Source organism: Athene noctua, chromosome 17, assembly GCF_965140245.1.
Source record: "Athene noctua chromosome 17, bAthNoc1.hap1.1, whole genome shotgun sequence".
Taxonomy (NCBI): domain Eukaryota; kingdom Metazoa; phylum Chordata; class Aves; order Strigiformes; family Strigidae; genus Athene; species Athene noctua.
The window spans coordinates 7,919,442-9,004,553 of record NC_134053.1 but is presented as its reverse complement, the minus strand read 5'-3'; the positions used below and the strand labels follow the sequence as shown (position 1 = coordinate 9,004,553).

Here is a 1,085,112-nt window from a genome sequence, read left to right as displayed (position 1 = left end):
ATATTGACTGGAATGTTCCCAGACCAAGTGTCATAGTAATCAGTGCTCTGAAGTACTCTCCAACATCTGACAACCAATATAGGCCCACCACCTCCCCTCCCAAAAGCAAATGTCGTCTTGTTATTAGTCCTGGCTGGATTCCACTACAAGTACAGCAAGATCAGGTAGAAAACAGAAAGGTTCTCAAACACTGAATGTCTGAAATAATGCCTGGAGGATCCCTCTTCCTGCCATGACCTCAGAGTACTTGGAATCTGCCTTCTCCCTTGCACATTGTAGTGGATCCTTCAAACTTAATACCAGAATGTGCCAAGCAAGCTCTTGAAGAGGGACTGGCATCTTCTTGCCTATAAAACAGTGGAGCCATCTCAGTGCTAGTTTTAGCTTCACAAGCAGTGACCTTTTCAAACTGACAGTCTGAGAAGACAAGCAACTGGTATTGTCTTTGTTAAGGTGGCAACCCAGATGAAATCTATGGGAATTCCCAAAGTCTGCAAAAAAAAAAACTCTGTTAACTCATGAGCCCCTGAAGTTGTCACTGCCAATTCTTGATACATTTGGTCTGGATTACTGGTCTTGAAATTAAGTGGTTGCATCAAATGTTTGTGGCAAGAGAAGTTATTATCAGGGACCTTGAAAATTAGTGTAATGATAAATATATGTTAAAAATACTTTGAAGGGCTCAGGTTCCCTCCCGAAAATTGAAATAATAGCAGCAGAGATACAGTACGGATCATGGGAAGGAAAGAGCAAAACCAGTGCCCCCTTAGTGAAAAGCCAGAGCCTCCCTAAATGCTATGGATGGCAAGAATCCAGGTTCACTGTGGAGGAAGTCTGGATCCTGGGCAGACCCACGACTCTTGTTACACTGGAACTACCTTACTGTTCTGTCATACCTGGACATGGCGGTGCAGATGTAATTGTCTCATCTCCCTGTTACCGGTAGCTTTCATAAATACACTCTTAACAGACCAGAGAATGAGTTAGGCCTTTGGAGGTCCTCAGTATGTTCAAAGCTTAACTGGTATTTACTGTTACAAATTAAATATGCCAAACTAAGTAGTAAGACAAAATAGCAATAAGACTTGGAACACTGTTTTCATAATATCATAAGGAAATACGTAATTTCAAAATGAATTGATGAAATACTATGCCGTAATAAGGCAATAATTAAACCGTCTTACATATCACATTTATCTTGAACTTAACATACTTTTATGGCTTAGCAAGCATCCCTATTAATGTGGAATATTAGCTACTAGGAATTAGTTTTATATCATTCAGGTTCATGTAACAGAACGTTGTTAATGTTCTTCATCTGATTCATTTTCTGCAGAGAAGTCTTGTTGATAGCTTCTGAGGATTTAGGAAATGGTTTTGACTTGGTGAAAATAGAATCTGTATTGTAATCAACTGGAAAGACAATAGAGTAAACTGAGAATTACATAACCCATCAGTGTGACTCATGCTGTGAAATAGAAGATCAGGTGAATCGAATGAAGAAAATGCTGACTATATAAAGTAACTATCTCTGGAACATCCTGTATCAAGAACTTAGAAGCTGAATGAAAAAGCATTATCAAAGTACTCAAATTTACCATATCTTTCAAAACAGAAGACATAAAACTGAACTTAGGATCATAAACAAAGGATAAAAATAATAATTAATGTAAACTTTTATTTAAGTAGGATAGGCAAGAATTACAATCTATTTATCATATACAAAATGAGTGAGAAAATGCCATTTCTCTGCTGATTCACGTTAAATTTTTGTGTCTTTGTACTAGAAAGATAAAAGAAGAAAAACAAATGCAAACAAAAAATAGATCAGAAGTTGGAGAAATTAAGTGGAGAAGGACATACTTAATTTAGCAGAGAATGAATACAATGAAGAAAATCTATTATATTAAAAGATGTGCTGAAGATTCTATATAAAAATATATTTACAAAGAATTGGTGGAGAATTCAGAATCATAAACAGAATGGAGTATCTGTCCTAATGTAACTTTTCAGCTATGCCAAAGAGGCTAATCTACCTAGAGTTCTATAGTGTACTGCTAGAGAGTGTATGTTTTAAAAAATGGTTATAACAGAAAGCTAAAATAAACAGCAAGTAGGACTGCAAAGTTGAAGAATACTTGATAGTGACTTCAATGGAGGCATTGGGCTTAACAGGTAAGTAAACCGAAATAATCTCCATATTCTGAATATCGTCACTAAAATGGCACCTTTTCCAGCATGCATTTCACTTCCATCTCATTCTGTGATTTGTCTTCTTTCTTTGTCTACTAAATATCAGCCTGAATAATTACATTACTTATTACAGCTGTAGTATTTGCATTATTAAAATATTTGTCTTGACAGGCAAAATTTTGATTTTTCTTAAAACATTATAAAAATGCGTGTGAAGTCCTGATGTCTCTCCTGAAGAATTTGAGCTGAAAATGGCATTCAGTGATGTATTTTGATTTTAAATAAACAAACAAAAAACCCCAGCCAGAACCAACCAAACCAAAACCCACCAAACCCAAAACCTCAAACCAGAACAAACCCTGCACACAGATGATAAATACCATTACATAAGTTTGGGTTTTAAACTTCTTTACTTCAAAGTAATTTAATTGATATTAAAATAATTTCTGCAGAATACATTTTTATCTATGAAATTGATACACAGTTTATGCTACTGTATGCTTGGTCTCAGCAATTATGATTATGTAATAGTAACTTAAGAATTTAAACAAATGTATAAGGTGGCCTTTACAGGAGCACTTAACTTGCTCTGAATTAATGGGACTTCAGCACGTTCTTGATAATCGTTATATACTTAAATATTCTCAGTAGAATGTTCTGGAACTGGGCCGGTTTTATGAAACTTTATTTTATAAGCTTGTTCTTTATGTGGCCTCTGAGAATGACAGTGCGTGGTAATGCAATAAGGTGCTTTACAAGCTTGCCTCTGGTGACAGAGGAAGTGTTTTCAAGGGATATCTCATCTGACTTGCCAGCTCTTACAGGCACGGAGCCAGCCCTGGTCACTAAATTACCAGACTGTAAACACATTGATTGCTTCTGTTCCGTGGAGGAAACCACATCACTTTTCAGACATTAATTAAGATAGATTAAATAATAAACTGGAGAATATGTGGAGCCAATAGTGTCTCTTCTTGTGGTACAACATTATAATTAGTATTCAATAATTGAGGCTTTTGCCTCTTGTTGAAAGAATGTGCTCTTCCAAGAAAAAGGTGGATGAGAAAGCTACAGGTTTTTTTCTCTCCCTGTACTAGCTCTGCTTGAATAGCTACTGGAAATAACCAGGGAGCCAAGGTCTTAGTCAAATGCTTTTACCCATCTAGTGTTTGTGATATCTCACTTGAATGGCTGGCATTTAGAGAGGAATTAACTGTCCTTTCAATTACAGATGGGTCTACGTTTGTACTTTACTTTGATTAGTAGTGCCCTTACATGATTTTTCTGATAGTCCCTATTTACTGTGCTTTGGCTCACATTTCAGGGCAACTTCAGATCACAGCAACTAGACTGTTTTCAGATGGAAGGGATGGTAGATGTGCTTCAGGAATGCACTAAGTGTACTCCAAGAGGTAATAGGTTTAGCCTGAAGCAAAACTGTCTGAAATGCACATAGCACGGAGATTAAGTACTCAGCACCAGTTGTTTTGCTGTATAAATCTCCTTATGTTGGTCTGCTTTACTTATAGATGTAGCCTGTGATAGATGTGACTTGTATTCGTATCCTTGCAATATGGCAGTTGCAAATTTTTCTGTTTTCTTTAGCAATATATTGTGCCAGTCAAGTCTGAGTACTCTCTTGGTATAATATGCATGTGTTTAGACTGGCAAAGCAATCCCAGAATGGCAGTTACATAAAAAACAGCCATACCAGCACAATTGTGCTTTCAGAAGCATAACTTATTTTGCCTCTGTTGGGGAAAACAAAGGTACTGACATTTATGGGTTTGTTCGCATAAGTGCAACTACACTTGGATTTTTGGCAGCCAAAGATTATGCTCTTGATTCATGTCTGTGTGCCACCAGCAGTATATATAGTAGACCTGGCTAAGGAATTGAGCAACAGTTCACAGCAGTCCTATGGAACAGCAAAGTACGCTTTGTTATCACAGGTTTGAATTTAAACCACTGATGTAACATAACTCATAAGAAAAGCTGCTGCTCAACAGAAGTCACTGGCTGGAGAAGTTTGGGCAAAGCCAGAGTGTCTAAAGTAGTGGTTGTCAATGGAGTACTACTGTAGCTCTTGAAAAGTAACCAAGACTGACTTGCAGGGTTAGTTTAACAACTGGACAGTAGCATATGGTAGAGATGCATGACTTGAAAGCAGCCACAAGGCTGGCTCAGAGGATTTTGCTTTCTTCTACGATTAAGTTTATCTTTCTAAATAGCAGATAAATATTATTTATTCTAGAAAAGTGCTCTGAATTATTTGGAGGAAAGGACCTATGGAAAGCAAAGTATGAAGATGGCTATTCTGTCCCACATGGATGGTGTTTAATTTTTTCTCTAATATTTCCACAGATAAATTGAGAGTATTTAAGAATGCAGGATTTTCAGCCCTACAGCAAGCTCTATGTATCAAGAGCAAGGAAGGGCAGCTTCGCTCCCTGTACTACAGCACCAGCCCAGGTCCAGTTGGCAGTTGCAGAGAACGTTACTTAGGAGTGACTTGTGCAGTCCAGCTTCTAATGTGAAGGTCACCTAGTTACATAAAAATCAGCATCTTCTTTTCATCCAAATTTGGAATATCTTTTTTTTAAAAAACAAACCAAAAGAGGTTAATTAAACCAAATTGGTCAAGGGCAGATAATTGAATGTGGAGTTAAGTGCTGTCCTGTCCTCCTGCCTGTTAGAACTGCATGGAACAGTATGCATAATTTCCAGGATAGATGAGAGGGAGAGAGCTGTGCCATTCCACATGTCCCATATTTAAACTGCAGCTGCATCCACCTTGTAAATTTTCCACCAAAGTGGTAATGGATTTGATTGTTAGAGTGACTTGGCAAGGTCACTCAGAGTATATAGCAGGCAGGAATTCAGGTCTCCAGTGTTGTGTCCAGATGCATTTATCACAAGAACATTTCATATATAAAATATTTTAATATAATGGTAGAGTAATTCAGGTGGGAAGAAAACCTGGACCAGAAAATTACTTGCAGGCTGTAACAGGGAGGAGTTGTTACTTTTTATTTGACCTCTTAGTCATTGTATCCCACTAAAATAATACTGTCTTTAGAAAAATGCCTGCCATATAGCACAAAATGCTAACAACAATCTGAAATTTAGAGAAGTAACCAACTGGCTGAAGTTTCAACAGAAAAACCAGAAGTTAGTTGTGCTTCTATAGTCAACACAGTTTAGTTTGCCTTAAATCTGCGTGGATGCCAAGTGCAAAATTAGAAATTCCATGGTACCAATGAGCCAAAGGGCGTGTCTGCTTTATCTCTGTAGCAATCGACCACCTCTGCTGTCATCAGAGAACTGATCTGAGCTTGCTAGTCAGGTCCTTCTGACATCTTTCCATGGCTGTCAGGTGATGACTGACAGAGGTTAGGTTGAGGAGAGCAGATTTCAGCGGAGAGAGACACACAATAATATTATAATGCAGCCAGTTTACCAGTCCCCAAAAAAAAGTAAAAAGTTGCAAAACAACTTATTTCACCAAAATAAAAGTAATGCAAACTGAGCAAAATTTGTCTTCCAGTGGCTTTCACTGTTGGATCAGCGCAGTATGTGCTGCAGTTACTGACACTGTACTAAGAATATGAACAAGACACTGGCTCCACCTAATCTTCATTCCGATGAATGCAGGCTGTTTACTCTGTTACAAAGCTCCTAGTTGTTTTCCTTATAGGCTTGTTTTATGTATTTTGTGTTGACAGCAATTGTTTCTGTCCAGCCTTCTTATGTCTTGTATATGAAAATCTCCTTTCAGAAACTGTTTTTTTGTTGATGGTAACAATGGTTCGTGATGGGATTGTAAATGCTGATTGCGCTGTGCAGGGGGGCCTGCACACTTCTAATTCAGAAATCTGGATGAAAGATAAGATTTCTGTGCATGCTTGACAGGTCTTTCCTCAGAAGTCCAGGTGATCAAAATTTTCAGGTAAATTTGCAACTTGTCAGACATAGCAGATGAGATTTCATTCTCCAGAGGTCACACAGGCCTTGTGTGTTAAAAATTTAACCATGATTTTAATACTATTTTGAAACCATTGTTTTGCTACTGGATTGTTAATCTTTTGTTTATAAAAATCTGTAAGTATATTTCCATGTAGTGTCAGTGTGTTGGAATCAGCTGTTGCATCATTGCTTTAAGTCATAGTGTTATGATTCTCTGAAAACAAGATATACAGTAGGAAAACTAACATTCTGGTTATTTTTTTCACTTTCAAAACACTGCAGGCATTTTAATTCCTCCAACTCTGCAAAAAATCTGTGTTTGTGCCTCTTCTGATCCTAACTGAAATGTTGCTGTTTATGTAGATAGAAAAAATTTAACCTGTTTTCTCAAGTGTGCAATACTCCAGTTATACAGTCACATAAATTGGATGCAAATGAGTCATGATACTTACATTTTCATATACCTTTTGAAAGGGACAAATTTTTCCTGTCACAAAGTTAGCAATTTATGAGGTGATGTGACACAGCTAGCTTACAGTAAATGCCAACATCAACTCAAATTCTGTACTTAATGATGTGATTTTTTTTTTCCTCAGCTTTGAAAGTTGAAGCATGATGTAAATGGATGTTTTGCAAACCATGGATATTTATTAAATATGCCTTCTGAAGTGGTTTGTTTTAATATTAATAAAACCAGTCATAATTTAAAAAACACTCTAAAATAATGGCTTGAGTGCAGAAGCTTGTTTTGAGGAATTAAAAATTAGGAACTGCTTTCAGTTTTTGAGGGTAGCTTGCAATGATTTAAACCAGTTTCAGTAACCTTATCATTATGTGTTGATACAGTACCATGACATTATGTCCATATGAATTACCACCATATCATTAGATCTGTTTGTCTAGTCAGACAAACACAAAGATGAAAGGCCTAACAGAGATCTTCAAAGTATGATTTAAAAATATTATTAAAATATTACTGTTATCTGTCATGACAGTAATTGGGGCCCTCACAGACATGAGTGAAATATTAGAAAAAAATTCTCATGTCCTGAAATTGCATATGAAAGCAAACAAAAACATTTATCACAGTTAAATGCTATTACACTGTCAGGGATTAAACCAATACATATCATCATCATATTTTGTGCATGATGTTGACTGCAAATTGGTTTGATAGTGAAGGACAAGAGAGGCAACCCTGTAGTTTAAGTTAAAAGCTACTATAGTTTTCTATTTCAAGGGGGAAAGCAAATGATAAAAGTATCAGACTGAATTAGAACAGCAAATGTTCATTAACCCTTTAGAAGTAATTTTACACAAATTGTGTAAGATGTTTTCTGTAATTATTTGGGAATTGTGTCTGAGCACTACAATCCAAACTGGAGCTTATTCTGTCAACTGCTTAGTATATATGGCATGAAATGTCTTTGATTTATCCTTTTTAAGTAAGTTTTTAAGGGGTAATGCTGTAGCTGTGCTGCTTAAAGCAGTGTTTGCAGGAAGAAGTGGCTTTTTTTTTTTTTTTTAAGCTGGCTCGTGTAAGGGGGAAAAAGCCTTGATCAGTCTTTCCATCTGCTCTGATGAAAGGCAATTAACTTCCTACAACCCTTGCTTCTGTGTATTTTTCTAATTTAAGAGCAGCTGAAGTGAAAGGACAACTAGCCTTAAGAATCGGCCGTACCCCTCGATTATCGAATCTCACACTATTACAACAGATGAACGTGGTAAGAATCCCGCTCCGGACAAGTCTCTTAATCGCCTTCCAAGTGTAAGGAGCGCCCCCGGTACGTGCTGTACCCGCCGCGGCGGCGTGCAGTCCCGTCGCAGCCCTCGCAGGGTGACTCCCGGCGCCGGTACGAGGCGGGGGCAGCTCAGAGCCCGGGCACCGTCCCCGCGAATAGCGGCTCTGCGTTCCCCTCTCGCAGCGAAGGTCGGGCGCGCCTGCACCGGCGGGGTGAGGAGCCTCGGTACGCTATTTTGGATGCGATGAACCCAGAGACCGTGCCCCAGCGGCCAGGCAAGTGGCGGGCCCTCAGCGACACCGGGGCTGCCCTGCCCGCTCGCCTCAGCGGCCGCCCTTAACGACCTCCTTCGGCACCGCTCCTTGCTGCCGAGGATTCCTCCCTCGGCTGGGCTGCCCTGGAGCCAGCGCGGTGGCAGCGGCCCTGTGCCCGGCCCGGAGCCCCCCCGAGGACAGGCGCCCGCGGCGGCGGCTGCCCCGGGCACGAGACAAAGGAGCCCGCCTCCGCCCGGCGCTGCTCCCCCCGTCATGGCGGGCCGCGCCCTCCCGCCGCCTCGGGCCCGCCCCTGCCTCCCTCTCATTGGCCTGGTGCTGTGAGGGCGTATGCCTTTCGCGCCTCTATTGGCGGAGTGGGTTAACATGCCAGGGAGTTCACCAATAGTTACCGAGATTTCAAATCCGTGACAGAAGCGACTGGGAAGGCAATTGGCTTGGCGAGCCCCGGAGTCCCGCCTGCGGGGACTGGAGCGGCTCGGAGCAGGCGTTTAAAGATGGCGGCAGCGGCGCGGAGTGGGGGACGGTTTTCGTGAAGCGGCCGAGCTCGCCCTCCCCCCGCCCCACTCGCGGAGGAGCGGCAGGGCCCCCGGGGATGGCTCAGGTGGGTGCTGGCCCCGTGGGGTGTCGGGGAGGGCGTGCACGAGTGGGCCTGCGCCGCCCAATCGCCGCCGCGCGGGCAGTAACCCCTCCGTCCCCACAGGCCGCGGCGCCTGCGGGAGCCGTCCGGCCCGCCGCGCTCCTCGCCGCCTGTAGGGCTGGGCCCCCCGGCGCCGCTGGCGGGGAGCCGTGACGAGCTTTTTCCCGATCAGCGGAGGCGAATGCACCGACGTCCTGTCGCTCAGCGGGCAGGGGGCTGCCCTCCCCAGCGGGTGTTGCCATGCGGCGCTTCCCCGGCTGGAGCGTCCTTTCCTCAGAGCTGGTGTTCTGTTTTGTTTAGATTTTTTTTTTTTTGGTGGGGGGTGGTGTTGGTGTTTTTTTGTTTACCGCTCCCAGCCACCTCCCTAACTCGCTCCCGCCGTAGAATTGCATTCAGGGTAGTAGAAGCAAAGGAAACGCCATGTCTTTCCACCGTCCGCGCACCTCCTTGTCAGTGGGGTGATGGGGAGTATCAACTCCGCCGTGAGTTTCTACCCTGCGTCGTGTCTCAGTACGTTTGTGTGCCTTAGGGTAAAGGGAGGGTGAGAGGGAGAATTTCCGCTGGACGCATCCGTTTATACAGGGCAGAAGAGCACGTCTCGCCTCCTGTGCAAAGTTAGGAAGAAATGGCAGCCTTTCACCAACGTGTGTGCGGACGCCCGTTCGTTTTCATTTTTTTTTTTAATTCTGGTTGCGGCGGTGAAGATAAGGTGGTGTGTCTGTCCGTAACTCAGGATTCTTCTTCATGTGTTTTTTCTATTAATAGTGAAGTACAGGTATATCTTTCTCTAAATTATCCCGTTCAAACTCTAAAAGGTTTATTCCGCTAACTTCACGGTTTGGGGATGGAAAAATAGAGTTCTGTCTTTTGCACCTCTTTTCCTTAGGCTTTGGGTTTATCTGTAAATTCTATTTGCCCGCTGAGAGCGTGGGCCCTCTAATATCCAGACATCACTCCCTCATAAACTGGGATTGAGGGTTTGCCGTGTGAACCCATTCAATTTACTCCCTTAGGCTGTGAGTTAAAGATCTAATGCTAACATCTCAAACTTTTCTTTTGTGAGCATACGTCTTCTCTCTTCTGTTTAGGTAATTAAATTTAAGGGTTCCTGGTTTTAATTCTGGATGAGGAGTTAGGCCATTAGTTCTTTCGGGCATCTTTTGATTATCTTTGCTTTTCTAGAGAATGAGGGGGATTTGGTTCCTTATGTCTGTCGTTTTCTTTACAAGGAAGAAGTTATTTGTGATATAAAAGGAAGATTTTTTTTTTCTCCTTTCTAGTCTCTGATTTGCAGATATTTTTTAAAAAACTAATGAACTGAAACCATGTAAACCCTGCCAGAAAACTGGTCAAGCTATAAAAGCACCAATTGCATTGCCATTTCTGAGGGTGCCTTTCCAAAATTACGTACTCTGCTGATTCTGAAATGAGATGAAGTCTTATGAACTAGAGAAGTTCTTTAGCCTTGTCTGTATTTGCCACTGATAATTTTGTGGTTGGGCTTTGGCTACATTTTCTTAAACTACCATGATAACTTAGACAGACTGGTTGTTTCCTTCAGAATCTTTCTATTCTAAAGCTGATAATTGGGAGAGAAATGAGTTCTTATCTGTAGTAGTTAATTTACAGAATATTTTTCTTTTGAGATTTCCTGTTCTGGTTTAAAGAAAATACATTCTTTTCAGTTTGGGGTTTTTTTAGTCGTTGATGATAAAAAAGGATTAACTTATTTATAGGACTGTATGTATCAAAAAGATACAGTAGGTATAAGTCTAATAAAAAGGTAGATGATTGTGAGCGATGAATTACATTGACAAGGGTTAAAGCTGAGTGGATCTTTAAGCATGATCGATACCTCATAAATTCTGCTCTACAAAGTTGCCATTTGGAGCTAGAGGAGGGCTTCTTATTTGCATAGCAAATAAGGAGAGTTTGCTCTGGGCCACTCTTCCTTTTGGGGTCCACTGAATGTGAAGTAAGCATTTTCTGACAAGGAATCCAGTTTTTAAAAGAAACTCTGTGGTATGCTGTGCCTTGTACCTGACTGCTGCTACAGGTATTCATGAAGAAAATATGTTTTTCATTGAACAGACTTGTAAGGCTGCTGACGTGCTATACAGTGAAGGCAGTTCTTTGAGTTTGAGCAGTGCTGATTACAATGTTAAGATTCTGGTTTTATCCTCTCCTGAAGAGATACACCGTTTTCTCTGTACTTCTCCCCATATCCCTCCCCCCACCCTGTTCTGATTGCAGGAATAGGTAGTGGTACTTATTAAACAAAGTCGGTGTTTGGGTTTTTTTATTTCTGCCTTCAAAGAATATCTGTAAGACAGCCAAGACAAGATGCTGCTTTTGTTGGGACCTGCACAGTTTGCTACATTACATTTAGATGTCTACAACGTATGTTTCTCTGAGTTTACTTTGTGACATGAAACTTTTTCAAATTAGCTGCTAAATTAAGATCAAGCGATTTAAAAATGTGAAATTTCCATACACTGGTGACGTGCAGAACATGAGCTGTGCATTCATATTTTCAGCAGTTCATCCAGAGACCCTTCAGTGTTTTGTATTGGCTGTTGCAGCTGTCAGTGGCATTCCATATCTTTTTAGGGAGTCTTCATGGAAACTGTCAATGGAACTTGGTGGAGTCTTGGAGAATAAAATCTGTTCTTTCATGGCAAATTAATTGAGGATGACAATAGGCAGACTAACTTATGTTGTATTCTAATACTGCATAACCTCATATGCTAAGTCTGTTTTTATATGTGGTGGCTGAGTTCCCCTGATCTAAGGTCTGTTTGGCTGTTTTTAACCTACAGGCTCATGTGACACATCCTTTTAGGTCTCATCCTTTCTGTCTTTCTTTTACAATACCTGATATCTACGGGAAAATCTTTATTGGTTTTGTTGTGGGTTTTTTTTCCCAGTCCCTGATATAAAGGGCATATTGTGCATCAGCTGGCAAGAAAGTAGATAGGAATTGGACCTGTTTTACTCTTTCTCCCTGTTTTTTTGTAGTTTATAGGAAGGTATTGTAGCCCACTGTAACTGTAGAGCTGCCAGACTGTTATCTTCCCCTAGGGATGTGGCAGGTTTATGGCTAGAAGTGCAAAAACTAGTTTAAACTCATCTTGGTCTAGTACTTGTTCTGGCTACGGTATGTGGAATGAGTAGTAGACAATCCCTGGCAGTGATTTGGTATGCTATTCATTATTTCAAGGCCAACAAGAAGGGGAAGACAACAAAAATTTCATTGTTAATAATACTTGAATAGAATAACAAGACATCTTTTTCTGCAAAGATTGGAGGTGTAGTACCAGTGAACTCCCAAAGCTAGCAGGTAAAGATTAATTTCTTGTGTTTTGACATTGGTGGTGTTAAAACACTCCAGTGTAGGAGCAGGACGTGTACCAGGGATATGGAAACTGCATTCACGATCATATCTTATGATTTATCAAAAATAGTCTTTCTAGTTGGACTGGGTAGCTCCTTGATCATACAGGAAGGTAGTGCTCTTTCAAATTCTATAATACATATTTCAGTATTTCATTTCTGTGTAAATTACTTATTTTTGCTCTTTTCAAGAGTCTTCTAAAGACTCTAAGCTAGAAGAATTAGATTACTTAAGCATTTAGTTTTCAGGATTTACTGAACCTGTGCTGTGACTTTCGATTATTTAACAGTGAAGATTAATTAACAGTGAAGACATGAATGATTTATTATGAAGAACTTCTTTTTTAATCTGAAGAGGAGGAAAGGGCAAGGTTACTAGACAGCTATATTTCTAGAAGTGTTCTATGTAACCTTAGGTGTTTCAGAACCTGTTGAAAGAAGGAGGAATTGATTACTGCTTGGGTGATTTTATGATAATCTTGTAGGATGGAATGGGATTAAATATATAGAACTGGTTGTTTTACTGGTGAATGAGCTGTTTTTCTTTCTGGAAAGTAATAGGTTTGTATCAGAGAAGATGGGATTATTTTAGATCTTTTATCAAAATTGAGTCCTTTTCCTTAATAATTCTACAATGCATGTCAAGATCAGTGTATTAAATGTGTCACAGTTTTGACTATATTTAAAAAAAACAACCCACCACAAAATATGAACTGTTCTGCTATCCCAGCAAACTTTCTTTATTGCCAAATCGTTAAAATAAGAGTGTGCTCTGTTGTACATTTTGCTTTCTTCCAGCTTCCAGGTAGGTAGTTCTGTATGCTGTTGAATTTTAATTAATCCCATTGTTAACTCCTGATTCCCGGCTTCCTGCCTTGCCCCAGTTGGTGTTTGGTTATTGCTGTTGGTTTGTTCTGTGTGGGCTGGCATAGAGATACATTAGAGAGTTATATTTGGCTTCTGTAAGTCCCTCATAACAACCCAGACGTTCTGCCCTGTTGCTTTCAAATGTTATATAGCATCGTGAAGGACTCAGAGCTTATCTTTCTAGAATACTTGGATAGACTTTCTCTACTACCTGGAAATACTTTTGAACAGGGCAGATTCAGCCAGCTGGCTGTCTTGGGCAGAGTTAACACCGCTTTATATCTAGCTGGTAGGAAGATTTAAACCCAGTTTGGGGTGGCCTGAAGGGACTTAGAGAAACCAAAACAGCAGGTAAGAAATGATGCTTCGTTTCCCCAGGTGCTTATAGTCCTGCACAGATAACAAAAATAGCATCGTAGATGTGGTAGAAAGAACCCATTTAATGTAAAAAACAAACAAACCTGAAACACACCCCCCCCCCCCCCCCCCCTGTAAAATTTCCTAGAGTGATTGAACATTTTTGTCAGGTTACATTACTGAAAACAATGGCTTCTAAATGCCTTCCAGAATTAATTTGAGCTTTAAGGCTGATGCATCTGAACCTGAATTCCTCAAGCATAACAAATATATAGTCCCATAGTAGTATAGAATATAAGATCAGATGTCTAATAGCTGGTTATCTAGAGAGTCATATTGTGTGAGTTTTTACTAAATTATGAGTCCTGTTAAAACTTCCAGTGAGACTTCAAAAGTAGTAATTTGTAAGACACGTGGCTTTTTGAAAGTTTAAGACCATAGTTATTAAAATTTTGTTGGTTTTGCAGATTGTCTTAAACTGTAAGCTAATTACCCTTTCTGCTGTGTGGGTAAGTATGGTTTGAACACCAGGTTATTTTTAAATAGTGGGAGAATCCCCCCAAAATACACAGTTTTTAGTCTGGTCCATACAAATGCTATACTTAATGTCCTGCCTGCAGAGATAGTCAACAAATTACACAGGTAGCTATGTGTTAGCAAATTCTTGTACAGATCAAGCAGTAAACCCAATCTAATTTCAGCCTCATTCATGACAGTATCAAGATACCCTGCTTTTTTCACTGTAAAAATGTCACTCCTACTTGAAATTTATGATGAAAGGAGTGACATTTTGCCCAGGATACTATTTCAATTTTTTTTTCCTGTGACAAAGATCTTTTTTTTTTTTTTTTTTCTTCTTCCTGTAGGTTGAAAGAAGAAAGGGAGACCTGCTTGTCCAGTGAAGATGCAGTCTTAGTCTTCAGCTACTTAAGCTGAATGCATTGTGATTTCCAATAATTGAGACAGTGATTCTGAAAGCTGTCTACATTAATGAAAAGAACAATGTAGTCAGCTTAACTGAATCATCAGTGTTGCATATTGAATAGAACATGATAAACCAATCTTGATGGACTTATGCATGTTAGGAATATAGATATAAACATTTATTGAAACATTGTTTTTTTAAAACAGTAGTTTTAAAAATGGAGAAATATGAAAATGTACCACCCCTCCCTAAAGAACCTGCAAGAGAAATGAATGTGGAGAATCATACTTGTCCCCCACCTCTGCCGCCTAATGAACAGCCTCCACCACCTCCCCTGCAAACGTCCAGTGACGCAGAGGTAATGGACGTTGGCTCTGGTGGTGATGGACAGTCAGATACCCCTGCTGGGGACACGCACAGTATCTGCAGAACACAGCTTCTCACAAAGGGATCTGCCTGCTACAAAAGTCGTCTTATAATAGACCCTAACAATAGTGACCAAAGCCCAAGAACTGCTCGTCATGCACCTTCAGTTCGAAAGTTCACCCCAGATCTTAAGTTACTTAAAGATGTAAAGATTAGTGTTAGTTTTACAGAAAGCTGCAAAAGCAAAGATAGGAAAGTTCTGTACACTGGAGTTGAGCAGGATTATAAGGCAGATACAGATTTTGGTATTAATACTGTCAATGGGGATTTGCATGTTTGTCCTTTTGGTGGTAGTAATGGTAAAGCTGTAGGAATAGGGGGTGAAAATGATGACAAGAAGGATGATGAAAATGATATTGATCAGGAAAAGAGAGTGGAATATGCAGTTCTGGATGAGCTAGAAGATTTTACCGACAATTTGATGGAAATAGATGAAGAAGGAGGAGGGTTCACATCTAAAGCAATCGTTCAAAGAGATAAAGTGGATGAAGAAACCTTGAATTACTCGTATGAGGTAAGTAAGTCCAGAGGTTTTTGGTGGGCAAGAGGTTTCTAAGTGACTAGACAAAAATAATGTTCACTGAAGCAGTCTCTTCTAGAAATGTACAGTACTTGAGTCAAAAATACAGAATTTTCAGAGACAGAACTTTGCTGAAAACTTATAAATCATCTTCGTCAAACTTCTCAGTTGTGTGGCAGCTTCTATAGTCTTGTTTTTAAAAACAATATTTAAAAGGCCTCTTACACGATTGCAGCTCATTTTATTGTGAAAATATCAGTTCTCACAAAAACTTATCTTCTTATTTTTCAGTCTTTTTACTGGAATCATTGGAAATTTCTAGTTTCTCTCTGTATGGAAGTACTCAGAGAAAATGTATACTTTTTTTCTTTGCAAGGGGAAAGGGAGGTTAGTGGACCCAGAAGGATAGTGTCTGATGAAGTCTCTTTCAGGATGACTTTGATAATGATGTGGATGCTCTGCTGGAAGAGGGTCTTCGAGCACCCAAAACAAGGAGACTAGAAAATGAGAAATATGGTGGTGAAAGTGATCACCAGTCTGATGGAGAAACAAGTGTGCAGCCAATGATGACCAAAATTAAAACTGTACTTAAAAGTAAGTTAATGTTCATGTATAAACTTTTTTGTGTGGCTTACATCTATGAACAAAAGTATATCAGCAAGCAAAATTTAGATAGCAATTCTTGTGAAATAATATGTTACAGGATGTTATTGTTTGAGGGCTTCTTAGTATAGGATGATTTTTCATGTTCCTGAACAGGGAAGGTGATTTTTGGAGAGTGTTTTTGATCTTAATCTGTTGTATGTAGTATGAATATGTATTTTAGTCTGTGGATTTGTGGAAAATTATGAAGCATGTCACCTCAGTGGTGGGGAGGTAGACAAAGACATTCTGGGCTTTTTTGTCTTCAGTACCATGTATGATGACAGCTGATGACTGTGGTCATTGTGGACTTCTTCCTACTTTATTTATATAACTCCTGTTGTTGAAATTGCTGTACATGAAGTTTTTATGCATGCAATACTAGGCTAAAAATCATTAGGAAAGTCAGTGGCTTACATTTATCCAGTTTTGTCATGTAAATGTTACAAACTACTAGTAAAGAGGAGCTGAGAATGTGTTACCAGTCCAGAAGAACATAACTGAGAATAGTCTGAATTAGAACTAAAATTTGAACGTACTCTAGGGGGTGTATTTTACATCTTCACTATATTCTGAAATAAGAAACCAAACAGTTTTTCCCTCCAAAACTTTATACTAACACAGGATTGCCAGGAAGCTCCTAGCTGAGCCTTTTCTGTGATTCCTGGTGGAGAGAGGAGTGAGATCATTCTCTGATTTTTGGAGTAGAAAGGAGTGGGGCCACGTATTACTAACTTGAGTGTGAGCATAAACGTTTTACTGTAATACTGTTTCTTTTGCTATGTGATTCTTCATGTTGGCTTATTGTACTCAATTTCAGTCTTGTGTTCTGGAAGAAGTAATGTTTGTGACAGCTAAGATACCTAAGTATGTAAAGACTTGTAGGCTTGATCCTGGTTTGTATTGTGCTTAGGCTGGAAAATATAACAGGAAAGCCTTAGCTTACAGTCGAAGACATTGCCGGCTGTTTGGGTCTGTGGGTCTAGGGGTGTCTCATCGCAAATTGATCCCTGAGTGTCAAGTGCAAAAATTTTTAATGAAAAACTTGGTTGTTTCAAAAGCAAGTAAAACTTTTCCACTAAATATAGTGCTGCTTATAACAATATAAACACATAAGGAAGACTAAAGAGAAGGGAAAATTCACTGGTGAAATGAACAAATCGGTCTGTATAAAAATTAGTGCTGCAATTGCTTTTCAGTTGAAAACAATAGAATCTGTAACTTTGCAGGATTTAATATGTATTGAAGCATATGCCTTTTTATTAAAACAAAATCTTTCTACAAAACTTTTTTCATCTTGTTTCAGTGTCATTTTATCATTTGAGACAGAAAAAAACAATTAAAAAAACCCACCCTTGATTCTTTTTCTGTTCTTCTAAGCAGTCTGTCCAAGTTTAAAGCCATTCTTTGCTTTAAAGGTCGTGGCCGCCCTCCTACAGAACCTTTGCCAGATGGATGGATCATGACATTCCATAACTCGGGCATTCCTGTATATCTGCACAGAGAATCTAGAGTCGTTACCTGGTCTAGACCTTATTTCTTGGGAACAGGAAGCATAAGGGTGAGAGCTGTCAATTACTTAAATATTTACTGAGATTTAAAAACCAGATATGTTCCTGCAAACAGTTGAATATTTTTCCACTTCAGCAGGCTTCTTTCCATTGTTAGGATTAAGGTACTTGAAAAATAAACTCCTCTGTTGCTGAAAATACGATATAATTTTTCTTAAAGTGTTTTGTTGTTCTGTTTTTGCAACAAATTTTGGCAGTTAAAGTGATGGAGATGGTCTTGTTAGGTGCTTTCATTTGTTTATCATGTGACTGCAAAATGTTGGTTTTACCCCACCAGGAAATATAATTTATTTGTAGCTATAAACTAGCCTGAGCTGTGGCTTATGGTCCATGCTTACTGAAGTAAGCATGTGACATTCATGAACCCAAGGAATCTGCAGAAACTTGATTTAATGTCATGAGCGTAAACCCCAAGATAATGGATTTTGTGAAAGCATGTAGTATTTGCATGTATTTAAACAGAATATAGTTTGGATCTAAAACAGCGAATGCACTTTGAAGGTTAGGATCAATGTTACACAATACCAGGATACCATAGGAGTGGACATGCTCAGATCTTGAGTAGAATAAGATTGGTGACCAAAGAGAAGCTTGAGCCTAGACTAAATAAAAGTAACTTCAATCTTGATTACATCTTCTCTTTTTTTGAGTTTTGCTTTTGGTGGCCTTGAGGTACTGAAACCTTCTGTGCTATTTTATATTTGCAGAAACATGATCCTCCCCTTAGTAGCATTCCCTGCTTGCATTACAAAAAAATGAAGGAAAATGAGGAAAGGGAACAAAACAATGACATAACTCCAAATGGGGAAGTATCACCTGTAAAGCACTTAGATAAATCTTCAGAGTTGGACTGCCAAACAGAAGAACCAGATTCTACTGCTGCTGATTCTGGGCCTTTAGATGACAAAGACCCCTCAGGGGGAGATGCAGCACAAGGAGCCTTAGGACAAGTTAAGGCCAAAGTTGAAGTATGTAAAGATGAATCTGTAGGTATGTATGGAAAGTGGAGTCTTTTCTTGCCTGGAGTTGGGGCAGTGGCATTTGGGATACATATACTTTATTCCAGACCCGGTAACTGATTAATATCTTGCCTGAGATAGAGTGGTCAGTTGTCTTTCTGTACAGTTTTTTTGTATGCAGAGATCAGGAGAAATAGATCTGGTATTAGAAATCAATTTTGTTATTAACAGGAAAAGAAACATACGGTAGAGGTTTTCACTGAAGGCTTGACAGTCCATGTCCAAAGGTTTGACACAAAAACGTGTAAATTTTGGAAGTTTAGGCCTGTAGACTTTTTCTCAGTTTAAGAAACAATTAAGTCAATGTGTACATATGAATTAATGTTATGAAGTGTGTTTGTGTGACTTCTTTAAATAGGCTTTTCTACACAGTCTCTATATTGGCTGAATTACATGTATTTTCAGTATGATCTCATAGGATAGATGGTGCAGTTAATTTACTTATTTGCACAAGTCTAGCAGAATAAGTCATACAGATATAATTGCACTCATGCAAAGGTGTGTGGTGCTTCATTATTTTATTCATATCTGATAGCTTTTACATAAAAAGCTGCCTAAAGAAGTCATGCCAAAATTACTGCCAAACTCAGAGGAACTTGGAGAGAAAGCTCGTGTGCCGCTTAGACCAACTACATACCTGAGAGTACCACCCATGTAAATTACTGCTGCTCAGAATACTGATAATGGCTACCGCTTATCTTTGTAGTGTTCAAACATAAAACTTGTCATTACATGTGTCCTGTTCAGTCCAAAAACCATGCCAAAAGATTTTTTTAAAAAATAAAATAAAAATCAATATTTAGCAGCAAAACTACAGCTAGTAAGCACTTATTTTCTACATGAAGTTCACCTGTCTATCTCTCTCTTTAAATAGGATCTGATCTGTATTACTGAAAAAAATACTGAGTGATCAAGTATAAGCGTGACTTGCATTTGGAATTCCTTGTGGAAGGAAACAATACCAGCAGCTTACTTTTCTTTGTTTACATCTTGGGATGCTACTCTATTTTTGGGGATTAGATCTGCAGAAATATCCTATAAAGGAGAAGCAGCTGTACTTCAAGGGGGGCAGTCTTTAAGTACTCTCTATGTAAACGGATGTGTTAAAGTCTGTTTAGAGGCCAGCAGATATTCAGGGAGCATCGTTACATAGTGTTTTATGGTACACTGTGTAATAAATAGGTATCAATAGGCAGTGTTGGCTTTGGGAAGTTGAGGCTAATAGCATAATTACTGTTTATCTTGCTTCAGGTAATGAGAAGGTGAATAGGTGATGAAGCAGAACAATTACTAGTGTTTTGTTACAAATTGTGTATTATGATGTTTAGGGTTTACTAAAATCTTCAAGTGACAGAATAAAATGCTCTTTTTTGGTGTTGTTTTCTAGTTTGCACAAATGTTTTGCATTTTACCCAGTAACAGGAAAGCTTGTGATTAGTTCTGTTAGTATAAAATAGCATCTTAACCACCTTGGGTGTGTGACTTTTGCTCCTAGTCTAAACCAAAAAATTATAATATGTTTAAACCACTGGAAGTAGTGAATTGAATACTTACTCACTGGTAAAGTAGGGAGAGTAACTTGCTTGTGTTTCTTAGATCTGGAAGATTTTAGACGCTATCTTGAAAAGCGTTTTGACTTTGAACAAGTTACCGTAAAAAAATTCAGAACCTGGGCTGAGAGACGGCAATTCAATCGTGAGATGAAGCGGAAGCAGGCAGAATCCGAGCGGCCTATTCTGCCTGCTAATCAGAAACTCATTACCTTGTCTGTGCAAGATGCACCTACGAAGAAAGGTTTGTCTGCCTGTAGTTCAAATATCCTATATCAAAGACTAATTACAGTTCTAAACTTGAAAAAAAAAAAAAAAATCCTGTTATAGGTCCGCTTTCTTCTTGTTCTAGAATTCTTGAATCCATTATATCACATAGTAAAGGAAAAATACTGTCAAAATATACTTCATACTAAAAATAATTTCTAAATGAAAGGATTTTTGTTTAAGGTTGCAGTTCTGGTAACTGGTTACTACCTTCAGTTACTTGTTACTGTTGGTTGTTACTGAAAACCCTTCTGCCTAGTCACTCAGTGCTGCTGCCTTCTCAGTTCTGATTCCAAACTAGGGACTGGTTACAAATGCCAGGTCGATCCAGGTTAAAACCTACAATTAAAAATACAAAATTAAAGCAGTTGGATACATGCAGTTAAAGAACTGTGTGTGCAGTTGTGTACTGTGGTGTGAAGAGGGGGTATCATATATGATGAGAAGCTGGGGGAATTAGATGTTCTCTGTGTTAGCTGTGTAGCCATAATAATGTGTTTAAATACTAAAATGTTGATAGACCTGCAGTTTGGGTTTTGTTCTTGTTTTGTACATTGTCATGTTTCTGGGTTTCTTTTTATCAGAATTAAAACTTAAGACCATTCCATTACAGAGAGGTGTGGTTGAATTTTTAGTTAGTACACTTTATCTTAAACTCTAGTTTTAGAGTCACATTGAAACTAAATCAAAGACTTACTTGTGCTTTATCTATCTAAATCTTCACTTTTTCTCCCATACTGTCTGCTGAGGCAGTGTTTGTGCTCTTGACTAACAGTAGTGTTGCAAGGAAAAAAAAAAAAAAAGTATCTTTCAAATCAAAAGAGCACATTCAGGGTAAGAAGGGGAAGTGACCTGATCTGTGGCTTGCTGATCAGGATTCCACGGAGAAAAAAACCTGAGTGAATCTGGTTTGTGGATTTGAAGTCTCTATGTCTGTTGTTAGAAGGAAAGATGCATGTGTTTAGGAGCAAATTAGAGCTTTTCTAATTAGTGTTAGCTGCCAGAAATGCTGTGTGTAGCTGTGGCTAGGGGACTGCAAATATTGAACATAGAATATTTGACTTAACTCATAATTAGCTCACTTCCAGTTGTTGGTAGATACTTCTGACTTATTTTTCAATACTTTTTCAGAGAAAATGGACTTTGAGGTCATAGTTATCCATGTCTGATTCAACAGCATTGCATGTAATTTGAGTTGGCACTTGTCACTTGGAGCTTGTAATTTATTTGTAGTAGAAATTGTCTTTTAAAGACTGGAACTACTTAGCTGACTTGCTGACTTCCCTCCTCCTCTTTTTTTTTTTTTTGTTTTGTTTTGTTTTTTAGAATTTGTCATTAATCCCAATGGGAAATCTGAAGTTTGCATACTGCATGAATATATGCAACGAGTCCTAAAGGTTCGCCCTGTTTACAATTTCTTTGAATGTGGTAAGTCTGTTAAGTTTTTTAATTGACCATGTGCTGTTTTGAAGGACGTATCTTGTGCTTGGATATTTAAAGGGAAAAAAAAAAATCAAACTGTGGACATTCTTCATATGCAATGTCTTCAAAGTGTTTTGAGTCAGGTTGTAGCTAGGAAAAATTTTCTGTACCTTAAATACGGCTTTTGTGGATAAGAGTGGTCTTATATTTAAAATAACAGTATGTTTTTTTCACTTTAAAAACTATGCCTAGGTGAAAATTGATCTGAGTAACTCATTTGCATCTAAGAGGACACATCAGTGAAATATGGGCAATTACAGTTTTGCTGACTCTGCACAATTAATATTTGCTTAATTTTCTTATTGAAGTCCAGAAAATCCAATCGTAAAGCACACATTGTTTTAGTGAATCATCAGAATCCTGGGGAGGAAAAAAAAAGGAAGTTAAATACTAAACCCAAATAGTTTCTGAAGAAGAGTATGTATGAAGCTGTTAATTTGAACGATTTCTGCAAACACATATGTACCTTCTCTAAAGTTGCAATAATTTGAGTTATTTTTGTGGTTTTGTTCTGTTCTGGTTTCCTTCCAATTAACAAAAAATGCAGTATTTTGTTTTTAGATATGTAGATCCTTCAACTGTTCAATTTACTGTATGTTAAGTTTATGTTGTGGAGGTTCATATTTAAATCTGGTCATCCGAAGAGAACTGTGTATATATAAATTGATGTTAAAAATTGAAATGGAAACCAGAAGTGGCTATGTAGACTGTCTGTCTTTTTATGACTGTTCTGTAAGGTCGTTGATATAATTATAATTAGTGGAGACATTACTAGTAAGGTACAGATTGCAAAATTTTCATATGCAGTTGGTAGGAACTGATTTGCTATAAATGTTGACTAATGTTGCTCATGGTATTAGAAGAATGGAAATAGTGGTGTAACTTAGAGTTACTGAAGGCTGTGTTGCTCCATGAGTAGTGTGGGATCTCTGTGTTGTTCCATGATTAGTGTGGGATTTGTGTGAAATACTGGATGGATATCTGTTTTTAAACAGCTTTTAATTTTGTTCGGACAGTGGTGTGAGAGGTAGTTTGGTAGTTCCTGATTTATGCTGTACTGAGATGGTGTAAGTGATGCTAGCACTCAGAAAAACAGAAACTCGGGGATAATTTTATTTTGGCTAGATACTATGGGGGCATCTGATGCTTAATCAAGAATCTAAAAATTTTGCATATGTAGCAAATATAACTGGAATCAAATTAATGTTGGGATTTTGTTTTCTGTAAACGTCAGTCAGATTGGCTAATCTAGCTGCATTTGAGATTGCTTTATGAAGTGCTATAGCACATGTTCCTTGCATTTTTGCTTTTGCTGGATTTTTGTGAGGAGCACCTTATGAGGAAGATAAAAATTACACCTTTTTCAGCAGCAGGATTGAAAAGATTAAGTCCTACAGTCAGCATCCAAGGAATTACAAGTCAGGCATCTTAGTTCAGTGTGGAATCTATAATTACTCAGAATTACCTTATTCCTATACATGAATTATATAATGTAACTGAGTTTTCAGTATTGGAATGTGTAGCTCTTTTATTTACACTGTGCGAGTGATGCAAAAACTTTGGAATTAACATCCAAATTCTAGCAGATTACAAATTATCCCTTAAAATGTAAAAGTTCTCCCATTTGGAAGAATGAGGTACATGATGGGAGGTCTTTTGATGGAAAACTAATAGTTTTTCATATACTGGAGTAAGCAATTCTTCAGTCTTTCTGAATAGTAAACAATTTCCATCCCTCTTGAAGTTAAAATGAAGAAAACAAATCTTGATAGTGGTAGTGTTTCATGTTCATGATGAGTATTTTACACTGAGAGTTCTGAAAAGCTTTTTTCTTTCCTTCTCCATTTAAAGAGAACCCAAGTGAACCTTTTGGAGCCTCAGTGATTATTGATGGCGTAACTTATGGGGCAGGAACTGCCAGCAGCAAAAAACTTGCCAAGAATAAAGCTGGTAACATTTTTTCTTTCTTAATACCAACTGCTGAATTGTTTATCTGTTTTCATTTCTGCTTTGAAGATGACATATTTGCAATAGTAAGTAGGAATCATTTTGTTAATAGCTGAGGAAGGCACACTAGTATCTTTTTTGTAAAAGGGATAAAGGCTGTTGCAGAGACTAGTCTGATAACCCTAGGTTCAACAATGTACTGGGATAGAAAATCATGAAGGAACTTCAGATGTTAACTTACATATAAACTATTGTTGTATACTGAGTCCATCTTATCCGTAAAGTTGTTCCCTAATATGAGTGGATATTTCTAGGGGAGTTGTGTGGCTTGCTTAGAGTGCGCCTTTCTGCTGATTTTTCTTAGAATCATTGTTTAAAATAAACATAATCGAGATGTTTAATAATTTTCTGCAGCTCGAGCTACACTGGAAATCCTTATTCCTGACTTTGTTAAACAGACCTCTGAGGAGAAGCCCAAAGACAGTGAAGAACTTGAGGTACTGAAGTCTTGCTTGCTGGCTGTCGTTATTCGGGTCACTTAAGGAAGAAATGGTGCAAGACATTAGATTGCCTGTACTGTCCTGGCTTCCAGAATCCTCTGGTTGATGCCTTGAAAAGTTCAGGGCTAGATGCTGTCTGGTTTTGTATGATCATCTTAGAAGACCAAGTAAGAACTAAAAGTGCCCCAACTTCTGAGATATTTTCGTTTGGCTTTGAAAGCTACTTATTGCCAGATCAGACAGCTAAAATTTCAGACTTTAAGCAGTGACATTTGAGGAAAATCAAAGGAAAAGTTTCGTAAGTGGAGAGCGTGTGCTATATTTTCAGGTATTGGAAATATTAAATAGCTGGTTCATCAGTGATATGTTCACTTTCAATTCAGCCTGTAACAGACCATCAGTAAGGAGTAAAGAAACAATGAATGATCAGTCTGAAAGGAATGTTTTAATTTTAAAAAGTGTAATAATACAGAATGAGGTGTTAGTACAGTTACTTTAACTTAAAACTGTATTGTATGCCCTACGCTATTGAAATGGTCATTAAGAAAATGCAGAGAATTTTTCCACTGTTTTAAAATACAAAACATTCCAAGAGCTGTTACATTTTCTTTTATTAAATGACAGCATTTTGGTAAGTAGCATTTCATAATTAGTTAAACAAAATAACCTTGTCCAGAGGGAAAAAGGTTGATAAAGAATTTATAATTTTACATTATAAATGTAAAGGTAAAATTGGAGTTAAAAGAATTATTTACATTTCTGTCTGCAAATATATGATTAGGTGCAGCAGTCTTAACGATGTTGGTAAATACCTCCATTATGGATTTAAAAAGACTCTTTATTAAGCACAGAGTAACAGAATCTGTGTTACTCTTTAGTGTTACAAAGGAGAAATGATGGTTAAGAACAGTATTAAGGTCCTATTTGTGCAAAAGCTCAATAACCCTTTTCAATTCCTTTATAGTATTTTAACCATATCAGTATTGAGGACTCACGGGTATATGAACTCACCAGTAAAGCTGGACTCTTGTCTCCATATCAGATTCTCCATGAGTGCCTTAAAAGGTAAGGCTGCAGAATAAGGAGCAAATTGTGTTGTGCACAGGTGTTTGGGTCAGGGCATGTTGTTGGCTTGGTTGCTGGTACCCGCAGTGTCCGTCAGTAACTTGGCCGTTTGTGGGCTGGCCAAGCACTCACTGTGGCTATAAGAGAGGTGGTGTGGACTGAACTGGTTAATGCTGGATCTTCCTTTAATTTGTATTTGCTGTTTATGCCTCTTGTCTTCTGAGATTATGATTTAGTTGCGGGACAGAAAAATACGGGGTGTTTTTTTCCTTTATACAGGCTTGCCTTTTCATTCAAGTCAAGTAACTGATTTAAAACCCAACTCTTTATTGAGAAATGTCTTAAAATGTATTAATGTATCTAATTCCACTGCAATGACTGTCAGAGATAACTGCAATCACTTCAGTTGTTTGTAATTTTACTTAGTATGTGATATTGATTTTGTTTGTGCTTAAGAAACCATGGAATGGGTGATACATCCATAAAGTTTGAAGTGATTCCTGGTAAAAATCAGAAGAGCGAATATGTCATGACTTGTGGCAAACACACGGTGCGAGGCTGGTGTAAGTACAGTACTTACCGTGACCTCTGATATTATCTTCCTTTTTTCCTGTTCTCTGTCCATTTTGTAGGTGCTTGTTCAGCTGTCTGGCTTGTTATGTGCTTATTTTACTCTTCTCTGATATCTCAGTTTTGAGTAACACAAGTAAATGTTGGTGTTCATCTAATTACGTAATGTGGCGGTATTGACATTTTTTCATTATTATTTTTACAGGCAAAAATAAAAGAGTGGGGAAACAATTAGCTTCTCAGAAAATCCTGCAGCTACTGCATCCACATGTGAAAAATTGGGGCTCTCTTTTGCGTATGTATGGTAGAGAGAGTAGCAAGATGGTTAAACAGGTGAACATGGTTTTGTTTGATTGTAACCTACCTTGTGATTATATTTTTGCTTTTGTATTTTTCTGGAGTTTTAAATTTAGTTACAACGAAGGTTTAATGGTATGTATTTTGGCACAGTAGTGTTGTTTCCTATCATAGTAAAGGCAGTATGCATTTGATGAGCAGTTCTCAGTTCTTCTGAATTGATTCTCATCCCTTGCTATTGCCAGAACATGATATGAGTGCTTTCATTGACAGGAATCATTGTGTTAATCTTGCATCTTCCAGGTGAAAATTATATAACCTACTTAAAATATATTCCCATGAGTTAAATATTATTACTTTAAAAAGTACAAATATCACAGATTAAGCTTCTGTTCCATGTATTTTAATTTTTTTTCATTAAAGAAGCTCATCTGTTGTTGCTTATGGGTTCTATTGAATAGGAAACCTCTGACAAAAGTGTGATAGAACTTCAGCAGTATGCCAAAAAGAACAAGCCAAATCTGCACATCCTGAACAAGTTACAGGAAGAAATGAAAAAACTGGCACAAGAAAGAGTGAGTATATGCTCTTTTGTATTTACAAACAGGAAGAATGCCATGGGTCAGACTTAGCAATGATCAGAATTTTTGCTTGTTGAAAGAGCTGTTCAAAACTTGATTGGGGGGAGCTACTTTTAGAGAGGTTTTCATTCTCTCTTTTAAACTGGCTTATAACTTAATTTTACCTACTTCAGTAAATTTTAACATTAGAAGAAGTTAGCCTTTCACAACGATTGACACAAGTCTGGCTATAACTGTTCAAAATGTTAAAATATTGTTCTATTATTATGTTCTCTTTATGACTGTGGTGTGGGGTTTGTTTCACATTCTTATAGGAGGAAACACGAAAGAAACCCAAGATGACAATAGTGGAATCGGCTCAACCTGGTAGTGAACCTCTCTGTACTGTTGATGTGTAATGAGAAAATTTACAAGTGGGGAGCAATAACACAAATGGAGGAACTAGATTTTCAAGAATTATTTAAAAATTGTTTGCTGCAGAATGCAAGATAACTTTTAAAATCCAAGCTGCTTCAGTTATGCATTGTTCTTTTTGCATCATCAGGGCAATATTACTTTTTCCTATTTTCTTTTTTTTTTTAATACCTCTGAGATATGTATGTTTAAAGGATTGATCATAAAGATCTCTACTTGGGCAAATGCACAGAGGACAGGCATGTTCACACAGGATAAAATCAATCAAGCACTTTTTTCTGGAAAGCCATCCATGTTCTTTGAAATGGATGTGTTTTAAGGTTGAAATACAGAATATCTATGTACAGGTTGAAGCTGATACTATATATATACACATTCATATATATGTATATATAAAAGAAATATATGTACATCCTCTTGTATGAACATGCCTAAAAATATTTTTGTGAAAAGTTTTGTTGCATTTCAGCACATAATAATATGCACTGATAAGACACTTTGGTGACAAATACATGAAAGTGATGAGCAATGTTCCTAATGCCATAGGATTAGGCCAGTAATGCTGTTTCTTTTTGGTTTGTTTTTTGTCTCCTGCCAGGCTTAGTTATTCAAGATCACAGTATGCAGATCTTACTATTACTTGAAAAGAACAAGTGTACCTGGTAGTGTTAAGAGCAACAGGCTGGGTCTCCAAAATTGTTGGGTCTTATTTTAACTGAAAGAGCGTATGTTAGTTTACAGATTAGTTGAAAGGGGAAAATATGGCCCTATTTATTTGATTGAAATAAAAACTGTAATTTGAAAGGCTGTTTTCAAAGCTTGGAGCCAAAACGCAGCTGACAATGGTTGACAGTCTGAAAATATTTTGCCAATGATGTGTTTAAGACCTTCCACTCCCTTCTACCAGCAATAAAACAATTTCTTATTTGTTTGGAGTCAGAATACATCTGACTTGATCAATTAAGTCTTAATTAACTTGCACAGTAAAAGCAAAGAATTAAGAAAAAAAACCCCACATCCCTAAGAAATCTGAAATAACTGCAGCAAAGTAGGTTTTTTTAAGAAGTTTTTGGTTTTACTTTTTTAATTACATTTTTAGTTTTTAAAGAAGTGTAATTTCTGCAATGAAAATTAGAATGTAGATTTGGAATATGACATAGAGTAATGAGTAGAATGAGACCATAACAGGTTATACTGACAAATACGAAAATTACAAATATGCAACTATTATATAATACAATCTTAGAAAACAGGCAGTACTCACTATGTCATCTGAGGCTTTATTAAATTAAGCACAGAAGAAATAGTTTTGGCTGTAGGGAAAGCACTGCTTTGTGGGTTTCGTTCTTCATACGGGGTTCTTTACTGGGTGATTGCAGTAAGTCTTCTCTTAGAACCATTTCTGTGGGTTCTTTGGTTTGCTCTTAAAGGAAAGAGTGGTGGGGCTTCAGTGATTTATCCAAGAGTTGTACTGCGATACTTTACACTCCTGCTCCTGTAGGAGTAAAACAGGTCAGTTCGGTGGAATTGGTGCAGCTCCTGGTACTTACCTGGACAGTGATCCGGAGGCTTGAGGGGTTTGGTTTTGGGGTTTTTTGGTTGAGTTTTGTTTTTTTTAACGATGTTTTACGTACAGAGTGCTGCAGTATAATGAATTTAGTGCCTACTGGATTTTAAAAATATTGGCATCAGTATTGTAAGACCTCCTTTTAATATCACCCATTATTTTGGATATTTGGATTTTAATTTATATCTCAAATTAATGTTTTTTGATTATGTTGCATATAATATTTGAGGTTAAACAGGAGGAGTCTTGGAGTCTTACCTGTTTCTGTGTTGGAGTGATATGCTCAGAGGTCTCTGCAAATATTAATTCACCCATTTTTTATTGTAATATTTAGCTTTTCAGTTCTACAAGTTGTAATCCTGTTGTAACAGGATACGGGTAGTTGGAAGACTATTATTTATACAAGTGGCCTATCAAAAAACAAAAACAAAAAACACTGCCTCTGCTTTTTTTTGTATAGCTTTAATAAAACTCCATCTTTTGAAGGGTATATAATATTGGTGCAGTAGTGACAAGCAGTGATAACTGTTTGTTTCTCTCTTTGTTGTTTTTTGGGGTTTTTTGTTTTATTTTCATAAGGACAGGGCTTATATCTTCTATGCCTAAATGTGTTACTCTTTTAGGTAGACTTTACTTCAGCTTACGTGTTTTCAGCAGAAAAATCTGTACTTGGATGGCACTGTAAAAGACAAATCACCCTTGTAGAGCTTATTATTTTTCTGAAATCAGAATGTCAATGCATTTGCAGGTCACCTGCAGAATATCCATAGATGCCTCGCTTACAAATTTGTTTCCATTATTTTTAAGAGGATTGCTGTATTACCTCAGTCTGCCACTATCAGAATCACAAGGTGACCATTGCCCTTAATTAAAACATCCAGAGATTTCATTGTGAACCAAAGCCTAGAAAGTATATTATGCATTCTAAACAAAAACAAACAAAAAAAGATGGTATTAGACCTTGCTGCAGCCTTTAACTGGAGAGATGTCCAGAAAATAGCGCAATAACTGCTGGAACAAACAACTTAACTGCTGTTTATGTCATTGTGAAGTATTCTTGTGTTTTAATGTTTACTATTGTTTGGAGTGTAACAGTCTTGCATTTGCACATAAGCACGAGCTGCTGTGATAGAGGATAGATCATTGCATTAACTTCAGCTTCTGCATGAACACTTACAGTGTGATTCAAGATGTATCCTAAACTTGTCTTGTAACTCTTGTGTGTTTTCTAGGTAATCGGCTGTAAAGGTTTAGATCTTGATTGTATGAATGCATAAAACAACTGCTGCTTTTGTCACTGATATTTGTTATTTATCCCTTCTATATCCAGAGGAGGATGGGTATTTTTATAGGGATGGAGTGTATTTTTAAGAACTATTCCATCCTTTGGGAATTAGACAGTTTTTGCTTTGCATATTATGTGCTTCTCGACAAAAGTGTGGTATATTGACTTTAAGGATTAAATTAGTGTGCATTCAAATTGTTATGGTACTGATGGAAAACTTACTGTGACTTCCAGTGAATAGTCAGATGCTACCTATTTAAACACCAGTCATCCAGCTTTTTCTTACATATTTATTAAACAAAACTAATGAAGTAGTTGGGTACTCAGAAGTTTGGAAAGACTATTATGCATAAACTTAATTGTTGTATGTAAACTTCCACTTTCCTGTGATGCTGTTAGGCTTTATACAAATATATTTGTAACATCCAAGTATTTAAAAGCATCATGATTATCTTATGAATTCTCTAGACTTTACTTTGGTTCTGGAGTAAAATTCAGGAAGTGAGAGCCTCCTAACTTTCTGTGGGAAGAAATGTGAAGTGCAAGAAGCCATGCTGTTGTTAACCAAATAAAATGAGCAGTTACAGTATTCTGATGTGTATCCAAGAAGGTGAAAAAACAAAAGAAAATCCATTCTTATTGCCCAAGTAGGTAACAATGGTTGCTGTATGAATTGTGTTGGGTGCAGTTGCTTGATGCCAGTGCTAAATTGGTACAACTATAAAGCCTCATTTTCACTGAGCCTCTGCTTGCTTTTTTTCTGCACAATCATATAATCCTATGTGTTTGGTCTTTGAGTACTACATGTGTATTTTTCAGACAATTAGTTTTGAGCAATAAAGTTTGATATTATAAAATGCTCCAGTGTGATCAGTATTATGATAGCTTAAGCATATTTAGGAACAGCAACTTGTATTCCTTGATTCCTACAATTATTTTTAAATAGAAATTGCATCAGTACAGGCTCATTGGTTATAGAAGTACCTATTTTGTCACTTTTTTGGTAAGGAATTTTATGTTGACATGGTTAGGCTTCACTTGGAGTGAAATTAAATGAAAACTTTTTCTTGAATTGGAATTTGTCATGGGTGGAAATGACACAACCCAGAGTTACTGGCTTTGGTACCTGTTGTCACAGGCCTGCCTAACTGGAAGGCGATCAGCAAGTCTGTGTGCTGTAGTAGTGGTTTTTTTGTCCACTCTGTATTTGGTGTACATTAGAAGTATGTTCAGAAACTTGAGGGTTAAAATGGTTATTCCTTCTGTCAGTATGGCTGGCTGTTGTGTAGCAGGGATCGCTCAGTTAAACTAACACCGGGCACAGCAGCTGCAGGAGCGCTGACCCGAGGTCCTTTCCAACCTGGTTGACTGTGTGGTTCTGTGAGCAGCCCGCACCAGGGCAGGGTCTGTGCTGTGTCTGCTGCCAGCGCCGGGTGCTGTGCTGGCACTGGTGCTGTGCCTCATGGGCTGGGCCTCGCTGCCAGGCGCTGGCGTCACCCGGCTGCCTGCGGCACGGGCTTACTACATCGGTTTTGCATTAAATACAACTGCCTCTTTCTCTTCCTGTGCAGGGCTCCCGGTAAAGCAGCTGGGAGAGATATCAGAGGTATGATCCCTGTGAGTCTAGGGCAGAGGTTTGGTAGAAAGTGTCCAAAAGCACTTCAGTTATAACCTCAGACACCGAATAAGCGGAGGTAATACTCCTTGTTGCTTTCTCATTCTCCAGCAATCGCTGAATTACACCTGACTTTTCCAAGGATGTTTTCCCTGAGGCTAAGGTTAGCCTTTTTAAAGCTAATACAGGATCAGAAAGCCTCAGTACGGCTACAGAACTTCCTAGGAATCAGTGTGACGTAGGAAGTACTTGACTGAAGGTATCCACTGAGCAGAGTTACTAACAGTCTGAGAGGAAAATGACCCTCATCAAAAACTTAAAATTTCTGGCCCTGACTGGTGTCCGTACATACAATTTTTGTCAGTTGTCACTAGTGTGGGCATGCCTAGACCAAAGTCCTCTCAGCTTTACTTGACGTTGTAGGAAATGATCTAAGAAACCCTTTATTGTATTGGCAGTGATGCTGCAGTCTCAGTATAAAACTGATATCAACTGTGGAAACTGTAGCACTTTTATTTAGAATAGGGGTTTGTTGCTTACTTGTGAAGATTTAGCAAGGGAATAATTTATGGCAGGTTTGAGTGCTAAAAAGACACAGCACTGTTGTGACAGGCTAGCAGAGCTGGAGGAAGTTAGTACTGACAGTCACGGGTCCCTGTAACAAATGACCTGCTTTGGGGACGGGGCAGTGCAGTCAGCCACTCTGCAGGGTCCTCCGTACTGCTCCGCTGCTCAGCCGTTGTTGATAAATAGCAGCTCTTCACTAACCCTTACTGTGGTGCATTATACTCATGCTGGAAGGGAATGATATAGCATTAAAAATAAGCTCAGGTTCAAATAGTTGTATCTGAATAAAGCTGTTTGAAGAGCAAGACCACCGTATATATATTGCTTCACTCATCTGAATTTCCCCGAGGGGAGAAGGAGAAAAGCAGATTGGGCCTAATAGTACATAATGAAATGTAATTCAAATTAGTATGATGAAATAACTTGGGAGCCTTGCAACTACTCTGTTGTACAGAGATTTATTACCTGGATGTTACAGAAACATTACTGAAGCAGTTAACAAGCCAGAGTAGTTTCTGGAAGGTGTCTCTCAGGAGTTAAGCTGATTCCCTCTCCTCTGCACCTGCAGAAGTGCCCTGGCTGGCATCAGTGTTGGATGGGCTGGTGCCCAAGGGCTCAACATCACACCCTGCTGTTGTGACCTGAGCAGCGTCAGACGCAGCTTCAGCAGAGCTCCCGTTTGCATATTCCACCCTTTCAAAGAATATCAGTAACTCGCAATGCCGGGTCTGAGGGAAGAGATCCACAGCCAGTGCTCGCACAGGACGGAAAGAGGCTCCTTTGACCCTGTTGGAAGGGGCCCGGCAAAGGCTTGATGGGAAAGAAAGGGGAGGGAGAGCTGTATTAACATTCTAGTATACTGTTCATCACTGTCAATCCTCTAAGAGCGGTTTTTCTTCCCCAAGCCTCAATTCCACGATAGGGTTATTCTCCACCCCTAATATTTCCATTGTTCCTTGTGTATTGGGCAGTGCAGCTCCAAGCTTGCAGTGCAGCAGCTGTAACTTTTTCTGGCAAAAGGTGAGCCTCAATTAATACAGCTTAAAAATAAAAATCCAACGATGCTCCCCCTCCCCAAGAAGCACATATTTTTCTTACCCAATTTACTCTGTCAACTTAACGCAAGAAATACTCACTCCACAAAGTTATTCATGGCGGCTCTGGGGTTGCAGGATACATAGATGAGCTTCTTCAGGTGTTCAGCTCTTCTAATGGCAAGAATTACCTTGGAATCTGGATGATCAAAACCAAGACAGCCATTTACCAGTTCTGTGTGCAGTAACAGACTCATACAAAAATTCCAGGTTATGCTCCAGCATGAACAGAACTGTTGCAATACCCAGCTGCTTCATGCCTGAAGCCTCCTGCTTCATTTATTCCATTGTTGTTTTCTTAGGTTCACCACCAAACCCCAAGTAGCAGAACAGACTTAAAACTTAAGGGAAGATAAACTTACGCAGCCCTGCTCGTGGAGGATCTACAATAGTAATTGGGTTCTGAGGAGCTAATATGTTAATTAGGGAAGGAACAAGATCTTCAGCCTTCCCACAATGAAATTCAATATTATTCAGTTCTACAAAAGAAGAAAAGATGTTATCAGAGTACTTATCTAGTCAAAGCATCTTTCAGTATACTCGAATATTCAGATACCTTAAAAACTACAAACCCTTTAGTCTACCCTGAAATCAGTGTAATTTAAACAATCACTGGTACTTCAGATCATTTAAACAACCGTAACTTGAGGATCTTCCATTATCTAGACTAAAGCAAAACCCGACAAAAACCAGCTACTGTTAATGTATTGTTTATGAGGGTAATCGGCTTCGTCTCACTTTTACACTGAAATGTTTTCTTTTTGAAGAAAAAAAAAAAGTTGCTATTAGTCAACAGGAAAATTGATCTCACAGACTAACATGGTATTTGTTTTCAAGAGAGATTAAATGTTAAAAGTGGACAAGATTACTATCAACAACATGTAATTCTAAGCTGCTTAGATACTACACATCTTAACAAAGATCTTGGCATTTTAGCTTAACTAACCATTAATCTGAGCATTCACTCTGGCATCCTGCACAGCTTCTTGGCAGAGTTCAATTCCAATCACTTTCTTCACTTTCTGTAGAAGCAAGGGAAAAAGATCTGTCTGTGGTATGTAAATGTAAGCTTAATCATTATTCATAGCATCAGCAATTAATGACTATACATGAACATTGAGTATTACCTGGTAAGAGAATTACTGCCTTGCAGCCAGAAAAAAGGCTGAGGAGGGACCTGTGCAAATAAACAGGGACTTCTTCAGACTGAAATTGTGGGATGAACACCATGCTGGTGTCTTTCTTTTTTGGGGGCCAGACTTCCATGGTCTAGCAAGCTCTGCATTAGAAATTACACAAGAAACGTTCGTTATTCATATTCAGAGCTTTTCGAAAAAGCCCAAACTGGGTAAATGGACAGATTTAGTAAATTCTGGCTATCCTGCAGAACTACTGCCTCTTTTGACTTCAGTTTCAAAATAATTTTGGCTGCTCAACACAAGGGTGAGCTTTCCTCATGATTTGGTAAAACAGCTGTAGGCAGTTTTAATCAGAAATTGAAAAAAATTAAGATACAATGTGTTGCATTTCAAGTAATTCCTTCATTGTAATCACAACCAAAGATCTACAGCTATCTAAGTAGCTTATATCCAGGAAATCACTCACTCACCTTTGCCAAAGAGATCCCAATAGTTCCGGTACCACAGCAGATATCCAGCACAGTGCTCTCCTGGCTCAGCTGTGCCCACTCCCTAATGGCAGTATACAGAACTTCCGCAGCTTGTGTGTTTACCTGTGAAATTATGTTTCAAATAGATCTACTTCTTCATAAATAGTCACTGTATTTTAATAAGCCTTAGGAAAGCAGCAGGGTTTTTTTCCTTGTTCCTAAAAAGTCAACTTTGCATATAAGTTAAAATCACAGCTAACTGACCTAGACTGGCAACTAGTAAGAGATCACCATTCTAGTGTTAGTCTGGCTCAGTTCTCTTGGAGAAGTAACGTTTTGTTATCTATATTCTAGTAAAAACATGACTTGTTCTATAGTACCTGAAAAGCAAGTTTGGAAACTAAGAGGACACAGCAAACAAAAATAATTGAGCAAGAAGCTAAGCAATGAAGTCAAGTCTGGACTTTAAAAATACTTCCCTTTTCTTGAATAGGAATTAGTAAAGACTCAAAACCAGGAGAATATAACCATCACAATTCACTCAGCCAGCTTTGTTTGTAGTACTACTTTAAAGTAAACGCTGTAATTCCACATTATGGTTAAAGAAGTAGTGTATAATAACCTTTCTAAACCAGTGCCTCTAGAGCAAGCATATTCTTTGGCTTAAAGAGCAAGCAAAGCGCATAATGTGGAAAAAGAAAAGTAGCCTATCATCTATGGCAAATAGAAAATGCAGTTTAGCTTCAATGTATTTACGATGCCAAGTGATAATATACTTCCTTCCTATTCCCGTACTTTCCATTTCAATGATAGAGGCTAGCTGCTGAGGCTCTGATGTTTTCAAGGGCAGAAATAAGTTTTGGAAAAACAAAGAGAAATTCCTGACCTACATATTGCATGTTCTGGATACATAAAGGCTGCTGTTCGACAGGAGGCAAATAATACTGATCTAGTAAAAAGAAAAAAAAAGTTGTCTTCAACATGCCCCCATCAAGTTTACACTCATTCGCGATTTTTACAGCCAAATGTAACATTCAAAGGTATATACGTAATAGATTAAATCTTTAGATATATAATACCTTGTCTCACAGCACTAACCAAGTTTAATGGCATTAATGCAAATCCAGTTAGCAACTGGAAAATCAAACAAATCAAGTTAGCAACTTCCTACCATCCTTACTTGAAAAAATGCATGAGGAGAAATTCTAAATTTTAGGCCAAGAAGTTCTTCGTATATGTACTTGTCACCAGCCATGTGCTCCAAAGGCAAGTCTTCTAGATTGGGAGATTTTCTGGGGGAAGGCAAGGCACAAGGAGACAAAAAGAGAAAAAAAAAAAAAAAAGGTAACTGTTAAAATTTTTACTAAAGCTGTAGTAATCTTAAAAATTGCAGTACTACATACTAAGCAGTAATTTATAGTGGGCCAACATTTATCACATCCTTTTAGAGACTATCTTATTTTCTTACAGTGTACATTTTTTTCTTATGGTGTACAACTCTTCCATTGATGTCAACAGGACCTACACTCTCTCTTGATGAAGACAGTGTGAGCCTTGTGCTCTGTGGAAGAGGATGAGGAGATTAAAAAAATTACACAAAATAGGGAAGAAAGGAGGCAGAAGCTACCTGCTGATAATAAATATCCATCTACCGCAATAAACACTTCTACAGCTTGACAGCCCACAAGTAGTAGTGGGTTCACCCAACTGACACTCTACCTGCCTTTATCCAGTGAACACTAGAGGAGAATGAGAAATTTCAGGAGTCTGTTGTGGAAAAGGTAAGCAAGTGTTCAACAAATTCGTAACATCACTGCTACTTTTATGAAAGTGTGGAAGTGCTACCCACTTTTCTGTCACAAACACCAAAAATCCATCCACCACCAAACCCCCACAGCAAAGTCAACTCCCTCACCTTTGTCCTTCCTCCACAAAGTACAGAGAAGTAACGCCGCTGCTCTTTCCCACCCCTTCCGTGAAGTATTTTGCCAGAGAGATTTTCAGGTCAGCTAGCTCTTGTTTACTTAATTTCTAAAGGTTTCATTTGAAAGAAGGGAGAATAATCATTTAGTGACTTAAGGATATGAATTAGTGTATGACTTCTATAAGCATATGTATTACTCGTTAATTTCCATGCATCAGATTAGTCTAAATAGAAGAGTAGTAATGCAAGGTAAACTACACCGAGTAATTATTCTATTTCTCTTTTGCATGCACTATTCATAAAATCAAATATATGTAATTTTAAAGCTGTGTGCCTGGGCTGCACATTACATGTCAACTTAAATACCTGAGGATTAAAATAAACAATTGCCATGACATGGCCATTCCTGGTGGTACGGACTGTGAGCTGTTTCCAGTGACCTTCATAGGTTTCTGGGCTGTAAACCGAGTAAGGAGTTGACCTGCAATTTTCAGAAGCTCAGTTACTTAACAGAAAACTATTTTTTTGCTTAACATTCAAGTTTATTGAAACAAACGAACCTCACCATGCAAAGTGATGGAAAATGTTAAGTACAAACAGAGGCTACATTCATTTGTAAAGAAAAGAATGACTTCCACATCTTAAGAAAAAAGAAAGAGACTGATAAATAGGTATCTCCTAATGCAAAATAATCTCTCCCTACTTCTCACAAGCCTCTTACCCATTTTAACCCGTCCAAAATTAAAGCTAGGATACAGGCAGCTTCTCACCACATTCTGAGAATGACACAACTTTTTACAATGCTTTCACTGGCTTCTGTGCTTCATACCAAGTTTAAACTTTCCATCTTCATGATTCTTCCAAGGTTTCAATTTTTGAGGATTTAATTGCTTTTTAAAGAAACCACTACTTTTTCTAAAAAGTATTGTTGCTTAAGTTTACAATTTTGTTTTATTCCTTATTGTAGGATGATTCTTCTCTTCATCCAAGGAAGCAGTTGAGCTTTGTTTTTCAAATTCCTCTTTTAAGAAACCTTTTTCTGAGTATTTCTTTACAGTTGGTGGAAGAAACTCTCAAATAACAGGCACTTTTAATAGTAAACTTATACATCTTATTGCTTGCAATAAAGCTGTGTTCGGCTGGTACCCGTCCCTCCCCATCTCAGAACAGCTGAGCAAGAGCAAGGGAAAAATACCCAGTGATCTAGGCACAAGATGTAAACAGCAAAGAACTGATAAAAATTGAGACTGGTCTATCTTAGGTCTTAAAGCTCAGAATAAACACTAAGCTTTTAATAATATTTCATATTATAAATATTTTTGAGTAAGACATCAAAACCTTTACAGGTAACTCGTTTTACTTATGCTCACCTTATGTAGTCTTGAAAAGCTTTTACTACTTTTTTGGCAATAGCAGGAATGTGAACAGTATCAAATGGCTCCACTACAGCACATGTACCACCCTTATATTTGCCAAGACGACAACCCACAGTTTTGTCTTCTTGATTTACACCAATCCCAATCAAGAACTCACATTTGTTGCGATATTCAGTCTAGATTTAAAATAAAGTTATGTAAGATATTTACATAGCACTTATTTGTACATGCCAAGTTTCTCCTGAAACAACCTTCATATGCTTACATGTCTTTGCAAATGGACACAGTTCATTTAGTTCATATGGAAGATAGTCATGGATTTTGATGTATGAGAACTAACAGCAATAATAAAAAAGAGCCATATTACATGAAAGGCAATGTCTAAAATGCATCGTTCATTACAAGATGAAGTCAGATACTCAGTTTGTCCACTGTTTCTTAAGACCAAATGATTAATTTAATTCTAAACTCATTAACCCCACTCCATACTTTACCTAGGATTACCTTACCTGTAATGGTGATGCTTTCACTCCCTCTACCGGGCAACACAATTTATTATACTTCTGCTTCTGCAGGAACAACCAAGGTAACAAAGCTCTGTTGTTATTTCCTATTTCCCTGCCCAAATCAGAAACAAAATTGTAAAGTACACATTAAGAAAACTGAGGTTAACAGTTGCACATTTTTTTTAATAGGGCATAAAACAGATTCTTAGATTAAGAGTATTTTTTCCAGACGATTTTTTTAACAGGCAAACCCTCTCTAACTTTGCAAGAGCTGTAACCTGAAAGAGTTAAATGCAGTTATAAAAGTATGTACTAGACCTATCAAGGTACCCATGCATGAAAAGAATGCCAATTTTATCTACACAGGTAAAGCAAGGGATAACACAAGTGATACTTCGATGTACAAAGATCAAGCATAAAAACTGGAGGTGATTTTTAGAGAGAAGATCCTAATAGTAATTTACCATCTGTACAGATTGATTACCTCATACACTATTTGACAGCGCCAATTTTTTTTGAACTTCACTGGCATAAACATCCTTCTGTTTAGGACTATGGAACAACAGACTGTAAAACAATGCCCCTTCATTTAGCAAACTTTCAAGGCTGACCGAGAAGAGCAATGGCAGGTTTTGTCAGCTGGAGGCGGTTTTAAGCCCTAGCATCGCAGATTCTATTCACTTTGTCAGGGTATTTGGGTTTTGACCTACCTCTAACTTACTTTTTTTTAAAGATAGCAATTTGTGCAAATTTAGCTATATCCCAACATAAGGTCACGTCTTGTAAACATCACAGTAGCTTTACAAACGGGAATTACTTTGTCAGCTTCTGCAGCACTTGTTCACATTCCTGCTTCTTTCTGGCCAGCTGCTCCTCGTAGGGCATGTTCCACAGCGGGGTCACCACATCTGCTATTTGCTTGCTCAGAGGCTCCTCTCCGCTGTCTTTAGAGGGAGCCGGCCGCTTCACCTCTCCCTGCTCCGTCTCCTCTTCTTTCTTCCTTTTTTTTGCAATCGGGTCAGCTTTTGGCTTGGCAAGCCTAACGCTCAGGTGCCGGCTCTTCCACAAAACCCCGTGGAGGACTTTCATGGCCTTGTCCCTCTCCTCCTCACTCTTAAACGTCACGAACGCGAACGTCTGCTTCCCAAAAAGTTTTATCTTATGAGGGTTGAGTCCGTATTTGGCAAGGAACTTTTTCACATCGTTAAACCCGATGTATTTGGGAAGGTTTTGTATTTCTACTTTATAGATCTCGGAGGTAAATAAGTCTCCCTTAGTGTATCTGTACACGTCGGGGCAGGCTGCGGGGCTCTCCGCGGGGTCACCCCCGCCTCCAGCGGCCTTGCCCTCCAGCTCAGCCTCATCCTTATCCTCCAGCACAGGAGCCGCGACGTGGTCGGGGCCGGACCGGTCGCTCTCGTCCGCCATGCTCCCGCCGGCCCCGGCCTCCCTCAGCCCGGGCACCAGGTCAACCCAGCCCCGCGTGCGGGCCTGTGCGCGTCCCGCGCCGCCCCGCGCACACCTCGCGCTTCCCCGCGCCGGGCTCCTGGGGGCGGGGCTGTGGCGTCACCCACAGACCGTTGCAAAATGAATCGGGGGGGAGAGAGAGAGAAACGATTTTTTATTTTTTAATATCTGCCTCTCACCGCTGCCGCTCCTCGCGTGCGGGGTCAGCCGCCTCTCTTAAAAGTCATAATAAAACTGGCTAAAATATTGCCCCCCTCCGTCACGCACGTGGGCGCCATCTTGGGTCGGGACGTGGGGTGGCCGCCGCCATGCCGCAAGGCCTGATGGGAAGCACCTCGGAAACCGGACAACAAAAAAAAAGCTTCGCCGAGGGCGGGCCGGGCCCGGGCCGGGGGCCGGCGGCGCAGGGCGGTGGCGGTGTCGGTGCGGCCGGGGGCGGCGGGCGCTGCTCCCCGCGCCGGGCCCCGGCAGCCGCGGCGCGCCGGGGGCGGGGCGGGAGCGCGGCGCTGAGGGAAAGGGGGCGTTTCCCATCGGGCCTTGCGGCAGCAGCGGCGCGGGCTGCGGGAATGAGGTAAAGGCGGGAGGGGCGGGGGCGCGCGGCAGGAAGCTCGGCGGGCAGGCGGCAACGGGAGCGGAGCGCAGCGAGCCCGGCCCCATGGCGGACACCAAGGTGAGGGCAGCGGGCGCGCTCCTCCCGGCCGCGGAGCCGGGTGCCGAGGCGGGGCGGCCTGGTGCTGAGGGGGGAGAGGAGGAGGAGGAGGAGGAGGACGCGGCAGTGTGGGCCGGGGTGGCAGATGGGGGCGGGAGAGTAACGGAAACAGGTGGGGCCCGGCCTGGGGCAGAGGGCCGGAGCGGGCCTGAGGGCCTGCTGGGCTGGGCGGGGGGGCGCGGGGCGGCCCCCAGGAGCCGAGGGGCTTAGGCGGGTGGAGGAGCCGAGGTCAGGCAAGGCCCGCGGCCGGGAAGGACGGGCTCCGGGCCTTGTCGGAGGGCAGCGAACCGCAGCGCCGCCTCGTCCCCGCCGGGCCCGGCGCGGCGGGGCCGGGGGCGCCCGGCCGTTGGAGGCGGCTCGGGCGCGTGTGTCTCCTGGGGCCTGTCCTTTGGCGGAGCCGAGCGTGGGAGGCCGGGGCGGTTCGCTCCCGCTCCGCCCGGCCTGCGCCCTGCGCCGGCGGCGTCCCCTCCTGGGCGTGAGGAAGCCGGAGCCTCTAGTAGGTGCCACAGCTTCGTGTGCGACTCGGGCGCTTTGGAGTGAGCGCTCTGCCCGTTTCCCTCCTTTCTTCTCCCTCTTTTCCGCCCATCCCCCCAGCCCGACTGACCGAACCCTTCGTGCCGGGCCCGGCCGCAGGAGCAGCTCCCCACGTGCTTTATGTCGCGGCAGCGCGGGATCTTATCCTGATAACGCCATCTACTTTCTCTCACGTGTTGCTATTGTGAATTACGCATTTCTCGTGGCTTCTTTAATTAATTGGTCAGACGCAGAACGGATGATGAATTACGATATGGGATGTGCTACTTACTACTGGAAGAGAAAATATGTGAAAGTTTGGCCAATGTTTCTTTTCTTTAAAACAGATGTGGATTAGTTTTTCTCACTTTTTTCTCACATAGTGGAGCTGGGAGCATAAAACTAATGATAGCTGGTGTGATGTCGTTGACGTAACCAGAATTTATTTTGCAACGTTTCTTACCTAATTCCCCATTGCCCCCTTTTTTATTTTTTAAAGGTTATTCAGAATAGAGCCTGTAAGAGCGGACTCTTTCATCTGTAAAGTGAAAATACGGTTTAAGTGGTTTTGATGTATAGGCTTTTTCCTTTCACTGTTATTCAAACAACAAAAAATCCCAAGTCTGTTCTCTTGACCTGAGATAACTGTTTGTGGCCTCGTTAAACTTGCAGATGAATCTCCCTTCTAGGCTTCTCTGCTGAACGTTTGTTACTGCATATATACAAAATATTAGAGATGTTTATCATTTACTTACCGGTCACGACCTAAAAACAATTCTTAAGCTTAATGAATGCTATGACTGATTCTTAAATAACTAAATAAGAAGTAGTGTTTTGGTCATTTACTCATAATCTGAAGTTCTCTGAAGAGGAACTTGAGTGTTGCAGCTGTGCTTCAAAAATATCTTTGATTGTGGGTGATTCTGATACATAAGACTGGAATAATGAACAACTGCATGTAGTGTATTCCTTAAGCTGAGTTAGGTGGTTGCTTTGGTGATGTGTTTTTTCTTTTTTTTTTTTTTCCCCATTAATGATAGATAGGTCGTTAGCCACTAAGAAATAGTAGTGCTTTAGTAGTATGAAACACATTATATAGGAAAATAAATGAAGAAATTATTTTTCCATAACCAAGAGCTATTGCTCCAAGGCCAGGTCTCTGCACAGCTAGTAAGGGTGGCAGGACTAAACCATGTAGCACTGCAAGAGCACCTTTTTTTTTTTGTAGTATTAACTCTATATTGACTTTAAAGCCATCTGTTTAGAGTATTTCAATTACTAAGATCTAATTGTTGAATTGTCATAAATGTTTTCATTTTAAACACAGATATGACTACTTCAGATTTTAAGTACATAGCAGGATTTGTGTTGGTTTTTTTTTTTCCCCTCTCCAGGAAACACATGAGGAGCATGATACTTCTACTGAAAATGCAGATGATTCTAACCATGATCCTCAGTTTGAGCCCATAGTTTCCCTTCCTGAGCAAGAAATAAAAACTCTGGAAGAGGATGAGGAAGAACTCTTTAAAATGTAAGTAGAATATTTCTGTACATTATCTAAAAGTTTATTAGGATTAAACTTGAATGTGTTTATGAAAAGCTAGAAAAGTTGTTAGGAAGCTCTGCAGATGGAGTGGTAATCTACGTTGGTATTTGCTGTGATGGCAGAAACTGAGCAGGGGGATGATTGGTAATAATGCCCCAAGACACTCTGGAACAATAGATATCACAAATCTGGTTTTAGTATTGTTTGGCTTAAAAGAAAGCATTAACTTGGATAATAATTAGAGGTTTGAAATGGCGTGATTACAGCATAACACAAGTATCTTGGGGAGGAAAAAGAGATGTGTATAGTATTGCTGCCTTGCATTCCCAGTTATAAAGGGTGACATATGATATACTGAAACAACAAAAACAATAGAGGCAGTACATTGTTGAGGCTTCTGTGACAGCACCTTTCTGTTGTTTTGAACAGTTTTATCCTTAGATTGGATTGATTGTCAAATCAGGATAGCTTGCTTAAGATGTATGATATGCCTGAAGAAACATGTAGGCTAAAGGCTTAAGACATGTTATGAATATGATCCATGATGTCTTTGCTTTAAATAGTTTTTTAAAATACTGCTTTGACTTAATTGCAGAAGGGTATTGTTCATCTGGAAGAAAGATTTGAGTTCTCATACAGGTTCTGGTAAAAACTACAGCGGTGGTCAGTTTCTGGCAAGTAGCATGGTGAGACCTCTGACCATTAGATCTCTGCACATGTGATGTGCAGTATTAGATGGGAAGAAGAAATTTTTTTATTTAAAAATGAGGAGGGGAATAATAGTGTAAGTTCCAGTTCTCTGTAGGTTCATTTATACATCTGCAAAATGAAGGGAATCCTTTTTTTGAATGCTGGTTGTTCTGATAGCTAAAATTAGGGGAATCACCTACTTACTGAATGCTGGCTGGACTTGGAAGGAAGGACTTGCTTTGGAACAGAGTAGTTCATCTGAATCAGAGTATCTGTTAGAATAGCTTGCTTCAACATCTGACAACTTCTTTTGAAAGACCTGGCTTATTACAAGCCCTATGCCTTGCTTTTTTAATAGAAAAGTGTATTTTTATATATATCCTGTAGTGTGAGCAGGTGCTTCCTTTCCTATAGCAGTGTCTTAAACTCCTCAGTAGCAGAGCTCAGACTGTCTCTTGGGTCAGTTTTGACTAATGTCCCAAACTACTCCTGTTTCTCTTTTGGCACACTGGCAGCTTTGAAGATGAAACAGTGATGTTCTGAAGCAGGTATGTTGCACTGCAGTGCAGCACTAAGCTTCCTTTCTTTCTGTTGTAAGATTAGCAACAACTAGGTTTTGGGAGTTAAAAGGAAATGAGTGACTCTAGCGGGTGAGGCGCTTTGTTAACAGTTGATCAAATATTCTTCTTGGAATTATACAAGAGTCTTTACTTAGCCTCAAGCTGCTCAAATTTTTGAACTCATGAATACTGCTGGTTAGATGGAGCAGTTGTATCCATAATGTATATAAGAACTCTAGCTATAGCAAAGCCTGTTGATTAGCTACCTTAATTTAAAAGGTTGCCTGCACCAATTATGTTTATCATTCCCTAAAAGCATGTCCAGAACCTGTTGAATTTTAGTATATCACATAATTCCTACTAGTTTGTTATTAAATTTGAAGTTACCATATCGGTTTCTAAATTTGTATGCTGAAGTAGAACAGGGAACATTACAAAAGGAATTGTTTTCTTCCCTATATTTGGCTGTTTTTAAAAAAAACAAAACCAAACCTACTGAACTGTTCAGTCGAGTATACTGTTTGATAAATGTTTCTACATGCAAGCTAACTTCTTAAATTCTCTCTTGTTCAAGGCGAGCAAAGCTATTCCGGTTTGCATCGGAGAATGACCTTCCAGAATGGAAAGAGAGAGGAACTGGTGATGTAAAACTCCTAAAACACAAGGAGAAGGGAACAATTCGCCTCCTCATGAGGAGGGATAAAACCCTAAAAATCTGTGCAAACCATTATAGTATGTTATATGTTACTGTACTTCTTGGTCTTGTTTTAAAAAATAAGCTTGTAGAATTGTACATTGTAGACTAAGAACTCGGTGGCATTTTAGTAGCAGTTAGAGAATTGCTGTATGCCTTTAAACAGGCATCAAGTTTATATTGGACTGTAAATATAGTTGCCTCTTGCTCTGCACACGAGGCTACAAGCATCAAAAACTACACATGCTTATTTTTATTAGTGGAAAGAAGTTATAGTTGGTTTTGGCAGTGCTGGCAAGGCTGTCATAAAGTTGTGGTTTTTTTTTTCTTCAGACTCGATAGTGTTCTAAAGACATTTTAAAATTTATCTGGGATAGACGTGATTGATCCCAGTGTGTGTGCATGTTTTTTTTTTATAATAGAGTGTAGAAAATACTGGCCTTCATATTAAGGATAAGAAATTATGTATTCTGGTTTATTTTCGTAAAAACAAGAAATAAGCAATCACGTAATAATTTACTACTTTGGGCTAAATGAATTGGTAGAAACAACTGCTTAATCATCAGAAAACAGATACTGAGGTGCTAAATTAATCTGTGGCTGCCTTTCTCTGCTTGTGAAATAAACTGAAATGAACACAGTATATTCAGCTAACTCATTCAAAAAGAATGTGTATTGAGAGTTGATGGAGCAGGAGAGGTTTTTTTCCTTTGATCCTCTTTGTACAAAAATAAGTATGAAAAGGCAAGATAGACTTGAAAGTAATAAATAAAGCAATAAGTAGACTAATTTGATAATGTTTTGTTGCTTTGGTAATACACAGGTTTTCATATGAGGAGTATATTCTGTGGAGTTAAACTATGTTTAGATAACTTGAAATAACTTGTTTAAAGTAGCTTAATACAAATCTGAAGTCAGAAGCAGTAATGCTTGTTTTCTCTGGGTAGATCCCTTCAGAAAGTCAGACTTTTCAGAGGACACAGGTGTTCCTGTTTAGTAAATGAAATGGCAAGTATGAAAACAGTGTAGTCACCAACAGATAAGGATAAACCTGTTTGGGAAAATAAATGTTGCAGATACGCAAAACAGAACTGATAAACTTACAGTGTTCGTGTCAAAAGTTTTTGTTCTCGGAAAAGCTGCTTTCAGTATAGATTTTGAAATTGAATTTATGGTGATTCACAGGCAGGCAAAAATACTTCATTATTGCAAAATAATAAATGAAGCAAAATGTAAATTGATCTCTAAATTTTAAAAAATATGAGAAAGTGAGTTGACTTTCCCGATTTCCTCAAAACTAAACAAAGGACTCAGGGGTCAGGGTTTTTTCCATGTGTGTAACGTTAGTTCTCACACTGCTCAAAGACTTTTTACATTCCAACTTCTTCAATCAGTCTGGTGAAGTAATTAGTGTTTTGGAGGGAGTGGGCTTCACTTACTGGGAAGGAACAAATGGGTTGGAAATATGCCATGCACATTTTGCAGCAGTGCAGAATTCTATAATACTTCAGTAGAGCTTTAAGCAAGTAGGAGAGAGATAAACCTGATTTTGATGACTAACTGTAGGAATAATGCTTTTTGAAGTATTTTTAATGTAGTATTCTCTGTGCAAAAGTGTAATGAATGCTGTTTGTGTGGATGCCTTTTCCTCCTAAGCCATTTGACTGTTCTTCAGAATTGTGCTTAGTGACTGCATCTTAGTATCAGTCTCATCTGTTTTAAACAAGAATTGGATCAAACTCTTAGTTTCTTAACAATAGTGAAACTAGCATTCTTTTACACAGTAATGGTCTTGCATCACTTTATTTGACAATGTAAGGAAAAAGCATGGGCACTATTGCCTTCTATTTACCCAAAAGTAATTCTGTGTAAAGTGCTTTACATAACTGTCGCAGTCAGTTGTCAATAAGATTTATGGAGACTGGTGTGGAAAAGGTTTACTATTGTGCTGTGTACATCTTTCAATGCTTTCTTTTCAGTCACACCCTTAATGGAGCTGAAGCCGAATGCTGGGAGCGACAGGGCATGGGTCTGGAACACACATGCTGACTTTGCAGATGAAAGCCCCAAGCCTGAACTTCTGGCAATCCGGTTTTTAAATGCAGAGAGTGAGTGGACTGGCACTGAACTTCCATTGGTTGTGTGCTATTATGTTACGCTGTGTGTCTAAACACAATTGCAAACCACTGTTGTAGATCTCCTGTATCTTACCACTGCGTGGTAGTGTTAGCTAATTACTGCTTTAACACAAGTCAGTTATTCACTTAAATGTGTTGACAAACAGTGAAATAACTAGGTTTCCAGTAACATTGATAGAGCTTTCTGCCCTGGGTACTTTTTTAAACTTCAACCATTTCATGCAAGTGTAATGCCAGTTAGAATAAAACTAAAAGTAGTAATACAATGTAGTAGAAATTAAAATAAAAGCAAGCTGCATGTGTATTTCAGGTGCTCAGTGGTAGTTCAGAGGACATTTTTGCATTAAAGCAAGGAAATACTGACGTGATATTTCTGGTCCATCTGCATAAGCAGAATATTTGATTTTTTTTTTTTAATGAGGTATGTGGTATCTTGTTTTGAGTAAACCAAACGCTCAGTCAGAAGTGCTAATCAAACCCAACTATCATGCTAGTTGTTGTTTTTTTTCTGGAGTGGTTACATTGACTGCCAGAACAGAACACAGGTCTGTAATTACATATGGATCAGCTAGTAAGGCTGAACGACAGTGTAGCTTTCCCGACTCCTTAGGATTGAATCAAAGAAGTGGGTTTTTTTTCTTTAAAAAAAAAAAAGAAAAAATGTTATGTTTGTTGCTTTAACATTTACCACACAAGTGTAGTGTTAGCTGCCTCTTCTTCCTACATGCTAGGTGGCCAATAAAGTGACTGTATATTTTAAAGCTAGATAGATTTGGCTACATCTGGGAAAAACTTGGTATATCTTGTTAGCTTCCTTTTCCTCAAGTCCCCAACATCATATTGCTTAGCCAAATAAATATTTCTGATCCACCTGCTTAGCACTTGCTGCTTTCTTAATCAAATACAAAATTAAAGGGTTTTGGTAACTATTTGCTCATCTTTGAAAAATCTTTCCCCCTTTCTGGTAGAGGTTGTTCAACTTAACCGAGTGTTTTGTCTTGAGAGAGTAGTCCTCTGCTTGTTCACCCTTTGCAGTACTGACTAAGCAGATGACAGGTGAACAGACATAAGTATGCCCTTCAAGTATCTTTCCTTTATGAGATGCTTGGAAAGGAATCAATACAAATATTTTCTGGAGTAATTTCATATTAACTTCTGAATTCTTGTGGGGAAACACTGACCTCATGTGGCCAGTGACTGAGCTGGCATACCAGATTACCTCCTTGACAGTTCTGGTCTTGCCTGATCTGCTTTTCTGTCTTGTTGCTTGAATTACTTGTGTAGAAACGTTCTAATTTGGTCAGCTGCTTGGAATGACTGTTAAATCAAGTGGCAACTTAAACCACAACATAATGAAAGTTATGCTTCCTTAGCTATTGTAGTCAGGAATAGCTTGAGTCCAGGCCTTTGGGTATTGAATCTGAATGCTGCACTAATGAAGCAGGCTTTATCTTCCATTCTTGATGTTAAGAACCCTAAATTATAGTAAAGATGTGGAGGCCTTTTAGGATATAATGTAGCTGACAAGGATTGTAGTTCAAAGCTAATATTCAGTCTTTTGCACACAGATAGTCATATTAGCAGTCTCTGACATATTCCTGTAGATTAGAGACAGCTAGGAGTTACAGTAACTACAAAACAGCTCCTTCTGGCATTATGTCTTAAATATTTTGTCAAATAAGGTGCTTTAATAGACTTGCTAAAGAAAACAAACCGCTTCTGCACAAAGAATTTTGCATATCATCTTGTATGATTTTAAACTAGATTACTTCATAAGTGCCTAAAGTTCTGTTTACACAAAACTTCTGAGGTATCTTTCCTCAAGATTGGAAGTATTCAGTTCTGCAAGAAGGTAAAACTAATGAAAAAATACTTTATTTTTACTGAAACAGATGCACAGAAATTCAAGGCAAAATTTGAAGAATGCAGGAATGAAGTAGACAAGAGAGCAAAGAAAGGTAAGTTTAAAAGTTGAAGGGTAGCACCATGCCACTTTTTTCTAGCTATTGGGGTGGTTGTAGCCTCCTGGAGTATCATTGTGTTAGCAGACTCACTCTGTACTGAACTGCAGCCTTCAGTTCAGGTGCTTTTTCTGTCTGCGAGAGTAATGGCAATTTTCACTCTGTGAACCTTCTTTCTTGTAGAAGGCTGTTACAATTGCTGCTGCAACACTGCTTTTTTGGAAAGGCTACTAAGGAAGCATTCCTGGTTTATAGTACACAAATGAACTTAGAACACTGCAACCACAGTGATATTTCCTCCTTTCGATTCTCCTTCCCAAAGTCCACAAATATATAATCATGCAAGTAGAATACTTAATTTTTATAGTTGTTAACATGTCTGAAGTTGTAGCATTTCTTCCCAGGCCTCTTGATTTAATGCAATAATGCACTGCCTTGTAGAATTGCCTATGTGACAAGATACCGAACTATGTAAATCTTTCTGAAATACAGATTACTAATGGTCTGCAGCCAGTGCTCTTCAAGATATTTAGATCGGAGTTTTTCAGTCTTAAAAACTTCTTATTCCCCCATTTCAAACTGGGGAACTTCACTTTTTGGGGGTTTTTTGTTAAGGCAGGCAAAAAGCAAGGGACTTGAGACATTTACTTGGCTGGACGCTGCATGAAGTCTGTTACTAGTAGCAGCAAAGCTGACCAAATGTTAGATGTTTCTGTCACTAGGATTAGGCCCTCATTTAGTGACTAAAATATACAAGTGACATGTCTTGAACTCTGACCTCTGAGGTAATTAAGGAAAATGAATTAATCACTCCAGTGCTCAGTGAAGAATTTCTTTATTTTGTTCTTATTCTAAATACCAGCTGTGTCTCCCCACCCTCCTCACCCTTCACTTTTCTACCCTTTTTTCCCCTGTAACAGGAAAATCCATTACTGCCTGTATGTAACCTTTTTCCTAATCAATCTCTTAGCAGGCACAGACAAAAATGATAGTGCTGATAAAGTTGCTGAAAAACTAGAAGAGCTTTCTGTAAAGGAAGAGAGCAAAGAGTCTGAGAAGAAAGAGACCAAGGAAAAAACTGAAGAAAAGCAATAAATCATCTTGGGCCTTGCAGTTTTTCCCTTCCTTTTTTTCTTTCTTTTTTTTTGTTTTTATTAATTTTTACAAGGGACTTTATAAGGAACTGAATTCAACATTCAGATTGTTTTTTCTAAGCTTTTGCCCTTTTGAAGATGTCTTCAGAAAATCCATTCCCCAGTCATGAAAATGTACTGTGCTAACTTTCTTTTCCATAGTGGAAACACTTATTTATAGTCATCCAAAAGAGTGAATAAAACAAACTTGAAAACAGCATCAGAGGACAGAACTGAGTTTTCTATATACTTTAAAGGCTTATGAATACACTTGTTTCACTGGGTGTTGAGATGCATATCATCATACCTGTGGATTAACTAGGTTAACAGACCTTACCAACAGGAAAGATTAAGGTTACATACATATTTCTTATATGACTTCTAAAACTGTAAACAGACCTTTCACACTTTCTGCTCTGTGTTCCTGAGCAGGGAATGTGCCTGTGATTCTTGAAATGCAGCAGAGTTCTGGAATCAGGTGGTAGAACATTCCTGGCACACTATTAATGATCTGTCAGACAGTGAAAATAAAGATGGGGGAGAAAACATATTACATGAGACTTCAGAAGTATTTTCTTCTTACAAAATATCTGTTCCCTGCCCCCCAATTTGTTAATATTACAAATGCTTGACTCCAGCACAAAGTTGTTGCTGTGGTCCCAGATCTCCTGTGATGTGCTCCCTGCTGGCTGAAGGCAGCAGCAACCTGTTAAATACTAAGGTGTATACAAAGGAATCTTGTTTGAGTACCTCACTATGAGATTCCCTGTGTCAGCCTATCATGAAAGTTGTACTCTAAAGTTTATAAGCTTTTTTTCAGGGCTTTGGAGCTTGCATTGTTTCTACAAAGTAAGGGTTCTGAACTTTTAAGATGTGTGGTGGAAGGCTGTTCCTCTTAGAGAGTAGTGGTCTGACATTCACTTTGGAACAGTTAATTATGCACACACTTGAGGGGCACTCTCCTAGCCCGAATGGGAAAATTGATCAAATCTCTTCCCTGCAAGTGTTTTCTGTTCATCTGGTTTCAAGGTAGTGCTAGAGACTAGGAAAATAAAATATAGTAAGCAATAAAATCAGCACAATTTTTAAGTCTGATAGATAAATTGAATTTTCTTGTTAACCACTAATACAAGGGTAGTGTTGGGATAGTGGTGGAATTCTGTAATACTGTTTCCAAAATAACGGAGAACTGGACAAAACTTGCTAAACTTTAAATTGTATGATAATATTGGATAGCAAGACCTTTTTATCCTCATGAAGAGGCTTTCTGAGTAGTTCAGGCTCTGCAGTCTACCTGAGGAAAAAAGATTTTAAAAAAAAGTCTTTCTACTTAGCACTGCCTTTTGATGCTACAATGAACTAGTCTTAAATCTGGAACTGCAATTCTGGTACTCACTTCATTCAAACAAAGGAATTCCTTTGGTGGTGTGCATGTTCCCCTTCAAGTACAGCAGATATCAAAAGTCTGTTAAAAAAGATGGTTGAAAGGTAAAATAAAATACTCTTTAGTGTTTCTGGTTTGGAAATAACAAGACAAAGCTATTCTGAAGTACTTAACATTTGAATGTAAAAGCCAAATCTTTATCCATGAGTCACTGTAAATTCTCTGATCTGGTAATGTCAAACAGTGTGTCTAAATTGATAGAAATGACATTTAAAAATTTCAAAATAAATTTAAATTTTCATTTAAAGGATTTGCTTTTTATTTAAAGAACTCTTACTGGGAATGCATTTTTAGCCTGCAGGGGCATAGTGATAAAGGCAGTAAAATGGGTGAGTTTAATTTCACTGTCAAACATTGTACAGAAGAGGGGAGGAAACTCTTGAATGACTTTATCTTAAACTTAGATATTGACAACTGCTTAATTTTATCACCCTCTCTTCTTCTCTTCTTTACTAATTCATGCATGCTTATCAAGACATTTCTATTCCTGTTCAGGTTAACTGATCTGTGTTTGCAGTTCATGGATTACAACCATCCTTAATTCAGGTCTGCAATCTCAAAGAGCCAAGTTATGAGGGACCACTAAGTAAATTAATTTCTCTGGATAGCATTTGGCTGAAGAATGTCTTAGTCTTCTAAACTAAAGGGTGGTTAGTCAATGTTCTGGTTGCTTTAGAAGCCATAGGTGTGCTGTTCTACAGATTAAAAAGCAGTAAGTATTTTTAAAATGGATCTCTGTGAAATAAGGCTTTTTTTGTGTAAGTCATTCTAATTATAAACTTTCCTATATGTAACATAGTTTACCAAGAGATGTCCTTGAAATGTTTTTGTAGCTTACAGTATACTGAGTATTCTAGAGTTCTAGTTGATGTAGTGTCGTCTTGTCCCCCCTGCCCAGGTCACCAGGTGTTTGTGCTTTCCCACCATCTTCACTGTTAATAGGGTTATTGAGATGATAGAACCTGGCCTGTCTTGGCAGGCAATAGAGTCTCAAAATAATAACTTGGCTCAAAAATTGTAATAGTCCTTTGACAAAAGATAGACTTGTAGTGCAAAAGTTCATTCCTGAATTTGTGGGCAACTACCAGAATGTCAGTTGCCTTATACTTGTTTCTGAAATGGCAATAACTTAAGTGTGATTTAAATGTCTGAACCTGTTTGAAGGTATTATGTCATAGTAAAAATGGATCATGCATAAACTTTTCTAATTCATTGTTCAGGCACAGTATAGAAATTCACTAAGTCTTTAATTTCTGCACTTTATAGGGGTGTGTTGAGTCTTAATTTGTCTCTAGAATTCTAAAGACAAATTGGGTTCTAGGCTTTTAACACCCGCAATTGAAGTGGCTACTTTCCCTTCTACTCTGAGTGAGGCAAGGTAACTCCTAGCATGTTTAAATGTAGACTTAAAATAATAGGGAATATAGTTTTGTTAATGCATCTGGCTAGAGAATAAAGTCGTTTTAAGCACTTCAGTAACAGAGTTACTGAGAATATAGCTGAATCTTACAGAAGTTACAAGTAAAAGTTTTTAAGATGTTTTAATCCACTTTTGGTAAAAATAGGAACTACAGTAGGATTAGTAAAGCATTGTACAAATTTGTACAAATTCTTCTTGCTTCAAGTGCAAGAAAGATGCTATATAGCCAGGCTTAGTAACCCAGCCTTCGTTGGTACTCATGGTTTTGTGTGCGTAAAACTGGATGGATGAGTGTCTGACAGCTGAATAATTAATTTAACTTAGAGATAGTTCAGGTTTTACGAGCATCAAAATAGTATCTCCTTAACAGGTAGTTAAGGTCTTAAAAAACAGATAAGTTTTTTATTATAAAAATGAGTTCAAAAAATCCCGTGTTAATATTTGGAAGGCTACATTAACAGGTGGGTGTTTTTCTCCAGAAATAAGCTTGTATTAGTGATACTAAATGTCTCGTTCACAAATTGCAAACACCCCAACTTGCTGTATTTTAACACTGTAAATGATTTATTTTCCTGTGTAATAAGGTAGCTTGTATCAAACACAAGTTCTCTGTGATACCAAAAACCTCAGAAAATTAAAATTCTTCTCAACACTATGCAGACATGAGAATGTTGTGAATCTTTATTATTTTTGATGCAACATGCTCAAGAAATACCTGTATGTAAAGGGCAAAAATATGATTCTGAATATTTCTTTCAGTTTTTGTTACTGAATGTCTTGTAGCTTGTTTAATTTAAAAATTTGAAGGATTTAACTGAAAAATGAGAGAAGAATTTGTAATATACCTTCATCATGGAAAGACCTGTGACAGGGCTGTGTGGAGGTGGAGGAGGGGCAAGGTCTGCAGGTATACCATCTCTTTTCTCACTTGGTATTCTGTGTGGAGGTATTTGGTTCAGAAAGGTCCCCAGCCCAAGCAGTCCTTCCCTGCCTGTGAGAGAACAGCTGCAGCCCAGAGCAACTGAACCAGTCAGGAGTATGGATTTCCCAGGTTGAGAATCTGCTGGGTCCAGAAGGTGGGTGCTGTGCTCTGTGGCTAATGACCAGTCGTACCAAACTCTTGACTTTCCGCAACAGAAATGCTGTGACTTAGGCTGCTTCACTGATCAGTGCATTCCTCTGAATAACTTAGTGGAAATGTTTAATGTTACTAGATGCTTTTCTCTAAAGACAAGATTTTCTGATTCAGAGTTCAGAAAACTAGGCTTGATACTTTTTTAATACTGAATTTTAATTATTTGTATAGAAACAGAGATTGAGGGGAAATAACATTATAAACTCCCTTCCTGGTTTTTGATCTGTACAGGTTACCATCAGCTTTCAATGCTGAGTAGTTACAGTGGTGTGGTTATTTAAAACAAACCACACCTCTCTCCAATTAAGTCTCTGTGGCTGTATTCATTTATGCCCTCCTGTTCCCAGTACACCGGTCCTGGCTGGTCCAGCTTGTTTCTAGCAAGCTGTCTTTTCTAAGGTGTCTATTGCAAGCTAGTGTCTTAATTTTGATTAGCTAAACTAATTTCAAAGTATTCTTAAACTGCTGAGGTCTTGTCCATGTGTAAACTTGCGCTAGTTCGGTGAAGTGAGATGTGCATAGAGGATTTTTTTTTTTTTAATTTTAATCTTTTGGTTTATTTAGGATTTACTTTAAAGGTCTTCCTTGTTAGACTTGGCTGGAATTACTCTTCTAAAATAGAAGAGTAATTACCAGTCTTTCACTAACCTTAATTAAATCTTTGACAATGTATCCGTTTCAGAGTTAGGAGATACAAAAACTAACTACAACAGATCAGAATTACTTTGATTGATGAAGGAAAGTTTGAAGTAATCAGCTGTAGAGTGGATTGTACGTGTAAGTGATTTCTCAGACTCTAGTTCATGTGAAAACAAGGTGCTCTCAAGTAAGCAGCTTGTGCAATTACATAATAAGGAAATAATTCTTGAAGTTGTAAAAACTGACAAGCACAGAAGCAAAAAACCCTTACATTTAAGAGTTGAATAGTTCTTAGTATCTACAGCTATGCATCAGATTTATGACTGCTGGTCTAATTTTCCAGTATGCAAATTTAAGTATGGAATGTCTTTGTCCACTTGTATTACATTAGACGTTAACCACTGACTTAAGACCTGGTCATATTTGACAGACTTGTTTGTGTAGCTAGTTTGCTAAAGTCTCCTAGTGAAAATGCAACCTATGTTAGATCGATAAATAAATAACATCAGTAGAAATACTTAAAGTATTAATGGTGAAGCTAGGGTTTGTGGGGTATAGTTTGTCTGTTACACGTTTGACCAATATAATGACAAATGTTTTATGTACAAGCAAGGTGCTAGCACAATTCTGGATTAGATGTTACATACAGCAAACTTTATTTTGTGAAAGGTGTCTCATTACTGCAAGTATTTAACAAACTTCATAGTCTTAAATTTATTTTCAGCTTTCAAGCTGGAGAAGTCCAGATTTTTTTTGTTGTTATCAGTCTTGACTACAAATTTACTTATTCACTGTATTGTAGATACTAACTGTTCTATCAAGATGCGCAATTTACTTATGAATTCACAGAAAAGCTAATGGTGTTTCAAGTTTTTGTCTATTCATGTTGTGCTGGCTGTCCTCATTTCAAGTAGCTAAAAGTCTATAGTTTTCTCTTGCTGTTTTTCCATAACAGCAATTACAGCTGTGTAAACATTAACAAAGGTGGATTGGTCATTAAAATGACTGAATATTTTGGATTATTTGGGGAATGTCTCAAGACTATTCTGTTAGGTTTAATTAAAGTTACATGGCTTCGTATAAATAGTGTTTATCAAGTTTTAATATCTTAATTTGCTTGCTGGTACATGAGCCGCTGTTGTCTTTCTGAATTTCATCAACATCATTTAGAGTCATATTCCATCCTAGTGGAGAATTACACTTTATTAATGGTTTTAAACAGGGTGGTTGGTGAATCTTCAAAACTGTTCAGAGGCCTACGTTATTCTAATGTAAGTAGTTCCTTGTGGGGATGGCTTAGGAATCAGTCTGTAAATAGAGTAATCAAAGTCTCATAATAAATGCAACTTGACCTGCCCCATCCCTGTAGCTGGGAAACACATGTTAGGAGAGTTCTGTTCTAAGCAAATCTATTCCATGGAAAACATCTACTGGCAAATCCTATAAAATTATGTCGGATATCAGTTTAAGCTACTGAAAAGTCATTATTAGGCAATCATTTCTTGATACACCTAGTAAGAAATGAACTACTAAATTATAATTGTCATATTAAAGTTGCAATGGGTGAGTCAGTAGGCCTGGCTTGTACCCAGAACTGTTTAGACTTGCTTGGACATTTTGCTAGCACCATGCTGCACATATCCAGTTGTTCTGTGTACTGAGCGCTGCAAGTTTGAGGGAAAAACAGATTTTACTTAGCACCTAATTCACTGGTACTACGTGGGTTGGCAAATGCATTTAGTGTAGTAAGCAAATTTAGCAAGAAAAGTAGAATTATTTATTTTGATCATTGTTTAATGGCAGTAGCTAATGTGAGCTAGGAGCTAAATTGCCAGTGACCAATAAAAGATTCCAGGGATTTTTCAGTACTTCCAAGTGTGCAAAATAAAAGAATATTCTTAACCATTTAGCTAAAGCTTCTAGCTAACATTAGTGCCATGATTTGATACGAAAATTGCATAGCAATCAAGATTTCTTGATGCTTGCTCTGTCATGAGCTTACTTTCATTTTACAGCTTTGAGGATGGTACCCTGGCATGTGGCTCCAACACTGCTCCTGTGGTTGACCCTTTTGGGGTAAAACCTCAGTAAAATCTCACAAAAAGACATGCAATTACTAGCCATACTCTCCCAGATTATTTTTAGATTGTTCTTTGCAGCTGTATTTTAGTTCTTTGGGTGGTCATTAAATCTTTTCCTAACTCGTGCTGCCGTTGCTGTTTACCTCAGCACTGCCAAAATCTTCTGGCACACTAATAAGGTAGTGTGAATCCAGAAACTACAGTCTGAAATAAAGGTGTTCCAGGAGAGCAACTCTGAGACATACCTGTCCTGCTTTAGTCAACTCCTCCTCAGACATCCTTACTGTTTGAATGGGAAAGTCATCCCATGGCTTTAAATATACTTGCCTTATAATGTGAGATTGAATGTTGCTCAGCAGTGCTTTATGCTGTTTTGAAAATAAATCATTCTCAAGAACTGGAATGTTAGTAGGAAGGAAGTGTGGTGAACTGTGGGAATTGTTTGACACCAAATCATAGAAATGTATTGCTTTCTGATAGGTAATTTACAATGTGTAGCAGAAAAAAAATCTCAAAACACAATTCAGCATAACACTAGCCTTGTAACATGGAATGTTACAGCCCTCTTTTAGAAATGCTGGTTCTGCATGACTGCACTGTTGCACAGCAAAAGTGTCTTGATCCACAGGATGACTGTGCAGCCCAGACCAGGCTTGCAGTGATCTTTAAGATCAGTTGAGGTCTGGAGATGTGCCTTTTTTGTTGCTATGAAAGCTAGAGTTCTTTGTGCCCTGATACCACATATTTGCACTGTTATCTTTAATGTCCCTCTCTATAAAAGTATTGTATGACTGGGAGATAAAAAAAAAAGCAGCAAAATTTCTTGATGCTGAGTACCTCCCTTCAGAACAGGAGTGGCTTGAAAGGTTGGCCCTCTAAATTGGGACTGTTGCAGTGAGAGTGTGGAGAAGCATTAGTGTATCAGAGTGATAAAACCAGAAGGGTGGAAGGAGCAGGAGCACTGAATCCTCCCCACTTGCAAAACTGCCTTTGACAAGCAGACTTTCTAGAGAGGTAAGAATCCTTATAAGAAAATAACACTGACAGTAATGAGGTGCAGAGAACAGAGTAGGAATAGTTTCCTTAAGAATAACTCCTATATTCACAACAAGGAATGTTACTGTTCCAGAAGGGCTTTGTCCTTAAAAAGGATTAAATTTAAGTAAATCACCAACCTCCAAATAATGTATCTTAAAATGAACTTGTGCTTATTGCTCCCTAACTCCTGCTAGAAACTTGACACAATGCTTCTGTTCCTCACCTAGAAAGGAAACTTGCATGTTCATGGTAAAAATGCAATCTGACTGTCACTTGGGAGAGAACTTCTTTACTTTTCAAACCCTAAGAAATGCATTTGGTAAGTGTCTGGCTGTCCATTACAAGGATGCTAACCAGACTTCATAAATGGTCTATAATGCTGCTTATGATAACAGTTTCCAATTTAAAATAAAAATATCAGTGGAACAATAATCAGGGTTCTGTTTGCAGCTGAAGTTCTTCACCAAGAATGGCTTGAGTGGAGAGGAGGAAAGAGCTTGCGCTGCTGACAGGGATAAAGTGTCTGTTTATGTTGTGCAAGTGGTGCTAAACTAACTCATGACCCGAACGTATTAGGTGTGCTCCTGAAGTGTGGCTGCTGGCTTAGTCTTGTTGAAAAGGAATTCAGTTATCTACTTGGGGACCACTCAGCAATATGTATCAAACCATGGTAAGGGACAGTGACTGAGATTTGCTTCCCAAGTACACTTCAGATCCAATTGAATATGTTGGTGTAATGCACCCGAAGGCTTCCAGATCAGTACACAGAGTTTGGTTCTGTGTAAAGTTGTTGACCTTTAGATTAGTTATAAGGATTTTAAGAATAATTTATTTCAGTAAGCTGGCATGACAAGGAGTGGTGAGGCACAGGATACATTCAGTGTCCACTAAGCATTCAAAAATAGCTTGAGTAGATGATGTCCCTCTCCCTCCTCAAAAACCTAAGTCTGGAGTTCATTTTAAGTTGCCTTCTGGCTTTAGTCCCTTTTGGGTAAAACTTGACATTTTAAAAGTTGTTCTCGGAGGGCTAGAGAATACTTTTTTTTTTGAGGGGGTGTGGTTGTTAGCAAAAGCTGAAATTTCATATAACCATATGCCTTCAGGCTGGAACTTGCTGGATTTGCTTATATTAAAGCTGACGCTCACCATTTTTTTTGCAAACTGCAAAGCTGGCCCTTACTTTTTTGTTGGGTTTTACTTGTTTTTAATACTTCTAGGATTGTGGAGCTTATCTAGTCTCTTAAAATGAGAAATGATAATGTCTTTTCAGAATAACTGGAATATATACCTTCTAGGACAAGCTTACTTTTAAGAACACCCAACAGAAGCTGCAAATGTGGCTTTTGTCATTTTATGCAGTGGTTACTTTACCTGCATGTTGGCAGCTGCAAATGGGGGGGAGAAAGAAGGAGGGAGGGAGCAAGCTGCCGCTCTGGGTCTTGGTTTCTAAACTTCCGAGTGGCCTTGAAGCCTTCCTCCCGTCTGAGGGTTTGCTTCAGACTGAGGAGACCTGGGTGGTGCCCCCAAATGTGAACAGAGGAGCTATTCACACAGTGCTCCCTTTAGAACACGGATTTGGTGAACTTTCTGATGTTACCTTAAATGACCTCATATTTCTGCCTCCTGATGCTAATGGACAGATTTATAAAGAACAGAGTGTAGTGTAATCTCATTTATTCATTTTAGAATGAGTTAAATTTGGCAGAGTGTAGCAGTTCTCTTAATAGTGTGAAACTGGGCTTAGCTGAATAAAACGGAGGGGTTTATTCACCGAGCTAGCAGTGCACAATTCGTGTCCAACTTGCCTAGTTCCGAATTTACCGCAGGCCCAGATCCTGCAGTCCGCCCCTCCGGAGCGGAGCCTCCCCCGCGCCCGGCCCCGCCGGGTTCCGCAGCACCGCGGCCGTTTGCAACCGAAGCTCGAAGCTCCAAGAGCTTTAATGTCCCACAAAGAGCCTTGTAGATCTCCATAATTAGTCTTTTTTTGTGGTGTGGGTTTTTTTTTTTTCTCCTCACGTAAGAGGGAGAGAGGGAGACCCACCCTGCGGCAGGCGCTTGCTGCGGCGGATCCCTCGCTGGCGCGGGAGGGACCATCCCGGCTGCGCCCCGGGGGCTCCGGCTGCCCGCGGAGCCGGCGCTGCCCGCCCCCCCTCCCCGGCCCGGCCCGGCCCGGCCGCCGGCAGCTCCGCGGGGCCGCGCTGCCTGCGCGCCCCTGTCTCCCCGCAGCGCTACCTTAAGGGGCTGGTTGACATCAGCCGAGTGGGCCGGGCGGTGTGGGTGGGATTTCCTGTGCTGGAGGTCAGCTGCTCCCCGTCCCTCGCCCGTCCCTCCCTGCCGCCCGGGTCCCGCTCTCCCCGCGCCGGAGGGTCCCCGCATCCTCCCGGCTCCCTCCTCTCGGGTTGGATTTATATAGTGATGTGTAAACTACAGGATGCCCAGCAGCACTGGAAAGAGGTTTAAACCTACTAAATACATCCCTGTCTCCACAGCAGCTGCCTTATTAGTGGGTTCGACTACTTTATTTTTTGTTTTCACGTAAGTACCGCTCTGGCGGAGGGGGGCCCGGGCGGGGGCCGCTCGGCCCGGCGGGGGGAGGCGGCTGGGCTTGACAGCTCCTCCAGGCCCTGCCGCTGCTGGTCCCGCTCCCTGCCTGCCTCCTGCTATCCCTTCCCGGCGTTGGCTTGCAGAGGTTTATTATCTCTCCGTATCATAAAACGTGTCTGACAGTCAGATCCACCATTTCGCGGCACGTCAACGCTTTCGGACTCCTGCAGCTGCCGGCTGGGTGCATCAGCGATGCCGGAGACCTCCCGCTCCCCCGGCTCTGCGAGCAGGGCTGGTGCGTGGAGAGACATGCACCTTCGGGCACCGCCGCCCCGGCGCCCACCGGCGTGAATCCTGCCCGGGTGTCACCTGGGCAGAGTCTCCTCTGCTTCGGCAGGGAGAGCTGGCCTTTTCCGCCAGCCGCTGGTGTGTGTCAGGGTTTGTCCGGCAGAGCCTTCTGAAGTGGAAGGAATCCTATTGTAAGCATTACGGGTCCTACATATTTTTATGTAACTGTCCCTAAAAGCCAGAGGATCTAATGAACAAATTTAGATTTGCTTGAAGGAGGGAGGGGGAAACTTTTTTTTCCCCCTCCTTGTTTCCTCTTCTCCGATTCCCTTCTCCCTTAAATGCCAAACTGAGCTCTGGCGGTCAGCTTGGAGGTCTCCTGTAGTTACATTAATATGTGAGTGGTGTAGTGCTTTAGCTTTCTGTTTCCTCTCCCTTTATATAAACTTGAGTTATGTAGATCGCTAACCCTTCCTGTGCTGGGGTGACGGCAGCTTTTCTGCAGAGGCGTTGTTGGTATTTCCAGAGAGATGCCACAAAACTGTGCTCTGAAATGAGCTCTGATTAAGCTTTGGGAAGGTGAAAAGATTGCTCTTGGATGTTCAGATTTGTTTCACTTATTTTGGAACTGTTTTCCTTGTTTCGCCATTGCTAATCTTGAACTGAGCTCAGTGAAGCTGTTAGAAGCAGAAGGCTATGTAACAGTTGGAATATGTGTCTATGTCTTTATCCTTCTTGGTTTGGCTGTGATATGATTCTCAAATGTTTCAAAATGCTCGTTACCGATATAGTAATCTTAATGTAGGATTTCAGAATAGAATGCAAATGTTGTTTCGTCTAACAGTTTCTCAGATCGGAACAGGTTTTGACACTGAGTTATGCTCTTGACTTAATATGACTTGATTTCATGCTGCTTGTTTTTAATGCATTTGATCTGAAGTACTGGTAAATCCTTTCAGGATATTACACTGTCTCAAGAACTGGTACAAGCCCCAGGAACTGGTACAAGTGTAAGCCTATCCTTCATCGTTTGGGCATCTAATTACAGTTCGGTGCTTGCGGACAAACACAAGACAAGTTGGCTTCTGTGGTGAACTTGGTTGACACTGGTGTTACGAATATTTTTTTTATGGTTTCATAGTCAAAAAAAAGGGTCTTAATGCTGACATTTATTCTTCCTGCATCTTGAAAAATGGATATATGCTAAGGTTGTTCTGGAAGCTCTATGTTTGTTTTCACATGATACTTGTAATTTAGAGCTACAAATTGCTTAGTGATCTAAGATCTTCCTGGTAGCACAGTTGAAACATCCTTCGGCACCAGGACATCAACAGAGATGTTCGTTTTAGAATATGTTACTGTAGGGAAGAAGCAATTTGCTTTAGTCTGTTACCAAATCTCAAACTTAACTCTGCTCCCTCTGTTATCAGTGAATAATTACATGCAAAATGAAGTATTTTTAGGATCTCTCCATATTGTAACTTGGCCTGCACGTCTTGAAGTGTTAGTAAATTTTTTGAGGACTGTCCCAAACATACGTCTCTGCTGCTGCCAAGTCTTGCATGTAATAAAAGTAACACATAATTGAGCAACTGTTGTCAAGCAGTATCTGAAGTCCTGTCCATTCAAAAATACTCAGATAAATTTGTATGGAATTGCTGTTGTTTTTTATCCTGAGCAGTCTTAGTAAAATCTATCTTTGCCTTGGAATCAAAGCAAGTAGTATGCATGAGATTAGTGTCTTTTGTGTGGTGCTGTTTTTTTTCTGAGCATCTCCATTTTTTTATCTTTTTCCACAGGCAGTGTCTCGTGTCCTGAAGATCTTTTTGTTGAGATATGTTGTTAAAGGTTGAGATAGACCTGAATTTTCAGGGGTGTTGATTTGCACAGCTCTTGTGACATTAGGTAAATCTCTGATAGGCAGCAGTTGAGGCACTGGGCTAAAATTGCTTTAAGCAGTGTTACTGATACAATCCATGCTTGCTTGTCATAGAACTTTATCAGATGAAGATTTTCATGTGTGTTTCCTAGTTCCTTATTTGTGTCATTAAGCACTAAGGCTGCTGTGTCTGCTAGTGAACTAACCTGTGCATAAATAAATGAAAGTGATAGATAGGACTGGGATATCAAATTTTTGGTGCAGATCAGCTCAGTGGGATATCAGAGACTTGAGCAACTGTGTGTGGTGTGGTGCTACTAAATAATGGAGGTTAATATATGTGGAAAAAGTGAATAATTTCCTTTTTAAAAACCACTTACTGAATAGAAGAAAAATCCTTTTAGGGCACTGCAAACATTTCTGAGTAACGTGTATGAAAAACATGCTCTGACTCGGCTTTCTTCCTAGACATGTTTATGGGCTCAAGCCACGTGTTGCGAGTGTCTTCTGGTAGATGAAAAGCTCTTTGAACTTGAAGGCCAGGGTTAGCTTTTTAGCAATGTAGTCTTTATTTTTAACTTTTGTCCAAACACCTTTGCTAAATGCCAGCACATAAAGTGTTTGAAATACACAGTATCCACTATTAGTTCATGGTGGTGTTGATCACTGGTACTCATACTTTTAATTTGGGAGAATTCCATTATAGATTGTCCTTTATTCTTTTTCCTCAGCTAACTATTTAGGATCCATTGTATCGCTGTTATATTCCTTCTGGTTTTATGAGGAGGAATGAAGCTATCAAGATTACTGCCTGGAAAGGCAACTAAATATTGCAGTTGTATTATTGCAAGGCTTTTAGCTCTCCCTGTGTGTTCCTTTAATAATAAATACAAGCTCGTGAGTAGGTGGTCTAATTTATCACAATAGGAGAGTAAACAAGCATTAACTCTAAGGATTATGAAGCAACGTATCAATAATGTTATATGTAATGATTAGGTTAATTTACTTATATGAACAAACCAAATGGCATAATGAAGGAAGAACCGTTTCTTCTTAATGTTGCAAGAATCCAGAGTGATTCAGTTGTAGCAGACCTGAACGTCTTTCTACCAAAACCTTTTTTCTTCATATTTCTCATGAGGCTTTTCGTTAGAGATAACAATTTAACCTATTTGGGTGAAGTCTGAGCTGTTATGCCTTGGACTACCGACTGCTGTGACATAAACCTTAGTGTGTTTATTCAAAGAACCTGAGTTTTGAGGACTTCCCACCTTATTTTAGGTTGCGTAACTTCAGTATTATTAGAGAATGCCCCTTAATTGTCAGTAAGCATAGTGCTGTCATAACGTCACCCAATGAACTATTACAGTTGGATTTAATTACCTTAAAGGCCTTTTCCAAACTAAATGATTCTATGATTATTCTGGAGCTAATAGTTCCCTTCACCTGTTTAAGTTACCTCTGCTACTTAATTTTTAGTGCTGACAACCCCCCAGTTAGTTTAGCAGCTGCAATGCCTGTATCAAAAGATTACACAACAAACTAAAAGCATAAGGCTTTAAGGAAAAACTGTGGATTATTTTAGTAAGGAGAAAAAAAGCTCTTAATTCTTTCACTGAATATTGTAGACTAGAAATTTCTGATAAAATACCCATTTTCAGACCGTTTTCTGTAGCATGCAGTCGCTTGAGCATATTTGAAGTACGGGAGAAACACATAATTCATAACAAAGGTCCAGGTGCCACTACTTCTTTGATATGATGGTAGTAACACTGCTGTGTATTATTACTTGAGATGGGATAATAAAATTGGTAATTTTCTGGGTGCACTGAAAGCACAAATAAGGTAAAAACTCATCCAGTCAATACTGAAAATGAGACTTAAACTTTGTTCTTAGAAGTAATAATGGGAGGTAATCATAGGTATATGCCACAGACATATGCAATTGGCACTCTAATGCAGTCTGTGACACAGGGGAATTTAATATCAGTAACCTTCTGGAAACAACTGAGGAGTGATAAATTGGTGTAGAAGAGCAACTGAAGTTGAAATCACAGTAGGGATAGAAAGAAATGGAGAAATAGCCTGTGCCCTTGCTATTTAGATGGTAGAAGGAGGAAGAATGGCTGGTAGACTGTCCTCAGTAGCTGGGCTGGTGGATTTGCCTTAGCAAGAAGGAAAGCTTGACTTCATTCATGAATGTTTAAAAAAATTCTTTGGTGTTCCCCCCACATTTGTATATCGTGTTATAGTATTTCATAAACTAGAAAGATTCAGTATTCCTGCAAAGGCTTAAACATACAGGTTAGCTGTATATGAATTCAAATACACTTATATTACGATAAATGTACTTAAACCATAAGCTCTTCTCTTCTCCCTCCCCCAGCAATTATCTGATCCTGCACTGGAATAGCCCTAAAATAAGTATGTAATAGAATTTTAAAGTTCAAAACTATAGTAACCATTCTGGATGATAGTTAATGGAAATACAATTATAAGCGTACCTAAAACTCTTGAACTATGTATTAGATCTCATCTTCCCATGACTTGTATGTGTTCACAGATCAAAAAAAAAAAAAAAAAAAGGGAAAGCATAATTTGCTTTTTTGACTTAGGTTTGTTTAATCATGAGCAAAGATCAAGCTGACAGAAGATCATCTTTGCTTTAGTGAATTTGATTTGTATCCAAAGATGTTCTTCTTACCCAAAGTGTTTTAAGGGCTTCAGTGAACTCCAGTTCCAGATGTTCAGATTGTCTACTTCTGCCAGCTCAGCGTTCTGATTTTAGTTAGAACAAATGATTAAACGTGGTTTAAAATGTAGCTTCATCTGTAACACAGGTGTATTTTGTACCAAACCAGAGGAAACAGAACTGGATAGTGATAAATAGACGCACAAAAAAGGAAATAAAGGTAAATTATAGCTCAGATTGTTTAGTCTTGATATGCTGCTGGACAGTTTGAATTGTGCCTTGGAGCATGATCTTACATCCCTCTATGGTTTGGCCTCTGCCTAGTAACTTGCTGAAAGCTGCCTGTGGATTTGGGTGTAGCTCTGGTGGCAGTTGCTTGTGATGTATGATGCCAGAAGTTCAGGGTTTACTGTGGAGTGTTTGAAAGCACATGGAAACATTGCCACTCTGCTTATCCACTTCCCCCTCATACTAACTGGACAGTCATATCAGATATCCTTGTAATTCTGAAATGTTTGCAACACAAAGCTCATCTTCCTTGTCTCTTGCTAGCCATTCTGGGGGTGCATTTGATATTGTAATGCTAATTGTGAAAAAGAACAAATTGTCCCTTCTTGAACTTTCTTTCCAAACCATACTTCACTACTTGGAGTATTAATATATTTCTGATTTTTTTTTTTTTTTTTTTTTTCCCCACATGCCAAATCAAGAAATTGTTGGAACGAGTAGGGAGCAGCTTCACAAAGTATACATTCACTGACAGCCACGCAGAGGACACTGTATAGAGGAAAAAGGGTGTGCAAAAAGGTGTCCATCCGTTTAATCAGGTGAATTTCAAAACAAACAAACACTGATTTCAAGTACTACACTTTAGCCTCCTGAGATATCTCAACATTTTCCATCTGAAATGCATCTTTAATGGCAGGTTTTCCCTGACCATTCTACTTGTGATCCAGAAAAGGTAAGGCTTGCCAGGTTGACCTGAGTCATCTCAGTTGTCATGTCTGTCAGCTTCTGAAAAATATTTATTCTTGTTATGACAGTGAAATGTCCTTTTAAGCTGTGGCAATTTCATCTTGGCATATAATTTTTGTAAAGAGAATCTAGACAAACTTGTCATGCAAGATAAAAAGACAGGCAATCTCAACGGGAAAATCCATTTAACTAAAGCGTGAAAAGTTTTTGTTGGGTTTTTTTTATGCTGGAAGAGAGCTCATTTTACTGCTTTTAACTAGTTGATTCTATCTTTGCCTTCAGTGATATCGACAAAGCTGGCAATACAGGGCACTTCTGAAAGCTATTAAAATTCATTCATTTAGAAAAAACCCCAATGTTTATTATCAACAGGAATATTTTTTCTTCCTGTAGTTTGGGAGAGGGAAAAGGAGAATCATCTCTGTTGATGGTAGTAAATAGCTAGACATCTTCAGCTGTGGGACGTGCAGCTATCTGCATGTGGCCACCCCGGTGTCATTTCAATGCTCTCTTTAGATCTAGTTTTCAAGGCAGAAGAGCCGATAGAGTTAGAGTTATTCCTGTACACGGGCCATCCACAGCTGTAGTCAGTGTGTGATTTATGCCAGTACCAACCTCCTTTCTATTTTTCTTAATGAGCAGAGATTAGAGATGTGTGGAAATAGGAATGAGAGACTGTCTCAATTAGATTAGGGTGGGCCTCTCAGCCTTTGAACATGAATATACAAGCAGTTTTTCTATTTTTGTTTAAAGTCCTTTTCAAGATGCTAATTTAAATACTGTCCATGTTTGTTCAAGTATGCCACATGTGTATCCTTCTATAAATAGAAGCAATCTTTACAGAATTGTTCAAACGACATGAGAACTCATTTGGTTTGTTAGTAACATAAACTAAGGGATGCTACTGTTCAAAACACAAATAGAACTTCAGTTGAGAGACAGATACATGTGGTGACCTTGGAGGTCTGATTTTTAAGGTTCATTACCTGGGATGGTTGCTAATTATACACTTAACATTTTTGTGTAAACAACTTAGTCACTTATTAGGTGCTTCTTAGCTGAAGTCAGTTGTAGGATCCTGTGGTGTGGGGATCTATCTATGTGGGACCTGTGAAAGATGACCTGGAACAGGTCTTCTGTTCTTACTTAGTGTATAAGCTACAAGGAAACTTTTCAAAGCCTACAAAGGGAAACCATGAGTTTTGTTTAGCTTGCATTGGAAAGTGTCTGGAATACAGTTGTATCAGCTAGTTTAGAACATGAAAGAAATGCATGCTGGAGTGGGGAGAAGTATCTTAAAAACTGAATCAGTGCTACATGTCTAACCAGTGCAAAAGTGGAGCATTGATTTACTGTCCTTTAATTTGAGCCAGCAGATAGTAGACTTTTCTTACTAATCCAAGAGTAATGTTCAATTTGGCTGCACTGTTAGTTGATCATTTGTCAGTAGGAGCTGCTAATGGAATTGAAAGGAAGAGGCATGGGGGTTGAAACAGTAATACTTCAGTTTTTATTAGAAATTCTGTATTCTTTTGCAAGGAACACCACAGATTGGAAAACCATAGTCAGCCTAGATCTTATTTTACCATAGGAGAGGGAGTTTTGGGGATCCTTGCTTGGTGATTGCAATAATTAACTCAAATGAGTACACCACAGCATAGTGTATACTACATAAATCTTCAGCCAGTAATCTGTATCTAGAAAGAGGATTTAATTAGTCCCTGTTTGTTCTTCTGCAATTACTAATGCAATTTAGCTAGACTTGCTCCAAAGCTGTCCAAAGTGCCTAAAATTCTGATCTCTAAACCTATTATGCAGACATTAGTGGAGACTTGACTCTGTTTTTCTCAGGATGTCTATTATGGAATAAACTGTACAGTAACCCATACTTAGATATTGCAGTGGTTACCATGGTTTTCTGTTTGTGAAAGTGTAAACGCAGGATTTGTGGACTTCCAATGTGAAATCCTTATAAAATATCTGTACTCTACTGCTGTGTGTTGAGATCATCCAGTAACAAAGGACACTGGACCCAGGTGCGGAAAAAAGACCTCTTGAATTTTAGCTCTAAACACTGAAGCAGCTGTTTCCAGTGTATGTGTGCACCATTTTGTTATGTACTTTAATATTGTGTGAAGTCACATAATTAGGAAATGGTGCCCTTTGTGCAAGAGGCCAGCAAGCTCTGGAGCAAAGCAGGCAATAGAAAGATAGGAATACATGCAATACAGGTTGTTGTCAAGCCACATATAAAACAATTTCATTATTTCTTGATGGAGGGAGGCGTTCATGGAGGCTGACTACTCAGTAATTCCCATGGAAATAAGGTTTGTATGTGCTGCTTTGAAGTGACTACTCTCCAGAAAACCCCTATGTGCACTCAGACTAAACTAATCATGGAATATTCTTAAATTAACAAATTACTTTTTAAGTTGAAGCCTAACAAAGCAAACCTGAAACTGCTTAAATCTATAAGGGCTTTCATAAATAAAGTCAGACAAAGCCTTATTCTCCCAGGATTCTTAAAACTAAACTGACATTTGCATTAGCTCTCTTTCATGTCTTCAGGGAAATAATCCAATGTAATATCTATATTAACACAATTTAAGTACAGTGCTGGGAATAAGGAAAGTTTGGACATTTTCTATAAACAAGCATCATTTTAATTTAAACTTGGGTCAATCACAGCAATGCTTCAAAATGGAAAGGCTCACTTAAAACTTTTCTTCCTACTTTGATCTCAGTCAGCTGGGAGAGCCAGGTATTTCCTTATGGAAAAACACTTCCTCTTCCCCCTTTTCAGCCAGTTCAGTTTTCAAAAGTTATTTGGGATTATTTTAATTGTGTATAACCTCCCTTTCAGTTTTTTTCTCATGAGTGAGATCTCATTTTGCATGTTTAGCTTTCTCTGAAGATTAATGTTTGCCCTAGCAATAAGACTCTCCAGATGTGTTATGATCTAATAACGCTGAGCACCAGTGGTTAACCCCGGTCTGCTGTCAGCAGCTTGCTGAACCACCTCCCAGCATTTGGTGACGTTGTTTCTTGGCTCCAAGCGGCAGGAGCCATTAACTGTGTAGGTGGGCGCGCTCTGCCTCCATGGAGCTTGTGTCTGGCACTGGGCTCGGAAACTGTTGCCCAGACGCTTCCCCCTGGAACCACACTGTTAACTTGGCTTCTCCTCCAACATCCCAAGGCACAACGGTGCAACAGGGACTTGGGGATGTCTGTATGATCATCTTCAGGTGGTCAAACCTGTGACTCTGACCAGTAACTCTAGGTTGTTTCCTTCTGTGTTTCAAATTATCTTCTCATTTCTCCCTTGTACGGTGCATAAGTCTCACATCTGTCTTTTCTGTTTGAAGATCTTGCTGCAATCCTTGCCTTATCACCTGGCCACATGGAAGCAAATTACTTGTTGAGTTGAGGTTTGTGGTTCGAACTGGCAGTCTAGGTTCATTTTTAGGCATTATACAGACAGTAACTCTGTCCTTGTGCTTTACATCTGTGGCTCACAAAGGTCACTAGGATGGAGTTGGGATTTGGCCTGGCAAGACTCATTTTCTTTGGGTATTACATGGCATATAGCCCTGATGTTGCCACTGTTAAAAATTATTAGCAAGACCCCAAAGGTATGAACTCTTTCCTGTATATGGGCATTTTCTGGTTAAAGAATCGTGCTATCTAGGTGACAACTGGAATTCCCCATTCTCACAAATTTATTGGATGAGAAATGTTCTCATATTGAATGAGAATTGTTATTGGAGGTCCCTACCTCTAAATGAATTCTATTTCTTGCCTGCCTTGAGCTGTAACTGCTGGCCTTGAACCAGCTAAATGCTTAAAACTGTGTGAGAAGTGTGCAGAAGCTAGTGAAAACTGCTACACATAGAGCCATAACAGTGAACAGGACCTGAATGCCAACCTTGTTATAATATAGTTATATAATACAGTTATAATTTAGTATCCTAATTCACAGGGTCATTACTTTTCATATTCTTTAACTCTATTTACACTGTATGCTAATTACTCTGTGAAGAACCAAATACAAGCTTGTGTAGTAATGCAGCTCTAAAGAGAGATTTCATACTATGCACATTTTAAAATAACATTGTACAAAGTGACAGCCTCTGTCTATAGTTTTTTGATCAGTGCACAAGCAGGCTGGCTTTGCACATAAACATATTTTGTGTAAATGACTAACAAGTCTTTGTGGCAGAAACAATAAAAGCATCAACAGGCACTTGAATTTTTTCATATGACCAAGTTTTGATGATTCTGTAGGAAGATGTATATAAAATGGCTGCTTCCTGACACACGGTGTGAGTCAAACAGAAGGAGATATGAAACCACTGAATCTGATGAGGTAACTTCTAATTCATGTACGGAACATGAGGCATCTACAGCAGAAAAGGGGATTAATATTTGCCACATAAACTTCAAAGTGCAAAGACATGGCAAAATTAAAATTACAGGACTTGCTGGGTGTGGCCATTAAATCAATGTGATTTTTTTTTTTTAAATGGTGGAACAAAAGTTCTAGTCCATGTCCAGATGCAGAACTATATCAGAAAATAAACTGCAAGAGCCCCTGTTAGCTTCTCTTGGCAGAGCTCTGCAGAGAACATACCCTCATCTTATGTAATATATCCATATTGAAACTTAAATTTTGAAATAAAAGCCTGCTTATATGAGCAATGCTCTCAAGAAGATGGGGGATAGCAGAGGAGGAGAGGCGGGCACAGTTTTGTTTATCCTAGTGAAAGGGTTGGTTCCTTGAAATGTCATGGTTCTGGTCGTGTCATCTTTGTGTATTTTCAGAAAATGGCATTTGACAGGTTGCAATGATAATAAGATACAAGATCTTACATGTTGACATTGAATTTGGCCGTGCTGATGATAATAAACAATGTTTTCAACAAGTTGGGAGACTTCTGCTTTCCTTCTCTTAATGCCTGAGCTGAAGAAGGTTGGGTAGAACACAGGATAGTGATCTTCTGTTTCCCATTTGGGCCCTTTCTGGTAGGAAGCTTTGAGCATGGTCATAAGCCTTCATGGGTCCTTTCCTGATTTATGTAGGATGATGTGTGATATCCATTTGGGAGTTGGCCAGGAGACACCATTACTTGGAGAGAGGGCAAGGCCATAAAAGACACACACCTGGGAAAATGCTCAGGTGTGTATATGTATTTAAAAATTATTTTGTGGACTATTATTAGGGCTGCCTAGTGCCTGGGTTCAGGTGTTAATCCTGCAAAAAGCTTTCTGTACTCTCTCTGGCACGTTGCTTAATCCTTCTGCATTAAGTGCAAGATTTTATCTGCGTCTGTTTCTTATATGGGTAGTTAGCTGGGGCAAAATTGTGCTGCTACTCTGTGTTGAAGTCTCTGTCCGTTCTGGTGTCCAGCAGCATAACTGGTGAATTAGGTTGTTGGTGCTATCATCCTTGTTCCTCAAAGAGGGAAACTGAGGCGGAGAGGCACAGTACAACTGGAGTATTGGTGTTTAGGAAGTTTTGCACATATGTGCCAACTCCAGGCTAATGTCCTGTGAGCCCAAGACCCAATGAAGATCATTCTTTGAGAGGGCTTCTGAAGATATGGTTTATTCTAGGGTTTCTTCTCCATCTAATGTCAGTTTGGGCCTTCCTCAAATGCAAGGGAATGTCATACAGCAAGACTGTTTCTTTATCACTTAAATCAGTATGAATATGGAGATACATGTACTAAAGCTTTGTTGTCTGTCTTTAAAAGATTAATGGTACCATTGTAGCCTTTAAACTTTTATTTGTATGTCATTTCACAATGGCTACTTTTGCCAAATAGTTTTTCTTGCATTCTATTACAAAGGCTAGTGGGATAGAGCTAAACATGATATTTGTGGTTTGAGAACTGAATAATTAATGATTCCTTCTCTGGTATGCTGTGTTTGATTTATAATTCATATCTGATAAAATAGAAATGCACTTCTGAGCCAGCTATTGTCTCTTCATTTACTGTCTAGGTGGATATTTTTAATTCTTCCCTGGGTGGGTGTTGGAGGTTTGTGAATTTTGGGCCCTAGAGTGTTCCTGAGTAAGGTGGTTGCCAGACCCACATTTTCTTCACCTATCATTTCCTTTGGACTCTTTATCCTTGGTAGTATCTGGCCCCAGGACTCCTGTTGACCCCAAACTCCATAGCTGCTGTGGCAGACTGCTGACATGACGCTTGACTTGTGGCATAATCCGAGTGCCTGGTTTACCCTTTCAGAAGCTCTTGACAGCAGAAGGCAATGGAGAAGTACAGGAGTTTTAAAGTGCCACAAGCAACTTTTTACAGCCGCTCTCCATCTCAAGGACTAAGCACTAACCCCTTTACACAGTACATCCCTCACTTACTGTGTAACTTCTGAGTGGTCTTTACAGTCACTCTGGGTCTTCCTGGGCTGTCTGGCTCCCTCTTGTCTGGCTCTTATGCTGGGTTTTTTCGCTGTTCTCAGTCTCTCTCTTGACAGGTGACCTCCAGACTGGTCTGTTCAGGTGGATAAGGCTTTTTGCCCAATACATGCACATAGGGTGATCAGCTGCTTGTCTACCTTCTAAAATGCCAAGAGTAGAGAAAAGGCTTACGAGGTGCAATTAAAAATCTGATCCCATCTATTGAGCTGGTGTGGCTTTTATGGGTTGATGCAACAATTTTTCTGTATGGAGACTGTAAGCGCTCAGTGAGTCATTATCTTTATTGTGACTTACACACGTTTGGTATCCTCTCCAAAGAGGCTGACCCACAAGAAGTTCTGTATTCTTAGTCTGTGAATTTACATGATCTAGAAAAGTAAGCAGGTTTGGGTCTGGTCAACAAGAGATGTCTAGCAATTTGCCAGTTACATTGACCTCTTCTGAACACAAGAGAGCCCTGTTTTTAGTGTATTGATGCAGTGGATCTTGCTTTTTTGTGATGAATTTGCTTTATGCATTTGTTTTCATCTTTCAGAGTGGCATTATTTATTTTTGTTGCTTCAACTGCTTTGGAAATGAAGACAAGCTATTTTGAGTGTAATATCCACTTGGCATTAAACAAGTGTCTTTTCTTGCCAGTTTTCTTCTTGGTTCCCCTAGAAATAATTTTCTGTTGGGCTGCTTCTGCCATTGTGTATGTTGTGATACGTCTCCAAAACAGCATACTATGCATGCATGATGGGTGGATGCCTGCATGTCTGATGAGGGATTGAGTCCCCTGGGCATGCAAGTCCCTGCCAACTCTTCGGTTAGAAAACTTAAGGTTTTAATATACATTCTGTCTCTTAGTCTCAGTTTGGCCTCTTCTTTTGGAAGACATTTCTTTGGAGAAAGGAATGATGTACTGTGGTATTTTTTTTATACAAAAAAGTTGACACTTATATTGAGATGGTTAATTAAACAGTCTGCATCTAATTCCAACTTCTCCCCTTAATTCCCTTCTCACTCTTTCTTACCATGCCTGCTTAAATAACTTGATGAAGCTATAGAAGAATTACACAGATGGGATGGAGCCCATCTAAAGCTAGAACCTGATTCTTATTTCCTGACATGCCAACTAAAATCTCACTGCAGTCTGATTATTCCTAGATATATAGATGCTTGGTTTAAATCCCTTGGAGGACTGTTGGTCCTCCTGGCTGTGTTACTTCAGCTGTCTCTATCATCATGCATGTCCTGGTTCTTATCCTTCTGCAAGAGGACTGTCTGCTGCCCAGGGACAAGATCCTGTTCCATAACTTAGAAGTGATGAGCTTTTCAACAGAAAAAAGAGTAACATTCTTCAACTTCCCCTTGGAGATGACTGAATCATTTTAGTTAAAAGCCTTAAAGTGGGACAAATATGAAGCAGAAAGACTACAGTCTAACAGTTGATGTGATTTAGGATGGAAAATATCATGCAACATTGCTGTATACCTGTGCACTTTCATTGCCATTGACAGATATCTGAACACACTCCCATCAACTTTTCCAGTGGCTGCTAGTCTTGATGCTTCTCTTCCCTCCTTAGTTTTCAGGTTGGACTGTCTAATTTTCAAGAAGTACTGAGCCTACCCTCTCTGAAAGTCAGTCCTTTTAAATCTGCTTCTTCCATAGGGTGACAGTCTTAAAAAGGTCTTGTTTGCTCTTTGATTTTTTTTGAGTTCAGAAGACAGTGATTCAGACTAAATTATCTCTTCTGGAAGACACTTCAGACAATTTACCAGTCTGTCTTCATTTAATTCGTAGGGGGCAGGATGGAAAGACAGCAGAATATAAGATACTGCTATTTGGAATTAATATTGCAATAGGCAGAGATTTGTTTCATCCCCCCCCCAATATTTAGGCAAAGGAAGTGTATGGAAGAAGTCACAGAGTGGCAAGGGGATGTTCTGATTTCCCATGGCAGTAACACAGAAGGGATTTTATGTTTTTTCCAAGAATATAAAAACACTTGACTATCACATGCCTGACTTTACCTGTGATATTTTGAAGGCTGTTGGAGGGAAGGTACATCAAGGGAGGCCTAGACTAACTGCTGATTTTTACTCTGTGCTGTAGTAGCCTTATCTGTGTCCATGTTCAGAAAGCAGAAACCTGTCAAAAGTCAATAGATCTACACTGAATTTCCAAATTATTATTAGTATTCTACATGCAGCTCAGCTTTCTTTTTGTGCTTATTTAGAAGACTATTTCCAAGACACAGTTAAAAATAAAATTAATAAATGAACACAGGATAGCTGCTGCACTAGTGGCACTTAAAATACAGTCATGTATTTGAAATCTAAAATTCTTTATTTCAAACTCAAGAGAATAGAAAGAAAAAAAAATCAGAATCCCGAAGAGGAATGTACTGCCTGTTCAAGGTCTCTTGTTGTGGCCTCTTTTATTTATAAATATAACAAATGTTAAAGCTATTTGTGTTCTAGAGCTACAACTAGTCCAGTGTTCTTTGTCATTCTCCCACAATGTGACAATAATCCAAAAAGCATGCTTCCATGTGGATACTACTAGGTTTTAGGTGCTTTATATCATAAATGTATATCTGGAAATAAACTGCCAATCTCCATTTCTGAATGATCCTTAAAGGAAGATTCAGGCACAATAAACCAGAATTGTTTAGTGACAGTTCAGCATCACTTCACTTGCCATGTATGATCACCCTATCAAGAACTGCATCCTGCTGCGATGACAGTTTGCTGGAAACTCTCCACAGATTCACTGGAAGTTGGCGGAGCCCCAGCTCCACAAATTAGTGGTCAGAAGAGACTGTAGGGCACAAGTCTATCCAATTTTCAGTGTTGATTTGATTCTTTTTTTAATTAACACTTTAAAAAGTGTGTCAGCAGAGTGCCAAAAAGACAAGAAATGATCAGCCTAAACATTTTATTGCAGCATATGATACGGTTCCACATTATCCTGAGTACATGGCACTTAGATATGGCAATATTTTTTTCTGTTACTTTTGTTCATTTTGTGGTCAACACCTATTTAAAATATTCTAAATAGTCTTCAAAACAAATTCTGAGGTTTTGCCCTTTTTTCTTTTTTCTTTCTTTTTTTTCCCTCTCCTCAAATCCGTATCTCTTTTCCCTGAATTCCCTTTAAATGCAGTATCTTAATTTAAAGCCAAAAAGTTAAATTTTTTCCCCCTTTTTTTTAAAAAGTGTTTTTTCTGTAAGACCACTTTCTGTGTGGTGATTGGCAACAATTATGTAAGGAAGTACAATAGTCTGTAGTCCTTTGTGTAGGTCCTGCAAGTAGAGTCAGGATTAATAAAATCTGGCTAGCTCATTTTTGGTGAAATTGTCTTTCTCCTTTTTTTTTTGTTTTCAAGCATCATCTTTTTTTAAAAAAAAAACCCTGCTGCTTCCTCAGTGCTTGAGACCTGTCACTAATTCATCCCTTCCTTCAGTGTTGCATTGCAAGGGTAGTGAAGGACAGGAGGAGAGCCTGAAAGATGAGAGCTAGTGATGACAACAGTTTTAACTGCACCCATGATTGTGTCATGTTGTAACATTTCCTATAGAGTTGCCAGTTTATGGCCTCAGATTTCGGAAATACTCTGCAGCTAGATTGTGCCAGGTGCTGGAGCCATCAATATGAAGCCAGCTTGCTGTGCTAGGACCTCGGACTGTTTACAGCCCTGCAAAGAGTGGGTTGGGCAAATTCCCACTCACGATTCTCCCTTTACCTGACCTTACGGGGTTGACCTTGGTTGGCTGCCTGACTCCCACCCAGCCACTCTCACACTCCTCCCCCTCAAGGAGAAAATAAGGTGAAAAAAGCTTGTGGGTTGAAATAAAGATGGAGAACGTTTGCCAGTTACCATCATGGACAAAGCAGACTCAACTTGGGGAAATTAATTTAATTTATTGCTTATTAAAATAGATTTGTATAGTGAGAAATAAAGACAAAAACTAAACACCTTCTTCCCAATACTCTCTTTTTTTGCATGCTCAGCTTCATTCCTTTATTCCCAACTTCTCTACCTCTTCCTGCCCCCCTGAGTGGTGCAGAGGGGATGGGGAATTGGGGGTCATAGTCAGTCCCGTTTGCTCCAGCGTGGGCTCTCCACAGGCTGCCGTTCCTGTCGGGATACCTGCTCTGTGTGGGCTCCTCTCCACCGGCCACGGTTCCGTCAGGAAATACCCACCTGCTCCAACATGGCTCCTCCACAGGCTGCAGCGGGGGTGTCTGCTCCAGCATTGCCCTCTCCACAGGCTATAAGGGAATCTCTGCTCTGGCACCAGCAGCACCTCCTCCCTGCACTCGCAGGGCTGTTTCTCACACTTGTTTTCCCTCATACATGTGCATTCCACAAGCCCCACCAGCCTGGCTGAGGGGTTCAGCGGAACCCTGTGGCTGTGTGGGGCAGCCCTGCCCTCACCTCACCGAGGCCCCTGCAGCCCCCCCAGGAGCCAGCACCTGAGCATGTGAACCCAAACCCCTCCAAAATAAAAATTTCTACATAGATGTTCCAGCACGTCTACATTTCTGGGAGTCTTTACACGCAGGAAAAGGAGACTGTGACAAAGCAATGATAGTGACAACAACAAAAAAAGCCCTTTCGACCATCATCTCCAGCTGCACCACCAAGGTCAGTCAAACCAGTTGGGAGGGAAATGAATTTTCTTAATTTTTTCTGCATATGAACTACTTGTTTCTTAGTAGCTCTTAACAAACACTCTTCAGGAAAATTATCTAATGTGAAAGTGCAGCGATGGCTCATTCTGATTTATGAAATTCCTCAGAATTTCCATTGTGATTCTGTGAGTCATGTTGATGTGGCTTCTTCAGATGTGACTCAAGTATCTTCCATTTGCATGGTTTCCTTAATAGCTTCTCTGTCATGGTCTTGGGGTTGTTGGAGTCTGAGTTTCATTCAAGTGCCAGACGCAAACATACATCAGTTCTTGCTGTCTACAAGCTGCTGCTGAGGATGAGCTTGCTGGTGGAAAGGCTTTTACTGCACCGGCTGTAAACTGTCCCCCCTGTAAGGGCTGGCTGCAGGGTTTACTCCTAAACCTCAAAAGTCAACTGCATTAATTCTGACTGGCTGTTTAAAAGCCTTGTCACTCTTGCTAACCTCATAGAAAACTCAATGTTTTCTTTTGGTTTTAATGCCTGTTGAATGCTGATTTTTGATTACAGGGCTGAGATTTTTTGAACAAACTTTCCACAGAATATCCCCCTTTTCTCTGGGGGCAAGAAAAGGTTTAAAGATGTGGAGATTGCATATACTATCATCAATGTAGTAAAGGAACAAAATATGAAGCATTTACCACAGTTTTCCAGAGTTATGTTTGGGTAATTTTGGCAGCTGTACCCTATTACTGGAGAGGAGAGTACACAGGAAGGGACAAGCAGGAATAATAATCTTCTGTCAATGTCAGTAAAAGTGACTAGGTCAAAAGCTCTGTGAAAAAATTGAGTTTCCAGAGCAGAAATACTAAAGCTTCAGCCTAGTTCACAGTTTTTTCTTTTCCTAACCCTGAAGCACTCCATCATAATGGCCTTTGCTCACTGTGGTGGGCTGACCCTGGCTGGATGTCAGGTGCCCACCAAAGGTGCTCTATCACTCCCCTCCTCAGCTGGACAGGGGAGAGAAAATACAAAGAAAGGTTCAGGGGTTGAGATAAGGACAGGCCTACACCCCTGACTTCTTCCTGGGCTTACCTTTACTCCCAGTTTTTCTCTACGTCCTTCCTGGGGGATGGGGAATGGAGGTTGTGGTCTGTTCATCACACATTGTCTCTGCTGCTCCAAGGACTCCCCACACTCTTCCCCTGCTCCAGTGTGGGGTCCCTCCCCTGGTAGACAGTCCTCCACAAACTTCTCCAACGTGAGTCCTTCCCATGGGCTGCAGCTCTTCATGAACTGCTCCAGCGTGGGTCCCTTCCCGGGGTGCAGTCCTTCAGGTACAGACTGCTCCAGCGTGGGTCCCCCACGGGGTGACAAGTCCTGCCAGCACACCTGCTCCAGCGGAGGCTTCTCTCTCCGTGGGTCCACAGGTCCAGTGTGGGCTTCCCACGGGGTCACAGCCTCCTTCAGGCACCCCCCTCCTCCGACATGGGGTCCTCCCTGGGCTGCAGGTGGGTCTCTGCTCCCCCGTGGCCTCCCTGGGTGCAGGGCACGGCTGCCCCATGGGCTGCAGGGGAGTCTCTGCTCAGGCACCTGGAGCACCTCCTGCCTCTCCTTCCTCACTGACCTTGATGTCTGCAGAGTTGTTTCCCTCATATATTCTCACTCCTCTCTCCACCTATAGTTGCTGCTTCACAGGGTTTTTTTCCCCCTTCTTAAATATGTTTTCCCAAAGGTGCTACCACCACAGCTGATGGGCTGGCCTTGGCCAGTGGTGGGTCCATCCTGGAGCCGACTGGCATCGGCTCCATCGGCTATGGGGGAAGCTTCCAGCGGCCTCTCACAGACGCCACCCCTGTAGTCCACCCACCCACTACCAAAACCTTGCCACACAAACCCAATACACTCATACTACACCTGTCAAGAGATGACACTGTTACACCCTAAACTCAGTAGGTGTGACAGCAATGTGGTTGACCATGCCAGAATGGAGGTGGCATGCATCCATCTTCTAGTACTTCCCCTGATCTGCTAGCTTTTTTTTTTTTTTTTCCCTAATCTAGAGATAATGCCAAACAGTAGTATTTTATCTGTTTCCCCTTTGGGTAATCTTGGTTGTAAGGGATTTCTGTGTACTGTACCGATGTACAATCATGTCTTGGCACTGTTTCTGCCTGATGCCAAGAGACCTGGTGGACTCCCTAGAGCCATCTGATCCAAATGCCCTGGGCAGGGTTGGGTATCAGTAGAGACTCTTGGCTGTAAAACCTGCGGTATGCATGCAGGCTGAACGCTCACTGTGAACAGCTGATCCTTGCTTGTGATGAGCTCACTGTGATATCAAGAAGGACCAAGCACTGGACAGAGGAAGGAGTTGCCAGGTTTGTTCTGAACATGTGTTTAGTAATAATTATTCAGCTGTTTTTCAGTGCGAAAGATATGCAGAGGTAAGTAGATATTACCTATCACTCCTAAGCTCCGCTCCTAAGCTCCGCTCCTAAGGATTTGCCTTCACTCACTTTTTTAAACCTGATTAGTGTCTATAGCCAGATTCACCTTGTGTGCATAAATACCTGCTGAAAATACCTACTTCTTTACAAACACTGTATCATTCAGGAAACCAGAGGAAGTCTGTTACGGCATTTTGGATTTTTTGTAATACTTTTGCTTTTTTTAGCCTGGCTTCCCAAAGAAATGAGACTTTATTATGTTCATTCATCTGTCCATTCTTTCCCTTCCGAACATTTAAATCCATTGCCCATTTCTATCAAGTTCAAGAAGGGCACTGAAACCTTTAGGATGATAAAAGAAATTTGGTGCCTGAGCATGGGAAAGAAACCATGAATTATTACCTTGTTGAGGCAATAGCTTTCATGTGAACTCAACAGTTACATCTGGACAGATCTCCAAGTTTGCCATCCTCGCTGGAAAACTGTTCAGCCAGATCTCAGGTATGATTTCCCTTGTTTGCATGCTAGGGCAACATGAAGGGAAACTAGAAGAGGTGTTTTTTCAGGATTATATTCTGACAGAAGGTGTAGAGGAGACTGATATATATGTATACAAAGGCAATATACAAAGAGAAAAGTCGTAAAGCGTGAGCAGCAGTTGCTAGGGTGGAGTTGATGTTACACAAGGACGCAGGATGCGTATCCATGGGAGGCATTTGTTCATCTGCTCATGAAATCTGTTTTGTCTTAATATAGAGGAGTTCTCAGATCATCTTCTTGTATAATTAGAAAAAACACATTGGGTGCACACTCAGTTGACTGTCCTTCCTGGGCCCCTTTAAAAATACAGGAGAACTGCTTTTAATGCTTCTGTTTATTTTGGTACAGTATCCAGACTGCTGCAAATATGTTTATAGCACAGTGTAATGAGCTAAGGCTCCTTTCTAAGATTCCAGTGCCTCATGGCTGGATAGAAAAAGCTGATGCTCTCTAAATATGTATTTATGTCAGGCTCTGGCTTGCACTAATAGTTAATGCCATGAGAAACTGCCTATTTAATGCCACCTAAGCTAAGCTTGAGCAGCAACTGGTCCTCAGCATATGAGGAACAGAGTGATCCTAGTTACTGGGGCCTTCATTTACCTCTGCAGTAGTCAGATTTATCAACACCTAGTCTGTGTTATGAACATCACCAATTATATTAGATCATCTGTATTTAAGCTTGATGACTTCATGGGAAACCATTTTAATTTGCTGTCTACCTGTGAAGCACTAATTTCAGGTCAGCTTTGAAATCTGGTTAATGTTTTAGATGCAAGAAACCTGAGTATATGAAAACAGTGTTATTTACATTGGATTGGAGTTATAACTCTGCTGTGAAAGCCCGGAGCAAATTTAAGTGAGGTATAAGCTGCTCTTTATCATGCCGACAGGCTTTTATCCACTTTCATGCAGTGGTTTTAATCTCTTATTCTTCACACTTCTTTTCCAAAAGGAAGTGCATTTTGCCTGGTGCACAATGACTTACTTCCTTAACTGGAAGACAGTTTTGGAAACTGCTCTTTTTGATAGGAATACCTTCTACTGCAGGGAGAAAGATAATGAAGCCTTTGAAAGATAATGAAGCCTTTCAAACACAAAAATTACACTAAATACTGAACATGTAATCTTGATAGTCCAAGACTGAAGTTGTTTGGGTCAAACTTGGTGCTTGAAGTCACAGTTGCTTCCTAAATAATTTAAAAATACAGTTTGCTGCATCTGCCCATGTGAACATCCCCTTGTCCATTATTAATGGCTCACAAGGGGTTGGTGCTTCACTGTCCCTTTTCTCTCCAGGCTCAGACTGCTGGACTTGTCAGAGCTTTCTCCCTGAAATCAGATGATACTGAAAAGTTGGCATTCTCTTCCCTTTCTCTCCCAAATCTAAAAACCCTCTGCAAAAACGTTGTTGCAATTGGTAGTTTGCTGGTGGTGCAGCTAGCATAGACAGAGTATGGGAGAATTTTGCTTCAGTGCTAGTTGGAAGGATGTGCATGTGGCCAAACAGCAAAGTTTTCCAGTATCCCTCTGAGAAGTGCTTATGTTATGTTCACTTTTAAATCTCACACAGTCAAAAAACTAATATTAGTAATGAACTCTCAAGGCTGGCTGGAGAAAAGAATTGATTTGGGATATAGAATAACATTTCTGTCAGTGTTTTGGCCAGCCCTGCTTAATAGTAGTGGTAGTTAAATCCTTCAGAATTTCAATAGAATGTAGGCATTTTAAATGATTTACAGGTTTTTGAAAAAACTATTATCATACCATGACAGTATTTTAATGAACTACTTTTTGAATTACAACTGGAACTAGTATCTGCTGGAGTAGTAGCTCTTTCAGTACGTAGGAGAGTTGTTGCCAGGAATACATTGAATATTTGAAGCCCAAATTGGACGTAGTGAGTCTAGTTGGCTCATTCAGTAACTTCTTAGCAAAGCATAAAAATCTTATTGGATTAAACTCATCCCTTGCTTTCGAAGAACGTTCCTGTTCTTCATTAACAGGTTGAAGATTGTTTAACCAGTTTGGGGGGTTGGGGAGGGAATGTCCTTGTACATGCATGCTAGCTGCCTTTAATAGACCACTGTCTGGTTGGGGCTTGACAGTGATTAGCTGTATGGTGCAAAGGGCTTGTCTTCCTCACTATACTCCTTACTTCCCTTTTTACATGATGAAATTACTTAGAGAGCAGCAGCTTCTCCAAGGCACAGCCAGATGGCTGGGCACCCTGCATCACCTGCTAGGGTGGATAGGAGGGTAGTATTGCACAGAGATGACTCACAGGCATCTTAAATTTATTCAATTTAAGGAGAAATTGCAGCTTCCTGAAGCAGCCAGACATGACCCTTGTGTACCAAGTTCCACTTCAGGCTTGTGGCCTTTTCTGAGCACCTGTTAGTGTACAAGGCTATTATTGTCTCATTCTGGGGTGCACTGGACTATCCCTGCTGTTCACTTAAGTGGTTTTTGCTTAAGCAGGTGAGACCCAAATGAACACTTTCTTGGGGAAAGGTGACTGGGAACCACTGCTTATTTAATCTGTGCTCTTTTAATGAGCTAACAAGCAGTGCTATTCCTCACATCAGCTGTTTTTCCTGGCTTATAGGATAAACCTGCATAGGAGGGAGGAGGAGTGAGATGTAAGGTGAATCTGAGTGCTTTGGTTACTGTTCAGTGTCTTCATTTGGCATTGGCAATTTCAGAAAGGTGCTCAGAGGGCTGTCAGGGAGAATTTTCTCCTGAAGAATGATGCCTCAGAGACCTTTCTTCGAAGTCTTTGCAAGAGAGAGAACCTATCCTGTTGTATCCTGTTTTGTTTCTGTGAAGAAATACGATCCAGAGTGACCAGAGACAGGTGGACTGTGTCAGAGGTCCAAAAGAAGAGGCTAATCAAAATTCACATCCTAAGGCTTAAACGTTTTTTACACATGTGCCAAGCTGTATAAAAAGCCTGTCCTGTATTAGCTATTTTAAAACATGTTAGAAAAATTGACTCTCATGCATCAGTTGCTGACTTCAGTTCTCTATACAAGCAATTTTATTGATTTAAGGTAGTGCAAAGGAGTATTTGGAATTTTAGTGGGACTGATGTGTGTGTTTGTGTTATCTTGAAAGAATTATGAAGTCTTAAATAAGCAAATAATGCAAAGGACGGAAGTGTCGTGATATTTAATATAAAGAAGAGAACTAGTTACAATATGGTTTTTTTGCACACCCGGTCTGTCACTGAACAGCAAAGAAAACTTAAGTGATAAACTGCGCTACAGTGATTACCCGTCTCATTCCTCTGGCTGTGTGAACAACTAATCATCTTAAGTGGGTGCTAGTATGGATGGAGACCAGGACTGGGGATTTCTGTGTTGTGATGTGCAGCTTCTTCAATCACTAGTGTGTACTGCATGATTTTTATAGTCTAGTAACAAAATTTTAAAATGCACATCCTCAAAAAGTTATGTTCTTAATGAAAAATTCAATTTACTTGACTGAAAGTTTGTTCATTTATCTGCTTTGTGGTGAAAGGGAGTAGGTACTTGGCCTTGATAAACTCTTGTGCCAAGTGTTCTGAAAACAAAACCAAATATATTATGGCCCATAGTTATTTTCAGCAGGGCCTTGTTTGGAAAGCAAATAGGACTTAAAATTAAATAATTGCTCTCCATGGATGGAAAACATGTGTTTTTTCTTCTCCCATATATACTGCCTTGCTTGCTCAGTGCCTCAGTGTTATACTAAAATCTTAAAATCTAAGAGTCAGGATGCTGTTGCCTTAATCAATGAAAATGGTTTTCATTGATTGCTGTGGAACAACAAAAAAAAAAGAACCAACTGTTTTAATTAAGCCAATGCCATGTATATCTAGAAAAGTGACTATTGATCTGCATGTTTTTAATTAAAATAAAGAGTTTGCAATTTTTGTAAAACCTTGTCTCCGCCTCACTGGTCTGGGTAGGACTTCACCTATTGCCCGAGTGTCCTACAAAGCAGCTTCGTTTGGCAGGTCCTCAAACTGCAGTGCCTGGGGCTGGACCACAGGCACAGGGGAGCAGAATACAGAGCTCCAGCTGGGGATCAGACAACAACAATGGCACGAAGTGACACTTTAATTTTCTGCTGTTTGTTCCTCCATTAGAGTAGCAAGCTTGTCTGGAAATCAGATGACTAAAGCTGTAGGAAGCCACTGTTTGTTCTACATACTACTTTTTAAATAGATACTTTCAGAGGGGGAACCCTTCCCTCTGACATTCATAACTCATGAGAAGCCTTGGAGGGGAACTCCAAGGTATGATTTAATGTCTCTACTGTTTTTAGCATCTACTTTGCTCTGTCAAAGTAGAGCAGATCACCTGTCCAAATTGGAGCTTTCCATGTTGACACCAAGGCTTCCATCAGAAGGAGAAAGCTGCCCAGCTTTGGACTGCTGGAATAAAAAAATAGTTGTAATGTGGTCCTGTTAAAAGCAAGTACTGTCAGATGCTTTTCAAGCCCTCAGTCAGTCTTTCCTGTCTCTTAAACCTGCTTTCCTTGCTTCCGTGTGAAAAGGTTCCAAAAGTAGGAAAATTGAACAAAGTATAGACTATTATTCTAATCTTTCCTGTCCACTTTGGATGCTATGTGAACATGAGGAAGAACATGGCAAAGCAAGATTTGAAGCAGTAAAATGGATACCAACCTGAGCATGTTGAAGACAGAAGCAAGGACTGAAATTACTAAAAACTCTTTTAACAGTTGTTGAATGTTGTTTAATGATTGGAAGAAGCTGGCTCGTCCTATGCTGCTTCTGAAAAATGTACCTATCTTCTCCCTTGTTGTATTTTGTGGCCCTTTACGCCTTTTGTGTGCCAGCACTAGTCATCTTGTGGCAAAGTGGTGCTGGTTTTCACCCAGACGCATTTCCCGGATTCAGTTTGCTGTGTAACCAGTAGCAGAGAGTGTTGGACTGCTCTCTCTGCAGTTGCCACTGGTGCTGGCATAAAGTTTTTGGGAAACTATGTCCTGAGCCTCCCTTCTGCATGAAATCACTGGTTTGTCATTTAAATTACAGGTTGACAAGCTACCTTCATAGTAATTATCCCCAACACTTCCATTATAAGACCTTAGTTTTTAATTCCGTGAAACTAGCCATTTGGGTCAAGAAATATGCTTCATGCTGAGGGATTTTGTGTGTGCTTAGGCTAAACTGGATAATGTTAAGAAAAAATGTTTTGCCTATTGGAAGCTTCAGGGAGTGTAAATGTTAGAGACTTGAAATGGGACAACACGTTGGCTTTTGTGCTAGGTTTTTTTCTGTCCTCATGAAGATCTTACTAAACTTGGCCAGGTTTTTAAATCTCTACAAAGAGCAGTGGGGTTTGTGTTCAGTGGCTTTGCCCTCACGGAGCATGGTCTGCTGCCCTGTCCCAAGGAGGCAGCTCTGCACATTGTGGAGGAGACATGGGGCAGGGAGGGCATTTCTCGTATGTGACTCTTCACCCAGCCTTTGGATCTTGCTGCCATCAGAAATGAGAGCAGAAATATTTCTTTGTGTGCTTTCTCAATGCTTCTGTGGTGGGCAATCAGGGAGCAAGGCAGGATGGGGGCAAAGAGCCTTGAAAGTAGCTGGGTAAGCTGCTTTCAGATCAACTTGTAGTGATTGCAGTCTTGGTTTTTTGAAGAGCGATGTAATATATTTGGGACTTTTAGTTCTAAGCGTGATCAGCTTCATGTTATGTTTGCATTGCAGATTTCACTGACTGCAAAATGCCACGGTCCCTGCAAATTTAGGTTCCGAGGGACACACAACATTTTGGATTCCCATCTGCAAAATCAGACTAAAATGGAGTGATTATAACAACTCCTAGGGTGTTATAATGATAAATGCTAATGTTAGCAAAACGTTCATATGAAGTTAATTATAACAGAACATCCCAGAAGGAGAACAATTCTATATTGAGTACAGAATGTGCATAGCATGCAGCAAATAGGCCTGAGGCCACGCGTTGACTGGGTGCAATGAAGAGAAGTACTTACAGCTACCTGCTCAGCCAGCACGCGGAAAGGAGCAGCAGCCCTTTAGGGAATACAAGCAATAGAGAGATTAAATTTGGTCCTTTTGTTACATGCAAGTGACTTTAAAGATTCAGGGACAGTTTTATTCCAGTAGTCCAAGTTTACGAGCACTTGCCTTTATGCCAGGGTTGTCACTTTGATATATTTTAAAAATAAGATGATGAATGTGAACTTTTCAGTGTCAAGTTGTAAAAACAAGAGCTGGTCTTGGGGCTGGTTTTTTTCCCAGTCAATTATTAGTTTGAGGAAGGTGAGAAATCCAACATTGTATCTATAAAGTGGAAAAACTTAAATATTATTAAGCAATTTGCATTGCCTTGGCTTGATCTGGGTTGTTTCGGTGCATTTTTCCTCTTTGTTGTCAAAATCATCACAGCTGATCTCAGAGCGAGTAAGAGATGTTACTGCATGCAGAAATATTAGGAAAAATGCTTGCTTCCCCAGAAATTACAGTAAAGTCTATTAATCTTAGCACACAGGCTATTTTTACCAATAGAATTATGGGTTTCAGTTTGTTGTGGTCACATTTCTGCAAGACTAAGTTGAATGGTTCCAACTCTCACTTCTAAAAAAGGGGATTGTATGATGTATTAAGCAGTAAGCAGTATCATAAATTTAAGTCTTATATTTTAAGAACAAAACCTTAGGCCTCCTTGCATTCTCCATGAATGTTTAATATTTCATGAGTTTGACTCTTTTGCAATCCTTTATGACTTTATAAGTTGTGGGTTTATGGATTTGAGTTCAAAAATTGATTTTTTTTTTAATAACTTAAAATAGGTCGGGTGAAAGTAATTATTATTCCTTGAAATAATTACAAGCATAGCAGCTATTTGGGACAGAAATAACTGGGATTTCAAATTCCTGCATGCAAAGCTATTCATGAACTAAATAAATCAGTCCCTGATGGAAGGGGGGGAAGGAGTAATCACCATGCTTTTGTGGCACAATAAAACAAGGAGGATATTGTGTCCTAAATGTCCTACTGCACAGATTTAAGATATCTTTTTTTCCTCTAGTATCTATAAACTAAGTATTAGCAAAAAAAAAAAAAAGGTCAAACTGTATGTCTTTCAGGTTGTGAGATAATGATAAATAATTTCTTGCTTTAAATGCAATTCCCCATGTTTTATAAAGAACTTCAGAAAGGTTTTTAGAATAAAAAATGTAGTGTGTGTGTGAGAAGGATACATGGGTTAAAAATTTGATAAAATTTTGGTTTTGATGAAATTCTGATTTTTAAAAATTACTAGGATAGGTACTTTCTTCCTGCAGGAACCAAATGGGAGTTGGTGGCAGCATTGAGAAGGGTGGACAGGAAGAGAATGGGAGGACATGCTGCTGAGAAAGAAATCAGAACTTCTTTATTGCAAGAAAGAGCTTGGGAAAACAAGAAACTAAATTGTTTGATATTTAGACTTCTGTATATCCCAATGTTTGTTGGTTTGCATTACGAGAATTGTGGGTTTCTGTCTGTATTGACAGCTGTCGTGTCGCCTCTGTGTCTCCTAGCGGCATGAGCAACAGCTCGTGTCCTTAAAGTTTGTTAATTCCCCAAAGGACAGAAGGAAATGTTTGGACCATTTATTTTGAAAGATAGTTATTGCTCTAAGCAACCCCTCAAAGATGACACTTAAAATTGACACTATTACATTGATTGGAGTGTAAACATATGAAAAATGTTATGATACTGAGAAAGAATATTTAGACTAAGAATGTCTGTTGTGAAACAATCACGAGTTTTAAATCATGTTTGCTCTCAAAGGAGTCCTGTTTCTTTTCTCTGTATAAATATGGGTAAAGAGTTCAGATGTTGACTGATTGCACTCTAGTGTGCTGAACAGTCAGGGAAGGATAGTTCTACTGTGGGACAAATCTGAAGGTTTCAGAATTTGCTATTGTTTTCTTGGAAAGAAAACTTTCAGAATGAAGCACAATATTCTGTAAATACCAACCCACACCTTCAGTAGTCGTGGGATTTTTCAATTAGACTCCTGCACATCTGGAGCTTGGTCTTAATATAAATTTCATTCAAACTTAAAACCTGGTTTTGCTTCAGCAAAAAAAGCAGAACTAGATTTGATCAATGTCATGATGATCTCCAATACCAAACTGAACGAATCATTGCCTTACTTTAGAAGGGTTTATAAGAGTTTATGTTTATTGCTTGTTCTTTTGCTTCTTATGTAATTTATTTGTTGAAATGTAAAAGCCCAGTAAGTGTTCAATCATCTCATATCAAAGAAAAGTTATTCTCTTTTGACAGGGGAAGAGGAGGAAAAGGGAAGAAAAATCCATAGTCTACACTTAGGATTTTTTGAGTAACTTTTTACATTCTAAAGCAAATGCAAGCATGCAGACAGGTTCTCTCTGCTTCCTTGTCTTTCCATGTTGTGTACTGTACATGTAGAGTTGCTTTAAAGTTCAGCACTGCTTAACCCTCCCTGCCCCCTTTTATGCTTTTTTTTATTAAGTTATAATTCACAACAGGATATGATGATGTTGTCCAATCTGGCCACACCTAATCTGTGCTGGGACACACTGACTTCATTCATTTGTAGGTGTGGTGATTATTAGACAGTTTGTCACCGCGCCCTGGAGTGTTTTATTGCAGTCATAAAGTGGTTCAGCTAAAGGAAACATAATTTTTGCAGAGGAAAAAATGGTAACTTTCTAACTCATTCCAGGAATGTGTAGCGTAAAAATTTCATGGCCTGGAATAATCATTGAGCTTGTACCAAATATACAAAGAATTGCATGGCTTTTTCCATTGAGTAACAGTGTACCTCAATATTTTAAAATAATTATCTTGGTTTGCATGGTTCTGAGTTTTCATCAAATCTTGTGTAGAATAGCTGAAGGGAGGGCTCACATTTCTCTTCCTCAGAAAGGCTCATTTTATTGTGTGAACTTCTTTGTGGGCAATCCAGAAGGGAAACTGCTGAGCTTTGGAAGTGGAAATATTTTACTTTTTGACTGGGAGGTTGTTCATGGCACAGAGCAACATTGGAGGGTAAGAATAAATAGAGTTCATGTGTATTTCTGCTGAATGTTGATGTTAATTGGATCTTGAACATAAGTCAAATTTACAAAACTTTTTTGCCTGCTGTTAAAAGAAGCCTTTAACTTAATCAAAAATTATTTAAAAAGCTGTTGTGCCTTCCAGAGCACCAGAAATGCAGCTGATGACTGTCCAGACTGAGATATTTTTAAATTCAGGCTCGCTGGAGGGAGCTGGACTTACGAGTCACTTCCAAGTAATTAAGTTAGGAGGAAAGACCTTTTTGGAATAGTATTAGGGGATGAACCATATTAAGACCTGCTGGTTTCTTGTGAATGCAGCTACACTACTGAAATTATTTCCTTTGGTTAAACTGGGGAAATTGGTTAATACTAACCAGCTGGAGGTCTGTATTTCCAGTGTAAGTAGGAAAAGACATAAAGTTCAGTTTAAAGCTGGGTTGTGAACTTGAGCAAGACAAGACGAGACAAATGATAGAATTTCAAGAAGTGAAGAGATGTTCAATGTCAATTGTGCAGCCACCCACAAAGGGTATTTTCCTCTATCTTTTACTCTGGGCTTCGTCCCATCTTGATGATAAGCCAATACTGAGATTCCAGAAGAGTGCAGGGAGGCTGGGGAGCAAGAGATTGAACCTCCATAAAGAAAACCTACTAGATCTCTACTTTAACTGAGTTTAAAAGTGTGGTAGTGAGGTAGTCGGGGGATAGAGGCGCATTTAATAGAATTCAATCAACTTGCTAGTCCTGTGTTTGTAGAAGAGGAATGAGGAGGGAATAATGCGGTGTCACAAAGCTGAGCTGTGATGCTGGTCTTCCTCCAAAATTCTCTGTATCTTTGTAAGGATTTTCTGTTTCAGAAGGGGCTGATAGCTTTGATGATGAGGACATCTTTCATTTCATTTATTGCTGTTGTCAAAAATCTCCTTCTGTTGTCACTATGCTGAATATCCTTTCCCAAGTCCTTACACCTATAGTGTCCTCTCCTGAAAAAATTTACGCAGGAGGGAGAGCATGCTAACATGGACTGTCTCGCTGTTTGATGCAGATCAGTCCCATTTCCTCATTTTTGGCATATAAAATGAAATGTAGAAGCCAAATATGTTTGCCATGCGCATTTGGCATATATAAAAGGCTATTTTTGTTAGCAGTGGAGGAGCATTAAGAAATCACGGTTGAAAATGTAGAGAGGCAGCAACAGCGGAACTGCTTTGAGACTAGTAGCTTTTATATGGTGTTGATTTCTCTGCATTTAAAGTATATCTACATCATGATCGAGGGAGTGGTCTCCACCACTGTAAAGTCTCTCTTTTCCTTGCAGTTGTTCCCAGCTGCCAAGCTGTTTCATGCATCCCCATCCATGGGAAATCCCTTTTCCTATGAAGAGAATGTGAAGGAAGCCAAGATCTCCTCCCCTATATTCCAGCCGTAAGGCGATGTGCAGCTCTTCAGCTGCACTTCTTCCATCAGAAGAAGGCAGGCTCTTTCCCCTGTGTGAGGCTGCCAGGCAGAGTCTGCGGTGGAGCGCAGCGGAGGATCCCAACCAGTGTTCCTCCTGGCCAGTTTTCTTTTCAGGAATCTTGAGTGGCTGGAGGAATTTAAGCAAAAAAGAAGCTTGCATACATCTGAAAGATAAGATCTGTTGGGTGCTCTGAAATATTTTGGATGACTGCCACTTTTTTAATGCTGCAGGTCCTGTAATGCCTAAGCTGCAGGCAGTTTGATTATAAAATTAACTCTTGGCAAAGATGGCTCTCTTCACATTAAGTGTTTGTGCTACCTAACTGTAAATCATAGACATTTCCTGAACCACTGGCATTTAGGATAATTTATAACTTTCAGTTCTCCTTTTTCTTTTAAAATAATTTTGTACATCTTATTTCTCCATCAGTGTAAAAATATTGTCTGGAGAGCAATAAAAAAATCAGGAGCCTCACTGTGCTTGTATACAGTAAGGCAGGAAATGGACCTCCAAAATGTCTATGTAGGTGTGACCATAAAAATGCTAGAATGCTATTCTTCATTTGAAATGAATTATTCTGGTGAAAACCATGGAGTACTGGAACCAAGAAAAAGCTAAACTTGGCAGGGTTATGCTTTACAGACCCCACAGTCCCCTGCCCATTCTCTAGCTTGTTTGTGCTCTGTGGGTTACCTGATGCAACTTTTCTCCCCCTTAAGTTACTGAAAGCATTGTGGACCAAAGAGAGTTCATCTTTTCTCTCCACTTGTGAATTTGCCTTATTAGGAGGCAATCAGACAATTTTATACAAGTGCATGACTAACTTTGGAGCCATTTTTGTAACCCTTTTGTCTAGAGAAACAACAAAAAAAATCCTTAAGTCACAAAACCCCAAGAATGCCATGCTGGTTTCTTTACTTCTTTCCAGTGTATCCCTAATAAAGGGCTTGATCAAAGGCCAAGGAATGATCTGTCTTACTTTGCATTGCTGTTCAACAGTGTAAGTGTGGAAAGGGTTTGATTCTGGGTTTAGTGAAATGATCACCCGCAGAAGATGGCAACAATAGGCTGGCACAGTCTCCCATTTGGGCTTAAGGATCCTTTTGAAGATACTTTCTTCTACTAGACATGCTTCATATAGATGACAAATCAAGCTGCCACTCTGTTTCACCTTATATCTGTCTATGGGAGAGCTTTGAACTGGTTTTAACAGCTGCACAAATTGTGCAGGTAAGAACCTCTCCCTCTTTTTTGAGGCTAAGTCTGAATATTTTATCCATGAGAACAAGAGCTCTATAGCAAGAGCTGTTTCTTTTGCAGAGCTGTGGAAATAAGACAGCTTAACAGCACATTCTTTTAATAAGTACACTTTAAAAAAAAACATTTTCTGGAGGGAAACTTCTCATCAACATTTATTTATCTTCCTCTAGGGGAAGGACTAGAGGTGGTGCAATACTTTGCTGTTTAATTTCCAGGGGAAGAAATAGCTTTACTTTCATACTAAAGACGTTGTGTTAGTATCACTGAGACCATACACCTCTGCACCAGCCAGTCCACTGTGCAAAGTTCACCATGTGTTCTTATGGAAGTTAAACAGTATTTTCTTTTTTGGGAGAATATTTTGTCTAGTGTTTGGCCTTTCACTCTGTGTTGGAAATATAACAGTTGCTTCCCAGGGCATGCATGATTTACAGTAGTACCCTATTATTTAGATATGGGAGCACAAAGAATGTGTTTGCGGAAAAATGTCCTGCTTTAGTAGGACTGTAAATTGAGTGAATAGGTGCATTGTGGGGAGGCTGTTTTTTCAATATCTAACAGACCATGGTTGTAAAGCTTTCTAAACAAATAAAAACAAAATCACTATATATAAGTGGAGCCTTTTGTCCCAAGTTACTACTTGGAGAAATGTTTCATTGGGATAATCCAAATACGTTACTAATTTTAAAGGATTTTTACAATGTTAGGTTTTCAGAAATTTTATTTGTATTAATAAATTCTTATTTATTGGTTCAATTTAATTACAGTGGTACAATAAATACCCTTAAGTAAAAATACACAAGGATTTTTTTGTGTGTTCTCAAGCTATAGTTAGGGGACAGCAGTGAATCAGCCAACAATATGCTTTGGTTGTTGCTTTTTCGGTAGGAACTCCGAAGAGATTTAGAAATTGTCTGTCCTTACTGAGAAAAGTATATATTTTGAAAGCTCTTGTTGAGCTTTGGTTTTGATCAACAAATGGTGAGTTTGCTTTTGGCCCAATTAAAGATCTGATCCAAAGCCTATTGAATTTAATTGGAGTGATTCCAGTCATTTTAACAGTTCTGGATCTGACCCATATTTTTAGCAAATAGATGATGAAGGATGCTAGTTAAGCATCTGTCAGTTCTTTCTAGCAAGGCCACATCTGGATTCTTTTGTAGCTTGCTTCTCCTTTATTTTTGACTTCAGTCCTGTTCCCTGTGGGCCAGGCTTCTATTGTTTTTCATACTCCCATCCTTCCCCTCTTCTTGAACAACCATCATTAAGCAAACATGATGAAGTACCGGTGTATAAAACATAAGATCTGCCAGACTTTGCATGTTTTGGATTTCTTTGTGTGTTTTTCTTAAATTTGTTTTTGCCAACATCTGCCTCCCGTGTCTCTCACATACTTGTTGTTTTTCTGAGATACTGGAAGAGCGTTTCTAACAAAGAATACTACAGATGCAGCTACAAAACTGGCAATTTACTCCCTTGCTGAAAAAAAAGCTGTGAAACAGTCTGCCCAGTTAGGACATTAAGAGAATGATTTATCCTTTTCCTTCATATCAGATTGTTTTGCCAGGATGTTGTATATGGGAGTATGTTTTAGGACACATTTTAGGAAAATTTTTCTTATCTGTGTAGGCCTGATTAACCAAGCCAATTTCATACTCCTTATAGTTTCTTTGCAGTGAAGTAGGTTTGACCCTGAATTAGTGCATGTCTTCAAAGTGCATACGAAAATCAGAATTTCATAAGGTTTGAGTCGTATCAGAGGCAGTGCTGGAACACTAGCGTGTGTTGTCACACGTGTCATAACTCTTGATTTAAACAGTCTTGGGTGTAAAATTAGCTTATAGATGTGCTGGATTGGGGAGTCAAGAGCCACTGATTCCTCACTCCTCTGACAGGCAGTGAATGCAGACGGCTTGTGAACACTGTGTTTATATAATGCTCTTAGAGGGGAAAACTGTTGCATAAACACCACTACTTTACATTGCTGGTTTCCACTTTTGAGCCACTGGTTGTTCTTAGTAACTTGCACCTGAGTCTGTTAGGTAGGTTTAAGATGAACGTGGCTTTGTGATATGCTTGCTGTTCAGCTGCTGGGATGGTCGGAGGAGGCAGGTGGGAAAGAAGGGGAAGGAGTGCAGAAAATATCAGAAAATACTGCAGGGAAAAATTACTGCAAAAGTCCTAACTGTCAAAACCTATAAATAGTTTGCTGTTCCAGTAAAAAACATCAGTTGAAATACATTGCTGCAGAGCTCAATTCCAGACAGCCTCAATATGACTAAGAAATTAGGAGTGATCCTGTCTCTGGTTGTGGCACTTGTTGCTTAAAAAGCTTGCTAACATCCATTGACTGAGGTTTAAATGGGCTTTGAGTAAGACCCATTTCCTTGTGTTAACATTTCTGGATTAAGAAAATATCTTTTTGGGTGCCTCTTGGTTTCCTGGGGCATGTGAGACACTTCAGTAAGGGTTTAAGGTGACTGGGTAGGGAAGCAGGAAAATCAACTTATCTCTGTAGTGTTTTCAATAGTTTCTGCAGCACTGACATACATATATATTACACACACACACCATAAACATACATATATATATGTATATATACGAACAAACACCCAGGAAACCCATAGCAGAAGTAGGACAATTCTACTTTGTTCAGAAAAGTCAATGATTTAATTTTTTTCCTCATCTCATGCGCAGTTATAAACCCATCAAGCAGATACCTTAATTCCTCTCTACTTTCTGTTTCTCCATTACTGAAGTTGGCCCAGCACAGTTTATTGTTCCTTCCTCCTGCTGCACCTAAATGGTCTTTTAAATAATTTGCGTATGACGGATGTGTGAGTGAAAGCCATGTCCAAACAGCAGACAGTGTTTTGAAATTTTCAGGTGTTTGACTAGAGTATTGAAACTACTCCAGATTTTTGTTTGATTTGGGAAAGGAAACTTTTTTTTTTTTCTCTTAGTAATAAAACCTTTAGGGTGAATTTTGATGGCTGAGGTCTGTTTTTCTGAACTTAAGCATCAAGCATGCATACCTGAAATTTATGCCAGGGCAACTGGAACTACTGTGACTGATGCTGTGGAAAATCTTTAAGTGAGGCCATACCCGAGTGTTACAGGTGTGTTCAGGGGCTCATGCTTTGTAATGTACCATTTGATTTGGTCCAAAGGACTGCAAGAAGATGAGGATGCCTGAACAATATGCAGGATAGGAAACTCAGCTAAGACAGCTCTAACAGGGTCATGATGTTACAGGACATAGGCAGTAATTGGTTTTAATATTTTTATTTTGGATCATGCTGCAAATTATTCGTTCTTTAAAAGCTGAGATAATTGGATCATAGAACGAGAAGGATGTAGGGAGGAAGGAGGAATAATTAACTATACACAAGTAGGCACGTGCTGTGAACTTGCTGTCTGGCTGAGGAAAGGCTCAAGGGATGCATGTGCACAAAGCTATCTACCGGTGGCTGGGAGCTGGTTAACTGCTAATCCAGGAGCTGCATGCTGCTGGCTCTGAAGCTGCAGGCTCTACTTGGCAACAGGATTTTGAAGCATTTGGAAAAGAATGGGACTCGCTCTAGTGTCCTTGAGGAGTGACACATGCTGTTTATCATGGCTGTGCTGTACAAAGACTGAGAAATCACTTTAGAAGGAAGAGAAAGAAATTTTAGCAGAAGTGAACATGTGCTGCAAGTGTAAAAGAAAAGAGTAGAGGAAGGTGTGCACCTGGAACAGATCTGAGTGGTATTCTTTGTCAGGTAACTCTTAATTCTCTCTAATCTATCCACATGGGTAGTGGCCTTGTGATTTAATTGTGCAGTACTTCATGAAAGGACATGCACTCAGCAGAAGCACAGGGAGAGGCAATGGTCTGGACTGTGCTGCTAGGGGAAATCCTCTCCTGCTGCAATGAAGAATTTGCCCAGCACTGCTCTGAAATGGGAGGGCTTCTTTCTGGGCTGCTAGTAGGTGTGGAGGGAATACTTCATAGTGAGATGGCGGCCTGGGAACAAGACAGTTTCAACTCCTAAGCAATTCATGCCCTATCCATGAGAAAGTGATATTCAAGCTTCTGCAAGAATTGAAATTACCTATAAATAATGTGTTAGTGTGGCTTAAATCAGAACATGTATTTCTGTGCTGACAATGTACTGCATCTGCTTCTGCTTTAAGCAGGGACTGAAAAGACTTGGCCAAAAAAACAGCCTTTGGCATCGCATGCACGACGAGCTAATAAAAGGCTATAAATCGAGCAAATATAAGGGCCTCTTCACATTGACATTTCCCTTTGAGAAAGTAGTTAGGGATGGGATGAAACGTTAAAGAAAACACATGCATTGGGAGACTTTGAGTGGATCTCAAACAACGGAAAAGCAAAGAATGTAGCAGTAGTATCTTGTGGAGTATGGAATATCTAGTCTTTAGAGATTGAGCTGGAAGACAGAAATTTTGCCCCAGACTCTGCTGCCTACTTGACAAATGGCTTAGCCTATGGTATGTCTTCCATTTCTGATGAATCTTTGAAGTGTACTGTGTTGCTGGATGAAACACATGGTATTTATGTTTTGACAGCAAAACAAATACCATGTATTCATATGCTTGGACACTGATCTTTTGAAGAGAAAAACAAAACTCAGACTCAGCCATGATAAAATCTTGGCAGCAAAGTAGACCCAGATGAACTGCATTTTGTGTGCAGTACAAAAAGGCTTCAGTTTCTTCTTCCCCTTCTCTGGCTAACTAGCCTTAACACTTTCCAGTGGATAGTTTGCTGTTGCTTTCAGGCTATTTCACAGGCTGTAGTTAGCTTTTTGCTTACATTCAATATTCTATTGGTGATAAAATTCCCCTGATGGTTGTGAGGAGAGTCCATGCATGCAAGATCCTACACGACAAGTAAGCAATGGAATTTTTAAAAGAGTCACTGTTGGCTATGATTCAGATTGTTTGCAATGAGTCCTAAAACATTTCAGACTGTATATACTTGTACAGTGCCTTTCTCAAAAGGGTATTGCCTCACCGGTGGTAATTTTAGGTAGGGCTGCAATGAAAATGAATATACCAGACAAAGTTATAGCTAGAGAAAAATAATCTGCAAGATTGATTTATCTTTTCTGCTTTGGCAAGAGTGTTTTTATTCAAGCAATATCTGAATCAGTATTGAACAAATTTGAACTTCTCAGGATGCCTTGGGAGAAAAGGCAGATAGAGCGGAAAATGGCTAAAAAACTTCATGTATTCTTTCCTCGGTATCCCTGATACAATCAAGGCTTTGAGCTGAAGTCCTGGTTTCTAGAGGTGGGAGTTGTTCTAGAGGTCTTGTTCTGTAATCAGCTTTTTAGATTGCCCTGGAGGGCTGACGACATCCGGAGAAAAAACTGCATTAAAGGAAGATCTTAGCAATGCTTGTGCTTCTAAATTCTGATTTCAGTTTGCTTAACTCTTTGGCGTGCATTACACCTATTAATTTTAGTGGGATTTAAGAAGGCTCTTCCCTGTAAGGGGAAAGCCTTGCTGGCCTTTGGTTAGCAAAAAAACCAGGAGTTGAATTTATGCCTTTCCTGACAGCGTGCAAAGTACCAGAGAGTTTGTACAGCCATTAGCAGTAAATGACTGGCAACCTAACCTAGCAGAGACACTGCTGCTGTATTAGTCTTCTGATTGTGGAATGAAACAGAAGAAGGTGTTAGGCTGTGGAGGCTGCGGTGTGCAAAGCTTGAAACAAGTCTCAGTCAATAGATCATCATAATCAGCTGCTGCCTTTTGGACAGGAGAAACACAACTTAATTGACTCAGTAGCAGGAAATACATGCTCTGATTAGGTACAAGTAATGTTATTTCTTCAACAGATTTCTGTAGAAGTTTGCAGTTTACACGGCATAGTACTGAAGGACTAGGTCAAGGGAGAGACAGAGTCCTGTTTTTTCAGACAGCTCTATCCAGGGGGTAGCACCCCAGGTATGTGTAAAAAGGAGCTGTTTTGAAAGTGTGTCTGCATTCTGGTCACAAAGTTCTGCAGAAGAGCACAGGAAGGTGTATTAGTGGGAAGGGTTTGGTTTAGGACTGCTGGCCAGCTTTCCAGTGTTTCAGACCTTAGTGTTCAGGAAATCAAAGGTATGCTTTATGATTTAGCACAATAGAAGCTGTATCTTCATTTTATAATATATCATGCAATAGAGAAATGGGAGGTTTTATCTGCAGGGAGTGATATACTTAAAATTAGGGCTTTTAGTGACATTTAGTATTTTGAAACATACCTGTGGATACTTTTTAAATCTGCAAGCTTTTACTATGTAGATTACTTGCTGGCCAGGGGTTTTTTAGCTAACATGTTCAAGATGGTTATTTGGCAATGCTTAGTTTTAACTGCCTGGATGGCTGAGAAGCCGAGTGCTTTATTATACATCTCATACTGGGATTGGTCTCAGTGCTACCAGAGGCGTGTCAGTTTTTCTGTTGTTAAAGTTGCTAGTAAAACTCTTAGAGCATGTTTTGGCCAACTAAAAACATTTGAAAATCTCATCCAAGAAACAGAATAGTGCAATCTGTTATTTTTGTGGGATGGTGGGTGGATTTACAATGCAGTTGAACAAAATAAGATCTTGCATAGATTTCTGAGTCTCTGTAGTAATTTTGCTTCCTTGAGAGCTCAGCTGTTATTTTGTCTTTTTGTAAACCATCTCAAACAGTACAGACTTAAACCTTTTCCTTGAATGGAAGTTACCAATTTAGAGCTGGGAAAAGCTGATCAGACAGTAAATTGCTATCAGCCACAGCCATGGTGTTCAGATCAAAGGTTCTGACTTTGCTGTTTGACTGCAGAGACATAGACTGTAGGGTAGGAGATCCCAGATATTGCAGAGCTGAATGGGTGATACATTTGGAGTCGTAACTCCAAAATTATCACTTATTTAGCTAGCTGTATATGTAAATAAGGAGATTTAAACTTTGAAAGCAGATCAGAGTGAATTTTTAGGCCATTTTCCAGTGATACTTACCAGGATGGCTGGGCAAGATTCTACAGAATATTGCATGTGCATTTGGGTGAAGATGACAAATGACAAACTTGTGTTTTCTTACTTTCTCCCTCTTTCCCTACTCACTGAACTTGAAATCTGGAAAAGGGCTAAATAAATCCTCTTTAACATCTCAGATGGGCTGAATCTTCGTCCCAAACACTGTGCTTCAGTCTCGTGGAGTACTCAGAGCATTCATCAGTTTCTCCAGAGAGGATCTGTACCTCTGTACTTCATTCCTGAAAGACTGTAAATCTGTTTCTAAAACCCACAAAATACCCAGAGGGCTTTCTCTGACACTAGATATTGATCATACACATAATTGAATATTCTACTTTGGGAGTTTATACCTGAACCAATATAGAACAGAGTGCCTTAATTTAGTATTCAAGTATTGAAAACTTGGCCTACATTTTGAAACTGCAGGCCTTACTTCCCTAATCACAAAATAATGCAATCATGTGGGTTTTTAAAGAACGTGCACTTTAAGCTGTGATCGGATGCAGTCTGCCTAGCTTCCACTTACCCCAGCTGTTCCCTTTCAGGGACAGCATGGTAAAGACAACGGTGGACCTAATTCCTCATTCCCAAGAAGTATACCTGCAAAGTACAGAACTTTCAGCCTTAAGTGATTTGTACCAAGTCTCTTCCTATAACAGTGATGTCTAAATGTAAAGGTCAAAACTGGACATTTAGCAAGGCTTCAGAAACCAAGTTTCTTAAAATACTAATTCCTTTGCTTACTAGCTGAAAGCCAAAGTCTGTAGTTCTATTAATGAAGGAGGTTATGGTCATCGTAAAATTAGCTGTTTCCAAGCATGCCACTTTTGAAGGAAATGCTTCTGGTAATTTACTGTTGATGTTCTGAAGCATTCTTTTGCTTTTACCCCTCTGAAAGCACAGCAGTGAAAGGTCTGGAAAGGAAGGCAGGTGGACAGAATTTACAGGATAGATACTGTGATTGAAGCAAATCTGAGAGGCAAACACCTGAAAGCTCTTCAGATGATTTATGTGGGTCCAGTAGGTTCTAGCAAGTTGTCCTACTAAGCACTGATAAGTATTAAGAACAGTTCTTACTACTTGCCACCTGGTTTAGGGTTTTTTCTTCCCTTCTTCCCTCCATTATAGGAAAAAACCCAACCACTTATTGGTGAAAGTATAGCAAATAGGAGGCACTATTGCCCTGGTTTTCTAGGAGGTGATCTACTCAATAGCAAAAAAACCCCAAACTGTCTGGACAGAAGATTTACCCAGGTCCCAGGTTCTCATTTTGATTTGTAAAGAAAAGCAGTCTCTCATGGAGAGGTTTGGGAGACATCCTGCCTTGCATCCTTCGTAAGAATTGAGATCCATTATAAACACAAAACAGATGCATTTGAAATACAAAACATTCTCTCTTCAAAGTATCTTTTCAACTATGGATAAAACTCAGACTTGCTGGGGTGGATTAGCTTTATCTAGGGTGAGATTCACTCTTCAGCTTAAATACTACTGTTCCTCTCCTCTGGATTTCTTGGGCTTCAGACTGAACTCAGGCAGAAGGATTCTGTATAGGTGGCTGGTGATTTATTTTACCTCCTCTTTAGAGCAAAGTGGTGCCCTGCAAATTTAAATGGATAGCAAGTGCATGGTGAATTGATTGTAATGGGGTGTTTTTCTGCTCTCTAATCTTTCTTTTATGACTGTGCAATGCAACCAGGCATGTGAGTTTTTCATAGCATGTAACTTCTTAGATTCCATAGGGCATAGGGCAGCCAAGTAAATAGTGTTTAAACCTACCAGTGATTTGTGGCCTCACTTAAACTGAAATTCTCAGTGTCAAGCCTTTTAGCTGGAGGGTGATCAGAAACACATTTCAGTGTCAAGTTATAGTTTCAGTCTCATAGAACTAAGCATTTTCCTCCCTAAAATGCAGGTGCAATGTGTATCAACTTATATTCCAATTAATGACTTCTATTTGCTATATATTAGCTATATAAGTCGACCAAAAAAGGCTAACAGGACCTGCCCGAAGTCTTCAGGGAGCTTGTTTCATGGCTCATATAAATAATGATTTATAGAAATGCTTGTCTTTTACATTAAAGGATGACTATAAAGTAACTAATAAACAGATTTAGAAATTTATGATCCAGTGGCCAGCTAAAAGAATGTCAGATTTTCATAGAACTTGGCTTTCTGCATCACAGGACCTAGAGATCCCAGTGGATGGTTTACAGGAGAGGATCTGTAATGTGTGAGTGTATGCTTGCTGCAGTGGGATATTGAGAGGGTAGAATAGTGAAAGAATGCAAAAGAAGTATCAGTCGCCCATGAAAATTTAAAAATGGACTAAACTTTTGGAGTCCTGAAATTGACAATGTCCCTTTTTAAATATAAGCATTATTTATCCCATGCTTTACAACAGGTAAAATTGCCCTGAAGAATTGTCCAATGCTTAATGGATGTAAAGCACCAGAGAAAGCCATGAGAATGCCATTATTGGTATAGTATACGCAATAGGTGGGTTTTGAAGCACTGTAGATACCATGAAAAATCCATCTTCATAAGTAGCAATGCAATGAAGACAGATTGCACCGTGAGACACTGATGGTCAGAATCTGCCTGTCCCTGAAAACGCTAGTACAGAGTAGTGGTGACTGACACTGCGGCTACCAGTATTTCAAGGATGCAAGAGGAATGGAAGAAAGAAACACCTTCTTTGTAGGAAGAGTAAAAGTAGCTTAATAAGCAGAACAGCTGCCAAAACAAGATTCATGATTGTCTCTTGCATGCTTGACTGCAGGTAGAAGGCAGCTCGGAGGTTGTTTCAGAGAACAGTAAGATCTTTGTGTATTTTTAGCTGCCATAAATGGTCTTCAAGTGTGATAGAACTGAAGGGGAAGGAGCTGAAATGAAGGGATGTTACAGACAATTCTGAGCAATATGTAGATGGTTAAGACTGTGGGAAAGACACTTAGAGAGGCTGTAAGGAACAAAGATTTTGTAGTGACTTGAGTGCTTTAAAACCTAGAGGGGAAAGAAACAGCTGTGTGTATCTATTGTAATTGTTCAAGTAGCAACTGGCTGTTTGTAATTAGTAGGACCCCTCAATTGTACTCTGCCTCCCAAAGACCTAAAACACATGTACCTTGGAGCATGTGTCCTTCTGGAAGTTGGGAGCATCAGAGAGCAGTTGGAAGAGAGTTTTGTATGGAAGCCTGGGCATAAGGAGGAGGAGGTCAGACTGCTGTTAGTCCCTCTCAGTGTGGTACAGATGGAACTGCCGTCTCTGCTGCACTTTTCCAATGGACCCCATCCCTGGGCTGTGTGGCTCAGGGTTGTGCACACAGTGCTTCTCCATTTGTGATTCCAGGAACAGCACTCTTTTTAAAGCTGAAGGCAAAGATGAGTGAATGCTGCTACAGATGGGAACTGACAAGTTTGAAAACATGTCAGCATGTGTATATTTTTAATTTCAAAGGCATCACGCTAGTGTTAGAGAGTTGCTTTAATTCTAGAAGCAGATCTGTAGAACTAGACAGTCGCTGAACATCTCTACTGTAGCATAAGCACACTGGTAAAAACACAAGCTCCTTTTGGCCACTTAATTTGTAATCAAGGTAAAATATTCTTATTCCCATCTTTTGGACTGATCAGCTACGTAATGAAGATGTTGGTTTTTGGACTAATTCTGACATTACATATATAGCACAGAACACTAAGGAGGAAAAATCTGTTATGGATAGCTATATAGTACTGGCTTTTGAAGTTCAGTCCATAGAGTTCAGTGAGGTTGAAACTGAAGATTTATTCTAAACGGATTCTATTAATAGTGATGCTGCTAGGAGACTGAGCCTGAATGCTCTGTACAACAGCTGATGTGTGTTCTGAAATATGTTTGGTGTTGGTGCTTGAGATACAGATTTGGAGGTGGGAAAGATTCTTAATGCAAAGTTTAATCACATGGTGATTATTTTGTTTCCTAGTTGACTCTACAAAATGACATTGTCCTCCAAGGCCATTGTTTGTCAGTAGGAATGCTCAAAGGGGGTAGAGGGTGTGCCTTCACTTCTGATAAGGGGGTCAAAATATGGAACTATTTACACCTGCTTCTCACTTCCACTATGCAAAACTGATATGATAAACAGCAGCTCTGGAGCGTGGAGGTCACATGTGGTGCACCTTGTCTGTCATCAGGAAGGCAGTGAAAGGCAAGATGGAGCGTTCAGTGTCTGAGGGTATTTCAGACCTCTGAGAATTCTTTAAGAATGCCAAAATAAAGATTACAGTGAGTATCTAAACAAATAAAGATCTGGGTTCAGACTTCCCTCCATACCTATACCCAGCTTGCCAAAGTAGAATCTGAATGCCTGATACCTTCCTACATGACTTCTCTTTTGAGCATGCATCTTTGTGAAATAAAAAGGTGGAAGTATTTGTTAAACAATATCCTAATTCATGGCAAAAAACAGGCTTTATTTTTTTTTCACTGGTATTCCTAGACAACTGATTTGTGTTGCTTCATCATGGACTTCACTACGAATGATTTTTGTTTCTTTGATACAGCTTGTCAGTGTATCCGTATTATTGTTTATGTGCCATAAATCTTAGAACAACAACCTGTGATAGTAACTGCAGTACAAAATGTTTCTGGGCTTAATCAGTGACTCCATCAATCACTTTCATGTCAGTGAAAAGAATAGAAATAGCATCTGCTGAAGTGATCAGCTGAGGTCCTGCAGCAGCCATCAGTTTGTGAAGTCCTTGCACAGTTTCCTTCATGAGGAGAGCCATTCCTGGAGCATGCTGTGCATTGTTTCAGGTGTGTGGAGAGCAGCGGAGGTGCTTGGTTAGTGGCCTCTAGCAATTGACACTGGAGGGCTTTGCCTTGTCTGCTACGATCTTTTTATTGCCTTCCTGCCTGGGAATAATGAGCTTTTAGTTCTGACGCTTAGTGAGATTAAACCTTATATAAATGGCCCTTACATAAAATGCAATAGAATGATAAAGTTGCCTAGTTAGTAACATACAAACCAGATTATATAATTGCATAAGAATTGAAAACTACAGATGTGAATACCTGGGCATGCCATGTGGTGTTATTTCAGAAAGCCTAGGTGTGGTTTATATTTTTCTATGTGCTTTCCGTATAATGTCAGTAAGCCTAAGAAACCTGAAAAAAATGTTTCTTGAGGAAGTTCTAATCATCTGGCTCTGCAGAAGAGATTGAACCAAAGTTCACCTTTAAAAGAAGAATGTAACGGGTATTATATTAGACTGGGTTTGAAATAGCTTACTAAGTTAGGGCAAGCTGTATCCAGTTAGATACCATTTGATGATAAGGACTAGCCTGCCAGAGGTCTAACAGTAAAAACCACAAAATGTTATGGCTAGAACTTGGATGCTGCTTGAATGATTCAGATGTTAGTATTTCCCAACTTCCCAGATATCGGCAGAGGTTAAACTCCTAGTTGTTGCTTTTTAAAATACACTTAGATTGGGCAACTTCTTATCTGTGTTTACTATTTTCGGTATTCAAACCAAAGATGCCCAGATTGAATGTGAATACTATATAAGGCTATTTACTCTTTTTAGGCTGCTTCCTAAGGAAATGCCAGGCTACTGCGATTGCCCTGTCAGCTGAATAACTTTTGAATTCATTGGTCAGCTTTAACCACATTTGAAAAGAGAGCTAGAAGCCTGGAAAAGCATTGCGCTCTGAAATAGAAGGGTGACACAAATTAATGTTTCTGCCCAGGAGAAAGCAGCATGCAGGCAGAATTCGACTGTTGCACATCATTTGACAGCAGCTGAGCAGTGAATTGGCCAACATGGACGGGGGGGGGGGGGTCTGTCCACATCTGCAGGGCTCCTGACTGCTTATGGCATATCCTGTCTTCTGCCTGCTGGAATTACTGCAGAGATGTGTGGGGTTATTGGAAGGAAGGGGTGAATTGGTGAGAGAATAAAGGATGCAAATAAGAAACTAAGCTTCTTCACTTCTGTGCCTGTGAAGTAATTTGTGGGTTTTGTTTTATTTTCCCAATTACCTGAGCAAATAACTCCGTTTTGTTCTGTGCGATCTAATAGAGCGTGATTATGAAATGAGGGTGCTAACACAACCCACTTATTTTCTCTTCTCATGCATGTGGAAAGACTCTTTATTTTTTCATCTACATGTAATTTTTGAGTCAGAAGTTTCACATTTCTTTCAACACCAGCTTTTAGGAAACTTACTTCTGTCCACCCATGAATAGACTAGTCTCTACAAGCATGATTGATTATTGGTCCATTAGCAGTATCTTTTTCTAGTTCATGCAGCCTTAGTGCACTATAGGGCATACAGTATCTTTTCCATTTAATGCTTGGCCTTCACTTATATTTTACCTTTATATATGAACTATATACACATATATTTCTAAAACAATGTATGGGAAGAGCTGTAAGAAATAACTGAGAATGTCAAATGGGACAAAATGACAGGGAGAAGAGACTACCTCAAACCTGAAACATATTGCCTCTGAAATAATAGCTATGATCCTTGGGTTGTTTTTCTTTGGGGCTCAACTGATTGCTTGAAGTCAAAGAAAACGAAGTGCTGTGTGTTTTGATATTATTGCAGGGAGGAACTTCATGGGTCACCAAATCCAGCCCTATGAGAAAAGTGCATTCAACGAGAAGCACAGTTGATAGATGTACCTGTCCTTCATCTTGTGTCTTGAACTGCTTCAGATTTCTGATAGTTTAGATGGCTTGCTTTGAATGTGAATGGAAGATTTTATTGTTGGTGCTAAATTATGATCTTGCTAGCTCTGTCTGTGCTGAGCTTTATCATCAGTGACGCAAGAATTCTAGAATAGATAAGATGTGATGAATGAGTAGTTCTTACGGGTTTTTTTCCCTAAGCATCTTCTGTTGGCCACTGTCAGAGACAGGAGGCTGAGCCTGCTGAACTTGTGCTCTTACATGATACAAATGCTATTTTCTTAAAAATTTTGAAAATCCTCTCCCTTTGAAGCAGAGGAGAGGAAGAAGAGGAGTCCTGCATGACTGGACTGCTGTAATGCATCCCACATGACCCAAGGAGAAGGACTGCAATTTCTAAGCAAAACATTCATGTTGCCTCCCTTTACCAAAGGACTGCTGGTTGCACATTGTTCTTGTCTGCTACACAGCGCTTAACCTTGTACTTATTCAGTCGGGCAGTTTTGGCATGTTTTCTTCCTCTATCCTGGTCACATATCAAAGACTATCTGTGGAAATGAGAGGCTAATCAATCCCACTCATATTTTGTATGAGAACTGTGCAGAGAAATGGATCAGAGGTTCTTAACACATCACCTTTGCAACAAAATGTTTGTTTTTATCTTTAACTTTGCAAAACAATCAGTGTCTTAGCCAGAGATTCTGTTTTTTATTTGAAAGGCATGACTGGATGTGGAAAAGGCTAGATCAGTTTAGGACTGTAAACAATTAAATCTACCATCTATCTAATATCTAAGGGGGTCTCTAGATTTCACTTGTGCAAATGTGACCATTTTGAATATCTAAAATTGCCAATACAGACGTTAAGCTTGGTGCTATGAATAATAATGTTTTCACCGGTAAATTTTTTCTTAGTTTGCTGGTTTTTATTGGTTTACTGCTCCTCCTCCCTCCTCGATTAATTTGAATTTCTAAAGTTTCCTGACGTTAACATCTATGAATTTAAGAAACCTGATCCTGCAAATACTTGCACAGACATACATACAGGGTCACATCAGCTTTTGACACTGAAGCTTTGTGAACAGTACAAAAATTGAAATAATCTTAGTGCATCTGTCTTTAACTGCATGATGAGTCCACTTTTGATTTAACAAGGAAATGGAGGGAAGCAGTGTTCTGCATCTGAATATCCAGGGCAGATATGGGTGCAATAATCTCTCAATTAAACTTTTAATTTTTTTTTCCTTTGTAAATGTTTCAATTCAGTAGGCTTGAGCCTTAAACTTTTCCATTACTTCTTAAGGGATCATATTGGATGGGCCTTGCACAAGGAACATACAATAATCTCTGATATTGACAGGTCTTGAAAGCTCCTGAGTAGAATAAATGTCTTTTTGGCCTTCCTAGAGATGGCCTTCTTGCCCTTTTTAGAGTTTGGATCTAATCCAAGAAAAGGCTAGTAATTATCCACAAACAAAACCTGACTACTTGTGTTGGCTCCTGAATTATGAATTGAAACTCTGTAATGGAAATTTGAGGCCAAGTAGTCTAAACATAAAAGTTGCTGGGCTGTGTTTTTTGACTGAGTGCAGGTAGTTCTGCTGTTTTTCTTCTGTGTGGCTTTTGCTTCCTTTCCTGTTTCATTCTTACTTGTTTTAGTCTTTAATTGTAGGCATACAATGAATAGAGCAAAATCATAATTAAGAGGTATGGTACAGGAAGCCTTCCAAATGCATGTAAAATTTGGAAAACATGTAGCTATTTAACTTCATGTTTAAATGTTCATTGTGATAAGTGTTTAAGGGAATGACTGCAAGATTATGTAAATATGTACATAATACCAAACAAGATTTTATCCCTTTTTTTCCCTGTAATGTTCAGGGAAGACTGTGATACTGATTCAGTGATTCCCAAGTGCTGATTTTGGCTAGAAAATGTCCATATTACTTTAATTATTTAATGTTTCTCCTGTCCATCTTATCATTTTAGCTTTGACCAACTTTCTTTTTTTCTCTCCACTCTCAATATTACTTTAATATTAAGGTAACTCAATGTTTACATAATTTCCATACCCTTAATAAAATGATAGAGGCCTGCATGCCCATAAGTATACCTTGAAGTATTTGTAGGATGAGGCTCGTATGCAAAAAAGTTACAGCTAGAAGAAACCTGTAATCATCTTGTTTCACCATGGGCATTACCCTTATCCTTGCAAGGAACTCAGTATCTTGTTAATTAAAGTACATTTTTCTGAAAAGCTTGTAGTTTTGATCTAATGACACCAAGTGAAGGATTTGCTGTCTCACTTCTTCGGTTTTGTTCCAGTAACTAGTAGGCCTCATCACTAAACTTGTACCTTATTTCTATTTTGTCTTGCTTGAGCTGTGCAATGGCTTCTGGGATTGAGCCCCATTTTGCCTTCCCTGCTAGGCAGAGAGCCCTTTAGGGTCTCCATAGGGATTACTTTTTGGTGTTTATAATTGTCCCAACAGATAAAGTGTGTCAGATCTCTTACAGAAACTTTTTTTTTTTAACCTTCAAATTCTTTGCATGGTGGCTTCTTTTTTGCCACCTTCAATTTTCTAATACAAATTTTAAAAGTTAGACAGAAAGTTTTGAGTTTAATACAGTAGCAGTGTCATGGAATCACTTGCTGCCTTCCTGCTCCCTTGTTTCAGATAGCTGAAGGCTGCGTTAGTCATTTATTCATTTTGTTGTGACAGTGACAACACAAGCTATTCTTGAGTCACCTCTATTTTGTAGCTCTTGCCTGTGCTCTGTGTTATCAGAGGTGTAACTCTGCCTCTGGCTTTGCCTACTTTAATTGATGTCAACTGAGAGTATGCACACATTTTGATTTTTTATATCATTCTTACAATTTATGTGTTAACCAGACATTTTTTTCAAGGAATTTGTTATATCTAGATATCAGCATTTTTATGGATCTGGATGAGCATCTGGCTAGCTCTGATTAATGCAAAATCAAACTAAAGCAATTCCATTCCCTAGTGACTTTATGCTGTCAGCTACTTGGAGATCTGTCAGTTGGCCAACCCTTAATTCGTTTAATATGTGCTTTATTGACACATGAGCCAAATTTGTAGTCAGAATATCATGTGGTATAAGTCATATGCCTTGAAAATCTTAACTATTCAGCTAACTCTACCACCCAAACCAGTGATTTCAAATTCTGAAGTAAGGTCTGTTTGAATATAAGTATCATAAACCCCTTGAGATTGCCATTAGTTGCACTCCTGTCCTTTAATAGAAACCTATGCAAATTTTTCAGTTTCAGTCTGGCATTGATCTTGGACAAACAAGACTATAGTTGACAAGGCTGTTCTACTTCCAGTGTTAGCATGAGGTTATCAGTCATTTCTTCTGGGTACCATAGAGAATTGCATCCAGTTTATCCTGTGCTGTGAGATTTACATTTAAAAATGAACTCATTACAGGCTGAGTATTTGTTGATGCTGTTAGAAAATGTTATCAGACTGGAAAATATGGAAACTATACAATGTGTTGTGTGAGGAAAATGTTTCAAATAGATCCCAGACTGCTGGCTTCCATCAGGACATCAGTGACTCTAGTAATGTGCTTCTCTCTTCCAAGTGACGGTCAGAAGTCAGCATCTCTGGTAAAGACAGTGTTTGTACTTGATGTCATTGTTTATACTTTGATTCAGAAGTCTAGTTTCTTCTTATGTTTTCTTTGGTGGAAAGAGGTGTTAATAAATGTTTCCTGAGAGGAATGCTCATCACAGCTTAGCTAAAGTTAACATGCATTTCTTAAATCTTTGAACTCCCTGACAAGTGGAGAAACTGGCCTGACCTCCTAGTCAAAAATTAAACGGGGACTTCTGCTAATTTCAGCTTGATCTCTTGCTTTAGATTCTCAAGTTTAGCACCTGTTGCAGCAGCTGCCCAGGACCCAGTATCTTGGGAAGAGGACTTCACTATTAACATCACACAATTTGAGGTTTTGGGAGGAGAAGCAGAATTTATTAAATTATATGGCTTTTTCTGCTTGAAAGATAATACTGAAGAAGCCCCAGAATGTTCAAGGACTTTCCTCTTTGCAAATTTATATTACTAAATTGTAATTTCACCAAAAAAAAAAATCCGTTACACTGAGGGAAGAATTGCAGGAGTTTAAAATCAGGTCTATTTCAGTTTTGCATAAATCCATCCTTACTAATCTTAATGTGTTTTTACTAATCTTGCTAGCCTTCAGCAGAATTGGAAAAGTCTGTACTGAAATCAAAATAGTGCAAACTCATGTTGAAAATCACTTCCTGAAGCCAGCTGGTATGCAGGCAACACCCTTTAGATGCTTCTGATGGAGCTTCTGGTAGCTTGAATTATCCGTTACTGATGTCTTTATCAAAGTAGCCACGCTGTAAGGGTGAGGAAGAGCCATCTGCTCACAGCAGGATTAATCCAGTTGATGGCCCATGAGCATGCTGCTTCTTCATGTATCTGCCTCTGTGAGTGATGGGAGAGGCAGTTGCCATCATATCACTGTAGAGATAGGTTTGTGACCCACCACACTTGAAAGAATTTCCCCAGGATGCCCAAGCTTTTATTTTCTATACCACCAACAAAAGAAACACTTGTCCAGGGTGTTTTCACCTACAGCTTCTACTGATAGAAAGGGAGGATGTAACTAAAATCCATGGTATGTTCAATATTATCTCAAAATTGAACCACGGATTAAATCCCCTTTTGCTTAAGGACTATAATAAATATTTATTTTGGGGAAATAGGAATGTCAGCAGAACAGATAAATACAAAAAATAGTTTGAGATTTCTTTTTCTTCCTTTTAGTTCCTTTGAGGTTTTTCTTTAGGGTTTCATTATTAACAATGAAATAGCAAACTTGCTCAAGGGCAGAATTGTGCTCTGAGAATCATAAGTGTGGTTATAAAAACAATTTTTTCCTCCATGGTATGCCAGACAGCTTAAATTTTAACCCTGTAAAGCAAGATCCATGAATTGGGCCATATGAATTTTTGCTGATAAGGTTTTGAATTAATCCCATTTTGTACAGACCTGTGCTTGCAGAAGCTTAAGGAAATTCATCACAGTTGCAGATTGTTTTCCAAGTAATATCCTCATGGACTATGAAGCCTATCCTTCTATGATAACTGCATAAAGGTTTTGCTTAACTTCATTTTTGAGCCACTCCGTCTCTAATCTCCATTGCTCAGTTTTTAAGTAGGCTTTGGCAGTCTGGCTGAACTATAATAGTGCTGACATTGAAATCACACAGCATGATGTGGGGGGAGGGATGTTAGAGGAGGTTCACTGTAGACACAGCTTAGATTTTTCCTCCCCTTTGATACAGCTGAAACTCTTACTTCCTGCACAGACAAGCAGTCAGTGTGATTTTTGTGTATTTGGGTGGAGGATAATACACAGCAAAGCAATTCAACTGTAATCCCTAAGGATGGGATAACAAATAACATCCCTGCAATACAGGCAGCTGGAATTATTTAGAAGGTGTAAAGGGGCTTAATGTTCTATATAGGGTGCTTTTGAGTAGGCACATCTGTAACTTTGCAAATGAAATCACTTGCAGGCGTAGAGATGGCTGCTGGTTTGTTTGCTCTGGTGAGGAGGTGACTAAGCATCTGCAACCCACTGGCAGGTGTGCTGAGAGCTGCAGGTGTGGTTTCCAAGGCTGTCTTTGGAAAACAGTAATTTGCTTGCAGTGATCAATGCATTGTTGTTACTCGTCTTTCCAGAACAATCATTGTTGAAAAGATTACAGCATTAAGTAAATATTTTTCTTTATATCAGTGTTATTATTTTTTAAATTGACTGGGTAAGGGGGAACAACAGTAGCTCTAGGAAGAGCTTTAGTAGAGAACTTTCTCTTGTGTACTGGGCACACAGCCGTTCTGCTCTGTGTGGGTGTACCACTCCAGGGCTGAAACGAGGGCAGCAGGGGGACATTTGAGCCAGTGTTTATACTACCACTTCCAAAAAGTGAGCCAGAACATGAATGGTTTTGAATATCAACATTTCCATTTCAGACATGGTTCCCTCTTACTTAATATAGCAGCAGGTATTAAAGTGTGAATTTTTCCAGATTCAGCTAGCTTGAGATAACTGCAAAGGGGAAGGATTGAAGAGATGCTGATAGACTATTCTTCTTTGTGAGTACACCTGAATAGAGAACTAGCCAAACATTTTTTGTGTTACTTATCTGTCTCTGAGGCTGTTGTATCCAGATGAGAAGTTTTTAGTTAAAAATCCCCAAACTTAAAACTCACCTATATAGCTACATCCAAGCTAATATTTGTTAAAAGGGACTATTTGTTGTGAAGGAGTATGTTGGCCTGTTCCTTGTTTTCTAGTTTGGATTTTACAACCTATGAGGTGGTGTTAACCCATGGCAGAAGGGGGGCTGTGGGAGCGTGGGAAGCGTGCACACAGACAGCGTGTTGGCAGGCGTGAGCTCAGTTTCCAATCCATTCAGAATCAGATGGCCCGAACCCATCCCAGGTTTAGTCATACTTCTTCAGGTTTCTGTTTAATTCCTTACTTGTTGCTGTCATCTAAGTTAATGTGTTCACAGAATGGAGGCTTATATGCCAAATAGCAATGCAATGAAGTCATACACAAGTGGGTGCTGTTAATTTCAGTTATAGTCATTGAACGGCTTTGAAGAAATTAAAAGGTTTGGGGTTTGTTTTGTTGTTTTTTTTTCCCGAGAAGGTATAAATGAAAAGTGCACCTTTTAAACAGATGGATGTGTGAATGGTGAGGCAGCAATCTGATCTATAAAAATGGAACTTTGTCTACTTATGACTTCAAGCCAAAAAGCATTAAGTTTAAAAATAATTTTCAATTAAAAACCTCTTCTTTATCTTGAAAATAATTCTATTTATGAACAGAATATTTAATACTGAATGACCAGAGAGAAACCTGTAGCCTCATGAAGTTCTTGATGAGAATTGCTTTTCAACTGAGCAGGTCTGTCAGGAATGCAGATCTGAGAGTCGCAGCATGCTCAGTCTCTACCCTTGCTGCCAGAGTTCTGCAGACCAAATTATTCCCAGTATGACACCTAAAAAAATTAATCTGTGTAGATTTATACTCCTCTTACAGTCCTTTTCATGCAACTATTACTTCAGCTGTACTGGGTCCATCTAGCCCAATGTCCTGTCACTGACTGTAGCCAGTAGCAGTTGCCTGAAGAGGAGTGTTGGAACAAGCCAGATGAAATGCTTGGCCAAAATGCTTGTCCCTGCTTCCTACATCTGCAGTCCAGAGTGCTCTTAAATCAGCAGTGGTGTCTTTTTCTGTAATGTCAAGCAAGGATCACAGAGCATGTTGCAGAGAGTGCCCCAGCAGTATGGCTGGTGCCAGGACTAGGTCTGCCAGCCCCAGATGTTTCCATAGAGAAGCTGTTCTGGTTACTGGGTTGGGAAGGGTGGTCTGCTCAGAGGAGCGTGTGGATCCTTCATCATCATCATCAGGTCCTGGGCAACGGTCCCACACTAGAGCTGGCTACTCAAAGCAGGTCTGGGAAGAGAATTTGCTTTTCTGAGCTCAAGCAATAATAGAGTCTGGGCATAATTGAAGGAGAATGGACTGTAATGTAAATTATTTTTGTAATAAAGCTAAATAAGTTAACATCACCTTCTGTAGCCAAAAACTATTCAGCTAAAGTGGGGAGTTGATACATGCAGAGGAGAAGCCTCCTCCAGAAAAGCAAAGGAACACCAGACATTATCAGGAGCTGTTTTGCTGTCACGGGAGTGCTGATCTCTCCATTGCGTCTTTAAGCCGTTGCTTTTCTTCCTGAAGATCATTGTTCCTGAGGAGGGTGCGGGGGGTCATATGAACTGTGCTTCCCGCTAACAGCCCCACTGCTGGAAACTTAAAGAGCTTTTCATTTTGCCAGACTTTTGGTGAAAGCCTCTGATCTGTGTTACACAATCGAGCCTCAGTTCATGCTTGTCATGGAGGCCGGTAGCTGGTAACGTGTGGGCAGGCTTCAGTCTGCCTCTGAAAAGGTTTTGTTCAGTGTATGCCTGCGCTTGACTCATTGGGCCCTTGCATTTTTCAAAATGTTAAGTATTCAGCTCTGCCCCACTACATTATCTCACAAATCTTCTATTGTTTGGCCCTTTTCTGAAGAGCACATTATGTGTGGTGGCATGAATGGTGGCCAAGCTGGATCTGCAGTGCACGCAAAGGTGCTCTGGTCTTGAGCGGGTGCCACCCACCACTGGGTGATGCAGGACTGCCTGAGTCAGGGGTGCTTTGGACTTGTTCTTCTCAGCTTAAACTTGTGAATGAAAGCATAAAAGCACTGTGGCTTTTGTTCAGTGGGGACAGGCAGTGATAGGTACATAATGCTCCTATTCTTGGAGTTGTCAGATGGAAGGGAGTTAATATGATAACTTATAATACTTTGTCTTCTGTGATCTTGAGAGATAGCTGTGCTTAAGCATCTAATTTCCAGTGGAGAGGGTTGGAGGGAAAAAAAAAAAAAAATACTTTTAAGGCTCAAATCCAGTCTAGCCAAGCTGCTGAGTTTTCATCAAAAGCAGGAAACAGATGGATGGGCACAGCTGCAGAAGGTGCTGCAACTTCTCTGGAAAAACGACCCAGGCCTGTGCTGCAAGCAGGGACATCAGCACGGCGCTGCTGTTCTGCACAGGGCTGCTGCTCAGTGCCAGTGGATGGATGATCTCACAGCCCATGCTGCTCATGGAGATGCCATTTTGGAGAGGAACCTGTCTCCCAGCTCCCAGTGATGTACATTGCCTGTTCCCAGGATCTGCTCACTGTCATAGAAGAAAAATGCATCAAAGACTCAGGATGTTCTTAAGTCTTACATTTCTGAAGTATGCTGTGGGCCCTGTCCTGGTGAGCTTACGCTTCTGTCCTTTCCAGAAGCACCTCATTACTCTGTCTTCTTGCTGAATTCTCCGTTTCAGAGTGGACAGTTGCACGATGAAGAGGTCTCGTATCTTGGTGAGGGTCTCAGAGGCAGCCAGAGAAACATCTGGGATGCCCTGGGGTAGTGTTTATTATGTTCTTCTTGAGATAAAAAAGTGGGTCCAGCTGCCAAGCAGTGTCCCAGGTCTGTGTCCAGCCACTCATGCAGAGCGAGTCTGATGTTCAGTCATTGCTCAAGTGCTACACTTTAAAAGGTGGTCAATGTGTATTGTTTATCTGGCATCTACAGTCCTTGACTACTCCTATTTACTAGAAGGGTGCAAATATTGAGATCTCTTCCAGAACAGATCTGTTATTGTTATTTAGGAGGTTTCTTTTCTTAAGCAGTTTAGTAATTTTTCTTCATTCATGTAATTTTTGCAGAAATTAAAGATTTTCCAAGCCAGAAGCCTGTGTAAGCACAACTGTGTAGCTTTCCCTTTTCTAAAGACAAAAGAGCCTTATTGAAATGTGCTTCCTTTCTGACTACTAATGGATTTTCCTTCCTTCCTCCTTGCAATGAGCTTAACATTCTCCCATCCTGTTGGGTATAAATTTCAGCCTGGACTGTTTTCCCTGTTGAGGTGTTGAGTCACTGGCCTTGAATGGGAACCTGTGATGAGATAGGGAGAAGTCAGGGCTTGGGAAGGAAGAGGTTTTCCATCAGTTTGGCGATACATGGGATGAAGTTTAAAAAACAAGGATAAGGTACTATTCATTTTTGCATGGGGCCACTCATATTCTCTTTTGCTAGTTTTATTTCTGTATGCTTTCTTATGTTGGATCTGGATAAATTCCAGGATATTATACACAAAATACCTAGAGGAAGAGCCAGTATCCTGCTCAATAACAATGTTCCATTTTAAGCTGTCTTAGGTTAAAGGGAAAAAAAAAAAAACAACAGTGCAATGTCACTGGAATTCATTTGTCTCCTGGAGGAAAGGTGCTTAAAGTCTTGCTTCAAAGGCTCTGTGTGGGAATTATGTCCTGAAGCCTGGATATTCTCCAGGGCTTAATTATGCTTATTCATAGAAACATTAAACTTTATGAACTGGACAGCAGACCTCTAAATTTGGCTTTAACTGTGGAGAAGGTATTGTTTTTTGCACACTCTGATTAGCAACACTGAGCACAGACATACAGTTTGGAATAATTAGTAAAATGGACAGGAATTAAGCAAGCTTTGCTCTGAACACAAACAAAATGAGCTAAACAAGTCTTCCTTCTATCTGAATTTCCCACTTAAGTAAGGTTTCATTTTGTGTGGTGTTGGGTTGTGTTATATGGGGTATATTTCTGTCTCCCCCACAGAACTTCTTTCTGGTCTAAAGTCTACAGTAGCAGACTGGGGGATAAAAAAACCTGCATCTTGTCTCATATCATCTTGCTCTGCAAAATAGAGGAAATAAGTCTGAGCAATGTAGTTAAACCAGCAAGAGTGAGATTAGGTTGCTGCCTCACATACACTTTTGCCAGTCTTAGAGAAGTCTGAATCCAAATATCTTTGTTACTAATATTATGTTTTGGAGGTTTGTTTTATTTTTTTGAAACAATAGGGATGAGAAATTAACTTTTAAAAATAAAACTCAAATTAACATTATTGTAAGCTACCTGAGCTTGTGTGAAAACTATTGTTTAGTTGACTTAAGCAAAAAAGGGTGCTTTTTTGTTTGATAGAAAAGCAGTTAAGACTTCAAAACCAGTGGAAACCAATGTGTACTGCTGTCTTCATGGAATTCCTTAGGTTTTTGTCCTACCTTCCTACCTGTGGAGAACCAGCAGTGTAAGAGGGTCACAAAAGTGTTTTAGGAAGCTTTTTTGTTGTGTTTTTGTTTGTTTGGGGTTTTTTGTTGTTGTTGGTTTTTTTTGGTTTGTTGTTGTTTTTAAATCTGCTTTAATTGCAGATAAATGTATAAGGGACAAGATTCTTTAGTATACTTCCTTTTTAGAAAGCTTCTGTATGAGTGAAACGAAAAGGATTTGTTTGGGGTTTCTAAAATGCTATACCTTGAAGAAATATTACCTTGTTTCTGGTATTACTTACAATTTATGTATTAGGAGATTTTTTTTTCCGATACAGGTTTCCTCACGGCATCTTAAATAAGTGCAAAAAGTTGAAAAGGAGGATCATTTGAACAAAGCAAGTAGCGTGCTTTGCTCCTGTCACAGTTTTGTCAAGCGTTGGGGCAAATTGGGAATTGTCTTCTGTTCAGAATTTTATCTACCCAGAATTGCACTGCAAATTAATTTTGAATTGCTGCTGAAGGGAAGTTAACAAAAAATATCCAACGTGAAAATTAATTTTTTTTTATAGTGTTAACAGATAAAAATGTTGAGTGACTCATTTTTTTAATGATAGTCATAACATTTAGACCTGTAAGACTATAACTACCTTTTAAAATGTAAAATAGTGCCATGAGACTACTTAAACTATCTATACGTGACATCCTCTAGGCTCCTTAACTAATGTTTTCTTTGTTAGTGAGATGAAACAAAGTTTTGAAAATGAAAGACAGTCATAGTTTGGAAGAGCAGTTGTTATCAGTGAAGTTTGTTTCTTGGAAAACTAATACCACAGAGCTGGTAACTTTTACTTTGAAGTATTGAAGCCTATGTCTCAGGAAGATGTGCAGGCCCTGTTTTGAAGGATTTTGATGATCCAGTATCACTATGTATTTCACTGAGCTATTTCAGTTTACATCCTACTTGACAGTGTGCACCTTCCTTCTGTCTGGGCTTGAAAAATCATGAAAGAACCACAGGCTGGAAAGCAGCTAAACTAATCCAAATTAAAGAGCCTGCAGTTTGGGATAGCTGAGGGTCTCCTTACTATGGCAATTGTCTACCCAGTTGTAGAGGCTAAGTGTCGTTATGGTATTCACAAGTCTTGTGGTTGCTGACCTGATATTGGAAGATTTTAATCTAACATAGAACAAATATCGTCATCATCTTTCATATCTCTGAAAGCAGCAGTGTGCTCAAGTATCTTTTATGTTAGACTCTTGCAGGCACTTTGAATGCATATCTTATACCCTGTATCCTGCTTTTGAACTTGCAGTGCAATATCATAACACTCCATCTTTCACTGGAAGAGCCAACTTTAGGACGAAGCCTAGTAAAAGCCTCAGGGTCACACTCTACATCTGAACTGCTTTAGAGATCAACTCAACTGAATTCTGATTTATGGAAGAAAGATTCTCATGCTGCATTTGCACTCTGCACTCTGCACATTTGGGGAGATTTGGAAGATTTGATCTTGAAATGTCATTTAGGCTGATCATTCTGTTTTCATGAAAATTTTGCCTGTAAGAGCTCTTGAACATGCACGAATGAGGGAAGAGGTAAATCAAAATAGATAACAGAATTCTGAATCCACATTGTACCATATATCAAAAGACTAAACTTTGTAATTAAATATACTGAATGACTCTCTCCAAGCCTCTTCACAGTTCAAATTTGAAGTTCAGTATTGTGGTGCTAGCTCATCTTGAATCATGTGTCCATCAAAAAAGTCAAGGTCAAGAGTGCCCAAAACTTCCAATCGCTTCTTTTTCTGTTGGGAATGCTTGTAAGATGACTCTTATTTTTAGCATCTGACATTTGAGATGGGAACTGGAATGGATGGAAGGATGGAGGTCCTTGCAAAAAATATCAGACCAGGTGACAGTGGTCTGATATTTTTTCCACGCCTGAGTCAGGACACAATGGTATATAGCTGCCACAGAGTCCTGTACAGCTGCTGGATGAGCAGTGTCTGAGTCAAGATCAATGCTGTGGTATTCCCCTTCTGTACCTTTTTTGTTAAGCACAATTATTTGGACAGAAGTGATTTTAGCAAATCCAGGAGGATTTGGGAACTTTCCCCTTCCCTGCCCCTTGGCTAAAGGCTGTAGTTTATCTGAAAATTGAAAATGACATTTAAAAAAAAAAAAATGAAGATCACAAGCCTCTGTGAGAGGTCACTAATCTGTCCTTAAGGAAATGGCAGTGAGTGAGAGGGGCAAGTCTGCAGGTCTGTCAGCTGGGCAGGCAGTGGGGAGAGGACCGTGAAGTCTCATGGACTGCTTGGTTAATGGTAACATACTGAACTGTCAGGCGGGCTCATTAGGGACATGCTGTTAATTTGGTCAGGCAAGCGCTGCCAGGCTGCATTGTGTGGAGTTAAGCAGTGTGAATAGAGCCCGTAAGCAGAGCGGCTGGAATCTGCTTTTGTGTTCCCGTTGGACGGCTGTCCTCCGCTTTTGGCTTCTTTTCCAGTTCAAAGTGGCCACGTGGAGTTTTGGCACTGTTAGTGTTGCCCGAAGATTAGTTATAGATTGCAGAAGTAATCTAACCTGTGCTGAGATGAGTTACCCTGCTTCCCTTCTCAGCTGTTTTTGCACACATACACGTAGCCAGAGTGTCAATTCGCTACAGCTGGTGACTTAATTAGAAATGGATTAAGCTCTGTCTCTTTAAAACCCAATTTGAAATGCTATAGGTATTTTCCTTATCTCCACTGCTCACATGTGCTAGGCACTAGCTATATGGTAATTAAAGTTTGCATTTCTTCTCCACTGTCAAAAGATAACCTTTCTCCCCTCCTCTTCCCACAAGTCACCGAGTCCTGCAGGTGGTTTTGGAGGTATGACAGTCCATGCTTTATAAATCCACTGCAGCCCCTACAAGAGCTCGGTAGTGAGCTGTACCGTTACGGACTGACCCTTCTGAGCAGAGTAGAGGGAGACCAGTGATGGGAAAAACCTGCCACACGCACCCGAGCTGGGTGGGTGTCCTGACTCCTTGTGTGACGGGCTGGAGTGATTCTTCATGTGATTATTGTAAAAGGTTGAGTAAGGGTAAGAGATTGTTTCCATCTCATAAAGGGAACAACCAGATTGTCTCAATGCTGTTTCTCCCCAGCATGTGTCAGAATATACTGTTAATTTAGGAGTTGGAAACTGACGGGGGACTTTCTGATTTTCTACCATGTGTTTGCCTTTATGACTCCAGTTCCTCTCTCATCCTTTGGGGATGTTTTTCCCCTGACATCTTCAGTCTTATTAAGACTTACTTTTGTTTCTGCTTAGTCTTCTGCCAAAGAAAAGGCTGAAATTAATAATTTCCTGGTAACCATTTTCTACATTTTCACCTGTTTTATCTGATTATGTTAAGCCTGGGTCAAATACTTCATTAAGAGTTTCAGATGCTATCAAAACTGAAGCAGAAAAAGGTTTCCCAGGCAATCGACTGTATGTGCTTGCATGGAACAGTCTTAGTAGGGAATTGGCCTGCATAATACCTTGCAAGTGCAGCACAGTTCCAGCACTTCTGTCACTAAATACCTGGGGTAATCATTAGTTGTGAACAGGCAGCATTCTCCACCTGCTGTGTCAGGCTCTGTTATCACTCTAGGAGGCTGCCTTCCTCCCCAGAAACAGGAGGAATTCATGCCTCTGCCTATTCAGGTAGAGGGCTATCTATTAATGCAGTGCCCCATTTAGGGAAGTAAAGTAGTGTTTTTCCAAGGGTAGGAAAACACTTGCTGTGTGGGAGGGAATACTTCTTACAGTCAAGCACCGAGTTTCCTCATTTTACTTTACCAGGGATTTCTTGTAGAATAAGGCTGGAGGGAGGAAAATTTGGAATGATTCTGGGAAGCTTTGACTCAGGAAGGGGAGAATGATTCATAGATTTTTATTATTGTTATTTATTAAGGAGACCAGACCATTGAACCTAATCTTCTGCTTATCTTTCTCTTTGAAAACTTAAAGCACTTATGCAGTGTCCCCAAAAGAGTTTGTGGGTTTGAACCAAGGTCTTTCGGCATAAAAGCATAAATGGCAGCTGTGGGAGCTAGCCTACAACCATTTTAAGGTAGATTTATTCCTATTACCTTCATACTTGATAAGTATTTTAATAGTAAATCCTCAGTGCATCCCTCCTCTTTTTATAAAGCAGGGTGGTAAATAAGTTGTTTGTGCGAAACAGGGGCAGCAGAGGCACTTTACAGAACTGAGATCTGACAAGTCTTGAGACTTGCCACTTTATGTGTGGTGATAATGGTCAGTTTATCTCTGGTTATTGCTGGAGTCTAGATGTAAAAGGTCATTCATTTGAGAGCCATTCTTTAGTTTGATGGGGAAAATTTGATTACTGAGAAGAGGGGCTTATTTAGTAGCAGCCTTTCTCTTCTTAATTTGGAAATGAACATTTACTTCCCCCAAAATAATTTTCCTGTTAATAATCAAAATACAAGATCAGTCACATGGTTTACATTAGAAAGAAGTCTTTAAGCTCTAACTTAACATCATTTTAAGAACTATGAGGTGATGTATATTTATTTTTGTTTTCTGCTACTATGAAGAAAAGGTTAGTGCAACCTAAACCATATTTTAATTAAAATTTGGCAAGATAATTTAAATGAAGGAAAAATCAAAACTTGACACAGCCTGTGTTACCACTGTAATGTCATTCTTGTACTTCAGAAGATAAATTAGTCTTTTAGCTAATTCCTTAGGTCAAATCTTTAAAGAATCAAACTAGATTCCATCCAGTTTATGAAAAGGGAAAGGCTTTTGACTGTGGCCACAGTCTTATCTCTTCCACTTATGGTTTTGTATTGTAAAGGCCCGTACACCCCTAATACTTTCGGGTGTGCTGAGGGGGAAGCTTCCAAACTCTTAACTTTGTCTTAACTGGTAGAGACTGGAACAAATATCTTCATTATCCTCCTGAAAAATCCTGTTACCAAAGCAGTCTCATCATATCTAAGCTACTGCCTTGAATTTTGCTTGTATTGTTGTCTGTTAAACTAGGTGGCAGCTTAATCTCAGCAGAGACAGAGAATGCATGCACTCTTCTAGTATGAAAAATTACATAGAAAGGACAAACATCCATGGTCACAGCAAGTATAGAATCCTGAACTTAAGATTTGTATTTACTGCACTAAGGAAGGCAGAAGTCCTCCACTTTCACAACTGTGAAGCAAACACTTCTGACCAACAACACCTACCCTGGAAGAATGTCCTTATAGGCTCAAGAAAACTGATTTATGTCAGTAGTTGTAATAAACACACTGTGCAAAGTTAAGACATCTCCAAGGCTTTGGATAATCACCAGAAACCTTAATTAGTTCAACCTCTGATAAGAATTTATCAGTAATTACAGAAATCTAGTTGACATGTAAGCAATCCTCTAAGGTCACCCGAAAAAATCTTGGTTCATACTTATTAATGCAGTTGAAACATTTTTTTGCTTAAGGTCCAAAGTGATGTCAGCCACATAGCAGTGGAAGAGATGAGATAAGGCATCAGAAATCCATCAATAGATTTGTAGTAAAGCTGCAAGATAAACTCTTTGAACTTTCCTGTAGTCAGTTTATGCCTGGAATGAACTTGTCCTGTGTCCTTTTCAGAGAATGTGGATAACTGTTTCGGTAGAAATAAGATATCCTCTGTTAGGATTGTTAATACCTTCCAAAACTGAACTCAGAAAGTGGGCCATACAGTCAAACACTGGAGTGCATGGGTAAAATTACGAGGAGAGGCTGTATAAGAGCAAACATATGTCAAACAAGTCCTCCCAATGGGCTTGGACTTTGTAGCCCACTTAGATTGCCAGAATTGAATATGATACACAGTTTGTGGCTTTTGTGTCTTATTTCTTAATGCAATGCATGATGTACAAATCATATACTGCAGCAAAATACAGGGGTCTGTAATTATCCTACCAAGTGGCCTGTCTCCTGTCCTTGATTTGACCTGTGGTGTTCTCCTCAGCTCTCCTGATCTCCCTCTCCAAATTAGCAATCTCTGCATAAAGAAAATGAGCATCAAGATCAATCCCAGCAAGAAGGATCTTCATAATGAGACTAAAGGCTCCATTTCATGGAAAGATTTTGTCAGTCAGCAACATGCTAAAATTCACAGTCCAGGCACCACATCCCAGAGATCATTATTAAGGAGTGTGGTTAAAAACTATTTCCCTGGGAGTGATTTTGCTGCTTGGGCAAACCTCTCACAGGTGCAATCTATTAGGAAGGCCAGACTGCTGCTTATAAACAAGCAAGCAAGAACTATCCAAAAAATAGGCAATGATGTGTTGCCTTGCCAGTAGGGAAAGTGCAAGAGAAGACTGCAAATTCTAGAGGAGGTAGAATTTTGGGGAGGAAAATCCATAGTCTATAATGGGATTTTTGAAAGGAACTATTTATTCTGTATGACATTGTCCCATCTCAAAACTGGTAGTTTAAGAAACAAGCAGAAATATCCAAAGAAAAACTCAAGCAACTTAACCTGGGTATTGAATGAATGTTGCCCTCTTTTTGTATGGTATAGGAGGGACTGACAGTAGGTTTAAGTCATCTGCTATGCAATGTGATTTGCTTTGCCATAGCCTATTTCAGCTGCAGCAGCCAACACTGTTTGTTCAAGTTGGATGACACCAGCATTTGTGATCTGAGATGCAGCCCCCTTTTTTCTTTTTTTTTTTTTTTTTTGAAGATTATCAAAAGAATCAGAATTATAGGGACCTTCTTCACCTGAGAGGCATGGAGTTAGGTAAGTAGATATTTTTGAAAATTCTCTTAAAAACACCCCCCAGCTTCAGCCTGACAATACAACACTGATATGTTCCTCTTCTCTCCTAGGAATGAGAATTCAAGATCCAGCAAGAAGGTAAGCTACATAGTTACAACAAATTCCACATCCATTCTAAAAAGTTTTTTCCTAGAAATCCTTTAAATCTGAAATTCAAATGTTCTTTGAAGTCAGTTCTCTGGCAAAATTTTCTGGTCCTTTTTTTTTTTTTCTTCTGTAATACCTTAAAGTACATGTAGAATGTGATAATTTATTCTTTTGTTTCCTTGGCTAAGGAGAATTCAGTGTGTATTTTTGCTTTATCCCACTAGTTTGAGTGATTCAGCTTGTCTTCCAAAATGATTACATGTCCATCAATCTAATTGCAAACGCTTTTGAAAACTCCTTACCACTGTTATATATACACTGAAGCAATTGAAGCCAAACTATCTCAAATATATGTTTCTGTGACACAATAAAATGATTGCTAGGATTATAACTTTTCTGTAGCTGGAACTTGGAGCTATTTCAGCTTTGAGCAAATAAACCAACCAACCTTACTGTTCCCCACCCCCCTCACTAAAACCACTGGGAACTGTGTGTATAACTAGTATTTGATCTTTTTCTGCAGCATCCAGAGGAGCCTGCAGAAGCAACCACCTGAAACAGTCCTCTCAGTGCTTTCTGCCTGTAGCTTCATGTGGCTTATCTCTGAATCACTGCGTTTGGGCATTCTTCTGGCACCAAGTCCAGTCTGCTTGTTGTTAAACATTTTCCCATCTGGTTTTGGCTCCACACTGGATTTCTCCTGGACCCTGAAAGCGGTGAATAGTTTTGAAGGAAAATGACCCAGCTGAAGCAGAATACAATTTGAAGAGCCCTCCACATGTTATTGCTAAATCCTGGAAACCTCCCTTCAGAAGGATTAGTGGTTCCTTGGTTGCTTTGATGGCCGGGGCTGGCAGCGCTCCGACAGACAGAGGAGGTCTCAGGTGGCCTCCTTGTCCACCTCAAGTTATTTCCACTCCTCTGTCCTCTGAGCTGTCTTTCCTCCTCAGCTACTCTTCCTCTCTTACTCATGTGGTGTTGCTCTTCTGTACAAAAATACACACAACTGAAATCACAGTTGCTCTGGTTCCACCTTTCGCTCTTTGTGTTTGAGTATTCAATTTCACTTTATTTTTAATCAAACCACATCACATTTCTTTTGGGGGGGGTCACAGAAGCATGTTTGGCATGTTTAAGTTGCCACTGTGAGGTTCTTCTCCAAACAGAATTCAGCCATTATGTTACAATCTGTACCAGACCCTTCCTAGCAGCTGTGTTTATACAGCTCCTAGTAAAATGGGTCCCTGATTAGGATTTTTGAATAGCTCATTCACAGAAAAAATGGTGTTTTGAACCAGCTAAAGCTATTTAAAAAATTGGGATAATATATGATTAAAAGTTTTGGTTTGAAGAAATGTCAGTGGCAACACCCTGCCAAATTTTATGCCCAAAACATCATCACCATTAGTATCACAAAGATTAAGTTACTGTAATTTAATTGGGCAAGAAGTGTTTTAATTTTGCTTGTTTAAAAAAATAGCTGAAAAATCACTTGACAGAGATTGAAAATTATATGTTCAGAGTAGTCACCCCAAATGGTTAAAGTTTGGTAAATTATATGAAACTGAGGACAGGTTCTTTATCTTGGAATTACTGTACAACAGTAATTTGGGGGGCAACTTGATCCAGAATAAGAAACTGAACATTAGTGCAGTTCTGGGGTTGCTTCACACCTATCAAGACAAGCTGTTTGAAAAACCAGAACCCATCCTCCATTTGGACTGACACGGATACACACTACAGCGCCTGTGTGTTGGCCAGGCGGGTTGTAAATGGCCGTTCTGTTCCTGCCATGCCAGGGAATCTCTTTATGAGGTTGGAGAAGCAATAGTTGGTGTGCCAGCAGCAGTGCCTTTGGTGTGCAGGGTACCCTACAGGCTTGAAAAGGCAGGGAAGAGAAGGTACCTCATCTCAGCTACTCCCCACTGTGGAGTTAGCAGCTGCATTTCCAGTATTCTGCAAGTTTGGTTACATGCTTTCTTGCTGTGGATACTGGCATTGAACAAAAACAGTAAGTGTACATTAAGGCTGGGAAACACAAGTGCTGCTTCTGCTCCGTTAAACTGGAACACATGATTAAAGGACCAAAGGCTACTTTGGCTGACAAACTCCATACTTAAATGTTTTTTAAATCATAAACTAAGAGCAAAGATTTATAAGTTTGTGTCATGATCCATAAATCTAGATCTCCTCTTGTCCTTTTACTCTAGACAAATGGGTTGTAGAGGAAATTGTAGTGGTTTGGCTAAGTCTAGGTTTTAGCAGTCAGCCCTCTTAGGTCAGACATGTAAGAAACATCTGTAATTGTTTGAGGAATTTGGCAGACCATCTTATACTTAAATCACATTTTCCTCTTTGAAAGCTGGAAATGTCCATGTATAAGTTAGACACACAAGCCACATACCTCTGCACTTGTGGAATTAGACAAGGTATCGACTTTCTGTTACCTTGCAAATCCTAACTGCAAGGTAAGAGCAGGTTGATACCTTGCTATAGTAAAATAGCCCAGTTTAAGGTTCTTTAAAACTGTGTACCTTTTTTGTGCCCCAGAATAAAATCTAATGGTTTTAAGGGGAGTTGCCATTAAGTGGCAAGGTACCTCAGTGTTCAGAATTTGCTGCTTGGTTTGGATTTTGACTAAGACTAAAATCAAATCAAAAGGTAAAATTATACAAATCCTTTCCTGGCAGAATTGTTATGTGCATAGTTGTCACATATTGGGCTTCTGAGTACATTTAGCATACAGTTGTGCACGGTCTGTCTAGAATCATCTCATCCTGTAATGTGATCACGTGAATTCGAACATATTAAATTTAATCCTAGTTTTCAGGATTATGCCCAGCAAATTTAAAATTGCAGAGTATAAGAAAGGTATAATGTTCATGAGTGCTCATTATAAAAAACAAGGCCGAGTTCATTGTGAAGTCTTTGGTTCTGCCACTGAAAGCAGAATTCGGTAAACGGACTTCAGTGGGAGATTCAAGCTGATGTCCAGTGACCTTTGTCAAGCAGAACAAATGATTGCTATGTTTGCTAGAATTGTATTAGTGCTGGATGCTTCTGGTACAGCCTGTGTAAATGAAGTTTAAAAGTCTGGCTGTCTATCAGCAAACTTTGCCTTTTGATTGAGTCTACAAATTCTGTAGCATAGACCCTCCAGGCAGGAATTTGAGGCTCTGCTTTATTTGATGCCAGGTCTTTTAATAGTTTCAGGAAGCAGTTTTGCTTGTAATAGAAAAGCATGATGAAAACAGGCAAACTCTGAATAATGTGTTAAAATCAATTCCTGTGTGTCAGATTCCTGCATAGCATGTCTTTTGGCGGACACTGTAGTTGTCTGAACAACCTGAGGAAGAGGCTGTCACACAGATGCTGCATACAGGCTGCATCTCTGTGTGTTCCATCTTAGGAATGACAAAGCATAGCTACTGGCTATTTAAGCTTAGCTCAGCTCAGAGTGGACAAAGAGCCAAAACCAGGCAAGAACACCCCACACCCTATTCCACCACCACCCCAAATTTGCAACTACTCGTTGTCTTTTTTGTATGAATAACCTATAAGAGCTAAAGACTATGTTGATGACTCAGAGACTCGTCTGTGATCCTGACCCTGAGCACTGAAATGATGGTAAGCTTACTGTGGAAGCACCCTTTGTAACTTTGAGCTTGAGGATGTACTAGTTTTCTTTCTAGCAGCATTTGGTGACCAATCGTGTGATGCCAAGCCTTTCCATGGTCAGCACCCTCCTTTATTTCAAGGACAAGCTTAGTTGGTTGTCTGTAGTCCTTCTGAGGTAGGGATTTTTACTGTGGACTGATTGAGTGGGAATAACACTAGAGGGAATGAAGGTGGAAGAATTATCTCCCTTGAAGCCATTGCTGAAACAAAAAATAACCCTGCTGTCTTCAGTATGTCACTGCTGTAGCACCATGGAAAACAGACACTGTTTTCTTGCAACACTTTCTGCCACCTCCTTTACTCTTGTTTTCCTTCCTGTCCTCTGTACTTTTTCCTTGCTGGTCTCTCTTCTACATTCACTATCTCCTTCTGTTTTCACTTATGTCTTTACACACTTAATCCAAGGCAGTCAGTTCTAACTGGGTTTTTTTGCCTTTACTGCCTGAGAAGCACCTACATCCTTTCTGTTCCCTTCCCAGGGTTTTTTGTATGCCAGCACTGGCATGGCTTAGCCAGCTGCAAGCCTCCCTGCTCCTCCCACCAAGCCAGTAGTTGACAGCAACAGGCTGGGCGCCCGACTGGCCTCAGTGGGTATCTCCCCTTTGGGATATTCTTGGTGGCTGCTGCCATGCTCTCTGCAGCATGGCCCAGTTTCTCTTTATGTGGTGGGGGTGGCAGGAAAGGGTTGGCATAGATAGTGCAGAGCAATCTGGCATCTTCCACAACTGCAATTTTTTTCCCCATGATGAATATAGGTTTCCTTTTCAGGAAGATTAACCTGTTTGTAAGATGTTTTTCACATCTTCAGGGGAATACAGTGTAGTATTTATCTTGCAAGCCTATCTGAATCACTTCAAGAAGTTGCAGTGAGTATGTTAGAGCTGATTGGCAGTTGTCAGTCACTGGTTATACATCTTCAATATTTTTCTTAGGCAGGCTGAATTGCCTGATACAGCTCCCTGGAATGTATCAGGAGGCAGTGCAGCATTTTCATTTAATTGCTTGTGGAGATAGCTGCAGGATTGTCGTGTCAGAAAATACTGCTAAATCTCAGGGGATTTCCTGGCATTTTGTTGCCACAATAAGTCACAGTTGTCACAGTGGCTTAATACAGCCATAGAATATACATACAATTATTTATGCAGCCTGAAAAAGTAGTGCAATAATAAAATGCTGTATTTACATATCTGCAACTTGCATTCATTTGAGTCTTCTAATGCTACTTCTGTCCTTTGCTGTGTTGTTTAAATACGTATTTCTCATATTTATGATTTGTAAAGATATTCAGAGTTGTATGCTGTCAATCTGGTCACATTTTGCAACCAGTCTTAAATAGGATCCTACTTGTGGGTTTGTGTCTCTCAACTGTCTTTTTTACCTAGGCATTTCAGTTTTATAAATCCATATTTATAAGGAATTTGTTCCACAGTAGAACTGCCATTGCATTGTTAATGACAAGTGGCCTGAAAATGAGGTGTCAAGCAAACATAGGCAGTTTCCACTTTTTTGTCTATCCTGAAGCTCAGCCAATCCATGTTGTTGTGGAGCATTTGCAAAGTAAGATTAATTGCAGTGCAGAGCTGCTGATGAATTACAGGAAAGCAGTCCCTTGTGACAAAAATAAGGTTGCTGTGTCTCCCCTAGCAGGTCAAAAACTCAGTCTTTGTTTGAGAACTTAAATGTATCTGCTTTTCTCTGTCATAGTCGAGATCTCCTTGTTCAGGATTATGTTCACTTTATGCAAAATATTAGCCTACAGCAGGAGTGTATTTTTCCAGCAGAAATTATTTTAGTTGCACAAGTGTGAAAAATGCTTTCTCTGTATTGCATTTTTGAAGATCCTTTTCTCACACTGTAATCTTTGTGTCTCTTCCTCTTATCTCCTGTGAGGTGTTTCAGTTCAAGCATTATGATTAAGTCAGAAGAGCATTCATCCTCTGAACAACATGAAGAATGCTTCAGTTACCTTCTTACCTGTATCTGTGGGATTAGACCATGAGCTCTAGCTGAAAACATCCCTGGCTGGCTGCTCATATGCACAGTCATTCTGGCCCAAGTTGCTTATATAAGTAAAAAAAACCTTCAATGTGATCTTGCGATGATACTTAGAAAAGTCGTAGGCACATTGGACATGCTAGAGTATTACTGGAGGAGCTCTTCTGATGCTTCTTTGTGCTTTTACTGTTTCTATTTGTCATGGCCTTGGTGCCTCTCACTTCTGGGTTTTTTTTAGTAGGAGCTTTGTTTCTGTGTTACGATACATTTGAGAATTCACTGCTTTTTCTCTCAGAATTTAAACTGGAGGGAGATTTTTAGTATTATTTTTGCAGAACAGATCTGAAATCTGAGCTGATCAGACTAATCTGATAAAATAGATTTTAGAATTAATCTAACACCAACCTGCTGCTCTGTAAAAACCATACATAAGCAGTATTTATTGTCTATAGCCACAAGAGGGGGGAAAAAAAGCCCACATGTAAGATAGCTGCATTCACCTACTGCAGCAGCAAGGATTTCCTAAGAACACTGAATGTGATAATCACAGTGCAGTATGTTAGCTTAAACTTGCTAATAAATGTTTGTGCACAAAGCCAGCCTCTCTGAGAAGGGAGAGATTGAGCTGAAAATCATCCCTGGAAACCTGAAGGATTTATAAGGTGAATAGGGAGAAGAGGAAGAAAAATACGATTTTCAGGCTGTAATGAAAGATGTCTTTGGAGGACACGTGCATGTGCAAGGAGCCTGAGGGAGGAAGTAAAAGATAGAAAATTCAACGTCTTTGAACACTGACAAATCACCTGGCTATGCTTAATGATCTGACAGCATCTTCTCACCAGCTGTATCAACATTAGGGGTATTCATCACTTTTATAGATTCATAGCATTAGGTAACACAACTTTCCTATCAACACATGGTTTTTCCTCCCTGGTGAGCTGAAGAACAGCTTCTTATGGTTACTTCAGTGGGGGAAGCACACAAACAAGCAGGTTGTACTCCAGATTATGTGATTATGTCTCAGAACCATTTTTGTCTGCCACAACGATTTGAAGCTTGAGACATTGATTCTAGAAATTGTTATATTGCTATTCATCATCAAAGGTTTGGTTAAAGGTTTCTTCTGATCAAAAAAGAGGGCCTTCACAACCCTCTTAGTGAAACTTAGCAGTGTCCACTTTCATTCAGTTTAGGAATGGCTGAACGTAATAAAACATATAAATGGAGATGTTTTCATAAAGATAGCATTTGTTTTGGAAAGCAGTGTTATCTTTATCATTTATTACTGGGAAGCAGCTATGTCATTACACTTCTTGGGAGACAGCCCTATACAGCTCCTGGATGGAACTGATTTTTAGAAAGCAATTTTATAAGAAGCATCATTCATCACACTGAGAGGCCTTGATGCTGCCAAAACTAATGGGTATACCCTTAACATCAGCAACCATATTGAAATAAGAATTTAGAAGTATTAGAGTCTTTTGGGTTTGGATTTCTTCATAATTAAAATGTTTTTGCGTGAGGGTATTGTTGATGGTGTCGGTGGTGATGGTAGTTACACTGGTCATTCACATGATTTGCCATACATGATAGCTTTTTGGACCAGGAAGGACTGTTCAGTGCTTATGGTGTTAAAGAAAATACTTCATGTATAAAGTGATGAGATTTTGTGGTCAACTAAAGAAAGTGTGGAAAGAGGGGGAGCAGGACTGGAAGAGGGGGGATTCCATTTGCAAATAACATAGAGGCCAGACCCTGCTGTTTACAGTATGGAGTTGCTCTTATATTCCTCTAACACAATGATGGTGAGAAGTCATTCAGAAGTGCATTCCGATTTGACCATGCTTATGATCTTTCTCATTTTCACTAAGTATATTTGCATATCTGAATTTCCCTAAGGATGACCTTCTAAGCAGAGTTTAAATTAAACTTTAACATTTGCCAGAATAAAAATGAACATTGTATAACTGATCACAAAAACTACAGTTTATGCTCGAGTGCAAAGAATCAAAGACGACTTTGGCATAACTAACGCAGTATCCTATGCAAATATTCATAGTTGAAAAGGATTTAATCCCTTTCCAAAGGACCAGCACAAATCTTTCAATGACACATAAGCCTGCTTTTGAGGGAGCAGGTGCTTAGCAAGCCCTGAGGATTCAGATTTCAAAACAATTTGTACTCTGCATTGACACATGCAGATATCTTAAAAACAAATTTTCAAACTCTTACTTGCTTATAAATTTGCTATAAATTCTATAGATTGTGAATTTTGCTGTAACTTACATGGTATGCAGAAATCATATAAGAGCAGGACTCTGATCATCTCAGTCTTGAACTGGACAGTATCAGCTTTAAGTTGGGACAGAACAAAGCTGTAATTGAGGATTGGCCAGGTCTCTTTGCCAAGCTGCTCATTTTGATCATTCATAGCAAGAGACCCTTATTTTGTAAAAACCCTTTCGTTGGTGAAGACAGCAGACAGGTTCTATTCTGTCCTCGGAGAGGGTGGCACAGTGCCAGTGTCAGCAGCCAGCAATCCAAAGTGTTGTGTTTAATCACAAGATTAATTTTTCCTTTTATTGGCTTTTCCTTTCAATATCACCAAGCATGACATGTTGTAAAACAGTAACACTAGTTGAACAAGGGTTGGCTAGCATCTCTAAGCCCCCTGGCTATGTTGATAGCAAAATGAACATTTGGCTTGATGTGCAGCCAATAGACTCCCAGGAAACCAAACTGGGAAAACACACTTGTCAATGAATGGGCCATGTGCCTGGTGAAGAATTAGAAAAGGGGAAGTAAGATGCACCTGGGTATAAGAGCTATGCTAAGCTCACATTCTTTTTTTTCTTACACATTTCAAGCATCTGCAGTTTCAATAGCATGTCAGATACCCAAGTTGTCAAGCTATAGATCCAATCCAATGTAATGTGGTTACATTAGGATGTATTTATTTTAGCCTTAGACTGGCCATATGCAAGTTAGTTTTTAAAAGGAGATGGCAGTAGATCCAGAGCAAGTTAAAGATTTGTACTCATAATACTGAGCACAGTGACTGAAAGAGGTTGTGCCTTGCACTGAATCATACAGGGAAAAACAACTTTTTTTTTTCAGAAGGATGATGCTAATTCAAAATTTTTTATCCTCAAGAGTCTTCAGCAGTGTCTGGCTGAGCACCCCTCGTGTGCTATGCCATCATGTAGAAGTCTGGTCATAGGTAGGAGTGCCTGTGGTGGAGAAAAAGGCAGATTTAGTCTGTCTGCTCCTGTATCTGCAAACATCCCTGTTCATTCATCTTTACTTAAGGGTCTTCTCTGGTCTTGGAATGAAGTTTAGCAGAGTTTGGTGTGAGTGAAACTCTCTGCTTGGCAAACTAGGATATGTGAGCCTCCCAAATCCTGCATTTTGAGTTTTAAAACTTAAATTAAGATACTCCCCTCTTTCTACAGTCTATATTATAACCTGTGGGTATTATGCTCCTAATGATCTGTGCTGCCAAAGACAGATAATAGAACTTTACTGTATATACAGGAAGATGTGTACCTTCAGGGCAATGTCCCTTTAAATAAAGATTTCTGTTTGTGGATTTGACTCGTTTTACTGATGGCTTCCGCATAAAGGCACAGATTGGCATGTACCATTTTCAACCAAAGTTGCGTTTTATTAGCTTTTCACAATCAATAGGTAGAGCAAACAATAATCAGTGAATCTATTGTACCAATAATATAACTGCTAAAAGATCAAGGACCACTGCATGGTACAGTCATACGCCTCTGCTAGTTTGTCAAGGCTGAGTTCACTTGGAAGCAAAGGCTTCAGATTGCTGCCTTGACTTGCAGTTGTTCTTAATGCCCAGTTTACAGGAGCTGCTCCTGTCAATTCTTTTTTTTTTTTTTTTTTTATTCCTAGCAATCCTTCTGCAATGAAACTGTTCTATGATTGATAATCTTCTGAAAAGATTTCAATAACTCAGAAGTAAAAATCCACAAATGGATCTCATGTGCTATGGTGCCCCTGTTGAATATCACTTTTTCAAATAGACACCATGTGGCAGCTCTCAAGGAAATGGCCCAATTTTTTGTTTCAAGGATTAAACTTTTAAGCCCCCGTTTCCAACCTCATGCCTGCTCTGTCAAGGAGCTGAGACTTGAGGGTGGGTGGATTAGGTATGGTTATGTGTTTATGTAAATATGAAGTATTGACAGTAAATTGCAGGAGGAGAGTGCAACCAAACAGCTGTCTTTGCAAACTTAGTATTTATTGCAGAGTTAAACAAATGCCTTATTGTTTAGAGCATTATTTGCCTTGGGCATTGGCTTATACAGTCTGGTTGGCTGAAAAGAATTTCCTAACTCCCTTTTCCACACAACAGAAGATTAAGTAGATAACAGCAACAATTGGCTGTTTTGATCTGGCCTTGACATATGTTCCAAGCATCTACTTCACGATCCAACTAAATTATTTTTCTCTATCATGGATACAGCACTTCACTCCTGCTTCACCATCACTGTCATTTATGCTCCATCAGGGACTTCTTTCTGAGCTTTCTTTCTGGTCAAAAGTGAACAATTTTTAAAGATTCCTGCTGCATAGCTTGCAAATTCTTTATGTGCAGGGAGTGTTCCTGACATGTTAATAGTATGCAAAGTCTTTCAGAGTAACAAAAAAGCTCCATTGAAGGAAACAAGTTCAAAGCAAAAGTTAGAGGAAGTGCATGAGGAAGCTTTAGTATTCTTGGTAGACAAAAGCCAAACCAATTTGTGATGCTACATGCTGATGGTAATGAAAGATGGAGAAAACTAACTACAGAATACTTCTGTGGAGAACTTTCCCCTGAAATTTCAGTGGCTGTTCTCATGCACCAACCATCCCACCGTCTGCTGGGAAGAGGTTTCTGATCAGCAAATATAAGTGGGTCACCTAAGTTTCCTGCATCTTGCCAGGCCCCCAGGCAACTCTAATCAAACCTTTTTCAAAATGCTTACTTGGTTTCTGAACAGAATTTTTCAGCTGCCATGGAGCACTGATTTAACTAGTTCAGTCTTTGGTGCAATTGTACATTGTAGGAAAAGCTGTGAAAGTCCTGCTTTCCTTTGCAGGTGCTGCTTTGTAGAAAGGGACATCTGGTACAGCAAGATGTTGCTGGCAGTGTTGCTGGCCATCTTCTCTAGAAAGCAAAGATTTGAGGGTGCTGTCTTCCCTTTTGACCAGGGCTGGTTCCAGCTGGTGCTCAGTTCCAGCTCTGCTGGCAGGTAGTTTTTTGATTCCCTGCACTTGGTACTACAATCCTGTTCATGTCAGATCTTTGTCCACAAGGAAGGAATGCACTAAGAGGAAAAACTGTCTTCCTCTGTGCTTAGGCAGAAGTTAGGCAGATCTGTTAGTCTGGTTTATATTATCAATGAATTTCAAAGCTCACATTGTAAATGTTGTGATTTGACTTAAATGTAAATACGGAATGGACCTGCAGCCTGACACAGTGGAGTTGCAACTACTGGTTGCAAAAGCTTTGAAGAGCTGGAATTCACAGCCACATTAAGACAGAGCATAACTGGGAGTATCTGGAAGCTGAGCTCTTATCTTCACTTGAGCCATTTTCTTCTCACACAGCTGTGGTGGTAGGAGATGAGGTTGTACTAAATGGTTATAATACCGACAGTGCTGTCTTACTTTATGCTTACTTAGTTCTTGTGTTGTGAGTATCTCAGCAGCCTGCAAACTGCAGGCACAGCCTCTTTCATTGTTTCAAACAGTGGTGTTTCAACAGGCAGACCACTCGGTGACGAAGAACTGTGGTAGATTATGAAGACTCTTCCACAGTGTGGAAGGTGCTGAGCAGCCTACTGGTAAAGTTGCTTCAGTTATTAAGCTTAAAATATTTAAGTGAACTGGGTAAATAGACTTCTGCATCTGCATTGCAGATTTGCACTGATCTAGTAGATCAGTGTTAGACTTGGCTGTGCTAATGCAGTTTTTCTACCAGACTGCAGTTAACTACCAAATACTGGCCAGAAGCATCCACCTGTAAGGTTGTATCCACTCTGCAGAAAGGGGATGCTTAAGGAGCAAAACATTTCAAAGGTCACTCTCACAGTCTAGCCTCTATTTGTGAGCAGTATTATACAGGAAAGTTCATGTAGCACTGGAGACGACTTGGCAAGAACTGATTGACTAAACTATGGCCAGTATGGAAACTGAAAATTAAGGGAAAGGTAAAGTAACACATTATTGTCATGCTGTATGGTTGCCTTTCACTGAATATACAGAAAATGCTATCATGAAAGACAAATGTAAAACATGTCTTTCCTGTTTACTAGAAAAAGGACCTGGTGCCTGCTGAAAAATCCAGAAATTTTGAACATTCAGAAGTTGCCAGAGAAATAATGAGCAAATGAATGTGTCCTTTCTGAAAATCTTTTTTGATCCAGCAGATGCGGTTTTTATTTTGCTTATTTGCCTTACTAACTTCTGTGGAGACACACTGGAGTTAGACTAGATGTCAAGCCAAACACAACTGTTTGTACTATTGTTTGCACACAAAGCAAGGTGTGGTGTTAGAAGTAGCTTTCAACACAAAAGCAAATGGCAAACAATAGATTTCACTAATACAAAGAAATGTTGTATTGGTTTGTTCAGCCAACAACTTTACTAATTAAAAAAAAAAAAAAAAAAGCCTGGACAAACCTCATCCTTTTCAATAGGGGTTATCCAACAAACCTTTCACATTTTTATCAGTCTGCAAATCATCTTGATGCAGCCAGTGATTCCTAAAATTTTAGATCATACGGTAACTGCTGGGCTCAAACTTGTTTGGGACCCACTAGCACAACCACATGGGATTGGCACTTTCACCATCTAACATGACTCTGTGAGGCAGCTGCAGATCATTTACTCTGTCTCCTGAGTCACAGTTTAGGAACCCTTAATCCAAAACGAATGCTGTAAATCGTCCCCTGTGGACCCAGCAAAGTCATCCAAGCTGAAGACGGATGGGAAATTACAACAATTTGCAAGAGAGATGTTCCAGACAGGTTCTGCTTTTCGTGATTTCTACTCCCAACTTGTGGAGGGGGAGCTGGATATTTAACTCTCTTGCAGACAACTGCTCGGAGCCTGTACGCAGTTTCCCGAACTCGGTGTGGTATGTGTGCATCATGGGGTGGTGGAAAAACAAGTCACACATTCTCTAGTCTGTCACCATGGGCTTTCTTCCTGTTTGAAGGGAACTGAGCACTTGAAGTTATTTTCTTTGTCACTGGTTGCGCTGTCGTAAATGAGCAACACAAGATTATATGTAATTTGAACAATTCAACGCCTGTGTGATTGTGAAGGCAAACATTCAGAGTAGAGTCAAGCATGTAGGAAACAAAATCCTGGTAGAAAGTTTCTTCTTGTCTTCTCCCCTCTTCTGCCCAGGCAGCATTTCTGCCAGATGTGCACACCCAGATTTACTTTTAAGATGGGCGCAGCTTTGTTGAAATGGTTTAACTACACCGATGCCGTGCTGTCCCTCACCCAGTAGGGAGAGCTGGTATAGAGGCTCCGGTGGGAGCACACTCTCTGGACAGACTCTTTTGCATTTTCTTGGTCTATTAAGATGTTCTGGATTCACTTTAACCCCTTCCTTGTCTTGCCGGCACAAACTGTGAATACTTTAAAAAACATTTCCAGTTCAAGGGTGGGTTCTGCTGTCTTGGCATCTGTTACTATTCAGAATGAGGATAATTGCATTTTCTTGTAGGCTGTGTTCACTGTATCTTTAGCATAACCATAGCATTCTCTCTAGACCTTTTTCCTCCCCAATATTCACAAAAAGTCCCTGGGAAACTAAAGCCATAGTTAGGTGAATTTAAGAGAACTAAGGAAGACTAAAGGAGCTGCTATGTATCAGTTACTAAAGACACAAAGCAGATGCATTTTCTCATCTTGCACAATTAAGACAACTAACATGGAGCTTTTGCTTTTCTTTTTAATAACGTTTTGAAGGAGGAAATGCTATTTTCTGGATAGCATTTGCAAGCACAGAGTTTTGCAATTCACAATACTAACAAGTCAAGTATTTATTAATTCAGCAAAGATGATTGCTTTTGTTCATAGCTGGAAAGGATTAATTCAAACCACAGCCTCCAGATGTCCCAGGCACTGTGGTTTGCCTTGAGATGTCATGGGGAGGGAGAAGAGAGTATATGATGCTTTAGAAAGTAAATACAGAGTTAAAGTGCCTGTATGGGCAACACTCCATTTTGAGGGAAAAGGCAGGATCCAAACAGTTTTTTGTTTAATTACAAAAAATCAAAGCACCATGAAAAGCAAACAGATTTGTTAACTTGTCAATTACTTGATTGCATATTGTAAAAAAACCCCAAACCTGTTGATATCCATGGTTAGTGTGGTTAATGTTGAACAGCAAATGTTGAAGAGCTGATAAAATGAGTGTCACTCATGCCTGAGGAGCAAGCAATGTAAAAGCCTCTTTTCCTAACTGTAAGGTATGGAAACGGGCCTGTAAGCATGTCAGAAAATTAGGTATAAATATTGCAAGTGCGAAGCTTTGGGAAGGGCTGCTGTAATAGAAGAGGATGAGCCCCACTCCACATCTGCATCTGCATGCCCAACCTGCAGCAGTGTAAATCTCTTCATTTAAGGATTTACTAGTCTGTTGCTGATAATCACCGATTTCATCCATTCTTTCAGTAATTCTGTGTCTACCGCTAGTTGGTGAACTTCTCTTGAGACTGGTTATAACACTTTCCAATTAATTTTTATTGACATATCTTTGTACTCTTTTAAAAGGAAAACTTCCCAACACTGCTGCTTAATGTTAAAGATGAAGTGTTCCCAGAATAAAAGATCTGCTGAATTGTGGAATATATAGGCAAACTGGTGAGAAAAATAACCCTTGACAAGGTCACTTACTCTAGCTACCTGACTATACGTCTTCAGGTAAATTTAAAAGAGCCTTTTTTTAGTCCAGTGAGTGAAAAAATATTATTTTTTGGTAGGATTCAAATTTGCATCCTGGAATTAAGACATGAAAAAGGGACTTTTTCAGTTCTGAAAAAAGAAATTGCTTCTCATGTTCACCAAAGGGCACTTCAGAGATTTAACTTCCCAGAACATGGTTAATTTTTACCATCTTATTGCCCTTTGGAGTCAAGTACGGTGTGCTCCATTTTGAGAAGTTATAAGTTTTCTTCGAAGTTTTATTCAGAATATGAATTGTAGCTCTGTGCCTAGATTTTCCAGTAGTCATGTTAAAAAAAAAAAAAAGACCCCTACCAAAAATTTTGACAGTGACAGAGACCAGGAAGATTGGACCTGTTTCTGTTAAGTAACAAATTTATAAAACCGCTTCAGAAAAGGACTGTAGTGACTAAGATACTCTGATTTCATTTTTATTATTTATTTTTCCCTCCTCAAATCAAAGGAGGCAAAACCACAGTTCTAACTTTGCAAGCTTTGCTTATGTCTCTGCGGCTATTCTTCAGTGATGTGCAGCTCCACACTTCCCCTAAACATTGTGGTAGACTGTCTGCTGTTGAAGAGGAATGTAAAGGGAAGTAAGGTATCCCAGAGTTAAAGACATTTTCTAGTGTAAGCCAAAACTAGTTTGCTTGTGGCATATGATTTTCAGGAAATATTTGAAGGAGGAAGGGCAAGAGGGATAAGAGGCTCATTCAGAAAAACTGAACAGTATTTTCATTACACTGTGACAACTGTTCAGCAAGAAGTAAATGTTCATATTTTTCTGAAAAGCAGAATGATGGTCCCTACTCTTTAAATTAAATCAAGGGGAAAAAAGCATGAATTATGAACTTTAGCAAAGTTCAGGAGCAAGTGGGTATTTAAAGAGTACGCATACTAATGCTGACTATTGCTATTGGAAGCAATGGTAGAACTCCACAGACAAAACATCCCACAGTTCAGATCTGTAGCCAAACCTCTTGCTTGAAAGTTTGGCCTGGAAATTTCTCAACAGTTAAATCATAAGATGCTTGACGCTTCTCATTCTGGTCCCAGCTGGGAATCTGGAAAGTGTAATGCTTAAACCGAATATTCACTTTGATTCTTGGAAATGGGAACAAGTTTCATCAAGAAACGGTTTCTTTTTTTTTTTTTTTTTTTTTTTTTCCTGAATTGGTTTGCCTGTTGCATATCGTTAGCAGATGGTGACACATATGCCATTTTCATAGTCTCTATTTTGGTACAGGAGCTGCTAATTGTCCCATTTTAACTCAGGAGTGTATTAAGCTTTGTTAATGCATCTTTGGGAGTTGTAATCCTGGTTTATGTTCCTGAATTAAAGCAACAGAGTTGGAAAGATTTTTAGTTCATCAGGCCCAAAGCATAATTACACCTTTTCTGATAACTTTGTGGTTCTTTCAAAAAACCACACCCCAACATCACAAAACCTGTAGGCTTTAAGTGAATACTGAGATATTAGTAGGGAAAACAGCTACCCTATGTCCACTGCAGTATGTGAGCACCGACTTTGCTGTCTTTAAAAATGATGGGGCTTGGGGTAGAGCAAATAATACACAAGTAAAGCAATGACACTTCCCCCTGCCATCAGGGCTGCTGGTGAGATCCCTGCCTTGCTGAACTTTAGAGTGGAATTGGCAAGAAACAAATCTGTATGCCACGCTGAATTCTACTTCCCTGTCTCTGTAATTAAGATGCTGTGGTCTCTTAGGATGTTTTCTAAGCAAAGTAATTTTGTTTTGTGTCAACCTGAATTGAATACCTATGCACCAAAACAAATATTGGAAGACTTCCTTTATATTTTGTCCAAGCTGACAGGAATATTTAGACATGAGATGGTGATGCTAGGTTTCATCATTTAAATAAAGAAATTACTGTTAATGTGACAGTCACTGTGGATTGTTTTGGGGTTTTATTGCTCCCCAAAAGCATTTTTGGTTTTGGTAAGTCCTGTAATAAGGTTTCACCTGCAGGAGAAGCTGCCTCCAGAAGCCTTTCATAATCCTGTTAGATGGTGAGCAGAGATGTTGCAGTTGTTGATGTGCAGGCAGGGGCGGCTTGGGACTAGGGTTTGGTTTGGTTTGTGCTGTGAAAATTGGAAATGCTTAATCTAAACCAAGGAGTCACAGCATTTAATAGTTTGAGAAGGCTGTGGTTGTGCTTCTCATACTTTAGTGGCTCTTTCTGGTATCTGTTGAGAGAGTGCATGGGGACAGCTGTGAATCTCCTGGATGTGTCACCTTTGCCTCTGAGCCTGGGACATCTGTCTGCAGATCTGCCCATGGGCTGCATGACCCATGGAGGCCCCTGAGAATGCCTTTGCGTTGGCACAGACCCACATTAAAGCTGCAGTATCACCGTGTTCCTCTGCTGCATGAGGACATGTATGTTGCTGCTCAGTCATTTAATTTAGCAACAGAATGATGGGAGGGAGAAAAGAGGAAATGGAACCTGAAAGTTATTCAGTTATTTCTTTGGGAGACTCAGGGAAAGGAGAATAGCTCCATAGAGGGAAAGAGAAGACAAATTTCTACTAGAGATGTTCAGGAAAAGGCTGTTCCCACCCTGCAGCTGCCTGGGGGTGTTCCTTCCCAAACCTAGAAAGGGGAATGAAGGTGATGATGTTACTAGGGAAGGGTGGAGATAATGAGAACAAGCTGAAGTTTGATGCGTTTCTGCGTTTGATGAATGCATTTAGTTCTGTAACATTTCCACTGGGCTAAGCAGTGTAATTTTGTTTTATTATTGTTATTGCACCCCGGGTTTTGTTTTGAGCTGCATACATCTCTTGTTTGTAATATAATCTTACACGTTTGCTTGTTGACTGGTGTGTCCCACTACCCTCTGCTGGAAGAAATGAGGATTTTTCAGCTGTGTCCTTGTGCCCTGAAATAGTCACAGTCCTCCAGCAGAAACGGGCTGTGAACTGGATTGAGAGGACCTCAGTTCTGCCCTGCTGTTGCTGGCATCCATCCTGCAGAGAAAAGACCTGGTGTATAAAATGCTGCTTGGTTTCAGAACAGGGCATGGTTAGGCGAGGTGGTACCCATGGGGTCTGTGATAGCAGGGTGCTGAATTGGAGGATATGTCCTGTTCTGTTTTATTACCTTGGCTACAGTTGTTAGGTCTGTTCCAGTTTATGAGTAAAGATGTTGCCAAAGTAGACTGAATCACTGATGATTCTCCTCTGATGTCCTGTCTCAAGAGGTGGCTGGTACCAGCTGGTGGCTTGCGAAGGGGTGAAAAGTCTCAAAGCAGGTGGCCACAGGGGCATGTTCTTCCCAAATGCCAAGTTTGTTTTATAGGTTGAAGCATGAAGGTCTCTTTCATTTTTCTTTTCTTAAAGAAAAATTTTCTTCAGCTGAAGTAATTTTTTTTTCACTCCCCGCTTAAAATATTAACATATTAGGGCCCCCTTATACCAGCTATGCAAATGTTCTTTTTCAGTGTAGTGAGAATAAGGTATGTAAATGTCACGCTCCCAGTTCAGGTTTCCATAAAACCCCTTTGGGACAATATTCCAGAGAGAAATAAAAGATGAGATTCTAAGAGAGGTTTTTGTTTTGTTATTATGTATTTGCCCAATACTTAATATATGAGAATGTTTATACTTTCTACCCTACCTTCTGTATCTGTTTGCAATAGAGGTACCTCTATCTCTTTGTTTTGTTCATCTCTTCTGTAAAATATGAAATCCTTAATTTTTCCAGTTCATACAGGGAAACCTTGCAATAGATGCAGTAATTTTGCTGCATATGTCTCTAGAAATCTTCAAACAAAAGAGTTCAAATTAGGACTGGCTTCCTTTCCCTGCATAAGCAAGCTAGTGCATAGATAAAGGAACTTGCGTAGCAGCTCTGAAGTGTGTTATTCAGGCCATGGACAGGTACTGTTTCCAGATTTCAAAGTCAGTACATGATCCAGACAAGTCTGCAAGAACCTCTGGTCTAAATTAGTTGTAAATTTCCTGAACAGCTCTCTCAAGTCATGGAAGATATTAAACTGCTATTACCAGCCTCACGGGATTTTCCTTTTCCTTCTTTGTACAAGTCTCAGCATTGCAAAGTCTCAGCCCCAGCACTGCAGAGAGCAGCAGGCAGATTTGTCAGAGCCTGCTGGATATCAGGGTACATGCCCTCCCCAAACACCTGAATTGTGGCAGCAGTGTCAGACCTCACCTGCAGCTGGATGGTCCTTCATGTCCTTCCAGCTCAGGCCATGCCACATCCCTGACAGGGCCAGCTGGCATCTCACTGCAGTTCATGTAGCAAGTGGTACACGTGGTAGAGAGAGAAGGTCCTCCAATAAAATATTCCCTACTAGTGTCCGCGACCCCAAGCAGCCCCTGCAGCTCTTTTCAGTGCAGAGTGTTAACAAGGCAGCTTGCTCTCTGATGCAGACACATGACGGGCACCCTGACACCCAGGCTGTCCAGGATTAAGCTCAGACACTGGGCTGTCTCTGCTGGTGTCCTCTGCTTTTCATCTTTCTCCCTTTTCTGCATTTTGGAAAGTACGTTATGGTACCCCATTCTCTGCTAATCCACTGAGGACATAATCACAGATTTCGGAACTCATATTGAACGTTTCTTATGCTTATTGGCTCATTGTTAATCTAAGTGGCACATACTTTAATCTAACAGATGCTGTCTTTTAGTTAAGTAATTTCCCCAGTAGCTGTAAAGGGATGGTATCTTGTGAAATTTAATTTCTTTCTACTGAGCTCATGTGGAAAAGGAGTATCTAAAAAGTCAAATTAACTTTTCAATAAGGTGATATATACCGTATCTTTTCACTGATGTCACCACCCCCCTCCTTATCTTGTATTTCTTTACCTGTTTCTCTCTCTCATCACACCATACTTATAATGAGCTACTTTGCTTCCACTACACCACTATGTCATGAATATCACACTGAATGTTTACTAGATGTGTTCTGCGAGTATGTGGTTGGGGAATATAGTGAGCAAAGTCTGTACAAATCCTTCTGTGCCAGTAGCTGGGATCACCTCAGGTGTGTCTGAATTAGGCAGCTGATAATTTGAATTTATTTTAAAAAGCAACTCTGTAGGAACAGCTCACCTCACGTTTTCTGCACTGCTGTTGGATTCATGAGTGTATTGGCAAGGGTGAGGACAATAGGAAAAACCCTGGAGAACAGCCTGCATTCAGGGAGGAGCTATCCTGTGCATTTTTTCCATCAGAGAAACATGGGATCTGGCAAATGCAATTCCATCTATCCAACAAAAACTTGGGTTACAGATTGCTGGAAGGTCATGAGGATCACTAGTGGTATAAAACCCAAATAAAACTCTGTCCTTCATTATTCAGGGCAATGGGACTCTGGTAGACTCAAGATGAGGGGCTGTCTCTTTTTAGCATTTCTATACTAGATGTGGTATTAACTGAATAATCCTGATGTTTACAGATTAGAAGCACAAGTTTGCATTTCACATGGTGTCTTCAAAAATGCAGAGAAAAACTCAGCTTGTGTAGCATGTGTATCCCTTTCAGCCACTGTGAAGTATCTTTTGACCTTCCTGGACACTGTGCTGGGCAGCTGAACTCTGTTGCTGGAAGTGGTGCTCACGGGAGCACAGACTGAGGGCAGTGCAGCCATGTGCATTGAGAACTCAGCTGTGTTATGAGTTATTGGTTCACACAGCATCTTTTGGAGGTAATTCTCTGATTTCCCATTTAGCAAGGTTTCTGTGGCTTGATAATTCCCTTATGTGAATTTTGGAACAGGCTGGAAGCCATTCAGCTGTTGCAGTACTGAGATGCTGGTGGCCAGCCATATGCAGACAGAACTGCAAAGGAATGTTACTGGGCAGCAGTTCCTTCTTTTTCTAACCAAATGGATTTAAAACTTTCAGTGTGACAGGGCAACTAGTATCTCTCCTGCTGTGGTTATTTTGCAGTGGCTTCTTACTGTCCTCTTCTATCATGACCAATACACTCGGCTTTCTTATTAGCTGTTGGAAAAAGTGAGATTTGGTTCCAGCTGCTCAGCATGGTATTGCTAAAAGGTTGGTGCATGTTTGAGAAGCCCTGGATTACACTTGCCTCTTCCAGCTTGCGTGGCATTTTAGGCTTTGCAAAGTCCAGGGCTGAGAAAGCAAACCCAGGAGCTTCACATAAGGGGCTTTGTCTCTGGATCTGTGCGCTCACTCTGTAGCCTGCACTCAAGAGTCCACCCCGATTTGCCTGTGCACTGGCAATCAGCTCCTTTCCATGAGGTGCCAGAGGGTTTATTGCTGCTCAGGGTGACTCTGTTTGCAGCCCATTAAATGCTTGAAGTGCCATCAAGACCTACTATCTTGCTTTGATGTGAGCATTAACCTTCTCCTAATAGAAAAATGTTATTGTGTACTCTGAAATCCAGCCTGTATATACCCTAGAATCAGTGTGCAATGAATGACTTCAATTTGAGGTGCAAATGAAAAACTGGTCATTTCAAGTGATGCTACACTGTTACAGCATAGTCTTTTACAAGTATATCAAACCAAAAGCTCTGTCCTGGGCTTTCTTGTATGTCAGTAAGTGGTCCTTAATTCACTGCAGGACAATGCAAATTTCTAAGCACTGTGTAGAGAAGGATTTTGCAGGTTTGATCTGTATTTGCAAACGAGCGCAGCCCCTGCCTGCCCAAGCCCTGCTGTTGTGAGCAACTGCATGCAGCGCCCAGCAGTAACTGATGTCTTTGCTACTTGTATGGTGCATGTACGGGTGCTCTACCAGGTTTCGGGGCTCCCGGCACCTACTGAGGATGCCAAGAGCATCTCTGCAAGCATGTGCGTTGTCTCCCGCACGATCCAGTCCTGTCTGCTCACCATGCACGTGATGGAAAGCCACATTGTTTGTGTGGCTCGTAAGCGTGTGTCCTGCCCGCAGGGTCAGTCTCTGCCTGTGCAATAGGTCTGGGATGCCTGGATGGCTTCTGAACTTGAGGATGATGATGATGATGGATATGTTTACCCCCATCGTTTCACTCATAATTGGTTATTGATATTCTTGTTCCTTCTCTGTATTTCTCCCACATCAATTCACATGACATTAGCGTCTTCTCTCACATACTTGGAGACAGTTTAAAGAGGTACGAAGGGAACATGCTCCAGAGCTTTCACGAAGCTTTGTGAAAAGGGTAGAGTATATTTTACTTCGGGGGTGATATATAGCTCAGATAAGACTTTTCACCAAGGACCATTATGTCTCCAGTTGACTTATTAATTGATTTAGCTCCTCTGATCTGTACATTGCCAGACATGAACCACTAGCCTTTGGACAGAGTCCAGGGTGTAATGGAAAGTTCACTGAAACCCCATCAGCTCTTGTTAAACCTGAGTGAATTTCAGCCCAGCACATTTCTTGTGAATAATTAAACACAGTTACGCAGGAGATGGATTTGAATCTCTGCCTCTAGTGTTCAGCTATATTTCAAATTAGGAAGAGGCTCATGCAATTCATAAGAGTTTTGGTGGGGGAAGTTGGGGGGATTTTTTGTCTCTTGTGATGGGTTACTGCACCTGGAAACCCAGGGTAGATGTTTTGGTATCTCCCACTTACCACCAGCATGAGCTGTTCCATGTAGCACTCTGCTCTCATCAGTTTCTGTTTTTCAGTAGTAAATTCTCCAGTATTTACTTCTCCTTTTCCCATTTTTATGTAACACTCGGATTTGTTATCCTTTACTTTGATATCACTTTCTATCAGTACAACTGCTGTACTCACAGTGAGGGTGTACTGCTATGGCAACAATATATTATCTGCAGTCTTGCCAATGAGTAAGATATGGTGCAAAAATTAGTTCATTTATCAAAATCTGATGTGGCAGAGCTGAGCAAAGGATGTGGCTTATGCTGAACCTCCTGCTATTTTCACAAGACCTGCCGTTTTGTTTCATGTTGGTTATGACACTCAGATTCATTCTCTCCTGACTGTTTCTAGTGATGCCTTGTTAAACCTGCAGATGTCTTAACACCTCAGAAAATATTTTTAGATGTACAACAATCTCCAAGCTATCTTTGGTAGTGACAAAAAATGGCAAATGAACTTTCTCTTTTTTCTTCTGTTACTATTCCAGAAAGGTACTTTTCTGTGATTGCAAGGTAGGAAAGAGCATATAAATGGAAAAATCTCACCCAGACTGGGATATGTGAGAAAAGTGTTAGATTTTCACTTCTAAAGACTAGGAGATCTCTGCCCTTCTCTGCTCTGTCATACAGACTGGGCGATGTACCGCGTTCAGGGTGCTGTCTTGCACTTTCTCTGTCCTACATACACACTGGTGGAATGGGCTCTAAGGTACAATGTTTACAACTCATTCCAAATTCTAAAATGTGGGTGTTCAGAATCAGTCAGTTGATAGCCCTTTCATTTATGGTCCAGCTGGTACGGTGCTGGATTTGGAGGACTTTCACCTCTGTGTACCTGTCTCTTCTCTGACATATCATCTCAGCCATCCAGACTGTTGTGCCTTTCAGGGTAGGACAGCTTTTGGGCAGCCCAGGATGCTGGGTCCAGCTCCCAGGGTTGCTGCATTTCAGGGTAATGTTAGAAATGTTAAATCTTTGTTAGATCTGGTGCTGATTAGAAATTATTTACATGGATTTTACAGTACCCAAACGGGTACGTGTTCTTAACAGTCAGGGTTTGGCTAGAAGCTGGTGGAGAGGAATCAAATGAGGACAGGCTGCTGTAAACTTATGGACACAGTTTGAAAGTTTTCAGTGAAATTAGTACCAGTGCTTAGTCAAATTATGTTTGCTTGTTGACCCCTCTTATCTAATTAGTCCCTACTTCACTGAGCTGCTTCTACTTGCGTGCCCTGAATCAGCTATTTCATGTTACTGTTTTAACACTCTAATGGTGGACGAATTTGATTCAAGTTAAGAGATGCTTTCTTTTCCATGTTATAAACCCATGCCTTGTGATTTGTGCAGAAATAAATTGTTTTGTTGCATATCAGCCATCTGTTTGAGACCGAGGGGAAGGATGTGTGGTAGTCTCAGATCAAATATTAGGTGCAGCTGAGCAGCCAAATAGACAGTCCTCAGGGTCTTCTTATTTGGTGTGGGTAAATATCCAAAGTTTGGGTGCCTGTCTGTACTCCTGAGGTGCACACATCTCTGTGTACTACATAAGCACATTTCACTGTCTTTCTGTTAGAAAGAGAAGGGTTATAGCCTCCTGCTCCATGTTCTGCTCCTCATCTCTGGCCTTCAGGCACCCAGCACCCCGAGGGAGTCTGTGCACACACGTGCTTGATGTGCTCCAAGCAGAATGTAAAATGAACCACTGGCCTTGTTCCCTAGGTAAATCACAGACACATCCTCCCACAGCAGCCCGTGAGCAGAAGTTGTACGCCTCACCCCTGCCCAGTTCAGGAGAGGCTGGTGGGTGCCTGGAGCTGGGTTCCAGGGAAGTGAACACCAGGGCCACCACCCTGGCCCTAACAGAGACACTGAGATCTGCAAAATGACAGGTGATCCCTTCCCCGCTGTGGTGGGGAAGATGGTCTGTCAGTAGTTCACATCTCATTGGCAAAAGGCCTCACTGGGGCGGAGGAGGGAAGCAGATGGCTTTCAGTCACTCTGCAAACTAATGTCAGAGCCAAGACTAAAACCCACTTCTTGAAATCCCGGGCTTCATTCTCTATGGCCTACTGCCTCTTCAAGCATGTGAAAGGTTTTAATGAAAACCATCAAATCTTAATTTAGAGCAGGATTCAAGAAAAAAATGCCCTATTCAATTATTTAATTATAGGTGAACTATAATTATAAGATGCAAACATGTCTTGCTACAAAGTACCAAGCCAAAAACCAGAAAGGATTATTTGTTGTTTAGTTTAGCAGGGGAAGGCAGCTGATGATGCATAAGTCTATCTGACACCTAGCAAGTTGTGTCATCCTATTTGTTAATCTTTTTAACTCTCCATTTTATTAGGATAGGGTTTCAAGAGTAAATAGGATAAACGAGATTAAATCTGTCATCCTGAATTACTCTCCTCTGAGTTATGAGCAGAATCACTCTGTGTCAGAGAAGTATAATTATAAGGAAAATGCTGCCTGTGTAATTGTGTGCTTCGTTCAGAAAGAATTTGAGATCCATAATTATCTCTAGTATGCCATGGTGGCGTGTGCTGGCTCTTAATTTCTACAGTAAACAAAACCGTTGAAGGTTTCTCTCTGGAGCAGATCTTAATGTAGCATAGCTGATACCCGCAACAGTAGCAATATTATCCTTCAGGTCTCCTGGTTCAAGTGAGGGATCCAAACTAACTTGGAATAGAGCACCCATCGTACATTTGTTTTCACAATAACCTTGAGTTTAAACGTTGATTGTGGAGTGAGGAATAATGGCCATGGGGAATGGAGAGTCTTCTGAGCTGTAGATATGCCAAGTGAGGCATGTCTAGCTGTTTATGCAAAAATCAAGACACAGCACATCTGGTGCCGTGTTCCATCACTTAACTTTTTGGTTGTCCAAGAATATTGCCTTGAATTTCTGCAGCGACAGTGATTCTGCAGGTACTCCAGCAAACACAACAGGTGCAGCTTTCTTTGACAATAATTAAGCTGTAATAGAAAAGCTCTGGCTTAGGATTTGGTGGTTTTACTCCCAGATATCAGTGCACATCAGAAATCTGGGGTTTAGTGTTTCTCTCAGAAGAATCTGGTGGTGGTGCTCCATTAGGGGATTATACGATGCTATTGGCTCTCCTTAATTTATATGACACAATACAATTTGTGGTACCCTTCATGCTATGTAATTCCTCTGTGAGGTGAGTTGAAGACACGAGACTGTAGCGTCTTGACATTTTGGGTTCACTGAACAAAGAAGGCTTTGAATCCATGTGAGGTTTATCTAGATATGTAACAACTTCTGTTAGAAAAAGCAGCTGAAAAGTTCAGCTAGGTTTGTCCCAGATCTCCTGGAGAGAAGAAGATATGCACAAAGTAAAAAGAAACTCACTACAGGTCGTGCTCAGATATTTCTTGAGGCAGAGAGCGCAGAGGGTCAGAAGCCAGACTTTTGCATGATGGATTAGTGATAAAACCACCTGCCAGACTTGGATTAGAATTTCTGTTACTTTGCCTAAAACTGTGTGTGCATTAGGGGAGAGAGATAGGGAGGATGCATCATTGTTGGGAATCCTAGTAGCAATTTTATTCTCTTTTTCAGACCTTTTTACAGTTATGAGCCAGGACTTGGCTCTCCCCATCTGTTTCTATCGGTCAGTCTAGTTTACAAATGAGGCCCCTTTTGTCCCATCTAATTTTATGTAATCTGTGATTCTGCATAAAGATTCTGGGAGGAAAAAATGGAAGGACTGTGAACAGACCTTCTGGCTAATATGCACAATGACTCACTCTATCCTTTATTTCAACTTCCGTGATGTATTTTCAGATACACTATTTACCCATTAAATGAGCTGTTCAGTTTAGCTAGCTAAAATTTTTCCTAGTAAATTGATGTATTTGTTGGGAACATGACAAAGTAAATCACAAATGAGAACGTTAACAAATGCTTACATTAATCATCTGAGACAGTCTCTCTCATTATAATCTTGTTCTGAGTAACTAGTTATCTGTAAGAAGGGGTTTCCTGTCCCTTGATTTGCCAACTTACTTGACTTTACTGCCAAGGAAATCTCTCCTCCATGCTTGAAAAGCAGTGGGTAACTTCATAATCTTTCTCTGTGTAGGCAGTTTCTTCATGGGAAGAAATTAAGTCAGTCATGCCCATTACTGAATCTAATTTTACTATAATTTAGAGGGAAGAACCCTTCCCTGTGTAGAATTCATTCTATAACTGCTTATTTCAGGATTTCTTTTGCTCTCCGCCAAAGGATCTGGCAGAAACTGTTGTTAGTGACAGACCTGCAGCTTGCTTGGCAAGGTCACTGCGGCACATTTCATGGCAAGTGAGAAACTTCTGTCTTGCCTTGGTTTTCAGTCATCGGCAGCTGCTTTGAGGAAAACTGAGCGTGGCAGCAAGTCAGTATGGCCTTGCTGCATCTTGAAATTCCAGTTCCTGGGAAGCATAAGGGTTTTAGGGTATCTCATAGAGTCAAGCTGTCTTCAGCTGGGTCTATCTGAGCTAGTTAATCTCCATCGCCTTTCTCTTCTACAAGATCTGCTCTTTACCCAAGCTTCATGACCACCTGGATGAGATCCCAAATGTAAGAGAAACACAGAGAAATGCAGCTCTCCTCCCCTGAACTCTCAGCCCTTTCCTATTCTCTTAATAGGTGTTCATCTCCTGGGCCTCTCCCTACTTGGACCAGTCCCAGGGGAAACCCCGTGCTTCTGCTCCCACTCTGTGGGCTATAGCAAAGAGTGCTTACTCAGGTGAGATTTATTTTTTCCTTCTTCCCTAGCCAGTCTGGAGGTTTGGCCTCAGCCACAGACATATCTTGCTCTCGGCTTTACAGTTCATTCACCTGGATAGGATTTGTCCATCTTTCACTTGCTCTGGGCCAGCCTGATGGAAGCACACACAAGGAAACGTCCCTTTTAAAAGCAGTTTGCAGCAGTGCAATGTTAAAAGCCAGGCTGTGAAGAGAAGGGGAGTGCAAAACAATCTCTTGCTGCCTGCTCACAAAGAAATGGGAGGAGAAAAGGTGGTGCCCTTCTAATGCTGGCCACAAGAGCATGTTTAACAGTGTCCTTTCAAGGTCAATAATGCCATTCTCGGCTGTTCAAAACAGCATATCAGTAGCAAAACCAGTGAGAATTAGATTTGGGAGAAGGCTGTTTGTTTGTTGTTTTTACTTTCTCTCCACAGGCTTCAGCCTGGCAGACAACCAGATTCAACCGTAGATGTAATTCAGGCAAAATACAATCCAGAAAATGTGGGCCAATATATGATTTATGCTAATGGCAGCAAGGTATTGCTGCTGAATGGCTGTCTGCTTAGCACCTTTGGAGGAGTCCCTGCCTGTCAAGGCAAGTGGAAATCTCTAAGGAGCCACTCAGTCAGGGGTCTTACTTTTTTTAAAGATATTTTTTTGTCCCACATTTTTCATTATTTATATTTGCAAGATTCATGAGATTGATCAGATTTTTCCCCTCAGCAACCCTGTAACACCGAACCTCTTTATGTAGAACAGAGAAGTAGATTTGGTCTAGTGTTTAGCGATAAGCTTTAGAGAGACTGAAATGGCTGAGTGAATCAACACTGGTTTTTATTGGGTAAAATTGCCTGTAAGGCTGTTTTCTGCCTTGGTCCTGCCCTCCTCTGCTGGTCAGAAGTATTCTTCTTTGCAGTTAGAACAGTTTTCCTGTAACTAACAGGCATTTCTCCATCCTCTTTCCAAAGTTGTCTACTTTTTCTCCTTTATCCTTTGTCCTCAGTTCCTCTTGGTTGTGTTTGCCAGGTGGGCAGCAAGCTTTTCTGGTGTTCACATGGCAGGAGCCATCCATTTTCTTTTTGATATCACATTCTTAGATTCTGCTGACACTTTCAGAGCACATGCTCAGTCTGACTAAACTTTCCCTCAAGTGGAGATTTTGGAGTGCTGGTTCTGAGTATCATTTGGAATTGAAAACCACTCAGGGAAGTGTAGTGAGAAGTGAGTGTGCTTCTCTTTGTACCTGCTGTGGAGATCAGTGGTTTAAGAATCCTATTCTGCTTTACACCAGTGAAAATTGAAAGTAACATCAACTGTAACAAGGCTATATAGAAGGTAAACAGAAGTGCAACAATGGGATGAAGCTTTTACACACAGAAGCAAAATGCCAGGTTGCAAATAAGGCAGTAGGGTTGCAAAGCCCTATGAGCCATGTGAACAATTGGTGCTTTCTGTGCTATGGAACAAAGCAGCTTTACAGAGGATGTCTGTAATGTACTTTAGATCACTGAAACTGGCTTTATGGAAATTTCTGATGTTAAATTGCAAATTCAGCCTTGCTGCATGGCTGGTTGGGAGGGGACGAGACTTCTCTATGTGATGATGCTGAATGGGGAGAGACTACATGTTACAGCTGAAAGAGCCCTTATCTATAACTTCTTTTCTCCACAGGTGCCCCTGGTTGACAAAAGCCATCTCCCCAGCCATCCCAGTGTACAATGGGCTCGTGTTTTTGTTTGTACTGGCAAACTTCAGCATGGCAACTTTCATGGACCCCGGAGTTTTCCCACGAGGTAACAGAGAATGGGTCTGGGGGGAGTGGGATGTGAAAACCCAAACCAAAGGAGGTGTCAGGTATCCAAACACACTGTTTGTTGACTAATCCTCTTTTTTTTTCTGGTATTCTTTCTTGTAAACTTCATTTATTATACTCAGCTGGCAGTAGAGGTGGGATGGTAGTGAAATGCTGGATACCCTCCATATCTCTTCTGAGCTAGGAGGTGTCAGTTGTCCTTGCACTTGCTCAGGCTGGCAGTTGAGGGCACAGGGTTGCCTAGAATGGTTCTCCTTGGGTAGCTCTCCTGGCTGATGTGATTGCGATTACCATCCCCTGTGTCATGCTGGCACATTGAATTTAAGTCACTGTCTTCACAATAGGTAATAGAGCATGGTGGAGGGGAGAGGCTACACTTTCTGAAACAGCTTCATCAAAGCAGACCTTCCAAAAAGCCTTTAAATGAATGCAAGAGGATTGAACGCTGAAAAAGATAATAATTAAAGCTTGACTTAAGAGTGTCTAAAAATGTATACATTTAGAAAGACATGCCTGTTTAAATTAGTACTGATTCACAGCTGATTAAATAGGATAAAGATTGCTCAGCTTTTATAATGGGAACCACAGTGCAGCTATCTCTCTTAACACATCCTAATGAGAGAATTATCACCTCATTTTATCCGTCTTCCAATAATTATTCACATGCAGTTTGCAGCAGAGACTGCTCTAGGCAGTCTTACTAAACCATGGGATCTGTACTCTGCAAGACGTGCTTTCTCACCTCTATTCACTGAATTCAATATCTATTTTGAATTGCTACCTGACAAGAACAACGTTCCTGTCCTGCTGGCTTCCTTGAATAGGAAGTGCCAGGTAGCAGCATCTAATGATGAGCATCTGTCTGCCATTCCTTTCAGCTGAAGCTTTTGAACCACTGATTAAGTGTTTTAGCACTCCAGTTAAGGAAATAATTGTGTGTAAAGGCAAATTAAGGCAAAGGCAGTCATTTGTGCAAGATTATGTGATGCAGTGTTTAGGTGCTTAAAGGTACAGATAGATGCTAGTGAGATTTTCCAAAGAGCTTTCCTGGACTCTTTAGTTCCTCCATCTCAGCAGACAGAGCAGTGGTTAAACATGCGTTGGGTGTGAGGTTATTCAAAGCATCCGTGCTCTTTGCCTTTGGTAGGAGGAGAGCTGGAATAAAGTTGTTCAGTTTTGAAAATCTCAGTCTGGGAATGCAGTATCTTTGTGCAAAATCATTCCCTCAGACTGGAGCCTGCAGTTGGGACTTCACCATGCCCTGAGTGATCAGTACTGAGTGTATTGTAAATTCATCCCTTCCTTTGCACTTCTCTAACTTCCTTTTGCAAACAAGTTCTTTATTTTGGACTTTGCATTTAAACGAGAAACACACAAGGAGGTCAAATAGAAACTTTGAAACTTTCTCATCACCTTCTCTCCCTTCCCATCTCCCTTAACACAAGGGAGTCAGGAGCAAAGCAGGAAGGAGTTCCTGCAGCTCAGCTTTCTTCTGCCTCTTTCTATTCTTTTGTGGCCTTATATCTCTATGCTGTATATGTGCTTGGTCTGGAAGAGTCTGGGAGCAAGGGGAGTGGGGAAAGGATGAGAAAAGGGATGGAAGCCATCGTGGAAGAAAGTGATGGAGTAGGAGTTTAGATGTGTGAAGGAAGCAAATGATAAGGAAAAGATGGAAAAGACTATAAATACCAGTGCTGGGAGGAAAGAGGAGCAGATGTTATTTCAGATCACAAGTGTGCATGTGAAAAAAGCTATCACCACCCCACACTGCCTGCAGAGCTGCCAGCGCAAAGAGTTCAAAAATTGTAGGAGTGATTTAAAATGAATATACAATAGATCTATCTGCTTTCTGTTATTGAAAATAGGTTTAATCTTCTTGTTTTTCAAGTTTCTTAGCACATTTCTCATAGTTACGAGTTTCCTTCAAAACAAAAAGAACAAATAAGCGATACAAACGCTGAGATTCTAATGAAATCACGTTTCATTTAGGGAAGTCACCAAAAATCAGATATGTTACAAAAACACAAGACTTGGCTGCCCTGTGTCAGTGGATCGGAGTATGAGAATCTGTGTAGTAAGATACATTCCTGTGCCAGTGTATTCTGCTCAGATCAGTGAAAGCTGGAAATAATCACATTTCTAGCTATATCGTATGAGCTTACAGGTACTCTGGCAGATAGAACTTGGGCTATGGGGGGAAGTAAACCCAGCTCACTCATGTATTGTTGAAGAGGGCCTGAATCAAACTCCCAGATCCATTACTCATTTTTGAATAATTCCTTAATTTATTTGCTCTCTGAATGTTTCTGGTATGAATCAGTATTGGCGCTGTACGAGTCAGTTGCCAGTAACATGACTAAATGAGCAAAAAAGCAAGCAAGTATTAAGTCGCTGAAATTAGGGCTACCCTGACAAAACTGATTTAGAGATCTGGGTTGAGACTGGCAATGTTTGTTGCTGGCTATTTATAGATACCAACTACAAACTGGCTTCCGATATTTTTGATGTTAATATTTTATACAAACTCTTCAAGTGTGTGTCAATTCTGCAAGGTTAATGTGTTTATATGCGTGTAGGTATACACAATGTACAGACTTTTTGTCTGCATAGGCAGGTTTTTTTACAAGAGTTTAAATGGTTTGACTGTCCCAGTGTCTTGCTTTCATATGCCCACAAGTATTATACAGCATGAGCTGGTTTCTAGTAGTATTGAAGAACCTACAGATTGTATTTATAGAAGTCCCTAAGGGATTTAGAGTCTAGCTTTCACTAAGAGTCCCACTGACTAGTTATGAAGGAAAATTATAGAGAATGGTGCCAGTACAGCACTCTGCTTCCATGCAGAAACATGAATCCAGAGAATACTCTTGCAAAGTAAATACTGTAGCTGTGCCAGATCCCAAGCTCATCTAAGTGAAGGGAGAAACTCCCTCTGAAGTCAATGGAAATCGGATCATGATAACGCACCTAGAGAAGATTTAATATAGAACTAAATGACAGTGATTGATGCCCCGCTGGGACAGTATTATCAAATTCCACCTAATTTGGAGCCAGTCAACCAATGCCAGCTGCACTATAATGTTTAACCAGGTGTTAAATAGATATGAACATCTTCGATTTTCTCTGTCAAAAGGAAACAAATAAAGATCACAGGAATCTAGAATAAAAGATGAACTTTCATGAACCTCATTCTAATTTTTTTCCTTTTCTTCCCAATATATACTTGTCTATTACAGACTGGCTTTTATTTTGTGCATTTATTTTTAAATGGCCTCTTTTCTTAAACAGGGAAGCACTTAACTGAGGTGATAAACCATCTGCCCTGCGTGTTGTCCCTAATAAGATGACTACGATATTGTCATCATCTTACTAATGGCAAAGAGAGGCTAAATGACTAGCTCAAGGCCACAGAGTGAGAAAATTAGAATACAGGACTTCCAGACTCCCAGTCCTGTGCTCAGATCAGTAGACCATGCTGCCTTTGAGAGAGGTGAGATCTTCCCAGTTATGTACTCTTACTAGAGCAAGAGCGTTCTGGGTACGCTCTGAAGAGGTGAGCACAGGATATACTCTAAAGAAGTGAGCACTGGTACAAGGGCTTGTCACAAGCACACAGACTGCTTCAGAATGGTGTGTCTCACTGTGGCATCACACTCCCTGGGGCAACAGGTCTCTGGGATGATTGTGAGCTGACACTAGAGTGCTGAACAAATTGTCACTCAGGGTCATCTGTGTTGATTTTGAGGTTTGAACTAGTGCAACCTTTTCCGCATATCTGTCAGTGTAATTTCTTTCTTTATGTGCTGGTAGGCTAGCACTGACTTAATCCTAAATGTATGCAGCAGAAGTTATCACAAAAAGGGCTTGGTTGATTTCCATTCCTCTTGGACTCTAGTTTGCAGCTCATTCATTCTGGTTGTAAATGCTGGCTAAGACTCCAACACCTCTGTTTGTCCAGGGCCTGGTGAGTAAGGCTGCACAGCACTCCTACGGGAGGTGCTAAAACAAGCCCTTATCACTGAAGTATTCTGCAGCCTGGACAACCTATTCTGAAAGCCCAACACTTCCACCACTCTGTTATTTCTCTGACAAGTCTGAGAGCACGTGCAGTGCCCCAGTATCCAAGGCACTGACTGGATTAGCTTTTATCTTTACCCTCTGTTATTTCCACTAACTTGTAGTTTTGCATTGAGCAGCAGATGAAGATGAAGATAAAGATGACGACTTCCGAGCTCCACTCTACAAGAATGTGGAGATTAAAGGAATCCAAGTACGGATGAAATGGTGTGCCACCTGTCACTTCTACCGTCCTCCACGCTGCTCTCACTGCAGCGTCTGTGACAACTGTGTTGAGGTAACAGTTCTGTTGATTATGTGATCTGTTGGCTTTGCCTCAGTGATGGGGTTGCACATACTACTGGAAACATGCAGCTCAGTGCTTTCCCCCAGTATTTCAGTTCTTGGAAGTTCCCAGCTGTAGTCTTGTTGATGGACTCCTACTAATTAATACCATTTGAGATGTAGCCCTCAGTATGGTGTATGTTATAATACATATACATTAATGTTTGATGTCAACTTTGTTGCCACTGATAATTAGAATAAAAATTTATAATGCTGCCTATGTCTCCCTTGAAGTAGCTAAGAGATCATCAGTGTAAAAAAGAGCTGAATGGAAGAGTCGATGCAGAGGCAGAGTGCAGGAGAGCAGGAAGCTCCGGGTGAACCATTGTAGCTTGTTGTGCATGAGCTTAGGGCTCATCACTTCATTTGGAACAAACTGGTGCTTACATTAGTGGCCAAGCAGAGAAGCTAGAATGGTGTGTGAGCTTTAGGAAAACCAAGCTCAAATTTCAGTGAGTGGTTCTCCAGTCAATAGAAGGACACCATGTTGGTTTCAACACCCCAGCTCAGAGCATGAACTCATTCATGTTTCCAGTGTTGGTTGCTCTGAATTATGAGACTTTCATGTTTCTTGATAGCCCTAGGTTCTTGATGAGGCACACAGGATTTTTTAAAAATACCCCCCAGACAGTAAGATGTGCTTTTGGGCTATAAACATCTCCAAAACTTGTAAGTACAGAGTTCTGTATCCACAGCAGAGTACTGCTGGGGGAAATTTTTTATTGCTGAGCTAAAAAAATCTACTTCTTAAGGATAATTTCTGCTGCAAGGTCTACTTTTTTTCCCAATAGAAAGATGAAATCTTTAATATGTCTAAAATATATTCAGTTGTGCCATTAAAATGAAAGGAATTACTAATCAGAAAGGGAAAAAATACTAGAGTCAGCTGGAATGCTGTATACACCATCTTTGTCCTAATCCTCTTTGCCATAAGCAAGGAAAGAGTTCCAAAGAAAGCAGCACAGTTACATGTGAGAGAAAAGCTGTCTGGGTTTATCTTGTGTCAGTCATTTTCTCCTTCAGGGCAATATATATCTAAGTTATAATTATCTGGAAGCGGTGCTGTGCCTAGTAACCATCGATAAATAGGACAAGGCTATCCTGTTGTGGAAGGCCTTAGTAGGATGTGGCTTTTGAGAGGATGGAGAGTAAGGAGCTGCGAAGGTCCCTGAGTGGAGGGGAATAGGCACAGCTATTCATAAGTTGTGTCACACAGTTTCTTTAGACTCTGTGAATTGCTGCATAGAGCTGGATTTTTTGTAGAAAACCTGAGTTGTATATATTCCTAGTTCTAAAACATAAATGTTTTCACTAATTCTAGATCCTGAGGATTATTTAGACAATGGTAAATTCTCAGCTGTCCCATAGAATTTCCTTCTTCTGCCCTCCCCAGTGGCTCAGCATGAAAATTCATTTTCAGCAAGTGAAGTTTTCTCAGAAAAAGATTGCTCAAACCTTACTGATATAAACACTTCCAATTTCATGCTGCCATAAGGCCTCCATGCGAGTCAGTTCTGCAGCAGAAATGAAAATGGGAGAGCATCCAAAAGTAACCTAAATAAAACAGCAGAACACAAGGTGACTCTGCCTAGCTCTCCAGAAGTTTTATTGATGGTCAGATCAGTTGAACGTTCCTTACTATTCTGGTGAGCAAGTAAGAAGCTCTGCTTGTATAATTAAATTACGACTGCTGTGGAGGAATATAGGCAAAAAGCATTAATGACTTCTGAATCAATAAATCATGGTCTTAAACAGCATGCTTTATTGATTCTTGTGATGCTTATTTCCCACTCACCTGTCTATTCTAGAAGAGCTTGGAGGCAGTGATAGGAGTTACTCTACTGGCTTCTCCATGTGGAGCACATTCAGGGTTGTAATTCATATCTTTTTGCTTTCAGTCTAGAATGTGCAATAAAAATTCTTTTCCCAAATATAAAACCTCTGAGATAAATTGATAAAAATGAACAAACAACAAAAGCCAACAACACTTGCAGAAGTAAAATCAGTTAAAACCTAAAGCCTGCTGTGACCAGAGGGAGCCAGAAATTAATCTATGACAATAGTAGTCAGATTTTTGTTTTCTTTACTGAAGTGTTTGCAGTGGATTCTTACATAGTTTCACAATGGATAGATAATTTGGGCTGCATACAACCAGGTTTGCATGATAGACATATGCTATGTCAGTATTTCAGATATAGCCTGTAATTATCTTTATTAAGTTGCCCCTGTCATTTTCTAATGTGCTTTGAGAAAGCTGTAATCCATTTTCTTGTATTTTGTAAATTTTTGGTAAATACGTTGTGTAAAACTTAAGAATACAAAAACTCCTTTGTCATCATTGAGGAATATTTAAAAATAACATTACCACAAAACAAAGAATAAACAATTCATTGGTTGATGTCATGAGTGTCTAATATCTGTTCTGAAAAACACAGAAATAAGGAGGGTTTATTTCTTGCACCTGATTTTGTTTTCACATCTAGAATAATCCCATTGAAGACAATGGATTTACACGCTTATAGAACTGCATAAAGACACTTGAAAGGTGTCTGTGGCTTGCCCTCGTTATTAAATCTCCTGTTAAAAGGGATCTGACTTTATGAGGGACTTTGAACTTTTGGCTGAGACAAGTAGGTTTGGGTTCATAACTGTTAATGAACTTGCACAGAACTTTGCTTGTGTCTTATCCAGATGTTTTTTGCTGGGGACCTGCTTGGTAAAAAGTATCTTTTGTGATGTCTGTTGTTTAAAGTAGATTTGTTCAGCTTTGTATAAATACAGAAATGTGGGGCAGAGAATTTTGCAGCAGTATTGCATCTTCAAAACGTTATAGGTTATGAGAACTTCATTGTAATTGACTCTTCTTGCTAAGGATGATAAAAAAATAGTGCTTCTGCTGCTAGCAGATAAAGAGCCTGTCTTTTATTTGCTTATATCCTCTCTCAGACCCTGTAAACACTCAAGTACCTCTCCATCCATAGATACAGAAACACTTGGTCCTAAGAAGAGCTCTAAAGAGAGTGTAGCATGTTGTAAAGCTGCAGAACTAGCTTGATAAAATCTTACATGATGATGGTTCAAATTTATCTCTAAGACAATGTAATTTATTTCACCATTTGGATATTCGCTGTCTGTCCCTTTCTTTACAAGGATTTTGACCATCACTGCCCATGGGTCAACAATTGCATAGGACGGAGGAACTACCGCTATTTTTTTCTCTTCTTGCTGTCCTTAAGTACACACATGGTTGGAGTATTCACCTTTGGGCTCATCTTCGTATTAAACCATATGGAAAAGCTGGGAGCAGCTCATACTGCTATTACGTATCCTTCTTTATGGTCTGTTGAGACTCAAGGTGACCTTGAAGAAAACGTGAAAGAATGAATCTGAAGATTTGTCTTTCTGGAACTGGTGGAGATCTACTCTCCTGATCCTCCATTGCTCTTCCCCTGAAAATGCTTAGTGCAGGTTTTCCTTTGTACCCATCTTACCTGTGTCACTGCCCATTACCCCCAAAACTATAGCTGAACTTCTGTCTCAGTCTTTGCTATGACAACCCAGCAGAAGGATATGCTGCCTCCCTGGATTTTAATTCCGTTTGGGTGTGACTCTACACTGCTGGGTACTATTTCTTGTATTTAAAACTCTGCTACTGTATTTTAAAGCAGAGTTTGCCCTGGGAGCAGACCCCCTACATGCTAGTGTAAAGCTCTGGCTCTAGATTAGTGCAGAACAGTCTTTACAAGGTGGTTAGAGCCAGAATGAATGTGTTCACATTACTTTTTAACCATCTCAAGGATAAGGACCCAGACTAGGAGCAGATGCACTTAACTTTGAGATAAAATTTAGTTAGACCTAAGTAGAGGTGAGGGACACCCTGCCTGTTTCCAAGATATTTTTTTTCCTCTTTTTCCTCTTCCTCTCCTTCATAGCCTCTTTTTCCCTTCACTCACCCCAGTTTCTTTAACTCCTGGATACAGAATGGCTGTCATGTGTGTGGCTGGGTTATTCTTTATTCCAGTCATTGGTCTCACTGGCTTCCATATTGTTCTAGTGGCCCGAGGCCGCACAACGAATGAACAGGTAAGAAGTGATCTTTTCTCTGTGTTTGTAGCTCAGATGTTGGGTTGGGAAGGGAATTCAGCAAGTCAGCTTGGATAAAGCAAAAAAATGATCCAAATCTTAGCAGTAACACTCTTACTGGGGCTTTTGTGAAGATCTAGGAAGATTGCCTAGTTTTTTATTTTCAGATTTTCTTCTTGAATGCACTATAAGCAAAGATTTCCCCCTTCTAACCACAAGGGATCATCTCTGGCTTGTTTACCATTTAAAATCTACTTGTGGCCTTGAAATAGGTTTTATGTGGAGAGTACCATTAACCCCAGAAGTTCAAACTTTGAGTGAGGCCAAACAGACCATGAGACTGAAAGAAAGAAAGGAAAAGATAAAATCATGCTTTTGCCCTGTCTCCTGATATTTTGAACTCCCCCAGCTAACCCACAATGCACATAATGAGGTCTGAGCTAGCTCTTTGTCTCGCTTTCTTTGTCTCTCTCTTGTTCTCATGCACATGCACACACACACACACAGAGGCTGTTGGACCTAACTCATTTCACTTCTCTAAGCCAAGTGCCAACATGACATCTTGTGCCAAAAAGCCTGTAAAACTAGTTCCCCTGCAGTTACTCAAATGTCAATAATCCACAGCCTCTGTGTGGGTGAGCCAGACCTATATGCGTGTGCATATGATAGTGTGATACAGGTGATAGAGATCTAGCCATGGGATCACTGGCATACCCCTGCCATTTGTAAGGGGTAGCTCAGTTAGGAAGCTTGATGCTGGTGCCAGTCAGCTGCACACACCATTATCAGCTTTCTTCCCAAGGCTAATTAATCCTGTGCATTCCAGAGCTTTACCTTTTCACAACTCCAGCTCCAAAGTGCCCCTCACACATCTGGGGTTTTTTCACTTTTTTTTCCACGTCACACTTCTTTTTCACTTTTCTTTTTTTCAAATGCATTTGTACTGCTCTTGCATCTGTGGGTGCTCTCTAGCTCATGCTGAGCAGTGTGCTGTTCTGGCTGTCCTGCAGGCTGATGGCTTCATGCTTACGTATGGCTGCTCTGCAGTCTGCAAGAGTTGAAGACATCTGTCTGAGGCCAGGCCTTTGTAAACCGGGATGAGATTGTCTCCTATCCCACAAGAGACAATAAAAACTTCTATCCAGAATGATGTGGGAGGTTTACATAAGCAAAGAATCTGAAGTCATTGTGAATTGTTGCCTAACAGTCTTTAAACAAAGCAGGCTTACCATAGCTGTAGAGTTTGAAATGCTTTTCTCTGTCCTGCTTGCAATCGGCTGCTCTTCATTTTAAAATTGATTTTGGCCACATATTAGGTTTGATAGTGCTAACAATAGTAGCATGGAACCCAAGGTGTTTTGGTCTCATAGTCCAAATCATGGTCTGCCTTAGGCTTATCTTGTGCAGTGATGAAAATTGTCCATGAAAATTTTAGGCTGAGGAGAAAGGAAAAATTTAAATTTAAAAAAAAAAAAAAAAAAAAAAGTAAAATTTAACTTCTTGTATAAACTAATGTTTAGAAAGGTTGAGAAATTTGCATTTAATTTGATTGAAAAATGCATCCTAGCTTGGTTTGGTTTCCTGAGCTACCAAACCACTTGAGATTATTTCATTTTCCCGTGTCATTTTCTGAAAATTAAATATAATCTGGTCGTAATTTCTGTTTAGTTGTATGTACTGCCTATCTATAAGTGGAGGATGGATGTTCCCAGCCTTCAGATCCCTTTCAGAGGAATCATATCTAAGTCATTAGGGCATCAGACCAGGAGTGATGGCTATGAGATCTGCTCTTAGCTTTCCACTGTTTTAAAACATTTCACTTTTCTCCTGCAGTCCCAGTATTGATTCTCTTCTCTCACACTGTTAGTTGTCTGCTGTCAGCTTTCCAGTTACAATATGCTCAGCTACACTTGTCCTCTTTTCCCAGTATATTTTATAGGCCAGTGGTACAGACATTTTTGGTGGTTTACTGTAAATTTTTGGTTCATTCTGCAGTTCGTAGGTTTTCAGCATTCGTAGTAGGCAGACTATGATTTAGGAGTGCATAATGGCTGAGTTTAGATGTTTGTAAGCTTTCCAAATGCCTCTGAAAGTCTTCTATGGAATCAAAATAACCCATAACCCAACATCTGCTCATATACTGGTATTTTTAGTTTCTGAATAAAGTAAATGAATATCCTTCCTTCTGAGACTGCTTTCTATCAGTGGATTTCAAACTACTTTAGAAACCAAATTGATATAATTAGTAATGTGATCTGTGAGTTAGAGAAACTTTGTTTTCGTATTGTGTTTGAGAAAATGGGCACAGAGATATGAAGTGCTTTGCCAGCATCTGGCACAAGTCAGCTTAAGCCCAGGATTGAATGCAGATGTGCCAAATGTCCCAGGTCCGTGTTTTAGTCATCAGATTAATCTTCCAACACTCAGAACTTCCAACATTTCTCTCTTGGCCTTTTAAAGAGTTTCATGTTATATCAAAGAGGCCAGCATAATATATTGCAAAATCATTTAATCATTGTTATTTTATGTGCAAGTAATTAAAGTATTTCTGGTACTCTGTAAACTTGTTGGTAGATCAGAACTATGAGTTGATTAAAAAGCATTACTTGCAAACAGCAACAGTAATGCTTTTAATGGCAACCACTATTAATCTCTCTGGCTTTATTGGTATTTATCCCCATGTGGTTACTTTCAAGTATCTGCCTGTAGAGTACAAACCCTTTATAATGCTTATGAAGCTTTGAATGGATCCCGCCAGTCTAATGAGGCTTGGCTTCTAACAAACTAGCTCATTTCCAAGCAAACATCGTAATCACCAGGGAGTTCCTGGCACCCTCTTGCACAAGGCGGTGGTTCTAGATGAACCTCTCTGATAAAGAGGAAACATTGCTGTCATCCAACATTACAAATGTTGAATTGACATTCCTGTTGGTTTGAAGAGGACTTGCCCTGGCACAGGGGTAGAAGGGACAGCAAAATGAAAGGGCCCGAACCAGGATGTCTGGCTGACAGCAGGCACAAATCTACTGCCGGAGCAGCATGGTGAGGTGAACCTGGCCGCTTTGAAGCCCAGTCACACTGAACTCACTGCCCTTTTGAGAAGGGATCTTTAGTTGGTGTGCCTCCTAGCTAGAAGTAGCTGATGAAGGTGGTGAGTTAGAGCAGGAGAGAGGAAGTACAACATTCAAGGAAAAACGATCTGTTTGGGAAGGACAGTAGGGTCAGAGCAAGGCATACTTGTTCTCGGTTTTCTCGGGGTTGGATGATGACTTTTATATAACCAGAGGTTTGAGCACTGTCCTGAATATGTTTCCAGGTGACTGGTAAATTCCGTGGGGGAGTGAATCCTTTTACCCGAGGATGTTGTGGAAATGTGGAACATGTGCTCTGCAGCCCCTTGGCTCCCAGGTAAGAGAAATGCTCTCAATTGGGAATGAGGGAGACAGTGGAGTTGTTGGGACAGAGAAAGAAAATGTGCTTGGTTGGGCTTGTAAGTGAAAGACCACTGATGAAATAACAGGGAAGTAAAGCAAAACACTCCTGAAGGCAGAGCTCTGTGATAGCTGCTTCACTGTTGCATGGCTGTAACCTGTCCAGGCAGTTGCTTTCTTCATGTAATTCATAACCCTATCCCAGAAATGTTTATTTGGAATGAGCATGTCAAATTATATCAAGATTTGATACCCTTGTCTTCACTAACTTGTTTATCCAGTGGATTTCAGTAACAAGGTAAGTTTCTGTAAATTATCATCATCCCAACATGACTTTTTTGCACTGTACAGTCAATGTCCAGGTATTCAAGTCTGTGGAAAAAAGGAAGGAAAAAAAATCAGCCTTTCTCCTTAAGACTTAAATCTAATTTAAGGCTGCTGTGGTTTTCAATCTCACTGGCACTTTCATTATCATAAAACAGATTTTCAGTGAGGTCTACATCATGGAACTTGGAATTTTATTTATGGCTTTCTATTTTTGGGGAAATGGATTTATCGTTTCACATTTTGAAATCAGGATTTTAATGCAATAGATCAGATGGGGTATAAATATCCTAGGTGCTGAGCTCTCCAGCCTGCAAACATGTTAATAACTGTACTACAAGAAGACTTATTTGAGCCTTTTCAGGGTGTTGAGCATTTCTAGACCCTGACACTGTTACCTGCTGGGTTTGTTTTCTTTCTTCACTGTGCAACAAATAAGTCCTTAAATACTGTTACATGTGTTAAAGTGAAGACACTGGAATAGCTGCTTCTCAAACTTACAAAATGTGAAAATCAGGTCAAGGTACTTTAAAAGAGCCAGATATTAGCAGTTGAGAGACACTCCAGTTGAGGGGGGTGTGAGTACTGTCATGATGGCTATTCTCAGATTTCCAGCAAGCAGAATGTTTGTGTTTTGTGAAGACCTGTTCAAATTGTCCTGTATGTTGAAAGCCACTGATCCATCACTACTAGAATGTCCTACTCACTAGGTAAATCAGAGAAAGCTTGTGTGTGTGTTGATATTTATGCATTGTACAGCCACTGCCCAATGGCACTTACAGAATTCTAGTCCACTGGAAAGAAATTAGATATCTAAAGTCAGCCATTTCCCTTTAGGTTTGTTGCTTCCTATAGACCTGTCTGTTTCTTTTACCTCCATTTATTTGAACACTCTAAGCATGCTACAGAAACAAGTCACCGTGTGGTAAGCTAGAACTGACAGCATATCATCTTCTCCATGTTAACTCCCCATGTACTGGGTCTTATTCCCCCAGTCACCGTCTTCCACCGCAGGGAAGCTGTTTCATGTTAACTAGGTAAGATCTAGTAAATTGCTTCCATTGGTGGTAGGCCTCTCTTTCTCTCTTCATGTGAATTGTGCTCTTGTCCATCAGTCCTTCAGAATTGCTTGGGTTTTTTAATGCATCCTCTCCTTTTGCTCACTAAAAAAACCATTGATATTTTTTTTTCTTTTTAATTATTACATCCATTGAAATAAATGGAGTTTGCTTACATAGATTCTGACACATCCTTAAATCATACTCTGGAAACAGGAAGATTTTCTTGTCTCTACGCCTTTTTCTTAGGTTATTGTTTATTTTAATTATGACTGTTGAACAATTAATCAGGTACATAGTCGAGCCCAAGAAAAAGCAAGCTGTGAGTGTGAAGCCTCCTTTCCTCAGACCTGATTTATCCGAGCGACAGATCACAGTGAAGATCAGTGACAATGGAATCCAAGCCAACCTCAACCGGAGCAAGGTGAGGGAGCCTTCAAGTGCTGCTTTTAAAGAGCATGGATTGAGCATTATCAAACCTGGGAGTGAGTTTGTCATTGAGAAATTTCCTTGAGACAATGCATTTTTTTTTGAGAAAATGATAGAGGTTGAGTCCTCGTTGTATACTTCATCCTCTGAAAATAACCACGGTTCAGTTACAGCAGCTCTTGATCCAGTAACAGCCCTTTTTGCAGCTCTAGAATAGAATTCTTTGGGCATCTTTTGGAAGAGGTGCCTGTTCTTTGCAATAGTTACTTTCTGTCCCAAGAGTTGCCACCTCTTGGTGTTCAGATTAATTTTAACAAACCTAACACTGTGTGGCAACCCTTGTAGCACCAGGTCAGCTGTTCTGCTTCAAAGAAGGATTTTAGCTTCCAGACTGCAGAAGGCTTGTGGTCCAGTGAAAGGAATATTGGCTCAGAAGTTGAGTTCTCTTCTCTCCTTTTTTCAGTTTCTCCTGGCATGATATAGAGAGAGGGATTTGTTTAGTCATATAAAAAGCAGTGGATTCAGAATAAGCCACCTTGCAAGATTTTTGAGGACAGTTACTTGTTCCACTCTTTGGATAGTTACTTGCTGAGAGCTGCTTGGAAAGCTGCTGAAAAATGTTAGAAAACAACATTGTCTTCTACCACATATTAACCAGCATGATGATAATGTTATTTAGCATGCCAAATAGATTAGGATCGTGCATTTAAAATTATACTGGCTTGTTATTCCAATGTTAATTTTATCTACACATGACGGTCCTTGTCTGCCGTGTACACTAAATCATGTTTGTCATTATAGGTATAGGTAGTTCTTGTTCTGTGGTACATCCAGCACTCTGACACATGCTGTTATTTAACCAAGTTGTGGGTAACGATTGATTCTTTGTTCATTTTCAGTCTAAAATTAGCCTGGAAGGTCTAGAGGATAAAAATATGGATGTGCAACCACCTCTCCCACCCAAAGGAGATCCAAGCAAGTACTCCGAGCTAAAAGGGCAGCTGGGGACCAGTGAAGGTATAGTTGCATGATCAGCATTTTATTTTTATTAATAAGAAAATATTTCAGCCTCTTTAAAAGGTTTCTGGTATTCTTTCAAAACAGTAATGGGATCTGGGTGAAGGGTTTTTGTCTATTTATAGGAGTTCTGAGCTAGGGGAATAAACAGCAGGAAAGGGAAAGAAAAGTCATCTGGAGGTGGTTCATCCAAGCCTAGGATAGATATATCAGTTTCACAGAGTTTTTAAACCCTGCCTTAAAGTTTTGATCAATTTTTAAATTAAAAATGTAATTTTGAACTAAGGAATCAGAAATACTAGCATGAAATGCTTAGGCATTACAAACTGAATTATTTCATTTATGGAATTATGAAATTTAAGCTTTGATAGTATTAAAAAACCCCTATTTTTTTCAGACAAAACTAGTAGCTGAATTCAACCCAAATATCTAGTATTTCAAAATATGGCAAAATTACTACTCACCAAAATATGTCACCCCACTTAATATATTATACCTTGTTTCTTCTTCTCTTTAGATTGCTGACCTGGCAGCAATATACTGTTATTTCCACAGGGGCCCCGTTGATTTTGGTGGAATTCTGCACAATAGTACTGCAAGTTGTATTCTTTCCAGAACAGCTCTGTTTGCAGAGGACCATGGATAGCAAGGAATTAGGAATGATAGCCTTCTGTCCACACATTTTAATATAAAATCTTTTTTTTTTCTTTTACAGAAGGTGGCCTTTCACCCAAACTTATCAGCCCTCCTACACCTGCCATGTACAAGTATCGACCAGCTTTCAGCAACAATCCCAAAGTCCACTACCATGCTACAGCGGAGCAGGTGAGCGGGCCTGGGAGAATCTGCTCCCAGCTGACACTGGTCAGCATGGAGCTGAGGATAAATCCACCACAGGGCTGTAGTGAATGTCAGAGCGTAAAAGTAAATAACAACACTCGGCACTGTTGTGTGATAGTGTATATTTTCACTGTGCTGCTTATGAAAACATGTCTGCTTTCCAGCTTTTCTCTGTTGAGCTTGACATGTCTGTCCTGCTGACAGGCGTGCACTGCTGCTTTACCAGTGTCTTGACCTGATCCTGAGATGCTGAAAAGAGTCACCTCCCATTGGCTTCTCCTGACATAGGTGCCAACTCACATTCACGTCAGAGAGAGCTGGGCATGCTTAGCGCTTTTCTGGATCAGACCCTTAGCCAACAGACAACATGCTCAGTGATTCCTTAAGATGTCAGCTTAGAAAACAGAAACAACTTTTAAAGCATCCCAAGAGATATTTTAGTTAAAATTAATGGAAGATTCCTCACGTTTGACTTTCTTTAGCACCTTCTCAGCGCATTTGGGTTATATGGGAAAAAAAACTTCCTAGCACTTGGCATCATTTCCTCCTATCACAAAAACTGAAGTCCAAACAGTTAGAGAGACTTGCTCTGGAATTTTGACTGCTTTCTCCTTTTGCTTAGGAATTTTGAAAGAGTTTACAGTGTTTCCTTTGGAAGCAGAGTGCAAAACTAAGCCTACTGCTAATAGGCTTGTTTTTCTCCCTTATTTCTCATGGACTTGTTGCAAATATTCCTTGGTCCCCCCAGCACTGAGAACAGCAGTTTGAAAATCACTGGTCTAACTTGTGTATTTGCAAGTCTTCACATACCAGTGGAGATACCCTTAAAACACACATGCTACACACAGTGCAGTTTTCTTACAATTAATTTCATCAGATCCTCCAGTGTCACCCCTGCAATAACAAGAAGGGATGATATAAATAAAGGAAAACACAGTAGAGATATATAATTGACTGCAGCAAGACTGGGTTAAGACAGAATGTTCCTTAAATGGTGAAGAAAACTTTTCTAGTATCCTTCTCATTTTGAAAAGAAAGATGGCAGTGGATAGTAGAATTCCAACTACCACCAAGTTCAGGTTTTAGTCTTACTGCAATAATTGTAAATGTTATTCTCTCAATTTGTCCACTTAGTGAAGAAAAGATTGGCTTATGAAAGGGAACATAAGAACAGCAGTGTGTTCACTGCACCCAAAAAATTTAATTCACCTTCACTGTATTACATGAAAAATGGCTTGACATCCAATTCAAAATACTCTATTTACAGGCATCAGATAGCAATTTTGAGCTTTGTAAGCAGCAGTATTTTGGGTCATGATGCCAAAAGTCAAAGCACTGTGGAAGGAAATCCTGTTTTATTCATTCAGTACGTAGCCATAGATGCAGTATAGATACCAGATAGGTGCTGGTTAGGCCAGGAGACTGGGCAGTGCTATGAAATGGTAACAGTGTACAGCATCTTCACTCTGAGAGTTGCTGTTTCAGTCCTAACCTGAAAAGAAGGATGTTGTTAATATAGGCTGACTGGTATACATACAATCAGCTTTGTGGACTTGTTCAATTTTATAGTAGTCACAACTTTCTAGTAGTCAAGTGGGGATATAAAAATGAGTTCTCTTGGCAAACTGATAGGATAGCATGTAGTTGTCTGCCAAGCCACATCTAAGTATAAGGTACAGGGGAAAGAGACTAGCTGGTGTAAGGAATATCATGTTGTCTCTTCTGTATCAGTTCTTCAGCCTGTCAATGTAATTCTGCTATTGAGCAGTGAAAGGTGTTAGGAGAGAGGGATCAGGACACAAGGATAAGTGGCACAAATATAAGCTACATCATTGCTCTTTCCTCCTCCTTTACAGGCTGTCACTTGGTCTCCTTTTTCCAGAGAAGACCATATTTAGCACCATGCTTTAGAAGATAGTGAGCTGTTTTGCATATTTTCCAATCTTCTAGTTCAAAGAAAAAAACTTCAAGAAAAATTCATAATAAAACAGATTTCTGCCAGTTAGGCTTTTTTGGATAATTTTCCTTTAAAAGAAATTAGATACAGAACAGACTGCATTGACTGTGTTTCTGATGAAATATGTGACTAATTCTTTGTTTGCAGAGCCAGTGTAGCCAATTTATTGTGCATAGCAAAATAACAGCAAAAATTATTAGCTTAGGACAGGATGGTATTTTAAGTGAACAGAACTGTAAGCAATCTTTCATAGAGTAAACCAAAGTGAAGTCCTGTCTGTTTTCAATGCACATAAATAAATTATGGCCTATGTTTCCTTCTCTGATGTGGCCACTCTCGCCTACAGAGGCAATAAAAAAGAGAAAATTGCTTCATTTTGTTGTCTAAATGGTGGGAAGGAGCCTCTCTGCTTTAATTAAGCTTAGGTGCTTAATTTTGAAGACCTGTGACCAGAAATTCAGAATTGCTGAATATTCATAGCTCTGAGTAAAGTGGATAAGAGTGTGCTGGTCCCCAGTGTGTTTAAATGAAGCCTGGAGTATTTCTGACTCAGCACGCAAAACCAGACATCTCTCAACTCCAGAGCTATTTGTAGAAAACTTGAAGTGCTTTTTCCAAGGGCAGTATTATCAGATTACAATCTGATTTACCTTGACTGAAACTTGAGTCTCATTTTAGAAGGTCTCTCATTCTGTGTTTTCGGTGTCCATGTATTGACATGTCTATTGCTGCCAATATTATTTAACACTTCTTATGAATAACTCCTCCTTGCTTCTAACATGTTTATCTGTATGCTGAACAAGAGTCAGGAGATTATAATGAACCTGTGTCATAGCTGGCCTGAGAGCCTGAGAGAAGACCTTCAGCTCATTTCTTCCCGTGCACTCACCGTGAAGAGCAAACCTGTACTTACATTATCACTGACTTCTGTTTCTCATATTCACTTCTGGTTTAGATCACCATGCAGGAGGGACACAGTCAAGGGGCTCTGATAGAAGAGGATGGCAGGAGCCTTGATTACCAGTCTGAACCCAGCTTGGACATCCCCAGCTACCGGAAGAGCTCCCTCCACAAGACCTATCAGTCTTCCCCACTCCAGATAGATTCCCTTGCCATCAATTCACGATCCCTGAGCCTGAAATCTGCTGGCAGGAGAGGGACAGACAAAGTGGCCCTTCATCCAATAAAGTCTGAAGGGGCGGCTTCCACCCCTTACAAAAGCATTTTTTCTCCCAATTCCCTGTCAAACAGAAATGGGAGTCTTTCATATGACAGTTTGCTAAACCCCATGTCACCCTCGGGGAGGAAGTGCATCGCCCATTCTGCCATCAGCTCTGTTGGGTACCACTCCCCGTATTTATCAGCCAAAATGTGCCATCTACGGGGGAGTGAGCTGCAACGCCAACCACCGCAGAGCTTCAGCCCAGTGCAGGGGGGTCCAGCTCCACATCAGCGAGACCCCTCCCCAGTCCGCTATGATAACCTTTCCAAAACCATTATGGCATCCATCCAGGAGAGGAAAGAGATGGAAGAGAGGGAGAAGCTCCTCCACTCGCACCCTGATTCAGTGTTTGCAGACTCAGGTGTCTATGACACCCCTAGCTCTTACAGCCTTCAGCAAGTCAGCACACTCTCTGAAGACCCACGCAGCATGGCAATTAGATATGGATCTAGAGACAATCTGATGGCTGCTACTAGTTTTAGCACAAGGAACCCTATACTGCAGTCCTCAGTGTCTTCACTCTCAAGTGCAATGACAAGAGCACCAAGGACTTCCACAACCTCTCTGCAAGCTGATTTAGCCAATAATAATGTCCAGTCCCATCAAGCACTACAGGGCAGGGTGAGCAATGGCTCCTACAAATCCCCAGGCCACCAGGTCCCATCGTCCCCCACAGGGATGCCCAGGTCACCCTCTTATGGAGGCCCAAAGGCTGTCTCGTTTGTAAACACTGTGGAAATTACAGAGGTGCAATCAGTGGGAGCACAAAGGTATGTACTGCTTTAGGTGCTGCTTAGCAATGTGATTCTGAGTGCAAGCAAGTACAGAGCCCTTCACTGGAGGCATGACCCAGATTACATGTTTGCGGTTGGCCAGCCAGGGTGGGAGGTTTGTGGGTGCTCTCTGATTCTGCAACACCCTTGTAGCAAACTCATCATGACAAAATATTTGCACATTTGCTGTAACTTGAACTGCAGGTGGTCAATTAAGTTGCAAAAGTCACAGTGATTTAGTGTTGTAACTGTACTGGATAATTATTTGCAAGGTAAGAGGCAGATTATCCCTCCCTTTATGCACAGAAGGGTGGAGCTCTTTTAGTTTGCAGCCTAAAGGGAGGCTGGACCCAGCCGTTGCTTGCGCACAGAATTAAATTGGGAGCACAGCACTTGCAAACATACCCTGCACTAAGAGAAACAGGGGCTGGGACCAGTCCTGAAAATCGTGCTTGGCATAGAGAGCTGTGTATTTAGCTGTATTGAGTGTCCCATAGTACAGGACTGGTAATAAAAGCACAGAGCATCTTGACATGACGTTAGGGCCTAGCTACCTCCTTCCTTTCTGTGAGGAAGTGTGGGGAAAGAAAGGATTTCCTGTGCTGAGAGCCTGAGTAAGTGTTATCTGAGCAAGAGCCTCAGCTGCAGCTTCTGCAGGCACTTTATCTTTCTTTCTCTTCCTTCTGGAGACTGTAGGGCTTGGAAAGTCTGAAAAGAGCTACACGATCCTGCCAGGGGTGCAGTTTTTCAGCCAAGTTGGGGCCTGGAGGGCTCATCAGAAATATCTAGGTTTTCTTTGCATCTGGCACTTACTGCACTATGCTATCCTCTGGTTAAGGTCCCAGGTTTCTCACTCCAGTATTATCCAACATTTTGGGGAAAGTTACTGAAATGTGGGAGAACCATTATTGTAGATCTCCTGAAGTTTAGTGCCAGCAAGTTTTTCCTCAGTGTTTTCAAATGATTTGTAGTTGTTAAGATAATTTGTCTATGGTTGAAGATCTAACTTTCAGGAGGTGGACAGCCATTTTTTCCTCTTCATATGTATTAAAAAAATCAGTCTGTTTCAGTGAAAGAAGACCTGTGGACTTTCTTTTGCCTCTCTGCCCTCTGTTTGAGACCTGGATGTGTCAGCTGCTGCTGTAGGAAGGATGCTAATGTATGAAAAGCTGTTTGCCTTTTCTTAGTCTCCAGTTCTTGATTATACAGTCAGCCTGTTGGTCCCACTGCTCTTACACTGTCCTTGCTTAAAATGTAGAGCCTGTAAATTCACTTCAGTTCAGCTCTTTGAAGTAATGAAAAATACAGTGTCTGACAAAAGTGGTCTAACTATTAAAATAGCTGCAGATCCTATCAGATGTTAAAGAAAGTTGCAGACATATGATACCATTGCAGAAGATCTTTTTTACTGAAGTTCCTAAAATCAAGTCAAGTACCTAGATTAATAAATAAATAGCATAATGAACTTGAAGTTTTTTACCTAGTGAAATAAACCTCCCACAGGTACTCTGTGCTCTGTAAACCTAGCACGTTTTCTGTCAGTAACACCACAAATTATTTTCCTTTCTCCCCTTTCCCCTAACACTTCCCTGCTCCTTTCTGCTTGTTTCAGAAAGCAGATTGTGTTCTTCAGGAGAATTTCAGCACTAAATTAGGGCATTTATAGTACTTCGGTGAGGCAACTGTAGAATTTGGTCCCTGCATATTTCGGCTGTTTGGAGACACAGCAGCGTTTTACAAAACCACACAATATTTTTTTTTAATATTTATGTATATGTGTTTTGCTGGTTCAGATACCCACAACTCCATTCTGGAGTTCGAACACTATGTAGTAGAATGTAGTAGAAGCCGGGCTGGTGTGAGCTGATGGACATGCTGCTCCAGCCCCAGGGTACAGCTGTGAGACCAGGTTGCCACAGAAAAAGTGCTTTTCGTTTTGGAGCTATTCTGAGCCTATCAAGAGCTATGTCTGGGGTAGTTCGTTTTAGTTTGCAGACACATAGAAGACAGAATCACAGGATGGTTTGGGCTGGAAGGGATCTTAAAGATCACCTAGTTCCAACCCCCTGCCCTGGGCAGGGACACCTTCCACTAGCCCAGGTTGCCCAAAGCCCCGTCCAGCCTGGCCTGGAACACTGCCAGGGAGGGGGCAGCCACAGCTGCTCTGGGCAACCTGTGCCAGGGCCTCACCACCCTCACAGGGAAGAATTTCTTCCTTAGATCTAACCTAAATCTCCCATCTTCCAGTTTAAAACCATTACCCCATGTCCTCTCCCTACACCCCCTGATCAAGAGTCCCTCCCCCCTTTCCTGTAGCCCCTTTAAGTACTGTGAGGCCGCTCTAAGGTCTCCCCAGAGCCTTCTCCAGCTGAACCCCCCAACTCTCTCAGCCTGTCCTCACAGGGGAGGTGCTCCAGCCCTCCAAGCATCTTCGTGGCCTCCTCTGGACCCGCTTGAGTAGGTCCGTGTCCCTCTGATGTTGGGGGCCCCAGAGCTGGACACAGGACTGCAGGGGGGGGGTCTCACGAGAGCGGAGTAGAGGGGGAGAATCCCCTCCCTTGACCTGCTACATGTAAAGAAAGAAATTGCCTTTTAAATACAGTTGATCCATCAAATCTTCTGGTCTCCAGAAAGTCAGGGTAGTCTAAAATAGCTCAGGCTGCCTCTGTTTGCAGGCAGACAGAAAGTGTTCCCTAGTGAAAGGCATGTCACTGCTGCTGGCTTCAGACTGAGACAAGCCCAAGGAGACATCCACTGTGCAGGAGTAAACTGTGAGAATACAGCACACCCCGGTTGTGCTGGCACTCCCAGAACGTACACAAGTCCTTTGGTAGGCTTTTATCTAATTAATTTGTGAGTCTTGGGGATGAGACACATTAAGTGTTAGTGTGTAGTGGCCTAGATTTAAAAGATCTTTTGAGGAAAGCCTATTGTCCATGCTCCCTGGCAGTAGGTCATAAGAAGGGAAGTTATTTTAAAGAGTCCATCCAGAATATTGTCTTTAACTACAGGCATCCTAGAGTGCTTCCTGACTTGATTCAGTTTGTGTCTTCTGTCATAAAGAAGTCTTATGCTTCACCTCTCTTATGTCTTTCAGAGATGAACAACTGGATATTTAACTGGAAAGTGTTTTTTCTGAGTTTTTTATTTCTGGTTGTAAGACACAGTTTGGCTTAAGGTCAACAGCAGTGACAGTTAAACCCTCCTGCATCCTACAAATGCTTATGCAATTAGTTTGGTTCAGCAAAGCATTTAAGCAAGTAATTAAATGAACAGATATTACTGGGGTCTGATCCACTAACCTAATGGCCAAATGAATTCTCTCTTTTCTGTGGCTTTTCATCAAGTAGATTGGCTTCAACCAAGTTGCTCCCAGGCTTGAATATTTTTCCACACTGGGACTCAGGGTAACAGGGATGATTGTTTATCCTGAATGAAGCCATCCTGCTATCACACTTAGGTCACTAACTTTGCATCTTTTGATATTTCTTTTGATGCAGGGATGACATGCAGTTGAAGACACCTCACAGTAAAATAAATGGACAGCCAAAAGGAATATCCAGGTTGGGTTCAACATCAAGTTCCCAGGGGACACCTGTCAGCCCTGCTAGACACTCAAACGTTAAGAAGGTGTCTGGAGTTGGTGGAACAACCTATGAAATTTCAGTGTAAAATAAAATTAATTAAAAATAAAGAGCCATCCTCTCAGCCAGCCATGAAGCTAGGAGCACTGTGAAGACTCAAATAACAACAAAGAAGGAGCAGCAGCAGCTGGCCACTCTCCTTTTCTTGTTTTGGGTTTGTTCTGTTTTCATCTTTCTCTTTCGGCCAAAAACCAGCTGCAGCCTTATTCTTGAGGGAATAAAATTGTACAGTCCATCAGACTCTCCCTGAACCGACAGGCAGGAACTGGCTGTGACCTAACACAACAACTACAGAGCGGTTTTCTTTCATGCAAGAGAGCGCTAAAGCCGTTGTGCGTGTGTCTGTCCAACAAACCTGTTGTGTACCAGTTGTGCTGTGAAAAAGTACGGTCGGTCCAGGATCATGCAGTTTCTCCCATGCCCCTTCTCATTTCTTCTGGCCAACGATGTGTCCGGCAGGAGTCAGAGGCCCAACTGCTGTTTTCCTACCGATACGGAAAGCAGGTTTCCTGTGCTGGGCAGTCTGCCTCTGCGAGAACTGCTCTGCGTCCCCAAGGCATTGTAGGTTGGGTTCCTCCTCCTGAGAAGGAGCAAGGCAAGGGCACTTGGGCCATGAACACCGTGTCGTCTTTAAAAGCCTCCCTGCTCCCAGGTCCCGGATGGGAGCAGGAAAAAGGATAGCAACAGCTTCTCACTGTCTGCCATTCGCCTCCCCGTGTGTGAAATTGTGTGTGTGTGCGCGCGTGTGTTCGTCTCTCGTGGAAAAGGACTGCAACACCAGTAAGGATCTTCCACTCTGACCTCTTGCTCCCTCTGGTTTTTAAAGGCTTCTCTGACTTGGAAACAAAACCAAACATAAAAAAGGCAGTGTTTGGATGGGAACATATTTTAAACAGCTGTCAGCTGCTTTCCCTGCACCCTCCTTATTACCTGTTGGATTTAGGCAATAACATGGTTTACTGCCTTGCCCTGGTGCCGTCTGTGTAATCCTGCAGCAAGGTTATCATGATCTGTTGAATTGACAGTGTGTGTAACTGAGCCAAGCATACATCTAAAGGATATAAATTTTCAGTCTGCCTAATTACTAGCACATTCCCTCTGTTCTTCAGTACTCAGACAAAGGATTTTCCATTTGGGTTTTTTTCCCCTGGGGAACAACTTTTTAAAATAATGTCAATCAAATCTATTTAACATTCTGAGGTTTCCTTTTCCTGTCTCCAGAAAACTGCATCTACTCTGTTGGATTTAAAGACAACTTTACTATAAAAAACAAGAAAGGGGTGCATTACTTTTGTCAAAATATGAGGACTCTGGCAAAGCTAATTTTGGGACAAATTGAAATTTTTTAATTTTCTCCATTCCTTACTTCCTTTGCTTTCCCATTCAGTTACCACCTCAGAAGTCGAAAGTACTGAGATCTGGACCAATGCTGACTGGCCAGATCATGTGTGCAATTAAGAATATCCTGAGCGACTGTTGCCAAAGTCACTAAAAATGATTATCACTGAGCCAGTCAGCATATGAAACCTCGACTTCCCACCTGGTTCTCCTTAATAGTTTTGACTAGAGAGCTAAATTAATAATTTTTCAAGATATTTGTTTCAAGGGATTGAATCCTTTCCAGTCCTTGACTATAATGGACAGCTCTCTAGGTATTTGGTAGCAATTCAGAATGTGCTGATGACATCTTATTTGTTTTCATGTATGTTGAGATTAATTATTCCAGAAGGCAAATATTGACCTCCATTTTGCCTGGTTAAAATTTATCTTTTGATTTGATAAATCTTGACATCTGCTGCAATACATGCTTATTATGTCCCTTGTATATCAAATACTTCTTTGGAGAGGAAAGTTGAAGAGAAGAAAGTTAATAATCTCTCTGTGTAATGCTCTATGTTGCTTGAAGTTAGATACCTGGAAAACAATGCATCTGTGGTATAGGCCAAAGTTTTGAGGGAGCTAGAAATCAGTGTGCATTTTATTGCCTTGGTGATATTTTAAATGCCTAGTGTAGGGACATTGCAGAGCAGAGAAGCAATAGTCTTTCTATGCAGATTTGCTCACTGGTATGTAGAATATTGTCTTTAGTTGGAGGCACCACAGTACCAGAAAGATGCTGGCAAACTGGACCAGGTAGAGGTGGAGCAATATATATTAAAAGACTGGATGGGCTTGCTGATGAGAAGATTTAAGGGCTAAAAACATGTCACTAAACTAAGCAATGAAGTGGAAATGGAATATCATAATTTTACAAATACTTTAGTTCAAAGATGTAAAACCAAAGGTAAATCAAAGGGTTGTTACTGGTAACCAGTGGTCTACATTTAGAAGGGGGCAGAAAAGATGGAGGGGAAGGGGCAGTGGAATAGTCTTCCAAGGCAGAGTATTGGAGACTAACTATATAGGACAGTCAAACTATATTTGGACAAGTCATTAAAAATATTTCTGTGAGAGGTGAGCCTGCAGGGGCAAGGGGCTAGACCAGATGGCCTTATAGACTTCTTCCATCTTTAACTGTTATTAATCTGCAACTCTACCGTGATGTTAACTCCTCAGGAAGCTGCAGTACTTCCTTAAGGACTGGAATTCACTCTGGTGCATAGAGTATCACAAGACTTACTTGTTTTTAAAGTATCATGTATGCCATATGTAAGCCCTGAAAGAGAGGGCATGTGTGACACAATGAATTTGGGCTAGGGAGCTAAACAAGGGCACATTTTACCATGTATCTTTGAATACGTACATGAAATTCATGCAAGCAAGGCTGAAAATTTGCACCAGTGTAATATTTGAGATTTGCATCCCAGTGATGCTCCATTTTGATCGTTCTTTCTCCGGCATTTATAAACAAAAAAGCTACTGAGGAACTTGGAGGGCCAAAGAGCCTTTGAAGTTAACTACATTAGTTCTTGAGAGAATTTCTCAGTAAGACTAAACACAGTATTGTGTGTATAAAGCACTAATATCCAGGGTTATTTTGACATATTTCACAAGGGGTAAGGGAGGAAAGAGTGAATGCACTGTGTCATTACAGGTTCAGATGTAAGGATTATATATTTTGTGAGTAGTTTTGCCCACCACTGAGAGACATTCGACTTTTTAATAGGTTTACAATGGTACCAAAGTATTTTTTTTTTCCCTTTTGAGGTTTGCATATAATTCAGTGCACATAGCCTGGAGTAAATTATTCAAATCTTCTGAAAGAATAATCTAAACAGAACAGTTAACAGAAGATTGCATGCAGCAAATCCAGCCTCATTTCCATCCCAGGCACTGAACCTGCAGCTATTTTCTCATAAATGTAAGTGTCTGTTTCCATAGCTCCTGTTGTGGGACTGGGGACATATTTATTAAGTCTAATTTTGGAGCAGAATCCAGCTGATGTTAAAAGTATAGTTCTTCAAGCAGTTTACAGATTAGCAGTAAGGTTCTTCTGCCCAAATGGTCTTAGTTTTTACAGACACTTCAGGCCAAATCTTCAGCTGGTGTAAATTGGTGTGGCTCCATCCAAGCTCATCTGAGTGATGCTAATTTACAGTGGGTGGGGATCAACCATGAAAATCCAGCACAAGTTAACACATCTTGTAAAGTACCTTCTTTATTTTTGTCATGTTTATTTCATGTTTCAGAAGTCTTAAATCTTTTCAACATGTTTTTATTTTTAGCTGTGGATTGTATTACTTATTTAAAAAACAGCAATAGTTTTTGTTTAGTTCGTGCATCAGTTTTCATTGCATATTGCATTTTATTAGCCATTTGTTCCCTGTTCATACACTCCCATTTAGCCTCCAGGTTTTCATCGTAGTACAATCTGCCTTGAAAAGTTGGATCTCTGTATCTTTAATTGTGTAATATATTGAGTATTATGAAATTAAATGTACCTTACTACATGGGTGGGAGAGAGAGGAAATATTTTTACTTGAAGCCTTAATATTTTCTTTTTTTACTACTTTATTTGTTGACCTCATAGGAAAGTCTGAATAGCAAAGACTTTGAAACTCTGGGCCAAATACTGCACTGATATACAACCAGCATTTGGCCCCCTATCTCAAAACTGGATGCAGACATAACCTGAAGTGAACAAGGGAAGAAGCCTCAGGGTGGCATATTCTCCTGAAGATCATTAATACAGTCTCAAAACGTGTCTGTAAGCAAGTACATTAAAGAAGTCTTCAAGTCTTGAATTTTTAAGAAGGGTGATAAGCAGGAACTGCCCTAATATCTTACATTTGCATTTTCTTTTTAAATTAAACAAAACAAATGTAACTACTTTAGTTTGGTTAAAGTCAGCTCTAAGGGTTGCACAGAGCTATGTGTTAGTAGCCCTGTGCAGCAAATGAACTCTGTTGTGTTGCTGTTCTAAATTGCTAACCAACCATAACGTTATGTCAACTTGGCCTAAGATAATCACCTCATGGGCGTTACAATGGACGTTCCTCAGATGATGCCTATTCTCCTATAAGCCTAATGTGGAAATTGCAATGTGGTTTTCTTTGGACTGTATCTGTGGTCCAGACTAGAGATATAGAGAGATATATATATATATATATTCAATATTTTTTTGTGTGTGGGAAAGATGGGGTCAAGGTTGCTGTCGCTGACAGTCTGGAAAGTTCATGTCGAACTGTTTTTATGGTCTGTATTTCACCTGTTCTGCCACCTTGAATTGTTGGAATGTATCTGTGCAGGCTTTGTGGAGCTCTGTCTGTAACCTTTTTTGTGGCTCTCGTAATACATATATATTTTTTAAACCTTTGAGTCACTTCAGTATTTTCAAGTGTCTGGTTTTCCCCTATGAGTTATGCCTCAGATGCATTTGTTTGCTGAGATGGTTCATGGTATGCTGCCTTTTTTCACTTCCACTTGTGCAAAACGTGAACTGAAACAGCAGAACTGGAAAGGCCAGTTCCAGTGCAAAATCTGTAGGAGGCAAAGTATTAAAAATGATTGCAGGTTAAGTCGTATTTTCAAAGTGCTTATGATAGAGTAGAAAATATGCTGAGTCTTTAAAAGAGTGTCTCCTAGTTGTGACCAGCATGGATCATGCTTGTGAGGCCACAGTAAGTGAGCCATGAAACAACACTAAATGAAGTTTTCTATACTGTTTTTTATTCAAGTTGTGAGGTTAATAGGGATCCTGTGGTCTGGCACAATTGTGAATCATTGATACAGAGTAACTGTAGAAAACACGTTATATAGGTATTTGTTGGAATATTCTATCCAGGGTATCTGGATTTATACATCCCAGATGTGTAAAATTTTTAATCTATCTTCATCTGTCTGTTTCTACTCTTTGAATATATGTCCGTTTGATCTGTAAGGCTGGCTCATAACACACACAGTTGCCAAGCCCTCTTAACAGCAGCTGCTGCAGGATTTCTGATGCTGTAATTTGCATATATAGGCTAATTACATTAAGCAAGGATCCATTCAAGCATGTTCATTATAAATGCCAGTCATATTTGTGTGCTGTTGTGCCTTCACATGGCAGAGATTACTTTCTATATAAAATGGCCAAAAATATAATCACGAGCCTCCATTGATGTTGGCTACATCAAAGAGAATTATATAAGCTCATGATCTGTTTTAGTATATTTTATTTAAAGACATCTCAGCTTACCGCGATCTTGGCTTTATTCTCTGTAAGTAATGGATAAAATATCCAAGTTTGCTACATTCATTTCTCCATTATTGTTATTTTTTCTTCTGCAGGACAAGTTTCAGTTCACATTTTGGAACATAATAAGAGAGACAAAGGAAACTATTTGTACAGGTGAATCTATTAAGAGAGGAGCAGTTATATAATAAATAGATTAGAATTACTGTCAAAATAGGTTTTGTTCATCTTGTCACAATAACTTGAATTTTAAAGTAAGGGTTATTTCACAGCTGATATCTCTGTAACCCTGAAACATTTTAAAAATGTCTTGGTTAGACATGTCAGATTATATGAAGAAATATGATCTACTTCTACAGATTAAAAACAATTCTAGAGAACTGATGGTACATTTTACAGTGCCTTATATATATGTGTATATATATATGTATATATAATGCCTATATGTATATAATGTATACATAACTGTGTACATATATTCAAGTAAAACTAGTTACAGGTGTCCCTATCTGATGTATTTTAAATGGAACTGATCTGTGTTGATAGAAAAAAAAAATGGTTGTATCAGCAGCAAAATACAAAACCAAAAACACTTACTAAAATGTAAGCAAATAAAATAGACTGGAAACAGTGTTTCTGCCAGTGGTTATGTTCCAGGCCATGGAAGACTGGTAGGTAGACCCACCATTTAAAGGGATGTTCAGAGAGAAAGGAAAGCAGTGATGAAAGCTTGAGGAAAGTGGAGAATATGTAAGAGCATGAGGGATGCCTGAGAGCACCCCAGTCCTCAGACTTTTAAAGGAGAGGTGCAGGAGGAGGGGACAGGCTGTCTTTCAGGGGAAGCTTAGACCCTAGATGAACTGTCATAAATCTCAAACAAGGAGCCTCGAAAAAACTGGCTCTTGGCCATGACAACAGTCCTTCAGCCCCACTGTCACTGGCAGTATTTCACCAATTCTTTCAAACAGGCAAACTGATTCCTTCCCCCCAAGTGTTTTTTTGTCTGCCAACAGTAGTCATAACTCTAACTAGATACGGAGGAGGGACTTGGGCAAAGCTTCACTCAGTGGATCTTACCTAGAGAGAGAGAAGTGGCTTCTGTGGAAAAGATTCCCATCTCCTACTGTAAGGAAGATTATTCATGTTTCCTTTCCCTTACAAATTTTTTCATGCCGTGTTGCCATCCTATTCACCTTTAACACATGCATTCCTTGTGTGGATTTTTCATGCAGTAATTTTGCCATTTATTTGGGAGGAATATAAAATACTGACATAACTTGTCCATATGGTATTAGATCTACAGCATGTCTGGCCTGAGATGGACAGCATACGAGGCTGTGTGAGCACTGTGGGCAGTGCTGAGGTTTACCAATGTTTCTGTCTATCCACTCCTCATTAATCAAAGTCTGCATTTGTGGGCATAGGCCAGTTTGATCAGACTATATGGCAGAAATGCACTACGTAACTTATGCAGCAGATTCTGCGAGTTCATGAGCTTTTCTAGGAGTTTAGTTGCATTTTAGAATAATAGGGGTATCATAGGTTAAGTCTTGTTTTTAAAAAAATATCCCCTTTGTGAAATAAAACAATTTTACAAATACAAGTAATTCAGAAACCTTCCTTTCAACAGACTTTGTGAAGTATCTATCTGCTACATAAAAAACATGAGGGCCATATACTACTCCTAAAGTTTATTTCACACCTTTAAACTGCTAGCCTCCATGTGTGGAGGCTATTTCTTCAATATGGGGTAAGAACAGGATCTTCAAGGATGTATTTGAGCATTGTCTGTGTGTGTGAAACCCTCCCACTGAACTTGGTCATAACGGAAAGAAATGATGGGGAGGATATGTCTGATGAGCTGGAGAAAGGGCAGTGCCTTTAAGGGAAAAAGTAGCCTTCCATACAAGTGAATGGGGCCTCGTTGTACTCCACTGAGAATAGCACCCACAGGAAATAGCTCACTGCTGTCGGTCATTGACATTAGGACTTCTTCAAGCCTCTAACTTGGAGCAAATCAAATACTTGTCATCTTTTTTCCCACAACAGGGGACAAAGGGGAAAGTGGAATTCCATAAACACATCCCATTTTTGGGCCAACTCTTTATTTTTAGTGGTGCTTCTGTCCCTGCTACAGAGAACTTGGATAAATAGTCTTCATGTAGGTCTTTTTGAGTGGCAGGCAGCACAGGGGTATTGGGCTTTACTAGTGAAGCAACGACATGGTGCTCTTCTGCCTTCTGGCTTGTCCTTCCAGGCGGGTGCAGGTAAGTGCCTCCGGGGCAGTGGTTTCTTTCTGCTTTCACTGCTTCCGTGGATATGTGGTGGGTGGCTCCAGTGTGTGCCAGTTGCAAAGCACACCTCTCTGCCATGGACCATATGTTGTTGAAAGCCTCTTTCAGTTATGTAGGTGCAGAGCACATGGGGAATCTTTGGATCAAAGATGACATTGGAAGCTCATAAAATGGCATTATAATGTGATTTTAGTCCTGGGCACAGGTGGTTTAGTGGAATACAGCTTTACTGTCAGCTTTTTCTCTTGTACAGTCATTTGAACAGATGGTGAAAGGGTTTTGTTGTTCAGGGGTTTTTTTATGAATACAAACCAATGCTACTTTTTCTTAGGAAAAACTCACCTTGTAGAAACTGCAGTGTCTGAGTAAATTTAGTGAGTAACAGCATGATCCTCTTTCTGCAGCCTAACTATTATGAATCCATCTGCCCTTGGGATCAGCCCTTATTGTCTCATTGACAGATGTCTAAAATATCAGACTTTAAACCAGAGAAGTTACTAAGTAGTTATAAATAGTTGGCACTTGGTTATGACTAATTTTTCAGACATACTATGACATAATGCAGACAAACTTCTCTGTTGTTGGCCACGATCTTCCATATCAAAAGGCACGTGCTTTGCACTGCTGTCTTGGCAGTTTCCAGTGTTAAGCTGCGATTGGCAATAAGATGTACCAGTTAGATGTTCAGCTGGAAATGTGGCCTGCGCTTACGGTGCAGGAAGGGGCTTCAGGCATTCTGGCACCAGTTCCTGCCTCCACTACAAATTACCGCTGACTTGTACATCTTTCCGTGCCTCTTTCCTCCATGTCAGATGGGGTTGCGACTTCCTGACCTCACAAATGTGATGTGTTTGTGAGAGGCTCAAACCCTATCATTCTGTCATCAGCTGTGTAGCTCGAGCCAAGCAGATGCATCCCATAGGTATCCAGGAGCAGCAGGGCAGATTCGGGGCATATTTAACCTCAAATGAAAGCATCACTCTGGGTCATGCTCCTGGGGAGGAAACATTTTGGTGTTTGTGTGATGGGTGTTGCTGACAGTAGTCTTGGTCTTTCACACTGACTTTGGAAAGCTTAGTAAATACATGAAAGACATTTCTGCCCAGATCCTTCCCTTGACCTCCTGCATATTTTCTTACCATCCAAACGCTCTGCTTAATACCCACACAGCACAAACCTCATTCCAAGAGACCATATGCTCCATTGCCTTAAGCAATTCTGCTCTTCCCTGCCTGTTTATTGGAATAGTTGTACATATATATAATAATAACAACTAAGATTACTGAGCAGAAAAACAGTAAAAGAAATAGCTATAGGTTGGGAATGACCTCAGAAAGGGGGGAGACTGCAGTGTGCTTTTGTGGCACAGAACACAGTGAGAGCTGAGTTTTGCAGCCATTGACATGTGGGCTGCTGAGGAAATACAGCCTTTTACATTTTTTCTTGAGAGCAAGGACTAAGCTGCTATGTTGCTGTGAGAAAACTGTTACTAATTCCTGTCTTTTTTGTGTCTGTTTTAATGTTGTACACAAATACATATCTATTTATCTACAGTACTATATTCATAGCACATGAAGATTATCAAAGAAGGAATAATGTTGCCTAATAGTGCACAAAATTATTCTTTTTCTAATATGGTCTTTTACTCGATACTCCCTTTCTAATAAAGAGTCTGAAAAGAGTTAGAAATTATTAATCACTGGGATTTTGAATGTGGGAAAGCACATCCTCCTTTAAGGGATAGAAAGATTAGGTGTGTGCATGTGTAAACAGAAGTTGCATGAGTTTTACTGTAAAGGCAAAATAAATATATTTATTTCCACTTATGCTGAAGCACAGAATAGCTACATTTTTCAAAACCTGTAAAACCTTCATAAGAAAATATACCGTAGTAATTTACTGTATTTCTGCCTCATTTTCACAGAATATAATTCTTTACGAGTAATTTAATTTCTTTTTAAAAATATTTTTTTTCTTGAATTATATCTACACAAATTCTAGAGATATCTATACAGACTCTCTTCATATATATCTAAAGCCCTGGATGCTGCAAAATTGCATTTCAGCACTGTGTCATAAATGATGGAGTAGTCTTTTTTGGGTACAAAAGACTTGTGCTATCCTTGGTTTGTTGGTTTGTTTGGGGTTTTTTTATAGATATACAGAGATTGATCACCAGAAGGAATCTGAGCATCCTGCTGTTGGATGGAGTCATTACACAACCCCTGCACCCAGAAATGCTTTGCCTGCCTGAAGCAGAGAGCGGTGAAGTGTCTTTCTAGGTACAGTGTGTCTGTGCTCCCTCCTAGCTCAAACACTGGGCAGTTTTAAGCAGTGAGCTCTTCTGGGGTCTTTCTCTTTGGCAGTCAGGATGTGTTACCTGCCACCCAGTGCAGGTGAGGCACAGACCTGGGAAATGGTGACACAGTTTGTGTTTACAGCTCTGTCACTGGCATACTCTGTGACCTTGGGAAAGTCACATCACACTTGGCAGCTGTTATTCCAGTATGACACAGAAGTTGAGATCCTCTGGATTTAAACTGCTAAGGGACAGATCTGAAATCTGTTGGCAATAGGGCATTGTTTGGTACAGGCTATATGATGACCACATGGACACTTTGCCTTGTGACAGAGGTGTGGGACTTCAGAGGGCAGTCTTACAGTCCCTAGCTCAGGTCAAAGAGAAAGCAGAAGTAATGAAAAAGAGAAAAGAAGTATCTTCATTTGACATGAAAGGGAATAGGCAATGTCAAAAGAGAGCAAAGGGCAGTTTCATTTATTGCTGGCCAGAAAAATTTCCCCCTGTTTCTATCACCATGAAGGATTGAATGGCTTGGTCAGGCAGCATGCTGCTAAGTACATAGAAAATCTTTTCTTCCTGCTCCAGATGGATTTCCATCATTATTTTGCAGAAAGACAGAAGGTTATAATGTAGGCAGGGCCTTGATGAGGGCAGGGGTATAAGGCAGAGTAATAACATAAATCTTCAGAGCCTTATGTAAATAAGGCTGGAGCCTGAAAGCAGGTTAGAAGTGAAGTTCCAATGGATCTCTGTCCTCACAGGACAGCCATTAGGTTCTGGGAATTCCACATTGCTCTGCACTTATCTTGGATGAACATTAGTATAAAATTTATTTTTTAATTTTAAGCAGCAACCAGTCTTTCAATGCCATGTGTCTGTCAAATGCACCGAAAAAAAACCAGAGTGAAAAACTGTAAAAGTAATTCCCCTGCCCAAATTGTTGAAGTTGGCAAGAAGAAAACATTTGTAATTTTTTTTCCAGGCAAGTCTACAGTTCAAAGTTATGTTTTATATGACATATTAAATTAATTACAAAACATAAATTCAATCTGGAGCAACTATATATAAATAAGCAATAATTGCTTATTACTCTTCATTTTGCAGATATAAAATGTTTCAGAAGATCTGAAACAGATTCCAAAAAATTGCATAAAAAGTATACTGTGTATTTCAGCTATTGCCACAGCGGTGGCTGCTGAATGTAGATTTTGCTAATACTTTAAAAAGAATTCTGCACAAATTCCTACTGATAGCAACAATTATTTTAGCTAATGAACTTGTAATTCATTTCAGCTAAGTAATTTTCATATATTCCTTCTTTCTGAAGCAAAGTCAGTGGCAAATCACACCAGGTTATAACAATAAAGTGCTAGTGGCAAATCACTTAGGACAGAAAAACAATTATCTTCAAAGAGTTTCTCTGTGGAGCATCTCCCATCAAGAACTCTCTCTTGAACCCGGTTGGTTTAAAGCTGACAAACGACATAATTAATGCCATGAGGGAAGCAAACAAGGAACGAGTATCTCTATTTTCCACAGTACAAGAAACAGCGAGCACTAAATGAAATTACCAAAAAGCGGAATGAAAACACAAGGCAGAACTTTTTCAAGAAAGCAGATTAAATTGCCACAGGGTGTTGTGAAAACTGTATCACCGGACCAAGAGAAAAGCGACAAAGGTATCCTTTGCATTAACTCTGCTACTGTTGTTAGCAATCCCCTGCATGGGGATGTGAAAGCAATGCTCTCTAGTCAGGGTTGACATTGGTTGATTTTTGCAGCCTAGTTCATTGGGTGTTCCATGAGTGCCTAACTCTATGCTCAAGAATAAATTTCATCACTTGAGTCCTACAGCTGGTGACTCTGATAACTTAAACTAATGTGGTCAGACTAGCTCAGTGCAGAGGGCTGATTCTCACCTGAGGGTCCTTAAAATTTCCCTATGATTATGGACAAATACATTAGCAAAAATTTGATTGAATGAGCTCAGTAACGTCATTTGGAAGAGAGAAAAAGCCACCATGCCATTTTGCCTTATCTATATGTATAGCAATCTCCCAAGTTAACACACACACACACACATATATATACACATTTACATATATATGTATGTGCACAGATATTTATAAAATAAACCACAGCCTTTCAATTGTGTGTGCTGTGATTCATCAGCAGCAATAGTTTTTGGCAGGGACATAATTTCAAATCTTCTGCTGGAGGATGCCTGCCAGAACATTGTTGGATAGAGATAGGATCGAGAATGTTATTTATAAAATGGGGATAATTAGGTACTATGCTTATTAGTGTTGGGAATGAGACAGAAAGACTACATGTGTGGTAATGGGTATTATAATATGAGAAGGTGCTCTCCGTGATCTTCTACTTGTTGATGGAATAAAAAAATATTCTCAGGTGAAATAACATCATTATGTGCCGCTCCCAGCTAGGAGATTCAGACTGGGAGCGTGTGTATTACGCTGTAGGACAGGTCTCAGTTATACTAATGGAAGTTTGGAATACCTCCACAGGATCCAGGTGCTGATCATTCTAACTGAGATTAGACTCTGTTTCCTCAGTCCTGAACTTTGCAATTTGTGTTCAGGCAGAAATAAACCTTGAACAGACATAGGAACTGTACGAACTCCTCTTACTTGGAAGCAATGGCTCTTGACCATGCTGTCAGGAGACAGCACTGCTAGTCTGATGCTCTGCTCATCATCTGTCAGCAGAGGCAAGGCTATTTCTGTGTCTTATCAGTCATGTAGATGTACGTTACATCCCTTTTTTCTTGAGAAATGCTGTCACTGGGACAAATTCATCTTCCCACAGGTGTTCTCCCTAGAGGTACAAACCCAGAGAACACAGTGTGAAATTCATCCACACAGGGCCGGAGAGGAGCCTGTGCTCACTCAGACTCTGTAGAGCACCCAGGACAATGCTCTCAGGCCATTTCTTACCAGTGTTTGTCACACAGTAAGTCAAGAGAATAGCAATTAATATTAAAGAATTCTTAGCTCCTGGCGTTATACCAAGCTTACTAGACAGTGTGACTTACGTGTAGTAAGACACTTAAGCACACTTCTGTGTTTAAACAGTTGAACATCCCATTAACTTTTCTTACTTCTCAAGCTATTTGGACTGATCTCACAATGCTTGGGATTTTTAGGGCCCCAAGCTCCTTAAGTCTCAAGTAAACACTTGCTTATGGGGGTTTCTGAGTTTTTCGCTAGAGGTAGGGTTAAAAAAAAGATGTCTTCAGCATTGCAGAGAAAAGCTTGAAATACAAAAATGCCACCTCTCCAAAACTCCCCAAATCTGAGAAAAATAACTGTCAAGCTCATTATTTCTCCTGAAAAGTGTGGGGCTTTCAAACACACTGGCAAGGTCCACTGACTTCAGAAAGATTATTCATGTCCTTAAAGGTCAGTGCAGTCTAAGCAAGTGCTTTGCTTGGTCTGGGCCGTAGTCTCTCTGAAACGTGGGTGGTGTGCAGAAAGCTCGTCTAGCTAAAGCTGCAGCTAAAGCTGCAGCTGCTATTTCTGCTGTGTCGCCAGTAGAGAATGTCACGTATGTGGCTGACTATCTCACAGGTTCTCCAGACCTTTTAGTTAGCTTCACTTCCCCAAAAACTATTTCATCCCAGGTTTTTGCCTACACAGCCTCAATGCAGCTTGTATGTGAAAACACTGCATTTAAATCCTTTTTCCAAAAAAAGGAACAGTGGGGTTTAGATAACCTGTGCCAGGCTCATCCCTAGAGTAATTTTTCAGAAGCAGGGAGCATCTGAAACAGCTCCTGACAGAGAGATGGAAAGGGATATCCAGTTTGGGGGAGCTAGAATTTTGCTTTTATATTTCTTGTAAAGCATTAAATGGACCATTAAAACTAGAAAACTCCTAAACTGTGTAATTATGTATGTCACAGTACCTCAAAGGATATTGCAAGCAGAATGCTCTCTGTTCTGCTAAGTGAATTTTGCAGATCAGGTCTTTTAATGGTTTGCCACCTAAAAGCAGAGCTGGATTTAGGGCATAGACTGTGGTGCCTAAATATTAAGCACTTAGTAGTGACTGTTACTATCAAATGCAACAGAAGCCAACACTGTCAATTCCATAACAACTACAAATTTATTTCCCTTTCTAAAATAGGAAAAAAAAAAAAAAAAAGGAAAATCATGTAAAGAGAAATCAATTGAACTTTGCAAAAGCAGCAAATGCTGTTGCAAAAGCAAATCCTCACTTGCTAATCAGGATCAGGAAAAATGCCTGAGTTCTGTTTCAGTGTTGTGAACTATCAGCAGCACCTGTGCTTCGTTAGCAAAATAAAAGTTTACTGTTATCTGAGACAAAAGCGTTGGAAGAGATAGGAAGGGGGGGAGTGTGGTCCTTGAGACAATAATATCAAATCCCCTTTTGTTTCCTGGCTAGTGATTACAGTAAAATACTTTGCTTATGTTTCCATTCCTTAGACCATCTGTTTCAAATTAAACCCTTCTGGCGTGATACATCATTATTTATTAGAGCGTTACATTAGATAATGTAGCGTTAGTATTGCTGTTATAAACCCTTAGTTTCATGAGTATGACTTCAGGGGTAGAACTAGATGTGTTTACTTAATGAAAGGGCTAGACACTGTGTTAATAAAACTAGTTTACCGGTTCAGAAATTACTTTTTTTTTAGGGCTTTCCTTTCACAAATATATTTTTTGTATATCTTTTGATTTGTAATTCTGAATGTGTTTGGTGGAGTGAAACCTGGTTTTAAATAACTGAAAGGTAAGATATTGAGAAGGACTCATTGATAATGAACTGTTAGACACCTCAAGCTGAAAACACAGTGCCCTATACATGATGGGGTGACATCCATTTTCATAAATCTGCAATGCCCTGTATCATTCAAGTCATGCACCCATGTGATTTGAGAGCAACTGAAGATCTGGCAGGTAACACCCCCCACACCTGAAGGAGGTTTCTAAAAGTTTTTAGTCTCGCCCTCTGTAGCAACTCTTTTCTCATGCTTTTTGTCAGATGCAAGGCTCCATAACATCAATAGGCAGAACACAGGCTTTTATCCTAGAGCTATCCTGTCATTGCAGTCTCAACCATTTTGGGAGATTTAAGAAGTACAAGACCTTCCAAGGAGATTTGTTTAATTCTCAGTGTTAATGAGACTTTAGTCACAGTGTACTGAAGAGGAAAGAGATTCAGTCACAGGAAAGAAGAGCTGTTCCTTACAGCTGTATTTGAAATACTTCAGTTTACCAGTGTTACTAAAGAAATTTATTTCAATCTACTTCATTTAGAAAGGTGGTGATTGTGAGTGTAAAATTAAAAAATGAATTAATCTTTCATGATATAAAGACTTTTTATGCTCTAGATAAAGTGAAGCCTCGTTTTAAATATGTTTATAGAGAGTGTGTCTAGGGAAGAGGACAAGAATTTAATCCTAAATGAGCTTCTCTCTTATTTTTTTCTGGTAAAAAGAAAGGATTCTCTGAAGGACCCTAGTGAGTGACAACACCTAGATTCAATTCAAGATCTGAATCACTGCTAATGTGTGTATATATATATATATATACACACACACACACACACTTTCTTTCATGCCAAAATTTCCCTAAATTTTGTGCTGTATTTAATCAACACAGTACTTGCGTGGTTGTATTTACCCTTCAGTTGATATGGTCAGATATGGTCAGGAAGCCACCATCTGCTTCAAAATTATTTTTTTTTTAACTGGTCAAGTCATACAAACCAAAGTTGCTTAAAAGCAGTATTCTCTCTTGCTCTATAAAAAATATGTATTAAGTGAGCTTAAGTAGCATCATTTTATAACCCAAAAGTTTAAACTAGTGTATCATTTAAATTTTGCTGGGTCCAAAGCAGGCCAGGATGACATCAATATTTCCTTTAAGAAAGCCAGCAGTAAGTCCACAGTATATGTCTGAATACATTTGGATCAAATGACATAATGTTTCCTTTCTCTCTCTCTTTCTCTGTCTCTTTTGAGAATAACTTTACAGTTGTTTTTTTTTACATTGGGAAGGTGATACATGGTGAGTAAATGCACTTGGGGTGATGGAAAAGGCTTTTCAAAACCACATTTTCCTTGTTTCAAATTACCTTTTACTATTCCAATTGTTTTGTTTTAAAAAAATGCCTGAAAGTTCATAAATTTTGCTTGCCAATTGCAGGCTCGAGACCTGCCCTTACTCTCATCCAAACACTGACTCATCCCCGTAGTGATCCAGGTCCCACACAGAAACCAGAAGTTCTTCATATTCCTCCCGTAGTAGAGTTAACCCCAAGAGCTGCCGTTGCTCCTGCTGTTGCCACAAGGTTTTTCAGCCTGCCAGGGTAAAGCAACACTGTTTTCCAGGCCATATCTGTACAGACTTTTCTGTCAACCGTACTGGTTTTCTGACTTGTGTTTTGCTTTGTTTTGGTCACAACATAGTTAAGAGGCCACCCTAACCTTGGGCAACTTGCTTCAAGGTATCTCTGTGTCTAGCCACAGAAATGGGATATCCCCCTGGGAATCATCCCTCAGTATTCAACCTATGACATCATAACACAAGCATTTACTGTTTTAGCTAACAGAATAATTCCATTAGTGGGTACCATCAGTAGGTTGTTATCCTCTTAGATGGATTTTCTGCTCACAGATGAAATACAACACAATAAAAGTGGATTAGGATAGTAGCCATATGAATATATATAAAAAACAAAGAGCAAGAAGTTAAGTAGATATTAATGTAATGCAGGTCTGTATATTCAAGCTAGTGGTAACACTTCAACAAATTATTTTCAGGGTTTTTTAAAAACTAATTGAATTGCAAGTTTTACAAAATGGTAAACATAATTTAAAAATAACTTTAACTGGACTTACTGAGCAAAATCTAAGATAATCTCAAAAGACTTTTGCACATAAAGTGTGTAAGAATGGTAGTACCTAAAATAAGCAAAAATAAACTGCAGAATGGGAGCATAAGCACAGGAGATTTCTAAGGGTGAAGTGTTATCGCAGAAGAATGACATCCAAAATGTGGCACTGAGGCAAACAATCAATATTATCCATTTTCATTTTCGAGCACAATGAGATCGCCCAGATGTTCAGCAATACATTTTTGCTGAGGAAACAATTTTTGTTATTGCCTAACAACAGTCTCAAACTTTTCTGGCAGTGGACTGAGTTTGGCTCTGGTTTAAGTTGGTGCCACTATTGTGCACTTGGCAAACTTGCCTCTGTCTATACCGGGATTTTGACCTCAAGTGTTGGATATTTGTGCAGTTGTTGCACCTTTAATAGCACTGAACCATATGATTTCAGAATTCAGTTTAAGCAATTGAGAGATTTATCAGGAATTGCACTATTTGTCCCATCCAGCTTCAGCCTGTCCCTGTCTCCAAGTGGATGATGGTATCTGGTGCAGGTTTTTCCTTCTTTTGTAAGTTGTTTGAGGCCAAATATGGTAGCTGGAATTCAGGTTAGAGGGTAGGCTGCAGGGGAAGAGGTAGGATAAAAGTGGGACAGTTAATGGAGAATGAGTGTTATGAGGGATAAAAGACAAAAGGTGTTATGGGGGGAAAGATTTAGAAGTCACTTGCAGGAAGCTAGGAGACTGAGAACTGGGGAAGAAGTTGCTATTTATGGGGAACTGGATGTGAAGTTTTGAAAATAAACTCTGGGCTCTTGATAAGAAAGAATATACACAGTATAAATATGCCGCTTGACTCTATGATAAGGGCTAATACTTCCAAGATAAACTAAGGAAAAATAATCAAATTAGAATTTTAGAGATATATAAGAAAGAGAAAGCCGAGTACCTTAAATGTAGAGAATGAGGCAGTCAAGAAAGATAAAGGAGAGGAAAAAACATCTAGTCTGTAGCAAATTTTCATCAGGGTCTCTGATTCACTTGTCTGACCCCTGAGGGCCACTGTTGATCTGTAAAATGTCCAAGAGCTAAGGACCTGTACTACAGTGAGGTCTCTGTCTGCACCATCTGTGTGTGAGACAGAGACACAAAGTGGTGGACAGGGGAAGGGCACTCAGCTGGAAAAGCTGAAAAGTGGTTTAACTTCTTTGGCAAAAAGACCGTTTTTTGGGGGGCAGCCACAGCATCCTTGTAGTTGTCTGTCCCGCAGAATGATGGAGCCTGTTAGCACCACACCGAAGCAGAACAGATCTTTGTGTGCTTGGGGGAACAGGGTTTCTGGAGTCATTCACACTGACGGGAGTTGTGGAGAACTGTCTACCCAGCTGGCGTACTGGTGGAATAACATGAATAGTGCAATTTGTGGGGAATGTAGGTATGGAGACAAAGCTTGAACAGGTGGATGGGAATGATAAGAAAGCATAGTTAAATATGCAAAGGCTGAATAATGGCACCTGTAAAATCAGCCAGCATCCTGAGATCCACACTCTGTAGCATTTGTCATCATTTGCAAACTGCTGAATTTAACAGGTAGAAATTGGTGCTCAGAAAAAAACGGGGCTCAGTTCTGCTTCTCTTTCCCCAGGGCTTCTGTTGTGAGTTATTAAGTCAGTACCATTGCTCATCTACGGATAATTAACGTTCCAGTTTGACCACATAGTTTCTTCTGCACAGCACAATGATGGCGGAGCTAACCCGAGATCCTTCTCCTGAAGCAGTCTCCCGGTGAAGCGAGGGGCAGCCTTTAGGCAAGAGAGGGCCAGAAAGAGAGGGCGCCTTGGGACGAGGCCGGGCTGGGCACGCCCAGCCCTGGCTAAGCCCGCTCAGGCCTGCTGAGCCCAGCCCAGCGGTGACTACTTTTATTTCCTAAAGCCCAGGTTCCCGGTTTCCAACACCAGGAGCCCCGCGCTGGCTGTAAGCGGCTGACTCCGTGCTCACCCTGCACACACGCACGCCTCACCTAGGCGGCGGCGGCGACCTGCCGCTCCTGCGGGAGCGCTCCCGCTGGCACCTGCACTAGGTGGTTAATTAAAGCAAACAGGGCTGGCGGTCACCTCCCGCCCCGGCCCCTCCCCTGGCTCGCAGTGACCCGGCCTGGGGCAGAAACCGGTTTTCGACCGGCCGGGCAGGATCCGCCGCTGCAGCCCAGCCCTGACCCCGGAGCAGCCCGGCTGCGGGAGGCTGAGCTGGGGCTGAGCCGAGGCCGGGCTCCGGGCCCCGGCCGTCGCCAGGCGGGCTCACCCCCGGCCCCGAGCGCCTCAGCCCCTCGCCCGGCCGAGCGGGGTCGCCCTGGGCGGCAGGGAGGGGCCGTGCCGCGCCCGCCGCGCCTTCGCGGAGGAATCTTGCCCCTCGCCGCGCTCCGTCCGGGGCGGGGCGGGGCGGCGCGTCGCGCGCTGCGGGCGGCGCCGGGGCTGAGGGCACGCGGCCCGCGCCCGCGCCATGTCGTTCCGCCGTGCCTTGGCGCTGGCCGCCTGCGGGCTGGCCGGCGGCTCCGTCCTCTTCTCCGCCGTTGCCGTGGGCAAGCAGCCGGCCCGTGGCGGCGACGCCGCCGAGCCGCGGCCCGGGGGCTCTGCTGCCACCGCTGCCGCCGTTCCGGCCGCCTCCGCGGCGCCGCCGGGTTTGCTGCTGCTGCCGCCCGCCGCCGCCGCCGCCTCCTGCCCGCCGGCCCCTGGCTGGATCGAGAGACCCGCCGGTACCGGCGGCTACTGGGACAGCAACTGGGACAGGTAGGAGCGGCGGGACTGCGGCGGCGGGGTCGCCCTCCCCGGCCTGGGCGGGGGATCGCGCTCCCGGGCGGCGGCTTTGGTGAGGGGTCCGGAGGGACCCCAGCCGCGGGGCAGGCGGCGGGAGCTGCCCGTCAGCCCCCTCGGTCGGAGCCGGGTGTGGAGGAACGGGTGTCTGCGGGCTCGGGACAGGGGGTGAGCGCCCCGCGAAGGGGAAGGGGCGAAGGGCGGGCCCCGGGCTCCCCCGCGGGAGCCGCCTCAGCGCGGCCCTGGGAGCCCCTGGACCGCCCGCCGCTTCGCCCGCGGCGAGTGCAGAGCCCTGGGCGGCGGAGCACCCCAGAGCCCAGTCAGGAGCCCGCAGGACTCATTCCAGGTGGGATTTTAGGTGGTAAGCTGTTCAGAGCAAAACATAGTTTAAATTCTTGAATATTCTTGACGTTCTGGAGCACCTGAGTACTCTGAAGGGGGATGCCTTCCCTCTGCCTTGGTCTAGTTCAGAGACTTTCCCCACTGCAAAGGTGCACAGATCCCTTTATTCTAATGCCTTCATCCAGTGAGATTGCAAACCTCAGGTTTGTACAGGTAAGTGTGAGCACTCTGTCGAAGACGTGCAAGGTTTTTTTAACTTGGTATTAACCATACCTCAGTATTGCTCTGTGTCTACACTGAGACTTTTCTGTTTCTGTGACTGAAAAACGTTTGCACGTGGTAGGTGTGTATTAGGCCCGCTGCTTATGCCGACCATGAAACTGCAAGTTGGCGTTCTTAAACCCTTGTAAAGGCAGTGTTGCTTTGAACCTAACATAGTTGTGTTCTTCATAGTGTTGAAATACGTTCGCTCAAGGGTTAACTACATTTTTTCTGATTCTTTAATTAGAATGTGCAAATATCTGTATTGAGCTTTGGCTCATTTAGCTTCTGTCTGGTAGAATTATCTCCTCAGGGAGACTTATGTCAGGCTCCAGTTTAATAATAGTAAATCCAAACTAAGCACTAACAGATTTTTATTGTGTAATGCATCCTGTTTTGATTTTTGAGATGCTGCGGAATCAAATGTTCATATAAATAGGGCTACATACACTAGTTATAAAAATAATTTTATTAAATAAGGTTGTACCTGGTTACACAGTTACATTGAAGGAGATACTGAAGCTACTTGCGTAACTGCAGATCCTGGCCTTTCTGGTTCTGCAAAGTGGTTGATTTTCTTTAAGGGGTTCTAAAGTACTTTCAGACTCGTGTAACTTTATTTTTTACCAATTTAGGAAGGAGAGGTAGTGCAATAACTGTTGCAGCAGTCACAATTGCCTGGACAAATATAGCTAGATAACATTTAATAGTAGTTAAGGATAGTGTACTATACTGCCATTCGTCGTAGTGTACAAACAAGTGGAAGTATATTATGTAAACACATTATCACAGATCAATTTTAGTTTTCTGCTGCTTGGTGTCTACCAGTTGGTGTGGTATGGCTTTGACTATACCTGGCTGAAGTTATGTGAAGTTGTTAAATGACATATAAATACACAAAGCATCTGACCACTTCTCTTTGGGGGGAGTGGGGAATGATTTGCAAAGTGAAGTCATGAGCAAATAACTAGATATTACAATATTTTTAACAACTAATGGCTTGGCATTGCCCCAGCCTATGTGCAGGACCTTGTACTTGGCCTTGTTGAACTCCATGAGGTTGGCACGGCCCCACCTCTCCAGCCTGTCCAGGTCCCTCTGGATGGCACATCCCCTCCCTCCAGCGTGTGACCGCACCACACAGCTCGGTGTCATCGGGGAACTTGCTGAGGGTGCCTCGATCCCACTGTCCGTGTCACCAACAAAGATGTCAAACAGCACCAGTCCCAACACCCACCCCTGAGGACGCCGCTCGTCACTGCTCTCCACCTGGACATCGAGCTGTTGACCACAACTCTGAGTGTGACCATCCAGCCAATTCCCCATCCACCGAGTGCTCCATCCGTCACATCCACGTCTCCAATTTAGAGACAAGGATGTCGTGTGGGACAGTGTCAAAAGCTCTGCACAAGTCCAGGTAGATGATGTCAGTTCCTTTACCAGCACTGTAACCCTTTCATAGAAGGTCACCACGTTTCTCAGGCACAATTTCCCCTTAGTGAAGCCATGTTGGCTGTCACCAATCACCTCCTTATTTTCCATGTGCCCTAGCATAGTTTCCAGGAGGATCCACTCCATGATCATGCTGGGCACAGAGGTGAGACTGACAAGTCTTAGCAGTATTAAAAGTTTTCCTGGTCATAAACTTTCTAAAACTATCTTATGCTAAAGATATTAAGCTTGGTTATCTACTCATGACTTGTTAAAGCATCTGTTGCTTTTGAAAGCACATGTCTCTATCAAGTAACTTCAAAGATGTTAGGGAGGAGAGGATGGGACTTTCATCCAGGCATTTCTTGTTACGTGCTTCTGCAGTTTTCTGTTTTTTTCTGTTTTTCTAATATATTTTTTCAGCAATGTATTTTTACTGAATCAGAGGAAGTATGCTATGAAATAGGAATGGAACTTCTTGTTATTGGACTGTTGTTTCATTTCTGATGCCTTGCTGAACTTTAACAGCTTAAAGAATGTGTTGAACCTCATTGTTTAATAGAAATCAAGTCTTACCAGCAAAATGGATGCAGGGCTTTTTAAAGCCAGTCTGGCTGTGAACTGTAGAAATCAGTATGTGAAGCAGCAATTTTCTGTGACTAAAGTACTCTGTCTCAAACTGGATAAAAATTATATTCTGGCTTTAAAAATTCTATAGACAAATAAAGAAACAAGTTTAATTATAATAATGGAAGAAGTGAGGTCTGGTATGAATTAAATTAACTTCTTTAGGCATGAGATCAAGGGAAAGGATTTATGCTCTGAGGTGGAGAGACGTAGCAAAAGGATTTGTATTAATGGGGTAGAGGATCAGTGCGGAGACGGGAGCAGAAAACTAATCTGTGAAGGATTTGGACAGGGTTGATGATGATGGCACAAGTGTTGGTGTCAGTGGCGAGAAATCTGTGGCACTAATCTGTGGTACTGGGGGAGGGAGGAGAGGATCCTCTGTGACTGGTGTCCTCCTGAGGAACTGCATCAACGGCCTGAGAGATGTGCAGGAGGGAAGGTTCTGGTATGCTGGAAGGGAGGCTAGTGTGTGGTGTGACCAAATGGAAGAAAGATTAAAGTGGCATGAGGGGAGGGAGTGATGAAAAAGTTGAAAGGATAAATAAGCACTCTAGGCTGAAAAATAAAAAAGTGTTACCAGAGAGCCCTAATGTGACCTAAAGCACAAAATAGTTCTCAATGCACACTGCTGAAAATTGGAGTCTTTCTAGGATATGGTTGGGGGGATGTTTAGTCATTGAATGTAAATGTGATTGGTGAAGTGCAAGTTTTGTAGGTGTTATCATGGGGCCTTCTAGATACAGAATGTTTTCTTTATGATCAGTCAGCACTCTTCCTCTTTTCCTGGGTATCATTCTTGGTTAGTTTTTCTTGTCAAAAAATCTACCATTATACCTGTGACTGAAAATCAGTGAAAATCCCAAGAACAACTATTGAATTGACAGAATTCAAATACGAAATCTCTGCTAGTGTTTATTATAATCTTCTTGTCCAGATAGACTGTAGCTTTCATATGTTTCAGTGTACACCATCTGTTTGCATTTGGATTTAACTTTTTCTGTTGCGTTTGTTGCTTTTTTTTTAATCCCCCCAAGATTTAGTTGAGAGGTCGCTGTTATGGCTAACAGCAAATTTATCTGTGTCAGTTACACCTTTTAACCTATGGCATTAACTTTTTTTAATGCAGGTTTTTATTTATAGCTCTTGCACCATGGTTTGAATCAGTTTTGCAATAGAAATGGCTAAACAGTCAACTTTAGTACTTCAGCTATATCTAGAAACAAGGCAAGACTATCCAAATGTAAAATTCCTCTGCCTTTTAGTTTCCCCTATGTAAAAATGACATTTTAAATGTGTTTGTTTAGACGTGAACCACTGGCTCTTATCAACCTCAAAAAGAAAAACGAAGAAACTGGGGAAGAGGAACTTGCCTCACGCTTAGATCACTGCAAAGCAAAAGCCACCAGGCACATATTCCTTATCCGTCATTCTCAGTATAATTTGGATGGACGTGCTGATAAAGACAGAACTCTGACCCCGCTTGGTATGTTTTTCTAGAAGCATTGTACTTTGCATTTTGAGAAAATGGTTTTTCGTGTGCTGCTGTCCTGATGAGTACAGGTCAGTAACTCAGCTCTGTTCTGGGTCTCACTGCCAAACCCTAATCCGCTTTCTGGATTCTTTGTGGCAGAAAGATGTCATGAGTAAGTTTGTGTTTTGTGTTTTTTTGATCCTCTAAATCCAAAAATTAAAACATGCTTTGTGGAGTTCTAAACACACTCAGTTATAAAGAAATTTCACAAAGGAAACTTCCAGTTATCTTCGGTTTCTTAAGCAAACTTTTGTGCTAAACTGACATAATTCCCCAGGGCTAAGGCTTTTAAGCTTAGCTCTATGACTAACTTTGGGATAGATTTCTCTTGAAAGATGACTTGTTTCTGTTAGTTAATTTTCTGATTTATTAAAAAAAAAAATTACCCCTGACTTTCAGTTGGAGTGTTTATAATTAAATACATTTAACTTTTGCTACTAAGCACTGTTTCTGGGAATACTGGTAGTTAGTTACATGAGGTAAGGATAACCTCTGTCTGTGTTAATTCATTGATCCTGTGATTAGATCTCAATTGTTTATTAGTATTATTTTAATGGTGTACTTTAAAAGCAGTGGACGCTTTCTTGTTTATATGTATTGCTGAGACTGTTTTGAAGGGGAAGAATTATTATTGTGCAGTGCTGATTGAGATTTTGGAAGTCTAGTTCCAAATGTTCAGTATAAACACCTTTTTTCTTCCCGAGTCTTAATCACCAGTGTGCAAACAGGAGTCAAATGTTAATTTCAGGACTAAAGTGCTATTTTAAACTGGTAGCAAATTTTTCACCTACCTACCTGAAAGATGGAATGAAGCCTTCCCTGGCAACTTCTGTGGTTCTTAACTGTTCTGAGATGATGTTGCCTTTATGAAAAATGCAGTTCAGGTCTGAGTGGGTCTGTTTGACACAGCTTCCTCTTCTGTGCTCCCTGAACACAGAGATGGCACATGGCTTGGGGCAGCACTGTCCTTCATTGGAAGTGCCTCCCTTGGGATGGGGCTAGCAGGGATATCAAATACTTCAGTGAAAGTCTCTGCATAAGTTTGGGAAACATTTTTTATTTTAATGAAAAAAACCCAAGGACTAATTTTTCCTGCTGATGGAAATACAATTTGAAATTGTCCAGCTAATAAGCTTGATCTGAGTAAGTAATGACTCTGGTAAAAATATTTTCCAGTTACTTTTTGAAAGGAAAAAAAACCCTGACGTTGATGGAGACCTTTTATGACTTTTTTGGTAGTTTGTGTGAGGTGCTTACATGAATGTCACCAATTTATATAATGAATTTTTAAGGTCGAGAGCAGGCTGAATTGACTGGACACAGGCTGGCAAGTTTGGGATTAAAATTTGATCAGATTATCCACTCCTCCATGACTAGAGCAACTGAAACAACTGAGATTATAAGCAAACATCTCCCAGGTAAGTGACTTCCCTTAATTTTTCATTATATTGTGATCTGTAAAACTGCTTCCAGTAGAACTCTAAGCTTGTCCATAAGTTTGAGATGTTATTTAGCCAATTTGCAGCCTTGTATGAATATGTCTGTATTTATAAAGAAACAACCCTAATTCTGCTTTTTTTCCAGTTCATCTCTAAAAATACAAGAGGGATCTGCCCTTCTGAGTGGTTAGCTGCTACCTATATGTACTGCTTTGTAGGAGAACTCTGCTGGCTACTCTTCACTTACATGTTTTATAAAGCAAACACTGTCACAGGTCATCAGGATTGGCTCAGACCTTAGTCTCAGGACAATAGCGCAGGAGAGAGGATCATAAACTCCAGTTCTTGTATGCTTGCTGGGGTAGTTATCAGGCCCACCTTGTGTGCTGTGCTGCCCTGTGTGTAGGGGAAGATGTAGCACACTCACAAAGGTGTAGGGTTTTTTTTAATGTGGGTGGGTGGCTACTTTTTTTATATAGGTGTTTGGGGTGGTGCTGGTGTTTAGTTTGTTTTTTGGGGAGTTTTCTTCTGCTGTTCAGACATATCAGTATCTAAATTGACCATAGATAATTGTCTGGTATTTTAGCAGATAATCAGGTGTGACAAGCTGAAAGTCAGTTCTATTAACCAATCTGTATTTATTTTCTTAAATGTGCTGTTTCAGAAAACCCCCCAAAACTAACAAAACAGAAAAACCCAAACACCCCCCCAAACCAAACAGAAAACCCCCACCTAAACCCTCTTTCCTTCCTCAGAGTAAGATATTAATATTTTAAATATATATATTAAATATAGAAAGTATAGTATTAGCATTATCTTGTATTAATTAGCAGTAAGCATTAACTAACATACAACTTTAGATTAACATCCTTGCAAATACATTTCTTCAAAGTGCAGCAGACTGGGAAGACTCAACTTGCTGTGCCAGGCTGGTCTGGCTGTACTTAGTTGGAGTAAACTTCATCCTGCTGCTGATGAAATAGTTGTGTTGGAGAGATTCACACACCTTGATAGGAAGTGCATAGACTAAAATGGTCTTTAGGATGGAGAGGAAGACTTCCTTGAAGAAAGATATGAAAAACATGTTGACTGTAGAGTTGTGGGCCTGTTTGCAGTAGCGTGTGAAGTAACAACTCCTTTCTGAATGTGCATTTAATATTTCAGGAGTCAAAAAAATTAGTACTGATCTGCTGAGAGAGGGAGCACCTATAGAACCAGACCCTCCAGTCTCTCACTGGAAACCAGAAGCTGTGGTAACTTTTTATTTAAAGTTGGTGTTTTGTTTTGGGTTTTTTTTCTGTATTTGTGTTTGGGGGTTTTGTGGGGTTTTTTAAATATACTTTGTTGGCTCTAATAATAACTTGCAGTGTCTGAGGTGATGCTTTTCATCACAGACATTAGATAACTGCCTACTTTTTTCCTCTCCAGTAAGTGTACAGGACAGTTAAAATAACTTAAAATCCTTAAGTATTAGTGCAACCTCTGGCGTGCATCCCTGTAAAGAACTCTTCAGAAGACACAGCCCATCTGCAAACACAGGCAATGGCACGTGCTGCTTGGAGCTGTGTTTAATTCTGAACTCTGTGCCATTAGCAGTATTACGAAGATGGAGCTCGAATTGAGGCTGCTTTTCGAAACTTCATTCATAGAGCTGATGCGAAGCAGGAAGAAGACAGCTACGAGATCTTTGTCTGCCATGCCAACGTGATCCGCTATATTGTGTGCAGGTACGTGCTGGATTGCGTGTGCATTCGTGTTCTGTAAAAGGTCGTGGTGTTACTGAAGGAGTGTGGGGTGTGGCACCGCTCAGCTCGGAGATGGCGTCGTTTGGCTGGTTCGAAGCGGTGGTTGATGGGTGCCTGCGCTGGGAGCAGCTGCTTCTGCAACTTCATCACAGGATTAATTTGCAGAGGGAAGACAGATTTGAAAATTAGAACACTTCCATTCTGATTCTAAAGTGAAAATGGCTAAATTGGTGAGACTCAAAACATTTCTGTGTGTCTAAACAGTCTCTTTAATACCATAAGCTTCTGCTTCCCATAAACCTGAGGACAGTGGCTGTGGGGACTATTGGAAAATACAACAAATAAGAGCATCTGACTGGATGTGTCTTTTTGGGGTGATGTGGATTTGATCTTACATAATCAAAGATTGATCTGGTTTTGGGAATTCTTTACTAATGGAAACTTTTGTATTATGTGCAAGTTGTATTAGTGTGTTTTTGCAGTAGCATCCTGTATAGGATCAGAGGGAGAGTGGAGCTTTCCACTAACTTCAAGGTTGCTCCTGAAGGAGAAAACAGTTCTGGACCTTTGCCTGCCTGTCTGTTAGCTGTGTCTGTTTTATTCCTCTTCCCTATCACCAAAGCACCGTCTCTAAGATAATTTGTCTTAAGCAGGGCTGATGTGCTTAAACTTCAATCTGATCAATACCTACAGCAATTTCAGTTAGCTTGATTTAGCTGAGCTAGTTAAATGCTAGCCTGTCTGCTCTGTGGGCTGCTTTAGAGCTCTTCAAAATTGCTATACTTAAAATTATTGATTAAGTAAACAGAATATTCTTTCCTGTTCCAAAAAAGATTGTCTTGCTGCTACCTAGGCTTTTCCTGAAATACTTGTATACTTTTTCTCTTTGCTGTTTCTTCTCTCTTCTTTTTAAGTGCTTGTGTGCTTTCCATTCCAGGCTATCAGCTATCACAGTTGAACACAATCCATATAATGTTCCCTTTGAATTTAGCTTGACTGTAGCTTTACTTAATTTCTTAGCCTTTCTAGAAGACTCTATAAGAGCCAAAACCAAGTTAACCCTCAGTATCTGAGAACAAAAGGTGTTTGAGACAACTTTGTGTTTCCTCCAGCTGTTTACTACAGTTGATTGAAGTCCTGAGGCTGTTCAGTTAGGAATTCTAGAACAGCTGGAGACTGTCTGTGACACTGTGTTTCTACCGAAAGCACAAGGTACTTTCTCTTGCCACTTCTGGGGAACAGTATAGCTGAGGGAAAGTAGCTGTGGTGGATTTCTTCCATAGGGACATCCAGGCAAGTAGAACGAATCCCATCTCACCTCTCCTCTGCTGTCATTACGTGCCTGCCCATGCTGGTAAGGCTAAAACAGTGTGGCAGAGGACTATGCTGTCTGCCACTTGCATCTTTGCTCAGCGGAGGAGACCGCTGGGGTGTGAGCCATCCTCTGTGCCTGTCCTGAGCCGCGCAGGGCTGGGCTGCCCTTGGCTGAGTGACCAGCTCGAACCTGTGCTCTCTGTCCTCTGCGTTGGTACGAGGTTGCTCAGAGTGTTCCCAGCAGCTTGACTGCGTTAGAGCTGCTGCTTTCCATCCTGCGAAGCAATCCTGTCTGCAGCAATCACACCCATCTGCTGGACTCTGCTTGTGCAAGTGCAGTGCTGGCACTGGTCCAGTTAGCAATGCTGAGATCTCATATCAGTTGCACAAGAAGAATGTTTTTCCAAGGCTGACTGACTGGGAGCATTTGCATGCAAGCTGCAGAAGGGCCAACAGTTTAAAAAAAATTTTTTTTTTACTCTGGAGCAGAAGGTGATGCTATGACGGCATGCTAATATAACTGTTTATGACTAAATAATACAAGTTTTTTTTTTTAATAGAGCCTTGCAGTTCCCCCCAGAAGGCTGGCTGCGAATGTCTCTTAACAACGGCAGTATAACTCACTTGGTGATACGTCCGAATGGAAGAGTGGCACTTCGAACACTAGGTGACACAGGTTTCATGCCTCCAGATAAAATCACACGCACCTGAATGAGCAAAACTGACGGCTGGCCAGCAGCTGCCTCTAGTCTCTTTGCACTAGTACATTCAGCTATGGTACTGCTAGATTTTTATCTGTTATATTGGGATGTGATGCTGTCTTAAAAATGTCCTACAACCCCTTGCCTCCTTCATACATATTCATATCTGCCATTCAGTCCAGAAAAGAAGAAATCTTTGTAAGCCTGAAGCTGTCCAGTCCTCAAATGTTCCCCAAAACGCAAAGCTGAGCTGTGGAATAGAGACTGAATGTCCTCATGCTCAGCACTTGCAAGAGCACTGACTTCCCCCCACCCCGCTGTGAATTTCTGTAACCAAAGCTTGTGCCTGTGGGTATTTCTCTTGTGCAGGACAGTAAGTGGTGTGGGAACTGGAGGGAACAGCCTTGTGTCACACTGCAGCTAAAACTGAAGATGACCCAGCTTGTTTCAGCTCCTGCAGAAGTGCCAGATGGGCTATTCTGCTGTTCAGACTTCAGTTTGTGTAAGCTGTTGAGGATGTGTGTTTATGTTGTGTCATTGTTTCCCTCTGCCCCTCAGAGCTCCTGTAAACTGTGCCTGGAGGTTGCAAGCATAAAGCAAAAAGGGTAAAACAAAAAAAAAAAAAAAAAAAAAAATTGCCTCAGAGCTGTGGTGCTAGAACTAATTGCTGCTTATACTAAGTGTTCCTCCCTCCTCAGGAAGTACTTCAAGCTATTCTGAACAACATTTTTCAGTCTTGTAAAGCCTTTAACTAAAACTTGGTCTGTAGAAGGATGTAGAGATGAATTTGTAGCAGTAAAATGGAAGGAGGAAAAGCAGCAATCTTCTGAAAGTGCTTCCAGTTACTCTTACATTTTTGAGTGCTTTCTCCCACTGATTTGTATTTGTTGCTACCTGGCTTTCTGAGTAGAGAAATACCAGCACCGAGTTCAAGGTAGAGCTGCTTCAGGTCAGAGGTGCTGCACTATTGGAGCAAACTGGTGCTTTAAACTCCTGTGGCCCGAGGGGTGACGGAGTCTCTGTGGGATGGTGGCTCTAGGCCAAGGGAGTAGTGCAGGTGTGGGGGCTCCTTGGTGCTGGGCTTATCCTGGGAAAAATGCCAGTGGCTGAGAAGTGGGGAGGGCTCAGAAGTGTTTCCTCCTAAGGATATTTGCTGGCACCAGAACCAGTATAGTAACTTGCTTCACTTAGTACCTGCAATGTTGAAAAATGTCACCATGGGCAGAGTCTGCCTTGGTGCCAGAGCACATACTGTAGGGCAGCAGATAGAACTGCACTTGTCTCACATGTTCTCTTACCACCACGAGGGAGCCCCTGAACTCCTGTCAGGGCTGTGTGCAGTATAATCACAGCACAGCCGAGCGAGATGATGTTTAAGGGCTTGTTTGGAACAGGACGGCTCTGGCAGGATGACTGCGAGGAACCTGGGGTTAGTAGGGAACAAAAAATCCTTGTTGTGTAGTGCAAGTTGTGGGGGCAAGAGGAAACCATCATGATGTATCTCACTGATGCAGTGAGAATAATTTATCAGTTTTTTGTCTATTAACTTTTTAAAAGTTTTGAATAAAATAACTGGTCTGTCTTTGTTTCTTGTCTCTTAGTGGAGTAGCTGTAGGCGGGATGGCTGAAGTGCTGCACAGTGACTTGGCGAGCAGCCTCTGTGCCCCGCATGTCTGGGTTAACAGTTAAGCACTGTTACCACCTTTGTTCTTTTACCCCCAAGGAGCTGAAATGTAAACCCGAGGTAGGAGCGGGCTCAAAGACAATTCTCCTCGGCCCCAGAGTGGGTGCCAGCACTGCTGTGCAAGAACCTGGGGCTCCAGCATGCCAGGGCTGTGTCACTTCCCACCACATGGAACAGGAGCCCCAAAGCCAGAGAGATGAACATTCTGTGTGTTTTTGTGTGTGTGTCTGCACTCACCCTTCCACACCCCCAGGTTCTAGGAGGCCACACCACACCTCTGCACATGTACAGAAACAAACATTTTCAGTGGCACTGAAGCTGTGGAGAGGCAAGGATGAAATGTAAAATTCGAGTATGTAACTTTTACAGCATTTGGAGTTCCTCTCAAACATTTTGAAATTATTCTTCAAGTCTTCCCCTGCTGTTGTGCACGCACACAAGGATGCACAAAGTTGGAGTAGGGATGTGCTGTGTCATGGTATCAACCCAGGTGCTCCTCACCATGCCCATACACTAAACACAGTGTGACACTTTCAGCTACTCGTTTATTTTTTTAATAGAAAGCAGGGTAACTGTATTTTTTATGTGACACTTGGCTAATTAAAAAAACACCCACAACTAATCTTTTGCACCTTTAAAAGTGAACTTTTAGCCAAGAAAACACAATTCTAGCAGTATCAAGCTGATTTAAAGTGTCTCCACAGGCTCAGTGTGGAAGAGCTTTCTTCACAACCATGAATGATCAAATCGCTACATAAATTACTGTTCTTTTTAATAGCTGAAGTAAATATAGTGTTAGAAAAATGACCTCTTAAGATGTGGTACAGCTGGACTAATGTATTTATATAACACAGTTTTAAAAAAAAGTCTCCTGACTGAATGAAAACAACATTACAAAGTGAAAGGCAAGGGTTGGGTGGTGGTAGAGGTGGAGGGGGGGTGTGTGTGTCTACATGTACATACCAGTAATACACATTTAAATATTAGAAAAAAGAAAGACTGCATAACAAAGGTAAAAAGGCCAAAGTACCAGAGTGTTAGTATTGGTCTCCTGGCTCTAGAACAAGCTCTTAACACGTAGAAGGGCATCGCTGCTGTCTGACAGCCCAGGCTGGAGAACAGCAGCTGCACACACAGCACCTCACCACCTGAATCTGGCTTTGACATGGTATTAAGCAATTACTCATCACCTGAATAATTTCCCCAGAATGACAAAGACATCATTTACATTAAATTATTAAAAAACCCCAAACCTGGGGAAAAAAAGCCACACCAAAAAAACCCACAAACCCAAACCAAAAAACCCAAGCCCTTTAAAGTAAAACTGTAGGAACTGGGGACCTAAAAAAGTTGTTTCAGACCACAGAGACCGCTGCATCAAAAAACCTCATTAAAAAGTCAGTTAATATACTCGGTAACATAGCGGGTTATGGGTTTTTTTAAAAAAATGTTTCTTAGAGACACCACCCCCATTGTCTGGAATATTGCTGAATGGCGGTCATTCGTGTAAAGTAGCTCTTCCTAATGTCCAGCTCCTTGAAGATAGGCTTAATTATAAAGAAAGAGCTAAATAAGCCTTTTTAAAGAATAATTTCTAAAAGAGGAATGCTCTCCTATAGTGGAGAGCTATCGCACCAAATAAACTAGAAAGAGTGAGACATTAAAATACGTCCTGTTCAGAAAGCCCAGAAGAAAAACTGTATTTTACGTGCCCATAGTAAGTGGATGCCACTTTTTTAAAAACTTCTAAAAGAACAAGAATTTAATTAAAAAAAAAATATGTTACAAAAGGCACTATTAAACCTGCAAAAGCATTAAGTGCAGTTTTTTAGGTCTGTACCAAATCCTGATCCTGCTGGAGGGTGCCCAGGGAACAGTCCCTGCCCTGGGGGCTCCCACTGCCCATCCTGCCTGCAGCTGCTGCCCCCCCACCTCCTCCCCTGCTGTGTGATCCAGGGACTCCCAGTCCAGCCCTTTTTTACCAGCACAGCCTTGGCAGATTTTCACTTTTACCTTGCAATGATTGATAGGTTTGGTTTTGTTTTTTTCTCCTTTTAACTAGAGAACTGTTTCTGGAAGCCTTTCAAACAACATTACAACCATTAAGCTTGATACGGAAAAAACTCTTGAGTTTTGAAAAGTATTCTTCAATCTCTGCATCAGACTGTCGAAACAAGTCAGTCTTACAGAAGGCTAAAGAATAAAATTATTGACTGCTGTAACAAAAACTCGTTACCACATCAAGACTAGAGACATAGTAAAAGCTTTGATTTCAATAAAAATATTTTTAGACCTTATTCCTCTCTCTACAGTTGGGAAATAAGGAACCACATGATGGGTCACTGGCTACCACTCTAATATATTACAAACTAGACCGTTACAGTATGTTGCTGGTAAATTGGATTAAATTATTGCTGATGTGCTTTTGTGTAATAATTATTAAAATCTGCTAATGTTTAAAAGCTTCTGTGGGAAAAAAACAGCTAATTTTTAGATTTTTTTTTCATCTTCAAACTAACATTTAAAGAAATATCAGTAATTTCTACAGTGCCCCTTTGCTAAAGCACTCAGTGTATCATGGTGGTTAGAACAGCCTCAGAACAAGCAAAGTCTCAAGGTTTTCTGTGTAAATACGTGCACATCTACACACATATATATATAAGAGTGTGTGTATTCAACTGTCTAGACCAAACTGCTGGCTCTAAACACTCCCGTTCTGGCTACGCACAGGGTTTCACATTCATACTCTGTACTGGAAAGCTGCTGCTTCCCAATATCTTCTCTTCACTTCGAGCATTCCCCCTGCCAGGGGAAGAACATTTTACTTCTTGCCATTAATTTCCTCTGGTAAGGTTTCAGTTTACTGATGATGTGCTTCTTCCAGACTACCCAAGCGGAAGAAATGCAGTTGAGGGCTAATGGGTTCATTACAATAATGACAGCCAGTGACAGTAAGATACCACCATTTCTAAGTGAAGGTTCAGCTCACTGCTTTACTGGCAACAAGGGTTAATTCACAGCTACTGGACAACTGCACTGACTGTCACTAACTTCTTGCATATCACCAGTAATCTATCTCATATGTGGCATAAAGACATATATTCCTTTTTTTTTTTTTTAACATACAGTTGTCCTCAATTGAGGAAAAATAAATAGCCAAGTACAAACCTCATGTCACTTAAGTAACATTTTAGTTTTTTCCTCCGTTCTAACAATGAAAATATAATCAAAGTCCCAGGAAGATGAATCAGATTTTAGTGGGCAGGAGGCTCTGAAAAATAACGCGGTTTTAACAGAGCATGGTTGACACACGCTGGACTGTAGCGTCCAGGACTCCCAGGGTCTGGAGAGAATGAGGCAGCATTCCCATATTTTCCTGGACTTCCTGTTACGGGGCTCGCTCTTCCTGAATTAGAATACACTGAAGCATTTGGAAGACCAGCAGCGATGGTCTGGGACTTGAATCTTGCCTTCAGTCCTGGACTTGGCCAACTGAAAGAAAAAGTAATTTTGCATTTTGTTAAGAAAACTGCAATAAGGAGAGCAGTTCTTTCACTCAGTATCACTTCCAGATTTTAAAAATAATACACCAGCAGAGAAAAATTGTAATTGTGGAGAGACAGGTCTGAGCAGAAACAGCGACAGCCCGCTGTGTTACATGTAGACATGTGGCCTCATCAGCAAGACCTCAGTTGCTCCACAATGGCCATGAAGAACAGAAGCGGGTGCTTGTGGAGCACTTGGGCAATCTCCATCCAACGCCCCCATTAGAAAAGGGCATCAAGATCAAAGCTGACCTGATCTTGGTTACTGATGCAGCCACTGCTGAGCAAGACTTCCCCTCTCCTTTTTAAAAATAATCTTTGTGTTTGGATGCCACAGAAAAAAATAATTCCTTTGTTAAATAAAAAACTATTTTCTGTAAAAACTTTTTCTCTAGATTTTATCTTAAGCAGTGCAGAATGCCCAAAGGTTGATTCTAGCACCTGTTCTATCTTCTCTATGTGAGACAATTTCTTAAGATAAGCCACTACAGAAAACATGCTATAAGCTGAAGACTTTTTTTAATAATAAAAAAGCAACCCACCCACCCACCCACCCCCCACAACAATAAAAGAGATGCATCCACACAGCTTATTTAAAACCTTCTGAAAATAATTTTCTTCTGACAGATCTGGTGGTATCTGTGTCGTTAGGTTTGATTTTTGCAGTCAAAATCCTACGTACCTCAACACAAAGTGAGCGAGCGTGTTGTTTCTTTGCTTTTGGCAGAGGTAGCACTGCAAAATTAAGGAGGCCAACAGAGCAAGCCTTGGCATTGTCCAATAATTACAGTAATCATTTTTACTTATGTGATGGAACAGTGATTACACCTAAAAATCTTGGGTTAAATTTTATCACTCAGGAGCCTTGGACCTTTCAGACAGTGGAGTAAGCATGAAAAAAGCCTGACAGCCTATTTCTTTCAAAAATGAATCAGAAAAATCAGGGGATGAGAGAATTTGACTTTGAAAAAGTGAAGGGTACAAGGACACCGTATCTAGCAGGTACACAAAAATATTTCCCTGTTTCTATTCCACTTTAAATCACAGAAAAAAATCTCACTGAGTTTCATGTTTTTTCTAAAGCTATACTTGATGGCCTTATTTCAGTGCACTATTTGGAGAAGAAAGCTTCTTTCTTTCCCCGTGCTTAGCACCAGGCAGCATGTCTCCTTCCACTTCCCATCTACACTTCCTTCAGCCCTGTCACATGTTTCAACTCTCTCCACAGCATTCCTCCTGCTCCAGTCTCTGCTAACTTAACACAGTTGCACTTCTCAGCTGCTGGTTCCCAACTCCTGTTCTGAATTTTGTGGCCAATAGAGCCAGTCCTTAGATATTTTAAATTCTCACAAGCTCTGACAGAGTTTTAAAAGGTTCTGTCTTTAAAGCATGTTTTGAAAAATTAATGTTTAATGCCTGTATTGAGAACTTCTTAGGGGAAATACTTCTCATAATAAGTGGAATTTCACACACTTAAAGCTAGAAGAAACAAGAGAAAAATACAAGTCAATGCAGCTCATTTGATGGCTTTCTGTTCCCGTCCCCTTTCCAATCTGTTGCATGGCACTGGGTCATCTTTTTCTTTTCCGAGAACTTTATCATGACTATATATAAATTGTAGGCTGTCTAAGCAAGGGACTCTTCAGTGTTCTGACCCATGTCTGTCACTATGGAAATAAACCTTCACGTTAATACAATTACCAGAAGCAGCCACTTGTATGAAAACTGTCACTTTGGGTCCCCAAAAGCAGCAGCATTCAAAATAAAACATATAAACAGCATAACATGTACTCAGGTGTGCCAACAGCTGCAGTCTGCTTCCACTATCTGTGTAGCAAAACATGACAGTCTAAAAACATAACACATGCCATCATTCACACTAACAATCCCTTTGGACTGGGGTAATAGAGGGTAAAAATAAAAATCACAACAAAAAGATGCCTGAAGATACTAAATGCACTTGAACATCCCTCTGCAGCACCTCAAAGCAATGCAACGTTCCTGCACCGCATCCACCACAGGGACCCACTGCCAGCTGGCATCACAGCTACCATTCAGACCAATGAAGGATCCAAGTACTAAGTCGTACATCAGCCAATTGAGACATTTGCCAACTGGGAAACACTCAGTGCTCTCAAGACCTTCATCTGCTGCCTGATTTGTCTGTAGAGATAAGCTGAAGTTGTTGGGAACTTGCGGTGTCATGGAAAGAATTTGACTGCAGCGCCAGTAAAATTTCCTTATTAATAAGTGAGACCACCCAAAAAGGCTTGGTGATTAATTTCAGAAATGCACTAAGAGTTAATATAGCTGAATATTTAAAATAAGGTTTTTGTGAGCAACAAGGCTGAAATTCTATCTATTCCAGCTGTTCTGCAGCTGACCCACTAAATATTATTTGAAGTCATTTGATTGAATTTGCAGGAATACCTTTGCCTGTCAGATGAAGAGTAGGACTGCACCGCGTGTTTCCATTTGTAAATAATCGGGTATTTCTGGGGATCAATCTCTGCTGTTTCTATAGCTGCTAAGACATCGCTATCCAGCTTCGAGGGCTGCTCCCTAGAATATAAACAGAACTAGATGAAGAATATGTATTTGTCAGGCAATAAACCATCCCAATTCCAAAACATTTATTTTGCATATAAGCAAACAAATTGCCCATGGTCCTCTATAAACACAGTTTCTCTATGATCTTTTTCCAGCAGGCCCACACATAAATGACTGCCCGTTATTTCACAGTAGTCTCATCGAATTTTGAATTTTAACCTGAGGAGATCCTGAAAGCATAGTAAACACTTTGTTCATCTAAGTCAGGCTCATTATGAAGTCACAAGCCTGTCAGATGAACGGTGAACAGCAAAGCTAACTGCAACTGATTTGGAAACAAAGACATCTCTGTGCACTGAAGCACTTCAAGATGATCATTCAAGGCTGACTGCAACTAGTGTTGCTTAGTGTTGCATCAACCTTGATGTCAGTGATCTTATAAAAAGCACCTTGTTTTGCATACATAAACCAAAGGACAAGTAAGTGTTTAAAAAAGACGGTTCTTACCCAAGCAGGAATAACATATTAGAATTGTCATTTGTGGGTGAAGTCTTTGAAAGAAATTTCTGGGAAAAAAATTCTTGACGTTGTTGTGCCTCATTAGCCTGAATCCCAGATTCCCTGGACATTCTCTCCTTTTCCGATGGTATTCTGTGCTCTGTCCTTAACTTGGCCTCTCCAGGTTTACCTGTAACACTTGGCTCAGAAGAACTTGCCAGTGAAGCTGCATAGCAGGATTTATCCAGATGGTCCATGGATATTCTCGCCTGACTCATTCCTTCAGCCAGAATTCTCTCATTCTCAGTTTTTTCAGTGATTTTATTTGATTCTCTTGCAGCCTCTTGTTCTTGGAATGACAGGCTTTCAAATTCTGACATTAGACTGGAAACAGGAGATACAAGGCATTCTTCTCCATCATGCAAATGCTTCCTGTCACTAATTATCCTTTCACTGGACACAGGATTACAAAATCCATTTTTGCTGGAAGAAGCCACCTTTTCATAGTGCCTGGGGTGATCTGATGTCTCTATAATGTTCACTGCACGCTCCATGGACAAGATATCACACTCTGCATCTCCAATAGCATCAATGCTCGGCTCTTTGGACACGATAGGTTGGCCAATATTCCGTGCTGCATTTTGTCTGTTTTTAATTTCTTCTAAGCTCATGTCATCATCATCTTCATCCAAAAATGCTCCAACAGAAATAGAATTGCAGCACTTTTTACTCTTGCCTGTAAATAATTTTAGTAAGAGCAACACATAAAAAGACTTTCAACAGAACGTCAATCAAACTAGAAACAAATACAAAATCCTTATGCCTTATTCTATTTATTGAAGCCCTCTCTAATTTTATTTATGCAACAGCATGAATAAACCTAACTAAAGCTACAAATGCCAAATGACAACATTACAGCTGTATCTTTTTTCCAAATAACCTTTTATACCCTAGTCATCCGAGAACTCTATTTCCAACACTCCTCACTTCAATCATTAACCAGCAACAAAGGATAAAGTCAGGATAAAGTGGAATAGGGTAAGAAAATGTTACTAATATAGAATAGCTTTAGTTTTTATCTCTTCCAAAGCACAAAGGCTTATGACTAGTCTGATGACTACCCTTCAGGGCTTTCTCAGCCCAGGTTTATCCCAGTACCAGAGCCCTTTCACATCTATAATCACACAGGAAGGAGGAGGAAGGAGCACAAAGATTTGGGACTAGTGCGTGCCTTCCATAAACACATGGCAAGCAGAGGTCTAAGAAGGTATAAAAGTTCTCCTGGGTTTTGTTTAGTGTCTTTTTCATCCTCAACTGTAAAGAATTATTCCTTTAATAAGTTATTTATTCTGTATCTGGATCACAGAATTCCATACGCTAAGACGAATTCCCAAATGCTCTGAGTAAAACCATACTGAAGATAGAGGTTTTCTTATAGGGGTTTCATTTGGGGGCTACAATCAGATAAAGTACTTCACATGAAAGATAATGAACGGTTAATGAGGTCTGTTCTAATTCTCTTACGTTCACAGTGTTGTTAGCTACTTCTTCAATACTATAATCAGACTGTTTGGATGACAGATTAATAATAGCAGCCACAAGAGGTGAATACAACTTCCCCTGGGCACCAAGCTTCTTCTCTCCCTCTTCCCCCTAGGTACAACCTGTTGTTTGTAGTATTTTCATTTTTCTTACCAGAAGGATGCATAGTTTTATATCTGTTGCAGGTTTCATTTTCCCCTGTTTCTTGCTGAGCCTTTTCGCTCATTTCCCGATGACTCAGGTACTCTTCTAATTTTCGCAACCCCTCCTGGGAAGACAGATCAACAAAACAGCCCAGAAATTCCCAGTATTCAACCCACGGGAACCCCAGTTCATGAGCTAACTCCCTGCAATAAATAAAATAAAACGAATCATTTGTGAAGACATAAATATTAGTTTGACAATAACTTTCTGAACACATTTTATCAGCTATTAATAGGAATATAAACGTGCAACTAGGCAACACAATTCCACAATAATCAACAGTCTGCAAAGCAATATACACATCCTTAGAAAACATATAATCTAATTTTTCTATAATATTTTTCAAATTTAATCTACTATTCTTAACAGCACCATAAATATTGCTATTTTTAAGCTGCTGTATCTAGACATCAGACAGAGACTGATGTAGGTGTAATCTGAATGATACTCCATTCAACAGCTTTTTCTATTCGGGAATGGGAGAAGGTAGGAGGAAGTGAAGATTTCAAGCAAAGAAATCTAACCAGCTTTTAACAAAGTATGTTTTTTCCCTATGTTGCTGATAGAAGGTATTTTAACAGCAGGGACACATATCACAGCACACAGCTTCTATAAAGCAGAACATTTGTGTTAGAATCTTTTCATTCTGCTACCTTGTTAACAATCCCTCAATTTTACAGAAAAATGCATATAGGCTACATGTAATTTTAGATCTTCTGACAAATTAGGCAAGTAATTGTTTGTTTGAGAAAAGCATTCTACACATACCATCAATAATAGTTAAAATACCTTTTTTTGTATTTCCAAAGCTAATTAAGCTAGGTCTCACATTTTTAGCTATTTTGTTTACACAAAAATACAGTAAAAATCCAACTACAATATACTTCATAAATATATCCACCAATAACTTTTGCTCTAAGATATTGTTCAGTAAGTAGTAACTGTACTCTCAGCACAAGTCTTTTGCTTTTAATTGCTCTGTCTATTGCTAATTTTTTAATACTGATTCTCTTTTAGATACCTTCCAACTCTTTCAACACCTCTCTCCAGATCAGATTTCCTGAGATTGTGAAAAAAGCCAGCTCTCTCGCGAGGTGGAGTCTTCCAAAGCTTGCGAAATTCTTCAGCCTTTGAAAAACAGAAATCATTGAAAAACCTACCTGCCACAATATGAAGCTAACTCAGTGCTGGCAAAATGTCTACCTATAGGTCTAGAAGACATTTACCTATTTGCTGTCTACGTGTAAACAACGCAAGTTCTTCCACAAGTATTGCTCAACTCTAGCTATAAAGAATCTTATATTGGATCTTAAGATACTCCTCCCAGTACTACTTGTTTATTACTTTACTTTGATCTCTTAACTGCTTATTAAAAGAGTAAGGACCATAACATACAACCACCTTAAACTACAGATACTAAGTCTGCCTGGTTTAAAATTGTGTGCAGCAGGAAACAGGTATGTCTTATAAATTTGCCATGTGATAATTTTACTTAATGACAAATGCTATTTTGGTCACTGGTTTCTAGAATATTTTTATTCTATTATAGGCAATATACTTGTATGTATATTTTTTTACATATATATATTTAATTCCACAGACTTACTACAATTACTAGAATATATTCTTGCTGTTTATTTTGAAGCTTGAATTTGAACTCCTAAAGGTTATAAACTAATGGATTTTTGTAAAATCCCAAACTAAGACTAAGAATTACATTCAGACATTAAAAGTATCTGTTAGCAATCAAAACAAGTTGTTTACATCATAGGTAAAATTCTTCAGTGTATAAAATAAATCTGCATTTCTGTCAGGTGAACAGAAAATTAACCAACAAGCATATTTAGAAGAAAGAGCATTACTCATTTTGGTAAAGCTCAGTCCTGGAAGAATTCAAGCATTAGATGACAGAACTGTCAGCTGTATTTATTCACTATTTCTAAAGCTGTCATACTTCCAGGATGTTCCTATTAAAAAAATGAGTAGAAGAAATGCCTATAAACTTATATTTACCTGGTATCTAAGTATTCCTCCTGAAAACTAAAGACTTTGCTGTTGTACTATAGACTCTAGCATCTACTGTCAATTGCTAGAAATGAGGTAAAGATATAGTTAAGGTTTTTTAAACCAATTCATAGCCACACTGAAAAGATTTTTTTCAGATTAGAAAGTTAGAGCAATTATCTGTAACACCATGAAAGGTTTATCAGTGCTCTTTAAATAGATTCCAATAGGAAAAAGAAAGAACAATTTTCTTTTGACTGAACTTCCACTCTTGTTTACACCACACGTTTCTATATTTTCAGCAGTAAAAAAATATTTACAAGTTTCTGTGCTTCTCCTTCTCTATGGAGGAGGATCTAGCTCTTCAATAAAGAGAGCACCACAATCTGTAACAGGAGCAAGTTATACCACGCAATGAACTGTGGGTGGATCTTCAAATGGTTCTTTATTAAAAAAAAAAAAAAAAAAAAAAAAAAAAGGGAAAAAAAAGGCATTAGAGTCATCTGAAGTTCTCCCCTTACCTTTGAGGGGCTCATGGGGCCTGCGAAAGCTCTTATCGACAACACTGGATCTTTGGGGCTGCCAGGGTATTTAGAGAAAGTTCTGTGGGGGTTATCATCTGTCTGATCGGGTGACCATGGTGCACCAATTACAGGAGCTGAGGAATTGTCTTCTGCTCTCAAGAGTGGTACATAGTAACGACCTAAAATAAATAATACAAAGCTTTCTTATGAAGTTTATGTTACCTTAGCCTGCTGCTTCTTCCTAGAATATCAATACACCCATATACTTAACCATCTATTTCATTAGTAAAACTACTTTTAATTCAAACTGTTTATTGCCTATTTACAGACTGTGTTTTAGTACAGGCTCCCTTCACTCTCAAATACAAGAACACCTGCACTGAAACATATGTCCCTTCCCTAAGGGTCTTCAACAAATCTCTAAACCTCCTTTTGCAAATGCCTAAACGCACATGTGACAAAGCATTGAAAAGTTCTCCATCAAAGAAACTGCATGACACCCCAGCGTGACAATCTCTTGCTCTGTAAAGATCTTTTGTTTGCTTTTAGATTAAACTTTCTGCTTCAGGCTCGCTGAATAAAGGGCGGGCCATGTCTACATTACAGAGCTATAAGGATAACCCTGTGATCCATACAGTAAGAGTTCTGAGGATATAATTTAAAAGACAAAAAGTTTTCTGTTCCTTGCCAGTTTTAGAGTTTCTCTTTGGTTTTCACAGCACTGTACCTTAGCATCATTTATGAATAGGACTGCTACAGAAAGCCAACAGAATAGAAGACAGCAGAGAACCAAAATAAATGCCTAATATACTATAAAACTGAATACAGACCTTTCAAGTACTCTCTTAGTTTTTCTTTCAATTCTGCAGATTTATTCTTGCTTCTTTCACAAACTACCTGTTAATATAATTTTATTTGTCAGTAAAGTATAAGACATCAATCTCAGATCAATTGCAACATGTGCTCTTTTTGAAGAGTCACATTACTGGCCTCTAAACAGCTCATCCAGTACTTTTAATTCATAGCAGAACAAACCACTAAAATACATCCACATCCATAAAATGGATACTGTAAAGAAAGGGCAATTAATTATAAAGTCTAGAACTTTTCCCCAGATACAATCAACAAAAAATATTTTTAATGTTATCAAAGATTTACACTCTAATCTTGACACTAGCATCTTACCACAAACCTTCTATCTGCAGTAGTTAGTAAATGTTTGACCTTGAAAACCAGTGATTAGGCATAACATTTTTGGTTTTGTTGTGGATGTGCAGAGACTTACTTCTGCTGGAGTTTGATCATATTTGTTTCTTGGATTTTTTACAATAGCTGGGTGTGAGGTAAGCACATTAACAACGTCCAAATTTCCAAACTTGCACGCAAAATGCAATGGAGTATCAAATCCCTGCAGGGGGAAAAATGGAAAATTCACATGCATTTGGAAACATGGTAATATCAATTGCATGTATTTTATTTTGAGACTGGGAAAAGTAAATAAATGTCATTTACTAATTACCAGGGCTCTTCATAGATCTTTTTCCACAATACAGTTTAATAATGATTATTAAAACCCACAGAACTCATGAATTGCTAGAAGTGTCCCCTTCTACTCTTTTCTTCTCCCTTACACATCCTTAACACCTTCCAGTTGTTTCCATAATAATAATAAGCAGCTGGCAAACATTCAAATCTTACCGTTTTATCTGGTGTGTTAAGGTAAAGGTCAACAATATACTGGATGCGATTCTTCAACATCGTATCATTATCATCTGGATACATAAGGCGCATAAATTCTGGATTTTCCAAAGTGTCCAGTAATAATTGACAAATACCAGGTTGATTCTCCTTGGCAGCAACATGCATGACATTATACCTGCACCCTTCCTGAAAAAAAACAAACAATAAGAATGAACTGAAATCCAGACAGCTTTCTTACACCCATACGCTTAACTGATTTAACTGTGAAAATACAAAGATTACCACACTGAGTCTTACATTTAAGTATCTGTTTCATAATACTTTATTAGGAAAATATGTTTACAGAACAGTACATAAGCATTCAGAACTGCAGTAAATTATATGATATCATAAAGACCTATGCATTTTTATACCCACATTATTCTTACAACTAACAATGTTATTGTTGTACTCAGCTACAGTCTTTTTTTACATGGAAGTCAAAAATGTGGCAAAGGAGGTTTACCAAGATATCATGTAATAAAAGGAGATAGGAAGTTCAGTCTACAAAAGCAGCAGGAAAACCAGCTTGACATAATATATTACATACAAAATTTCAACAACTTCACAAAGCTGGACTGACAGAAGTAATTTGTTGAAGTAGGACTGTCAGCGTCTACTAAACCTGAGACATGGATTTTAGATGCAGAGCACATTTTGAAATTTAATGGTAAGCAGTGCTGCTAGGTAAGCAGTGCTGTAGGAACACCTAGTCACAGCCTAGGCACTACCCCATTCCTTAAAATTATTCCATTTTAAAAAGATTGAGATTATCTGGAGGAGATCAATACTTTATGAAGACTATTCTTGCACTGCTGGATAAAACCATTCTTTCCCTTCAGCTCTTTCTCTTCAGCTGTACACTCAGTTTCTTTCTGGAGCAAAGGCAGCTCTCAGTTATGATGGATGACTTATGCAAGACAGGTGACTGCCATGTTTCTCTTCACTTTCAGCTAGTATCAATAAACACTGAGAAACGTTGCACTGGTAGAAAGAAGGTATCTTGAAGGAAGAGTAGGAAACACCATTCCTTCCAGTTGTGCTTATCAGGCCTCAACACTAAATCACAAAACCAGAACTTGGATTTTTTCTAATTTTATTTCTTTTACCTGTACAACTGTCGGATTGTCTCCCGACCCAATCAGATAGCGAGGGTTACTCCAAATAAGTTCTGAAAATGTTGCTATATCTCCTTTCTCGACAGCTTTCCGAAGTTTAGCAGTAAGATCTTGAGTACGTGGACTTTTATAACTGTTGGCTCTCTCCTTAGTTTCGGTCTCAGGGGAGCATAAGCCATCTATCAAAACACAGGTAACATCTTTCTAGATACATTCCTTTTGGTGATCACTATTTTCATACCCAGACAGTGAAAATAAGCTTTTAGCCTAAAATATGTATTAACCTTGCATCTTTCATGTATAGCAGTAAAAAAATTGAGGTCAATGACAAGACGTTTAAAAATACTAGTAGTTAGTAATAGGGAAGGAGGAGAATATGATGTAATCATGTTGTAAAACTGTTTGAGACTTTAATAGCGACTGGTAATTTTATAACCACCAATCTGCTTCCATCCAAACTTAAAGTAAAAAAAGAAGAATTTTCTGAACACTAAAACTGCTTTTGCAATTCTGTGGCTACTGAGTCCCTTTAATCTAGCAACTGGGAACACTGTGAAATATGATCAGTGTTTACTATTTTATTTCTGAACTTACAAACTTACTTAACGATTAAGTACAGTGTACAGTTTTATTAGCCTCTTATTAAACCTGAAAATCCTGAAATCCATGAGTAAAATAAAATCCTATGAAGCAGAACCATAGACTACTAAACAACATATCTTTGCAGGCCATTATCAACATTTCAGCTTTAGAAGCATAGCAACATTTTTCAGTGTAAAATTCATGCAAATGAGAACAACTATAATTCCTTTTAGAAGTAACCAGTTTACTTTATCGTAACATAGATCACAGAAACCATACACTGAAGGCTAAACCTTACGCTTTGAAACACAAAAAGCAGTCTTTCCATAGATTCCTGGGGCTCTAATTTACCTCTGTAGTAGTTCCTTACAAAAGAAATGGCAGGATTTCAACATACTCTACTTCTTTTTTTATTTCTGTACATGAACTTTGGCATTCCTTTCTTGGAGAAGCATCAGTGAAGGATGACTTCTCCAGTGGCAGTATCATTTTATACAGCAGTAAAACCAGATCTGAATTAAAAAATTCAAATATGCTTTTTATTGCCTGTTTCTAATTCATTTCACAGAAAAAATGTACTTAAATACTGGAGTTCTGATTGAACATTTGTTTACAGCTTATCTTAAACCCCACCACTCCAAAAGGACTTCAATTTATTAAGATGCTTCACCATTTGAAATTTTTCTGTTATTAGTAATTGGTTATGAAGTTGTTATTTCTCTCAAAAAATTAACAGTGTATACTGCATTACTGTACACAGGTGAACACCCTTACTTACCTCTGTTAAATGACCCCATTTTCACAGGAGACAAACATAAAGAGGACTTGCTTGGAGACGGGAAATAATCACAGATTCCTTTAGCAAATTTCTCAGCATCCTCTCTGTTTGAAAAAGCTTTAAAACGGGAACCCTTAATCATTTTAACAGCTTGGAGAGCTTCCTTTTTATCTTCATAAACATGTATTCTCTCTGCAACAAAGTACAATCAAGTTATTTCCATAATCTCAGATTTGTTCCTAGACACAGACTACAAAATCCTCACACTATCCTTCCAGCTTTGGTTTCAAACTGTTTCTCTTCCAAAGGTGGCATAAGAATCAAAAGATGTTTTAAATTTTATCTCTTGGAAACTTGAGTAGAAGGATTTTACACACTCCAGCTAACATTAGACAGTATGGGTACAGTGTTTGGCCATTCCTATCAATCAATATCTGAACATCTCTTTTAAAAGATGGGCCAGCTTCAACAAGCGAGCATTTCACATCCAGACTGAAAAGGATACTCAGAGCTTATTCAGCCTGCATTACTTCCCATGTTCTCTTGCTCAGAAAGATGCACTATGTAACTGATACTCTGTGACAACTTTAAGACCTCCACATAGAACCTTGAATACTAATCAAATCCTTCTCCTTCTTCTCCTTTTGCATTAATATTAATTTGTTAAAACTAAGCTATCTGAATACTCTTCTTATGAGAAAGAATACTTACTACTGTCTCAGAGTAAACAATCCTTTATGCACTACTATAATCCTGTCACTAGGTAATTTAATCAGTCCTTATTGCAGTATTTGTCAATAAAACGTTAAGAATGACTGATGCTTCTAGATACCATTTGGCATTAAGACAAAAAGGAAAATACAACATCTGTTAGAAAAGATCATTTAAGCTTCAGTTGATGATAATATAAACAGGTTTTTGATTCTTTATCTATAGGACTGGTTTTTATTCTTGAGCGATTAAAGGCACAGGATGGTATGAGAGCGGCAGTAGGAAATTGTTTTCTTCCTCTGAGCTACACAGAGTAGAGGATCCTCATGGGTACCAACCATCATGGCAGAACACCTGGGATGTCACCTGTTTCCATGCCTCTGAAGATCCAATAAATACTATTTACAGAAACAAAAAGTAATATAAACAATGCTTAAAATATAATGTTCGTATTACCTGCTATACAGAAAAAGGTCTATTTAGACATGATTGTAAAATGCTTAGCATTGGAAATAAAGGAAATGAGTATTTACCATTCCTTGCCAATATGTCATCATAAACTGGACAAACACCATAGAATAGCGGAGGATCTCTGGACGGCATCTGAGTACTAATTTGTGAATCAACACATCCTGCTCCACAGACTGGAGCTGAACAGTTCATGTGCATCACAACTTCTTCTGGAGGGTTCAGACCCACACAGTACCCAAAGTCCACCTCTTCAGAAACACTTCCATGACCGTTGTGATTCACTGCTGTAGTTTTCAAAGCCTTTTGTGCTTGTGCCCGGCTGCTATCAGATGGGACATTTCCAGCGGCCTCCTCCGACAGAGCAGATCCTTTTTCCTCCAGTGCTCCTTGCTGCTCCAACAATGCCTGAGCCAATTTTTTTTCAAAAATAAACCTAGTAGTTGATGTAATGGGCCCACATTTCAGTCCTGCTCTTACAATTTCTTCTCTAAGCTCATCAGGGGTGAGCTGCTTCAATCGGGATAATATTGCATCCATTGTTATTTCGCCTATAGGAAAGGCAAAAAAGAGAGGAGGTAAATTGTAAAGAACACCACTTTTCTTCTGCTATATAAATGCTGTATTAAAGCCAAGGGAAAAAAAAAAAAAAGTGTCTCATAAAAATTTTTCAGATTCTGAAGAGATTACTGCAGTTGCAGAGAAGACAAAATATTTTTCAACTAAACACATTTAAAACATTTTTAAGCTATCAGACTTACACCAAGAGTTTATTTCCTGTCCTCTCACAACTACTTGAAAGAGTATTTACAGCTTACATTTTATTTGTTCTCTTCAAATTTCTTTTTGAGTGAAAATTCAATCCAGAATATTTATGCATGAAAATTCATGACAGGCTTAGATTCCTGCCAAGGCACAATCTGTGTATGTAATGGAATACAAGAACATGATGCTAGTTACCTCCAGTAAGAGTTTCTGGTTAGGCAGCACCTACAGCTGAAAGCACAGCACTATTTCTATGACTTCCTTAAGAATTTTAGCTGACAAAAGCACAAGGCATCAAGTATGATGCAGCAACCAGGGAGGCTATCTCTGGCCATGATGCAAGGCTGAAACTATTTACACAACATGTTGTTTCCCAGCCCCCCGTTTTGAGAGCAAACAGCCAGGAGACAAGAACAGCTGATCTTTTCAGATTTCCTTCTCTGACAAAGAGCAGGAGTTTGAAGAATTTCTCCATTTCCAAAAGAAAATCATGTAGTATGATACTACAAGTCCCACAGATTACTTTCCTCCATGTAATCCAGACATTTAAAGCTGCTGCACTGCTCAAATACTAAATCCAACATCATGCCAATACAAATTTCTTGCTGTGAAAAATACAGCTGAAAAATACAGGATTTGGGGAGCTCAAGAACGGAAGCAGCTTTTAAATTTATTTCATCAGATACTGCATCCACGTGTCTTTACAAAGGCTGTGATTTTTTCCTGCTGCACACTAGTTAGAAAGGACAGCTTTAGGATAGAAATGATTAGGTGTCCTACTCCTTCACCTTGCTTTCACTCCCTCCTTAAATTGACCCTTCCTTCATCACATAGCCATTTTATGGGCTATATACTGGTTTGGATAGGTGTGTATGGCATTTTTTTGTACTTCATTTTCAATTCCCGCTTTCATCCTCAGTTTATGAAAAACTTAAGACTACAAGAACACACATTTGCAGCTTTTCCACATGAACAGATTTATTTTTTTAATCACACTATATTTGGAATAACACAACTTTAATAACACAACTCTAATCTCCATTAGAGACAAAGCAATCAGCCATGAAATCAGTATCATCTGTAATTTTAAGGTAAATCTCCCCAAAAGCACATTTGTGGACACACACAGCAGTGTAAGAAATGTCCATGATTTATGAGCTCTCCTGCTTTACGAACAGGGTGCACAAGCAGTCCTTAACATGAGTCAGAACATCCACTCTGATGGGCAAGAACCTTTGTCTGGGAAAGTAATGGGAGGCTTGAATGGTGAATGGCTGCGCCCTAAAAAAGCAGGGATGCAACACTAAATACCGACTCATTTTGTCAGGGTGTACAAACTTAGAAGTAATTCCAAAATTGCATCTTCATCATAGACTTGCAGCATAGTCAAACACCTATTTGCCATGTGCATTGCCAATAGTAGCATCACAAAATACATAAACAGCATAGACACAACAATTTTGCTTCTTAAATTACCCAAGGATTAAGCTGGTAAAGAACCAGACTTTTCATATATTAAAAAACCTCAAATGCATGCAGCAGTTTTTGGAACTTTTAGCAATAGTCAATAGAGCCAAGCAAAATTTTCACTGGAATCTGACTTCAGAAATATTACATTTCTAATACTAGGAAATACAATGGTTGAACATGTTAATGCCAAACTTTAAGCAGGTTTTGAAGCACTATTACAATTCAAAAGTTCTGTGAGTCTGAGGGTTGTTTTCTGGAGGGCCATTCCTTTGAGAGTTGATTGGGGTTTTTTTAGAATGTCCAATTTTAAACATCTTGTGGTTAGAGAACATACCTCAGTCTCTGAGTATTTCACAAATATTAACTGGAACCTCACTGATATGATGGGAAGTAAGAGTATTTCAGCTTAAAAAACCCCACCAAACTGTGGCAAAGCCACAGCTGATGCGGCTGAGTGACCTCCCCAAAGTATTCTAGTTGTTACCCCTCCTGAACCTCCCAGCAACCTTGTTACAATTATCTGACTTGCCCACAACACAGCAGACAGATGTAAAAGATCTTCTCACTTAATTTTGATTCTTAATCCTCTATTTTTAAAAAAATAAATTTAGCATCATTATGTTTTAATCAAGGGATAAAATGTGGCCCTGAGGTCAATTATAAGAATATCAAAAAGATTTTCTTTTTGAGATTGCGTAACTGAAAAAATACAATGAAAATGAAAACTCGGAGGTAAGAAAGTTTATCGCAGAAATAACTCAATGAAAACACTTTAAAAGAGTCAACATAAAATAATGCCTTAAAGAACTCAGGAAATTATCCTATTTTTAGAACACAGAAACAGCACAATCATTCTGCAGAAGAGCAGACCCTTACATATGTACAATTCATGTACATGTAGTATGCAGGCACACAAAAAAAATCTTTCTTCTTGGCTTGTGGTTAAGTAAAAAAATGTCATGAAGGAGTCATTTCTCTGGTATCTTATGTTTTGATAGAACTTAGTGCCTAAAATTTGCTTCCTCATCTATGTAAGAAAAAGTATTTATTTCATGTGTCCATTACAACTCAGACACAACTACATCAGAGAGTGAAATGACAAAGCAGACCAACAGCTAAGAAACTAATCTTTGGTTTAAGATCTACTGCTAGCACCAGGAGTTTTCTACAATAAGCTTGCCATGGAAACAGGAAAAACATTGTTGGAATGACAATGTAGAACTTTCCTGAAATATGTTTGTGTTCTGACATTAAGCTTTCAGCTAACATGGATAAGCATTTATTAATTTTTAACCGCATCACCTGATCTGTCCAAAACAAAAGGTGTGACTCGCAAACCTCAGAAATAGCAACTGCCTGTTTTAAGAGAATCCTTTGATCATTCACTACATGTAGGTGCAAAAGGCAATTACTTGAACCTTAAAATGCATTTTATATAACTTCAAAATGATCCAAAGTATAGTCAGCACTGATGCAGCTACTTTTCCTGTTTCGGCACACAAGGTCTTGCAAGTTACCTTTAGGGACTTTACAAATATGAGCAACTACTGTAACAACAACAAACGTCTGTTCAAGGCTTCTTCCAAATCAACCAAAATCTGGAAGAATAAGTTTTACCTTGTCTTACTGCATCAGTATGAAACAGCTGAATCTGTTTCAAAAAAAATTAAGACTAGTACCAAGAGAGAATGAATGAATGACTTCTAAGGATAGCAGTATTATTTTAGTCCACTACTTATTAAATGCTTCAATAAATAAGCACTATAAGAAGACAGACTTTTTATTTTCTTTTCGAGGCAGGAATTAAATGAGACACACATCCTGCCTTTGGCTGCATTTCGGCTGCGAGGATTTGCACATTGCAGAATAACTGTGGCTATGCAATCGGGTATTTAGTCTATACTGCCCGTTGCCAAATTAGCTAACAGTTACGAACTACGTGGCTAAAAGAGAACTACAAAACAAACTTGGAATAAGGTACGGGAAAGGCGGGACTGAAAGGAAGCGGGGTGGGGGCCGAAGGATGACTTCTCAGGAACTGGAAAGACCGTGTGTTTCCAGAACTAGTAGGGGAAAGCGGTCTCGGGGTGCGAGAGGGCTGCGACCGCGGGGAGCAGGAGCAGAGACGCCCGAGAAGGGTGGAGCAGGCAGCAGCCCAGGCCGTCGCCGTAGGCGGGGCAGAGCCGCGCAGCGGGCACGGAGGGCACCGCCGGGGACCGCCCGCGACAACCAGGGAACGGGTCGGCGGGCGCAGCAGGGCCGCGGCGGCGGGAAAGGCGAGAGGCCGCAGGCCTCCCCGGGCGGGGCCCGCTGCCCAGCCGGCTCCCCGCAGGGCGAGAGGCCGCGCCACCCCCCGCCGACCTCCCCCGAGTCTCTCACCTGGGCGGCTCCCGCTGCAGCGCCGGCTCCGCGCGGAGAGCGGCGCCGGGGAGGAGAGGGGTGCGGGCGACGAGATGGCCGCCGCCGCCCCGCGGCCGCCCGGCCTCTTCTCCAGCAGCCGCAGCAGCCAGCCCACGGCGCCGATGACCGCGCAGGCGGCCAAGAGCTCCCAGCCCAGCCAGCGGCCCCAGCCGGCTCCCCAGAGGGAGCCCCAGCCCCCGGCAGCCCCGACCCACCGCTCCATGCCCCGGCCCCGGCCCGCCCGCAGCCACTCCCCGCACGCCCTTCGAGGACGGTACCTCAGCGGCCTCCGGGCTTCCGCCTCTGCCCGCCCCGCCCCGCCAGGCCCCTTCCCGCGAGACGCCGGGCCTGCCCGCCCCGCTGCCTGACGGAAAAGCGGCGGCCCCGCCCCCCCCGCCCGGCCTCCGCCCCCCCCGCCCGGCCTCCGCCCCCCCCGCCCGGCCTCCGCCCCCCCCGCCCGGCCTCCGCCCCCCCCGCCCGGCCTCCGCCCCGGTGCCGCTGAGAGCGGAGCGGGCCCCGCCGCTGGGGGCGGCCGTGCCTGCGGTCCGAGTAGCGGCGGGTCGAGCCTCGCCTGGTGCTGCACGGACCGCTTTGGAGAACGCAGGACTCGACCATCTCGCAGCACGCCCCCCCCCCCCCCAAGTACAGCTATGGGTACTGACAACTTACAGTGGTTATCGAGATTCAAAGTGCTATTCACAGGGTATAAAATCGGTATAAATACTTCAGAAAGCTCAAAGTGAAATCTGCAGAGATGGCAAACCAAGAAGGCAGCAGGCCCCAGTGCATGAGACGGAAAGCAGTCCGTCCACAGATGTAAACCAGTCCTCAGCTTAGTTACAACATCACTACCTTACAGGTACAGCTACTTGTACTGTAAGAAAACCTGTCAGTTGCTGGTTTAAATGACAAAATGACAGGTCTTCAAGAAGTTGACAACATCCCTTTAACTCAGACTGTTTAATACAACAAGCAAGACACAGTAATTTCTCGCCTCATCCTTGCACTTGGATAATTTAGAATCAAGATGACCTTTCTGTGTTCTTCCATTCTGTATGCTCAAACTTCAGATGTTGGAAATTCAGGGCATGGGACAGACACTCATTGCGTTTCTTTCCTGACACGTTCAGCAAACTGAAAAAAAGGTAAATGTAATGGCAACACAAGCACAACCAGTTATAGCTGTGCGAAAAATCAATACATGATAGCATAGTCTTTCAAAATAAGGTGGGTTTTTTCCATAAAGGTGACTACAGAGCATGTTCAGAATCCTAAACATAAAAATTACTGTCCCAAAACCAAAGAGAAGATTATATCACATTCTCTTTAAAAGTAGAAACAACATGGAGCCCTTTACCAAAAATAGTTTATTGCACAAAACTTTTAAAGGAATTCCTATGCACATTATTTTTATAATCAACATGCTTTGTATGATCATAAACATTAATTGTACATAGTGTAACTCCTCCATCCCCTGGGTTATCCACTCAAGAACATGAAATAATTAACTTCTATCTTTACAAATACAGCCTAAGCAGACATTACTGAATGTCATGTATAAAACATAACAATATTTCATTTACAATATCCAGAACATCTTTCCTTCCCCTAGAAATCTGTGCATCTGTATTGGAAATTAGGTCGTCCTACTGCCCAAGACTGAAGTGTTACACATTAGTAGGAGACAAGATAGATCAGATGACAGCTGATAAGCATTAGTAATTACTTTGGACCGTAACTGCTTTCACATGAAAATATTTAAAGGCTCTGGTCACAGCAAGTCACATGCAACTATTCACACTTCCCTGGCAAAGTTAATAAAACATACGTCACAAGCTTTTGCATCACCAGTAGTGAACTTGTCATCTTTAAGTTAAATCTATACTGTCAACACTATCTGTTCCCAGTACACCTTTAACGTTGTCATAGCTAACATCAAAACACATATGCCACTGCAGTTCACTCCCCTAAGGAGGAATAAGTAATCCATGAAAATATGAGCACTTGAATTTTCATTCTGTATATTACTCTACATATGGGAAATCCTCAAAGATTTCAGCTAGGATATTGCCTGAACAGTATGGGATCAGATCCTCCCATTGCATGAGCGGATAATAAGGGGCTCAGCTGATCCCAATACAGCGCACAAATATTTCCCAAGAAATCTGGAAGACAATAGAATGGAGCATTATGCAATATTCAGCAACACCAGAGACTCAGTAACTAAAATTTTTTTCCATTGTAGGGTTTGCTGTTTTTCTGTTGTGGGTTTTTGTTTGTTTTTTTTTAAATGCACAATTATTCAAGAGTCCTCAAAAACCCAACAGCATCTGAAAAAGTAATGCTGCAGCATTTACCACCTTTCACCAGTAAGGAAACATTCTCACATTACAGTGACACTTCTCCTTCCATCAACAAGACTTGGTTTAGTAGGCAGCAAACACTGAAGAAACAGACACTGAAAATACATTCTGTTGCAGTGCTTTAAAAAGGAAAAAATCTTGAAGAGATTATTCTTCAGATTTTCCTCTGATGTATTTGGCAGTGCTGTGACAGGCAGAGGAGAGGCAGTTTTCATTCCTACAACTAGTTTGTTTTTGTCGCCTAGCCAGAAGAGACCTGAAGCTTTGTAGAGCGAGCATGCTCAGTCTCAGGGTGAGGCTTTTTAATACAACAAGAACTATTTCTCTGGGTAATTAAGAAAGATAGATAATGAGCTTCAAAGAAAAGGCCTTGCTTTTATCACATGCGCATGCTCCTTCTAGAAGGCTTCCCAGTGACTTCCGTAATTGACTTAGTACCTCACCAGATTCAGACCCCTCAAGTCTCACTGTCTGTCCTTCATCTAAGAAAATGGCATGGTGCTTCTGTTTATACAAGAAACACATGATGAATATATAAGGAAAATACGTAGTGTCCAGGTACTTCCAGAGACACAGGTGGGTCAAGGTGGAAAATTCTAATCTGAGCACTTCACAACAGCTCCCTCATCTTTAAATGGAAAAACATGCATCTAAGACTACTGGACTGTATAAACTCTGATGTCTTTATAAGGAGCTAGTGAGAAAAGGCAGCACTGCACTGGAAACAGAATGCAGTGTGATTACTGACACAAAAAGGAGAGCAGACATTCTGAACAACTATGAAGGTTTCTAACAATGCTGGCTTCTTTGATACCAGATAAAACCTTTATCTATACAACTGTTGCCAAACTTAAGAGATTAAAACATAATGCATTCTTAACTGTAGTCAACGTATTCAGTAAAATTAACAGCAACACTGTTTAATGCTGCACAGGTATTTTCTAAAATCCTGAACATTTGATATACACAGGCAACTTCAAGAACATGACAGCAGCAAGATAATCAGTACCATTTACTCTGCAAAGTAGACTGCAGCAGTATGCAGACATTAACATGTCTAAGCTAGTTTATAAAGCTTTTGTCTTTTCTTTGAATTGTTTGGTAATTCTGTATGGGCACCTCATGCCATGCTAATGCACTGCTTCCTTCATCAATTCCAAATCCTTGACTTTTAGCATCATTTGATCCTAATGAAATTTAAGTGAAAATCCAGTAGCTGAGGGGCATGAAATCCATCAGTATAGCCACTTTAAGGGCAAAACATTCAGCTGGACTAGAGCTTGAACTGGTAATTATAAGAAATCAGACTTTGGATAAATATGGGTGGGTTTGGGTTTTTTGTTTGCTTATTTTTTGCCTTACTGCTAAACAAACTGCAAACATTTTCCCCCCTAAACAAGCAAACCCATCCAAAAGCAGCAGCAGTATTTTTGGAAAAATACACAAACCAAAATTTTCATTTTTTTCCCCAGCCACTTAATCTACTGGTACTTGCTAATTTTGTTTTTGTTTTGTTTTGGTTTTTTAAACACCAAAAATATAGTGGATATAAATGGCCTGTTTCCTCTATGTTTTAAAAACAAGAACATGCTAGTACATGAGTTGCCACTAAATCTTCCAAGTAATCTGTCACATATATTTTGATCTGTGCTTTAGCACTCAGCACGTCAGGCAAAGCAGTACCTCCACACTGAATTTTTGAATGAGGAGAAGGCGGGCTTATTGCTGCACTATGAGCCACATGGAGCAATGGGCCCAGAGGTGGAGGAGTCTTAAGTGGGCTGCTTTAATCTAGTCAAGGTGCTCTGCAGAGGGGCTGCCACAGTACCAACATTTCCATTCATGGTGGACACCTGGTAATAGAGGGTACAAAAAGTAGGGGAAGTGTGTGGGAGAAGATAAAGCTAATAAAAAAAAAATAATAATTTTATAGGCATTATCATTTTGTCTTTTAAAGTAAAAATAATTACATTTCTAAAAGCTCTGGCTTTAGGGGCTAATTTCCCTAAGCCATTTGTACAGTATGTCAAAACCCAGCAAACTTAAATGTAACATTAAAACAATGACAGTAACAAAACCCCTTGGGTCAGCCTTAACTTACAGTATATAAGCATATTAAAACAGATATTCAAAGTCAGAAAATTATGATTTTTTTCTTATATATATATATATTACACGCATACCTTTTTCAAGGGTGTCTACGTCAAAAGTCGAACTAAAAAGGTGCAAGAAGTGTTTGTGCAGTGAAGCAAAGCTCCCTACTGGCCTGTGACTGTGAGAGAAAAACTGATGCTCAGAAAACATCCCAGGCAAATCTGCCAAGGATACATACTGGTCTGCATTGCTTATCTTTACAGTCTTGTTCCTTTTTCTATAGGTTAGAGGTAATCTTCATAACTAGAAATGGCTTCAAATGAAATTTTTTTCCTTTAAATACAGGAATTAAATTGTAATCTCAATTTCAAGAGTAAGAGATTAGAGGAGGGAGGAGAGAGGATGCTCAGAACATCTAGTTCTCAACCACTGCTAATGGCTGAACATGACCAGAACTTATTTTTCCGTATGATTTGGTTACAATCAAAGATGGGGGAAAACACCACACTGCCCGTCCCCTCCCAAATTTAAAAACCTCACCAAACCCCAGAAGTTACATAACTAACAGTCATTAACAGTGAGCTAACAAACTCACCCAGATTGAATAAATACAAACCTGGAACCAGATGCTCCTCCTGACCTCATTTTAAACCTTCATCTGAACCTCTTACTAAACCCCAAAACCAGCATTTACCACTTGGCAGTCCTCAACATGACAGAATTATTACGGTATGGTTTCAAACAAACCCCTGGAATAGCATGTTCTGCATTTAAGATTACACCAGTTTCTCAAAATCATGCCCTTTGCTTCTACAGGCAAAAGCACAACTCTGAACACCATTTTAAAAATGAAATAAATAATTTTGATAAAGATTTGTTTACATACATAAAGCGATAGGAAGAAAGACAACTGATAAGGAGGTTATAGTGTCAAAGCTTCCTTGTCACTAACACTACAATTCTGCTTCTTTTCATCTACAGTAGGAATCTCCTGCTGGTCTGATGCAGTTGCAGGGCTGGTAGAGTTAAGGTCCATTAGCTGCCCCTCAATCTGAGTCCATGAAGACATTGATTCATGTACTGTAATGGTGTGTTCCTCCATCTGACGCTGAAGGCTGTCCATTTCTTGCCTTTTGAAAGTATTGAGAACAAAAAGCAAAAGTTAATGAGCAGAAAGCTAAATGCAAGATCCAAGAATCTAAGATACAGCTGTATACAAGAGAAAGAAGTCTAAAGGAAGCTTAGGAATTGTCTTTAATTTATAAGCAAAACAAATACAATATGCTTAATTAAAAAATAAGGGTCAACAATGCAGCAGCTTCTTTGCTACACATACTCATTACCCGGGATGATGCAGCACTGTTTCCTCAGTAAAGGCACTTAGTGACTGCAGCCTGATAAACATGGTACTCTTGAAGGTATAAAAGAACATGGAAGGTAGAGGTGAGGAAAGCAGCACAAAGAAATAACTAGATAAACACATTATTACTTCAGTTACACACCAATTTAGCACAGTGACTGGTCTGGTATTACAGGATCACAGAACATCATCACAGGCTCACTTCCCTCAAATATCAACTGAGGTGATAATAGCAGCTCAGTTCTCCTAATAACCTGAACTCTCTGTCTTCCTGAAGTTGTAGCTTTCTTGCTCAGAATTTCATATGCAGCCTTGTAAGGGAAGATATGAAAACATATTTTTGTCAGAATAGACTTCCTCTGTAAAGATTTCTTATTAACACACTGCCTGGGCTCCCATCATGAGCAGCCTTTCTGATACTGCATGGAAACACCAGCTTTTCCACCAACAAGAACAACTAGAAATAGCTGTTTCTGGTTTGTTTGGCTGTGTACAATTTAGGATGGACATTCTGTGTAGTTTATTATAAAAGGCTTCTTTCCCAATGTCATTACCATATAAGCAAGCACTTAATGACAGAACATCCTACTGTCCTAAATATAGTCCCAGTAAGAGGAAAAGAATTTATTTTACAAATCCTTTTTTCCTTAGGCTTGGCAGCTGGTTTCTTGGAAACATTTTTAAGATTATTTAATATGCTTGAAAACAACAGGTCATACTTTAATTGCCGGAGACAGCTGTTCAGATTTTTTAAAGGCTCCTTGCTCACAGCTGTTGATGGTTTCAACAGTTCTTCCAGCAAGGCAGCAGGCACTGGACAATCAGGAATCTTGACAGGAGTCACAGGATTTGAAGAGTTATTCTCTCCTTTCAGTTCCTTCCTCTGGATAAAGGCAAAAAAGAAGAGCCAGGAATACAATTAAGTTATTTCATCAATGTTATTTTTACCACATAGGAAGAGTCTCACATCACACTACTGATATATACCTGCATTACAGAGCAGGAATCCCAAGAACATTCACGTTAAATCTCATGAGTCACAAGCTAAAGTTCCTAAACTAATGTCACCTGCTAGCCATGCTTGTAAGTAAACAAACAGCATCTTGAAGGACCTACTCAAGACCTCACCCTACTAAAGAAATAAACCAGGAAGGATTTAGAGCAAATTACTTGGATCTTCACAATAAATTTTAATACCATTCTTTCGGTAATAGTTAACAGAACAATTCAGAAAAAAAAAAAAAAATCACTTAAGTACAATCAAAGAAATCCTTTTGGAAACTCTGGAACCTGCAGGATGAGGTATCAGGACCAATGTCTAAAAGAGTGAAATGGAGGCTTCCATACAAAATTCTGTCTTGCTGAAAGAATTACTTCAGTGAGGGAAAGAGCAAGAGATCTACTATTACTACACTTTCTGTGTATTAGTAGCAAATCAGAAAACTCAATTCACTTTCTGAAATTGTGCAAGGATGAAAAATTAGACAGTGTGGAGAGGTCAGACACATAAACATAAAGAAGATATTAACTATAAGAAGGTATTAACTCCGTATTTGCCTATGATTCATTAGCTAAGTGCTACCTTTTTTGCTTTATGTAAAAATGTAAATATATGATAATATACTAAACACAAAGATTTCTGAAGTAAAAGTTGGGAAGATCAGTACAGTTACTTCTGCCTGCAAATCTTTCTGTATTTATCATTTCAATATCAGAACATCTGTAAGTCTGTATCACAGGCAGGCGTTTCAGTTCAGAGTTTTCATCAGGTTTCTGGCAGCAGAGTATTTTCCTGCACTTGAAGAGCACTAACTAGTGGAGTATTTTCCGGTACCCTACAATATGTAGTCTTCCCTGTTTAAATACCTTCTTCATCTTGCCATGCTTCAGGTCCAGCTTAAGTTGCTGGTTTTGCTGCAGGAGCGACTTCATGCTGTTCTTCAGTTCAGTTACTTTAGCCTGGAGCATAAACTTATCCTTCTGAGTCACTGACAGGTCTTCCCTGACCATTTCCAACTCAGTCTTGATATTCTAAATAGGAAGAGAATCAGTATGATATAGGGAAGTGGTATAAAAATTCCAGCCAACTAATGTTTTTATAATTTTTTTCAGTCTCTAGAGGAAACTAAAAAAGAAACAACACATAACACTGCTATTTGAAACCAATTTGCCCTAGCAGAAAACCAGAAATTAGATTTTTAAAAGTGCGTAGCCTATTTTAATGGCGTACAGTCAAGGAAGCTAACGGCACAAAGTAAAACAGAAAAGACACTGCAAAACATACAGTGAATAAGTCTGTATAAATAAAAAAGAAGTATCAGAAAAGTACCAGTGTAAGTATGCTTTTAAACAATAATTAAGACAATATTTTTATTCCCCTACAGCAATACTAGTTAGCCATCAGAATGGCTAGATTAAATACCTGCAAGACAACCTGTACCCCTTCTAACTCCTTGTGGCTGCGCTGCTCACTCATATCCAACTGCTGCTTAAGTGTTTCAATTTCTCTTTCTTTTTGTTCTACTTCCCATCTGAGGTCTTCCACCTACCAAGGGGGAAATAAAAAAAAAAAATATATATAAAAAAGAGAAGTATCTTTAGAATTATCTATAGGCACAATCAACCACAAAATCTGAAATATTTTATTATGTCTCAGAACCCTTCTTGGTTCTAACAAAACCAAGTAAAATTTCATTTAAAAATGCTGAATTAAAGTCAAATCAAGTCATACAATGCATCATAAATAAGGAAAAACACAGTAGGTGTGCAGTTTTTACCTCTTGGCTTACTACAGGCTGTTCACTAAGCTTGTCATCCAGCTTTTTCTGCAGAAGTTGGAGTTGAGATCTGGCTTCTGCCAGCTCTTGCTGAAACTGTGATACTTCCTGGGAATGTTTTTCATCTTCTACCCTGCACAGCAGGATTAACAGACACAGCAGTTATTCCATCTGTCCTTTAAAACAAGTACTTCACTGGGTTAGCTATGTAACCATAAATTAGACGACAGTGCATGGAACCTGGTTAGTTATAAGCTTTGACTGAAGACTTTGCCTACACATTCACAGCGAGAATTAAATCACAAAAAGATTTTGTATGAGACAGATGAATGAATATACCATTAAATATTTTAAAAAAATAATTCCTTGAGCACTGGCAATAATCCAGTTACAAACAACAGGTTATGCAGGAAAAAGAAACCCCAAAAACCTGCCAGCAGTTTTGCTTTTGTTTTAGGAGGAACAGAGTTGACATTATATCCATTCTCATGTAGGTCTGATACCGTCTTAAAATTTAAGAAAATATCTTCTATACAACAAAACAAATTTAATTTGAATATACTGTGGAATAAATTTAATGATCAAATTCATCCTCTATATAGTTCCTCAGGGATGTGAAAAAAAGAAGAATAATAGGAGATATATGAAGTGTTAATCCTTACTAATAACATGAAATAGTAGAAATCTGTGTTGAAACTGTAAAAAAAGCAGATGGAAGCCCACATACAGTGCACTTCAGGTATAACTGAACTATGAAAAAACAGAAAAATCTAAGTATTCACCTAGAGTCCAAACATGCATTTTATGGTCAGGCTCAGCTGGGGTACATTTCAACATAATCCACTCCAGAGTGGCAAAACCAAAAATTCACTAATGTATGGCTTTCTCAGAGGATTTGTTTTATTTGCTATTCTCCAAGAACTCGGATGTTTACTTACTGTAGCTTATCCACTTCAACCTGAAGGGCTTGGACAAGCAGTTCTTTGGCATGTAGCTCTTTCTTGATTTCAGTAAGCTCAAGCACAGCAGCTCTGTAATGACGGCGGTTGTGTGCTGCATCTGCTTTGGCTGCTGCTTCCTACAAGAGAAAAAAAAGATGCAATTTTTCTTTGTTTTATCACTGTAGGCGAATCATAAAGAGGGAGACTAAAGGAGTACAAAACAAACCAAGGAGGAAGTTGTGCAGCTGTTAACACTTCTCTTTTGTCTAAAAAAGTTATTATTAGTGTTGTTATCCTCATGGCGGTTAATAATTATATGTAATGGAAGCAGCCCATTTCCCAGACTGCTTCTTCATTGTGAATTTTTCGATGAAGTATCATCACTTAAGGATATGTCCCATGCTTTACAAGTCATGATAGGACTCTCCTGGTAGTCAATGAGTATGTTTAACACAGGGCACAACAGAAAAGACATCAAGTGATCTTGCAGCCACTGGCCATCACAACAGAGACCCTGCAGGAAGCACTATGTTGTAATGCACAGATTTTGTTTCAAGCTACTTCTAAAATATTTTACATTTAAATCACTTTTTAAGTAAATAAAACAAAAGATGAGCCATTACCTGCTTCTTAAGGTCTTTAACTTTTGACTTTTCTTTCTCTAAGGAAGCCTTTAAAGCTTGAATAAGCTGCTGCATTTGCTGATCCTCTTCCTCTTTCCGCTTTAGGACTGCCTGAACCTGTGTCACATCACAAAAACACACACACATTTTGTGCAGGCTCATTGGAAGAACAGAAATGCCAGTAAATACAACCACGAGCCAATGCAGGGATTGTAAAACTTCTTTCTGCAGTTCATTGGTAACTCTTTCCTCATGATACCCTTCAACCTTAGAAGTAACTATGGTTAAATGATAGCTCATTGCCTCTATTCCCATTTGCTTGTATCCCGTGAATATATTACTATTGGCATAAAGATCATTCATCTCAATGAATCGCTATGTAATGCAGTTTGTATGTTCCAAATAACTTAAGTGAGCCACACTTTCACTATTGCAAATATTTTAGTGAGATTTGTTTTTTTCCAAAAGAAACAGCTCTGTTTAGTGCAAAGTCTCATTTCTGATCTCTTGTTTAGCCCCCTATATTGCTGCTGTCACACAACACACAGAAGACCCAGATCTGGAGAAAATGCACCAACTTTGTACCATATGAGTGAAGATGTCTACATCCTCTTATCAGAAATATGATCTAACGCCTTTCTTAAGATATTATATCAAAAGGTCAAATACCTGTAGATTCAGTTGTACCAAATCTGCCTCTCTTTTTGCTAATGCTGTTTCAAGGATATTGTTATGCTCCCGCAAAGCAGCATTGGACTGACTGAGACCTGTAAGTTTTCCTCGTTCATGCTCCAGTTCTAAAGCCAACTTCTTATTAATTTCTTCTAAACGTTTTATCTTCCTCCGGAAGCCTCTAGATTCCTGAAGCTATAGCCAAAGAAAAGATCCAAATCAAACAAACAACTCCAGATTACTACCACAAAAGAATTGTGAGCTAAACTCATTGAACATCTTGCTTTCCCATAGTGGGATATTTTTTTCTTTTCTTTTTTAAATGAACACTTCAAAATAAGTTCAGTTAGGTATTTTTTCCTTTTGGAAGACTAGAATGCTTGCTAGAAAGCAGAATCCAGGAGTACTGTTAAGGTGCACAGAGTAGTTAATATATATAATGTTTTTGTGTAACTCTACAACTGAACACCATCACTCTTCCCTCAAAATCACTGAGCATCCATGACTCCAAATAGTTTCAAAAGACAATGATGCATGCATCTTCACCATCCCATGACCAGACACAGCTGGTATCTAATACAGGAACGACTTTTTTCTCATCTTCTTTTCCCCTATATGACCATGATTCATGAAACCGTGAAGAACCAGCACAGGGCAGCAAAAATTAGCAAGTGCCACTGACACAATGTTTCCTATGAAAGATTCCAATTTCCTGCACTGCTGGTGTAAAATTATGGTACTAAAATTTCTCCCTGCTGCTCAGGCACTTTTTGCTGTCACCTTCCCATCTACCATGCAAATTCAAGCAATCACCTCATCCTCAAGTTCCAGCACTTTCTCTCTGTATTCTTCAAGCTCCTGGCTGGTAAGTGAAATCACTTCTTGCAACTCTTTTTCCAGCATCAACTTACTGCTGCTAACAGCTTGCAATTCTGTCTCCAGAGCTTGAATCCTTTCCTAAAGACAAAGGGATCACAAGCATGGTTAATATATCACCTATCTACAGGAGTAATTTTGGTTTTGTCAAAAAGCCCACTTCTCTAGCAAATATTAAATGAAGTGTTAATGTTTAATGTAAAGGTCTTGCTCAGAGCTTTCCACCCTTGCATCCTGCTACTGCTATTAGTGTATTTGATATCATGCTCTACTGGTCCAATGAATTTGAGCTTTCCCCAGTAAATTAATTTTGTTATCACAGGCATAACATATATGAGTAATGTATGGCTACCCTGAAGAACTTTTAGCTGTCAGTGACAAAAAAAGCAGTAACAATTAGAATTTTGGCAATCTTCAGATGCTGAGCGTTTCAAAACAAACAAACAAAAAGCCACCCAAAAAATCCCTGACAATAAATATTAATCAGGAAATTTAGCACTAAGGCTGATCATCCTCTTGAGCCTGCATTACAATTGGTAACCTGAAACATACAAGTAAAATTAAAAAACCACAAACAACCACCAACCAAATCAAAGCCTGTCAAAATCACTTCTCTCAAATTTAGTTAAGGAAATTCTCAGTACTCAGAATCTGATACCATGTCCTTATCTAGCTTTATATTCCAATATTTTTACCACTTCACTGTAAAACAGTATTTCAAGAACTTGTATTTAGTAACATGACAGCTCTATCTTTGTACTGACAATGTTAAAAGACATCTGCATACTTGAGCAATCTGGTTGTTTCCACCATCGGTGATTTGTGCTTTTAGTTTGCTCAAGTCTGCTTCAGCAGATTCCTTTGCAGCAAGAGATTCCTGTAGCCGACGACTAAGAATGCTGACTGCATTCTCATAGGCTTTATGTTTTGCTTTCATCTCTTTCTGAGCGCTTGTCAGATCTGACCCTAGACGCTTCATTTTCTGTTTCTGCTCAGTAATGGCCCTGGAGCGAAAGGAAAAATAAAACATCAGGTAAAATCAGAAATTGCCTGAAAACAGTGCTAAAAGATTAATTTTTCACATGGCCCAACAGAAAAGTTCTCTCCCCTTGTCCCAGAGTCACCCACCTCTCATCAGAGAAAGCCATCAGGCTGGCAAGGTACCATCTGGCCCATTGCAAGACAATACTTTGAAGACTCTTGATAACATTCTAAGAAAATACTTATGGTAATTAAGAGGTCAGAATTACTAAAACTCCGATATGAAAGAATGTACACTACTCTCTAAAAATAACACAGAATTTAGAGTAAGACTCCAATCTAATCTGAGATCCTTGGTGGATATGTCAGGTATCATAAAAACCTTGTGATCAACAGTGGGAGGGGCGGGGGAGAAAGGTTTCTCACCAGTGCCAATTGATATTCTAGTCAAGGTTAAAATTCAGTGAATGGTAACTAGGATTAGCTCCAATATGTATGTTGTATGGCATATACTGTTGGTTAAAAGCATAAGTGAATCAGAGGGGAAGCTGTAACTCCTGTGTAGCATGCAACCAATACTTTACCATGGATATGACTATGACCCTCTACAATTCTCTATTTAAATTTCCCAAAGGAAAGACTAGGGAATATGGAAAGAGTGATTGCTAAAAAGGTGAGTATGAAAAACAGACGCTGTAGTTCTTTTGTCTGCGCTACAAAAACACTTACTTTTTTGCTTCTTCTTGCATTTGTTCTACTTGTTGTTTTAATGCCTGATTTGCCTCAGTAAGAGATGCCATTTGTTCCTTATCAAACTGCAAAGACTTAAAAGAAAGGAAAAAAGCACCCATTGAGAGTAAGAGCAAAAGCACGTTTGCTGTATGGTAGATTATAAAAGAATAAGCATGAAATTTCAAAATTACTTCCATCTCTAAATATAAACTGTTACAAGGTTCTCCGTCTCCTTTCTCTTTCACTTTTATTTCTTGTTCAGTTCTCCCCTTTTGGCCACCACCTTAACATGTACGTACAGAGTTCTAATTTGGTCTTTGTTCTCAGATGGAGTTCACTTTGGGACCAAGGAAACTGCTTCCACATCACACCTCTACCACTCCTGTAGCGTGCTTCCCCCCACTGACTTACATGAGACGCTAATAAGGAGAATCTTGGTAGGTGTATGCTCAAATAGATAGACAATATTAAATATGTAATCAAGAATCTTAACTTGCAGGTGGTCATTCTGTTTATTTCCAAAGGTAGCAGAAACAGTACTGTATCCTGGATGTAACACTCTCAAAGTCCAAAGCTTAACACCTTCCATACCTGTAGGCGTGTTTCCATATCATCTCGTTCTTTCTGCACTGACTGAAGATGATTTTCTATTTCCACCATTTGCTGGTGAACCTGAGATACTTCCTTCTGTAATTTTGAATGTTCAGATTCGAGTGACTGTTTTTCAACTTGAATTTTCAGTAGCTCTCGTTTTAACTCTTTCACTTCTGAGTCCAGCCGCTTCTTTGTAGCTTTTAGTTCACTGATCAGCTGGTCCTTCGAACTTGCATCTCTTCGATAAGCTTCCACCATTACCTTGGACACAATAGTTTGAAGAGGACAATGTCACCTCTGTTCCAACTTTCTAAACTTAAGAGTAATTTACTATAAAGTATTTATTGATATTATTTTAGTCTGGGGGGAGAGGGGGTTTGTGTCAAAGAATACAAACCAGCATCATCTTCTGCAACATATTTACTCTGGTTCAAAGACTTTTATGTAAGCTCAGATACCAAATACCACTATGTATTAGGGGTATAAGATAAAAAAATTCTAACTAAGTGTTTATAGCAGTACAGTATACTCTTCTTCACATTCTTTATTGAACTGAAAGAATCACATAACATTTTAAACTAAAATTGTAAAAAATGAAACATCCCATGCACACAATTAGTAACTTCTGACAAGAGGGCTTATATGCCATCCTATACATAAGACGCACATATCTGCAACATTAATGGCATCTAAATTTTTAATTGTTTCAAAACTGTGTAAATTTGGAATAAAATTTGCAATAAAGCCCTTTTTTTCAATCTGATTACCAAAGCTGCAGGAAAAAGATGACACCTGAAGATTTTCCTCAGTGCTTTTGCAAAAGCAAACCTAGTATCAACCAGAGAGAGCTTTTATATGGTGGATCATTCGGCAAACTCTCTGAAGTCCAATGAAAGCATGAATTGGTGGATCTGCTTTGTTAGTTACAGATAAAAATACAATTGTATGAAATTCAGAAACTGTGTAATTATGTCACAGAGTTCTTTGATACAGAAAATTGATTCAAGTGTCCTCACAGATCCCTCAGAAGTACATGCCTTCACTGTAAAAAACCAAGAAGTATATTTCTTGGGTCTATTTCTTCAAAATAGTTTGCTTTTGCTTACCTTCTGCTGCAGGAACTGTTCCTTCACTTTTTGAACCTGTTTTTTAAGGCTGGCATTTTCTTGTTGCAGATTTTCTACCTGCCAGAGGGAAAAAAACCCAAACACATTGCTTTACATGCCAAATGTCATATTCTATGTTATTTCAAGCTGTGACAGTGTATTTTGCTATGCTTGTACCAACTGTCTAATCTAATGAAGATCCTGTTTCTGACTAGGCATCTGTTAGATAACACAACATTTTATACAGAAATACATTCACACTGGTCACCACATAGTGAGCCTTGTGAACTCTCAGGAATGCATGAAGTCCCCTTTATTCTGCCATTAAAGTTTTAGTACACATTATTAGTGTACATTATGTTGTGTCCGGATGGCACCTGTTCACGCATACATGATGATCAAATGAAGAAACCAGATGGTTGTTTGAAGAAAAAACCCAATCTTTATGTTAAAAATATTTCCATAGTTTGTCAATAATTCTATTTGTAATACTATCAAGTCCCATTATTATCTTCAAAAGAAATCTCTGAAGATTACCAGGAACTCATCATTACCAGTATTCAATAAGAATACTTGCTATTGAGCTTAGATGCTCTAAAAAATACAGAGCATACATGACTATCAAATTAAGGTGTGAAAGGAAGAGCTGCCATAATTTAAAGCAGCCACAAAAGAATAAGGATATGCATTAGGCTTGATCTTGTAAAATAGTTCAGTAACTACAAAAAAGCCTCAGTTGGTATACAGCACTATGTAAAAGCAAACCCTGGTATATTGCTTCAAGAAAAGGGCACAATTAAATAAGACCAAATTACTGCATAAGGAAGATGTCTGGCCCACGGTGCCATAGAAAAGGAGCACACTAAAAACTTACTCCCAAAACTGTGATCTGTACTCAAAATGATTGCATTTTAAAACAGGTAGATTTGAGAAAGATGGTGACTCTTGGAAACAGACAGAACAAGATCAATTAACCTCAGCTTCCCATCCCATACCACACAAATGCATAAACACATAGAGATACCAAAGGGAGATCAAGCTAAGATCACTGATGATAGAACAGGATGTAAAGTGTCATATAGTCTACCAACAGGGGAAAATGATAGAATTGATTACAATATTCCCACTAGCTGAATCTTGCAACTACACATGTATACAAACTCACATATACCAATCTCCACTGACGTAAGCGGCTCTATCGTATGCCTGGGGCAGTACTTCCTGAAACAGCTACTTGAGATAAAATACTTCTAGGGATTTGTTACCTGGCTTGACTTGATTGCCATTTCTTGCCTCAGTTGTTCCAACATTTCTGATGCTATTTCTGTATCTTCTCCAAGGCGCACTGCTCCTTCGTCAAGTTGCTCCTTGCTTGCTTTTGCTGCCTGCAGAGCTACTTCCAAGACAATCTTCTCATTCTGCAAATACTGGATTGTGTCATCTTTAGAAGTAGCATCACTTTGGAACTCTTCTAATCTGGCCTTCAGTTCATCATACTGTGTTTGCAGGTCATCCAAGGACTGCTCTTTGGTGTGCAGCGTCTCTTGGGTCAGAGTGAATTGCTTCATTAGGTCTAGGTGTTCTTGCTGTAAAGATTCAAGCTGCAGATCTCGCTGATGCAAAGTCAACTTGACCTGAGAAAAAGTATTTTAAGATTAAATTCATACAAAATGAATGTTATCTTTGCAAATGCCCTCCAATCAAAAGAAAATATTTTAGCTGGTATTTTAGCTTCTAGGAGAAAACAGCAGAAGGTGAAAATATTTTTTAACTTTCATAGGCTCCTCCTATTTGCTCTGTCAATTGCATTGATTGTATTCTGCAGCATCTGTAATCTTACAGGCTAAGCAATGACCAGAATGACAAATCTAAAATGTTCTTAAGTAAGATTCACAGTATTCTACATATTTATTTGAAAAATGTGTCCACAGTAGATATACTGGATAAATTCAGTGTTATTAATGATAATGCCATATAGTTGCATGGAATATAATACTGAGCTATCACATTCCAACCCTAGACATGCTGTCTTTGTAACGTTACATGGTTAAAGCAGGACTCGGTAGCTAAGTGCACATTTATTATGCTGTAAGTGTACATAATAATATCCTGACTGCCTAACAACTTTGAACATGGATCTATGCTTCTTGTCTCTACTTAGAATAATCACATACTGAATTCACTAAAAAACACCAACGTCTACAAGACAGTAGTTCTGAAATTTCAAAAAAGTACTGAGATGGTTAAAAAAAAGAGCCTTTTCACCTGGGACAGTGACTTTGATATGGCTTTCATTTTTGCAGCAATCTTTCAGGTTTTAAAAAAACTTTAGAGCTCAGGATCTATTTACTATTGCTTTTTCAGCCAAATAGATATTTCGTTTTAAACCCTTGGGAAGTTTTCTAACAACAGTCTACCTGTTCCAATTCTTGCTCCAGTGTTACTGCAGAATCCGCCATTTTCTGAAGCTGTTCTTTCTCATCCTCAAACTCCTCTAATTTTCTCTGCAAGTCTTCTTCCACCATGGTTTTAGCCTCCTGGATCTGCATGAAGGCAGCTTCTTGATCTAACATGTCAGCCTGCACAGAAAAAAACAAGGAATCAATTTTAACAATTTCCACAGAGGGGGAGAGGTGGTAAAAAGACAAAAAAAAAAAAAAAAAAGTAGTAAATTATCAAGAAAGTTTCTAGAGAAAAGAAACAAACAAAAATAATTCTGATGTCTGCCTTACACACCCATATGTACTAACTGAAGTCACCCATTCATATACTTGAGACAAGTTAGAATAACAGTGAATGTCTTGTTACAATCTGAATTCCTCTTAAGTAACACCATATCCTTTCTAAATTGATGAAGCAAGACGTAAAGAAAAAGAACTTTTATTAAATTTAAGGTGGTTTGGAAAAGTCTGATACAAAAGAGATTCTTTGGATGCTGTAGCTATTCCATGAAATAGCTATTGCTATCATTTACACAACTGCTATTAGTAACCAGACATGGGGTGCTTCCACTAACCTGTTCCTTTACTGCCCTTTGACAGTCAGAAGCAGGAATGTCGTTGAAATTCAGTGGGATTTAATGTTTTAAGTATTCTGAAAGTTACGTACTGCACTTCAGATTTTACCTATCTTTTCTTACTGGAGGGCAGGAAGAAGAAACCTGAGTACTGAGCAATTTCACACACTTAAGAAGAACTTTACTGACTTAGTTTAAGTTCCAGTTAAGTTTTCTCTTGAAAAAGTTCATGAATGGGTGAAGAACATGTATATCCACCTTTGAAATTAAATTAAAAACAAACACCAGAGCTGAAAATGCAAGTATCACTTTGGAATGCAAAAACATATGGCCTTGCTCCCTCTTACTGTTTGTTATGTCATGCAAATTTATTTGCTTTGAAATATTTACTGTTTATATAATGCAGCATTTGAATCAATTCATAAGAATTCTATGTTACTTTGTCAGAATAACCTTGAGTTTACAAAATCTAAATATACAACTTAAGCAGAACATAATTCATGAAGACCACCTACAACCGTACCTCAATATTTTGCAGCTGTGCTGCAATACGTTCCTTTTCTTTAATGGATCTGTGCTGGGTTTCAGTCAGCTGCTGAGACAGTGCCACATTCTCTAGTTTGAGATGTTCTAACATACCTGCTTGCGTCATTTGCCCTGCCTAAAGGAAAGAAAAAAAAACCCCACAGATTAGTACCAACAGTCAAAATTTGGCCAACAAATTTAAGAGTTTCAGGGGGGTGTGTGTGTGTGTGAAATCACATTGAAACTATCTCTGCCTTATCTCAGCCACTACTTTCATGGCACTGCAGATCTTCATCCACAGAAGGCAAGTACTTTGGTTAAATCTATGCATCAGCATTAACAGGAACTAAAACCTCATGACTAAAACCACCATCCCCCCAGCTCTCCACCTGAGGAACACAGAAGTGAGACCAGTTCTCTTGTCTGAGCTCATAAACAATGAAAAAGAATCGATTCTCAGTCCTCCTATATGCAAATAAATCATAATACCTGTATATTGGCCATCTCACTCTGCAGCCTGACACGGGCCTCTTGTGCTAGTACAAGCTGCTGCTGGTACCACTGCCGCACATTTTGGAGCGATGTGATTTCTGTTTCAGATGCCTTTAGCTTATTGGTCAGTGTGGTCCGTTCCAGCTGCACCTTCTGAAGCTGGTTCTGTAAGGAAGCCAACTGCTGTCGCAGATCATGCACTAGAAAAAGAAAAATAAAGAACATGGACTAGCGCACTCCATTGTTCTATTTTTATGCACATACTTTCAAGGATTATTGCTATATTCATAGCTTTTTTTTATTCATAGCTTTTTTTCCTTTCTTTTTGAAAAAAACATATATGCCTAATTACATAAAGATTGGCTTTTCCTGAAAAAGTGAGGGGAAGCACTCGATTCCAAAGTATCAGGTCATAACAGAATAAAATTAAAATAAATGAATCACTTCTATAAGCATTCATAGTTTCTTAAAGGCAGAAAATATGAACTAATTAAAAACCACGAAGCAGGTATCCTGGCATACAGAATCACCATTACAAACCAATATTTGTACAATTTTCTAGAAACCATGAGTCCACTGTCAAACAGTTTACTAGACTAAATATGCCTCCCTCTCAAAGCTGGCAGTGGCAACTTGCAAATTGCAACACTTCTGTGTTATAAAATAAAACCCAATCATCTTAAACATCAGGCTGTTTTATTAGCATGATATCAATGAAACAGAAATTAAAATGCCTCTTCCTCCTGGACTTCAGAATTATGTTGAAATAAAATTATTTATGGAATAACAAATTTTAAAGACTGACATTTACATCATCCCACCTGTGCTGTCTCTGGTGAGAACATTTTTTTGCATATCTTCAACCTTCATCAGGAGTCTTTGGTACTGCTCCTCTGCTAACTGCAAATCATTATTTGAAGAAGCCAAACTAGCGTTCTTTGCTTCCAAGGCATTTTGCAGGTCAGCCATTGCTCGTTCCAGGTCCCAGCAAGACTGCTTTAATGTGGCCACTTCTGAGCTCAGAGATTCCTGCTTCTGCTGGCTGTTATGGCTGTGCTCCACCTGCGCCTGAAGCTTCATGTTCAAAGCTGCAAGTTGGGCTTGTAGCTCAGTCTTCTCTTTGAGAGCCTGAGTGTGTCCAGAAAAATCAAAATGCAGAAGTCTTAACGGAAAATACATTAATGGCTGACTAAAGAAGATGCCCAGCAAAATGGCTTTGCTAAGGGAAAGACCACTTCCTTATAAAAAATATTTTTTGAAGTGACATCTCACTTAGCATGTATTTAAAATAATCAAATACAGAGGAAAGCACAGACAAGACATATAGCTTTATATGTCAGCAATCACCTCAAGATTTTTAATAAGACATGTTTCCACACTTGAAGAATGCTTTCTATTATATGTGTTATACCATGAATCAATAAAAAGAGAAAATACAGCTATACAGGTATTGTTAGCATTACTTTGGATTTATCATCTCCCCTTTATTTTGACTTTTCAAAACAAAACTTTTTTTAAAAAAAAACCTTTGAAGACTTTACTAACTTTTTCCTCTTAAGTATCTGTACTGGGTTTGCATGGCAAGCTTTTGGTAGTGGGATGGTTACACGGTGGGAAGCTAGAAGCTCCCCCCATGTCCAACAAAGCCAATGCCAACCAGCTTCAAAACAGACCCGCTGCTGGCCAAGGCCGAGCCCATCAGCTGTGGTGGTAGCACCTTTGGGAAAACATATTTAAGAAGGGGAAAAATAACCTGTGCAACAGCAGTTGCAGCTGGAGAGAGGAGTGAGATTATATGAGGGAAACAACTCTGCAGACATCAAGGTCAGTGAGGAAGGAGAGGCAGGAGGTGCTCCAGGTGCCTGAGCAGAGACTCCCCTGCAGCCCGTGGGGCAGCCCATGGGGAGGCAGCTGTGCCCTGCACCCAGGGAGGCCACGGGGGAGCAGAGACCCACCTGCAGCCCAGGGAGGACCCCATGTCAGAGGAGGGGGGTGCCTGAAGGAGGCTGTGACCCCGTGGGAAGCCCACACTGGACCTGTGGACCCACAGAGAGAGAAGCCTCCGCTGGAGCAGGTGTGCTGGCAGGACTTGTCACCCCGTGGGGGACCCACGCTGGAGCAGTCTGTACCTGAAGGACTGCACCCCGGGAAGGGACCCACGCTGGAGCAGTTCATGAAGAGCTGCAGCCCATGGGAAGGACTCACGTTGGAGAAGTTTGTGGAGGACTGTCTACCAGGGGAGGGACCCCACATTGGAGCAGGGGAAGAGTGTGGGGAGTCCTCCCTCTGAGGAGGAAGGAGCAGCAGAGACAATATGTGATGAACAGACCACAACCCCCGTTCCCCATCCCCCTGTACTGCTGGCAGAAAGGACACAGAGGAAAATCAGGAGTAAAGCTAAACCCAGGAAGAAGACGGAGGGGGGAAGGTGTTTTAAAATTTGGGTATATTTCTCATTATCCTACTCTGATTTGATTGGTAATAAATTAAACTAATTTCCCAAGTCGAGTCTGTTTTGCCCATGATGGTAACTGGTGAGTGACCTCCCTCTCCTTATCTCGACCCCTGAGCCTTTCTTTGTATTTTCTCTCCCCTGTCCAGCTGAGGAGGGGATAGAGCAGCTTTGGTGGCTGGCATCCAGCCAGGGTCAACCAAACACAGCATCCTTGTAAAGCACCTTATTCAACAATGTTTTTACAAAACACATTTGCCATGAGTAATGAGTAGGAGGCTCTTGAAAATTAACATATTAATATAATTTGCTAAATACAGATATTGAAATTCATTTCCTACCTGATTAGCTTCTAGTGAGAGTGCTTCTAGTTGCCCTTCGAGTCTCATCTTCTCCTTCAGAACCTGCAACATTTCGTCATGAGTTCCTGCGATAGAGCTTTCCATAGAAACACTGGAGACAAAGACAGCACATACACAGTTAAAGGGTTAGAATACAACACTCATAGTTGAAGGAAGCTGAAATTAAGTTACTCAGACTCCATGAGTGACCTAGAAATAAGGACATTTTTTCTGGCTTTATGATGGAACCAGAACACAATGAAACAACCTTTTGTTATCATCCAAATAGATAAATCATATTCATGCTAAGGTTTTATATATGAATTTCCTATATTTTCAGCAACCAGAATCTAGTGTGGCACCCATATATTTGTTATTTTACAGAAGTGCAGTAGTTAACTTCATTATATTCTGCACCTGCACATCCTGTTATAAGAAGACAAATTAACATAATGGGAGCACAAAATCTCCACAACTATTGTCTGCAATTGTCTGCTTTAATGTGAAAGTGCCTGAGAAATACCAACAGCTGCTGCAAAAGAAGGAAGAATAGGTATTCGGTATAAGGGATTCCTTTATGTCCCTTCCCTGATGTACAGACAAGGAGTATAGAGAAAAAGCTCTTCTCTCATTACTGTAAGAATTAAAGTCTAAGCTGGACTAATCGTCAACAACTGATTTTACCTTAACATCTTGGGGCATTACACTTTATTCCAACAAAGACTAAAAAAAAAGCAATTTCAAAATTAGCATGTGTAAGAACATGCATCTGCAGACAACTGATAAAAAACACAACTGCATTGTTAAGGGCTTCACCAGGCATCCAGCTGTTTGCTGAATCACAGTTTAATACCTATCATACACACATAAGCTTGTGAAAGTAAGTAAATTTCATTCTAAAGGGCTGAGGAGGATAAGAGTATCTAGGACAAGACTTTTGGCATTTCATAACTACTTCAAGTCTGAAAGATACGTGCGTAGATCAGGAAAAGGACGATAATACATATTACTGAGTTACTTAAGTCTACACTTTCAGACTTTAAAGACCGATGTCGTATCAGTGATTCATTGAACAAATGCCCACCTCACAAGTAAGTACAGATAAAAGCAACTGCTAACAGTACGTTTAAAACACACTGTCAGTGGCAAAAATACTTTCTTCAAAGATATACCTAGTAAATAGGTACCCAAGTGAGGTGACCTTTCAGTTTCTTTTAGAATCTGTGAATCAATAACAGATTTGATCACAAAGTTAAAACTGCATCCAAAGTTGGTAGAAGGTAAGAGTAATAGGCTGCCTATTCCAAGAAAGTGTAATGCCTAGTAATGCCTCACTGCACAGTGATCTTTCTTACCTGCTAGAAATACTGTCTCTCCTACTCCGTACCTCCCCATTAACTTCTTGCTCTTGGGCTTGATGCTCCACTGCCGCAGCCTGTAGCACCTCACTGATGGAAGGAAATTGTCCCATTGCATCAGGATGTATCTTCTGACCATTTATTGTATATGGAATAACCTGTTTGCCTTCTGCATTCTGTAAACTGTTATAGAGCCCTTTCCCTGACACGCTGCTGTAGGTAGAGCTGTCACTCTCATTTCCATCCAGTCTCATTCCCACTTCACTCCCATCAATCTCTGAAACGCTATCTCCAGCCAAGGAGGAATTCTCTATTCGATCATCTGTGTCAGAGGGTAGACTAATCTCAGAAACAACTGATGTTGGACCGCTTCTGCTTTCTTTCAGAGTCCCACCAGATAAATCAGTAGCCACAAAATTCCCAGCAGCGTTTCTAGCGCCTGAATCTTCAGTTCTGTAGTCAGCCAAGGATCGGATCTTACTGGGCTTAGATTTTGAACTTCTTCTCTCTTTTGAGGATGATGGAAGTCCCAAGCTACCCAGCTTTGGCCCCCTGGGGACACTGGTCCTCAAAAAAGAGTATTCTTTTGTCATTGCTACAGTGCTAGCTCTTGGCAGGATTTCTGGATTTAACATCAGCTCAGGATCTAGGGTGCTGGAGGGCCGGTTTTTGGATGTAGACTGATTTGACTAAAAGAAGCAAAGAGTCAACAATAAATTCCAGTATGTTACCTTTGAACTAGCATCAAAGACTTATTTTGCTGTAGAACTTAATACATAAAGATCTGCACTTTTACATTAATATTTAAATATATGCATAAATTCATAAACAAGGTAAATTACATCAGCAATCAACCCTATCATGCATGTATATGCATGTAGAAACTGATCAAGGTAAACTCCAAAAACTAACTGAAAAATATAGGAAACCCCAAACATTTAGGTTACTTAAGTTTGGCGTTTTTTCCCCCCCTGCTTCAACTAGCACAAAAGGGTACATTACTAATGAGGTAACAGAGAACCGAATTTTCCATGTCCAGAAGAAAAAAATGCTTTCTCACATTTGAGAAAACTACTGAACATTTAAAGCAGAGGAAACAGTAATTTGGAGCAGAGGAAGGATGAATTTTTTTAAGCTCCTCTCAACACAGTGAGTCTAGATCTGTTGTGTGGTACTCACTCTTTCCTGATGTCTCTTCACTCTGTATTGTTTGAGCTGTTCTTCTAGCCGTCTTCTTGCTTGAAGTCTTATTTGTTCCTCTTTCTCCAAAGGGAGTGAACACTCTGCTGAGCCTGCAAGTGAAAGGTATCTTTACAGTGAAACAGAAAACGCTAACAGATCCACATCTGATGCAAAAGGAAAAGGCCCCTTCTACCATCAGCAACATGCTTCATGCTTAAGCAAGGAATGCAAGGAAAGCCCATTGGCATGCACCCTGGAATACCCTCTTCTAATATATCTTTGTGTAAGCATTGATAAAGCCTGTGTATTTCCATTGCTCAGTTTGCAAATGCTGTATTTCCTCCAAGTATGTGTGACAAGAAATTACACAGCAAGAACAAAACTATTGCTGTCAGTTAATCTTGGTTGTCCAGCACTTTTGACAGTACTAAAATTATAAAACTAAGCCAGACTTATGCAGTCCACTCATTCCTTACAGGTCAGAGAAAGACGTTCTCTAGACACATTTTCTTTCTTTTTTTCCACATTTTCACATTAAATCTTTCCCACAGTAAGGCTTTTTAAAAACATTATTTCAGAAAACTCCTGCAGCATCAGACACCTTAATTTAAAGGCTTTCTCTCCCATCTATTGCTCTTCTCTTCCCCCCTTTATTACTTAGCTTAATATCCCCTGGTTCTCTGTTCTTGTGGTTTTGGTTTTTTATGTCACTTGTTACTCCTAACAATCAAGAAGATTAGAATAGCTTCAGCCCCAGAAAGCACAAATTCCGCTCCAGCATAAGAACAGTTTTTAAATGGTAAGGCATGCGCCTTAGCTGCAGCAGAGGGTGGTTTACTGAAAGAAAATGAATTGTAGTTCAAAGTAAAAGCTTACTGCAGAAATGAAGTTTAGTCCAAGCTTAAATAATGTTATAGGATTCTAGAGCCAGGCTCAGAGTAAAAAGCTTTACGCAGCAAGAGAAAGCAGGGGCGTCACCGTAAACAGATGCTTACACAATTCAGTTTCTTGCATGGGAAGACTTAGTTTGAGAGACTGCAAAGCTTCTTTTCTAAGAACTATGCCCTCAGCACTAGTTCCCTGAGACTTCCTTAGGCTGTCATGGAAACCAGTCACACCTGGGGACGACTCTTGACTCTGCACACTGCTGGTGGGGTCAAAAGACACAGGAGAGTCGGAAAAGAGTGCCTCTGGCCCATTCTGGCAGACGTCCACTTTGCTGTTTATCTCCAGACTTCCCTCTTCATTTGGCACTTTGCTGATGTTAATACTGGTAGCTGGAAAAGAAAGTTTCACTGAGCTACACTTTAAGCCACACCATTTATCTTCACACCTCCATACAAATACAATACTGCCGCTATTGCCTTTAGACTGTAAGAATGTGGAAATTGCTAATGACAGCAACTGGCAGTAGGAATTTTATAAAGGACCTTTGATCCTTCATTTAAAAAGACCAGAAACAAGTACTTTTCATTTGCTTTACTACACTGCCTTCAAGCAGGACCTCAAAAGTGATCATAAAGTATCTTCAAAACCTCACATGGGATTTTAAATCTTGTTAGATTTAAAAGCAAGAAACACCAAGTAAGTAATGTGATCTGTGTCACACCAAGTAGTAACCTGCTACAAATAAGACTCAGCAACTGCTGAATGATTCAGCTATTTGGTATGCTGCTGGGCACTGGGGAGAAAGCATCCACCATCCCAGCTTCCAGCCTGGGCCAAGTAGTTTCTCAATTTTAAACTCAGTTTTAATTTTTTCAAGTTGGAAGTATTCATCAAACATACAGAAGCAAAGCTCACATATATAAAAATAATAAATAATCAATTAAAAGGCAATTCAAGAACCTCTTTAATACCAATTTTATTCCCACTTACTATTATTGGATTTTGTATCTTCAAAAGTAGTTCAACACTTCACAGGATTTCTCACACATTTCTACGTCACTCAGCTGGAGACTACTTACATTTATGAAACTGCTGTTGCAACAAAACTGTATCTAACTTTAAATGCATTATTATAGATCTCAAATGAACAGGGTACTGAAATAGCACTGTCTTTCTGTTCATTCCCACACCATGTATCATGGAGTAAATGGAACTCATTGGAATAATATGGAAGATTTAATTATTTTTTTCATAAAGATATTTGAAAATATTTAACATTTATGATCACAAAGTATTTGCAAGTGGAAAAATCGAGTTTCCTCTTTCTATTTTTGCCTCTTCTCAGAGCTACAGACTTGAATAAGCAGATTGGTTTTTTTAAAGTCTGCTTAAAGATATGGGGGGGCAGCAGGGGGAAGAAAAATCCAAACGAATCAGAACTGAGAAACAGATCCTCCTAAAACTAAGTGTTCCTAAGATTCATATGCAGAAATATTCTGTAGCCAGGAAGTAGATTACAATGACTCAATAAAACTTTAATTATTGGTTTAGACCAGTCCATTAACATATTGCATTAAACCTTTCCCCCCATATAATGAATCACTACAAACTTCTGAAAGCAAAATAATTTAAAAATAAAGCTATTATCATTCATGTATGTGGAGAACATTAAAGTGCACCCTGAAATTAAATAAACCCTAAGGAAAAATACTACAAGTAGGAAGGTAGGGGTTTTAAATTGTTTTCCTTTCTGTTACTGAAGAAAGAAAAAGGTTTCCTTTTAAGTGCAGTCAAATCTCACTTAAAAGTAATTTAAAGAAGAAACGGTAAATTTCCACCCCTAACCATTTGTTCCCACCTCTGCACTGCATTCTCCCTTAAGCCAGTACTGATGTTTGTACAGTGAACCAGCTCAGACGAAAATCAATGTGAGAAAAAAAAAAGTTTTCAGCCTTAGGTTGCCAAAACCCATCGGCTCTCAAAGATTTGAACAAACCCACTTTTGAGTATGTTATATGTCACACAAAGGCCATTTTCAGGCCATTTTAGTCTGAATCAGTTGTTCTGATTTAGTTCACCATGTGGTCACAAAAACACTTACAGCACAATGGAAGGGACCGGTGTAACAAGGATGCAAAGGAGGACAAACAGGACAGCCTTTTTAATGACTAATCAAAGTCAGAGTTTAAGGCATTTTAAAACTAAAAGATTGTCAAAACCAAATTCAAAATAGATGTCAGTGCTAAGAATAGCCACAAGAAGCCATAAGAAGATACCTTGCACCTTCAGAAATATTGTTTCTGCCCCTTTTTCAGAAACTGCATCAGGTTTATACTTTATTTACATTTTTATCTTAAGAACTATGAGTAGTATATATATATACAAAAGAGATGCTGGAGCAACTTCTGAAGGAATGGTTTCCTGGCAACTTCCTGATGTCATGAGACACTCAGAATCTAAACACTGCCTGGAACTAAAGTAATTTAATTGCAATAGTGTCAATACGACTATGGTCTTTTTAGAACAGTGGAGAAGGAGATGCAATTAGATTGAACACAGTAGAAAGACACACTACCTATTTGTAAGCCACAATCTGATAGTTTGGACAATGTCCAACACAGAAGACAGGAACATGTGATCTCCAACTTCATAAAAGATGAATGAATCATCATATAACTACACTCTGCCAGTCTGCTAACGGGCAATATAAGAAATGCAAATAAAGTCTCAGGCCTCCACCTTCCTGTTCATGACAAGATGACAAATCTGTGGTATGAGAGCAGGGTGGAAGGCTAACAACTTCATCACACAATCACCTCCTTTTACATAAGGAACCTCTGTGCTTTTGTGTATCTACGCAGTCGCAACATATACACCCCCTCCACCCACCTACCGCTGTATCCTTATATACCCGTCTACCAGGTATATACACATTCACCAACATATCCTGAGATAGCTGTAGTGGAAACATGGAGATTCCAATTCAATATGAGGAAAAGGTTTTCACAATGAAAGCAGTTAAATACTGGAATGGGTAGAGAGGCTGTTGAACCTCCCTCTCTGGAGATTTTCAGAATTCAACAAGACAAGGCCCTGAGAAACCTGATCTGGCTTCAAAACTAGGTCTGCTCTGTGTATGAGGTTGGACTAGATGACCCACAGAGGTCCTTTCCAACCTAAGTTGGACTCTATAATGTACTCAGATCAGCACTCTCTTAAGTTTCCTATCAACAGCTGCATGATTATTTTATTATAGAGCTTGTCTACATATAAAATTTTTTTGAGATAATTTGGAAAGTACATGCCAGCATCTCTCTTCCATAAATACAAGTTTAGAGAGACATTTTAAGGACATTTTGGTATTTGCCTGATCAATTTAATTTATTAGGAAAATTTCTTTTGCTAGAATAAACTACTCCAGTCACAAACCTACTTCATAATAATTATTTCAGAACTGTTAGTTCTGGAGAATTTCAAATATACACTCTTGGAAACACTATCAGAAGACAGAGTAACACCCTGAACAACACATATTCAACTGACAGCCAATAGTACTTAAATTAATAGTTTGGTTTTGTTCTGAAATAATAAGTTTTAAAACAAGACAGTTTTCCTGTACACAGAGCCATAGCTTTCACCAAACTTGCTTAAAACTGCTGTACAAGAAATTCCTGACCTCAAGGAAAAAAGTCCTTCAGCATCACCTGAACAACAAAATAGATAGTAGTAGAGAAGCCTGGGTAAGACTAGGAAATACTTTGCTGCATATGAAGTAACTTACTGTTAATTTCATCTGTTGTAACTGGCAAATCTGACTTGGCTTTACAGTCCAAAAGTTCTTCAGAGCTGCTAGCGGCCCCATTACTGCTTCTGTCCTCCAGGTGAACGTCCTGCTGGACTGATGAGGAGTCCATGGTAAAAACAATCCAGATCTCTGAAAAGTTTTTCTTCTGAATAATCTGCCAAGTGAACTACCAAGTCCTGTTTCTCTCCATCCGCAACAACAGCATCAAGATGTTACACAGAAGCACAGTTCTCAGCTTTACAGCTGTTGGTCTGCAGTGGGCAGCTGATAATTCTAGATCATGAAAACAGCTCACAGCCGAAGTTGTAATCACCAAGGAGCTGCATCCTCTAGAAACAAAACGTGGTAAATTTACAAACATTTCTTAGTGCTTTGAAAATATAAGTTAAAAACAAAGGAGTTCTCACAGATTACCCACCAGCCCAACTTCAACACACAGAACCAGGACATGGGGTAGTAACAATGAAATACAACCAACTATCCAGCTTTCATAAATAAGAAGTGATCTGTTTAACAGCTTTTTTATTTTATTTTTTTTTTTTAGTAGCATGGATACACTGGCATAATGATGCAACATGATAATATTCAGCAAGACAACTGATTTAAGATCACTGTCCCTTTTAATGGAAATGCCTCTTTGGCCTCTGCTGTAATAAGGGAGCCAGTATTTGGAGTAGCATTTTGCTCTGTAAGTTACAGTCTGGACTTTCATACCATATGTTCCATTTCATGGACCTACTCCCATTTAAGTTTCAACAACTTTAGTTACAAAGCAGTATGGAATTCAGATTTAATTTTTAAAAATTAAATTACATCGTTACTGTTTACTTGTCTGCAGAGTACCAAATATGTATCACTGTACAGAGCCTGAACTACTAATTACAGCATGTGCTGACAGTCAGAACGTGGCCTGGGCTGCAGTTCAATGCTGCCTTCTCCTGTGGAGAGTCAAGAGGAGGATTTCCAAACACAGTTTATAGAATTTGCAAGTGATTCTCTATGCATTCAGATCTTACCTTTGGGTACAGACCCAGCCAACTATTACAATCTGACAGAAGCTGTTGTACACAGTCACTTCAAGTATTTAGATTTTGTTGAAATAGCTACTGACAGATGAATTCAGATTACAAAATGTTATGGTTCTTATTTACTAAAGAAACATAAGAAATCCCTAGTTACAAAAAAGGCAGGGTTGTGGGGAGAATGTCAAGTAGGGAATATTATAATCGCATTTTTACATGAACACAAGCATTTTGAGCAACATTCCTTCCATATCTCCAGAGTACTTGTGTAACTGCTACTGTACCGAACTGCTCTGGACACCCAGCAACACCCCCAGTCATCTCCAAAAGGTTACTGAAGCTGCTAACAGCTCAGGGTACACGGCACTAGGCAGTTATGTAGGTGACCCTCATGTAGGTGAGCTGTGAAGGAGCCAGAAACCTGGAGCACATTTCTAAAAGAGAAACCTCCACCAAACAGAAAGATTAATACCTTCACTGTGATTTGTTACTGATTTTAAAAGCTTTTCTATATAATAAAGCTTTTAAACCAATAAACTTCTGGAAGAACAGCCATTGTATGGCAAATAAGACACTACACAACAAGTCACAAAGAGGAATTGCAGACAAAAGGCAAGCACAATTTAGACTGCTTACACCTTGGCAAAATCCAGCCAACATTCATCTGATTGTTATCCTTGTCATAAAAGAAGCTTTTAATCATCAAGGTCAGGAAGAACGGCTTCCTCCTGTACTACCCATTCCCAAACATGAGAGTATTTTGGCTTCAGAGTCCTTTTGTATCTCTGTGTTGAGCACGGGCACACACAGACACGCCGATGTACGCACGCCAGGGGAACGCAGCAGTAACCTCCCAGGGAAAGGAGCTGTACCAAAACAACCCATTCGGCTTAAAACATCAATAACCAGGCAGGCAACGGAGCCCGGTCCCAGGCTGGGGGCACCGCCCACGAGACACGGCCGAGGGGTCCCTGGGCAGGGGCGGCGGCACCGCTCCGGGGCGCCGGCAGAGGCACCCGGGGCCCGCAGCCCACGGAGCCGGGCCGGGCGGCTCCCGGCGCCCCGCACCCCGGCAGGCCGCGGGAGGGAAGGCAGCCCCGGGCGCGCCCCCCCGGCCTGAAGCAGCGCCCGGCCACCCCCAGCCGCTCCCCCGCGGCGGGCGCCGCGCCTCAGCCGCCCCCGCGCCCGCCGCCACCCTCCCCGCCGAGACCCCCGCAGACCTGGGGCCGCCCGCCTGGCGCCCGGCTCCTGCCCGAGACGTGGCGCTGCCTCCGCCGGGAAGGGGCGGGCGCGGCGGTGCAACGCCGTTCCCCCTCCCCCGCCAGCCGGGCGCCGCCGCCGCCGAGGGCCGGGCCCGGCGCGGCCCCTCCGCCCCGCGGCCGCACCGCCCCCCGGCGCGGCCGGGCCCCACGCCCCTCGGCGGGCCGCCGCGGAGGCCTGGCGCAGCCGGGGCGGCGGCCGGTGCCGCCGTGCCCGCTGGCGAGGCGGCGGCTTTTCCAGACGGACTCTTCCGGGAGCGGAGGAAGGGGGAGCGGCTTTGCTCGCCGGGGCCGGCGCTGCCCGAGCCGGGCTTCCCTCGGCGCCGGCCCGAGGCCCCGCCGCGGGGGCCGGCAGGAGCGGCGAGGCCTTGTCTGCTCTGAGGGGGCCCCGCGGCGAGAGCAGGGCCAGACCGGCCGACGGGGACTTACCGGCTCCCTCCGGCCTCCGTGCAGGACCCCGAGGCCGGCAGCCGACTTGCATAAATCAAAATTAAATCTGTGTATAAAAGCGACGCGCCCCTCGCAGCCTTCATTATCTGGACCATTCGCGCTCCTGCGTTAGTGTTACCATTTACCGGATTAGAGTCAGGGGGGTTCGACATGTCCTGTTCATGTCGTGTTTCCAGCATTCCTCATGGCCCTTTCCTCATCAATCAGTCCCTGAAGTTTCCAGCGTATTTCTGGCATTGGGCATCCCAGAAGTCCTCCAGGATACTGGAAACCGATGCATCAGAGCGGTATTTCACACAACTGTTTCCTCCTACGCTTACATTGGTGGTTTTTCCTTTTCTAGATTTTTTCCATTAGTACAGTACCTTACCTCACTACACTGGCACTGTTTGGGGGTTGCTGGGTAGTTTATTGGCTGGGTAGATTTTACTCAACCTTGCTAGAGTCTCCATATGGACGAGAATGTTGTTTAGTAAATGGAAACGGGAAATCAGACATCTCTGTGAAAGGTCATATCACTGCCCACCCACGGTTAGAAAACTGAACATTTTTATTTTCGTAATGAAAACATCTTCTGTAATAACAGCATCTTGTCACCCTCAATATAATTGCCGGTTAAACATACTTAGTCAGCTTTTCTAAGTATTCCTCTTTTCTTTGATCGACCTGTCCAAATTGTCTTTAATATGAACATTAACCCACTATGCTGTTTCTCTGGGAAGATGCAAGACTGTTCAACAACTCAGGAAGATATTTAAGCCCAAACTGTCATCAAGTCTAAATTGTTTAAATTGCAAACCTGTTAACCAAGCTCCTGAGAGATTGCTAATTACAGTAACTGAGTGTTTTCCTGTGTGAAGAGGTAGCCCTCGAGGTGTGGTTTGGAAAGGAACATTACTTTACAAACTGATTCAGGAAGAAGACTATTTGCAAGTGGAAATGCAGGCATGCATGGATCTGAGAGAGGCAAGCAAGCCCTGTGATCAGAGATGGGGACTAAATGAGCTTGATCAAGAAGGAGTGCATAGTGTGTGTTTCAGCACAATCTTCTTATAGACTCTACTGAATGAAACGCCTTTTACTGCTCGCAAATTCACAAACACAGTCTCAGTAAAGGATTTGCACAAATATCTGAAAAAAGCATATTTGATGCAGAGAACAGCAGCCTCCTGCTGCTCTGCTGCCTGGGCCAGCTGCTGCCTGCACAAGCAGGCAGTCCCAGGCTGTGGATCAGTACCAGTGTGGTGGTGTTTGACCTTCTTGGCTGGATGCACGTTTGGCATTGAGCTTGTAAACCATATGTGGGGTTTGTATTGGTGAAGGATTGCTGAGGAACAGGGATGTTAACAGAATGAGCCTTTGCTGAGATTGGAGAGGAATCCCTCAGAACTCATGAATGAGTGTTTCAAATTCTAAGTAGTGACCTTCACTGGATACTCTTCCACAGAGGATGTCAAAGACAATATGGTGAGGAAGACTCGAATGCATAATATTTGGTCAATCTATTGCTTTAATTTTTTTTTAAGAATGTGAAAAGTTTGAGTTTTGCCTCCTGCAGAGAACTCAAGAACTGTTGAGTCACTAATGTAGCTGGTTGAGTTGGACTATTTGTCTATGTTTACTTCTTGACTTTGATCCCATCTCTCTAGGTCAATTTATTGCTTGGATAAAGCTCCAAAGCATCTCTTTTTTACTTATTAGTCTGCCACATGGCACCAAGCCCCTTAGCTACAGGAATAACCACTCGTTTAGAGACTACTGCCCGAGCATGGCACAAAGCTGCAGCAGGCTTAAACAGGCTGCCTGACGAGAAAGAGAATCCCTTCACACTGAAAGATATCTATCATCAATAGCATAAGTTTTAGCACAACGGGGGAATGTGGTGGTACTTGTTTAAAAAGTCAGAAAAATTGTTAAGCACTGACACAAATGAGGCCTTTAAGTGTAGGGATTCCTGTAAATTTGCGGGAGATTTGTTGCTGTAAACTGCAGTCTCTCTCTCCAGCAGAGAAAGAGCCCATGGCTTATCCCAAAGTCTATTCAAGTTCCTCTTGCAGAGCACTCTTTTATTCTTCAAATATAGAAGTCAGAAGGTACCACAAGTCCCCTAACCACAGTCAGCTGCAGCATTCTTTCACACTGCAACTAGGCTGCATGGCAGGAACTGTCCTGCTGCCTTGTCTCCAAGCAAGCTCTCAGGCCTTAATAAGAATTGTCTTTTTCAGAAACCCACAGGGCCTTGCCCCTAAAAGGGGAAGGCAAATTTATTCATCTTTGCTCTGACCTAAACAAAAAGGCATATAATGCCAACTTAAAGAGCTGAGCTAACAATTAAAATTAACAGGGAATGACAGACCATTTGCAGAGTTACCTATCCAGCAGGGGGTTTTTGTAACTGTCCTGTGTGTGTGAGAATTGCACTAGTGAAAGAAGAGTAAAGTGGGAGAGAAAGGCTCCATACTCTGCAGAAGCAGAGGGTGGCACTCTCTGCACAGCGCAAAGCCCATGCGTGGTGCTTTCCAATTACAGCTATTAGAGCTACAAACATGTTTTTCTAAATATTTCCTTAGCAAAGATCTTGTTCTCTAACCGCTGACAACACCATGTTCCAATTCCCTGTGCTTATTGCATGTTTTTCTGCTTACATATTTCTATTATTTGATGTCACTCTGTCTGCAAAAGCCTCATTAAAAAAGAAACCTGTGCTAACCACATATAAACAGCTATTACTACTGGCGGACTGCAATCAGGCTCAGGCATCCAGCTTTTCCCTCACAGCCACTGAAGAAAAAAATAATACTGTATTAAATACAGACAATGGAATAAAATTCAGGTCTTCAGAAATGTGGTTTGTTGAAGATTGCCTTAATATTTATATATTTTATTTACTTATAAATTTTATTTTTATATGTGAAACATTTGTACAACATTCTACGTAAGCAATTTTTAGCATGTCAGTTTTAGCACAGATAAGTATTTAAAGGGTTACTTTCCTGACTTATTTCTATAAACAGGGGAGACACTCAGATGTAACTGTGGCGTGTCTGATATAACAGCGTAGCTCAGAATGGATTTAATCAACCTCTACATAAGCAAAGGCTGGGAAAGCATAAAAAGCCATGTTGTGTAACCAGAAGGTTTGCAGATGAGAACTCTTGCGTACAGAGAATAAACTAAGATTTAAGGCCTTGTTACTGAAAGTATCTTGCCAATGCCCTCCTCCTATTTAAAGCTGGATTCAGTTTGGTCACACCAGCTGTTTTGAAAAACAGAAACGGCGAAGGGCTGCATTCATTTCTGTGAGACATTCCACTGTAGTCTCCCTGGGCGAGGAGAGTTAGTTTTAGTATCAAGATGCCTTACATATTTAAGGAAATTAATTCAGAAAGTACTCTTTCCATGTATCTGTGTGTGTATGAGAGCAGATGGAAATTACTGGATTTTAGTGGTTTTAAGCTTAGCTTTCCCACAATAAATGATTTTTGCCGCCAGCCTGGAAGCAGTAAGTTTCTACTTTTTTTTCCTGGAAATGACTTTACCAGCCTGGGGCTACTGGTTAGGAGCGTGCTGCCATTACACACACAAGTCCTATCCACTGACTTCATAAAGGTCACTGTTCCACTGAAATGTTGTGCTTGCTTCAGCATTTCAACAGCCCTCAAAATGGCATAGTACAGTAGGTAATGTGGGCCAGTCCTTGAAAGGACTTGCTAAAAGAACATGGAAACCTTGAATTTTTCAACAGGGAGCCCATTGCAGAGAACAGCACATTTACTTTCTTAAAGAGAAAGAGGCTGTGGAAGAGGCTTGGCCTTGTCTGCTCAGGGATGTGCACAGTTGCATCTGCATCTCCCCTTCCTGATGCACAGTGGGAATGGGGTACAACTCTGATCTGGGCTGTGTGACAACTATGTGAGAGGTGGAGCTGTAGAGGGTGTCAGATAGGGAATAAAGAGTAGTCAGGAAGCAAAGTCTCTTTTACTCTTCTGTCCTTTCTTGATCCTTCCAGTAAATCTATCACTGGTCTACCTCCAGCTGCCTTGCATGGCTGTCTTAATGGGCAGCTGGGCCAGACACTGTGGGAAGCCAGCTCACCAGCTAGATGTTCCCTGGAAGGGGCATTAGAAGCCCTGCTTGCAGGCTCAGTGCACCACTTGCAAGCCTGGCTTCATGGCTGTTACCTTCAGTGGGCAGTCAGACACCTTTTGGACCTTGTCTTCCATGCTGCCAGGCATGGGAAGTTGTCTGTGCCTGTACAAAGTCCCACTGCCTGCTTACAGAGGGAGCCCATAAATATAAAACATAATCTTCATAAACCCTACAGTTTGAAAAGGTCACCAATCTGAGGTGAAAATACTTACGAGCAGACTACTGTCAGTTTGATCCTTAATTCTAGATGCTAAGTCATAAATGTTGTGTGGACAGGTCCTGCTAGCAGAGGGATGCTGAGCTATATATTGACAGAATTTGCTAGACCAGGAATGGAGCAAACACAAACATGAGAAATCAGAATACATTTGTGTCTGTGCTACATGCTCAGGGTCTATAACTTGGAACAGCAGCATAGCCCACACAGCAGCCTCTTTGCCTCGGAAGGATTACGGGTGCCTGCACTCAGATGACCCCTGGAAAGGAATCCAAGTAACAGGGATGTAAGATCCTTAAAAAGAGAGCTGCATTGCTGGACTTGGGCACGCTCTCTTTCATGTAGACATTTTAATATTATTAATCCAGCCCTGTCCAAATGAAGAAAAAAATCACTTTTTGAATACCCTTTTCGGCCAGCTAGTCCTTGACTTAGGTCCTCAACAACTGTGCATTAACATAAGGAAACAGCAGATGGAATCTCTGTATTTACTTCTGTCACACTGAGCCTTGTGTGGGAAAAAAAGTAAATTTCTTGTTTCAGGGATTTTTTCAAAGCTTAACATACATTTATGGTGACATCGCCCTGAGATTTAACTGTGAATGTTAAGAAAAGCAATGCACCACAGCGCTACGCTACAGAGACCACACTGTCCTTCAGGCAGAAGTGTTCTGCTTGGAAAAATCCCTTCCTCTCAAAAACCCCTCCTGCCAGAGATGCCAAGTGTCCTGGGATATATGTTTATTCAGAATAGATATAATGTAGTTATATATGCTTTCTCAGTTGACAGGTAACTCAAAAATATTACCCAGGAGGAGCAAAATGTAAATTTGAACATGAGCAATCACAGTGAATAAGTGACAAGGTCATAGCCTACCAACACCATTTACACAGAATTTGCCCTGAAAAGACAAGGGTGAAATAAGAATTGGTCACACAAAGAATTATTTGCATCTTCTGCTTTCAGTGCAAGAAGTATAAACAACCCAGTGAAGTTATCAAGATATTCCTTATGTGCCCTTCCAAATGTGGATTTCCCAGGGAGGCAGCGAGCAGTCAGAGTCCTGTCCCTGATAGCCTCTCAGCCTTGGGCTAATCATGTTGGTACTTTTCCTAGGTGTCCTCGGTTTGTACAATAAAGACTTACCGACAGCTTCATCTCACAAGCACTGCAAGGATTACGTTTCACCTCTTTGGGAGTCAAGCACTATTTTCTATAGATGGGACATCAAACCCACTGAGTAGGTGACTAGCCTTGGATTACATGAGCTCAGTGTCAGCGTGCATTCAATGTGAGACTGCTGCCTTAGTGCTTGTGCCCAGCCTCTCCCACTTTCATTACAAAATATAAACTCATTACCTCCGATTTACACAATGAAATGACAACATGGAAAATCAAATACAAAGTACATTCATGCATTTATGAAAAAAAAATAGTTTTCTTTGACATCAGTCCTCCAACTTCACGCTTATTATATGTATCCACTTGGACACCAACTGAAGGTATTACCGTTTTTTTCCATTGATTACATTGTTCTCTGAAAACCAGGTTAATCTCTGCTCTTTGGGAGAGAGGAATTCAGGAACTGGGATGCCAGTGCAGCCCAACAGCCTGGCTAGTCCATTGTCCCTTTTCCAGTAGTGGCCAGCACAAGAATTTTTTGGGACAGGTGTAAGAAACGCCATAACAACCTGCCGCTTGGCAGAGTCCCCTCCCATGCCAGACAGAGCTGGATCTGTGAGGGCTCCTTTTGCTGCTTACTGTGAGGGGATCACTGAGCTACAAAAAAGCAGCTCCAAGTATAGAACGATGGTCTTTTGTCAAATACTTTTAAAATAGATTATTGCAACTCTTCCTGCAGAATAGAAGAATTAACTGCAGCTAACAGTGTATGTTCTCTGCCACCTGCAAGCAGATAGTAATCTTGTGTTGCTGGGGTCTGTGGGGCTGCCCGACACTCATTGCAGCCTGTGGTGTGACTGGCTGGGCTAGAGGAGAGGGTCTCAGCTGGAAAACCAGAGAGCCGCCTCAGAAACAGGGGGGGCCCCGGCCCTCCCACGATCTCCACAAAGGTTGAGTGGCTGCTGTTCCCTGACCGCTCGTTTTTGTGCAGCTCCTTCTCTGGCCTCCCCAGGATGGCCGGGGATATTCCTTCCCTGTCCTTTGCCTTGTGCTCAGATGAAACCGGTGTTTTTTCCTCCTTGGAAAGACCTGAGCCCTTTGCCTGTTTCCCATTCCTCCGATAATTCACCCCCCTGACCGGGCTCCCGGGTCTGGCAGGAGACCGGAGCACCGGCCGCTCCGCTGCCCGGGACACCAGCCCCCCTCCGCGCCGCGCAGCAGGAGAAACTTTTTCCGCTGAAGCGGGCTGCTCGGAGGGGCTGGGCTGCGCCCCCCGCGCCGGCTCCCAAACCCGGAGAGGCTACAGACGGGGCACCCCGCTCTGACCCTGCCTGCAGCGGGGGGTCTCGGACCAGGCACCTCCGCCACTCCGCAGCCCGGGCAGCCCCGCGGCCGCCCGACCCCCCCGTCCGCTCCCCGCCGAGCTCCGCGCCGCAGGTGACCCCCCGGGGGAGGGCAGGGGCCGGGAGCGGCCGGGGGAGGGGGCGAGGGGCGGGGAGGCCGGACTCGGGGGGTCGCTGTCAGCGGCGCCCGCTCGGGGCACGGCTCGGCTCCGCACGGCACGGCGCGGCACGGCTCAGCTCGGCTCGGCAGCGCAAAAGCTCGGCTCGGCGCAGCGCGGCTCGGCACGGCGCAGCCCCGCGCCATGGTCCGGAGCTTCCCCGGCCCGGGGCTCGTCCTGGCGGCGGCCGCGGCGCTCTGCCTCGGCGGGGCGGGAGGCAAGGTAACCCCCTGCGGCACCGGGCGGCCCCCGCCCGCCCCCACCGGCACCGGGCGCCCGGCGCGGCGCGGACAGCGGCAAACCCGACGGGGAGGGGGTGCCCCGGGGCTCGGCGCGCACCGGGGAGGGAGATGCGCCGGGGCGCGGGGATGCAGCGGGAGTCCCGGGACGCGGGATGCAGCAGAGCTGCCGGGAGTCCCGGGCCGAGGGGTGCGGCGGTGCTCCCGGGACCGAGGATGCGCTGCGGCTCCCGGGAGAAGGGATGGGGCTGCCCTCGGCCCCTGCCCACCCGGCGGCGGGCGCTGGCTGCGCCTCTTTAGGGCTGGCGAGTGACCCGCCTCGGAGTGCAAAAGGCACCGGGGGGCACGACGCTGCGGGAGCCTGCGGGGATCAGTCACCCCCCCGCTTCGAGACAGCCGGACCCGAGAGCCGGTGCAAGCCCCGTGGAAACCGACAGACCAGCATTTCCAGCAGAAATCAGAGCACTGGCCCAAAGGCTGGGGTTAAACCTCGTCAGGCGTCCCTAGCAAGGGCGAGCCTGACATAAGGAGCCCAACCAAACCACCTTGTGATATATTCCTATTCCCATGCTCTCCGGTCTTGTGCACTCCGCTGTAGTACGGAGAGCAGGTGAGCGGTGCAGCTGACAGCTACAACTCTCAGGGCAGGGATCTTGGCACAGGCTGGGAGCCACTGGGTGAGCACCGGGGGAACCAGAGTGGTGATGGGAAGGCAGACGAGGAAGCACAGAGTACCCTACACAGAGGAGCAGCCGCAGAGCAGAGTTGCTCTGTGCTTTGGGAAGGGTAAGCAGTCCTGACTTTTCCTGTGGACCCCTGATAGGAGCAAGATTTGACACTTCTGGCAGAGATACTCAGATCTATAAACCATGAGCCGCTACAGTATAAGAAAGTAATACTCCATACATTTATGACTTTTATTACGTGTGTATATATATACATATATATATAAAGAAAAAGGTGGGGGGGTGCTTTCCCTGTTGGAAAACAGCATTGTAATTCTGCCTGATAAATTAACTCCCTGCCACAGCACACATGAACACAGTAATGACTTCGTGGTTGAAACGAAGATGTTTTATCTCACTCTGGTATCCTAGTGAAGATAGCTACAGTGAGAACTTCTTAATTAAGCCACATTTCTGGCACTGAAGTACTAAATATTAACTTTACAAAGGTGCATACTTAAATCTATTGAATTGTACGGTTGTGGGGTTCTGTCTTTTGTTTCTCTTTTAATTCAGAATTGCATTGCAGAACCTGCAAGTTTACCCCCATCCAGCTGCGCTGCATACTTCTCTTATTAAACTACTTGCTTGCTGCCCAAGTTATTACATCCTTCCTGTGCTAATTTTGTTCTCACTTTGCCTGTACAGTCATGAGATGGAGCAGGTATTAGCTGTGTGGTGTGCCTTTTGGTGTGAGTGGCAATGGTGGGACACTGAATGCATCAGCAAGCTGTATAATTTTTGCTTGATTTTTCTTTTTTCTATGTTTCCTAGCCAACTCCTGTTTTTCTCTGAAATCAGGACTGTTCGATTTCCCATCAGGCAGTACCTGAACTAAAGTATTGACCAACAGCACTATAGAAAAGAAACTGCCTCCTTAATGAAGAAGCAACAGCCTCCCGCATACTTTCCCAGACTTGACTTCTCGCTGTGTCAATTATTCTTTTGATCACATTTGTCTATAGTCTCTTGACATACTGGACAATTGCTTTTACAGAATGGAATTTAGGCATTTTCTATTGCTTATCTTCCTAAATGTGACAGTGGAATCTGTGTGTGCAAACAGATGTGTGTGTACATCTCTTGCTCCCTGTTTTTGTTATTTTTTTGAGTAAGTTGCACTTGCTCTTCACTCATCAAGGACTGCACTATGCTGTGTAGGCTTCATTATTTTTATCTTTTTTGGCTACATTCTGATAGTGTTGCTATGCTAGTAAAAAAAAATACACATCCCACTCTAAGTTGGTGGTTCAGATGTAGTTCAATTTAGCAGTTAAAACGGGGATTCAGAGACTTAGGAGAAATGAATTGTCTTCTAGCTTAGAGTTAACAATATAAAATCATAACAGCAACTCCATTGGCAAGGGCAAAGTCTGCATGAGGTATAGGAAGCTGAGTTGTTCTTTTCATCCAGGAAGGTGGTCTCTGCTGCTCAGAGTTGAGGAACTTTGGGATGCTGTGAGGTAGTGTGGATGTTTGAAACATGTTTTGTGGCAAAGTAGAGCTCTCTCTGGAACCCTTCACTGAGTACTACCGCAATATAAAAAATAGGAGTTAGATCAAATGAAAGAAAATTTGAAGATAAGGTGTATGATGTTTCCTCTTGCATGTCTGTATCAGATGGAACAAGATGTGCAGATAAGTGGCTTGTTTATCCTGAAGGAAGAACGTAAACCTGATGAAAGATAACATAGTCAAAATTATGCCTCTGTATGTCCGTAAAATATTATCTGTTTAATCAAATCCCTATGGAGGAGGTCTCTATGCCAGTGCCATCCTTCATCTAGTCTTCTTCTGGTCACTTGCTGGCTTAAAGAAAAAAATAAAGCCTTTCTGGCTGCTTTTAAAAGAAGAAATCTTAGCAATCCTAGACCCTCTAGTGAAAGTCTTAGTCCTGCTCCCAGCGAGGACTATGGTAAAATTCCTGCTGGTTTCAGAGGGAGCAGGATCCTTCCCAAGATCAGTGAAGGATTAAAAAGAAAATCAACTTCTAAAATATGCACCTCAATTAGCAAAGAATGTGGCCTGATTAGTAAAGTGTATGAAATTTCAGCTATTAAATTCTACGGCCCTGATCAACAAAGCACGCTGCACAATTGGCAATGTATCCAGAATCTCAACTACTGTACTCGTCTCCTGCCAGATCAACCAAGCATGCAGCTAAATCAGTAAATTATGCAACTGGAGCAGCAAAATATGCACTTGTGATTGGGGGGGGGAGGATATGGAAATTCTCAAATGTTTTAAATTGACATACAATAGATCTGTTAGTGGTCAACCTCTGCCTTAAGAAAAGTGGAGGCAAAATATTTTTATCAAGTCTTTCCAGACAATTACTGGACGGGAAAAGTACATCACTCAAATGGCTTGGTGTCTGCTAGCAGCAGCCCCATTCTTTACCAGATGTACTGCACATCTGGTTCCAATCCCAGCTTCTGCCAGGTGTGGGGGTTATTTTAGTAACACTTTAATGGGATTTTTAGGTCCAGGTAGCTCTGGCTTTATAGATAGCTGTAAAACACTGTATATGCACACCAGGCTGTCTTTCTGTCTCAAGAATTGAAGGCAGTCAAGACAAATAAGGCACCTTCAAAGGATCTGAAAACTTTGATGGCAATGAGCTTAATAAAAAACTTTTCACTGTTTGGAAAGTACTCTGTGCTTTAGGAGTGGAGAAATTACAGGTCTTTCCTATTTTCTTTATATCTTGATTAATTGCCACAGCTGCATCCTATTGTGTTTACAATGTACATTGCTTGGTAGATATTTACTGTGTGCAGAGTTTGAATGTTTGGCCGGTTTGGAGAACAGCTATATTCATATATTCTGAAGCAGTAGAGCTATTTCTCCCTAGCCTGTGTGTATGTGCTTTAAAAATCCAGCCACAGTAGCTGGTTCTGCTCTTCAGAAGTTGTTTTTGCTTTAAATTATTATTTTTGTTTTATAAAAAAGACCTGCAGGTTGTCCTATTTTAATAAAGGTGCAGTTTCAGGATTTCTATCAACTGCCCCTTTTTTTTTTTTTTAATGTCTGGAAGTAAACTGTGTTACACTGCCTGTGCTCAAAGAAGGCATGAGAATTGCTTTGTTTTATTGCACTTTTCACTTTAGGTCTCAGAAGTCTGAAACGTTATTTGAGTCTAAGAAATATCTGGGCTTGGTTTGTTTTTTGGTTTTGGGTTTGTTTTTTGTTTTTTTTTTTTTTAATCCACTACAGTTGGTATATAAAACTAGCTTGCACTGAACTTCTTATTTACCAAATTTCTGTCTCATTTCCAGGTCAATTCAATGAATGATCCTATTTAGTTCTTTTTCATGTTTAAAATATTTCCTACTGAGTCCAGAGCAGTGCCCTTAAAACATAATTGATTTGGGTCATTGAACCTTTATTTTTCATGCATGTTAGTTTGCATCCCACCACTGGTCTGACTGGTATTTCAATTAGAAAAATGCAGGCGGATTTCTTCTAGAGGCTAAAGTTCACGTGGAGTCTCTGGCGAAATAAGATCCTGGAATACATATCCCTGGAACTGGGCAATGATTTGTAACTTTTTTTTTAATTTTCTGTCTGGCCAGAATGTTGTAAATCTGGCGCTCTCTTGTTAGCTTCACACTAAGCAGCAATAATGTCCACAGTGTTTTAGTCCTGATAATTCTAATTACTGAAGCACTGAAGAAACTGAAAGCTGAGAAGATGGACGAGGCTGGCCTCAAGTCCTGCACAGCACATGGGACTCTCTCTTTGTAGAGCTGAACCATAATTCTGTCATTTGCCAAGGCCAGCAATGGAAGCAGCAGCCAAGGTAAGAGAAGTTAGCCAGTGGCAGATTTCTGGAATGATGCGGGTAATCTTTATGCGGTAGGAGCTAAAAGAGTGCACTACCACTAGAGATGCCAACCATCCTTGGGATGAAAACACTGAAGTAATTTTTCTTTATTATCTGAGTAGGTTGAAGCAAACAATCCTGTTGCACTGGTTTAAAAAGACCCAGCAAACAAACTTTCCTGTGGTAACCAACAAACAATTACTATTCCCCCCAACTACTTCTTTGCATGACAGACCAGGAGTGGTGGTAAAATGTTCAAGTCTCTTTCTTCCTGCCTCCCTTTCTTCTTAAAAAACCCAAACTCGTGGCATGTTAGGTACTAGAGAGTGGCTACCCAGCTGTAGTGCAGCTAGACCAGGTCTGATACAGCAGCTCTTCCCATTACACGCTATTATTATTACAAGGTCAGTCTATGCACTGATATCTCAGGTCTATAAATAATAAATATTCAACTTGGTGTTCAGATACTTCTCTGACTACGGGAAGTACTATATAGAAAAATAATCCTCTTGTACAAATTCATGGCAGGAGGAAGGTAGAGTAGGGACAGGGCACTATAGGTCTTGAATTAATGTTTGGAACAACACAGCAGTAGGGAAAAGCCCTACTGGCAGCCTTAGTTCTTGAACTCAGTGGAAGAACATTATAATTTCTCTTACAAGCTCTCAGCAGTAAATGGCCTTATGGTTAATTTTGAATATCCTTACTCATGTCATTGCCAATGAAAAGAAGGTTGCAGTTTTGAGAGGAGAAAAGGCTAATTTGCCTGTATTTCCTTTCTAGAGTTCTTGGTGCCCTACTGGGGCTCACAGAAGTCATCTGGGACTTCAGGAGGATTTAAATCAGGCCACAAGTACTGCTAGTTTGGATTAGTAATGATGTACACTGAGGACAACATCTGTATTTGGGTTTGGGTGGAGTCCTTTCATGGTAGAAGAGTTGGTAATACCTTTACAGCACCTTTCATCAGAGGATTTCAGAGTTTCACAAATATCTAATTACAGAAACTATTAAATTATGTGAAATCCTTGGTCCTGGGGGAGTACAGGCAGCACCATTACACTTCAATATAAAGCAGGGGTGGGTGGTGTTCAAAGTGGCAAAACAAAAGCAAATTTTTCACATGCAAGCCATAACCTGCTGTGCTATCTCATTTTCATCCATTATTTTATTCTTCTCATTTCTTTATACTAGCAGCCAGGTTGCAACATCAAACCAGCTAAACAAAATGGGCTGGTACAAGCCTCCATTCAGAACTACTGTCAGCTCTGAAGAAGGGACTTCTGGCAGTTCACTGATTTCTTACGGATCTGTTTCTGTAGTGTTTGTGTTTCATTATTCTGTTAAGGTATAGCAGGACTGTAGGAAGGGACAGGTGCCAAGGATGCCAATAAGGACAGCTTCCTTAGCACAGGAGATCTGGGATGAAGTGCCTCTGAAAGTCCAACCTGATCCAAGTCCCAGAAAGTTTGTTGCTCAGCCTTTCCAAGGAGGGTGTGCCTGCTCTGTACTGTACTTAATTTGGGTTTAGCAATGGGAAGTCTAATCCACTTGTTTTACCTAAATCCAGCCCTCTCCTGGTCTTGATTAGTAAATATTCGACTGTTTTGAATGACTGTTTAAGTTTTTATTAAAGGGATTTTTAATTTTTTTTTAATTTGACTTAAAATGTGGAGCCTTTACTGTTAGAATTGAGGCTTGAAGCCCAGGTTGCGCATCCCCTTGTCTTCCTGCCTGTATTATAGATCTGCATGGGTGGGCAGTTCAGGTGAATCCAAGACCTCACTATTTGAATACAAGGGCCTCAAGGAGTTGCTCATCAAGACTAACTTTAAATGCAAGCTTAGCAGGCTGAACACTTTGATTTGCCTCTAAAATCAACAGTAACATATTCCAGGTTTCCTGGTTGAAACTTGAATGGGGAAGAAGAAAGCATGTCTGCAAACCAGATTTATTTGGAAAAATAAACTGCTCACTGGTTGGGACCCTGTAACAACAAACCCAGTGCTTAGTTTTTCCTCTGGCTACAGTATCTGGTGATACTTTTTTCTGCTTTCTCCCACACCCTCCCTGCTGTGCCCTCACGGTGTCTCCTTATGTGTAGGCAGTAAAGTAAAATTTACAAGCATCCTGCTCTCTGAAATCCTAGCAAAGGTGGAGTCTTGAAAATTTCCCTTTGCAGAGTGCACAAGAGGAGACTAATCCTGGAAGAACGAGGTGGGGAAAAGTGCTGCTGTTTGTATACTATCCAAAACTAAGGATGTGCCTTCAGACCGTAACAGACCTCTGAATGGCCAGCCTCAGTGTAGCAATGGGTCATTTAGAAGCCTGGTTAAAAATATTGTGTGAAAGGGAGAGGGTTTTTCTTCATTTGCTTTTTAAGGATCACTGTCCATGTCTTCTGCATAAGCCCCTCTCACCTGCTAATCACATTTAGTGAAACAACGATCCGGTTCCCAAAGAGTTGCAGTAACAACTCTGCAGCATGACAGTGGCGACACAGAGCGTTTGCAGGTTTTGGCTTTGACATGTGGAACGTTTCCTTCTCCATATGTTTGTACAATGGACTTCCAACATGTGAAACATCTGAAGTGTCTGGATGAAACAATAGGGTCATGCAGCTGGAGATCCAAGCACAAACTGCTCGCTTTTTTGCAAGGCGAGTTTACACATATATGTGTGTGTTTTGTTTACTTTGAAAGATCCAAATTTATTTCCTGAGAAGTGGCCAGCAAAATTTGCATGGAATTGCCTTTCAGTTTCCCTTTCTCCTGTTTCTGGTACTTTCAAAACAAAACAAGGCATTTTTGGGCACCTAAGCTGCATATGGATTTCATTATTTAAATCTCCCTCACGTATTTTGGAGGTTATATATATAAAGTGAATTTGGGAACACTAGTCTTACAGATTCCTATGAACAGACATAACTTGCTCAATGGACTTTTATACCGAACTCTACAAGGAAACTTTTACTGCAGGGCTATAGCTTTTGTTTTGTTAAACATATCATCTGGTTACCAAGCAGTTCAAACAATCTGACCATGTTTCTACTCTTTAATTTGAACTACTTTGGCCTGTTCAATTTATAGAAAATGAAAACCAGATTGATCTTCTGGAAACTTCCTCATCACCCCTGTTAGTTCCCACCAACCCTATAGTTTACTGTTAATTTTTTCTATGGTGTGTTGTCTACACTTTGTTAATGAGAACTTGCTCTAGTAGAAAAAAGACCTGTGCTGACCTATTAAAACCCTGAAGCAAATGGCCATGGCATCTTGAACTCTTCATTACACTGCCTTACTTTTATTTACGATGGTCCCATCATATTCATGATTATTTGCCTGAGGAGACACTCTAAATGATGCCTTTGTTTCTCTTTCTAAAGCTTTACATTTTTTTGTATGTTTGAATGAGGGTATTTTCTGAAAAAAAAAACCCAACAAAAACTAGAACAGGGACAGCAGCTTTGTATAGATGTAGGATCTTATTTGATATGGCATCTTGCATCTTTGTTGGAGAATCTCTATTTTTCTGTTGAGTGTCCAGTCACAAGAGTTAGCATTTTTTTTTTCTCCTGCAAGGATTAGTCTGAAAAGTCCACAAGAAAAAGCTGGTTGTTGATGTGAATTCTAGCACTCCCTGGTGGATGTTATCTTAGGTATGTTGTATGCTTCCTTAGCCATAAAAGATAATGGTTGGATGAAAGGGGAAAACCAGTGTTCAGACTGCTCTCATAATGACATGCCTCACTTGCATTTGTTGCATGAACATAGCATAATAAATTTGTGAGATACTGATGACAGGTTTCTGCTTAAAATAGTTCTACTTTACGAGTGTAATGGTTATAGTCCCCAAGGGAACACTGCCTAGTCAGGTAGGTCTTTCGAAGCACTGGATTTGCATATTTTACATAGATTTTTCAAATCATTTAATAGAAAAACAATCTGGCTTTTGTCCCTTTTAGACCGAGATGAGAAGAAGGAAATTAATATTGCAGTGTGGGGTTGCAGTGAAGGATGAAGAAGAGTTCAGAATAAGACCTGGCACTTAGTTTCTAGTAAAAGCACCTGGATGTAAGTGTATCAATGAAATTAAACAAAAAAATTTAAAATATCCTATGCCTTGGCCTAGGTCTCTTCCAGAGCATTTCTATTTGTGTTTTGCACTTCTGCCAATATTTTATCCACTTCACAAGCATGTCTACACCTTGGCGTACAACAATTACTGAGTAATTAATGAATACCAGGGTTACTCCTGTGGCAGGAGTAACTTCAACCTGGGAAACTGTCAGGTAGCAAATATAGCCATAAACTGCCAGGCTGCTACCAAGCCCAGAGAATAAGTATTCATCGTAAGAATTTCTAGCCTGAAAAAGTTAAATCAAAGATAGAACTGGATAAGGAGAGAGAACTCTGCTTAGCCAGACTGACATAGCTGTAGCTTGTAAGACGTCTTGTAGGTGAATCCAACTCAATTTTAATTAAAGAACTGAAAGGAGAGAATTGGAATTTCTCTCTATTTATGATATGGGGAAAAAGAGCAAGAATGGTTTTATTGTCTTTTCAATATCCTGAGATTTCACCTCTGAACCTTTAGGTAGCTGAGTTAGCCAGTAGCCTTCTAAAGTCCCACCTCCACTGAGATGGGGAGATATTCTTTCAGAGGGATGTTAAGACCATCTCTAGCTCCTGCTCTGAATTTCCCTCTGCAGGAAACAACTCTGGCTTTTGTCTGCGGAGGGAGGCAAGCCAAATTAGCCAGCAAAGCCCTGCACCCAGAGCTGGGTGACCTTACATAGGAATCTTGCATCAGGTACTCGAAATATCTGCAGTTACTGCAGAAAATTCTGCTCATTGTTCCTAAGTATAGAGTAGGTTGACATCTCTGGCCTAATAAGGATAAACTGGTTTTGCTTCTCACCTGAAGCTCCCAAAAGTGGCAGAGCATCAGGCTGCCTTTCCTCTGGTTGCTCTGAAGGCAAGTGTAAAATGTCAAGTTCTAATGTATGCCAAGACTGCATATACTGCTGATCATGCTATGGAAAGCTGTACTGTTCCAAGGGTGATTGTTCGGAAAACAGCCTCTATTTGTGTCTCTGGGAACAAGCATTTTTTTGTAAGGAGAAAAAGGCATTACATCTCTGGAGTTAAATGAGGAGGTCTGTTGTTCTCCACAGAAACTGGAGTGTATTGCTGTGCCTGGTGGTTGTTGGAGTGCCCGTGTTTGCTTTTTAGTGATTTTTCTTTTCCCCACCTCCTGTGCTGAGAAAGGATCAAGGAGGAGGGATGGTGACCTCATGGTGCAATTATGCAATCTGCTTGAGGCCAGGTATCAAAATACATTGCAGCTGTGAAGCTGGGACCTTGCCGTGGCTGGGGGGCCTGGGCCTCCTGGCTCTAATGAGATCGCTGACCTTCTCCTGCCACTTCTTCTGCAGCTGCTTTGATTCATGGAGATTTGTTGTGGCAATGGCCTGCCTAACAGTTTGGCAAGTTGCCGTAGGAAATGCTGCATCCACAGGCAGGTGCTAGGAGCTGGCCTTGGAGACCCAGAGCAGGTGAGGGTATCCTGAGCCCTGCCAGCCTCTTTCCATCCTGACAGAACCTACATGCCTTTGTCCAAGGGTATACAAACGCTACCATCCTCCCTGATTATTTTTTTTTTCCCTAAAAAGCGAGGAGAAGGTTGTCTGTTCTCTGGTGAAATAAAGCAGTGCCTTCCAAGCAATCTTGTTGTGACGCTTGAGCTCAGGGCTTAGCTGCAGCAGTCACATATGGGAAGAATAAGAGAAAATAGCATGCCTACAGTCTGAGGCATATTTGGGCCTCTCAGTCCTGAAGTCTCGTTCAGACTTTGCATTCTTTCCTCTAATTGCTGCACTGCATTCCTGCTTCCCTCCTCTACTCTTCTAACGATATTTTTATTTCCCTCGTCTCCTGCAGCAACAGGCTTTCATAGTCCCCGTCTCTTCCTACCTGAATATTTGTTCTCTTCAAATGTCCTGTAAACTGTTAAAAACAATAGAAAACTTGGTGAGAGATATGAAAATAGGGCCCAGTGAAGCTGTCTGATGTGTGCCAAGAAGAAATATAAGACAAGTCGGGTTCTTTCCTGAAAATGGGATTTTCAGAGTGGAAATGTCACATCCATAATCACTTTCATGTGGTGGAACGGCTGCTACCCACTACTGAAATAACAGAGCATCTGTTAAAAAATGCAGTTTTGGTTTTGCTTAAATCCAGCAGGTTGCACTCACTTCAAGAAATATTAGACCCTTGTTTAAAAACATGAGTGCAACTGCTCTGATACCATAAATGTATTAAAAGCAAATGTATGCTCGGCCTAGTTTCAGAGTCCCACAACTGAACCCTGTTCAGTGCTTGTTTATGTGAATTTTCTCAGAGAACAAGGAGAGAATGTGTAGTGTGTGGTATAGGGGGTTGTGTTGGGACAGGGTTACTGGCAGGGCAAGGGAGACACCTTAGCAAACAGGATACTCCCATAATTGTTGAGAACTCTGTTGGAGATCCATTGGGGAAAAAAAATCACAGTTAAGGACTGGAAAAAGGAGACAGAGAAACTCCTAAAAACTAAGTGAAGTGTTGACAATTTTTGTTATACTCTGTCAATCCCATGTCCTGATCTAGTTCTGGCAGGTCTGCTACTTTCAACCCTCCAGAGATAGTTGAAGAGTTGCCCTAATATGGGACAGGAGACTCTTCTTTTGCTGTTGCCTCATGCTTTAAGCAGTGAAGGCAATTAGGCAGAGGGGGAAATGGGGATTTCAAGGCACTTCCAGGAATTCTTGTGCTGCCAGGTGGAAAAATAGGTTAGAAGTACTGCTGCTGTATCTAGTTTATGCTAATGAAAGAAAATAAACCTTGCATGCAAAGATGAGCTGAAAATGCAAAATTAAGTAGAGTGCTAATTTTATAAAGTCTCCGATTTACTTTGTCTTCCACTTGGAAAAAGTCCTACTAGCTTTGATCTCTAGATCAGTCAGCTAGTGAAGTAAATGTGGCCACTTCTTAAACTAACAGACTGGAGTTTTACATCTTACTCTTGGGATAGTCTTTCCTCAGATCCTGTATTTGATGAGCATCCAAAAAGCTCAGACTTCCCTAACTTGGAAATACTGTGAGAGGAGAACTTGGGGCTTTTGCTGGGAACCACAAGAATTGTATTTCTGGTAGCTTTGCAGCTAGTTTCAGCCACGTCAGCAAGTAAAGACTTGTCTATTTTGTTTTTTCCCCTTAAACTGGGATTGTGGAATGACCACTTTCCCTTTTTCCTTCTCGTTTTCTTTTTAAAACCCTAAGTTTAGCATTTTCTTTCCGCTCTGGCTGAAAGTTTGGGCCACTTCATATTTCATTCCAGGTGGTTGGCTCTGTTCAAATGTCCTTGTGAGTCTGAGTAATCTTTAACTCAGAATGAATCTCCTACGTTTAGAGGGGAGAAGGGGGAAGTAACTGAGATACCATACCTTACCCTACATGTTTTGAGCTACTGCAAAGATGTTGGTGGAGCCAGAGTTTTAAAGAGGTCCCTGGGGCAGAATAACATGTGAAGGAGCTGGTGAGGTAGTCTCAAAGCTTTGCCAGCTCTTTGAAAGAAACACACATGTGTGTGCATGTGTGCACATAATATGCTTTTAATTTTGGAGGGGTGAGGGATCCTAAATAAAGCTTGCTGGATTTTCACCCCACTGATACTACAGTGAGCTCAGATGACTAAATTTAGTCATCCAGACTGAACTATCTTGGATTCTAAGACAGCATCCATCTCTGTCCAGAAACTAATTGCATATCTCTGTGGCTGCTGTTGAATCAGCTGTAGGCTGACAAGAGAAGGCTACTATAGAACTGCCATATACCGCCTGCAGTCCTGCTCTGGCACCAGGCAGCTGCAGCGGATTTTGTTTTTTAAATGAAGCAAAAAAATCCACTTGGGGAAGGGTTCTCTCTTTCCTAGTCTGAAAAAAAAAAAAAAAAAAAATCAGTAAAGGATCATTTATGTAGTGGGGCTATTTTACAGGAAAAGATAGAACATAAAAGAATCTTTTGGTCAAGACTGCAGGATCATAATCAAGTATTTTGACTTCACAGTAATTTTTTTGAAGGGCATAAGGTCTGCATAAATAGCTTCTATCCTCACCTTCTCTCATTACTCTTGTATTAAGTCTTTCTAGTACAGTCTTCAAGCAAAGACCAAAAAGCCCTTTAACTTGGATAAGGAGATGATACACGTCTCTTCCTGAAAAGACTAATAAATGCAACACCTCTTAAATGTTCAGTCAGTCTGAAATACAGTGCATTATTCCTTTTCTGTCATTTCTAAAAGGGTCGAAGTGACATCTTTAAGTCTGCCTGAAACTAGAAATACATGCGAGAAATGCACAGAAGCTGAGATGTGCATAAGGCATTAATGAGGGCAAAGTGGGTTAAGATCTTTGTACATCATTTCCTTACAACCCTGCAACTGGGTATCTCTATTAAGCGTGTGGCCTGGCCCCTGAGGATGTCTTGGAAATTTAGTGGCTCAGCTATGTGTCTCCAGTTTCCTCTGCTGAGGCTTTCACTCTGATTCTAGGTATGCACCAAAAGAACTTGCTATTTCTTGGGTGAGTATGTTATAAAAGAAAACAAACTACATCAGACAGGTGCCAAACCAGAGAATCTGAGATTGTACTCACAGAGTAATGACAAACATCAAGACAGGATGTCCTTCTTCCTCTTCTTTGAAATAAATACACTTTAAAAATAAACAGCCTTTGGGTTGCAAGCAAGACAGTGCCCTCCAGGATGCTGCAAACAGCAGCTCCTTGTAACCAGCATTAACATGAATGAAGAAAATTTATCACTACTTCACCTTTTTGAGCTTCAGCAAAAACTATGAGCACAAACGGGTTGAGGGTTTCCCTAGTCAGGACCTTGCATCACTTTGTTTTCACTTCTCTTCAGCAGAGCTTATGTGCTTGCAAGCTAAAACAGGTGGCCATTATCACCTTCTCTTACCACCTACACGTCACAGCATTCTCCCCGCACTCCCTCTGGGCTCCCAGCATCACCTCATGCCAGAAGCATTTGTCTCTTGGAGGCAGGACAGAGAAGCTTCAGAAACTGAGCGCTGCCTGCTTCTAATGATTCAGGCAAAGGCTGGTACCCATCACTGAAGGGCACTCGTGTACCAGCTAGGGGCTGCCACAACTTGCCATTCATGGCTTTTTGCAAGACCTTCCTGCAGGTTTTGAGTGTGGCTTTGGTCTGGTGGAAGCAGCCAGGAGGGTCTCCTGGCTTTGATGTAAAGTGCCACAAGAACTTATCCTGTACTGGCAAAATTAAGAGCTTGCCTCCGTGCGTGCTTCTGATCTAGCTCATCTGGTGCCTTCTTTGGCAGTAATTGTGATTAAAGAACGAGTGCTGCTAAATAAATTATTCTCACAGTGAGCAGGATTCTCTTAGAACATGTTGATTCTCTGACAGTGTTCCTACTGGAATAATGCAGAGGCTCCAGGGCTACATTTTTTAGTGTTGTGTGAGTGGAGAGCAGAGTTGAGGGTTATATTACTCAGATGATGATAACTATTCTTTCCTGTGCATATACTTGGTTGGGCCTTATAATAAACTCCCATCTGGCCAAAACAATTATTTTTCCCCTTTCCTGCATGGGAATTCTGCTTTTCAGCAGTGCCACCTGCTTCTCTAGAGTTCTTTGGTGTATGGTGTCCAGTTTGAAGAAACCACATACTGGCTGCACCCCTACATGTCAAGGGCTTGCTCTTTCTTTGAGAGGCGGTGCTCCTCAGGAACCAGACGTTAGTGTCTGCGGTGAGATTTCTGAACAATGGCTTGCTGTCACTTGTGGCCACATCTGCTCCAGCCCAGCATAGCTTTATGCTTAAGAAAAAATCCCAGGCTCTCTGCAACTGCATCACCCATGGGTTTGTTGCAAACCTCCACATCAGAGGGCAGCAGAGCATTCATCCCACCATCGGGGCATCACTGCCAGAATCACCTACGAGACACTAGCACAAGGTCCTTCTTGTACTCCTTAGCCCTGTGTTTCCTGGTGCACAGGCCTTATAACTCCTTACATATGTATATCTTAACTAAGTAGCTCAAAGCTGATGCCAATATTAACTACTCATTTCTAGAGAGTCCAAATGTCAGCACCGGAGGGGGTAAGTGTGTGACAGTGGGGTATTTTTTAGTAATGGGCATAGATTTAAGCTTCTGAGTGGGCTCTGTAGTGTGAAAAAGGGAAATGCAACATTTTGTCATCTTCTGAAATATCCAACCATTATGTTTCTGGTGAAGAAGCAATAGCTGAGATTTGATTTACTTCTTCTCTACAACCTATTAAATGCTGTTCCCCAGTTATCCTGGTTCAGAAGGCAGATTGGGTATATGTCTGACCACAGCAGGCTGGAGGTTCAGCTCAACACAACTATTTTTAAACATTTGGGACTCCTAGCCAGTGTGAGAAGTACTGAAAAGCAGATGAACAGGACTGCTAATCTGGTTCTCCCTGCTCATAATTGACCTAATTGATGTGGGCATATATCAAGTGTTGTTTTTTAAAAAAACCAACCACCTATCATTTGCAAAGATTAAAAATGTGCTAATTTTTTTTGCATGCCTCTGTCAAAAGCCCACAAGTCTATAACTTGCTACAGAAGGGAACATCTGTGTCTAATTGATGAAACTCAGCCTTCATAATGGATGATTCAAATGAACTAAACAGTTTTGTCAGTCATTCAGTTGTGGATTATAAATTAATCAGAAATCCTTCTCCCCCTGCCTTGGATCTGCCTTGCATTTCCTGTCCCTTATGGGTTTTTTTCCTGGTCTCAGAGCAAGTCTTGAATCTTTTCAGTCTCCCAAGCCATAATAAATGAACAGTTCCCCCACTGCTGTGACCTTTGAGCCATATTTCTGGAATGCACGTGTTGCACAAATCCCTTCTGCCGAGGTTTGGGGATGCAGGGTACCCGCTGGGATTCAACTAGATATTGCAGCCAACTGGTGACTACGTGGTTCGTAGGGGAACAAGAGGCATTTGAGTTTGAATCTGAGACTCATTGGATGTACACAGAGTGTGCAAGATTATTTCTCTCCAAATGATGACAGATTCAAGTGAAAATGAAGGCAGGAAAGGGAGCCTATCCTGACAGCGGGGGCGAGGGATTTATGGGGGGATGCACTTACCCATTCAGCACTTTGGTGATTAATCCCATAAGATCCACTGAACTGATGGCTGCTGCTTTTGGGTGTTAACAAAGTCTTCTGGTAGTAGAGGTGGGGCTGTGAACGCCTCCAAGCGCCTTCTCAGTGTCTGAAAAAAGACAACTAGATCAGTTCACATATTCCTCAAAATAAAATCTCAACCCTCAATCATTGCTAATTTAAGGAGTTTTGGGCCATTCTGTAATCCTCCCACATCCAGGAGTACCACCCTGCAATAGCAGCAGTTCTGGTGCACATTCTGGCTCCAAAACTGGATACATATTTTAGCTGAAAAATTAGGCATTATTTACTGCTTCTTGATACGCAAATATCTTAGTTAAAAGTGAACTCAGAAGACTACCATGGGACAAAGGCAAGTCTGCACTGCTATTCTGGGACAGAAGGAAAGAATACAAGAGAAGTCACAGAAAAGCCCTCTTTCTTTCTTCCAAGTGTAGGAGCAATCCTCTCCCTGAGGGAAGAGGAACATATTCACTGGAAACCAGCTAGTTTTCAGTAAAATCCAGATGACAACAAATTTATCTGTAATTCTGATGTGAATTATCAAATGGATCTAAATGTTAGGATCTGTAGCCTCTTAAATTCACATGAAGTTTTGTTTTTTTCACCTGGGTTTTTACCATGAACTAGCTAATTCAGACTAAACCCCAAAATTTTACCTCTTAGAGAAAAGATCAGTAGATTTCTATTAATTTACTTTGGTATTACATGCTGTGGGGCTCCTAAGGCACTAGGCAGAAAATGGTATGTATTTGGCACATGAATATGGTTTCTTTTCCACTTGAGACTTCAAGCCATAGTCCAGCCTTAAATGAGAAGCCTGTGGTTTATTTCACTATAATTAACATAAGCTTTGATTTAAATGACACTTTTAAAAGTCAAAGATTGGATTTCAAGTTGAATACAGAATACAATTTCCACCCAAGCTGCTGTTTTGGTCCTTTTCTTTTGCTATCCTGCCATCCACTCTGAAATCACTCAGAATATGAACAGCACCTGCTGGAAAACAAAGGTCATGCCTTGCAGAACAGATCTAGCTTTTTGTTTTTATTTAAGGGCTTTTAACATTTGGCATTGCATTTTTTTCTTTCCATTTCAATATGAGCCAAGGGGAGGGACTAAGTGAAAAAAAAAAATCAGGAGTATTTTGATCTTTGTGGCTTTATATGGACTTCATAAGCTTTGTTTGTTCTACTGCCAAGCTTGCTTTGTGTTTAAATAGATAACAGACCAAGATGACTAATCATTTCCAAAAAAAAACCCAAAACACCCCAAACCCAAGGCATTCCCTTTCTTTTCCAATTAATAGTTGTAAATGCATGCTCCTAGACAGGGCTTGTGACCTAAGTACTTCTGACTTATTTTTTCCCCTTTTTGAAAACAATTGCCCAAGGCACAGAGAGGGCTCTGCGCTCTACAAATTTATGAAAGAATCTTGAAAAAAGGCTCCGAGAGTGTCTTTGGGAAAAGGTAGTTGTAAATATGATGTGTGAAAGCAATCTCATGTACCTTTCGAGAAGCAGCAGCATGGTAGTTAGTGCTGCCATTTACGGACTTCCTTCCTCTTTGGAGCCCGAAGGCTATTTATGGAGTAAGAAGAAATAGCAAATTTCACATGGGACTATCGCTGTGTTATATAAAATGTTTATTGCTAATTTACTAGTGAGAGCTGGTATCTGCTATCACTATTTTGAGAGGTTTTGCATTTGAAGAAGAGACAATTTACCCAATTAAAATCACCTAGATTTTACTACGTATTGAAGTAAATAGGGCTGAATGTCTTTGAAACAGAAGATGAGTTGGGTGGATGAATCATGGGTAATGATAAATGCCGGGGTATTTTTTTTTTTTTACATTTAAAAAATGTTTTTGTAATGAAAATAACACAGAGTTCAAGATGCTGTGGTGACGCAGGTTTTATTTTAGCTTCTCAAGATTTTTATCACACAACCAGCTGTTTAAGACAACACATTTGTGTGGTCAAAAAGCTGTATGTTACCCAACAGTAGAAATGGATGCTACTATATTCAGTAGTAGAAAGTGAGAATTATGTGAATTACTCATCTGGATTATATTTCTGTGGAGTTTCATCATTCATTATACACTTCTGTAGTCTACAAGAGTGTTTTTCCATATTAGAAATATTAGATTAATGCTCCAAATGGGAAAGTAGAAGATAGACTTGTACAAGCTTAACAAATTCTCCTTTCTCCAGGCTATTTTATACCAGTCCCTGAAGGAAAAGAAAAGAGTAGGACCTTCAGGAGGTCTAGCAGACTGCATCCTGTATATAATCTCTTGCAAGATCTAAGTTTATTTCTTTTATTTACCAGGTGTATTACTCCTGTGGTGCAGTGGTGGAGTCAATGGAAAGAGGCCTGATTTTATCACCAGGTTTTCCAAACAACTACTACCCAGGGACACACTGCGTTTGGCAATTTTTCATTCCCATGAGAACCCATCTTATCTTGGAAATTTTTGACTTTGACATCTTTGAGAGCTCTAGTGAACCTCAGCCCCCCTGGGGAGGCTTTTCAGCCCCCACTAAAACAGGAAATAAGGACGTACCTTCTCTTGAGGAAAACCTGGACTTTGCTCTCCATACTACAAAACCCTCTCTCCAGACCTGGATGTCAAAGGTGGCTCAGAATCTGAGCACAGGAGATCAGTCAAAGGACCTTGCTAGTCATGTGGATGAACTTCCAGGATCAGCCTCAAAAAAAGATGAAGCTAAACAAGCATCTGAAGAAAACCAGTCAAAGCAGATGAAGGAACCCAAAGTGATGACCAAGGCTCAGCCAGAAGAACTGCCACTCCCTGTGGCTGGTAGTGCCACAATGCGGAGGCAAAATACCAGTGGCCTGGAAAGAGAAGAAGATTTGAAAGGGAAAATCTTGCTTGCCCACCTTGCTGCTAGTGAGAGAGATGAAGTTACAGTAGAGACCTGGACTCTTCCCACGACAGTATTGCCTGTGGAAATCTCCTCCAGCCCACAGTCAGCAGTGGATGTCTGTCCCCATGACGTACTATACGTTTCTGATCTCATCACATTTTCTTCTCGCTTCTGTGGACCAAATTCACCTTTAAACAAGACCATGGTCTTTGGTTCATCTCTGGAAATGGTTGAGGTTATCATGGAACTGATCACTACCACAGACCGGGGCCGAGGCTTTGCAATGCTCTTTGAATACAAGAACATCACTGAACCTAACACTGTAGATGCTGTGAGGCAGGAGAGAAAGGAAAACATGATGATGCTGGCAATTATAACAGGGACCGTCTTCTTTGCACTTGCTTTGCTCTCTGCCCTCTGCATAGCTTGGAGGTAAGATGATGCATATCTGAGCCTTTGAAGTATGTGATATTATCCATACAGGAAAAAGTCCAGAAAACTAAGTTATGTTTCCTTTGCTTTGCTAATGCTTGCTGTCCTTTAAATGTAGTGAAGCGTGTGGATACAGAGATCAATGCCAGTCACTACTCCAGCCCTAGGCTCCTCGGTTTTCTTTCCTACTTCTACAGCTCCTGTGCCTCCCTTTTTTTTTCTTTTCCTGCAGAAATGCCTGAAAGGTGAGGACTTTCTTGGAAATTATTTTGTTTCAATGGCGGTGGTGCCTTTGAACCTCAGTTTTGGGACATTAACTGGCCAACAGACAAATGCAGAACCGAAAGATCATCCTTCCCTGTGCCTCCCGAGCAAGCTAAGCTGACAGCCATTGCATCTTTTCACAGTGATTCCACACTTTGACTCTAACCATCACTAATGCTCTGCAGAAGAGTAAATAATAACAAAAGTATTAATTTAGAATTAATTTAGAATTAATATGAAATAATATTTTCCAGCCTGTAGCATGTTTTATCCAAGATACTGTGCATTCCATTTTCATTCCAGTGCACTTCATGTGTTAAGCAGTCATCTACACATCCCTCTGACAGCGAGGGAAGGGCCGAGAGCCATGCCGCAGTACCTGTGATTATCCCAAAATGTAATCCAGAATGACATGGTCAAGTGAGCTGATGGTCGGGCTGGGTTGCTGATTTCCAGGTCCTGATGCTAACTAGTTAAATAGCTCAAACCAGCCAGTGGGAAAAGCATACCTTTCCAGTCAATTGCTTTTAGTTTATATATTTCTTTTCTCTATATCTATCAGGAAAAAGCTTCTCCATCCCCCAGCATATGTTTGCATTTTTCTTACTAACTTCCTAGTGAAAACATTTTTGTAGAAACAGTGATTTATTTTTTTTTCCTTCCAACAAATTCAAGACAGAGCCCAAGCTCCCCAGGTGTTTGTCAAAATAAACAGTATTTTTCAAATCTTTTGACTTCAGTGAAAACATCAGGTAAACTGAAACAAATACTGTTCCTTGCTGAGCTCCACTGTGGTGACTGGGTATCAGTAATAGCATTCATTTCCCAGTGGCAGCATGCAACCGGTCTGTCTTCTCTCTTCCTGCATCCCCTGCCTCATCTGTCATGCATCCTTCAACCCAAAAGTCTCAGGATTACCCAGCCACTCCTAGTCATTGAAATCGGTTTGATAGAGCAACTTTGTTTTCCGTGTACCTTTGGAGGCTGCATTTCTAACTTTTGCTGAATAAATACAAAATACAGGCCATGATACTGGGTATAAGAGAATATGGGCAAAGTGGTGAAGCTTAAATATAATCTTTCTTGCTGTATCTAGAAATTCCTGCTTTCAGGGCCTGAGCTTTTCATAGCTGTAAGAGTTAAACTTGCATGTGTTACATCTAACTAACCTTTTTCCTTTTCAAAAAGCTTGCAGAACACTAATTTAGACCACAATTTTTTGCTAGCTCTAAAGGAAAACGTCTGGTGGAAAATGTCTTCCAGATACCAAATACTTTATTTTTATATCCTTGCCAATCTTCAAAAGAGGTAGAAACATGCTCCCTTGCTATGGCAGCAGTCTGGGCTGATACACATGTTGAGTAGGCTGCTCTTTCTCCATTACCCCTATTTAATTTCACTGCAACTATCCATGAAGCAGAGTATTATTCAAACCAAAAAGTACACCGGCAATCTGAGATTTCACTGGCTGAAGTTTACTCTGTGTAGCCTGTTTAGAAAGTTAGGCCATGCTGCTCGTTTGCACAATTTGGCTTTTTGCTTGTTGGATGTTTACAAAATAAAGTAACATTCTGCTCTTGCCAATCAACAGAAAAAAAACCTGAATGCGTTTTTTCCCCCCACAAATGTTTGTATGTTCTGGTCACTGCAAATTCATCCTACCAGGGGTCCTATGGCACAGGACCAGGGTTAAACTCACTTCTTTTAACACTGGTATTTAGGCCTTTTTATTGCTCTCAACTTTTTCTAAAGAAAGATACATACACCTCAGTCAGCTATTGCCTCTATATAAATAGAGACTATCCCTACTCCTTTAGCCTCTTGAAAGGTCATTTACTATCCCAGCTGCCTATATTCCCTACATGCTATCCCAGGGAGGCCTTGACTACAATACTTTATTTCTTGTCAGACTTAAAGCATTTAAGTGAGATCTGACACATGTAGAAGCGATACCATGACCTGTGCTGAGTAACCTCTCTTGTATTGCAGTGGAAATCTTTTTATTTTTTCCTCTTTACTGGGCTAACTGCTTCGAGGATATTGGTCTCTGGGGAAGGACCTGCTGGAGCTGGTTGGAGCTCGCCTACACTTCCCAGCTGTGAGATTTTTATGCAGCTCAGAATAAGACTGCAGAGGCCATTAAGCACATCTATACTTCTTTTAGTTTGAGCCCACCAAGCTCTATTTTATGTTTCTTGCCCTAAATAGGGGCTTGAAATCAGGTGTCAAATGTGTATTAGCCAGTCTGTCCACACTGCAGAAAATGTCAGAATGGCAAGGGCTGGGCTGAGGGGAGAAATAAAGATGCTTTAACAACGCAACATGCTCAGAAATGTGACCAGCTCTCTGAGGCATGGAAATACTCATCCTGGCTGGAGTGTGCCACTGTAAAGGATTCCAATAGTAACCTTCAAGCTCTTGGCCTTGTAAACTTGCCTTCCACTATCTTTTCTCTTTGTACTTTACTTGTTCCTCTGGTACCAGGTTTAGCTGCATTTTTTTCCCAATTTCTATCTGCTGCTCTTGCTCAGCTACGAGTAGCAAGTTCTGCCTTTGCCAGGGGTAGAAATGGCCAGGGATGGGCTTGGCAACTACTGCCACTCCAATGCACCAAGTGTCTGCTTGGGCTCATTGCATTCAGCCAGGGCAAAGCTCTCTGGGGAAACTCCAAGTCTCTGCCACACTGCAGCTTTTGTTTGCTGTTTGGGGAGGGAATGAAAGCTTCAGTTGTTAGTTGGCCAATAATTCTAATTACTTTTGGCCATGAGGCCTGGCTCAAGTAGTGGGGTATTTTTTATTTTCTTTCCCAAGCCCCAAGAACAACAGACATGTCCACCTTATTTAATTTTAATCCTGTCCAATGCAGTCAGACTTTTGCTCGATGGTTGCAACCCATGGATTGCAACTGCATTTTACATCTACATAGCCTGCCAACGACCTGTTTCCAATTACAACCCCCTACGTGTACAGCTATTCCATCAAGTCATCATGTGCTGCCATCTCTCTCCATGCAAGCCGCCCTGCCAGTCACTGCCTGCAGCCTGACTGTCACCTTGGACTGAAACTTTTCCTTTGTCATGTAATGCCCTCCTAGAGAATCCTCATCACTTCTGGGCCAAAACCAGACCTCTCCTCTGCCATCCTCATGTTAGGCACAACCCAGAAACCTCTCCCTGCCTACTGTGGCTGTGTTCTCCATTTCTGTCCCTCTACACATCAGGCTGGTTTAGTTAGAGACCTAAGACAGCTAGACCTAGCTGGAGCTGACTGCTGGGGAGTACAAGACAATCTTCACAAAGCTGCCAACAGACTTTATTTTTTTGGTTTGAGAAGTTTGAAGCAATTTTTTTTAAATTACAACTTCTTTTAAATTATGGAAACTGATATATTTGCACACTGGCTGTTTTATATCCATGAGCTGTGCACTGATCTAAATTTCTGGTCTCTTTGGTGGCAAGGTACTGCAGTGTGCCACGGGAGATGTAGCCAGAGAATGAGCTAAAGAAAGACTAAGATCCCCAGTTCTCCTAACGAATGCATTTCTCCAGATGCTGTGGCAGCAGCTCTGAATAGAAGAAAAAAAAAAATCTCAAGTTTCCACCAAAATTGTTGACCAAATCTAGAAACTCTTATCCTTTGTGTATGTTGGTTTTTAACAGCAAATCAAAATGTTCAGTGGAAATCACTCACTCAATACCCAAAGTGTGATGAGGGAAGAAAAAGTTAAAATGGGGACATTTAAGCCCGTTACCATTTTTAAATTCTTATTAAAAATTATTATTTTAATTCTTCCCTTCTTTGGGAATAACAAGACTTTTCCTTCTCTTTTCTCACTTATTCTACCATACTCACACAGAACACATCCTTGACGGGGCCACCTTACTCTCCCTTTGGTTCATGCTGCCAAACTGCAGTGTTGATTTCAAGGTAGTTACAGTGCCTGCTAACTATTTTAAAGAACAACATTTATAAAGAATGGCCAGGAAAGGAGCCAAATGAATGTAAAGTACTTCAGTTTCTTAATGCAGAACTTGCACTGTCTATCCATAGTTTATCATAGCTGTCAGTTGCTGAGACTTTTAAAATGGGTATTTCATCTTTTCAGCTTTGTCCTGGAGAATATGAATAGCTTATAAATGGGACAGCTGTATACAAGCATCCAAGGAACACATTTTTATTTGTGTTTCTGAGAACTCGAACATTTTGTTTGTTAAGTCATGCTAAAAGTTCAAATAACAAGCCCAAAAGTGAGACCATCCAGATAACTAAAAAGTCTGGGTTGCCAATATTTGATGTTCAGTGTGGAAGAAATATGTGCCAAGTTATGTTTTCTTAGAGGAGAACATTTCCTTTGTGCTCTTTAATCCCTGGACGGGAATATTTTAACAAATTTGCTTGTAACATGCCAGTTATTTGAAACAAGAATGTTTCATAGGAATATATCAGATTTGATTAAACTTTTGTTATGGGTTTTGTCAAGAAAGAGTTGGGACAAGGTGGAGAGATTTTAAAAATGAATGCAATGTGGAGAAAGCAGGGAATTACACATAGTTTTCCCACCATCTACCTGAATGCATTGACTACTACGCTAATTCATTATCTGGGGGCATGTTTTGCCAGGTCACTCCTGCTGAAATGGTTCTGGTGCCCAGTAAGAGCTCCTGGTGTATGTATGTGTGGAATATTTACATACACATTTTCCACTCTGAAGTATTTCCTACTTGGGTTGATCTTGCTTGATAAGGCAACATCACTCCTACTTGGAAGCCCTTCTCTGCTCCCCCTTCCTGAATCAGCACATTGAGGAAGAGCCTTCCCTGCTTTAGTCCTGTGCTCCCCCTAGAAGATGAAGTGGTGGCCGATGCCATTGTGCCTCCTGGAGTAACATCTATCCATCCAGACCTCTGCTAGATTAAATTCTCAAGTGCCAGCTCGCTCTCCTCTTTTTCTGTAGTCTTCTCTGTATTCACTAGGAGTAGCGCTAGGGGCACATCATGGGTTTTTTCCTCCCTCAATTCACTTGTCAGTCAATAAACATTTTTTAAGAGATCCAATGATACGGTGAAGGAATGAAACCCACCATGGCCCGAGATGGAGCAGACGCTGGCTCCCAGCCAGGCTCATCAGGCGGCCTCTGAGCCCCCATTCTTAAAAACAAACAGTGATAAAATGGGGACTGGAATCTTGAAATCTTGGCTGCAACACATCACCACCAAAAAAAAAAACCTTGCATGGAGGTAAATAAGTGCCTTAAAATAAACCAACCCCTCTAACAAGAAGAGGATAAATGTCAGCCAACAGCAGAGATAGTAGGGAAAACAGTAACACAGGTTACATCCTATCTGGTCAGTGCCTTAATGCTCCCACATATCTCTGCACTGTCCCATGGAGAGCTGCGGTGCACAAAGACAAAATACACTTGCTTCCATCATTATTGAATTAATTACTGCCAGCCTTTCTTTGTGACATCTTTAAGACTTACTCATCCAAAAGTAAATAACACTAGTTGTTTCATAATCTGTTTTAGTAAAAATGTGTAAAAAATGGGTAAGAACGTGCTTTTGTCTCCCTTTAGCCAAGGCATGTTTACCCAGTAATCATCTGCCATGGCGCTGTCTTTTAATAAAATGTTCATGCAAATGAACAATATCTAATGGTCTCTGTTTGCTAAATACAATCCAGCATGTAGTACTGGCTACACAGATGAAATATATATTCTGTCTGAGAGGGTAAGAATGATGTTACTGCCTAGACCAAAGTCAGGATTTCAGTCCCACTATTTAGTTACTGACGTGAAAGAGCAGCTGGTGGGGTGGGATCCTGGTGGGACTTGGCAGAGGTTTGAACTCTGTTCCTGCTTTTGCAGTGATCATGGGAAGAAGATGACAGGTCCTTCTCTTCTTTAGCTTTCCACTACATGAGTGTATCATTTTCTCCCCTGGCTTAACTGGCCTTGTTGCCCTGAGTCTTGGCAAGTATTCTAGATGCTCCTGTAGGCAGGAGAGCTCATAACCTGCTGGGTGCCCCTTGCAGGATGAGCACAGCTGAGACTGAGACCTTCCCTTTCGTGGATCTTTAACTCACTCGTGGGTTTGTTGTTGCTATTGCTGTCTCTCCTTTTCAGGCAGAGAACGTGCCCCAAAAGGAGCTCATCCAACGCATGCAGTGACCAGGAGGTTAGTGCTAATGGCTTCAGCAATTTCTCTTTCTCTCTTTCATATTGGCTGTTGCTCTGTTTATCTGACGATGTTTACTGGGGCATGTTCTGAGTTGTAGAATGGGATCCAGAACTCCGCCGTCGATATCAATGAGCTCCAGCTGGTGGTGCCAAGTCGGGAGAATGAAAACAACAACCACTCTGTCAGCCGGGAGCAGGCGGGTAAGCACGGGGCAGTGGCGGGAGCAGGTCAGGGCACCCCGTAGCCCCCGGCCAGTTAATCAGATCGTTTCTTCCTTGCAGTCCTCCTCGCTGTCTCGCCCATGCACAGCTGGAGAGCCACTTCACAGCAGAAAGCCTTTGTTGTGGGAACTATTCCTTGCTGCTCTCCCGCCTCGCTGGTAGGGTAATTCCCCTGGCAAGGAGCACACACAAGCACAGCTCCAGGACGCTGCCAACAAAAGTTGTCATAGCACATGGCATTGCAGAGACACTGGGTTAGCAGAGCAAATGTGTTGGGTTCAGGCTGCTACAAACAACTTACAAGGATCCATAAACCATGGAAGAGTTTCACCTGCCATGTGCCTAACCTTGTCTGGAAAGGATGAGTTTTACAGTGCTTACATTGGCTTTGGACAACTTTGACTCTTGGAGCTAACTTTTTCTGAAGAACTTTATGGATGAGACTTCTTTACATGACATTTACCTCACAGTATATTTCAAGAACAAGAGACCCCCAGCTGAGCTGCAGATAATGTAACTTGCTGCAATTTTGAGTCATAACACATGAATTGTATCGGTGCCCCTTTTGGTTGGTGAAGGCCAACAGGGAGCTGCTTCATGTTGTGTTGCCACACACCATTGGTTTCCCACTAAACCATCAGCCATTACACACGGCTCTCCCACAGGGATCTTCCTAACAAGCTAACTCTGTGCTCTCAACCATGTCAGCTTTCCATCTCCTTCTTTGGAAAAGTCATGGAGAAGGTTGTGGCCGGAGCTCTCCTGGCATGGACCAGATGGACAGGCTTTGGGGACACATGCACACACACACCCCTGTGGCAGTCCTGGAGCATAACGCTGCCTGTAGGAGCAGCATTGCTAGGGTTTAAGCAAAAACACAGCTCCCAATATTAACAGGGATGAGTAAATACAAATAAAGGATGAGTTGAGAAAATCTGCATGTTTCTGATCTGCAGCACAATCTTGTGTGTTTAGTATCAGGGATTTCAGTTTGGATCTGTCTTTATTAGAAAGCAGACCCAAGGGTGTTCCTCCCCTTCCCTTTTGTTTTTAAAAGCTTGCAGTTTCAGACAAGCAAACTGTTGGCTTGAATTTTGTTCTGACTGGTGTGACAGACAGCCAAAGCCTATTCTAGATTGTCTGGGGAGAGAAGGAGGAGGGTTTGTCATGGAGGAGTCGGGAACAGATGTTTTGGACTCTTGCAAGCAGTCTTTATTGATTTTCTTCTTTACTCAGTCACTTCCTGCGGAGGCAGCACAGAACGGTCTCCTCAGGACACTGACCCAGATGTGCCCTCCTCCATATCCGCAGTGACCACCGAGACTGGGAGTGATGAAGTGTTTATTATATCTGCTGGACCTGGGGCCAGCGGGCTGAGCTTTACCACCTACAGAATACAGGTAGGAATGCTCTTTGGCATCACTAGCAAGCCACTGGATGCCCCTCTTGGACAACACTTGTCATATCTATCCATTTATGCTTACTGCCCACTTTGCAAGAAAGGTAGTGACTGAACCAGGCAGTTCGAACCCTTCAGCTGAGCTGCCATCAAATGATGTGGGCTGTGGCCCCCCAAGCCAATATCTTCCCAGCTTTGAGAAGAGCAAGCGCAGAATAGGTGATAATGCAGAGCAGTAGGACCAGCCCTCAGAAATATGTTAATTGGCAAAGATGACGTTCCATTAAAAACATCACTTGTAGCAACTGAAAGATCTGCTCCTGACCACCAGTACCAAGTGGTCAGGGAAGTTACTCAGCTCCTCAGCTTGTCAGAAAATTATTTAACTGTCTCACCAGGCTGATGTGAAAATTAACAGTATATGCTCCAAAAAAACCCAACTACTTCAAGTGGAAGCACTGAGGTCCTTTCAAATGCACACACAGAAACCTGGATCAGTTCAGTAAATTCTCTCTTATTTTAGCTCTTTCCCCTGTGCTGCTGGTCAATTATTTGTTTAGAAACAGATGATAACTCAGAAGTCTCAGGTCTGGCTGCCACCTCTTCAGCCTTGAGCATAGTGCCTGACAGAGCGCATTCATTACAAGTCTATACGTCTGAAAGCCTTTCCCAGGTCAATACTCTCTTCTCCACTGCCCTGTCTTTTTTTTCCCCACATGAGAAGAAACAACCAGCACAAGAAACTCACATGCCCCAGGACAGTCTGTGTAATATTTCTGTCACAGTTTACAAAACAAAAGCATTCTGTATCCCTGCACTTGATTAGGAAATTAGCCAGGAGGCCAGGCTAGTCAGGATTTTCCTATGCTAGCATAAGACATGTGCTAAGCTTTTCCTCCAGTTGACCACCCTGATAAACAGAAAGAAAGAAGGGAAAACAGCTCTGGTGCCTTTCCTTGCCCAAACACGTTACCTTCTGCAGAGCAGGACACTGGGAGCTGTTTCGGTGCCCAAACTGGGCACCCTTGAACACCTGCACTCCTTGGTCTTCTTACCAGTGGAGAGAGCTTCACCTGGTGGCAATCACACACAAATACAGCTTCTAGACAGAGGGAAAACCCCTTTTCCTTCTTTTCCCTACTCTAGTCAGAATGAACAAATACACTTAAAGAAAAACGTTTCTATTCTACCATCCCTTCTGCAAGCAGTCTGTAGGAGAAAATTTATATATATGTATATATAAATAAAAAGCTTAGTGTTAAGTTAATTCTAAGTGAAAGTAGCCCAAAGAATTAAAGTGATTTACCATATTATTCACTCAAGAGACACCTCCTTCTCAGTGATGTCCATGCTGCAAACAAGTGAGTCAATTCTCTCAACCAAATCCCTTAACAAGCAGAAAACCTACACAAGAAGAGTGAAAGGGCCCATTTAAAAGCACGGAGTCTTTCCCCACAGCTGAAAACTATCCTCTCCAAGGAGGGTGGAAATTGAGCTCAGCAGGCTAATTACAAACCTGCACTCACATGGGATCTCTTCAGGCTGCTTGAGTTACTGGATGTTAGAAATAAATATGTTTATGGTTTAATTTCTAAATGTGTATTTTTAGGATGTAAAATGCAGCTGGTCAGCCAGCTCCTGGCTTTAGCCCCTGAGCCCTGAAGAGGGTATGGTGCATAGTTTTGTGGACCAGCATGAGGCAAGTAGGATGAGTTATCCATGGGTCTGTAGCTGCTTTCTTGGCAGGAGCTAAGAAATTATCCTCATGTGAAAAGATGTGTGAAATCCTGAGCCTTTATGGTACAGTAAATAAAGCCATCAGACTCACCTCACCCCAAATGCTCAACTAGACAAAGCAAGCTATAAGGAGCTTTCCTTTAGAAAGCTATCCAGATCTTTTTACTGAGAAATGGTGGCTGGCCACTTGGACTTGTGCCCCCCAGTAAGTGTGAGCCTCAGCTCTGCTGGGCAGGAGCTAGTAATAAAATGGATTTTGCTTTTTAACTTTTAAAACCCATTTGAAGAAATCAATCCCATCAGGCAAGAGCTGGGAGAACACACACATGTCTCTGTACATGGACTAGTGTAAGGAAAAGGAGAGCAGGATGGCTTTCAGATGGTTCTGAGGTGTCCTCCAGGAGGGTCATGGCTTTCTAAGTCCCGTTTGGTTTAAGTCATCATTCAGCCTTTGTCTAACTTATAACTATGACCTCTGACATCTATTCAGACATTGCAAGTTTCAGGTTTGAGTAAAGAGTTTTATCATGGAGGTTTAAGAAACATTTTTTGCTAAAACATTTTCAAATATCTTGAAAACACATCATTCATCTTTGTAGTTACTTCTAGTATATCTATCTCAAAACCCATGGCTAGCTTTTACACCAGTTTGGAGGTACTTATAATATTAGAATAGTAAATCCCAAGACAGCCTGAAGAGGCTTCTGAGGAGAAGACAGCTGGCTTATAAATTTATAAATAAAGATTGTTACTTTAATGAAATCTGAGACTAACAGCTTAATACTGAAAAAAACCCTTATCCAGAGCCTGAAACCTCTCCCAGATTCCTACTGAGATTTTTTTCTTCTGCTGTAGTGGCTGAGTTCTTGCTTCTCTGCCCATCCATTTCCAATATGACATTTTAACTAAATAGTTTCTTTGATTTGCGGAAACTTGAGAGATTCAGTTTCTCAGAAATAACAAATTACAAGTTTCTGGTTTCTCAGGACTGTTAAATCCAGGACACTGTGGGATTTACTTCAGACCCTCTTTAAGGACTATGTAAACTTTGGGAATGTGGATTTTGCATTCTTCTCATGACAATATTCGCACAGCTGAAAATTAAAAATACATATAGAGTTGTGGAACAGGAGGCTTGTATAAATAACAGGTGAAGTATTAGTAAGAACAAAAGGAGATTCATAGGACAGTCAGGGATTCTTCAACTTTTCTGGCTCTAAACCCACATAAATATTAACAATAAAAATTGTGATTTTAAATGGAACATCACAACATATAAAGTAAGTATGGAAGAGATCTTGAGAAGCTGTCTCTAATTCATTCCCATGTCAGATCAATTCTGCTTATACAGAGAGCTGGTAACAGTGGTTTAATGTGGTCTCACCTTCCAACGATGGCAATTTTACACCTGTCTGGACGTCTTGTTCTACTGGTAAAGCATGTTTTCCACCTGCAAAGCATTTTTTATGTGAACTGAAAATCTCCTCGGCTCCAGTCTGGGTCTCTTGCTTCTTGTTCTATTCACCACAGACACCTAGAACAGATTATCCCTTTTTCTTTATTTTTACTTATTTCTATTTTCTAAATTCTTCCCTAACATAGAATAAAGAGCACCACTTCAGTAAGTGAATTACTTCTGGAATCATGCATTTTTGAGACTTCTGGTTCTCTCATTGCTTGCTTCTGGATTTCTTTCAGCGGGCCCCGTTCCCCTTGTTTCCCCAGACAGACACATCCGGAGCCTTCCAAGAGCCAAGCAGAGTGGAAGACTTATGTTTTACACAGTGAAGTTTACTACTCTGATCTGTCAGATATCTCCAGCAAACTAAAGCTGTAGATCTTTGATGTATTTGGTTAGTGACAATGGTACAATTTTGTTTCTTATGTAACTGAAATTTCCCAATTCATTGTTAAACCTGAAACTGGGGAAGCAAAGTAAAACTTTGATCCATGGAAGCCAGCGAACGTCAGGCAACGTGCTGGACGAGGAATGAGAAGTTGGATTCCTGTGTCTTGTCCTGAGAACCACTGAAGAAATCAGTGTCTTGCACTAACTGCATATTTTTACAGTTGTTTTAAAACCTTTTGATGAAAGATGGTGTAAATGATCTTTATTTACTCTTTTCAGGACAAAAACCTAAAAAGAAGTGTGACAAGCCCAGCCTCTGTGTCTGACTGGCTGACTTCTAATCACACAGCTGCAGGAGCAGATGCTGTTGAGAAGGGAAATGTCCAGCTGGAAAATCAGTGTCCCAGACAACGCACGTGGAGTGCCCGCACTTTCCATGACTTCCTGGCTCCAATACCACAGCTACAGAAAAAATGGTGTAGCTGGACCACCAACAGTCCCTTCACAAAGCTGGTTGACAGCAGTGTAAGTCTTGCAAGGAGAGGAGGACATGATGGTCGGGGTCTGTGCCCCAGTACCCCCATTTGCTTGCTGATGGGACATGTTTTCCCCTTGGTCTACTGCTTTGCCTCTCCAACCTGCAATGCGATACACATCTCAGTCCATCTTGCTTGGTGTATGGGAAACTCTTTTGCCTAACTATATTGTAATTTATTCAGGCTTTCCTGAAGTGCTAAGAAGATGTATTTCCCAGCAGTTAGCACCTGGTTAAGAAATGATTCCCAGTCCAGAAAAACATGAAAAAGTGCCTTCAGACTATATTATCTCATTGAATGTTCTGACATGTACCTTTTTTTCCCCTGGTTATGCCTTAAATTCATTTTAATTGAGTTATTACTATTGCACTGTGAAGAATCAGTAGGTGTGGGAGGGATATCTAGTTCTTACTGACTGTAATCATCAAACCAACAGCTTGTTACAAAGCTAATAGAGAATGTTTCTTCTTTTTTAAGGTAATAACATAGGCTTTTGCTAAAGAATGCATCTCACATCTGACATAACCAGGAATTTTAACTTGTAGTTCCTTTGGGATCAAAGTTTCTCAAGAAAGCAGCTTTTCATGGCATGTCTACTAATTTATTATTATTTTGCACAGGGTTTTCCTACAGCTGCAAGATCCCAAGGTGTCCCAACTAGAAAGGTAATCTCAGCCACTGAGATAGAGGGAGCATCAGAGACCATTTACTCTGATTCATCTGCCAGTAATGCCTCATATCCCCTCACTCTGTCTGCACAAAGGCAGAGGAAGCTAAGTTCCTGCAATTTGAAGAAATCCAGGTTTGGGAATCCTTATTTTGGATTTTTAGCCAGTTCCCCTGACAGCAAACATGTGAGGTCCTTGGATCCCTCAAGACATCTAGGGGCAGCATCTTCAGTTAACAGCCAAAGCCCCAAAAATCTTCTAGAGAGCTCCAATCCACTGAAAATCAACTTGGTCAATGGTTCAAAAACAAAAGAGCTCATGGTAGAAACAGATAAAAACAAACCGGTTTTTGTTATTTCGGAAGAAGGGGACGATCAGCAGCCTCTGGTCCTAGCAGAACATCTTAATCAATGTGGAGATCATCTGTCAGAGCAAAATGCTGTGTATGCTCCAGCTGTGCCAGATAAACAGCCAGCGGTTCTGACTGTTGAGGGCAAGAATTCTGCCAGCTTCACGTCAAATCTTCCCCTTTGGGCAAAATCCCCTAGTTTATACAAAGGTCACGTGAAGGCCCCTAGCTCTTTTAGGGACCAGCAGAGCTCATCAGCTGTAGATGCTACTACTACTGAGACCCCTCAGAACTGTGAGACCCTGGCGGCTCCTACGCTATGCCAAGCTTCAGTCCAGTGATGCCCTCAGAAAGACTGAAACATCGGTTCACAAAAACAGAGGCAACAGGGACGTGACCAGAGTGGAAGCTGTGCCAAGTAGATGAGCGTGGCAGTCATAGATGGATGCAACTCCGTTAAGAGCAGTCTCTGCTTCCCACCCGTTGGGACTGAGATGACAAGGATACGTACCATAGCACAGCACAGATGCCATCTTCCCCCTGTGCTCATTAACCTCATCTCTGTTCTGCTGCATGAAATTTTGATGTGGTTTATACAAGCAAGCATCCTCTGAAAAGGTACTTCAGACTGCAGAAAACCTTTTCTGGAATGAGGAATGAAAGTCATCTGAGATGGTTACATCGTGGTTTATATCTGAAATGTAAATCAGTCCTCTGTTACTGTGGTATCACTTGAGTCTTTCTGTTGGGAGCTATGAGTTAAATTCTGTTTATAGCTACGCCTGTACAATCCAAGCCTTGCCAAGCCAAGGGTAAGAATTCAATCATGCATGTTTGCGTACAGTTTTGTAAACTTAATTTTAAGCATTTCATAACTTCTGCACTCTAGCACAAAGTTTACCAAGCATTAGCATCTCTAATATTAAAGACTATGATTATCTCATATCCTAACTCTTTAGAGAAGTGTACAGACAAGCTGAGCAACTCAATACTGGATGCTAGTTCTATAAAAGTCTCATGTAGCTTTATCTTTATTAGATCTACATAGGCTTAAAACACCTCAGTCCACCACATCTTTAAGTGGCTCCTCATGGCAACAGAAGCATGTGTACGAAAACACTGAAATACTAGGAATAGCCTTCAGCATCCAACACTTGGATACTTGCAGCTGCTCTTATCCTATATCCACCAGCTATTTATTGCTGGTAACGCACATTGACTAGAGAACTATTTCCCTTCCTTTAGCAGGCAAGACTTAAAAGATACAAATAAGTGGGGCAAAATTTGAGTGCTCACTTTCTTTAGAAACGAACTACTAAGTGGCTGTGCCTCCCTGATTACCGATCCAGGGCATTCAACGGAATACTGAACCAAAGGGAAGCCTGCTAGTCCTATTGCCTTTAATAACCCCATCAGTATTTTAATTGCCTCCTGGTGATATTTTCCTATCTTTGCAAGAGACTCCTGCATGTTCATCCCCCAACTTAGCAAAAAAAAAAAAATCTTTCTTAAATGAAATAAATTCCCTAAGAAGCTGTATTTTGCAGCTGACACAGTACATTGTTTTAAAGCAATGTTATATCATAAAACAGGTGTCAGAAGGGAATCTTCCATACAAGTCTTCCCCAATATTAGCTACAGCGTGCATCGAGTTATCTTAATCCTTCTATGTGAAGGCATTTCAGTCTGATTCCTGAAATATTTAGCTGAATTATTTATGATTTCACCTGCTATTACAGCTTCCATTTGCCACTTATTAATGTCTAGGATAGGCAACACAAGATTGTAGGTTTTGCCTTTATATTTTGTGTTTACGTGTCTACGTAGACATAGAAGCCTTGCATCTGGTAGTGGTGGAAGCAAAAACATATGTGCCCTTTAACAGTTGACTCAAACACGTACAGCAAACAAGTCTCCATATTTGTTATTACCAGACTGGGTTGAGTAGTTTTGAAGCACAAAAGTCTGGCTCCAAGTTGGGGTTTTTTTGTTGTTGTTTTTGCTGTTGTTTTTAAATTAATGCTACATGATTCAAAGGGAAGAGTTAATATATTTATGATTTAAGAAAATATTTAGAAGTCTTTAGTACTCTAATAACAACTTCCACTGCATTAAATTCATATACATTGTAATTCAGTCAATGTTCTGTTACTTACTACATTTCTAAAGATTGAAGTACTAAAAATCTACTTCTGAAAAGTACTTGTGTTCAGTTATTGACAATAGCTATATTTGAAGGGCTGGAAAAAGTGGCTTTTTCAATAAAAGTGTGTTTAACTATTCATTTCTACAATGTAGTGACATTTATTTTGCTTATTTTGCTGAAAGCCTAAGTCATACAGGCATTGCCTCAGAGCACCAGTCCATCACGTGGTGTACACCAGCACAGCAACCTCCCTAGCAGTTGCTGCAATGGAAATAGCACAAAAGCTGCTGCACCCGTCAGCAAACCTGAGGATTAGATCCTGTTTGATTTCTCCTCACTAACCTAGTGAGGTAATGAGGTGGTTGCTTACACCAGCTTCCTCTACTACCTCTCTGTGTAACCAAACGGCGTTTTCTAAAGCTGTGAAAGCACTGTGTACCTCTTCACTATTGCCTGCTGTAGTGGTATATAGCCAATTCTACACAAGACACTAAATCAGGTATCATATGTTCAGCATGGACTACATACATACATATATATGTCTCAAGAGAGAGGCCCTCCTCTTGAAGAATATGCAATATTGAACAACGCGCTTACTCTTAGAACAAAGGTGGCTGATATACCAAACTATTCAAAGGCGATGTCTTCTGCCACCAGAAGACACTGAAGCCTGATGCCTCACTGGTGCATGCTGCAGGTACACAAAGACCAGCCCCTCGCTCTTGGCCTGCCCTGAAGAGCCAGAAGCACAACCTATAGGAGACATAAGCTTAGGTTCCTGACTTGACTTTTGATGTTCATGATTTTTTTAGGCAGATCACTAAAATTAACTGCTAAAGAGGCATTTGTGTTTTATTTTGTAGCTTCAAAGAACTTCTAAAATATTTTCTTCCTCTTACAGCTAAAGGAGCTGTTTTGAAATTCTGCTCTGGTTTTTTCCTCCCAGGAACAGAAACAGTTTCCACCCATACTCTTCAAAAATTCATAGCGCAAATTTAAGAAATTCTGAAAGCTCCAGGCAGAATAAAGTGCTCTAATACTCTCAGCTGTAAATATTGACTAGGATTAGTTTTTAAATAGTATTACTTATGGCATTTATTTTGTTGCTAACAGCTATATTACTTCTGAGAGCTATGGAGCCACTTTCTAATGACAGAAAACCTCACAACTCATGCATGGGCTTGGCCTTCAATTTTACCTCTGTGGTAATGTAGTCAGTTTACTGTGCTATTTTGCATACTGTAACTAAGCAGCAAATGGGATAAGCATGCTAAACACTTGCTGAAGAGGAGGAAAATAATTTCAATCACAATTGCATGGGAAAAAATGTCAAAAAATGTTATGGAGCCAACAAACAGAAGGAGTATTCTTTTCAGTAAAGTTGGATTTGAATAATATTAGCTTTTTTAAAAATTATTCTGGAATATACTAGACAATCCCTCTAGCCAACGTGTTAGGTTGAAAAGGACGAAAATATGTTGGCATTCCCTATTTTTTCATTGTAGAAACAGAGCTTCAAAATAAAAGCTTGAAGCTCTACAAGCTGATAAGAATCCTGTGTCCTAGGTTTCTTACTGTCAGGTGGTTAAAATGGTTGAGAATGGAGACTCAATGGGAAAACAATCCAAAAGATTTCACATGCAGCTTTTGCATTCTAACTTTGAGGATTCAGAATAGCATTCAGCAAGAAAAAAACCTTTGTAACTTCTTAGTGGAAACACAAACTGAGGTTTCCTCTCAGAAATCTAACCTTTCTTTAAGAGCAGTTGGTTAACAAAGCATCCTACTCATAACTGTCTGGGGTTTTGTTGGGGTTTTTTTGGGGTTTTTTTTGTTTTTCTTTTTCCCCATGAGAAGAGCACATGACCCATAACAAAATACCTTTGACCCAAAGCGTCCAGTCAGTTACTAGATTTTATTCTAAACAAAGATTAATTTGGATTGCAAAGGAAAAAAGTCCTAAGCCAACACTTACCTAACGAAAGCAAGCAACTGAAACTCAGCAACACTGAAAAGAATACCCAACAGAGACCAAATATAGCTTCAACATATATTCATGGTCTGTCTAGAAACGTCTTTGATGTTAAACCTCATATGGCACACTTAGCATTTTTTAGAATTCATTTCCTATGGAAACTAATGAGCTTAAGGGTGAAATTACCTCATTGAAAGTCAAAATGGTGAAGTGTGAAGAAAAGAAGGATGACCTGAAAAGCAGATTTAGAAGCAATCTTTGCATATTAAGCATTGCTGTGGGAAATAGTATAATTAGTTTTCTTCAGAAGTTATTTCTTGGAACTGTGTAAGTGGTATTTCAGCTCCCAAACATGCAGAAAGAACGTTAGATAAAATAGGTGGAAAAAATGCAAAATCCCCACACATTCTTTTTAAAATCAAGAGATCCTTTTCCTAACTTCCAGTAACACAGTGTTGGTTTATTTTTAGAGGGCAGACTGTACAAAATAAGGCCCCCTTCCAGCAGAAATTTCCAAGAGGCTATAAGAAACCATATTTTCAGAGCATAATTTAAAATTGAGCATTCTTTTCTTAAATGCCTAAATCCTTTTACTTAAATCAACTTATTTCCCTAAGCTCTTGCTGTAGGCTAAGCCATCTGCACTACACAGCTCTACTGAAGACTAGAAATTGATACAAAATGGATGTATTTTGTTTGCAGAATTGATGAGCTAATGATTGATCTCTGAGTGTCAAATACCAAAATTTTTCTATTAAATTCAAGGAAAACAGTATCAGAGCTTAAACACAAATTATCCTACAGCTGTTGATTCAAATAATTCAGACATACTGAGTGCTCTCAGATTAACACTGACTGTTGAGAATAGTATGTTGTCAGCTATTCCAGCTGCAAAAGGACATATATTGTATTCTCTTTCTCACAGTCATGCTATCATCTTTATTCTTTATGGAGGGAGTGCTTGGTTATGCTGTGCTAGAACTGATCACTCGATAGGGCATAAACCCCAAATCAGCAGCTTCCTCAAACTAAATTAGTTACAAGTCATTTGTTGACACTGTGGAGTATAAAACACTTAAATCCACTAATGTAAGCACAGGGCAAGCCAAAACAATTACAAGTTTTAAGGTCTATCAGCTTGTCTTCATGGTGTACAGAACAACACAGCATTTTCACTTTTACATTACTTAAGCAAAGTTTGCATTTCTCTTTAGATTAATCTGAAGAACAAATGACAGCTGGTTTAGAACACCAATATAGATTGGCTACATTAGATATCCAGCTTCAAGCATGGGAATGGCAGCAGTGCAATATCCTAGGATGCTAAACTGCAATTTGAAGCTTTGGCATCACTGTCCTCCACCTCAGACAGAACGGGGCACAGGCAAGTCCTCATATTCGCTCAGTAAGGGAAAAGTTCTATTCAGGAAAAGTTCTATTAATAGTAGCCATTCAAAATCTTATAATTTATACAAAATAGATCATTGTGAAGATGAGCACAATATGACATTTTCTCTACCCTGCTGTTAGATCAATAGCAGTATAATGCTTGTCACTTCAGTGTTTATGGTGTTGCAAGAAATTTAAATAGTATCCACTTTTTTAGATGTAGTAAACTTTCATTTACTAGCATCTTGAAGTCAGCTTGACAAAAATGAACTCTAGTTAATAGGTTTTTTGCTTATATGATTTGTTATAAATCCTACAGATACTGATGATCCTTTGTGATATCATCTGACACTTTTAAGGAAGTTTTAGAGAATTTCTTGGAATGACACAAAAACTCGTGTCATTTTCAGTGACAAGTTCAAGAATGATATTCAGTTGTAAAATCTCAACATTCAAATAACTAATAGCTTGACCAAACACTAGCAAGTGTTGCATACATCCATTTCTGTGGCGAGTGAATGTGCCACAGAAGAAACAGAAACAGACAACTTCCGTGAGGTGTGGGTTGTTTGTTTTTTTTTTAATTAATAACTTCTTAGTTCAGGAAAAAAATAAATCACAAAAGAGAACTGGAAGAACTACTCTCCACCTTCTTTATAAAAGAACCTTCTCAAAGAGAGAGACTATAGACCTTGTTCACCACTATGTCAAACCCTATCAAAATCACCTTGGTTTTCACAACATCTATTCTACCACATTTCATGCTCATCTTTCAAATATCTCTTATAAAGGAGGTGGGGGTGTGCTTTAGACAGGTTAAAAATATGCTGCACCTTTACAGTATTTAAACAATTACACCAAGCATAGTTCATACATTTATCACATTAACTATCACCTGGTAACCATACATTTAAAAAGGTCTAACGTATAGAGTATGTAATACCCATGACTGATACTCTTATTTACTTAAGAGCATATAAAGATCAGGATTTATTCACCCTCCCCATCTGCAAGTTAATTTCTCATCTCTTCCTGGTACAATAATAAATGACAAAAAAATCCCTTCATTCCATTGCACTACCGCAACCCTATATGCATAGAAAGGCAGATTAATTATCTGTAACAGGGAAAAGGAAGAGGGGTTTATAAAAGGAATCTGAAGAACCTCTACTGCACAGGTAGTTTAGATGTTAAGTACATGAGTTTTGTTGTTTGGTTTTTTTCCCCTCATTTTCTTTTCTTAAAGTCACATAATATATCCCTAGACAAACATAACTTGAGTAAGTGCAAGCGAGGTTGTACAGAGTACTGTAGACACATTATTCTTGACCAACAAAAAAAATTCAGCACAAGAGGCTTGCACACTAGCACAGTGACAAGTCTATGCTGAAAGCCCATCTGGGGTGTGGGAAGTGGTGAATGAGAACACAAAGCACATTTCTGCATATAATGTGCTTGATCTCCACAACTGCACTCAATTTGCTACGTGCACAGCCAGAGATGAAAATGAGATCAAAAACAGCTGGGAATGGTTGTCCTGAGAAGATACAATAATGATTAAAAAAAAATCTAAACATAAAATACAAATACAGAAGCAACAGAACATTGTTAATAATACTAAAAGACAGAAACACACTGTTGTTAAAAGAAGTTTCAAGTATTACTCCAGATCCAATTTCAGTCCTACTCACAGGAGAAAATGCCCAGAGATTAGGAAGAGAAGTCCACACCAAAGTGTATTTTTAATAGCATACGGGCATGGTCAACAGACCCATCGTTGCAACAGCTATTTTCAAAAATAAAAATCTAAACAGAAATGCATCATACTAATTAGCATTCGTATTAAGATGCGCATTACTGGAAACAGTTGTTTAATTCACTGATACCAGTAGACATGACGTGCTGCATCATTTGTGCTCCATTACATCACAAGATTTTTGCGTGTACACTTTTTAAGATTGAAGTATAAATCCTGCTCATAAAATAAGGCATACTTGAAAACAACATGGTATCTACAGAGGTAACTTTGTATGCTTTCTTCTCATTCTGTTTCACTATTCTAGGTAATGATGAAAGAAAAATTGGTCCCAGTTGAGGTTTGTCAGCATTAGCTATCAGAATATGATGAAACAGATTAGATCATATCAATTTGGGGGAGGGGCTGTGTTGGGATTTTATTTTTTTTTTTTCTTAAAATGATGCTCAGGACATTTCCTGAATGAGCTCTGCAGAAGGCATGAAAATAAAATCTACACTTCTTATGTCAGTGACACCAGTGTTCCCCTTCATCATCCCTATCCCTACCCAGAAATGCCTCTATATTGCTACAATTTGTCCAAACTGAGTTATTTTCTGTAAGATTGTTCCTTCCAGTAAAGCTGCTATATTCTGTTTTAAATTATAGCTTTTTCTACATTTTCACCAGTGTATGCATGCTAGAGAACAGCTGCATGGCAGAGGTACATATTTAGCATATGGTATCAAACCAAAAAAAAAGAAATACAAAAAACAAACCAGTGTGTCCTACTGGCTGCTCTATGTCAAAAGCACTGTTTGGTCTTCTGATATAAAACACTACAGAAGTAATATTAGCAGAAGTCTGTTCTGCTTCAAGTATTACCCCAACTTTAAATGTGATTTTCAAACTTTTGTGCAATTATTTTTTGTAATTTAACGTGAATAAAAACATCAACACGACTAAACTAAGAAAAGAAACTGTACTACTTCCACTATAACACTGCACATATGGTAGAAGCTTTAAGTTGAAACATCTGTTTAATGGACGGAATTATTATTATTTTTTTTTAAAAGTGAATATTAACATGGTTGCTAGCCCAAATGCAATGGGTAGTGACAAAATACCAGACTACCGCAAAATGCAGTTACAAATATACACTGACAATTTCCTTCTTAAATATTAATGGCTCTTGAAATATCCATCAGATACTTTTACAAAACATTTCTATATTAAGTCTAAGGATTTTTCTTAGTTTCTTCACAAGTAGTGCAAATACACTCCTTATTCTTAGGTCTTCCCAAGATATGGCTGGTTTCTGCGTGTGTGATTTCTGTTCTTCACTGAAGTGATACAAGGACACTGTAGTCATGAGGATGGAATGCAATGCTTGCTGGACTTTCTTGGAAAAAAAAAATATCTACCTTATTCATGTACAGCTGTAAAATTCTACAAATTAAAAAGTTCACACCAGATTACCTGATGCAAAAGTTATTGATTCCCTGCTATGGGGGAACTGAGAAGATCCCCTGAAACCTTTAACTGTACAAGCAGTGTTAACAGGTTTTTGTCCCCTCTCTACAGACTACAAGTATTCAGTTCTTGAATCGTGTTTGTTCACAAATGTGATTGAATTTCCTGAAATGAAAAAAAACAAAAAATATTAAAATATATCTAAGTTCTCAGAAGTCAGGCAACAAAAGAGTCAGCATCTTTCGCAGGATATTTTAAAAGTTAAACAGTTTAAAGAAGAACATTTACACACTGACATAGCTGTTTTTCAAAACCTGTTTAGGTTGTACTCGACTACCATGTTATCTGTAACAGGATTTTCAACATCTCTCCTGCCTAACCCTTGTTAGTTGTATTATGCATGCAGAAAACCTGTTATTAAACGCATTCCTCTATACTTCTGCATACTTCAAACCCCAGAAGGCAACTAAAACAGGAACCCGTAAGTTAATTCTGCCCTGCAAGACACTAGTAATTTTTAGTAGACAGCATTACACAAGTCACTAGGAACTAGAATTAACCAGGCTAATAATACATTTCAACATAAGCATGTTCTTTCACTGGCTTAGAATCTTCTGAAAAGAAAAAGAAGTTTTTCTCATTTTGTATTATTTAGGTTTCATGGGAATGGCAATCCTGTCTTCATGACTTAAATAGATAACACAATTTTGTATGAGGCTCTTCTTTCCAATTCTCAAAAACATCTCACTATTTATTCCTTGTTTTTCTCTTACTTGGGTTATGCATCCCCTGATACATAACTGAAACAGAAGTTGGTGTGAGTGTGTATATATGTACATATGTGGAAGAGACGATGCAGAAGAGACCAGGAATTTTCTCCCTCTTACTGAATTAGATCAAAGATTAGAAAGAAACCTTGCTTAGATAACCAAGCCACTTTGCAAACCAGTTTAGCTCAACAAAAAAACCCCGTAACTGGATATCTAGGAGGTTTTATGGATTATGCTTTTATGGATTTTAGGAACTAAGAGCAGCATCCAGTAAAGTTCTAGGAACAGCTAATGCATGAAAGAAAAAAGAAAAAAGGAGAAGAAAAAAGGAGAAGAACTCTGAGTCACTTCTAGATGGAATTATGCACCACAATATGAATGAATATGGCTGGTGAGTACTTTGATAGTGAATTAACTCTCTAACATTTCAGAACAAAATCTCCTCTGGGAACATAGACAGTCCTGTAACATGAAGTTACAGATAGCAGTGGTACTTTGAATTACATCTGCAACTTAAATCCCGAATTATTTTTTGAAGTTATTTGACAAAACCCTCTGAATTTGTAAGACACTTGGGATGAATATTTTACAAGTCTTTCTTATGATCTGCTTGCCTGAGCTGTACAGGCTGGTTATTTGCAAGCCATAGTACCTTAAATATTAAAGGAATTATGCTAAGTGTGTATGTTCATTGCAGCATTAGGAAGATACTGCAGTATCTACTATTCATTAAAGCAATTTCTCAGTAAAGGGTAACAGCTCCTCTATCCTAAATTGCACTAAGAATTTAGAGAATTATTCATAAAGTGAGAAGGATTTTTTTTACCCTCCCTGGAATCAGTTAGCTCTTCAGTAGATTTTTTTTTTGTTTTCTTTTACAAATCTTTAATATTTGTCTTACCACACGTGCATCTTTTTGTAAGAATGATACTGCACTGGTTATCAGTGGCCTTGATTTTTCTTAATCAAGGACCTTGATTTATTCTGGATGGACATTTCACATGAATGACCAGATACCAGGAGTCCATGTCCCCTAGATGTATTAAAACACTTAAGTAGAGGGTTAATCTCTTTACACGCTCAGTATTTCATTTTCACCATATGCCAAATTGCTTGGGTCAGAGGCATAAGACCTAGAAACTCCTCCAAAACCAGGAACTTTTAAGCCACACCAGGTTCCTAATGTTACATGTTCCAAACTTCTCTTGCTTCTCTTGTTGCAAATTATTCCCACCAAGTTATCCCCCTTCAAAGTATATTGCACTTCACTAGAAAGGTCTCTCATAGTTTCAAATGGAAATTGCACAGGGCTAATTATTGTATATACAGTGTTTTTAAGCAGCACCCAGACATGAGCAAATGAGAAGCTGCTTCAGTGTGAAAAGAACAGGAACAAAGGAGAGCTGTGGGTGGAAAACAAGACGCAAGAAGTGTCAGCAATGGGTTACATCAACTTACAAGTGCTAGTGGTGCCCTTCTGACATGCATGAAGGGCTCATTTCAAAGTTGTGTTAAAACAAAAAGGACAAGAAAAATCCCCAAAGCTCACCCAATTTTTCTTATGCTGCAACAGTGTTACTCATGCAATTTCTGGCACTTCAAAGGTGGTTTATTTTGTAGTTTGTTGTTTGTTTGTTTTTTTTAAAGACCCCAAACCACTTTTTGAATTGTATAACTTACATGGCATGATGTGCTTTGACCTGAGTTCGACAGTTGCGCCCCCAGTAGCAATCAGGACGTGATGTGACAGTCACTACAAAGAGAGAAAATTAAATTCTACATTCATTACAGAAGACATTAAATAAGGTGATGTAGATTATTAAACCACTCCTAATGGTGGTTACTCATCAGAGCAGGCTTTGTAGAGAAACAAGACACGATTGGCAAGAATGATTGTAAACTATATTGGTTGACCTTTCTAGAAACAAAAGCAAACGCTTAGTGAAAGAAAAAAAAAAAATCATCCTTCTGAATATCAGGCTCACACAGACTTACAATGAAGGGATTTGGTTCTCAGTGCTGTCAAACGAAATTTTGCCATTTCATTTAATAGAGATGGACTTTACAGTTTAAGACACTGGGCATACATCTAGATACATTTCCATACGAAAGAAAAATTTATTAATTTGGGCAGAGTTTGTTGTTCTTTCCCCACTTTTACATACATTAACTCAGCTGACTAGCAGGGCATTACACTAAAATGAAAAACAGTACTGAGGAGAAACAAAGTTGACTGACTGTCTCTCATTATGCACAGCAGCAGAAGCAGAGATCTCAAGAGTTAAAGACAGGGAAGCTGTTGCTAACAACAGGAACTAGATGGACAAAAGTAACATTTAAAAGTAGACTGTTGGATGAGCTTCTGTTCCCAACAGATTTAGGATTGAAGGAGGCACAGTTGCTTGCATGCTATTTTATACTAAAACTGTAAATGCAAACAGATTTAGAATTAATTTATGAAAACATTCTTGTTCCTAGCTGAAAGCTGGTAAAATGTGAAATTGTTCAGGAGGTGCATCATTTGCTGTATTTAAATGGGAAAATAAATTAAACTACAGCAATGCGTTCCCGTTGACTATATTCTGGATTTTACTGAATTCCTCTTTTCACTGTGCAGATATATTTATTCCACAAATGAGAAATCACTGAAATAAAGGCTTCCATTAGGGTGTCTGACAATAACTATACACAAATTTATCAGCTGACAAGTAAAGCAATCAGCGTATTAGCCCTGCAAAGAAATTTGCACTGGGCTACATGAAGGTGCCAAAAAACTCAAGGATACAAGGCTAAAACTGACTTTAACTCTTTAAATGACTTTTCCCTCTTACTGTGCAAAGCAATCCCCACCTGGCAATTCAGCAACAGGAATATTCTGCCTGTACTGGTAGGCAAGTTCTCGAAAGCTGCGAAGGCCACAACAGTAGCAAAGCACTGTGTTCCCAGTAATTCTGTAATCTGTGGGGAAAACCAGTTGGTACAGAATGTCAATGTAAGGCTTGAGAAATCAGATTTAATGAAAATTTCATGATGGCACTGGTTATGTACACAGAACTTCAAACCTCTTGATAATATTACTGAGTTACATATAGACAAGGAGCTATAGATGTACAAAAATGAACATAACACATACCTGACAACATAAAAACTCCTCTTTGAAGAGCTAAGAGGCTTTCGTTTAACATATTTTTCCATGTCAAACCCCTGGATGCCAGGTAATCCTGAAAAGAGTAATGTAAGTGTTTAATCTAGAAAAATCTCCAACATTAAAGAGTGACCAAGACATCTACCCTCAAATATTTCCAAATCTAGATCTAACTAGGTTTTCAAAAAGGGTTCTTGCTGATTATAAGTAAAAATTAAGTATCTTTAACTTTATTAGCATGATACTTTGGATCATCAATAAAACCGTCCACTCAGTACCTTTCTTTCAGAAGATCCTCATTTTGCCAAAAGAATTCAAACAGAATCATGTCAGTCACACTCTCGTTTACCTTAAATCAAGAGTTCATACAGTTTACCTAATTTAGACAACTCTAATATGGTATGGACAAAATATTTTCCTTTAACTTGTATGGAAAAAAATATTTAACAAACCTTGTTTTCCTGGTATATTTTAGTTAATTATTTTTCCCTTAATTAATATTTCGGATGTTGCACTTTAGGCTGTAGAAACTGGCTTCCTTCATAAGAGTAAAATCTTTTTATGATTTAACAACCATATATATCTTAATTCTACAGTGTGTCTATCCATCATTTAAACTCAAATTCAGAAGTGAGGTCTAGAATCTTGTGCTTCTTGGCACCCAGACACACATGTTGAAGAAATTAAACATCAGGATTGCATGAAAGTGATTTTTTTGTTGTTGTTAATTTGGGTGGTATGGGAAGAGCTGACGCTAAATGGAACATATCTCTAGAATATGACGCCCTCTTACACAAAGACTAAAAGTCAAATTATCACCCCAAAATACTTCCAATCTAGACAGTAACGATAACTTTGGTCCAGCTGAACATTTAGGGTTCATGTGCGTTTTAGAATCAGGTGCTGCAAGTGACATAATGCTGCCACTGTAACTGTTAGACAGCACATCATTATCATTTCATGAGTGAATACATCTTAGACTTTGTACATTTATTATTATCCGTCATACATAATGATTTTTAAACATACCTTTAGGATATCTGACTCGTAGTGGTTGTTATTTAGGACTCCATCTAAACACTTATCACCAAGATTTATTTCTAATCAGAATAAGAAGAAGAAAAGTTACTATTTCTTTCCCACAGCCCTCACACATTTTCTGAAGGTTCTTCTGTTTGCTGAAATAACATGCACAGACTCATGTGAGCACCATGGGAATGACTGCATTCAACATACGTTAAAGCATGTGATATATAACTTCCAGTGGCAACCACTGACAAGACATTGTGATTTTTACAGTTTCACCTTTAGTGCACAAACACTACTGCTAATCTGCACAAATTAACAGTACTATTAAAGCATATTCCATTAGCTTCAAACTGCAGCCATGTAATTTCAACTATTTTAATTTAATTTTTAAAAATGTCTAATACTATGAGTTTCAGAAGTCTGCATGTTTAAGAGGGTAAGGTTCTATTTTAATTGGTTAACATCAGCTGTTCAGAGCTCTTGCACTGATTTGTATGATTCCCTTACTAGGCTGAAATACACCGTAATTCTTTTTATACAGGAAAGCACTGTGCTCAACAAGTGTAATTTTCAAGCCCAATATGGTATGAAGACAAGAAGTTAAATTCTCTCCAAATTAAGATGCATACCACACAAGATTTTTTTATATTTGTCATGTGAGGACACAGCCTTTGTTTCCTTTTGCATGACTGTGCTAAAAACTAATCTATTATATTTCTTAAATTACCTAAAGTTCAAGACAGACAGACATTATTGCAAAGTGAGCAGGTGCATAAGAAAGATTATTCCACAATACCACAGAATGGTGCCAAACAGCCAAAACATGCCATCCGAGTGCAGCCCCAGTATAAGTGACAGAAGGGTTGCAGACAAACTGTACCTGTAAAATAACAAAAAAAAAAAAACCTGTAAGGAAATGCATGCAACAAGACTCAACAATTAATTTTATAAATCAATAACAACCGAGCCCTGATAAACTTGGTTAAAAAGAAGTACAACTTTCTAATTTAAAATACATTCTCTAGAGGAATAATAAAGGAAGATTCTTTCATGCTGTCACTACAAGAGTCCAGAATAAGAATCTTCAAATATAGAACACTCTCCAAAGTAAAATTAAGTTTAATTAAAAATAAGGAGAGATTTAATTCTATAGCCAAGATTAAAAAAAAAATTTAAAGTACACACATTGCTGAGGTGCAACATGAGGATTCTGTTCACGCTCTGCTCTTCGGTCAGGCATTGGCTGAAAGCAGCAGGTGCATATTACATGACTTCCTTGAGCAGGACACACATATTCTTGGACAGCTGGATGAGTTAAAACAGGAAAAAAAAGGATAGACTGAACAATGTACACAATTGCAATCTAGACTAGGAATCTTATAGTGAATATTAGCAACATAAAAATCCAAAAGTAACAAGCAAGCAATATCATTTTTAAAAAAATTCTGTAAAAGAGCAGAAAAAGAGCATTCAGACTTTTAAAATATGTAGACAGCTTAAGAACTATCAGCCATCAGCAATCTATTTTGGACAACCACAGAAAAACCACATTCAAATCTCACGATATTTGCGAAGACACCAGTGGTTATACTCTCACAGTACTATGAGACTGAGCTTGCTTAGTTCATAACAGGTGTATGAGTTGTAGAATTTTAGTACTGCACTACTGGGAAGATTCCACGACACTGACCTGCAGGGAAATTGGCAGATGTAGATGGTGCATCTCCCAGTGCTTGCATTTCTCCTGCTTCTGTCTCTTGGCCCGTGCCAGGCAGAGTTGGAACAGAATGTCTTCGATACCCTGGGCACTGTCTGCATACTATATACGGTTGACTGAAAGAATAAAATAAGGTCATAGGAAATCACATCCAACAAACGTAAATATAACTCACATCCCTATGGTAGACAGGATGGGTCATACTTTCAGAGTTTAAATTCAGAGTTTCTTCATCCAGGAACATATGGAAGTTTACGTAACTCAGTACTTCACAGCTGGGAAGACTGCTGTAGTTGTAATAGATTAAAAACTTAGTATTTTGTAGTAGTCCCCAAGTAGTTTAAAAAAAAAAAAAAAAAAAGAAAGAGAAAAAGAGCAGTCTGACTGGAAGCAAGATGAACAAGAAAGAGAGGAACAAAGCTGGAATAATTATCTACATTAAGAGTCCTTCTGTTCCCCTTCTACACAGCAAAAAACGTTTGCTGTTAGAAATAAAGAGGAAATATTTTGGTGCCTGGGAATCCCTGGGTCAAGCATCAGCTGCCTCAGTACCACACACCTGGTGAAAGCAGCATTCCAGACACTTAAGAAGCACAATCACTGCAGCTGTACTCATAGCATCATGGATGGCTACATCTCCTGACAAAATCTCAGCCAGAAACCTGTTTTCTCTAAAGCAACAGCAAATTCATAACTGGAAAAGGTAATTTCACATATCTCACTCGAAGCTGTTGAACAATTCAGGATAGAACTGTTCGTCATAAACTGAATCTTGCTGGACTTTTAGGAAGTTCTAATTTTAATTACTTGTTGTTGACTGCTCAAGGTTCAGTAGGATGGCCAGTAGAACTGCCAAGATAACTACTGGTAAGAATGAACTTACCTGAAAACAGAAGTAAGATCAATTCTGCCAATGATCATTAAAACACTATTTAGCAATAACAGCATTTGTGAAACTAGATCAGTTTGTGGGTTTGTGCATTCAAATATATCATATCATAGATTCATATCATGGAGTGGTTTGGGTTGGAAGGGACCTTAAACATCACCTAGTCCCAACCCCCTGCGCCATGGGCAGAGACACCTTCCACTAGCCCAGGTTGCCCAAAGCCCCATCCAGCCTGGCCTGGAACACTGCCAGGGAGGGGGCAGCCACAGCTGCTCTGGGCAACCTGTGCCAGGGCCTCACCACCCTCACAGGGAAGAATTTCTTCCTTACATCTAATTTAAATCTAAGGTCTCCCCAGAGCCTTCTCTTCTCTAGGCTGAACAACCCCAACTCTCTCAGCCTGTCCTCATAGGGCAGGTGGCTCCAGCCCCTGATAATCTAATTCAGTGCACAACTTAGACATACCTGATATCTGAAGATTCACTGTCTACATCTGACAATTCCAATAAATCTTCAGAACTTCCTTCCTCATCTGAAAAAGATCTCCGCACCTTAGGCTGCAACATGTCTTGAGTAATTTTGTTTCTAGCATCCATGCTACGTACATCATCTTCATTACGACATTTGTCTGGCATGAGAAACAAATTCAAATTTCAGGAGAAAAAAAACACCTTACATCTCTTATCCCCACCCTACTTTATTAACACAGTTATGATTATTGAGTTTTCATTTCCATGAAGCCTATTTTTGGATAACAGAGTTCCAGAAGATCTTAGTTAAATTCCCCATTCTGTTAATGGAAGTGCAGTATCAGGCAACTTAAGCTTTGTTTTCAAGAGGCAAAAGTTAATTAAATCCATATTCAAGTATATTTTTCAGAAGTATCTCAGTTTAGGTGGCCTAATCATTCAGTGTGCTCTATTTGATAAAAATGACATCCTTCTTATGATTAAGTAGCAAAATAAAATTAAGAATTCTTAGCATACCTAGTTATAGTATGAACTCACCTTCAATTCTCACTAGTATTTGAAATATTACAAGTTATTATGTCATATTAAATACAATTGTTTTCTTACAGCCGTGTCAGAGAAAACAGCAGACTAGTAAAACATAGATAGAAATTTAATAGACAACAGTTCGTGCATACATCAGTTATGCAGCTAATGTGTGAAATACATCAGATTCTGTTACACACACTGTTCAACTTGCCTGGATGCTGAATCAGATAAGCTTCAACCAGGTTGTTCAATATGTGATTTTTACAAATACGTTCTACTGGACAACGACAAGTTGGACACAGAGAAGATCTTTCCATCCATCCTGAGTAGCAGGCAGCACAAAAAGTATGCATACAAGGCTGCAAACTGGAAAACACAAACATGAAAACAGTGAAAGAAATGGAGTCAAAACACAAATTTTTCATTTTTCAGATACATTCATAAGACACACTCGAAAAAACCTGTTTAGTGTTAATTTGATGGGGGGGGGGGGGGGGGGGGCAGAATGAGGACTCAGAAACGCTTGTGAAAACCCTAAATATCTTGTCTTCCTCAAACAGTTGTCACCAAACTTCTTATATTATTAACATACTTGCTTTTGTTAATCATACATACCTTACACAGTCATGCAGCAGTTCTTGGCAGATAATACAAGTTAATGTTTCTTCCATCTTATCTGGTTTCATATTTGATGTTTTTGCATCTTCAGAGCCAATTTTAATTATACATTCACTTGGAGCTGCTGGTGAAAGATTTGGATGAGCATCTTCATCTACAAAGACAAGAGATTCCACAGTATGTAGGGTTTTTTAAAGCTTTTTAAAATTTGTTTTAACTCTTAAAAAAGACCTGAAAGATATACACTGATTCACTGTTCACTGGCAACAGTCCCACTAAAGGTTCTTGCTCTACACATAAAAGCTTCTGCTACCGAAGAGACTATTTTCATTGGACCAGAAATCAAGTCAATAAGAAAAAAGAAACAAATTGAAGAAGGAGTGATGACAGCTGACCTGACTCAACTGAGGAGGGGATGGGGGGGTGGGGGGTGTGAGGGGGAGAGTGGAACGAAAGGGGAGTTTTGCTTTTCTTATTTAATACCATACTAAAACATAAAACACCATTGTGAGGAGGAAAAAAGTTACCTATCCCCTACTGACATAAACTTCCATAATCTTCCAGGTTTGATATGCATGCATTTTGAATTTATTTTTTATTAATGAAAAAAAATAAGCACAGATCCTCATGTTTCTGTTAATCTCATGGGGCTTCTATGAAAAATGGACATAGTTAAGTTTCTAATTAAGTTTTTTAAACTAACTTTCAACAATAACATAAAAATAAGAGTGTGGGGTAGGCTGCACAATACTGTAGTATACTAGCCTCCTTTTAGTTTCTTCTTAGCAGGTTCCAAACCTTCCTCCTCGCCTGTCCTTTGAGAATCTGACTCTGCTTCTTCTTTGTCAGTGATTTCTGAAGTGATTACAGAAGTTTCAGTACTCATATCCAGCTTTTCATGTTCGTCTTGCAGTGCTCTTATACACACAGATTCTAAGATGGGGAAAGCAGGCACAGGAGTGAAAACTGAGGATTGTGATCCTGAAAAATAAAAACAGAATCATGAACATAGCTGCATATAGATATGGGACATAAAAAAAAAAGAAAAAGGTACTCAAGCACTGCTGATGCATATGAACAGGAAGTAGAACAAAAAAAGCCATGTCTGCATGACTATACTAAATGCATTCTGAGCCAACCTGACTAATTGGAAGACCTGAGGGGAGACAGGCTATTCATTGCATAACCCTACTTAAAATCTCCATTCCTCTTTAAATTATAAAGTATTTATTAATAAAACAGTTATCCATACCAGGTATTCCTGACAAAGGTGCCAGGCAGGGGATTTATGCAATATTGAACAGGTCAGGATCATAGCAGAGGGAAAAGCTTTGTTTTCATAGGAGGATGAACTGTTAACAAATGCCATTTTTTAGATAGCCATTCTTGCTCCAGTTCTATTGTAAAAGTTATGTGACACTGTGGCATTACACTTAACAACATAATGCAAGATACTGGACTAGGGATCCATGTGGTGTATTTTGGTCTCAGAGCTCTAAGCAAGGGAAAGGGGACTGCCACTGTTACTGCTGCCAGTTGCCAATTAGAGTAGTTTCTCAGAGTGACTGCATGAACACAAGAACCCATATCTACTTTCTTTGTTATATAAGCCACATAGATTTGCTAAGTTTTCACCAGTGCTCCACTACAAAACCGTACTGTAAAGATAGAACAGTTTGGGATCTACATGCATTTTCTGCCCCTCTGTACATAAGCAATTCTCACAATTGCCTTAATCATCCACCAGGATTTACACTGCCTACTTACAGAGAGAAAGTTAAAATGCACATATTCACTTGGTACTTTCACTAGAATTTCACAAAACAAATGCTAAAGACCCAGATAGGGGTAACACATTACCTGTTAAAATTCAAAACTGGAACATCAGTTAATAGGATATCAAAAACTTTAAATACTTGACATATATAGATGTTTAAATTCTTACCAGATGTAGAAGGATTATCCTGCTGAACAGATGCAGACTCAATAAGAGAGGTAGAAGAAGCATTAAAGAGGTTAGATGTAGAAGTAGATGGCTGTGGTTCCTCATAGCAAGACTGAGTAGGTGATGGCGATGAGGTAATTTGGGTCTCATCATTACTTCTTCCTGTATTTGAGGTATCTTTGGTCACATGGCATTGGTTTTCTACATTAACTTCTACAATTGGAAAGGAAGAAAGGAAAAAAAGATCTGTGTTACAGTCACCACATTACAGCTTCAAAATTTCAAGGAATCAAACTCTCTCAAGAGGGTTACATTAGTCATCGCAGCTTAGCTCCTCTTCCTGGATCTTGAATTACTTCCTTACCTACTGGTTCTTGAGTTGCATCATGTTTTGTGTTTAAGGATTCATAAAGATAAGCAACATCTGAAAGAGATGAAAAAATATTGACCAAAATCTTTAAACAAAAAAAATCACTAACCTTAATTTCAAATAAACAACTTCTATAAAGTGTCTGACAATAGAAGAGGCAAATGAGTGGTCAACTCTATAGTACAATGCTAATACTCCTACCTAGGAGGCCATTAGGAACAGAACAGCAAGATCTTTTCTTCTCAGGAAACCATCCAGAGCAGCTTTTGTGTGACGTTTAGCTTGCGCTAGTCATGGAACCAGAGACTTAATCATTTCTTAAACCTAAAATCTGCTCTGTGTCAGAACAAACTGTATTTTTACTGGTACTTGAATGAAAGTTCTACGAAGCTTATTATTTCTGAGCTCACTTCTCAACTTCTTCAATCAATTTTATTTAATTTGTGAGATATGTGAACACTCAAAAAAACAGATTAAGACATGCCATAAATTTCATCCAGAAACTAATTTATTTTCTATTAACAAAACCAACTGGATAATATCCCTTTCTTCTCCATCTTACTTCAACCTAGCATAGTTCCAAAGATTTCCCCAACTTCCTACTTTTTTTCCATCTCCAGCCACCTAGAAGCAAATAAGACTCCCGTAGTTTGTAGCAATCCTTTTTCTGATCAAAAGTTAGAGTATTGTCTCTTTCAGAATTACTCTCAGAAAGGCCAAACAGGCATGCCACATCTAAATTCTGTCTCTGTCTTTGAAGATGGAGAGGCTGAAAAAGCAAACGGGAGGCTTGCTAATTCTTTTAACTCAAACAGAAATCAGTGATTCAGTTCATTACAAATTATACCTGGAAAATTCACATGAGTTCTTCCAAGTAACATCAACTGCAATAGTGCTATCTTCGAAAGGTTTTGTGAGATAAACAAGCCATACAGACAAATATTGCTTACCACTCCTTCTTTTAATATTTTCATCAGACAGCATAAATCTGTCTGATCTATCTGTATATATATTAACAGCAACTTCATAAAGGAAGTATTTCAGTAGTGACTATGTATAGATCTAGAATTTTTTAGATTAACAGTTCATATATCTATTACTGTATGAAAATTATAAATACAATCTTGTGTTTTCATTAAACATGATGATGTATACATATCTAATATTACAGCCTCTCATCTCCCAGTATATCCAATTATCTTCACCATAATAGGGGAGTTTAAGGTGAACAGACAGAGTTTGTATGGTCATAAAGTTCCACTTGAGAGCTATCAAAAACAGTAATGAGAATTAACAATTAAAATGCCTCTTTCATCTAAAGTCTTTTTCAGAAAGTGAGTGCTCTCTACTAAAATTTAAATATTACACACTCCACACTTAAAAGAATTGCATTCTAATGGACAGAGCAGTCAGCTTGGGCACAACAATAAATATGTAAAAACAGAGCTTGCACATTCCCTCTCTCCCCCTCATTTAACAAAGTTGAACCCCATCTGTTATTTTATAATATTGAGCAATTAAATTATTTCTGTAAATCTTTTCAGTCAGTGTTGAATTTAACGATTCTGTATAACCAAATGAAATTGTATGAAATGAAAAAGTATGAAATGAAAATTTTGCTGCCTCAGTAGTTATCATTTCCCAAATCATTTATGAACAACTTTAAGAGAGATGACAAGACAGATCGTTCATGAAATATTTTATTAATTTTGTTTCATTGCAAAAACTGAGCATTTATACCTAAACCTTGGTCCTTGACCTATACCCAGTTAACATGTAAAAGAACATTACTTCTTGTCCAACAATTGGCTTATTTAAGAACCTTTGAGGAAAGGCCCCCATTAATTTATTTTGTTTTAATCCTAATTATGTTATTTCAATTACATCATCCTGAAAAGAATTCCTGAAAAGAATTATAGGCATGTAAGTCATGATTATTCTTTAATATGTTTTTTTACAAATTTTTTTCCAGGTTTACTCATTTGCTTTCACTATTGGGCTTTCCCTGCCTCTCCCATATTTTGCCTCTTCCCTCTCTAAAACAAAAAAACTCCAACACATAAGAAAATAAAAAGCTTTTGTAGCCTTTCCTTCTGGTGCCAAAAATTGCTTCAATGGGATATATAAAGTATCACTAACTACCCCAGCAATTTGACTTCTAAAAGAATCATTGGGCATGTGATCAGATTCTCATTAGTTACCATTCCATGCATTAGTTCTTCCAAAACTACTTATAGACACATTTCAATTTCAGACAGTTGCTCAGACTTGTCCGTGTAAAAACTGGCATATCCATGACCTCTTCCACAGAGACTTGTTTTTAAACATTAGCAAATTATTTGTCTTAATATTGACTAAGTAATTCTGTTTCGTTTGTACTGATATATATTTTCTCTCATGACTCAAAAAAAAAAAAAAGACTAATCATGTCATTTAAAAAAAATACCATTTACTTACTGTTCTCTGGCTCATTTTTTCTGTAAACAACATAGATCACATCCCCAGTCTGTAAAGGGTATGTCTGCTTCTTAACCACTTTCAGTTTATTAATTACTGTCCCATTAGTACTGTAAGGAGAAAGAAAAGATAACAGCATAAATGTTTTCATAATTACATGGGACAAGGGAAAACAAAAGATACTTCTAGTAAAGAAAAGCTACTGACACTAAAAAAAAAAAAAGCCAAGATTAAAAAAAAAAGTCCATAAACAAAAAATTTCACACAAAGACAGAAGTGCAGAGCTACTAGGACTTCAAAGTTCATTTGCAGCTACTGGTAAAGAGATGATAGCTGACAAACAGTTAGACAGACAAAAGATCCCTGACACTTAGCCAGTGTTTCAAAATAATTAGATGATTGTCCGATAGTCTCCACCCTTTATAAAACAGGAAAGGACAATAGGAGTTCTATTCAAAAAGTTCTAGGTTATGTTTTCCAATTAACACCAGGAATCTCCTAAAATATACTCCTACAAAGGAATTTTTCCTGTACTGTCAGGGATGCCATGTGGCATTAATTTTCCTCCCTGCTTCAAATAGTAGAAAATCTAAAATTCTGAGGTTAGAGTGTTTGCAGCTCAAAAGTGAGTAGTAAGGTAGAAAAAGTTATACACAATTAAAAGATGAGCTGCAATGAATTATTTGGATATTGATAAAAACTCCAAGACTGATGGAAGAAATTAAACTGGGGAAGGGGAAAATGCAGAGCATTGCTGATTAATGGAGGTATCTCCTTCACTATGGGTGATGTTTTATACAGAAGTTATCAGTGTTTTCTAACTCAGTCAAGTTATTGAATAATTCCAGCTCAGTTGCAATAAGCCTCTTTCAGGGCTGCAGCATTTTAGAATTCAGACTTTTGCCATTCAAAATCTCAGCAATTAGTACTAAATACAAGCGAACAGCAAGTCTGGGTTTTTATCCCTCAGCAGAGCAAGCTGCTGCGTGAAATAACAGCAAACCTCTGCCGCCACCTCCTGGAGGCCACCACTTGTGCCCAGGAGACAACAGCCTTCCTCAAACACATCAGGTTATCTGGAGAAGAGGAATGGTTATTTAGCAATAAGCACCTTCCCTTCTCATTATTTTTCTTTTAAAAAGCAACCTGGAAAAATCTCTTCTATTTTCATGTTACTAAATGACAACTATAACTTTGTACTGTTGACTTTTTTGGACACAAAGTCAAAAGAATTACATTAAAAAGTCAGAAGGAAAATCAAGCCCTTTTGAATCACTACAGCAAGTCTTGATCAAGGTATCAGTTCTTGCTCTTACCTCTGCAACTGCTTTCACTATCTACATGGTTGAATCAACTAATCCAACATAAATAACAATATAAAAAAACATACTTTAAACATCAAGAAACAAACAAAAACCTTTGGGTCACATTGATATTTGCTGTACTAAAGAATCTTCAAACTTCTATAAACAACAAAACTATTTTTAGCTTGCCTTTTGACCTCATGCACACAGATGCTGACTAGCCTGAAAGACATAAGCACCAAAGAACCAGCAGAACAGACACATCACTAAAAGAATGCCAAAGTTTATCAATTAGGAGGAAAAAAGAATTTTAGTCAGTCTGCCAGAAATTATACTTATTTAACTTCACGTTGATGCTAGTGATAATATATTAAAAAGATTATGTCCAAGTAAAAACTGCAACTCCCTGAATTGTCATAGAAACACTAAAGCTTACAACAGTCCCTGAAACCTGTCAGAGGTCCTTTAACAAAACTAGGAAACATCAAATTTGACCTTATTTTTCCAGAAGGCAAAACAAAGCATGCATCTCCCATCTGCCCTAAATGCTTTAGACCTTCTTTTGTAATAAAACAGCTAAATTCAAGTAACAAGAACTGTCTCATACTGAGGTTTAGCTTCTACAGGCAATTTCTAGACCCAGTATTTCACTAAACATAAGAAAAAAATGTCACAACAATCTATTTTATGAAGCTGCTCTGTCATGACTGCCAAGTTCCAAAATGGTTGTAAGGGACAATAATTCAAGTGAGGTATTCTTGGGAAAAAAACAAAACAGAAAAACCCATCACACATCTAGTAACACTCATGCTTGGTCTCACAAGACAAGCCTGCAGAAACAGGTACCCAAGACCCTAACTGTCAAATTGATGACAAATAGCCAAACCTTTTCAGTTCTGCACAGTTATACAAATTTCAGTGATGGCTGACTAATTAATTATTTGGCACCCACGGACACAAATGAAGTAGAAATAAACTGATACCACTTAACAAAGAAAACAATAAGCTTTTCTTAAATACACTAGCAAACTGAAGTAGCTATATTTTATATCTTAGCCAATAATCAAGGGGAAAAAAAAAATCCAACTACACCAGATAATTGTATTAGTGTTTCATTTCCAATTTCAGGCTTTAGCACGAGGCATTTAACAGAGATATGATGACATATCAGATTAATGCTGTGGGTATTTTTTAAACCAGACACGTATGATAAATTACGACAACTGGATATTCCTCTTATGTTTCAAATTAAAGATCCCCATAAAATAAGCAGAAAGTACAATGAGAATCCCAAATATGAAGGCCATCCATTAGGACTTAATACTGAATCAATACCCACTGGCTATATAATTTCTGGAGGTAGAGAAGAAAAACGGTACTATCAGATATAAAGTGTCTATGTTGTGAAACATCACAAAAAAGGTCCCAATGTCATTTTTATAGAGTTGAAGAAAATAAAAAGGCAGGCCTTCACTCAATTCCAATGTGGTTGGTGATTCTACAGTTTGATTAATGTACCATACACCACCTTTACTTCCTGATCCCAACTGCTGTGCAGAATTGATGTGAACAGCTACATTTTGCTCAGAACAAGCTTATTTTTGAAGTAGGTGAATGACCTATGTGCTGTAAGATAACTTTGGTATCCTTCTGAGAAAAATGCCAGTGTGTTACTTTTCTAGTAATTACTTGTGTCTATCCCGGAAAATAACGTAATTTATGGTAAAGCTTCTGGATTAATAGTTTTAACAGTTATCTGGTATTTAAATGCACACTCTGTAAATGGAAATGAGTTTTGAATTCTATTAAGTTACAGAATCCCTTCTGCACTGTGTCATTCTACATTCTTTTAACGTTCACAGAAATAATTTTGACTGGTAGGGTGAGGAGAATTTAGTAGTGTAAAGGATACCAGCACCAAATCAACCTCCGATTTACCCACAGAAAGGGAATATCTGCTTTCCTGTCACAAATATCAGTTTTGTGTAAATAGTTTCCTGCTCTGAAACGTCACTTACTACTTAGAAACCTTCAAAAAAAAAATCCTAGAAGATAACAAGTAACAAGAGGAGGTCTTTAAAAAAAATTACCTTACTCGCCTTTAAAATTTCTTTTTCAAAATGGAGAATCTTATAATTGCTGTTACTTAGGGCAAGCCAACTGCTGCCTCCACTCTGTTAGGTCAGCTTGTATAATCTGGTTTCTTTCAAGCAATATAAAGCAACTAAGTGCATGGTTTGGAAAATACAGCAGAAACATACCCCAAAAAAGGGTGAGTCTGTAAATATTTTATTGTACTATTTGCTGACTCCTGGCTTTTGTGTTTCCAGGCTTCTATTTACTCAATAATTTTTGAGTTCTCTACATGTTTTCTTTCACCTGCAAATTTATGGTAATTCTTTCGCAAGTAGGTCCAAGAACTCATTATGCTACCAGGGAGATAAAAAACAGTATTGGCTGTCCACATATATTTGATTACATTCTTTGGTTTAGAAACAGTACAGAAACAAAGTCCACTCAGCTCAACTGTCCCACACTAGCTGCCTCCTTCAATGCATTCCTCCTCACCAGAAAAATCTGAACTTGACCACAGCAACATTTCCAAACTATTTTCCACTTCAGAGAAGAAAAAGCTGACATTGCAGTATTTTTTGGGGACTCTGGGCATCTGTGTTGCCAACTCAAACAATCAAAAAATCTTCTTCTTTTAGCCTGCTTAATTTTTTGGAGCTCATCTGATATTTGGCACAAACACTGGAAGACCCAGAAGAAAAGATAGTCTTCTGCAAGTAGTCATACCAACCCATTTAGTCTCTTGACTCAGCAAATTGTAGCCACACTTCCTATCAACTTACAGGCAAGCAAAACACATAATGAATCTTATTCTTTTTTGTTAAATACATAGAATGTGACATGCATAAACAGCTACTTGGTAGTACTTTGCAGAACTCCACAGATGCAGCCTATTACACTACCACTGCAACAAGCCCCACCTTTTCATGAATATATTATATAGAAATTAAAGTTAATTTGGCTTTGCTAGTTTTCTGCCAGCTGCACCTTCTGCCTCAGGGTGTGTGTGTAGGAAAAAAAAAAAAAAAAAAAGGCAAGCAGGAATGTTTCTGCATCATTCACAATTTCTTTAGCTTGTATTATCGTGACATTGGTCTAAACCAATTCTACCAGCTACATGCAACTGAAACAAGGAATGGTTTCTTAAGCTTAGATTTACAGATGTGCTCTGAGACTGCCATAATAGGCAAACATGGTTTTATTCATTGTTTAAAATGTCTTGAAATTTGGGATAATACTGGACAGTGACAATTATAAGCCATTTCCTAGACATCCTAGCTAGGCCTGATATTTTTCCCTAAAATTTAGCATTCCATCCCACAGCTTCTGGAAGAATAGGCCATCCAGGGATCTATCCAGAGATTTATCCTAGTTACTTTCTTTAGCTACAACCAAGAAGTGGAGAGGAAACACACCCTCAACAAGCTTGTGGATGACACCAAAGCAGGGGCAGAGCTTGGCTGACATTCAGAGGCACTTTGGCAGGCTAGAGAAAAGGGCTGATAGGAATGTCACGACATTCAGCAAGAACAAACCCTAAATCCTGCACCTGGGATGGAATAACCACCTGCAACAGTACAGGCTAGAGACCAACCAGGGTTCTTGGTGGGTCTTATGACTAAGCAGGAAGATCATACAATTGGACTTATGCCTAGGCTTAAGTCAGCAGCAAGCCCTGGCAGTGATGAAGCCCTACAGCACACTTGGCTATATTAACAGGGGTGTAGTCAGAAACTCAAGTGAAGTGATTATTATTGCCCTTTACTTGGAACTCATTAGTCCACATCTAAAATATTACATCTAGTTTTGGGTCACCTAGTACAAGGAAGGTCTTGATGAAATTGAACAAGTCCAGCAGCCAGCCACCAATGTGACCAGAGGGCCGAAGCACAAGACCAATGAGCTAAGGGGTTAGGGGAACTGTGCTTGTTTTGCCTGGGAGAAGGTGGCTTGGTGAGCAGGAGACCTAATAGCAACCAACCTTCCAGAAGATATGAGGAAGTTAACAAGACAGACTGGTTCTTTACTGAGGTGACAAAGGTAAGTAGAAGCAAGAAAAATTCAAATGGATGCAAGAAAATAAAAGAAAAAAATCACTGTGAGGATAATCAACGTGTAGAATAAGGGCCCTGGGAGATTACAGATTCTCTGTCCTTGGAGGTTTCAAGACCTGATTAGAGAAAGCCTACACAACCTAGCCTAAATCCAGTGGTGGCCCATCTTTGACAGAGTTTGAACTAAGTGACTTCTTGAGGTCTCCTCCAACCTGAATAATCCTACATGTTCTATTTCACTTGAGGAAATAAAAAGAAATGCATAGCCCATGTAAATATCTGGAAGCAAGCTCCTCACCCTGAAGATGACTCCTTTTAATATCAACATAGCTACTAATTGATCAAGAGACAGAAAAGGGGTAGAGGTGCAAAAATTCTGCTGAAAGAAAATCGTCAATTAAAGCTCATACATTCTGCCAGTGCCCCTCCAAACTGTGCATGCCGTTCAATTAGACAGTTCGAAGGTTTTTCAGAATATTCTTGGAGGGATTTTTGTCAAGGGCTAAACAGGTATTTGATTCTAACCCTGAGCTACCAGAACAATATATTTAATTGCATTCTGGTATGTTGGAACAGAGATTCGGCATGATACCCTTCAAAACCTCAAGTGTGAAATTTCCTCTTTATGTATGTACATCAATATATTTTGAAGTGTCTTCTTTGTCTTTGGATAAAATGCCTTCCAGACATGAAAAATGAGGGGAGCTGGCAGAAAAACGTTATTTGTTTCTTTACTGACTGCAATAACCTGGCAGAAAAAGAATGTGGTTTACAGAAGCATTTTAAAATGCCATGGAGTTCTTGAAATGTAATAAACAGAAGCTTTTGGCACTCTTAGACAAAAAATCCTGTCAAAAATGAAGCAGATGAAAGTTTGAAGAGGGTTACAATCTCTTCCTAAGAAATACTCTTCAATTCAAATTCCTCTCAAATTTTAAAAAGGAAACTGGAAAACATACTAAAATCCACTGGAAACCACCTACAACCCCTACAGTGCTGTTTGTACTCCCACAGTATCCTTGGAGCTCTACAGGAAACAGCCTCACCAGTATAGCGAGTCCACTGGCTTTCAGTATGCCAAGTAGCATGTAATTAACTTTATATACTAAAAGTAGTTCCACTAAATTAGCTTAGCTTTTTAACAGTAGTTCCAGTGAAGTATGTGCTTATATCTTTCTCCATAAAGGGCTTTAGTTCTCACAGCCCTAACTTAACACAGAAACATCCAGAAAAGAAAATAATCATTCTGGTTAAATGAAAGAAACAAAACTGAAATATCAATAGTAGAAATCTAGCAAACATCTTTTATTATTAATTTAGACTGAATAGGCTAATTTCTATCTGACATGCCCACCACAACTGATAAGACTACTACAGTACTTATGCTATATAGACTATGGATATTTTGAATACCAGAAAGATGTATTATCAAGTACAGATTTTTACTCCACATCTATTTTATGCTTTGAGATCGCCACTGCAGGTATTTTCTTCTCTACACAAGTGCCTGAAATGAGGGACACTTATGCTTACAGCTTGTAAGAATGCTGGCATCACTTTTTTCACAAGTCTAAATAAATGTGCTACAGAACTATTACATCAACAGTATTTTTCATCCAGTAGATTAAAAATTCCTTTGTAGAGAAAATAATATTTAGAAAGAGCCAAAAAAATAAAAACAAGGCTAGATGTAAAAGTGGGGAGAAAAAAAAGAAACAAAAAAGAGAAGGATTTACTATTGATGCCTCAAGCAATACACAAGATTTTACTCCGCAGACTAAAAGGAAGGTAAGAGAAGTTCACAGGAGAACCAACCTTGTATCTTCCAATGACACTTGACCAGATTCTTCATCCACTATGATTTTACAGTGATCTCCAGACACCAACTTGTTGCCAGGGAAAGATAAGTCACAGCCTTAAAAAGAAAGCAGATTTCCCAGTGTGCTTAAAAATACACATTACACAGACAGATCAGCATTCTACATAGCTATAAATGCACAACAAACTGACTCATGTACATCTGTAATAGTTCAAAACTTCTACTGGCATATAGGCAGCAACGAAATCTAGTATGTGATACATAAATATAAGCTGTGAGATAGCCCTATGTTTTGATATAATCTTATTTTAACCATTTCAAGGCATTTTAGTTCCCCCCCCCCAGCCCTTACTGATGGAAATCAAATCACAATTACTCTGTTCTAGAGTGACACAGAGATAAATTCACACAAATTTGAAGCATTCATTCTAAATTCTGGAGGCATACATAATACTGAAGGGAAACTAAAAATCCAGACTAAGATTTAGGGATATGCAGAAATACAATGACAGGGTTGATACAATGGAAACCTTCCTACCTATGGCTCCAAGGCTCTGAGCAAATCTAGTATTTTTACTTCACTTTAACACTGAACGTTCAAGGTAATGCTCAAAGTTCCCTACTAATCTCTTTCACAAATGACTCAAAGTACTTGCTTGCACAAAAGTTATAATTAACAAACATGATTCACTTCCACATATTCACGCTGTATCTCAGCCTGGCAGAACAATGTATCCAGAGGGAAAGGAGCCACTACACATACTGGTGACAGCTGGTCACCATCTACTCCCAATAGCCAAGGAACAACCAATGGCTAGAGTGCCAAGTGTTGCCACACAACTTGTGATGCTAGGAAGCCCACTGAAAGCGAGTAGACTAAGTTTTATTCAGGGGCATGGCAGCATTTTCATTCTATTCTAGAAAGTTAGCCATTCTAGGGGAGCAGGAAGGACAAAATGCTCTAAACAAGCATGTCTAATGCTCCTGGAGATCTTCTAAGTAATACTTATGACCCAAAGCACCAATCATTATATTAATCCATTAGCAAACAGTTACAGATGCAATAGAACGTGCAAAAATTATTTATTTTTTCTGCAAGATAACCCTCAACTAGACCTTGATTTGAATAATTTACCTCCAGCTTAGGTAGTGATAATCAATCAAAGTGATGTAAAAAGGCAATCATTTTTCCTACAATACATTATCTGAATTTCTCATAGAGCTATAGCATCTGGTGTTTGTTCAAGACCATTTACAGTGTGACTGGTCAGTCAGATAGCTTGAACTGATGAACGGGAAGCTGAAAATTCGTGCTGTCAGGGCAGAGTAAAAAAATTAAAACACTGTGATTGCTGCTTTAAATACAGTAAGCATGAAATCCTTTAAAATAAAGGCAAGCAGTAGAAGCCCTAGACTCTGGGAATAAAGCTTTCAAACCCACTCAGAAACTTTCAGTACTTTTTGGCAATCTTTATACGGGCAGAACAATTAAGGGCTTTTATGTGGGCGTTTTCTTTTCTGTGAAGCACAAGCATTTTGCATTGCAGTTCCAACATATTTTAACCACAGAAATGAAATGAGAACGTAAACAGGACTGATACAGAGAAACTCTTCGAATCAACAACTGTTTTTTCTTATTTGTACACACTGTCACAGACAACCTAAAAGGCATATTCACTTTTAAATGTACATATGTCACAAGTTGGTAAAAAAGAAAAGGTCAGTGTAAAACGTCCTCTTCACACAGAGCCAAGAGGTAAATTAGGAATAAGGGACCGCCTAACAAGCACCTCCAACAGCTGAAAGCACCAAACCAAAATTAGTTTCTTCCAATGTTTTGAAGGCCAGGAGAGGGGATGACTGCTGACCCCCGAACACCGCCCTATGCCAGCGCAGCGTGTCCCTGTCCCACCTTTTTTCCGACCAATTGTCCATTCTCTTTTCAACAGCAAGACGTGCGGCTCTGCCTCATCAGCACCCAGCCGGATCAGCTTCCCCCAGGGCTGCTGCTGCTGCTGGCTCTGCTCGCCTCCTTCCGAGTGCTCCATTTGGATTCACATCTGACAAAAACAAACAAAGCGAATCCAAACCCCACCATCACCCAGCACCCGGGGGGGAGAGGGCTCGCTCGGGCCCGGCAGCCGCCTCCCCCTCCCGGCGGCCGGGCCCTGCGCGCCACCGCCCCGCAGCCCCTCGCACCCCGGGAGCTCCCGCAGCCCCTGCCCTGCCCGCTTCCTTTTGTGCGGAGTTGGAAAGCCCTCCCCCTAGGCCACTCGGCCCCCCGCAGCCAGCCCACCCCCTTCCCTTCGCCCCCACCCCACAGGGCCGCTCCCCGCCTGGGGAGGGCGGGGGGGAAGCTGGCCGGGGCGGCCGGCCTCCCTCCCTTCGCTCACTTCTCTCCCCAACTTTCCGCCCTCCGCGCCCAGCGGGCCCCGCTCCCCCGGCGGAGAGGGGCGGCGAGGGGAGGGCAGGGGGTGCCGCGCCCCCCGCTCCCCGCCGGCCGCCTCCGCCCGCCCCCTCCGGCCCGGCGCCCCCTCCCCTCGGCGCCAGCCCTTACACCCAGTCCGGCGGCCGAGGCGGCTCCTGTCAACAGACATTGCCACCATCAGCTGATCAGGGCTGGGCAGGGCCAGGCCTGCCATTGGAGGCGGCGCACGGCGGCCATGGAGAACGCGCCGGCGGCAGAGGCGGGCCTTCCGGCGCCCGCCACCGAGCCGCACGGCCTAGAGCGCCGCACTTTCCGGCGAGGCCGCGGCGCGCCGCCGCCCGCGGGGAAAAGAGGGGCGATAGCGAGGCTTGGGCACCGGAGACGCCTCGGCGGACATCTTGGGTTTGGGCCGGCGCGCAAGCGGGACAAGGCGCTCGCCGCCATCTTTGTTGCGGGCGGATCGAGCGCCTCGTAGCGAGCTGTGCGTGCCGGCCGGCTGAGCCCCTTTACTCGGTCACATACAGTGAAAAATAATTGTAGTTTAACTCTTCGATGTTGAAGAGTTACTAGTTTGCCAGCAGCAGCTAAATAAAAAACATACTTGCTGTTCAAGGGACATGCTTCAGGAAGAAAGTTCACGAGATCCGAGGCAGGATCGGTACCTGTTGATGGGGGTTCGTGTCCAGAGGAGGCAGCGCCGGTTTTAATCTGAAGGCTCTTACAAACCAAAACCTGCAGTGACTGGGATGAGAGCAAGCAGCAGAGCTTTCTGTACCTTAAGAATAATCACTTAATTCTTTGTTGCCCCACCAACCACCTCATTTCAATGTCCTCTGCTACAGTAGCTGGAAATTAAGTAAAAAATAACGCAAAGCAGCATGATCTCATCAGTTTCCCAATGGCACCTCCGTCTGCTGTGACCCTGGTCCAGTGGGGCTGACAGAGCCTGTGCTCCTGGCCTCACCACCCTAACCCAGCCTCTGTGGGGCCATCATGCTTATCCTTGTTTCCCCCAGGTCCCTGCTTCGTCTTCCCCCGTTCACCATCCCACTGGGAGCCACCTCAGCTAAAATGACAGAAAACAAATCACCCTCTCGCTTGCTTATGTCTTGCTCCTGCCTTAGGCTGCTCTCAAGTCCTGCAGAGCGGCACCATCTCTCCCCATCCTGTGCTCCATGCTGCCTTCACCCGCAGGCCTCACAGACAGGTTACCTCAGGCAGCTGCCCCTCCGCCCGCCTGCTCTGCTGGGCCTGGCAGGTTTCCAGCCAGCAGCTGCCTCTCCTCTGCCTGATGCATCCAAATATTTGGAGCTTCTTCCTCACAGTCTCCTGAAAGACTTCTTCTGGATCAGCCTTACTTCCCTTGATCTGACCACTGAAGGATTCCACAAACTAACACAAATCAGGTAACTTAAGCAGGTCCCTCGAAGGCCAGTACCTGAAATTTGGTGGTCCCTTCCCCCCTTGCATAAAACATTATCACTACTACCCACTTGTTGATCTGCTTGTTTCTCTGCATTGGTTTTGGTTTTTTTTCCTGGGACATTTGTACCACTTTACCATAATCTTTTTAGGCCAGTTAGCACCCTGTGTAAAGTGACTTCTTAGGCAAACTAATTATAATCCTTTTGCACAATATCAGTATCAACCTTCTAGTTGTGAACTCCTTTATCACATTCATTTGAAGGACTCGAATAGTTTTATGTTCATCAAAACAGAGAAGGAAGAAGCTTAGCTATCCTGATCTCCCTGATGGTTTGCTGGTCAGCTTCTTAAATTAATCATATAACAGGTACAGAGGCAGTGAACCTCTTTCTTTTTCCCTTCACTCAAATGGTTTTGAAGTTTGGATTTAATCAGAAGGCATGAAAACAAACAAAACACTGAAAACAAAGTAATTTGCAATTCTTTGCTTTGATACTCCTACTTGGTTCACAGGCTTGTACTCTTAGATTTTACTTTTAACTTAACCTTTCCTGGAAATCCTGTAGATCCCCTCGGCCACATGAATCTTACAGCAATACCAGCCTATGCAAGAGAGCTGCATGGGACTGCCAATATAAGCAAAATTATTCAAATACAGAAGTGTTTTGGATATGTAGTTTTAACTGATACCTAATGCACAGTATTGCTTCACAGTTCTCAATCGAATGGGCACAGTTGATGAGAAAATGACACATGTAGGTCAAAATTGATGCGTGTACTTAAGAGCTTTGCATTATTGACCTTAGTCTATAACTCTTCCCGTAGTAATAATACTACCAAAAAATGGTTCTTTGAGGCCTGACTCTTCGCATTCATCCGAAAGGATTTGTCTGTAAAATACCCTGCTTAGTTTTAACTTTGTCCTCACTGATGACTAGGGGCTTTTATACATTTGAAGAGAGGCACATCAGTGGAAGTTACTATCACTCAAGAGCATTGTCATGGTGCTTCATTTTTATTACTGCTCACAGTGACTAGTAATTGTTATCTCTGAGTGGCAGAGGAAAATACCAGCACGTGGGAGATGCAACTAAAAGCCCAACAACCAAATCTTTTGTGTAAACTGTAGCATTAGCTGAGGGAGGAAGTTGTTTTGTTATACTGTGGCATTGAGAAAACATTATTTCCAAATATTCCTGCCAAGAGATCCCTCTGCAATCACACCAAGGAATTACTGCACCTCAGTGATAGCACAGTGCAAGCGAACGATTGGTTCAGCTCTTGCAGCTCTCCCATAGTATCCATGTAAAAAGACAGCAAGTGAAACATACAGCTAGCTTAACGAGTCCTGTGTGGATAGGAGACTCAATTAAAATTAAATTATACAACAAATTAGGTTTTAAATGCTGTGCTGCTTAGCCAGCCAGACAAATAATAATTAGAGATGTACTGATCTGCTTCTATGTGCAGTTGAACAGCAGACTGCTGTAACTGCTTTCAATGTACACTGACGACACTTGCCTCCCAGCTCAGGGTAGTTCTACATTCCAAGTAAGCCATCCCTCAACAGGCCTTTTTAGTACTTGTCACCCTCCTGAGCTGCGCAGAACGGACAAGATCTTTTTCTACAGTCTGTCTTTCCCATCTGTTTCATCAATTAATATTTCTTTAGCACTATACCTCCCCCTCTTCTTTCTTTCTAGAATCCAGATCATTCTGGATGGTATTAGTTTTCAGACTCTGAATTGTCTAGATATGCATATATTAGATTCAGGAGAAAAAGAAGCTTCAAATATTAATACTTTTTTTCCCTACCAATAGCAGTACGCATACCAGCAGTTTCAAAATACTCCACGATGCATAAATGGATACAAGTCAGAAAGTGCCACCTCCGATACTGGTTCTAGAAAAAGAAATTTAGGAGTTCTTGATAAAAAAAACCCCAACATAGAAATGAGTCTAATTGAAAGGGATCTGAAAGCAGCTACTCAAATCCTGCTGTAAAATTTCAAATGTGTATGTCTGGAGCTATCTATCACCCTGTGATAGATAACATTCAGAGAGACTGATGCTGTTTCATTTTCTCTGCAATTTTTTTCACCTCTGGTGAAAGTAATATTAAATTCTTAACATCAAATCTGGCAAATGCAACATGGAAAACATGTTTCATGATTAAACTATTAATTATGTGTTCTGCATGGAAAATAAAGTATTTAACAATCATCCTAAGCCAGCAAGAGTAATGTTATCATACAGCCATCTTCAGTTGTGGTTTCCTGCTGCTGGCTGCTTGTCTGTGAGTTAGGAAAAACAACTTTGTAGTGCAAAAGAAAACATACCAAGGGCAGGCTTTCAGTCAGGCATTTTTCCAAATACTGATAGCCCAAGTCCTGCAGATAATCCATGTTCCTGCCATGGTGTAAATGAGAACGCACTATTAACATGAAGGGTTTTCTGAGTCAGGCAGCCAGCCCCAGATCTCTTCCTTATTATGTGGTAGTGAAAGGAAACCAGCCAGAGATGTCATATGAGAAGGGAACAGGAAAAGAACCATTTATGTCCTTTTTCTTATGCTGTTTATTCAGACATCCATTACTGACCACTGCTAGTGTTTGGGAAACTTCTAATCTAGGGGAAAATAGCGTGGCAGTTCCTGCTTTGTGACTCTCTCTCCTTATTAGTCCACTGCAAAGCTTTGAATTACTCACGAATTACAAGGTTGAGCAGCAATGAGTTTATGTTAAAAGGAAGGACTCCATGGGAAATTCAGAGGACCTTCCGGGAAAACAAACAAAACCAACTCACCAAAGTCATGCACGCAGGAGCTAATGAAACAATGCCGTTCCCAGGAAGAAGTTCTTTCAGCAGGGACCACGATCGAGCTTTGTTGCTAGGGCAGAAAGAGAAATGATGAGACTGCTCTGTGCCCAGCTGACGAACATAGATCAAAAATAATGCAATTATTGTTCACACTTCACAGGCTAGCTTCACTCTATGCAGCACTGATAGACAACATTCCCAGGGGTCTTTGAAACCACTTTGCAAATACAGCCAGGTATTTCCCTAAGAAAGCTAACAAATTATAATAACCAAAAAACTTTGTTGACATTTCTTTTTAGAAATCGCTAACATCCAGTTATTTTGTTACATTCAAATAGAATTTTAAAGCTGTGTAAATACACATTTTGGCATTTTGACATTTACACCCTTCTTTTCTTGCACTCTGGAGGGGCAAAGCAGTTTTAGTTTTTGCCTTTGGCATTTTTTAGTTTCTGAGCATCCAACTCTGTAGCTAGCTTGCAAGACCAACACATGATAATTTCTGTCTAACAAAGACAGACATTCCACTTGATTAGCAAAATGGACGTGTTTCTAATAGCCTTAGGTTTTCTAAGACATGGGTTTGTTTTGTGTTGTAAATCTAGGCACAACCCTACAGTGAGCTCTTCCCCCAGTTGACCTACCATGAGCTCACCCTAGCCATGAGAGTAAGGATGTATACCGATTCTTGCATATCTTGGACCAGGTTCGAATGGACCTCTTTAATGGTTCTTCTTGTCCTTTATAGGTGACATTTCAAGTTTTCTTTTTGATCATTTAATTCATGATGTTAGAGACATTCTCCAGCACTTTCCCAGAGTCTTAGATTGACATGTTTAGTCTGAGGAAGAAAAAAAATTGCATGTATTATCTCAGGTTGAAAAACTGCCTACAGAAAAAGACTATATGAATATTTCTGCAAATACTCCTTCTCCACAGATAATTGGGAAAATTTACAGTCTAGTTAAGGCATCGATTGCATCAAAGGGTATTTTAAAAATATTTCCTTCTTTTAAGTGTTTTCAAACGTATTTCCTCCAGGGGGTGCCAAATTAACACCACTAGAAAGTAAAAAATGTGTAAATTATCCATATCAGGGACATAAGAACTGTCCATACTGTACATTTCACTGTACCTTGTGAGTGGTGTGCCTCTCAGGCCTGAGCCAAAGGCATCAAGCATTTAGAGTGAAATTTCTCAGGTGTTCACTGTGAGTCTCTCTTGAAAGTCAGAAGCAGTGCTGACCAGTCTTACAATTAATATCATGCATGTTGTCTGCCGAGTTCAGATAGGACACATCCCTCAGAAAAAAGCTTTAAGAGTGGCTGAGTGGAGAAATACATCCATCGCAGCCTTTGAAAGGAAGAGACCTTGGGGAGGGAAGAAGTTACAAATGCAGTGACAGCAGTATGTAGCTTCAACCAGCTTATGGTTAAGGGCAGAAATCTGGATGTGAGAACTAAAATGACACAGAAAAGCTGAAGAAGAAGTGGTGAGAAGTGTCATCAGGTTTTCTACAGGGAATGTCAGCCCCAAGTAGGATGTCGGTAAATGTCATTACAGCAGAGGAGAAGTTTCACTGGCTCGGAAAATAGAGATCTATCACTTAAAACAGAAACTTTGATTTGAACAAACAACCACTTTATTCTTAGGGAAGTCTATTTACTACATGAGAAAAAAAATCGATCTAATCCCTGTTTCCAGAAAACGAAGCAAGAGAAAAAGAAAATTATTGAGAAGTAATATATCAATGTATATACCTTTTCCACGTTTCACTGCTCACATTTTTCATTTATCTACACAGCAGTTAAAATAATCACACAGTCCAGCTATTCTGGATCCTTCACCCACTGCATTAGAAATATTACTGAAAGAGTGCCTGGTTATCTTCTACTTGACAGTAAAATCTCGTCTGGGTAATTATTTAAGTAGAAAACCTCTATAAGACTCCATTAGTAAAAGACAAAATTCCTAATATATATATACTTAGTTTTTCCTCTCATTTCAAAATGCAAGTTTACTTTTCTTACTTTGAGATTAGCAACAAAAGCCAACACTAGCATTGAAAACCAACATAATTAATTGGTAACATCATATAGGCATGAACATTGTCAGAATGCAAAAAAACCCCTATATATTGTATTCATCCATTATTAGGGCTATCTTAGATCCAGGGCTGTCAGTTAACACCATACTGAGATACAGAAGAGATACTCATTATTCCGAAAAAATCACCTCACTAAATTCTCAGTAGTCACTCGTAAGCAACTTTGCATCAGCTGAAAATACGATCATTTGTCTAGACCAGGCATAACTTCTAATTGTTATGGAAGCTCAATGAATTCCTGAGCCAAAACCTTGAAAGCTGGGAGTGATCTCTGTGACTATGTATGGAGCTGTAGCAGTGGGCTCCTTAGGGAAGGCTTTCCTAATCTTCCACATGGAGAGTAGGCAGTGAAAGTTTTCAGTCTTTTGGGGGAAGGAGAGCACACCTTGGTGGAGTTCAGGAGGAAGCAGCTCACCCATCCAGGTACTTTGCCTCGCAGATCCCCTCCCAGCTGAACATCTTTGTAATGGGTTGTATGTTTGCTATACAACCACCCCAGGAAATACTGTTCCTGGTACAAGAGGGACAAATCCCTTTTCAAGCTGGATATGGAAAAAGGGAAGGTAGAGGCAGACAATGTAACTGGAGGAAATGGGAACAACGGGCTGAGTACCATTCCTCCTCCCAAGCTGTTGAAATAGGTCTTTAAATCACAGTCTGATAGAGCAGCAGGCTAAGCAACACACAGTCAAGATGTTTAATGAGATTTATTTTTATTTTACATATTGTACAGTGTAATGATCTGTAAATTGACTGGTGTAGGCGCTGAACCAGAGACAAGTAGATAAGAATTAGATATCACCTGCAGTACATACCTGGCAGTCTAGTCATTGTTTTTGTAACTGATAGCATGCCCTAAATTGCATCATCTTCACACTAGACACTGGGATTAATGGAACATTTAATCTTGTTCCTTGCTTTCTCTCAATGTCATATTCTAAAGACACGTTGTTATTTTTATTTTGCATTACCTTTGGAGATATAGGTTTGCAAACTAACCTGGTTTACACTGAATTGCCTCCTGAGAAGGCAAAGAGTCTGTCTTCTACATCCTGTACAAAACCAAAAGGTCCCATAACATCTTGTCTGGCTTATTATTGGCAGGGAGTCAGATCCATCAACCCTGGGGGATGGGGCTGCATTTTTTATTTGATTTATTAAAAATCCCTGCTGTGGGTATTAAGAGGAAATCGGCCACAATTCAGGAGCGGTAGTTCTGGCGGACAGTGATATTAAAGCCCTAGGAGGCCAAAAAGAAAATTGAAAATCTGGAAGTATCGGCTGATGGGCACTATACTTTCATTATAAAGAACACCAAGCTCCATAAACCTCTTGGCAGGAGGGATAAGAGTAGAATCAAAACAATGACCTTGAGATCAGTTTCAGGCTAGGGAACAGTAGGTTTACAACAGATGCCAAGTAAAGGAGAAGAAGAGGAAATGCAAGTCAGATATCATCTTCAACTTGGACCTCATTCTGGGCCCTCCTGGTCAAAAAATTTCCACATTTATAGTTTCTTCCTCTATAACAAAACACATATATGATCTTTTCTCTTCATCCATGCAGCTGGAACTCGTAACTAGGTTCTCTTTACTTTGCATCTTCACTGCTGTATTATACTCTCCTCTGTTTTTGTCATTTGATGTCTTGCCCCATTCTTTTTCCTAGCTAGTGCCCTGCTTCAACCATATGACTTTCTGTTTACATCCCTTCTTTGATTCCCCATTCTCTATTGTGGCAAGGAAAAAGCTATTTGATTCATTTCCAAGGCCTGTTTTGACCTATGTCCATCCAGCCTTTCATCTTAAATCCACTTTTAGGACTCAGAGCTGCTCTCTGATTAGTCACATTACCAGTCTCTATCACCTCTTTGTTACATGTTCCAACAACTACTGTATGATTTTTCTCCCCAGTCTGCCATTTCTCTGTTACAAGAATGTTCTGTAAGAGCTACAGAAATACATTAATCATTATCCTTCAAAGCTTTTTTTTTCCTGTGATACCTACAAAAGTATCTGTCACCAAGTGGCTGGATGGCATGTCAAGACCATAGGCTAATACACTATCTTATAGTTTGCTTATACTGTTCCATCTGCCTATGCCTGATACCCACTTGTTATCTCCTATCACATGCTTGGCTTGGGTGATCTTTGGCATGTTGACCCTCTTGCTGTTTCACACATGTGCTGAACCTCATGTAGTAGAGACTTGGTCAATACTTTCAGCATGCAGGGACTATAGCAGTGCAAATAATTAACACCAGTCTTTTCTCACTTCTAAGCTGATGGATATTGTTCACCGACAGCAAAGTGATGAGTGGGGGAAGATGCGGTACTCTGCTGTTGTATAGTATACCCTGTTGTGGTAAGGATGGTGTTGCTTACTAATAGCAGTCTCTCAGCCAGGAGAGAGGTGGGTTCTTTAGTCTCAGTTCTTATGGTATAGTGCATAAAGCAATGTGATGAGAAAGCTTATTTATGCATGGACTTAATCCCACATTTACTCCTAAATCTGATCTCAATCTAAAGAAATCATACTGTAGACTCTTATTTGGGCTAGGCTTAGAGAAACCAAAAAGCATATATCATGTTATAGCTAAGTCTCTGAAGGCAGCTGGTTGTGATTTATGGGGTATTGGAACACCCACAGCTCAGCATCCAAAGCCATTGAGACAGCAGGACAACATGGGTGTTGGTACACCATCACCATATATTTTTTCATATGTGAACACTGGTTGCTTAAACACTCTGCATTAAGGTTTGACAGACTGTAAAGTACTGGAAGTCACAATATCCCCAAAACATTGGCCTTGATGTTACTAATTTTATGGCATTCTCATCTTTTACAGCAGTGTATATGTGGAGGAGTAACAGTTCAAGAGCTCACCTAAATCACTGGTTTCCAGCTTACAGTCTGCAGACCCTGGCAAGCCCATGGAAAACTTCTCAATAGTCTGAGAAAAGTGATTGAGAAAAAGCAAATTCATACATGCCAGACATCCACATATGTAAAATTCCTAAAGGACTCTGCAATACTGCTGGAAAATTTTTTAGGGTTCCACAAATCAAAAAAGGTTGAAAAACCACCGAACTAAATCTTCTCCTGCAACAACAAATGGCTGAGAACTGCAGCAGTATGAGAACTTGGCACTAAGAAATATGACAGCTAAGCAGCACAAAATCTCTGAAGCTTCTCACAGATGTAAATGGAAGCAAGTAGGACAGACACATGTCTGTTTAGCTTTTGTTAGTATTTGTTCAGGATTGGTGTTAAAACAGAGAATAAAAGGGGCAGTCCATCTCAATGCTAACTAAAGTAATCTTGACTACAGATTACTGAATGCAACAAATGTGGAGATGGATGTGTTCCTTATACAGATTGGTCATTTCAAAGCCTGAACTTTTTCTAAATTAAAAAAAAAAACAAACAACAACAAACCCAGACAAGAACAATCCCTATTAAGGCATCATGTAGTTATTTCAGTAGATTCTCTGGAAATAAGCTTGTTTCTGTGCTAATTTTTCTTCTAGCAGAACCAATTCATTCTTGGCCTTTACAAGCTGGTCTTTTACATTTGATTCAAAATTGGATTTGGGCCTCTGGGGATATCTGATGTCAGCCTTCCTAATGTAGTGTCAACATGAAGAAACAAAGAGATAAAAAGTCAGTTTCACTTAGAGTTTCCTTTTTCCAGGGTCTAATCTGGATGTTTCACTTTATTTCACTTTTGCACTCTGGATCACTGCATCCTCTTGTCTTGATTCACATTAAGCAGGAGGGCAAGAGTGTGCTTAGCCAACCTTCTTGGTTTATAGGCAGGGTCACTCACACAGCTGGAACACATACTTATACTTCATGATATCACCTCATAAAACGATCACATAGCAGACAAATTTCAAGCGCATATTTGAAAAGCAGAAACTCTGGGGTCAGGATGGCGTAGACTGGAGGAAGGGTAAATGTAGGCTACAGTGAGAAATAATGAGACTCAAATGCTGGAGGAAATGGTCAAACATTAGCATTTCAATAGAAGAGGTCAAAGGATTTCATCCAATACAGGATGTAGTTCCCTGCAGACCAGGCTAATACAACCCATAACATCTGTAGTCTGTACCAGGCATTTAAAATATGATGTCCAAACTGTAGGTTACTCCCCACAAAGACTTATATTATCTCTCCTGCCTCCCTCCCTGGCCCATCATGCATTCTGTGCTCATCTGGAACATATGAGCTAACCAACTAAAAATGGGATGCAAATGTAAAAGAGCAGGAACACAGAATCTCTCAGTATTAGTAAAACCAGTATGTAGGCACACAGTTCAGGACTTTCATAACACACACAGAGGAATGAATTACAATTTCTTGGACAACCTTAATTTTGGACTTTCCTGATACATATATGACTTTGCAACAATCAAGATAGTGTCATTGTTTAGGGCAATAATATACATTATTTATTCAACTATGAGTTGATCATGCTCTCAACCAAAACAAGCACTAACAAGTTATTTTCTGCTTTTGCCTGTGAAAAGTTTTAAGCTTACATTCCCTTGCAGAGGATCACTGGGAAGCTAAGTGCTTACCTCTTCTTAAGTGACACAGCCTGCGTGTACAGCTAACTTAGGGCATAGCACCTATGCAAGTAACATGGCAGTGAGTAAATGCATGGTACACCAAGTAGGATAAATTAATAATTAAAATCACATGTGACTCATAAAATGAAGATTTCCTATCCAGATAGATTTATACACTCTTTACCTGGAAGTGGTAACATGCTGAGACAAAAAAAAAAAAAAAAAAAAAAAGAAAAAAAAATCTGCATTTCCCAGCCTGCATCACTTTCCTGGTCCAAATACCTACAGACTCACACTCTCGTTCCCACCACCACTGCAGAGCAGGAAGTGCTTTGTTCAGTGGCTTACTCCTGTCTTGCTTCTCATGTTACATTTCACAAAGGCAGTAGAGAAGGTATTTTGTTCCAGGACTCATACATGGTAATTGAGGCAGGATTTTATGCCACAGGTAGATCATAACCTTTCTGCCATACTGCCTATCTTAAAAAGATAAGAAAAATCCTCACATTCAGATGAGCTCTACAGCTGCTCAGTTTTGCAGAAGACTTGTTCATTTCCTTTGCTGTTTTCTCCTTTGCTTACACCTATGTCTAATTTAACACCTTGTATTCCACTATTTTCTCAGCAGTTGCTGCCCAACAGTACATCCTCCCATCAGTTTAGCAGCCTACACCAGTCAAGATCGTGTTAAATAGTTGATTGGATTCATCTGGGTCTTTCTGCATTGTAGGAAGAGCAGGCAGGCATTTGAATACAGTTTCTGGGTGTCAGTCTAGATATCCAGATCAATCCCTTGCCAGAAAGCAAAAAAGTGGCATCACATTTTTCATAGTGCTTTTCTTTAATGACATTTCCTTCCTTCCATTAAGCAAATGTCCAGGGGAGATAAATGAATTGCTTTGTATATATAGAGGATCTTTGAAATCCTTGATCCTGGCTAAGTGTGCAAGAATGAGAAAAATAATGGAGCTGAATGGAGGAAGGAGATTTAAACACACAAACTCTCAGATTGAAAAAAAAAAAAAAAAAGAGCTAGAAAATGGAGGCATGGCACAAGAAAATAAGTGAGACACAGGGATAAGTAATGCAGCTGCTAGAGAAGAAAAAATACAACACAAAAGAACCTTATGCAGTAAAGGGAGAGTTGATGTTCGGCAATGCTCAGAAATTTTAATACTGATGTGTAAAATTAAACCATGACAGCAGAACAGGCTTATCTGCAAGCGTCACGTTACTTCCCCTGGGATCACTACCTTCCCACTGGTGCTTCTGTCATCTTCTCCTTCCCCCCCCTCCAATCTCTCTTGACCTGAATTCTCATGATTTGACTCCATAATCCTCTGGTTTCCACTATATGCACACAAAAGATTATTGTACAAAAGCGAATTCCCTGGGCCTTGGGCTTTGCTTTCCATTTAGTTAAAGAATTATCCTACAGTAGTTTAGGTGCTGGGAAACTTGTCCTGTAGATTATTGCCTACAGGGCAAATGCTGAGGAGGCTGCTAACGCGAGAACAGATGTTCAGTGGCTTATGAGCCTTGCTGAATGTAAATATCTTCAGCACAGTGCTTGTCAATAAGCCTCTGCCTGAGAATCACAAACCTCATGGACAAAATTCGCCCTCAGTGTAAATGCATGGGCTTAGGCAGAATTACACTGAGGAAGAAGCTGGTCCTTGATCTGCACCAGAGAGCCAGAGTTTAAAACCTTGTACAGAAATTGAGACTGAATGTCATGAAAAGCTAATATTTTTAAACAAAACCTTGCCTCTTTCCAAGGGAAAATGCAGCTCTTGGATCTGTTATGACACAGCAGGCCTAAAATATATTTCACTAACATATTGGTAATAGGGGGAAAAAGATCTTACAGTGACTGGGTCTCTAAAATTCTCCTTGACTCTTTAAAAGGATGTTCTGCTTACAGGGCCTCAGTTTCATCTTGCCAGGCAGCAGCAATTTAAGGGGCTGTAGGTGAAATACTCTTCCAGTCCTCTGAACACATACAAACTTTCAGCTACAAAAGCCGCATGTTTGCTCCCCATGGCCTGATGAGTGACCTTCAGAGCGTGTACACTTGAGTGAGGGCTGAGGAGCTGGTCGCAATCAGTTGGTGCTCCTGAGTGGCTTGTTCTTCATGAGGTTTCTTGGCAGAAGACCAAGATGTGCAAGGAGGACATTTGCCTTCAAGCTTTACCCCTTCCAGTCACCTTCCTGTGGCAAGAGCAGGCTGAACTTGCTCTGCACCTTGTCTTTGCCATGGCAAAGCTCAGTTGTACCTACACTGCTGGAAAGCCACGAGCTCTTGCTGGTCATAGAGTTCCACTTCACTGCTGAAGTTTAATAACTTCACTCTATCATCAAGTTCCTTGGTATAGTTTTCAGGATCCACTAATGAATGCTGCCAGCCAAGTGTGCCGGCTCTCAGTGTCTTTGCCAAGTGGTGCTCAAAGTTCCCGCTTACAGCATGGGAAGGGAAGGCAAGTGAGCAGGGTCTCTCTTCTATCAGTGAGCCCATGAAACCACGAGGAGGCTGTTTTTTCTGGGAGTCCTTTGTTACAAGGGCATAACCACAGTCTGAAAAATAAACAAACTCTGCCATGTACAACATTTAATTGAAAGACTGGCTGGCAAGCTAAAACTTGGGAGACCTGGGTCAGCCCCTGAACTGCTTTATGATGTGGAGCAAATCACTTTGCTTGTTCACTCCTCTGTCCCATCCCAATCTGATTGCCAGCTCTGCACAGACAAGACTGAGTTTTATTAAACATGTATGCTCCATTGAGCACAGTGAAGCCCTTGTCTCACCTGAGGCTTCTAGGTATTCTTGTAGCACACATAATAAGAACACTTAACAGTTCAATCTCTTATGGTGGGAAGTCCCATGAAAAATATTTAGTACATGCCTTTGTGTATATCAAAGTGCTTGGCATGAAAAGATGCCACAGAAAATACTGTAATTACAATCTATTCTTTTGGAGGTAGACACTGACTACTGTAATGTGATCACCTCTGGGTGGAAGCAACAGCTGTTCCAGACCGCACAGAGCAGCGGCACGCTGCCAGGCCTCTGCGGCGGGAATGCGGGCAGGGCCCAACCTGCTCAGCCTTGTCCTTCCCCTTGCCCTCTCCCTGCAGGCAAACCACAGCTGGCAGAGCTGAGCCATCCTGGCAGGGCCCTGGACAACATGGTTAACACCCTGATTCTCACCGAAACCGTGGCCGTTTATGACTAGCTAACCAAAGCCCCGCTCCTGCCCCCCACCCAGCCCCGCTTAGCTGCTGGGGCAGCACCAGGCCACGGCAGCTAGGCTGAAGGTTAAGCAGGTAGGAGTTATAGCATGGGAAGCTCTGTGGAAATAGATGAATATTAGATAATTCAGTCACTGCTAAACCTTACTTTAGTGACACCGTTTTTAGGATGAGATCATTAGTAGCTATTTGCATGTTTCTTGGGCCCTTCAGCATCCGCACAGCAAAGCAGGATCTATGGCGGGATTGCCCATGACTCTGAGTTTTGGCAGAACAGCGTTAAGATTTACTTCCTCGCCTAAAGCTTCCGCAGGGGAAGGAGTTACCGGTTGCAGAGCGAGCAGCGGCCCCGCCACCGGCACGGGGAGACCCAGCACAGCCCCGGTCCCCGCGCTGCCCGGGCAAGCGGCGCTGGAGCAGGGCGGTCGCGGCGGGGGGCGATGCCTCCCGGCTGTCCTTGTGCTCCTCTGGCACTAGATGGCAATGTGGGTCTTCAGCAGCTGTGGGAAGGCAGCCTTGGGGGAGCCCGGTGGGGGGGTGGGTACCCCTGGGCACCCCGGAGCATCACTCCGCATCCCTGCACGCCCCTCTGCATCGCTCCCACTAACCCCCATAGCACCTCAGGCGGTCTCCTAGACAAAATGTGGAAAGAAATGCTCCTCGGTGGCTGTCGTAACCCTGGGCCTCCAACAACTGCCTCTCTTCCCAAATTGGGTTTTTTCCATCTCTGGAAATAAAAGCTGCAGCTAGCAGCAGGGCTGGTTAGTGCTGGCTACAACACCTATTCCTGTGGATGGGGAGCAGCGCATCACTGCCCAGCCTAACCTGCTCATTGCTGGGACCCACAGTATCCATGGGAGACAATATGGGACAGGAAACCTCATCTGCAGGCAGCAAGGTGTGCCAGCAATGCGTTTGTGCCCAAGCTGTTGTCGGGGCACACACCCTTGCAGCTGTGTAGGAAAGCACCCCCCCACCCCCCAGGAACTGCCGACATTGGCTGTCTTCTGCAGTCTTTCTGCCCAGAAAAGGTTAACATCTCATTTTCTCAGTACACAATAACATTTCTGGGAGTTTGTATCTGGACATTTTATTAATTACCCTTAATTCAGTGACTTTTTCTTAAGAGAGCGTTTTTCTAACAGAAGTCAGACTGAGCCCTTTCTGTTGTTGCCTTTGGGTGGTATCTTTTGTCAGTCATGAGCAGGCTTTTAAGAGGACACCCTGAACTTTGCAACACATGATCTGCCTCTAGCTTTCTAGTTTTCTGTTTAGTTTTTGAATCTGCCATGCGATGGAACATTTAATATTTCAGTTTCAGTATTAATGGGCTTATCTCTTATCTTACACCTTACCCCAGTGGCGGTATGTGTCATATGAGGTTTTTTCCTCCAAGCTTGTCATAATTCTGTTGTACTTCTTAAAGCTGCCTCCACTTTGTGTTATCTCTCTACCCATCACACTGCTCAAATTAGCATTTTGTGAGCTAGAGATTACAGCAGCCCTCGGCAGGAGCAAGAGGTGGCTAACAGTGGCTGCCAGCGCACGCAAGCAAACTCCCCAGCCTGATTTGTGCTGCCTGTTGCACCAGGGACTTACCATTAGCTCTGTTGTCATTCCTTGTCTGCCTTAACATGATTGCTTTCAAGATTTCTCTCTCCAGGAGAACATCTGTGTTTTGGATTAGTTTTCCCTAGACAGATTTACTTACAGTTTTTCCACATTAAATCTCCGTATTTTGTTGCTTTCTAGTCTATCTAGGTCCTTTTTTGGTATTATTCCTCCAGGTGCATTCAAAATCTCCCCATTTAGTGGAGTCAGCAAAGTGCTCTGGTATCCCAATTTACTCTTTGTATTAGCCTATGAATGAATTACACATTCCTGGATGTCCTTCTCTAACACAGTGCATTCACTTCTTGCAGTCCTTTGTTTACAGTTCATGCTTTTGTCATCTGCATGATTGTGCCAATATCCAAAAGGATTTAAATTACTGTTTCCATCAGACACATATGAAAAAGCTATAAAAACCAAAATAACTCCCCCGTTTGTTCTGCTTATCAGTCATAGTTACATTAACTTCTGAATGTTACAAGACTTTCTTATTATGATCTGTTTTATTTTACTTAAATAGAAGCTTACAGTAACTTCCAGACCACTATCGATTCCTGTTTGAAAACTGTTTAGATATTTTCAAATTGTTTGGATAATTCAAATATAATTTTCACCCTATTTTCTGCCTGTATTATATCAGCTTTCTATTGCTTAGTTGTAACTGGCAGAAAATGTTTCTTGTCCTTTAATTCATGGACATAACACTATAAATATGTCCATAAAAGGAATAAAAACTTTTGAATGGCAACAATTGTGTCTGACAACAGAATGAAATAAGATGGTGAATAAATTTAGGGTTTAATTTTCTGCCCTTTGTTCTATCCATGTATTGACTTCAGGGTGAAAGCATATGTAGACTGCATCCCCAAAACACACATCCCTTCATCAGCATTTCTGTATTTCAGCCAGATAAGCTTTTTTTTTTTTTGACCCTGATGCTCTGAGGTCAAATACTACACAACCTGTCTTGAAAAAATAGTGGAGCTGGAGGCTGTGGCTGTGCCAGCAGCCTTAGAGGTCACCTTCTTTAAAGCATATGAGAAGGCTTACACTGAAGGACATACAGATAGAAAAATTGCCCAGAGTGCCTAGCCAGTACATCCCAGTGACTGCTGGAGAAACCATATTTCTGTTCTGTACAGCTTCACTTGGCCAACAAATGAGGAGAGAAAGGAGGCTCCGTGCTAACTTGCTGTGCTCCCTGCTGGTTAAGCTATGATAGCTACACAGCACACTCGTGTTATTTTCTACTTCATGTCCCAGTACTGCTTTCAGTGAGAGCTACTTTCCATTTCCTCTGCTTCTTTTTTCTTCATAGAGAGCCAGATCCTACATCTTAAGTTTGCTCTTATTGCTGGTAGGTTTGCGATTTGAGCAATGCAGTGTGATTTACTCCAAGGTCTTGTTCTCCCAAGGCATTTCATTGCTCTTTTCTTTTGAATGCCCTTGAGAACCAGGACCCAGGTAGAGTACCCTTCTGATGAGTCATGGTAAGAGGATTTTTACCTCTACAACTAGCCTGTTGACTGATCACATCCTCCCAGCAATCACAATGGAGACTATCCAGTTTGCAATACTTCTCCCCAAACTCAAGCACTCCATTGCTTCACTGTCACTATGACATGACTCACCCTCCCCTGCCATTCTGTGGTGGAAAGAGATGTTTAAATGTTCCTAACACTCCTTCGTCCATTATTGTTTTCAAGCTGAGCATGGGATCAAGCAGTACAGTTCCTGGTGTGCTTTTTGGATGTTGTGGCTAAGGCAGTGGTCACACCAGTGCCTTCTGCTGACTACCACAGACTTTGAATACACCCATCACATGGGGGAGGATGTTATCTAAAGATCTTGTCTAGCCTGATACTGATCTTTGATCACACAAAGCCATTGTGCTTTGGCTTACACCCTTTCTCTAGATCCTCCCACCCTTCCCCCCTTTATTTTTACTGAGGATGATAGTGAAGTGTGAGTGCAGTGGGAGTTGAAGATCACTGTGATCATTTGCAATAGCAATTAGCAAACACCTGCACTCACCGAAAGCTTCTGTGGTATGACAGAGCGCAGCACACATCCTTCAAATCCCATCCCTGCTCCAGGCTGTGCAAAGTCCTGTAGGATCAGTTTAGCATTGCTGACAGGCAGACATAGATAGCCCTCCTCTCCCACCCTTATTCAGCTGTCCCTCCTCATCGTCCTCCTCCTCCTCCTCCTCCCACCTGTGAGGCTTTTGCTGTGTTAGAGCTTAGTGCATTCAGCTGTCTTCCACCTCCATCATTGCTTTGATAACTGATAGCAGGGAAGGTATTACTTAAAGAATCTGGGTGACTGTTAGCAAAATAAACAGGAGATGAAAGATAAGGCAGTCTCCTTGGTGCGTAATTACCTTAAATGAAGGTCTGTTTGCTAATACTGTTGTTTTGATGTGCTAAATAGCTTGGTCTTAACGCCCCAGCAGATACTAAACCTAATGTAATTCCCAGTGATGTCACACCAAGATTACAGAGACTGTGGGGAGGCAGGAGGTAGGGGAGGAATATCCACAAAGCAGTTGTGTGCAGGGAGTGCTCCCAAAACACCGGGTATGGCAGGTGGCAGACTCATTTTCACAGACAGCACTGCTGTCAACACAGGTTTGCAAGTGATGCTTCCAAGCAGGTGAATGGCTCTCTCAAAGTCACCTACTCCTTCCTGACCAACTTGATCTTGAGGAGATGCTCTCAGGTGTACAGCAAGGAGAGCTCTTTGCATTCACGCTACAGTGCTCTGCATGGCAGCACTTGCTCCTCACTTCTTCCTGTAAGAGGGAGACTCTCCCTTACCTTTGAAATGGGCTGAAAAAAGCTGCAGCTGGCTTGTAGGCAGCTGGGTTACCTGCATGTATACATAATCTGAGCTGCGTGTGATTGCAGGGTTCCTCTCTTTTATTTAATTGTCTGTCTGGAAGCATCTCCTGACCCAATTATGCCTGCAGTTGTGTCACTTAACTTGTCCTGCGTGCCGAGTGGCATAGCATGAGCAGGGAGCTCTGTGCACACACTCTCACACAACTGAGCTAATAGAGACTGACAGGGGGTATTGGGTTTTTTAAGACTAAGAAGTCTCCTGGGGTGTTACTAATCCCCTAGAGGTGCCATTAGCTTATGATAACCACACCTTTGAAATTGTTTTATTGCTTTAATAATGTGGTGGTGATGGAAAATGGGGAACATGCCACATTTATTATTTATGCTGGTAAAAGATGAAAGTTAGCAATTAGAAGCTTTAAACCACAGGTTCAGCAGAACTACACGACTTAGATTTATTCATTTTTGGACTATCTACCCCAGCACTGGAATGCCCTTGCTGTCCAGGTTTTTTAAGTTGGGCCGCCCACATAAACCACGGCAAAGGCCAGCACAATTAACACTGCAAGACAGATACACATCTTAACTGCAGGGATGGGTGGAGATTTCCTGGTGTGGAGCTGTTGGAAGTGGAACAGTGCTTTATGATATCTGAACTAATCTTGTGCTATGATAATTCTGTCTTGCTTAAGTGCTTGCAGTCTCTCTGTGCTGCGTAGTCATGCTGTGGCAGCTGCTGTGTGCATCTGATCCAAACTCACTGCTTCCACACACACTTAATTGGTAAAATTGCCACCTATTGTTTATAAAAAAGCATGGAAAGAGTGAGCAGAATCTTGGTCCCCAGGACTGTAGAGCAGTAGCTCTGCTGCCACACGGCTGGAAATCACACTCTGTCAGCTCAAGGCAACACAGAGAAGATGCATGCTGTACCATATGTGTCATGACATCTACATCTGGATGGAGCAGCTCTGTTGAAATAAAAGAAGTCGATGCAGCTCATGGTAGAGTGCAACATCAGGACTTTCAAGGCTGCAATGTTTCTGAAGTGTGGGGTTTTATCCTGAGCACCTAGAGAAAGGAACATTGACACCACAGCAAAACTGAAGGAGAAGGGAGGAAAGTGAGGCTTGTTGTAAAACAAAACTTGCCAAGACAGCATATGTCCGTGCTTGGCGCTGTAATGGAAACAATTTCGCTAATCTGCCTTGCAGCCCACTTTCTCATTCTGTGTGATCCTTCAGTGAGGTTGCAAGCTTGTTTGATCACTTCACCTTAGGATCAAATAAGCAGAGGGCTGACTGGGTGTTTTATCTGCAGTTGGCAGAAAATGGAGGTGAGAGAGAGCAAGCAAGCAAGTTTCTATTAAGAATGGAGAGATTAACGCACCCAAATTTAATTGGAATTGCGCAAGCAGGCAAGAGGTGTCAAGCTCTGAGTTCATGCATAGATTATGTGGGTGTCCTATGTACTACATTTTGAACATCTGCAGCGTGACTATCCAAGCCTTGTACGTTGGTCCTTGCTAGGAGCTTTTGTGTTGGTTACCGGTTTTGTACATCCTTCTGTACAGCCTTCTGCCCTTTGCCTTATTGCACTGCACCACTCCCACTGAGAGGCTGTGTGCAGACAGAAGTGATGCAGGGACCTTGCCCATGACTTGGTTTCCCCTTGGCTTCAACATACTCATCATTATCAGTGTCACACCTGTGCCCTTACCACAGCCTGGAGAGAAGCCCCTTCCCTGAAGCAAACCCTAAAGCAAACTTAGGCCAACTGCAGCCCATGTCCAAAGCCTGGTGTTTTTGTGGGTGAGCAATATTGGAGCGCAGCAGCTGGTTGTTCAGGGCAAAGCAGGGCCCCTGAGGTCATTAGCATGCTTCTAACGAGCACAGGCAGTCTTACGTCAGTGTGTTGCTAATTGGGATCCATGTTGTTCCTCCGGAAGGCTGATGCAATGGCTTAACACAGGAAGATTACATTAACATCAGTCACTGGCATCCATGTTATTCAGGCAATAAGAAACCACATATGCAACCTGGATTCTCAGCCTGCATCCTACGCCTGACAAGCTGTCACTTCGCAGGACCTGATTCACTTTGTGGGTGTCTTTTTCTTGAAGCAAAGGCCTTAGAGCCGCACATCCCTTCCTGAAGAAATTACACATGATTCCAGCCAGGCTGCTGAAGAGTTGAAACTGGTACAGTCAGCACTGCAAGTGTGGGCTGCTACCACTTAAAGACGGTAATCAGTTTTAAGCCCATTCACTGCCTTCTCACATGAACATCACCCTTTGACAAGACTCCATGCCTTTGGTTCAAGTTATTCCTGTAAAGCTGAAGTTTAGGGATGTCCATGGGCAAAGCTTGGCCTGAAGATGGGTTTCTTTCCCTTTCCTCAAGGCTCCTGTCAGCCTTGCCTATGGTCAGGGACCTTCCCCAGCAGCACCAGCAGGCCAAGGAGCCCACCCTTACTCTGAGGATTGTGCTGTGCTAGGAAAAATGCTTCTGGCTCTTCTCATGTGTATTTGGGGCAGAAAGAAGGTGTAGTTTAGATTAGAGCACTGCGGCTTTATCAGTGTTTATCAGTGTAGGAGTTCTGCTCCGTGTAGCATAACAGCCTCAAGGCCTTTTAAACCCTGACATCAATATGTGGTGATAAGATAACAGTGGTTATCCTGTACCGGTTGCTCTAGATAAGATAAACCCTTTTATGCTTTAAAACAGGACTCAAAGTTTCTGCTGTGTTTTCTTTTCCTTTTAATGTAGCAAACTCCAGAAACATTTTATTTCTAACAGAGTGGTATTTATAAGAGCAGATAAAAATAGTACATATCATAAATAAGACTTTCCAAATTTGCCCAAGGAGCATTAAACATTTTCTTTCAAAGACTAAATAGAAATGAGCTAGTAGGAGGTAGATTTCAATGTCTTAGAAAATTGTTGGCTTAATTAGAAGCTAAAATTATTCCAAGTAATTCCAAGTGGTTATGCCTACATTTATTTTGTCAGAAGAGTGTCCACACAGTGATATTTCAGCAGCAGTGGATGTTAATTTTAAGGTGGTTACTTCTAATTAACATGAAATAACTTTTGTAGAAGTATTGCTTGAGACAGCAGTATGGGACATTTCCATTTTGCATTTAAAGCTGGGACTGAATCTCTCTGTACAAGCCAGTCTATCCATAAATCTACAGCACTGACTCTTCAAGTAGAGACTACATCTTTGGAGAATTTAGAGGCACATCCATTCATTAGTGAGTTAAAATTAATAACTAGGTCCTTTATGAAATTTAGCACTTTAGTCTTGTTTGTCCCAAATGATTTTAACAATGGAGTAACAGACTTCACATTTTCCATATAATTAAAAATAATTGAAATGATGTGCCTTAGTTGTAATTAAGCTACACAGCTAAGAGTGGTTGTATCTAATTGCTATGATTATATAGGCTACAAACAAGCTCAAGTAATGCAAGTGGAGTTATTGTGACACAAGAACTCAGTCACCCGCCACCTTCCCGTGACTGACGGCCTGCACAGGGGGAAGGCTGTTCTCTGGGACCAAGCAGTGCTACAGCAGCAGGTGATGCTTCAGTAGCTGATCTGGCTCAGCTGCCCTTTCTTTAAGTTCTCACCTGTGCCCAAAACCTGAACGTTAAAGGTTGCCATTGCACCCTTCGCTCAGCTTTAATGTAGCACTAGTGGGGGAGCAACTGAGGCAGGAATGCAGCTCCTGTAAGGCACAGAAGCCTTTGGTGCAGGGTCTGGCACAGGCTATAAATCACTGAATTAACTGCAAATTTAGCTCCATGTTCACCAACGCATCCCAGTTACATCAGGCACCCCTTAACCCAGTACCAGATGCACTGCAGGAGTTGTGCATCACTCAGAAGGTGACCCTGTGACAGTGGTAGCAAACTCCTGCTTTTAGCTCTGACAATCTCAGTCTCCCTATGGAAACGTTCTGTGACTGCAAAGCACCTCCGGGCTGCTTTGTCCAGCCGCTTCACACCGAAACTGCCCACAGCAGGGCCACAAAGAGACAAGGAAACAAAACAAAAAAATCCCCCCACCAATCTATTAGCTCTTTAAAGCTCAGTTTGAAGTAATCTGGCCTAAATCACAAATTTGTGGTCATTATGCAGGTCACTACAGGGTCAGGTTGAGGTTGCTTTTGATGTCATACCCATCCAATTACCTTTTATTTGTGTGCTGTGCTTCAGTTTTTCTGAGCAGTGTCTTGAAAGTAGAACTCTAATTGTGGGTTTCCTACATTTATAATGCATGGTTTGGGGAATAAGAAGTCCCTTATTTTTTTTTTTTCTTTTTTAGTTTTTTGCTTTTCAATGCCTTTTGAACATTGAGCTTCATTTAATGGAAAACCCAGGGGAGAATCATTTGTAGGCTTTTTGGTATGGGAATAAAAACAAAGATTTGAACTGATGCTGTTGTAATCTGCCCTCTCGCCACCTGCAGCTGGCTTGTGCATGACGAAACCCAGAACACAGGGCTGTGTCGTGTCTTGCAGGATGTTAGAAAAATGAACATTTCAGCAAGGTTTCAGCCTCTATAGCACATGGGAGTAGGAGGGATACGGCTTAGCTTTGCCAGCTGTTCACATGCCCACATCACAAAGCAAAACAGTCCTGCTAAAGCATTTGCCTGGTACAGTAGCAACAGGGCAGATGCAAAAGTCTGTGCTCAATACACAGCAGGCAACAAAGAATTATAAACTGCCCAGATTTCCTGTCTTAGAGTGCATTGGGAATGATCGACAGGGCTGCCAAGCAAAGCCTCTTGGAATGTATAGCACATGGAAACCTTCCTGTTAATTAATGGGGGATTGTGCTTTGGGCAAGTGACTCCTGAAGCATTTCTCCCACCCTGTGTCTGTCCCTAACTCAGGGCTGGTCTCTGCCAAGGAAGTTCTCTTTATTCCCATACTCCAAACACTCCAGATGAGGATGTAACCTTCAGGCATCCACCTTGGACAAAACCTCTTGGCATGTCTCAGCCTGCTTCCCTATAAAATCCCAGGAATCCAATTCTTGCAGTACTGTTCTGTAGCCCAACATTGCAGTATCAATTTTATCCTTGAAAGACTCAGCTGTCTACCTTCAGGCTTAGCAACAGGATTCCAAGACAATATTTACACATCTTTACACATAGGTGTAAATTAGTGACCCTCTCTCACACAAGTGTGACAACCTGGCTGACTTACATCTTACCACTTCTTTGGTGATCTGCATACCGTGAAGTTTAAGGTGCAGATTTAGACAGCCCAGGGTTAACCACAGGGCCCATGTGTACTAGCACTTACAGTGGGGAAGCAGAGCCTTTAAAAAACCCAACCCACTCAGGATGGACAGACCATAATATTGGCTGGGGGGTGGGTGGGAGAGTGCAGGGAAGTGAGAGAAACTGTTAACATTTTGCAACATCAGCCAGGAGCCTGGGGACCTGCTATAGCAAATAAAAAACCCACATAATTTAGTCAAGGGAATTCAGCCAAAAAAATCAGAAGTTTCATTTTTCCAATGTAATAACGTTTTACTCCATTTAATCTCCAGTTTAACCATCTGAACAGATAATAGAAAAGTACTGTGAGATAGGGAGTAATCAGAACTGAAGTAAAGGAGACAAATAATGCTCAGAAACATGCAGACATGCTTGCAAGTAACAATCATCCAAGATACCAGAGAAACCAGGATGCAAGCAAATTAGGACAAAACCCTATCCTAGGAATCAGGAGGAACCTGCTGTGCAGTTCCATCTGGCAGCAATGTGGACTAGCACAGGATCTGTCTACACAAGATCCTATCAATAACCCCCCTGGGCTTGCAGATTTGGTAACCTCTAATCTCCAACCATTGTTACTGGAGAGTTCAAGTCACAAATTCAACAATGAGACACTGGACTGTGGCAAAGATGCAGGTTTTCTATTGCCCCTTCTTACTTACTTAAAAGGAAAACTTCAGTTTGGGATTTTGTGTCACTGAAGCCAAGAACCTTAGCAGGAGCAGGGCAAGACTTTGACATCCCATCTATTCTGTTTAAAAGTTATTATTTTAACTTTTGAACAACTTGTGGCTGTACTTACTGATCATCTTTGATAATAAACATCTTGGAGTAGATGGTGGGGAAAAAAAAGCAGCTGAGATTTAAATCTGCTTCCCCCTCTCTCTCCCAGTTAGGTTGTGGCTTTGTTCTGTATCTTTAGAAATTTCAAGAAGCTAAAACTGTTGAAACTCAGGGCTGAAAAATAGGTTCAGGTGTACATGGTAGTGTGCATGTCATCACTGCCTTGCTTGTGTGATAGGGCACCTGCTCACATGCATACTCAAAGCCATGCTTTTGTTCCTGTTAAAATCGAAGCCACAAATTAAGATGTCATTTAAGGCCCAATATTTCAAACAGAAAATGTCCATCATTCATTTCTAAAGCTCTGAGTCACTACAGTAGCAGTAAAAAGAATATGAAGGTGAGGAGATGGGAACCTTTGGTTTTGTGCTTAGTAAAACTGAGGTGCAGCTTTGGGGGGGACACAATGTGCGTTGGTCAGGGGACAGAAGGCATGTGCTAGTCTGGGCCACACCCTAGGAGCAGAGCTTGCCTCCTCCACTTGCTTGAAGTGGAGCAGTTGCCCAGCCATTGGGATTGCCTCCCTATCCTCTGTCCAAAATCAAATCATTAAAAGGAACAGCAGATGGTACATGAGGCCTAAATGGAGCCGTGTTCCTTGGGCACAGGTCCACAACACCAGTGGATTCATGAGGAATGGTACAAATCAGGTTGAGCCTTCAACCATTTTAGGAGAAGCGAAGAAAAACATCGTATCAAAGCATTCAGAGGGGATTCAGGTTGGCTGAACATAAAACATGCTGCTGGAGCCCAGCCAGGAAGCGGAGTCTGGCAGAGGAGGGCTGCGGAGGGAGCAGGCAGGGGCTGGCAGGAACACGAAGCCACCAGTGATCCCACTGATGGCTAGTCTAAACAGAGAGAAGTCAGAAACATATTGCTATTGAAGTGACCTTGTGAGCAAGCCAGAGAGACCAGGACCAGTAGCTTGTGACAGCCAGCACTCCTCCTGCTGCCTGCCAAACCCTGCCCACCTGTACTGCGGGCAGGGCAGCGCAGGAGGCAAATGCACCAAAGCAACCAAAGCCAAGCCAGACCCGCCCTGGAAGAGCCAAACCTGCCGGCCAGCTCTGCAGACTGAGGTCAGCCATCCTGCTGCTCTGCAGGCGGGCCTGAAAGGATCTGCTGCAGGGAGGGTGTTTTCCCCAGGCTTTGCAGGATATTAAAAAATAACCTCTGAGGTTCGGGTGGGCAGGCAAGCAAGATTACCTTCCTAACTGAAGAGACAACTCAAACATTTTTAATATCTGCCCTGGTGTGATCTGAAAAAACCACATTTTTAGACATTTCCCAAAACCAAATAAAAATGGTGGCTCATGTCTGAAAACCAGCAACTCAAAGAGGATATCTTTAGATATTAAAAGATCTGAACTGCTTAATAATACATGCTTCCCAACTGATCCTATTTTGAACTCAGTTCATATTTGATAGCCAGTTCTTCAGAAAATCGTCTTTGTTTAATGCTCTTTAAAGGCCAATTACATTCTTTCCCCATTAAGAGCTTCACCTGAACTGTGTAGTTTTCAAACATACCCTAGTTAAGATGTTTAGGCCTTTGATATCTAGGCTTTCTACAAACAAATATTTCCTATCTTCCTCACAATACTCCCTTATCCTCCCCAAAACATTGAATACATCTTAAGAGTAATTGAGAAGCCACAGCAACTGCTCCTGGCAGGAAGCTGCTGAGCTGTTATCCAGAAGCCAGACCAGCATTATTTGGAACAGATGCTTTTTCAGCTTTGTAATTTTCAGCCAAAAACAATGGCAGTAAGTAAAAGTAAAGCTGTAGGTCAAAGGAAGGCTAAACTGCATGAGAATCATGTGAAAATATTTTTTATTTCACACATCCTCTCATTTACAGCATATGCTTCTGAAATGGTCTGTGAACCCTAATGTGCAGCTGCAGGTTTGGCCTCCACGTCCACGACCTGGATTTACCACCAGTCGAGACTCACTGGGAGAAGCCAAGAGCAGGGTCACCATCATGCTGGAGCCCTGGTCACAGACTGTGCTGCAAGAGGAAACCCCTGTGCCTCCCCGGGCTGGGGAGACGGGGCAGACCTGAAGCCCTGCTGGTTCCTGTAACCCCTATCAGCCCATGGGAGGGGCACTAGATGACATTATTGGCCAAGCAGGGGGGCGTTATAGCAGCCAGACAGCACCTGGCTGTGTAAAATCTTTTGGCTTACCTGTGAGCCAAGAGCAGTCACCAATGTGGAAAATGAGGTGGCAGCCTGCTCACCTGCACAGCAGTCCCAGCACACAGGAGCATGTGTGGCTTGGGGGGGGGCAGGTCCCATCCTTGGGGGATCCCAGGGCTGCACAGGACAGGGCATAGGGTAAGGGCTGCAAAGCAGAACGACACTTTCCATTATTGGGGCCAGGCAGGCCAATTTTGGTCTTCTCAGCTGGGTGAAGGGTCTGCTGGGCTTATGCCATCCCTTCCCTTTGCTAAGCATGCTCAGTTTAACAGAGCTCAAGAAATGGGCAAGTCTCAGGAAATAAATGTTTTCAGTCTCTCTTTTTTATTGCCTGTAAAATAGCAGGAGGCTTTCAAAGCAACAGCAAATCCTGTTAAAAAAAGTAGAGAAAATTAAAGAAATGTTTCTTGTCTCAGATCCAGCCCTTTTCACCTTAACTTTCCATCATGGTACATAAAACTTTTGTATATTTTGGCAGAGCAGAGAAATAGCTTTCCCCCCTTCTCTTCCTTGCATAGGCCAGGAGCTCCGAGTGAGCTTTAAAACGGAGTTTTGCACAAACACAGAATGGCCAAATAATAGAGCAAGAAAACAGCATTAAACTTTGTAGACAATCAACTTTATTCTGTGCACAGCAGCTAGTTTCTCCTGCTCTCAGCAGAAATAAAAATTTACTAGTGTTCTGGGAAAGCATTAAAAACCAAACACGTCCAGACAAAGTCTAGTGCAAACTACTTGGAAATAGATCTGTGCATCACCTTCTGAAAGGCTCATTCCAGCTGTACTGGTGTAGCCAAGCTGACGGCGTCCAAAACAAATACACCCTGTGAGTTCAGGATGGGATTTGAGGGTTGAGATTTTGATACAAGTCATCCGTGTGTCCCAGAGAGGCAGTCGCAATTCTCTGCTTTTGTGAATCTTCTGATCAAAGGCCTTTTCTGCATCACTGCTTGCACACTGCCACAGAGGAAGGATGCCTACGTATCTCAGAGAAAGTGGAACCTCCCAGCACTGGGAGGAAAACCCCAGCTAGTAAAGAGAGGGGATCAAAGATAAGAGGATAGGGTGGATTCACAGGCACACACCCCGGCCCTTTCCATAGGGAGCATATTAGGTTTGCTGTGCACTCTTATTGCACTGAATGTCATCTTCCAAGCATAGCAAATAACATTTTCATAAAGCACTGCTTTTAATCAAGCACAACCTTCACATCCCCAAAGGAGCTATCTGGAGTCTATCCCTTTTCTCTACTGTTCTTTTTTGCCCCCTTTTAACTCCCTCCCTTAGAGGCTTGTGCCTCCAGCAAGGAGGGCTCCATGTGGTTCCCTTTGGAGCTCATTAACACAGGTCCATCCATCAGGCCACGAGGCTGAGCATGAGATGCACAGTGCCCACAGTCCCCCAGGGCCGAGCATGCAGCCTGTGTGCAGGGCTTGGCTGTCACATAGTAATGCATTAATAACCACGGTGCTTACGTGAAAACTCGGTGTGGTACTTGATTATAGAGCCCCATGCATGCTGGGACACTTTAGCAGAATGCCAGTCCTGATGGAGCGATCCAGCAAGCCTTGTTCTTATGCAATATATTAAAAACACTAATTATACTTCAGTGTCATCCATAGAGTGGGTTATTTGGATACCCTGTCACTGCAGCTAGGGTCAGAGGCTGAGTTGTCAGGATTGAAACTGATTAAAATGCATTTCAGAATACCAGTCCAACCCAATACTCTCATTACTGCAGTAATGGAGACCAGTCCTTTCCAAGCACCAACTCCATGACCTCACTCATGATCACCAGTGAGCCTGTTGACTGGTGAGCAGCTTGTGTGGGTGAGAACAAAACCAGCTTCCCAAGGAGTCAGAAGGTTATTTCCTGCATGGCAGATGCTTTCTATCCAACACAAAGAGAAAAGCCTTCTGAATATGTTTGTTTCTTTAGCAAGTACTAATGCTTGGGGCAAGGGTTTGGATCCCTCTTCTATATACAGTTTGCAGTCTCTAATTGCTCCTGAATAGACAGGCAGAGCCACCATCAGCTGTGCAGAGGGGAGGACTGATATCAAGGGAGAGTGGCCAAGGAGCACTGATATAAGCACACTTAGCTACACACATAGTGCTGCTGGTCAGATGGCTGGCTCTGGGCAGAACCCATCACATCTGAATCTCAGAGCACAAGGACTGATCAGGAATGTGGTAGACTGAAGGCTTTTGCTCTCAAGTGCAAATGGTTCATTATGGCCTTTCTCAGGCTGTGCTGATGAGAAGAATCATTCTTCACTGATGAGAAATCCTGCATTTTCTTCTCTGGGAGCACACAGCTTTGTTCCTTCCCCCCATTTAATAATGCACAATTTATCAGGCTAAATTGGTGAGCCTGGTAGCAAGTGATTCAAATCAACTTCAGCAGCTATGAGCAATCACGTATACTTGAAAAAACCCACTTATACCACTTTCTGCAAAACCTGAGGAAAGCTGGTTATGAATGCACTACCATAGCCTATTAATGCTCAAGAAAACCCATTTAAATGAACCTCTAATGGCTGATTGAGACTTCTATAACAAAACTCCATAGTCAGCTCCTTCCTTCAGGTTGGGCAGGCCAAGTGCTTCCCTGTCTCTCTTACTAGCTGTGGGTAGGAAAAGCAAATGGATGGAAGGACAACTGTGCTGTGGGGAGAAACAAGGGAAGCCTCCCTTTTTTCAGGGTCTGACACTCTCAGATAGTTCTTTGCAACCTTCTTGGTGAGGCTAAGTCTCACCTGTGTCTCCTGACACTATAGGAAACAGTTCATTGGGTTGCAGTGACCACCATGCACAGAAGAGCTGTCTCACACCTTCCTCCTACACAAAGCACAAAGGTGTTTGAAGATGCAGAGAAGACAGGCTGAAGCCTCATGCAGTTTTGCAGGCTAAACTATGTCCTTGTTTCCACAGGAGACCTGCCCAGCCATACTGGCAGCTCAGCTTGGTGGAGCCTTTCCCCTAATTTGCCACTGAGTCAGTGACCCAGCAAAGAGCACTGAACCCCTGAGCCCTGATGAGGAGTAGAAAAGCCTCCAGCACACAGTTACCGTGATGGCATGGATGGCGCTTAATCCTCAGCGACTGATGCTACATTTCACCTTGGGTTCAAGACTGCCCTACCCAACTTATTTTTTTCCCTTCCAGTGAGGGCCAAACATTTTCTTAGCTCAAAACAAATCTTGTTAACAAAACAACTATGTTTCACTGCAAGGAAGAATGCATTGTCTTGTGGGCCCATCCAAGGTGAAGATCAGCTGGGCTTTCTGGCTGAGGTCTCTCTGGGTAGCCTGAAAAAGGTAACCTTCCCCAGACTGCAAACCCAAATATTTCCCTACAGGCAAAAAAACATTTCTATACCCTCCTATAGCCCACACTAGCCCAGCATTTTAAGCCTGCCCAAAGTTGGAGAGGCTGCATAGACTGAAGATACAGAAGGAGAGGAGAAGACAGTCCCTGCTAATCCCAACTCCTTATCTCACCTTCTTGTGTCCTGCTCCTGCCTGCCCTTGGGTGCATTCAGGCAGCAACGTGGTCAGCTGGGAGCTGCCTTGCCCCAACAGCCTGTTGCAGCATGTAGCAGGTCCCCACGCTCAGAAAAACATAGGAAAAAAATAGCCACAGACCTTTCAAAACTATTTACATGCCAACCACCCCACCCCCATAAAAGCTACAGGACCCCAACTGGAAACACCCCTTTGCCCTTAAAAAAAACAAACAAAAAAAGTGGTATTGTTCCCTCCCCATCCTTATAAAGCCTTCAGACTCCTGATGCCTCCCAGGTGCCTCTGTTTTTGGGCAGATTGGCCCTTACCAGCAGCTGGGGGGGGTGGGGTTGCCAGGCACTCTGTTCACAGGCAGCTGGTGACAGGATCCTGAAATCTTGGGCTGCAGTGTGAGCCTGCTCCTGAGCCCGGCCTTCCTATGCCCTCCCTGAGAAACAGCCGCCAACCCCGGCAGCCCCAGAGGACTTGCATCGCCCCGCTGGAGATGTGGGTGGTCGCCAGGATGGAGATGGGGCACCGTGATCAGCACGCCTGGGCCCTCGAGCCTGGAAAGGCTGTGGGTGCCTCCGGAAAATGAGGCCTGTCCTCCCGTTGCTGCTTTTGTAGTAGCAACTGCTGCGCCGAGATAAAAGCTTTTGTTTGCCTTTTCTCTCCTACATTCCTAATCTCCCTCCGTGCTGGTCTCCCCTATAGTCCATCAAGCACTTTTAATCTCTAATTGCATATGACTGATGAGCCTGAACTCCATACATGGCGTTGCCAAGAACCACTTTTTTCAGAGCCTGCTTTAGCTCTTTAGGCCAGTCATAACACACTGCAGGACCATTAAGAGTTTATAGTTTGTATACATAACACCCTCGGAGTACCAGAGGGTGGTTTATCCAAACAGAAAAGAATTGAGATGAATGAATGCAGAAATGACTTTTGGCCAGGAAATACTTTAATTTTAATTAGGGGGGAAGGGGGTGAGAGAGGAATGAAGAGGCTTTCTTCTCTCACAAAAGACAAGACTAATGAGTTTACAGCTGCAGGCGCTGACCTTGGAGCATCCCGTATAATGCTAGTGCTGAAATGTTTGGATGTGATGTTAGACCCGATAACCTTGCTTCTAAAAGGAAGAAATAAAGGGAAATGGCTGAATGGGGAGAGATTCATTTCATGGGGATGTACGGATGTATTTATTTATTTTTCCCCCTCTCGCATTCCCGTTCAGCTGCCTTTGGCGACACAGCCATTCACCCAGCTGCTGAGCTTCCTATGGGCCTCATCTATTTTGCAGAAAAACAGTCAGTTACAGCAGTTTTTCCATATTTAGGACCCTCCCTTGCCCCAAAGCCCCTCTCACAAGCCCCCACTTCTCTGGCGCCTGTGGCTGGAGGCAACAGGGTGCCTGGGGGAACTGGGGAACCAGCGCTGGGCACGAGGGAAGATGCAGCTGGGGCTTCTGATGCAATGGCTTGAAGTAGGCTGACAGTTCTTTGCATTTATTTACTCTCGGCACAGACATCACCAACCTCTTTGCTCAGCCACTGGTGTGTTTGGGCCCGTGCCAGCACCTGCAGTGCTGGGCTCAGTCGTCCCCAGGCCGGGGGGCTCCTTCTCCTGCCCTGGCAGTGTCACGGCACGGGGACTCCTGTCCCGGCACGGAGCAGAAACAGCCACCTGCCTGCCGGGCTGTGAGCTGACAGGAGTTGTCAGTGGGGCCTTGTGGGGCGTGTGCCAGGCTCTCTCTCCTCCTCGGGGGCACGGCTGCTGGTCGGTGCTGCGGCTCATGCCAGGCTGATCCTGCGCCTCCATCCCCTGGCACCATGCTGTCTTCACAAAGGGTGCAGCTTGCACATCTTCCAAAAACTGCAGAGCTGCTTCTCCCATCTCCTGTGCCCTCTGGGCAGGGGACATCAGCCGTAAGGTCTGCCAGCAGCTTCCAGGCAGCCTGGCATCTCCTTCCTCCCCTGGCACTCTTTCCCTGGCCCCGTAAAGCATCATCTGGCCCTGCAGAACCTCCCATGGATGCTGCCATGCTACAGCCACAGCGTGAAGCTGCTGCGAGCTGTTGTGACTGTGAAGCCAGTTTTGCCTCTGGGGAATCAACACCCCCTGCCCTGCTGAGTCGGCAGCCAGACGGGCTGAAACAATAGTGCAAGTTAATGGAGCAAAACAACCATCGGTGTTTCCTATTAAAAGTATTTTTATGATGATGATTATTATTAATATTATATAGGGGCTGTAATTTTCTCCCGACTCACTCCAACATCTCACAAAATAAACAGTTGCTGTATTATCCCCTTGTAAATGAGACCACAGGATTGTAAACTTTAATTTGTTACTTTTGGCTGCTCTCAGGTTTGGCAGACAATTAAACCAATTCATTAGTTCACAGAGGCATATTTTTGGCCATGTCTGGCCGTGTGAAGTCATCCACTGAACACGTTGGAGGCAGGGTGCAGAAAAAGTGTACAGTGTCTTTGCCACAGGATCCATCAGTAATGGTCCAAATAAGCCAGCATGGCTTTTGTGGACACAGGTGGGAGGGGATCTGGCTCCTCCTGTTGCTCTGCCGTGCTCTGGGCATGTGCCATGGGCAGCCCAGTGCCTTGACTTGTTGGCCAGGGACATGGTACCGATCCTGTATCAGACTGGAAGGTAGTTGGGTCGTGCTTGAGGCTTAACCTTTAAATTCTGCAGAGTTTGATCAGTGAAACTCCACGGGACATGGCAGAAAATGCTAATTGGAAAGGCTAATCTGGCTATGCGTGACCTCCAGAGCCCTTCCCACCACCTGAAATAATTCCTTGAATAGCTGGACTGCTTTCGATCCCTGCTTTTTCAGCTGCAGACACATGGTTAGCCTTTACAGCCCCATGACAGCAGCACATGGCTTTTAGACTTTTCAGGGCTACTAGTCACATGTGCTGAGAGTTAAGGTGTGTTTTTTTAAATGGAAGCCATAACAGTATATTTTATGGTACTATCACCTCCCCTGTCCAAAGGGGCTTAGTGCAATCTACCAGTCAGATGAGGTTCCTTTGTCAGACATTTTTCACACACGATGTCCATGAACAAACCAAAAATCCTGAGCCATCTTAGTTTTGAAAAAAAAAAAAAAAAAAAATTCCGTAAAATTCCTCCCTCTTCCTTTGTTCACTTCATGGTAGGTGTAGAAGCCTCTGCCTGTGACCAAGTACCCATCAACACAGGCAGGTGAAAAGGCAGCTGATCTTTACCGTGGCCTTGATAGTGGTGTGTTTTCTATTTGTTACTGAGATATGGCAGGAAATTTGCTCACTTACTTTCTCTCTTTCTGCTATTCCTTTGTTGGCTGATAGACAAGGTATGGCTGCCGGCATCCTAATGGGTTTTGTGGGAACCTACACACAAGTGGCTGAATGCACCCTTAAAAGCAGGCTTTAAGGTTTGCAGCTTGCAGCTTGTCTTGGTGAAATGGAAAGAATAATACAGATTCCATAAGGGAACCTACAATGCTTTAGGTCAGTTTTCTTCCAGATTTTTCTTTCAACAAGCCATTAAGGAGACACTCTTAAATCCTTTCATTCTCCTTCCAAAGCATTGCATTGGCCCTGTGTCTGTGACAGTAATTCAACAAGCCCCCAGGAAGGATTTTACAGGTGGTGATGGTTCCTGCACCTCTGTTTAAGAGCCATTGACCCGGATGAAAGCACTTTCTGAGACACAGAGGGACATGAGACAGAAGAGGATCTTTGCCTCATGGTACAATTAAATAAAGGAATTTCCAGCATCTCCACTCTCCTGGTACTATTAAGCCAATGTGGAAAAGATCCCGATTCCCTGAGCTTGGTTTCACCCAGAACAAGGCTCTGATGTGGTGCTCAGCTGGGCTCAATTCCCTCTCAAGTTAAAATTATTCATTCCTTTCTTATTTCAATAAACTGCCTCTCAAAAATCACTCTTGTCTCAGGGTTTTTGGAGTAAATTTTTGTTGGAGTGCTATTTCATAGCACTCAAAATGAAAAGAAATATTTTTGAATAATGAAACCTAAAAGCTTCCCCAAACTAGTTCCCCACCACTGTATTTCTCACTGGCCAGACTTTGAATTTGGATATGCACAGAGTTCTCTGTTTTGCAATGTTCTGAGTGATCCTACCACCGCTGGCGCGGCCAAGGAGTGTTGCTGGGCGCTGGCTCTCCCTCGGCTGGACGTGCAGGAGAGGAGAGGCCGCGGTAGGGAGCAGAGCATTTATGAAAAGATGGTCACTTCCTTCAATGTCTAACTGGGTTTTCTTTTTCCTGAAATAATAGTATTTATTAACAAAAGTGTTTTGATAAAACAGTGAGCAAATTCTGCAGAAGATCTAATTACAACTTCTTATATTGTGACCGTTCTTCTGCAAAACAGCAGCAGAAACCTGCCTGTCCCTGCCAAGATGGGGCTGTTTTCTTGCACGGTTGCTCCTGCCGTGGGCAAGGACATGCCGTGTGTGACCGAGGCCGATGTGGGTGTGAGCTGGGCCCTGGTCTCTTTTGGGTGTCTGATACATCCCCTGCTCCTCAAACTGCTTTTGAGGGGGAGATGAAGGGCTTCACCTTGCTGCGGGCAGCTGCAGCTCACTGCGTGAATTTGTATCAGGAGTTGGAGGAGGATGGAACTGGTTGCGTTTTGAATCAAAAAAGAAGTCCTGTATTTTTCTCTTTTCAGCTATTTATCAAGGCTCAGTCCAAAGGGCCTGACACCCGGCCAGCGCGGCCCGGCTGCTGTGATCTGTGTGAGACAGAAGCGGCCGTGGAACCGGTAATGAGGGACCTTCTCCTCAACGGCCAATTGAGCAGCGGGTGCCTGCTGAACAGCTTCATCCGCGGGAGGGACGGCTGGGTATATCTCTATTTTGACATGTCCTCGCTGAATGAGGAGGAGAACAAGCAGAAAATGGCTGATGATAAATGCAGCAATTAGGGAAGCTTAATGGAGCAGAAGGTTTTTTGTGAGAAGACAAAGAAATTGCCGTTCCAACACCTGCGAGGAGGTCCCAGCCACTGCAGTAGGGAGGCCTCCAGCTGTGCTGCAGCAGCAGGGGCTGGGGCGAGGGGAGACGACCCTTTTCCTTCACACACTCATCTCTCAAAGGCCTTGGAAAAATATTTTCCAAGTTAAACTTCAAAACACCATTTGATTTTTCTTCTCCCCCATTATGTTCAGAAATGGTAGCCTATAATTTAGGCCCATTGCAGCCCTCCCCTGCTCCCTGCTTTTTATTCAGTTTCACATAATACAGTGTGCTACTGGGAAAGGCATTTTCCTGACAAAATATTGATCTCGGTGGTGTGAGAGAGCTGCGGCCTCAGCAGGGGGATGCTGATGTGCTGGACATGGGTGGACATGACGGGGCTCCCCTGGATGCCACTGCTGCACCCGCAGTGACACCCTGTTTAAGGCTGAGCCCACCACCCGCTGCACTCTTCCCAAAGCACCACATTTCCCAGCTAAGCCCTGGGCTACCAGCTCCCAGGATTTGAATGAAAGTGCTAATTTTGTCTGCCAAAGCCCCATTTCTCTTTATTTCAGTGGTTAGACTCTTCCCAAAGCAAACTGCTTGTGGAAAGGGACACCAGGAAGCACTGGGGAAAGCGTGGGGGTGTGCAGGGAGCGACCCGGCAGCCCCCGCATGGGGAAGCCCAGGTTTCAGTGACAGGCAATGCCGTTTGGGTCTCTCACAAGATCATGACCAAAATCCCCTCCCCAAAACTGCAACACGACTGTTTTCCTAAGACTTTGGCAAAAAGGAATCTCCTGAAGGAGGTAAAGGAAAGGTTTCCTTCTTTTGCTCGGTATGAGCCAAGGAAAACACAAACTCTGTTTTCCCCACTGCCAAAGGCTTCTTGGCTCAAGCCTGAGCTGCACACCACGGATTTGCCTCTTCTCTTGCGCTGGCACTTGGCAGCCTGCCCGAAGCAAAGCTGGTGTCTCGCTCTGGCCTAAGCTCTCAGGATATTGCATTTCTGTCTAGTTGGCTTCTGGTGCTTTCCCTCCTCTGGACCTGGGTGATGTCGGTGTTGCAGATCTGATGGTGGCAGCTCAGGCTGCTATGGAATCCGTGGGTTCCCCTGCATCAACCATTTGTTTGTCTAACTTGGGGTCACCAATAACTAACTTTAAGTATTTATGGTATCTATAAAGGCTGGAACGGACAATTCCCATATGCTTGTTTTAGGCAATAAAGCTTGCTTTTTAGGGAAGTACTAGATCTTTTTGTCAAAAAAAGTTTAATATTTTTGACAAGTAATCTGAAGATTCATTACAGCTTTACAGATTGGCTTCTTCCCTCACTCCATGGACTCCTGGTAATTTGTCTGTTTCACTGACCAGTCCAAGACTGGCCCCCATTAACTGAAGCTGGTGCACGCCAAATCTCATTCCACCAAGCTGTGGTGGCACGTGGCATCACATTTGGATAAAAGGTAATGCAAGTGCAAGAGCTGGTCTCCCTCCTTATGCTTTCCTGAGCATCTTTTTAAAAATAGGTTGCCTGAGGCAAGCAAGGAGCCTTACAAATCCCATCCTCTTCCTCCCACTGTCATTTGTTTGTTATATCCTACCCTGCTGGTGACTGAGCGAAGCCTCTAGGGAGACAGCCCAAAGTAGAATGAAAATGGTAAAAACTGCACAAAATGAAAGCTCAACAGTGGTAGAAATGCATGAAACCCAGGAAATCCTTCTGTACCAGTTCTTTTTAGCAGAAGGCGTCTCAGCTGGGGTGGCTTAAAGGAATAAGGCTGAATTAATTAGTTTCTCTGTTTAGGTAATAATACCATTAATCATGATGAACCATTTTGTGAGAAGGCTGATACTCAGCACTGCGTAATTCCGCAGGAATCCCACTATAGTGCAGCATTATTGATGGTCATCCTCCGAAAGTGTAAGAGCAATGCCTTCTAATACAGTAAGTGGCACACCACTGATTTTCTTTTAATATTCAGGCTGCCACAACATCAGTCATGATGAACTCTTCTGGCACTGGTGTGGCTGCAATGAGCAATCCTTCAGCAGTGCCAGGGGAGCATGGCATTGATTTAATGCTCACTTTTAAAGTCGTACATGGACCAAATGCTTCCACAGGGTATGGTCCATTTTTGGTTTTTTTTGAAGTGTGCAATAACAATCCCCTTGTTTGCACTTCTCTGCATTGGGAAGATGCAGCTGTGGACTCTAAGAGAGGTTAGGGAGGTTCGTTTATGCAGGTCTGTGTTAGAGGTGGTGTCAAGCAAGAGGCTGTGTTGGACAATAGCACCAGGAGGGTTACAATCCCCCTGAGCCAGCATTGCGAATATCTTTATGCCGAGTCCAACACACTTTTCACTTCCACCATGTGTTATATGCTCCTCTGATTTCAGCTGGGAGAGCAGGTGCTGATTTTTAATGCCTATTTTGTTTTAAGCCTCCTTTCATCAGATTAAGGACCCTGCTATTTTATTTCATTTTACTTTTTTATGCTTGGTAATTTAGTCACACGCAAACTTAAAAACAGAAGCTGTAACATGCTGTTAAAGCACAGTCGCCCACTGTTAAATCAGTTAGTGAGAGTGAGGGGGCTCGGAGCACTTTTCCATCCCCCTGCAGATGTCTGCTCTCAGCCTACGGGAAAAGCTGGGGAAGCAAATGAAAATGCACGTGGAGAACAGTGCTTGAGGCGACAACCTTCCTGTAGTGATGCTGGCAGCTCCAGCCCTTCAAGGAGCTGCTGCCCAGAGGCTGCGCTCCCTTGTCTGTCCTTCTGTCCCCCCAGCAGAAGGGGCCGGATCAGCGCAGAGCCCCAGGTGCCCCTGCACCAGGGCCACGGGGGGGAGAGCTGCCGGGGAGCTCCGCTCTCCTCCCCCCATCCCGACCCTCCGAAGCATTTTACGGGCCACGTTCCTTCTGCCGGCAAAGATCCACAAAGAAAATAAAATCCCTCTCCCAGCACCAACCCCTTCCACCAGCTGCCTCCTCCCAGCCGCGAAGCGCCGTCAATAAACCATTAGCCTCCGAGTCAACAGCACTGGCTACGACACACAAACACTCAACTACCTTTTTCATCCAAAATCAATGTTGTATTTATCTTCATTGATCTACAAGGAAACTGAATGTTTAAAATTACAGGGGGTGCAGGGGGGAGGATGGGGAGGGGGGGGAAACAAGAGTTACAGAGCCAAGAAAATAGTAGCGGATGGCTGAATTAACTAGAGAGAAAAAGCCCAGGATATATAAAACATGGACACTGAAAAATAAAATAAGGGAGGGGGGATGGTACAGCAAGTAAAACATGGCAAAATTTACATATGGATGAAAAGTAAAATTGGAAATAAAAAATAAATCATGCCAAAAAGCAGTTCAAGGCAGAACCACACTGAAACAAACATTTGCTTATGGTCTTCATGTACTATAGATAATATATCAGAATTTCTTTTTTTTTAATCAACCATTAGACTTTTTTTTTTTTGCACTCCTAAAATTCTACTTTGTCTTGTATACAGATTCCAATAAGAACACTGCACAATTAGCACAAGGGGTCCACGGAAAATTGTCCTTGCTTGCCAGCGATCCTGCCCACAACACAAAAAAAGAGAAAAAAAAAGGAAAAAAAAATAAGGAAAGGGTCTGCCGCATGGTACTGTGCCAGTTCCATCTGCTTTTGCCAGCTTGAAAAGTAGGAAACCAAAATTCCCTTCCAGGAGCGTGTGTCTCTCTCTTTCCTTGACGAACAGTCCCTTGTGTTTGTACAAAAAAATTCAGTCTCTCTTTTTTTTTTTTTTTTTTGTTTTGTTTTTTTTTGTTAAACACAAGCATCCTTCTTCCTGTTCACATGCCATTTCCATTCTGTCTCCATAGTTGCGAGTTGGTTGTTTTTGGGTTGTTTTTTTTTAAACCTTCCTCCCCCCAACATCCACTAAGACCTGCCTCCAAGTTCTTGCATAGTTGAAGTATATATGCCGTACTTAGCTTTCTGAGTGTGAATTTCTGACTGTGACAAGAGTATGAGTTGTAACCATGTTAACAAATAACCAGAGTGGTTCTAGAAACCATTTTTATAAAGTCTACCTATGTTAAGAATTTAATATTGGTGTACATTTATATTAACAGAATATTTACAGTTTGTTTTCTTTGTTTTTTTTTTGTTTAAAACAAGAAGTCAAAAAAAATTCCTCTTAAATTTCTGCATAATATAATAAGGCAAAAAACAAACAGTTTTGTACATTATTATTATTATTAATATTTTAATATATATCTGTAACTTCGGTTCCAAAGTACCAAGGTAAGTGATCAATTGGCCTCAGAAGGGAACCTCACAGTGGACTGTAAAACTACAGTATTTCCATAAATAATACTTTTAAGAAACCCTGGGTATTTTTTTCTTAAGGATCTGAGGCCTTTAAAATGCAAATTTAACTAAAAACAAAAGCAAAATTTTATCTTTTTTAAGTGAATAAAGAGCACAAAATTAAAAAAAATACAAATTCATTAAAAATGTTTCTCACATTTGGGAAAAAATGTACAAACTTGATATTTTTAACTCATTTTTTTTTTTTTAGCACAGAAACAAAAAACAAAACCAAAAATCAATACCTATATATTAAATTCCCATTCTCAGCAACCTTCTTGTTGGAAAGTCTGCATCCCCGACCCCGTTATTTATGGAAATGTGCTTAACTTCTACAAATTTTACATTAAAAAAAAAAGTTTACAGCAGTGCATTTTGTAAAAGGTTTGTTTTTTTTGTTTTTTTGTTTTTTTCCTGTTTGTTTTTTTTTGTTTGTTTGTTTGTTTTATATACAGGCAAGTTTAAAATTCGATGTTGGGGACTATCGTGCCTCTACTTCTTTGGGGTTCCTAGAGGGGGAGTAGTCCCTGGACTCTGAGTTTGTGAGTGGAGTAGTCCTGCGTGGGGAGGCAGGTCTGGTGCTGCTCGCTGGTACGAGAGGCGGTGGGGCGCTCAGCGCTGCAGTTGGTGGATTCCTATTTAAAATCCCATTGTGCATGGCAGTGGATGGACTCAGTCTGGGGTAATGCATCCCGCTTAAATGAGGCATGAAGGATGGCACGTGTGCCAGGTGACTTTCGATGGGGGACGAGTGCAAGTGGTGCATTCTGGCACGCTCAAGTTCTTCCCGTAAGTGCAAGCGCTCTCTTTCCTCCACTTGCCGCAACCGCTCCTGCTCTCGGCGGGCTTCAAGAAGGTTTTCATGGTTATAGTCGTGTGGCTCCCTGTCTCTATAAGAACGCTCATGGTCGTAAAACCCAGAGGTGGTAGGGAACCTGTGGATAGGATCCGTCCGGAGCTGAAAGTCCATTCGACGGTGCAGGTCTAAGCTCCGGTAGGCATCTCGCAACGGGTCCCTCATCGGGTCCCAAGAAAATCCGGGATGCGGCAGCCTCTCTCTTCCTGACAAAGGGTTCATGCCTATGAGCGGGGTCATCATCCTGCTGCGGTCCAGAACGTTCATGTTGTTCATCTGGTGCACACTGCCCATGGAGATGGGCATAGAGGCAGCCATCGAGTGAGGCAATGACAATCCATGCAAAGTGGGTGGAGGGGGATGCTCCACTGATCGGGAGTGCTGTGAAGGCTCAGACCCTACCACCAGCACATCACTATCTTCCTTCCTCTCCTCTTTGACTTTGATGTCATTCTTAATCTTCTGGAGGTCGCTGGGAAGCTCTGTCTTTCTCTCCATGTCCTTGCTCATTAGATTGGTAAGCTTCAAGCTCTCACTTAGTGCAGGTTTGCTGTATGGGGACACAGACTGGATTACTGGCTTTGTATTGTCCTCAGAGGGTCTCTTATCATGGCTTGGAGTTTCCTTCACTGGGGAACGGCTCTCTTTAATCTTGTGTTCTGCTACAGGCGGCTCTCTCAGCCGGTCGGGGTGCTCGCGCTCGGGTTCTTTGGACCTTTCCCTTTCACCAAGGCTAACCTGCCTGATGGGATCACTGGAGGTTTGGCTGTTGCTGCGGATGAGATTGCTTATCTGATGTGTCACTGGAGCCGATGCCGGTGAGGATCTGTTTGAATGTCTGTTTTTATCCATGAGGTCTCTGTAAAAAGAGAGAACATACATCCTTCGTTTTGTGTGAACAAACATACATGTGATGTTGGACATGCATAGTGCTATGTTAAGTTGTGTACTTTGAGATTGCTCAGAAATTGATGTGAAAAACTCCACCAGCATCAGCTATAGCTGTGATGCTACACATCACAGCCTCATCAACTGGAAGCAGCCAAAAGATGATGCTTATTTTCCTATGGAGCTGTAGGAGAGCTTTTGTTGTTGGCAGTTTTGGCAGGTAAACTAGGTCCTTCAGGACAAAAATCCTTGAATAGGCCATGAAGCTTGAGTGATCGACCTCTGTTTCGAGAGGACCTGCTATGACGAACAAGGGGTTCGATGACAATGTCCATGCTTTAGAAAGAGAGGCATGAGGGTTTACATTTCTAACTGCACCTCCATCTCTGAGCAAGCCAATTAGTCACAGTTACTCCCACCTCTTTAAGAGGGGAATAAATAATGATCACCTTTTAAAAGCACTTTGAACGAGAGACACTTTAAATGTAAAGTATGATGGTGTGATTGAAATAACTGCATTATGCAGCTGAGAGGCTCACTGGTGCCTAAGCTTTATGCTGGGTTTGCTTTTGAGAGCTGTAAGACCCAAGTGCTGAAAGCTGGAGCTGTTTTGAGGAGTTCTGTAAGTATTTATCCATTATGATTACGTTTGCTAACCCAGATTTCTTCCTCTCTGGTAGTCCTGATTGCTGGTCAAGCATGTGGTTCATTAAACCATGTCCAAACAGTGATGGTGGGGACAGCTTAAGCTGAATTAATAAAAATGTAATAGAGATGTTAACCCTGTGTGAATACTCTTGAGACAGAAGTAGCCTTGGTTTGCAAATGAATTACACTAAACCCAAGAAGTCCTGTCTGACAGACTATCCACGCACGGGTGTCGGACAACGTGCTTTTAAAGCAAGATAATTTTTGGCCTATTGCTTCCATTTAATCTTGTTCACAGGCACTGCCTGAAGATGTCATTAAAAGCACTCCAGGAAAACTATGAAGCCCCTATCACTAGTCAAATGCACACATCTAAGCCTTGCAGGCTGTTATTGCCTACAAAGAAGTATCCTGTTGGAGACAACTGGGCTCTGAAATATAAAGGGTTTTGCAGCTTCAAAATCTTGTAACTGGAAGCTAATGAACTATCTATAGCCCAGGTGATACAGACCTGTCATCATTAATAAGGGTTTGTCTACAGTGCAATTTTTAAAAATCAGTATTGCTAATGGTTCATGCACACTGCACCAGATACAGGCATTTGCATTTTTATCTTGTTAATGTCCAGCCAACATTTGAATTCATCAGCATATCTGTACATTAATGAGAACTATGACTGTCTCCAAAGGACCCATCACAACCCTGCCTTCATGATTTCAGAATATACAGCACTCCTAAAGCAACTGCATTGAAAACAGCCAAGTATACCCTGCAAATACGACATGCTCACTTCCTCAACCTGGTGGTTTTTATTAACCTACTAGCAGGGACTGGCTTACCATATTTCCAGAAAGGACAAATGCTAAAAGGCAGTGAGGTCTTTTTTTTGTGTTGAGCTCATCCGAGGGAGAGGCCTATCAGCTGCTTCAAAGACAAGCAACGTTTTGCTCTGAAGATTATTTTACAACTGGAAAAATTAGAAAAAATGTAGAGGAAAAATAGGTCCATGAGAAAGTGCTCAAAAGCACCCACTGCTTACCTCTCTTTGTCTCTGTCATCTTTACTCAGAGAAAGATCCCTCTTCTCGGGCTCTCGCTCCCGCTCTCTGTCTCTGTCATGGTTTGTCACCGAGGAGCTTCGCTCAGAATCGGTGGGCTTGGGCCACTGGGGAGGCGTTGGGAAGGACGGTGGGGTCCGATGGAGTCTATTCCAAGGTTCGTGGGGATTATTGAAATTCTGCAGGTTTGGGCCATCTTTGTGAGTAAAAATGTTGTTGTGAGCTAGAATAATGGCAGGGGGAGGAAGAGTTAACAATAATTCAAACCAAATAATTACAAATACATTTTTCACAATGTTCATCACAACCAGAACTGTCCTTTCAAGACTTTTTAATGGGGAGGCTAATGGTGAAGGGGAGCTACTAACAGGTGGACAGAGATACCTCCAACACTGGGTGTAAGATCCACCATCTCTTTTAATTCTATTGGCAGAGGAAGCTTTAACTGTACATCTGAGTAACTCAGAGATGACTGAAAATGCCCAGCTCCTCTTCTCCCCCCACCCCAGCAAGGGTTCCAGCACAAAAGCAATATTTTTCCTCAGCTCCTCTCACTGGCAAAAACTTTAATTTGTGGGTAGTTACAAGCAATCAGTTGCCTCCAGCTGAGGATTCAGGGACTTTTTTGTTAAAGAAACCAGACTATTTGGTGGTATGTATGTGTGTGTATAAGAATAGAGCTTGGCTGTAGGCTTTTCAGAACAGTCACTTGATTTTCCTCCATCAATCTTCAGCTGATTTCTGTTGCACCATGAGATGCAAAAGCATGCTCTCTTATGTGTGGCTCTCAAGCATGTCTTGCCTACAGGTAACATGTTTTTGAAGTAAAATCATTTTATACAGGTAATTTAAACTTCAGGCAATGGTTACAGAGGAAGTCTACACGCTGAATTAGGAGAAGTATCAACAGCTGTTCCACTATGCATCTTCGCTGTTGAAGGGTGTTACTTTAGATGCCCATAGGGTCCCAGAGCTCAGGGGGGGCCTTACAGCTCTAGCACCTCTAGGAGCACACAAGGTACCAACCCTCAGCAGTGAGGAGACACAGAGCACAGCTAGTGATGTCTGTGACATGCAGAAAAGCTCCCACCGCAGAGACCTGGAAATCTTAGGTGCAGTGTTTTCAGATAGGAGAATGGAGGTTAGGAATTAAACTTCTTTAAAAACTACCACCAGCTGCTGTAAATATTAGCATGTGGCTTTTCTGGAAGGGATGTTTGTCTGCAGTAACCCAGCCAGTACTTACTCAGAGCATGACTGCCTAATCCTCCAAAGGCATTGCTGCCTAAGTTCCCAAGGCCGCTGAAGGTGCTTGACCTGCTAAATGGATCTGGAAAGGCAAACAGGGATTTAGCAGGCATTTAGCCAAGAATGTTGGAGAATGAAACGCACCCCTCCCCTTCTTAACGGTCTGAATCCAAGTAGGATTAGGCCAGACTTTAAGCTGATCCTTCTCATTGCAAGGTTCTTTGCACAGAAAATTCCCATCACGTTAAAATGGAGAAGGGATTCAGTGCTCACTCTGCAAACAGGTGCTGTAATAAACTTTTGTATGCCAGTCAGAGGCGAGCTAGAAATTAAGGTCTAATAGCTGAAATTAGGGTGGCTGCTGCTGAGCTATAACTCTCCTTCCTTATCAGTACTAATAGTAGAAGCCTCGGCAGGCTCCTCTGTCAGCATACTGCGGGGACGCACTGTTTCACTTGTTTCTGTATACAACTTTCTACCCTCCCTGTAATAGAGCACAGAGACAGTCCTAAGCTAATTGCTACGGACATCCATCCTTACTAACTTTGGCCTGTTTGTGCCAACATCTTCTCCCATAATAGTTTCCTTGATCCCAGTGATGGTGGAAATAATATGTAGTCTTAGGAGCTGCTATGACAAAGGGATGGGAGGTTTGTAACCTTTTGAGGCAAAAATTGAATCTTGCCTTTCCTAGTCAAGTATCTGACTATTTGGCTACTGGCAATTGTCTTAATAAAAAGCCTTGCCTTTTTTTTTTTTTTTTTTTACATTAAAGGCACCATCATCAGAAGAGGTTCCTCTCTGAGCAGATACAGCCTGACTCAGGTTTCTTCAGACATAGCTACGGGTTAAATCATACCAGTGTCCTTGTTTTCTTTCCTATTGGTCATCTCTAAACAACTCCTCCTTCTGCCCAGTGGCTTTTTTGACTGTTCCTTTAAAGTCTTTAACTTGCCATGTTACAGGAGGTGTGTTGCTCTCCACTTCCTCATGGATATCCTTATATTTAAAATATCAAGGCAAATAGCACAACTAGCTTGGATCTTTAAGCAAACAGCTATTTGCTTATTTACTTATGTTTAAATAGCTGTTCTTGCCCTTCCCCTTTGATATTAAGTAGTTGAGTGACTCTGTAGAGATACAGTTAATTTTGACAGAATGTTCAGGAATTGATGTAAATCTGGGTATTTGCAACAGAAAAAAGTCTACTAGGTCATGTGGCATGCCACATTTACTGATTGGATGAGTGTAACTAAAACATTAATCAACAGAGCTTGAACTTTAATTGGCAATGAGCTGCTTGTAAGCTTCTAAAATGAGGAAATTTGAGAAAATCAGGCTCTACTTACTGCCAATTAGGAAACTGAAAGGCTGGCAAAATGTGCGGAACAGCTATTTGCCAGGAACTGTTCACTGAACTTTATTAAAAGAACCTAGCCAAGAACTTTCATAGGTGGGAAATGGTATGGGAGGGGCCCATTTTAAGCCGTGGCTTGTTTGAAACACCTCTGCATAAATTTTCCCTTTTTCCTTGGGCACATTTCAGCAGCACAGAAGGGCTCTACAGGTCAAATTTCAGCTCCTGTGCAGTGTCCCATCAGTGACAGAGTTGTCTGCTCTGCCATGCCCCTTTCTCTTGCAGGAGAGGGTCTGCTAATCCTGCCCTTCTCCTTTGGAGGAGAGCAGAGGGGAAGTGCTGGGAAGCTGGCACGGCGAGAAGCTGGCTAGCTTCTGGTTCCTGAGACAGTTTAAAGCCTCTCCCTCCCCTAGTGTTACAGTGCCTCAAGGCAGGACCACAGCAGAGAGCCAGCAATGGGTCAGAGGTTTAAAGGTGAAGGCAGGGTTTACTTACACTTACCTGCCAAGTGGTTAGTAGGCAGGAAACTGCTGTGGTGAGGTGAAGGACCGAAAGGGGTGGTGGCTGGATGTGTCGCACCTGTGAGAACAAGGTCCCTTTTTAGTTCAGTGGCAAGTGACTGCTTGCATTCACAGAGGTCCTGGCCATCACATTCAAGAACCAAGTGCAAAGGCACAGGCCAGATTTAAACACAGCAAAGGCAGGGGAAGACCCTAAACACCAGCTGAGTGAGCTACAGGCAGGATTTCTCTGAGTGCCCTTTAAAGGAGTCTGTGGGCACTAGGAGGCAGGAGGAGACCTTGCACTGAGCATTACTGCTCACCTGTAGTAATGAGGAAGTGAATCTCTTTGTCTGGCATTTTCAGTCATTACTCTGTGTTTACATTAAAAAGGGTCAGCCCGGGTTATGGGCCCAGACAGAAGGTGCTCGGAAGTGACTGATTAGAGTCTATATGAAACACCAGTTAATGACAGGCATGCAGGGAACATCAATCATGCCTCTCCCTTGAGAGCTCCATCTACGCTCTCACATCTGTCTCTGCATCCACAGGCTCCCCCCGCAGTTATTTTTTCCCTTTCCTAGTCACTGCTCACTGCTACAGTGCTATGCAACCTCGTGGGAAAGGAACACCACTGCTGAGCATGCTGGATTACAGTATATTGAGGCAAGGGACAAGAATGGGCTGAAACAAGCTGGTTTGCCCTGTATGTCAAGGTGGACCAGGCTCGTGCTGAAGATTCTGCTCTGCTTTCAGAGCAGAACATGAGAGATTTGCTTCCTTTGCAGGCAGACACATGTGAACCTGAATGGGCTTGCAACCACAGCGTGAAAAGGACTGGTGTCACCTGCCGCTGGGACATATGGTTTTGGGAGGAACATTAACTCCCATGTACCCTGCAAACGACAGTATGTTTGTGCAGTCTCATGGGCCTGGCTTTTGCCCCTAAGATTAGTACAAATGATTTTCAGGATGCACCTGAAATCAACTTTTGAATATTTGTTTCAGATGTGTGTGACAAAATGTTTCTGTGGCTCCAGTATTACACTGACAAGAGCAGCCCTCTCCAACTGTTTAGACTGCAGACACCCTCTTGGTGCCTCCTTCCTGCCAGTACTTCCACTACTGCAGGAAAAGCAGAATTAGCAATTATCATAACTTTCAGATGCTGCCCGGAAGAAAACACAACTTCTGCCTCCCTTGCAGAAAGCAAGACCTGCAATACTTGTGCATTAACTGTCTCATTTTGTTAGAAACTAGTAATTCCACACAGTGACAGAAGCAGCACTTTCCCAAAGACATGTTACATCATGTGTAAAATAGACCAACACCTATATAAAGCTCCTCAGTGCTCTTCGTCTTGTCTATTTTGTTGGTAAAAAGTTACCTTCCCTTAATGTTGGGAAGAGTAACAGCTCAACTCTAGCAAACAGCAGCAGACATACTGGGTGTGAATATGGGCTCTCCTCTAACAGCTCACTTACCCAGTCACTGCCTTCTCAAGTGACAACTCCGTATTATAGAAAAGAGGATTACGATCCTTCTCCTTCCACCTGGCACTCCAGCTTTCCTGTCACCTTCACCACAAAGACTTCTGCCTTGTCTGTGGCCCATATGAATGACTCCCTCCGGTGGCAGACCTGCTCTGCTAAATTCCTGCCCCTCATCTCCAAGCCACATCAAATGCACATTTGCACCATGTATCATCAGTCATGATAACACTACGGAAGGTCACAGCAAAAGTCGGGGGAAATGGAGGGAAGAAATTAACATGCACAGGAGAAACTGCATCCCAAACACAGCCCAAACAGCATTTTACGGAGGTGCTGGTCAGTCCCTGACCTGGTCTTCCTTGGTGACAGAGCCCAACAACAGATGGCTGTTGTAAAACACACTCGTGTCCAGAACATGAGCAAACAATAAAACTGGAGAGGGAGACAGGACTGTGTGTCCCTCACCAGCTTGGGCACCACAAACCTAAGCAGTCAGAAAATGAGTTTAGGAAACTTAAGAGAGACCATGGCAACGAGACCTGGAGTTATCTATAAACATTCTGACTGCTCCAATGCTTCAAGACGGATGGAGACTGTCATCTTTCTAATCCTTTAAGATTTCAGAAGGTGTATAATGGATGGGAGATTTCTTCAAAGGAGACGGCTTACAAACTCAACTACACGGGCTGATAATAAAAAATCCTCCGGAGAAAGCCAGGAGCAGCATTGCAGGCTGTCAGGTAGTTATTAAATATAGCGTCTGCCAGGCAGCTGAACATCCGTCCTGAAGACAGGTGGCCCTAAGATAACTTATGTCTCCCACAGTAACTAGGCAATGCAGCAGAACCAATGATTCACATCAACTGCACGCTTGTTCGATAAGGTGAAAAGAATGCCTCGGATATTGCAGGCTAAAAGATTTATTCATCTATATATTACTGCTGCAATGTTTGTTCACTTTGATAGCACTCTTTACCTAGATTTACCATATGATGGCTCTTGTGATTAATATACTCATGGACAAGTTGCTGTAAGGTTGTTTATCTCTAGTGAAAGGTTTCTATTAATTCACCTTCTTTAATGTATCTATTCCATACTATTTCCCCTCTTGCTTTTATGAATGGAGAAGCAAGCCATGCTTGCATCTTTAAGAGAAAAAGCTCAAGATACCAAATGAACTAGTGCTTTTCTGCCTGTTCAGTTAAACCCTGCCCACTACAGCCTTCAGTAGCAAAACCATGCATGAAACAAGATTCTTGTAATGACAACACAGGACAAACTGAAGACAGTGGTAAGGAGGCAGCTGCCATAGGAAAACAGTCAGAGGTTTGTAAATCAGCTGTGCTCATGCATCCAAGCAGTGCAGTAAATACCCTGGCACCGTGCTATCAAAGTACCTTTACAGAGTCCAGAATACAGGGTAGCATCCTACAATGTACAGCTAGTATCAGCACTGGTTGTATGTGGTGGAAACGAGCATTTGATGGTTAACAATTTCCATCCACAGATAAGGGCACAAAGACCAACTGAACCATCACTGGAGTTCCTGGAGGCTATCCAACATCTGCATTTGAAACTCAATTCTCATTGAGATTTCAGCTTCATTCTCATCTGTTGCTCATCATGCTTTTCTATCACATTTGGGACAAAATTCGTAACACTTCTAACCTCATTTGTTTCAACAGGGTTGAACCAAGGCTGAATACAGCCATGCCTGCACTGAATTAGAATGAGAACACAACACTGCATCATAAACCAGAGTAAAGTTAGGAAAGAAAATTACATTAGTTGTCAATTAATAACATACAGAGGGCAGACACTGGCATCTTAAACACAGAAAGAACATCTAGGAGGAAAGTTAAGCCCCGAGGAAGAGAACAAAACCAACGTTTGTAGATGGAAATCAACAACGGTACCAGTGACCTCCAAAACCGGAATGTCAGTTGCAGTCTCTCGTGGTCAGAGCCATCATGAAAAGCACAATGAAGCTTACTGCACTTTGGTAATTGCATTAATTGTAATTACTTCTCCAACAGATTGGAAAGCAATTGATCAACATAAACTGTATGCGATTCTTTTTTATTTTCTTAAATTTAATATGCCATTTTAAGCCTTAGAGACTGGTGGACTCCATGTAACATAGGGCGATTTTATATTTAAAAACCAAACACTTCACAAATACACCTTCTGTGATATTTTCAATGCTGTTATTGAAGTCTTCCTTTTACAAAACCCCCTTGTTTTCAGAAAACAAACAGAAACGTGGTGAACGGAGGAGCTGAGAAAACCAACACAGCAAGTATAAGAGCAAGAAAGAGACAGGGGCCACTTTCAGTCCTGTGCAATGGAAACATTTTCAAGTGTTTTGTCAAAATCGCTTTTTAAAATCACTCTCTAGCCTATTAATCAGGAAACATAAGAACCAGCTGCACAGACACGAATGTAAGAGCCAACTGCTGCAGCTTGGTGACGTGCAGAGCACCCTGCACTGGAGGCAATGGCAGAGCCCAGCCCAGCAGCTCCGAGAGCCCCAGTCACAGCAGTTGCCAGTGCCTCCATAACCCTATGAACTATCTTGTCTGCTTCGATTTTTGAGGCATACGTAGCTGTAAAGACACATATTACATATACTGACCATTTGGGGTTATTTTGCAACAAATGATGATCTTTCCTTACCTGTGGTAGAAAACAGAGGCCTGGCAAGATCCTGTGGATAATGGAAGCCTGGAAACACTCCAGGGGCAGGAGGTCTGCTGAACAGGTCAAGTTTACCACCTATCTCTAGCTTGTGGGGATCCAGCTGCATTTGCTGTCAAATGATATAAAAACAATCTCATTATACACTTCCTTTTTTATGAGAGAAAAAGAGAGGGAGTTCAGGCTCACTCCTGCTTAGCCCTGCCAGGGAGAGTTAGCGAGAGTGACAGCAGCATCTCTGGTCACGTACTGCAGTCATGCTCTGACAGCGTCTGTAAGGCCATTTCGCTCCACAGCCTCTCAGCTGCCTGCCTCATCCACATGAATAAGGTCTGAAGTGAGCTCTCAGCCCCTCAGCACACACAGTGGAGCATGCAACATGATACACTGAGCGTGCCGCACCCCAGGATCAGTCGGCGCTCTCAGCCTGACAAAAAATATTCTGCAGGCGGAAAGCTGCCGACAGAAGTTTTGAGAGCTGGGTGACGGACTCGTCTGTTTCGCTTCTCCAGTTTGGATAGAAAGATGTTCCTAGACTATGCCTTCCCTGCAGCTAGTATAGCTTACTATGCAGACAAGAGGCGAAGGGTGAAGAAAACTATGAAGCTCCTCCAGAGGCTATTTTTATCCTTCCCCTATAGAAGTGAGCATGGTCAGACTGCACCTACGTCTAAGTCTCTCAATAGCTGATGATCAATTGATGATATATTTGCTTATAAAAAAAAATGGACATACACCACTTGTAGAGGCACTAATTACAATGCACCTACTTAAACAATGAGTAGTTTTTATTAATGAGACAAAAAAACTACAACAGAGCTATGAAAAAATGAATGCTACTGAAGCCCCATTATCAGCTATGCTGCCGGTCACAGGGAACTTGGGAGCCTGCACCAGCACCCTGGGGTATCTACATCTTGTTACCTCTTGAGTTTTAAGCCCCCTCCCTCTGCCCAGTGCAGAAAGCCCAACTACCTCTAACACAGTAACTATCAATCTACTCGCCTGCTCTATGTTTTGTAACATGTTCTTCACTGTATTGGTCATTTCATTATGATTGGGATAATATTCCACATTCCATAGGAGGTACTTGTACAGAAGGGAAATGATATTCAACATGTATGCTTTGTAAAAAAGATGGATTTTGGGCAAAATTACCTTCCCCCTCCCTTCTTCTCTTTCTGGCTGTGCACTTAGTATCTCCTTCTCATTTTGCTATACTTCAACCCAACTCCTTTGCCCTCAGATAAACTTTACGGTTGCTACAATAAATGTTGAAGGATTCCAAGTGTTAGTTAATCAATACAGGCAAGTTTGAGAATCACCAACGGTAACTGCTTCCTGCTCATTACCCACTAAAACATAATCTGTAAGCCAAAAGACTTGGCTTTGTTCCAGAAACTGTCTGAATTACCTTTATCTTTTGCTGGTGATGGTAGATCTGCCAGGCGATCTGTACATGAACCGCACACCACTTCCCGGGTTTCTGCAATGGAAAGCACAAGAATTTAGATTAATTTATACGTTAGCAATCTACATCAGATAGAATGTTTCATTTCCCTTACTGTCAAACAGGCAGCTAAGCAATGAGAAAGGCTGATTACTAAAACAGCACAATAAACGATCAACATTTTTTTCTGTATTGCAGCAGATGATGTTTAAATTAAGAAGGAAACAAACAGGAAGAACGTGGTGTGTGGGATATCTTCCTCATCTCATGGAGACCTGAGATCCCTGCCTTGTTCTTTCCTGCTTGCACTCCCTCCTTTATAAACTGAAACAAATGGCAGCAAAGAACAGTATGCCATGTTTAAGAGAAAGCAACTAATAGTTAACAATTCTGTTTCCAAAAAGAGCCCTGTTCATTCATCCCCGCTGCACTGCAAGCTAAGTCATGTGTGGTTATTATGGCTGCTTGCATTTGAGGAGGAAAGGGTATGGACAAACAATCACCAGGGATGAGTAGTGCCACAGCTGAACGAGTTACTGTTTTTCAGTTGAGCGGCGGTACTCACTGTAGGGTGTTTTTGTGGAACATCTGAAGCACAAATAAAACACATTCACCTCAGCCACCACGAATTTGATTGCTGGTGAATGTCTGTCCATGCTCACAGTCATTTATTTCTGTGACCTTTATTTCATACTGTGAACTATTAATGCACGTAAATGGATGCAAAATAAGGCTGGAATACAACCCAAACATTATTAATCAGAAGTAGCTAACAGCTAACTAAGACATTTCACTTTAAATAAAGGATGAGTGTGAAATTTTCTACTAGAAATGTTAAATTTCAAAAACACATGCACAATATTTGAAGTGTGTGTATATATATATATATATGTATATGTATAGAAAATCCCCCACAAACCTTACTTACTCTTACTGGAGGCCTATAAGGGTCTGACACCTATGGAAAAAGCAGAAATGGAACAATTAGTCTTTCTAAAACTAGCCAAATATTGAAAGGTGGGGAACTTCCTTCCTCTGAACAAATAAAAGCATTTAGAAAGCAATGTTTCAGAGAAGTCCCCTGTGACATGGGAAACCTAAAAGGCTTAACGGAGACTTAAAACTTCTCTTTCATTCCTTGTACCAAACTCAGCAGAATTTTATGATAAACAAAGCAGCTTCATGCCAGCAACTGAACAGTGCCAGTGCTTTTCCAAGCTTTATAATGTTCTGAAATGGAGCGCATAAAACTGCTCTCCAAGCAATGCTTAGGGGAAAGACCTTGAAGGGGTTTCCTGCCCCATTTCCCTCTCACTTTGTTTAAAGAAGTCAATACATCCCTTTGTATTCACAACTGGCAGAGGCTACTGTTGTCTCACCAGAAAAAGAAATTTCTGTTCTGACTCCACGTTCAGAGTCTAGAAGGCCAATTTGCTCACCAGCTGCTCTTCTTTTTTATGAGCAATACCTGTGTTTACTGTAACTCCAGATAAGCTGAAAGAAAGGTTATATATTGTTGCCTACCCCTGGAGTCTTCTGCAGCAGTGTATGGTGGACTGTGCCTGGTCTACCTGCTACATCAATAGGGTTTGAAGTCTGAAAGACAAGAATAGAGCATGAATAATACTGTATCATACTAGGGGTACATTTAGCATCTCAATCTGATGTTAACGGCATTAATTAGTCCATGTTTGTACTGTGCTTTGAACACGCATATTGCTACATTAGTGCTAAATGTTATCTCTTACTGACAGCCAACAGCATTTAACCACCATGTCATCTATTATTATTTAGCAGCAGTAACAGTATTACAGCAGCACCCCTAAGCCCCATTGAAATCACAACCCCATTGTGCTATGCAGTATGCAAGTGGATGGGAAGAGACAGTCCCTGCCCCCCCAAGCTTATTCTTTAGACAAAACAGGCAGGCAGCAGGAGAGAGAATGAGAGAGGTGGACTGACTCCCTCCATGTTTCAGGCAGCAACCAGTATTGCAGTCAGGAATAGAACAACTCCATCGTCTTAGTCCCTTATTGCACCTATTGGACCACGGCCCCTCTCTGACTGGCGTTAGATAACACAATGGCTAAAATGGCAACAGCCCATCTATTTGCTTCCACACGGCAAAACGGGAAACTTTAGAAGGTGCTTGTGGGTCTTTTATAGCTTGCATTGTTTATCCCATCATTTTACAGCAAGAATTAAACACCTCATTGAATGAATCCCCATTCCTCCTCCTTCTCCGGATCCCACCTGTTGCCCTGTCCTAGACGATCCCCAAGAACCTGTTCGTCTTCTCACTCTGGCGTTCATCCATCTCCCACTCCCAGAGCAACTGCACCTGGTGCCTCCACACAGCTGAGTGCAGATGGGTTAAACCTCATTCCTCAAGAGATTACTGCACTCAGAGTTTAGGTCAAATTACAGTAGATTTCAAACAGTCAAACCGTATGAAGAATGAGTAAAATCATGGGTGTGGGAGGGAAGATAGGTTTTAATTTGTCTAAGGCCACCTAACTTCTGGACTCACTAAGAAGAGAATTCTCATGCGTGTGTGTGTAGGTAAGTCAATGAACTCCCCAGGCAGATCTGTGCTCTCAAGGCCTGTCTGACAGCTGAGGTATATATAAGGTGGCAAGTAAGTTACAGCTATCATACAGGCAAGAGCTTTAAGATCACAACATGTTAATAGCATGGTGTCATCCTGTCCCTTTGTCCCCTGGAGAAAGATGTGAATGCTTCCTCTAGCGAAGTAAACTGAATACTTCTGACCTTTTCAAGTTCTTTGCTTGTGAGAAATGGCCTTCGGGAAACCCACTGAGAAGTTTACCGTCAGCCTGGATTTATGTGCAGTGGATTTACACACACAGCTGTAGGCAACTGACACGGGAAGGGGAAAAGCAAAACCAAGACCTCTGCTTTGGAAAGCAAGAAGTGCAGGAATCAGTGTGCCAAAACCAAATCATCAGGTCTGTAGTGATTATGAAGGCTTTAGTCAAACAGCTTGGGAGGGAGAGCATGGAAAAATGATGCTGTAATGACTACAGTGCCTTTGCCCAGCCGTCCAGCTCTGTCTCCTCTAGGAAACTGGAAAATAATGTCGCAAAGCGGCAGATCCATTTTTCAACCTATCCCTCTTTTTTTTTCAGATGTTAGATTGCATGTAAATACAGCATTGTCCAGAGATCAAGTGATGTTAGTGATTAACCATGGCACCAGAGTGTGACCTTGTGCTGCTTAAACTCAAGCTAGCAAATGTTCTATGTATGTCATTAAAATGAATTAAAAGCTAGTTATAATACAGCACTAAGAACTGTTTAAAAATGTAAAGGGTCTGTGCTCACTTCTTCTTTCTCACTTTGTAACTGCTTCTCTTTGGTCTAATGGTATTTTACAGTGAGATGGTATCTATAAAGCTCTGTAATGGAGATGAAAACCAAAAGAGCATGCTATTGGTGTATCAGAAGCTCCTCGTTAACAGTAGCCTTATGGCAAAACTGAACCCTATCTTCACCCTAGCAAAATTTTGCCAATTCCACCTTATTTGTACAGTTCCTTTTCTTGGAACGTCAAGTTCACACCCTGACAGCTTGGGGTCTGTAGGGACCCCCCGGCATGCCTTGCAAGAGTAGTGACAATTAACACTGGCAGACAAACTCCATCAAGGGACAGCTACGTTCTGTCCCTCTTGCTCCCTCTGCTTAGATGCAACTTCTATGTCTGTAGCCACTACATACCGAACTCTTGTTGAAAAAAAAACGTTTTAGAGACTTTGCTATTTGTAATGTATCCAGAGAATAAAATAATGTAAGGGATTCAATAGTCGCTGAGGAAATACTCCAGCTTCCATAAAAAAAATTAAGTAGGAAGGTTGTAAGAAGCTTTATCTGCAGCAGTTGCTAATTACTGACTTCCACTGACCCAGTGAGACTGCTGAGGGAAGCACACCCTGCTTGGTATGGTTAGGGAAATGACTTTCCAAATGCAAACAGAAACGGGCTGGCTACAGTGATGGTCCTTCAAGTCTTCTAACACAGTAGCAGAGGTCTGTGGAAATGTAGTTCAAGATAAATCTCTAAAATCACAGTATGTAAGGAAGCTTAACATGTCACCTTACAAATGGTGTAAATGCCCCATTTTCAAACAAATGCTATATAGATATAATACATCTTATTCGGAGGGATTTAAGCTTCCGTACATTTAAAAATATTAATAAAAACAGCAAGTCTGGGAGGAAAAAAAAAAAAGAAATGCACACCGGAGAATTTGTCAAAAAGAGTGGTTATCATGGCAACATTTCCAAATGCCAATCAGTTCTAGTTGTAATGATATGTTACAGTTGCAGTGCACCTTTCAAACACACTATCTCAAAGAAGCTTGCAGGCATTAATCATTCCTTATAAAACCCACTGCAAGATAACTTTATAGATGAGGAAGCTGAGGAACAGAAGATTTAAGCGACTTGCCCAAGGTCAGACAGTGTCAGAGCTGGGAATAAAAATTCAGCTCCTTCAAACTGCTCTACACATTTCCAGCAGTCTCTCCCTATTGTTCCCACACTTGTACAGTCAATTTCTCATTTTTTTTCTGGGAAAAAACACAGTTTATCTTTTGCAATCTCAGACCATTATATTTATAAAATGATTTGAGACTCATCGGTCTATTATTAGCTGTAAATATTTCAATCAAATAATGCATTTGACTGTATGCTTCTCCTCCAGTTTCAGTTGACCTCCCAAGTGAACCACTATATCCTTTTCAAGGAATGATCTGTAGTGCCTGCTTTGTGCAGAGGATGCTCACAGATCTGTGGGGTGATCGCTTTCAACCCTGTGCTGCACTTCTGCTAGTTAAATCATGTGCTACAAAATCACCAGAGACGTGACTCTGAATACAGTTTCTCTCCCAGCAAAAGAACAAAGCCTTCATAAGAAGAAGTTTGTACCTTAGGTTGAAAGGCTCCCTGAAGTGACCCAAAGGGACCTGAATGTGGAAGCATGGGTGGCATTCCAGGCATTGCTGGAGGATAGGTTGGAAAGAACTACAAAAGAAAAAGAGATGCTTATGTCACAGGACAACTTGAACAATAATGGAGGAAGGTGCCAAGCCTGGCACATACAAAAATTGTACTGTGTTGAACAAGTGCCACAGTGAAAATACACGCTAAATTTGCTTTCAAAAATTTTAAGAGCAAAGCCAAAACTTGGAAAATGCACTCTTCTCATGAATTTTCTAGATAGTGCTGAACAAGTGTGCCTTTGAAATTTGTGGACTATTGCAGGAAGCACAGAGCATTCACCATTTTTGGAGGAATCAGAATAATTTGGGGTTTAATTTAACTGTCGGTTAACTTTGCATTTTTCTGCAGTACAAACTGATCCTGTTTTGAAATGTGACCTGCTTTAATTTTCAAAGAAAAAAAAAGAACTACAAGATGCTGCATTTCACACTAACCATAGGCAACATGCACACCACCTTGTAGTTGTGTAGGTTGGGTTAAGTTTTGCTTAGGCCTCTCCTGAGCACATACAGCGGTTTTACACGTCCCAAAACATGTAGTTTTTGTGCTTTGGAGCAGTGGGAGCACCAGGAAGAAACCACTAGTCTGACTTACTCCTGTGACCTGAGCAAAATCTTGTGAAAGAGCCATGCACTCCAGGCTGCTGCACTGTGAGAAGCACCAGCTGCAAAGATACTGCAATGACCACGGATTTAGCAATTTCTGCGCATTCCCTGCCATCCCAGGCACAGCAATATAGAGCCGCAGCAGCAAAAACGCAGTAGACAAAGATTTAAAAAAAAAAAAAAAAAAAAAGCCCAAAGAAAATTTTGTACCTTAACAAAAATAAATATCAAGATGGAAAAAGAGCTTTAGGAATGAATGAATCAAAACACTACTTATCAATCAAAAACAAGCAAAAGAAGTGCAAGCAGAACCATTAACAAAGACACCACCTAGAAAGGTAAGCACTCACGTTGGAATGTCGAAAGTAAGGGTTGTCTAATTTGGGAGCGTACTTGTCAAACTGGAAAGAAAAGAGAAAAAAAAAGGAAACAGGTGAGTTTGGTTTTGGCAGTAACGGACACATCAGGATTTCAACACAGACAAATAATCGCGGCCCGTTTGTACAGCATTTAACAGAGCAGAACTGCCTGGTGATTGCACACTCGCTCATCAGGGAGCTGACTGCTTTCCCAAAGCTACCGGAGACGGAAAGGCGCTACCCCGGCTTGCGCTGGGTGCTGCTGAGTCTCACTGCAGAACCCTGTTTGGAGGCACTATGTGAAGAGAGCAGTCCTTGTACCTGCAGCGCAGCAAAACGCAGGGAAATTCAGCTCCGGGTCTAGGTCTGGGATCTGCCCCAGGATCACTGAACTAGATCACAGACTAGAAGGTAGGGAATGTTTTCCATTAGACCCTAACGTCTACTGTGGAGCAACCAATACCAATTCCCCATTTTCTGGGTTCCTCTAAGTGCCAAAATAATTTGGAAAAGGGCTTAATTACTTTAGATGCACAAATCTCTATATATTTCCCCCTCCCCTGAGAAAAGAGAGAGCACCCCAGAGAAAAGGTGGTTGTTAACCTTTTCCATTCCAGCATGGGGTTTTAACACCTCCATGTGTGCAGTCTGTGCCCCGTATTTATTTTCATGACCATTTGTCCTGTACCACCTTGGAAGCAAAACCAAAGCACACATACATTGCATTTTTGAACAGTATGTACATTCTGCTGGGGAGGAGGGAGCGGGGAAGAAGGCAGGGAAGGGAGCTGTAGGACCCCATGAAAAGCTGCTTATTTGGCAAGTCAGCTGCTGTTTCACGCTCCTCTATGTGCAGGAGAGTAGATTTGTAATTTCATTAATTACAGTTATTACTGGAGCCATGTCCCCTCCAGTGTAAATACCATAAATTACCAAACACATGCAGCTGTAAATTTCAACACTCTTCTCTGGTGTTGGGATTAGCAGACCTGATCTAGTGGAATATAAGAAGATGTGAGTGAAATATAACAAAAGAGCCTTGCAAGCTGTTTTTGCTATGAAGGCTGACATCAACAGGCATGGGTGGGAGGGGAGGGAGCTGTTCGTAGGATTGGATATCAGGATTCTTAAATAACACACGAGGTTTCTCAGAAAAGTTTTGAGATTGTTTTACACAGACCAAGAAAAGAAGGGAAGGTGTTTACACATGAGTACATTGAGCAAACACCTGGGGCTGGATTTTGGGTGGATAATATTACTTTTAATTGTCTTGCTGCTAAGCAGATTACAACCCAAGAATGTCATCGGGCAGTCAGCAGTGGGAAAGAAAAGTGAGAAACATTATGCTCCTTGAGTTCTTGCTAGTTCTTCCCAAATGCTGCTTTTGCTGTTACTCCTAGCTTTTGCTAGCCTTAGCAGACAAGGGTTGTTTCTACATTTTGGACACAGTATGAAACTGAGAGGGGGAAAAAAGCTGAATCTTGTTCTTTCAGTCTCACAAAGTAATTGCCAGAAATGGGGAGAGAGTGCATTTTAAAGTACTGACAAAATCCATTTGTAGCAGATCTCTAACAATTTTGTAACAGCTGCAGCAAAGTCCCATTGTGTTACAAGCAAATTCAATGGCAAAACACTAACACTTACTACATGGCCAGTAGGATCTCTCCTGTAAGAACCAGCCACACACAAGCTAATGCTTGTTGATGTAATCAAATAATAAATGCCAAAATCGATATAGATTAGGGAATTCGGAAGAAGAGGGACAAAACTCGTATCAGATGAGATGCTGCGCTGTGGTGAGAGCTCTGGGTAAGCAAGTGGAGTCTGCCCCGCCACAAACAGTTGTGGGGACTGAGTTTGTACTGGAGGCCACTGATCTTGTGGCGTCCTTCTTGGTGTATTTTGGTGTGTCATGGCACAAGGCTCTGGGAGAGGGGGAATAGAAATACACAGGAGGACACGGGAAAAGGGAAACTAAAGGGACTCTGGACTTGTCTCATGGGTGCAGTATCTGCCCATGGGTAGCAGCGTGGGGGACCTGGAGGCTCGGTGTGGAGGCTCTGGATGGCAAGGGGGTCCCTTTGGGAGTGCTGGGCCTGTCTCTCCAGGCTTCCAGGTTGGAAGGGCAGGGACAGCACGCCTGGCTGAAATGAAGAGGACTGGGTTTTGTTTGACAAGAGTGGGTTAGGCTTTTTGACCAGAGATGCTCTACTTATCCTCACATTTTGGGCTGGGGTACGCACCATGGGAGGTGCAGAGGGCGGCATGAGCGGCGTCTGGGGCAAGCTGGATGGAAAAGGAGTGAATGTGTGCTGGTGGGTGTGTTGGTGCTGATGCGTGTGTTGGTGCTGGTGAAACTCCGCTCTCAGCAGCGGCACCGGGCCAAGTGAGGCAGCGGCCCGGTCCGAACTCTGAACCAAAAACCGGTTGTTCAGCTCTTGCCTGAGCAGTTCGTGATCTAGAGGAGAGAGAGAGAGAAAAAAAAAAGACACAGAGGCCCGTGGGCCTGTGAGTACCACAAAGACGGAGGAGAAAGAGTCAATATTCACCTGGCATTCCCTGTTTCTGCAGGTCATGCTGTGGTGGTTTTCTACGTGAGGACTCATTGGTGGAGGTAAGAGAGATGCCTGTGACAAAGTACCAATCAGAATCCCCGAATGAGGCTGGCAATACATGATTGGTTGGTTGAATGATATCAACAGGCTGGTATCTAAAGACAAGAGAGAACACCATGAGTCATCACAGCAGAAAACATCATCGGGGGCGTCAGCAAGCATCCGCCCCCGGCCCCCCGCCCCCGGCCCCGCTACCCCCGCGCAGCTCCGACGGGCTACTCCTCCTCCCCGGCACCTGATGGCCGCGGCACCGAGTTGTCTCCGGGAACGGACCTCGGAGGTCTGCTCTCGCGGCACGGTGGCCGGACCTTCCCACACCAGCAAGATGCTGGGGAGCACCCTCGAGGACAATGGCTCGCTTTAAAATGAGTAATACTGACCTGTTTCCTTTGGAGGTTTGAAATTCAGAAGCACAGACGTACACTGAAAATGGATGGTGGGCCTAACGCGTGTGTTTAACATGTATGTGCTTAAGAGGTAAAATTTTGACAAGATGTACAACTCGATGAGATAACCATGGATTTGGATGGCTGGAAACTACCTGCTCAGATGGCCATTTCTCAACAAGTCCCTGTGCCATCCTCCCCCTTCTCAGCCCCAGGACATGCTCACAGTGATCAGGAACATCCTTCCTACAGATTGAGGCCTTCTTTGCAATAAGCTTTTTTGAGATCTTAAATATATTAAGCAGTACTTTCCTCAAATTTCTAACAGGCTGTAATTGTTGTTTTTTGTTCTTGCCTTCATTTCTCCTATGAGAAAATATGGAGAAATCAGTGGGTAGAGGAGAAACACCGAACTGGCTCAAAATGTTCTACTATATGACATCTTGCCTCTTCTCCACACCTTCCTCTGGAAGAACAACTTGCCCTGAATTTGAATGTGATTTAGGGCCGTGGAAGACACCAGCACTTTAGAAATGACATGACTGGAGACAGTAAGGACAAATGTCCACTTCCCCAAAATGTCTGCTGGTATCAATGAAATTCAACTGTGATTTTGCCTAAGGACTTCAAGAAGGAATCAGCACCCAACATGTTATATATTTTCTAAGCTGAGAGCAACCTGTGTCACCAGCTGTGGGTGATATATACCCAGTCCTGACTGACCTGCTTGCTTCTGAATCTATAAGAATCCACTTCTTTCACTGTAACACCCCTTTTAAAGTACAGCACTGAATATAAAGGGGAAAAAGAATACATGTGCTTTAAAGTCTTATTTCATGTTCTGCAGGCATTTCTTTTACTTAAGATTTTCTAGAGTAACATTAGAAATGTCTAAATCAATCATTTTCTGAAGTGACATGGTTAAGATCTTTAAAAACAGACACACTGTGATGGGGAACTTCAAGGTCTCCACTACCACTTAGAAGCCTATATCCTAGTGAAACTCACTTCTGAAAGCAAATTTTGGGTGCCTGAGTCATTTGCTTTTCAGTAATAAATGTACCTGATAAGAGCAGGTACTGTGTACTGCTACAATCTTTAGAATAATACAAAAGTGGAAAGTATATGCTTGTGATACTGAAGCTCAAGCACTGGAGCAAGAGCCTAATGGCTTCTCTTTGGAGCAAGCAAACAAGAAAAAAACCCTAGGCTGAAAGCACTTAGGTCCAAAACCTAACCTCTTTAGAGAATGAGCATGATTTCATATGTGTGTGTGTTTACGCATTTAAATCTGGCATGACTTAAAGAAACTGAATACTTATGTTAGCATCAAGATAATCCACTTTTCTAGAGGGAGACATAAAACGCAAGTTGGCAGTTGTAAGTGCGCTGATATCCAATTTCTTTAAGAGACTTGAAGTCAGACTGATAGATTTGCAGCTGGCTCCAGCCCATAGTGCTGTACGACAACTTCGGCCTTTGTCAGGAAAAGAAAAGGCCCAGAGATGTTTGGAGAAGTGGTGTGGCACTTGGAGGTGTGGCTGCTTCATAGTAAGGATGGAACTGCCGAGTAATAACCCAGCTCTGTGAGGGCTCTGGGCAATGTTAGGATCAGAACTAAGTTCTTGTGCCTGATTGTGACACCTTGTCCCACAGGTCTGCCCATGTAATAACACAATTAGGAGCAGAGTAACTGAGCAGCTCTTTGAAAGCACAAACACTACCGCTCTCTGTGCACACAAGATGCGGACATGGCAGAAAAAGGTAAATCCTGCTAACGTTGCTAGCTACCCTCGTGTTCAGAAGAGAAGACACAAAGACTGCTGTTTCCTCTGTGTATTCTACATCAGGGCAAGCCTCAGTGCCCTTGAGTGGAGGGCAGCAGCCCACACAAGGGTTGATCCTAAGTTACTTGTGTAAGCTTTAGGTTTCAGAGGGAAGAGATGACACCAGAAGTGCATCCTTGTTATTCGGAGACCTGAATTTGTACCATCAGTGAATGCAGGAGCTCTGCTTCTCTTCTTGGTAACAGCAACAAGTGTGCCAAAGTAAATTTAAAGGAAGAGCACATTCTCCTCCGAAGATGGGGTGGTGGTGGGAAAATGACAAAAAGGAGACTTCAAAGGGCCATACCCTCTCTGATGGCTTTTCTAAGCTGGTGCTTTTACTGAGAGCACACAAGCACTTGAGCAGCACAGCAAGGACTATGCTGCTAGCGGCAGTTGGATTCCAGCTCTTCAGGGCTGTTCAGCAATATTGTTTGCTTTTAAGAAACTTTTATGTGAATGACAACAGAAGCTCCTGACTCTGCAGCGCTCTGTATTGATTTTATGATGTGCCAGTTTGCAGGCATTTCATAGAATGCAGACAAGAGGCATTTCACTGTCTGCAGGGTTAGACGCCCAGACCTTTCCCTCCACTAACTTAGGCTTCTCCTGCTTAAATTGCAGGAGAAATCCTTTTAGTAGGAGCAAGACTGTTACCATTTCCTGGCAAGCTGCTGAATGTGAATAGGTCACTTGATCTTGCACCTCCTGAAGTTAATGGTGAAAACATACTTGCTTTCAGTGACTGCAATATCATGCTTTTAGTGAGCACATTGCTATTTCCTTTTGCAATACTTTCAAAGTCTCCATCACAGTAGTCCTTTGCCTTAAACAGGGGAAGCAATGAATAGGTCTCCCACAGTGCTGCCAACATCTTCCCAGCCATGTGGTTGAAATTCTAGATGGTGCCAGGGCCCGTGAAAGCTGGCAGCTTTGGCCTATGTGGTCCTGCTTCTGGCTAGGAACCCACAGCACTTTTGTCTATCATCGTTCTGAGAGCTCACTTTGGATCAATTCACATTTTTCTTTCCCTTAAAGAAGCAGTTATAAATAATGGGACATTATTTAGCTCTTGGAAGAAAAAAAGTGGATGCAAGGCCATCAGATTTTTCCACAGCAAATCTGCCCTCTCCTTGTTCCTTTAACTGGCTTCACAGGAAACAGAGGGTGCGTTTTCTGCAAAACGCTTGTCCTGTTTAATCCCTGCTGAGTTAGTTGTGGAGTCAAATGCCAGATCAAAAGGAGGCCCCAGCAAGTAAAAGTTGCAGGGAAGTATCCAGCTGCCAGGGTCTCTTCCAGGGACAGCTGCAGGCTAATGAATAAGCTATAAACAGGGCATTTAGGGCAGAAGTGACAATAAAATGGGGGCCTGGGTGAACAAAGGAAACTTTTTAAAAGGATGCAAAGATAGTGAGAGCTGAACAGCAGAGCTTGTCAGCTGAGCTGTCTCTGCCTCAGACAGAAAGGCCAAGGAGCCACAGGCACACGGAGAGGTTGTGCTGCCGCAGGCGGAGGATCCTGCTCTGCCAGCAGGATGTGCTGCCTGTCGAAGGATCAGAGCTGGGAATAGGTGTTCAGTTAGAACAACTTTCTGGGATGATTACAAACATTTTTTCCAAGTCAATTCTAACAGCAGCAGCTTTCATTAGAGTGGTGAGCAAGAAGCAGAGAATGGCAAACTGTACATCAGACCTTCATTAATCTAAAAAATGCCTGATGACTGTGGAATGCCATACTGGACAACTCATGCCCTGAAAAAAGGATTTTTTTGGAAAAATTTGTTTCGAAGACTTCTTATAGGAAGCTACAGTGCTGCCTCTACAACTTCTCATCTGGTAAAGCATGCCCAGGTCTCCTACCTGTTTCACGAGCACTCTCACAGTCCCAGCACACACTGCCTGCGGAGGGGTCTGCGTCACTTTATTTTATCTGCCCACCAGCCAGCCCATCTCTCAACACCCTCCAGTGCATGCATGGCAGATCAGCCCTGGAAGAAGAAGGGAACCTACCCGCAGGGTGACCTGGTATCACGAGGCTGTTGGTAGGTAACGCTGGTGGAGGTGGCAGCGTGGGTGGGGTGGCGAACATGGCCGGATGGTGCTGGTGTTGGGCCTGCGATCTGAGAGAGAAGTGCGAGGTAGCAAGATTAGAGATGGAGAGGGGCAGAGCCGGGCCGGAGGAATGGTGCGGAGGAATCTGGGGAGAGAGGGGAAGGTGTTTCGGGAGGCTGATGCTTGTTGCACTGCTAGCACTGCTGCTCCGGCTGCAGAGAGAAAAAAGATGGGGGGAAGAAGGGGGAGAGAGACACAGAAAGAGAAAGGGGGGGGGGGGGGGGGGAGAGAGAGAGAGAGTGTTACAACACAACACTGAAACGGTGCAAGAAATACAGTACCAGAAACAACACCACTATATAACACTGATCTTCCCAAGCTTATGCTTTTGTTATTCTTAATGGCAGTGGAGACAGTAACAAATCTTAATGAACTTCTCCAACAGGACATGATGGGGCTTGGGCTCTCTGGAGTGACATCTCCTCTGGTGCTTGAGCAAGTTACAATCTTCAGAGCTATCTACAAGATAATGATGAAGTCCACAGAAGAAGAGGAATTTTACACCTTTATTTAGCCTCTGATGGCCTTGCAGCGGCCATGCGCATCCTTGTGATCATACGACACAATTACTCTAATAATTTTTTCTGTTGCTTTGGGTGCACAGAATTGCATAGTATGAGTGACTTTGGGACTAAGTTGTATCTGCTGCACATGCTGTGTAGTTATATTCACAAAAGCATACAAACACACACCTCAATAAATTTTTCTCATAATAATTCTGTATTTTACATCATCTTCTTTTATTATTACTCCATGACAAGTGATCTAAGTTTTGTGGGGTGAAAGGCACTATCACAGCAATTATTATTTAGTGGAATTTCCACAATACCAACTATTCGTTGCAATCTGTTGCAGCCTAGTTCTCGTTTGGGAGGCATGGCATGTTTCCCGTACTAGCAAAAAGACTATGGAGGTTCCAGTTGACTGGTAACTCTTTTCTCTAGAAACGTTTTATTCATACCATTTTCACCCATCCTACTTACTGGACGGAGACAATTTAAAGTGAGGCTAAGACTCCGCCTAGATCTGAATGTATTAGACTGAAGCAGATTTCTCAGCCTAGAGAGGAGCCCTGTTCTAAGGGACATAGCATTTTCTGATATAGATCCCTCTTTTGATGCTGGTGAGCCAAAAAAACAGTAATAACCACGAACAAACCTAAACCAGTGGAAACCTTTCTGAATATGAAACAAGGCAGTTGCTCAAACTCAAACGACCTTAAATTTCTAAGGCAAGAACTAGCCAGGTCAGACAAGACAGTGCACAACTCCACTAGAAACTGGACCTAAGGACCTTTTTCCCACAGGTACACATGCCTTTCTCCCAGAAAGGGAGCACTCATTCCTGTGTTTCAAATGCAGTTATCCATCACAGCTGGAAAATCCAGCCTGGAGTCAGCACAGAAAGTCCAATATCCAAAACACGAGGCATCTTACACAGACAGTAAAAATGCTCTTATCTCACCTCCCAGCAATTTCTACCCCATTTGAAACAAGCTTTAGCCCAGCAGTAGCATAAAGATGACACCAGTATCCCTTTCCCCTACCTGATATTATTGAGTCCGTTGTGGGCCACCTGATGATGCACTTGGTAATTGAGAGGTGGAGGGATGTGACTCGGAGGCTGGGTCCGAAGCTCAGGTATTAACTGAGGCTGCGACTGCGGCCGAGGTTGAGGTTGTGACTGTGGCCGAGGCTGCGGCTGAGGCGTGAGCCTTGGTGGTGCTGGTGCTGAAATCACTGTCTCCTTCTTCAACAGTGGGCTTGCTCTGGCGCTGGACGTGGGCGCTGAGGAAGTAGAAGTCACAACGGCAGCTACTGGCTGGGGGCTGGGGATAGGCAGGGCGAAGGGCACGTCGGTGCTCAATTCCCGGCTCCGCTCTAGCCCAGACACCTTCGGGACATTGGCTGCTTTTGCTTCTGGCTTGTCATTCAAGGTGGGACCTTATGGAGCAATGAGAAAAGAACAAAGTGCATGCTGAAAGGTCTGTGTTTTTTTCTCTACTTGGTAGAACATATGCCTGAGAAAAAACAAGTCATGTTTCAGCTCGTGGGAGCATCGTGGGAGCACTGCTGCTACAAGATGGATGTGTGTTCGTGTGTCCTTCCGCTGCCCTTGACTGGCCAGTCTACAGTACTTGTTAGCATGTGTGTAAAGGACTTGGCTGTCGCTAAATGAATGCATACTACAAAGAACATATAGCTTTCTGACTTCTACAGAATTCCAGGGTTACATACAGTAGGAGTATGAATGTGTCTCCAGTTACTGCTACAGTATTGCCTGCTCAATGTAAGTTTTAAGGCTGATAATGAACTCATGAACACAAGCCTGATCATTAAGACATTTCATTTTCTCAACGCTCTTTCAAGGTAATCTACATTGTGTTTAGGCTCAACTCCAGCTACAACACATGATCCAAGCACTAATCGTTAATGATAACCCCATCTGGCTTCTAGGGAGGAAGCTACCTGGGATCTTTGTGTAGCGAAGGATGGGACAGTTTTGCAGCGAAGCTGTGACACTGCTGTTCCCTGGCCACACACTTGTGTGGAAGAACAGAACAGAGAAGGCTGGAAAAATTCAGTCACAGTTGCAGTAAGCACCCAAGTGTAGTCCTGCTCACCCTAAGTATTGCACCTGTATGCATGGCATGTCAAAACTATCAGGAATGGTGCGACCTTGCACAATGCACCTACGGTGAGAATTCCATATGGAATTACTCCTATGATGCCAAGTATTTCCTTTTTTTCCAAATAATGCTAAACAAAGCAGCCCAAAGGGTTAAAAGGCTGGAAAGGGAAAAGTGATATTTCAGGTCAAGCAATATTCAGAAGGTTGAAGACAACTGAAAGGATCAACATGAACATGATTCAACTCCCACTGTAACTCCCATTTTGACATAATCTGTGTACCCTTGAGTGCACATATACCCACAATTACAAGAAAAGCTGTTCATGGGTTATGAGAACTAGTGTTGTTCTTGTGTTTCACATGCACACACCCCACTGTGCACACACAGCACTTCTGACTTTTAGGATATATGATTTTATTATCCACCAGAAGTGTCAGGGGCTGTTTGAGTTTAGCTGGCTTGCAGACATGCAAGAGATGCTACCTACACTCATTAACGTGCTCTCAACACCCTCATGAACAAATTCCACCTTTGAAATTTTCCCGTCTCATCAAAGGATGGAGCCAGTTCCTGATGTAGGAGGTGTGGAAATAACACACAACACACACCGCGAGCTAATTCTGGCCACGCAGACGCTCTGAGTGCGAATGCAGCCTATGCGAGGCCAGAGTCCTCACTGCTGCTTCAGTGACTGAACACCACCATGCTGGTGTTAGAGGAGAGGAGGGCAGTGGCGAACCAGAGCCTGTAGCAAACCAGGCCACTTTCTGTACAGAAAATGCCCATGTGGTGATGGTATCTCCTTCCTTGAGATACAAGGCAGTTTCCCACATTGCTTCTGGCTCTGCCTGCACTCTCACCGTTGTACTATTTCCTTCATCAATTGATCAATCAATCAATCAATCAATCAGTCACCATCTACATATAAAATCAGAATGTGAAAAGAGAATGAATGGAAGCCTATGAACTATATTTTGAAGATGTGTGAGGACTTGTGGCCTCAAACCCACAAATAACAGGAACAGAAGCCTTTCCAAATACCAGTGTTTTGGCTGGCAGCAAGTACAATCAACCCTGTACTTTGCAGCACGTTATACATCTTCACAGGTTTGACATAATGTCTGGAGGTCCTAAATTATTCCCTACAACAAATAAAAGGCTAACTCTTATTTCAGTGAATTTCTTTTTCAAATATGAGTCCATGCATCACAGGTACCATGGTTTCGAGGTGTAACTAGACTTGGTTCCAATGTTATCTAGAACGACAAAGAATTTATTTCTAAAATCAGTTTCTCATCACTCTTGTGCACCATTATTTTTTATAATGTCACCTATGTTTTTAAATTTTCCTGATTTTATTACTAACAATTGAAAAATTGTCATCGACTAGTCAAGCCAGGGGTCCTCACACTGTGCATTTTGGAGGAAGTGTATTCACAGCTGTAGATCCCACTGTTTTTCAGGAGCTACCCATTAAAAGCAATTGGGTTTCATTCCTGACCATAGGTTTCCTGAGAGCCTATTAGCTCCTTCCATCCAAGAGGCCTCCTCCTACAGAGTTAAACTTCATATTGTGTAATTATAGGCAATGTAGACTTATGGTGTATATTCAAAACACACTGGCAACACAAAAGTTAGTTGAATAAAAAGTCAATTAGATCCAAAACAAATCAATAAAGTCCCGCATTAAAAGCAGCTGTTTGACCAGTTTTATGTACAAATTTTGATTCCCTGTGGTTTCAGCCTTAGTTCGCTTTTGTAGTTTTCTCAAAGCAAAAACTTACACTCCCTTGCTGACTGAACTGATCGACCAGCCTGGTTGTATTAGTTAGTAGTAGGGGTACATGATTCATTTCTGCTGCCAACTTGCATCTCTCAGATTGCGGTACTGAAATGTTTTTGTGTTTCATTCTTGACAACAATGAAAATACTCAGATGCTTTTTTTTCCCCCCTCAGGAAAAGCTACAGGCATGAGTGTGAGCATCTTCTCTCCTTTTGTAGTCATGCTGAGCAAGAGCAGAAGCACTGAGAAGGGAATGATATGGTGTGAATTCATGGGTGAATGTGGAGATGCATTTAAGAACAAAATCCCCAAGCCTCAACCACCACATGGGAAGGATGGTGGGCCAATCCTGGTGTTTTGGTGACTTTGATGTTTCCCCTTCTGATGGCTGTGATGCAGTACAAGAGAAGCTGCTTCATGTGGCTGACTTGAGGGTGAACTGCAATGGGTGAAGGGAACCAGACATGAACAAAGGCAGGACAAACCATGGAGAGAAATGACAGGAAGACAGCAATGCCAGGCACTGGGATCTGCCTGATGTTTGAAAGTCAAACTTTCTGAAAATGAAACTTTTCTCACATCTTGGTGTTTCACGTAAGTGTCTGGTAAAACAGATTTGGACAAAATGGAAAGCTGTCGCCCAAATGAAAATATGTCTCACTACTCTAGAAAACATAAAAGGCACTTCTAAGCAAAGACTTAAGATCCTTCAGCTAACTCCACGTAGTTGCCATCCCATGACTCACTCGCACTCTGACACTGAAGAACATACACATGTTCTGGTTTCCGTCTTTCCATTCACACTCTTCTACCAACACTTACTGAATGCTTGTTCAGTGCCTGTTTCCAATACCCATTCAGTAGCTAACCACACTGCAGAGGTCTCCAGAAACCTGACAACTCTGAGGCCATTTTACCTCTTCAACCAAAGAAACAATGAATTTTGAAGGCTATAATTATCTGGTTTCTTAGGTACTTAGCAAGATCCTTATCATGATACTGATCACAAAAATCTCCAGTTCAAGACATTTCTCTCCATTCACATGAAAGTCTCTGATTTACCTTCCCTGAAACCCCTCAGGAAGTTAATTTTAATGATTTTAAGTAGAGATGTTGCCCATTCTGATCAGGACCTCAAACTGCAGTTTGTCTGTAGGATGCTCGAATATTCCTCCTAAGGGAACTACACTCTTGCATGCCCAAGTTCCTTCCAACTGACCAGGCTGACTGCTGGTCACATATGAAAATATCCCAAGGAAAGAAACCGAATATTCCCTTTTGTGTAAGCTGTATCAGGTTTCATTGAGATTCTTTCAAAAATTTCTGTGCTTTGGCTCCTAATCCAGCCTTTCTGAGCAGACTGACCCACGGAGCACAGCACAGCTGCCCTGACAAAAGCACAGACCCACCAGACAACACCACAACGTTCTAGAGGCAAAAATGTGTTTGTTTTACCAAGTCCTAGAGTAATTTTCATGCTTAATGACAACAGGCTGAGCCAATTTGCCTAAGACTTGACAGTCAGCTCTAATAATTCAACCTTAATTAAACCTGAACGCATGTCAGTTCAGCTCGTCCCATCACAGGAAATCTGACATTTGCAATGATTCATGTTTCAGCCATGCTATGGGAAGGCTGGATCACATCTGCCCTTCTCCACCATGCAGAGCACTACCCCTTTTCAGCATGCCAACTTTGTTTATTTTCTAACCAAACACTTTGGACTTCTTCCATTGAGAGGTTTTTCTTAAATGAACAGACAGTGAAACATGTCTTGATCTCACAGGGATGAATGATGACTGAGTGTGAGAGACAGGGAAGAAAGGGCTGAAACTCCTCTAACAAGAAAAATATCAGCAACCTGAGATTAAGTAATTCCTGCCTCCTTGATCAACTAATTTGTCAGTTGGAGTGTTGCAAAATTTTAACCTCCCTGTGTCTTGGGCTACATCCCATTGTGATTTAATCTGGTAAAAATGAAAACTTTTAATAACTTTTAAAAACAGAGAGAGCTGCTGCTGCAAATCTGTAGAAACAAGAGCTAAAGTTTTAGGGAAACACCAAAATTAACCACAGCTGAGTTTGCTGCAAAAAGTGTGTTTCAGAAGGAGCTACCTGAAAGACCATCAGCATAGATCCAAGAAGAAACTTTGGTGAATTCAAAATCTGTGACTGGAATAAATATGCACTGCCCATCCCCATGGCTGAGCCGGGTGACTTGCTTGCCAGTGTGTTAACTACACAGCATTGCAGGCTAAATACAATACAGAAAGTCCTAAACACAAATTAAACCTTTCTGTTACAGGAATTTGCTTTCAAGCTGATTAAGAGTAGCTCAAGTGCAAGGGATTAAACATGTAAAGGCTGCTTTGAGAACTCCAATAAGCAGTTACTGTGTTATACAAACAGTACTTAGGGCAACAGCAGTTCCAGCCCTGCCTCTTGCTCTTTGCAAGCTGCTGGTTGCTGCTGAAAGGGGACTGTCAACACACGTACAATGTGATTGGAAATAATCTAATCTTGCTTGCACGCTTTTCCTTTGTCTCGAAAAAAAGAAAAGTGGAGTCATTCAGACGTCTTTCTGTAGTCTCCCTTGTTGTATTCAGACAGCAAGGGTGATGGGGTGATGCGAGAAAGAAATTCCTCTCCTACATCCATCAATGACATCTTTACCAATGGCAATTTCCCAAGAAACACAACAACGACCATCTGCAGCCTATCTGTCCACCCTGTACACATCCTTGAAAACAGACACAGGCTGGGCTGGCTATGATGAACCCCGCTCCATATTATAATTCCAGCAAGAAACGCTGCAGAAGCATCACCACAGGAATTACAGGGACATACGTGGCAAGAAGCTGAGTATTTCAGAGTTGGTTGATGAGTCCCAGAGACGAGTTTTGAACCATCAGCATGGGGAATGAGTACAGAAGAGCATGATTTTACAGCAGTAGGTTGAAACAAAGAAATAACTAAAGATGCATATTCAATGAACTTCAGTAAACTTTTTTTTTTTTTTTAAAAAAATTAAGCTTTTAGAGTGCTGCATAATGTATTGTGGATATGCAACATATGTAAGCACACGAGAGAATCACAGAATTGTACAGGTTGGAAAAGACCTTGAAGATCATCCAGTCCAACCATGCAAAATAAAACATTTTGCATTGACAACGATAGCACTGACACCAGTAGAGTGGTTACAAGTGAAATATCAATATTTATGTGCTAATTCTTTATCCCTAGCTGGCTTTTGCTTTACTATAGATTTTTTTCATTGCATTTTAGGATGGAAGCATTATTTAAGATGTTAGACAATTAGCTTGGTCTGCAAAGGTAAGGCAAAGCAGAGCTACAACACAGAAGCTACCCAATATATGGGGCACCCAGTTACTCCACCTATTTTAATGCAAATCAGCTTAAGATAAGAAATAAAGACTTGAGACTTGCACATAAAACCACTGTCTAGAAGGCTCCATGGTGTGCAACATGAACCACTTTTCATATTATTGCGAGGCAAAGGCCAAATTTCCATCATGACAGCAGCATGCTGCACATGTTAGGTTGTATCCAGAAAATGTTCTACTGCGAAACAGTACCTTCCGCCTCTGGTGGATTTTCCACAAATAACTGCAGTGTTTTCTCACAGAGGAAAGTAAGCCGAGCGTAAGCACAGCCCCCCGCGCCCGGCTCCGAACGCCTCTGCGAGGGAAGGGCTCTTTGTTCACCGCAGCTCCCCTGGCCAGGCCCTGCGACCCAGCGCCGCTGCGGCTTTCAGCGGGAAGCTCCTTCCCCAACCCGGTCTGGATTCGGCCCCTATCACTCAGTTCATTTGTACAGAGCTGTCTGTCAAGTCAAATCGTTGTGCCGCAGTCTGAAACACCCTCCAAACAGCTGCCACTATCAATTACTCTCCCAGACAGCCTTGACTATCAGGAGGAGAACTGGAGCGAGCACTTGCCAGTTTTAATAAACTGTGTTGCCCAAGTCATTTAACCTGCTAGATTGCTGTATGCTGGGGCTGTAACAAGCCTTCAGCTTTTCAACCTAGAAGAAAGCAACAGTGGCAAAAAGCTGTCAGCTTGGTCCTCAGAATTAACTTCCAAGGGTGTCTCCTCCCCTCCCCTTTCTGAAGCACACAAGTTTAGAAGTAAAATATCTTGAAGTCATTTTTGTAATGTCATGACAAGGAAAGCATCTCACATTTTTAACACGAAGCCAGCAACTCCCCAGAGTGAAGGGTTGCCATGCTCCATGATTTTCCTGTTAGGAGCACACCTGAGCAGAGAACGCACCTCTCTCCTCTCAGACCCGCGCAGACAGGTCCCGGGGCACTCCCCAGCGCCGGCTCTGCCCATGTGTCCTTCACCACCCCCCCGGCCATGCTGATGCAGCCGAGGGCTTCAGGATGCCCTGACTACCTCCAGGGCTCTGCCCCACCACTCCAGCCCAGTTCCTTACACTCTCAGTACTGTTGCGGTTTCTCACCCAATTGAAAACTCAAGCATGGCAAATGTACATTTAATTCTGGACTTTCAGCACTAGTAGGAGAGATTTCCTAAAGAAACATTTCTTCAAAATTAAAACACTTTTCATCCAGACCAGTGTATTCAGTTCGTGGCTCACATATATACCAAGATGCCTGTGAACATTAATCAAAAAGGTCTATTGTCATTAGGATTAATTCACCATATAGGAATCTGCACTTTCACTAGAAAGCTTATTGGACTCTACAAATCAAAAAGAAGATACAAAATCACTACGCTAAATGTTTTCCTTAGCCAGCTATGTAGATAACAGCCTTTGTTGTGAAAGCTTGCAGCACAGAAAGACTTCACCCCCTCCCCTAGAAACTGAGAGCAACAGCATTAAGATCTATGGACTTGATGCTGATTTGCTGCTTTATAGGTCTTTAATGGGTTGTTTTATTCCTAAAGATTTGGGAGCTTTCCATGCTCTATCCAGGCATGTTAGCTGTAAGCATGCATGATGACACTTCCAAAGCTGCAGGAGCTGAATGAAAATGGGTGCCAAACACAAGGACTGGGGCCAGAGCATAAAGAAGAAGGATCACCATTTAAATCCCCCCAAAGTAAGTCACACTGCATTTTCCTAGCAATGCTGCTTCTGGCAACATTTCAATGCAAAGCTGAAACTGGATTTACAGCTAAAGCACCTACTGTGGATGCTGGCGTTGTAATGAGATTGGAAGTTTCGTACAGGCTTTTAATCTAGGGCTATAATAGTGGATCAAACACTGCAGGGTTAAATCTCTTCAGCACTGCTCCTAAGCAGATGCTAGATCCCTAAAAAACAGTGACATAGGAGCCACTCTATTGCCCTGGCCACAAAATATTACTACAGCTTCTTGTAGTTACCTACTAAAGGTGTGTTTGCTGTGTTTGGTTCTGTTTTTTTTTTATGTGTGATGGCATATAGTACACCTAATCTGAGTGATAGACAAGCAACAAGGTAAATAAGCTATTAGAAAGACACACACCCCCCTAACATGAAAGCAAGCAAGGAAGCACGCTCATCTCCAGATGTAAACTTTTAAACAGACAAAACTGCTATATACCAAGAAATCTTATTATTTTAATTAGTCAAAACAAGGGCAAATAATAAACCATCAACTACTACATTACAGGAGAAAATGTACTACCTCTGCTGTTTGAAATCCATATCGATTCCCGTCTAGCCTGCGAGTGAGTTATTAATCACTCCAATTAAATCATGAACACAGGTCTTTATGCTGAAATTGAACCCCCACCAATAGCTCGATAACTCAAACCTCCAAGAGCAATTACTGCTCAGCATAATAGAGCAGCTCGTTACAGAGAGCTCCATGCAACCCACAATTCTCTGTCGTATCTTTCACAGGCAGTGCAAACAAACTGGGAAAAAAAAAAATTATAACTACTATTTTCAAAATAAACAGACATCTGCTTAGAGTTACCTAATCTCTCTCACATCACAGAGGCAGATCTGCCAAGGTCACATTGGAGACATGATTACATTTTTTCACAATTTGTTATTCTAGCAAAGCCCTGATAAGATTGAACTATTGAAGTTCACACTCTGGTTTAATTTCAAGAGGTTAAATGCCAAATCCTTTTCTTATTGCTACAAGGAAGGGATCTGCCAGGCTGCATAATACCCTGTGTGGGCTAAGACAACAATTTTGTTTCATCTGCACAGTCTTATGAAGGTTTTGATTTTTTTTTCTTAAATGACATCAGAGAACTCCAAAATCCCAAAGAATCATTTAAAGTAAAATCAGAAAGCAAGACTGTTCCGGAGGAGTGTGAGTGACCTTTCAGACCTTCCAGCCTGGAGAAGTTAAGTCAATGGCTGGCTGAGAAAGCACACTTGCTAACCAAAACCAGAAAAAGGCAAGAAAGAACATTCTCAAACACCAGATCATTTCTGCTGGGAACAGGAGATGATTACCCTAACCAGCCAAGCGTACGCAGGGTCACAGAGATTCCCATCTCTGCCTTGGAAGACAACTGGTGCTTGTCCTGATGCAAGGAAAAGAGGAACCGTCTGTGCTCAGGCTCTCTCGAGTGCTGCCGCGCCGTTTAGCTCCCATGTCCCTTCCAGGTGAGGGACGTATTTCTGCACGCATCCTTGCTTCTGATCCACTGGCCCCTTCAAACAGGCCCCTGAGCCCCATCCATCATCCTTCATTAGGGAAGCTATTGGCAGCCAATTAAGTGGTGATGGACCCACACCACGAAGGTAATCAAGACGAAGGTAATCAAGAGGAGTTCATAGTGTACCCTCCAGCCTGCAGGCACTGGCTCCTGTCTAGGATGGGTGTCACATTACTGCTTCTTCCCCTTGCCGGCTCACTGTTGGGTATGTCGAAACAGCCTTGGCCAAGGCTCAGCGGATGTGCAGAGAAATGACCCCAAAACAGGCAACAACAGAAAACAAGCAGATAGAGGGGCAGTGCTACTGCTGGGATCTCACCATGGCTTTCCACCACCAGACACAAAAGTAACTTCTATGAAAAGAAATGAGGGAGAGAGATTATCTATTCCCCACTGCAGCAGAAGCAGAAAGAGCCCAGAAAACAGTTTTCTTCCTCCCTAAAGGTCAGAGATTGTAACTTGAGTTACAAAGATCAAATCATGTTGTGACCTCCTGTCTGGAATGTGGTATGTGCTACTCATGTGAGCTACATCAGCTCAGAATCTGACATCCTACACACCTCCTGAAAGAGAGCTCATCTCTGGTCTCCAGATGACAACATGCAGCAAATTCTGTGCTCCTGGTTGGCTTTTCAAACATTTTTACTGGAAACGCAGAGGCACACAACAGACCCTTTAACACACACATCCAGATTCAGGCACCTGATAGACGCATCCAGATTCCAACTGGCTTTTCAGGACAGAGAAGAACCCTATACAAACTAACATTTTAAAGGGAAAGAACGCTCCCTTTCATTTTCATCCCTTCCTGAGTCTGTAGATAAGGATACAAAGAGTTCATGTCTCTCCACATAAACCAACCAGTGAGCATTACTTAGAGCAGAGAACTACTTATAACAGTGTGTGGGATCCTCTTTCCCCAGAACTCAAAGGCATGCACATGTTCTGTTACGCTCCTAATTGACACCATTCAAAACCATTGAGCTTCAACATAGAACAGCAAGGGGATCCAGATTTCCTTGAAACCAGCTGTGATGGACCTGGCCTCCCCAGTTCCAAGCATAAAGCAGGAAAGGCTGTCAGACTTCAGCTAACATCAGCAAGAACGAAGAGCGTTTCAGCTGAAGGCTACTGCAGGTTCTGCTAAAGGCAGATCCTATTTCCTGGAAATACGGTGGCATCAAGCTGGCTGTGCAGCCCAGGAAGCTGGTGAACATCTTCTACAGGACCAGGTGACAGGGATGTGCAGGAATACAGCTGCAGAGTAAACCTGTGGCTCTGCTGTAGAGGACTGAAGATGCCATGGAAGGAAACTCACCTGTAGAGCTGTGCTAAAGCTAAGGAGCGACAAAATCTGCCCGTTCCCCACATGCTGTGTGCTACCAGACCCCCTGCTACAGCACAGTGTACTTTGTTTAGGAGGCTCTGTGCTAACCTCTGCCATTTAAACTTTCAGGGATAACAAGGACAGCAGTAATAATTCCTACTGGATTTAAGTATGCAGTGGTCTTTGCCAGATGTCAGAAGACTGCAGAAAAAGACCCATTATGCCTGTGTGCAATCAGTATTTGAAGTGCCAAAGCTGCTTTTCTGGCCCAGGAAGGTCAGAACTGACAGATATAAAAGGGTGACAAATAGGACTGCTTAGAAACAGTCTCAGTAAAGTGAGTAACTTCTATACCTGATATTATGGCTGGAGCTGTAAGAATGGAAGTCCAGCTGCAAGGTGACTTAGTCTCTGCTAAACAGGAACTGAAAGGAGTGACTGACCATGCACAAATTAGCAAAATCCTGTCTTACTTATTTGTTAAGTCCAGCTCTCACAGTTCAGTAACTGCTGTCACATTAGTGCTAATATGCTTATAATTTGGGAAAACAACGCTTGTCAAGTGGGGTCAGTACTTTCCAACCAGCGACTTCCCATACCCTGCAGCTTCCCACTGCCCTCCCTCCCCATTCCCAGGCACAAGGAGGCACCTTCCAGGCAGATCTCCCCTTAGATTTAGTAGCAGCACATTACTACTCTAAAACAACATGTTTAATAGCTACCAAATTGCCTCCATTTTGCTGGCAGTTTTGCAGTAGCACTTCTTTTCATTAACTTTGTTGAGGATCTACGGTCAAGATGGAGAAAAACTGGAAGAATTTTCCTACAAGTTCAGGAGCAATAAGGTCTCCTTCCTCATGCCTATTCGCATGGTCAAAATCCATCTCTAGAGCTGCTGCAATGGCATCTTAAGAAAAATCGAGATACTGAAATTAACAGACTGAATACATTCAATAACATTTCAAGTTGCATCACTGATAATTAAAATATTTAAGGGACAAGCTGCAAGTTGTTAATCAGGAAACATTTACTTGAATGGTGTGTGCCCTTTGGATTTGGTCCCTATGGCAACCAAATACTCACTCCAAAAGGATGCACTGGAAAAAGCATGTCAGGAGCTGCCTCAATGTTTTAATTCACAGAGCGAGCAATGAATAAATACAGCTACTGACAAGCACAGCACAGGCAAAAAAGGTTTGTAAACAGCGTTAGGAAGCCACAGATAGCCTTTTGCTTTTTAAGATTGAAAAAGTCCATTCTTCCTTTAAACACACTCACTATAAGGACCAAGAAAACTGGACTGTGTTGCACATGGGGTGTTGAATTACATGTATTAGCTACTGATAATAAAAGTTTCATCATAGAGGAGCTCTTCTTCAGTTTCTAACTTCTCAATCCCTGAGAAATTGTGGTTGTGTTTCCACTCTTCATATTGGAAGTTGTTACATCAAAATCTTCAGAAAAATCTTTTCTGGAAGCCTCACCTGGCTCAACAGGAGACAAACTTTGGGAATGCAACAGCAACAGAAGGACAGCATCGCAGCATGCTCAAGAAGGAAAATATGAGGGATGACTGGCTTTTTCTTCACAACAGGAAGAGTGCCTTGGTATGCAATAAGGAAGAGTACTTCACTGCACCACAGAAGGCAAACTCCTTCAGCATGATCTCAGAGAGTGCGAAAAGCAGCTGCAAAGTTCCTTCCAACTTTCTCCTTTGATGGAAGTGTAAATTCTTCAATGGGCAGTAGAAATTTTGGACATACTTTGGTGCTGGAAATGCTTGAGGATAATGTAAAATCTGGCATCTAATAAGATCTAACAGAGGAACGTTGTGTGTGCATTGCAATGGAATCATACTCAATGAAAAGGTACTCTTCTTGCATAAGGGTTTATGGCTGTGGAAAGAAATCTCTCAAGGCTGGAGGATGCTGGATGGTGCAAAGCTGCATGGGCTGCTGTAATGCCAGCCTGAACGTAAAAGAAGCCTGAAGCAGTAACTCAAAACTTGTAAACCCAAATGCTTGCTCTTCACTCCTCTTCCTGACGGCTTCTTGGACTCCCGTTACATCCAGTGTAGTGGCTCTGCAATGACTGTTAGGCACAAGCACAACAATTTCTACAAGGCTGCTGGATGGAAAGTGGTACCTTCAGCTGCATGTTGTCAAGGCCATGTGAGACACCTGTAATTCTGACATGCATAAGGACTATTCACTGTCCAGGGGGAGAGACACTGAGTAGAGCATTCATTGTCCTACTAACTGATGTATTTGGCTTTCTCAGTGATGGGATTTGTTGCGAGTCCCAGTAGCACACAGCTCTGTCCTCTCCCACTTCCCCGGCAGAGCAACTCTCACAACCCCCACGTTACCCTGAGCTGGAACTGAGCAGGCAGTGCCACAGTGCTAACCTCCATCTTAGGCACCAAACAAGTACAGACTCAGACATCTGTAAGGATAATCATAGGAGTTACTTCATGCAGAACTGCTGCACATTTTCATTTCACTATTGGGTGAAAGAAAGAGACAAGTATCTGGGCTTAGCCTGCAGATACTTTCCCAAGACAGTAATTGCTGCATAATTCATATTCTTGTTTTCACATGTTTGCCATGTGTACCAACAATCCTATTGAATTCACTGTAAGTTTTTCCTTCAAGTCCTCTCCTTGTCACAGGTTTTCCAAACAGCCAAAACACAAACAAGCAGAAGCCCAGCACTAAGCAGCAACTCAGGTTTGGCAAATACCTGTAATCTCAGATTCTTGTACATTAGGAGGGGAAAGTGGGGGTCCAAGCTAATTCTTCAGAGTTTCCACTCCACATTAGCACGGCAGACAACATCTTTTGCTCATTTTATCTGTATTTCCCTGCAAGCAGTTCTCCGTGAAGTCAGAATTGAGCCTTTGTATCTCTACACAAAGCCACCTGCTCCCCATCAACTCCATATCAGAGGCTGGAAGAGTGCTGCCCTTTACATGAGGCAAGGCTCATAAATAATAAGTATTTGCAACTGATAGGAAATTTCAGCAATTTATAGCTTCTGTGCCAAAGAGGCTCACCAAGTGGCAGTGACGATGCAGGTCCTCAACTCAGCCTTTCAGCAATGGTTTGAGGCACCTTTGCTCATAATGAACTAACTGGAGATTACATACCAGATCCTTGCAGGGAGGGGTTTCCTTCTTTTATGAAATGAATTTGTTCTAATGGACCCAAAAGGGTTAATCAATCCAATGATTACAAATGAAATGCCTCATCTCTCAATGGGCAGAATCCAAGTTCTGGTACCAGTGGTTTTGTTTTTGAGGACACAATATGGTTTTGTTTTTGAGGACAACACTCCAAACTGCCAGCGGTTAGTTTCAGGGAACAACCTCCTCCCACATTAACATATTCATTTGCAAAATCTATCACATATGTTGCGTGCAAACTGGCTGAGAGTTTGATTCAGCTCTGACAGCATGAGAGCCTCTAGCCCAAATATCTGAAAGTAATAAAATCCACACCATCCTCCTGATTCCTCACGCTAACAGTGAACTGACCTATATTTACTTTGTACTGTCAGTGGTGGGGAACCTACACAGATATACATATCCACGATTACAGACAAAACTGAAGACCATCAGTTTCTAACCTGTCTCCATTTTAGCTTCCTCCTCCCTTGGCTTGAAGTAAGGGCACTAATCCTAAATCTGGCATTTTGACTTTCCACTAACCTCTGCTGTAACAAAAAGGAAAATGATAAGCCTTGTTCAGCTCCCTGATGCAATTGTGACAAGGACCACAGATGAAGCTGGAGGACCAAGAGCCCTTACACCAGAGCCGTGCAGGACTGGGACACTGCACTGCAGAAGAGAACAAGCCTGTCCGCTGGGCTGCAGCGCACGTAACACCGCGCAGCATCCTCATCCCTCTGCCATCTTTTTACGTTCCCGGCCATATCCGTTTTGGTTTTCTTGGGTATCTAACCAAATTGCAAAAGGATCTCTTCATCTTACACAGAGGCATGTGCTTGATCCCAGAGGATGGGAAACAGTGCCACTGGTCCATGCTGGGATTGTGGACCTCACAGTGGGATAACTGTCACATGAAAAACGCAAGCAATAGTGTTTTTGTTACAGGCTATGCTTATGGCTAATGGAAATGAATGGACTATCACACCCTACCATATGATCAATCCACAAACAGAAATTAGGCCAGGAGGGACAGAGCACCCATTATTTCATATATAGACACGGGAAACAAGGAAAATTATGGAATAAGCCCTTGTGGACAGTAGGTGTTCATGTGTTTTACAAATACTTCTCCCCAGCCCTTTGTTCTGCAGGCAGGCTGGCTCAGAGCTGGGCTGTTCTTACAGACTCTGTCCTCCCCAGAGCTATCAGGCTGCTGGAGGTTCAGAGTAGCTGCTCTGAATAGGTTTCTTCCCGTTAACTCACTAAAACCAAAGTCAGATTTCCCTTATGCTAGGTGCTGCACATTTCTGAAAAATCCTGGCCTCTTCTAAGACCAAACACAACCAGGAGTAGCAGGAAAGAAGCAAGAATATTACCCATCAAGAAAGGAGGAAAAAGGCACTGAGGGAGAAGTTGGCCTCTCTGATGCCACACCACATCCCCAGGGACTGAGGCTTTGCTGCATCCACAAGATAAATCCACCATCTCCCCCCTCTTCCCACAGCAGCACGGAACAACTCCCCTGTTACCAGCGCTGGATGCCAGTAAAGGTCTCCCTTTTCTTCCCTGTGTAAGGCATTTCCCACCCCTTCATTTTATAAATTACCAGAACAGACAGTTAAATGTTCGAGAGTAATGTGAACAGAGTATTCATGCCTTGGGCATTTTTATGCTCTACAAGGAGAGAAACAAAAGGGCCTCATTTAATACCTCCCTACAGCATTCCCTGTTCCTGCTCTTCTCTTGTGAATCTCCAAAGGCAAACTCTCAGCGGTTCAAGGCTCCTGCAATATGCCAGCCCTCCCCTCTCCCTTTTTAAGAGCAAGATGGGCTTTTAAAGCAAACCTCGCTGGCTGACTGGAACAGGTGGTGGGAATCCTTTAAAAAAGAGAAAAATCATTTGTAACTAATAAAAAGAGAAGAAAATTTGGATTCATGTGGTTTTATTAAACACCCACGGGAATCATTCGGACGGCAGGCACATCTGCTGCTTCTGTGTGCTTCTGTGGCTCCCTTGGTGCCCCAGCACTGGAGCTGCGGGACAGAGAGAATAAATGGCCTCTGTGCACCTGCATCCTCTGCCTCCCGGGATGCCAAGGAGTGGGGTGGCTCTGCATGCTTTATGGGGGATTTTACAAATGCTGTATCAGTCCCAGAGCCTGATGGGCCAGGCTACGGGCTGAGCCTGTCTTCTGCCCTGAATTTTGAGATCTACCTTTACAAAACCAGCAGATGCCTCTGTCTTCTCCAAGATACACAAACCATACAACGTTTGAACCAAGTTTTGTACTAGATTGAAGAGCCAGACCTGCAAAACTGTCCTCGGGGCTTTGCTTTTACTCTTTAAGAAAACCCTCCCCTACAAGAACTTTCTTAATTCGGCCTTGGAGAGAAGCATCACAATACCGAGGGCTAATGATATACCTTAATCTCCTGCCTTATAGTTGACATGTAAAGAAGTCTAACTAGGAAAGAACCCCCAGGGTACAGCTGGCAAAAGCTGGGTTTGCTGTGTGGCACTTGGAGACAAGCAGCTCTCCTAGAAGGTAGGGAAAGAACTGCAGCCCTGGGACAGCAGCTCACTCCCCACCTCCCCTCTCCAGCTGTGCTGTCCGCCTTTCTTCTTCCCTTATTGTCAAAACTGAAGAAGGGAGAGGTGACAAGCTGGAAAGGCATGGCCAAGACTTGAGAGCGAGAACTCAAAAGCACCCCTGCTGCACTCCAAAGTGCTGTTACAGCTGCTCCTTGTGTACAGGGAATTAGGATACAGTCCCCAACCCAGCTACAAGCAAAGGAGGCAGAGGAATAGATGTGCTTTCTGCAGAGACCTCAGGTACTGCTCCTCTTCTGTATTAGCTGGCAAGCACAAGGTACAGAAACATCCACAGCTAAGAGCAAATGCTGGAACCTTGGTTTATCAGGATGTGATCTAAGGGATGATGTGCTATGATGTGGCCAATGCAGTTGTTTGTCCAAGAATTAAAGGGAAGGGATATTTCTTCCTACGAAGGAAGACCAGGAAATTAAACCTGGACTTGACTCAGATCTCCCTTCTTTCTCATATGGGTTTCTCTCCACAAAGAGGGGCTGGCATTGGGCTTGAGTATTCTCCAAAATTGACTTTCCTTTCCTCCACAAGTAATCTACAGATAAAAAGGTCTGAAGTCACTGCAGTCTCCTACAGATATGCCACATGCTGGACCTCTGGGCTTCTCCCTGTTTCTTTGTTTCTCCGTATCAATTTTGCCTGTGCACAACCTGCACTGAAGTCCTTGCAAGACACACGTGCCCGCTTCCCCCATGCACAGCAGCTGGTGATGTCTACATGTATGTCTGGTGACACGCTATCACTGAACAGTTCTTCAGCAGCCAGTCCCACAGCAGTGCCAGAAAGTCTATTTCGTTTGTAAGTCTACAAAACCTGGCATACGCCTTTACACAGTCTGAAACACCACTGCAGTATTTACATCCCTTCCAAAGAACCACAGAAACATTTATCACTATATGGTCAAGCTCTACTAGTCACATACCAGCACTGGCGTCCTGAAGAAGGACTGTATCACAAACAAGTGCCCACCTCAAGTACCGTTGGGGTATTCGGCATGTTGTGGCTGCACTGAATTAGTTTCTGATCAGAAAAAGAGAACACTTTCTTCAGTCATGCTGCAGAAATGTTTTCCTTATGGCCAAACTTCAGAAATATTCACCACCCGATATTGAGGTTGGTTTTTCTAAGAGCTAAGGATCATAAAGTAGCCACGTGTTTAAACAAGAGGTCATTATCCACCAGCTCCAGGGTTCAGTGCAAGCTTCTAAGCAAAGAGCAATTTGAAAATCGAGCTGTTAAAGTACTAACAGTAATTTAGAGTAGTTTAAGTTTCTGTTTTACTGATTTTTCTGGCTAAGATTCATAGGGCTATCAAATTAGCATCTGGATATCTTGTTGAGGGGAGTAAAGTCAATAATCTAACAGGCCCATTTCGTTTCTCTTTACTGCCACAATCGTGTGATTTCATTGATACTCAGACCTGAAGGCAAAGGACACCAGGATAATGCCCTACAGCAGATGCCAAGCCCCTGTTCTGTGTGTCGTACAGCAGAGTCCAACAGATGAGATTTGAGAAACGGCAATCAGAATGAACTGTTTCTACTCAAGAGTTCATAATACCAAAGGTTTAATATTAACTTATTGGTTCCTGACATAATTATACAAAGGGAGATTTTCCAAAGGCGCAAAGTCAGCAAGAGATTAAGTGAGGGTTTGACTCAAACCTTTAAAAGCCTTGTAACCACCCAGTTCACCTGCACCGTAATCTGGAAGCTTTTGAGGACCAACAACAGTAGCAAATAACAACATCTGTTATTTAAATAAATGTGGTCTATCAACTCCTTGCAGAGAAATCTGCTTTACTCTGTACCAACCTCCTCAGTCTCTCTAGGTTCATCTACCCAATGTGGTATGAAGAGAAGTTCCTCCACACCCTTCCCTCCTCTCCCTCTCCCCTACCTCTGGACAGTACATCATTTTCAGCATCAGTTTGGGCTGCACTCAGTGCTCCACGTTGCCAGACTGGTCAAACCCGCAGATGGAAGGAAAGACGCCTTCCCATCCTCACCTCTGGAAAGATGCAGATGTGGTAGGAAAAGCCCTGCAAACTCCCCTTGTTCTCTTTGAAACCCGAGGAGAACAGATGAGCAACACATTCGAAATTAATTACAGCAAAACTCACTGCATTGTTCTCTCCTCCCCTTCCTTTTTCCCCTGACCCTCTCATCACAGAGCTTTCACTGAAACCTCTGTGGCGTGTATATTTTCCTAAAATTGCCAGGGCCAGAACGGTACAGCTGAGACATTCACAGAAGTCAAAGAAAGTGCAGAGCCAGGTTAGTGCACAGGGGTACAATAGTTCCTTAAGAGCGAGCGTCTCCCCCACCGCCACCCCCCTCCTCCCAAACCTTCCGTCTCTAATGAACCTTTGGTGTCTGTCCACAAAAAACAAACATCAATCAGGCAACAGGCTGTTCCTTTTCCCCTGTTGCTAGTCTGAAATAACAGTCATCCCCCGCTGGGCTGGGAACGCCACTTCCCTCTCCAGCACACATACGGGATAATAAGGGGGAGGCGAAGGAGGGAGGAAAACCCGCTCCGAGGTGCCAGAATACACAGCGAGCCGTGCCTTTTGGAGCCAGAGAAAACTTGGGAACACAACAGCTTTTGATTCCTCCTGCCCCACTGGGCACGTTAATTATTTAATAGTTGGCTTGTGAATTGGTGGTGGTGGTAGGAACAGGGTGGAAGGGAAATCAGGCTTTTCCCCCCCCCATCTCCAGCCCCCTCTTCGCGCTGGCAGAATAGTGTGTGTGTGCACACCCGCGTGTGTGTGTGAGGCTTCAGGCACGCCTGGGAGCCTGCTCTGAGCCGCGTCCTCCCTCCGCCGCTCTCACAAGACCCTCCTTGTTGGCTTGTGACCACAGCAGCTATAGACAGCATGGGACAGCATCTGGATCAAATGAGTTATGGGGCAAAGAAACGCACCCTGTCTGCTCTCCGTTTGGAGGCTGATATTATTCATGTATTTCAACTGGGGGAAGGGCACTTCAGAGTTTATATTGGATTTCGACAGAGTTGGAAACGGACCTGCAAATCAAACAAGAGTTAGCTTATGATTTGCAACCAGGGCTTTCTAGGTGTCTGAAGCAACACTTTGGAAGAAGCATGGGGAAAAGGAGAATGTAACTACATCTCATTTGGATGGAGAGGACTCACAGATGTTAGGAATATTTTTGATCAACAGCTTTCCTGGCACTGCTTGTGGTGGAATCCACAACCTTGACGGCTAGCTGAGTAAGAAAGTGCTGGCAAGCTCCTGTCTGCATGCAGGCAATTTGCAATGCTGCCAGTCAATATTTCAGTGAAAACAAAATTGCAGGGATCATATTAAAAGAGCGGGAAAGGGAAAATAAAACAAAACAAAACCCAGCCTTTCCTTTTAAGAGAAACTCTGATATGACCCCTGATGGGAAAGACCCAAATCACAACGGCACTCTTTGTTTGTTTAAAATTAACACATTGTGATGGGAGTCCTGCCGTGAGCACACAAAGGCAAGCCTGCCAGCAGCAACAGAAGCAGACTCAGCAAGAAGTGGCTTTACACAGGGACACCTGGGTGGCATGTTTAGTACAGGCCTGCAGGAAATGATGCAGAAAGAGGTTTATAGTTGTGTCCATTTGGTGGAGGAAATGTATGCAGCAGGCATGGGTCTGAGCCAAAAACCTGGACCCAGCCCTCTTCAACGGTTGGGAGAAGAGGGGAAGGGATGGGAGGAAAGGAGAGCTTCTGTGGCAGTATTTTCAAATTTGGGGCTAGCCTATTCTTAGTTTAAAACAACTATATTCTTGGTGGAGACTGCAAGCAGTGTAGCCCCAGGCAGCATTTCTCAACGGACCAGTCTTGAGATGACTGACACAGACTCTTCAGAGGCATCTAAGCTCCTGGTACAGCTCGCACCACCATTTGGAGTATCTTTATAGTGTCTCTGAATTACTTCTGCCTCCATGGCTTGCAAAAGGGTGCTCTGCTGTTCACAACCACTGGAGTCGGGCCCTTTTCTGCCCTGGCCTCAGGACTAAGCTTGGCTGACTATGCTGCCTCTGTCAGTGGGGAGTCCTCAGATGTCTGCTTAAGGCTGCTTTACAGCATGTACTGCTGGAATGACATAAAGGGTCCAGAGACTGGCCTGAAACACAAAAATAATTCAGGCCAAAAGGTACATTATGCTCAGAGAATTTGTTTATTGATCCAATGAAAGGTAGAAAATAATCTGTTCTACTTTGGTTATTACATTGATCAGTACAGAATGTAATGGACATATTCTAGTTGTTGGTTTCATGTTTCTAGCTCAGTTTTAAAGAATACTTCACTAATAAAAATAATGACAATGTTAATTATTGTATAAACATTCAATGCTCATACTGTAAATTTTTTCTGTCAGTCATTAAGCTGGTATTAAATCAGGTTGTCTCTGCAGAGCTTGCACTGTGAGCACCACAGAGAAGGCCAGCCACATAGGAAAGCAACTGGCTGGGGACAGCTTAGCTGTTTGGAAGCCAAATCACATAGTACTGAGAAAATTAAAATGTTAGCTGCTTCATCCAACAAGGCTGGCCCTTTTCTGCCACCCTGTTTTGTGGATAGCTTCCCAGGGAGCAGGCTCTGGCTTTGCTTTTGCAGTTTAACATTCAGAGTCAGTACAGTTTGAGGTGGGTTTGCAAACTCTGATGTGATCTTTGGTGGTACTGCCTAGGTCCTACACTTCCCAAGATGTCACAAGGACTCACAGGCCTGAAGGGACAAACTCTTCTTCCATGGGTTTCATGCCGTGGGAGAGGGAGCGTTCAGGAGACAGATGTCTCTCAAAACTGGATCATCAATAAATATGGAAATACAGAACAAACTAAGCAGACGCCATCAGCAAATGCAGGTTCACAGACGTCTGCTTATTACCAAACCTCACTCCAGATGAGACTTGGACTCCTTTATGCAAAACGGGAGAGGGAGCGGAATGGAAGGAAACTGTCAATTACACAATTTTATTTCCCTCCTAGCCCATTCGGTTTTCATCAGGTGGCTCTGTGCTCGCATACGAAAGGTGCTTGTGAGTGCTAAGTTAAGCACAAAGCCAGCTTGATACTTTCCTTTCACTGGGAGGAAGTCTCCATGTGCTTTTCTGGATGCAGTAGAAAAGCACAGTGAACACATTATTTTATATTATTTTGAAAGCACCAGGAGTGCCTGGGAAGCAGGAACTTCCAAACTGCATCGTTCCTCTTTTCCAAGGCTGCAACCTCTCCTGAACACAATGGAGCTCAGAAACAAATGCTGGGATGTAGGTTTAACCCTCCACCAGGATTTATCTGTATAGATCCATCTGCAATCTTCTTCCTCCTCTCCTTTTAAAACAGAAAAACTCCTCCCTTCTAAAATCTCCACGCAAACTCTAGTGGGTTGACTGGCGAAGAACCCACCGTCTCACAGTGCTAGATGATGTACTTGGGTACAACCTGGCTTTCCCAGCTTTGACACTCACTTTACTGATACCTTTTAAGAATATATCTCCAACAGGGCAAAAAGTTAATGTCCATTTCACTGGAGAGAGATCTGGAAGTCTGACTATTCCCTTATGGATAAGCCTTAAAGAATTTATTAGTGATGAAACCAATATGTTTCTTCAGAAACTTAATAGGGTTCCATAAAAATTACTTCAATAACTTTTAAAATTTAATGGCGAACAAGAACCTTTCCACAGCCTTTTTGAACTGTCCGACAGAATCCCAGAGCGGGGATATAATTCTGCAATAAATTTTGCAGGACGGTTAAAAAAAAAAATAGAAAGCTTTTAATTTCCTATTACCTCCTGTAAGACTTTGCCATCAATTTAGAGCAAATAAATGAACTAAAAGCACTGCAGTCACTTTTCTGTCCCAGCGATTTACAAGAAAATATTTACTGTTTGGAAAAAAATCTAACAAACTAGAACAAGTATCCTTTTCAGAAACACAGACACGCAAACACCAACATTCTGCCAAGTCCTGCTCTCTTATACATTGGTGTAAACCCAAATAAATCCAGTGAAGTCAATAGAGTCAGTATGGCTTTACTTGGCTGAACCGAGCCCAGGAGCCAGGGCTGAGCGCACAGAGCAGCAGAGATGGAAGGAAAGCCGCACGCTGCGAGTCCCTGGGCAGCTCGGCAGCAACATTAACAGGCTCCACAGGGAACTGTGTTCAGCCCTTGTTAGCAGGAAGGATGGTCAGCGAAGCAAGGAGGTGAGAGAAGTGGTGAGCACAGGCGTGCACGGCTTGCACAGTTATTAAAGGAGAAAATGGCAGGAACCCTGTGGGCTGAAAGCAAGCCCTGAACCTGGCCTCTCTCCTCCTCTCCCATGAGACAGGACCAGAGAGCTACATCACTTATAGCACTGATTTAAAATGAAGCTAAGATAAAAAACCCCCAACAAAAACCAACAAAAAACCCGCCCAAACAAAATCAGAAACATAGCATGAACTACTACTTCTCGCCACACAGGCTGACTGGGACAGCAGGGACCTGCTCATCAGCCATGTCCTGTCCTGGGAGGAAGGCCCCGGTGTCTGGGGGCAGGGAGAGGAGAGGGAGAGGCAGTGGGATGCTGACAGCATCCTCTCTTCCTGAAGTCTCCGCTGCAGGATGCTGGGGCCTCACTGAGCCTTACAGACCCCGCCATCATCACACACAAAAGAGTAACCAGATCCATTTGCAATTAAACAGCACGCCCTGCTCTCATTGATCACTCCCATTGATTGCCCAGAAGGAAACACAAGCCGACCTGGGGTCAGATCCAGCTCCCCCCTGCTCCAGTCTCCTTACCCCCCACCGCCTTGTCAAATTACTTGTCGATTGTCAGGCTGCCCTGTTTTATGCCGGTGACCTGCACCGAGCACGGGGTTACCATGTCTGCAGGAGTCCCTAATGGGCTATTACACTGCACAGGATAGCTGCCCATCGGTAACCTGTCAAACTGCTTCACCGAAACAGAAACACAGAGCAAAGGGTGGAGAGCGGCACGGAAAGGAGCATCGGAGAGCTTAAAAAAAGGGCACAAGCCTAGGCTGTGCCCAGCGCAGCGCCCACCTCCTGCACCGGTCAAGGGGGCTGCAGAGCAGGAGGCCTCTCCTTCGGGGGGAGCAAGCCTGGGGACGTGGTGGCCACAGCGTGCTCAGCCCTGTGCTAAGAGGTGCAGCCACCTCCCCTCGTCCCGCGCTGCAGTGCTAGTCCGTATGAAGAGGGAATCAGGTTTATACCCAGAGTTGAATTTTCTAAGAAATGGGAGCTTTACAAAATCTTACATGAATAAAACATGTCTCTGAGGTATTTTAAAAGCAGAATCGAGAAGACCCAATAGCTTTGTGGGGGTTGCAACTGCTGCTCTTAACATCACCGCCCTACAGCATCCTTCTGGTGCTGAGATACAACCTGTACCAGCATCCTGCAACTAGGGACAGCAGCTGGAAGCAGCTCTAAGACCTACCAGCTTGGCTTTTGCTACTCAAGAAAACAGCCAAGCAAACTATAAACAAGGAGTAAAAAGATGCTATCTTTCAAACATCCTTTAAAAGTCTAGGCAATGTAAACTACTACACACATTTGGAAGGAATTTCTTTTTTTTTCTGATTTACAGTTTGATGGTCCTTTTATCTACTTTCACACGAACCGAGAAAAGCTAGAATGTGCCTACTCAATCAATATTAGTTTGTGCTGGCCCATTCAGGATATATATTACTTTGCTTTTATAGTTTATTTTAAATAAAAAGTATAATTAAAGAAAATAAACCACCCACTTCATAACATTTATACAACGAAGACTTTATTTATTTTATTTACGTTTTGGTGGGCAAGGCACAGCATGCAGTTAGCTTTCCATGATACTTAACAAAGCCACATTTGAAATTTAAAATCTTTAAGGAAATGAACAAATTCTGTGGAGGAAGGGCAGCTGAGCAAAGAGACTTCTTACATTACCCTAGGTAATTGTGCATATATATGTTTCTGTGTGCCTCTCTCTACTCCAAAAACATATCCATGACTTGGATGCTTTAAATCAAAAAGCAATTTCAGTCTGTAATTCTCAAATAAATAATTAAACACATTTTATCTCCTACAGTATTGCTTCTATTCATTCTAATCCCACTGACAGGAATGCAGCAACATACCCCATATCCTTAAAATAACAGAACAAAACACAAGATACCAACCAGAAGGCCTGGAAATGTTTATAATTCAACTTTTCAACTCTCTTGGCTGCAGCTTGAAGCTACAAAGAAAGCTCTATGCTGGCTCACTTGAAGGAGACAAACCCGGAGATAGCTGTGCAAACCACAAGGCACACGGTGCAGGCAAAGCCTGCCTGCTCGCACCAGGCAGCTCTAACTTTGGGAGGCATACAACACTCAATTTATGTTGAAGTTAATAAATTATCCACTTTTGCAGTCTAACAGTTTTACGAAGTTAACCAGACAGTGTGGTTAAGGTGAATGGTCTCTCCTACTTGTCCATCATATTTTCACAGACAGTTGCTATGGATAGGGATGGTTATACCCTGAACTACTAATAAATACATATAACACAGCTAACAGGGGAGACAGAGAGTACATTCCCATTCCCAAAGAGAAGGCTGAGAGCTTTCCAGAGCCTGCAAAATCAGAATACTGCAAGAAGACTGAAAGACTGCACTTACTGCACTATTTTCTGTCTTTGGTTTTGTTTTGAAGTGTGGCTAACTGGCTGTGACTTAGCTCATTATCTCAGTTACCCATACTGTTTGAAAATCAAAGTCCCCCTCCTTCTCAGGACACTTTGTAATTATATATATCTGCATATGCAAGAAGGCCAACGTACTAATCCAGGCAGTTACAAAATTAGATAGAACTTTTCAGAAAGAGGATGCTAGGATGGGCTTACGTGTTGGATCTAGCAGTAGTTAGGGGTACCCAGTATTGCCAACTCCCCAAGCATTTACAAATCACAAACCATCTTTAGAAGGAGGTTAAAACAAAGAATTTGGGCTTATTTTTGACTGCCTGCTGGCTCTGAAGCACAGAAGAATCAGAATTCGAGGCTCTTCTCTGTAGCCAGGAAGACTAAAATAGTCTTGCTTAAAAATGAAATTAAAGCTTAGATTTTTGTACAATCCTCTGAGGGCCTGGGTTTCATGAAAAACACAGAATACTGTAAGTAAACTCACAAGAGATGCAACATGGGGAGTAGAGCAGCTGCAGAGCATCCTGAGCACTGTATAAATCATAGCAATGTGGTTGCTATCTAAATAAATGCATTATTTATTATTACAGATGCTGCTGTTGAAGTTTTTTCATGCCTGTAATTACGGTGGACTCTTGTCCAAAGATTCAGCTGTATATTATCAACCTCCTCAAGTTCACTGTGCAGGTAATCACACACAAAATGGTGACCTCATCAAAATGTAGCCAGAACCTGGGGATAAAATTCAGGAGACAGGATGCATCTCTGCTTTTCCTGCATCTCAGACCCTGCCGTGGACCTCACACAAGAATACTGGGAAAATTGATGATATCTCTCCTGACCTCCATTCATGTAAAACACAGCTAATTACCTGACTGGGTGCTGTGAGACTTGTTTGCTCTGTGTCTATGCAGACCTTGTGATGGAAAGCTCTACATCCTGGCACACTAAGGTAGAGGCCCTGAAGGAGGTGGACTTGATTACAGGAGATGCTGTCCCAGCCCAGACAGGGAGTATCTGACCCTTACAACTTGGGGAGAGAGGGCAGGGGACAGGACCAGAGGGAGAGCACAGCATACAAACAGCACAGCAAGCACAGGAGACACTGGGCTCTTGATTCTCCTACCAGCACTGAGCAACCATTAAGCTGTGCTGCTGCAAACCTGTGCCAAGCACATTATTTTGAGCTCAGCTGTGTTCAGGTTGTTTTCTTCTTCACCAGGCACGCACAGGTTCTTCCTGAGGAGCTGACTTGCTGCCCTCCTGTCCTGCCCCTGCCCTGCTGCCCCTCCTTTCCCCTCTCACCCCATCTCACAGTAAAAACCATCAGTTTTTAACAGCATGTCCTACACTGGAGGTTTTGTAGTTCCAGCTTTTAAAATGATTTAGTGTGACAGTTTAGCACTGAATAAAAAAAAAAAAAAAAAAAAGGAAGAAGCAGAGAGAGAAAAAGGAGAGACAGTCCCCTTAAGGCAACAACATTATGGAGCAGTGATCTCAGAGGAACAAGGGTTCTTCCCTGGTTCAGATGTGCTTGTCAGAGCTCAGTGTCGTCTCTGAACAAGAAATCTCTCTTGCTGGCCCAAGGCACAGTTCTGTGGTCAAGAGGACAGAAAATAAAGGGAGGGAACTTCAAAGAACCATAAGCTGCATTAGCCTGCTGGGGCGGGTGGCTGCGGCACATCCCATGGCTGACAATTACAACCTGCACACCGAGAAAGCTTGCCTCCCTCTTGTCAGAGGGATAGACACAGGCTGTGAGCTTTCGAGCTTTGAGGATGTGTACAGTTCATGATGAAAGATAGCACTTCAAAGCCCTCTGCCTAGAAACCCAGGGAGAAGTGAGAGTGGAGGGTAAGCAATCTTTTTTTCCTGGGGGGTGCATATGCGGGGGAAGGATAAGACTTATTTTCACTGTCATTTATTACTGCCATGAAAATGAAGCCTTGCACTGTTTATGGAATCTCTCATTAAAAGGATCTCTTGATAAATCGCTTGATAAACATTCATTAATTAAGTCTCTCAGCGCATTTGGCTGACAAGCATTAGTCTTCATTTTGCAGGAGGGGGAAATCAAGGCATGGAGCTCAGCGAGCCCCCAGTCAGCCCTGGGCAGAGCTGGGTCCTGGCCAGCCGCTCCATGCCACCAGACAGATGGATTACACTGCTCCCTCTGTGTACAGCTTGATTTTGATCCAAAGACAGGAGCAATGTATTCAGCTTCAACAAACTTCAAAGCCCTCGTCCCCTTGCTGCTGCTGCCCAGTGTCCCCCGGGGCTGCAGGGCAGAGTGGCTTTGCAGGTCTGGCTCCTCCATGGGTATCTCAGCTGATGTCCTGGGGGCTCCTGGAGACCCCTTTCATCTCACAGGCGGCACTTCCACACCCATGGCCTGCCCGGGGTTATGAACCGAGACACCTTAGCTGCTGCCCAGGCTCCACTTTGCAATAGAGATTTTCCTCATTGGGGCCCTTGACCAACACTGAAGCCCTTTGGGAAACACCTACTTTAAGATGCCCATTTCACCTAGTGGCCCTGGGTTCAAAGGCTGGGGACTCAGCCAGTCTCCTGGGCTACAGCCGCAAGGTTATTGTGGTAGAAAAGGCACCACCTCTCCTGCTTTCCCTGGCATACAGAAGGTCCGGGGTGGGAGAAAGCTCAGCTGCCCCCAGCCAGCCCCATCAGGGAAGCCCACTGCAGGAGGGAGCCAGCAGCCAGAACACAACACTCAAGTCCTTAAAATACAAACTATCCTACCACACACACATTAAAAATATCAACACAGCAGGGAGGTGGAGGTCCTTCCAGTGACTCAGGGGGGAATGTCCCTCTCACCTCTTCAGACCCACAACACATCTGCCCTCCTATCAATCACTGTCACTCCCTCTGCCTCATCCACCCACTTGGAGATGGAGGGACGGATTCAGCTTTCGCCTATGCCTCCCCTGCCCTGCCAGGCACTTGCCCTTCAGAAAAAGTGAAGGACTGGCTGGGAGATTCCTGTGAAAAAAGAGCTGCATGAGAGAGCAAACAGACCTTTATTATTTGTTTATTGATTTATTCACCAGGAGGATGTAACACCCGGCCCCTGGCAGCAAATGCCCTTGTAACTCTGTGCTGCAGTGACAAGTTGGCTAAACAAATGCTTTTCTGAATCAGAAAACAAAGATCTGTCAGCAGAGCAGATCAGAGATTCCCTGCTTTTACTTTTAATTATTATTTCCTTACACAGAGGATTTAATCTCCTGTTTTCCTGGAAGCTCAAAGTACCCCATTCAGCCTATTTCACAGCTGTGACTACTGAGGTCACCCCGGGTCAGGACACCTCTCTGTGTCACATAATAGCGACTGGTCCCCGAAGTGGACATCTACGCTGTGCATCTGTTGTTGCAGATGAACTGGTGTCAGAAGGAGGAGCACCACCGCCGCTGTGGGCCCGGCAGGGAGGGGGCAAAGACAAACGTTACCCAGAGAGCCCCAGACAAAAGATGCCGCTCCTCAGACCTTTTGTGGAGCTGTGAAATATGGTCAAAGGTTACGTTTTACAGCTGTTACAGCCTCAGATAAGCGAAACCTGTCTATCTTAATACTTAATTGCATTGCTAAGCTGCTCATAAACTAGGACTGCATAAAACAAATACACAGGGCCAAATACATCCCCCGGGAAAGTTTGTGGGAACAGGGGGAGTTGCACCAGACAATGAATCCACTTTATTGTGTTTTAAAAGCCTGGTTACCTTCAATAAAAGCTGTAGCATGGATGCTGAAGATTTGCTAATTAATATCTCTCCAAAAAGGCTGCAAGTGTTTGCAAAAGAAGGGCACAGTGCAAATGCCAATGGGAGAGGACGAGCACGTGCCACGCCACGCGTGTTGCCCATCAGGAAACCCATGTTGAGCTAATCCCCTCCCCGCGCAGCCACCACGGCTCCAGCCCTGGAGAACACGGGCCTTAAATCAACGCTCTTATCTCACAAAAGGAATTTAAGTGCAACGCTTTGAAAGTCACTTTCTCCCGGCCATATGGCATCACCGAGCCTGGTCGTGTCGGAGTGGCGTTCATTTGCATGTGCGAGAGACAAATCTGGCTCTTGCGTTGCGGGAGTGATAACAGGGTGAGGAGCAGAATTTAGAGCTGTTTGGGTTTCTGCACAAAATCTTGCCGAGGCAAATTTCTCTCACCTCTTAACACAAGCGCCAAATGCTGAGGTAGCCCCCGGTAGAGCCTGCCTGAGATTGCAGCCTGTGCCAATCAGCCAGGCATCACTGGTACAGGGCCAGCATAAAAGAGAAGTCCGAAACAAAAATCATCATCTGAACCCAAAGCTTCCCAAAGCTGGCAATGTCTACACCCACAGTAAACCAAACAGGAACAGGCTTAAGTTACAGGGATATAAACAGCAGTGAACACAAACTTCAAGACAGCAAATTCACAAGCATTCACACATTTGAGTTCCCGATAGGGAGGTATTTTGAAAACTCATGTTGCTGAGCTGCTCTGTGATATGAAGGGGTGGGGGATCTCAGGCTTCAGCACGAGGAGGAGCCAACAAAGCTGCTAACGCTTCAACATAAGCCTCTCCAGCAGATCTCTGTGCCATGCATTTATGCAGGGTGGCAAGATTTTTGTTTTGCTGAGGCAGTGCCGTATGGGCAATCTGGTTTGCCTTATCAGCGAGCCAAGGCTGAGAGAAGAGAAATGCTCTTCCCCACCATTTGTTTAAACTTCCCTCCTTCCCCCAGATAAAGCTGCATACTTTCGTAAAAATATCTGCAAATGTAGTAACATAATGGGCTTGTCATCGATTTCCACATTTGGCATTGAAAATCTGCAAAGCTTGGAAAGAAAGAGAATTCCTAATACTTACTGCTGCTAAAGAGCCCAGCTATAAACTGGGCCTGGATCCAGGTGATGGAGCACACAACCACCAAAACGCCTTTCCATGGCCAGCGCCTACTCCTACACAACTGCAAATTATTCCTTTCTTGCCCTCTTGAAATAATGCAAGAAGGTTATTTCATCACTTCTTATTAATGGGCCTCATCTCCCTCACTGGTGTATTTGCTTGTCCCTAGTATTCATTATGCTCTGCTGAACTGACTTTATTCTGCAGCTCAGTGTGGGGAACGCTGCAGAACAGCCACACGACCTGACAAATCATTCACAGCCACACCACCAACCTCCTCACATGATAAAGTGGAAGCATTACCAGCACAGTGCTTTCCATCATATACCGCATTTTGCCCTCTTCAAGGCTGTTTCTTCAATATTTTTGCCCTGCATCCATTCCAGTGAGATTATCCCTGGGAACACATGAAACTAGAGCCGCCCTGTTTTACAGCTGTACTAAGCCCTCAAAGGAGGGCTTGGCATATTTAGAGATATGTCACTGTACCTCCCAAGGGGAATTTGAAATGGCACAGTCTCTTAGCAACACCCAGTGCGTATCACAGGTAACTCTCAATTAATAGTAATAGTGGGAGCTGCGAGCTGAAACCCTGCAACACACTGAGCACCTTCCACCTTGTTTTGGAGAACCGAGATGTAGAGACACAAATGCTCTGTGCACACTGTTGGAAGAGAGATGTGCAGGCCCTTGTAAGGATAATACATATAACACTTAAATATTGATTTTTTTTTTAAAATAAATGAGGATTTGATTGTATTAGAGGGAAAAGCATATCCCCCACAGTAAAGGCTGACATCTCCTTTGTCAGTAATCCCTCTGAGACATTTGTTACAAATCTGACTGGTAGGGAGGAAGTCCCACCCCACACTGAGACAATGCAGCTCTAAATTTTAACTTAATCATCACAAGCCTGTAAAGCTGATCTTTCTGACAATGCGTGTGGCAAAATTAAAGGTGCTGGGAAAGCAGATGTCCTGCTATTCGCATGACAGGGATTCACAACCCAAATCTCTTGCTCTAAGGTAAGGAAAGCATTTCTCCAGATCACTTACCTTTATTTGCTGCAGGGGAGAACAGCTTCTCAGAGCCTACAGAAGCCTGAAAACGAAAGAGAAAAAGACAGTAAGTAATACTACAAGAGAATTTAGGAAGGCTTGCTCACAAAAACACAGCTCATAAAACAAGTCGGTTATCTGTAGACCTGCAATTACACATTGCACCTGGAGGGTGCAATGTTGTGCCATTAAAGAATAAGCATGCATCCTAAGAAGATGAAAGCAAAGCGTATACAAGTACTGTCCTGATCTCACCCAACTATATCCTCCTGTCTCGTTTATTTAGGCAGCCATGCAATGCACAGCTATTTTATCCATGATTCCTCATATAAAAACAAAACCAGTGAAACTGCTATCAAGCTGAAGAAAAAAAAACCAAAACATTTCAAAGCCTCTCTCATTGAAAATAAGCTCATTTCTTGCTGAACATGCAAAATGTAATTTGTGTATCAGAAACACAAGTTGCAACTGAACACATCCGTATGAGAGGGTGTTATTTAATATTATGCCAAATGACAGGTACATGCGGCTATGCACTTAGTTTAGTATGAAATAAAACGACTTCCTCTTGGAAGAAGCCCGTCTCCTTGCAAACTGGGTTGCACTATGCTGTTTGAACTCCTCGGTAGTGCATTTGTGCTCCTCATAGCTCTGGGAAATAGTTAAAGAAATCCAATTAACCTAAACCTTGTAAACAGCTTCATGATAATCAGGGTCACTGGGTTACAGACAAGATGATAATGACAGACAGGGAAAAAAAGTCCATTCATCGTAAATAAAGCTTTTATGAGTTAATTTGATGGCTTCCTTCCCCCCCCCCGCTGATATCAAACAGTCAAGCTATTTCAGCATAAGCTTTTCCTCTTCGCTATCTAATAAAATAGCAAGTAGCCTGTACAGAATCAAAGCTGGTCTGGGAGCAGGGAGCACGATCAACATTGCTACCATCTACAAGATAGCTGAAAATACCACCAACATTTTGGCACTGACTGCTGCACAAATAAAATGGGGTGAAGTACAAAGCTGAAGAGCAAAAGATACTGAAAGTGAAAAAAAGCCTTTCTCCCCTGGCTCTGCTTTAAAAACAATGAATTAATTCAACACATGGCTGAACTAAGTTGATTTTCTTTTTGATTTTATTGATTTTATTCTAAGGTGCCTTGGGAGATTTGCATGATAAAGAGCACTATGAATTGTATTACATTGCTATATATTTTAAATGACGACTCAGAAGAAAAAAAACAAATAGTAAAATGCAAGATCTGCATGAAATATAGTAAGAAGCAAGAACAAGTGATCTGTTAATGTTATTTCTAAGGACAGTGGCACTGCAAGCACTGAATGTCTTACTTAATGCAGATGCATAAAAAAGAGAGGGAAAACAACATGAAAAATAGGTTGAGGCTGAGACACATAAGAAAGAAATTCTGAATCATGTCCACGACAAAGCTGCACGTGTAGCTGTGGCATGTATGATCGTTACACAGCTCAGCAAAAGGATCCTAAAATCTTAGGGAAAATCAGTTACCTGCACGATCCCTTCACTGCATGGATTAAAGAGAGGAAGAACCAGGATTAAACAAGGTTTTGCCTAGGCTGGTTTGCAAAGAAAGTGTAAGAGCGTCACACAGCAGCAACAACAACTCTGAATTTACAAGCCATTGTTAAGAGATTTTTCACTTATAATCAACACAAAGTCACCACGGATGCAGAACACATCTGCAGGCTCTGGGAACTCACCCATACTAACAGCTTGCACAAAGCCAGGACCTAGCCTCAAAGCACTCCATAAGCACTAGGACACGTGGCAGGTGGATAAATAAGACTTCCCCATTTTATAGGCAATGAAATTTTGGTGTGGCTTGCTGTAAAGCCCAAGCAGTAAATTGGCAGCTGAGCCACAAATCCTACCTGCCGGTTTCTGAGCTGGGTGTGCAGCCCACGGGAGGAGCCCGTTTGCTGGCAGCCTGCTCAGGATTGCTGCCCTTCCCGGGGCACCGTCCGGAGCAAGCTGCCGCTTGTGGGACCCGCTCTGGCAGCAGAGAGAAGCTCTGAGCTTCGCCTGGTCTGGAAAGTTGGGTGCTGCTGACACCGCTTTATGGCAACCACCCTTCTACGTAATTCAGTACCAAGGATTTAATATAGACTGGCGCTGTTTAATCATGAGCTAAAGAACTGGGTGCTACAGGTCCAGACTATAAAAAAAACAATGTTTAGGGAAGTCAAGCAAGAAAATTCACTTTTAAGAGAAAGTAAAACACATGGATTATTGCTCAGTCTTCTGATATCAGTATGTGGCACCGCCTTCAACAATCAGAGTCAACATTTACAGAGCAGCTTTTTCAACATCACAGCCACAGTTTACAGACACAAACCTTCACACCTAGAGTTTACAGTAACTTTTGCTCTCACTTCTGGTGATTTCTAGCTCCAGATCTGAGCAGTTCTTGGCATGAGCACCATTCTAAAACAGTGACTGCCTGTCCTATAGGATATTCTGCAAGCTGCTGTAAAGGCAGGAGGGAAGCTGGGGGAGGAAGAGCCTGAATACATCATTCAATTCCATCAGTCACCCTTTAAAGGAAGCATACAATAAAACCTATGTGTCTGAGGGAGCCCACTAATGAGTGAAAAAATCCAGCAAACCAACGCATCTGCTAAAACAAGTCCCCTCCCAAATTTTCTGCTGTTTCAAGCAAATCATTTGCATATGTTTAAGAAGGGATTAGGAAAAAAAAAAAAAAAAAAGAGTAGAATTCTTCCCTTGTGAGCAAAACCAGGCGTTTGGAGTCCTTTATGCGGAAGGGTTCAAGCTGTCCCAGGAAATCACTTTTTTTTTTTTTTTGATTACAAAATGAAACTAGAAATTTCCTTTTTTCTCCCTCTTTCATTGCCTCCTCCCTGTCTTCATCTGAAGGACCAAATCCTCTCTGGAGTGTCTCTGTGCACCCCTCAAGTCTTTCACTGCCCCCCAAATTCCTTTTTGTTGCTACATAAGGCAGAGAGACAGCCCCAGTCTGAAGCCCACAGACAAAAAGACGTCTCTAGCCTTCCTTTTACATTTGCTGCTCATCTTCCTCCTCCATGGAGCACCACAGCAGAGTCCAAGACAGGCAAGTTTTCATAAAGGCTGCTGCTTGCAAAGTCCCATCCTCACCCCCAAGAATGACCTTTGTATTTTAAGCATATCTAACATCTGTCCCAAAAGTGGAACACACACACAAATCATTTCAGAGATCAGTACAGTTTCTGAGGTAGCCTCGTATTACTAAAACTTTTAAGATGCAGCACCCTTTTGATGACACGTTAAGATCTGCACCAAGCCTTGCAGGTCCTCCTTTGTGGTTTATTCAACAAAGTTAGCAGTTCTCTGTCCCATTTTGATTTTCTTTCTTTTCTACACCAGATCTGAAGTTAAAAATGTCTCCACCCAGTTCTGTGACAGTTTGAAACCACGCTGAATACACTGCAGAGAAAAACATCATTTCTACCCTTTTCTGCTTTGCGAAGAGCAAGTAGAGGAGTGGTGCTCCAGTCCCTCATCCTTCCTCCCCTTGAGCTCAGCACATATAAACACTGATTCAATTTTCACCACTAAAAGTTTTAGCAAAGGCAGCTTTTTCCTCAAAATGTAAGGTGGTAACCACAAAGGATGTAGCACACCCTCTCCTCTGAAGGTGAACAGTGAGGCATAATGAAGTCCATGCCTCCATGGCTCGTTCATCCTGGTTCCCACTAACCCAAGGCAGCTGAAAGATGTAAGAGCTCTTACAGATTAATAATTTAATGATTATATATAACAGAACAACATCATCTGACAGAGACAGCATTATAAACTATGTCAGGCCTCACAGTAATTACTTTTTTTTTTTTTCTTTCTCTGTAGCCTATAAAATGGCTAACAGGGAATAAAACTGTTCCTTATCACCAACAACAGAGGCTCTGTGGATCTTCACGCAGTCTCCTGGAGCACGAAACACCAGATCCAGGCCTGATACTTCAGGCAACTAATCACAAGACACTGGGAAATTGCTAATAAGGCTGCAGTTGTGGTTCACAAGGAGCAAGAGCTTGTGGTGTTAGGGACCTGATATGTATGTTTTGTACAGGGCAAAAGCCAAGCATTCCCTCCAATCTCAAGTCCAGTATGGTAGGCAGAAGAAAAAGGGGCAGGAAAATACAGTTTAAATTTTATTTCTGGATGGTTGCCTATCTTCCAGACAGCCAAAAGCCAATCTCAAGAGACTGTTTTCACACTGTTACTGAACTTAGCAAGCACTAAAAAGCTTTCAAGAAAACCCTTCTCCAGGAGATTTTCAAACTAGAACTATTGGATATGCTTAGAGAAACTTTCAGCATAAAGCACGGACACTACCTGAAAATTTTGGATCTATTTTCATTCTTCCCTTTGATCTGTTTCCTCTGCTTTTACCTACTATTCTGTTGCCACTTGATCACTTGTCTAGCAGAGAACTTCAGCATGTCAGTATTGCTTTACTAGTTTTCATCCGATTCTGTAAGTCATTCATACCAGACTCCTTCATTCAGTAATATGAGAACAACAACTAAAACAGGGAGGTATTGTTTGGGTTGTGATTCTTCTATAGGAAATGGAAATTGATACATACGGAAAGAGGTGCAAGAGGAGCCTAGAAATCACACACATGCACACAAAAGACAAACTGAAGTTCACCCTTAAGACTAAGAAAGTATTCAACACATTCCAGGATATAGAAGCAACCCACGGGTAACACTGCCTGCATTGTGAGGGGATGTTTCAAGGGAACCTACACCTTTGCAAAACCAGGACTATTTTTGGAGGGAAATCACAGTTCAGTTAAGAAGACAAAATAAATTTATGACCTGCAAGTCATTTAATGCACCATCACAGGAAAAAAAGCTGGAGTAAGGACATGAACTATTTTTTTGTGATTCCTTCTAGGAAAATCAAGCATTGTGGTACATGGCTGGCTGGGACAGAGCACAAGCCAGCTGTGTAAGAGTTTATGCAAGAGGGAACAGGATACACACTGGACTTCTACAAATTCACACTGCATTCTGTGATTATCTCCTGACAGCAGACATTCACCTGTCCCCTTCCCTCCTGAGACCCCCACACACAGAATGTATAGACTGAGCTTTCAAGAAGGGTCAGCACTCAGCAGCTGCCCTTGGGGCACCAACCTGACTGCAGCTACCGGGTATGGAGCATTTCCAAAACTCCATTTAGATACCTGAATTGTGACAAAGTTGTTCTGAAAAACGTGGTTCCAGCTGATGGTCAGGATCACTTACGAAATTTCATCTATTGATGCCCAATGCAAATAATAATATTCCCTAAGCAAGAATGAATGCCAGCTTTCTAGAAACAATCCTAAAACTTCAGTTGTGCCTTTAGCTACACCATAACACGTCACAGTTAAACACGCAGCACAAACACCCTCAACAGGCAACTACTTATTGGAACGGCAATGCCTTAAATACTCCAGATACTTTGATTTCAATGTTAATTCAAGGCCATCTCTGGGAGGTAGCGATAGGTCTTCCATACCTTGCATCAAAGTTTGCTCTACAGAAGGTCCACTAGAAACAAAAAGCTTCTTGGACTGTACTTAGAGCAACATACCTGTTTAGGTTCCCACCTCTCCTTCATTTAGCACATACATATTCAGTACTGCTATAGTCCTGGAAAAGGCCTTTCACAACGCGCTCCTCTCTTCATCACTTTTTCTTCCAAGAACGCTTATTTCTCTCAGTAGTTTATATAACCATAACTATTTTTTGCAACAGCCCCTTTGAGGAGCTAGCACAAGTCTGGGAACAGAGAATTAAATTAGGCCACAGAGAGCCTAGAAGCAGAGATCACTGGTCCCAGTTCACCACTGAATTACACTGAATTTACATGATGGCAAATGGAAAGCAAGGCAAAGTGGATGATGACTGGAAGGCACTGAAGGAAATGCTGTATAGACAATTCAATTCAGTTAGTGCAGGGCAACGAGCAGTCAAGCCGATTGCTTCCCCACAGGTCTGATGTGATGGTTTTGTTTTGGACCTTCTCTTCTGGCAACACAGTGATAAGCTTCAAATTCATTTTGAATCCAGAGCATGTTCCTCATCATTTCACAACCATTTTGGGATAGATCAAACTAGTTTAGATTAAGCAGCAACTCTAATTCTTAAACATATGCTGCTGCGGTCTGTTGGCTTATTGCACAGACTCGCCTCTTACCATGACGAAGGGTGACCTAATGCTCTGAAAGCAGTCGGATGCCTGACCTACAGCATGTCTGCTATCAGAGCCATGGGGCACAGCCTTGCTAACTCCTCTTCCCTCTCTTCTCAAATGATCCCTTCAGCCCCTGGAGAATGACTATAACCCAGAGTCTTCCCCTTCCTATCCCCCTCCATTAGCTGTGCTTTATGATTCATCTTCCTCTGAGTAGTTGCTGTCTCCCAAAGGAAAAGATCAAACTCCTGGTCTTTCCTATCTCAGCTCCAATAAATAAATAAATACATGCACTGAAAAAAAATTTAGTAAAGGAGGGGGAGGAAGCTGGGGAGTTCCGAGGCCTCACCAAGGCTGGTCATACAGCTGCAAAAGGTCCCTCAGCTGTTTGCAGAGACACTGACCAGGAAAGAAAATTTCCAGCTGTTCCTCATTAAATCCTGCCAAAATACTTGCTTAATGTTATTGTGCCTGCATGTCCTAATTTAAATTAAGGTGCACTTGGTCCTTATCTCAGTATCCTCCTCCCCCAAACTGCTAACAAAACCTACCTTGATTTTACACTTCTGGCTATTTTCCATTCTAACCAGCACTGATTTCTCCTTTACTACATGTTTGTACTACATGTCCACATCCTGGCTTTTTCTCACCAAGCAAGTGCCAGTTACAGTTAGATGTTGCTGTTCTTTTTCTCACAGCGGATTGCTTTTGTTTCTGTGTTCATGGACACCTCCATCGGCATAGCTTCTGGGTAGTCTGGTCTATGAATGGCATCCAGAGGACAGTCCTCTCCCTATGTCACTGGATCAGGCTGCACCTCTCACTGTAGGTCAGAGGCGGCAACTGTCCAAGTTAAGGGCAACTGATATATGCCCCAGTCAGTGAAAAACAATTCTTCTGACACACTTCTAAGAGGGCTTTGTGTGACCTGTATTTAAACATCTCAAACATCAGAGATCTCACATGTATTCCTGAGAGCTGATCCCTTCCTGAACAGGCAGGCTTTTGAGCCTGGACTTCCACATTAAAAATTTTTCCACTACCAGACACTGACTTAGGCAACCACAGACTTGATTACCCATTTAGCTTTTGCTACAAACGAAGAGGAAAACCTGCCTATGAGTAGGAAAGGTTGGGAACACTGTGTGACATACTACTACAGTAGATTGTATTATTGTCATTACAGCTTGAAACGATCTAGCCAGACTATCTATTTGGCTGGAATACGGGTTTTTATTTGCACTAAATCAAATGGAATGGTGAGTGCTCTTTGCAGAACTACCTAAAACTTCTTATAATTCAAAGGCTGCATTGTAGGAAGAGTGATGGGGGAGAGCAGGGACTGTACTGCAAATGACAGGTGGCAGACTGTTGTTTGGTACCTACCAAATTACTCTGCTGCTCCCAGGGCTGCCTTGGCATTTCATTATCCCAACTCTCCTGGAAGGATGCGGACATAAATTCACACCTCATGTCCTGGTTTCCGTCAAACTGAGTAAGAGTGCAAATGCTGGCACCGACTGGGAATGCCAAGCAGGGCTTGGCACACTAGAACAAACTCTCAGCTGTGGTCTTTGCCAGCTACCTGCATTTATCATTGTAATGGCCTGCCAGACAGGACTTGGCAACCGGCAGAGGAGGGCGGGAGGAGGAGGGCCAGGCTCTGCACTGCCAAGCAATTCATTCCTGTAGCTCCTGCCATCACTGTACCAGCAGGGCAACCTTCATTTTATTTTATCTTTTAACCAATTATATGTCACCCAAATCCCACCTGCAGCCTTCTCCAACACAAATGGCTATAAATCACAGTTCAGAGACCAAGAGGGTTTTGCAAGACATTTGATTTCATAAAAAGGTCACTGTCTGTCTGCGAATTGCTGCAGTTCAAAAACATACTGAATAACAACCTGCATTGGCAGACAGGAAAGGAACCGCTTCCATGGTCTGTTGCGTGTTGTCAGATAATATTAGAACAATTAGGGAGGCCAACAATGGCAGAATCATTAGGATTCAGCTGAACTAAAGAGCTGATACAAATTCAGTGAACTAGCTCTTCCTTTCAATTTTTGAAAAAAACATAATCGATTCAATAAAAAAGTGAAAATTGCATGAGCACACTAGAAACATTCAACATAACCACCTTGAACAAGCAAGCAGAATGCACGCCTGTCGTCACTGCAGCCTGCTCCAATCTGTCTAGGTATTTCAGAGCTTAACACCATGCTTTGCTATTTCGCAGACCACTGTAATACTCTGCAGTCTCAGACCACTCAGGATGGTCTGTTGTTTAGGGGAAATGCTATCTCCTCATTTTTAATCCATATGCTGGATATGTAGTGGACCCTGTATAGCACCTCATGTGAACCACATCACACAGCAAACATCTGGAGACACACAAAAATCATTTGATGCTGATGCTATTCTGGATGCCTTTTTGTGTCCATCCCTTTTCTGCAGGTGACACATCCTGCCAGGCAGCCCTCTGACAAACCAGTGTCAAATTCTCTGAAAAGGACTGTGCTAACTGCAATAAATACGTGAGATACAGATAAGATTGCATCGTCCTCCTAGTCTGGACCATGACGTATGACACACGGACATCCCTCTGACAGAAGTTCCCGGTTACAGATGCAATCCTGATGTGGCCCTTTCCTGGGCTGGGGGGTCAGGGAAGCTTATCAGGAGGGTGGCTCTTGTCCACTGCTATTGAAACTTGCTGTATTACCCGGCAGCAACCTCAAAGGAGTGCCTCTGCAGAAGGCTCTTTTGTTGTTGTTGTTTCTAATTCACTGCTCCAAAATATTTCTTGGCTGCATCCCAGGGCTGAAGTCTTATCTGCCCATCCCCCCGGCAGACACACAGCAGCTGCGGAGGCTTATCACGGCTGCCTGTCCACTGAGTTTACAAATTAACACCCTATCGAGGCTGCACGAGGGCTGATTAATCAGAAAGAGGCAGTCTGAGGGCCTTTATCACCGTAAGCGGCTGCTGGGAGAGAAGTCACAAATCTCTCAGGAGGCCGGAGATGCCTTACAAATGAAAGAGCAGGAGGCCGGAGAGGAGGAGGGCGCAGCAGTATGGGAAGCAGATATTTTAGAGATAGTGGTGATGGAGGTAATGGAGCAGTGGGAGGGGGTAATCTGCAGGCAAACGCCAGTACATTATGACAGCTAAAAAAAAAAGATAATTAACAGCCTATACCTCATGATTCTAGCTTTCCCTCCCCGGGCTATAATTTAGCCTATTGCTCCTTTGCTCCAGAGGACAATAAACATTTATTATGTTAAACACATAACTGTGCTGCACAAAAGCACCGTTCTTTCCCAGGTCCACTCCTTTCACAGCTGTGCAATCCAGGAAGAGGATGGGCCTTCTGAAGTGGGCTCGCCTTTTATGCAGAAGATGACTCGGTTTGGACATAAAATGCATCCCTGACTTCACCCAAAGTTGCGGTGTGCTGGGTGATTCACACTGAACGTGAAGGCAAATCCCAGGAGACTGAGAGCTCTTAGACGGGTCCACTGTCCCACCAGCATCTGATACCCAGCACAAGGATGTGCCTGGGTGTGGGGGCATCAGCAGTGTGGAGCAACTCCGGCTGCAACTGCAGAGATCACGTGGGCTCAGGGAGGCTTCACCACCTAGAAATTATCTCCTCCTTTTCATTGAGCAGCCTTACTAAGAGGTTTACTGGGAAATTTTCAATCCCACCAGAATTAAGTGTAGGAGAGATTCTTATTACAAGATGAATATTAAAGTTGCGTGCATCGTACCGGAGCAGTGCTGGCCCTGCCCCCTCAAAGTGCTTCATCCATTGTAACAGCACAGCAATTCAGGAGATTTGCCTGCTCTAGCGGACTATGGTTCAGGCACTGCTCTTCCTTTACTTCAGGGCTAGCACCTGCTGCAGGCTTCCAGCTTCGTGCTTGTGCCAGGACAATGCAGAATAATCACAAAGACCAAGGCGACTCACACTAAAGAGATTTAAAAACTAATACATCTTTAAGGGAAATCAAGTCGCGCATCTGTCTACTTTTGTCAACATTCATTTGTGTTTTTAAATTTTCAAGTTTAATCCTTGCGACCAAGACACAGCTGGATTTTTCCTTTAAAGCGTAATACATATGTAAGCTAAGATTCTCATTCAGCCACATGACTCCAGAAGGTAAAACTTTAAGAAAAATGTTAGCAACATGAAGACATTCATAAGTAAACACCACAACCACCTCCTGCCCAGTTCTATTAACACACCAGTAAACAATTCAACAAATAACCTCTCGATAAAAATGTCATTCATTGCAGCTTTACCACCAACAGTGTTGGGCTTGTGTGTGATCAAAACGGCCCATTTCCATTTTGCCCACAGAAATTGCAGAATTACAGAAAAGGACTGCCACAGCCTTACTGAACATGTTCAGGCCAGCTCTTTGCAGACAGCACAGGAAAACAAAATTAAACAGAAGTGAGTGATCACCTGCCTTCTCCTCTCTTGATCCAAGGAGAAAACTATTTCCTCAACCACAGAGATTTTTGGACCTATGAACCCTTGCAGATGCCCAAGTTTTAACAATATCCATTGGGTTAATTAGAAATGGGCAAGTAGATTCTGAATCTTAATCCAGGAAAGGAACGACAGCTTTTTTATCTGAAAACTCCCTGCCAGGCTCTGCGAAGTAGACAGCTGCGGAAGGTCTTCTCATAGATCTCCTCCGCGAACAGACGGCAGATTAATTTGAGCTGGGCTGGACCACCACGTGTGATATTCAGCAGACCTACAGGTAATCAAACGAAGAAGCTACAAGGCGATGATACCTCCTGTCACCCCAATCAGATAACAGCAACTCTATACATGAAGGAAACATCAAATATTCATTAGGTAAACAATACGAATGTGGTAATCCCGAAAGATGGTGAAATTTTAGAAGCCCATCTCTCTGGTGTTTATCAGATTGACTCTTTTAACTTTGTTATCAAGTCTGCCCATCAACTCTTCTTTCACATCTTGTGTTTCTATGTTTTAGGGAAAAAATGTCTTTGCTGGACTAGCTATTCCCCACAGCTCTGTTCCCGCATGTGGACACCCTCACCCACAACAGAAGGCACACCGCAGGGTGCAGTAGTATTTAAAGACCTAACAGACAGGATTAGGAACACCTAAAAAGAGGAAACCAGGACAGCACACGCATTTCCCTACAAATGGAGGCTGTGAAGGAAAAAATATAGAAGACAGACTACGGTTCACATCTGCAAAGCATTTGGCTTCATCTCCCTCACTCATTCAAGGGCAGTGAAGTGTACTCACCTACTTTTTACAGAAAAGGGGCACCAAGCATTTCTCCTGTATTATAAAGTCAAGAAAGAAGCTCTCATCATTATACTTTGATTAAATATGGCATTAACTGACCTCATCTACTGTGTAAGGCGGCGGTGAAGGGGGCAGTCCACTGTTTGCAGCCGACATATAATCTGTCTTCTCCAATTAGATATGCTTTGCAACAAGTGTGGTGGATCCATTTATTTCCGTACTGCAATAATGCAGATAAATCCAACTTTGGCTCCAGTCCCACTGCTTTCAAAGCTGGGGCTCTGCATTTCCAATCCTTGCCCTTATTTTTTTTTTTCTCTTTCTGCTGCAAAATGTCACCAATTTACTTTAGCCTGGGGGCCCATTTCGAGTTTTACCACTAATATATGAGAAATGCATTTTTCAAGCTGTTACCACTTAACTGTACTGATATCAGCCACTCAGGGGACACAATATTGTTTACACATCCTGCTCTATGGAATAAGCACGGATGCCAAAACTCTGCCTGGGTTGTGAAGGAGACGTTTACTCTCTGTTTTATGAGATTTCCTCGATTTGTGGCTGTCTCAATGGTCGTAAAAACAGCTGTAAATCAAAAGAGCACCACAAAATTGCAATAACAACTGTCGAACTCAGCTCTAAAGAGCATAACTCCCAGCAACAGAAGGTGGAAGGCTTTTTTCTGATTTAATACCAGGTGTGGGGGAGCCCTAGCAAGTCTATGTGCAGCACCGTGTCTGTCCACAGGCACCCACACACCAGCTCAGCCAAAACCCTCTTTTTTTGGCCGTTCTCCTATCACTTACCCTACTCTGCCCCACACAGTCCCTCTTCCAGCCTCTTTCCTCCCCTTTTCTGGAAAACAGGAGTCTTTTTCAAATGCCTGGAGCATGCTTATACAAATAACTGCTGAATGCACAGCCCTGTTTAAAGCATTAAAATAGACAGAAAAGTCAGTCCACTGTTCAAACACGACTGCACTTTGAATTGTGGCTGCTTTGCAAAATGGCAATAGCTTTAGCAGATTACCTCAGCAAGAGCCCGTCGCCTTGCTGCTGGCCTACCCGAGAGAGCCCAAATTCCTGCGCAGTCTCTCAGCCCAATTTTTCGGGAGTGGAGTGAAGGAGGAGAGGGCTGGTGAGACATGAGTTATTAACAACCGCCTTCTGGGAGCTGATTCTAGCTAAAATGGTTCCAGAACAGGCAGCTCCATTTGCTCTGACAGTCTCCAGTGAGGACCGGCCAAGCAGCAGATGGACGAATTTGAAAGTTTCTGTTACTCTGTGCCACTGGCTACAGTCCAAACCAAAGAGAGAGTTTCACCCCGTGGGTAAAACAGCCTTCCTGGATTTTTCCATGCCCCATTCCAGTTGCTTTCACATACAATCTTCTCATCCTTGTCTCCAAAAAGCCTAAAAGACTCTCAGTTCCTGTATCTCACTGCCCTCCCCAATCTAAGACTAACTCAGCCAACAACAAACTTCCTTCACCACCTCCCAGCTCTTTAAGAAATCAGCTGTGGCACCGACAGCCACCCTATAAACCCTGGGCCAACAGATTTGCCTAGACTCTTCGTGCCCTCTGTCCAAAGCACAGAATTCTTTCCTGTTCTCACCAGTCAGGTCTTCATCCTCTTTTTCAAGCTTCTTAAATCAAATTTATTTCATGGCATTTAAATAGCCTTTCTCCCTTACACACGGAGGTTGGTACGTGCACAAGCCAAAGTACGTGAAGAAATGGGGAGAGAAAGTTCATGGGAAGTAAGTTTTGACAATGCTTGTCTCAGTTTCTTTTCCATTGTCCGCAGTAGACTAAAATACACTTGGGTTCTAGTGTGTTACTGTATCTGTGCCTGGTGGTGTGTTTTTCCAGATGCATATCCTAATTATGCTCTTCAAGTAAATGCCCCGTGGAGCAAGGTAGTAGAAGAGAAAACCTCTTTACAGTCACCATCATGCTGTGATCCATTCTGGCCAGGAACTCCCCCCTGCATTGAGAGGACAATTTAATTTCCATGGACCACTTGATGCAAAGGGAAAAGGATCTATATTCTTTTGTCTGAGCTCCACAAAGTGTCAGCCCTTCTTTTCCCATTCTTCTGGTAGACGTGTACATTCACATTCTTGAGAAAATCCCCAATAGATGGGAATGGTCTTTCACTTCCAATACATTAATGCCTCCCTCCTATAATCTTTTCCTTCTTGTACAATGCCTCTTGACCTTCCTTTGGCTCTTTTCTTTGAAATTTTTCCTTTATGAATACAATCAGAGAGACAAAACAAAACATCCCCCAAACCCAAAAGAACAAAAAACATCATTCAGAGCCCTTGCTGATGATGTTGCTGGCAATTCTTGTTGAGAAACCATCTGTACAGACGTGAACTGATCTGACACAGGGAACAGTTAGTTTTCTCTCAAAGCCCTGTGCTCTCCATGTTCTGGGTATAGGAACTCTACAAGCCAGCTGAAGCTAATAGGGTGAATATGTGATCAGCTACACCCATGCAACTCTTCCAAATGTAGTTCTTTTGTACTACAGCAACTATCTGGGTGGAGTTACAAAAACCATTAAAGCAGTCAAATATATACCATGCCAACTACTGACCACAAAACCAGCCCATTTCCTCATGCACAAACCATAAGAAACTTCTCCCAGTTATTGGCTTGTATCAGTAACCAGCTATTTTCAACAAAAGCATGGTTCTGCGTGCTAAACGTTACTAGATTTGGAGTCTGGTGAGTCTCAAGGAGGACAGAAGGCTGAACTCTAGACACATGGCTCATACCAGGAAGGTGGTGTCCTCCAGCAGGACAGGACAGTCCATCTAACAGCAGTTGTTATGATAAGGCATAATTGCTGGGCAATTACTAGGTTTATTTTCCATATGTGCTGATAGGATTTTGCCCATAAAGATTTGTTTGCCTGCAGTGAATGGGAGATGTCTGCCAGAGGTTTTGTGTTCTAAAAAATTCTACTGTGTTTGCTCATGGACCGGTGAATAAGCAGAACACTACTGACCCGGCTTTGCTCTTCTCCCTTCAAGGTAATGTCTGAGGGGGACATTTTTTGATTAATTGTTGCCATGCTCAGCCACCACTTGGAGAGTTTCCAGGACCCTAATACACATGGCCTTGCCAAAGGGCCAGGTCAGCTCTGGGCAGAAGGATGCTGGCTGAGCTGGAGGAGGGGAAACATCACGTGTGTGTGTGTGTTCGACCACCAGCTTTGCACACGAGGTGCTTTTGGAAGAAACAAGAGAGCAAGCTGTACTTGACCTCTCCTTGGCTAACCGTGTGCTCATTTGCCAAGACAGCAACAAATCTATTCAGCTGTCAGGTTGTTAACCCCTCCAGACAACGGCATCTTTAGGAGCCAACTGCTGAGCTCCTGTGGCTTGGTCCTGGCTGATCTCCCTTTGGCCTCTTAGTGACAAGGGCTGAAGCCTTTCCATACCTCTCCAAAAGTCACACAACAGCTAACAGCTCATCTCACTGGAGCTTATTTCTTGAACTGGATGCACAAATCTAGTGCTATAAGAAACCTCTGTGATTTTAGCCTAGACATGACTGTGCCTGCTTAGTAAGAAGATAAAAAGCCTACAGTGAAAAAAGAGGCAGAATAATCCTGCATGTTAATACATAGTGACTAACACCTTCCTGGTGACAATCTCCTTGTACTTGCTGCAGAGATGTGTGTAATGATTCTCCAGAGACAGTACCTTGAAAATGCACAAAAGGCTCTGATCAGACCCCAGCACCTTCTGATTAGCTTAGCAAGAGCAGTAGAAGGGACATCAATTCTTTAGAAAGTGTATTCAGAAAAGCACTTGATCAAATGCTTAGCTCCATGTATGTGCTTAATCTCACGGTAGCTGAAGCACTTCCCTAAATCAATGCATTGTTTATTTCTTCTGTGAAAAATAAGGTGGTGGAAGGCCTCAAAAACTAAAAATGTAGACTGGAATAGTCAACAGTTGAAAATTCTGATGAGGCTCTGAATTTCTGTGGCTTTCAGCTCATCTGTAAAACAATCTGCAAGTGCTGACTTTGGCAAATGGGAAAAAGAAAAGAAACAGAAATTAAAGAGAAATAGCCACAGTGGATGAAGCTGCTATCTTATCCTAGAGATAGCCTAGATTAGTCCAAAGCAAATGTATATATCTTTTCTTGGGCATACCCTCCACAAGATTTTATTGTTTTTTTCCTTTCCTAAAACAATGCCAGATACACCTTGATAAATCTGGCATGCTGCAGCCAATCCATCTGCTTCTCTGCATTGGGCAGACTGCAGAAAATGGAATTTTTCTTTCCCATTTGCCTCCCAGTCTCATTGCTGCTGCTCCCCACTAACACACTCACAACTCCTTCCCCTGCTCCCCTGGCTGGTGACTGATTGCTGGACTTGGAGCAGATGGCTGATGGAGCCGGGACTGCTGTTTCCTATGCACTTGAGCGGTTCCAATCAGACCTTGGTGTCTCCTGCCTAGCTCTGCAAGAACACAAAGCAAAAGGTGCAGCAGTTCTATACTAAATGAGCCAAAGCCACTTTTTAAGCTCATTTAAAATACATATTTTACTAGAGAAGTTTGGTTTCCAATGTCCAATCCAAGTTTTCAGGTCCCAAGACTAACTGCTCTAGCTCACGGGAAGAGAAATGCAATGAAGTCAATCCCTACACCTCTACCTTAAATTCCAGACAAGTAATTCCAGCTCCCTGAGTCCTCCTCCAGCAACACAGCAGCCTGAAGCATGTTCTGAGCTGGGTACTCACAAAGAACCACTGTGGTTTTTGTTGTCTTTATTGTAAACACTTCAGGGCAATGACCACCTTTAATTTGTGCCTTCCATAACATCAAACATGATAGTAAAACCTAAGAAATAGCTTTGCTTGTGCACAATAACCTGAAGGCTTTTTTTTTTTTTTTTCTCTAAGCCACTTCCAGCATGTACAGACAAAAGAAATAATGTCATCTTGCCTCCAACACTCCCAGCCATCAGAGGCAACGTTAACCATAACTTTGCTTCTGCTCTACATTAACATTTCTGTGCGTTACAAATAAGCACCTCATTCAATGATCTCTCTCCAATTTATTTCACTCCAAAAAAGGAGACAGATGGTAGAAGACAGAGGGTTTTACAGTAAGAGGGGTTGGATTTTTTTCCTCTTCATTTGTTCCCTACACTGTTTCTTATCCTCGGGGACCTGGAGTTTCTTTTGATAGCACCGTGCTGCCTAATAAACACGCATACAAGCACAGTCACAAGTATACATCTATCATCAAAGAGCCCTTCTTGTCTCCACTCCCCACAAAGTTGATTAATGATTATGTGTTTAACACATACATTATACATGGGAGGGGGAGACGAAGAGGGTAAATTCAAGCCCCTGTATACATTTACATACATTTACATACTCACATAAAGAAACCAGAGGAAAGCAAAAGAGGGCTATTCCCATTGGGACAAAAATCCATTTTGGTAAACATACCTCCTAACTCCCCTTTTTAAAGATACAAAGGAAAGGGAAGGCTCTACCTGGCCTAAGGAAGAAACTAAAGAATGAGCAGGCAGCCTTGTTTTGTTCCTGTAGTGCCACCCTAACACAAAATGAGTAACTCTGTTTTATCAGTGGTTGCATTTCTTACAGTTTGTAAATGTGATCTAACAGCTGCAACACAGTTTAAGAGAAAGGAAAAGGGTTAAAGCTTTAAGAATGTTCTTGGTTTGTATTATTAATTCATACAGCTAAAATCCCAGTTCGGCAGGCAATAAATTAGATAATTAATTCAATTAAAAGTCTCCTTTATGTAGAAAGAAAAAAAATTATCTATCTTGTCACATCAATCAATACCCAGAGGTACTGGGAGTGTTTCATGGACTGCAACCTGGGGTGAGTGTGGCTCAACCACAAAGCCAGGCCTGACCCTTAAATGCAGACGAAGAGGAGATGTAGTGCGGAAGGGTACAATATGGCAAACTTCCTTCTACATCTCTCCAGGCTGAGCCAATCCTTGGACCTGGATAACTGCCCATGTAAAATAAGGCAGCCTGAAGGCTGCTTTAATCATGCTGACTGCCAGTGGTCTCAAGCAATTGTTACAGCAGCTGGGGGACCAGTACCATGGTAAAGGACTCCCCTGACAAAGTCCCTTCTGGCAGCTGGGACAAAGCTGGCACTGAAACTGCTATTGTGGCTCTCTGCTCTCCAAAGTGTCCTCGTGCAGAGTTAATCTTCCAGCCACCCGCTCTGCTGGTTTTCAAACATCTTTGCAAGGTTCAGATTTAATACTGCTCCATTCGCAGGGGGTTCTCGTAGCACGCTAGCAGCAGACAATTGCGTTTGGCATTAATCTCTGCGGAACCAATCTATACTGGCTTTCTGCTGGTCCAGCTCCACCAGTCGCAGCCACGGCACAAGTGCTGGTGAAGACAAAGCGCAGAGCAGCAGCCACTGACAATATTTTTAAAATGTACTCGCCTAGTTATCAATCCTAAAGAGTGGAAGGGATAGATTGGGGGAGCAACTGGATGAAATGTTAGAAAAGGAAACCTTCCATACAGAGGTCTGGTCACAGTCCTAAGGCTGTGGCAGCTGGATGGCCAGAAAGCTCAACTACCTAGAAGGAACTCTTATTTTTCCCTCTTCTTTTTCACTCCATAACCTTTTGGCTGAGTCATGACTGCTGACCATATGACTTGACTCTTTCCATAAAGCACAGGGTTTGAACTAAACAAAGAAATCACTGTCTTCCACCTGCTTATCCCTTATTTCAAATATAAGCACAATCAAAATACAAACATTAGCTTTATAAGAGTGGAAGAGATTTGCCTTGAGTTTTTCAAATAGAAAAACTCACAACTGCTCAGGAAGCTGCACCTAAGAGGCTCCATTTAAATTCAGACAACCACTAGTGTTCATCCTCTCACCTGTATCCTTTCCTTTGCTCCCTGATCTCACCAGGTTCTTGCAGACCAGGCTGTTCCCATACATTTCACCACACCATGAACTGAAGAGGATGTAGACCACTGCCACAAACACATCATAACATAAATCTGCAGCAGCCATTGTAAAGTATTAAGTTAATTTGTGCTGAAATGAAGCAGTCCGGAGGGAAATCAGTGTCATGATGCATGGCAGCTCATTCTTCTGGTGTGTGAGGTCACTGTGTATTAACACCAGCTGCACGACCAGGGCATGCATCAGCTCAGCACCTGCATTTTCCTGGGCACATTTTATCACCACCTCATATAAATGCAAGTATGCTTTCTTTGCATTGCTACTGCAGCATCTTGTGGTGGATATTTCAAATCTACCCGGGTTACAACCAGGCGATTTCACCTTTATAACAGTAATTAATAAAGAAATGCAGCTCCATCAAAGCATTCTTGGTTCACCTCCATTAGTACAGACCACATACCTGATCTCAACTGGTGCTTATTTGTTTAGAAACGTAAAACCCATCTCCGACACACAATGGAAAGACATGCATGGTAAAAATATAACAAATACTAAGCCATCCTTTCCCAATCTAGAGGTTTGTGAGCCACATCTGGTTTGTCTGAGTTGGTATCTAGTTGGTCTTGGAACCAGAGAGCCAGATTTCTGAGGTGACAGGTCAGAATTTAGACAGTTTTGATACTGAGACAGGGAAAATGATCACATTAAAGGTGTTGTGGCTCAAGCAAGATGTTAGCATTATGTCCCTTCTACCCCTCCTTGGCAGACATCCAGATGGAAGTCACAGTGCTGTCTTTCAAAAGCAGCAGTTGCACATGCCCAGTGTTTATCCACTCAGTGAAATGGGTTACAGTGTCAAACTTCTGCTAAGCGAGCTATGGTTGAATGTGCTGCCTGCTTCGTCGTCTTGTATATGACCAGGGGTTCAAAAAGCACTATAATGAAAGTCACTTTTATCTTCACTACTTCTAGGTTTCAAGTTCATTTATTTCCAAACTGACAAAATGATCAAGACAGACACTCTGGGGACTGTTCAACAACACACGGCTGAAGCCTCAAGACTATCTGCCATCTCTGAGTAATGCCTATTGCACAAGTCTGTGCCAGCAGAAAAATGACTCAACTTGAAGACTCTGGGGACTTTGGGGTTGGAGAAACCAACAAACCATGCATGCAAAAAAACCCTGATTGCTCTTTGCACCTTTTCAAGCAGGGAGATACCACAGAACAAAAACCAAAAAGCCAACAAGAGACTCTTGCTAACTGAAGAGTGTGAAAGACAAGAAAAGTACCACCACTGACTAAACAGGTACCAGCACTCCTGCACTGGCTTGAAGGAGAGATTACAGTCCCAGCTCAAGTGACATTTTTTTTAAATCAAAGAGAGTTTGAACTATCTTAGACACAGATGCCATGAAAATATGAGGCATGACTGGAAGATCTCCAAATACCATTTGAAACAAAGATTTTGCTCTCTGGAGTAATTTCAAGGCAGCTGATATCTTTGTCATATCATCTTGCCAAAACATAAAAGTCATATAAAACTGCAAGTGAGATAAGGGCCATCTTCAACCTGCTCTTCAGTAGGTAGCCAGGAATGATGTCCCAGAGTAATCACACCCAAGATATATTTCATCAGGCAGCAGTGAAAAGAAGGACATGTGGAAGCAAAGGGGTACACCAGGCTGATGCTCAGAGAAGGTTTTGGGTTCAAGGTTGGGGTTATGTCACACTATGCACAAAGAGAGGCCTTATGAGTTCACATTAAACACACAAAACAAGGGGGGAGAGTGATTGATCAGTGGTTTTGGATCTTGCCTTGATGGGAGCAACATGGTGAGTGCAATGTGATCAAGAGAGAAGTGCATGCAACCTCACACCCAGTGCCCGACCCAGTGCTTTGGAGGGAGTGCCAACAAATGCGCAGGAATAACGTGTCGTGCTGCCAGCATGGCTGCCTCTCTTCAGCTATGCTAACCAGAGCCCTAACAACAATTGCTGCAGGGACCTTCCTCACTACATAAAGAGACAAACTGAATACATGAAGACATGGGAGGGGGAAAAAAAAAAAGAAAAAAAAAAATCACATCAGACAGGAGGAGCAGAAGTTTCCCTGCTGTTAGAGCCTTGGGTGGGCAGCAAATCCAGTGCTGTACACTAGAATAAAATGAAGGCAAACTAGTATGAAATACGGAGCATACAATGGAGTACTACAACTGAGATGTTCAAGAGATTGAGAAAGGTTTAAATCTCACAGATTACAGCAAAGTATAATATGACAGAATCGGCAAGCTTCTCCAGTACAGAAGTGACTCAAACTTTGACATTTTGACTTTGAAATTCCAGTTCAAATACGAGTTTCTCTACAGCTACAAAAAGCAATGTGAAAACCCCATAGCCATGTCTCAAAAAAACCCCAACTGCAGCAGAGAATCTTCTTCCCCTTCCATATTTGTACAGCCTAGTGCAGTGAAACCCTGGTCTGTCACTCAGGCTTTCAGGTACTACTATAACGCAAATAGTAATTAAAAAAAACCCACTCCTTGAAAAAGCGATCCTGAAAAAACATTACCCTTGGTACCAGATACCCCTATAATAATCTCCACCATAAATTGAAATGTTACCATTGTACCAAGAAGCACTGAAAATATTTAGTGCTACTGTTATCAACCTGGGTTTAGTTTCATTAGTAGTCCAGACATGTGGTAATGAAGAACCCATTCAATTCTCTATCTCTGTTAGTGGTACACTTCATGGGCTCATGGAAAGCACACATAAAACCGTTATCTCTGACAGGGATGGACACATGTGTGCATGTCCCAGATTTGGAAATTGCACTGCAGTGAGTGCAGCCTTCACGTCACTCAACTGCATAGCTTAGAATTTTACATTTTAATTTTTTTGATGTCTGGGGAGATTAAAATGAGAACTGGCAGCATGTGCAAGGGATACTGCACTTTGAATGTGTTATCTATAGTGATTCAGGCTTCCCGGAGCTCCAGCTGAAGCAGGTTTTTCACGATGGAAGAAACCACATTACATTGCTCCCTAGGAAGTGAAACAAAACAATAAAGGACGGTTAATCTCTTCTCTAATTCTGCTCTGTGGGACAACTCCTTCAGCAAGCAGCGCCTGGCTGTATCTACCTGGGAGGGGGTCATTTTACTTCAGCTTCCTCTTCTGCTTCCCTCTGTCCCTGGGAGCGCTCTGTCTCCCTGCTGCATCTTTCAATGGCTTTATCAGAGCTTGCACCAACTCAAGCGTGAGAAGTAGCTCTGGGCCCAGCAGGGAGAGGTGGGGGAGTGTGTGTCTGTGTGTGTTGCGGGAGGGGGGGGAAGAGGGGAAGACGAGGGAGGAAATGTTATTCTGTCCTTTGTCTTTTCAACAATTTCTTTTTAATGCAACTTGCAGAGCAGCATATAATTAGGGGTCTTGCGGAGCAAGCTTAAACTCAGGAGTAACCCTTCTAACGACCTCAGCAACGGATAATCAGGTACGCGGCTGTGGGGCACAGCACGCCTTCCCACCCGCCGCGCATCTCGGCCTCGTAATTAGAAGCCTCCACACTCCGCTGCATAAAGGCAGATTGCAAGGACAGCGTGAAGCCCTTGTTTGAAGCTAGGGGCACAAAGATTGCAGTGCCTGTGATGGATGGAGACAAAGACTCCGATACTGGAACGCTTCCAGCAGCCTCCGAATACTTTCAGCGTTTTCTGATGGACATTTTCTGGATTTCTTAGAGCAGCAAGGTTTATTCTCTCGCACCCCCCTCAGAATTCCTCCACAGCTCCCTAAGCCCGGGAGGGATATGGATGTGCCACTGAATGGGCACACATCTCCAGGGATGCTTCCACAGTTTTATCATGAGAAAAGTGTTGCCCCCTTTCCCCCATCCATTTTTGTTAGTTTGTGTTCCTGACAGGAATGTGTCGACACTTAGAAATACACCATGCTGAGGACATGGGACTCAACCCACCCCTGTAAAATTCCCAAGCCCGAATGGTGTTTTAGCTGACTACATTCACGCTGATTTGAAACTGTGGTTACAAGTACTATGTTTAAGTTGCAGCTGATGCTAGCGTAATTTCCCTTAACCCTGAAGCATGAATTAAAAAAATTCCCCCTTTTAAAAAGGCACATAAACCCCCCCTCTCTTTGCTGATCACAACTTGTTTGTCTCTGTTTACATAACTTTAAGCACAGGAGTAAATGAAAACTGACACTGAAGTGTATCCCAGGAAGGAGAGAGTAGGAAGAAGAAAAGGATGGAGGACAGGATCTTCAGGTGAGAGAAACTAAGAGAGTGCGGGGTGTGTGTGTGTGTCAGTTTGTGCCACATAGCCTGTTATAAAACGGATCCTGACTTCTATTTTACCCCAATTCTACCACCTTATTTTTATCTTTTGGGCTGCTGCCATGTCTTGTTTGTGGGTTCCTTTGCATCCAACCCTTCCCAGCAGCACTGCAGCTTCTCATCCCACCTGAGCCACAGCAGCAGCAAAGCAAATGGGAGAAAACCAAACAGCTCAGGTAACTTGAGCACTGCACAGTAACAGACCAAAAAAAAGCAGCAAAGCCAAAAGGGCTTGAATAATAAAACAGAGGAAGAAAAACCAGTAGAGCCACTCAGAAGCTGTCAATGGCCAAACACACAAGCTCTCTTGGAAAGAGCACAGGAGATAAGTTCAGGGAAGAGCAATAACCATAAGGCAACACAGTGCCAGTGTTTTTTTTTTCCCCCCTCATTTTATAATGACAAGTTAACAGGGGCTGGAAGAGAACAAAACATGGAAGATTTTCATAGGAGAAATCAGGACAGCCTGCCAAGGATGGCTGCCCTGAACTCAAGTTATCAGAGAACTCACATTTGTAAGCACTTAAAGCCTAGGAATATCATTAACAAGCTAATAAGAACCACCAGCAAAAGGAGAATAACCTGGACTCACTAATGCATTTAGTTCTGAATAACAAAAGGGCAAAAGCATCCAGACCCTGAGAGCTGCAGCTAAAAACACTAACAAAAGATCTCTATTGTCTCCTACCCTACTCCTTTCTTTAATGGTACAACTAGTGCTACATGAAAGTGGTCTCCATCCTATCTCCCAGACTGTCTTTCTTGTGTTCTCCCCACTGCTCAAAAAGCATGGTAATTTCATACAACACTCTCCAGAAAAACAGACTGTAACAAACTCTGTACAACTCAGCCTAGAAACTTCCTTTGCCTCTTTGCACAGAGACCCACCGAACCACTGGGCTCCATGACCAGGCCACTGTTCTCTGGAAATCAGGAGATGGAGATGGTTTAAAGGGAGCAAAGCAACCTTACAGTGTTGGATCCTACAAGGCCATTATCTCCAGACTCATGCCTGTTTCCAGTTCCCCAGGGTTTGAGTAGGTACAGTATGGGTAACTGTGATTTGGTAGTCCATGCCAACCTTGAACTTTGTAGTCTTGGTTTTGCTCTGGTTAGCTGCATTCAGGGAAAAAAGTTTATGCCTTCTCTCTGATATGATTTTACAAGCTTCAGATCTACTTTTATGTTGGTTGTATCACATATTTCAGCAAAAAGGAGCATGCTTTCATCACACAGCAGATCTGCTCTACCTTTTCTGCAGCAAGACATGTACTCACCTGAACAAAATCTTTTCACCAGATCTTTTTGGGGAACAGATGTTAAATACAAATTGGGGAACTAGAAGGAAGGAAGCTGTAGAGAGCTTTTCAATGTTTAAAAGTGGATCCAGATCTGTGACATTCAGAAACAACATAAAACCACCTTCACTTCTTTCAACTTTCCACACACACACTTGCTGCAAATAGTTTCTACAAACAATTTCATACATCTTGAATTTACTTAAGAAAGCACCTCTGCCAGCACCTTTATTCCAGCCCAGTTGACTTCCTACAGCTCTCCCCTCAAGAGGGCATGCATCGAATCCCATTAAAGCGGTGTGAGAGCACAGCCTGGCTATTGAGCCTACAGTCCGTTCCAGCACGGCTGTAAGAAAGGCTCCTGCCCATCATGGAAGAGGAGCGATCCCTCTCTCCCAGGTCCCAGGTTGCAGCCCCCCAGCCTCTCGGAAAAGCAGGCCTCCTGATTTCTGCTCCTGTGCTGCCAGCAGGGAAGCCATGCGGACAGTAGCTGGCACGGTTCCTGCTGTCCTCAGAAATGTGGGCTCCTTGCTGCAAACTGCATTAGGTGGAGCTGTACGAGACTGGACAAGGAGGATAATAAAAAGGGAGCACAAGATTCCAGAGGGCTCTTCTGCCTCTGAAGTCTTGTTACTGTTGACTCCTTTATTGTGATTAACTCCTTGACATCCTCCTCCCGTGACAAGTGGGGGAGGACAGACTGAACTTGGTGATTAATTTATCAGTGAATTACCTCCTTCTCTTTCAAACCTTGCTCCCACCTATGATCTTTACAGCTCAGCTCTACCTTATGAGAGGGTTTACAGCCAGATACAGGTTTGACAGTTGGCATTTCATCACTGAGAAATTCGGTTTGGGGCACCCCAAGCTCCTTTACCAGACCTGGTGGTAATACCATTTGCAAGCTTAAGCCCACCCCATGAGCTCTGTATGAGGAAAAGAAATCCTCTCCTCCTCAACCTCTCGTTCAAATGACAGTAATTAGGGAATCTCATCACGCTAGACCTGGAGAGGGAGGGAACATTCACGGTAATTGAAGACATTACATGAAGCCACACTGTGCTTACAAAAAAAAGAAAAACCACACACAGAAGAAACCAGCACCCTTCCCCCCAACCTGGTTGGCATTTCCTGAATAAACTGCCTTTTTTTCAGGCACATCGGTGTGCTTTTTAATACTAGAGACTACTGGAAGGACTCCTGCAGCCCGATTAAGTGTAATGCAGAGTAAGAAAAATAGGAAGGAGGGGGGAAACCCTCAGAAAGGCAATCGAAGTGAAAAATCTATCAACAGCACGGTGGCTCCGGCAGAGTCAGGAGTCCTGTTCCGAATGCGCTTCTGACTTCCCAGTCATTTGCTCTGCTGGACACTCTGGGGACCCCAGCACAGCAAACTACAATTTCTAGTAAATATATCCCAGGGACACAATTAGTTTTTCAGCTGGGGGCATGATAAATTGGTCATGCATAATTCAAGGCCAGAGCAGGCTGGAGTATAAACTGCTCCGTGGCAGCTTCCAACTCCCTGACAGAAGAATGCAAATGGGCTGCCTGGCGCAGGGGCTGACGGACCTGCTAACGCTGCTGGCTTCATTTCACCGCCTGCATGCTCCCGTGTCCACCTACGTGCATGGCAACGACCATTTTAGCCTTTCCTTCTGTGCATCTCTCGGCAATTTTAATTTCACAGCAATGTATCCATCACTGTCCTTTTGGGACACTCCTATCCATCCACAGTCTTTTGGGACTGAACGCACATTGTTATCACAACAAATACCACTCCCTGCTCGCTCTGTTCTGTTTTTTCCATACGCAGACACAAGAGAATGGTTGTGGCGTAGAGAGAGGCTGAGGGACTGTGTGGTCTATTGTCAGCATTAGGTGGCCTGGGGCAAGTAATTTCAAATCTGCCTCAGCGTTTCCATCTACACAATGGAGATAATTCCAACCATGCAACTGCAAGGTTAGCAAGATGCGCTCAGTTTGGGGTCTGATAAAGGTCTGAGAGGCGGCTGAGGATAGCAGCCTAGCTAAAGTGACAGCCTCAAGATCTCTGAGCTTATTTTAGGTATTTAAATAAATGCAACTACTCGTTCAAAGTGATCGTGTAGGAGAACAAGAGAACTTGTTGCTTCACGTAAGTTAGCTTAGTGATGAATGAAATGAAACCTCCAAGGAAACTATGGGAGTCCTTCAAAATTATGTCCTTGAGTTTCTCAGTGCATGCCCTACAGCCTCCCAGACAGGAGAGGAAACACCATGTACATGCTGCAAAAATCACTACAAACTAGTCTCACTGCAAACAAAATTAGTACTTGTGGTCTCAGATATAGCCATGTAACAAGGCTGATAGCTCTGATTCACCAGCCACAGTTTCACTATCTTACAAAATTCTGAAACCACATCTCTGGATGCATTGCCATTTTCTGCTCTTCAGGAACAGAATAGGCATTTTAAGTTCGGTCTGTGGGAAATATTCTTAAGAAGTAGGGCTGAGGCACAGTGAGAGTATTAGTAAAGGAAAATTTTATTTAATTTTGGCAGTGTATCTGCAGATATAGCAGCCCTTTAATTTCATAGTCTGTTCCATATCCCAAAAATAGGTGACTTTGGTTTCTGCCTAGTAGTTATTGAAAATAATGCAGGTTTGTCTGAGCATGACTTTCTTGCATAGAGCTAAATTCTTCTAGAAAGAGAACAAATAAAATCCAAGCAGAGACATGCAGGGTACAAATCTAGGGAGCACAGATGTTAACCTTGATAACACTAAACATTCTCATCAACTCAAGTGACACAATTCTGCCAATACTCAAATTAACACTGACTATCACCAAGTCCAGGAAAAAACCCAACTGTTTAACACAGGAACACTGTGATTAAACAATTTCTTATGTACTTTGCTGAACTAGGCAGCACTAACACATCTCAAAAACCTATAAGCCCGGCCCTCTTCCACTCTCTTTCCATCAGCACAGAGAACAACAAACAATGAATATTTTGATACTTACATTTACATACATCGAGTACCTAAACTGCCAGAGCAATCATCTTAACTTAAAATGTCAACACCTCCCTACCCCAACGATACATTGCATTCTTCAGTTTTACAGCTTCTGGAATGTTATAACCCATGCTCAAGAAGAGGAAAGAGGCCCTAAGAAACTCCCTCTCTCATCACCCTGAAATCTAGTTTCTTCCAACAATTTTTTCTCCTTCTTTCACTCTTTTGGTCTGTCCTCAGACTTGTCTACATGGGGCTAATTCACTGGTTTAAGATAATTTGTATAAAACCAGGTAAAATGCCTTACTTTTGAAAAAAATTTTTTTTTCTTCTAATTTAGGCTTAAACAAATATTTCTTAACCAAAGGGTCAGGACCCTCTTGGCAAGACTCCCGCAGAGGAAATCCCAATGCTCCAGTCACTGCATACACTTCTCTGAAAGGGCAAATGCCCTCTGTCATCTTCTTGTAAACAGATGCTCTCTGAGCTATATGTGTCCCTCATTGTTACCATGCAACGTGCCACTTTCTGACATCCTTTATGGAGAGGGTAAGAAATCAAATATAGATCAACATTTCACTCAATTTTTCTTTTCCCCACTAAGCTGGTGTCCACCTGTATGCACACATACAAATGATTATCTGCAAAACTCTTATAGAAGTAAGTAGGCCACCCCAAATTTCCCTTTGGGCTAGGTTAACTAAATTAGTGCTTCAAAAATAAACCACATCTTTAACTAAACTTGAGCAGTTTTATATGATTCAGCAAGTCTGTCTTGTGGGGACACCTTCATCCTAGAAAGAGATCCTGCAATGACAAAACAATGAGCACAGTATTTACAGGGCTGTCTTACAGGCATGTGGGTGATGGTGCTCCTGAAGCCCAGACATTTGCATGACTGAATTTGAAGACTACATTTTGGTCCCAGAGGTTTTTTTGTCACAAAGAATATGAAATTCTGCAAGCTCTGATGTTTGTCAGCAGACTGTGGAGGAGCTGGTGGGTGCAATGATAGCAATTTCACCAACAACTTCAAGTGATGCCAAGCTAAATTCTGGGCTGGAGTGTAAGCCATTACAGAGCAGGAGCTGAAGGTGTACTAAAGGAACAAATCTCTGAGCTCCTGGCAAGAGTTACATTTCCTCCAAGCCACCAAGGCCCTTCCTTTCCCAATTAAACAGCAAAAAAATACAAACCTTTTAAAATTTAAGTAGGGTTCCAAAGGTCAGCTCTGTTCACATCAGCCCACGGAGATTACATTAAAAAAACCCACCATGAACAAAATTTTTTTGCTTAGCGAAAACAGCAGGGACAAAATAGTGCTAATGAGGATTATTATTTTTATGCACATTGGTAGGCTTTTTATCTTCACACATGAACGTCTTCTCCATTAAAATAAAATTCCCTGACACACATGGTGCACTAATTGTTGTCTCAGCTATAAGGACTATCTGCTTTACAGCAGTTCCACTTGTGGAAAAAATTTGGTCAGTTTTGGTGTTGGGTTTTGTTTGTTTGTTTTTGTTTTAATTTCAGCATATGCTAAAAGCTGTATCTGAAAAAGGTATCACAACTAATAAAAAAAATGCCAATGTCTTCATGATACAGGATCTCTGTGCACTGCACTTTTGAATTACAAGGTTTTATGGTTCCTGGCACACCCTTCACTCTTTGGTTCAAATGCACAGTCACTTTCACGAAGTTTCTAGCATGATACAAACCTGTTTAATTTACTTGTATACAAAACCAAGTGTGTTTATGTATTCAGGTATGCTGTTATATTGCTCACAGGCTTAAGTATAGGTACACCCAGAACACCCAAGTAAATACATAACTGGGAACCCTGCAAAACACCAAAATATGGTTAGAAAAAAGTCACAAGGGGAATCACATCAACAAGAGAAAGCTGTGGATGGTCACGTGCTGAAACTATTGGTCTGAACTTTCCAGTGAAAATTTCTAGGTGTAAAGTGAAAAGATCCCTAAAACCTGCTATCAAAAACATGACTATGAATTATCAGTAGCAGGGAACCTATGTGAAATAGTCTTCACTAATCATCCATTTCAGGAAAAACTGGTCTGTCCCTATCCACACAGGGAAAAAGAATGAGAAAACAGAAAGTATTAAGTGATCTTGCTACATAGCCTGAAGGTCAACAAGCACTGGCTCTGATGGACCAAGGCATAAGAAGTAATTGTGGCATGAAGGGCCCTCCGCGGAGAACTCGCTGCTGATAGCCATTATGCTCAAGAGTCTGTCAAGCCTCGTGGCCCAGATGCTCTCAGGTGGCAAAGTGAAAATGAACAAGGAGGAAGCTTCAAGATGCCACAGCAAAACAGTCCTCTGGGCTAATCAACGCAGAAGGCTCTCCATAAATAGAGCTACACCTTTATATTGGAAACCCTACGTACACACGCAGAGTTATGGGATGGTGATGTGCAGAGAAGCAATACCTGTGTAACCACTATCCCGTAGACAAAACTCTGCATTTTATTTATACAGCTCAAATCTACAACACATTGTAAGCAGAGCCTCCCAGGCATTTGCAAGAGTAGAAAATTAAAACCGCAGTTTGGTCAGAAATATTAAAAAGCCTTGGTGGTTCTATGAAGCCAACAGCCTCCAACGGAGTCTGAACCAGAAATTCCTTCCTGGGCTTCCATTGGAAAAAGATTAGAAGCACATTAGATATAATATACCCATATGCTTTGTTTTGCTTGCTTTTTGTTTTGCCTTTTTAAGAAAAGAAGAGCGAGATAGAAACATCCCCTCCAGAATATTAAAAGTAACAAATTTAAAAAAATTATTAACAAACACTAACCTCATATCATTAGCCAACCTGGCAACAGACCAGAGAAAATTTATAGCCGACGTGCAACATCAGCTTTCATCCAGAAATGCTAATTTCAGTAAAATGAATAGTGTGTGGGCTTTTCATACTGCTTTGCATTTGGCTCCTCACAGCCCTGTTTAAAGCCTGGGAACCGGCCATATAGTTAAACTGCACAGATGTTCAACAATCTGTACTTGTGTTAATTACCCTAATGTGAGCAGAAACTCAACAGATCCCTGCTAATGAAGGAGAAAGTTTTCCAGTGTGACTACCGTATGTTTCATTGTCACTGTATTACCAAGCTTCTCCCCCTCCTTCCTCTGCCCCCCCAACTCCTATTCTCTCCATCTCCTTTGCATTCACATCACCCTCCTACCTCAGCATGCATGAATTGGACCAACTAATGACTGTGTATTCGCAACATGGCAGACACCATTAGGCTCATCGGAGGTGCGGCTGCTGAATTTTAACAGGCAATTTTAAACAAGGTAAGAAAAACAGATTCATCATGCTCCTGATTCACTCATCCCCACCCATCTGCCATACTTCTGCCCTTGCCACAGCTCAAAAACACTCGCAAAGTGCAAATATACTTCCCCCTCTATAAAACACAGAAGCGTACAAAGCAATGCAAATAGATGTTGCTGGGCAATTACTGGAGATGGAAGCTGGCAAGTCGGGTGCATCTGGGAGGACAGACTAACAAGATGGCTCAGAAGCAAGGCTGGAGCATGGGCTTGGGGAGGGAGAGCACTGCTCTGTCTTGGTGGGCAGCGTGGTAGCCGAAACGGGCTGTGGGCGATCCTGTCTGCTGCTCCCTGTCACCAAGTGAGAGCTGCTAAATTTCACTGTGGGAACCACAAGAGCAGCAGCTGTATGTTCAGCTGTGCACAGGAGGATAAGACCGGGTTTCTCAAGGGCACGACGGGAAAGAGCAAGGCAACGCTCAAGTGATCAGTGCTGCCAGTAGCAATGAACCGATACTGCTGCACAACTTAACCCGGCATTAAAACATACTCGACCTCCAAAGAACTGTTTCTCCCACTGAGGATCTCGCTTTCTCTTCCAGCGTCTCTCTGCCCCGCTCCCTGCTGCCAATCATCACCTCCAGCCACTTCTCTCAAAGCAATCTGTTCGGCAAGCAGAAGGCAAAGGGGGCTGGGTAAGGGCAACTGACTCTCACCCTGTTAAGCCCCAGGTGACCTCTGAATGATACCAGCCCTGGCCTAAGCCAGAGTTCACATCTCCCAGGTGCCACCACTTCACAGTCAGGCCAGTCTTCACCAGCAAACTGTATTACAATGACCCTCATGGGAACAAATGTACTCGCCATGCTTGACTTGACTGGCAGACACCCCCCTATGGAGGGCAGGGGAGGCGGGGGAAGCAGCCAACTTTGCTCATTTATTGCATCCATCCTCTTAGCTCAGCCTCCTTTGTCTTTCACAGAGCCAACAACTTGGAAACTCAGAGATGGAGTAGCAGCTGCCGATCTGGGGAACACAGCCGTGCTGTGGCATATTTACCCATGCCGTTCCACACCCTTCACTCAGGACAGGGCACTCGCTTCCAGCTCTCCACCCACAAAAGCTTGAGTTCCCTCTCAAAAACCTTGTTCTTAATGAACTGAGAAGAGACAGGGGAGAAACGTCACATAAAAAGGTGGGGAGGCAATCCAGCATAACCCAGGAAGAGTTGAAAATTATTTAGAGAGCACTTGGCTCTTGTCTCCTACCTCTTCATCATTAGTACTGGAAGCAACACAGCTGTCTAATGGCAACTCCAGGCACCCATGGGCCAGTGAAGCGACATTTTCCACACTTAAATAACACTGAGCTGATTTAATTACTGCACTTAATAGTAACAAAAGATGTCTCAATTTAATCTTCAAACGGCCCTCCAAGATCAAAACACAGCTGGCTGGATAACAAGATGGCCTAGGCCAGCAAACAAGTAGGTCCAATTTGTTCAAGAGCTTCATCCACTCCTCGATATGAAAGGCCAAGGAACACTTGTGCGTGTTGAGCGAATCAAAGGAAGCAGCACTCCCATCACCCCCCTCTGTCCCCGCCTGACTTTTGTTATATAGGAAAAAAAAAAAAAAAAAAGGCAGCTGATTCATGGGTAAAGAAATGCAACATGATAAAAGAACAAATGATGATGTTTGGGAGAGAAAGAAAAGAAGAACCAAGATTTAACAGGTTTGGTTTTTATAATCCTTCAAAATGATTAGGAATGAATGAATCAGATTAAAACCACATGGAGACAAAGAAAGGTCTCTATCTCTTTTGGATTTCTTTCCATACTGGACAGAAAGAGACAGCTCATTAAGGAAAGCCCTCAAGACACAGTTACACTGAGGAACAACCAAGGGTTTTTTTAATTTTATTTTTTAAAAGTGTCTGTTAGATGTGTTTGGACAAGAAAAAGTTGGGGAAAATTAACCATTTACTTATAAGTTTTTCTAATTCCATACTGGGTTGAGATTGTTACTTTTTGCAAACTATTCTGAGAAACATCCCTCCCGAGCAGCTTTCAACACATATTCCCCCTGACACCATGGTTGGGTCTCTCTAAGAATCTTCAAGGAATTTTTAAGTTTTTGCACATTCCATTACTGCTAAATATGGAAAAGTATAGCTAATCTTTCAGCCACTGCAACATTTCTGCGAACCCCTGAGCAGCAGAGAAGCCTAAATAAACTTTCGTGTTGTACACAGCATGTAGCTTCCAACTCTCCCTTCCAATTAGCAATAGTAACACCAGGGGCACACAGCCCACTGTTTTGATCTAAGTTCTACTAGTATTAATTACAAACAAGTTTGCTAGAAATAGTTTGTTGAGCTTCGTGGAATTACTTTGGATTGACAGTGGTCTGTGGGATATTGTTGCTGAAAGGTTATAGGGTTTTTTCTAGTAATTTTTCCTAAACTTTTTCTCGTGATGGAGAGCTACGATTAGGTAACTTAAATATTCCAATTTTCTTGAAGCCCTGGATTACGTTTTTTGGTATTATGGTTTCTTTGCGTTTTCTTTTTCATTATATACAGAGTTATTTCGTCAAGAGCAGTCCTTCAACAACAGATGATGTTACTGGCCACTGCACCATGAATTTTGAAGACTGAGGACAAAGGGGAATTTGCAACTTTATGGAGTGACGTATCATCTCCTCTGGTCCAGATATCAACAGCTACAACTCTGGTGACTCTGGTCTCCTCCCCCTGGATTGTGACACGATCGAGAAAGATGATGTCCATGTTTACAATGACCAGCATCAGACAATCCGGTGATTGTGATACCCTGGCAGGCATGAGACATCTAACCAGAGAACCATAGAGTCACTTAAGTGGGAGGGACTTTGAGAGATCATCTGGCTCAACTTCTTGCTCAAATAGGGCTAATTTTTCTGTGTTCAAGTGGGTTACAAAGGGCCTTGCTTAGCTGAACCTGCATGCACATTTTGGACTAATTTCCTCACTATCTATTGAAGTACCTTCCTTTACCCATGACTTTGACCCTGGACAGACCTGTACTTATTTTGCAACTAATTGATGAAGAAGTACTCTTTGCTTCGATTTACAATACAACCTCTGTACTGATCTGTGTTCAAGCTCAGAGAACGAACTTTCATACTTCAAACTAGCTGGGTTCAGACATCTGAATGGCAACTAGCAATGAAATTTCCCATCTCTCTGCCCATCTGGTTTCATTTAAGCAGGGTTGAACCTTAGCTTAAAACCACTTTTCCCCACCAGCTGAAGTTCTAGATCAGTAACAAGAGATCTTGAGGAGGCACTTGCTGTTGAAGCTCAAGCAAGTGCATGCTTCCATTCTGCATGTTTGTTTAAGTAAATGACAATGATGGGGGGACCAAAAGCAATTCCCTTAACCAGAACTCACAAGTGCAACCAACTAGAAAATCTCTCATCTGCTTGTGAGGAGGGAGTCAGACCTTCTCAAAGACTGAAAGGGCTCTGCTCAATGCCCGGCAGTATGTACAAAGCACCAAGTGTGAAATCCTGACCCCACTGCAGTCAGCAGCAAAATTCCCATAGAATTCCTCAGGGCCAGGATGTTCAAACCTGTTCAGACAATTCATAAACCACCATTTCAAGGGCACACCTTTGCATGAGATTCCCAAGGGCCTTTTGAGTTTTGACTTAAATGCCTGGATTATTTTTACAATTCCAGTTATGTGTTCTTTGTTCGCAGGGAGTTAAGCAATACAAAGAACACAGCGAGAGAACAATGGAGGTATTACCATGCATGATTTGTCTTAAAAAAAAATTCTCTTTCTTTTCATGAAGTTATAGATCCAATTTCAGTCTTTATTATCACTTTGCCATGTGAGAAAGTGGTTCTTAATTTTAATAAAGGAAGGGAGCTTCATATTTCAACAAGAGCTAAAATGCTTCCTGCAATACAGGAGGTGGAAAGCTCTTCTGCTAACAGCTACTGCAGGCCAGATTCAGAGAGGGAACGGTAAATAACCTTATCACCAAACTGAGGGTCCAAGCAAGAATGTATCCTACTGCAGTCTATGGTGCATCACTGGACTAATAAAAATCTTTCCACTATGTTAACTGATCTGGAGAAACAGTCATATACCCAGCTTCAGAACCTTTTGCTACGATTTCAAAGTAATTTTCTCCCTCAAATCTACTTTGCCCTTAAAAAGGCCAAAGGAGGTTCTCATCTAGAACTTATCTGTATTCTATTTTACATGAAGAATGACAAGTTTAACCCAATCCACCAAAGTAAATAAGTGCCCCAAATTCACACAGGCTTGTGCAGTTTACCTTTGCAAAAATAATATCAGAGGCTCACCCCTCACATTTCATCCTACTATATACATTTTTAAAATGAAGTGCTAGTTGTGTTTGGTCGACCGAAGCTTCAGATACTCCAGTTTTAAATGTGTTATGGAAATTCCTTTTCCCCCAAAGATGACCAATAGTGTTATTAATTTACAGCCTTTCCCATTAGATCCTGTTTACACTAGTGCTGGAGCCATAATAGCAAAATCCATCTTTAAACATGGTCCTCACTGGCAAAAAGCAAACATATTTCTGTAAAATTATTTTTAATATTGGTTCATCTCTCAGTTCTGGCAAAGGAAATTAAGCTAGTTGTAACCTGAGCACCAAGAATCTGGTTTAAACACAGCCCATGTGGCAAGTGAAACAAAGATTTGATACAACATACATTAAGTAGCCAACTTGCTTTTGTCTGATGCAGCATCTGATGCACCTCTGTATAAGCAGCAGCCCTGCAATGGAGGCAGGGAAGAGCAGTGAAGCCCCTTACCTGATGTCAGGACTCATTTGTTCAATATGAACAAAAAGCAGAGAAGAGAAAGAAGTTCACACACTGCAGGTCTCTATTATTTTTACTTTTTTAAAAAAGGCTGAAAAATTTAGAGTTTTATGGAGTGAAGTATCATCTCCTCTGGTCCAGATATCAGCAGGCTCCTTTCAGCCACATGCAATGTCTTTCACTCCTCCACCTTGGCAAGTACAACACAACAAAACTGAAGGAAATACAGAGCCCTTTGCAAAAGGCCTAACTTGGGCTGCAGCTACATGGTTACCCAAACAAACAGGACTGTGTACAGTGACAATATTCTCATTTTCTACTCAAAAACCTCAGGCACAGGCAGGCAAGGTGTCTGGCACGGCAAGGCTGTGCCAGGGAGGAGCACACAGCACAGGTCTCCTGCCCCGGATGCCCCAGCCACTGCAGCATGCTACCTGGGCATTTTACAGAGCTGCAGGAGTGTTAAGAGGGACAAGATGTTATTCATTGTTATTCATTCTATACTCTGAATTTCAGAACAAGGAAAAAAGTAACCCTAAGAAAACGGAACCCTGTATGGAAGACATGCCTACTGAAATAGTAGTAATAAGAAAATCAGCAAAACACCTCCTGATAGATTTCAAGCCAGGTCCAAAGAGAGAAGTGGAGAAACCACAGCAGTAGAAGCAACTAGCTTTCATATCTTCCAACTCTTTTGCATGCAATTACCAGCAAAGGGATTTAGCTGTGATGAACTGGGCTGCAAGATACAGAAGCAAGATAGCATGTTCTTATGATTCTTTTCAGGTAGCTGAGTATAAAATCCCTGCCTTTCTCTCTCCTCGGGCCATTCATCTTTCTCAGGTGATGGAAAGCCACTCTCCCAGCGGGTGGTCCTGCTCTTGCAGACCTTAATGCTTAATTGCCACAAATCAATTCCAACCTCGATGCTCAGGCTACTACTGGTTCCCCCTTTCCACCCCTTTCTCCTTACACTGATCACAGCCCAGGATCCTCTCATGTTACTAAATCAATCTTTGGACACACCACCTAGGAAAAACAAAGGGGCAGCACCAGACGCTGCTCGCTGCAGCCAGCGCAATGAGTTGATGTTACGCAAGAAGACCAGCCTAAAAAAAAAAGTCAACTCTGTCTCTGCGTGTGCGCACACGTGTGCACACACACATGCCTCCTATTTTATTTTTTTGTTCAACTGGAATTAATCAGAAACGATAAACACTGTTTGTCTCCTGAAAGCAGCAGTGGGGGGATGAAATATGCCTCTTAAGCTTATCAGCTTCAGCGCCACTGAAGAGAAAGCTGGCTTCTAAGCCCAGGGATAATGGGCTGTCCTTTCAGGAAGGTATCAGAGGTCTCAGGAGACGGAGACAGCACAATGGTGTGACCTTCAGCTAATAAAGCCCACCCTAGAGTCCAAAGAAGCTTGGGGAATATTGACAAAAGTTCATATTTACAACAGCCTGGACTCTTTCCAGATACCATTACCAGTTTAGAGAGCTGCAGCCTCTGTACGTACGCTCACACAGGCTTTTATTCTGCCTTCTCCTTTCTTTCTTTGTTCCCATGCTGGCAAAAAAAAAAATTAGTCAGAAAATGGCAATTCTGCTAACAAGGCCCCACCAGTATCTTTTTTAATGAAGAGAGTTATTTAAAATTTCAATTTCAACCTCAGCACTATCCTTTACTTAAAGGAAACTCAAGGCCTCTTGCAAGGATTCTCAGTGCGTCATCATGCTCATCAGGAAGAAAGCATATGTGTTTTTGTGGAAAATCTGCTGATGTATTTTTAATTCTTTAAACAAAAAGGCAGCCAACATATTGTAAAATGAGAAGGTTGGGGTTTGGGGTGTTTGTTTTGGGTTTTTTTGTTGTTTGGTGGGTTTTTTTTGTTGTGTTTTTTTTTTTTTTTTTTTTAATAGGCACTGGCAATCACTGTAGTCCCAGTCAGAAATACAAAACCAAAGCTTTTTCAGGCAGAAACTGATCCCCCCCCCCCCCCCCCCCAGTCTGCACTGTGGTTAGCAAAACGACATTTAGCCCATAGGCATGACAGGAATACAAATAATAAATAATATTTTTCAAACTGTTCATATGGTGAAAAAAGCCAATTTCAAAACATAAAAACTCTTTGAAGCACAAGTTTCATTTTTCCAGCTCCTAAAGTAGTTCCAAAACAAATACATAAAAATAAAGGTTTGGAGGAAATCTGTTTTCAAGGGTAATTTCCCTGAAATCAATATTAAATCTCAAAGCGTTTAATGGAAATAACATCTTCAGTGACAGAACTGTTTTGACCACGCTTTTCAATCCAGCCGTGCCAGTCTGCCATTTTTATTTATCTGCCTCATAATTCATCTTGGCCATCCTGAAACTAATCTTGCTGGGAATCAAAAGGGATCCAAAACCAGGAATAGGTTAGAACTTTTCCCAGTAAAATCTTCTAAAAGGTGCCTCTGGATTTTGGCAGTCTCATTTACCATGCTGGTATTTAACAGGCAGGAAGAAGACTGAACAGACCTCTGCAATGACCACAAATTTCTTGCTTTTGCTTTCCAGTGAAGAACCCGTTTCCACCAACAGCTACAGTTACAGCAGCTACACAGGCTCACAAGTAGTGTTCCAATTTCCTAGAGTTTTGGCCCAAGCACACATTTTATCTGTTCTCCTTATCCCATCCAGCCATATTAACTGTCAAGAGAGTTCAGATGATTGATTATAGCCTGTCTGATTTCAAAGTAGTTAAATTAGATATTAATGTTGTGCTTAATGCACTCACAAAACAAGGTCACTGGTTGCATCAAGGCTAATAGGAGATGACACACACACTGGGACGGCATGGCCCAGGGGACTGGTAACAGGATGGAAAGTCTTCAGTTTATGGCCACTCTTTCAAAAATCAAGCCTGATCCTACAGACATCCAGGAACAACTGCTCAGCAAACCACCTGGGATCCACTCACAGCACAAACCCAGAGTAGGAGCACTTGGTCCTCCATGACCTCAGGGCAGAAGCAGTATTGCCTCAAACGCAGCCAAATTTTGATCACTGTCAAAATTAACTACCCCTCATCTTTGCTCCCAAACTTTGTTCCAAATTACATTCATCCTCCCTCTAGAGGTGAGCTAACAAAATCAATAAACAGTACTGAATTTAGGAGGTGGTATAAAATACCAGAAATGTAAAGAGTCCTAGGAAGTCAATAGTGCCATTAGAAAGATAAAACCACATTCATCTTGGAAAAATATAAACTAATTTGTGTGGGGAAGTAACACAGAACCATGATATCCTGTAAGAAAGAGAAAGTTGGAAAGTGAAAGGTATGAGGTTCCTCCAGCAGGAATCTGTAGCTCTGCTTGGAAAGCCAAGAGCCCAGCAGGGTGAAAAACCAACTACCAGCCTACCTGAGGGCATGGAGATGAAGAGAAGATCGCTGAAGCGAAGTAGAACACAAGTTGCTATGGATAAGAGAAGGCACTACCAATGATAACATGAAATACTCAGAATCAGTTTCCAAGACCACCTCATCTCTCTATGCACTGTTCCAAGGGTGTGAGATTGTGTCTCCTGGCTGCCACCAGCGCCCTAGCTAAATGCTTTTCACTGCCTAACCTTTAAACCAGTATTGTTTTATTTATAGTAACATGAGTTCCTACTGATCCAGCAACAACTGTGTCTGGTTGTAATTTTATACCTGTCTTCCATGGCAGAACCCTCTGGCTCTCCAGAAACCATGGGGGATTAACTGTATCCCAGAGAAACAGGCAGATCCAGGACATGTCTTCTGCTGTGGTGGATGGACAACTGCTCCAAACTGCTGCCCTTTTCACTTCCAAACCCCAAACACCCAGAAGGTCTTGCTTTTAGGATATGATTTTAATAATGAATATTGGAGACAAAAGGCTGAAAAAACAAGCTCTGTCCTGCAAAGGTGTGAATAATCCCACCTGTGGCTGTCCCAGGCATGCTCTCCTGCACCCTGCCTTTGAGCAAAAAAATGAGAAATCTAAATGACCTACTCATGTTGTTGCATGACATGGCACAGGACTTTGTCTTCCTTGAGCCAAAAGGCAAAAAAAATTCAGGGCTTGAAATTACAAAGAATTAAGACTTAATATCAGCCAAGACGGCAACTGGATCTCAGAGGCCTGTTTCCCTCTGAATTTCTCCTTGCTGCCATGACGTGCTTACGCTGAAAATTTTCCCTTGAGCAACTGCCTGACTAAAATACAGCACACCCTTACCATAAAGCCCTTTGTTAAAACATCTTTGCCATAAAGCTGCAAAACCTTGGCTCCCAAGTACATTAAATCCTTATAAACCTGCCTTCATTTTAACCGCGCAGTATTTCAAGACACAAAGCGCTTCTTCCAAGAGATAGCACTTTAATGAGGAAAGGGGTAAAATATATAAACCAAACCTCATTATAGCATAATTTCTAGAAGACAAGCATGCTGTTATAAAAAGAAGCCATGGCAATTGCATTTCACATAGCTTGAAGATTTAATACTTTTAAAGAGCCACTGCTACTTCCAGCCATTGGTGGTGTTTTGTTTTGAACATTACAGAAAGCAACCAGAATTATGGGTCCATTGTCAGCTATATATTTTATATTCTGTAAATTGTTGCAAATGGCGGATTCAACTCTACTGCATGCTCACAAAATGTAATGTGGATTGGACAGTAAGGGACTGACTACAAGTTACTGTGTATACTTTTACCTTTAAACCTCTGCATTCTTAAAGGTTATTGCTTTAAACATGATTATGTAGCATGGACATGGTAAATTGCCCAAACCAGATCCAATTCATGCTGGATTGAAAGTGCTTATAATGATACAGCTTGTTCACATGTTAACAAAACATTCAAACAAAAGCCACACTACAAGAAAAATCTAGGGTACGGACAGACAAATGAAAGTGATGGATGTAACGCCATTCAGTATCACCTGTCTGATAATCCAGGGTAACTGGCACATCAAAAGGACAGCAACTGCTTTCCAAAAATGAGAATACTCAATTTTTTTAAAACCTGAAACTCAGTTGCTTTCTACAAATTGTCAAATGGAACAACCCTCCCCTAGCCAACCAGAAAAATGTTACTGGAAAAAAAAAGTTCTCCCTAAGAACAAACTATCTATCAAAGGAGCATCCTGAATTACATTGGTCTAGAAGACTTTTAAACTTAATCTAATAAAAAAAGCCTTTACTGATTACAGTTCTTCCACATTAGTCTTCCAGTTGTAACTTCTGAAATGAAAGCTCAGCAATGATTAGGTATTTACCACAATCAGCAGAGAAGAATAGTGAACAAAGATGAGCATAAAGGTCACCACAGAGAGAACGTACTTGTTGGGTTTTTTTGAGGAGGGAAACAAAACAAACATAAAGATCCCAACCCCCCCAAACAACCCCACCCCAAACCCAGCAACAGCAGGGGAGATGCACTTCATGGCAGCTTTGAATTGAAGCACATACAACATTGATTGATGGATACTGAAAGCAAAGGCACCAGTGGAAAATTAAACCCAACCAAGCACCAGAATTGGGACTTTTTTGGTGTGTTTTTTTGGTATTTCTGTAGAAAATTATGCAAGAAGGCTCAGAATATTAGAAAATTATCATTTTGGCTACTGTCACAGATCTGGGTCAACAGCAGGGTAAAAAGCTGACATGTAACTGATACCTATAACCTGGTCAGAATAAGCATTTCCTCTTATCTCTTTGCTGTAGCTTATAATGAATGAAATTCTGGACTGAAGGGTGCTTGCTCTCCCTGACTACCAGAAGGTTCAACACTCACTACATGGCTATGGCAATGGAGAAGCCCTTCTGATTGCAGTTCTCAGAGAAGACATCTGAAGAGAACATAATACACCAACTCTTTTTCTAAATACAAAATCAATAACCTTGCCCTTTCTGAGATACTTCTACAATTTTAATTTCTACTGATGTGATTCTTCTTTCTGTGTTTAAGGTAACAGGATAACAGGTTCCTCCTTCACCATCATCACTTCCTTGAAAGTCAGAAGAGACTTTTCCAGCTCTTATCAACTTTGCCACAGGAGAAGACAGCAGGCTGGACAAGTCTGAGTCAGTGTATCAGCACACAAATAATCACAGGATGTCTGTCATTAAAGTAACCCAGGCTAGCACATGCCTTCTTAACTATAATATTCTTCTGCTTGACTGTGCAACTAAACCTCAAGGAAGAAGATAGCTGCAAGCAAATGCACGTTACTTTTGTTTTACAACCTAGCCACTTCCTCCCTTAATAACAGAGCGTTTGGGGTGCTAGAGACAAGAAGCCTTATCGCAAATGTGTAATGAGACCCTGAGCTAACAGGTTAGCATGGAACTGTTAACAGTGAATTGGCTTGGAGACAGTGGGGAAAAAAAAAAAAAAAAGAAAAATAAGAGAGGGAGACAAGAGTGACAGAGACAGAGACAGCAACCAATTCAGCTGCAAGAAATCAAGCTAAATCAGTCCCAAGTGCCCATGTTGGAGAGACTTGATCTCATACCTTGCTTGTTATCAAGGCACTCCTGATACGAGTCAGCTCCAGTTCCGTTGCGGTCTACAGACAAAACAAAAAGTTTCATTCATATCAAACATAAATATCAGAAACTTCTCAAATGGCAGCCTTGCTGGAGCAACATGTCACGTGCAAATAGCCCTAGTTCTTTAGGAGGCCACACTGGTTCGCTGACATACTGTGACTTGTTACAAACAAACTGCAATGAACTGACACCAACCCGCTATGAGACATTTTTTTTTGTCCTGGGCAGTAGGTGCAGGGTGCTTTCCTCCCAGCCCTGCCCATCTGTCTCCATGCTGGTGAGGGCACAGGAGAGGGGATTACAGCTGCAGCTGCTCTGAATAATTTCCTTAAGCACACAGAAGATGGAATAATTGGAGTTAAATCTACCATTACACTATCCACTCTTGGCCCTCTGAAACCACTGATTTAAACCAGCAGATCCCAAACTACAGTCTGGAACAGACTTCTCTGTGGCTCGTGGTGCCACACTCCCTTCTGGTTTTTGGCTGCTACATCATATTAGAGACAACTGAAAATACAAGAAGATACTTTCCAAATATTACTCTTCCATGGAAGCAATGTTACTGTAGTTACCACTAGGGTTACTTGATCCAGCATCAGGAGAGGAGCTGGTCTGTGCCATGAAAATGGAGGAGAAGCTGAGACTCTGTACTCATGTGTGCTCCACACAAGGAAGAACTCGGACAGCTCCCACACGCAGGTGTGGTAACACAAGTGGCATTTCACAGCCTGCATGGAGATCTCCTAACAAAACTCTTCATCTGCATTAGAGGTTCAACTAGATCTCATCGTCTGGGTGTAAAAATGGTTGAAACTGTAGGTTAGCAGGAATCAGCTTACAATCTGGCTTGGACCTCAAAAGCAAACCAAAGAATATGCCAGCATGGTTTCTCCTCCTGATTTACAATTCAGTTCAGCCATAAGGAAAGTCTGGATGGTCCTTGAGAGAAAAAATTAAATACATCTGTAAACCCTGGATAAACTAATGCTCTTTCAGCAGCTTACATGCACCTTACATACCATGCTAAGTATCAGGAATAAAGCAGCTGAGCCCATGTGATAGGTGTCCTCAAAAAGCGAATGTTTTGTATATCACACGCATAAGAACACATGTGGTGCTAAAATCAGTCCTGTTGTGTAACTACCAAACCATTCGATCAGGTCACCCATGGCACATACTCCTACTACACCAACTCCAGCAGCACTGGAGACAGCTCCTCTGCTAGAAACAGCTTTATCCATGTGGTGATCACAACTAACAAAAAAGCCATCACTGTGGGGCTGGGAGTTAGCCGTCCATTAGGTGAACAGAGCAGACAAGCTATCCAGTATTAGTATTGGCAGTTTCACCATCAAGAGAACCAGCACAACAGCAATGTGTTGATTTCTTTCTAAAGGTGCTCTTTGGGGCCAAAAAATTAGAAATATTGTTCACAACAGAAAAAAGACACTACCGAGAACTGTCCCACCCAGGCATCTGCAAACAACTGTATTTCTGCACCTCCATAAAGTGACTGGCCCCTGAATATGATGGCTTTCTGGCAAATGTGTTTCCACACAAACTGCCCTTCCATCTCTGCCCAGCGAACAGCTGGTGATGGCTCCTTGAACATACGAAGAGATCCCGATCAGAGTTAAAAGGCTTCACATTCAGCAATAGTATTTAATGAACAAAGAAGCAAAAATTAAAGTTGCCCCACTGTTTGTGTTGTGTAAATCCCAGATAATAGATCTTCTCCCTAATCCTAATGAGGCCTTCCTATTAAAATCTTTATTAGCTTTCAGCTCTGCAGATTGCCCAAAGGCTCATCAGTTTCCCTATCTCTCAGTACCAAGATCTGCTTTAACTTTTACAAATAGCTCTAAGATATTTCTCAGCTTATCAGCATTGCCAAGCAGTCTGTCTTATCATTACTATTGCAGATAAAATAAATGAGCTCAGGATGATATGAATAATGGCATTTTCTGTAGGCTGGTTTCCCATTACATTTTCAACAGATTGTAGATTTAAACTTCAGCACAAAAGAAAAAAATAAAAAAGAAGCGGAGGGGGAAGGGTGTGCTTTTTTGTCTTCCCATTTACCTTCACTGTCTTAGAGCGTAGGCTACATTTTTAAGCTCACCTGATGTGAGCTAGTAATTAATTTTGAAAGGGAGCAGAAACACCTCAGCTCTGCTTTCTCTGAAGACCAAAAGCACAGTTACTTCTGGGATGTTTTTTCAGCTGCATTTGTAGGAGAGAAGCAAGGGCTAAATTGTACTCTGCCTAATGAAGCCATCTTCATTAGTTTGCTCCTTTCCCTAGCAGACTAGGAATACCAGTCAGATTGGGAATTGAAATCATGAAAAGCAACAGAACTGCATTTGAATTAAAAGACTAGGCTACAAAGGTCTCCGACGTCTGCTCCGGGCTGATTAGCACGAGGCGCGTGTGGCACCGTTGCGGCACAGAGCGAATTTTACAGCACACGTTCACGGATAAAGGCAAAGCGTTCGCGGGAGACAAGGAAGCTGAAAGACTAACACGTCTCTCTCTTTTCGTGACAGCGAGCAGGGAGGTCATGTTCTGGCAACCATTTTCTGCCAGGTCCCTGCAGCAATCACTACAGGGTTAAACGCTTTTCCGCTCCCCAAATTCCTAGCCCTGTCACTGTATCAAGGTTATCTATTATTGGCAGTGACAGGTGAAAATTAATCTCCTAATTATTTCTTGCTGCGTAATCTGCACTGAAGAAGTAACATAAAAGGATTACAGTACACCCTCTACGGAAGGCTTTGCTAGAGAGCCAATCATCCAGGGAGACAGAAGGTATGTGGTAAAGAGATATTTATGACGGATTTCCAACCATTTTGAAGGCAGACTATACTGTAACTCTATAACCCACAGCTTTGGAGTGAGGATCTGCTTACAGGTGTTTTAATAGCCTAAACACTCTTTATTGTTGATTATTCCATGGAAAATAAACCCAAAATTTATAACTATTATGTCCCCGATTCTCTTTTGGCATAGCAGTTACTGCAGTAACTGCATCCACGTACAGATGTTTTTTACCCCCAACGGAAACATTATGGCAAACAATGTACCCAGTTTGCTTTAACTCGGTATTTAAAATCTTGTAGCTACCTTCCACAGCAATTTAACTGTAACCTTTTTTTCCACAAAAACATAAGCTAGCCGAGTACTTTTAGAATTAAAAATATTTTTTAAAAAAAATCTTATTTTGTAAGCAAGCTGGAAATATCTTTGGTAACAACACAAACAGCCACCTTGAAATGCTGTCTTCATGTAAACTCTAGCTCTTCTCCTACCACCCACCATAAAGTAAGGTCTATTTTTATAGCATTAAAGCATGCACATTTTACTTAGCTTTAACCCTTTCAATGCAGCCACATAAGGTACAAATGTATGTTTTGGAGAACCTATTTTTCTATATCCGTGTCAGCATCATCATCCTAGTTTAAGTTTACAAGAATCAACAATCACGGGTTGCCATTCGTACTGTTTAAAATGACATTAGCTACCTTGAGAGATGCCCTAATGCTAAAGCGTGCCCGTGGGATGGTTAATGCAGGGTCACTATCTGTAAAACTGGCAGGGTAATGGGACAGGGCAGCAAGGAAGATTACCACCCTGGCATCACCATCTACAGTCAAGTCCTTCCACCAGTATCAGTCACATATTTTCAGCTTCCTTGAGAGCGACCTTTTCTGCAGGGTGCCAAAACGTCACTAATTCCGTCACACAAACTCTCAGTGCTTAAATCAAGAACCATTTTCCACCTTTTTGGAAAGCCAAACCCTGCCACAAACTTGGGAAGCAACAAACTGGTCAGCAGTGAGCTGTCACCACTCCGGTCTGCATTCCCAATGACCAGGATCTCGCAGCTGAGTCAACGTTAGGTGAATCAGAATAGATAACTGACATTAAACTGAGACACAGAATAAAACCATCAAGAAGACACTAAAATTGGGACTGTCCTAAGAAACCGAGCCACACCTCGACAGCTGCAATGTGTGCCGGCAGCCACAAGGTGGCACACAAAATACTGCTAAATATTATCAATGAAATGCTGAAATAGGGGCCTGGACTTCAAACCAGCCATTGCACCTTTAACTTCCTAAAAATAGTGATAGCTGTGCAAACCTGCCTCCATTACCAGAGCCACCATCAGGGGTCACTGCGCCACCTCGGCTGCGGGAATCCGCGTAAAGGCGATTTTCAGAGAAACCCGCAAAGCTGGAACACATTTGTAACTCAGGGGACAAAAGCTGGACAAGCCATTTGAAAAATTACTAGAATCACCAGCACTCTGATTTTAAAACGAATGACTCAAATTAGGCGAATTCCCCAGCAGTGACAGAGGTGTGAAGATTGTTCACCTTTTTCCTCTGTTGGTTTTAACACCTCTGAGCCGGTGCAGGGCAGGTGCTGCTGGCCAGCTCGGCGTTCGGTTCCTGGAGGCTAACCCTTGCTATGGACTCAGAGCATGAAAAATGCTGAAGGGCAGGTGTGTGAAAATGAATTATTTTCCTGTCTAATGCAACTGCAACTAAAAAAGTAAGCCTGTATTTAAGTAATTTTTAACAAGCGCTTTCTTCTCCATCTGAAAGTCAGCTCCCAGGCGATCCTGAGGATACTTCGAGGACTCTGAAAACACATCTCCAGCTACTACGTTTCACTGAATCCATAACATCACATAGACGCATTTCTACATATTTCATTCTCACCAGCATGAGGATAAGGTCATTCATATTTACACCATTAAGGTTAGAAATTTTCTTTTCCTTAGGACCTATTTTCAATAGATAAACAGAAATAATTTAATGACGCCTAGAACAGAACATAAGCCCTTAATGGTTTACACTTGATGTTAAACAAGTAAGGGAATTATTCACTAGCATCTCTCATTTTGTGGATGTTTTAATCTTACAGTTACCTAATCTCTTACATAGTAGTTATGAGAACAAAAGAAATGTGTATAGAGGCAAAGCACCCACCTACTAACGTTTCAGTACTACTTTTAACAAGCCTATTTTTCAGTAATATGTTTTGCTTATGGAAATCTGAAGAACAAATTCCTATCCATAGGCATTTTCCCCAAATGCTCCATCACCAACCTCATTATGCGATACAGAAATTCTCTCAAGGGATATTATGTAATGGCAATCCCTCCTTCCTCTCCCCAAGGAGTATATTTCTCATTACATCTCCTAGTAATTGATCAGTCTAGGAAATAATTTCTGGTAAAACCGTATGTTTCTTTACCTAGTTCAGAATTTCCATCTTTATTCAGAAGGATAAAACACTGCAAGAAACCCTAAAATTTCCATTTCTGATGCAGAATGCCAATCTTTGTTCAAACATACTATTAAGCGAGGAGCAACACATTCTTGTACCTGCCTGACTTCAGATCTTGTAAATTCATAAAGCCACTAAAATTAACCAGCTTACATTTCCTATTCTGATGATACAAATAATTTTACTTGACTGAATCTTCTGTAATGGCTTTAAGAAGACTGCTTCATCTTCAAATATATCCAGACACCACAATCCCTAGCTATTATGGGTCACTCAACACAAGGGTGCTAGGAGTCAAGGGAAAAAAAAAAAAAAAAGAAAGAAAGAAAAGATTTAAGGCAGAAAATGACATACACATCTGTGCTTTCCCAAAGTACGGTACAGCACAGACTGGCTCACTGAAGAATGCAGCCCTTTTCATTGCCACTTTTGTCGACATATGACCCTTGAACATCGTAACAGTTTTTAGTTTAAAAAGCAACAACAGCAAACGCTAATATTTGCACCTCTTACCAAAAGTTGACTTCAAATCGGAACATTTTTGCAAAATTGGAGCAAAATAAGTAAAAACTACTGCTAAGTATCCATACTTTATCATCGGACTTCTAAGCCTACTCCAATCCCTTTTTAAACTTAAAAATACCAGAGCTATTCGTGACACTGCTATTTGATTTAGCCAGCACAGGCCACAAGGTCCAACAGATGACTGACTGCATGTCCCGATAGAATAACACTGGGATATATTTTGCCCCTTCGTTTGTTTATGAGGACTGCCCCTCTCTGATAAACAAGGCTTAAGGTTTCACTCAAAATAACCCACCTTCCAAATAAAATAATAATAAAAAAAAAGATCACTCTCTACTAGTGAAAACTCAGTATCCAAATAAATAAAATAGTGCCTTCCTTGTTTTACAGCATTAATCTCCTCTGAAAAAAGAAAATCAGGCAGCCCAAGCTAGTGCCTTCTGGCTTTAGCAGAGAGCAGTTTTAGGGAACTGTTGTCAGCAAAGAGGAAAATTCTTGAAGAGAGCATTAGAAGTCTGCCACTTGTAGGAAGTTAATGCTGTGTGTATAAATCAAGCAGCTCGCCCTTGTAAGTCTGTATGTGGGGAAAATCGGATTTATACATAAACATAAACCTCCGAAGTAAATTCTGATCAGGGATGACCAGAGATTTAACTCTCTAGAAAGAAGAATGGTAAGATTCTATTTTCCTGTAATACCTTAGCAGCCTTTTCCAGTCGAGTGAGGCTTTCTTTCAAGAATTGATAACGAAGTAAATAATTCCAGTTTCTGTGGCACAGGGGAGACCGGTTAAGGACGATCTCCAAGACCCAAAGCAATCATTCAGAACAGTAACTTACGTAACAAGAAATTATCTTTGTTACAAAATTAGGTTAAAAGGACCTCAGATACTGTAATGTTACAAAAAATCAGGACATGCCTTGAGAAGATTAGCTAGCAAGCAGCCTCCCGAGATAAATGTGCAAGTTCAAGAAGATTTTTACAAGCCTAAAAAACAGTTTAAATTCCAGAGAGACGTACAAGCCTTTGCCATTTCAAAAGGTCCCTCTTTCACTCCCTCTGCCCTCGCCTTATTCCTGAGCTCTTTCTCCAAACCATCTTTAGTTAACCAGTGACCTGGAAATATCACTTCGTGCCCACCCTCCCCCCCCCCCCCCCCCCCCTTCAAATTTGTCACTTTTAAACACACAAGGTTTAATTTCTTAATTGGATTAAATTTTTCATTCCAGCTAAGCAGAGGGGCAAGGCAGCAGACGCGGGGACAAGAACAACGCCCGGGCGGCCAACCCGCACCCCGTGTTCAGCGTGGCCACCACAACCTGCCAGGCTCGGGCAGGCAGGCGGGTTATTTCTCAGGCCAAAAGGCACACGGAAAAAAAAAAAAAAATCATAAAAATCCACGAAGACCATTTAAAAACTTGTTATTCTTTGTGAATAAAGGAGCTCTGGCCTGCACCGAAGGGGTTAACCGCCAGCTACAGATTTTTAAGTTTGTTACCGTTTTTAATAGCCAGCAATCCCAGACAAATATCGTCCTCATCCGGCAGCCTGCTACAACACCCTGCCTGCCCAGAAAACACCCCGAAAGGGCCAACTCCCCATATTCTGCTGAAAGGGACCACTGGCGCGCCTACAAAGCCGGTCGGCGGACGGCTGCCACGGTCACCCGTGGGTGGGAGCAGCCCGGGTCCGCCCGGGCTCATCAGCGCAGCCCCCCGGCCCCGTTCTCTGCGGCCCCATGAAAGCAGCGATTCAATATTATTTATTCGAAACACCCCCCCACCCCCCACCCCCCCCCACTGGAAGTGGGGGCGGGGGGGTGGGAATAGGGATGCGGTCGCACTAGAGGAATGTGCGAAATGAGGTGAAAAAAAGCAGCTTGGGAGCGCATCGCAGCCCGGCAGCTCCTCGCTGCTACGTCTCTTTTTAAAAAAATTTCATTTTATTTAAACACACCCAGACTCTCCCCCCCCCCCCCCCAATTCCTTCTCCATAATTCCTTACGGAGGGCTTCTCGGTTCGACCTCCGGGAATGGGTAACGACCGGTTTCTGCTTCGCCCGCTGCACCCCAAGACCCGCTGGGTAGGAGGGGGCGCGAACCGCCCCCCCGAGAGCAAACGGGGCTGGGGAGGGGGAGCCGGCAGCGAGCAAACGGCGCGGCCGGAAAAATCAAACCACCTCGCCGCCTGCACCGAAAAAAGCAGACACACACACAAAATTTAAAAAAAGAAGAAACACACGAAAAAACCACACGCACACAACCATCGCACCGGGCGGAAAACACGGCGATTTCCTTCTCCCGTCTGACCGCAAAGCCGCTGAACTCGCGGGTCCCGAAAAACACAGCCCCCGCCGAGACAGAGGGGGTCGCGGAGGGGAAGCCCCCGCGGGGGGTGTGTGGGGGTGTCCCCGGCCCGGAGGGCGCCCGCCCGCCCCGCCGCTACTTACCCCGCGGCGCGCAGACCATGGCGAGCCCCGCCGGCGAGCCGGGCCCCCGCGGGATAATCCACAAGGCGAGGCCGGGCGGCCCCCGCGGGCGCGGCGCGGCGCGGAGCCGCTCGGGGCCCCCCCGCAGCGGCACAACGCGGCGCCCGGCCCGGAGGTGCCCCGGGGGTCCCGCCGGCCCCCGCCGCGGCGCCTCCGCCTCCTCCCGCCGCAGTCCTCCGCCGCTGGCTCCTCTTCCTTTGCTCTTTCGGGGGGTGCAGGCAGCGCGTCTCTCCTCCTTGCCTTTTTTTCCTCCCCCCTCTTTTTTTCGCCCCCTTGGGGTTTGGCGTTTTTGGGCTTTTTTTTTTTTTTGCTTTTTTCCTCCCCCCTGGCCGAACCCGGGGCTCAAAGTTTGCGCCCCCCTCCCCGCCTCGCCCCGGCGGGCTGCGTCCCCGCCGCCCGGTCAGCCCCGGAGCCGCCGCGCAGACGGCGCTACGGGTCCATCACCCGCGGGGCCGCGGCGGGGCGAAAAACGCGCGAGGGGGCGAAAAGCCCACAGACACACCAAAAAAAGGCCAAAAACCAGCAAAGAAAAAAACCCCAACAAGCGACCCAGGCGGCTCCGGCCGGCATCCGACGAGGGAGAGAAGGGGGGAAAGATCAGCCCCGCAGGCAGCGCCAGCCCGGCCCCATCTAGGGGCTTCCCCCGGCGGCGGATTTCTTTCTTTCTTTCTTTTTGTGGTTCACGCCTCGGTAGCCATTATTCCCAAACATGGACGAGGAGGAACCGCGCCGAAGCCCGCTCCGCTCCGCGGCGGCGGTGCCGCTCCTCGGGCGCTCCGCGGCGCGACTGCTCCGCGCGGCCGCGGCCAGCGCCTCCCGCCCCGCGCCCGCCCGCCCGCCGCCAGGCGAGACCAATCCAGCCACGAGACGCGGATCGCCCGCCGCCCCGCGCCGCTCGCGCCCGCCCGCCCCGCCCCGCCCCGCCCCGGGGCACGCGCGGGACCCGCCGTCGGGGCAGCGGGCGCGGGGCGCGCGCCAACGGGGGCGCGCGGGCAGGCGGGGCCGGGGCGGAGGAGGCGGCGGCGGCGGGAGTGGGGGGGGTGCGCGTGTGTGAGTGTGTGTGTGAGTGCGTGTGTGTGTGAGTGTGTGTGTGAGTGCGTGTGTGTGTCTGAGTGTGTGTGTGAGTGCGTGTGTGTGTGAGTGTGTGTGTGAGTGCGTGTGTGTGTCTGAGTGTGTGTGTGAGTGCGTGTGTGTGTCTGAGTGCGTGTGTGTGTGTGAGTGTGTGAGCGTGTGTGTGTGTGCGTGTGTGTGAGCGGTGTGTGTGTGCGCGTGTGAGTGTGTGTGCGCGCGTGTGTGTGTGTGAGCGGTGTCTGTGTGCGCGTGTGAGTGTGTGTGGAGGCGGGTTGTGTGGGGTGTGTGTGTGTGTGTGGGGGGGTGTGTGTGCGTGGGGAGTGTGTGTGGAGGCGGGTTGTGTGGGGTGTGTGTGTGGGTGTGTGTGGTGTGTGCAGTCTGTGTCCCCGTGTCTGGGTGTGCACAGTGCCCACAGGTGTGCACAGGCTGCGCCAACAGGGGCCAGGTGCACGGGGCGCACTTGTGCATGGCCTGTATGTGTCTGCGGTGGGCACGAGCTGCGTGTGTGACCTGCGTGTGCACAGTGCGTGCGCACAGCCTGTGTGCTGGGATGCATGCACAGCCTGTGGGTGTGTGTGCGTGTGTGTGTGTGCACAGACTACACCTTCGTGCGGTCTGTGCAGGAGCTGTGTCTGTGAAGCGTCAGTGTGCAGCACACATGGTCCGCGTGTGCACGGCATCTATGAGTGTGCGCTGCCTGTACCGATGCGTGTGGCCTGGGTGTACACACGGTGCGCATACACCGTGCGTGCAGCTCCTGTGTGTGTGTGCACATGGTCAGTGTGTGTGCACGCACGCCGCCGGTGTCCGGGTGTTCGCAGTGGCGGTGTGCGCACAGCGCGCGTGTGGTCCGTGCGTGCGCGGTCTGCGTGCAGCGTGTGTTGGCGCTCTGAACGCACGGGCACGTCTGTGTGTGCGCCTGCGGTGGGCACGTGTGCGTGTGACTCCTTTCCCCCGACTCTCCACGTTAGCTGCAGCCTCCCGTGTCCCCAGGATGCGTTCAGACCCCGGGGGAACGGGCCCGGGCAGAGGGAGAGGAGCAAAGGAAACGTTTAATGGTGATTAACCTTCACATTGCAAAACAGTTGTTAGTAGGTACATTTAGAATATAATTACTATTGCAGTGATTCATAGGTGCTTTAATAAACGGTTAATCAATGGCCACTGGGGCTGACGGTCCAGCTGCCTGACACGCCTGGTTAGTGCCTGCCGCCGTAAACGTGATTCACGGGGACGGGAGCCCCTGCCCCCCCTCTCCCCTGGCCGGAGCGGGGCCAGCGCCCCCCCGCAGCCCCCCGCGCGCTCGCCGTGCGCCCGGAATGCCCCGTTCTGCACCGCGGGCAGGGGAATGGAACTGCCCGAGCACGGTTTACAGCTGGCCTTGAGAAATTATCTGAAAATCTTCAGGGAGAAAGGCAGTAAACATCTGTATACTATTAAATCCATTAGATGTGTTCATTATTTTATATTGATTGGTATATCACTACACAAAGTTAATATATTATGATTATTAGTATATTGCTAAATCATTAAATACGACAGCAGATGCAATAAATAATTTCCAGGGGATCTCTGCTGACATTTAGAAATTGATGGGTATGTTTTTCCTTTTGCATCCTGGCTGACTGCAGGACTGCAGCGACGCTCTGGCTGCTCTGACTGATCTCCTTCCCCTGCTTTCCTCTGCAAGTAAAGGCAGCCGAAAGAGCCTGCTCCGCCATGCCCAAGTTTGCATTTTAAAAGATGAAGCTGAATGAATACGAGCCCCAAAGAAACCTGTTGGACAAGGATATTCAAACCACTTGCCTGAATGCCACAAGCAGGATTTACACCAGAGGCCGTATCTTGGTGTTGCTCAGGGAGAAGAACACCCTCTTGCAACACCAGGAGGATTTTCGTGTGAAAATGCCAGGCTGGAGCTGCCCTTCCGCCAGCAGCACTGCCACCTGCGTCCTGCAGGTACCCATCCCGGCGAGCTCTCCTGGCTATGGAGCACAGGAGCAAAAGCATCCCCAAGCCCTCAGCCCAGACTCCAGGTCACCGGGGTTCGTGGATTTATGGCACAGCTCCCCATGAAACAGCAGATGTTGGAGAGTGCACACATCTGTATCTTTACAGCAGGGGAGCTGGATGCCAATCAGGGTTAATTCGGGATAAATTTACAAGAGTGCACAGCATGACCTAAGGTACCTCTTTATTGGCCTACTACAGGCCTGCTAAATACATTGGCCGACTACTACACATTAAAGCCACATGAGCTTGTATGTTCAAAATGAATTTTACAGGAAGACACAGGGATAGAAAAAGGAGGAGAGCCTGTGTCACAAATGACATCCAGATGTGAAAACACTGTAAATACAAACATCAAAAGGCTCACCCCTCCACATTTTGCAAAGACAACACTGGAGAAAGGACTTGCTGCATTTAAACAAATACTCTCGGCGAGCAAGCCAAGGAGCCTGCTGTCCCCAGTGCACAGCAAACCCCCACGGATCCAAGTGGGAATTAGCCATTCATCAAGGCGAATACACAGCAAATATTATGCCATCCTCTAGACAGTTCAACCTTGAATCAGGGGCAATGAAACAGGATGGAAGGGGAGGTATTTTTTTAAGACCAGAAATTTAAATCTAAGAACTCCGATTCTGAAAACCACACTCCAGAAAGCATGTGATTATTTAGATAAAGTCTCTAGAGCTACGACACACTTCTTACTAGAATCGGTATCATTCAGGGATGGCTCTTAAGCTGTGCCAGTTGCATGAAATAACTAAATAAATAGGTGCCTTTTAAAGCCTTGGTATTTGCCATAGTGAAGATACGACTGGAGTGATATCCTAGAAAACCTGGGATATCTGGTAAACCCCACAGTAACTTTGTTTAAAGAAGTTGTGGCAAATGAAAGGCCATTCCCCCAAAGGGCTCTGAAGAGCTCGAAATCTCCACTCACATGGCCCTACAGGGGAGGATGAACGAGCAGCAAGTCACTGTGAGTGAAGGACGAGTGTTCCTGAAGCCAAGGGCTCATCCCATCCATCACCTGTCACACCGTCCCTTGACCTTCTCACCTACCTCCAACTGCAGCCAGACACAACAGGGGACAAAGCTGGCTTGAAGCAGGACAGAAGAAACCTAAAGTAGTATCAATGGCAGCAGAAACCACTTCACACCCTTCCAGAATGGTGGGGGATTGATGAGTAAGCGGTACAGGCAGGGTGCAATCTCAGATGTTTATTTAGTGTTCTCAGTTCAGCCCCCAAATGTGCAAAGGAAGGTGACAACACGGCATTACTTGCCTGAACTCTCCTTTCGGAGCAGCGTGGCCAGGCACTGGGCTGGTGCAATGTGAAAGCAAGGCTTAGATGGAGTGTATTTTTGTTTTCTCGGCTTTTCAAGATGTTATCTGACCACTAACACCTTACAAGCAGCATGAGCTGACCACATGAGGGAGGCCATACTGAGCTTGCGCTTATCTCCTGAAGGTGCTGGGATGTCAGGGTGTGGGGGCAGCGTGTGTGCTCCCAGAGATGAGATGAGATAGGCTGTGGCTATCGTTTTTACTCAGGTCTGACTCAAGGCTGCAGAACCACAGCCATCTGCTCTCCCCGTGATATCTGTCCGAAGTGGAGTGCCCTCCCTTGAGACAGGGCTCCATCAGCCTAGACTGGTGCTTGAAGGGAGTGTGGAGGAGTCTCCTCACACCCAGAGCCAGACCACGCTTCTTATTTTGGAGCCAAAAGCTTCAAGCAGTTTGAGACTAGCAGTGCTGACAATAGAAGGAGGAAGCACTTAACCATAGCATTGCATAAAGATGTCACGAGGAAATCAGGATTTTACAGTAGAGAGAGTAGAAAAACACTCAGGAAGAGCTTGGATAAACTCAGGGCTAGATTCAATAAGAGACGCCAGCTGCCTCCTGCACTGCGTGCCCCCACCTGGGCTTCTGCTGGGAGGCAGCCGGAGAGAAGTTTTATTGAATCTTTTATTGAATCTGTCTCTAGGCTGGTAGCTGTGCTAGGTACCCTCACCAAGGCCTAAAAATAGAAATGAAGTGACACAGGAATTTGCAGTGAAACTGTTAAAATATGCTCTGATTTGCTTCAAAAGAAGCGTGTGCTGGGAGAGGCAGCGTGGCGGGGGCCCGCGGCGTGCCAGGCTGCCTGCCGGGCACCTGGAGCTGCCGCTGCCGAGAGCCCCGGCGGGCCCCGGCTGCAGACAGTGCGGGAGCTTGACTGCAGCTCTCCATCCCTGTGCTGGTGACGCACAGCTCCGCTCCTAGGCCTAACAACACTGCAAAACTATTTAGCCATTGCAGTATCACATTACATGCAAAATCTATAGCCGCTCAAGAGCTTAATTTTGACATACAATTTCACTTGCTGAACAGAAAAGGGAGGGGAAGCCTGAAACTGTCTAAACAAAAGAATGTTTTTTTCCACTGCACTTTCAAATGTTCATAAACTGAACAGAATACAGTTAGAGACGGCCCTTTGCCTCGGGGCATCCAAGGCTATGGCTCCAATTAAAGAGAACAAGGATACAGGAGGTGGTACCTCCAGTCTGATTGCTCTCGCCTGGGGCAGCTAAGCCTCATGAATAAACACTGTTGACTCTAACTCTCAACAAAACAATTACACATTTGTTTTTAGAATACATTTTCTTAGCCTTTCCACTTGCGATTTTTGCTACTATAAACTAGCCAGGACAAGAATAAATACCTTTGTGATTCTCTAAACATCCTTGTAATTGCAGTACTTCACTCATGAATGTGTATTTCAGCAGAAGAAAAGATCCCAAGTGATATGAAGAAATGTTTCTTTGAAGTAACCTTTCAGAATTAGATGCAAAATATTTACAGCTAATTATTATTACAAGAACTCCTGTACACACTGCCAGCTACAGGAGTGAAAACCTTACGCATAAATCCAGTTATCTTTGAAGAATGCAGACACAAGGAGACAGGCGAGAGTTATATCTAGGACTCCTGCCAAGTGCGGTGCAGCCCCCCCGGGCCCCCCATCTCCCCATGGGCCTGTCAGCCCTCCCAGACCTCCCTCCAGGCAAACCCCGCTGCAATCAGCCTGCAAACCAGGCCCCAAAGGGATGCTGCTGAGAGATGAGGGGGTGCTTCTACATGTCAGAAGTGCCTGCTGAACTATCTCCTGGATGCAAATGGAAGGAGTGGCAGGATTTCTATTACAGAACAGGCAGTGGATGATTCCAGGCGCAAGTGGGTGTGCGACTTCCTCCCACCGCAAGCACCCAACTGTTACAGCAGCCAGGACAAAACCTGGAGCTTTCGTGAGGACGGAAGAAGAGAGCCCCAGCTGGACCTTACAGGCTCAGTTTCTTGTAAGGATGGGTGCAGAAGTAAAAGCAGAACTCTGGTTTCCTTCTGAGGACAGTGGTGGAAGGAGAAGAATGATTTACTCAGCTTTCTAAGGATTTTTCCCAGAAAACCAACCTATTGCTGCAAAGCCGAACAGCCAAACACCAACCACCATCTCAAAATACCAAGACTTAAACTGCAGATTCTCTGCTTAGCACAAAAGATTATGTCCAATAAACACACATTTCCCCCCCCCCCCTTTAGAAATGCTTCCTAACTGTCTTATTACCCTCCTTCTCACTGTTAGCGTAAGGCTGAGAAAATACGGAATGGGAATGTAACAGTGAGCCTGCTATCCCGGACAGGCGACACTCAGGCTCTGGATTTGGGAGCAACTAAGCAGTATGTTAACGATACTTGTTCCACATTCAAAGTCAGAAGACAAGTGATGTTGCCTGCTCCTATATGTTATTTATATATTGTGTTAAGCAACAACGTGCAAATGAGCTGGAGTACAAAATATCAGACACGGCAAGATGTTACAGCGCAGTACTACACAGCAGAACAAAGATAAGTGACTCTCCGTATGGGGCCCTGTATCCTAGGAGTGTTTATACTTGATTGTATAATTGGGACCACAGCCAGCTCATCCTAAAATATACAGCATGAGTATGGTTAGGCATTGCATCTGTAACATATACAACTTTAGATGTCAAAGCATCTTTGTTTGAAGTCAACAGCAATAAAAACTGCATTTGTACGAGAGCTTAGCATGTGGGAATACATATTGCTAAACCAGGATGTTAACACATGGCCCTCCTCGGTTTGCTGGTGCCAAAAGTATGCCTTTCAAAATTGGGATGAGCATGCCAATAATCTGTAGGATATTTTAAAACCTGGAGAAATCTACAGCAACCACCCAGTATTGGAGAAAACTCTTTGCGGGCAAATTTACCTTTGGTAGAAACTGGCATAACTCCTTCTCCTTTGAAAGATTTGGGTCCTTTGCATATATGGACATGTTAGGTGTAAAAAAAATCCACGTAAGGATTTTTCTGTCATGTTTCATTTTGCAGAACCTCTGCTTAGTCACAGTGACCAATTACTCACTTATATAAGTGAAACTCTCAAATGTACACAAATGTACCTTTTCAAGGTTCCTATCTTGGTATTATTTCATTAAAGCACACAGAAATTATATCAGAACTGTGTTAAGCTTATGGGATTTCTGTGAATTCCCTTTCTGGATATTAAACTTTAAACAAATATTATGATTGTATTCCAAAGGCTTGAATGGGCTGATGATTTTGAAAGTGCTACTTTGGCATCATTGTACAGCTCCATTCTTTTATGTATGTTTTGTTAAAACACAAAGAAGCTCTGTTTATGAAAAGCCAGTCTTAAATCTATAGTTTGTGAAGCCATAATTTGTGGTTGCAATTGTGGTTAATTTAACAAAGAAAGCCTTTTGGTTCACAGTGCACCATACTTACTATTTTTCATAAACTATCAGAGCAAAAAAACCCCTTCAACATGTCAGATATATGATGATCCAGCAATGTTGCAATTTTCCAACTCCTATTTTGTGGTATACCGTATTATATGCACAGGAATGCTACATCATTTATTCTGGAGCACAGCCCTGTAATTATTGCTGGCAAACTACTAATTACATACCGCCATCAAATCTAACAATTTTCCCAATAAAAAAAAAACCCTACTTTTGTGTGGAATATAGCAAATACAGCCATGAGCGCACGCATGTTTTTATTTTAACACACATGCCATACGGTATCGATTCTCCACTCACATATACTTATATACTCACATATATACCAACAACAGGATTCTGCAAGCTTTGTGTTATGGTACAATGCCATGGGGCATGAGAGGTCTCAGCCATCAACTTGGGCTCTGAACTGGCATCTCCCCCCATCTGAGGGCCAAACTTCTCAGCTCACGTGTTTTTTGGCTTGGTGTAATTAAGATTCCAACCCTGCAACAAAATGGGGGTCTAGATCTCGAGTTCCCCAAACTCCAGGACAGTTGTGTTTGGTATTTTGTCATTGGTTTATCTTTAGAAGCTACAGTATGGATTTACTTCTGTGTCCCCCACTGAGAGCAATGGTTAGCACTGCAGAGAAAGCCTGTCAGCTGGTCAGAAACCTGCTTCCCTGCATCCCGAGGAATTCTAAGAGCCATGGCAAATTTCAGTTGCAGAAGTGCACAGTTTTGAGTCGCTTTTAGTAAAAAAGGAGGGGTTGTGGGGAAGAGAGAGCACGCAACAATAATCCCCCAAAGATAATGCCCTACATACACTGACATTTCCAGAAGTTGCCCACAATTTCGACAGCTTGGAGCAGCCCCACTCTTCCCCTGCAGTGCGGGAGGAGCATGGGCAGAAAAGCAGCAGAGGCATATTGAAATCTGTAAATGCTTCTACTCCAGGCTGGCTGTGTCTTAACACACTTGGGTGATTTAATGCACGCCTGTCCCAAGCCCAGGCTGCCCGTGGGCTTGCAGGGCACCGCAGGAGGAACAGTGCTGCGGTCTCTCAGGGAAAACGTGGGGTGAAGTGGGAGCTGTGGCGCAGGGAGCCAATTATGGATTTGAGGCTCCAGGCTGCTCGCTCGCAGCATCTGCCTGAGTGGCTGCGGGGCTCCTGCGCTTGCAGCCGGCAGCAAGACTACCTGCGGGGTGGTGGCCCACGCCGGCGGAGCTCAGCAGCGTGCCGGGGCACAGGGCAGATGGGGCTCACGGCCGCAGGAGCCGCTTTCCCTCAGCAGCATGTAGAGCCCTAGAGGGCGTATCCCTAATGCTGTGGGCTGCCTCTGCAGCCAAGGGCAGGGGGGAGAAGCCCAAACCAGCATCAACTACTACTGCATCATTTTTCTTCATTCACAGAACGCTCTCCTGGCTTGGGGGGCTATTCTGACAGGCAGAAGAAAGGCAACAGCAGTGCTGATTGCCCCTGACACAATTTCCCCTGGAGTCCACCTTCCCAAGCAGCGTACTTCTGACTTGGCAATCGAAACATCTGTGAGACTCGCTCCCTTTTAAAAACACGACAAACAGCGTAGGTACGCGTGACAATTTTCTTAATCTTTCTCAATTTTCTCCTATTTCAAAACGGCAGTTAAAATTGACAGTGGAGCAAAACCCTTTCCTGCTTGTTTGAAGGTATGGAGCAGTGTAAGGAGCTTGTTGCACACTTTGATGATAACATGTGAAATGAAGCAGCCCGGGCGCTTGTGAAGGATGTCAGAAAAATCCCACCAGAGTACAGTAACCTCAACGCCCCTGTGGCAGCACAGGGCACATGCTGCCAGCACAAAGCTGCACATAGCTGCAAAATCTGGCACAGTTCTGGTAACCCATGGCCTATTTGCTTAAGTTTCTGGCACTTACTCTTCAGTGTCCCTAGCAGCTTCAACAAGAATAAGGCACACTTTGCATGCCAAGCAAGTTGGCTGATCTTAGTCACGACCTTGGTCAAACACAACGAGTTGCTTGACAAGAAAGAACTGCAACTAAAAACATTAAAAAATGTTAACAGAACTTGCAGCTTGCAAGTTTAGTGTTGTATCTGAAGCCTGACGGTCTTTGGGAACTACCCTCAACATTCATCTCAGAAGGAGTTTTCAGACACCACACTCCTTTTCCTCTTTATAGCTCTGTTTTTATTTATTTTGCAACTGCAGAAATGGTCTGGTTTAAAAAAAAAAAAGTGACAGGTATAACACTCAGCTCATATGGATAACTCTGGAAAAAGAGATTTGCTTCCCTGAGTCTACTTTCAGGTTTGCTGCTATCAGTTGAGGATTAGTCAGCTAACATGGCATCTCTGTTGACATACATTTTCTCCCCACAGCTAAGACAGCTTAACTACTTTGTACACCAGAATAGGCAGTGGTTAACCAGATACTTTCAAAAAAAGAAAAGTATCTCCTACTTATTCATTTATGATTCTGCTTTTAGTATTGAATTGGAATCTACAGACAAAAGAAATAAACACGCAAAACCCTTGTGCCTCTAAAATACGCTCACATGAAAAGCTTAAATTATGGTTAGATAAATAAATGAACAGAAGAAGTTACTTGGCCAATCTTCCAAGTTCACAGAATCCACTCAAAATCTTGCATATGTTTTCTTCTTCAGCATATACACATTACAAGGATTAAACAGAAAGGGAAACTTACAGCTTTAGACACACTTTGTGTCTCAATACCAACTGCAGCACTAGCTTCTCTGTAAGGATTATCAAGGCTACACCCCCATGCAGCTGTCAGTCCCTGGGGCTGTAATTCAGCTATCCTGCTCTCACTCTATCCATCACATTTACACAAATCCCCAAGGTGGACTGCCTTCTAAATGTCTTTACCTTGTGCATTATCCTGGGGCTTAACAATCCAATATTGGTGCAGCCAAGGATAATTACTCTCCATTGATGATAAAACACCCTGAATCCTGTCAGGCATGGCAATTTGCATCTTACAGTGCTGAGGATCAATAGATACAACAAAGGAGTGAAACCTGATTAGATGCTGCTGCCTCTCAATGGGAAGAGCTGATTGTCTTGCAGGGTTGAAGTCCTGGTTAAAAGGGAAAGGGAGGTTTCCCATTACAACACAGTCCCCAAACCCGCTGCTCGCCTAGAAACTGGTGCAGAGTGTTTGAGACTTGAGGAGAAAGTAGGTGAAGAAGTAACCAGGTCTTACAGACTCCCGGTAAAGAATGAGTGGTATTTACTTGTGCCAGCATGGCTCGTGCAGTTACATCGTAACCCAAGAGAATACAGCAGACGTGAATTGTCTGGAGCTCCAAGAGGTTCTATTTTTTCCCTGTTTTTCTAGATTTACAGTATAAAGAGGTCAAGTAACTAGTTCACAATCACAGACTGCTTCAAAAACGCACCTGGAAGTTGGCTATTGGCTCTCTGAATTGATCTATTTCTGAAGCATCCTCTAAGAGAGTAGGCCCAGCAAAGAGCTCCTGCCCTGCTGAGGCAGCAGAAACGTCATATATATTTAAAATAAGGAATTACAGGATTTTTCAACCACAAATAACCAGGTAAGCAGATGTATGAAGGTGGGGGTGGAATAAAGAATTATCCCAAGCCATTCAACAGTCTTCTAACATTAATCTAACACTGAATCTGATCGAAGATAAGAGCAGTGGGTGAACTTCGGTTCCCACATTTAATCTAGAGAGACATCACAAGCTTCCGCCTCTTCAAGTCTTAATTTGGAGGCCAGGAACACATTGACAGAAAACCATGGTTTGGCTGGCAGCACTGCTGGGCTGCAGGCAGGGAACGCATTCCCGTTTGGACGTGATTCTCCACCACTGACACTCCCTGGGCTCAGCTGTGCCCATCTCCCACAGCACACTCAGATTAGTGATACCAAAGCTCAGCCCTGGGCTGCAGACCAAGAGCTCCCAGAATGGATGTAGCTAACTGTGTTAAATATGGATTTTTATTGGGTTGCTGGTGGCAGAGCTACATTGAGCAGGGATTGAATCTCTCCATGCTCTTGCCAGACTGAAAGAAGTGCAGCCTCTTCTTCTGGGGAAATTAGTGAGGAAAAAGCTGAATTTGGGGGATTCCCAACTATGTGAAGGACAATGTTTTTAAAAAGCCTCAAAACATGCACAATGCAGAAAATAAAAGAACATCAAGAAAAGAGCTGGGCACATCTCAGAATGCACGCTCTGAGCCTGATGAAGACAGGCTCAAAGCAAGAGAGGAGGAAAGCAGAGAAAAAGAGAAAAACTCTTCAGAAACCAGCTGGGAATAGTCTGTTCTTATCAAAACACGTTGCTGACACAGACCTGTCATGGAGCCAACATCTGCTCCCAACTCGCAGAGTCAGTCCGAGGCATGCTGAGCGTCTACTACACACTCAGACACAGGAACACCAAGAGTTGACTTGGCATGTTGGACATAAATGAGAAGAACTTCTGAAAGCACCAGTGAGCTCAACGGGAAGGAAACTTGCTCCTTTGATGGAAGACTTTTTATTTTGACCTACAGGCAAACTTGCAGATTTTATTGGCAGAAAGGAGTCTCTTCCAACACAGCAAATGGAAAAAAAAGCTTGATTCCAAACCTCTGATATATGTGGTAGCGTCTCCTAAAGACAACAGGGGGGTTGCACATGGCAAGCCTGAAAAACTGAGGCTCATTAACATTACGGCATAGGATTATCACTATTTTGCGGATCTGTCTGATGGCTGCTTAGTGTCGGTTGATTCAGGTGCCCCATATTAATGCCTAAAAGTAAACTTAATATTGTGAGAAGTAGCAACCCCACACCTAAAATCTTTTGCCTCCTTTCCTTGTGCAGTGGAGTAGAAGCATGTTTTCTCACCCTGACCTCCTATTAACCTGAAATCTATCCTAGAGCGATTACCTTAAAGGCTTTCACTCCCCTTGCCTGCTTCAATCCCCAGCATTTTTGAGGTACTGGAGAGGATTTGCAAACAGTCTGAGACACCACCACTATAGAACAGAGAGCAACTATCCCACCTAGGGTGAGATACCAAACAGCATTTCCTGGATTCTCACAAGAGCATCCAGCTCCTAGCACCGCCTGTGCCTCTGCAGCGGCACTCCGAATCTATCCTGTGTTGTGGGAACCCATCACTCATCATGAAGAAAGAGACGTTATTATGGCTTTCCATCTGTCAGTACAAAGTGAAATGTAACTTTGTATTGGGCTCTACACTCTGCACTCAGGCATGGAAGATTTAGAGCTTGCTGCTCTGTATTTGAGATGGGAAATTGGAGTGGAGCTGCTGAGTCATGAGAACAGGGGCCAGTAACGTCAGCCGTTTCTCCCCGGGGAAAACCACTAATCCCCTCTGATGCACCTGGGTGCGATTGATTCCTCAGGATTCCCGCACACTCACACAATCTCAGACTGTCAGAGGTGCATTGATTTGTTCGGCAGTGGAGAACAGAATGGATATAATGGAGGTGATTTTTAAGGTGATTGCTACGCGTAGGTGAAGATAAAACTGTATTAAATAAGCAGCCATTAGAACTTAGAAGTGAGCAGCTCAGCCGCCTGCTCCTGCCCTCTGAAAGGAGGATGGTAACACTGTCACATGCATCTAACACAGGTGAGCAGGGGCATAATGAATTCATGGGGTGTAATAAACCCAGTGGAAACTGGCTGAAAATAGACTCGTGGTAATAATGCATCCTCTTGCAATACAGTGCACACAAGGACACTGTCCTCATCAAAATTATGTATGGTGGAAGAAAACAGAATGAGAGCATAAACGTAGGGACCTCATAAACAGCCATGACCAAGTCCTGGACAAGAGCATCCTATTAAAGACAATGGTGCTGAACCCCTGAAAACAAATGTAAATTAGCAAAACTGCTAGTCAGAGTTTGCCAGGAAAGCTTCTGGTCATCGTTAACTGCTCCATGCAATTGTAAGGGAGAGGAAAAGGGTCAGGATAAAGACCTATTTCCCTATCATTTCATCACATCACTCTTCATATAAGCACCCTGCTGACCAGCCTTCTCCCAGAACTTCTCAGCGATTAGCACCATGCTGTTTCTTACTGTGAATTTGAACAAGAGTAGCACAAAGCTATCAGCAGGGACTTCAGTGATCAGAAACTGCTCAGCCAATTTTCACTATCATTTTTTCTATGTCAAACAAATGCCTATTGTCACCGGGCCTGCTCCTCTGGCATGTTGAGAGCTTCTGCAGATTGCAGAGACCCCTGTCTGATTTTAAATCCCTAAAATGTTAGCTCTCACCTTATAGACTAACAGATGAGCAAAGGACAGGGAGCCAGGAGCCGCTGGTGGTAATTCTGGCTATTGATGTGCAGCGTTAAGTATCCTGGGTACCCTGCTCCTGCCTCAACCTTCCCTGCCTACAGAATAGGAATGGAAAATAACAGTATCTCCCCTACCATGAGGCAAAGGCAACCCAAGGTTTCTTTAAGATGCAAAGTGCTAATTGCTAGTGTTCAGACTGCAGGTCTTGGCACTGGAATTAGAAGTAGCAAAACTATGCAAGCTAATGTTGCAGTCACCAAATATAACAGGCTTGCAACAGAGACTTCACCATTATGAAAAAGGAGGGTGGGATTTTTTTCATCTGCTTCATAGAAAAGTTTCACTTCACCTGCAAAACAGCAACTGTGCCACTGCCAACAAGTTTCCTCCTTGAATGGAAACCCACTCTGCCTGTGGCCCTGTTCGACCCTGCAGTGAAGCCATGATCCTGTACTTATGAGATCACCATCAGCTGCGATGGGAATGTCACACATCGATGTATGTGGTTTGTTCACCCATATATGGGCTATGAAGTGTACAACCCTGATTTAATGTCATTAATGCTATTTGATAATTAGCAGAGGTGTTATAGGCCTTACAGGGAAACAGGGGAAAGAGAAATGGATTTGGACAAATATATTTTAGAGATTCCTCCAGCCTGCAGATTTTTTGTCAACACCACATATATTGCATTTTTTCTTAAAGCAGCCACTGCCGGGGCCAGGGCATTGTATAACAAGAAGAACAGTCAAACACAATTTTAATGTGTCTAGTAAGGCAGAGTGCAATACTTACATATATCAGAACAAGCAATGTGCCAAAGTGCCTGATGATAAGGAAGAAATGTGTCCTCGATCAAGAAAAACCAGTTTAATGTGCACACTGGGAACAGAGTATTACAGATACCGCTTTCTCCTGGCCATGTGAATTCAAGGAACCCCTGCTGGTAACTGAGATTCTTTGCAGACAATCAGACCAGAAGCAAAATGTTATAAATTCTTAAGGTACTGTACGACGTGAGATACATCCTTACATTTCATACAAAACCAAGAAGGGAAAGATACCATGTAAGCATCTGAACTCCCATGCAACAAATGCCATTTCAAGCATCATTTATTATGCTGCCTTTCACAGACTTTTACAGTCCTCAATATGGTTAGCAATTCCAGCTGACTCGTAAAGCGGTTTTAAAATTCATCACTGAAAAGAATGTTTATCTCTGTGTTTTCTCCAGTTTGGGAGTAAAATTAGACTCTTAAAACCTGGGGATGGTGTGTCTTTAATTTTGTTTAGAACAGAAAATAACTGCGATATGAAAGGTTTAATGAGGTTAGAAATCTAAAAGGAAATGGAGTGGGAATAGATTATCTAGAGAAATAAAGCCAACCGCTGGAGAGTACACTAATATTAAATATTAGGTTTCTAAACCAAATATATATAATCCATTTAGGGACTTAATGGTGGTTCTCAGAAGCACATTTATCTACAGCTTATGGTTCAACAACCAATATTATAACTCCATTTGTCATTGTTAGGCGAGGGGAATGGATGTCAGGGAGGCGAGGGTCAGCAGATGAGGAGGAGCTCAGAGGAGACTCAGCTACTGTACGGTACAGACGGCACTTGGAGGGGAAGAGCTCGCCTGCAGATTTCTGGCTCCACACTGAAGATCTGTTGGCTGCCCTGAAGACATCTCCTTATGAAAATACTCCTTTTTTAATTTTCCTCACGAAGAACAAAGGTAACATATTAAAGCAAGGATTTACCTTAAATTAGAATTTGTACCCATTTTTCATTCAGCAAGATACTTATACGTGTGCCTAACTAAATGTGGGATTACGCACTTGATTAAAATTAGCGTCATGCTTAAACTACTTGATGAATTGGGTCATTAGATACCTAAGTCAATACGAGATAAGGAGCTCTGGAAATAAAGACAAATTGAAAACTCAAAAATGGATTTTGGTGCTTAGCTTTTGGCACCTACATTAACAAATTTACAGTATAGGCAAAGATTTAACTGAACCTCTTGGTATTAACACCTAAAATGAAATCCCTCCTTGGGAAACACCTGCTCTCTTTCTGTCTCTCCCAGGACACCCGGGCAGTGAGATGACCAGCTGGGGGACAGCTCCGACCTCTGCAACTCCACTCATCTTCAAGTAGTCCCCGAAGCCGTGGAAAAAACCTTCCACCATTAAGAATAAGAGACTAGGAGATGGAATATTTAGGGAAAAAATATGAAAAGATGCATGGGTTTTCACACTTTTGTTTTAGAAAAAGCCCAAAGAGACCACGTGGAGATACCAGCTACCTGGCAATATGAAGGGAGAGCTGCTGGACGAATGACAAGTCCTTATCACTTTTACCAGGGTTGCCCAGTTAACCCCTCCACACCACCATAAGAACAGGGTGAGGTTTACAGGGAGAGGCAACTTTATTACACTAAATAGTTGGATAAAACACACAAATGCCAAGTGCACCAAACCTTCCTGAAGAAGCCTCTGCAGTGGCCTTTTTGGAATGGCTGTGTGCCAAAAAGCTTGTCGTTTTGCCCCAGTTCCATCTGCTGGCCAATCACCAGGCACCCTCTCTCCCCCTCCACATCCTGCCTTGCTGCATCCGTCAATGAAGAAGGAGGCTGATGTTCCATTTCACACTTGGGATCACTGTGTTATTTTGGTTATTCATTGTGTTTTCCCTGTCTTTTCCTTTCTGAAAGGACGCCTGCTGTCAGGGACCCACCGCTTCCAAGCGAGAGCTCAGCCTGCCAGCTCCAGGCTTCTGGATGCAGCCAGCAACTTGCTGAGGACTCCCAGGCGTGCTTCTTTTCTGTTTTTGCAGGAGGGGAGGGAAACTGAGCTGGGAGGATGACACAGTAGGAAACAGAAGTGTGCTCCTTTCTCTTGAAAGGCTCCAAATCTGCTCCCTCTCCAGCCCCCAAGTACTTCTTGGGCCAATTCTTGGTTGACTGAAATCTTGAAATGTCACCAAGAACTGGAACAAGCCAATCCAATGTGCTTGTTTGAAGTGGTCAAAATGAAGTAAAACATATTCTGCTACAAATAACGCTTGCCTCCTTCCAGCACAAATGCTTTTTGCTATCAATGAAATTTTGAGAAAACTCAGGGACTTCAGTTAGTGCCATATGTTGGCTATCACTCTACTCCTAGGCTGGGTATTAGTGGGTTTTTACTACTAACACCATCAATAACAGCAACTGAATTAGCTGTACGAGTCACAAATCCATCCTCTGAGTGGTATGACCAAATTCTTTCACATAATTTGCCTGAGTGACAGAAAAATATGTTGCTAGCGTAAAACAAGTCTGGAGACTTAAAATGCATTGGATTCTGAAAAAAAAGAATGCAGAGCTGCTTCTTGATTTCAGAGAGCTTTGAATCAAGACCTCAGTTTGGAAAAGTGCTTAATTTTGATGTTCAACTTGAACTGAAATCAGTTTTTCTGAATGAAACCTGTAAACTTTTTTTACAGCAAACACAAGGAAGCAGTTTTTCCACATGACTCGTCATTAAATTGTGGAATTCACTACCACAGGATGTTGCAGAGGCCAAAAATATAAATGAGTTCAAAAAAAGATTAGACAAATTCACGGGGGATGAGTCCACCAGTGGCAATTAAACACAATGGTCTGGATACGACCTCTGGCTCAGGAAGTTCCCAAAGTGCCTATTGCCAGACGCGGGGAGGATAAGACCAGGGAAACGTTCACCCTGTACAATCCTGTTTCTTATATTCCTTCCTGAGCATCTCCTGTTGACCACTGACAGAACAGGGGTTTCTGTGGTAAACAAACTGTCCCCATATGGTAATTCCTCTGATCTTCACAACATTTGGATCTGAACAAAGCTCTAAAATTTGTTGCAAAGCAGGGAATTTGATAACAAGCAGAACACTGCTGTTTTTTTCATGTCTTGAAAAGTTTTCCATGATTCTCAGTGAAAAGCAAGCTTTACTAACCGTTTCAGTGACAAAATATATCACACCCCCCTTTAAAAAGGAGATCCAAACAAGATGCTAAACATAACAGAATAAATTGTTTATTCCTATTGGTATCATGCAGCTGTACTATTTTATTTTATTCTTTTACTCAAATACTGGTGAAACAGCTGAACATAGTCAGCAGAGTTTCTTTGACTCATATCCCTTTAAGTAATTTAAACAATGCTGTGTCCAAATGTCTTGCAAAAGTAGAATTATTGTGGCATTTTATGCAGGAGGAGTTTGCCTCAATGGGGTGTAGACATACAGGGACATAACTCTGAGGTCTAGAGCTCCTTCTCAGACTTATTTACACAGCAATTCTTAAGTCTTATGATTGTTGGTGCTTTTCTTGAAGTCATCTCTAAGTGTAATTCTGTGAGAATCTTGGTGTTCGATGAAACAGAAAATAATAAATTTCTAGCACTGTGAAGCTTAAAAATGTGATCTAAATGCATTCCCTCATCCCCCAAAGGCTAGTGTAAGGCAGAGAAAAAGACCTGATTTAAAAACCAAGATCTCCCCCTTAAAACCAAAACATTTTCTGAGACCCGTGATATTTGATGACGTGGCTCAAATCTATTTATTAGGCACTACTGAGTCCCAAATTGCAAGCACCCAGATGTAGCTTAAATTTCATATTCTGTGAGCCCCAAAATAGCACAAGTTCTTAATCATGTTCTTTAGTCTTGTATCTCAATTATAGAACATGACACAGATTTGGAATTAACCTGTATGAGTTTGTTGCAAGACATAATGAAAACGTCATGAACCAAAATCCTTGGTTAACCATTAGCTAGAGACATCTAATTAATTAAACAGCCCAATTCACAGTAACAACCTGTCTATGTACAAATTTCCACTGGTTTAAAAACCAGTTTTGCTAATGCCTGGCAAAATTTACATCAGTTGTTTCAAATTCAATTTGATTTAAGCCTAGTCAAATTTAAATTAAGATCAAGATAAATCTATTTAATCCTGGTTTAAAAAGAAAGAAGAATGTCCATGCTGAGTTTTGCATAGTTCAAGCTCAATGATTTGAATCATGTTCTTAGTTACTGACTAGTACAACTGTGAATACAAACAATGCCTAGGTCAGGATTTTTTTTACTTCTTAGCACTTGTAAAAGTAATTCTTAGAAAAGACATTTTTTAAAAAAATGTTTGGGCCTTTCTTGTAAGCTTGTGCTGTACAAAGACATTCCAAAATATTTTTTTAACAATATGTGTATATACCTACTGAGATTTTATCCATTGTTACTTCTAACACAAGAAACTTCAGCAGTAGGAAGCCCGAACAGCTGGAGTAAAAATATTTTCTTCTTTCAAGCTTTCCATCTGATGATCCTTCATAAACATGCAATTTCATGGATTCTGTAAGTCCTGAAGAGTCTGCTGGACAATGCATGACTAGATGTCTAGCAGAAAATCACCAAGATTTACAGAACAGACCAACCCCCTAACTTCCCCTGCCAGCCTTTAGCTTTCTTTATACATCACACAAAAGTATGTAAGCCTCTTTTTTCCTTTTCAAGCTACCACCTATAGACAGCACAAACATTTGTTTCTTTCAGTTTCTAGTAGTCATAGATTTTGCAAAATTAAAGAAAAGGCATGAGTAGGACCTGAGTATTGAAGCCATTTTGAAGATAGGCATCAAGATGAATGCTAACACAGCATCAAGTTCCATGCCATCAGCATATTCTTTAAGTATATAAATTATTTTTCAGTGGCGTTTTATTCAATTTGTTGCATCAGACTTAGTTATTTTCAGGTCAGATATTGGCAGCCATTTGGTAACTGAACACCTCCTTAATTTCAATAAGAGCTATGCTATGCCAATGCATTTCTAGGCCTTTTAATTTCTGTTGGTTTTCCCTAATTTGCTTTTTGTCTTTAGACCCATGAAAAGTCTGTAAGTGATGGCATTAACATTTCTTCTCACCCTTGTCAGTCAACAGCATACTGGAAGCTGTGATAAGTTACCCACCCCGAGCTCAAAAGCCTCTGAAATCGTGTGGTGACCCCAGAAAAATCCAAGCAGTGGCAGTAGTCCCCAATTCCAAACTTTTCCCACTGGTCTACTCTTTTTTCTTATCCCTTCATGGCATACTTTTATCCTATTTATTTGGAGGTAATGGGAAGGCAGGAAGAGGTTCTTTGGTGATTTTTTAGGAAAGGTTTTGTTTCCAACCTATGGCAACTTCTATTAGGAGGGAAACAAAGAGAATGAGCAGATCCTGTTGTGGTGACGTAAAGCCTAAGAGATATTTCAGGGTCACCAGCTATCTTATACAGACAACATCTGGCAAAACCATCCAGCAGCAATATGGATACCAGTCCCAGGAAATACTGGCACATACAGCCAGAAAAAAAATACAGTGTTCTGGGTTTTATTTTTTAAAAATGTCCTTTTTTTGTCAGAAGAAAAAAAGTGACATATCCACAAACAGCAGCAGAGACTCGCTGGTGCAGGCAGTGATAGATGAGGACTTTTGCTCACTCTCAGATCCACGGAAGAGAATAGTTTTTTGTGTTAAGAGTTCATTACAGCTTCAGCCCTCCTACCGCACTGTTTCCTCTGAAATCAGGGGCAAGATTAAATCTGTTGTAGTGGAGCGCTCCGTAATGGCTCTGACAGACGTTGTTTTTCCTCGGCCTCACATCTGGGAGTTAACCAGCAGAGCACTTGAAACCAACCAGGTCAGCTCTTTAGTTGAGTTTCATGTCTAATCAGCCAGGAAGGCTGAGGCCTCAGGTCACACATGGAAATCACTAGAGCTATTTAAGTCGCCAGAGGTTATTAATAAATCTCCCACTATTTCCTTAAGTAAATAATTGGAGGCCCATCTTTCAAACAAGTTATGTCTGGCCATGTTATGGTACCAATTTTATCCTTCCTTTTTTCCCCTCACCAAGCAGGAAGAACAAATCTCTGGTGACAACAATGGCAAAACTGTGAATTATAAACATCCATGTGTCTCTCATTTGAATGCCTCCTCGAGTTTCCTTGACAGCTGGGGGAGAGAAAGCCTCTTAGTCTTTCCACTGGAGCTTGAGCCACCGAAACCGCTCTTGCGCCAGCAGAGACGCCGGGGGAAAGCCACTCAGCTCTGACTGCTGAGTGAAATACAAGCCACGCTCTCTCCATTAGGTGCTGTTAGGTAGCCGAGTTCAGCTCCTTCTGGGCTGCCACAAGGGAAACGAGGGGAAAAGCTTGACTGTGAAACATGGCCGGAGCCAGGGCTTAGGGGCTTTTGGACAGGAAGGAAAGTGCTGAGGGAGAGATGGGGTTAGCGATGCCGCATCCATCCTTCAAGTCACGCAAAGGTACAGGGCTTAACTGAGTGCAGAGGACCACATCCAGGCCTGACACACACAGGTCCTGTGAGATCTACAACCACTCGTCCTGAGGCCAAATTCACCCACAGCCACAAATAACAAGCCCTGACTTACTCTTTCAACTTCGGAAATAACAGACCACTTTGTTTTCACTATCATTGCACTAAGGTAGATACACAAAGGCTTACATGCAGAGAAATGAATACCAGCCCTGTCGACTGCCCATCACCAAAACTGCATCACAATGGCAATGTTCTGCCAACAGGACCTGCAGGGAGAGCTGGGGCAAGCACCAAGTGGGTCCTGCACTGCCTTCAGCTGCAGGGATGTATCTCACAGCAGGACATTTCATATCCCTCCTGCTCACTCTGACTCAGACAAATACAACAAGAGATGGCTCCTGCCTGCCCCTCCTGCTCCTGCATATGCCAAGCCATTGCACCAAGCTCCTTCACAGGTCTCAGCGATATTTATGGCAGCTGTGATAACCCCAACGCATCTTCTAGCTGCCAGATCACTTCCACTGCTGCACTGAGTTACGAGCTGTCTTTGTTTGAACTTCTTTCAAGATGACGCAGAGTCTCAGACATTAGGAATACAGAATGGGTGCTTTAAATGAGGCAAAAGTCTACGTACAAACATTTATCTTGTGCATATACGTGTACACAGATATATCTGTTCCTTTACAACAAATTAATCTAAAGTTTGCTTCCAAACAAAGAACACCGGCTCCATCCTTCAAATCATGTCAGCAAAACAGCAGGTTAATAAGCATTACAACCTTCACACATACGGAAATGTTTTTAATTTGCAATAAAGACCTTTTTTTCCCCATTTTTCAGAAAATGGAGGATCTGCTCCCTCTCATGACTACACACTGTCTTTTATTTGTGATCTAAAAATTTTCATCCTTGAATCATGTCTTCTTTCTTTCTTTACCTCACTCTTGCCTTGAAGCTAAGGACGGTCTTTCAGAAGGAGGATTCTCCTCACACGATCATTGCTTTGCGGCATTTCTAACAGGGGCTATCGACTTAATTAACTATAACTTTAGGTCTGAGTCTCCCAATGGAATGAAAATTTGAGCTGTAGCTATGTACTACTTCAGCGAAGCAGTGCCTTTCAAGCAAGCAATACTGATGTATAATCCTGCCATACCTGCAAATAGGTGGAGGAAAAATGCAGCCCTACCTCTTTGGGGTGTGCTCAGGCCACAGGAGATGCAGGCTGTGGCTGGATCCAAGGGGTCCCAAGGCAGGCTGATAGATATCTCAGGCCACCGGCAGCAAAGCTTTGTTCAAAAAGCGACATATTGAGCCTGTGTGCATATGAATGTGTGGGTGGGGGAGGATGGGGGAGAGGTGGAGGTAGTACAGCTCTCTGGCACCCGGGCTGTCGCCCAGGCATCACTGATGTGGGCACTGGAGGGAGTTGCTTGCCAATCCTTCTGGCAGCAGCAAAATTGCTACAGATGGCAACTGCCAGCAGGGAACGAACAGCAAAAACAGAGGAATTCATGACAGAAATTATGGAGAGAAAGAAAAAAAAGCATTTCCAATGTACTCGTTTCATCTTTTCAGTTAAAGGAAAACCTGTTATCAAGAGCCCAAATGAACAGATCCACTAAAGCCCAGTGTGGAAATCACTGTCGGGTCAGCAGAGCCAGTGGAGCTCCCTCAATTAAACATCTACCGTGCACTGTGCTTACACAGACAGTACACACACACATAATATGCATATTGGCTTGTAAAGATTTGGGTGCACTAAATGAGCAACATTATTTATGCACATACATATTTTTGTGGCTGTGGATCAAGAAGTAGGCTGAAGACAAGCAAAATCTGTGGAATTTGCACATCTTTCCTTTCTGCATGACAGAAGGTGCCAGATGAAGATATTTGCTGTCCTATCCACTTAAGAGAGCAAAAGTAGGGAATAGGAAAGAAGGAAAAAAAAAAAAAAAAAAAGAAAAAAATGCAGCAAGCAGCAACACTTAAAATGAGTTACTATGTCTGGTCACTCAATCTTTTAAGCCCTGCCAACACTTTTCTGTGATTAGTTAGTAAATCTGACAAGGCCTGCGTTTGTTCACAGCTTATTGACAGAACTGTATTGATAAAGCAATATCCAAGCCTGGGGAAAGAAAGCCCACAATCTCATTCTACTTTCTCAAGTCTTTATTGCACAAAGGTGTTTTTCCTGGATGAATTCATTTTCCTGAAACTAAAGTTTGAATTTTCTGAGAGTGCGGCTCTTATATCATTGCTTAATAATTATTTATCGACTGGATAGACATTAAACACAGGAGAGGAAAAACATGTCACACAGATTTATTTGTGCAGATTCTGACCTGACGATGCAGGGACATTTGTTCGGAGTTCATGAGAGACAGAACAACGGTAGCTGTTGGGGTTATAATTTTCCCATTCCCTAGAGATATCCCATGCTTTCCTGTTCCCTATGCCCCCACTCATCCGCAGCTTCCTCCTAGAACCTGCCTCTGTCTCCCCTGGAGGTTTGTGTCGCGGCCATCGCGTCCTGGATGAAACCGCTGATGGGGTCCCTTGAGGATCCATTAGTGCCGCTCATAAATTAGCCAGATGGGGTTTGCCTTGACTGAGCTGCAGTTGGGTCTGGAGGGGAACCCAGGGGTCCCACCCCATGCAGAGGGATTAACTACATTTTCAAATATTAGGAGCACTGTGATACGAGAAAAGTAGGAAGGGAGAGGATTAAAACCAGAGATGATTTCATGTTAAAACGATATATATCACTGAAGCCTAATTGCAGCATTTCACATCCAGTTGAATTTTACGAGCTTGATTAATCCAGAGTGTCAATAAAGAAGTGGCAGTGTGGGCTTGTTCAATGATTGCAAACTAAAATGAGGGGAAATGGGTTCAGTTACAACCTCTGGATACAGACACCAGTAGAGAGCAAGCAGTGGTGCAACAGCTTTGCTCCAAGAGTTTGGAGAAGGTGCCAAATGCTTATTTCTGTGTGCTCCCACTTGAGATTTCACAGTTTAAAGAGATCTAACGACCACTGCTGAAGCTGGCAGTTGACAGAAATTGTTGGAAAAACCCTATTTGTTGGTGTTTCATTTATGGATTCTCCTCTTTTCTGCAGGTAGAGGAAAGTGGCAGATATAAGCCAGTGAAGAAGAGAAACATCACCACCAAAACAGAGTGATAGGGCAAATCCCTTTATCATTTAAGTTAAACCATCATCAGATATCAATGAATCATATCTCAGAAGCCTGTCTAGGCTTCCCTGGCATTACAGATCCAGAGAGTCCTCTGGACTCTTCTGCTATCGCTATTGATTATGACCTTAAAACCAAAAAACTCCTCCTTGCTAACTATAAAAAAATCACTTGTTCTAAATACAAAATAAAGCATTTATAAAAAATGGGCTGAAAAAAGGTACACATATATCTCCAAAGGCTATGCACCTACTAAGTCTTCTAAAATTTATGAAGGAAAGAATAAGTGGGAGAAATTGTAACTAGCTGAAAAATAGGCTGTGCTAGGAAGAGGCTAATAAAGTGTATATACTTTAAAGGGTGACATGTTTATTACTAATAATCTATAACAACACTGTCCCTTTATTATGCAATACTTATTGAAAAATAAGACAATTCTTTTGCCATAGGGGAAAGATGTCTTATGGAAGTGTAGGTGATGCCAGGGAGGCTGATCACAGAGCCTGGGACCAGGGAACCCTGAAGTCCAAGCCTCACGTTCATGTGGCTGCGTTCTTCACCCAGCAGAATGCATCGTAACAACTCCTGCTTATGCACCAGCGTTGCATTAATAAGGCCAGTTGTAAGAACCTACAGATGTTACATGGTTTTGAAAGGATTAGTTCATGTACTAATGACTTTTTGAAAAAACTGGAGGCATTACTACAGCTATATTACCTTGGGCTTATACAACTCCAATTCAACAGTGAAATTGGAGAAAGGAGCCACTGCTACGTGTGTGTTCACAGAAACAATTTGAGGTGTTCATAGCGAGTGCTGTGATGTGGCAGAGCTCAGAACAGCTCTCCCTCCCCAAGTCTTTCTTCCCCAGGGACAGATCCCCTTCTGGCTGTGCTGAGAATTGCTGACACTGTCCAAGAAGCAGCCCTGCTCAGACAATGTCTTTCAGGAGAGCGGTCGAAGCATGCTGGAGACATGACTCAGCCATGTAGGCTCTTACTAGTTTTCTTAGTAATACAACACTGGTTAGATGCCACAGCTCTTGCTTAAGCCAAGTGGGGTTGCAGTCTCACAATTCTCTTTTTGACTGTAAACAAAGAGCCTGGCCCTCTGTGGTAAGGATCTGGGAATAACTTATTGTTAGAGCTGGATGTTGGAAATTATTGCTGTGGCAACACTTTGTTCTGCATCGAATGCCATTTCATAACATAATCAACTCAACCCAACCACAAACATGGATGATGCTTCATTCAGGAGAGCTTTTAACAGTCTGTCAAATGATGTTTTACAACTGAGTTACCTCCAGTCTAGTCTGCTGTTTCATGCACTGTTGAGATGGACAGAAGGAAAGAAAGAAAAATGAAGCTGGTATGTAAACAGTACGTAACAGCACAGTGGCACTAAAACCAGTGCAGGCCTTCTTCACTGCAGCCATTTCTGAACAACAGGAATCAGAATCTCCTCACTACCAGCTTTTCAAAATACCTCTAGATTTGGAATTGAGAGACAGTCTTTTCCTGAAGAAATTCACCATTATGGTACATGACTCAATATTCTTACTTCTTAGAAAGTTCCAAGAATGCAGATTCTTGGAAGTGGAAAGTCTGGTTTCATCACAGACTTGCCATGTGGCTCTGGACACAAATCTCAGAATCACAATTTCTAAGGAAAAAAAAAGCAAAGTAATTCCCTGTCCCTGAATTTCTTGATATGCTTCTTGAAAGCTCTCTAGCCCAACCTTCAGAAGAGCTGAGCACTTGCAAACCCTCGACAGTCACAGCAATACTGAGTGCTCAGCAACTTTTGCACTGGGTACTTCAGAGGACAGTTCCTGAAAATCAGTCTCTGTACCTCATTTCTGCTATCTGTTTCATGGCAATGCTCATATAGGTCACATCAGAGATATGAGGATTACTACATTATAAATACCTAAGAAACCATTGGCAATTGCAGGCTGGAAGAAGCTCTATGCTTTCAAAACCTTCAACCGGTGAACACTGTCATGCTTCCACTGCTTCCAGCAGAAGCTAAACCATCCCCACAGATTATGATCTACTCTGCAGTCATAAATCCCTCTCTCTAACCCGTGTCTGTTAAGTACAGTTTGGGAGAGTGACAGCTAAGGTGGGATGTTTATTTGAAGTCCACAGGTGAAATGAGGAACAGGACAGTTCAGGCTCTGTTGGTCTTACCTGTATTTATGTTCAGGACACCCAATGCTGTTCTGGCTGCACAGGACAATGTAACATGAGTACAAATACAGTTCCTGTTATATGTTATCTCACTGGGCCACAGTAGGTATGAATGACCTTTAGTTTAAGTGAGAACCAGGCTTTGCATGCAAAAGAGCTGTCTGACCGTGAGAGCTATTAGGCTCTGGAATGATTTCCTAAGGGGGGCTGACGAAGCTGTCATTTGGTACACTTAAGGCTGAATTGGACAAGAACTGGAAAATATATTTAAATAGAAAATACTATCTTGTCAGTAGGATGGATGAAGTGACCTAACACATGTTCTCCAACTCAAGTTTCTATGAATACCTGCAGCTTATACTTTGTGTATGCTGAAAAGGGTCTACCAAGGCAGCTTCTGCTGACCAGAGAATACTAATTTCCTAAAAACTGAACAAGCTGAACCAATGACAGGATTTCTTGTTGATAAAATTGTACCTATGCTGGTGTTTGGTCTTTCATTTTTATTTGTTTTAAATCCCTGTCTCTCCCTACATTCTTTGTCGACACAACTATGCCACCCTAAAACTTGGGTAGTTTAATCTCCAACTAGGCTGTATCTACATGCCAGACCAATAGACATGGGCAAAGCACACACACTACTGCAAACCAGATCTAATCGTGAAATTTTCCAGGTCACTGTCATTATACTACAAGCTCTGCATATAACAATAAATATTCACTAATAGGTAACACGATTACTCAAAACGCTAGGAGGAGGAGGAGGGCTGCAGAGGGGAGAAATGTGCCCTTTTTATTTTCACAGTTTCTCTGAAGCCATGACATATCTATGCAGAACACATTTTCCTACCACATGTGCTGATCTAGAACTAAGGAGGAGATGGATGCTGAAAAGAGCCATTTTTATCATCCCTGGAGAGATTTGTAAAACAAGAGAGAGGGTTTTTTATTCCCCTCTCTCTGAAAGAGGCATTGGCTCCTTTCCACCTCCAATTTCACCATGGCTGCACACGACTAAACATCCATTTTGACACTAATGCGGAGTGGTGCTCTCTACTAGGTTGGGTCAGCCAGCTCTCCTGCCTGACTGGCCAAGTGATTGTAAAATCATTAATGGTGTATTTTACACCCCATATTTCTTAAAAAACATAATTACTAGGGAAATTATTCTTCTTTTACTCCAGGATTTTTTTCTTTTATTTTTCTTTTCTGAAGACACATGTGCTCACTCTCTCATAACAGTCAAAATGAGGTCAGAAACTTGAACATATGTGGCTGTGTGTGCTTTCTCCTCCAACCAGAAATGACAAAGCAGAGTTTGGCAAGGCAATAAAGGAATGGCCACAAATCAGCCAGGATTATCTGACTTCCTTTAAGAGAGCCATAAATTGTTTACAGCAGCATTGGTCTTTAATGGCAGAATGGGGGGTGATGGAGGGGAAAGCTTTAATCTAACAATTTCAACACATTGCCAAAGTCCTTTCCTGTAGTTTACAATAAAAGAACTTCCAAAGCATCTAACTTATGTTGGCTGGACTTTTTATTTTCAGGGAAAAGATCCTTCCCATGCTCCCTTCTCCTTCAATACAGAAATAGACTGGAGTGTAATGAGGTTAAGTTTTAAAGCATTAAGCATTTGACAAAAATGTTTGCAGAGATTTTAGCACCAGAAAACCTCTAGAGAAACTGGACAGAGCCTGGGATAATACACAACAGACTCCTCCAAGCTTAATGCACTGGGAATTGGAAGTGCATTAGGATTTTGGCTGCAGCTGGGCTTTTTACGGCCACTGGATTCTCGGCACCACTGCCACTAATAATACATAGGTGAGGGGGCATGGAGACAGACAGTTTGCTGTGATTGCTACTGACCGTACACTGCAAAACAGTTCCAAAGAGGAAAAGGCAGCAGTTTAAAAAAAAAAAATAAATCTGCAAAACCAGCCAATCTGCACAATTCGTATATATGAATTTCCAACACTGAGCCCTCCTTCCCCCTCCAGTACAGTTCTACATTCAAAGTTGTTTGGTTTTATCCTTTTGTTCTTGCTTATCCTAGAGGGCAATTGTGAAATTCCGAACCATCACTGGAATTTGGACAATGAATATTTTCAAAGTTTGAGGGTGCTCATAGTGAGATTTTTAGAGATAGGGTCTATGCCTCCTGTGTTTCTTTGTATATTTTGCCCTTCAGGGGCACTTCCCAGATGGCACTGTAGTGCAAGATGCATCTAACACAAACAATGCAAGCGTATCCACTGTCTGGGATGGAACCCTCCAAAATCCTTTCCTGCAGCTCCTCTGAATATTGGTATCATCCCTGCTGCTGCACTGTACTTCTTTGGTCACACACCACTTTTGGAAAATGCATTTCTACTGCAGGAATGATGTAAATAAATACAGCGCAGCTCACATGGCTTGAAGAGTTTGTCAACAGAAAATATCCATTCCAGACTACAGGCTTCTGAGAACTGGACTGTTTCCAAATCTATTTATCTCATCACTTTATAGAAGCTCTTTCCTCCCTCCTCTTGATATTTCAGAAATCTATTTGCCTCCCATTATAAAAATAAATACAAGTGCTCTCCCTCCCCAATGCCCAAACAGTAATTAGTTATAATGATTATTATTTATGTTGTGGCAGTGCCTTGGAGCCCCAGACATAGGCTGGGACCTGATATGGTTATATGTTTATAATCCCTCCTCTACATGCTACTTAACAGCGTATTGCTCGAAAGCCAGTAAAAGCAAATTCTTCCAAGTATCACTAAGACGACTGCCAGCAAAGTTTCCCCAAAGCTTTGGATAGAAATCCCAAGAAGTCGAGTGGTTCCTCATACTGCAAGCTTTAGCTGTAGCAAGAGTCGGTCATCCTAGCTGAATTTTTAGCTTGTCTGGCTGAAAGCTAACTCACAAGGCTGAAGTACATAAAGGCAAATGTACAGTGTTTCAAGGGCAAGAGGGAAACTGTTCCTTTCTCGAAAAGCTTTTCTTTAATAATTAAGGCTGAAAAATTACTTGTATTTTCCCACGCGCTGATGAGAAAGTTATAGGAAGGAAGGAAACACAGGAAGATCCGAAGAGCACAGATGCATAGGATGAAGTACTTTTATGGATAATTGCCATGTAACTCTCTATTTTGTTTCTGGTGCCTAGATATTATTGAGTAAAACTAATTAGAAATGCAATAGATAAATGTACTCAGAATTCTTCATATCCTCTGAGTGGTTCCAATACCACCCATCAGGGACTCTGCATTTGCTGGGTAGGCAAATGATTTTCTCATAAAAAGCTGGACGACTCTTATCATGGCTCATTTTCTCCTTTAACCTATACTATTACTGCTCCTCCTCCTACAAAGTGAAATATAACACCCGTCAGTGTTGTAATGATTCCTTAACTATACATGCAAGTAAAAACCAAAACAGCCCCCCCAAATCCTCAGCACAAAAGGCAAGATGAGCACAGCTAGTTAGCCCTGTCTCTAATTAACACATTTTGCTTTTCCTGCCAGGTGTGGTCCCCATTTCTCACTCACTGGTTTCCCTCCCCAACAATTTATTCTTCAAAAGCAGATGCAAAGGATGGAAACAGAACCTGTAAAATACAAATAATGAAGCAAATCAGTGTTGGTTTTTTTCTTGCTGCTCAAGAACTTTAAAGACATTTGGGGAGAAAAACAACAAAAAACCCCAACCAAAACAAAAACCTTTCCACTAAGTAATTGAGTCTGCACTCTTGTATCAGACATTCAATGCTAATTTGGAGTCCTGTCTTATCGCATTACAGACAAACACAAGGCCCCTTACATCAAGTGCAACAAAATAGCTACACTCGGCATTATTAATGAAGTAGATGGATTAATTTCCTATTTATGAGAAGCTAACCAACTGGCTAGCTTGCTGACAGCACTATTAATGATCCTTAATGCCCCACAGGCGGTAATGGGTCCCGCTGGGAGATCTAGGAGCGCTGCAATTTGTATTGAGGATTTAGACATAACAAAAAAAAAAAAAAAATGCCCTCCTGGGAGCAGGCAGTTGATCAGCGGGCGCCCCAGCGGAACACAGCAGACAAATAATAAATGACAGCCTTGCGATTAAATCAAACCTTCTACTTTAAGTGTTAAAGTGTCTGACTGTCACTAACAATCTAGTGGTTGTTAAAGCCTCCCGGGGCCTCCAGGAACAGACGCAGTGAGCTGGAAGGTAAAAGGGGGGGCGAGCAGCAGTGGCAGCAGCGGGAGCCTTGCTGTCTTGAGAGGGGAAGCTGCATTAAGGCAGGAATTTAGACAACCACTGAAATCTGTCTCTGCTTTTTGAGGTACCACAGACTCAGGGCACAGGACCCCCAAAAGTCTACATAAGCCTTAAAAGAAAGATTTTACTTGGGAATGAAACAGCCTGAAGCTTCCCTAATCAAACTCTTCAGCCCTGCAAACCTGTTCACAGTGGACTTTGCAGCCCAGAGTGAGTGGGACCCCCCGAAGTAAGACCACGTCTGGGGTAAATGAAAAGTCTTGCCTGCTGCTATCTAGGAATTTCAGTTTCCATTCATACGCCTGTGCATTCAGGATTGAAACCAGAGGGCTGTGTTTCTAGATTCAAAAGAGACAGGTCGAGGTGTGAGCAGAAGTCCTGGAGGCAACATGGATTTCATTCACTTAGTCTTCTTGATAAACTCAGCCATGTACACTCTGTCTCCCTTATATTTAGTTTCCTTGCTGCCCTAGACTGATCACATCCTGGGGCTGGGTGACAGCTTGGAGAAATCCCAATGCTTTCTCTTCTGGAGATCTGTGTTCAGAGATAGAGATGAAACAGGCAAGTAGGTGAGATGAAAATAAGCACTGAAATGGTCCTTTGCCCATCACCCTCTATCAAAACACCAAAGCAAGAGCCAAGGCTTCATAAGTTAAGGCTTAATGAGTTGTAATTTTGTTAAAAGTAAAAATAAGACAAGTTATTAGCCCTGCTTATATGCTCATGAGTTAACTGCTGGATATTCACTTTCAGAAATTACATACAACTATCACAATGAAATTCAACTTCACCTTCCTCTTCAAGTCTCATAGTTACATCAGTACAAAATCAGCATCCATGAAATCAGAATTCACATTGGGCGTGTGTGTATTTATACATACCTACATAATTTGGAAAGTAGGCACGCTAAACACATATCTACACATACTTAAATGAAAGTATGCTATTTCAGTACATTGATGAAACTGTTCAAAGTAGCATCTCTCAGCTACCAGCCACTGGCCGTCTGCAATGCCCAGAGCCCATACAGCAGAGCTTGGGGTATGAATGCATCTCCAGCCCGCACTGGGGGTGGCAGAGCCTGTACATGATGCCTGTACTTGAGTGAAAGCTCTGTGCTTGTCACAGGCAGTGTAAGTGCAGTACTTCATATTTTGAAAGGGTGCTACTTGCCACTTGGTGCGTAACACCCATTCAAGCTGTATCTCAGTCCTATTTTACTGATGAGAAAGATAAGAAGGGAACATGAGCAATTTGTCTGAAGCTATAGAGGGTGTCAACAGGAGGAAAGGAGATGGGAACTCAGAGCTCTTCCTCCTTCCTGTGGTCAGGCCACTTGCTGATAATAATAAGGCAGTGCCTGGATGAGATAACCAGGAACACTAATGCAAAGAAGACAAGTGGCAATGTTGTTCCCCATTCTCCTCTCCCGTAAGTAGTAGAGTGTAGGTTTCAAAAGGACAAAACCCAAATAAAATTTAAGAACAAAGACTAGGAAAAATTAAGAGAAACTCACACAAGGATTCCCATGCAAGTTGACAGCACAAGAGTTCCGATCCATGCTGCTTTTCCCTGAAATCTTCAGATCCAATACAAATTTTGAAGGAACACCTACGGAGCCAGTGGGACTCTTCCTGCTGATGTGTCGGGTCTGGACTAGGCTCAGCATATCTTCCCCTGGACTGAAGTAACAATGGGCAGCTGTTCCCAGCCTGACCTTGCAATGCTTGGAACTGGGATCCAGCAGGACCCCTTGTCCTCAACCCCGGTGTTGGGAGACGAACCACTGACAGCAGTTTGCTCCAGCCAATGCCCTCCAAGAAGACAACCCACCCCTCTTCATATTGCACGCTGTCTTCCCTGCTAATGTACTTGCAGAAAACAGGAAAGGTCCTTCCACCTTCTTACTTCTCATCTACTATTCCCATAATCCAGGAAACGGAACATTTTCCTTCTAGATTCTTTGTAAAACCTGCATGGAAGGTTTATGATGCATCTTAACTACAGCTATTGGGTTCCTATGTCAGGACATGAAACAGAGGGGCCATGCAGTGAATCCTCCACCCCATACGGGAGCCCTTGATACAGCGTGTAGCCACAAGAAACAGCAGTCCAAACAAGGGAACTGGAATTTTGTCTGGTGTTTATACAGACTCCTGAGACCACCCCTATAACCGATCACAAGTGTGAGATGATATCTGGTCTGCTGTCTTGCAAGAAACTGTCATGCAATTTATGGCATGATCCTACCTTGGTACTGCAGCCTGGGAAGAGAGCCATAAATAATCATCTCAGTTCATATATATCAATTTATTCTATTACCAATCCATGTGTGTTTTCTGGCAGAATTCATCTTTTCTCTTTTTAATCACACAACTTAACAACAGGCCACTGAAGAGAACCCACTGGAAAACACAGCAGCCAATTGGATTTTCTTCCCCCTATGTGAACTTCAACAAAGAATGTGTAATGGAAAAAAAGACAGTGTATGATGGGTAACTACGGTGAGCACTGGCTGCCAAGAAGATAGCATCTACAGAACCACACTTATTTATCTATCTTTCAGTTCATACAAGCTGCTCTATTATAGCCTCTGGGTGGGGAAGCATTGATTTTTAAACATCACAAGCTAAAGAACAACCGATCTGACAAAATGTCAGTGTGGAACAGAGCGCTCCTAATGCAGGGAAGGCAATGCATTACCCTTACCCTCGGGCAGGAGCCTCAGTCCAAAGGGTGAGAGATGTGCCCAGAGGCACCTGAGGGCAAGGGGAGGCTGCCGGGTGCTGAAGCCCCCCATTGGATTGTTATCAGGGTTTAAATATGGGGGCAGCAATTTCTACACTTGATTGGCTCCATGTTGGATATCACCTGAACTAATGTCATGACTCAATGAGCATGAGTAGGACCAGGCAGCATCAAAGCGGCGAGGAGGTCTCTGGGATGTGGCGTGTCTGTAGAAGCACTGACACTGGAAGGCAACAGACTCTGAATGGCTGTAGCAAGGACCCAAGTTTTGGATAAGCGTCAACAACTGCATGTCAGCTTTATGAGCCTATTTAGGAGCTCCAGTTTCTCCTAGAAAGACTGCCAAATTTTGCTTTGGCCGGCAATCTATCACCCATGACCTTTGGTCAAGTGGATCACAAAATGTGGGGCTGCAGGTATGTCAGATGACAACAAAGTCACTATGTACAGAAAAAATGCTCTTCATAAGGCACTTTCCTCCCATTCGTCACACAAAGAGTTAAGACACACTGCTAATTTCTTTAGCTTGTCCTCTCCTGTCTTCCTAGTGCCGGCATAAAATTGGATCCTGAGCCTTGTTTGCTTGATCACGCTTGCCCTCCTCCACCTGTCCTCACCCCCTGCACCTCCCCACCACTTTGCCCCCACTGTCCTCACTTGGGTGGGGAAGGCAAAAAATAATAGCAACAGCCCCCATGGGAAAGCCAAGAGGCCCTTGCGAAGTGCACCGCGAAAATGAACGCGCCTGCTCACTCATCACATCTCGCATTCGTTCTGCCACTCGCTGTCAAATTAAAACGTGGCCAACAACTCATTTCTCCTGCTCTCACAGTTACAAATTAGTCCATTAAGCTGTCTGCAGCAAGCCTTTTTTCCTCTTCCCAGTAATGGCCTCCGAGAATTCCTTCATAATCGCCAAGTCCTCCTGGGATGCCCACCGAAAGCAGATGGAGAAGCTCCTGGGTAATACAAGGCACTTTTTAATGACACAACATGCTGTGGGTTTTTTTTAATTTTATTTTTTTATGTCCCTGTTCTCCCTTTGTCATCTTTCCCCCTTCCCTGCTTTCTTCCACCAGGATGATTAGAAATTAAAAAAAATAAATAAAAGAGAAGCAAGGATGGAGGGGCACGGATGCTTCTGTGCAGAGGCTGACAGCTACAGGAAGAGGTGGGGGCAATCAGCTTCAACTCCCTAATTAAAACCTCCTAATTGAATTATCTTTATTGAAAAATTAGATCTTCCATTGGAAGCTTAGATATCTGGGAAGACAGACAATCAAGTCCTCCTGTAGATGACTAATCTGTTTCATTTATCGTGTCTCCTCCTCCCCAGGCAGAGGCTGCACAGACAACGACCGTCTCTTCCACGGGCCAGACCTGTCGCAGAGCGAATCGCTCCTGACAGAACAAGTTGCTTAATGCAGAATCCCCTCTCTTAGGGGATGTTTTGGAGAGGCAAAAGGACTTGAGTGTTATTAGCAAGTAAAGGGCTAGTATCAGCTGGGAGTTGTCTTTATTTATTTAAAAGAGCATCTTATAAAGTGAGGCTGTTACAGCAGTCTGTTCACGCAGGTGGTACGGGGAAGGGGCTGCCGACCCCAGTATTGGTAAGGGCACTGTAGCCCCCACAAAGCTGCTGTGTATAGAAACAAGGCATTTAAAATAAGCCAAACATTTTCTGTACATTGATGATGCATAGAAAAAAATGTTATCGATTAAATACAGCCAGCTGGTATCAACACTGCACTTTAAATAATAGCAACTACAGACAAATCTTTCCTGTCCATCTGTTAACCCAAAGACAGTCCTGGAGATGCTGCTTGAGAGCAGCACTGATCACCCACAGCCTGTGCAGCAGATGATGATCCTGGTGAGCACTGGGACCAGAGCATGGCTGTGCCAAGCTGGGATGTGTGCTGAGCTGGCATGGGCTCCCCTTCCCAACGTGGGGCTCGGCAGCTCACTACTCTGATCACAGCGATAGGCACGGCTCTGAGGGGCATCACCTTCCAGACACGATCCTGCACTGAAGAGGCCAGCTAGGAGGATGCTTTGCTTTTTACAGTGCAGTAAGAAAAACCACCATTTGGAGAACTGCTAGTGAATTTGGTTGTTCCTTTCCAGGTTACTGACTCAAATTGAGTTCAGCCTCTATGGCCCATTTGACGCTTACTTGGTGGTCAAGAGAGGAAGAGGCTGAATCTGCCCTACATCTAGCATTCACCTTACAAAATCACAGCTGGCCTTTTCTGGAAGCAGAGGCAAGAGTAGTGGTGCCTGGGAGATCTTATCCCATTTTATTACTTTTTCAAAACAAGAAGGAAAAAAGCTCTTCCCACTGGAAACTACTGGAGTCACAGGCATTGGCAATTCTTGTTTCCAACAAACTACCGAAAGGCACAAAACCCAAATCAATCTTTGCCCATTTGTCTTCCTCTCTCTCTCCCCATGAAATCAGAAAATTGGCTTCAAAATAGTAAGATGAAAACCCAATTAAATAAATACAGTGTGCATTCCTTTGATATGCTTGCTGACTTTTCAGTGGGGTGATTCCTGTTGCCAAGGTTCCTTAGTGACTGCATGGGTTAATTTTTCTTTCACATGAAAGTCAAAATTTCTTGTTACACTGCAGAATTCCAGGAGCTACGCCTTTAAGGAAACATTTTGCAGTAAAATTACTGATTCGGTGACACTACAGTAGTCCCTCTTCAGCCTCCTCCCACATCAAATAAAATTCAGCGACTCAGTTGCCATCCTGCCGCTCTCCTCCCAGCTCTGTTGTGAGTGACAGGCGTGCTGTGCTCACACCATCCTGGGGAACAGCCAAAGTATTCATGGATCTTATTGCTAGACAGGCTGTGATAAGGCTGTTTGCATGGCTACACACCCCACAGACAGGCAGAAAGAGAAACAAGAAAGGCGGCGGCAATGGAGAGTAGAGTCCGCTCAACACCTTTAAGGAGATGCCATGTGCAGGAGGGCGAGAGGAGCCTTTTCATGGGGAGGAGCTGTGTTATGAATGTATATATTTCAAGGTGGGGAGGGGAAGAAATAAACCAGTTTCCTGGAAGTGAAGAAAAATTGGCTGTCTTTGCAAAGTCTGAGGCCAGCTGGGAAGACAGAGGCGCGATTCAACTTTTTGTTTAAAGAAAACCCACTCAAAGTGGCAGAAATGTCCAAAAAAACCCACAACCAGTCCCAACCCCAAACCCCTAAGTCCTGTACTAGGAAGAAAAACCCAACTTTCTCTAAACACAGATGAATCGATGTGAATAAAAAGGTGTCCTTCATATATCATAAATTATTACTTTAGGAAGAAAACATGCAGTTTTTCTTTGAACAGTAATATACAAATATTCCCACTGGCAGAACAAAAATGGGGAGGAAGACTGCAAGTAGATCACTGTACCCTTGGATTTTGTTACCACTATCTGTGCATTTATCCTCTTTTCACAACATAAAGACTTTCTGATTGTATTATATTTATAGCAAATACGAGACAACCTCCCTAGGCTTTTTCATACTGTTCTTTTCTGTTCTTTACAATAAATTCTGTGAAAGGAAAGAAGTAACCTTTTATCTTTCCTATTTACATGTGCGCTCTAGACAAAGATAACAGCTAGAAGAAATCAGCTAGTAGCTAGAAATGCCATAGTGCTTAGTAGAAGGTGAGGGAAATACATACACGTATAAAGAGAAGTCTTGGACATAACCAGAAGAATATCCATCCATGTGGCCTCTAATTTTGGTGCAGATAATTAGCTAAAGAAGGCTTGGCCAGCATTAAAACAAACTGAATGGCATTTGCAAGGATGTCTGCTAACTCTTCTCTATTTCTGTTGCACTCTTGTTCCAAAATATAATGAGAAGGGATGTGCTATTGGAAATATTAGTTTAAATAAACAGAAACCTAAATCACTGACACTTGGTTATATAGAGGCTCTTTTTAACATACCTGCCATATTCAAAATTGCACATAAAATCACTCACTTTCTGCAGGAGTCAAGGCAACACCTTTGCCTTGGCCAAGCAAGAAAGATTTTTGTTTATCTGTTTGTGACAGCAATCTAACTTGCTCTACAGCAATTGTGCACACCGATCTGTTTGCATACACTTTTTTTTAACTGTCTCACTGCTCTGTTTAAAACATCTTGAAATAACCTTGAACCTGCAGCACATATGCAGTGTACATGCCCAGATATAAATGCATACGGGAGTTCAGCGTTACCATTATAAAAATATTACAGTATAGTAATGCTTCAGTAAGGCATCAAAACTCTATAGCTTATAATTTTACTTCACTGCTTGGGGCAATTTCTGAGAAATACTTTAGTATTTTTAACAGCATGTATACGAGAGACCATATATACTGCTGCTGGCCGCTGGTTTCCATAAATCTTTCAAAACCAATATTTATACTCCCATGAAGGAGTGCTGGCTGCTTATTTTCCATCTCCGTGAAAGTGGTCAGATCAATAGTTCTGTGTATGTTACTTGGAAACATGTCACAGCAGCCTCTAAAACCTCTTTTTCCTTTGTCTGAAATCGATTTCTGTAATATGCAAATATTAAGAAAAAGGAAGCTTTAAGTTTCCTCTTAGGATCCTTTGTGAATCCTTCAGAATCCAGACACCACTACGTGGAAAATTAAAATCCTGCCAGCAGTTTACTGTCTCCCCTGAGCGCCAGTTGCGCTGTGATCCTAACACTTTGCTCCAAGCTATGAAATTCTGAAATTTGCATATTCTTCACTTTGGGATTGTTTTGGCAAAAAGGTAAAACACCGTGGAGCTGCCTGGCTGCAAAAACAACCCTCTCCTCGGACAACCTTCCTCCCTCTGAAGATGACAAAAGAGGAGGAGGAGGAGGATTTCCACTGCTCTTCTATGCCAGTGAAAAGATAACACCACTTACTTTCCTGCTTCAGATGTTTCTGCGCACCCAATTTTTTAGTTAATATGCAGGATCAGGAAAATTAAACTTGTGTTATGGAGTCTTACTTTGAGAAGGAGCAAAGAGACATGCTATTCACTAGAGCTTTTTGTGAGAGACTTTATCCCCCCCCCTCCTTTTTTTCAGCACAGCTTGAGCCCTGAAGCTTTTATTAAAAAAATAAAAAAGGAAAAAAAAACCCAAACCAAGCAGTGTACAAAAGTGGGGGGAGTAAAGAAGGTTTAACAAGCTCCAAGTCATAGATTATAAGCCGCTGCTAAAAATTTATGGCTGTTTGGATCTTTGCCACACTGAACAGATTGGCAAGCTGATCAGAATCGCAGCAGGCTGCCTAATGAGTCCCACACAATTTTTCACCCCATATTTTTCCAATAAAAAAGCAGTTAAATACCAACCGCAGCCACAGCAGAGCCTGCCATCTGGCTGCTTTTTTCTCCAGCCATCATTAAAATGGTTCTTGGCAGTTTACACCTCGCTTTTTTCTGTACAGATGTGGAACGAATTTTCTGACAACCCTTGGATGAAACAGGGGGCTTTATTGAGCTTTACAGATTAACTGCCTAACTTCTGGTCCTAATTTTAAGTGTCTTAGCACACCGGAGGCATCACTTTAAGTGAGCTAATTGTACGTATCTGAGCCCACCAGCAACATTTGGTTAAGTTGACGTGAGATTCAAACTCAACATTTCAAGGAGCTGTGTAACCCACGCCACCATGGTCACCAACGTCCGGCCCACGCTGTGAGTTCACAGGGATTAAAAATAATAACTATAAGGATAGCATTTGAAAGAGTCTACAGAGGAAACCAAAGAATTATGGTTTAAACCCATTTATTGCAGCCAAATGAATACGAGCAGCTTTATTTCTTATTCTTTGCTTTTACTGTTGTCCCCACACAGCAGTTTGGTTAGCCAGGGAGTAACAGAGCCCCGTACTTGTGGTTACTCCACTGACCCGAGCACAGCAGAATGAAGCTTCAGGCCCGAGTATCTGGTTAGACGTGTTCAAGCAGCTTACTTGAAAGCAGTTGAACTCACCTTTTTTGTCACTGGAAGATGGTAGTAAGCAGAGGGAGAACAAAGTTGATCGAGCACAGTATTTATGCACAGAATAGTTTTTTACATTCAATTTTTGAAACCAGGAATGCAAAGCAAAGGTCCTTTAAAAACCTAGAAAAATCAAAATATAGCTAAGAAAACACATTTAAAAACTATTTATGGGCCAAACAGAAGCAGGACAGGCTGGAGATGGATACAATTGGCTGAATGTGTATGGACAGTTTTGATTAATTTAGTCTGCAAGTCCAGGCAGTTTGGGGGATGGGAGCAGGAGGACAGCCAGCTGAAGTGCAGTTAAGATGCTCCAAAACCAGTGTTTCAGTCTTTCCCTAATGACTTGTCAAGACCACAAAAGAAGCAGTGAAAGTGAAGAGTGGAGCCCAGGTCCTCTGAGGGCAGGGCTGGAGGTCTGTCAGACCCCTCTTTCTCTCCAAAAAGATGACAAACAGCAGCAGAACATCAAGGAGGCTTTTTATCATTTTGCTTTCCTTCGCATCCCTAACACAGATTATTACTTATGCCAATCATTTTATAATGACCAGTGGATTTAAAAAATGAATAATTTATAGGAATGTTGATAACATTTATTTGTTTTCAGCAAGGACGTCATAGAATCATAGAAATGCAGTACAGAAAGGGACCTTAAAAGGTCATTCTAGACCCCCTGCTCTGAAAGAGATTATGGTGGAGATTATGTGCATAATAATGTAAATGACCCTATAACTATACTTCAGAATCAACAATTTCATTAAGAAATATATTGCCCTTGTAATCCTACTGGTTGGGTAGATAACCGCCAGGGTGCAAGCTGACGCAACCACAGCATCCAAGCCTGGAAACAGGCAGAAACAGTGACCCTGAGACAGCACGAGTGGGCATTTATTCAGAAACATACCAAGTTCAGGCTGGAGATGAATACAACTGGCAGACTGTGTAATGATAGCTTTAATTAATGTATGCTTCTACGACTGTCCAAAAGAGGTGGCAGTTTTGGGGGACGGGAGCGGCAGAGCAGTCAGGTAAAGCTGAGAGTTGGTGTGATGGAGATAAAGGGTTCCATGTTCATACTCTGCTGTTGAAGTCACCCTTGGCCCCCAAACTGTGATGTGTCCTATCCCCATTACTGGAAATGGCTGTGCAAATTGCTGACGAAAAAGAGAAAAAAAATTACCTCCATCTCTTTAGTGGGTGCTGAAAGCTCCAATTTATCTCCTACCGATCGACCTAAAACACCAGTTTACCCTAAAAGCACTGATGTACTTTCAATGCACAATCCTGCAGCCCGCTGCAAACCTCATGGCAATAATAAAAAGAATTGACTTGAGCATCAGTAGTCAGGTCAGACAGTTCTGGGGTTCCAAACTCTATAATTTGGGCCTGGTGTGCAGTGTAGGGTAAAGGACCTTGTTTTATAGCAAAGTAAATTAAAACCCAAGCAAATCTGCCAGAGCAACTTTTTGTCCTATTGCACTTCTGGTAAATTTTGCTTCTAAGAACCATTACTGTATGAAGAGGTATTCACATACACACACACTGCCTTGACATTTGCACTTTTTTATATAAACATTTTTACAATATTCCATTACCACAGAACGCACCAGCTAATAGCCAAATCCCTAAAGCTGCTAACAATCAAGTCTGGCTTAGAGTTGCCTCGAATAACTTCCATTTCTTCAATGCCTTTGCACAGCAGGATTGCTAATAAACAACCGGGCAGTAAAACTACAAGTCAGCCAGTACTGCCTCTGTCTTCTCCAGTTCAGGGAATTGCTCTAATACAATGTGAAAATATATCCTGTGACCAAGCAGCCTCTGGGAATTCTTACATTTCAGGTTGGGTTGTCTTCATTTGGGTTATTTTGGGATATCCACAAAAATGAGTCCCAATTCCCTTTCCCTTGCTCTCCACCCCCCACAGTCACACACTCCACCAAGCAAAACATTCTAGCTACTTAAATGTGGTCAGGGAATAAACTATTTCAAGAAAAAAAATAGTTTCATCTTAAATGGTTTCCATCCAATCAAATGATTTAGCCCAGAGGCTAAAATGATTTAGCCCTTACACAAGTCTAACACAATAGCGTTTGCATAACTTACTTGAGCTCTCTCTCCGTCTGTCCTGTGGAGAGTTCCCAGCCCACAGAGAAGACACAAAGATAATTGGGCATTTGATCCAAGGCTAGTTTTCATTTTATTTAGGACTCATCTAAATCGAAGGTCCTGTAGGTTACCTGCGTATGGCAAACCACCCTTTGCTTTACAGATCCGCCAACAGCTACGTCCTCAGTGCTGCAAGGAGCTCGGCAGCCCAACTGCATCTTCTAGTGATGGGACTAACGAAGAGCAGGAGCAAGAGCTTCCAAACAAAGTACTGGGGTGAGGTGCTAAGCAGCAGGTGTATCTTCATGCAGAAACCCTGAATACAGCAGCCTTCTGTGCCCTGGACAGCCACGTCATTACAGAACATCCTAAAATTCACATTTTAGGCTTTCATGCTTGCTTCAGCCCTGCAGTATGTTTTATTTTTATTGCTTATTATTGCTAAGTCAGTGTAACTGACATGTTGCCTTTACAGATAATGTTCTTATGGTGAGTTTCAAAACTAGTTTTAGAGTTATTAATGATCCTTTCCTCTTCACTATTTTTTAAGGGTTTATGGTTTAGATTTGAGATTTTAGCTGCAGGCAGAAATATGGTGCAAACTGATCCTAGAATTTTTCCCCTCAATCCTATTAAAAATAATTTCCCTTTATTGCAAAGGTAAAAAAATTCACAGCGAAAAAGGTAACAGATGGATTAGGGGTATTTTCAAGTCATTCATTTTCACTCAAAAAAATAATAAACTTAAACCGCATTTTCTTTCTAAGAAATAAGGCCTTGCTCTTGTCATTAAAAAAACTCAGTACTTCAAATCCATGGGATGCTTGCAGAAAAAAGGGAAGTAAATAAGCAGAGCGGCTCTGGACTTCCAAACAGAAGAGCTGGACTCAGAGAGAGTCATACAGCCAGCCATTTGGATGTCTTCGGGTTATATAGTTCAAATTCTGCATTTATAGGCATCAGCAGGAATTTTGCCAATGACTTAACTTACTTTTATGCTATAAAGCTAGAATGATCCTTTTTGATTAACTGCTCTGACCTCCTGCATAACACAGGCTTACAGCACAGGGCCAAGATTTCATCCCAAATCTGGACAGAAGAGAGATGCACAACATATGAGTCAGCAGGACAAGCACAACAATTTTAATTTTAAAATGCCAAATCGTGCTGGCAGGGGAAAACAGGGTGGATGATGGACAGTTCTGGATACTGAGAGGTTTCTTGAATTATTGGGAGATACTTGGCTCTGTCAAGCAAGCTGACTGAGCTAGCTTTCATCTCTTGTTTTTAATTATCTTTACTCTTTTAGAATTTTTTTGTTGTGCTAAAAGTTGTCCTGGTGTAAGCCTCCTCCCCAGATCTAATCTTTTTGCTTGAGGCAATCGGGGCAGGGTTATTTTGACATGCAAACGAAGAGGACATATGTTGCATGCAAATGAGAGGGCCACAGCTTAGAGCAGACAGATTTTTTTCCCCTGCCCCAGGCACTTCTGTTGTTGCTTAACAGGATTTCCTGGGGATCTAGATCAACACTTTCCCATCAGGGTCTCTAAACTCTGGCTGTCCGTCCAGCCACCCAAGGGCAGCCATGGGGAAGCAGGTCAGGCTCCCCTGGGTGCTACACAGCCACAGCCCAGCCACAGCTCCTGCTTTTAGAGAGGGAGGAAGCGGGCGCTGGTTGCTACAAAGGCTCAGCCCCACTGAGCAGCAAGCTCGCCGTGAGCCAGCCTGACTTCAGAGACCTGCTTCGGGAAAAGCTGGCCCGAGGCCACCAGCCCGGCCAGCCTCACTCGCTATTTGTTGTTCTCAGGTATTAACACTGGAAAATTGGCTACTGTGTATTGGCAGTAACTTCTTAAATGTTATTTAATACACGTTATTGTATTCACATTGTAAAGGGCCCACACCCTGTTCTGATTCAAGACCTAGATACAGAGTCATTATGGTGCTATAAACACCACTTTTAAAGGCCTGGCTATGTATTGACACAGTTTTTTATACGTGCTGAACACTCTCAAAACCACTCTCAAACATCGCAATGACGTTTTACACCAGGCTCATGTGTCCCCAGGATGGCATTAATTGAAATAGTACCATGAAAGTAAAGGGAAATACATGAAACAGTAAGATCTGTGCAAAATAATTCTGCTCCAGAGATAAGAAATCAAGTCAATTTGGAGAGGAGGACAGATTCTGTGCTTGATCCTTCATCTTTGCTTGCCAAGATTGAACAGTCATCCAAGAATGAGTGTTACCAGGGGAAGCATTTGAGAACTTGCCTTTGCTACTAAGAAAGGTGCTTAAATTTCAAAATACCCAAAAGATAAGATACCTATCCCCAGACAAAAGTACGGGCAATCATCCTTTCAGGACTTAAAGATGTGAATATTTGGGAAAAAAAAAACAGCAAACCAACAACCACAAACCCCAACAAAAAAGATAGTCTCATAAGACTTGGCACAAATCACACCATTCACTGCAAGAAATCACTTCTGGCCAACCTATCCCCATGGGCTTTGACGGCTGTCAGCACACAACACAACCAGAATGAACTTGCAGGTCTCTCCCTTTGGTGGGTCTGCTCCAGCCAGGACGCGACTGCTGACTGTTGGGGGTGGGGATTGGCAATTTCAGATAAACTAATTATATCAACGTACTTGCCCACCGTCCTAAATAAGGCACATTTGGAACAGAAACAGAAGAAAGTCTTACAGATGGTACTGCCACTCGGCAGCTTACAACAAGGCTTGGGTGCCCTCCTGACCTTTGCCAGCTCTCCCCAGAGAGCAGCCCCACAGGCAAGAGCAAGTCAGATGGGGTCAACAGATGGCTGAGAATATGCTGCACATTAACACACATTCTTCATGTGCCTGTCTCTGGCCCAGAAATACGCAGGAGAGGGATTTGGCCCCAGTACATTCAGCAAAATCATGGTCATACTGCACTGAAACCTCTACTGGCATCCATGACGTGGTTTTGAGAAAGGCATGTTAAATTCTCTTAAAAAGTGTTAGGAAAACCCGTGATGCATGATTTGCGTACAAAATGGATGCAGTGGTGTTGTGCATATCAAACTGTGCATATGGGTAACCTGATAATCTGACGCCTCTCTAAAAGACATCATTGTCCCTCTAATTTTGATTCCTTGTAAATAATCAATCAATCAATTAGCTAATCTGTTCAAATGTTCCCCCTACCTCTTTATGTTTTCAATTTAAAGTGTGAAAGGCAAGTGCAGACAGATTTACATGACATTCCAGAGGCAAGCGGCGGCAATGGGTATTTTTTCACAGATCTTATCGGGTGCCCTTTAAGTACACTTGGGGTTTCTTGTGATCTTGACTGCTAAGCAACTCTGAGCATTCATTTTTTTCCTGACAGAAGACATGTCTTTATGGGGTCTTCTTTTGGGAAATTCCTCATATAGAATATCCAGCAAACTACTTAAGAAATAGCATTTTCCTTTCAAAAGCTTACCTGTGCAGCCATGAGGACTTGGTTTTTCTGAAACCCTTAGAATGTGCAAACTGATACTTCTAGGAGTATTCCGCCTTGGCTGGATCTGATGCAACTTTTGTAGAGATAGCAAAAGGCATCTGTCTTACACAAGGCTAAGCCCCTGCCAAATTCCACATCCTCGCTCCAGAGTATGGAAGCATGCAAGTTTCTCAGCAAATTACTTGCAAGTGCTTATAACACGGCCAAACCAATTTATTTCCCTCCCATCTTATATTTTGAGGGAGACAAATCTTCTTATTTGAACTTTCAAAGAAAAGGAAATCAGCTGCAGGCAGACACACGACATGGAAAATTTCAGCTCCAACAGCTGAAGTTTGGCAAAGCTACAAGCAATTGACAACAGCCCTGCAAGGGGAAGTGCCAGACAATCCCAGGCCGGGCAGGGCTTCCAGCTCCACCTGCAGCCTGGCCAGGAAGGTGAGGACACTGGGCCAGGTCCATGCCCTCTCCCAGGCAGCTATTTTGAAGGAGGCAGAAGTGATTTGTGGTGTGTATTGTGAGCGGATTGCTAACAACGTGGAGGCTGAAGTGTAGGAAGGCACAGTCCTACAACTGGGGAGCTTTAGAACAGGGGAAAATGCATCAACCACAGCTATGCTACAAGACTTGCAAGATTTACCCATTATTCATATAGATTTGGAGTCTGGTTTGGACACTTCAGGTGACACTTCCTGCAATACTATTTTTACATATAATGTTAAATTATATCTTCAATCAAAAGGAAATGGAAATTTCTTAAACTGCAAAATAGCAAGTCAAGACCTCACCAAGATAAAAATCAAACAAAGAAAATGATTTAGAACAGCACAAAACTGAGCAGCAACTGGAAAGGCGCAACACTTTCCCCCAAGCCAGCCTTACTCATGTATATTGTATAAAATATTCTTTCAGAAACTAGCCAATTTTTTTTTTTAAAATTGAACACAATCAAGCTTATTATTAAATTTTATCCTTCTGTAAGTGTCAAGGATGTATTTGTTAGCGTAAAGCATTAGTGATCACAATGATCTCTGTTTTTCAGATGAGAGGTGGCATTGCCCTGTGGACTAATAGTGGCATTGCAGGTACGCTGCATTCAAATCCCCATGGGATTATTAATTCCTGGGAGCACTGAGGGAATGCCACACACATTCATTTCTGCTACATAACTACCTTAATACCCTTTCCATGACACAATCATTGCACTGGAGCTAGAGAGAGTGCCATTACTACTTTAAGAGCAACAGCCAGTGATCTCAGTTATTTCAAATGAAATTCTAGTTGCACTGGGGTCTGTAAGAATTCTGCTGTCAATTTTAATGCAGCAGGATTTCACCTTTGGTATCATTTTCCCCTAATAAAACAGGGACGATCACACTTGCAGATCTGTTAGAGTGGGACAAGGACAAGTTAATGTGCGTTCCGCATTCTGAATATGTAGCATAATAAGTGCATGAATTATTTATGTGTATAAATTTAAACTCTTTGATTGAAATGTAAGACTGGTTGATTAGAAATAAACTCCCTCCATCTTTGATACCTAGCTCCTCTGCCACAGAGGCTTAAAACAGCGTGGGTTCCCTGGCTGCACATTCTCATCTCCTCCTCAGTGCCAGCACTAGTATTGATGAAATAACACAGAAATCCAGAGCTGAGCCAGCTGAAGAGAAGCCATACAAAAGTACCCTCAAACTCCCAACTTTTCAGCTAGATGAGTTATGGGGGCAAGCTCACTGCACAAACACAGAGTGGTGGTGGTGCCAGGCACAATGTGTGGCTAAGACTGAGGGGCCACAGCAGCACCAGCTTAGATCAGCCTCAGCTGCCATTGAACCTGACAGCAGGATAAACACTAGTCACTATTAAATCTAACTCCTCCTAGAAATGTTTTTGTTTTTTTTTTTTTTTTCCTTGAAAACAGATACACCTATATCTCTAGGTATCTCTCCCACTAGTGCAGTAGCTTAACAGAGGTCCATCGGTGGTATCCTACACTTAATGTTTTAACCACCTCATTTAATAATCTGCAAAAAGGAAAAAGGCCCAGACAATTAACTGACATAGTGATTTGTTATCAGGACATCCCAAAGGTAGAGCTGCAAGAATAAGAAACGTGCATTGAGAAAACAAAGCCACACAGCCAACAATACTCTGTGTAGATAAGGCCACTCAGTCAAATGTGTTCTCCTCTTGTTGATGTGGATTTAACTCAGAGCTTTTAATGCTCTTCGCTCCAGATACCGGGTAGGTATCAACTAAAATGTGGCTTTCTGTAAGAAGAGCATAACCCCTTATCTGAAACAGTGACCTCTTGTTTTAAAAAACGCATTAGCCCTTGGCTTCACTATTACCAACTAGTGTTCTCAGTCATCGGGCAAAAAGTTTTACAGCAACTTCAGTGCTGTTGACAGAATTTATGTTCTCAGTACAGCACTAAAAATAACTGAGTACTTGTCCCATAATGTCAGAGCAGCATGCTCAGTGAGGGAATGTGCTCAATTTTATAATTTTGCCCATTTTAGTTTCAGATGCTGAGTGGTGAGTTTGTATATAACACGAAATGGGGTAAGAGAACATCTATTATTAATGCAGCCTCATGAAGCAATTAATTTGCCGGGTCATTAACTCACCACCTACACAGAAATCTCACAGCAGAAAAGCCCTGGTCTGAGCGCAGCTGAAGGCACTTACGTGCAGGGCAGTGTCGCCAAAGCCCAAGGGCAAGACCTGCAGAGGTTTGCAGAGAGTCTGGTGCCACGAACCAGCACGAATTGTACCATGTTTGCTGGAGGAGATCTGCATGACGACCTCAGTGGAGATCATCCATCATTCCTCTACTTAGCTTACAATTTTCCTCATTAAGCTCAACGCATATTTAAATTCCAGTTCATGCAGTCCATGCTTTACATTGAGCAGAAACACCATACTCTGTTCACCTTTCATTTCCAAAATATATCTGCTCCCTGTTTTTACACAACACAGGTAGCCTTTGTGCACAAGCACACCAAACCGGACTTTTAATCCATCCAAAGTCTTTCAAAACAGCCATACAGCACAACTGACACCAGTCAGAGCTGCTAGTGAGGATGTGGCACAGAAAGGTGAGGTAGAAATACTCATTTTTTTGAATCATTTTTTAAAAAAATGATGGCTTTCACACTTTCCTTGATACAAGGTAAGACATGCTGGCTTCTCTCCACCTAAGGCAGCCTTCCCTCCCAGCCATTATCAATAGTCACTGTTCCAGCAGTCTGATGTATATGCTGGGTGGCTTTGCCACATGAAGTCTCTCTCTGCTGGAAGAGGCATCAATTATAAGCAGGCAAGAAGAAACTTCTGCAGCATTGATGGCTGCTCTGCTGGGTGCTTTTCCTTGTACTAAGCTTGTTTTCATTAACCTTCCAAATAAATGATAAAAGGCACAGGCATGGGCAACAGAAAGACAAAACCGTAATCACTGGAGTAGCTGGCTGGCATCCTATATGTATATGAAGAAGCACTGTTTAGATCTGTGCAAGTGCATACATACACAGCCTTTCCTGCTGAGCAGTTTAACTAATCCAACCATCAGTATAAAATATTAGCTCACTGTGAGCTTGAACACTTGGCTACCTTCTTGGTATTGCGGTTTCAAGCTAAACCCAAACTCACTTAGGGTAACAAGTTTGGTGTTCTGCCTATAGACTTGGTGAAAGTCAACAAAGAGGTGAATCGATGGCACTTTGTTCTTACCAGGATGCAATGCTGACAACACCCAGGATTTTAATATGAAATATTGATGACACTTATATTGATGATTATGCTGATTAAAATTGTGGTTATTGATTGTGTTGATAATTATTGCATTTTATATACGTGTAAGTGCTCAGAGCCTGGGCCAGAGAAAAGACTTCCCTCCAAGTGCTACCCAGACAGACAGCAAGAATATCTGATAGAAGTTCTGCTTTAAAAGTTCCAGGTTTCAAGTTTAAAAGTTTTGAAGAAGTCATGTGCTTGAGCAGGAGTCACAGCTTTCACTGACAACTGCAAACTAATCTTCCAGACCTCACAGATATGTTAAAAAAACCCTGAAAAGCACCTGTCAGCAGAAACATTAAAAGGCAGATTAAAAAAAATTGCCCCTAATTCAATGCGTTGTTCTGAATAATGATTTTTAAGAAAAATAGCACTATTTTCTGGAGCCTGACTCATGATTTTTAAACATTAGAGGTTTGCCAAACTGCTGGTATAAATCTGGAACTGCTCCACTGACATCACTGAAACTGCACCAATGTGAAAATGGCATCAGTGAGAACAGAAACAGGCTGAGAGAACTGGACAGCTGTGACCACTAACACAGGCTGCGCATTAGGAAAGATCAAAGACTAATTTTTACAAAACATTTTGGCTTGATTTTTATTTTACTGAATTAGGGTAAAACATGGCCCACATTTTCTCTCAGTAGCTTGATGGGCTAAAAATTCTTCACTGACTTTTGAACACAGCAGAATACCAACGGGTATTTAGTTGGCTGTTCTTCTGAGAGGTACTTCTATCTGCTGCGAGGAGGCTTCAGTCACTTGAAATACAAGATGATCTTTCCTCCTAACTGCATGACTGTGGTGTGGATGCTGTAGCAGATAAACACAACCGTCTGGTTTAAAGTCCCACCCCTCTCCCAGACTCTATTACTCAGAAACATCCCCATCCTCTTGGCAAGGGGAACAGAGACCAACAGGAATGCCTCTAAAGGTTAAACACATGAACCTTTTGTCATGTTAAAAAACAAGAAAAAGGGGAGGGAAAAAGAGCATAGGCAGAGGGGAGCACTACAAAAAAGGCCAACTGACTGCTCAGCAGAAACAGAGGGCAAAGGGTGTGTGCAGCATTATCCGGCCGGGAACATGCTACCCCAACCACTGTTCACACCCGGCGTCTGCAGAGAAAACAATCGTCGTAATCGAAAAACTCTCAGAGCTAGCAATTTTTAGGTACAGATTTTGTATCAGGAAATGCTGGATCTTGGCAGCAAGTGCATTACTGATACGAATGATAAAACAGCAGAGTTATACGAACATGTCTATCTCCAAGGCCAGAAGAAAAGCTAAAATCTCCAAGGTCCTTTTCAGAGAAGAATCATAAAAGCTATAGACTGCATTTCCCAGGTATTTTGTATCGTGATTAAATCTGTTTCTAGCATTACACCTTTAAGAAAGATCAAAGGTAGGCAGCGAGGGAAGGGGGTACACACTGCCTTCCACTAATTGAAGCAAGCTGAAGCCTCCAGCACCTTCTGGGTTCTCCGAAGTTTCCCTCTCTATCTCAGCATTTCCTCTGCCCTCCCCTGCGGCCTCCCTGCCCTAGCCTTTGCAAAAGCGAGTGCATCCAGATGACTGACACAACAGAGATGCCTTTTATAGCTGCTCGGGCACAGCAGCAGGAATAAAAACATCCCAAATCTCAGTACAATCACTGGCAGAAACTCGCTGCAGTTCTTTCATTGTTTAATTTCCGTGCCTCATTTTTTCCGTCTTTAAGAACGGACATCAAAGAGCACTGAGGTTTAGGAGCCGTTAACAACATATGTGTATCAATGCCAGTATCAGCGAAACACTGCATGCAACTCATCCCAGTAACAAAACCTATCAAAGTAAAGCTGTACTGGGAAAAACTAGTTTCCCAGCATAACTGTACGTGCAGCAAGGGTTTTTGCCAATCTCCTTCTACCCCAGACCAACCTAATTAAGCTGCTAGAACCTGTAGTGCAAAGATAACCCTGGCATCCCACGCTGGGCTTTGTAATAACCTGACTGACTCAAGCACGATAATGCTGAGAGCATCGTGGATTCTGCACTCAGCTAAACAAGCGTACTTGCATACATATTTTCTTGCCATTTACCTTCTGCAGTGTCTCTGCTTCCTTCTCTCATGCATCTGTGCTTTGGTTACAAGCTCTTGGGGAACTCCTGGGAGGTGCTGGCTTCCCAGGGAAGTCTGTGAGTCAGGGTCTGCACTAGCCTCTGCGGAGGCTACAATTTCCATCCACTCACCCCACTGTGCTTGTGTATTAGCAAGGAAGAGAGTTCCTTGTAAATGCCTCCAAGGGTCAAGCACAACTTTGCCTTTGATGCTTAATAAAGTTTTGAAATCAAAAGCACTATGTAAATGTTGTTCTTATTATCAGGTAGGTGTGCTCTGGTTTTCTTCCAGGAGAGCTCAACTGCTGAAAGTGGCTGGTATTAGAAGCAGGTCTTGGATGTTCAGCATTCAGCTTAGCAGGGAGAAGACTGACATAAGAGCTTGGCACACAGCAATGAAAGAGGATGCAATCTGATTTGGCAAATTAGCCCCTGGGATGATGCAGTTGCCATATGTACCTAGGTGCCAAATTTCAAATGGAGCAGAGTGACCTGACCCTGACCTTTGGCTCAGAGCGCTAAATTCCCTCTCCAGGGAGCCTCTCTAGCCTGAAGCATGTTTCAAAGCTGTGAAGAGAATAAACGTATTCACCTGGGGGATATTTACAGCAGAACATTTGTTTTCACTTATGCTGAAATCTAAGGAGAGTTTTGGTAGAGTCCCTGCATGTCATTCATTCCAACAACAGGTTTTGCAACTCTTCTTATGCAGGTGTCTGAGGCCTGTGCAAATCTCTCTGGCTGACCACAAGTATCTGATGAACTCTCTGTTCTAGCCAATAATTTGCCCATTTTTCAAACAAAAGCAAACATCATCTTCTTTCTCACTGCTTACCAAAGACACTACAGTACAAAACAAGGACACTGCCAGTTACAAAATTTCATTGCTTTTAATAAATACACTCAAGAAGTTTACAAGTAGTATTGTAAATAATTTAACCTACACTTTTCCAGAAGCTGAATGAAGCGTTTTGTTTTGTTTTGTTTTTTTAAATCCTTGCATTGCAAACTAGTAGTTAGTTTGCTAATTAAAAACAATTGCTTAATGGCTCATCAGACAGCAAGTTAGACAGGTTAGACAGAAGAATGAACGTTAACTAGAGGCAACAGTTAGAGCTTTCTGAACTTCAGACTAATATTATGATACCCAAAATACAGGAACAGTAAAGAAAGGTAAGACAAGGCACGTAAAGGTTCAAAGACAAGGCAGATCAGTTAAAATAGTTCTATGACACAAAACAACTTTAGGTCTTTCTACAGTCCAGTTCAGCAATGAAATGCCACTTATGCTCAAAAGGCAACCTCCAGGTGGATATGCTTTCATTTGGCTTTTGGCTTTATCATTTTAATTAACTTGCATTAATTTTTCTAAGTACCCTGGTATAGACAGAAAGCCAGAGATCATCTTAAACACGTGCCCACTCTTCTGGAAAGCAGCATCAGTCCTAGGGAAAACCGCTTTCCTTTTTTCCAACCCACTCAAATATCAATGATTTGAAAATTTAACCAAACACTTTTTTTAGATTTAAGTCATGCTTGAAAGAGACTGAAGCATCCAGAGAAAAGTTGAGAGAAGTGAATGCAGCATTATGGGCCATGCAGTAGGCTTTGGGAAAGGCAGCAGTATAGATAAACCAGGCTTCCATTTAGTCAGCTAGCAGAAATACATCTTTATTTTAAGGAACTAAGTCACTTCTGAAATGCATCATTTGTTTAAAATTACAGGAAATAAAGGTTTACAACCAGGGATGAGCTTGGCAAACCTTGTTAAGAAAAAACAATGGTTTGCATGATCTGCAGAACCTGGTATCTGAAAGGCTGATACATCCCTAAAAGCAGCAATGAAAGGGGAGGGAAGGCTTTGCTAAACTGTGTTTCTATCCAAGTTTCACATAGAGAACATCTGTTTGCACCCTAAAACATACATAGACATTTGATAAACACTTTATTCTCACTTTAGGATAGCTCTTTGGCTCACACAAAATTTAACACTACTTTTTACATAGTCTCACCCATTTCAAGTGCCATACAACCAGGCATGAAAAAAATAAATGCTTAAAGATGCAAAGTAAAACATTTTCAAAAAAGGGGGAAAAAAGTACTTAGGGTTGTCCATACAACCTTAATTTAGCTCTCTTTTGCATGCATGCTCTAGTTGTGTAGTAAAACCCTTTTTGTTTTCAAAGTCTGTCTCCCTTGTTTCTTTAGCAATCCCATCACATGCTCTGGTTCCCCTATCACCACATCAGGCCCACACCTCCACCCAGCAGCTTCTGCCACCTTCCTCCACACTGCTGGATGCCAACAGGAAAAGCTATAAGCATAAATAGGACACGCTTTTGCCATCTCCCATCTTCTCTGCTCCAGAACTTTGCTGGCAGCAAGGAGGAGAAGTAAGTGGGAAAGCACCCTGTGCTGAAATGTTTCACGCAAATAATTCAGTCTGAAGAAGATTCTCAACAAAGAATTCATGACGACGAAGACTGGGCAGACCGTAAGCACATGAAAGCAGAGCCTTGTGGTATAAATTGTTGGACAACCTTAACACTTGGCTTTCCTTCCTGCCCTCTTTACAGGAGGGTAGGAAAGACCTCTATGTTTTGTGACTTTGAGAAGAATGATGAGAACATGTTTCTCAAGCTCCCCCCACTAAACAAGGACAATTTGTGTGTATCTAGGATGACAGTAAAGCTTGTCAGTGAGAAGATTCTAGCAGAGAATGAAGTCAGCTGCACATGACAGAGACAAATGCCATTTCAATGAAAAAAATTGTGCTGAGATCGGACAAGATTTTCCACACTCATCTCGCCTTTAGAAAATAACCCTGAACTTTAGACTTATAAAAACACACTGAGAGACAAGCATCTTTTACCTTGCCTTGGCAGCTTCAGAAGAACACTAGGAATAAATCATAGGGACAAACAAAATACTCATAAAAAACCCTCGCTGCATGACACAGGCTGGAGCAGAGGATGCACTGAAACTCTGATTCATGAGCAACACCTCTGAACCTGCTATTGTAAATGTCATTTCCCAACACCTCCCCATTCCTACCAGCAGGCTAAAGCAGCAATTAAAGAAGTGGGAGTGCTCTGCAAGCCTTCCCTGTCTGTAACAGAGCCACATCCAGCTATTTATTAGGTAATCCAATTACTCTGATGTGACCTTACTCCATGCATTTATGTCTAGCCAGACTACAGGATGGCCTATCAACCCGGTTGTTTTTCTTACGATGCAAACCTCTGTTCCTCTAATAACAGAGGTTATTACAAAACACAGCTACTGCACAAAACATTGCATCTCCTTTGCATCTCCCTTTCTCTCATCGTTTTCCAGCTGTTTGGAGAGCAATTACACGCCCAACCGCAAAGGAGAACAGGTTGAGACCAGTCTCTCGCACCCAATTCTTAGACTGTGCTTTCTTCCAGGCCTCCCCTCACACCTGGGAGGAGCTCCCCACTAACATCTACACAGCTGCCTCATTATTCTCCTCAAAATTTTCCTTTGCAGCAACGCTGCTGACGGCAGTTAGGCCTTTGAGAATGACGAGGCCACTGCTTACCATGTCGGCTTATGGGACCTCTTTAGAGCACACACATCCTCTCTCTTGCTTTTGCCCCGGAACACGAGCTTCTGGGAGTGGGGACAGCCTCTTACTGAAGTACACAGCCTTGTGTGGATATGGTCCTTGGCTGGGGCTCCTGGGGGCTTTGATGCAGCAAATAATACAAGTGTGATTTCCAGCATCACCCAACGCTTTCCAGTTTTGTCACTGATTTCCAAAGACATTGGAAATCAATGACAAAATTGCAAGACTGACTATCAAAGCATCTAAGCCACGGCCTCTTCGGCAACAAGCGTTCTGAAATCTCTGGCAAATAGACCCATGAAAGAAACTTTGAAGAACTTGGATTCCGAGCCAACGTGTGAGGCTAATCCTAGTTTATACTCCATTTGTAACAGGCTCTTTCAAGGGGTGCATGGCTTTTGCTTGGAAATATGCCGAGGGAGGACCTTGGCCTGTATCCATTGACCTCTGATAACAGAGATTAGATAACAAGTGAATGGAAGTGCTTTCAGCAGTGGTGTTGTGTGCTGAGAGACATAATAAAGAGCATGTATCATGGCAATACTCAGCATATAAAATTCCCTGGAGAGATTACCCAGTAAGAAAAAAAGGCTTTGGTATGCCCCTGTTCTTTACACTGATTTTCCTGACTTTCCTGGAGTAAAGAACACTTTCCAGCTCTCTCCTGCTCTGAAAAATGCTACACCCTCTGCAGACTCCTGAAGAAACTTGCAGTTCTTGATGGTCAAGGGTCACTTCTAAACATCCTTTATTTCCTTCTCTTCAATGCTTTTCACATTATGCTTTGAAATGAAGTGTCTGAAGAGACCCAGAACCCAGGGCACAGGAGAGGAAGGCATGCAGGTGTAAGAGTAGCCACATCTATGGCCATGTGAAAATGATAAATAAAACCAAAACCAGCAAGAGAGTTTCTAAATGCAAAGGATCTCAGTGGTGTGTCTAGTGGTTCATCAGGCAAGGGTTCACAGGCAAAGATTTCTCATTAAAACAATTGGCTTTTCTTATTTTTTTGGCACTGTTATGTGGCACAGCCCATAAAATTTGTGCAGGAGCCAAAATTCTGAGGGACAGACACTTTGACAGCCTGTGCTTCTCAGAACACTTGGGGCCTTTCTGGTGCAATGTAACTCAGTAATCACTCATTGCTCTTAATACCCCAACAAAGCTTGCAAACCAGGAAACTGTGCTGTATTAGCAAAAAATAGGTATCCAAGGTAGGGTTCACTCCAAATGGACGCAATTCCCTATGCAAAATACAAAGCTGTGTAAAATGTAACAGGCTTGTTTCATTAGCTAAAGCTTTTGATCAGCTACAGGTAGAGGAAATGCCATAGTGCTCGTAATAACTCAGTCAGAGTTTTTGTCATGCTTCTGACCAAGTCTGCCTGGTTTTATATACCTTTCTTCTAAATAAACACAAATAGGATTACACCACCTTTGGGCTTGGCATTGTTTCTAGTTGTGTAACTTTACACCTTTCACCTTACTGTGTCTTAATGTCTCTCTTCAAACCTTAGCCCTGGTCAAAGATGTGTATAAACCTCTGTCCATGAGGAAGCTTATCTCCAGCAGCTTCTACAGAAGGAGACACTGCTGCCTACCTACTCCATGCCTGGTGGTGCCACTAGGTGTAGGATCTGCTACAAGCTGGACATCATGCAAGCTGCAGGCACCAGGCAGGTACAGAGACCACAGCTATTCTCCCTGCTGCATGTCTCCTTCACGCTGCGCAGGCAGAGGCAAGTGCTACAAGGAACAAGGAATGGCTCTTCCCTGTGTGAAGCTTTACTGAGCCCTGGAAACATCACAAGCTGCTTTTGTGGAGCAGCTGATCTGCACAGGAATCCCAGTGGTGACTTCAGTGTTATTCCCCCACCACTATACGGAAGGCCACCGGGCCAGGATTACCTAGGACGATTTAATTATGTGTGAAAACAGCTGCAAAGCTTTATGGGGTTTTAGGGTTGTTGTTCTTTGGATAGGAAGGGGGAAAACAGAAGGAATTAGACATGGAGAGAGCTGGCTGGGGATGGCCTGTGATGGCAGGGAAGCACACTGTCATATACATGAGCAAAAGATTAAAGACTGATATATACAAAGCCATTTTTTCTCAAAGGGTTTGCTTTTCATGACTTGTCACCTGGAACAGGATCAGTGTGACCAGCTGCGTCTCCCACACTCCTCATGCCACGAGAGATGACCGCTCATTACCTGCACCCACCTTCTTTATCAAAAAAAAGAGGCTACTTTGTCATTATTTATCTATACTTCCGACTTAAAAGACCATGGTGGTCTAAGGGGAAGTGAGGTGTATTCTTGCTGATATTAGTTGAAATCTTGGTCATATTTAAGCTAAAGAGAGTTTTATTACTGCCTTCAAACAGGTCAGAGTTTCATCCATGAGAATACACTGCCTGGAGAACAGAAGGTAACAAAGTCCAAGGAAAACCTACACATTATCTTTTAAACCACCTTGACTGAGATATTTTGCCCTCCCTGATTCTATCAAAAGGTCTCCGTGCCTTGCAAAGTATATGCAGAAGAAAACAAACCACCACAGAGAATACTTCACTTGGTATTAACTTTCGTAAGGCACGATGAGAGCTCATCAATGCAGTCTGTAAGCTGGTTGATTTAAGGACTCCCAACAAACATGTCTCGCACAAGAATTACAATACATGTGGTATTTGTTTGTTTTTGTTTTTATTTCAATTTTATTTCTGGATTCTACTTTGCTTTGTAAGTTATTTTTCTTGCATGACAAGCAATACCCAATTATTCATGCACTGCCTTTTTTGTTTTAAGTTGACATTTTGCCCAAGCTTAAGACCACAAGATGCTTACTAGAGCTGTTCTCCTAGCTTCAATGAGGTCTCCCGTACTGCTGGCTTTTAAAAATTAGTACATACTAAACCTAACACACATGAAAAGAAGGCACGCAGTTAGTGACATCAGCCACAGTCTCCCATCCACATCCACATGCGTGCATGCATTTTCTCTATCTATGCACAATGGTGTTTCCAACCTGAAAACAATGCATTCAAGGAAAAAATATGGGTTTCTGTGATGGGATTTCCAACGGAGCCTGAAGGACTTTGGTATCCCCAGACTATAAAGAAAGTCCAGAGAACAGAATGCTTAACATCTTCAGCCTCCTTTGAATTCCCAGCCTTACTGAACCAAGAATAAAGAAAGCCTGGCCCATAAGCAGGAATCCACTAATTAAAGAGAAATGGGGCTTATTTGTCTTGGTTTCTGAAGTTGCAGTTCTCCACTTCTGAAAACACAAGTTTCTCACCAGTTCTTTTCCGCCCTAGGGCTGTGACCTAAGCAGCTTAAATGATACACAGATTTTGGTTGAAATCTGCTCCTTATTTACTGGACTTCAAATGTGCAAGCAATTACTGAATGGGTCTCGTTTATTGAATAAAAGTATTTAGGCATTATGTTTACAAAGGCCTAGAAACATTAAAATCTAGTGAAAAACAATTATTTTTACAGAATACATCTGCGAGCAATATGAAGTCATTTTGTTTTTGTAAATTTCTCCGTAATAGACTTATTGTTGATGTGGAAAATGTTCACATTGCAGCAGTGAATTATTTTGAAATGCCAAACTTAATAAAGTAGAAATTATTGCAAATAATATCACAACCCTTAAGGAAAAAAAAAAAAAAAAAGCCAAAATACCAGTGGTTTCCTGACTAGTCAATCCTCTTCAGATTGGCAGACCTCTTCAGACTAATCAGGAAGAGTTAGACAAATAGTTACTTTATTACAGAGGCTGTCAAATAAATCAGAATCTGGCCAGCAACTGTTTCTGAGCCCTGCAGCCTGGCTGGCTTCTTTTCCTGTAAAACCAAGGCAGTTACAACAGACCCACGTATGTGTGTGTTTGTCTGCAGAGCAACGTGTAGGCTTCAGGCCTCTAAACAAAACTTATTCCAAATTTGGGCCAGCATTTTTCTTGGCTTGCCCAGGTTTTGTTGTGGAACATGGCTGAGAGAAGAAATGTTTTCTAACCAATTAATTCAAGCCACTGCTGTTATTTTTAATGGAGAGCTCTGAAGCTCAGCTCACAAAGGGTAATGAGAAAATAATGTTTTAAACAACATCATCAGAGGAATTAGGCCACGGACTTGAACTACATTATCCGATTCTTGCCACAGAGTTACTCTGCCCCCAACATGTTTGCTCTTCACAGTGGCATGATGAATGGGAATTTTGCCTAAGGTACAAGCCTGAGACATGGCCACAACTGAAGGTCATAGAACAGTGAGTTTCAGCAGTCAGCCACATGAAATGGTCGCTTGTGCTGCTACACCCCAGACTCCAAACACGCTCCTAATGCCAGTAGGCTTTGTATGTTTGGGAACGAGTGAAAACAGGTCTCGTTTTAGCAGGGCACTGGGGCACATTTAATCGGCTGTCCCGCAGCACTTCAGCATGTGTTAAAACTGATGCAGAGGAGACAGGTGAGTAATTGACTTTAGCATCACTCCTTCGTTCTGCTGCATAGAGCGAAGAGTGCTGCATCTAGAGCTAAGTAACAACATCACCTTTTGCACCTCCATTCAATACATTTTGTATTGTTTATCTGCATCGAACAGTATTGATTTGAAAGGCGACCACAGGGCAGAGGGAAGGTAAAAAAGAGATAGGGCAGGGAAGGAGGAGGAAAGTTTGAAATTAACATCCAAAATGGGTCTAGCGAACACTGGGGCTTACAGTCCTGTGTGAAATGTTTTCAAGCACATCTATTATGCAGGATATATTCACCAGCTGAACAGCCAAGAATTGTAGTTGGAAACTGTAAAAGTGCCCAGGCAAGAACTGTACTTCAGCCTCCATCCATGGCAGTGCAAACCGGTAGCACTGACAAATCAATTCAACCCCAGTGATGTTACAGACTTGCTAAGAAGATGGGATATAATAACTTTTGAAGCTAATAAAATGGCTTAAAACCATCCTTTTTTTTTTTTTTTGCACTGGACCACATTAAAAGCAAGCAGCACAGATGGACTTGCACCTGCATCCAGATGAAAGCGGTAGCTAGTGCAGTACTATTCTTAATAGGAATTAACTTTTAATACAGATCTGCTTTAGTTCTAATTGACTTTACAGTGCTACTAAAAATAACTATTCAACTAGTTGGCAGGCATGCTTCTCCCCTTCCCCATGTCTCAATATGGACGGGGAACAGTACAAGCACCTCACTGCAAGTGGCATCAGCTCTTTTCTGACCCAGAGCAGTTTTCTACTCCCTGTGCCACTTTTTCCTCCATGGGGCCAATGGTGAACAACTGTCCACAGCTAGTAGCAGAATTGCTGATCGCTGGGATTTGTCTCCTAAAAGTAATTTATTTGGTGCAAAACCCACCCCCATAAATTTAGCTAGCTGTAGCCTATGTTGCCATTCCCACCCGCATGCCTGAAACCAACACACTGCCATGAAGTAAATTCAGCTGCTCCCAAACCGCAGCCCGTGTCTCTGCTCCTGCACTGCCACGAGCACCTTGTAACCTGCTCCTTGAGGGAGCAGCTGGCTTGGAGAGGGGATGCTGGAAGTGCTCCTTGTTTCCCATCCCAGTGCGTGACGGGCTGACCTCCATGAGGAGGAGGGCTGCGGTAGGCACTGGGCAGCCTGTACGACTACCAGCGGCAGCCCCGCCATGGCACACGGGCCAAGATGCAGGAAGCCTTCTCCTTCAACATCTGCTGGGGCAGGTCCCCGCTGCTACTGTTCGTGCTGGGACGAGTGTGTGCCCACACCCCACTCTGTGGACAGGCCTTGTGAAGCACAACAGCTATCCTCCTCATATGCAGTCTATTTCCCATTTCCTTCCTTCCATATGTTAGATATATTCTGATTTTTAACTGAAAACAAGTTTTTTACTCATCTCTTTAAGGCAACACACGCTTCCATCTGGTTTATACTGTACATCATCACCTATTGTCCTGTCTTGAGCAAATCTCTGAATGTCTGAGCTGTTGATAGCTGTTGACAATGATGTATGAAGCAGAAACAAAGCCAGAGTTACAAAGACTTCAAAAGGCTGAGGATAACCAAGAACAAGAGTACTGAGGGAGCTGGTGGAAGTGCTCGTCAAGCCACTTCCAACAATTTATCAGCAGTCCTGGATAATCAGAGAGGCCCCAGATGACTGAAAGTTAGCAAACGTGACAGCCATCTGCAAGAAGGGCTGGAAGGAGGATCCAGGGAACTACAGGTCTGTCAGCCTGACCTCTGTGTGGGTGAAGATTATGGAGCACATCATCTTGAGTGCCATCACGCAGCACATAGAGCACAACCAGGTGATCAGGCCCAGTCAGCACGGGTTTGTGAAAGACAGGTCCTGTTTGACTAACCTGATCTTCTTCTGTGACAAAGGGACCTGCTTAGTGGATGGGGAGAAGGCTGGGGATGTTGTCTACCTAGACTTTAGGTAGTCATTTCCCACAGCATTCTCCTGGAAAAACTGGCTGCTCATGGCTTTGACAGGCATACTCTTTGCTGGGTAAAAGCTGGCTGGATGGCCAGACCCAAAGAGCTGTGGTGAACAGAGTTAAACCCAGTTGGTGGCCAGTCACAAGTGGTGTTCCCAGGGCTCAGTACTGGGACCAGTTCTGTTTAACATCTTTATCAATGATTTGCATGAGGGGATCAAGTGAACCCTCAGTAAGTTTGCAGAGGACACCAGCTGGGCAGGAGTTTTGATCTGCTTGAGGGTAGGAACACTTTACAGAGGGATCTGGACAGGCTGGATCCATAGGCCGAGGCCAATTGTATGAGGTTCAACAAGGATCAGTGCAGGTTCCTGCACCTGAGTCACAACCACCCCATCCAAAACTCCAGGCTTGGGGAAGAGCGGCTGGAAATCTGCCTGGTCAAAAAGCACCTGAGGTGTTGGTCAACGGCCACCTGAACAGGAGCCAGCAGTGTGCCTAGGTGGCCAAGGTGGCCAACAGCATCCTGGCTTGTATCAGGAATAGCATGGCCAGCAGGACTAGGGAGGTGATTGTCCCCCTCTACTTGGCACTGGTGAGGCTGAACCTTGAACACTGTGTTGAATTTTGGGCCCCCTCACTACAAGACAGACATTGAGGTGCTGGCACATGTCCAAAGAGCAGCAGAGAAGCTGGTGAAGGGTCTGGAGCACGAGTCCTGTGAGGAGCAGCTGAGGGAACTGGGGTTGTTCAGTCTGGAGAAAAGGAGCCTCGGGGGAGACCGTACCGCTCTCTACAACTGCCTGAAAGGAGGCTGCAGCAAGGTGGGTGTCAGTCTCTTCTCCCAGGTAACAAGCGATAGAACAAGAGGAAATGGCCTGAAGTTGGGCCAAAGAAGGTTTAGGTTGGATATTAGGAAAAACTTCTTCACTGACAGGGTTGTCAAGTATTGGAACAGGCTGCCTAGGGAAGTAGTTAAGTCACCATCCCTGGAGGTATTTAAATGACGTGTGGATGTGATGCTTAGGGACATGGTTTAGTGGTGGAATTGGCAGTGCTAGGTTAATGGTTGGACTTAATGATCTTAACGGTCTTTTTCAACCTAAATGATTCTATGATTGTTTTGATTAAACACAGACATATACACCAAGAAGCTGTCACTTCTTCCAGCTTTGTTCTCCCCCTCCAGAGCCACCTTTTAATTTGTTGCAGTTGCACAAATGATCTATGTGTGTTAAGAGTTCAAAAGAAAGAGCCATCCAAAAAACATCTTGATACTCCACCAGCTTAAAAAGTACTTCGATGAAGTTATAAAAACAGGCTCTAATGCCTCAAAAAGAATAAGACTTTCAATGTAATACGTAAAGCTTTATGACTTCTTAACAAAGCAAAACCAAAACATATTTCACTTCAGCTAAAGGTAATTATTTTTTCAAGAATCATCTATCAGCAGAGACAGTTTGGGTGTAGAAGGCAAACATCCAAGGGTTAGTTTTGGCAGAAACAGCACAGTCTGCCATCAGACTTGCATGGAGAGGGGTTAGAGCACAGAGCTGAACAAGAAGACCAGGAATTTGTGTACTGCAACACTTCTGATTGATTCACTGCGGGACTGCAGGTAAATTGCATTTTCTCTGAGCCTCAGTTTCTTCAGTGGAACATGCTAACAATGTAGTTTTTATTCAATTTCCTGACATATTTTGGATATAACATGGTCGTAAATAATTTCTGTGTTATTTGTACTCCAGGAGTGACCATGAAATGGCAGGTCATCTCCTTCATGGGAGGACATGCTCTCTGTCTTATGGATCCTAAAATGTAACACTTGCAGTAAACACACACTACCACCAAATGCACACCATCCTGCGTGTAACATTTGGTAGGCTTTGTGGGGAAGATCCACAGAATAGTCCTTGTAAGCAGCCTATTCTTGGAGAAAATCACCAGTGAGAGACTGCCAGCTTACAGCCCAGAGGCCAGCAGCACCGCCAAAGCAGAGGCAGTGCACATGATGCCGTCAGACAAAAACAGAGAGATGGGAAAAGGTAGTGTGGTGCAGGATCTTGAGAAGTAGGACAAGAAACTCACATTTCACAAAAAAAAGGGGACTAAAAATACAAGGATGGGAGTGAGACCTTTTGGTAGGATATACAAATTCTACTTTCTTCACCTTCACCACTGCTGGTAGGGTGAGGTTATCTAAAGATTTCAAGAAGGGAAAAGTGACTGCAGTCACTCAGTACCCAGGATCTGAGTGCCCATAATATACAGTTACAGTAACACGTTGGTCACTTCAGACACCTTTGTGGCAATTAATAAAAAGAACAGACATTTTAAAATCTTTGTTGGTTATTAAAGGTTACTCTGCACTTTTATCCTCACTTGATACCCTTAAATCAGTTTATTTATGAATAGGATCCCTTTCAATTTTAGGCTAATGTTCTTTTATATTTATAATATTCAGGATCACTACACATGCTTGATTACCTTTAAAGCACTTATCACGATTCCATTTAAAAATAAATGAATCCCATTTAAAAGTGACTTGTCCCCATCTTCTAGTATTTATGGACAAGGACATATGGGGCTGATTTCTCTCATTATTAAGTAGCATGTCTGAGGCTTAAATCATTTAAATTATTCATTGACAGCAATTGGGCTACTCATGCAAACTCCCACTTACATAAGGAGTCCCAGTGATAGGACCAGTCAAGTGGATGAAGAAGGCTGAACAGATTTTGGGAAGCACTGAGCATCCACAGATACTGCTAACTTTGATTAGGGTGAGGAATACTTTTGAAAATTGGGCCCCATCTTCACTAACACATACAATTTAACTGGGACTTTCAACATGGTTATTCTGAATCACATTTTCTTCAGGGGTTTCACTGGGACTTTGAACGTGGTTATTCTGAATCACATTTTCTTCAAGGGTTACCACGACTGAGGTTCTGAGTGATCACTGGTAGCTAAGGAATATGAGTGATTGTGCGCTGATTACCCTAACAAAACCCAAGCCTGCTGCAAGGCATTTCTAGAGCAGAGTTATGTGGGACTTCCTTTTCCGTGTGGGTTCAGGGTGTTTCTGACAGTGGCCATCTCTGCAGAACCTGGGCTACAAAAGCCTTCATGAAGAACAAGGCTGACTCTATGCAAATGAAGAAAAACATCTCCAAGCAGCAGAAACCACCCATCTCTAGTATGAATACTTCTATTCCAGATACGCTGAAATCTGAGACAGGAGATGGATATATCAATGGCACTGTTGAGCGTGGACTGTAATAGTCCAAATGACAAAGGCTGTAAACATTCAAAACTCTGCTATAGAGAGACTTTTCAGCCTATCACAGATTAGTCTGCTCTCCAACCACCTCACCAGCAGAAGATCTTGAGCTAACTGTTAGTATGTTTTCAATCAGTGGAGTCAGAGTGAGAGAATAGGAATCACCTTTCATGGGGAAAAAAAAAAAAAAGTTATGGTTATTCTTTGCAACATTTTATTTTTAATTAAAAAGACATGTTTCTTTCTCTCTTCAGAATGAGCCCAAGGAACATTTGTAATCATTTCCAGGTCAAATTATATTGTACATATTGCAGCTGATTTCACAGCCATGTGGGCAAATTACTATTCTTCTGCACAACTAAATCATTATGGAGGCAACAGCAGACAGTAAGCATCACCAACATCCAGTGGTTACAATGCATTTTAGAAAAACACAGTCTAGCTCTTGGAGGAAGAAACTTTCATATTTCAGCCAGATCTCTCTTCTCTCCCCAGCCCCACCTCTGAGCCCCAGCATGTGCCAGGACTTTGTCCCTATATGTGATTTTGATGATAAAGATTTTGTTTTGCTTCTTTTTCCCCTAAGAAAGGCAAAAAGGTTAGTAAGTCTTTAAACTCTCAGTTCTTAAGGCTGTTAATATTTCACATTGCCAGCAGGGAAAGGAATTAAAACTGCCAGTAGCTATCCAGATAGATTTTAAAATCCCCTTCCCTCCCCCTTCTCTCTGCCTCCCTCAGCTTCAGAAGATATTTTCCCCGCAAATTGGTTTTAAATTAAGGAAGGTGATGAAGGCAATGTGCCGTCTCAGCATTTTCCCAGGTGCACTTAATCTAATTTCATTAAGGAGATCAGGACAGATGATCGCTACAGTCGAAACATTAAGTCTGTCCATTTTTGTATAAAAAAACCATTAAGTCTGTCAAAGTGTCCGCGGGTGGGCTGTTTATTATTGGAGAAGAAGGTGCGCTTTGCTTCCCCAATAAACTGTCAGGAGTAGTAAACCACAAATTAAGTCAGCTGCTGCCAAAGATTTAGGCAAAGATCTTCAACTAATTTTGACACAGGTGTGGGAAAGGCCAAGGAAATAGAGGCCATAAGTCAGTCTGTACACTTTGGAAACAAAGACTTTTGTGTGTGTTTGAGATATTTCAGTCTGTCCATCGAAGAGTGGGAGACTGGGCATCAGTGGATACAATCAAGCAGAACTGCTTCTGATCGGCATCTACTGATGGTTCTGACACTCTGGACACAGCGCTGACGGGAGCCGCGTGCACTGCAGAGCCCACAGTGCAGAGTTTACCTTTGCTTTAACCTGTGCTCATCCTGCTGGGACTCATCGTCTTGTCTTATGCAGACAAGAACTCATAAAAGCTTCATTCAAGTAACTGCTCTGTTTTGAACTTCTGCACAGCTTTGACTAAAATGTAACATCACATTCCTCAGATAACCATACAGATATCATACAAAATTAGAGGAAACCCATCAAAATGCAGAAACTGTGGAAGACTATTTAAAAGCCAATAAAGAAATCAGGTGAAGCTTTCAGATTGAATTTCCAGGCACTACAAAATCAAACGTGACCCATTTGCTAAGAAGAACACCTTACTTCTCAAGCACAATGCAGCTGGTATTGAAGACCATCAAGAAATGTTAAATGTAGAAAATACTAACTGGAATTATACAATCTTTACAGTTCATACAGAGAAGTTAATGGTCACTAATGTGGAATCAGGAGTGATATTTTAGCTGGAGCTTCGTGATGAGGGGAAACTACCTTGTCTGCAGGTAACGTGTGCTATGTACTGCTTTGAGCATCATGGGTGGGCAGAGCAGGGCAAGGTTCATTTTCCCATTGCAGGTGCAGCAAGGGGAGGGCCAGAGCCCACTGCACTAACAGATGCTTCCTCAGCACTGCAGGGATTAGGAGGGAGCGGGAGAGGTAGGAGGACACCAGCCTACATCGTGTAAAATGACTGGCTCACCCCTGGGTAGACCCAGAGCTGAAGATTCACAGGTGAATGAAAGACAGACATTTCCCTGCTGCCCGGGAAGAACTGCGTGGAGCCGGGGTGTCTGTACCACAGCCAGCACTAGGACTAAGGGGTGACCCTGCAGGGAGCAGAGGGAGGCTTATTTACAAACACTTATTGTAATCTCTCTCACTTTGAGTTTTCTCTGTTTGAAAAGTGTTTGTGAAAAGCCGAGGCTGTAGCTCTTAGGGACCCCTCCCCTGAGGGTGTACAGCAAAGGCTGAGCAGCACCAGCTGAAACCCCTCCCCTGACCCAGGGTGCCTCGCAAGCCCCTTACTGATTTTGCAGAGAAAAGCAGCAGTTGGTAAACAGCTGATAAGTGAAAACAGCAGCTGATAAGTGTTAGGAGACTCACCTAGGCAAAAGAATACACTTTTCAAAAATGATGCCTTATGTAAGGGTGAATTCCCAAGCAAGGTCAGGCAGACATTACTTCTAGTCTTTACTACCAATCCAAACGTTGTTGCTGCCTCTTACATACCTTGAAAACTCCTGTAGTGAAACCTAGTTTGGATTTTATTGCAAATTGGACCCAGAAGCAAGAACCGTTGGAAAGCTACAAAACCCAAAGCTAACTCTAGGGCCATCCTTGAGTTGCATCCTTTACACCTGCATAGGACACACAGTGCTGTATACTATGCTCTTCTCTATTATTTAACCTGATAAATCAATTTTGGAATATAGTAATGAGAAACTTTGCCAGCCAAATGAGGGCCTGCCATTACAGCTACTGGGGTATGCATCCTCCAAAATGGTCATCTTCTTGGCATCTTTATGGTTAATTAAATCATTCAGTGTAATTAACTGAATTGCCTGACTCAATTGCCAGTTCCTATCACCTGCCTGCTATGTTATGTGCTATCTGATCGCCTTCCAAGGAGTTACTGCCATTGCACAGGTAGCCCTTTGGATTTATGGCTATGTTATAATGGTGTTTCTTGATGTGGGCAGACAGCTGTACAAGATTGCTCTTTTCCCTGCTGCCTCAGGGAAGACCCTCAGATCTTAAAACTTTATTCACAAGGTCCCTGGTAAGAAAATTCTCATAGATGGGGAACTGGAACAGGGAGATGTTAAACAATAGAGAAAGCAGAGAGCTAGGGACATGCTGACTGCCAACAACAGAACTGGTATTATCCTGTCTTGCCCAAGAGCTCTCCATAAGATCTTTTCAGTCCTTTTATGTCAGTTAATGACGGATTTTTGTCAGCAAACCAGAAGGCTCTTCTTGTTGTTTGCTCTGAATTTTTTTTCCTATGTTTTCAAGAATGAATATGGACAACACAGACTGTGATGACTCAGCTTGTTATATACTGACTAATGTACTTAAAATCTGAATTTTTTGTCTGGATAAAAGAAAAACAAAATCTCAGTAGGAGGGGAGAACACTGCTGCTGAAGCTTTGAGTCTGTTTAGTATTTTCAATTGCGTTCTTGCTTTACTTAAATAGAAAGGTCAAGAAGGGCCATTATTACTAATACTTTCACAGCAGTTGCACACCATCTTGTTGGAAAGGACAACCTGGAGGGCTCCTTTCCCTCTGGAAGGGCTTGCAGGGCCTAACTCAGCTGCCCCAAGTCTCAGAGGGAACCTCTGTGTCTGCTCTGCACACACGGTGGGCAGAATGACAGAAGACAAGGGCGTGACAAGTCTCTCCCCCATCCGGCATTTGCCAAAGAGCAACTGAGTGAACTGGGTATACAGTGGGCTTGCAGGATGCTAATTTGCTGGTAAATCTGTTCACAGAGAACGATGAAATAAAATAAATTCTCTGAATGGTGAATTTCTGTTTTCCTCTGCCGGCAGCAACATCATATTTGCTTGTTTATAGCACCTGAATATTTCAAGGGCTACAAGGTTATTTTAAATTCAATATTTTCATATTGTTTAAAAAGCAAATCTGTTTTTAATAACAACACGCAGATCATCTGCCAAACAGATACTTTCTTCCATTGACAGAACTAACCCCCTTTACCCAGTTATTATTATATGGGAGTCAGGTTTCTCACTGGTTTTCCCTCTGCATCACTGGGTTTTCAGTCTGTGAGAATGAAACCTTAGAAGAAACACTGATTCTGTGCACACATGTGCATGCACATGTGTACATGCTATACTACTGCATGTTGCTAAGCCTGCAACGTAGCCCAGGCACACACTTCTGCAATTGCATTCAGTGTTGCTGTCTATAAGCAAGAGCCATACTATGGTGAAAGGACCAGTTAAATACTGTCTGAAAACCCATCTGGGAAGTAACTGGCAAATGAGGATTCCTCATTATTAGTCACAGCTGAAAACTGTCATAGACTGAAGTGTAATGCTAACAGAAGTGCAAATACTGCCATTTGAAAGCCCTTAGTTCAATTCCGTGTTTGATCTCTCCCTTCTGCTGCAACCAGTAAGACTTCGGATTGCTGGAAAAGTTCCAAATTTAATTTCTCAGAGAAAAGGAAAATCTAATGATGGACAAAAACCAATCTGGGGACCTTGGCCTAGATAGGCTTCAAAAATAGCAAATAACAGATTACTTGAAGTGGGAACTAAACTTCCAGCCTCATGGAAACAACAGACTTAATCAGATAGAACCCCCTTTTTCCATTACTAGATAAAATGTGAGGAGCAGGGGGAAAGAAGCCTCCAGCAATAGTGCTACCATTAATAGCCCCCGTGGACTTCAAATGAGTGGCACTGAGGGGTCCAGGGACTGAGGCTTATTCCAGCCCCACAAGACAACACACTGATGCACTGGTGCATTGACAAATGAGGCCGTGAGAGCAGGAGTGTAAAGATGCAACAAAACACAAAAGTTTGGATCAGTGTAGGATCTTTGGGAACAGACACTGCGCAGTTTGGCTTCCTCTCCCCCACTGAATTGCACCTTGACTTCCAAAGTCTTTCAAAACCCCCTTCCCTAGATCTCACCTTCCTTAACCACCAGCTACCTGACACAGCTCTTCCCTCCCTGGACTTCAACAGCTCCTGCCCGCTCTGCTCCTGCCTCTTTAACTACTGCTGTAATTCTGAGCATTAAGACCATCTTCCCTGATTTTCTTCGTTTGGTGTCATGGAGCTTTATCTAATTTCTGGGTAATCTCATACACAAACACACATACACAGAGTGATAACTTCTACTGGAGTGACTCCTAGATCTCTCTTAATTATTATACCCTTTCTCCTGCTGCCTAAACTATGATTTTTCCTGTGGGCTCATAGACACCTTATCAAGGTCAACACAGCTGAAACAGAAGCGATCATTTAATCCCCTAGATCTTCCACACAGTTTACTCCTCATTGCTTCCACTCTTACCACTTCCACCTCTCACTCAAGCCCATAGTTCTCAGCATTCTCCTTGACTCACACCACTCCCCTTAGCTAGACATCCAACCTATGTTTAAGTTCTGTATATCCTTTTTCTCTATAACATAATGACCATCCTCTCTTCGTCTACACAACTAAGTTCTTGGTCAAACTCTCACTACCTCACCTTTCACTTCCCATTTTATCCTTTCCTGTAGCAGATGTAACTGTGTCCTTGAACCAAGGAAAAAGCTGGTGCAAGACCATTTTCCTAGTACATGGCTTTGCTCCCTACACAGATTCCCACTTCTCAGACTGCAAACTATCACTCTTCACGTTTTGACTCTTTCACAGTTTACCTCTTCTTCCCAACCCTGATGCTCCATATTGATGTGAACTCTCTTCTCTCATTGGTCTGACTTGATCACCCCCTTGTTAAACTTTCAAATAAGCACCTCCCTACTACTTACCACTGTGCTTTTTGCTACAGAGAATAACTTCCCATTCACGGCCATAAAGCTAACTGATTTGCCCTCTCAAATGCTTCCTAAAACCTTACCCTTTACCTTAATACCTACAAAACTAAAGCTGGACAATAATGAGGCTGCTGACATACTAGAACAGTGCTGCTGCTAACAGTGCCCCCCCATTTACGTGAGTCCCTTCACTCTAATCTCATCCTTAAGGCACAAGCTGGTCTGCATCTATACAGCATGTAGTGGGATGGGAACCCAGCCTGTGGTGGAGTGATCATGGCACTACCATGTCGCTCTTCTCCCATGTATCAAGCACTAAATCACACCTGCCTGTGTGCTGCTGCATGCTTCCAGGACCTACTGGGGCTCAGAAATTAGCACAGCGAACAGAAGCATGGCAAGGCTGAATTCACATTGTCACAACCAGGGCCTAAAAAACTCACTGTGCTGTTGCAGGAAGTAGTGTGAAAACAGTTTTATGAAACCTGACTTCAAAACTTTTTGCTTCCATCTTGGATAGAGCTTTACCTGTATCAAAGGTTGATTGCTATCCCTAAAACACAAACACGAACTACAGAACAAATATATGGTAAATAGTGATTCAACTTAGAAACAGAGTGTCATTTTTTGTACATCTTACTTAGCACTGCATTAAATGCAGGAATGCCTGATACCTAACCCCTGATTTGGAGAGCTCGCTTACACTGCAGGGCCATGTAATTAAGCTGACAACCCACAATTTCGCACACAGCATACAGAAGTCCAAGACTAAAAGAACATGAACACTGAATTACTTTTAAGGAAAGAAACAGGCTTTTTTTAATGCAATCTTGAACACTGTTATTAAAAAAATGAGAGCAACATTTTGGAGTAACGAGCAGAGATTACTCATTCCCTTGTTTTACACAAGTTGACTTTTGGCTTTCTGCAGAACACCATTTAACAGAGCACATTACCAAGCTGCTAGCCACTTTTCACAGTGATGCTAAAGCAGGTAAGAGACAATAAGTGGAACTGTTGATGGTTTATATTACTCTATTATGTTAATGTTCACTAAAGTATGCCATAAGCTCTCTCATTACATGTGTATAAACCAATTCTCTGTGGTGTTATTCCTGTGCTAAATGCTATAACTACATAAATCTTGAATTAATGGAGACTTTATAGTTCCTGAAAATGAAGGGTAATTGCTATCTGTTAATGCTGTTGTTGCTATTAAAGGAAGTATATATTTTCAGTAACAATGTTTATGGACCGTGAGCCTCACATCGCAGCTATTGCACGGTGCAGAGATAGTGTAATGCAATTATCAGACTAACTCCCTTTCTCTCCCTCCTCCCTCACAAAAAGCACAGTATCATTTCCACAGCTTCAACAAACTACCCTGCAGCTCTCCTAACAGTTGCAGAGTCCAAACCAATGTCCTTCAATTAATATATGGTAAAAAAAAGAGGATTTGCATTTCCATCTCTGGGAACGCATGATTTGCTAAGTTTCTCGCTTGGTTAAATGGCTGTACAGCTCACTTTATTAGTTCGGGTATCTCAAACAGTTCTTCGAGAAGCGTGTGGTGACAGAATGATAGGTGTGAGAAAGTATCATCCCACTTACTTCCTTTGAGATTTCAGCAGTGATGCAGAAGTGAAAGGCTATACTTGGCCAGAGACAGTTCTCAGAAAATAGATGGGATGGACAAGTCCCCAGCCTTGAGCTCCTCTTCTCTGATTATTAAAAAAAGCAGCACACTGTTTGGAAAGACTCTCACAATCTGCTGTGAAACTGTACCTTGCACTGAAGTAATGGCTCCTCGATTCTGATGTACCGTACGTATGACTGACTATGCTCAATTACTTTTCTCCCCTGGAGTCCTGCACAACACTGCACAAGGAAAAAACCAAAACCATCAGGAGCGTGTTTATATTTTTCAATGCAGTGAGGGTAAAGCCTTAATTTCACTCTAACGTCTTTGTTTTAAAACATTAAGAGCTCAATAGCCCATATACCTATGAACTAAACAAATAGTGGATAATTAGTAGCATGGTGCAGAGAGACAAGTGGGGGGTGGAAAATTTCAGTTTTGCTTCTAGCTCTATCACTGACTCAGTTTGTACTTGTACGTGAACTTTTTTTGTCTGCTTTCTTCATGAGTTATATACAGACGACAGTGATCCGCTGTTTATGACTAACTAAAAGTGTTATGCAAATCAAAAGCACATTAGTAATTCCTGCCCTGCCCTTCATTAGTGCCAGCGCGTGTAGGTGTACCTAGAGAAAGCTGCTTCTTGCTGACCAAGCAGGAAAGCAGGATTGTTCTGTAGTGCTGTGAGATGAAGACGACCCGTCATGTAATTTGGGAAGCCTGACGCTGGGCTAGACAGTATGTCGAACACTCCATCTGGCTGCAAGAGCCAGAGAGCATTATTAGAAGATACATTTTTCCAACACATGGATGGGGGAAAAAACACTCTTCAGTGTAGTCCCTCGGGACATTCACGCCAGTATTTTTATAGCTCCTTGTTGCATCAGCCAGGTTAAGTTTTAGACAAATACTGAACGTGTTTCCAGGGGAGTCTAGTATGTCAGGTATCAACAGAGAGTCTGGCTGCCCTTGTGCTCCCCAACTAGAAGGCAATGTTGCATTTACATTATCCCCATGAAAGGATTGAAGCCTCTTCACTTTAACCCTGGTGAATCTACATGCATGTGCACACATCCTTGCTGACAAGGAAAGCAACCCTACTTAATTCCAGGGACCTATTTAATAGAACCGATGTCATGTCTCATGTCTCTACAGATCAGGCAAGAGATAGAAAGATGATGATCTTCTGTTGCTCTCCTTATGAAGAAAAGAAATGTTATTATTAAGGTGGAGTCACCTTAAGGAGAAGGTAGCTGGGAAATACGTGAGCCTAGAAGGTCAAATTACAGTTATAGATATGTAAAGAAATGCCATATTAATGGTAAGGAAGACTATAATAGCCTTTCATTTGCTGTAAAGGACAGTAAGTTACCAGCCAAACACAATGCAGCTTCCTCTGAAGGTAACCTCAGATCCCACATTCTGAAAGCTAATCAATGTTGTTCAGATTTCAATTTCTTCTCTACAAGGTGAAGTCAAACCTAATCTAACAAACGTCAGTCTCAGATGTAATGCCGCTAGCTGGGTCTACCAGTGTAATTTAGATAATCATTAATAGCATAGCTGTATAATAAAACTACATGTCACTTACAACTTCATCTGAGGTTTGACTGGCAGATCTTTAAACAGTTTTCTAAGTGATTGCTTTTACTTTTTTTGATTGGGTAGCCTAAGAAATGCTTTAACCCCATGCTATCTAAGCTTTTAGGGGAATAATTTTTCACCCTCACCACCCCTGCCATCAGCTCTGCTGCTGTGTAACCTTGTAAGAAACAGAACTTGGGGGGGTAGTGGTGGTTTCAGGGAGTGACTTTATACTAAAATATGTACAGTATCCTTCATCCAACACATATGATGTAAATATTTCTCTTCAATCAAGCCTTCATCTCAAAACACAGCTTTTTCCGTACTCCAGGGATATTTGGTATCTGAAGGGATTTTTAAAAGTAGTTGAAGAAACACTAATGCTTCCCAAGCTCTAACAATGTTAAAAAAAAGAAAAAGACTTAATCAGAAGAAGCTTTTAGTGTAGTCTCTTGAACTCATGGCAACCTCTGATGTATGGCTGCAGCCAAGTGTGCTGCCAAGGAGACAGGGCTATCTGAAGTCAGCCTTTACTTTTGTAATGCTGATCCAGTAGAAACCTTCGTGCCACAGCTTCTCATGAATGAATGCAAGAGACTGGACAGCCAAAATATAATAAAAGTTTGATGAAGATCTAACCTGAGACTGCCAAGTTTGATCTGCCAGGAGAGAAGTCAGCAAGGGATACTCAAGCCTTTTAAACATCTGATGCTTAAAAGCATGGTGCAACTGTTGCTACGCAGTGGGACTTCTCTGTTTTCCTTGCAAAGGTGAAACAAGAAATCCCTATACAAAAACACACAACTACAACCTTTCAACGACCAACCTCTGTATCCAAAAGAAGGTCAGAAAAATCATTGCTCTGTGATAAATATGCACGCAACATGACAAAACACTCCTTGACAGTTACCACACTGCCTTTGAGGGTAGGTACCAGTTGTCCCATCTTCTAAACTGATTACAAAATTGACATCTTCAAAGGTTACTATAAATAAAATATGGGCTCCTGACAAGTTATCGGAGGAGACTACCTCTGAAACCGCACTAACGCCATGACTCGGATCTCACCAAATGCTCACATAATAATCAAGAAAGACTATTATGTTAATGGGAATTTCTTTCCTGTAAACAAAAACTAATGAAGATCACAGAGCACCCGATCCAATGTTTTTTCATTCAATTATAGATATTTTTAAATTTGACAGGAAGACTGGAGGAAAAATATTATTTTCAAATTCATTCTTATTTTGACTATGAGGGAACTTCCAAGCTAGTAAAGCACATGAAAGAAAAAAATTCAGTCTTACCTTATCGTCAATATCACTCTCGCTGTCACACTGTGGATTAGAGAGAGAAAAAAAGATTTTGAGAAACACCTTTATGTATAGGGATCTTTTGCATCATCCTCTTAAATCTTTAGGATAGCTGTTTATGTTCTCAGTTCAATGAAACGCACTTTTGATGTTTGCAGTAATGCCTTTTAGATTGCTAGCATAAACCAGACAAAGCCAATTTCTCTCTTCTTATACAAAAAATATGGTATACTCGTACTTGGATGGGGGAAAGCGAACTTTAAACAAAAATGACAATCAGTGATGCATTATAATAACAACTGTAACATGAATACGACAACAAAAGCATGCCTTTTTATCATCCCAAATTGTGGAATATATAGTAACAGTTTTGCATTGCTTCACCTTGATAAGCACTTTGTCATCTAACAAGGAAACTGTGAAACTGGCAATCAATTTCTAATTTAATGAGTGGTACCAAGAATAGTAATTAAAATACATCATAAATTCTGGTACATTTTTTAGTTTGAATGAGATCACAATCCCAGGAGGAAGTGTTTACTTAAAGAGTTTGAAAGTGTAATCTCTTACAGCCTCTGAAAATTAAATGCTCTATTTTCACAGCACAAATAATGGGAAGATAACTTGAGCACCGAACTTTTCAGGACATGCACATCTTGTTGACTGGAGTTGAGAAAGATTTTCAATCAGGAACAAAAATAAATTTATTGGGGTCTGTTACACTGGCAGAAAGTGGCCAGTGCATTTTGTAGCTTTTATGCCAAACAGGAATTTTCTCCTTTAGCCAGTCTTTGATGGGGATGGTCCAGGTCGGCTTCCATACCTGGAGGCACCCTATCAAGTTCACTGGTTCAACAGGAGGTGACTCTGCCAGCCAGTAATGACAAGCTACAAATGTGGAGATGGTCCATGAGAATGCACATGCTTCAGTGTCATGAAATGTAAAAGAAGGAATAGATTTGTTTGGTGTTTTTATCCACACAGCGGGGAGGGGGGATCTTTCCTGCCACATCCTTTTATCCTAGAGTTACAAAGCAGAAATTTCAGATGTTACATTCTTAGTTTGCTGCAGATTTTGGATAGACTATTTAATCTCCTCTTCTTCTATTTGGCATATGAAATGATTGACCCCAAACATCTGAGGAACCTTTAAATTCTCTGAAACACACTGAGCACACGAAGAACCATGATACGGGGTCTCCCACGGTGATTCTGCAGTGAAGACTGCTCAGCTTCCCAACTGACTCCTTATTTCCATTTAACAGCAGCAGAAATGCTTGGCTTAAGGAACCTGTTTTTCTGTAGTCTTGACTAAGCAGAACTCTTTCTTTCAAAATGAAACCATTTTACACTGCTCTACCTGATCCACATCATGTTTTTCACTGAGAAATCCAACTGTTCAGAAGGATGTGCACAGATCTAATTGTATCTGTAACCATTCTGGGAAAAAAAGAACCTGAAGCAAAATGGAAGAGATTACAGAAAGGCGGGACACTGCTCTGCAGGGCCTGGGGAGCACTGGGTGGGCAAGTCGTATGGGAGTAATCAGTGTTAATGCCAGCAGACTGCAGTACGCCCTAGCCAATTACTTTGTGCATGGAAGGCAAGAACACCAGTGAGCAATGTCTTTAGCAAATACCTTCCTGTAAGCTGTTTGTGCCTTTTTGGGGGGCTTTTATTTCGTCACGGAGCTTTATGAAAATTATTATAGGAAAGACAGTTTCTGTTTTTTCACAAACTAGACATTTAGATCAAAGTAGAATCAGTCCTGATAAATAATCATGATCCGCCATTTGCTGACTCTCCCAAATCCATGCCACCTAACCACAAACAATTAGAAGTCTCTGCTCTGAGCCTGCAACAGGACTAATTGTCCATCACCACTGAGACACGCTGAAACAGGTTTGTTGGGCAAAGGCTGCCCCAGTACCTGCTGCATTTGAGCTTGCTCAAGACAGTGCTAATTCACGCTGACAAAGCAACACATTCATCAAAAACAAGGGGGGGGGGAAGATGCAGTCACAGCACTACACTTGTTATTATTTACAGGCTCCCGAGAAATGCCAGCTGACTCAAGGGAAGCCTTTCACCTCCACCCGGGGGGCTCAAATCAAGTCAGAATGCTACAGGGAGTGTGAATTCCCCCAAATTACTAGCATAATTGAGTGGGTCACAAAGACCATGTTATTTTACCCTTTAAACCTGGTCTACGCTGAAGTATCCTAAGCTACCATTTTAATCATTGTGCTCATTCAACTTGCACACTCGTATTTTAGATGCAGAATATTTTGATGATGTGATTCAACCTGCACAGTTCAGAGTAAAGTATGTTACAATGGAATTACACCTATCACAAAAATGGCATTAAGTAGTATACTCAGCCCTGTGTTGCTTAAAATTGTAAGCTTAAGCAACACCAATACAAAATTTAACTCTTACAAGGAGTTAAAGAACGATACACAAAACCAAATAAATTAGGCACAGAACTATATTGACTAGAAAACATTCAAAATTATCTTTAAAACTCAGATACTTTTGTCTATGAGCTCTGGTTTAATAAAACCGCAGTACCTTAAACCTTAATAAACGTGGCTTAAAAATATTTGGGAGCAAATGTAACCAATTAGGGGGAACCTTAGGAATCATTATTATTCAAATACAATGTAGTATTTTAGTCTTGCCCTCTGTTTTTGTAACAAAACTTGTCTTCTTATTTCTTACCACATTAGGATATTTTACAAAAAGAGGCCAGGCTTGCTCTTGTCAAAAGCAGATTTGACCTCGAAAATTTGTATGCCTGTAATGAGTATAAAAACCTATTACAGATGGCTTGCATTACTAAAAGGTGCAGAATTGCTTTATTTAGATGCTCAATTTTGCTTTGTACCAATATGCAACTTTGTCTCATGTAGATAAGCGAAGGTTGCAAAAAGCCAGCGAACCATCAAATCCACATGCTAAATTTTATAAACAGAAATACGAATGAAGCAAACATGTGCTGAGGATACATTTTTTCCCCATTCAGGATCTGTAAATACTCCATAATTAATTGTTTTTAAATGAAAATAACAGCAAAGAATTTAGTTTCATTTTAGTTTACATCTTCCTTACTTTAAATATGACTGCATCAGTCTTGCAACTGAAGAAGCCAGGGGGGCTGTGGATGCAGACCTACACAGGAATGTGGCTCTGTGTGTATGTGGAGCCCGCCATGCAGCTGTGACTGCAAGATGGGTGCTTTAAAAACGTATTTCTGACAGCAAGTTGCATAATCTCTTGCTTGCCTTATGAAATAACTGTCCTCTCCCACCTCTCCCAGCCACGCAGGACTCACACGTGTACAGAAACCTGTATCGATTCCTACTGCGTGGTTTTTAAACCACCAAAATATCACATCTCAATCCATGTGAGAATGAAGTCCCAAACCGACCCACAGCTACTAAGCAGTCCACATGATGAGAGGCTGTGGGGAAGAATTAACACATCATCATTTATAAAATTTGGACTTCTGCTTAACATACAGCATCCTGGAAAATGGAAAGCTTGAGACTCATGGCTAGCAACCCATGTGAATTTCCCACCGACTCCTGAAGAAAATACAACCAGCTTTGGTGGAACAAAACCCTAAGCTTCAGAATTCACATAGGTTTTCTTCTTTTTATTTTAAAGAAACAGGCTCCCACATTCACATTAAGAAACAGGAACCCACAGGCTGCTGAACACACATCGGCACCGAAAAAAACAACGCCAGCAAAACCAAACCCGCCGGGACAGATCTGTGAAAAACAGAACCGCTCTTGACCCCTTCCTTTGGGGGGGTGGGGGGTGGGGGGGGCGTGTGTGTGTGTTAAAAAACACGATTTCAATGGGCTGGTTCAGTTTCTGTGGTAACAGTCTCCAGCCTCCGCACACCCGCTCTTCCCCAGCCTCCTGACGCCTGCCCCTCCAAAGCCCTGGGTCAACAAAGAGAGACTGAGGCTGGTGCGCTGCATCGCTGGGATGTTTAAATGAATAATGAAGTCATAGGAGCAACTTTCGTTTGACCCAGAAGATTTTCTGTGTCTTAAAAGACAACTTATTCTGGCCTGGCGAGGAGGAGGCCGGTGGCGCTCCCTCCTGAGGGCCGCGCAGGCCAAGGCCGCAGGCTCCTGCCACCCGGCCGGCCCTCACCTCCCACGCAGCTGTTGTCAGAGGAACAAAAGCCCTTGTCAAAACAAAAAAGTTAAAGAAAATGTGGAGAATGGCAACTGTTGACAGCTACAGGGGCTCATTGAAAGACAAAAGCTTCAATTACCTGGATTTTTCTAAAGGCCTGTTAACACTCCTGGTCTATAAGCGAAACTGTAAACAGCCATTGTGCCGGGTTCATAAAGGCTCCTAAAAGGATTATTCACTGGGTTGTGCCAATTGCCTCTAAATTCCAACAAGAATGTTTGCAAAGCCGATCCCTAATTGTGCTGCTTTTTGGAAACAATTTCTCGCAGTGACAGATTCCAGTCAGAAAAAAGCTTCCCATGAAGTTAAGCAGAAACAACACATAATTCAGGTAGAATCGGTTCAGTGCGCTGTAAAAAGGTCTTGCCTCTCCCTCTCCCTCCTTCTGCCCTACAGAGGAGGATGATGCTAATTCTGCAGACATGGGCCCTCTCCGCCCACGATGACCCAGCTCCAAGAAGACGGTGCTAAACCGGCGGTGTGTTCCCCAGGACAGGGACAACCTGGCGGCTGCTGCCAATGGACTGTGCTCCAGATGAAGGTCCAGGCTCCGCATGAAGCAGGGAGTGAAGCAGTAAGAAAAGCTGGTGCTTTCCTGATCTCCACTGAAGCAACTGCAGCAACTTCACCGTCCCTTCCACCCCACCTGTTCCCCTGTTGCACTCAAAAGACCTGAGGAATCAGACAGAGCTCTCATATGTGTAGACCTGGCCCTGTGGCTTCTTTTTTTTTTTTTTTTTTCTTTTTTGACAGCTTAGGTGTAAATGCACATTTCAAGACCTGCCTCTATCATGCCTTTCCTAGCAGTCAAGGAGTTATGATGCATTCCATCACTTGCTTGTACAAATCATCTCAACGGTGGAGAAAGATGGACTTGTGGCTACTGTAGAACACAGGCAACGGCGTACCTGGAGAAAGGCCTTCTCTTACCTGGAGGGGTAGATGCCACCAGTAGCAAAAAAGCAGCACCCACAGAAGAAGCATGTAGGCTTCTGGGATACCTCCACTGGCACCAGGCTTCTCGCAATCTATATTAGAATTGTTTGTACTGTGATTCAGGATGTTTTCTGGTGAGTTTAAGACCCATAAAACTATCCTTTGACTCTTTTCCAACCCCCAACGTTTTAACTTCCAGATCATCCAGTTTTTCTTCACATAATAAAAGCGCTGCATTGATTAAAATTATATCAGAAACTGCCTCATGCCAGGAATGAGAGCTCCAAGAAATGAAAACAAAACCAACCCAAGTCTCGCAAGACTGCAACAAGATTGGCAACACTTGGGTGTTATGTCATTGGTTAGGTGCAGAGAAACACTCTTGTTATCTGAAACAGGGCCACATCCTCCAAGATTTTCAGAATTGCACAGAAGTCACCTCAGCTTATTCACATTAATGAGGTATCTCCTATTCCACCCAAAACCACAGGTTTATGATATAGGTTGTGTCTACACAGCCACAAGGTTATAGGGCCCTGTTGTGCCAGGCACTATACAGCACAGAAGTTACATATTCCTGCCCAAAGAGCCAACAGAAAGGCTTGTTTTTCTCTGCACACAAACACACATACCTATAGATATTTATATTATGATTAAGCAGAAGGTGATAGATATCTAAACTATCCATGTGAAAAAACAGATCCCAGCCCAGAGGGACATGTAATCTAACCAGTCTATCTGCAACTGAAATTGTCTAGGGAAGTGTATGACTGAGAGAAGAGGAAGCAAAAATATTAAATATATAGTCTATAATATTACAATGCAGGCTGGCAGGGTAGAATATATATGTAAAAAGTTGCATAGAATATATGAACAGTGTAGATACCTACAGAACTTGCACAACCACTCACACAGTCCCAGAGGATGGCCATGTTACTGCTATCTTATTCTTTTCAACCATATTTAGTTACTGAATTTTCTTTTAATAGTGAGGCTCAGGGAAGCATTAGGCTTAAATCTCAGTTTGTTAATGTTTCTTTTAAAGGAAGAAGTAAAATCAAGCCTATTTTTAAGAGCCCTCCCCCTCTCCCTGTCCTCTGAGCTGGCTTCCCGGGAGCGGCTCGCAGCAGCAGAGGCGCGTATGGATGCGCGGTTGTGTGTGCAGGGGGAGGGTGTTGTTTCCTATTAAGTCTGGCATCGGATTCTTGTCTGCAGGGGCTTGCTTAAGATGATAGGAAGAGAGAGTTTTATCATGAGCCAGACTGACAGAAAAGCCTGCTAATGGGACTTGAGGCATACACAGGAAAGAAAGTGCCAAAACATTAAGCTACCGCCAAGTGTCAGAGGGCCACTGATTTATTGCAGCAATTTTGCCACTGTGTCCTTTATAAGGTCCCACAAGTCCTTCCTCCTGGCAAGAAGCTGTGAGCTGCTGCAGCTCGGGGAGAAGTTTAGATCCAGAGCACAGAAAGTGTCCAAGCGAAAGGCGGGGGCCGGGGGGAGGACGGAAATCGAATGTTGACTTGAACTTGCCCCAGGCAGCAGAGTCCTCTTAGCTCCACTGCCTCCCTGACAGTTTGATGAAATGAGTCAGGGCCTCCCTATGGCTAGACCAGCTCAGGCTTCCAAGTGCCGGGGTAGAGCTGTAAGAAACAGATTGAGCCTCCGGGCAGCAATTTTTTTTTTTTTTTTTTTTTTTTGTTTCCCCTTTCTCTCCTCAGCATTTGGCTGGGGGAAGGGGGAGGTTATGAGCGCTACAGATGTATAGGCTGAGCCTTTGTCTGCGGAGGGGGAGGGCGACGGGGAGAGAGAAGAACAGCAAGAGAGTATTAGCTATGGCAGCCGAGAATAGCCCTGAGCACTATAACTAATTTTGAGGGGCAGTGATGCATTGTACGGGCTATGTGCTGTTTGGTCTGAGGGGGCCCCTGTTGTGAAGCAGCAATCAAGAGGACATTTTGTTAAGTGACCAACAGCTGTCATCTGCAAGCCCAGAGTAGGGAAGGAGGGAGCAAGGGGAAGGGAAAAAGGAAAAAAAAAAAAAGAGCATTTGTCCCTTGGAGGCAGAGCACATTAATCCACCAATCTGCCACAGCTTTAACTCTAAAAGTGCTCAGTGCCGCCGAAGAGCCGAACACCACTCCGTCAGCCACCCGGAGAGATGGGTACCTCTTGCCCTGCTTCAGTCTGCCAGACGCAGGGAGCTTCCCTACCTCTGCGGGTCGAGGAACCGACGCTAAAAATACTGTTTAAGTCTCTTTTCATTCCATAAAATTGAGTTGATCTGCTGCAGCTTAGGGTCAATCCCTCAAGGACTGTTTTTCCCCCCCCTTCCCTTTTCCTTAGCACTCATAAATTAATCAGGAAGACCCTGACTAAGTCATTTCATGCTGTACAACATAAAAGAAAGTCCCCTGATGATCCATGCAAGGATCTATTAAAAGCGGGAGGAGGGAGGGAGGAAGGGTTAAGGAAGAGGGAGAAAAGGGAGGGGGGGAAGGAAAAAATCTCAACCTTTTTGATATTTTAGGATAAAAGCTGGAGGACTTTGTTACAAATTCTAGCCAACATCAAAACACCTTAAATAATTCAAAGAACATGTTAAAGGGAAGAAACTGAATGTTGCTCTGATGTTCAGTTGATGCAACGCGGAATATTACCCAAAACAGCACAGCCTGTTAAGGGAGACAGCAGCCTTGAGCATTTCAGTTCTTTAGAAAAATGTCAGAACCTGTAAAAATCATAATTTCCAGCAACTTTTTTTTTTTTTTTTTTTTTTTTCCATGATATAAACTCAGCGAGACTGAAATGTAGGTTTCTGACAAGCTGTTAACAAGACAACTTTAGAAATCTGTCTGGAGCTCTCAGGGAGATGGGCTGCCATTTCACTGCTTCGAAGAAGTTCATGACATGACAAGCAAAAATCAGGGAACAGAGACCTAAAAACCACGGTGTAATTTTCATTTGCTTCTGTCGTGAAAGAATTCAAGCAGAAATATTAGAAGGCTGCACAACTAAAAAAGCCAGCAACTGGAAAATCATTGCTGTGGTTTGACAAGCACATCTTTTATGCTGAAAATGGTTTCTTTATTATTACACCTATATACAGGAAAGCATTTCTGGAAAAAAGGGATAATCACAAATTACTCCTTGAGATCTACAAAGTAAGATCTACAGCTGCTTACTTTCAAGCCAAGTCTAAAGATGACCTAGTTCACAGGAGAGGGTGACCAACCCATCTTGAAAAAGGTATGAGGCCACCAGATTTCTCTTGGTTTCCCACATTCCTGTGCTTCCCCCCCTGCCCCGAAAGGTAGAAATATCTTTCCATAAAGCAGACTTTTGCTGGAGCCTATACAGATGAATGTTGCTACGTAAGCGTTTAATAAAGGCACATTAAAAATAAAAAAGTCAGCATCCAATGCCATTCTACACAGCAATGTTTGTACCACATTCAAGAGAAGCTTTCTGGCTGGTTTTACCATATTACACCTCCTACTTTAGGTCTTAATATACCAGTATAATGCTTTTCCATAATTTTTGGATGATTTAATGATGTCTTTTCCAGAATCAATCTATTCTATGGTTAGAAAGAAGCAGATCAATATATCTTTCTCTCTCTCTCCATATAATGTATCTCTTTCAATATACAATCTCTCTTTCCCCCACTATTTGGACACATTCTAAGTATTTAATGGTAGGTTGATACAGCTGTCTCGAAGTAAATTTACTGATTGTGATTGAATCATCATATCCATGGTTGCAGTATCTTGGTACCCTTGGGACAGATATTTTGGGAAACCCAAAGACAGCCAGCTGCATACATACAATCTTATGCTTAATTTCAACCTGTATTTGCCAAAAAAGAGAGAGATTGGACAATGCAGGACGTCACTTTCACTTGTAACACCTATGATTATACCAAGGGATAATGTGAATTACGGGCCAAATTTAGCCCAGTATTTGCAAAGATCACACAAATAATAAACTGAAGCTTTTTCACCTCTTTCCTATTTCCACAGGGCTCCGGTGGTGCGATCCTACAGCCATGCTTGGGTACTTGAAAGGACAGTGCATTCCAAGTTGAATGGCTGACACTGCATTTCACCAATTTACAAAATGGAGGAGACTCTAACAAGAAAAGAAATGCAGTTCTCTTCTGAAGTGCTCACAAGTTCTTTTCGTTCTCCCCTCGCTTGGGCACTGTGTCACCTGTCACTCATTTTCTCTTCATTAGACACACACTCTTGGAGACATTACAGCTTCAGTGCTGTATATAGGTTTTCACTAAGGAACCAGAGAAACATCCATTACTACTATTCTACAGTTTTAAGCTACAGCTAATGCCATTTGCTTGCCAGAGACATCTTGCCTTGCTGTCTCCCCTTTACCATGAACCTCCTGACTTGGAGTTACCTGGATACCCCTGCTCCAGCCACTTTGGTCCCTCATGCTCTCCAGGGAGAAGCAGAAACCAAGAGAGGATTTGCAGTGACTCACTGCACAGAGCAACTCCAATTTTGTTTAATGCAAGGATGCCTAGACAGGATATGTCCAACAGAAGAAAAGTGGCTTAAAGCCATTATTTACAACAATGAGAGGCTGCTGCAGTTTGGACGGGGGGGTTATAAGCTTTCTTTGAAATTAAGGAGGAGTTTAGGACTTAATATGGGTATAGCCAAAAGCCACTTTAACCATAATGATCTGTCTAGTAATTCCCCACTTACTATAAACATCAGTTTTCTTCTTCTACTTGGACTGCAAATCTAGTCCATTACTATGACCCATCTACGTTATTATGGAGTCACCAAAAAATACTCAGTGACTACAAAATAACAGGATTTGTTATAGTACCCCCACTCTAAGGGAAAGCATTTACTTATTCTCAGCTCTCTGACTCCATGGTATGTGACTCTGGAAGTTTCATTTACATATTTATTTAGTGGAGAACATGCATGGCTGTCTTCCCTTGTGCACAACCATTATTAGCTGCAGGAAGCTGTTAGGGGGGATTTCAGCATGGAACTCAGGAGGAAAGGCATTTTTTAATACCTTAGCATCCTGCTTAGTAACAGTCACCCTCCAGAATGAGGGTGATGGATTTCAGGTTATGAAACTTGCTGTAGTTTGTTACAGCTGATTCACGTGGATGTTTATTTTATTTCATTTATACATTTCATTTTTATATATATATCACACACACACTTTTTCTCATGCTGACAACTTCCTTCCTCCCTGTAAATCCAAGTGGTACAGCTACAAAAGAACGTACTAGGCCATGCATGAAGACATCCACCTGATGACCTTAAAGTTCCCTCCAAAGTATATCACAGATTTGTCCATTCAAATGCAAGCTGGACACCCAAAATTTTCTACCATGAACACTCAGAAGTGGGAATTAATTTCAGAATCAGAGCTGGCAGCATTGATGTATGAAGGCAAATCTCTGCTGCGCCTTGTGACCATTTATTCTGGACCTGGCAGGATGCGTGAAGCCAATTTGAATTCAGCTGAGGTGAAGTTGGGGTGACAGGCTACACATCTTGAAATGTACCACTGTGAGGCTATATGTAATACTGAGCACACTATTTAGGTAGGAACTTTGGACTTGAAAAACAGTTTAAAGCACCTACCATGTTCTTGAAATACATTAATTCAGTAAAATGAAGTACAGTTCATTCTTAATGAATATAAGAAAGTTATGTGAAGCAGCTGCTTTATTTCGTTGAATGCCTTTAGCCACTAAGAAGGCAAGTCTCTATTGCTGTCAGGGACAAGATTTACAATACTTGAATATATAATTAATATAATAATTAATATTATTTAATTCCATGCTATTTAACTCATAGTGAGGTTTATGTTGTTGTGGCTAAAAACCACAAAGCTTACAATAGCTACCATTAATGTTTGCAATATTGAACATTAACATTCAAATCTGGTAAAAGATTTAGCACAAGAATTGAGTCATCTACAGAAGACTTATTCCTTCAAGGAAACTCTCAGAGCACGTGCTTGCAGTTTTCAACCACTTCTTTTAAAATAAACCTTGAGGGATAGATGCCCCACTTGCCACAGGCAAGCTACTCTGGAACAAAGAAATTCACCAAGACAGAAACAAAAAAAAGATTTAAAATACAAAAAGTAAAAACACACCTCCTCCCACCTGAAAATCTCCACCAGTTGTCATTAACAGTAATACAATGCAAATTAAATCTTTTTTTTTTTTCCTTTTGTTCTATTTAGATCTTAAAAATATTAAAGTTGGTAGGTCTTGGAAGTGAAGGACAAGCATCGCCTAGGGCATACATTTGTGTGTCTTCAGTATAATCTAAGGAATATAGCAGAGGCTGCAAACTAATCTGATAAGAAAATAATGTAGTTGGTTATTCACTCTTACAGAATTACACCTTGACAAGGCTACATATAAAAGCTTCAAGGCCTATGCCATTACCTAGAAAATACTTCTTTGGCTGACTAAATAACAAACCTTTAAACATTAAGCAATTTTCAAAATATATATTTTCTATTTCAGGTGAAATGGTAAAGGCTCCTCACTACCTTAGTGTATCTGCTCCTCTCTTCCGACACCCCTAGATACTAATTTGTTCTTATCAGCCCCCAAAATGTCAATGGTTGATGCAAATGTAATGATTTACAAGATGGAGCCTCCTACCTCACTGTTCTGCTTTCAGACTGCAGAGGTAGTTTGACCAGCACTGACCTCAAAGATCAAGACAAGGGCTGGTAGCACATGTTGAAAGATGGGAATGCAAGTATCCTTAGCTAAACTATCTTGAAACTTTCTGAACAGGCTCAAGGACATTTATCCTTTCTGTTGTCACTACAGATTTTTTTATTCGTATTTTATTCCAGGACTGGTGTGGAAATGCTCAGTTGTGTGGATAGATGTCACTTATGAATAGGAGCTCCAACACATCAAAGTCTTTCCTCAGTAATGACAGCCCCTTATACAGCTAATCCAGACTGGAGAGATTAGAGGATAAAAGAAAGAGGAAACATCTCAATGGGAGGGGAAATAAGAGAAAAAGAATAGAAGACTGAATAGCAAGAATGGAAAACACAACTTGCTGCACTGTGGACCGGTACTGACATGGGACTATAAACATTGTCTGTTTGGGAATGAACTCTGTCACCTTTAATCAGTAAGCATTATTCTTAGCACAATGATAAAACTGCTAATAATGAGATGGAACAACTATTATGTATTTGTCACGGAGTGAGAATGCATTGAATTATACAAACTTTTCATTTTCCAATATGTTATTGTGAACAAAGGTGAATGTGAAATCTGTTTGAAAAACTGGAAAATACCTTCACCACGATGTTTTAACCCCTCTCAGTTTGTGTGCACTGGCACTATGAAGTAGACAGGTCCTCCTGCTCCAATGGAAGGTGCGACACAGCTGGTAGTTTCTTTTTCACTTGTGATTTTTTTGTATCGGCTGTGATACACCAACCAACTCACATGTGGTTTGCAGCCACATGTAGCAATAAAATACATAAATAGCAACTCACGATAATGTTATTATTAGTATGTGTCACTACTGCATATATAATAACAATGGGTTTTCATGGACTGCAGAGTAATTAGGTGTCTTTAAATATGCTTTAAAGCCTCTTCATGGAGCTGGAGTGTGGGAAGGTTCTCCTCAGCATTTATGCAAAGTACTTGCACAGATAACTGAAAGCTCAAGAGCTTCTGGCCAGCTTTTAGCAGCACAGGTCAAGAATGACAGGGTCTCATGCTAATCAATGTACTTTAAAACAAAAAGTTCTTTTAAATTCACACCTAACACATTTGTTTATGAAGCAGAAATAGCATTCAAAACAAACCACTCAGCTAGCTAATGAAAAATTGCCACAATTACAAAACCAAACCTTTGTTTTCAATTTTCAGTAAGTAGAGCTTTAAAAGAACAAGTTGCTCTTGAAAGCATGATAGGTTTTTTCCCTAAAAAAGAAAAGAAAGAAATCCTTCCTAGCAACTGCAATTATGATACTTTCATGTCAAATGAATTATATTACTGAAAATAAATCTTTCTAAGATGCACAAGAGGGTTATCTGGCTCCAGTCAGACTTATGCATTACTGGTTTTATATGTTGTACTCTACTTGATTAATATAGGTAATCAAATTATATTGCCTTCCACTGTGCTCTCAAATTCAAGGCTATAATGTTTTCAATGACAAAGTTCATAGAGTTGTATAAAAATGTACCTCATGCTGTACCAGCCCTTTATTGCTGTAGTAAAACACCATTTTCAATTTAGTAATAAGTGATATAAAACAGAGTGTCTTGATTGGCAGGGTCGTATTCATTATGCAGTGCCCTATGACACAGCTCAGTTCAGAATGGAAATTTAAGGACAGAATCTACCACAATCTCACATGCTGATACTTCAGAGAATAAAATGATTCCTTTTTCATGAGTTGTCCAAAGGAAGGACAAGGAAACACACGCATATTATACACACACACATATGGATGGAAGGGAGAAAGGGGCAGGAAGAGATTCATCATAGCATGCTACTACTCCATAAAGGTTTGCCTGCACTGGAGCCAATCCTATACTACTGCTTCCCACCTGGAATAGGAAATGAAAAATGAAAATAACAGGAGAGGAAGTGTGACAATCTGGATAGCAGCAAATACTGGAGAGCTTTTTCTGGCTCTGCCACAGGCCTGATTTGTGACCAGAAGAAAAATTTCAGGGCTTTGCAATGCTGAGTGTTTAACTTGAGGTGCCTTAATGAAGTTCTGTTATCAAGTGCTCTTCACTTTATGAACATCAGGATTGCCTAAAGAGCTGTAAATTAGACTGTCAAAACTGGTAAAATCTTAATGTTGCAGCTACCTTTGAATATTTAAATCCTAACCATTCCCTTCCTTTTTTTCCTCTTCTATAAATCAGGAATAATGTTTACCGTATCCATAAACCATCAGACCAACCAATCTGTGAGTTCTATAGAGGCAGAGTATTCTGGTGAGACTTGTCATCGCTGTGAACACTATCTAGAAGAGCAAGAATTATAAAGCCATTTTCTGTTGAACTAAATGGCAGAGATATTGTTAGCTGGTATCTTTTCTAAGCATGTATGTTGAGCAAATGATATGATCAGGAAAGACAACTCTTGGACTCAGGAATTAGTAATGTTATCTTAGTTTTGTTTCCTTGGCAACTTGACCTTTCATAATTTGCCCAAAGGCAAAATATGGGCAGCATATCCCTTTCAAATCATACCTCAATAATCTTGTGATTAAAAGCATCACCAGAATGTGGCCTTGCCGTAAGATGGAGAATTAACGACTCTCTACTAAATGATCCACTGATGTTGAATCTAATTTAAGTAGCCTTGCAAGAATATTTAACACTTAATGATAGGCTCTGTATTAGAGTAGGTTTAATCTAGGATGCAGCCACAGATGTCATAAGAAGGAATTAATCAGCATTGCTTCCACTAAAACAGAAATGCAAAATTGCTGAACAGAATGTATTAGAAACAGATTAAAGAACTGGGACTTAAACATAAAAGAAACAGAGCTGATGCCACCCTCAGAGAGCTAATTTGAAATACAGGAAAACTTAATTCGCCTTTAACTGAAGAATTGGGGTGTTTGAAGTTACTAAAGAGAAGCTTGCGTTATCAAGAAGGAAAGAAAGGCAGATAGTCTTTTCCCTCATCAATTAGAAATAAAAGCCCAACCCAAATATTAATGCCTGCCTCAAAATCCAAACAAAATGAAGTTATTGATGCTCTAGGGACTATTGCTACATCCTACATGAAGCTCTATACTCAGTGAAGTACTGTAGAAGTTTCACTGATCTGGAAAACCCTTGCCCAATTTAGATAAGTTAGCTTTCAGAAAAGCAAATCTTGGAAATAAGGAAATATAGCCTATGGTTATTGAAATGCTTGCAGTTGGGGAAAATATGAAATATGATATTTGAAAATTCATTCTAAACCCCCTATATAGAGAGAACTTGTCTATCCAAAGGTTTGTATAAAGATCTACATTACAATTACTCACTGTTGCTTCAAACAATTTATCATCTCCCTTATTATTTGAGGACTTCATGCTGTCCACGAGGTTTATGCTGCCCAGTCTCTTTCATTAACAAGGACAGATGAGAGTATAAAGCCAGAAGGGACCACAGACCATAAGTTCAGAGCATATATATAGCACAGTTCAACGAATTTCAACCAGTAATGCTCCTCCATTGTTGATCTGAAGATACTGAGAGTGAATCCTCTAATCCTATGAATCCTTAGAAGCACACGTCATGGATTAAATACTGCATTCTTAAAATTTCTGAGTTACAGTTAATGTTCCTGGTAATGATGAGGACAACCCAAGTTCAGCACAATTATATTTCTGCTGAAAACATCTAGGAGTATGCTGAATACTCCAATGGCCTGATTCAACTACTGCATTCCTGATTTACTGTCACTGCTACTAAAAAGGTTTTTGACTGGGTTGAGTGGCTCTTCCTCGAAAAATTAAGAAACAATCTAGCTTTGGTCCCAGTTTTCATTGATAGCCTAGTAGAACATACAAATCATCTCAGTGCTTGTTCCCAAATTAATGAAAAACTTATATAAAGCTTTGATCTTGATGGAAGAATCCATCAAGACTTCCCATTTGTCTCCCTAATTACTTGCTTTGATGCTCATGGCTTGCAATCACTGCATAACTTAATGTCCTGAGGTTGCCATAGCTACCATTAGTGAAGCAGAACGAAAGACACTGCTCTGCACATAAGCCACCTTTCTAGACGTTTGCTTCTTTACCCTGAGTGTTCCTCCACCAATGACAGTATAAAGGCACTCCTGTACTGCACCAGAAGTTAATAAAATAGTTCCTATTAATTTTCTTGCAAGTGTTACTGGTAACATTCACTTTTTCATTCTCTGTGCTGCTCATACACTGGAGGTCTTGAAAGCAGTGAAGTGGTTGGAAGACAAGAGTGCAAGCAAGGACTGAGTTTACTTCCTAACTTGAACAACAATTTGCTATGTGATTCTGTGCCTCAATTTTCTTGACTATCGTTGCTGTCCTCTTCAACGACAGTAATGATCATCTTCCATCACACAGACCTGTTTTGAGAGCACACTGCTAAGAACTGATGAAGAAAATGTGTAATATCCACTTTTTATTAAACATTTGCATGAGGTGAGTTCCCTCTCTTGCTACAGCTTTCATTAAACCTCTACATTTCTCCTTTTTTAATAAAGGACACTGAACAAGTAATGATGCATAATATACTTCAACATTACAAGTAATTGCTCATTGAAAATAAGAAATGAGAAATCACTTTCTTATTTGCTTATCTGATGACCTCTAAGGACAATGATGTGCATGATAAATGCACAGTGTGGTGTATTTCCTCATTTATTGTATTGATCTGATTTAACGTAATGTCAAGAATTGCAGTACTAAGCCATTAAATGCCAACAAGAAGTATATTTTGCTCTGAAGCGTAAGTATATTTGTAACTTTAGTCCACACACAAGTTACTGTACCTTCTACAATTATTTCACTAAAGTTTTCAGCACAATCTGTTCTCAAAAGTTTTTCATTCTAAGAAAGATGACAAACAAATGAAATATCTGAGTGGGAACCATCATCCTAACATATTTCAAATAACTAACCAAGGTTGACTGAAAAATTCCTACAGCAACAACACAATACTGCTTATTTTGGTTATTAGGAAGATATATCACTTTAATATTCTGTTCCTGCCAAAGTTTTATGTATTCTTTCAAGTGTGTGAACTCTAAATCTTTTTTTGTTCTGAATACAGTATTTTCCTCTGGGAGATACAGTACATGGTAACTATGGAAAGTTAACATGTAATTAGCATGGTAATGTCTAAGCAAATTACATTATGCTAGAGTTAACAGAGGTGTAGATCAGAAATAATCCTCTGAGCACAGCCAGCATGAATTACAAGTTTCTTATAATGCTCGGTAACATGGAAAGCTACAGGATCCTGAAGCACCTACCAAACACCCTGGCACCTCAGATGCTCTACTGCTCATTACTGACGTGTGGTGTTTAACTGCTCCATGAGGATCTGTCTGAGGTTTGGAAATCACTTGGGCACAGCTCTTGCAATGAGCTGTAGATGGTGGAAAATGATGGAATTCACATCCCGTAGGATCAGGCTCTAAATCTTTACCCGCAGTGCGGAGCAGGACACTTTATTAGATGCTCTCTTGCTAATTTTCCTCACAATTAAATTTGCTTATTTTCCTCAAGGAAGAACCATTAAAAATAAACCTACTGTGGTTTTATTTTTAGTAGATCCTGTAGTTAAGTCATGCCTGACAAGATGCGAATCAGAACCACTGCACAAGCAACAGGGTTGCATTTGTACCAGACAGCCCCAGCACAACGCTAATGCACTCAGTAAATGACTCACTATTGGTATCCTAACAACTTCTTACTATTTTATTTAGAAACAAATAGCAAGGGGAGAGAGGGAGATTTCAAATTAATTAAATGGGCTTAGTGAAGAAGAATCAATTTTGCCATGAACACTACACATTATTTTAAATTAAACCAATACTACATGCTATTTGGCAACTCCAGAATCCACACAGTGACAGAAAACAGCTAAGTGAATCAACAATCAGAATAAGCTGAAATAAGAGTAAATAGATTAGGGCAATCATCATTGGACAATCCATAGAAATAAGGATAGCCATTTTTCAAATGACTAGTGGTAGTACCCAATGTTAAAGACAATGAAGAAAAGGAGTAGGAGCTATTTTTAGACAATTGCCTTTCTTCTGAAGAACACAAAGCTGAATTGCTTGGATTCATCTCTCAGATACTATATGGCTCATAATATAACAGGTTGTAATGCCCAGCACATGAGAGAGAATACATAAGCCAACATAAAATTCAGCATGATTAATATATGATTAGTTCACATTTGTACAATGCTTTGAAGATGGGAATTGCTAATTAGAATTTCTGGATTAGGCTTGTTGATGCCCCAATGCAATCCAGATCAGTAAATAAAAAACTGTGCAGAAGTTTAAACTAACTGCCCAAAGATTGAAGAACTCATGGGACACTAAGAAATGCTTTAAATTTCAAGTGAATAAACAAATGCATAAGAGAGAGAATTCAATGTCCCAGTGAAGATATTCAAGGCAGATGGATGAAGATATTTAAGACAGAAGGATATAGCTGGTAATTATTTGAAAAACACTGGTTCACCTCCCTCTACCATCACCAGAAATACTCCCATCAGCTCGTAAGATATAGAGGTATCTCAGCTCAGGAACCTGTAAATATTTGCTGAACCAAAACTTTAAATTCCAATGACCTTAGTCCAACAGAAACAAGTATCTTCCCAAGAGTCATTCTGCAGTAATGAGAATGAAAAAAATGTTTAGTTTGACATCTGCAAGGGTAAAAAAAGATGCAGCCTCAGACTGGAGAGTGGAAAAAAATTTAAAAAAAAAAAAAAAAAAAAAGAAGAGATTCCTCTCTAGCTTTCATCAGAAATTTTGAAAGTGGACTTCAGGATTGGGGGGGAAAGAATGAAACTTGCAGTAGATGAATAATATGTGGCTCACAGCATCCAATATTTTTTATAGCAGAATATGTAAAATCATTTACAGCAAAAAGGCCATCCCAACCCATCACTCGCATGGGACCAATATAGAGCTCGGGATCAAAACAGAATGCCATCCAACAGAGAGATGTTGACTCTGCTACTGATCTGGCCTTTTCCTGCTTAATTAAAGCTACTGAACACTTGAGCTGGAAAACTGTAATCCCCATTAAAGTGTCATTTTAGCAGTAGGTGATCAGACCTTTCAAGCTACACTAAGTAATTATGCTAGCAGGAACCATGTGTAGTATTAATGCGACCATAGGAAAACTGTTAATGCACAATCTGGTAACCAGCTAAGGATTACCAGGAAAACTAGTACTTTCAGCTCCAGTCTGAATAGAGACAAAAGTCCCAGTAGGTAGCCGTGCCCAGTGCCACACAGAGAAGACGTGTGGCTCTAATTCTGTATAAGTACTAATGAGGTTGGATAACCAGATCTGTGGAAGCAGAGATGGCATATAACGGTTATTTACCCTTCGGTTTGAAATAAAGATGAAGCGTACCAAAAGAGTACACACAAAACAATGAAATACTGGGGGCACGAATATTTACTTGTGATTTCCATTACGACGCAGAAATAGACACGGAGGTCTAGAGAACAAAAATGGGTTTTGTACTGCAGTATGTTTTATGGAATAAGAAATGTGACCAAGCAAAGTCCCAGTAATACAAAAAGCTTGTAGACTTAAAGCCACTACAGATGCGAAGCAGTTGCACTTCACACAGCAAATTCTTTGTGAGTTGACTTCAAAAACAGTATTAGGGGGACATGGAAAGAGGGGTCCACTGGAGATGTCCCGTGGTTAGAAGGCATACTGTCATGATGCTGAGACCACATGAAACCCCTCATCCTCCAGTGCCTGAATTACTGGAAAGAAGTGGAACAGAAGAAAGCCAAAACAAAGCAAGCCTCCTAATTAGCGTTAAAATGAAACAAAGGCACTTTCTTATTAAGCAGGATGCACATTTTTCTGTAGTGTGCTCTTGTAGAGGTCTAGGACTATCACTCACATAATGTATGAAAAGATGTAATCCCTAGGTATCTACAAATCTTTTCCAAGTGTTTTTAAAGCTAGTGTCTGTAGCAATACATATTTTTCAGCAAATATTTAGAATGAAATATTTCATAAAGTACTTCAGCACTTCTTTGAGTGTTTAATTTATCTGACATAAAAGAACAAGAGTGTATAGCATTTTCCTGTAAGTGGATGTAAAATACGCATTGCATGGATCCCTATAATTAAAAAAACAGCAAATCATTGTCATTAATGCACAAGCAAGATCATAAATGAATACATTATTAAGTCCTACTGAATTAATGTTTAACTGCAATAGAGTTGAAATTGAATGAGGCAATTAATCAGAGTAAGAACTGAAAAAAAAAAAAGCCACATCTGTCTCACTTTGAATACATTGAGCAAAACGACCTTCAAAACGGTACTGCCAATCAAACCACGCCGCCCACTGATTTGACAGTCTTGGTGCCACCACAGAGAGAAAGTTTAGTCAGTGTAACAGATACAAGCTTTCCATCTGAGTCACTTCATGGGTACATCTCACCCTGAGGGAATAAAACATTATGTCTCAAGGGTCTTATTTCATAAAATCATGAATGTTCAGATGGTGAAGATCATGCTGGTTATAAATGTGAACTACATCTGCTCAAAGTCACTAGAAAATGAAACTGGGGGAGTTGACATACATTAATGATAATTTTTAAAGGCTTAATGCTCTTCAACATCTACGGGAGGCTAAAAATTATGTTCAGAAGCTTTTGTTCCATGGATTGTGCTTTGATCAACTAAAATACATTAAGTTAAATTTTTACTCATCAGTCTTAAACTCTGTAGTGGAATTTTCTTTAACGGGTTAATTAAACTCCCTCAGGTTCTTAACTGTTGAAAAGTCTTAGTTCAATTTATTTCAGAGTTTAAGGAGGAATAAAATGATAATACTAATGATGATAATGACCCTTATCCTAGCTAAAGCTTTTTGCACTTCCCATGTAGAACAGAATCTATTGTTCGTGAGTCCTACCTTTGACAGATAGGTAGGTATATGTACTTTTCCTCAGTGTAACATATTATGAATATTAAACAATATTTTAAAAGAAAAATCCATTGGTATTTTTGTAGCAAGTTCTCAAGCAATAATTATCTTTGAATAAAGATTTTTTTTTTTCTCTTAATGCAAATGAGCTGCAAATTTTCCAAACCATAATTGTTTTCCTATATTGAACTTATGGAGCAACTGGTATGTAGGTAATCATCATACTCGTTTTCCTTTCAGCAGCAATATGGACTAGATTTAGGCTTTTCCATTAAAAAAAAAAAAAAAAAAAAAAAAAGGATTGCTCAGATATTCATTGATAAAGCAGCCAATAATTAGGGGTTAGGAAAGTTTGCCAGCGAACTGAATAGTGGTTAACCTGTTCCTACAATCCTGCTATCATATGGATGAGTGTGTTAAAGCCACTGTATTACTTTACAATGCACAATCATTTGTCATTTGTGCACAACACATAGCTTTTTGCATCAAAAAACCCAAGCCAAGCTATACAGTTAGCTTTCCATTAACACTTGTAATCACACATTCGCCTACAGTGCATAAAATGGGTACCGCCAACACACTTGGAGATCAGCATGAGCGTATCTGTACAGCATGCACCACCTCCATTCATTAGGGAAGAGATGGTGTCTCAGGCCCCAATTCACCTGAGCAACTGCAATTTTTATGGTGCATTTGAAAAGCAACTCCCAGCACTAAGAAGTTTTAAAAGTAATGAAATTCGTGTGGGATGAGAATGGTTCTGGGTCAGTGGGGAGGAGGATGGCAGGGTGGGTTCCTGTTCTCTTTAGGACTTTGAAGAGTTGTTTCATGCACATTTCTTCACTCCCCAAGCAACGAAGTCCCATCAGTAAGCAGGGAAACTGTCCTTGACTTTGGGTAACAGTCAAGAACTACTGTTCTGTGCTGATGCACACACCCCTCTCTTCAGTAAGAGTCATAGTAACTATGTAATAATAAACAATGCAAAGAAGCTTATCCATCTGTTGGTTTCAGACTGCGGTCACTCTTGCTCAGTACAAAGAGATGGTGTGTTGGCAGGAGTGGACAACAGTTGCACAGAGGTTTTGATCTTCATAATCCTCTGCCAAAACTTGTAATAGTGACTCAAAGCCACTGTCACAGGCTACGAGGAACGTTAACAAAAGGAAAATTTCATTTCAGCTACTGTAGCAAGACTGAGGAATTCAGATCTCACGTGCTTTTTTTCTGGTCATATTTATTAAAGAGTACAGATCAGAGAAGAAACTGGAAAGTGCAGCCTTGGGAGGCATCAGGTCTCCTTTCCTGAGAAAAGCAACACCTGGAACACACCAAGGCTCACAGCGGATAATCGTGTTTCCCTTTAAGAACAGGGAATACTCCTGCATATTTTAAGGGCTTTTAGATAAACTTTAGACAATTCCCCAAGATATATTTTCAGGCTGGCAATATTTTATTGGGATACCAGTGTGAGATCTAGGCATGTCTGGATACAGGCCAGTGTGTATCAATCTATTCTACCCTTCTCTGAGACAAGATTTGTTCTGACTGTAACATCAAATATGAAGATTTTAACAGAACTGTGACAGAGGGTATCAATTTGGTACAAACTCAGGACGGGAGAGCACAGCAGGATGGAGTTGTTGTTGTCCAGGATTGTTTCAGCCTTGGCTGCCAAGGGTAAGATATCATTGCTTTTATTAAACCGACCATGACAAAATAGTTTGGCAGCACCTAAATGCAAAGAAGCGCATTAACAATGTCAACTACCTACAGGGTTAGTTAACCCATCCTGTTTCATGGGAAGACATAGGATTCAAGGCTGAGTTCTGACCTGGCCATAGCAAATGGTCTACATTTTGTTGACTTTCACAGGACTGATGTTGGGATCTGTAACAGGAAGGGTGAACGAGGAAGAAGGAAGAGAAAGGCGAGCATGTGAGTGGGGGCAATTCACTAACACACCCAAACCCAAAAGGTAAAATCAATAAGCAGTTAAGCTTCAACAGAAACAAGACAATTCTTTTTGTTTTGGTTTGGTTTGGGTTTTTTTCCCAGTGTGAATGTTAATTACTGTGCCTTACAGCAGAGATAACGAGAGGGTTTTACTGCCTAGCATTTTTCAAACAAAGAGATGAAAAATTCATGAGCAGGGAAGACCTTGGTGTTGAGCTTCAGTTTTCTTGTCAAATATTTCAGCTCTGGAGGTCCTTGGGAAGGTTACACAGCAATATTCAAGTCTAAAGGATGCCTGTCAGCTGGATCTAAAAGCAACAGGAATTTTATAGGCTACATGTGACCTTGTCAACATATTTTCACTGGCCAACAGTGTCTTCCAGCATCATTCACCCAGTTTACAATAAAACCTGAACACTAAAATGCCTGTCCTCCTAAGGACAGAGCACTCACAGCACCAATCTGTCCATATCATAGGAACTAAGATGCTTCATCTGATGTCAAAAAATGCTGATGTGTGCACATCATTCCAAAAAAGGTCCAAATGTACCTCTGTGCTGACAGATGCTGAGCTCCAGAGAAACTTTGTTGGTCACAGAAATTTTATCAGGACTCTGTGCAGTCAAAAATGTCACCCTTTAACTGGGAAGAAAGATCCTGCTATATTTGGCATGGCTTCTGAGAAGATCTGAAATCTCTTTTCAAGTAACTGGCTTTAGACATGCGGATGTTTTGCAAGACAGCTGTACCTTTATTAAAACTCAGCTGAGGTTGGTTTTTTTTTTGAAAGGTTACAAAAAGGAGTTGCTGTTTGCTGACATGCAGGTCAGGCATAGATCAAGTGTGAGGAGAATAAGGCCGTTTAGTGGACTAACAAGAAACAAGTATAACACAAAAGCTTTTGGGATCATGCACAACTCCTTCCCTTACCTAATCAAATTCACCATAGCAGAAGCAGGAATTTGATGAGGTCTTCGAAGTCTGAACCGCTCAATGTTTTCTCTCCTTGTTAGTTTAATAAAGAGAAATCCCTCAGGTGAGTCACTAAGAATCATTCTTCAAATTGAAAACTTCCCTAATCCATGGCCCCACACTTTTAAAAATTATTCTGCATCAAAATTCTTGGCGTACCACCTCTTCTAGAATACAGACCGTTGGACAAAGATGGGATAATAGTTGCATGCATAGTCTGTGTGTTCTGTCTGCACCAATCTTCACACAAACACAACTCAGCAACACAGAACATGCTTGCAAGATCAGAAGTCTGAATTGTGAATTTGAGGCAATTTTTGAATTAATCTTCCTTCCCAGAAAGCCTTTTTGGCAAGTAGGCAGAAATAACATATGCTTAAGTCTCTGAAGTTAGGCAAGAATCTTCAGCTAAGAATGTTAACAAACAAGGAAGAACTTCTCATGATCATGTCAGTGTTTAAGACCTCAGTGGAGCCAAAAGGTCACGTTGGTACACAGTTTCTCTCCCAAAGTACTGTTTTGAAATTAGGCTCTTCTTTAGAACCAAAATTTCCTAGTCTGGAAATGGTTTGCAGGTGTTTCCTATACCTGTGTTTGGCTCATATAGCTGAGTTTCATATGTAACACCACATTGCTGCTTGTGACTCAAGAACCTGGGAAGCATTTGTCTTGCTAGTGTTGGTACTGCTGAACCCAAAGGGGTTTGGCAGTCACAGAGGTACTTACCAGTATTTTCTAGTAAGGACACTGGAACTGAAAGGCATTTGATTATGTTTCCCAGTACTAAGCCTTTAGGAGTAAAGAGGCAGCCTATCAGTTAAAGCAGGAGACTCTGAACACTCACATCACTTTCAGATGAGCGATACAGACAAATTTGTAACTAAGGCTCTTTTTCTCCAAAGTGTTTGCTACCAAAGTCACAAAGTTCTAAGTTACCAACAACTACAAACCCTTACAAGCAACAAAATCTCCAGTCAAAATACTTTCTCCTTCACATCTGCTGAGATTTCACTCAACTGTTGTCACCACTTCCCTGCCTAGAAGTGTAATGGGATTCAACTTCTACTCTAAAAGCAAAAAGTTATTAAGAATATTAAGTCTTTGTTTTACAATTAAGTGACAGGAAAGAATGCTAGCAGCTTCCTTCTCTTCTTTTATAAGCTGTTGCTGATGAATGCCATCCTGGCCTTTGAGATATATCTGCTGATGTTTAGAGGAAACACAGTAAACAAGAGACGAAAAGTCAAAGGAGAAGTAAATAAGGACATTGGTTTCATCAACTCTGTATTTCAGACTGGTGATAAAGAAAGATGTAGTGCATTTAACCTCAACATGCTTCTCCTAAGTACCCACACTATTCTGTGTGCTTGTGACCGCCATTCGCTCTTAGCTAACCACGCTCAGCTCTCACATCACAGCTACAAGGCATGCAGCCTCCCAGCGCCGCTGTCTCAGCCAGCGCCTCTCAGCTCTTCTGGGTGCAACAAGGCACAATATTGCTCTTCCCAGCTGTTCTTTTCAACACTTTGCTCGCTGGCTGCACTTCTCTGAGCAAACAATCTTCTCCTACTTGGGACACATTTTTGTTGCAGGAAATATCTTTCAGAGTTGCCTTACTGGCAAAATTGTGAGGATGGATTCTCAGCTGCACACTAAATCTGCTGGGAGAAATGAGCGGGGCTGGATAGCTGATGTAAAACTGCTACTTTTACTTTCCTAACGCCGACACTGTGCTCACCGTATCTTTTGGACAGACTACACTGGCAAACCACATGCACATATGGCCGTTTCAGTGCTTGCTGGACCCATCAGAGAATTTAGCACTGGGTGTGGAGCATTTTGGAAGTCAGATTTCTAGACCCAGTCTGAGCCTATTTCCAGCATGGCCCAAGCAGAACAATACTTCGTGATTTCTAAGAAAACACCCAGCCTGATAAAAACCCAAGAGTTCGAGAGCCATTTGCTGCTCCTGTGACCTTAACTTGCTCCTCTTTATCATTCAACCCTGTGGTGACCCCAATACAAAAAAGAAAAAACAAATATACCTCTGTAATAATTTCTGACTCTGCATTTGGGAACAACAGAGCAGAGTTCAAGAGTCAATCCTACAGTGATGGTGAGCTTCCTCTCACTGGTACAGACTCCCACCGGGGTTTCCTTCTGAAATGAGTGGCTCCACCACTTGCTTTCAGTATCAGCTAGCATGAATCCTTTGCAAACCATTTTTTTTCAAAGTTTTCACTCCTGCCAAGTGCCTTCTTTCTTAGTTTGTTTTAAATCAAACAAAGCTGTCTCTTCCCCTGCCTGCTCTTCCCTTGCAATCCTTTTTGTTCCTGCCATGGTAGGAAGCACTGTCTTTCATTACAGACTGCTGTAAAGTTGCAGGTGAAATCTGTTAGACCACAGAGCAGCTAATGCAACAAAGGAGAAGTTTTGACTAAAGAAAGTGCCCTGTAGATTTCCACATCAGTATCTCAGGTTGACCAATTTGTACCTTGGTTTGAGCCCTGGAGCTCCTCACTGAGAACATTATGGGGTAAATCAGGGCGGGTTTTGTCCAAAACATATATCATGCTGCACTGCAGACACAGCAAACTGTACCACTTTGCTCTGGTTCTAAGTATGAGAGTGTCTGTATTTGAGTCACCAGTACTACCAGCATGACCAATTTGGTTTCCACTTTACCAGAAATCCTGTAACTAAACCTCTGAGGAGAAGACAAGTCTAATGAGTGTGCATAACTTACCTCTCCAGACAGTGGGTCTCTCCTGTTTTTCCCAGACATTCATGGAATTGGAGAGTTTGGGCTGAAGCAGTGCTGGAAATGGTTTTGCAAAAAAAATAAAATCTCCCAGTATCAAACTGGCCACTTGAAAGGTACATTTACCTTCGGTATAAGGGGAAAACTTAAACAGTATCAAACTGCAGAGACTCCCTCTCCTGTTATACCTTGAAACATCTCCTTTTGCTTGTATGTTTCTTAATTATTACCCAGTGTGTTTATTTTTCAGGTTTGTGTCCAATCTACAACATAAAGTCTGAAGGAAGAGCTAGAACTTAGGAAGGAAAAATCTTTCACCAAAGAAGAGAAGAGCTAAAGCATGTCTGTTCATAGAATTCACCCATTTAGGAGGTTTATTTCTGTTTATTAATTGCTAATATGTTTAAACTGTGCTAATACCTAATCCTGACATTTTAAAGATCTAGGTTTAAAAAATGATCTGTCTCCACTTGTAATGCAAATAATATCCATAATCACAGATTCACCTCTGTGGAAGTGTGTCAGTATCCCCAAAACACGAAACAATTTGGTACTGCTGAAGCCATTGGTGGGTGCAGTTAGACCTTAAATAGCAGGGGCAGTTTCAGGTCTGAACTGAGGCGCAGAGCGGAGTTATGACTGGATGGCTCGCGCAGCACCTGCATGCACCATGCTTGGCTACCGTTCACTCTCTCGCTTTCATGAGAACCAAAATTCAGCCTCCTACACATCTACCACAAAGAGGAAACTCTGTATAGATACAGCTGAATTGATCGCGGCTGATGGTTAAGTGGAGGGGAATATAACCCAGGCAAAGCCACCAGAGCAGTGACTAACCTGCTGTGCGAAACGGTCCCGTGGCAAATCTCCACCATTTTGATCCTGAAACCACAGTGTCCTCCATCCGAGGCTTATTTACCCAAGAAAATAATGCAGCTGCAGGGTCAGTTTTATCATGGCTTAAGCTCTTTTCCTGTGGAGCTTAATGAAAGATGGAGAGTACTCAAGTGATTTAGGCATGTCCTACAGTGGGTTAGTGACTCATTTGGGTTTAGAAAAAATTCAGGGTTTTTCCTTGCTCACAGGCCCCTATTTCAAACACAGTGTTTTCTTTTGACTATTCCTGTTTTCATTTCATCTGGTTTCCATTGAGTAAAATTAGAAGCATAAAGTTTAAACTATATTGTGGACTAGTGAAACATTCAAACACACAGAGGAGTTTATATTGAATGCAGGCCATTTGCTGAGACTCATTATCAGCTAAGCATCGACTAACGAAGGCTGCCAGATTAACTGTCCTCAGCCATGCAACAGTAGAACGTTTTCCTTGTCTCCAGCTGGCTATCCAGGATTTTTTTCATTCATGGATGTGGCTTATAGCACAGAGATTATTAGACACAGGCAGACTGCCTTGACTGTACTGAATGTAATCCCTAAGGAATTTTCAAACATATAAGTCTGATACTTGCTATTCCACTGGCATCAGAAACATTGCAAGGCACAGGTAACACAAAAAGGAAGCTATATCTTGGTGGTAAGAGAAAAGCAAAAAGATTAAGAACAAAGTAGATTTGTTTTCAGTGTACTGAAAAAAAAAAACAAACCAACTTTAGAGTTTAGAGACACAGTTCCTTTAAAATCCAGCTGCTGGATCATCTTCATAGTAGGATAAATGGTTTCGGTTCACCCCCACACTCAGAAGCTAGATCCTAAACCCCAGATCCAGGTCATTCACTGCATTAAGAACACAGGAAAAGATGGGAAAACAGACTTAAATTGGAGACACTATCCAGTATTACTGCCTCACTCATGTTAAGCATTACTTTGTAAGCCATGAATAAAAACTTTCAAGCAAACCCATTTGATGGTTTACTTCAAAATGAAGCAAGTTGTTAAAAGTTTGCACTTGCATGCATTCTACTTACTTACTACAGGCTTCTATTAATGAGAAAAAGGCTGCAAGTTGGATTCACATTAAGTCCTGTAGAGTGCAGAAAACTCTTCTTGTTGAGAGAACTTCATGCTGCTGCAGATAACCATGTATCCACTTGGGAAACAAAATTAAGCCAAAGAAATCAAACAGGATTGCTCGGATGCCTGTCTCAGCCATGGCAGTACTCTGCAGGATCCATCCTGCCATCCACAGCCTGGCACTGCCCAAGGAAAACGCTGGTTCAATAACTCATACTGCACTGGTCCAAGCATCAGCTCAGGGTATGTTTTTATAATTTGATGGGTAACCTGCCTACCTGCCATGAATCGAGGCTCTCAATTGCTTCCTAATGCACAGATGTTGGGAGTTAATAAACATCTTCAAAACTGGTGTGTTGTATATCAGTTTCAGTGAAAACTAAGAAGCAGGAAAAAGCCTGAGGAGTTACCACCTCTTTTCTAGAGGCAGCTTAACTGAGACCCACTGCTAAAGCACTGGGGTTGACCACTGCGTGTGCTGCCTTGAATGGGTCTTCGCCATCAGGCTTTCATTTGGTAACTTTCACAAGCTCTTGATTAAAAAAAGATTATCTTCTGGAGCTCAAAGTAAAAATGTACTCGTCTAGGCTTCTCTGCAGGCATTTCAGTTAAGTTCCTAAACCACCACACTGAAGTAGTATCCCCAGCAGAAGACACCAGGCTACAATTGACTCCTCTCACTCTTGTAACATCCTCTTCCTCCTCACACTCGCCTGCAGCTGGTCTCACACTGCGGTATTTATTGTTTCCAGCAGATAACAGTGACAAGTAGAGACCTGATGAAGACCAGCATGTCACCATGCTCCTATCAGAGTAGACACTGCGCTGTCAGTGTAAGGATCCAAGCAAGGTGCAGTTCGGAGGTCGCAGTTAGAATTCCCCACAGAGATAAACGGGTATTGTCAGTGGATGGCCAAAGGCACCAATGCTGGGTGTCATCGCCAGGCATGAACCTAAAGCACCGGCAGAGCCCGACAGTAACAAAGAGCTCTCTAAAGCTTGAGGCTTGGTGCCTCATCCCAGGTTCTCTGCCTGTGCGTAAGTCTCTGTAACCACCTAACGCTGCCACGCAACAGAGCCTCGGGACCTCACTGAACTCATGCAATTTTCAAGCTTTCTGGCATATTTCAAACCCAAAATCTTCCTATTCAGCTTCTATTAAATACGTTTGTATATATATATATGCACACATATATATCTATCAGATAAACACAATCTGCCTTGATCTTGTGAAGAGGAAAGTTCACTGGGAAAAGCAGCCATGTCTGAACTATGAACTGAAATTCAAAATGAAGGGCTTTTTTGTTCATTTTTGTCTTGTTATAATTGGCATCACAAACCCACAACTGCTAGTAATGGAAGTAGCTCTTTTACTAAAATATTGTATCATTTCTGACGTTAGCAGTATGGGAATTCACTGTAATAGTGATCTATATTCCCACGCTGCTTTCAGATTGGTTTAGCAAACAGAATGTGCGAGTGCTGAACTATTACAACAGATATATCTACCACTGCTGCTCTTCTGAGAACAACAAAAAATTATGCAGTCGGGCAGGCAAAATCCTATGTTTTCTATATGAAAAAATAACCCCTGTCATGACAAAACATTTAAAAAGTCTGGATTAAGTCCTATTTAAAAATCAGGCATGCCAACACACTATAAAAACTCTTCTCAATTAGGAAAATATCAATTACTTATCTATTTGAAGAGAAATAAGACTGTCCTCCACATTATCACACTATTAAGAAGGATGTTATGCCATGATTTCCACATGGGAATGCTTTTTCTTTTTTTTTTTTTTTTATAACACCACAACACTTCTTTAAAATGGTATGACAAGTGTCATGCCTCTTAATGACACTTCGTTATCTGAGCAGCTGGCTTTTAAAACGAGATGTGGCACAAGAAACTTCAGAGGCAGAAGTAGGCTGCCAATCACAGGTATGTCCCGCAACCATCTCTCCATCTTTGTCATAACTCGCCTTTGCCCTATTTTGGAAGAAGGCAAAGGACTGGAATCTGTTATTTAGATGATATCCAACAAGTCTGTTTAACATTCACGTCGTTCTGCAGGGAATTAGCGCCGAGGGATCGGCCGCAGCAGTTGGCTTTGCTCAGTGCTGCCGGTCGCGGGGTCCCAGGCCGCCCGGCTCACCCCGGGGTCGCAGGCTCTGCCTTGGTAACAGATTGAGAGGAGCCAAGCACAGGCATACAGCTCAACTCATTATTATATTTAAAATGTTTCAGGAACCTCAAAAACAGATTAAGTAATGCAATAATAAAACTCTCAGTGAACCTGTGCAATAAAATCCATCAACAGAGGAGATGGGTAATATAATCTCTTTAGAAAAAAAATCCTCTGCTCTATGCCTGAATTACCTTGTGCACCACAAGACAGAGGATTTAGACTATGGCAACGGATTGAAATCTCTCTTCAGGGACATCCTTCTCATAATTGTACATTCATGCCTCTCTCCCCAGTAGTAGCCTAAATACAATTTACCGTTGCACACATTTTTATAGGGTTTCTGCAAATCCGCCACTTTATTACCACCCCGGTTATAAGGGGCCACACGGCAATTCCTAAGGGTTCACTAACTGAGCAAGATATTAAGCTTGAATAAAAAGAATCAAAAACGTCTATCTACAATTTATAGTTCTCTATAAAGGACCTTGGGGAACCGCAATTTGAAGGTGAAAAGTAAATGGAAAGCAGATTTCAGCTGAAAAATTCCATATGATCGATGGAGAAGACTTACGGAGAATTATCCAGAGAGGTTTTTAAGGTGTGCTAGAGTTAAAAACATACAACTCCAAATTACACACAAGACACACAACATCCCGGTGTGGATACATCTGATTAATCAGGTCTATTCAGAGCTTGGTAACAGCTGCCTTCTTTATGCACATCTTGTGAAAGCAACCCTATTTTAGACCTTTCTTCAGATGAAAGAAAGGTAAAAACAAGATCTGAAAACGTCTGAGGGAGCCCACAGTACCTGACTGTTTCTCCATTTGCCAGAGAGATCCTGAGGTCTGGAGGTGAGAACTCTGCTCCTAACCGAGCCACAGACCTCTTGGATCTTGAGCAAATCACCTTGTTCAGCTGCGCCTCAGTTTAGGAAGTTTCAGTTCATTCACCACTGTTGTGTTTTCCAAAATTGGAAGGAAAATATTACATAAATAAAAGCTATTATTTCCGTGTTTTTCGTCTTTCTAAAGTTATAAGAACAGTGACATACAGTCACTGTAACATCTAATTATAACTAGCAAAATTGGAGAGAAAAACTACGTGCTTATTTATGACTACCTACAGAAATTGGGGAATAAATTATTAATATGAGTTAAAAAAAGTAGTAGATGATGCAGCAGATGTACCCTCATGGCAAACTCAGAAAGCAAGTCTCTGAATGCAGAATCCATCACTAACACTGTAATGCCTTGAAACACTTGAAAATCAAGATTGGATGTCTTAGTGAAAGATGTTTATCTGTCTTTAGTGCTCCAACACACCTTCACATTTGGCTGAGTGCAGACCCCACCTGGGGCACATTAGGAACCAGGCAATGGAGTCATGATAAATGATTACTTCTGAGGAGATGGGCCAAAACCTCTGCTGCCTTCTTTCCTTAATTGCAAAACATCCAGTGATGAGCTTGCCCACTGAATCTATGTAATGGAATATGCCTACAGGAACGACTCTGCTCTCAAACACTTTCTTTCCCACCCAAGAATATGGTGCAACGTACAGCCACTGTTTCAGTACAGGATCTCATGTGTTGGAGGGATGGGACGTTTCCAGACAGTGAACTTTCTTGTTGATGAGAAGCAAAATATTTATCTTTGAGTCTCTGGCAATTTTTGAATAGTGTCATAATTCCCAGAATCTGTGGAATCTGAAACACTGACATATGGTAATTAACCCTCTTTTCATCTCTTTTTGATTCAATTGCCCAGGATAAGTATAGTAATCCATAACAGGTGGGAAAATCTGTATTTTATTTTATTTTTTTTGCTTGGAGGAGATGGAGATAAAAACTGTAGACTGTATTTGATGCTGAATCAAATGAAGACATGGTGCATTTGGGCTGCTGTATATGCACTTCTGCCATGACGGTTTTATTAGTTCTTCTGCTAAGGCTACTGCTAAGTCCAGGAATAACGGCTAAGAAACCGAGCTGTGAAGGTGACACTCTTCTGCATGTCCTGTGACCTTCGTTATGCTGGCACTTTGGACAGCAGCACAGCTCTACCAAGTCAGATCCCATTATTTATGACACTTCAGTTTGAGCCTTAATAAATCACACTCAGAGACAGTGTGATTTCCCAGCTAAGGAAATGCATAAAAGGAAGAGGTAGGTACAATCAAATCTCTTGGGAGTCCATGGATGATGGGCTATTAGAGGAAGATGTGTGGGGAGGCAACCTTGGTTTTACACTGGCTCTGCTGCAGATTTTCAGTGGAGGTATTTTTGGAAATCAGATTCTCTGTTGGTGCTTGGTTTGTCATCCAACCTCCCTTCCTCCTCCTCTCCCATACTCCTTCCCCACCAGCTATCTAGAAGGCTCTTGGCAAAGACTGCCTCTAATATGTACTTGCATATGGCAGAACATCTATCTTGACTGAAGCAACTAGGCATTAATGTATAACACAAATAATGAACAATGAGTCATCTGAACAGGCTTGATAGGAAGGGCTGCTTTTTTCAAATCTGGGCCTCAGTAAAGCTTTGAAGGATAATTTCCACTAAAAATTGGATCAACTCCATCAAGAAGAACACAAATCCCTGTTTCCTCCAGATTGTTTCACTCGATTCACTAAAATGTTTATTCTACACTCAGAAAAAAGTTGCTGGAATTTCTAAACTGCATTAAAATTAATCCTTTGCTTCTTTACAGTTGCCTTTTTCAGTGCTTCCTTTGTTCCAAGCTGGCGCTTACAGGAGCTTTCATAACCAGCAGGCAATCACATACATCCTTCCTGTTTGCAGTTTTTACTGTACTTTACACAAACAAAAAATGTGAAACAGTCCAAAGTACATCTCAGACATCTGAGAAAGAAGAAGGTAAATGTTGCTAACAGTTCCAAGCAGAAGAGAAGAAGCAAATAAAGACATCTAGGCTTTGAAATGGAGCTACCTTATTAACTCACTTTCTACCTTGTGAAAATAAGAGCACGAGATGACCCAGCAAGACTCCAACAATCCCACAGTGCTCCTGAAGCACAGATCTGCTCCAAAGAGACCATCTGAACATCAGGACAGCGGCCTTACAGAGAGAGGTAGAAATTAGTGCACAGAAAGCCCATGCTGGATCATAACAGCATCGGCCCTGGCAATGAGAAAAGGACAGGGCTTGCCCCATAGCATTTATAACAAATTAACATATAAAATACCCGAAGTCTCTCCTCCCTGCAGTGCTGTTCAGCTACCTGGCCCATATTAGGCACTAATTCCAACTGAGTTTTAATTAAGGGCTCTTTCCAGCACATAACCTCAAGCAGATTTGAATAGGTTATTTCTGAGGTAATGGTCAGCCAGGAGAAGTGCTCGGTGGCCAGTGACACTTTTCTGTCCCTCTACTTAATATGTGGGGCACAGATACAACGAATGAGCAACATGTCACGGCACTGGCTAACCAATTTTTTTCCCCATCAGCTGACACTGAAAACAGACACCTACTTTTACACCTACTTTTGCAGCAAGCTCTCCAGGACAGTTAACAATCCCTTATTACCTTTTGTGAACCTGCGTCTCATAAAAATTTAAACAGACATGTTGTCACACTTCAAAAACATCCTATTTCCTGCCAATGAAACAGCAAATTGCTGCTTAATGTTCTCCAGCAGTATTTGTTATAGACCAAGAAGCTCAGTCTCTGAGGTCTCTGGTACACTACAAAACATACTCATTTTTCAACAGCCGTGTATCTGAAAATAGACAGGGCTCAGGTGTTTTTACTACAATGTCATGAAAAAAACCTGTGAGTGCACTGATAAAATAGGTCTTGTCTACATGAGCATTTGATTTTTGCTAGCCTTGGTGCAGCTGTACTGCTATTGAAAACAGCACAAAATATTCAAGCGTACAGGGGCCTTTGAGGAAAAAAGCAGCTGTATGGTTTTATGCATCTATCTGATACACATCAGTGGGGAAGGGCAGTTTAATTGCTACAGCTTGAAACAGAGGAAATATTTTTAGTTGCATCCTTAAGCACCTATCTATCTATCTGGTGATATAGTAGGAAAAAAGAGTTCTGCGTCGTTTGCCCTTCCCCAAGCTTTGGCTAGGTGCAGTATCAAGATATCACAAAAGACTTTTACTGCTCCAAAGCAGGGAATGCCCCTGCCCAGGATTGCAGCAGCTTTGGAAGTGGAGCCGAAGGCAGAGTCCCGCTCTTCTAACAGACCCACCACCACCACTTCGTGGCTGGGTGCTTTGGAGACAGCTGTTTATTCCCCGTAGAACCATGCAACCAACTACAGAGGGGCGGAAGGAAGCTTAACCCTAAAGCGTACTAAGCATCTGGATGGAAAGCAGCCTCAGAGGGCAAAACTGCCTCTGGTCTCACAGCAAAGGTCTCTCTGAAACATATACCCACCAATGTATAGGGCTTGCTGTCACACAGCTACTGCTTGACCATCAGCCAGTTGTTGGTAACATGCTTTACACTTTTTGTAGGAGAACAATAGGGAAAATAACAGTTAAAATGTCTTTGCGGTGATTGGGGAATAATAATAATGAATATATGCATGAAACTTTAAACAGCCGCAATGGATTAGAAACAGCCCTTTGCCAAGAAGGCTGCAAGTAGAACAAAATGCAGCCCAGATTTTTTTTTTTTTGGTGTTTATTGCTTGAATGAATGATGTTCATAAGTCTTCCCATAGCTGCAAAGAGTACTGATTGATATCAGTGCCATGCTACACAGGTCAATAAAGAAGAGAATTTCTCTATTACCACAATGATTCATGAACGTGATTACTCCCACTTTGACTTGTTTTCCAAAAAAATCTGCATGCAGCAATACACTTGCCAAATGCTCCTTGTTTGCTCTTGGTGAGCATCCTGAAACTGCTGCAGACACAGTTTTGTAAAACAGGACTGGAAATACCGAGAAATGTGGCGGACACAGAGCACATACAGCCTCTGATGTAGCTAAGAACAACTGTCAAGCTGCTGGGCTGACCAGGAGCAGTCACATAGTGGGGTGCAACAGCTTCCCACTCTGTCACACCTCCCGCCATCAGGAATACAGAGAGATGGGATGAATTCAAGTGCTGCCTGGGAGCTCTCGGCTCCCCTCCAGCCCTACTTCAGGATTTCACTGAGGAAAACCATCTCTGCAGCTGTAACCCAGATCCTGCCCACCGCACCCTGCATCTCTCTGTCTGTGTGTCTCTCTCACACACACGCTCACTCCTTTTTTCCTGCTGGCAGGAGACACCTTATCTAGAAGGTTATGCATTACTGTGATACATTTGCTTTTGAAGTACTGAGTGGCTTTTAGACTCTGGCATTTTGAACTTTTGGGGAGGAAGAATGTTACTCTCACAACAAACTTTGAAGTCTGTTTCCTGAACTTGTTAACTGTTTACTCTCTTCTTCTCTTTCTTGGCCACTTTAAGCTCCTCTAGAGTGAAAACAGTCCTCACACCTGAAAAATCTTATCATTCAGGTATCAAATAACATCATAAACACGAGAAATGAATGCAACTATTTAAAAAATGGGGTCTGAGAGACGAATGAGACCACAGCTGTAATGAAGGCTACAGACCCCTCTCTACATCTAATTTACACTATATGAATGTGGCAACTTTTGCCATTCAGGTATGTGCTTCACAAGAAGCAAAGGCTATCACCAAATATTCCCCTTTTTCCAAATCTCCTCAACAAAAAGCATATTTGTGTCTCTCATATTCTTCCAAGGGCAAGTATTTTGGTTCCTAATCCTCACATTTGTCTCACAGGCTTTTAGCAAAAGCTTGGTTGCATGTTTAAAAACAATGACTGCAAAAGAAGATCCTATCAAAGAAATCTTTGGTTGCATTTGTCTATTCCACCACCTCCAAAAAACTAGGTCATAATTCAGTTACACAATCACCAAATTCAGCAATGACTAGAGAAGAACCTGATCCCATAATTTATTCTATTCCAAACAGAAGTTTAGGATAACAAAGATTCAGCCTGATAACCTCCCCCATTTAATGTAATTCTTTGTCATGAAAACAGAAACAAAAGCAAGTTCTTTGCAATAGGCTGTGTTGTCAATTTAAATACCTTTGAACAGACTTCTGCGGTTGAGTGACCTGGGCTGGCTACGTGCTCAAAACACCCAACCCTCCATTTAAGAACAAAGAAAAGTGTGCTTTTCTTTTAATCTGATAAACTTACATCCTGATCTTAATGGGTAAGACAGGTTTGCAAAATTTGTCTTCTTTTGCATTAAAGAAAGAAAATTTCTGACTAGCATCAGATTGTTTAATTAAAACTGGCAATTTGAAAGATATTAATGCCAGCAAACATAAACCCCCAAAACACCCAACACAGACAGTGGAGTTTTTCTAGTGAGTCACCCTTTCCTCCTTAGTAGCAATTAAAATATATATTGACTCTTTAGCTTCTTTGCAGTAAAACACATTCAAAGCAAGTGTTAATAAACACTTCTCAGTTTCTGCTTCAACCTGATTGTCTGCTTCTTGTTATCCTTCTAAGAAACAGGAGGAGGAAACTTGCTCAACTCACTGAAAAGAAATGGCGTTTGCGTAACTCTAACTTCATGAGAAAAATGTGACACAATCACCCTGAGTGATGATGTAAACCAGGCAGTTTCAAAGCACAACACTCCTTCTAATGCTGGAGTGAAGGTCTGAGCTGAGGAACCCAACAAAAATGGTGCTCAGGGTCAATACAGCAGAGAAGACCTAAGCACACCTTGCTCATACTCACAAATGCACCGCACATGAAAATCTTTGGGAGAACGCACCTTGTAGCCAAGAATTCCCTCTCTAGTGCCTTGATAGTTAGACTACATTCCTTCCACATGCATACTTTCTCAATGTTACTATATCATATTCCTTGGGAAATATTACGAGAACATTCTGTGACTTCTTTTTCTGCTCCCACCCTTCCCAGGGAAAGAGAGAACCAAGAATCCCACAGCTTTTGAGTTCATACTTGCCCTCCAAATTTGGATGGAATCCCTCCTGATGATTCAGGAGCTTCAGAAGAGAGAAACTAGAATTATGTATCTTTTCATATGCTAGACCCAAAGGCTTCTTTGTTTCAAGCCAAAGCTAGGGCTACAACAATTATAAGCTAGTCTCTGTTGTTTCAAAATTTCCTTCACTGGGTTTGAAGGGATTTATTTGCAATATAATTCTTTTTCTTCCTAGTCATGAACAGAGAACTTAACAGGAAGAAATGGTGGGATGGTAAAGCTCAACAAATTCAGAAATCTCATGCAAGATGTTATTGAGTCAATGCTGCAGATGAAATACAAAAAAAGGAGAAAGAAAAATAGTGGATTTGCACCATCTTGAAGCAAGGCTGGATGCAGCTGTAATACGCAGTATGTGTGGGAAGGGAGGTCAAGAGATATCTGCCCAGCTACTCCCCCAAAGGTGTCACCTCGAGCATTCCCTGGCCCAGCCACTGGCCCAGCTGCTACGGTACAAGCCTTTCAGTCTTCTGATCTGGACCAGGTGACCTGATGGATGATGTGAACTGGTGAAACACAAGCTACTGGGCCCACTACAAGACTGAAAGAACAAAACTACCTGGCTTGTGTTATACATAAGGTGTGACAGAAGGAACTGCTTCTACCTGGCCCTAAACCCAACTTTTTTTGAACAAATATTCTGTACTTTGCTGTGTTGGCTTAAAACTCCCTGAAGCTTTTAGCCACATTTATGTGATCACCTGCAGACTGACGTAGCTGCTCGGCATCACTCACCCAAACACCCTCACTGTGCTCAGCCTGCTCTCACACCCACACACTTCCCATTTCACCCCTCCATGGCTGCTCTCTGTGTCACAGCAACCACTTGCATCATGGAATTTAAACAATATTTTGAGAAATCAGGACATGAAAGAATAATAAAAAGAAATAACTAGAAAGGACAAAATGGCTTGAAGAACCAGAATTACACACTTGCCAATTCTGTGTTGACTTGCCTTGTTTTTCCTAAAGAGTCGTCCCTTCTGCCCTGCGAGCATGCTTTTCCTAGAAGTAGACTTGAAGGGCTTTCCTTTTGAAAGACCCCACTGCCACCAACACTGGTCGATGTCTGCTGCTCCTCTGCAAGGTAGCGGGCTCTTTCCCCATCATGACTAATTACTGTGTGTCAGACTCTGCTGTGCTCAGACTCGTCTGGCCTCTGGCCTGGAAGCTGCACTCTGTTTCCTGGCTGCCATTTGGCATGTTTTCCCTATTTTTGTTTTAACTCTTTTTCCTTTCTTAGAAGATTTTCCAGGCTGGGAAATTCAATCGGAGGCTGCCCCCAGCGGCTTGGCTGCCAGCGGGGAGGTTTGCCAGTCTGGCGCTGGCGGGGTGAAAATTGGACGCTTCCGCTCCCATCTCCCCATAGAGTTCGTGCCCTCAGCTCAGCCTGGGCACTGCTGCAAAGGCGCTGAGAATCTGTGGTGGTTTTGTTTCCCCACTGCCCTTGGGGAACAACCAGGACTCCTGTCTTTTAGGAACTTGGCTGTTCCTTTCAGTGACAGCAGCACACAAACTGTGAGGCACAAGAGAAAAACGCGTTCAATAAAGATGGGGCATGTTCTCATCCCTACACTAATACACTTAACAACGATGCCTCTTGCCTTGAAGAGGCAGTTGAAGACTCATCACCATTGAATGGGCTAAGTTTCAAGAAGGGGAAATAAATCCAAAAGGTCCCCAAAGTGTCACATGCCTCCATCACTTGACCTTCAAGTTGCCACTGCTTTGGTGTTTTCACTGATGCAGAAAGCTTGGAAACTTCATACATGAACGGCTTTCTCTTCACATTAAAGATCTATGTATAAAAGGTAAAAATCTGGGGTGAAACTGAGGCAGTGCCCAAGGACACAGTCAGGAGGGAAGGTAAAGTAGACTGCAGTTGCAATGCTGTTGCGTAGGTCACAGAATTGATGCCATATTAGGCATGAGGTGTATAGCACTCAAAATATCCTAGGTAATATAAAATATTGGAATTTGTCCCTTTGGCAAGAGAACTTACTGCAAGAACATCAAAATCTTCACGTTTGACACTAAGTTTCCATAAAATTTTGAATCAAGTTCAAAGCCTTGGACCTTATTGCTACGGCACTCCCTGGCTTATATCCAAGTTATCTAAGAGATTATTGAGTGTTCTGGGATGACAGAGAAAATGTTGACATATTTACAGTTAGCTTTTCTATAACTTGTAAGTTATAGAATCGATGTCTGGTATCCTCAGACAATGTGCATGATACAGACACTGGAAAAAGAAGGTATTTGCTCGTTTGCTCCTTAGACCTTTCGCTGCAAGCATTCACAATATAAATAAAAGCTACAAATATTATCACGCTCCCAATACAATTATTTATATTCCCCTACACAGCCTAATAACAAACATATTTCTTTTTCTAGGAAGAGAGATCTCAAGTGGTTTAAGGACTATACTGCTTTTGTCAGAATGGCAAAATGAACCGCAGCCATGTTGTAGCACAGACCCAGTCAGGATAACCCTACGGGTTATTAGAAGAGTTATAAATATGGTTAGACCACAGAAAATCCATGTGTGTGTATATTTTTTCTTCTGGAGGGAGAGAAACCTGACAGTAAGTTTCCAAGGCCCAAGATCACAGCTTAGTTTTCTTTCCTGTCACCAAGCCAACACAGGAGAGTGCATGGTCCATCAGGAGGGCCTTGTGCTGGGGATGGGGCAGGTCATCATGTTTGCTTCCAGCACAAGACAACTGCATCTCTCCCGTGCTTCCTAACATACTCACGTTTGAAGGATTTCCTTGGGGAAACCCTGGGGAAGCACGACTGGCCCTTGTGCTTACTTCTCCCTGGGAGGGGTGTCTCCATCAGAAAAGGTGAAATTTCCACCTCCTGCAAGCACAGGAGATCTGGACCAACTTACAACAGACATGTGGGCACTTCATATCCCCACATGTGGTGATATTAGAAAGAAAGCATTTGCTTAAATATGTGCTGTTTCTATCAGCTCAGCATGGTACTACAAGCCAAGGTTGGATAAGTATTGCAACATATGAAGCAAATACTGTTTTTTCTGCTTAAGCCATGATCTGTCTCCAATCTTGTTTTAACTGTATGTGTGTGGGATGTAAGAGAATTTTAAAGACAGTATTTAAAGCTTTTTACTTTTCTCAAAAAAACCCCACCCGAAAACAAAAAAAACCCTCAAACACTAACAGTTTGACAGTCTAGAGTAACCCTCCAGTTCAGCGCCAGACTTAATGGAAGAGAAAAATATAAGGAAACGTTTTCATTCTCTAGCTCCCAAGAGACTCTTCCAAACAATACCAAGAAAAACATTTCAGAAGTGCCAAAAATCAGGGGAGTGCTCCATTTACTTAGTTTTGTGGTCAGTCACTGATTATGCTGATATTTGACTTTGGCTCTGAAATCTCAGCTGTGTTAAAAGATAATATACAACTTGCTCAGGGTAAATCCATAGTCAAGCTGAGACGTCCACAGGACTTGAATAGAACTACAGACGCTTGACATCTCTAAACACTGACAGGGATTTGTAGTTAATTTTTTATATTTTTACCTTACAGATTTCTAGGAGAGTAATATGTTTCTGTATTATATTCCACACAGTGGATCATTTTCTGTTAGGCTTCCACAGAAATTTCTATGCAAGTACCTAAACCACTTATTCTTTTGCCAGAAGAAGAAATCTGAATTTCTATATTTCTGTATATATTTAAAGTATCATGAAGCTTATCACAAGTTTTAAGACTCTCAATGACATCAAAAGGCTTTCAATCAAATTAAAGGGTGCTACAAAATACAAGAAATAAAGGCAAGTGGCCAAATAAAAAAAAACTTTCAGCCTTTCCATATGCTCCTTCAGCCTATGGCAATTCATATCTTCAGACAATGGCCACCACTGAAGTCACCTTTACGGTATCAGCAGTCTCACTCACTCAAGCCTCTACAAACATTCAACCTATGCAGTGCCTGGGAAAGCTCCCGACTCCTGGATGGCATCCAAAAGCCCATGAAAATCCTACAGAGCCCACAGGTTGAATAGATTATGGAGGCAAGAGCTGGCACAGCAAATGGACTCTCCCATAGCACTGGGTCAAGTATTATACAAAAATAACAATTTCTACTGTATTTTTGTCCTTTGGTGCAATGATGAAAACCTAACAATTCTTAGATTAGTTACCACCCACTGAACAAAACACTCAAGGTTGCACACTCCTGACGGATGAATTGAAGAGTTGAGCTCTATTCCAATTTTACTACATTCCTCAAACGAAGCATCTCACGGTATCTCAATGCCTGTATCTGGGTTTATTTGATGCTGCCAAATTTCTTCCTCCAATCCTGTCTATCTCCTTTCTCACTGGCCTCCACATTAATGAGACTGAGCTAACAGATTGTGGCATGTCAACATGCTGAGCTGACATCCTGCTGCCCCCTCCGTGTCTGTCTGACTTTTAAGCTTTTTCTTTCCATTTCCCTTCTGGATTATGTGTAACATGCACTGTAGTCCAGGAATGCCTCTTGCTTTGGCTGCCTTGTCTCTCTTTTTGGCATGCTCAGGGAGCCGGAGGGAATCTTGCTGAGGCTGGCTAAGTCACATGTTTGCCCTTTAATGAACATTAAAAAGAAAGCAGAATCTATGCCATTTTGATGTTTCTATTAATACAGGCCACAAGAAAGCTCAGGTTCTTGCTACAAAGATCACAGAAAAACAAAGGCATTTGTAGCAGTTGATGTACAGAAGGGCTTGATCATATTGCAAAGACAAGAGCAATTATTAGGCAACGCAAGATACATGAATTTAGTTTAAATTTGTTCAGCACAGCAATTTGGTAAATTTTGCTGTCACTTTCTGGCATTCCTGAACTTGCTCTTGAAAAACCTTTACTTAAGGATTTATTTTCACTCACTGAACTAAAGATGTTCAGCACAACGGAAAACATGTCCTTGGAAAGTCACCTTATAGGATACATCTTGAGGTTGGAGCTGAAACAGTGATGTTCTTCCATAACCATTTCCTCACCTCTCTTGAATCCAAAAAAGGTGGAGAACACTTGGGAAATTATAAGTTGTTTTTCCATAGATGTCCCACACAGCAGGGTCTCCTGGAGAACAAATGCAGGTGCAAAGACCAGGGGGATGCAAAGGGAGGGAAGGACAGCACCCACAGTACCACAATTTCAAGTTCAGCTACAAATACATCTGGGAAACTAAGACTTGGGTTCTACAACAGTGATTTGCTGTGTCAAAAAACCAGCAACCACCAAACCAAAAATATGACTGTGTCCAGTTGGAGTGACCTTTGCAAGAGATCTAGGGAAAAAGAAAAGAGCAGGATCTTTCCTTCCTAGGGAGGATTGTGAATCGTCTCCCAACTGCACTCCTGAGCGTGAATCAATTTTCTTCCAGTCGATAACTAGCGCAAAGGTTCTAACCTTCATTTGTGCTCCAAATACTCAATCGGGGATGTAGAACACATACCAATTAAGCAATTCAGCTAAAATAAGAAGGCCGTGAACCAACATCGTTGCTGCAGCTGCCCCTGAGGGATCGAGGGTTAGCAGCTTGGGGAAAAGGTAATTTATTGAGCTTAATACTCTGCGAAATGTTCTCATGATAATAAGATTGTAAGATCGTTTTAATATCTGAAGTCATGTTGAAAAGGTCATTTCTCATCTTTTACGCCTACCTAAGTCATGTAAATTAGAGCTACTCAAACAGAGTCGAGAATGTTTGCAGCCCAAGTTTTTCTGTATTTTTGGATGACAGAGAAAAATGTCAGTAATCCCAAGTGGTGGACACGATCCGAGAGTGACCATGAGCTTCAGAATAGCAACATTAATGGATGCAGCTACTTTTGCTACGCATTAGGCCAGTATTCCATCTTCAACCTAGAAGATTATATTCAAACTTTTTTCTTCCTTTTAAGTTTTGTGATTTGGAAAATGTTTTAAAAATATTTCAAACACACTACATGTAATCTGAAAGGGGAGGGAAATACAGGTGATGTATTTGCCAGAAGTTTTATAAGGCCTGAAAATAGGGCACTGGCAATTTCACAAAGTACTTGCCTCTCTTCCAACATGCTTTTTTCCGTAAGAGAGAATTAACTTGGAGATTTTTTTTTTCTTTCCTTTTTTCAAATGCTTTCTAGGCAGAAACTTTGTAGACTCTGCCTCTACATCTCCCAGCCAACATTCCTAAATCACAATTTGCAGCTGCCCTTGCTATTGTAGCCTTGGAGCCTCCATTTGGCAGAGCACCAGCGTCATGCCAGGATGTGATGTTTCTGTGATGTGCGCAATTACCCGACAGGGATGGAGCTGAGATCCCCAAACGCATTTCACTAAGGCTCCTGAATCACATTTGAAACTAGGTCTTCAAAATTTATAACAGCATTAGGCTATCTAGGCCCTTAGTTTCATTTATGTTTTGAAGCTTCAAATCCATCACACAACTGAGCTAAACGAGGGCATTATTCAGAGTAGTAATGCATTTGATCCCATGTAGTCTAAAAGATAGAAATCCCCTCCTGTTCTCTTCCTCTTCTTTTTTTTTTTTTTTTTTTTTTTTTTTTTTTAATAGGTTCCAGCAGCACCTTTTCTCCTCATTTTTCAGTTACCCCGACAGCCCCAACTCTTGTCCTCTACCACATCAACTATACAAACCAACCCTCCCAGGAAAGCTTCCCTTGCCGTCGCCCTTCCGAATGATTTTTCTGCCTCCTCTCGCCTGAACCACTGCCCCATTTGTGAATCTTCACTGGTCAGGCTGTAAGCTTTCCAGAGGAAAAGTAGACTCTCTTTTTCTGCTTGGCAGTGAGCTCCAAAGGTGCTATGCAAACATTTTATTCTAACAGATTGTGGCCCAGAGTAATTTAATAGACTGTAAACCCCAGCTCAGGAGAGCTGGCGATCCAGCATTTACAAAGCATGCCATGCTTGTATTTTTCAATACATAATACATAAATCTCTCTGTTGCTGTGGCTCTGTTTTCAGATTTGCTGGGTTTTGTATGTGAAAATTTTCCAACTGTTTATCAGCTTGATCTTCTCCGTCAGCCTTTATCATCCCTTACAGTCCTTCTGAAAACTCCCTGAAACAGAGAGATTGAGGCAGCTGCCAAACGATGTCACAGCCTTCCAAGGGTGGGACCATGCCACCCTTACTATTATACTAGCAATAATAAAGATGATAACATCAACCTGAACCACTCTATCACACCAGGAGTGCTGGGAGGGAAAGGAAATGTCTGCATGCTTGTCTTTTTTGGCTTCCTCAGTTTGGTCTACAGGGTTGAGGGGAGGATGCTTGAAAAAAAAGATTCCCACCCCATCATTTGCGTGACATCTGGGTGATTCACTGACAATAATTTTTCTATGGCAATGCTGCGCCCCACTGCGCTTCCTCTGGTTTTGTTACTAGGTGTCCCCATCTAATAACAAGCCTGCCAGGAACCTCACTGATCCCCGTTAGAGCACTCAGTTGACAAAAAAGTTAGTGCCAGTTTCCAGGTAACAAACACCCTCCCGCCCCAGCTCTATCAATGTTCACTTTTTTCCTCAAACTCAATTTTGGTAAGGAACACAAGGCATCCTGCTAGATAGTTTTTCCATGATGAACTGTGCTTTCAAGAAAGGTGATTCACAAATGAAAAAGGGAAATCACAATCCTGAAAAACAGAGAAAATGAAGTAGCAGCAAAGGTCCTGAGCAAAAGCGAGAGAATTTTTCATTTGGCCAATGGAACACAGGTTAAACCTGACACCTACCTTTCACTTGGTTAGCTATGTGTGTGAGAGTGCGTACTTGTGTCCTTCAGCAAAGGCAAAAACCACAAGAAACTTCAGTTTTAAAGACTGTTTTCACCGGAGAGGTTCCAATTTGGATGTTGACTGCTACTAATAGACTATCACATCGAGACAGAAAGTGCACAACTCGCTGAGCACCGGTGTCTCCTTTCCCTGTCTCCTTCTCGATAGCTACCGAACAAGTGAAGTTTCCAAAACACAAGAGGAACTTACGCAGCTGTGAAACAATAAATCAAGTTTGCCTCACTTCGGCAGTAGTCTGCTTTACAAATTTGCACTCTGTTTGGGATGAACGTGGATGTATGTCTATGTGCAGAGGCAAGCAGTGGTTAACGGAAAACCTGCCGTCTACTCATTGCAGCGTGTGCCAGACACTGCAGCCTGCATGATAAATCGTTATTTGGTAGAAATATATATTTTACACATAGCTTAATATATGTTCATAAAAAAAGGCTGAAACTTGTTAATTCCAGGCATTTACACCTTCAGCCAATTTCAAAAATTCCAGTACAGTTTTTTCATTGCAGACTGGAAAAATCTCTGCAAAAGGGAAAAACAACCCTCAAAGTACATGAATAGTACAAATTATAGAATACATTTTCTGCAATTCTCCAAAACTTATCTGGAATGCTACTTTAAAAAAATAATGGTAACAGTATAGGATTACATGGAAAAAATTACACACCTTTCACATGTGTTTTTTAAAAGTCAGCATTTTTGTAGAGAATTTTGCCGCATACATAATAAAAGTGTAGCAGAGAGACAAGGTATTTCAAATAGCCTCAATTTTTTCATTAAGGTCACTCATTCGGTTTTCCTCTAATTCTTTTCATAACAGCAGTCAGTCTCTTTCCTGAGTTTTTATAGGTTTTGTGTGGTCAAATGTCTCAAGAAGCAAAAGTGATGGTCTAGTGGACTTACTGCAGTCAACAAAAAAGGGAGTTTTTATTCCTTAATTAGTGACTTCCAGAAATACCAGGTCTGCAAGAGATAACACAGGATTCATCTGGTTATTGAAACCCCAGGCACCAAGTTCCTAAATTTGGCCAGTCCTCCCTTTTGCTTCAGCCATACTCACAATCAATGAAATGCCATGTTCCACTGGCATTTTGAATGCTAAAAAACCACAGTCACACCACCAGCTAACCACAACCATGCTCTAATCTCTTAGAATACATCAATATCTACGTGGTAAACTTCTGCACATTACTGGCAGATGGGTTTTAAATGAAAGCACACACCAAACCAGATCTCTAAGGAACTCTGTTCCCAGGAGGCCATCCACAGCCAACCTACAACGTTGGAGGGAACAGCCTGCTGCTCTCATTCACAGACCATTCAGCCCTTCGTTAACTGACGACCATACGGAACACAGCCAAGAAACAACCATAGACAGTGTTGAATCTGGAAAACGTGCTGCATGAAAGAAGCAGTTAACTTCAGAGATCCAACCAGATCAAAGATTTCTAACTTAAACTTTCTACGTGTCAAATTTTGCAGCTGTTCCCTTTATCAGTTCACTAAGAAAAAGTCTTCATGGATTGGTGCCATTCTTCGTAAAACCTCAATTGCTCTGCAATAAAAGAGGTCTAATTTTTACAGTAAAGTTCTGCTTATATTTAGTATCAACATCTGACCACAAGTGCCACATATAAAAGTTACTGGGACTCACACTTTAATTGCGCTTTGGGCTCTCTTTGTGAGCCAAATCCTTTAGCCTTACTCAATGCATGCTCAGGCAACTATGACATTAGCTTCTACCAGTAAATACTTGACCTTCCTTCAGTGTGGAAATCCAGCACTAATTTCCATCGCTTTAAATTGGAACGAAAATGTCCTTCACATGTAAAATTCTACATGTAATATTTCACTACAAGAGTAATAGTCTATGTCAGTTTTCCTCCTTTTAAAATTTTCTCTAAAGCAAGAATTAATATTATAAAAAAACATGCACCAATTCCTTTCCCTCATGCTCTCTTCCTCTTGAGGAGTTCTCAAAGTCAATCAAGACATCATTAAACAGTCAGGCCCAGAAATATAAGAAAGAGCACCACGGAGCACCTACAGCACTAATGCAACCACTCGTTAGAGTGAAGGCTGCACTCCCAATTAAGGATGCTCACTGTTTAAGCAGTGCAAGCAGTTGCAATCCTTCTGGTGTTCAAGACTCTGTGTGCCCCTGGCAGGGACGAGGGGGCTGCGATCCTGTTTGGGAGTACAAATTAAGCCTCTAATAGTTGGGTGCAAACAGGCTTTCCATTAACTTTTTCCGATATTTAGTTTAACTACCTGTGTTAAAGATGGGAGGAATGTTTTCTGCTAAGTGCATTCATTTGCAAGCCCATCTCTTGCCCAAATACCTAAAGTAGTACAGCAATAGTTTCATGTTAATGCACATTTTTGTTAAATAAACCAGTTTTCCAGGCTGCTAGGTTTTCATTTACATTTCTGGTAGATTAGTCTGAGCTATGGAACTGAACACTACGTACGCTGGGAAATGGGAAGAGGTAAATTAGTCCTTTCTTGTACAACTTCCCACCTAAGAGCCACGTGGCTCCACCAGGTCCCAGCCACTTGAGTTGCCCATGAACCTCTCTACTTCTCGGCGGAGAGAGGTGAGAGCAGCACTGGGGTCAGCACACCAGCTCAGCAGGCTGGGGCTGTACACAAACTGCCTGTTACCATGGAATGTTGGTACCAGCCTCAGCTTAATGAGATATGCTTGGGGCACTTTCCTTGGGGCTTGAAGTGGGATGTTTACCCAACCTACCTGAGGCAGGCACCAGGAGGAAAAAAAAAAAAAAAAAAGAAAAAGGAATGATAATAAAAGGTTGATTAATTATGTGCAATAACTGGGACAGCATATCATGAAAATTCCATTCTTGTTTACTCAGCTAATTCACTTTTTATGAGTGTTTAGGCTTTAAAGCAAAACAAAGCACTAATTACCCAATTAACGAGCAATTAAGTTACTGCAGCCTAATAGCCTGTACAGTGGCTGCCTTTATGAGTCTGATGGTGAGTTAGAGACCCATTAAACAAATTTATACACAGCTGTAGCAAACATTACATTTCCAGAGATGTTACATTACATGCTAATATTTTCACAGTCTTGAAACATCATTCACTGGTTTAGTGAATAGTTTGCCAGTTTACTCAGGCAAGGTCTGACAAAGGGAAGGTCTCTCACATTCTACCAGCAGCTATTACCCATAGGTAAAAGAGAAGTGGGACTCTGTGTTTCAAAGCCTTCTTGAAAAATCAGGTGACTTTTAATCAAAGTGAGTAACATTTACCTTAAAAATTTTAAATTTTGCCTTAATTTAGGAAGAAATCACAGTCCTATCATTTACAACAAATAAATATACTTAGTTTCAGGAGTCTAAGATGCTGTTCTGCAGCAGGTGACCCTGTACTGGAAGTTTTAGGTTTGCAATGAGGTTGAGCAGGTGAGGATGTTTCACTGTGTGAAGAGACAAGATGTTTTTGCAAACTCCCCTAGGCAGATGGGATTACCTGTGATGAAGCATGACATCCCTGAATTATGGTCCAGTATTAGCATTGGGCTCTCCCCTCCTACACACCAAGTAGTACCAAGGCACAGTAGCATGAAAGCTAAAGGCAGAGCTTTGGTCTCAACTCCTGTGCTTTCTTCAATGATTACGTCAAGCCCACAGTATTATAACTGTATTTCAGTGTGGTTCAATTTTCACATCAATAATGGGTGTATCTTTTAGTGCAATTTTGATTGCATGGAGAAAAGCTTTATTTTTAAAGCATCCACTTCATCTTAGTTAAAGAAAATGTATTTTTTCTGAGCAAGATTAATTGAAACTCAAAATAGATGGATCATTTACTTCTGCCCATACAAGACAAGTTTCCATTTCTCTACTAGCACACATAAAACCTTAGATTACCTCTTTCACAGGCATAGTATCACCTCAAAACACAAGCCTGCACTATGTAAATAAGAAATGTTTCATAGACCAAAATAATGTAAGCAGTGCAGTTCTGCAAGCCTGCTGTATTTCCTGAGTAACTCCATGGAAACACGCAGTAAGCAGTAAAGATTATTGGTTATATTGGTGGCTTGACTTTAACCTGATGTTAAAGATAAGCCATTATTTGGAAGTCCAGGAGCTGGAAGTATATATTTTTTCAAGTTGCATACACACATCAAGCTAGCATCATCACAGTCCCACTGAATTCCATAAACTGCACTGATTTATAGAGTCACTAAAGATCTGGTTCATGCACATTGTTAATGAATATAAAGACACACCTGTGTTAATGAATTCGAAAGCATGAGGCTATGTCATTTGTCTTATGGATAAACAGAGTTCTGCTCACACCTTGTACCTTACGGACACTTCCCCAAGCAGAATTGCTAATGAGGCCCTGTTGCCTTTGGACCGTGCTTAGAGTTTCTTCTTGGGCAAATTCTCTGATATCTAATAAGGCATAAACTTAAGCTTCAACATTTTCCCTAGTGGGAATACTGAAAATGAGTTCTTTTATTTTTTTTCCCCCACAAACACTGCAAAACATTACTGGTCAATTTGAGATGTTTACTGTTCCATCCAATTTGATGGACCAACTCACTGATGGGCTTAAAAAAAGTATTAAAATTGGGGAAGTACAGACAGACACACAAGGACACATGATTGCACAGATCTAGTTTTCCTAGGAAACTGGTTTAAAGGAGAAAAGTAACAATCTTTTGGGGTAGATGGCTGCATGGATGAGTGTATCAAGGTAGGTTTTCTAAGGTATTTAAAACCAGCATGGCATGGAAAAACATCAGGCAACAACAACACGAAGCCACAGTAATCCTCATTTGGAGATCGTAAACAGTGTAGGAAGGTAAATGGTCAGCCAAGAAGAAAAATGTGGAAAACAAACCCAAAGGCAACAAACAAGATTCAATGCAACTACATCTCACCTAAAAAGGGACATCTTTTAATCATGTCTATATTAATGCTTTCTTAGAAACTTCATCATCCATCAGCCACTCAAACTTGCAACCCAGTAGCGTCTGGTTTTGATTGAATAATGTCTCCCAACTCTATCTTTAGTCTTTCATTTTTTTAGTTTTTATTAAAGAAAAGGTCTTACCTGGCCTGTTTTGTATTGTTCTCTCCACTCTCCTTTTTTTTTAATCTAAAGTCATTTCAAAGAGTGAGCGTCAGATATCAAACCCAATATCCTTTTTCTCATTAGCACTTTTCCCGTGCAGACCTTCAAATGCGGTAATAATTAATGAGTCTGTGTCAGAAAATGAATAAAAGATGGCTCAGATGCTTCACTGTTCAGGGCTGACCTTTAGCTGAGTCTACTGTATTAATATATTCTTGTGTTGTCAGACTCAAAGAGCTAACTGCCTTATGAATTATTTATCAACACAAAAAGTCTTAACCAGAAACAGTGTTAACATTAATTTCTAACCCTCTGTGTCACAGCAAAGCCTGCCTGCACTGCATAATTGAATTTTAGTTTTAGACAAGCAATCAAAGCACAAGTCGCTGTTGTTGTAAGTGTGGCTGCCTATGATAGCAAGAGGAACGGCTGCTCTTTTTGCACATCTGGTGCATTACAGGCAGTTCAGGTTTCTGTGAGCAATAAGCCCGACTGAAGACAAATGTAGAATGGGTTTGCAGCAATGAGAAGCGCTGTGGTTCCCTTCTCCCCAGAACGATTCGAGATGCTGAACTGCTTATTATCCTGCTCTTGCTATTTCTAATTGGGGCTGGTATGGAAATGTGTTATACCTTCTCTGCTTCCAGCATATAGAAGGGTTGCCTGATACACCTGAATCACAGGGGACAAGGCTGGGAAGACTGTCCGAAGGCTGTGGCACTCATTTCTGCTCTCCCATCTGTCTCTCTCAGGTGAGAGTTCATTGATCTCCCTGCTCTCCCCTGGATGCTCCCCAAATGCATGAGCTTCTGCAACTCCATCATCTGCAACCATTGTAGAGGGGGGTTTCAACTGCTATCCCCAGCCAATTTTGAGCAATTGTCAAATTGATTTACAGGTTAGGCTTAATTTGTATCATACTAACCCTACCAAGACCTAAGATACAAGGGCTCTGTTAGAACTTAAGGGTTGTATTCACAATTGTTCCCTCAGAAGAGTCTCAGGAAATTATGCTTGTGCTGGACCAAGAGCAGAGACATAACAACACATGTGTAGGAGGGAAATACCTCTATACCCTGGTGGAATACACCAGCCTCCATTCACAGCTCCAGCAAAATCAGCACAAGCACAGACTAGCACTTTTTTTTTCCAGTTCACACTCAGTGACCGAGGTTTGTTCATCCCTGAAGAAACAGTTCAGAGATTATCAACAGAGCATGAGGGCCTTACAGAAATGAGACATGGCTTTAGGCTCTAAATCCTGGAACAACTCAGCCAAACAGCAGCTTTGGTAGTTTTCTCCCTCCATTCTCAGAGTCAGCAAGGGCAAGAAGAGAAGAATTAAATCCCTTTGGTCTTTTCCCATCTAAGTGAAGAATGAAGTGGGAACTCTTTAGTCTTACAAAGATATCTTCTCTTTCTTTTCCTGGGAGCTTAAAGCCAGTGGTTGAATGAGAACCAAGAGAGGGAAAGGCTACTGCTGACAGACCTCCAGAAGAACTCAGGTCTGAAAAGAGATGATGAAGAAGCACCGAGAGCTCAGACAAGTGACCATGCTGCTGAGGAGAGACAGACATACTGTGAAGCACAAAAGCTGCAGCTCATTCAGCTACTTCAAGGGAGAGTAAACCCTATGCAAAAAAAAAAAAAAAAAAAAAAAAGAGGTGTAAAAACCAGAAGAAAACCCTATTCTCCAGCTATCCATCATCTCAGTGGCCTGATAAAGGGAATGCATTTGACTACATTTGCGAAACCTGTTGTGGCCTCATGCTGAACCTCTCCTCCCCGGCCCATGAGCTACAACTCCTGCTGGAGATTTTGGGATCCAGATCAAAACCTCTAAACTACAGGTACATTAACTGTGAGGCAGGAAAGCTGTGTTTTTCCAAAGCTACCAGTGGGATCTGGATGCTTAATTTAAATGAATGGAAACTGGGTGCCTTAATCCCCAGAAGGCACTGAAAAATTTTAATAAAAAAGGATCTCCACCATCTCCAAAGTGAGGAATGAGTCTTATCCCTTACCTAACGACTGACCTGGCAATCAAATGTTCACTCTTCCCAGGAGCTGTGTGTATCACACCTTTGCTACAAGCAAGCAGATGACTACAAGTGTTTTAATCTGAGCTGAAAAGTGCTGAGCTTTGCGGGTGTTAGACTATGTGATTCTGGGTTTTCTGTCCAAGACTGCCAGCCAAGTTTCAATGGAAAACAAGACACGACATTTTTCAACACTCTGCTAACTCTTCTTAAGACTAATCTTTTATAGGCGCTGGGATCTTCAGAGCAGATTTTTTTCTGTAGTTGTTTTTATTTTTACTCTGGAGCCTATGATGGAATAAATCAGTCTTTGCCAAACCAGATACTTTTCTTTGGCAGACATTTGCATATTAAATCTAAAATTGTTTGCCATGACACAGTGAAAAGCAATTCTTGAAAGCCACTTCACATCCTTCCTGCAAGATCTCACTAGCACCTCCGTAAGTAACACCAACCTGTTTTTCTGGAGACCCAATAACCTGGCACATTCAGCTGTTCCTTGTACCATTAGTGCTCAGAGCAAAATCGATGATAAAAGGTCTGGAAGACACGCACGTCTGCAGTAAATCCGTAAGACAGCTCAGGTCTCCCTTCAATTTGGTATTTATTAGTTTTTTCCCCAAACACAGCAGAAGATGGTGACAACTAGTTCCCATCTGTACATGCCTGCTCCTGAGCTATGGAAAATGACTCTATAGGCCAACTGGAAGCTGAATAGTTTATACATGAGCCAAACAAATGAGGTTTAAGGATGACTGATACGCTGGGGTTGACTCTTTGCCCCCGCCGAAGGCTCGCGGAGGGCATATCCTACGCAACACGTTGCAGCGTTGGCAAACAGATAAAAATAGCTCCTTGCTTTATAGCTATTGCACTGGCGCAGTGACCTGTTTCGTATTCCATTGCTTTCCGTGTCCCAAACTCTCTCTGTCGGTTGTATAAAATATGTTACAATTGGGGATATTATTTTTTTTTTAATCTTCCACTTCAATATACCAGACTAAGCTAGTAAAAAAATGAGACGGTCATGCTCTTTTAAAATAACAAAACACCCACCCTGGCAGTTATGACATAACCCGGCAGATTTTTCTTGTTACTTTGCTGTTTTAAGTGCCTCACTCAATGTGAATCCAATTACCAAGGCCTTTGTTTTCTCTAACAAAGGGACTGTGTTTCGGGGCTCTGTCTCATCTGGCTTTAATCATCTCTCATGAGGGGAGCTCACTAACAACCACCTTGGGATACCTTTTATGACAGATTTGGGAAGGCGCATGAAAGAAGGGGTGGTTTGAAGAAAGAGGAGACGAGGTAAATTTGCCCCCCCCCCCCCCCTTTTTTTTTTTTTTTGTTTTTTTTTTGACAAGTGCATAGGCTTTCCACAGAGCTCCAGTAAACTTGAATATGACATACCCATGGATGGAAATGATTTTCGAGTGGCTATTTTCTTGGACTGAACCGTGGCTTATTTTAGATGTCTCCAAAGTCTTCTGAAAGAAGGAAGGAAAAAAAGTCCAGCTCTGGATCTTCCCTGGCCCATGTGGCCGAAAATTACCCTTTTTACTACTATGAAAGCCTGTGCCAGTTGGTCATCCTGGACAGACATGGGTTTTTTTTCCCTTTTAGGCCTATTCTGTAACAGATTTTTCCTCGTAAAATTCACAACTGGTGCAGCTCTTCTCAAGTTTGAAAAGCAAAACTTTCAAAATCAGTGGGACTCAATTAATGCGGCCAAGCACAACAGATCCTTCAAGCGACACAAGGAAAGAGACTTTCCTCTGCTAGAAATGGGAATTTCATTCTCTCCCCCTTCATCGCAGGAGGCAATCATGATTGCTCAAGTCACGCTTTAAAAGTAATCATTTCAATACCAGACTAGTAAACAAAGTCTTATTCCATCCTGAAATGTTGTATTTAAAAGGGAAAACCCTTCCCCAAAGCAATCTTTCTCTGTTAATTGCAGTGTAAAAGACCATCAAACATACTGTTAGTATTATTTTCTCAATGTTGCATGTAAAATTTACGGTGCAATTTCCATTGTATTCAAAAACCAGCACAAGAACTAGCGCTAAGCCTAGAAAAGCTTGTTTTAATCACATATTAATCTCAGTTGTTTTGTTTTTATTCAGTTTATTAATTTTTTTTCACAGGGCCACGAGCAGCCCAAAACAGTTCCCAAATACCTGAGAGGGAAAAGTACTTAAGGTTTCTGGGTCAAACCTTTTTCACTGCATGTGACAAGGACAGGAATCCACCAATTTTCCCCTCTCTCAACACTTTGGTAACTCCAGCAAATGGTTCACAGTTATATAAAGTCTTCGGAAGATTAGTCTATTGTCTCAAAGCTTTCTGGCTGTTGTAGAACTTACTCTCAGAGGCCATTATCCCCTTGTGTATTAGGGGAAAAAGAAACCCTCCAAGAACTGCAATGACAACAAACTTTTTACAAAAAAAAAAAAAAAAAAAAAAAGAGTAGAGAACTGTCCAACCTTTGATCAGAATCCAAGGTGTTTCCTGAAGCCCCAGAAAACTGAAGTACACACTCAGTGAGAAGTAGCAGCCTCCAGGCCCTGCTACCCAACTTTGGCTTTTGACTAGTTAAACTGGGATAAGCACTTCATCACCCCGCAATGTGCACAGAATCACAACTCTGGATGGGACCATCTAGTCCCTCCTTCCTGTACCACCTGCTCTTTGCTGGAACAATGCTGATCTACCCCAGCACCTCTCTGCCCTTACCTTTGAAAGTTTTTCAGTGTTCTCCTGTAGTTTTGTGCTCTGGTTTGCCTCTGGATTTGAACAGTCATTTTAGATGAATACAACCATTCCCAAAACACAGGGGAGAATTTTTGCTCTGTGACAGTCTACTCACGATTTCTTTTTGGGTCTGAAAACAATGCACAGACCTGTACCAGACAGAGCATTGCACTGACAACCCCATACAAATCACAAGAGCTACTGTGTTAGGCTAATGTGGGCAATGACCCAGGCAACATGATTTACCAGTACAGTAACTATCATACATTTCACATTGATTTACTAAGTCCTTACATGAGCGCTAGAACTAAAACTTATATTGGACGTTGCAGAACTCAAAGGATAATTGTTTTGATCTACTCAGAGCACAGGGGCATCACCAGGGCAGGGCCAGGTCTCCAGCTGAGCTGGACCACAGGCATGGCCACAGAAGCCACGCCAGACCCTATCTCCTACAGAGCCAAAATGTCCACCCAACGTCATGTAGCACACAGGACCGTACAAAGGTAACTGAATGAATCACAGGCTGAGAAAAATTAGCATGTTCCTCCTGCAACAAAGGAAGATGTTTACTTAGTTACATGCTTTCCCACCTAGCTTAAGAAATTTGCTGAAATGGGATTGCTCCACTAGGCTTGCAGAAACATAAGGGGATGTGAAACACTGGGTTCAAAACCATAAATGCGTAAAGTTCAAAATCCGTACTGAAGATTCTGTAGCTGAGAAAAACACAATTACTGTGAGCTGACAGATGCAGTGGAGGGTTAGTCATGATGCTTCAGCCAAGACTTCAGGAGAGACTAAACTGCCTGCCATAGCCTATTATTACTATTTACTATTACAAAAACTGATCTGCTAAGCTTCAATGGATCAGCTTGAACTTTAAAAATTTTAGCTTGTCTTCTTTATAAATGTATTTCCAGGGCTAAATAACCCAACCCACTGCTCCACAGTACAAAGCCTACCAGGCAAAACCACTGGGATCCCAAGAGTTTACTGGTTGCAGGCACCTCCTAAGATTTTAACAAATGTTCCTACACATGTCATACTCCTGGTTCCGCCCTAACCCCCTGTACTTGTAGGTAGTTGATATCAACTGGACAGTGGAACCATCCAGGAACTAGGAAGTTACACCTCGGGTTTGTATGAAGTTTTTTAATATACAGAAAGATCAATGCAGTTTTTCCATAAAGCACTACTCATTCTAACTATGAATAATTAAGAGCATTAATCATCTTTCAGGCAAATATTTCCATACAGTCTATTAATATATCCCAATCAGATCAGAAAGACTCAAGACCAGTAATAACTGAGATTCTAAGTTCTGCTAAAAGCAGCCTTTTAAGACATACTGTGGTTCCAGATGTTTTGTGCAGCTATTTATTTAGCTTGTAAACAAGCCACCAAAAACATTCCACATAATGATGGGAGAACCGCAATTACATTGTTGTGGGGATTTACAAAGAGCTCAGCATACTTTTGTGATTTAGAGAAGAGAAATCTCTCATTCTTTCTGAGAGCTGATTTCCAGATTTATGTCTGTGCTGTGAAGCGCCCTGGGAATCATTAAAATGGTGACAAAGAAAAGTGATTTTCTTTATTAAAAGAGGAATGAAGGAGTGGAGGGTGAAATAAGAGAAGCCTCCCTGCTCTCCCCCTACAACAGATGACTTTCCTCCTTGTCAGGGATTTTACGTGGAGTCAAATGATCATCAGGTAGCATAGATACTCTTTGTTTTAATTTTCATGCATATTTATTAACAGCAAATTCCTAGAATAGCAGCACTTCAGTTTATCCTACAACGAGCACCATCCTCTGCCTTACCGAACCCTGCTTGAGAAAGGGACCACCAGCGCGACCACACCACGACCTACTGCCCACACGGTACCTTTGAGGTTGTTAGTGCCTAAACTTGGAAAAGTGGCACAAAATTCACCACACACATGGGAGGTTCTTGCTCCCTTGCTGTCATGTGGTCATGTCCGTGCCAGCTAGCTTGGGACTTCGGCAGCTGCTCCTTGACAAAGCTCTCCTGACTCTGGCCGAAGTGAAGAGGCACACTTCAGAGCAAGAGCAGAGCCCAGCTGCCATGGGGTCAGCCCCACTGCTGAAGTTTCTGGGTAACAACAACGACCCAGCTGCTGGGACCCAGTGTGCTACGCCCAGTGCATTGTGTTTTGAGTGTTCAACAACCACCAGGTAGCTACAATTTTTAACTGATACTCATCTGAGTTGGCCAGTGAAAGTGGAAATCTTTGTATCACATTAGGACTCCCCGAGCTGGGGAGACCCCCTGATCACCTTATCTCATTATGTGATTTGTAATACAAGCTAATCACTCCAAGCCAAACTGGGTTCAGCCTTCATCTCCAGATGTCTTTGGTCCTGCAAAGAGTCACTCCGATGTTCACACCTTATTCTACTTCGACAGCATAAAACCTATAACCATATATTCCGCTATAGAAAAAAGACCAAAGAACCAAACCACCATTTTCAGCCCTTCATAGATTTGCTGCTTTTATTCAAATCCAGCCTAATGGCTGCGACTCCAACTGCCAGCTCCAGGAAATTCTCTTGTTTATGCTCCAAGTCTCACACTTTGTGCAGCCGCAGGGGCAGAGCTCACCTTTGTGCTGTGGCTGACATTGCCTCCCTGCTGCTGCCAGCAACGGGGGGAACATCGTGTCCTCAAACACCGCCCTGGGGTTTGGCTCTAAAGGCAGCCACCTATAAAATCAAACGCTGCTTAATTCAGCCTACAAGGACACAAAGGTCTCTTTCTGAATTTAATTTTTTGGAACTATTTCAACAAAAAGTCCAGGTTTTATAACTTCTGGGTAGGTGGTTCTAGCTGAAGACCAAGATTTTAATCTTGTCGAGGGTGCAGAGCCCCAGGGCACTATCAGTGCCAGAGCTGCAGGTGACCTCCTCCCATGGATGAAGATCACTTGCGCCCGGCGCCCTCGAGACCACACTCCTGTGTCCCCCTGCTCCCGAGCGAGCACTCGCTGCACAGGTAAATCCTGAGCCTGCCTGTGGTAAATTAATGAAGAAGTGACATCCTCACCATAATTCCTAGGGCGAGAGTGATGAGAGGCCTTAAACGTGATTGCTTTCCATCTGTATATGTGCTTAAAGACTGTAAAATAAATTAATGGGGAAATCTAAAACATAATGATAAGGATTCCCCACTGCACAGGTGTTTTTTCCATCCATGAAATTACAAGTTGCCAGGAAAAGACATGGGCCCAGCTCAGTTTTATTTCAGTCGCAGCTCCTTCCATTAAAATAATAACAGGCTTTATGTTCCTGAAGCTGTAATTAAACAAGTGCTTTGGAAGGAAGACCCACAGCTTGTTGTACTGGAAATAAAAGGGAAGCTACAGCAAACTGCTCAGATTGGCTATTCCTATTTCTCCTTCTCCCTGCCTCCTGGTGTGACTTTCTAGACCAAGCTTTCATTTCACATTGCAGTGTTTGTTTTGTTTGTTTTTTTTTTCCCCCTGCTTTTTTAATGGAGAATATGTAATCATTGAAGTAAATTTAAAATCTAGTTAAAAGACATAAACTAGAAATAAGTAGATTCTCCAGGAGCCACACAGCCAGCCTTTGCCTCTATCCTGTGCAGGCATTTGCCACCAGTATCTGACAGGGACAACCCAAACAACTTGTGCATGGCACTGAGCATCCTCTCAGTCACTCAGAGTATAAATGATGAATTCTGCTCTCAAACATGTAACATAATGTATGGTGTGAAAAAAGAGAAAACCCACGAGTGCTGTCGCTGCATATTTATGATATAAAATAAGCATTAGCATATGGGAGAGCTCTAAAGGGAAAACAGAACACAGCTTCCTCCAAATTTAGAACAATTGAATCAGTTTTAGAATCTAGGGCTTCCAAGAGAAATATACATTTTTACTGTCAGAAGTCAGTTAACCTGTCTATAACCCCTTTAAATAAAATATCCATCTTCAGCATACATGATAGAAGAACAGTATTGTAAGGTAAAGATGCAGTTTAACTTGTGATTTTTAGTTTTAAAATAAAATTTGATAAAGAAGATAAGGAGGATTTTCTGACTCCTCTGCGCATCCACTTTTCTGACTGGTGAAATAGAATTATGAAGCACCAATATAACACTCCGAGAGAACACAGGATATGGAGTGACGATAATTACTAATAAGCAGCTACAGTGAGTACTTTACTTGCATGTGCAGTACAGAATTTCACATTACATAATAAGACACATTCATGATTGGTACTCTCTACTAATAAGTGCAGCTGACCTACAAACATCTAGCTCAACAGGATGCTAATTATTAAGCAATACAATTGAAATACAGAACCATTTAACACTGTGGAAATGAAAGCGGCTCTAGCAGACAGTTCCTGAAATATTGGGAGCCCATGGCTGTGGGAGGAAGAACTCACTCTAGAGGCATGCCCCAGGCTAGATCCCCAGGCAGGACTGATGCTCACCTCCATTTTAGTTCAAAGTCTTGTTCATGAATGTCCTGCTGACATTTTTGCCAATATCCCAGGAATGAAAGGAGAAACGTTTGTAATGAACAGCATGGATTGTTGCAGCACGAGCAAAGCCAAGGGTCTGTGGGGTAGGGGTGGGAAGCAATATGCCCTTTGCAAACTTTAGCTATGGGGCACCTGTAACACACCAGATCAACACTCACGTCGTGGACAAGGATCATAGCTTACAGAAACCAAACAAGGTTACACCGTATCCCTCTTTGGGTGTATGAATGGGCATTTGAAGACAGACTCAGCTGACCCTGACAGGATGGAAATCCCAGGCAGGTAACCACTTTTGTGGGGACACTGTTTAATAACAATTTTTCTCATTGTACTATTAAGAATCTTATCGTTAATGCAAACTAGGTATGTCCCCTTGTTTCAACCTTCTTCCTTCTCCTGAAAGGTCCCAGCGTGGGCAGAACTTTTTTCGATATATTAAAACACCTCTACATTTCCAGCATGTTGGTGTAGTTCACTGCCTTACTCAATGCAACGCCTTATTCCTTTATTTACACGACAGATTTGCACATATTCTCAGCAATTGCAACACAAGTGACTTGAACTGCCTGTCTTCCCACAAGCTTCACCATTTGCCCAAGTGCACCTTTTATTAAGCTGCCACTACACACAAACTGTGCCTCTTTAGTAACTAAAAAAAGCCCACCTTGCATAAGAAACAATATTGCCCACTAGCTAGTTAAGCAAATTAATGCTACTTCCTTGTAAAAACAACCTGATTTAAATTTTAGTTAATTATACTCAAGACTAATCCTAAGAATAATGTTAGCAAAACTCAGAAAAAGAAGCAGACAAGAACTCTCTTCTAAAGCATTTTCCGTATTTCAAAATGTCTACAATTTAAAACTCCAAATCAAATGCAAATGAAAACTCTAGTGACACAGAGTAACCGGTAGAAAAACCATCACAGGCAGAAAAACCACCACCAAGCCAGGACAGCTCAAGCCCATTTCCCCCACCACTCCATGCAGGTTTTCTCCAACAAGGGCAGTCACTGGGCAAAAGACAGAGAGTCCCCAAACACTGTGTTAGACAAGATACAGTCCTATGAGGCACACACAGATGCCGCCAAGATCTCTCTTAACATTAATATGGTAGAGAACAGCCCACTGGCAATAACTGGTGTAAAGATTTCTAGTACAAAGAGGCCCTGGCTATGGGGAGCCCTCAGTGAATGATAACTGGTGGCAGCTTAAACAGAATTTTGCAGACATCTGGTCCACAGAGGGCAATTTCTTTCTAGACACTGCCAAATAGACATTTAAGTCCCTTTTAATCCGAAATATACAATGCTTGGCCAGAGCAGGAAAGCCATGAAAGACAACCGGTACAGACTTCAGTAAAACACTGATGAAATGAGCCCTAGCCGCTTGTCACATCTCTTTGGTGTTTCAGCTTCAGTGTGCCCAAAAAATTACTGTAAGCTTGAAAAAAGTATCTTCTGGTGCTTCCTTTAAAGACATGCCTCATGAGGAATTTTTCCCCCTCTTACCATATCTTAATTGTTGCCCAAATTGTTTCCTAACAGATATCTACATGAAAATGTAATGTTTTGGTTTTATCTTTCAGCTTCAAGATTAGACTTCAAATTAAAACGGAAGGGTTGTGTTCTTGACTTCAAGAAGTGAGGTATAAATAACGTCGAGTTAATTAGCAATGTGCTGATAGGTGTCGGCACCACAAAGACAACACTCGTGCATTCTGTGCCTTAGCAATAGAGCTCATCTACTGCAACAGAGAACTATGCTTCCTACCAGTCCTTCAAAGTAAGGGACTGATATGGGGTATATTTATGAGAGCAACAACAGGGTAGATGTAAATGAAGGTCCCACATGTTGATAAATGCTCAATATCATGGAAGAAAATGGAACCTCAGGAGACTGAATTCATCAAAGGTCTGTGCAAGCTTTGCCCACGGGATACAACATGGAAATGCAGGGCAGCCTCCTGCCAGATGGGAGGAGAGGAGGAGATCTACTCAGACTCTGTAATTTAATGTTGTCTTTTCCAATAAAAGTTAAAGATACTTGGAAGCGCAGGGTACATAAATGCTGGAATTTATAGCTGTCTCAGAGACAGTTGTATGATATACAGTTCAAGGGGAAGGCCACCACAATTAGCCTGGCTTCCAGGATTATTTTATGAGAGGAAGGGGGTGATAGGCACTGTTTAGAAAGTGGGAAGTAACAGAGAACAAAGTCTGCCTTTAGAATCATTTTATGAGCATATGTAAGTGTAAGGTACACATACAGGCAACTCATTGTGGAGGGAGGGTCCCTTGGAGAGCGTGACTCCAGGATCCAGACAAGGGAGGGACTGCAATACAGCACTTGTCTTTCTAAAAATCTATTTTGCTGCTGCAGGATTAGCACTCTTCTCATGTTGTCCATGGTATAGCAAAAACCCGCACTGCCTCACTCTCTTGGGAGGGTCATACACGACACAGAACAGACACACATTTCTGATGCCTGCAGAGGGAACACAGTGTGCTGCAATGTATTTAGGAGCCTTCATACCATGATAAGAGTACAATGTACAAATAAAACCATGTATATCACATAAAATAATTAATTGTTAGAAAGTTGCCCTTGTAAAGCTCCCAACAAGAATCAAAAAGCATTTTGCAAATACTGGCAGTATTTACGTTTGTATAGGAGGTAACCAGGTACAGACAGCAAGTACCCTGTCTAAGGTCACACTGTGAAGATTTTACAATGTTTGTAACAAGCCAAACACAGAAGTGAATGTGTAGATAATGTAGATTGACTAGTTTGCATATCCAACTGTCCTGATTTCATAATTCTATTACACTGATATTCTGTTATGTATCTAACTATATACTTTTAAGTGCGCTGTAATGCAGCACTACCTGCATCAGGTTTGGCACTCCACTAGAGATCCCGCACACTAATAAGGGGAGGAAGAAGCTATCATGGTCAGGGAGGAGCGTGGCATTTTTGTGAGAAAATCGGTATTTCAGCATGCAAAGCCGGTACTTTCTGTGTCACTTAACACTAAGCCACTTCCCTGTCCATGCTAAGATAATTATTCTGTTTTCATGAAGAGCTGATCCCTCACAGATTGAGGATGAGTAGACTGCTTTGAACAATGTGGCACACGTTTTGCCTAGTGTTTGCATGAAATACCTAATGCCTTCCAAGAACCTAGTAAGACAAAAACATGCCATATCGTGAGCCTCCATATGATGAATTAAGCTGGATTTCTTTTTGCTTCCCCATACTTTTACTCTTCTTTTTTTTTTTTTTTTAATAAGACTAGAGGTGCTTGTAGAATACAATAAGCTCATCCCATTTACCTGTTCCCAAGCTGCACTCAGCATGCAGTCTGACACTTCTGCTCCAGACCTAAAGGAGGGCTTGTCTGTTTTCTCCAGCTACAGCAGTTTGTCCAATAAAAGATTGTCTAGGTACCTCACCTCTTTCATAACCTTTCCTGAGAAAGCTTTTTACAGAGATCTCAATGGTAGGTAGAGTGAGAAAAGGATAAAGCTACAGCTGCTGACTTTTAGAGGAAATCATTGCACCATCATTTTCAGAAAAAAAAAAAAAGGTCAAGATTAAGCTACCAGGGCTTCAAATGCAAGAGTTGATGTGGTTAAACATTATCATCAAGGGACAATGACAGGTAGGATGGTCTGTGCTCTGAGTGGAGAAGTATCATATTCCTGACCTCATCCTCAGCTGTACCAAGGCCGTCCCTGTTGCACTGAACATCTTCCTTACGGGAAAGGGACCAACGTAGGGGAATTTCAGGTTTCTTATTTTAACCCTCTTTCATAATAATGGGCCCCATATATGAACAACTCAATTTGTCCATAACACAGGATTAATCTTAACCATCCCTCCTTTGAATCTAATTGATGTGATGCTCTGTCTCATTACCTGTAAAGGTAAGAAACCAGGATGCTTGAGACTTAATTCTCAGCACTGATTATTTTTGTTTTTTCCACAAAAGAAGCACCAGCAGAAATTTCACTCAGCTCATGTGAAACTTAGGGGAGGAGTAAATGAATTGCTCTTTTATCATGTCTTATTAAGAATGCTCAGTATATAATCCATTCTTCAAATTATGCTCTGTTGAAACAGTCAGATAATCATATTAAAAAGGTGAATGGAACAGGAGAGCAGCACAGTTAGTACCTGTCACTTTAGTAAAAGCAGATGTATGCATGCATAATACGTTTGTTTCTCAACCAGGACTCTAGTGTATTTTAGAGCCTTGTATTTTGCTATGTAATACCATGTACTGCAGTGATACACTGTACCGTTACTCAAATTGCCACCACAAATGAAAACTAGGGTTCTTAAATATTTAAGAAAAAATCAGCTACTATACTGCAGTCATATTTTTTCAAAACCCCATCCCAAATCAGCACAAGATAAGGGAGGCAGCAGGGCACTGAGGGAGAGAAAGGAGCTTTCAGAAGACCACACGACGGCAATGGCATCACGGAGAAAGCACATCCAGCCATTTGCAAATTTTAGAAGCTGGAATAAAATATCTTCACCTTTCATTGATATACAGGTATAAAACAGTAAAGTACATCTACATAACATGTATTATGCAGCTTTATTTTTATCACAGCGTTCTTCTAGCTGAATGCACAAACCATTTGACTCTGCTGTCATCATTTATTTTATCACCCCGAAACCCCCAGTAAAAGGAAGCCTTTTACCTGCAGTTTGACAAGCTGTGGTCTCTATTTATTTCACAGTACAACACATCACAAGGATGTTGCGTTGCTCCTCTGTGCAGGAGACCCAGACTGAGCTTTGTGACTCTCTAGTCTCTTCTGTCGTTCTCATTTCTGTATTTCTCCATCTGAACACTTGCCATGGTCATACTGGCTGGTCTTTGACACTTTGCACAGTGGCAGCGGGGAGGTCACCAAGCGACTTCACCCTTCTCGTCTTTTCCCAACAGCTCCTGATGACCTGGAGCCATGGTCTTTACCCATTTGGCTAATAAAGAGCTATGTTACACTGAAGTGAAAGATCTTTTTAACAAGAAAACACATGCAAACTTTACATACTGGTTGAAAAATTTACTTACTGTGTACCACCACAGCTCTCACTATGTATGTGAAGATTTTATAATGTGATTTCTCACTTACATGCTCAAAACATCTGGTTTAGGAAGCAAGTGTACTTTCCCGTGTTTACAGGAATGTTCTGACACCAAAAGGAAAACAACTGTTCCTTTATAAAAGTTAAGGACTCCTCAGATTTTTTAATTTCTCACTTAGCATGTTCAAGGCTTTCCTTATGTCTTTGCACCTTCCGATGGCAGAGCTCCCTCTTCCACCCTGCAGTTCTGAAGGGGACATCAGTTTTTTCTCTTTCTGCTTCAAGAACTTCCTTTAAATGATCACTGAAACAGAAAAATACCTTATTTTTGCCAGTCCTGAGTACTTCACTGTAGCGTTCCCACCAGATTTGCTTATCAAAGGTCATAAACCTTACGCTGCTGCTAATAACGGCAGCAGCTCCCTGCTATTGTTCTGCCAAATTTCTGTACGCAGCTGCTGGCTGCAGTTAAACTTCTGATCCCATTTAGAGCATTTAGAGTAGATAACAACATGATACTATTTCACCTGGAAACAGCTGTGCAAGTGCTTTTGGTCTTTTTTTTTTTCTTTTTTCTTTTTAGTTTCTTTTTAGTTTCTTTCCCTTTCCCAAAGAAAAAACCTCTTTAGTTACAGCTCTGAAGTGGGACTCAGGAATTTCGGTTCCTGCTCCAGTGCTGCTCAACTCACTGTTTTCCATCCTAACAACCTGTGGTTGCAGTACTGAGGATACCTATGTACAAAACATATGCATTATCACGTAGATTTGACATGTGCAAGTATACCTATGTGAACGTACATACAGACACACAGCTGGCAGGTTAAAACCAGAACTATTTAGAATATGTCTTTTTTGTCTAAATCATTGACAAACCTCCTTAAGAGGTAGCCAGTAAGGCAAGTAAGCTAATCAGTCCACCACTAGTATTAAGTCTAAAACAATCTCCAGCTGAAATGTGATTAATCCATGCATGACAGCTTAAAGGTCAAAGCTAGAATGCAGAGCTTCTTGACTGCAAAGAAAGAACTGACTTATTTTTATCTCTTCTTTAAAAATTACAGCAGCCATGAAGTGGCTCAAGGAGCAGAGTAATGAACGTCATAAACCTGCCTCATAAAAATGGCATTCATGCAGTAATACAGCAGGTCAGATGAGCAGGGAACATTTCATTAAAAATTCCCCTTCTTGCCTACCCAAGAGAGACTTAAAACTAATCATATAAAATGGCTGAGTGACACCATTAACGAGCATTAATATTTTAAAGCTTTAATAGTACAACAGAGCTAGGCTGTTATATCAAAATTATACAACCTTATTAGACAGTGCACTTGGCTGCATTGTACTTGAACTGTCAGTACCCCTGATTGGAAATATTAAGGTGGCCATGAACCACAACACAAATACCTTAGCTGTTGTTTGTCTGTACTTCAAAGGCTTCTTAGCTTCCTGACATATGTCAAACCTGGACAATTTTGTGTGGAGCAAGCTGATTTACCTTATCCATACCAAAGGAGGGAGACCTTTACTGTGAGAAGTAGGAAAGGCTGCTTTCAGAAAGCTATTAATTTTAAAAGATGTCAATTAGAATTCAGATTCTTGTGATTTGGATTACAATTTTGCACAAAATTAGTATAACCATGTGGGTAGGAAAACATCTTCTAGACTTCCCTTCAGCAGCAAGAAGTGATAAAACTGGAGAAAGCAGAGAGACTAGCATATACATGTATCCTTAACTCTAAAGCCAAAGGTAAATGTCATCTGCATTACTCTTCTGGGAACAACTAAGGACGTAGTTGACAATCTCAACTAAAACCTTCCACTGGGGATTACCACAGTAATCCTGGGAATTAGAACCACCTGCTTAATAAACAACAATTTCCAACTTCACCTCCTTTCCTTGTGGCAAAATCAAATCTTGATCATAGTTGCTGGACATGAAATGCACGAAAGAGAACTGGAGGAGGAGATACAGACAAATACATGGTTTAAAGCAAGACTTTATTGTTTTGTCTATTTTGTCTATTGGTTTTTTTGTGAGTAGTGTAGAACCTGTCAAACTTCCCAAATCTATGAGATGCTCACTGCCCTCATCGTTGCTCTCTTCCGTGATGTTGTACTTCTAAACACACACAAAACTAGTAGCAACCAGCACTGCTCCTCTTTTAAACTTTGATGATTTGTAGGACAGTAATTAACCAACTCTGACAATAATGTAGCCTGTGCATTGTAACCTTAGCAGGCATCCCACTTTAGGAACATCTGAAATCTCAGCAAAGTTATCATTTAAGAGAACCTCTTAATTACTCTGGCATTATAATGAATGTTTCTCATAGGCACCCAGCTGTTTTGTTTCCTCTTGCATAGAGGCAGAGAAATGAATTGCTCAACAACTGCCTGAGTGATAAGACACTGGTATTCTTAAGATTGAAGAGATAATGTTGATGACTGTGAGCTATTTCCCTTTCCCTAAATGCTATAATTTTAGTGAGCAATTTAAGAAGGGATTTCTCAGACGAGAGGAATGGAGGGAGTTGGCTCAGTGTTGGTTACTTAGGCAATGTTTATAGTAAATTGATGCTGTGATTTTAAAGGAGAAAAGAGATTTAAGAAAACTGCAGTAATCCAGTATTTGACAGTCTTGTCTTTGTTAAATACTGCACATAATTCTCATCAGCGCTGTTTTCTGCATTTCATAAATGAGGAAGTTGAGAGAAATATTAATATCCCACATCTATAAATGCTGTTGGGCTCAGGTAACAAATTTTCTTGGCTGTGTGTAATGACAGATTACTAGCTCTGAAATTTGTTAAAGGAATCACATCTAATAGCATCCCTCCCAAAATGCATGAGAATCTGACAGCATGACAATTCCTGGGGTCAAGTAATAAAATGGTACAAACCAAAGATTCCGCAATAGACTTTCCCCCAAAAGAGAAAAGACAATAAAAGCATGAAATGTGCAGCAGTAAAGGCTGGTTAAAACACCAAAGGGTTTGTGTTCAGGACCACATTCTCAGCATACACCTACAGTAGCCTCACAGAATTCTGTTCCTTCACTCATCCAGAACAAATAACCTGTTTGACATATATACATGCAATGCTGCAATATCGCTGTCTTCTGTTTCTAAATCACAAGTATTAATATCAGTCTTAGTTAAGACTACCTGGCTGGGTCATACATTTTCAGGTCAATACTCCGATTTAAAAAACGTACAGCAATGAAGTATCACTGTGACGTATGACCAGGCACTACATGACAGAGAAGACGAGAATCCATCATTCTGTGTCTAACAGCTTTGACACTGCTTGAAGACCATGGTCAGGAACAGACCTTCCTGAATTAAAATGATGTTACTCAACTGGAGAGAATCAAACAGCAAAAATAATTAGGGAACTGAAGCAATCTGCTCATGACTTATGACAAAATGGAGTGAATGAGAAGGCCTTGACAGCAATAGCCACGCAAGAATGCAGCACTGGAGTGGAAGTTTGTTGTCATTATAACAATGCTGAGAAAAACTACAACTAACAATATACTGAATAATGTAGACACCTAAAAAAGGGAAATATTAAGGCTGTTATTTTTTCTGGTGTATAATAGAAAAATAAACAGGTTCATTAAATAAAAGACAGCTTAGAGTGACTGCAAGAGTTCAGCAACCTTCCCAGTGACACACAGAATGGCTGCTGCTTCTTGGGCCATCGGCAGCCAGGCTGCACATGCACGGTGGGGCACAGTGTGATTACCTGCAAGGGCACAAACTTAGACAAACTCTCTTTTCCATCTCTATTTTCCACGATCATATGAAATTCAAATCTGACCTGCCTGTAAATAACCTCTCACACAGCTAGAAAATAAAATATCATACAAAACAGAACTTTTCATTTATGACTGTTTTAGGATTCAGACTCCCCTGGGATTCTCGTACTCGGTTACACAAGCAAGCTGCAAAAGCAAAGAGAAACTGCTGCAAAGCAAGCTGACAGTAGCTCCACTCAGACGTCAAAAGAAACATAATTGATAGGACTGTTTGGAAGCATACAGGCTGAGAAGTATCTCTGACAACTGAAACTGTGCTAGAAATATGTAGTAATTTGCCAGATAGAGTTTACAACCCATAATCATTTCAGAAGTTCCTCTCTTTCAATAGCGTAGTTTGACTGAAAATTAATATGAGACCTGCAGGGAGCAAACAGCCATTATTAGCAGCACATATGTGTAGGGTAATTGCCACAAAGCAGGTGCATGGCTGCTTTGAACTGCAAGAAGGGATGAGGGAGGTGGGGTAGGACACCTGAATTCTGTAACCAACACAAAAATGCTTAGCTTTAAATATGACATCTCAGCCCCTGCCAGGCTTGCCCTGTGTTACCAATGGATTTGGTAAGCAGCCGCTGCTCCCACCTCTCCTCCATACCTCAAGGTTTTCTATCCCCTGGCTGGTAAAGAAGAAATGGCAAGGCAGTAGGAGAGAAAGGGGGCAACGCAGAAAACAGGCAAAAATAAAAATGCCACCGCTTTCATCATGTCTGCAGGCTTTGGGCATCATGGCAATTTACAGACCAATCTGGAGGGCAAAATGGTTTCTATTAGCCTCAGCAGACTGCTCATCACATAAACACAGAATAATTTCAAATGTTGTTATGGGGGCACAGACTCTTTTGCACTTCAAAATATTTACAGAGTAATACAGATAAAGAAATCTCTCTCTCTCTTTTTTTTTTCTTTTAAGTATCCATAAAGTTAACTGAGGAAAACTAGCTAAGTCTGACGTACACCAGCAAAAGGAGTTAAAAAAACAAAGACACAGCCATCATACCCCTCTTGCTTGTCAACCAGGCCCAGTTTGTCTCGCTTCCAGCTTAAGCCTGCATTTCATACCACATATTCTGAACAGCCTCCAACCCCTGCACTTCCCAATTTCACCTTTGCTTCTGTTCTTTATTCTTAAAGGAAGTGGTGAGAAAACACGAGGAAGATTTTAGTGATATAATCATTATGGATAGTATAGTTTAAAAAAAAAATAAATCAGCGCTGAACATGGGCGCTGAACTGTTCACTTGCCCGAATAATTACTGAGGATGCAGAATCCCCTTTGTGGGATATGTTCTTCTACGGCAGTGAGGACGGGAGGCAGAAACAGTATATCAATCAAGCCTGTCCTTTTTATTCAAAAAGGATTTTGCATTTCCAAGTGTGTTGCTCCAGTTTAACGAAACCAGTGATTGCAAGCTCCAATGTAACACTTCAGCTCTGTGCAAGGACATGCAAAGCCTTTTACACAATTTCTTTCTTTATCTAATAAATCAAGTCAGGCCTTTTTGAGTAAAGCATTGCTCCTTGTGAAGGAGTGAAGAACCGCCTCATTTGACAGTGCAAGGAAGGGGAAAAAAACCTAATGGGGGAGCCAGCTTCATTTCAAGGTGACACTAAGCAGAGAAAGAAGAGAGGCAGCAGATTGGTATTCTGCGAGGCTCCACGCTGGCGTTGGACATGAGATTCCTCTGAATTGAGGGAGTCTCACTCCATTAATTCAAAAACCGATTGAGGTGGAGGGAAAGTAGAGCAATATGCATTATGTATTTGTTACAAAACTATTGTGTCAAAGCAATATTTAGTGGTAAATTATGGCACTATCAGGAGTAGGATGCCACATACATAAATCAATTTGTCTCCTCTGCTGGCAGGAGTGTGACAAAAAGATAAGAGCTCATCAGTGCCATTATTTCCCTGGGCTGGAGGAGGAGAAGGGACGAGGGGGTGGGGAAGAGCTGCCGGGAGAGCCAAACACACCATTGATTGTAAGTGACAAAAGGAGGGAGGCCTTTAACTTTGACAGCAGAGTTAAGATGCTATTGCCAAGTTAAAACAAAGAAACCAAACCCCTGCTAAGGAAAGGTTGTTCTGTACAAACAAACTTGTCTCTTCCCTACAGGAGAGGGAATGGGAGGACAAAGATTGACTACTCACTCATCTCATGTATTTTTCTAAAGTCAAGTTGCAAAATTGATAAAGATTGAAACAATAATATTTTCTGTAGCAGAAGAGTGAAAAAAGGACTAAGGGTTTATTAGAATAAAGGGAAGTACAAATAGCGCCCTGCTAAATGGTAATTATGCCTTTATGGAAATATCCTGTTAATTACTAGGTCATTTTTTGTTTTACAATTGAGTTGTCAATTTGCAGTTAATTTAGGCCATGCCAGTCTAATAGCTATTTACAGATCGCACAATTGCCTATACAGGAGGAGCATGTGGCCTCCGGGCAACAGATGCCATTTTGGGAGTGCTGGAGGTAAAGTATCATTGAACAAATGCAAGCTATCAACCGAAAGGCATCTCTGGCAGGGGGGTATGAGCACAATAACAATAAACACAGCGAGTGGAATAACGAAGAGGCTTCTTCACTTCGCTTAGTGCTCAGTTTATGGTAATAAGATAGAACAGCATGTTAGAGGAGCTATTAAATAAAATCATAATTATCCCTCTCTTTAACACCAAGCAGTTGCTAGCTCTTCTCTAACTGTAACACATCTGAAGTCACAAACCATATATAAAAGTACTAAAAGCTACTGAAACACCACCGCAATCAATAACATTTGCTTTGCAGTGTGTCCATTTACCTCTTCACCATGAAGATCTTCACATAAGCTTGGCCCCGAGATAGCTGAAAGCATCTCTCTATCTGGCACCTCTGTAGCGCAGGTGCTGTCACGCCAGGGTAACGGGCACAGTGTGGCATAGGATGAAATATGAAAATGAGAGCCAGAGACTTAGCGTGAGAGGTGAAACCACCAGAACAGATGCTAGCCAGGACGTGATGAAATACTGGGCCAAATGACCAATTTGTCACAGTACCAGGGAGGCATCACTACCACCGAGGAGAAACGCAGAGTTCTCAGCAGTGGAATAAAGTGCACACAAAATACCTCCAGAAATTGCTTTCCTCTCTGAAAATACAAGGATCTTTGAGGTAACCACAAGGATTACATCTACAAGCCATTTAGAAATATAAATACAAACCCAATACTTGATGCTTTTCAACCTGCTTGTTTGTTTGTTCCCAAATACAGCTTTATGCATTTCAAATGATAAACCACTACCCTCTGTCCATGTAATGATTGGAAATAAAAAAGACCAGGATTATTGTCTAGTCATGAACTTCAAGGAAGTATGAGAGTTTCTCCTGAAGTTCCCTTCCTCAGTGTCTGCAAGGACAGTGGAAATGTGTTTTCTTGCTCAGTCACAGCCTTCAGATTTTAGGAACTTAAGAGAGGTAAAGCCAGAGGATTTCTCACCATCATCTGTTTGAATAGAACTGAACTAACAATACAAGGGATCTTATACACCACATTTCACATGGACACCTTTTCTTAAGACCTTCTGAGGTGCTGTGATGTATACTGAAAGTTAAAGCCCTGGTTTTATTTGGTAACGTGAAGTAAGTTGAGACAACAACATGAAAAGTCTTGACAAACTATTCTACTTTCAGCTTAGTCCAAAGCATGGTATAAACTTCCCATAATAACTACAAACGGAGTAATGAAGGGTAAAGAGGAAAAATACAAAATAAAATACAACAAACAACTCAAGCAGATTAGCAGGTACTTTATGAAATTATCAGTTTGCAACAGTATAAACAATTTTAAGTCAATTTATAAAAAATATTCCCAGAAGGCAATCAAGTAAATCAGGTAATTATATCCTGTAAAGGGAGATAACATCAGGAAAATTAGAAACACTTCTGCACATAAATCAGAGGAAGGAAAGCCTTCACACTTCATTTACTCATTATCACATTTTATGTATTTCTTTGCAGAAGACAGGGAGCTGGCATGGTTAACGTTGGCTGCTGAGTGCCCTGATTATAGTCTGCGCTTATGGAAATGGCTTGAGGTCAGCTTACATAATGTTGTCAATCAACAAAACATGGAAAATTTGACAAAGAGATGACAGAGTAAAGTGACAGGGCCTTATTCCATAGGAATAGGGTTCACACTGTGACTGTGTGACTGACACTGGGAGGGAGCCTGAGAGTTCAAAATTGAGCCTCACTCAGACAGGATTGAAGACACCCAAGGCTTTGGAGGAGTATGGGATTTCAGACCCGGGGCCAAGCTTCAGCAAGCTCATACATTTGTTGCTGCAGTAACCCTAGTGACCAGTGAGCACCCTTCAGTAAAAACAGAAGTCACAGGTCTAAAATAAGGAGGAACCCTAGGGGTTTCTCTGGTTTCTTGTCTAGAAGCTTAGACTGCTTACTGTCATGGTTACAGGCTTCCCAAAGTCTTGGCTTGGACTAGTCATCAAAGGATGGACCACTGACTGATTTTTAGATAAAACACTTCCAGCACAGCTCTGTGTTTGGTGTACATTTAGTATCGTATCTACCTATCACTATTTTACCTGCCTTAGGATGGAAACAGCAAGAAATCTTCATAAGCAGATTGAAAGGTGGAGTCTAATTTCACTTCAACTTCTGTCAGCAATACCTGCAGTATGTCATTTTGCTCCCTCTATCTGCAGTCAATCACGGCATGTCTCAATGTCTTTTAGTAATTGTATCCATGGGGAATTATTGTTTCTCTTTTCACCAGGAAAAGAAGAACACCAGTGTCACATATCTAAAATGCAGCACTCCAACCAGCCAAGCTGTTAAGCATCTATTTAAAGTTAGGCACATGCTTAAATTTCATTAAAATTAAGAGGACTTAAAGAAAGTGCCTGGAGCTAAACACATTTTAAGTGTTTTGTTGAACAAGAATGTACTTAAGGAAATGCTTAAATGCTTCCATGAATTGGTGTTAAACTTATATTAAATCAGGGTCCTTGCTGTTTTTATTCCAGCATATCACAAGTCATGCAGAAGAGATGGTGTTTAACCAAATCCTCCATTTTTTCCTTAGGATACATAAGAGTTGTCCTATTTTCTGCTGCAAGCAAAATATATAAAAAAACGTCAACGGGGAATCGCTAGTTGCCGAAGCATCTCTAAGATATTATGGCAGATAAGCCTTTTAGTAGTTAATATTCGTCCCTAGCCACATTCCTACTTTATAGATTATCATTTCTCTTTAATAAAGGAAAACCCTAAATCCCGCAGCTTCAGCTGGAGATGGATTTTCATTTATTTGGTTGCAAGAAACCAAATTAAGAAAATTACTTTCTAACTAATTTTATAGTGCTAAAGAACATCTGATGATATGCTGGGGAAAAGCTTCAAGCTTTCTGGATGAAGCCGTTAAGACATGAGTAATAATTGGAAATTTACTGTGAATAAATCTTGATGAAATTAAACTGCATTTAAGTATGTTCTATAAAAACCAGGTCAAACGGCAAATGACGAATGCCCTGTGTCACTCGGTGCTTGGTGTGGGGAAAGGTATTGCATAAAACCAGAATAATTACTTCCTCCAAGTACTAAGCACAGGTAAAACTATTTTTTTTTCCTTGTATACAAGAAATCCAAGCATAAAATTACCAGATTTTTCTTTGTCATTCCTGACTCAAACTCAGCTTCTGTAGGGAAATAGCTGGAGCTGAACATGGCACAGTATGACAGGAGACACAGTCCCCTTTAACAACACACTCACTACCATTACACAGTAATTTGTAAACAGTCTTCAGCAAATCAGCCCCATTGCTTTTGACACGGAAGTAGGATTACGTTACATCAAAATTTTTCCGCAGTCGTTTCTATAGGTTGATCCAGATTCTTAACTGGTGTGAAATAAAGACAACGTAGCCCATTTATCTGTGCTGCTGATCTGGTCTGCTGTGCAAAAACCAGAACTCACAAGCATTCCCACATCACTGTGCATTACTTGCAGATAAAGGGCAGGTGCAGTACAAATCATAACCCAGTCAATTATGATAGAGGTTTAAAGTTATAACTATAAAGGAGAAGGTCCTATTTGACTCCCCTGCAGCCAGAATTTCACCAGCATTTGCAATGCATCATCACTATGAAAAAATCTTTTGAACACAGAGAAAGAGATCTCCCTCAACAAGAGAACAAAAAATAATAAAATTTTAAAAACAGACAAAAAGATAATTCAATTGTGAGCTATCATCCTTCTAAAGACTGTCACAGTACATTAAAACAATAGAAAACTACAAATGTGATAATCAAATGTTTTTGTAAGTTAATCATTTCAGCCTACAGGACAGATTTTTCACTGGTGAAAGCTGACATACTTGGTTGAAATCAATGGAGCTATGACAATTTACTCCAGCTAAAGGTCTGGCCCATTGGTTTTTGAAATTCAAGCAGAATTGGAGGAAGAAAGTGTAAATTTACAAGCAAAAAAGACTGAGAGAGGCAATGAACCATCCTGACCTTTACTTCCCAAGTCACAGACCAGAGAACACAGCCCAGAATAGGGCAATGGGGAAGAAACTGTGCTTTTCCTTTACTTTACCTGTATCTCCTAATAGGGGTGGAAGAAGAATTAGCAAACCAGGATCAGATTTGCTATGTAGTAATGCAGTTTGTAAAACAAATGAGAAGCTATATAGGTGAAATGTCCTGTATCACTTCAGCATTAATGATACTAGCAACTGATAGAAAGTTCATCACTCAGTCTAACTCAGAGATCTCACTGTGTAAAGCTCAGAACCTAAGTTTTACAAAATCTGGTTACCAAGTCATCTGAACAAGTAGCAGCAGAACCAGGAACACAATGTACAACGGAGATTCCCCGGCCCACCCTATTTCCTAGCTCACCTTTATCTCCCCTTTCACAGCTCCCTTTCTCAAAAGTCTTTAGCATCTACAAACAATTTATCCCAATGTCACCTGCTCAAGTAGAGAAGTTCAACTCATTTTATGAGTAGACAAGTAGGTATAACCAAGAGGGATTTATCAGCTCAGTGTCTTGTGGATCTAGACCAGAAAAGTTAATTGACTTGTCTACAATTAAACAAAAGATTTCACCGAACAGCCAGAAACTAAACCCATGCATTGTCAACTCCAGTTCAGCATCGTAAGTTATAAAAACATCCTTCTAGAAAGCCTCAGTTGGGAAGATGGAGGCCAGGACATGGGAAGGCCAGAAAATGAAAGAGTGGGTACAGGGGAAGAAAATCAACTACCAGCATGAGAAGCATCTGCATTTTTATGGAAAAGACAATGCAAGCTGTGAACGGCACCTTCTTCACTGATGGTAACACAGACGGTGGGCAGAGAAGGGGCAGGCCAAGCACAAGGCCCCAGGTTTTGCTTCACACACAGCCCTAAGCTGACCTGGGCTTGGGGCTGAGATGCACAGTGAAGGAGGAAAGCTTGGAAAATTCCATGGACACAGCTCAGACTTCCCCCACGAAACAAAAATATTATAATTCATCATGAAAGGCAAAAATACATCCTAAGAAAAACATTGGGAAGAAGGAACTTTTCTTGCAACCCTAAACTGAAGCATACTGTCCTTTTACAAGATTATACAGCAAATATCTGTTAGCAGGTATGTATTAAATACTGTTAGTTTTTCCTTCACAATATGTTGCATTTACAGCCACGCGGTTAAAAACAAAAACCCTGCTGATCCAAACCCTTTCAAGTAATGTTTGTTATGTTTCCTGCTGTTATTATTTGTCCAGTAATGCTTTGCTACACAAGTTAGGCAAATTTGTCATGGAAAGTGTTTAACAGTCCCCACGGAGGCCGGCCCCAAGCCCTGCCCCTGCTCTCACACCAGCTCAGGTGCCCACCAAACTGCAAGACATTTTAATTTTAATCTCGAGAAAAGGAAGATAGGACTTGATGTTATTGATCAGCCCAATGGACCGTCAAGACCTACCAGATATGTCTGCTACTAATCTATACTTTCTGGTTCACAGGAAGGTAACTGTACATGATGTATGTGCAATTCATCCCTGATAATACACTGAAAATAATTAGCTCATGATGTTTCTTTGTACCTGCTTATCTTTGTATCTCTGTCTATCTCTGTTTCCTTTTCTGAGACATCCTTTCAGACTATCCTATTTTTGATATTTATTTGCCATGAGTACACCATTGGCAGGCATTGTTAACTTTAAGGCACCAAGAAGAAAGAGCTCTATACTATCTAAATTATTTGTAGTATTTCTTGGTTGAATGTGGGTGTTTAAAAAGATCTATTTCAGAGCATCAAACAGGAAAGAGAAGGATGAGTTACCTGAAAGACTTCATAAAGGGTTCGGGGTAGACTGATTTAGTAACATCTGCTCACGAGGAGACTACCTCTCTTTCAGGAAAAGGTGGAAAGCAGCAGCCAAGCCTGTGAATTGCACATTACACCCTCCTGAATACAGACAGCTTTGTGAAAACAGAACAGCCTGCCAGTGTGGCTATTTGACAGCCTCAGGTAGCACTTGCTAACAAGGATGAGCTATAGTTATTTATTTTTAAAGAAGTTCATTTTTATGATTACTCCAAACCAAAGTGAGATTTTGGGATTGAGTTTGAGAACTATTATCAAGTGCTGCACAAATGCAGGGACTCTTTCCGGAAGGCCACAGCTTGGCAAAACAGGGAATCAATTATACACCTGCTCCCACAGCCTGCACTCAGCCTACACAGAAGTATGGTGCCAGTTTCTTCTTGTAAGGATTAGGGATAAATCAGATCTCGGAACAGAAATCACCACTCCTTTAGACAAATAGGGCTCAGTTCCCCGGACTGAACTATTCAAATCTTGCTTTCTTTAGTGGAAAGGATGAGCCTTGCAGCTTCCCCCAGGGCCAGTGTCACTGCAGCCCCAGGAGAGAAAGGGATGCTCACTGGAATACACAGCTCTTGCAGCACCAACAAGAAAATGGTTCCTGCAGCAGACTGAAATATGTCTTGGTGGCATGAAACAGCAGCACTCACTGCCTTTTGCCCAATTATTCATCAGCACCTACCACCAGCTGAGCTGGTCACAGGCTGCCTCTGCCTGTTTGTTGTCCTCCAAGAAGTCAGCAGCAGGATGCCGCTTCTACACTCCAGGTTAGGTTTCCTCTCCCATCTGGCCTCTGCTATGTCTTCAGAGAGAAGATTTCATTTACAGGCTGTTTGCCATGAAGGAAGAAAACTGTCTGCTACTTCTGTTCTCTGCAGGGATGATGATACAGCATGCTTGCTCTGCTAACTATCTGCTACTGCTTTGTAGCATACAAGAAAAACGTCTATTGACTGCCACTGGCTGTTAATAATACTCATGAGAAAGACATCTATTATTTTTTCTCATGAATATGCTGCTCTTGAGTCCTCACTTGGATTAAAATTGGTACTTTCAGAGACATTACAATGGGATGGGCAATGGGAATGGAGAGAGACAGGACTCTCCATTACTTGTAATTCAGCTTTGTATGGAAGAGACGAACACAAGATTTTCCTCCTGTCCTCTCCAGCCATAAAGCCCAAGGGACTCCATCATGTTAAAGACAATAGCAAATGCTTCTGCTGTTTCTTCTTCATGTCTGGTTCTTATTTCATCTTAAAAATACATTTCATCGGGATGCTGCAACTCAGTACTCTGGATAGGAGGAAAGGGAAGAAAGCAAGTCTCTTGGCAGTGAAGGTTTTACACATGGCATAGCCTGATTACCCACCTCCTCAGGAATTGATATGGTCTCCCCACCGGCATCAGACAACTATGGTTTTCTCCTGTCTGTTTTGGTTTGAAGTGCATGAAAGTCACGAGTGCTGTGTTGCAGCCTACCAAGGTGGCATTCCTGAAACACACAACCAAGGCAGCCCACGTCGGGCCACGGGAGAGATTACTGGGTAGGACAGGGTGCACTGGGATAGCGTGGGAAGCAAACCTGGAGGAACAAGGCCCAGTGTTATCGGGCTGGAGTGGGCACTGAAGTCGCCTGTTGTGTCAACTGTGCCCAGGCGACCCCAGGAAAGGAGCCAGCCCTGTCCCCACAGATCAGGGTCTGGGAGCAAACCGACAGGCAGGTTGGTGGAACAGCTGGGGGATCCTCACATGACACATGGGACCAAACTCTCCCCTTGGCTACGGCTTTTCACAGCTCTGATCCATGAAGCCAAATTGAGCATCCTGCTCACAATGAAGACAAAGGTATTTTAATGATTAAAGTTGCAAGAATGTAACAAAGAATATTAATCATTTTCTAACAACCTGAGCCAGAAAATAAATCCTAACATTTATGGTTTGATTCAGGTTTGGGCTTGTGGATTTTCTTAGCCCTCCCTCAGGCTTGCAACCCTTGAACAGTCCTGTTATTCTCAGCTCAGATGAGGTGCCTGCAATAAGCCATCTGTACCCCCCTTCTTCCACTGTCTCCTTTTAATCATACCAAATTCCTTTAGCACTCATCTTGGGGTAGTACATAACTCTGCAAGAATTCCATTGTCATGTAGCATTAATTTAATGTCCACTTATTATAAAGTGTTATGGAGAAATAATACACTATTCGTGGATGAAAAAATTACATTAGAAACCTGACTGTATAATGAAGATGCCGTTTTGAAAGGTGCTGCCTATTGTTCAGCATCTTACACTTCACAGAAGGAAAGTGCTGCTTGTTTTGACAAGCAACTGAAATTTCCGTTTACTGCTTTAACAGCAATGTTTTAACTGTCATTCTGCTAGGATAGAAATGTTCTGTAGTTCAAAACACGTTTTTCAAGGACTGATTTGGACATACCCACTTGCCTGTTTATATATATATTTAAATGTCAAATTAGCTTGGAAGTCTGATTTTCTTGTTTGCTTGATAAAGGATTTCAGGGCACAGGACCCAGCGGCTCTTCAGACCAGACCTGTTATATGACTAATGGGCAATTTGCAGTGCTTAATTTTACTTCAAAAGACAAAACCCATCTACTGAAGACAGGAGCTCCCACTACGACTTTTTAAAAAACATTTTAATCTACTTAGTTCGAACAGATATCTACTGATACAGTGCTAATACAGCTGAACTAAGAGGCTTTCCGAAATAGCGCACAGGGCTCAGAGAGGGCCCCTGCACAACCAAGGGAGGAGGGCGGCTCGCCTGGCAGACTCAGGACAGTAACCCTGTGCCCGTGAGTGCACGGCTGTGTCAGCAGGAGAGCCCTGCCGCCACCATGCACCTTGCCTGCACCCAGTCAGGACCACAATCGTTAGCTTCAGCTCTTCCTCTGCTGGCAGAAATGAAGCTGCCCACTCAATGCACATCCACGTGGGAGGGCTGTAAGAACTGCTCTGCCCCATTGCTTCTGAACTGGATTCGGCGTGGACCAGAGGTTATTTGGTTCCTAGATGATGCTGATTTTAACATCTCATCTGTACCACAGCTGCACTGGCACAAGAAAACTAGACACTGGTACTTCTATAATGATAAGCACCTATACGAACAATTATTAAAAGGTGCTGATGACTTTGGCAGCCAGTTTCAAAACTGACAGGACCACAAGTGTCTGAAGTTAAGCAGAACTGAACAGGACAACACAGACCCGAACGTCACAGCATTTAATGCAAGCACAATCCTTACACATTGCCACAATAAACATAATTACTAAAAACAGGAACTTTAAAATGACAAAATCCATAGACAACACCTAAGTAAGTCCAACTGAAGGAGCACTGAAGTTGCTGGAATAATGCTCCTTCATACCATAATTTCCTGTTTTCATTTGCAATACTGTCAACAATGTGAATTTCACAACAATAGGAGGTTATGATTCAGCTAGTTACAAAATTTTCATTTTTGATGCTGTGAGACATAATCGAGACATGAGCTTCCTGTATTGAGATGCCTGAGTTTGAAAGCTGGAAGTGTTTTGCTAAGGCAAAGATCTTTCACTGACCGGCATTTCAGGATGCTACAGGATGATGAACATCAATAATCACACAGCAAACTCACCACTCTGCTTCCAGTGTCCCTCTTTCTGCCTATCAACACCTTGGTTTAGGTTCATAGCTATGGAGCAGAAATGAAAAAGTACAAACAGAAGCAGGAACTCATGCAGTGTCAATCTATTTAATCCTCCAGGTCAGTGCAGAGGAGGGAAAACTGGGCATCACCCATCAGGAAACTGCACAGCATGGGTAACCTAGCATCTGTCTGTCTGCAGCAGGGACGCTTGGCTTCAGTGGCACTTTAGCCATTCTGCTTCCAAAAAAATGTAGGAATAATTTTTCTCCTGTTCCAAAGATCATTGTTTCACACATAATATTACGGTGTTTTAACTTAATGAAGTCAATGGTGTGAATAATTAAAATTACCCGATAAAAGAAAAATCAAAAAACACTTTCCTCCGAAGTTTGAAGCAGTTACAGGATATTAATTAAAAAGTAACCAGAGGAAAAAAAAAAAATTTACATTATGCTCATATAAAACTCTATGAAAATGAAAGGCTGAAGCGTAACTAAGCGGATCCAGGCAAGACAATGCAACTGGCAGGTAGCCCTTTCCAGTTTCTCCAGAACAGTTTTTGGACAATAAAAGGAAGTGTTGGAAATGAAATGTCTGCAACTTCCCTGACACCATGACAGTGAAAAGAGCATATGTCTGTTTAGCTTCCATGAAAGCTCTGTAAATACTGATGGTAAATAGACAGTTGTCTGAACAATTAAATCAGGGGAAATCATTACCGAACCCGCTGCCAAAGTTTGTGCAGAATGAGACAGACGCGACGCCCTCTCGCAGCACTCATCTCCCAAGCATTCTGCCAGGCGATGCAGTTCCCCTGCACCGCAGCCATGGCAGAGAGCAGAGCGAGGAGGAGCCCGGACAGCTGATGGACTTACCCACAGCACGGGACAACCCCACACCCTGGAGCCTGTCTCTGCATGCTGTCATGGCCAGCAGCTCTCCTCTAAGTTAGGGACTCAACCATGCAAATAAATTCTTGCCCAGATCCCTGCCAGCATCACTGCAAGGTCTGATGCCAGCACGGCTTCCCTGCCCACCAGCTACATCCCCAGAGCACACGCAGTCCTGGGGGAAGGCATGGGCATCACGGAAGGCTTTCTGGCTCACACAGCAGGACTTGGGAAGCGTGGATCCACTGACGGCTTCAGATGCTCACTGACAACTTACATTGGCGTATGGCAACACTCCACCAGCCCAAAACTGATATTGCAAGTTATCAAGACTATTTAAAGATGAGTGGCAGCTAGGAGAGCTCACAGCAGAAGGGATGAGGTAAGGGAAAGTTCGACAATGAGAGAGAAAACACAAGATGGGGAAACAGAAAAGGAAAACAAGAACCTATTCCAATCTGTTGTTTCCTCTGTTACGACTGATACCTCTTCCCTCTAAAACTGCAGCAGGCTGTCAGAGGCTTAAGACTCATAACTTATTTGGTCTGATGAAATTGAGGGAGATGCTGTGTATAGTCGCCAGGCACAAGGGTATGCATATGAGCTGCTGAGCATACGGATCCAACATGCTCTGCTTCCTGGATTGAGCCCAGCTACATGAGATTGTCTCGGTGATGTACCAAGGACCTGTATTTTATATTAAGACAATAATCACTTGAATCCTTCAGGATAATGTGAGAATTTCAATTATCACCTACAATAAAAAATTAGCAAGGTGGTCCATTGCTGAAGGAAACATTTGTTTTGTATTAACTAAACACACTGGGCATGTTTATTATTTTATTTGAATGTCATATGATCTTGATGGTATGGGACAAGATATCAATTTGAAAATGAGCACCAAGGCCTTAAATTTTTACTGTGTTCCTTTAAAGCTCATAATTTCTATATCCAGTGGAAATGTTGCTCATGGTAATATTATTTTTCTTGAATATGCCAAGAGCTGCTGCACAAGAGCTGTTATTTACTGAAAGCAGATCACAAAGGTGTTGCACTTCAGAATACAAGAACATTCTGTGTAAATTAAAACAAAACAGGGAAATATCAAAATCTAATGCACACCTCACCTAGCAGCTGTGATTTCACCCTACCATGGTGCAGAGGTCTCATGATTGCATTTAATGGGAAATTGGCTTGCAACTGTTTCCATGACCAATGTCCAGCCATCCTGCCCTCTGAATGTGGGTGTCTCACTGGCTGCATTGAATTACACCATTTTTCAGGGAGGGAGAAGAAGAGTGAATGGTTCAACTATCACATGAAGGTGAACCTCAGACCTATTTACTTGATATCAGCATAAAGCCTCAAACCTTCTGTTCCACATACATGCAACATTTTTTTCCATTAAGTGAAAATTTACAGTCTCTGAAACAATATAAGACACAGTTGTTAGGCATCAACTGATAACATCTATGGCTAATGATCCCTACAGCATTTAAGTATGAGCCAGCTCAAAGATCATAGAAAAGAAATAGCAAGACTACTGCTTACAACCCCCACCCCCAGCCAGAGAATACCTTACTGGTAATGATTTGCTTCAGTTTCTTCATTTTTTTCATATGGAGTGCTGCATTGATGTTTTATTTAGGGGGGTGGTGGAGGGGACAGACAATAGGGAATGAAGAATTGCAGGGAGACATGTTCTTGGTAAATCCACACAGGCAGAGAACCCTTATCACAGGGAAGGAGATACTGCTTGGGTGGTTGTTGCTGTTTTAAAGGGATGAGGCAGTTTTACCCAAAGTCCCACCTATAATCCTTTAGGAATCCTTTTCCATTCTCTTTCTGCTAGCCCTGAGTAAACCACACAGGAGCAGAAGAGTACTGGAGAAGCAGCAAAGCTGATGGCAGTAACTCTGGCCAGCAGCCGTGGAGACAGGTATTTTCTGCCTTACCTTACCATTTTCTTCTGTTATTGTAGCATTATGTACATCGCACATGCCTTTTGCTCTACCAGTTGTACCTTGGCAACACAGAATTCACACTCTTTTTAAAGGTCAGTCTTGAATCGTGCAGCTGTAATTGTAATGGTGCACAGAAGGTCCACAGTGTTCTCTAAAGCGAGTAAATAGCAGCCAAAAATAAATATTTTAGAGTTCCAGGTAAATTATATTCTTCCATAGCCATGGGGCTATAGTCCAGCAAAGTCTGTTTCAACTTGAATTTAATGCAAAACTCTACAATGGCTTTTTCAGCATGTCTTTAAAGCACACAGGTACTTGCCAGAGTAGACTGCTTGCATGCATTCCCTGTATGATAATTTCCAAGGCTTCTATTATAGATCACTCCATAAATGCATTTTTCAGTGCTACAAGGCAAGATTCTGATCTCAGTCACACTGGTGTAAATCTATTATAATTTCATAATCTAGCCTTTAGCATTTTTAATTTCTAAGAATACCACTGGGGTATATTTACTTCCTATTTTCTACAGCCTGTTAGGTGAGAATTATAGTCATGTTGTCCAAAGCACACTCTAATCTTATATGCATCCATTAGTGGCTTAAGAAAAATAATCAGACTCTCCAATCAGCCTAACAGATAACGCACAAGCCATCATTTACATGTTATCCCTTTCTGCAATATTGTGATTTCCACTTGGCCCCAGGGTAATACACTATCGGTATTAGCAATTTTCCTTGTAAATTAATCAGAACAACCTAGCAAATAATTACAAACTTCTCTTCCAAATCTATTATCTTCAAGTTTAAATGTGGGCAGATGGTAAGCCTTAGGGCATGTTTTATTCCAGGTATGGAATTAATTGATGATTTCTCACATTATAAACAGAGAACTTAGAATTATTGTTGAACCTCTAATTTTTTTCCCTCTCATCCTATTAATGTTCATGCTAGGTAAATGTCTGGCAGCAGTGAAATGTGCATTTTAAACACTTGGCCAATTTTGATTCAGGTATAAGAATCACAAGCTTCCTTCTCGCTAGCACACTGATATTCAAAGCTTCTCGGTAATACTCCTCCTCTGATGGGTAAGAATTAATTTATTCCTCAGGCTGCCTGCCCTTGAGTGGAGTTGGACACTTTTCTAAATAGGACTATGACATGCACGGTAGTTTCAGAATATAAATAGTCTAAGACATTTGGGTTTGAAAATCAATTTTTCCTTCAAATTGATACCCTAGAGCTGAGAACTGATTACTCATTAATTAATTAAGCTTTCAATGAGCACAAGATCTTTGGAAGCCCAGACAAGGGGGAGGGGAGCTCCTGGAATACCTGGTCCACAGCATACATGGAATACCGAACCTTTATGACTGAGGAGGCCTTTTCTCATTAAGCCAACAAACGGAGATACCATCACCCTTAAAACCAGTATGTAAAGACAGGTTCATGCAAAAGGCTTCCCTTGCCTGTTTGATGGGTTCTGAATCTCAGGCTTAGACATCCAGGGACCTGGGAAGTCTCCATTCAATTTGAACGCCCACCTATTATGGAGCTATACAAGTACCAAGGTTTGCCTCGAAGGCAACAGCATTGTACTGCATCATTTAAAGCCATAAGATCAACTAAAACAGTTTTGTAATTAAGAATATATTTCATGCTCAATACCTTTTCCTCAGAACAGCGTGGTACTTGCTATTCTTCTCATAAAATGGGGATATATCAAAAATAAAACTGTTATTGCCTAGACTTTCAGCATCAGTGCTATTGTCAGCTCAGAGACATCTACTGTATCTTAAATAAAATGAATGTGAGCTAATCACAGGCAGCCAGGGTCCAGTATGGACACAGTAATACTTTATTTTTAAACATTATTATTCGTCTTACTCTATGCAGAGGTGGAATTCCATGTGTCTTTATAAATCACAGCCATGCAACAAAGCACTGGGAGCTTAATTCATTGCTTCCTTCCTTTATTATTTTTCTTTATGACTTCCTCATTTGGAACTTCTCCTACTCCATCACTCACATGAGTAAAAACAAGCTTATGCAATCATACATCACATTTCCCTCTCTTTCCTGGAAGGAGGAGGAAACCAGCTCAAAACAATTGAAACCATCAGAGAGATTTCCCCAGTTGAAACAAGTGACAAATGTGTAGCCCTACGACAGCCTATCAGCACTGCACATGGAAATCCTAAATTCATACTACAGCCAAGGAAAACCCCAGGAAAACAGCTATTAAAGAACACTTGTTCTTAGATGTTCTCAAGAACTATGTAGGTATTAATATAAAGCCTGGGTAATAGAGATGGTATGAACAGAAAGCTTTGTTCTTGCTTTTCACTTGAGGAATGCCTATTCTTTGTCAGCAATTCATGATCAGCAAAACGAAATCAGAACAACTGAGTAAAAGACAAACAGCTTTTAATAATGTATAAAGTTGATCACAGTGCATTCCCGAGACTCCAATGCCAGTATCTAGCAAACAAACCATTACAATTGCATTAACAGAAGATGCCTGGTGCACGCGGAACATGATTAATTTTAAACAAGTGACTTCACTGGCCAAGGTTCTCAGGAGCAATGAATCACTTTGAACACTCAACCTTTCCCCCACCCCTGTCTACAACTTGAGATACTTTGAGAGAAGCCTTGCTTTCAGAATATGAAGCTTACCTTCAAGTATCTAGAGTTGTAGGTGGGAAGGAAGGGGTGCTTGGCATTCAAAATCATTACTGGTAGCCAAAATTACAAGTTTCTTTGAAAACAGCAGGCACTGAGTCCAATGGCAAGGGTATTACAGAAGCACACATGTTATGCTGCACAAAGAGCAAGCCTAAAGTTGCAGGACCAGCCAAATCGACCATTACAGTGAGCGTGGTGATGGAATCTGTGATGGGAAATGTGGTCTCACATAATTACTTACCAAGCTGACTATGATCCTAAGGGGCTGGAGGAAGGATGCATAAAGACCTGGAAGCTTAAGAAGTAGGCAAGCAAGAAGATCAGAGTTTCCATAGACCAAATTCAGCTTCCTTGTACAGGAAAATTTTGATTTAGTTCATCTAAGTAAGAAAGCTTCTATTATCTCTCTCAGCCTCTTCACTGATCAGAATTGTTTAGGTAATGCTTGGAAAAGGAAAGACAGATATTGTATATCCAGAAGCCATGAACTGCATTCAGCAACAAATTAAGGTCTTTGAAGACAAACAGGGATATTTAATAATACATTTTTAAATAAAAAAGGAGGATGGATGCAACTTAATTCCATAATTAAAGGGTTAATTATATGCATGATAAAAATAAGTTTTATGTTTTACTGTGCACACCCAATCCCTATAATCTGGTCATAAATAAAAGGGCTGGTGATAAGGAAAGCTGCAGGCAGGAGAGCAACTCACCATCTTTAATGGGCAGTTATATGACATGCTGCTAGTACATTGGCAGTAAATCAGCAGAAACATCTTTTATAGAGTTCTAGTTTTTATGATGTCATTAACTTTCCTCCTTATACTTAAGGGATAATGAAATAAAGTCATGAGGAGGGATCAAAGGATGAGCCCGAACTGTGTAGTTTGAAACAGCCACAGGGGAATGAATTTTGCCCACACTTTCCTGCAGACATTTTGATGGCAGAGAGGAGCGAAGAGTGGAGGAGGCAAGACAGACCACAAAACTTTTGGCAAACCCTGAATAGCACACATATTAATGAGCTGTTTTATGAGAAGAGTTCTTTAAGCAGTATTCCTGTGGCTTCAAAACACTGCAATTTAGCAATAATTTAAACACACAAGGTGGCGGAATCAACACCACGTTCAAAGCAATGACAAGACAGGCTGCAACGTTAGCACACCCAGGTTGGAAAGATGCCAGGTACAACAACATCATCTCATCTTCTCATATAATTAGAAACCCTGAGCAGGATGGAGATCGATAGGGTAATGCACAGCATACAATAACCAGTGGACACCATTAAACTAAGGCAGTAACACTGGAAAGTTATGACAGTTATGAACTGTTTAGGTCAAGTCAGGCATCAATCTAACACAAATGGAAAAAAATCTTGCCAGCAGATCTGTATCTAATTAAAAAAAAAATTTAAAGTAAACTTCCCCATGCCCAGCAGTGGCCACTGTGATTAACATTATTCTCATAGTGCACCTATCAGACAAGCCTTAAATAGCAGGATGAAGCTTCCTGGTTTGGCTGATGTCTAGAAGTGGCTTTCAGAGGGATTCTTGAAGGGAACTGGCTCTGGACTCCCCTTTGACATTCCACCATATATGAAAAATAAATAGAACCAATATGGGGTGGGTGTCAGAGCACACTTTTGAGAGACACCTACAGCACATCTGTGAGTAACAGATTATGTCTGCACATATTAGCTGCTATTTAGAACTCATAATGCTGTTCAAGTCATGGCCTAGTTTGCGTAGAAAACCAAGAAACTCTCTTATATCTTCTAAGTTCTACAAAAAGAGCATTTATTCCCATTCCAAGGAATGGCATCCTATTAAGGCACAAGGATAATATGGTTTTTTTCCACTAACAGAGTATTTGTCTTACATATTAGCTTAGACTTGAACAGGAAATGCCATTTGTTCAACACCTCATGACTGTTTACAGTTGCAGACCTCAGATGTGATCCAAAACCCTGTGAAGCGCAGGGCCTGCATGGCCTGCAAAGAGCAACTGGAGGATGCCTTCAGATAGCAAGGTATGACAGATTCCTGAGTTTGGGGGAGCATTTACTCCATTTGCTCACCTGAGTAATTTGTTCCTCTTCAGAGGAACTATTTCCAAGATTACCATCTGCGAGATCTGGCCCAAACAAGACCCCATGCTAAATCTATGTTATGACTACTGCTATCAGTTTACTGAGGGCAAATAAATTTTTTAAATGCTGTTACTGCTAAAGAATTGAGAGTCTCAATTCCATAAAATTACATAATCTAAGAATTGGTAGGGGAAACATCTTGACTTTCTGATCATTCCTTATTGTTTATTGTACTCATTAAAAAGGAAATTTTGTGTCTTCCCACTGAAGGAAGATAGCCAGTATTGGTTGTTTCTTAACATACAAATTATATGCAACTTGGGTCTCCTCCTCCTTGCAGGCCAATGTTTTCTTTCTCTGCATAACTCTGTTTAGCAGGGTTTTGCCATGGAAATGAAGATGGAGAAGTTAATTAGCACATCTTAGGGATCCGCACGAGCAGTGGGAAGCTCTAGGTCAGCGCATCTGTCTGCAAACACGGTGGTCAATTAGCACGAAGAACATTTATCAACAAGTGCTGTTACATTTTCCACAAGCAACCTTTCAGCAAAATACTAGCCATGCTATATAGCAAGTATCAGGCATGTTAGTTAAGATTCTGGAGGCCACTCTGCCCAAGTATCATGCGGCTTGCAGCAATGTACCAACTCCACTCATCTTTCCATTCAAATTTAAACTGTCTTTTGTCTGATACATGCATGCAGCAGTGCGATGGAAGAATAACCCATTCTGTCTGCCATGGAATAATAATAATGGCTATGTCAATGTGCCTGTCGATCTCCTGCCTTAGGATCTCTCACATACTCCCCTACTCCCCATCCTCCTTGCAACTGCAGCTACGTTGAAAGTTCAACCCTGACAAGGCAGTATTAGAGATGGAGGAAAGCTCTACTGGTGTTATTAAAAGAAGGGAGGGGAGGGAATGGAGGAGCTAATTGTATGCACTGCAACTCTTCCTAAAAATAAGAAACTGAGTTATCACAGTGTTTCTTACAGGGCTTTATGCATTCAAACTTCTCTAAATGAGGGACTACACCATGCATTGCGCATTGCCATATAGATGATTGTATACCATTACCTAAAATTGAACTGAGTCTGTTCAACCTACCCTGCACTCCAATTTGTCACAGAAACAGTTTCCCTGGCCCATTCACATAATGAATGTGGATATGAAGTTAATGCCAAGGAAGATAAGCACCCTCAGGGTTATTTAAGCCTACCCTTCTCTGTCATTCTCTGCATTATTTCTCTAGGCAGCATTATATAGGAGTTAAAAAGCAAAAAAGCAGAAGGGAAACAGGGTAGTGGCACATCATTCAGATCTGATGCCAGTGTTTACAGTGACCTTGCTGGCTGAAAAATATTTTACTGTTACCTATTTCAAAATCCATCAGGATTAATCTTGAAATTTGTTTTGTTTTCAGAGAAGATACTGAAGGACATACTGCACAAGTATATTTTGTCAGGCTAATGTCTTTCCTGTTCTACAGAAAACTTCTCAAATTCTTCATATATATCATATTCATCCAATGAAGTACGAAATGCATCCCAGGTTCCACAAAGCAACAAGTTATATTTCAGAAGCTCAGCGCTTTGTTACTGCGCTCTGGATGAAGTTCTGTCCAGCTTAAAGCACAGGCTCAGCTCCCATTAATACCAGTCAGGTGAGAATTTAACTCCTTTTAACTGTCCCTTTTAGCTTAAACATAGCCATACGAGCAATAAGAAGCAATAAAGTAAACCAGCTTCTGTGTTATGACTCCAGCAGACTCAGAGAGGAATTGCTGTTCAGCCAACCTTTCCAGCTGTTGCTGAAGTCTATGATCGTATCCAACCAAGAGATGTTTGCCTACGCAGCAAAATTTTGCAAGATTCTTCGTCACCTAAACAGCAGCAGTGCACATGTGCTGGATCAAGCCTGTACTTGGAAGATACCCGCAGGATGGAGGTGCCTTGAAATGCAAGGATTGTAAGCTGGGAGGTTAAAAGCAGCATTAGAGAATTAGGTGTCCAATTCCCACTGAGAACTAGTGGTAATTAGTATCTACAATAATACAAAGGCCCATGCAATTAGTATGCAAAGATGCTTGTGCAGAAGGCAGGCTGACTGAGATTTAATTTTTAGGGTTTCCACAGAGATTTTATTTGCTACCTAACACTCAATTTTACCTTCAATATTCCACTAGATCCTACCTACCCTATCCTTACAGCACAAGCCAGCAAGACTGCAAAACAGGGCTTATCTACAGAGAGCGTTTCCCTGCTATTGAGTCTGTGATGTCCCTCAATTTAAATTGCAACGGTTTCTTCTTTGAAGGATTGCTAAGTGGCAAGAACAAAACCTATGACTGTCAGGCTCTAAGCATCACAATTTCTTATGGCTTTACAGCAGAACATTAAGACAGGATGAAGAATTAGCTGTGTCAAGGAGAAAATTTGCTACTGTCAAATTTGTTTAGTTATTTGGAGTTACAAATATGATTTGCTGCTACCAAAAAATCAAGTAGGCTGTATTAAAAGCGTAATTTGATACCCGGCTATAAATCTCTTTAATAAAGGTGTGGTGGAAATGATGTTATCCATATATAAAGATTAATCTCTATTTAAATATATATAAATTCAGGAAGCTGAACGATGCTGTAAGCAGAGACTACTTCTAAAGTGTGAAGTTGCTTTGTTACTCCTGGTAAACGCTAATTCTTTTTGCTCCCCGTTTGGATGTACTTTACATTTAACCACACAGTTTTATTTATTATTCTCACTCTGAACTTTTCACGGCATCCCTTTCATCAGTTAAATTCCCCCTTTCGAAACAAACATCTATTTGAACAAAAACAGTCTTAAAAAAAAAAAAAAAAAAAAAAAAAAGAATCAAAGCATTTTTAGTGAAATGAAGTTTTCTGGACTGAATTACCCAGCCTACACCATAGCATGCTCAGCCACTGGAAATTATTTAGAAACAACCGAAGGATAGGGCCAAAGGCCCGGGGCCTTTATCTGGGCCAGATGATTGATGTGCTGTGGGCCCCGCTGTGGTTAACAGTGATTTTTATCTGTTGCTAGCAGCAACAGTCAGGGGCGCAGCGTGAGGCCAGCAGCCGGCCGCGGCGCTGCAGCAGGCCCGCACACAGGGACAGACAAATAGTCTTTTCAGCCGGACAGGTCTCGTGGGGGGCTTTGACATAAAGGGCCCTTTGGAAAGGCTGGAATTGTCAGCCCTTTGATGGCCGCATGCTGGGCCATTAGCTTCTGTTACTAATTTGCGGTGCATGTGAGAGGGCAGATCCACGGGAACACCTGCGAGCGGCTCGGGTGCATTGTGGGACGGGTTTTGTAGGGAGAGCTGAGGAATAAAGGACGAGGCATAACCCTTCCATCTAAAGGGCAGATGACACAGGCTATTATCGTTTCCAGCCATCAAAAGGACGGCTCTGAAGTAACATCAAGCCGTCTAACTCAAACCTGGAAAAGCAAAGAAACTGGGGAAATTCAGAGTTAATAAGGGGCCATCTGTAACACAATGTGCCAGGCTTCTGCAGGAACTTTTTGAGGAGAGGTAACCTTACACATTGGGATACCCAAGAGGAACAGGCAGGATTCAAGGGCAAACCGTCACCTGTACTTGTACCAGTTCTGAAATTCCTGTCTCTTCGAGCCCCAGTGTGCAAAACATAAAAAAATAGAAGGGGGAAAAGAATATTGAAGATGAAGAAGTTCCTGGCAAATGCCAGCCCTGGACAGAAGTGGAAGAAATGCCATTTTTAACTATCGGAATAACTTCTTAAACTCACAGAGTCCTGCACTCTGAACAATATTACATTTTTCTACAGACAGATGCCATAGACCATTAAAGCCTTCACACAAGTGGGCCTGTCAATGCACCCCGAAGGTCTCTCCGCCCCATACGTGAGTTAACTGAGGCACAGCAAACAGCATGCCCGAGATCGCAGAGCAAGATTATAGGAGTGCTGGGAATACAACACAGACCTCCTGTCTCCTCCTCCTGGCTTTGAACACAAAACCATACTTCCTTTGTTGGTTAACATTCAGGATGCCGAAATTATAAGCATTCAAGGCTGCAACTTAAAAGATTAATATAAAAGCAGCTTTTGTATTACATTTGTGCAAGCAACCAGAAAAGTATATATTGTAAAATAATCTGCAAGTCGTGCTACTGTAGGCCACTTCAGTGACTAATGAACATGTTAACTTTCAGGCTGAGTTTCACTAGAAAGCAATTTTTCCAACCAAATTATAAAGTCTACTTGAGTAACGAAATCATTTACAACTCTCATGGCACCACGGTGTCACAAAAATACCTCTCCAACAAAATTAAATAGGTGTCAGAGACTACCACGATATCCAAAGAAATCCGACCTCAACTCCAGTCAGAAGGAAGAAAGCCTGCTGTGGTAGACAGAGCCTGCACTGACGTTGAAGAGACAATGTTATCGAGCAAAATTTCTGTAAAACGTGGTTTGCACAGTCTGTATTCATGCTACAGCAGTGCTCAGAGACAGGAGTCAGAAATGGCCTCACCGCATCAAGCTGCTGGTTTTCAGCCCTGGGACATCAGAGCTCGGCTCTGCTGAGTACTTCTTAAATGAGCTGTAAAAAGGTAGCTAAGAAAAGCAAGCCTGTGGTCAAGATGGCCTTAAATTTAAAATATAGGGCTCTGCAACTTTAGTGGAGTTTCTCTGAAGGTGTTTGCAAATTGGGAAGAGTTTGAAAACCACCATCAAGACTAAGTGAGGTGAGAGAAGCCTACCATTATAAAGGAGGTCTGGGTAAAAGGGCAACAGACTTTGACCAAACTGAAACTCCAAAAATATTAAAAGCACATTACTACAAGTCTGAAATCAGAAAATGCCAACAGCAAGGCTCCATGAAGTTCTGAATCTGGCTTCTCACAATGCAACTTTAATTACGAGTCCTTCCTACCTGCGCTTCCAGCTTTACAGCAATCAAACACATTTAAGTGTCTGAAAACCTCAATTCATGAGATCTTGATCAAAGCCCTGTAAGCTTATTTTCAATGACATGTTTGCCTTGGGTTTCACAACCACTGATAAGAATTTATTTCTTTTAAAACAAATTCTGACAAAATCAATCAACTTGAGAGGGTACTGGTGAGTGAAAAACACCACGCTCAGTAAAGCCACAAGCCACAGCCATGACTGTGGTCCTGCTTAGCTAGCAAAGACCCCCTCCCTCTATATATTGGGCTTTCTTGGGATTCCTGCCACTTCCTACTGCTCTCATTGACAAAGATTAAAAAAAAGAATCCTACTGTTCTCCCACTCATTGTCTGAGGCCAGTGAGGTAAAGAGCTACCTGAACAGAATAGCACAAGGATGTTTGCCCAAGGCAAAGACAGATCAGAGATAAGGTTTTGATCAGATCAGGTGTAAAACATCCATGAGGTGAAGCACAAACTAGTCTTATTGAGGATCTTTTTTCACGCTCCATTCCTCAAGTAAAATAAAGCAAAAAAACCCTCCAAATCCCCCTTCCTTGCCCCCAGAAAACTCTTGATAAAACCAGTAGGTGCCAAAAGTGCTGTTCAGACACTGAACCATTTGCACACCTCACGAACTATGATCCATCCCACTGGCCCGGCACCCAAGAGCTGGCAGGCAGCCTTCATAGCAGCTTTCTTTCTGCACATTTCAACATTACTCAACCCTTTCATGCAATCATCCTCTACTCACTTTCCCCGGCTGTCCAGTATAGCAATGAAGAAAATTAATGTGAAACTGCAAACTGCCCTTCTAATTTTTCTTTCTCTTTTGAGAACCTGCCTTCCTCTTTGATCTTCCCAGTGAGTCTGTTTTGATTGCTGACCCAACCACCCGAACAGAAACTGTAAACCACCAGTCACTGATGCACAGTTGTGTCATAGCACTTTGGGCCAACAAGATGCATAGCATGTGGACACTTTAGCTAAAAACATGCCAAACTCCTTCTTCCTAAACACCACATTAATCTAAAGTTCATTTGCATTGCTCTTCATGCATGTTTGAACACCCACACTTCATTTAAACTACATTGCCTAAAACAACTTCCACTATTTTTCTCATTCAACGCTGCAGTAGTACTGGAAGCTTTAGAGGAACTGATTTCCTTCATATTTGCAAGACTATTCAAATTTCAGCATTCAGTTCCAAAAGGCAACTATCACATCAATCCTGCCAACCCAACAGCTCAGTGGCGACCATTCAACCGAGGAACTCAGCAGAAACACCTTCCAAAATCCCTGGGTTGCTTTGCTGTTCCTCTGTTCCCTCAAGATGCTTTAAAACCTACTGAATTTATGGATGAAGTGGGGCCTGACAGGCTATGCTGCCCACAGTATTTGTGCTCTCTGCACAAACCACAGTGAGGCCCATCAGCAATGCAGAGACTAATTGTCAGCTTGTGCTAACATCCTTCAGATAAAACCATTAACTTTACATCGATCATTTGCCATTATACAAATAAAGTCACTGAAATAAAACACTGCTGCAGAATCAATTTCTTTTGGTTTTGATAATGAATGCCTTGGCTTTTATTTTCCACCTAAATGCCTATTTTTTTCACATACATATCAAGTATATGAAAAAATCATCATACCGCAGCAACACAACAGATTTGTGTGTTCATCCTGTTTAGTGCCTACTAATGATTTCTATATGGTGCCACTCATGTTCAGAACCAGCCCAGTTTCCCAGGTCTTCTGCTCTTTGCTTAGGTCCTTGATCTCTGTTCTAGTGTCTGATGAAGGACATAGCAAATGTGAAAAGAAATATTGAGAAGGACGGACGGACAGAAGGAAGGACCCTTCTTCTAGGGAACTACTGTAATTTCCTTGAAGTATTAACCAATACTTACCCTACCTTCTCACACGGCACCAGATTCAGTGTTTGTGGAAACAGCCCCTTTAATTCCCTCCCTTCCAATGCTCTAAATAGGATCCATAAATAGGATTCATATAATGGAGCTGATTCTGGCATGCCTGAAAAAGTTCTACTTGTTAAGAAAAATAATTGAAGAATGATGTACTGTGAGAAATATCATTGTTTGTTTGTTCTGAAATGCAAATATGCAAATAAGGACACAATATGTTTTAAAAAAATAATGAATGTCTTAAATAGCTGCCCAAAAATAATGCAGCCAAGCTTGAGAAAAAGATGAAGATATGAAAGTCATAATTATCTAGCAGTAGGACTAATCCAAAGAGATTGGTTGGAAATAGAAAAAGAAAGAAAACAAGTAAAGTGATAAACACATGAGACTGCAGCATTTGGTTTCAAAGTGGGCCAGGTGGCTTCCTTGGCACTTTGGCAGCAGAGAGTATTTCAGACTCTCAGCACATTCTGAAGGCAGAGGAGCTGCCTGCCCCAGCCACAGCCTGCTGGGTCGTCCTAAGTTCAGAGATCATGCTTGCTATTCAGTAAAAGCAGCTGTACTTTCCCCACTAATGGCTAGATTTAGATGCAATTGCGGAGATCATACTACCATGCTTCTGTGCAAATCTGGGCAATAATTAATGCTATTGCAGGCTGCGGGTTAATCTAAATTAGATATCTGATGCTCCAGTTCTTCTAGTCATCACACAACTTCCAGGTGGGTGAGACTCTTCCAAGCTGGGACGTGGCTCTGGTCAGACTGAGCAATGGCTACTACTCCCAAGAGTGTCACCAGGACACCCGAGACCAGGGCACGAGGGAGATACCATCAGGCTTTTGGTTCTGCAGCCGCACAGTGGCATGTTCTGTTGCCATTGGAGCTGATGACTCCTGGTCCTGTCTAATGCCAGTGCTATGTTGCTTTGCCCTTTGAGTTTCAGCTTACGCTCCACACAGTCTCATCCCTTGGAGCACACTCTGGGTCACAGGCCTTCCTAGACCAGCAGACAATTTTGGATATAGTCAGCCCCTGTTGTTTCCAGTTGATAGAAACAGGAAAAGTCACTGACCTGATATTATCCAAGACGAAGAGTTGGGAAAAAGAAGGGGAGAGAGAGGGCAAGAAAAAGAAACTATAGTTTGTGTATAATGTTTAAAGAATTAAGTATTTTCTTCTAGTCGCTTCAGGTGCTCTCCATCCCATAACCTCCAAACAGTCATGTTATGCTGCAGCAATGGTCATCATAAGGTCTGACATTCTAGGAAGGGCAGCAGTTTAGCCACCTCCTCAGTGTTCTGCACAACAATTAGTAGGAGCTTCATTGCTGTACATCAAAGATGTGGTCTTGCCTTGGATAAGATTTCATAGGAGCTCTTAAAAGGGATGCATTAAATAAATTTCTCAGGAAAAACAGTGTAACAACAACAAAACCTGCAAAAAACCCCACCAAACCCAAAACACAAGAAACCAACCACACACTCAAGCTTCCAGACACTTAATTACAAAATATATGCCTATGACAGACATCAACAAGCCTACAGGAAGATTCCTGCTTCAGTATTCAATGCAGCCTCAATAAATATTTCAAGTTTTCAAATGGATGCTTTGCAATAGCACAGTTTCCATTTGCACAAGTGCCAGAAGGAAGAATTCAACACAGGCTTAAAGCAAAACCAGAGTATTTTCCTGTAAAACTTTAATTGGGAAACTGACACTATATAATCTGTACATCATTGCCTCCGAGCTGTTGTTAAAAAATTAAAGCTGTATCAAAAGAACTGCTTTGTTAAATTAACACGTTATGCATACCAGACATAATCTGCACCAGGAAAGGAAATAGCTTTGAGTCAAAAATGCACTGATTGTTATGGTTGTCATTGACAGAGGCTGAGCCAAGCAACCTAAGCAGACAAAAGCATCTTACATCCCTCCTGTACAGACACATGCCCTTACAAACACGTAGGCTTTATTTCAAAACCTGAACAAAACCAACTGACAAGCAAGATTTCGTTACGATGATCGTTACAGCTACAAATCACACATCAGATTGCGCAAATTCAGTATGAAGTTTTGACGACGTGCAGGTACAGGGTGAGGCTGTGCTGCCGGAGCCCTGCGGCAGAGCCCACCTTTGCTTTTATTTCAAGGCCAGCAGCAAGGAAGGGGCTAGAGCCCCCATGCTAGCGTGATGGCCCCAGTGGGTGCAAGGGCTCTGGATGGGCCATGGGAGCCTCTCCCCCACGGGTGTAAGACATTCCAGCCCCTTGTGCCAGCGGGAGGCACTGCCTGCCCCACACCTGCTCTGCAGCATCTGCAGGGCATCAGCCACTGCCAGGACAGGCACTTGCAGCATGGCGAGCTGGGGCTGTGGGACAGGTGCTGAGAGGCCTGGCTTGAGGAGAGGGATGGTCAGACAGGGAGACAGGACAAGCAGCACAGAGCCCCTTATACTCCAGGCACAAGACACAAAAATTAGGTGGACCTTTTGTTCAGAATGACCTTACTTATTTTAGGAAATACTCAGTAAAACACTCTTCATCTGTACATCCCATTCTGTATGAAGGAGATGAGTACCATTATCCCATTTGAAGGTTAAAGAAACTCAGGCACTTGAGCAACCTGCCCAAGGCTTCTTTGAAAGTACTAATTTAAAACCTCACATTTGCTCAAGGTCTCTCTCTGGAGCTTGTCCATTCTAATCCTGAAGTTTGCTCAGCAAATATACGACAAAACCAAACCCAAGTGCCCTAAGCGGTCCTAAGGCTATGACCACCTTCCCTGTTTTAACCTTTGCAAGCTCATGTCACAGCCACCATCATTTTGGCTTCAGATTAGTCCAGGCTCACCAGACAAGCTACACTGACTCATCAGTTTGCACACCCAAACTCCTGACAATGTGATGGCCTCAAAAAGGCCACGTCTTCTGAAAATATGGAACATACTCCCTTGGAAAAGACTGGTTCCTCTCATATATTTTTCAAGTTGTTCATGTCCAAATTTGAGGTACCAAAGTAATTTTGGAAGATCTGAACTATAACATTTCCCCAATAAGATTTTACAGCTTTGCACGCGATGGTCTGTTGGCTTCATTCTGTGCACCGAGAGTCTAAGATACTGCTGCGGTCTGCAGCGGCGAAGATGGATTAACAGTTTTGAGGCTTTTAAGATAAGCAAAATTTCCCTTGACGCTGTAAACTCTTCAGGTGGTTAGAGACAACAGTTTCTGCTTTTTTGATGTCTTCTCAGAAAAGAGCTCACATAATTTTATCAGTCTCTGGGGTGACCATCAGATAACCAAGCTATTCCTGTCTAAACCACTCAATGCATCTCCACCTTCCTGTCACTGGCAATCCACAAAACAACCAGGGGATTCGAGCTAACCACACGGCTCACAATTTAACTGATTAAGTAGGTGGGAACTGATGCCAGCTCAGCTCAAAGTGTCTTTCTCTGCTAACCAGCAGCTAGCCGCAAGCTATAGAGGGGAATGACCACAGATAACACACTGATACCGAAACCGTATGGTGAAGTTGCAGCTTCCTGTTCGAGTGCTCTCACAATCTCTTAGAAATGAATCTTCAGCAGGAAACTGGCTGCAGTTAAATAGGCTGTCTAGGTCGTCATGTGGCCTGTATTACTGACTCTTGTTTTCAAGGGACCATTTATTACTCTCTACCACATTCTTCCCCGACTCTCTAGAAATGAACCGAATTAGGGCTCTCCAGAGAACAGCAAGACCTTAGAGGAAGGGAAAGATGCTTAGAAGAAGTCTGTGACCACCCTCCACCTGTTACAACTTAATGCCTGCCAGTTACACAGTGCTTAGTGGCCTCAGGCATCTTCACTGTGATGTCCTAATCTTCATGCTTTAAGCTGTTTTTCTCTTAGACCATTGTGCTACTTGGCCTAGATGCTATTAAGCAGCTTTGGAAGAGCAACATGAATACAGTGGGGAAAATATATTTCACAATCTGAAAGAGGAGGTTTGATCTAACTTTGATCACAAGCCTTACAATCATGCTTGTGTCAATACCTGCTTGGATTTTGCTACAAAGAATACTCACAGAGAAAACACTTTTAAATGAGTGATTTTGAGAAAAAATTTTGAATCTTTGGTTCATTAGAAGTACCACATTAAGTTGAGCTTCTCACCTGTTCATGCTGCTGCTGCCCTGAGCCTGAAGATCCTAGTGAAGTCAGTAAGAAACCTCTCACTGACACCACTTGGTGTCCTTAATTAGGTGGCAGAAAGAAGGGCAGATGGCTTTGGTCACACAATGGGACATCACTTTTGGAGTTCTAATAGTTGTCACAATTATCTGATGATACATGGAAATCAGTTCACAAAGAACAATTTTGAAGAAAAGTAATATTAAACCATATTCTGCAATTGAAGGTAGGGTAAAACCCCACAGACCACAGTTGTGTTTTTACTTGCTCAGCTCTACCTATTTGTAGAGTGTATGGGATACAAAGCAAAATAAAGCAGCTAACCACTGCAGTGTTTTGTCAATTTATTAAAAGTGGTGTATGTTTTACCCACTTCAATGTAACAATTATTTTTTTTTTGGTAATTACGAACTGGTCTGAGTATGATGCTGTATGAGTTAAAAGCACACACTATGCAGTCTATACCATCCTTCATCTACACCACTCTAATTGGTACAATATGTCCAAAAAATTGTCCCTCTCTGATTAGCTGATTTCAAGGGTAGCACAAACCATTCCAACATCTAGTATGACCATGTCCAGAAAACCTGAGAACCACACCTGACAGCTACTGAACGAAACCCAAAACTTCCTTCTGCTTACAGAGTCAAGTGCCACTCTGAAAAACTGAAATGCAGTTTGCAAACACTACCCAGTCCTAACATGACTGTCAATATCATGAGACTTTCTGGAGAACACATGTGTTGACTTAATCAGACAAGAAAATTCCTCACTATACTACAGATCTAGGCCGTAAGTGTTCAGGCACACAAAGTCTTATCCATCATACAGCACAGAGATGAAGTACAGACAGTAAAGGTATGAATCAGGCTACATTCCTGTAGAAACCACTGCAGATGTGTCCACAATGATGTAACTGTATGTCAATTTTCCATTGTCCTGATTGCAAAACTCTGAATATTAACAACCAGTAGCGCAGCAATGCATCTGGAAAGAACCTATAAATAAAACTGTTATTTCCAATATCTAGATGTGATACCATTTGAGTGTGTAACTCTGCAGCACCATGTAAGGACCACCAGTGCTTGCTGGATTTTTTATTATTTTTTGAGACATATACTAACACCATAATCAAAAGCAATTTTGAGTCAAAACTGACCTCAAGGTTACAAGACTCTATGGCAGACTGTTCCCTTTCATTGGAAGTACATTGTACAGCCAAGATGTTAGCACACACACACACCGGATGGACCACAGGGCTAATTAAAAAGCTGCTTTGGTGGTTGTATCTGTTCCAAGAGGAGGTTAGTAAACCAAACTTTAAAAAAAGTAATGAAACCAAGGTGCTACAGAAGCAGACAATTCCCACAAAAACAAAGCAGAGCTCAGAGTGATGAACAACTGTTTTACTCAACCTCAATGCCTTTGAGTTCCTGACCTGTGATGAGCTGAAAAATGAGAGAACAGCTACAATCCCTCGAAAACTAAGCTGAAACACTGGGTATTCTGAACGGGAAGTTAAAAATTTCTCCATGAAATTAGTCTCATTGATCAACAGGTTTTAAAACAAGACTTACCCTTACAACTTTGGGGTATGGCAATGCCTGAGTTTCAGAACTGCACCACCGCCTCCCTAACGCCATTTAATAAAACAAAGAGCCAAGGAAAAAGCAGAGGGTACTCAGCCTTAGCAGTTGCCAAATGGTACTGCAAAGGTCTCCCACCCCTGCGTGATTTGTATCGCACACACAAGTCACGCACAATGGATTCATTTACATTTCTGCTTTTACCCTGCGTTCCCTGGCTTTCTAGAATTGCAGTTGGTCCTTTTACATTATGTAAGGAGTCTCTTACACCTTCCTTCATTTATTTGCTAAAAGAAGGAGAAAGGACGCCTTTCTAAAACATTATCGGCACGCCGTGGTGAGTGGGGCTGGAGCTGACCACAAGGAACTGCGATGTGAAACGTCAAGGCAGTGGGAAGTGAAAACACTGACCTTGTGTAAGAAACATTTCACATGGCTGACCAGGGTTTCCATCTGAATGCTCCTCTTCCAGCAAAGCAAGTGCTGCAGATGAAAAATCCAGTCTCTTCAGCAACGATTTTTACTCTTGCAGCAGGAGTGTAACCGTTCCTGGAAAGGCAGCCCAGGAGCCCTGGGCTCCTCCCTATACCACCTTCTGACAGAAGTGAGCATGCTGCCACTCCTCTGTTTTCTCACCCCTTGGGAATGGAGGAGTGCTGCCATTCCACTGCAGACACATCTACATGCCCCAATATATTTACATTTCAGCAGCCAGCTATATTGCAGCCAGGCTGAAACTTGAAGCGAGAATGAGAGAAACCTCAGCCTACAGCAGACTTCCCCACCATTTGCAGCTTTCGCAGCAGAGCCACCACACCTTCAGAATGTTACCAAAAGCTTTCTTTCGTGTGAGATCTGATTTAGGATTGCATCTGCTGTTTTGTTAAATTAAAGTTGCATCTTTGTCTTCTGTTAGGACAGGGAAGAAATTAAAGATATCTCTGGAGCCTTTAATAACATACCCCAGTTAAAATAAATAAAGGAGACAAGGAAAAAACGCAAGTGATGAAATTGAGTAAAGACCACCAACTTACAGGAAACTCATCTTACACTCTGGATATGAAGTGACTAGCTTTATCAGCAACTCAACATACCCTCTCTAGACTAGTTTATTTCTCTGCAGTTTAACACAGGGAAAATAATTTTGGGATTGATAAGCAATCACTCCCTGAGCATAAATACAACAGGGTATTCCACCAAGCTGCATAATTACATTTTTTAAATTGTATACTGCTTTAAGATGATGGATGGTGTTCTCTATCGCCAGTAACACCCAAAAGGCTCATGCACTTGACCCCTTTTCCTTGTTCTCTCTTGCTCACCTACTAGTAAGGCCAACAAAACACGTTGTTTGTCTTTTATTTCTACAATAGCATTCTGAGTTCGCAGTGCTGTTATTTCCTCTGCTGCTCCCCTTACACTCCATGGTTTTGGGTGCAGGTTTCTGCAAGGGCATATTGAGATATGAGATAAAACAAAAGAGCATGAACCCCTGTTCCCTCCTACCATGATTTTCCTCTGAGGAACCTACCCCAGCACCCAGCACAACAAACACCAGCACGCTCCGGCAGCCCTCAGAAATGGGTTATTTTAACCCCTTTTCTAGTTATAAAACCCTAGCACTGCCAATTCTCACTATTTAGTCTTATAAGAGAATTAAAGAAAAATCAAAAGCAAAACCCCCAAGAGGCCCCACACTTAACCCCTGTTCATTGTCCTCACCAGGTAAGAAAGAAGCCCTGGTTCTAATCAACTGTCTGGTTTAATCATCTTTTTGTCTGTTTCGGTAAAAGGAAAGGAAAGTAAGTTAAAACAAGGCAATGGATTGTAAGGAAAGAGAGCCATGAGAGCAAATAGCAATGTGAAAACAGCCAAGACAGACAAGCAAATACCTTGCCCTATTACACAAAGAAAGCTACAGCATATATATGACACAACTGCCTCAGGACAGTCTTAATCAAAAAGGTCCAGAAATAAAGATCAGATATTCTCAAAATCCTTTGCCTTTCCTCTTCAGCAGGATGTAATCCTTTCCAGGCTGGTGAATTCATGATGGATTTAGGACAACTCTTCATTTTAGTGTGCAAGGCCAGTGACAGTGAGGTTATCCTACCCCAAAAGCCAAGGAGCCCTGGGAATTTCGGGGGATGTGTCTGTATAACAATAGCGTCTTTCTAGTCAGATTAGAGATCTGTTTCCTCCCCCACTGCCTCGAGCTGAGCTGAGGGCAATGGCAGGGGAGATTAAAAATGTGGGCAAAAAAATCACACAGAAGTCATATGCTCTATCTCTCAAGGGGTTCGCAAGGACTTGCGGTGTTGGCTGGCTGCACTTCTGCAGCTGGGGGGTTTATGGAAATCGGCATCATCCCATCCCGCTCCAGCCGCAGGGACAAAGGGGGACCACTGGTGGCACGGCTCGCTCGTATGCAGCCCCTCTGCCAAGGCCACTGGTTCAGGCAGACTGAAATTCAGCCAGAGAGGGCCCTTTGTACTTACTTATGTCTGTGGAGATGAGTGAAAATTTATGTGACTTTTCATCCTAATTAAAAGCAGAGGTCAACTAAGAAGAAACAGACTTTCAGAAAAGGGAACTTCTAAAGGAAAATGTGTTGCAAGGAAGTTCATGGACTTCAGTATTTGTAAAGCTGAAGTATGTAATTTATTTATGTTTGTACTTCTGCTTATGCTTTTCATGGGACATTTCAAAAACCCCCAAGAGCTCCCACAGATCTGCAATAATATATGCACTAATTACTCAACAGCATCTGAGTTCATGGGTTATGGGATAGCTCCTCGGCTGGCTTACAGCAACCTGGCTCCATCCCACACAGCACTCAGGGCAAACAAACTCTTTATTTACTCAGTATGTCCAGGTGAATTCAAAGATGTGGATACTTCTTGTAAATTGAGGCTATTTAGGAACAAGTGAAAAGAAAACCAGCAGAAGTTAAATGCTTTGGATTGACACCCACCATTATATCCCTGGTGCTCTGAAATTTCTGATATCTTAGAGGGAGAACTCCTTTCAAAATTCTTTACATTTCTATTACATATTATTATTTCTCTATTTTTTTTAATCCTTTGTGCTGTCGTTGCTTTTACAAGCCACACCACTTGATTATAGTCGTTTTTTCTTTCCTTTTTCTGAGTATCTGTCTTCAAAGAAGACAGAATATTGCTCCACCTGAAGGGGACCTATCAGCCATTCTTTTTCTTGTCCAAAAGAAAAAGACAATTATAGTCCCTCTTTTATACTTGGCATCATGGCAAAATGAGATTGATACTTATTTTGGAATTATTACTTCGCTATTCATAAATCTTGTCCAGAAAGTCTTGCTCATGTTGCCAGCCCACAGGCACACCATTGTAGGAAATACATATTAAATTCACTTTTATCATTTAACTTTGGCTCTGGCTCAAGGAGTTTTAGATTCATAACAAGAACCTTGTTTCCAATATTGATTTTTGGCAAGGAAAAAATGCTAATTTATCAGGGGTCCTAAAATACAATGAATTTTCCAGCCCAGCTAATAAATGTTACCTACCTACAGAGAAGAGATTTTTCGTTAGTGTATGACAGATCAGCAGGTGGAAAAATTAGTTACAATCCAAGTTTGCCTCTGGTCACCAAGCATGCTTCCATACCCATGAGCTGAAGCACACTAAAGAAATCCCAAACAGAAATGCTGTATGTTTCACAGTAATAATTTTGTTGATCTTTAGGTAGAAATTTACCCTTCTCAGGACACCAGTTTCTCCATGGCAGTCTCAAAGATGGCAAGGCATATAATCATCACCTGGGGTCTTGGACCAAGCTCCATGTAGGAGGTGGTACTGACTTAAGCTCTGTACAGAAAAGATGGTGTTGAAGGTGCTTTTCCAAGTCTGACAATTTGGTCCCCAGCCTAAGAGCACAAGTGCATCCTTGGAGCACAGAGCAGATCAGGGGAATGCTGCTGGCATGATCTTCAGCAAGCTTCTGTAACCATTACACTGAACCAGTGAACCTGCCTGTGCATGCACCGAGGATTTCTGGCGTGGGAACAGCCTCCTTAGCGGGGACCATCTGTTTCAGGGTTTCACAGAACTGCATTGAGCTGGCACAAAACTAAAACAGGCCATGAAAAGAGCTTTACAGGGTGTATATAAACCTGCAAAGACTCAACAGTTCCTAGGCAGATGATTACCTAGCACTTTGCAGTCATTCATATCTGTCCTCCTTCCCATGGAGCTCGCTGCAGTGGACACTAGCTCTGTGCTGTAAATCAGGGGAGGGAATTACAGCTCAGTACTTGCTGTCCCAGCAAGTGGGCTCATGGGTATGAGCTAAAAAGATCTGGCTGGGGTAAGGTGGTTATGTGCAGCTGTGTTGGGTGACAGCCCACTGCACAGCAACAGCAAGCACACGGCACAGGAAAGGAGTCCTGGAAGGTTGTAAAGATCATCACTAGCAACTGGAAAGCCAGTTCTAAGAATCAACAATATAATTGGAGAGAAACAGTGAGGAAGGAGCAGACTGAGGTCCAGACAGACAGTGCAGCTGGGCTCAGGGTACTCAAAGCCCAGCCAGTGCTTGTCTGTACCACCTCAGGTTCCAGCTTCATCCAGGTAACAAGATAATCACTCTCAGGCTACGTCACCAAGGAGAAGGAGAGGTTGCAGATAGCACGGAGTTGATTCTGGATGACCCAAGTGTCTCTGCAAGCCTTATGGAATTTTGCATGTTTCTTTCTATCCATGAGCTGCAGTCTAAGTTATCTGAGACACTGGTTTCCGGCGCTCAACAAGGAAGATGTAAAATCAACAGAATTTGATGAGCTGCCAGGGATTTGACTAAGCTGCAAAGACTTTGATATTTTACAGAAGCTCAGAATAAAATTCAGCTGCCGCTGTTGCCAAGTCTATGTTACTGGTTTTATTTTAAAAAAATAATCTTCCAAGAACAAATAAAACCAAACAAAGACATCTCATCCTCCTATACTTTTGTTCCAAGGTACATTCAGACAGGTTGGTTCACTGGCTATCCATTTACCATATGCTTTTAAGTTTACTCTTTTATTCACTCCCACATTTTAGTCCCCTCCATTTCAGAACAGGAACAGCTGCACAGATGCTCTATAAATAAACTACATAATTTACTGGAAGAGGTTTTTTGTTTATTTTTTTAAGCTACTACATATTCCCATTTCTAGTCTTTTCCATGCTCTCTACAAAACTGAGTCAAGTTCAACTGCAGCTTGGGTTTGTCTGTAGGATATGCTCAACCTTATAAACAATTGCAACTTTTCAGCCATTAATAACAAACTATGTACTGATTTTATGTTCCTTGTAACTATTTTCTGTGTTAGGTCCTAAATTGACTAAACTATCAGAAATAAATTTGAAACACGGTCCTCAGGGTGGATATATATCAGTGATATATAGAAACCTCAACATAGAGCTAATTTCTAATTCTCTGCCTATTTTTTAACAAATCAGTGCATTTCCAGGTAGACAGGGCCCTCTCACCCTGTCACCTAGAAGAAAATCTGTTTTGCCTGCTCAGAGGACAGACAGACCTTTCTGACTAAAATCACTGATCTCATTTGTACGTGCAGGAAGTGTGACAAATGACTAGAGTAGTTTATCACACATATGTAACCATCAAGTCATAAAGGGAGTAAGATATTAACCTCCATAAACAAACTAGCATTCTATTTCTCAGCACAGCGGAAGTATACATTTAACAAGATAAGGATATGAAACACATGCTACTGCTGAGATAAGGAGCTTGCAGAAGCAGTACAGACATAGATATGTCTCATGTTATCCAAGTAAAAGTAAACGCCATTCAAAACTTTAATTTGGGAAATAGATTTATAAGAAATTTTGTCTGCAATATCTACAGATACTGTAAAACTACGTGCCAAGTCACTGTTAGCACTATTTTTGAGGCTACAATTTAAATCTAGGTGCAGCTGAAGTTAAGCAGAGGTTACGTGGTAACTTAAACAGAGACTGAAATTTCACAGAGTTATTTCAAGCACGGTCCTTATTTAGGCACTTAATGTTCCATGGGAAGCCTGAACTCAATGAAGTTGTTGGAATATTCGACACTCAGGAGTTATTATTTAGACAATTGCATTTAGTTTTCTTCTTAACTCTATTTCCAGAGTCTGTACCTTATATACAAAGGAGTTTGCCGAGGTTTTCAATATTAGCATGCTCTGGCTGCGTAGACAGCCCTTGCTTGCCTTCTCTGCAGCCCAGCTGGATGAGCTGAACCTTGGATTGAGGTTTTTCATACAAGATTACTACTACAGGTTTTAGGTCCTCTTTTTGCAAATGCACATTTCCTTAAAATGCACATTGTCTACAAATGTTTCTGAAAGCAAACATCTCTGCAAGGACGGCTGAAGCAAGTGAATGGTGAAGCGTGCAGATTTGAAATGAGCTAATTAAAAATGAACACGCACAAAATATTTTGTGGTATTAGAACAGCTGCTTATGAAACCCAGTACAAGAACTTCACCGAGTAACGATATATATCATCGTTCCACAAGTGACAGTCTTCCACAACACAAGCCGTGCACAGATATCAGGAGGAGCACTCAGTACAAGAACGGTGTCTCCATCATGCCTCCTGCTAGCACTATTTTTTATCTTGCTTTCACCATGTCTGGCAAACAACCTATCTGATGTAAACAGGGGCAGAGCCAAAACACTGACTTAGTGTATCATATACAGCTGCTTTCATAAGAAAATGAAAACTGTTACAAGACATTATGGACAACCCTTGGTTTGGGGCCAGTTGTCTTGAACTGGTGGTTTGAACATCTCTCTGCCACCTGGGAGAGTCAGCTTCCAATGCAGGTTTGGGCCAGTGAGGTCTGGCAGTGCTGGAAGTGATAGTCTCTGCCTTATGCTAAATCAATTTAGAGCAGCATTGGAGTCTTAAGGGAAATGGTCAGCCCCAACAGCTGGTACATGGTGAGGCAGAAGGCAGTTTAATTGGGAAAATGACAACCCATAAGGAAAAGCAACCCTAGCTCACACTCCTCATGATCTCAAAATACTGCCTTGGCATGCAGAAAGCTCTTACCTCCCTTGAGAAGTTATGGGCTGGCTAAATAAAAGAACCTAATCCCCACACATGCACAGAGAAGGAGCTAGAAATTTTCTCAAAATAATTTCTCTGAGAGATAAAAGTAAATTTCTTAACAGCCAGCAATGGAGGAAAACAGTCCTATGATTTATTGGCTTTGAGACTCTAAAAAGAATTCTTTGGCCTTTTTCCATTAAGATTTCGCAACCTATGTTATAGCCAGTGGGAAATTGTTTAATTCCCAAACGATGCCCTCAGTCATAAAATCTGTGAAGATGATTCATTATTATTTATGTGGTGCCACAGGCATGCATGGCATTTTACAGACAAATAGAAGATACAGCATCTGCCTTTAGAAGCTTAGGTGAATCCAACTGTTCATGTGTATGGGAAGCAGCACTCAACTGGTCCTAGAGCAAACATTCCTCATCACTCAATGAATTAAATAACGATACTCACCTGGAATGCTGGAAAGATTTAGACAGGAGGATAGTTGGGAGACATGTGTCATTACTGCCTAAAAATTTGTGACATTATTTCATTAAAACCATAAGACTTTTCAAGTCATATATTGTTTTGTGATGGCTTTATGATTAAAATGTACTTAGTCTTGTATTATGAATTTCTGATAATATGCATGATTGCATGAGACAGTGTCGCTATGAAATCAGACCATAAATTCTGCACTGCCTAGCAACTTCTTCATGTGCACAGCACAGGGTAGGAGCTCACAGTTTCCATCATACAACTCTAAACATACAACATAAATTACTGAAAGAAAATAATTCATGTGATTATTGCTAAAAAACCGCATACCAGATCTCCACATCAACCTCCTGAAGTATATAAAATATACTCTTGTTCTGTCTATGAAAAATGAGCAGTTATAGCTCTTGGTAAGAAACTGAGTTTGGGACCATTCACCTACAAGGCAAACTTTATCATGGCAGAGGTCAGGAAAAAAAGCAATTACTGTCAATAAGTGTTGGCAGGAATTGTTAGCTGGACGGATTCTTGTTCAGTTTTGCATACGAGATTACCTTACTCCTTCATCTACAACCTTTGCACTAGCAACGACGACATACTTGACTTACTGGCTGAACAACTAGGGTATCATAACAGATATCTATACACCATGTGTTTGTTAGGAGAGTCAGAAACAATGCAGTTCCACAAATTTTCATGTTGACATTGCTAAGCCACTCACACCCTCTCCTATTTCCTTATTAATATATATAATAAGGTCTATGTGCCTGCCTTTTTGGACAGCTGAGCAACAAAGATACCCAAAATAAACGAATAATTATACCACCCTTACATGAAGAAATGTCATTATTCCACATACAAGTAAGGTACATGTGAACAGAAATGGTCAATTAAACATCACTGTTACATTGCATACACATGCAGACACGTCCTGGCCCTGTAACACCAGCCCTAGAACACTGGTACCTATGGCACTCCTGCGAAGAAAACACCAGCAACATCCTCCTCTGAAAACAAGGGAGCTTGTTTTTTAAATCAGAGCTTGTAAATAAGAGAATATAGACTTTTTTTGTTCACACTGGTGAGGGTCACAGCTCTTCTTAAAATGGAGTCATTTTGTCTTTGATTCTTGCATTTAACACACAAATGAAAACCTGTACAGAGGAGGGAGAAGAGGAGGGAAGTATCTCCCACTGTTGAAAACTCTCCCCACTCATGTCTTTTAATTCTCAGGAGGTGACTATCTAGCTGATATCCATTATACGACAACAAAAAAACCCCTCCCTGTAAGTATAAAATTAAATTGAAGAAGCCCCCAGACTCTTAATGCGCTCTCACATGTCAGGGCTATCCCCTGCCAGGTGCATGTGCTGTACTCTATACATATATATATAGGGATAGTGCTGTACTCTAACCCTATCTTTATGTTCTGCATTTCTTTCATGTCAGTGGATATGCAATAGGTAGTGTAAACCTCTGCAATCAACATCAACAGAAGTGAAAGAATTAGCTGTAAAATGACTTACGGAGTAGCCTCTTCCTGAAAGCGATTGAGCAGAACTCTGTGGGAGGAAACAATATGCCACAGTAAGTAATGCAAGCGATTCTGCGTAATGTAAGATAAGAATCATTTTGCGATTCCCTCCCCCAGCCCAGTATTCCTTAGGGGAAAACTTCACAACCAGAGTGCCTCAAAAGATCTTCTGACATTCTGTGTGCTGCCACAGGAGTAACAGCAAAAGAGCATTTCCAGGTGAGGACTCCGGGGCTATTTCAGCCAAGGGTTTCATAAGCTAGAGCAGGGCTTCGACAGCACCTCCCAACTAAGGTACAAGCTCTCAGCATGGGATACGTCTTCACAGCAGCAGAGCACGCAGTTTGAACCATCCCATCATCTACACGTTTTCAGACTCTTCAGCGCGTAACGGCAGCTTCCAAGAACAGCACATGTGTGTAAGGATGGTCTCCTGAATCAGGGCTGCACATTTTGCCTCATCAACTCCAACTTTCAATCATGTAACCATATACCCCACTTTCCATTCCCCTCTGTGAATTCATGAGCCTCCAAGCCTTCCCTGCTGCTGTATTACCGTATGACAACTCTATCTGAAACAACAATAGCAGCAAAGCACTAATTTATCATCTCTCAGAGCTTTAATAAGCATTCTGTCCCTTTTGAATAAGTTAAATTACATTGTTTACTTCTGCTCTTCATTTCAGCTCCTCCTGTTCCTTTCTCTACCACATCCTTACCTCTTTCACACACTGCCAAATCATTTGGTTTTTTTCCTTTTCATTACACCATCTCCAGTCACTTGGATCTCTTTCCCTTCTCTATGACCCAAGACTGTCAAGCTGCTGTTTTTCACTGGCAGTGGCTTTCTCAAAGCAGCTAAATGAATTCCACCTCTATCTACAGCTGCTGCTATATGCCTTCTTTTCGGAAATTAAAAAGAAGCTGGGAACAGCGGTGGCATATGACACCACATGACCCAGCAAGTACTCTGCAGGCCAATTTCCAAGTGTGATTTATAATCATGATGCCCTCGCTACGTGATTTTATTAAACAAGATTCAGGGAGTGTTAGCAGTCCCGTTTCCAAGACTGATGTTCTAGTGGGTACCAAAGCTTGAACAAAAATACTGAATTGTTGCAGGCTGATCTTGAGGATGGTTTGTCTTTTTGCAGCAGCACCAGAAATTATCGTGTTACTAAATCACCACAACAGCACAATACCCCCAAAGAGATTGATGCAAACTGATTGCAGGCTACTGCAAATACTTGCAATTTTCCACCAGTAAGATAACAGTTCCTTTGTACTCCAGTTTGCAAACCTTTTGATCAAAAGGTACCTAGATACACACAGAAACCTTTCCAGACTTCTGCACTGAATGGAAGACTTGACTGTCTCATTGGTCTGCCCATGCATGCTCTGGGCCACCATCTTACAACTGCCCTAGACACCAGAAAAGCAATTTGCCAGCCAAGTGCCTGTGGAAGAAAGTTTCCAAAGTGAAGAGAGAACAGCAAAGCCCTACAATTAAGCGAGTATGCTGCTGGAGGGAGGAGGGCTCCCCATTAACCACCTCACCAGCTGGCACAGGAACCAGGGTGCCAGATGGAAGAAAAGCTGTGGCACAGCTCTTCACAGGTCTTACACACAGGTCTGCAGCCAGTGTGCAGCCGGGTGCCAGCCCCCGTCCCTGGCATGCAACACCTGCACCTCTGTCCTGCTGTAGCTCAGGAGACCTCTGTTCTGCAGGAGAAGGACAGCTCTCACAGGGGAGTCCGAGAGAGCAATAACAAACCACTAACAGCGTTTAACTTTCTGCCTTTACATACTGCACATTGATTTGGCCTCTGCTTTCAAACACTACAAAGAAGTAGAGAGTTATTTATAAATCTCTTTAATGTAAACTGCCCAGAAATAAAGATGTGGACTGCTGAAATGAAGGGCAGTAGCATTTATCTTTGTTTTTGAGAAACCAAGACAATCCCATCTGTCCCTCTTTTTACAAACAACCCCAAATGAGTCATGGAATTCAGCCTTGTATAGAAAAGAGGTTAATAACAATATCCTGCTATCTACATAAGTGTGTTGAACAGCTGAACATAATTACCTGTTCTGACACTTTGCATAGCTTGATCAGGCAGTTCACCCAGAGTACACACAGAAATGAGGAGAGGGCAAATTACCTGCTTGGAGAGGCAGGAGAAGGAAAGGAGAAAGGGTGGCAGTTCTCACTCTCTCCACCCCCACAATCAACTCAGATTTAACAAAGATTGACAAGGTCTAACAAATTGGAAATAATAACCAAAAACAGAAACAAGAGGTTTCATTAGAAGCTTCTCTCTAGGGAAACAGCCTCTCAGAGCATTTTCACTTTAACAGTTATTTTCAAGCTTTGAGTTTTGTGCATGCCCAAAATATTTTCCTGGGATGGAGCAGACCCTTGGACAACAAACTCAAACATGCTAACAACAGACCTGCTTTTCTTAGATAACTTTCAGGCATCTCAAGCTGTTCAAGAGCCCCAGGAATCTGCAGACCACTGATTTAAAACCACTCAGCAAAACCCAATAAAACCAGTTGCTGAATAAAGTGCTCATCAGAAATAATTACAATTTACTTTGGTATTTCTCACATCTAAGAACTTCTTCCTTCCTTGTAAGTTTTAACATTAAATTTCCTGGAAATCGGGGGGGGGGGGGGGGGGAAAGAGATGTTTTTTCCCCCCACTCAGGATTTTTATTGCATGTATAAAGTTAGTAACTGGTGAATATTTTGGATTCAACTCATAAAATCCCTTCCAACAGTTATGCACAGCCATGTCCCACACTCTCCAGAGCTGTTTGCATGCATTTTTCTGCACATCTAACAAACTGCTATTGCTTTCTTGGTTAGCTGGGAACACTGCGGGCTCTTTAGGGGGATCCATACCAACTGCCACATGTAGAGACTTTGAAAGCCCCAGCTAAGATCAGCTATGAATGCCAGAGCAGAACAGTTTGCGTGCAACTGTGTTAGATGTTCCTAAAGAAAAAAAATCTTTGGGGGTTGATATAAACATAGCTCAATCCATATGTCTCCATATCAAGATCAAATAAGGAGAAAAGTAATCAATTGTGGCTGCAAATATAAGAAATCTTAGTGGAAGTTTAACTTGGCATCTAACCAAAGTTGAAGAAACCTCCTTTGACTATGAATGAGTGCTTGTCTGGCAAGAGCAGATACTGGGGCAAATCTTCAGCTGGAATGACTTACAGAGGCTCTTACCTACAGGATAGGAGCACTTACATGGAGGGCTGTCATAAAATTCTTATTCTCAAAATAGTCTATTTGCTATTTTGGTCAATTTTCTCCTTGTCTGAATCCTCAGGCAGCAGGGTACGATGGTCACGGCGGTACACAGCTAACCACATTCCTGTTAGTGCTGCACCAACCAGCACAGCACCTGCCTGGTAGCAGTGGTTCACCCGAGACCAAAACCCAAACCAGCTCTTACTGCTTCAACTCAGGCCCCCAAGCAGGCCCAGTTCTGGCCTTCAAACACTGTCTGAAAAAAGCATCGCAGGCAGGAAAGATGCAGCCAAACATGCAATTCAAAGACACAGGATCGTGACCCGACCTGGCAACTCTCTGCAGCCAGATGCAGAAACAGGTGCTATGTCTTTCCAAAAGCCCCCACGCCCCAAGTGCTGCCTGCTCAGAGCAGGTGGGGGCCAGTGGGCACGCTCTGCCAGCCCTCCGGCGAAGCCACCGCCGCAGACGCATCCATGCCGAGCTTGCAGATGCTGCTCCCGTCGCCTGCAGCTGCCATGTGAAGCAATGCTGAGCAGACCCTCGGGGAGGGCAGAGACTCTCTCTGCCTGACTTGAGCACCAGCTTTTACGCCTCTCACACCTCCTTCAGCACTGTCTGGAATACCCTGAGTTTCTAATGGAGACTGTTACTAGTTAGGGGCAAAATGAGTGTGGTCTGTGCATTTAATGACACATAAGTGGAACTACAGTGCTAGATGGCATTGATGCATAAAGATAAATGGCTTATAATATTTTGCAGATGATGTGCTCTTTTACAACTAAAGATTTTTGGTTCCTTTCAAGCCCAAGGTTAAAAACAAAACCAGACAGCACAGGCAAGACATTTCAGTTATGTCACAGAGTGAATTATTTCTACCTTGGGATAGCTCTCATGTTAATTACACTGGATATAAAAAAATACACCTTTCTGGCAGCAAAGACAAAATCTTACTGTTGAAAGACTCTACTATCCCCCCACTGATGTCCTTGAGAGTTTGAGTTAGACTGCAATCTGCAGCTGTATTTAAAAGATTTTTTTCCTTTATTCCAGATAAACACTGTGATTGCAATTTAGAAAAGAAAATCATGACAAAATCTCACCAATAACCTTCAGCAGGTTTTTCAAGATCGTCTATTAAATTGATAGGAAAAGTTATTTTCCTTGTATAAATAAAAGCATGGCCTTCCACTGCTCTCACGGTGCAAAAGAAAAGACATCCTCTGTTCAGTTTCTTAAAAGCCATTGGGTTATGTACTGAACTAAGCAGACAAAAAGAAGGGCTTTAAAATCCAGTAATAATCAAGGTAACAGGACACCTCAAGCCAGTTCGCCACTCTCAATGGGTCAGGCAAGTTTCAGCTTGGATCTTTTCTATCCTTGATATATGAGCTATCTATAAGGGGATTAGATAAAAGCAGGTGATGGCAGCACAACCACAAAATCAGCTCTTTAGTATTCACTTCCCTCCTTTTTGGCTAAAGGACCTAAATTAACATATTCCAGAAATGTTGAGAGTTCATTCCAGCTTTTCTGATACGTGCCATTTTTGTTGGCTGAAACCAAAAGTATATCAAGTACCTCCAAGTAAGGCATTGAAATAGCCATTATGGGGCAAATAGCTATTCCTATGTGGGCACAGGACAGTACCTCAAAAGCACCTCCTAGCACTATTACTAATGCCACCTCCAGGCTAGCGTGGAAACTGAGCCATGCCTGGTGTCACCCGAGGAGTTCCCAGCAGAGGAGGACACTGTGGCAGACTTCCCAGCTCCTACTGAGTGCCTAATCTTGCCTTGCCAAGTCACAAGCCAAAACTTATCATACAGCCCAATGTCGCAAGTCCGATTTGGTTGATTAGCACTCAGCAGAGTTAATCAATAATACGAAGAGAACTATTTTTTAATTATGTCTTAGAGCATTTGTTCAGGATGAAAACTCTCCTCAGCTTTGCCTGCCTTCCACTATTTCCCAGTTACCCCAAATCTGCAGCCAGACAGGATCGAGGCACAAGGAAGCATGCATGTTTACCCATTCACTTTGTCATTTATAGAACATTCAACAACAGAATATTGGTTCAGCTTTGAACACTGGAGAAATATAGTGATTCCTTTCCAAGCAAGTCCCTTATAAAACTCAAATGTTTTGGAACATGAGGAGTAAGTGGGGAGGAGGGCAAAAAGGGCCAAGGGCAGAAAATATCCCAGACCCTAACAGAGAGTCTCTTAACGCAATTCATTTCCATAGTCACACTCCTGTCTGTTAATACAATAAGTTCAATTGACTTGGCAAAGGTCACAGAGTGCATCTGATGTTCACTTAGCTTAGAAACCAGGACCTGACAAGATAACCACAATACATGATGAATGATTTTGGATGTCATGCAAAACTTGAATGTGTTCCTTCTTTAATTCACTTATTTATTTTATGATGTTGGATAAACAAAGGGGGTTACGCTTGGAAATACTGCAAAACCAATTGAGTAAGGTATCAAAATACACAAGGTCTGAACATCTCTAAATGGCTTGATAACCTACAGGACAGCCAATGGCCACAGACAGCAGAAGGAAAGACTGACCAGGAATGAACGAACTGCATACAGTAAGCCAGGAACAATATAAAAAGACCTCAAATTTCCAAAACGCACGGAACGTGCACAAGTGCTGCTCCCATTCAAACCATCACCCCTTGATCAACTTCACAAAACCTCTCCAGATTTTCTTTCTTCCCAGCTATGCTTTGCTACTTGAAATTTCATGCAAGTCATTACAACTTTGCTCATAACTTCTGCTGCAGTGGTTTTCATGCAAGCATTTGGTATTTTGAAGGACACAAAGATAATACTAGACAGCATGCTGCGGGGACATGGATTTTTGCCTTCAGAAAAATGCGACTTGAAAGTTTCATAACCCTTGCATGTGTACATTCAAACTAGTTTCCCAAAACTCATGGTTTGAGGAGGAGATTTTGAAACTATCCTGTTGCTATCTTTATTTTGCTAAGCTCTACAATGCTTTTATTCCACTCTTCAAACTGCGGATCAGATTCTAGTGTGTTATACGTGGGGAACAAGGGACAGCATGTGCCACAAAGAGTTTGCAGTCGACATGTTGTTATCCCAAGCCTTTAAAAAAATTCCTTCAGTGCACTCAGTAACATTCCTGACTATTGCACTGAGGTGCTACTGGCCTGAGACATGTCAAGCTCTGCTGTCCCACCACACCACCCTGCCCAGAGGCAAGACCAGGCATCCCAAACGTGCCAAAGTTTGCAAAGTAGATAAACATGGACCTGTGGTGTGACTGTGGGCCACTTCTCACTTCAGAGACTCATTTGATCATGCTTCTGGCAAGGTACTTCAGCCTGAGGCACACGAAACGGACCTGAAGCTTTGTATCCAGCTGCTGCTTTAATCCCTTTGCCCCAGGAGGGGAAGTGTGGTACAGAAAGTAGGAGGAAAGGGGGAGATACTGCTTGTGATGGCACACAAAGAAAAGCAGATCACAGTGAACTGTTTGAATTAGAAATCACACAAGTTATTTTGTATTCATCTACCAGAGAGAGAATTTTATATCTAGTCTATACAATATGCTAAACACTTATCAAAGAACATTTAGAGAGAGGAAAATCTCTGCATTTCCTAAAAGACCGCTTTTCGTTTATAATGCTTAAAGAAAAACAAACATACATATGAGGATAGGATGATGGAAAATTAGAAAAGCTAGCCTGGGGGATGGGGGATGAGAAGGAAAAGCTCTGAACAACTTGGTAGCAGCACTTGCTGGTTTTATGCACAGCTGAAGCCAATCCCTTGAAAAGGAGACTTTTGACTCGTAAGTGGCCAGCACCTCTTGCAACATATTTCCTAATCAGTGAGTATTTATGGTCGATATTTTATATTTCCAATTTCCCCCTAAGGGCTCGTGAGAAAGCAGCACACCTGCCAACCTTTTCAGCTGGGCCAATAATTGCCAATTTGCTCTTTGCCTTAGTATATCACTCAATTTAGCCCTGGCTGTGCCCTGCATACATCCTCATTCATCTCTGTGCCCCCATGACAATTAGAGTGTTAGCTTCAGCTAACTAGGGCAACTATTCTACTAGGGTTGGAAGACAATTATTAGTCTATTTTCCCATCTTGTGGCAACAAAATTGAGAATCCATGACAATTACATTCAGCAATTCTGCACTCTGCCGCCTGCGCCCCCTCCTTGCCCCCACCTTCCGAATATTTCAAATTATCACAGCTCTACTACCACATTCAAATTTTCCATGTTCACAGGGAGTGAGGCTTCTATTTAAATGATAATGAGGGACGATCCATTCAATTTAGTGAGGGAGAAAATCCATTAAAAAGCAGGCAGTTCTTAAGCTGATGGGTCAAGAAAAAGATAAAAACCTTTTTTTCTAGCCATTATACAAGGCTCTGTGTGGATTTTTGGACTATTCAGGACATCAGAAAAGATTAGGACCATTATAGAACATGGGGAAAAACCAAAACAAAATGCCCAAGCCTTCCACTTTACTTGGGTCAACACAACAAAATAGCAATATGGCTTATCTGGCTCTTAATTCTCTGGCAACTTCCAATTACCTCACTATGAAAGACAGCAGAGGAAAATCCCATTTTGGAAAAAGTCTGTTGACTCTGTGTTGGTTGCAGAAGACCTGAGAGTACATGTGTAATAGGGATATCAGTAGTAGATTTTAAGGGAATTTTGCATCAACACCGGGAACATAAACAAGTGGCAAATTCCCATCCCCTCTCCCCCACACCACATGATCTGCTGTGCAAACCTGGGCTAAAACTTTTCTGTTTTTCTGCTCCTAAGTTTCATCATTCCAAAGAAGAGACCAACCTCAACAAATCAAACTTCTGCAGCCAGAGATGATTTCACTAGATCATAACAAGCACTTTTTTCCCCAATGACCCATAATAAATGGCACTCAGTGTAATGTCTGGAAAGACGTACTATACAAGACAGACAATTGCTGTCTTTCTATGAAGTTGTAGCACTCTCTCCCCACAGAAGTTTCATTGTGACAAAGAAGCAGCACAAGGCTCTGGGTTTTGTTGTGGACAGACCGATGGCTCTGTGTGTGTGCAAGACATAATCAATCATTTGCTTCAGTTTTCTTTAGAGTGCAATTATTTCACGACAGACCAGGCCACCTCTTGACTTCATGGTCCATTAGAGACTAATGACATGCATTAATGTAAATAAAGAACAACTTGCTGGCATCTCATTGAACAAGTCACCTCAAGAAACAAATCACACAGAGGAGCTAAGCTGTTGATAATAGCACCTTCTAAATGGAGACCGACAATGAAGCTGGAGGGAAGACTCCAGTGCTCCTAAGGTGGCAACGCTGAACGCTATAGCCGACACTTTCATACACATATTTCCCACCACACCTGCTGTGTGCTGCCGTACAGCAGCCAAACCTGCCACCTCCTGCCTCATTTACTCCATTGTTCACCCAAGTTAATAGGGAAAGAGATGGGAGGGAAAGGCAGCATAAAAAACAGTCCTGAAGGCCAAATGCACCAAGAAACAGCAGGAGAGCCACTCAGGGGAGAGCAAGAAACAGCCCAGGTGCCTCCTGCCACAGAGGATCCGTCTGCAAGGACAGGTGGCCATCCCAGCACAGCCCTGTGCTACAGCCTCAATTTGGAACCGCTAACCACAAGGAAAAAAACGTCCCTGTCTTCCATTTATGTCCTTACTGCCCTGTGGCTTTTTAATCCTCAGTGCCACACATCAGGGGTAGTGTAAGTTCAGCTGTACACCATCTATTTAAACAGCATGCAGGGAAGTAGAGCTTCAGAGCCATACAGGGACCAGGCATGGCTGGACAGAAAATCCTGCAAGGCATTGACACTCAGTGGCATGTCGTCCTCTTCTCTCCCCCTTTCCTGCTCCCCCTCTTCAAAACAAAGAAGTCTGCAACCTTATTCCTTTGCACACAAATGGGGAAAACCATCCGATTGCACCCGTGGGACCTTCCTAAGACTTTCTGACAGTCACTAAATAGACTAAAGAACATTTACTAGTACGCGAGGAAGCGTTATACGTAATTAAAGCTAAATTGCACTCGTCAAATAATGAACAAAGAGCATTCTGTGATTCATGAACCTTACTTTTCAAACAGTTTAATTACTAATTTGAAAAATTCTCATTTGCACTGGGTCGCCAGGTCACAAGAACAGCTCCAGCAAAGCTCAGAAGTGTGCCCCGGCCTTCAGGCACTGTCCAATGTCCCCACTGACTAAAAAAGAGCAGAGTGCTTATTTCCTACTGAATTTCACCGGCTGCTGAACTAGCTTTGAAGATTTTTCAGGAATTAGGCACTCGGACTCAATTGCTGCAGGCTCAGCCTGCAAATTTGGGGGCAAAGGCAAAGAAGGAGAAAAAACTGGAAGTGCATCAGCTTAACAAGAAGTTTCCAAGACCACTTAAGGCTTTGACCTAAGCTAATCACTAGGTCTGAATATGTTATTCCTCCTCCACGGCCCCACATTATGGTACAGCAATGCTACCAGGTGCCCCTGCTCACATACCTGTCAAGAGTGGCCAAGGGGAGGAGGAGAGAATTACCTAAGTGTATGTATATATAAAATTATGATCATTATTGACTAATAACACAGTCAAAGATGCCCCACAGCAAGGGAATTTGTCCAAAGGGCCCCCCCCTCACTGACTTTCCCCACTGTGGCGCGTGGGTTCGCAATCCTGGAAGCAGATCACAGGACACGTTATTTTTCTCTTCCTCCCACTGCGTCGGCTGTTTACAGCGCCCCATTCACACTCCAAACATGTAGAGAGAATTTTCCCCCGTCACATTTCCCTGTCAGAGCTGTCAAGCTGAATCCCGCTTTAATCTGCCAAAAGCACTTTTCTGCTGACATTTTTAATAAATACTTTCAGCTTTTAAACACATTTGTGGGAGCCATTTTTTCCCCTTTTTCTCCCTTCTCCTCCTGTAGAATGGGCTCTGAAAGCCTTAATAGCAAATACATTACACTTATCAAAGGCTTTCCCCCCCTCTTCATTTTGCATCCTGAAGCGGAGGTAGTGTTTTCAATTTTAAAGCTAAATTAACTGTCCAATTGAATTTAGCTGGTGTGAGCCGTTTTCTGTGACAGGTTTTAGTTATGAAGCATATTTTACATTAATAGAACTCAACATGAAAACCACTCGCTCTGGGATTTCTGTGGCTTGCCATTGAAATGGCAAATTTAATATTTCAGACATGCTTGTGCCAGCGTTTGATTATTGTTCTTCATTTAAATCTCTCCTAACGGGAAAGGTCCTAATTAGTAAAAAATCATGTTTTAATGAAGGCGAAATGCTAATTGCTAACACAAAAAGCCTTCATATAAAATTATCCCAGCACTGCCATTGATTTCTTGGTGACTCAAAAGCCCATTTGTGTGTTTACACACTAAGGCACCGTTTGCTTTTGTTTTATCATAACATTTCACTCAACGTACCATCGAATTTCCTGAGAGAAAGACAGCTTTCCCCAAAAAACCTTTCATAACTTGGAGGCAGGAAGCATAAAATTAGATGAACTGACTTTGCACCCAAACTACGTGATTATGTGCAGTAGCTAAACCCAAGGATACTGTAAAAAGCTTTTTAACACAACTTCTTTGAGAAAACAAAACAAAACATCAAGCCATTCTTCCCCGAGGAATAACAATTCCATTTTGTTTTCCCATCTCTGATCTTTCGCTTATCATATTATTTGCACCATGATTATAGTGTTTGCAAGGCAGCTCAACCACTTATGCCATAACACTCAATCATGACATAAAAAAAAGTTATTACACAGTGACCTCTGGATGCCAACATTTGTTCAGCAAGATTTATGAAAAGCCATGTCAGCAGCGGGAATTGCTGCAATGAAGCGAGGCTTTCTCCTGAATGGTACTTACATCACTGAGACGGTCCCTTGAGCTGCTCCGCTGAGAGCTTGTGGCCTCCCTGATGCTGTCTTCCTCGCTATTTCTGCCACTTCTGCTTGTAGGGACCTTCATCTAGAGGGAGAAGAAGGAGGGGGGAAAAAGGAGATTTTCAAGCACTGCTCTGCCACCTGTTCCCGAGGTTGCCAACAGCGATTTAGTCAATGTTTCACTCCTATGCCCACGGCACTGTGGAGAGGATGCTTCTGAATGCATGGGGCTTCTCTGAAGTTGTGCTTGACCACGCGTGTCCATATTCCCTTTTGCTAACACATGAGGGAACGGGTGATTTTAGCAATCCTGGAAGCAGGCAAGCTGTGCCAGAGTCCTAGGGCCCAATGCAAGAGGGAAGTGGACAGATAAACCTCCTTCGCTCTTTTCTACTAGCAAACCTCAACTGTGTTTGCAAACCGCAAAAGTGTTCAGCACTACCACTTGCCGCTGGGCCACCACTGACACAATGACCTGGTCTCCAGTTCCTAGTCCAGAGATATGCCTTGGGGCCAGCCCCAGTGACTGCACTGAGAGGTCAGCATGACGGCCAATACCTAAATACCATGAGGGATACTGGCCTGAAACAACTTGCTTGAGATAACACACAAAATCTGAAGTAGAGCATGGTTAACTCTTACAGCCAACACTGGTTCTCCAACCACTAAATCATCCTTCTTTCTTCACTTGAAGTTGTGCTTGTGTTTCTACACAGGTGAGAGGCACCAGTGTTAGAAACCACAGCAACTTTCTGCTCACATCTGCAAAGTGTGTTACGGGGGAGAAGGATAGGACAGATATGTCATTCACAGCTTCATTCCTGGGCTCATTTACTAACAAATTATTCTGCTAATTCCCTTGTGAAATATTGGGTAGAAAGAACTGTTTAATTTATTAATAGGTTCTATTCATATCAGTTTGCTTCTATTTAAATTACACTATTTAAAATGTCGGCTTGTACAAATTAGTACTTTTAATGGCAATAAAATACCCTTGTTTCTTTCTGTCCTGTCTCATTGCAGTCTCAATAAGTAGCAGGGTTTGCTCATGGTGCTCTAACCTCAACACATTCAAGTGGCCTTTCCACTGCAGCACAATCAACACGGGCACTACCTGAGTCCCAGGAGCACACTGATCACTACACTCCCATGGATGCTTCATACCGCTGCCAGCTAAGTGCCCCAAAGTCTATTAATATTTTAATACAATATTCAGGATACTATATGGAGAACAAGCTCCAGTACTCATCCAGTCTGGAGTACACAGCCCTGTATAGGCTTATATAGAAGAAGACAGGGAAAGTATCATTCTTATGTTCAAACAACAGCACATTTCTGATTGAAGTCCTTACTCTGCATGTCTCTCTGCCACCTTACACCTCATCAATACACCTTCTTCCTCAGGATAAGACTCTTAGGCTCAGCCACATTGAGGCGTTAGAAATACAAATTTGCTCACAGCCATCTCATCACACCACCACCCCTCTCTGCATCAGTGTCCTGCCTCATGCATTGTAAACCACCTTTCCGATATGTTGCCCACCTGCAAACTTTTATCAGTACCAATTTTTCATCTTTATTTCTATGTCAAAATGTTCAAACAACACAGCAACAAGAGGCAATCCCTGCTGGGATCTGCTAGAAGCATTTCCAACCAGCAGTGATCCTGCATTTGCAACTACCAGCATCAGGCATAAAGGCAAGAAATAATTCACTTGCAATCCATCATGTTGAATCCACACTGTCTGTTTCCTTAATAAAAAGGCCAATAGCATCAAGCACAGAAATCTAACTATACTACATGAATACTGTGGCCATTATCCATCAAATTTTTAGTCCCACATATAATTAAGTAAATTTGATAAGTTTTTTTTCCTAAATACATAAAATGATTGTCATTCACTTATTTTACTCTTTTTTAGGTCTTTATTAACCAATTGTGATTTCAGCTATCCCATTATCTTGCCTAGGATCAATGCCAAGCCAATCGGACAAATGGTAATACCCTTTGTAATTACAGCCTTTCGAAAACACTGGCACTCCAGCTTTCTTCTGTCATCTGCATCTTCCTACCCTTACTCAAAACCCAACTCTACTGGTTCCCAGTCATCAGTCAGCTCTTCTGAAACTCTTGGATGTAAGGTACCCAACCTGCCAATTTCAAAGCTTCCAGACTCAGCAGGTGCTTTGTTTCTTCCTGAAGTAGGAACCACTTAACTATTGCAGGACAAAATTATAATTTCCCTAAATACAATACAGAAATACCCAATGAATTCTGCAGCTTTCTGATTTCTGATCCATAACCCTAGCACTCCCACCTAGGAACACATCAAAGCCTGTCAAAATTATTACACTTGTGACCTAAACAACTCCTAGACAGCTGCAAATTAGAGGAAAAATAAATTACACCATTCCAAATCCTTTCACCTTCCCAAGCTCAAATGTTCGCCAATATTATTCAAAAGGACTAAACTGCCAGCTGTTTAAAGTTAGCAAAGGCTCACCCAACCAGACTCCAACCTTTTGTTGTTTTTCTTGAGTTACAGTCCGCTCCCAACACCACCTGTTTCTTTTCTCCAAATTTCATTAAAGGAAAACTACACCTACACCCACGGTAACAAATTGAGACAATTTGACCTGACAAGGTCTTGCACGGGCAAGCAAATTAGAAGCATCACTGCTGCCATTAACCTTTCCAAGTAAATATCAATTATTAAACTTGCTGCACTACCTCTGTCCCCAGTTTGCTGCTGTGAATTAAGAGGGTCATCAGCCTTTTTGACAGATCTTGTTCATTTACACCTGCTGCCTGCCAGCAGGGGAGCCCGCACACCCGCGGCCCGAGTGCTGAGCCAAGCTGCCTTAATTCATCAGTAATTACCCTAATGAGCCACATGCAGGACCCAACTAGGAGGACAAGTTGTTCTGCTAAATGGATGCATTGGTTTCACGGGCACTCTCTGCAGACCTAGGTATTAGCAAACTGGTCAAAAGCTTCTTTCCCAAAGTTGCTTCTGGTTTGGCTGCTTGATTTCTAGTGATTTTCTCTAGGTGTTTTTGCTTGAGTTGCAGAAATTCCTCCTGACCATGTTCCCTGATTGAGCTTTACCATAACTGGTAACTGGTTTCCTCCCCCTTTGAAAAGGTTATTACTTTTTTTTAGACTTCACAAAGGCTCTGTGGGCCAGAGGTGAGGTAGGCTCCCAGCCCCAGCCTGGGGATGTCATGGTCACCCCGGCATGGAATAGACCCAAACAAGCAACTCCTCAAATTCATACACAAAACACACTATATCCTCTTCTACAACACACTGCCAGAGACTTACACAGACATTAGAGCAACATCAATCACCATCATTAAATACCTCAGGTAGAAGAGCCAAATAACCCATCTAAACGTAGGCTTAAGAAGGGGAGGACTGTCAGAGAAGCTGCTTTCCCACGTGGATAAACCTGCCCTACTACTGTTACAGAAAAACATTAAAATCGCTAACAAGCAGCATTTAGGAAGGAACCCCCTCTTCAGCTTTTTGACTTTGCCTGTCTGAAAGTACCCACACAGCCCGCTGCTATTTTCTGCTTTGACAGCAGCGAAGGCCCTGCTCCAGGCCCTGCCAGACGGCATTTTCCAGTCAGCGTAACAGAGCCGAAACAGAAGCTCAGGAAGCAGCAGGTAGAAGCATATGTGGGCCAAATCTGAGTATCTTTGATCGCATTGCCTTTAAGTGTCTACTCAAAATATTTTAGGAGTCATCTGAGAAGCAAAAAGTCTCAAAATAACCCCAATGCCCAAAGCTGAGCAAGAGAGATTCTTGAGAGGTGCTGCTCAGCCTCATCTCCTGAGGTTTGGGGGTGGTGGGAGGGAATCTTTTCTTAAATATAGGTTGACTACTGTGTCACTTCAGGACAGCTAAGCTGGAACAAAGAAAAAGGCACAAGGGAACAACTGAAGTTATTTGGTAATTTATCTCTTCCAAAGGCCAAATCCTGCTCTCATCAAAATCCCAAGTCAGCAAGACATTCATGTCAGTATGTATTCACTGAAACATTAAATAGATGCCAGAGTTTTGCTCAAGCAAAGACTATTTCATCACTGAAGTTAACAGAATTCTCCAAAAGCATTAATTAAACCCAAGGCTGCTTAAAAACCAGACCAATGCAGCCTCCGACAAGATAAATAACACACCTGACAACACCACATACTGCAGAGAAAAGCTGGTGGTAGTCAACCCTGGCTATCTGCAATAGCTATGGTTCAGTTTTTACCACAAACTACAGATTTGTGCTTGAGAACATGAAAGACACCGTTTCCAGCTCTGTGGGAGCAGGCCAGCACTGCAGAGCGGGCTGACTTGGCAAGGAACAACTGGGGGCAAGGTACAGAGGGTTTGTAAGGCCATGATCAATTTGCATGCTGCAGGTGCTCGCGGACAGTCCCAAGCCACGTTCAGAGCCAAGAATTATGAACCTTGCGCTGTTGGACATCATGTAGCATGATTAAATATCATAACTCATTCCGGTAATAACTCCAGCTCTCATTAAAGTCCAGTTCTGCTATCCTGGACTGCTGCTGCCTTTTCATCTCTCCCATCCAACTTCCCCCTCCCTACTTCTTCTTACGGGGCAAGAGCGGAAGAATATGTGAATGGGCAGAACAGGTCTTGCTTCCCTAAAAAGGCTTTTTCATTACCACTGTGCTGGCTCTCAGCCCCTGCTTTTTAATCATAATAGATCAGCCTGCTCTCCATTTACTTAAGCTTTTCTGATGTCAGAAGAAAGCACATTTTTATTTGGCGCACCTATTTTCAAATCACGGGCACGCTGCCCCTGCTCATTATTAATAAATACACTTCGATTTATCACAAGCTCCGTTTGAGTGCCACGGGGAGCCTGGGGCAAAAGGAGACAAATTCTTTTCTTAAGTTGTTCTGAAAGGTGCTGGGCTTCCCGACCCTCACCCCCATTAACCCAGCACAGCTAGTGCGCTCCTACTGGGAGCTCCACGGCTTGCGCAGCGGCAAACTCGGACTGATCTTGTGCCATCTCAATATATTTGTTCATTATCTTGCGCACACACAGAAGCATTTGGAAATGTACTCGGGGCACAGGCCAAATTGAATCATCTGCCTTCATTTTCCACACGATCTGAAGCTACAGCTGCTACAACAGGCTGTGGGATTTTTATTTTCCTTCCTTAACAGTTTTTTTTCTCGCTCTTAAAGTCACAGCAGTCTGATTTTAAACCTCTTGCCATTGCTTGGGTTTGTGTCTACTTTTTACAAAATGGGTCCTGCATACACACATGGTAGGAAAAGAAACTCTCAACAACCTCCCTCTGTGCTGTTCTGAAGGCAAGACAGAAAGCAGCGCCCTCCAGGAGAGACATATTTCAAATATTCGTCTCAGAGATGCCTGTTCTGGTGGCTCAGATGCATCTATTAATCCACTAATCCTCTCACCTCTGCCAGATGACAAGTGCCGGCAGGAATGGCACCCACCTACTTCGTGCTACACTTGGGAAGCAGGGCATGGTCCCAAAAATACAAAGCAGCCCTTCCACATCAGAAGGGGCAAAGAGCTCCACAAAGCCCTGAGCCAAGTTGCCTCCTTTCAGGAACACATTAACTTCTGGAGAAAAAAAGTTTAATTCCTTTTTAGAGGTCTGGAAGATCAACTTTCATTTGTCCTGAGAGAAAGGACAGACCAAACACAACCTTCAGATTTAGGACTTTACTGACTTCATAGCAAATCTATTTTGGCAGAAGCTACTTAGAGATAAGTAGGTACAGCTGAGAGGTGTCCAAGTCCCAGAATTTAGGTCCAAGCTTTCAGATTGCCAGAGAGAGAGATGAATCCACCTTATCACACTCATCTATCTAAACTAATGCTGCTGAACACCATTTACATCTCATCAGCGTGTAATGACTTTATCATCTGGTCTGCCAAAGGACCCTTTTACAACTGTTTCTATAGGGTCAATCTAAGGAAGAAAAATTTTCTGCAGATAACATTTCATACTAACAAAGATTATGATTCCCCATGGCTACAAGACTTGTTAAGAGCAACTGTTCCAAAAACTTACCAAAACTAATTGTATGGCCTGTTCCCTTCTCAACAAACATGAAAATGATGCTTAAACAATATTTTGGGAAGACTTTTTTGCTAACATATGCTTGCATTTTATTATCAACTCCCAGATAAGCTCATGTTTCTCTTGGTTAGACTATCAACAGTAGCAGCTTTCTGCAGCAGGAGACAGTAAACTGCCTTAATAAATACAAATGGACAATTTAATTAAAATATATTGGAGACTTGGAAAAAGTACTATTTGTGGATGAAGCAGTCTGTTAAGGGATTGCACTCAAGGCTAGTTCAGTGTATTTTAACCAGGCAACAATAAGTGGCAGTGAAACATACTGCACAGAGCTCTACCCCAATGATTAAAGAGCACGCTGAAATTATAAACGTCTGTTTTCCAGAAGGGGGAAAAAAAAGTCACCCAGTTGCCTCTGGTTTTAATGCTTGAAACAAAACAAACCATTTGGCTTTAAAAATGTACTTCTTTAAACCTGAAAAGACCCATGTATCAAAACAAGGTGGAATCAGCTAAACACATTACTTCTGACTTGTTTCCTTGAAAATCCAGCCTTAATGCATGCTAACAAAATTTATCTATCCCAAGCATACCTCATAATGAGATCAACTGGGAAAAATATCAGGCTTGTTTGTATATTTTATACTTGCTCTAACTTGGCAGTTTGGAGATTATGTATTCCCCAGGTCCCTCCTTAAATCGTTTCACACGCTGCAATTTGATTTTCTTTGCTTGCCCTTTTCCACAATTTTTTTGATACATTTTATTGAGTTCTGGCTCAGAGGGAAACGTTCCCTTTGAATTAAGGGTGCAATCATTTTTTTTCCTCTAAATAAGGGCATATGGCATAGAAAGCAATGTTATGGTCCGAGGATTTTATGATTGAAGTAGGACTCATTTTAAAAAATGACACTAGCATCAGGTTAGATTAGGGTAGTTTTTCTAATTGGGTGGTGCTGCTGTGGATGTTGTGATCGGCTATCTCAGTTATAATTCATTTTAAATATGACATATCCATTTTTACTTACTGTGATGAAGAGGAAAACAGCAGTATTGTTAAGTTATGATACAGAAGGAAATTAGTCCTTTTAAAAAAAAAACCAAACCAACCACATTCATTCAGAAAGTTGTATGAGTTTATAAATTTGACTGGTGTGCAGACTTCTGGTTTCTAATCTGGCTTACCTGTTTCCTCTGGATAAATTACTTAAATAACCTAGCATTGCAGTGTAGCAGTCTGTAACATGTTGGTTAATTTTCACCTCTCTCTGGGATGCAGAGAAATTGAACTAATGTTAGCAGAGGATTTCTGTGCTTAGAAGCTGTCAGAGTTGCCTGCTACAGGAAGGCAAGTACAACAACTTACTGTAATAAAAAGTAGTGTTAGTGCAAAAATCAAAATACTTAAAAGCTATTGCTAGTTTCTCAGCTACCTGAGTAACATTAACTACTCATTAATAACATAACTTTTTTTATTAATTCTTGCAACTAATCATAAAGGTCATCTTACATTTTTAAAAACAAATGAAAACTGAGCTCATCTGGTACGGTCCATTGCCTTTGCAGTTCTTGAAAGAGTTCCTGTATGGCGCTCTGATAAGCCAGGTACCATACTACGATGATTTTAGCCTTCTGAAAGACACTTCTCCAGGTCTGGTCTTGTATCTCACTCTACCCTGTCGTACATACTGCTAGCGATAAAAAGCACTTCTCACGCTGTGACTGCAGTGGTGCATGGCAGCCCCAAGCTTTCTGCAGTGCTCACACAGACTCTGCTGAACATTGGTGGACTTGTTTTGCTTTTCTAAATACCTAACTAGAGAGAAACTACATTCGATCTCACAGTTTTTGAGTGGTGCAGCCAAAAGAGCGGGCCAGTGCCCTTTGGAGACTGGAAAAGCCTTTTTCATTAGTGCCCAGCACAGAGAGGCCATAAGGAGCATCTGGGTTGGCAATTCTGCAGCTCAACTGATGCACTGGAACTGCCGCAAAGATTTTTCACAGCTTCTTGGCTGGCAGGTGGCCGCGGCTGGGGAGCAGAGCCGGCACCACTTCCCTGCGACGGCCTGCGCTCTCAGGATCGGGAGACTCACTGTGATACGAGAGCTAATGCTTATTTTGGAAAAGAGCTGGTGCTTAAGCAGGCAAAACTGCTCGATTTTACAGCTGCCATCAGGCCTGCATAGCAAACTGCACTCTGCATGCCCCCAGCCGTACTTGGCAGATGGTAGTAGACAGCTGGGAAAATCTGGGTTTGACATACGTCAGTGATAAACTGTGTCAGTGTAGACCTGCTTAGGTTACAGCTAGCTAGCGTGTGTGCAGGAGTGAGACTTTGACTGGTGAAGGGTAAATAGCATTCCTAACCAATTTAGCTAAATGCTGCCTTCCACAACAGGGTCCTCGGGGCTGTCTGGAGAGGCAGTCTGGAGAGGCAGGCAAGGCGATAAAGGGGTAACATGCAATTTTGAGATTCGTGGGCTACGGAACAAAACCAGCACAACACATAACGCAACAGTGCCCACCACCCATGATGATTTATCAGGTCCTACTGCCAGGAAAAAAACATCAGGATTCCCCACACTCTCTCAGTGAAGAAAACACTGAGAAATCAAATAAACATATTGGGGCATCTTAATCTGTGTATATAAACAAATGAAGGCACCTGTAAGCACCAAAAAAAAAAAAAAAAAAAAAAAAAGACACACACACTACTTGGTGACTGAAGAGGAGCAGCCTGTAAAGCTGGGATGTGACAACGAAACCACAGCTGGACAAGGGACAGACATAATCACCATCAAAAAGGCCTAATAATTACTGCACCAGCTGTAATGCTCAACCAGAATCGGATGCCCTAACTAGACTTTAATTTAGTGACAGGCCTAAAGGAATAGCATCCAGTAAATACTCCACAAGAGAGCTGAAAGCCTCTGAGCAAGTTACAAAATAAGATTTGTAGCTTCAAGTTTCACATTAAGGTGATTCAGACCTGTGGTTCTCGGTTATAAAATGCCATCCAGTATGCATCAAAATAGAAACTGATTTTGCACTTGTTTTTTTTTGTGATGGGAAAGAAATGGATATGCTAAGGATCAGCTCAGGACTCTTACAACTGGTGCATCAAGTGTTACCAACAGCAGTGCAGCTAACCATATCGAAAGGATCACTGCAAGGGAAGTAACTCCAAGCAGGACAGAGGTGTGATTGACTAAGCATCTATTTAGCAAGGAGAGAGCTGTGTTCAGCTGGAGCCAACGGACTAAATCAGGCTGAGTTTACACAATGCTTTTAAACACCATGTAGGAGGCAATCAGAATTGACAGCTTTAACACTGCTGCCATCTATGCATATAGATACCATCTATTAAAGGCTAATATCAACAGCTGTGATGTTCACAGCAAAAGTAGATTTAATATACATATTAAATTGTCCAAAGCTGCAGGAGATGTTTCAAAATATATTAGGAAATTCAACCAAGAAAAATATCTCTGTACACTACAGTATTTCTCTTCTAGTAATACTACCCACCAAAAGCAAGGGTTTTGAATCGAAGACAAAAAAGGTGATTATAACCTTCAAAAATTATTTTAGTAAGAGAAGATCCCAAAAAGCAAGGTAAACACATCACTAATGATATCAGGCAAAACACCCAATGCAGTTCTGCTTCATCCTTGGGAAGAAAACAGACTCATTCCTCAGCCTTCTGATAACAGAAGGAAGATATCAGACAACATTTCCTAAGAACAAAATCCAGACCTACTGCACAAACCCTAGAATGGGAGATCATGTGCACACAGGTATTTTAATAGGTCTTGGAATAGCCACTGAGAAAGCTGAAAAAAGTCAAGTATTGGAGAGATATTTCAAAGGAACAACCAGGACTGGATGGGCAGCTATAGGCACACTGCTATGATACCAGGCTTAAACGGAAGAAAAAAACCCGCAATACTCAATTCAATGAATGAACTAAACTATTTCAGTCAACAAGGTTTTCTGGAAAATTGATGTTCTTGAGTAAGCCTGGTTTCATTTCTTTGATAAGTCTGGTTGAAAAGGAAACTGGATAAATGTGATACATTTAGGATTCTTGATGCACTCCGATGTTTTGATGCAAGACATTCTGATAAAAATTAGTGCTATACAAATGCCAATAAAGCATATTTTAAGCAGGGAACATATCAGCTAAGTTCTCAAAAAGCAGTGTCAATAAATAATCATTAGTGTTTGCTACAGAAGGTAAAAGGATTTAAACAAGTCTTGCAGTTATTCAATAGTTCCATCAATATCTTAGAAAAATATTATCAAAGGCACTGCAGATAAAATTCATAGATGCCAACAATACCTGTTTAGAAATAAATGAGAGGAGGGGAAGGCAGTTTTAAGCAGCAGCTCAGATTGCTTGAAAAACACACCTCATTAGAAAAAACATACGATTATGAGGAATGAAGGCAGCTGCCTGCAGCTGCTACAGAAAAGAGACTACATTGCTGAACAGAGGTGCTCGGGAAAAGCTGGGAGGGTCACAGTGGACAAGCACCTCCATATGATCTTCCAGCATAATGCTGCAACCAAAGGGAACTAATCCAGTCCCTGAGTGAGGGAAGAGAGGTGACTTTCTCTTGGATACAGCATTGACAGAAATGATTTTGGAAGGCTGGCTTGGTCTACAGGCTGCCCAGTAAGACAGCAAGGCAAAGCTCTTCTCAACTGACAACCCACAGCAGCTAAAGTCTAATCTGTAGTACAAACTTGGATAGTTGTCCTGAATTGCTCCAAGTCTTTCTTATGTGGATCACAGAGATCAATCAAACTGCCATGAGAAAAAGCAAAAATTGCCAGCAGTTATCCAGGTGTGATGCACTGCAGATCTCTCCTTACTTAGAGCTGGGAACAAAAGTTACCATCCTGATGCTGCTTGATGGCAGAGGAGGATTTTATAATGGCATCCTACAAACCCTGTGGGTTCTGGTCCGTAGTTCAAGGCAGGGACAAAAGCATCCACAATCTCGCTCAACAATTCACTCAAACCCTTCAAGCATCCCATGCGAAAACCCCATGCTTAGTACAGTGGGGTTTCAAATTCATTACTAGGACTCTGAGGCACCACAATAACACAATTAAAACACCACCAGATGTGTGTCATATAATACATGTTAAAAAAAAAGAAAAGACATACTGTGTGCAGATACAACAACAATTTGCTGTTCAAATTAATTCAGGAATCAGTACCATCCCTATAAACCCAATATATAAAACATATGCTACTGTAGGCATGCATAAATTGCGTACTATTTTTTCCAGATAAAGCTACACATGCAATTAATAAAGTGAAAAAACAAAATAAACAAAGTAAATAAATAAATAAATACAAAGGGTGCCCAGGGAACGATGAAATTTACAGAAACTGTTGTCAAAGATCACAGCACTGAGCAGACAGAGCCGCAAGCTCATGCCCTACCCTCAGCAGCACAGTCACACCCTGGCCTCAGCTCATCTGAACAGGGAACTCGGAAATGGACACCAAACAGAGACACAACCACTATTTTTTGCCCAGCACTGGCATAAGGTTAAGCTAGAGTGGCACAGTTTAAATCACAGAAGACAGCAACAGTCTTTCACATACACAGGATTAGACCTAATATCGCATGTTTTCAGTCATTCCATGAACCAGCCCACAATCACGTCCCTGTTATATCTGAAGATCCCGTAAAACCTAGGAGCAAGGCTCCAGCATAGCAGCAGCTGGGGGAAAAGCTGGCATTAAAGACAAGGGAACCACCACTTCAGTGCAGTGGGAACTGATGGATGGTTGGCACAAGCTGCGGGATGATGTGAATTTAGCGAAGCAGAGACAATCCCCCCACAGCACCGTGAATATTTTTACTCCAACTTCTACCTTGTTCTAGTCAGATCTCCGATTTGCTTTTATTGCTGATCCAAACTCTACCAAGGCCACACCTGCACTCTGTCTAGACATCCTGGGACCTGTCCTCTCCCTTGCAGAGGTCTCTGACCCCCAGTCAACTGTCCCTTGTCACCCGCAGTGTGAAGCTATCCACAGCTGCTTCAGTTAAGTCCCAACGAGAAACAGAGCCATTTTCTTCAGGCTCCCTGCACTAGCAGGTGAACCGAGCCACTCTGACAAAAATCAGAGCAAACCTTACACCTCTAGAGGTCTGGAAAGCTGCACACTTGAAGCAGAGGCAATGTGAAACATCATTGCTGTCTGGTTGTGATCACCCATTGAGATCAGTCAAGACATTAGTGTTGTCAAGGAAACTTTCTACAAGACCATAAGATCCTATACCACCACTGCAAGTTTTTTGATTTGAAAAAAGAGTGTTATAAACTATGAGAGCAAGCACAGCCAGCTCCACAAAGAAACACAGAAGCAATTTCCTCTAAATGCCCATGGGACATCCTGTTTGCTGTTTGACATCCTGAAGAAAACAAAAATCTAAGAATAATGACAGCTGAAGCAGCTACAGTGAAGCCCTTTGGTGATTTTCAGCCCTGAATAACTAAAAAGGGGTGACAATTACTTCAGCTAATGATCACTGAACTTTGAGATTAACATTTGCAGCTGAGGAACAGGAAGCAGTCCTTTAGAAGGCAGCACTGCTGTTAGGTTAAGCCCAGAGCTCTGTGAAATAGCTGGTTGATGTTTGCTATCATCAAGGGACACAGTGAATTACCCAAAGATCCAAAGAAGTAAAGAACAGACAGAAAACTCAGCAAAGACAGACTGAGAGCCTGCCCTACCTTCTTCCTACATAACATAGACTACATCAATATATGATCGAGCAAAATGCTTCTTATTGGCCTATACTGTATTCTCATAATGTGCAACACAAAGAGTGGCTTGGCACTAACTATATTTTGCCAACAACTGTAGTTTTTAAAATTTCTCAGACACAAAAGGACTGGCTGAAGCAATGTAGCTAAGAGCAAAAAACAGGATCTGGATTTCATACTGCGTTTTCTGTCATGACAGAGAAGCTAATTCAAGTGTCCTTGTTCTGAGCGCTCTTCCTGACTTGTGCGCCTCCAAAACCCAACCCCAAACTGTTTGGCTTAGATTATTCTTCTTGTGAGGGTTACAGACAAAAAAGAAAAAAGGAAAAAAAAAAAAAAAAAACCAAAAAAATCACACTAGCATGCCCTGCTGAAAAGTAATCCTCTCCCTGCAGCTGGAAGGCCGTGATCCTCCAAATATGTAAACTGCATCCTGATCCTCAAAGGGCAAACTGTAGAGTAACTACAAGGCAGATACACCATCTACTAAAGGTTATCCAGCTGGTCTGAATCGCTCCTTGTGACACGAGACATTTTCTCCTCACTGATTCTGGGGAGCAAAGCTGCACTGGTGCCTTCCAGAAAGGAGTCGGGCTGTGCTTGGGGATGAGCTGCACCCAGAGGAGGAAACTCGCCTAAGGCAGGCCCAGAGAAACTCAAGCCATTGCGCCTGCATCATTTCACAGAGGGCACAAAGGCTTGTCAAGCATCACAATAAACAAGTCCACTTGCTTAATTAAAAGCCTGATTTGAGGCTGATTGAAACTGCTGTAAATGGTGTACAGCATGCTTATCAACCTTTAAACCAAACCTTAGTTTTGTTCAGGTTTGATGAGTCACAAATCAGTCTAACTTGAACTGGAACTAGCAGCTTTTAAAGCAAAATAAAGTAACAGCCCAGTTAACTTAGATTGCTGCAGTCCTTCCCATAAGAATGGTCTTAGCTGCAGGAAATGCTTATCTTTCTTGTCACATTTGGTTCAGGAAGGTATTTTAAACAGTAATAAGCACCTGTTTACTCTACTTGTTCAGTGGGAAAGTCTAGAGTTACACAAACAGCACCTTAGAGGATAACGTAGCAATAGCAAGATGCATTTATTAATGATCCTACTAATAATTCCTGAGAGCATCTCCAAATACTCTGCAAATACCCACGAAGTTTAAACAGCAAGGATGCACAGTGGGTAGTATTATTGTCCCAGTTTCTCAGAAGGAATGAAAAGATCAGATAACTTTGGGAATGTCAAGCAATGGATCTGGGATAAGGCTAGGACTACAGCTATAGAGAAAACCGCACTTCAGCTTCTAACAGCAACCATCTTGCAACTTAATCACAGGATCATTCTCCCTGGATGTAAGTAAGTATTTCTTAGAAAGAAAATATAATGTTAACAGAGCAAAGCTCACTGAGAAAGCAAAACAAAAAACCAGAATTGATGCTTTTTGGATACTGCACGGAAACCCCTCACCTCCACAGGAAATATTTTAGTAAAAAGAGGCACAGAGTTAAAGTGTGAAAAAATGAAGCCATCAGTAGGAAGATTTTGTGGAAAAGGGGTGAAGAAGCACGCCTTTGCTACTGGGAAGATACGACGGGATTCAGGACTGCTCTTGACACATGGGACAATGAGGTTTTATTGTGGGCAGAAAGACCTGTGTCTGAGTGCTGACTGAAGGCAGGAGGCTTTGAAGTACCTTGGATACAGATTTGGGAAACGACCAAGATCTGTCACACCATGAGATCTTTACAAGCAACAGTGGGGCCCAGAACTGCTGTAATCAAGGGGAACAAAACTGAAAGCTCAATCCAGAGACCAAAAGTCAGCAAAAGGACTTCTCTGAACCCTAGCCCTTCCTGTAAGAGCAAGTGTGGGAGAAGGAACAAAGTCTAAAATAACAAAATTCACCAAGGCAGAACTACCAGAGCTAGAGCTAGATAACCAGGTAATTATTCAGATCTTTAACATTCCCTTGTTTCTGCCTGTGGATAAGCAGCAAGAAGACACTAGAAGTAGGAAGTAGAAATGGCAAAAGCCTCTAAAATGATGATGTAAAAACTGAACATGTCTCCTAGAGATGTAAAACTGGTCTCACATGGAGCTTTTCTACTAATAGTTGTCTTGGTCGATATGTAAATTCTACAGAACAGTACATGTCTAGATACCATTGCACTATAAATATCTTTGCTCAAAACACTTTACCTTATAGCTATTCACAATGTACCTGACAGTTTCCTATTTAAAACAACATTACCACTAAAGGAAACCATTAACGGAGGGCTAAAGGAAACAATCTCATGCACTGAACCAACACTGTTGTCTCGGCAAAACAAAGCAATTAACATCTGAGTTCACAGGAAAATATATTAACACAACAGATGCATGTGCATGTATTTTGGCTCTTTGGTAAAATGCACTGTTTTGGGGCCAGATGTTTCTGCTCATGCCAAAGAAGAATCCAGCTGCATCAAGCTGTGAATATTTCTTCTGATCTGTCAAAATCTGCTATGAACTAGAAGAGAAAAAACCAGAACTGAAGTTTGAAATAGAAGTCTGTTTTCCACTGGGGATTTTATCACCATCTGTATTTTAAAAGCTTTAGTACAACTTGACAGAGTCTGAAAAAGTTTGCAACACAATAGGTAAAGCACATTGAAATACCATTCAAGTAAGGTTTCTGGTAGAGTTGAAACATATGGTAAAAGGGTAGTTTCATGCACGTTTCTTCCCCTTAAAAATCAATTTATACTTATTAGTTGGATTTACAACATGTTTAAATTGTACAGCCTTTTTTGTAATGTGCTGCCATTACAAGCTGAACTCTCATTACTGAGATGATAGAGCAATATTGAATTGCTGGGCAAACAAGGTCCTTTTTCAAAACCACCAGAGGTGATTCTTTTTCTCACAGTTTCTAAAACCAGGTGGTTTAGGTTTTTTTCTTTCATTAATTGAATTACTGTGGATTTGCACTCATGCAAGAGTAAAATTATATCCTCTTTCTGAAACCATAAAAAAAGGAGACAAAACGAAAACAGAATTGCTAAGCATAAAACATGAAAGCATTTCATAACAAAGTAAGCTCACAAACTATGTCACGTTTGTCAACACGTGGTACTGTCCTCCCTAAAACCCATCCACCTAGCAGGACCAGCACACTCCCACCTCACAGCCCACCTGCGGAAAAGCCCATAACTTATCTCACAGAAACTTGTGTTGTTTCATCCCAAACAGCCAGCTCCTTCTGCCCACAAAGAGAATGCAGCATCAGGAGGATCAAACAGTGCCTTGCTTGAGTAAGTGGCTGCACCATTACCTTCTGGTGAGCCCTAAAGCTGAGATTTTTCTCAAGTGCCGCAGGTACCGTGACTCCTAAAGGCATTGAGATTCCAATCTCTCCTGCGCTACCCTCAAAATTTCAGCATTAAAAAAAAAAAATCTCTTGAAACAGACAAATATATATGGTATAGCGCAAAGGAAGTGCAATACAGCTGGATACATCTGAACTGAACTAAGTTTAAATTCTGATCTCCTCCAGTTATCTCTTGCTTTCCACATTTGTACGCCAGCACTCAGGCAGCTGTGCTGCCTTCCAGGTGTGCGGCGCAGCTTTGCCACTGACAGGGTTATCTATTTTACAAAGAATTATGCTAGCAGTGAAAATCACAGTAGAATTGTTTTGAAAGAAGCAAGCCTCAGATGGACAATTTAGATTTCACAGAAGTTGAAAGAGGATTTGCAGGTTCAAATTATTAATCAACACCCTGCCAGGCAGGGGCCAAGAGCAATCTGCCGGTGCTGAGTTTTCTTGGATTTAGACTGTAAAATCTGGATTTTTAGATTGACTCAGTGGGGAGAGGGGGTTTTGTGCCTACAGCCCTTTCCTTCTGAAGCGTCCAGGCAAAACCGGTCCCTGGCTTTCAGAGGCAAATATGAACTTATGGATGGTGGGGGAAGTTCTTCCAGAAATCTGGGGACTCAGGGGGCTTTCTGAGCCAGGGGACACACTGCATGTAACAAGGTTACTTCTCTGTTGTTATAACTGAAAAATGGTTTTAGCAAGACATTATAAACTGCACATAGGGTCACATGAGGCCTTTCTTTTGTTAGCAAGAAACACGGGGGGAAAAAAAGGCCAGAAAAAGGCGAGTGTGCCCTTGGAGTACCCAGTCTATTGCTGCACAGCCTCAGTCCTCCCACAGTGACAATCATGATGACGCAGGCTGCTCTGGCAAGAAAGAATTTAATTGTAATAAGCACCTAGCACAATATAACAATGCTTAATCACAGAGAATCCACAGTGGGTGCCTCTGGTCACATCAGGCAAACTTTACCATCCTTTTGCTTCACCTATCAAGCTGATAACATGCCTTCAGAATTCTGCAGGATGAAACTTAAAGAAAAAGGGGGGAAGAAGAAACAAAAAAGGAGGGGAAAAAAGGGGAAACTTCATAAACAATTTTAAAGACAATGCTAACTAATGTTCTTCTACAAACAAAAATGTAAAACAGGCAGAGGGACATTCCACTATTTGCTGCATATTTCTATAAACTTCATCACAATTTCCTAGGGAACAGTCCCTGCTACTGCTTAAGAGGACCACTGGCATCTGTAGTCTGGACAAGCAGTGGCATGGATCTGATGTGCCTCTCAGTCATAGCTTGGTGGTGTAATTTCAGAAGAGCACCCCATCTGTGCAGATACTTAAAATGCAGCTCTCACATGCCAGAAACTGCCCCATTTCCCATGTTTCTGTGCTCAGCGCAGGGGGCTGAGAATGGGGATCCCCAGCCCAGCCCTGCCAGTGTTCGGTGCAGTGCAGGTTCCTGAGCAGCCGCTGGTGCTCTCAGATCTGAAGCCCCGAGGGTGCAGAATTGCACATTTCAGGGTCTGAGGGCGGTGTGCTGCGGGCAGCATCCCCCGAGCAGGGGAATAGGTGTGAGTGGCAGAAGGGTTGGGGGAAGGTGCACACATGCCCACATGCATCAGTGAGACAGGACCGTCCGACGTATGAGCCAGACAGCATCCGTTCCAGGTCGCCTCTCTCCTCTCTGCTGTACATCTTTATTACAAAGAAGAGTTGCAAGATGAAAATTGGGAGCTTGAGGCCAAAACCAAAATAGAAAGAATGGGATACGCTCCCACAGGCCTTGATTGAAAATGGTGCTTTATTTTTACCTTAACCATCTCTCAGTGAGGCTATCCACAGAGGTGTCACACTGCTGCTCCTGTTGCACCATACTATAATGCTACTTGTTTCCTCTTGCCAGCTACTCATCAAGGAATACCCCCAGCGCAGCCCCCCGTTCTTTCAGATCTAGTCAGAAGGCAAATTAGTCGCAGCCTGATGAGGGAGTGCTAAATTTTTCATTACAATCTTCCTCCGGAGGTTTGGTGTTTAATAATTTGTACTGTATAAAATTTCACATATGGGAAAACACGGCACCATACAGCCTCTCCAGATGCTTTTTTTTTTTTTTCCCTGCTGCTAATCATGTGAGCCCCCCAGCTAAAAGAGTGGATTTAGGGCATAATTAAAGCTTTATACTTTAATAGTAATATGGGTAAAGCTCTATTTTATTTTTGAGAAGAACACACCACATTTGTAAATTCCCATTTCACTGAGGATCAATTTTCAAACAGGCTTTGTACCCAGGCTTCTTTGTTCCTGATATACCATGGAAACATAAATCACGTAAGCAGCTCGTGGTACTATGGAAGACGCACACCACTGCTTAGCTGCTGTGAAAGCTCTTTAATTCCTTATGATCAATCCAAGAGCGGTGGTGGTTGCACTCTCTGTAAGAGAGCCTTGACATCATCTGCTCTGGTTTTCATCACACGGTTTGGCAGGGGAGTCTCTCAGATTGGTCATATGAACTTTAAATCTCTGAAAGTTTTAGCTACAGCCCTAAGCAGAGCTGCAGTGATTTAACTTTGCTGCTGCTCTCCTAAACCTCCCTGCAGCCACCACCCCTCTCCCTTCCCCACACAGCCTGGAAACCACAGGGCGGCTGTCACGTGTGGGAATGCAGAGCCTTCTCCCATCTTCCCACAAAATTGCTTTCTCCCCACTTCTCTGATGAGAACAACAACCTGGAACACAGTTTCAGGATTACCTACAGCTGCATGCAGAGGACCTGCACAAGGTTTACACACCATTTAAGACCTCTGAAAGCCTCACTGTAAAGACTTAAGTGGGGCCTATGTAAGGGACAGATTCTGCAGTAGGTACTTCACAGCAAATGACCCATCATGTAATCTACTTACTGCTGTCACCTACCAAGTGCCGTACCATTTCTCATCACAGGCATTTTTCCCTGGGTCTTCCAAAACCCCTTTATCTTCTCAGCAACACACTGAGATCTCAGTAATGACACACTGCTGCAGAGCATGACAGATAGGAAGGGTAAGTGAAAGGGAAGAAGGGGTGCTGGCAGAAAGGCAGGAGTCAGATTCCTTGCGTAGCTGAGACAGGAATAGTTATGCAATGGTCAGCATTTTAAGCACTAATTTTAATAATTTGATGAACTCTGGAGTACAGCTCCCTTAAAGAAAGAAGCACCCCAGTAATTACGTTCCCAGGATGACAACTTACAATATCAAGTCCTTTCCTTCTCCTAAACATCTTCCCAAGTAAATTCAGAAAAGACACACAGTAGGACAATGACCACCTTTCACAATATGGTTTTAATTCAAACCAAGTTTGTTCCATCTCCTCAGGAGCCCTACAGACTGCCTTAAAATGAAGTGCTTTGGTGCTATGATGGATTTCTGATTTCCCGTTAGAGAAACCAGGTGATAAAGAGCCTGTTTGAACTAGTGTGGTAAAAATTTACAGTATTCTTTGACAAATCTCATGCTTCAGTAGAAAGGAGAGATTCCAGTTTTGCCATTAAATGTCTCTGTGCCCCTACGTCGTGGTTGAAAGCCAGGTTTTACTCTACCAATCAGCAGCAATACTGGGTGGGGTAAAGTAAAACTGTTACCATGGATAAGCAGCTACTCAGCTCTCAGAGCCTGCAATACGCTGGCAAATATATCAAATGACCTAGAACTGAGAAATAATGACCTTGAAAGTGAGAGTTTATTTCTGGCTTTATCCATCTTTAATATCACAGCTTAAACTAAATCAACCATGCATTTTAAGATCTACATTGCATCCTTCCAAATATATTTCAGAATGCTGAAGTCCTGAAATGCTATTTGTTGAAGCGCAGCGCTTATTACAGGTCAAAATTTTACTAGCCTTCTAATGGATTATATGTGTGTTACTTAAGTCAGTACAACCAATACAGGACAGACAGCTCCCCAAACTTAGTGAACCTTCTTAGTGGCCATGAAACTACTGCGATAAAACTTGCGATGTGTGGTAGTCAAATTTAAATATAAGAAAGGAATATATGTACTTAAAAGTGTTTTCTAAATATCTTTATGTTGAGTTCCAGTTCCACTGGCATGTATAGGTCCTGCTGGGTGAAGACTCTCAGCTCTGTAATCCTCATGTTCTTCACCATGCAGCTTTAGGAAAACTCGACTAGTGACCAGTGGCAAGAGTGGCAGTGTAATGCTACCTGCACGCAGAAGAAAGTGACCTTGAGGAGGTTCACTCATCTCAATGTCTAGCAGTCATCTCTATGAAATCCCCTGGCAGGAAAACACACATATGGAGTTGTAATAGAGGCAAAACCTCCATGTCAAAGAGCAGATTGGACTCTTGCCATCAGGCCCACGACAGTGATCCCTAATTCTCCAGGACATCTGCTTATCCAGCATAACACAAGACGGTCGTCGAGCAGACAAGACAGCACTGGGGTTAGCATACACGACACAGAGCCAAGTTCTACCTCTAGCTCTGACCTCAGGAACATTTATCTCTGCTGTTACCCCCTACCTTTTTTTTTTTTTTTCTTAAATAGAAACCAGGTATACGTAATGTTATTATGCTCAGTTTGTGAGGATGAATTTATCTGTGACTGCCAAAAGCACAGTAATCTTCAGTACAAGTATGATTACTCTGTCATCATGCATCTCTACAGATAGCAATGCTTACGTTATCCTTTGAACGGAAAGAGGTCAAACCACTGATGTTACACCCGTGAGGCCCGAGAGCTAAAGGACAAGCTGCAGTATCAGTTTTTGCCAGAGGAAACTCATCCATGTTCTGATTTGGCAGGAGAAGGATTTATATCAACTTACACCAGATAAGGAACATGGGAAATAAATACATAAGTCAGAACTTACTAATGGGTATTATTTCTCAGATAGTAGCAAGTTAATGCTATATAGCTAGGCAACAAAGCCATTCCATCCTTGATAAAGGCATAAACACATTAAAGGAATAATCCCTGTGTGACATGAGGTTACTTGTGCCTTCATAAAATTTTCACCGCTTCTGCCAACACTGCCTTTTAAAAATCACTGTTCTGTCCCAGCTTGATCAAACCCTGCAGCCCGCGATTTGCTTCTCCTTCAATATGCACAAACATGCAGAGAATCCCATTACAAATCCCTTTTTAAAAGAATAAATACAAGTCTCCTGTATCACAAACCAGCAGCTTGACCTAATTTCAGTAGTTCCATATTATTTCCAGTATCAACTTAACTATCAATTACACCCTGCCATGAAAACACCAGGGCCCTGTTTCAGAGGAGGAACGATAGGAAGCAAAGCCCTACAAGTCCTGGTGCCCCACCAGTGAGGCTGTTGGGTCAGTCATTTACCCTGCCCCTGCCCACTAAATCTGCAGAGCGCTTTATTTTACACGTTTATTGGGTGTTCGGTCCTGATCCCCTCAAGTTATAGATCATTTTCCTATTCAGTAGAAGCAGTAATTCAACACTACGGAAAGGGTTAAGAACACATTTGTTTTCCATTATTGTAACAGGTCCCTTCACCGTTTCCCACAGCACTGTCCTGGAGAAACTGGCTGCTTGTGGCTTGGATGGGCACACGCTTTGCTGGGTAAAAAACTGGCTGGATGGCCGGGCCCAAAGAGCTGTGGTGAACAGAGTTAAATCTGGTTGGCAGCCGGTCACAAGTGGTGTCCCCCAGGGCTGGGTGTTGGGGCCACTCCTGTTTAACATCTTTATTGATGATCTAGAGGAGGGGATCGAGTGCACCCTCAGTCAGTTTGCAGATGACACCCAGCTGGGTGGGAGTGTTGATGTGCTCAAGGGTAGGGAGGCTCTGCAGAGAGACCTGGACCCGCTGGAGCCATGGGCTGAGCCCAACTGGGGGAGTTTCACTAAGGCCAAATGCCAGGGGCCGCCCTTGGGCCACAACAACCCCCAGCAGCGCTACAGGCTTGGGGAGGAGTGGCTGGAGAGCTGCCAGTCAGAGAGGGACCTGGGGGGGTGATTGACAGCCGGCTGGACAGGAGCCAGCAGTGTGCCCAGGTGGCCAAGAATTCTGACCAATGGTATCCTGGCTTGTGTCAGCAATAGCGTGGCCAGCAGGGACAGGACTTGGCACTGGTGAGGCAGCATCTTGATTACTGTGTTCAGTTTTGGGCCCCTCACTACAAAAAGGACATAGAGTTACTCGAGCATGTCCAGAGAAGGGCAACGAAGCTGGTGAAGGGTCTGGAGGACAAGTCTCATGAGGAGCAGCTGAGGGAACTGGGGGTGTTTAGTCTGGAGAAGAGGAGGCTCAGGGGACACCTCATCGACCTCTACAACTCCCTGAAAGGAGGTTGCAGAGAGCTGGGGATGAGCCTCTTTAACCAAGTAACAAGCGATAGGACAAGAGGGAATGGCCTTAAGTTGCACCAGGGAAGGGTTAGACTGGCTCTTAGGAAGTATTGCTTTCCAGAAAGGCGATGGAATGGGCTGCCCAGGGCTGTGGTGGAGTCCCCACCCCTGGAGGGGTTTAAGAGTCAGGTTGACCCAGGGCTGAGGGATCTGGTGGAGTTGAGAACGGTCAGTGCTAGGTTAATGGTTGGACTGGATGATCTTAAGGTCTTTTCCAACCTAGATGATTCCAAGATTCTAATATGTATTATCATTTCACAATTCTGGGTGTGGAGTCTGTGGGTATTTTAATAAATGGATCGATCCATCAAAATTTTGAGCATCACCTTCCTTCTGCAGAGAGACAACCTCTGCTAGTTGGATTTCCCTGCGCGCACAGAAGCAGCAGCAGAACGTAATGAAAACTACTATTCAAGAGAAGAAACCTTTTTCCACCTTCTTAAGGGCTCTAAGAAAACTTGCAGTAAGATCCAAATTAGAGGTGAAAATTCTAACGATAAAAAAGCTTAAGTTACACTTTTTCAAGCTAGAATTATGGTCATAATTATCTCTTCATTATAGAAATACATAATACAGCCCAGTAAGACCTCTTGAAGGGACAAGGTATTTCCTAAACTTGAGTCTAACAAGACAGTTTAAAAACTGACCATTTCCAAGGGTTGGAAAGTCTCCAAATATACTCATTAGTTATGGCAAAATACAGGATTGCTTCATTACTGGCATGCACATTTGAACATAAACAGTCTGCTTCCTTAGAAGTTCAAGAAAGCCACACTCAAGTAATAAGCCAAGATTCACACATCAGGATATGAGTTGTCAGAACTCTGCTTAAATCACTGAAGTTCAGACTGGTTCAATTATACAGAGGAGTAATAATGAAAGGAGAAACCCAAACAAGTACCCATCCTGGAATAGTGAGTATGAAATCATGATACAGAGAATGACACACAAGAATATTATTTTGAAGCAACAACTTCTTCTGCAAAACCACAGGAGAAGAAAAGATGGTAATGTGCAAGTATGATTTTTTAAAAAATAAACTAGATAAACTAACACTGCATTTTCTCTTGGTAAAATGGAGTAAGGGGAAGAGAACTTGACATCTCCACCTTTAATCCTTCCACTTCCCTGAAATCAGTGATATCTTGGGGTTAAAGGGACAGCTCTTTCCTTGCTGAAATTTCACAGCAAGTGATTTTACAAGCTCTGTGTTATCAGTCATTAGTGAATCGCTTAAATTTACCCCAGCTTGTAGGAATTGCCACCTTTTAGGCAAGCTCTGAATGAAAATGGTTTACTAAACAGAAAATATAAGTGATCTAATGCTGAATGTGCCTCCCTCTTTCAATGAATAAGTTGCTTAAAACAAAACTCTGACGCCAATTTCTAAGATTTAATGAATATGCAGACTGTTAAATGAATAGACTATGCCCCAGAGCTGCTCATTTAGGATTCTGCTGTTATAATAAAATTAGGTAAGTGTCCAATGAAAGCTCAGGACCCTGGGCTGGTGCCATCTAATTGAAGCTTACAACTTTATTGGAGATTCCTTGCATCTTATACATTTCCTTTGTAGAGTTTAATAGCTGGTGGCCTTGGCTCTAACTTAATTACAAATCAGAAAGGAAGGTTGTGTCAGCATGATAACATTTGACTAAACTAAAATGCCAATTTCAGGCGTATTTCACCTGTTCTCATCCTAATTTAACTGGACTAATAGGTCCTCATCACACAGAACAAATGGGTCTTTAAAGTAAAGATATAAAATTAAGGGCCAGGTCCTGCCTGCCTTCATTGCCAGTGAAAGCGCTGGGAATCAGGGGCACCAAGTGCGCGTCAAGCAGCCCGGAACTGGGGCTGAAGATTAGGATAGACAGCGTGGTCAATCCCAACCAAACGGATCCCGGAAAGGTCCAAAGCAAGGAGGGGAACAAGTCCCAGTTTAAGCCCTGTGAACAACCATGAGGTTGGAGTTTAAGACGTCCTGAAGGGGAGAAAATGGCAGGTGCAAATGGAGTGAAAGATGGTACCTGCCCAGAGTTAAGTAGACTCCAGACAGGGTCAGGGTCACTGGTGAAGGGGACAGCATTTCACTTGGTATCTGTTGCAAGGGCCAAGGAGGGAGAGGCGGGGAGGGTTTCAGCACATTCAGAGGCATTGCATACCCACAGCTTTCACATTTATTTTTCAACACTGTAACAATAACCTGATGGAAAGAGTTGATTGGCAGATGCCAAGTAAAACACTTTGAGAAGATAAAAAAAAAAAAGCCGTGGGAAAGCAAGACTATATAACTTTCTAGAAGATAAGACAGAGCATGTTCACTATAAACAAAACCACCTCCACATCTCTCATACACAGACACGTACTGTGCGGCGGTCCATTAACACTCAGTATGTTCCACTGATTAAAAAGAAAATTTAATACATCTGTCGGAACACAGAGACAGAATAAATATCCTTATCGTTCCATTTACTGTAAATAATACTTAAGTGCAAGTCAAATATTAGCTATATTCAGCACAGCATCATAACAAAACAGGCACTGCTAACATTCTGGTCCCAAACTGTGTTATTCTTAATTAACATCTGACATATATCTGCTTTTGCAATCACCCATTACTGATTAAATGACAAGGCACAATGTCAGATGCATAATCTGATTGGTTAGTACTCAGTTACCAAGGTGTTACATTTTGAAATTGCCTGTGAATTGATTTCTTTTATTGAATTAATAAGTGTTATCATACTGTACAGAAGGTAAAATTGCTACTGAATGTGAGCGATAACATATAATTACAGAAAATCAAATCCTAATCTGCAGAGCCAAGCCAGGTGTCAACATTTTAATTGTAGTTAGGGAAGCGCAGGGGGAGGAAGGGAAGAGATAGCTCAAGTGTAGGAAGAAAAAAATACATTGCATAAAAAACCAACTTTAGTTAGGCATGATAGCAACCTTGAGGGATGTCAGCCACATGTGTGTGCAGAAATGTTATACTTAATTCTTCATTTAGACTATAATCCCACATGCTTGGACACCTGACTGTCATCCAGACCCAAATCTACCAGAGTTTTAAGATTTGCATTTTGGGGAGAATGTTTCTGAAAGATTTTTGGATATACAAGCATGAAATACATAAATTACGTGCTTCCCCTACTCTTTCTTTAAAAAACAAAAACTAAGATCCCTTCTTTCCTCAGAAAGATCAAGTCCCTGTGAAATGATAGTACAATTTTATGCCTTAAATAAAAACTCAAATATTTCATTAATTTTGGTAGCTTTACACACCGTTTCAGTGAAAAATGCCTCTTCAAGCCATTTCCTAGTTGCTCTCCCTGTCAGTCTGCATTCAAACACTGCGCTAATGCAACTACTGGTGTCTAAATTGATGATGTTAAATTGGCGTAACCCCCTTGCATGGACACTCTCAAATTAGCTAGTTCCAATACATTTGATCTGTATCAGCCTCTCTTAAACCAATTTGAGCGTTCATGCTAACGGACTGCACCAGTTTAACTATGTGTACGCAGAAAATGATGTTGCTAAATTGCTGCAATTTCTCTGGATTAAGGAAGTCTAGGAGAGCCCTGGTTTCCTCCTCACGCCGCACAAAGGAGGAGCCATTCAAGCCACCACAACCAACCTGGCAGACTGATTCTCACTCACTGGTGCACATCCAAAACCTTTTGGCCCTCTGTCCAGGCCACACCGGGCAATTCCAGGTCGCCACGTCTCCACCCCTTCCTCCTCTCTGTTGCTGCCTTCCCAGCATTAGTACCCAAGTCATCTTCTCTCACGGCCATCCGCAAGATCTTGGCTTGAGATAGTTTTTCTCCCATCCTCCTGAGGGCTCAACAGGGCTGCTCACAATCAGGCACGAGCTGCCAGCTTTTCCTGTTGTGAACTTCTCTTGTTTTGGATTCTCTCTGTGATCTCTGCCCTTTGGAAAAGGGACTCGTCTAGGCATAAGATGAGGTAGCATACAGACAGGAAACACCCAGGGCAAATGACAAAGCTTTGTTCAAAGACCACATTGCTTCCCTACTGCACCACCAGCCAGCTACCAATTTGCAAAACATCTGTTCAGATCATCAGCTTTTTCTTTTGTTCAGGGATAAAGAGGAAGAGGTTAAGTCATCATGTTTGTATACGGAGAGAAGTTTAAAACCATGCTACTGCCACCCAATTGGCAAGATATCTTGGCAGCAGAATGGCATATAAAAATTTTACATGAAGCTCTTTCCAAATTAATTCCATCTATGCTTCTGTTTTCAGGGTTATAGCAAAACTTTCATTCTTGAATTGAAAACCCCTGGGCTTAGCTGTGCGATTACCAGGCCAGCAAGCATCTTACCAACACAGTTACACAGCGACGTAATGCAAGAAGTAGCTGGCTGTGGCTTTGTGTTTCAACAACTGCGAGTGCATCCTGCACATACCGTCCTCCCGGATGGTGAGGGAAAAGAGCAGTCTAGGCAGGGGTACACAGCATGACATGGGCAAGCAAAATTGTGGCTGAATACAGACAAGCCATCATTGCGTGGAGAAGGGAAAGAACAGCACCTCTCTGGTTTGAGTGCATCTTAATTCTGTACATTGGACTGGTTTTTAGACACCAATAAAGCTGTTGGAAGCAAAAAACCCAACCCCTATTACTGGAGTTGAAGTAACATGTTTTTAAAAGAAAATTTCTAAACCATGAGATGTATAACTTGGCTCTGCAGTGATCACAGTGGGGAAAATAGCTGGTAGCAGTTGTTATATGCCTGAAGAATGCGAATCCTGGAGAGTAGGAGGAATTAGACTAGCAGAAGAAGGCTGAACTATTATAATGGAGAAAAAATAGCTATATAGAAGAGAGGCCTTTTCTCAAATAATTTCTTTTTACAGTTAAAGGTAAGTGCCAGGGAACATCACTGCAGGAGAGTGAAAGTCTGTATCGATTGAGATAAAGTGCACCAACTTGGAGGCCTTTTGCTGTGACGAACATCTGCATGACCTCCATGCGGGAACTCCAGAAAAACAGCAAGCAGCTAATTGGGTTTCCTTTCCAGTCACTCAATTTACAGCTACTTCCTGACCTCAACTTTACAGCATTTGGAGGCTTGGTGGTTTAATGAGCTAAAATTAATGGCTTTTTGCAAACAGAACCTGTCCAGGTACGTTCCTGTATCTCTTCTAGGTTGTGGCTGCTGCAATGCAGCAGCAGTTGCTTGTCGCTCCCCAGCCGACCCACTTTTTTAGAACATGGGAAGGCTGCTGCTTCCAATGCTCCTTTACTGAAACACAGCACGCAAAAAGCATTCTGATAGCTCTGACGCATGGGGAAAGATTAGACAAAGCGGCACGGCGGTGCAGCAGCGGTCTGTGTGCTGCCACACGCGAAAGGAACTCCTGACTTCGGTTTGATGCATTTCTTCCATTTCAAGGAGACAGAGCCGTAACAGCCCAGACGTGACAGTCCCACGGCAGCTTTAGCTGATGGAAGTTACAAGCCAACCAATTCCCACTCTTCCCTTTGCCCCCAGCCATATGTTCCCACCTTCTCTCTTGCACCAGTACCTTTACGACTAAGTGGTGAGACAATTCAGGAAATTAGCCCAAAAGAAACTAATTTCTTTTTTTTAATCATGTCAGCTTTTGGCTGGTTGAGCTCATATCAGCAGTTATGAGCACATATGCTAGTGGCTGGGAGGAAAGGGAACACGTGGCTAGAAGTACGAGGGAGGGAGCAGGGACCCTCTCCCTGTAAGCTGGGATCATGCTGGAAGCACGGCCTCAGGCTCATGAGACCCCGTGGGGCTGGCAGAGCACAGGGCAAGCTCCTCCTGCCCTCGTTTACAGGGACCTTCAAAAAGTTCAAAAGAAGATGATCCTGGAAGTCACCCCAGCTGTTTTAAAGACACGATGTCAAATACGCTGGTTTTTTTCTGCAATTATTCCTTTGAATTCTGCTGTGCAAAACCACAGTTACAGCTATCCCAGATCTTGCTGTTCTGTGGGAAGGATTCCCAGGATGCATCTTCCTTCAATAATCTCCTGTATATTGCTGCAACCGACTTGGGCACCTATTTAATCTGTGACCTTACAGCTCCTGTCAAGCAGACTGTGACCCCCTCTAGACTTGTATTATCCATTACCAAATTTTCATTTTTATTAAGCTCAGCAGAGACTTCTTTCCTTCTCCTCTAGGAAGCATGAATTCTCTTGTGTCATTTATTCCACAAATGATTTATACCAAGAGCCTGTCAACTACAGGAGGTACTTGCTTGTGCTTACTATACCTGCAAGTAGTTCTGTCCTTTCCGGGTCATTACTAATAAAGCACTTATCCCTCATACAAGCACAAATGCCTCCCTGTGCTCTCACAGGTATTTATCTGAGCACTTCAGAGTCCTCAGTGGATTTATCCTCACAGTGCTCTGGCGAGCTGGGCATTGGCATTATTTCTTTTACACAGATAAAGAACAAGGCTCAGAGACTGAATTCAGCTCATTGCTGCTTCGAGGAGACTTAATCTTCTGAATCAGGATGCTGTAACTACCAACCATTCTTCCTCCTACCCCCCACACCTGCTTCCCCTTGTGAGTGCAGGAAACTACTTGAGGTTCATCCCAAATTCTTTGCTTTATCACCCAGCCCCACACCAGCAGAGTATTGTTGACCCAGTTGGCAGAAGAGAAGGCTTCATCCTGAAGCCATTTCTTACTGTTGAAGTGCTTATGAAAAAGAGCATCAAAAACCTCATGGCCCAGCCTCCATGACCTAAATCATTACTCTCCTGTCCCGCTCCCCATTCACAGATGACTCATGAGATGAAGTCTCCCTACTGCTTTGCACCATTCGCTATGCAGCCAGCCAGATTTCACGAACAACAGTAAAACAAATATATTTGTCTTGCAAGTACAGCGCCAAGACAAGCAAGGAGCAAAGCTGGGGGCCAACAGTAACACCACAGATTTTGGCAGCCAGCCCTCTTTCCAGCTCCTTATATATTTTTGACCCAACTTTCCACCTAGCTCTCCCTCTTTTGGTATTTCTGGGCTGATCGTAACACCCACCGAACAGCGACAAATGGCTGTGTGGCTAAGTGCTTGCCCTTGATAAATTAAGGCATCTCCACACTCTCTCCTCTCCCACTCTTTCCAGCATCACTTTATCACAGGCAAGGCTGAGAAACCTGTTGCTGCTGTTTCTCTTTCAAACCCTAAAGCCAACTGGCAAACCAGAATTTAACCTCACAGCTGCTGAATACAGTTAGATTAATATACACTGGCCAAACAAAATATTGCTTTTAAAATGCAATTTGTGCTTGGCACTGAACACATGGGGAGAATTCAGAGCGATCTGCACTACAGCCCAGCTCATAACCCTATGCAGAAAGTGCTTTGATGCCCCCAATTTACATCTGACAGTCTTAATGCATTTTGGAAAGAAGCAGTGGAGTACAACACCCCTGCACTAATCACAACTGATGTAAGAAAACTGAAAATACCTAATTGCTTCTAATCTGTTGTAAAATTCTGTGTGTTTGTTCACCCTCTCTTTTAAAAATCTAAAAAGTCACAGCAAGATGGTGGAAAAAACAGCTAAATCCTGGCAACTTACGATTACGCTTTTAGCCTGAAAATCCTCCTTATTGATGCAAAATATACCTGGCAGTTTATTTCTGGTGGGGTGGGGGAAAGGAAGGCCTAACAAAAGGCTTTCACCTCCTTATTATCTTGCCTGACCCTCATGCAGATTCATACTGTTGTACCAAGCTGCAGATGTATTCATCTGCACAGGTATTTATGGTCAGCCTCTTGCAGACAAAATGCATATTTCCCTACCACAATAAAAGTCAGTTCAAAGCCGGCTGCTCTGATTGAAGTCTAAGGGAGATTGTTTTTCCCCTGATCAATTTTAGCCAGAGTTGGGTTGGGCCCATTGAGATAGTTTGCTTCAGGAAAATCCTCACTTGTTGATTAGGGCTCAGCAGGAAAAACCACAAAGAATAGCTTATTTTTATTGATTACACCCCATTCCCCAAATAATTTGAAATTAATCCTCCAATTTCATTTCAAGCTGCTTTTCTGCTGTGCTTGGTTGCTGAAGGAGAAAAGATCCTGGAGAAAGCGACACAGGTGAATTACATTTGCTCAACATTTTCAGCATTAAATAATCTGCACATAACTCAGGCTCACTCGAAAGGTACGCTGCACTGATCTGACATAAAATATAGCTCTGCTAAGCCAAAAAAGATAAAACAGGGATACCTTCATATTTAAAGGAGAAACAGTAAAGGATTTCATATTTTAATGAGGTACAGATGCTGACCACTGAATGAATCACTCTGCCCATAATTAAAGAGTCTTCTGATGTCTGAAGACTCTTCCTGTCATGAAAACTCTTGGATGCTATTTCATCTCCATCCTAAGCCTGATTTCAGACTGAAACAGGGGGATCCAAATGTTGATGTCACCCCAGACACCACTTATATTCTCCATTTCCTTTCTGAAGAACTTGGTATTAATTTCTGTCTATTCGGGTTTTTATGTTTTTATAGGTCTTCAGGCACCCTTAGAGCTAGACAGGAGATATGAAAAATCAACAATGGACCAAAGAATTTCCATGCACCATACTTAGCATTTCATGCAAAACAGCAGTATTTAAATTAGGGATCTGTCTCACTAGCATTCAAACAACAGTATAAAATTTAAAGAAATTCACTTTCAAGTACACAAAGAACACAAATATTTTACAGTTTTGATGATGCTTCAACTGTAACAGTCTAAGGATCCCAGACAACTGAAAGTTAGAGGGAGAATTTGGACCTTTAGTATTATTATTCAGCTGGGCTATCTGGGGACAAAAAAAGAAGAAAAAGCAGCTTCCAGGTACACATTCTTTTCATTAAATGCCCAAAAGCTTGTGTCTTACCTGGTTACTTGCATGTTCAGAAAAGCGTCTCTTTTTTCCATTTAAGTTAGAATTCTGTATTTTCATTTACTTATCACTACTACTCTCTGGGCATGAATAAATCTCTCACCTTTTCTGCTATGAGGTAAAAGAATGTTGGGTTTTTTTTAAAAAAAAAAAAAAAAAAAATCTTATCTTGGGCTGAAAAATCACCTGAGGGTACTCTTGCTTCATTTCAGCTGCAGCCTCTCCAGGAAAACTAGTCCCTATGCTTAACCAGCCTTCTTGTTGCAAATTTTTCCTAATGTCTCTTCTGACAGCCAGTATCCTCCTTGAACAGTGACATTCTGAACTAAACATATTGCACCCATCACCAAAACCAAATTAAATGAACAGAATACCTTGAATATTTTATAGTAAACCATATTTCTATGTCCCAATGATTTTTTTTTTTCCCCCATTAACAAGATGGCGTTGCAGATCCAGAGATATTTAGTGATCTCTTGTAATCCTGAAACCCACTATGCACACTTTCTGTTACAACTTCTGGCAGAACAGGTACCTGACCAGTTCAGGTCTTCTACATTCATTCCTTCTTTGCTTAGCACTGCTAAGCTGTAACCTATTTTTTTCAGACCGTTTCTATTATTTCAGATCCCCCTGAATCCTAGTCCTGAACTTAGCTGTGCTTGTATCTGTCTCAGCTTAGCATGATCTGCAAAGTGAATATCCCTGCTCTCTAGTATGTCATCCAACTATTAATGGAAGTAATGCCTAACGGCTGGAGCTGGAGGTCTGCAACTCCTCCAGGGACTGCTGCCTTCTATGTGCTTCAAAAAACCTTGATCATCTTTATCGTGCTGTTCTGAAAAAAATTCTCCCAGCATTACAGCTTTCCCAGCCTACTGCTCCTCCCCCTTTCTCCCCTTTCGAAAGATATCCCATTAAGTTTTCTTTTCTCCAATCTTCTCAAGCCTCATTTGTCCTCCACAGATTTTCAAAGATTATTACTAATGGCACTGAAATCGCTTCAGCCAGTTTTCTAACTACCCGGAGCTGAATTCCTCCAGGCTTTGCTAACTTAAGTATTCAAACCTATTCTTTCCCTCTTTCCTGATAGCATGCTGGCTGCATGGCTGCAGCTGACCCTCTCAGGAAGAACAAGAAAGGATAAAAAAGTCATTCGACACTTCTGCTTTCTCAAGTCCATCTTTTGAGAGCTTTTCCTTTCCACTGAGCAGTGGACTCATTGCCTGGCCCAGCTCTTGCTACAAATGCATTTATAGAAACCCCTCTGGCTGCCCTTTATGTCTTTTGCCAATTGTAGCTCATTTGGACTTTGGCCCTCTCATTTTTCTTTGCATGTTCACGCTAAAATTGTTCTCAATAGTTCGACCTACTCTCCAATTTTTTCATGTTGCTTTTGAGTTTCAGGTCGTTAAAAAGCCTGTGATTTAGCTAAAGTAATCTCTTACTGCGTTTCCCATCTGTCCTCTCCATTAAGGGAGTTCATACTTGCACCATTAAATTTGCTTCTCTAAGAAACTTTCAACTCTCCTAAACTTCCCTTTCACTCCGAGCAGCTTGCCAAGACCGTAGCTCTGAGCTGACTGAAATCTGCTTCCTGGAAACCCATTATCTTCCCCATGCTACTCTCTACATTTCTTCTTAATAATCAGCAGTCTGCCAATCTAGAAGTGTTACTTTAAAAAGCTGTTCTACCCAGGTAGACTCATTCCTTAAATTTCCCAGCCCAGGACAGAATTCCAGTCACAGATCAGTTTATATCTGTTCTGGAGATGAACAAGGGTTTACTTCAAGCACTTTGAAGAGATTTCACAGCCAAACCTGTCCTGCTACAAAGCATCACCACAAAATAGAGGAATTTGCAAAGAATGAAGTGGGGGGAGGGCAGGAATCTCAAAACTTTTCTGGAAGGACAGACACATCCTCCAAAGCATCTGAATCTCTAGGTTAGTGTCCTTAGAAAAGGCTGCAGAATCCGCCTTGCTGCCGGCACAAGATACAATGAAGGATTTAAGTACAGGTTGTAAAATTCTATGTGCTGTCCTAGATAATTTATACCTTTCCAAATGATGCCTCTCCATTCCTTAAACAGGGGAGATCACTCTCGAGGAGCCAGCCCTGACCCCAGTCCTTTCAACATCCTCTCTCTGCACAGGGGATACTTATATCCTACTGCCAGGCTTAGCTGCACAGTAGCAGTCGATAGGAAAGAGTGACTGAGACAGAGGAGCTAAGTAAGAACAAATATTTTTATAGCAGCCCCTTAATACTCAGACTAGGGAAGGAAGACGACAGCACGTACAAGGGAGCCATTGAAAACAGCACTGCTCCTAACATGTGCTTAGAAAGATATCTGTTATCTGGGGCTTGCCAGCTGGCTCCTGTATGCACAAGATCACACTGCCTTTAACTCTGTTTGCTTCACCATTCCCAAAAACGCAGGCTTTGCCCTGAAGAAAAATCCCATCCCACTGTTGGCTGTGATTAGCTGGCCCCAAACAGCCCCCACCACTCTGGCTTCTGCGGGGCATGTCCCGCAGGGAGCCAGACTACCCCCTGCTCCTCCCGAGGGGAGCTGCTAGGACCCCGGCTAAATCCTGGCAGCTCTCCCGAAAGAAATGCATTTCAGCTCCTCTGAACCCCCATCACCCCTATCACTATCGCCCATTCTCTCCTGCAACAGCAAAAAAACATGTTTTAGGTAAAATCCCCAAACAATCCTAGTGAATGGACTGTGCCCTGCACTAAGAAGGAAAGCAAACCCTCTCCCCAGGGCCCCTGTTAATCCCACCTTCCCTCACAACACCAAATCTGTCAACAGTGATTTTACCAACTAGGCACTGGGAGGACCAGCACACACGTCTGTAGCTCCACAGCTCCAGTCCTTCAGCAAAGTTGATTATCCTGCCCCCACTCCTAACGCTCAGTTATCACCAAGTCCAGATGAAGGAATCTTTCTTGGCCTCTGCAGAGAAGCAGGACATGTCAGCCGTAGAATTAATATAGTATAAATATGGTGCAAACAATGAGTGATCCACAACCTGATGCAGCTTAGTTTCTGGCTGTTCCCTATTGGGCCATACAGTTCCTTCAGTAAATGTTTCAAGCTCCACCTTAAAACAATTCAGGTCCTTGCTCCCATGACCACCTTTGGCCAAAACGTGCTCTTAAGAACACCTGGACACTCTCAGGACGCCCTCTCACAGAAATTAAGACTGTAATGTTCCCCTACAGAAGCAGTATTTCTTCTACAAATTTGATTTTACCCAACTATTTGCACTTCAATCAAACATCCTAAGCTGTCTGCACTAATATCTGGGTTGCTAGTTTATTTTTTATTTCTAGTTTGTTTCCATTTACGGCACACTTCTCCATTTAATATTAAATCAACAGTGACAGATCATCACCCTTTTTCCAAGTTCACTAAATGGTTTAATAATATAATTTTTAGAAACAGATTTGTGGCTCGCACACACACACGCACACACACACCAAGGCAAAATAAAGATGACAGCACATTTGAACAAAGCAGCAATAAAACAGTGATAGTAATAAAGAATAAAAATGCTATATCAGGTTGCCATGGGAACCAGCATTCAAGGACTCCAGGTAACGTTGTAAAACATGCCACTGAGCATAAAGCAGCTAAGCAGGTTAAGAGGTTATTTATTAGGCTGCAACATGTTGTGCAGTGCCCTCTGGTGAAAGCGCAAGAGAGACAAACAGGTTCAAAACTGAGGTAGAAGATGCAAGTATTGGTGCCCCACACATACTACCCAGGAGCTGTCACCTTGGCAGCTGCACAGACTGGAAGGAACGGGCGTGCACGACGGGCGGTGTGCGGGAGGTACGGCTGGACACCCACCCAAGCCAGCGTTCATCGCCCTCCTGTAGCGGCCAAGAGCTTCGTGGCACAGGAAGGAGGTTACCAAGGGCTCCTGCAAAGGCTTCAGGAGGTGGGACCTGCTGACCTCTGCAAAGTGCTGCTTTCCCTGCTGAAGGTAATGCGACTAGCTAAGACGAAAGCTGCAGTGGCTATGATTAAGGACAGTAAGCACTATCCTTGGTCATGGTATGTTTTCTTAAGGACTGAAAGTATAACTGTTCCATGCCCAGAAATTTCACTAAAATTAGCAGCAGTTCCCCACATGGAAGAATTGCAAACCAGGCTCAGATTGCCTGGAGCCCTGGGGCACCTCACGCTGCACACCCAGCAGAGGAACACAGAGAAACAACTCAACAAGGTAAGGAGCCCATGTGGGGGAAAAAAACCAACAACAACAACAAAAAACCACACAAAAAAGCAATTCAGCAATTCAACTCAAGGTAAAACCACCCTAGAGTGCCCTTTCCTACATGAGACAAAAATACATAGATATCTATCAAAACACAAGATGTTCTTAAGCATCTTGACAACGCAGAACCTCTTCCACGACTGCACACCCCCCGTACAAAAGAGAGGATGCTGCAAAGCACTGCGAGAGCAACATGCTCCATTGCAACCTTGCCATGGAACTCCAGGCTCATGCGGAGGTCTGTGGCCGATGGCCGTTTCTGTAACTACGAACAGCAGACATCTGTGACTTTTTCCAGGTAGCATTAGTTAACCATAAGCATTTATTTGGAGGAGCAGAATAGGTTGCTTACAAATACCCACAGCACAGGATTTTCTTTTTTTCTCACAGGCCTTTCTGTGGGAAAGTCAATAGAAAATCTAGCTAAATTATTTTGAATAAACACTGGTAACATTTTGTATAGGTTGGCTCCTCCAAAACTGGAATCAGAGCTAGCACCATCCCATTCCATCATTCTTCCCATTACACCTAAAATAGTGGAAATCATAACACAGTGAGAGAATTATTTTTAAGCCTGCCAAAACCTTGCATAACACCAGGCATGGCTGGATTAAATTTTTCTATCAGCAAAGCCAGCCTATTTAGCCTAATATTCGCAGTGCTTTCAATGCAGCTTTCCTCTGTTGGGACTAGGGTCAATGCACGTCCAGCCTGCCAGCACCACTCCGCCGACAGCCAACTCCAGTACCCATAACAGCTCTGTGGCTAGCAGAAGACTTGAATTTGTCTTTAAACTGCAAAGATACTGCTTGGGGGGTGGAATGTGGGGCTGGAATGTGAAACCCCAGCTCTCCCTGTTTTCCCCTGAACTGTTAAAGCTGTCAATTCAATTCTCCCCCCACTAAGTGGCACCAATGCACCGCAAACCACAATGAAAACATCTGTACAGACAGCTTATAAATAAATATTCCCCTGTCTTCCTGAGCCTGGTTCGCAGCAGGGGAAATCAAACAAGCGGGGACTGCGTGCGGGAAGGGGCCGCGGGCACTGCCGCAGGCCAGCTCTCCCCAGCAAGGCGGCTCCGTGCCACAGCGGCAGCCCTTCAGCGCTGCCTCTCCCCCCGATAAACGTTTTAATTACATTTCCATGAAAAAAATGCAACTTACAGGGACACAAGAAAAGAGAAAAAGGCAAACAGGCAATCTTGTGTTAACTGTACGCCCCAATACCTGCCCTTGCTTTGAGAAGAAAAAGGGGTGCAGGGTCAGCAGCAAACATTGGAACCCACGCGGTGTTGAGGCAAGCCCAGCCCAGACTCCAGTGCAGCTGAACTGCATGTAATCTAGACCACAAATCAAACCACGAATGCCAAAGCACTGCCATTTTTCTTTCAGACAGCCCTTGGAGTCCTTTTTGTTGAGGAGAGCTGTAAAGACTGCCCTCGGTTCCTGGCTGAATTGACCAAGGCTTCCCCAGCTTTACCTGCCAGACACTTGCTGCACCCTAGAGCAGATACATGGGGGGATAACTCTGCTATAAATCAGATCTACTGTAAGAAAACAAATCTATAGATCAAATTTACTGTAGCTGGGAAAAGGTTATGCAAATCACAAAACCTGTTTATGTTAACCATCATGCAAGAAGCTAACATGGAAAAATGTCGAGGAAGTGTCTTCTCACCAGTGCTCTTTGAGACAAGTGACAATTAACCACAAACATATCAAAGAGCAAATAAATTATTAAACAAAAATGTACTTAACTTATGCCAATAAAAATGGGAACAACTGAGCAGTTTGAGACATTACCGTTTCCCTTGCCATGGCTTGCCATTTGGAAGAGCGATGGCAATGGTCACTGCTAACTGGGGAAACCAGGCTGTGTTGAGTGAAGGTCAAAGGACATCTTGTTCAAACTGGCACATCACGTCCTTATTAACATATGAAATACTTCAAGACAACGTATTAGTGATTGCATATTGTAGATATTTCAGCTCAAGTGCAACATCAAGAGGTGTGACAATCACACAGAGGCAGACAAGAGGCTGAAAGCCTACATTTCAAAAACGGATCAAAAGATGATAGTAGTCTGCACAGGGTACTAGAGGATTAAAAACAACTTCATATATAAACATGGCATTGCCTCTACAGCAGCTGTTTTCATTTTTGATCCATGGTAACCTACGGCATTTATATTCCATGGGACATACAGCAGCTGGCGAATGCACAGGGGATGCCACAGTGCTGTGCTGAGTAACGCCTGGACGGGACGAGCAAAACTCAGCAGTGATGGAAGATGGGTCTCACTGGTTTCACCTGCACCTTCTCACATTTGCTTCAGCAGAAAGCTGCTGGAAGAGAGTAGCCCCACAACACATTCCCCTGCAGGCCAGCCTGGCCAGGGACCCTGATCCTGGTGCTGGGAGCTGACAGACATTGACCTCGCCAGCCTCGGAGAATTACCCGTGGCTCATGGTCACCATATTTCAGACCAGACATATCCACCTGCCCCCCTAGATTAGCAGTATGCAAAGGCCACAAGGGAATAACTTTCCTTAATCTACAACAGAGTTAAAGAGTCACAGTCACCACCTTTTTATTACAGCAAATCTGAGCCGTTATCCCTAAGGGGAAAGAAAATATCCCTAAGGGTAGGAAAAAAGAGTTCATAGGTGCCTCCTGAGTTTGTTTTTAAAACAACACTCACATGTACAGTACTGACATTAAACTTCTGGTGCATTGAATCCAAAACAGGGAATAAAAGAATCCCACTGGCCTCAAAACATTACAAATATCCTACACTGAATGCTGGGGCATCACGTCACTGGCTATGGATGTTGACGTGCTTCTTTATGCTCCCTCCACCTTCCCCCATGCAATATCCAACAGCTGATTATTCTGTTGTTTGTAGTAGACTGAAGTAATTAAGCTTAACCCTAGTCCTATGGGAGTCCCACAGAAGGTTAGTGATCCACAGGCATGACATGCTGTTATTTATAGCTGATTAAGTTCTATTTATCTACATTTAAATGTTGCAGGAGATGGGAGAGATCCCAAAACACATCTGTGTCTTATTAGAAACACCAGCTGTGTGTGGTAGCTTAAAGTTTGCCTTTCTTGAGAGGTTATAAGGAAAAAAAAAATCCCCACCCAACCCAGAATAGTTCAAATTCTTCACTGTGGCTAAATAAATTGATGTGGTTTAGTCATGATCTTCAAGATGTAAGCCTGACATCCCATGCAACTGAACTGCTTCTGGGGTCAAACTCAAACCCAAAATTAGCTAGGCCACTTTGAAGCTGTTCTGAGCACTGTCACTGCATTTAATTTTTACTATAAGACTGTTCAATGTCTTAAGAGACATAAGAAAGGTGACCAGCAGGTCACAACCCAGGTCTTTAGTCACAACTTCTGAGCCTCTATGCGTTTAGGATGAGAACTGTGGTTTCACTAGTAAGACTGTCTTCGTATATATGATCTGTTTTCACACACATACAAAGGAAGATGAACAAACCTGAGGGGTGTAGTTCTGTCACCACCCCTTCCTTCAGACAGGTGTGGTGCTAGGGTCCAGAGTAACAACAGAGGTTGGCATTAAAGCCTTTATGTTTCCTTTGTCTGTGTAACTTAAATTACTGAATTTGTGGTGGTAGAGAACAATAATGGAATTACTTGCACATAGTAGATGCAAATGTTTCAAAGAATAGCATAGTAGTAATCCAAAGGCAGGCTCTAGATGAAGGGATGGCAATGTCCTGTCACTATCAGCACCAAATCACAGGAGGTAATGCAGAGTTTACCTCCTAATTGCCAAAGCAGAACGCCAGGAAGGAAACAGTAAACTGATGTCCCCTTCTGCAATAGTCCCATATCGAAACACCCAGCTAGCAACAGCAGAATGTACCAGGGATGGCTAGGTCTTGCAGCTGCAGAACTGTAACACTCCATAAGCTGCTGCTTAAGAACCAGGAGACTGATCCATCATCTGTCTTCCTTATCCTAGGTCTTTGCATGCAAGCTATACGCAATTTGTGCAATTTTCTTTGGTAACTGTTCCAGCCCTGAGTTTCACTTTCAGCATCACCTGAAATGGAGCTGAGATTTAAAATGAAACTGCAGGGTAAAAAGCGAAACCTCTGAGCTTTGCAGTTCTTTGAAACGCCCTGGCAGAGGTTTGATAACCTCTTCTTGCACAGGAATCAGTGAGACACCATCCACAGGAGCTCTGTGAAACTGTGTATCTTGAAGGGAAGACAGCCACAAGAACAACTACTTTCACCCAAGCCACTGACTGCAATCTTCTGATGGAAGATTAACCAGCTGTCAATCACTCCGAAACAGACCAAATGGCCATGGCAGCTCACTTAGGCTTCATTTGCAATTCTCACACACACTTTGACCCAGGTGGTAAAAGCCATCCAACTCTCTCTTTGCAAATTGCCTTGCAAGCTCCAGGCTCTGACCATCCCCACACCAAACAGTGGCCAGCGGCTCCTTGCTCTTACCAGTCCCAGCCCACATCTACTCAAGTGATTCAAGTGTGGGCTGTATTGACAGTATTAAACCTCAAACTAAGAGTATTGCTGGAACAAGCCTGGGATATTTCCACAGTTTCCCCGAGAAAGGCAATGCTGCCAGCTCTTTGTTTTGTTGTGAGGCATGTGATAATTTGGCATCATCCTCTAAGGTCTGAAATTTGCTGGAGCAAAATAAATGTTAAAAAACAAAGTGTACAATCTCAGGTCATAAAAACAGACTTGAAAATATATCCCATGAGTGACTGAACACAATCAAGAAGAATCTAACCCACTACTAAGTATCTCAGCTGCTGGGTAGCTTATTTGTACATTCCTATTATTTGATTAGATTTGATAACTCAAATAGTTTGGAGTTGTACTTCTGCTATGGTTCATCTTTTGCTTAATCACTCTTTCACAGGCCTCCTCTACAACCCTAAGGAAATCATGTAGTCACTTTACACCTCAGTCCAGTATTTCTAGAGTCCGATGATCTTCTTTCTTCTAACTTTAACTGCCCTATTTACCTAGTGTCATCTCTTCTAGAGCCAGAGATGGTTTACACCATGCCTCTCAGGTACTCATATGGGAGCCATTCTAAGTAATACAAAATTCAACAAAGTCTCATCACATTAGAAACCCAGTCTTCACTATCTCAAAAATTAATCTGTTCCTGGACAGGAACCAGAGCTCCAACACAAAAGCTGCCCCATTAAAAACTTGCCAAGTATATGCTATCATCCACTTATAAACAAAAAACTTTTAGCTCAGTGATCTCCTAAAACTGATGTTTAGAGATATAACCAATACACAGAACGATCAGCCTCTTAACTGCTAATTTCTCTCACTGGTGCTTTTAGATGACATGTTTCAGCAATTGCAAGTATACATGGGTGTACATTCAATAAGTCAACTGCCAAAAAGGTTCCTCCCACATTACTGGAAAAAATGAAACATTTCAGGTTAAAAACAAAGGGGGGGGGGGGGGGGGGGGAAGAACAAAAACAACAAACTCCAAAACAACAACAAAGCAAAATCTGGTTAATCCAGAGTACAGTTTCCCCTGGTACTTTGTGTTGCAATTATTTACATATTCCCAGACAGTCAAATTGATGTGGTCCAAAGTTTTGTTGTGGACTTTGTAGAACATGTTGTGCCTGCGCCAAACGGAGCACACTTAGCATGTTATCAGGCCAAACAGTGGAACAGAGGATACACTGGATTTGCTACTAAAGAAAAATCAGTAAACTACACAAAATCTGCTCATCACAAACACCAAGTCACAAAAAACCACAACAAAATGCAAAAAGAAATTCAAGCACACTACAGGAAGTAGGTTCAAGTTGCAAACACTTTGACATCTCCAGACTCTTTGATGAACAGCACTAGCAAGCAACACCTCCCAGCTCAGCACCATCCAGCTTCTCAACAACTTCAATGTGGGGGCTCAACGATGAATATATTAGCACATATTTTATCCTGGACCATAAGGAAATGGCCTTGAAATCCTCAGTTAAGGCTTCCTCACATATTGTCCCAAATAATCTTTTCTCCACTCTTGCTGTTGCAATATAAAAACATACAACTTGTAAATACTCACCAGTTTAGATCCCCACCAGGCTCAACAGTTGCAATCCTGATGCCCTGCTTGCCACAGCTCCTGGCAGAGCCGCACCCTTACAACCACAGGAGAAAAATACGTCGTCTGGTAACTGCAGCAGCCCAGCATTGTAAAAGGCAAGGTGGAGATCCAGTCTTACCGACCAGACACTCCTCTTAATACTCGTATAAGAACAGTAGTATTTGTCACACATCAGTTACAAATGCTGCTCGGTATGAGAATAACAACTGTCCTGCTGTGTTGGCAATACCACGTAGTCATCTGTATGCTGTTTGAAAGGTCATGCTTTTAGGCAGAGGAACCAAACTGGTGTAATGCAAACAGCTCTATTGCCTTCCAAACCAAGAAAACTTTAACCATGTCACTCACAGATTATTTCAGAATTTTGTAAATACAATTAACACACCAGACATGTAATTACCTCAGCAGACACTTCTTCCTCATGCTTATTTCATAATATTTTAAGTTTATCCTTTGGCTAGACAGGCTAAAGACGCATCCGTAAACAAGGAATGCCTGGATGCACTGCTTTACTACAAAGCCTAAGCAAAGAACACTACAACGGGTTTTCACCATGTAGATTCATCCTGAATTCCCATTTTCTAACCATAGCCCTACAACTTCAGTATTTTCTCTATTGCTCATCAGCTTCTCTGCTTCCTCATTTCAAATTATATTTACATGAAAAACAAATCAATTATTTTGAAAAACTAAGCAGCATGCACTTTCAAACGTGCAAAAGCTGCAGAGTGCACAATTTATTAGAAGAAAGGCAGAATCAAAATAAGGCCATGCTACCATACCATATAAAATCACTTTCAATAAGAATCAGACAAAAACACTCCATTGGTTTCTGGAACCCTGCTTCCATCCCATTCAGTATGGGATGAGTTCAACTGGAGGTTTGCTACTAGCCTCTATCTAAAAAAACCCACAAAATCACAAAACCCAAAACATAACAATCAAAACTAGTATAAGCGACACAAATATACTGCCACAAACATCGGGTAGATTTTTAAGGACTGATATTTTACATCCCCACTACATGAACTGTCATATACTAACAGACTTTTAAAGGAACTTTGTATTTTGGGAAGTACCATGAGAACGTTACCAAGGACGCTGAGCAACCCAGCCTTTCGCATCCTCTTCATAGCTTCTGAAACTCTGTGAGCAGCTCAGTGCACTTAAGTAGGATCAGCTAGCAAGAGTACCTTGTTTTTCTTCTTCCCCTCAGCATTCACTTCCACTCCTCAGCACGGGTCACCTCCTCTACACACATACAGAGTTTCCAGAAAATGCTCAGAAGAGGCTGCGCGTCTCAAAATAACAACGATCCAAAGCAAGAGCTTAAGCACTTAAACAAAAAGAAGAAAAGGGGGGCGGAGGGGGGAAAAAAAATAAAAATGCAGTGGAATAAATCCAACCGTAGCTTCTCGGCAGCTTAGCGAGCCCCTAGCAAGTGCCAGCAGTTTCAAAAGAGCTGTAATCTCTAAACTGTTATCAAGGTTTTATCACACTCGAGTTCTTATCTAAACCAAACAATCACTAGAACAGCAGCTGATAAGGCATCCTGACAAGGTAATTTCAGCAATTTAAATCCACAGCTACAGCCATCATACACTGAGAATATTTTAACACTCTTTCCAGTTTAACCTCTAATCTCTCTTCCTCTGTTCTTTCCAAACACAGGGCCAATTTTTCTCTCTCACAGCCGGGTGCGCTTCCTGCCATCGCTTCTGTTACGGGCAGGTGCCCTTTGAGCTCTCCCCTTTGGCGTGTGCAGCCCATCCACCAACGCCGGCTTGCTTAATCAAAAGGATCATTATTTTCTCTGTGAATTCAAGTGGTCGTTTTCCTTGGTTTGACAAAGGTCCATCGTTAAAAGTGGTGGCTATATCTGCCACAAGCTGCCGCGTGGGAAAAGGGAGGGAAATCAAAGGCAGCAAACATGAGGCACGATCAGCCCCAGCCCTGGTGCAATTGGGTGTAACACAACAGAAATATTTTATTTGTAGCCCTGTGGGATTTTCACCTAGGACATCTCACCCACATACCATAAGGCAGGATTACCTCAGGAGCCTTTTATTAGCTCAATGTCTCCTCTTCCAAAATCATTTACTGGCCAGAAAATCCAGTATCTTTTTCTCCATTTCTGCCATAACAGACTTTTTACATCAGGCCAGACTTTGATTCATGTGACATCTGAAAACACTTACGCATACTAAATGTAGCTGGCAAGTCACATCCAAAACCAAACCAAAACCAGCTACCTCAAGTGGACAGAAGCATCAGTGGATCTGATGCAATTCCTTTTGGACACTAGACACTGCCTTGACACAATTCCTCATTATTCCTCTCCTTATGCTGGAGCAGCAAAATGATATTGTTACTAACACATTCCTGTGTCTCCAAAACCAAGCAGCAACTTGCCTATATCACATAATGTTTATGTACACGAGACAGGACAGAGAAGCTTTAGAACCACCCGAGTTTACTCTCAGCTTTCCACAGCTCCCACATGGCCAGGGAGCTGAGTACAGCTCTTGCGCAACTGCCCTGGGCACACCCAGCATCTACAAGTGCATCAGAAACAGCAGCCAGAGCTACTAAAGTTACTCGAGTGACTAGAGGAAAGTTCCTGGAGTAAACTGCAACTGCGTCCCTTCTGTGGTGCCATAACTGACTTTGTCAGAGCTGTTGTCTTCATATGAACAGAAAGTGAATGGTGTAAACTAGAGAAATTGCTCAATTCCCTCAGGTTGAACTTTCAAAATCAGGAAAGGGAATTGAAGATTTCTTGGCATATGCACACAGGGAAAAAAAAACCCAAACAGATGCTGCAAAAACCAAGAAATCTTTTCACTAAGGATGGAAAATTCCTTTACACCCTATTTCAAAAACTTTCTTCAATCAAAACTTAATGAATCAAGAGACAAAACAGATGCAAAAACCCATTTTCCTCTATAAATCATTGTGTCTGACATGTGAAATGCAAACTAATTTGTTTAAATTACAAGACTTAAATGTGGTTATAGAAATAATAGAGTGTCTTCAGATTTTAATCAGAAAAAATATATCTTGAGTTTCAGAAAAATTACCCAGCTCAAGTAGGAACAGAACATATAAATATAACATGCAACCCCTATCCTTCAGTAGGCTGAAGAGTGATGAGTTCCTTCCTTTCTCTTACAGTGTGAAGACTAATCTTTTTTTCATTCCTGAATACCTCCAACAGTACTGGGCCTCTGGCATCAGGGAAGCCCACCAGAAGTTAACTGATTTACTAGCTTGGAAAATATTGATGTGCGATGTGTTTGCATATTGATCTAAAGGAGGCTGCATCAAGATCCAGGTATCATGAGGATCTAACACAAAGGAGAAAACAGTCATCTAGTTCTGAAAAGACATGCAGTTTGTACCAAAATACACATCATCTTTGTGTTTCTCCTCCATGCTTCTTTGGAGGGGTTATTGGGCCTGGATATTGTATTCAAATGGGTCTCTACTGTATAATATTAGCAAAGACTGTGCATTACCCCGAATCCAACTGCTTTGCTTCAAGAACAAATGAATGTTACAGTTCAACCCGTCTCTTGAAGCAACCTGAGTGCACAGCAAACTCACCTGTGAAAGCACAGTTATGATACATCCACTCAGCATTTAAAACATCCAATCCAACCTGCCATAAACTGTCACTTCAGGCATTTATGGCAGACAGTAAACACATGCTTATCAGAGAACAACTGCACCCTGTGAGCTCAGCCAATGGAGCAGCATTTCTTATCAAATCAACAGCTTATCAAAGAACCTAACAAAAATAAAGGTTACACCATATGGTCTCCTCCTTTTTACCTCTGCTCCATAGAGACGTATGACTTCAATTAAAGCTACATTGCTCAGACTTTGTCGACTTGCTTCCTCCTTGTCTGCCCTTGAAAGCAAAATCCTACCTCAAGAGCAAGGCACGTGGAAAAAATCCCCTACAAAACCCTGCTGAACCTGACAAATATGCCATCGACCCAGCTTTTGCCATCAGAGGCCCTCACCCGTGCCCACCTGCACAAATCAATAGCCCGACACAGCAGCGTTTACCTTGCGTGAGCCCCCCCGTGCATCTGCTCACATGCAGCTTCCTGCACTTCAGCAACAAAATGAAGGTCAAGAGGCATTGCAAGTGAGCACGGCGGGCTTCTGCCCAGGGGATATCTGCACAGTCACTGAAATCACATTTAAATTCTACCAACAGAGACAATTTCTGCGATTAGTATCAGATGATGATTTGGTTAACCAAATTAACAAATGAAAACAAACAAAAAAGAAGTAATAAATTAGGAAGAACTCATATTTTCCTTACATCTACCTTTTATCAGCAGTTGTCTAAAAATATTAGCTCACGTTGCTTGTATAAAGGAGTGCATGAACAAGGGCACTTCTGAAGCACACAAATGCAAGTATTCTTGTTTGACTAATACAGTTACTAAAGCTCCCTTCAAAAGGCACATTTGTCCACACAAAATGAGTTACTCCTCCTTCTGCGGTTGTTACGTACCACACCACAGCCCCCGCCTTCTTACTGGCAAAGTAACAAAAAACCCTTCAAACAGAACAGGTTGGATCCAACTTACTGCCTGTAACTTAAATGAACTTAATTAGCAATCATCTAATTAACTGTTGCTTAACAGTTGATATCATTATTAGATCACCTTCCATCCGTAAGTTTACAGCAGTGGCACTGCAAAGTAACCACGTAAATGGATACAGAGAAGCAGGTTTCTTTGGAGATTTTTCACACTTTTTCTGAAATAACTGCCATTAAATTAAATGCAACTGTTTGTATTTACATTCATACAAGTAAATTCCTAAATTAAAAAGGATCAGAAGAATTCAGGTGTTGAGCTGCTGACAGTTGGCAAGCTGTACTTTACGTTACCCAGTCTTCTCTGTTTCCAGGGAACAGGCTGGTGAAGAGTTACTTAACACAAGCAAAAGACCCTCTTGATTTTTTTTATTCAGATCAGGTTTTTCAGATTACAAAGCAGCTGTCAGTACTATCACAGGACTAGATGAATGATGACTTTTAAAAAAATTCAACACAAGCAGTCAACCTACTCACTCACTACTTTAAACTACACAGTCCTGGTGAATCCGTGCTCCTGATCTCGACATGTGAAAGTTCCTTCCAGCACATCTATCTCATCAGATATTATAAAATAACCTGAAAAATGGAATTACCCTGTAAAGTGGTCTGTTATTTCTCTCTACTTTTGATATGACCTAAGAATAAAACATTTGGGGTCTATAATCTGTTGCTGACAACACTTTATTTTGCTGAGCTGTATGATCTGGAACAAGAAACATTATTTTGTACTTAGAGACAGAGGTTGATTTTAATCAGTGTTATCCAAATTGCTGCAGTGGTATTTGCTAAGTTTTGAGAGCATAAGCCTCGCTTCTCTCTGTGCCATCACCAAAGGTAATCAATGCAGTATTTTTCTTACAAGCTGAAAAGACACCTTCTTACTATTCTGCTGCCAAGCACACACTCTCCCTCAGAGTTTTGTTAAGCACAGCTTGGCCACTGCTGCTCACAATTCTTACAGCCTGACTACAGACAGAAATAACTCCAAATTGAGGTAGGATATGAATTTATATGTGTGATATTCCTTTCAGATATAGGAGCCTTTTCAAGTTCACTTTACTACACTATATTAATGTAAACTGCTAAGAGAGCAATCTCTTTTGGGTCATTTCTCCTTGTAAACAAGCCCTAAAAATCTGGGGGCTGCTGAAAATGCTGCATGGGATTATCAGCAGCGCTCTGAGGAGCATCCTGCCACCTCAGCTCCTGGTATCACACCACCTTCCCGTGCTGCAGCCTGAGGTCCTCCTCTGATAACTAGGAATGGTCTCAATCTAAAAGAACTTTCCTACTGATTAGCTGGGTGGTTTATTTCATTAAACTCTTTAAAAAGAGCTACTCATCTATTCCCTCAATACTATTGACAGCATCTTTGCTAAGAAAAAACATCAATTTCTTCTTTTTTTTTTTTTTTTTTTTTAAAATCTTTGCCACATAAATCTGTACTGTCTTCATGGATTACCCATGTATGCTGTTGTTACCAAGTCAGGTTAAATTTAGTTCTAATGTAATGCACTTAAAACTCAGCGAACTCATAAACACAAACCCTTCTTGATAAGCAAGTAATAAAAACCTGTCCTTTATTGCCACCAAGGTAATTCATACTTGAATATATCTATTATTTCAGTACTAAGATTATTTTACTGCAGCAAATTGAATTCCTTGTGAAGGAAATAAAAGAAAAGAAAATGTATGAGAAATGCTGAAGCAAAACTCAGATTCTGTGAGAGACTAGGGAACAAAAAATTTCAGAGCAACTGAAATTAGTACTGATATTACAAGAAAGGATCTTAGAATAACATTATTTCTCATAGTGTTGCTGGGATAATTTGAAGAATGTCAAGACTAAGCATTTCTATACTGTACTTCATACAAAACTATAAGAGAATAATCATTAAACAGCTCACTTCACAGCCGCCTCAAGGACAAGATTCCCAGCTTCTAGCAAACAAACCTGCAGTAGGCAAAATGCTGCAGGTCAGAAGCTGAGGTTTTATTTCTGACTCACGTGTTCTCACTATCACAAAATGCTTCCCTTTCCACAGCCTGGAACCGATTTGCAAATTTCTTTTACTAGCACTCAAAAAACTGGAAATGAGTTGAAAGATCACCGGTAGTCCTGAGAATTCACCCAATTTGTGCAAAGATTTAGAAGGCAAGTTAACCATCTGCTGTATGTTGGAACAGCTGAGAATCAGAACTCTTGTTCCCATTCGTGATCTTAACTCCACAGGCTCCAGAAATGTTTTCATTAACACAAATTTTGTATTCAGAGAATCACACACCACAATCATCACCCTAAGCCCCCACTCAATGCTTTGTACCATACGACATGTCTTGATCAATACTAATATGATTCACAAATTGGTAGAGGATTTGGAAATACAATTTGTATTTTATTCCTTTGGAAGTCTCTAAGACCTTAATTGCAGAGAGACTAATCTTTTTTTCTTCTTTTTTTTTTTTCCTAAAGAGGAGAATAGTAACTAGTTCATTTCTATTTAGTAGTCAATGTAATATAACTGCTATTTCAGTACCACAGGTTTACTATGCTTCAATAGGAGACTGGAATACAGATGAAGCAGCTCAACGTGAACTACAGCCAACACAGGCTAAAACCTTTCCACTCCAGCAAGGTATTGCACAACTGTGAGGCAGTTTACCTGAAATGAGTTGCTCTCCAGTTCGTAGCAGACAGATGTTCCATGTCAAAAGCCCTACCACCACCATCAGTACTTCCTGACGGTTGCATCAGGAGGTCAAGCAGAGAATAACCCATCAAGAGCCCACGAGCAGAGGGAGAGGGAGGAACAGCCTCATTTGTTCCCGTTATTAATGTGTGCAGCATGGCAGCATACAACGGCCAGTATGGGGACAGAGACTCACCAGATGGTGTAACATCTCAGCAGAGAACATCCTTCCCTAAAAGACCTACATCTACAGTTTAAAGATGCAGTGTAACACTGGCAAACGTGTACAGTAAAGAATTGTGTCATTTTGTTACCTTCATTGGGCTTGACTTTTCTTGGTTTTTAAGCTGAAGGTACAGGAGGAGGAAGGGAAAAGGGAAGGCAGAATAATCCCTGCTGAGCTGGTGGCATGGCTGCCACAGGCCGAGAGGGAATTCGGAAAACTGCAGAGGAAACTAAAGCAGCATCTGTTTGATTTGACGAGGAAGGCTTCCCTACATATTAAAAAGCAGTCAGATAAAACATGAGATAAAACATGGTTTGATGCTCAGTAATGGCTAGGACACTTGCGAAGGAAAAACAGGTTGATATCTGGCATCTACTGAGTGCAAACAAGAAAGATTGACTTAATCAATGTTGTTACAAAATGAAGGACTCTTTTTCAATGTATAGTGTTACAGTGCACAATCTCCCATCAGGAGACAGGATGAGTCTGTTGTCACTGAGCACTTCAGGCTTCTCCTTCAGATGGAGATCTGCCCTATGCAAGAATCAGACTTCAAGCAATTAGGAGTTTACAGTGTATTTTCATTTTCCAGTAAGATAACTAGAGCGTGGTTTGTGAGTAATACAAGGATTGAAAACAGATTTGGGATCTCCAAAGTACAGCACAGTCTTGTAAGCAACAGCTAGCACCCCCACTGAAAGAAAGTTGGAAAATAAGGGAAAGAATAAGAAAAGAAAAAAAGCAATAAATCAAAGTACTTCTGCCTTTCATCACCCCACCAAACCGAAATCAAGCAGTCAAAACATGCTGGCTGCACCCACACAGCAGAGAAACTAAAGAGGGGGGCAGGACCATTCCCTTATATCTCCCATGTTCAACTACACGCAGCTACAATTCACCAGGTTTGTTTTCACTGACTGCCACAGAAAGTCCATTTTGCCCAGACATAGTGTGACCAGAGTCCATGATTATTTGTGCTAACACAACCCTGCACCATCCACTAGAGAGAACAAGAAGTAATGAAAGTCACAAATATTCACAATGAAAGAAAAAGGTAAAAATTGGAGAAGTGAAAGCTACAGTGCAGGACATAGTTACAGAGACAGGTTAATTATTAACATTGAGGACTTACCATCCCCTAAATCTTTAAAAATGTTTAACTAGCAGTTAGAGCCATAGTAAGGAAAGTACATGGTTGAGTCTTCTTTATGTTTTGCAGAGGAGTAAACTGCGATGAGAAGAGAGCTTTTAAAGCCACAGAGAAAGGCACAGCAACCTGAACAAAGTGTGTTCGGCGTCTAATCCCACCTGTTAGATTCAGAGTCCTCTCCTCTGGCTTATTCTCTTATAAACCTTGATCAGGAAAGTGGAAATCAGTATCTCTAAAGTAGCAACATTCTTATTTGTTAACTGAAAAGCGCTTGCCACAAAGGACAAAAAAAAAAGACTGACCTTTGACATTTTTGAAAGCTCAATAAATGACAATAGGAAGCAGAATTCTATCATCACCAATAAACTGTAAATTATTTTATTATATGAGAGGTTATTTAATCTAAAACTATAACTATTAAGGAGAGTGATAAGAGATAAGGAAGGTAAAGATTCAGGGACTTTTCAGTCTCTTATCTTATCGCTTCTAGTGTAATATTAACCAGCCTGATTCACAATATCCCAGTCACTTTGTGATCTTTCCACAGTTGAAAACAATTAGCAAACGTGAAGTATCCAGAACTTTGTTCAGTTGTGCCACTAAAACAATACAATCTTGGTTTTGATCACGCATTCAAGCTACAGTAGCACCAACGCAGGAAAGATTAATCCTGTAGATTTATTTTTTTATTTTTATTTTTTTGTTAAACCTGTGTAAACTTAACTTTGATTTTACTCTGAAAAGGCGAGTACAAACTCATACTACTCCTCTACAGTCAACACACTTTTTAATCCACTCGGCAAGGATTAGTAAACTGCTTTCTAATATATTGCTTTGACATCTCTAACCAATTATGCGATGTTTTCCAGCAGGCATTGATTTATGTTAGAAGTCTACAAGAATAGTCACATTAATAAAGCTGATTATGTGTCTCATCACAGAAATTATTTAATGATGGAGGTACTGTCATGCACATTCACCTGTACCCAAAGAAAATCAATTTACCAGCTAGACCACCCACCTGCTAAATCTTTTATTTATCTTGCATCATTATTGATTTTAATTGAAGAAGTCATGACTTGTCATAGCTTGTACTGCCCCAAAACTAAAAACTCTTTAAGGTGCTGTTAAAATTGCAGGTGGTTTTGTCCACAAAGAGTGGAATAGTATTGCTTAAATCCTCGTATCACAAACCTGCAATCACACACCACAGCCTGTGATTGTTTTAGCTCTTATACACTGTTGTGGATGGTTAAGACAGCTCCAAGCAGCATACTGGGGCTTGATGGTTGGAGATACTTTTTTTTTTTTTAATTAAATATAATTTATCCTCCTCTCCTCCAAATCCTCTATCCTGCCAAGATTTATTCATACCAATAATCTCTCAACTTCAAGAGGTTAATAAGTATAAAATATTGGTGTGTGCTGCAACCTCAGGGACATAATTTCACATATATTTCAATGTCACACAAGCCAACAGTGGCCAGAAATGTGGAACCTTACTCCTCCAGGTCACTGCTGCTCCTGCACCTCAGCAAAAGTGATGGTACACATCAGGAAACTGGTGTGGCTAAAACCAAACTGCCTCAAAAATGAAAAAAACAAAAAAAAAAAAAAAAAAAAAAACCCCACCAACCAAACCCACACATCCCCCAAAAAATCCCAAACCAAACCAACAAAATCTCCAGTTCACTATGAACCTAAACCCAGTTGCCCTGCCACCAGGGAGCAACAGGCATTAGGAAGAAGTCCAGCTGGAAAGAGGCAGGAATGCTGCTTTGCAGCAATGCCAGCTCAGCCTATATAAAACCTTGCTCCAAAAGTATATGCAATAAATACACCCCATATAGCATTAAGGAGCAAACTTTTCCAGAGGTGGCTGCTAAGTGGCTATTTTTGGCCCACAAAGCAAGAATGTTATTTTCCCTGACAACAATACTGCTACACTAAAGGAAAAGGCCAAGCAAATAAAATAAAATCCACACTTGCACATTTCTCTTCCCTTCTAACACAGAGCTGTCTTCAGCCATGCTACGTACTGATAGCTACTTGGCTGCTCCTCACTGATGCTGTCCAAAATGAGGTGTTTCAACACAAGCTTATGTTGCAAACAACATTCAAAAGCTTTTCCTTTTGTTGCAACATCGAACCAAAACAAACTTTGAAATCTCAGAAGCTGCAACAAAACAGATTTGTCATTCTCCAAGCCAGCTTTAATCCTCACACCACAGGAGCCTGAAAGCAGAGCCAGAGATACTTTCCGCTCAGGACTGCACGAGCTTTTATTTCAAGCATGTTCTTGGAAGCTCATCATCCAGTTCCTCCACAGGCTGTGCCACCAAGAGCCTCTAAGACAAGGAGATGGGTGAGGCTTCAAACACTTGGTATTTCTCAAGGGAAAATAATATCCTGTTTTCCCCACTGGAGGGTGGATGGGAAAAAACAACTCGTGAAGGCGGTTTGCAGCCACCATTATACAAAGGCACAGCGAAGAGCACAAACATTTCCCACCCACAGAGCTCACCCTTAACCCCTATGTCCTGAGCAATTTTCCCGTTTATCTTATTGCATCTGCTTCATGAAGTTACACTGCCTATCATTACAGCAGCTTTAGATATATGGAGGGATGGATACATTACCTCATTAGACTGAGAATACATATTTTATAAAAAACATGTTTAATGCAGCTGCAGAGCAGGTAGAGACACGCAAATTGACCTGCTCAAATATTGCTGCTCCCCCAGCTGATTCACTGCTACCTTTAGCTCTGCATAGTAACAGCAATTATATCTACTTCTCTCTCTCCCTCTTGGTATAAATATTAACTTAAACCCAAAAACCTGGTCAGATTTGAGTTGCTACTACATAACTTTTCATTTGACACACACACACACCTCATTGAAGAGGGGCTTTTCCTCTTGAAAACAGACCTATGTGTTCTGTATGTTGGGAAAATACAGGATCCCCCCACCTCTGAGCAGCTACATAACATTTGCATCTGTTTCAGAAAAACAGTTCTCTGTCAGACATTTCAATGAGCTACCACCAGGATAATCTCTGAATTACCAGGAGACCGGGGAGGCAGTAACCCTGAAAAGCTGTGTCTGCTCTTAACACTCTCTGACAATGCATGCCTGGAGCAAGTGGCTCTAAGTAAGAGGGCAAGAGACATTCTCCAGCTCAGAAAGAAACAAGTGGAAAACAGAGCTGAAAGAGTCCCTAGGCTTTCTAAAATGTAAAAAAAAAAAAAAAAAAAAGAAAAAAAGACTTCATTTCTAAGGATTTGAAAGACGGAAATCTCCCAGAATCCTGCAGCAGCAGCCAGATGGTGTTTCTTCACTTACCAAGGCCTAGAAGAGCTATCTGAGCTAGAGGGCAAAGACAAACAAGCAGTTGTAATCACACAACTTACTAGCACCTGGCAGATAATAAATGCTACCACTTAAGAAACCTACAGAACAAGCTACATTTAGCCTAAGAGCCTCAGTCAAAGGTAGCTGAACAGCTATGAGTACCAGCCTGTAACAGCAGCTCAGGACATGGCTTTTCTACATTCTTTCCTATTATCTTTGATGATGAAATAACTGGGAGCCAAAAGTTCTCTGAAAACCACCAGAGATAAGGATTTGGTCAAGAATCTTCTGCTTAAGAAACATGACCAATTCAGGATAGGAAATAAATATTTACCAAATGCCTGTAAAACACCTAGCTCTGGTTTTTACGCCCACATGGCATAAATACTATCCTGTATCAAAGCATGTACCATGTCCTGCTTTTTCATCACTCAGTACAACCCACGGTAATCAGGAAAGTAAATAAAAATGGAAGTGGAGAAGGGAAACCTGGGAATTAAAGGTCATATAGGAGCAAGCTGGACTAGCAGGAGACAGCAACAGGCACATAATCCAACACAAACAATACAAGGGTATAGGAGATTTGCTTCTCCTCTTCTCTCCTTTCCATACCACACACCTCCTGTTACTACCTCCCCAGCTGCTTCGTCAGATCCCTCTCCAAGCTGCACATGAGTTCTTTCAATCTGGTTTTCTTGTGCTCTAACTTTGGTTATGGGAATTCTTCCCTCTTTCTGTTTTTGCAGCAAAGATAAAGCCTATCACAGAGATGCCCAAGCTTGTGGGCCATTCCGTTGCAATACAGGGCAGCACTGCATCCAGAGGTTTCAGAGAGAAACTGCCCCTGCTCTTGCACAGATGTTATAGGATGTTGAAGTCATATTTACACACAGAAGAATATAGTACGAGATGTGAAGGTGTGAACTTTCCCAACACACCAGTGTGCCTCTCTGCTACCTAGCAGTATCTCTTCTAAGGGTCAGGCTTCAGCTTCATTCTCTTTGCTGAATTAATCACTAGTTTCTCAGTTAGGACTGCCAAAAGAAAAATGGAGCCAATGACTACAGATGCTGGCACTCTGGGAGCTGGACTGGATCCACCATCTCATTCTGTATAGTCACTGCACAGCTGTCAGACAGAACAGTTATGGTCATTACCAAGCAAGGAAAAGAATGGAGCCAGATACCTACACAGAAGTGTCTGTATTTTATAGTCAACTATAAGCCATATGTTGGGCTTTACTCCATAAAAGCATCCAGAGATTCTCTAGTGGGGAAATATAAATTAGCAAACTTAAGCATACTTCTTTGGAAGACTAATTTTTCATGTAAGTTGTTTACCTATGTAAGAATACACCCAGCAAAACGATGCTGGAACTTCCCTTAACTTTGTTCACGGTAGGAAAGTAAATAACTTGGAAGTATGGATGAACCAACCCACAAGTGGACACAGAAAGCTACTAATTCATCTGTCTCTAGTTCATCCTCTTCAAAGTGAAGATTAAGAAGATTTGTGCCCCTTAGTCCAAAGAGGGGATCTGGGCCAGCCAGGCACTGGGACACTGGGAGCAGAAGTGGGAACATAGCCTGCATGTTTGATTAAAATGTGGGTTTCTTGCATTAAAACATCAGTTCATAAGCACTCAGTGTTGCCATTTTATCTCCATCAGTTATGCTGAATCCAGAGAACTTGCAATACAGTCAGAAGGTTTTTCACTTTTTGATTGATATAAAGAAACCCACAGCATCCCCTCAGTGTCTCTCACCTGTGCAGCACATTTGCTTGTTATAGTAGAAATCCTTTCCCTTGTTAGACACTGATTGAAACAGTCCTGTATTTTATGCTCCTAATTCAGAGCTACATTTCCTCTGGGTTTCTATATGCTCACAACTGGCAACAACTATTGATTACTGCAAACATTCTCCTTTTCTTTACCGGCACTTAAACAAATGTAGAAAAATCCTAGACAGCATTTCTCAAAAAATAGGCTGGTAAAACCAGAAGGTATCTTATCTCAGTGCTGTATGGAATATGTACAGCAATCTACTCCCAGGGAACAACTCTGTCTAAAGATGACAGACTGCAAGAAATTATTAATGTAGGAAGCATTTCAAAGCAAATACAGAGATTTCCATACAAGTGCTAATCTTTTCAGAAACTGCTCTCCCATTCTACAGCTTGCCAAAAGGTGATCTTCTGACAGCAAAGAATGAATTGTCAGCATTGCAAGGGTAACTGGATTGATATTTTACATTTGCCTCCCTATACTGATGCACTTCTGTACCAGGATCATACAAGAGAGAAACACACTGATGGTTCCAAGAACCTGTAAATACACGTTTTACAAGTCTAAACATATATATACACACACACACAAACAGTATTTATGATTATTTCAACAATCTGAAAGAAAAAAAAAAAAAAGGAAATAGGTTTTTTCTACATCTTGTATTTGCTATTTGTTGGACATTAGAATAAAATATTGTTACAAATATATTTAAGTGTTACAAGAAGAAAATAAGAAACAAATCTGCAATCTCTGAATCTATACTACTAGCCAGTATGGGACTGCATTAGTTCAGGATTCCATGAGGCATACTGGATAAATAACTAGTAAGGGAATGACCGGCATCTGCTCAATCTAGCTGGACAGCACATTCTTCAACAAATATAGAAGGCAAAAATAGTACTGTGAAAAAGTCTCAGAAAAAGATCTGGACGTACTAATTTTTCACTCATTTTCGTTGTATTCCCCACAAAAGCAAAAATCAAAGACCAGTGGTGATGCACCGAGGCAGATGATTTATTCTCAGTGAGGCAGCCATGATGGGAGCTTGGTGGCATCACACACCTCTTTATTCTGGTCTAAGAATTCCTCCTGCTTTGTGTGTAGGCCTGATGGAATCACACTCAGCTGCAGTTTCAGTGCCCGCAGTGACTGGTTTCAGGTTAGGAAATAGCTACAGGGTAAACCCAGCTGGAATTTGCAACATACGTGGATATAAGAGAAGCTGACAGGAACTCCTCCTTCAGCCATATTCCGGTTTTGTGCTGAGCCCCAGTTCTAACAAAGCCTACTTCCATATGGACCAGTGTCTGCTCCTTAATCATCTCTTGCGGGGTAACTTACCCCGGTGGCAGGAGCTCCAGCTGAAGCTGCAGCTCACACGTCTCTCTCCCCTTGAACACATCAGTGAACCTCTGCTGCAGTCTCTTTCCTACGTGTAGAGTTTCTTATGGGGAGCAAACATAGGAACTCTCTCCATTCCTCAGACACTTATTTACCTTTATTTTTTAAGAGGTCTATTGGACTTTTCTCACCTGGTTTAAGTCAGCCAACTTAAAAGTTACTGAACAGTGGGAGGGAGTGGGGGGTGTGGAATAAAATAAAATCACACACATGATTGCACCAGGCAAATTCCCATAGAAAAACCCAGCTTGGGCACAGCTGTGATGCAGCTTTACTTAAAAACAAACAACAAAAAAACCCCACTGTGGAAGGACAGAAGATTATAGGTAACTGCTAGCTAAAGAGCAATGTACTTATTTATTTAAGTCCAACACAAATACAGCAGAAGCTTAGGTACAAGACAGTTGAGACAAAATTACTCTGCACACATTTAAAAAACCTTATGAACTCTCTTTCTTTCTATGCAATCAGCCTAATTACACTTATGTAGAAGTCTAATTACACCTCTGCATTAGCTACCAGTGAAGTGTTTCTTAGGTTATTTCTGAGCAGCCTACAATTAAATGAGCCTCATCCATTAAGTGACACTTTGTGTGTGTAGTCTTACGGCTCCAATTATGTACCTCAAATCAGCCCCTGAAAATCCTCCTTGCTGCCAAAGATATTCCTGTGAAAAATGAAGGATATTGAAGCAAAACACTGCTGACATTAAAAACAAATGCTGTTATGCAAAGCCCTGCATTTTATTTAAATTTGTGCTGCTTGAGATGCAAACAAGACCCATTTCACTACATGGCTGTGCTATTCATTTATTAACTATTCTGCATGAAATGCATTTCTAAATGATTTCACTAAAGTTCATAAGCCATTTTAAAACTCAAAAAAATGATGAAAAAGGAAATGATCCAGCAGTTACAAACCTTGAACTAAAAGCCTGATGGAAATAATTTTATTTCTTGATTTAAACAGCATATGAAATTGGATTCAATCCCAAAATCACTACATGCTCCTTTTAATTAAAACTTGAAGGTTGTAGAAAGTGGTTATACTTTCAGAAAGAAGGAACTCAGAAAATGAGTTTACTGCTGTAGTAGCCTATGTCTAACACTTGGCAACAGCCAACAAACAAGGCAAACAGAACAAGGTTGCTGCATTTTTACTTTGGCAATATATGATTTAATATCCAAAACCTGGTATTAACAAGCACTATGACTTCAGCTGGTAATAGCTAAGCTTCCTCCTCTATTTTCTAGGCATCAGTAGTTCAATGTAAATAAAAAAAAACAAACCTGCAATGGGCTGCAATTTGCTCAGTGTCATCAACTCCCACCTCTTAAGTGGAGTTCTGATAGGCTACCTATAAATAACACTGACAGTAAAGGGTTTGGCAGGGTGGATGAATTCTTTTTTATATAGATATTTCTTTATTTATAATTTTTTTTTAACAACCTTTCCCACTTTATTTAAGCAGGCTCCTGAGCAAAACAGAGTACAAACTTTCTTACCTGCCCAGCTGCCCAGACCTATGGACAGTGGTTCATGTGATGAGCTGCTCTCCAAGCTCATCCCAGAGCAGATGAAGAGAGCTGCATTCCTCACAGAGCTCAGTGGGGCACCTGAACCACCACCTGTGGTAGAATAGACACATTCGTGCCTTGGCTAGGTAAGCAAGAAAGCACAGTTGTGCCTCTGCAGACCTGTGTGCCCTGTAAACCCCCAAGGCTGACTCCAGAGCTAGCTCAGAGTACCACGCACTGCTGACACAGTGCTAACAGCCCAAAGCTGCTCTTTAACCCCCTTAGTATTCTTCACCTGAGTTTCCAGGTAACTTCACCTGCATGCAAAATGCAGCTAATGTTTCAACGGAGACCATGCACAGATGGATGCCTCAGTCTTTGTCCCTTGCAACTGTTTCAAGCTACCACTGCTAAAATAATGTTTTTCCCATTTTCTGCAGTCCACCTTGCCACTGAACTCCAGCACCAGCCCACAAGCAGAGTATTGTTTTCAACTCAGGACTGCCATCGTGTTTCCATAACCACAGTGTTTTCAGAACATTTTCTGCTTCACTGTACTTATTTTTCTCTTTTCTTTCCACACAGGTGAAGCACTTGCCCAGGACCGTGCTGCGCATCCTTCACTATAGCAACGTTAGTGTCATCCCCCTCCCCTGCTATTGCAAGGCTGCTGCAAAGCTCCCTGCTACCTCCCGGCTCTAAGTCAAGCATCCTTCCCTTCAATTGCTCCAACAGTCAACTGTTTTTAATCATACCAAACCTGAGCAACTTCTTTTCACTGTCAAAACATCCACAGCCTCCCTGTACCCCACTCAGCTCTCACGTGCAGTCATGCCAACTACCATGGCCCCATCTCCCAGTATGGACCCATTCACGTATTAAAAAAACAAATCATACCATCATCCAGCATATTCTTGGGTAAGACCCACAGTCACAATGTGATCCGTTTATTATGTGTGTATTTGCACTTACAGAACAGGAGGCTGACACAATGAAAATCCCTCCCTCTGAAAGAAGTTAATGGAAAGTGAAACAGCACGATGTTGAATTATTCTGCTATTCACTGAGCTGCAGCTGAGGGTAGCGTTGTTCTGTGCAACTCAGGAGGAAAGACCCATCAGCCAAAAAGCAACAAAACACTCAGCCACATACCCCTTTTTAAGCAAGTATGCTGTATGCAAATTAAATCTAACTGAAGATATCACTACAATGTTAATGAAACCCTAAGCACTAAAAAACTAAGTGTCAAGGGAGTGTAAAAGTGTATTTTGAAACCGTGGAATGCTATTACACAAAATGTCTTATGACTACCACGGTCACCTTCGTCCAACAGCCTTTGCATAGTACAGAAACATTTGCCATCTGCAGTATTACTGAATAGGCATGTTCTCATCAGCCTATTAAAAAAGACAGAAGTTTTACTCACTTGGGTCAATAAGACAGCTGTTTAAAATCATACCATGCTTTCAGAAATAAAGAGAGATTCTTTCAAAAACTAGTTTCTTCAAGTAACTTCTATTCATCTATGAATGAGCAGCTGCCTGTACACCAGAGCCAGTGCTGCAAGTTCCCTCTTGCAGGATACTCTGTTTATATCTGGACCCAACAGGGAGCAGATTTAAAGATGATCTTGATCCTCCATTAGCGTTTAACTTCATAGTCTATCAGTAGTCACACTGAAATTACCACCTGAAAGTTAAACAGTAGAGTAACTTCTGCACAAATTCAGCATTACATGAAAAGCTTCAATCGATAGGAGTGCTGGCGTGCTGCCAGAAACAGAGGGACTTTCCTTAAACTCTTGGTTTGACTTAACATCCACTGAAGGCTCCACTCCTGTCAACTCTGAAGAGTGTAGGGTCATGCACCCGTATCAAGATGCAAAAAGAAGGCCTCTCATGAGATACTCATTGCTACCGCCTTTCTTACAATATGCTGAATGACTATATTCGAAACTTTCAGAGTGAATGTAACGGACATATCAAATCCCAGAAATGATATAAAATTCCTTGTGTAACCTAGGACCTCTGTGTTTTAATTATAATATGAAGATTATTATAAAATCAAAGTCAGGGAGCTGGTTAGGGTAAAATATAGGAGACAATTGTTTGCAAACTGCTCCAACTATTGTATTTGAGGCCAAATAAATGACAATAATGTTTCTTCTACATCTAGTTTTGCACCCTCCTATGCTTCATTAATCACCTTTCTTTATGAAACGTTCTAAGCAGTGCTATTCCTCAACGCTATTTCACCTTACTAATGGTGCAGCTTATCTTGTAAAACCCCTCAGAGAAGAAGGATCAACATTTGAGTAGCTTCTTCATTCTAATGCAGCACAAAGTGATCCAAAACCAACACCAGCAAATTTGCGTTTCAGCATGACAGCAGTGATCTCAACAGCGGTATTGCGCTGAGCATGAACAACTGAGGTTTGTTTCCAGGTCTGAACAAGTATTGCAAATCACCTCTGCAAAATGACGACTTTACAGGAACTTTACTTTTAGGACAAAATCTCCATAAAACGTGCAACCTGGGTACAAATGCCAAGTGGGAACCTGCAGGACTCTTCTGTCTCTTCCCTGCTTGACCTCATTATCTGCTCAGAGCCCACTTAGCAGCTCAGTCTAACCACTGAAACCTCACAAATTAACAGCACTTACAAGAGTGCATGAACCGTAAGTCACCTGGGGCAACCTTCCAACGAAGAGGAGCTGCCACAAAGTCTCACGGTGGAGCCTGAAATGAGGTTATTCTAACAGCAAGGAAAAAACCTCTCTCAGAAAGCTTTTCCCAGTTCTTACCAGCATCAATTTTAAATAAAGTTATTCACATTAAAATTAAGCGAGAGAACAAGTCTAGTTTAGCATACTAATAGCTTTTCTTGAGCTGAGGTTTCTGTTCAATAATCAGCACTTTAGAAACGTTTAAGCATCTTGTTTTAAATGTGCCCTGACAGCAAGGATCCTGCCCCAGAAGGTGTGCTTAAGCACTTCACCGATGTGCTATAGATCCAAGGCAGCAGCTTTCCCCTCTGGAGGGAAACACCATGGAAATCACAACCCTGCTAATCCTTGAATGCTTGCAAATACCAGCAAAACCAGCAAGACACCAAGTCACCAGCTGGACTGGTTCTCAATCAGCACTTCACATTCAACAGCAAACAATGCCTTACAGCAGGCAAGGTCACTAAGCAGGGGACGCTCACCAATACAGATATCAATAGATAAAACGGTGCTCCAGAAACACTTTGTGGCTCAGGTTATGCTTAGAAACCAACAAGTTTAATTGGTTTCACACTCAGCCATGAACTGAGTTGCTGCTTTCTTCATTTTACTTTCCAAGATTCTTCTGGTAAATGATCACCATTCCTCCAAAACATGAGGCTTTCTACGCATGCGACAACTTCAGGGCACTCTCACAAATTCCCGTTCTACTGACACTGTTTGGATGACAGGGCTTCATCCGGATTAGTTAATGGCACACCTCTGATGTTCATCAGACACTTCATTTCTCAAAGGGCAGGATGTCTGAGAAAGTAGAAGCTAGGGAGCAGAGCTAGGACCAGACCAGCAGGAATTAACTTAGGGCAAAGGGGGTCAGAGACAGAGCAGCAGGTCTGCAAATAAAAGAAGTGCAGGTTAGTCAGAGACCTACGGGGCATTTTGCAACACCTCTGTTCTGCTCATTTTTGAATGTCCAAACCAAAAAGATCTTCATTGTAGACTTCAGGATCATTCTCACTGTCTCTATGTCAAACAAAGTACCAAGCATTTCAGTCTCCCTTTCCTCTGACTACCCATCTGCATGTTTTGCTGCAGACCAATGTACACGTCCTGAGGAGGAGTGGGAAAGCACTGGTAATTATAATGCTCTATCACAAGCAAAACCTATTATTTCACCGTAAGAGGAAATTCCTAAAGTTTAACTTCCTCTTAAAGTTTATTTTTAATGACCAAACACTATTAAACTCTAAGTACACAGCAGGACTTCTTACTAGAAAAACCTCTTTGAAAAGAATCACGACCAAAATAATGAAGATCACTGTATGTATTTTTATTTTCATTTTAGAAGTACTAGTGAAATATAAAAAAAAATCAATAGTTTTTTTTAAAAAAAAACAAACCAACTAGATACAGCAAGAGTACATGGCATTCCTTTATCAGGATGACCTTATTTAACCAGAAACTGGAAAGAAGCAAAGCATTGGAAGAGACAAGCAAGTTGGACCTCAGCAAGCGCACAGCCCCAAGGTGCAGGCTGCCCTCACTTTCCTGGCAAGGGGCAGAGACAGCACCGTGTCCTGCTTCAGCTTTTAGAATTTTTAAAACATTAAACTTACTCTGTGGAGGAATCCCATGCTGAAATGCTGACAGAAGAACAAAAAGTGTTGCTTTGTGATCTGTTACTTTCTATAGAGACAAACAGCCAAACAGTTGTTTTTCTGTGCAGAAATACAGGAGTAAGGTCCAAAGATGGGAAACACAAGTGGAACAACTGCCTTCAAGGACTGTTCATGCAGAGGGTATTTTGGTTCTTGTATTTAGAGATCACCAACATGGGGAACAGCAGAAAGAGAACGTCGCATCACGTACAGCCCCCCATCTTGCTAATGAGACAGATTAACAAGAAGAGTCATTTTACAGATCTCCCTTCACACCTCAGATCCATGCTGAGATTGCAAGGCAGTTCTCTCTGCTGGGTTTCCTTTGATTTGTCAACTAAACACGTACTCTGAACGAATGGATCAAACCCTTGAAATGTATCCCCTTTCACTAAGGTGTTAAGAAAGCAATGCACTTCTTTTCCAGATGAGAAGACCCCAGGAAACGAATCAATTTTTTAAAAAAAACCTTTCAATTGTGCATGTTCCCATCACCAGGTGCAGATCTCCACTTTGATGCCTGTGTTGCGACTAAAAGCACTCCCTATACCTTTTCCAGGAAACTCCAGTGTGCATCAAGAAACCAAATTCTGTTACGGTATAGAAACACCAGCAGCCTTTGATGCAGTTTGTACAAAGCCATTCCTCTCCATCACCTCTGCTTTCCTCTCCCCTGATGCAAGGCCATCACCCAAGCACACACTCAATTAACCCACAGCTGCGGGCACTAAGCTGCTAAAGCTCTGCTCTTTGCTAGGAGAGACAAGAAATGGAACATGAGGCTGGGATTGCCCCTTGGGCACTGCCAGCTTCTGTGTTTTTCCCTTTTGAAGGTGGACATGACTCACCTATCTTGCAGGCACCAACACGGACTATCCAGAAAGTTCCCACAAGGGAAGAGGAAGGACACACGTGGTCCCAGGACACCATGCTGGAGAGGCTTTCATCAGCAGGTGCCTTTTTCCAGCAGCCCAGTGTAAGCCTCTCCACTACAGCTATATCCTGGCTCTGAACTGAGTACCAAGTCTCTCTGAAAACATTGTCACTCTTCCTTCTGAATGCACCAAATATTACTTAGAAATAAGCATCATGTTATTATGATATGGGGCTTTTTTTTTTTTTTTTTTTAATCCCCCCACCCCCCCTCATTTTTTTTTTTAATCTCACTTTTCTGATTCACGTTCACTACCTGGAAGAGGTAACAAATCTTTAATTTCTGTTAGAAGTAAAAAAACCTCTGGGAAGCATGCATGGAGAGGCAGAAAGAAACTGCAGTGGATTAAAAAGTAACTATGAAAAAGACACTTAAATTCCCTTCTTCTGAAGCAAACCCATTACAGAAATCCTTCATTCATGGCATTTGGACTCACTCTTTGTCTACAGTACATTTCTCTATTCCTACAACTCCTAAAATGACCTTTCATGAATTTCTGGATCCAGAAGTCATCCACAGCATTAAGTGCCAATACAGGCAGCGATCACAGCCAACACATACCCAGCAACTAAGAAACCAAATGCCATCAAGAGCATATGTATAATGTAAATACTTCCTGCACAATCCTCATTTGACTCCAGTCCACCATTTTCCCAAGCACTGCATGCAATCTAATGCTTAGTATGTCATTTAACTCTAAGTAGGTTTCAGAGATAACAGCGCTCTACACCAGTGGCATTTCATGTAGTTCAAACCTACTATTTCTAGCTGTAAATAGAAAGAAACAGATATATCACCCTGTCAATACAATAAATTATTTGAATTATGCACCAAAACCCCCTGTGTCTAAATTAACAGATATTACAGATAACAAGACTTAGCTCTACAATTCTTACGAAATACAATCTGAAAACAGGTCAAATGATTGCTGCGCACCAGAGAAGTCTGCCAAATTTACTAAGAAATCCACTCAGAGTGCAGGCAGGCGATTTAGGTGGTAATTTCATGGTACTGGGAGAAAGGAATGAATAATTTACTGGGTTTAGACAGTCAAAACTTACCACTTTGGTGAACTTTACCTCTGAGATTTTAGATTCATTCAGACCCAAACCACAGCTCAGCAGGTGCAAATTCATAAAAGCACAGAGTTTGCATGACTCGCTTCTAACTGAAACCACCATCTTTTTGCAAAGCAGCAGCTGTGGCAAGTGCTCTAAGAGAATAAATATTTATTCCTCCTTAAATAAAGCTGCCTTCCCACCCACGAGTGCAGGCAGAACAATCAAAGGCTTCTCACAGACAATTAGAGGAAAAACTCCTGACTGCCAAAGTCAACCATTGCCAGCACACTGAAACCTGGGACACTAGCGCTACAGCTCCTTTGAGGAAAAAGGCTTCCGTTACAAATCCCTGAGGATTTCAAGCTTGTTTCTTAGCCACAAGGATTATTTCCCTCCTTTCCTGGCCAGCTCTTCCTTCAGAATTCATCAATATCACCCCTTGCTGCTATATAACATCAACATGATGCATCATACAGCAGCTTCTCTTCCCAAGGGGCAGAAGAGCATACTAGTGCTAACTGTATTTTTAAGTTCAGTTTATCTTTCACTCTGATTTTTGCTATTTTTATATCTGACTATTCATCTTCTAAAACAGTCTTCTGTGATGACAAATAACAAGATAGATCAATTCCTCCTTTTTGCTCCAGATGTGAAAATAAACTATTTTAATTGGGTAAGAAACAGCCCTTGTCACTGAAATTGCAAAAGATGTTCAGAACAGAGTACTAAACAGCTGAAACCTTATGCACTCAAGTTGATGGTTTTAGTTGGATTTCTATTGTTCTTTGTGGATTTTTCTCGATAGCGCTTCTACACGCTCCTCACAGGCACCGGACTGAGAGATCAGAACAGTAATATCTAGCTGGAGAAGGCCAGCAGTTGAACTTACAGCAATGATCTAACTGGTAAGTGCCATATTTCTACATGTAAGCAGTTCATTTCTCAAAGGAATGGGTTTGTGCCATAGGACCTGCATGCAGATGGACCTTTTCTAAATTTGAAGGAGGTCCAGGTTGCAAGCAACTTTCAAAGAGCCATGCTGCAGGAATGCTGGACACCCACAGAACCCCACAATCCTACGGGATACATCTGAGCACTTACCTCCTGATATGCTTTATGGTCACTCACACCAATATACTCCCCACAGCCCTTCATTCGCCACCACTGAAGCCTGCTCTACACAGTCCCTTGCAAGAGATGAAAGAAGATACAGAAACAAGAACCACCGGGTTGACTGACAGAGATCACATGCATATTCCTGCTGTGGCAACCAACTTGCCTCCAGGTTCAGACTCAGGTAGTGCCTGTGCTCGAGGTCGGGAGTCTTGGAAGAAAAAGGGCTCGCTGGAGAAGCATGTAGCTTGGCATTGACGCTGCACATTTCATCAATGCTGCTCACGTAAAACAAACAAGACTTAAATCAGGGCAACTGAAGGCTCCTTCCTAGCTCCATCCCCTTTTTATCACTTGTTTCTTTGCCAAGAATGATGTTATCTGCATAGTATTCGCACCCAGATTCTAATCTTTCATGTGGCAATATTGCAAATGCAAATTCGTGTTTGCTGTTCATAACAGACCAGTGACTGAGCAACCAAGCACACATGATGTCAAACCCTAATGAAATCACAGACTCCACCAATACCCAGTGACATGTTCAGACTGCAATCCCTACCGGGCATGTAATGGCAAAGGCAACTGCTGAGAGCGTCCTGGATTATATCCAGCCTCTTCCCCAGCAAAGAGGGTAATTAAGCGTTTGGGTATCAACTGGAAACGCTGTCTGGAAATGCTCCTTCATGCAGGATTTTCCCAGCAGAGGGCACTTTTGATTCACAGACCATTTCGGATGCTGCTTTTTGTTATTCTCCATCACCATCTCAAAGAGCTGAAGCAGAGGTGGTGCTGTCTGCTTAAAAATAAAGACATCGTTGCTTTAGCTCCACTTTCCTTCCTCCCTCTCCCCTCCAACAAGTTTTATTAAGTTCTCATCTTTAATTCATGCCTGCAGCAGAGCTGATGTCACTTTTTTTTTGCTATTAAAAAAAGATCCACAAAGCACAAGACAAGCTTGCAGTGGTATCTCACCTACTTTCCTTCTCTATTTTTATTTTCACTTCCAGGGATTTGTTAGCATTCATTATCTTCAAAAACTGAAAACGTATTCCAACAGAAACATGACTATAGCACTTTGAGAGAAAAGCAAACAAACCACCTATTAGATTACATGCTCTGTCCCCTACAAAGGCAGGACACAGCCCACCAGAGACATATCACAAATTAAACCCTCCAGTTGTCTGCGGGGAAATTGCAGGGTGTTAGGGACCCAGTGAAATAAACAACTTAGCAACCATTAAGGTGAATTCCCCTTTGGGAAACTGTCGTTTCATGGTGGATGCAAAGTGAGAATGAGCGAGGATGTGTGATAAGACTGTGTGTGGGAGAATTTTCCAGCAAAAGCCCTGGGAATTGAGATAGTTTTAACTGCTAAAATAAAAAGCAGTAACAAAAAAAGGATGTCTTAACCAACTAACACACACATCTGCCCCAAGTTAAAACACTGGGAAGACCAAGCACTACAGTTTTGCCATAATTCTGCTTCGTTTGCATACAGCTGGGATGTGGTTTTTAAGTTGGCAGCACCATGTAGCTGACTGAAGGCCAGGCAGCTTATTTTAGGGCAGTAAAGATGCCAGGAGTCCTGTCCCCGGGTTTCCTGCTATGAAATCCTACGCCTGTGCCTACCAGAGCACCGTTCTGGAGACTAACAACTCAGCAGAGTCCACCAGCACGCACTTGGACCCACCAGCATCCACATCTAGCATTTCAGCTTCTATCAAGAGCCCTGAGGACACCTGTGGGTAATAGAAATTTTGTAAAGGTTGATCAATGTCACGCTGCAGATGAAGAGAAGCTCATTCAGTAGTAAGTAGCCCTACTGAACAAGTAATTTCCTCTACAAATTTAGAATCACTCTGGTTCCTCTTGGCTCATGGATGAACAGTTTTGTTTTTTCAAAAGTTAGAGCAGCGGGTGGTGTGGTCATGTTGTGTAAGATAATACAAAGAGCAGAACAATTACTGCCAAAGGAAAAGACACTGTATCATAGGCTTTGTATTTTTTACCATGTTTTTCTGAGCAGAATTTCTTGCAGAATTGCTTGTTTGTTTGTGTCAAGTTTTACTGGAATGTACGTTATTACCAACCATATTTCCAAACCAGGAGAAGCTGTCATAAACATACTTAAATAAAAAGCAAGAAAGTCAGTGAAGATCACTGGGATTGTGCTGTATTCGTGTATAGTATGTTGGGGAGCAGGGTTATGGGAAAGTCAAACCCCAATTCCCAGAGACCACTGCTTTTGAAACAACAAAGAGTGAACCCCAAATATGTCAATATTACACTGAAGTCCACAGAGCTAAGGAGTTTATGCAATAATTCCCCAAATAATGCATTCATCTGTTGTAGGGAGGGGGCACATTATTCAGCTTATGCAACACAGTGAGAGGAACTGTACAAGGCAGCACAGGTCCAGTGCTAAATGTTGAAGTTTGGACTCAGAAGTGAAAAAATAGGGAATTAAGCCCTTTCTATGGTTCTATACTTTGCCTTTAGGGCTTGCAATAGGATATTTAATGACATGATTTTGTAACACCTTTGCTATTATTTTACAAAAGCTGTAACTGTCGCTATCAGACACTTGAAGTTAGTACCACACACCAGTCCTATTCTGTGTAATGCCCAGCACAGAAACGCCTCCCCGCATCAGCACCAGCTTGTAAATCATTAACAATATTGGGAAAAGAGGATATTTCCCTGTTGTTGGTTAATCACTAGCAGACCTGAACATACACTCAGTAGCAATGTTTTTAAGACAAATACATGAAATCTGCAATAAAATTACATTTGGCCAGGTTCCAAATCCTCCATAGCCCACAGGCACCTTTCTAGGGCCTTCAGCATGCTCTGAAGCACACGGCACTATGGGCTGCATTACGGTCCTTATAAAAACAAAAACCACCCAGAAAATCCTCACAGTCACCAATTTCAGTTCACACACACCAACGCAACACATGACTATGAGTATCTAAGCTATGGCCTTCACATAAGCTATGAGAAAGCCTGGTGGACATACCTGAACTCTGTAATTCAGACAAATGACATAAGGAGCAAACTGGTTCCCAAGATTCATGGCAAAAAGATGGATATTTTAATGCAGACACAGCTCTCAACTGCATGGTCCCATAAACTGCTCTGTCATCACCACTGAGGGTGCAGCAGGAACTATCAATATTGGCACTATGGCCAGAAAGAATTTTTATCACATTATTGTTCCAGAAGCCTGTAATAACAAAAAAAACCCTAGCAAACAAATTTTGTGCAAGAATGGTTGAAAAAGTTTTGAGCAAACTTTTTAACACAACCTCCTGCCCTATGCCAAATCCTCCTTCTTCATTCACTTTTTCCCTTAAAACATTGCTTATCCCACCAGCCGGTCCATGTGTCGGTGCTGATTTATCACGAGGAAAAATACATCTGACTCCCAGCTTCTGAAGAATTGCAGCAACCCAGAGACTTCAGCTGCTTCCACCTACCAGCAGCTTCCCCAGTGAAGGGAGAATGAAGTGATTGTTTGCATCTCTCTACAGCCCTGAAAAGCTTCGTGCCACCACTGAGCTTTTGCTGAATAGACACGGTGCCAGGAAGTCAGTGCCTGTGAGCTCCTGCTTGTTTTCAGGCCTGGCAGTGATGGATTACGTACAACCACAAGTTGGGCACAAACCAGCTGTCTATCTGTCTTTTCCAAACATCTTGCTTCAGTTTCTGTATTATAGAGGTGCCAATGCCTTGTTTCAGGATGCCTACTGCATAAAGAGCACATATTTCTCTGAATATTTTACTGTCACACAGAGGGACTGGACTTTTTTTTTTTCCCCCAAATGCTGTTGCTCCTTCCCCAGCACATTCCCCATACTAAAAGTCTCTCTGTTCCCAGAGGCCTGAAGCGGAAATAACAAACTGCACTACAGCTTTTGTCCATGCAGAACCCTACACACGCAGATCCCGCTGTCTTCTGTTGACACGTGAAAAACCTGTGCCCCACGCCGCCCCCCCCAGCCCTCCTTCCACTCCTGCCAGGGCACTGTGTCTGTAACAGCAGCACCTCTGAACTTCACAGTCCTGCTGTGTTTTCATCACGGGCTACAGGGGAAAAAAAAAAAAAAAGAAAATACCGCTAGCGTTCTCCTCCTGCCCCTTCACACAAACACTAAAGGGCAAAGCAGCGTAACAGCGTTGCAAAGAGTCTAAATCTGCCATGTCCAAGACTGTATATTACCCTTTGTGTTAATGTATACAGACACTACATGTACAGGCACATATAGAAGCTTGTGTGGGATTAGGTTACTCCAAAGAATGTCTGGGGGAAAGGGCTGTAAACATCATCTATTCAAGACCGCTAACTTGGGGATGGGGGGGGGATGAAAAATACTAATTATTGAATTTGGGTCTGACAACCACCAGGAATAAGTACTGAAAACACTTTGAAAAACCTTCCAGTCTTGTGGCAAAAGCTGCAGTAACACCACCATGCTGTCCTGCAAAGTCAAAGCAATTCCCAGGAAACACCCTGGATCTGACTGCAGCACTGCCTACATAGCAAAGGCAAAACCAAAACACAGATGAAAGATGTTTCCCTCTTTTCTCCCTGAAGGGGGGGGGGGGGGGGGGCACAGGAATCAAACCAAAACCCAAACCAAAAAACCCCATCCTTCTTAGGTTGAGGAGGAGATCACAGGGAGGAAAACATGTAGGAGTCCAGACAAAAGGATAGAGCTGTAGACCAGGCATTGCTGCATCTGCTCCAGCTATACACAGTTGTTTTAAAAAAGCATTATAAATCTTTCTCTCTCTTTAGATGTCTTGCCTGGATGCTTTAAAGCAGCCTCAGAGGAATGTGCTCTTGGGTCTGAATCCCGCAGGAAATTATCCTTTGTGGTGGATGGTCTCCCCTTGGGGCCTGTCTGTGTGTTTTGCTTTCATGTAATCCTCCCACCTTGGTTTTCTAATGTAATGCTATCCACATTATTACAGCTCTTTGATACTCTCAAACGGTACTTACTCATGCTGTCATATTTTCAGCTCTTCCAGACTGGGTCTGACTGGCTTGGATGGCTTGTGGTTCGTGCCATAAATATTTAGTTAAGTCACCAAAAGATATCATGGAGCAGTTGTGTGCCAATGGCAGACACTGCACACAGGACTGCCTGGGCCATTTGCTCTTTCCAAGCAGGGTGTGCTGGTGATGTGCACAGGCATTGCTCTACAAGAGCAACCGAAGCCTAAAATATAAGCATCACACTGTCACGGTTTGTTGACAGCTGCTCACTAGTTTTTGTCCTAGTTCCTTTTTCTTTCTACAACTTCTGTTCCAAGAAAGTTCGGCTGATTACATGCAAATGTTTAAGACAGTTCATTCCTGTGTTTTAGATCAATTTTACCAACAGTCTGCCAGGTCAGCATCCTGACCTGTAGACAAGTCCCTCTACCCTGCCTACGACTGAAGCTTTCTCAAAAGACATGAATCTTTACTGCCACTACTGCTCTCATTTGCACGGAAAACAGGGTTTTGTGGTTTCCTTTCTAGTTCCTCTGCATCACACAACCTCAGTATTAGGTTTGCATCATCTTCGTTGTCTCACCAATGCACCACGGGAATTTAACCATAAAGCGAGCCTCCAATTTGAGTGTTCTCTTTTCTTCATTATGGCATGAATTTACACCCTGACAAGTTGGATCTTTAATATCCCTCCTACACACATGCACAGAGACAACTTCAGCACCTCCCCCTCTCACACAGCGGATACCCTTAAAAACATGAATCAACGTTTACCCGCAGTTTTCCTACAGTGCTATCTAACTACCAGCAGTTATCGCCCATGTGTAGGAACAAACTCAAATACCACTATATGGCTGACTGCTCTCCTGTGGTTTCTCCCTCTTGAAAGTTATCTCCATTTGTAATGCAGGCTTAATAACAGTGAGGAAATGCAGTCCATCAGAGTAACAGAATATAGGAGACCTGCACTCCGTTTCTAATTCTCCTGTTTGCTGGCTGGATACCCACAACTAATCTAGCACTCATCACAAGCCTGCTTTCATTTTTCCCACCTGCAACACTACAATAATAATTATGATTTTTTCTGCAGAAGACTAAGAAATCAATGACAAAAGGTAAATTTTGTAGCTAGTTGATTATTACCAGCAATTCCGTGCTGTACTCAATCTTCAAGCTTTTCATCTAATACAGGGAAGCATTTCATGAACACAAGGCAGATAAACTTCACAGCATGTGTGAAGAGGTGAGAGCAAGCATGCTCATTAATGACACTTCCCCTTAAATCTTGAAGGCTTCCCTGAACAAGAAACTCAGTCTTAGCTGAAAAGAACTACGATCACATCCCAATTAAGTTGGCCCACTGCTACATAAGCTTCACTATTACATGAATTTCTGGCCTGAATCGGTCTAGCATTAAAAGAAGAGATGCCAGGCCACTGCATTACTGCCCCCCAGTTTGTTATATCTTATAATATAGAATGTATTTTTATTACTAACCATATTATTATCTTAATATCTTATTAATACAATTATATAATATATTAGTTCACCCTAAGGAGGGTTGATACCAAGGAAAAATGTTCAATTCCATTCACAGGATCTGTCCTAAGCCGGTGCTCAAGCCATGCCGTGTGGTAGCAGACCTCCTCAGGCCATTCCACCATAGAAGTGTTCTAGAAACAGCAGCACAGCAATTCTGCTTTATCTTGCTGTCAACTGTGTTGAAAAGCAGCAAAGTAGGAAGAGGTTTTGCTTCATTCTCCATCGCACAGCAATAAATTGACATAGCACAGCTGCAGTCTGCTCAAGCTTAAGGAAGGAAGAAAACAATTTGGGGCTCACATCTGTGCAGCATCTATTAAGAGAACCCACCCATCTCTATTCCACCAAAGAACTGACCTAGCTACGCAGTTCACTTTTGCTGATGACATTAGCTTTAGGAAACTCTCAGCATGTTTATTTTGCAAACAGCATTTTGCTTGGAAATTACAAAAGAATCAGAAGTGCCACTTGCTGTTAGACAACATTATAATGCAAAATGAAGCACAACCATTGTGATGGGAGAACACATTCATTAACTCAAGAGAGTTGGCAGTCTTCTGATATTTAGTAGATTTTCTCAAATTCAACCCCCTGGAGTCATGTGATCTGAAAAATCTAAATTTTCTTCCTTTAATAAAGCCTTTTCAGCAGCCCTCATACTGCAGGAGTTGAAAGTTACTTACCTAAAGGCCAAGTATAAAGATTTAAACATTTTATGTTGAAGTACCATCTATTTTCAGGGTAATATTACTATTCTGAGCATCAGGTTTGGTACCTCTGAACAACCAGCATACAGGACTTCTTTTCCCTATCTCTATATCAAAACCTAAATCATTCATTCGTTTATCTTTTTAACACAATTTATGATTGTTTGCAAAACAAAGACACGAATTCTCAAAAGCCATGGGCCTAATTTCCACTTTTGTTATAGCTACACAATTGTGCTGACTTGCAAATGGTTGCGATTGATGTTAGAACAATGCAGCAATCATAATCAATTGATTCTTAGACAATGTAATGGTCGTCTTTACTTTCTTAAACCATCTTTGACCTGAAAATACCTCTGCATTTTGAGGATATTGGCAAGGTGTGTGTTACTGTAAAAGTATCCAGCAGTATTCTTGAAAAATTTCCTTTCTGGAAGATGTGTTTTCCAAACACAGCCCCTTCGAAGAGCACAAATGGACATATACAAAGTCTATTACTTCTGTAAGAAACCAAACTGGACATGTCAAGTTGCAGAGGAACAAAAGATGTCACATCCTTTTTAAGACACATTAGCAAAAAAACCCAAAGACAAAACAAGTTTGTCTATCACTTACTTTCTTCATGCATCACTTATCCAAAGAACCAGTATATCAGGAGAATTCATAAACAAAAAGGAAAAAAAAAAATCAAGTTTTACTGCTGTGTAGTATATTAGAGAACCCACCTTTCACACTGATGTCCTGGTTTTATGGAGCATACAGAATAGCCTCCTTGGCCAGGTCACTGACAGAAAACATCAGCAAGTTGACAGGACTTAGATGAATGAAGCTTAATGACAAATGGGGAAAAAGACCAGAACATCGAATCTGGTTTCCTTCTGCCTTCCACAGTTTGCCTACCCAACCGATAGAGCCACGGTCCTTTCAGTGCTGCTAGCACTAATTAGATCTGCACAGCCACAATGGAATACATTAAGGCTAAAAAAAAATCACCCTCTGAACTCAATAGTACATATCCACAGGAACTATTCATTTAAACTTCAACTTAAATACGTATTTATCTTTGTGCTCTGAAGTCCAATATACCTCATTTTCAATTTAACCTCTCCTCTTTTATGCTTTGTAGAAGTTGTACAAGATCATTTATGCAGAGATTTAGTATTTATAAAAAATTCAAGCAACTGGAAGAGCCGAACATTTCAAATGGTCAGCAGTCAACGCACACAACCCCCACACACTGTCCAACCAAATACAGGCAGAAACCATCAAGGGCATGTTAGGAAACGTTCTGCATTTCACATCCCTGGTAAAACATGGGAAGGCAGAGCTGCAAAGAGGGGAACACAGGCCAGATTCTCCAGTGATGTAAACTGTAAAAATAAGTCCTCTGACTGCAAGCTGGCTCACAGAGCCAGACTCAAATACTCACTGTAGTCACTGGGGCAGGTCATAAGACAAAGCAATGCTCAGGGGGAGAAGGTGGCAGATATGAAGCCAAGGCAGGGAAATATGTCATTCAAAGCCCAAAATGAAAAGAGAGACCTGGCCGTGCACTGCTTCTCTGGAGCTTCATCTCAATGTGGTTATCTGTGCTACGCTGCTCTTCCCTTCTCAAGCACCACCACTTGCTGAAGAGGGCAGAGTTCAGTGCGTGGGAGGCTGATGGACCTTATCCCCCTGTGTTTTGGTTTTTTATTTGGTTTTGGTTGGTTTTTTGTTGTTTTGTTTTTTTTTTTTTTTTTTTAAGATTAAATCAGAGGATCCATCCTCAACAGATATCTTTCAAGTACAGACAAAAATCCCTATGCTTCTTGCAGGCTGCATTCAGCCCATGTACGCAGTTGTAAAGTCACAACCTCTCCTTTGCTAACCAGCCCTGTTCAGCAGAAAGTAGTTCAAAAGAGAAACCCAGCATGAAATCCCCACACAAACACATCTAAGCAAGATGCTCTGAAAACCTTCAGTTTTTCAAGCTTGGTTTTCTAACATTTTTGTTGGGGTCCAGAGACTGCCATTTGTACCCTTGACCAACCATCAAGAGCATCTACTCTTTTTTTAATCTGAAATGTAGTATTTAATAGCTTTATATTAGGTCTGTTCAGATGGAGTCTTTGAAAGTCAAATTCCGGCCACTGGCACATGGAAGGTTAGAAAGGTTTCCATTATAAGCTCTCCAAGCCTCTCATCAATACTAGAGTACCTAATGGTCACAAAATGACAACTTGCAACTTCTGTGTGTCATAGGAAGATATTATGCCTGTTTTCAGACATGAAATAGTAAGGAGCAGAGTACCTTAAAAAACCTGCCAAAGGTCGCATGTGGATCTACAGGTGACCCATGTGCCTTCTGTACCCCACTCAAGCAGTGTAATCAAGAAGCTACCCTTCTTCCTTGTATGACTGTGTCAGTACCTAAAGGGGATTTTTATGTGGTATAAATTAGGGTGAAACATTTATTTCCACTGGAAAGACCCCAAGACCATGACTATACACAAACATCAACTTTTAGTCATTTCAAGAAGCCTTGTTTAGAGGTATTATTTTATCCACTTACAATAGTAAGACATGGTAAATCTATGCAGTAGAACAAAATTACTTTGATTAAGGAGAAAAATCAGTACAGGGTGTTCAAAGTGCCTGCCTCAAAATTAGAGATAAACCCATTTCAACTTGACAAACTAAATGCTAGAATTATAGTTCAGTAGAAGCTTTCTCAATTTCTTTGCATCAGCCAAAATTGTCTCCCCCCTCCCTTCACTCCTTCTCCTTTATACACAACCTCAAGTCAATTTTTTGTGCTAATATCCCCAGAGTGCTGTAAATTCTCAATGAAAGCCCAACAAAAATTGGAACAAATGTAATGTGAGATTTCAAATGCAAATGGTAAATAATAATATGTAACACTTTTTTTTTTCCTTGTTTAGATTTACATTTGAGTTCCTATCCATTCTCTTTTCTGAAGGTTTTACTGCACCGAGGAGGCTCATAATGTAATATGTGACGGCAAGCGTAAGTTAATGAAAGACAGTAACTTTTCAAAGCTTACACATAAATACAAAATATTCTGCAAGGCTAACTAACATGGGCTTCTTTCCTCATGGAGAGTGCTTTTCCAAAACAGAGTGAAAGCATATCTCAGCTTGGCTCTCAAGAACCCACCATATACTGGGTTTAGTGGCTTGAACCCATTTTAATACTGAAGTACAGCTCATGGGAAGCAATATCTAAGGATAAGCAAACAAAACACACTGCCAAACACCCTACAAACACCAATTAGCTTCTCGCTAATATGAAATATCTCTTCTAAACGTATCTGTCTGGTATGTATGGACAGCTAGTATCACCTTCATTTCAAAATAGTCTCAGCTACTTCAGAAATCTGCATGAGCAGAAAGACTAACTGATTATTTAGGGTTTTTAATCATACATGTGCAACACATATCCAAATGTATAACAACAAGCAAATCTGATTAAATCTCTTTTACTACCTACTGCAACAAATAGACCCCTATGGGCCATAATAGGCTAGAAATGAAACTAAAGTAAAAGTAAAGCAATATGCCCACTTTGTCTTAAAAACTGCCCACCCCCAAAGCTGCCCCCCTCCAGGAAGCAGCGTGGCAGTTGGAGTGCGTGGCAGAGCAGCATTACAGCTGTCGGGTAGCGCACACGTAGCCCAGAGCTTACTGAAGCTTTGCAGATAAGAGATAAGCAATACTTTATATTTCACTCAGATGTAGATTACGAGCCAGGGAAAAGCAAGCTTAAAAGGTGAATGGCTTCTTTTGGCATTAGCTGAAATCTCTGTATAGTCTCCAAAGAAAGCCGACAGCGAGGTCAAGCTACAGTATGGGAATTCATAGTCAATAAAACTCCCTGTATTTTAAGCTCTGAATCAGAAAAATTCAATGTGGATGACCACTTATTGAAAGGGTCATCATCCAACAGAGAGAAAATTGCTAGAGCAACAAAGAGCCCAGAAGTATTCCTCAGTTTATAGAAACCACAGAGAAGGGCAAATTCTAAATCTGTCTCCTCCTAGTATTAATCTAGTTTGCCTCCAAGGATCAATTTATCCAGTAGAAACCGCATTGTGATGGTGCAGTCAAGTTCCTTCTTCTCTGAAATCTGATCTTAAATCATAAAACAAAACTATTGTTTTATGGCTGCACGCTGACATTTAAATATTTCTGTAGCATTGAAAGCATAGCTCAAGCACTGCACTGACAAGCAAGAAGGGCAGATGTGGGCTCTTGCCCCAAGCTGTTCTTTTCAGTTTTCCTCAGTGGAGCAACTTTACTTTTTACTATACTCCAGGTGACTGCACCATGCATTGGCGTTCTCAGGATGCTTATAGAGTCGGAGCTTAGGAAGAACATTTACAGACTTCTCACTAGCTCCCAAGGCCCTGAGTACTTCCCCACTGGAGAGGAGCTGGCAATGCACCCGGTCCAGCGATGACTGCACCCATGAGGCTACCCCTGCACATGCGCTGCTGGTGAAAGAGCAATTCTAACAAAGCACCAACCTTGCACAGATGCTCTTGTACCCCGAACATCGAAGCAAAGCTTGAACGGGCTCCTCCATGTATCCTGTAGCAGGACTGTCCAAGCATTAAATAACTCACTGCATAACAAAGCCAGCTCACCAAGTCTTACAGCAGAATATCCCACTGAAGTGCAAATAAAACCCTTTTATATCTAAAAGGAGATACCTCTCCCCCAAAAGTCCAACTTTCTGTTCCCCTTTCTGATATTCATTCTTAAAGCATCCAGTTATATTCTTCTTGCCCTCACTTGTTCACACTGGTGCTCCCAGAGCAATGAATTTGTTTTGCTAATTACTGCAATCAGGGGAGATGGGGAACAGGAGGCACAGATTAAAAAATTGCTCAGGCTGGCTTCTTCCTAAGCACTTCACCCTTTTGATATATCTGTGTGGTAAGTTCAACACTGAACAGCACTTGACTCAGTCTCAGTTTGGAGTAGGGAGAAATTAATTGCAATCTAATAGGATTCAAATTGGTACAAGGGATCCCATCATTATGGGACAAGAAAGAGTAAAACTGCAGTACATTAGCCAGCTAGCAAAGGGCTTCGGTCAATGCAGTGGAACAGGCAACACCATCGCTGAGACATGATGAATTGATACCTCAATAATTGTAATTTATTAGTCAGTGGTGCTGAACTAGCATATGAACCAGGTGGGAACGGACTAAACCTATGCAGTGTTTGTGGAAGGAATGACATTCTCTTTACAAGGTCTAACTTGAAATAATTTTACACTGATGTGAAGATGTGTCACAGCTTAATTCAAGCAGCAGTTATGTGTACTGGAGGATGAAAGCGTAAATCAGCAGCAGACTGGGAAACAGAAGGCTCCTGGTATCAAATGTCAGCAGAGTTGCTCCCTCACTGTGCAACCTTTGACAAGTCACTTGACCTCCTGGTGCTTCAATCAAGGCAGCTACAGCACCAGGTTAGAAGCAAGATTCCCATCATGCGCCACATTCACCCTCTGTGCTTAGGTCTTCAGTAAACTGCAGCCCCTATCTCACTGTAGTTGAAACGGACATTGGAATTATTCGATGAGACTGGCCTGGGGATATTTAAAGTCATGTGTGACAAACAGGCTTTATGCAATGAATTATGGTTAAGCTGCGAGAGTAAACCTGACAGACATGCACATGCATTCGCATTCACACAAAGCCCAACTGTCCCACTTCCACATGAGCAGCTCCAAGGGAACACCTATAAAGCAAAATGAAGGTTCAGTTGTGGCATGGATGAATGCACCTGCAACGATTTCCTTCCAGGTAGCACACAGACAGGGTAGCAGAGCCCAAGGCAGCAAAGGTTAACAAGCTTGGATCCCTGTGGGCTTGCATTCCTGTTCCTCCTCTCTGCTGAAGCCTATGCCACTGAATATTCATAACTTGTTGCTAAATTAAGCAATCATTCACATGGCTAGTAATGCCACACTCCCCCCCTGATTTTGCTGGGCAGTCAGAATTTTAGGAATTTGGAATATTCTCCAGTTAGTTTCAGAAAACAGAATGTAACCCACCTACACTGGAGGTGTCAACAGAGCTCACTGGCAGCTGTTATTCCCCTCCAGTCTTCTGTTAGGGAAGGTGTTTTGGATGTCAAACCCCCTGGAAGCACCAATTACACCACCCTTACACCTAGCTGGACCTTAGCAACTCCTTTTGGCTATCTTCCCACCTGAGGTCAGTGAGGGAAGGGCACAGGTCTCTTAGGCAGTCACTCCAAGGAGGATCAGAAGACCACACTGGAGGTGAAGGTCTGGGTCTCCGAGCTAAGAGCAGTATGTAAACAAATCCCACTGCTGGAAAAAATAAAAGGGATGAATTCATACCGAACTGCAGAAAATGTTTTTCTTGGCAAGCCAGGGCTTTGACATCCCTTTTTAGCCCACTGCAATCAGCTTTATGTACGTCTCATACTCTAAGCTGCATAATCAAGTGGGGCTATTTCAGAGTAATAGATACCTGAGCCCTTTCTCAAGCATACATAAGTAGATCTATTCCTTCCTAAAGCTTCCCAAGAAGCCAGTTACTAAAGACAGAAAACCACAAAATTATACACTTGGTATTTCTAACCAGCTCTTCACCCTAGAAGACCTTTGGAGGGTTTATAATTAAGAAAAAGAAAACGCTTAGGCTAGAAAACTGGCCCAGCAAGTTTGCTATCAAGATCCTTCCCTGGGTTTGTGCTGTGGAAACACCCTCAGTATTCACACCTAGTTCTCAATCATGAGATGATGATTAATACCAGCATTAGATCATCCTCAGCAATTGCTGGAGCTTTCTGCAAGGTTCTTTGTGGATTTAATTATTGAACAGTGCTCAGCACCTCTAGCAAGCTCTTGGAAACTGAAGCTGGCATCCATCCTGGGTACCTCATGTGGCACATTCACATGGCATGATGCAGAAATACTAGCTTGGATGGAGTGACTTCTCTGATCTCCTCCACCTCAATTGGTTCGTTGGTCTCTGGGTCAGCTCTGAGCTGATGTGGCAATGCTGTTTCCAAATCTAGTCAAGTCTCTGTACGATGTTTCACAGCTTAAGACCTGTCCCTTAAATCTTGCCAGCAAGACGAAGACTCCTACAACAATGACCTCCTCCCTTCCTTCTTTAGGTTGAAAAACAGCCTTGTATTTTCCTGTATGGTAATAAAATAATCATCATGTCCCCTACTACTTTTCTTCTGTATATTGCAAGCATTTTGAAAAGGAAGTAAAAATTATTATCTGCACATTGCAGATAAGCAAGCAGACAAAGGATGGATAAGTAATTTACCCTCTTGCCCAAAAATCTAGAGGCAGAACTTGGTGGCATAAATCCTTTAACCTCAACAACTTCACCAATTAACACTACTGGCAGGAATACAGCCTCTCCTCCTCTCCCAGACAGAGTTATTTTTTGAGGAGGAGGAGGAGGCAAATGGTTTTAAAATTACGTGTCTGCAGTGTCTGGAAACAGAAAAAAAACCAACTCAGATACTAACTACCATCATGCTAGATCAAGATTCCTATTCAATTCCTCCATCGAGATCAAGATTCCTATTCAATTCAGAAATATAAATATCACATAGATCTTAATCCCTTACAGAGTGACTACCAGGTGAAAGCTAGTATCTGATAATGAAAAAGATCTTACCACTTGTTTAGTTTTTATTTTAACATAGACAGTTCAGCTTGGAAAGAGCTAATTTTTTGGATAGGTAGAAGGAAAAGATCGACTTTTACTGATTAAATCCTAATTCTGTCAGAACAAGCTTCCAATCAACATGTCTGTCAATACTTAACTAGGAATTAACTGAGCGCTCTCATTCGTGTAGTTGTATTAATAGCCTTTATTGTATAAAACACCTAAAAAAGCCTTTCAGATTAAGATGTTTTAGCAGATACACCTTAAGTAATTACAGTACATCTCAACAGGTCTTCAAATGGCAGGATATACATGATCAATCTAAGTCATGTGGTACTGAATACTGAAAAAAGTCTCAGTTTTTAACATTCTGCAAATGAATACAGCCGAAGCAGTAGAAATTCCTGTCATTATCAACATAAGTTAAAGACATTCTGCCAAAATAAATAAATAATAACCATTAGGAAAATAAGCACATCATGCCACAGAAGGAAGCCTCTGAAATGATCAGAAATCCTATTTTTGAGTCCCATTAATGGAGCACAACATACATCTTACAACAGCTTGCACATTTTATTTGCCTGGATCTATCAAACTAGAAGAAACACATTTATTCTAATAAGAGGTATCAGAATACAAAAATGGAAGTAAGAGTAAACTGACAAGTGGGATTTATGTAAATGCTTAAGTGAGTGAGGAGCACATTGTATCATCAACAAGCCACTGGGCTTGAGGCTTTCAACTAACTGAATCCTTGTGGTGGTAATTTCTTGTAAGAGCATCTTTTTTTATTTGTGTTTACAAAATTTGAGCAGCAGAGAGTTTACTCTCTTTTTTAAACAAAGATGGCTCTTAGCAGAAGACTTCACAAGTCTGTAAGAGCTCACACTTCTGAATGCTCCTAATGCAACCCTCATCAGCGGGGTGGTTCTGAGGAAAATCCAACAACTGCTGTTCCAAGCTCTTCAGGACCAGAAGCCTAGTATGCATGAATGCTTCTCTTCCAGTTAATGGGTTAATACTTCTATTTAGCACAGCTACCAAAGCACAAGCCTCCAGGGTCTACATCACTGTAAACTTCTTGACACAACTCACACTTTCTTTTTCATTTTGTAATTGAAATAATTTTTCATAAACCCAATTCTTCCCTGTGCTCTCAGTGTCAATAAATAATAACAACCAGGTATTTGTCAAGTTCCCATACAACTTACTCTGTAACTCGTCTGCCTTTGGCTTTGCCTTAGGCTTATGCCTATTTGAGGTGACCCAAGGTTGCCAGACAACAATTCAGTTTCTACTAAACACGCACACACACACAAAAAAGCCCCACAAAACCTACTTATTTTTTTTTTCTCTGGGACAATGCAGACTTTATTACATCTGCTATTACAACGTGCCTATAACAATGTTCTCTAACAAGCAGCCCTAAGGTCAAATGTGTCCCTTGATCAATTTACTAGAGGTCCCTGGTGCTGCTGCTGTGGGTAGACTGTCTGGGGAAAAAAAAATAATCCCTTTATTCCTTTGCTTCACTGTAAGAAAAAAAAAAAAAAGCTGTCACAAAGACATTTTTCTTCTCCCTCTGCTCTTGACAAGTCAGGTAAACAGGGAGGGAATATCTAGCTGCAAAGGACTGTAAGAGACCAGCATTTGTACAGGCATATAAAAACATACTGCTTATTTACCAAGCTGCTCAATGCATGAGGATGATTCAGAATAAGGCTAAAGGGATTGGGAAGATGTCTCAGCAAAATACCTCCAAAGCTATTTTGCATGAGGACAAATAAAAGGCAGTCTGGATGAGAGTGTCGTGTGGTCTTTATACAAGAATTTAACAATTCAGTACACTGCTATGGTCAGAGCACCTTAATGAGCAATAGCACTAATTCAGAGATGCCCCTAGCAGTGTAGACATTGCGTTAACCTATTCCTGGTTTGTCAGTAAAACTGTCGCTGTTTTATCTATTTTTGGTCAACAGAGCAGTATCAGCCGTTAAGTAATGACTATACCCAGAAAAGCAAACCTGGTATTAGTAGACTTGCTACGGAAATCACTTCCTGCTTGCACTCAAGCTGCAGCAGGGAAGGAGTTAATATCACTGCCCAAAATGGCTGAGTACCACTCTTACTCATGCCTGACTGCATGACTTCTGCTTCATATGTTGTGATTTCTTTTCATCTCTACGTGCGGGTTTTAGTCACAGACTGGCACTGACGTTAATGGGAACTGCCCTATTCAGCCCCACAACTCGGAGTCGAATGGGAGCTCCGGGTGCCTCCAGCTATTAGTTGATGATTCTTGGGACTGTCTTTGCTTATTCGCTGTGCATCAATTCCCATCACTTCTGATTAAACATGGTAATTCCTGCAACCACAGAATGAGCAGCCCCTTTAAAAGACATGCCCCCGCCACCCCCACCCCAAAAAAAGAAAGAGTACCCTTTGCAAATGACATATAATGGGTCTAAATAAAGCCTGAGCTGTTCCTTACTCATGCATAACTTCATTGCTTCTGTTCTCTCCACACCCTGCCCAGTTGGCATAATTTGCAGAAGGGTTTTGGCATGGACAATTGAAACACCCACATGCTGCCTGAACTAAAAAGCTTGATCCTAGAGTCCTTTTCTTTCTGAGCGATAGCTAAATGAGACTTTTATTTTGCTAACACAGGTCCCATCTGCACTATAGGTTTCAACATGTGAAGACTGAACTCCAATCATGTTCCCAGATTAGGACAGCGACAGTCTACAGCATCTCACCCCACACGATGGCTAGAGAAAAGGCTTAAAAGCTGGCAATACTCCAAGTTTTACATTTTATATGACTGGAGTAAAATTCCCCCTGAATTAGCAGACTCCACCTCTAAAAAGCGAGAAGTCACCACACATGGTAATTAGCACACACCTTGGTGTGGTCCAAAACCAAGACGTGAACAAAGAATGAGCGTGTGCTGCAAGGAACAGTAACAAGCTTCTACAAAGAGCATGGATTCCCACTCTGGTGCCATACCCTAAAACAATTTTAATCCATCTTTCTCTTTAAGCAGAGACAGCACCACCACCAACGATGATACGACAGTGACAAAGGAGGGCTGAAATTCAGACCCAAATTGTTATTCCCCTCAGCTAGGCAGTTATGCACAAGAAACACTGCTTGTAAACACTTCTTTGTCAAACACTCAATTACAAGCTGCTTTATGAACAAAATGAGCTAGTCGCAAGGAAAGCAAGAGACGAAAAGGGGGAAGCAATCTGAAATGGCACGCAGCCATTACTCCACCACGTTCCCCAGTAACACTCAGGACTGTACCGCCAGCCCCTCTTCCAGGGGAGCACGGACGCGTGGTGGGAAACACTGAATTCAGCTCTTCAGAATGGGGTTCGGGTTTTGTGGATCTAGACATTTGTTCTCTGCAGGGATTATTTCCTATGTGGTAAGCAAAGAATAACTTTTTTATTTTTATATTATTGGTTTTGGCAGTATGCACCTGGAAGAAAAAGAGCACACGTACAAATGGGGAGCAAGTTCGAAAAATCTCAATTCAGGCAACACTTGTAATATGACTTTTTTCCTTTGTGTCATCCCCATTTACACCTTTATCCACTGAAATTGCTCCATATGATCTGAAAAATAACTGGAAAGTACATCTATTTTTTTCATGTTAAAAATGCAGATGTACTCCACAGCACACCTATCTGACCAGCTGAATTATTTCCATCTTCCACCCTAAAGAACTGAAACACTAACTCCAAAAAGATACCTATGGCTCACACTACAGCCAATAGCTGTCATGTTAAATTACAAAATACTGCCCTACGGTCACTTGAAAGTTTTGAGAACCAACAGAAAGACAACTTTATGAGATCCAGCACCACCTTTCAGGAGGCTGCAATATTACAGCATCAGAGGGCTATTCATCACAGCACTGTTATTCTAGCTGCCCTGGACAGCATCCACTACTTGATCCATTACCTCGTCCTTGGATTCTTTTAGCAATACTATTCCAGTGGATAAGGTTTCCCCTGGAGAAGGTTTTTTTCCTTGTTTTTACTATTCAGTGTCAATGAGTCGAGCAGGGCTATAAGAGGAAACATTAGAGAGTGCAAAATGAAACCTATTACTAGTCTTCAACTTTAACTTGCACTGGATCTGCAGCTGAAGGGAAAAAAAAAAAAAAAAAAAAAAAAAAAGCCTCTCCTCCTTTCCCTAGTGCCAAAATCAAAACCTTTAACGAGAAGAAAATAGAATGTGGAAGGAAGGGTGAAGACAAAAGATTTGGTTTTAAATTTAAAAACCTGCAAATATTTACATAATTGACTTTAGATATGAACTTGCAGAATCCAGAAGCTACCTAAATAATTCTTTGCTTTGTAATCTCAACAACTCCAACTGCAAAGAAACAAAATTGAGGAAGCTACCAGGAAAAGAAAAAAGAAGAAGAAAAAAACCAGCCTTTTGCATATAATGATAATAAGAGATTATATGTATAATTCCTAAATTTAACATTCAGAATATCCTTGCTCAGCTTTAAAAAAAAGAAAAAACTAAGTTCAAGGCTCAACTTCAGAAAAATTTTAGAATCCATTTACAGTCCTAACAGCTGAAAAAACCTACATACAGACAGGGCATATTTCAACTCCTGAGTTAAAAGATACATACATACCAGACTACGCCTTAGGACTCCCTCAAACAGTAAGCTTGGAAGAGCTTTAAATCTATCACAAAACCCTACTGGCTTTATTTAATTCTTCAGTTTCTTTTAGACAAAACGTTAGAGAAAACAGCATGGGTTTCATGGACTGACATTGCCAAATAAATAGTGCAATGGCATTCACCTGAGGAACTAGTAATAACTTTGCTTGAAGGACTAAAGGGGAAAAAATAAGTGCTTATTTTACCTAAGAGTTGTCTTCAAACCAAAGACATGCTTACTCAATCTGTGTATATTCTCAACAGCTTGTGTAAACCATCCATCATGCAGAAGTATGAAAATTAGCTCCCCTAAGAATCCACACTGAGAAGAGGTCGAGGGATGTGGGTAACACTGCCCAAGGCTGCAGTTTGTGAGGCGAGAGCAACTGAGAGGTGAAAAACAGCATCATCTTTGATACGCTTCCACGAGGAAAGCCAAGTGAGCTGGACCAGTGCCATTAAATGACTTCAGGCAAAGACTGGCAACTGCCAAAGCAATTCTGCTACAGCTCCTGGTGCACCGATCCCAGCAGTCTCTTGAAGAAACAGAAATCCATGGCCAGAAGTCAGCAAAGACCAGTTCTTCATGTTGAAAGTGACAGTATCTCATGAAAAAGATATTTATTCTGCCTCAACCACAAGTGACATTGGGATGTCATTCTTATGTTTGTTTTAAATCAGCTCAGATTTAGACTGGAGCTGCACAGATGGTTTAGTTATTATAGTGATAAGCGTACTAGAGGAAGAATATTGTCCATTTACATCTACTACTCTTGTTTCACACACACCAAAAAAATACCTGTGATCATCCCCAAAATTACAGGGATGATAGCAAGGAACCATACTCTACCTGCTGCCATTCAAAGGCTTTGCATTTAACCACAGACATTTGGTTATGAGCCCCTTAAGAACAGGGGCTACAATTAGGTAACAGATCCCAAACCCTTGTGCAAAGCTAGTGAAAATATTAGGCAGCTAGTGCTTAAATCAAGATGGAATAACACTTCAGACACTTCTTGTGCAAACCAGAAAAACATGCAAAAACACCATGGCTGCTTCAGCTGCTTCTAGGTCCTAGCCTCTTCTGCAGCATCTGCATTACACCCAGGAAAAGGGGCTCTACACAGCTCACAGGACCCCCAGAACGTGCCCTATCTCACCATCATGAAGAGATGTACAATAAAAACCTCCAGACAAGGCTCTAAATCTCTTCAAACAGCACACACCAGCAGGACTAGCTGGAGACAGAGCACCATTCAAACAGTACTGTCTTTCTCCATTCTTCAATTTGCTAAAATCACGAGACACAACACAAGTGCTTTATCTTGGTGCCTTCTCTTCTCCAAAAGCAAATATACAAATTAAAAAAAAAAAAAAAAGAGGAGGGAAGAAGGAAAAGAAAGAAGACTTTGTGCATTGTGTCCACCAATTAAATTCAACAGAGAAAAAGATACAAGTGGTTATAGCTTCCTGTAAATTACTTCTTGTAATTAAATCCCCTTCTCTAAATTACAAACCATTTAGCTCTTCTTTCATAACAATGTAACCAATGACCAACAACAACCTTTTTTATAGCGTCTGATGCCACATAAGTTGTTAGCAATGAAATTTCCTTTTATTTCTCCCTTTCAAAAGAAGCCATTGTAATGAGATTCATTCACTGCTACTTACTGAATATCAGTGAGAAGATCGCTTTTTTCCTTTTTTCTACTCTTCTCTAAGGCTGTGTTTAAGCAAATGTGACCTAAAGTCCTTATCAGTCATCTAACTGCAGATGGAGAAGTTAAAGATGACCTACAGGAGTTTTAAAACATGGTTTTATAAGTGGTTTGATTCTTCACATGCATACAACATAGCTTTCTTACACTGTAGCAGCGTGACCTAACTATCTTCCTATCACTTCAATTTTCTGACCTTTTTAAACTTTGAAAACACCAAGAATATCAAGTCAAGACTTCCCTGTTTGCTAGGGACAAATCTTGTGAGATGAGAGCTGCTCTGAGCAGCTCCTTCCGGATTGCTCCGTTTACAAAATGCCTGTGCACATCCCGATTTACCAAGGTCTGGCCACACTTCACTGGGTTTGTAGCTATCACATCTTCTCAAATGGGGACAGATATGGAGACAGAAGGCCCCTGAAGACGTTGTGGTTCAGCTCCACTAGAGGTAGTGTAAGAAGTCCCAACGCAGAGAAAGCTCTGGTAGCACCTAGTATTTTAATCGCTGTGCTCTCTAGACCTTCTCTAACACGTTAGAAATGCCAGCAGCCATCTGGAGGCCTGAACAGATTGCTGTTGCCCAAGTGCTGTTAAGTGGGAGAGGTGAGTGGGGACAGACGGTAATTCTGGAGAAGCAGAAAAGCAGAGACAAAGGAGGTGGAAGCCAATGCTGCAGGCAAAGCCTCAGGGTCCTGTTCTGACGGTCGATACCATCGTAACAGCATTATGATCCTTAAATACAAAGCAGGGAGCAGAGCACACATGGCAAGACAGTGCATCGCTATCCCCACTGCCACCCAAACTCTGCTTGGCTCTGCCACCCCCGAGCAGTCCCCACCCAAGCAAGAGCAAAGCCCCTGGCAGTAGGGTGCTAGTGCAGGTGAGCAAGCCCTGCCCAACCCAGCACAGAGCCAGCATCCCCCAGCTGCACTCCTGGGCTGGGACATGGCAAGGACCTGCGCTCAGAGGCGGCTGAGCCTCTCTGGGAGGATCAGGGGAGTCCTACCAGAGCAGGGACAAGTAGGGCACATGGAGCAGCAATATTGGCAAGTGAGGGTCAGCTAAAAAAGAGAAACCCACCTGTCCAGACAAGTGAATAAGTATTTCACTACATCAGTGAAAAACACAAAGCCACGTTCTCCTACATACAACACTTCCAGCAGCCAAAACACACTTTACATGACTCCATTCAGAAAACAGTATTTGCAGTGTAGTAAAATCCAGCATATGCTTCAGTTCATACTTCAGGATTGTCTAAAAACGTTTGGATTCCCCCATCCCAATTCTAAAAAATATGGTCTCCTCAATTTACATTTTCCTACCACAACTACAGAGGGTTTTGAGACACATTTTTCCAGCTTAAACAACTTTATCCTGCCATAGTTCCCAGTGGTTCTATGGTACTATTTTGCACTACTCCTCCTGAACCACAGGATGCTACAGAGATCAGTTATGGAAGCTGTGCTGTAGTTCTCAAAAGATGGCTGCAATCCCACGATGAAGTTACCTGTGTCACGTCTAGAATCAAACCTTAATTGTCTAGTGTTTGTACAGCACTTTAAAGAAAAGAAACCAAACACACTGCAAAATTCCCCCTCTGCTGCAGAGTGGGCTCTGCAGCCACTTCCAAGAATCTTGATGAATTCTTGGATAAATTTAGCAAAAACAACAGCACTTCTTTGTAATAGCAGGGTTTCATTTGGGAAATAAACACCCAGTATTTATTTACAAAGGATTTTTCCTCCTCCTGCCACTGCTGTGTTATGCCCACTGCTTCCCCTCTACTTTTATGCAGAAAACAGAATACTAAGTGCCTAGCCAGGACTTAAAGCAGATTTTTAAATTAGTTCCTGACAGTGCAAACAGATTGCTATTGATTGAAATGAGGCTGATTTTAGGCCTTGGATTAGCAAACCTAATGACTAAATACTGTATTGCCCATTTCAGTACTTTGCACCGTTACTCCCCAGTGGTTTCCCAGGCAGCTGTGAAGTCTCTGCACTTGCAGATTAGCGGGAGAGAGCAAGGCAAGGCCATCTGTGTCTGTGCCGTACGGCCCTACTCAGCTGGAAATAAGGACCTCCTCCAAAATCCCCCCGGACCAGGCCCCGGCACTACAACCTCATTAAGAGCTTTGAAGGCAGCGAGACTGTTCACATGTTCAGAAGCGAGCACGTGCTGGAGAAGGCCTTGCTGAATCGGAGCCGCACGCCTCGCCGGAACCCGCCGCCGCCCTTGGCTCAAGCTGAAGAGAACCAAAGCACCAACCGAAGCCACCTCCCCGCGTTTCCAGACAGCCTGGCTGGAGTCAGTGGTAGAGAAGCTTCACACAGATAACGTGCTCTGTGTCAACAGCCCAACTCTCCTAGCAATCATAAGTGCATGCTTAAAACTAATTGGTACAGAGCTTTCATGTCCAGACTCTTGTACTTACAAAGGTAGAAATGGATCCTGGTTTTAAGCAATACATGAAGCAACATTTTCCTGATTAAAAGAAAATGGCCTTTTTTTTTTTTTCCCTTTTGCTTTGTTGTTTAGTTTCAAAGAACATTTAAATAACAATATCTGCTAAGAAAAAGGGTAACATGAATTAGAAACAAAATGAAACCCGTTTGTATAATTTCAGTGTTCAAAAGCAGTGAAATGCAAACACCAAAGCAGCACACACCAAACCAAACCAATCCCCAAAACCCACATTAAAGGCAACCTTTCCTTTTTTTTTTTTTTTTTTTTTTTTTTTTTTTCCTCTCTGGTGTGTGTAAATTGGCTGCCTAGAATTCTTTTAATAGCCTGAGATACTGAAAGTAACAGAATAAGTTACTGTTGTATTTAGACCCTCTTACACACAACTGAGCTTCCAAAAGCTACATTATTAAGACATGGAAGTACAGACATATCCATACCTGTTCTCTGGCCCACAGACAAAGACTCCAAAGGTTATTGTTTGGACTCACTATCCTACATGGCTGCTGAACCTCAGCTACAAACGTCAGTCTCCAAACTCTGCATCACTGAGCAAACGCTCTGCCTTCAGCTCACTAGTGGCTTCAAAAGCACATCCAAGTTTTCAATTTCCCAATTATCATTAGCCGGAAAAATAGAAATGAAAGTCAAGCAGCTACATACTCCTGCTGCCCAACCATCAGCACAAGCCAAAGGAAGTTTCCCACACAAGTTATTTCATCAGTGGGATGAGTAGGAATTGTTGCTTTCTACCTTGGGAAAAGCCCCATAGCCTTTCAGCACCACCACCACCCACCAAATGGGGCCAAGGGTATGTAACTGGTTTGAAGACAAGCTATCATTTTTCACCTAGACATCAGAAGAGCCAATGTGCATCCGGGATGGAAAATTACTTAGTGTATCACCTTTAGCTCAGATCAGCAGTAACACAGAGCAGTGTTCTTCTGGTGTAGGTGCGGGGGGTGGGGGGGTCACAGGGAGGGTGTTATATTCATCAATGAATGTTGGATAACGAGCTGATGAGCATCACAGAAAAATCACATGAATAGGTAATCAAACATGTTAATGTAATTTAGCAGTTCCAGTCCAGCAAGAGCCACAGCAATAATATACATTAATCATCAATAACACTCAGCAGTTTGACAAAGGCCGGGGGTGAATGAGACACAGGAATTAACTCTGCTTTCCCTCCCTCCAGGGAGCTCTGCTGAAGTCACAGAGATGTCACACCTCCAGAGCAACATGACAGCGCTAGCTTTCTTGCCCTTTCCTCCCATGCTCCAAACCCAGCACGCTATTTATGAGCACTAAATACGTGCTACACCACCCTGTTCTCCTCAGCTTCTTTGAGACTCTTCCCCATCTTGGGTGATTTAAACAGTGGGTGAGAAAAGGAAGGAGGAGGTGTAAGACACTCATCTTCGTGACAAATGACTATTTGCAGAACAGAGTGTTATTACAGCCGCATTTAACATCTAAACATATTCAACACACCGTGATGCTCCCAAGCTGACTAACCACAGAGCTTGAGGTTAAGTCAACTTGAAATATCGGCAACTCTTTCCTGTTAGCCCCAACTCTTTTCAGGAGGTCAGCTCATTTTTAGGCTACATACAGAAATGACAATGGGTCCTGAAGCTCAGAAGAAAACCCACTGTTCTACATCCAGGGTGACCCCAGACAGCTCAGACATTCAGAGGAATAACCAACTCCAAAACTGAATCCAGAAAAGAGAAAAACAGCTCAACTAAGGCTAATGAAAGACAGATTCAAAGTTCAAAGGGTGACTCTCTGAAAACCAGAAGAATGACTTAGGACAACACAAGGAAGTGTAACTCGAACTAAGCGTTTTCACCTTCTCTGTATGTCTTGCTTCTATGTTCATCTTACAGTGAACTATACATCCAACCATAGAGGAATTCTTTAAAGAGGTGATGGGCTCCTCTCCCCCAGCGGTACTGTCTCAGCTGTGCTGGGGATTCCCTTCCACAAATCACCGCATTAGTCTTGAACATGGCTTTTAAAAAAGGGAATGACTCACTTTCCAACAAATGTTCCCATGCTGGAGGCAACTACACACTTACAAAGGTGCAAGCTTTACTACAGGCCACTCTGGCTACACTAAAATATGTCAGAACTTTAATCACTTTCTCACTCCTTGACATACTCCTGATGACTGTGAGAGGTTTTGTTGATTCCCATCGCAGAGTAGCAGTTTCAAGTCATCAGCTTTCCCTGCGCACATGCATTGAGAACAGCCCCAAATCCTGACAAATCTCTGGCCAAAGGATCTATGACTATTTGAAATGCCCTATTTTCCCTCTACTTGGTTACAGCAGGAGATAAATGTGTTTGAATGACTTTTATACACAGAGCAATAGGCTAGAAAGGACAGATTGGCTCTCACAACCCTCTCCCCATACCCCGAGGTACAGAAGAACCAAATATTCAGGAACAAATAGGAATCTGACTACTCTGTCAAAAGGAGTGAAGTATTAATCTAATTTTCTAAACAAAGCAGACAACCTGGCACTCAAATCAGCTTACCACTTTGCACCTCTCTACAAGGATTAGCAGAATGCCATAATTATAATGCCCAATTTGATTTATTAGAGGAGGCTGTGTAGAAAAGATGACAATTCAGTAGCATTGTGAAGAGAAGGGATGAGAGTATAAGGAAAGCTTCAAATTGAACAGTAATTTCTAAGCAACATCTCAATATAATTAGCATTAATTACAGTAAGCTTTCCAAATTAGGTATAAACCTATGTTTAATAACCCTGAGATGCAAAAATCACCCCCAAATTCCAGGAAACTTAATATTACAGCCAATTTGTCTAGACAGCTTGGCAGGAAATGCCAGGATTCTAGGTGTGAACTTTGTGGTTATTAAAGAAAAATTATTGAACTTGTCTATATCATTTGCATAATTAGTTTGAACTAAGAATATCCTAGTTTATCTAGCTTAGATTTTGCTGCTACTTTCATCAACCTTAGACCTGAAAATTTGTCTGGTTTTCACAACTACATCAGCTAGAATAATAAAAGGTATTTAAAAAACCTCCCTTTTCAATAAAAGATTAATTCTAAGTGTGGCTTGCTTAAAGAGGCACCATGTATTAATGAGTCACTCATCACAGGTTTTATTTTATACTCTCTGTGCAAGTTCTTCGCTCTTTTTGGAGTTTGTTACTTACAGAAAAAAAAAACCAAAAAAAAAAACCAGATTAAACAATGAAAGATTAATTCAGCTTTTCCTGAATGTGGCAGCAAAGACCCTATTTAATCATTGATGGCAGCCAGCTACTAGCCAGAAGAAACAGGTAGCAATGTCCTCATTTTTCAGAGCTGAAATACAAATACTCTAAATTTTTGGTAAACTAAGGCAGCAACATATATTTACAGAAACTGTAGTTTGGCCAGTGTAACAAAACCTCTTACCCCAAAGGTTTCTAAGGAAGTATCAAGAAATCCCTAGAGGCTACAACTACTTGAAGCTTAATTTTAAATTTCATGTAGACGATGTCACTATTAACAACCCTTTCCTCCCCTGCAGCAGGTAAGGGGCTGGCACAGCCCAGCAGCAGGAAGAGTTGACCTCCCCACCGCCCAGCAGAGCGTGGCCCCTCACATCCACAACGGTGCAAATACCAGAAACGCACTGAACTCCCTGCAGTGTAATTTTAGACCTGAAGGAACAACTCTCTAACCCGTAGAAAGGCAGTATTTACCGGAGCCAGGCTTACACATTAGAGAGATTTTGGTGGCAACGGAGACCTAATGACCTCCTGTGGTGCAACTTGTTCCCATACTCAAACTGCCCCACTCTGGGTTGCATCAACATGAGCATTTGTAAGGTTACTCCGGGGACCAGAACGGAAAGTGAGCCAGCTTTATGTATACTTTGCAAGGATCGCTAGATTGGTGTTTGGGTCCCTTTCAAGTAAATAAAAAAACCTGACACAACAGCAGTTTTACAAAGGCAGAGGAGCTGACAAAGCACAATGCCACAACCCTGGTGTAAGCACCAGGCAGGAATAGTATCCAGCACTATTGCTTCTAAACATTTTAAATCAAAGCCAAGGACTTTTGCTGAAATACATGCTTAGCATTTTGTGGGTTTGGATGCCAAGACAAGGATCACAGTTACTCAAACTTTAATCGAAACTAAAATGTACATCTATTCACCCATAATAAAAAGTAATTTTCATCTGCACAGGGTGAAAATTTGTGCAAAAACTCATTGCACCTGTAACCAGAGGGGAATTGAAACCCTATCAACTCAACTACTAGCAAAAACAAACATGAAACTTGATATATTTTAACTACCTCTACACCGAGGAGTCTAAAACCAAAATATTTCGTATCACTTTGGGGAATAAAAAGAAAACAAACCTAGCAAATATTTTGCTAGAGCACACTGCTAGATGATTTTCTACCTAAATGTTTGCAAGCATAAGAGTACTAACATCTTTACATAAGGTATTTGTACTGAATTATTCCAACTATTTTTTTAAAAATCAAAAGGAAGAAAACAAAAGACTGCTAATTTGTTAATGAGAACAATTAGCCATCAGAAGAGTGGGGCCACCAGCAGACCATTAGAATTTCTAACGTAAAATGTGATGAGCCCTTCCGAATGAATATGCTACAAGACAATCACAAAAGAATGTGTGGTGGAGTTATGCAGAGTGTTACATTAGATAACCTTCACGATCCTTTCAAACCCTAAAATACTGAAAGTCTGAAAAAACACTTCCAGTAACTGGACAACTCAAACTTTCGTTTCTGGCACACACTCGGAACTAGTTTCCCAGAACAGAAGGTGTGCTTGGGTTAAACAGCTCTTTTTCTGCATCACAGAGAATTACAGTTTTTCATCATACTGTACTTCTTAGCTCAGAACAAGTAGAGGATCAAGTACACTGGTCTTCCCACTGGCTGCCATTTGGCACCATGCTAACGGACAACTGGGAAAACGTTTGCTCATAGATACAGGCTGCTGGGCCACGTGGATTTCAAACCGATGAATGCGCACTGAGTCACCAACAAACCTCCCTGTGGAGCAGCAGCTAAGTGATAAATAGCCTGCCAGGCACAGTGCCTCTTCTTTGTCACCTCCCCGGCTCTGGACACACTGTGGTTCAGATGGGAGTCTCCGCAATCGTCCCCTCCAGCGTCACAACTCTTGATTCATTAATGCTCTACCACGTTTCAGAAGGACGCAGGGAAAAGACTCCCCACCACACAACTTCCTCCAAACTGACTTTCCACTTCTAAAATGCTTGACTATTCTCTCCTTCTCAACATACTGTTTTGGGGGCACATAGACTTGATTCATGAGATGGACATATCCATGTCTGCAGCTCCCAGGTGCACACTAACAAGCACATCTGCCCCAAAGAAGCCTATGATCCGATCAATGATTTCCATGTGTAAGAGCTCCAAACCTATGGGGTGAATTACTGCACTGCCCCACTGTTGCAGAATAGACGGGAATTCTGCACCTCCCTTCCTGCATCACCCTGTACACCTGGCCTTCCATTTTAGTTTATGAAACTTGCCCACAACACAGGCTTTGTGCACTTGGCCAGAAGTCTTGCAAGAGACGTTGTGTTCACCAGCACAAGTTACCAGAGAAGCCAGTTTCATTAACAACCCCAACCTACCAGCAGGACAACACTTCACAGTGGCCAATGCCATGACACAGTCACTTCAGATGAGAAATAATTTCCCTACCTGTTTGGACAGCTTCAATGGGAGTTTCTTCTTCATCCGTTCTTTGCCTCTTTCTGCCTCTCTTTCAGAGCTCCCAGCATCATTGTTATGGCCATTTTCACTCGGCTCAGCAGACACACAGTTTTCAGATTCTCTTGGTTTCTTTCCTGGATGCCTCTCCCATTTCTCTTTTCGCTCCTGAGGCTTTAGCGACATGTCCTTCTGTAAAGGAGGAAAAAAAAAAAAATAAAAAAAAATAGTAAGGTCTTTAAGTTCTTTGAGACTACTTTTAAGAATTAAGCAGTACAAATATTGACTAAAAACACAAACAAGACAGCATGTTCTTTCCAGAGATGACTTAAGATGAATAATTAGGCACGCACAATGCAAACAGTAATTTTAGATTAGATTAGGATGAATACTCTCCAGGCTATGTGTTTGATTAATTTCAGAGATGCTGGAACTGGTTATGAAAATGAGTTTGCCTCATATTAATTCAAGAACCATACGTCAACAGCACATGAACAAATCATCATCCTGAAGGAAAACCTTTAACTGTTCGGCTGAAACAGAGGTGGGTTTTTTGTTGTTTTTTTTTTTTTTCTTTTCCCTGATCTCAGAAAACAGCATATCAGACCCCCCTTGGGCCTGACAGTCTCTGATTCACAGCAGCATTCATATGGAGAAATGCACTTCTAAAGCCTACCATGCATTCAATAAACAAGCCGAGATCAATGGGATCTCAACACATAACAGAGGTTGAATACTTCTAAGTGTTAAGTGTCTGCCCTGAATCGGGACTATAACATACAATCTAAGCACAGTTTAAAAGCGGCTATGTCATGTCGTAATGATTAACATAGGAAGTGTGATCAGAGAAGGGAATTACTACTGCTATCCCTGGCATCTTTTGAGGACTGAAAGAGGCACCGATGGTGACAATGTATCAACCTCTACCCCTACACACACCACACAGAAAAAGAGTTTAAGAAAAAATATGCCCAATCACTATGACATTACTTCACTAGAGTTAAATTTTTTTCCCCAAGGCTTTTTATTAACTGCTCAAGGGTAAAAACTCTTAGAATGTTTTGCAGAACCTCTATCCCAATTATTTTATGTGAGGTAAATACATTAGATAAGGAGATACCTTAAAAGCACTGTTTGCCATGGCAAAATTTGTCAACTTCAGCCACAGAAATGTTTTGAAATGCCTCTTCCCACTTTTTCTAAATGCCTTGCTTCTGACTCAAGCAATTACATCATGGATATTTGTACCCTACGTGAATGGAGCTCGCCATAGAACTCGCTCATGTCAACGCACACACCTTCAATACTGAAAAAGAGCTCATGAAAATCATTAGCTCTCTAGTCTCTCAAAAACTAAAGCCCAACAAAAAAGAAAATTAGGAATTGGGATGAAATGCCCTGCTGATTGCTCTAGATTACTTCCCCCAGTTCTAGTTTAATTAGTGAATTGACTGCCTCAGTGTGCAACATGCTGATTCCACTCCAAATCACTCACTGCTTAAAAGTTACCCTTCCCTGTGAAGCGAGATGGTGCACTGACACTTCAGGGTCACAGAGACACTGAAATCTGAATTACAACGATAAAATACATACAGCTGTTTCCTATTCCAACCCAGGCTCAAAGACAATTAGCCAGCATCCAACCTCTGTACACATTGTACAGGGGTCCCCTGTGGCTGGCAAGCTCCTCTTAAAGCACGCAGATATACAACAAGTTGCAAAACTCCCAAAGATACAACCCCCACCCCAAAATTAAAACAAACAATACTGTTTCAGAGGCGCAGAACACAACAAAGCTCAGCTTGCCAAGTCCGCAACTAGTGAAAGAGCGAGGAAATTATTGTCTGGCATTATTCTCCATGAATGATAAAAGAAGGAATACAAATTAGTGTTTAGATGCTCACTTTGGTTTTTAGTTTTAAGATAACACTCTAAAGCAGCAGTTCGAGATGCCACTTAAAGAAGGTCACATTGTCCTATTTGCTGGGAAGTTGCTGAGACAGAAATCAAAATGCTAAGCTTTAGTAACTAATCAGAAACTAGTGCAATGGAAATGACATCTGTTAACTGATACTCAGCAAAACATTAGAAACAGAAGTCACCAAGAATGTGCACTTCTTCATAAAGCCAGATGCAACTGCAACGTGACAGCAGACACATGCACGATGCTGCATGAGGTGACATGGGCCCCTGATAAGGGAGAAGGGAAGCTGTGGCAGGGGAATGCCACCACCTGAAAGCACCAGCAAATAATGCACTACTGACTCAGCATGTAATACTCACTTTTAAGATGCTTTCAAAGTCAGTAAATGGCCATTTTGGTTTAAATTCTAGCTGGCTTCACATGGGGATTGGGCCTCCATTAATGCCTTAGGGAGAGGCTTCCCTCAGTACCCACAGCGCATTCACTGCTGGTTTTATATGATTCACTTCACCACATAACTACTCTGGAAATTTCTGGTTTTCCCCTTACTGAATCCTACAAAATTCCCTACTTAGAAATTTAGCTTTTTATCCCCGTTTTGTTTGCAGATTTAAGGTTTGTCTCATCACTGAGCGACTAGCAAAATTAATTCAGGGAATACAGTCATAGCTGGATCAAAGCCAAGCAAATAATGCATTCACCTGTAGTGCCACTTGCATCCAAGAATCTCAAGCACTTTCCAAACAGCCATGAATTAAGACCAAAGCCCAGCAGCCAAGGCTGCTGCTTGCTGCCGGCAGGAGGAAGGCAGAGGGAGGCATCCTCAGCCTCACAGCATTTCTGGGGAAATGCTTCATGGGGAAGGAGCCAAGTTTCTCAGCCGCATGACAAGAAAACCTATTCCACAGTCCCGTTCCTCTCCACTTCAGCAGAGGATGCAGCTCACAGGACTTTGCTTTTTCTGGGAACACAGGACACTGAACTCAGCTTCTCCTTACTGACTGAGGGTGACAGTGGGGCTGTTTTCTATGCTGCTAAACGCAGACCTCTTTGCAGCCTCAGGAAGAGAACAGGAGGGGGCTAATGGGGTTTCTGTTCTTGCCTCCTTTGTTTCCTTTCTATTTACTCTACTAAAAGGGCCTTCCAGCGATTGCTCTTTTACTAGAGTTTATGACCTCCAAGTTGGGGACCTCACTTAGCACAAGAGCTTGCTATTTTTGGATGTGCATCTGTGCTTATGCACAGGCAATTGCTGGAAAATTTAACCACATACAAAATGTACAGTACATCACTGCAGTGAACAACATTTACTGATGCACCTTAACTTCAATCCAGAAGTCCCAGCCGGAAGGTGAGACTGGTCTTCTGACCAAATGCTGCGCTGGAGCCTTCCCCCCAAACAAGCCCAGACCAGCAGATATTTTTGCCCTTTGCACGTCATGTAAAGCCTAGGGGTTCACACAGAAACAACGTCTGAAGTCAGGCCCTGAAGTCAAAAGGTCTCCATATCCAGCCTTGGGGTTTCTGCCCAACCCGGGAGTCAGCAGACCTGGCTACCTTTGCTGTCAGGGCCAGTAAATCCCCTTCTCCAGGGAACACTGGTGGATCCAGGCCCATTCTCTCTTCTCGGTTCCAGGAAAGAGATTGCCAAATCTTGTTCCAGAATATACAAAACTATTTTGTTCCTTACTACTCACTGCTTCCAGGGCTGTCTACTACCTGTCCTCACTTAGGAATCCCTCTCACACCTTCCAGGGCAGGCTACAGCCTCTCCATCTGCAGCCCCTCGTCTGTCTGGGCTGCAGACGGAGAGCAGATGGTTCTAATTGGCTGCATGGTTACAGATAAAGAAGAATTAGACCTTTCTTTAGAGCCTCTTTCCTGGCAGTTACTCCATGATACATACAGATTTTATCTCCCCATTTGCTTATTTGGATATACAGGTACAAAGAACACTTCAGCTGAAAATGTAATTGTGGTACCCCCTCCAGCTCTACCTGAAATATCTTGCACACCAGTAGCTGTGAAGATCCACTGCCAAAGACCTCAGCACAGGCTTACAACCCAAGTATGCAACCTAGACTGTGCAACAGATTTTAAGAGTCCACAATAAAAACCTCTGAATTATTTTCATTGCTATTTGGTCAAGCTAGTTAAAGTTATGCAACTGCAATTCTAGTTGCAGCATAGCTGGTGACATCCTTAATCTCTGGGAATACTCCTTCCCGAAAAGACATTTTTCTGTCACTGAGGTACAGCGGCAATCTCCAAAGACGCTCAAGGTGCACACTGCTCAGTTCATAAAGCTGTGAATAATACAGGTGCACAGCCCTCGGCTCTGGAACGAGACCCTTCTTACCCCTAAAATGCCACAGCAAGAGACTTCTGAACAGCAGACTCCACACTGTCTGTTTGATCAGGAAATAACGATCAGCCCTAGAGGACCCTGGCACAAGCTCACATCCACAGCCATCCTCTGGCTGGAGTTATCACTGCATGTTTGCTCAGCCCAGCTCAAACTCTGCCTTAATCCTCTGAGTTTACACAGCTCTTTGAGATCTCAGAAAGCATGTAGGGGGGGGCTGGGGTTGTAAATACCTTTCATACACAGGGAACACTTAAAAGAACCTGAAAAAAAGTGCAAAACCCACACAGCTAGATGAAAAACTTTGAGCGTGCTGCTGGGGTGCAGAGAACAAAAATAACACCTACAGTTAATAAAATAACTACCCTCAGCCCTCAAGCATCCGTTTGAAATGCAGCCCTGGTGCAAAATCAAGCCCATTACAATCCCCCATCCCCAGGGCCCATCGGACACTGCAAGGCTCAGACACGCAGTCAAGGACTGGTTACACTCTGCTCCTGCCAGACTGCCTCTGCCGACTTTACAAGATTATATGGGCTGATTTCCCAGAAGGGAAACAGCCTCCAGCTTCTCTCTCTACAACTCTTCACTGCAGCATTTACTCCTTAAGTTAGGGAACACGAAATATCCCACTGAGCATCAAACAGGAGAAGGATCCACACAAAGGAAATAAAAACCCCACTGCTGTATCTAAAACTGACCCTGCTTGTCCTTGTTTCTGCCTCCAGCTTCTCTCGGCAAAATTGCAATGAGAAAGCCCCTGAGGATCTAAGCACCATCTCTTCTTATATCAACTTTATCATGCAATTAGGGTTGTCAAACGTGTTTGTTTAATAGTTCAGGGAGAGATCCTGGCTCAGAGAAGAAGTGAAACAGATTTATTTTTAATTAGGTTACTTTTAAAATATTTCTATTGACCTGATACCCAGTTTATAGAACAGCAACATAGAAACAAATGCTGACTTTATATTCTCGTGCTTTCTAAGTAGACAAAGCACATTACAAATACAGACAGGATCACTACTAAGGGAAATCTGCTGTCCACTTAGTTGCATAAAGGTGACACAGGAGACAGTAATTCAGTTGGAAAGATAATATTGGAGATATACATGAGAAACGTACATGAAAGAAATTAGCTTTAAGGCACAGATTTGAAGATGGGTCCATAGAGAGAAACACCACTGCGAGAACAGGAGCCAGCACAAGAAAAAATGAGTAGCCAACAGGCAAATGAAATGAGGTGAATAATAAGGAGAGAAAAAAAGGAAGAAAAAAGGAATGGGATAAGAAGTAAGTGTACTAGAGGCTATCAAGTAGGACCACACCAAGGTGATTGAATTTGAACTCGATGTGGTGAACAAGTAGCAAATCCAAGTGGACATCTTAAAAATGAGCAAGAGCACGTTTCAGTGGTGGGAGGAGAGGAAGACTTTGGGAGCTCAGCTCTGCAGAGCTACGGGGTAGAAGGAGCACGCAGCGAGGGCAGTGAAGGGGAAGAAGCCACGGAGGTAGGACGGGCCGGCAGCTCAGCACAGCAGCTCCGCGCTGGCAGCAGCCCAGCCTGGCTTCGCCCTCCCCAGAGCTCAGGGCACTTTGGGAGGCATTCTGCTGGCATTGCCAGCCGGCAGGCTGCAGTTCTCATGGATGAGGAAGTTCTCACTTTTCCTGTAATATGACACACACCTGTTTGTTTTACTTTCCTGCCCACTCTCCTCCCCCACTGCAAACTTCACTCAAACTGTAACTCAAGCCCCTAGCCTTTCAGCCAAACCCACTAAAGCTTTTTTAAAAGGCAAAAACCAGTCTAGATTTGAAGTGACTCTCCTGCTCTGACCCTACATTCAAGCAATGCAATCAATATCAATTAAAATGATTGCAAATGAAATCCTTGCTTGTTTAACCTTAGACTGCAATTCTGCTTTTGTAGCTGACATATTCCAGATGAGCTTGGGTCTTGCTTTTTAAAATGCATCACGTTTGCTCTGACCCTGTCACATGTTTAGCTCAAGAATAAGATGACTTTTTGACAAGACAGCTTTGGAAATGTTACGACATTTGAAGCTGCCACTGGTTTGCAGGTTTATGATACATGATTTAACTTAAAAATAAAAGCGGATGAACCAAGAAACTCACTGTAATTGAAACAGTCAAATTTATTACCAGAGGCTGTACTCCTGTCACCTGTGAAGAGCAAGCTGCCAGTACTCCAGTAAATGCCCACTTGTTCTGTCTCCCAAGAATTAAGACCTTTGCTGTTAGGACCTAGAAGACACCATACCAAGTAGAGACACCTTGGACAAATGTTATCTCAACACAATGTAGCCAAAAATTACAAAAGGGAAGGTCAGTATCACTGTGCTTTTAAACGCGTTTCAAACCACAATGATTTTACAAGGTTTGGATTGGTCTTTTTACTTGCATGAAACGTGAATAATGTGCTGGGCAGTAATTGTTTTTAAAAGTTGGGGAAAAGGGAGTTGGTACTGTTCTCTTCCCTCTCAATTACTCAAGATATAAACCAGCCCACACCCTCCTGGTAGTACCAAGAACCTAGAAACAGTGTTTAACAGTAACTTAGGGACAGTACAAGTAAGAATGTATAAAGCAAATATCTTCTCTTTAGTAAGAGGTCAAGGAAATCTCCATGAATGTGAGCATATGGTTGTCCATGTTTTTGGTATAAACCTTCTCCACCATCACCCACTGGGGAAACGGATACACAAAATCTACCGTTTTAAGCGGCGCTCTGCAAGCTCAACAGGAAGCCAGCCGTGGCTTTCCCCCTCTCCTCCAATTTCCTCTTCAGAGCCTGCGGGTGCCTCACTGCAGAGAACTGCACCCGTCTTCCTCGCTACCTACTAACAGACATACTGTACAGCTATTAAAACTCCCACAGGTGCTTGCTGTCCATCAGAAAGGAAATGATCCCATTTTAAGCCATCAGTATTTCCTCTAGTGATGGCAGTAAATGCCCGACGAGTGCTCGCAGAATTACTGTCAGCGGAAAGTGTGTCAGAGAGCAGGGGAGCTTAAATGATTGAAGAGAAGCTGGGGCACCATTTTCAGGTAGATGAAATGAGGCATATTGCAAGCCCAGCCTGCCCAGCTTTTACAGGCTGCAGGAGCGCTGAAAGGCGCTGCTGTTCGTGCACCGCAAGGCCAACCTGCCCAGCTTTCACAGCAGATAAAAGTATGTTTCGGCTGAAGCTGCTTTCAGCCAGGACTGGGAGCTCAGCCTGCCCAGTTCATGTAGTGTATGAAGGAGTTGAAAAAGAGCTTGTGCTTAATCTGACAGCACCTACTTCAACTTATTTGAGCGGCATCGCTGCACAGCTGGGTACGAACGCTGAGCACAGAGCACGTGCCTCCTGTAAACTCCCATCGTCTGGGGGAGCGCCCTGCCAACGGGGAACAATCAGGATGGCAGCACCACCACACGCTGCCCTCGCACTGCCCAATGTTTCACAAGACTATGAATAACACCTCGATTTTAAAGAATGTGATCTGGGGGACATCAACCTCAATTGACTTCCGAAGGTACCCAGTCAGTAAGCGGCATGGCCAGGCACATGCTCCAGGTACAGTGTTTTGGGAAGACATTCCTCGAGTGTGCCAACATTCAATGACACTGCTGGGCCCATGCTGCTGATAAGCAGCAATCACAAGCTTGTTTACAGAGCAGCCTTTAGACACTTAATCTGGACTAATTCCCCTTCTCCCCAGATTATTTAAACAGGCACTCATATTGAATTCAAACAGCTCCCATCGAGTGAATTAGGACCTGAAGAAGCTGCTCCTTGCTTGAAGCCAGATGTGCCGTTTCATCACTCATTTCCAATCTTGCCAGGAAGGTAATACAACCCCCAGCCTCCAGCTGCACCAGCTGGTCTCAGGCTGCCAAAGGAAAAGGCATGGGGATCTGACCTGCACAAACTAGTACGGCAGCTGGATGCTTTCACCATTACCAATTTTCAGCTAAACTAGTCAGAAAAAAACAGGAAGGTGCTGCTGAGTACATATGCCCCCAGCCTATTTGCCACTATGCACAGGAATGCTTAAATACTGCCTCTGTCTTCAAACTTGATAAACAAATGGAGAAGACACAACCATTTCAACCTCTGCTGAGGAAGATGTCATGCTTCCATGAGCTGGACTCTGGAAACAGAGTTCAGCCAACCTGAGGCTGGGCAGATGGACTGGGCATATGGCTCATTTACCAAAAGCAAAAACCTAAATGGCTCTCCTCCATCTATACTTCTGCATTTAAACTTTTGATCTTCATAGTGCAAAGCATATAGCAGCCACATTATGATTGTACTGACTACCATGTGAATAGCTTCGTATTTGAGACTGAAAAGATACAGCTATAACCTTATGTAGCTTGGTCATTGGAATTCCAGAATCTCATGCCTAATTGCCTAAGTAATTGAAAGCTTCTACCCGCTAAATACAAAGTTTTAATTTATTTTCTGGGATCCCTGATTCAATCACATGTGTTGCCTCCACTCATTTTATGATACATACTTTTAAAACATAGCCATGAAAAATGTACTGCTCTTAAGGCAGTAGCACCTACAGAATGAAAGCTCCGGATGAATCTCCCCTGTGGTGACAGCCTCAAACACATTCGCTCCACAAGTAGCTGCAGACGTTTTGAGACTCTGCCTCCAGACTACACTCTATTACCACGATCCTAGGAAGGGTGTCGTTCCCAAAGATGCTGCAGAACAGAGGTATGAACGTTCTTCAGCCACAGCACAGCAGACTGCAAGCTTAGCTTCAACTGCAGTTTGACACAGCTTGCACAAAGCAAACGAACACTGTGCTGAAGGAGATGAATGCTTTCAAATTCACTTCTGCCAACTCTACTGCAGGGGTGAGAGTCTCCAGAAGAAAAAAGAGCCATATCCTGATCCCTGGTGATGCATGATAAATTAATTTATGTTTAAACACCGTGACACTAGAGGCATTTTTTACCAACTCCACAGTTGCCCTCAGTGGTAGGCAACAATTTTCAGTTCAGCTGTCATGAGGTCTAGAATGTGTATTAAGTAATTAGTCCTCTGGTAGTTTCTTTGGCTAGGAAGCAAACAAGAAGAAATATAATTGATCCAACAACAAGAAATATGTAGAAGCCAGCCACAGGCAGAAACAGCTGCCCATAGCATATTACTCCAACCTAAGGGGAAAAAAATCTCTGAGTGAGGTGACTTCTAGCAGGATGAAAATGCGTTTCTAAATATCTAAATGTCACATGCACTAATGAAAAGTCCAGGACAGTGCATCTGTGCCACCCTCATCACCCTTGATCCCCCTCAAACATGCTGCTGGAGAAATGTATTGTACAACAGAGGCCCACAGCTGTCAGTCTCGCCAACAGCTATGTTCTCCCATGTCGAGTGGCTTAGCACACCATGTGCTCATGAGCAGCTCATCTATAACTGGTTTGCTAGAACAAACAACAAGCAACCAAATGTTTCCATATATCCTTAGGGCTTCCTAGAATAGTTCAAAATATTCCGATATCTGTGTCAGGAATGAAACACTCATTTATATCCTAGGCAATCACTGAGAAAGGGGAAATATACACTATAGTAGCAGGCAATTTTGATGTATTCTATGTTACAAAACATTTTCAGTCAGAGAGCTCAAAGGTCATTAATAGATTTTCATATGTTTACAGACAGCAGCAATTTCAAGCTCTGTAATTTAAAAACTGTATGTCAGTCTCTCAACTTCCAGCTGTTATTTCAACATTAGATAATGAACACAATGCAAAGGTTACACAATCAGCTGAACCAGCTTATGCTGTAGATCCAGTCACACAAATCATTATTAAATTCTAATTACACATATATTATTTTACAACTCTTATTAGAACAGCAGGGCAAATCCTCTTTTATGAAGAGATCAACAGTTTAGAAAAAGAGGACAGAAAGGTTATTCTTTTAATGTGCCAGTGAGTTGCTTCTCTCTCTCCCTCCATCACCTAAACCACTGTTGATTTATGAGTCTCAGAAACAAAGCTGCACCTTGTTAACACCACACTATTCGGTGCAGCTATCAGCTCAAATTTTGCTTAAGTGCTTTATAGATCCCTAACATACAGACATTGATGCCTACTTAAAATAATCATCTTTGATCAAAGTATTTAGTGGTTACCCAGTGTACTCTCTGAATATGCTTGTGTTTTTCCTCTATATAACTACTTAGAAACTGAGAAGACACCATCCAAAAGTTAGATTCCTCCTAAGGAGAGTGTTATCTAACCTAAAGCTTTGCAAGACATCAGGCTTCCATGCCATAGATTTTTAATTTATTACTAGAAGAAATCACTGTAATCATCCAATCTGACCCTTTCATCATGCAGTCAAACGAGCAAAATCACTCAACTGTGAAGCGGTCTTAGGGAAGTTTTGGAAGTGCACCAGCAAACTACACCATTACCAAATAACAAAAATCAGCAAATTATGTTTTGCTCTTGTGTCTCTTTTTTCTTTCTCTCTATTCCCAGGCAGTGCAAAGTCTTACCCACTCTGGTTTATTCTGCCCAAATCCAGCTGTCAGTCACACAGCATGTAACCTCAATGGGAATTGAAGAATCTCATCCCCAAGATTCAGCTTTGAAGCAGGACAGACCAGCAACGTCCCTTTGTGCATGTGAGGTCTCCTGCGGTGACAGCAACGCTACCCTGGCAAAGTGATGTCTCTCTAATCCCCAGTGCATCCTTAGCCAGCAATGAATTTCACACTGGGAAATTCCATGCTTTGACATTAAATAATTCCAGCTGGGATTTTCAAAGGATAAGAGATAGGAGTCCAATCCCATCACATTCCAATAGGAAGCCCTTAAGGTTTGGTTTATTTTCTTTTTAAAAAGGAAACCCATATTTCATTCTCATTTCCATTCCAGTTTCCTCTGGGAGATTAAACTGAAAGCAAGAAACAGAGGGCAAGAGCAGTGCTAATGGGAAGACAGACTTTTTATGAGACTGACAAACGACACCACCAATTCTCGGGTAAATCAGTTTGCAACATGTGATACAATAAGGAACAGATACATCAGCACATTCATTAATGTTCCTGAGAAAAAGGAGGATCGGTTCTTTTGTCTGGTTAGTCTCACTTGCCACTAAGGAAGAAGTAACCAAGCAAACGCTACCAGAACAGGAGACAATTAAAGCTCAAGAGCGAACAAAACCAGCAAGCTGTAGAGAGGAGAACATGTGCAGAATCAAAATGATGTGATCCACTTATCCAAGCATGTCAAATAAGGCCTCAGGCAGGCAGAGCTGACAGGACAATAACCCACTGCAGAGAAAGACCTCAGCAGAGCAGGTGCCGTCAATCACTTCTCCTCACCAAATCCAGAGCAAGTGGAACAAGTTCTCATCGGCTTTGCTACTCTCTTTCCATTATGTTTAGAGGATTGGGGTTTCCCCCCATCCAAGCAGTGCTAAGCTGGGCCTCTTTGCAACTCTTTCCTCAACCCGTGCTAAATTCCAAGGTTCTCTTCATGTTTAGTTTTCAGATTCAGAAATCTCTACCTGCACCTCACAGACCTGAAACCAAAGGCTGGCTCATATGTAGGACTGGTTTTCTTCCTGTCTGGAGCAAAGCTTTCCCAGTCAGAGCCTAGAGAAAGGGGCATTCATGCAAGATTTTCCACTTGCTGCTAGCCCTCCATTTTGAAATGCAATAGGGAATTCAAACACAGTACAGAGCAGCAACTTTCATCACTGCTAACCCATTCAAATTAGTTAAGGGCTCTGGTACATCTCATGGTTCATGTCTCTGAGGGCTTAACTTTGCTTCCCACCTACTGATCACAGCACCCTGCCAATGGTAAACATCATAGAGTGAGAAATACAGATGGCACCCAAATCCAGCACCATGCACAAAGTATTTATTTGTTCAAACAGGAATAATTCTTTGGCAAGAACCAAAAAAATCCAGTCAATGTGAGAAGGGTTAAGACAGAACAGATGCAACCAGAGACACTAGAGAACAGCCTGGATGGAAGCAGGGTTTCTTGTGATTACTTCTGTCTTGTAGCTCTTAATAAGCCACATCACAGCTGACAATCTCCACCAGCTATCTGCTTCCTTATGTAGATAACCAGAAACAGAAAAGCTGACATGGCAATTATATCATACACACACACACTACCTAAAACTCTCACTGCTACAACAGCACGAGCAATGAAGAACAAGCACATCCTGAGTTCTCATCCAGGCTCTGACACCGATTCTCAGTGCAACCATATGCAAGATACCCGTTTTTAAAATGGTTCTTAAAAGTGCTCATAAAACCAGGTAAGAGTTGCAGCACATCTCTCTCAAAGGTGTTACAATACAAAGAACTTTCAAGATGAAAAAGAGCTTTAAAAGCATTTCACAACTGCTGTTTATTAATAAAGCTCTAATCCCCATCACAGTGGTAACCCAGGAGGCTCTTGGTGCCCACCTGTTCCCGTGGCACGTCGCACCCAAGCAGCGTGACTCCACGCACGTGTGTGAAGCCCATGGCCAGGCAGAGCGAGGTGATGCTCGGTGGCAGGACAAGCATCCTCACCGCCACCATCTCGGGAGGCTGTTGCTAAGCGACAGAGTGCCGCTGATATCTGCAAAATCCAACGGGTCTGCCCACCCCAAGCGCCTCGGCCCTACTCGCAAACCCAGCACCCTATTCCCAAACCTGACACCTAGCAGGCCACAATGTCTCCCTTGTAGCCCTTGATAATGTCACTTCTATGTGCAAAGCAGCTCTTGTCAAGGAATTCAGGGACCCTATGATAGGAAAAACTGCAGATAAATACCAAGAATACTACATTTCAAAAAGCAGGTAAAAGGGCAGAAGAGGAAATTTCACACATCAGACCAGAAGTGCTCACACTAAAGCAGAAAGGGGTTTAAACCACAGGAGTTTCCAGGTATTTGTTTCCAGTGAAGGATATGGATTTCCCAAGGTCCCCACAGTGACAGAGCAAAATTTTAAGTGTTACTTCTCAGGTTTCAGCAGGATCTGTAAAAGCAGGTGACCAAGAGACCATCACCCTTTTCGCAATGATTCCAGAAGCAAATGTCTTCTCAAACCTTACAGACACAGACTGACAGTATAAAGGCTTTAAAATCCAGAAAAAACGGCTTAAACATCCACCCATCCTACAGAAAGCAGCAGCCTGGGGAGTGCAGGGACATTTTAATTAACATGCGCTTAATGGCAGTTCATCCCTCATCTCTCTTTCCACACCACATCTCACTCTCCACACATTACTGTTATTGATACAGACGAGGTTTGTGGCTTTCACATCCTATTAGGGAAAGCCTTCCTCTAGCAAAATAAATAAAAAAGCATGCCAAGAAGGTGAGGGAAAGTTCTTTCATAATTTATAAATAACATCACCATTTGGCTTTAATCAGGCCTTTTTCATTAGCAATTCTTAAAGCATGACACAAAGGGAATCAGCATTCTGACCTCTATTTTACAGAATGAGAAATCAGCAAATATGAAGCAGCTTGCCCGAAAATCAGCCATCAGTCCTCTGACAAAACTAGGAGAAGGATCTGCATCTCCCAGCTCCTACATTATACTGTGTTCCAGTAGAACTGACAGTCAAACAGCATCAAAATCCCCTTCTGACACTAGAAAGGATCTTATGTTGCTGGTAGAGAACAGATTTTTCTAGGACACACAGAAATGCAAATGCAGATATTAACAGATATTAGAGGCAACAGGTAGGCTTTGTAAAGCTTCTACCTTATATCCTTTTGAGTGTCTTAGATAAAAATCAGCTTGAGAATACCGAGCACAACATGATCAATATATTAAGTCAAGCTGTTTGTTACCAAAAGAGTAGAACTGGCAGCTCTTCTTGGCTTCTGAAATATGACACATAACCTGGCCTTTCTAATGTGCTGCTTTGGACAGCACCCAAATCCAGCACCATCTGGCTAGCATGGGCATATGTATACAAAGAGGACAGAAGAGACTCCTGGCTGACAGATCAGTGCAGCAACTCGGACTTTAAATCTCTTCAGAGTTTGCAAAGCCAGCTAAGCACACTGGAAAGCAAAGCCAGTTAAGTACACGAGGCCAGTTAAGTGACTTTAGAGCAATATGAGGGCTGAGAATTTCTTGTACACGTGAGATCCAAGTAAACATTTGCTTTGTTTGTAGAAACCATTGCCAATGGTATAAAAAACCCTCCAAAAAACCCCAAAACAAAACCCCAAACCAAATGTAAAATGCTTTTCCTGGTGTAGATTTGAAGCAGAGGGTATCAAATTTCCTCTCCTGTCCCAAAGCTAATCCCTAAATTCAAAAGCCTGATTTTTCCACCTCTGTTTTTACATTCACTCTTGCATGACACTCTCTTGGCATCACACTGCAGTCAAAACCAACGTGTTATTCCACAACTTAGAACTCCTTAAAGCTTGGCTTCCCAGCTACGACACAGGCCACTCTTTCTTTCTCCCCCTACCAGGACAAAATGTACAGATTCTCCTAGGTTCAGTTTCTAGCATTAAGTGATGATTCGGCAGTAAGGAAATGAGAATACTCAGATAACAGCGTGAACAGCAATCTGTCCAAGAGAACAAGTGGGATGTCTCATATCACATCTAACATTCACCTACATGGTTTTACACAGCTGTTAGCTCCACTGAGATAAGGAGAATCACAGTTGTGGAGAAAACAATCATGAACTCAAATGCCAAATCAAACTCAGGAATCACTGAAGAATCTGACAAAATGGCTATTACAGTTTAAGAACACACAGACCCACCTACACCCTTGTCATCTTCCCAAAGGTTAGTGTCCCAAAACAAGGAGACGCAAGTGAGTATAGGCTAGCCTGATATGATCACACTGTGGATCCAACAGGAGAGTCCATTCAAATCAACAATCCTCTGATACACCAAAAACCCAGCTCCATCAAGGTTGAGGGATTAAAAATTACTTTAAAACTGTAGCTGTCATTGTTGCTTCAGAAACATAGCAAAACGGAAAGCACTGTCACAAACACAAATTAAGAGACACACAACTCCTCTTTTCTGGATATCCAAAATTTCAAAGCCACAGAGACCAGAATGTATCTGTTAACAAATGCAAACACGCCAAGTAGGGGTGACTCAGAGAGATGGTCCAAGGCAAGATGGTAATTTTTAAATACTGAAGCCCACCAAACTCCCATGTACCATTTGCAATTCTTTCATTTAAAGAGTGAAGGCATCTAAGAGTTGGTTTTGTGTCTTTCCTCTTTGCTGCAATACTTGACAGGATAACACAAGTCCTTCTGATTGTTTCCTATCTGTCAGTACAGTCCAAAACAATGCATATAAACCATATGTGGTTTTCAATCCTTACGTTTTTTACCTAACACAGCTGAAAGTCACTTTCTCTGCACAAAAAGGGTATTTCGTGCAGAAGTTAAGTGAATGGTAAACTCTGAGTAAGAACAAAGTCTTTGGAAACTCTGAAGATAAAACCATCATTTTTCTACGTCATTTTTCTTCTGCATTAACTATCCTCCACTATCCTGACAGACTGCATGCTTATTACACCTTCTCCAAAGATGCCAGAGGGAATATCTTTCATCCTTGTTTTAAATTCCCTCATGGACTCATTGTGAAAATGTCATGTACATGTTAAAATACTGGAAGTTCATTAGCTAGCAATCCCAATTACATCTGTTACAAACAACAAATAATTAACCTTGATTTTTTTCTTATTATTCCAACAATTCAAGTGAATAAATAAGTAAGTACATTTGGCAACAAACAAATAATAAGCTCTTGTAAAAAGGGTCTTAAGGTTTACAGGCCAAACCGAAAAGGAGTCATAAGTTTTGGAGTTAACCCCTTGTTTTGGTCTTGAAATTTTAGGCCATTAGCAAATCTGTTTGGCAACTGTAAAACAGATGGGGAAAATAAATATTTAAACATTTCTAAAAACCTAGCATTTTACACAAAGCAGTCAAACTTTGTTCTGAGTCTGACCTGCTTTTCATGCAAAGACATTAGCTGGCTTTACAGAATGAGCCAGTTGTCCCTTCCTCAAATTTGCAGGTGATAAAAACCCCAGTGAGATGCCTCCTCCCAGCTCTAGCCCCCAACTGTTAGCCTGATCTCTGTCTTCAGCATCCCAGCACCTGCCTCAAGCATAAACCATGACACACGGTGTGGTGCTTCCCTCCAGAGCCAAGAAACTCGGGACAAAGGCGTGGAGAAACGGCCCCGCTGCTCCCCACATGGTGCCAAGCCTTCACCGACACGCCGTCCCCACACAAAGGTTTCATTCAGGCAACTTCCACTAGCTTTGCCCTCACCCCACACTTGCTACTTCCCCTTATCTAATCTTACTTTATGGTACTTCAAGGTATCACAGGTCTGGCATTTAAAGCATTTGAAAGAAAAACAAGCTGCAGAAGCACCCGAGGAGATTAGAATTAAGGCACTAACTGTCTTTGCTGGCCAGTGAGGTGTTGGTGCCTGGGCCAGCGCTCTGCAGCGTCACCCCTGCTACCATCCCAACCATCCCAACGGTGCCCTGACCTGCTGAGGATGACCTTGGGGAAGCCTTTCTCCTTCCTTCCCCGCTGAAGGGGCAATGCAGTCACCCGCGGGACAACTCGAAATGGCTTTAGCAGTCCCTGACGCAGCACCAGCACAAACATTTGGGCAGCAGCACAGTGAACGGGACCAGTTTGCTGACCCAGTTCACCAGGTAGCCGCAGAGACAGTACTGACAGACTGCAGCAGACAGCGGAACTTGAGAAGCAGAGGACGAGGTGTCCGTGACTGCCTCAGTCAGCAAAGTCACGGCAAAGTTTTTCAACAAATGATACCCTGAGGTCGAGTTGAAACACATAGTGTGAGGAAGGAATGAAGAGACAGAAAACACAAAAGGGAACTGTAAAAAGAAAGAGTAACCTCTTAGCACACCAAAACAAAAATAATTAGAAAAAATAAATTAGCATTTTAAGAGAATGCAAGGGATGACAAGGGGGGGGGAAAAAAAGCCTACTACGTTCTCTTTGGATTTTGCACTTCTAATACTTGGTAGATAAACACATCGGGCTACGGATACAAAAATGCATGTAGAAACTTGCAGAACAGTCACAAAGCCCCTTACTTGCATTAAACCAACCACTACTGCCTTCTGTATTTTTACACATGTAAAACAACGCACCTGAGTAATAAATAATTTTAAAACCCAGTGTTATCAATGAAATACTCATTCCCAGGATCCAATTTCACACTTTGTGTCTGAAGAACCACTAATTCTTTAGGGCTCTCCTGTCTTTTGAACATACCTTCCTCAGTTCATTCCCTGTCCTTTTTTATTTACTGGATCACAAACATTTTGGAGGTCTGGAAAGCACAATATTTAACATTTTATAGAAACATCTGCCAACAGAGCTGCTAAACACTCTTGTAAGAGAGACAGAGATGTTTATTTAGACATGCTGCTGACGTTTCCTGTTGCATTTTGATCCTGAGGCATATGTAGTCCTTCCAAACAATTTAGCATGTACTGTGGAAGCACAGTTCTCAGAGAAGTGCAGCTGAAAGTAAATGAGATTGAAATTTCAGGGCATTGCAGGAAAATCATTACCAAAGCTCCTCCCAAGGCTCCAGGCAGAACAAGCACCTGGCAGAAAGGCAGGTACAAGGCTTCTGGAATACCAACATCTGAAAGGCACAAAGTTTTGGGCTTGGGTGGGACAATTTCATGACTGGCTAGAGTGATGCTGGTTATGCTGGCAGGCACCAGAGGACTGTGATGTGCAGTGGCCTCCTTTCAAGCTGGCCGCTCCATCCACAGCCATAGGACACCACCACAACAGCCTGCGAATGGAAGGTGCAAAATTCACACAGAAAATGTACCCATCTGTGGCACTGCCACAGAAGTGCAGGTGTCCTGAACTGGGTACTACTCCCAAGAGCAAGCTACTGATCACCACGCTGAGCTAGCTGGGTTATCCCTTCAGCTATGCGAGTCTCGGCACTGAATGATGCACAGGTGCATCCCTAATGCTCTGGATCTGTGATCTCTGCTTGATTTAATTACAGTGGCCAAAAGAGCTATCAGCTGACTCCTCCCTGCCCTCCTGCTGGAATTTACCACTCCACAAGTCAGCTGACAGAAGAGAGTTTACCCAGCCCACAGCCCCTGCGGTTCATAACCTGATGGATTACTGTAAACTATAAATTGATCAGTTAAATCACCTTCAGCTGCTGCAGCAAAATCCCACAGGGATAATGAATCTGCATCCCTAGTCTCTCTGCCTTTGTTTCTTATCTGTTACAAGAGGAGTAACCCCTCCTTACAAAGTTAAAACCATTATGTTGGCTACAGAATTTTCAGATAGGCTATGTAAGTACTTAAGGAAGAGAGTGATTTATCCTACATCCAATGAAGAAAAAAACCCACAGTATCAACCGGACTACAGCAGTCTGAAGAAAAAGAGAGAATCCCAAACTCTCTGCTTTTGACATCTGATCCCTAGAAGCAAAGGATAACACTTTCAACAACAGATTATGAATCTGGGTATACAGAAAGGATTAATGCAGCTTGCTGGTTACAGAGATGAAAAAAGTAAAAACAGAATTTTACAAAGGAGAACTCTGAATTAAAGCTAACCACACAAAAGTTAGGGGGTTTATTAATGGTTATAGGCTTAAAACAAGCAAGCAAATACTTGTGTGCAGCAGAGGAAGGAAGGGGCTATCTTCTAGCCCAGCTGAATTCACTCACTCAGCAGTGAGGATTTCATTCTCGCCCCAAAGAACACTTCTACAGAAGTAGCTGATTTACCTTGTGTTTGGGCCTAAACAGGGAGGAAACAGGATTTCATTAAGACCCCTGTAACCTCCTCATGGGGAAAAAAAAAAAATGGATGTTTGCCTGCAAAACTTGATCCTGCACAGTAATGCATGTGCCACAGACTATCTTTTCTTCTGATGTGTTTTAAGTTATTTGTGTAAATAACCATGCTGGTTACCACCATCTGGTTTCCATAGGGAAGCATTTTAACTGTGACAAAAATATAGACAAAAACTGGAATATTGTAAAAAAACGCATTTTCTACAATTGCTTTCAACAAGAACCACCCCAGGAATTTTCTTTCACTTGAGCCTGCTTTAATAATGCTGAGAATCCGCACGTATTTGTGTAGAGCAAATTACTCCAACTAAAAAAGAAATGGCACTGCTACATCTACCTACATAATTATAATTACTCTGAAAGAAGTAGATTTTTTGAATTCTTCTTCTGGGTCCAGAAGTTTTAAATTCCTGAAAAAGGTCAAATCATCTCATTCAGAAAACATGCTGAAGCTCCACCAGAGTTTGACTGAAAAAGGTCACCAAATCCAAGCGCTCTCATATTCCTTATATAAACTCATAGGCCTTTGCTCAAGTGCTAAGGATATTTAAGGACACCGCGGTAAAATGTATATACTTATTTCCAGTCACTCTTATCAGTCAGAGCTTATATTAAGTGGCTAAAAATCTGAATAAGAAACTCCTATCATTGCACCTTTTTATAAATTCCTTCTATCAAAAGAAATTCCTGATGCTCTGAATATGCCATGGTGACTTATGACTTGAGTGAATGGAAAGATGTTAATTTTAATGGGGTATAAAAGAACAATACACAAAAATCCAGGTCTGAATCTCTCTATAACAGATTAAAAGGATAAACTCATAAATTAGCACAAACTCAAGAGTTTCATAGTGATAACTAAACAGCAAACACTTTTAGAAGCAATAGATGCACCTGCTTTAACATGCCTGATGCACCTGACTTCACATTAATCAACTAAGATATACTACTGAATTTTCTTTTTTCATCACAGACACGACTCCTAACAGACAAACCCACAGGGTATAAATAATCTGTTAAATAAATGAACCTGTACATATCCAACTTCAAGAAACACAGGACTCAAATTTGTTCTGTCCAACAACTACAAGGAAAAAAACCCAAGTAGCTAAGTTCCTAGAGATCACCAACTCACATCTGAAGCGAACTTTTGGGCCACAAAGATCTGCAAAAACTAAATGCAGCACTCACAAATAATTAGTTCATAAATTAGTCATATTAACATGTTGAAAATTAAAGATGTCCAACTATCTGCACAGCTTCAGACCACCCTGATCTGAGTATACAGAGACAACCAGTTGCAAAACTACAACTTAAAGTTGCACAACCAATTTGATAAATCTGCTTTTCTCCATTCCCCAGCACTGAGTGTCTGGATTCATACTAGAACGTTAATTTACCAAGTGACAAAGAAATTAAGGGGAATCCTGAAAATAGGTCCGTGCTCACCTCCCTGGTAGCGGGGGTGGTTGTATCACAGAATTTTTGGCAAGTTGCTCAGTCAGTCAGTCCAACATACCTTTCCTGCCTGCTTTCCCTCCCCTTGCTGCTTTCTTCCCAGAATATTTCATTTGGGACCCTTCCCTAATATAATTTGAGGCTGCCTGTGCAGTCCACACACACAGAGTTAATCTCAGCCTTCAGCCAAGGTAAAAATGGATAAATCACTGCAAGAGAAGTGCTGAGAAAGAGAGAATATAGATATTGGAAAGGGAATAGTAAAGGAAATAAAGATCATTTTTCAAACAGATGGGCTAAGAAGGATGTCTTTCTTCTGAGGGTAGTGCAGGAATTTGATGCATTTCCACCCCACCACCTCCCACCCTGTTTACATGCACACTAAAGAAAACAGATCTGAGCTCTCCATAAAGTTTGCCCACAAAGAAATCCAGCTGTTGAGCAGCCAGAAACAAAGACCCTGTGCAGGTCCCCAGTGGCGCTGTGCAGGGACTGGGGCTGAGAGCCCTCTGCATCACCTTCACAATGTGAGGCAGCACCCCCCCTGCAGCTTAAGGGTTCAAACATTTCTCGTCCCAAAAGCTCTTTTTGGCATAAATTATTTTAGGCACAATTCAAATACCTTCCTCTGAAAACACTTTCATGACTTCAGAACCAAAGAGCCTCAAGCAGGCTCTCAGATAATGCACTCATTTTGAAGAGCGAGTGGAAGTGCAAGCTACCTGCCAACTGAATTATTTAGGAGCCATGTGCACAGGACTTTCAAGCATTACTTATTGCTGCTGGTGTAGTCCCTTCACCTTCAGGACAGACAACTCTGTGTCTAGCTCTGATTGACACAGAAAGAAAAAGATCCCATCGTGCTAGAACAGAGGCTCTCTCATGTGGCAAAACTCATGAGCTAAAGAACAGAAATACTATATATAAAAAACAAGATGGTACAAACACCATTACAGACTTGTGATGAGAGACTGTACTTTCTTCTACAATCCAGCAAATTATAAATATACCCCTACTAACAGTTTGTGTGTCCCCCCTTTTTTTTAAAAAAAAAAACCTGCCAAACTTAGTGCTTATAAAGACAAGTGATGCAAAACTGGTCAGAGCTTCATCCAGAGAGACACATTTCCCCATTAAGCCTTACTGAAACACATTCTCTAAGTCAGCCTTTACTCAAGGAAGGTTTCTGACTGCCAGATAACCCACACATCATTTGTAATGTGGACAAAAATCCAGTAAGAATTAGTCTAAAACCAAACCCATTTCCTCTTCAGGCTCAGGCCAAGATTTGAATCAAGGTCTCTGGAGGCAAAAATACTACAGCATTATAAATCATTACTGGCTGCCTATTTGCCTTCCGTGCATATTTTTACACTTATTTGAAATCCACATATGTGTAACATTAAAAAAATTGGTGGGGTATTTCAGATTATAACTCTAGAGACAATAGGCAAATGGTTGCTTTGAAGGTCTGCGAATTCAAACTTTTGTACTGACTGCATTCATCAGTGGTTTTGTTATAAAACAGAAAAGCTGAAATTAATTCATAGTCACAGCAGCCTTGATTCACCTCTCAGCCGCAAAACACAAAGGCATGCCATGATTCTCTATTTCTAGGACTTCAACACCTTGAAATCCCTGGATAAGAGTTAACACCCTTTTATTTCACTAACTGAACTAGTAATTTCACTAAGAAAATAGTCACAGGTGTAGTTTCACGCCTACATGTATTACATTTATGGGAGCGAGGGCACTTAGCACCATTAGCAAGACTTTTTTTTTTTTTTTTTTTTTTAAGGTTAAAAGCTACCCAGGATATACAGTAGGTAATCAATTTTAATAATTTAATCACTTCATGTACCAACCTCACACCTTTCCTTTATCCTGTCATTCTCGTAGGAAAACGGAATCAAACATGGTCAGACTACACAAGAAGTTAGTAGCCAAGTCAAACACAGTTTTCAGTGATCCCACTTTTAAGTCTTGTTCTTTGGGGCATTCTTTCTCCAAAAATTTGGCTTACATGAGAACCACTACTTTAGGGTAGAAGATCACCCTCAACAAAATAAAGCTCAGCAACTGTTCTGCCTGAAAGAAGCCACATAATTCTGTAAAATGTTTAAAATCTTGCTGTGGGGATCCAAGAAGAGGCCTCAGCTGGATACTGCTCGGGGAAGATGGCAGCAACGAGGTGCGCTTCGCAAGACGTGGTGTAAAGGAAAAATCAAATATCAGCAAAGGCCAAAGTCTTCTCCGCGATCTCAGTGCTTCCCAAGCTGTCAGTAATGAGGCTGCTGCTGTCACTTCCCCCCTCATTCACTCTCTCCCATCAGACACTGATAGCATGCCTGTCACAGCCATCGCAAAGCGGGAGTCAGAGATGACAAATCACAGGGAATACGTGTCAACACAATCAACTGGCCTGAAGACAGACAGCTGGTGCGCAAATTCCACCACAGACAGTATCGCTTGTGAAATCATTCCAAGGCATTTTTAGCAATTGCAAGCTCTTAACAACAGCCCTGATTGCTAAAAATAGCCTGCTGAAGACTTGCTCCGGCATTAATAACAGCACTGGCTAAATTTGAGTCATGACCCACTTGGTGACATATAAGCAAAACAAGCACAAACCTCATAAAGCAGTAAGAGATTAAAGTGCTTAGAGCCCTAGCAATTTTAATGCACCTATATTACAATGTTTCCTCAACAACATTAATGTCAGCTGCTAATATATTCCCCTGAAATGCTAGAGAGGGAGGCAAGCAGGCAGGATCCTCTACAGCTAGGTAAAATGTGAAGGTTCAGATAATTCTTCAGCACAAACATATATCAGTGTAGTTCAATACAAACCCTCCTCACTGCAAACAAAAGGGACCGATGCATCAAAGGTCCTAAGTGTCCCCATCTCTCCCATTTCAGAAGTTACTACTGAGCTTACAGAATATAAGTGCAATATCCTCGAAAAAAACAGCAAACGCTGCTTCTCCAGTGGTTTTGAATCTTGAGAAGTAGCAGCATGACAGGGAAAGAGAGGTCCACTTCTCTCTGGTATATAACTAACCACAAAAATGCACTTTCCCTAGCGAGAGCTGTAGCAGCACCTGCAAGCTGTAACAGTTCAAGACCTTTGAGAATAACACAGAAAAATGGCAGGGGCACAAAGCACTCTTAAAATTCACATACCCTGGCAGCAACATTGACTCTTTGAGTGTAAATAAGGACAGAGTTCATCCCCAGACTGTTTTAACATAAAGATCTAATGCCTCAAAACTCCTCATTGCAGGTACACTATCACAGCACAGGCCACCGGACTTGTCTGAATCCCAGACTGAAACACACCCACTTGTTTAAAAAGGTTCAGTTCAGAGATACCCAGAGATGAAGGAGTCATCATAGCCCTTGATAAACTGCTACAGTCGTTAATTATTCAACCTGGTAAAATTTTGCAGCTTATCTCTAGTCTAAATGTATCAATGTTACAGCCTTCCAGCCACTGGATCTCATTACGGTTTTGACTGCCAGACTGAAGAGCTCTCTATTATCAAATTTCTCTTCCTTATACAGGCTGTTATAAATTGTAATCGTGTCACTCCTTACCCTCCTACAATAAAACAGACAGAGCTCCTGTAGCCCTTCCCTGTGAGACAGATTTTCTGATTCTTCAATGGTTCTCATGACACTTTTCTGAAGTCCCTCCAATTTCTAAACATCCTTCTTGAACTGCAAGCACCAGGACAGGATATACAATATTCAGGTTACACTTGTGCCAGCGCCAAATACAGGGCTACAAGACCACCTTAGACCTACTCAACTCAGTACTTCTCTGTCTATATATTCAAGGATTTCAAACGTGGGCACAGCTAGGCTGTGAAAACTCAAGTTCAGATGTTTATCTATCTTGACACCCAAGCCTCTTTCAGGATAGCCATTTCTCAGGAGATAGCTATCCCTCCTCTATCTCCCTCATTATACAAGAGCAGCCCTCATTTTGCCTCTAGAATATGTCATTTCATTGCATCAGAACACACTGTTCACAAAGCAATCCCAGTCACTCAGGTCCTGTTCCTTATCTTGCACTCCACCTAAACTGTGTGTTATCTAAGGACTTTATGAGTAATGGTTTTATTTCTTTTTCCTTCGAGGTCACTGATTAAAATAAGTTAAATAGTGCTATGCTAAGGACCTACTACAAACATACCTTCTGAAAGCTGCTTCGTTTTTGCCTGCCCTATTTTGAAACCTTCCAGTTATACAGTTTTGAATCCAGTTCTCATGCTGCTTCTATTAAATATCTGCATTAACAAAATAATAACGCTGTGACAAAACCACTCAACTTCAAACTATATTGAATGAAATATCTGGGGTTTTCAGAACGGATTGCAACAGATCTCAGAGAAAAACAGATCTACCAATTACCATGCAGATAGTTTAAAGTTTATTTTAATTGTCTAAGGGTTCACATAGACTCACAGACTTTGTTTGGGTTGGAAAGGACCTTAAAGATCATCTAGTTCCAACCCCCCCCCGCCATGGGCAGGGACACCTTCCACTAGACCAGGTTCAAAGCCCCATCCAACCTGGCCTTATGCTTGTCCAGCACATCCACCTGCCTGCTTTGCCACGGTCCCTCCAGAGAGCAGAGCTGTACGTGTGGCAGTTGCTGCTGGAGGCTCAGTCACAAACCTGCCACAGGAGCGTGCCTGGGAGGAGCACTGGCAGCACATCCAGCAGAGGAAGGGAAAGCTCCTGCTCCCAGAAGAAACTCCTCAGGGTTATGTAGGGTGGCCTTCTCCAGATTAGACAAACCAGGATTTGTGCCTTTGAAGCACAAAGCAGCTGGTCCTCTTAACTCTTCTCAGTGGGGTCCCCTAATCCTAACATGATAGAATTAGATTATCTGTAACGCAAGGAGATTTAAGTGCAATGAGAACAACGTTCTCCAAATGAGCAAGACAGCAGAGTTACAACACCGTGCAAGACGTGCCCCATTGCTTACACAGAGTCAAGCAGCCCCAGCATGAGCTCAGTCAGCTCCACCGTGCAGCTGTAAGCTTCACACTCCCCATCACCCGGCTGCACAGGGCAAGCACGCTTTGCAGCCCCCCTTGAAGAAAATTAGGTGGTTTAAGAGTATGCTTGCTGATCTCTAATATTACAAGTTATTTTCTGGGGTTATTCCATAGTTTCTTCTAAATCCTAGAGAACTGTACACTATAAATGAGGGCTTGCTGCTCCGGTGGAGAAGGAGCCGGAGGGCATCCAGACAGGATGGTGAAGTATTGAAATTCATCCCTCCTACATCTCCACAAAATGATGGATCAGGAGACCAGACAGTACCTCCACTTGCCATGGACTAGACTTGACACTCCCCATTCTGTGGTTAAATTACATTTCTCTATATCAAAATATCATAATTGCCAACTCTTTCTGCTGCTCCATAGCCTCTTCAAAATGCCACAGCTACAGCCAACGTTGTTTCCACAAGCCCTGTTACAGGCAAGTTGGACAAGGAAACACGCAAAAAGGGATGCAAGGAATGCTCTAAAGAAACAGCATAATATCTCAACATGCACAGTTGAACTCTGTTTCTAAAACTCAGAATTCATCCTCCTGACTCCAGTGCCTGCCACTGCACTGCTCTTTCTCCTGGCAGCACTGCCACACTGGCACAGTGCAGAAGTCAATGAATATTTCTACCATTTGTCTCTTAAATTGCTACTCGTTCTCAAAGTGAATTTTATTCTTTAGGAAGTGCTCCTGATGGCATAATATCACATGTAGCTTAACCTTTAAAATAACTTTGATCTTGAGCCACTCCAAACTGAAGACCTGGAAACCACATACTTCAAATGCTACTCAAGGGTCTAAACAGCCAGTGCAAGGAAAAAAGTGAAATATATTTTTTCTGCCTGTGCATAATCTGAAGAAATGACTATTCTCCGAACTAGTGAGACATTTTTAGAAGGCTTTCTGGTCTGCTGTTTTACCTGCCCACAAAGACAGGGGGGATGACTCAGGAGCAAGGCAAAACCCTTCTTTGTCTCAGAGGGGTTTGTCCTTCCTGATGATGACTGAAGACGCAAGCTAGGGGCCCTGAACAGTTATGGTTAGCAACCCAATTCCACAACAAGTTTATACCACCACACAAAAACCCATCTGATAGGGAATCCAGCTGAAGAAATGGTGTGCCTTTGAAGCATGAAGTATTACACCTCCCAGGTAACGTTAACAGATCAATGACACCAATGAAAACAAAAGCAACTTCATCTACAAAATAGCGAGGTTATGTCTGACCAGTCCTTGCCAGTGCTAAGAGTCTGTTCTGAGGCTGGAAATAAAAGGCATACAATCAAATTTAAGCAGAAAGGAAACCTAAGATTAGCTGCAGAACAGGTGTCTCTAATTCCTCCACATATAGAGAAATTAAATCCCTGCTTAGATTTCCCTTCCCACTTCCCAAAGCTCTATAAAGATAGCCCTGGATAAACTTCCCAGGGGTGACAACCTAGAATTTCTCACACAAAAAACATGATAAAGCTGATAATGATAAAATCATGCAAGGGTGTAGAAAATCAATATAAAATGGCATTTTTAAAGGCAACACTGCATATCACACAGTAGAAGAGCCTGAATAGCACCTTAACCCCACCACCAAACACATCCTGAGGATGAAGGAAAGTGTTGCTTTGCTTTGTACCTGGCTTACTCCAGGCTATTCCTGCCAAGGAGCAGGCACTGAGCCTGGACAAGCAGGTCCCATAGCAGAGACTGGGAGCTTGACTATAACATCCAGCCTAGGAGAAGCTGACAGTTCTCTCATGTCAGCCCCACACAACTCTGCAAGGAGTTTGTGGCTCACTGGGGATTTTTCTTCCTTACATTTTTTCCACCACTACTATCAGAACACCAAAGAAAGTACGTGGCAAATTTGGCTGTGTCATTTTTCAGTGGCTTTTGTGTCACTGGAACTGACAAGCCCCTTATCCTGCCCGACAGGAACAGCCATGAGGACTTCTTGAAGCAAAGTTCCTCATTTTCCTTTTAGTTCCAGTAATAGCTCTGAAAGTGCTACAACTGCATGCCTGTCCCATGCAAAGTTTTTGTTTAAACACTCCTGCAATGATGATTTGACTCATCTCTGCAAAATGAGGTTTTGAATATATTCATAAGACAACTTATCACAAAAATTATATAAATGAGCTTTCTTGATGCTTGCCAATGTTTTCAGCCACATCATTGAAAATCCTTTATCTTGTCTAGCAAAAGTTGGCAACTGAAATCCAACCTAGACACTCGAGACTGCGCAAGTGACTGCTGCCAGTCAGGAAGCCAAAGCATCAAATCATTAAGTGCAGGCATACGCTCTCATAATCATTTAATACTTTAAGGCAAACAATAAATGTGCCTCACTTCTCCACAGCCTGTACCCAAGTATCTCCCTGAAACATTGCTGGAATTTGGACTACTGTCACCATCTCATTTTCAAAGAACCCTCCTTTTGCCTCCATTACCAGCGGATTTCACGCTCCTCTCAATGCCTTCTTTTTGTTTGTTTTTAAAAAAAAAAAATTTCCAGGTCAAAGAGCCCTCTCACTTATTCTACTACTTATTCTGTTAGTATCTACATAATAAATGGCAAATACACTGTGCAGTAAGGGTAGCACATTATATACATACCTAGGGAAAATCCATGAACAGAAAACTTACTCTGAAGAGAAACAAGTGAAATGAGTATCAAATATCAAGCACAGCTCAACCAAGAAACACAATGTTTTCAAACTTTAGAAGATAATTGGAATGGCCATAAATATCTAGTTAATGAGGGCTTTAATGGGATCTGCACTCCTAACTCCTTCAAACTGCTTAAAAAGAAAAACAACCTCTGAATGTCAATAGTGCCAAAATCTTCAAGAATTTTATATTTGCTCTGCTTATACAAACCCCAGACATTCTTACAACCATCCCTTCCCTTTGCTCATAAATATTTATCTAGTTGGAGCCAAGTGCATAAATGAACCTTCCATCGCGCTTATGGCTGTTGTCCCTTTAATCCTTAATCCCTTTGCACTATCTTTCTTGTCTCTAACCTGCAGAGGACTCTGGCTGTTTGCATTTAATTCTTCTTACACATGCCCTGGAGCACAAATGGCTTGTCAGGTTAAAGATAAAGCAAACATGTACTGCCACCAGTAGAGTAACCAGCCTTTTTGATATCAGAACACCTGCAGCCAAGGCAGGCCGGGCAATGGAAGAATGAATAAGTGATTCAGTGGAGATCTCCACACTCAGCAAATACATGGACTTTCCTAGGACAAACCTTGTCTGCTACACTCACTTACTAATTCTAAAGGTGGTCCCCTTCCTCTTTTTAATCAAATGCAGCAACTCTAGGGATGGCACAGCCAGAGATAAACTAGAGGGATTATGTTTAAACTGCATCTTGAGCAACTGTGCAAAGGGGAGGTATAATATCTATGCCAAAGAGGTCATCAGTGAGAGGCTTGAAGCCATCAAGAGATGAGAAGGACCTGGACAGTGTTTTACCAGTACAGGCAAGAGGTCAAGTCAGGAGGAAACTTGGAAGAAAAAAAAACATTTCTATGTAAGCTTGGAGAGGGTCAGTGGAACAAAAAGACAAGGGTTTGTCCGAGTCAAGAGCTTTGGTTCCTGAACAAGTCCTTTCCATTTTCCTCCTGACTGGCATTTCCAACCACAAAGCCTTCCACTTTTTTTGAGCTACACTTAAATTAGCCCTCAATTTTAGACCAAAAGGCACAAATGAAAGAAATCCCAACAGAGTTTTCTTCAGTAATAAACATCTCTTATTTCTGCTAAGGACATCAAGACTATCCACCTTCTCTCCCTGAAAAGTCTTCCCTTCACTTCAGGCAACACATTAGCTGTGAAGTCTGCCAGCTAGAGCTGCTGCTGCTGTCTGGAAATCTGATAGACCACTGCCCAAGGCAACGCGGTGGGATGATGCTGCCAAAAGAAAAGTTGCCAAGGCCCTGCCCACACTCACTCCTGGGACTTAAGAGAGCAAGGATTTTTTAAATGGTTGTTTCTTCCTGTTGTTCTTTCCAATCAACTTGCTACTACTGTTCCCTCAGAACAAAAAAATTTAAGATTTTGGAAAATGTATCTAAGCATGCAACTGCATCATCTGGCAGATTAGGCATTTAACTGCAAGAATAACATTACATAAATCACTGTGATGAGCCTGTTGAAGCACAATGTTTCCACCCTGCTTCTATCCTGAAACATCAGATTGCTGAAAAATGTACCAGATTTTGACATAATCTGGAAAATATTTATCCTTATTTCCTTCAAAAATCCTCCCCCAAATCAACAACTCCCCCTTCAACCACAGAGAACACCAACAGCAACAAAAACAAGAAAAAAAGGGAGAAAACTGGTGATCAAAAGAGAGTAAGTGAAACCCCTTAAACTGCAGGAGCCCCTGGACAACACCGCCGTATTTGCAAACAATGCCCCCTCCAGTCAGTCAGAGAGCTCTGAGATCTGGAGTAAACGTACACTGTTGATTCATTGATATAATTAACATTGTTTGTCTCAGCATCAGTAAAAACAGGCTTTTGCCTGCTAGCAAAATTTTTGGCTATGCACACTATTGTTTACTTGAATGAAAGGCTATAGAGCTAACTGAAGCTTTTTTCTGTTGCAAAAATTTCAAATACTGTGGAAGTGTATCGGTTTATGAACAAACCTTGCTAATGGACACATACAAAGCACATCTCTTAAAAAAAATAAACAACTCACCCTCCCTGAAAACCAAACCTGATCTAATTGTTTTCTTCCAATATTTCTCAAATACTTTCAAAAAAGCTTACAACCGTTGTTCAACATCTACTTATAAAAGTCTTTTTAAAGCCTTATGAAAACATATCAATTTACCCACATCCACTATTGTATATTTACATGGCTTCTTGGAAACCTTAGTCCTGAATAAAGAAATACTTGAAAATGCCTCATTTTGGCACAAATGCTTCCTGCTGTTTCAGTGTTACAGGAAGATTAAGCTGTGATCCACCTGCTAGCAGCTAGCAGGTAGGAACAGAGAGGTGATGCCCAGAACAGGTAAGGTGAAGGCTCCAGGGAACTCCACAGTCTGGCAAACGCATGCTGCAGCAGGGGGGGGTATGTTCTTCTGATCGCTGGAACAAATTCACTAAAAACTGCTAGAGGTGACCCAAGTACCTCCCTGTACTCCTCAAATTTGGGAGAAGATCTAGATTTAAAACTGGAAAGATTTAACTTACACTTCCTTGAATTTCTCTTTTTGTTCATTTGATAGCTGCTTTCTGTTTAAAGGTGCAGAATCAGGACTAGAGAAATTAGGGTGAGAAATGGCTCAGTAAAGTCACTGTGAGCTTGGTCAATGAATCAAGTCCTCTGCAATTACTGTAACGCAGCATCAACGGTGGAGGAGTTTATCACCACCAAGGAACACAAGGAACAAAGCCTTCCTGCAGTGGCCCCAAAGGGCTGGGTTCACAGAGCTGACACCATAGTGCCAGGGCAAAGCCCGGCCTCAAATCTGAGATTGATGGGCAGTGTAAGAACCCCAGCAGCACTGACTGCAAGTTGCAATCATTGATCAGTAGGGAGAAGCAGCAGGTTTATTTATAGAGGCAGGACCTCCATGGAGAGAGATGCTAAAAGTTGGTAATTTGGGAAATTCCCATGGAGCAGTGGGACTTTGGAAGTGGCCTTTTTTCTTCTTTAATGCAACTTTTGAAGTTACCTATAACAAAATCAAAAAAAAAGGAGGACTACCCAAACCTTATAATAAATCTCGATTTCAAACAATTAAGCAGCTGCTAAATCCTCTAGTATTTCCTAACTGGATAAATAAAGTACTAACTACTCTGTCCCTCATGCTAGCTGACTTGGGACCTCACCAAGTTTAAGCCTCCTCTCACATAGCCATGGCAAAAGTTTGGTGTTTGGGGCTTTTGTTGGGTTTTCTCTCTCTTTTTTTTAAAAAAAAAAACAAAACTAAACAAAACCAAAACCAACTTCCCCCCCCCCAGGTAGAGGCCTTTTCTTAAAACACATCTCCAGTAATCCCACTGAGCATCCTCCCCTTGACAGCGCATTACGAGCTGAAACAATCTGAGCACAGCACAGTTACAAATTTACAGGACAAAGCGTCTGCTGCTTTAACTACTTCCCTAAATTGGTTATTAAAACTTTCAAAAGCTGAGAACACAAAGGTCCCAGGACACTGTCTGCCCACTGGAGCAGCCAGTCTTTATGCGTTTAAACACCGTGCTTTCCACTTCATGCCTTCACCAGCTGCTTTCATTTAGATGCAGGTCACATTCACACAGACTAGAAAGCATCACAAACCCGTACAAATTGCTAACATGGGAATTCAAGCTCTTGAAACTCACACACTGCAGCCAATGGACAGTCTATCATTTCTCCATTAAATCTTTAAATAGTAATAATAATACTGCTATTAATAAACAGAGTGCCTTTCTTCTTTAGTACAGGTTCCTGATGTCTAGGATAACTTTGCTATAGATTCTTAATTTTTTATTTTTTTTTTTTTTAACAGATTGACAAATCTATTCAGTGGCCATAAAATACAAAAACTCAGTGGTCTGAGGAGACATGAATTTTCTTGTCAATTCACTGGTCACTTCATACACGCTTGTAACATTTCAGGAGTGGGGGAAGGAAATTCAGGGAAGAGCATCAGTTGAAACTGGTTTCTAATGGCAGATCAGAGAGCACACAGGCAGCAGCAGAGAAACATATGTTTGAACCCAAGCCAAAAATCTGGCTTCCTTAAGAAGTGTAGGATGACAAGCCTCTTGCAGTGGTAATAGTAGGCTGAAAAGTGGGGGTGGAAAACTTCTCTCTGCTCATGCAGAAGACAAATTCTCTAACATCTACCTAACAGTATTTAATTCAGAACAGCTGGGGTTTGGAGACAGCTATCAAAATGACCCTTTAAAGACAGTCAAAAGCTTGACACTTTATGCTTTGGTATCATTGCCTCTCCACTCAGCACCGCTTTATGAGATTTTGGGGAAAATGTTAAATAACACATTGGTGTCAAAAAGCTAAAGCACTTTGCGGGACATACATCCATACATTACTTGGTTGAGAAGTGATAAATGTCTGTGCCTTTGCTACCTTAACATTTCCGTGGAATTAGGCATGTAAAAATTGATGGTGATCAAAAGTTAATTACAGTGTTTATGTCAAAAATCAAAAGAGCAGAACAGTGACTTTTAGTTTGGGTGTTCACTAAGCTCAGCTACTTCCAGCAAGAGAGACTCCAAGGGAATAGCATTTGTTCTTATCAGCAGGACTGATGGTCTGTTCTGCTCTATCCACGGTTCATAGCAGACTAAGTAACAGCCTGGAGCTGAAAAATACTGCTATGATAGCAGTCTCTCAGTTACCACCAGTAGAAACTCTGGGTGAACCCGAGTACTAGAAAACTGCATAGTCAGAAGGGTAATAAAAAGATATCCCAGGCAAAAACCAAACCAAAAAACCCCAGGAAAAAGACACAGATGCAAGTTCCAGTGTTTCAGATGGCAGCAACTGCAATTCCCCATCTACAGAGGGCCAACACAAACTTCGGCTGAGGCCATGTCCCAAGTCTATAGGCTTAGTACAAGCTACTATTTTGCTTTTTTTCTTCAGCATGTCTTCCTCCTCCTTGAAAAATATTGTGCTGATTAGCAGGTTTTTGCCATCTGATGAAAAGATACTCTAGAAACTGTCTTGCATAGCTGCTTATACAGCTAATACCCTATCTGTGGGGTATAAGTGAGCAGAAAGACATCTGCTTGCTTGACTTCAGTAGGTACAAGTGGCTCATTCTTCAGGACATGCTTGCTTTCTCTGCTTGAGCGTTCATTGCCTGAACTGCCTTGTCTCGGATGGTTGAATCCAATCCATTTTCTTTTTGCATATCAAAGAGCTGATTTTAGGAGGACTGCAGGCAAGGCACAGAGGCTGCTGTCCAAGGCTTGCAAGACACTCCTTTGCACCTGCACGCTGCTTGTGAACGTCAGTTCTGCTACCACAACTGAAGCAATTTCTATATCCCAGTTCTTTCAGCTGATCACCAGCTTTTGTACCATTCCTGCATTCACCCAATACTTGAAGCGACTTCAGAGCAAAAATAGTCACCGTTCTTTTAAGAAAAATTAGTGGACTACAGCCACCACTCCAGTCCTGAATTCAGTTGCAGCTGTCACGGATTAGCACCCTTTAAAAAAAACACTGAAAGCCTAGAACAAGCAGCTACTCAGGTGGGAGGCAGTGTCCCGAGGAGAACACACTGCTCCTCTGTGTGAAGGATGATTTAGCAAGGCAAAGAGCTGCCTCGCAAGCTGCCGGGAGTCTGCTTCCCTGCCTGTACCTCTCTATTGCATAAGCCTGACCCACTACAAATATGAAGATACGCTTTGTTAAATACAAACAAGATATCAGCCCACTATTACCTGGAAGCTGCTGCTTTGTGTTCCTTGAAGAACAAGCAACATTGATCGTTATCTACATTTCAAGACTGCCCCAGAAGCAGACAAATTCTCCAGAGAGAAAGATTCTGGTTTCATGTTAGCACCTGTGGAAGTAAACAAGCTAACAGAGAGAAATGCAGAATTTGTATTACTTCTAGACAGCAAAGCTCTCCATAAAGTGTCAAGCAGTCCTGGTTTTGTAGGCTCTTTTTTTTTTTTCTTAAAAAAAAAAAAAAAAAAAAAAAAAAAGGCAAGCAAGCCTTAACATGTTTCTTCTTGGTCTCGGTGAAAACACACGTGCAAAATGAGATCAGAACTAAGTTTGTCGTTGGTATTACTCCATCCAAAGGGTGACCAGATTGAAGACTGAAAAATAAGTCTACATAGCGTTTCATTTTCCAAACCTGCCAATTCCCACTACTTCAAATGACAGCAGCTTTGACAAAGAAAACGCTATTCTGCTTTCCTAGTAGGCAGAGCTACTGCCAAGATTTAAGAGAAACCTCCTTTCTTAAATTAAAACTGTTTAGGTTCCTCGCCATTTGTCTGGAACCTGAAGGGAATGCAAAGAGAACATGGGCAAGGATTAAGAGCACTACTTCTTACTGAGAGGGCTTTTTTCTTCCTCCCGCCCTGACATCAAGCTCTAGGTGGAAAATATATATGGACTGATTCTTAGAGAGTCCACCTCCCGAGATCAGTGCAAGGCAAGCTAATTTATTCCTCATTTTTGGGGTGTTTTTCTTTTTAAACACAGTAACATTTCACCTGAATTTCAGCTTGCAAAGCTAATGTGCATGCTCAACTGCTGAATAATCCATGGATTTAAGTGTCCCTAAATACACAGTGAAAAGATGGATTACCCATTAGGATAAAGTAATATACACAAGCCCCTAAATACATATGTACACTGTAATACAAATTTTAAATAGTCTCTGTGTGTGAATTTGAATGATAATATGTATGCTAAAAAGTTTCAAAAGACATCTTTACAAAGGAGCCATTAGCACTGTGTAAATAATACATCATTTAAAATAAATTCTCTGAACTCCCATGAAAGGTTCTTTTCTGGTCAACATAAAAAGAACAAAAGAAATGAACACATATATAAAATACAAATGGTATTATGGGTTCAGTTTAAATTCATAACAGAGGACATGTGAGGGGAGGGGATTTTTTAGTTCCTAACACAGCCTATTTCATATTCCTTTACTTCTATCCAGAAATCTTGCAACAAATGAATGGCCTGCTGGATTAATAAAGACCTCTTGCCAATTTTCCAAGGGACACCTTAAGAATTTTCACACACATCCACTGCTCTAGAGCACACACAAACTTGCTTTTCTTAATGAACTTTCAATTATCCATAGATTCTAGCCTAAAAAGGCAGTGTTCCTTCCAGATACTGAGATAACACTGCATGGAAGAAACAGAATCCCCACAGATCCCTGGTAAAACACAAACCAGTGCTTTGGAGGAAGCAAGCTTTGATCCAGAAGGCTTGGGAAAGTGTGATGGCTGAGAGACCAGTTTTAGGAGGATGAAACAGCTATGCAAAACAGTAAAGTCTTAAACATGAATGATCAGGTTTTACAATTTTTTAAACTTCAATTTTCAATAAAGTCTGGCATCCACAGTTTTGGCAAGCCTAAGTTTGATATAGTAGAATTTACTAGTAAAACTTGCATTACTGAGCACTGAGTAACAAGGTACAATATACACAACCAAATTCACACATAAATCCCACAGAGTTTGCACCACTAAATTCACCAATATACTTAAATCCATATAACTAATCCACACCAAAGGTCCAAAGGAATCAGGCACCTAATTTCCCTCTCAGAAATATTCATACGCCTCATCTGTACGAACTGTTCTGAAAACCTCAGATCTAAATTATTTCTTACCACATTTCATTAGGGAAAAGCAAACGTAATGTTAACTATCTCTAACACGTTTGTCCTTGAAGACATACCTTCATATGCCAATTCCTGCACACACATCAAGAACAATGATATGCCATCAAGCACACCAATATGGCAAAATCCTAGCTCTGCACTGAATATATGCAGGAAAGAGAAAATTCACTTTCATTCACTCTGCAGCGAGTGGCTGAAATAATTTTGATCACAAGGGGTGACAGACACAGGAGTACAGTGACAGACAAACAGCTCTGCTGCCACTGATATGGGAATACGTTCCCCTTTTGTTGTTTTGTATTACCACACATACCAAGCCCTTCTCTCCTGACCTGGCCTTCCCCCAACACAGCCCAGACCTTCCCTCTTCTTCCAAACGGGGGGGGGGGGAAATCAAGTTTATCCCTTCCAGGGACAGGAGATGGATGAAAACAACACCCTGGGGAAAAGAAATAGATGGTGCTGTTTCAACATGATCCTGCCCAGCCCAGCTCTCGGCATAAGAGGAACTTCTGCAGGGTTCAAAACTTTAGGCCTGGCCCCAGGATCCCAACACAACCCCAACCAGAAGTGGCAGGTGCTCTTCCAAGTCAAGATGTCACTTGCCGGGACACGTGCCTACGCCAGCTGTTCCTGCTGAAAGCTTAAGCCTGCAAATGTTTTGCTTCAGTTTCCTGGATGCTCTTAAGTTAGTCTTTGATTCTGCCTTTCCTAAAGTGGTTTAAAGAAGAAAAAAAAAATAAAAGCACACAAGAGCTGATCTACCTTCCTCCAAGTGCAACTGAAGAGTAAGGCACAAACAAAGCGATCCCTATCACAATTTGTACTCTAAAATTTTTAGGACATACGCCAAGTCTTGCTTACGCAGTGTAACTCCAGCCTATGCCCTGCACCCTTCGCTTGCTGTCAACACCCCCATGTCCCACTCCGGCTCTCCCAGAAGTTACTCCCATTCCCCATCGCCTTAGGGTGGAAGCAGGGGAGCCATACCCGACTCAGAGTCAGCATTAATTGCCAAGTTCTTCCCGAAGGGCTCCAGACCTGAGAGCAGGGTGGGAGACAGCAATGCTCAGCCCACTAATAAAGGCCCTATTTACATGGCTAACCTTGCATGCTGCACAGGCGAGAGATTCATCTAAACCACATATTAATATATTTGGGCCTAATATTTAGCAACGGATTTATTTTCTTTAAGTTGACCCAGCTTCAGTCCTCAGCCAGAGGAAGCCTTGTGTTCTCAAAAGGCAATGTTAAAAAAAAAAAAAAAACAAACAAAAAACACCAAAAAACACACCCAAAAAACCCAGTGAATTTGGAGCGTGGCAATAGGAAAAATTGATGCATAGCGTCTGCTCTGCAAATTCTTTTCCACATGACATTCCCCCCCCCCCCCCCCCCCCCGCCCCTCCCTGAAGACTCCCATTCAGTCGGCTGCTGTTTGGGTTACTGGAGAAGCCAGGAGCCCTGTTCAAGGACCCGGTCCCTGCCGTGCTCTCTGCCATGCGGACAGGATGACGAAGCCGTCTGGGCTTCTGCAACCAGCCCTCCAACATGGGACAGAGCCACGCAACTTAGAAAAATACTTTATTCATAAAAAGCACATATTTACATCCCTAAGCAAACTCTTTAAAATAATATATTTGCCCACACAGCGCTGCTGAGAGGCACACAAGAAAGTGATTTTAAGAGCTCTTTAAACTGGAATGTAGACATATCAACAGTGAGCTCAGTTTTAGATTCAACAAGCTATTGCTTCACTCTTTGTTCTTGACAGTTTGGCCTGAAACAATTCCAGGCAATTCTTCTAAGCCGAACCCAATTACTTTATGACATCTTGCTTCAAACTGATGAAGGCTGAGGAAACTCAGAGCTTCACTCAGTGCTCATTTGACAGAGGACAGTCAGTTTCTGGACAATATTTTTCTGGGCTTTGGTTTAGATCCATTTCCCAAGTTACATATTAGCACAAGTTTTCTGGGGGGCAGGGAGCGCATCCTCATCATCTTTGGTGTTTCTGCTGGTGTTTTGGAAACAAGCTGCTTACCTACCCTAAGCAGAAAGGCTAAAGCTGGTAAATGAATACAGCACAGGGCCTCTGCAACACAGAAGACAAACTTTGCACTTTCTGTCAGTGCCAGTAGTAGCATGGAGAAAGTGAAACCTTTTTTAGGAGTGAAAGAGCAAATGCAGAACAAACAATTAGAAATGAGATTAATAAGTAAAAGGAAAAACAGATGTTTTAAACCTTCACCTGTGTTGGGTCACAAGCTTCATCAATATTGTTTCCATTTCAAAACAACCTAACTATATATAAACAAAATTCTAATATACATTATTCATATCATAGACACTAACACATGTGCATCTAATATTGTGACACCTCAAAATAAAAAAGTTGATTCTTTTGGCAAAGTGACATTCCCCGGGAAATTCACATTTTAATCAAGTTTTGTTTTCTTTCTTTTGCCATTATTCAAGTGTAATAACAAACCTGTGTAATTTAACAGAAAAAAAAAAGACAACAAAAATTTGGTAAATGAACTGAAAAAAATCATTAAGGGGATTTCTAAATCCCTGTTTAATGAAGCATAATATATTGGCTTGTTTCTGTTCTTCTAATTTTTGTAAGGCAAGAGCAAGTTTTGGTTTTTATAGTTTTTCTATTTTTTGTATGATTTCTAATACAACAGCAGTTTGCACAGAAAATTCAGACTCCTACAGCATTCAAATTACATCTTAACCGGATTAAAACGAAGTGCACGGGCTTCAATTCCTCTCACTCTGCACCTCCAGGACAAGTCTGGGTTTGCCTTGCCTGTAGCCCCCAAGAGGTGGGTGAGGACAGCAGGATGACCCCTTCTCCTGAGCCCTCTTGCAGGGCAGCTGCCGTTTCTTAAGAAGCAGCCCTGAAAAATCCTTATTCCTGCCCTCTACCTTAGTACAGTCCTTCAATTAATGTCTGTGCAGGCAGATCAGAAGAATAGAGTTAATTTGAAGACATCAAGTGTATCAGAACAATTCTGTAAAAGGGAAGAACAATCTCATAGCCAAAAGACCTTAGAGAACGCTGTACAGCCACTCCTGAAGTTGGTTTGGTCACCAGCTTTCATTAAGAAACAACACCAACCTGCAGCACTTCAGCTAAAACATGATTCCTGCTGCAACTCTAGAGGCACATATTCCAATTGTTAAATTACTAATAAAGGAGGGGTGGGGAAGTTGCCTACCGCCACACATCTTTCTATAAGCATTATTCTTTAAAAAATAATTTAAAGAATTATAATGTAAATATTATATATTTGTTATGCAAAGCTCAAGACAGTATCTGCAGCCAGAACTGGTGAGTTGATACAATTAATAAATCATGAATAGGCTGAATTTCCAGCCTGCAAGAGAAACATGCTATTATTCACATTTTCCATGAAGACAGGAATTTGCCATCTTGCCTCTCCAACAACTTTGACTTTTGTTCAGAATTACTCCCTCCATATCCTACTGTCAGTCTTGGGCACCAAAACCTAACTGCTGGTTTTGCTTTCTCACAGCAAACATTTCAAATGAATGCTTCACTCTTTTGAGATGGAAAGCACATAAGAAACTCACTTGATTCAACGCTTGTCTTGTGCTGCTTTTCTTTATCCCTAGAGTAACGTATTGTTTTTTTAAGCAAAGCAAACAGAGAGGATTTAGTAGAATACAATTTCTTTTGTTTTATTGCTCCATTAATTTTATTTATGTTCAAATATGTTGCTTTTATCATTTGGTATGAGGGAGAGAGATGCACTGGGAGGAAGAAACATGATTGTACTTCAAAATGAGGCATTGGGCAAAACAGGAGCAGGAGATGCCTGAACCACCTAAGATAATCAGTCATATTAATACAACGCATTTTTGATAGGTAGCAATTACAGGGGAATAGATAGTCCAAGCATTATTCAAAAGTCTCCTGCAATCATATGTTTAGAACTGTGCCTTTACGTTCCTTCCTGCAGATATACATGCAAGCTATCATATTTAAGAGGAGAAAAAAATTCTTTTCTTAGCAGTATATTTTGGATTTTCTAGTCTGTGAATCTTGAAAGTCTGCCACTGCAGAAAAAATGACCAGTTTCCCCAGATTTCTTTCTTTATAGTGTTGTTTTTGATCACTCAGCTGTGCCTTGGTCAGCAAAGCAATAAATACTCTTATCTTAAGAACTGTAAGGATGATAACACCTCACCAAAACTTCATTAAATACAAACTAAAAAAATTCCCGAATGAAACAGATGTTGCTAACTGAACCCACTACACAGTACACTCCTGGGTTAACATGCTGCCATAGAGTTTTTCTTACGTGATACAAAGGACAAATTGTTTTTTAAGTCAGCATCCTTGACAGCATGAATCTGATAGAAAAGAAGAAAAAGCAAAGCACCTAGCTACAAGGAATGAATGATGATGGAGACCCTGCAAAAGGCCTTTCCTAATGACAAGATATTACTGCACAGGTTAATGAAAACCAAATACCAATTTAACATGCTAACCTTTGAGCAAATTGAGTTCAACTAATCAAGAGCCCTCCAAAAGGGTATTTTGAACTAAGAGAAAAGACTGGAAAAATCATTTACATAAGATAGCTGGTAATGGTGCATTTAATGGCACTGGCGATAGGGAATTACACCAAGGAAATGTACACCTCGTGTATGACCTATTCCCTAAAGCATTTAATAGGACGTCTCCAAAGAACCAAATTCTTCCCATTGGTAGGGAAGCACAATTCCTGTTAACAAGCAAGGCAGTAAGAGACTCTTCCTAGGACAGTCCTCCCACAGAATTTTAAACAGAAATAATACTACCATTCAAATCCACACTGGACAACTTCATTGCATAAAGGGCTCTCTACATCAGTTTTAATAACTAAAGGACCGTCCACCTCTGGATCTCATCACGCATTTCCCTCTCTGAACTCCTCTGGCAGAGAATAAAATTTATTACCTATGATCTGCTATTTCTTTATGGACTCCGTATGAGGATGTGACACTAATCTCTGAGTACCTCTGCCTGAAGACTACTGGATAAATAAGTCCTCACACATTACTTTTAAAAAAAGATTACCCTAGCAAACATACTTAGAAAAAAAATCCTGAGTTTGTGCAGGTACATATGCAAGGCTGTGTACATACCTGCCCTCACCTTGTCCCAAGCACTGACAGAAGCTGTATTTTTAATGTCCATTTAGCATGGCTCAAGTACAAGAAAATAAATCTCCTTCATATCTCTCTAAAATAGAAGGCAGTTCAATTCTTAGGAATTTATTCAGATGCCTAAATTAAAAGTGGTATTGTTATTTAAAAAGTCAAACCCCCATAAAGGTGAAAAGATGCAACTGGCTTTCCAGCCCCTATGCACACATGCAGGAACAGCACTAAGGTTTCACATCAGTTGTTTCCCTCCCACCCCCAACAAACAGGGCTTGAAAGTCTGCTTTCCACCACCACCTCCACGTAACTCTGCAGGTTACTGGAAACAATTTCAGCAGTTCCCAGCTAAGCACCACACCTGTGATTTATCACTTACCACTCGCACCGTGGCAACTGCGATCTACATACCCTTGGTTTGTCAAACAAAACAGTATCAAATGACATGGTTGGGAATGTGTCCAGCATCTCATAACAAGTCCAGGTCTTAATAGATGCAAGATGTTAACATTATAATAAAATCAGAGCACATCATCTTTAGGAAATACATTTTAGATTAATATTAAGCTCTGCAATGTATTATCTTTGATAATATCAGATAATACAGCCCTTACACCAGCCTTTTTGAGGAGGACAGAAGAGCAGGCATTTCTCTGAAGATTTCTAATATAGCAGGGAATAGCTGGCAACTAACTGCTGGTTTGTGCATTTGCTAATATTTCCAAACTCCTTAAAAATGACCTCATGCACCAGGCACCTTTGGTTTTACTGTCACATCAGTGTTTTCTTCAAGCACTCTCGGTCTTGCCAGATAACTGCCCAGTGGAAAAACTATGAGATTTGTCACCTAAATGAACACTCAAACAACAGGATTACTGGAAATAATCTGTACAAATATAACGGAGACAACTGTAATTGAGCACATTTAGTAAGACAATATGAGGCCTTTACCCAGGAAAGCATCAGTGAACAATGGGCCTTAAACCTACAACAAAAGCACTTCAGATCCTCCACCCAAGAGGCATGGTGACCATGCTTTCAGTGACACTCCTGGCTAGGGTTGCACTCACTACATTTTAAGCCGTTAATAAATTGGATTTTTTTATTTTTAAAATATCTGCTGACTTTCACTTTGGAGAAGTACTGAACTATTGTAGCAGCCACCTAATAGATGCACTTAAGTGCTTTCTTGACTTAAAGAAAGATATCCAGAAAAGAGTCATCAAAAAAAACGACGCTAGCCACAGGTACATTCAACTACTTAAATCTCCTACTTACGTTTCAATATATCACACTGTAATGTTATGAGTCAGATGCCCTCCTCCCTTTCAGTTCAGCTAAATTTTAAGTAGTGTGATCCTTGCTGGCTGCACCAAAAGCACTAACCTAAGATTTTTGGCTAACAGCTGCCCTTCAATCCTTTCATTCTTCTCTTCATTGCTCATTCCTGTTTCACTGCCTGAACAATAAGAAACACATTATGACTCCGAAGTTTTCCTGTACTGGGAACCCTTATATTCATTTGAAAAAAAGATCCCATGGAAATGTGCCTACAGTTAATAAAAGACCCAAACCTTTTGTGAAACTATACCTTGCAGTTAACAGATTCCAGAATTAGAACATAATTACTCAGACATATAATGTGTCAAATTATGGAGAATGATTATTTGTTAAACTACAGATAAAGGGAAGAATTAATGAATCTGTAGCCACAGATAAAACCAATTAAATGAAAGTCCTTCCCTTCAGCATTCTTCCAGCACTTTGGAGACCATCTCTGTGGCCAGTATTAGTTTACATGCACAATTGCTGTGATAAAACTTTTACACTATATACATAGCATAAATCCCAGTAGTAAATAATTCAGTACAAGAAACGGCTGCAAAGAGAGACAGCTGGTGCTGACAATGCTATCAGCATCTTTGCTACTACATGACATACGATCAGTTATGAGTGGAGTAAGATTATGGAGAAGACAACACAAATTCCAGGTTAAGCTTGGAGTTGTTAAGGGATTTCACTTATTACTTGAATAAGAGCCAGCATTCTTTAAAGTAGTGTTCAAAATGAAACTACCTGTCTTCAAAGTACACTGAGAAGGTCTTTGCATACAAATACAAAGCACACTAACACAGCACCTAAAACATGCAGAGAAAGATGACGCTCCTGTTTGCTTGTTGTAAATCCTAAAACTTGGTATCATTTGACTATTGAACTCAGTCAAACCTACCTTATAATAAATGGAAGAGTACAACAGGGGGTAGGAAGCCACACAGGCAACTTTGGCGCCCCTGGAGTCAGTACCACAGACACCTCCTGGACCAGCACAACAGGAGCTTGTCCTAAAAGCAGCTGCTCACCCTTAAAGTTAAAACAGGCCTCTGCAGAGTGATGACATACAGAAAAACTCAGCAGAAACAATAAGGAATGATAAGAGCAAAAGATTTTAGAACAGTCCCAGAGGAAATACTTACTTCAAATTAAAAGCCACTGCATGTTGATTAAATCATCACCCTAAGTTGTTCTGCTTTTCCAATTCATGGATTCCACCCCATAAAAGAGCCTTCCCACCTGTCCATCTGGAATTACAGTTGTTATTGGCCTTCCTTGCAAGTGCACCTTGACTTTTCTCCTACTCCCCAAAGTTCATTAAGCCACAAAAAGAAACCATCAGTTTTGCTACTTGATCATGCAATACGCAATGCTTTTCCTTACCCACTAGCACAGCGTCACCAAGAGTTCTTGCAACTGCAATCAAAATCAGACCTCAGGTCACCTGCTTTTCCCTGCCCCTTCATGACACAACAGTACCATTCTTGCCTTGATACAACTGCAGCAATGCACAATCCATCCATAAACTCAACAGTGACCGATAAGAATAGCATTATTATTCTGTAAGGCACAGATAAAAATCAAGAAATTAATTAGGTAAACTACAGCTGAGAGCATAGCTATTGATAAATTAGGGATCCAGCATCTTAATTACTACCAATAATTACATTCTTTCAAAGAAACTGAGGTGTAAGAGACACTAATGTCATCTTTTCCTGTACAATAATATAATATTGACTTTTTTTAAACAAAAGAAAGCACAGTGTCTCACCAAGTCAGAAGATGAATTATGGCAATTTAGAGGCCCTGAATGTAATATCAGACCACACTGCTCACATTGTGGGAAATTTAAATAAAGATAAATCCAGTCAATGTAATCTTTTAACTGAGGTATGATATTGGAAATCAATGGAAAAGGGTCCTAGTCTCAGCACCTGACCTAGATGCCTAATAGCGATATTTATCTAGTTTACAGAAGCGCTGAACAAAACAAAAATGTTGCGTAAAATACTACGTATGTAAAACGTAAAGTTCTATTACTGCTTTTAAAGACATTGATTCAATAGTATTTACTATTTAGATATTATACTGACATTTTACAGACATTATACTGACATTTTAATTTGAAAAAACCTATGGCAAACTCCCCAAAAATCCAAATTTGTATTATCAAACCACTGATCTAACAGTGACACAAAGTTTCAAAGACATATTCAGAGTGAGTAAATAAGAACTTACTTGTGCAATAAATGTACAAACTAGACAGAAGAAAAAAAAACCCTCTGAAAGCAAAACATTCCACCCTTAATTTACTATCACAGGACATCATAGTGATTTACTGACTCACAGCCACCTCCTGAAGTCGACAGCTGTAGGGCAATTCCCTATCGAAGGGGCTCAAGGGACAGGAGTAATTTTGCTGTTCCTTGCAGACCCCACACACCACTGGAGTCAGAGCCAGAGCCCTACAGCTGTACAAAAGGTGCGTTAGACCTTCACTGCTATGGAAAATTAAAAGCGATTTATAAAAACATTAAATTTTAAATCGTTTTTTTAATCACACGCTAAAGAGTCATTTCACTGCTGCTGTGGTGACTGCTGCCATCTTTCCCCACCTGAGACCACCAGCAGACCCAGAACCACTAGAGGTTTGCTTCAAAAAACACAGATTCTTGTTTTCAGAAAAGAATCGAATCTCCAATATTTACAAAGAGCATAGGACATGTTATAAAATGCTGAATAGCTTTCCAGTTACTTCTAAGGGACCTTAGAAAACTCATGTATCCAGGGCTATAAAAATGCACTTATCATTCTGGTTAGAACATCATCAAAATACCATTTGCCTTTTTATAAGCCCAATTAGCCCTCAGATCCCTCTAATGACTCTCGCTTTTTCTGGTTGGTATCAGGAATCATTGTATTTAAAACCTGATGCATTTCAGAAGGAAAACAGAAGGGCTAAATTTTTGAATTTATTAATACTGAGTAAAGACAGTGGTACCTCAAAAGCACACAGTTATCTAATAGGATTATCTGTTATCTTTATGCAGAAAGCATGTCTCCACTAAAGGAGAAGTTTATATATGATCAACTAAATTGCTGCTGAAACTCACATGACATTTAGATATTTTACTTAATGTGAGAAAAGCAGCACTACAAGCTAAAGCAGTTAAATGTCTATTACGCAACTTGTGCCATAATACAGTATCAAATTCAACAGCACTGAGCACACCATCCAAGCTTGATTTATTGCAGCTAATTGCTAATTAGGGTTATTTTTGAAGCACTGCTGTTTGCATTGCACCAGATTTGCACTTGGGGAGAAAACAGGATTTACAAGGTCAGAATGAAGTTTAAACATTTGTATACAGACTGCTTCGCTCCCCTCAGTATTGCTAAAAGGTCTTAGCAATCTGAAGACAACAGTATTTACACATGTGATGTTATTAAAACCAGGCACTCCCAACTTTGTATAAAGCAGTCATTAACATGCAAAAATTCAAAGTAGGATTGAAATGGTTACCCAGACAACTTTCTAATTAAATAATGGCAGTAATATCACTATGCTTCCATGTACTGCATTAAAAATTGAACAGTGCCTCACTAATAATGCATTGGTCATTTGCATAATCTAAAGACCCTGGCTGCCAGTATCAGCTATGGACCATCACAGCGTTAACCACCAACGCGCACATCCCGCACCCCCTCCCACGGCCAGCACTTAGGAAGATGAACACAACAGTAATTCAGGGGGGCTCCTGTTTCAAGTCCTGATTATTAAGACCCATTTAAGTCTTGTTAGTAGTCGGATGATCCTCAAGACCAAAACTTGGCTGTTTCTTTCAGAAATCAAAGCCCACTGTAGACAATACTATCCTTAATTTTAGCATCAAACTTCTTATTCCCCTAGCAGATTTCTGTCTGGTGTTTTAGGCATCATGGCAGCATGTCTGCAACCAAAATACTATCATACTAAGTCAAGCTCAAGCGATCAGCCTGTTGTGCTGGATTCCCTGGTGCCTCTGCAATGTCTCTGCCAATACCCAACACAGCTATATTTATCTGTACTGCAGGTGAGCTATGCTGAGGCAAGGTAGAAGGAAGGGAAGCAGACTAATCCACCTTCCAAAATTCAACCACAGCTGTCAGTAACTATAAAAGTAGACTGAGTGCTGCAAAACATAATCCCTTCAAAGATAAAGCTTCAGTTCCCTTAGACTGGATGGAGGACACTAACATGCAGGCTGTACAGAATTAACTGACTAGAGCAAGGAAGTATGAAGGCTGAGTGACCTCTAATCAAGAAAACATGACGTGCCTAGACTTACCGAAGGTTGCTCTTGAATTATTACTTCAGTTCAGATTTATTTTTATGATTTGCTATAAATCTTTCCAAATCTTCTCTAATCATTAGCTGTATCAGCAGTATGAGAGCCATATGAAAGATAGCGCTCTGTTATTTTTGGTTTCAAGAGACCAACTGCATTTCCAAATATACTGCTAGCATAATCCAGTCAGGCTGTGGTTTCATAAATCCAGAGAGTTTTCTTGGCATATTATCCCAGAGATGAAGACAGCTAGTACAAAACCTCAGGGGAGTAGGGATTCACAGCTTTGACTTCATGAACTGTAGCACAGGGTCATACTTAAACGTTAAAAGAAGAAACAAAAATGTGACTCATTCTCTGCCTGCCCAAGGAGATGGTTCGGAGAACTTGCTTTTGGTAGGAATGAAGAACTTGAGTCTTTCCCATGTCCCCAGAAATATATTCGTATTTTGGCAGCATGGAGGAGTCCAAATGAAGGAGGAGCTCCCAAAGCGGAGTGCTATGGAAACAAGATAAAGACACTCTTCCAGCCCCAAAGCAAGTACACTACAGCACTGGCCCTTCCCTTAGTGTGGGTACATGGTTCCCAATCGTGTCTTAATGGAAAATATATTTGCATCAGTAGAAGGCTGCTTACAGACCAGCTGTTCCTTCCTGTCCTCCACTTTGTTTTTAAAGGAAAGCCGCACTTCTCCTTCCTGTCTTCCCCCACCAGACTTCTACAAGTACAAAAGGACTGCAGCACACGCCAAGGGTCAGACCTCTTTAGCTCTAGTTGACAGGAAGGGGCTGGATGCCACAGAAGTTGGTGTCTTCCTCTGTATTACACCACATATAATACAGATACGTTGCTATTTTGAATAATCCTCCCCAGCCAACACATGCTCTCAGAAAAACTCTGCAATATAGTAAATTTGGCCTCCACACTATTCACAAGACATCTTGCATCAATAGCTTCAGCTATTTCAAATGTTGATCAGGAGCTCAAGGCGGAGATCCACAAGCAGCTCTGTGACAGGCCAAGCTCCACACTCAGTCTCCCCCATAACCACACTGCCCTGCCATGGCTTTGGACACACCATGGCCAACGGGAGCCCAAACCACCCCCTGAAATGCAGAGTGTGGGTTCAGCCCACTCACTACATGAAAAATGACTCAGGGGATTACGTCAAATCTCAGGATCTCTCAGGAAAAGAGTCTTTGAGGAAGTACTGAGAGGTGAGATGAGTCAAGAAATACATTGTAAGAAATAGCTGCTCTCTTGACTCAAGGAAAAAAAAACAGCTCTTCGGAACTTTTCAGTAAGCTCTTAAACCCATTCACTTTTGCTTACTCCACACTGTTATTATGCACTGTTTTACCACTGCAAATGTTGTCCTTGAGACAGGCTGCACATGTTCATACAGCATCCAGCAGCATGGACCTTTTTTTAAATCTTGCAGGCACTGCTACAACATAGATGTTCAGACTCAGAGCAATTACTTCTGACTGCACTAATAAGACAAGCATGCTGTTTCTGTACTATGTATACACACATTATACACAAATTTCATTTAACAAGTATCTTGGCTGTGATGTAAACCCACCCCTACTTAATTTATGTTTGCACACATTTGGACGGAAAATTAAAATTAATAGAAAGCTAAAATAAATAAAAGAGCTCCTGATGCTGTGTGTGAACGTTCAAGAAAGCAAAGAGCAGAAACGCTTCATTCCCCCGTCACCCAAGCACAGAGTTTGTTGCTTCCCAATGCCTGAACAGCCCTGTCAGACAGCACGGACTGACTTGGTGTGGGGGGGCGGCGGCAGGGGTGCACAGAATAGAGGAATTTTCTCCATTCATCGGGCAGTCTTCCCCTCTCAGTAGAGAGTGGGGACTAATGCACGTAAATCCCTGGTTCATCAAGAAGTGAATAGACCTTTTGTTGCAGTCTATTACAGTTATAAAGATTCTGGCCACGCTTCTGTTACCACCATCATCCCCTCCACCAAAATGAAAGGTACAGCTTAAAAACACAGAAACAGATCAGGATTCAAAACACGCCGGAACAGCCCGGCTGGACCAAGAAGAAGAAGAAAAAAGAAAAAAAAAAAAAAAAAGCAGCAAACCACAACCTGCCGGCCCCCTTTTCAGGGCCTTACGACAGCACTTTTGAGAAGTTTTGCTCAGGCAGCTGACATCCAGTTTTCGTCTTCTACTGCAGATGTGCGGCTTTCCTGCACAATAGGCGCCCGCAGCCCTGGCTCTCTTCCAGGTCCCACTGTGTGACAGTAACAAAAGGCGAAGCTGGAAGCCCTCAGCTACAGCACAGCTCTAAATGATTTAGTGACCACGGCGTCCAGACCTTGGCAGCAGCTGCTGCTTTAAAGGGACATTACCCAAGGAGTCAGTAAACCACAGAGGCAGGCTCTTTTTTCACACCAGATTTGAAAAGTTCTTTTTCAAAATTGAAATGGTCCTGCCACATTTCTTTAAAAACCCAAGGCAGAGAGTGGGGAGATGGGGGACAACAGGACAGGCAGAGATTGTTGTCAGAAGCTGTTAATATAATACCACCTACCATCTATTATATTATCCTCCACGTAAGGACTTCTGCAAGCATTAGTGATGGCAACCTTCCACCTCCATGGCCATGTGCTATTTTCACTTTAAAGTTAGAAAAATAAAGCCCTGAGATTAAACCAGCCACTAGTGACAAGAACAACTTAAACCCAGGCTGACACTACATGGACACCTTTTCTCCTAAGTGTGTGGAGAAAATTGCCTCTTCACACATTAACATCACATCGTATTATGAATTTCCATTTTCTTTGGTGCCCCATTTGTACACCACTGCAATGCCACAAAAGAGCTTTTGCAGAGAATTTTACACTGAACACTACCTCTAGCTTGTGAGGGGGAGATACTTATGAGCACCAGCATGCTCATCATTGGACATCAATGTATACCATTCCTTAATGCACACTGCTCTTGAAGAAGCATATTGTCAGTCCCCTGCCAAATTCCACAGCAGTTTTTGAGCACCTATTCCAGAAAGTTATGAGCTAGAAGAGCTGGATTGTTTTTACACAGTACAAGATCCAAGCAAATCCACAAATCCCTTCCAACTCCATTAGGTACTTCCTCTCCAAGCTGCAAAATAGCTGAGCTTTTGCTACAAAACTTCTCACGTGCATCAGAGGATTAATGAATCAAGCTAGTGGAATCTTCAAAAAACAACAACAACAACAAAAAAAACCCACACCAAAAACAAACAAACAAACAAAAACCACACAAAAAAAACCACAGTGAAAACAAGGAGTGCCTTTGGCTCAGTATTCAAGCCCTTCTGACCATCATTATCTACCTTCTGATAACATACAGAGTTGAGGCCCTGACACAAAATGGGTTCTTGTTTAATTCTGCATACAACATATCCTGCCACCTTCTTTCTTTTAAGAGTCCTGCAGCCACCCTGGGTACAGATCGAGGGCTGCAATGCAGCTCCAAACCTCTGTCAGTGGTACTCCAAAACCGAACAGGTGAACTCAGCTTCTTCCCAGAGCTCAGTTCCCCTGCTTTGAACCGCCACAATCTGTACTGCCTCTGGGAACCCTGCAGGCAAATGGTGGGCAAGTGATTGACCAAAAAAATCACTAAGTGCCTGGTTGCAAAAAGAAATCAGTAGCCAGTCATACCAATAACTTAGTGCAAGAAATAAACATGTCAATTAAAGTAAAAAATAAAATATTTACATGAACAGTAACTACTGTGCAGCAAATACTCAAAATAATTTCTGTCAACAGAGCACTAATTAAGATGGATAAACACTCGTTTCGCTAATCTTCCTCCTCCTCCTCCCTCCAGAGTAATTTAGTTGCCCACAGGGAAAAAAACGTACAAGAAGAGACTGATAAAAGAGACATATCAAAAAGGTGCACGTGTTTCTATATGCCACAAGCAGGTAACACAGCACTGCTAGAGCTCTCTTGGAACGGGGAAAAGTACAATTTTATATTTCTCTGTGGAGTCTAAAAGTAATTTTAAAAGAACATTTTCAAGCCATCCTTCACCACCTGCAGTCAAGTGGTCATTAAAAAAAAAAAGCACTGTAATCAAAGCACCCACTAACTGCTGAGAAACACTATTAATCCACTAAAGCAGCACTGCTCCATCCACCCAGTCTGCTGCCACCCCAAGCAAGTAAAACAAAGCCACGCTCACTCAGTTGGATTTTCAGCTCCTGTGTGAGCAGTGATGGTGAGAGGGAGCAAGGAATGTAAAAACATTACTGGGTTAACCCACGAACAACAGCAGATTTAACCAGGATTCAGGATGGCTCATGTGGTTACCACCTTTGGCCAGCTGCCTTGCCCCAGATTCTGGGCTTGCCTGCTGTGACAGCAATGCACAAACAGGGTTTCGGTCTGAGCTCTGGCAGTTTTCAGTCCACTATATTAAAGTGGTGTCTCTTTCAATGACTTTAATATGCCGGGAAGGGAAACCAGCAACATGTTCAGTTGGACCATTCCTGATCAGAACAGTGGGGAGGGAGAGAGAAAATGCCTTTGCAAAACATATGGTTTGAGCAAGTAGGGGCAGTAAGTGCTTTGCTGTACCAGCATGCTGCTACACACAAGACGCCATCAGTGAGAGGCGGGCAGCACAGCAGCAAATGTGGTACCAGGAAATGTTGTGTAATGTCAAACACACAGAACAAAAGAACGATTTCCTACTCCCCCAATGGAATATGTCATATCTAACCTTACACTACACTCTAAAACAGAGAGGCTGCCTCATTAACCCACACAACATAGACCTGGTGGGATTGGAGAGATTCTTCCCACCTCACTCAAACAAAGCTCAGGTAAATGGGAACAGCTAGTCCAGGCTTCTGTAGCACCAAGCTGGAAATCAGAAATCCATGCATCTACCAGCCTCCCCCTGGCCAGAAGCATCAGGAATTTAAACAAGAGCTGGAATGGGGGAGGAGGGAAGAAAAGGAGAGAGATTCACCTCATTTATTAGGCAGTAATTTGTCTTTTAGCATTCCTGGACGTGCTGCTGACTGACCACATTGAAAGGGTGCTCCCCTAAGCTGGAGAAGCACCGACCCTTAGGAACAGAGCAAGAAATCAAAAGCAAGGAAAAAATAAACAACCAAGGGGAGAAACAGCAATTCTTCCTTACTAAAGGAAATATTTATTTTGTTGCACAGGTGCCCATGACTTCAGGTGACCAGTCTGGGTGAGGGTCTGGTCTGACGTCCTTAAGCGGCAGGGCTTTCAACAGTGCTAACAGCAGAAGTTGCTCCCCACAACACGTGGACCAGATCTCCCAGCTGTTCGAACAGGCTGGGGCTGTGCCAGGAAACACTGCAGCCCGTTTGGGTCAGGGACACTGCCTGCCCACAGCCACCACTGTTGTTTGACAGGCAGTGTGGAAGAGCAGAGCCATCACTAGGATTCCTGCACAACATGGGGGAAGAGAGAGGTTTATCTACGATAATTTCACAGCATTCTCTCACTCCATTTCCTGGTAGTTTTCCAGGTCCATTTTGTTATGCTGTAAAAGCATTATGTGCCTGTGATCATGGTGACAAGACATACCATGATGCGAGTGCAGCTAAAGGCAGCAGGCTCTGCAAAAACAAGCAGACAGGTCTGCTTTGTTCTCGGCAGTCAGTTCCAGAGTCCAAGCCACCGAGAGACAAAACAGGGTTTTTCAGGGACAGAAGCCTGGGTGCCAGGTATCCAATGTATTATATGGTAGGAGACAAGTCAATATCTGCTTTGTACCACATTTATCCTTGTTTTGCAAATGAAAAATGGGTGCCATGGGCCTTCATGTTTGCATGGAGAAAGATAGCAAAGGCTTATTTTAAAAGCCTTTAAGCTCTTTTGGTAGAAGGATCATGCCTGTTCCCTGGTTTACAAAAGTACCAAACTCTCAGATTTCCACCATTTGCTAAGATCCCAGACTGACTGCGACAACTTAAACCCAACCTGAAACACATGCAGAGACTCTCAACTCACCACCCACTCCCAGAGTTGAAAGGAGTGAGGACTCCAAAAGGTTGAAGTGTAACAGGCAAATGTATTTTTAACATATTCTGTTTCTATAAATATTACAAAGCTTTCTGCTCTTTGGAGGCTGCTCTGCTCCCAGTGCTGCTGACATTACGGTGACATTTAGGAGGCCTTCACATTGCCTTACTGCCTTTCGTATGCTGGTTTTGTTCAAGGGATCAGAGAGACATATGAAGACACAAGGGCTGCTTATTCAAACTCTGCTCACTCACTGACCTGCTGCTCACGCAGGAGTCAGGAGCACAAAGGGGCTCTCCATGTCAAGTGTGCTGGCTGCCGCTGTCTCCACCACTCTGGAATGCATATAAATGCAAAGGACACTAACCCCGAGGTGCCACCAACAAGGCACAGGGGCGAAGGGATGGGGAATTGATTTCTGATGCTGCACAAGGGTTTCAGGTAGTCCCAGCTGGTACTGTACCCTGTCCATACAGCATATAGGCTCTTCTTCACTTATTGATTACTGCTTTGCTCTCTCTTCTTCCCTTTTTTCAAAGCTATTTTCCCTGCATCCTCCGCCCTCCCCCTCCATTTCTTCACTTTCTTGCACTCTCTGTGGAGACCGCTGCCAGCACGGCTGCGAGGCCGGCGTGCAGCAGGAATGGCACCGAACTGGCACGCGCCCCAGATGCTGACATCACCTCCTCTCCTGCCCTCAGCCGCTGCCAAGCTGGGCTCCAGAGCCTGCGCCTAAACGCTGAGCCTCCAAGTCACCGACTGCAGCCTTTGCGCCAGCTTCCACCTTAATCTGTAGCTCTCCTGTTATTAAAGAATAGTGTGGTTATACAGCAAGAGACAACATATATATATAATTTTTTATTTTAAGAAAAAATGGGTATTCCCAAATCAGGTTAGGACAGACACCAACACGTGGGTTAAGATCCTTTAGATATCTGTCCTGCGGGTCACCAACACTCCAGCCCAGAAAAGCACCCTGTCTGTAAGGTAGAAAATGGCTCCTACATACCTAAACAGGTGCTAGGTGACCAATTAACCAGGATCATATCAGCACATTTTTTTTAAAAAATGCTGCAACTATTTAAAAAAACCCAGCTTAAAAAAAACAACCAAAAACCAACAACAGAAACTTGGTTATCTCCAGGTTTCAGCTGTTCAATCTCATTCAGGGTGAGCTGCCACTGCAATATCCAGTAACATTTTCAATTACATCTAAGACTACATGTTCTCCACATCGGAAAAATCTAACATCAGGTACACACTGTCCTGTTACCTTCTGGTTATTCTGAACAGAAATTACACTGATACTTAAGGTGCAGAATCTGTGTTCTCACTTAAGCAAGTACTTAACTTTAGGGATGAAAAAGGCTCCAAACTAACACAACAGATCCAGGACTCACTGTACTATATGTTCTTTGGACTGTGTTTTGTTTTGCATAGAGATCTAATGTTTTTCTTAACAGGAAACTTCCACAGACTTTCTTTTCTTACTACAGGGTATGAAAGCCCTGACAAAGATTGTGTTACAGCTCGAACAGAATTCTCCCATTGCAGATAAAGGAAAACCAACACATCTCAGTTCAGTTTGCACCATCAAAAATGGTTTGAAGATTTGTTTGCACACTTAACAATATGTTTTTGGCCTCCTCTGACATCTAACATAGGTATTGTCATGCTAAGAGGATTGTGATTCACAAGAACTGCATACTTCAATAGGATCGTGCCACAAAAATTTCAGTCTACCCTAGAAAATTGCCCATCACTTTTTGTAATTCAATGAAAATGCAAAGCACAACTGAAGTTATTTAACCTTTCATCAAAAAACTGTGAATATCTGATAATAGTAAGTACAATCTATAAAGGTTTCAAGTCAACACTTTTTATAAGCAGATTTGTAAGGTAATAAATTTTCCATGACTTAACGATCAGCTTTGCCTATGAAAGCCAATGTTGTAATTCCCAATTGATTGTAGATGTTAATCTTGCAAGACTCTTGTTCTTATGCTGTGATTTATTATCTGAATTAATGACAGATTGCACTGTTTAAAACAAGCTGCTGTTTTACACAATAACCCAGGAAGCTCTGTCCAACTGAGTCACTGCAAGGATGGGAGGAGGGTAGTGTGCAAGGTGAAACTGCTCATGATACCTGAGCTAATTTGTCTTATTGCCTTTGAAATGCAGCACTAATGGTTTAACAATTAACCCTATGACTGAACACCAGGAGAGCTGAATGGCAGCAGCTATTCAGGTTCTCTGCAGAGTTTAGGATGCACATCCAGCCTCTGCGATTCATTGACATTGAGACATACTGCTTTCTCTTGGAAAACAACAGAAGATTCTTCCAAACCCCCTGCCATACACACTCCTTTGGGTCTGAAGACACTGGAAAAGAAAAATCCCATGTGCTTTCTGTATGTATGTGACTAGAAAAGGAAAACTGCAGAATAAGGACAGATCTGATTCCTCAAGCCTTCTCGTTGCTACCACAAAGCAAGTGTCATTATGTGTAGAAAAAGTTATCTCTCCAGATTATTCATTCTCTCTAGCAACATTGCTGGTGTAGGAGAGAATGTCCCACAAACAAGCTCTAACAATGCAGCCAAACAGAGGGCCAACACTGTAGTTGGAAACAATGACAGTTCCTCGGTTAGTCTTAGTCTGCAGGTTTTATGAATTGCAATGCTGTAACAAACTCAGACCTTTTCCTGTCAGCTCCATTATCGAGACCCAACACAGGAGCTGAAAGCAGGACCTGTGAATTGGGGGGACACACACACACCACACCACAGGGCAAGTACTCGAAGCAATTTAATTCTGATGCAGGAGCCCCATGTTCTGCAGCGAATGGTTCCCCCCTTCATTTGCTTTTTTAAAGCTTGCCTCTGAAGGGATTCCTCTATTTTGCAGTGAATTTGAACTTGCTTCTGTGCTTCGCAAGTGCTTCAGTGACTGGAGGCACTTCCTGTGCCGCAGAGCGCCAAGTGTTGCCAATTCCCATCGAGCCATCGCTTGCAGCTCCAGTGCCTCACTCGCTCTTCCCTGCTACTCCCTGCCTGGCGAGAGCAGTGGCATATGCTGCTCTGTGGTATGGCTTCAGAGGTGAGTGTCGATTTAAAAATAAATAAGTAAAATCAAATGAAGGAAGCAAAAGGACGGAGCCTTGCGTGGTTGCCTCTGAACAGGTGTAATTCACAGACAGTCACCTCAGACGAGTCACACCAAATCCCTGGGACCACTGCTGTGATCGGTTATTAAAAACTGGCCCCAGCCATCTGCTGGTGGTCAACCTCCATGATGTGGCAATCAATTACAGCTGTTATCTTCTCCTAGCTTTGACAGATGTTCCTCTCTTTCTTTGTACAGTAATTACTAGTTAGCTGCCAGCAGGCTTCACACTTTAATTGTGGCGCTAATTTGAGACAAAGAGAGGAAAAAATAGGGAGAGACAGACAGGGAAAGGCAAAAGCTAAGACAGCTGTGGCAATTGGAGCATCCATGCATTAAACATTTCTTTACAAACAATAGGTGAAGGCAACCAGTTACCCCAATAGGACTTTAAAAAGCAACAGCCAGCACCATCCAACTACACCATAGCCTGCAGTCCTTGTTCCTTTCAGGGGTGAAAGAGGGACACTCTTCTCCTTCCTTGCCAAACAGGCTATGCTAAAAATACCTGCCAGCCTTCTGGCAACGCATGGCTTCCTACTGCCATGCAGCGTCGTGCCAACTACTTCACAGTAGTGAAAATTGGATGGATAAAGACACAGGATGGGGTTTTGATTGGGGGGGGATTAAACCTTCTCAGAGAACAAGGAACCTACTTAAATTATAAGACAAATGAACTACTGCTGCAAAACACAAGCAAATGCACTCCATCACCTCACTAGAGAGCAAGAGTCACACAGCACCTGCTCTGCAATCTGGTGTTCACCGAGAGCCTTTGGAGCTGGGCAGGAGGGAGCAATCGTCCTAGTTGATCAGACCAGGTAGAAAACCTGGCAACTCATTTCTTATGTAACCCAGGGGTCTAAGGAGTCTTCAAAAAAGGGACCTGACAAGTTTTATCCTTCTAGGCTTGGCTGGTTTACATGCAGCATTTCAATGTAATTTCTAGAGCCATATCTTGTTTAGTTTCTGTATACTACCTAATGATGTATACTCTTACACCCTTCCCCCCCCCCCCAAAAAAAAAAGACTCTACAATGACCATGACAACATGCAAAGACCCACAGTAAAATCCTCATCAGCTGCTTTTTAATGACACTCAGGAAGATGTGCTTATCTGCTCTGTTTAGACTGCAATGGAAATGTCTGTCTTTTTAAAAAAAAAGGTGTTAAATAGTCAAAAGACTGAAATTTCATTTCTGAAACCTGTTTAAAGGCAAACTTTCACTGAAAATCTGAACAATAAGCAGAAAAACATTCAATTGTTAAGAACAATTCTGCAGCAAGCTACAGACACCCTCCTACCGGATGTCCAAATCTGCATTAACTATTTTCTTTTTGATTTAATTCACAATGGACATATTTCTGCTGTTGAATATTTATTGAATCTTTCAGTAGCACTTAGGCTGTGGTTCGGTGATGTGATGTGTTTGGCAGTAACAGCCGCTTACAGCAGTTCCTGTCACGCTCTCTCCCTTTCCTCTGCTGCCCACCCCACGCCCAGCCTCATGCCACTGTATGCTCCCTGCTGCAAGTTGTGGCAGCACAACTATTTCAACATCCATTCAGATCAGGAAATGAAGAACAGCAGAAGGAATTAACACCCTCATTTCACATTAAAAAAAAAAAAATATCGAGGGGGAGGAGACTATCTTGGACTGGCACAACTGACACTGAGGTTTCGCAAAACAGCTCACTGCCACCCAAGGATCAACCAATTGCCTGAACTGTGTAGGGGAGGGGAACCAGACAGTTTCCACCAGTGTGGAAGAGCTCAGCCATCTTAGAAACCTTACACTGGTAGAGCACATCACGTGTGTGGGAATGAGAAACACAAAACTGCTCATACCGGTATTACTGAGAACTGCTTACCAACGAGACATGCCCCCGATTTAATTGGACACAGTCAACTGCAGGCATCTGGACTGGAGCTCAGGTTTCTGGTGTGCTCAAATCTACTTATGTTTTCCGTCCAAAAACTTGTTTGTTTTTATGTACTCTCAGATTTTACATTTTAATGCCACTTACTGACCTTTTCATTATTTTATTTTTCTGTCATGATCTCAAGCAGTGTTTGCTGATTTCATTTTTTATTATTACATTGTTGTCTGGAGAACTTCTGAAATCAAATTGTTGGAAGAATGTATGAGGTTTTGGTGGCTGCTCAACACAACCAGGCAGCTCCTGCTGATAATGGCAGTGTAAGTTAACTGTCCGGGATCACCACTTAGCAGCTGTCAAGGAAAAAAAGGGTGGAACGGACAAAACTGTACATTTTTAACATGTTTCTAGCATTGCAACTAGCAGAAGTAGTACTTTCACAGAAGCAGAACTATGTGGTTCACTGATCAATGATTTGAAATGGCTTCCCCACAGGAACTGCCATTTATCTGGATTACTGCTTTTGGAAAAGGGACTTTGGGACAATGCTGTAAACATCTGCCAGACAGTGAGATGGTATGCAGATGGACAAGAAAAGTAGGTTCACCAAAACTCACTGGAGTCTTCCTACCTGACAGTCAGTGACTTTGAAAATAATATCACAGGAAGCATATGTACCTTAAATAATCTTCATAGTCAGCTTACCAGCTGATGTTACTACTTGACTTTTACATGTCCTATAGGCAAGTTGTCCGTTCCCTTTCTTTCAAGGCACTGGTCCTCCTCTTCAGAGACATATTCAAGAGTGAGTTTGCAAAACACATTCCCTGTCAGCTGAAATTCTGCATGACATCCCCCATGCTACCTTGCCAAAGAGAAGTAAATACCATCTTTCAATTTCCAAGTAACTTGAGACATCAACTGACCATGATCCCACTACGATTTGTCCTGGAAGCACTTCCTATGATGATGTGCTAGCCAAGCAGACAGCCGTGATCCCACAAAGTCCCACTACTGCCATTCTTCTCAAGGACACCACGCCGGGACAATGAGCAATACAAGTTAAACCGCACTGCTCTCCCCACTGTATTCCCCGCAAAAGAGCCACATGTTCCCCAGGGAGTGGGATCCCTGGAGTGAGAGGGTGCTGACCTCTGAGCTCTGCCTCCACCAGAGAGGACCTGTGAAATGAAAGGTGACAATCTCTCAACTGTCATCAATGCTAAACAGGCAATTACTATGTTGATTGATTACATTTCCCTGTCTAAATTATATCAGGAAAGAGGCAAACCACTCCAAAACCAAGAAAAATCACAACCTAACTTCAGGCAAAAGTGCAGAGAAGAGTTTTTGCCCGTATGAATAACAAGCAGGTGACTGGAGTCAAACGGAGGCCCTCAGCAAACAGCCCTGAAAGCACAACAAAGCACAACAATCCACAACCCTCCTGACCAGGGAAAGGCTGGGCAGGGATTTGCAAATCAGCCATGACCACATTAGACCATGACCTTTTGCGTGAAATTAACTGGAGGGAGAAAAAGAAAAGGAAGAAAAGTCTCCAGAGACCGATGATCCCCAAGTGCCACAGAAGCGCATCCACTCCCCGTACATGCTGCGGAAGCAGAGCCACTCCAACAGAAACAACACACCCTTCCTCTCCCGGTTGCATTTCTTTTCCCTCTTCTGTTTTTTCCATTTCATACCAGCTGACCTAAGTGTCCTTATTGTGCTTTCATTGACAGTTTCTTAGCGCCCTTGGTCTGCACCTGATACGCGCAGACAGCTGCTGCAGGTGTGACAGAGATGGTTCAAAACCTGCTCCGTTTTCCAGAGCAGCACAGCCTCCCAAACCCACACAGGCCCCTACCAACCCCGAGACAAACCTCCCTGCCAGAGCTGCCTGGCTCCGTGTTTTCAGCAGCTCTGGGGCAGCGTTTGCCTGCCCGGCTGGCTCAAGGGCTTTACCTCACGCTCCTGCCTCCACCTGCCCATTTCCACATGCACCCCACCACTTCAAGTCTTCATTTCTCAGCACTGCTCCTTCTTCTCCTCTCCTGCATGCACGTACACACTCCAAGTTTCATTCTCAAATACAACCCTGGCAGTTTTCCCTCACAATCTTTGTATTTCATCCCAGCCACCACACCAACTCACCTCTCAGCGCTCTCCTCCCCACACGCTTGCCACAATCCCCTGGCACATGAAGACTCCTGACTCACAGCATTTCCAGGACGGACAAAGTGGCCCAGAGACAGGCTGACAGCAGGACCCCTGAAGAGAGGGAGCACTGCAGGAGCAAGGCCCTGTTTGCTGGGGCTGGGGACCTGTGAGCCATCCTCCAGAGCAGAGCTTTCCCAGCACCCACCATGGTGCCGGCACATCCCCAGCACAAGACCCCATGACAGTCCGCGCTGGCTTTTGAACCGTATCCCACAGCAAGAATAAGCCTTCAATTCTTATTAAGGGCTCCCTCACTCACAGCAGGAAAGTCTATTACAGCTGCTTCACCGCAGGGCATTGCCATTTCCACTCATCCAGGCATGGCTCAGCCCCTCGGCCGCCCTGCGCCCATCCAGCGCCCGGGGACGCTGCAGACAGTAATTAAGGCCAAAGCGCCATAAGGGGTGTTTTTGGGGGGAGAGAAGGGAGGGGCGGATGAAGCCCAGCTGCCAAAACTTTTAATTCCTTCTCACAGGATCAAGGCTGAAATGTTTGAAATAATTTCTTAACAAAAACAAAAGAGGCTGTTGAAAAGAATAACATTATGACAGCTGCTGGGAAAGTCACCAGTGGGTGACCACCGGTCACTGCGCTGATCCCAGTCCCTGTACCACTGCTTACAGGAAGGAAGGGATTTTTATATCCCGAGCTGCAGTCTGTGCTTTTTATTTACTTTCTCCCTTCTCCCACAGCCACCCTGGCTCGAGCTCACTGCTATCCTGTTTCCAGCCTTCAGGACAGCTTTCACAAGTTGGAATGGAGATGAATTCCGCAGACGCCACGCGTTTGCGTTTCAGCAGTGCCGGTATGGTGGCCACAGGAGACAGACACGGAGAGGCTGACCCCTCGCTTTAAAACACAGGCTCTGGCAGCAAACCCAAGACAGATGATCTATTTAACTCGCTTTGAAGTATTGCTACGTGAATGGGATGTTTGGTTGGATCAGCCAGACTTTGTGACATGAAGAAATCTTTCCTGCCAGAAACATGTTCTCAAGTGGAAGGTGTTTTCTTGAGAAATCTTCACCTTCTTTTCAAGGCCAAAAGCTTTGCTGCTCTTACATTTTAGGACAGAGTCGCTTGCTGTAAGCATATTCCTAAACAAACTTTCCCCAAAGAAGAAAAAACAGCCTGTGCAGTCATTATAAGAAATTAAACAGAGTTTCAAATGAAATTAAGTTTAATTATGTATACTTAATGACAGGTATGTGTTTTTAAAACAACAGATGTTACACAGATGTGGTTCAAGGTAAAGAAAACAACAACAACTCTCCCAGTGCTTCAGAAAATGTTTCTAGGGAGCACCCCTGCACTGCACCACGTGTGTCTTTAACCAGCTGTCAGTCAGGTTTTGTTCCTTACCTAGGTATAGCAAACCTCCCTTGCCCACTACATACACACCACACTGTTTCTGGTTGTTTATTGTGGGGGTGTGGGGTGTTTGCTTTTAAACAGAGAGGCAGCACCGAAATATTTCCAAAAGAGAATTTCCTCATCAGGCCCACTGCTGCCACTGCCTCTGAGGCTATTCCACAAACTGCTTCTGCCTCATCACCATCCAGCTTGGGCACAGAAAGCAGAACATGTTAGAAATATCTGCCCTGCCTTGCATTTCCCCTTGGTCAAATATTTTTCAGGAAGTAGTTGATCTGGCCTGCAGGATATGAAAACCAAGGTCAACCACATCACTAGATGGCTGGTAAGAAGAGAAAATAATAGTATGTCTGAAGGAGGGCCAAGAGAATTAATTTGAAGGGGAAGTTATTTAGGATGAAACTTTGCAAAACGGGAAAAACAGCACTATTATGCTTCACAAGACCATTGTCAGAATCAAAGATACTGTAGCAGTAAGATACACACTAACAAGGGACATACACATCCTTAATAAACACATTTACATACTGTTGCATGTGATAATTGCTTTTATTCTACAGTCACTGGCTCCATTTCCAGATCCTTTGATTTCTGTCCAACACAAAAACCTAGCTTGCCCTTGCTCATGAATTTTGGAAGCTAGCATGAAAATATTCCAATATGCAGAATAGTAGCTTGTACAAATGTGCCAGCAAAAAGTAGCTCTGTGTGATCTTACGCATTATGAACATAATGCTTGCAATTTTTTTTAATGCACAGGAGTAGTGGGTCACTTCATGAATCACAGAAGAAAGAATAAAGAGAAGAAAATACTGGAGGGAAAGTGCCTTAGAAGTTTGTAGTTTTAAAAAAGGATTTGAGAAATGTTCCGACATTTTAACTTGCATTTGGCAAGATCAAGTTTGATTGCAGTTTATAACAGCTCTGAGCAGTGCACTGGGAAAAAACAGAGCCAACAGCTAGCAGGTGAAGAGTAGCAAAAGAAGAACGTATCAGGGCTGTAACTCTCCTCACTATATCACGATTTCCCTCTGCCTCCTCACTGTTTGAGTTCCCTGCTCTGCCTGACTCAAGAGATTAACTGAGGGACCCACACGCCAATCGCGCAGCAGCTCCGGGCTACATGCACCATCTTCACCCCACGTCACCCAGACACGCTCCAGAACAGCGGGCAGCACCCTGCACAGAAAAGCAGGCTGGAAGGTTGTGCAGAGGAGATCCATTTCTGCTCAGTCTCCCACCCCAAACAGAACAAGTCTCTCTCCAGACCCTGGCTGAAATTTGGCACCTTGGCCACTCTGCATGCAGTACAGATGGCAGGATTGACGTGCCGGCTGGCGCAGGAAAGCTGTGCCAGTTCTCAGGAGGTGGCAGGGAGGGAAGGCATTAGCAGAGAAGGGTCACCAAGATCAGTGCTCACTTCCCTGATCTCAGCCTCTTTTCTAGAGACTGCTGGAAAGATTTGGGAAGAAGGGAGTCTCGCTACTGGATGCCACTATCCAAGTATTTAAAGGATCTTCCTTTTCCTCCCAAATCATGTGTCCTGCTTGATGATTTTCTTTTCCTTCTCTCTGAACAGCTGCTTATCTACCACTCGTTTCCTTGTCCATTCCTGTTGATTTAATTAATGCTCCTCTCCATATTCTCCAAGGAAACTAATGGCTTTGTTGGTCACTGAAAGTTGCCAAGTAATTTGCATGACCATTTCCAGTTAAGATTCCTTAGAAAGTTGCTGTCAGCTAGCCTTGTTTTACAACAAATTAGTTAGGCACGTGACTGTTCAGCTACTAGGATGCATAGTCTAAACGTGCAACCAGAAAGAGGTAATAACCTTCCTCCTATTTCTCCTCCACCACCACTTGTATTGCATACACTGCAGTCTTATACCATATTCCTGTTTCACCAGAACCCAAATAAGACTACAGTACAAATAAATAGAAAAGCTCCACAGATTTTTTTTTCCCTTTCTTTAGCATCTGTAATGTCTGCCAGAACCAAACAGAAAGACCAGGTTTTGGTTTCGACTGAGATATTAAAAGTCTTCCAGAGGCTGAAAATCATGCAAGGGAAAATTGGATTTTAAGGCACAATAAACATGTCTTCATGAGATACTAAAAACCTTTTGCAAAATAAAAATAAATGTTCATGTAAAGCAAACACCAGACATCATATATCTCATCAGCTGTAGGCCCACATGCCCAGGAGAAAAAAACATACGCAATACTATAGAGTACAAGACTGAGTTTTCAGGCAAGGCAATAGCTCTTCATGAGTCCATTTCCCAGCCCTTCTGGAAATGAAAATTATTCCTTCTTCTTCTCCCCACTCCCACGCCTAAACAACTATTTCCCAGTTCCCATTTCCTCCCCCTATCTGTGAAATGAAGAAAATTAAACCAAATCCTTAAAAAGCCGCAATACTCAGAGACAAAACACACTGTGTAAGACCCAGGTATTATCATACAAAGTAAGCTTGCTTAGGGGCTCAAGGAGTTTTTTGTGGATATAGTCACATATCAAAAGCAGTCTTGAGAGAGCCTTACACAGCACACATGCTGTGAATCTGTAAACTTTTTAGTGGCCATTTGCACATAAAAAAAGCATGTTTTAAAAATCCTCGAAGATCAAAGCACATCAGAACAGAGTTTTAGATAAAAGAAAAGATAACATGGTGTAGAGATCCCTAGAGTCAACCCAACAGTTTTCATGACATTTTAGTCACATCTTTTTTCCTTTCTATCTCAAAAACCCCAAAGGTCAATTTATTTAAACTGGTGAAAGATCAGTTGGAAAGTGAGAAAGACTAGTAATTAATAGGGACTGACACGCAGTGCACCTGAAAGATGCTTTTCAGAGAAAATATTTTTTCCTGTATTTGGCAAGTACATCATACGTTTGGGGCACTAAATACTATTTCAAATAATTAGCCAGGCAAGTCTATATAAGTCAGCTCAGGTGCATCAGTGACCAAGTACTGCAAATGAACCTTGCTTGCCCTGTGACAGCATATAAAATTGCTCACATGAAACAGAACTCTCATCTTGTGTGGGAACCCAAACAGCCTTCTGATAAGCTCAGAATGATATACCAAATACCCACGGCCAACATTCAGTACAATTAGCTTCCAGCAAAATAATTCTCATCAACTAAAGAAATTACATGCATATGCACAAAATATGACTACGGTCATACAACTGTGTAACTATATGCAAAGAAGACAGTTCATCATGTTCTGCCATACTCTATACTTGCCTAAAACTAAGCACAATTCTCTGCAGTTTAATCAAAAAAAGGAAAGTGCATGAAAGAGACATCAAAAGTTGCTGCTAAACACTTAAAAGTATGGCCCATAAGCTGCATTTCTGTGGCTTGCTTTTGCCATCAAAATGGCTTTGCACCATTATATGTTAAAAGAATAATCGTGAAATAGAGGCTTATATGAACCTTTCCTGAGATACCAGTCTTCCGGACTGGTGGTGGGACAGAACTAGAAGTGTGGGGCACTGGTTAGGCAAAGTGCCTAACACTGGGCAAAGCAAAACCCTTTGCTGAAAAGCACTTGCAAGAACAGAGTGCTCTTCTCCTTGCAGAGAGAGCACATCCAAATCAAACAATTTAGCGTTCATTTTTCCAAATTCTGATTAGCGGTCAAAATCTGGAGCTGGACCATTGTTTAAGAGTGAAAAATGCTCCCTAGCTCATTAATGTACAAACCCAAATTCAAGATTTTATGGACAGCTACAGACAATCAGCCAGACAACATTACTTTGCATTAATCAAGCCACTGTTGACACTTGACAGCAGTGAACACATGATTTGTCTAATTTGTTTTAATAGAGAATACTGTCAATTTACCAAAATTATTTTCTTAAGCTCTTTAGAAAATTCTGAAGTTCCTTAGAAACCCAGACCTTCTGGTTCCTTAACAATTAACTTTGCTGCATTGTAAACAGAACTGTTATCTTAATCCAGTAAAACTGATATAGACTCATCATGATTTGAAACAAATTTGGCCAAGGTACAAAAGACAGCATCAAGAAAGTTCATACATACAGACTCAAAGCCAGAAACTGAATGGACCCATCAGCTGAGGATGCAGTGTTTAAGAAAGCGATTTTAATACCAGATGACTATTTTTACCAGTCTTAAAACTCATCTTTGGCCCTTTTTACAATCAGGGACCCAACTTTCTGAAAATTCCTCCTATGCAGATCAGCTTCCTAAAAGGCATCCAAATTTGACCACCTAAATAAAATACATGTTTTTATCAATCATCTGTCATGGTCACAAGTCACTTCACAGTACTAGTTAGGACTTCAGAAAGCAGATGTCTGACTGTCTAGAGGAGAGCTATTTAAATGGCGCTGGGAAAGCCAAGAAATAACAGGAGGGAGTATCTGTGCTATAGGCAGGCTTGTGAGGCTCAAGGTAGAGGCAGCAGGAAAGACCTCCGTGCAGTTTGCAGAACGCAGTCCACTCTGTATCATCAGCCATCTACTGGCTGTTAGCCACCTTGCATTTTGCTTTTTTATTGCAGTAAGTAATACTTAATTTTTACCAGATGTTCATTCATTGATATCCCCAGAGGCTGCTTCAGGCACATTCACTTCCCCCTTAGCCTTTTCAATTGGTAAAGTCTACCAGCAACCCTCAGATTCCTCCCAGCCTTTTCACAAATCTAAAGCTGGGATGGATGAGAAGATGGTAGAGTCAACCTATCCCTTTCTGAAGGTACAGAAGCCATGTCACTGGAGCAGTCATCTAAGTTTCTGCAGCGCTGATTTCCATTTGTAGTAGTTTGAGTACTTCCAGAAGAGTCTGCAAAAGATAACTACAAACAACACAAGCTAATCACCAAGTAAGGTTAAATTCCCTCCACGGGGACTAGCACCTCAGTGATTTCTTTTTACTTTATTTTTTTAAGGGACCTCAAGAAGAAAAAAGCTGAAAGCCACTATTCTATCGTAAAAGAAATTTCAGGAGGGCAGTTACGCAGTCCCATGGGAGAGGCTACAAAACACAAGCCATACAAACCCTTTTCCTCTTCTCTTTTGTTTTGAAGGTAAAGTGGGTGAACACACAGTGTTTCTCTTGGAAGTAGGACCATTTGGCTCAAACTCTCCAAACATAAAATTACTGAGCTTGCTTAGGAAATCTGTGCAAGTTGTACTATTACTTCAAAATGCTAACAAGATGGCTGGGGTACCGCTAGCCAAGCGTGTGGGTCATGCGGTGCTTTTATTTGGTAATGAACATTGAAGGTGGGTTGGCCCTGGGAACAAAAACCTGAGAAGCATCATAACTTGGCTTAGGGCATGCTCTCTGATAAATGCTGGGAATATGTATTGGAAATATGTATTTTAAAAGTCTGCCTGGAATAAAGCTCCCTCTCATAGCAGCAGGTCAGGCAGAATTTTTTCTACTTACTGCCCCTTTGAAACTGGGGTACAGCTTCTATCTGCACGCTCATTTAAAAACTTTCCCTTGCACAAACGCAAGCTGGGATCTTTGCAGCACCCACCAAGCAGGGGATGCACCAAAAAGCCCAGGCAGGCACCAGATACTGCCACAGCAGCTGAATGGCACCGGTTAAGTTTGAAACCTCCACCCTGCTGCCTGGGCTGGATGCACAGCAATTCCACCCCATTTTAGACTGCCAGATCCTCAAGCCCATGCTGCTGAATTCACGTTTTCATCCTCCAACTCCCTTCACTGTACCCTCCCCTCTTTTAACCTAGTTTTCTTGGTGGGTTTGGGTTTTATTTTTGTAAACTACAAAAGTTTGTTTAAACAAAGAGGGCCTCCTGGCCTCAAATGCATTTCATCTTTTTTTCCCACTGCCTTCACTTGCCCTTTTCCCAGCAGAAATCACCCTCACGTGCTGTGTTTGTTCCACATGGAGGAACTTCCCTTTGCCCCAGCTCACCCCTCCCCACCAGCATTTGAAATCACGAGTTTTATGGTGCCCCTTGCACTACAGCTGAGATGAAAAAAGGCAGACCAAAGCAGCTGTGAATAAATAAGGCTAATAATAATGGTGGTGTTGTGAACAGTAATGAATACATTTTATTTCTAAACCACCACTGTCAGCCTAGATCACGCTGCAAAAGATGAGGTACATCTATTACACACTCTATTCTCTGGAAGAGGTATTTGTGGATTTGAGACATTTGAACAGTGTCAATAGTCAGAAAATACCCCACTTTATCTAAATTCAACAGGTTAACATCCCAGCGGCCAGTAACCAGTTCAGCAGGTAGCATGGTGCAGAGTCCAGTAAATAAAGGAGCTTGCTGCAAAGCATGGGGTTTAAGTGCTGTCTGAAACCGAGAGGAGATAGTAAGAACAAACTTTGGTCTGGAGATGTCACTAGCCTAGTTTTGTTCAACTGTCATACACAAATACACTATTTTGTTGTTATGTTTTCAAGCAATACTTGAACTATAAGTGTTAATGTTACAGGAGTATTTTAAAGCTCTGAAAGTAGAATGGTCATAAATGTGACAAGGGGTAGGAAAGTACCGTGATGACAAGATCAATAATTTTAGGATCTCACTGCTCTTTCAACATGTTAAACACAATCAGGTCGCAGTGATGTACCTTCATCAAGTTTTACTGTCTTGGCTACACGTCGCAATACTGACCAGCAGCTTGGTGGCAGAATGGCAAAACCCAGAGCACCTGAGCTCACATGCAGTAAGTAACACACGCCTGTGTCAAAGCCAAAAAGAAAATGGATTCACAACCAAGCAGGTGGCTTTCTGCTGTGTTACACAGCTCAGGACATGCCCATTGCTGGCACTACAAACCCCAGGCTGGATCTGCATGCCAGAGGTTCAGCTTCCACTGCTAACTTTCTACACTTCTGTTTGTCACATGAATAATCACTCTGTGTGTGCAATTACGGATCCAGGGAAAAGTGCTATTTTGCATTTTTCTCTTCAGTGCCAGAAACTGCCTACTCCATTAGGTATTCCAGACTAAGGACTTAATGGCCCTGGGTTCTTCACAAGTAATATCTATTCCAGAAAAAAGGATGCAACTCCATTCTTTCCTGTAGAGTTGGGACAGAGTTGGGCTTCCAAGTCTCACACAGACACTCCCAAGAGGCAAAAAACTAAACAAAGGCAAGAAATTCACATGGATTTGACGGGAACATTACAATTCAGAAGTCAACACGTCTGCTGAATTTCATGCATTCCCCAAAAGGATTTTTCCTACCTAGTCTTGTTTGTTTGTTTGAATGAAGGTGCTACAAATATGCAAATGTGTAAGTTGTTGGGTAAAGCTGTGATGTTAGTCATCACCTTACACTTAATTTTACAGAAAAGCAAACTGACATTTAAAAATAAAGTCTATACAGGCAGAAGAAATTAGAAAATACCTTAAACACTGTTTAGACTAAACATTAATGCAAATGTTTTTCAACATAATTTTAAAAACACCACTACTATTATAGAAAAGCAATTAAGTTGTTTCTTCCTTCTCTATAATACAAAGGTAAAGACTGCTAAATTGATTTTACTGATTTTTTTTGATCCATGACTCAGTCTAGTCAATTATCAATGAGGATGCTAAAAACTATTCGTACACCTATACGACAAGAAGCCTTTTCTCAAGTACCAGAGACAGAAACCAAGTACCAAGCAGCTCCAGCCTACAGAGCTTCAGGCTGTACCTTCATTTGGACACAGACATTCTTGGCAGGTGGAGGATAATTATAAGGCTTGATCCAGCCATGTGGTTCCACCTACTTAAACAGAAAGGTGCAATTTTAGAATAACATAGTAAATAGGTGCAGTCTCCTGTGGACAAGCTCTAAAAACACTTCAAACAGTTTAAGCTTAAGTGGCCTTATAATTAGGAAGTGAGCTGATTTAGAATGCCCATGTCTGAAAAGAAGGATTTCTGCATGTTCCTAAACTCGCTGTGTACGTGCAGCTCAGGCAAGCGGACTGCCAAAAAATATGGATCTACCCTTAAACAACTTCCAGCTTCCAAGTAAGGAAACAAGGTGGTGGTAGGGGGAACCAAGATTAAATGTTAGTAATTTGGTACAACAGTTTAGTCCAGTATCATCATTTTCTACCTCTTTTTCAGCAACAGGTTTTTACCACAAGGGAAACTAGGAAAAAAACAACAACAACAACAAAAATCTAAGTGGAGAGGATTACATACAAGGGAGTTTTACGTCCCTTTTAGCAAGCCTCCAGAATTTTTTTTTAATTAAGAATTCACAAAGCTCATCCTAAGAGACAGGAAATCCTGCACTCTGTACAAAGTATCACTGTTGTGTCAATGGATGTTTGAAAATGATGTTACCTGAACTAAACTTTACATCAGTGTATATTAAAGACAGTGAAGATGAAATCTGCCTGTTCAGTGCACACACACTTCTAACTGCAAAAATAATTCACTCTCCTTTAAGAGCATCCCCATGGCCTGGGCTTATGGCTAGTTCAGTAGCTGCTTTTAATCATCTTTACCCTTCTAACTAGTCCTCACACTAACTCAAAGCACACTATCTTTTTCACTTCCTTTTTTGAGGGCAGCAAGAGGGATCAACATGAAAATAGCTAAAATATAAACCAGATGCTTTAATGTTTGCAATCTTTAATGTTTCCCGAGTTTTCACTACCATGTAATTTTAAGGGCTAATTATGAAATTACTGTCTACGTTCAAAAGAATTTTCCTCCAAACCAACATGCAAGTTCCTTACTAGCATCCAAGTCACCCACAGAGACGTTTTAGTAGGGGTAACAGTCCCATGTTGAACGGGCTTCTTGGCTGACCCTTCCCCCACATTATCTGACTGTCTCTAAAGCATGATGCTTTTTGGTAATTTTCAATCACTAAAGCTGAAACAAAACAGATGCCAGTCTGTGTTAGTATTACAGTAAGCTTTATAACCCTAAACACAACATAGCAATAATGTGGTAGATGCCATTGGCTTGTCTTCCTGATGTTCACATTTGAAGAAACCTAACTAAATAAAAATCCTTTTTCTTTAAATTGAACTTGACAGCCTAAGTTTCCGGACTGGTCTGATCTTGCACTTTGTAAAGACACAGTTTGTGGGTTCACGCCAAGGGAGACAGCAGTATGATTCATGGTCGAGGGGGAGAGGAGGGAAACAAATTAGGTTTTATTTTCAAGAAAGGTAGATCTAGAGAAGCCTGGCGGGCGTGTGGAGGAGACAGAAATCCTGGCCTGCAACTTCTCTCTGGACAAAGAGACAGTTCATTTGACCCATATGCTCTCTTTCTCCACGCTTAAATTCTTCACTGCCTGCCCTTTAGTTGTGATTCACTGAAGGCTTTACACAGGTATTGCTCAGTCTTCAGCTGCAGATGAATGATCACTATAAGGAATGCTCAAAATCAAACTTATGATTAGAGACATATTTAACACTCCCCTAATCAGCAGAGTCAGGTTTTAGAACCAGCCTATGATCTGTAGTCTTCAGCCAAAAGTTCTCCGTGAAAAAAATTTTAACACTTCTGTTTTAACCAATACAACTACCAAGTCAGCCAGTTATTAGCTATCAGGACCTTCATGCTTCTAGCAGTTGAACTCAAGAGGCAATTAAAGCCAGTATAGTCCAAAGATAATAATTTTAAAGTGCATAAATAAGGATACTGTAGGGGTGCATTAATAGCCTGCTGCTTGCATTCAACTCCTTGACTATTGCCTTGCCTTGCTGCCAATACATGCTTGCCAATTCCAGTAACCGCATTTTATAAACCAATTGTTATTAATAGGAATCATAAGCTGCATGCAGACACACAAAAGACTCCACAGCTCCACACACAGAAAAAAAACCCTTTAGTTTCTTAAGAAGCTATATAAAGTTCATGCGAAATTTCTGCTGTAGTTGGAGTTTGCAAGGAAGGAGTAGGAAATCACATAGCGTACTGTGCTCAGCTCCATCTCTAGCCACCTGAAGTGAAGTCTCCTGGACTTCACCAGTAGCTTCACTGAGCATCTATGACAGTCATCACCTTGGTTAGGAACAGAACTGGATGCTACCAAGATAAATGTGGCAAAGTCAACTGTTCTGAACGTTCATATAAGTAAAATAAGCTTTGGGATTGTCACATGCACCCCTACGGTGCAGAGCTCTGCAGAAATAAAGATTCCCTGGTCATCTTCACTATTACAGTTTTCTTTGGGGATCTGTGGTTGTTCTATAATTGCATTCCACCAGACCTGCATACAGTTGCTGTCACACTCGTACTGTGAACCAACTAATTGTGTCAACAGAGATAAAGCTCACTTCCAGCCCCAGAAAACTCTCACAAATACAGACTGATAGGAAGGGGGGTGAGGGGAAGAAAGCTCTGAAAGCTCAAAAAGTAATTGAACTTATAAAAAGAAGACTTTCCAGCCTCAGGATGTATGGCAACCCACAAACACATGTTTAAAAATTCAGTCAAACACACTGAGAGGGGAGCAAAACTCACCCAGGTAAGGTAATGTGCCATAAAATGACTAATGGTACCACTACGACTCAATTGACAGCAAGACGACAACAAGCAAAAATGTATTGCTTCATTTCATTTTTCCCTCATGCTCCCTCAATAAATCTGAGGCAGGGAAAGCAAACTTTGAAAGCACAGAATGCTAACAGGGAACAATGAAAAAACCAGCAAAATTCACATCTGAATCGGAGGAAAACACGCAACGGTGATGGGAATAAATTTCACTTTTTTCTCTGCAAAACCACAGGTTTTTTCAAAATGATGCTGTGCACAGTTCTTCTTTCCCAGGGAAAATACCACATGTATATCCATCACGACATTGCTGTGAATGTTGTCCCCAAACCCAGCCTGACCTCCACAGCTGGGGGAGATGGACAGGCTTCCCTGTGTTCACTGCACACAGCTAGTTACCACTGGTGTCTTCTGACTTCAAGCCCTGACTTGTTCCGTGCTGATACATTCACACACCTGTGTCTCAAGTTTCTTCTTCCCCTTCTCCCAGATAGGATTTCTCTCATTACCAGTCAGCTTTTGCTCCATTAGAACCCAAAATTATTTACCTTTTAGATATATCATGGAGCACTTCCTTTCCCACCCCATCCCAGGGATGAGGTTCTCCAAGACATCTATGTGCTGCTCTTTCTATTATAACTGAAGTAACAGACAGTGGAGTTGGGAAGACAGTCACCTGTGGTTAGTCACGTAACAGTATCAAACTTATTTTTGCCATTCCTGTTACTTCAAAATATTAAAAATGCTGCTCTTGCACATTCTGCTGTGTAGAATAGGGAGGGAAAAAAAAAAGGCATTGAGCCTTTCAATGGAAATTGTTTCAGCAGATTTGGCACGCAATGTTTTTGAAAGGGTCACAAAACAAAGCTAATCCGTTGATTTCAACTTCAGTCTAAATGTTTCTGTAATAAACAAAGAGTGGTTGAAATTCACCATGAATTCAAAAGTTAAGAAGTTCAGACTGAAGAGACTACACTGTCATTTCCTTCTGCACCATCCAAAAGGATGTTCATCCTCAACTGCTTTGGCAATAAGAAGTAAAAATGCCAGTTACGTTTTCTAGAACTAGTTAGCTGGAAGGGTTTGCGTTTCTGTTTTCTCTCAATCTCTAGCAGCAAAGGGGAAGAAAAAAAAAAATCATTTCCAACCTTTTACCTACTCATCAATTTAATAAAATGTCAAAAACACACAGGATCAGTTGAGCATGTGAATTTGACTCCATTATTATACCATATAATTTCAACAGCCTGTGGTTTTATTGTCCACAAAAAGCAGTAACTGACTGAACTGAAAACAACAGTGGTATTGCATTTGTGGTACAACACCACAACACACTCACAATCTTAAAGCTGTATTTTAAAGCTGTTTGTATTTCCTCATGTGCAAAAGTCATCAAGACGTTTTGGAACAAAATTGAGTTTTTTCTTTTAAAAAAAGTGAATAGGTGACAATACAGCTTTATACCTAATTAAATAAAAATGAAAAGTCATCTCACACATTACAGAAATTGCTTTATCTAAAATGACTCAGCTTTGTCCTGTCAGAGGCCAGCCCACACTGATATTGCTACATCAAAACCAGGTTTCATTCCTTACCTTCCCCGTACCACATATCTCTAATATTTATGGGCAGTCTGGTAATGGAGATTAGGCTATGACTTATCAGGCTGCAATAAGGCATGTTAACATGGAATTATGGCCTTTTAGCATAACCAATAATGATGGGTAATGTTATTTACCTGAAGAAAGAAACATCGCTGTCACAGCTGCAGCTCATTCTAGTGAGTATAATTTAGTTCAATCATTTATAAATGCCTGCCTTGCTTATGCTTTCCATTTTAATTTCCTTGTACTCCTTTAGTACTCCTTGTACTAAATCTCACCATATTTAGAAAGACAGTTTGGCTGTCCTACATAATAACCTATGAAGGTAACCAAAAGGAAAGCCTGACACGCACTATTATTTTGCCAAAGTGAGATCCATTAACCCGTCACGTCAACTGAAGACTAATCCTGCAAACACAGACACACACACACCTGAGGCACAGCCAGTCCCGCTGACTGCAACCCTGTGACTCACGCCCGCTCCTAAATGTTTGCAGAACAGATGGAGACCTAATGCATATAAATAGGTCTGAGGTCACACTTCAGGTCCCCAAGTTTTTTTCCTTCTCTTCCCTTTCCTTGATGTAACAAAGTGACTGTATTTAAAGCTGCATGGTATTCTGCATGAATGGTACACACAGCCACATTCACCATTTAAGACAAATTCTGTCAATTCTGTCATTTCCTCTATTCCTAAACTAAAGTCAAGACCCCACATTTTGCTCATCCATCATAAACACAGCTAAACACCACCAGCAGAGCAGTCATTCCCAAGCAGATATAAGAGAGCTGTCAAGCCAGCATCCCAAGCCCTCCAGCTCCCGGCAGCGGCTCTGCTGGGATTCTCTTCCCATTCCTCTTCCTCAACTGGGCCTGACTTGCAAAACAAGAAAATCATGGCAAATCACAATGAAACAATTATGCTTCAAATAAGAATCACGATTTCCCTACTGCAGATTTTTTCCTCTCGGGCAATACCAATGGTTTGGAAAATCCTACTTATTTTTACATAGCAAACATTCAGGGGCTGCCCCACAGCACTGTTATGAGGGAGATGTGCATGTCAGGTAAGCAGGCCACAATAAATTTGTAATTATCTGACAAGATTAATAAAGCAGTTATATAAAGAACTCCAAAGAGTTTACGAGCTTTTACTTAACCTGAGCAGCCTTCAAGACTTAGGACTATCAAGCTATTATGTGCACGGAGACAGCTGATTTGAGGTCCAGAACAAGAGGTTTCACAGGAGGAACAGATAGATAACAAGTAGTTCTTACATTTAAAAAAGCATCGTGATGATGAGTAAAAGCTGATAAAAATTCTGAACAACGTCCATTGGATTTTTCCTTAAACTCTGTAAGCTTTCTGACCAATTTTGCTAGTGATTAACAAAAGAAGCCCTTCAAAAGCCTGTTCATTCACAAGCCCACTCATTTATTCTCTGTATGCATGATGTGATCTTGGCACGTACACAGACACTTGAGAAGAGATTATTTTCACCCGCCAATATAGTTACAACTTTGCTAATATGTCTTCCTTGTCCAGGATATTTTTAAGCAATCTGAAGACTAATGAATCATATGAAAGAAGAATGTTACTGGGCAGAATAGTGAGGCACGAAAAAAGATGACAGACAGCTGAACAATTAATTTTTTATTACAATTGAGGACATTTTCTGAGAACATTTACTCACAAGACATCGCTGGGACTTTAGCCACTTTATGTGACATGAACATCATTCAAACTAGGCAGGTTCACACAAACAGAAAATATCTAGCGAATTTTACAGACTAAGCAAGTTAATCTTGCATATAAAATACGAAAATACACAGAGAAGAAACTTATTTCTAAAAACTGAATTAATCCCAGACTTTAAAGCTGAATTAATCCCAGACCTTAAAGCACAGACTGGATATAAGTGTCTGAGCTTGAGCTCCTCATCTAATAGGCCTATTCTGCCAAGGCATAATTATCATCATACACCATCATCTTACGGGATTGCCCCAAAATGTTCTCAAAGTGGTTAGTAAAGCTCTGACTGTGCTAAATTATTTTCAAACTGGTGTTACTCTTACTTCTAAAAATACAGAGTGAATAACTTATCGTTTATTTGGAGAAGGGGAAAGTTAGATGGTTCTATGTGACAATTTTCCATTTTACTTTGATTCAGTTAACACATGGAGAAAAGAAAGGGGGAGAATTCATAAGCCAACTAATTTTAAAGAAAACAAACTGGATTACATCCATGAGGTATTTAAAAGACAATACTGGACTTTAAGCTCAGAATTGCAACATTCAAAGAAAACCGGGCTAGAACAGATGAAAAACAAGCAAAAAAAAACCTATGGGCCATTAAGTCAGAAGCAGCAAAGGAAAAACTGTGTTTCATAGAGCTTTTTAATTACAAGTATTAATCCTTATTAAGTATTAATTAGGGAGGGTTTTCTTCTGAAGTACAACAGTGTATAAAATAATGTCCAACAAGGCTACTGGGGGGGGTGTGTGGTGTGTGTGTGTTTGCATGCATGTGTTTTCTTTGCTTTTTCAATCTTCCATGTTATCCAAGACATTTATGGTGTTTTAGTCACCAGCTATGGTGAAAGTGTAACTGTTATAACAAGAGGAAACGAAAACACAAGTGGCTCTGATTAGAAGCTCACGCAGAAGAATTAAGCATTACAGAAAGGTACTGTCTTAGCTGAAAATAAATTCTTCATAAACAAGAGAGCTGCTAACTTGGGATGAGTGGTTAATTAGCCTTTCCTTTTCCCTTCTGTTAACCCAGTAAGGGCTTCACCCACCAGAAGATCTAACCAAACATGCTAATAATGAGACTAGGAGGAAAGGGACTGCTGGACAGGCGAGCTCTGCATTACCTAGCAATACTGCATCCAGGCTTCACAAGACTCTGCATATGAAAGGACAAGCTCTCTTTAAGGACATGCCAATTGAAATCTTAATTACACAGACCGGAGGGTAAAAACACCCCTGAAAGAGAGGAGTAACCACCCATAGGAGAAAGAGCATTATAGTATTTTTTTGTTATTGTTATTGGAAAAGATTTTCCACAACTGAGGGATTAATTCATCTGCTTTATGCATTCAATTTATTCATATACGCATCATGTTTGTTCATTTTACCACTGTTTCAAACCACGCACATACACACACATACACACAAAGTTCATCCGAAGCCTGAAACAACCTACCTCTGAGCAGATGCAAGTCTTGTAAAAGATTAATAGGCACAACAAGCAATCTCGGCTGCAGGGGGAAAAATATCCTAGTTAAATATTTCAGCGCTTTCATCAAACATCTGTCCTCTGCACTGTGCTTGATAGAATGGCAAGGTAGCTTCTCACAAAGATTAACAGACATCTGCTCAACTAAAATCAACGTGTTCGGTGGAGTGCCAACTAAACGCCGAGTGCAACGTCTTGGAGTAACTCGGCATCCCATCGTGAGCCTGTGAAGATGTTCCAGTATTAGCTACCTTCAGAATGCATCCCTCAGAAGATAACAGCATGGGTGGGGTTTTATGCTAATACAAAATCAGCAGGCATAATACATGTAAACTACACTGGGAGCCTGAAGGGTGGAAGGCAAAGGGAGACATTCATTCAAAGCTGCATACAAGATGGCTCACTTTTTGCTTTAACAGCCATTTGTGAAGGCAGGAAGCTGCAAGCAGCACTAAGTTTCAGTGCCAGACAAATAAGGTTGCTTGGAAATGGCAGTGGCTTGTTTTTACTACCCTCTCTTCCAATCCTTCAACACAGACAGAATAGTCAAGTCTTGAAACACTTTACACACCTTCAAGTAAAAGGGAGATGTGGAGGGGCACTGGTACTAGGGGGAGAAGCTGCAGCACATATTTTACACCTGAAGCAAGTACAAAAGGATCAGCACTCGAGCAGTTTCCCTCTGCAAGAGATTTCTGGGCACCATGCAGGCTGCCATCACAATTCATTCTTCCTCCCTCCCACAAGGACATTTGCTCACACCATGCCCATCTGTCTTCAACACAGCAACGCTCTCAAACATCTCTTACTCACATCACACCGGGAGTGCTTGGGACTACCCTGTGCCCTAAAAATACCTGGCAAATACTGACCAGCTCCTCATAGAGGGGCCCATGGCAATGCCAACCCTGCTGCACGCAGGGGTGAGCTGGAAGGCAGCCGGGCATTTCTGGGGCATGGCCTCAGCTGGCTCCATTCACAACACGACCCAGAATAAAACAGGAATAAAATAAATAAAAGCCTAGGAAATGCTCTAATCTATTCCACTTGAAAAGCAATTAATGTTGCGCTGTGGATGTCAAACAGCCTTGGGATCTGACAGGCTGCCAGGGCTTCCTCAAAGAAATCACTAAGGAATGACTTGGGGTTTCTAACTCATCTCACCTCGCATGCCACAGAGCACCAGGGGACTCCTGGTGCACTCCTCACTTCCACTCCCAAAACTAGACGGAGGTCACATCCCTGTGCAGTGCATTGACAGCCCAAGGACAGCGAGCCACACTGTCCTCCCCTCAACAGGTCAGCATTGTCCTTGCACACAAACCTCCTCAGCTGCTGGTACAACCCCATGTAGAATAAGGTCTTCAAAACAACTGTGTTTCCCTGGGCATTTTTAAACATGTGTCACAAGCTCAATTTGGATTCCAGGATCCTGCTTGGGAGCATCAAGGGAGTAAGAGGAGACACAAGACACACAAGCATGTGAGAGCTTTTGGAAATGCCGAGAGGGATCCTTTCAAAGCACCCTCTGCCACCCAAGAATTGGACCTACCAGCCAGAGAAATAAAAGGCTGTTAAAACTTGGCAGGACCACTTATCCCTGCTCCAGTATCAAATGACTTCTTGTGGCACCACATGACACTTCCAGCATCCGTCACTCAAATGCTGTGTTGTGGTACAGCTTTGTTTCTGGAGAGATGTTCAAAGCCAAGGATTATCAACATACATCATCATCACCTGGTGCCTCTCACCAAGTACAGACTGAAGGGATTTCCCTGAAGCTGTGAGCAGTGCAGGAGTACAATTACCCTAATAGCAACTTTCCTCCCAGAAGAGTATACCCGTTTTCCAACAGGCACTAAAAATAAAAATAATTTTAAATGAGGCACCCAATGAACAAGCTGACTTTTTTCTTAAATGAGAGCGATGAAGTACTTAAAGTATGTAGCATTTAATAATATTTAAAATATAGAGGCAATATCCAGGCTTTAACAGCTCAGAGCTGCCATTAAAATTAATAGGGCTACCTACTAATTACCTCTGAGGATCAGACTACTGGGTTCCTTGAGGATTTGCACTCCTCCAGTTTAAAAAACATGGGCTTAATCTCTGTTCAGTCTTCCAAACCCTATTCCAAATAAGCATGCAACATAATGGTCACTTTTTGCCTTTTTTTTTTTTTTTTTATGCAGCTCTGTATTTCAGATTGCCATCCACAAAAGAAACCAACAAACAGGGCCACAAATACTCATTGGACAAACACCAAGTCAGTAAATCAGCAACAACCACCTGCATGCTGATGTCTCATGCAGAGACCAATAAAAGTTACATCGAAGTCCCAAGATTGCTGCCTCCCAAGAACTCTTCTTGATGAATACATGAAGCACTTCTGCTCAAATAACAAAAATTACATCCTTTCCAAAACTGTACAGGCTTAGTGAGATTCATCCACTGTTTTGAGCTCTCCCAAAAGATCTTGTGTTATTGGGTATGAGACTTGCTCCCATGAAGAAAGGTGATCCAAGGGCTTGGGTGATGGGGATTTGCATTCATCTTCCTGCCACCGGTTGCTTCCCAAGCGGTAGGAAGGGGCTGCCCAGGCAGCTCCCATTCCCATGCTGCAGGCATCTGCTCCACGCAGTCCCTGACTAGATGGGCTTTGCTACAAATGGAGACCAAGCCCAGCCTCTTGAGGGGCTCCTCTGAAGCTGGTCGTCAGTGGACTGGTAGAGAACAGACAACTTGGGATTTTCTGCTCCTGCCTCAAACTATTTAACTAACACCAAATTACAGTGAACAAGAGGTGACATCAAGGCCTGCATCCATGGCACAGAATCAGCCTTCTGCTCAGCCATGCTCGCTCTTCCCCACTCATTTGCCTTGGGACCTGCACTAATATCCAGGAAAACACAGGCTATCAGTAACCCACCACAGCAAGTAATATTTTTTGGTTTTTTCTGTTGGTGTTATTTTTTCTTTAGTTCCTTTTTTTCTTCTCAAGAATAAATATGCAATTCTGTCAAAGGATACGAAGCAAACAAGACTTGACTCCCTGCCTTCTCCATGTCACTAAAACCTCTCTGCTGTGCATTGCTCATCCACATCATTCAGCGACCCTGGCATACCTGTGCCAGCCTAAGGTCTCCCCTGCCAGCTGGGTTGTGCTGGAAAGGTCAGCAATCAGAAACTCGACCTCCCCTATATCAAATAGCTTTGATCGTGATATTAAAACAAAGTGCCAGAGAGACTACACTGTGGGGTGCAATAAAAGCAGTTGTTATTCATGCTATCCACATGTAGCTGTCCTGCTTAACCAAGACAGGTATTACTTAAATGCTGCTTCTTTCCCCTATGCCCCTCACTTCTCTGATTCCTGCATGAAGGAACCCAAGACTTATAACAGAAAAGAAGATTCAGCAAACAGAGGAAGGAGACCTCCCCCATTATATGGGGAAGGAGGAGCTATGCTGAAAACTAAACCTGTATGAATATTCAAACCTGGCTCTGCTTCTATTCCTCTGCAGGAAGCATGCTGATGCTTGAGAGTCAACTTCATTAACTCAGCATCAAACCCAGAGCATTTCCTCAATCGATAGTTAAAGATTTCTGATGACAGCAGGTTTAATCAGCCAGAACACACCCATAATGGTGAAAAGATGGAATATGTTTGTATAAAACAACTTAAAAATAGAAAAACATCCCTCCCCCAGACTTGACAAACCCACCACCAGCTTCATAGCAAGACTGTTAAAGGGAGAATCTTACAGCAAGAGGGTTTCTGGTGCCCAGCTCTGCATACTTCAGCAAACTCCTGACTCCCAGGTAACACAACTCACATGCAACAAGCATCTCTGTGCCAGAGCTCTGCACCTCAAAGGTGCAGACAGGCACCTATCTGGGACCTTTCAAAAAAGGTTCCACACTTTGCTCTGAGTGATTTCACTTAAAATTTCATTATATCTTTATCTAGTTAAGGTCTGGCACTTCATCTACATAGAAGCCATATGTCAAAATACCCTGTTGAAAGTTCCCACAGAAACAGTATGCAAAATGGATTGCTTTCACGTCTGAGTGACTCTCCTCCTGTTCAGGAGAGGGCTATCATGTTTTCCATAACTTGCTCAGTTTATTGTCTGCAGTCAGACAGCACTGCTAGCATTGTTACTGCCAAGTAAACCATGATATTATTATTCTCCTGAGACTTAATCCACAACCCACTGAAGACAATGGAAAGCCTCCCCTTCACTTCTACAGGCTTGCGCATCAGCTTGCTTAGCCATGCTGCCAGTTAAATACACATTTAAGACATGAAAACCATCATAATGCCAATCAGGAGAGGGCGGATAGACATCCCAGCACCCAACCCCAAGTGCAGCTTCTTGTGGGTTGCCCAGCCTACACATGGGTTTATCAGACATGAAAATTATGAGAGCCCTCTTTTCACAGTGCTAATATCTGAACATTTTCAGCTCTCACACATCAAACCAAGCCCCTCAACAAACCAAAGTCCTGCAGGTTACCCCAAGGAGTACTTGTCAAAGCTGTCCCCAGCCTGGCACAGCACTGCTGGACCCCAGGAGCAGGGACTCTGTGTTCTCCTGGGGACCAAAAGGCTTGAGGCGCCCCAGAGAAACATTTAGCAGCATCACTGGATTCATTTATTAAAGCCTCTGTGGAGATTCATAGAAGAGCAAAAATAAAACCTTTCAAGTTTTGCCACTGCTTCTCACCTTTGTCCTGTGAAGGGGCTGCATTAGCACGTTTTAAGGGAGAAGGAAATATGCACGTTTCCACCCCAAACCTTTCCCTGGTCATGTTGCTCTCTTCAGAGCCCCTTTTGTTCTACCAACCATCTTAAACGCAGAGAAGCACAAGCTTTCTCTTTCAAACACAAATGCCAGCTGTCCTTATATCTGAAATACATTTTCTTTAGACACTTTCCTATTATGTAAAAAAGGAGCAAGGAAATATTCAAGAGGCAGCAAATTAAAGACTGATAAAGTAAAAACTTAATCACCCACTGCAGAGCAAAGCCCATAAGGCTTGATTCAGTGCCCACAAAGTTTAGTAAAATTCTTTAAAAGACAGAATATTTATATCAACAAGAGGATCCAAATTTATAGCGGCAGGAAGAAAAGAAGAGGGGAACAGTATGCAGCAAGGCTTGGAAAGGATATAAATCTGCCTGCTTCAAGAGCGATTTAAGCTCTGAACTGTTATATAAATATAACAGTTGGAAACTTTCTGTGTCAACAGAGTCACTCCCTTCTCTCAGTTGGTTTTATTTCTCCTTCAAACACCATGCAGTAGAGCCCTCTCTCCTCCCCTCCGGCACAGTCGCCCAAGCCCCTGCAGATGCTCTCACCCGGCCAGGGGACCCCAGCTCTGACCCCCAGCACCAGCCCTGGACACCCCAGGCTCAGACCTGCAGCACAGTTTCAAGCTGCGCCTCCTATCAGCACTGTAGCAAAGCAGAAGGGACACAGCAATTTTAGCACTGTCTCCAACAAGCTGTGATTAACCCTTGGGCACACTACAGCCAAGTATCCGCAACTCTGTGTTCAATCCAAAGGAGCGAAGGAGTGATGACATTCAAGAAAAACGTAACCATGCAAAACATAGTAAACTCGTCTTGAAATTAGCACTGTCTGAAGTGAGGTTACATCAGTGTCCTCCTCCGGCAGGGAGGCGGCTGGGCTCCTGCTGCAGGGTAAACACCAAGGAAAGGTTCCTTCTGCCCAGAGGGTCTGATCATGGATTCAGCAGTTTCAGGGCCAGTGCTTCCACAATGCCTCACCATCATCATCTGTTTACTCAAGTCACAGATAAGAACTAGCAGGGGAAAGCACTGCCAAGACTTCCCAACTAGGGAACTAGGACATCAAATGCTTATCAAGAGCCTTTGTTTTATAACAGCATGAACTTTTCCAGTATTAAAAAAGGACAGGTCCTTCTTCAAGTCCCACAGTCTGAGCTAGTCACTGCCTCCACATGCCCACACGTGTACGTTGTACAAGGCTGCATATGCCATGGCAAGGCTGTGTACCTGTGGATGCAACTTTCCAGAAAATTCAGTAACACTGCAATGAAAGGATCATTTTCAAAGCTTCAAATCCAGGTGTTTAGAGCTAATTAACTCCATTATTAGACTTCAAAGGTAAAAAATACATTAAAAAAATCAAAATGAAAATAATTTTTTTCTACAGCTATAAAGCACTGCAAAATCCATTTTATCTTCACATATCCCACATCCTCTTTACAATAGTTTTGAATGCTGTGCATGAAATCCTATTAATTTATAGGTATTATTAAAGGCACCTGAATTTAATATTGGAGTCCAAGTCTTTTTTTTCTTTTTTGTATCAAAGCAAAAGACCCTCTCATTATGTGTGCCTAGTGAAGAAACACAGCTAAGCAAGGCCAGTGCCCATCCAGCAGCTGCAGTAATATTTGACAGTCAATACTCCTTGAACCCTAGAAAAATACATCATCTCTTCCTTAACCACCTCCATTCTTGAGTTCTGCAGCTGATGATCTTCCCTTCCAGCAAAGCCAAACTACTTCCCAGAACCTTCCCCAAGCTCCCTAACCGAAGAGGTCCAGGTTTCCACGGCACACTGCAGCTCAGCTGCTCCGTACCACGAGTCAGCCCTTCCTTCCTTCCTTCCAGGAAAAGCTGAATCTCTCTCTCCCAGCTAAGCACCACGGCTGAATTCCCTCTGACCCATGGATCCTAAATTCCTGTATTATCCCATGACTGCATAATTACTGAGAGAAGATGGGGTGGTAGAGGGAATCCATAAATTATTCATTTTTCTCTGAAAAATGAAAAACCACTGCAGGCAAACTTTCCACTGATGTTTTGGTTCCTTCATTGAAAGCAACTGTGTGTTTTGTTCAGACAGTTGTCTTGCATGATTCATTGCAAGGCCATTAAAAGAACTATACTCTTACATTTTAAGATTATTTGCACTACAGCACATAACCATTCCCACTTTTCTCCCTCCTCAGCACCAACAGCCCTTTACCTTACTGCTATCTCAATAATACAAAAGAAAACGACACACAAAAGGAAAAGCATCCATACTGTCCCATCCATGAATCAGCCTGGCAGGATATAATTCTCACAGGGCGGGGAAGGGGGGAAATTCAGCTGTTGGCAAATTTTCAGCAGCCAATATTCCTTGGAAACATATAGATTTGATTAAAAACGTTTGCTTTCTGTCCAAATCTGGTAGGAGAAAATGAATGGTGCTCTTTGTTAGCCATCAATCTTCCCCACTTGTCCATGTGCCAGATGGCACTGCACTTCATAGGAGGAGGAACAATAAGCAAAGAGTCAGTTGTGCAGTAAGTTTGCTTATAATCATTTAATCTCAAACAAACAAAAGGAGAATAAGGATGGAAAGAGGGGAAGAATAATATTAACTCAGTGTTCATTTATTTTTTCTTTTAAGTAAAACTCTACTTCTGACATAGCTGATTGTTTGTTAACATTTCTAAAATTTCTATTCCCCCCAAATGGATTTTGCATTTTAAAGAGAGTTTCAAATGAATCATGACCAACTTGTTACTAAACAGCAGAATGGAAATATTCATAACCTGCAAGAGAAGCCTGAATCCTATAGCACTGATAAACACCCCTTTCCCAGGCCTGAGAGCTCCCACACTGCACAGCTGAGACAGCAAGAGCGGGGAGGACAGGAGCTGTGAGCCAGGACAGGAGTAAGAACCATACACCAGCCCCGCTGAAACCTCCCTTAAAATGAACTCCAATTACAGGTTTAGTGTGTCAGGATTGACTGTTAAAAACAAAAAGTAAAGATGTTGATTGTTTAAGAGAGAACTTAATGTGTAAATCACCGAGACACAGAGGAGGAACCCTACAGCGCCATTTTCACAGAGTCGCACTTCAGAACATAGCTGCACTTTCAGATTTGATACTGCTTAACAGCATCTGTTGGTATTGTGCCAATAGCATATGTTGGGAGCAGATATGGATTTGAATGCCAGCAACAATATATATTTTAAACCTAGCTAAAGAACAACAGAGCAAGGGGAACAGCAAGACTTCGAGTGAGAAGCAGAGCCTGGATGAACTCCCATAGCTAAACTCAAACTCCAAATTAGCTGCAGGTTCATGATTAACGGTGAATCAGTGCCATGGAACAGCTACATCAGATCAGAGCCCCAGGAGTACGGAGGCAGGGGAAACTGAACTGATCTGCCCAAGCGCCGGCAGCGTAAGAGCCAGGAGGAGAGCGGGAAGTTTCCTGGCTCCCACCACCGTGCAGGATGCACAACTGGCTGCCTCCACAATTTATAAAGCAGTAGAGCCCCACTCCCATTGCTCCCCCTTTCCAGACCCGCTGCAAAACGTCACCAAGGGTATGAAGTAGGCGACTGGCATACTGAACTGGGGTTCAGTAACTGTCCAAGGCTCAACAAACTAGTTCTCTGAAGTGTGTTAAGAAGCATTTTGGCTTTGCTCTTTATTATTGTAACCAATGCAATAGGCATGGCAGAGATGACACACGCTGAATTCTAGCCTGAACCAGGGGGCCTCATGTTTTTGGAAACCGTGGGACATACCCTCTCTCTCCAAGGATCTCATTCACAAACACCTGCCTATAAAAGAATGAAAAAAAAATTTCAAAAATTAGAAAAATAAAACCACCTTGAAAATTTTGGCCCTGTCAGTACTGGCAGATGAAATAATCCGAAGGGAAACATTATTGCCTCAGCTCTAACAGATCGGATTTAGGCAGCCGGGATTCATTCTTCTGGCTCTGCTGTTGACCTGCTGCTTGAGCCTATTCATCTCCCCTCTGTACTTCTGTTTGCTCATCTGCAAAATGAGCAAGATACTAATCTGTTCAAAGCATTTTAAAACTGTGGATGGAATAGCTAAGTGCTGCTGGTGTGAAGAATCACATCACTTGCAACCTTTTTTCCAGCTGTTAAGTAGTTAATTGCTCAATCTGAAGTGATCAGATGGTTTCCTTCTCTAACCAGTCCTTCCTATCAAATTGAGATCTTGAAGTACCACTAAAAATGTCTTGTGGAATTAATGGTCTAACTTCTCCACCAAATGTATTAATTTCCCATCTGACAGTTTGGCGAGGTACAAAGCCAGGCAGGAAAGAAGCTCTATAAAAAAAGACAGAAGTAGCAAAAATAACACATGCCCCCCCCCCCAACAAACCAACCAACCCACAGTAACCAACTCACCTGAAGTCCAAAATGTCAAGAAAAAATTATATCTGCCTAATACATAACAAGATAGCCCCATGGTTACTGTATTATCCAGCACCAAACAATTTCATGCTCTTAATCTACTTCATGGGGAAAAAAAGTCACAGCGAGTCTTGGCAGTATCTTAAGTGGAACAAAGTGAAAAACAGCCCGAGTTACAATACGGGGAGCTGTTCGTGTTCAAAGTAACTTAATCTTCTAATACGGCTGTGTACTTTAAATGCACAGGAGGAAGGAGCTTTGAGGCATTATCTGCCGCAGACAGAGGATCCAGGGTAAGCAACATTGGCTGGCACTGCTCAGCTCTGCGCTGCAGCGTGGGGGTAGGTCAAGGCTGGCAAAAGAGTAAACTAATACTGAGGGTCAACGTTTTGTGTCATCTTATATAGGTTAAATTGCTCTGATTGGTATGTGCCCCAATTTTAGGGGTGAAAACTTTGACACAGCTATCAGGCTCTTCGCACAGCAGTAGTGTGTAGATGCGATCAGTACATACAAGCATACATGCAGCACTCCTGGATTTAAGTGTCTTTTAAATGAAAAGGCAGAACAGATGCAAGTGACAGAGGAACTTTTTGTTACTCCTGTTAAAAACCTTGGGAAGGGAAGCACAGGGAGATTAAGATAACCTGTGAAACATCAGAGCTGAGAACTGGATTTAAGTCCCAATCTTATGCATATAACCAACCTCTCTGTAGTCTATCTAGCCTGAAACTAAGCACCACTCAACACAGATCGTGAGAGATATTCAGTTTCCTGAGATATCACCTCATTTTCTATCCTCACACCAACAAAGCAGCAGCATCTTAGGCTTTCATATTAGCTGCAAGCATTCACACGAAGGAGAAACTTTTCTTCTTTTTTAAACTAATTTAGTTTTAATGAGCTCAATTCCCATTTCAGTTTCTCTGCAAGACACAAAGCTATCACAAGAGGCCTGGTAAATTATGCACCTTTACGGATAAGGTGAACTTCAGACTTTAAAAAAAATAAAAAAATCTTAAACCAAGATAAAGCATTTTGCAGAGTAGAAATGCTGAAGACATTTAGCATTACGGTGGGACTCCATCCATCCCCTTGGAGAGTGAAAAGGAAGGTATCAAAGAGTGACAAACAAAGAAAGAGAGCATGTCTATCAGGTTGTCAATCTGCCAATAATTCCCAGAGCTCCCCTAATGCCTTCAGTTCCCCAACACATCTCGTACTGTTTAAAGACACTGTGATGTGCACTCTGAAGAATTCAAGGAGGTGGAAGCAAAGCCCAAGGCCTTTATGCTTAACTGTTGGGGAAGAAAAGGGAAGAGGAGAAAACTCTCAGCTACAAGCGTTTAATAGACTTCAGCGCTGAAGTGCACCTGCAGCCTCTCCCATTTATCACCATGCCTCTGTAATTTATAGATTTGCACTTTATGCTGATATCCAGTCTGATGTGCGAGTGTGTGCATAGCAAAGGCTGAAGGAGAGTCAGAGAACACCACCTGCCTGCTCAATATCCATCACCCTGTGAAAACAACAGGTGGGGAAAAAGTCCACCATTGCATCACAGATTAAAATTTCAGGTTTCCCCCCCCCCCCCCCCCAGTAGAATAAAGTGCATCAGACTCAAAAACCACTGAACTCTCTGGGGTAAAAACACTGCCTCATCTAGATTACAGATCTTGAAATGGGCTTCAAAAGCACTACAGCTCATCAGAGCAGATTTACACCAAAACCAGCATTGTGGCATTCCTGCTGTTCATCCTTATCACCACAACTTTCTCAAAGTGCCAAGTGAGGTCAAGACCTTGCTGTTTTGGTTTCCTAAGACTTAGTAGCCTGCTCCATGGCAAGTCAGGCACCTGGCTCTCCAGTGGTGGACTAATATTACAATAACGTATTTGTAAGGTTGCCTGAATGAACTCTGGTTCTATAGCAGCATTAAATTAAGACTGACTTCCAAAAAGCATCTTTTGCATCAAAACCAACTTACAACATTTTTTCCGAACACCTGCCAGGCCAATGGATACAGATTCACTGCAGTAGAAGACAGAGGTGGACACAGACGATGATGTGTCAAAGTACATTCCAGAACTCCAGCCCCTCGCACTTTCCATTTTAAATTCCCAATATATTTTCCATTTTAAATTCCTAAGATATTTACATTCCCAAGATATTCAGTCTTTCCTAGCATATGTTAAGTAAGGTACAAACTATACTAATTTTTTAAAAAAAGAAAACCTAAAAAGAGAAAAAAAATTTTTTTATTATTATTTTTTTTTTTAAAGAAAAAAAGCTGTCCATTAACAGCCACCATGTACAACATGTACCATGCTCCAGTTTCTGCTTTTCACCTCTTTAAGCGCAGAGGTATTTCCTACAGCACTTATCCACACATGCATTTCAGGGGCCGATTACTTCCCCAGCTCACTGCAGTCAGTGCTGCTGTAACCTTCCCCAAGCACAACTTCAGTTCTCCCACAGAAAGACTCCAGAGCAAGAAAAGCCAGGCAGCAATCAAGCATCATTATAGCCAGACTCTTTGATATTTGCATGTTGTATCAAAGCCAAAGAACAAATCATTGAAAAATATTCACCACAGGCTATTTTAAATTAAATTTTAGACTTATAAAACCATGATAAGAAATTAAGATTTCTATTTTATGAAGGGGTTTTTTTTAATCATGTAAATTGGGGAGGGGTAGGGAGAAGAAATTTCTCAATTTTAATAAGGATACAATTTTAACTGCCAGAAATGCATTGCATTTGTCTGATGAGTCTTAGAGCAACCCTTAACCACCCTGCCCTTCCTGACATTGACGGATTGCATAATTCCAGGAAGTAAAATATAATTATGGAGACAGATGAACAGACACCCAAGAAACAGAATAAAAAGATACTGCACAGTCATAAAAGCAATATTTCATATATAACATTATTAAAACTAAGAAAATGTTATCTAAGAAAATGTTATCAGCATAAAGACTCTGCCTATTTAAACTTGTAAAGAAGAGGTGGAATGTTGTTCCGTGTATGGTCTCCCCAGAACTTATTTGTACAGTCAGTTTACATCAGTATTTTAAGATACCTGTATCATTATGTAGGCACACTGTATGAACTTAGAAAATATAGTATATAATAAAGCTATCAGAATTTATCTCTTCCCCACTAGCCAACATCAGAACATCTGTTGTGTTACCTATTTGAAAAGGTGATCAGGCTCTAATTTCCAACACTGAGAGTCTGCTTTAATCACCAGAGTGGAGGCTGGACAGAACCATCTATCCCAAACCCTGCTCACAGCAGGGTCAGCCAGATCAGGCTGCTCAGGTCCATCTCCAGGCGCGTTAACAGTGCGATGGGTCATTCAAGTTACACACAACTGCGTTTCCCAATTAGTCAAATAATGCTCAATAATTTAATAACTAAGAAATTATTTTTAAGATCAAGTGGCATCTAAAATCTTATTTCTAGTGCTAATGCATGAAAAGATGCCATCTCTCTATCCCTATTTCATTTACCAGTGTCATTTCTTCAATCTGTTTTCCCCAAATGAGATCAACAGTTCATCAACCAAAAGCACTCCAAACCACCCCACCCCCCCAACTTTCTTCACCTGAAAAATTATGAATTTAGCCCCTTCTGGACCAAAACTTCCACAACAAAGCCTCACGTTGTCTGAGCCCCACTCAGACAAAGAGCAAGTCCATAGGCTGGGGGCTGATCAATTCAGCCAGATTATGTCTCTTAAAAGCAGGAAATCCCAGGGGAGTACGTCTTGGCCTACAGACACTTCCCAGAAGTAATTCCTGAGCTAATTTCCAAGTGATGGCACACATGCCTTGGCAAGGCAGAGCACAAATATTTCCTGCATGCATGAACTGCTGGGAGCCACGGGAGAGCCTGGTACTGATCACGATGACCAATTAAGTTTGCAAAACCTTTAATCCAGACTGTAAGCACTTTAAAACAGAGACAGTATTCATTGCTCTTTTCTGTTCCTTAATACAACAGGGCTAATCCTTTTTCAACATTTAAGGGTGCTTCCAACATGAATAATCTCCTCCTCAAAACATGGCTGATTTTTACCCTAACACTGGAGTGGTTCACTAAGTAGAAAAAAAATTACATTTTCTTACTAAAGAGTTGGTCCAAAGAGCTGAACTACAAAGTGATTTTTTCCATTTGTATTTTTAAAAGGAGTTAATAACTGAAGGGTGGAAGATCACTGAAGAAAAGAAAAAACTTTAAACAAGAAGACCCAATCAGCAAACCAAGCAAAATGCACATATATCTTACATATATAGCCTTTCCCTTCAAATCACTTAAGAAAAATGTTTTCTAGACAGATGGTGTTTTCCCTGTCTTGACTCTAGTTCAAATCTCCTTTCTGGAGAGACCAAGTTTTCCACTGAACTGCACATTATACACCAACAAAGAATAAATAGGCTAAATATAGCTTGCAGCCAAATCGCTGCAGTCTTGCAATGCAGCATATTCAGAAGTCCTTTAAGGACAGCCAACATGCTGGCAATGCAGCTTGCACTAAGTTTAGATTTTCCACTTTTTATAAATCATTACCTCCACATCAATCAGCACCATACCCTTCAGAGCTCACTTGAAGCATGCTGCTTCTCAAACTGCAAAAGTAATGGGATATGGTGCCATGCCTTTGTAAGCTTCTGGTTCCTTTGTTACGTTGCCCTGGTCAGTAATGACTAAAATTTATTATCCCACCACTGCTCATCAGTAAATTGTATGGAGTGGCTAGTAGGATGCTACACCACTGGGGGATGCCAATCTTCTTTTGAGCAGATAGCCCAGTGATGGAGCGAAGACCTGAAGGTAAGGAAGGCAGCTGCTTGTGTTCTCATCTTTCAAAGATGTGAAAAGTCACAACTGAGGCTACCACTGTCAGACACCAAGGATCAGCACTGCTGCTAAAAACCTAACAAAAAATGCAAAACAATCACTACATACACTCAAAAACGTTGTTTAGAGAAGTTATGAGTGTCCACGTACTTTCTGTGATGCTCCCCAGGAGGTGTGTGCTTCTAGCCTCAGCTACCCCTTCCATTTGCGGCAGCTTGTCCAAAGCACAGGACACATTAGGCCTTCCAAGAGCACAGCACTTCTGCTCCACAAACCTCATACTGTGACATTCAGAGATCTGGTCTCCTTGGCAGGACACTGGGCTCACTCAGGAACTGGGATTTGGGCTCCACCAGCTGTGCAGTGGGGAACGTCATAGCACACGGTGGTAAATTGGCTCTCCTGGCACCAAAAACCTCCTTCGTAGGGAAGCAATTTGGGCCAGTGAAAGCCCTATCAATGTTTTTCAGGAAATATCTTATCAAAAGTCACTCCACTTTATTCATTCGCTGCTGCACAGGCTACATGACGTGATACCCACAGCAGGAGGAAAGCCAAACAACGGAAGAAAGATTCACTGTTCAGGCTAACCAGGCTCTCCCAACAGACCCGCAGCGTGACCTGCCGCTCACACGCTTGCAGCCAAGCCCGGTGGCACAGTCAGGGGCTTGGGCTCACCAATGCTTCCAAATCTTACCCAAACCAGCCTTAAATTGATGGTGCGCCAGCTCAAACAACAGCAGAAGCAGATGTATGGTGCCCAGGGCTGCCAACATCCCAATAAGCTTAAACCATCCCCAGTGCAGATGGGGAGAAAATGAACCAGGACTCTGAATTCAGCACTGCTTGGTTTGCAGGCACTGAGCAAGCACCGCTCTCATGCGCGTGGACCCCACAACCTCACACCCTCAGCTTCACCATTTTTGTGCCTTCCTGGACACACTCCTGCTGCTCACCTGGAAATACCCAGCTGCAAAAGCTCCATAGGGTTCAGGCAAGCCAGAGGTGAGCAGCTGCAGGGCTGTTTGCAAAGGAGAAGAAATGCTGGGGGGGGGGGGGGAAGAAGAGATGGGAAGGGGGAGATAGAGATGGCCAACGTTGAGGAACAAATTGGGAGTGAGATATAACAATAAAAATCAGTGACCTTCAAATCTAGAGAGGGGTTTTTGTTGTTGTTTGGGGTATGGTTTTGGGTGTTGGGGGTTTTTTTGTTAAGCAGTCTGTTACCTGACCCACCGAGAGCCATCCGGCCTCAGGTGAGCTGCTGCCTGCATACACATCTATTTAGGTTTTATTTCGGCAGGCAAGCTCCCTGTCGTGGTGACAAGGCAGGAAACACTTATTGTTTTACATGTTTACAAACAGCCCCTTCAGATCTCCCTTCCCTCTCTGTCCCCTGAGGTAATATGTATTGTAATAAATTCATAATTCGCATTACAATGATTTAAACAGCTTTGGAGTGGCATGTTTTAGTGCCTTGATTCAATTGCCTGCCTCACCAACTGACAGCCTGCTCGCTGCAACTCCCCAGCAGTAGGAAGCTGCTCCCTCACAAACAGGGATAAATATGCAGGAAGAGTCACACTTTCTAGAAAAGGAATTAGTAACAATGTCATTTAAGCTCTTCATCAAGGAGATGGGAGGAATACTGCTGTCTTGCCCCAAGCACATTCATGGGCTACAATGCTTAATGTTTGAGGTTGCTTTTGGACAGTGCCATCAGGAGCAGATTTTCATTACATTTATGATAAATTCCTACCATCCAGGGAAAAAACCCTACTAGCAAGCTTATTACTACCAAACCTCCTTCAATTCATACAGCATCTTGCAAGACAGACATAAAGAAAGGAAGGCTGGACCACTGCAAGGTAGGAGATAAAATTATATGTCAGAGGGAAATGGCCCAGAAGTCCCTAACTTTGTTTAAAGAATCTCAAGCAATGAAATTCTGCTGACAAAACGACAGCATTTCTGCTGTTGTCACAACACAAGGGAATTGTCCTACAACAACGTGAACAGCAAAAGTTAGCTTTTAAATATTATAATGACTGCCTTAAAAGGTAAGCAGCTGCATGTAAAAATATGATAGATCTTGGGTAACTGCTTAGTGTTTTCACCTTGTACTAACCTCAAACCACTCTCCTTAAGTATTCACAAGCTGTTAGTCACTACCTGATTTTCCTATAGATGCAAGACCATGCAGATGAACAACAAAAGCATAAAAATCAGTGTCATAGATTTGCTTTGATGTTTTTAAAACTGCAAAACGTAGTATACATCCTTTCTATATTCATGTTGCAACTTTTGTAAGCCTCACTGGTGGAAGTATCAAAGCATCAGCAACTACACTTATGACAGGAAAAATATTATAAAAAGGTCACACTGTGATTAAAGCATATTTTGCTGTTACAATCTGGATGTCCTTTTTTTGTTGTTGTTTTTAATTAGATGCACTCTAGTTAAGATAGAAATGTGGGTTGTTTGGGGTTTTTTTTCCCTATTATAAAAGCACCAAACACAGAAGATGCTGTTAAGTGCAGTTGTTGATAGATCTGTTCCATATTGCTCTACCTACTTCAAGAAACAGAATCAGTCATGAAGATCACCGATACTTGGGGTTAAATGAGCTTTTTTTTTCCCTTAGGAGTAACTAAATGCATATTATTAGGTAAAGTAACCAAACTTCACCTCCATAAACAGAGGAGCAGGAGGGACTGTCCCACGCTGAATCCAATCCCAAGTACTGTTTGATTAACAGAAGTTCACCTTGCAGAAGCTCACCCTGGATGTGAAGCAAGGCTCTTTGCACAGAGCCAGCTGGTTTTGGCACAGAGGTCTGCTTATGCCCCAAATCCTGACTTGGAGGCCACCAGCCACAGAGAAAGAGGGATGACTTCTTTCCCGTCACCTCTGCCAGGCTGCAGCAGGTCTCTGGCAGCACGACCTGAGAAAAACCAACCTCCACAGGCTTCACCTCTGCAGGGCTACATGACTCTGCCCCTAATCCCCAACTCCTGGCAGACTAGGGAACTAGAGGCGTTTGGGGGCAGATTTATTCTCCACCACATTTTCCGGATCAGTTGATAGGGAAACTGGGACCCCTCCGTTTCCCAAATCTAGGGATTATTTAATGCTGTACCATCTACACAACCACAGTTACCATAGCAAGAACAATGGCTTCAAACCACTTCTGACTGCATGTTTTACCTCAAATGCTAGCAATGTCCCTCCTTAGTCCAAACAGATCAGTCTGCAAGACAGGTTTTTACACATGAAAGACACTAAAGCCTTGACTTGCTTTCTTAAACCAAAGGTATTAAGTCACCTCTTCTAAAAGACTGACAAGAACTACACTATTTGCACCAGAACACAAGGGAATGGTCAAAGGTGGAGATGCGCTGAAGTAGAAGGCAAAATTCTCCTATAGCAGCAGATGATCTTTTTATTATTAAAAAATATTTTTGACACACCCTAATGAAAAGAGAAGAAAAAAGGATTGAAGTGCCCTGAAAGAAACCTTTCATGGAAGGGCAGAAGGCACCTAAGGGCAATAAGCATTTCACTAAATTCTAAAGAATTGGGTGAGCCCTCCTCTTGCCACCTACCATGCTCCTGCACCAAGAGTCAAACACAATGCCCCAGCGTGACTTTATCCATGAGTCAGGGGGGCTCGCACCCACCCTCAGAGCACATACCAGACCACACTTATCAGCAGGTCCAACTGGCTCCCAACACCACCTTACCCACATCCACCTCCACAGCTCAATCAGCTGCTTCTTGCTGCCACCACTCCTATCATGCTGCTGTTGCCCAACATCCAATTTGCAAAAAAAAATTTAATCACGGACTGTAATTTCAGCCTGTTCTTCAGGCTCATCTCTGGCTCCAGGAGATCCCCTCCATCAGTGGTGTCTCCTCTCTGCCCCACACTCTGGAATTACCGTGCTTGGCTTTTCTACCACCTTTACCACCCAATACCTACATACACTTCAGGGGCCTATTCTTACTTATATGCTTTTTTTTTTTTTAAACACATATGGCAAAAGATGAGCACAATGTTCCAGCTGAGATTTCCCAGTCACAGTAGAGACACTGCCTGGCAGTATTTGCTGTCTTTCCCATACCCATACCACCCCAGAGGACTAGCCATCCCTGATCAAATGCCACAACCATCATCTTCTGTCTCTGCATGTATCATAATTCCTCTTTTTGTTTTCATTCTCTAATCATAGCATTTGGTGCTATTAAGTTTTATCCTGTTTCTGTTCTACTCCAGATCATACTGTAATTTTAAACAGCAATAACAACAAAATTACTTATTGTACTGCAATCAGCCAACTACACAAAGATAAAACTAATCATTTAATAAGTTATCCCAGGGATTTTTTTCCTCCATAGCAAAGGGCAGCAAGGCATCAGATCACAAATTAATCAGACACTACAACATCTTCATTTTTGCTTTTCTTCTTTCAACCACAGAAGTGATATTTTCCACTGTCTCACAGATTGTTTAATATACATTCTAAATCCAGCTTTCTTCAAAATAATTTCAGTTACAGAATTCTGTTATGACCCTTATAGATTTGAAGCACATTGTCCTCTCCTTGAAAACACTGAGCGGTAGCACCCTCGGATCCCATTTACACTGGATAAAACACAGGCTCCACTTCACCTCCTGCCCCTGGACCTGCAATCAAGTCTCAAACACACAGGACCAGCCAGCAAGGGAAGTGATACACAAACTACTGGAGTAACCACGACAGCTCCAGCACTGAGCCCTTCCTTACCCCCATCTTCAACATCTTCTCAAGCACTGCAGACACCTTGTACTTTCTTCAACAAGTGAATACAGAAGCAAGTGTTTATTATCTCAGACCACATCACCTTCTAAGTCTCAAATAAAGTCTAGTGAACAAACAAAAAAGTCTTTAAAGCAGGGACAAATTTTTCATCCTTCTATCTCTGAGAAAATGCAAGAGCTTAGACAGGGTAGATACTGTATTTTAGCACAACCCTCCTCCAAACCTCACAGCAGACTGTCAAGCCATATTAGCACAGATCTGTCCATTCACTCAGGATGCACTTCTCAAAAATTCAAACCTCAGGATATATGTACCCATTGAGATAGTGGATAAAATTTTAAAAGTCAACAGAAAAGTCAACAACAGTTTATAAAGGATTATGGAAGCAAAGAGATTTGCATCTGATATATAAGCAAATCCCAATGATCTGGATTAAAGCAGGAAAGCCTACTTCAGACATTCAGAAAGTCGGAAGAAAAAAAAAAATAAAAAATCTTCAGGAGCATAATTTTGCTCCTAGTGCAAAACAAAATTTCATTATTCCAAAATGGAATTCTGTGGACATATCGCTTCCAGCAGTTTGAAAAGAGGTGTCTAGAAATACCAGGAAATGAGAATCGGTTTATCCAAAGAAAATTAAGGAGATTAGATGATGTTGGGAAAAAGGAAGAGGCCACGCAGTCCTTTCTCCTTCCACCTCCCGGTATCTTTTGTTCCTAGAAAATCAAGCCACAGCAGTGCAGAGGGTAGGGCAGAAATGGCACTAAATCATTCAGATTGAGGCACTCCAGCACAAACTTCAGCTTTTCTCTAAAGCTGTTTTTTAACCAATTTCTTCAGTCAAAGGCATGAAGTGTGAAGACAGTTGAGCTGAAGGAGAGCCAGGCTCCTTTGCACGCCCTCCACATCCCTTTGCTGGCAGCAGTGCCCAGCCTGAGCAGGGCTTCGCTAAGGAAATGAGATGGCACTTGCCACTATCAGCCTCTACAGCAAAGAGATGTTTTAATTAACACAGTGTCAGACAACAGAGGAAAAACATATTTAGACCCAGATCAGCATATGCTTCACTTAATAATCGCCATGTTCACAAAGAGCTTGTCAGCTAAAGTATACATTGATCTGGGTCTAAACAAGTTAGTTTTTTTTTTTCTATAATGCTCTGCATGACATCAGCAAAAAAGGTATGTATTAAGAAAATATTGTCATTAGGTGATTTTAGTGCCTTTTAAAATCATTCTGTTCCTATATCCTATGGAGAAGAGCTCTCCTATTCAACTCATGGGGTGGAGACCAAGACAAACCCTGACTCCCCTTTTACAAACTGCATATTCACTGTTCTTTTGTTTCCTAAACAGAGTAAAACTAGTTCGATCTGCATTTTAATTGAGACTGCAGAGCTGTTACCCAAGGATGTTCATGGAGACTTTTTAAAGACACAGCCTCCCTCACCCTCACCAGTGCCTGGAAAGCGATGAGCTGTACACAGAAGTTGAAGCAAACCTGAGCAGCCTGAGCTCCAAATACTACCCCCTGCCTGACCTAGTATTTAGCTACCAACCAATTCACACACACACAGTGATCTTACAGAAAGGAAATACCCTCGTTCTCAACTTGGCCAAATACTGACTTAGAGAAGAGTTAAAAGTTATTCGATAATGGCAGCAACCAGTGCAGTGCTTAACCATCCATAGTAAAAGACAGCTAAGTAAGCATCTCAAATAGAGAAACTCCCAATTATTTGCAAAGGCGGAAAAAAAAGAAAAAAAAAAAAAGATCAATCACAAACTGTCATGATATCCTATTGTTCAGCACGGTTAGCATTAGAAAACAGTCACTAGGGATTAAGCCAGCAGAGTACGTGTAGTAGTTACTGACTGTTAAGCAAATGCAGGCTGCCTGGTAACACATGGAACAAGGCTGTGATTAATCATTACGATGCGACAGAAGGTGTACTACTGTGAGATAACGTCAGGAGCTGAACTGTGCCCTGCCTCTAATGACAAGTTGCTTATCCTAACATGATCCACATTTGTATGACTAAGAAAGCATCCTGAACTTGCTTGTTTCCTTCTAACCGATGGCTGAAGTCTGAAGGACGCAGCCAGGGCACTGCTGGACAGGTGAGACACTCGGCGTTCGATCCTTGAAGGTGCCTAGACTAAAACCATCTTTGATGGGAGCTGGTGTAAAATGTTTCTCCAGGAAACCACTTAAAACCATAGTCTTTTACACCCAAATCACACCACTAGAGGAGCTCCCCTAGATTCACAGCAGCAATATTTTTCTAGATAAACCACAATTGGTAGTAGGCTGTGATGCAAACAAAACATTTTCTTTAATATCTGGTTTATATATTAAAAAAAAAAAAAAATCAAGAAGGAACCTGAGCTTAAAGGAATTGGCATCCACCTTCACAAAATACCTTGCAAAACTAAACCTGTATTCTTTCCTTTCCCTGATACTCATTGTAACTAAATTTCAAGTGACCTCTCAAAACTGTGCAGGTGGTTATGAATCCTGTTTCGATCTATTCCCAGAATTGATTTACACCTTTTTTGTTTGGGGCTTAAAAACACGTGGCAAGAAAAATCCAAAAGCTCTGTACCATCAGCAAAGGAACCTACTGCATCCTTCATTCTGCCCACTGCCACGGGCAATCAATGAAGTTCTACACTGCATTAAACAGAATTTCATGGGAACAATTATTTATTAAGGGTATGGACAATAGCATTGATTGTTACAAGTTTGATTGATTAAACAGACAAATTGGCACAGTTTCTCCTTCCCTGTCTGCCATATGTTTTTTTCTTAAACATCTGGTCAAATCTTTCTATTTACTTGAGTAACCTAACAGGTGTTGAACCAAATCCTTAATGCTTCAGTTTTCCCACTGGAAGCAGATGGGTAAAGGAGACCAAAGAATACTGCATTTCTAACCTCTCTCCTTCCTCCTCCTCTGTGGTACCCTCACTAATAGCCTAAGGTTAATAATACAGGATATTCCAAATTAATGACTGAAGTAATCTTTTGAAGTGGAGAAGACTCTTTATATTGAGGCAGGGAAGTCAGACCTTACTCCATCGATGTAATTTTCCCCATCTTCCTTTTCACAAGTGCAAAGGACACACACAAAGAGATACTTTTACATCAGCCCTTCATATTTCTGTCATTAAAAATGTTTAAATTCCTGACTCGCATATGAAGGAGGTCAGTTGTATGTTGTGCTTGGGCCACATGGGAAATGTGAGCCACAGTCCCCTCTCCTCCACTGCTGGAAGCCACCGACTGCCACAGGATACCAGCCCTCACTTAAAGTCATATGTTGGGCAGAGCGCCAAATATGTAATTCTAGCTGAAAGAGCAGAAACACAGGTGCCTAACATTGAGAGGGCACTCTTTATTTTGAAAAAGGCAACACCACTTTAGCTAATTAGGTCTTATCTGTTTAAAGCTACAGGATAGTTTGATAACAATTAGGAAGGACTCCCAACAGGCTGCTGGGATCAAAGGCCCTTTCTGCTACGACGTTTAACAAGGAAATTAACACTTTTGCCAAGTAATTTGCACATGCTGCCAAAGTTGTTTTAACTTGCTGTAATATTTTAGTTTTAAATATGTACCTGCAGAGATGCTGCTTTAACTCGAGCGTTCAACGTGCCAGCTACAGACTCCCAACCACAACACCAGCTCCCATTTACTGCTGAAGGGGAGCTTCCACAAATGGTTTAACAGAACAGAAGTGCTTGCTTCTATTTGCTTAAAAAAATAAAAATAAAAAAATATTAAAAAATAGTTTGGAGGCAAAAAATTCCCTCACTGCTTTTTTCTTCATGGAAACTAAATATTTCCAAAAGACTGCCTGTGGGATCCCAACCTTTAATGTCACAAAAATTAATGAGAACTGTGATGCCAAGATGCCATGCATGCTTGAAAAATTCCAACTGGACTCTTCTGATGGGTTTTTAATACTGGAGACTGGGGAGCAATCATGACTCCAGAGAGATGTAATGATGGATGGCTGGGGGACAGTGAATATAATAAGGGAAAATAGAAATTCAACAGCTGTATTTCATAAAGAAACAATAAAACTGTGCACGGCAGTTTTTCTTTTTTAATTCAGTAAAATGTTTAAAAAGACCTTCTGATACTCAGTAAATTATGCTCGCATATCCGCTGCTGATTACTGTTTAATAAAATCAAGCTTCCAGCAGATCAGGGTACTTGTCTTCTGGTTCCCTGGGATTCAGGGCAGGGCTAAGTACCAGCACTCACAGTTGGACTCTCATGCTCCTTTAAGTACAGCGTGTTGCATCTTAACGGAGTGTCACCCTGAGCCACGCACGTGCCACAGCCACTGCACTTTGTGCTACTAAACAAGTTGAAGGATCAATCCTGGAAGGAGAGCCTGGAAGGCCCCTGCTGTACGGAGGCAATTCATTCAGCATTAGTCAGCTCAGGTTAATGGCCAAGAAGCCAGAGTTTATCAGGCAATTTCCTCAACACAGTTCTTCCCAGCCAGGAGGCTGCGCACCAACACAAAGCTGAAATTCTGTTTATTTCTTTTAGTAAATCAAGAGTAGACCCAATTGAGAGAGACAACAGCGCTGTGGTTAAAGCCATGCAGTGAAATTGGAGGGCTGGGGACAGCCTGACATCGATATACTTCAATGTCCTTATTCGAGGAGGGCAGTGATGGCTTTCACTGACTGAGGGGTGATGGCTAGCACTGAACACTACAGTGGCCTCCAGCCTTCACCATCACCTCACCCACAGCATCACCCAGCTTCTGGACAGAGATCAGGCTGCCCAACCAGAGCAGGCTCCAGCGACCCAACTGAACACTAACTGAACACTGCTCCCATTTCATTAAAACTTAATATGTTGGGGTTTCCCCCCCCCCCATTCCCTCAGTGCCACTGAGCCTGCACTGCAGCACAGACAGCCCTGAGGCACCAGCCAGTGGCTAGAGCAAACAGGAGGAGTGCCAACTCCTGCAGTGCATCACTTTACAAAGGGAAGATGCAAGTCCCATCCTTGGATCAGGTGGCAAAGGATAAAGTGTTTTTATATCTCGAACCACTAAACATGGACTCTCACCATGCAAGCATACCACTTACATGGATTAGATGCTAGCGAAAAGCACTTTATTTTTACTAACGCCTCTTTTATTCACTTCAGTAACTCAACCACATCAGAGTCAGTGACTCGCTGCAGTACTGTGCAAAAATACATGGTCAAACTGAGATGCTTCTGACTCAGCAAGCCATTTACTGCACCAAGATGAATGTGACAGTTGGAGTTGCACAGGCGGCAGCCAGGTACGATCAGCATGGAACCACATCCTGCTCCTGCAGCAAACCCCATGATGGTGCCACGGCCTTGTCCTCTGTTGCCAACAACCAACTTTCAAAGCCACCTTCAGATTTTTATGGCCCTTCAAAGTAAGCTTCAAGTTTTCTACCACTTTTAATTAGAGCACATGGAGTGCACCAGGTTCTCAAGTTTTTAATCATATAAGCTTTGTGAATTTATTAGCAAGACAGCAGACAGCATGAGAAAAGGAATTAGAGTGTTTGCAATCCTCTTGCTACTTTCGTCCAAATGATTATTACATGCCAAGAGACTCCAAGGGTTCACCATTACCATGTTACAGTAGCTCCTGTACTCTTAAATCAAAGGCTAAAGGCTTAAATCAAAATCTGAGCGCTAGGTGCTATAAAAAGGTTGAAGGAAAAAAAAAATAGTAGACAAGGCAAGCAAAGAATAAGGAGACACCAGTAACTGTCACATATTTCTTATTTGACCTCAGGCAAATTTCTTACTTTTCTACCTCAGTTTCATATCTGTAAAAATCTAACTGATAATACTAACTGCATTCAGAGCTCCCAAGCTCCAGCCTTAGCCAATACTCCATTTCTAAAAATGAAAAATTATATTGCAGCCAATTAAGATCAATAGTTAATTCATATTTTTGGATATGAAAACCTTTGCTGACCTAGTCATATCAGGATAATTCTTGAAGTGTACAACAGTCTTTTGTTAGAAGGATTGTCTCCCTAAAATTAATTACGAAACTGGACACATTAACACAAATTAATATCTTATCTCAGAAGTTATATTTAATATTGCATAAAAGTGCATGTACTTTCACCAATCCCTAAATACAGCATCATCTATGACAAAACCAGCGTACATCAATCTGCCGTTATACAGAAAAAACTGCACTTCTAGATTTGGCTCAATGTACACATCAAGAGACAGACACTCAAATCACCAGAAACTTCACTCTTCAGATGGCTTGGTGGAATTCTGAGAGTGAAGAGTTCTTTCTGGCTCATACATATAGTAAGCAAAATATAGCCAGAAAATTATTCTTTTTGAGGACAGGTCTTTTTCAACTCAAGCCAGAGAAGGTTTGGATCCCTATTTCAGATGACTAGACCAACCCCAGAATGCAGTAACCAGAGCCAATTTTGCAGGATACTTTCTGAAAGGTGGAAATTTGGATGGGTTCTCAACTTGAATTTTTTCCGAAGAGCTCACATGCTAACTGCAAGGGCAGCAAGACAGGCACCTTCATCCTTGTAGAAGAAGGTCTCCAACCCCTTGCACAGAGACATAAGCCTATACTTAATTTAGTAATCTCATTCCACTTCAGTTCTCTCGCTTCCCTCAGACAGTTCCCAACAGTTTCTCTGACATCTCGAGCTGTGTTACAGAAAACATATCTTTGTAGCCCTTCAAAATTAGGGATGCTGTGCATGTGTTAATTACTGCCATGGGCAGCCACACACAGATCCAGATAATGCCACCACAGGACTGACTCACAGATCACCCACTGAAGTGGTCACAGGCCTCTTCAGAGCAAAGATTAGAGTTAGTCAGTCATATGAGGACAAAGGCTGTCCAAAGTTAGTTTGATTGACATTCTCCTTAAAAATCCTGGCTTAATACTGATGTCAAAAATAGCTTGAATTAATATAACAGAACTGTTTGGTTACGTCTACTGATGGCACCAAAAGGTCACCTAGAATATGAGCTGAGAATAAAAAGATAAAGTTCTAGGAAATAACTCAAACGCATAAGATTTCACTTCCATTTTTAACAAAATAATTTAAGCTCCAGATTTAACAAGATGAGGAGTACTCAGGTACAGTCAAGTCCCATTGACTTCCCAAACCTAAGGAATCAGATTCAGCCAGAAAGCAGGTTCTAGCAGCATGAGATTTTGAGCCTCTCCTTCCACTGACTGTCCAGGAAAGGGGAAAACTGCAATGACACACAGAAAAAGTGTTTTGGAAGAAAAAATAAGCAGTGAGGATCCTTCCCCCATGCCAGGCACCTCTGCTTTCCTGGCTAACCAGAGCCACCCACATCCTGAACAGCTCAAACTCTTCCCTTCCGCATTACCATCCCATTTTAGATAAGCGTTGTGTTACTGCTCCAAGAAATACAGAGAAGTTTTGCAAGTATGAGAGTGGTGGCAGGCAATGTAGCAAATCAAAAAGCTGCCGTTGTGAGGCCTGCCAGACCCTTCAGCCTTTCAGTTTGTGTGTGCCAGAAAAAATAAGAATTGAGACAACCACGCTTGGTGCGGTCATTAATCACTATCACCAGCTGAACAGGTTCCACACCAGAGGGACAACCAGCAGAGCAGATGGGGAAAGAAAGGGACTACTCAGCCTGAGAAAGGTAAGTAAGGAGGTACAAGGCAATATGAGTAACTCAAGTACAAGTGCCACTTAAGAAGGAAAGTTAAACAAAAACAAAAATGTGAAGCTCAACAAAAAGTATAAAAGCACATCTTGATCAGGCAAGACTACAGAAATGTGCTGAAGGACTACTGCCACTTGCTTGCTGCTAAATACAGAAACAGGCAACTCGTCCATGCATTTAACCTGTCCCTTATTACTGTGAAACCGCTCCCACCAGTTAATTCTACAGCCAAAATCTCACCAACCGGTTCTAATCCTTTTAAATGGTGGGGGATTTCTGCTTATCTTCTATATCTAGGGATCAAACCAGCAATGCAGAAACGGGGGGGGGGGGGGGGGGGGAAATTAGTTTAGTTTGATTTAGCACTGGGATATTTTCAGCTGAGCAATAAAGTTCAATGCAACATAGCTTTAAAATAAAATCCATCATGCTCTTCGCTGCAAGCATCTTGGGAAGCCTCCTCCCCAGCATTAATAGAAACAAAAGGATCTTATCTTCCAGACCTTCCCCTTTATGGTTTCCTAACTCAGACTTACACATGCTTAGGAAATCCCCACTGCAGCCTTGGATAACAGGTCTCCTTTTCACACCATTTTCCACCTAGAAATTGTGCTAGCGCATAAGCAAAAGCATTCTGCTTCTACTTATAGTTATGAAAACCTCAGAAGAGGAAGCTCCAATAGAAACACCACAATGTCGTCTGCCCAAGTCTGCAGGCAAGCTGCAAAGGTGCATGTTTCAGCACTGGGAATGGTAGTTTCATTATGGGCATCTCAGCATCAGATGTAGCAGAAACAAACCCAAGTCTCCCCTCTTAAAACGATTTTAGATCTGTCAGTAACTTCTAGAGTGACTGGGCTTTTTTTTCCACAGATCTCCAGTGCACTAAATGTCAAAACTGAAAATAATTGAGACCACATGAAATAAGTAGGATTTAGTAACAAATGTCAGGAGGACAAAATTAATAGTCTCCCATTTCCACATTTCTATAATGAAAACTTTAATTTCTGGAAGACCAGAGCATCCCTGGTGTATTTGATCTGCTCCATTACTTGCCAGTTTGGAATCAATGCTATCAACCCATGGCAGGTTTCCTTAAAGATGTGAATCAGCACAGCAGCAGATGGTCCTTGGGTAGCTAACAAAAACTCACGAGGTCCCAATCACAGGAAAACACACAAAAAACTGTAACTCTACACACTTGTCTAATAGGACATTTCAGTAACGCGCGTGACGCAAGAACCACTGCGTCTGTACTTTGCCCACTGAGAGTTCAAAAGCCGACTGCCAAGTCATTTGTGAGGTTTATTGACACTGCAAACTTTACTGAAATCTGATTTATAAACACTGCTCAGCAAGTTAAGGATAAACTTTTAAGTGATTACACAAACAACCCAGTAGACTCAATCTAAAATTCAGCTCTACAGTCAGAACCTTTTTTTTTTTTTTTTTTTTAAAGTGTAGTTCCAAGAGCATGAGGAATTTGATGCAATTCAGCTGTGTGGGACAGCATGCCAACAAAATACATCTGTCACTAATAAAAATAACAAAATGGAGCCTGGGTAAGGCCTATCTGTACTTCTGCATCAACTTCCACTCATTCCTACCAAGTTAGACTATTAATAGAACCATCAATGCAGCAATAAACTAAATACTTATAATAGCTGTAAGTTTACCAAACAAGCAGTGAACTGTGCAAGAGCAGAGTACACTTCAATACACCACAGCTTCAAAAAGAAGCCTTATACAATACACATGTTTCTGTGCTACTAACTCTTGTGATTTTTTGGCAATTAGTACAGCTTCATTCATTACTGAAACAATCCTTGTGATGATTTGGGAAGCTCCTCCTCCCCATTTCAGAGAAGAGCACAAGTATGAAGGCTGCAGACGGAGTGGACTAAGGCTTGGAAGGGGACAGTGATGGGCTGAGTGAAATCAAAAGCTCTGAGCCATCAGGCCACACGTGGTTGCAGCAGCAGCAGCAGCCAAAATCACACCTCTGAGATCTGGCAGAAATAGAAACACTGAAGCTGTTGTAAGAAGCAAACTTTCATGCACTCTACTATGGCTGGAGTCAAGAGAGCTTGACTTTTCTAACCTTTGTGAGAAAGACCAAGTTTCTCACATGTTCTTCCCTCTAACTGTTGGGAATCGGGAGCAATGCAAGGCAAACAGAGATGCACCTTCAGAGATGGAGGCTGGTAATGGTACATTGCAACAAGGTGAAATTTTTCTGTTCACTCAGCTTACATTGCAAGCTGTCATGCATAACATAAAATGGCATGAATTTCAAATCAGACAATTTCTGATCCACAGATTTCCTCTGTCATTTCATAGTCTTGTATTTTTAATCACATGAAAAAGGCCAGTAATTGCATGAGGGAAACTCCTCAAGAACTGTGGACACATCGAGGAAATCTATTAAAAAATTCTAGTTACATTTAGGGGAAAAGGGTCATTCTGCTTTAACCACCCTATGACAGGAATGAATGCAGAGACCTGACTGAACCAAGCAAGACAGACCACTGCCATTAGGAAGTGCTGCTAATGTAATTCAGCTGCCATCCAAAGCACTCCTAACTGCATTTTGTTTTCTGGTATAAATGCTGTCTTGGAAACAAGCAAATTCTATGAAGAGGTTTGGTAGCACACAAATTGCAGAAACATCACTATCTGTGTCCATAAGAATTTTTTGTTTGTTTGTACGTCAGCCTAGGTTCCCAAGTTTCCCCAGACTGATTCATATATGTAAATCTAAACAGAACAAGAACCATGCCTGACAATTTTACTTGCCTTCCCAATCTATCTCTTATGATATTCTTAATTCTCTAGAAATACCACATCTCTCTCAGGCATACTTCTATCAAATTAGCTTCTCAACCATAAACTGCAAGCAAAGAAGTACATTCACTCCCACCCAAAAGCAGAAATACACTGCAAGATTTGGTGGAGTTTGTTTAGGGTGATTTTTTTTTTTTTTTTTTTTTGGTTTATGTGCACACACCCATAGCCATGCCATAAACAAGAGAATGGGTTCAAACCCCTGGAAAGCCTTTCACATGGCTTTAGAAAACTGTACCTGCAAACTGAGGACCAGAAGCACAACTCCTGCAGTTCAGGGTTAACAATCTTTCCTTTTTGTCCACCACTTTTGCTCTGCAGACTCTTGGGACACAGCTTTTGGGGCAGCTGAGTAAAACACAACCCTGTAGAGGAGAATTTAGCATAGCACTAACCTCACTGGGATCTCTACAACCTACCACAGCGGCAACAAAATATTACTGTATTTATTTATCCACTTACATTACATTTTGAGCCAGCATCTGCTGTAGGAGGTATGTGTGTAAGTCAGCAGTAGGAAATTGGGTCTTCTGGGAGATCATTATCTCTCAGGCTCCCAGGGACAGGATCCCTTTGAGAAAAAGTACCAGCTCCTAGAGCATAATGCCAAGCACTGATGGTCTTGGTGATGCACCTACTTAAGGTGCATCGTTCCACCTGCACAGCTGTGATACGGAGTTAACTAATGCACGTTCCTCCCAATCACATGTAAACATCTCGCCCCGCCAGGCTCCAAACCTAGGATGTCTGTATGGAAACAGCTCCCTTCTCCCCCACTGCTTTGGATACAGGAACTGACTCATCCGTATGTGGGTTTTTTTTTTTCTTTTCCTCATTCCAATGCAGATATGAAAAATAATAGTCTTCATTTCAATATTTAATCATATGCTTCATTTAATAATGAGACCAAGAATAATTTAATCCTGGCTATCAACATAAAAGAGGTATTGTTCCTTTCGCTTGACTATGTAAGAAAATAAAACCCTTTGCTCTCTGGCTGCTCACAGGCCAGGGTTTTGCTCACTCTAACTTGCAACATAAATACAAATTACATTATATTTTTGATTACGCACACAAAACCTTGACCCCCTTTGGAAAGGGGCACAGGATGCTCCTCCCAGAGATTTCACCTGCCTAATTACAAATGCTGCTGTCTCCCTTGAACGAACAAACTCGCTTATGAAACAGAGAGGGAGCTGACATTTCATGGCACATCGCCTCGTGCCTCAGTGGAGAAAAACACATCACGTGCCACAGATTTCTGGAAGCATCACCGCTCCCTTATGGTACGTGATCTCTTGCCAGGAATAAATAGGACAGAGTCCAGCATAGGAATCACATAACATTTGGCTCACACATAATTTTTCTGTTATTGTATGTTATTATACTAAATGCACTGTTCAGGTACTGTCCACTCTGGAAAAATCGTATTAGCTAGGAAAAACTTAGACTTAAGCATAAATTGATTAATAATCTGGAATGTTTTGCTTAGATGCTCAGAGCAAAACTTGAAAAGAGTCCAAAACTCTGCAGAGGGCAAGCACTTTTTGCATATTACCTTTACAGTATTTAAATGATCCCCACAATGTGCTCTTTTGAGGACAAACAGTGCTTGTTCTCTATACATATCTTAATATTCTTGGGACTGATCTCTAAGCATTTTGTCCATCTATAAAGCACAGTAATGACAATGCTGTTACTTTAAATTAAAATATTTTAACATAAAATTACTTCTAACTTGGCGATATTTATGCATTTAAACTCTCTGCTTTGTTTTTCTCTTAAAAGCTTTAATTGCAGCTCCCCGATCTTTTTCCTTCTAAAACATTTCTGCTCAGTATTACGTGTGTGCACTCCCACACTTAAATCCCTCTTCCTCCTCTATTTCTCATTGTGTATACTTTACTTTGGCAACATCAAGCAGAATTTCTCACTTATTTCTGAAAAAAGAAAGCATTTAAAAATCTGAATACAAGTCCTTCAGAGATAAAGCATCCCAGGTTAAATCTAATGATGTCCAGGGGAGTTCTATGCAAGTGATGAGCTGCCTGCTAATATGTCAATGCTTTAGGGAAGAAAAATATCAATTAAATTTCATAGCATGCAACCACATATTGACCTTGAAAGCTATCTGTAACTTAGTTTAAACTTGAAAATTCAAAGTCTAAGTCAGAACTTCTGCCCTAATTGGTTTTAACTTCACTGAAGAATGGCACAGCTCTTTAGAGACCCCTGAAAAATTAAGAGAATCAATCTGGAGAAAGAAAAAAAAAAATCCACCAAATCCTATTAAGTGTTTAACTATGACCTTTGTGTGGACCTCTAGTCTCCCTCCCTTGGGTTTTGGCTACTGCTTGAAGAGATATTAGTGGTTCTTTTCTCTTTCAGCCTTCTAATAACGCTTTAAAAAAGAGTCAACAGTCATCACAGCCCACGTCTGCCAACTCCACAGCAGCACTGCACCAGTGCTTGTGTGAAGATTTCTATGACAAAGTATTTTATTACTGAGAGAATTACAATCGGGCAGCATACCGTACAGCACATGGACAGTGAGGGCAAGCCAGATGAAGGAAATCCACTACTACAAACTGCTCCACAGGTCAAAGGAAACCCAGAAGGTAAATCTCTCACATGGAACTGGACTTGATCTTTAAAGCCTTTTCCACTGCAATGCCCTTTATTAAGCAAGCTGTAATTTGGACTCTGCCACTGTAACGCTAATGGAAGGGCTCTTTTAAAAAAAAATTTAATTATTATTTTTATCTGCGCTGATCTAGCTTCTCAGTCTGATAAAAGAGTATTTTTGTCTTTGGTTCATTAGCATACTGTTTTCCCCATCAGGAAAAAAAAAGAGTAGGATATGTGCCCGTCTTTTCTACTACAGAGTTCAAGCAAAGAAAAATAATCTGATATACTTATTCAGAATAAATATACTTTATTTCATCAAATATGTATGAGCTGGATATCCAAGCCACCAAACAGAAAAAGGAGAAGGAAATCATATTTTGTATTTACTGAACATGTTTAGAAAAATCCTAGTTCCTTCTTATTACAATTCAACTTGCCTTCTATAGATGTTTACAGAACACAGGCAGCAACAGCAGGACCTAACGCATGTCTCGCTGTTGGAAGGACAACCAAGCATGCCTTCTCACTGACATTTCTCTGGGGTTTGTATCAGTGACAAAGGATTTCAAAATTCCTCCAACATTCCTGGAAGATTGAACTAAAATTTGTGATGCCTGGGCTGATGAAAGGGCAAAATGTTGAAACAGCACAGCTCCTTCCTCATCAGCTAATAGCACATATTTGGGGCAGAATGAGGCAGGATCTATTAATTTTCTGTGAGAGTTAATGTGGTGACTCTGCAGGTGAGTTGTTCATTCACACCATGACTGGCAGCCACTAGGACCACCAGGTCAAGTGAGCTGATAGAGCCATTAACCCTATCGAACAATTAACCCTTATAATGGTGGTTTCCTTCCCTTTTCATCAGGAGGAATATAAAACCCTGCACAATTAAAGAGATATCCAAGTCAGCTCTGAAATCGAGAGCTCTCTGTGAAACCCAGCTCACCTGATTCTAAAGTTAAGCATTTTTTTTCCTCACCTTTTTTTCTTTTGATCACAGTCCACAGACCCACTTAATTGAAACACTTTGCACACCAGCTCAGGCCATAGCTTACCAAACCTCTTCCTACACCTTCACATCACCAGACCATGGTGAAATCCACAACATCCCAGAGCACCCGGAAGGCATCTGGAGCATCCACATCATTCATAGATAGATAGATAGATAGATAGATAGATAGATAGATAGATAGATAGATATACACACACACATCCCCCTCTCTTCCCTCTGCTTTGCAAAATCTTGCAGAAGCTAAAGCATTAACTCTTCCTACAAAACAGCTTTGGCTCTGTCTAACATGAGGTTCCTTTACCATTAAATATATGCTGAGACTTCTTAAAGTTTGAGGAATTATCTGAAAGGCAAAAGACAATCAGACAGCTCCTAGCATTATATTAAGAATCCCAGAAGCGACACAGCAGCTCTTTATTCATGGAGCACAAGCACCAGGGCTCAGGTCAGAGAGAAGCCTAGGTACAGACAGAGCAGGAACCCATTTGAGTGAAAAGAAATGCCAGAAATTCCCATCAGAAGCTCAGGCAGATCCTTCCGGAGCACCACTCCTGTCCAGCTCCAGCACTCCTGCAGCACTCAGACGGCTATATCTTTCTTAAGTCTCTGTATAACGGGATAAACCGAGATGCTGCAGTTCAATGACACAGACCGAAGGGAATTAAGGTCTGACACGTCCCTGCTTAGAGGGGATAGAGATAAGCCTAGAGAGAACTCTTACCTAGAGCAATACCAATAGGCAAAGCTACCACACACACTTCCGGATTTCTGTAGTGCTTTAGAAACAGGAATATTCAACATAAGCAAGACCGCCTGGTGTGGACACACAGCAGAGCTCTCCTGCTGAGCCACACCTCCCTCCCCATGGATTTGCCCAGAGATTTGCATTGTTCAGGCTGACAGCAGGATGAAACCAGGGGCTGTCACATAAGTGTTCCTTCCAAGCGTCACCCATGGTAGCGCACCGGTGACGGAGTCCAGCTTTGCTGACTCTCCAAGCTGACATGCTGTATCAGCTTCCATCCAGAGCTGCAACAAGCTGCAAGTCAAGAGGGGAAAGCAGGAGGTGCAGAGAGGAGGGCGATGCTAAACACCAATAAGCCCAGGATGAGCAACATTTGTGGCAAAAACTCTTACATTATCTAATCACCTAGAGCTTCTATTTCAGGATTGTTTCTACTGCATCTGGCTCCAGGGAAGGAATGTGGCTTTGCTTCACTGCATGGGTCACAAGCCCCCATGCAAAGTTCATTCCCTCATGCTCCAAACCTGGTATTGGGAGGGCATTTCACAACCTTCCCAAGGTCCACCAAGTCCTACACCAAAAACAAAACCTCCCTGCAGCAAGAACTGGGTAAATTACAGTGGGTTTTTATACAGCTGCTTGTGGCTGGGATCAGACATTGGCATCTCAAAGGGGACATTTCTTTGGAGACTACTTAACCCTTTGGAAGAGCTTTGCTGCAGGATGTCCGGGCTGTCCTCAGCCAGGGTTTCCCTTAAAAGGCTGTTGGCACCGGCCTTGCGTATTGTTCTGGACAGGAGGGGACAGACCCGGCTCCTCAGCAGCACTTCAGAAGTACCACTTTCACCTCAGCCATAAAACATCAAAAGGCTGCATGTTTCTACAAATAAATGTTCAAGTTCCAACCCCTTCCCTAATTTACCCAATCACATTAACAGTTTTACCACAACAGGAAAAAAACAAAAAACAAAAAACAAAAACAAAAACCCCTTTGAGCATTTCATATCTGGGTGGGGGTTTAGTATCACTAAAGCCTCTCACTGGTTTTCAATACAGCTTTATTTTAAGAAAGCATCTATTATATGAAGCTTGGGCTTTGGCAGGCACAGCAGAAGCCTGGCCAGTGCAGAGAAGGACAATACTCAAAGTGCACTATTATTTTGTCACTTTTTCACATTTCTTAATACCAACTTAGTGAAAAAGTTTACTACTTACTGGAAGTTACTTATCTTATGATTTCTGCATTATTCTGCAGCCAGGATACAGCCTCTCCCTTTCTATCCTCCTACACAGATTTAGTAGAAGCATTTTCTAGCAGTTAATCTGAGCCAGCTATTTAGTTTTGGCTCGGCAATATTTTCAACTAGAGGCAGGTCCAGCCTCCAGGAAAACAAGTTATGCAGCAAGAGGGTGGGACACTATCAGAGAACACATAATAAAGCAAATACCAAGTATGACCCATGAAAGGGGAGGAAAACTAAGAGATCTTGTTTCCATAATAGTGTAAATTAAAAGTCATTTACACTGATGTAAAATGTGAAATTCCTTATGGGCTGTTTTTCAGTCCTTGGCCATAGAGGTGGAAGGCCAGACTCACACTCAGAACACACGCTCGAAAAGGCCAACACCAAAACCAGCCATAATCCAACTTCAAAGCAGCAGCCCAGGAGGCTTAAGATCATCAACACAGCTCATAAACCTTCCACCAAATCTCTGAGGAAGAACAACTTCACAGCAGTTTTTCTTCTGCTGAACTCAGAGTTCGATGGACCTAAAGCGGCTGCTCCATCAACCAGGGTCCTGCTGGTACGGATGGAGAGATATTGCTGTGCACTATTGACTAACTTCCACCTAGCATTTTCCAGTTGCCTGAGAGTCAATTTAATATCACTGCTGAAAGCAATAAGGATAAAAAAGCTAGATGCATACCTTTCATCTACACAGTTTTACCAGACACCAGCAGCTAAAGCATTGCTGAGGTTCTCCTTAAGACATTTTCCCGTCCTTGGGATTATTTTGCAGTTCATTCAATAAAGCAGCAAAACAATTTCCTGACAAACTAGGAAATGAGAGTTGGACCAAATTCAAGAACTTCTGAAAATATTAGAAACAGAGATTTAACAGAAAGCACTTGGATCCCACTGACCTTATAGACAAGTCAGACTGTCATTTCCTCAGCCATCAAACCCAACCTGCTCAAAGGCAGGCAGGAGGGAAATAATCCTCTCTGAGACACACATTTCACTGTCTTCCACCTCAGACAGACTTCCAAAAGCAAGTCTGAAGGAGTCACATACACAGAAATACATCCACTAAACCTCTGCCATAATATTTTGCTGCAAAAATAATGCAATTGGTAAAAAATATATTCAAAAGTCTGAGCTGCCTCTAGTGGTGCAGGGAAGTCTCCAAGGAGTAGGTGGGGGCAGGGAAATCACAATACCAAGTTCAACCTGCAGTGGCAGAGAAGTTACTTTCACGAGCCCATGCCTCTGTTCCGCTTCTGGAAGCAAAGGCAGGAACAGCACCTGACCCACATGAACTGCGAGCTCCTTGGGGGAGAAGCTGTCCCCTGCCTTCAACAGCAAAGCACAGCAAGGCCCAGGAATTGGTCACAGCTGCAAGGCACCGCTCGAGGAGTTCAGATAGCAACCACACTTTTCTGCCTTAGTTCAACACCCTCTGTTTTCCCCAACACGCTGCATTGGCCACGTGCAGTACGATACCTTTCATAAACAGCTTAGTTGAAAGCAAAGCTAGGGCAGCTCCTCAATTATTAATGCTCCCTATCGCCTCTCCAGAATGTGTGCCACTGGCACCAGAAGAAAACCCCCACAAAAACCCAAACAAAAAAACCCCAAGAAACTAACTAAGAGTTGCTGAAGCTTTATTTTACCTGCTGCAAACTAAAAAATAACTGTTCCTATTTATTTTAGCTCTAATAGCTCATTTTCAATCTACTTCTGACTCCGAGCAGCGCCCAGACAAAGGAATATTTCAGTGCAACACACGCTGTCTTGAGTTTAATGCCCGAAGATGAAGTTAGCACTTTGCTCCTAGAGTAGCTGTCAGACATCTCTGTCTCTACAGTTACAGCACGCAACCCTAAAACCAAGAAACCAGAGAAAGCTCAAGTTTATTAGGGTTCACTGCTCTAGAACTGGAATCTCTGCTAAAGAAATGAGGTAAGATGCTCACAGAAAACGCAGTACGTCATTGTGTTTTCTGCCAACAAACTACACCATTTCTTTAAGTCTTAATTCCACTTTCAAAAGGCCCAAAAGTGCTTTGAGCAGGGGCCAGTACAAACCCTCCCCGAGCCTTGCCAGGCAATCTCCCATCTGCTCCAACAAGCAAGTGAAGCTCACTAAAGGGAATGAAAAGATCACACAGGCTCATTTATAGGACATTATATTGCAGCATGGTTTATTCCTCTTCATAGAATAAATGCAATATATGGCAAATTGACTTTCTTTTTTTAAAAAAAAAAAAAAAGGCACACCACATTCAAAGCTGGCGCCTCCTGAGGGCTGCACTATGGGCTTTAGGCAGTCGGATGGGGAAACTCCTGATGCAGCTGGAAGTTGCAGACAAGCACAGAGATGAGACCCAGTACAACACCTGCATGGGGAGAACAGGCAACTGGGCTACACCATGAGAGTTTGGGGTCAGGTGTTGCAGGGACACCATGGTGGTCTATCCAAGCTCTGGGTAAAGTAAAATCTTGTTTTGTCTCACTAGCAAGGTTTACAGTAGCAGCAGTGAAATGAGAGTCATTTCAACAGCTTACCAGAAAATCTAGGAATCGCTCCAGCACTTTGTGAATAAGAAATCAACTAGAAGCACTGCTGTACAATTTTCATGCAATTTTTAGGTTTCTGGCTAACAAAATATTAGTAGAAAAAAAGAAATATGGCATTAGCCTTGATCCAGCACAGAGCCACATGTTTCCAAGTACTACCCCCAACTTCCCACAGGACTTCCCATTTCCTTAACTGTAAACATAACAGAAGTCTCTGCACAACTGAACTAAAAGTAATACTCAACAGCTACACTTGCCTATTAAACTTTAAACTCAGTTCTTAAGTATGTGAATATTTGCATGCCCAGTTAGGAACATCAGATTCCCTCGCACAAGTGTCTCTGACAAACTTCTTCCCAATCAGCTATTCCAAAAGATGCTTTGAAAGGAACAAATGTAGCTGCTGGTTACAATTCAGCACATCAGTTTTTCCAGAAACAGACACCCCCAGCCATTTCCATCCAGAGCCTTGACATATTTCCTTTAAAAAGGAAATAATTCAGTATTTTTTTCCAGTAGTAAAGAGCAAGTTTTTCAATATTTAAATTCTCAAGTTAGTGTTTTGTGTACACACACCCCCCCCCACTTACGGAGGGCACTGCCAATGTCTCTGAATGAAGTCGATCAACTCAATGAGCTACCACCAATGGAAACTCATCTCCGGCTCAGGTATGTGTATTGAGGGCAACATATCAATATCTTTATTTACTCTCTAACCTTCCTTCCTTTAATTTACAAGTTGAAGTCAGCAATGTATGTGTTGAACAGGTGTAATTCCATTCACATCTATGTGACTGTAATCAGTTTGGGTTGATCTCAAAATGAAAGAGCCTCCAGTGTTTAAAGGGTATCATTCAAAAGACTGGAGTTCCTAATGTTAGGAAAAAGGCACATTATTGTGCCAGCACTAAAAAGAAGTGGACATTACATAAGCATTTAGGAAAACTCAGTCCCTTTATGTAAAACTTAAACCTCTCAGTAGCCATAACAGAAGGTGGGTTGAGACCCACCAACCCATGGCAGCAAAAGCTCGGCTCTGCTGGTGTGAGCCCCAAGCATACAAGGATTGCTTCTAGCAGCACCGCATGGGGGGGGGGGAAAAACACACGGCCACCTTCCACCCAAACCTCGGCTTCCTCCAGGTTGCTAAAACCCAAGAACAACTGTTCACAAATTTCAGCTTCAGTGCCATGTACCAGGGTTTTGTCAGCCAGCCGGGCTAATGGAGTTCAACCGTACCCGCTACTGAAAGTCCATCCCAGCAACGCGAGTGAGTGCCCAAAGAGAAAAGGAGAGAATTTAATCAAATGCCAGTTTTGTACGAAGATGGTCATTATTGATTCTCATCAGACACAGCTAAGCAGACAAAGAGAATAACTTGAGCCAAATAAATCCTTAATTTTTTCCCCACTGAGATAAGATTACAATAGCCTTCCAATCTTTAGCTGCTCTCCTTTGTGAGAGTTGCACATATGTGCTTTTTATTAGTTTTTGGCTTAGCAATTAGATGGATTTTCAGTTACTTCCAGAAATGTTGCAGGATGACTGAGCTGCAGCTAATCTTTGCTTCTCACTAAATGGGAATATGAAAAATGCAGCAGGGCTCTCCAGCACTACAGCCAATGCATCTCAATTTTGCACTTTCACACAGAAATGTAAATGCTGTATTTCATATCTGAACTCTTGCGCAGTTGCCAAAAGGGGAACCATAAGGAGAAAACTAGTTATAATCATTGATTTGGAGGGAGTAGAAAGAAAAATAACACAGACATTCCCTGCCAGGAGATGACCAATTTTCCAATAGTTCTGCCACACAAAAAGTGACTTCTTAAAATGTGGGGGGTTTTTTAAAGTCATTAAAACAAAACAGAAGATTACAGCTACAACAAGCTATCCATTAACTCTAATTAGCAAGTATTTGTTGTCTGGATTTAAAACTTCCCAACTTGGTGTTAATGAAGTGTAACACTGTAGCAAAAGGTATTAACAAAAACACCAGACCCTGGGCTGGATGATAGATCTCTGCTCACATTTCAGTGGAAGCTGCTAGGGGATTTTTCTTTGCTGCTTCTATCCAGGAACTGCAGAACGGGGAATACAAGTATTTAAAGTGGTTGCACTGGAAGACTAAGGGAAACTATTTACCTTGCAAAATTATATTTAAACTACCCCATATTGTGTTTTGAGAGGAGTCTCTTGTAATCTACAAATGTAGACAAATTATGCTTTGGGTTTTTCCTCCTTGAAAGAAAACAAGCAGTAGAGCAGCTGGGGAAGGGAGACAATAATTAAACTCAGTTTTTAAATTGTTTGGGGTATTTTAGTTGTTGTTGTTTGTGGGTGGTAGGGGCTTTTGTTTGCTTGGGTTTGGGGAGGGGGGGTTAGTTGTTGTTTGTTCTTGTTTTTTCAGTTTGACTTTTATCTCCTTTTAAGATTCCAGACAGGAGCAAACAAAAAGCAACTCTGAACCTGCTGCATCCTGTGGCAATTTTAGGGACCTTGTCCTGGAGGTCAAGTCCTTCAGGTGTGACAGAAATGCACTGTGGTGTCAAGTCCTCACCCTGCCAGGCCTGCAGCATCCACAAGCTCACCTGGCCCCACTGCACACCCAGGCCAGCCACACAGGATCCCCCCATGCAACTGGGGTAAGGGACACCCCCCACTCACAACCCCAAGCCAAACATGCTGGGAAGTGAAACTTTGCCACCAAGAATAAAGCCATCTTCAGATGGCTGCACAGGAAAACAGCTGTTCTCCATGCGATGAGATGCAACAGCTTCACTACTTGTTTTAGGATTTATACTTGCACATGCTTCTGGCTGTACTTCTTAAAAGGCTACCCAAGATTTGGCCAACTGTAATGGCAACGACAACAGCTACTGAGAGCCTCTCCTGGTGTAATGCTGCCCTACACACCCCATGATACCCTTCCTTCTGAGCCAGCATGCTTTAAAAATGGACAGACAACTGCAAACATTGGTGGGAGACAGCTTAATACCACAGCATGAGAACAGTGCATTCAGGCCAGCTGCAGAAATGGGAGAAGTCACACATGTTGCAATAAAGGTATCCCAGCCCTCACTTTCTGATGTGAGGAAGGAAGTCAGCTTCCCAGACCCCTCTCACCAGCTCATGTGCAATGAAAGCTCTCTCATCTTTCCTGGTTTAACTTTGCCCTGTGGAAAGCAACAACCACGCAGCTGCAAGGATAACAGAGAGGTGAGAGACCCAGGGGATGGAGGACACACATAGGGAAAGAAAAGGGCTCTTTGCAATCCACCTGAAAACGCATTTTCTATCTTACAGCACATCTCCCAATTGTTTTGTTAAGCAATTCCTCTATTTATCTTTCAACAGGGTATTTCACTCATGAAAAGCCTTCATTTCTACGCATTGCTGTGATCAAACTCTGTCATTACAAGACATGATCTATTTAATACACTGTATGCATGCTGATTTTATACCTGCCCAGCTTGGATCTGCGTACAGACTCTGGATCTCAGTGGCCATCCAACACCATAAAGCTGCTGCTAGAAGCCATTTCAGCAGCTCCTGCCCCCTTTGTCAGAGCAGCACTGGCCCAGTTTGGCTCTCCCTGTAAAGCCTGCAGCTGCAATGCTTTGAAATAGAAGCAGCTCTCTGTCCGGATCAGCACAATGGGCATACCTGCACTCCTCTTCAATGGGTGACAGCTACCAAGCTGCTGGGTTTGCTGGAAATTATTTCACCACCCCAGCACCTTCCTCCTAAGGGCACCCAGGGCCAGGGAGGTACAGAGAAGTCCTCCAACGGTCTATGCGAAAGGAGAAGGGGAGAAAACAAGGAGAGAGAAAGAGGAAAATCATTTACTGGTCACTGAATCAGAGCTGTAACCTGACCCTGGCTGAGTCTTGCCACCGACAGCATTAACTACAAGCAGCTTCCATTCAGCAGCTCCTGCCAAAAATAAACAGTGCCGGCTTTCCTGGCTGCTTGCTTGGGTTTGCTCTCAATGTTTTTCTTCTTGCCTCTTCTGGCTAATTGGGATATGCCATGTTTCCTCCAACCAAGTAGTTTCTTAGTTTGTTTCTACCCACCGCCTTACTAAAATTGGAGCAGTTTCTCACAGTAAAGAATGAAAATAAAAGCTGTTTGATCAAAGACGGCCACAGCAGGCTTGGCATTTTAGTGGAAAGATGGGAGGAGGGATAAGAGAGGTTAAAATCCCCCTGTAAGCATTTACCCTGCTATGGGCTCTGTTACTCTCCCTTCAATGCTCTCCCCTTTTTAATCGAGGAATCTATTTACAAACAATACTGGTGCCAGCTAATTTTAATATGGGCCAAAATATTCATACTGCCCATCTTCATTAGGCACTGGTGGGTTTCTTTGGGGTGTTGGTTTTTTATTACCCAATCCACTGTATAAGGAGCCAGCACATCCAGCTCCTCTGACTACAAACAAGCCCTTCTCTTGCATTGTTCTTCTCTAGCACATATTCATGCACAAACAAAACAGAGAACTAACTCCTCTTCCTTATTGAGCTCTTGTTCTATACATTTTAAATTAAAAATATATACTGGTGGACAGAGAATGGGGTAAATTAGCCATAATTCGTGAATAAAAACAGCTTATACCAATAATGAACTTAACTACAAACTACTCTGAAGATGCTCTAAAGGCATTATGCAAATACAGTTACCTTCAGGAAGAAATTCCAGTAGCCAACAGTAGGCACTGAAGTGTTTGAAGTTGTGGCCACCAAAAGGTTTAAAAATCACCACAGCAAAGCAAGAATCAATAAATATATGACCAATGCTACTGGTGTTGAAAGAATATTTAAGAAACCCCAACAAATCCAACTGATTTAAGGTATTGGGCCAGCTTGCTTTTATATTAAATCTCCTTTCTTGCTTCCCCTCAATTGAGAAGTGCAAGGAAACAAAAGGGGAAAGAGTAGTTTTGTCAAGCTAAACAGCGTGTTTCTGACCCAGCCACTGAAAAATAAGTTCAAAGGCCCTTTAAAACTGTGCTATTTTAATATGCCATAAGAAGCGCTCTCTGCCTTCTAATTTGCTCAGTTCTTTGAAACACCTAATTTCCTCTGCACTGTCACTGCACAGCACTCTGAAGCCTCATGGAGCCCTGCCACTTGATTCAACACCAATAGTCACATTTCAATAGGCAATTCCACTTGAAAGGCTATAAATGAACAGGAAAAAAAAGATGTCTTCAAACCAGAGAATGCAATGCAACACCATTTATTTATATCCAAGTCCTCTTTTCTGTGGCTGGCTACTGTAGGCAGGAGCCAGAGAAGGGGAGCTTTAAAGCCTAGATAATTAATTCTAAGTGGTTTTAAAATGGCTAGAGATTTAAGGTAGACAAGACGCAACACTGGAATCAGAGTCAAGCTGCTGTGCTCTTTACTCTGCTCTGGAATGCAGTGTTTACTCTGGCATCACATAAAATACATAATTGATTTCTCAAGGAAAAGAAAAAGAGAAAAAGCAGCCCTATAAGACTCATTATTCTATAGAACAAAAGTAAAAAGGTGTGTTTCAGGCCAAATCACAGTTGTATTTCAATAGGGATGGGGAAGTGCAACAGAATCATAATTTTGTATTTATTAAAATTCATTTACTACAATTGCCATCAACAGGACCACAGGGCTGTTAACAAGAACCTCCCTAGAGTCAGAAGCATCAAATTCTACAAGCATATACAGATTTAAACAAAAATTAAATTAAAAATAAATTTAATAATATTACTTCGGAGAACATTTATCATTCCTAAGTGTGCTTTTTTTTTTCCCCCTTTCCAAACTTCCTTATTAAGATTTTGCAAAATTATAATGAAACTTGACAATAAACCACATGGTGCCTACACACACTTCCAAATTAGTCAGCTGGTAATTCCACTGGCTGCACAGCAAATATTTCTATGTCCTCAGACAACAAATGCTTCTCTTCCTGCAAAGGCCAAGCCAGGCTCTCGGGGGTTTCAGCAGTGGGAAACTCCATGGAGCTCCTCCACACCATTCCACCACTCAGAGGAGCATTCTCCACACTCCTTGTGAACCAGGGAAACAATACTCAAGATCCTCATTGGGTCACATATTAGGTTAAAACAAAAAAAAAAGCAGCACAGAAAATACTTTGACTGGAGAAAAAAAAAAAAGTAGAGGCATAGAAAATACATTTCAAAATTACAACAGCATAAATCCATACAAATCCATTGTATATGTGCAAGACTAGCCAGACATGATGATCAGTAACATCATGATTATCCTCCACTTTGTTGGCCTCCAGTAATACCAATTTATTCTCCTTCAACTTTTGTAAGACACTCTTCCATGTATCACACACAGAGCCTAGCCCTCCATACAGATTTACCCTTTCAGAGCTACTTTAAACTGAATTTTCAGCCAGGAGTGTTAATATCACCTTAAACACTTTTAAGAGAGGGTGACAAAAGCTGCACTGCTTCTTGCCTTTGCAGCCCAAAAAGGACAAGCTGCTCTGATTTTCTCCATCAAAATCACACACACAAAACACCCTTGGCTGAAGCTAGGCATCCCACAGAAGTTTTAAAACCCCTTCTTTGCCAAAACATCCATCCATCCAATGCTCACTGAATATCTTTCTCTGAAGGGCTGCCACTCAATTTTTATATATATAGGATATATAGACTATTATATATCTGAGCAGCCATCTCATTTGTAAAAAGAGCCAAGGAAATCAGCAAGAGAGCCATGCTGCATACATCGCACAGCAGCTGAAAAGCCATGACCACAAACCACTACTGGGAAGTCAAAGCCGGGTGATGGTGCAGTGAATTACAGGCGACTTGTCCAAAAGCAGAAAGCTACAGCAAATAGATGCAGCAGCCAGAAACAACCGTCCAGCCTGCCTCATCCACCATTTCTTCTCTCTGTTCCTGTCTCCCCATCTTAAAGGGTTTAGCCAGCTTTGTTGTCCTTTGCCAGCAAGGCAAATATAGGAAAATAAAGACTTTTGAACACTATGGTGTTCAATTCTGGACAAAAAGAGCAAAAAGCTGGTAGCACTCAGAGCCACGGGCAGGCTGGCAGCAGCCAGAAACCTTTTCTCTTTGCAGCATGTCTGACACACCACTAACGTCTTCGCAGTTGTAGCAAAAGATAGAAGAGGCCGATTTCTATCTTGAAAGGAGCTGGGAGCCTGAGGCCATTACAAGCACAGCCTGAAGAGAGACTGATTTCACAGGTTTTCTGGTTTGCAGCTCAGTTCCCACTCTCACTGCTACCACATAGTGCAGCATCTTCAGAGCATCCTAATGACTTGAGTCACTTTTGAAAGCCAGCAGCACTAGCTGCTTACACAAAACTGAGCGAGACAACCAGCCAGCTGCCCATGACTTTCACCAGGGTATAGTGACACATAAAAAGCCATGGGCATCAACCACTTCTTTGTCCCTAAAGTTTCCACCACGAGCAAGTGACAAGTCCAAATGATAGGTTTTGTTTTCTCCTTCCCACAACTAAAGAAAAAAAAAAAAAAATTAAGTGCCCTCTCAGGACTTGCTGAAGCCTGTGCAGTTGGAGGCAACATACCTGTAGGGCCCCCTCAGACCCAATGGAAGAAAGGAAGCTTATGAGGAAGGTGAGGGACCCATCCGTGCTGCACACCACGATCTGGCCTGCAGGAAAGCCGCAACCCAACCTGCTCTGCTTTCACACACAAAGCAAGAAAAAAAACCCAACAAAACAAAACAGTGTTTGGCACTCAGTTGATCTCAGCACTATGAAGTGAGCTGAAGTCTTCAAACATTCAAAGAAGAAAAAAATGATCTGTCAAAATGCAACCAAAGAAATGCCACCAAAAACCCTACCACGGCAAATTTAAAAAAACACCACACCAAAACCAAACAAAAACCAAACCCCCCACAAATAAAAGAATTTAAGTGTGAAGTAACTACAATGCTAACAAAGGGGGATGAGGGATGAGGAGAGAAACAGGTCACCAATTCAGAGATGATAGGGGTGTTTCTTTTCATATATTCAGGAACAATAATTAAAGGCAAAACAACAAGATCCAATTTGTCACACAACACCTGCAATCAGCTGACTGAAACAACTACATAAATAAAACTCCAAACCAAAAACCCCACTGTTCAACTCCTACATTGCATAGTATACTTCATGATTGTTTAATTAAAGTCATTTTTAGCTTTGCATGGCTGCAATCACCAAACATTGTCTCCCTGTCAGCATTTGAGGGGCTAACATACTGTTGCCAACAATTAGCACAAATCTGGCTGACATTGTTTTCTCTAAAAATAAACCATGCATGTTAAGTAGCTTGAGAACAAACACGAACTCAAGATTTTTAGGATAACATTTTTATTCTCAGTGGAAACAGAGTCCTGCAGGAAGCCCATGTAATCACTCCAGGATTTACACAACCACCATCACACATATACCTTTGCTGCTGGAGAAGTACCACCAGGACGTAAATTGGAAGTTCTGGGCACCTGTGATTAAGAAACCTTTCTAAGCGTAAGAAAGACATTAACTTCAGTCTCTTGGCCAAAATCCCTGATTTTGATTTCCCCAATCCCTTGGAAAAATTCCTGACTTCCCTTCTTCACCAGCAATGGTCTGAGCACAGGCAACACAGCACGAACGGAGTATGCAAGAAAGCAGCCTCTGTGAAGTTCTTTTCTTTTGGAAAACTGTCTTTTCTCTAACCTGAGCCATCAGGAAGAAAATCCAGTAACACCACGAGCAGGCAAATGACTTGGCTTGGGAAGGATGCAGTCCTCTGAATTGGGAGCGTTTGAGAAGCAAGCATGCACACACTTGTAATGGCTTCTTTGTTCACCAGACATCTTCAACTTCAGGTCACTCACCCATGACATGCTCCATCCCAGATGTGGTTGCCCAACAAAGATGGTTAAAAGTGACTCAGAGAACAGAGATGACTATTTAGTTCTCCTGAAGAAACAGTATTTTTAAATATAAACTGAAACTACCAAAACTGGAAGAAAACAGCTTATCATTTAGTCAGGACTATCTGAACTCCTGCACTGACAATTGAAATCATAAGCCTAACCCGAGGATCAGAAGCAGATATACGCTCCAGTTTTGAAGCCAACACATCTCCTTTCCAGACTTGCCTGACACACAGATGGCTTTGGGTGGCAGAGGAATAGACACGGGCCTCAGCCATACTCTGACTATTCCCTCTTACACTAAATATACTATGTCATTACAAAACTAATGCTGGAAACCTTTTACCAGACTAAAGAAGTTAACATTTTCTACTCAGTGGATAGGAAGTCTATAACTGCTTATTTTATACCCTGTTCTCATCTCTGAAGGCTTTTATTCTCTAGAGCAAATTAATCAGGCAGCTTGCATTATACGTTCTTTCTCCAGGCCTGGCTCCTCTCGGCATCTCTATTGATCTCCACTCAGTAAGCCATTAGCAAAAGGTTTTGAAAATTTGCTGGTTTCATTGTTCCCAGATAAAGCTGAGTCCAATTTAGGGGGATTGCCAGATTCAGGTTTGAGAGCTCAATCCTTTGGGGGGAAGATCACAATTTTTCAAACCATGCAACAACGTTCAAATCCCTTTCTGCTGTTCACTCATATGTGCCTGTGTCTCTACATCTTAATGCTCCTTCCTGCCAAAGGAGGTTTTAGATGACCAGGGAGAAAAGGACTGAGAGAGAACAGACAAGTAACACATAGCTACAGCCAGAACATAAGCCAGCAAGAAAACCGAAACAAACAAAAACAAACCTCCAAGATTGATTAAAAAAACCCCAAAAAACCAAAAAAAACCCAACAAAAAAACAACACCAAAAAAAAAAAAAAAAACCACAACAGGAGAAAGATTTGAAGAGTGGTGTGGGAAGGTGACAACTTTTAATAAGTAACTGTAAGCTTTTTGGAGAAATTATTTTTCCCTTGGACTCCACAAGGTCATCTCTTCAATATACCTCTCTTTCCCATCTCCTCTCTAGTCCAATAAAGCCATAGCAGTAAAGAAAATCAGTGCGATTTCAATGTATTTTTGCCATGCTTTTCTGGTGTGTGTGCAAGAAAGATAACCTTTGTTCCTTCTCCTCTTGTAAGTTGGTTTCTCTGTGCATGCATGAAAGCAACTTAAAATAAACCAAATTAAAATTGATCATCCACCCTTGCCATTCAGTATCATATTAGACACCACATTTGTAGTCAGACTTGCCAACTCAACTGAACAGACCCGGACTTGCGGAAGCGTGTCTGACCCCCACCCAGGAGGAAGAGGACCACACCAGAAGATACACACACAGACAGAAGCACTGGCTGTCCCCAGGGCTTCACGCACCACGTGCATGTGCACACTGCAATTCTCTTGTGTCAAGTCTCCAGCTGACTTTCACACTGTGCAGACATTATCCCCTGGCAAACAATGGTCCTCATTCTCCCGCCTGTTCCCAACAGCCAGCAGTACACCGTGTGTCTTTCTGAACCCAGGGAACACAAATGCCAGCCTGGTATAACATTACCCGCTCGCAGCCTATGCACAAAGCCTGGTTTCTGGCTCAGCCAAAGCCCGTTAAGCGAGCTGCAGCCCGGCCCGTGTGTCTCCACACCCTTTGGAGGGAGTGAAGTGGTGGAACAAGTTCAGCAGCCAGGGGAAAAGACAGGGCAGGGGTGGCAACAAGCAAGAAGTGCCAGAAACACAAGAGAAAAGAAGTTTCTGCAACAGAATAAGCACTCAGATTTAGACCTGAGCTTGCTCAAAGTCCAGGGATGTAGAGATCTAAATCAACAAGGAAGTAAATTTATTTTTAATTATTTACAGTTAAGAGATGGTGCATCTCTAGGACTATCACACTGCAGACAACTGGATGTGAAACACCTGTGTCAACTGCTCCTCTCTTTCCCCCATATAGTACAGTATACCAGTCCTACCTGCTACTCTGAAAAGTGTGTGACTTTAAAACACAACCACAAATGTGAGGTTTAGTTCCTTTACAGCTGCTGCAACAGCAAGAGGAGGGCCAGACCCATGTGGTCCCAGCCACCCAGGTCCAGCAGCCCAGCCATGCCCCCAGCTTGCCTTTGCTGTGCCCATCCACCCCCAACCTCTCATGCTCAAACGTTTGTGGCCACAATGTCAGGAAATCAGGACACATAGCCAGAGGGCTGACCAACTTAAACCTAGCACTAAGCAAGTCGCTGAAGACAGACCTGCTGTCTGCAGTCCAGACCAAGGCACAGTGGCTGGAAGACCACACGGCAACCAGCCCTTACCCTTGGCTTGCTGGACCTTGCACAATGCCAAGCGCATGGCAGACACCATGCTACCGCTGGGAGGGTTGACCAGGAGCTTCCTTGGAGCTTGAGCACATGGGGATCAGCTCCACTTCTGCTTTTAGCCTGCAGCCTGCATGTTTTATTCAGGCTCCTTCATCTCCATCCTGCTCCCTGGCAGTGGGAGCAACGCCCGACCCCGAGCCAGCCCCCCTCCTGCAAACCACCAACCTCAGGGTGAAAGAGGTGATGGGGTGGGGGTACAAGCATGGCTAGGTCTCTATTCTTTCAGTATTTACTGTCATTCAGTTCGCTGCCCTTCGGTTTCAGGCGTGGCGGGTCCCACACACGCCCCAGCATGCCCACACCACCTCTGAGGCAGCCCTGACGCCCCCAGCAGCACAGCACACACCTCCAACCGTGGGGAGGGTGACAGGGGTGAGGCAGCAGCAGATGGAGGAAGCGCAGCCCTGCCATTTCCTGCAGTTTGCTAATCCACACCATGCAGCTGCAAAACCCAGGCCAGGGCACGGTGCGATGGCATTACCGACCCACTGCCACAGCAAGGCTTTGCCTGGCTGGTCCCCATCCAGGGGAGGCAGGACTGTGGCTCCTGCATTCAAGCCAGGAAATCCCAAGTCACAGTTAAATTGTGCTTTTTTCCAATTCTCATGAGAGTGAACAGTTCAGGCTGCAACACAAGCCCAGATCGGTCTGGCCATGCTGAAGGGGAGATGACTGGCCCTGGCTGGTCAGCTCTGGAGAGAGCCTGGAGTGGTGTCACAAGCAATTAATGTGATTCAGAAACTCCTCCGCCCTGTGCCTAACGTCTCACTAGAGGGATGGAAAAAGAGAAATAAAAACAAAAAGAGAAAGAAATAAAAAGGCAAAATACACCCTCTGTTCCTGCTGCAGCCAGCTCCCCCAGTAGCCACCAGTCAGGAAGGAAAGGAAGAATCAATTCCCTTTGTCAGAAGGGGCTTATAACTCACTGGGGCATCCAAACTCACTTGACAAGGGGGATAAATCTGTACGCAGGAGGAAATCGAGCTCTCTTCACTATAGATCCGATATAGATTGCATAATGAGGTGCTTCCTTGCCCACACCACCACAAACACAAGACGCCTGCATGCAGAAAAATAAGTATATATAGTTTTCTTTAAAAATTCACCACCCATTTCACCTCCCCCTCACTTCAAGCAGTGAAAACAGCTTCTGTCCAACTGTCACGTGAGATTTAAGCAGAAATGACAAGAAAGGCAGCTTTGTGCAACTCTGCCTGCAATTTCCCCATCTATGATGTACATGGAAAGCAGAGAGAGATGGAGAATTCAACAACACGCAGAGAACGAACAAAATGACCAGCAACAATACACTGCATGTGTACACCCCACACACACTGACCTACAGACCAATCACCACTGCCTGCTTCTCTACAGCCAGGCACTCTGCTGCTCTTTGCTGGGATTTATTAAAAAGATATCAGCAAAATAATAGACATAAAGTCCCAAAGGAGTATTTCCCTCTGCTGCTCCCCTGCTGTTGCAAGATTCCCTCTTTAGGCAGTGTCTAGAGCTCTAGCAGGGCCTAAAGACAGCGCCCTAGCCCAGACACACTGGTTTGATGCAAACATGTTAATACCATGCTATGGATGGGGGGTTTTTGTTTGTTTTTGTTTTGGGTTTTTTTTTTAATACAAGGACTTACATGGCTGCAGACCAGCCCTGGCAGTAATTATTATAGTACCTCATGTATAACTCTCCTGGTTATTCCAGCCACAACCCCAGTAATATAGCCCTCTGCTCTTTTTATAGCAGCCTTTCACACAGCTGCCTAAACTATAATTTGCTCGTTTCCCAACCTCCAAGGCTTGTACTAGCACAATCTCTCTTATGCACATTTAACCCACATCATGGATTAAACTGCACCAGTTTGAGTTCTCAGGAAGTAAACCGCTCACAATTTTAATTATATGCATTATGCAACTTGGGTGGGTTTGGGGTTGGGTGTTTTTTTTTTTTTTAATTCTGTCCTGGTTTGTTTTTACTTTTGATCCACCATTGAAAAGCCTTCCAGTACACCTGTCCCTGGCAGGCCAGTACTATTAACAAGTCCCCTAAGCAGGTATGAAAAGTCTTTGAGATTTTCTGGCTCAAAACCAGGGAACAATCCATGGCACAAGATGATGAGTTGTGTTTGTGAAAGGGGCTGGGAACGCAGAACAACCTACAGATACACATCCAGAAATATCCAAGTGTAGAGTCTGAAGGAGAAACCGTCTTTCAGTTTTTCATCTCTCCCTCATGGAAGATTAAAAATCAATTTTGAATCTTGTCACCAAACTGCTTCAAGACAGTGGATCCATTAGAGACGCGAAGAGACATCTGCAGCTATCGGTTATAAAATCATACCCCAAGGACACCAACTTCCCCCTCCAAAATTCTTCAGCATCCACACAAACCTCATCCCCCCACAATATTTACACAATATCCAGAAGAGCTGGAGGTGGGGGGGAAAAAAAAAAAAAAAAAAGAAATTAAATCCCTGTGTGGATACAGCAAGGTTTCTACTGCACTTGGCAGACCTCCGGAAGATGAGATGCAGAGATCCGGAGGGCAGCACGCACGGGAAGGACTCCGCTCGGGGAAGCTCTGCAAGGCGCTCTCAGGGGCTTCAGCAGCCCCGGCTGCAGCGGCGAGCAATGCCAGAGCTGCATACGCTTGGGAGAAAGGATGAATTCACAAGCATCTTACAGAACCAAGGAGAGGCAGAGAACAGTTACTGGGGAAAACATGATCATTGAGAGTAACCTATTGCCTTGCTATGCTGCTGTCTGCACTTTCCAACTGATTAAGCCAAAGAATTGGCATGGGGGAATTTCACAAACTAAATCCTGAGAAAAGAGAATAAGGTGGGGGAGGAGAGAACATCAACAACCGAAAAATGTTCAGCAGCAAAATATGCTTTTTAGTGTTACAGTAACAAAAATTCAGTTACTAAACAGGTGGAGAGGAGACCCTTTTAACAGGAACAGCTGAGAGATTGATCTGAGAATGAGGAAAAGCTCATTTTTACGGAGTGAAAAGCTCTACCCCATGTAGCTATTTGCAGCTAGTAAAATACACTGGATTTCTTGCCTTTATCACCACAAACAAGAGCCTGTTTGTAATGTAAAGCTGCAAGTTACACGGCCAGTACCACTGTCTGTTCCTTTATACTTCATCTCCCAATTTTATCATAAACAAACACACAGCTTACGGTTGCCTATAAATTTCATCCTCAAACTCTTCAGAACAAAACACCATGTACTTTAATCTTAATGTACTTCCTATCAAAAAGATCCTGCATGCGGGTTTTACAACTACTAAGCAGTAGAAGTACCATGAGATAAGTTATCCTTGTTTTACAGAAGAAACACAGGAACAGAGATTAAGTAACTTATCTAGACAAGGGAAAAAGTGACATGCCCCAGTTTTCAACTCTGATTTTTTCCAGCCCCCCCACCAAGCTATGCTGAAAGTACTTTGGGGGGGCTCTTGAGCAGCCAATGAAGAGAAAATACTTGCAAAAATTAAATTTCACACCCCATTTTATTAAAATCTTGCACACTGATGTTCAATAAGCAGGACATGAAAAGCCTCACAAGTTTAAACAGCTCAGAGAACTTCAACTAGGTGCTTGTGCACCTGTAATTATTTGAACAATAGGTTTTATGCAAGACCAGGAGACTTCACAGGTGCTCCTCTGTTCAAAAAAAAAAAAGTGCTGTGTCATCAGAGGTCAGTCCCAAAAGAACAGGCAGAGGAACAAGCAGGAGTTTACAAGAAACCTAAAATAGGTGCAACTATTTTAAGCATGTGGAAGAGAGAAACACATATGCTTGTGCATGGCTGTGTACACACATACACTTTATAAGAACTAGTATATGGTTAGTATGTGATACAAACCAAGAAACTCCTTCAGCCGCCAATGCAGCTGGGTAACACCGTGCAGAAGCAGGTGGCTACAACTACCACCCTAGAACCCACCTTCTAAGGCACAAATTTATTATGAGTTTCATGAGAAAATAAATATATAATTTTCTTAAAATACTTCCCAATCTATAATCTTTATTCTGTGAATCCAGCAGAAGACTGCTGAATGCTTGACAAGGCATTGTTTCACAGACCCTTGAAGAGGTTACATTTATAAAAACCTCTACCTCTCATCAAAAGAGGAAATGCTTGAGCAGTTTAAATTTGACATAGCAAGAAACTTGCATACAGATTAGCTAATGTATTTGTATGATGTTGCAAGATACTCTTTTATTAGGTTAATTTGTCTTTCGCAGCACCAGAGACCAAGGTAACTACAGCTGCGTTGCTGGAGCCCATAAGAAATAAAAAATAAAAATCAAATATTGCTTTTGAAAAAGTATCTTCTTATTCTTGCACTTGCAAACTGTTTTTTGTTTGCTTGTTTTTTAAAAAGACTTGCTTATTTGAAGCAAATAAAGCTTTTAAAAAGCTAGGTAGCTGTTGGCAAATGTTTTAGACCATTGCTCCACTTCAAAGACAGTTAATATCAGAGATTCTACAAAGTCCACAGCACACTAAATTGTCACAAATCCCCAACAGCAACAGAGCTTATATTTAACTTACTAGCAAAATTCAGCTACCTGAATAATTATTATTCTTCAAATTAAGATTTCACTTAGCTCTCTAGGTGTGCAATACTAAATCTATTACCATTTGTTAATTTTTAGCACGACAGTGGAGTTAAGATCAAAATCAGAGAGCAGACATGAAAACTTGGTGGCAGTGAAGACCAAGAGCTTTGACACTGGCTTCAGCAAGGCAGGATTTCACCCTTGGTCACTCCATGCTGCTTCAGTTTATTTTTCCTTCTTTCCTCCAACTCTTTTTTTTTTTTTTTCCCCTTTCATATATCCTCCGAAATACAGTGCAGCTCCAGTGAGCTCTCAGCTCTCAAACAATGCATTCTAAAACTAATGCAGCCAAGAACGCCAATACAAATGAAATCTGTGCTGCAGCTTCTACAGAGCTGGGACCACTTTACATCGTCCTGTCACATATAAAAGAAAAAAAGAAAGAAAAAAGACTACAATGAAAGTGAGCCATCTTGTTTCCTTCAAGTGTGAAAAGGCTTTGAGAGTGAAAAAAATACAAAGCAGCTAATGGTAATCAGTTACACAGAAACCCTCATCCGTGCATTTTGCTTCCAGGGAGCACCAAGCGTACAAGACCAAAACACGACATCAGATCCACGTGAAATTCTGCGCCTAATCTGCAAACCAGTTACCATGACTGCACATGCAAATTGGTCAGATAAAAGCCAGTCAGAGGAATAATTGGCTATTTGGAGGTACAAAATGACTAATCTATCACAGCCACCACATAAGTATTTTTTTCCTCCACTTCATAATTGCTCCACTTAATTCTCAAAGTCCAACCTAGTATTTCAGATGCAATATGGTACAGTAAGTACTGTAACAAAGCGGGAAGCAGGAGAACCCAGGCTCCATCCAGGGCTCTACCACTGCTGCAACACAAATCCAGACTTTGATGTGTGCCCCACAGTCCCCGGCAGGAAGTCAAGGGACAACTTCTAAAGGTGACTACGAAAAACACACCCATTCCCAGCAGTCCTAAACACGCCTGTGTAGGGAACTGTGTATCCTCTGAAGAAGCTTTAGGAGCCACCAACAGTGAAAACCCCAGTGTAGGTTACATCTCTGCTGTGTGTCACCAAGGCCACTTGCGAGCCTGACCATCCATCAGGACAGGTATTCTATCCCAAACAGAATACCTTCAACAACCAACTTTCATCATCATCTCCCTGATGTTATTCAAACAGTCCCTTCTAAAAAAAAATTACTTTACAGAACTCTCAGATTTTCCCACCTAGCAAAAATTTAGCACAAATATAAAAACCCATCACCATTTAGTCTTTTAGTAACTACAGCCAGCTTCATTCCAGGTTCTCACAACTAAGGCAGGAGCAAAGCATTAGTCATTTCTCCCTTCATCCAGGAGGCAATGGAAATCAGTGACAAATGATTTCCGTTATTGGCAAACACAACTCAACTTCAATGCCACTTTTACCTACTAAGATACCAATTATTTTCCTGCTGGAAGTATTGATGATTTTATTCTAATGCCTTTTTCGTGGGATATGAAATTAAATCAACTCAGGCAGAACTGTAAAAGAATACAGGAGGTGAAGCAGAACAGCTCTGTATAAAACCTCACACTCAAATGTTTAGACTTCAATGATGCCATGCCAGCAAGCTTTCTATTAAACACTTCAATAAAGCAGGAAAGTTAAAGCCCTGAATATTCTCCCTTCTAGGCACAGAGCAAATGGATCAGTTGCTAGTAATTATTTGCTTTCCCTGTGCTTCAGGCATTCACACCTGTGAAATGGGCCTAATATCTTCATTAATCTAGACAGTAACTGCTAAGTCCTACATAGGAGTTCATATACCACAGTCATTTCTTATCTTGAGATTTATAACCAAACATCATATTCTATTCATATTTTCAGCCCAAAATATAAGTGCTTGACCTTAAAAAGTACATAAGCAAATCAGCCTCCCAGCTGCAAAAAGCTGTACTTGCTCATACCAAACCAACAGCTCTAGGCAGGATGTAAAAGAACATTTGCACACATGAAGCTATAGGGGAAACCAAAGCAAAAAGACAGTCCCGTGTCTGACACTACCTAATTACGAGATTACTGAGGGAAGCTTGCGGCTTTCCTATAGTTCAATTTCAAGTCCATCTTCTCACTGAAGCTGGAAGTCCAGGGCATAACCAACTGCCCCTTCTGCAACTGGGGTCAAGAAAGCCCCTGGATCCAGACAGGTTTCTCCCATGCATTTCTGGCAGGTGCTTTCCCATCTTCTCTCTCGTGTTTTCTGATGCATCCGTATGCGCTGCTGGAGATGGGATTTGGCATGCACGCTCAGATATAAAAACCCTCTGCCCAGATGTGCTAATCCCCTGTGGCAACCCACTTCACCACACATGACCTCCAATGGCATGATTTGACAAGGTCAATGACTACTGTGCCACAGAGGTTACTTATGCTCACTGAAGTCTCTGATGTGCACACAAGTGTGTCCCTCCCCCTCTTTTAATGCAATTAAATGCTTTTTATTTAGAAATTTGCACAATTTACATGCAATTTTCTCACCCTCCCCACACAACCAGCCTCCATTAAAACCATTTTCTACAGCAGAGCCAGCATTTAGCTGGGCTCAAACACTGATCTTATCCTCCTGACACTTTCTTCAATCTCTCAGTGGGATTACAGCAGGGAAAATGACACTGATGAGAAGAGCTGCTTCTTCCCCCAGTCTTTGGCTTTAATATCCAATACTGGCTTCTCCTTTATACAACACATGCACAGGATACACTACAAAGATGGGAGGAGAAAAAAAGAACAGAACGTTAAAAAGAAGGAATACTTGTGTGAACTGAGCTACAAATGCGATTTACAGACTGAACTACTTTTAAACCTTCTGCCATCAAGAGAGTTAGATACTTCATCCACTCCAAGCACCCGACCAAGCACAAACAAAAGCTTGTCTCTTCTTTCTCCCTGTCACATTGAAACTAATCAGTGAAAACAAGGTAGAAACTGGGTTTTCAGAGCAATTAACTCACAAGTAAGGTTTTATCTTTCCAAGTAATCCTTTCTACCCTCAGCCACTCCCCATTACCCCATATATGACCACATCATCCCAACCTCACAAGCTTAACTGAAACCAGAGTCATTCAAGGACCATCATCATTTTACACCACCCATTCACGTGGACCCTCAACTTAGAAGACAACCTGGAACATGGAAAGAACATGTAGCTGTAATCCTGCTACAAAAGCTCAGGCCGTATTTGCAGGGTTTCTTCAATCAATACACATCCTCCTCTGCCCTGTGTCCTGCCTCCCCTATGCCAGAAGGGCATTTGCGTGGCTATGCAGTGAGCCAGATCAAGGAATCAGGGAATTAGTTTTGCTGGCACCATAAATGCTAGTGCTGGCACAAGGGAGGTAATTGGGACAAGTAGCCAGGGCAGAAAAGGACCATCCCCTTCAGCAGAAACACGTATTTATGTCAGATTAAAGTGGTCAAAGCCCCAGCTCCCTCTCCCTATTTCTGCAAGTGTGGGAATTACCCAGCAGCATGGAAGATCAAGTCATTTAGCTTTGCAAAAGGGTGTCTCTCTCTAAACACAGAGCTATTTTTACAGCTTGTTTCTTCTCTCAGTACTTTCCCCTCCCCTTAAAAAAAAAAATCTGAATAAAGGGATTTGGACCCTGTCAGTCACCATGTTCTCCTATGCAGGTACATGGCGCTGTGCTGTGAGGGGCTGAGGATGGCAGCCCTGGGCTCCTAAATGGAAGGGTGCTAACGTTTTCTCTGGTAAGGTAAATAAACCCTGCGGTACAAAGACTGAACGACTCCATGAGACAAAAGGGAAAATAAGGTCAAAGTAAAAAAAAAGAAAAAAGAAAACGAAAGAAGAAGCAGCTGAGATGAGAGAGATATGACAGATACAAGCACACAGACCAAAAACCCCAACAGGCTGCTCATTAGCTGTGAAGCTGAGCACATGGAAAAAGAGAAGAATTTACTTCTTCCTCAACTGGAATGTTTGCATAATTGTCACTTTCAATTTTACATAATTCCCTTTTCTACACATTTGCTTCATGTCTAGGCCACCACACATGAAATAAATCCCTGTATCAGAGCACAGCCTGTCTGTGCAACACGCGGTACTAAAGAGATTGGGTTTCCCGTTTATTCCCATATTACATTCCAGGAAAGTGTGAACAATGCTTTTTCAGACTTAAAATAATATCGACCAAACAGATATCTGCCCCAGCCAGGATGTATTTGTCTAGGCAGATTTTTCTAAGATCATAAAGCTACATGAGTATGATATTACTTAAGCACTAATTAAATACCATTTTTCCCCTTCCCTCCATGGGGCACACTGAACACAGGACAAGCACTGCTCCAACAAATAATTCAGTCTGAAGTTTTAGGGTTGTTTTTTCCACCATCCCCAATTAAAATTATATACATTTACTCTGGGTATAGGTTCAATTTTATTCACATTTAGTGCTGATACCCAGGTGCCCTATTAAAAAAGCTAAATTGTAAACCCAGATACTGAAATACCAACACTAATTAGGTCTTTTAGACACACTTGTTTAGGTGATGTTTAGAAAAATCTACATTAAGATGAGTGGGGGCAAAGGATGAACTTTCAACATTAAAAGGAGTAGCACTAAGTAACCAGGCAGCCAAATTCTCATTCTGTATTTAAAAATAGAGACAAATCCTTTCAATGACCATAGTCTAAAGAGACCATGACACTATTTCTTTGTTCAGGCTGAACAAAATAGAAAACAGAAAGATTAAATGCTGTTAAACACAGATGATATTTAAAGTTCATTCAGCTTTAAAGCTTGACAACGTATTATTAGAACTAGAAAGTCAGGAAAAAAAAAAAAAGCTTCTGCATGTCACTGAAAAGGTTTTACCTTATGATTCAGCTGCAACCCAAATTCTGGTCTTCTTAAAAGGAACCTGCAGCCCTCAGAAAAAGCCATTTGAATGTTTCTAGTTTGGCAGCTGCCTGGGAAGCATAAGCAACGGGATGTCGATTCACCGGTCAGGAAAACCTCCAGCCTATTTCTGTTCCTTTCACCAGCATCAGGAATACGTTGCAAGACACCAGCATTTACTCTTTCGAAAAGGCTTGTTCACCATGAAGACACAAAGCCAGCTGATTTTTTTTCCCCATGCTTTTTCACTTTCAGCCCTGCTCCCAGCAACACATTGGTTCCACTGCACTGCCGCAAGCTGCCACTCTCCCCAGAGCATCTCTCCACCATGGGGGAAGGGAGACACCCCCCCCACACACATACAGCACATTCTGCTCCCTGCCATCAGAGAGATCAGTCTTATACCACGATTAATCCCCTCCCAATCCCTAAATATGTACAAACATGCTGCAGTAAAATTGGTAAAATAAGCTACTCTTTGTATTTTTTTTCCCCCAGGTCTGTGTTCTTATTGGCATGCTTTTTGTGTCTGGGTTTACCCTTTAGGCACAGACTCATTATTCCTATAGTGTTCAACGGAGACTGAGTGAAGAATCCCATTTTGCTTATGCTTATGTTATGAACATCACAAAGGTAATACTAGGAAAAACACCAGTGACTTCATCTGCTAAACATTTATAAACAAGGAATGGGAATTTTAACACACACACGCACAAAAGGAGAGAGACGTAAAAGAACAAAAAGAAATCATCTATTGCTTGAGACAAAAATCTATTCCCCTTCCTCAGTACTTGCTCCTTTTTGCCCAGGTAAGCGCACTGAAACAGTGAAAATTCACCTACTGGTACTAAACGCAAAATCAGGATTATATAAAAATGAAACCAAGAAATACCCCAAATGAAGGCAAGCTTTATTACCTCCTGGAAGCACACTGCCAGAAGCTGCCCATTTATTAGCCCTAATGCTGAAGCATGCTCTGCATTACAGCATCTTGCCACGCTTCACCAGACCATGCCCAGGTGCTGGCCACATCACCCCCGCTGCGGAGGACGGGCACACCGGGGAAGCAGACACCCACCCAGCCCCAGGTGACACAGCCGGGCCCCTCTGGCTCCCAGCCCCACGGCAGCACAGCCCACCAACAGCTGCCCGATAAGCTTTTGCTGCCTGTTTCCACTCAACCCAGACCTGGCATTTCCTGAAAACGGAACTTGGTTGAAGTTTGAGACCAGCACGTGAGCTTACCCCTTTTAATGCAGTGACTCCACATTACTTGCTTGCTTCCCAATGCCACCACGCTCAAAGGGGTCATCTTTTAGTGTTCCTGGTCCAGTGCACAGACCTCCCATCTCCAAGCAACCACAGTAAAGCGGTGGCAGTACAATCCGCCAATAGCTATGTAAGGGTTAAAGAGAAAGACCCCATCTTTCCAGCAACACACCTGAACCATTGAGTAAACCATATAACTTGATTTCAGAGACCCATACATTGTATTTAACACAGAAACACCAGCAGTTTACACCCCATCCTTTTCGAGGTCAAATTAATACCCTTACAGGTTGTACCAACCTTACAAAGTTACAGAGAAGTATCATAAAACATGCCCCCGTTCCAGCCACACATCTTTATGCCAAAACTACACTGAAGACATCTAACCAGACATGGTGCATGAGTGCAGACCACAAACAGCTATTTAGTAACAGTGACAGCTAGCTGACCTTCAGGCAGAAACTCAGTAACCCAACGATGATGACATTCCTGGCCCTGGATTGTCTGCAGCATTTATTTTGGCAGTGATAAAGAAAATCCACTGATATATTTTGACCAGGAAGCACTGATCAGGAAACTATCAAAGACCTCACTCCTGTCCTGGACACCCAGACACACCTGCTTCATCTATCTGAGCAAGGCAACAGATTTCACTGATCAAGAGAAATAATTTCAAGATATTAAATCCAGTAGCATGGCTTACCTTGAAGCTGTAGCACAAGAGCAATACATGCCTAGAGACCAGGAACTTCATAAGCCCAGCAGTGACAACCCTGAGCTCCGCCTGGGTGGAGGAAAACCAGGCAATACGCTCCGAGATTTCACAACCCATTAATGCATTTCTCAGGACACAACACGGCTGAAGCTAAGAAACCAAACATACTCCGTCTGGAAACAGCTTCTGTAAACATTTTGGGTTTTTCAAAAAAAGACAACTTCAGAAATAATTCTTGGGAACCTATGAAGAAAACAAACTACATATAGTTGTTTATCTGAGGTATCACCTGGGAGCTTATATTAGTTTACACAGGCCCCTGTTACAGCAGTTCATAACCTGTTTTGGAAATGGCATGTCCTCCATCTGCCAAAACACAAGCTCATTTTCTGAGGCAATTGGGTTTGATGTTACCACGAGGCTCTAGACAACCTCCTATCCAACAGCTGCTAAAAAGATCATCTTTTCTTGCAAAAAGCCTAAAACTCATAGAGACTTTTAACAGGCATGGGAACCTGATCAAGCCCTGCAAGCACTTTTGCCTAGATGCAGATAAAATTTGAATTTCTAAGTCACATACCCTATGTGACTTCGTGTCATCCAGTGATGTGGAAGTAAAGTCATGAACTGTATGAAATCAAGTTACAGACCATGTGCAGCCCAGAATCTCTCATTTCTGTTTCATTAACCCTCTTCCTGATACAAACAGCATCTGAAACGTCAGTGCCTGTGCCAAAGTCATCTCAAAATGGTTCTCTCTACAAAAGTTATGTCAACCCTACAGATGCAACCATCTCAACAGCACTGGAAAGGGTCTGAGAAAGTAGCTCAGCTCCAAATTCCCATCTAGTACCTGCAGGGACAGCCTGCAAACAGAACCCCCACGCACTCTCCTCACTGCCAAACACACACCGGGGGGGGCTGCCCAGGGAGCATTTAATAGGGCTTGAATAGGGTTATCAGTTTGCTTGGTGTAATCAGCATTATCATGTGCACATTATAATGATCATACAGACATGTGTGGAGTTTGATGGATGAGCTGATAGCAGGCAAGTTATAGAATCCATCTGGTTGAAAAACCATTGTCATTTTCAGCTAAAAATCACACTAGCAAACTCATATCACAACTTGGTACTATTTAGAATACCAGAGTAAATGGTGCTCTTTTTTCCTGGAGAGATCTTGCAAAATATTCGGTAACTTGACACTAATAGCATTACGGTGGGTTGTTTTTTTGGGGTTTTGGGGTTTTTTGTTGGGTGTTTTTTTTTTTTTTTCCAAATGCAGTGAGTGCTTTAGTGAAGTCTGAGAAAAAAGGAAGGAGGTTTTTGCCTATCTTGCAACAAAAACCTCTCTTGAGATATGGGTCAGTTCTGCATCAGGAGAGTTTCCTAGTAAGTGCATGAATGAGTGCTGCTGTGAGAAGTCAGATTATAAATCCAGAGCATCGGTAAGGACTGATGAAGCCCAGGAGAACTTAAGAACCTGTAAGTCAAGGCCTGTATTTTAACTCTAAGAGGAGGTAGAAAACCAAAACTTGGAAAAATCTCACACTAAGTTTACACTTGCAGTGGTACCTGGAGCATAGTATGCGCAGCAGGGCACTGCGCTGGTCAGTACATCCCACGTGAAAGACACCTGCACACCACACGTGAACCTGAGATGGGGCAGAGGGCAAACATCTCACTAGCAGTTCACACAGGAAGATTTTGACTTTGGCTGCAAGCTACCACAGTGACAAACGATGCCAGAAGACTCCGATGCACGTACTCGCTCCCCGTTACAACATCCAGCACACAGCCACGAGCAGCGTCACAGTGCACTGTGCTTGCACCCATGCAAAACCCGTCCCCGGGACCACAGACAAGCGCTTCCCACTCCGTAACACAGCAAAACAGGGAATACCACCGTGGCTCCTAAGCACCAACAGTATGAGCAGCTCTTTCATCCAAGGTTCTCCCATCACCTCCCGAACAAACACGGGCAGTATTTCAAGTTACACATACCAGAGTTGAAAGGCAAGAGACGGTTCCCTCAAGTCAGAGAGGTGACATGAGTCTCCCTGAGCAGCAAATCCAGCCTCCCATCAGGTACCCAAGCAATGGCACTGGCAGCCAAAGTGACACAGGCAGCAATGAAAGGACTTGCCCAGAGCTCAGAGAGGAAACTTGTGGCAGAGTCAGAAAGAAAACCCCGTTATCTCAACTTCCGGACCCCTCTGCTAACCGCCAGACCACAAAAACACTTTTATTGTAGGCTAACATTACAACAAATAGCTATTTTCAGTTAGCTGAAAACCCACTTTGCAGTTTTACTTTTAAAAATCCATTTTTACTCAAACTCCATAGGATTGTATGCCAGCCCGGCGATGCAGCATAAACAATTTCTCCTTCCTTTGCATGCCCCAGTTTTATTAAGTAATCCCCATAAAAGCAATTACTGAGCTTTGGACTGAAAAATAACTAGGGAAAAAAAAAAGGGAGAGACAGCAAATTCTGTGTATCTTCATTTGCATACGGATTCCCTCCCCCTCCCTTTCTAAGGTTTTTGCCATGAGGTCTTTTATGTCTCTTTCAATAATCATATAATTATATGATTCCTAAAGTACACGCTGGCAACACTTCAGGGGATTTTAGTCATTACAGGTGACAAGACTTTTCTCTCATGTCTAATGCTCACTAGGATTTCCTTCCACTTCATTCACAGATAAGATGAAGAACGGAGTGACACCAAAAACCCCTTCCCAGACAAATTTTGGGGGAATCAACCCTCTTCCTTCTCCACTACAGACACAGGGCAGCGGGCAGAACTGAACTGCAATGAACTTCAACCAGAATGAAGCATTTTTTCAATTAAGCAGCCCATCATTTTTCCCAGGCACCACATCCAACTATTTTAATGGCTTTCACATTTTTTTTCTTTAATTTTACAATCTGAAAGAAATGCCAAGGTTCCATCAAGGACCAAGAATGCCGTAATTCCATTTCTTCCAATGGTTGCAAGTTATTAACAAGCTGTCAAAACACCATAATTATTTTATATCAAGTTTGACTGATTCCATAAACATCTCTTAGCCGCATACTATCTTGAGTCTCGCTCCCCCTGAGTGCAAGTATGTGCTCAGGCTAAGTGGAATAAAGAGGCTGTGCATCCTCTTCGACAGCAGTGCAAGAGACATTTATGAGCTACCAAAAAATCAACAGCAATAATACATTCATTACAATGACATCAAGTGCATCAGCTAAGGTTCGAGATGTTTCTTCCCTTAAAACTCTGGGGGGTTTTACCTCCTCTGTACAAATACAAGCTACCAGGAAAGAAACTGCAGCCTCACCAACAGAAGGGGTTAAAGAAATAAGCCTGGTGTCCAGCAGCCTGCTGAATAGCCAGAAGCCCTAAAATCATCATTTGTTTCCCAACTTGGGCTGCATGCTTCCTCCTAACCTAAGCATCTCCTCACTAAGTACAGGCTAGATCAGGGATATGCTAGCATCAGAATAAATCAATCTATTTTTAAAATTGGAAAAACACACCACCAAACAATTACAGTCATATTTTTATGAAGCTAGAAAGAACATCTGTTGGAGAGGAAGATAATGTGAGGACATCCCACTACAAACACTATAAACTTCATGTTTAGACTTAGCTAATAGTGCACTATATATATTTCATTTTTTTTTTCTGAATGCCTCTCTATCGCAACCTGTTCAGAAGAGAGCAAAGGCAGGTTTTGCATGGAGGAGAGGAGCCCAAGCACAGCTCCCTTGCCCTGTCAACAGTGCCTGGCAGTCCCCAAAATAGAACATTTGACTTCAAATTGCCATGTTTGTGTGGCACAACTATAGATAGCCAGTACAAGATTAAAAAAGCTTTGCTCTGAGCACAAAGGGAGAGACAGGAATGGTGCCATAAGCCCATGTTTTGCAGCCAGTAGTGCAGGGAAATCATTTTGATCCCTTCAATCCCCTTATCCATGCCAACCACTGACCTTGCAGATGCAACTTTTGTTCAAGTTTAGTCCCTTTTTGGCTTGAAGCAAGACAGAGCTACAAAGGAAATGCTCTCCATTCATCTTGGATCACGCGAGTGCTATGCACATAGCTGCCCCTGCACTCCTTTTCACCAGGTATTTCCGAACTTCGGATCCAATCACTCGGCACAAAATAATTAAGCTACAAAAATTGACATGCACCTATTTGCCTGTCATTAGGGCTTGACACATCTGCTGGCCTGGCTGGGCACGAGAGCCCTGCAGCCTGCACAGTTGGTACCTGCCCAGCTTTCCCAATTGCTTGCACCAGAGGAACTGGACCAACAACTAACACGGGCTGTGTTTTGCCTAGGCAGCTCAGAAGCTGTTTAACCCTCTCCTCCATTTTAAACATTTTGGATTAATAACATAAGGACTGATTCTCCTCTCAGCATCTGAACAGTATTCTTAATAGTTTGTTAGTTTTGGAAAAGAGACTATTTTTCAGGGAGATGGAATGGGGCCGATAAAATAGTGCTCCGACTCCTCTCTATGTGAGGAGCATGGCTGGAGCGGTCACAGCCCCCGTTGTGCTGAACACAGCAGAGCCAGAAGATATTTAAACAGCAAGAGCCACTTCACCTACATAAAACTCTTTTATACCTTTACCGTGATAAACTGGAGGCATTAAAAGTGCAGTGAATTGGAAATTGTTCTCACTTACAGCTGGATGTTCCCAACTGATACCAAGATGCACGTCCTACATACTGTACTTCAAATCTTTATTTTTAAAAAAAAATATTGCATCAAGCAGGACACAGTGTTTCAGTTCTGTTGATACTTGCTGCAGCACTGCAGACAAACAACACTGAGCTCCCCACAACCTGTATCACCAGGACAAAGGCCAGAAGCTAGAGAAGCTGAAGCAATAAGCACATCCCGGTTGCACTTTCCCCAGCCAAGGTGCACACAGGTTTAGGATCAAAGCCCACCAGGTCTAGTTAAGCCTGAAGCAGGGGAAGCAGCCTGCAGTGGCTGTGCCTGGAGAACGCAACACCTCATACCAAGAAACAGAAAGTGGGGGAAAAAAACCCAACACATCCCAAAACCTTCCTAACAGTGTAACTGTCTCCAGCCTGGGTATTGTAACCCTGTACCTATATGAATTTTTAAAGAGGTACAGTTGTGCGATACGTCAGCCCTTCTGCAGAGCAAGCAGGAATCTATCAAAGGAACAAAGTGAAATATGCCAGGCTGATCTCATCCTACCCGGTGCCCTTTCTCACTGCTATTTTCCCAGAAAATAACGTTGTGATAGTCAGTCTAGTTCTGTGAAATAATGGAGAGAAACAATGAAAAGTGCAGCTTGTTAGCATACTGAGAGGACAGTAAAGTTTTCAGTGCTTACCAGACAACACATCAAATGCACCACTGCAAGTAAACATTGTTTTGGATCCAATATTATCTATTATTTGGGTGAAGTGGAACACTAATTTTGTTATATACCTTTTATTAAGAAAATCTTATCTGTGCAATACAGAGTACATATTTATTAAATATGATCTATTCAAAATTTTTAAATTAATTATATCTCCTTAATTTCTCTGTGGTGGATGGTCCACTTGCCATTTCAGCAAGCTCCATCTCACGTTTTACTCCAGGTTTCAGACTGCTGAAGAAAGCTGAGCAGTTACGCTACAGGAAACTATTTTGGAAAAACTAAGATATCTAGAGGTCTTTCAAAAAAACCCAGACAGACAAGGTCAAGTGCAGTTTGAGCTAAAAATGAGACTTCAGGTCGTGATGAGGGTGACCCCTGAGCCTGGCTGGGATTTTTACAGCCAGGCCTCAGGTAAGCAAGTCGCTTCCTTCCTCCAATGCCACGGAGCCACGTTAAATGCCCTAATGGTGCCCTGACCCAGGCTGCAGGCATCGCCCCAGTCAGGGGCTGTACCGGGGCACACCCGGTCACTCCTGTTGTGCAGCTCGCTCTCCTGTGTGCAATACACCCGTTGATCCCAGCAGGTTTGTTTTACCGATGAGGTAGAGAAATCCAGCTCCAACAAAAGAGCTGGACCCTTCCTCATCACTGCCTGCCACCCGGCTGTGGTTTGCAGGGCCTGAGCTCCCCTCAGTTCCTGCCCCGAATAAGCAGATACTTCAGGCCTTCCAGAGCTCGCCCCTCTGTTTTAGCTCTGCCTTAACCACCTCTTATTCCTTAACAACAACAAAAATACCTTAAGTACCCGCTTCGGACAAGATGTAAAAAATCAACAGCTAGGAGAACAAATCAATGGAGAGTAACAAGCCTCCAGGAAAACCAAAAGGCATTTAGAGCTTTTAGAGCACCATCCAGAAAATCATTAGCTTTCCTGAGGTTAAAAGCACTGTTTTAGAGGAATAACCAGCCATCAGAAACACCAACTTGATACACCATCATTTGACAATTAAGTAGAAGGGAAAAATACTTAAATATCTAGAAAATTGTTTTAAACACAAGACTAGATATGGAAAAAACTAAGCTGTAAAATACATATACAGAAATATGACAATAAATGAGAAGTTACATAGCTGGGTCAGTGGAACTAGAACAAAACCTTTGGAACAGGAAGCTGCAGTTAAATACCCTGGTTTTCTTATCAATGAGAGATCAGAGCAACAGTAACAGCACAGTGTACAACACACATATGAAAACAGCCTTATCAAGATAACAGCTGAAGAACTTATGGATTCTGTCCAGAAGTCTACTATCACCATCAGGATTTCTAAACTCTGCTACACTCAAGTGCAAACAGCAGAGAAGGGACTGCGATTTAGCACCGCCAACCTCCAGATACAAACGAAAGTAAGAGTGGGCAAAGTATTAATCTCCTTAGGGTCTGCGACCAGATGCAGCTGGGCCCTAACTCAGCTTGTAAGGGCAGCATCACCACTTCAACACGAAGTTAAGGTCTGCCTCTTTTCAGCTCAGGGATCTACTTCTGTACAATGCATCGCTCCACACACATTGACAAGTGGATTCTCCATGAGATTCTATAAATAGATTAAGCATTCCTAAAAAACCCATACAGACAGACACACAGAAAGTTAAAATTTCCATACAGCGTTCCAAACTTTTGCTGGAATCTGTAAAAACGATAAACAACAGCCAAAAAGAAAACACAACCCCTTGTCTTTCCAACTACTTTGGGAGAACAATTGCTCTCAAAGATCGCATTCATTAACATTCTGATGAAGTTCCCTTTTAGCGCTGTTTTTCATACTTGAAAGGAACAGCTATGATCAGAGAGAGCCCTCAACTACCGACTCACTCATTTAGATTCTCTCGCTCTGATTCACCAATCACCTTCAAGAATAATTAGCAGCTTCGTCTGAACGTAATGAATATACACACATGCTCACATACATACCATTCATTTCAGAAGGCGGTGAGAAATCCCCCATTTCTCAGCCCGACAGCTTTTCTGAGCCCAGCACTAGAACCATCTCCTGGGCAGCAACTGATGGCTTTCCAGTAGCTGCCCATCTTGCCGACCACTTCAAACCAGTTGGTCAGGGCAAACTAAGTTTCCGGGTTAACTCCAAAGTCATGTTCAGTGGCTGGGTATTAAAAAAACAAAACAAAACACCACTACACACCCATCAGCTGCATGTAACCTGAGTTGGAGCCGGATTTATACAAGAAGATTCAGGGGAAGGAAAGGAAAGGGGAAGTTTTAACTTCTTATGCACAGAAAGAGGCTGCTGCTGGTTTCTCTGTGGGCTTTCCTTTTTTTCTTTCCTCAAAATATAAATCTATATATCAACTCTGTCTTTATGCGAAATACGGTAGGATAAGGAATCCATAAATCAAGTCACAAGTATCACGGAAACAAGACACACTATTTTCAGATGACAATTGCCAAAGGAAATACTGCCACATGAGTTAAATCACAATCCAGAATGCTTAAAATTCACACCAGAAAGCTAAAGGACACTTCATAAAGCCATCCCTCAGTATCAACCTTAACTGCTTATACCCCCACATTAACAAGAAGGAACAATATATATCTCACTATTCTATAAAGTGCCCTTTATTTACCAGAACACCAGTGGTGAGAATTTTCTTCAGCGGGGAAGGGGAAATCACAGTATTTTGAGATAAAAAGAAAAACAAACAAAAAACCACCTTACCTCTCCCAAATGCTTCTACCATTAAATTCTGCCTAACCATTGAGAAATTTAATTTCCAAGGGGAAACCCAAAGCTTAGCTAGCCTATTAAACATAATCACAGATCAATGTAACATCAAGTGACAAACCAACCTAGAAGAACAACACAAGAAAGGATCACAGTGACCTACCATATATGCAACAACAGCTCTTTTTGAGAAATTAAATAAAACAGACTTCCACAGTTCAGTATTGTCCCTAGGCTGCATACTCACTTTTACTCTTTCTCCCCCCTCATGAACATAGAAGGTTCCAATTCTTATTTATTTTCAAAATATCATCACAGCAGATTTTAAGTACTCTTAAACAAAAACATGCTGAAATACAAATCTCCTCCAAAGTAGAAGAAAACTACCTGTTGCAGTTAAGTTCACAAGAGAACACAGCTCCACACCACGCAAAATGACCTTGCCATTTCAGTTATTTACATGGGTGTATACTGCTTTAAAAGTAGTTTTGCCTTAATAATCCCCTTCCCTTGCTGCTTCATCAAACCTGCCAGACATCACCCATGGTCAAAGGCAGCTCTGCATGGAAAAATCTACACAAAGTAGAGTATTTTCTCCTTTTTAACGTTAACTGGGATTTAGGAAATGCACACGATCCTCAGGGCTCTCCGATGACCTCGAACACACACAACACACCTCCTAGTTCAGCACCTCAGACATGGGTGAATTCTGCTTGCAATATTCCCTCCAAGGTGCCAACTACCACCCGAGATGCTGAGGTGTACCCAGTCTCTTGCATGCTGGTAAATACAGTAGAAATCAATTAATTTCATGTGGTACTGAAGTATTTTGCAGGAGTCGGAGAGAGGACAGTTTCATAAAGACATATATTTAGGATTTTTTTAAAGAAAAAACAGAAGTGCTTTCACAGACAGATGTACTCGGGGGCAGCAGAAGTTTAAGGTCACCTCCTACCCTTGTGCGCCCTATTATCAAGGTTATGGCTTGGTTGATTTGATAACAAGGCTTATCCCATTTGAAAAGCCCGGAGTTTTCCCCGTCAGCCCTGGAGGGACTGCACTATCATTTGAATTCTATTTCCTGATAATGTGCTCATCATGGTAGAAAATTTCTGCAGGAAGATGAATTTTACTTTCTTCACTGACAGCTCAGTAGAGACTCAGAGGTTTAATTGGACCTATCTGCTGATGCATATTTGACTAAGAGCATGCCTAAGAAAAAAAAAAATATAGACAGCTCTATGGCTTGTTTTAGAAGCATACGAAAGCAGATTGCTCACTTATTATCAGTTCTACGTAGACAAAGTAGTTGGCTTTCCTTTTAGGACAACACCCCACAAATGATGCTGCGAAAGGCCAAAGAAGAGCCATCTCCAAGCTAACACAAATCATTTTCCCACTGGGGTACCTACACACTTAGTGCTGCTCAGGGGATGCTGGGCTAAATAAACGTCCCTCCTGAGCAGAAGCTCAGGCTCCCCAAGCAGAGGTTTCACCGCCCTGACGCCAGGGCAGATGGCCAAGGCCAGGGCTGACACCTCCCTGGGAGCGCAGGGACCATCTCTGGGACTCTGAGAAGTTGGTTCTATGAGCAAAACACTCCTGATAGCCACGATGCCACCAGAGCCCAGAGGCCTGCATGGCAGGAGCGGTGGGCTGGGGAGAAGCAAAGCCCACAAACAAAATGGGATCTCAAAGTCTGAGCCAAAGATGTCAGAGATCCCAGGGCAAATCTGAGATTATTCATTAGCCTGCACAGAACCCTTCATCACTGTAACACAGGTTAACAGATACACAACTGACAGGAAATGTGAAGTAGGGAGAGCACCCAAAACTTTGCCCACGTTTTTACCACAGCGTGTCAAAGACAGTGGGTAAAAGCACCAGGATTGCTCGTATTTACTGGGAATTCAAGTTATCACCTCCATCAAGCAACTCGTTAGGTGCTTTCTCTCAACAACTCACTTCTTCCCCTCGTACACAAACAAAGCAAAAATCAAAAGCCAAAGTCTCAGTTTGTCAATGCCCCTCTGAAAATATTAAATTTCCTGCTCTGCTTAACTTAGCTCAGACAAGGCAGGCAGTATTTGCTCAGCAAATATTGTTTGTAATAAGTTAGACAAGCAATATTTTTTGCCAGCCTATTAACACCAGAAAAATATGTACAGTCAACAAGAGATGAAGAATTTGTTCAATTACTTCAAAAATGGGAATTACAACCAAGGGATTATTATCCATTTAAACATCTCTTTTCCACAAAATGTCAAACACTAGCCATTTGCTAACAATCTCCGGAGACAGATAAAGTAACATTTTGGCAATGCAAACACAAACTCCTCGAGCAGGGGGGGGAAGGGGGGGGGGGGAAGGAAGGAGGGTGGGAGGGGGAAGCTCCACCATTCACAACAATACCGGACCATCCCAACACGCCAAGAATATTTTGCAGACCTCCGCCAGCCAATTAAAACCCCAAACAAACATTTGACTTGCCCTAAGTGATAGTTAACACCAGCCGGAGCTGGAGGGAGAAGGGGGGCTGGGGAAGGGAAAGGGGGGGGGGGGGGGAGCGGGGGGCAGCAAGTTGCCAGCGGGGCCGCGAGCACCCGGGCTGGCTCGCCACCCTCCCGACCGCAGCCCCGCGATCCCTCCGGGCTGACACCAGGATTAATGCACATTAATTGCTATTTGCAAAATTCAGCAGCCTGAAAGCGCCGCGCTTCCTTTTTATTTTTTTTTTAAATTCCCCCCTCCCTTTCCATTTCCCCCACCCCCGGCTCCACAGGCGGGAAGAGCCCCCACCACCACCCCCGGCCCCCTCCGCTCTTACCTCCAGGGCTTCCAGGGTGTTGAAGCTGGCTATGGCGAAGCCATCGATCAGATCCTCCTCCTGGGAGCTGGACTCGCGGCGGCGGCGGCGCGGGGGCCGGGCAGCGCGGGCGGCGGGCGGCGGGCCCCGCGGGGCGGTGCAGTTCTGGCCGCCGTTCTCCTTGCCGGGGCTCGGCTCCTTCTCGGAGCCCGAGGAAGGGCTCTGGTTCCGCGGGTCGCGGGCCGCCGCCTCCCGCCGCCGCACGCGGTCCCGCTGCGACCTCGACCTCCGGCTCTGCCGGATTTTCCCATCCATTGCCGAAGAAGAAGCGAATTTTTTTAAAAAAAAAATATTTAAAAATAATAATAATAATAATTAAAAATAAAAAAAGGCGAAGGCCGGGCGCGGGGGGGGGTGGGGGCGGGGGGGGCGCGAGGGGAGAGAAAAGTCGCCCCCCTCCAACTCACCGCTTCCCCTCTCCAGACCCCGGAGCCCTTAAAAATAATAATAATAATAATAATAATTAAAAAAAAATAATAACAACAACAACAACAACAAATCCTGCTGTTCAGACCCTCGGATCCAGGGCGATGATAATCCACAGAGCAAGGCTGGGTGGCGGTGGCGGTGGGGCGAGCGGCACACACACACAAAAAAATATTAAATCCACGGAATGACCTTGACAAATTTCCACCCCCCGCCCCCCCCACCCCCCAAAAAAAGCAGAGACGGGAAGAGGAGGGGAGGAAAAAAAAAAAAAAAAAAAAAAGAGTGGGGGGGAAATCTATCTGGATCAGGACGAGGACACCTCGGATTCACTCGGCGCGGAGGAGAGAGACAGATCCAGGAGGCTCGACCCAGCTCGGGATAATCCAGGCGCGGCGCCCCCTCCCCGGGGGCAGCGCCGCTCCGGGGCCCCGCTCCGGCCGCCGCGCACCGCGCCGGGGGGGCCGCCGCCGCCGCCGCGCTCGCCGCCCAACTTTCTTGCCGCGGAGCGAGCGAGACAATCCCTGGGCAGCCCCCGCCGCCGCCCGCCGCCGCCGCCGCCCGCCGCCGCCGCCGACCCCTCCTCGCCGGGCGCCGCCGGCGGCTCGCAGCCCCCCGCCGGCGCGGCGCGGCGCCCCCGCCGCCGCCCGCTGCCGGATGGCGCTCGCCCGCCCCAGCCCCAGCCCGGCCGCCCGCGGCGCGGCGCAGCCCCGGCCCCCAGAAGCCGCTCAGTCGGCGCTGCCCGGATGCCGCCCCATTCTCCCCGAGCTGGGACGCGGCGCTAGCACCGCCCGGCCGGCCGCGCATGAGCAGGGCTGCCAGCTGCGCGTCATTCCCCGGCGCAGGCCCGGCCGTGCCCCCGGCCCCCCCCCTTCCTCCTCCTCCTCCTCCTCCTCCTCCTCCTCCTCCTCCTTCCCGCCCCGCCGCCGCCGCGCCACCGTGCTCCCCCCCCGCCTCGCCTCCGCGGGGAGCGGGGATGGGGGGAGCGGGGGTAGGGGGGGCGCCGCCGCCCGCCCTCGCCCCCGCCGCCGGGAAAAGTTTCCCCCCCCCGCCCCGGCCCGGATCCCGCAGCTCCGCCCTGCCGCGGGCCCGGCGACCCCCCCTGCCCCGCTCTCGCCTCTCGGGGCCGGTTGAGCCGCCGAGAAATGGAGGGGGGGCGCCTCCGGCAGACCCGCGGGGCGGCGAGAGGGGCCGGCCGGGACCGAGGGCCGAGTGGAGGGGCTGGGGGGGGCGAGCTGGGGACAAGGGACGATCTGGGGACAAGCAGGAGGAGCAGGGACTCGCTGCGGGAAGGGGCTGGGGGTTAAACCGTGAGGCGAAGGGAGGGCTGAGGGACAGGTTGGGGGTCAGAGGATGAGGCGGGGACAAGGAGCGAGCTGAGGGATGAGTTGGGGGTTCAGGGATGAGCTGAGGTTACGAGGGACAGGCTGAGGGATGAGTTGGGGGTTCAGGGATGAGCTGAGGTTACGAGGGACAGGCTGAGGGATGAGTTGGGGGTTCAGGGATGAGCTGAGGTTACGAGGGACAGGCTGAGGGATGAGTTGGGGGTTCAGGGATGAGCTGAGGTTACGAGGGACAGGCTGAGGGATGAGTTGGGGGTTCAGGGATGAGCTGAGGTTACGAGGGACAGGCTGAGGGATGAGTTGGGGGTTCAGGGATGAGCTGAGGTTACGAGGGACAGGCTGAGGGATGAGTTGGCCGTTGAGGACAACCTGAGGGACACAGGGAGAGCTGAGGGACGTGGGAAGAGCCGAGGGATGAGCCAGGGAACAACCTGGGGTTCAAGGGACAAGTTAGGGGACAAGCTGGTGATAAAGGTGCCGGGGCAGAGGAGCGGTGCAGCCAGAGCTGTAGGTGGGACATGAAGCAGCACAGGGGGCCCCAGGGTGAAGGCCGGGGTCATGGAGATGGAGGCAGTGGACCCTTCCCGTTCCTTCACCCCTGCTCGCCATCCATCCGTCTGGCTGAGGTTTCATTCAGGCTCTGCCGCGCAGGAGGAGGCTGCAGTTCCCTTCTTGGTTCCCTGCTGCTTCGGGCCCTCTCCTCTCGCCAGGATCCCCTCGGCCAGGGCTCAGTCCCAGGGCTCTTCCCTGGCAGGGGACCAGCTCGGTGCCCGACCGAGCAGCTGCGCAGTGCCCAGCTCCAGGGCCAGCGCCGAGGGAGGGGTCCCTGGGTCAGGGCCCTGGCGCAGAGCACGGCCTGTCCCACATATCGCAGTGGTAGCAGGACCTAATCCTCCCATTATCGTCTTTTATTGCACACACTCAGATAGTACCGCACATTGCCATCACTCCGGGGTACTCCCTTCCTTGTGCGTGGCTGGCTTTGCTCCATTTGACTGACTTGGCTTAATTCCTTATGTCTTCAGCTGCGTTCGCCTTCCCGGGGGGTAGTCTCCAGTTCTGGATGAGAGACGGTAGAAGGATGCTGCGAAATAAAACCTAAAGAAGTCCACCGAGCTTCATAAATAAGCAGGGAAAATTCTGTGAAGGAGATTCAGTGTTAGCGGGAGACGTGGAAGGAAGGGAAGCCAAAAAAGTCTCCTGCCACCTGCTCCCACTTGTGTTCCAGTTCCGTCATCGCCAGGGCTGGTGGCTTCCTCAGACCCGTGGCCCCGGCAGCGGCGGACCTGTAGCTGGGTGTCTTAACACACCCGTCAAAACATTTGACGTGGGGACTGCAATGCCTGCTTTTCCTTGATTTTCTTATAGTCCTGAACTAACTGTAATAACAGAGCAGTCAAAAATCGGCCTCCTTCCACCTAGCCCCAACAGGCCCTTTTAGAAGGGTTTCTGGCACCTGGCTTTGCCCTACCTTACTTAAACAAGAGCTAAAATAAATACCATCCTTTTAAAATGTAGCATAGAAACATCATTTAAATTTAAGCAATTTAAAACCAAAGGTAGAAATCCCATGTGTAGTACAAAGCCTCTTAATGCAAATAGTCAGTCATGCATTGCATGCCTCAATCACATTTGTATCGGTGTCATTTGTGTCCTAATAAAATCCTATAATCTTTTGCGTGCCAATTAAACAAGGAAGAGAGCTAAGTCTAGCTGCTTCCTCGGGTAATTACAGGCTAGTGGGGAGTCAGGCACTTATCTGCTGTGGGTTTTGCTGGACTGTGGATTTCCAGTGGGGTGTGTTCTCTCCTCCTGTTTCTTTAAGGGAGAGGACTATGATTTTTTTACATGTACGGTATTTTAAAGCTATAACCAAGATCCAGAGGATGGTTGTTAACCGAAGATCTGGAGTTTAGATACACCCAGTTAAACAATGGATTGAACTTAACAACTGTATATGCTTTACCAATATTTTAAGAGTCACTTTCTAGAAAAGAGCACTTATTTGGAGTTCAATAAACTATTTTTACATTTGTGAGCCTGTCCTTTAATTTACAAGGTAATTTCTATGTGGCTTGCAAATGCATCGTAAGGGTAAGTCATTAAAAAGATAAACTGGGGAATTTTTAACAGTTTCTCTTGGTAGCATTCAGTCCCATTGTGCTTTAGGTCCTACATCATTAACATGCATTTCTAGTTCTCTTTTTTTTCATTCACTTCCAAATTTGCTGACCATCAAGGACAGTGGAAATTGCCTGTAAAGTTCTTTTCTTTATTTCCTGTCAGCAGGGTCATCAAGATTCTCATCCCGCTTAGGTGTTTACATACAGGAGTATAATGTCACAGTGAACGTAAACCGAAGGTGCCTTCTGGGGAAAGTTGCAAATGCAGTTGGTTTTTTTCAGTTAATTTCACAAATTCAGCAGCACTATGATTATCCATAGTTATCCTCAATTTTGTATATAAGTATATTTTTGTTGAAAGGTGCAGCAGAGGGGTCATCCAAAGGAATTCACAAAATCAAACAGCCCACGTGTGAAAGGATGCCTCTATTTGAAACTGTGTCTCTGAATCAGTCGTGCCTTTCCTTCCACCAAGGCAATTTCACATTTTCAATAGAAGGCAGACCTATGGTGATTTTTTTTTTTCCCCCAGCATCAAATGGCTTTCTGCACAATGATATTCATCATGTTATAACTCTAGGTGAATGATAATGGATCAGAGGGAATGAAAACAGATGGATGTTAAAACAGACAATTCCCTTCCATGAACCTGGGAGCCCTCCACTGCTGCCTAGTCCGTTCATTCAGTTCATAATTGTATTAGACATTCCAACAATAGAGAGGCCTTCTTCATTAATCCTGAATTTACTGAAAAGAAGCTTTGCAGACTATAGCTCTTTTGGTGCTTAGACAACACCAGGCAAAATTTACCACAGGCTTAAATGGGTAAAACTCAGCTAGATAGGCACTAGCACAGAAAATTCCAAAAGAAGCAAGGGAGATGGGCCAGTGAGACAAGGGAGGAGGACAACCTAGCAGCAGCACTGCGGGTGGGCGCAGGAGACACTCGAGGACCTTTGCAACAAAGCTGCAACTTAGATGATGCCAAGAAAATTTATAGAAAAGCTTTCCTCTTGCTGGAGTGCAGGCGTAGCTGAATTTATTGATATTGTGCCTGTGTTTGATCTGATTTTCCCTTTTCAGCACCCAGCCCACAGCTAGCCACATGAGCCAGTGAATGCCAATCCCTGCCATGTGATGGGGCACAACCTTTTTGTAACCCTGGTCTGCATCAGGTGACTGGGGCTAAGCAATACAGATCAAGTCTCTTACCAGCTGTCCTGTGAGTCAGACCTTGATTACAATATTGACATTAACATTTTAATCACATGCATGCTGCTGCAGATTTTAATGACCAACTTGCTATGCCTTTGCTTTTTGAGGATCAGAAATTAGACCCTTGTTCGTAGCTTGAGTGAGTACAGCATCGGAACAGCAGCTACCATAGCAGTAAACATGGCATTGCTCTCGCCACGAGCCTGCCCCTGGACATTAACCTCCCTGGCACTGGAACACTGCACTGGAACAGGGACTTTGTTCTCAATTATTCTATTCCCATGTCTGGGGCAGGACTGGAAGTTATGAAAAGAGTAGAAAGGCGGTGCTTTTGTATTCTCTGTAGCCTGAGGCAATGTGAAAATCTACCTAGTCCCTGTCTAACTATCATTTTGGGATTCCCAGGGACTTTAATCAAAGCATAGTAATCCAGAGACGTTTCCTTCATCCTGTGGAACTGGAAGCAGGGCTGCAATGTGCCGGCAGACCAAGGTGAGGAAACTTCTGTGCAAATGAGAATCAGGCCCCAAATCTGTGTTGTTCTTCTCACCCCAAACGTACTCCACGGTCTGTTGCAAACACTGCAAGATGAATCTGTGAGGCCTTGCTCTGTTAAAGGCTATCATGTCCAAGGTGGAAGGACAGCCAAGAGGTCAGAATAAATAAACTGAATACAAAATTGCTTAAGGCAATAAAAAGAGACCACAGGCTTTCATTGCAGTTCTGACATGCACCAGAACATACCTCAAGCTGTTAAATGAGCTGGTTTTTGCGTTGCTGGGCTTAGCTCTTTTCTGTTGTTTATCCCCCTGCTGCCCCAATACTTTGCTGAAACAATCAGGCCTTAACTGCTTGGTATCCCTTCCACAAACATGGGCTGCCTCTATCACTTGCTTCATCATGGTCATTTGCACTGAAAATACATAATCACTGTCAGAGTACAAAGACTCATTACGAATAATTAGTTACTTCCAATATGGCAAGTCAGTCTCATAAATCTTGAATATTTGGCTTTGGTTTTGGAAAGAGATTCCTTAATGGCTACACTTGTGAGACTCTGTTAATTGGTATAAAATTGTATTCAAAGTTAAATTTGTTTTAACAGATCTAAATCACCCCAATAAATCAGCTTCAGCCTATCTGCTTTAAGGGTTCAAATATGCTGCCTTTTTTTTTTTTTTTTTTTCCTTTGGGAGAAAGTGTGCCCTTGCAATCAATGTGTAAAGGGCTGGATCTGACCCTCCCCTCGTTTACTAACCGCTTCCACGTGCTGGTGATTTTGGTGGCCTCAAAAGGCATAAAGGAGGGGATAGGGGGTACAATCCCCCAGCCCAGATGGAGCAGCTCTGGGGCACTCAGTCCCCCTGGCAGGCAGGGATGTGGTGAGCACACCACTGTCGGGGGTTTTGCAGGTCTGGGCTTTCAGCCTCAGCTATAGTGCAGCCAGTGTATGAGAAAGGAAGTGCCTGTTTCTGTTCAGAGGGGACAAAGAAGAGGGGGTGGATTTTATTAAGATAAGAAAGTTCAGGTCTATCTGTAGTAGTCAGATATTGATGTTTTAATTTTTTATGAGCGATAGTAGCATGTGAATGGTAGTTCTTATGATGTCCTTTTTTTCTTCAGTGAAACCAAACTTTCATCTGTTATCATGAGTGAGAGAAAGTAATAGTTAATAATGATAGCTTAATTTTACTTGAGCATATATATTCTATTTGGCTGCTGAAATTGTTTCAGGACAGGATGTTATTATCTTTATTTTAGACTGGGAAAATGGAGAAACAGAGACAAAACTGCAGTATTCCTCTCCCATAACTTCTCAGTAGTCTGTCTTGCTCACCTATGCAGTGGTGAACACAAATGCTTCCTGAGATCCTGTGTGGTAAAAATCTGTTGGAAGAATTCCCCATTTGCATCCTGTCTGCTGTTACTGTCTGTTATCTTAAATCTCTATATTTTTTTTTCTCCTCCAGAGATTCTTTCTTGCCTACTTCATCTTGGTAAAACTTTCCCCACCCTTCTTCTACCTAGGTTGTTGCCTGTATTTTTTTGCCTGTCTGATCTCCCTCAGGTTCTAGCAGTCGAACTCGTTCCATGTGGGCAGGCTCTGACTCCTGCCTACAGCCTTATGAAGTTTGATGCTCTCTACCCAGGGATTTGCATACGCATGGGTCAGATTTCAGGAGGCTGTAAGCCTTGCAGAGTATGAGCTGCCTCTTGCTTCATATGTGTAAAGTCTGAAAACTGCTGTGTCTGTTGTCAGGCCCTGCAGCGTAGTGATCGGTAGCTCATATTATGTCTTGCTTGACTAGGTATGCCTAAATCCTGTTGGTTCAGTGATCTATGTAATGATTCTTTTACTTGCTTTTAGAACGTTGCTAGTGTATAGCCACCTTCTTCAGTGCTAAACGTGTTGTGTGGTACATGGTATTTAGGGGTGAATAAAAGTGAAAATCTTCTCAATCGCATTTATTAGGTGCAACTGTTGGTAATTTTCTTTGGCTAGAAATTGCTTCTGCTTCTGAGTGTGTTGTAGGTTGCACTCATTTTACTCTTAAATTTGTTCAAGTAATATATTTCATTTTAATTTCTGTGTATATTACCAATCAGCTAATAGCTGAAGGAAAAAAAACTCTTAAAAAAAACAAGGAAACAAAAAAACCACCCACCCACCCACCTTGGAAAACCTGACAATTAAGCCTGTGAATATGCTTTTCTGTTCTAAGCCTGGAAATTTGGGGGAAAGCTAGTAAAAACTAACTCAGAGAAGATGTATCTGACAATCTACAATTCCAGAGCTCTCCTAATAAAGGCTGGCAGGGTGTGCAAATGTAACTTAACACATGGTCAGCTACTTACCATAAACAGGTGCTAAAACATTTCTGCAGTATTTCCTCTGTTAATACTTTGTCTGTTTAAAGCGACCATCAGGAAGATGTGTCATCTTAATTACAGTATCTGGGAGCAAGGAGTTTACTAGTGTCTGTGGAACTTGCTAATAAAGGTTTCTCTGCACTGGGGATCTTGGCTCTCTGTGTGCCAGCAGCAGGCTAAACACAAATGTAGACTGGCAAAATCACAATGATATATAATTTATACTGGGTCAAGTTACCCTTCGTAGAAAGTAGGTGAGCTGGACAAGTGCTAAACAGGGCTTCACCCTCACTGTTTTCAGCGGCTGTAATGGGGAATTTATTCCCAGAACGGGCAAGGCTTAACAAATTATTGTACAGTTGTATGTCCTAATGTCTTTGGGTGGTCAGACCAACTTCACACAAGTTAAATCAGAAGTGGGCTCAAAGATATTTAGGAGAATATAATAGTTAAAATGTTAGCCTGACTTCCTGGAATGGTTTCACAAAGAGAAAGGTAGCACTGGAAGCTAAATAAAAGGAAAACACTAAAGATTGAAATGGATCACTCGCTGTTAGAGTGAGTGTGTAATAAAGACTGAATTATTCTTAACACAGAGGACTATTTTTTGCATGCGCCTCATACTATTGCTAATCTTTTGTTGTTCTTCATCTGATTCACTGATTTAATTTCACTTCTGCAAAGGAAGCAAGGAGCCTCAATTTATGAGGGGACTGAGGGCCTTTGGAAGGGGGTGTATTGAATTTCAGAAAGCATTTTACAAGAAGGTAGCCCGCCACAATCTTGTGCTATAGAACTTCCTTTGGAAGCATATATTTCTCCCCCATAAGTCTTTTGAACAGTTTTATACCACACATGTTTCAAGAGAATTAAATCAATAACAATCTGTACCTTTCTAACCTGAAATGCAAGCTCTGCACGGCAGGAGATCAAGCTATGCAATTAACTGTTGTCCTTTCAAAGGAATTCTGACAGATATTTATAGTTTACTGTATTCCATTTTCCTGCCATTGGAATATAACAGTACAACTGAATGCAGCTGACTGGAACTATGAAATAATTATAGCAATAACTATTTCCTTCTCTACTGGGGAAATCTTGTAAAGTGCTGAATGTGGGAACTGCTGATGTTCTTGCCCCTCAGAATTCGGTCCTTACCTTTGGTTTATTGTGCATCCCTAGGTAAGTCACCCAAGAGAGGATTTTTGGTTTTTATTATCTTCAGCTTTTTCTGATGTCATGTTCTAAATCTCATGTTCAACTTGACATTGAATGAGTCAATGCTGTACACTTTTTAAAATATACTTTTAAAAGCTTTCTAAATTCGGGCATGGTCAGTGTATGAAGTAGAAAGACTTCTCGTAGTAAAATAAGTCATATCTTTGTGGGGGAGTTTGGAACAGTCTATAAAGAAGAAACTATGCAATATTACCAGAAGTGAATAGATTGCCATTTGACTGCTAGGCACTTTGCAAATTTCAATATAAAGGCACTTATTTTATACCCTGAGCTGTCACTGTAACTTATGTGCTCATGCTGGTGACTTAGTAGCATAATGACAGGCCATTGTTACTAAGCTAATTAATTTTAAGCAATCTTTCCTAACAGTATGCTTGAGAATGACATTCATTTGCTGCAAACTTATGAGACATGGATGCATCAGGAAAATAGTGCTGAATCCTTGAGCTACCTTTCTTGCTGGCTCAGTATCAGTCTCTTATCAGAGGATATTTGCTGTGTTGGGTGCTTTAGATGTCTTTTTTACAATAGTAATATCCTCAGGTACTTTGCTTTATGGCTGTAAACAAGCGGAGGTACACCATAGGTTCCAACCACCCGTTAGTTTTGCCACTCAACCATTTTTCATCAAGTGGGTTGAAGGTCTGCTGGAGGCTTACCAGGACCTAGTAAGCTGCAAACTAGGATCAGATTCAGCTGTTGCTTGATGGAGGTGTTTTGGGTAGCAGTGCAGTGTGTATAAATAAAAAAGTTCACTAAGGTCAAAGTAGAAGTGGAAATGACTCTTCAAATATAAAAGTAAGTATTGGAATTATTTTCCTAACAATGTTCACCAAAGGATAGAAAGAAGACATGACCAGATCCCCTCTGCCTTTACCCACATGGACTGGGCATGAAGTTAAAACCCTTCCTCCAACAAGAAAAGAATGAGAACAAGGAAGAGAAACTATTTGCACTTTATTTTCACAGGTGGCACAGTCTCCTTGTGGCTGTTGAATAACATTGTATTGTGCGGCCACCTCAGAAAGTGATGGTACTGAGTCATCTTGGGTAACAGTTTTGTTTTGGAGTCTCCCCCAACTTGTATTAAGACTGGGTGGATGAGCAGTGGTACTGTAACGGGACAAAAAAATCCAGCAGCCAGCCTCTCCCACGTTTACATTTCCTGGGAGTGTTGTCAGAAACGTCAAGTCCACTAGGAGTAACGACGTTAAGGAAATGGAGGATGTCTTCTAAATTAACCAGATCTGGAAACTGTCCATCATTAGGGTTTTTTTTCCCTATGAGGCTCTTATCCAGAATGTGGCTCTCTGACTGCTAGACCCACTGATGTACTAAAGCACCAATTTGCAAACCAACCTGTGTGGCTCAGCTTCTGGAAGTTTACTTCTGTGGATACAGCGAATAAAATTTGGGGTCTCTGCAGAGTGAGATGGTCTGTGCATGAGGATCAGTACTATAGCTGAGAAGTCTCCTCCTGAGAGGTCTGCAACGAACAGTACATTATTTATGCACTCTTCTCATATTTCCTTGTGCGTTACGTAAATACTAATCAAGGTGAAATTGGACTCAGCCATGTTTAATTTTGACTTTAGCTTATTTTGGCAATATCCAAGCAGAAGTGAGTTGCTAAATGGTCTTCTAGAGAGGCCCTGAGGTTTTCTAAGACTTTGCATGGGTTCAAGGCAGAGTCCCTGCATAGGCTCACAACTAGAAGTTGGAAACCCCAGAGCTGGTGCTGTCCTGTTCCCAAGCCTTGTGCTCTCCTTTGCCTACAGCAGGAATGGGAAAATATCATGTCCTATCCAGCCATTGCCCTTTGACAACAGCTGATGTTACCCAGTCAGATAAGCAGCAGCATGTTTTATTCCGTTTATTCAACATTTTGTTATCTTTGCATCCTCTCCCCATATCCTTGAGTTTTTCTCTTTGTGTTGTGACTCTTCAAGTATGTTTTTATTCCAGCTCATCTGGGAGCAGGGGGGTTCTTTGGGAATACTTGGGAGTTTTTAATTTGTTTTGTGGTTCCAGGAATCTGGTTTTGGTTGTTTGTACTTGTAACATCTTTTTTTTTTTTTTTTTTTACCTTATTGTAGATCTGAAAAAAACTCCGTGCCTTACTGACAGCTTTGGTAACCAAAGTGCCTTGTTCATATGTGGTAAAATCTAGTGCACTGCAAGGCTTCCTTAATGTGCATGGGTGTGTCTGCCAAGCTGGGTGGCTATTAGTTCTGTGCATGATGATGGTTTCTGTGATGAGTGTGACTTTCTCTATTGGGAAATGAACTGTGAACACCTACTCATTTTTCATAGGTCAAATTACAGTGATCTTTCAGCTCTCTGAATTGTCTACACCTCAAAAAAGAAAGTCCCTAGGACCCTTTAGAGCGATGCTAATGAATAGCTGGGGCTGAGCAGCTGTTCTGTAAGCAGGAACCACCTCTATGAATTTAGCCATTTGCTTTCTGTCTGGCAGACTTCTGATGCACTTGGTGTACTTCTTCACCCTTCTTTTTTGTTTGATTGTTTTTACACTTGGGATTGAGGTTGCTTTTGTGTGCTTGTTGCTCAAGCTTCCTTAGCTGTGATTAAACTGAAGGAAAGGGATTTGAAGTTGGTGAAACTTTGCTTAGAGTTCTGTGTCACTCTGAAAAGCCCAAAGGCAACAGCTAAGCGAAAACAAATTAAAGAAGGCATTACTGCTTTTTCTTGGGGGAAGGGGAAAAGCATTACTGGTAGTATTGCTGCTAAAAAAGATGTACAGATTCAGACCTTGGAAACAAAGCAGCCTGACTCTTAAACAATGTAGTTGGACTTCAGACACTTCCACACTTGTATCTTTGGATGATCATTAAATTTTGCTGTGCTTTGTAATCTAAGATTTCACCAGTGGTATTTAACAGCTCAAAGGCTTGTGCCTGAGATTGTTTTTCTTTCCTTCTCCTGTAGTTATGGGGTTTTTCATGACTTGGTCTAATGGAAAAAAGATGCTTAGTGGAGCTTTTGACTCTCAAAATAACTGGACAAGGCCAGTAATAAACTTCCAATGCAGGGCCCAGCAGATGGAGAAGACGGCACCCTTGATGAAATGGGAGCTGTGGGATCTGTCTCATCAAGCAACTGTCACAGCTGTCTTCCTCCTTTAGGATGACCACAGAGAACTCATCGTGGTGCATTAACTTCTCCCAGTGAATCAGGTGTTGTCTGTGTACAAAGATGACTTCAGTCAATCCTTGATTTTCCTGATGTTACATGACAGCATGTGTGTATGCATAGCTGTCTTTTGTTGTCTTCTGAAAAAAAGGCAAATATAATTTTCCTCAATGAAGAGCTCTTTATGTTCTGAGATTTGGACACTGTGGTCAAAGCAATGAAAAGTTTTCCTCAAAGCCAAACTTTTCAGTGCAGTCAGTTTGAGCTTCAGAGCTATGCAGGTACTTAGAAGTGTAATCCTTCAGGTACTCTGATCTACAAGTCTGGCTAAAATCTTGCAGCCGTCAGGATGACACTACTCCCAGTGACATCGTGTGTTGAATAGCTAATAGATATTTTGGAAAGAGGAGGTAAAATAACTTCCCCAAATTCACCCCAAGAATACAGGATCTGTCTACAGCTTGAATGTTAAGGTGTGATTTCAGTCCACTTCGATAAATCACTAACAGCTGGGGTTTTTGTTTTTGTTTGTTTTTTTTTTTCTTGAAGCTGCCATTTTAACTTGATTTAGCTAGGTGTTAAACAATACTGTGTCCTTCTATAGCAAACAAAGAATGTTGGCAGATGACTAAGATCAGAAGAAAAACTAGTTACTTTCTTTTTTCTTGGTGGATGTGGCTTTCAGTTCAGAGTGAAGGCAGACATTTAAAAGTATGTAATGAGAATGCTGTAGGATGAGTGTAGGTCTTGAGTCAACTCTGATTAACTTTGCTCATATATATAGTTCAAAGTAACATGGTCAGCAAAATCAACTTAACTATTCAGTCATCCTGAGCAGTGAAAAAGAGCATGTAGCAATCTGAATTCCTTGTGAGAGAGTGCGAAGGATGTTCATAACATGTTTCCTCAAAGCAGAAAATATATAGTCAGTGTCTGCTGGGTGCTGAATTCCTCATTGAGGCAAAGTTGCTCCACTTTATTCTAAGAAGCTGTCCCTGAAAAACAAATGGGGGGAAAAAGTGCTGATGAAAAGGGTGATCCTGCAATAAGCAGAAGGAATATGGAAAAGCATATTGCTGGAGAAGGTAGGTGTAGGGATTTAGCTGTGCTGTTGCTGGCTGGGTTTGCTGCTGCATTATGCACAGTGCTGGTGGGCCCGGGCTTGGGTTCCAGGCACTGCACAGCCCCAAGGTGCGAGTGTCCATTGTATGTCAGTCATTGACTTGCCCCAGTTGACTTTTTTTTCCCCACTTGGATTGCCAGCTCAGCAGGGAGCTGCTTCAGGAGATGGTAGGACTGAGTGCTGGAACTTGTTTGTAAGTATTTGTTTTATGCTTTGCAAGAGCAGCTGTAAGAAGGTATAAATTACTATAAATTGCCAGCCTATGCAAAAAGATGTTTGCATAAATTATTGCAGAGCCCAGCTGAACTTGTTGAGCAGTGCTCCCCCCAGTATTAAGAGGTCACTTAACCCTCTGTGTGGCCCTGTTGCAGAGCCCAGTCATGCATTGCAGAATTAAATGAGTGCCACCATTTTTCTTCTGAGCATTGCCCAGAACTGATGCAAAGTGACATCTGACAGCCCAGGCAAAGCAGTGACAATGCTCTGAGACACTAATAATAGCTGTAGAGCTAGAGCAGTTTTTCTCTATCCTTATTTTTTATTAGATTCTTCCTTCTTTGGTGAGGAAATGTTGTCATCTCTGGCACAGTTTATCCTTGGAAAGCACCTCTGAGCCATTTAATTGCAATGCTGGCTGCACAGTGGAGTCAATGTGCTAGGAATGCTCCCACCATAATCTCTTTAAAGAACAGCTGATACCTCATTGAGGACTTTGGAAAAAAAAAAAAAATCAAACCCAAAACAAAACCAACCCTCCCCTTGGATGATCCTTGCCAGAAGTTAGGAGCAGTGAGGGGTGCTGACTGGGGAGAGGCTGAATGGTCTCTGGAGCAGCATGGCAGCAAACACCCCTGGAGAGGCAGGCTGCAGATTCTGTGCAGACTCCTCTCTTTCTCTTCTCCCCCCTCCATTTCCTTTGTTACTAAGGAGATTTACATTGAAAGAAGCTCTGCAGGAATCCTCAGGTTCCTAGCAAGGGGATCTTAATATTTCTACTCCTTTATAATTAGTAAAGTAGACAAGATATTAGAAAATGTTCCTGTGGGGGATTCTTGGGGCCAAATTGCAGTAAAAAGGGAGAAATTATAAGTAGCCCTCTAAACCTCAATTTTGTAGTTGTGGCCAATTTGATGGGAACCCAGAGGTAATCCCAGGGTCAGCAGCAATGATGCGATACACTTCACTAGGACAAAAGTAGATCAGTCCTTATTTTTTTTTTTAATTTTTGTTTTTAGTTCTCCTGCTGTAGTTGTTTGTTCCTTGCACAATTGCCTGTTTCTGTAGGATATTGCCCTACTGTACTGAAGTCAGCTGTGAGACTATGAAGAGCAAATGAGGCTTCAGGATGCTTGGATTTATTTGGATAGTCAGGTATTTTTAACCATTGCTCCATGGATAGGGAAAAGAAGGGGCAGTGATTTTCTTGAGCACTGGATTTACAGAAAGGAATAGGTGCCTAAGGAGGAACTTGAGGAAGAATTTAGGCACCTAAATCCAAAAGGATAATCCTCACTGCTCCTGCCTACCTCCATAAGCAGCTGAGTATCACCACCAAGAGGGTTCCTTAGGTACTTAAAGCTCTTCTCTGTATGTCTGGAATTATCCAAGTCTTGTTGATGCTGAACTGTTCAAATCTGATCTCTCTCCTAAGCCCTGTCAAGATTAACAAACCAGGCTTTCTCCTGACTGCCTCCTGAGAGGCCCTGCTGATAGCACAGACAGAGCATGCCTACAGCATGCCTCTGCACCAACAAAATAGAGAGACAGCTGCTATTTACATTCCAAAGCAGAGGAAGAGTCAGGGATATCCTGCTGCTATAAAATAGCACTGAATATTAAACGGTAAGAGAGGAGCTGTTGCACGAGCAATGGGGTTTTGACCAATCTCCCGTGTACTTCTCCACTGCAGCAATCTCAGCAGCCTTTTCATATTCCCTATGATCTTTCCTTTGGCATATCTCTCCCATCTTCCCTACGTTCCTGCTGTCACTTTCTTCTATTTCTGACATCATTATCCATATCTCTGCCATGTTGCTGGCTTCTTCCCATGCCCCTTAGGTTTAGCTGTGCCATAGCTTCTGCTGTCTTCTGTGTCCTCTGTTTGGCCTGCTGCTGGGAGAGAAGCAGTTCATGGTATGTGTTGTTGGGAGCAGTATGTGTGCTGAGCGGTTGGGTATTATGCGTGTGTTAATTGGAGAAGTTCTTCAGGAAAGTGGGTGCTGAACAATTTGCCAGTACTGTCCTCCTGAGTCCACGTGACAATGTCAGAGCTTGAATTTCTTTACAATTGAGCGGTCTAATTTTAACGCAAGGCATAAATGGTCAAAATTTAATGAGTATGATGGACAACTTGGAATGAAACTGTTGGAGATCATTCACTGTGAAGGTGGAAGTACAGAGAAGGGAGAAATTGCTAGGTTCCTGTAAAAGATCAGTTGAAGTCTTAAAACAATAGTTCCCTCCCATCTCTTCTGCTAGTGTCTTAATGTGTATTCAGCAAGTTAACAACATCAGGTCCTCTTTCACCTTGCTAGCACTACTGGTGATACTATTATACAGTTCTGTGGTTGCTCATTCTTTTTTCCGACAGTTACACACCAATATTTTTTTCCCATGTTGATTATGCAGGTTTTTCTGACCTTTAGAAATATGGCACTCCTGAATGCTGCAGTGGAAACCAGCCTTTCCATTTAGATCTCTCCTTAATTCCCAGGACATTGCTATGATACAGACTTTTTTTTTTCTTCCAATATATTATGTTCTTGTACAACTAGCCCTCAGGAAATCAGCATCTGGTACCAATTACTGTTCTTTAAGCTGAGATGGCTGAATCTCCTGCCTTGCAGCAGTGAAGGTCTAGAATTTCCTTTACCCCACAGAGCATGGACACCATCAGGAATGGCAGAAGCTTTTTGTGAGACGAGGGACATTGGCATGCTTCCCAGCACCTGTTGATAGCACAGAAGTGTATGTTACAGGCCGGGCTGTACAATCCCATGGTAAAGAAACACTATGAGGCTATTAAACACCCACTTGAAATTGCACCTTTGATCAAATTCCTAACCAAAGGCAGCATTGTTGTGTAGTTCTGTGTGCATGCTTTGCAAATTACATATCCAGATGTATGAGATCTCTGGAGACCATAGGGGAAGGAATGTCATGCACACAATAGAGCTGGAAAAACCTTCTGTCTTAATGGTGTCCCATCAATTCTTATCTGATAATCTCCCCTTTTGAAGGTATGTGGAAAGCCAAAAATAAGAACAAAGCAAAGCATTGACACAGACTTGCCTTGACCTGTCTTCTAGACTATATCTCTCTGGAGCTCTACTTGCTTGCTATACTTGTCTTGCTGTGGCCTCTCTCATTTTGCTATCAAGCTCACTTGGTGGTGTGAGAAGCTCCCCCTCCCTTCCTCCTTTCCCTCTTTCCAGCCTCTCCTCCTGTTTGTAACAGCCTTCTTGTGCTTGTATGCCTTATCCACTTTGTCTTATGTTTTCAGCAGAGATTAGAAATATCTTTTCTTCTGAGTCTCAAAGTTCTGAATTCCTCTATCTTCCTGCCACCGCTTATCTTGCTGCTGTATTTTTAAACTCTAATACACTCCAGGATATGGTTGTCACAGGGGACACTTGAACAAAGTAAGAGCAGTGTAGCAACCTTCCAAAATTCTCAGCAAAAATGCATTGTCAAAAGAAGAAAGTTCAAGGCATAAAAATATGTATCTATATTTTCTAGTTGTTCAATAGTGACAGTATATGGTTGTGGAATGATTTTGGAGCATATTAACTGCACTCGATTCCTGTGTAATATCCACAGCTGCTTTCATGGTAAAATCCATTCTGTTCTGATCTATCATGTATACTCCTACCTATCTAATATCTGATCTATCTGATTATCTATCTATCATGAACACTTCTAGTTCAAGGCCTCTGTGGGACTGGGAAGCTTGCAGTAGCTAATCACAAGTAGTCTGGGAGGTAAAGGATTACTGTTAGCACAGTCCCTCTGACTGCACAGTTGAGATACCCGAGCAGAAAGAGGAAGTGTGACTCGTAGCTGGTAGCAGACTGGGGAAATGAACTCTGACTTCCCTGTCCCAGCTAGCAGCCAAAGTGGTTGGCCATCCTTCCCCTCTCCTGTGGTTCACTCCAAATATGTCTTGGGAGGTGTGAGAACAACTTTGTGTTACCTACTGAATAGATTCTTATCTAGGTGCTCTGAAACCGCTATCAGTTAATCTCGTGAACCCTTCGAGTTTAATGGAAAGGGTCAGAAACGCTACTGTTTTCAGAGCCAAAAGATGTACCAGATTCAATGTCATTCAGTTAGGGTGGTTGGATTCAAGTTGTCTTACAGGCTCCTGGAAAGCTTTAGCCTAAAATCTTGGACTGATAGCCTTGTGGCTTAGGAAGCTCTTACCAAGTGCAGACATGGGTATTTTCCATTTGAAACTTTCTGATTGGTTCTTAAGATACCTTTGCATGTTTTGCCTTAACCGAGGGGCTGTCAGACATTATTGGGATAGTAACAACTTCCTTTCTTAGTGCTGCCCACTTGGGAACATAAATTGCCGTATACCAAACAAGGAGCTGTTTCTCTGTGGTTATTTGTCTTTCTCTTTGGTTTCTTAATTATACTTGCCCTGAAGACAGCTTTAAGATACATATCTAGCTTCTCAAGCGATACTGTTGCAGTCTCTGAAGTTCATTATCACCTTGCATTGGAGTATTAGTAGTGTGCAGTACGCTGTCTCCACTGGAAGCTGTTTACAAGACCGTTTTACTGTCCCCCTTTAAGTCTTGTGCTCTTTGTGCGTTCATCTCCCTCCCCATTTTAGAAGAAATACAGGTATAATTGCCTCCTTTATGCAAGGAAAACATTTTAAAATGTTGCACTTGGCAATTAAAGAATTGCAACAAGCCTGTGGCCTCTGTGGGCCTGGGGACCTCAAAAGCACTTCCCCTCCATGGGGAGGGGGGGAGGATGCCCAGGCCTGCTCCAAAACTGGCAGTTCCTGTTCAAGCTTCCACCTGATGTTAACCCTGTAGAGGCAGTGAGGCAATTCAACAAATTACATCTAAAGCTGCATGTATTTACTAGGAAATGAATTACTTTTTTTTTTTTTTTTTAAAAAAAACCACCTAGTTTTATTTTAGGGACAGTAAGTTAACTCTTGTCTCTTTGTTATAAAGAAAAAAAATATCAAAAGAAAAGGCACATGATTTCTGCTTCCTCTGAAATCTTTGTATTGGTATGCTGAAGAGCTGCAAACAATTTGCATTACAATGTAGCATAAATAAGAGATGCCACCAACGGAAGTGTAAACCGAGCAAAATGTGTGGAGCTTTCAGTACAACTGAATCAAAGTGGTTTGAGGTGCGATCGGACAGAACGCAGAGGTGAGAAGACAAGGTGCTGTTTGTTGCATCTCAGACAAGCCCTATGGTTGCAAAAGTGCTGATCTTAACTTCCAATATAAGTAACAAAATGTGTGTGGTATAGATGCCAAAACTGTCAGGCAAAGAGGATGGGGGGTAAATATGAAACCCTGTGGAACAGGATTAGGCAGGATTAAAGTCTGAAATGGTCATACTGCACTGGGTAGTAGATGCTGCCGCAGCCAACTCAATAAAACTCAGTGGGACACTTGACATTGCAGTTTCAAGCAGCAAGTCATAAATCTATATTCATGTGAAATCTTCTGCACTCAGTCTGATGGGAACAGAAACACGACACAGCTTCTGGTGCTGGTTTAGGGGAATAAAGCACAGGTTGCTGCCTTGCAGGGACAGATCTCTGCTAGGAAAAATGGAAAGCAACTTGAATGATGTATGTAATTATGCTTGTTTGCAGGGCTATGTAGTTTCTACAAACCCACTGAGAATCCTTAAAAGCTGAGATTAAAAACAGCTATAGATATATATTTAACAACAGTTGTCTATACATAATTATATGTACACATATAGCAGTTGGCATAATAGTTGTCAGTTCAACAGTTCAAAGCACATAAACATTTGCTTACCTCTTATAAATTAAACCACATATTTAAGTCTTTTGCTGGACAGGGAAGTACTTAAGTGTTTTGCTTAAATGTTGGGCTGAGTCAGGTCAGCATGAATTTGAGTTGTTCTTGTCTCACTGTTGGTATGAAACTACACCTTAGAGCTAACCTGTGCTTTGAAGATCAGCGTAGAAAAAGTGGTATGGATAAGATGTGTTCTTGCATCAACATTGTGTTTCGTTAACTATGTACGTGATGCACGTGCTGCTGCCGATGGCGTGTGACAGCATGGGAGGACCAGGACGTGGGATCTGTGTGGCAGGGCTGGTTGCAGTCTGGAGCTCCTTGCTTAACTCAGTGCTTCTTAGGCTTTGGATCAAATAGATCTTTGAACTGTCGCAGGCTTCAACTCAGCCAGCCCCTAACCATGAGGTAACTGTTTGCTAGATCCAATATGAGTCATAGATTGGGAGGATATTTCTGGTTTCTAATTAAAAAAAAAAACCATAATGGTGAAGCTCATAATCATGAGCAAAAGGTCTCTGTGCTGTAATGGGAACCAGCTGGTGTGGTAGGCCATTTCAGAGTAAAATCTGTCTTTGTTCAAAATGTGGCCCCACCATTATCATGGTTGGAAACAATCCTTGGTGCTGACATGGTAATGACAACTTCATGTTTTAGACACATCTAATGGCACTAAGTCCTGATCTTAGCCGGCATTTATCAAGATAAGTAAGCAGTCAGGCAAGAGCATGGTGGGCTGACTGTATTCCTTTAGATAACGATGTGCATATTTCCTCTCTTGGAAGAATAATGAACAGAATATGACTGTCAAAATATTTCTCTCTGGAGAGACTCCAAAATAACTGACACTTACATGAGCTCAGTCCCATCAGCAATGTAAGCTTCCTCACAGACCTGGAAGAAGTGGAGCTGTGGCCAAGAGATGGGAGGGTTTCTCCTTAAAACAATCCAGAGCCTGGGAGAATCATTTTCTCAGAACTCCCCGTAGTTCTCACTTGCAACTGGACCTCTCCTGGGAATAGCTCCACTCTCATGGTTAGTAAGTGAGACGGTATGTTATGTCCTTTAGGTCTTTTGAGGCTGATGGACAAGGTCCTGGTGATTATGGTGAGGTTGGCTCTCATGTACGCTTGCTTCAGTTGAAATTTTCACTAGAATTCTACGAACCAGCAGAGAATCACGGCCTGCAAGTTCAACTTTACAGCTTTTGGATTTTCCTCTTAATCTGAGTGGAAAACAGCTCTGTTAATGACTTGTCTGCAAAATAAAGTACACACACAGATTCATGCTGAGCTTAATGTGCTCGTCTGGCGTACCCCCTCTTCAGCTATTTGCCTTTGAGAATTCTGGGAAATGCATCTAACCAGCAAAGAGTCTGTTTCTAGAAGCAGTTGTTGTTTTAGGGAGGATCCATTAAAAAGGCTTATCTGGGAATTTGAAAGGCATTATTTAGAGTGCTAGTGTTCTTCTGTCTAACCAAGAGAGGAACGTGGCTGAGGTGGTTGGAGTTAGCTAGTGCTGCTTTGAGCTCAGAGAGAGCTAATGGCCCATGCCACACAGGATACGCTGCTTCTGTGATGGAAAAGTGTGCTGTAACGGTAGAGTAAGCTCCAGCAATGCTGCAGCACAGGTCAGAGCTGGAAAGTGTACATAAAGGGCTCTCCCTGCAGAACAGGTCAGGTCACGCTGCTGATTAAATGCGTCCTGCAAAGGTGTTGTAACACTCTCCAGTCTGGGCAGCTGGGATGTATGAGAGCAGGGTTTTGCAAGACTCGATTAAGGTGAGTTTATTCCTTTTTCATTCTTTCAAATGTAGATTTGTCCCTGTTGAGTTAAGCTGTGATAAACTTACTTTTTACTGTAGGCAAAGGGCTGACACTCGTGCTGATGAAGTGACTCTTGTATTTTTGCTGACCTCTGTTCCCTGCTATTCACTACAGATTTCATGAATTTTCTGTATGAGCAGCCAAGAAAATTTCTTGTAACTGGGGGCAGCAGGGGGGCAGCTCTGTCAACTTTTCAGCTGCCAAGATCCTTCTTTTCCTGAGAGTTTCAGGGTTGTCATCTCAGAGATGCTAGAGGGATCAGGACAGTAGCACCTCTGATACAGGATCTGCTGTGCATCCAGCTGCAAGGTGGACACAAGGATGCCTCCTGCAGATCTTCAGTGGAGACAGCTAGAAAAGGTCTTTTAGTCTTCACAGTACTACAGGGGTAATATTGAAATCCAGACTTATCCCCTTGTTCTCTGAAACTAGGGTAAGATGCTGACATAGGAATGGCTCTGTGTCAATGTCCCATATCTGCAGAAAGCATGGAGAAGGTACAGCAGGGTACAGCAGTCAGGACAGTGTTTGGAGAGCAGGGACCACAGCTGAGTAAGGTGTTACAGTGTTTAAGGAGGAGGCAGAAATCTGAACCTCCACTGAAAGCACATCATGTTGTTCTTAACCTGTCGTGTGCTGTGGGGCTACTCATCAGCACCTGCAATGTCGTGTTGGGTGGTGAAGTTACCAGGAACAGGGACACCCTCCTGCCTGGGCCACGCGGAACCCAGGCTCCCCAGCTGCTCCTCCACGGCATGGGTAGAATAGAAGCAGACAGCAGAAGAAAGATGTTTTTTCATATCTGAGAAGCAATGAATAGTATCACAGACAAGGCAAACAGGCAGTTAAGAGTAGGTGGGAATAAAACCCCTACGTTTTCCTTTGTTTGTTTTTTAACAATTGATATTTACAGTGAAGTCCAACCCCTCTCTTCAAGCAAATGTTTTTACATGAGATGGTTTTACCAAGAAAGGATAGTAAAACATCAGCAGTGAAATAATATTTATAGAGTTATGTATTTGTGAAAGTGACTGTGGTTTTCTAGGTAAATAGTTGCTGGATTATTCAAAATACTCTGTATGTCTGTCAAAATCCTTGTGTCATGTGGAATATTTCCCACACAGTTTCATAGAGAGCCTCTTTTTAACTGCTGGTGGTAAACCTGTAATGCTATGTTAGGTTTTTAATAGCTTGCAAAGGTCTCTGATTGATTTTTCACACATTTATTTCCACAGCAATAAGGTTTTATACTGAGATGTGGGAAGGAAAGAAAAAAAAAAATCACAAGACGTTGAACGTGTTTCAAAACCTGTGCATAAATGCCTGTCCTTAAAAGGCTCTCAACCTGGGGGTGGTTAAACTAATTACATTAGCAGTACTTGAGGAGAGCTGGAAATTTTGCCCTTTCTCAAGTAGGGGATCACTTCTTTCCCTCAAAGATGAAGTAATGTGCACAATCCCCCCGAAAATCCCCTGCCAAGCTGCATACTGCCTCCTGCAACATAGATGTTTCTCCTGGTGCTGCAGGTCCGGGTGTCGGTGGTGGGGCTGTGGTGGCCAGGACCCTGCTCAGCCCGGGCTCTGTCACACGCAGGGCTGTGCTGTCTGGCTGTAGCATCGGGCCATACCTTGCTTTTTCTTCAGCACAAACGCTGTTTGCTGTAGCACTCCCTCTCGTCATCTCATGTCACTTCTGTGCACTGGAAGGGTAGTGCAGAGAGGGGAGATAATTGGATGTGTGGGAGAAAGGATCTGGAAATATGGGTCTCAGCCCCAGGGCTCCTGCTGTGCGGCCTTGGCCAACTCCAGCAGTGCTGTTGGTCACTGGCCCCGGTCACTGGCCCCTCAGGCAGGAATCCCTCCCAGCTGCCCTCGTGTCCCTTGCCTGGCTGTGGGCCTCCAGGTGCTGTATCATACAGCAGAATAGAACAGAACACCTGATGTGACACAGGTGACAATTACGACCCAGAACGTGCCCTAGGAATTGTCCTTACAAGTTAAACTTCAAATATCTGCAAAGCCTTGATGAAGTTTAATGGGCTGTAGGCAGTTTTGTCATTTACATAGCAAACATCATTATTGGGGATATTCCCTTCCATATAGCAACTTGTCTGGAGTCCAGCCTAGCTGTTTCAGAGCTTCTGAGTAAACAAATAAGCATGCATCCTACTTAAAAAAAAAAAAAGACTGGCAATTAAAAAAGACATCCTGCATTGTACAAACAGGAAGGATTGTAAAACACACTTTGCAGGGAGCCAGTGGAAATGCATTCAGTCTAGTTTATAATCACAGCACAATGAAATACTCTGAACATAAATAGCAAGAAATCAATTTTCTTTAGAAAAAGTAAAATAAAGAACATTAAATGATCGTTTGACTAGATAACTGCAGTTTACTCGGTGGTATAACTGTCAGCTTGCCTGTGCACAATAATGGAATTAATGCAGAGGGGTATGGTTTAGATGTCTCCTTCTTTACAGTGACAATAACTCCCTTGTTTTCTCTAGTGAGTAGATGTTTATATTCTAATTTTGTCTCTGCAGGCTACTCAGAGCCTTAAACTTGCAAAAGGGATTTGTGAGCAGCTTGCTTGTCAAGAACAAATACTAGTCAAAAGAAATGCATGACTTATTGACCTTGAGTTCACTGAACCTTCATCTTGATGCTTCCGCACCACTAAGGCACCGGCTTTTCTGAAAATTAAAGTTCCCAGACTAGAATAGAAGCTTTGATGAAGGACCTGTATATCTTTACAAATACACGTCGATTAGAAGACTTTAAAAGATCTTTGTTAGAACAGTGGAATTATGAAAAGCAAATGTTTGAGAGGTAAGAAACCAATGGAACTCAACATAGATGAAAACCAGACATCTGAAAATATGGAATTTCTTGTTTGCATTTAGACTAAAAATCTTCACTCTTTGTCCTTACCTGTTACGTTATTCATTTGGAGATATAGTGACAGCATCTGGCTGCCCTAGACATCTTGTCATGATGACGATATGCTGGGGAAAGAGAGGGTGACTTTCACAAATACCTCAGTTTTGATGTGTGCCCAGTATTTATTTTTTGATATCTGTTTCAGATCGGTTTGTTGTATCATCCAAGTTTGTGTAAGTTTTAAGGAAGCTTACAGGAATATTTCAAATTCATACTCTTTTAATATCTGTGATTAATAACTACATAGCCATGACATTTTTTTCCCCCGAAGAAACATCTCTCCAAAAATCAGCCCAAATATTTCCATGCAGTGTTAGGGTTATAAATGAAACTTTAATAGTTTTAACTTGGTTCTCAAACTTTTTGAAGCTTCGGAACTGCACCCCTTTCCAAGGCACAAATGCTAGACTTAAAGCTAAGATGAAATTTATGACAGATTAGTAGCTCCTATACAGAACTGTGCAAAGAAAATGCATTCTTCCACCACAGAACAGTGCATTTGCACATGTGGCTGATATGGATGTAACTGTTAAGTTGTTATATTATGTGTATACACGTCTACAAAATCAGATAAAATTTTATTTAAAAGTATATACATAATAAAATTGCATATGCTTTTCACATGCTCAGGAAACATCTTCTGTGTGGATGGCAGTTATTTTTTTTTTTAAGCCAATTTGCTACATTGGCTCCAAAGTTGTAACTCCTATATATTTTACCTGTTCAATTACGAAGATACTTGTATGATGAGAAAACTTGGGAAACTGAGAAAACTTGTTTTGCTTACCCTGTAATCTGCAGAGTTTGCTTTGATGATAGTATGTCATAATTCCTCCTGGGTGCCAGTCAAAACAAAGACTTTGCCCTGTACACAAGGAGCTCTTGTTTGGATGGTTTTGGTGTTTTGAAATGTGGAGTAAAATCCAAGACATTTTATTTCCCTTCCTGTACCTGAATAAAGACAAAGCTGAAAGTGTGAACAAACTTTAAGTTTAACGTAACAGAGGGTTCAATCCCCTTAACACAGCTCCACTGTGACACTGTGCTCTATCATGGACAGTTTAAAAGCACAAGTAGGAGAAAAAAAAATTGAAACCTTTCAAACTGTCGACCTATGAGGAAAGAGGATTCTTCAAATGTTGCTAGCAATGAAACTCGATGGAAAATATTATGTTTAGAAGCTTCTAGAGTTAGAATAAATTTTAGGTGCATACTTATTTTCGTATTTCTTTTTCTATTTTTTTACCCCTTGAATTAATTGACTATTTTTTTTGGCCAGCTATCGGGTGTTTTTTGTCATGATATTGTTGAATTATGTCACTTAAACTACAGTTGTTGTACTTAAGTGTGCTCACTGATATTTTTCTGGCTAGACTCTTTCGAAGCTTAAATGAATGGACAGAACAAAGTATTTCGTGAAATTATATATCTCAAAAACCCCACAGTTAATATTGTGAAATACCATGCCATTTACATGCCTTGTTTATGGCTCAGGTTCACTGGCATGGCTGACTGTTGTCTGTCTTTATACTTCTGCTGGAGAATCAGTTGGTTGACCCTGAGATTTAAAGACAAGCTCAAGGTTTCTGATTTGGATATGAGTTAAAGGGAAGGAATAATGTGTGGAGTTGCAGACTTGGAGAACAGGCATTTTCTTCTTGTCTGTGTAACTAAACTACTGCAGTCCTGGGTCAGTATGCTGGCTCCAGCGGTGACAGGAGTGCTTATAGAAGAGGAAGCAGATAAGGGTCTTTACACAACAGTCTTCTGCCTTACTGCAGCTTTTTTCAGCCAGAAGTTGAAGGTTACATGTCATACCTTGAAAGCCAGTTACTTCATTTGTCCTTTCTTGTCTGTAAAATGGCAACAACTTTTCATTTTCTGAATTGGTTTGAGATCTGTGGATGAAAAGGCTTTATAGTTATCATGATTAGCTATCCTTTTAGTGAATCTATTTGAGACAGTACTGAATCAAAACCATCCAATCTCTTGCTTGCTCTTGAGTTCAGAAATTGCTGAGAAATTAATTTTTAGGCTGAGATAGAGTTTTACAACTATCTAGTAATCTGAACTAAGATCTACTGTCTCAAGTAGAAGACAAGAACAGTGTGAATAGCCTCAGACAAGACACACAATGAATTTTCCAACAATGTTCCTGAAGTGCCTTGGGAGAGTTAATCATATCCCTGCAGCACCACTTGCTATCAAATGACTGTTTGTCATGCATTAATGAAGGGACTACACCCACCATAGACGTGGTGAATGGGGGAGAGCATCAGCATGCACAGTGCTTTCCTGGTGACCATCCAACCACTGTTGTACCCAGAGCTGTGCAGGTTGCTTTGTAATGCAGATTACTGTAGCTGGAGGTTGAAAGTGTATCGAAAGCAATGCAACTGCAAGCTTATTTAATAATGCAAGTGGAGGGCAAATCCCAGGAGCTTTTAAAAATACCAGCACAGAAGAAGCTTTTCTGTTGACCATTTTCCTTTGGGACCGTTGTCAGCCCCAGATGATTTTTTTTTTTTTTTTTTCCTAGAGCTGTAGATTGGATTTCAAGTGTACAACAGCTCTATTTTAAAGATAGCACGGTGGCCAGCTGAATGGTGGTGGGCATACAGAGAAACCAGCTGCGGATCGGGCTGCCCGTGGTACCCAGGTGTTGCAAAGGCAGACTGGCTGATAAATTTGCAACCAGGCAGGGGTGAAAAAAGGTCAAGAAGAATCTCGCTGTTCCCAGTGTCTGTCAGTAAGTAATCATGCAGATAAAAATCACACCACTCCCTCAGCTCAACAAAAAATTTCTTTCCCTATCTATATATCCATATAACATTACAATACAAGCCTCAGGGCATCTCTTGTCCTTATCTAAACAAAAGTCTTCTCTGAAAACCTTAGTCATGCAAGTTATGGCATGAAATCATCCTTTCAGCAGAAAAATGGTAATTTTGCATCTGGAGTCAAAGGAGGACTGGCTTGGTGTACAAAGCTATTATGTTTCTCAGATCCAATCACCCTTAGTAATTTGGGAGCAATTCACAGATCAGGCTATAAAGGTGGATTTTTTTTTTTTTTCAGTGTAGCTATATATCCTGTTGAAGCTGTACCTGGATTTTTCTTTGGGTCCTGCTGACACAGAAGTTCTATGTAGTGTTATCCACCCTCTTTGTGGAAGGAGTGAGAAAAATGACAGACAAAATAAGTTTGGAATGACCTGCGAATAAATGCAGGCCTGCAACACTGGATCATTGTACTGTGGATTAAAGTGGGGAGGAGTGAAGGGGTGTTCTGGAGAAAAGCAGGAGCTTTGCATAGGGCAACATGCTGTTGGTGCAGCTTTTGTGAAAGCACTTCCAGTTGTCACAGTGGGGAACTTAAAAATGAAAAAACTGTTGCATGTGATTATCAGTTGCCACATTTTTGTTTTCCAGAGCTGGTGCAGGGGAACAGGCGTATCTTCCCTGTACTGTGACTATCCTCCTTGATCCCAATTGTCTGTGGGCCAACACACAAAATATTTTTGCAAACCAAGAGAAGGAGGAGGGAGCTGTGTGCCTTGTTTGGGCAGTGTCTGCACAGTTCTAAGTGGGCTGTGGAGGACGCAGGTAGGTGAGCAGATACAGCTATCTCCTGGGAAAGAAATCTCTGTGGAAGAATACTTCTCCAGAAAGAGAAACCTCTGTGGGTTCCTCAGTTTTTGTAGCATTAACTTGCACAGTTCACGTTGAAAAAGATGTTAAAATGGTTCTTAAAAATAATTACATATAATGATCCTTTTCTGTCGTCTTGCTTTAAAAATAATTTTTGTCCTTATTAGTTCAATGCTGAACTGAGCTGAGTCTTCCTTTAAATAATCCTGGTCTCAGCTGGTTGCATTGTTCCCCCCAGTCTGTGTGTGAGTGGCAGTTTAAAGGCTTGGTTTCCCCTTCCTGATAAAATTCGAATGAAGCCTGGAGCAGCCCTCTCCCCATGCAGGTGGTGGGATGCTGGGCAGAGGGGCCAGGCTCCATCCCGGGGGTGGCTGTTCTCCAAGGCTGCGGGAGAGGGGCTGTGCCCAGGGCGTGCTCGGGGGGCGAGGGAGGAAATCCTTCTGGTTGTCTGGAAAAGAGAAGGAAAACTGTGTGTGACCTCTGTAGTGGCTGTTGTCTGTAATGTTTTTTTGGTTTTTTTTTCCTTCTCTTCCTGATACTTCTGCAGTGTACATTACTCCGTAGAACAGATCCTATAGTATTGGCTCCCTCCCTGCTCCAGACAGACGGTAACTGGTAAGCCTTCATTTCTTTCCTTAATTATAGTGTCTCAGTGCAAAACTTCAGGATCTTTAAAATACTGTTCATTATTAAGAACTGCACTCTCTGCTTGCAATGTTATTTCTTGACATCTGCTTCGCTTTTTTTCCTTCTCGGAGAGGTGACAAGCAAGCTTTTATAGCTTTCCTGTTCTTTAGATGGTAAACAATATTATGTTTCTGCTTTAGTTTTAAATGTTTTCATTCTCTTCCACTGAAGACCTGGTCCCCCACCCCCTCCTACAGTCCCCAAATGCATGGGGGTTTTGAAAGTGCTGTTCGTACTTCTCACTTCACTGTTTATGATGCTGGGCAGTGATGCATTCAGATTATCACAGCACGGGTAAAATAATACCCACTTCTTCACTTACATCCTATTACTGCACCTCGGAGAGCCCTATCACTTAGATTACTCAGGGGAAAGTCCATGACATAGTCTTTTGATTTAAAATACAAACTGTTGTGTAGAGATTTAAAAGATACCCTAATTTATTTTTAAATGGCCCGTAATGTGCTGGTACTTTTTTGATTGTTTTATTAGACTGTGATTTTTCCATCTAACTTCTATTCCCAAAACCTAACAAATGATTATGATTTACACTGGACATCTGTTAAATGATGGGCTGTCTGGGGAACAAAGCAAAGGAGCTGCAGTCCTGATGGGAATATTGAAGGAGAGCAGTGAAACCAACGGTGATCTCCCAGCAATAGGATAATTTGAGCCACACAGCCTTACTGCAATTCCTCTAGCTCGTATGGTTTTTGCACATAAATGCCTGCATCTCTGAACATGTTATAATTAACTGCTGTTATTAAATATATTTATCTTGTTTAAGACCAAGTCAAGCTTATCCCTTTCAGTTCGATTGCTTTGCTTTTTTTTCAACATGAAATCTGGAGCATGAGCAGGAACACTGACAGGATGCTGGGACCTGTTTGATTCCCCCACCCACAAATGCTGAGATATTTCTGTTTTCAGCTGTCACTATTAGTGTATTCTCATTTCTCCTCCCCTCTACCCCCAGTTGCAACCATTACTAAAAAGGTTTTTTGATTCTTTCCTAGCAGTTGAAGCAAACCCTGCTGCATTTTAGCTTCCTCCTGCAGGACAGATTTACTCACTGTGGTTACCCTGTGGTTGCCACATGTTAGTTACATTAAAGGCACTGCTCCCTAAGCTAATGAAACAGAAATCCATGAGATGTATAAAAACATTCTATTATTCTCCTGTTTTCAAGAACATTTCCTGTTCTCTTCCCCCTCACTAATTTCATGAATATGGGTTCAGCCTGTTGGAAGGGAGCTTTCAGATAGTGTATGTCAGGCTAGGTTGTTAAAATATATCCACCCTGTTTGGATTTCAGCAGTTGTGATAACCAGGAGCACAGAGGTGATATTCCTGTTTGAAGAAGAATGATAGGTATTTATTGATGAAGTACGAGTCAGTATCTAGGGCTCTTAATTGCTTGATGGCATTGCAAAAAGCACACTGTGAGTCAATAAAAGTTTTACCTGAGTAAAGATGATAGAAATCCTTACAAAAAGGTGCTCTAAGGATGATCGTGTGTAATACCATTAAATACACGGCCAGAGATACTGAGATCTGCTGTTTGTCAGTTCGTATCTGAAGAATAGGGGTTTAGAAAAAAGTATTCAAGACAATTTCTTAGTGCATTAAAATATCAGTCTTCACAAAGTGTCTAAGAAGCAGCAGATGTTTCACTGCTTCAGCCACAAAACAAGCAGTGCTGTATCTCAGAGACTTGAAATGGTCTATGTTCTGCTTTTGCATTTATAAGATTTGTTATTGTCATAATAGGAAGTTTAAGAGCACACAGAACAGGAAAAACTGGAAAAAAAATTTTCTGCTTATAATTTTTCAAGTGGATGGATCACTTATGTAGGAGTGCTGAAATAACTGCAAGAGCTGGGAACTGAAGTTGGGAGTGCTGGTTCCCTCTGACTGCTCTAACTCTCCATCAAGTCAGATCATTTTGTATCTGGACTTTGGTATAAGGTTTAGTCAGAGATGGCAGCAATAGAACTCCTTCATGAGTCATCTACTTAATCCTGTTCCAGACAGAGGGCTCTTCCTTTTGCTTTATTAGTCAGTCTGTTAGCTCCATTGTCTTGCTGTTAGATATGTTGGTTGTTGGTTGGTTGGGTTTTTTTTCAGTCTAAATTATGTTCTTTTTTTCCCTGTGCTTTTAATTCTTGTGGTGGTGGCACTTTCAGCCATTGCAAGGATTTTCTATTTTTGCAGGTTAGCCCTGGCTTGTACCATACTCCAGCAGATTACTTCCAGTCCTAAAGGGAGAACTGTCTAGGAGGTTTCCCATGAAGATGATGATATAATCTGTTTGAGCTGGTAAAAGACTTCTGTGAGATTTGAAATGTGCTAGACTGCCTTACAAGTAATACATGTCACTTTTTATAGCAAGGCAACAATAATTTAAAGTGAGAATGATACCTGGAGGTCCGTAGGTCTGTGACCCAAGAGCAGCTCTCCTAGTAGCTGCTAGAAATTTCTATAATGAAATCCCAAACTCTTTGAGATATTCCAGGCTCTGCTGCCAACCTGAAACCTGAGTTAGGGTTATGGAAGTCTATGAAACTTTCAAGAGAACTATGGCCAGTTTTTGGTTTCAGCTGAGTTTCGCAGTGGTGCCATAGGTTCATTTAAATGCTGAATATGTGGAAATGAGCTCCTCTCCTTCCATGTGAATGTTAATTTAGTACACTTTATTTAGCTGCGATGGCAACACAGTTTTTGGAAACGTTCTGTGTGCATTAGTCATCAATATCTGAGCGATGTTTCTATTGTGCTCATCTGCCAATGGTCTTAAAAAGCATCAGCAATTCATCTGTTCCAGCTGGGACAAGAAACACCGACAAACTGCAGCACTGCATTGAAAAGCGACTAAAAATGGAATCATAGGGCATGTTTATTGTATTTTCATGACTGCAGCAGCTAAGGACTGATTTTCTAGCATACTGCAGCATTTGGGATTACCACTGTGGGCTGTCCTGTTTCATCCCACGGGATGACTCAGTTGGAAGTCGACTCTTCTGAAGCCCGTGTGGAGGATCAGCCTCTGATAGTTGTACTGATAAGGAGGAGGGAGCTATATTCACATCCAGCTATCTGGTGTGGTGCTAGTTTTACTTATGACAGCCTGGCGCTAGGACAAAAATTCTCAGAAAAGTTGAGGAGTTAGCATGTATAGCACTGAATACTTACAGGTTCAGATGAAGAGGATAGCGTCAGGAAGAAGGATGAACTCATAATTAAGGTCCTGAGCTAGAACTTCATGAATCTGGGTTTGACTTCTGCTAGGAGATCCTTATGTGACCTTGTGCTCAAGGTGGTACCAGAGGTTTAGTTTCCATCTGCAGGGTGGAAATATTATTTCTCCATCTGCTTGCCCTTTGTTCCTCCACATAAATGATGAGTGAGGGGGGGGTCTTGAATCAATGAAATGGGAGGGGTCTCTCAAAGCTAACTTCAGCTGAACAAGACTAGTTTTTGTAGTGTCTGTATCTAACAGGCTCTTCCAGAGGCTGAATCAGAGGTGCTAAATGGCAATTTCTGCTCTGAATTGCCTCAGTTAAAGCTAGTCTTTGCAAATCCTCCTTTTTTTCTATTACACTTATACAGAATGCCCTGCCCACTAGGGTTTTGAATGCTATTGCATTTTTGTCATCTGTTTTCAAGACGGTCAATTTAGAGAGGAGGCAACTCTCTTCCCCACTGCAGCCCGTGCCCTGCTTGGTGCTCCTATGCTGGTGCCTGTGCTGCTGATACTCCTGAGCACTTGCTCGTGGATGAGTGGATTTATCTATAATTTGTCAAGAGGAAAACAAGGAGTAAGAAAATTCTGTGGAGCAACGATGCCCTGTGTCTCCTCCTGGGTAGAATTGTCCTAACTGGCTGCTCCATCATACGCTTATGAGGAGGGGGACTGAGACTGGGAGGTTTTTAAGGTCAACACCATCTATTCAGAGCTAGAAGAGAAGGTCTGACCTTTTTCAAATGGTAAGCTTTGTCAGTGTTCCCATTGGGATTTTTTCCCCAGGTGACCGCTTAAATGTCACTTGTGGTAAATCAGGGGATTGGAAGCACTACGAACTTCCCTTTCTCCTTCATGAGACAGCACTGAGAGCTTCTAATGAGGTTATATGTTTTCCTAAAGTTGAAAACATCAGAGAAGGGAAGAGAAATGTATTTCATGTCTCTTTTGTAAAAGCCACAGTTCTTGAAGATGTCTGTTTCTTTAACAATGAAAAAAAAAAAAAATCCTGTATAGCTACAATTAACACTGCAGCAATAACTCAGTGGCACATGTTTCTTGTGTTTATTGATTAGAGAACAAGCCCCCTGGGGTTTACGTTGCTTCCAACACATTTGGTTCCAGCTGAATACCTGCAGTGTGCATTGATCTAAGCGTGTGATTTCTCCTAAATATCAGCCATCCTGTCCTATTGCATCACAGCTGTATATGTACTATTGTAGCTGTGCAAAACCAAGTGGATGAAAATGAAAAATCACCAAGTGAAAAATGAAGGGGCACCTGTTCCAGTCTCTGTTGACATCCATGAGCCCTCTCTGTCACACTGAGGTTACACCTGCGTAATCCACTTGCCTTCAGTAGAGTGACTTCTGATTTATATTTGCATGTGTGAGAAAACTCAAGTCCCTCAGGGGCTATGGCAGCTCAGTGTTTCAAAGAATCAGGTCCCTGCTGCAGAAAAGGACCAGATACTGAAGTTCAAAGTGAATAGATGCTTATTTCTCTACAGCTTTTGTTTTCTTTGTGAGCATGAACTACAGATCATCGCGCAGGCATTTCCAGTATAGGTGTGGCTGCAATAATTACTGCTTATTCTTTTGAAGGAACCTGAACTTACAAAACAGAGCAGGATATGAAAGCAGATGAACATGCTGTCTAGAATGACCCAGTGTGACCAGCCGGAGTTCAAAGGTTAGAAACAGCGGGGTGAGTTGCTTGGCAAGACAAGGGCTTCAGCATACGGTATGCTTGGTGGGTTACTGGAAGGTGTGGGTGCCTGCCCGAAGCACCCTGCTGTGGGTCATCACACTGGCTGAGCAAGTGCTTTACACTGATGCTGAAGGGATGGTGCAGGTGGTGAAGATAAAGGCAAATGGAGGATGGATATGAAGGAGAAAGAAGACTACGTGGACAGTGGTGCTAGTGCTGTAGGAGTATTGAGCTGGATTTGTTTCAGCTCATCAGCCTCTAATCTATTTTAAAGTTGATATTAAATTATAAAATAGTGTGTGGCAAGGAGGATGGAGATACAGACAAGTTTTCAAATCAATGTTGAGATGCAGGCTAATTCTACCTTTTTATTCATAGTTGTATAGAAGAAAAAGCACAGGCTGCATGTGGAAGAGTGAGAAGTGGCTGATAAGCAAACCAGGGAGCATTAATACATCAGTAACAGGGAATTTCTTCTTTCAGCTGCATGTTCTCTTGGTCCTAACCAAGCATAAAGATTGCCCAAAACAGTGCTGCCTTTGCTTTCATCTGCCACAACTTGCTAGGATGGGCCATGTTGTGAGGACTCTGGCTGTGCTGCTCTGGACAAGAAGTCCTCTTAACTGCAGAGCTGCTTGTCAGGGCTCTGCACCTGAGCTGCTCTTGCTCTAGCCCAACAGGGATGAGGCACTGACCTCTCAAGTTCTCTCCCAACCCTATTTTTCTTATAACTTAAGAAAAAGTGTCCCTCTCCTTTTGCTCCTGGGGACATGGTCTCACCATGACTGTTTTCTGTAAAGACATGAAGAAATTACTTTTTCTAAAATCCAGCTTTTTCTTTATCTTGTGCTAATTTTTAATGAATACTGCAGCAGCAATAGTGAAGAAAGCTGCAGCAGGACTGCAGATGAGTGTCTTGTTAAAAGACATGGCTGAGACTTTGGTGGCAGGAGGCTTGGATGCAGAAAACGAGGAGGGTTTCACTCTGAGCTCGCTCAGCCAGAGCAATCATGGAATCACAGAATCATTTAGGTTGGAAAAGACCGTTAAGTTCATTAAGTCCAACCATTAACCTAGCACTGCCAATTCCACCACTAAACCATGTCCCTAAGCATCACATCCACACGTCGTTTAAATACCTCCAGGGATGGTGACTTAACTACTTCCCTAGGCAGCCTGTTCCAATACTTGACAACCCTGTCAGTGGAGAAGTTTTTCCTAATATCCAACCTAAACCTCCTTTGGCCCAACTTCAGGCCATTTCCTCTTGTTCTATCGCTTGTTACCTGGGAGAAGAGACTGACACCCACCTTGCTGCAGCCTCCTTTCAGGCAGTTGTAGAGAGCGGTACGGTCTCCCCCGAGCCTCCTTTTCTCCAGACTGAACAACCCCAGTTCCCTCAGCTGCTCCTCACAGGACTCGTGCTCCAGACCCTTCACCAGCTTCTCTGCTGCTCTTTGGACATGTGCCAGCACCTCAATGTCTGTCTTGTAGTGAGGGGGCCCAAAATTGAACACAGTGTTCAAGGTTCAGCCTCACCAGTGCCAAGTAGAGGGGGACAATCACCTCCCTAGTCCTGCTGGCCATGCTATTCCTGATACAAGCCAGGATGCTGTTGGCCACCTTGGCCACCTAGGCACACTGCTGGCTCCTATTCAGGTGGCCGTTGACCAACACCTCAGGTGCTTTTTGACCAGGCAGATTTCCAGCCGCTCTTCCCCAAGCCCAGAGTGTTGCATGGCTGTTGCTTTGGATTGTGGAATAAGAAGCAGTATCCAAGGTTCATTAGGCCCTTGCCTATTAAGGGCTTTAAAAACTAGGGTCAGGACCTTGAAACAGATCTGCAGGCTGGGAGTGAGTGGAGTATGTGTGCTATCTGTGCACTGAGGGGAGTGGTTTTGGTTCAGCTCCAAGTGGATCAGTGCCTGTGGTACAAAACCACCTGGAATTAATTGAAAACACTGGTGGCCATTTTCAGCAGAGAGGCAGACGCAGGCCAGGAGACTGGGAACACACTGCCCTTATCCCCTGGTTACACTGGTGGAGGCATGTGTGGGAGGTTTATGCTGGCACTTCCCACACTATATGTGCTTTGTGAGCTTTCATTTTCAGGGCTGTCAAGACAAAGTCTTTCACTGCAATTACAAACATGTATTATTTTCTTGTAATGGTTGCACTCATTTATTTGCACTCTAACCATACTGTCCCCACAAGAAGGCACTGCTTAGAATGATGACAGCTACTTATATTCAAATGCTGCTTTTCTGCTCTTAGGTATCTCTCTCTCTTTCCATAGGCCATGTGCATGGCAGAGTAATTGTGTGGAATACAGGACTCTACTCTTCAAACCCATGGAGATGAAGCCCACCAGAAAACTGTGTCAGGTTTGGCCAGGATTTCCAGGTGAATTCCAGATGCCATTAGGAAGATTTATTGCTTTGTATCTGATGAACACTGTCCTTTGTTTCCTTTCTATTATTTGTCTTATGAATATTAAAGCATAGCTAGTGGAAAGAATATTTGTTCTCAGCTGCTGGCTTTTGGTGGTCCCTTAAGGAATGCTTCATGCTCTTTGCTGATGGGGCCATTAGTATTTCAGCATATGGAACAAAGTTATGATGTTTTGGCTATTTATAAATGTAATCCAGGAGAATTATGCAGATGTCCTGTACTTAACTTGAGAAGTACAAGTACAAATTATAAAATCAATACATCCCAGCATTGATTTTTGTTGGCCTCAGAATCTTGGAGGAGATGAGGGACTTCTCGCTCCAGGAGAGTCACAACTGGAAACCAGGTGGGACTATAGCTGCAAGTCTGAGGAGTGTAAGTTGGAGAAAGGACTCTTTAGTCAATGGGTAAGAGGAACTGATTGCAACTTGCATTAGAAAAGTAAACTTAAGAATTTGAGTTTGACCTGTGCTGGGATGCAAACCCTGTTGCATTGTGTACCTTGGTGAGAGGGAGCGATGTGGCAAAACAGGGTTTATCATGCCAGTGACAGAAGAAGGAAGACTCTTGGTTCCAGCTCTGTCAACAGACTGTTGATGGGCATGGACAGTCTGTTCTGCCCCAGATCTCTAGTTCTTTGGCCTACTCTGTCCTCCCAGCATCCCCTCTGGCTTTTTGTCAGGCCACATTGTTCCTGCAGGAGAACTTTGATTCACCTTTTCTCTGTGGAGCTGGGCCTTTCCCCTCCACCCTCCACTTTTGGCAGATCTTGCAGACCCTCTGGTATCATTGAAGTTTCTGGCCAGTACAGAGAGAGATCTTGCTCCCCAGTGCAGCCAGTTTTCCCAGTGCTGATGCTCCTGTTTCAATTAGTGCAGGTTTTTCCATGTGCATTGTGATGATGTCTGGATGAAATCTGGAACTGTAGCTCATACATATACAGATATAGCTGTTGGACCAGTAATTCTTCTGTCTAATTTTCAGTTTCTAAGACATAGCTCTAAACTGAATCTCAGCAAAACAAGGTTCCAGGTCTAAGAAGTAGGGTAATGATTTGGAATTGGTTTTCCTCTTGTTTTGTGTTGTTCCACCCGGGTATGGTGGTTTTCTCCTCACTGCAGAGGAGGCAGGGGCTATGTTCTTCAAGGGGAAATTCCAGTTTGGGGTAATGCAAATGAAAACACCATGTGTGTCCTTTTTCATTCAAATTACATACAAAAAATTGGTGATACGAGACATGAGCAAAGGCAGAACAGAGACTAGAGTCTTTAATCTTTAAAATCTATTTTACATGATTAAAAGGATCCTGCCTGGAGAAAAGCAAGACTGGCTATTTATATCTCCATTCTTCTCCCCCCTGCCCCCCCTTTTTTCCCAGAAAATACTGCACAGTCTTTCACATCTGAAAGACCACGGCTGGCTGCCATTAATTTTAATGCTAAATCCTCATCAGCATTTCAAAACATTATGAAAATGTCTAAGGAACTGTCTTCTAGTAGCTTGAAAATATCGCAGGCAGCAACCTAAATAATACTGTAAGTGCCCTGGTAAGTACAAGAGCACATGCTGGAAAGGAAAAGAGAAAAATAAAAGGCTTTAGACCACCAAGCAAACGTCAGTTCTACAAAGCAGGCATAAATGGATTGCAGGATTTCATGGATGCTGAGAGTTTGAATTACTGACTGAGCTACACCTCACTTACAGAAAATGTGGTTTTCTTTTATAGAGAATGCATCAAATATTGAATGCTACTGTTTGCTGTGCAGTCAGCTCCGTGGACAAGTATATAAATAACCTTACAGGTAGGGCTCTGTTTAGGTGGACAAATGCAATTAAATGGATGGAATATGGCCAGGACCCCGATATTCGTGCTCTATTACACTGCACTGGCAAAGATGATGGATGCCAATTAAATTGAAATCAGTGGTCACAGGTTAAACAAATGATGACTCCGATCAAAGCACTCTTTCTTCAGCAAAGCATTAAACCTGTCCTAAACTTAAATAATGGTTTTAAAGTCCTGCTTAAAATTGAGCATGTGCTTAAGTAATTTCCTGCTTAAGGAAGGGCTGGACCATGCATTTTTAGATTTATTTTTTTTAATTGGGATTATCCATGCTTACCTAGTTCTCTATGGGTAGGTTTCATTGAGACAGTTACGCATATGCCAAATTTCACTGGGGTTTCAGGACATGCTATTGCTGTCTCACACTCGTTTGTATTTATAGTGCTCCAGCAGGCTTGGGGAACTATATACAGATTTCAAAAGCTCATGCTATTTCTGCTTTCATTGATGCTGCTTTCACTGAAGCTCTACCCTGCAATGGGCTGGCATCAGAGGGCTGACGAGTGGTCCTTTTTCTTTGGTAGTAAATGGGATGTTGCCAGTTGAGGATGATTATCCATATAATTGGTTTTGCGCCAGTGATTTTTTTTCTTTGAATATTTTTAAATTTGCCAAGGCTTTCTGCTTCTGCAAGAATTAAGTGATTTTTTTATCCTTCTCTTTTTAAAAGAGATCTGCAAACCTATAGCCCCATTTTAATAATAATTAAAAAGAAAAAAACCCTGCATGAAATTTTTCAGGAGGGGAAATAAACCTTATTGTTTTTCCCAGATCATGTAGGAACTGGGACAAGAACACTCTCCAAGCAAATAGAGTCAGAATCTCAGATGTGGGAAATCCTAGGGTTTGGGAGGAAGATGTAGAGTCAAAAATGAAGGCAGAGATGGGAAACTTTCATCAGCGCCTGTACTGCTTTTTCTCTCTTTGATTAAACATCAGGTTTAAGTATCATCAACAATGTGAATTCTGAAGAATACAAGAGAATGCACTTCAGGTTAGAAAGCTTGTCTTTTATTCAGGTATTTTTTTAAAAAAAGCGCCACTAGACTATTCTTGGTATAAATCACTGAGAGGGTTAGACAGGGGCTGGAGGTGCACACTACATTTTTCATTGCCAGCTCCTTGTAACCAAGGTACATTGTCAAAACCAACCTTGGAAAAGCACTTCTCTCTCTTCTCCCTGTATAGCTCTCCATGGTGGCATCATTAACGTTGATGGCTATAATTGACCACAAAGAGCAGACCTTTAGTCCCTACCTGATCTTTCAGAGTGTTTATACACTGCTAGCCTGACCACACAGCAGACTAATGAGCATTACACTTGACAAATATTGTCATGCCTAAACAGGAGATAGTGATTCTGCTAAGACAAGCAGCAAGCCTGGGGGCATGTCATGCTCAAATAGGAAAGTTATGAATTAATATTAATTCTTTTCCACTCACTAGGGCCCTCATCCAGTTCCCTAATGTCAGTTAAGTCTTTCCACTGTGAGCTTTGCATCTCCTCTATGAAGTAGCCCTTTAAGATACGACACAAGCCAGTACTATAATAATAAATTTGACAGTAATAACAGACGGTGCAAACTGCTTTTTAACTAGGATCAAGACTGTTCCAGTAGCTGGATGAGTTACCAATCTGAGATTAAAAAGCCCAGGTCCTAATTCCTTCCAGATTTAAATATCTGAAGTCTTGATACATATTGGTTAGCACTCCAAATTTTATGTGCTAGAGCAAAACATGGTGAGTAATTTAGAAAATTTAGAAGAAATGAGAACCTGTGATTTATATTTGCATTGAGCTGTCATGCAAAACTCTGCATGGCTGCTGTATACGGTCTGCATGTAGAGTTTTTGGGGAAACTCCCCTCTGCCCCATACCAAGCCTGCTCATAAATCTCAGGCATTGTAGCACCCATGTTGCTGGGTTCTCTTCTCCCTGCTACATGTGTGTCTTTTTTGATTATAAACAGCATCCATCAAAGGTTTTAATGACTTTGTGAGGTTCTCCTTTTAGATGCTATAATTTATTTTTATTTTATATAATTTAAAATAGAGAGCAATTCCTGTGAAATGAATGGGATTATGAATTATGCTTGTGTCTATCTCTTTGGTCTGTTTATCTGCTTTCTAGGCCTCACTGGATTATTTTTTTGTCATAACTCGCCATGATTCACTCAACTACTTTCATTTTTTTCCATCAGAATCCTTGATACCAGGTAGAGCCAGATATTCCTAAAGTTTTGGGCTAAGTGAAATAACTTTGCAATACAGCAGAACATGATGTTAAATAGGGGAGGCAGACAGGTTTCCAGCCTGCTGCTAAGAGCTGGATCTGCCATGCTGGTGCTTGCTTTTTGCTTTGCAAACTTGCTTGTGCTCAGAAAGCTTCTGACTAACTTTGCTGAACAGCTGAGTCAGCTGGACTTTCTGGGGTGCTCTCCTGGTCTGCTCTCCTCTCCTTGGTCCCAATCTGTGTGTGCCTGAGGCCAGCACTGTCTGAGCGTGGTATTTTAGGTTATCTGGGTCTGTGCACTGTATAGATCCCAATTCTGGTTTTTATCATCTCTCCTCTGGGTCTGAAGCTCACCACTGCAATTTCATGCTCTTGACTAGCCCCTGCATGCGTGCTGGTTGTAGGCACAGGTCAGATGCTCGCCCTGGACTTTTGGCACCCGCTGCCTTTGCTGGCTGCCTTCGGGCAAGGACTGGAGCAGCGTTTCCAGCTGGGGAGGGCAGCTCTGTGCTGACTTGCTGTTTGTTGGAGACTTGTGCTTAAGCAATGTGATCTTGTAAGACAAAGCACTGCTGATCTTTCCTGTCACCAGATATTCATCTAGGTCAGCAGAATGCAGCCAGCCCCACTGAAGTGGGAGGGAGTGAGTGTGCCACCAGACTGCCACTAAGTCCTTTGGAAGATTGTTCTGTTAACAAGAGATGATTTACTGGGATATATATCCAGGGCCAAGTCAAACTGAGCCAACTGATTCAAGTGGATCTCAGTTTAGGTCAGGCCTAAATGCAGCTCAGTATTTTGTCTTGACTGCAAGCAATGCTTCAGCTGCTGGGGCAGGATTGCTTGGAAGCAGGGTTTGAAGATGCGTCCTGAGGCACAGCGAGCACCCAGGCTCCCCAGTGCTGCACTGGGCGTGCAGTGACTGTGTTATCCCTGTCTCAAGTATACCCCACACGCTCTGTCCATCCCCTCTGTGACAGATCAGGATCTGCTAATTTTGTGTTCAGAATCTTTTGGGCTAAATGGAGGAGAAAAAAAAAATTTATAATCTAAGAGTGAGGACTCATTTTCTCTGCAGTGTTAGAAAGCGGGTTATTTCCCCAAGGGAAGGACATGCTCAATGCACCCATCACAGCCCCCAGATCCTTGGGACATGTGGCCAGGCTCTCAAACCACACTCAGGGGTGAGCAGTGTACAGTAATTGAGCTGTGCATCCTCTTAGGACTGTCTTGATCCATGATATTTGCTGTCAGCAAGGTCCCAGTGGGAACCACTGCAGACACGTCAATGTTCTGCTTCCTCTGCAGAGAGGCTCTAAGCTGCCAGGGCAGTTTTTTATCTCAATATCACCTAGTTGCTTTCACCTGTGTACTACTATACTGTTAATATATTGAGGGAAAATCTCATCCAAGAGAGTGTATTAGGAATACCTAAATGAGGTAGCTGTGTTACCCTCAGCAAAATATTATTGTTATTAAATGTTCCCACCAGATACTTGGACAGCTTGCATTACAACTGCAAAGCTAACATTTCATTATAGGAAGATATATATTCATAATGGATTGCAATTTACCAAAATACACAGAGGGGCCCAGATTTGTCAGTGTGCATTTGTTCTTCAAGAAATGCATCTCACTAAAAACCAGATGTCAAAATTAACAGTAGAGCTTTCGCAGTGCAGGGAAGAAAGCTGACATTTCCGAGCTGGCAGTCCAGCTGTGTTAACGACATTAGGGAGCCTTTGTGTTATTAAGTACAATGTTTAGCAGTAGAACTGCATTAGCAGTTTATTTAAATTATAAGTGGTGGGAAATCACTATACTGTGTTGGTGGCAACAATTGCAATCAGGTGAGATCCTGGATCCCATCCTCCCCCCAATATTTTCTCTCTTTCCCTTCACCTCCCATGTTTCTGTATAGCAAATTTCAAGTGGCTGAAAGAATTACTTCAGTTCTGAGGAAATTGCTGGGGATCACTGTCAGGGTCAAGTTTTGGAGAGGGATGAGGGAGACAGGCATTTGAAAGCTCTTGTAAATGTCTGAGTAACGGTTCTGAAATGTAAATTATTGATTCATACCCTCCTGTTTCCTAATGTGCTTTATCTTCCTGGTAATTTAACCTAGTTTTCAGGGTATTTTTATCTGTAGTTTTCTAGAACCTGTATTACCCATGTATCTCTTTCTCCTGTTCTTAGATGTTAGATAGTGAGTCAGGGCACTGATTAGCTTGACTGATTTGTCGGCATAGCTTTCTGTCAGGGGAAAAATGGTGCACATTTTTAAAAGTGAAGATAATTAACCACTGGAAGAATGTCAGAACCGGTGGATTGTCCAGTACTGACAATAGTAATGTCAGCAGGTATGTTTTCCTAAGAGATATTTGTGGTCTGGTCTTCCACCAGCATTAATTTTTGGAAGCCCTATAGCCTGTGCTACATGGAAGGTGGACGATCTTGATGGTCCATCATGCCTTGGTTGTTCCCAAACCTGGTGCTTGGGCACTGTGTTTAGCTCTGTGCCTGCTTGGAGGAAAGGATGGGATCCAGGGTTTGGTCACATGGGCAAGGTCCGTGCCTTAAGGAGTGTGTACTATTGAGCTGGACATCTGTATCTTGGGTCACATCAGACAAAAGGCATTTAATTGCTTGTGAAAAGGTGGGTAATCTTGGCTCCTGGAAGGCTCCTGGGGTCTCTAATCACTGATTCAAATGTGAATTGCAATCTCCCAGAGTCTCTGAATGTATTCACTAGAGCAGACACTGCATCAAAAGCTGCTGATATGGAATTCTCCTGCTCCCTGGGGAGGTGGGAAAGGGAAGATGCTCTGAGGACCCTCCCTGGGAATGCTGCTACCTGCAGGGGTGCAGTATCCTGGAAGAGCACCGCTTCCCTGCTCGGCTGAGAGGCAGGATGGGGCCAGGCACCCAGAAAAAAAAGGGGATGCAAATATGGGAGAGAAGCTCTCAGGGGACCCTGTGGGAGTCAATATCCCACCGATAATAAGACTTAGTGTATTTATTTGTGGGTGCTGTCCTGGTCCCAGCCACTCATATTTGAGCACTCCTGGACAAGTAGCCTTGCTGGTGTGGCTTTGTCAAGTATGGAAGCAACATCCCCTTTTATAGGCAGAAGGAAGCCCTGACTTACCGATGGACAAGGGACATATTCAATTTCAAGGCAAGGTCGTATTTCCTCTTTAAAATCCAGACAGAGATTGCTGTTGACCCCAGCAGCGTTATGTGACCTTATCTACCACACAGATATTTTCCTGAGGTTTCCTATTAGAGAGGCGGGTCTGTGGCCTGAAGGGTGAGCGTGAGGGCAATGACGAGGGTTGAACCCACCCACGCTGAGCAGAGGTGGCTGGAGGGGCAGGTACGAGGTGCTCTGTGCGGCTGGCTGGGAGAGATCAGGGGAGGAACAGCAAGAGGAAAACAGCTCCCCAAAGCCACCACAGAGATTCTCAGCCCTCTTCAGCAAATCACTTGAGCGTGATTTTGAGCGTCTATTGCAATGTTTTGCTGAACGGGGGCCCAGCAGAGGAAGCAGTCCTTAGGCAAATCACAGTGTATAAATACGTCTGCTGTGAGTGTAACTAAGGCTGCGGCACTGTCACACAACAGTCAGCAATAAATAGGTTTCTGAATTAGAGAGAATCTCTGCTGTATTTCAGACGTAACTGTTCAAGCTACATGTACAAAATGTCCTATGAAATAGAAGCTGTCTGTTACCTTCCTCTGAGAGATAAGCAATTATGAGAATGTTATAATTTAAAAAAAAAAAAATGGGTCTAAACAGCAATTGCGTTGTAGTGCAGGAGATATTTAAACATCAGTACCTTGAATTGATTAAAATGAGCTGTACTGATAATGCAATTTTGTAGCTTGTGATTTGCACTGAATGGTGCAATGAATCATGATGAAAGGCTGAAGAGGAGATTTCTGATGGGACCTTCCACTGCATTGGTGGCTCTGAGATGGTGTGTTTATTTCACAAATAAGTCTGCACTGTATAAAACTTCTCATTGCTGGGAATTAAAACTAGCGTGGTTTTAGCAGCATGTTTTTGTTCATTAATGGTGAAAACGGGAATACCTTGCTTTGCTGAAGGGCCTCTTAAGAGAGCTGTGTTTCTAAGGGATACTCTGCGTTCCTCTGCACACTGATGTCTTCTGTACTTCCACTTTGAAGGATTTTGAATATCATACTTTTATAAAATTTGCATTTCTCCTGACTGTTTATTAGTCATAGCAGCTATATATATTTTTCAGACTTTTCCAAATGCAAAATAGATTTCTTCCACTTTGGATAGCTAACTGCTAGAAAACAAAATCTCCCAACTAACAGGTAGTATCAGTGAATTCTTGGGTCACAGAAGAATTTGTATCTGCTCCTGGAATCACCACGCAGTTTATTTATTCAAGCCTTCTTGGAATCTGTTCCCTTGCAACATGAAACTCTAGTGTTTTTTTGAGTAAGGTTAGCTGAGAGATGTTTATGATTTAAGTGTGTTCATGTATGTAACAGTGTCAGGATGTACATTGCTGCAAGCAGATGGAACATTTCACTGGAGTCGTTTACTCTGTTCTTTTAATTCTTTTTTGCACTTTGTGAAAAAACAAACCAAACACCACCACCACCCCCAAAACCCCCCAAACACAACAAACCCAAAACTAAACAAACAAAACCCCAAAAAACAAAAACAAAGAAAAAAACCAAAAGGGGCGCTTCAGTCCAGTGTGCTTCTAAGCTGCACTCCGAGCATCATTAATTTCACTTCTGCTTGAGGTGGCACTTAGGTCTGGAATCCTTCTGTATCCTGGCTCCTGTAATTAGTCTGCTACCTCCGCAATGGGGTCTCAACTGTCTAAATCCTTGTCTTCAAGCAAGTACTGACAGCCCCCTCGTGTTAAGTTTTGTAAACACTAATTTGTGACATCTCCTGTGGCTTAAATCAAAGCACTCAAGTAAAAGTAATAATACCACTGTTAAAATGAACGTTACAGAAGAAAATGGCTGTCACCTGACACTAAATGGATATGACACCAAGCGTGTTTCAGGAGACCTTTCTAATGAGGAGACGCTGGGGGAAGTAACGCTGCTTTCACAACCCCGAAGCTATCAGCTCCATGGCCTGCTTGGCAGAAAACAAAAAGGGAGAATATTGCTGATTTCAAGTCTGGTTTATGTTTTGCTCAGGTGCACATAAAAGGAGGAGAATGACCTGGCTCCTGTGAGTCTTCATTTGGGTTGCAGCTGTGAGATCTGCTGATGCATCTCATCAGAGCGACCAAAGCCCTGTTTGTGTTAGGTGCTGTACAATCAGGGGATGTACAAGTTTCTCCCTGTCCTGTAAAATTTGCAGTTTAGCAACCAGGGTAGACTATTACATTAAATTATGCCTAGATTATACAGCTCTTTCCTATTTGTATCTTTTTGTTTAACCAGTCTTTTTGTCTTCCTTTCATATTCACACTGGTTAAACTGAATGCATCATTTCCCCTTTTCCTTTGTAATGCCCTGAACTGTGTTGCTGTATTATATGAACTTTTCATGTCTGGCAATACTGGAAACAATAGAAGCCCTTGAAACCAAAACTGCAGTGTCACACTTGTTAATTTTCAAAGACATTTCTGTAAGTGTTCATAATATAACCATAGCACAGACTTTCAAGCAGGTAGCGAAGCTGGTTGCACATATCTGCTGTGTTTAAGCATGTTGAAGGATAAAGCAAATCTCTGTCAGCCTACAAGAAGCCCAAGCAAAGTGGGAAAGCAGACAGGATTATCAGTAAGAGAAACACTATGTTGTGTAAATTCCCATCCCGAGGGAGGTTTAGGGAGCAGGGGAAAATGCCTGGAGGTGATGCCCAGGTGCCAGCTCTAGGCTGGGAGTGGGTGGGTATCACCTCCATGGGAATTTGCTGGGTGGGCAGTGGTCTCTTGTGCTGAGATTTTCTCTTTTTCCCCAGGTATTTGCCTGAATCTTCACAGTCTAATGGTGTGCAGTACAGGACTGGAGTGGAAAGGAGAGAAGGGAGAACAGATACAAGAAGAGGTGATGCCTAGGGAGCAGTCTGGGCAGCTCAGCTAGAGCTGAAGGTAGGAAGTAAGGGCAGGAATAGAAGAAACATCTCTGCATCTGCAGTGTCAGAGGAGGAGGTTCTTTTGCTTTGTGTAAACCATGAGTGTACTTGGGCCTTCTAGAGACACTGATGGGCAGTAAATGATTGTACAGAGGTACCTGGTAAGTGAACACTCTGGACCCTGGCAGGCTGTTTGTTCTTTTACTTCCCCTGGGTCACCCAACGTGTGTGACAAGGACACAGCTGCCTGCTGCCCTGCTCTCCGTGACGCCCTGATCTGGAAGGAAGTGGCTGCTTTGTGGGGCTGGTGGAAAGGTGCCAGTGCTCACCAGCTGCAGCCCTGGGTCACACTCTGCTTCAGCTGAGCAGATGTGAAGGTGAGGTGCCGCGGAGCCTGTGGGGCCGGGCTCAGCCAGCCCTGGTGGCTTGCTGGCAGCTCCCCAGGGCAGCCCACTGCACTAAGTCCTGTTAGTGAGAGGGTTTGACCTTGTGGAGCTGCTCACCAGTCCAAAGGCTGAGCTCTGGTTTGGAGCTGGGACGCAGAAGACAGCAGTGCCATACGCTGGCCAGCTCTTCCTATCTCTAGTGCTCAGTAATCCCTTCTTAAAGGCTATAAACTTGGGCAGGTGCTGTAGTGTCACAAATGTTTCTAATGTCTTTTATTTCCTTTTTAGTTTATTTTAACTGAAAAATGCTCTTCTTTTTTCTTTTTTTTATTTCCCTATTCCTTGTGTGATTAGGGGAAATCCCATCTAGTAAGTCAGAATGCTTCTACCCTGGAAATATTTAGTACCAGCTCTGGCATATTTATGTTGGCTCCCTGATTAGACAATGTGCCAAGCTGTCCTTTGTGGCCTTAATTATCACAACTTCAGGCCAGCATTGCCTGCTTACAGCATAATCCCACGGCCTAGAGTGAACCCTGAAAATGCTTAATTAAATGACATTCCACAACAGATTAAGGAGTCAGAAGCCCAAGATAAAGAAAAAGGGAGACTGTGACCATAGGAGTGGCATGTGCTCTTCCATTTCAGGATAACACTCCTGACATGGACCATTTCAAGCATATTAAAAAACCAACATTAATTGGTAACAGTTTAGTGTCTGCACTTGACTTCTTGCGTTTTCAGTGCAGAGTGATTCAGAGACATCATCTTGGGCTGGTGTATGAATGGGGTCTGTGGACTCTCACTGATTTACGCCAGATGAGGATCTGCTCTGTGCTTGGCATAATTTGACTGCCTCCATAATCGTGTGTGAATTATGGCCTGACCATGAAGTCTGCTCATGTGAGCAGGCGCTGCCAGGCAGGTCACAGAGCACAGCCCACACCTCACGTGGTGCCGTGGCAGCTTCCCCCAGCCTGGAGCCTGGCTGTGCTGGAGAAGGGTTGCGGGACATACACCTCCGAGCAGCTTTTACAGCACTGACCAGAGACTTTGTTCACTTTGTTTTGGGCACCTGGGTGAGGCCCTTTGGAAAAGCTGACAGATGTCTTTGCTGCTTTGCAGTGCTGAAATCCATGGTAAGGGTCAGGCACCAAAAATCAGTTGTGTTTTTTTTTGTTTTTTTTTTTTTTAAAAAACCCCAAACTTTTCTCTGTGTAAAAAAAATAACCTAGTGTGCAGTTATTTGGAACAGACACAATCAAATTATGTTAGAGAGTTCCCCTGGAAGCCAAAGCCTATGTCTAACCACAGAATCATACAAATCAGCATACGAATACAAACGCTGTGGATAATGTTACGTTGCACAGATTAGGGCTCAAATCTTCAAGAAATCTGTTCAGAGCAAGAAAATGACAGCAAGTGCAAGAAGTAGTGGGTTGTGGTTGGGTGTTTTGATGTTTCCACAGATTTGGTTTGTATGTTTTGTGTCCATCAGTCCTATAGCATGATTTCAGCAATTAAACTGTAGGATGGGAATGAATTAAATGTCTGTGCTAACACAGGGACAGTCACTGGGGGAAGCAGAATGTAGAGGGCTTGGGTGAGGGTGGTGCCTGTGGTAGGTGGGAGACGATGTTCAAGGCAGTGGGTCTGCCTGGGGGTTTCACAGCATGGAGGGCTATAGGGGCTGTAGCTGAGCAGTGTCAGGGGAATGCATCTTCCTTGTACCTCTGGAGACCTGAGCTTTAACTATCTCTTATCTTACAAGTGAAAATAATTTAGTGGTCCCAGCCTAATCCCCAGTGCATGTTTGCAAAATGTACCACCTGCTTTGACATAACTGGAAGCTTTGGGTGCATAGAGGCAAGGATTTTTTTTTATTTGATAGCAGAAGCAAGGCGGATTATTCCTAAACTGCATCAACTAAGCTGTGCGAGGAAGTGTAGCACATCATTTCTCTATCTCTGAAATGGAGAAGATTTTTTTTTGCTGAGCAGGACTATTCAGGTGGTGAGTTTTAAGCACGAGGACTGTCTCTCAGTACAGCTCAGAGGCTGCACACACTTGCTGCGTGTGCTTAATCTCTTGCCCCATGACTAGTCCCGATGGGGTTGCAGAGCAGCAACCTGGAGCGTGTATGAGCATCAAATCAGCCCTAAGCCTGATCTCTTCTCTCCTCTGGAGCACTCTTACAGAGAGCCATCATCTGCCTGAATACTGCATGACTTTACACAGCACAGCGCATTTACCAACATTAACATTTATCTTCCATTGTAGCTTTCCTTTTTTCAAATGAAAAGTAAAAGAGTTTAAAAGAAGCAAGTGAAATGTGACAGCAGAAACACCTTTTTAGGTATTCCTTGGAGGAATAACCCAGGGCAATACATGTGGCATAAGGATTTTTATTTACCTACAGGTGTTTTATGCTTGGAGCCAACAAGTCTGGACTGATTCCTGTTCAGAGCTTTATATGTGATCAAAAGCATCAGTTCAGATTTGTTTTCTTTATTATACGTTTACTATCACTCCTCAAACTGAAAATCCATCTTGTTCCAATCTTAAGACTCAGTTCTGCAGGGATTAGAGCATTGGTTTCTCCCATGACATCTCTAAGTCATCCAGCAACATGTAGCTCTTGGAGGCTTTGCTTTACAGCCCGGTAGAAGATCAGCCAGAGTCAAAGCCTGGAGATCGTACCCCAGTTTAGTCTTCATGCGGGGGGGTGTGTGTGTGTGTGTGTATAAACTGTGACTTCCCTTGGCTGCTACAGAGCTTTGTGTGAGTGAAGCCCCAGCATGTTGCCCAGACCCCATCTGAAGGCCTCATTTGTGGCTGGAGCAATATAAAGGTCTTTAGATCCAGTCTTCAGCCTTGAAAGTGCTTCTTTGAAGTCTCTGGACCTTCACATGTCCTCCAGACATTCATTTACTGTAGTGTTTTGTTTTGGTAGTTGGTTGGGGTTTTTTTAAGATTTCAGGTAAGATTTCAACAAGCTGGGGATGTATCAAAGTATAAAATACTTGCTTAAGTCTTAATCAATCCAAACTGCGCTTTTAAGAAGAAAAAATAAAGGCTGTTAAAGCAGGCCAGACAGCAGATGTTTCTCTTTATTGTCAGAACAGCAATCTTTATTAAATACCAAAGAAAGCCCTGTTAAATCCGGGAAGGCAGTCGAGTCTACGCTGAGGACACCTCTTCCTCAGGCCAAACAGTCTTTTCTAAGTAATTTATTTTTCCTGCTGATCCTTCGATGGCATTTATGTGACATAAAAGCAAAAGGGAAAATGAATATTTAACCATGGAAATAGCTGGATAGTTTAAGCTTGAAAAGAGAACGTGGGAAGTGAGGGAAAGAGCTGAGACGATGCCTTTCACACCCATGCTGTCTTCTCCATGGTGCCAGGACTAATGTGGGGCTCTTCCAGGGTACCCCTGGAGATGCCCCAAACTTAGCAGTGGGCTGGTACTGGTCATGACACAGTTAACGTCTAGGCTTATCTTCTCCAAAGAATATGTCTGATGAAAAGCAAACAACACATTATTATTGCCTGGGAATTACAGAGCAGAGCCTCTGTAGGATGGAGAGAACTCTTTTGGGGTTGTCTGGAGAGCGCTGGGCGTAATGAGTCTGGTAGTTTTCATTAGCATTGCTAATGGCATCTTCCACTTTTAAGAAATAACAACAAGGTTTCATGAATTAATAAAAGGAAGATTGTGATTGACTAAACAAAGGGTGTGCCAGTCTATGCAGCTGGTCTGTTTTAACTAGGTAATGTCCATAGATACGGCGTTAATTTAATTCTCAGTTGAAATACTCCAGAGGAAATGTCAGATCAATAATGCAGAAAAGGGCAAAGATTTGCTAAGCCTGGCTGACTTGTGTATGTTAACTACCATGAGATAGATATGGATAAATGCCGAACATTAAGGTGAGTAATCACAACTGTCTTGGGTGTCTGAAAATTTTTTCTGCATAAACACTGTACAAAACAAACATGTTTCAGGCAAGAAGCTGGGTGTTAAAGTAACAGGTTATTTCACAAATGACTCTGCAGTTAACAACCACGTGTTTTGTTTTTTTTCTGGAAGAGGATGAAAAAACCTCATTGCAGACACTGTTTTATCCTCCCTAGTGTGGTGCTGAGAGTCCCCCTGCCTACCCCAAATCCATGGTTCTGCACCCACACGTCTTCAAGCCTGCACGTGTGTGTACCAGCGCTAGCTCTTATTGGTTTTAAAGCTGGCTTTGTATCTGGATTTTGTCTGTTTTGCCAGCAGGTTGTGTGGGTGCATCTCCTACTGGCTTCAAACTATGACCCACAGGAGATGCTAAGAAGATAAATCTTATGCCCGTGCCCCAGAGTCAGTGTAAGCTTTCCCTGCATTAATGTTTTCTGCTTGGCTTTGCAGGATGCTCTGCCTCTCTGAGCCGTTGTACCCACTGGCACTCTGACAGCATTGCCAGAGCTGGGCAGGACCGCTCAGCTTCCTGAATTCACCTTTGAATGTCCAAATCTGGACCATCATACTGGCTTGAGCCCACTGTGGCCTGGAGATGAATCACGTCCCATGTGTAGATGGCCATAAAACACCTATGGGATGGGTAGGTCCCACGTTACTTGGGAGACTTCCATGGGACTGGGTAGCAAAGGATTCTCCAAAAGCAAATCCCACCTTTCCTTGTCAAGAACTGCTGAGCATGCCAGCAGCTGTGTTCAGACGTGGTCATGGCTAGCATGCTTTCCTCCCAGTGAAGACAAGAACAGACAACTTTCTTGGCCTTTAGGCCTGAATCTCAACTATTTGACAGTTGCACTGTAATTTTTCCATGTGATCTTTGCTAAACCACTTAGAAACCTTGAGGATGATTTTCTTTCAATAATACTATTTCTTCAGTACTGAAAGCAAGGGCTCTTCCAGACCTGGTGCGTGTGTGGAGGCTATGGGAACTCTGTGATTTCAGAATTGCCAAAACAAACAACAGGTGCCTGTGTTATTTTGCAAGTAGGAGTGCCTCAAATATCAGACTTTGGCAGAGGAGATGCTTCTTTACAATGCTGATCTTCTTACCCAAAGGCCCCTAGAGACCTGGGTGGTGTATTTACGGTAAAGAATGCCGAGTTGGAAAATATTTTGAAATCACCTTTGATGAAAAAGCCTTTAAAGTGCCTTCCTAGCTACTTGTTCATCTGCTTAATTTCTGCTTTCAACAAATGTGTGGATCAGTATCATGTTTAAGTACAACTGGAGAAGGCACACAGTGACTCAGAAAACCCATAATAGCCTTCTTCCTAGGGGCTTGGCTTACCTACTCTGGAGAATTGAGCATGGGTGTAGCTACACCAAGATCTCTGTACCAGTACAAACCTGTGGTTCAGAAATATGGTGAGATTGGAAAAAATGCTTATACTGATGCAATTAGCCCTCATTCAGGAATTGCACAGGTTGCGCTGATGTCCAAGCAGAGTTTGTCATAGTGGTGGCTAGCAGTATGTGTGCCACAGCGGATGAGACTGTACAGAGCAGTCCTTCGAGCAGGGCTTCTTCACTTCTCCAAGGGATAACGTGCCAGCTGCTGACTTTTTGGGGAGCTTTTAAAACCATGAAGTGACTCCCCCCTGCTCCAAAGGACCAGCTCATGCCTTGGGAGCCACCCACCCAATATTTGCCATAGCACAGTGCTGGTTTCCTAGCAAGGTGGCAACAGACAGGATCTGTCCCCTGAGTGACGGGGAGGGGCTGCCTGGGCAGGATGGTGTGGGACGTGTGTGCTGTTTCTTGCCACAGTTCTCTCTGGGCACGTGGGGGCTTTGGAAGGAGCCAGGGGCAGCCCAGTGTCTCCATCCCTGGTGTCAAGTGGCCTCTTACTGGGCTGCTCCCAGCTGTGTTTTAAAAGGAGGAAAGAAAAGAGCTGACAGAGCTGGAACTGCTTTAAGGTGGAACTGAAACAATAGCTTGTGGCTGTCTGAATCAGTTCCCTTGTTCCATGAATTTGACTCAGAGCTGAGTATTTCACAGCTTCAGAAAGAAAGGGCTTATTTCAATTTTGGTTCTAATAATGGGCAAAGGTCACGGCAGCTGGGAGGAGAGGGGAAATGAAAGGCATGGGCTTGGCTGTTTTCTCTGAACTAGCTTCACCCGTTCCTGGTTACAATCTCAGCAGAATAATAACTGATATTAAGCAAAGCCAAGAAATGAAATTAACACATGCAAAATTACATTACAGCTGTGTCAGGAGTCCTGCTGCCCAGCAGCATTAGCAAGGCCTCCTGGTGCAAAGTAATAAGGGCGGGCAGCGATGAAAAGCTGATGGCTTTGAGCGGACCAGCTTGCTGTGCCGTGCACAGCCCATACCCGCAGCGGCAGGGCAGGGCTGTGCTCCAGGATCTGCCCGAGCCACGGCTGGGGCCCCTGCAGCTCTGCCCTCGGGGCTGGAGAGATGCTCTGATACCTGTGTGCCCCCAGCTCAGCCTCCTCTCAGCCCCCCACGAGGCTTTAATGTGTTGTAAATCCAAACTTAAAACATGCTGGTAAGCTTAAGGCTTGATGTGCAGAGCTGACACTCGAGCTTCTCCAGGGATTTGGCCAACCTTCAAGACCAGATCATGGCACATCGTGAGAGCTGCAGGAGAGGAGCAGTCAGGACGCCTAGGCTTCACCACTCACTGAGACAAATGCTCCACCTGCCTTCAGTCTTCTCATGGCTCCAAGTCCCAGTTTTGCTCTTAGAAATGTTGCAGATCTTCCGTCACTCTTGAGGTTACCTATAGCCTGATTTCCATTCATTCATCCAGGAGTGAACACTTTCACTTCCAAAGTGTTACCCCTAGGGCCTGAAAATGCATTAACTTGAGGATGGTGGCCAGGGAAACCAAGAGCTTGCTGCCCTTGTCAAACGTCCCAGAGCGCCTGCTGGAAGTACAGCACATCCCTTCATACCTGGGCAGAAAATGCACAAAACGCAGTCTGATGTATAAAACAAGGTATGGCACAGAAGGATGCATTTTATGTACATTAATAATAACAATAAACCTCCTAAGGAACAGTTATTTGAAGAGATTAGAAGAGCCGATGGGATACAATAGCCATGGAAACGTTTTGGGTTTTTTTTGCTTCTTGGCAGCAATAGCATTGCCTCACTGGGCTTAGTACAGTGCTGCATATCAAAATACTTGTTAGCACTGGGATGTTGCTTCCCACAGAGCAGAGCTTAGCCCCTGCGGAGCTGTGCAGTGTGGATGTGACCCCGAGCTGCCAGGCGTAGCTGTGGGCATGTCACCCCTTCACCTGTGCCCGTCTCTGCCGCAGCAGCGCGGCACAGAGCCCGCCTGGCACAGTCACGCCTTGGCACTGCCTGGGTGTGTACAGGCACCAAGAGCAGACCCGGGGGGGAGCCTGGGTGCCAGGGAGGCGAAGGCAGCGCTGTGGCGGGGAGCAGTGCCCAGCTCTGTGCAGGGAGATGCTGCCTGTGCCCTGAGCCGGGCTCTCAGCGAGTGCTGCAGTGTTTGTGTTACACCAGGACACTGGCCCAGCCGATGCTGTGTGCCATTGTCCCCTGTCCTTCCAGGGCACTGCCATCGGGGCACACCTCACCTGGAGACACAGACACCCACCCGGATCGTGGGTCCTCTGACCACCGAGCCACAACTTTCATGCTTTCTCTGCAGAAAAAGGTTTTTCTGAGGTATTTTCCTTAGAAAAGATGCAGGTTTTCCATGTGCTACCCCTGTACAAAGCCTCAGGGGAATGACCCAGCAGCCGGCATCTCTCTGCCTGCTCTGAGGCTATCACAGAGGGACGGGGCTCAGCCACCTGGGATGATGTGCTGGCCTGGCTTTGCTCTGCCAGGCTGGAAGTGCGGTGGCCACAGGAGCCCGGTGCTGCTGAGGAGATGTTGGCAGGCAAGTGCTGGCAGCAGGGAGCTCTGGCTGGGATCTCCTGCCTGCTCCTCCATTTACAGCTCAGCAGAAGCCAGCAGCAGGGTCCGGCCTCACAGCTCTCCCCCGGCTGCTGTGAGCTGCTGAAAATGTGCCAACACACAGACTTTGACACCTGTGGCTCTGGTGCAGCAAAGCAGGTTTGCACAGAGCCAGGAGATGAATAGGAGTATTCCCATGATGAGGTTAACGACATCATTTACTTCAGAGGCTCTTGGGATGGCACTGACACTCGCTTTAGCAGCTGAAGTGTTTAATGTGTTCTCCAAGACGCTCTCTAAACACAGATAGGGCTGAGCGACACAAATGTATTTGCAGACCATTTTAGGGTTAGCACGCTCCAGAGCAGCACAATCAAATGACGATGAGCATTAGGAACAGTTCTCTGAGAGGATCATGATTCTGCAAGGGCTCGTGATTATTAAATACATCACAAATATCTCTCTCTGTATTTTTCATACCTTTTTTCTCAAAGTATTACTCACATAATTTTCCCTCTGAAAGTTATTACAAGTGACTCACCTTTAGCTCGAGCGAGCAAACATGACCAAGTGTTTATTCTGTTCACAGCTGGGTAATTTTAAGCCCAGATCCTGACCTTAAGAAAGTCCCTGAGCAAGGCTGGTGGATAAGGGAGTACACCACTGGTCCCTGGAGCATCATGACTCAGAGGCACATTTTCTATTAAAATGTTTCTGCTTTTAACTCGAGGCGGTCACATCTTGCTGACCAACATCCACAGTGAATTACCCTTCCCACCCCACACAGCATGTGCTGGGCTGAGCTCCCACCTCCTCCCTGGGCGCCTGCTGCTGCCAAGGGGACATCAGCCCGGTGGCCCTCGCTGCCGTCCCACCCGAGTGCTGGAGGAAAAAGAGAAGGGAAGTACTTATTTTCTTCCACAGGGAAATAATGTAAGTCATGATGGGTCCACGTGTTGCTCCAGACGGAGAAATAAAAATGAGCATCCCTGGGGCAGGAGGAGGAAGGGTAACAGGGGTTCAGCTTCTCAGCCGGCTGCTGCTGGGGAAAGTAGCTCTGGCTTTACCAGCCCACCCCTTCCTGCCCCAGCTGAAGGCCAGTTTTGGTAGGATTTTCTCTCTGGATCAAGCTCTTCTTTTTTTTTTTTTTCCCTTGGCACCTGAGATCAGCAAATTCATTTTGCAGTGACAGCTAAGGGAAGGCAGCGTGTGTGCTGCTGGCCTGCCTGTAAAAGCCTCTTTGTCGCCTGATGTTAATCTGAGCAGTTTTGCAGTCTCTTTGAACGCTTTTGTCTCGAGTTTTGTTTTCAGTTTGGGTCTCGCCACCAATCATCTCACATGGTTTCCTGGCTGGCAGAATAATCTCTAAGCTTAGCAAATGGAAGGCTTACAGCGTGTCAAACGAGCAGGTGAAGGAAACTGCACACCCTGCGAGAGGGGAGCGCCTGTAAAGGCAGCAGATGCAATAGAGTATGGGATCGTGGAGCTGCAAAGAGGTTGGCCTGGGGAGGGGGGAAGGACTCCAGGAGTCAGGGCAGGATTGAAAAAAAAAAAAAAAAAAGAAAGAAAAAAGGCAATGTAAAGGCTGGTGTCACAAACCTTTTTCCAGGCAATTTGCAGAGAGGAAGGGACTTTGGCAGGTGACCAAGAACTCTGCTTCCTTGCGTTGGTGTTTATTGCAGCAAGGAGAGATAGAGGGAGAGCAGTAACTGAGATGGGCACCGGGCTGGGGAAATCACAGCCCCTGCGTCATGCATTGCCTCAGAACTGCGAGAAGGGCAGCAGAGCCACTCAGAGACAAAAATATATGCTATGCTGAAACATATGGGAAGCTAGCTGGGAGCAGGTTTAATCTTAGCTTGGGAGCTAGTGTCCTAAAATCTTCTGAGCCCTGGAAGTTAGGTTTAATAATTAGCTAATTGGCTGGGATGTACCTCATTTATAACAAATGAGGAGAGGAAGCAAGGGAGGCTGTGGTCAGTGGAAGAGAAACTGGAAGCTCCTATTTAAGGTGGCAGAAGAAGTTACCAGTCTGGTCTGTGGGAGGTCAATGGGTGGACTTTCTGTGCTGCTGTATGGTGATGTCTTATCCATGCGTGTGACCCCAAGAAGTGGAGCATGTTGTCTCCAAGTTATGTCAGATCAGGCTCTACTGATTGTGGACGAGGCTTTGGAGATTGCCTGCTGTTGTGTTTCATGGGCTAACGCTCCTAGGGAGACAAGAGTAAGGTAACATGCATTACATTTTAGGTGGCTTTATAACCTCGGAAATTGCCTTTTGAGAGGGTTAGAGGGGGAATAAACCAGAGGAACTGTAATTCTGTGAGCCTTAAACTCTGTGTCAAAGCTGCTGTAAAAAGACTGAAAGTTTCTGCTGGGAAAGTACAAGTAGCCTTAGTCTCACGTTGCCTTCTTTTACAATGTATAATTTAATAGCATGTTAGTATTATCTTTGCATGATATAGGAAGCAGCCATGTAATATTGTCTCTTTGAAGGTTGTATTAGAGCTCCCTATCTTTGCTCAAGTAGCTACAAGGTCAAATCCCAGCTGGTACCTCAGAGGAATTGTAGAACAGCTGAATGGATGTTAAGTTGAGCCTCTGGCTTGGGGTGCCCCTCTCCTCACTGTGCCCAAGTTGTGCATGATAAGAGCTAACAAGATTAATTTGCCTGTGCTCCAGTCCTTGCTTGTGAAATTAGAATAACAGCAACTTGTTATCATACAGATCCTGTGTAGATCAGCCCAGTAAAATTCATGAGGGAGTGGTGGGATTCATATTAGAGCATAGGAAAAGTTGGGGGGCGGGGGGCAAAGAAATCAATAGGATTTAATTTAGCTTTAAAATACAGCAATTTTAGTTTCAAAACTTGTAATACTTCTGGAAAAACTGATCTGGTGGTTTAGGTGTTGCATATGAGCAGGAATATTTCCATGAGGATACTAAGATGTAATTAACCTCCATATTCCAGTTGAACTGGCTTTGCCATCAGCTCCTGGAGCTGCTTTGCGGTGTTGTGTGCTGCTGACACGCTGCTGGGAAGGTGCAGAGCCCTGATTTACCTCCCCAAATCAGGCTGTGTCAGTGAGGGACTGTCCCTCGGCACTTGCTGTGAAATGTTGGCCCTGTTCACTCACTGCTTCGGTCTATCCATATCTGAGACAGGATTATTAATATGTTTTTACCTCCCAGGATGACGGAGGTTAATTGAGATTTGTGAGGTGCTTAGATACTGCAGTGATGAACATGGTAGAAATTGGAAGCAGAAGAAATGTCAGGTTTTGTGGGAAGATTTTTAAAAACAAGCCTGTAACACATCAGAAAATCTCCCTTCAAAAATAAAATGAATAATTCCTCTTTTTATAACTAGAAAAATGTAAAAGTGATTATTGGGGAAAAATAATATGTTTGTACACTTTTTAGCAAAGTGCTCTGGTTTTACTCTTATCTGATGGCAAAACAGATCAAACAGAACACTTTCTGATAAGAGTCGTGTATTTGCCAATTGTTTAAACAAACGCCTGCAAGCCTTACCTTCAATATTTGCCTTTAAGAGGTTGCTGAGGACAGTGGCTGCCTGTGCCTGCAAGCTGTGCTGACCTGGGGTTAGAGGTAAGGGGCCTGAATGGGAATAGAAAATCCCTCGGGTATGGGTCTAAATGGAGTTAATTTTCTGGTAATTATATTAAAAAAAAAAAAAAAAAAGAAATGCAGTATATTGGGTTGGAGGAAACGCAACTAGTTTCCAAGAGGCCTGTGGAGGACAGGGCATGTTTGAAATGCCAGTGGGTGTTTCATAAGGCTTGGCAGGAACCCAGCAGGTCGGTGTCTCCCTGCTGGGGGTTATTTGGGACAGTGCCCTGCTGCTTCTCCTGATACTTTGGTACCGTCAATAAATCTGACAGTGGTTTTTCTGCAACTTGAGTCCTAATCCTGAAAAAAGTCTGAGGTGGATCTGAAGCACTGGTGAGACTGACTGCTCATTTCCAGCATAGGGGCAGCTACCTTCACTGTCATTTTTTTTGTTTGTTTTCTTGGTTTGTTTTTAGCAGAAATAAAGATGAAGCCTTTGATTTGGATGTTAGAAATAGGCGTGTAAATGAAAGGTTTGCTCCTGATAAGATGCATTGAGAATAACATGGGGAGAAAGCAGTATGTGTTTGAGCTACTGATGTCAGATTTGTCTGATACATTCTTCTGGATGGCAAGGGTGAGGATGTGTTTGCACATGTTGGTATTTGTCTGCTTCTAGTTTTCTTTCTGTAAGAGAGAAGTGATATGAAATGGAAAGGCAAAAAGGAAACAGAGAAGCTCAAAGCTTGTATAATTAAAATGCAAGTCATGATGCCATAATCTAATGGAAACCAGCATTACAGTAGGTGCCAGTAGATAAAACTTCTTGTCCTGACTTTTCTCCAGACTGCTGGGTAACTTTGATTGATGTTTCACTGCTCCATCTTTTGCCTCTGCTCCTCTAGTGTCTTTGTGCCCTAGTTTCTGACATCGTACAGCTGTTTGTGCAGGGAAGAGGTGTTCCCCTCATGATGCACAGAGGCACCCACCACACTCCCTGTCCCACCCTGCATCCCCATCCCAGCTGCACCCCATCCCCAGCCCACCCTTCCCTGGGGTGAAGGTGCTCCTGTATCCTCTCTACAGTGGTGATCTGTAGGGAGCAGCATGAGTGTTGCGTGCCCCTGGACACCAAATAGTTGATGTTAGGTACCCCCCAACCACTCTGCTGTTCATTGACAATCTGGTTATGTATTGCTGACCCTGTATAGCTGTGCAGGTGTGAGGATGGGTGTAGTGATCGCAGGTCACAAAACAGCAAAGCTGGGATGAGTGCCTGGGTGGCCATGGAGCAACACCTGCCCCTCGTCCTGGGGCACTTCACACTCTGACATCATGCCTGGGATGTGTTTGATCGCCTTGAGGCAGCTCCGTGAAGGGCCAGCACCATGTCCCTGCAGGCTCCCTCGGGGTGACACTTGAGCTTTGTGGTAAGGATCGGTGTCAGCAGCAGTGGGGTCTGCAGGGCAGCCCAGTCACCCTCATCTCATCCTCATTTCCTCTTCTTCAGTAGCACAAAATGAATCCTTCAGAAGTTAAGTTAACTAAATAAACAAATATGGAGCTATTTATTTTCTATTGTCATAGAAATGCTGTGGGCTCAGGCAGGATTTTGTATTCACTGTTCACATCTGCAGCCCTGCTGTGCTCCGGGTGGGGGAAAGACTATCCCTCTTATTTGCTCCAGCTTTGCCAGTAAATCAGAAGGGAAGGATCCCTCCCTGAAGCCACCCCTCTCCAAACACTCTTCCCTTTCTCTCCAGTCCCAAGGGAGTGGAGCTGCACCATCCGCACAGTAAACACTGGGCGTAAGAAAAACAAACGCTTTTTCCTCTCTGGGTGGGGGGGGTGGGGGGAAGAGAGAAGAAAAAGGCATTAGCAAATGTCGTTTTTCCCTTCAAGCTAAAATAACACAGCAGTGCAAGCTAAGGATGCAGCTGTGGTTCAGAGGGGTTTTATTTTTATTTTTTTAATACACCACTGGGAGTTCAAACAACGTGTCAGTGATACGTTGCCTTTTGTAGAGAGCGGCTTCTTTGTCTCCACCCTCTTCTTTTTTTTTTTTTTTCTTTTTTTTTTATTTTCTTGAAGCATTTTAGTCATTCTGTTGAATGCATAGCTCATTTGGATAAAAGCCTCTGCTGTGACATCCACAGCCCAGATCCACAGAGTTGTTTGTTTCAAAGCAATAGTCTGGGAGAATTTATTGAACTGGCATCTCCTCCCCCCACCTCCCGTGTAAATTAATGAAATGGATATTCTGTGGTACTTGTTAAAAAGCAATAAATCCTCTCTTGCATTTATCGCTTCAAAGGTAAGGAAAAGAGAAGACACCATTTAGTCTTGAAGCAGGATGGCTGGAGAAACTCCTCTTCCCCTGGTGTTTCGTCTCAAAGGCAAGTTGCTTTGTTTCATCAGCTGAAGCAGCTTGAGAAACCAAAGATGCCCCTGGACCATGGAGGCCTGATTCGGTCAGCTATCACCCCCCCAAAGCCCCCACCCAGGGTGCATTCACACCCCAAGCAAACTGGGCCTTTCATTTGGAGGCATTGCATCTCCTAGTAAATCCAGTCCTCATGATCCCAGGGGTACCCCCAGGATCAGTGAAACAGCAAGGAGGTGCTTAGCCTGCTGAGGGTGGGGTGTAGGCATGTGCTTTTATTGGACCAAGTCCCTCTTTATTGGCAACTCTCTACATCTTGACACTTGGAGACTAGCGTGTGATGACGTTAGTCTGCGCTCAGTGGTGCCTGAGTATCTCTCAGTGCTTTGCAAATCCTAATTAAACAAATCTTAGTTAATGGCTTTTTAAAAATTTCTTAAATCCCTGTATTGCCAGGATGTGGTAAAACCACTTTCTTAACCTCTCATGCTGAATCAATGGCAGTGCTGGAAATAGAAGCAGATGCCCTGGAGCTGATCGCTGCCCTCCTCGGCTGCTGACTCACGGCCGAGGTCTGGGGCAGTTCCTGGCCCTTTCGCCCAGGGCTTGGCCCGAGCTGCCCACAGTGGGGTGCTGAGGTGGAAGAGCAGTGGTCTGGGCTTGTCCCTATTCCCTGGGCTGACAAATGACCACAGTGCAGGAGAGAAGCAGGAGTCCACCACTGCAGCCCTCTTGGGTTCAGTCCTGTGGATGCCGGCAGCTCACGCTAACGAGGCCTCGTCCCAGGTACCAGAAACTCCTTTGCATGGTACGCACACATAGGGAGCAGGATCAAGGCTGGTGGCTCCTTGTGCGGTGTGAATTTAAAGGCAGATGTGAGCTTTTATATCTTTGAGGATGCTCAGCAGTTTGAGGGAGTGAGCAGGGATGGTGGGCAGAGGGACTTGTGACCTCAAGCACAGCCTCTGCCTCTCCTGTGGTCTCTTCTGCACCATCATCCTGAACTACAGCAAAATCATGGCAGAAAGGATTATTTTTCCCTCCTTCCACCTCAACCTGACAGTATCTCTTCTCTTAGTCTTTGACTTAAAAACTTCTTCCTGGCTGGCTGACCAGCAACAAGTGCAGTTTCACAGGCTGTGTGTATGGGATGCCTTGAAGAGAGCTGATAATATCAGACCTTCACAGCAGGGGAAAGAAAAGTAAATGATGGGGGCACCAACCCCTGCAATGTCCTGAGTGAGTCTGAGCCCTTGGGTGAGACTTTGCTGCAAGGAGACTTCAGGAAAGTTTAAATGTATTTAGCTTGATCGGAAACGGAGAGCAGAAAGGATCATGAGGATGTGGTTGATAGGCACTTAAGCACTTCTTTTGAAACCACAAACCCCAATCTCTTTTTTTTTTTTTATGTTGTTATTACTTTTGCTGGGACAATGCAGGAACAACTTGTCTTGTGGCATTTTCTGAGAATCAGACTGAATTAAGGGGCTGGCGGTGAACACCAGGGAGACTGGTGGGGGGTTCAGATGCTGGACTTGGAGGGATTGTTTTGGAGTGTTTGCAGGTTTCTCCCATTCCAGCTGCTCCTGTGCCTCTGGGGAAAGCAGAAACAGAGACCTGTGTGGAGTGTACTGGGCTTTTCCAGATTAGCCCAGAGTGGGTCCAGCAGGGCAGCAGGAGCCTTGCCACATGCATTAGATTAGATAGTGAAAATAGATTAATTTCTTATCACTGCACACAGCATATTTTGCAATTGGGTTTTAAGTCTTCCTGTTTCAAAGTGCACTTGGCACTGCAAAAATGTATTTATATACTTCAATGGAAGATACTGGAATAAATGTCACCCTCTCACCACCATCAATGCAGTTGGCCTTAGCATTTGGCAGTGAGGATGCTCTTCAGAGTAGCAGAACCTTTAACAAATGTGGGCTTTGTGTTGATAAGGGTGTGGGGGGTTTTTTTTGCTTATATTTGGTGATTTGGAAAGATTTCCTTCGCCAGAGGAAGCCTCTTAATCTGTGTTTCCCTGCATCAGAGCACCTACCAGATGGGATTTTCTTTCCTTCTTTACATCAGAGAAGGCCTTAAATGGCTGTGGGAGCCACGCGCTGGCTTTCCCTGCCAATAAACCTCTGATGGTAATCACGGCCACGTGGTCAGTGTCCTTGATCTGAAATTTGTCATCGTGCGTTACGGCTCGCAAAGCCTTGGCTCAGTCTTCCAGCTGGAGTATTAAACCTGATGACAGATGCCAGCTCTTCCAGCTCCATTGTGGTCTCTGGAGTGAGCAGAATCATGAGCATTTTTCCAGCTAAATAAGGGCTTCAGTGTATCACTGTGAAAGGCAAAGGCTACTCTGCCCAAATGTGTGCTTCCAGCGTGAGGATGGGCTTTGGGACTTAGTAATGGAGCAGTTAATGTGGAGATATGACGGTGTATGGCGGGGGGAGTCCTTTCCCCTGGAGCCTGGGCTGCAAGTACCAAACCCGGCTCAGCTCCTGGGCCCGAGTGCCTGTTGCCATTGGAGACCCTGGGCAGGATATCTCAGATTTGTCCCTCATTGGGGATGTTCTGTATGTAGTAACAAAGTGTGGAAGGTGATGTTTTCTTTGCCTTATTTATTTAATCTGGGAAAAAATCCACTCCTTATATTTTTATGGAACAATGAAGGCTAAGTCTAAGTGCCTGAGGCTTTAAAGTAAAATATTTTTTTTTTAAAAAAGGAAAAAGGTTTAATTCTGTTTCCAAAACATCTCTGTGTTTAATTCAATGACATAAGTAGGACTCTTGAACCTTTCTGTGAAACAAATTATTACCTGGTAAGAGAAGGAAAATTGCTTCAAAATCTTTTCAGGTATCCAGAATATCACAAAGCAGAATTACAGCCTGAAATTTAAACCCCAAACCACTTCTGAATGGCAGGTTTAAAAGCAGTTTAGGTGAAAAGATGTCTGAACATGCATATTTTGTAGGTGGATGAGCAGCAGCTAAGTGTGGCGCTTCTTGATTTTTCAGAGTTTTTTTCAGTGGGTTGGCTGATCCTGATCTCCCAAGTAATGAATAGGGATGGGAAACAATGCCTGCAGCTCCAGGGAAAGAGTGGGAAGAAAGGAGGCAGGAGGAGAAATAAATTAACAGGAATTAGAGACTAGAGGTGTGTGGGTCTCGTGGTCGAGGGACGTGGTAGGAGGTTACCTGTGTGGGGCTGACAGCATTGTGCAGGCACTCTAGAGACCATCCCACATCCGTTACCACCATGAACCCAGGGACAACTAAAACTTAGGTGCCTCATTTTAAATCAAACAAAAAATACTGGCCCTGTACTGTTCCACATTTTTCTCCAAGGTATAAAAGAACCCTGGAGGAAATATTTTTGGACTAGGCCTTTTGTTCATCTTCACTGCAGGAAGATAAAGTTGAGACTTAATCTTTATTTCCTGAAGGATTTCTTGAAGTCCTTGTGTGGTGGGAGCTCACAGACTCGGTTCGACCTCCTCCACTCTTTGGAGACAGAGGGGCTTTGCTCTTTCTGTGCCAGCTAACAGCACAACACATGAGCTTTGAGCTTTACCTGCTGTGGCTTGGAAGAGGCAAATTGTGGTGTTTTAAGTAAAACTTCAGGGGAGACCTTTTTTCATTTTTTTGTTTCCTCATGATGTCTTAAAATCACTAACTTGGTCACCATTGGACCTTTCCAAATAAGCCTCTTATTTTTCTATTATGTTAAATAAGCATGGGAAGGGGAATCTGCTTTCCTCCTCTCTCCACTGCCATAGGTGAACCAGCATTGTTCCAGCCCAACAATGTTTGCCCCCACAATCCACAAGTCCTGAACAAACTTTTGATAAAGTTTCTCTCTGAAGCTCAGGCCTAAGCTAATTTTTATTTATTTCCTTATAATGTGTCAACTTTTTGGAGGCTGAGGCACGGGAGTGGAAGGACTTTGCAGGCTCCCTTCCTGTAGCCAGGAAGGGTAACATCAAATATTTTCTTGTGGTAGCCAGGGCTTGTGTCTGATGGAGACCCCCAAGCTGGCACTTGATCAAACATTAAAACCTCATCTCCTCTGAAGTAAGAATCCTTTTTCCCCTCCTTCTTGTTAAGGAGATTTATAGACTGGCTCAAAGAGTTGCCTGTGATGTCATGGCGTATGATGAAATCTGTGCTCCACTCCTCAGTGCTCACCTCAAGCCTCTTCTGCACACACACAGACCCTTAGATATTAAACCAGCAAAAGGTGTCAAAACACAGCCAAGCTACCATGATATACAGCACTCTCAAACTCTTTCCTGTGTTACATTTCCTAACCTTGGTCACTTGGATATTGCTGCAAAATGAACTGCAAAGCACAGCACTTGTGGATTTATAGTGGGCAAAGCTATCTACAATGCACATATTTTGTGGAGTAAATATTCCAGGGGGGAGAAATAAAATGTTGCTTTCTGATCTGTTTGTCTCCAGTATTTTCAGGGTGGTTTGTTGTTTTGGGTTTTTTTTAATGCAAAGTTTGAGCTGCAGAAATAAATTAACCCTGAGGTCCTTGGGTTCCTCCCCAGCTCTTTGGCTTTTGGAGCCAGGGAGACCTGTATGCTTTGCCAAGAAAGATGGACATTGGTCAGTGACACTTAACCTTTCATGTCCTGTCCCTTGAGAGCCATTGATGAGACTTGGGAATTATTGCCTTGGAACCCTGGGAATTAATGCCTCCAGGCTGTTCAGAGTGCAGCTCAGCCCCTAGATCGCATGTTTTGACTAAATTTGTTACAAAATAGATCTGACTAAATTGGTGTGAGCCCCTTTGTGTGGACACTCTTAAATCAGTTTAAGAGTGGCTGATATTGATTTTAACTTAATGTGGTTTGTTACTGAAGTAAGCTAGATCGATAGTGCTAAATAGGTGCAATTTCTTGTCTTGACTCTGCCATGGAAAACTTTCATAGAAAAGATGAGCAGAAAGGAAAAAAGATTGAGTTTGTTCTCCTGTTGCTTCCCAGTGATTGTTTATCAGCTTTTATGGCCAGTTTTGGGGTTTTCCCAAAAAATATATCTCTTTGAATGGAGCTTCTGAGGTGGGAATAGAGAAATCCTGAATCCAAAATTCACCTTAACAGGATTTCTAGGAATGCAAAGCTTTGTGTTCCACTTATTTACCAGCTTTATCTTTGAGCCAGGAACCTATGCAGGGAACTAGCACCTAAAGTTGTCTAAGGGCTGCAGGAAGTGGCTGTGTAGCATGTTTAGAGATTTTCTTGCACTAATAAAATTAGGAAGAGGGCACAGAAATATCTTTGAGGGATCCCTGTGTGCAGGCTTATAGTCCTCCTGCCAAAAGATTGCTGCACCCACCCTCAGGGTGAGCAAGAGGATCAGAATCTGGGGTCCCATCAGGAAAGATGGAGCGGAGGATTGCTGTAATGAGAATGAGTTGCCCTGTCTCCTCATTAGGACTTGGGCTCCATTGAATCCAATGAGGATCTTTGACTCCAACCTCTTTGTAACCAGCGTTCAGCTCTTACTGTCAATACTGTGGGTTCCCCCCTCATGCATTATGCAGCAAGCTTGCTTTCTCATTGCCTTTCCAACGCTGCTGAGTTCAGTGCTGTTATTATAACCCTCTGAGTTTAGCTACTAAATTTCTTTTATTATAACAGCTAACATCAATTATGGATCCATGCTGGCCATCAGAGCCTTGTACTGAGTCCCTCCTGGCCCCTGTGGAGCGAGTACCTCCCTGCCCTGTTAGTCTAATGATGCTGCAGTGCCCCAAGGCTGCTCCCTGCCTCCGGAGGGCTGGCACAGGGGCCAGGCTCGATGCCACTTCACACCTCTCCTGCTCTCGGAGACTTTGCAGCAGGAGAAATCCAAATATCTTCACTATTGCACCTACTGACAGATCACCTGAACGCTTTGGTTTCTACCAGGTCTCGGGCAGGTTTTCCTTCTTCGTCTCTTCCAACTCTTATCTTTCAAGGTGCATGATGGAGGTACTCTTACGCTCTTGGCTCATTGCCATGCACGTCGCAGTCAAAATCTCATTTTCATTCCAGAAACAAAAGGTCTGTCAACTCGTTTAACTGGACAGAAAACACCAAACAAGAAATAAAGCCCAATTAAGAAAAAAGAGAAGGAAGAGGCTCAGTATAATAGATTGTTTTGGTAAGTGGTTTCGTCAGCTCCATTTGCAAGCTGTTGCTATGCAAAACTGCTGCAGGACTGGGGCTGGCTCAGGTGCCAGCCGGGCAGGCAGTGTCACTGGTGGGTTGCTGGCTCCTCATTCTGGAGGCAATGGAGATGTGGATCGTCTCTCCCTGGAGGGGCTGTGCCACCAGACCCCAGGTGAGCCCTTTCCTCCCACCAGTGGCTATGAGCCAGGAGCCAGCCTGTCTCTGCCATCACCTTGTTTCTCAGGAGCGGCCTCGCCGTGAGCTGCCGTTGGATGTGCTTTTGAGGCTCTGCCCGGGTAGCAGCAAGACAGCAGATGGAGGAGGTCACTGCCACCACGGCTGGTGGCCTTCCTGCAAGCACTGCCAGGCTATTCCTGGGGATGGCCCTGCGCTTGCGGTTTTCTCACAGGCTTTGCCTTGACTTTTCCCTTCCCTTCAAGAGATGACCACTTCAAACGGTTCTGCTTTCTGATGCATTAAGACTTGGAAATTTGCCATTCATCACAGCTGTGCATTTGAGCCTGTGTGATTATTTTGGGAAGTGAACCATGGTGATTTGTGTGTATGTGTTTTATTGGCGAGCAGGATGTTCTATATCTACCTCTCCCTGGCTGTCTGCATTTGCATTGGTTAATAAAATGGATAATGTTCAATGACTTTCTGATGGGTGAACAAGATTGGGTGTACCGGATGTAGTAGCTTTTCACGAAGGCTAAAATTTCATCCTAGGAGATTGAACCCTGTGTGGCAGCCATACACAATCCATAATAACAGAAGCTTTTAACCCATCCGTAATTGCTTTCATATAGAAAATGATTGCTGTAAGTTAACTTCATAATTCTAAATCAGTGGCTCTCAGTAGGATTTCAGATGCTTTAATTTGCCCTGAATTATCTGTAGAACTCACAGGCAGTTCATCTATGCTCTTTTCTGATTATGTTCCTTGTCACTTTGACCCAAACTTTCTCTATTTAATTTTTGTCTCTTTCTGAAAATAGACCCATTTCCTATGATATCTCATCAGTGGTAATGATTCTGACTTGTGAATGGAGTGGATGATGCTCTCAAGCTGTCTCCCTTGGAGGCCAGCCCATGCTTTGAACATGTCCTGTAGTACTGACTTGGCTGGGAGGTAACCCTGGGGTTACCAATGGGGTGTGAGCCCAACCCAAGCAGGGCTTTTGTGGTGGTAGCACCTGGGTTGGTTCATGCCATGTTTTTTTTTCTTTAGCTGCTAGGAGGAGGGAAGGACGTTATGACTGGTGCTGTGTGTACCCACAGAGTGGGGGATTCCTGGGCACAGTGTTAGATGCACCATGATGATGTGTACTGTGCAGATATGGTGTCAGTCTGGGGATACCTCCCTAATGAGGGCAAAGCTCATGGCTGGGTTGTTTGACAGTCCCAAAATGAGCTGGATGGCCACTCCTCCCCTTATGGCAGCAGCCAGCTTGTGCGATTTTGACTGACAGCAGATGAAGGGATTGCATTACGGCTTGTCTCTAGAACTGTACATCTGTGTCAGCTCTTTGCTAAATCAATAAACAGGATGCTGACGGAAAAATACTTTTAGGATTCTTATGTCTTTATGCATCAAACTGATTGGGCAATGAGGAGCTCAGATGGTAGCAGGCATTACAGTGTGGCTGGCTGATGACTTTTTTTGTCAAATCATAGGTTAAGGGCTGGGTCTTGGAAGATGCTGACAGGTTGCTCCCCCAGAGAAGGTGGCAATCATGTGGATTCCTTTTCAGTGGTAGTTACTATGCAATTTGGATAGAAATCTTCAACCAAGAAGCCCGAGGTACAGCATCAAGAAGTGGAGAAAAATCACTTTACATGTTCCAACAGACTAACAAATTACCTATGGAAATGCACTTGAGAATATTCCTCAGTAATTGGATTTCAGCTGTTGTTTTAGTGTATGTGCCCCCAGGCTGTGAAGGTAAAAGGACTCCACTGAAATGCTTTGAAATGTTCTCTGGCACCTACAAAATGTGTTTACTATTAAAAAGTGAAACCTGCAAGTCAGAACGCTGCTAAGTGCGGTTTAAAAACAAAATTGCACCCCTGCAGCATAGCTCAGGGTGCTGAAGCATCTGGTTTATCCAGACGGTCTCAACCAAGAAACATTCCTGCAACTTGAGTGGAGAAGTTCTGTCTTCTGCCAGGGTAACACAGGCACATCTGCATTGTGCAGCAGGATGTAGAGTAGGAACCCTTGAACAGTGGCTGATTTGAGCTGAGGAGCCCACGTGGCCTGGAGTAGGCTGAGAAACACATAGGAGGGTTTGCAGGAGGAGTTCTTCTAGTCTTGGTACCTCTTGGATGCGCTGGTCCTATCCCTGGACCCAAAGTTGATTTTTACAGGCTTGAAATACATAAAAGTTTCTGCTTTTGCAGAGCATGGGGAGCAGCGGCTCCTTAAAGGACTTGTGTTTGATGCAGAACATGCATGCTCTCTGGAAGCTGACTCTGGATGTTTAACACATTTTTCTTCAAACGCTAGTGACATCTCCGGCTCTGACCTTGATGCTGACACCATAGATGAAATAGGGAGGAATGAGCTGTCATTGCATAATACTTAGTGGCCACTGAGTTTGACAAGGAAAAGGGGAGCAATTTGAGGTGACAACAACTTGGACAGAGTTCAGTCTGTATGCTGAGAAAGTATTATGGAGTTTGGGAGTAGAAGCCCTTTTTCCTTAGTCATATATATGTTGTAAAGCTGAAGCTATGTTTAAAAAAAATAAAAAATGGTGATCCCAGTTGTCCAAATTCTGATTACAGCGGCCACATGCTGCAGTCGTACGCTCACAGTGTGCACTGCTCAACCTGTTTCAGAGGAAATGTATAATGAGATGAAAAGGACTGGACATGCACCCCAAGAGCTGTACATACAGTTCCAAATCTAACGGTGATTTTAAGACATTGTATCCTGAAAGGATGCTGATTTCTGGTAATGGGAGGGCTCCTTTGGGGACATCTCTTCAGGGGTTGCCTTCAACTTGTTTTGCACAGAATGACATTTCTAAAATTCTACAGAACAATAAAAACAAACTTCCCTAACAGGTGAAAAGTAAGACTTCACAAGAGTTTTGAGTGTAAAACAGAATTTACTATGTGTATGTTACACCTGTTGAAAAGCAGGGAAACGGGAATTTTTATTTCTCTGTTAAAGTAATGTTTAGACAGACAAATTCCAGAGCTGAAGTCTACCTGGCTGTGGGTCACCCACCAGAGGCAATTGAAAATCACCATCTTTCCCCCCAGATTTACTTTCTGGCTGAAGATAAGAGCCAGCCTTTGAAACTTGCACACCTCTATCTGAACCTTTCAGATCTCTCTGCCTTTTGGAAGGAGTCGAAAGCAAACCTGGCCTTGGCAAGTGCCCTGATTTGCTTTGCGGGAGCTACACAGAGGGAAATAAATCTGCTCTGCCGACTGAGGCAACTAGTTCTGTGGGTTTATAAATGCTCCAATTGAGTGTTTTGACACGGCAGTCAGATATAGTTAATCTTTCCCTTGACCTCCCCATACCAGAGCGCAGGCTGAAACCGCTAGTTAAGCACGTCCGTCTCCTGTTGTACCATTCGCGCTCCAGCGCACCGCCTAATCAAGTGTAATATATCTCTGGGTAAAACACACACAGTGCTTTTCACAGCTATTTAAACAAAAAACAGACCTCAGTGCATTAGTTACATACACAAGCCACACAGAATCGTTGTTCCTGTGGTTGAGAGAAGTTGGATGAGCTGGGTTTGCTCTGGGGAGGAGGTGTGGGAAAGGTGTGGGAAATGCTCACTCCCATCTGTCCAGATATGAAAAAATACCCGCTTGGTGTCATCCCAAAGGGTTATACATCCTGAGGGGTGGATGTTTTCGTGCCTGAATATGAAAAATACCTGCTTGGTGTCATCCCAAAGGATGTGCATCCTGATGGGTTTTGTGCTCATCGTCCCAGACTGAGATTTAGGACAGGTGGTCTTGGCTCTGGGGGAGATCAGGAGGATCTTGTACAGAGGCTGCACAGAATATTTGTCTCTGTGTCTGGTAGTGATAAATCTTGCCTTTAGCAAAGGATAGCTCAGGAGACAGTCAAATTTGGGCAGGATAGTAAGCTACAAAGGATTAGAGGCATAGTATTTATTTGAATTGCTGGGCTTTTCTATTTCTGGGCATGGCTGGATCTTTAAAATATGCCAGAGAGGTTTGGGGATGACTCCTGTATCTTGGAGCAATCTTTCTTTGAAAGCCTAGTAAGACCTACTTGCTTTTGTTAGATTTATTCATCCCAGCTCTGCTCAGACAAAACTGGAAATATTTTGACAATAGGTATATTAAGGGATGTTCTAATTTTAAAAGCATATAATGAGGCAACATCAGAGGATGGCTGTGTGCAGTGACTACAAAGGTGAGGCAGGCAAACCACAGGAGCCCTGAACTTGGCTGGCCAGCTGAGCTGTCAGATGGAGGGGGGGAGGCAACGGGGAGTCACTGGTGGGAGCTGCGTTGTGGCTTGGGCTGGTGCAGGTGGCTTTGATGGGACCCATGATTTGGGAAGATCAGGCCAGGAGTGTCCCCAGGACATCACAGGGCAGCTCATAAGACAACCAGGAAAGGATAAATCATACAGAAATTGAAAAAAAGAAAATGGGAGAATTAAAAAAAAAATGTTTCAGCATTGATTCAAATATTGGTTAGGTTTGCAAGTAAGACAGTTAGGTAGACAGTGCACAAAGTAGTCTGTGACTTCTAAATGAAGAAGTTAAGTGATTTTTAAACGTTGAGAAACACTGGACTGGATGACCTCTTGATACCCAATCAAGCTTTATATTTTCCTATGATACTTTGATAGTTTCCCCCTGAAGGACCCCAGATGACTTCTGCTTTATTTTTTCTAGCCTCCTGTTTGATCTCCCTAGGATATCAGTGGAGATCCATTGATGTGCCTCTCTTAAAATTTGACAAAGCTTCTGTTTGAGAACTCTATTTTATAGAACGGTTCATCCTGTTGGATATTGAGAAATTACACAGCTTGGAATAAAATATATCCTAACCCACCAAAACTCTCATATGCTGAATACAAGGTTCCTCCAGGCAGTACAATGTATAAGCCCTATATAAATGTCTGTGTGGAAATAAGATACTTAAATCTCTTTTGAATCCTTGCTCTCCCATGCCCATCGCAAAGCCCGTCCGTGACCTCTGCGCCTCCCTCCCTTCCCTGCAAAACGGAGCTGAGCTCTCCTTCGGGAGACGGAGGTGAGACCCGCCGAGCTAATGTTTATAAAGCTCTTTGAAGGTGAACGTTAGCATGTACCTGCAGCAGCAGCCTGTCTTATGTGTGCTTATTAACATTCAGGGCATGCTCAAATAGCAGCTCTGTGGCGGTATGTTAACTGTACTGATAAATCTTGTGTAAAAACAACACTCTACCACACCGTTAAAGCTCCTTCCACCTGGGAACATCAAAGCCCGACACAAGCACGGCTTGATCCTCGCAGCAGCTGGGGTTGTTTCGTGCCGTGGTGCAGATGGGGCTGTGGGGACCCCGTGCTGGGCAGAGTGTGGGGACAATCCTGATTTTGGGAAGAGAAAGGCTGTTCTTGGGGTCCCTTACAAGGGGCCCTCTGCACCACAGTAATGTCATGGCCCAAAGTTTTTACAAATATAATATAAATATGCTGCTGGGAACAGACTGATGCTCCCTGGGAAGAGGAGGGCACCCTGAAAATCACTGGAAGCAATTTGGGTGCTAACAGCTAGAAAAAATTATATTATAGCACATTTTGTAAGTCTGTATCTTCCATGCTATGAGAGGTAATTGGATGCCATTATAAAATCAAATAGTAACGCGTATGGACCCAGGTGCCTGCCTTGTGCAGAGTGTTACATGATGGCAGCCTGTGCCCTCCTTTAAAGGCTGCAATCCCTTTCAAATGTATTTACCTCCCCTAAAGCTTTGAATCCAAAGCATGTTCAGAGGAGGAGGTACCCGTTATTAAACTTTTTTTCTTGTGACTTGCAATAAGTTAATACTGTTAAAAGAGACAAAAAATTTCTGTCAAGGAAAAATCACTGGATCACAGAATAATTTAGGTTGCAAGGGACCTCTGCAGGTCACAAAGTCCAACCTCCTGCTTAAAGCTGAACTGACCTCAAAGATCAGATTGTGATTTAAATGTGATGACATTTATTTATATAGTGATAATCATATAACACCTGAGTGTGTCAGTTTATATTTGGTTTGGCTCTTCTGAGTAAAGGGATAACTGGGGGAAACAGATTGGGATTTTTGAGATTGGCACCCAGATAATAATTCAATCATCACCACCTCAGGATATGTTTTCCCAGCCTGGCACAAGCCGGGACCTGAAGGATGCTGTGTGGGGCAGGAGTAGCCCAGCCTGGGGTGGGTGTCAGATGAAAGAATGGCCATCAGGAGCCAAGGAGGGTCCTGTGGTCCCCCACGAGCCCAGTCCCCTGGGTACCCATGTGTCAGGTCCCGCTGTCCACACTGGCCTTTACCTTCATGAAGCAAAACACCCTTAAACCTGCACACAACAACCTCAGCCCAATTCTTTCAGCTCAGCTGCATCCCTGTCCCTGCTGCCCTCCTCTCCCAGCCATCCAGGGGGAGCTGGAGGAAGAACAGAGGTAGGAAAGCTTTAGTGCAGCAAATCCGCAAATCATTTCATTTGGTGATTATTTATGAACTAGATCACAAGCTTATGACATACTTAAGAAAGAGTTCCTGGCTGCTGAGCAGTTGGCATAGTTGTCCTCTGAGAGCATTAAATATACATTTGACACAAGTGACTCTGGTGGTTTCTTGCACTAACCCATGGTTTCCAGATTTCAGCCATTACTGCACATATTATGCATGTCAATACTTTGCAATTCTACCCTAAAGACTCCGTTAGGAGTGCATTGCCCTCTTGCTGAGATGTAGCAAAGGTCTTGTCTTGGTTGGACTTATGTTGCCTGTGGTGTCCATCCTCCACCCAGCTCTCCTGCCTTGCTTATTGGAAAGCTTTTTCCTTCAAACTATATTCAGTACTTGGGGATGGAGACTTCTGTGGTGGGGCAGGATCAATGCAAGTTGCTGTTCTTGGCTGCCAAGTACAGCAGCAAAACATGACCCTCCTGCTGTCCTCGCTGCTCCTGCCATCTCTGGAATGTTTTTCAAGGTTTTTTTTGTTGGGCTAATGCCAGAACAGGCATCCTCATGGTGCAACACCCTTCATCCCTGTGTCAGGAAAGGATGCACCAGCCCCTGCAGCCCTGTGCGCTCGCACCAATCTGCTCGGTGAAGATCAAGTAGCAGCGATGCACTGACTGAGTGTGAATGTGAGAGGGATTAATTTTGAATGGAAAAGAGCTGCGGGGTCCCACTGCAGCTCTCGGGCAGGTTTGGCACTGTCACTTCATGGTGTCACTCGACAGTTAAAGCACATACAAGTGCTGTTGAAAAGAACAGATTAATTAGATTTGACAGTAGCACCACGAAACAACTTAACATTAGAGTAATCTGTTTGGGGAGGGAAAATGTTATTCCCATTGTTTGCTTCTTGGCTCTCTCTTTAAAACTAGGCACAGATTTACAGCTCTCGAGTAGGAGTAGACATACTTCTTGTGTCTAATAACAGTTTCAATAAGTGAGTATTTTAGGTACCGCCACTGTGGAACTTGTCATTCAGTATGAACAGTGGAAAAGTTGATGGATTTCTCTAGTACTGGAAAATCCTGTGTAAAATTTTGCCCCTAACCTGACAAGCTGGGTGGATCTGAATTGCAAGGGTGCCTGGGGAGCCCTTTCCTTCCTGCCCACTGCCCCAGTGCTCTCTGGCTGCAGAGCTCAGTACCAGTTGCTGGTTTCCACCTTCGCCTCCTGGGTCTCAGGGCAGAACTGGATGTGACTGAGTTTGATGCAGCAGCTGCTCGTTCCCACAGAAAGCTTGGGAGATTTTAATTGCTCTTAATCTCTAGTGGTTATTCTTTTCTGGGACCATTTTGCACTTAGTGGCTACAGAAATATATTGCCAGTTTCTAATACTTCTAGTAAGGAGATCACATCCACCTCTACTGTATCTTCTCCACCTACAGCTCCCTAGGTCTGCTGTGTTACCTCTCCTACAGCTGTAAAAACCTAAACAGCCTCAGGATAAAATACGTTTAAAAGCTAAAAATCTCCTTAATTTTCTCCTTTTGTCAAGGACATCACCCTAATGTGCAAGCTTTTGTACAATAAGCTTAATTGTCTCAACCTAATAGTACGGATTACAGCTCCAGTTTCCTTTAACACTGAATATTAGCATTTATTATTTATATAGTGCAAACAATGTGCTAAGTTTAGTATAATTATCTTTGTTACTGATGTTATAAAAACTTGATGGTTATTTTTGTGGCTTCATAAATCCAGAACTTTTGATGCTGCGATTACCTGCCTTTGAAATGTGGAATCTGCAGCGCTTCAGCAGCATTTGTTAAAGGCGGGAAACTCAGCTGATGGGCTTCTGGATGACTGTACCCATATGTCACTGTGCCCGTAAGAATAGACTCAGATGTCGCAGTTGTAGCACTTGCATGCATTTCTGGGGGATGAAGGATTAACAAATGATGGATTAGGCAAATTAATCTATGGTTTGTCAGGCATACATTATACAAGGTTCAATTTAGGTTGATGGATTTATTATTTATTATTTATTATTTGCTGTTGTGAGTCAGTAAGTGGCTCTTCCTAACATTATGATGTATGATAGCAGCCCGTGGCTGAGCTTATGTATATAAAGGTCATCGTTTCCGTAATTAACCCCATTTTTCATGGTCTTTTAATGCCAATACATTAATTTGTGTTGGTCTGGAATGTGACAAAGAAATGCATTTCCTTGGGTTAAGTTTTCTTAAGCTGAACAGCCCCAAAACATATGACTATGACCGCAGGCTTTTGGGGTACAAACAGACATGTTGTTCAACAGATTGCCTGTAGCTGAGTTTTTCTGACTCAGAAATAGTTTCAGGGGAAGACAGAAGACTTAGAGGTGTCTGCAATGTCAGTTTTAAAAAGAGACATGAGGAGTGAACTTCAGAGTGATAAAGTGGGATTAAACCTTCAGCAAGAAGTGGGGATCTGGACCATACCCGCTCTTGAATTTTTTTCTCTTTTGGGTGCCACATTGAGCCATTGCAAACAGATCTTTCCAAGAGAGAAATATCGCAGTCTTACAATGCAGGACTGTCCTGAGAGTACCCAACAGCTATTTTTCAGTGTGTGTTCTAGAGCGTTGTGATCCTATTTCCCACCCTCTGAGCTATCTGACCCCCTCTTAGAGTCTACTCGTTCCTGCTGGGCTGGGTTTTCGGGACATGCTTGGGGACAGGCGTTTCTCCACGGGGCACCTCCCTCAGTCCTGCCCAAGGCTTTGGAGACTGCTACTCCCATCTTGTAGCCAGCCTTGCATGAGCAGGCTCTTGGAAGTAAGATCACTGAGCCACCTCCTTGCCTGTCTACTGATGTCCCTATTCCCAAATAATAAGATGGAAAATGCTCCTTTTTCCCCCTTCCTGGTGCGGGAATTGGGGCCAGCCTTTCCTCTAGAGCTGGGGCCATATTGCTGCTCATGTGCAGCACCACCTCCCCAGGTGCCTGCGAGGGCGGGGGAATGGCAGGGGCCTGCCTGCCTGGCTGGTCCCGTGCAGGCAGCAGCAGGTTTTGCTCTGAATTTCCCCGTCTTTGTGGCTTAAATCAGAACCTTAAGGCTGGCAGAGTGCCCTGCTTAACGATACCACGGGCTAATCATTTACAGCAGAATGCAAAGGCAAAGAAGTGTGTTTTTAATCTTTACAAATGTATCTAGATAAGCCAGGAGACAGACTTATCTTTTGTATTACAAGAAAGGGGGGTAAAAAATCCACACCGAGGAACATTGCTGTACCGTCCTTGGCCTTTTCTTCAGCCTTTGTCTTTCTCTTTGTATCTTGCGCTGCTGAATTAATGGGATATGAACTCTGAATATTTAAGTGATCTATTCATTTTAATTAGCTTCCTAATAGCTTCTGGACAGTGATCGAACATAACGTCGGGGACTGCGCTGTTTACTTCCCAAGGCGCAGGGCACTGGCAAGATGCCTGCTGGTGCATGTGTTCCTGCCCTGCCTTAGCTGCTGAGTGGCCTCCAGGACCGGAGGAGCTTTGGGCAGATGACACTGATGGAGATCATGTGTGTGAGGGGGTGGAAGAACACAGCGGCGTGTTTTGGTGGCTGTGAGTGCCTCCTCCTCTCGGGAGGTTCCGTTTCCCCAGCGCACAGCATGGGTGGGATGTCTGGTCTGCCTGGGGCTGAGCAGCCCTAGTGCAAGCTCAGCTCTTGCCAGTGGGATGGTCTCTGGGCTGGAATCTCCCATGGGCTGCTCCAGCTCTTGCATGCAGAGGGCTGCTGGTGCTCCTCACCGCCCTGCCACTGCGCCAGCAAAGAGTCACATCATCCTGCAGCCTCTGAGCTGCCGACCGGGGAAGCGTTCCCACCAGATGGGCCTGTCTGGATTCTGACGGCATCCTCAGCAGGAAGCATACGGCAGGAGGCTGGGGATGCGGAGGTGAGGAAACCAGCAGCGCTCCTAGCTTTTCACTGCGTGCGCATGAAGCTGTGAATGGGAGAGAAGTTGGTGAGCTCTCGAGCAGCCAAGACTGGGGGCAGAGAAATTCGCACTGTTCCAGTTTACCGAAGCTGTGAAAGATGTGATAGATGAATCACTTTTGCAGCAACCTTCTCCGCCACCAGATTCCCTGAGATGTTAAGCTTTGCTGTACGCAGTGTGTACTTGAGGAAAAGATAGAAGGGATGTTCTCTGAATCAGGGGAGAGTCTGACGCACAGAGACATTTTCAGGGGAATAATTTACATATGCATTCCCTTTCTAAAAATATCGGTCACAGTATTGCCTCTATTTTTGTGTGCAAGGCTCTCTAGGCTGGTAGGTGGATAGAACTGGGAATCTGCACTTACACAGATCCAAATACCAAAGGTCCATCAGGGCCGCAGCATGGGATGCCTCACGCTTTGCTCAGGAGGCAGAGCTCTGAGATGGCTAAACTCCAGGTCAGGGGGAAAAAAGGTATATTCAGCTTGACAATGCCCTAGATGTCATTCACACATGGTCTCATGAGTGTGGCCTGATGGGCAAGGGTGGAAGCTGGTTTTTGCCTGTTCCATTCTGGAGCAGGCAGTGTGTCTGAGTGGAGGGCAGCGAGTGCCCTCTGGGAGGAACAGAGAAATATGTAGGAATGTTTCATTCCCTTGGGTGGTGTCTAAGTGAGATGATGAGAAATAGAGTGTACACAGCATGGTGATTTCCCCGGAGGCTGGTGGGTAGACATGGTCAGCTGAAGGGCTTTTCCCACCACAGCTGCCCATGCATCACTCTGTCCCCACATCTGCTCATGCTGGAGCCCTGTGGCCCCAGCACCATGCTGAGGGAGAGGAGGGATGTCAAGGATTTGCTCCAGCTCTGTCTCCTGTCATTGAGAGGGGAACTGAGTTTTCAGATGCTTTCAGCATTAGCTCAGCTCTTGCAAAGTCAAAGGTGAATTCCCTTTGACAGCAACAGGAGCGCATATGGATCTGCACCGAGCTTAGTCCATAGTTTATAGGCACTAGAGCTTCATCTCAGGAGGGGAAGGATGATGTGGGGTAGGAGCATATCCTGTCACTTCTTCATTTAAAGTGGGTCTTTGTGCCCTTTTTTTGTGTCTGTGTGTTCCCAGACTCTAAAGGGACATGGCTGTCCTTAGTGTCCATCCTGGGAACTAGATGGGACTGCAGGGTAACATCACCCTCCTCTCGAGATGCTTAAGGCAGAACCTGTGTCTTGGCTTCATAATAAATTAAGTAGCTCAACAGAAACACACATTTATCTTGAACTTCTGTCATGTAAAATCCTACAGAAACAAAGCAGGAGGAGTGCTTTGATGTAACTCCCATTCGTCTTCTCCATCCCCAGGTCTCCCATCTGGGATTTACCTTAACCTTTGCCTTAGGCTTGTTAGGGACGGGTGAGAAAAGAAATGAGGTGGGGGTGGAAGGTACAAACTGGCCATTAATAAATGTAAGCTGGAAATAAAACAGATATTGCTACCACTGGAGGGCTGAGGTTATGAAACAGCTGTGCAGCAATGGTGTGTCTGAATGTACGTGTGGAGCCTGTGAGGTTTTATGATGGAGGCTGATAAATTTATGGGGGGGGATTATATGGCCCAGACTTCGTGTTAGCAGGGACCAGCCTCTGCAGATCTGCTGCTGGGAATTTTGCAAAGTGAGAGCTACACCGATACACAAACTCTGCAGTGAAGATGTGGCTAAGCAGGGTTTTTGCTCAGGGTTACAATAACGGAGCTAAACTAGGGCAGATCCTCTCCAGCAGTATCATGGCAGCCTCCTCAAAGCGGGCATGTAGGGCTCTGAGAGGAGAAAATATGCAGGGCTGCAGCTGAAACACCGGGGAAAATTTGTATTTTTTTTTCTCTTTTTCTCTGTGGGTTTTGTTAGTACGCTCAGGAAGTCCCATTAACGCCCACTCACTCCAGTAACACACATCATTTTGCACCTTATTGTGTCTTCTATGAAAAGCTGGTACTGAGGAAGCAGTTTTGTGCTTCTTTGAAATCCTCTGTCAGAAAAAAAAAAACCATCACCCCGAACAAACAAACAAGCGCACAATCCCCGAGCATGCCGGAGATTGATTTGTAGCACTCTTCTCCCCCACCTTATCTGTTCAGAAATGTTTTGGCAAGCCGTGAAAAATCAGAGCCCTTTGCTGTCAAATGCAATCTATTTCCGAGGGAGCTGCGTTAAGGGCTCCTGGTGGGTGTTTGGGCTCTGCCGAGGAGCTGAACAATTCCCATCGGAGGGATGCTCGTCCAGAAGAGCAAATGCAGCTGGGATGTATTTTGCAGCCCATGAACGAGGAGAGAAGAGCGGTGAGAGTGGACCATGTGGGCTGCAGGGAGAGCTAGGGGAAAGAGATGCTATACCAAATGTAATACAAATGGGAGACAACCTGCCTACTCATTCATATCTAGTATTTTTCTAAGTGTTGCTGTTTTTCTGCATCCCGTTAAGCTTTTTGATTTGTTTCCATCTGTTCGGTATAGATCACTTCTGCAGTTTACTTAAAACACAAATACCCTTTATGAATCTCTACAGATGGTTTTCAAAGACTTATAGAAAGACAAAGATAAGATCAAGAAAATCTTGAGTGTTCGCCTCGGGGGAAAAAAATGGGACAGTCGCTTTGCCTTGCAGCTGCAAGCCACGTCAAATCAGACACTTTGATACGTTTCATTTTCTGTCTGAAGTCTACATCTGAAAGGCAGCCTGGCTTATTTCAGTCAATGCGCAATTTTTGTTAGTTGGGGCTCTTTCTCAGCTTCTAAAAAAGATGCTCATTTGCATCCTAGAACAAAGACAGCACTTTTCGCCCCCTACATTCAGCATGTCTTCGCCAAAAACTAATCATGCTGCAAAGTGTGTGTGTGTAGAGGGGGGGAGCAGTTCTCTCCTGCCGCGTTGGCCCAAGCTGCAGCAGGGATGGGTGCTCGTCCTCTCCGTGGTGGCCTCGGTTGGGGTCTGGTTGTGTCTGTGCTGATGCCAGCACCTCGGTAGCTCAGGCAGGAGCCCCAGATCAGTTTGGTTGTGCAGAGCCAGTTGGCAGGCCGCGGTGCGGCTGTGGGCATCGCTCTGCAGCCGCAGGCTGGCTGAGCAGCACCGTGCGTGTCCCCGTGGCAGGGCCCTGCCACCCAACCCTGCGGGATGGGATTTAAAACCCTAAGAGCAGTGAGCAATGCAAAGTGTAGAAGAAGATGGGGGAACACAACTGCCGGAGGACCGTGCTCTGCTTGACCTGTTTCATCTGCTCTTTGCGTTCGCTTTTCCCTCAGGCCAAGACTGTGGCTGGTATAAACTACATCAACTCTGCTGGCCTCTGTGGGAGGTGTTAAACTTTGTCTCCGTACAATGCGCTGCTTGTGTATTATAAAACCCCCCAATCATTTCCCAGAGAAACCACATGAAGCAGGATCACTGCTAAATTTCTGCTGCTCTTCATCTGCTTTGGACTCCTTGCCTGGGAGTGAGGGGGGACTTGTCTTTGCTTTTTAATGCTGTTGGCCCCATCCCAAAACCATTTGAAATCAAAGGGACTCTCCCCCTGGGCTTTAATGGACACTGACACGGGCTTTTGAAGATTCGCCTCAGGCAAATCAAAATCTTTGCAGAAATCTGATTATTTGCATTGCAGATAGGGAACCATCAAAAAAGAGAACACGTCCACCTTAAATGTACGGCATTACTAAGAGCTGATTGAAAAAAAACCCAAACCACCAACTTGTAGGAGTCATGCACGTTAGTACTGGACTTTATGTGCAAAGACAAGGTGTGTATTGTTTGCCCAATTAAAAAGATAAAACCTTTAGACCACAGTCAGCGAAATGAGCTGTGAAATGAGTGATGACTCGCTGAACAGGCAGGTGCACGCACAGAAGCATATGCAAACTGTTCTACTTATCTAAAGACAGGTTTATTGCCTGGTCATCAATTTGCACTGAGGTTGCCTCGGCCTGCCTTTGTGCTGTGCTCTCAGATAAGCTGTAAAAAGAGTAGCATCCCCCGTGCTTCTCTTGCCTTTTGGAGCACGAATGGTTATCAAGGGTGGAAAGGAGGTAAGAAATAAGTGGAAAGGCAGGGCTTTGTCAAGGGGGGGAGCTGGCTGGGAAAACTGTCATGGGACCAGTTGCAGTGCCCTGTCTAGGTCTGGTTCAGTGGTGTTTGTGTTCCTGAACGGGTTCCTCCAGGCAGCGTGTCCTGCACCGGGAGAAATGCATCCAGTCCCAAAACGTGGGGATGTGAAGTGATTGGGGGCCTTGCACGACCCTCACTCCCAGACATGAGGAACTTAATGAGGGAGGTATGGATGAGCAGTCCAGCTCTTCTGTCTGGAGTGAAGCATGTAAAAAAATTATAAATTCCTACCCTATATGGATCTAACCTGCTTTCTGTAAAAATAGGGGCTTGTAACAAATAACTAGACAGATGAAATTTGCAAACATGGTACTGAACTTGGATTTGGGGCATCTGTGGTCACCCTGGCTTTTGTCAGTGTTTCTTTATGGGGAGCTACTCACCCCAGAGGTTTTTGTCTGGGGCTGTGAGCCCCCAGGAGAGAGGGCATCTCCCCCATGTGCTGTGTGAGCAAGAGGTGGCATGAGCTAAAATACTAAATGTAAGCCTTGGTATGATAGAAATACCAGCAAGTTCTATAAATACAGGCTCATAGGCAATGTTGGTTGGTGCAACGATGTTAAAAATTGTTTTTCAGGGAAGACGAGACTGTTGCTTGCGATCTTGCATGCTGAATTTGCAAATGAAGCGGGCTTCCTCTTTCCAGCTTTCTTTCTAAGTCAAAGAGTATATGCTTCCTGCAAGAGTTTTACAGCCATATAAATCAAGCCTTTTCTGATGCACATGTGTGGCTTAGGGATTTAGGATTTGCCTCAAATGTATAATTTTATAGTTTGCATTGGAAGTCTGTGTTTCTAGAGATTAATGAGTCTCATAGGCTTGGCTGTGAGACTTTAATAGAAGACAAGTTTGAGTTCATTACTGAACATTTACACCTGAAAATGATAACCATATTAGATTATTTTGCATCCAGGTAGTGAGTCTGTGAACCAAATAATTGTTGGAAAATTTCAGACTGTTTGAATTGAGCATGTAATCCAAGATGAATAACCTCATCTGATGAAACTTCTCAGGAAATAACTATGGCTTGATCATTAGCCACTGAATTCACTGCTCCTGATCCTGAGTAATAGAGACACATGCTTTTTAACCAAGAGGTTCAGGAAATCAGAGGTTCATAAAGCAAACACATCTGGTGGCTGTGCTTGGGATGGATTTCACACTCCAGGCTGGCTTGCTGACATTTGTCTCCAAAGAACATTCATTTCAAAAGCCAAGGGTGAGAGCATGGCTGAGACAAATTGGTTATCAAATTAGACTGATGACAGATTTTTTCTTTTTTGTAACACCCATTCTGTGAAATTTCCTTTTCTCAGTCTTCAGAGAGTCTCATACTAAAGCTCCAGATCTAAGTTAAACCTCTGAATTTTTTCAGTTCTGGCCCCTCTCAATTTAAGGGAACTGCGGTTACCTCCTGAAGAGACCCCCACCTAATGCAAGGCAGTGCAGAGCTGCTGGAAACAACTGCACTTCTGAAACAGGGAAAAGAAAAAGGCTGTAAAGAAAGAGGGATAATCAGCCAAGCTGAAATTTCAGGGTTTTGGCCTTTGGCTTGCTGAACAAAGTTTTATCATAAGACAAAGATAGAGAAAGGATTTCTGGTCAGTGACTGTAATGTTTTTAACTGGTGTGGATCAAACAGAAGTTTTTTTTTAAGTAGATGAGAGTGTATATGTGTGCCGGGGAGGGCTCTAGAGACTGATATCATAGAATAGAGGGGAAACACAAGATATTCATTGCCATGTTAATACATTTAGTTGCTGTATGATGGAAAAGAGAAAGCATTACCATTGCCCTGTAAAAGATCATGTAACATTCACCTACCAGCCCTTTCTAGCACTCAGCTGGAGTTGCCAAGTGCTCATCCCTGCGAGCAAGGAGACAGCCCCCAACATCCTCGGAAGGTCCCTGACTGAGCACGTGGAGGCAGGAGAACTCAGTAAGGCCTTAATTAACTGAAATCTATGGAAATATGTCACATGTTGTACCAAGTCTGCATGAGGTCTGTCACGATGTCTTTACGTGTCACTCCAGACAGAATGGTGATTTTATGAAGTTCACTTTATAAAGGATTGACCCTGTTATCCCAAGGTAACAGCTGCTAAAGCACTTGGACTGTGAGGGCTTGCTCCTTGTTTCCAACATGTCTCTGATGCTGCATATAGCCGTTTTCTGAGAACAGAGAAAAGGATGGAGAGGAGAGAAGACAAGAGGGACTGAGTGTGGAATGGCCCTCTGGCAACATCAGATCTTGGAACTGTTCAATCTGGGAATTGTCATTGAGGTAACATACCTATAGGTAAATTAATAACATTGACCTTGTACTTGCAGTGTTTGTATTTGCTAATTCTTACACATATATGTTTTATTTTACCCATAATCAAGAGAATCATGCTTCTGATAGGTCAAAACTGCTATTAAAATTAAGACATTTGAAGCCCCCAACTTAATTCTTGACTTTGCATGTACTTGCCTGTAGCCATATACTGGACTATATTCTCTGAAAAAGCTACATGCCATTGCTATTGCTCGTTCCTAGCCACTGCAGGTTTTTGATGAAGCTGAGTTACGACCACAGCTGCAAAATACCGTATGGTATTCATAATGTGGGGATGTGGTTCTCATAATGAATTCAATTAAACTGTGTGTTAAAATGCATGGTGTGCAGCACCGTATCCCCCACTGGTCGCAGTGTTTCCAGCAGCTGTGTGCCGTTGACTCTGTGCCCTTCACCTTGGAGAGTCGCTTCACCTTGTCTTTGGTTGTCTCCATCTGGTACCTACTGGTTCACCGCAGATAAATTGTTGTAGACCAAGAGGTAAAAGATGTTACCCGGTACCAGTGCAGATCTACAGGAGAATGAGCAGAGCGTGGACCCAGGCTTGCTTGGAGGATGGAGATGACCTTGTGGAATGGAGAGGATGTTTATGTTCTCAGCAATGACAAATAAAGGGAGGGACAGGAAGGATTTGGGGGCAGGCAGAAGCTTTGATAAGACATTCACAAGGGGAGACAATTTGTGAGCTGAGATTTTTATTTTTGCCTTTCTATTCCTGACCTTTGCTATAGGTAATTGAACAGTGCAGTCATCACTTCATCCCTCCACATGCAAGAAAGCAGTTTTCAAAATCTATCCTTAGCTTTTAGGACCTCTGGGGAGTCGTCACAGCAGCAGTTGAAACAAATCCCTCATGCATAAAGTAATCAGGTTTTTTCACTCACCTTTTAGAAAACCCCTGTCAGTTCCTGCTGAGCTGGGATGCTCTGCAGTGGGGCTATGGCCCAGGAGGGGGTGTGAGTACAATGATAACACAACTGCATTGTGATCACCCTCTCCTCCTTTATGATATATGAAGGCACTTGTTCACCTGGTAAAGAGGGACTACCAGGCTGCAGGGAAAAAAAGACATAAAATTGAGTCCCACTGCTGTAGAGAAATGAGAACAGAGATTTTGCTTTGAAACTCACCAGCTAAAAAATGGTCCTTGGGATACACGTTCACTGTGTCTGCAAAAGGGGGAATGTGTGGCATGTGTATTTATTTTTCAGAAAGCAATAAAGTACCTTGAAAGAAATGTTTTAAAATGTTCCAACAATCCACCAGCTGTTTGCAATTTCGCTCAACTACTAGAAGTAAAATACTGGTTGCATAGCACGCTGCTGTAAGCTCCTTCAGATGTCTTTCTGAGTCTTGACATTGGCTTATCCAAGAGCCATCTTTGGCCAAGAAATCTTGAACTTGAAAGAATGTTTTGGTGTTACTAAATACCCAAATAACCTTTCACAGCATAAGTAGTCTCCTCTTCCATGGATGAGCTGAGCCACTATTCCCTGTGCTCAGATTTTTCCTGGAATTTTGGCTCTAACCTAAGTTCCTGGGTCATTTGTTGCAGGTTGCTTGATATCTGTCTTAGAAATATTTTGGTGAGATGCAGTTAGATGAAAGCCTGCTGTTTTCAGAGAATTAACTTCAGATAACCCAATGGAAGAGCTCATACTCCCTGTTTTGTTATTTTGCCTCAAGTGGTTTGTTTTACTTGAAGCCCTCAAAACCAGTCTCACCTCTAGGAAACAGCTCCATTGGATTCTGGACAATGACCAAGCCTCATCCCAGCTGTATCAAACAAGGCTGTGCTCGCTCACACAGGTGGAGTGGGGCCGAGCTGGCCCCAGGAGCCCCCCGCCCCGCTCTGGCAGGCCCTGGCATGCGTGGCGGTGCCTGTCCTACACGGGCAGCCTGCCAGAGCCCGGCTGTGTGCCGCAGGTGAAAGCAGCGGGGTTTAACTCCAGGTGAGCTCCTCCACTGCGCTCAGACAGGTACTGCGGGAGCTGAGCAGGGCTTTGGGCAGGGCCCTAGGACCGGGGTGACCCCGCTCCGGCGGTTTTTCCAGTTGATGATGTAATGACACCCTGGCTGAGTAAGAAGCATTATGAGGAAGACCTGGTCTCCAGCATTCTGTTATGAAACGAGAGCAGGGTTGAATTTTTTTCCAAAAGTTTTTAAGGTGGCTGGACTTGCCAAAGCCTCCTTCTTACAAATCAAAGTCTTTTGGGGAAGACTGCGCTGTGGACAGTGATGCTGTTTATGGAGACCCTTCTCTTTGCTTGGTTGCTTCACTCCGCCGACTGGAGGAGTTTTGTTCGATGTGATGGTGTAATATACATCCCGTTAAAAACCTTTGCTGACTTGAGGAGCACCGCTGTGAGCTGGGGCTGCTGCTTGTGAGAGGATATCAAAGCACATGGTTGTTGAGGATCACAGGGACGTTTGTCACTGTGGGTGTGATGGCCTGGGACGACTCAAGAGACCACGGTGAGTGTGGGGTTAGACAGATATTCACAGGGTCAGCTGTGCCCCCAGACACACAGCTGGGTTGTCTCAGCCAGCAGCAATGTAAAGAAGAGTGTGTAGGGAGTGGAAATGGAGGAGAAGAGCTGAGTGTGGTGTTTGGCAAGGCTGTTGCTGAAGAGCAATTCCCAGGACAGGGCAGGCATTCGTAGGTGCACTAACAGCAGTGGAGAACCAAAGCTGGATGAGAAATGAGGCAGAAGCAGATATTCCCCAGCAGAACACACATGCAATGTCCCATGGAGGACCTTGCTACTGCCAGGCAGCTGGAAAGGGTGGTGCCTGGAGATGGTTTCCTTGCTGAGAAGCCAGTGGGGGTGTAAGAATACTCACATGACCCAGTTTATGATAAAGGTGTTTTGATAGAAACACACAGGCAAACTGAAAAAAAAAGTCTGTGGTGATTGTCTGGGACCTTTTAACTGCTGCATTGGAAACTGCAGCTAACCAGTGTTCCATCAAAAGGTGGGTGGTGCCATGGGTGAGGCTGGTGTGGCTCTAGGTCTTGTGCCAGTCCTGCCACCTGCCCTGGGCGACCCTGGGCAAACTGCTTTGATTTTTTGATGTGCCAGGTCTCTGCCACTACCCTAGTTCTGCACACATGTTTCAGGGTTTCTATTCTAAGTATTTTCACGTGAATAAGCAAGATGAAAATAGTTTAATTCAACAAATGCATTTCTTTCCACTAGTCTGAATCATAGAGGAAAAAAAAATGTAAGAGCTTCAGCTACAAAAGATGTAAAGCTGGTATTATACCTTGTAAAACAAGTGGTGTAAACTAGAGTCATGTATAATGCTGAGTGGGCAACTCTGCAGCTAAAATGCAATAGATTATCTCGAGCTTGAGCATTGAGGACCGTCAGTCATGTGGTTTCCAAGAAACTGAAGATTTAGACTGAGAAATGATTTGCAGAGAAAAACTCTGACTACATCAGGACAAAAAGCACATTTAAAATGAAATCTGCTAACTAACATGGCCGGGGCAACACACTTCTAAAATACACTTCTTTTCCTACGTAACTGAATCTGCATGGTTTATCTAAATTCTCTGTCTGCCTCTAAAGTTAGGTTCTTTGAAGGATAATGAATGAGAAACAAGTTAAAACCAGGTTTTAAGTGGCTCTCTTACAGGATTCCCAGGGGTCTAGGGCCATTTAGCTAGCTACCATCTCTGCTTTCTCCTTGCAGAGGCAAACTGTTCAGTACAGCAGAGCAGAAGAAAGGCTTTTTACCTAACAATTAATTTGTGTGACAAGACGTGGTGCAAAGAAAAAAGCAGCAGAAGAAGGGAGTTTCTTTTGTTGCTTGTTTATTCTTGAAACATGCTCTGTGCACCTGACACGTTTGCTGGCTTCATTCTGGATCTAATGCAAGAAACTGGCACAGTCTTACTACTGTGGTTAATTTTAAATGCAACAAGATCACGCTACAGTACTTGACACATCTCTAAGAGCAACATCATGACACTGTTGACGCTGAATGTTCACTAATGGCATTCACTGCCAAACACAAATGTAAAATGAGTGGGATAACAACAGCAGCATTTAAAAAACTTCATTCAAGGGAGCATTTAAAATTTTATCAGGTCTAACTGGCATGGTAGATTTGCAAACGTGGAGAATATCCAGTTTCCTTTGCTTACTCACAAGCTTCAATGTGCAAGCCAAGTACAGCTCCATCCCCTGAGGCAGGGAAACCCAGAGGTACAGCAGCGGAGCGCACGGGCAAACGTGGAAACATCTGTCTTCGCAGGACTGCAGTGCCTGGCTGCACTAACTCAAGCACCTAGCCCTTGTGTTGGTTTTGTTTGTTTGTTTTGGTGTTTTGTTGTTTGTTTGTTTGTTTTTTTCTTTAAGCTAAAGCTTAGTTATTGTGTTATTAATGGTCTTAGAATAGTTGTATAGATATTATAGAATATATTCCATTAGCTTATCAGTCAATAAAATAAAATATAATAACATAAAATGAAAATCAAAGTTCTATAACTAAATATGGCTGAGTTAATCATTAGCTAATGATCTGTTCGTGAGGATATAAGCAGAAAAGAGTTACTCTTTCCTGTGCTATTGCTGTGAACATTTCTAAGTGTGGATGCAGTTACATTGGTTTAAATCTTCCCCACAAATATAGCTATAGTGTAAACATTTTTTACAAATATAACTTCATTCACACTTTTGCTAACACAAGCTACTTTCCTAAAAAGCACTCCTATTTAAATATTTAAATAAATATTTAAATATTTATACCAAAAATGGGTGGGTTTTAAAACACATACTTAGTTCTGACACTGTGTCACTCATTTACATCAGCAGGACTAGGTATAAGCAGGGCTCCTGTTTTTGGAGATGATGAGAAAAGAATTGGAAGGAAAGATACTTCTTTGTACCAGTGTTTTAAATCCTGCTCCCTATCAGTAGGGAACTATGGTAGAACTAATAGACATGTTTTCACGCCTGATGGGTTTCCAATATCTGCACATTGATAGCATTTGAAATCTAAACATTCTGAATGTTAAAATTTTCATTTGGGGGAAGGTTATGTTTTTTAATATTTTTGACTGGTTCTACTCACAGAAAGAGGGTTTGCAGGACATTAAGTACTCATTTGGGGCCAAAGGATAACAACAAAGAAAATCTTTTATTCTCTCTGCACAACCTGCAGTGGAAATCCTGAGTGGGGCTTTGCTGTACAGGCTCAATTCAGTGCTGCTGATAATAAGTTCCTCCAGTTGTTAAGTACGGCTAATAAAGTTGAAAAACACCTTTTGAAAAGTGATTAGGTAGATAATAAAGTATGTCAACTTGAAAATATGCATTCTTCATGTGATGACTGAAGATAGTTTATCACTTTATGAGTGACACATCCATTTATAAATATTTATTCTCTCCAGTGGTACTGATAAATCTTTTGAGCCTATAAGCCCATTGATACATACACAGTAATATCATTTGTCTTTCCAATGCATTTTATTTATTATTGACTAATTGCCTGCCAGATTGTAAATATGATAGGGGTGGCATTGTGCTTTGATTAACTGTATGTTAAAGCACCCAGAGGAATTTAGATCTAGCTCTGAGCAAAGACATCCAAGGCAATAAATTGTATATTTTGAAATCAGCTATGCAGTATAGAGCTGCAGTGCTAGTTAAACAAGCTGAGCAGAAGCATTTTCCAGAGCAGTTTATTTTGATTAATGGGTTCCCAAAAGCCTCTTGCTGCTGTTTACAATGGATTTGCTGTAATATTTACAATAAACTGGGGTTAGTCAAGAGAGTTTTAATGTACTTCGGCAGGTTACTTGCACTTCACAAACCTGGGGCAAGAAATATGGTGCAGTGTCAAACGGGTAAATGTTTTGTCCTTCTCTTTTTGTCACACACGTGTTGTTTGCGTGGTTTGGTTTTTTTTTTTCTCTCCCCCTTCAACTCCTCTCTCAGACATTTTCTTAACCAAATGTTTAAAACCGGCTTAACACATCTTGAACCATCTATGTGATGACTGGAGATAATTTATCACATTAGAGCTGACACACCATTTATAAATATTTATTCTCTGCGGTGGCACTGATAAATGGGCTGAGCAATAGGGCCACTGGCGGAGGTTTGCAGCAATGCTCCCCTTCGCCTTGTCCTCCCCGAGCGAGCGGGTCTGGCCCCGGCACACGCCTGGGCAGGCTGGGAGAGCAATTAGGGCGATGGTATCTCTTGATTAACTCCATCAAAATACTTTGAATTAGGACATGCAAGACCTTGTTAATCAGCTGTTCTCAAACATCCTGGGCAGTGAGATTTGATGTTTTCCATGGCACAAAAGCTGTAGCAGCAGGATGTTTTCAAGCTGGGTGGCTCTTGACACTCACCACAAACACGTGCACTTGCTCACGTCTTCATTTTCGTATCTTGAAACCATGAAGGCCAAATGTTACTGTCATGCCCAAAGAAAAATCCCTCTGTGGAAGCTACTTGTCTGAAATATGGCACAAGATGGGTGATGTGTTAGCTGATGGCTGTGTTTTGCCCTGCCTCTGCCTGCGAGATGCCTGCCAGCAGCATAGGCTCTACCAGCCCCTCCGCTCTCTCCCTCTTTTCTAAAATTGAACTAGTTTGTCAGGCCATATTTATGCACCATGTAATTTGACAGAAATTCTATTGTAATTAACACCCACTAATCACTGTCAGTAATGTTAGTTAGCTAATTGTATCTTGGGCATTAAAAACCAAAGCAAACCCAAACCCAGTACATAATTTTGTTGAAATAGATGAAATAGCAAAATGTGTGTGTTCTCCAGAGGGATGCGGCCAGGGTGATGGCAACATGTGCTGTCATGTCCTTTTGAGTCCTGCAGAAACATTGCCCTCGGGTCTTTCTGGATCTTCTCCAGAGGTCTTGTAACCTGAACTTGTGGGGTAGTTTGTGGACAGTGTTTTGTAAGCAGGCAGGAGGAGGGTGAACTTCACAGGACTGGTGCAAGAAATGTGCAGGATTAGGGAGCTCCAGAGGCAAAAATGAAATCAGGATCCAGGGATAGATATTGTCCTGATGGATGGGCCAAGACAAGGAAGGGTTTGGTGTTTCCAGCTAGGAGAAATGATCTTGTTCAGATTTTTTTTTTTTTTGTCTAAAGACATTGCTTTACACTTAAAGAAAAAAGGAGTGCCATTATCCAAGCTGTTGCAGCAGCCTTTCCTCCATGGATGCAGGATAATCTAGCTGTCTTTGATTTCCATTATGCTTTCCAGTAGATCTGAGATGTAATTAATTAATTAATTGATTTTTGCTGCCAGTCCCCTAATTAACACTAAATAAAAATTCATGCCAGGGTTAATAGCTATAAAGGTTGGAGGCAGGAGCTTCTGTTGCTCAGGTCCGTGGTCTGTTCAGTAGTGCATTTGGGTTATATTCCCTGTCATGCTTTTAATTCCTAATCAATTGAAAGTTAATTTCGTTCTTAACTGAAAGGGAGCCAGAAATGGGTTACTGTTATGCAGCTAGTTTTGTTTTATGGCCTTCACAGGGCTGTGTTCACAGTGCAATGAAAACACCACTGGGCAAACTGGGATAACATGGCAGGGGCACAGTCCTGGTGTAACACAATCCCCCAAACCAATGAGATTTATACCGTGGATAGGTCTAAACCTTGTGCTCCTGATAGTTACTGGAAATGCTGTACTCTTTGCTCTTTATTGTAATGGGCAGTTACCATGTGGATCCATTACTTAGTATTTGTATGATGCTTTGAAGATATGAAGTGCTAGATAATATTATGTGTAGCCTAGTGGAATTTTACTAACAAAAGGTCAGGTCATTTTTATTCATTATCTCTTACTAGACAATAAAATGGCAACAAACTAGACAGAATTATTGAAAATATTGCTTTATGTGTTGGTAAAATGAATTATCTGAACAATCTCACTCCTTCATGGGAGCAGGAATGTTGAAATGCCTTCCAAGACCTAGACTGAGTGAAGGAAAGGTGGTCAGCCCCCGTACTGTTAATTAGAGCTCCTGGCTTTTGACAAGTCATGAAAACCCTTGAAAATATCCCTGTAAAATTGATCTGAAAAAATTAAAGTGTTGTTTGAAAAAATGAAAGAGAAATAAGAAAGAGATTTTCCTTCTGACTGCTGCTTTCATTTCTGTGTCCTGTGACTACTTGGCTCAGTATCTTCCTTTCCCTGGCCTTACGTGGGAAAATTACTGAAGCTTCTTCTAAAGTGTATCAAGAAGATATTCAGAACCACCATGATAAACAGTGAAATATGGCTCTATCTGACAAAAATGAGATTGGATAAAGACCTCTGCAGAGTGGCTATGTGACATTGTATACATTAATTTTCAATGAGTGAAGAATTTAGTTTATGAGGTGGGATTGAAGCAGTTGAGATACAAGTATGTACATTCGAGGCAAAGATCCTGTAATTCTAATTGTTGTTCATTGTGTTTGGGCAAACACCTAGGAACATTTATGTTCAAATGAGTTTTGCATTCTCCTAGCTGTTGTTAACAGTATTACCGTCCTGAAATGTGGAAGTGTTTGTCTTCATAGATTCTCTTCCATTTTCCACGCCTTGTGTTCTCACTTGCCCTTATGCAACCACAGCGTTAGCAGCTGTGCTGCTGCTTCGATGCACTTCAGAGCCCTCAAGTTGCCCAGGCTCAAATCAGTAACATGGTGCTGAGCAATGGGGAAGTCAAGCTAAAATCCCTGTTCCTGTCTCTTCTTTTTGTCTGTGTTTGGGCATCTGCAGCACTGAGAAGTCTGGAAAGAGAAAGGAGCAGCAAACCTAATTCCAAATAAATGAATATTTTGTCCAGTCCACCCCTCATAGGCTTTAAAATACTATGGTTTTTTAAGCTACAGGGTGGTGCAAGTTGCAAGGTGTTTGCGAGAGTGTAGTGTGCTCTATATCAGTTGGGATCACCATAGCTAATCCCCAAACATTCAACTCTGATTTTATCTCTTTTTTGTTATCAACTTCATTCTTTGGTCCAATTGGAGTATCAGTTCCAGGCTCTAATGATCTGCTGCTCATTTGCTTCTCTGCACAAATACTGTGCTAGGGATACTGTCAGCCTTTAGCCTTGGCCATACTAATACATAATGCAGATGATAAAAGCCAGTGTAACAGTAAAGAGGTCCCAGGGAGAATACAAACCATGACAAAATAAGAAGGAAGCAGATGGTTAGGTATTAAACTGCAGTAATAAAATAACATCTGGCAGAATATCACACACACGCACCGATGCCCATCTGAAGAGTGCACTGATTTAAGTAATATGTTTCTCATTTTGGTGCAATTAACACCAAAATTTGCATAGCAAACAGTGGCAGGGCACACAGCAGCTTCTTTTGAAAAATGCAATCCAAATATGTCTTTTCTACAAGGAGATTGGCTGTAGCAGACACTGATGGCTTTCTACACTGTGGTGTAAAGCAATTAATGAGTCATACCTTCCTGCTGGCCAGAGAACCCATTATTCTGTTTACATGCAGCCTGGCAGATGTACTTGTTTGCAGGGCTGGAAATTAAAAGATAAAAGGGGAATAGCATTTGACCAAGTGCAACGTCACTCCAGCCCATGCCATAGAGAGAAGGATGCTGTACGGACTGGGCACATCTCTAAAACCCCACGCAGGCAGATCTGACTGCCTCAGATCCTCTCTCAAATTTCTCTTTGTGTGAGCTAGGGAAAGAGAATCCTTGGGGCTGGGTGTTTCAAAGGAAGTTGGAAGGAAGATGAAACCCCTGCCTGGTTTAACAAGCCACACAGCAGCACCAATACCCTGCAGTCAATTAGGTCGTCTTTCAGAAGCCTTGACCTGCCCACAAACCAAGCCCCGGGCCAGACAAGCCTCATGAAAGAAAGTTTAATTTCTGTTGCTGAACACATGAAGTGCTGATGAAGGGATGTGCTGGGAAAGCTGCTGGTGGGAGCGCTGGGGAGCTGTAGGGTGGCCAGGATGGAGCTGGCCATCGGCGCAGGGCTGGTTTAAGCCATGCTCTCCCTGGGCCATCACAGCAGGGGATGGAGCTGCTCCATGGTGGAGCTCAGAGGCCCCTTCACTTTGATAACACCTTGATGACCAAAGGCACATGAATATTGTGACAGAGAGGGTAGAGGAGAGCTGTGTGAGAGCTCCCAGTGGGACCCTCCTGCTGTGGACACCTACTCAGCAGGGCCACCTTTGGGGGAGAGGCTACAGCCACCTGCTTACTGCACACGTCATTGGACAGGAGTATTTGCAGTTTGGAGATGGAGAACTACTGCATCTCCTGCCCGCTGGAGGCTGCATCTGGGATTTTGCCTTTCTCTGCAGTAGGATGCGGTGCATTAACCTCTCTGAGTAGCTCCAGTAGAAGCATACATTACCGTCCTGTGGAAGCAAATATCTGATAAAGCAGGCAATGGTTCATTCATCAAAAGCCCATAAAATTAATAGCAGGTGGCAGATGTAAGATTGCCAGTGTGATGTGCTGTGTGAAACAAAAGATGCCCTGCGCTGCTCCGGTGAAGGAAGCACCAGATTTCCAGCTGCCGAGGGCCCGTTTGCACTGGAGACTGGCATGTGTTTCACCATAACCGTCATTTCCATTTGGAAACTTCCAGTCTAACTTGGAATAAAAGCATCTTTGTTTTGGAATTCCTTGGGAAATAGAGTTTTGAAAAAGAAAAGAAGCATGGGAAGAGCTTTGCCTCCATATACTTTCTTGTCCCTACAAGTATGAGAGGGAAGTGGGTGGCAAACATCTGTCTTCAGCTCTGCCATGGCAAGAGGGGGAGGGCTTTGCCAAGTATCCAGAAAAGTTTGACCACCCGAGCTGGGCCTGGCTGCTGTAAAGTCACGTATATTGAATTTTCTCATTGCATCGGGCTTTGTGGTGTTGTCCCAACATGCCGCAGCTGGCAGCTGTTTTGCCTGCCTTTTGCAGAGTGGCCAGGCTGGCCGAGCAACACGCAGTATTCCAGGGAAGGGAAAGTGTGTTTCTTTCTGTTTTGCTGCATTCAGTGAAAGGCCTGATCTTCCTGCTTTTGAAAAGGGTGACAATAGTTCCATTGATTTCCTTAGAAGAAAGGAGTGGGAACATGTCTAAAGTTCTTCTTTCAACAAAATGGAATAAAGGTGTGCTTTCAACACACCTTTATTCCATTTCCTTCTTCTTTTTGTACAGTGGTTATCTGCTGGAAGTCTGCATCGCCCCATGCACAGGGAGATCCAGATTTTGACATGAGTCCCTGAATGCCATCATATTTTAAGTGACAATGTAGTGATTTACTTCCATCAAGTACAGCGTTTAGGTCATGTGGTATCTACTTTCCTATGACAATTTTTACAGGTAGGAGTAATAAGGATGCTCTTTTGGTGCATGTTTTTCTTAGAGCAGTAGCAGATCTAGGACGTTAACGGGAAAAGCTGAGGGGTGTCTGAAAGCTAGAAGGATATTTATTGGTGGAAAGGGTTATTTGTATTAACAGAGATGTGCACTACCACAGCATCTCTGAGGAATAATAACAGGCAGAATTTTGCAGTTTTAGGGACTGTGATACGAACAGCAATCTTTTTGCAGTAGTTAATTGTCTTGAAATCTGATTTTCAAAGGTAGCAGCCTTAACTTGGTTTGTTTTTTGTTGGGGATCCCCTGGGATTGTGAACTTCAGTCTTCAATAAATCAGGAGAACAACATGCACAGTGGGCTGAGTCTCAGGCACACTGGGTATCTCTCTCTCCTCCTCAGAGGGCTTTGGATGGAGCCTTTGACTCTAAAATGGGTATTATTAAATAGCCTTAATTCTTATTTCTAAGGAAATACTGCATTTAAGGAAGTATTGCTGCCAAAACCAGGGACTGAATGCCTGTTCTGCAGTTTGCTTGCTCCTGCCCCTGTACCCCCTCCTCCCTCTGCCAAACTGCAGCCCTACAGGGATATGGCAACTTTGATTTGCATGAACCAGCATCCACGGGTCAGGGTATTGTGGTCCTGCATATTCCCATGAGCACAGCCACTGAGAACAAGCCAGCATCCTTCCCAAAATAACTCCAAGCAAATCTGTACAAACGAATCTCCTACCCAGGGACACCTGGAGTCAACGAGCTCTTTTGGCTACAAAATCTCACACTGTGCACATAACCTTTACTTTTGCTGGATTTCTGCTAGGTTTAAACACTTCACTCTAGTGCAAAATAGGGCTCTGATTGTGGCTGAGGAGCAGGCAATAGGGTGAATGTGAAAACATTTGCAGAAAAATTGCCTGTTCCAGCTAGTTTTACTTTGGTTTTGCATTTCCCTGGGTTACTTTCTGAAGATGGTTTAATTTCCTATGTGCTGCTTATATTTTGCTTATACTCCTTCCTCAATGATATCCTAGTGCCTGCCTTCTCAACAGTAATAATAATAATAGCTGCAATATATTTAATAGCTACCCACTGCCAGGCTCTCTCAGCCTTCTCCACAGATTCCCCAAGGTACCAGATGCATAATGCATTTCCCAGCTAGAAATCAGACCTCGCTAGGATCTGCTCTCCTGAAAAAACTCCTTCCTGGCAGGCTCCCCGGCTCTGTGGGAATTAGTGGTTTGTGCAGAGGCATCAAGAGAGGTGGTTTCCTTTCTCTCTGTGGGTGTGAAGCATAAGGCTTGGGGCTATATCAGCTGCTGCAGACAAACACGGTTGCCTCCATCACCCAAAGCAGCACCAAAATTGCCTGTCCTCTCTGCAGAGGCACTGATGGGACATTTCATCCTGCCCACAGCCATCCAAGCCAAGTGAGGAGCAGAGGTGCAGGGATTGAGCTGAGTAATACGAGGGAGATTTTGGTATGAGAAACAGAAAAATGCAGAAACCAGCATAGCAAGAGCCTGAATGAAGAAAATCTGTTAAATCTTCCTATGGTGAACTCAACCTAACTAACCCAGGCTGACCAGAAGCACCTTGGTGTGGCCAACCTGACCTTTCAAAGGCCCTGATAGGACCAGCTTCCCACTCTATCTTAAAAAAATTTCTGGATGTGAGGTCCACAGAGGGGTTACATTTAGTTTAAATTTTAATCTCTTCAGAAAGAAGTAACTAATTTCATTATCCATTTGTTTGGTTTTATATACAAGCAAAGAACCATTTAAAGCAATTTGGTCATATGAATTTCTGCACCTTCTGGTGTCCTTCAGGAGAGGCTTGTTTTACAGAGGAGAAACTCATCAAATGACTCGCTGAAGGCTTAATAAAAAAAAAAGGAAAAGAAAAGGCCATGGTAGGGCTGGGAAATGAACCCAGGAATGTTGACTTTGAACTACATGAAACCAGTTGCACTACAGTAGCATGCTCGGTACTTTTGCTTGGTTTTCAGCCACAGCTTTAAAGTTTGGCCAACAAAGTTAAGAAGTCAGGAGGGGGGTAATTTTTATTCTTCAGATGAGGAGACTGAGAAATCTAAAAGCCTGGTGCTCACAATAACTTATTATTGCTCTTTATTTGATGGAGTGACTCATATAGCACATAGCTTCAGGAGCAGGTTTGGGGAAAGCTATAGCTGAAAACACAGCCAGCTGTAAAAAGCTAGCCATTTCCTACACAGTATCTACTTCAAAAGAATAAAATAGATGTCTCCTTTTTTCTATCCAAAAAGTCACTGCAGAAGCAGCTTTCTTTTGTTATCTCCCAATAAATGTGTCTCTGTAATAGTGGAATTTACTGCTGGGGGTGTGTGTTTCTCACCACTGCTTCCCCTTACAAAGCAGCTAATCTATCTTGTGCTGGGAGAAGGCAAATGATGTCATGTTTCCTGTATTTCAGCCTACTTTCCAGCTGCTGCAGAAAGGCAGGGCTATAGGTAAACATTTCATTCTGTAAGAGCAGGACGGGAGCTGCCTGTCCCTGGCCGGGCAGGGCTGTGCTGGGTCAGCGGGCCGGGAGCAGAGCGACGGTCACGGCTTCTCTCCGTGACGCCTCCGTGCAGGCCTGGGTCGGCTTGTTGTCCCGTCGGGCTGCCTGGCTTCGCCCCGGTGGTGAGCAGCCCAGGCACGTGGGGATGAACCAGGCTGGGATGCGGCAGTGCCGCGGAGCCAGCATCCTTGTCACAGGGTGTCCTGACCCGCGGCAGCCTGGGCTGGGGCAGGGAGCTCGGCAAGTGGGGACGCTCTGCCCTTGGCACAGCCCGGCAGAACACTGCCCGAGCTAGTTTTACTTCCAGCAAGAGAGTCCTTGACATTCATTAAGGCTAAATTCACTCTCACATTTTAATCAATTAAATGGAAAACCAACAAAACAGGAATGCATAAGCAAGTCTGACTTCTTTTCTTTTTTTTTTTTTTTTTTAAATACCAGCAGTCTAACAAGCCCAGGATAACAGCCGCCTGCGTGCAGGATTCGCCCAGGCAATTATCACAAATGTAGATTGAATAATTATGCATGCGCAGGCCCGTCTGGTACCTGCCACATGCAATGACTCAATCTGTGTGCAGGTGCATGTGTCTGCCTCCTGCACACGCCGCCGACTGCTGCCCTGACACAGCGGGGCCAAGGTGCTTCTGACCACCCAGGGGAAAACCGAGCTCTTTCCATGTCACTCTCTTGTCTCCCCAAAGACAGGGCTGAGGGTCCAGGGTTTGCAGAGGAGGGGAGGCATCATGCCCTTAAACTCCGAGCCATGTGCTGGGTGCAAGGAGGCTTCCCGGGGCGCTGGGACCCTCTGTGCTGGTGTGGGGTGCTGGAGGGCTGCGGGCGATGCCAGGATCCTGCTCCTGCATCCTGCTTTCCACTGGCCACGTTTCAGAAGTCACAGTTTTTGAAGGAGGGGTGCAATCTGAAGCCTCACTTTTCCCCCTTGCATTGGCAAGAGCCCTTCCTTGGTGAATTTACCCCCCACCAATGCTGTCCCTCTCCCCGTGAGAGCTCCTGCAGCCCCATGGCTCTGCTGCCTGCAGCTTTGCTTCTCTGTAATTCTGTCCCTTGCTTGTGTACCAGCAGAATATGACTTTCCTTATATATTACACCTTGAGTGCAATACAAGAAAATAAAAATGAGTAACAGCTTGTTTCCCAGCCCTGGATAGAGCAAAAATTTTGATGAATGGACAGACTACTTGCATGAAAAAGAGCATGAATAATTTCCAATGAATAACATTCAAGTGTTACCTTTTTTTTCCACTCATAAATTGCTTGCAAATTTTTTTTTCCCTTGAGCTGTTAGTCACCAGAGCAACTACAGAGCAGCTTCTTGGAAGCATTTGTTTTCTGCTGCTCTGAGCTGTGGTTAGATGCACTGGTCACTCTGATTGATGGGGAAACTCATACTAGCAAGTTTCTTCAGTTGACATCTCGAGGTTCCTGAGGTTTTGAATGTATTTTTTTCAAAAGCAATGGCAGATGCTGGAAACACTGTTTGTTTGCTATTTTTCATAATTATAAATTAATGCTTCTCCAAGTTTCAACCAACATTGGAGCTTGACAGAGACCCGGGTCAAGAATGAATTATTTTATGAAAAATATATGTAGATCTTTATGCTGCTGGAGAGTCACAGTTCACCCTTTCCCTCCATTTCTCTGGGGTTTGGCTGTTAAAAAATAACATGCATATGTCTGTGGAAAAGTTTTGTATACGTGGAGGGTGAGGAAGGGAATGATGGAACATGTCTGAGGCGATCCCTCAGTTCTGTCACTGTGTGTTCTGCTTGTATCGATATTGCAGGTTGCATCTTGGAGACCTGCTCCATCTGAGCTGCACATGTGGAATAGCTGAGAGTTTGATTTCATCCTTCCACTCCCCTGTCTTTCATCACCTTTGGTGAGGGACACAGAAAATTCAGCTGAGGGCATTGTAGAATTAAAAAAAAATATCCCCCAAGTGTAGCCTCTATCCCTCTCATGTTTTAGTCTTTCCTCCCGCTGGGCCATGCCTGGGACGGGTGTGCAGCAGGGACGAGCTGTGGGAAGAGTGGGAGGTGGGAAAGCAGCTTGGCACAGGGGAAAGACAGAGGCCGGTCCCTGACAGGTGGATGGTTATTTGCACTGTGAGCTGCTTCTTATCTTTCACCTTGAAATGCTAATAGTCATGAAGAAAATCCTACCCCTGTGCAAAGCTGGTGTGTAATCCTGCCCTGCCCTCACCCATCTTTTCTGGGGAAGCTGAGGCCAGGAGAGGGTAAGTGATGTGCCAGCGGTCACTGTGTCATGACCAGGTTGCTGGGTCCTTGTGCTGAGCATCGTGTGGACACCAAGTGACATTTACTGCAGCCAAGTTATTTTGGGATCTCTCCCAGACCTCCCCAGTTTTCTATTCCTTTTCCATTGACCTATTCTAATCAGCTGAGATACTTTCCCTTTTTCTTCTTTTGCATGAACTCGAAGTGTTGTGAAGGAATGACCTCTCTTTCATGCACATGATTGCATTTTAAACTTTAATAGCTTCCATACCCTTTCCTAGGAGGTGCTCTGCTCAGCTGAAGGTCTGTACATTGCACTCGCCTTTAGGGAGCAGCCAGAACATAATGGAAAAGTACCGTTTCTGTATCAGGTCTCCTTCTGCATGATGGACACTTCAAATTTAAGCTGCAATTCTCAGAGCACTTATTGATATCACGCAGCTGTAAAGAAATCTGTTTTGCCTATGAAAAAATTGGAGTGTAACGTAGCTAATGCTAATTAAGAGATATCTTAATAATGTGTGGTGATTTCTTAATAGATGCCAACAGAATAGGCTTAAGGAGAGATAGTGAAACACACCCACAAAACCCACTTTTGCTCTGTCACAATCCCTCCTCTGAAGTGCAGAGGAATGTTTGATTTCTGGGTGTGTGTGTCTGCAGGGTTGGCAACGGAAACCAAAGCAATTGAGATTACAACAGTTCTGCTTATCCTAAACTGAATATGTTGGGTTTTTTAATGTTTTGAGTTTAATGACTTACTTCCTCTTAGTGTTTCTTCGACTAACCGTGGCCTTTCTCACAGCAAAGGGAGACTGCTTGGCTACGCAAGGAATGATTCGGGAAGAGAGGTTTATTAATGTGGGTCCCAGAAAGGAGAGGTTAAAGCCCAAATTACTTCCTGGTTGTGAGATATGTGAATTATTAGCTCCTGGGTGGATAGCTGTGTTATGAACTTTGATGTTATGAACTTTGATGTGACAGTAGCTGTTCAAAGGAGTGGAAAAAAGATGTGTGAGAAGTCTGCAAAAATCGGAATAAGGGCTTTTAACTTATAGACTGGTTTTTTTCTCTCTTGGTGGAGTCATCTCTGCTCAGAGGCAATTAACTACATCTAGGACAGGGATGAGCTGAGGTTTCTTGTTTGCATCTCTTGCTGGAATAGCCTAAATTGTCAGGTTTAGAAAGAGAATTGGAGTGCAAAGTGTGAGGGAGACATTGGGCCAGAAGTTTAGACTATTCCTAACATCAGGGAGAAAGCAAGTGAACACCCCACTGAGAAATAACTTCTTGTTGCCTGAAGCAATTGCCATGCTCTTAAATTGTCTTTATTCGTGGCAATAACGCTATGGTGAAAACTCACCGTCATTGAAAAACTTGCCGGACAGTTCTTCTGGTACTGAACCTGGGTTTTCTAGACCCTAGTGTTTCCCACTGCTCCGGGGACCAGCCACCGTGAGGCGGGGATGTCATCCCTGCAGCAAATGGGACATCGTTGCTCTGCAGATGAGGGTGCAGGAGGAGGTGGCATGGCTACATTGCTGAGCAATTTACCACCTCTCAGCAGCTTCCCCTGTTTTCTGAGCATCCTAGGAGGGGTACAAAGGACTTCACACTTGGCTGTGGAGCAGAAGACAAGACCTGAGACTGGAATCCCACTTGCAGTGGATAAAATGCTGGAGAGGTGGGCTGGTCCCCACAAAACCCTCCAGACCACCTCTAAGCAGCAGCTGGCTTCACTTACAGCCCCAGCTGAGATGAATGGCATTCCAGCGCTCCCCCAGCAGCCCACTGCTGCTTCTCCTTTTACAGCTGTTGCCTGATTACATCAAGCGGTTTAGCCTCTTGCGTTTGCTTTTTGATGTAAATCCAGCCGGGAGGGCGTGTTGGGGTGGGAATCGAGGATATTTGCTCGAACCCCACCTTCCAGTGTGAAAGCCCAGTTGAGGGTTAGCGGTGGCAAACGATGTCTTCGTGACCTCTGCTTCCTCTGCCGTGAGAGTTTGCATTGTGGAGCAATGAATACATAATTCATTCCCACCCACCAGGGAAAATGCCCTGGTAGCACGGCACAGACATCCGCAGCACAATATTGCAGGAAGAAAGGAGGTGGTTATACAAGATTTAAAGATACGATGCACAGCCCTATAGGAGGGATGTGTGAGATGGATTTTGAGTGGGAACTGAGCAATATGCCTGCTTGGCTGGATTCTTTGCAACATTTTTTTTACCACAAGCATTCAGCGCTATTGACGGTTTTCCATAATTTCAAGACACCTTTACTCTGGCTGCCAAAAATCCAGTGGGGCTGCAGGGCCCAGCAGCTCTCTCTCCTCAGCATTTCTCTGAGGGATGTTCCCTTCGGCACTCCCCACACTGGGGCAGCCACTCTCCACCCTGTAAATGGGATGAGACAGAGGTTGGAGAAGTATTTTGCAAATCTTCACCTTTGGGATGCTCAGGTTTAGCCCAGATCTGATCTTCTATTTTTAAATAAGAACAGACTTTAAGAAGAAAGCATCCATCACAAATGAGCTATCATCAGGGCTTGTACCCAGTTCCATGGGGTAGTTTCTTGCCACTTACTGCCTTTTTCAGCGTCGTTTTTGTAATTGCTGTGATGGACTTGTTCTCGCATCTTTGTGTTAAGGTCCCTTTGCTGAGCTGTGCAGTTGGAGGAAGCCTGGGGAGGTCCTTTAACCTGTCCCCCTCTTCTGACACAGCAGTAATTTTTTACCCAGACCTTTCCTGATGGGCATTTGTCCAATCCACACTAAAGGTCACCCAGAGAGGAGCATTCCCCTTAACCTGCTCAGGACAGGCATGTCATAGGAAGTCGTCCATGGTGTATCAGTGGTTTCTCCACATATTAACCTTAACAGGTCTAATCTGAAATGTCTTCCCTTTCCCTCTGCAGATTGGAAAGCAGAAGAGCTGAGTCATCCCCGGAGAAGACATTTCCCACAGCAGATGTTACGCCATGTGATTCTGCTATCTAGTCATTGCTGGAGGAGCTACTGTGTCACTCCAAGTCCCGAATGAAGATAATGCGATCCCAGTCCTTCCGTCACATCGCTACAGCGAAGATAAACTCCTCGCTCAGTGTTTGCTGAGAACAAGTATCAATAAACCCTCTCTATTTGGAAGCATCCCTGTCTGTACTGAGACCTTACCTTTGAAAGGTGATAATGTGAAAAACATCCTGCTACATTTTGCAGTGAAGATGTATTTGCATATGTTATCTTGGAGCCGTCCTGTCATTTCTAACACTGTGACTTCAGGGTGACTTTTCTGTGCTTTTCTCTGGCACTGAGCGTCAGCTTTATGCCAGTAATCTTGGATGACAGTTTACAATGTCTAAATTCAGTCCTCATTTCTATTATATATTGCCTGTGATTTAAAGCAAGTCACTTAATTGTCTTGTTCTTCATCTGTAACATAATATTGCATTTTTCCTCCCTGTCATCTGCCTGCTTTCTGTGGATCAGATGGTGGTCCAGGCAGGGCTGTCTTGGGTGCAGGTGTCACAGCAGACTGTTTTAAACCAATAAAGTACTTTGAATGATTAACTTTTGGATTTGGAACTAAAGATATTTCAGTTTCCCCAGTTCGCTGCTAACCAGAGTGCCAGCTTTGTGAGATTTTCTGCAATATTTGAATCCCAACTTCTTGACTTAACTGATTATGTGAAAATCTTGGCTCCTGTTTTGGTTTTTTTTTTGGTTTTTGTCTTGTCTTTTAAAGGTACATCACTAATATCAGTGCAAAAAAAAGAGCCAGAGGGTGATGTCCTCATATGGCTGGAATCTGTTATATTTTCAAATTCAAAGTTTGGGCTAATCTCATTACTTTCCCCAGGCTCAATTCATCAGTCTTGTGCATGGGGATGGACGAGTGCAGAACCATTGTTGGAGCCAGGAGAGAAGCTACTTTTCCTGTCTGCAGACCAACTGAAATTTATATGTACCCATTCAACATACAGTGGAGGCAAAAAAAGTCTTCAATGAACCAACCAACAAAAGCAAAGTTCTGCCAAAACCACCAAACACTGAAGTCTGGGAGGAAGCGCTGGGGGATGTGCTCAGGGCAGATGTGCAGCAGTCAGCACTGAGGGACTCAGAGCTCAGAGTTTCTCCGAGCTAACACCATCACTATAAAAACTGAGTCCCAGCAGTTTCCTGCTGCTATGGAGTATGCATCTTAATAAATGTTTCTCTGTTGTTACCTAATCTGTTTACCTGCTGGCACAATGCATACATTGGGCATTAAGAAATAGCATCTGGAAAAAGTAATATTTAAGAGAAGCATTTTAGAGCTCAGAAAAGTCAAACCTCTGTGTTCAGATTTCCCTCTGGGTGCTCCAAAACAGCTGCAAGAGTTAAAGTTATGTGTATGTGCTGTCCTATCTTAAAGGAGCTACATTCACATCTTTCATTCTCAGCCTCCACCTCCTCCTATTCAATTTACAGTCTAGACTGTTTAAAAATATATTGTTACTGCTTTTTTTTTTTTTTTTCTATGGAAAAAGGGCACTTGTGAGACAATGCACTCAACTGGAGATTACACAGATTTGTTGCATGTTGGTGCATGATAACAGGAGAGGTTCCAGCAAGCTCCAATATATAATAAACTGTGAAGCCATAAATTGCATATTATTAAACCTTTGATGGTGGGCTGCTAGGAATTCCCAGTGCAACATGCCACACCGCCTTTTACATCAACCCTAACAATGACACTGCCAGACTCATTGGCTCCAAGGGGTTAATTATACATTATGGATGAAAACAATGCAAGGATGCTTGTTAATACTCAAATCATTGCATGGTAACCCTGGGTAACTCCCTTACTGCTGCTGCCAACTTGAAACACTCACCTGTGCCAAGATAGGAAAAGCCTTTTAATTCCTCACCCCTTCTACTACCTTCCTCTCCTCCTTGCTATTTTTTTTTCCTATTTACAACATCAGTTTGCTTGTCAAGGTAGCTGACAGGTGAAAACCCTACCTGATTATTGAAATTTTACAATCAAAAGAAATTGAATCCATCTGCCACTGATGGCAATTTACAGCCAATATTGGTCCAGGGCAAATACAGATGAGGGACAGGTGAAGAAGGCAGGGGACTGCTTATGGGAGTGATAAAAACGTTCAGAGAAGATGTGCTGGTCTTAGTCCCAGTTCCTGTTCCTTGAGCTTGTGGTGGAGGTGAGGAGCCTGAAGCTTGGGCTCTCAGCCCAAGCATTGATTGGGAAAGCTGAGAGATGTCCCCTGATGCACTGAGAAGGGGCTGGCTGTTGTTCCTTTGCTTTTGCTGCCCTGACTCCAGGAGCTTCAATGCCTTTTATCAGCCAGCAGCTAATGTTGATACCAGAGAAGTGAGCTGAGCTAAGGCATCTGTCTAAACGTTTGAAAGTAAGTAAAGATGTCATGCTGTGAGGAAAACTTGTAGAACTTTTGAGTTTACTATTTTTTTCCAAAAGATTGTAGTGAACTAAATTAACTTCCATAAACCTGTGATGAAGTTATGTTTTCAGCAGTTGCAGGCTTTGTGGTTTTTGTCCTTCAAAAAATAGCCATAATAGAATGAAAGTCTACTTCCAACTCCCTTTCCTGTTCTGGCTAAAACCTGTCCCACTGTGTAATTGTGAAGTTGAACTGATGCTCTCTGCATAGGCTGGTAAATTTTCCTACCTAGACACATCCTGAGTGTAACCGGAATGTCTGAGTTGACAAAGATCTGGCTCCAGTGGACTGATTGTGTAGATCTGTGACACTTTGAAGATGAAGCTAGAGTTGAGCATTTAAGACATGATGCATGTAGAAAACCTTGACAGCAAATGTTGCACCCAAGGGTTTTCTTATTTCTCTTAAAATGGTGTGATACTTGTCTGGGAATCTCCTGTCCTGGTCCTGGAGAACCCCTCTGCAGTCAGTGTGCAGAGAGGCTAATGACTGGGCAGATGTGTGCAGGCTCTAAACGTGAGTGATTTTTGGCTTGTGTAGCTTACAAAATTGGTCTCCACTCCAGTAAGAGTGAATCAAGTGCCAGCATGTGCAGATTCCAGTGACTAGTTGAGAGGCAAGTATTAATCTTCTGGAAGTCGAGCTAACTGAGCACTGCTAGTACGTCTGTGTCCATGCCCCATGCAACAACTAACCCCTGCCAAAATCCTGGCAAAGCCTGCCTTACAGTCTTTTTCCAAACTGAAATAATGTTTGATGGCCTAAGGGGGGGAAAAAAATTGGGGGGGAAGCCTATAGTAAATAAGACTTTGACCTTATCTGAAGTATTCTTGTGCACTGAATCTAGCCAAGGACTCTTGAATAAAACAAACTTGAAGTTTCTAGGCCAAGTAGGTTTTGAGATATGGCTCTACGATAAATTGTTAGAGGAATATTTCAAAGGCTGAATTGCACCTCATTTTTCAAAGTCCTATATCTCACAAACACCTTGTCTGATCTGCCACAAATTTTGTCAATAAATTATCCCCTGGCTACTGATTGTGTATGCTAAGTTTTGAGCAGAAAAAGCTGCACAGATTTTCACTCTTATCTTAAACACCTCCCTCCCCAGGATACATCCCCTCCTCACCTAAATATTGGCAGAGCTTTTGGGGGGCTACTTAAAAAAAAACCAAACAAACTTTAAAGCCTAAATTGGTTAGTGCTGAAGGGAGAGTCATGGAGCTTCTGGTCTTGGTCATCATCCTAAAACTGGTGGTTTGTAGGAATGTAATTGTGGAAAACTATGGCCAGATTTGAATAGGGCTGTGTGGTTGCTCTGAATTTCTCCATCCAGCAGCTGTGTGCTGAGGCCGTTTGAGGCTGTGCTGCCTCCTGCCCCACTCCTCCCACGGGCTGAGGGATGCTCTCTCTGGGGAGGGGGCTGCCCTGGCAAGGCAGCAGAGCCCCTGTCCCGGGGGAAGCTGGGCTGGGGCCGTGCTGTGCGCAGCCGCCCATGTCCGGGAGCTGTGCGTGGCCACCCCGAGGGCAGGAGACCCTGCAGACTTTGGGGCTGCCTGCGGCCGCTGTTGTGACTCCCATCACTCCTGGCCCTGCTTCCTAAATGTTAAAGTTTTAGGTGTTTGTTCTACCCATGTCAGATCAGTAAAGGGAGTGAAGGAAGTGAGCTTAATTTTTGGAGCATGTTATTTTCAAGTTCTTTATTATAGGCAACTCAGATAAAATGGTTAGTTAGAAATTAAGTATCTGCAGACTTTTATTTTGTGGATGAACTCTGGGTGAAAGTAAAAGAGAAGGCAAGGGGATCTGAAGTGGGAGCGACAAATAAGGCTAAGACAGCAACTGAGCAGGGAATCAATACTACTTAGTGTCATACTCTATAATTTTTATGCGGAATAATTAATCTCAAGGCATTATGGCTCTCTGGCAAATGCATTCTTACAAGAAAGGCTTGATAAATCTGTGCTTCTATTTCAGAGACATGGATAAGCACTATTTCAGTTTCCCCCCATTTGTACATTTGCAAAGATATGTCTCTTCTTTTCCAGTATCTGCATTTGGATCTGTGAGGGAGTTATTAATTGTGCTGGCAGCACTATCCAGCAACAATGGGACAACGACCCTGTCATCCTAGTAATTTGTTCTATGACATTATAAGGATTCAAATGTAATAATCATTTAATAACAGACTAAAGAAATTTTGCATGCCTATGCTTATGGTGATTATTTCTTTTTCCGCTGGTCTCTTCTAGTCTTCGTTTGGCTCCTAAGGAAATACTGTAATTGTAGATTATTTTTTTCCTGTAGTTAGATCCAGTCTGAAGCCATTCAGATTTTCAGTCATAAAAATTTCAATTAAAGGTCACAAAATTAACAGCTTCTCAGACTTAGTTATTTGATCCATACTCTAACGTGTGAAATACTTGTAATAAAATTACAAAGAAATCTTTGAGGAAATACCCACTACGCTGAAACATGAAGGAGGAATTTGGGATGTTCTTTTTTAAGATCTTGGTAATCTGTTAATGTGTTTCAAAGTCAACATTTCTAAAGAGCCAAAAGGTAACTGACTTGGGGAAGTGTTTTCATCTCCAATCAATTATTTCAGCAATTGGGTTAACTCTCAAATTGAAATCCTATCTATCCTCATTACACAGATATAATCAATATCAGTAATTTAGAAGTTAGGGAATATTTTCATTAATATCCCCTGTTAAGTGTGGTTTAAAAGTCATTGCATTATTAGCCAGTTATTGTTTTGTCACAGTATGAGACTTAAAAGTAATTTTTTAGAGCTCTGATCTGCCTTGCTAACCCATGCCAAGCTGATAATCACCCAAGAAATCAGTGAATAAACAAGCACCACTTAAAATGCTTTTTCACCAGGCGTTGTTTTTCTTCAAGCTGCTGCCTAATAGCAGCACTGCTGAACAGAGCCATCACTCTGCATTTATTTAAAATACTGCTTTTTTTAAAAGTGTACTTCCTCTGCTATCAGCTGAAGCTGCTGGGCTAACCCCACCACTGCTGGCCCTCACAGTGCTGGTGGTGTTGGATGGGGGATGGTGCTCCAGATCTGGAGCTGGGACACAAACACCAATTGCTGGAGAAGCTGTGGAGCAGATTCGGGATTTGAAACCGTGTTGGTGAGCAATGTCCAAGCAAGCAGGCTGGGCTGAAACGTGTGTGTGGGCTCAGGTGATGGGGACCTCTTCAGTGCTGTTGATTTATGACTATGGCAGGACTAGAAGTGGAAATCACAGGGGGAGGAGTGTGAGTAGAGGGGGTTGATTACCCATGAGAACTTTGACTGGCACACTGAGGAATGTTTTTTTTCCACCTGGAGAGTCCCTTCTCGTTCCTCTTTGGCTACAACAGTCACAGAATGACTATAGGAGGGAGCTATTGGGTAGCAGCAGGGACCGTGTTGTTGGCATGGTGTATCTGGAACATTATGTGGGAAATTGTCCTACATTCTTTGTGAGATCCAAGAAAAAACACTGATGGAGTGAGGCTGTGGTTTTCTGGGAAAACTCTGCCTGAGCAGGACTCCAGTGATGGGTTCCGTCCATTGCAAGTCATGGCTCTTATCTCTGCAATGCATGGAAGATCCAGCTATTGAAAAGGCTCTAGATGATTTTTATTTTTTTCTCCTCCTCTGCATATGTGTCAGGAGTCAGCTTTGTGTTTGTTGGTGGCATGTGAAACAGTATCTTCCAGGAAACTTCAGTATTATTTTATGAAGTGTAGCAATAAAAATATCCATGTGTGGTGCAGCCCATGCAAAATAACACTTTTGGCTAGGAGCAGTATGTACAGTTTCTACAGTGCACAATTCTTCCACCAGAAACCCTTGCAGATGGATTTCATCTCCCTGGTATTTGAATATCCATTACACAACCCCAAAAAGTTTTTTCTAGGGCGGTTGTAGAAGCAGTTATCTGTGACAGACCTTTCCAGCTCAGATCAGGGGCTAGTCTGCACTCAGGTTGGCCCTGCCAGGTTGGATCCAGCCCCAGTGCTTCTGGCTTTGCTCCTGGAGAGACCCCAGCAGTCATGCTGAACCAGTTAAGCGGGGGCTGTGGGCCCCATCTGCAGGGCTGGAGCTCTGCGGGCGGTGGCGTTCCTGATGGGACCTGCAGGGCTGAGGGCCGTGGGAAACTGCTCAAGGGGTGGCGGGGAAATCCTACAGGAGAGGCTTTGCTTCTGGGGAGGACTCTACCGGAGGGATGATCTGGACCACCTTTGAAGAGAAAATAAAGTTTAGAATTCACTCGTGATAACTAATTAATAGAGCTCAGCTATGGCTTTTGCTTTGCAGCTTCTGCTGCTGTGCTCTGTGAGGAGTTTCCTACACGCTTGATAAGAATCCTCCTGTGGCGGCAAGTACCTTGCCTTTCTGCTGGTGTTTTGAGGTCTTTAGATATAAGGTTTGATAGGATATAAGCAAGGCTAGTATGCCCAAAGGACAAACTGGGCAGTTCTTCAGGGTTGGCATTTCTAGATCTGATGAGGGATCACATGCAAATTACCCCTAATGAATGTTAATTACTGGGAGAGTTACATATTTTGCTTGATTTCTTTTTGGCAGCTTGTGCAACAGTGTTTTTATATATCTGGTACTTGAAACGTTTGATTTTAAAAAAAATAATAATTCTCTGTAATTACAATTGCTTTATTAAAGGCTGCAGGGCTTATATGATCTCTGTAGTAAAACTTTATGAATTCTTCTATCTAGACAGTGATCTCCTGGCTCTTTCTCCAAAAGAGCAGTGCAGGGTTTGCTAACCACTCATGAGTTTACTTGCCATCCTTTCCCAGTTTGGATCCCACGATTTCTAGTAAATGGAGTTCATGAGGACTGAATATCTTGCCCAGGATGTCTGTGGGTGGAAGCCCAACTGTCAGCTTGACTTAGTCCTGATGGTTGACACTAGCGGTAGCTTCCCTCTGCACAGCTCAGCTTCCCATGGTTTACCTAATGAGCTGCTTGGACATCGGCGGAGGGTTGCAGAGCAAAATTCCAGTGGAGATTTCCCCTGGTCCTGGGCATGGTATGCCCTCGGGATGCAGAGGCAGTAAGGATGTCCTGCTCTTGGCGCTGTGGGGAGCAGGAAGGGGCACTGGAAGAGGGCCTGGGTCTGAGCTGTGCTGGGGTATCCCAACCTCCAGTAGGTGCCAGGGTGCTGCTCCCAACCCTGGTTTCATGACTTTTGTGGCAGTCCCAAGCTATGGCTCTGAATCAGCTGTCAGACAAGATGTCCTGCAGTTAAAGTCCTTTTGTGTCCAGACTCAAGAGCACTGGAAGGCTCAGGGTGCCCTTTGCCTACCATCTGGGGACAGTTTCTTTATATTATAACCTTAGCCTTGTGGGTGGGCAGGAGGAAAGCGCTGCTCCGAGATCAGCATCTGAGACAGAAACGAGTCATTGCCCAGCCTTCTCAAAAAGCTCTGCCCCCAAACTCTTGCTGTTTTTCTGTTTAATTGTGTGACCTGCAAGTGCCTCAGTTGTGTTGGCTTAACCTGGCTTATTTTTGTGGTCTGTTTGAGCAGTTATGTTTCCTTTTCATAACTCATCTGGAGGAATGTCTGACTTTCTCAAGTTTTTCATGGTGAGTTTGTCCGATGTGGCTCTGCAGACAGGTCACACGTTGTCTTTGTAACACATCGTTGTGTTGGTAACGATGAACATGAAAGCAACAGCAATTTGGAACCCTCATGCCCATTTCCACTGGAGCTACAATCACTGGCTCCATGACAAGTTTCCTGCCCTGACTCATAGTTGCTGAGTCATTTTTAATTTTATCTCCCTTTGAGGGGAAATGGTATTTGGTCTCAGATTTCTTTTGTTATTATTTTTAACGTATTGCAAGGTTTAATAAGTTTTGTTTCACACTTTATTTTGCTATTAACACTCTTCCAGTGTCAGAGTGGCTGCTGCAACAACATAATTGCATGTTAGACTCTGAGCTGGAGTAACTGTTGTTGAAATAGTTGGAATAACTATTGGAGTGTTTTGATACAGCAATTCCTCTCTGTCTTTTCTCATCTCCAGGCAATGATAGATGATCTGGGGAGAGGTATAAAACACACACAATGGATCTATCCAAAATGTGTACTCAAATAACCCAGTGGGGTAGTTTTTCCCCCAAAGTAGGATGTTGTGTATCCCTTTTATGCCTTTGTGATTGTTAATCACACTGCAGATTTTTGCATTTTAGCAACATTTGAATCTTGTACAGATTTGGTCTTAAATGAATTATCCTGCTCAAGCACACGATCTTCTGTGTGCTTTGACTTAGGACAGTACTAATAGTGAATGGACTTCTCTATTGTCAATTGGGTGGGAGAAGACAACAGAAGCCTGTTCAGATGAATCTTGCCTGGAAGTTCGGGGCACTGAATTTCCATGATGTTGTGTTACTGACAAAGGATACAGTGCGGAGATCAGCAAGTACGTGGAAAGACTCTCTTGGTTCAATGAACCCTGCATCAGGCACATAAAGCTAAGTCACTTCAGGAAGCCACTGTGGAATGTACCTCTGTAGTTCAACATGGTATATTTTTCAAATAGCAGCATTTTTCTTCTTTTTGTTAGCATATGAGGCATAAGGCACTAAATTCTAAGTCCCTTTGGGCTTGTAGCTGGGATAAGGTGGGTAGGTTTTACTGTTGCTCTTAGTAGGTAAACTGCTTGAGATGTTTAAATTGGGAAAACACTAAGCATTCAGGAGTGAAGAGCACCAAGCTCAGGGGAAGGTACTTGGGAAGTGGAATAATTCAGTGAGCAGCAAAGCCAGAGGCTGAGCTCTGCCCCAGCTTTAATGCAATATCATCTGGGGGGAGGATGAGAAAGAATGGTACAAACAGCAGATGGAAAGAAAGGGATATGGCAACAGCCGAGGTGTGAAGAGACAAGTCTGACTCAAGCCTGAGGGACTTAGGTGCCTCCCAGACCATCCTAGGTTGCTGAAAGCCTGTCCTGGCGGCCAGCTTCCCTCTGTCTTAACTCCAGTGAGGTAGATGGTGTCGTGTGCCAGAGCACAAGTCTTGCAGGTGAGAGCAGGATCAGACCCTCTCTTCAAGGAGGCCGTCTCCTGCTGCTGCTGGCTAATGAAAGCTCAGTGCCTTCCCTATTAGCCAGGATTTTAATGGTTTTGAAAGAGCCGTTTCTGTGTGGCTCTAAAGCCCAGCACAGTTGCACGGTGAGTGATGCCGGCTGCACTGCTATGGTAATACTCATACAGCGCCTGGCTACCTGCCAAGAGCAGCAGCAGCAGCTTTTCTTTCCTGGCTAATCGCTGATAAAACAGGAAGACCTTGATCATCCCTTTTGACATGAATAACGATGTTATCTCCTGTGATGTATGACCCAGAGCCAGATAACGTCCTCTGGCAGGCCTTTTTTCTCATGAGATGTAAAATACAATGATTATGTTACAAGGGGGAGATAAAGTGGCACAATCTTCACTAGTTCAAATAACTAATTGAAGCAGGAACTAGTGGAAATGGCTTCCTTTGTTCCCCAGCCATTGTTGATATAACAGTGCTTATAATGAAAGCTGAAACTGTTGCCCTCTTTCTTTTTTTTTAACCCTTCTCTATTTTTTCCCTTTTAAACTCAAGTGCCTTCACTTCTGCTTCCCCCTCCCTGTTTCCCTGGGGGAGCTGAGGACAGTGGTGGTTTCTAGCAAGGGGTCCTGTTTTCCAGCAAGTCTTGTGTGTGAGCGTCAGGAGGATGAAATCAATATATAGCTCTCATTCTTTGTTTCCCTAGAGGACTTTTGAGAACAGAAAAATTGAGACCAGCGCTCTCCAAACCGTAATTACACTTTTTTTTTTATTTTATTTGCTTTCATTTTTGTGAAAGCAACAAACCTAATTACCTGGCAGGGATGGTCACCAGGGGTATATTGATATTTCAATGAGTGTATAGTACTTATCGCAACTGAGTTCAAATATTAAAAAAAGGCACCCCAGCCCTCAAGTAGGTTGGTGTGAAAAGCAGGAGAGGTAACAGCACAGCTTTACACAAGGAGTGATAGTGCATAGTCGTGGTACGTAATGTTTGAAGTTGTTGGGAGGTTTGATGCTCCATAGCCTGATCATCAGAAAAGGTGTGATGACACAGTGCCTTTCCTCCCAGGTGGGGCAAATGAGCATCTTTGGACCAAAATTGGCTTCAGATATGAAACAAGGATTCCTTGCTTTAAAAAAACCCAAATATATTTCTTAAGATATATAGCCTGTAGTAGATAGCCTCTGACAGCAATCTCACATCTAATATGGTCATTACGTAGTGTTGCACTGCTGAGGAACGGGCTGTGCTCTGATGAGTCGATAACCTGGACAGATGTCATCAGTACAGACATGTCCTATCATGTGGCAGAGACACACAGAATTTGAGACTTGCTCATATTCCTAGATGACTATAGCAATATCATAATGAGATTAGACTTCAGTTCTTGTGATCCCAGATCGTTGATGCCGTACTATCTGGTGTCTCTCAGAATCACTAAACTTCAGTCTTATCAGGATTCATTTTATGGCACTTCTAGAAAAACATCTGACATGTGATGCAGACTTGTTCCAGCTCTTTGTCCCTGGATTGTAGCCTCTGCAAAGTCAGAGGGTCTGCAGCTGGTGCTTTCTTCTTCCTTGGGGTCCAGTCCTGTACAGCTCAACTCCCACAGGCTCCCAGAACTGCAGAGCCCAGAAATCTTGCCTTGAGCCCAAATAGATGAGGAAAAGCTGAAAATCTTTAACTGAGTGCCTGGGATTTGCAAGGCATTTGAATGACCCACCTTCATGTTTTATTGATCACAGAACGGTAGAATGGTTTGGCTTGGGAGGGACCTTAAAGATCACCTAGTTCCAACCCCCTGCCATGGGCAGGGATGCCTTCCACTAGCCCAGGTTGCTCAAAGCCCCGTCCAACCTGGCCTTGGTTGATGGATGATATAGATGTAAGAGACTCATAGATTACTGAAGTGCTATGAAGCTTTTGCCTCCAGGTTACATGTGATAGTGGAGTCTTTCATCTGACAACTGGATTTGTGGTCTCTTTAGTAGGAGCTTTTTTATTAGAGCTGTAGAAGGATGTTTTGACTTGTACCTCCTCAGTTTGCTTCCAGATTCCTTTCTTGATGTGCCTTTTTTGGACCCAGGTAGGGGAACCCTGACAGTCTCTTCCCAGCAAGCAGCAGCCAGCCATGAGTGTGGGCTGCTTTGGTGTCTGTCAGCCTTCCTGCTGCACAGTTTGTGTTATTTGCTATGCATTGCCACGTTTGCGTTGCTATCCTGCTTGTTGCATCTCACCAAGTGCCCGTTATTACACATTTCCTTACTCCAGTGCCTGTAAGGAGATGCCTGCACCTGGCTCAACCAGCTGAGGACCAAGAGGTGGCGGGAGGATGATGATCCATGGGGCATCACAGTTTGGAGCAGGCTGGCTGAAGAAGATGCAGGACAGGGTGGATGCTGAGTGGGTTCAAAACCTCTCTGAAGCTGAAGTCAAGCTCCCAAGACACTGTTGAAGCAGTGTGAGAAAGCTCAGAGTTGGGCAAGAGTGGGGCACCTGGGGGCTATTTATGACTGAGCTACTGTGTGACCTGGAGCAGCTCACTGCACCCCTGAGTCAGAGCTCTGTTTCCCTAACTGCAAAATGAGTGCTACAGTAACACCTACTTCATTCACAAGGGTATCATGTGGTGCACTTCTGTAATTAATTGAATGTAGGAAAACCTTTTTTTTTTTTCCTGTGGTATAAAGGCTGCAATGCAATGGTCTGATCCTCCTAATGCTTGCTTGCAGTCTGGGAGTGCGGCTGAACTCATTGACTTCCAGAGGGTGCTTTGTTCCCTGTGAGTGCAGCAGGAAATATTTGCAGAATTGGGACCCCTGTGCAAAGTTTTATGAGTTACCACATGGCCACTGTGCAAATCAATTACTGTAGTAGGTCTGTAATGAGACTAACTTACAAAACAGTTACTGATTCTACAGCAACTTGAGCAGATGCCAAAAAATGCGGCCGATAATTAGTGACCGCTTGACAGATCCAGGGTTCCTCGGCGGTGTTTGCTCAGCGCACGGTTCACAGCGCGGCTGATTCTGGAGATGGTCCTGCTCGGGAGGTCAGATTAGCTGTTTTGGTTCTTTTGGTGTTTTGTTTTGTTTTTGTTTTTGTTTTTGTTTTTTTTAATATTTGTTTCGTGTCAGTCTTTGTTAGAAACCCAGTTTAAAACCTTTCAGGTGTAAATATAAAGCTTAAAAGCTTTTCCACAGCTCCACCCTTAAGAATGGGTTTAATCCTTTTAACAAAGCCCTGATCTGACAGTTTATTTCGCTCTAGGCTTTAGCTTCAGTGGTTGCAGCCAAAACCTGACAAGTTCTTCTTGTTAATTCTGAATGTATTATCCAGTGACAAATGTATCTCCCACTTATATGTGACACTGAGAATGAAATGCATATGATCAAATTTCTTATAGCTGGAGTGGGGCTGGTTGTTAAGAACATCTCCATATCTTTGCAGTATGACAGTCAATCCAAACCTATTCTTTTTCAGCAGCATATCTCAGCCTAGTTTGGGACACTCATGATGGGTTGCAATCTGCTGCCATGCTCTGCAAAGATTAAAGAAAGGCTAAAAATAAACCTGTCATTTTCCCTGGACATTTTCTTGTGAAATGCAGACAGATACGTCACTAGAATGCAAAATAAATTCAAATGAAATTTTTTTATGCTATGTTTTTTTTATGGACAGATGGAGTCAGTGTCATTTCTGGTTTCTCATTTCTAAATACCGTGGTGTTATGTACAGCCTTCCACCTGAAAGCTTGTTTTGGAAGCCAAAAGAGAATAAAATGGATTTTTACAATAAAGCCAAAAAAGTTCTTAATTCTTATTAGTTTGCCAATACACAGGATGCAGATAATGTATTTGATTAACTCAGCCTCCTTCTCTGTTCATAAAGTATTGGCATGCTGATGAAATTTATTTTCTGGAGTATAGTCTGTGTCATAGGTTGGGGTTTTTCTTTATTTCTATAGGATTGATCTTTTGCTGGTGATATATTAACACATCCAGGAGGATGATGACTGTGTGCAGTGGACTGAGAGCTAGATGTCTGCCAACAGCCTGTGTGACTCTGTTCCTTGCTTAATCTCTCTTAAGATGATCTCTTTGCTGTCCATCGTCTGTGTGTTTGACTGGAACAGTAACTCTCAGACCAGTGCCATCGCTATTTGCTCCTGGTCCTTTTGAGCTTCATCATAATTCCTGCGTGTTTTCAGGGCTATGTCATTCTCCCTTGGAGGCTGGTGATAGCAGATGGGTTTATCAGTTCTAGGTGTTTCTCTGAAAGCAACTACATCTTCAGAGTGACTGTCCTGAGACCTTCCTGTTTCCTCTTCACCCAAACAGCATAAGGAACCGTGTGGCCTTTGCAAACAGATGCACAGAGGAGAAATGCTAATGGGCAGGATGTCTCTGGCCAACACTGGCTTGTGTCACTGTAGTCCAAGATGTGAGGGTGATGGAGAAAGTCAATTTCCTGTTAAATTAGCTTGGCTGTTTCCCTAAGAAAGGTGGAATTTTAATGAAAGTGCTTATTAATGGATGAGCCCAGAGGGAAGTGGATTTGTGGCGAGGCCAGAACTTTATAGGGAAAGCCTTACCTCATAAAAGGCCACAAAAGATGCTTACAGGACTGAACTTGGTCTGCTCAGGAATTGGCTGCTTGTACAGAGGGACAGTCTTCCTTTTCCCATAAAACATGCATTAAGGGTGCCAACTAAGTTGGTTTTTTTTTATATCAGTCACAAAAACAGTGGGAGGTTTAGTTCCTGTCAAACTTTATGGGCCATTTACGAGAAGGCCTTCCCCAAAGTATTTCACAGGCCAAATAAAAATAAATGGCACTGAAAAATTTTATAACACAATGCATGAACTGTTGTGGCAGTGGGAAAGCATGTGCTGGAGACCTCTTCTCCCTCCCCTGTGCAGAAGAATTAAAATGGAATTTTAATTATTGTAACTTTTACAGGCTTTTTCATTTTCAAGCGTTGCTGTAGTCTCGTGGTTACCTTTGGGAAGGAGAGATTGTGCCTTTATTACAAAGATGAAAAAACGTGGTGGCAGAGGTGCAACTTCATGGCCCCGGTGAGGGGCAGCTGCTCTGCAAAGAGACGAGGAAAACCACAGGAGGTGGTGTATGTGAGGAGGGCTGGGGAACAACTGGCACTGTTGTGGGGGCCTGTTGGAGCTGGGGGTTGATGTCTGGGTGCTCAGACAAGGGCAGAGACACAGACATGGGCACAGAAGTGCCTGTTAAGCCCACAAATCTGATTTCTCTAAAAAACTGGGCTTAAACCTGGTAGCTTGCTTCAAGCTGATGTGGCTGTGCTGCTGGTGGGGAGGTACTTCCCCCTGTTACTTCAGTTCTCTATTCAAAATGGGACACCAAAAAGAGGGAGCCAGTTTCCCCCACTGCTAGGACTAGATAAAGTATTTGAAGATGAAAAGTGTGGTTCAACTTACAGTAAGAAGTCTGTTAACAGGAATAGGTGCAGTTCCCACCTGACAAGTTTTATCCTCTGCTCTGAGCTATGGGGAGGAAAACACTTCTGTCGGGGAAGAAAGTAGCATTTAAATACCCACGTGGAGAGGGAGCAGCTCTTGTGAATATTTTTAATAGAAACGGGTTGAGCAGTCACTTCTGCGGGAGCCGTCTCTGCTGATGGGCATGCTTCACAGCTTGCCCCGTGAACTGTGGCACTGTTGAACTCTCTGTATCTTGATGCTGGATTTACCAAACCAACAGCTTTATCGGAGGAGTGAAACAACAGCTTGCTTCTACGGGAAGGGAGAGGAACAAACTACCCCTCAGCAACCAAATGGGCAGCAAGCAAAGATTTCTCCAAATAGTTTCTCTTCCCCTCTCATGCACATGTTCTCAGCAGCCCTGCTCAGCAGAGGTCAGGGGGTTCAGGCAGTAACTCAATTACACCATCATGTCTTCAGATTGCACATTTGATAAAAAAATCAACAGTTAAATCCCTTTACTGACCTTCCAATATTAGAGCTGCTGCTATTTTTTTTTCCCTGTGAGGGTGATCAAACGCTGGAACTGGGGCCCAGAGAGGATTTGGGATCTCCATCCTTGGGGATGCTCAGGATTTACCTGGACACAGTCCTGAGCAGCCTGATCTAATCGGAGCTGCTCTGAACAAGAGTGTTGGACCAGGGACCTCCAGCTGGTCCCTTCCTTACCATGTCATGCCTTGGCTTTGCAATTTAGGCTGTTCAGATTTGGAACAGCTTGAATGATTTTGGATCTGTAGTCTTGCTGCTAGAGGAGTATTGGTAAGGGCAGCTGCCTCTCCCTCTGCTGCAACAGAGTTCTTGACTCTTCCTCTGAGACACATCCTGCCACACAAGGTCAGGAACAGGATCTGCAATTAGATGGATGTGGGGATCTGATTTAACCTGACAGTAAGTAAGTTCGTCTGAGGCAGGGCAAGTCAGGGCAAGGATAAGGTCTGGTTGTAGGTAGTAACCTTTTGATGAGGGTGAACTTAAAATGGATCAAGCCCATAGAGTCCTTTTTTTTTTTTAAGTGTAAAATGAGGCTAAATGAACTTTCTCAGTGGCCAGTTGTTTTTGTGACTGATGGTGGAATGCACAGACAGTATAAAAGGGTGAGGTAAAATCAGGAACACCTCTACAGCTTTACTAGAAAACAAAAAGACCCTATCTAAATTTGTGTGTGTGTGTGTTTTTGTTTTATTTTTTTTAAAGGTAAGCAAACAGGGTTTGTTTGGTTTTGGCTTATTTTCATACTCTCTCTTGTTCCCATTCTTTCCTGTGCTTTCCACACACAACATCTTCTAAAAAATGTTAATTTTTCAAGCCCCTATTAATCTGGCAGTCTTAGTGACAAATCTGAGTGGTTCCCCTACTGCTGACAGGCTGAGTTTTCATTTACTGTGATGCCATATCACTTCTGGTTCAAAGTCAAGCTGCCAAACAACAGGACATGGCTTTGAAACAAGCCCCTGGGATAAACAGATCTGCAAAACAGTGATCTCAATAATTTTGCATAACAATGTAGAATAGGGAGACTTTATTCCTGCTCCTCAAATACCTGTGACTTCATGATTTTGATTCAAAGCTTTAAGACAGGGTTGCATGAATGCAGAAGATGTGAATGCTGTAAAACATAAAAATATCCAATTACTTTCTAGCTTGGGTGTCAGGCTACAAAAAAAATACCAACTAGTAACATAACACAAAAGGCATTGTACTGTAGAAGTGACTAACTAGATTAATTTAATTTTTAATTTGTTCTGGATAACATCAAAGTAACAAAAATGTTGTTAATCTTCCTGCTCTGAATAAGATGTCTGCTAACAGGGAGGTGTGAGGGAGGGAGATGCCTATTAAAAGATTTTAATTACGTGAAAGTGTCAGCATTACCCAGGGAGAAAGTATGGACTTTTATTCTTTCTTAAGAGACGTCTAGTTGAAGGCACGCAGTAACGCCCCGTCTGCCTGAGCGCTCTCCTCTGAGCTGAAGGAGTTTGTAGGTGTTAGTTAAGGGACGTTTGCAATGGTGTTGGGGCTGTGGTGTGTTGCTTAATGCTGCAGAAGTGCGTTGGGCTGAGGGACTGGCTGGGTGCTGAACCCTGCATGTGCTGTGTGAGCTTGGCGAGGCTGCGGGCTGGAGTCAGCCGCTGTGAAGGGCTCGGCTGTGCAAAGAGCACCAACCGTGCCTATGAGCAGCACCAAGGCTGGTGCCAGGTCTTCCTCCAGCTCCCTGCAGGCAGTGGGGGGTGGAGATGTCTTTATCCTACTAAGCTCATCATCTCCCTGGCACTTATAGGCAGAAGAATGACACTTTCCACTCTCCAAGACGGCCAGTATTAACCATACACAAGAGTTTAGGACCTTCCTGCGATGCCCACGCAGCTCCACTGATGAAAAAGGGCTGCACATCAGTAAGAACTGGAGCCAAACCTGCAAGAAGTGACTGGATGGGGAAGTTGCCTTCTTCCTCACTGCATGTGTGTTTGTGGAAGACAGGTGGTTCTGCCTTGTTTTAACAGCTCGTGATCCTGTCTGCTTCTAGCCAGCACTGTTACCACAGCCGCAACTGTTTTTTTCTAAATTACAGCATATATGAATGGAGAATAAATTAATATTACGACCTAGCAGATTTCCTGTTGAAGAGTCTTCCTGCATGCCACGTGGGGTGGGTGCCACCCAAGCAGCTGTGCACCATGCTCACAAAGGGGCCTTGCGGTGGGCCTTGTGAAATACCTTCCTCTTGGGGGGAAAAAATACCCCCTTGATCGTAGTGTTCTGTTGACAGGGACCAAATAACTTAAGGGACATTGATTCTGCAATCTTTACTCTCATAGTTAGGTTTTTACTTTCCATCACACAAATAATAGTAATCAAAATGAATCCAACAGAATTAAAAAAACACCACCACCAACAACAAACAAACCAATGAACAAAACACACCCCCCTCCCCCAAAACAAACTGCTGTTTTTGCATAGGAACTATTTTGAACTGTATTTTTGCATTTGTTAGAATATCTGCCAAAAATATTTGCTTGTCAGTAAATTGCTGAAAGGTTTTTTTATACTGGCAGTGTGAATTTACTTTTGTGTGTGTATTATATTTTAAAAAAATGGAGGGAACAGTTTCTATTTTTAATGAAAAATAGATTTTTACTGAAGAAATTACTCTCATCATAAACGCTTCTAAAATATGCCAGTTTTTGATTACTCGGCATGTATATCAGACTTAAGGTCTACTCCTGTGAGTATGTGTCATAGGGTCAGCTCTTCCTATGTGACTTATCTTTCCTGTCCACAACGAGCAATACCTTTAAGACTTGTGCCCAGATGGGCAAGATTTGAGTAGGATTGTTTATGCTGCTACAGAAAAATGATAGCAGTTTAATTTAAGTTAATATAATGTCAGTAATCACTGGATTTATTGCCCAGGAAAACTTAAGACCTTTCAGGGTCTTCATTCTGCCAAAAGCTGAGATCATGGTTTCTAAACTTTGCTGCTTTGTACAGATATGCAGGTGCTAATCATTTCCATACAGCTGAGCCATAATTTGTTGGCCTCCTATAAAACACACCAGCTTTTCACAGTGCCCTCTTATATATGCTGCTTTACAAGGAAACTGTAACTAACAATTAAACCAGCATGTAATATATTATTTTCTTAGTTTATAGAAGATTGCTTTATGGGGCAGCATATTAACAAGGGATGCCTGGAGGTATGTGGTTCATAGTGTCCAGCCCTTCAGTGGTTCAGGTTTATGCACAGATATGAACATATGACCCTCATTGATAATCAGGTTGCAAATGGCTCTGAGTAATTGCAGCATTACTCTTCTCTAAATGAAGCTTCAAAGTAATTTCAGCTTTTTATAATTACAGAGCTAGTGGACTGTAATAATTTCCAAATGTTTTGGAGCTGATTTTAAAGCTGATCTGCAACATGTAGTTAAGATAAGTCTCAAAGGCCCAGATTCTGAAGAAATGCTTTGGCAGGTGGGCTGGGACACTATTTTGTTAAGTAAAACCTCTTGGGGAAATCTTCACTGATGCATATAAAATTTACACCAGTCACAAACTGGTCTGGATAAAGCAGCACTTCTAAATGGGTTAGGGGGCAAGAGGGAGAGGAGGTGTAGAAGAGGACACACAGAGATGACCAAAATTGTGATATTAGGAACATTTTAATGACAATTTTGATGCAAGCTTTATTAGAAAAAGAGTTTTTCCCTTTCTTTTTAAAGCACAAAAGCTACTGTCAGTCTAGATCTTAATGTATCTCAGTGAATGATTCTGAAGTGAGGTCATTTTGTTGATTAGAAACACCTCCTTATCTAGGAAGTTTAGATGGCTCATGGGTTCCTGTCCTCCATATGTAAAGAAGATCTTGTGAATCAAGGCTTCAAAGATAGTGAAGCGCTTATAGTTGGTGATGAGTACCTTAAGGAAATTCTCAAAAGCACCTGAGCATGCTGACTCACTAGCTCATTCTTGATATTTGTGCATAAATAAGCCTGAAAAGTGAGCCTGAGGGACACAGAGGAGGGCCATCACCTCAGTTGTCTTATCCTGGTGACCTAGTCTTAATGTCTTCCCCAGTAAAGCTTCTCATGCCTGAATGTAAGGCTGGATATATTAATGCACTTGACATATTAATCCAGTGAATAACCCTCAACTACTTTTCAGGGATGTAAGGCTTCAATTACTGTGTCTAGGATTATAAAAAATAAATCATGATCTCCATTGTTTCTCAGACTGCTGAAAACTATAGAAAGCAATATTATAGGGGTAGAGCTTGGGAACAGTTAGAGAATATGTGGAAAAGAAAGGGGAAAAATGATGTAACTGATTCTGGCCTGGACGTTATTTAACAATGAGTCTGATGTGGTATAAGGAGGGATTTGAGGTGGTTCCTGGCCAGTGCAAGGGAACAAGATCACGTTAAAAATCTTTGCATTGGAAATAAAACAGAAGTGGGAGGAAGACTAATGTGTAAATGGAAGCTGACTCCATAACTGAGCAGAATTAGCAAAGGTTTGTTTTCTTCCTTCCCATTTTCACAGTATTAGAGCAGGGCTTGATCCTGCCAATAGTTAAGATCTTTGCATCTTCTCTTTCAAGGAACTGAAGCATGTGAATATTTCTCCAGAAGTCATGAGGAAGCCATGCACGTTTGTGGTGCATGTAGGCTCCCAGCTGCCTGGCAGGGCAGGTGGCTCTGTCAGCAGCTTCTTTGCTCTTCTTTTTTGGGCCATGGAATTTTGTCTGAGTAAAAGTGAGTGAGGGCTGTCTGCTGTAGTGGATATTGGTCTAGTAATGGAGGCACTGTGCACTAACTTCTTGAAACAGAGGTTCTTAAAACCAGAAGGGTTTTAAGAAATGCAGACTTATATGGGAGGTAAAAGTCTTCAGGGACTTCAATTGAGAGAATAGCAGTGGTTGTGGTCCCCTATGACTCTCTAGCTCCAATCTGTGCCTGTAAAATGGATGGTGTTAAGTTGGTTAGGGACAAGTGTGTTTGTGCTTACTGCATGGTTGGAGCAAGGCAGTGCTGATGAGCTTGGTTTCTCCTGCCTTGTCCATAACACCTTGAAAATCAGGTGCAAAGTGCCTTTGCCTCCTTTCCTGCAAGCCTACCATGCCTGCTGCATCTGCATGAGTACCAATCTCAAGGTATCATGTTGCCTCTGTATATTTTCAATGTGAAAACTAGTTTTTATTGGAAACAAGAGTCTTAAGAAAGAGAGAAGAACTTTTATCCTTTCGTGAAGTTGATCCAAAGCTTCAAAGTGTTTTGGTAATTGTGTTTATGGCTAAAAGATTGATTATTTAAGTCTGTGTTGGAATATAGTTTTTAGTATGAAGTAATGGCTCATTACAAGCCAGCTCAGGAATGCTTTTGAGTTTTTTAGGAATTTCTTAAAGCTGGATGAGGAGGGAAGAGTGTGAGGCACTAAGTTCAGCATTTCAAAACATCTGGATCTGCTCTATAGTTTATTTTTTAATGTGTTTTCCATGAGTCTAGTTAAACAGCCACATGGCTTGATGGCAAAATGAATGCAAGTGTAGTGTTTAGAAGGGGAGCCTGGATAAAAGTTCGGCTTGCTGACTAGAGACAAGTGACATGCTCTGGTTTCTGGTTAGGTCGTGTGGATTCACAGAAAGAGCTCATCTTGGCTTCTGCTGTTCCTTTTCTCTGCCAAAACCTGCTAAACATAAAGCAGGCAAAGGAAGTACTAAATTACAGAACACCTAATCTTTAGTCCTTTGTTTAATCTCAAATGAGTCTCCCAGATCTCATAAACTAGACATGAGGACAATGTAGAAGGCCAGTCACAAGATGATCTAGTACCTGCACTTGAGCAAAGGTCTCCTGTGGCTGCGGGGACAGGGGTAGAGAGGGACAATTCTGATAATGCCTTTTTTAGGTTGTGTTAATACAATGCACTTGAGAGAGTCGTTATTCTGGTGAGCTGCCAACACACCAGCAAGGTGTAGCTAGAACTGGTCCCTATTTAATTCCTATTAATTTTGAGCGGACTGAGATATATTTTTGTTAGCAGAGAAACAGATGTTATTATTATATTGCTATGAAATTCAGAAGGACCTCATTGCTGATAGATGCTGGCAAAGGTAATGATTTAGCTTTAGCTCTGCTTGCAAGTGATCTTTAACCATTGCTCTTTGTCCTTCCCTCTAGCATTCTTCTTCTCGTATCTATTTTCCCACCTTTTTTCTCTTCCAAGTATGTGTTTTTATTCTGTGGCTGCTTAGCTCAAATGTTTGAGGCCTCAAGTCTTCAATCTTGCTCTGGCATTAGGAGAGTGGGGCTGATTAAGGTACTATGAGGGACAATTCTTGAGGACTGTGGGGTCCATCTCCACCAGAATTGTATAGCTTTCCCTAAAATCCCTGTCATTGATTGCCGTTCTGTCTTAACAGTGACATGCAGTGGCAGCATGATGCAACAGAGGCAGCTGCAGACATCACACAAACTTGTTATTATATCACTTTTTTCCATTGACATGTGAACACCGTAGAGGATCTCTGTGCATCTTGTGTCCCTGCATGAGCCATCTGTGAGGGTTTCATTGACTGTCTCAGACCCGCAGAGTTGGACACAGACCAATGCAGGCTGAGGGTGGAGAGAGGTGCATAGGCAAGAGATAGTATCCTTTACAAGGCAAGGATGTTTTTCTGTTGTCCAGCATATAAGACTAAATATTCTTGTCCTACTGGTATTATTGTGATAAGGAATTATCCACTCTGTTCTTGTTTTGTGTTATATTGTTCTCTTAATCATCTGCATTTTATTCATGTGCACACACATGCAAAGCAACTGTAAATATTTCTGTTGAGATTCCACCAGCTAAAAAGTTGCTGCTGGATATAACTTAGGTTTCTTTGTACCTGGGAATGATTTATAGAGGTCATGCTGTAAAATCTGTATTTCCCAAGAAAGACTGGAAACTGTGTTGAATTGATCTTTAAAGAATTGATCCCTTGCAAAATATTTGCAGGAAGGGTTGGATGGCAGTGTTTGTACAGGCAGCAAAGGTAAAAGATGAATTCCTCGGGAAGGAGAGGAGGGAGCCCCAAAGGAGTGAAATGTAGGATGTTGAGGGAGGGGTAGGCTGCAGGAGAGTAGGGGAAGTCAGGTGCTGATACTTGTTTTGGGGTATCTTCGGTGCTTCAGGGACACAGCTAGTCTACATGCATGGAAAATAAGGGATGTTAGTGTGTAGATATAAAAAGGACACTGGAGACAGAGCCAAGGATAGTGCTATTTGTCTTCGGTGACTTGTACAGATTCCTGAGCTGAGAAGTAGAAGGGTTAACCACTGTGTGTATTAAGGCTACAAAAAGCTTTTCAACAGGGAACATAAATTACTGAAGCTGCTATTCACAAAAACACATATCAGACATAAAACAACTGCCACAGCTTTTCAGATGTCTTATTGTGCTTCATCTCATGGTGATGACTGGAGTGCTCTGGGACTACTTTTCAAAGTATTCTCCTTTGTATCTCAAGAATACACAGTGGCTCAGCCTTGACATCTATCTTCATATGTAAGGAGACTGATAGGTCACTAGTGACATAGCTGCGAACATGTTATCAAGCATCTTCTGATTGCTTCCAAGTCGGTGTTCTTGTCCTGCATAAGACAGCATTTAGGTATTCCTTTCCTGAATATCTTACTAGATTTTTATATTCTTTGAGTTATGTGAAGAACAAACATTAGACACTTTTTTTTTTTTCTCTGCTTTGATTTGCAGGGAGTCTGAGATCAACATTTCTAGCAACCACTGGATTCCCTCATTCCCAGCAGGGTCCTACACTGAAGTGAATATGGAAAAATCCCAATGCTAGAGAGCTGCTGAGGTTCAGATCTAGAGGGATAATACTCAACTATTCAGATATTCATGCACTTCTGACCCCTCTGTTTAGAAGCAGCTAGATGCTGTCACGGTCTTTATTGAACTAAACAAACAAGAAATTAATGTTGCTGGACCAGGATCTTTTGTTCCCTTCCCAGTCACCGTGGACAGGGGCTGTTAAGCCCTCTAGCCGGAGTGATTATCAACTCGCCAGCCTTCTGCTTGTCATGTGTTCATACTTGGGAAGCTGCAAAATTGTCTATACACAGTTTATAATGGATCAGTTTGATAACCCAGTTCACTGCATGGACACAGAAAACTTTGGCACAGCTGTTGGGGAGAAAAACTGGTGTGTGGCCAGGCTGGGTTTTGAGGGGAGGAGGGATTTCTCCACAGGGCTAACCTCTCCCCCTCCTCTGCCTGCTATTAATGACCCGAGCTTCAGGTCTCTAACGTGAAGAAAATCTCATCTTATTTCCAGGCAATGTGATGCCCTGTGGTGCTATAAAGGTTAATGAAGGCAGAATTCACAGCATCAAGTGCAGGCTCACCCTGGCTGGCAAGGAGGTTTCCCAGGTTCTTCTTGAAAGGGGGGGACCATCTCTTAGGAAGTAACTAGGGCAGTTATGGCTATTGCCAGAAGTTCATGTGACTGTAATCCTAAATGTTCTTGGTTATATAGGTGAAACAAATGGAGACAAGGTGTCCAAACATTTTTGTGGATCCATGCATGCCTAGAAATGTTGTTTTTCCCCTGTGCTGCAAGAAAATGGAAAGGTAGCAGTATGAAGTGCTGCAGTGGTTGAACTTCCTTGTTTGGGACCTTCAGCCTGAACTGTTGAAATAGAGAAAGTGTGTTAGTAATAGGTTGTCTTCAGAGATCTTCCTGATCTCATATTTTTTAATGAGAGAGAGGCTGTCATGATGATTCTTCAGCCCATTCCTCTTCAAATGGTCCTTGGAGGTTTGCAGCAGTGTCTGGGCTGGTGGTGGTCACAGCCATGGGCACCCACATGCGATGTAATGCCAAGGTCAGTGTTGCACACTGTAGACAGTCCTTTTTACCCTCATCACAGACTTCAGCAGGCATGGGGGTCTAAAATGCTTCTCCCTAGACTTTTGAGGCTGGGGTGTGTGTACATAAAGCTGCTGATAGCAGCAAACTGAGATCTGCTGGAAACGTATGCCGAGAGAAGAAATATCTTACAGTGACTTTAATTTTTAGTACTCTGCTAAATAGCTCATACTACCTCTCATGCCTCTGGGCTAAAAAACCCCAGTATCCCTCAGAAAGTGAAGGTAAAATGCAAGGCAAGGCTTCTGTTTGCATTGTGGAGGAGGCATTCAGTCTGCTTCATTATTTAATATCAGCAGATGAAAGTTGTTGACTCCACCTCCGTCCGTTTATCTGCTCTGTGGCAGATTTGCTCCTATTGTCTGGGAGGGCTGAAAAAGACATGGGGTCTGGAGCAAGGCGGCTCTGGGGGCCCTGTCTGAGCCTGGTCATGGCATGGGGATGGCTCCATGGGTGCTGAGATGGATTAGAACCAAGACCAGCTGGGCTGGGGGGCATGGAGTTAAAATATTTACACACGAGCTTTTCCCTGTTTCTTTCCCAAACCAGGAACTCTGCAAAAAGCAGATCCCAGAGCATGTATAAACATCCAGTCCTTCCCAGCACCAACCCTCGCAGCTCTCGGGCTGTTTGTGTCCAGTGATGCCCACTTGTGCTTGTACTAACCTGAAATGTAGGTATTATGGTTTTGCCAGCCTCATCATTCAGGCTAGCTCTGTTTCTCAACAACGAGCTGTCCTTTCCCCTGCCCGCCCCCCCCCCCCTTTTTTTTTTTTTTTCCTTACAATAAACTAAACCAAAATCCAGGGTTAACCACAGCTAAGTGACCATGAGAGCTCAAAGTTTAATCCTAGAGCCCTGGTTCTTTCAAGCAGTAACTCTGCTGTGACTCTAGCAATCTCTTCTAGCCCTGTAGTTTTCCACTTTTTCAAAATTGTCTTACCCATGAGCAAATCTAGGATATAAGTCCCAGCTGACGACAGGTACCTGCACTCCAATGGATCAGATGAGGTGCATTTTTTCTCCTATCAGTTCCCTCAGAAAACTTATATCCACATGAACCTAGTCTGAAGCATGAAGACCTCTCTCTGCACTGAAAAATAAGCCCTTTCACTTTCATGTATTAGTTACTGTATTATGTGCTGATATCGCTCAGCCATAAACTTAACTCATAAATGCTGATGTGTACACAAGGGTCAGTTTGAAATCTGTGTTCATTCATAATCCTGGAGAGAAAGTAATCTTATTCACACTGGTAACTTGTCTACCTGCACACTGGTGGGAGACAGAGTTGATTTTGGGGTTCTCGGCACAGTGAAATGCAGTTCCAGCAGATTTTCCATGCCCTGCAGGTGCTGGGGGGTGAATTCAGCCTCTGTTTCTCCCAATCACCTGTGAAACAATCAGTTTCAAATAATGACTCAAAGCTCATGGAGTTTCCATTGTGGTGGTTGGGGAAAAACCCTTGGGGGATGTTTTTTTGTCTTGATGTTGGAGTGCTTTCCCTTAAGTACAGAGCCATAAGGATACCAGAAATTAATAAAGTTTTAATATGGCTCTTGTTTGGAGCTTGGGTAATTTTACAGAAGGCTCCAAGGAGAGTGCATGCTGCTGTTTGGGAGGACTTTGAAGTTAAATCATGTGAGATGAGGCAGGACAGTGGTTATGTGGGATGGGGAAGGCTTTCTCACTTCCATGGACAAGTTAGGTGCTTCCTTTCTGCAGGGGATGACTGATTCTCCAGCAGGATGGTGGATCTCCATGCATGGTGAGGGACCACAGCTGTATAGCTTTTATGGAGCCTATTGAGCTAAGGATCAAGTAATTGTAAAAGCTAGAGCATTTCCACCAAGCTGAACAACGAGTTGAGATGGCTTTTGGGATGGGCTCAGCTGGCTCTGATGTACAGCTGGTAGTGTGAGAATCTGACGAAAATAAACAAGATGTTGTGCAGAGACTTGGTTAAGCAGCAGAAAGACAGTTCACCCGCTGCATTTGTGACAGGTGAATAAAATAAAATACCTTGAGAAAGAGCTTGAGGTCAGGTGGGTTTTCTTTTTTGTTTCTGGGATGGAGAGACTAAATCAGAAGCCTACACCTTTCAGGGAAGGCAATCAAGCTCTTTTTCACCAAACATTTGGATGTCAACATGAGCAGCTTGAGCCTATGTAAGATTATAGACTTTTTCATGTGTCAGTCAAAATATCCTGGGGAGAAAAATGTCACATTCTTCCTCTGTGTTACTGGCACTCATGTTTTGTAAAACACATAGCTTTTTATTTAAAATAGATCTGCTGATATAGAAACTGAACACAAAATATCAGGAAGTTGGCTGGTCTCTAAAAGGGATGCCTGCTGAGAATGTAAAATTAATTTGCTGCATGTGAAAAATGCTAGCTGTGGGGACAGATGACAGAGAAGGTGTCTGAAGGAGAATAGCGTGGATATGTTTCCTCTGTCTTGCCAAGCAAAATAGTCCAATTTTGTTCACAAAGGGCTGTTACTGGGCTAAGTTGGTAACCTGATCTTTACTGCTTTCAAACTTGTTTACTCCTTTTCCTAGTTTCTCTTTTCCAGCACAAAATGTTATGCATATCTTATATAAGGACTAAAATAGGCAGAGGGTCCTGGTCTTTGCCAATGACAGGTGCCTCATTCACTTGGTGAATATTGTCATTGTTCTCTGTAAGATGCTCAGGGTCTTTAGGCAGCACATTGGTCCAGGTTTTCTCCCATGGCAGAGCTCTGCTGTTAGGACTTGGTTCATAGATCCACAGAAACAGAAACAAAAAATAGATGTTCTTGGGGTGAATTACTTGTTCCCCTGATTAAACAAACTAAAACATCAACATTTTTCTACATGTATAAGAAAATTGCATAAGATGTCATAAACGTACCAGGCCCAAAATATAGCAGAAACAAAACTGGTCATTTCTCTTAACTGCTCACTGTGACCTCCATAACATTTCTCTTGTTTCTCTGGCACCCAACTGCATTTACATCAGAGGAAGGACTCTGGTAGTAACAGCAGAGCCGGGGGTGCAAGCTCGCTTTCAGGACATGGATTGACTGTTGGCTCTGTGATGTCAGGTGTAAGGCGACAAAGCCCTGACTGCATCTCTGCGGTCTCAGCTGAATTTCCCTTCGACGTTAAAGCAAGCCATGGTTCTCCTGGTCTGAACTAGGTTTACACTTACACAGAAACGTGGAGAGAGATGGGTGCTTAATTGCCAATTTAAGACAAGACTGAGTAAGGGAAAGTGCATCCGTATTTTTGTTTTCAGAAGATTTCAGGTTCATGCTTCAACCTACCTCTGTGGTTAACACCTGTGGGGTCCAGCCTGGAGGAGAGGAACCAGAAGATCCAAACTGTAGTTTCAGGGTTGTTAAGGCTTCTTGGTTGAACAGAACATTACTTCAAATTGATTGTTAAATCAGGGAGCGTGGGTGTAGCTCATTCCATTATAATCCCCACAAATTGCTTTGTAATCGAAAGCTTTTGTTCCAGTGTCAAGTGGTTAAGCACCAAGTAAGAAGATCTATTTTACAAGACCAGACAAGATCTGACAGACAGTGGAAACTTAACTTTCAACAAATATAACAATCAACATGAGAGAACCAAAAGGTCCTCATTAAGCACTGCTGTTTTTAATTAATTGGTCCTTCAGATTTACTTCTTTAAAGCTGCTAACAGCCTTAAGCCTTTCCTAGATTAATTACAAAAGACGAGCAAATCACAATAATTAGTTTAGCCTCAGGCTCTTGCTAGGCCTCTGACCTAGTGTGTAGGTTTGCTCCATGCAACATAGACAGGGGGAAGCAATTTGCCTTCTTGTCTTGTTTCTGAATCAGAATTTCTGGCAGGAAGTGGTTTTTTATTTTCCTCAGTTGTTGAAAAGTGTAATTTTCCTTCCCCTAATATATTCTTGTCACTTAGTTTAAAATGATCCCTCTGCTGTAACGACTCCCACTTGGGCTGGAAACCCTCCTTCACCAACAACAGCTCAGTCAGTGATGATGACTTTCAAGGCTTGTAATTCTTGGCTTATGGGGCCTACAGACTCAGGGAAGTATCATTAAAAATGAATCATGCTGTTCCCCTGGGGATGTGCTTGCTTCCCGGGATGCACATTAATGTGAATCCATCACCCCCCCCTTGCCGCAGAGGGCCGGTAAGTCAACAGTTCAATGTAAGAATGAATTTCAAAGAGGAACACATATATGTACTTATTCATAAAGAGAGAAAGACTTTCTGTATGTGTAAGAGGCAGACCTGTTGTTGCACCAAGAAGCTGGTGCTCTAGGTTTTTTTCTGTCTGATCCATGCTTTTGGGTGTAACGATGCAGACTTTCAGGGACATTTCTGTTCCCTTCAGTCAGGTGACAAATCCTCCCATTTCGACAGTAATCCCGTTGGTTGCAGTGAGTCTGTTGACAGTATAATGGGAAAGCATGCTTATCTTTGCCTGGAAACTGTGTGCCTCGGTTTCCCTACCTGTAAAATGGGCACAGTACCATCCCTTGGAGATTAGCTACATGTCTTGACTCATTCTTTAAATTGCTTTGAGATTTTAGGCTGATGGGGAGATAAGGGAAAATTATTGCTGTTTGTGTTCTTGATTAGATAATAATCTGCTTAATTTCCTGTGAGTTCAATGAGATTTACCAAGACACCTAAGAATTATGCTAAACTGTGGTTTAGGAAGTGACATCATTGCTGTGCTGTTCTGTCTGACAAAATCGAGTGCAGCCAGGGATAACCACTAAAAAATGTTGTTCTAAGATATCTGCTGTGCCCCTCCACAGGGCTCTTCCCAGGGGTGAAGCTAAGTGGGAGGTCCCAGGGTGAGGGCACAGGGGCTGCCTGCTCCCCGTGCCCTGCAGGTAAGAGGCTCCTATCACTCCAAAACTCTTTAGCCGAGAAGCAGGGTGCAGTCCTGCTGCCAAAAGAGGAGAATCCACTGCAAAGGTACTTTCTACTCACAACAGTGCTGCTTTAGCACAATACACTGTTGTGTATTTTCCTCCTGGAAACAAAAGGAGAGGTTATCTTCACTGGATCTTTTGGGTTCCCTCTTCCCACATACCTGCCTTCTGTCTCTCTGTGGCTGGGTGCAGTTTTAAAAGGTGTAGTTTTATTTATTTTTAATGCTCTTAGGTGTTTTCTTTCAGGCTGGAACAGATGCAGTTGAACTGTGTGCTGAACTGCTGGGCATTGCTTTATTGTTATCTGGAAGCTGTAGAGTGGTCTCAGCTCACTGCTGTGCCCCAGCTAACATATCTAAGCTATTTCTTGCTAAAAAAATGCCATCTGATCTGGAAAAAGTCGTAGAAACCAATGATTTTTTTCACCTTAAATAGCTACATTGGGGTGAATCCCTGTTTGGAAGGGGCTTTGCTCACCTCTAGGACAGTTGGTATCATTAATGTCACAGCAGTAGTTGGTCATCAGGAGAGAGTCGGACAACCCAAGCTTAATGCTTCCTGCTCCCTCTGGGTTCCTGAGGAAAATCCTGGCCAACACAGCTAATCCACTTCCCTTTTATTCTTCCCACAAAAAGAAGAGGATCCTTATCTCTCTAAACTAAAAGTGTAATGGAAGCAAACAGGGGCCTTCCTCTTCCTTCTACTTATCATTTCTTTGTCCCTCTAAATTTGTCTCTGTCCCTGGATCTTAACCTCCCACTCCAAGGACAGGGCAGGGCAGGCTGATAAGCTGTCTCTGAAACCACGGGTATTGAAGCAATTATTCAGCAGCTGCAGCCCTCTGCAGCTGAGCAGAGATTACCATCTCTATCCCTGGGAAAACTGTCTTCATGCCTCCTTAATGTATCCTGGCCCGCAGACCTTATTTATGGCACCTTCTGGCTGAATTACCACAGTGACGCAGCCTGGGATCTTTACTGCTCTTTCATTGGCCTCTGTCCTCAAAACCAACCTAATTTTTTTTTCCCCCTTCCCTGACTACAACTGCTTATGCTTAATCCTGTTCATGGGATAGCAACACTCCCACTTGCTTCAGAGCACTGGTGCTTTGTATTTGCTGTCCTTTGCGAATATGTGCAGTGTGACACAGGCAGACTACTACTGCCAATAATTGCTCTGCTATATGTGTGCTAATATTGCTTCAGTTAATAGCTCAGATTCATAGCTGATCCGAATGCAGTTGGGGAAACACTGTCTGCAATATTTTTATGGATTTTCAAAATGATCTAGGCACAAACTATTGCAGAAAGTAGATTTTATACTTCAACTTCTGCAAACTTAGATAGCCCAGAAGTCTGACTGCCCCCCAAAACCTCAAATATTTGTGTTTACCCTCAATTCAGCGTTGAAGAAGTCTATAAGAATCATGAAATTGTGATCAATTTTAAGCATTGAAGTCAGAGAAGTTTTGATGCATGGTCCAGAAGTTAAAAGCAGAAATGATCATTATCTTTTTGGGTATTTTTTCAGTATGTATTTACTGGTACTGTCCCAATAGCTGCCACCATGGACGCCCTTGGACAAGAAATAAGAGAACTCACAATAGCTCTTCTATGAGTTGTTGCTCAGTTATCCAGCGTGTGAAACGGGTGCAGTAGTACAGCAACCTGCCCCACACCCCAGCTCTCTCTCTGCGGTGACTGCATGGGTTTAAAAGCTCTTACCTCTCTATGCTTCATCACATTTGCTTTATGCTGCAATTTCATTATCAAGCCTTTGGGTTTGGAAGGAGGCATTGAGAAGTGTGAGGAGGCTGCATGTACAGAAAAAAGCAAGACAAAAATCACTTCAAAACTTCTTAGGTGAGATTTTCCTCTGCTTGAGGAAAGAAAAGCTCTGTAGGATTAACAAACATCATAGCAGAAATATTGAAAACATTCATCAGAGAGTAAAAAAAAAAGCCCCCTAAAACTATTAAAACTGAAGCCCCCAACACTAACAATGGCAGCGGTGCTGACAAGATACAACTGACACAGAGGAAAAAAGTTTTTGCAAGTTTTTTTCCCCAAAAAAGCAGCAGTTGAAAGACCCTAAATCAGCAATTGAGCTGCTTCTTTCATTTACATCTGGTGTGACCTAGACCTGTGCCAGTTTGGCTGCTGCTGCTCCAGACACGTGTGTGCATGGGAGCATGGAGGGGCTTGTGTTGGGGAGGAAGGGATGGGAAGATCAGATTTTTTTTTCTGAGTTATGGATTTAGAAATAAACGATAACAATTTCCCCTTTATAAAAGCAACAGTAGGGGAAACAAAACAAAACCTTTGCCTCATTTCCTGTTGTGTTTTGAGGTTTCTTACCAACACTGAAAACCACAGTTCATTACGGGAAGTTTTAGTGGTCTGTATCTGTCAGTGTTTTAAATCAGTATTTGGCATCAGCGAATGAGACACTTTTCCCTTGAAGTAGGAGGGGAATTTCACTCTTCTATGTGTGTTTTGTTTGAGAAATTATGTATTCACATTTCTTGTCAATTTCTTCATTTATAAGCATCATGAAAAGCTACACTAACAAAACCAAGAATGTTTTGAACAGTTTTCCTTCAAGTATGATGAATAACACTTCACCATTAACCTGCCCACTTGCCAGGGGCTTGGGATCGTGGCAGCCGCTGGTCTGTTTTCAGCTTGGTTTGATATCACAGCCTCTTTGTAGAGACATTAGCTTTCATCAGTGCACTTGTTCTGGAGAGACGAGCTTGAGATGCTGATAAATTTTTATGAAGTTAGTAGGCTTATGTTTTATGCCATCGAGGATGTTGGGATGGCATTGTGCGAGGTGCTGTACAAATATATGGTAATGGTGCCTGCTCAACATGCATTGTAGACTGGAGAAGCTTGGAGGTAAATGAAACACAACTTCTTTGGGTGAGAGAAAATTTCTTCAGAATTAATGGGAAGTGTCAATCAAGCAGAAGCTCCTGCTCACCTTCAGTTCACTCTCTGCATGCACACTATTGCAGTGGTTCTGCCTATGTGTTGGAAAAGATGGTTGGGAGTGTATGGGCTGGAGGAAATGACACCTCTCCCAGTGGGGTGGCAAGCCTGAACTAAGCCTCACCTTTTTCACTACTTCATTTGTGACTCAGGAACCCTGTTAGTCCTGTCCTCCCCCCCATCTGCCAGTCTTCGAAAGCAATAGGACTGGTGGCGTTACTCTGATTTTGTGGAGTACCTTGAGATGCTCAGACAATAAGCAGAAGAAAGGCAGCAATGCCACAGGGTTCCCCGAATGGCTGCACCCCTCATCAGCTGTGTGTTCCTCTCTGGGCAGCCAGACTTCCAGCAAAGCCAAGCCTCTCTCTGCTGTGAGAGGTTTGCACTGTGAGAAACCTGTTTGGTATTATCCATAAGAACTGGCCTGCTCCCAACTCTCCCAATTTATTCCATGCAGACTAGCAAAAGTCAACCAGCAGCACCAGTTTGGGCCGACCCCGCTGGGTCTGGGAGGACCCACATCTCTCTGGTGTGTTGTTGGCCATGCCAACAGAGGACTGCTGGAAAGACTGTCTCTTTTTCTTACCTTGTGTGTGGGCTACACAGATGTGGAGGTCTCCATTTGTTACTTGCTTGGATTTTCTACCTGACAGGGCTTCTTAGCTCAGTCAGCCAAACCTAGCAGTGAGGGTGAGAGCTGCATGGCCAGTGCATCTTCAGCATGTGTATAGAACTTGTCTCCTTCATTCCCCAGCTTACTGCAGCTCCTGGTGCCACTTTCATGTGCCTGATCCCTCAGAAGGGATCCTCGCTCCTATTTATAGGGGAACTGGACAAGGATTGATTCATTCTGAGGAAGAGTGAGTGAAGATCTGTAACAGTCTGGTGGGGTCCTTGTTTGGCTGTTTGCAGAAGAGGCTGCACATCCTCGGATTTCATAGCATGGTGTTACTGCTGGGGAGCTCGGGCTAGGGAGTGGGAGCAGAGAGAAGCAGAGAAGGCACAGTATCTCTCTGAGCCTGATGGCTTCAACACCTCTCAATGAACACACACACTTCTACTTTTCCAAAATCCTTCAACTGAAGTAGTTGTTAGTCTTGACAGAAATCACAGAAATAGTTGGTGGCAGCCCTGCTTAGTGCCACCGTCCATATCAGGCTGGAGGAAAGAAACATGGGTGCTGCTGTGATATGAATAAACTCATGTTTTGGAGAAAAAAACACTCCACTCTTAATTACACCTGCGTTTAACATTTAAATATTTAAGCAGAAGTGGTTATTATGGCAGCTTACGCCTTCTTGTCTTTATTTATTTCCAGACAATATATTCTAATTTACCTGCTGCAAAGGGAGGTATAGGAATTTCCCAGAGTTGCAACTAATTTTCTTGCAGGAATGAGGGCACTGCTAAGGGTGCCTGTTGCACCACCAGGACTGTGGCAGCTGCGATGCTCAGCACCTCCCATGGCTTTTCACATGGCCAACACGCCAGCTATCAGTAGACAACTGGCAGTTCTTTGCAGCTACACCATCTCCTTTCTCACCTCAAGCACAGTGTCAGAAAAAGCTATCTCTGGGTTAAAGCCTCCAGAAATACAGACCTGAGTGTTGTTTAAAGATGATGGAAGTGAGTGTTGTCCTTTGGAGGAGGAGGTGGAGCAGGCTATGGAGTGAGATGGCTTTGCCTCGGTCCCTGCCTCTCTATGGAGACTGTGCAAGCCCCCGAGGAATGTGCTCCAGCACTGCAGGCTTGGGTGGTGGGTTAAGTGTTTTAAAATAAGGGAGGCATAAAACAAACGGGCTGAGTGTTTCCATGCACCACCAAGATCCATTTAATTTGGTAGCATAGAGAGGACTGCACTTTGGCACCCTCCCTACATCCACCAGTCTCTTGCAGAAGGGATTAGCAGGAGATTTAATTAATAAGCATGGTGATTTTCTCTCCTTTTTTCCCCCCCTCCTTTTCCTTTTTCATTTTTTCTTTAGCACAGCATGTCCTACCTTGGGCATTGCCCTATGTGGCGTTCAGGCTAATACTCACCTGGGCACAGGGAAAGCCACGCTGAGCCCTGCATAACCATGGCATGTGAAGGTGTGACTAGATGGATCCAGCAATCCTATTTCACACCCTAAAATGGATGTGGCCAGCGTGTGTGTGTGTATATCTATATATATGAGGAGGACAACAGGCTTTAGGAAGGAGGAATTTCACACTTTCAACCTTGTGCTGTCTCTGATACTTTTCTTTGGTCCCTTTGTTTTAAAAGGGAATAAATAAAGCAAAATCATTAAGTCTAACACCCCTTGAAGATGAAAAAGGCTAATGAGGCCTGCACGTTTTTCAGTTGAAACTTGTAACGTCCTTGGGTTTTGTGCCACATAACATGTTGCTATGCCGCGTGCTGCCAAGGAATCTGACTACACCGAGTGCAGGGACACTAAAGATGCCACACAGAAGGCTCTGCATGCTTGCTGTGTTTTTTCCATAGCAACAAATACGCCTGATTACAGCATATTCATATGTTCTATATAATGAGTATCCCATAGGAAATTTATGACCATGCATCCTGGCATCATAATTAGAAATCAGACCAGGGCAACTGAAATTAACTCCCCAGGCGTAGGACATTGGATGTGTTCTGTGCAGACAGGGTGGTGGGAGCAGGGGAGGGGTGGGCAAATGGGCCCTCCTGGCAGTGTTTGTGTCTGTGTGCATGAGTGAGGAGAAGTGGTTTTGAGGTTTTTCTTTTCTCTTTTTAAAAAAAACCCCACAAATTTTCTACCCTAATTTCTCTTCTGCTCCCCTCTGGCAGGGAGAAATATAAACCAGCAGCATTTAGACTTCAGTTTCATAGGCAAAGCATGTTCTCCTGGGGGGTTTCTGCTGTGGTTTGGTCCAATTGTTACCGATGTATCACTTCAGATTTTCTTAACTACTTCAGACAAATTCAGTGACGCTCTAATGAAAAAGTAAAATACACAGGCATACTTTCAACCAGGCAAATTTAATAAAGAATTTTATTCACCTGACAAATCTAATCAATTTTCACCAAATATTCAGCCTCAAGGCTAGGAGTTCACTGCATGTGCAGTGTATACATCTTTACAAGTTCAAAAGACTTGGTTTTTGTGGCTAGTGCTGAGTTCAAAATGAAATCCTACTGACAGGTCAAAAGCTGTTTTCTAGCACAGCAACTGTGTTAGGTATTCACATGGTTCAGTCAGTGATGATAGCTATTAAGGTATCTACTTATATTTGCCATCAGCACCATGTACAGGTTTTTTTCTTATGTTACAAGATCTGTTCAGATTCAGATAATGAAATTATCTTTCTTCTCCATTAACCCATGTCACTTCAATTTATGAACAAATGCTGCCCTTGACTATAGTCTGATGTCAGTCCACAGGTTTTCACTGTACCTCCAAGGACAGAATTTGGTCACAATTGGTAAATAGAACCTCAAAGGGGAGGCACAAATACATGCTATATCTATGCCATAAGTACATAGGCTGTTTATTATGCCTTTTTGGTTAAATCAGCTGGCCAGGTACCAGGAGGTAATTTCCTAAGGTCTTGATGAGCTCCCTGTCAGAGACAAGCAGGGAATCATGCAGAGGAGAGATTTTCAGTGCTGAAGTTTATCATGTTACATCACCTGCTATCCCAGGGTGATGTGGGAGTGAATCAGGTGCCCAAATGTAGGTGTCTTGTGACATTTTAGATTCCCTAGAACATTTGAGACATGGCCATAGAGATGGCATCTACAACACAGGAGAGACCTGTGCCCACTTGCAGCAGGCGCAGTTGGATGTCAAAGTGGCAATAGATGTTTGTCAGGTACTTGAACTGTTCCCCTGTATATAGAAATAACTATATTTGTTCTATAAGTGGGCTAATTTAATTTCCTGGAGATTGAGCTGACTTTAGGCATGGTAATTTATATTTCAGTGAAATTATTTAGGATGGGCTTACAAAAGTTCACAAGGCTTCTAGTTCTTCCTTTCTGTACTAAAAAAGCCAAGGCAAACCTCATGCTGCCAAATTGAACTGCATTATGCTCATGTAATGACTCTAAGTGATGCTGTTACAGCATTGTGGAAATACAACGTTTCAGACCATTATTATTGAACAACGCACTGTGTGTGCGTGTGAAGCAATTGCTGAGACTTGCTTAATCTCTCTCTTTTTTTTTTTTTTTTTTTTCCCCAGACTCGGACACAAACCAGGTTTGTATTTGGGGCATGCAAAGGGCAGCCTGCACCCAACCTTTGCAATGACATAAAGATTGCTGTGGCCACTTTACTGTTTCGTGGGTGCTTGAGTGCACACAGAGCTTGCTTGCAGGTTGCTGTCATTAGTGAGCCTGAAGGATTCAGGGCTGGAGATCAGGGAGGAAAACTTGGCCTTACCATGTCTCTCATTGCAGTTATCTTGGGAATGGCTGATTCTCACATAGTTGTGGAAGGTATAAGAAACAGTGCCAGGTTTCTGAGACTGGCGCTGCAAAATGTCTGGCAAATTGACAGTATGTTTCATTTGTTATCAACTGGGTCTTTAAACTTGGACTCACTTCGCTGATAAACCAGTCCTATCACAACAAGCACGTCACTTCATTCCCATATTATCCACTTGGGAACAAGTGAAAATGAAGGAAGCCTCTTTTCTCCTTTGCAGGCCTGAATGCCAACATTGTGCCAGTCCCACGGCTCTGCAGCATTAATGAAATCCCTGGATGATGCTGTATGAATTAAAGTGGCCAAAATGCTCTGTTGTAACCTTCAGATTAAGTGCTGCTCAGCAAACCCTGGAGGTAAGGCAGCTGGGCAAACAGCCTGGCAGCTAGCTCTAATGCCCAGAGGGCACTTTCTGGGCACCAAATGGCATTTGTGCTCTGTGTCCAAACACCTGGGCTGAAAAAGGCCCTGTTTTGCAGTGCCTGCCCCTGAGGAAACATTGTTCAGTGTCAGGAGGGGATGCTATAAGCAGTTCCCATGCCATTTGCTCCTGCTGTTTACCTCCTTTCTCCCCACAGTGGACAGGTCAGGTGGAAGTGAATTTTAATCAGGAGACATTGTAGAAAGTGCTAATGTCTTGTTTGGCACAGGACAGAGGCATGACTTTTAGACTTTTCTTGTTTCTCCTTACTTACAGATTCTCAGGGCAAGGGACAGATTAGTAAATGGCTGTCACGTCGAGGGGAAGAGTAATTTCCACCCTCAGGTTTCCCGTAGCGGGAGGCCAGCAGGCTCCCTGCTGCTTGACACAAAATCTTGCTGTGATTTATTGTAACTAAGAGTACACAGCTCTGAAAGTTCCTCTCTTCACAGTCCTATGAAGCCGCAAGTGAATTTTATTCCTTTTCAGGGGATTTTCTCGATTATGGACAATGAAAAGGACATTCCTTTTGGTTGGCATCCTCCCTGCTGAAGATCTGGGCAGTGACTGGGACGGGTCCCCAGAGACCCTTCGACGTTTGTGCTGCAACGTGATCCATTGAACTTGAAGTGACCAAGGGATTATCGTCCTAACTGCTCCCTGGGTTAGGTTTTCCTTTGGGAGTCAGGTGTTCTTCTTAATAAAGCATGGCTAAGGCAGGGTGTTAAAGTGGCATCCTGTGCTGGTTTAGGGTGACTGGACTGACAGACTGTATCCTACAGCACTTACTGCAATGCTTATCAGGGCAGCAGAGCAGGTTTTAAAACTGTCTACACATGAAACAAGTTTGGTACAGCAAGAATAGATCAGAGCAGGAAAAGAGACATGAGTAAGGAGGAGGGGACAGGAAATAGACTGATGTGTCTTTGGAGAGAGGAAAAGGAATGTGTAAAACAGACATAGGAACAGTAGATCAAAGTAGCCCAGCGGGAAGAGGAGAAAGAGCAAACTAGTTATTGCGCGAACAAAAATATCATTGTGGATGAGACATGAAGGGAATGACAGGAGGAAAGGAACAGAAATTGAGAGTAAAAGAAACATTTTTACTCTTAGAAAAGAAGAAGAGTAATAAAGGATAGGAGTGGGAGGTGAAAGGGAATTAGATGAAGAGGAGGAAGGCTGGAAATAAAGACATACTAAAATGGTGTCTGTATGACCCCAGGGGAAGAGTAGCAGCTTGGAGATGTATCTTGAAATTCACTTTGCGTAGCACATCATGAGGCTCAGCTCAGGCAGGAGCTTTTTTCTTCTGGGGAAGAACAACCCATGTCTGCGTTAATGTCGGGGTGGTGTTGACACAGGTGGGGGCTGCAGGAGTGAGTGTGTGGTTAGAGCCCTGGAAGACGGAGCTGGGTCTTGTTTAAGGTAAAGAGTCCAGGGAAGCACAACCAAGCTGCTGTGGCTCAGTGAACCAGGCAGTGTGTGATGACATTTTCCTTAAATCCCCGCCTTGTGAGTAGTTTGCTTCAGGGGAAGCCGAAACACCGGCAGCTCACAGCAGAGCAGTGTCTGGCTGCACAGAGCCCTGTGGGATGCACCTGGGCTGCCTGTCCTTTCCTTGGGAATTTCCATGGGAATCAGAGCAGTTGGGAGGTTTAAAATAATCCTTGGAAAACATTTTGAAGAGAAAGTAAATTAATCTACCTTTGCATTCCCCTGCCTGCACATACTTGGACAATTTTGGTGCTTAGCTGGCCCTCAGGCTCCTGCTCGTTTAGGCAACCGGTGACCCAAATACTCCTTCAAGAGGAGACACAAATAAATCAGTAGGGAGAAGGAGAAGGAAAAAGGAGGAGGTTGGGAAGGCAGGGATGTGGGGAGAAAGATGTGTCCTGAAGTGATAGGGCAGGGTAAAGAAGCATGGACAAGAAGATGGAAGCATGTCTGCATGGCGGTTTTCCCTTCAAAGGAGGTGTTTGGTCCTGTTTGGTGGCCAGGACTGTTGAAGGCTCAATCTGTGTTTGTATAAAGCCTTTTTAACCCCCTTTTCATTGCGGCCCCTGCAGGTCCTTTGGTTTGCTGGAGAACCCTTGGGAAGTGGGAAGCAGCGTGCAGCTTCCCAGCAGCCAGAGCCTCGTGGCTGGTGCACAGTCCTGGCTCTCTGCTCAGGACCAGCTTGGGGGCTGGGGCAGCTCTGCCCTTGCAACGTGCTTCAGTTACCCCCATGAGTTTCAGATCCAGCCACCCCTCACCCTCCTCCTCTCATTGATCAGGACAGCAAGAGGTATAACCAGTAAGCTACCAGCTTTCACTGAGCAAATAGCACTTGGGCTGAGAACACTGTTGAGGAAGCTTATTAAAAAGACAATCTCCCAGCATCTGCTTTCCGTGTCACACCTGTTTTTTACATCCTGGCTTCATTTTTTTAAGTTTGCTTGCTTGTTTGTGAGCTTTGCAAAACAGCAAAAAAATACTACGCTCTACTTGTACTGATATTTTGGTCAGAAATCCTGAAGTGTGTGAGGAAGAAATCGAAAGACTTGGGAGAAGCCATCTGCCACTGCACTGCCTGGAGCTGTACCAACTAGAAACTTGTGTGATCTATGTTCATGCTGTGGCCTTTTTGCACTTTGCAAGGTTTGAGGCAGATGACTCGATTGAAATCAGAGTTCATCTGTGGCCAGGACATGCATGTGGGCAATGAGTACTGGTTCAGTATGAGCGAAAACTCACCTGGACTGTGCAGTAAGAATAAACCTGATGAGCCTTCACTGAGGCTTTCATACATATTCAATTCGAGTGGGTTTCTGCCTAGCTCTTCCTGCCTCCAGCTGCCTGCTCAGGGCATCCAAAGCCTGCCCTTTTGGCAGCTGGAGATGCTACTCTTCATGCTGCCCATCTCCTGTGGGTTCATGGGGTAGATGTGTCCCTCATTCATTATCCTTGGTGCCCATCACTTGGTGGACCAACTTCCTCCCTAGTTGTAACCAGCATTGTTAGGTTTTTGGTTCTAACAATCTTCATTTGAAGCTCTAATGGATATCCATACAGATAACATGCTAATTTATTAGTTCAGCTCAAGTGGGCTGCAGGATGAAAAATTATTGCGGAAGACTTTTAATAAAATTCAAAGGGATTTTATAGGTCTCAAGCCACTTTTAAAATGCAAAAGAAAGCCAAGAGTATTACTTTGTTAACCCACATAATTCTATCCTGCCTAATGAGGTCTGGAGCTAATCTTCAGCACTCTGCCCTGGGATCAGAATTATTGGAGCAGGTAAACTCCACTAAGTACTGCACTCTATCTCTTTGTTTTGGTTGCATTGTCACTGTGACTTTCTGTTCCTTCCCTTTTACAAACTTTTCATAAAGCTCAGAATAGAGATGATTATGTAAAAACAAAGATCTGGCTTCCTGTAGTGACTTGCATGTAGTAACCTTTTCCTTCTCTGCTGCTAGGTTTGATGGTCAAGGAAAGGATGGTGTGTTGGTCTGGGGGAGTTCACAGGTCTTTATTTTCAGATTGCTTCTCCAAAGGGATGTAGGCAGGTCAACCCATGAGGGCACACTACTTAGCTATGAAACTCATGTTGCAGGGTATTCTTTTTCATGGCAACTCCTTTTCTTACTTACTTCTGCAGAGATATGTTCGGGATTTGGGGTGGGAAAGGAAGACTATATAAATAAGGAGAGAAAGGGCCTGCTTAATTATGTTCAGGAGAGAGCAAAATTTCCTAACATAAATGTAGAATGAATGTTTATTTTCCCCTATGGTTTTTTTTTTCATTTTATTTTATTTTTGCGTAGAGACAATCAATGCAGTTTGACAGTCAGTGTCAGAGAGGACAGAAAATACAGACTAAGACTACCAATTACTAGAAACTGGTAACCCCACTTGATTCAGTGGAGTTATACTCATCTACACCACCTCAAAACTTGCTTCCCATTTGAAAAGCCGTAATAAACTTTGTCCCTGTCAGTAGTATTTCAGATCAGACCTCGACACTAAAACCAAAGCATTAAAAAAGTCAGTCTTGTTAACAGTTCCTCTAGCTGCTCATGCAGTTCCCCCCTGCCTGTAAGTTGTGGTGAAACTTATTTCAGACTGGGTTAAAAACAAGGCAATCAAACCCCAGTTCTTAGAATGGCTTGGAGAAGCTTATCTAGGTTTCCAGTAAATTACATCATTTCACAGTAGGCTCCACTTTTCTGGTTTCACAATGTGTACAACGCCATAACCAACAAGAAAGTAAAACTACATGAGTGCAGAGTTCATTATTACACTTACTAGTTCAATACAGCAGCGTGTGTCCTGTGTTCAGGGCAAGTTTTGTTAAGATTTTTAGGAATTATGACATTACTAATTTTTTTCTGACTGCGTAAGCAGTGCTTGTCACAGGAACCAGCAAAGCACAGCGACATAATGTGGTTTGGATACTGGAGACAGTTTTGTTCAACCAGGTGACATAGTAATTCACTTTGGTCCCATTGCTTAGTGATTATAGTGTGACCTGGGGAATATTAGCCACAGCCAAAGCAGAAGAGGCTAAGGTGACCACTTACCAGGAAAATGTAGCTTTCAGGGTATATAATCTGTTTGCAAGCATTTAATTGCAGTAAATGAGCCAGGCAGAAGGTGAGGAAGATCTGAAACACAGAGGAATAATAAATTGACTCATGTTTATTTAAGCATTTATATCTTCCGAGATGGGCTTAGCCTGAGGATGTGTGGGGTTTAAGACATGTTTGCAAAGCACCTTGTTGTCTTCTGCATCCCATTTTTTTCCCCTAATGCCAAATCCTCTATCCCCTTCCAGTGGGGTTTATGCACTTCTACATCATTTTCTTTGCTTGGATTTTTCTCCCCTGTGATCTGCACTGTTCAGTTCTGTGCATCTCATTCCCTCTCCCAACCTGTTCCTTGTGTCTCAGTAAGTGCCACTCTTTCAGGTTGCTTTATTTTCTCCCACCTTCCATTAATTTGAGTGTAGAATTTCTATCTCAACACCTGAATGTGTAGACTAGGTTGTATTGCTTCAGGCCAGCTGAAACCTGTACTTTACAGAAGGGTTCAATTAATCTCAACCTCAAATTAATTTTGAGCTAAGTTCTAAAATGCTTGACATAAAATGGATTATTTTCTTGAGTTTTCCTATTGATGAATCCACATTTAACATTAAACTAAAATCTAAATTAGTTTTTTTCTTGCAAAATGTCAACATTTTCATTTTGAAAAATGTTGAAACAAAATGTTCTGACATTTTGGAAAATCCATCTCTTCCCATATCAATTTGCCTTCCAAAAACCTATCATTAATTTGCTATTCATAAAAATAACCTCATCAGCAGTTTTGGGTCTGTTTCTCAAAACCTGACGTAGTAGGGCTGTTCATCTCTTCCTTTCAGTTAGACTGCTCATGGGATTAGAAACCCACTTGCATTTTTGGATTGCCCCTGGCACCAAAGCCTGGGCTGGGTGCAATAGGATGTGCTAAATGTGGCCCCATGGCGTGGCTTATGTTTTGCATGAGGACTGCTGTGGTTGGGGTGGCTCTCACACATCATGTTGGCTTTAGTGTAGTTGCTTTTGGATGATTGTGTGAAGGCTTCTCCTGCATCTGACTGATGGGCATTAATAAGCCTTGATGGCCCTGATGGGCCCCACCTGGGGCTCCAGGAGCCTATTTCAGCTCTGCCTGGGGCCACCTTCCCTCCCAACTGATGCTGTAGGGTGTCTTTAGCTCTGCCACAGCCCTGCCTGGCTATGGGCCCTGCTGAGACAGGCAGTACCCATGGGATGATGATCTGTCTGGATCTTGACCCATCTCCACAGAGGTGTCTGATGTCTAGGGCTGGGGCTGTGCCTGCAGCTGCACTGCCTGTTACTCTTCAAGCAAGAGCCTTTGTTTCTCTAAGTATTGATGGTGCTTGGGTCCCAGAAGATGCTTCTGACCCAATAACTGAAAACTCATGGAAATGTTTTACCTGTCGGGTAAGGAAATATTATTATCCTTGTTTTATGGGTGAAGAAATGAAGCTTATTATTCTAGCTGTTGCTGATTTTTAGCAGTCGCCTTCATTTTTATGACTTGCTATGGTTCTTACTTTCTGGTTATAGCTAGAAAGTATTCTTTCACCATTATTCTCATATACCCCTAGCTGAACAGCCCAGAGGGGTTGTCCTGCACCATCCTGCCCCCCTCCCTCCCTTACGTGTTTCCCACCTGAGCCCCTGCCTGCTGAGCTCAGCGCTTGCCTGCACGGGGGCCCTCACCACAGCACGCAGGCACACGGGACCTGATGCAACCAGCTTGTTTTACGTTGCACTACGAGAAGCACCTTTGCTGGCCAGCAAATCCCACTAATACCTCTGAGGCTGTGACAATATGTCATGGGCTTCTCAGTTCAGCTCCAAGACCCCTTTTTTCCCTATTTTGTGAGACAAAAGGAGAGTGAGCAGCAAAAACTGTTGAGCATGTTAGTTATGATTCAGTCAGCCCTATTTATGGTTGCATGATTCAAGTGTCTGGCTTGGATAACAGCGGCGCTGATGGGCTTGTTTTGTTAACAAGCTCTTCCAGGATGAGTGCTGGAGGCAGTCGCTCAGTGGAGGTGAAAGCCTTGTGGTAGCAACGGCTGCGGTTGTCGAGGGAACTGAGCAAGGTGACCCGTGAGGTGTCCTGTTCCTGTGATTTATCTGAGACCCAGGTAGACTTTTTCCCTTGACATTGTCTCCCATGGTTTATGCTGTCCCTGCAGTTGGGGATGAAGCTGGAAGGAACACGTGCTTCTGAGGAGATTTTCTAATCTCCCAGGAGCAGACCCGACCCTCGTTGGCATGCGCGAGTCTAATGGGCTGCAGCGGGTGGGTGGTCCGCACGTGGGGTGCGTTAAGCAAACCACCAGACCCCAGCACATCGTTAGCTGTGGCTCCCATAAAAGACGCATCGCGCATGTGGTCAGTGCGTGCATGTCCTGTTTGTGTTCATTTATTGATCAGCCTTGAGGGGCAGCCATGATAATTAACCGTCACCCCTCAGCTCTGTTGGGTATGGTTCTTGTTTATATGTGCCCTGTAAGAGGTTGCGCTGGTCAGCCAGAGCTGGGAATTTTGCTATTTGGGGATACAAAAGGCTGACCAGCACAGTCTCTTACAGGGCAGTTCCTATTAAAACTCACAAAAAGATTCCCATAGGTTTCTGTTGCAACTGGACTTCCTCATTTGCCTTTCACTTTCTGAAGGACAGATTAATCGCCTGGGATTTGCAGCGGAAAACTGAGCTGTGCCAAAAAATGTAGACAGCTTTGCAAGAGCAGACATTTCAAATTGCTGAGCTGCAAATGACTTGGAGCAACTTGTAAAGCCATCTGAAATGGAAATATTTTTCCTCATTTTGAATAGTGATTTTTTTTTTTAAGTGAATCTAAAAATGAAAAAAAAAATCTGGTGTTAAAAGGGGGTGTTGTTTGGCTTTGGCTGTGATTTCAGTGGGTTTAGGATGATCTAAGTGGAGGCTCCTGGTGAAAGGAAATTCTGTGCCCTGTTTTATACAGGGTCTGGCTTTTGTGCTGCTGCTTCGGTGTCCACTGTGCTCAGATGTGGAACACTGACCTTCAGACTTTGTGGGATGTGTTCCTAGTGGGGGTAGAGGTGGGGGGAAAAAACCTTTCTGAAGCAAAGTAACTTAGACATGTTAGTGTATGTCAACATGCTTGCCACATGAGAAGGACACTGCTGATAAAGAGCATTATCTGAGGCGCAGCAAAGCAGTGAATTTCAGACCACTTTGGATGTTTCATGCTTCACCTGCTGTGATGAAGCCGATGCTCCTGCAAAACCCCTTGGGCCAGACAACCACCCAAGTGTGCCCCAGTGCTGGGCTGTGTGTGGGAGAAGTGACCTGAGCTTGTCTGGCTGCTGGCTTCTGGGTTTTAAAGTCCTGACATGAGGTCTGCAGTGTCAAAGAGTAGGGCAGAGAGGGGAAGTGAAACAAGAAAAAAAGAAGCTGAGGGAGTATTTTAAAGAAATGGGTGTCTCTCTCATACTGCAAGAAGCCATGACCGGACTCCAGGCAGTGCTCTGCTCTGATTTCCCTGATCCCAGGACACAAATTCTTTCAGTTCCTTCTAGACACTTGAGAATAGGGAGGACTGAATAAGGGCTGCGATAGGCCTCGTAGTCACCTCTAGGAGCAATTGTTTAGTCCTAAACTGGTAAGAAGTCTCCCTGTTGTACGCACCTGCCCTGCTCCCCAGGAAGCAGAAACATTTCAAATTCAAACAAAGGTAATCTGAACAGCAGAAGGCCCTGAGAAGACTCTGTCAAAGCCAGGCAATAATTTTCTGTCGCTTTACAGGGTGTGGGGGTGTTAGTGTCAGAGTTAGTTTCTTAGACTGCAGTGAAGGTCATCTGAAATTTAATGTGATTCATCTGGAGTGGGTTGTGGGTTTTTTTTGTTTAATTCTTCTGATGGGCACTACATAGGGAAACTTGGGCTGTGCTGCTGGGCAGAGCATGACTGTGACTTGGTCTCTCCATTTGTAAAACAAAGGATATCATCCTTCACTGAGGGCTGTCAAGGAAAGCTGTGGAAGAACTGGACATTTTGTTATTTCTGAGCGTGTTTGATCCCTCTGTTGCAAAGCCTTTTGGGTGAAGTCTTTGTGGGTAGAGCTGGACCCTACAATACTTAGCTAAAATAGGTAGGAGTCTATTTTATATCTTTACATATCCCTGTAGGGATGTAGCAGGAATAGCCCTGGGAACAAAGATATGACTTAGGGGTGTCATCTCTCTAAACAGATGTCCAGCTTGCCTTAAACTATTCCCCTAGCATTTACATGAGCACTTCTGTTTTTTATTTATTGTCTGCCTAATGGTTTCAGCCTTATCACAAAATATGATAGCAGCATATCACTGAAGTATAGCTTGCAGTCTGCTACTGCAGTCTGAAGTAAGTAGTAAATAGCCCATTCAGAAAAAATAAATGCTACTTTTATCCGTCTGTCCATGGCACCCATATGTCCAATTTGGAATTGATCACTCATGCAGAAAAGCTAATAACACTAAGTACTCCGCTTTTAGACTCCATAGACAGTGATAGGGTATGTGACCTCTGTTTGCCCCACAAGCCTGGTATTGTACTGCTTCATCCATTGCCAAATTCTGTTTGTTTTAAGAAGGCAGCAGATGTGGAGCAAGAGACACGGAAGGGAACAGGATAAAGAATTTTAGGCCTGGTTAAGAGAACACTAAATGTGAGATCTAGCTTCCACCTTGTAAAGCTATGTCTAGACTAGGCATAATTCCTCTCCAGAATCCCTGTGTCAGATCTGAGGAAGTGAACAAACACTTTTGGCCTGGAGAAAACAAACCCAGAATTCCCATTACATGGGGTTCCCAAACACTTGCGCATTTGGCTGTGCAAAAAGAGCAGTGTAAAAACAAGAACCATCTACACTGTCTTACCCTGGCTCTTATGAAGAGAAGCAGTATCCTCTGAATATTGGAACAAATGGTTAAATAACCCCTAGCTAGAGTCTTCTTGACTTTACTGGAGTGGGAGAAGTTTAAACCTCCAGATGTTTGCTGTTTGTAATAAGGGGTTGTGGTTCATCTGTGGTTTCTGTTCTGCTGCAATGGACAGGGAGTGTCATGGCTCTGGTTTGTCCAGGTCCCTCTGGTGTGTTTCTTGGTCATTCAATTCATTCAAATGGAGGTTTTAGATGAGAGTATTTTTGAGCTTTGAACTGACATGTGAGTCAGGTGGAATTTTATGCTGCAGTGTTTAAAGGGGAAAAAAATGAAACTCCACTCTCAACATTGCTAGAAATTACAGTAAATGATATACCTGTATCAGCAGTTTATTTGACAACATAACTACAGATTGGTGACAACTATAAAAGAAAGAAAAAGGAAAAAAAGACATTTTGATTATATGTTAGCATCTCCAGGAATTAAAATAGGAAAAAAAGTCTAAGAAACCCAGTACAGAGTGGATCTTCGCAAATGTTCTGTAACAGCAAAGGGCTGAAGGCTTCTGTTAAGATACCCGAAACCCAAGATCTCCTTTTCTTTCTTATAACTATGTCCCAATGCCGAGCATAGGACACTTCAGTGTGACAGTTTCTTTGTAGCTCTACAAAGACCAGGGTGCTGCAGGATAAGGTACAAAGGCACAAGGTTTGTGTTAAGAATATAAATGCTGCAACCAGCTGTATTAATCTCCCTGGGATTTTACAATGTGCAAAATAGTGCTTGAGAATCATATAGCTTCTTAATAAATGGCCAGTCTCTTGACCTTCCTGTGCATGCTCAAACGGGGGGGAAAATTAAAATAAACATAACAGCCCACTCTGAAGTATGAGAGAGTTATAAGGTGTTGGTCTGCCCTTTCTGTGGACTCGGGACTGTCACCAAAGGGAAGAGCAGCGTGAACCTTTGGGAGCTGGAATGGACATTACTAAATTGAGCCGGTTTGTGTTGGGAAAAGCTGTGTATCTTGGGTCTTGCATCAGTGTGCTGGAGTTGTGGAGGTCTCTCTGCACAGGGAGCAAGCCTCTCCAGCACCTGGCTGTGATGAACATCTGTTCATTGACCTGAAATCCCAGTTTAATCCCATAAGGGTGAATGTAAAATATTTTCCAGTTGATCCATTCTGGATGGCATTTTGCTGCTGAAGTATACAGAAGTGCTTGACAGAGGTTTATAACAGCTCTCAACCTAAATATTTCTGTTGGATTCAAGAAGACAAATATCTCTTTAAAATAGCATTTAAAAATTGTCTGCAGACTTCTTCATTATAATTAATCCCAAATTTGAGTGTCTCATGCATTTGTAACAGGTGTCATAGGAAACCTATTAACCTTAAAATGAAACACCAGCCAACAGCTAATACTGCAAAGATGTTAGTATAAAGGGTAGCATTTTAGGACTTCTAGAGAATTTTTTTAAGCTATTTTCTATTCCAGTAACACAATGTTCCCCATAGGTTTTGTTGGCTTGTTTTTCAGTGGGCTAAATGGCTTGGATGTACCAAGGATCTGGCTGCCTTTGTATGAAAAAGAAAGCTAAGATGTAGCACAAAGAGCTATTTTCATGAGCTAGGGGAAAATTTCCTTCCTTCTGATGGACCCAGCCCTTTAAAGCTTCTGAAAAGAAACCAAATATCTTTAATTCCCAGGAGACATCTCAGAGGATCAGAGCTAAAATGTTAGTCCTTGAACTATCAGATACAGAGACCTCAGCATGACCCTCTGTGTTTCAGAGTCTCGAGGCTGTGGATTCTCCAGAAGAAACTATTTCTCTTATAACCAGGGGCTGAACAGGACTGCACCGTTATAGAAGTTTAAATAAACCACATAAGGTCAGCTGCTGCTTAAATCCTTGCTACCAGGTCTGTAGATATTTTTGCTTTGTTTCTAAGCAAGCTGAGAGTTCCAGTGCCAAAGGGCAACATGTAAATTGTGCTGTTATTCTGAAGCATGCAAGGTAATAAATGGTGCTGTCAATTGTTTTCACTCAAGTGACAGATTTATTCTCTCCAAAATGAATGACCAGGAATGGCTCTTATTGCAAAAAATTCACTCTGTATCATCTTGTGCCTGTAGTTTAACAAATAATGCTGAAGTCTAATTGCCTTCCTCCATGGCCAAGTATCTATGACTTAATGGGGTTTTTTTATTGAAGATGTGTAATTTACCATTGCTTTTGATGTGCCATCTGATTGAATGTCTCTGTGAATCACATCTGCAATCTAGCACCACATGTCCCAAAGGAATACTCCTTATCCCATTGTTTTCTAGTGATCTGAGTTAAAACGATCCTCTTTTTATTTTTTTTTTAACACAAACTATTAAGCTTCTGTTTCCAAATTTCAAGGTTGAAATTCCAGCTCCTGGCAGATGCATTGAAGGTTTAGTAAATCAGTTGCATGTGGGAATGTATGGTGTTTTATAGTACTACCAAGTAGTGATTTTAAATCTCAACAGCACTTTTTCCAGAGTAAACCCAGAATTAGATTGGAATCTGATCCTGCAGTTCTGCCCAACTTCCCTAGAATCTGACTGCAGACCTTTCTCATAGCACCTTGTTTTTTGACAAGAAATTGCTGCAGCTGGTTAACAGGCAATTTCAGGATACAAACCTTATCAATTCTCTAAGATTTTTATGATTGAGCAAAGCCCTTTTTTTTTTTTTCCTCTAAATCTGTGTTTCATTTTTTCAGTCAACACTGCAATCTTTTTAATGTTTTAGTAAACATGTGTGTAGGTTAAAAAAATATAATTTAAAACTGAAAAGCTTATACAAAGGTTGCACTCCAGCAATATATTTTAGAAAGAGCTGGTTACAGACAAAAGTTGAAGTTAAAACTTGTTTCTTTTTAAAACCATACAGCTCCCATGTGCCCAAAAGAAGGTGATGGGGAGCAAACATGAAACTTCTGTCTGCAACAAACTTCTTGCTTGTAGCTATTGAGGTCTGTTGTGGTTGAGAATGCAATAAATTGGTCCCAAAAAGGTCATCAGAGATGTGGACAGAGGTGACAGACAGCTTGTGGACACCTGCTGTTGCGTCACCCAAAGCAGCAAACTTCAAACTTTCTCTGTTACTACGACATGGGATACACACAAGTTTTGCACTGGTGTAATGGGCTGAATTAAACATGCAGTGATTTCATCTGAAGTTGTTCTGAATGGCCATATCGACGTGCTCAACTCTCCTTTGTTTAAAGATGGCTAATACTACTGGTATAGCTTATTTGTTGTCTTTAGTTATGTTTTTACAACAACATCAAACTGTATTAGTCATCTTGGTGTAGTTATAACAGTATGACTTTCCCGCGGAGATAAATTTTTAGCAAATGCTTACTGCCAAAGCCTGCATTTGCATTTCTTTATTACAATAATGCTCTATTAATGGACTTTCTCAAGCAGCAAAAGCCAGTCTGATTTGCCAGTAGATGGGGATCAAAAAGAGGAAATGAGGAAATAAAAATAGGGGATGCAAGCAGGACAGGAACTGTGACTTGTATTACAGTCATTCGGAAGTCAGTGGCAGCACTGAGGACAGTCACTCAGCTGATGGGCTGGTGCTGTTATCCTCTGGGACTGGGACTGAAGACCTTCAGGTGAGGGATGTCTGAAACCCCAACGGTGTGAGTGGAGACCCCGACTTGCCAGAGGGAAGCATCTCTGAGTGTGCTCTGTTGAGGATGCTAACTCAGCAAGCTGTTATTCTTCAACTAAAGCAATTTGCTAGCAAAGCCTAAGCATGGATTGCTTTGTTCTGTTAAAAAAAACCCCAAACCAAACAACAAAAAAAACCCCACAAACACAACCAAAAAAAAAACCCCAACCAAAAAACCCCAGGAAATTCAGCTACAAACTTTTGCTATTGCTGAGCTCTTATCTTGCTATATTGCAATGACTATTTAATGACCTCAACAGGGGCCTTGAATCCAGTAATCAGTTCTTCAAGCGTAAAACACAATCTATTACTTTTTCTAAACAAATACAAGTAACAGGAGGTTGTCTTGACCTTTCATCTGTTTTGACAAACTGAGAGCCTAGACCTTCTCCTCTGCATGCTAATCTGCTCTTTGAGGGTCTGAACGGAGGATGTGGCTTGGCTCTCCAGACTCATGCCTTGTCCAGGACACACCGTTTCATGCAACTGCCTGGCAAAGCAAAGGAGGGAACTGTATCTTCAGCTTGAAAGGCAACACAGACTGGTTGGTTTACCTGGGCTACCACCAAGAAGTTCAGCTGGCTGAATATAGATAATATTTATTTCCTGTTTAGCCTGGGCAAGGGGAGGGATTTGGAGAGTAAATGATCTGAATGATTCACTCAAGGAGATGACCAGATATTTACTCTGGTGGTTTAGCACTGAGAAGCCAGTGATGCTGGTACCTCTTTGTTCCACTGTCAGTCTCTGTTCGGCGTGGAACAGGTTAAATTGCAGCCAGTGACAATGCAAACTCAAACTGCAAAGCATTTGTCTGAGGACTGGGACCTGCTTATCTTTACAGTGAAATATTATCCCTTCATGGTTAACAACTAGCAGCAAACCTGCTCATTGTAGAAGCAGTTTGGCATAATTAGCCGGTTAAAGAAGTCTGCCTATTGATTAACTGAACTAAATGACCCATAATTAACAGCACAACTGTGGAGCTAATCTATTTGGTGGTGTTTTCCTTCCCCTTAAAGATTTGGAACCTGCGGGTCTGTTCATTATTAGGGGATGGGTTTGTGGAGGAGTCCACATCGTGGTAATTGAGTTAGTGTGCCCCTGCGGGGCTTTAAAGCACACACTGATGCGTTATAAAAGGCCTGCTGGCGTATTGCTTTAATCTCGGACTGCAGAGGTACCAGCGTGAGTCCTGCTGGCTCTGGGCGGATTTGTTGCCTTTCTGAGAGCGTGCAGGAACACCTGCTCCAGATCACCTTGGATTTATTGGGGGCTTGAGGGGAGTCAGCTTCAGCCCTACAAACGGCCACACAGGCGTGGGCTCCTGGGCACTAAGTCATGCTGGCATTGGAGTCTCCGTGTGCTGTGGTGAGACCGGGGCAAGGCTTGGGCCATGGTAACACGAGAGACAAAACTGGAGTTGAAGTTGTGCAGAAGCCATTCGTTTGGTTAGCTAGCAGTGTTATTTCCTTGCTAAAAGTTGCCTATTTATAGTTGTAATTTATGTCTAGCATGATGCATAGTCTCTATAAAATGTATCCAGACTGGAGCGTCACTTGAATAGTCTAGAGGAGCTCATATTTAGACCTGAGTTGTTATTGAATCTCTCATTACTCTCTCTGTAAAATGCTGCTTGTTTCTCTCACTTTTTCTCAGATGGCCTATTAAAGATTAAGCCAAAATGAGTTCATTGCTCTGTCCCCCTTTTGATGTGATGTTATAAAAACTGAAAGGATTGCACTTCAGTGGTGAGACCAGCCAACCTGCACAGTGCTATCCGGTACCAGTGCTGTACCAGGCTGAGTTACTAATAAAACAGCTACAGTTTCAAAAAGAAAGAAAATGCTCATTTTTTGAAGCTCAGCTCTTATCTGCCTCTTCTTCCCAATCAATCCCTCAGAAAAACACAGAAGTAGAAATCTGACCAGATTGGCTCTTGGAGAGTTGAGTTTAGAGTTAAAGGACTCTATAAGCACTAGTCTTCCCTTAGTTGGGCCCACTGAAATAATTAGAAAATATTTCCACCGATTTTACTGGGTGTTAGAATAGGTACCCCAAATCCTCATCCTCTGCTACATGGTGAAAAGCTTTTGGCTGTGTGCTTTTCTGGCACAGAAAGGAGATTCTTTCTCCATATTATTTCCCTTAATCTCTAAAAACTTTCAGCCAGCTGCAAAGGAAGTTGATGGCCACAGTGTTTGCTCTGCCAGTCTACTCAACCTGAAAATGGAGCCTTTCAAGAAGGAGAGACTGAGGTCTTTGTCCTTACACTGGTCCTGTAATAGTAAGTTGAGGTATCTGCTGATACATGGAGGGGCCTGAAATCTCTCTGGCCATATAGCATCCTCTGGAGACCAGTGGGGTGGCAGCAACCAGGGTTTGTGGTGATTTAGCACATTTAGACCCCACAGGAGGACTGAGAGAGGCAGAGCTGCCTCCTGCCAGCTGGGAGCTGTGCAAGGGACAGAGGCACCTGGTGAACAGCGCGGAAGATAGAGGAACTCACTTTTTCAGCCTGGGAATGTTAAGCTCTTCAGCTCCATCTTGCTCCAGGTCTTTAAGTTTCTGGGTCAGAATGGCCTCCAGTTTGGGGAGGCATTTTCTAGACACAGACCTCATTCTGGTTTGAACTGGGTTTGGACACTGGACTCGTGTTTCAGCTGTAGGGCACTTCTGTATGTATCTGACCAAGGAATGGCCTTGCCACAAAGATGGTCTACAAGAATTATGCAAGGTGTATAGCTGGAGCTGCAGAAAAATGTTATAAGCAGTTATAAGAAAGCTTGTAAGTGAACCTAACTGAGAAAAAAACCCCTACAGCTGCCTTTTAAAGTTGATTTTTATCTCCTTTTGTCCTGCCTTTCATAAATATTGCTGTGAGGGAAGAGTTAACTCCTACTAACAGTTCAACACTTCATGCAGTGTCTGAACAGCAGAGATGACTCCAGCTAAGCATCTGGCTGTGATCCAGGAGGTTGTTTTGGTCATGATGGTGGGATGTGAGGAGACAGCAGGCTATTTTCTTCCCCTGGCTGCAAAAACCCATGGTGCCATTCACAGCACCTCGGTCCCCAACAGCTGCAAATCCCTTCAGCAGCTCTCACATTTGTCTGCCTGTAAGCCCTCTAACAGGCAGTGAATTAGCTCCCTGCAAAGATGCAAGAGAGAGCTTAGACTTGCATTAAATCTCACCAGGCTTCCCTTACACACGTATGTCCGAAACCCTCCAGTGAGGGATGGGACCCTGGGAAGGCAGGGATCACTGAAATGCCTGGGCTGGCCTGTGGCCAGCCAGTTAGGCAGCCCTCAGTTGTCACATTGGTGGGAAGAGATGAGACGTCTCCTATCCCCTTCTTTGTGGGAGTGGAACTTCTTGCTGTATTTGGTGCTTTTTAGGAGTGTGGATTTGCTCAGTACAGTGTTAGTGCATGTTCAGGCAGTGAGAGACTAGTTGCTTTCAGTAGCTTGCAGATCCCCCTGGCAAACCTTGTGCTTGAAAGTTTCTATTCTTTTTATATGTATAAACTATTATTATAGTTCTAGATAATATATAAAATATAATTTATACATTATTAAAGAGACTATGACAGTATCAGCAATCACTTCTTAGCAGATCATGTTATACCTCTGTATCACCATACAGCACGCAGATACTCTTAAGAGTGCCTTGCTTGCATAACCTAACTTTAATAGCTATAACAAGGCAATTAGTACATCGTTCCACTTGAACTTTAACGTAGTAATTGGCAGTAAGTAATCCCCTCTGATGCTATACACAGCACATTTTATGAACAAATATCAGAGCAGCCCTGTCTAGGGAAGGGGAAAAAAAGTCACAGCTGCAGATTGTGGCCAAGGGGGTGGATTTTGGGTTGATTTTCCATTATGACAAATGTGCTGTGGACACCAGAGATGGACCAAGAGTGCTATGAGACCTCTTTCTGGATATGGCATCCCAATCTGTTGTGCCTCTGCACGGCTCTGGATGAGAGGGATGTGTTGCTCGGTGCTGTGGTCCTCCTCAGAACAGGAGGCTGGGGGTGATCAGCACTGCTATGGATTTCTTGTGCAGGGGAGAAGACAAGGATGTTCTGGCCATGTGGTGTTTCCCACAGGGTGAGGGGTGCATTTCTGCATGGGTCAGGCAAGAGGCCCTGCTTCGGCAGCTCTCCTGGGATGACTCCTGCCACCGCTGCCCTGAGCTGGGCCAGAGTGGGATCAAAATGCTCTGTCTCACTGATGTCTACCAGCGTAACTATCACAGTGAGAGCTTGTTCCCTGTGGGTGCTTTAGCCCGGATGCTCTGCACCTAATGGTAGGCATGGCAGGGTCGCACCACCTAAAACAGCTGTACTCGATGCCCCAGGGGAGGGGACAGATTTATCCTCCAGGCGTGGCACTGACAGGCGCAGAAGAGACTCTTCTTTCATCTTCCCTGCCCAGAGAGGGATTGGTTTTGAAAAGGGGACATTTAGAGAGCAGAGATCCTTTTTGGTATCCAGTGAATCAGAGCCCCAGGAGAGGCCAACAAAGCCAGGAACAGAATAAGGGGAGCAGAGTAACGATTGCCTCTTTCTCAGCATGAAGCACTTAACCCCAACCACTTCTGAATTTCAAAATGAGTTTCCAAATCCTCTGTTGCAGCAAGGTCAATGGGGAAATACAGGCTTTAATGGAGCTTTGTAATTCGAGGTTCAACATGAAATTGTGCTCTAATGTCTTATACACCCCCATATCAGGGAAAAATATTTGTTTCCCATGAGGGGTCAAGTGGATGCCAGCAGCCGGCTCCTTCTGCACCCAGGAGCTGAGCCATGCTGCCCACGCGTGTTCCTGGTTTTCTGGAGAAACTGCTGCTTGTGTCAGGAAAGCTCTTCCAGGCTGCCCTAATGATGTTCACATGAAAAGAGGAGGAAGGGAGAGGGAGGAAATATTTTAACCCAGGTCTTGCCTGATCTCTTCTGTGATCATGTCCTGTCTCTGATCCTCCCTTCCAAATATCTGAAGAGTAGGTTGTGGGTGTGTGTTTGCTAACGACCATGTGTTCAGCTTTGTGAGATGTATAGGTATGAAGGGCTGCTTACCACGGGGAGTTTGTGATCTGGAGAAAACAGGAAATGATATTTCAGGCAGTACTACAGCAGATGGGTTTTTCTTGACCCCCATGCTTTTAAACGGAATCCATTGCAGTATTGTCTAGGACCAGATGTGTAATTAATGATTTATCCTATTTCTTGCAAATTTTTATGATGTGGGCATCATAAAAGTATTTCTATCCAAGGAGAACGAGGAATATATTTTCCAGGCTTCCGAGATAATGCTCAAATAGAGCATGGGAACAGGGACAGTTGCTCAGGGCCATGGTGGGGGGGAAGGCAGCAATGTCTGGGGAGTCCCAGGACACCACGTCTGAGTCCAGCCTCACCCCTCATGAGGAGCTTCCCTGCTGCACCAGGAACAGGGAAATTCCTCTTCTAGCACAGGCAAGCATGGTTGGAAAAAGTGTCTCCAGTTTGCCAAGCCCCGGGCAGGACTGCAGCGCTGCGGTGTCCTGGGCAGTGCTCTGGCCCCAGCACATCCTTCTCTCTAGGGTGACTGATGCAGGGCTCAGTCATGCCACCACCACTGCGGGCTCTGTGCCGGCAGAGGATGTGTTAGCTGTGCTCCTATTATGTGCCTCCAAAAAAAAAGCTCAGAGCCTAATTTAAGTATTTCCCATCCCAGCATGGCAGGACTTGCTCTGCTTGGTGGTGGATCTGTGGACAGACATCAGGTGCAACAAGGAGCAGGGGAATAGGACAGGAAAGGTGTCAGGAGCTCCAGGCACTGCTCTTCTTCCACCCAAATTCTTTCAGCAGCTGGATCCCCCACCATTCCTGTTCATAAAAAGCAAATGACTTCTCAGATTTATTAGTTACCTCCAGGTGCAATTTATCAATCCCAGGCTGGGCCCTGCCCAGGCAGCTGGGGAGAGGCCTGTGTCTTTGATTAATGTGCTATCCCCCACAATGGTGGCAGATTTCTTACTGAGGTTTAATTATAACAGATTCTTAAAAATAACAAGAAGCATATTCAGCGAGCTGTTTAAGAGGATGCAGAGCCAAAGCGTGGTTCATTCTCTAAAGCTTTGAAGTGTTTATAGAAGGGACTGAGGGAACCTTCATGGAAACTGGGATGGTAAAGGAGAATCTTGCTGTATGATAAATTGGGAAGGGCAGAAAAAGGAAACAAATACAATAGCTCATAGGGGAAACAGGAGACTGAGTGGTTTCTAGATAGAAATGAAACAATGGGAAGCAAGATCTCGATAAGAATAAGCAAAAAAGGTTAAGGACTGTGCTTTTGCAAACAGACAAGATTCCTCTAAACAGTGCAAATTTTGGTTCTGAAAATGTTATGAAAGGGCAGAGGGACATTCAGTGGACAAAATAAAAAAACCCTGGAAGATGAGGAGAAAAGGAGAAGACCCCAGCCCCTGGGTTGTAGTGTGGAAAAACTCTGAAGCTCCACTACAGCCTTTCCCCTAATGACACATCCTCCACAGACACGCAGGACTGTATCAAGAGGGTCTTTTCCCATCTTCAGTTTCTTCTCCTTTTAGCCATGGCCAGAAATGAAAACATTATATATAGACCTACCTTTTTGGAGACAGAGCCAAGAGGAGCTTTTGATCCTTTGGGCCTTTTTTCCCAGATGGAATTCATTTTTCCCTCCTTTTCAGTGGTAGCAAAGCCATTTTTTCACAGTTTAGCGTCTGTGCTAGAAAGCAAGACACACCAAGGCAATGGCAGAGCAGTTTGGTGTTTTCCAGTGGGACTAGGATGCTCGACCAAGACAGTTTGCAAAAACTCCACCAGCATCATCTTGTCCCCTCTGTGCCTGCATTGACTGCTGACAGCCTTCCTAGGTGCAGTGGTTTATATTTCAATGTGACAAAGTGTTTTCACACCCTTGTTAAGGAAGAACATCATAACCCAGTTAAAGGGCAGTGTACTCCAAGCTTTCAATGCATATTTATACCATCTATTTTAGGCATCTACTTTCAGATCTTTCTATATGGTCAGTGCAAAAAAAGATACGTGTCTCTGGAAGGTGACTCACAACACCTAAAATAGACTCCTGTTCTCAGAGATCCTCTCTCTGCACTAATTATAGAAGGAGACTGGAGATGCTAAGCTCCTAGTTTCAGCACGTGAAGGTGATGCAGGCAGGAGAGAGCAATAATACCAGCTTCGTTTTCTTTGATGTAGGGAATGAGATAGCTGGAGTGAGTGTGTGCAGGTTATCTGCATCCCAGCTTGCTGGTTTATGGCTTCACTGCCCTGTTTCCGCAGGCTCCAGAGAAAGGCCTTGAAGCCCACACAGGTACTCACAGATTTGTTCAGGCCTGCTCTGCTGCTGGTAGTGCCATAACCCCCACGCATAGCTGTCAGGGTTGGTGGAACTGCTGCTAGCGGGAGTGCTAGTGGTAGTGTGGGTTACAGTGCCCATCCCCGTCACGCTGGCACTGCTGCGTGATGCTGTGGCTCCATGCCTCTCCCTCAGACCTCTGGAGGAGAAACCCACTGTGGTCTCCCCTCACGTCATGGCACTGTCTTCTCAGCTGTGTAGCAGCAAAGTTGGCTTTGAGAAGGATGCATGAAAACATTAACATGTGGAAGTTAGCCTAAGACTCGGAGTTGGCATTCACTTGCTTTCCTGCTGATGGAAAAAGAACAAAACGCTGTGCCTGTGGGCAAGGACGCAGGAGCGTGGGGTAGATTTGCCCCATCCTGTTCATCCTTCAGAGCAGGGATGCCACAGCTCCAAGTGGCACAGTCTGGAGTTTCTCCCTCCCCTCACTCCCACTTTGCATAGCCATCTTTGGAGCCACAGTTGAAAATTAACCCCGGAGTTAGCCATTTGTAAACCAAGCTGACAGGAAATTGCTGGCTTTGTGCTGAAGAAGTCATTACCTTAAGCTTTATTGCCGTGTGCAGAGTTTACTTGTGACAAAGTAAATGTGCAGAGATGTCTGTAAATAGGGCTGGGATATTGCTGTGTTAACAGCTCCGTGGTAAGCTATCAATCAGCAGAACAGTGTGTAAGAAACCATTAAAAGCCAGTGTTGTAAAGGCAGTCTCCCACATGTACATGTGTGCAAGCTCTGCACCCTACCAGCAGGTTCTTCCATCGCTGCTCCCCTGGTTGAGTAAAACCCACTTCTCATATGGTTTTTAGAGGATGCTTTGTAGCTCTGATGCGCGTCAGAGATGGTGATGCCGCCTGGGAACAGAGGGTAGCAGGGAGCTCTGGGCCCAGGGTGGCCATCTGAAAGAGAGCTGAAAGATCACAGCTGGACACGGTGTGATCTTTGGTACCCTGTCACTTTGAATGGGACGGCATTGCTGCAGAGCTGGAGATGTTTGGGGGCTTTTGCAGGTGCTACAGCTTTGGGTGGTGTGGGAAGAGAAAGGGGGGAGGGTTGAGAGATGTCAACGTAAATCACACGATGCTGCAGATTTCTTCCCTCTCAGTCCTCATTCTCACAGCTCTTCCCTCTCCTGTGCCCAGATGTTGCGAGGTTTTGTACAGGCTGATAAAATCATGTTTCCCCAGAACGAAACCCTGATGCTGGCCTGACAGAGTTGGTGTCGCTCCCAGCACTTGGGCCAGGAGGGGAAGACACAGAGCTATGTTTTTTGCTGTCTTCTAGTCTTGGCTTGGGAGTCTCTGTTAGATGCTGGGGAAGGGAATTATTTTTTACTCTTTAGCTGCTCTTTTCCTGCAGGCAAGTTCCTTCGGCATGCATAGGGAATGGCACCCCACCACCCTACGCGAGGAGCATCCAGCTGTAACTCAGCGCTGCCTCCCTCCATCCCTGGGCTCCCGGAGCGGCGCTGCTTTTACAGCCAGACACCTGGCTCTCGCTGGGGAGCGAGCCATGGAGAATATGGCCAACAGCGTGCAAAGTTCCCTGCTGACATGGAGCTTTTACTTTTCATCCACAACCGTGGCAGCGCTGTGAGCCTGATTACCCTGAGTCACATGGGGCCAACCTGACTGAGAGCTGCCTTCCCCTTCCAGCTTCTCCTCTCTGTGGGGCTCCCTGACCCCTGCCTGAGTGTGTGGCTGTGGTGCCATCAGCATCCTGTCTGCTCACCCCTTACAAGTGGGAAGCAAGAGAACTTCCCCGGGGCCTCTGCTGAGCTGGGAGGCATCTCCTGCAGTCACCACAAATTGTTGGCAGAGCACAGAGATCTTTGAGGGACCCAAAGCACCGCTGAAGCTGAGTGGCCCTGGGAGCTGGGTGACAGCCCCCCAACTTTCCCTGCTCAGCAGGGTGTGGAAAGGACAGCCAGCAGCTCCCGGATCCCCACCCAGGGCAGGGACATCGGCTGGGCAGTGCCAGCAGTGAGGGTGCTCCCTGCCCAGGCTCGGCAGGTCCCTGGGAGGTGCTGCCCAGACAGCTGCTGCCCTCAGGGGTGCAATGGCAGGACCTGCTGGGGAACCTTCCCATCAAGTGCTTTAAATTGGAAAATTCTTACCTTTCCCTTCCAAAACTCAGCTCGGTGAGATAAATTGTCCTGAATTTACACATCTGAAACTGCAGCTGCAACATTAAAACAGAACGGTTTTTCTTAATTTTAGATGACTGTGCCTTGAAATTTCAGTTGTTTGTTACCAAAAGCACTTGCAGAATAATCCTGGGGCTCCATGGCTGCCAGGTTGAACCCAGCCTGTTTTGCTCTGGGGCTGTGTCTGAGTTGCTGAGGAATTTAGGAAAACTGTCCCCAGGTGTGGGGTCTGAGGGACCTGCAATAGCTCTTTCCCTCGTGGATTCTCCAGTGTTTTATCAAGGCTGAGTACAGGTTGCAGCGTTTTGTTCAGTTGAGGTTACTCATAACATCTCTCTCCTTTACGTGGATGTCTATTTTTGCAAACCTTTGAGGAACTGAATCGTCTCTGAAGCTGTTATCTCTCTGTCAAATTTGGCTGAAATTGCTCAATGAGTTCAAAGTTGTTGAGGGAGACACAGACAGTGTGAATGTATAAGCTGTAGGAAATCAGACTGACAGGCTGAAATGAGAAACACTTTTAAATTGCCAAAAAAGCCTTCCCAGTGGTCTGACCTGACTTTTTGTCCCGATTATTGGTTCCTAAAGCATCACAAGATCCTCCCAGCTACCCCAGCTCCCAGGGGCTCCCAAGAGCCCCATACTGGAAAGCACAGCACCAGCTCTGCTGAGAGTAGAAGAGGCTGTTGGGATTAGCAAGAGACTTGGCACCAGCATTTCTTGTGGCCTCTCAAGTCTGGGAGAGTGGAAGCCCATGGCCCACTGCCCATCTGTGCCGTTAACAACCCACCCTGAGAGGAGATCGCATGACAAACTCGTTTGACTTTTGCTTCCTTTTGCCAAATGCCTTTGATTGAAAAGGGATCTGACACCAGTTAATTAGACACAGGTGCAGGTTAGAAAAATAGTTGCAATAATGAATCTCCTTTTACTGGTCCCTGCTGCTGTTCCAGTAGTACTACCACAGCCATTCGCAGGATGGTTAATCTTTTAGCTAGTGCTTTAAGCGTTTTGTGCAGGGAGCTATGCACCATCAAAAAGAATGAATGACCCTGTTTCTCTTCCCTATTGTGGCTATCAACCAGAGCTGTCTTTGGCATAGCTTGTAGGTTGATTTCTGGTTGAACATTAGAGGCAGAATTCATCTGTCCAAATGTAGACATCTAATTGTGGATGTCTACATCTGAGTTACTTGTCTAGACTCTTGTTTATAGGAAAGAAATGGGCACCCCAAGGACATGAGTCATTGTATGCTAGAATAAATGTCTGAAATAGGTCAGATGAATCATTCTGTAAATAGGCCTCTTTCTCTCCTGTGACTGTACAGGGAATCCAGAGTCACCATGTCGGGGGGAACAGAGAGATGTCTCTAAAGTACTGTGAGATGAATCCCATGCCAGATATGTTCCTGGGTATGTGTAGTCAGCTGCTCTTCTGTTTGCACATCTTTCTGACATCATCTCTCCACTTCTTCATGCTCTTCCCATCATAAAGTAACCTGGGACTGAGATGCCATTTTGTTTCTGTAGTTTCCCCTACAGTTACATCAAGGATGAGTCCCAAGTACCTGCTTTTCCCATCTTCTCAGGGTCATCAGACCGGAGTCACTTTTATTCCAAACCTATGGCTGGCCCTGGGGTTCTGCTTTATCCTCTTGTGCATCCCTCCTTTTCCCTCTCCAGTGAAATGCTGCCGGGGATCTGCTTACTCTACAGCCAGGTATGTGCCCTGCTTTGCCTTTCCACATGAGCCATCTGCAAACATTTCAGGTGTCCTTGTGTTCCCTAGGCCAACACAACCTGCTTTGATTTACTCAAAATATCCTTAAGCTGCTGGTAAGCAGCCGGAGTCCCCACCTGGGCTTTGATTATTGCCTTTTTTTCCATCTCTGTTGTATCTGCTAGGGTGGGCACTGGCACCTGACTGAGACTCTCAGCAGCTTTGTGTCACTACTGACAGATGAACTGCCATAACCGACCTGTGTTGGTGCACGGTCTCATCTGGGAGGTCAGGGGTATCATCCTGAAGGTCCTTCACTGATTTACTCCCATCTTATTTCTGTTTGTTGAACAAAAAAAACGTATAATACTTCCAAATCCTTCCAAGCAGGCTTGTAGCCTAGTCCTAGAAATGTAGCATTATTTAACAAAATCAGTGCTGTGCTGATAAATGGGATAGTGGGAGGAGGGAAACAAACTATTCAGA

At 42.1% G+C, this 1,085,112-nt stretch overlaps 10 protein-coding genes and 1 non-coding gene across 31 annotated transcripts; 6 read left to right on the top strand and 5 right to left on the bottom strand.

The window, feature by feature from the left end:
• The first annotated feature begins 8,675 nt into the window (after positions 1-8,675).
• On the top strand, positions 8,676-36,826 carry DGCR8 (DGCR8 microprocessor complex subunit). 2 transcript variants are annotated; one of them, XM_074921253.1, is made up of 15 exons: positions 8,676-8,777; positions 14,297-15,295; positions 15,733-15,895; positions 17,362-17,504; positions 18,222-18,504; positions 20,130-20,327; positions 21,677-21,778; positions 23,684-23,782; positions 24,194-24,276; positions 25,244-25,344; positions 25,801-25,907; positions 26,120-26,247; positions 26,673-26,786; positions 27,107-27,158; positions 36,462-36,826. In XM_074921253.1, exons 2-15 carry the CDS (start codon positions 14,573-14,575, stop codon positions 36,518-36,520), a joined length of 2,355 nt encoding a protein of 784 aa, XP_074777354.1. In that variant the 5' UTR covers positions 8,676-8,777; positions 14,297-14,572; the 3' UTR covers positions 36,521-36,826. The 2 variants fall into 2 exon arrangements, with proteins under 2 accessions (XP_074777354.1, XP_074777355.1); XM_074921254.1 differs by lacking the exon at positions 36,462-36,826 and having other exon boundaries at positions 27,107-31,752.
• Positions 32,688-40,672, bottom strand: TRMT2A (tRNA methyltransferase 2A). The gene is made up of 11 exons (XM_074921255.1): positions 39,567-40,672; positions 38,753-38,861; positions 38,238-38,419; positions 37,234-37,348; positions 36,859-36,974; positions 36,124-36,235; positions 34,944-35,066; positions 34,281-34,356; positions 33,697-33,813; positions 33,377-33,473; positions 32,688-33,050 (listed from the first exon to the last, which is right to left on the bottom strand). The coding sequence occupies exons 1-11, from the start codon at positions 40,175-40,177 to the stop codon at positions 32,777-32,779; spliced, it is 1,932 nt and encodes a 643-aa protein (XP_074777356.1). The 5' UTR covers positions 40,178-40,672; the 3' UTR covers positions 32,688-32,776.
• An 81-nt stretch (positions 40,673-40,753) lies between these two features.
• On the top strand, positions 40,754-51,233 carry RANBP1 (RAN binding protein 1). Of its 2 annotated transcripts, none has more exons than XM_074921257.1 (6): positions 40,754-40,886; positions 42,833-42,969; positions 44,809-44,966; positions 46,908-47,036; positions 48,959-49,024; positions 50,001-51,233. In XM_074921257.1, the coding sequence occupies exons 1-6, from the start codon at positions 40,872-40,874 to the stop codon at positions 50,120-50,122; spliced, it is 627 nt and encodes a 208-aa protein (XP_074777358.1). In that variant the 5' UTR covers positions 40,754-40,871; the 3' UTR covers positions 50,123-51,233. The 2 variants fall into 2 exon arrangements, with proteins under 2 accessions (XP_074777358.1, XP_074777357.1); XM_074921256.1 differs by having other exon boundaries at positions 49,998-51,233.
• On the top strand, positions 49,111-49,242 carry LOC141967639 (small nucleolar RNA SNORA77). Its single transcript, XR_012634725.1, has one exon. It is a non-coding gene; the product is annotated as a small nucleolar RNA SNORA77 (small nucleolar RNA).
• Positions 51,234-60,254: 9,021 nt separating the features above from the next.
• ZDHHC8 (zDHHC palmitoyltransferase 8) lies at positions 60,255-181,684 on the top strand. Of its 3 annotated transcripts, XM_074921160.1 has the most exons (13): positions 60,255-60,452; positions 152,146-152,267; positions 156,484-156,641; positions 159,839-160,011; positions 160,669-160,771; positions 164,088-164,179; positions 164,574-164,576; positions 165,522-165,563; positions 165,876-166,008; positions 166,913-167,030; positions 167,746-167,855; positions 170,783-171,819; positions 175,323-181,684. In XM_074921160.1, exons 1-13 carry the CDS (start codon positions 60,349-60,351, stop codon positions 175,492-175,494), a joined length of 2,367 nt encoding a protein of 788 aa, XP_074777261.1. In that variant the 5' UTR covers positions 60,255-60,348; the 3' UTR covers positions 175,495-181,684. The 3 variants fall into 3 exon arrangements, with proteins under 3 accessions (XP_074777261.1, XP_074777262.1, XP_074777260.1); XM_074921161.1 differs by lacking the exons at positions 164,574-164,576; positions 165,522-165,563 and adding an exon at positions 174,561-174,586 and having other exon boundaries at positions 167,746-167,894; positions 170,798-171,796; XM_074921159.1 differs by lacking the exons at positions 164,574-164,576; positions 165,522-165,563.
• A 13,316-nt stretch (positions 181,685-195,000) lies between these two features.
• On the top strand, positions 195,001-206,344 carry PGAM5 (PGAM family member 5, mitochondrial serine/threonine protein phosphatase). Of its 4 annotated transcripts, none has more exons than XM_074921528.1 (7): positions 195,001-195,205; positions 195,299-195,342; positions 199,335-199,513; positions 200,854-200,979; positions 202,165-202,253; positions 202,597-202,727; positions 204,620-206,344. In XM_074921528.1, exons 1-7 carry the CDS (start codon positions 195,056-195,058, stop codon positions 204,768-204,770), a joined length of 870 nt encoding a protein of 289 aa, XP_074777629.1. In that variant the 5' UTR covers positions 195,001-195,055; the 3' UTR covers positions 204,771-206,344. The 4 variants fall into 4 exon arrangements, with proteins under 4 accessions (XP_074777629.1, XP_074777628.1, XP_074777627.1 ...); XM_074921527.1 differs by having other exon boundaries at positions 202,594-202,727; XM_074921526.1 differs by having other exon boundaries at positions 195,001-195,342.
• A 3,184-nt stretch (positions 206,345-209,528) lies between these two features.
• Positions 209,529-227,653, bottom strand: ANKLE2 (ankyrin repeat and LEM domain containing 2). 2 transcript variants are annotated; one of them, XM_074921523.1, is made up of 13 exons: positions 227,622-227,653; positions 222,774-223,259; positions 221,530-221,721; positions 220,161-220,348; positions 219,010-219,198; positions 218,597-218,719; positions 218,142-218,208; positions 217,309-217,490; positions 215,805-215,911; positions 214,733-214,926; positions 213,047-213,773; positions 212,420-212,551; positions 209,529-209,936 (listed from the first exon to the last, which is right to left on the bottom strand). In XM_074921523.1, exons 2-13 carry the CDS (start codon positions 223,246-223,248, stop codon positions 209,699-209,701), a joined length of 2,814 nt encoding a protein of 937 aa, XP_074777624.1. In that variant the 5' UTR covers positions 223,249-223,259; positions 227,622-227,653; the 3' UTR covers positions 209,529-209,698. The 2 variants fall into 2 exon arrangements, with proteins under 2 accessions (XP_074777624.1, XP_074777623.1); XM_074921522.1 differs by lacking the exon at positions 227,622-227,653 and adding an exon at positions 227,323-227,570.
• An 843-nt stretch (positions 227,654-228,496) lies between these two features.
• On the bottom strand, positions 228,497-258,860 carry GOLGA3 (golgin A3). The gene is made up of 24 exons (XM_074921001.1): positions 258,764-258,860; positions 256,498-256,850; positions 252,824-253,105; positions 251,826-251,938; positions 250,644-251,335; positions 249,289-249,400; positions 247,317-247,623; positions 246,493-246,695; positions 246,002-246,139; positions 244,880-245,041; positions 243,728-244,096; positions 242,463-242,540; positions 241,354-241,617; positions 240,760-240,854; positions 239,837-240,053; positions 238,987-239,130; positions 238,171-238,368; positions 237,502-237,618; positions 236,876-237,015; positions 235,938-236,070; positions 235,583-235,705; positions 235,027-235,191; positions 233,880-234,043; positions 228,497-232,930 (listed from the first exon to the last, which is right to left on the bottom strand). Exons 2-24 carry the CDS (start codon positions 256,628-256,630, stop codon positions 232,723-232,725), a joined length of 4,557 nt encoding a protein of 1,518 aa, XP_074777102.1. The 5' UTR covers positions 256,631-256,850; positions 258,764-258,860; the 3' UTR covers positions 228,497-232,722.
• Positions 258,861-266,310: 7,450 nt separating this feature from the next.
• LOC141967405 (uncharacterized) lies at positions 266,311-301,067 on the top strand. Its single transcript, XM_074921167.1, has 7 exons — positions 266,311-266,464; positions 284,612-285,603; positions 291,992-292,043; positions 292,144-292,246; positions 293,504-293,667; positions 297,532-297,777; positions 298,409-301,067. The coding sequence occupies exons 1-7, from the start codon at positions 266,387-266,389 to the stop codon at positions 299,144-299,146; spliced, it is 2,373 nt and encodes a 790-aa protein (XP_074777268.1). The 5' UTR covers positions 266,311-266,386; the 3' UTR covers positions 299,147-301,067.
• Positions 301,068-306,464: 5,397 nt separating this feature from the next.
• CHFR (checkpoint with forkhead and ring finger domains) lies at positions 306,465-331,369 on the bottom strand. Of its 3 annotated transcripts, none has more exons than XM_074921276.1 (18): positions 331,269-331,369; positions 330,624-330,771; positions 328,708-328,807; positions 321,462-321,571; positions 318,999-319,058; positions 318,635-318,847; positions 317,455-317,670; positions 316,687-316,843; positions 316,283-316,437; positions 315,539-315,701; positions 314,158-314,300; positions 313,653-313,772; positions 313,264-313,347; positions 312,468-312,538; positions 311,427-311,514; positions 311,144-311,251; positions 309,974-310,046; positions 306,465-307,688 (listed from the first exon to the last, which is right to left on the bottom strand). In XM_074921276.1, exons 2-18 carry the CDS (start codon positions 330,757-330,759, stop codon positions 307,646-307,648), a joined length of 2,040 nt encoding a protein of 679 aa, XP_074777377.1. In that variant the 5' UTR covers positions 330,760-330,771; positions 331,269-331,369; the 3' UTR covers positions 306,465-307,645. The 3 variants fall into 3 exon arrangements, 2 of the variants coding, with proteins under 2 accessions (XP_074777377.1, XP_074777378.1); XM_074921277.1 differs by lacking the exon at positions 331,269-331,369 and adding an exon at positions 331,105-331,204; XR_012634702.1 differs by lacking the exons at positions 306,465-307,688; positions 309,974-310,046; positions 311,144-311,251; positions 311,427-311,514 and having other exon boundaries at positions 312,492-312,538; positions 313,195-313,347.
• Positions 331,370-369,690: 38,321 nt separating this feature from the next.
• FBRSL1 (fibrosin like 1) lies at positions 369,691-920,607 on the bottom strand. Of its 11 annotated transcripts, none has more exons than XM_074920676.1 (20): positions 919,936-920,607; positions 771,553-771,753; positions 675,741-675,842; positions 664,524-664,559; positions 554,192-554,221; positions 470,725-470,778; positions 428,907-428,952; positions 397,629-398,025; positions 395,981-396,234; positions 391,367-391,854; positions 389,136-389,186; positions 388,106-388,201; positions 384,685-384,756; positions 384,080-384,118; positions 383,125-383,196; positions 381,690-381,822; positions 377,522-377,599; positions 375,662-375,745; positions 374,398-374,638; positions 369,691-372,681 (listed from the first exon to the last, which is right to left on the bottom strand). In XM_074920676.1, exons 1-20 carry the CDS (start codon positions 920,227-920,229, stop codon positions 371,448-371,450), a joined length of 4,002 nt encoding a protein of 1,333 aa, XP_074776777.1. In that variant the 5' UTR covers positions 920,230-920,607; the 3' UTR covers positions 369,691-371,447. The 11 variants fall into 11 exon arrangements, with proteins under 11 accessions (XP_074776777.1, XP_074776784.1, XP_074776778.1 ...); XM_074920683.1 differs by having other exon boundaries at positions 391,694-391,854; XM_074920677.1 differs by having other exon boundaries at positions 391,367-391,602.
• Between the last annotated feature and the right edge of the window lie 164,505 nt (positions 920,608-1,085,112).

What these genes read in the sequence shown, in the direction of transcription:
- DGCR8 (XM_074921253.1), top strand. Translation starts at nt 14,573, where the DNA reads ATGGAGAAATATGAAAATGTACCACCCCTCCCTAAAGAACCTGCAAGA. An exon ending in GTAGCAAGATGGTTAAACAG is followed by an intron (nt 26,248 to 26,672) that starts GTGAACATGGTT and finishes TCTATTGAATAG; the next exon opens with GAAACCTCTGACAAAAGTGT. An exon ending in AAAAACTGGCACAAGAAAGA is followed by an intron (nt 26,787 to 27,106) that starts GTGAGTATATGC and finishes ACATTCTTATAG; the next exon opens with GAGGAAACACGAAAGAAACC.
- TRMT2A (XM_074921255.1), bottom strand. Translation starts at nt 40,177, where the DNA reads ATGGCGGACGAGAGCGACCGGTCCGGCCCCGACCACGTCGCGGCTCCT. An exon ending in TTTGTGGAGGAAGGACAAAG is followed by an intron (nt 36,236 to 36,858) that starts GTGAGGGAGTTG and finishes GCCTTCCCCCAG; the next exon opens with AAAATCTCCCAATCTAGAAG. An exon ending in TCCTCCACGAGCAGGGCTGC is followed by an intron (nt 33,474 to 33,696) that starts GTAAGTTTATCT and finishes TTGATCATCCAG; the next exon opens with ATTCCAAGGTAATTCTTGCC.
- LOC141967405 (XM_074921167.1), top strand. Translation starts at nt 266,387, where the DNA reads ATGGTCCGGAGCTTCCCCGGCCCGGGGCTCGTCCTGGCGGCGGCCGCG. An exon ending in GCCCTCTGCATAGCTTGGAG is followed by an intron (nt 285,604 to 291,991) that starts GTAAGATGATGC and finishes TCTCCTTTTCAG; the next exon opens with GCAGAGAACGTGCCCCAAAA. An exon ending in CAAAGCTGGTTGACAGCAGT is followed by an intron (nt 297,778 to 298,408) that starts GTAAGTCTTGCA and finishes TATTTTGCACAG; the next exon opens with GGTTTTCCTACAGCTGCAAG.
- GOLGA3 (XM_074921001.1), bottom strand. Translation starts at nt 256,630, where the DNA reads ATGGACTCCTCATCAGTCCAGCAGGACGTTCACCTGGAGGACAGAAGC. An exon ending in TCTCACCAGAGACAGCACAG is followed by an intron (nt 246,696 to 247,316) that starts GTGGGATGATGT and finishes TTCTTTTTCTAG; the next exon opens with TGCATGATCTGCGACAGCAG. An exon ending in GAAACAACCAGATTGCTCAA is followed by an intron (nt 239,131 to 239,836) that starts GTATGCAGATGT and finishes CTTTGTCTTTAG; the next exon opens with GAAAGGATTCAAGCTCTGGA.
- ZDHHC8 (XM_074921160.1), top strand. Translation starts at nt 60,349, where the DNA reads ATGCCCAGCAGCACTGGAAAGAGGTTTAAACCTACTAAATACATCCCT. An exon ending in ACTTTATTTTTTGTTTTCAC is followed by an intron (nt 60,453 to 152,145) that starts GTAAGTACCGCT and finishes TTTTCTCCACAG; the next exon opens with GTGCCCCTGGTTGACAAAAG. An exon ending in CCAACCTCAACCGGAGCAAG is followed by an intron (nt 166,009 to 166,912) that starts GTGAGGGAGCCT and finishes GTTCATTTTCAG; the next exon opens with TCTAAAATTAGCCTGGAAGG.
- CHFR (XM_074921276.1), bottom strand. Translation starts at nt 330,759, where the DNA reads ATGGAGCACTCGGAAGGAGGCGAGCAGAGCCAGCAGCAGCAGCAGCCC. An exon ending in CTGCTGCATGACTGTGTAAG is followed by an intron (nt 316,438 to 316,686) that starts GTATGTATGATT and finishes TGTGTTTTCCAG; the next exon opens with TTTGCAGCCTTGTATGCATA. An exon ending in ACGAGTCAGATATCCTAAAG is followed by an intron (nt 311,515 to 312,467) that starts GTATGTTTAAAA and finishes TACTCTTTTCAG; the next exon opens with GATTACCTGGCATCCAGGGG.
- FBRSL1 (XM_074920676.1), bottom strand. Translation starts at nt 920,229, where the DNA reads ATGGATGGGAAAATCCGGCAGAGCCGGAGGTCGAGGTCGCAGCGGGAC. An exon ending in GATACCAGGTCACCCTGCGG is followed by an intron (nt 391,855 to 395,980) that starts GTAGGTTCCCTT and finishes TCTTGTCTTTAG; the next exon opens with ATACCAGCCTGTTGATATCA. An exon ending in TGCTGCAGAAGACTCCAGGG is followed by an intron (nt 384,119 to 384,684) that starts GTAGGCAACAAT and finishes CTTTTTCCATAG; the next exon opens with GTGTCAGACCCTTATAGGCC.
- PGAM5 (XM_074921525.1), top strand. Translation starts at nt 195,056, where the DNA reads ATGTCGTTCCGCCGTGCCTTGGCGCTGGCCGCCTGCGGGCTGGCCGGC. An exon ending in TATAAGCAAACATCTCCCAG is followed by an intron (nt 200,980 to 202,164) that starts GTAAGTGACTTC and finishes TTAATATTTCAG; the next exon opens with GAGTCAAAAAAATTAGTACT. An exon ending in ATCCGCTATATTGTGTGCAG is followed by an intron (nt 202,728 to 204,619) that starts GTACGTGCTGGA and finishes TTTTTTTAATAG; the next exon opens with AGCCTTGCAGTTCCCCCCAG.
- ANKLE2 (XM_074921522.1), bottom strand. Translation starts at nt 227,566, where the DNA reads ATGGAGCGGTGGGTCGGGGCTGCCGGGGGCTGGGGCTCCCTCTGGGGA. An exon ending in TGACATATTGGCAAGGAATG is followed by an intron (nt 221,722 to 222,773) that starts GTAAATACTCAT and finishes ACTTTGTTGCAG; the next exon opens with AGAGAATACATGTTTATGAA. An exon ending in TTAACACACCAGATAAAACG is followed by an intron (nt 218,720 to 219,009) that starts GTAAGATTTGAA and finishes TTCCCCCTGCAG; the next exon opens with GGATTTGATACTCCATTGCA.
- RANBP1 (XM_074921256.1), top strand. An exon ending in GAGGAAGAACTCTTTAAAAT is followed by an intron (nt 42,970 to 44,808) that starts GTAAGTAGAATA and finishes CTCTTGTTCAAG; the next exon opens with GCGAGCAAAGCTATTCCGGT. An exon ending in AGACAAGAGAGCAAAGAAAG is followed by an intron (nt 49,025 to 49,997) that starts GTAAGTTTAAAA and finishes TCAATCTCTTAG; the next exon opens with CAGGCACAGACAAAAATGAT.